Source organism: Musca autumnalis, unplaced genomic scaffold (assembly GCF_047663935.1).
Source record: "Musca autumnalis isolate F117 unplaced genomic scaffold, ASM4766393v1 scaffold_4, whole genome shotgun sequence".
Classification (NCBI taxonomy): domain Eukaryota; kingdom Metazoa; phylum Arthropoda; class Insecta; order Diptera; family Muscidae; genus Musca; species Musca autumnalis.
In genome coordinates, this window is record NW_027411977.1 from 132,595,011 (window position 1) to 133,712,774 (window position 1,117,764).

Here is a 1,117,764-nt window from a genome sequence, read left to right on the forward strand (position 1 = left end):
ATGAATAGACTACACTTCAGAGGATAGTAAATATCCTGTGAATTGTCCTTTAACTTAGTATAATATATAATTTGCATATATATTTTCTTTTACCTTTCTTTTAAAATAAATAATCATTTTAAAGAAATGTTCTTGTTCCAAATTTAAGGTTATATATCTATAACGTAGAAAAAAATTTTGCCCGGAGTCGGAGTCGAGTTATTTTTTTCGACTCAGACTCCGACTCCAGCAAAATTGCTTGACTCCGACCAGGGACGTAGCCAGGATTTCATTTCGGGGGGGGCCCACCTGACCAAAATTTTGAAAGTTCATGTTAGCAAAAAATTCTTATTTAGCAATGATATAAACCTTATTTTATACTTATATTACTGATGAAATAATTTTTAATTCCAATTTTTTATTAAAATGATGTAAGACTTCTTGGCCAATTTTCCCTTGTTTTCAGAACTTTTTGGACAACATATCAGAGTTAAGATATGTTCAAATAATAGATATATTAATAGTCGCATATACTTTCGGGTGTATCATTTATCAAATAACTCACAACTACAGTGAATGTTGTGTAATTCAGTGATATCTCTTCGGTAAGACCAAAAGAAAGAGTATACAATTGGAAAACCTTAGAAATATCTTAACCTTTCCTTTGTTTCCACTCCAATTTTATTGAGTAATTTATGGAAGGAAAATGGGATTAGTAGAGAATTGATTTATGCTGAGGGAACGTTCGGATATCATGGCGTTATCCACTAGTATTTTTTTAAATATTTGCAGGATAATTTAAGAGTTATATAAATAAAGGAAAAAATGCCGAGACACGTGTCTTCTTTTTTTGTCTTTTATCACGCTGCAATGTCAGAATATGGTCAGTTTTTTCAATTCCGGAAATTCAGGTGTCCAATCGTTGTTACTGTTACTGTCATTGAAGTTATTCCCTCAAAATATATTGGTGTCCAATCGTAGATCTAATCAAAAAGAATTTCTGAAGGCCGATAGTGGTTTTCTTGATAGAGAACTAATGCTGAGCAATAGTGAGTCATATTTATGATGAAATTCTAGCACCCAATCGTGGGTATGTAATGACAAATCCTGGTGCCCAATTGGGCATCCGTCAATTAACTATTTTGGCTTCAAATAGTCGGACTTCTCTTATAGAAATTCTTGTTTCCTATCCAGGATTTTCTCATAAATTGATCACGAACCAAGAAAACTCCTGTCTTATCAGTCCTGAATACCTTTAAAATGAAATTCTGGAGCCCAGAATTTTAGCAAAAATCCATGAACACAATTGCCAATTCCCAATCTACATTTTTTATACTCTCAGCCTTTAGTCAAAATGTGCCTCATCGAAATAATGGTTTTAGGGCCAAAGTGTGTTTGGAAGAAATCTGTTTCAGAAAATTTAGAGTCGACTTAGCTATGTTCGTCCGTCTGGTTGGCTGCCTGGAGAACACGATAATTCTCGAACGTATCAACCGATTCGATCCTCCTATCGATACCTTTCACATAGTATTTGAAAATTTTTCAGAGAAGTACAGTTTAAGACCTCTCTGGATAATTAGTAAATATACCTGTGTAAGCTTAAGACCTCAGTAGTCATGGCTTAACTTCCTTTATGCTAATAATTTAGTTATAAGTAAGAATATGAAATAAATTAATAACTAAAAAGACCTCTATGGAAACGGTTTGCTTTTTTGCAACAATTGTTCTCGGGGCCCCTATTACTACAATACAAGTTTTTTCATGCCCATACTTCCAGAGAAAATGGCCCGAAAGCTGTAAGGAACACCTACGGCCATCATGTGTAGTGGCTGGTGTGCATGACAATTTTCGAACCGGATACTGCGTTGGTCCAAACATTCTTTATAGCAATATTTGTGCGAGCCTTATATAAAGTTCGTAGATGGTGATTTTCGGTCTACTCCTTCTGGTATTTCCCCCTCAAAATTCAAGAATTTTAGCTACAGTGGTAAGTGCGACTTTTCTTGAACGGAGCAACAGATTTGTTCCAAACTTTGGTTTTAGTAATATTTTCTCCAAACTTAGTTTTAACTCGAAAATGGGTACATGCCAACAAACCTTCAAAATAGTTGTTTAATGCAGTTTAAGGACGGTATTCTTTATGTTTAGAGCGGTATTATGTTTTTCGTGGCAAGTCTATATTTTTTTCTTGAAAAAAAAAACTGAAAATTATACTGTGACGCACTGAAATGAATGACTCCCAAAATAAGATATACTTCCAAAATGAACTATGCCGGTCCGGTCCATTTCTTCAGTTACCTCCTCCGTAACATTTGTAATCAATGATAAAATCTATATTTTGTTGGTAAGTTCATACGTCCGAAAATTGCTACAAAATCTCCTAATACATAACTCTGGGTTAAAACATTTTGGTTGTGTAGCCGCTATTCGATCTATTCATAGATTAATGTTTCAGTTCGTACAGACTCAGGGTATATCCCTGTCCGCAAAGCAAACTGATACTTCTTGAGATTTTGACTAATCTGAATATGTTTCCGATCAGTTTTTTATTTCGTTTGTCGTTATAAATCCTTTGCCGAAGAAGAATAAAAAAATATTTCTAGAAATGTGCATCCATTGAAATTACTTCCCAAAATATAATTCAAAGAGTAATCGACAAAAAAATCTCTGAAGATAAAATTCAATGTAATTTCGAAATATTTGAAATAATATGCTTAATAAAATATAAACACTCACCTCAATATCAATAATCTTGATTTTATTAACATTCGAAAGATGATCCAAGACGAGTGCATTTTTTCCAAACTTTGGGTAGGGTATACCCATTGGAGTGATCCGATGTAGTACATATTCGGACCTAATACAAATCTGTAGGAAATATTTTTTTTCTTTATTAGTCTATGGATATTTTCCTTACAGACTATATAATTAGATATGTTGTACTTAATTTTCTGAATATATTACAATTTTACTTTTCATTTTCAAAGTTTGAGCTAAATTAATTTCTCTCTTAAAGGGTTATTTTACACATTAGCCAGTTTAGGTGGTGCCGGTAGGATTTTCTAGACCTTTTTGGGTCATTATCTCAGGAAGTATGGACTTTCCCACAAAAAAATTACAACGTCGTAACAGGGGCCGCAAGTGCAACCTGCTGCGTCACAAATTAATAAGATCAGAGAGGAGTTGGTAAACTATACTTTTTCCAAATTTTGTGTGGGAAGTACTCAAGTGAGTGGACCGATATAGTCCATATTAGAACTCGATCTATGCCTGAAAGTAATATTACCAATAGCAAAGTTTGGCTCAATTCGGTTATTCCCTCCTAGAGTTATCATGCCCACAATCTTGACGAAAATTTTTGAACCTTTGTGGAGGAGGTACCGGAAGGAGTGGACCGATATGGTCTATCTTCGAATTTAAACTAAGTTTGGACAAAGTATTGAAAGACCCAAAATTTTAACCAAATATGTTGATCCGTTCGTGCACTCCAACTACGACACATGGTATTATATGGGTTGTTTGCAGTTTTCGTGCTGATTTCTGAGGATATATGGATTTGCTCCTGAAAAAAATTATATCGTCGTAATGGGGGTAGTGAATACAAGTGGCTGCAACAAAAAGCAAAGCGATTCGAGAGCAGGCCTTAAACTGCACTTAAGCAAAATTTTGTGTGGGAGGTACCCGAAAGAGTGAACCAATGGGGTCCATATTAGAACCTCATCTATGTCTGGTAGAAATGTCACTATGTGCAAAGTATGGACTAATTCGGCTACTCCCTTCAAGAGTTATCGTGCGGAAAATTTTTCCGAACATTTTTGAACTTTTGTGGGGGAGGTACCTGAAGGAGTGGACCGATATGGCCCATCTTCGAACTTAAATCAAATCTGGACAAAATATTTCGATACCCAAAATTTGAACCGAATCGATTGATCCGTTCGAGAGTTATCGACAGACGGACGGACATTGCTAGATCGACTCAAAATTGTCTGAAACGGATATCGTACAAACATACTTGGGGTCTAAAACCATTACATCGATGAGGCACATTTTTGGCCGTATCAAAGTGTAAATACCCTCTTTAGCCTAAAGGCTGAGGGTATAAAAATGGTTGATATAGTTTTTTGTTGCAAATTTCAAACATAATAAAGAATTTGTAATTGTTATGATGTTCAAAATAGTTCATTACAAAAACGTGTTAGAGACTATATACTTATTGCTTTTATCAAAATTTGCAAAAACAGATGTTTCTAGATGTTGTTTATAAGCCAAAGTATTGGGCGTAATATACTACAAACGTCCAATAAATAAACAAAACGTCTTGTTCTGAACTCAGTACAAGACAGTCAGCCTAAAGTTACGATTAAACGCTTAAACAACACCTTAAAACTTAACAACAACTATGCAGAAAATTGCTCGAAAAGCCGAAAGTTTTTATTATTTTTACACTTTCCAATATGTTGGACAATAAGTATACCAATGTAGTTAAATAATTCTCTGTAATACTTCATCCAAATACTTTACATATTTCTTGAAAAATTTAAAACAGTTTAAAATTTTATTCAAAAATTAAAAAATGTGTAACATACGCTAATTTCTTATGGGAACAAAATCATTTCACCTGGCTACGTCGGTGACTCCGACTCGTAGACTCCGACTCCGACTCCGAAACCCTGCTTAGCACATATCGAAGTAGTAAAAAAACTCTATTTATTTGTTATATATAAAATTGTATGTAGCAAAAATTTATTTCAGCATTGTTAAATACAAAAAATATTTTAAAGTATTTATTTCATTATTGTAATGTATAATTCGTATAAAAAAAAAACTATTTACTCTAATAAAATAATTAACAATTACACACACTTTCTCTCTCTCTAATATGTTAAAACGTGATGGTGTTGTCGCTGTTGTCCATTGGATGTTGTTCTTGAAAATGAGTGCGGCTTTTTGATGTTCGGATCGTTTACATCAAATTGATTAAACAATTCATCAAAGTCATTGAATAGCTGAAATAAAAAAAATGATAAAGTAAAATTTATTATTTATTATTATTAAAATAAATCTTTAAAATGCATTTTATTTATTTATTTTAAATTGATCTATAGTGGAACCCGATAACCAAAGACTACACATATTATGCCTGTCCGTGTACTCGATAATTTGTAATAATTATTACAAATGTTTCTAAAACTGAGAGTTGTATAAAGAAAAAGTTGCTGAAGAATGTGTTTCAGCAACATTTACGAGGACAAAGCTATTATCTGGAAATATATGCTTTGTTCCAGAACCTACAAGAAGCTACTATTTTTTACTACGATAACATTTTTTCCTTTATGTTATCGGAAAAAATAGTAAAAATTAGTAGATTCTTGCAGTACTGGAACAGACCAACAATGTCAAACGTATTATTTTTTATGAGTTTTCGATTTTTTCTCAAAAAATATTTTAGGCTGAAGAGGGTATATGGTAAAAATAAAATTTCTTTTGCAATTCCATTTAAAACAAAAATAAAAAAAAAAATTGCGAGCCCACCTACGATTTTTGGTATAGAGGTCAAGAAAAAAATTTGGGTTTCAAATCCGTTCGCCTTCACAAAATTGGCCGATGCGCGCAAATTTTTTTTTTATCTTATATATAAAAGACAATGTGTGTATGTTTGTATGTTCCGTATAGACTCCAAAACGGCTGAACAGATTTTCGTGAAAATTTCAGAGAATGTATAGGTAACACCCGTGGTGAAAATAGGCTACATATTTTTTTGAATTTTGGTGGGGGCGGGGTTCCTCCCCCATGCCATACTTTTTTAAAAACCCTACTTTAGCAAGCCCACTTTTTAAATATGTTGTATATCCAAAATTACCAAACCGATTTTCCAGAAATTTTCAGAGAATGTACAGGGAGGATCCGTGGTGAAAACATATCTGTTGAATTTCGGAGGGGCGGGGTACGTCCGCCATGGCCTTTTTTTAAACACGAATCTTAGCAAAACTGAAACGAACGATTGTGTTAATTCTTCCGAACTTCCACCACCCAAACCGCTCTGCTCCGAAGTTCCACCCTCCTAACAACCCCGCTCCGAACTTCCACCCCTGATCCACCCCGCTCCGAACTTCAACATTCCGAACTACTCTGCTCCGAACTTCCACCCTACAAATTGATGTTACTCGATTTTACTCTTAGACTATACTCTATTTGAGAGTTTAATAAAATTACATCTTATATATAAAAGACAATGTGTGTATTAGGGATATAACTTTTTGCACTTTTTTGCAAATATCAAAAATACCACCACATAGCCGTGTAGAGCATGGAAAACTATTATGAAATATGGTGTAAATTTTTCTCTATCGCGAAAAAAGTTTCCGCACCAAATGCATTGAAGTTCAGTAATGCATTTTTTAATTTTATCTGTTATAACAACATATTTGCTTTTCATTAAAATTTTTATTTTTTTGTAATCTAATTTAAAATCATTATCAAACCGTTCTGGACCAATTTTTTCTCAAATCGCGCCATTTCGGAGCATATTAGGAACTTTTGACACTATTGCAATTATTGGTTTTTCTTTGTAAACTCGTGAATTTTATGTTTATATTTATTGTACCTATCGGACAAGAGAATATGGTGTCATTTGCAACAAAATCGCGAAAGTTACAGGCGGTTTTTACTGACTTTGCCTGTGAGAATTGAATTTATTTTCTATAATATTTATTCAAACAAAGCAAATTTATTCAAAGAAAGCAAATTTATTCAAACAAGCAAAATTTTAAGTAGAAAAAATATCAAAAGGGTTTTAGTAATCACAGTCGGTGTGGAAACATTTTTCACCGAATCGATCTTAGAAACGCGTTTTCATTATTAGGACAAAATTCCCCACATGGTACAGGTGTTGTCTTTTTGTAAAAAACGAATACGATTCTCACAGGCAAAGTCAAAAAAAGTCAAACAAAAACAACCCGTAACTTTCGCGAATTCCTTGCAAATGACCCCATATTCTCTTGTCCGATAGGTACAATAAATATAAACAAAAAATTCACAAGTTTATAAAGAAAAACCAAAAATTGCAATAGTGTCAAAAGTTCCTAATATGCTCCGAAATGGCGCGATTTGAGAACAAATTGGTCCAGAACGGTTTGATAATGATTTTAAATTAGATTACAAAAAAATAAAAATTTTAATGAAAAGCAAATATGTTGTTATAAGAGATAAAATTAAAAAATGCATTACTGAACTTCAATGCATTAGGTGCGGAAACTTTTTTCGCGATAGAGAAAAATTTACACCATATTTCATAATAGTTTTCCATGCTCTACACGGCTACGTGGTGGTATTTTTTTGGTTATAGCCCTAGTGTGTATGTTAGTATGTTTGTACCGATTTTCTTGAAATTTTCAGAAAATATACTGGGAACACCCGTGGTGAAAATAGGCTATATTTTTTTTTTTAATTTCGGAGGGGGCGGGGTATCTCCCCTTTGCCCTATTTTTTTAAAAACTATTTAAGCACGCCCACTTTTTAAGTTTATTTATCCAAAACTACTGAACCTATTTTCCTGAAAATTTCAGAGAATGTACAGAGAGACCCCGTGGTGAAAATATGTTATATATTTTGTTGAATTTCGGAGGGGGTGGGGTGCCTCCCCTATGCCCACTTATTTAAATACGTTATTTCTTCAAAAATACTGAATCAATTTGCCTGAAAATTGCATTGCATGAATTTCGGTAGGGCGGGGTACCTCCGCTATGCCCAATTTTTAAAAAAAGCTATTTTAGCAAAACTGATACGAACGATTGAATTAATTCATTCGAACTTTCACCATCCAAACCACCCCGCTCCGAACTCCCACCCTCCGATCTACCTCGCTCCGAACTTCCACCTTCCGAACCACACAGCTCCAAACTTCCACCCTCCGAAGCACCCTGCTCCGAACTTCTACCCTCCGAACCACTCTGCTCCGAACTTTCAGCCTCCGGACTTCCACCTTCCGAACCAACCTGCTTCGAACTTCCACCCTCCTAAACATTCTGCTCCGAACCACCCCATTTCGAAATTCCACTTTGCGAACCTCCCCCTCCGAACTTTCACCCTACAAATCGATGTTACTCGATTTTACTCTTAGACTATACTCTTGAGAGTTTAGTAAAATTACATCTTCTTATATATAAAAGACAATGTGTGTATGTTACTATGTTTGTTTGTTTGTATGTTCCGAATAGACTCAAAAAGGGCTGAACCGATTTTCTTGAAAATTTCAGATAATGTACAGGGAACACCGGTGGTGAAAATAGGCTATATATTTTTTGCATTTCGGAGGGGGCGGTGTTCCTCCCATATGCCCTATTTTTAAAAACGCTATTTTAGCAAAACTGACAAACCTATTGGAGAGAAAATTAATTTGCGAGACAATGGTTGTTGTGTCTCCGATCCTAGGTACTCATTTGGGGCCTAAAGACCCGACCACGCCCACTTTTTAAGTAGCTTATATATCAAAAACTGCTTAACCGATTTTTTTGAAAATGTCAGAGAATCTACTGGGAGGACCCGTGGTGAAAATAGGGTATATATTTTGTTAAATTTCGGAGGGGGTGGGGTACCTCCCCCATGCCCTATTTTTTTAAAGCGTTATTTTAACAAAATTGACGAACGTATCGGGGAGAAAATTAATTTGCGAGACAATGGTTGTTGTGTCTCCGACCCTAGGTACTGATTTGGGGCATAAAGACCCGACCACGCCCACTTTTTTAAATAGCTTATGTATCAAAACTGCTTATCCAATTTTCTTGAAAATTTCAGAGAATCCACTGGGAGGACCCGTGGTGAAAATAGTTTATATATTTTGTTGAATTTCGGAGGGAGATGGGAACCTCCCCCATGCCCTATTTTTTGAAAACGATATTTTAACAAAACTCAAGAACGTATCGGAGAGAAAAATAATTTGGGGACAATGGTGGTTGTGTCTCCGACCCTATGTACTCATTTGGAACCAGACCACGCCCACTTTCTAAATATCTTATATATCCAAAACTACGAAGCCGATTTTCTTGAAAATTTCAGAGAATGGATAGGGATGACCCTTGGTGAAAATAGGCTATATATTTTGTTGAATTTCTGAGGGGGCGGCGTACCTCCTCTTTGCAATATTTTATTAAAACTCTGTATTTGCAAAACTTACTAACGTATGGCTTAGAAAATAAATTTGCGAGACAACGGTGTTTTAATCTCCGACCCTAGGTACTTATTTAGGGCTTAAAGACCCGACCATGCCCACATTTTTAAATATATTATATCTATGAAACTACTGAGCCGATTTTCTTTAAAATTTCAGAGAATTTACAGCGATGGCCATCATGAACACACGTGGTGAAAATAGGCTATATATTTTTTTGAATTTTGGGGGGAACGGGGTACCTCCCCCATGCCCTCCTTATTTTAAAATCATTTTAGCACGCCCATTTTTTAAATACGTTATATCTCCAAAAATTCTGAACCGATAGCCTATTTTCACCATGTACAGGGATAATCCCTGGTGGAAATATGCTATATAAGCTTACGAACGTGTCCGTATCCCCAACCCTGGGTACATATTTTAGCCGTAAGACCCGAGCACTCCCGATTTCTGAAATATGTTACAAATCATTGGAAATAACAGATGTTATGCATAACGAAGCTTTGGTCTTATTAGAAAGCAAGTCTTTATATTAGAAGGCAACGTATCGATAGCTATAGCTTCATCAGTAGTGCGATTCTCTAACTCATTTGTTGAGTTACCGACAAATGTCGGTAAAATTACAATGCTTATAATTCCGGTAATTAACGATTTTTTTGGTAAGTTAGCGACGTATAAAAAGCAGTCGTAAAGTTCTACCGATAGCATGAGTATTGTCAAGTTTTCTATGAACTTTTAATTCATAATTTTGCGTTTAAATTGTACCGAATTTTGTCGGTAACTCAAAAAATGTCCCACTACAGGTATACATTAAAAGAAGGTGCAAGGACTGGACATTCTATTGATTGAATTGCACACATGCAATATTAAATGGAAATTGTCATCTGGAACGAATGTACGATGGCACATGAAAATTCCCAAGAAGCTTTAGAACGATTCTTGAAGGATTTAAGATCAATTCATGTTTAGATTTCGGACAAACACTACCAGTTATACTATTCCAGCAGATGAAATAAATGCATGCCTCAAGTCATAAGTTAACATGCCGCCAAATTTCATATAGACACCATCATTTCTGAAGATGTTTTATTTATAGTCACTTGCAGATCCCGACTAATTTGCGACGCAAGAAAAATATAATTTTCTTAAGAAAAGGTACCATAAAACTGTTTTAAGGGCCAGCAACGCGGACCGGGCCGGCTAGTTCTCATATAAAGAAAAATATTTAAAACTGCCTTACTTGTTTTTATGAGATAATTTATGCATAAATCGTTAACAGCATTCCATATCTATTCGATTATGTTAAAATATTTACTAAATTTATTTTTATTTTCGCGGAAAATCAACAAATAATAAAAAAAATTGAAGTAAATCCAAATTATACTGCCCCAGAGCCCGTACAAACCTCTAAAAAATAAATTAAAAATATCAACAGAATCTAGAAAATGCATAGAAAAATAGGAAACCAAATTTATAGCTATTGGGAGCATAAATTGCATATTATAGCAACAACAAAAGAGAAAAAAATGTTGATAAAAAAAATAGAAAAAATATTTGGATAACTCCAACTATTTCGCTAAAATTCCATACAATCTATACTTATTAATGAGTTGAATAATAATGACTCACTGACTGATTGATCATCAACGCCCAGGCTAAACGGCTTTAACTAGAATCATGACATTTTGGGTGAGCGTCACTCTTGGTCCGAAGGTGTCAGAAAAGGCTGGGTTTTGAAAATTCAAATTAGAACGGTACGAAAAGTACTAAAAGGTACTAATAATGGTACCATTCGTATTTGGCGAACCGGTCGAGCTAGAGTTCTGAAATTTGGAATGAGGATCACTGATGGAGTGTAGAAAAAAACCAAAGGGTTTTTGAATATTCGAAAAATAAGTGTACGAAAAGTACTAAAATGTGCTAAATTTGGTACCAATTCGTATGTTGTGAAAAGATAAAGCTTAAAGGTTGACATTTGGAGTGAGAATCAAAGTTAAAACGTACGACATTACAACATTTGGAACATAGAATTTGGGCGAACGGATAGAGCTACAATCCTCAATTTTTTAAATAAGGTAATTGTTGGAGTGGAAATTTGATGTAGTTTTGAAAATTCATACTTATGGGTACAAAAAGTATTAAATGGTACTAAATTTGGTTCAATTTGGATTTGGGTGAACGAATAGAGCTGGAATTCTGAATTTTGGAATAAAGGTTACTGTTGGAGTGTAGAGTGGAAGTAGTTTTGAAAATTAGTACTTATGGGTAAAAAAGTACTAAATGGTACTAAATTTGGTACAATTTGGATTTTGGCAGAACGGGTAAATCTAAAATCCTGAAATTTGGAATTAAGATTGTTGTTGGAGTATAGGATTAAGGTAGTTTTGGAAAAGTACTAAACTTGTTGGAGTGCAGGAAATTTGTACTTATTGGTACAAAATTTACTAAATTTGGTACAATTTGGATTGGTGAAAGGATAGAGCTGAAATCCTGAAATTAGGATTGCTGTTGGAGTATTGGATTGCGGAAGTTTTAGACATTCGTGCTAATGGGAACGAAAAGTACTAAATTTTGTATATTTTGGAGTTGGGCGAACGGATAGAGTTGGAATTCGTACTGCCTGCTCGATTGTGAATGCTATCCAAGCCTGCCTAATAGGCTCGTTGGTCCAGAGGTTAACTTTTGTACCTTTGGTCCAGAGGTTAACGCTTGTACCTTTGGACCTCTCTAGAACATGGAGATCTCTCCTGACGTGCTTTGGAGGGGAAGCATTTCACTACATCGTGACAGGGATGCTCACAGTACGATAACACCCAAGCAGGCACTGTATTGACCACATCCTCTTGTGCTGGTGCACCGGGAAACCCTTGATCTCCTTATGAATAGGGTTCACTGGTGTCATGAGGAGGTGCCCTTTTGCAGTCTTCAGGGCGGCATTGTGGCAGGTTTGAATATTCTTCCGCTGAATAGCGCTAAAATTTTCATACCGCCTACTTTGTCAGCTTTCTAAGTGCTGCCGGGCAGCGACTTGAGGGCCCTGTTTCTACTTCTAATTTTATTGCAGATAGCACGGACAACTTAAAGATGGTATAGAACTTTACACCCAATATTTTGGGCTAGTTTGTGTTAGGAATCAGGACACCATCGGCCAATATGTTCAGTGGGAGCCTCATGGCGATATCTGGCGAGCTGTGGCATTCTGCACTTATACTCGTATTCGCTGTACAAAAGATGGAGCTATCAATTTGCTCGACCAGCTAGGACGGAATGCCAAAGCTCATAATGGGTATTGAAGTCCTGAATCAAACTAATATCAGGCATATTACGCGAGGCTCAGCTTTTCATCAGCGGTATGTAAACAGAGCTACCTCCACCCCGAGATAGGCCTGTACTGGACAGACTGGTGTATTAGGAAGGCAAGTTTTCTTCTCGTATCAGACAAAGATAGTGTACTCAGGTTATGGAAAGAGCATGACGAAGATAACAAATGAATGGCACAATAAACACAAATAGCCACAAGGTATCTGCTAAAGTGGGGCTGGCAGTAAACGGCAATAATACCCAGCTAACATTTTTTTCCGAATTCTTTGCGAATTCGGTCAGAATCTCTGCACAAGTTGCCGATTCTGATGCCGAATTCGGTACAAATGTTGTATGGACGTGTCCACCGAAATCGGAAAGAATTTTCTAAGAAAATTCTAACAAAATAATAGAGTTTCGCAAAGAAATCCGGTCCGTATTCGGAAAAAAATCGGGAAAATTCTGTGGAAAATTCAGATTTTTTTTCAGAAAATCGGTCCGAATTTGGAAAGAAATTCTGGAAAAATTCGAAGAAAAGATTAGATTTTCTGGAAAAATCTGATGAAATTCTTGGCGGCTGACTGATATTGACACACAACACAGAACAAATCCCCAACTCAGAAACAATTCTCTTTTAATGCTTTATTTATGGATGATTCTATTTTCAAACGTCTTAATGATTTTCCCTGTTGTTATCATGTTGTGGTTAATAGTAGAAGAATGTACACGAGTATGTTAAAGCTATCAACACTAGCTTGAATTATTATATGTTGCATTTATATTAAAACAATTCAAAAACTGTATATGCGAATTTTATAAAAAATCACTTTGTTTTTCGACAACACTTACTTACTTACTTACTTACTTAGCTGGCCCATTACAGAACATTTGTTCTATAGGCCGAACTAAGTAAAGATCTCCAATTCTCTCTATTTGTTGCTTCGCTTTCTGGAATACCGCGCCTTTTCATCTCATCATCCACTTGTTTGCGCCATCTATTCCTTGGCCTGCCAATTCTGCGTGCACCGCCATGTGGCATGTATTCATACGCCTTTTTAGCGGGTTCATCATCGCTCATTCTTATGATATGGCCAAGCCAACGCAATCGCTGCATCTCGATTCGTTTAACAATATTGATGTCGTTGTATAGCAGATACAGCTCGTGGTTCATGCGACGTCGATATTCACCGTCAACGCCGATTGGTCCGTAGATCTTTCGAAGAATTTTTCTCTCAAACACACCAAGCACTGCCATGTCTGCTTGCGCAAGTACCCAGGCTTCGGAGCCATACATCAGCACGGGTAGTATCAGTGTTTTGTAGAGCGTTATTTTTGTTTGACGAGATGTGGCTTTGTTTTTAAACTGCTTACTTAAACCAAAGTAGCATCTGTTGGCCAATACAATTCTTCTTTTTATTTCACAACTGATGTCGTTTGTTGTGTTTACGGAGGTGCCGAGGTAGACGAAGTCTTTTACTACCTCAATATTATAGGAACCAACTTCCACAGTCGGTCCGAGCTCAATGGACGCATTGCGCGTCGACACCATCAACTTGGTCTTTTCACCGTTTACCGCCAGACCCACTTTAGCAGATTCTCCTTCGACCTTCATAAAGGTATCAGTTACTTCTTTTACTGATCGGCCTATGATGTCTATATCATCAGCATAAGCAAGTAACATGTGACTATTGGTGTAGATTGTGCCACTTCTTTTGACGTTTGCCTCTCGTATAACCTTTTCCAGCAGGATGTTAAAGAGATCACATGAAAGGCTGTCTCCTTGTCTGAAACCTCTTTTGGTACCAAACTCTTCGGAGAGGTTCTTTCCTATTTTAACTGAGGAGCTCGTGTCAGTTAAAGTCATTTTGCAAAGCCGAATGAGCTTTGCGGGGATACCAAATTCAGACATGGCTTGGAATACCTTTGAACGCAGCGGGCTGTCGAAGGCTGCTTTATAATCGACAAAAAGGTGGTAGGTGTCGATCTGCATCTCTTGGGTCTTCTCCAGGATTTGCCGCAGGGTAAATATCTGGTCAATGGTGGACTTGCCAGGTCTAAAGCCGCATTGGTATGGTCCAATTATTTCGTTGACCATTGGCTTTAGTCGTTCGCACAATATCCCTGACACGATCTTGTAGGCAATAGGGAGTAGACTTATGCCCCTATAGTTAGAGCATACAGTCTTATCTCCCTTCTTGTGGACGGGGCACAGGATACTCAGGTTCCAATCGTCGGGTACTCGTTCTTCCTGCCAGATGGTGCTAACTAGCTGATGAATACACCTTATCAGCGTGTCGCCTCCGGTTTTGAACAGCTCGGCTGGTAAGCCATCGGCTCCTGCTGCCTTATTATTCTTCAGCCGATTTATTGCTGTCTTTACCTCATCTTGGCTGGGCGGTATACATTCAATACCATCTTCTGGGATTGGGACTGTGGTATCTTCGTCGTCTTCGCTGCTATTGGATACCAACAGTTTTGAAAAATGTTCTTTCCATATCCTGAGTACACTATCTGTATCAGTTACCAAATTACCTTGCTGGTCTCTACAGGAGGATGTGCCTGTACCAAAGCCATCAGTTTGATGCTTGACTCTTTGGTAGAATTTTCGGACTTCATTCTGGCTCCTGTACATCTCGAGTTTTTCACACTCCCGCTTTTCCATCTCTCTCTTTTTCCTGCGGAAAAGACGTTTCTCCTCTCTCCTTTTCTCCCTGTATCTCTCTCGTGCGCTACGCGTTGCTACGGATTGTAAAGTAGCCCTATATGCCGCATTTTTCTCTTCGGTGGCAGCACGACACTCCTGATCATACCATGGATTCCTTGGTGGAGGCCTCTGGTATCCAAGTATGGATTTTGCGGCTGTTTGCATGGAGTGGGCAATGCTTTGCCATTGCGCTGATATGTTATCGGGATGAGGAGTGCTTTGATTAAGCAATTGGGCTAGTTGAGTGGAATATGCTGTGGCTATCTGTTGTGATTGCAGCTTACCGATGTCTAACTTTCGTGTTGTATCTGTTCGTACTTTGTTTGCTATGTTTAAGCGGGTGCGTACCTTTGCTGCAACAAGGTAGTGGTCCGAATCAATGTTTGCGCCTCGGAACGATCGTACATCCAACACGCTCGATGAATGTCTTCCATCTATCACAACATGATCAATTTGATTTCTTGTTTTCTGATCTGGAGACAGCCAGGTGCCCTTATGAATATCGAGATGATTAAATCTGGTACTGCTAACTACCATGTTTTTTGCAGCTGCAAAGTCTATCAGCCTCATACCATTGTCAGATGTTTCACTGTGGAGGCTGAATTTCCCGACTGCTGGGCCAAAGATATTCTCCTTTCCAATTTTGGCATTAAAATCGCCTAGAATGATTTTAATGTCATGGGCAGGGCAACGGTCATATGTTTCTTCTAAGCGCTCGTACAATATATCTTTGGTCTGTTCGTCCTTTTCTTCAGTGGGAGCATGAGCGCAAATAAAGCTGATGTTGAAGAATTTAGCTTTTATTCGAATTGCAGCAAGTCTTTCATTCACTGGAGTAAAGCTGGATACCAGATGTTTTAGTCTCCGACTAACTACAAATCCGCAACCAAACTCATGCTTTACGTCATGGCAGCTATAATACAGTGCGTCACCTTTAGGTGTTGTTGTGACGCCTTTCCCAATCCATCGTATTTCCTGTACGGCAGTAATATCGGCCTTGTACTTTTCAAGTACGTCTGCCAATACGAAGACTGCACCTTCTCTATAGAGAGTGCGAACATTCCAGGTGCAGATTCGCAGATCATGGTCCTTAAAACGTTTGCGGGGTTCGTCAACTTTAGAGGGGGTTGTTTTTCTTTTCTTTCGTTTTTTCATAGTATGCTGCTTTTTTCTAGGGGAGGGTTACTAGCCCGACAACAATCGAACAAAAAGATCCCTTAGAAAATCGATTAGAAATCGGAACGAATTCGGCACGAGACTCTTAAGGTTCTTCAGAAAATGTGCAGAGATTCTTAAAAAAAAGTTTTAGAAAATCGGTACAATTTCTAGAAAAATATTGGAGAAATCGACAAATATCTAAAAAATATTCAGAAAATTTCGGAAAAAATCGGAAGTCAGAGCCCTCGGAAAAAATTGTTAGCTGGGTGGTTACAAATTTTAAATATTCTGAAAGAGGTGTTGTGTAATTACTTATACAGTAGAAGTTCTTAACGTTCCAAAGGAAAAATATTTTCGTATGAATGTTATAAAAGTTTTAGCTTACATGACTTTGACTTGTCAAAGTGTAATCAGGTAGGTAATTTTTGGATCCACCGCCGCTAACACCATGTTGCACCAGCGTTCCAGCTTTTCCAGTCAATGGCGATAGTGGGGAATTTAAAATATTTACATTTTGATAAGATTTTGCCTTAGCCAAAGGTTTGTTGCCGCCGAGAGGGGAGACATTTTGAAATTGAGCTGTAAAGAAAGTAGGTTTTAATCAAAGAAAAAAAAAGAAAGAAAACAAGAAATACTTCTCTTCAAAACAACTTACATTTGTCTTTAGGTTGGAATTTAACTTGATTCAATAGGGGATTGTGTATGCGAAAAGGACTGTAGACCGGCAGTGTTACACCTTCGGGTGATAATGTGTTTCGTTGGCCATGTATTTGTGGATACAAATAGGTGGTATCAATCGATGGCAATTCCTGATATTGATAACGTCCTTCTTGTGGTATATAACGGCCATCGGAACTCAGGGCTATGCGGAATACCTTGCGTGACGGACGATTGAAGAATGGATAAACCTAAAAACATAAAATGGGTTATAAATGATTTTTAGCGCTAAGAAAATATTATGGATGATTTGATGTTGTTACCTGTGGATTTCGTTGCTCAGGCAATATGCCATCTGGTACAGCAATACCATCTTTTTGTAGCTGATTTAAAAATAGACGATCTGTCTCAAATGCTGTATCGGGTATTCTACCACCGGCATGTGGCAAAACCTGTTCACGATAAATTTGTCGTTTCTGGAAGAGGAGAATATTCTTGATCAATATAAAATTCTTACTTGGTATAACCATGTCCGTCGTTCCGTTTGTCTGTATTTGGTTACAAAACCTAACGATTTTGTAACGAAATAGCTAAAATTTGTAGTTAATTATTCTTTGGAGAGATGAAACATTCCCACAGAAAGTTGTCGCTAGAGGACCACGTTTTGTCCGGTATTTTGAAGCTTTTAGCCACGTTATACAACCGAAATACTTAAAATTTGATGATTCATCTTACTTAGGGGTCTAACGTATCCTGCTGAGAATTAACGATCCACGATATTATTATCGCCAGCATAAGTAAGTAAGATGTGGATATTTCTGTACATATGCTTATCCAGCAAGAAGTTTATTGCTGTCATTACCTTATCTGGACGGTGTACACTAGTATTGAGACATTTTTTGACTTTTTTATGCAAAAATTATTTCGTTAATTCCGTTCTACAAACTGCAAATTGAGAACAAAGGTCGCATTGGTTATTTCAGCGGTAAAAGTCCTGGCTATGGAAGCGACAGTGTCCATGCTTACCAGCTCTGCGATATCTAATTGTTTCGAGAGTAGCACTAACTCATACGACAGTAGTATAAATTCCACAAGGCTATCAACAACGAAGCTGCTCGGGTGAACGACTACTTGGTAAGCATGCTTTGTCTGATGTAGTGGAGTATGCAATTTGACTACAAAAATCTTGAGAATCTTGAATATCAGATCGTGGTCCTTAAGAATTTAACTATAGAAGTTATGTGGGGTGCGATCCAATTGGAAGATTGGAAAGCTCAAACAATCGCGGAATAACTCCAGAATTTTTTTAGATGTCTTCAATCTGTGGGGATCAATTATGTTGATTGTTGCCGATTGTTAAATGACCGGGTTTGTAGTTCGCAACAAATTTTTAAAGAAAAAGACACCCTATATAATCAGTTGGATCGCGTTCTTCTCTTCGGCATGAAAGATAAGCTCCATGGGCGACTAGATCACCAAACATCGAGTACTCCTTTGTGTAGGATTTTATGAGCAATTATGTTCAATTGAAAGCAACCTTTACCAATGGAAAAAATGAGTTTTAGGAAACACAAAGCGGCTGCAGAGACAACATGAAGTTACTCTTCCTTCACTTCACAGCGAGGAGGAGTGAGACCGCTTTCGTAATGTCTAAGCAGATCTCAAATTCTACAATATACACTGGAACTCTCGTGCCATTCTAGCTCCTCTTTATTCAGTGTGATATCTGTTCATTAATTTCTTACTCAAGGTCTGATAATTGTTTTTGTAGTCAATTGTTCCGCGCTGAAGTTTTTGAAGAACCATCTGTAGGGCTGAATGACTGACTAACCAAATGGTCTCAAATTTTTTAAGACCAACTGGAAAAAATATGAGTCTCTAATCAGCATTGCCCGAAGCAAATAGTGCTGTGAGCAAAGTATGCAAGATTTATACAACTCCTGCCGCAAGAAGGAAACACCGTTTGCTGAGATTCATACTCTTCAATGACAACGTAAATTTATTGTTGTGTGTTTGTTTCTTCAAAAATTATCTAGGGCCGCATACAAAACCTGTCGCCAAGATTTTAAACTGTCTGATGTAGCCGACATTCCGACATAATTCAAGGCTGTAGGAAATAATACGATGTACAACTTTGGACCAAATCGGTTTCTGCCTACGAGAGTTATCTTACGTACTACCCAATTTTGTTGGTACCGGCAGGTTTTTTTTGGAGATTTTGGGTCATTATCTGATGAAGTATGGACATGCCCTCGAAAAAATTGCGCCGTCGTAGGAAGTTAAGAAAAATTTTTCATAGCATAACCTAGATGGCGCTTGAATGGAATCTCCAATGATTACGAAATCGAGGTCGACCAAGAAATACCTGGCGACAAACAATAACCCAAGAACTATGATAAAACAACCTTACATAGGAGAAAGTAACGGTGTAAGATGGCGATGTTTTGTGGAAGCCCTATACTCCAAAAAAAAAGGTTTTTTAGGAAGAACTTTTTGAAAAAAAATTAAAACGATCCGAGATGAGCTGTTAAACTGCACTTTTCCCAAATCTTGTCCCGAAAAATACAGTCGCAAAGGGGGCTGCAAGGACAACCTGCTGAACAAATTTCAAAACGACCCGAGAGTAGCTTTTAAACTTCACTTATTTGCGAATTTTGTGTGGGAGGTACCCGAAGGAGTGGAACAATATAGTCCATATTCGAACCAGATCTATGCCTGAAATTAATATTACCATATGCAAATTTACGACCAATTCTGTTATTTCCTTCGACAGCTATCTCGTGCGCACCATTTTAACGAAAATGTTTGAACTTTTGTGGGGGAGATACGGGAAGGAGTGGACCGATATGTCCCATCTCCGAACTTAAACTATGTTTTGACAAAATATTACGAATGCCAAATTTGGATCAGCCAGCCAGCCAGATAAACAGAGAGACGGACGGATATTGCTCAATCGACTCCAAATTGTCTGTCGGGTCTAAATCCACCATGTCGAAGAGGCACATTTTTGGTCGCATCAAAGCAAAAGTATATATCCTCATTAGCCTAGGCTGTGGGTATAACAATTTAAAATTATTAGTTACCCGAGACTTTTTACTGAATCACCTTATATGTAAGATTTTGTCTAATCTTAAATAAATACACATACAAAGCCTTTTTAGATTAGCACATTATATGATTAATAAATAAATATTGACGTTTTAAAGCAAGTCTGGGCTATATCTCTGAAACCTATGCGAATCTTCATCTGACCTCTGAAGCAAATTTTTAGATAAGGGCAGGAATAACATATTTGTAGAAATAATAAAATCGAAAAACGACATTTCTTGCCTCAAATTTGATAAAATATCGAAAATTTCCATAATTTTTATACATTTCGCACCATATCTCCAAACCCGTTAATTTTTTTCATAAAGGTTTCTTTTGGAAAAATATTCGCTGGAATTTGAGGCCCCAGTTGCACGTGTTAACATATTCCGATTGTGCTCAAACTTTGGCAATCTTAAAATTTAACAAAACTAAACACTTTAGGGAGGTGTCGCCTAAAAAAATCCGGCATCGATTTTTTAAAACCACCCTAGTATAAACTCAATACCATCTTCTGGTATTGGATCTGTGGTATCTTTGTCGTCTTCGTTATTGTATACCAACAGTTTGGAAAATGTTATTTCCATAACCTGACACAGTGTGCTAACAGATTACCTCCTCGTCCCGACAGGAAGATGTCTCCGTACCAAAGGTATTAGTGGCATGTTTCACTTTTTTGGTATAATATTCAGATTTCATTCTGGCACCTGTATTTCAGCGATGCTCGCCCTCATACTTGAAAGTGTAAACAAACCACACGTATTCTCTCCTTATTTTTGATTTGCCATTGTTTAGCAATGGAAAGAATATCTTACCACTACTAATACACAACTTTTTCTGAGCATCAATGCTGTATATATCAAAATTTTCACACTCCCTCATTTTCTCTTTATCCTGCAAAAAAGTCGTTTCTCCTATATCACTAGAGAACGATGTAAATCTTTCTAGTGCCCTTCGCGTTGCTACTGATTGAAGAGTAGGCTTATTAGTTTGCATTCTTCACTTCGGTAACTGCACGACACCATCGTTGCTGCATTGTGGGGCGACAGTTTTTAATGACCGCTCATAAAGTCTTACCTAACAGGTGGCCAGTAAAAATTCACTTTCCTCCTCCCCCTTTCAAATTCAATGTAAACGGAATGGCTGTCACAAAAGTACCCGAAGAGCGTACCACAACAATAAAAAAATAAAATAAATATGTATCCTTGTGATTCTCACTAATATTCTTCAATTATGAGAATAATCAAAGATCGTCCACTTTTTTTAAAGAGATATATTCGATTCAAAATGAGATGAAAAACATGAAAAAAGTGCTATCACGGCGTGTTAGCGTTCAGAGCCAAACTCCTAACACCCGAAGGCTGCACTAAAAGCGTTTGTCGTGGAAGCCATACAGGTTGAATGAGAAAAAAGCTCATCACCGATATATCTGATGAGCTGCTACCAAAACAGGTCACATACACGCAGAGAAAAAAGAGCAAAATATGTATTGTAAAGGTATTGTTAGATTCCGTATGTAGTATTGTGACTCCAACAATCGTTTTTGTTAATCACAACAATTGTTTTTGTCATATCCAACAATAGTTTTTGTCTGCTGGACAATATTGTTACGAATGTAACTGATAGGTTTAAGTTAGTTTAGTTTAATTTCCGTTAATTTAAAAATTTGAATTGTAACGTAAAGTTTTTATTACGCAGTTACTTTATTTAAGCAACAACAACTACCATGTAGAACTCTCTTCATCATTCTAGTCGTTACATTACCTTTTGTTAATGTTCTTTTGTTTTGTTTTGCAACAATAATGTAATTATCGTTTAGTTCCTACTTCTTGTATTTCGTGTAGTTGTTTGTTGTTGTAGTTACGTCATTACTGTGCTTGTATGTATGTGAGTATGGATGTTCGCTTAGTGCGAATGTGAGTCTGTGTGTTCACTGCACAGATTCGAGTTGTTGCCATATTTCTAGATATTTCTAGACCAAGGAGATTTTGGGTATAAATAGAGTTACGAATGGCAACATTGAGTTGAGTTGTGTTTTAAGCGTTGAACTGAACAGATCGGTTAAATAAGAATTGCTGCGTGCTAACTAGAGACTTGCTGTGTGCTTAGTAATTAAAGTCGGTTCTGAATAAGTGTAATAAAGTAAATAAAGCATTGTAGAAACGTAATCTAAAACGAACCCTGTTTTATTTGGTACAAATCGTATCGGGGAATAAAACAACGTCTACACGGAGATTAGTTAAATCTAATTCCGTAACAATTGGTGTCAGCAGTGAGATTACGATCATCCTACAATGAAGTTTAAGGATCTACGAGTGGAAGACTTGAAGAAGGAGCTAAGTAAGTTGGAGTTGTGTTCTACTGGCAACAAGGCCGAACTACAAAAACGGTTGTTGGAAGAGTTCGAGCGCCGTGGAATGAACATCGATGAATATGAGTTCGACGGTAAGGAGGAAGTCGAGTTATCGGCAAAGGACGAATCCAGCGTTGAGGAAGTTTCGTCGGTAGCTGCCAGGGGAGACGATTTGAAATCAATGCTCGCTATGATGATGGTGGAAATTAGGAAAATAGAAGGAAGCTCCATGGAAATGAATAAGAAAAGCGAAGAAACTTCCAGACTTATGATGGAAATGAAGGCAGAAAATTGTAGAATGATGGAAGAAAATTCCAGAAAATTAGAGGAAAAATTAGAAGAGAACTCTAGAAAAATCTCTAAGGGCGTGGAAGAAAAACTAGAGGTAAATTCTAGAACAATTAACGAGAAACTCGAGAACATCACGATGGTGATTGAAAAGAGAGTAGAAAACGTGGAGGTACAAATTAAAGATTTGGATAAAAAGATTTTGTCTGTTGACGAGAAATTTCTGGCTCAAGATGAGAAGATTCTTGGCATAGAGAGGAAAATGTCGGAACTGGAAATCAAAGGTGGCCCAGTGAGAGCTATTCATAACACGATAAAAATCAAGCCTCCAGTGTTCGACGGCTCAACCTCTTTAAATGTGTTCAAATTACAGTTCGAGACATTGGCTGCTAGAGATTCTTGGAACGACAACGACAAGGCGGTATCACTCCTTATGGCATTGAAGGGTGATGCTGCTGACGTATTACAGAGTATTCCCGCCGCTTCTAGGAACAACTATGGAGATATAATGGCTGCTCTTGAACGTAAGTACGGTAGTGAACACAAGCAAGAGATCTACCGAATGGAACTGAGGGGAAGAGTCCAGAAGCCAAATGAGACCTTACAAGACTTTGCGGCTGATATAGAGCGGTTGGCGCAGTTGGCATATCCAGGAGAGACACATCCATTGGTGGACCGCATAAAGATTGAGACATTTGCAAGTGGTATTCGTGATCCAGAGATAAAATTTGCGACGTATGCGGCACCGATAGGAACATTTGCAGAAACCGTGTCATTTGCCCTGGCCCAAGAAACGGCGAGGATGCTGGTGAAACCTAAAGCCTACAACGTGAGGAGGCTGCAAGTTGAGGACAACAATTCCCAGACCGTTGTCGATCCGCTAAAGGATGCACTAATGCGTGTGAAACGAGGGGCTGGTAAAACGAGAAAGACTTGCTACAACTGTCGTAAAGCTGGACACATTGCACGAGAATGCATATTGCAACGACCAAGGCTCAGATCCACCTCACCGCCTTCAAAAAGCGACGACCAACAGGTGGCCAAGAATCTGGAAAGAGAGACATCAGGTGAATCAAATAAAATGAATTCCGTCGATCATGAGGCGCCGCTGGCAGAGGATGAAAACGATGGTCCCACAATTTCTATAGCCATAGTCCAGCAGAAGAATCACAACTTGACGGTTAAAGGCTTCGTCAATGGTGTATTGCGTACCTTGACATTGGACACCGGTGCAACAAAGTCCATTATTAGACCGGATTTGGTAAAAGGGAAGGTATTGCCGTTAAATGGAGTTAAATTGCGGACGGCCACAGGCGAGACTACAACGGTGCATGGAAAGGCCTACCAAAGGCTGAGCATGGGTAGAAAATCTGTAAATTTCGATTTTGTAGTGGCCGATATTATGGACGAAGTTATACTTGGTGTAGACTTCATGATTGCCTTCGATATAAACCTGGACATAAAGCACCGTGTGATGACTTGGTCCAATGTGGAAATACCGATAAGTGTGGGCTACAACGAGAAAAGCAAACATCGCCCAAAGGCAGAATCCGGCGAGATAGCTGTCGATGTCCGTACGCTGAAGGTGGAAGCCGCCGACAATTGGCCCGTAGGAAAGTGGAAAAATCTCGCGACGAGGAGGAAAAAGAGAAGATGTACGTCGAGGAAAGGTCTATCGAAAAGCGGCCGTACAGCAAGGAAGGGCAAGTCCGAGGAAGACCAGGTGGCACTTAGGAAGGTGACCACGAAGAAAGAAGGTATAGCATCGCGATTCCTGGAGAGAAAGCAACGTCGTCCAGAAGAGCAAGAGTCCAAAGCTGACGCAGTAGAGGGTACATCTAAATCAGTTGCCACCACTACAGAACGAGAACTGCATCTAGTCAAGAGGACCAGGCTTAAGCGGGAGGCAGTGTTACCAATGCCCATACCACCGAGAGGGAACTGTGCCTATTCGGACGAACAGGCTTAAGCGGGAGGCAATGTTACGAATGTAACTGATAGGTTTAAGTTAGTTTAGTTTAATTTCCGTTAATTTAAAAATTTGAATTGTAACGTAAAGTTTTTATTACGCAGTTACTTTATTTAAGCAACAACAACTACCATGTAGAACTCTCTTCATCATTCTAGTCGTTACATTACCTTTTGTTAATGTTCTTTTGTTTTGTTTTGCAACAATAATGTAATTATCGTTTAGTTCCTACTTCTTGTATTTCGTGTAGTTGTTTGTTGTTGTAGTTACGTCATTACTGTGCTTGTATGTATGTGAGTATGGATGTTCGCTTAGTGCGAATGTGAGTCTGTGTGTTCACTGCACAGATTCGAGTTGTTGCCATATTTCTAGATATTTCTAGACCAAGGAGATTTTGGGTATAAATAGAGTTACGAATGGCAACATTGAGTTGAGTTGTGTTTTAAGCGTTGAACTGAACAGATCGGTTAAATAAGAATTGCTGCGTGCTAACTAGAGACTTGCTGTGTGCTTAGTAATTAAAGTCGGTTCTGAATAAGTGTAATAAAGTAAATAAAGCATTGTAGAAACGTAATCTAAAACGAACCCTGTTTTATTTGGTACAAATCGTATCGGGGAATAAAACAACGTCTACACGGAGATTAGTTAAATCTAATTCCGTAACAATATTGTTCTCTTCTCTTTGACAATTTTATTCTCTTCTCTCGGTATTCGATGCCGCGATGAAAAAACAAATTTGGTGAGTTTTGTTTGTATGAGTTCTTCTTACCTTTGTTTTTTATTTTATCTTTGTTCTTTTTTTTCTTTCTTGTTTTTATTTGTTTCTTCTTTCTCGTTATTCTCTGTGTTTTGATAGTTGAGTTACACCGCAATCTGGGATGTGTTTTTGCTTGTAATTTGTGTTTTCTTTTCATATTTGTTATGATTTTATGGTATTCCTTATGTTGGGGTAGGTGCTTGGAGGATAAGAGCAATGGAGTAGTTGTTATGCTTCTTCATTCAATTTGTTGTCTATTTAGTTAAAACTGGCAAAACCTGTTGTGTTTGTCAATACTCATAATATTATACGTGACATTTATACCAAAGTTATGTGGAAAGGATATATGCGAATTATATACGATCAAATCAAGAATTTCAGTAGCAGATTTCTGGGCTGGCAATAGTTTTTGTAAAAATTCTATATTACTATATTTCCTACCATCGGTATTGTTAATGATTTGTACAATATTGAGGAATATCGCAAGTTGTTTTTGTTTTGTATGTTTGGCGCAAAATACGGTATTTTGGGATTTGCAATTGCAATACTCGAACAAAACAATTGAATTGTTGGAACAAAAATAGATATTGTTGTTCCAACAAAAGCGAAAAATATTTTTTCTCTGCGTGTAGTGGTGGTTGTGTGGGTTCGAATCTTCGGCGTGACATTTTTTTCAATATTTAAATGAAATAAACGTTTTTTAGTCATTAATAAGCAAAAATTCATTTGAAAAGTCATCAACCTAATATACAAATACGTAGTTAAGAACCAAATACCACAGATATTTAATGCAGCTAAAGATTTTCAACTTCCATTCTTTTAGAGACTGATGAAACTTATACTTCGCTTCATTTTTGTATTCTTTGTTATGCCAGAAATTTTATTGATGTGGTTGGTGTTAAGACCACAAATCTGTTGGCCTTAATAGGGGTAAACAAAACAAAAGGCTTGCATTAAATATTCGATGATATTGAATAGAAAACCACAATTGGTTTACTTGAAATCTGCAATAGTTACATATTTGATATTATGAGAACCATATTCCTAAGGAAAATGTTTTGTAATGCAAAATATTTATTAAAATATTTTTATATTCTTTTGGTTTTCAATTCGAAGAAAACAATCATGTTTGGGTTCATTCCGTTGTAGGATGTTTTATTTTGGAAGCTTAATTTTCGAATACTGGGCACATAATTTTTTCATTTAAATCACTTAGAATCATTTTAATGTAATGTCATCTACATTTGCTCTAAGGCGAGTAACTCGATCTACAAAATTTGACGATTTGTGAGAAAAGAATAAAATTTTTTACAAAAAACAGGGAGTTAGTATGTGATTTCTGGATATGTACATTAAAGAAGAAGAAAAGCCGTTATGTTCGGGCCTCCACCACATAAACCCTGTATATCCCCATTCGTTATATTTGCGAATGCAATCCCTGTATTCAAACGTGAATCTATGTTGAACACTTTCTGCAAGGAGGTTTCTGTAAAAGTATTTCCAAAATCCATATTACCGACGATATTTTTAAAAAGTAGGCTAATATAGCTTCGAAATACTGAATTTATATACTTTGTGTCAATATTGCATATAAAATCAACAAAAAACATTTTTAGAGCTTTTGGACCATTATATAAGGAAACATGGACTTGCTCCCAAAGAACATAATATCGCTGTAAACCAGGGTTTATGAGTTTATAAGTCGGAGTCGATTAATATTGCTGGACTCAGAGTCTGGGTCGAAAAAAAGTAGTTCGACTCCGTGCAATTTATTTTTCTCCAACTTTTTGGTTCAATACAAACTCTAAATTTCTGTAAGCAAATTTAAAATTCCATGACAATCGAATTAGAATCGAACGTTTTGCGAGAATTGTCAAGTTGGATCGATTTCTTAATATAAGAAAAGAACCCCACACGTTTAGCCATTCGAAAAGTACATTAAACAGTCCAGAAGATAATCTTCTCACGTTGTTCATATTTTAGAACGAAGCTTGTCCACCGCAGAAACTCTTACACAATGGTTCAAATATCGATGTAATCTAATTAACCTTATATGTTCTTTGTTTTTGATGTTTTCTTGATGGGCTTATTTGGTCAGATTGATGTTATGACAATAAAACCAAGTTTTATTTCATTTTTCGCTCAACATTTCGTTGGCTTTTTTTCAACTTTTTCAATAGCATTAATTAATTGTAAAAGTTTAAATATTTCCCATTTATATTTATTACTTATAAATATTAAAAAACTGGACACAACAACAATAATATAATAAATAATTAAAATAAAATAAATAATATCACAGTTAAAATTTAAAGCTAAAATCACAGAACCGTTTCTAAGTAATTGAAATTGAATACTCTTATATGTTCTTTTCTTGTACTTTTTATTATAATCGTAGATATTTTAAAGGAAGCAGTTTTGTAGTTGAGTATTATATTGATGAATTTCTTTTCACGGAACACCATGAGGAAAAAAGTCAACATAGGCATAGGAAATATTTAAAACTTGTAAATATTTTTTTATATTGAGTGGTATTGGAAATTTCCTTTTCGGTTGCTCCGTTTAATAGATATCGCGCGTACAATTTTAGCGAATACTATTGAACTTTAGTTGGGGAGGTACTGGAAAGAGTGGACCGATAAATACCATCTTTGAACATTATATAAGATTCGCAGAATGCGATATACAAAGTTTGGACCAACGCAATAGTCAGCCACTACACATATTGGTCGCACACTGGTCGAAATCACTGATCTAGCGGCGCGAAAGTAAAAAAATCAAACTATAAAATTGCTGCTGACTAAAGTTTTGTTTTTTACTTTGTTGTTGTTGTTGTAAATATTCTCTCAGCTATTCACTATTCAATGCAAGAAACTTTGCTGCATCAGATTTTTAGAAAATTTTTGCAAAATATCTAACTTCATATTTGTTTAATTTTTAAATAAATTCTTAATAAAACTAAACAATGTTTATTTTTAATTGACTGGGTAAAAATTCTATGAAAAAAAATTGTTCGGGGTCTGGAGGTACATAGTTATATAGTTCTCTAATGCCCAGTCCAATTCTTTTTTTGACAAAATAAATTGGGCTTCCTAGATTCCGAATAACCAACTTTTGGCTGCAACTAGCCGGAAATCTTGCAGATAAATGCATGTAAAATCCTGCTTAAATCCTCAAAATACCAAAAATCGGACCTATGTTCTTGGTGGAGAAGATGTATAACCAACGAGAACCTCCAATACCAAAATTCAGCTTATTTTGTCTGAAAATGTGGACAAAATCCTCAAAATACCAAATATTGGGAAGTACTGTTATATGGGGGCAATATCAAAACGTAGACCTACATATGCCCACAATTTTTGATGAAGAATGTTTCTGTCCACTTGGAACTCCAAATACCAAATTACACCTAATTTGGGCGGAAAATGTAGCTTAAAGCCCCCAAAATACTGAAAATCGGGAGATACCTAAAATTGGGTCTATACCCAAACGTGGTTTTTAGCGGAAAAGTTTAGTGACCACTCGAAATTCTAAGTACCAAATTGCAAGTAATTTGGAAGGAAATGATTGCATAAATCCTCAAAATACCGAATATCAGAAGGTTTCGTTATATTGGGGCTACACCAAAATATTAGCCGATGTTGTTCATATTTAGTCCATTATTACCCACGGACACATACTGAGTTTGTGTAAAATTTCAGAAATATATCTCAATTTGTGATCGGTGATTTCGACCACTGTGGGCCGTAGGGGTTTTTTACAACTTTCGTGCCGTTTTCTCAGGAAGTATGGACTTGCCCCGCAAACAATTTTAACGTCGTAATAGAGGCCCAATTCAATCTGTTGCAAAAAAATCAAAACGCTTATACTGCACTTTTCCGACATTTAGTGTGAAAGGTACTCGAAGAAGTTCGATTCGAACCTAATCTATATCTGACAGAAGTATTACAATGCATACATATGTTCTCATATCAATGAGTACACGCCGATTCATATTAGATACGAGACCTTCTTTCTATCGCCGAGCCCAAAGGGCGTGTCTTACGACACCACTTGTAGAGAAGCTTTTTATGCCTGGAATACTCAATAAATTTAAGCCAACATTAAGACATCACTGAGTGAAATTTTTAAGTCCTAGTATTTCTTCATTTCCGTTAAAAACGATGGAAGGTTTACTGGATATGGAAATTAGAACACAATTAAATCCCAAACAGATTACCAAATCATAGCATACCTATACCAAGAGCAAATCAATGGAGAACGACCTACATGAAGTGGTCGGGCAAAATATGGAAAACTTCGACTTCACCGGGGCGGCCTGTCTCGATATAGGGGGACCTTCAATAACGTAAAGCTTGAATCAATCCACACTGCCACACAGCAACAACGGAATTTCCTCTATCCTTGTGGAATGTAATGATGAGATGGTAAAAAGTAGAGTCATCAACTCTAAAACACAGTTGGTTTGTTCCAGTACTGCAAGAATCTACTAATTTTAACAATTTTTTCCGATAACATAAAGGAAAAAATGTTATCGTAGTAAAATTTAGTAGCTTCATGCACGTCGAAAGTCGAGAAAAATGATCGGACGAAAATGTTCAGAAGTAAATTCCATTTTTTTTTTTGCAAAGTGATATTTTCAAATCGCAGTAAACAACACAACACATGATTGTGTGTCCTGAGTACCTTTAACATAAAAACTATCAAACTTTCTTAAAAACAAGTAAGCAAAGGCTATAGTCGGACGGAGCCGACCATGTGATACCCTACACCACAACCTGTAGGAATTAGCTATGTGCAACCGCATTGCACGCTGAATGTCCGGGTATGATTCCCAGGCCTGGCCACATCAAATTTTCAACGGTGGCATAATACCCCTTTGTAATGCTGCCGATATTTCCTGATTATTTCAGCCATGAACAACTTCTCTACAAGTGGCAACTTGTACACGCCTTTCGGATTCGGCGATAATCTCTGGAGGTATGGACTTGCCTCTGCAATTGTACCATCGCAAAGGGGACCGCAAGGACAATCTGCTGAAGAAAATCAAAACGATTCGATAGGATTCTTAAATTTCACCTTTGCAAATTTTGTGTGGGAGATACTTGAAGTTGTGGAATGATATAGTCTTACCGGATCTATATCTGGAAAGAATACTAATATATGGAAAGTTTGTACCAAATCAATTTCGCACTTCGACAGTTATCGTTCACACAATTTTTCAGACAAATTTTGAACTTTTGTGGGGGAGGTGTTGAAGGAGTGAGCAGATGTGGCCCATATTCGAAATTAAACTAAGGGCCTGTTTATGTATGTCGATAAGAAAACGAATGCGGAAGAAAAACTACCAAATTTGAGTGTGTATTTCAAATTTGTTTTTTGTTTTAAAGCAAATGAAATAATATTTCAAAAACTAAAGTTTGGGTGTCTTTCATGCGCACACATTTTCGTTTCGAAATACATAAACTGGGGGTAAGTTTGGGCAAAAATTACGAAGTGCAAAATTTGGTTCCAATCGGTAGATCTGTTCGGGAGTTATCGTGCGCACCAGCCAGCTAGACAGTAAGAGAGACTGATGAACGGAACTGAAAATTTCTCTGTCATGATATAAGACAATTGGTAGCATGGGAGGAAATTATGGTTCTCTACAGAAACCCCATTACATATTAGGCAGTATTCCCGTTATCTGGCAGACACATTATTGCAATTTGCATCAGGGGAAAGGTCAGTAGTTATTATTCCATATGTAGGCTACTTTGCCGGTATATGCCTTCCAGAAATTAAAACATGGACCCAAAATAAAATCTGAATATTTTTCATACAAAATTAATGATCAATGCCACCCGCTAAATAATATCAGATCATCATTCAAAATTATAGGCATTTTCTTCTACCTAAACTCTTACCACGTGCAAAATTTCGTGACTATTGAACTATAATTGCGACCTCTAGCGGATTTATAATTATACTACAAACAAAAAACTGGATATATTAGGCTGTAACTCTGTTATCTGATCACGTACATTAACATAATTGACATCAATTGAAAGGTCAAGAGATCGTCTTCCAAATGTAACTCACGAGTGGGGAATGTGTATTTCAGGAATAAAGATATAAGCTGTTTAAAAAAAATTTCAAAATTTTCACACAAAAGTTGTGGTCCATTTAACCCTCTAAATATCATCTGATCGCCATCTCAAATCGCAAGCTTCTTCTTTGTCATATACTCTTATCTTATTTAAAATTTCGAGGCTATCGGACTATTATTGCGACCTACAGAGCAACTACAAAATCGGATAAAAAATATGTTTTTGGTCCATTTCACCCGCTAAATATTTCACGATCATCACCAATTAAAATAGCGATCTATTCTGATGTGAAACCGACCTCCATACCAAATTTCGTGACTATCGGTCCATAATTGCGGCCTGGAGTTTGATTACAATTTATAATGGACAGACGGACACACGGACGGACGGACGGACGGACACACATCTCAAAATCGCTTTATCTCGCCGAGATATGAAGATTGGTATACCACATTGGGGGTCTCCGACGAATATTTCGCGGTGTTACATGAATTTTTCCCAAAACAAACTTATAATACCCTTTCTACATAGTAGTGTAGGGTATAAATATCAAATGACATTTGGCAACACTATGTGTTGCCTAGGCCGCTAACTTTTCTAGTTCCCCTCGTATGAGATAGATACTCTGACTATCCTATCTAACTCTATCATTATCTTCACTTGACAGTCATCTTTACCTTATCGTCTTTACATACATCTTCATCTCTACTTCATCAACCTAATCATCATGTTACCACACCATCAATCCTACACCTTCACCTCATCTGCATCTGTACCACATCATCATCTTTATTCTGCCAAGGATAAACACAATGACCTAACCGTCTCCAAGTGAAGCAGTCACCTATATCCTTAAACCTAAGCTAAGCGGCTCTAAATATCATACATGTACATTAGAGCGACCAAACGTTTTGACCCAAAAACATTATATATCGTCACCATAAATGCCAAAAGTCGTAACTAACAAAATAATAATTTTACAGGAGAAGCAAGAAACGTTATAAAATGAAAAACTGTTTTATGGAATATTTATCTTATGACGGCGAGTATATGGGATATTATCAATCATATACGAATGGGAGTAAAGTAATAAAACCAAAACCGCGGAAACGCTTGGTTTTGGGATCCGTCATTACAACAAAATCTGAAAATTTAAGAAATGCCTTTTTTTGAATAGGATCGTTATTTTTTAACGTAGAAGCTTGAAATTGTACAAGAGCATGTATTTTAGTCGTATCTATTAGATTCGATCAAAAACCAATATTGACTTTTTTGGAGATACGACTTCGGGCATTTATGGTGACGATATGAAATATAATGACGATCGGTTAACGTTAACCCGTGCTACCAGATCTTTGTTTCCATAGTAATTTTTATAGAATTCCTTTTTAGTCACAACAGTGAACTGGTCAAGTTTTTTCATCGGTTGGAAAATAATTGTGGCCTGTAGGTTGATTTTCTATGGAAATAAAGATCGGTCAGGAGGCACGGGTTATCTTTGACCATAACAATAAACTGGTAAAGCTTCTTCATCGATTGGACCATAATTGCGGCCTTTAGAGAATTTTCGTTAAAATTCGCCTTTGCCCCATACAAATTACTATGTATCGCTCGGGTGCCACGGGTGAGCATTAACCGATCGCCATAAAATTTAAGATATAAGGTTTTTGGATAAAATGGAAAACATTAGAGGTTAGACTTTCAGATAATTTTTTTGGGTCGACCTAATTTACATAAGCGAAAGACTTAAGACACAAACATAGAACAATGTTTTTTATACCCTCTGCCATAATATGGAGGGTATAATTAAATTTGTCATTCCGTGTGTAACACATCGAAATATTCATCGGAGACCATATAAAGTATTTATATTCTTTTAGATTTGAGGTTCCGAGTGGTCACAAAACTGTTAATTTATCTCTAAATAGGCTACATAAATGACTTAAGCCATTATAAAAGCAAAAAATGGCGCAATTGTTCGGCTTATGAAACAAATGTTCTGTATAGGGCCAGCCAAGTTAAGTTAAGCACTGTAGAGAATTGACGTGCCCCACGGTTTTATTTTAGTCTAGTCTATGCATATGTTTATAATTCCCACGACTGTATCTATTTTATTATTTTTTGGTTTTTAGTACATTTATCTTAAACATTGCAATGTATGTTTAACATAAAACCGTTTAACTTAAAAAGTTTTTTACCTATTTTTATTTTCTAGTTTTTAGTTTTTATTTCGCATTCTGTTTAATTCATTTAGTGCTTCATTATTGCAAGGTTTCTTGCCCGTTAGTTTATTGCAGTCCAACTCCTCTATACGTAGTCCCTGCAAAGATCTTACTCTACTAAGAGCCACGTAGGCTTGACCTTCTTCAAACAGTTTCGCACCTAAGTATACGACTGCGTGATCCACAGCGCTGCCCTGCATTTTATGTATTGTAGAAGCCCATGATAGTATTAAAGGCAACACACATCTGTGTGTATCGCTCCCGTTGTTTTGTTAACCTGGCTTCATATTCTTCAGGCGTTTCTGATGCTATCATCTGTGTGTATGGCTCACGTTGCTTTGTTAACCTGGCTTCATATTCTTCAGGCGATTCTGACGCCGTCATTTGTGTATATCGCTGACGTTGCTTTTTTAACCTGGCCTCATATTGCTCAGGTGTTTTTGACGCTAATTGTTCCCGTCGTTTCTGTAATCGACTATTTCTATCACCTTCACTTTCTTTAGCTCGTTTTGCTTTATACTTTTCTTTCGCTTTTTGAAGCCTTCGTTTACGTTGTGTTGCAGTTTCTGTTTTATTTGTGTTTGTTTTTTTTATACTTTTTTTACCATTTTGTTCCCACGAGTAATGGACATTTAAACGGTCGACCCCCCAGAGGTCCAATAAAGGGGCAAGGCTATGTACAACAAGATGCGCCTGAGTCTTGAGGGGAAACGCTAACGACATATCAATTTTATCCACCCTAATGCCATACAGTTCTCGGCGCGTTTTAACCTTTCACCTTAACTTGGGTGGTGTACCGCTAACGACGTATCATTTTTAGCCACCCTAACGCCACACAGTCCTCAACACGATAAAAAATCTCGACTTGGGTGGTGGATTCAGGCTGGATTAATCAGATACCTAAATTACAGATTCAATTTCTAAATTTAAATGATAATGAATAATCATAATTGTATTGTCACCAAAATCCAAAGTGTATACAAAATTTCAGATTAATCGGTTGACAGGAAGAGGGTGAAATTTGAATTACTAAATTTGACCCAAGAATAAAACAAACGGGGTGAGCTAAATAAAACCATTTAAAAATAGTAATGTTGTAATAATAGGACTGGATCAGAAGGTGGACTATGCCGGTAATTGTTTGCAAGGAGGAAATGTTCTCACCTCGTGAAAACTGATTTTGTTTATATAAGTCTGATTAGCCCAGATTTATTGCTGTGGCGGGATATACGATCGGGAGAGTATCGATGGCATAACAATCTGCTATAAAGTTTATATTAAACGACCAACAATATCCGTTTAGAACACTTTGACGATTTTTGAAGATTTTTCAAATTTAATTGACAATTTGACAATTTTTTGACGATTTTCGACCAAAAACTGACGGCAACGCTGACCACGGCATATTCCACAAAATTTCATGAAAATTGGTTCGTTAGTTTTCGAGATATAACATAATTAAAAACTGTCCGTGGTCGTGACTTCGGCCACCAAAAAAGAACATTTGATCGGTGCGCCACCACCATTGTCTCGAAAATTAATTTGCAAGCCGATGTATTCATAATTTTAGCAAATAAAGCGATTATAAAACAATAGGCCCCCGAAATACATCAACAAATCTATAGCATTTTGGACCACGGGACACTCCTGAACTAGGGATACGCAAGTCGATTTTTGAGTAATCGATTCCTCGATTTTTTGATTTGAAGAATCTAAAAATCGAAGTCGACTTTTGACTTCATAGAAAATCAAAAGATCGATTTTCTATTATGATAGCTTGCAGTGGAAATCAAAATATCAATTCTGTTTTGACTTTTTGATGTACTACGAAAATGAAATATATAAATTACATTGGTGAGAGCAAGACAAAAATATTATGTACTGATGTAGTACTGATGAAAAAGTTAACCTAATGGTACACTAAAACGTTACACATTTTCAACGAAGAAGTCATCTCGATCGAACGATACTTTTATCCAAGTGAGTTCTAAGTAAGAATCAAAAGATCGATTTTTGAATTTTAAGTAAGAATCAAATTATCGAAAAGTCGACTTTTGCTTGGTAATATTTATCCCTATCCTGAACATTTTCGGAGAATTTCATGATTAGGTTCAGTAGTTTTGAAAAAAAAAATAATGTATTGAAAAGAGTAGTCGTGGTCATCAGTTTTCAAGATAAACACATTTAAATGTGTACCTAAGGTCAGGTCCACAACCCCATTGTCTCCCAAAATTAATGCTGAAACCGATATAATCATAAGTTTGGCAGTTACATATATATTTTAAAAGAAAGGCGTAGGAAAGTACCCCACCTCCTCGGACATTCATGGAGTATACATTGTCTCGGCAAACCTTGACCATTTGCTGCAAATTTTATGGAAATCGGTTCAGTAGTTTTGGAGATATAACATAAGCGTAAGCGTCAATAAAATTTGAAAAATCGTCAACATGTTTTAAAACTAAGTTTGGTTACAGTTTAATGGGATTTTTGCAGATAGTTATATCTTCCCAATTCGTACTTGAATACTACTACAAACACAAGTTTCACAGAGGGTTAGGGTTTTCTCCCGTGATTATCGAGTCAGTAATGCAGCAAGATAAAGCAGGGTGCACATTTCCAATTTCGTATGACAGCTTTGCTCAAATATCGCTTGCTTGACAGTGTGACCGTCTATGCTAACAGCTAACAGTTCTTTCTGACAGCTCTGATTTCCGATTATTTCTGATTATTTTTTAGAAATTTCCCGATTGCTCTAAATTCTTCCTAGAAATTAGACCGATTTTCTGAAAGCTTTTTTGGACATTTTCTAAAGAATCTTCGTTCCGATTTCTAATCTATTTTCTAAGGGATTTTGTTTTGTTGTTGTCGAAAACAAAGTGATTGGTTTAAAAAAATTCGCACATACAAATTTTAATTTTTTTAATATAAATGCAATATATAAGAATTCAAGCTAGTGTTGATAGCTTCAACATACTCGTGCATTGTTCAACTATTAATCACAAAATGATAACATCAGGGAAAATCATTAGAATGTTTGAAATTATAATCTTCTGTAAATAGCGCATAAAATTTGTTCTTTGAGTGGGGTTTGTTCGGAGTTGTGTCTATATGATCAAAGATGTGAGCAGAAAATCTCAACTTCACTTCGAATTTTACAGAATTTCTTCGTAATTCGGACCGATTTTCTTCAATCTAAATTCTAAATTTTTAAGAATTTTCTCCAGAATTCGGGCGGAATCGTAGCGAAATTTTAATATTTTTTAGAATTTCCTTAGAAAAACTTTTAGAATTCGGTGACCACCTCCATACAATCGGAAATTTGTTCAGAGTTTCTGACCGAATTCTGAAAAAAATTTAACTGAGGTTGTACAAAATACACACACACAAATCGAGACACTTTAATATAACTAAGCTGGCTGGAAATTGTTAGGAACATTAAAAAGCTCATAAAATCGAACATATAACGTTTTTTCCTTAAAGTCTTTCGAGAAAATATGATAAACATACAGTTATAATGCTTTATTTTATGTAATTTTCCTCTACGTGAAAATCGTTATTTCAGACCATAAAATCGTCATTTCCTAATTTTGGGCCAAAAAATCGTCAAAATGACGATAAATCGTCAAATTCGGCAACAGTGATGCTGTGGCTTCAATATTCCACCGAATGGCTGAAATTTGGTATTTAGTTTTCGTTGGTGGTGTAAAATTGTCCCCCGTATATGTGCATGCCTTCATGTAGCCCCCATAGAATGGTACCTCCTAGTTATCGGTAATTTGAAAGTTAGTCACATTGTTTTACGGAAATTGCAGGAATTATGTATTTAGAAAACTAATTGTTCAGTTTTACTTTAATACAACTCGTGGTGGAGGGTATAACAAGTTCGGCCGGTCAGAACATAACGCCATTCTTACTTGTTTTTTTTGTAATAAATGCTACCTCTACATCGCATCAAGTAATTAAACAGAATTTTTGTATATCTTGTCAGATGTGTTTAAAGAAACAAATACCAAAATTTGTAAAACAATTGTCAAATTAATTAAAAAAATCACTTACTTTGGGATTGTGTTCCAGTGCGGCGCCATTAGCTGACGTTGTAGCTGCCAACGAAGTGATCATCAAAAACAGTTTAAAAATAAAAGACAACATTTTTGAAGTAGTTTTCTGTTGATATAGCGGCGATATTTGATTAACGAATTTATGGTAAGAAATGCCAACAATTTATTTATTTTGTAGTGTTTTTTTTCAATTGCACTTTAATTTCGTGTACAATTCACACAAATGACAGTTGTTGAATATAATAGCGTTAAAAAATCACTAACTACCAATGGTAATAATTCCAATTCCAATAACAAGGTGCGAAGATGATACGCGTTGTGTTGCTGGAGGTAATCTTCTTAAAATTAATTGTAAATGTGATTTTGTTTTTCGATTGAATCATTCATTAATAGCTTAATGACGGCAGGTGAGATCCAGTGCCATTGCTGTTATAATTTCATTTATTGCAGATAATCCACTGTAGGTGATTGTGTGTGTTCGCTAATCACCAACAATTTGTGTATTTGGCAATAAACCGCTTAATTTGTTTATGTTTCAACGAATGTTTGAATGAAAAAAAACAACACGCTTGCAACAAATCTTCAATTATGTTTGTAATAAATCTTTTGTTTGGTTTTTAACGTTAATTTTGTTTTTTTTTCTTGGATTTTGAAGAGTTTTACAAACTCATGAAATATTTCGTTAGTCTTTGCCACAATGCACAAACAAACACACACTATTGTTTCACTCAGGTTCGAAGATGCATCAATAGATGACAAACAACGACGATTTGTTTTGTGTAGATGTTGTTGTTGTCATCAGAAGAACATAAATTGAAATCTGAATTTAAATTGCCAGTCGTTTAAAATGTAACCCCAGTGACAATGCTTTTGGTTCGAAGATTTGCAATATTCCATAGATTTATTTTTTTATTCACCAAACATTAGCTCTTGATGTTCGATGGCTTCTTCTACTTGTGGCGTCAGTGAAGTTTTATGGTTTAGATTTTTTGCCAATCGTTAGTTTTTTGTTTTTATCAAAGGAGACCACAATTAATATTGCCAAATATTCTAGCAAAACGGGGAAAAAGACTGTCACGTTTTTCCGTCAAAAATTATAGTGCCTTGTAACGGGGTTCTGGGGTACCGTGCAACAACACAATTTGTTTTTATGGATTTCCGTTTCTTTTTTTTGTTGGAATATCGTTTTTAAATATTTTGTGCTTAACTAAACTTTTAAAATCGGCTTAGCAATCTCGCGTTTAGTTTTGTCTGTTAGCTTGTGAATTATGCGCTATCAAGCAATGGACGATGTGATTCGTACGACAGAAGCGCGTTTAGTAAAACAATGCTGATGAGCTGTGGAGTCTTCGGTGTTCGGGTTTTGAGAGTTGTTGCTATTCTTCGTTGTCAGACAACAACCCCCAAAAAGCAGCAACGGCATTAATGACGCCAACGCCGTCAGCGTGGATGTTGTAGATGTTGATTATGTTAACGATAATAATGACGATAAAGTGTGGTGAGTATGCTCGGCTTATGACCATGGATCCAACGTTTACTTTTTCACACTGCTGTTGTATGTGGTTATTTTCATATTTGCTAAAATAGGAGGGTGGTATATTCAAGCGAAGGAAGTCGGGTTTTGGAGTCGAGAAATAAGTATTGGAGATCTACTTAAGGGACCTACTTAACATTACACAGTGGTACTTATGTTACGGTACCACCCTCATGCGAGTCACTAAAGGGGTCTTTTTGGTCCCTTCTCCTATAATATGTTATCGTATCAAAAATTTATGTACATTAACCGCCAGGAAGTGGGGGCCACCGTGGTGCAATGGTTAGCACGTCCGCCTTGCACTCAGAAGGTCTGCGGTTCGAATCCCAGGCCAAGCAACATCAAATTTACAACGGTGGCAATATTCCCCCTCAGTAATGCTGGCGACATTTCCTGAGTATTTCAGCCATGAAAAGCTTCTCTAAAAAGTGGTGTCGTAAGACACGCCGTTCGGACTCAGCTATAAAAAGTAGGTTCCATATCATTGAGCCAATATGAATTGGCGTGCACTCATTGATATGAGAGAAGTCTCCCTTGTCCCTTAGGGGATGTTGTGGGAACATATGTCTGTAACCGCCAGGAAGTGACCATAGCATATTCTGACATTCTGAATCAACAAAAATCTGAATACGAAATATCACATAAACACAAGACGTGCAAATTCGTGCAGGATGTTTCGATGGAAATTGGCAAAAAAAAAACTCTTCCTTTTTATACAAGTTAACACATAAACATAAAAAATACCAACTGAATTGAGTTAACACATAAACATACAAAGTACCAACTGAATTGCCAGACGCTGAGCTTGCAGTTTGCTGCGAGAAGTAAAATAAAATGAAAATGCTGATGTTGCAGTTTGGTGGGAAGAACATTTTCAAAACAAAGAGTAACACTTACTCTGCCGTCGCAAGTCAAGAACATAAGAGCCAGCAACGCTGCTCACCCAACATAATTAAAAATAAAACACACAACAATTTGTATTGATGTAACTTGCATATTGAAATAACGATTTTGTACAAATCAAAATCTGAAAATTATATTGATGTAACTTACTCTTCATCATAATATGGAGGGTATAATTAAATTTGTCATTCCGTTTGTAACATATCGAAATATTCATCGAAGGCCCTATAAAGTATGTATATAACCATGTCCGTCTGTTAAAATCAAGATACAGCTCGCAATTTCTAAGATAGAACTTTGTAATTTAGAATAGAAGTTTCTCTAACTCCTAGGATGTTTGGTATTGCAAATGGGCTATATCGGTCCACGTGTTGATATAGACCCCCATAGAACCGTACAACCCGATTTTCGGTATTTTGAAGGTTGTGGCCTCAATAATAATTGTTCCACAAACATCCCTGAAGGGACAAGGGAGTCTTCTCTCATATCAATGAGTGCACCCCGATTCATATTAGCTCAATGATATGGGACCTACTATTTATCGCCGAGTCCGAACGGCGTATCTTAAGACACCACATTGTAGAGAAGTTTTACATGTCTGAAATACTCAGGAAATGTCACCAACATTACTGAGGGGTATTTTGCCACCGCTGAAAAATGTTTGATGTTGCCTGGCGGGGGAATCGAGCCCACGACCTTCAGCGTGCAAGGCGGGCGTGCATACCATTGCACCACGGTGACACCCGTGCACCACGGTTGTGGCCTCAATATTTCACCGAAATTGTTGAAATTTGGTACGTAGTCTTTGTTGGAGGTGAAAAACTTTCCACCTATAATTTGCAGGTATAGGTCCACTCCTTCATATTGCCCAATAGAAGTATACCTCCCGATTTTCGGTATTTTGAAGGTTGTTTCTTCAATATTCCACCAAAATGGCTGAAATGTGGCATTTAGTCTTATTTGGGGGTATTCAACTTTCCCCTCTAAATATGTCGGTTAGTCCACGCCTTTATATAGCCCCCATAGAACGGTACATCCCAATTTTCGGTATTTTGAAGCTTGTGGCCTCAATATTCCAATGAAATGGCAGAAATACACGCCTTCATATTGCCTAATATAAGTGAACCTCCCGATTTTCGGTATTTTGAAGGTTGTTTCTTCAATATTCCACCAAATTGGCTGAAATGTGGCATTTAGTCTTACTTGGGGTTATTCAACTTTCCCCTCTAAATTTGTCGGTATAGTCCACGCCTTCATATAGCCTCCATAGAACGGTACATCCCAATTTTCGTTACTTTGAAGATTGTGGCCTCAATATTCCACAGAAATGGCTGAAATTTGGTATTTAGTCTTCGTTGCGGGTGCAGAACTGAAATTTGTAGGTATAGGTTTCCGCCTTTATATTGCCCCTAGAACTGTCCATAGAACTGTACCTCTCGATATTGGGTATTTTAAAGGTTTTTCTAATTGTTCAGTTTTACTTCAATACTTCAAGACATAGAATGATGTAATTTTTAATGGTGATTATTGAAATCGGATGGTGATTATTGAAATCTGCGCCCTAATATGTAGCTGGTGCTATATCGTGGTCGCTAAATAGTGCCCGAAGTCGTATCTTCAAAAAGTCAAAATTTGTTTTTTGATTGAATCTAATACAAAAGTTTAACATTTGTTTCTAAGTGCAGTTTAGTGTCTGTTCGAAGATCCTTTGGAAATATATACTGGTCCAAAAGGTATACGATGACCGACTGAAATGATTAATGGGTGCGATATCTATCGAAAAGATATGACTCCCAAAATAAGGTCCACTTCCATAATGGACTATGTCGGTCCATTCCTTCAAGTATTTCCTCCGCAACACTTTTGAACTCTAATCCTAATCCCCATTTTTGTCGGCAAGTTCAAATGTCGAAAAAGGACCACAAAATTCTGAAATATATTCGATCTGTCCGTAGATGAAAGTTTCAATTCACATGGGCTGAGGTTATATCTCTGTCTGCAAAGTCGACTGATACTTTTTTTTACTTGTTTTTTAATTTTTTTGAAATGGAAAAGATAATTTTAGAAATTTTTCGTGATATGGGAAAAATTCCATATCATTGACCTATGTCCACTAAGAACACTAAATAACAAATTGAAGGTAATTCGGACTGAAAATGTGGCTAAGAATGTCAAAATACTTAAAATCGATCGTTATCGTTATATGGGGTTTATTGCAAAACGTGAACCAATGTCCAGCATTTTTCCAAAAATTTCAGCGTACTGTCTGAATTTTTGTGGATGCTAGATGATTTGCCACAGATGGACGGACGGACATGGCAAGATTGACTCAGAATGATACCGCTATCAAGAATATACATATCACGAATATTGTCAATTATTTCATATTCCATTTCAGAAAAAAAGGATACATTTTTTTCGCGCTACATCAACGCTTTTTGATATGTAGGTTAAGAAAAAAATTCCCAGTACGAATCTGGTCGCGAGCTAATTTTTGGTTGTTGCGGACAAAAGTTATGGCGCTTTTATTTCGCTTTTTAAAAAAGAAAATATTATAAAAACGCTAATTATTTTAATGAGCACAATTGTTACAAAAAAGTTCTCTCGAAATGACTTAAGCGAGTAGATTGCATAATACCTGCAAAATGTTACACAGAATTCGCGGAATGTACATAAAGTTGATAAATTATTGAATATAAGTCAATTTTTTTCAAAATTAAGGCCCATTTAGTGGTCTTAAAATTACATAAATATTTGTTGTGGATCAAAACTTCACGGCGAATCAAATGAGACTACCATCATACAGATTGGTGTTATAGTTTCGATGTTACAGCCAAAATAAGCACATATTTTGGTCAAAAAAATAATTTTTTATTTGAAAAAATATTTTTTCACTTGCATTATGTAGTAGAAAATATTGTAAAAATATGTAGGAATACTTCCATCATTTTGCTTAAATCTCCCAATAAAATAGACGGATTTTGTGTTATTGACATTCATATTAAAGCTTTCCCATTAGGGAAGGTAATTAGGTTGATGAGGATATATCTCAAAGCTTCTGAAATGGAAATATAGGTCAAATAACCCATTATAATGTATATGCATTTTAAAATACGTGTAAATCGCGTAATTATCAAAATCATTTTGTCCGCATGTGATTTTCATGTACAGCAAGGTCATATCTATTAAGTTGTATATATTTTTCGAAATATAATTTAGACTCTAAGCTGTAGCATCGGCTGCATCTTAGCATTAAAAAACCTATAAAATATCACTAATTTGCACAAAGTGCATACAATTTTTGTCCGCATCCGATTTCAGTGTCCACCATGGAAATCTACATCGATATACATATATCTGGTTGAAGACGATCAATCAAGAACCGTGGATGTAGCATCACACACTATTTTTTGGGATAAAATGAATGTAGCTACCTTTTCAGTGACGTTTTCAAATCTTTGTTTCCGCTAAAACGAAGATGCTGCACTAGTTTTTTCTTTGCAGTGGAAACAATCCGCAGAAAACGCGATAAAATACGCGATATTTTCAAAAACAATTTTAGGTGATTTTTCTACTTTGGAATTTCTCGTAACTCGCGTTTTAGTAGATGGATTTTCACTAGGGATGATTTATTGGATCCGGAACGTAAAAAACTAAAATGTGCAATGGAGTACGAAGCATTCCAGAGACAATTGCATATATTAGACCCAAAAATATGATTTTTAGAAAAATGTTCGCACAAAATTTGCGCATTTGGATGCAGATTTCTATGAAGCTGTGCATACTACATTCACAATATACGTATCAAATAACTCAGAATCGCAAGTATTACAATCGTATATATAATTTTTTGAAAAACTTGTTTGCGGAATGAAATTAGAAGAAAATTTCAAAAAACACTGTAAATCTGGCTTCAAAATGTCAGCATCATTTAATGGTAGAAGCAGTTCAAATTTTGAAAAGTAATACATTAGTGAGATGATCCTTATTTAGTTTGCTTCAACTTTTACTTTGACAGGAAAATCGAGAGAAGTGTGGTTTACTCACAAATCGAGAGAAAACAAAAAAAGACATGGTGGCTTCAACCCATTTTTACCCATTTTTTAACATAAATATAGCCACAGCTTCCACGCAAATTATCTTTTAAGGCCAATATTTTTTGCCACTTCCAAAAACATTTCATTTTATCCAAAGATATTTAATTTGTATAATATACAATCACAAGTCGCGTGTTCTAAAAGGGTAAACCTTGGCTTCAGCTATGTTAAATTTTCAAAAATATTGGTGATATATACTTTATGGGGTCGCAAATGTTAATTTACATGTTAATCTGAAAAAAAGGACAAGAGACCTAGAATTGGGCACGAAAAGGAAACATCGTTGTAATCAGAATCCCATGATCTGGAAAATTGTGTTTTTCGATTTCATCTTCGAGTTGATGCGTCCCGTATTTATACGCCTTTTTAGCGGCTACATCTATGCTCATTCTTAAGGCATGACCTAGCCCACGCAATTGGGCTTAAATACCGCCATAAAAAAGCTTTCACCAGATGAGAGTTTCTCCTATGGTTATCGAGTTTGCAACAATGCAGATAGTTTTAAATGAGCTTTGCTCAAATATCGCCTGATTGATTAATTGACCGTCCATGTCTTTCGGTCATGACTGACTAACTGACCTCTGAAAGAGGAGCTTTCTGAACTCCTACACTTTTCACAATGAGATGGGCGACTTTCACCCATTTACAATCCTAAACGAAAATTTCCAACTGATACAATTCGAATGTGATGCAAAAAAGCTCAAACTACTTGTATTCCAGATATGTACGTAAATATAGCCCATCTGGCTGGAAATTGCTAAGAGCATTAAAATGCTCATAAAATCGAGTTTGCAACATTATTTTCTTTAAATTCTTTCATTAAATTTCAGTTATAGTATATAGTAAATATAGTTAGTAAATATAGTTATCCTGTTTTATTTCATGCCATTTTTGCTAACGCGAAAAATCGTCATTTCAGGGCATAAAATCGTCAAATCGTCATTTCCAATTTTAGGCCAAAAAATCGTCAAATTCTTCAACACTGCAAGGTAGACGAAGTCTTTAACAACCTAAAAATTATAGGTACCAACTTCCACAAATGGTTCGCACTCTGTGGATTCATTTTGCTTCGATATCATCGACTTTTTGGTCTTATCACCGTTTACTGTCAGACCCATTTTTAGCAGATTTAGACTGTTTTAAAGGTATCAGTTAATTTTTATACCGATCGGCCCATTATATCAGCATAAGCAAGTAACATGTGGCTATTTGTTAGAGCTGGCAAATTACCGATAGTCGCGCTATCCTAAAGCTTTGTATATATCGGACTCAAAATCATTTTTATTTGAAATCATTAGCGACAGATAACCCAAAAAACTTGTTTTGGTGGCCGACATAACCTTTGCTTTACGACAGCAATCAAAACGATAGTCGGACTATCGATAGTTTGCCAGCTCTACTATTGGTGTATATTATGTCATTTCTTTTAACATCTGCATCGCGTATAACTTTTTCTGGCAGAGCGTAGAACAGGTTGCTTGAAACCTCTTCTGGTAGTGAACTAACTGTTTCTGTAGATGTTCTTTCCTATTTTAACTGAGAACCGGGTATCAGTTAATGCCGAGCTTTGCGGGGGTACCAAATCCATACATGCCTTGGAATACCTTCAAGCGTATGGGGTTGTCGGACACTGCTTTTTCGATCTGCATCGCTTTTCCAGGATTTGCCGAAGGGCAAATATCTGGTCAATGGAGGATTTGCCAGGTATAAGGCCATATTGGTATGGCCCAATTATTTCGTTGACCATAGGCTTTAGCCATTCACGCAATATCCCTTAAACTATCTTACAAACAATAGGGAGCAGACTTACGCCCCTGTAGTTAGAGCACACACAGTTTATCTCCTTTCTTTTGGACGGAACACGGAATGCTCAGGTTCCAATACAACTCGGCTGATAAGCCATCGGTTTCTGCTGCCTTATTATTCTATAGCCATTTTATTGCTGTCTTAACCGCATCTTGGTCTTAATACCACCTTCTAAGATTGGTATCTTCGTCGTCTTCGCCAGTATTGATATCAACAGTTTGGAAAATGTTCTTTCCACATCCTGAGCACACTATCTATATAAACCAGATTGCAGTGCTCGTCTCTACCAAAGCTATAGCCATTAGTTTGATATTTCAATCTTTGGTAAATTTTCCGAATGTCGTTCTGGCTCCTGCACTTCTCGATTTTTTTACATTCCTGCTTTTTCTTTCATCTTTTTTCCTGCGGAAAATACATTTCTGCTCTCCCCTTTTCATCCGATACTTATCTCCTGCACTACGAGTTGTTTCTGATTGTTAGACAGCGGAGTTTTATGCAACCCCTATTTTTGGTCCGATTCATGTCAAATTTTGGGACTGAGCATATTTTTGACTTCAGATTACATTGCAATCGAAACATATGGCATATGCAAAATTATCCAAAATGCATAAATTTTCGCATATGCCAAATTTATGCATTTTACATATTTTTATGCAACAAACATTAAAAATGTTTGTGTGTACAATTTTCTGTTTAAAATTCTCTTCAGACAAGTCAATAAAATAGAGAAATGTATAACCACAGCCACAACCTTCAAAATACCGAAAATCGGGAGGTATCGTTCTATGGGGGCTATATGAAGGTCTGAACCTAAAACGACAAATTTGAGGTGGAAAGTTTTTTACCCCCATGAAAGACTTAGTACCAAATTTCAGCCATTTCGGAGGGATCTTGAGAGCAAAATCTTCAAAATACCAGAAATCCGGAGGTACCGTTCTATGGGTGCTATATGAAGACGTGGACCTATACCGACAAATTTCAGGTGAAAAGTTTTATACCCACAACGAAGACAAAATGCCAAATTTCAGTCATTTCGGTGGGATATTGAGGCTACAACTTTCAAAATACCGAATAACCAAATTTCAGGCATTTCGGTGGGATATTTAGCCCACAAATCCTTGAATATATTTTTGCATATGGTTTTGCATATGCTCATTTTATGCAGATATGTAAAAATATGTCAAAATATGTACGATATGCAAAATATGCAAACATTTCTGGGCCTAATCCGTTTTATTTTGTAATAAAACGAGTTTCTGTCTACTCAGATTTTATCTACGACCATCCTAACCGTATATGCATTTGCATAGGATTCCGCTGTATACTGTTTGTAGAGTAGGTCTATTGTGTGACCACAAGCCATGTGTCGTCGAGATCAAGTGATTGTGATCCGGCTGTTTTAGGTGTGGATGCCTTGGCACCTACAGCTGTACCTGCTACAAGTGCATCAGTTTCTAACCCCAAAGTTGACGACTCGGTTTTTCGTAAGGATCATGATTTGACCAGGGCTGGTGAAAGCCAGTCCAAGGCAGACAGGACTGCAAGTTTGGGCGGGGACGACCCTAGGACGAATCTCAAAAAAACTATCGACGACAGATTAGAGAGACAGAGTAGGGAACTCCTCGACCAGCTGGAAAGGCTTGTGCCGGAAGAAACCACTGAGGACATGCTCCCGGAGGAACTGCTGCACAATCTTACTCTGACTGACGATGAGCTGGACACCACGGTGATCCCGGCCAAGTCTACACGGGTAGATTGTTGCAGCCCTGACGAAGGGGGTATAAGCCTGGTGACTCAACCGGAGGCAAGTCGTATTCCGACTGGTCCTGTGTCGGCACATGCCGACAAAAAGCTTGAAAGGCAGGAGGCGACGGAAATGATGTCCGACGACGGGGAATCGGTAGATGACCCGAAAGCGGACAGCGGCTCAAAGTTTGCCTCGGCCCGCAAAGCATCGGATGCGAGACACTACAAGCGTGCCGTATCCTATCTCCGCAGGTTTGTAGGGAGAGATGCAAACTTGCATTCGGAGAGGGAGGTCCACCTCATCAAGGGCAAGTTGAAATTTATGAGGAAGTTCGAAAGAATGTACCCTCGTAAATTTCATCGCGAATTCCCGGTGGAGAGGATCTTCCTCCCGGAAGACGTAGTAGAGAAGGCAAAGCCTGCTACCTCCGGTAAATGTGCTGCGCCAAAATCTTCTTCTTCGAAGCCTAACCCGAACCGAGAGGTAAAGAAAAAGGCTATTGAGAGCACCCCTAAGCCAACAGTCAACCCTAGTGGTGATCGAGCGGTAAAGGACTCTGCCTCAAAGCCCGATTCTGCTCCAAAAGGCAAGGGTGACGCAATCGAAGATGCTGGTCTCAACAGGGAGAAGGTTGGACCAGCTAAGGAAATATCGTCTTCGGGTGGGGAGAACAGCGCCTCGCAGAGTAAATCTGTGAAGCGTGTGCGCTCCTCTGAGGGTCCGCAGCCTTCAGCCAAGAAGACGATGACTTCTCAGCTGATCGAACCATCAACCTCGTATGCAGCGGCCGCTGAGCGTGTGACCAAGGAGAAGCAACTGAGTACGGAGAAGGTTTCCGCCTCTTCTGGAAAAGTTAAATCCAAGGTACGCGGTCAAAGGCGCAATAAGCCATACGGTAGACCAACTGCTGTGACAGACGATGGCCTGCAAATAGCAATCATCGACAGAGCTGATCCAAATGGAAAAATCAGCGACAGTCACTGGTTGATATTTGAAACTGGTCTTCGGGCTGCGATAGTTTCTGGACCGGAAGATCCGGAAGACCGTCAGCTTGGCAGCGCCTTCTTGCGTAAGGGTGTCAAGGTCATCAACTGTATGAATGAAAGGTCGCGAGACTTTCTCGTTCAGACAGTGAGTGGTCTTGGTGCTCTGTGGGAAGGAGCTGATCTGGCGGCGGTCTCCCTATCGGACATCCCGTCCAGAAAGGTACTCTCAGCGTGGATTCCCCCACCTACGGTAAGCAAGGAAATCCTGCTGAGAATGCTGAGGTTGCAGAATCCCAATCTTGTTACAACAGGCTGGACTGTTATTAGTCTAGTCCCCTGTAGCGAGTTGGGTGGCTTAGTGGCCAGAGTGGCGGTCGACCCCCCTGGGGAGTTATACTTAAGAGAACGTGAGGGAAAGCTGAATTTCGGTTCAGGATGGGTTCGGTTTCGACTGAGTCCACCTCACGAAAAACAGTAAGGGTAGGGAAGCGGCAAAGGCTGCGCATACTGCAGATTAATCTGCACCATTGCAAGGCCGCTGCCGCTGAACTGCTCTTGTCCCTCACGAACTCTGAAGTAGACATTGTCTTAGTCCAGGAGCCTTATATCTATAAAAATAAGGTTTCTGGACTAAACAATGCCAACTTCGACGTCTTTGCCGCGTCCGAGGGGGACAAGGTAAGGACTTGTATAGTAGGTAAAAAGAGTTTAAATCTAATCTTTCTATCTAATTACAGTAACGGTGACATATGCACGGTCAGGATGGAGCATGGAGAAAGCAAGGCCACGCTGCTGTCATCGATATATATGCCTTTTGAGGCCCCAGACCCACCCAACCAGTGTGTCCGACGTCTGCTTGACGAGATGATGGGTACCTGTAACGTAATCCTGGGTTGCGACGCAAACGCTCACCATTTCCAGTGGGGCAGCAAGGACACCAACAAGAGGGGTGAGTCCATATTCGATTTTATTTTATCTTATAATTTACGGATATGTAATAGGGGTAGGAACAGGGAAGAGGTCATTGACCTAACCCTTTCTAATTTAGATGACTCTGTCCTGAGGAATTGGAGGGTATCTAAAGAATGTTCCTTTTCGGACCATATGCAGATATTCTTTGATGTCTCTCTGGACAGAGGTCGCCAAATTCCTTATAGGAACCCACGAAGGACAAACTGGGACAAATACACGGAACTAACGAACTCGCAACTAACTCCTAATATTAGTACGGAAACAGTTGATGACCTCAATGGAACCGTAAATAATCTCACTGATGTTCTTCTTCGTTGCCATAAGGAGTCCTGTCCACTAACATATCCTGGGAGGAAATCTCAACCGGTGTGGTGGAGCAAGGAGCTTGGCGAACTTAGGAAAAACACTAGACGACTGTATAACAGGGCGCATGAGACTAAACTCGATATTGATTGGGACTCCTATAAAGTGAGTTTCAATAAATATAAGAGTGAAATCAAGCGGGCAAAGAAAACATCTTGGGTTAACTTCTGTGAGTCGGTAGAAGGAGTTAACGACGCAGCTAGGTTTCGACGACTACTCTCCAAGGACCCCAAATCCATTGGAAGTATCAAGAAACAAGATGGTGCGTGGACAGACTCCGCTACTGTGACTCTTGATCTCCTTGCGGAGACCCACTTCCCAGGCTGCAAGGATGAGGATACTGTCAACCAGGGACGTACGCAGGGGGGGGGCACGGGGGGCCCGGGCCCCCCCCGAAATGGTTTGGTCAAACAAAATTTTTCAAGCTACTGTAACTGTTATTGTATTTTTTTCTCATAAAAATGTTTGTATATTTGAAGATTTCAAATTAAAACTTATATTTTCTTAAGTTTCTGAACAGAAAATGTACATCATTAACAAGTTTTGTAAGAAAATATTTAAAAAAAAATTTTCAATGTTGTAAATTTTCGCGAAAATGAAGAAAGAATTAAAAAATTTGGTAATTTGCTACTTGTTTTATAAAATTCATGTTGTTTATGCATCTTAAAAATATTTAAAGAATATGCACGTAATCTAAACATCGCGAAGCTTCAAGTGAAGCCAAAAGTATACAAATCTGTTTAGCGGTTTGTATATTATAGTAAAAACAAAAACATATATTGAGCAAATTTAGAAAATATGTAAGAACAAAAATATTTTTAAAATTTATTTTGTGAGTTTGTTGAAGATATTGTGGGAAAATAATTCGAAGTTATTCTTCTATTTTAGTTAATTTTCAAAAAAGAAACGCACATGTTATTGTAATCAATTCTCAGGATTTACTTTGACCGCTAAGATGCATCATCGTCTACAGTCTAGTGTGCAAAAAATTTGCACTATCAACCATGAAAAAATACATCGATCTAAACCTATTTCAATAAACTTCACCAAGAACCGTTTATGTACATTCATAATCAAATTTTGGTATAAATCGGATACAACTTCCATATAGCTAAACTTTTTAAACCTCTGTTTTCGCAAAAAAAACCATTAGATCCGCAATATTTTCGAAAACATTTTTCGCAAATTTGTCAATTTTTACAGTAGCCGTTTCCGCCGTTCTAGTGGATGGATTTTCACGATCTATATATGATTTTTTTTTTTTTAAATACCAGAATGCGCTTCGCAGACAGATTAAAAATACAAAAAAAAAAAAACATAAAATCCGGCTTCACAACGTTTGCGTCCAAAAATGGTGGATGCAGTGAAGATTATGAGGAGTGTTACATTAGAAGTGGAATCTTAATTTTGTATTCTACTTTGAATGGTACTTTTACTTTGAATGGTTTAACCAGCAATCGAATAACAACCTAATAAACCTCTTTAGCTTCAACGTGTTTTTACTTCCCCGCAACTTAACCTTTTAGCCAAATTTTTGAGCTTTGTTAAAAACACTTGATCCAGCAATAGTCATAGCTACATCTAAACTACAGTAGTTCGCGTATTTTAATAGTCCAAGCTTTGGCTTCAAGGAAACGATTCATTTTACTTTCAATCATATATTCGTTTCAGACAAGCTGGAATTACTTAGCACCGTCCGTCAGTACCACTGTTTGTTTGGCAAGTTGGAGCTCATGATGACTCTCGTCTCGATTAAGTCATATCGGCGACATAAAAGTTCAAAATTTTTCGCGTTCGATATCTCTCGGAGGGATTCGGTCTAAACTTTGCACATCGCAATTTTTCTTCCAGAAAAAGATCAAACCTAATATGGATTATATCAAATCCTTCAAATAACGTAATATTACTTGCAAAAGAACACCAAGGTAGCTCCCTCACACAAGTTTAACATAACCGCATTTTAAAGACTGTTCGGATCTTTTGGACATTTTGTAGTTTTGTTTACAGCGATATCCTATTTTTCGTGGACAAGTCCATACTTCCTGACAAAGCTTTAAATACTATGGTGACCAACTAAAATAGCTTATGCGCGATAACAATCGAAAGGAGTGACTCTTAAAATAAGATCCATTTCCCAAATGGATTATGTCGGAAAAAATATGTTGGTTGTGTAGCCGGTATTCGATCTGTTCATAGTACACGGTATGCCTTAACAAATTTAAATGGAAGGTGCTTATCAGTTTTTGCTGATTCTGAAACTACAATGCTCATAGATTAGAAATATCAAGAAACAAAAAAATCGCCGGAGGGATTTTAAAATAAATCCCGATTTAAGTTTACATTTTTAGGGGTTCTTTAGGTTTTCACGATTTAGCTTGGAAACCGCGAGCTCTATGTAAATGGGTCTAAAGAAAATGTTGTAGCAGAGAAAATTCTCCACAAGATTGGCCTTTATGATATTTTCGTAGGTTTTACCGTTTTTGAGATATGGAAGTTCAAATTGGGACAATGCACTGACTGTATCGACCCCTTACAAAACAATATTATACACAGTACCCCTTAACTAACTTTTAATGGAAACCGCTTACACATAGGATGTTTGTGCGGATTCTGAAACAGCAATGTTCATAGATAAGAAAAATAAAAAAATTGAAAAAATCGCCGGAGGGATTTTTAAATAAATCGCGATCAAAATTCACAATTTTAGGGATTTTTTAGGTTTTCACGATTTTGCTTGGAAACCGTAAGTTGTATCGAAATGAGTCTGAAGAAAATGTTGTAGCTGTGAAAATTCTCTATAAGACTAACCTTTAGGTTTTTTCGTAGATTTTACCATTTTTGAGATATAGAGGTTCAGTTCAAATTTTTAGGTTTTTATCTTAAGTCTTCAAGATTTTGCTTGGAAACCGCAAGTCATATCAAAATGGGACTAAAGAAAATAGTGAAGATTTGTGAAAATTCTCTACAAGATTGAATGATTTATTTTTTTCTTGGTTGTACCATTTTCAAGATATATAAGTTTAATTTGGGAAATTGCAGTAATGACATTGTTTTATAAGGAGGCGATACAGTCAGTGCATTGTCTCAATTTGAAATTCTATATCTCAAAAACGGTAAAACCTACGAAAATATCATAAAGGCCAATCTTGTGGAGAATTTTCTCTGCTACAACATTTTCTTTAGACCCATTCACATAGAACTCGCGGTTTCCAAGCTAAATCGTGAAAACCTAAAGAACCCCTAAAAATGTGAACTTAAATCGCGATTTATTTTAAAATCCCTCCGGCGATTTTTTTGGTTTCTTGATATTTCTCATCTATGAGCATTGTAGTTTCAGAATCAGCAAAAACTTCCGAGGTGTAAGCACCTTCCATTTAAATTTGTTAAGGCACACCGTGAGTAGCAAATTCATACAGGCTGAAGGCACATATCCGTCAGAAAAGGCGACTTATACTTCTTTACTTATTTTCCAGAAATTAAAATTCAAGATTTTTTTAGTTCGTTTCGAACCGTTTACAAGTTCACAAATGGTCAATCGGCAAGGGTGGATTTCTTGTTGATTCATTTGCTTATTATTAACGAATAATTATGGGGGGTTCAGTAAGGATCGATTGTTATTTGCCAAAACTACGTAGCATTTGAAGCAGTACATTTAACTTTGGAAACTTTTAAATTCAAGTTCCAATAAGTTGCAAGAACTGAGGTCAGCAAAGTGTGTAATGTCATCGAGTCCAAAAACTTCTAATCGTACAATTAAGAAAAAAATACATCGCTTCTCTTGTAACATAATATTAAAAGCAGAGAATACCGCCGGAACAACAATTATGGATTTTTTTTTCGATTTATAGAATTTTTCAGGATTTAGATAAGAGTTTGCAGATTGGTTTCTGATAAGAGTAAGCTGATCGGTTTATTCGTATTCGAACTACAGTGGGCACCGCAACTGCTTTAGTAAAACAGTGTTTTGTAGGCAAGCAAGATTTTTTCAACAGAAAAAAATCAGAATGTAGCTCAAGGTGTGGCCTTTCAGTTAAAAAGTTTGGTAGATTTCTTTTAAAAAATGCATGAAAAATGTCTTTTTTGATGCTTAATAAGTGGCCATAAACCCTTAAAATAACTTTACGTAACGATACACAACATTTTAATTTTTCATGGTTTTTGGTCAAGTTGGGCCCCCCCCGAAATGAAATCCTGCGTACGTCCCTGCTGTCAACAATGAGCGTGACGACTTCCGAGTTCAGGAGCCTTTGGATTTGGTACTCATTGACAGGGTGGTCAACAGAAGTAGAATTAAGTGGGCGGTCAGCACTTTTAAGCCTTACAAGTCTCCTGGGCCGGATGGCATAACGCCGGCGATGCTACAATTTGCATCACCGACCTTATACCAAATCCTGGAGGAGATTTTTAGGGCGTGCTTGACTTTCTCTTTTATACCGGGGCTGTGGAAGGAGGTAAAGGTAACTTACATTCCCAAAGCGGGAAAACCTAGTCACTCTGCACCTAAAGACTACAGACCCATAAGTTTATCATCCTTTCTCCTTAAGACACTCGAAAGACTGATCGACCTGGAGATAAGGAGTCAGGTAGACACCGTCTCTATAAGCAACTCACAGCACGCCTATGTTAAAGGTAAATCTGTTGAGTCTGCCTTGCATGAGGTGGTCGGCTTCATTGAGAAAAACATGGAAGACTCAAACTTTACCTTGGCTGCCTTTCTAGACATAGAAGGAGCTTTTAACAATGTAAAACTTGAGTCCATCAATCTCTCACTGAAGAAAGTTAATGCACCTGAACCCCTAACGTGCTGGATTAATAATATGCTTCAAAGCAGAATTATAAATTCTAGCATTGGGGAGGTAAAAATAAGGAAAACAGTGACTAGAGGCACCCCTCAAGGAGGTGTGCTCTCGCCATTACTGTGGCTCCTTGTTATAAACAATATTTTGATGGAGCTGGACAATCAAGGTATCAAAGTTGTTGCTTATGCTGATGACGTGGTACTGCTGATTTCCGGTAAATTTCCGTCAACCATTTCGGAGCTTATGCAAGGAGCACTATCGACTCTATCACGCTGGGCCAAGGCTAATGGTCTTGGGGTTAACCCAACGAAGACGGAACTGGTAATGTTCACAAGAAAGCGTAAGCTCGGCGCCTTTGTTCCACCAACACTGGATGGGGTGCAGCTCCAACTCTCCCCCGAAGCAAAGTACCTTGGCACAATCCTTGACTGTCAATTGCGATGGAATAGGAATGCTGAGGAGCGGGCGAAGAAGGGAATGATTGCACTTTATTCATGTAAGAATTCCATTGGGAAAAGCTGGGGACTAACTCCTTCGATTATACACTGGCTGTATAATACAGTGGTTAGACCCATCCTATCCTATGGTTCTCTCGTTTGGTGGCACTCATTGCGTCAAAAGTCAACATCCACTAAGCTCGATAAGGTACAAAGAGCCGCCGCAACTCTTATTACTGGAGCTACCAGGAGCACGCCACAGGCTGCACTGAACGCAATGCTGAACTTAAGACCACTGAGTATCAGCATTAAGTGTCAGGCAACCAGGAGTGCCCTGCGGCTTCATGAACAGGGTCTTTGGCGGAGTCTTTCCTATGGGCATGGGTGTATCCTGAATGAATCAGGTATTTTTGTGAACCATTGTGGCAAAATAAGTGACTATATATCACCAGTCTTGAGATTTGACGATATAGAAGTCATTATACCTAGTAGAGACGACTGGAACCGCAGTAACCCCCCTCTGGGCGGTCTGGCTATATATACAGACGGCTCCAAGATGGAGGAAGGTACCGGTGCCGGTGTCTACTGTGAAAGTCTATCACTTGAACGCACATACAGGCTAGACAGCAACTGTAGTGTGTTCCAGGCTGAAATCTTCGCGATTTGGAAGGCGGCGGAATTGATTAAAAATCTGGATGCAGAAATCTTTGAACCGGTGACTATCTATGTGGATAGTCAAGCGGCTCTTAAAGCCATCAAATCCTGCAACATCAAATCCGACGTCGTCCTCAAGTGTAGAGCAGCTCTGGATGCGCTAACTAACGGCTTTCGGCTATGTTGGGTACCTGGACATCGTGACTACCAGGGTAATGAAAAAGCAGATGAATTAGCTAGACGAGGATCACAGTCCGCTGATCTAGCTATCACTGACTCTATCAAACCACCCATCTGTCACTTTTTCCAAAAAGTCGAAGCGTTCTCTGACGAAAGAGCCAGTGAATTGTGGCACAATGAACCTAGGTGCATTGTGGCAAGATCCATATGGCCGTCTCTGTCAGCCAAAAGAACGAATTCGTTGTTGAACCTGAGCAAAGCGGAAGTGAAGGTAACGACGGGAGTCATCACTGGACACTGCTATGTCAGGGCCTTTACCATTAAATGGGATAGGGATGTTAATGACTACTGCAGACTCTGTGAGGATGAGGAGGAGTCGGAGTCGATCGAACACCTCCTGTGTCGTTGTCCAGCCCTGGCTCGTAGACGACACAGACTAGTGGGTGTTCGTTTTCCGCCGTCTCTAACCTTCTACTCAACTGTGGAACCTACTGTAATCTGCAACATCGTTAAAAATCTAAAGTGGCTGGGACAGCGCAACCTAAACGCGTAACGCTTTGTTTTTTCGATTATTCTGCCTACCTTGTTTTCTTATCTGTTTCTTAATTCTTTTAATTCTTTTTATTCCTATTTATCTATTTATTCTATTATTTCTATTCTATCTCTCTTATCTATTTTTATCTCTCTCCACTTTTCTAAAGGATGATCACAATGGACCGCAAGGTCTCCGAGTGGCGCAGTCACATTTAGTGGCTGCACATCCTCTAACCTAACCTAACCTAAGTGCCACTGGAGCCTTGAAGTTATGAAAATCTCGATTTTTGGCTATTTGACAACCCATATCTGTGGATTGGTCAGAGCTATTTGCCCGTATTATGCATTAAATTAAAGGCCATTCTGTTCTTAACAAGAAAATACATAAGTATTACTGAATTCGAGATACTAAAGCCAATGTCCCGAAAAACGCCTTAGGGAGCAGATGGAGTCTATTGTGTGAAAACCCCATTTTTCTTCCTATATTATAAATTTTTGGAATGAAAACAAATGTATTTTACATTTTCTTCTTATTTAAATTCATTCAAGGGACTGACATAATGTGGTTTTGGAGCCATCTGGGTACAGATGACTCCTTGAAGAACTCATTGTTTTATTTGCTCGTCCTTTGTTATTAATTGGTTGTAATCTGTGATGAACTCGACTCCTTGTTCTGCTATGTATATCGTTCACAACTTTCAAGTTGCTTAACATCCTTTGCCCCTCCTGGTACTCGATGTTCTGCTGATCCGATCCAAGTTGCAGGATCTTTTTCAAGAAATTCGGAGTTAATGTTTAATCACTTGAACAACAAGTAAGTCTCACTTGTAATTACGCCTGGTAGACCTTTTTCTAGGAATTCCGGCAATTGTTCTTTTGTTAGTTTGGTTTGAATATTTCTGGAATAATTTCAATCTTTTTCTACTTTCTTTGTTAAGATTTTTGTCGCATTTGGCTTTTTACGGTGGTTTGCACTATGAGATCAAACAATCGTTCGAGCCTGGTATAACGCCCCCAGAACGTTTATAGAGTGTTATGAGTGTTATAAATAAGAGTGTGGTTTATTGTTTTTTTTTTCAAAACGTATAATGAACAAGATAATGTTTATATAATTCATAGGTTGAAAAAGAATAGATACAATAGATTGAGTTTAATACAAAAAATAGTGAAAACGATATTCAGATATATTTTTTAGCTCCAAAACAAGACCTAGACTGCATTAAAAATTTTTGAAATACGGAAACATTGACAAACAAATATCTGAAAAAGAAATAACAAAATGAGAAATCATCTGTGGTATCTTAGTCCTGAACCTGTTGGCATGGCATTGTTTCATCCAAAAGTTCAAAGCACCGCACAGTGTATCCAAATTCAATATTTTGTGCCAAAAATGCAAAAAACAAATTGTCGAAAATTTCCAAAAATTGTATATGAAGAGACTAGCAAAGTGCCCGCTACTTCGTATGCGTTAAATATACAAAACAAATAAACAATATATAATATAGAATGGTGGAAACATTTTGTGTACAAATACGTACCACTTTAGTTCGATTTTCGTCACGCCTACATATCAAGAGCAATCCACATTTTTTGAGATATTTTAATTGAGGTTCTCAGCGCAAATACGGCCTAACCCAACAACCGCCATCCTCATTTTCAGCTCTATCTGTTCCCCCAAAACCAATTATAGAACTATTTTGTACTTTACATGTAAATACATAAATACGAACCTCTTCCTATTATTTCAAAATTCCCTTTACACAATCAAAAAAATGTACCAAATCCTGTGGCATTTGCAACTTTTCGTATATTTATGGCGCATATTTTTTAAATCGGACGTTATAAGCAAATGATAACAGTAATCTTAATTCCAAATCTCACGAATCCAGACCTATCCGTTCATCCAATACAAAATTGTACCACACATGGAACCATTTCGTACCCCTAAGTGTACCTAATTCCACATTTTAGGATTCGAGCGCTATAATTTCACCCAAATCCTAATTGTACAAAATGTAGTACTTTTTGTAAGCATAAGTACGAATTTCCAAATCTAAGTACGCATTTCCAAAACTAACCCCAACAGTAATATTAACTCCAAAATTCAAGATTCCAGCTCTAGCCGTTCGCTCAAATCCAAATTGAACCAAATGTAGTACTTTTCGTACTCATAAGTACGAATTTCCAAAACTACTTCCATATCTCAATCCTACACTCCAACAGTAATATTAATTCCAAATTTCTTGATTCCAGCTCTACCCGTTCGCTCAAATCCAAGTTGTACCAAATTTAGTACCGTTTAGTACTTTTCGTACATATACCAAATTGTACCAAATTTAGTACTTTTTGTACTCATAAGTACGAATTTCAAAAACTACTTCCATATCTCAATCCTACATTTCAACAGTAATCTTAATTCCAAATTTCTTGATTCCAACTCTATCCGTTCGCTCAAATCCAAATTGTACCAAATTTAGTACTATATAGCACTTTTCCTACCCATTACTAAAAATTTCCAAAATTTTATCAATCCTACAATTCAACAGGTATTTTAATTCCAAACTTGAGGATGGCAGCTACATCAGATCACCGAAATCCAAATTGTACCAAATTTTAGTACTATTTAGTACTTTTCGTACCCATAAGTAGAAATTTTCAAAACTACCTCAGTGCTATGTTTAAACAATAAGCTTAATTCCGAATTTCAGAATTCCATATATATCCGATAACTCAAATCCAAATTTGGTACCATTTAGTACTATTCGTATCCATAGTACGAATTTCTAAACCTACCTCTATCAACACTCCAACATCAATTTTAATTCCGAATTTGACGATTCCAAATGTATCCTATCACTGAAATACAAATTGTACCAAATTTAGTACTTTTCCTACCCATAAATAAAAATTTCCAAAACTTTATCAATCCTACACTCCAATAGTACTCCTTATTCCAAATCTCGGAATTTCAGCTATATCCGTTCACCCAAATACAAATTGTACCAAATTTGGTATCATTTAGTACTTTCGTACCCATGAGTACGAATTTCTACAACTACCTCAATCCTACACGCCAACAGTAATCTTAATTCTAAATTTCAGGATTACAGTTGCATCCGATCACCGTAATCCAAATTGTACCAAACTCGATACCATTTAATACCAATTGTATCCAAACCTTCCTCTTTCAACACTCCAACAGTAATCGTAATTCCGAATTTCAGGATTCCAAATGTATCTGATCACATAAATTAAAATTTGGTACCATTTAGTACTTATCGTACCCATAACTAAAAATTTCAAAAACTTCATCAATCCTACTTACCAACAGTAATCCTTATTCCGAATCTCGGGATTCCAGCTATTTAGTACTATTCGTATCCAAAGTACGAATTTCCAAACCTACCTCTATCAACACTCCAACAGCAATTTTAATTCCGAATTTCACGATTCCAAATGTATCCCATCATTGAAATCTAAATTGTATATATCAAAGTATCCCAATCCCACACTCCAATAGTAATCTTAATTCCAAATTTTACTATTCCAGCTCTATCCGATCACTTAAATTCATATTGTACCAAATTTGGTACCATTTAGTACTTTTCGTACCCAAAAGTACGAATTTCCAAAATACCTCTATCCTACACCCCGACTGTAATCCCAATTCTAAATTTCAGGATTCCAGCTCCATCCGTTCCCCCAAATCCAAATTGTACCTTATTTAGTACTATTTAGTACCTTTCGTACCCATATGTACGAATTTCGAAAACTACCTCCATATCTCAAACCTTCGCTCCAACAGTAATAGTAATTCCAAATTTCAGAATTCCAACTTTTTCGGTTCGCCCAAATTCAAATTGTACCAAATTTAGTACCATTTAGTACTATTCGTACACATGAGTACACATGTTCAAAACCACCTCCTTATATCAACTCATCTTCTAAACCTTGATTTTCATTCCAAATTTCAAGATTTTAGCTCTATCCGTTCAAGTAATACCAAATAGTACTAAATTTAGTAACTTTTAGTACTTTTCGTACACTTATAGTTCGAATTTCCAAAAACCATTTGGTACACCTTTCTAACTCTCCATCAGTGAACCTCATTCCAAATTTCAGAATTCTAGCTCTTCGCGTTTGCCTAAAACAAAGGGTACCATATTTAGTACCTTTTAGTACTTTTAGTACAGTTCTAGTTCGAATTTCCAAAAATCCAGCCTTATCTGACACCTTCGGACCAAGAGTGACCCTCACCCAAAATTTCAAGATTCTAGCTTTAGCCGTTTAGTCTGGGCGTTGATTATCAGTCAGTCAGTCAGTGAGTCAGTGAATCAGTGAGTCATCATTACTGAACTCTTTTATAAGTATAGATAGAAAACATGCTAGCTAAGAGAGAAAAACAAAAATTTCGTTGGTTGTACCGTTATAATTGAAGTAACGGTACCTATAACATAACCTTATTTTCGTTAAAACAAATACTAAAAATCGCAAGGAAATTCGTCGCTTTTGTGAGGACCATATTATCACGAGTTATTGGAATTTTTTAATGGTTATTTTTTCTATCCGATAATACGAAACCTGACGTATTAAATTGTGCTTAGAAGTAAATGTATTTGCGTTCCTATTCTGTATAATAACCTGATTTGTTTTTGAACATTTTTACGTGTATATTTTTAATAAGTTCTTTTTTAATAGGATATAACTAAAAAGTTCCACGGGGTTCCACTGTTGTAATGATACCCAAATATAGAGGAGCTCTCGAACTATCAATTTTTCAATAGAGAAATTGCGACCAAGTGCGACGCCGGAAAATAGGCCCTTTAAAACGTTACCACCCGATCTTACCTGTTTTGAGGACTTTACCTACATTAATAAACCGATCTAGCTAAAAATTTAAATATAGCGTTTTCTACGAGTAAACTATCTCCTTACTAAAAATTGTGTATATAGGTCCACGCTTTGATGTAGCCCCCATATAAGGGTACCGCCCGATTTCAGTATTTTCGTGTTTTTAAATACATTTTCCGAACGAAGTTGCTACAATTTTGCATTTAGGGTTCCTAGTGGTCAATAAACTTGCACACACAATATTGTGGGCATAGGTCCACTTTATGATAGAACTCTCATATAACGGTACCCCTGATTTTTGGTATTTTGGAGTTCAAAGATACATTTTCCGACCGAATTATATATTGTTTAATATTTGCAAATATAATTTACGAATATTTAACAGAATGAAATAACGAAAATAGTTTCACTGTTGACAGCCTGTCATTCTTTTATTTATGGGAACAATGACATTGCCATTCATTGATAATGACCCTTAGTTGGTGATACTGATCAGCTGCGGTATATGAATCAGTTGTCGTTAACATAGTCCCACGCTTTTGAGTAGCACACATAAACAAAAAAAAACATATTTTAAACACTGAAATATTACCATCTTTACGCTAAGTAAATATTCCTCCATGAACTTAATTAGTTAAATTGTTGTTATAGTATGCATATTAATTGAATTATTTTATGTTGTTAAAACACAAGTCTGTATTTGAGAATATAGCGTTTTATGTTTCTATAACTCCAACACGTGTTTTAAATAACTCTAAGAAATTATGAATTCTTATTTAAATGTATGTTTGTATTACACAAGCTTTAAAATTTCGAAAAACCTTTTTTTATTCATTAAAATTCTGTAGAAGACGTTGACCGAATGGGTCGTAACCACATGGTATAAAAGATTCTTGTCTGATAAACATCTACTCCAAATTTCATAGCTCTATCCTTATCCGTTTAGAAAATATAGATTTTTGACACAAAAAACCCATTTTGGACACACTGTGCACCGTAAAGAGCCAAAAGGCGACAAAAATCTTAACAAAGCAAAGATTGAAAATTCTCAAGAAATATTTATACCAAACTTACAAAAGAGCAACTGCCGAAATTCCTAGAAAAAGGTCTACTTGACGTAATTAAAAGTGAGACTTACTTGTTGTTCAAGGGATTCAAAAAATTCGGAGTTAATGTTTAACTCGGTACATTGACTTTATTATCTCGAATTCAGCAATACTTACGTATTTTGTTTTTGAACATAAAATGAACAGAATGGCCATTAATTTAATGCATAATACGAGCAAGTAACGTTCCACAGATATGGGTCGCCGAAGTCGCCAAATAGCCAAAAAATCGAGATTTTCATAACTGCGAGGCCCCAGTAGCACGTGTTAACATATTTCAGTTGGGCTCAAACCTTGGCAATCTTAGAATCTAACAAAATTAAACAGATTAGGCGGTACCCCCGCCCCGTACCTCCCACATATATTTTTCCCCTCTGAGTTAAAACCAGCCTAATGCTTCAAATTAAGACTAAAAAATATTGAATTTTACATAAGAGGTTTGATATTTTATCACATTTTATATTTTTGCATAGTTTAATAACAAACAAGTAAAGGCTATAGTCGGGACGGGGCTATGTGATACCCTACACCACTACCCCTGTGCATAAGATTTTCACTCGTAAACATATCATTAGCGCATTTTGCAATAACTCTGATATTTCACCATAAACGCCACATTTTGTTTTAATTTAAAGCCCAGATGGTTTAGTATCATCATCAAGTTCTATCCTTAGAATATGCCCAACAGAAGCAGAAATATCTGACATGGAAATAAAAATCCATAGACTAGAAATTGGGATATTCCAGCGTCATTTTCAACATCACAAGCTTTTCACCAATTTTGGTAACACAATTCATTTTAAAGCTCAAAATGTTTTCATTGCTGAAACGCATCCAACCAAAGCTGAGATACTTGCAGTATAATTCAAATAAAAAAATAGGAAAGTGGGATGTTCGCCCACCTATTATGCATCATAATAAAGGTGATATTTTCCTCATCCATTGGCGGACTTTTGAATACGCCTACTAGAAGCGGAGATATTCGCATATGAATAAAACTTTGAATGTTCTCCACATAAGTTTTTTGCCCATTCCAGCCCCTGAATATTACCTGACCATCACCAAAATCAATAGAATTCTTCCTCTATGGAACCCCCATTAACCCTCAAAATTTCGTAACAATCCAATTAAAATTGCGATCTGTAGCCTGATATAAAAAAATGAAAAAATGGGATGTATTAACGACTATTGCGATATCTCCGTTATCATTGTAAAGATGGAATTTTCTACTTTCATAGTCTGGTTTTAGTTTTTTGGAAGGCCCCTAACCAAAGTTGTGATATTCGTCATTATAACAAAAATTGCAAAAATGAAAATTTGGGGTTTTTTTGCGACTATTGTGATATCTTCATTGTTTCACCACCTACGACAGCCTACTTTATATCGTTAGAAAGGTGATATTTTCGACTTCCATTGTCAGGTTTTGCTTTTGCTATACCCCTAATAGAAGCTGCCCATACCGACCCTTAAATATTATCCGACCATCAACAAAATAGGCTTCTTCCCCAATCAACAGCCAAAATTTGGTTACGATCTGATAAAAATTGCGACCTGTAGCGTGATTACAAGGATTAGATGGACATACGGACGGACGGACAAACATAGCCAGATCGACTCAGCTCGTATATAAGTATCGGTCTGCGACCCAAAACCAACTTATAATTATTATTATACCCTACACCACAATGTGGAAAGGGTATTATAAGTTTGTTTTGGTAAAAATTCATGTAACACCGCGAAATATTCGTCGGAGACCCCCAATGTGGTATACCAATCTTCATATCTCGACGAGATAAAGCGATTTTGAGATGTGTGTCCGTCCGTCCATCCATCCGTCCGCCCGTCTGTCCATTATAAATTGTAAACACGCTCCAGGCCGCAATAATGGACCGATCGTCAAGAAATTTTGTATGGAGGTCGGGATCAGGCCAGAATAGATCCCTATTCTTATTGGTGATGATCCAGAAATATTTAGCGGGTGAACCAAAAACAAAATTTTTATCCGATTTTGTAGCGGCTCTGTATGTCGCAATTATAGTCCGATCGCCTCGAAATTTTAAATAATGTAAGATTATATGACAAAGAAGAAGCTTGCAATTTGAGATGGTGATCGGATAATGTTTAGAGGGTTAAATGGACCACAACTTTTGTGTGAAAATTGTGAAAATTTTTAATATACCGGAAATATCTTTATTCCTGGACCACACATTCCGCCCATATAAATAATATTTGGAAGGACAACTCTTGCCCTTTCAATTAATGCCAATTATGTTGATTTATGTGGTCAGATAACAGAGTTACAGCCTAATATATCCAATGTTTTGCTTGTAATGTAATCAAAAGCATACTAGAGGTCGCAATTATAGATCAATAGTCACGAAATTTTGGACGAGGTAGGGGTTTAGGTCGAAGAAGATGCCTACAATTTTTGATGATGATCTGATATTATTTAGCGGGTACAATGGACCATTACTTTTGTATGCCAAATAAAAATATTTTATTTTTGGTCCATATTTGAATCCCTGGAGGCCATATACCGGCAAAGTCGCCTATATATGAAAAATTAAATACCGATCTTTCCTCTGATGAAAATTGCAATAATATGTGTGCTTGGTAACGGACCTACTACCTAAAATATAATGAGTTCTGTGAAGAGAATCACATCTTCCTCCCATGCTACAAATTGTCTCTTTCACGACAGACAAATTCCCAGTTCTTACAAATTGCGTGGATCCCTATCATATTACCTGTCCAATTGTCCGAAATTTAAAGATGTAGCAGAAATTGCTAAATTTTTCAAATTTAAGAATATTTCTTAAAATGTACTGTATATAAGTGTTCCGCAAACATCCCAGTAGGGACAAGGGAGCCTTCTCTCATATCAATGAGAGCACCCCGATTAATATCAGATCAATGATATGTAGACAGCGGAATTTTATGCAACACCTATTTTTGTAAAATTTGCATATTTTTGGCTTCTAATTAAAAGTATGCGAAATGTTTAAATTATGCATATGCGAATATTATTTTTGCATATGTAAAATTTCTGTATTTCACATATTTTCTTATGCTACATACATATATTTCAATAATATCATCTAAAATGTTTATGTGTATTTTTCTGTTTGAAATTCACTTCAGACAAGTCAATAAAATAGAGAAATCTGTAACCAGAGCCACAATCTTCAAATGTTCGAAAATGGGGAGCTTTCGTTGTATGGGAGCTATATGAACGCCTAGACCTATACCAACAAATTTCAAATGGAAAGTTTAATACCCCCAATGAAGACTTAATACCAAATTTTAGCCAATTCGGAGGGATATTGAGACCATAACATTCAAAGTAATTAATGTGATAAGGTTGCAGACTCCAAAAATTTATTATTTACAATGAGCTTATTTGTCAAAAAGAAACTTTGATTTGCTGAAAGCTAACTCGCAGGGTAGTGGTGTAGGGTATCGTATGGTCGGCCCTGTCCGACTATAGCCTTTGCTTGCTTGTTGTATATAGTTTTGTTTATTAGTAATATGAAATAGAACTATGTACTTGGATTTTCATAAAAATCTTTCCTTTATCTTAAAACTCGATATTTACATATATGGTGTATATAGACTTTATTCTTTGACCGTACTTATATTTCCTAGAGTTGGGCAATCTAGTTCCCGGAGCGGATCGATCTTTCTAGTTCCTTTTCCCAAAAGGAACTAGTTCCTTAACATAGTTCCATAGTTCCAAATAGTTCCGAGACCGATATAGTTCAACGAATCTTTCTCTTTCGTCGTTCCTTTCATTCCAAATAGTTCCGAGACCGAAATGGTTCAACGAATTTTTTTCTTTCATCGTTCTTTTCGTTCCAAATAGTTCCGAGACCGAAATGGTTCAACGAATTTTTCTCTTTCATCGTTCTTTTCGTTCCAAATAGTTCCGAGATCGAAATAGTTCAACGAATCTTTCTCTTTCATCGCTCTTTTTGTTTCCTTCGTTCCAAACAGTTCCAAGACCGAAATGTTTTCATGGTTTGGTGGATGAATTGACATAAAAATAAATAAATTGCAGCGAACAAACAGCAACAATGTAAGATCCACGTACGCGTTAGCTTGAAGGAACCAGAAAAACGAAAGGAACTATATGAACTAAAGGAACTATATAAACGCATGAGCTGGATATAGTTCCAATAGTTCCTTGTCCGGAATAGTTCCTTGGAACTAGTTCGTTCCGGAACTACGCAACTCTAATATTTCCCGTACTTATCATACAACTTTCTTAATACCAAATGAACAGCAAAAAAATGCTAAGTTTACCCACTAACATAAAAATCTGTTAAAGCAGTTGTTGTCTGGTGTTATTAAAGTAGACATGTCTCATTCAAGTCACTCTTATTTTCATTTGGTTCGTTTTTTTGTGGTAAAGATGTCTACACTCACTCAGATTATATGGTTTAATGCATGTATGTACATACAAACATATGTACAATGTACCTTCATATACTTATATATACATACATATGTACATATGTATGTATGAATGGGATTACGGTGAATCTTTGTTTTTGTTATGCTTAACATAAGGCGGCAGAAGAAGATGCTCCAAAGACAGTGGGCTTTTGGATGCTTATGTCTATTCTTAATACGGCCACGCTATCTACTTTGCTCCATATTGCTCAAAACTACTTTCAATTTATAAAGCCCTCAAGGACGTTTTTTTTCATATGTAATTGTTTTTATGAATACTTTAATCAATCAGCTCCACAATATGAAAGACCTTGCATGGTTAATTCCGTATCAATTTTTGACGTGTGTAGTTAAAGTTTTTATTGGATAAATAATAATTAAACAAAGTGAGACTTCATAGATTTGAAACGATTAAAAACTAAATGGATTCATAAATGTTGATGCCACAGAAAAATAGTGTTTTTTTGCTTTTCATTGAAACATAAACTAATAATATCCATCTAAATTCTAGAAGGCTTATTTAATTATTATGAAAAACAAAATAATGAATGAAACTTGACCAAAAATCATGAAAATATAAAATGTTGTGTAGCGTTATTTAAAGCTACTTTAAGGTGTAGTTAATTGATTTTCTATGAATTATTGATGCAAAGTGTATAAATTCAATAGAGACAAAGTTTACAATATTTAAGATAAAATTTTGAAACTCCCCATACAAAAAGTTCCGCCCGGTTTTCGATATTTTGAAATATTTAACCATATATGTTCTCGCCTTGGTACATATGTACATACATTTTTTAACCGCATTCGCTCTTAATGGGCATTTTATGTTCTAATTCTCGCAGAGAATTGTCATTGTTTTCGCTATAGCAAGATTTTGAGAATTTCGAAGATCTTAAGGTTTTTTTTAAGAACATCGACTATAATATGGATTTTGGGATTCCTTTCGGTATGTAGAAACTCAATGCAATCCCGATATAATGAATATGTCGAATAGAGTTACAAAGGGGATTAGAGGTTATAAAAAGTTCGGGTTTTCTTCTTTAAGGTTAATTTCCAGTTATCACACTCAAAGTTCAGTCCCTTATTTCAAAAAATTTTTAATTGAACAAGTCTTCAACATTTCACCATTATTACCATATTATAAAATTTATATGGGGGCTATATCCAAACCTGGACCGATTTCAATATAATTTGGCACATTTATTTCTAGACCGAATCTAGTCACACTTCCCAAATTTGATCGAAATCGGACCTATATCGCGTGTTTGGTATAGCAAATACCTGAAATCTGATGAAAATATATATAAACTATATCCAAATCTGGATATTATTCAGCACAATTTTTTCTGGACTGAAGGTAGTTACACCAAAATTCATCGAAATCGGATATATATAGCGTGTTTGGTGCAGCAAATACGTGAAATCGGGCGAACATATGTATATATGGGAGCTATTTCCAAATCTAGTCCGATTTCGATAAAATTTGGCACGTTTATTTCCTGACTGAATTTAGTCACACTTTCCAAATTTCATCGAAATCGGACATATATAGCGTGTTAGGTGCAGCAAATACATGAAATCGGGCGAACATACGATTTCGATATAACTTGATCGAATTTAGTCACGTATTCCAAATTTCATCGAAATCATCCCCCGATTTCACGCATTTTCTGCACCAAACACGCTATATATGTGTTTGTTGCAGAAAATGCGTGAAATAGGGCGAAAATATATATGGGAGCAAAAAGAGTTTTTAAGGAAAATGCTCTTATTTCAAAACAAAGTTTTGATGTACTCAATAAGCCCACAAAAATATATGAAGACTAACACCAAAATTCAGTCATTTCGGGTGCATAATGTGACTAAAACTTTAATAATTCCGAAAATCGGGGGTACCGATCTATGGGGGCTATATCAAAACGTGAACCAATATCAACAATTAATTGTATGTGGGAATGTTTCATACCCCTGTTGAACACCAAATACTAAATGTTATTTGGAAGGATCGTTGGAATCGGACGAAAATGTAATTCAATGCCAAATGTAAGTCGTTTCGCTGAAAAAATATACCCCTTTCAAATACCGAAAATCAGGCGTTACCGTTCTATGGGGACTATATCAAAACGTGGTCCTATATCGACAATTGTCTGTAGGAATGTTTTATATCCCTATTGAAGACTAAACACCACGTTTCAGTCAAAACGTGGACCGTCCAACACAACAAGACAACAATAAGTACTTGTAACAAAATTGATGCACCTACGATAACTCCTTCTATGTTTGGCCACAGACAATATGAACTCGCGACATAGTGTGCTGCGCCCACACCGTATCGTATTTTGACCTAATTTTTTGGTTTCCTTAGTTTCAATATGTTTACTATCGAATGCCATATAGAAATTAAAAATCGATGACGACAAAAAATTGGCATCAATCCCACGGCAGCGGATTCTCTCGTACCGGATTGACCTGGAATCACACAACATCAATGTTTCGACCAGCGGCTGCCACCTCAGTGTACATGTGTTTGTATTTGTTTCGTTTTTCTGTGTTGGGAGCAGCATATCCCGGAATGCCTGCTCCGGATTCTCTTGGTCCGTGCCGGGACGAAGGAAAACCCAGGACCAATATATTTGTTCTGGGTTTGCAACATCCGCATCTTCACCATATCCAAACTTCGATGAGATGTCAGGAGTGGGTGCATCTAAGGGGTTGCTCTGGACTTGTCCACGCAAGGGACTACGACAGGGACTATGTTGCTGCATACTGCACGAACACAGCCCCAGTGGGTCGTCTTCAGATTACGAAACTCTACCGCAGTCCCCTCAACAGCAACCGCACGCACAGCATTTAACACCATCCGTTATTGTTCCAATTCCAGAAAATGCATCCTTTTTGCAATTTATTGTAATGGACTCCGAGGTAAGATCGAAGAAATAGTTGAATTTATGAATCGGAAGAAGACCAAGGTCGTGACGGTGCAGGAAACCCAGCTCAACAACAACTGCAGCTTACAGCGTTGTGATAGTTACAACGTATTAAGGAAGGATCGCACCAGAAGTTGAGTTGGGGGACTAGCTTTCCTTTTGCACCAGTCTGTTCATTATAGACCTATCTCGCTTGACTCTAATGACCCGTACATGGAATATTTGGGGGTAGTAGTCAGGTGTGGAACTGCCGAGATAGAGTTGCTGAACGTATACATTCCTCCTAGAAATAGCTGTATCTCAAGCCTAACATTACCAAGCTTTTGGAAGGTCATAATCTTCTGGTCTTGGGGGACTTTAATGTGCATCATGAGATGTGGCATTCGGTGAATGAGGACGCTCCTACCAGATTTAGAGGGGAGTGTCACAATTCGCCAGACATAACCATCGTGTCAGCGGGTCTGACAAATGACGTTACCTAAAAGCCCGTCATTTCTCTTGGATGAGACCATCTCCCCATAATTGTCTCCATAAGCAGACAACCCGACTTCATCACCTCCGAACGCCACACAATCATAAGAAAGCTAATTGGCCAGGTTTCAGAGAGTTCACCAATCAACGCTTCAGAGAACTGCACAATTCTTCTGATGTTCGGGTAGCGGAAAGGACGTTCCGAGACATCAACATTGCCGCAGCCGCTCGCCATATACCTGCAGGTCGAATACCCGAAGTATTACTAAACTTCCCAGGAGAGGCGACGGGATTAGCAAATGAGCGTGATGAGCTTTGTCGAGCCAACCCCAGTAACCCCAGAGTCAGGGAGCTGACACTGGAAGTTAACAGGCTGATCGGAGAGCGTAAGCGGAACAAGTTATTGTTGTTGCCAAGTCTGCAACGTTGGATAATTAATTATATGTGTGGACGCCAGTCGTACGTGGAATTCATGAACAAGAAGTCCAAACCCCGTAAAGTGAAACAGAGAGTTCCGCAAGGTGGGGTGATATCTCCGGAACTGTTTAACCTCTACTTTTTCCTGTATTCCGCCCCCTCCAGATGACATTGAGATCGTTACGTATGCGGATGATTGTACGATCAGGTACCTACTCTGATGACATCTGTAAGAAACTGAACTCCGATACGGTAAAATACTCTCGAATTCGTGAAAAAGGATGATAGCACGGCTGCAAATTTCAACGAAGAGACAATGACAGAACCGAAGAGGCGCCCGGGTTATTTTTTCAGGCAGGTAGGAGGTACCAGTGCAGTGTGCGATGAGCGATGTTACTGTTGTCATCCGGAACGCGAAATCATCCAAAGGGCTCACACGGAGTGTCAATGGTAATGCTTAAGCATCTGAATGAACCCGGAGTGGAATATTTGACAAGTGTCCTCAATCTATCGTTAGCCAGTGGCTTTATTGCACAAGTGGCCATATTGCGCAAGAAGCTTGGAAAGTTGACATGGTGGTTTCGCTACTGAAGCCACACAAGGATGTCAGCACAGATTAATCGTACATGCCGATCTCTCTCCTGACGCCAGTAGTAAAGATTCTAAAGGCACTATTCCTCCTCTATGATGGGAAGCAGTTTCGCAGCTGCCCAAAATCCACATTACACGCCACGTGCATCCATATCAGTCGAAGACTGAACCAGAACAGGCCGTGTGATCGAAAGGTCATGGTGGCTATTGACCTATAGATAAGGCCTTCGATACCGTCAACCAAACTAAGGTGATCGAGGAAAAAGAGAAGTCGTGTTTTAATCGATCGATGGACCAAGGCGGGGTCATATCTCTGGAACTGTTTAGCATGTACCTTTTTGAAATTCCACACCCTATAGACGACATAAAGATCGTAATGCGTACGGATGAATGTGCGATCTTGGCGTCGGGCCACATCCTCAATTACATAGCTGACTTAGTGCAGTTCTTCCACCTGATGAATATGAAAATATACGCCGTTACGTCCACTGCCACACTGTTCACCACCTAGACGTCTGAAATGAGGCTCTCCCTGAACATATTGGTGTCCTGATATCGACCACAAACTACTCCAAATTATTGGGTGTTTGATAGCATGTTTAAGTCGTCCGAGCAAGACACAGCCATTTGCGACAAGATCAATTAAAGAACAAGTGTCGCTGGCCGACACCCCTTGGGTTGCGGACAAAGAAAGGTTGTTGACCTCCTACAAAGCTACAGGCGCGTCTGTGGTAAGCTGTGCGGCCACACCCCGACAACTGCATACATCCACACGAATTGCAAAGAGTCGACCATATCAACCAATTACAGTCGAAATCGCTTATAACGTTGTCGTTTATAACGTCATATCGCTTATAACGACGAAGCCCTTTATATTCCACACAAATAAATATCGCTTATAGCGTCATCGCTTATAACGTCATACCGGTTGTAACGTCGGTTTTTTGAGAAATATTTGAATTTTTGCTATCGGTTATAACGTCGAACAATACAAAGAAATAAATTTTCTCTAAATATTTTGTTCTCTCACCTCTTTTATAAATATCGTTTAAAACGACTATCGCTTATAGCGTCCGATTTTGGTCAGTCCCTTGACGGACGTTATAAGCGATTTCGACTGTATATCATCCCGATCACCATTGAGCCAACAACAACAACCCGGCAACTATTTGTTAGATGCAGCGGAAATATCTGTCAAAAGTTTTGAAATTTTACCAACATACTGCAAACCCGACTTAAGCATTCTGTTAAATCTTTATTCTGATCCTAACTTAACCTAACGTCTTTGTGACTACTGTAGAAAAAATCGACTTAATTTCGTTGAATTTTTTTTTATGTAATTTCATTTAAATTGGGTGAACGTGGGTACACAATCTCCCAAAAAATAAACAGTCAGACGACAAAAAACAGAGTCGTTAAAAGCAAACAACAAACATTTATTCTATTCCAACCGAATACTATAATCATTGTAATGCGCCTCCAAATTGTAAAACAAACATTAAACTCTTCCATGCCAAAGAAAACCTGAACAAAATCACCACCACTTTTTATGACTATCCTCAACATCATCAGCATTATCCGGCGATGTTTGACTGTTACGATCGTTTAAGTCAAGTTTAGTTTGGCAAACAAATGCAGTACTGATGATGATGCTGTCTGTTGTTTGCCCTGCTTCTGCGAGCTTTGTTACGACAGTAAAATTTTTATTTCTTACATTGATTTGTTTTACGGCTGCCATAATTTTAGTCAATTTTAAGCTTAAGTAATGAAATGATTGGTAGTCGATCATTATATCACTTTCAAAAATGACAGACAATAATAAAATTAAAGAATACACAAACAAACAATTTCAATGTTATAAAGAGAGAGGCTGGCGAGGTTAGATAGTCAAATAAAAAAAAAAAATGGAAAATACAAATAAAGTTAATGTTATTATTGACTTCAAGGTAAGAAAGGAATATTTATTCTGTAAAAAAGTAAAGTGTATATAGCACCGAATGTCGTCTGATATGAATGCTTAGCGAACTCATACGACAGTAGCACAGATAGTCCTTGGAAGGATGACAATATGGCATCAACGAGCAAAAGTTAGCATAACCCAATAGGTATTGCAATGCGTTTTGTATAAGCTCAACACTGTTGTCCACAAAGCAGCAATATAGTCCGGTCAAAATAGACATTGAAATAGCAAAAATTCCCACAAAGCTGAATTTTGGTGGAGAGCTAGGGTTTGCCATTAGAAGCAACGTCCTAAAAGTCCCCATCGATCCCATGTGTGCAAAAAAAATTATTCGGGGTTCGTTACGCATGTTTGTTTTGACCGCACTAATAGTGTTTCACCAGGTTTCTCCTGAGGACATTGAATTTCCAACCCACTTTGACGACATGATCCTCAAGAATGTATCAATAGAAAATAAGATGTTGGAGCTCTAATTGAAAGCGCAGACAACTGCAGAAGGACTCCTGGATATGGATAGATAAGTCGACTTTCCGTTAATCGATTAAGCGACTTTTTGCACTAAAAAATCTAAAAATCCTCTTTCGAGTTGAGCTATAAATAGCTCAACTCGAAAGAGAATTAATTCAAATATCACTCTAAAAATGACCTTCGCCTTAATAAGGCAAAACACAAAAACAAAAAAAAAATCTAAAAATCGTTTTCGACTTTTGTCTGGACGGACAATCGCATAATCGATTATCTTGTGATCGATTTTCGAGTTTACCCATAGATTGTGGACTTGGCGGTTTTACACTTATGGCGGTTTTACAGTTTTAAAAGAAAACTGGAAAATCAACGAATATTCGATTATAATCGATTTTCTGCGGTTATGAAAAAAGTCGAAAGTCGAGTTTTAAGACAACTAAAATAATCGCAAGACCGAAAAATCGCATTTTTAATTTTAGACCAAAATCGAAAAGTCGAAAATCGATTATTGCCTATCCCTATTGATGTTGTTGTAACAGTATTTAATATGTTTGTATGTTCGGTTTTCTGCTTAACCTGGCTCTGGGTTTATCTCCTGTTCTAGGAATGTGGCCACTGGACTTAAGTTGCATTGTGTAGTGCGGGCCTGTGCGGCATGCTTGGCAGATGGTTTGTATGGTGTCATCGATCCTTGCCCTATGCGAATTCAGACGGCTGCACCACCCTGAGCGTAGTTGAGCCAAAAATATTCTGGTTTGGCGTGGCAGCCAACGCTCCTCAGCTGCGATAATTGGGGGATGTTCTCCGAGGACCGCATTCACACGATAGTTGTTTATGGCATCTGCGACTGTTTCCGTGTAAATACCATTTAAGCCTGCTTGATAACCTGTTGATCTAGGGGTTCTTTCTTGTAACGTTGGACCTATCTTCTTGATCATGAAGATCCGTACTGAAATGCCTGGGTGGGGGCTCTATCTACCATTTGGTGATTAGGATGGCTACCACGATAACATCCGAAACGAAAGCATGGCATTGTGTTGCTGTACCGGAAGAATCTTTGTCTCCTCATGAATCTTTGTCCACTGATGAAAAGATGTAGCTTTCAGGTCGGCGTTCTGACAAGTTTGCATATTTTTCCATCGTGTTGCACTTATATTCGCGGACCATACTGACGCCACATAGCTTATCACAGACCGACCTATCGCGTTATTAGTGGTAAACAAGGTGTCTTTTTCTGCTCCCCAAGGTTGTAAGATCAGTTAAATAGGAGTTCAACGTTTCACAAATGACATCAGGTAAGGTACCTCACGCCAAGATCGTACAATTATCCGCATATGTTACGATCTTAATGCCGTTCGGAGGGGCGGAATACAGGAGAGAATAGAGTTTAAACAGTTCCGGAGATATTACCCCACCTTGGGGAAATCCCTGTTTCACTCTACGGGGCTTGGACTTCTTATTCCTGAATTCCACGTACGACTGATTATCCAACGTTTCAAACTTGGCTGGGGGAGTGCCTGACAGTATCAAATGCCGCCATCACTGTTCTATCGAACTGTTTACTCTGATGTAGTCCTCGACGAATACTTGTTTATATGGCGTGCAGCGCTGTTGTCGTGCTGGGCTGCTTACGGAACCCATGCTGATGATCGGCTACTGGATAACTATTTCTGACGCTGGGGAGGACTAAAGGCTCTAGGGTCTTTGGTATGGGCGACAAAAGCGAAATCGGTCTGTACGATTCCCCTTTGCTGGCCTCCTTGCTTGGCTTTAGTAGCGGGACCACCCTGCCCATTTTTTAGACTTCGGGAATGGTGAGATGTGCATTTTAGTGAGATGTGCCGGGAGGCGAGTATCTCACTAAAGTCCAGCTGTTTCGGCATTACCATTGAGAGTCCATCAGGGCCCAAACGCTGTGGATGATTTAGTCTTCCCGATGACATTCACAAAATCATCCATTGTAAATTGTGGTGGTTCATCCTCCCTCGGCAGAAAGAGATCCAATGCGAAGTAGTACTTTTCTCTTCGTCCTGCCACTCCCTGGGTGCTCGACAAATTGTCGATTGAAATAACTAGCGCACCTCTTCGGATCAGTCAGTGAAACGTCGTCAGACGTGACTGCGGTCATATCTTCCTTCATTCCAGGGTTCGAGAGTGTCTTTACCGTTTCCCACAATTCACTTATTCTGGTTCAAGTGTTGAAACTCTTCAGATGATTTAACCACTTGTTTCGCTTATGTTCTCCGACAATTGCACCGTCCGACAATTTTCAAAAAATTGCGTTACACATGAACCGGACAATATACGTCTGAAACTATAGGAAAAATGGAGTAAAATGGCACGTAAGATTTTTCGTTTTCTCAACCTGTTGACCTTTTAAATTACATTCATAATTCAAAGGACAACATTAAAAATATATATATATTTTAAATACTTTACACATCGCACAACTGGTGTTGGTGTCATATTAAATGTTCATTTATTGCATTCAATGATAACAAGGACATCAAAAATGTCCTTGACAAATTAAATACTAAACATACCTGCATATAGTGAGCGGTTGCAGCAGTGATTCTGTCTCAGAACGTCCTTTCTGTTACCCAAAGATAAGAAGGGCTGGGCAGATCTCTGAAGCGGTGATTAGTGAACTGAAACTAGGCCATTTAGCTATCCCATGATTAATGAAAGTGTGGCGTTCAGAGGTGATGGAATCGGGTTCTGTTGATGGGACAATTATGTGGAGATGTTCTGTTGCATGAGAAACAACTGTGACGTCATGATATGGGACCTATTGTTTATCGCCGAGTCGGAACAGCGTGTCTTAAGACACGAAAGAAGATAAGTTTTACATGGCTGAAATACTCAGGAAATATCGCCAACATTACACTAAGAGTATTGCCACCGTTTATAATTTTTTATTGCCTGGCCTGGGGATCGAGCCATTGTGGGTCTTGTTGCTCTTCTATTTATCGAAAATATAAAGTCCTTTTCATCTATGCCTTTAAGACCTCCGAAGGTTTTCTATTTGTGGAAGACTTCGTAAATGTTTTATATTCATAGAATACCCATTAAGACCTTCTACTAAAAGAGCTATTAAGGTCTTATATTTCCTCCTATTTATAGAACACCCCACAAAGACTATAGATCCACTATTCTTTCTGCTTATAGAAAATCTCCTTTAGGACTTTTATCCATAAAATACCTCCTAAAAGTTTCCTATTCATGGAAGACCTCATATAGGTCTTCTATTGATAGAAGCCCTCCCAACCGTTTTATATTTATATATGCTCTCCCAGGATCTAAGACTCATACGAGTACACTATTTCGTCAGATTAGAGCTACATTTCAGGGGATTCTATTCTATAAAGATACGTGTTTGAGTAAGAGTGACACTAAGTTTGAATACTTTAACTATTGAATGTTCAAAAAGTGTGTGAAATTCTTTCATTTCTGGGGTTGCGGAATCCTTTATAAATCCCTGTTTGGTCATATGGGGTTACCTCTCCCCCATTGTTTACCGCCTTTTTAGATTTCTTTGAACCTTATTTCAAACAAGTTTAAAAGCTATAAAGCTATTAGTGATTCAAATAGACAACACAAGAGGAGAAATTATCCCCCTACCCCGCTTATTTTGTAAGAGATGACATGTACTTATTTCCCATTTATTTGAACAAAATTTCGAGACTGTATCCGTTATCGTTTTAAAAAAATCGCATAGCAAATTTTTTGGAGGCATCTCCCCTTCTAATGCTTCTGATTCTTAGGTAAAATGTATGAAATTTATGTTTTAATCTTAAATATCTATAAATTCAATGACAAAGCAAATTCTTTAAATCACGATTTAAATAGTTTCAATTTAATTTTTTTTGGCATTTCATTAATCTTTGATTTTTTCTTATGGCGGAAATAAACATTTGGCAATAAAAAATCACCTTGACATTTCTTGAACTTCAATTGACCAAAAAGTCGTGCAAAAAGTTTGTTGCACATTAATAACAACTACTTGTAGAAATTAAAAATAAGAAAATAAATAATAGTTTGAATTCGATATTTTTGCATTCTTGTTAAAAAATGATGGCTTTTTGTTATTATAATATTTTTTTTTTGTGATTCTTTCTTGTATTTTCTAACGTTGCAGAGTATTCCTCACCTGCGCCCGTATACGAAACATTTCTGCACCTTAATCTATGGGCGATGATTTTTGAGCTTGTTACCTATATACAGTGAGTGTCACAGAAAAAGATGTCATGTGAAAGATGTCAGTGGTTCAACCTCGTTTTTTTTCCTGGTCAAAACTCTGCAACTTTTGAACGGATTGGGATATTTTCATAGTCTTTCTTTTTCGACTAACTAAAAACGATCAATTTCGATCTAGAAGGTGCAGAGGAATTCAAGGTCAAAGTTAAAAATTTGAGTTTGTTCCAATCTAAAAAAAGTCAAACCCCAATGAATAACCTATAAAGTACAATTTTATAAATAATTTTTTTAAAAAATATAAAATTTTTTTAAAAATTAAAAAAAAACTACCGAACTTGTTATACCCTCCACCACGAGTTGTATTGAAGTAAAATGGAACAATTAGTTTCCTCTCCTAAATACCAAATTTCAGCAAGTTCGCTAAAACAATGTGGCTAAACTTCAAAATTCCGAAAATTCGGTCCATGGGGGCTATATCAAAACGTCAATCTATATCTACAAATTTCTGCCGGAAAGTTTTTAGACTCAAAAAAAGACTAAATACCAAATTTCCGATTATTCGGTGAAAACTTCAAAATACCGACAAAAAATGCGGACCTATACTGATAATTCTCTTCTGGAATATTTTATAATGCAGACAAATGTAAGATTAAATAACTAATTTCAGTTTTTCGGTGGGATATTCACGTCGCAACCTTTAGAATTACGAAAATCGAGAGGTACCGTTCCATGGGGGCTATATCGAAACGTGGACCTATACCGACGAATTTCAGTCAGAAAGGCTTTTACCTCCCATAAAGACTAAATACCAAATTTCAGCCATTTCAGTAGGTTGAAGTGGCCAATGGCGTAGCCAGGATCAAAATTGGGGGTGAGGGGGGGGGGGGGCAAACTTTTTTTCGTGATGTGTACAGTGTTTACATACAAAATTTTAAAACCTTTATTTAGGTTCTTACCTAACGAAAATAACAAAAACGTCCACCATGAAATATTCTGAACTAATACGGAATAATTAGTTTTCTTTTCGTTACGAAAGTACCATTGTCAACAGTTTTAGGTGAAATTTCTTGACCACTGCGTAAACCAGTTACGTAACCTAATTCGGTCAGCTAAAATTTTGTAGAAATTGGGCGACATCGTTGTTTAGGAGCTATACCAAAACGTGGAAATATGTCCATAACTACGAATGGAAATATGTCCATAACTACGAATTGCAGCCAATTTAGACATAAAATGTAAATCAAAAGTAAGTAAGTATAAATATCTACTCTACCCCTGAAAAAAGAAGCAAACCCAATAATTATGCCATATATAAAATATATCGATCAAAAGTTTGCTTCAAAATATGTGGAATCTGTAAGTAAGCAATAGTAAGCAATGTTCTGATTAACAAAGAATCCGACCTTTATAATAGCGACCGTGAAAACAACCATCTGACTAAATAAAATAGATCTAGACGAGTCCTCAAACTACACTTTTCCCAAATTTTGTGTGGGAGGTACCCGAAGGATGGTATTGATATACATATTCCATATTCCAACCTGATATATGAACTGGATGAAGTAGTACGATGGCTACACGAAAACTATTTGACCTACGTAGCACCACGTTGAAATTTGTTATGGAAGTTCGATAGTTTTTATCCTAGACGTACTCAGAACAGTTTGTCATACGACCATGTGTTGTGTTTTTACAGTGTTTTATTTAACTTGCTTTGCACAGTGGATGCCCAACGACAAAAATGAAAAAGTTAATGACATCGTTTTAAAAATTTAAAAATGCAAACCGCTTCAGAACATTCCAAATTTTTCTAAACACAACTTATTCCTCCCATTTTTCGCGGTTTTTAAGGAGAACAAGTAAAAAGTCGTTAAGTTCGGCCGGGCCGAACTTTTTATACCCCCCACCATAAAATAGTCTTAATTAAAATGGAATAATTAGGGTCCTTTTACAATTTTAGGTGGAACAACTTTTCGACAATGGATAGACTCCTACTGCCTCCCACTATTGCTTAAATTACACTGTGAACACAAATGTTGGAGCAGAGATAATTCCTTTTGGAGATGAAAGCCCTTGGTGTGTGTATATTAAAAACCACGAAGGACAGATGCGCCGTGATTCGAACTTCCGCGTTATGGCGTGATGAAATTTTTGCAAGAGACCCTGTAAGCCATCATGAATTAGCATTATATCTTTGTTTGTTGTTTTTGTTGAGCACTTAAGCAACAGTGAACAAAGATATAACGTCCTGATGGCCCACAGGGTCTCTTACAAAAATTTCATCACGCCATAACGCGGAAGTTCGACTCACGGCGGATCTGTTCTTCGGGGTTCATAATACACTCACCAAGGCCTTTCTTTCCCAAGAGGAATTTTCCGTGCCCCAGACTTTCACCTCCATTTTGTTGCTCAGTGTTATCTGATCTAATCTAAAAAAATGTGTTCAGCTAGGTGAAAGGTACCACCTACGGGGCTATATCAAAGAGTCAACCTATCTTTAAATTTTTGGCGGAAAAGTTTTATAGCTGCAGGGAACTTCAAGAGTCAAATTGAGGGTAGTTTCATCAAAACAATGTAGACCCTCAAAAATGCACCCATGTTGACGAATTTTAGTGAAGAAATTTCGTGATCACTGAAAATTCCCGAAAATCGGGAGGTACAGTTGTATGGGGGGATATACCAAAACATGAACCTATATTGACGATTATTTTTGAATAGACAAAATAGTAGCTAAAATTCTCAAAATACCGATCATTACAGCTAGTTCGGTTAAAAATTGCAGCTAAAATTCTCAAAATACCGAAAATCGGGAGATACCGATATGGGGGCTATACCAAAACATGGACCTATGTTGACGATGTTTCGTTGGAGATGTTTTATGACCACTGAGAACTTCAAATATCAAATTACAGCAATTCGGTTAAAAACTGTAGCTAAAATTCTCAAAATACCGAAAATTGGGAGGTACTGTTATATGGGGGCTATACCAAAACATGGACCTATGTTGACGATATTTCGTGGAGATGTTTCATGACCACTGAGAACCTCAAATGTCAAATTGCAGATATTTCGGTTACAAATTGTGGCTAAAATTCTAAAAATACCGAAAATCGGGAGGTACCCTTATATGGTGGCTATACCAAAACATGGACCTATGTTGACGATGCTTTGTGGAGATATTTCATGACCACTGAGAACCTCAAATGGCAAATTACAGCTAGTTCGGTTAAAAATTGTAGCTAAAATTCTCAAAATACCGAAAATCGGGAGGTACCGTTATATGGGGGCTGTACCAAAACATGGACCTATGTTGACGATGTTTCGTGGAGATGTTTCATGACCACTGAGAACCTCAAATGTCAAATTGCAGATAGTTGGGTTAAAAATTGTGGCTAAAATTACCAAAATACCGAAAATCGGGAGGTACCGTTATATGGGGACTATACCAAAACATGGACCTATGCCCATATCCTTTGGGATATAAGTTTGTTGATCACTAGGAACCCTAAGTGCCAAATTATAGCTAATTCGGTCTGCAAATGTGGCGAAGAACGTCAAAATACCTCAAATCCGGAGGTACCGTTATATGGGGGCTATACCAAAAAGTGGACCGATATAGCCCATCTTCGAACTTGACCTGCCTATGGAAAAAAGACCCTCGGGTGCAAAATTTCAGCACTCTATCTCAATTATTGCGGACGCTAGAGTGATTACAACAGACGGACAGACAGACGGACATGGCTAGATCGTCTTAGAATTTTATCCTGATCAAGAATATATATACTTTATAGGGTCGCATATGATTAGTTCGATGTGTTACAAACAGAATGACAAACTTAATATACCCTCCATACTATGGTGGAGGGTATAAAAAGCCTCCCAAACACGACCAATTTTGAAGAAAAATTTGTTTTTAAAAATGAGAAAAAATTGTTATATTCTAAGCGAATTTATGAAACAAAGGACTATTATTAACGTCTTAACTAAAGTTGAATCATTTGGTAAACTGTCTTAGCTTCATTTTTCTAGTTATGAAAATTCCTCTAAATTGCAAGGGTTGCCATATAATTTGGTCATAATATCGGTCAAAATGAAAATATTTAATATAGATGTATGGATTTCCTTAAAGTTTAAGTTACTTTCCAAAAATTCGCACAAATGGCCACTAGTACCAAATTGAAGCCTAGCGCCTGTAGATTTCAAAACTGTATAGACTTTTTGCGGAAATTTGCGGTTTTGGCAGTTATGAACAAAAGTTTAACACCCTTTTTATGTGCTGAATATATATTTTTTGAAATATTTTTAAGTAATTCTATTATCCTTTCTTAAATTTGGTCTTTTTTGTACTATTAGCGATTTCTATGGTCATGGTAACTTAGAGCTGTAATGAAAACTCGCGAAAAAAAAGTTTTGGGGATATTCACTTTAACAAATAACTTATTTTATGAAAACATCCAAATCCAAACATAATATGTTTGGGTCCAAACAAATATATGTTTGCAAAATTTTGTAACATATCTCAATTTGATATGTTTAGGTAAAACATATTTTTTATGTTAGAACATTTTTTTCATGGGTGGAGAGAGGATGTTTGTCAACGAGAGTAATAACAGTGCTCTCGCGGCTGTGGAATGCTGTTTTATAATGAAGAGTTGTGCGTATTGTATAATAGAAGACGTAGAAGACGTTGTTGTTAACCAACTTAGCAGACGAAGAAGAAAAGAAGAAATGATATGAATTATATTTTTTTCTTTCTTCAGTGTTTTAGTTGTCTTTGTAGAGTCAAGACGGTAAAGTGAGTGAATAAATCAGTGTTTTGTGTTTTCTTAAAGAAATTGTGCTTTTTAGTAAATTAAATGCCCAATACATTTTATAATTAAATCGGAAAGTTGAATGGAATTATTTTATTGGACAAGGAAAAAATCGCATTTAATATTGGTAATTACATACATACTTATGTATATTTGAAATATGGCATATCCATATTTATTTATTACATTACATAATCATTTGGTTCTAGATGCCGATTCCCCGCTGATGATTTCAACTATGAGGACAATTTGTTTTATTTCACAACTAAGGAGAAGCGTTCAACCACGTTTCTATATATTTTTCCTTTTTAAAAGTGTGACTATTTAAAAATTATTTCAATCAGTTTTTCTTTTATTAAAGAGTGTTATGTTTTTCTTTGGAATTTTGTATGTACCTATGTGTTTGTTGTTCTTTTGCCTTTCAATAAACAACCTCAACATTTGTGTGTATACTATAGAGATAGCCAGTGAGCAAGTGAGCACACATTTCAAAGTGTTTTACATTGAATTTTACGCTCCCTTGCTCTCAGTAAGCGCCCACTGGTGCATGTGTTTGTTTTTTTTTTGTGCCTTTTGGGTTTGTATTTTTTTGCACCCAAACATATAAAATGTTTGCACCCAAACATAAAATTGTTTCCACCCAAACATATCTTTGTTTCCACCCAAACATATCTTTGTTTGTACCCAAACATAAATATCTTTGCACCCAAACATATATATGTTTGCACCCAAACATATATTTGTTTGCAGACCCAAACATATATTATGTTTGGGACTGTTGCAAACATATATATGTTTGCTGCAAAATATGTTTGGGAAATATGTTAGAGAGGCCGTTTTTTTGCGTGTATATTATCAATTTTTGGGAATGAAAACGAATATATTTTACTTTATTTGAAAATGTTGCCTATTAATTTTAATTAATTTCTCGTTGGAGTCGAGCTTAATGACCGATGATTTTTGCAAGTGAAAAAGGAAAGCCGAAGATTCGAACCCACACAACTACCATTATGTGACATGTTTCGCCTTTTGTAGAGGCTCATCAGACATATCGGCCGTGGAATGGCTTCGCTACCATCAAACATTTTCTTTTTCAAATGAAATTTTGTTCTTACAAAGATGGACATTTATTTGTACATTCATTGTATGGCTTCAATGACAAACTCTTATATTTTGTTCATACATATTTAAATTTACTTAAGGGACTGACATAATGTGGTTTTGAAGCCATCTGGGTGCAGATGACAACTTGTTGATGATCTCCTTGATCCCCTCCTGGTAAGTGATGTTCTGTGGTCAAGTTGCAATTCGGAGTTACAATTTAATCTCTTGAACAAACTGGTAAACTTTTTTCTAGGAATTTCGGCAGTTGATTTTTGTAAGTTGTAAGTTTGTTATTTCTATATTTGCTTTGTTAAGGTCTTTTGGACCTTTACGGTGTTTTGCACTATCAGATCAAACAATGCCAGTACAATAAGTTCAGGACTTAAGTACCACATATATCATTTGTCTATTGTCTCTATTTCTTTTCAAAAAATCAATAACCTAAACGCTTACTTATAACACTCAGTTGTTGTCGTGTGGGATATCAAATAAATAAATAAATAAATAAATAAATAAATAAATAAATAAATAAATAAATAAATAAATAAATAAATAAATAAATAAATAAACAAATAAATAAATAAATAAATAAATAAATAAATAAATAAATAAATAAATAAATAAATAAATAAATAAATAAATAAATAAATAAATAAATAAATAAATAAATAAATAAATAAATAAATAAATAAATAAATAAATAAATAAATAAATAAATAAATAAATAAATAAATAAATAAATAAATAAATAAATAAATAAATAAATAAATAAATAAATAAATAAATAAATAAATAAATAAATAAATAAATAAATAAATAAATAAATAAATAAATAAATAAATAAATAAATAAATAAATAAATAAATAAATAAATAAATAAATAAATAAATAAATAAATAAATAAATAAATAAATAAATAAATAAATAAATAAATAAATAAATAAATAAATAAATAAATAAATAAATAAATAAATAAATAAATAAATAAATAAATAAATAAATAAATAAATAAATAAATAAATAAATAAATAAATAAATAAATAAATAAATAAATAAATAAATAAATAAATAAATAAATAAATAAATAAATAAATAAATAAATAAATAAATAAATAAATAAATAAATAAATAAATAAATAAATAAATAAATAAATAAATAAATAAATAAAATAGAGAAAAAACATTCTGGGGTCGTTAAACCAGTCTCGAACGATTTAAACGCATGGTGTTTCTACGCCCTCTTGTTCTTGGGAAGTGAGCTGGGCAGTAGTTTTAAAACATTCTCGCCTACTTCGAACTTGGATTTGTCAATCGCATACTATTCTTATAGAAATCGCTTGTTTGGTTGATGTCCGGATGTGCTTCCAAACTTACAGTCAAAAATCCCTCTCAACAATTTTTCTAATAACTCTTTACGGTGAAACAGAAGCTCTCAACCTAATATCTGCTCGAGCTGGTGAGACCCCATTATTCTAGACATTTGTACACTGCTAGGTCTTTTTCTCCCCTGAGGAACCTGTTCTTTCTGCTCTGTTTTGAGAATACCTGGTAATAGTTTTCAATGACAGTGCACGCAAATAGCCTCGTTCCTTGGAGTTGTTGCGTGTATTTTTCACGGTTTATTCTTCGATGTTCACGGATAAAGCTTATATTTGTAGGGATTCTCTCCGATAGCTTCTACTGTAGCCAACATGATACTAGTAACGTTTCTATAGAACACCTTACAGGGGTCCAGTACCAATGACAATTTCACACACATCTAACAAAGGATTTGTGTAAATTCTTAGGGTGGTTCTATCCTGGTGAACCATTAAAAAATGCTAATATTTTGACATTTTTTCATAAAGCGAGTAAAAAGTACCGTTATAACACATATGTGAAACATGTTAGGTATTGAAAATATCGGCTACTATATACTCTACATGTCCACAAAATTATAATTTACAATTCCTCTCCTTTCGTCCGATATAACGGTATTTGTAGGCAAATATTGGTTGGTTCTATTCAGATGAACCGGAGTGTACCAACATGATTAATAATCTGTGGTATTGTTTGATCCAACGGTGAAAAACACCGTAAAGAGCCAATAGGCGACAAAAATCTTAACAAAGCAAAGATGGAAATTTCTTCAGAAATATTCGATCCAAACTTCCAAAAGAGCCACTGCCAAAATTCCTAGAAAAAGGTCTGACATAATTAAATGTGGGACTTCTTGTTGTTCAAGAGATTAAACATTAACTCCGAATTTCCAGGAGGCGCAAAGGATGGTAAACAACTTGAAAGTTGCGAACTACATAGTAGAGTGTTGTTCAAGTAGTCAGCTGCACCCAGATAGCTCCAAAACCACATGATGTCTGACGCTTGAAAAAATCTAAATTAGAACAAAATTTAAAAGACATTTGTTTTCATTCCAAAAATTTATAAAAAGGAAGAAATTTTTTTAATAGACTTCATTTTCGCCCTATGGCGTACCTAGTCACGTTTTTCGGGACATTGGCTTTATTATCTCGAATTCAGTAATACTTAGGTATTTTGTTGTTCAGCAGGAAATGTTAAGAACAGAATGGCCTTTAATTTAATGCTTAATATGGACAAAAAGCTTTAACCATTCCAGAGAATGGGTCGCCGAAGTCGCTAAATAGCCAAAAAATCGAGATGTTCATAACTTCGAAGGCCCAATGGTACGTGTTAACATATTCCAATTGTGCTCAAACTTTGACAGTCTTAAAATCTGACCAAACTATACACTTTATCCGTTTACCGCCTAAAAAAATCCGACATCGATTTGTTCTGTCTGAACAATTATGACAAAGAAAATATTGAATTTTACATAGAACGTTTGATATTTTATCAAATTTTGTTTGCATATTTTGCATATTTTTTTCCATATTTTTGCATATTTTGTGGCATAATTTTGCATATTTTTTGCATATTTTTTACATGTTTTTGATATGACCCCAAATATCGAAAAATTGGCACTTAAAACGCCTAGATCCAAAATTTGAGTCCAATCGGAAAAGAAATAAAAAACATGCAAAAATCCGATGTCTAGTAATAATCTTGGTGTGACGAAAGGTGGTTTTGATTTTGATCTCTTTACCTAGACCAAAATAGGATCTATTGGCCAATATTATTCTTCTGTTGATTTCAAAACTGATATTGTTAGTTTTATTTATGGTGGTGCCGAGGTAAATAAACTCATTTACTTCCTCAAAATTGTAGTGCTGAACATCCACAGTAGGTCCGAGTCTACTGGACGTCTTGCTACTTGATACCATAAACTTCGTCTTACCGTCGTTGACTGCCATACCAACTTTAAAATATCAATTTTTAATTTTTCCCAAATGCGGCTGTTACGGCTTGCCCTGATCGACATATTATGCCAATATCGTCTGCGTAGGCCAGTAACATCATATATTTTTTGTGTATAGTGCTATTTTTATCTCGGGCCTTTTCCAGTAGAATGTTAAATAGGTTACATGATAGACTGTCAACTTGTCAGAAACCTCGTTTTGTGTTAAAAGACTGGGATAGGTTCCTTTCTATTTTAACTGCTAATCTTGTGCCAGCCAATCTTCTCCTGCATGATTGTATTAGTTTTGCAGTGGTACCAACCTCAGACATGGATGGCTTGGAACACATTTGATCTCATTGGGCTGTCGAAGGTGGGCTTATAGACGACGAGAGGTGGTATGTGTTGATCTGTCTTTCGTGTGTCTTCTCCAGTAATTGTATACAGAAAAAAATATTTCAAGAATTTTTACATATTTTCGTTGGTGATGTAGTTTTTTCATACTGTACCTCACAGGTACCTCACATAAGATACATGTGCAGTTTCTTATTTCCATCCGAAAGCCACTATTTTTTCAAAAATATGTAAGATTTTCATGAGATACAAAATCATTTTCCTACTTTTCCCTATATTTCACTATTTTCTCTCATATTTCCTCTCTTGGTTGGTAAATGCTCTCAACTTTGTTCTCGCTTCCTTTTGAATGGTCTCGTCGTCCCACCATCCCAGTGGGAAAATGTAATCGATGGGAATCGAACGGGTAATACAGAGCCACTATATTTTATTGATTACCGAATACATTATTCGTAACACGGTGCATGTCCTAGGAAAATAATATATTCCTTTATAGTATCCATAGAAAGCATCGTGTAATCAATGGGTATATTCTTTTATAGTTCTTTAGTAATATATAATGGAATTCATATACTGGAATGCATCGTATTATGTTTGTATTCTCTTTTTATAAATGATTTATTCCCCCGTATGTCAGTAATTTATTGCATTAAAATAGAAAACCATTAATTTTAAATCATTTTTTATTTATATTTAGAAATACAGTATAATCTCGATAATCCGGACACCACATGTTTTGGCGGTGTCCGGATTATCGAATTGTCCGGATTACCGAGTAGCTACGAAAAACACATATTTTGGTGTTTAAATGATAAATTAATTTAAAATTTATTCAATACAAACATTTTATTTAACATAAACGAGTTCTTACATAAATTAAATCCATAAATTATTAAAAAATAGAATTTGAAAATATGTACAGTATATTAAGATTTTGACTATTTAAAGTATGAGAACAATGACATCATCGGAATCATTTATTTCTATTGACAATAAGGTGTAAGAGCTCCTTTTTCTCGATAAGTGCGGCAGGAAAAATTTAACACCGTGGTACAATCAATGTAAAGAATCCTGCCTTGCACACTTTATACCCGGGTTTGATTTCCAGGTGAGGAAACATCACATTTTCAACGGTGGCACAAATACCTCTCAGCGTAATATTCGCGGCTTTTCACAAATAATTCAGAAACGTATCTACAAGTGGTGTCATAAGACTCGTTGTTAGGACTCTTCTGTATAAAGTATCTCATAACATTTAGGTAATATTATTGAAATGAGATAAGTAACACTTTTCCCTTCGGTGATGTTTTTGGGAAAATAAAATTTCGAATGAATTTAAATGAAAAGTTTTGTTAGCCAGAAATTGAATAGCATTATTGGAATAATTCTTATTTTCTATAATTTTTTAGAAAATCCTTGAATTACACTGTGACACAAAATGGAACTCAAAGTCTGGGGGGTGGAAAATTTCTTTATGGCGCGATCAAATTTCGCTTGTTTTTTGTCATGTAGGTATGTATAGTTTGTCAAGAAAGAATTCATTTCGCTATAACTCAGAAGTTTGACCTACGGCGTAACTGTCCTTCCGCGTTCATATTATTGTCTTCATCGACTTTCATCGCCAAAAAGAATTGTTCGCCCCCCAGCCTTTGATCTCCATATTTGCGCGTTTTGATATTTTTCCTTAAAAACGGTTTAAGAAATCGGTTTTTTTGTTCTAGAACTGCAACTAACAAAGTTTTCAGAAACGAATTAATTTAATTTGATTGACAACTCTATAAGCTTTTTAACGGTATACATATAAGTTTAATCGGTTACTTAAAACCGGTTCAAAAATCCGTTTTAATGTCTGAATATCCGGATCAAAAATTGAGATAACCGGATCTATCCTCCAAGAAAATTTGTTATTAACGTGTTCACCAATACAAGAGCTATTTGTGGTAAATATTTCAGAAGCACTCAGGTGTCTACATAAGCAATAACCAACTGTTATGTCTACATACCAATAAATAACCAATGCCGAATATACAGAAAAACAAAACATAGTTTATTTCTGAACCAAAACCGATTAAATGTCAAAAAGGACAATGAAAATGTGACAGAATCGATTAGCTGTCAAAGAGAACCGTAGCTAAAATCTTCTGATCAACATTTTTGTAGAATATTTGGATGCTGAAAAATCTCATCTTGTGGTACTTTCACTACGGTTCAAGAAATAAAGGACGAAAAGGACATGAAAGGCATTGAGTTAGAAAAATGAAATGTTCTACAAAAAGATTCGCCAATCGATTTCACTGAAGATATGTCACCTCAAAATGAAGCTACAATAACGCCAAATAGAGATATGGAGCTATTTTACGAAGTATTAAAGGGAAAAATTCAAAAACTTCATCGCGCGATATCTCAGAAACTTGACCTATGGCGAAAATTTCCTTTTGGGTTCTTAGTATACTCATCAAGTGCTTTCATATTCAAAAGAAATTTTCCACCCCCCAAAAATGCTGCTGCACAGTGTTATTTACCAAATAAAATTTAGAACCACTTTTCTGGGCTTAAGTCAACCATTTCGTCTGCTAGAATAGTAAATTGGTTAATGAATATTTTAAACGATTTTGGGCCTTTTGCCTTTCTTCTATTGGAGAGTTGTATGCTTAGATATTAACTCGTTCCTTAGCAAACTTATGACCTGATTCACAAACTTAGAATATGTTATTCTCATCTGTCACATTTTTTGACATTTTAGGATAAGCGGTTGGACAGAGAACCCTTCGAAAACTCCTAAGGAGTTTGTATTGAAATAGTGAACTCTACCGAAGTCCCACACACCCAACCAATATGCTACGATCGTTTCGCTGGTGGTTTTATTCAGCTTATCAGGCATATTGGATGCGAATGGCTGATAACGTATTTTGACGTATTTTTAAAGCCTTTTTCTTACCAAGTCAACCTAGTGTCTTGTCTAGATTCATTTCAATACCAACTCCTTAGGTCATGTTAGCTCGATTAAAATTCAATTAGTTGAAAACTTTCATAAATAATAACCTTCGTCCTAATAAGACAACAATAAATAAAAAATATTTTCATTTTGGCTTTTAAGCCAGTTATTTTACGTTTGCCAAAGCCACTCTTCGAGTACAGCTTCAAAAAATATGAATTATTTTTGCTTACAACGAATTAATTTTTCATATAATATGTATTTTATCAGTAGTAATTCTAAACAATAAAATAAGTAACACAATGTAGAAGAAAACGAATGAGTGTCCGGATTATCAAGGTAAAAAAATTGCCGTGAGTCCGGATTACTGAGTCTACAGTGTAAATATTTGCAGAATACAAAAAAAGAATATTCATTCATTAAAAACAGAAATTAAAACAGTTCATTAATTTTTTTTTACAAAATTACGTCTTTATTGTTACACGACACAAATAAAACTGGCAAATTTATGCTGCGATTTAAAGGCGTCGCACATTGGGACAAGATTCCAAAAAACGGAGATTAATTCAGAGAAGCATTTGAGTGATCTAATGTTAATATTTTTCGAATGTTTACACTTCAATCAATATAACGGAACACAGTTTTGGTGGAAATTGAGGGATTGGAGAGGTATTTTCGAAGCCCTCATAAATGGGTACCATAAAAACTATGAAGTGTTTTTACGGTTTCACCTACATTTCTTATTTGATGAATCTAAAATCTTCAAATATGATAAATTATTGGTTATGCTAATATTTGGTAAAAAATTATTAAGTTAGGTCCATATTTTAGTCTAGCTCCCATACAAGGGTATCTCCCGATTTTATGTATTTCGAGGGTCTTGACCACATTTTTTAGTACATTTATCTGTAAATTAGGATTTTTAGTTCTGAATGCCTAAGAATTCATAGTGTGAAAATTTGTCAATATAGGTCAATGTTTTGGTATAGGCCCCATATAGAGGTGCAGTCAAATTTGGGGGTTTTCGAATATTTTATGCATATATTGCAACTAAACTGGTTCAAATTGTGAATTGTGCATTTTGAAGGGATTGAAAATATTTCTACCAAACATCATCTCTTTATATTCTCGTTTTGGAATAACCTCCATATAAAATATTCAGCTACTTTTTTAACTCTAAATACTTTTCAAAAATAGGGAAAAATGGATACATTTTAAATTCATTTTTAATATGCTTCTAAACTTCTTTTGTCATAAATATATTTTTCTAAGACTCAGATTTCTAACTGAAGTTGACGATTCCATTCTAAAGGGGGCACTTTAGATGCGTAAAAAAATATTACTCTTTATACACCAAAATTTAATTTAATTTTTTATGGTGCTCTTTAAATTATTAAAAATTCTTTAGCTTTATCACAGTGTAACTGTAGAAGTAAACAATGTATGATCTTGACATTTTGGTTAAAGACTTAGAATTTCGTATCATATTACCATGTAACCACAGTTATACCAAAAACCGAATTTAATTTCTTTTAATTAATCTCCATTTTTTTTGCGATTTTACCCCTTGTGCATCGCCATAATTTCATATAAATCATTATATATAGTAACTATAACATAATGGTGGACCTGCACAAATTGTCTTATGTAGGGTGACCACAGACATTAAACCAAAACACGACATACTGTACAACAGTAACAGGGAAAATGAAGACAAAAACCCCAAAATACAAAAATTGGACCCACAGCTATTTCCACCATTTTTGACATAACTCAAAATGCGCAAGCAAGACGAAAGTTTTGTTTCCACAATATCAAAGGCAACAATCAAAAGAAAAATAAAAAAAAAAATTTCACGACCTTCTCGACACTCTTTTTTGTTATACTCCAATACATTTTAAAATTATGCAAAATCTGGATACATTTTGACGAATTTTTTAAAAGACTTTTTCAGTAAAATTTTTTCCAAAACAATAATAATAACCTCCGCTTGAAATATCCATTCCTAAAATGCCAAGTTTATGTAGCAAAAACTACGTTATGGCGATTTAGAAGCAGCAAAATTTAATACTTTTCACCTGTTTCTTAAATTTTAAAAATATGTTCAACTTTAACACTGTGCTACACGAAAAGTAAACAACATACGACTTTGCTATTTTGGCTAGTGAGGTAGAATTTTGTACTCATTAACCCTGTCAAGACAGATTATCAAAAATTTGTGTTTCAATTTTTCAATTAAGACCCGTTTTTTTCAATCTTGCTCCAACGTGCGTCGGCAATAACGGGATTACAAAAAAAAAAAAAAAATACAAAAAGAAACATTGCATTCCCTTGTCGTATCCAGTGGTAATGTAAGAGGTAATTAATATGAATTTTTTGTCAAGTGGAATTACTCGTTCGATTCGTAACGGTATATTATATAACGTATCTTCTATAATATATTTAATAATTTAACTTTTTGTCCAATTATATTCTTTTCTCGATTCTTACGGATACGTTTTGGAACGTATTGCTTATAATGCGTTAATAAATATATTTTCAATGTAATATTTTCTCAATTTTCCCACTGGGATCGTATTGACAATGTATCAACAAACCACAACACAACCCCCACCATCGTCTCACCATCACATTAAGACTGTATCAACAAACCACACGACACACATACTAGGGTTATGACTTTTTTACAACCTCATATCCCTGTATCATATTTTGATGAACTTTTGCCTAAGATTAGATAAAATCTTAGTTATAAGTTGATTCGATAAAAAAAGCTCACGCACAAAAAGCTTTCAAAGTTTTCATATGTGAGCTTTTTTGAAAAAATTTTGGAGTCACTTTAAGCACATATATGGCTCAAAAAAGCGTTAAAACGACACGACATAACCAAAATGACATAAGCTTTTGTTTCTCGCCAATTTTATCGCCATATCATAACATATATATCATTTTATATCATACATAACTTTATTCCATATATCATATAAATTGAAAGTGGTTTGTGCGTGACCTTTTTTAATATTTAAATGGAATAAAAGTTATTTTAGTTATTAATAGGTCAAAGGTCATTCATTCATGCAACAGGAAATATTTTTTTTGAGAAAAATTTTTTTTCATTTCATACGATTTTCCAAAAAATAATTTTTTTCAAAGTGGTTTGTGCGTGACGTTTTTTAATAAATAAATGGAATGAATGTTATTTTTGGCATTAATAGACAAAAGTTCATTCATTCTCGCTACAGGAAATCATTTTTGAGAAAAAAGGTCAAAAAGTCATAACCCTAACACATACACAACACAACAACCCAGCAAAAAAAGTCCTCCCAAAATCATGGGTTTTGTAAGGGATTTTTGACAGCCGTAACTACTCGCAAACCCCCTTTCTTCCCCATTATTTTTACAAGGGCATGTCGCACTCAGTTTGTAGTTATTTTATGACCACTAGAATAACTAGTTATTCTGTGGCAACTAAAAGTTGAAAAGTAAGTTTAAAAAAATTCTATTTGTATTTGCAGTTAATGTAGAGATTTTTTTTAATTTCATCACACTTCTTACTTTTATTTTACTTTATTTTGCTCGCTGTGCGAGTTGAACACACGAACCCTCTGCTTTCTAGCCAAAGACACTACATACTATGCCACGCACACGAACATTAAGGGTTGCTTAAGAACTTAAATGTGCAGTGCACATGTGCACCACGAACTGTTATTTTTTAATTAAAAAAACTCGCGTGCCGACAGTGAGCGTTGAACACACAACCCTAGGATTTATAGTCGGACACACACTCACTGTGCCACCGTCCTCATTACTTAGTGAGGAGCAAAGTAAGTAGGTTTGTCTTGTAATTTTTTAAGAAGTATCCTATTACTTTTCAGATTACTTGTAATGGGAAAAGAAGCTTGTTTACATTACATTGTAATGGGTTACGTAATGACTAATGGATCTGAATTTTTGCTGGGAACATACAACAACAATTTTGTTAGTTAACTGACAAACCAAACAACTACAGTGCGTTTGGTGTCGAAAAAAACAAAGTGTTTGGCTGTATAGTTCGCAACTACAAATTTTTAATTTCTTTAATATAAAGGCAACATTTAATATCTTTCACTCGAAAACATTTCTTTTAGGGCGATACGAAAGTTTTCACCGATCTGGATTTTATACCAAATGACTTAAGGCGAACTGAACCAAAATAATTAATATTTAATTTTATATTTGACTACTATCGACATCACCAACATCAATATGTTTCTATCTCTGTGAGAAAATTTCGTGATGATCCGATCAAAATTCCGACCTGTAGTGTGATTGCAGAAAAAGTGGAAAAAAGGATGTATTACCAACTATTGCGATTTGACCACCTACGCAAACCTACTTTGCATAATTTTAAAGATGGGATTTTCTACTTTATTAGTCAGGCTTTGCTTTTAGATGGTCCCCAACCAAAGGTGTGATATCCGTCATTATTATTAAAATAGCAAAAATTAAAACTTGTGTTTTATTTGCGACTATGTGATATCTTCGTTGTTTGATCACCTACGAGAACCTTCTTTACATCATTAGAAAGGTGATATTTTCTACTTTCATTGTCAGGTTTTGCTTTTGGTATACCCCATATAGAAGCTGAGATATTAGCTTTGGAAAAAACATTGTCTTTTTATCCAAATAAGTTTTTTGCCCATTACAACTCCTAAATATTATCCGACCATCACCAAAATCAACAAATAGGCTTCTTCATCTGCGAGACCCCAATTAAACCTCAAAATTTCGACGATCCGATCAAAATTGCAACCTGTAGCGTGATTTCCAAAAAAATGGATAAATGGGATGTATTACCGAGTATTGCGATATCTCCGTTATTTGGTCACCTACGCCGACCTAGTTTGCATCATTGTAAAGATGGAATCTTCTACTTTCACAGGTAGGCTTTGCTTTTGGAAAGTCCCCAACCAAAGCTGTGGTATTCGTCATTATAATTAAAATCGCAAAAATTAAAATTTGGGTTTTATTTGTGACTATTGTGATATCTTCGTTGTTTGATCACCTACGAGAGCCTACTTAACATCATTACTACTTACTTACTTACTTTACTTAGTTGGCCCATTACAGGACATTTGTTCCATAGACCGAATTAAGAAAAGATCTCCATTCCTCTCTGTTTTTAGCTTGACTTTTTGGAATACAACTGATGTTGTTTGTTGTGTTAATGGCAGTGCCGAGGTAGACGAAGTCTTTAACTACCTCAAAATTGTAAGTACCAACTACCACAGTTGGTTCGAGCTCTATGGACGCTTTGCGCGTCGACACCATCAATTTGGTATTTTCGCCGTTTACCGCCAGACCCGCTTTCGCAGATTCTGCTTCGACCTTCCTAAAGGTATCAGTTACTTCCTTTACTGATCGTCCCATGATGACATACATCAGCATAGGCAAGTAAAATGTGGCTATTGGTGTAAATTGTGCCAATTCTTTTGACATTTGCATCTCGTATTACCTTTTCCAGCAAAATGTTGAATAGGTCACACGAAAGGCTGTCTCCTTGTCTGAAACCTCTTTTGGTACAAAATTCTTCGGAGAGGTTCTTTCCAATTTTAACTGAGGACCTAGTATCAGTTAAAGTCATCTTACAAAGCCGGATGAGCTTTGCGGGGATACCAAATTCAGACATTGCATGGAATACCTTTGATCGGAGGGGACTGTCGAATGCTGCTTTATAATCGACAAAAAGGTGAAATGTGTCGATCTGCAGGGTAAATATCTGGTCAATGGTGGACTTACCAGGTCTAAAGCCACATTGGTATGGTCCAATTATTTCGTTGACCATTGGGTTTAGTCGTTCGCACAATATCCCTGACACTATCTTATAGGCAATAGGGAGAAGACTTATGCCCATATAGTTGGAGCATGCAGTCTATGCTCAGGTTCCAATCGTCGGGTACGCGTTCTTCCTGCCAGATTGTGCTAGCTAGCTGATGCATACACCTTATCAGCGCGTCGCCTCCGGTTTTAAACAGCTCGGCTAGTAAGCCATCGGCTCCTGCTGCTTTATTATTCTTCAGCCGGTTGATTGCTGTTTTTAACTCATCTTGGCCGGGCGGTATACATTCTTCTGGATTCTGGGATTGGATCTGTGGTATCATCGTCTTCGCTACTATTGGATACCAGCAGATTGGAGAAATGTTCCTTCCATATACTGAGCACGCTATCTGTATCTGTTACCAGATTACCTTGCTGGTCTCTACAGGAGGATGTGCCTGTACCAAAGCCATCTGTTTGAGGTTTCACTCTTTGGTAGAATTTTCGGACTTCATTCTGGCTCCTGTACATCTCGATTTTTTCACACTCCCGCTTTTCCCTTTCTCTCTTTTTCTAGCGGAAAAGACGTTTCTCTTCTCTCCTTTTCTCCCGATATCTCTCTCGTGCGCTACGCGTTGCTACTGATTGTAAAGTAGCTCTATATGCCGCATTTTTCTTTACATCATTGGAAAGGTGATACTTTCTACTTTCATTGTCAGGTTTTACTTTTGGTATACCCCATAAAGAAGCTGAGATATTTGCTTACAAAAAACGTTATATTTTTATCCACATACGTTTTTTACCCATTCCGACCCCTAAATATTATCCGACCATCACCAAAATCAATCAAATCAATTCTTCCCCTCCGGAACCCCCATCAACATCCAAAATTTCGTGACGATCCGATCGAAATTGCGACCTGTAGCGCGATTACACCAACATAGTGGTGTAGGGTATAAAGAATTAATAAAAGTAGCACAATTTGTCTCTGGTTTGGTTGGTGGTGTGTGGCGGTTGTTGGTCCAATAATAACAACAACAACAACTCGTCAACATTTTTTTTCAATCTCTCAGAAAAAACCAGTATTTTTATTAGCTTTAAGAAAGGCGTTCATGAAATACATAAATTTGAACCTTGGCAAGACTTTATAAACACTATTACTGAAATGCAGTAATTATTTTTTTCTGTGTAGTGTGAAGATTTGGTCAATTGTTGATTTACCCGATCAATAGACCATAGGTTTTAGGCGTTCTTTCTTTTTTACGTTAAAATACGCTTCTCCTCTCTCCTCTTCTGCCGATATTTTACTTTCGGGTCTCGTGTTGCTCCTGAATGCAGGGTTGTATGCCGCGTTTTTTTCTTCAGTAGCCTGAATATTGTTGTAGAAGGACTGCTATTAGCTACTTCTGTCCAAAATACAAGAATAAATTGCCATAGTTAATCGTATTTATCACATTTGTTTTCTTAAGTATATTGGATGTTCGTACGACTTTTTGTTCATGCAAACAAAAACTCCAAAAACTTAACATTCGTATGATTGATGTAAGTAACGGCAATGCCTTATTTTAAACGTTTCCCTCAATTATGGACTACACTCGTATAAAACTTTTGCTCGTCATTATTATTTTTTTTGCTCATTTGTTTGCTGTAAAATCACTTAAATCAAATTTTTTAATAAACTTAGGATGTAATCCACAAATAGATGTTGCTTTTTATTATAAGCGTAAAAAACGTGCGTATCTTTAATAAAGATATAAGTATATACATACATATGTACATACTTTGTATAATGTATAAAGAAATAAGCAACTCATCTAGTTTTTTAATTCGTGCTCTAGAAATATCGAAAAAATTAGGTCTAGGTTGTAAAAATGAGGAGCATTTTTTGTGTGCTTGCTGTGTACTATGATGATGCTTCAAATGCTGTATTTTTCAAAAATTGTGTGAGCGTTTGTGTTACCACCAAAATAAACCGCTAACAATTTAATGTCATTCAGAAGATGACAAGCGCAACGAGACATGCGTATTTCTGTTTAAATGTTCGTTAAACAACTACCAAAAATGTCGTTGACGTTGACAAGCTGTTCAATTGAATTTTGAATATTTGTTACAATTGGTTTGCTGTCCCCTCACCCTCAAAAATATGTCAGAGGTAAGGTGGTTGTATTAAACATCACAAAGAAGTTCAATGACTAGTTCCAATAATTCGCAACACACAATCGAGTAATGAAACGCAATGTCAGTGACATTGGCATCATCATTCATCGAAAATGATACAAAGTTACTTTTATACATTTACTACTATTAAAAGTAGTTATTACAAAAATGTTGTTTGTTATCGGTCAATGGCAATTCTTAAAGGTGTTATAGACATGAATGTATGTACATATATACATTAGGGTTATGACTTTTTTACAACCTCATATCCCTGTATCATATTTTGATGAACTTTTGCCTAAGATTAGATAAAATCTTAGTTATAAGTTGATTCGATAAAAAAAGCTCACGCACAAAAAGCTTTCAAAGTTTTCATATGTGAGCTTTTTTGAAAAAATTTTGGAGTCACTTTAAGCACATATATGGCTCAAAAAAGCGTTAAAACGACACGACATAACCAAAATGACATAAGCTTTTGTTTCTCGCCAATTTTATCGCCATATCATAACATATATATCATTTTATATCATACATAACTTTATTCCATATATCATATAAATTGAAAGTGGTTTGTGCGTGACCTTTTTTAATATTTAAATGGAATAAAAGTTATTTTAGTTATTAATAGGTCAAAGGTCATTCATTCATGCAACAGGAAATATTTTTTTTGAGAAAAATTTTTTTTCATTTCATACGATTTTCCAAAAAATAATTTTTTTCAAAGTGGTTTGTGCGTGACGTTTTTTAATAAATAAATGGAATGAATGTTATTTTTGGCATTAATAGACAAAAGTTCATTCATTCTCGCTACAGGAAATCATTTTTGAGAAAAAAGGTCAAAAAGTCATAACCCTAATATACATACATATGTTTTTAGTGAGATCACAAGCCGCTGCACTCACTTCAAGCTAAAATTCGACACCACTCCAAATAACATTATTTATCCAATCGTACGGCACACAGTGGCTCAGAAGCGGTTTTCCTTTTCGGACAGACATATTTTCAAAATTTTTGTTTCGACTGATAAGATCATCTTTCAGATGAACCAAAAACGAAACAAACTCGATCTAGTAGCTGCAGAGGCATTTAAGGTCAAATACCCAGTTGGGGAACTTACTCTTAAAGTTAGCAGACTAGTAGGCGAACATAAGCGAGAAAGGTGGTCTAGCCACCTGAAGCAATACAACAGTGGCACAAGATTAAGTAATAGTCCGGTCAAAATAGACATTGAAATAGCAAAAATTCCCACAGAGCTGAATTTTGGTGGACAGCTAGGGTTTGCCATTAGAAGCAATGTCCTAAAAGTCCTCATCGATCCCATGTGTGCAAAAAAAATTATTCGGGGTCAAAGGTCAAATTTTAAGGGTTTTTATGTTTTCGGATTTATTTTTTGAAAACGGTTGATCTAATCAAAAAGTGACTAAAGTAAATATTGTAGACAGAAAAATTATCTACAAGTTTGACCCTTATAATTTTTTCCTAGAAGGAAACATTCTTGAGATATAGCTGTTCTAAAAAACACATGATTTTTATGCACTTATAAGGGAAATATGAACATATTCAGAAGAACCAGCTAAAATAAGAGAAGTAATAGGGTCTGTCCCCCAAAAAATATATATTTTCTTGAAGAGCGAAATTATAGCTATATTCTAAAAAAAATCCAACAAAATCGGAGAGTGTTTAGTAGAGTTATTCAATGTTAGAGTCATTTTATGCAAAAATAGCCCATTTAACCCACATGTATAATCAAAAGCCCAACGGGAACGACCCCAACGAAAACTCTCCGATTTTTTTCAAGTTTTGTCCGAAGGGAGGGATTGTTGCGCTGATTACGGAAATGTATAATTTTCAACGGTTGCGGATCCGGTTCGCCGGTTATTCGACCAGAAAGGCCAAATTTAAAAACCGGGTTAGACCCGGTTCTACTGAACCGATTACTGCAAAGTGGATATCGTTTGAAAGCTTACGGAAGTATCTAACACATGGTGTCGTTACTTTAACCGGTTCGCCTCACAATGTACTTACGCGGCTAATTTTTTATTTGACCTTTAGATCGCGATATCTCGAAATGGTAAGTCTTTTTTAAGAATCATAAAGACCACTCTTGTAGACAATTATTGAATCTACAACTTTTACTTTAGCCGGCTTTTGCTAAATCTTACCGTTTTTGAGAAAAATTAAAAAAAACTGAATAATGCCTCCAAAAATGACCTTTGACCCCGAATAACTTGTTTTGCACACATGGGATCGATGGGGACTTTTAGGACGTTGCTTCTAATGGCCAACCCTAGCTCTCCACCAAAATTCAGCTTTGTGGGAATTTTTGCTATTTCCCCCTTATACGCATGTCTATTTTGACCGGACTATAAATCGTGAGCAACGGTTAAATCAATCTCGAATCCGAAAAGAAGGCTGTTACTTTCAAAGGCGTAACAGTTAATGATCCGAGGAGGTGTGCGTGTTATTTTAACCGGCAGTTTATAGAGCACCCCGATAAGAAGAGCCCTCGCAATGTTGCAGAACATAGGCAATGTTGCAGACGTCACACAGTGTTGCCGCTTCCTTGTAAACGTGGACAAAAATAGAAGGAGTTGACCTAGGTCGATGAATTTTTATACAAGTACTTATGCGGGCATAGGAATGAAAAATTCCCATTTTGGTCCATATCGGTTCAGATTTGGATATATCCCAAATATATATATTTCTTCGATTCTGCTATAACTCAGCCAATTTTAATTGAACCGCCTTCAAATTTAATATGCGATATTTGCTTGGGCCTCTGATCAGTTTTACCGAATTAGTTAAAAATCAGATCAGATTTCGATATAGCCCCCACATATATATATATTTCCCCGATTTTGCTATAACTCAGCCAATTTTAATTGAACCGCCTTCAAATTTAATATGGGATATTTGCTTGGGCTTCTGATCAGTTTTACCGATTTTGTTAAAAATCGGTTCATATTTGGATATATATAGAACGAAGTAGTCAAATAAAGTGAATTTATCCACTGAGGCAAAACAAGGATTCTTGCTCCTTTCGTACAAATTGTTTATGATGATATGGTTGTGGCTCCGAGAATCGGATTTTATAGAATGTAAACTTTGCATTTTTTAATTCGAAAAGGATGTCTGTTTCATGTACCAAATGGTCGAAACTGCAATTTGCTGCAATTTTTAGATACACCCCATGAAAGAAGCGAAATTCGTGAGTTTTGTATAACACATTACTGTTTCAATCAACATAACGGTACTTTATGTATACACAATATATGTAAACTTTTTTTTCATAAATTGCAAGACTATCGACCACTCTTTAATTCCCTATTCAAAAGTTGTGGAATATGTCAATAACTTCTTTAAAAAGATTCCATGAACATGGGATCCTTTTTTAAATATATTTTAGTAAATGTCACATACGAAAAATGTTCTATGTTTAACGAGCTATAACTTTATAGTAACACCAAATATCGACAACATCTTTGAGGTTTGTCCTATTTGAAGTGTTCTCAATAAAATAAAACCATAAAATTATAAAAAAGTCAAAAACACATTTTTCGATTTTTGTCCACTGAGGCAACACAGTGCGTCATCCGAAACGCGAAATCATCCAAAGCGTTGGACCCACACGGAATCTCAATGGATTAACCCGGAGTTGAGTATTTAAATAGTGTCCCAATCTATCGTTAGCCACCTATAGTGTACCAGAAGACTGGAAAGTTTGTACGGTGGTCACGCTACTGAAGCCATACAAGGATACCAGCAGAGTGAACAGTACAGGCCGATCTCCCTCTTGTCGTCAGTAGGAAAGATTCTAGAGGCACTACTTCTCCTCATGATGAATAACAGTTTGCCAGTTGCTCAAGATCAACACAGATTCCGGAAAATGCACAGCACCACAATAGCATTACACTTCATATTCACATATATAAGTCGAGGATTGAATCAGAGCAGGTCGTGCGACCGAACGGTTATGGTGGCTCGACCTATCGAAAGCTTTCAATACCGTCAACCATGACAAGCTGTTCGAGGACATGGAAAAGTCTTATTATACCCTCCACCATAGCATGAAGGGTATAATTATACCCTCAGCATTTATGCTAACGAGGGTATATCAGGAATATTGTCAATTATTTCATATTCCATTTCAGAAAAAAAGGATAAATTTTTTTCGCGCTACATCAACGATTTTTGATATGTAGGTTAAGAAAAAAATTCCCAGTACGAATCTGGTCGCGAGCCAATTTTTGGTTGTTGTGGACAAAAGATATGGCGAAAGAAAATATTATTATAAAAACGCTAGTTATTTTAATGAACACAATTGCTACAAAAAAGTTCTCACGAAGTGACTTCAGCAAGTAGATTGCATAATACCTGCAAAATGTTACACAGAATTCGCGGAATGTACATAAAATTGATAAATTATTGAATATAAGTCACTTTTTTCAAAATTAAGGCCCATTTAGTGGTCATAAAATTACATAAAAATTTGTTGTGGATCAAAACTTGACGGCGAATCAAATGAGACTACAATCGTACAGATTTGTGTTATAGTTTTGATGTTACAGCCAAAATAAGCACATATTTTGGTCAAAAAAAGAATTTTTTGTTTGAAATAAAAATAGGTAAAAAAACTTTTTAAGTTAAACGGTTTTATGTTAAAAATACATTGCAATGTTTAAGATAAATGTACTAAAAACCAAAAAATAATAAAATAGATACAGTCGTGGGAATTATAAACATATGCATAGACTAGACTAAAATAAACCCGTGGGGCACGTCAATTGTCTACAATCGTTGATTAAAATGTTTGTTTTGTAATGTTACACTATAATTAGGCAGTTGTTCAACCGACAACGATGGACGTGTGATAAGTAGGGCTAGAATGTGGAAACAAGCTAGCAAGCTCGATTATAAGCGAGTTTTAGGGTTTCATAGTGGTGAGCGAGTAGTACTTTGTCGATTAAAGACAAACTACGAGCAGTGAAAGGCTTCCTCGCCAGGCAGCAGTGTGAATGTCCAACGATAAACTAGTTGAAACATCTCTTTTATTTACATGGAGTGTATAACTATTGGAATTTCCATGAGCAAGAAATAGTAAGTAATTTCCTCACCGTCTGCGGGCCAACTGCCTAACGACAAATTAAACGATTCTTCTATCGCACATTAAGTCGATAATTTGTAGACAATTGACGTGCCCCACGGTTTTATTTTAGTCTAGTCTATGCATATGTTTATAATTCCCACGACTGTATCTATTTTATTATTTTTTGGTTTTTAGTACATTTATCTTAAACATTGCAATGTATGTTTAACATAAAACCGTTTAACTTAAAAAGTTTTTTTACCTATTTTTATTTTCTAGTTTTTAGTTTTTATTTCACATTCTGTTTAATTCGTTTAGTGCTTCATTATTGCAAGGTTTCTTGCCCGTTAGTTTATTGCAGTCCAACTCCTCTATACGTAGTCCCTGCAAAGAACTTACTCTACTAAGAGCCACGTAGGCTTGACCTTCTTCAAACAGTTTCGCACCTAAGTATACGACTGCGTGATCCACAGTGCTGGCCTGCATTTTATGTATAGTAGAAGCCCATGATAGTATTAAAGGCAACATTCTTCTTTCAGCCGTCCCGTAATTGTACTTAGCTGGAACTGTATAGTGCACTGTATTCTTTTTGTCAAGCCCTTTTATTTGATACCCATATTGGTGGGATTGATAAAAAATTGTTATCAGCCATTTGGTAGCGGCGGCCATCTTAGATTTCAATTTTGCATAGTAAATTGTATTCTACTTGTTGAGACCTTTCATTTGATACCCATTTTGAGGGGATTGATAAAACCTACGTTATCCGCCATTTTGTAGCGGCCGCCATCTTGGATTTAATTTTTTTATAGTATATTGTATTCTGCTTGTTGAGCCCTTTCATTTGATACCCATACTGATGGGATTGATAAAACCTACGTTATCCGCCATTTTGTAGCGGCCGCCATCTTGGATTTCAATTTTTTATAGTATATTGTTGTTGAGCTTGTTGAGCCCTTTCATTTGATACCCATATTGATGGGATTGATAAAAATTACGTTATCCGCCATTTTGTAGCGGCCGCCATCTTGAATTTATAATGATAATGAAGAAATATAATTGTATTGTCACCAAAATCCAAAGTGTATACAAAATTTCAAATTAATCGGTTGACAGGAAGAGGGTGAAATTTTAATTACTAAATTTGACCCAAGAATAAATAATAAAACAAACGGGGTGAGCTAAATAAAACCATTTAAAAAATATTTTTTCACATGCATTATGAAGTAGAAAATATTGAAAAATTCTATAGTAATACTTCCTTCATTTTGCTTAAATCTCCCAATAAAATAGACGGATTTTGCTTTATTGACATTCATATTAAAGCCTTCCCATTAGGGAAGGTAGTTATGTTGAAGAGGATATATCCCAAAGCTTCTGAAATGGAAACAGAGGTCAAATAACCCATTTTAATTTATATGCATTATAAAATACGTGTAAATCGCGTAATTATCAAAATCGTTTTGTTTGCATGTGATTTTCATGTACAGCAAGACTATATCTTTTAATTTATATATATTATTCGAAATTTAAATTGGAGGCTAAGATGTAGCATCGGCTGCATCCTAGCATTAAAAAACCTATAAAATATCGCTAATTCGCGTAAAGTGCATACAATTTTTGTCCGCACCCGATTTCAGTGTTTACCATGAAAATCTATATCGATATATATCTATTTCATGGCGATCAATCAAGAACCGTAGATGTAGCATCACACACTATTTTTTGGGATAAAATGAATGTAGCTCCCTTATAAGTGAAGTTTTCAAATCTCTGTTCCGCTAAAACGAAGATGCTGTACTAGTTGTTTCATTGCAGTGGAAACGAACCACAAAACAATTTTAGATGATTTTTCTACTTTGGAATTTCTTGTAACTCGCGTTTTAGAAGATGGATTTTCACGGGGAATGATTTATTGGATCAGGAACGTAAAAAACTAAAATTTGCAATCAAGTACGAAGAAATCGAATGACAATTGTTAAAATTAGGCCCGAAAAATATGATTTTTAGAAAAATGTTCGCACAAAATTTTCGCATTTGGATGCAGATTTCTATGAAGCTGTGCAGACTACATTCACAATATACGTATCAAATAACTCAGAATCGCAAGTACTACAATCCTATATATGGTTTTTATAAAAACCTGTTTGCGGAATGAAATTAGAAGAACATTTCAAAAAACACTGTAAATCTGTCTTCAAAATGTCAGCATAATTTAATGGTAGAAGCAGACGAAATTTTGAAAAGTAATACATTAGTGAGATGATCCTTATTTAGTTTGCTTCTGCTTTTACTTTGACAGGAAACTCGAGAAAAGTATGGTTTACTCACAAATAGAGAGATAACAAAAAAAGACATGGTGGCTTTAACCCATTTTCACCAATTTTTTAACATAAATATAGCCACAGCTTCCACGCAAACCATCTTTTAAGGCCAATATTTTTTGCCACGTCCAAAAACATTTCGTTTTATCCAAAAGTATTTAATTTGTATAATATACAATCACGAGTCGCGTGTTCTAAAAGGGCAAACCTTGGCTTCAGCTATGTTAAATTTTCAATAATATTGGTGATATATATACTTTGTAGGGTCTCCGATGAATATTTTGATGTGTTACAAACCGAATGCCAATTTATTTATACTCTCCATATTATGGTGGAGGGTATAAAAAGTGGTTTGTGTGGAACCTTTTCTTATGCCAAGTTTACACTAGCGCTCCAAAATCCACTGGATTTCACGAAATCCTGAAATACACCCCGGTGTTTACACTTATTTTTTGTTGATTTCAAACATATCAATATGATCAAGGTAGATGCATATGCGCAGCTGATCGAACATGAATTTTCACAAGTTGTTGTAAATTTAATTAATCATTAAAAATATAAAAATATAGAACTTTACAACTTTATTTGGAAAATCATCGTAAAATTATCTATATATTGTATTAATTGTGTATAGTACTAACAAATGAATGGCCTGTTCCCGTACTTTATAAAGTGGTAAAAGTCGTAAAAGTTGTAAAAGTCGTAAACGATTTTCATATAAATTTTTGTGTACGGGAACGTAAAATGTGTAAAAGTGGTAAAAATTGTAAAAACTTTTTAGTTCTGGAACAGAGCTGAAAAAATAAAAAAAAATGATTTCATCGTTGAGACATCAGAATAAAAAATTTTGATAAATAAAAGTTGTGCTCAGAACCTGCATAATATTAGTACTTGCAGTAGTTTTCCCGTTTAGTGCTAAAAATGCGTTCCCGTACTCCGAAATGTAGCAAGACTTGCACTTATCTTTAAACGAAAATAACGCCAAATAACACCTTCTCCTGTTTTCTGCCATACAATTTTGGTCTAGTAGAAACTAGCAGCAAGTATTTTCATTGGCATCTTATATGATAGCTGATACGTTGATTTTGACATTTATGCAATTTCCGTCATTTTTCCGTTCCCGTATTTTTTAAGAAATTTGTATAGGTAAGCAATTTTTGACTCTTCCCTCTTTCTTCTAACACTACCATTAAAAAAGTACGGGAACACAATGAAAAATAGCATTGTAACAAAGTAATTTAATATTTTTTCACATTGTTTACAAATTTTGATACTAAAATTTTTTGTTGCAGCAATTGACCATCTACCTTGTTTATTGTAATACGTGAAAAGTGTTGCAACTTTTGGTACTGTTTTAGGCAATAACAGGGTTGTAAATCATGTGTTCTGTGATTTCGATGTTGATTTCGCTGAAATCACGAAATGAGATGATTTCATTTTTGTATGCGAAATCATGATAAATTTAGCTTGATTCCGCGCGAAATCACGAAACGCCTTCGAAATCACGAAACGACGACAAATGTAAACTAAGCATTACCCTCAGCATTTATGGTAAGAGGTAATATACACTTCCATACGGGCAAAATATGCCTCCTCGAAATAATGGTTTTAGACCCCAAGTATGTTTAGACGAAATTCGTTTCAGATAATTTGGAGTTGATTTTGCCATGTCCGTCCGTCTGTCTGGCTGTAGCGCACGATAACTCTCGAACGGATTAACCGATTCGGTCCAAAATTTGGCTTTCGTAATGTTTTTGTCCAAATTTTGTTTAAGTTCGAAGATGGGTTATATCGGTCCACTCCTTCCGGTACCTCCCCCACAAAAGTTCAAAAATGTTCGGAAAATTTGTGCGCACGATAACTCTTGAAAGGAAAAACCGATTTGATCCATACTTTCCACATCGTGAAATTTCTACCAGTCTTAGATGAGGTTCCAATATGGACTCAATCGCTTCACTTCTTCGGGTATCTCCTACACAAAAGTTCGGAAAAGTTCAGCTTAGGACCTGCTCTCGAATCGCTTTGATTTTTGTTGTAACAGCTTGTATTCAGCGCCCCCCATACGACGGTACAAGTTTCATCTGTTTCCATACTTCCTGAGCAAATAGCTTGAAAGTGGTTGGAGATCAAGATAACTCTTGAACAAATCTGCCGATTCGGTAAAAATTTGGCCTTCGTAATATTTTGTCCAAACTTAGAATAAAATTTCGGATATGTTAACTTTAAGACCTGCTCTCGAATCACTTTGATTTCTGTTAAAGCAACTTGCATTCGCTGCATCAATTACGACGGCAAATGCTTTTTCAGGTGCAAACTTAGTTTCACTTCGAAGATTGGCAACAACTTCCCGTACTTCCCTCCCATATTTAAAAATGTCACTAAAATGGTATGAACGAAATCCCTTGAACGGGGCAACCAAATTGGTCCAAATGTTGGATCTACTAATTTTTTTTCCAAATTTTGTTTAACTTCTAAAATGGCCGATATCGATCTTCTCTCCCCCACAAAAGTTCAACAATTGTGTCGATCTGTCAGTAGAAGAAAGTTTCAACTCACATAGGCTTAGGGTATACCTCTGTCGGCATAGCCGACTGATACTCTTTTACTTGTTTAAAATTTAAATGGAATAAAAGTTATTTTAGTCATTAGTAGGCAAAGACCTTTCATTCGTGCAACAGGAAATAATTTTTTTGAGATTTTTTTTATTTCGTAGAATTTTTCAAAAAAAAAAAAAATGTTTTTTTCAAGTGTTTTGTGCATAACCTCTTTTTAAATAAAAAGAAATTAATGTTAATTTTTGCTTTAAATCATTTTTGAGAAAAAATTTCAAAACGTCATAACCCTAGTGTGCATACCATTGCACCACGGTGGCACCCGAATTCAAATGCACTCATCCCATTATGGGCGCCATATTATTTTGTTTCAAATTTATTGAAATTTCTATATAAGGACTCTACGTATTTTCCAAAATTGGGAACAAATTCCAATATTTCGACCATGGCACAATTACCCAGGTAGTGGCATCGTAAAATTTTGAATATGTTATGTCAAAACTTTCTTTATGTTGTTGGGGAAATTACAACAAAAATATTTTTTTTTATAAAGTGATTTGACTTTTCATATTCGATCAGCTGGTGTGATACCACTACCTGGTAGTTCTGATATGATTTCGACCTAATTATACCCTACACCACTATGTGGTAAGGGGTATTATGCGTTAGTGCATTTGTATGTAACATACAAAAGGAAGCGAGATAGACCAATACTTCCTTCTAGGGATATACATAGAATCACTTTCTGAGTCGATTTATGCATGTCCGTCCGTCCGTCCGTCCGTCCGTCCGTCCGTCCGTTCGCAACATACAGGTCGCATTTGTTGACCGATTTCGCTGAAAATTGGGGAATACCATTTTTTTAGCCGTCGGAAGATCAAGTTCGAAGATGGGCTATATCGGTTCAAGTTTTGGTATAGCCCCCATATAACGGTACCCCCCGATTTGCGGTATTTTGACGTTTTTAGCTACATTTTCACTTATATGACAAAACCTGTGGACATAGGTCCACGTTTTGGTATAGCCCCCATATAACGCTACCCCCCGATTTACGGTATTTTGAAGGTTTTAGCTACATTTTCAGACCGATTTAGCTATAATTTGACATTTAGGGTTCTTAAGTATCAATAAACTTATATAACAAAAGTTGTGGACATAGGTCCACGTTTTGGTATAGCCCCTATAAAACCCCCGATTTACCGTATTTGGACTTTTTTAGCTACATTTTCAGACCGATGTAGCTATAATTTGACATTTAAAGTTCTTAAATGTCAATAAACTTATATGACAAAACTTGTGGACATAGGTCCACGTTTTGGTATAGCCCCCATATAACGGTACCCCCCGATTTACGGTATTTTGACGTTTTTAGCTACATTTTCAGACCGATGTAGCTATAATTTGACATTTAAAGCTCTTAAATGTCAATAAACTTATATGACAAAACTTGTGGACATAGGTCCACGTTTTGGTATAGCCCCCATATAACGGTACCCCCCGATTTACGGTATTTTGACGTTTTTAGCTACATTTTCGGATCGATGTAGCTATAATTTGACATTTTGGGTTCTTAAGTATCAATAAACTTATATAACAAAAGTTGTGGAGATAGGTCCACGTTTTGGTATAGCCCCCATATAACGGTGCCCGCTGATTAATGGTATTTTGACGTTTTTAGTTACATTTTCAGACCGATTTAGCTATAATTTGACATTTTGGGTTCTTAAGTATCAATAAACTTATATAACAAAAGTTGTGGAGATAGGTCCACGTTTTGGTATAGCCCCCATAGAACGGTACCCCCCGATTTACGGCATTTCGACGTTTTTATCTACATTTTCAGACCGATTTAGCTATACATTGACATTTAGGGTTCTTAAGTGTCAATAAACTTATATAACTAGTGGACATAGGTCCATGTTTTGGAATAGCCCCCATATAACGTTACCGCCCGATTTCAGGTATTTTGACGTTTTAAGTCACATTTCTAGACCGAATTAGTTATAATATTACCGATTTTCGGTATTTTGAGGATTCTAGCTAAAATTTTTAACCGAATTAGGATTTTTTTGACATTAAAGGCTCCAAAACTGTCAACATAGGCCCATGTTTTATTGTAACACCTATATAACGGTACCTCCCAATTTCAAGCCCACCAAAAATTGTCAACATACATAGTTAGATATAGGCACCATAAAAAAGGGTCTCCCGAATGAAGCATTTTATGCACATTATCTGACATTTTAACGTACCCACTTAAAGTTGGGAACAGGAATGAAAACTAATTATTTCATTTTAGTTCAGAATATTTTATGGTGGAGGGTATGAAAAGTTCGGCACGGCCGAACTTAATGTTTTTTTACTTGTTTTTTGGTTTCCTTAGTTTCAATGAGGACAAAAAACTGAGGTTTTGGCCAGGTAATCGATTTCTGTACCATTGTGTGCGGTTCTTACTTGTTTATCAAATACCTTTGACCGATACCGATGTCATTGGGAGAAAGGCAATGTAGCATCAACGAGCAAATTGTTGCAGAGGGTATAATCATGGGCAAAAACTAGCGATTTAAAAAATACGCTCGCTCAGCTATCCATATTTCCAATTTTTGAAATTGTATTTCATTGCGACATCTCTGATTCCGATGGATGTATTCAAAGGGATAAACTCTCTCTAAATATAGAGAGAGGTGTTCAATTTTAGCTTGAAGAAAGTGTACATACGCTCTATGTCTACATATTCAACGAAATATCATTGTCACCAATGATATGACAATATACTTTTTTCTTTTAATCCAATATAAAGTTATAAAAGTCGTCATTTTTGAAAAACATCAAAGTGAGCGGCTACAATTCTTAACATCCAACGCGTACCCCAATAATAAATGAATTGTGTTTTGAGCACTCAAATACTTTCGCTTACTTTGATTTTGTATTCTACATTAAAAACTATACCACACGAAACGAACGCAGCACACAGCCGGGCTGTCTGTAGGTGTTGACCTATTGTATGATCATGTTTTTTTTTCAAAATCGAGAATCGCAAACTGTTGGTTGTATTGCTGATAGTGGTCAACGAGTTTGTTATTAATTTCATTTCAACATCGCAATACACGAGATAAATAAAGCTCACACCAATATTAACGATCAATAGAGTAATTACCTATTTGCAGCATTTGTATGTATATTACCATCTAATTAATCATTGTTGTCTGTAGATTATTTAATTTTCAAGTTCAATAATTCTCCACCTGATTAAAAAAGTTCATTTATGTTTATTATTATCTATTGAATGTTTTATTCGATTTCCGCAAGATTTCAAGGATACTGTGTTATTGACCAATTAGGTGGACTGTACCCCACAAAAATAGATAGAAAACGAAATTTGATAAGTTTGTGTTAAGGAGGCAAAAACCATCATAATACCAAAAATCGGAAGGGCTATATGAAGGCGTGGAACTATACCGACTAATTTCAGGTGAAAAGTTATATACCCTCAACGAAGACTTTATACAAAATTTTAGTAATTTCGGTGTGATAATGAGGCTAAAACCTCATTACCTACCGAAAATAGGTAGGTACCGTTCTAAGGGGTCGTATGAAGACATTGACCTATACCGACAAATTTCAGGTGGAATGTTTTGTACCCCCAACTAACACCAAATGCCAAATTTCAGCTATTTCGGTGTGCTAATGAGGCCACAAGCCTCAAATGGGACCTATATACAAATGTATATAGCCCATTTAAATACAAAACATCCAAGGATTAAAAGAAATTTCTACACCAAATTTCAAAGCTCTATCTTAAAAATTGCGAGCTGTATCTTGATTTCAACAGACGGACGGACAGACAGTCATGCTAATATCCACTTGGAATTTTGCTGATCAAGAATATATGTATATAATTTACAGGATCTCCGACGAATACTTTGGAGGGTATAAAAATTCAAGCCCATTGTGCAACATTTTTTTTCAAACAACAGAGATATCGCAATATGTAGTCGTTAATGCAGCCCATTTTCCAGGTCGCAATTTTGATCGGATCGTCACGAAATGTTGGTGGTTAATGGGGGTACCAGAGAAGAAGAAGCTTATTGAGTTTGGTGATGGTTGCATAATATTCAGGGGTCGGAATGGACAAAAAACTAATGTGGAGCAAAATTCAACGTTTTATACTTATGCGAATATATCCGCTGCTAGAAAATTAGTAGTAGTATTTCTAAAGGCAATCCTGTCAAGGGAAGAATATCACCTTTACAACAATGCAAGATAGGTTGGTGTACATAACACTTTTCCATTTTTATACCCTACACTACTATTTCAACGTTTTGTTCTATGCAAAAATCTCTGCTTCTAGTAGGGGTATTCCTGTCGATAGAATAAGAAACGTTCACCTTTACAGAGATGCAAAGTTTTTGTAGTCACGCTACAGGTCGACATTTTGATCGGATCGTCACGAAATTTTGAGGGCTGATGGGGGTCCCAGATAGGAAGAAGGCTATTGATTTTGGTCAGATAATATCCAGGCATTGGAATGTTCAAATATGAATATATCTCCGTTCTTCTAGTAGGGGTATTCCAAAAGCAAAGCCTGGAAGAGGAAAAGTTCACCTTTACAACGATTCAAAGTAGATTGGCATATCCTTTTTTACTTGAATATCCCAGCTTTGGTTAGGTGCATTGCAACAAAAGAAAATTCATTACATTCTGAGGTTTTTATTGATCCAAATGTTACCAAAGTGGTCAAATACTTGGGACGTTCATTTGTACCCAGCAAAAAGTCATTACCAAGTAAATGAAGCTAAAACAGCTGGATGACCCAGGAGTCGAGTATTTAAGTAAGGTCCTCAACTTATCGCTAGCCACCCTAATTGTTTCCGATGCCTGGAAGATGGGCAGGGTGGTCCCGCTGCTGAAACATGGCAAAGATGCCAGTAAAGGTGAGTCGTACAGGCCGATTTCGCTTCTATCACCATTAGCAAAGATACTCGAGGCATTACTCCTCCCCAGCATCAGAACGTGCTATCCAGTTGCAGATCATCAACACGGGTTCCGGAAGCAGCACAGTACCACAACAGCACCGCACGCCATTTCCACATATCGCACCTGTTCAACAAAAGGGAAGCAACTCAAAATGTCATACTTTTCAGTAGAGACAAAAACCTGTTCATACATTACTAGTAACTCTGAGGACACGAAGAGTTAAATAGCGGTATTTTTTGACGAAAGAGTAGACAAAACAATCTGAGATTTTTACAGTGGATTGAGTTGATAATTATCTATAGTTTTTCATTAAAAAGTTAAAATTTCGAAATTTTGATTTTTTTATTAATTTTCTCGTTTAGAGTTAAGCTTGATGATCGGAAATTATTTGCAAGTGAAAAAGGAAAGCCAAGGACTCGAACCCACATAGTCACCAAATTACGTTACCTGGTTTCATTGGTGGTAAAGCAAATCTTCGGACGTATCGACTATGTAATGGCTTCTCTGTCCTAGAACATATCGTTTTTCAAATGCAAATGTGTTTTGTACATTTACGCGGATACTTGGCCACAGAAATGTATTTTCTTCACGACAAGCGCTTTTTTGCGCTGCCTTTGAAGTTATGAGTTTTGGCTTTGAACGCTAACACGCCGTGACAACATTTTTGATATGTTTTCAAGGACGAGGGTTCAAATCCCAGCCGGGCTCAGCCTGTTTTTATTTTTATGAAATTTTGCCTGTAAGGGCGAAGATCATTTTTAATGATTTTTTATTAATTTTCTCGTTTAGAGTTAAGCTTGATGATCGGAAATTATTTGCAAGTGAAAAAGGAAAGCCAAGGACTCGAACCCACATAGTCACCAAATTACGTTAATTTTGTTGAACAGGTGCGATATATTGGACGGGGACTCAACCAGGACAAACCATGTCACAGAACAGTGATGGTAGCATTGGATCTGACCAAAGAATTTGATACGGTCAGCCATGCTAGGCTGTTCGAGGATATCGAGAATACTATCCTCCGGCCATGTCTGAAACGCTGGGTCATAAACTATTTGTGTGGTCGCCAGTCATACGTGGAATTCAGAGACAGGAAATCCAAACCCCGTAGAGTGAAGCAGGGAGTTCCCCAAGGAGGGGTGATATCTCCGGAACTGTTTAACCTCTACCTCTCTGCAATTCCACGCCCTCCCGACGTCATTGAGTTAATTACGTACGCGGATGATTGTACACTCATTGCGTCAGGTCCCAATATCGGTAACGTTTGTGACAGGCTAAATGCATATCTCATTGATCTTGTAGAGTTTTTCCACGCGACTAATATGAAAATATCCACCACTAAGTCAACAGCCACACTGTTCACCACATGGACGGCGCAAATGAAGCTCCCACTGAATGTGCAGGTCGACGGTGCAATTATTCCGACCACAAACTACCCCAAGGTCCTAGGGGTCACATTCGATAGCATGTATAAGTCGTCCCAGCATACTACAGTCCCTCAAGTCCCTAGCCGGCAGCACTTGGGATGCAGATAAAGAAATCTTGTTAACCACATACAACGCGATAGATCGGTATGTGGTAAGCTATGCGGCGCCAGCGTGGTTTACTAACGTAAGTGATACGCAATGGGATAAACTACAAATCTGTCAGAATGCTGCCCTGAGAACAGCTACAGGGTGTCACCTCATGTCTGCAGTGGACCATTTACATGAGGAGACAAAGATCCTTCCTGTGCGTCATCACAACAGGATGTTGACGATGCAGTACTTGCTTGGATGCTGTAGGCAAGACCACCATCTGGTGGATATGCCTGAATCCCCCAGGCGAGTTAGGGAGGATCATAGAGATCTAGAGAGAGAGGTCCAAAGATATAAAAGAGAACCTCTAGATCAACGTGCATACCAGGCAGGTTTAAGATACATTCATACTGATGCGGTTGCAGAGGCTCTGGCAGCCTACAGTGTCAATATCGTCCTCGAAGATCATCCACCACCCGTGGCAGCGGAAGAACAACAGCTGCCAAGACAAAAGAGAGTCGTGTTGGCACAACTTAGATCTGGTTGGTGCAGCCGCCTCAATTCTTACTGGGCCAGGATTGATGGCACGCGGAATATCTGCGCGGCATGTGGAACCGGTCCGCATACTACGCAGCACCTGTTTAACTGCCCAGCCAACCCGACTGACTTAACTTCCGACTGACTTTCAGCCGCTGGCCGAAACACTATGATTTCAGGTCAATCCGGTACGAAAGAACCCGCTGCAGTAGGATTGTTGCTCACTTGTTAAATTTAATGTCTTGTAGTACCGCAAATTGAGTTTGCCCTTACACAGAAAAAACAAAAGTATGAATTTTTTATACCCTCAGCATTTATGCTAACGAGGGTATATACACTTTCATACGGTGCATCATCGAAATAATGGTTTTAGACCCCAAAAATTTTTTTACGAAATGTGTTTCAGACAATTTGGAGTTGATTTAGCCATGTCCGTCCGTCTGTCTCTCTGGCTGGCTGGAGCGCATGATAACTCTCGAACGAAACAACCGATTCGGTACAAAATTTGGTTTCTTAATATTCTGTCCAAACTTAGTTTAAGTTCGAAGATGGGTAATATCGGTCCACTCCTTCCGGTACCTCCCCCACAAAAGTTCGGAAATGTTCGGAAAATTTGTGCGCACGATAACTCTTGAAGGAAGTAACCGATTTGGTCTTAGATGGGGTTTCAATATGGACTCAATCGGTCCACTCCTTCGGGTACCTCACACACAAATTTTCGGAAAAGTTCAGTTTAGGACCTGCTCTCGAATCGGTTTGATTTTTGCTGTAGCAATTTGTATTCACTGCCCCCCATACGACGGTATACGTTTCATCAGAGGCAAGTACAAACTTCCTGAGAAAATAGCCGGAAAGTTACAAAAAACCCCTATGACACCGGGTGTAGTGGTTGGAGCGGTTGGATCTGTCGATTCGGTCCAAAATGTTACCTTCGTAATATTATGTGCAAACTTAGTTTATGTTCGAAGATAAGCCATATCGGTCCACTCCTTCAGATACCTTCCCCACGATAACTCTTGATAGGAGTGACCGATTTGGTCCATACTTTACACATCCTAATATACATATCTACCAGACATAGATCAGATTTGAATATGGACTGTATTTGTCCACTCCTTCGGGTACCTCCCACATACAATTTTGGATAAATTCACTTTAAGACCTGCTCTCGAATCACTTTGATTTTTGTTGAAGCAACTTGCATTCGCTGCCTCAATTACGGCAGTAAAAGTTTTTCAGGGGCAAGTCCATACTTCTTGAGAATACAGCCCGAAAGTTGTAAAAAAATCCTATGGCTGGAGAGCTCGAACCGAATACTGTGTTCGTCCACACTTTGGATATTGTAATATTTCTTCGAATATTAGATGAAATTCGAAGGTGGTGCTTATAGGTCCACTCCTTCCTTTACTCGACGATTTACAGCTCATTTACTACGAGTTTCGCATAACTCAACACAACACACAAAAAGCACTAGAACACTTCAAATCATGCTTGATCCTGCACAGAAATTTAGCACTGGTATCTGGCTAGCTCTTTGCAAAATATGGTCCAAGTAGTTATTTTAGTTTTTGTGTAATAATCTTTTTAAGTGGAGAAACGCGTTTTTCTCGAAACTTGATTTTCCGAGATGTGTCACTCTTTGAGTAAATGAGCGATATGGTATACATTGTTCTGCTTTACAAGATACATAATTCATTAGGAAAAATCAATTAGAAGAAACGTATAAAGAACAATAATAACAAAATTAAATAAAAAACTAATTTCAAAATAAAATAAAAAACAAAATTTTTATAGAAAAAAGTAATTCTTCAATAGTTTGTTTGGCTCGAGGTCAGTAATAAAACAATGATAATTTTGCTTTATTATTTTATTTAACTTCCGATATTTCGATCGTCTTTGACGATCATCATCAGGGAATTATTTTATAACAACTTCACTTTCTTTCTATTGCACAGGCGATTTGCTACTGTAGCAAAATTTGGCATTTGGGGTCCCTTTTTCACCAAAAATTGTAAACATTGTACCACCCGATAGCCCACTAATTGAACACATTTTTTAGATTAGATAAGATACTTTAGGCATTTGGGACATCCGTGGTCGAAAAATGTATACACCTAATAATTATTCTATTTTAGTTATGAATATTTTCTGGTGAAGGTTATAAAAACTTCGGCCCGGCCATACTTTAAAATTTTTTACTTGTTGGTATTGAATATTGGTTATACCAATTCAGGTTATGATGCAGCCCACATAGAACGGTACCGTCCAAATTTCGATATTCTCAATGTTATAGGCGCATTTTCCCACCAATTTGGCTTAAATTTTTTGTATATATAGTTGCAAAGAAATGTAGGTATAGGACCACGTTTTCCTATAGCACCAATATAACGGTACCTGCCGATGTTCGGTATTTTGAAGCTTTTAACCACATTATTCAACCGAAATGGCTAAAATTTGGTATTATGTCTGCCTTGAGGATCTAAACTATTCCCGCAGAGAATGGCCGGTACGGCCCCAAAGTGCCTACCGCTTTTTGGTATTTTCAAGCTTTTTAGCACATTTTTCATCCGAAATGACTAAAATATGGTATTTGGCCTTCGTTGGTGTCGAAAAATTCCTGCAGAGAATTGTCGATATAGATTCACGTTTCGATATAGCTCCCATAGAACAGTATCTCCCGATTTTGGAAATATTGAAAACTGTATATTTACAGCCTGTTCATGTATTTCGACCGAAAGGTTTTCTGCGCTTCGGAAGTGGAAAAAATCATTTTCTGTTCATGTAAACGCCTTAGAAACGAAAATCAATGCGACCGACAAGTCATACGAAATAACACGTAAACGTACACTTTTCCATTAAATTTGGGTTTATGTATTTCGAAAGGACTATCTCTTATAGAAAGAGAATGTCAAAATCACTCACTTGCTTTGTAGCTGCCGAGTAGAACGTAAACTCGCGAATAACACCGAAAATCTTAAAACAAATTTATGCAACACATTCTTGAAACAAAATAAAAATTTTATAGACACGTTTTAATGGCGGTTTCATCCATTATTTTGAAGAAATAAATAAAATAAAATAATTCAAAATACCGACACATTTTATTTTTCAAACAAAATAGATCACACATATTCCAATGCTTGTATGCATATGTGAATTTTGTTTTCATTTCTCATTTGGCTCTCATTTATAAACATAGTTGTACAAATGTACATTCAAAGTAGTAGTATTTCGCATAGGATACGTAACGGCAGTCGCACGATAGTTTGCAAAATACATGAACGCATTTTTAGGCGGAAGGGAGTGACTGCTTTCCTTTCGCACAAGTTTCCGTGCGACATACATGAACAGGCGTCTAGTCTTCTTTGGGTTTTCTTTCCATTGAGAATCTGAAATACAAAGTAACACAAATTTTAAAATAACTCAAATTGGACGGTATTGTTACTCGATAGATGTGCTTACCAAATCATAGACCTATATTTAGAATTTGCCGAATATGACTTTTGTACCTGCTGATACTTTACTAAATCGTTATCCTTTACCAATACTTTGCTGTAGGAATATTTTATACACCTACCGAAGATTAAATACCACATATCAGCCATTTCTGTCTGATAATTTGGCTAAAATAATACCAAAATAGGCAAGTGTTACACCCATAGCGAAAACTACAAACTAAATTTCTGCCATTTCGGTTGGATAGTGTGGTTGGAACCTGAAAAATACTGGTACGGTAAACCATTTTCTATACCAAACATCCTAGGAGTAATATAAACTTTGTTTTATATCTATTTTTAAAATTGCGAGTCCTATCTTGATTTCATCTTACGATGACGCAACAAAATTAAAGAAGGAAATAAGAATTTTTTACATGATACTATACCGCAAAAAAATTCACGCGGTTTATTATATACAAACGTAAATAGATTTGTATTCATATTCTGTTAAATTTAACATCGCTTCAGAGTGTTTAATGTCAGTTGAATTTATTATTTAAGTCTAAATCATTTGCTTATTAACCTCCGCGGATTGGATTTTTCTATCATATTGAAAAGAAATACATTGCCAATAATGAAGACGTCAAAATATACCTTGCATCTGACATTGGTTGTGTTGGTGCTATTACTGCAGTATTTGAGTTATTTTGGAGGAATTGGTCGTTATATAGCACAAACTGGTGATAACTGTGGTGTTGTTAAATGCAATGTGAATATTTGGAACAAAAAAACTCGCTTTTTTCATGAAAAATTTTTAACGAACGAAAAATCTTTAACGAACAACTATGTTTTTTTTTCCTGAAAACGCGCATCCTGTGGTTTTTGGCCAATAACAGGAACCACAAGAAAACAATTATGTAAATTTTTTACTCACTTGGATTCGCACATTAAATATATGTAAATAAATAAAGTCTTCGTACAAATAATAAAAAAGGTAAAAGAACTTGAGAATAATATTATAAAAACAAGTAAGACCGGTAAATCGTCTAAAGGAGGAAAAAGGGACTGTTTTTTTAGGAGGAATATGCCGAAAATAAGTAGATGCAAGTACCCAAACAATGAGTAACACAAGGGTACTTTCAACTTCTAATGTATGTATGTATTTCTACGAAGTAAATGATCAACTCTTGTCATAGATTTTGGTGGTTTTATTCCAGGCTACGAATAAACATGTCATTAGCACCAACGAAATAGCTAGGCAAGGCAATATGCAGAATATGTCGAATTTATGAATTTGAAGTGGACAGGAACTTGTCTTTTAGGCCAGTAAATTTGCCTGCACTCTAAGGAAGAGTGCATCTATACATCTCTGTGGTGTAGCAACATAAGCTGAATTATTTATGTTTAATAGATGTATGTAATCAGACTATTTTTTTTTTTGGTTGTTAACTTAACAATATTTTTGGTAATTAACGACATAATTTACGGACAAAAATCGTTAAAAATGGTATACAGAAACGGAGAAATATATTAGTTTAGAAATATGTTTGGATCCAAACAAATATTTGTTTGGGACTGTCCAAACAAATATATGTTTGCAACATTTTGTAACATATCTCAATTTAATATGTTTGGGTACCAACGTATTTTTTATGTTAGAACATATTTTTTATGGGTGGAGAGGATTTTTGTCAAAGAGAGTAACAACAGGGCTCTCGCAACTGCGGAATGCTGGTTTATAATAAAGAGCTGTGTGCATGGTGTAATGCGTAAAACACGCGTGTTTCGTGCTTTGTTGTTGTTAACCAACGAAGCAAGCGAAAAGAAAAAAAAAAATGGTATTAATTATGTTGGTCTCATTTCTTCAGTGTTCTAGAGACAAACGCTGAGTAAAGACGGTAAAGTGAGTGAACAAATCAGTATTTGGTATTTTCTTTTTTCTTTTTAGTAAATTAAATGTCCAATACATTTTATAATTGAATCAAAAAGGTGAATGGAAATATTTTATTGGACAAGGAAGAAGTCGCATTCAATACTGGTAATTACAGTAAAATCTCGATAATCCGGACACCACATGTTTCGGCGGTGTCCGGATTATCGAATTGTCCGGATTACCGAGTAGTAATAAAAACATATAATTTTGAAAGTTTAAATTATTATTAAGGGACATTTACTAGATAATAACCTGGCCTCTAATGTAAACAAATTTATATTAAATCTTTTGGATGCATAATTACAAGAATGCAATACAACAATCCTTAGTCGTCGGTGATTTTGAATGACAAAGAAAGAAAATAATTTAATTTTGATTTTCAATATAGTCAGGCTTAATTCCATAGTGTGTTGCTTTAATACTCTATTAAAACAACTTTAATTTATTAGTGGAAAAAAATTGGCTATTTCTACCAAGGGTTATGGCAGGGAAAACTATAGTTTCGGATCTCGCCACAGATACTCATCAGTTCCCTTGTTTCTTGTTTTTCAACAAGAAACTTTTTATACCCAAGTGTCAATTGCTCGCTCAAATAGATACGTGTCCAAAGAAACACTCTGATCGAGGCACTACCTAAACTCGAGCAACTACACTTGCAAACAAAACCATAGCATTGGGATAGATTTTGTGAACAAGAAACATCGATCTTTCAGGGAACTAGGCTACCCAACATTAGGTTTTAAATACTGTTGCTTACCATAGCCAGCCATCAATGGCTGAACGATGGAAAAATCATTTGACAGATTCAGATAGTTAATACCATATTGACTATATAATTCGAAGAAATATGAGAATTTGTACCAGCTCAGTATTCGGTTCGAGAGTTGTCGTGCGCAACAGCCACTACACATGCTGGGGTTTTTAAAATTACATGTAATTTTCTCAAGAATTATGGGCTAATAGGGACTTTGAGTGCGACCTGTTGCAAGAAAAATCAAAACGATTCGAGAGGAAGTCCTAAACTTCGCTTTTCCGAAGGGGGGTTGACATATATAGTCCATATTCTAACCGGATCTATGTCTCGTAGAAATATCACGATGTGCAAAGTATGGACCAACTCGGTTACTGCCTTCGAGAGATATCGTGTGCACCATTTTAGCGAAAAGTTTTGAACTTTTGTGGATGAGGTAGCCAAAGGAGTGAACCCATATCGCCCATCTTAGGACATGATTTAAGTTTGGCAAACTATTACGACTGCCAAATTTTGGACCGAATCGGTTCAAGAGTTATCATGCGCTCTACACATGGTGCCATAACGGGGTTTTACAGCTTTCGGGCCATCTTGTACCGTCGTAACGCGGGCAGCGAATACAAGTTCTTACAACAAAAATCAAATCGATTCGAGAGGAGGTCTTAAACTACACTTTTCCGAAATTTGCGTGGAAGGTACCTGAAGGAGTGGCCTGATATAGTCCATATGCAAACTTGATATATGTATGTCTGGTAGGAATTTAACGATGTGCAAAGTATGGACCAAATCGGTTAGTGCCTTCGAGAGTTATCGAAAAAACTGAACTTTTGTGGGTGAGGTACCAGAGGGAGTGGACCGAACAAAATATTACGAAGCCAACTTTTGGACCAAATCGGTTAATCCGTTCGAGAGTTATCGTACGCTTCAGCCAGTCTGACAGACGGACGGACATTGCTAAATCGACTCAAAGTTGTCTGAAACGAAATTCGTCCAAACATACTTGGAGTTAGGGATACGCAAGTCAATTTTCGAGTAATCGATTCCTCGATTTTTTGATTTGAAGAATCTAAAAATCGAAGTCGACTTTTGTCTTCATAAAAAATCAAAAGATCGATTTGCTATTATAATTCTTAGATTCTTGCTGTGGAAATCAGAAGATCAATTCTGTTTTGACTTTTTGATGTACTACGAAAATGAAATATATAGATTACATTGGTGAGAGCAACAGGGGTGCCAAGTTGGTGGTTTTCCCGCTACTTCCCAGTGGGAAAATGTAATCGATGGGAATCGAACGGGTAATACAGAGCCACTATGTTTTATTGATTACCGAATACGAATAACACGGTGCATGTCCTAGGAAAATAATATATTCCTTTATAGTATCCATAGAAAGCATCGTGTAATCAATGGGTATATTCTTTTACAGTTCTTTAGTAATATATAATGGAATTCATATACTGGAATGCATCGTATTATGTATGTATTCTCTTTTTATAAGTAATTTATTCCCCCGTATGCCTTAAGTAATTTATTGGATTAAAATAGAAAACCATTAATTTTAATTAATTTTTTATTTATATTTAGAAATATAAGGATTTTATGTAGTTAAAAAATATTCATAGAATACAAAAAAAGAATATTCATTCATTAAAAACAGAAATTAAAATAGTTTAATACATTTTTTTACAAAATTACGTCCCCAGTGGGAAAATGTAATCGATGGGAATCGAACGGGTAATACAGAGCCACTATGTTTTATTGATTACCGAATACATTATTCGTAACACGGTGCATGTCCTAGGAAAATAATATATTCCTTTATAGTATCCATAGAAAGCATCGTGTAATCAATGGGTATATTCTTTTACAGTTCTTTAGTAATATATAATGGAATTCATATACTGGAATGCATCGTATTATGTATGTATTCTCTTTTTATAAGTAATTTATTCCCCCGTATGCCTTAAGTAATTTATTGGATTAAAATAGAAAACCATTAATTTTAATTAATTTTTTATTTATATTTAGAAATATAAGGATTTTATGTAGTTAAAAAATATTCATAGAATACAAAAAAAGAATATTCATTCATTAAAAACAGAAATTAAAATAGTTTAATACATTTTTTTACAAAATTACGTCCCCAGTGGGAAAATGTAATCGATGGGAATCGAACGGGTAATACAGAGCCACTATGTTTTATTGATTACCGAATACATTATTCGTAACACGGTGCATGTCCTAGGAAAATAATATATTCCTTTATAGTATCCATAGAAAGCATCGTGTAATCAATGGGTATATTCTTTTACAGTTCTTTAGTAATATATAATGGAATTCATATACTGGAATGCATCGTATTATGTATGTATTCTCTTTTTATAAGTAATTTATTCCCCCGTATGCCTTAAGTAATTTATTGGATTAAAATAGAAAACCATTAATTTTAATTAATTTTTTATTTATATTTAGAAATATAAGGATTTTATGTAGTTAAAAAATATTCATAGAATACAAAAAAAGAATATTCATTCATTAAAAACAGAAATTAAAATAGTTTAATACATTTTTTTACAAAATTACGTCTTTATTGTTACACGACACAAACAAAACTGGCAAATTTATGCTGCGACTTAAAGTCGTCGGCAGATAACGGGATTACAAAAAAAAAAAAAATACAAAAAAAAAACATTGCATTCCCTTGTCGTATCCAGTGGGAATGTAAGAGGTAATTAATATGATTTTTCTGTCAAGTGGAATTGCTCGTTCGATTCTTTACGGTATATTATATAACGTATCTTCTATAATATATTTAATAATTTAACTTTTTGTCCAATTATATTCTTTTCCCGATTCTTAGGGATACGTTTTGGAACGTATTGCTTATAATGCGTTAATAAATATATTTTCAATGTAATATGTTCCCAATTTTCCCACTGGGTTGTGTTGATTTTTGACGTACAAAAGCCACTGTTTAAGCAGTAATTTTTACCTAGGAACAGTTGACATCCCTGGAGAGCAAGACAACAATATTATATTATTTGTTGTTACTGATGAAAAAAGTTAACCTAACGCTACGGCAGTGTCATGTCACAATAATACAGGTACAGCTATGGTGGAATAATAAGGTGTAACGCCAAAAACAGCTGATCTTCATACCAGTTGTCAAAATGCGTTATTGTGAATAAAATCACATACAAAATGTAAACAAACAATTCACAGTAATGCATTATTGTGAGCAAATTTGACGTTTGACATGATTTGATGTAACACCTTCACGCAGAGAAAAAAATATGTTTGATCCAACAATATTCCAAGAGCAAAATATGTATTGTTAACATATTGTTGGATTCCTCATGTAGTATTGTAAATCCAAAAATAGTTTGTGTCAACTGAACAATATTTCTCTCTTTTCTTCGAAAATTTGTTTCTCTTCTCTCTGTATGTACTTGTGAGACTCTTGTTTTTATTTGTTTCTGTTTTGTTTCATTCTTCTTTCCTTTTCATGTTTGTTATGGTGTTTAATTATTCCTTATGTTGTGGTGGGTTCTTGTGGCTTTTTGTTTGTCTTTGTTGTCAGCCAATGCAGCAAACCATGTATTGTGTTCATCAATGATTGCAATAATATACGCGACATTTATATCCAAGTTATGCGAAAAGTGTATATGAGAAGTATATGCACTCAAATCAAAAATTTCTGGGCTGGTTTTCTGTATTGACAATACTTTTTGTAAACAAAATTAGATTATGATAGTTCCTACAAACTGTATTGTTAACGATTTTAACAATATTGCGGAAATTCGAAAGTTGTTTTTGTTTTCTATGTTTGGAACAAAAGATGGTATTTTTGGATTTAGATTACAATGTTTGAACAAAACAAATACATTTTTGGAACCAAAACATATATTTTTGTTCCAACAAAAGCGAAAAATATTTTTTCTCTGCGTGTTGTTATTCCACTATGGGTACAGCGGCAAAATCAGCTGGTTATCACCAGGGTTTAAAAACCAGCATCTAAAACCATTAGCATTAGCTGTACACTTCAACTGCTACACAATAGCTGTGTTCCTTTACTTACCTGAGGTTACAATTTTAACCATTTGTTACCATTTTTAACCTGCAATGCGTTCCTTAACCCCGAAAAGCGGCAAAACTGGAAGCAATTTTTAAGAGAGTGAGAGGGGAGAGAGAACGAAAATGGCTTTCTCTTCTACCACAGGCTACCAGCTAAATTTCTGCAGGTAGAAAATGGCAGAACTGATTTTTCGACTTTTGTTTGACGATTATATCACAAAATGGACGAAAAACCGAAGAAAAAGTCGAACACTGACAACACTAAATTAAAAACAGTGAAATAAAAGACGAAAATTGATTTTTTATGTTTTTTTCTGGCATTGCTGCCTGATCTACCATTTTTCTGTTCCTTTACTTTTCTGGTAAAAATGTTCATGAGAGAGCAATTTTGAACAAATTTGACACTTTTCTCTTTTACCACTCTTACCATTAAAAAAGTAAAGGAACAAAGCTAATATTGACACACACGGCTAAATAAGCAACCGAACGCATATTTATTTTTGTACATTTTTGCTTATTTCGTTTTTTACGTCTAATCTTTTTTTCGTTAGGCATAATCGACAACCACGCTACATATTTAGCAGTCGGCTGACCATTCATCGCAGCGAATTAGCCACCTAGGGTGGTTTTTCGATTAGAGTTGCCAACGCAGTAATAATAAAAGGTGTCATTTAATGTCAAAATGCCTCCATCATATTGTAGAACCTAAAGAATACTAATTATTATTGTTTAAAAATAAAAAATATATATATTTAACGGCTTCATCAAAAATTCACATGTCCTTTGAAGGAAAAAGTGGAATTAATTATGGCGTGATTTTTAATGCATTACACTGGTAACCCTTATCTCAATAACAATTGTTTGCTTAAAATCTGGCTAAGCCGTTGAAACTTTGTTGCTTATTCTCTTTTCTGATATGTGTTGATCATGTGTGCTGCAAAATATGAGTATGCGTGCCGGATGCTATTTTATTATAGCGACAATATCAAATAGCATCAGCATCGCTAGCAATATTTTTGTGAAATTTGTTGCTACATGTTGCCGTTGTTCATTGTTGCTAAAAATATTTCGAAGAAATTGTATCAGGCAAAGCTGCAAATATTCGGTGCTTTTGCTAATATGGCGTTAGCATTTTAAATCCTGGTTATCACACTAGTTGTCCAAATTCATTATTGTGAATAAAAACACATACAAAATGTAAACAAGCAATTCACAATAATACATTATTATGGCCAAAATTGACGTTTGGTATGATTTGATGTAACACCTTCTTATTCCACCATGGGCAGTGTTAAACGCGAAGCATTGTACACTAAAACGTTACACGTTACACACGAAGGAGTCATCTCGATCGAACGATTCTTTTATCCAAGTAAGAATCAAAAGATCGATTTTTGAGTTTTACGTAAGAATCAAAAGATCGAAAGATCGATTTTTGAGTTCTAAGTAAGAATCAAAGGATCGAAAGATCGATTTTTAAGTTTTAACAATAAATCAAAAGATCGAAAAGTGGATTTTTGCTTGGAAATACGTATCCCTACTTGGAGTCTTAAACCATTATTTCGATGAGGCACATTTTACCCGTATTAAAGTGTATATACCCTCGTTAGCATAAATGCTGAGGGTATAAAAATATTATTTTTTTTTAAATTATGATTCGTTGTTTCTTCTACGATGTTCCCAGTTTATATTTCTGATATGTGGTTAAATATTGGTTATTGGTGCAACTAAATTGGAAAAATAAGAATTCTTTTCGCATGACAATATACCGCTAGGAAATTCCACACGATTAATAATATACATTCAGTTAAATTTAACATCAGTTCAAAGTATTTAATGTAAGTTGGAATTATTATTTAAGACATCAGTTTCTATCAGACTGACCAAAGAAATACATTGGCAATAATGAAGACGTCAAAATATACATTGCATCTGACATTGGCTGTGCTGGTGATATTGCTGCAGTATTTGAGTTATTTTGGAGGGTGTGGTCACTATATACATTTTGGTGATAACTGTAATCATTCTCAATGTGGTGTGAATCAGAACAATAAAGTATCTTACGTTATTCATAATAATAATCCGAATAATTATAATAATAATATTATTAATATCAATAATAATAACAATAATAATATTAAAAATATTAATAATAATCAGAATAATAAATATAATAATAATCAAAATAATAATAATAATCAGAATAATAATAATAAACATAATAAAAATCAGAACTTTAACAATAACAAGCATAACAATAATCACAATAATAATAATAAACATTGAAATAATTTTTGGTTGGCTCCAAAACTCTTTAAAGATCTATGGTGTCTTTTTGTTAAAAATAAAAGTACACATTGCGTCATCTTTGTTTGGTCTGAAAATCTTAAAATAAATCTTATCTGTTATTGAGTCTGAAAAATTGAAGTTTGTTGTTGTTTCCGGGTTGGTTCTTAAAATCTTGAAAAATTGTTTTTACTGTTGCTTTGTTGGGTTAAAATGACCTTTAAAACATTCGCGTGTCACGATCGTGACACTAAAAACATAAACAGCTAAGCATTTTAGTGACGACAAAATACTGAAGACTTTAGTTGTTATTGTTTAGTGTTAGGATCGTTACACGCGCCCATCTCTATTGCCCAGCAAAAATACTCATTACAAAACTCCTTACTAACCCATTATTTTAATAACAAGGGCACTAAAATCAGTAGGTTAACTAGTCACGACTTTTAGCAACTACTTATTTAAGTGGCAAAAAAATTACCAAATATTTTGCGCTACATGTCCTTGTAAAACAAAGGCATTTTGTAATGAGTATTTTTGCTGGGGAGTGAGTATGACAAAAGCATTTTTAAAAGAAAACAAGTAAAAAAAGTATCAGTCGATTTTGTCGACTTGGCCCTTTTTGGAAGTATGAACTTGCCGACAAAAGAATATATTTGGTTTTAAGCTCAAAAGTTTTGCGGAGGATGTACTTGAAGAAATGGAACGACATTGTCCATTTTGGAAGTGGATCTTATTTTGGGAGTTAACATAGAGGTTTTGGACCACTATGTCAGGAAGCATGGACTTGGCCACGTAAAACATAATATCTCTTAAATAGGACCACAAGTAATAGCATCGGTATAATTTTCCAAAGGATCTTCGAAAAGATCCTATACTGCACTTAAACAAAGGCTTTGAATTTTTGTGGGGGAGGTACCGATATGGAGCATTTTTGAAATAAAAATACATTTGAACAAAATATTAGGATATTCAAAGTTTGGACGGTTGCTCCGTTTAACAGATATAGCGCGTACTATTTTAGTGAGATTTTTAAACTTTTGGAGAGAAGTCCCAGAAGGTGCGCCCATCTTCAAACTTAAACTAAGTTTGGACAAAATGTTGACCAATACGGTTACTCCCTTCAAGAGTTGTCGTGTGCAGAAAATTTCCGAATTTTTGCGGGGGTGGTACCTGAAGGAATGGACCGATAAGACTGAACTTCAAACTTAACTTAAGTTTGGACAAAATATATAATAATTGTTCCACAAATATCCCAGACGGGACAAGGGAGACTTCTCTCATATCAATGAGTGCACCCCGATTCATATTAGCTCAATGATATGGGACCTACTGTTTATCGCCGAGTCCGACACCACTTTATGAGAAGTTTTGTATGGCTGAAATACTCAGGAAATGCCGCCAACATTACTGAGGGCTATTTTGCCACCGTTGAAAATTTTGATGTTGCCTGGCCGGGGAATCGTACCCACGACTTTCTGCGTGCAAGGCGGGTGTGCATACCATTGCACTATGGTGGCACCCTTGAACAAAATATTACGAAGGCCAAATTTTGGACCGAAATACATATAGTGTTAAGTGTATAGAATAATAGAAGAATTCTATTGTAAAATAGCTGTTAAGATTTATTTTATGTCAGTAAAATAAGAATAGAATTTGAAACCAAGTGAATAGGTTGTGGTTTTATTCTCATTCATACATTATGGTCCTTCGATAAATTAGCACTAGCGACTACAAAGTAAAAAAATACAAAATTAAAACAAAATCAAAGTTCAAAATAACAAGTAAAAAAGTATCAGTCGGCTTTGCCGACAGAGATATACCCTCAGCCTGTGTATATTGAAACAATTTTTTTTTTTCCAAAAAACGCATGTATTTAGGGAGTTTTAAAAATTTTGTGCGTTTGAACTGACAAAAATGTTGATTAGGATTTAATATCGAAAGTTTTGCGGAGGAGATACTAAAAAGAATGGATCTCCATCCACTACATATGGTACCATAGGGGTTTTTTAGACCTTCAGGGATGTTTGCTCAAGAAGTATGAACTTGCCCCTGAAACAACTTTTACCATCGCAATTGAGGCAGCAATGCAAGTTGCTTCAACAAAAATCAAAGTGATTCGAAAGCAGGTCTTAAAGTGAACATGTATCCGAAATTTTGAGTGGGAGGTACCGGATGGAGTGGACAAATATAGTCCATATTTGAACCTGATCTATATCTGGTAGATATATTAGGATGTGTAAAGTATGGACCAATTCGGCCACTCTCTTCAAGGGTTATCGTACGCACAATTTTTCCGAACATTTTTGAACTTTTGTGGGGGAGGTACCTGAAGGAGTGGACCGATATGGCTTATCTTCGAACTTAAACTATGTTTGGACAAAATATTACTAAGGCCAAACTTTGGACCGAATCGGCAGACCTGTTCGAGAGTTATTTTGCCCTCCAACCTCCTCACACGGTGTCATAGGGGTTTTTTGCAACTTTCAGGCTATTTTCTCAGGAAGTATGGACTTGCCCCTGATGAAACTTATACCGTCGTATGGAGGGCAGTGAATACAAGTTGCTAAAGCAAAAATCAAAGCGATTCGAGAGATGTTCCTAAACTGAACTTTTCCAAAATTTTGTGTGGGAGGTACCCGACGGAGTGGACCGATTGAGTCCATATTAAAACCTGATCTAGGTCTGGTACACGCTCCACGATGGGCAAAGTATGGACCAAATCGGTTACACCCTTCAAGAGTTATCGTGCGTACAAATTTTCCGAACATTTTCGAACTTTTGTGGGGGAGGTACCGGAAGGAGTGGACCGATATAGCTCATCTTCGAACTTAAACTAAGTTTGGACAAAATATTACGAAAGCCAAAATTTGAACCGAATCGGTTCATCCCTTCGAGAGTTATCGTGCGCTCCAGCCAGCCAGACAGACAGACAGACGGACGGACATTGCTCAATCGACTCCAAATTGTCTGAAACACATTTCGTCCAAACATACTTGGGGTCTAAAACCATTATTTCGATGAGGCACATTTTGCCCGTATGAAAGTGTATATGGCGAAAAACAAAATTTTTTTACAATCGATGAATCCGAGTTTCACCCTTTCAGAATTCGCGAACTGTTAACATATTCTATATAGTATGATATACATTCTTTAAACTGAAGTGTTTTAGGAGGAATCCCATAAGGTCGACCATTAAAATTAATTTACGTGGAAGCTGTGTTGGCATCAATGAAGAAAAATAGGTAAAAATGGGTTGAAGCCAACAAGTTTTTTTATGCTCCCTTCCGATTTTAGGCTTAACCTTACATTTTATAGACATATGCCCAACGAAAGACTCAAAGAATACTTCATGGGCATATGATACTAGTATATCATTTTTCGATATATCCACTGCATCCACCTAAAATTGATGCTAACATTTTGAAGCCGGAATTTCGGGGTTTTTTGAATTGTTTTAATAATTCGGACGCGCAACAAGATAATATTCAAAACTCACATTAGGATTATAAAACTCTTGATTCTACGTCGTTTAATGCATATCTCATGAGTGTGCTCCTTACAGCACCCTAGTAATTGGAGTCTAAAGGCCAACATTTGATGTGTGATTTTTTTTTAAAAAACCTATTTTTTGCGTTTAAAATTTACAAGTGCCATTCAATTTCCTTTGTACCCCGCGTGAATTTAGTTTTTTTACGCGACGGATCTAATGAGACCTTCCGCGAGCGAATCCATCCACTAAAACCGCGGATATAGATACCCTGAAAATAGGAAAAGCAGCAAAGAATTATTTCGAAAAATCCGCGTACTAAACCGCGATTTTCTTGAAATTTTTTTACGTAAATGGAATCCTTTATACGCGATTATAATATTTGCGAAAACGCGTGTCATAAATTACTGAGATTCGCGTGTAATATGGGTTTATCACCAAAAATAGAATGTGGAGGCACATCCGCGGTTCTTGAAGAATCTAATTAAAATTGGTATATTTGGACGTATTTTTGATAGGCGCTGACGAAACCGGATGCGCATCAAAATCGTATGCACATTGCGCGACTTTCACCAACTTTAAGGTTTTTTGCAGTGTATGATGCAACTGGTGGCACACAATGGCCCCTAAGTGAAACATCGAAATATGCATAAATTTTGACAGAGATTGATTCGCTGTATCCAAAAACGGATGCGCATCAACCGACTTTAACTAATTCGCGAATAACAGGCTTTTTAATTATAATATTAATTGAATGATTGTAATTTCAATATTACTCTTAATTTCCTACCCTTATAAGTTATCACAGTAATCAGTTAAACTCTCGCGATGGTAAACCATATGTTTTGATGAAGTTTTAACTGTATACATTCATTATTCTATGGAATTTTAGCAAACTAGTTGGAGAACTCCCAAATATTTTTTTCTAATTTTTAGAATCAAACCAAAAAAATATTTGCAACAATATTTTCCAACAATAAGTTTTTCTCTTTTGTTGTTGCTATAATATGCAATTTATGTACCCAATCTCTATAAATTTGGTATCATATTTTTCTACGCATTGTCTAGATTCCGCATATATTCTTTAATTTATTTTTGAGGGTTTGTACGGATTCTGGGACAGGATAATTTGGATTTACTTCAAAATTTTTTTTATTATTTGTTGACTTTCCGCGAAAATAATAATAAATTTAATAACTATTTAAACATCTACGAATAGATATGGAATGCTGTTAACGATTTATGCATACATTTTCTCATAACAACAAAAAAGATATTTTTAAATATTTTTTCTTTATATGAGAATAAAAACCGCTATAACTTTTGCGCGCATTGGCCAATTTCGTGAACGCGAGCAGATTTGAAACGGGATTTTTTTCCTTTACCTCTGTACCAAAAATAGTAGATGTGCTCGTAAAAAAAATATTTAATTTTTTTCAAATGGAATTGTAAAGGAATTTTGTTATTCGCCATATACCCTTCATAGCCTAAAGGCTGAGGGTATAAAAACGATATAATTAAAGCACTTCTTTTCTAAAAAGGAAGAGATATACTGTGTAATTTTAACGGAAAAGGCAAAAATAACGAAAAAATACAACAAGTAAGAACGATGTTAAGTTTGGCCGGAATTGAAGTGAATAGGAACAATTAGTATCCTTTCGTTTATGAAAGTACTAAGCTCTTCCGATTATTCCTAGCAGGAGCAGAATATCTTAACTCCCTTAAAAGAGCTCATATTGTGCGTCGTCGTTGTTCCTCCCAAAACATGGACCAATATTTACAATTTTCTGAATGGATCTTTTGTATCCTCTGGTAACACACAGCATTTTATTATCACAGCAATCTCGGTTAGAAAATTTGACAAAAAAACCGTGGCAATACATAAAATTGGGAAATACCGACTAGACTAAAACACGAAGTAACTTTTCTATCTTCTGGGAACACAAAATTAACAATTAACAACCAATCCGGCAGTATGCGCTTACTAAGAACAAGTGAGCATAAATTTCAATGCATTATTTACACTCACTTGCTCTCAGTAAGCGAACACTGCCGGTCGCTGGAGAAAATATTTGCTAAAGTGATCTTACCTTAAGAACTTCAAATTTTAAATCGGGTGGAACGCTTATTTGAGGGCAATACATGGACTATACTGTCTGATTTTTTGCAAGTGATGTTTTGTACCTGTAAAAATGTGTTGTACCTTTAGCGAATATTAAATACCAAATTTCAGTTATTCCACTTGAATAATGTGAAAAACTTTTAAAATACCGAAAATCGGGGTGTACCATTCTATAGGGGCTATATGAAGATGTGGGCCTATACCGTCAAATTTCTGGTGGAAATTTTTATACAAAGACCTAGTACCAAATTTCAGCCCTTTAGGAGGGATATTGAAGGCACACCTTAAAAATACCGAAAATCGGGAGGTACGCTTCAATGGGGGCTCTATAAAAACGTGGCCCTACACCGATAAATTTCAGGTGCAAAGCACCAAATACCAAATTTTAACCCTCAACCTTCAAAATACCGAAAATTTCTATGGGAGCAATATTAAGACGTAGACCTATACCGACAAATTTCTGGCGGAAAATTGTATGCCTCCAACGAAAACTAAATACCAGTTTTCAGCGATTTCGGTGGGATATTGCCCCTATGGGGTAATACGAAGACGTGGACATAAACCGACTAATTTCAGGTGGAAAGTTTTATAACCCCAACGAAGACCAAATACCAAATTTCAGCAATTTTGGTGGGATATTGAGGCCACAACCTTCAAAATATGGAAAATCGGGAGGTGCCTTTCTATGCAATATAAAGTCATGGACTAGGCCGACAATTTCAAGATGAAAAATTTTATACCCACAACGAAGATAAAATACTAAATTTCAACCATTTCGGTTTGATATTGAGGCTACAACCTTTAAAATACCAAAAATCGGGAGGTATCGTTCAAAGAAGGCTATATCAAATAGTGGACCGATATACCCCATTTACTATACCAAACATATATGTAGGCTTGGTTACCTCTTTTGTTCCAATGAAAACACTTTGATTAATGTTTTGGTAACAAAGTTAATTTTATTAATATTAAAGGTGGGTTCATTAATTAAATAAAGTGTAAGATAAAATATTTACAGAGTTCAGAAACACAAATTAAACAGCAATTCACTTCAATAATAATAATTTACTTCTAGTCTCTCTTCTTCTAAAACTTCTATTAAACTTCAAATATCACTTCTTTTCTCAACGACTTCTACTCCGCGACTGTGTATGATCGTCTCGTGTACGTTGTTAAGTGTAAGGTCGCCAAATCAATGCTTTCGTCTAGTTTTTGTGTGTGTCGTCTTCGTCTATGCACGTCTTGTGTAATGCAACCGCACACACATAAGCGGCTGCGTAGCCCCGTTCCTACATTCGGCCATCCTGATTAACATTCGACCACGAATGTACCCTCCAAGGCTTCTTGTACTCACTTACTCCGGTACAACTTTTAGGAACTTTACATTTCCTATCGAAGACGCCTCTACATTGATTCGGTTTCTGTACGTCTTTATTCGGACTCAGAAACAACGGTCGTATTTTCACACCCGTACTGAACTGTGGTTGCTTAATGGCAATCGATTCGTTCGCATGGCATGACGCTTCTGGTCTTTTGTTCTCAATATTTTTAATCCCATCTCTTATGTAACCGCCCTCACTTCGGAATTCTGTTTTGAAATTTTCTTCCAGTCTTCCTCCTGCCTTTACCGACATATTACTTAAAGCAGAAATACAAGATTCTTTATTTGCTGTAATACCTCTAATTTCCTCTCTGTTATTATCGCCTACATTTCCACGATTAAAGTTGCTTACTCTCAACTTTTGAATTGTGGTCGCCTCTGAAACATTTGTGAACTCATTTCTTAATTCCGACATAGGATTAATGTCCCTCGGATAAGAAGCTTTATTCACATATGCCTTCTTTTCGTTATCTTGTGACGAAGGTAAACTATCTCTTCTAGTTACTCTTGTGCCCTTTGAATCAATAACGATATCAACTTCTTCCAGAATATCATTTCCAATTATCACTGGGTAAATGATATCAGCTTTCTCAATGACGTGGTATCTGATGTTGATTTTACAATCATCAACGCTTGTTTGCGTCAGAAAACTTCCTAGTGTAAAAATATGTGTCCCACCTAACCCTCTTAGACATTTAACTTCGTTATTGACATCTATATTCCCTAGAATGTCTAATATATCGCTTCGCAATAAACTCACATCACTACCTGTGTCTACTAGCGCTGTAAATGTATGCCCAAAAATTTTAATATTCTTCAATGTTCTTCCCGAAAGCTTTGAGAAACCTCCGAATACAGTATTGACATTATCTTTTTTATCGATACTCGACTTCTCCCACTTATTCCCGACATTTTCATCAACTTTACATTCAAATGATTTGTGCCCAAACCCTTGGCACTTGAAGCATTTGGTCTCGGATACCTTGCATTGGTTTGCAAGATGCCCTTTTTCCCCACATTTAAAACAAAGGACGAACGACTTATCACCATTTTTAATACTCTTGTTAGCTGATCTTGATGGATCTCCAGTGCCCAGCATTTTCTCATAAACCTTTAACTTGACCTTCAAATCTTCAATTGTCGTTGCCTGATACAAAACACTTTTATTAATAGGGGAATCGGGAATGCCTTCTACAAAGTAGGTTATTATACTCTCATCATCCATGTTTACCGGCTGACCTATCTCCATTAGACTGTATAAATATTCTCTTAGACTCTCATCGTGTCGTTTCTTACGGGTGGATAATTTTCGATGGACTTCAACTGAGGAAATTTTAGTACCAAATTCTTCTTTCAACGCTTGTTTCAGAGTTGGCCAATTTTTTATGTTAGGTTGGCTCCTAACGAATATCTTGGCTGCCCCAGTCAACAATTGTTTCCCGTAGACATATTTCCTCAAATTATCCCACCCTACAGTACACGCGCAATCTTCAAATTCCCTGAGCCATGTATTTACATTTGGCAATTGATCACCAGAGAAGCTGGAGACTGACTCTTGGATGTCTCTCAAAGTGAATAAAGTTCCCGATTGTCCAAACCCCGACGCTGCCTCCCCATAATCCGATCCCTCGTCTTCGGAGGAATGGCCAAAATGCTTAAGGAGACGGGACTGCAACTCGCTCTTGTTGCCGCTTCGTTCTAATTTCAGCTCACCCAATTTGTTTCTTAGACCGTCCACCGTAAGTTTTTGTATCTCGTCTTTGTCCATGTTGTATGTGGTTTTCAACTACAGCCGCTTTACAAACAAATGTATGTCTATGTAACAACTTTCAACTCAAAACATATAATCTTCTTACTACTAATTCAAATCAAAATAGCATTCAAAACATCTAATTATTTTCCAGTCTAGGGCAATTAAGAAACACAAAACTCGCATATCTTTATAATTACTTCTTGTGCATCAGCGCTATCCACTAGTTATCAACAATGTAAATAATCATTCCCCAATCACAAAAATTTTCGTTACATCAAATGTAATCAAATGTTTACTATTAAACAAAAATGCACATCATCGATCCCCTCTCAAAACAATACAATACTTAGCGTTACCTTTTAAAAGATGCTCGCAATCAGTAACCCTTCGAAACAGTCTTTAAACTATGCCGTTAATTTGCAACAATACTTCCAATAGTATATTCCCCTACCACAAAATTAATGCGTATTACATTCAATGCACAGGAACGTTCTCCCTCAAATTCTTACCCAAACTCAACTTTGCTTACAACAACAATGTACAACACCAATCTCCTCAACAAAACAAATAATATGTTCTAGTTTTGCTTCAATGTTATGCCGTTAGTTCACATCTAAAATTCAATCCTATTCTCCCCTCCAATAAGTGCATTCTAACAACTTTGCCGTTACTTTACAAAACCAATGCAAATAATGATCCCCCTTCCAAAAATTTAATGTGTACCTCAACTCTAAGAAATGAACTTACATCTAAGTTTACATACGAACTCGTAAACAAATTACTGTTATGTACACACAAATTTCGCTTTATCCAGCTACTTCTTAGACCATCTGCAATTGTCTTCTCAGCTTCTTATCGTCACCACGGCAATATTATGGGAATGAAAATTCAAATGCTGTTGTTGTTGCTAGCGCACACTCGATTTCACTGTAGTTGTTTTGCGCACACTCAGCATCTTTGGTATCTCGATGAACGGCACTCTTCTAAATTGCGGCGCACAAGCTGTTGTTGTTGTTTTATGATGTGTGTCAATCGTTCACAAAAGGCACCCTAGTTGTCAAACATGAACTTTTGTTGTTGTACACGCACTCAGGTCAGCACTCTCGTTGTTGCAATGTCCACGAACACTTAGTTTTGTTGTGTTACTATGGTTTGATGACCATTAAGCAAACTTCATTATCAACTTATTGTTCATAATTAAATTCAAAAAATTTCTAATGCACTCAGCCTCGTCACCTTGCTTCAAAATTTCTTTGTCATCAATATTGTTTGTTTACCCACTCTTCGACATTGTTAGTGTTTTTCAAATATGCGTTTATCCACTTTTTAATAACATCTCTTCGTTAATTAACAACTCTCAGATTTTAACTTCGATTGCAGTTTTTGCAAAATTACACTTCTATCTCTTAATGTTCTTAAACGTCGATATGAGTTGACATTTATTCGCATAATGTTCTTTTCACTTTATAGACAAACTTTTCTCCGTCAATGTCCTCAGTAGTTTCTTCCACAATATGTATGTTCACTTTATTTAATTGGAACCGGGCGAGCCCCCAAAATTGTAGGCTTGGTTACCTCTTTTGTTCCAATGAAAACACTTTGATTAATGTTTTGGTAACAAAGTTAATTTTATTAATATTAAAGGTGGGTTCATTAATTAAATAAAGTGTAAGATAAAATATTTACAGAGTTCAGAAACACAAATTAAACAGCAATTCACTTCAATAATAATAATTTACTTCTAGTCTCTCTTCTTCTAAAACTTCTATTAAACTTCAAATATCACTTCTTTTCTCAACGACTTCTACTCCGCGACTGTGTATGATCGTCTCGTGTACGTTGTTAAGTGTAAGGTCGCCAAATCAATGCTTTCGTCTAGTTTTTGTGTGTGTCGTCTTCGTCTATGCACGTCTTGTGTAATGCAACCGCACACACATAAGCGGCTGCGTAGCCCCGTTCCTACATATAGTAAATTATAAAGCTATATCTTGAAAATTGCGAGCTGTATCCTGATTTCAATAGACGGAGGGACCAACAGACGGACATGGTAATATTATGTCGTTTCTGATTTCCGCTATTTTTTGCTGTGTTGATGCTGCTCACCAGTCAAACATTCCACTATATTTTCAGGATTTTTTTGTTGACTAACGGTTTCAGAGATATCGCGCCTTGTAAAACCGAATTCAGTAAAAACTCATTTTTGTATTTTTTGTGTTTGTATCAGCTATCTAAAAAATAGAAAAAAATTGATGTGTTACAAACGGAATGACAAATTTAATTATACCCTCCATATTATGGTGAAGGGTATAAACATCAAATTAAAGGTTTTAAGACAAATTTCATTGATCTAATAAAAATTTCGTCGTGAAAAAAATATGTTCTTATGTTTATGATTGCTTAAAAAAATATTCTTTCGCACTTATATATGAAGCCGGACAAAATGTGCTATTAACAGCACAACAAATTGAAAAAAAAAACTGTTATTCAAAATTGACAATGCTTTTGTTCGAAGTTTTCTATTTATATATGTATTTTATATCAGTGATATGCATTTACACAAATTGCACTTCTTATTGGCACCACAAACGTAGAAAATAGAATTTATAAGAATTGTTTTCCTTGGCAATTATGAAGACATTGGCAATTATGAAGACGTCAAATGTAGTGTAAAAAATCTATGGAATAAAATAGCTCCGGTTTTTCATTATCATAATAATAATCATAATGTTTATGATAATAATTGATCTGTTCCAGTACTGCAAGAATCTACTATTTTTTACTATTATTTCCGATAACATAAAGGAAAAAATTTTATCGTAGTAAAAATAGTAGCTTCTTACAGGTTCTGGAACAGAGCAAATAATAATCATAAGTGTCAGAATAATAATAAATACTGAAATAATTTTTGGTTGAGTCTAACACTCTTAAAAGAACTACGTTGACTTTTTTCAAAAAATAAAAATGAATGTTCTTGTCGTCTTTGGTTGGTCCAAAAAAATCTTATAAACAAGTAAAAAGTATTAATCAGCTATGCCGACAAAGATTTACTAGCAGCCTGCGATTATACAAACCATAACAATTAGCGATGAACCACAATGTGCTAATGCCAAATTCTTAAAAAAGTTGAGAAAAAAAAATTAAGGCGTTTGTGGGGTAGGTACCGTAAACAACAAAAATGAAAAAAAAAAACAAGTAAAATGGCGCTACGTTCGAGCGGGCGTCGGAAGATAGCGTGAATACAACAGTCGGACGGAAATGGGTAAATCGACTAACATAATATACCCTCCATCTTATGGTGGAAGGTATAAATACACATAATTCTTGGGCGGGGTTTTTGAACTTTCGGACTATTATCGACATACGTGTCGAATATAGTTATAGCGTTGTAACCAGGGTTTCGGAGTCGGAGTCTAGCAAATTTTGCTGGAGACGGAGCCGGAATCGTGAAAAAAAGCTCGAGTCCGACTAACAATTTGTTCTACATTTATCAAAAATTTGTTAAATCAAAAATTCTTTAAATCAGTTTAAAGACCATAATTTAAATACAACCCTTTAAATCTCTATTGTGACTTGAAAACGCACATCAAAAACATTTTTGCGTCAATTGATTGCTTATATTTTTGAATAATGGCTTCATATCCCACATATTCTTGGGGTAGATCTTCTAGAAGATTTACTGGCCACCTCATAGAAGGCTCACTTGGGTTCTCCTCTTGTTTTCTATTAGAAGTCATTAAAGTCTGTGAAAGGACCTGTTGGACTTCTAAGAAAGATCTTGCGGTACTTTAAGAGAAATCGTACTGAAGACCAACTGGACTTTTATAGAAGTGATATTTATCCTACTATATTTCTTGCTGAATTTGTATGAGAAATGTTATTTTTAAAGATACCCCATTCGTATGCTATTAGGAAATTTTTGTTATTTTGAAAGGTTTTTGAAGAACCATGCGTCTTTTATGAGGAAGTCTGCTTTTTTATAACAGAAGATCATGTGGCCATCTATAAGAAAACCTACTGGACATTTTGTCTCTCGGTGAAAGGACCTACTCGTATGCTGTGAGAAATCCTGTTTTCTTCGATGAGAAGAGATCAAATAAATTTTCGATCTAGTTCACACATCAGGCGTGTGGCGTAAATTTGACAATATATTTATGATGAGGAAGACACAAATGTATGTTTTAAGAGTTTTAATTGAAATATCCGAAAGGAAAAATGGTTAACAAATCAACCGTAGATTATGGGCATTACCTCTATAGGATAGTGGATATATTAATTTCTATGTCTATTTAAACATTTTTATACCATCCACCAAGTATGGAGACAAAATTATCCCTTTTAACACGTTAGAATATGGTTAATTTTTATGACTCAAGAAATCACATACAGTGTTATCGGACTGCAATTACGGTTATTTGGCATTTCGGGTTTGATTGGGTACATAAGTCAAATTCGGAAAATTCGTCTTTGTTGTGGTAAAGAACCATATAACAATACCGTCCGATTTGAGTTATGTTGAATGGTTTTTCTACATGTTCATGTAAACCTCCAGATGTAACCTATCTTGAAGGTTTCACATGGAATGACTGAATTTGGATTTTGTTTTATAACTGGGTAGATAACAGCGAGGTAAACCAAACTGATTAATAAATATTTAATACATTTGAGTGGTGAAATTTATTTTCGGAGTCGACTCCGGAGTTGGAGTCAAAGTCGTGAAAAATATTGGACTGGAGTCGGAGTCTGACCAAAAATGGCTCGACTCCGAAGCTCTGGTTGTAACAAAGACTACAACGATTCCTACACTACCCTGCTGTACTTTTCTCAACCTGACAACTGACTATGTCTGCATTACTTTTCAACTAGTTATCAACCAGTTTCAAAATAGTCAGTTACAAAGCAATTATTCTACAACCAACTATAAATTAGTCGAAAAATCGTCAAGAGATCAACCAGTTGAAAAAGTTGAATGTTCAATAGTGTGTTGGCACAACAAGGAATCATACTGGAAACAACTAGTGTCAAAATAAAAAGTCAAATATAAAAGCAAAAGAGATAATTAAAATAAATCAAAAATAAAGTATAATAAATAAAAATATTTTTCACTCTCTTTAAGACAAAAACAACATTTTGAAACTGACTATAAAAAGTCAAAAAATAGTTAGATATAAATTAGTTGAAAATAGTTTGTTTATAACTAGTTAAAAGTAATGCAGAGATGGATAATTGTCCACTGCCTTGCTCATCCCCATGTTAAAATAGTTTGTTAGGCGTATTGGAAAATAATCTAAAAATAACCACAACTAGTTATAAACTACTTTTAAACTAATTTACATTACATTAGTACGAGAGGTGTATGAAGGAGTGTCCAAATAAATATTAAGACATTTCTGGCCTATACTTCATACGTTGCACAATTGGTGTGTTCACGTACGCAACAACTTATAACACTTTTCAAAATGATAAAGAAATAATCAGTAAAAAATCTAACATAGTAGATTTCGGAACGCACCAAAAGTCTAAAATCTATTGACCTTAAAGTTTATTAAAACACAAAAGTATTAATCATTTTGGGAGGATGTAACTGAAGAAAGATACCGCCATTGTCCATTGTCTCGCGATACTTTTGGTAGTAAATTCCTTTCGATAGTTACCCCCGAACTGTATTCGTAATAAATCAGGACCAAGGCAGGTCCTGAAACTGCACTTGTGCGAAAATTTTTAAATTACATTGGGAAGCTACGCGAAAGAGTGGATCAATATAGGCTATATTCAAACCTGATCTATGTCTGGAAGAAATATTACAAAGTCCAAGTTGTGAAATAAATCGTTTGATCGGTTCAAGACTTAACGTGTGCACAATTTTAGAGAAAAATTTTGAATTTTTGAGTGGGAAGTACCGGAACCCAAATGCCCAAAAAAATCAAACTGACTAGAAAGATTTAACCAGAACCTTTAGGTATAAATACTAAAAAACTCCGTATTGCATTATTTTAGCAGGAACTATAACCTAGTGTTATACAATGCAATATGGAGTATTTTGTGTAGTTATTTCAAAAGTTTCGGATAGATCTGCATAGTCAGTTTGATTTTTTTGGGCATGTGGATTAGGCCAAAGTTATCGTGCTTACCAGCTGCCAGATAGTCCTAAAGACAGACAGACAGACAGATGAACAAGGATAAATCGTCTCCAAATTGTCTAAAACATATTTGCCCCAAACATACATACTTTGAGGTCTAAACTCCTTATTTCCCTGAGGCACCATGATATGGAAAGCCACCGTGGTACAGGCACGCCTATATTTCACTCAGCCATGAAAACCTCCTCTACAAGTGGTGTCATAAGAGACGCCGTTCGGACTCGGCGATATGACTCGCTATGCACTAGGTTGGTTTTTAAACCAGTAAGGAAAGGATGATGGGGATGGGGCCCACTGTGGTGCAATGGTTAGCACGTCCGCCTTGCACTCAGAAGGTCTGCGGTTCGAATCCCAGGCCAAGCAACATCAAATTTTCAACGGTGGCAAAATTCCCCCTCAGTAATGCTGGCGACATTTCCTGAGTATTTAAGCAATGAAAAACTTCTCTACAAGTGGTGTCGTAAGACACGCCGTTCGGACTCGGCAATAAAAAGTAGGTCCCTTATCATTGAGCCAATATGAATCGGCGTGCACTCATTGATATGAGAGAAGTCTCCCTTGTCCCATCTGGGATGTTTGTGGAACAATTACACTGGTCAACAGGACTTTTGTTTCAACCGAAGTTGCAGTTGTTTCTAGATGAAATCGGCGAGTTATTTTCAAATCCGGTCCCGGTTTTTCTCCATCAGCTCTTGTTTTTGAGATATAGCTCAAAATTGGGTTTTACGTGTTTAACCCAGACTTTCGTTATTTTCGGATACAAACAAATATTTTGTTGTGGGGTTTTCGACATTAATATATTAAGGAGATGTTGTACGCTTGATACAAATCGTTTTTGAAATAGTTATGGTGAGTATATATCAAAAAATATAGAAAATATACGACGGACCTTGTAAAAATTGCATATTTTGAGTACTTTAAGCTGTAATTACGTCATCGGGGGAAGTCATAGGATCTTCATATGGTACTCCGGATATGCTTAGGGTGTCTACTATATAATCCAGTATTCAAATGTATAATATAAAGTTCATAGCCCCCTGATTCGGCCATAACCTAAAAATCGCCATGAAGACTGCTAAAGGGAAATAATTTACCAGTGATATCATTACCACATAAGCCATTTACTTTTCAATGGCAGTCTTCATGATGATTTTTAGGTTATGGCCGAATCATGGGTGCTATGAACTTTATATTATATATTTAAATACTGGACTATATAGTAGACACCCTAAGCATATCCGCATTGCCATATGAAGATCGTATGACTTCCCCCGATGACGTAATTACAGCTTAAATTACTCAAAATAAGCAATTTTTACAAGGTCCGTCGTATATATTCTATATTTTTTTGATATGTACTCACCATAACTATTTCAAAAACGATTTGTATCGAGCGTACAATATCTCCTTAATATATTAATGTTGAAAAACCCACAAAAAATATTTGTTTGAATCCGAAAATAACGAAAGTCTGGGTTAAACTCGTAAAAACCGATTTTGAGCTATATCTCAAAAACAAGAGCTGATGGAGAAAAACCGGGACCGGATTTGAAAATAACTCGCCGATTTCATCTAGAAACAACTACAACTTCGTCTGAAACATTCAACTTTTTCAATTTTGTTGAGCAGTGTTATTATTATTATTAAGGAAAGGATGAAAGTCGGGCGGGGCCGACTATATAATACCCTATGCCACTGGGAATATGTAAAATATATATGGGAGCTAAATCCAAATCAGAACAGATTTCGATATAATTTTTCAAATTTTTTTGTAGACCAATTTCCGTTAAATATTCCAAATTTCATCAAAATTGGACATATATTGCGTGTTTCGTGCATCAAATTCCTCAAATCGGTCGAAAATATATATGGGAGCTATATCCAAATATCAACCGATTTCGATATAATTTGGCACAGTCATTTCTAGACCACCACCCTCACACATTCCAAATTTCATTGAAATCGGACAAATATAGCGTGTTTCGTGCTTTAAATACCTCAAATCTGCCTAATATATATATGGGAGATATATATCCAAATCTGTACCGATTTCGATATAATTTGGCACATATAGAGTAAGTACCGTCGCACATTCCAAATTTCATTGAAATCGGACATATATAGCGTGTTTCGGGCGCCAAATGCCTTAAATCGGGTGAATATATATACATATATTGGGGCTATATCCAAATCTGAACCGATTTCGATATAATTTTGCACACTTACTTCTAGACTAAGTACCGTCGCACATTCCAAATTTCATTGAAATCGAACATATATAGCGTGTTTCGTGCGCCAAATGCCTTAAATCGGGCGAAAATATATATGGGGGCTATATCCAAATCTGAACCGATTTCTATATAAGTTGGCACACTTATTTCTAGACCGAATCCCGGCACACATTCCAAATTTTATTGAAATCACACATTTATAGCGCGTTTCGTGCATCAAATACCTAAAATCGGCTGAGTATATATATCAGGAAAAATGTCTAAAATTGTCTTTTCCATTTCAAAAAAATCAAAAAAAATTGTTGATACTACATCAATGATTTTTGGTACATAGATTAAGAAAAAAATCAGCATTCCAAATCTGTTTTCGTTACTAACTTTGATCGTTGCGCGCAAAAGATATGACCGTTTCAATTATGATAATAAGAAAAAAATCTAACAAAATCGCGGCTTAATATAATTAGCTGTTATATCCTATTATCGTTAACTGAATTCGTAACCTTTGCGATGATCCAAAAAAAAATCGCAAAGTCTCAATGGATTCGCGAAAAATCAAATTTGTTAAAAAATGTCATGTATTTACAAATATATTTTCGAAAAAATAGCGCTCATAGTTACGAAAAATATATAAAAACAAATTATAACAGCATCCAGACATTATGAGGAATAAAATGAAACCTATGTTGTGAAAGTTGGAGCTATAGTATTCATGTTATTTGCAAAAATACGAAGAAAATATTACGAAAAAATTAAAATCATATTATTCTAATTTTATTTTTTTATGTTTTTATAGGAAAAGTTGGAGAAAAAATGTTTGAGTTCTTCGGCATTTTCGTCAAAATTTCACGCAATAATGAGGATATTCCGTTGTAACAAAATTTTCGCTTATAGTTTTCCTATTGGATAATATTATTAGAACCTTATATTAAATCACAAGGAATTCCAATTGTGGCATAACGTTAAAATAATGTTATATTGAATATTACAACATTTGAGACGCATATAAACCGCGTAATTATGAAAATGACATGATGCGCATCCGATTTTCCAACACAGCGAATCAATCCCTTTTATTTGATGTACAGTTTGTCAAATTCTATTTGGCGGCCACGATGTAGCATCTGCTGCATTTAAGGGTGCAAAATACAGTAAAATGGTCATAATTTCCGCGAAGTTCATTTACATTTTATGCGCATCCGATTTCAATAATCACCATTAAAAAATACATCCTTCTATACCGTTTCAATGCGATCCATCAAGAACCGTGGATGTAGCATCGCACTTAATTTTTAGAAAAAATCTATTATATCTCTGGATTAGCGATAGTTTTGAAATATCTGTTTTCGCGCAGTTTAAACACGCGTATCGATCTATTTATTTAAGTAGAACTGACACATCCAAAACGCGTTTTAATATGCGATATTTTCAAAATAATTTTTTGCAAGTTTTCGAAATTTGAGGGGTATCATATCCGCCGATCTAGTGGGTGGATTTTTACGCGTCGTGGCTTGTTAGATTCAGAACGTAAAAAAACTAAATTTACGCGCGTTTCCACGGAAATCCAATGACGTTTGTAAATTTTAAACCAAAAAAATAGGTTTTTGTGAAAAATTTACGCACAAAAATTTCGTGTTTAGGCGCAGATTACTGTGATCCTGTGAGGGCTACACCCTCATGTTATACATTAAAAAATGCGAAATCGCGAGTACTACAATCCATAATAAGCTTTTAGGGAAATCCTGCTGCGCGTCCCGATTAGAGCAGAAATTCAAAAAACCCCATTTTTCAGGTTTCAAAATGTCAGCATCCGTTTGAGGTAGATACAGTGGATATATTAAAAAATCATACATTAGAAACTTCAACTCTGAAGTGTGCTCTTTAACTTTTCCTTTGAGCATTAAGCTCTACATTGTGTTGTAAAACCACTAATTGGAAAATAACATAATGAAACTCGTTTATTTCAACGATTTTTTCCGATTTTTTTACATTAGTACGACCACAGCTTCCGCTCAAATTATTATTTTAAGAAACCCCTCGGTGAATCGGGCTAAAACAGTTTATTTTGCCGTAATGCGGTCAAAAGTTATGGTATAGTAAAACTGATTGCGAGTTACAATACCCCATACCTCAGTTTCAACAAAAGTTAATTTTCTACAAAAAGCTTGATATGGGAGCTATATCCAAATATGCGACCGATTTCTATATAATTTGGCACACTTATTTCTAGACTAAATACCGTCACACAATCCAAATGTCATTGATATCGGACATATATAGCGTGTTTCGTGCACCAAATGCCTTAAATCAGGGGAAAATATATATGGGGGCTATATCCAAATCTGAACCGATTTTTACCAAAATAAATAGCGTTCGTCCTTTGGCCAAAAAAACTATCTTCCCCAGTTTTCATGCGAATCGGACAATAAATGCGACCTGGGGCCTAATTACGTGATTCGACATCGAGTTGTTTCGACCCGAGTACTCAAAGTTGGGATGACAACATTCGTTATCGAGTAAAATTATCGAGAAATTGAGCATAAATTTGCGAGTAATTTCTCGTAGCCAAATGGCCTATCGTAAACAAACAAAATGAAAGATTTCTTATTGTATTCGTGTTTAAAATGTAAAAAATTGTTGTTTATTGACGGTTTATAGAGGAAAAATGATATTAGTAAATAATTGTGAGCATTTTTTACACAAAATAAGAGAAATTGGGAAAAGTCCTTTTCAGTCGTTTTAAGAAATTGTGATAAAATTATAATTAAAATAAATACATATGCATGCTATCATTAACCAAAAATTAGTGTTTGCAGTCGTTAAAATATAAGTTGAAAAAAAACATTTCTGCAAAACAAAAAATTATTTAATATTAATAGGCTTTATTTTATAGGTGAACAACTTTTAATAAAGTGCATTTTAAATAGTTCATCCCCCGTTGTTTACCAAAGGAAATACTCTCTCAGAGAGGCTAACGCAAAACACCCACCAAATTCTCTCATTTATTTTAAGAGAGAATTATTAAGGTAGATGTATTAGCAATCTGTAACAAGAATGACAAAACAATTTTGCAAACATTAATAATTTTCATATTTTCTTAGCACTACTTCATTCCGAAATTATTATTCAATGTATTGTTCAAAAAATTCCACAAATATTTACATTTTTTCATTCATAATTTTGTTTTTTAGTTTTTGATTTGAAATAACACACATTTTTGACGTCTACCTTCATAACTTTCCCCAAAGAACACATAGTTCGATTACCGGTTACTCTCGAAACATTCGATCAGTGATTTCGATCGAGTCTTATCATGCCGTTTTTTTCTCGTGTCGAAAACTTATTCACGAGTAAATTCTCAATCGAATCGAATCACATAATTAGGCCCCTGTACTTTGTTTACAAAAATACATGGACAGACGGACATGCGTAAATCGACTCAGAAAGTGATTCTATGTACATATATCTCTAAAACAGTGTCGCCCAACAGAATACCATCAAACTGAAGCAAGTGTTTATGTATAGCTGAAAAAAACAACAACCACATGATATTTATTAGTCGTGTTTTGCTCACATACACTGCGAATGAGGGAGAATGACAAACGCAAAACAACTCAGTGGGCGCCCGCAGTATACAGATGGGCGACCCTGCTCTAAAAGGAACTATGAGTATATCTCGTTTCCTTTTGCATGTTACAAACTAATGCACAAAGACATAATACCCCTTACCACAAGTTGGTGTAGGGTATAAAAATCGATGTCGGATTTTTTTAAATTGTTTAGTTTTGTTAAATTTTTATATTGCAAAAGTTTTGTATGGGGCCAAAGGTGAAATGAAGGCAACATTTATAGTCTAATCGATGAGAATTTTTTACCAGTTCATTGCTGTGGCTAGAAAACTAATCCTACAAAAATTTATGAAAATCGGGTAAGATTTTGATATTGCTCCAATATTATATTTGGCCAATTGGGGCCCTATAATATAGCCTTATTTGAAAATCCCTTCGGTGATGTTGTGGAAACATATGGTAAATTTCAAATTTCCTTTACAATTACATAGAAAAAAAATTAAAAACTTTTTTGGCGAGCACATCCGCCATTTTTGGTACATGGGTTACGAAAAAAATCGTGGTTTCAAATCTGTTCGCGTTCACAAAATTGGATGCTGCACTCAAAAGTTATGGAGGGTTTTAATCTCTTATAAAGAAAAAATATTTGAAAATTCCTATTGTGTTGTAATAAGAACATGTATATATGAATCGTTAACAGCATTTGATATCTATCCGTAGATGCTAAAATAGTTGTTAAATTTATTTTTATTTTCGCGGAAAATCAAAAAATATTGAACAAATCATGGAGTAAATTTTATTTATTCTAACTCAGAGTCCATAAAATCTCTAAACAAATAATTTAAAAATACGTACATAATCTAGACAACGCGTAGAAAAATGTGAGAACAAAATTATAAAGATCGCGTTTATAACTTGCATATTACAGCAACAACAAAGAACGGAAACTTATTGTTGGAAATTATTTCAAAAATATATTTTTTAGGTAAATACGAAAAATTAAAAAAAAAATGTTGGGAGTTATTCTATTATTTCGCTAAATTTCCATACAAATCCTGAAGTATTTTGTTTAAACTTCTACAAGAAAAGTAATTAGTCAACGTGAAAGTATATTTTCTTTCTGTGATAAGCAATAGAAATAAGAAGTAGAGAGTAATATTGAAATTACAATCAAAGAAAAAACATAGAAGTTAAAAACCGAATAATTCGTGAATTGGTTGAAATCGGTTGATGTGCATGTGCTTTTCGGATACAGAGAGTCCCTGTCTATCAATATGCATGGATTTTCCCACGTTTCATTCAGCGGCCAAAGTGTGCCATCAGTTGCATCTTACTATTCAAAAAACCTTCAAGTGGGCAAAAATGACGCGATGTGCATATGATTATAAGGTGCATCCGATTTCAATGGCCGCCTATTAAAAATACGTCAATATAAATTATTTTAGACAGATTCGCCAAGAACTGCGGATGTGCCACCGCATTCTATTTTGGGATAAATAGGGATATTACTCCTGAATCTTTGTAATTTGTGACACACTTTTTGGCAAATATTATAATCGCGTATAACGGATTAAATTTATGCAAAAATAATCAAAGAAAATCGCGGTTTAATTCGCGGAATTGTCAAAATATATTTTTTGCAGATTTTCCTACTTTTAAGGTATCTATATCCGGCGTTTTAGTGGATGGATTCGAACGCGGAAGAGCTCATTAGATCCGGCACATAAAAAAAAACTAAAATCACGCGGGGTTCAGGGGTACCTGTACGACAGTTGTAAATTTTAAAGCCAAAAAATAGGTTTTTTTCAGAAAATTTACGCACCAAATTTTCGCCTTTGGACTCCTATTACTAGGAAGCTGTACGGAGCACACTCATGAGATATACATCGAACTACGTGGAATCGCGAGTTCTACAATACTATAAACTAGTTTGTATTATTATCTAGTTGCACCCTCTAATTATAAGAAAAATTCGAAAAACCCAGTTTTGAAAACTTCAAAATGTCAGCATCGATTTTAGAGGGATGCAGTGTATATATCGAAAAGTCATACATTAGAACCATGTTGCCCAAGGGGTATTCCTCAATTCTTTCTTTGAGGTTTTGTCTAAATTTTCTGTGGTTTGACCAGAAATCAAGAAAGAACACAAAAAAACTTGTAAACTTCAACACATTTTTACCCATTTTTTAATATTACCACCAACGCAGCTTCCACGAAAATTATTTGTTATGGTCCATATTATGAGATCGTGGCTAAAATACTTCAATTCATATAAATATATTTATATTTTATAAAATATATTAACAGTTCGCGACTTATTAAATGGTGAACCTCAACTTCAACGATTGAAAAACTTTTTTGAATATTACCATATGTATAATTAACTTTGTCATTCCGTTTGGAACACATCGAAATATTCGTGGGATTATTAAGATTATGAAATTCGGCGAGCGGTCTATAGTAATACTGACCTATTAAAAATTTTAAGATATATACATATTAAGATATAAATAAATTATTAAAATCCTGGTTTTAGCTTATTTTTCAACTTCTAGTTGCCAAAGGATAACTAGCTATTCTAGTGGTCATAGAATAACTAGTAATTCAGTGCGACATGTCCGTGTTAAAATAATGGGTTAATAGGGAGTTTTATAAGTAGTTACCACTTCCAAAAAGTACTGTAAAAACCCATCATTTAGTAAGGATTTTGTTTTGCTGGGCAAGTGCACAGACATAAAACCCCTTATCACAGTGTTGTGTAGGGTATAATAAACGAGATCAAAAAACACTTTTTGAAAAAGTGCCAGATTTCACTTAGAAATCCCCATACATATATAACAATTTTTTCACCCATCGCACAGAGGACGAAATCATTGATCTAGCGGCGCGAAAGTCAAAAAAATCAAAGTATAAAATTGCGAAATGTTTTTCATTATATCGATTACAGACACTCTGCTGACTAAGATTTTGTTTTTACTTTTTTGTTGTTGTAAATATTGACACAGTTATTCTGTGTCAAGTGCAAGAAATTTTGACGGATCAGATTTTAATAAAATTGTTGCTAAAAACCTGATCTCATATTTGTTTAATTGTTAAATAAATTCGTAATAAAACTAAACAAAGTTTATTTTTTATTGATAGGGGAGGGTTTAAGTTAAATTCAAATAAAATGTTTGGGGCCTGAAGTTAAATAGTTATAAAGCAATAAATTTTCAAAAATTATTTTTTTTAATGTTTTTAGTGCAATATACTTTTGTTGGATGGAGCGTAACTATAAAGGTCCACCGAGGTTCGGTCCAGTTATTTCTTTAATAATTAAATTGGACTCCCTGGATTCCGAATAACCAAAATTTAGCTGCAAATAGCTGCAAATCTTGCTGATAAATGGTCTTGAAAAATAGCTTAAATCCTCAAAATACCCAAAATCTGTCAGTAAGGTTATATGGGGGCTATATCAAAATGTAGACCTATGTTCGCAATTTTTGGTGGAGAATTTTTGTGTCCACTGGGAACCCCAAATACCAAATTACACCTAATTTGGTCGGAAAATGTAGCTTTAAATCCCCAAACTACTGAAAGTCGGGAGGTACCTTAAAAGGGGCCTATACCCAAACGTGGACCTATGTCCACAATTTTTGTTGGAAAGGTTTAGTGATCACTAGGAACCCTAAGTACCAAATTACAACTAATTTGGAAGGAAAAGGTGGCTTAAATCCTCAAAATATCGAATATCAGGAGGTATATGGGGGCTATACCAAAATATTTGCCTATGTTGTTCATATTTAGTCCATAATATCAGGAGGTATATGGGGGCTATACCAAAATATTTGCCTATGTTGTTCATATTTAGTCCATAATTACCCACAGACACAGATTGAGTTTGTGCAAAATTTCAGAAAGATATCTTCATTCGTTTCCATGTTATTAATTTCGCGCCGCTAGATCAGTGGTTTCGACCACTGTGCATCGTGGTGAAACTGGATACCAGATGTTGAACCTCCGACTAACTACAAATCGGCAATCAAATTCGTGCGTTATGCAGCTATAACACAAAGAAGCGCAAAAACAATTTTACTCTCCTGAAAATTTATAATTAATTTAATAAAATTAAATTTATGCGGTTTTCTGATGTTTCACAGATATCTATGTATATCCGATAATGATGTGTACATCGCATGAGTGGTTTAATGTGTCATGACTGTGATACATATTTTGTGTTGAAAATATTTTTTTATTTTTCAATTATGATTCGGGAACGTCGAACACCCCATTTAGGTATATGTTCGATACATCAATGAAACATATGTATGTATGTGTTTGAAAAGAGTTCCACTAAATTAGAAAACGTGCTTTTTATGAATTGTTTCCCATGATACTATGCCTCAAAGAAATTCCACACGGTTTATAACACTGTGCGACAAAAAAAAATACACGTAAAACTGAGTAGATTATGAAAGTAGAGCTAAAAATATGAGACACGTGTATCGGCGTTTTTAAAGTTTACATAGGAAAGTAACCAAAGTAGGCGGGGAGAGTTCCGCCCATTTCAAGTTTTTTCGAAATATTCGAGCTAAGATATCTTGGAATCCTTGCATTTTAGGTACATAGTGTCTTTGGCAACTTTACAGAGGAGGATGTGGGGAATATTTTTGTTACAAAATTTTAAGCCTCATGCGGTTCATCAAAGGGGTCTTTTTGGTCCTTTTTTCGAAAATATTTCAAAAACTCCTTTAAAATGTGATCATATCAAATCCAAATATTCTACGAATTATTCGGCATAAAATTTTACCATAGGTCTCAGAATACACCAAATCTGTAAATCTTATCATATTTTTAGCTTTACTTTCATAATCTAATAAGTTTTTCCCATCATTTTGAAACAAAATTGAATGTTGTTGCACAGTGTAATATATCTATCGCTCATTTACTCAAAGAGTGACACATTTCAAAAAATCTTGTTTCGAGAAAAACGCGTTTTAAGTTGGCGATTGAAATTTGACATTCCAACTTACAAAGGTTATTACACAAAAAATATAATAACTACTAGCCAGATATCAGTGCTAAATTTGTGTACAAGACCAAGCATGTGAAGTGTTTTGGTGCTTCAAAATTAAAAAAAAACTTTTTTGTTAAATTATGCCGAACCCGTAGTAAATGAGCTGTAACTCGATGAGTTTTAGATATAAAAAAAACATTGTTCCACAACATCCCATACGGGACAAGGGAGACTTCTCTCATATCAATGAGTGCATCCCGATTCATATTTAGCTCAATGATATGGGACCTACTGTTTATCGCCGAGTCCGAACGGCGTGTCCTAAGACACCACTTGTGGAGAAGTTTTTCAAGGCTGAAATACTCAGGAAATGTCGCCAACATTACTGAGGGGTATTTTGCCACCGTTGAAAAATGTTTGATGTTGCCTGGCCGGGGAATCGAACCCCCGACCTTCTGCGTGCAAGGCGGGTGTGCATACCATTGCACCACGGTGGCACCCGAGTTTTAGATATATCAGCATGAAAATTTAACACAAGATAAAGTAGAAGTCCCCGCTAAAAAGGTGTATAAACACGGACCGCTTGGCGGCGCACGCAGAACAAGTGGATGATGAGATGAAAAGGCGCGGTATTCCAGAAAGCGAAGCAACAAATAGAGAGAATTGGAGATCTTTTCTTAGTTCGGCCTATAGAACAAATGTTCTGTAATGGGCCAGCTAAGTAAGTAAGTAAAGTAGCCACTCTTTGAGTAAATGAGCGATATATACTTAGACACGTAAATAGATTTGTATTCATACTTTTTTAAATTTAACATCAGTTGAGAGTTAAATTTATTATTTAAGTCATTCGTTTAATAACCACCGATCGCATTTCTCTATAAAATTGAAAAGAAATACATTCACAATTACGAAAATGTCAAAATATACATTTCATCTGATTTTGGTTGTGTTGGTGCTTTTGCTGCAGTATTTGAGTTATTTTGGAGGAAGTGGTCACTTTTTACAATCTCGCGATAACTGTGGTCATTTGAAATGTGGTGTGAATCTGAAGAATAAACTATTTAATTTTATTTTTAATAATAATCATAATAGTCAGAATAATTATAATAATAATAATAATCATAATTATAATGACAATAATAAACATCGGAACCATTGAAACACGAAATCATTGTTTCCAAAATTGTTGGAGATTTACATTGTCTATTTCCTAAAAATAAATATACACATTCCTGTCGTCTTTGGTTGTTCCGAAAAAATCTTAAAATAAATCATGTCAATTATTGTGTCTGAAAAATTTAAGTTTTAAGTCGTTTGTGGTGGTGTGTTTTATTGATGTCTTCCAAACCATTTTTGAAATAATGCAAATATCTAAAAAGGAAAATACAATTGCAATGCTTAAAATGGATTTTGAAAGAAAAAGTAAAAATATTTTAAACTAGGGGACCCGGCGAACTTCGTCTTGAGACATGCATTGAATTTGAAGATTTCTTTTTAAATATATATTCTTTGAGATTGCTATCACATGAACATGGGAATTGATTTTTTGTTTTTAAATATTTAAGACGATGTAGAATGTACTGGACCCTAAGTAATCATAGCTATTATGAATAGCAATTATTTGATGAGGTACCCTTACGTTTACGTGAAATTATTAAAAAAACAAGTAAGAAAGTATCAGTCGGCTTTGCCGACAGAGATATACCCTCACAAAAAACCTATGTATTTAGGGGGTTTCAAAATTTTGGTCGTATGAACCGACAAAAATGTTGATTAGGATTAAAGTTCAAAAATGTTGCGGAAAAGGTACTTAAAGGAATGGACCGACATAGACCAATGGGGTGGGGCCATAGGGGGTTTTTACACCCTTCGGGCTGTTTTCTCAAGAAGTATGGACTTGCCCCTAAAACAACTTTTACCATCGTAATTGTAACCATCGCGAATGTAAGTTGCTTCAACAAAAATCAAAGTGATTCAATAGCAGGTCTTAAAGTGAACTTATCCAAAATTTTGTGTGGGAAGTACGGGATGGAGTGGACAAATATAGTCCATATTCGAACCTGATCTATGTCTGGTAGATATTATGAGAATGTGTAAAGTATGGACCAAATCGGTCACTCCCATCAAGAGTTATCGTGCGCACTAATTTTCTGAATATTTTTGAACATCTGTGGGGTAGGTACCTGAAGGAGTGTACCGATATTGCTTATCTACGAACTTAAACTAAGTTTGGAAACAATATTAGGAAGGCCAAATTTTGGCCGGAATCGGCATATCCGTTCGAGAATTATCATGCGCTTCCACCCATAAACATGGTGTCATAGGGTTTGTTTTTCAACTTTCAGGCTATTTTTTCAGGAGGTATGGACTTGCCCCTGAGGAAACTTGTACATTCTTATAGGGACAGTGAATACAAGATGTTACAACAAAAACCAAGGCGATTCGAGAGCAGGTCCTAAACTGAACTTTTCCCAAATTTTGTGTGGGAGGTACTCGAAGGAGTTTACCGATTGAGTCCATATTGGAACCTCATCTAAGTCTGGTAGAAATTTCATAATGTGCAAAGTATGGACCAAATCGGTTACTTCCTTCAAGAGTTATCGTACGCACAAATTTTCCGAACATTTTCGAACTTTTGTGGGGGAGGTACCGGAAGGAGTGGACCGATATAATCCATCTTTGAACTTGAACTTAGTTTGAATAAAATATTACGAAAGCCAAATTTTGGACCGAATCGGCAGATCCGTTCGAGGGTTATCTTGCGCTCCACGGTGTCATAGGGTTTTTTGTAACTTTCAGGCTATTTTCTCAGGAAGTATGGACTTGCCCCTAATGAAACTTACAGCGTCGTATAGAGGACAGCGAATACAACTTGCGTAAACAAAAATCAAAGCGATTCGAGGCCAGGTCCTAAACTGAATTTTTCCGAAATTTTGTGTGGGAGGTACCCAAAGGAGTGGACCGATTGAGTCCATATTGGAACCTCATCTAAGTTTGGTAGAAATTACACGATGTGCAAAGTATGGATCAAATCGGTTATTCCCTACAAGAGTTATCGTGCGCACAAGTTTTGCGACAATTTTTGAACATTTGTGGGGGAGGTACCTGAAGGAGTGGACCTATATGGCCCATCTTCGAACTTAAATCTAATCTGGGCAAAATATTTCGATACCCAAAATTTGAACCGAATCGATTGATCAGTTCGAGAGTTATCGCACCAGCCAGCCAGACCGACAGACAGACGGACGGACATTGCTAGATCTACTCAAAATTGTCTGAAACGGATATCGTACAAACATACTTGGGGTCTAAAACCATTACTTCGATGAGGCACATTTTTGGTCGTATCAAAGTGTAGAGGGTATTTACACTTTGATACGCCTAAAGGCTGAGGGTATAATTAGGAAGGCAATTTATACATTTGTTGTGTCAAAAGAAATGGGGTTTATTTAACACCCTCCGTCCGCCTTTTGAAATGAAAATAAAGCTCGCAACATTTAATATAGACCTCGTAAAGAACGCCTAGAATATTTGGAATTGAAGATCGATTATATCGGCCCACCTTTTAATATAGCCCCGATATAAAGATGTCTTCGAAATGACTAATTTCGTCGTTGCTATGGGTATAAAACATTGTTGCCAAAATTTTTCAGTATAGGTTAACATTTTATATACGTCCAAAAGAACGGTACGGTACCGTCATATTTTCGATATTTTTATGCCCTACACCTTACTTAACAATGTCAGTCTGTTAGTACACATCGAAATATTAGTCGTATACCATATGAAGTATATTTATTGTTGGAGAGAATTCCATAGATAAAGCTTTTTCGTTTCTATTACAGTATTGAAAACAACAACAGGGCGACGCCGACACCAAAGTCCAGCGTTGATCTGTTTGCCGGCATATATTTCAAATGAATTTGAATTTTTCGGCATCATGCCCAACAGTGTAAAAACGGCCAAAACGACACAAAACTTTACCCAAACGTTGGATATGTTTCAGCTTAATACTTCCGAGGGTTAAGAATCCAAATTTGATATGCATAAGAGCCGAATCGGTCCTAAAACTAGCGTGCAACTGGGCTAGACCAAGAGGTCTTAACGTAAACCCAGAAAAAAACGGAAATATGTTTTTTCACTAGGAAAACAAAACTGGGAGTAATCCTGGATAGGAAATGGAAAGACCATATTCAAGAGAGAGCTAACAAAGCTTATGGATGTTGGTCAACCTGTAGAAGGGCTATAGGCTCCAAAGATGACACACTGGCTTAACAAAAGCGTAATTAGACCTATTCTAACATACGCATACATACGATGACCTTTTTTAGGTGTAAAATTGCGATACACGTGTGAATTCTGTGAATATATACATATTTGCGAAATCTTTTGTATTTTTGATATACCGTACGGTAATTAAATAAATTAAATAGTTTTGTAACCCATAAATTATTTTAATTTAGATGTATCGGGGTAAATAAATGTAAGGCCCATTTTTTTCTAAATTCTTCAATTAAAATAGGGGTTTAGTATGGAAATTAGCCGTGTTTAGCTTTTATTTTTTTTAATTTTTTATGTATCTTGTCTAGAATAATGTCTTAATTTTTTACCTGGGACTTCCTGCGACTTCTAGTTTTATATATTTTTTTAGGAAATATGCCAATTCGAGAACTCGGTTTTTTTAAGTTTGGTTCAAATAAAACTTTGATTATGGGAAACATTTTGATAAATAAGATCAGATATCACTTGGAATTGATCACGGCATCGCAGATAAGAAATTACAAAATGAAAAAGTCCGTCCTACGGTTCCAACGATACGGGTGGAAGTAGGAAAATTAATGCCGTGATGCGTCTCCAAACAAACTGTTAAATACAAGTTTTTATTACCAAAAAGTGCAGAATGGGGTTATTTTGAACTCTTATACCACCATAAATTATGTAAATTCAAATCAGATTTCAGCCATTTCGGTTGGATGATGTGGGTGAAATTCTAAAAATACCAAAAATCGGGCGATACCTTTCTATGGGGGCTATATCAAAAAGTGGACCTGTACCGGCAATTCTCTATTGGAATTTTTTATACCCCCAACGAAGACTAAATGCCAAATTTAAGCCATTTCATTTGGATAACGCGGCTAAATTCTTCAAAATTACCAAAATCGGGCGGTAGCTTCCAATGGGGCCTATATCAAAAAGTGGACCTGTACCAACAAATCTCTGTCGGAATATTTTATATCCCCAACGAAGACTAAATGCCTAATTTTAGTCATTTCGGTTGGATAATGCGGCTAAAATCACCAAATTACATAAATCGGGCGGTACCTTCCAATGGGGCCTATATCAAAAAGTGGGCCTGTACCAACAATTCTCTGTCGGAATATTTTATACCCCCAACGAAGATCAAATGGCAATTTCAGTCATTTCGGTTGGATAATGCGGCTAAAATCATCAAAATTACATAAAACGGGAGGTACCGCCATATGGGACTTAGATCAAAAAATATATAAATAATACAAATAGGCCAATTATATCAATAAATCGATAAGAAAATTGTATTTATTTAAACAAAAGCCAACATATTTATAGCCAGAAATCACTATATTGTGTATGAATATCTTTTATAACCATTATCGCTTATAGAGTCCGAATTTCATCGGTCGCTTGACCGACGTTACACGTGATTTCGACTGTATTTTATTGCAACAATTTGTAATAACTTGTTAAAATCCTAATTCTCACTTATGTACATCAACCTAATAATCCAATAGTAATCATTAATTACACCATTTAGACAACAAAAAGTAGAGGTCAATGAAGTTACTTGAAGATACCATTAGACTGCCAACACAAATAGCAACAACTTCGTCAATGATTTTTTAAAGTAATTTATTACTTCATTTGTTGTATCTAACAAAACCGCCTACCGATGCCAAGTGGTAGCGTACTCACGCTTAAAATAATATTCGCAACTTCTCAAGTACCCCCCACAGTCATAAATACACACATTCATCCCATTCACCATACATTATGAACCATAATGACAACTGCTTCAAACCTCTTTATACGTTCAAAAATATGTATGGGTGTATGTTGTTATCTTTTCGGATCTTAAATGGCGTGGTAAAAATTTGGAGCAAAACGTGTCTTCCGCTGTATGCAAGAGGAAGCAGCCGCCCTTGATAATAATAATGGTAAGAATGTGAGTGGAGATGAATGTTTTGATTTTTATTTGATAAATAAATATTTCCATGTGGGCCGGGTGGAATTCAAAAAGTGTGCTGTTTATTTGAAATCAAAGTGTTGAGATACTGTTAATAGATTACAAATTTAGCAACAAAAAAGAAATAATTGTATCTGAGGAAATTACACTGCCTTGTCTTTTTATATCCTCCACCACCGTTTATAACACTTCGAAATATTCGTCGATATAACCATGTCCGCCCGTCTGTTGAATTCGCAACATTTAAGATAGTGCTATATAATTTGGCACAGAAGTTCATATTACTCTTAGGATGTTTGGCATTGAAAATGGACTGTCTGAAATTTGGTATTTAGTTTTCGTTAGGGGTATACAACTTTCCATCTGAAATTTACCGGTATGAGGGCTTCCTGGCCTAGGCAACACTGTGTGTTTCCAGCCGCCATTTGATTTTTTATGAAAGTTTGACAATTTTTAGCCTAAACGTACTAAGCATAGTTTGACATATGTCTATGTGTTATGTTGTTTACAATGACCTGGAAAAAATACTTTGCAAAAAATGGAATTTTCTTGCGAACATTTTCGTCTGATCATTTTTCACAACTTTCGACGTGGATAATCACGGCAAGAGTTCATCGATCAAATGGAATATCTGTATGTCGATAAAGGACCATCCTATAACAATATGAATAAGTAAGAACGGCGTAAGTTCGGTCAGGCCGAATTTGTTATATCCTCCACCACGAGTTGTATTGAAGTAAAATGGAGCAATTAGTTTCCTTTCCAAATACCAAAGACTACCGAAATCAAGAGGTACGCTTCTATAGGGGATATAGGAACCCATGGATCTATACTGATAATTCTCTTCTGGAATATTTTATAACTCCATGGAATACTAAATAACAAATTTCAGTTTATCGGGGGGATATTGACGACACAACCTTCAGAATAACTAAAATCGGGAGGTACCGTTCTATGGGGGCTATATCGAAACGTGGACCTATACTGACGAATTTCAGTCAGAAAGGCTTTTACCTCCAACAAAGACTAAATGCCAAATTTCAGCCATATCGGTGGGTTGCTGTGGTCACAAACTTCAAAATACCGAAAATCGGGAGGTACCGTTCTATGGGGGCTATATGAAGGCGTGGTCCTACGAGAAAGTTTTATACCCGCAACGAAGACTAAGTACCTAATTTCAGCAATTTCGGTAAAACAATTTGGCTAACCTTCAAAATACCGAAATTGGGGTGGTACCTTTCTACGGGGGCTATATAAAAACGTCGATCTATACCGACAAATTTCTGACGGAAAGTTTGTAGATTCGAAGAAGACTAAATACGAAATTTCCGATAATTCGGTAAGATAATGTGGCTAAAACCTTCAAAATACCGAAAATCAAGAGGTACGCTTCCATGGAGGCTATATGAAGACGTAGACCTATACTGATAATTCCCTTCTGGAATATTTTATAACCCCATGGAAGACTAAATAACAAATTTCAGTCATTTCACAACCTTCAGAATTACGAAAATCGTAGGGGTTATATGAAGGCGTGGGCCTGTACCGACAAATTGCTGGAGGAAAGTTTTACGGTACCCAGCAAAAATTCAAATCCGTTAGTCATTATGTAACACATTACAAAGTAATGTAAACAAAAATAACTACTTATATTACTCCTTACTAGGTTATGAGTACGGTGGCACAGAGCGTGTGCTTCCGACTACAAATCCTAGGGTGGTGTGTTCAACGCTCACCGTCGGCCGTGCATTTTTTGTAAAAAAAATAACAAAGGACAGTTGGTGGTGCACATTAAACAACCTTTAATGTTCCTACGCGTTGCATAGTGTATAGTGTGTGTGCCTACAGAGCAAAAGTTCGTGAGTTCAAATCCAGCAAAGAGCGAAATAAAAACAAGATGTGTGCTTGGAACTGAAAAGAAATTCCACCTCAACTGCTCTAAAAATAGGAAATATTTTTTTTAACTTATAGCTTATTTTTCAACATCCAGAGGTCATAGAATAACAAGTAATTCAGTGCGACACACAGTGGTTCCGCCCGTAGACAAAAATCGAAAAATTGATGTCGAAGAATTTTATAGGGATTGAAATAAATATTCTCTAAACATATCAAATTTTTAACATCCAGCCTTATTTTTGTAAATTTACAGCGGTTATACGCTAAATTAAGTAGAAGAAGATGTATGTGATTTGTATGTGAGGCCTTAAAAACGAACAATGCATCCGCAAAGCATTCGTAGGCTATGAGTAAAATTATAAAAAAAATGGAGAGGTAAATGTGCAATTTTCAAAATGAAACATATAGGTGATGGCATTGACAATGTTTTTACGAAAAAACAAATTCATAATTCGTTTTCTAATGAAGAAAATAAATTCTTTATAAATGACTTTTCTGCTATTTTTAATATAATTACAATTAATTTATGTTGAGTTTTACTTATATTGTGAGCATTTGTGAGTCTCGAAATTTTTTTTAGAATGCAGGGGAAAGTGTCTATTTTACGATTAAAGAAAGCCCAGCCGCCCCCATCTGCCACCCGCTATGTTATTCCTCTTATACCACGCTTGTAAAATCGTCAAAATTCCGAAAATCGGGAGGTTCGTTTATATGGGAGCTATACCTAAAATTGGACCTATACTGAACATTTTTTGCATGGAGGTATTTGGTTCACTCAGAACTCAAAATGCCAAATTACAGCCAAATCGGTTGGAAAATGTTGGTAAAATCGTCAACATTTCGAAAATCGGGATGTACGTTTATATGGGGTCTATACATAAACCTAGACCGAAATTGACCATTTTTTGCATGGAGGTATTTGGTTCACTCAGAACTCAAAATGCCAAATTACAGACAAATCAGTTAGAAAATTTCGCTAAAATTGTCAAAATACCGAAAATCTGTGGGTACATTTATATGGCGGCTATACCTAAACGTCGACCTATATTGAATATTTTTTGCAAGGAGGTAGTTTATTCACTCAGAACTCAAAATCCAAAATAACATCCAAATCGGTTGGTTAATTTGGGCAAAATCGTTTAAATATCACAAATCGGGCGGTACCTTTCTATGGGAGCTATAATCAAATATGGACCTACATACATCCATTAAAAATGGTTTTCTATCTTTTTGGCTTGTTATAAAACTACGTTTAAAATTTGGAGGCGGTAGCTCGATTAGAATTATTTTTGGCACTCTTTTCCATACAAGTGGGACCACTGTGCGACATGGCCTTGTTAAAATAATGGGTTAGTAGTAGTAAGTAGTTACGTCTTCGCTGGGTATAGACGCTATTTAACGATGCCTCCCAATTTTCGGTATTTTAAAGGTTATGGCCTCAATATCCAACCGAAATTAATGAAGCGTACCTCCCGATTTTTGGTATTTTGAAAGTTGTGGCCGCAATACCCCACCGGAACGGATGAAATCCTGTATTTGGTCTTCGTTGGGAGTATAAAACTTTTTAGCAGACATTTGTCCTGATTTTCGGTATTTTGAAGGTGGGGATGGATGAAATTTGGTATTTTGTCGTCGATGGGGAATAAAACATTCCAGAAGATAATTATGAGTATAGGTCCAAGTGTTTATATGTAGCCCCCATAGAATGGTACCTCCCGATTTTTGGTATTTTGAAGGTTGTACCACACCGAAACGGATGAAAGTTGGTATTAAGTCTTCGTTAGAGGTATGCATAAATACTTACTACTTTTCACCAGAAATTTGCCAGTGTAGCTCAACGTTTTATATATATAAAGGTACCACCTGACTGTTGAAAACATTTTTAGAATAGATTAGGGAATTTGGCATTTGGCAGGTTGTTAAAAAGTCATCACCCTAATCCCCATATTAAAGTTTACAATTGATTCCACGATGGAATGTTTTAAGTTTTGTTTGTATTTCAATGCACTCCTTTAAGGCTTCGTACTTTTTAAATAGATCCACTAGTGCGAAAACTGTACCTTCTATGTATGTAAAGATTCCGGACATTCCAGGTGCAGATTCATAGATCGTCGTCCACGTTAGGGGATTAGTTCCTCTAGATCCCGATTGTTCATCAGTTTATTTTCCGATTCCCGTCATCAATCAACACATTCGTTCTCGTTCATTCAATCAACTTATCACCGGTCTTGTAACAAACGTTTCCAAGCCTACAATCCTAACGTATTTCATTGAAATAGTTCCCTATCATCCATAGCGGCCAATCAACTTATCATCGGTCTACTAAGAAGCATTACCAAGCCTATAATACTATCGCATTTCACTGAAATATAACATATCAATATATAGATCCATCAACATCTGATTAAACCTCTAAAAGGGAGAAATCGATTATTTTAATTCGTAAAATTTAGTTGGTCTTTATGGAAACCCTGTTTGGATCCAAACAAATATTTGTTTGGCACTGATTGCAAACAAATATATGTTTAGATCCAAACATAATTTCTTTGTATCCAAACAAATATATGTTTGCAACATTTTGTAACATATCTCAATTTTATTTGTTTGGGTACCAACATATTTTTTATGTTAAAACATATCTTTTATGGGTGGAGAAAGGATTTTTGTCAGGGCTCTCGCATCTGCGGAATGGTGTTTTATAATAAAGAGCGGTAAAAAAGCGTGTGTTTCGTGCTTTGTTGTTGTTAACCAACGTAGCAAGCGAAGAGGAAAAGATTATGTTGTTCTTTGTTTAAAATCGTTGAGTAAAGACGGTAAAGTGAGTGAATAAATCAGTGTTTTGTATTTTCTTAAAGAAATGATGCTTTTTAGTAAATTAATTGCCCAATAAATTTTATAATTGAATCAAAAAGGTGAATGGATATATTTTATTGGACAAGGAAGAAATCGCATTTGATATTAGTAATTACATCAATATATTTTTCATATACATGCATACATACATACATATGTATATTTGAAAGATGTACCTATTTATTACATTATATAATCATTTGATTCCAGATGCCAATTTCCCGCTGATGATTTCAACTTTGAGGAAGCGTTCAACAATGTTTCTATTTATTTTGTCTTTGTAAAAGTGCGACTTTTTATAAATTATTTCATTTAGTTTTTCTTTTATTAAAGCCTGTTATGCATTTCTTTGGATTTTTTATGTACCTATGTGTCTGTTGTTGCTTTTGCTTTTTTCTATGCCTTTCAATAAACCACCACCATTTATAAATGTGTGTATATGTTTGAGATAGCCAGTGAGCGCTAGCTGAGAGCAAGTGAGCATACATTACAATGTGTTTCACATTGAAATTTACGCTCCCTTGCTCTCAGAAAGCACCAACTGGTGAATGTGTCTGTTATTTTTTTGTGGCTTTTGGGTTTGTATTTGTTTGCACCCAAAAAAATATTTGTTTGCATCCAAACATATAATTTGTTTGTAACCAAACATATATTTGTTTGCAGGACCCAAACATGTGTTATGTTGTGAAATGATTGCAAACAAATATATGTTTGCTGCAAAATATGTTTGGGACATACATATGCTAGAGAGGCGTTTTTTTCCTCCGTGCGCGACTGGACTCACCCAGCAGCCACTTGATATGAAATTCTTATATTACCCTAATAAATAATTAAATTCCACAAAATTTAACACAAATACAACACTATTTATTTAAGCAATACAATAAACATTCAACATAATTTTATTGTAAATCAAGAATAGTTTTACTTTCTTCCAAACTTTCCGATTATCACTTCGATCAGAAACACAAGCAAAGATATCAAGTGCATTGACATTAGACCAATAAAAATTAGACGTAACTTTCCCAATGACAAGGGTATAGGTTGGGTTTTCATCTTATCTCCTCTCTGCTGTGTATTGAATTCTTCCAAGGTGACTAAAACGTCCAAACAATCCATTAACCATTTCTTGAATATACCGGCGGAATTCAAATTATTCAATATTCGATTAAAAGGCTCGAGCAAAAACGATTGCGGTCGCACGTAGGCACAAATTTGATTTACCACAACGGTAGAAGGTAAAATTTCAAATTCATCATATAAACGTTGACTTTTAATGAAAGCCTGCAATGGCCAATAATTGGATATTATCGCCACAGGATAATTTAGACTCAGCATTTGTTCATAGCTCTCGAAATCGTTTGTATAGTTCAATTTATAAATTTGTGCTGCAGGAATTTGCAGGGCATGGAATATTTCGTTGGCGACAAATTTCTTCTTGAGAAAAGTATAATTTCGGGCAATTAACTCCGGCACCGATTTCGGGCCTGGATTGAATTTTATATGGAAAGCTGCATAAAGTTTGCCTTGATATGATCCGTTGATGATCATGAAACCACAAGTGCAAAGCATTACAAAATATCGGGTGGTTTGAAAGTTGTAACGGATATTTCTAGAGTTCGCCAACGCCAGCCCCAACATATCTAACCAATTTAATTTGAACATTTTGTTGGCGTAATGCAGAAACTGCACTATGGCTATTTTCAAGAGCAATACAAAAATATACAACAACCACACGCAATGGCTGAAGGGTGCAAATAACCATTCACCGTGCAACAAATTGATATGTTGATTTTTCGAAATAGCCACCACTGTGGGTGTTAAAAAATACGAGGCACTAGCACCAAAGTAACGAGTTCGAGTCATGTACTTATAATAGCCCATAAGAATATCGAAATTTTTATTTTTCAATCCAACAAATCCACCAGTCACTGTACCGTTTTCAAAAACTTCACTGACTAGGCTTTCGTTCATGGGACGAAGTATTAATTTGAAATTTAACTTATCGGCCATAAGACGTATCATATTACCCTTAACCCGCTGACTTTTTTCATACCTTTGTAGATTCGGTACAGCATTTCGAATTGCTATACGAACAGGGCATTGGTGAAAGTTATTCAATTTATTGGGAAAAATTTCATCGGATTGCATTTGACCCATGCGGAAAGTATTAAATCTGCGAGGTTTCACAACACGACATTGTCCTGGTCGAAATATATCGTAAGTATACCAATGAAATGTCAAATTTCCTGCATAAATTGCCACCACAATATCGACGATATTCCGTTGAAATGCCTTTTCAAAAATTTGTTGCATTTCTTTTTTCCAAACTAAATGTTTGTTTGTTTGCATGATAACCACAAATTTTCCCATTTTCTCCACGAAATTGCCAACAATTTTTGGCAAAAGAGAGCTGAAAATAAAAGAAAATTAAATTATTTATATTATTTTTAATATGTATCAGGTTTCAGCTTTCATCTATAATCGTGTATTTATTAGGGTGATGCGTTTTTCCACTTTTTCTCAAAAATTGTTTGCCGTTGAATGAATAAACCACTTTTGTTAAAGTAACATTTATTCCATTTAAATATTGAAATGTGAAAAAATTAAACTTTTTCTTCGTTTTTTTATTCCCCTATAAGATTTCTACCAAAAACACGAGAGTTCTTTTACGTCAAGATTAACCTAAAACGGAATAATCTAAATAAATGTGGGAGAGAATATAACAAAAACAATAGGAAAACAAGTTTGAACGCCTGGCCGAATTTTTTATACCCTCCACCACGAACTGCATTGAAGCAAATAGGAACAATTACCTTTTCTTCGTTTATGAAAGTAAGCTCTTCCTCCACGTTAAGATTTTCTATTCATACCGTTCTATGGGGGCTATATGAAGACGTAGACCTATACAGTGGATGCGCCCAACGACAAAAATCAAAAAAATCATGTCTCCATTTTAAGAATTTAAAGATGTCATTCGCTTCTATCCAAATTTTTCAAAACTCAACTTCATTTTTCCATTTTTCGCTATTCGTAAAAAGAAAAGGCCCTACAAACATGACCAATTTTGCACAAAAAGCTGTATTTTTAAAATCTATATATATAAAAATGGTGTAAAAAATGTATAGTAATTCATAAAATGAGAACGGCTAGGCCGATTTCTGTAAAATTTTTTGTCAGTTATTCGCATTTTCAAGGAGAAGGTCTTTACGGAAGAAAATTTTGGAAAATCCCTCTGGAAAAGTCGGAAAATTGGAAAAATCGAAAATTGAGTTTTTGTATGAAATTTTATTCCTTAATAGCGAGACGAAGTTCGCCGGGTCCGCTAGTTTTAAAAAAAATGTTATTTAAAAGCGAGTTTCTGAAACAAAGGACTTTTATTCACGCCTTAACTTAAATTGAATCTTTTAGTAGATTTCCTAAGCTTCGTTTTTTTGCTTACAACAATTCCTCTAAATGGTAAGGGTTGCCAAATATTTTGGTTATAATATTGGGCAAAATGGAAAAATGTAATATAGATGTATGTATTTCCTTAAAGTTTTAGATACTTTCCAAGCATATGCAATAATCTCCAATAATAATAATCTCCACTATAGCCCAGTCAAAAAAGACATTGAAATAGCAAAAATTCCCACAAAGCTGAATTTTGGTGGAGAGCTAGGGTTTGCCATTAGAAGCAACGTCCTAAAAGTCCCCATCGATGCAATGTGTCCAAAAAAATTTATTATTTATTATTTATTTTTTTTTAAGTTTTGTCCGAAGGTAGGGTTTGTTGCGCTGATTACGGAAAAATATAATTTTCATGGGCGGCAGATCCGGTTCGCCGGTTATTCGACCCGAAAGGTCAGATTTAAAAACCGGGTTAGATCCGGTTCTACTGAACTGATGACGGCAAAGTGGATATCGTTTGAAAGCTTATGGAAATACCTAAGACATAGTGTGGTCATTTTAACCGGTTCGCCTCATAATGTACTTACGCGGCTAATTTTTAATTTGACCTTTAGATCGCGATATCTCGAAAATGGTAAGTTTTTTTAAAAATCATAACGACCATTCTTGTAGACAATTCGTCGGTGTCATGCTTAGGTGTTCCATACGCCATTTGCCTGTTTTGAGATAATCGCATTTTAATGTTTTGTGTCACAACTGTGTCGAGCTGGCTAAAGCAAATATTTATATTTTTGACTTGAAATATTATTAATAGTGTATAGAACATATTTGCAAAAATTTAGAGGAATATGTATTGGAATACAAAAGTTATAGAGATTTTTTTAAAAAAAGAATTTTGTCGATTTGTTCCATATCCGCACTTATGACACAAATGTGAAATATTGTAAATCACATGGAACAAAGTGACAAAAATATTTTCCATCTTTGCCTCAATTAATTAAATACTTCTAAATCGAAAATTAAAATTCTGATTTTTGAAATGTGTTTTTAAACTTGTAAGTTTTTAAAATATTAATTTCATGACTGAAAAAAGTTTATGCTTTCCCATCGAGGCGTGGATATCTCGGAAACTAGAGCAGATAGGAGAAAGCCGACTAGAAATTCAGAAAGAGCATACCGGAAAACCCTAGAAACCACCTGTATCTCAAAAAGTCAAAAATGGCGTATGGAACACTTAAGCATGACACCGACGAATTGTTAGATCTACAACTTTTACTTTAGCTGGCTTTTGCTAAAAGAGAAAATGAAAACAAAAAACTGAATAATGCCTCCAGAAATTACCTTTGACCCCGAATAACTTTTTTGCACACATGGGATCGATGGGGACTTTTAGGACGTTGCTTCTAATGGTAAACCCTAGCTCTCCACCAAAATTCAGCCTTGTGGGCATTTTTGCTATTTCCCCCTGCGCATGTCTATTTTGACTGGGCTAACTAGTACCAAATTGAAGCTAAGGGTCTGTAGATTTCAAAACTGTTTATACTTTTTGCGGAATTTGCGGTTCTGACAGTTATGGCCAAAAGTTTACCTCGGTTTTTAGGTGCTGAATCTATATTTGTTGGAATATTTTAAAGTATTTATACCCTACACCACTATGTGGAAAGGATGTTATAAGTTTGTTTTGGTAAAAATTCATGTAACACCGCGAAATATTCGTCGGAGACCCCCAACGTGGTATACCAATCTTCATATCTCGACGAGATAAAGCGATTTTGAGATGTGTGTCCGTCCGTCTGTCCATTATAAATTGTAATCAAACTACAGGCCGCAATTATGGACCGATCGTCACGAAATTTTGTATAGAGGTGGGGTTCAGACCAGAATAGATCCCTATTTTTATTGCTGATGATTTATTTAGCGGGTGAAATGGACCAAAAACATAATATTTATCCAATTTTGTAGCGGCTCTGTAGGTCGCAATAATAGTCCGATCAACGCGAAATAAATAATAAATTTTAAATAAGGTAAGAGTATATGACAAAGAAGAAGCTTGCAATCTGAGATGGCGATCAGGTAATATTTAGAGGGTTAAATGGACCACAACTTTTGTGTGAAAATTGTTAATATACAGCTTATATCTTTATTCTTGGAAGACGTATTCCGAGTAAGTAAGCTATACTTTGAAAAGAAACTTTTGACCTTTCTATTGATGCCAATTGTGTTGGTGTACATGATCAGATAACAGAGTTTCAGCCTTATATATCCAACTATTTGTTTGTGGTGTAATAATAAACACGCTAGAGGTCGCGATTATAACTCAATTGTCACGAAATTTTGTACGAGGTAAGACTTTAGGTCGCAGAAGATGCCTACAATCTTGGTTGATGATCTGATATTATTTAGCGAGTGATATGGACAAGTAATAGTCGTATGAAAAATATAAACATTTTATATTTGCTCCATATTTTAATTCCTGGAGGGCATATACCGCCAAAGTAGCCTACATATGATCAAAGAACGACTGACCTTTCCCCTGATAAAAATTGCAATAATGAGTTTGGTAGATAAGGGGACTACTGCACAGTATAAAATGGGGTTTCTGTAGACAACCACATTTTCCACCCATGCTATAAATTATCTCTATCATGACAGAAAAATTCCCAGTTTGTGCATTATTCAAATTTACGTGGAGCTTAAGCGTATTAATTGTCCAATAGAATTTTTTTTATACATATCGCACCTGTACAACAAAAGGGTAGTAACTAAATATTTTAACTTTTTATTAAGAAAGTGATTAACCCTACCCACTGTAAAAATCTGGCATTCCCAGTTTGTGCATTATTGCAAATTACGTGGAGCACAAGCGTATTAATTGTCCAATTGGATTTTTTATACATATCGCACCTGTACAACAAAAGGGTAGTAACTAAAAATTTTAACTTTTTATTAAGGAAATGATTAACCCTACCCTGTGATAAGATAGCAGAATGCACAAAGTTATTTCTTACAATAAGTTTATTTGTTCCATAGAGGAATTTTGATTTGCTGAATGCTAATTCCCAGGAGTAGTGGTGTAGGGTATCACATGATCGGCTTACTTGTTATACCCTACACCACTATGTGGTAAGGGGTATTATGTGTTAGTGCATTTGTATGTAATATACAAAAGGAAGCGAGATAGACCCATAGTTCCTTCTAGGGATATACATAGAATCACTTTCTGAGTCGATTTATGCATGTCCGTCCGTCCGTCCGTCCGTTCGCAACATACAGGTCGCATTTGTTGACCGATTTCGCTGAAAATTGGGGAATACCATTTTTTTAGCCGTCGGAAGATCAAGTTCGAAGATGGGCTATATCGGTCCAAGTTTTGGTATAGCCCCCATATAACGGTACCTCCCGATTTAAGGTATTTTAAGGATCTTAGCCGCATTTGTTGCCCAAACCAGCTGAAATTTTATATTTGAGGTTCCCAATGGCCGCGAAATTGCTCCACTAAAAATTGTCAAGATAGGTCCACTGTTCGGTATAGTCCCCATATAACGATACCTCCCGATTTAAGGTATTTTATGGATCTTAGCCACATTTTTTGCCCAAACTAGCTGAAATTTTACATTTGAGGTTCTCAATGGCCGCGAAATTGCTCCACTAAAAATTGTCAAGATAGGTCCACGGTTCGGTATAGTCCCCATATAACGATACCTCCCGATTTAGGGTATTTTAGGGATCTTAGCCACATTTTTTGCTTGAACTAGCTGAAATTTTACATATGTGGTTCCCAGTGGCCACGAAATTTCGCCACTTAAATTGAGCCAAATTATATCGAAATCGGTTCAGATTTGGATATAGCTCCCATATATATGTTCGCCCGATTTCACGTATTTGCTGCAACAAACACGCTATATACGTCCGATTTTGATGAAATTTGGAATGTTTGACTGAATTCGGTCTAGAAATAAGTGTGCCAAATTATATCGAAATCGGTTCCGATTTGGATATAGCTCCCATATATATTTTCGGCCGATTTCACGTATTTTCTGTACCAAACACGCTATATATTTCCGATTTCGATGAAATTTGGAATGTGTGACCGAATTCAGTCTAGAAATAAATGTGCCAAATTATATCGAAATCGGTTCAGATTTGGATATAGCACCCATATATATTTTCGGCCGATTTCGTGTATTTTCAGCTCCAAACACGATATATAAGTCCGATTTCAATGATATTTGGAATGTGTGACTGAATTCGGTCTGGAAATAAATGTGCCAAATTATATCAAAATCGGTTAAGATCTGGATATAGCTCCGATTTATATTTTACATATTCACAGTGGTGTAGGGTATTATATAGTCGGCCCCGCCCGACTTTGATCCTTTCCTTACTGTTTTTTTTTTACTTTTTCTTATATGTATGTTGTTAGTGTTATATATTGCTTTATAAGACTATTATTGATGTAATTAGCGATTTCGTTTGTCATGGTAACTAGGCCAATCTGAAAATTATAAATATTCACTTTAATAAATAGTAGTTTTTATTTTTTATCCCTACCCTAATGTTAGATATCGTTGAAACGTGGATCTGTATTGAACAATTTAAGGTGGGATTTCCTACACTGAAAACCAACATTTTGATTAAAGTTGATTAAATCCTATAACCGTATATGGAGACTGTAGCAAAAGTGGACCGACATATCACATTTCTTTATAAGGTGATGTTTTAAACTCTGTGTTCACTATTAAAGACTACTCCGTTTGAAAATTTTGTTAATTTTGTTAATATCAAACTACATTAAATGGTGATAGAAATCATGTAGGGAGTATAGCAAATCATGGACCAATATTAACAATTTTTCGAGGGGAGGTTTACTATGCAATAAGAACTCCTAGTACCGGATTACAGCAAATTCGGTTGAGCAATATGTTCAGGATGATTCTTTATATGGGAAGTATTTTCAGGTCACTAGGTGTCATTAACAGAAATTTCAGTTCGATATGATACCTAGAAGTATTTTTTCATACCTTCCCTTGTAAGTGCCACCACTGCCAAATTTCAGCCATTTCGGTGGATATGTACCGTTCTGGCTTAATCTTCGTTACCCCCAACGAAAACTATATACCAAATTTCAGCCATTTCGGTACAATACTGAGCTCACAACCTTAAAAATACCGAAAATCGGGATGTACCGTTCTATGGGGGCTATACGAAGTTGTGAACCTATACCAGAAAATTTCAGAAGGAAAGTTTAATGCCATAAATGAAGACTAAATACCAACTTTCAGCCATTTCGGTGCGTTAGTGAGGTCACAGTAGGGTTATGACTTTTCGACAATTTTTCTCAAAAATTCTATGAAATGAAAAAAAGTTCTTCTCAAAAAATTATTTCCTGTTACACGAATGAAAGGCCTTTGCCTTTTAATGACTAAAATATTTTTTATTCCGTTTAAATTTTAAAAAATGTCCCGCACAAACCACTTTTAATTTTGATGATATATGAAATTATGTTATATAATGTTAAATGATATATATGTTATAAAACGATGATAAAGTGAAAAACAAACGGTTATGTAATTTTGGTTATGTCGTGTGCCACCATATATTGTTTTCAATGAAATATATTGACTTCAAATAATTTTCAAAAGTTCTGAAAAATAAAAATTTTAAAAGCTTTTTGTGCAGAATCTTTTTTTTCGAATCACTTTATAATTAAGATTTTATGCAATCTTTGGTAAAAACTCATTAAAATATCATACAGGGATACGAGGCTGTAAATAAAGTCATAACCCTACTGAAGACTTCGACCTACACCGACAAATTTGAGGTGAAAAGTTTTATGCCCCCAACGAAGACTAAATACGAAATTTCAGTCACAAACTTTAAAATACCGAAATTCGGAAAATAAGGAAATTCTATGGGGGCTATACTAAGACGTCGACTCATACCGACAAATGTTTGGTTGAATATTCCTAGCCGCCAACGAAGACTAAATACAAATTTCAGCTCTTTCAATGCGATAGTGAGGTCAGAACCTTTAAAACACAGAAAATAGACTATATGAAGACGCAGATTTATTCCAACAAATTCCTGGCTGAATGTTCCTTACCCCCAAAGAAGACCAAATACCAATTTTTTTGTGCGATAGCGAAAAAACGCATAACTAATTTGTTGGTATTGCATACTACAGCAATAGACAACATTTCGACGGTGCCCGGTCTCACAATTAGGAGGGTTGGCGTTTTTTATTTGGGATGACGACTTCTATTTTGTTTTTCAAAATAGTCAGGCTTAATCCCGTCGAAATGTTGTCTATTGCTGTAGTATGCAATACCAACCAATTAGTTATGTGTTTTTCGCTGAGAATCAACGAACGCATAGCAGTGGGAAAGATTTGGTTTTGTTTGCAAGTGAAGTTGCTCGAGTTTAGGTAGTGCCAAAGAAATTCTCGATTAGAGTGTTTGTTTGCAAACGTATCTATTTAAGCGGGCAATTGACACTTGGGTATAAAAAGTTTTTTGTTGAAAAACAAGAAACAGGGGAACTGATGAAGATCTGTGGCGAGATCTGAATCTATAGTCTTCCCTGCCTTACCCCTTGGTAAACATCGCCAATTTTTTCCCACTAATAAATTAAAGTTGTTTTAATAAAATATTAAAACAACGACTGTGGGGTTAAGCCTGACTATTTTGAAAAACAAAACAAATAGAAGTCGTCATCCCAACCAAGTGAGCCAAGGCTATAGTCGGGTCGGGCCGAATATGTGATACCCTACACCACTACCCCTGGTCATAAGCTTTTGACTAATAAAATTCAAAATATTAAAATTGGAATAGCTTAGCGCCTTTGCTCTGAATGTCTTCATTAACACAGGTCAATTTTTTTGAAACGCATTTAAGTGCATCGACAGTACAACCCAAATAAAAAACGGAAAAGTGGGATGTATGCCAACCATCAATAGGCTTCTTTCTCTGTTAGACCCCCATCAACCCCCAAAATTTCGTGAGGATCCGATCAAAATTTCGTAGTGTGATTGCACAAAATGGAAAAAGGGATGCATTACCGACTATTGCGATATCTCTGTTGTTTGACCACCTATGACAACCTACTTCACATCGTTGTAAAGGTGATATTTCCTTTCCTTGCCAGGTTTTGCTTTCGATATACCTCCTACAGAAGGGTGATATTAACATTGAAATAAAACGTTGGTCTTTTTTCCAAATATTTTTTTTGTCACATTCCGACCCCTGAATAATATCCGACCATTATCAAAAATCAAAAGATTTCTCCTCTGTGGGACCCCCAATAACACACAAAATTTCGCGACGATCCAATTAAAATTGCGACCTGTAGCGTGATTTCCAAAAAAGTGGAAAAATGGGATGTATTACCGACTATTGCGATATCTCAGTTATTTGGATACCTACGCCAACCTGCTTTACATCATTGGAATGGTGGGATTTTTTACTTTCATTGTCAGACTTCGCTTTTGGAAGGTCCCGAACCAAAGCTGTGATATTCGTCATTATTATTAAAATCGCAAAAATAAAAAGTTGGGTTCTATTAGCGGCTATTGCGATATATTCGTTGTTTGATCACCTACGAGAACCTACTTTACATCATTCAATCCCACGGCAGCGGGTTCTTACGTACCGGATTGACCCGAAACCAAAAGTGTTTCGGCCAGCGGCTGCCAACCCAGCATTATATGCTGCTACAACAACAACAACAACTTTACATCATTAGAAAGGCGATATTTTCTACTTTCATGGCCAGGTTCTGCTTTTGGTATACCCCATATTGAAGCTGAGATATTCGCTTAGGAAAAAAACGTTGTCTTTTTATCCAAATAAGTTTTTTGCCCATTACGACCCCTAAATATTATCCGACCATCACCAAAATCAATAGGCTTCTTCATCTGTGTGACCCCCATTAACCCTCAAAATTTCGTGACGATCCGATCAAAATTGAGACCTGTAGCGTGATTTCCAAAAAAGTGGAAAAATGGGATGTATTACCGACTATTGCTATATCTTCGTTATTTGGTCACCTACGCCGACCTAGTTTACATCATTGTAAAGATGGGATCTTCTACTTTCATAGCCAGGCTTTGCTTTTGGAAAGTCCCCAACCAAAGCTGTGATATTCGTCATTATAATTAAAATTGCAAAAATGAAAATTTGGGTTTTATTTGCGACTATTGTGACATCTTCGTTGTTTGATCACCTACGAGAACCTACTTTACATCATTAGAAAGGTGATATTTTCTACTTTTATTTTCATGTTTTGCTTTTGGTATACCCCGTATAGAAGCTGAGATATTCGCTTTGGAAAAAAACGTTGTCTTTTTATCCACATAAGTTTTTTGCCCATTCCGACCCCTAAATATTATCCGACCATCACCAAAATCAATAGGCTTCTTCCCCTCCGGGACCCCCATCAACATCCAAAATTTCGTGACGATCCGATCAAAATTGCGACCTGTAGCGTGATTACAAGGTTTAGATGGACAGACGGACGGACGGACTGACGGACGGACACACATAGCCAGATCGACTCAGCTCGTCGAGACATTCATTTTGGTATATATAAGTCTACTACCATTATTTCGATGCGTTACAAACTTTTTGGCCAAAACCAACTTATAATACCCTCCCCACATAGTGGTGTAGGGTATAATAAAAAACGCCAACCCTCCTTACAAAAAGGAAAGGATAAAAGTTGGGCGGGCCCGACTAAATGATTTCACCACGATTTCGATATATGTACATAATTTCATGTTTCATCAAAATGTCTGTCCAATTTTGTGTTTGGTATATCAAATAGATGTAACCGGGGAAAATATATATGGGAGCTTTGCCCAAATCTGAACAGTTTTTAAAACAAGTTGGCGAACTTATTTCTAATCCAAATTCCATCAAAATTGGCCAAAAATGGGGTGTTTAGTTCATCAATTAAAATAAATTGAATAAAAATACATATGGGAGCTACAAATATATACTGCTTGTAAAATAACTTGGCGAACTTATTTCTAGACATACATAGTGTGTTTGGTGCGTCAAATATCTCTAATCGGCCAAAATCTGGGCCGATTTAAATATAATTTGTCAAACATATTTCTATACCGAATCTATGGGAAATGTATATGGGAGCTATATCCAATCTGAATGGATTCTCACCAAAATAAATAGCGTTCGCCCCTTGGGCAAAAAAAAAAAATAATATTTCCCAATTTTAATGCGAATTTGACAACAAATGCGGGCAGTACTTTGATTACAAATATATATGAAGAGACTGTGGACTATATATTGTAGGTATATACCCCAAAAGTAGCATGTTTCATATAAATTCACAAATACGTAATATGTACCTACCACAGGGTGGTGTAGAATGTTAACATTTTAATTTAAAATTTTTAAAATTATTTTTACAGTTTATTTGAACATTTTGCCTATTAGGGCTTGAGTTTTTTATCTAATCACCTTATATGTAAGATTGTATCTAATCATACATAAAAACTTATCAAATATGAAGTTATAAAAAATGCATCACCCTTCACCCACCCACATGATTTGACTCACCTGAACGCATGATAAGAGTCCACATACCACAAATTATAACTGTACATGTAATCACTTCGATGATATGGTTTAGTGGAAATTTCATATTTCATCGATTCCCCATTTTTTATGTAATCCGATAGGTATTCATAAATGAACAATTCCCAATTAAGTGAATATTCCAAGTTCACAGCAACATTTAGCAACCGTGTTCTCTTCTCGAAATATGTCCTAATTGCATTCTCAATAGTTTTATTCGGTCTATAAATTGTTAATTTCCATGTTCGAAGTGATATATTGAATCCTGACAGCAGGACAAATTTGCCTAAGACCAATATAAGAGCAAATGGTAGTAGTTTCATGTTACGAGCTATGAGGCGACTAAAATGTTAAATTAGTTGAAGAAAATACCACAGTTTCTTGGAGAAGTTATAATGATGAACAAAAAAGGATACGTTAAGAAAATGCCAATGCAAATTGTTTTAAAATTTAGTTTGTTAATTAGAAATCATGACTTGTTTTATTCTGATTGGTAATTAAACGCTGGCATTTTAAGGGCCTTTTTCTAAGTACATTCATTTTATTTGTGGTGTCATTAGTAATATATGTATAAGAGTGTATTGACTATTTGCCTAATTAGGGTAATTTTTTGCAATTTTTGCAAATATCAAAAATATCACCGCACACTCGTGTAGGGCACCGGGACGTAACCGAAATATGACGCGACGCCATTTTGGGTTTGCTCAATAGGCAAAATTTGAACTTTTGAGAGTAAAATCTAGAAAAGATGTCTATAAAATGTAAATTTAAAAATTTTAATTTTTGGGAGTGGCTGATTCAGTAGAAACAAGTAAAAAAGTATCAGTCGGCTTTGCCGACAGAGATATACATTCAGCCTCTGGGAATTGGAACTTTCATCTACGGACAGATCGAATTATCGCGCCCACTTGTCATTTCAGTTTTTTGCACACTACGCTTCAGGCGATGCTACATCTTAGCGGCCAAAGTAAATCCCGGCAAATGTGTACAAATTAAAAGAGAAGAATTCGGTGTATTGGTAAACCACATGCGCATCAATCTATTTTAAGGATTTCGCGATTCACACGCATTTCAAAATGAACATTACCCGATAGAGTTTTATTTCAAGATTATACCCACCCAGAAAAAAACAAAAGTATGAATTTTTTTACTAATTCCGTTCATAATTTTTGTTGTCCATAATTTGAACGTACCTCTTTTAAAGTGAATGGACAAATTTTTTTACTCATGCACACAATACTATTTTTGCAAAAGTATGAATGCTTTTCTAAAATACAAAAACAAATTTTATAGTTTCTGCTACGTTAACCACTATTTTCTGGCAAAACCGGTTTTTGTGCTTTGCCCATGGTATAAGTAAAGAGGTAGATTTAAATGAAAAAAATCTATAGAACCCTTGTTTTTCCTGAATTCATAAAACTTCAAAATTAGTAAACAAAAAGGCAACAAGTGGGTTGTTTACAAAATTCCAATTTTGATCATTTTATAAAAAACGCGAAAAATGAATGAAGGGCCAAGGTTTCTCAACATAATCGAGTTGTGGATATGATAAAATGTTTGTTTCAATAATAAGCTGAAGGATTTTTTGCATACAAATGTTCTGAAAACAATTTTGAAAATCATTGAATTCGATTGTTTTTAAAATTGTTGGCATATTATTCAAACATCACACACACACACATACAAAGATTGTGTATATTGTTTTGACGTTTTAGGAACAGTCGAAAGAAAAAAATTTAAATTGACAGGAAGCTTTGGCTAACCTTTATTATTAAACCATGGCTTTGCCTACAAAGATGTGCTGGTTTTGCTTCTCTTGTTTTTGTCTTTCGTCCCCTCCATCGTATCTACACGCCAGGGATGGAAAATTCAGTACAATAGTACTTTTTTCGGCGTACAGAAATAAGGCCCCAGGAAATAACACCCCAAATTGAAAATGAAAATAGGCCCTAAACAGGTATATGAAAAACAACAACAAAACTTTTGGGGTCTAATTTCGTCTTTTTGGGACCTTTTGTTATTTAACTGTTGGGGCCAAATTGTCTTCAAAACAAGTAAATCGAAAATTTGAAAATCAAATTGGGGTCTAAATAATATTGGGGCCTATTTGAATTTTTCATTAGGGCCTTTTTGCACATGTTTGGGGCCTAAATATATTTTAGTGTTTAACAAAAACAAGAAATTGGGGTTCATTTTCTAAAGTTTTTATTAAGATATGATCAAAAAATGGGGTGCAATTTCGAAAACTTTATTAAGAAACAAGTAAAAAAGCATTAAGTTCGGCCGGGCCGAACTTTTCATACCCTCCACCATAAAATATTCATTCCTGTCCCCAACTTTAAGTGAGTACGTTAAAATGTCAGATAATGTACATAAAATGCTTCATTCGGGAGGTCCTTTTTTATGGTGCCTATATCTAACTGTTGACAATTTTTGGTGGGCTAGAAATTGGGAGGTACTGTTATATAGGGGTTATAATAAAACATGGGCCTATGTTGACAGTTTTTGATGGGAGCCTTTAATGTCAAATAGCTCCTAATTCGGTTAAAAAATTTAGCTAGAATCCTCAAAATATCGAAAATCGGTACATAACGTGGGAACTTCAAATGTCATTAACGGCTAGTTCGGAGGTATCTGGGCTATACGAAAATATGAACTTAAATGAACAAATTACAGAAAGTTCGTCCAAAATATAAAGCTAAGGTACGGAAAATCGGGAGGTTTGTTTTGGGGCTATACCAAAACATGGACCTACGTTCGGTTAAACATTTTAAGTAAAATCTTCAAAGTACGAAAATCGGGAAGTATCGTTATATTGGGGCTATGTTGAAAATTGTTGATGCAGATGTGTGGTGACCACTACAACCTTCAAATGTCAAATTACAGTTAGTTCTGTTAAAAATTGTAGCTAAAATTGCAAAATTACTGAAAATTGGGAGGTACCGTTACATGGGAGCTATATCCGAACATGGACCTATGTTGACAATTTTTGATGGAGAGGTGTTGTGACCACTAAGAACTTTAAATGTCAAATTACTGCTAGTTCGGTTTTATATTGTAGGTAAAATCATCAAATTACTGAAAATCGGAAGGTACCGTTATATGGGGGCTTTCTTGACAATTTTTGGTGGAGAGTTGTGGTGACCACTAAGAATTTCAAATTCAAATGTTCAAATTACAGATAATTCGGTTAAAACTTGTAGGTAAAATTCCCAAAATACCTGAAATCGGGCGGTAACGTTATATGGGGGCTATTTCAAAACATGGACCTATGTCCACTAGTTATAAATGTTTATTGACATTTAAGAACCCTAAATGTCAATTGATAGCTAAATCGGTCTGAAAATGTAGATAAAAACGTCAAAATGCCGTAAATCGGGCGTACCTTTATATGGGGCCTATACCAAAACGTGGACCTAGGTCCACAACTTTTGTTATATAAGTTTAGTTACACTTAAGAACCCTAAATGTCAAATTATAGCTATATCGGTCTGAAAATGTAGCTAAAAACGTCAAAATACCGTAAATCGGGGGGTACCGTTATATGGGGGCTATACCAAAACGTGGACCTATGTCCAAAAGTTTTGTCACAGAAGTTTATTGACATTTAAGAACTTCAAATGTCAAATTATAGCTATATCGGTCTGAAAATGTAGCTAAAAACGTCAAAATACCGTAAATCGGGGGGTACCGTTATATGGGGGCTATACCAAACCGTGGACCTATGTCCACAACTTTTGTTGTATAAGTTTATTGATACTTAAGAACCCTAAATGTCAAATTATAGCTAAATCGGTCTGAAAATGTAGCTAAAACCGTCAAAATACCGTAAATCGGGGGGTACCGTTATATGGGGGCTATACCAAAACGTGGACCTATGTCCACAACTTTTGTTATATAAGTTTATTGACATTTAAGAACCCTAAATGTCAAATTATAGCTACATCGGTCTGAAAATGCAGCTAAAAACGTCAAAATACCGTAAATCGGGGGCTACCGTTATATGGGGGCTATACCAAAACGTGGACCTATGTCCACAAATTTAGTTATATAAGTTTACTGACACTTAAGAACCCTAAATGTCAAATTATAGCTAAATCGGTCTGCAAATGTAGCTACAAACGTCAAAATACCGCAAATCGGGGGTACCGTTATATGGGGGCTATACCAAAACGTGAACCTATGTACACAAGTTTTGTTAAATAAGTTTAATGACACTTAAGAACCCCAAATGTCAAAATATATCTACATCGGCCTGATAATGTAGCTAAAAACGTCAAAATACCGTATATCGGGGGGTACCGTTATATGGGGGCTATACCAAAACGTGGACCTATGTCCACAACTTCTAATATATAAGTTAATTAACACTTAAGAATCATAAATGTCAAATTATAGCTACATCGGTCTGAAAATGCAGCTAAAAACGTCAAAATACCGTAAATCGGGGGCTACCGTTATATGGGGGCTATACCAAAACGTGGACCTATGTCCACAAATTTAGTTATATAAGTTTACTGACACTTAAGAACCCTAAATGTCAAATTATAGCTAAATCGGTCTGAAAATGTAGCTACAAACGTCAAAATACCGCAAATCGGGGGTACCGTTATATGGGGGCTATACCAAAACGTGGACCTATGTCCACAACTTTTGTGATATAAGTTTATTGATACTTAAGAACCCTAAATGTCAAATTATAGCTAAATCGGTTTAAAAATGTAGCTAAAAACGTCAAAATACCGCAAATCGGGTGGTACCGTTATATGGGGGCTATACCAAAACGTGGACCTATGTCCACAAGTTTTGTTATATATGTTTATTGACACTTAAGAACACTAAATGTCAAATTATAGCCAAATCGGTCTGAAAATGTAGCTAAAAACGTCAAAATACCGTAAATCGGGGGGTACCGTTATATGGGGGCTATACCAAAACGTGGACCGATATAGCCCATCATCGAACTTGACCTGCCTGCAAACAAAAGACGCATTTTCCCAAAATTTCAGCGTCCTGTCTCCATTTTTGTGGATGCTAGAGTGATTACCACAGACGGACGGACGGACGGACGTGCTCAGATCGACTTAGAATTTTACCCTGATCAAGAATATATATACTTTATAGGGTCGCAAATGAGTATTTCAATGCGTTACAAACGGAAAAACAAACTTAATATACCCTCCATACTATGGTGGAGGGTATAAAAATCGCGTGATTTTTTAGATATATTCTTTCTCTCCAAATCAAGTCAAAAAGAATTAGAAAGAAATGGAGAGTAGCCGAAGAAAAATATATTTAAAAAATCTGTTTGAACGGATTTGGAATAAAAAAATATATTTAAAAAATCGCGCGATTTTTTTTTAGTATATTTTTTCTCTCCAAATCAAGTCAAACAGAATTAGGAGAGTAGCTGAAGAAAAATATATTTAAAAAATCGCGCGATTTTTTTAAATATATTTTTTCTCTCCAAATCAATTAAAACAGAATTAAAAAAATGGAGAGTAGCTGAAGAAAAATATATTTAAAAAATCGCGCGATTTTTTTAAATATATTTTTCTTCAGCTACTCTCCACTTTTTCTAATTCTGTTTGATTTTTTTAATTATTTTTTTAAAATATTTTTCTTCAGCTACTTTCCATTTCTTTCTAATTCTGTTTGACTTGATTTGGAGATATGGAGTAGTTAAAGTCTGTCTCGGGTTTGCTTGGTTTTTGGTCAGACCGAAATTTGTCCACACCTTTTCGAGCATGAATTCTTCAACTATTTGATGGGGAGTTTTTAGAGCCGGCACAAATTTTTTGCTAACGATGTGATGCAAACTTCTTTGTATTTTATATATATAATATATACATACATATATGTATATAGAAATTGGTACATAAATACTCACTTATCACAATGTTTCTGAAAAACATTACGAACGGTACTTGATACCGACAATCCACTTCCCAAAGATTTTGCGATTCCTACGCAATCGTCTTCAATTTTATTTAAAATTTTAATTTTTATCACATTCATAGACGCCTGCTAGTACACTTGAAAATAAGAGCTTGTTTCTAGGTGGCTTTAACATGCTACTATCGTAAAAAAGTACAGTCATAATTAGTTACATATTACAAACTATTGAATGAATATCTTTAAAAATATCTTTTGAAATTACACCCCAAATTTAGGGCTTCATTTACACCCCAAATTAAGTGAATAAATATTTTGGGGCGTGAATGCATACTTTGGGGTCTAATTGCATTTTCGTTGTTTGGGGTGATAACGCATTTTGCAAATGCACCCCAATTTCAAAAATGCATTTTGGCCCCAATGAAATTTTGGGGCATAATTGCAATATTTTTTTGGGGCCAAATTTCCTAGTTTGGGGCCTTTTTGTATTGGGGCAATTTTTCAAATTGTAAAAACACCCCAAAAAATGGGGTCCATTTTCATTCCCGTTTGGGGCGTTATTTCTTGGGGCTTTCTTTCTGTACGCCCTTTTTTCAGTACCATTTCACTATAAAAAGTACCGAAGAACCCCCGCGGCCAATTCAGTACCATTTTCATACTCTAGTCTAGAAACATTTTATTCGGAACTAAAACTGCAATATTAAAGATTAAAATTACTAGAAATTTTATAAATCTGGATATATGGGAATATACCAAAATATGAACCCATGTTGATCATCTTCTTCGTGGAGCTCTTCCACCCTTTGAGAATCCGAAATATAAGGTTACAGTCACTACGGTAGACTAATCATTTAAAAGATTCACATCGAGCGGTATAGAAGTACATTCCAATACGAGAATCTGCAATACCTCTTTTATGGGGGCTATATTAGCGCTGAAAAACTATCGACAGTCTAACTATTGTTTTGATTACTGACGAAAAACAAAGTTTACATTGGCCACCAAAACATTTTTTTGGACTATCTGTCACGAATTATTTAAAAAGACAGTCGGACTATCGATAGTTTGCCAGCTACAAGCTATTTTAAACGAAAACAAAGTATCTAATTTCAGTAATTTCGATGGGATACTGAGGATAAATCTTTTAAAATACCGTTCTATTAGGGCAATATCAGAACGTTTACCCGCACTGACAAATTTCTGGGGGAGAGTTTAGTGGCCCCAACGTAGACTAAATACCAAATTTCAACAATTTTGGTATGATAATATGGCTCAAACCTTCAAAATACCGAAAATCGGGAGGTACCGTTGTATGGGAACCGATAGAGTCCATTTGCAATACCAAACTTCCTAGGAGAAATTAAAGCTTCTGTACCAAATAAAAAGCTCAATATTAAATATTGAGTGCTGTATATAGAATTCAACAGACGGACGGACCTGGTTATATACTTTATAGGGTCTCCCACCAATATTTCGATGTTTTACAAACAGAATGACAAAGTTAATTATAACCTCCAGCATGGTATAATAAATATACCATTTTGGAACATTCTTCAGATTTCATAGATTTAAGCCTTTGTTGTTGTTTTTTACTGAATAAAAAATGTTTATATTTTTTCCTTAAAAATAATAAAAAGTACCTTTTCATTGAAAAAAGTACCATTTTAGTACTTTTTGAAATTTTCATTTTTCCATCCCTGCTACACGCACATTGACTCCGTGTCAACAAAGCACAACAGCCTAAACAACCACCACTACCACACTAACTAACCGCCATAGATTTCGTTTGTTGTCGGAAGTCACTCACCATATCAATAGCATTAATTCGCAAATACAATTTTTGAATTACTTTAATATAAATGCAACATCTAAAAATTCAAGCTAGTGTTGATGGACTCAATATGTATGTACATATGGTTCACATTGTTCTGATTTACAAGATACATAATTAATTAGCAAAATCAATTAGAAGAGAACCCTTTAAAGAACAGGAATTACAAAACTAAATAAAAAACAACTAATTTGAAAATAAAATAAAAAAATAGTTTCAAAATAAAATAATAAAAAAAAACAAAAATTTGTATAGGAAAAAAATTTATGGAAAATATAAAAAGAGTTTTGGAATATAAGCAACTTTTTTTGCTTTAAAGAAGATTATTTTGAAATTAATGAATTTGTTCATATTTTGCAAAACAGAATACATATATTACTTGTTTATGATTCATTCAAAAAAGAAACCGGTATTTATTGTTTTATGAACTAGGTTCATAAAATACAAAAATCTGAACATTGGAAAATATTTTTGAACACTATTCATATATTGAATGATTTTTTTTCTGTGCAATTTAAAGGAACCCAAAATCTATTTGAACTTGATCTTCCGTTAGATGTTAGCGAATATTCGAGAAGTGAATATAATAAAAAATGTGATTTTTTGCGTGAAATTTTACTAAAATAGAAGAATAACTACGACCTGTTTTTACTACATTTCTTCAACTAACTCACAAAATAAATTTTAATAAATATTATCCCTTACAAAAATTTTATAAATTTCCTCAACATATTTTTTTGTTTTTGCTATAATATGCAAACCACTAAACAGATTTGTATAGGTTTCATTTGAATCTTCGCGATGTTTAGATTATGTACATATTTTTATATATTTTTCGGATGTTTGTTTTGTTTATTGTTGAAGTTCAATCTCATTTTTCGATTGTTTGAGTGGAGTATTCCCCCATTGGCTCAACTTCATTTATTACTCTCTATTACAGAGAGTAATGTTTTTCAAAACGAACTGACAGTGTTGCAAAATTTTACTGATCGCTACCAATATCATGATTTCATCCCGGCGAAGGGAATTATCAATTGGCTTCTCAGTTTTTGAAATTATGCCTTTTTAGCGAAAAACCGAACTCTTTAAGTGTCTAGTATTCTGATATGAATGAGAATCACACTCACTTTTCGGCTTTTCCAAAGAAACACCAAAATCAAAATATTTTGCAACATGTCAGCACGTATCAACTAAGAATTCTTCGAATTCTGTGAGTTGAAAAGAACACCAACACAGTTGCCTGTGAGGTTGTTTATTGGAATTTTGTTTTTTTTTTTTGTTTTTAACAAAGCTCCAATTCGCCCGTACCTCGGCTGTTTTTTGTTTGTTTTGTTTATTGTTGAAGTTCAATCTCATTTTTCGATTGTTTGAGTGGAGTATTCCCCCATTGGCTCAACTTCATTTATTACTCTCTATTACAGAGAGTAATGTTTTTTTCGGATGCATAAACAGCTTGAATTTTATTAAAACAAGTTGCAAACTACTAATTCTTTTGAATTATTTCGTAATTTCTGCGAAAATTTACAACTTTTTCACTAAAGTTATGGGGCCTCAGTAAACATATAGTATGTAGGAAACCATAAATTAACAATGTTTCTCGATATAATGAATAGCTTTTTATAAGTTTTTTTCTAATAATCAGAATTATAACCGCCATAACTTTTACGCGCAATATCCAAAATTAGTATCTCGAACAGATTTGAGAATGAACATTTTTCCTCAATCCATGTACCAAAAATCGTTCATTTTTTTTAATTTTTTTTTCAAATGGAATTTTAAAAAATTCTGACTTTTACTAATATGAACAAATTGTGACATTTTATGTTTTAGTTTTATCAATATTTGAAAGTTCTAAAATGTTTTATTTACGACCATGGTACAATAAAACTTGTACCATGTTTACGACAATCAATTTAATTTGCATTGAAAATATTAAAAGGAAATTAAAAAGATAAAATTTTTCAATGATTATTAGTGGTTTTGAGAGAGGCAATTATTATTATTATTATTGGTTTAATAAGAAAATACCTACATTTCGGAAAGTAAATACATATATTTCGGTGTTAATTTTGTGACCGTAAGTAACGACAAAAGCTTATTATGTGGTTGCTACATGTTCTATCATATTTCAATGCCGCGACTGCTATTATATAAAACTCAAATGTCGTTCGTACGTGGATCAAAAATTCGACCAATTTACAACTGTTTAGTTTCGCGATTGTCTTAAAATGTTTATATTCAAGTTAATTTTTGTTTGTTTCTTTTTATTACACTATGCAACACTGAAAATGCAAACAACTTCTAGTATGGATTTTTTGAAAGTACATATTTAGACTACAAAACCCCTAGTAGGGTTTTGTCCTGTCAGATCCAGTTCGGATTTTATGGCCTCATCTAAACCGGGCTAAATCTACACTTTTTGCATTTATCAGAAACGAATAGGAATTTGGCCTTACTGTCTTTAGCAATACTGTAGCCCTAAACTAGTAGAACTTATCTTTTGAAAAAACCACATCAAAATCTATAAAATATAGAAAATTTTACATAATTGCTGAAATTCTGGTCAGTATCGGCTAAACTATTGGGACTTGAACCAAGTAACCTTTTGAAAAAATCTTCCAAATAAAGTTCTCAACAATTCTTTAGAACATTTTGAAACTCTAAAGTGCTTACTTCATATTGTTTCAGCGGTATTTTGCAACAGTTTATTCTCGCATTTCGGATTTCACTACATTATTGACATTTTTATTAAATCGTCGTTGAAAAATGTACAGAAAACAACGGCATAGAGTCATTTTAGAACAATCACATGTTCTGAAGATTTGTGTATTACATGCCACGGAATATTTTTCCAAAGAAAATATTCAGAAAAAATTAACGGTTTTGGAGATACGGTGCGAAATGTATAAAAATTGTGGAATTTTTGCATATATTTTGAAATTTGAGGCAACAAATGTAGTTTTTCGAGTTCATTATTTCTTCAAATAGTTTATTCTTGCCCTTATCTACAAATTTGCTTCAGAGGTCAGAAGAATATTCGCATTGGTTTCAGAGATATAGCGCCGAATTTCTTTAAAAACTCAATATTTAACCATGTTTAGATGGGGCCATAAAATCCGAGCTGGATCTGACACAACAAAACCCAACTAGGATTTCTTGTCGTTTGGTTCTGTACTTTCAAAAAATCCTCAGTTCGAACTATTTGCACAAGGTCACCTTAAAAATGTTGCACAGTGTTATAGTATGCGTATACTTTTAATTGGAGAAAAACAAGGCTAAAATTATTAAATATCATATATCTGAGAGACTTCTTAGGTGGGTTGGGCGAAGGGGAAACAGTTACCTATATTTACTTAATACATGTCCTTGTCCTCATTATTATTATTATTGGATTTAAAATTGTCAATGCAAGTGGGAGTTACCCTAATAGTAATTTAAGGTGTCACAACAGCTTGATATATGCCCTTGGAAAAACGTTCTCAATCTTAACGTTATTCCTAATTTAATTCTCTTTTTTAAAGGTGACATTTATGGTGACGATATGACATTTGCAAATGTCACCCACTTAGGTGTAGTTATAGTAGGAAAGGATTTACTAGGCGTTTACACCAGACAGTTTGTCTTCAAATACAACTCTGATCTACTAACACATATATACATTTGTCGGCTGTCCTCCAGCTGTCCATCATTTTTTCAAAGACAGCCTGGTTAACAAATTTTTGAAATTTTTGTAAAAATGTGTGAGATAATAATTGAATTGTGTTGAAAACAAAAGGACATGAACAAAAACAAAATATGTGAACGGAAAACAAAATGAAATCGATGATTTTCATTCATAATTTTACAACTGTTTTTGCAGTTGTATGGACGCCTACGTCACACAGGCAAGTTTTGCCATTTGTAAACGCAGGGTTAGCAGGAGTCTTACTACCTATACCATACAAAAATACCATAACATAAGCTCCATACACGACACTGAATGTGTAGAGAAAGCCATCATATCTGCTATATTTATGCATTAAAGTATTTTAAAGAATAATTTCAATATAAGTATAGCATTCCATTATATTTTATCTTGGTCGGGGTAGCGAAGCGCACCGGGTTCAGCTAGTTTATTACAAATCAAAAATTGTATATCTGAATAAAAATGTATACAATTGTTTCAAAGCACACTTCTGATCATTATTCGGTTTGTTGCCAAGACACAATGCAAGACATGGTCATGCAAGTTGTCGTACATGACAATTTCGGAGCATTCGTCAACGAATCCTCGACGAAACTGTCATCGACGACTCGATTTTCTATTGGGTATTCAAAATATAGCATTTAAAAAATAGGGTATAGGGGAAGTACCCCGCCCCCTCCGAAATTCAACGAAATTTGAAGGCCATTTTGACCGGGGGCCATCCCTGTACATTGACAGAAAAATCGGTTTTTGTAGAAAACATAAAAATTTAAAATTGAAAAAAGTGGGCGTGGTCAAATTTTCCTTGCATAAAAACCTAAGTCGGGTTTTGGCGATCATTTCACAAAAAGAATTATCCAAATTGGTCCAGCCGTTCTCAACTGATGCCATTACCAACGAACGAAATTTGATTTTTATTTATAAAGATATGTAACGAGTATACACGTTAGGCGATTAGTTCTTCTGGATCCCGATTGTCCATCAGTTTCGTCGTTTCCGATTCTCGCCATCAATCAACACCGTCGTTCAAACACAAACGTTCCCAATCCTACAATACTATCCTATCGTATTTCATTGAAATAGTTTCCGATCATCCATAGCGGTCAATCAACTTATCACCGGTTTTGTAAGAAGCATTACCAAGCGTATAATACTATCGCATTTCATTGAAATAGAACTTATCAATACATAGATCCATCAATTATTTTAATTCGTAACATTTAGTTGGTCTTTATGGAAACCCTGTTTGGATCCAAACAAATATTTGTTTGGCACTGATTACAAACAAATATATGTTTAGATCCAAACATAATTTGTTTGTGTCCAAATAAATATATGTTTGCAACATTTTGTAACATATCTCAATTTTATTTGTTTGGATACCAACATATTTTTTATGTTAGAAAATATTTTTTATGGGTGGAGAGAGGATCTTTGTCAGGGGTCTCGAGTCTGCGGAATGCTGTTTTATAATTAAGAGCGGTAAAAACGCGTGTGTTTCGTGCTTTGTTGTTGTTAACCAACGTAGCAAGCGAAGAGGAAAAGAAAAAAATGGTATTAATTATGGTGTTCTTTGTTCTTCAGTTTTTTAAATAAAATCGTGAATAAATTAAATGCCTAATAAATTTTATAATTTAATCAAAAAGGTGAATGGATATATTTTATTGGACAAGAAAGAAATCGCATTTCATATTGATAATTACATCAATACATTTTTCATATACATACATACGTATGTATATTTGAAAGATGTATCTATTTATTACATTATATAATCATTTGATTCCAGATGCCTTTGAGGAATCGTTCAACGATGTTTCTATATATTTTGTCTTTTTAAAAGTGCGACTTTTTTAATTTTTTTCATTTAGTTTTTTTATTAAAGCCTGTTATGTATTTCTTTGGATTTTTTTATGTACCTATGTGTCTTTTGTTGCTTTTGTCCCAATTTACATTAGACGAGTTTACTTGCGGCAATTGTCAGTTTGTGGGTGAGAGAGGGTGTTGAGAGGCAAAGGGTTACCATATACCTCACCTCTCTCTCCATCAAACTGACAATTGCCGCAAGTAAACTCGCCCAATGTAAATTGGGACTTTGCTTTTTTTCTATGCCTTTCAATAAACCACCACCATTTATAAATGTGTGTATATGTTTGAGATAGCCAGTGAGCGCTTGCTGAGAGCAAGTGAGCATACATTATAATGTGTTTCACATTGAAATTTACGCTCCCTTGCTCTCAGAAAGAACCCACTGGCGCATGTGTCTGTTTTTTGTGGCTTTTGGGTTTGTATTTGTTGGCACCCAAACAAATATTTGTTTGCACCCAAACATATAATTTGTTTGTACCCAAACATATAATTTGTTTGTACCCAAACATATAATTTGTTTGTACCCAAACATGTGTTATATTGTGAACTGACTGCAAACAAATATATGTTTGCTGCAAAATATGTTTGGGACATACATATGCTAGAGAGGCGTTTTTTTACTCCGTGCGCGACTGAACTCACCCAGCCGCCACTTGATATGAAATTCTGATATAACCCTAATAAATAATTAAATTCCACAAAGTTCAACACAAATACAACACTTTTTATTAAAGCAATACAATAAAGATTTGACATAATTTTATTTTAAATTAAGAATAGTTTTATTTTCTTCCAAACTTTCCGATTATCACTTCGATCAGAAACACCACCAAAGATATCAAGTTCATTGCCATTAGACCAATAAAAATTAGACGTAACTTTCCCAATGACAAGGGTATAGGTTGGGTTTTCATCTTATCTCCTCTCTGCTGTGTATTGAATTGTTCCAAGGAGACTAAAACGTCCAAAAAATCCATTAACCATTTCTTGAATATACCGGCGGAATTCAAATTATTCAATATTCGATTAAAAGGCTCGAGCAAAAACGATTGCGGTCGCATATAGGCACAAATTTGATTTACCACAACGGTAGAAGGTAAAATTTCAAATTCATCATAAAGACGTTGACTTTTAATGAAAGCCTGCAATTGCCAATAATTGGATATTATGGCCACAGGATAATTTAGACTCAGCATTTGTTCATAGCTCTCGAAATCGTTTGTATAGTTCAATTTATAAATTTGTGCTGCAGGAATTTGCAGGGCCTGGAATATTTCGTTGGCAACAAATTTCTTTTTGAGAAACGTGTAATTTCGGGCAATTAACTCCGGCACCGATTTCGGACCTCGATTGAATTTTATATGGAAAGCTGCATAAAGTTTGCCTTGATATGATCCGTTGATGATCATGAAACCAAAAGTGCAAAGCATTACAAAATATCGGGTGGTTTGAAAGTTGTAACGGATATTTCTAGAGTTCGCCAACGCCAGCCCCAACATATCTAACCAAAATAACTTGAACATTTTGTTGGCGTAATGCAGAAACTGCACTATGGCTATTTTCAAGAGCAATACAAAAATATACAACAACCACACGCAATGGCTGAAGGGTGCAAATAACCATTCACCGTGCAACAAATTGATATGTTGATTTTTCGAAATAGCCACCACTGTGGGTGTTAAAAAATACGAGGCACTAGCACCAAAGTAACGAGTTCGAGTCATGTACTTATAATAGCCCATAAGAATGTCGAAATTTTTCTTTTTCAATCCAACAAATCCACCAGTCACTGTACCGTTTTCAAAAACTTCGCTGACTAGGCTTTCGTTCATGGGACGAAGTAATAATTTGAAATTTAATTTATCGGCCATGAGACGTATCATATTACCCTGCATGTCCCAGTATTCATTAATAAGTCCCCGCTGTCTTTTTTCATAACTTTGTAGATTCGGTACAGTACTTCGAATTGCTATACGAACAGGGCATTGGTGAAAGTTATTCAATTTATTGGGAAAAATTTCATCGGATTGCATTTGACCCATGCGGAAAGTATTAAATCTGCGAGGTTTCACAACACGACATTGTCCTGGTCGAAATATATCGTAAGTATACCAATGAAATGTCAAATTTCCTGCATAAATTGCCACAACAATATCGACGATATTCCGTTGAAATGCCTTTTCAAAAATTTGTTGCATTTCTTTTTTCCAAACTAAATGTTTGTTTGTTTGCATTATAACCACAAATTTTCCCATTTTCTCCAGGAAATTGTCAACAATTTTGGGCAAAAGAGAGCTGAAAATTAAAGAAAATTAAATGATTTATATTATTTTTAATATGTATCAGGTTTCAGCTTTCATCTATAATCGTGTATTTATTAGGGTGATACGTTTTTCCACTTTTTCTCAAACGTTGTTTGCCGTTGCATGAATAAACCAGTTTTGTTAAAGTAAAATTTATTCCATTTAAATATTGAAATGTGGAAAAATTAAACTTTTTCTTCATTGTTTTATTCCCCTATGTCCCAATTTACATTGGGCGAGTTTACTTGCGGCAATTGTCATTTTGTAGGAGAGAGAGGTGAGGCATATGGTAACCCTTTGCCTCTCAGCACCCTCTCTCACCAACAAACTGACAATTGCCGCAAGTAAACTCGCTTAATGTAAATTGGGACTATACGATTTCTACCAAAAACACGAGAGTTCTTTTACGTCAATATTAACCTAAAACGGAATAATCTAAATAAATGTGGGAGAGAATATAACAAAAACAATAGGAAAACAAGTTTGAACGCCTGGCCGAATTTTTTATACCCTCCACAACGAACCACGAATGTGGCTAAAATCTTAAAAAAAAAGTTAAATCAGATGGTACGCTTATATGGGGCATATACCAAAACATGGACCTATACTATCTGATTTTCTGCAAGGGATGTTTTATATCTATTCTAATTTTTGTTTCCCTAGCAAAGACTAAATGCCGAATTCCACTCATAGGGAGGTACCGTTCTATGGGGGCTATATGAAGACGTGGACCTATACCGACACATTTCTGGTTGAAAGTTGTTTACCATCCACTGAGACTAAATGGAAAATTTCAGTCATTTGGGTGGATATTGAGGCCACAACCTTCAAAATACGGAAAATCGGGAGGTACCCTTCTATGATAGCTATATGAAGACGTGGACCTATACCAACAAATTTCAGGTCGAAAGTTCTATACACTCAACGATAACTAAATACCAAATTTTAGCCATTTTGTTGGGATAATGAAGCTAAAACATCCAAAATACCGAATATCGGGAGGTACCGTTCTATGGAGACTATATTAAGGCGTGGACCTATACCAACAAATTTTAGGTGGAACGTTTAATATCCTCAACGAAGACTAATTACCAAATTTCAACCATTTTGATGGGATAATGGAGCTAAAACCTGCAAAATACCGAATATCGGGAGGTACCGTTCTATGGAGGCTATATGAAGGGTGAACCTATACCAACAAATTTCAGGTGGAAAGTTCTATACACCCAACGATAACTAAATACGAAATTTCAGCCATTTTGGTGGGATAATGAAGCTTAAATCTCCAAAATACCGAATATCGGGAGGTACCGTTCTATGGGGGCTATATGAATGCGTGGACTTATACCAACAAATTTCAGGTGGAAAGTTTTATACACCCAACGATAACTAAATACCAAATTCCAGCCATTTTGGTAGTATAATGAAGCTAAAACCTTAAAAATACCGAAAAATCGGGATGGACCGTTTTTTGGGGGCTATACGAAGGCGCGTACCTATAGCAACAAATTCCAGTTTGATAGTAAGGTCACAACCTATAAAATACCGAAAATCGAAAGGTACCGTTCTATGGCGGCTATATGAAGACGTCGACATACACCAACAAATTTTAGGTGGAAAGCTCCCCATTATCCCCATCGAAGGCTAAATACCAAATTTCAGCCATTTGGATTGGATATTGAGGCCACAACCTTCGAAATACAGAAAATCGGGAGGTACCGTTTTATGAGAGCTATATGAAGACGTGGACCTATACCAAGGCATTTTTGGGTAAAGAAGATTCAGACAAAAATTTCTAAGTACAGGTCCACGTCTTCATATAGCTCTCATAGAACGGTACCTCCCTATTTCCTGTATTTCAAAGGTTGTGGCCTCAATATCCGAAAGTGGAAGGTACTTATTCCTAAAAATTTCTAGGTGAATGTTACTTACCCGAACGAAAACCAAATACCAAATTCCAGCCATTTAAAAATACAAAAATTCGGTTGGGACCGTTTTATGGGCGGCTATATAAAAACGTGGACCGATATAGCCGATTTTGACTACCAAACATCCTCGGTGAAACTGAAATTTCTGCCTGTAAAATATCTTGGCGAGCTTATTTCTAGACATACATAGTGTGTTTGGTGCGTCAAATATCTCTAATCGGCCGAAATCTGGGCCGATTTGAATATAATTTGTCAAACCTATTTCTATACCGAATCTATGGGAAATGTATATGGGAGCTATATCCAATCTGAATGGCTTCTCACCAAAATAAATAGCGTTCGTCCCTTGGGCAAAAAAAAATAATATTTCCCAATTTTAATGCGAATTTGACAACAAATGCGGGAAGTACTTTGATTACAAATATATTATTATTATTATTTGCAAACTTTATTAATAATCAACAAGCCAATATAGGCCAAAAATGATTACAGAGTACCAATATAATATATATATAATATATATGGACAGACTGTGGACTATATATTGTAGGTATATACCCCAAAAGTAGCATGTTTCATATAAATTCACAAATACATAATACCTACCACAGAGTGGTGTAGAATGGTAACATTTTAAAATTATGTTTGCTTTTTATTTGAACATTTTGCCTATTAGGGCTTGAGTTTTTATCTAAACACCTTATATGTAAGATTTTATCTAATCATAAATAAAAACTTATCAAATATGAAGTTATAAAAAATGCATCACCCTTCACCCACCCACATGATTTGACTCACCTGAACGCATGATAAGAGTCCACATACCACAAATTATAACTGTACATGTAATCACTTCGATGATATGGTTTAGTGGAAATTTCATATTTCATCGATTCCCCATCTTTTATGTAATCCGATAGGTATTCATAAATGAACAATTCCCAATTAAGTGAATATTCCAAGTTCACAGCAACATTTAGCAACCGTGTTCTCTTCTCGAAATATGTTCTAATTGCATTCTCAATAGTTCTATTCGGTCTATAAATTGTTAATTTCCATGTTCGAAGTGATGTATTAAATCCTGACAGCAGGACAAATTTGCCAAAGACCAATATAAGAGCAAATGGTAGTAGTTTCATGTTACGGGCTATGAAGCGACTAAAATGTTAAATTAGTTGAAGACAATACCACAGTTTCTTGAAGAAGTTATAATGATGAACAAAAAGGGATACGTTAAGAAAATGCCAATGCAAATTGTTTTAAAATTTAGTTTGTTCATTAGAAATCATGACTTGTTTTATTCTGATTGGTAATTAAACGCTGGCATTTTAAGGTCCTTTTTCTAAGTATATTCATTTTGTTTGTGGTGTCATTAGTAATAAATAAGAGTGTATTGACTATTTACCTAATTAGGGTATTTTTTTGCAATTTTTGCAAATATCAAAAATACCACCGCTTACTCGTGTAGGGCACAGGGAAGTAACCACAAATACAGTGACACAGGAAAGTATACATACACCCTGCAAAAATGCAGTTTAGGCTAAATCGTTGGGTTTTTTACAGCAACAACTGCACTGTGTGGCTCCTTGGTGACAAAATAACCATAATTACACAAATTTATTTTAATCTAATACGTACATTTAATACAATTAAAGAAATTCAATTTTCACAACACAGAAAAGTATACATACACCCCAAGGAAATACGAGTATTATCGTAAAATTTATGGAATTAGTAGCAAAATTTATATATTTTTTAGTTTTGGCGAATGTCTCTGGGTGTGTGAGATATATTTTAGAGAAAAGACAATAATTTTTGGGGGTCAAATGCCGTTACTTAGGGTCAAATTTCATATATGCCTCGTTAAAGCTGACCCTTGCTTAATTTTTTGCGTTTTTAGGTATTGTACTTTATAAAAAGCACAAAATTCGTATCAGATGGCAAATCTTGAGACCCTAAAAGGCTTTGAAGTTGTTTTTGTGCATAATATACCTTCCTGAACGTCGATAAATGCAAGTTTTCCCTCAGATTTCTCAGGAAGTGAATAGATTCCGCGAAATTCTTGGTGCAAATTACATATAGATGGCCTTGAATTGCCTTGTAATATTGTCGGATACAATGCCTGGGCATTAATTGAATCAGAAATGTGACATATTTTGTTACAAACCTGTTCCCAAAGCTTCTAAAGCAACAAAATATAACCACTACCAAAAAACCATGAAATTTGTACTGTGAACAACGTCGTTTTCGTATTATGACCATTACCGTTACTATAGGCGCGAAACGTTTCGTATAATTGTACATTTCTGAGTCAATTGATGCTCAAGCATTGTATCCGACAATATTACAAGGCAATTCAAGGTCATCTATATGTAATTTGCACCAAGATTTCCGCGGAATCTATTCACTTCCTGAGAAATCTGAGGGAAAACGTGCATTTATCGACGTTCAGGAAGGTATATTATGCACAAAAACAACTTCAAAGCTTTCTAGGGTCTCAAGATTTGCCATCTCGTCGGTGTCATGCTTAAGTGTTCCATACGCCATTTTTGACTTTTTGAGATACGAGTGGTTTCTAGGGTTTTCCGGTATGCTCTTTCCGAATTTCTTGTCTGCTTTCTCCTATCTGCTCTAGTTTCCGAGATATCCGTGCATCGACGCAAAAGTTTAAACTTTTTTCAGTTATGAAATTAATATTTTAAAAACTGACTAGTTTAAAAACACATTTCAAAAATCAGAACATGAATATTTGCTTTAGAAGTATTTAAATTAATGAGGTAAAGATGGAAAAATTTTTTGTCACTTTGTTCCATGTGATTTACAATATTTCACATTTGTGTTATAAGTGTGGATATGGAACAAATCGACAAAAATTATTTTTTTAAAAAAATCTCTATAACTTTTATATTCCAATATATATTCCTCTATATGTTTGGAAATATGTTCTATATACTATTATTCATATTTTAAGAAAAAAATATAAATACTTTCTTTAGTCAGCTCCACGCAGTTGAGACGCAAAACATAAAAATGCGATTTTCTCAAAACGGGCAAATGGCGTATGGAACACTTAAGCATGACACCGACGATCTGATACGAATTTTATGCTTTTTATAAAGTACAATACCTAAAAACGCAAAAACATAAGCAAGGGTCAGCTTTAACGAGGCATATATGAAATTTGACCCTAAGTAACGGCATTTGACCCCCAAAAATTATTGTCTTTTCTCTAAAATATATCTCACACACCCAGAGACATTCGCCAAAACTAAAAAATGTATAAATTTTGCTACTAATTCCATAAATTTTACGATAATACTCATATTTCCTTGGGGTGTATGTATACTTTTCTGTGTTGTGAAAATTGAATTTCTTTAATTGTATTAAATGTACGTATTAGATTAAAATAAATTTGTGTAATTATGGTTATTTTGTCACCAAGGAGCCACACAGTGCAGTTGTTGCTGTAAAAAACCCAACGATTTAGCCTAAACTGCATTTTTGTAGGGTGTATGTATACTTTCCTGTGCCACTGTATGTCGCATCGCCATTTTGGATTGGCTCAATATGCAAAATTTCAACTGTTGAGATCAAAATCTAGAAAAGAAGAAATCTAAAAAATTTAAATTTAAAAATTTTAATTTCTGGGGGTGTGTTGATGTGAGCATTCAGCTGATTCGGTAGAAAAAAGAGTTTATTTTTATGTGGTTTTAATATTTTACAATCATAAAAAAGTACAGTCATCGCATCGAAATGGCTGAAATTTGGCATTTAGTATGCACGTCTTCACATGGACCACATAAAACGGTCCCTCCCGATTTTCGGTATTTCGAAGGTTTCAGTGTCATTGTCAAACCAAAATGGCTGAAATTTTGTATTAAGTCTTCGATGGTGGTATAAAAGAAGAGAATTGTTAGTATTGGTCCACATCTTAGAAGAGTACCTCCCGAATTTCGGTAATGTGAAGGTTGTGTGCTCAATATCGCACCGAAATGGCTGAAATTTGGTATTTTGTCTTCAGTGGTGGTATAAAAAAATTTCCGCCACAAGAAGAGAGAATTATTGGTATAGGATCACGTTTTTATATAGCCGCCATAGACGGGTACCTCCCGATTTTCGGTATTTGAAAGGTTGTGGCCTCAATATCGCACCGAATGGTTTCATTTAGTCTTTGTTGGGAATACACTATGCAACACTGAAAATGCAAACAACTTGTAGTATGCATTTTTTGAAAGTACATATGTAGACTATAGAAACCCTAGTAGGGTTTTGTCCTGTCAGATCCAGTTCGGATTTTATGACCTCATCTAAACCGGGCTAAATCTACACTTTTTTGCATTTATCAGGCCTTTATCTCAGAAACGAATAGGAATTTGGCCTTGCTGTGTTTAGCAATATTGTAGCCCTAAACAAGTAGAACTTATCCCAGCAAAATTTGACGGAAGGGGTTCTTTTCGATGACGTGATTTCATGTCATCTTTTGCATTGGTTCAAAGGAAGTCGTGAAAGATCCGATCTTTTCATTAGGATTTGAACCAATGCAAAGGAAGTCGTGAAAGATCCGATCTTTTCATCAGCATTTGTACCCATTCCATCGATCCAATAGAGATGATGTTTGTGTTTTTATTTACACACCTGTTTATTTTCATATTGGTATGTTCCAGTACTGCAAAAATCTACTAATTTTTACTATTTTTTCCGATAATATAAAGGAAAATTGTTATCGTAGTAAAAATAAGTAGATTCTTGCAGTTTCTGGAACAGACCAAAGTTGTTAGAACTGTCGTCGTGATGTTGTCTTACATTTCCTGCATATCAAACAACTAAAACTTCTAAACAATTGGTATTATATGAAGTCCCAACCATCGAGCTAAAAATAGAATCGGACTGCACACATTGCTATTTTAAAAGTTCCCTTGTCTGTTCTAAATCTGACATAGAATGAAATCAATCAAATCTCGCTTCTTGGAATTTGAAAAAAAGTCCGAAACGAAAAGGAACAAGAATCTGAAAATAAAGATGAAACTACTTTTGGAAAGAAACAATTAAAAATAAAATAATAAGGCATAAATGGTATTTTCCATAAAAAGGAAATATTAATAAAAAAAAAATAGTTATCCGACCAATGTCATAAATAATCTACTAAAAAAATCATTATACCCAAAAGGCGACAAAAATGATCAATCTGGCAACACCAAATACTATAGCTTACAATACATTCCGAGACTAACTGAAACAAAATTAATAAAACAAATTATGGACGAAGAAGGAATAAGCATAGCACACAAACCATACAAAACAATATCATCACTATACACAAAAACAAAAAGCAAAATAGAAAAATATGATCAAAGCAATGTAGTGTATGAAATACACTGTAAAGGCAATGAAGAAGACAAATGTGGCAAGGTATACATCGGTACAACAAAGAGGAGTTTAAGCACACGAATATCAGAACACAACAATGACATACAAAAAGGAAAACAAACGACCGCTTTATCACAACACTGTTTAGAATTTGGCCACTCAGCTGACTTTGGAAATGTCAACATACTTGACAAAGAGAGGATAGAAAATAAGATACACTCTCGAAAGCCTAAGAATACAACAGAAAATGGAAAGTGCAATCAACAGAAAAGAAGACAAAGACAACACCAACGCAATATATACATTAGCAATAATTTAGTCTTATTAAACAGTCTGTGATTTCTAGTGTTAAGGAGCTTTGTGATATTTATTTTTAATTTTTTATAATTATTTTTGCATTTATACACTTTTTTAATTGTTGTGTCGTTTTTTTAATACCATCAATTGACAATTTTTAAATGTGAAACTGACGAAAGATTATTTGTAAGTATACAATTCCTTAGTGCTAAGAGAAACAGAATGTAAATATGAAAAATAATTATTTTGATGTATTATTGTTGTCGTTACCAGATTGAATAAAACTTTATCCCTGAAGATGTTGGAAAATCCCAACGAAACGTCGGATGAAAAATGAAATAAATAGTCTTTATTTTCATTAATAACTCAAATGACCTTATAGCCCGATTAGACTAAGTCTAAATTTACACATGTCTCTCCACCCCGTTCGTTACATTTTGTTCTTAGAGATCCCTAAAGCAAGCCGGGTTGTAGATCCCTACATATTTCCGTCACTAAACAAAAGAGTATAAATTACCAAAATGTTGTTATAAAATAACAAAATTATAAAATAAAAGTAATTTACTAAAAAAAAAAATACTTAAAGGAGTGCATTTGGAGTCCATGTCGAAATCTGAACTGGTGATGGGAAGATAATTGAAAAAACCTTTTGTAAGATGAAAGAATATCAGTTGCGGAGAACGGAGGAAGTAATCTTTTGCGTTGCAGCGGTGGTGATTACATTGCAATTTTGGATGTAAACTTTCGAAAAACTAAACTGATAAATTAATTGTAGCTATTTCATGAATTCGTTTGAATTAATAAAGAGTTTTGTTTTTTCATGAAAACCATATTTCAATACAGCATTTCCATTTTCCAAACAAGACATGAAAATTTCATGCCAAGGGGTTGGTGAAAATGACATGCCAAAGCATTGGTTAAAATGACATGTCAAAGCATGGGTGAAAATGACGTGTCAAAGCATTGGTGAAAATGACATGTCAAATCATTGGTGGAAATGACATGCCAAAGCATTGGTGGAAATGACATGTCAACGCATTGGTTAAAATGACATGCTTAGGATCCAGAAAAGAACGTCATCTTTTGGGGTCCACGCTCATATAAAATTCATCGATGAAGATGCTAAAAAGATGACATGCTAGATCACTTGCACCCATGATTGAATGTCATCTTTGGCATCGAACATTTTGCTGGGATCTTTTGAAAAAACCACATAAGAAAAAATCCATCTAGGGCATCAAAATCTATAAAATATAGAAAATTGTACATAATTGCTGAAATTCTGGTCAGTATCGGCTAAACTATTGGGAGTTCAACCAAGTAACCTTTTGCAAAAATCTTCCAAATAAAGTTCTCAACAAATCTTTAGAACATTCTGAAACTCCAAAATGCTTACTTCATGTTGTTTCAGCGGTATTTTGCATCATATCTTTTACAACACGTATTTCAAACACAGTTCACACCAACAGTTTATTTTCGCATTTCGGATTTTACTACATTATTGACATTTTTATTAAATCGTCATTGAAAAATCTACTGAAAACAACGAGATAGAGGCATTTTACAACAATGATATGTTCTGAAGAGCTGTGTATTACATTCCAGGGAATATTTTTCCAAAAGAAAATATTCAGAAAAAATAAACGGTTTTTGGAGATACGGTGCGAAATGTATAAAAATTGTGGAATTTTTACATATATTTTGAAATTTGAGGCAATAAATATAGTTTTTCGAGTTCATTATTACTCCAACTATTTTATTCTTGCCCTTATCTACAAATTGGCTTCAGAGGTCAGATGAAGATTCACATAGGTTTCAGAGATATAGTCCAGAATTGCTTTAAAAAGCCAATATTTAACCATGTTTAGATGGGGCCATAAAATCCGAGCTGGATCTGATACAACAAAACCCAACTAGGGTTTCTTGTCGTTTGAGTCTGTACTTTCAAAAAATCCTCAGTTCGAATTGTTTGCACAAGATCACCATAAAAATGTTGCACAGTGATATTAAACTTTCCACCTGAAATCTATCGGTATAGTTCTACGTCATCATATAGCCTCCCCTAGAACGGCCTCTCCCGATTTTCGGTATTTTTAAGTATTTAGTGTCATTATCAAACCGAAATGGCTGAAATTTTGTGTTAAGTCTTTGATGGTGGTATAAAATATTCATGAAGAGAATTGCTGGTATTGGTCCACAATCTGATATAGCCGCCTTAGAAGGGTACATCGCGATTTGCAGTATTGTGACGGTTGCGGCCTCAATATCGCACCGATATGGCTTAAATTTGGCATTAAGTCTTCGTTGTGGTATAAAACTTTCCAATTGCAATTTGTCGGTATAGTTCTACGTCATCGTATAGCCCCCATAGGTCGGCCCCTCCGGATTTTCGGTATTTTGAAGGTTTCAGTGTCGTTATCAAACCGAAATGGCCGACATTTTGGATTAGGGCTACGTTTTCATAGTATTTGGAAGGTTGTGGCCTCAATATCGCAACGAAATGGATGAAATTTTGCATTTAGTCTTCGTTGGGGGTATAGTTCTACGTCCCACATTAAACGGTCTTTCCCGATTTTCGGTATTGCAAAGGTTTTAGTGTCATTATCAAACCGAAATGGCTAATATTTTGTATTAGGTCTTCGATGGCGATATAAAACATTCAAGAAGACAATTGTTGGTGTAGTTCCACGTTTTGATATAGCATCCATTGAACGGTACCTCCCGATTTTCGGTATTTTAAAGTTTGTGACCTTAATATTCTACTAAAGTGGCTGAAATTTGGTATATAGTCTTCATTGAAGATAAAACACAACTTGGGAACATAGGGCATTTACAAGAAAATTCCATTCTATTCTATTGTTACAAATACATTTAACTTCTTCCCACGACTTGTTCATTCTTTTTAACTGTTCTGCGCCAAGTGTTCTTCGGCCGACCTGGACGTCTACTGCCTTGGAGGTTCCAGTCTAAAGCAATTCTAGAAATGCTGTCGGGACTTTTTCGCAGGGTGTGGCCTATCCACTTCCACTTTCTTCTTGTGATCTGGCGTTTAATGGGTTCTTCATTAGTTTTATTCCATAGTTCTACATTGGAAGTTTTATTTCGCCAAAAGATGCCGCAAATTCTTCTCAAGCATTTGTTAATGAATGCTTGTAGTCTGTTGATAGTTGAATTTGAAATCAGCCAGGTTTCGCTCCCATATAACAAAATAGATTTTACGCACGCGTTAAATATGCGCAGTTTTGTTTGTAGGGAAAGATGTTGTGACCTCCATGTTTTGTTAAGACGATTAAACGCAGATCTAGCTTTATTTAGCCTACTGTTGACGTCTTCTTCTACTCCTCCGTCAATTTCCATGAAACATCCTAAGTAGCAGAATGATTTCACATATTGTAGTGGCTCGGTGTTTATTTTTATTTGGTTGTCCATTGAATAATTCAAGCGCATTGCATGCGTCTTTTTTGTGTTTATTTCGAGCCCAACCTCTTTTGCTCGAAGAACAAGTTCATTTACTTTCTCCTGCATATCGTTGAACTTATGCGACATGAGGCAAATATCGTCTGCAAAGTCCAGGTCCTCTAGATGACGATGAAGTGTCCAAACGATTCCTCTTTTCTTCGAAGAAATCTTCTCCATGATATCGTCGAGAACGACCGCAAAGAGTAGTGGGGATAAGGGACAACCTTGTTTCACCCCGGCGTTGGTTGTGAAAGGCTCGCTTATTGTGTTGCTGTGCTTGACTTGTAATGTTGCGTTGTTATACATTGCCTTTATGATGTTTATAATCTTCGTCGGCACCCGCTTTTTTTTTTTGCAAAGCGGACCAAATTGCACTTCGTTTAATAGAATCGAATGCTTTTCGAAAATCTATAAAAACGAGATAAAGTGGAGTTCGCCATTCTATAGACTGCTCTATTATTACACGCAGGGTGTTTGTCTGATCAACGCAGCTACGATGTGGGCGGAATCCGGCCTGTTTATCACGTAATGTTCCTTCAATAGGCTGCAATCTCTCGTTTATAATGATTGCAATTATTTTGCAAACAGTGTTAAGTAGGGTGATTCCCCGCCAGTTGTCACATTGTTTTAGGTCACCTTTCTTTGGCAGTTTAATTATAGTGCCTTTCGTCCATGCGCAAGGTAGCCTTTCATTGGACCATGCCTCGTTTATGTGGGTGTGTATAATTTTTGCCGATGTTGTAGGGTCCACTTGTAATAATTCGGGTGGTATGCCGTCTTCCCCTGGCGCCTTGTTCCTTTTCAATTTATTAATTGCTGTTTCAATTTCTGATATTGTGGGGGCATTTGTGATAATGGAATCGTCTGGCATTTGATTTCCATAGTTTTGCTGGTGGTTAGGCTCGCAGTCGTCACCGTCCATGTTGCTTATGTCTTCGAAGTGCTGCTTCCATCGTTTCGTTTGCTCTTCGACATTTGTTAGGAGCTTGCCGTTCGTGTCTCTTATTGCTTGTGTACGGGTTTGTAAGTTATTTGAAAGGCGCTTTATTATTTTGTGGAGTTCTCTCATATTGTTTGATCCTGCTGCTGCTTCCGCTTCTTTGGCCATTGCTTCTGCGAAATTCCTTTTGTCATTTCGCGCCGATCGTTTACCATTTTTGTAAACAGTGTTAAGTAGGGTGATTCCCCGCCAGTTGTCACATTGTTTTAGGTCACCTTTCTTTGGCAGTTTAATTATAGTGCCTTTCGTCCATGCGCAAGGTAGCCTTTCATTGGACCATGCCTCGTTTATGTGGGTGTGTATAATTTTTGCCGATGTTGTAGGGTCCACTTGTAATAATTCGGGTGGTATGCCGTCTTCCCCTGGCGCCTTGTTCCTTTTCAATTTATTAATTGCTGTTGCAATTTCTGATATTGTGGGGGCATTTGTGATAATGGAATCGTCTGGCATTTGATTTCCATAGTTTTGCTGGTGGTTAGGCTCGCAGTCGTCACCGTCCATGTTGCTTATGTCTTCGAAGTGCTGCTTCCATCGTTTCGTTTGCTCTTCGACATTTGTTAGGAGCTTGCCGTTCGTGTCTCTTATTGTTTGTGTACGGGTTTGTGAGTTATTTGAAAGGCGCTCTATTATTTTGTGGAGTTCTCTCATATTGTTTGATCCTGCTGCTGCTTCCGCTTCTTTGGCCATTGCTTCTGCGAAATTCCTTTTGTCATTTCGCGCCGATCGTTTTACCATTTTCGCGACGTCTTTATATGGTTCCTTGCTTTGTACATCTCCTAAAGCCTGTTGTTTTAGACATTTCCGTTCCTGGATTAGATTCCAGGTGTAGTCTGATATCCAATCCTTCCGTTCTGACTTCTTGGTGTATCCAACATGGGTTTTTGCTATACTTCTAAGCATGTTGCATGTATCTTCCCATGATGACACGTTGTTTGGGAGTATATGTGTACTTAGACTGTTTGCAACTTCTATGCGCTTATAGTCGGACACACACTCACTCTGCCACCGTCCTCATTACTTAGTGAGGAGCAAAGTAAGTAGGTTTGCCTTGTAATTTTTTTAAGAAGTATCCCATTACTTTTCAGATTACTTGTAATGGGAAAAGAAGCTTGTTTACATTACTTTGTAATCCCAGCAAAATGTTCGATGCCAAAGATGTCATTCAATCATGGGTGAAAGTGATCCGGCATGTCATCTTTTTAGCATCTTCATCGATGAATTTTATATGAGCGTGGATCCCAAAAGATGCTATTCATTTTTGGATCCAAAGCATGTCATTTACACTAATGCCTTGACATGTCATTTTCACCAATGATTTGGCATGTCATTTCCACCAATGCTTTGGCATGTCATTTTCACCAACTCTTTGCAATGACATTATCATTACGACGAGAGTTTTAAAAACGTTGTTTGTGATTTCGAGTCTCCGACAACATGAAGCCTATTGTAAATAATTAATCTTATATATTTAGAAAAATGTGTATAAATAAAAACACAATATTCATCTCTATTGGATCGATAGAATGGGTTCAAATGCTGGTGAAAAGATCGGATCTTTCACGACTTCCTTTGCATGGGTTCAAATGCTGAGGAAAAGATCGGATCTTTCACGACTTCCTTTGCATTTGTTCAAATGCTAATGAAAAGGTCGGATCTTTCATGACTTCATTTGAACCAATGCAAAAGATGCCATGAAATCACGTCATCGCATGGAACCCCTTCCCTCAAATTTTGCTGGGATGGGTTACGTAATGACTACCGGATCCAAATTTTTGCTGGGCTTTTAAGTTTGATTTTGAGCGTTGCCACTACGAGCTCGTGGTCGCTATCAATATCGGCACTAGGTTTGGTGCGCACATCTACGAGGGAACCTCTCCATTTTCTGCGGATGCATATATGGTCAATTTGATTTTGTGTATTGCCATCTGGAGATGTCCATGTGTATTTGTGTATCCGTTTATGTGGGAATATAGATCAACCTATTACCAGCTGCGCTGCCTGGCAGAGTTCCACAAACCGTTCGCCATTTTCATTCATAATACCATAATGCCATGTTTTCCCATGATGTGAGATAGTCCTTAGTTTTCACAACCGATTTTAACGTTGAAGTCGCCAAGTATGATCAGTATGTCTCTATTGGCAATTCCGTTAATGGTGGCGGTTAATTGTTCGTAGAAAGAGTCTTTCACTGCCTCCTCTGCTTCTTCGGTTGGTGCATAACATCCCAGCAAAAACTTTGCCTCCAAAGAGGCAGTTAAATGATATGTACAAGTGATCTGGAAGTGCATCAAATTATGCATTTTCACGCATGATTTTTACAAGAGCGTGACTACTGAAAGAGGCACTCCATTGCACTGCATTTTAACTGACCCTTTGGCACTGCATTTTAACTGACGCTCTGGCACTGCATTTTAACTGACCCTTTGGCATTGCATTTTAACTAACCCTTTGGGGTAGAATAGGAGGCAGTCCAAAGCACGTGTTTTGATACAGGCATTCTGCGGAAATTGTGCAAGTCATTACAAAATATGTCAGAACAAATAAAATTCATTATTTGTGTAAAACAAAAATATTAAGAACTTTATTACATTAACACAAATTATGAAAATTCTCCATTGAATTCAATCGCAAACATGCGTGTTTCCTCTTCTCTCCATTTAATCCAAGCTGAACTGTTTTTGCTTCATCTGCTCAATGGATTGTCTTCCCATCACCAGTTAAGATTTCGACATGTACTCCAACAGCACTCCATTCGGAAATTTTCTTCTCTTGAGTTACCGGAAAAATGTTCACAAATGAAATATTATTCAGTTTGTATTAACAAATGTTTGAAAATATTAACACGCTTATCTCTTATTGGAAAATGTATGTCGCTGCCTGTAGAGATGTACAAACTGATTTATGTACATGTAGGGATCTCTAACAACTGCTAATAATATGTAGCGAACGGAGTGCCTTTTTCACGACTCCGTTTGGACTGCATCCGGATGCTGTTAAATTGTGAGGAATTGGAGTGCCTTTTTCACGACTCCGCTGAACTGCATCCGGATGTTGTTAAAATGTGACAAGTGGATGTGATTCTTTGGATTGCATCCAAATGCAGTTAAAATGTGAGGACTGGAGTGCCTTTTTCACGACTCCGTTTGAACTGCATCAAAACATGCCGTGACAGAACTAGTCCACATTGCACTGCTTCCAATTTATTTTGCTGGGATTGTATGCAAAGGATACAAATCAGAAAATTTTACATATTGTTTTAGAAAGAACAGCAAGGACGCTCCATGTGAGCTCTTTTAAAGGGTTATCCAACATTTTCCTTCTGAAGTGGATTTGACTTGCTATTGAACTCTCAATGGATAGAAAGCCTTCACGCAGAAAATTATAAATATAAAGTGATTTTCATCTACTCCTCCTAAGAACAAGCGTTAACGCGGAGAAAGACCTAAGTACTTTCATAAATTAAAGAAAAATTATGGGTCTATTCCGTATCGCGACAAGTGTCGAGTCGCATTGCCATTTGCAATTTGTAAATTATGTATGGCAACAATCGCCTGACGACGTCAAATTCTGTTGCCATAACGTTCACTTTTGGGCGACAACAAATTAGCTGTCGCCGTGCATATTTACAATTGAATAAAAAACGAGAAAATGAAACGTATGTAAGTAAAATTTTCATTTATTTTAAGTTGCTTTGTTTAATATTGCATATTAGGGCTATAACCAAAAAAATACTACGCCAGTACCATGTGCGGAATATTGTCCTGATAACGAAAACGCGTGTTTTAGTTCGATTCGGTGAAAAAAGTTTCCGCACCGACTGTGATTACTAAAGCCCCTTTGATATTATTTCTATTTAAAAATTAAAATTTGCTTTGTTTGAATAAATATTCATAAAAAATAAATACGATTCTCACTGGCAATGTCATTAAATACAGTCCGTAACTTTCGCAAATTCGTTTCAAATTAAAAAATTCGCGAGTTTTTAAAGAAAACAAAAAATTGCAACATTGTCAAAGATGCATTAAATGCTCTGAAATATTGCGGAATGCCAGAATGGTTTGACATTGATTTTAAGTTAGATTAAATATATTTATTAGTTATTACGAAAAGCGCATATGTCATTATAACAAATAAAATTGAAGTATGCACTACTGAACTTCAATGCATTTGTTGCGGAAACTTTTTAACGATAGAGAAAAAATACGGTGTAGTTTTTCATGCTCTACACGGCTAGGTGGTGGTATTTTTGATATTTGCAAAAATTGCAAAAAAGTTATAACTCTATTGTATATGTTTTTCGGTGCTTCAGCACTTATAATCTTAAAAATAACTACAAAGCAGCAATTTGAAATGCTGGTTGAAAATATGGAAGCCCACCCAAACGTAACTCGTAGAGTCAAACTTTTTGGCGAAACTAAAGCCACTTTTGATGAGGTGTACACCAGATGAATTACATTTTCGTACGTCACACTATTACGATGTATATATGAATGACACAAATGAATATATTTCAGTCAAGATCCCAAAGGTATTCCATAGCTATTCGAGCAGGCGGTAGCAGACTTTGCAACTTCGTTTTTTGCTGGTTCGGAATATGTCATCTTGCACACTGTTGAATGGAGAACCGGAAACAATCTGACAAAGTCAATGACATGGGTAAGTCATGTCCATACTTGCGAATTTCACATTGTTCTATTACATTATCAATATTTCTCTTGATATTAAAAAAGAATTAATAGTTTTAACTTCTGAAATTATATTATTATATTATTTTTGTATTTGTTTTTCAGTCGTTTTATCGGTCCAACTAAAAAGAACGTTCCTCTCAATAACAATAACTCGTTATCGGCGATTATTGTCTATTTCTTTACGTAATTTTGTGGCGGAGACGACGAACAACGCGACTCGACGCTTGTCGCAATACAGAATGGACCCATTATTGTTCCTACCCAGCAAACACAATGTCGGACGTCCGACGCGTCTGCTCAAAGTCGGAAGTTTTTTCCGACGCGTCTGACCGACTTCGGTCCGAACTCTGTCCGACTAGTCTGACGAACTTTTTCCCGTCCTCTCTCTCCCTCTCTGAAGGGAATTTTTCTATTTTCCCTTGTGCTGCTTTGGCAAAGCTAAGTGTAAATAAGCAGAGAGAAAACAAAATTTACATGTTTCGCTCGCACATTGTAAATGTGTAATTGTTGATGTGCCGACGCATCAACGTCGAAAAATTGAGTGTTCGGGTTTTAATTTCTGTATCGGAGAACAAATTTGGTTTATTTTTGTTATGCGTGTTGATGCATGATAGTGTTTAAATGTTATTCATAGCGATCGGTTGCATACACTTTTCTTTATTTTAATGAAGTTAATGAAAGTAAAGATTTTCTTCGTCAAACTTCATCACTATTCCGTGGAAAGTCATATGTTTCATATTTGTATGTGGACAATGTTAAGTTTCTTAACACTTTTATGTGTATCAACATTTTTTGCATATGAATGAAGACATGTATTTTTTCTATATTAATAACAATTGTTACATATTTCACAGGTCGTGTTGACGACACAGTTTGTTTCTCCACCAAGTTCAGCATTTAACACAGCATAAGATGATATTAAAACCTTTAATATGTTTATAGTAGATAAACTTTTGTAGGATTTGGATATTTCATGAATTAACTGTGTATTTTCAACATCTTTTAATAATAACAACAAATTTTGGTCGAATGCTGGAAAATAAGTCAGAAGTTCATACGATAGTTCATCTGACTTCGGACCAAATTCGGTCCGAAAGTCGGCAAACACTTTCGAATTTCATAAGATTTTACTTCCGAATTCGGACCGATATCTGTCCGAAAGTCGGTAAATAAATCAGAAATTTATACGATAGTTCATCAGAGTTCGGACCGAATTCGGTCCGAAAGTCGGCTAAAACATCCGATTTTCATCCGAATTTCGGTCAGAGAACACGTCAACCACGCCATATGACTTTCGGTCAGAGTTCGGACAGAATTCGGATCCGAACTCGGACGTTTCTTCCGACTTTCGGACCGAATTCGGTCCGAACTCTGATGTTTCTTCCGATTTTGGTTTGCTGGGTATTTACTCCAATACAGTTCATGGTGGAGGGTTCTGACTTGTTGAATAACACTGTGCAACACAGGAAATGCAAACAACTTCTAATGGACATTTTCTGAAAGTACATATTGAGACTACAAAAACCTTAATTGGGTTTTGTGTTCTTAAATCGGGTTTAGACTTTATGGCCTCATCTAAACCGACCTAAAATGAGCCTATTTTCCAGTGATCGGACCTTTATCTCCGAAACTAATAAGAATTTTGCTTTGCAGTCTTCAGCAATATTGTAGCCCTAAAATAGTAGAATTTATGTGTCAAACAGACGAACTAGGAAAAACTGCATCTAGCTCATCAAACTCGTTAAAATATAGAAAAGTTTACATAATTTCCGAAATTCTGGTCAGTAACAACTAAACTGTTGGAAGTTGAAACAAGTAACCATTCTAAAAATTTTCCAAATAATGTGACCATCAATTCTTCAGAACATTCTGAAACTCTAAAGTTGTTATTTCACGTTGTTCAAGGGGTATTTCATGACATACCTTTTACAAAACTTATTTCAAACAATGTTCACACCGGCTGTTTATTCTCATGTTGGGGATTTCAATGAATTATTGAAATATTTACCAAATTGTTGTTGAAAAATTTGCTATAAACAAGGCGATAGAGGCATTTTACAACATTATAACGTTCTGAAGAGTTGTTTATTACATTCCAGAGAATATTTTCCCAAAAGGTAACATTAAGAAGAATTTAAGATTTTGGGAGGTAAGCTGCGAAATATACACAAATTATAGAATTTTTAGATATATTATACAATTTGAAGCAATAAATGCAGTTTTTTTTTCGAGTTCACTATTCCTCCAAATATTTTCTTCTTACTCTTATCTACAAGTTTGCTGCAGATCTCAAAACAAGATTCGTATTGGTTTCAGAGATACAGCCCCGATTTGTTTTAAAAATTCGATCTTTAACCATGTTTAGATGAGGCCATAAAAACCGAACCCGATCTAAGATAACAAAACCCAAATATGGTTTTTGCCTATTGGTCCTCTACTTTCATAAAATTCTGGACAGAAGTTGTTTGCACGCGATTTGCTCAAAAATGTTGCACAGTGTAATTATTTTGGGGCAAAAAAGCATAATTTGGCCTGATATTGTATTTTAAAAATTTACCCCAAATTCCAAAAATTTATTTGGAACCGAACATAATTTTGGGAATCAAAATTAAGAATAATTTTTGTGTACCCATTTTCTAATTTGTGGTGATTTTGCATAAGTGTCATTTTTCAAAATGAAAGAATATCGCAAATTTGGATGCCATTTTCTTTTTCGTTTGGGGAGTACCTTCCTGGGCTGTATTGTCTGAAAGCCTTATTAAATACCTAGTACTTTGGGGACACAAAAATTAAATAAGCGTATCGCTATATTAGTTAGATGTACTAACTCTCCAAATAAAAAAACTGCCTTTATTATTTGTATAACACATACACACATATTTTATTTATGCAGTACTTTATTTTTTATTTTCTGTAATATTCCTTCTCGTTTTGAAAAATTGTGCAATAACATTTCACCAAAAAATACCAACAACGATGTCAGATGCAAAATCAATAGGGCCTTAAATATACATCGCATGTTATCCATTGAAAGAGGAACGGGTATCATATTCGGAATCAATTCCTTTTTAAACAACACTTGATGATGACCAACAATATCCCTCAACCATTTTTGGATCAAGCCACTGTAATTAAGGGCATCCACCATTCTATTGAAAGGCTCTATGAATATTGACTGGGGTCTAAAGTAGGCACTCAATCGATTCAAGACCACAATGTTGGGAATTATATCGAATCTGTCATACAAACGGTGAACTCGTAGGAAATCTGCAAACACCCAATAGTCAGTCATAATGGCATGCGGATTTGGACTGTAGAGTAGGTCTAGGAAATCACCATGGGTTTCGACAACATCATTGTATACAATTTGAGTTGAGGGAATTTTCAAGGCTTTCATCAAATCCCCCTGAAAATATCGTCTAGTGAGAAATGTATAGTTGTCAGCTATTAACGTCTCCACAGAACGTGGTAGAGGTGTAAATTGCATGTGAAAAGCTGCATACAATTTACCCTGGAAAGCACCCCAAAAAACAAAAAAACCAAAAGCCCACAACATTGTAACGTATTTCGCAACAAATGTGAGATAGCGGATATTTCGAGAATTTCCCAATACCAGGCCGATTACATCCAGCCATGAATTATATCTAATTTTAACCTTTTGGAAAATATGGTGAAATAGAAAAAATGCCGTTAGTAAGAAGACCAATGAAAATAATAGAACCAACCACACTGTGCTTTGAAATGGTGCCAACAGCCAGCTACCCTCCTGCGATTTATCTGTTTTTACAATGATCATTACACATGGTGTTAACATATAGGGCATGCTTATAGGAAACCTTTTAGCTCGGGCCTTTGAATGATAATATCCTGCTAGTATATCAAATTTCCCCTCTGACATTGCTTGGAATGGACCCGTTGCAGTCCCGTTTTCATATACATTGCCAATATTCCATCCTTTCGTCTTTTGCAATTGTAATTTGAAGTTATGTTTTTCGGAGAAAACTCTAAAAAGCATGGCTTCCAGACCCCAGAAATTGTCGATTTCTATGTCAATTTCATTCAGCGAATAATTGAAATACGGTTCAGCTACACGCACAAAAACATCAATAGGACATTTATGAAAATTTTGTAATTTCCTTGGAAATAACTCCATCGCTGTTAAATGGCCTCTTTCAAATTTGCCGATTTCTTGTATTACTAACTGTCGGCATTTTTCGGGATGAAATATTCCATAAGTATATAAATTATATGTAAGCGTGTCAATGTACATAGCTACGGTAATATCGAAGATGTTGTTCTCATAAGTGTGTTCCAAGATTCTTTGTAATTCAATGTTACTGTTATAATTGCTGGCAGTTCTCAAAATCACCATATATTGACCCATTTTCTGGACATATTGTTTTTTCTCTATACGCGGCAAAAGAGTGCTGTAAAGAAAAAGAAAATTTGAGTTTAGATACATACATATGTATGTTGTTACTACGTTTTCAAAGTGATTTATGCCAGACTGTTTTTAGTACTTAAATAGAATAAACGTTATTTTATTCTTTAAAGGCAAAACATAAATTATTGCGAGTACCGTGCGCGGTATTTAAAAAAAAAAAAACAAGATACATGTATTCAAATTTCAAATAAATTGTTCGAAAAAATATTATCCGATCTTCACATGTTTTTGTGGGATTTTTATACACATAAAAAACCTTGTCCTTAAGCGAGAGACTCAAAAAAAAAATAATAATAATATTGGATTCATGGGGAAAAACTATCCATTTTTTTTAGTTAAAATCAAAATTTTGACTTTGACAGTTCACATTTTTTTAAGAATGCATATTTATTAATTCATTTTCGCTTAAGTACAAGATTATTAGGTTCTTAATGATTCCACAGCTACAGTGGGCACCGCAAACTGCTTTAGTAAAAACAGTGTATCGTAGGCGTCCATTTGTCAGAACATTGTGCAATATTTTTCAACAAAAAATTCCGAAAACAAAATCTTTCAAAAGGATTTGGTAGATTTCTTGTAAAAAATCATGAAAAATGTCATTTCCGTGCTCAATAAGTGGCCATAACCCTTTAAGGAAACAATTTTGGTTTCAAATCTGTTCCACATTAGATTGGTTGGTTTTAACTCAAAGGATTTTTTATGAGGCACCCTCCTAAAGTGTTTAGTTTTGTTAGATTTTAAGATTGTCAAACTTTCCATAGTAACTTGTATGGAGCCAAAGGCGAATTTTCACGAAATCGCTCCACAGACAACATTTATTGTCCAATCGATGAACAAATTTTACCATTTCATTTCATTCCTACAAAAATTTTTGATATCGGGTCAGATTTTAATATTAGCTATATATAGGGCCCATGGAAACCTTGATTGTACTCAAACTTTGGCAATCTTAAAATCTAACAAAAATAAAAACTTTAGGGGGGTGCCGCATAAAAAAAAAATCCTACATCGATTTGTTAAAACCACCCTAATGAACCTATGTATATTGATCATTTTCTTCGCGGAGTTTTTGTACCCTTTGGGAATCCGAAATAGGAAGTTAGATTCACTTCAGTAAACGTATCGACTATACATCTAGCGGAATCCGCAATACTTCGTCTAGGGGCATGCTTTATAAAACCTTCAAAATGCCGAAAATCGGGATGTTCCTATACTATACCGACAATTCTCTGCAAAGAGTCTGACTAAAACTTTGAAAATATCGAAAAACAGGAGGTGCCATTCTCTGGGGGCAATATCAAAACGTAGTCTTATACCGAAAATTCTTTGCATGAATGCTGTATATAGCCTAAGAAATGCTATATACCGAATTTTACATATTCCTGTATTTGCAGGAATGCTGTATATGCCCCAAGGAAGACTATATACCGAATTTTACATATTCCTGTAGGATAATGCGGCTAGAACCTTGAATATGCCGAAAAATCGGGAGGTACTGTTCTCTGGGGGCTATATCAAGGAGGAAAGTTTTGTAGCCCCAAGGGAGTAAAAAAATGACAAATTTCAGACAATTCGGTTGGATATTGTGGCCACAACCTTCAGAACACCTAAAATCTGGAGGTAACCTTCTATAGAGGCCATATGAAAATGTTGAAATCTACCGACAATTCTCTACAACGATGTCTATATCGACGCCTCCAAACAATAGTATGCTAAGTCGACTTAGCATGTTTTCAAGTTCTTTACATTTTTACATTTTACGTCCTTTAACTTAAATTCTGTCAAATTTTGGTAATGATCGGTCAATCCGAACAGAAGTTATAAACAAATGTTTACTTAGCATTGTAAAGGAGGTCAAAGAAAACTGTAAACTTTGAGAGCTTCTCCTGCAAAACTCACTTTTCAGACTTAGCATACTATTATTTGGAGGTGTCGATATGGTAAATTTCAAATTTCCTTTACAATTCCATCGAAAAAAAATCAAAAATTTTTTTTGCTAGCACATTCACGATTTTTGGTACATGGATTAAGAAAAAAATCGTGGTTTCAAATCTGTTCGCGTTCAAAAAATTGGATGCTGCGCCTAAAAGTTGTGGGGGGTTTTATTCCCTTATAAAGAACAAATATTTAAAAATTCCATTTTTGCTGTAATAAGAAAATGTATATATAAAGCGTTAACAGCATTTAATATCTATCCGTAGATGCCTAAATATTTACTAAATGTATTTCTATTTTAGCGGAAAATCAAGAAATGCTAAACAAATCTTAGAGTAAATTTAATTTATTCTAATTTAGAGGCCAAATAAAACTCGAAAAAACAAATTAAAAATACGTACAGATTGTAGACAACGCGTAGAAAATATGAGACCAAATTTTTAACGATAGGATTTATAACTACCATATTACAGCAACAACAAAGGACGAAAACTTATTGTTGGAATATTATTTCAAAAATATATTTTTTTGTTTAATACGAAAAATAGAAAAAAACTTTTTGGGAGTTATTCTACTATTTCGCTAAATGTCGATGCAAGGACTGACGGACTTCGCTGAAATTTCTTCAGGGAAAATACGATGACAAAACCGAAAGTGTATTTGCTTACATTGATAAACAATAGGATTATGAAATAGAAAGTAATATTGAAATTACAACCAAAGAAAAACCATAAAAGTTAAAAAACGTATAATTCGCGAATTCGTTAAAATCAGTTAAGGCGCATGCGCCTTTCAGATACAGCGAGTGCATCTCTATCAATATGTAGCGATTTTTCCACTTTTTATTCAGCGGCCAAAGTGTGCCGTCAGCTGCATCTTACTATTCAAAAAACCTTTATGTGGGTAAAAATTGCGCGATGTACATAAGATTATAAGGCGCATCCGATTTCAGTGACCGCCTATAAAAAATACGTCATTATAACAAATTTTAAACAAATTCGTCAAGAACCGCGGATGTGCTACCAAATTCTATTTTATATGAAATACGAATATTACTCCAGAATCTCGGTAAATTATGCCACACGGTTTTTGAAAATAATATCATCGCGTATAAAGGATTGTATTTATGTAAAAATAACCAAAGAAAATCGCGGTTCAATGCGCGGAATCATCAAAATATATTTTTGAAGATTTTCCTACTTTCAAGGTGTCTATATCCGCCGTTTTAGTGGATGGATTCGAACGCGGAAGGGCTTATTAGATCCGGCGCGTAAAAAAACTAAAATCACGCGGGGTTCAAGGGTACCTGAGTCACAGTTGTAATTTTTGAAGCCAAAAAATAGATTTTTAAAGAAAATTTACGCACCAAAATTTCGACTTTGGACTCCTATTACTAGGGAGCTGTATGAAGCACACTCATGAGATATACGTCAAACGATGTGGAATCACGAGTTCTACAATCCAATAAATAGATTGGATAATTATCTAGTTGCGCCCTCAAATTATAAGAAAAATTCAAAAAACCCAGATTTCAAAACTTCAAAATGTCAGCATCAATTTTAGGGGGATGCAGTGTATGTATCGAAAAGTCATACATTAGAACCATGTTGCCCAAGGGGTATTCTTCAATTCTTTCTTTGAGCTCAGGTCTGAATTTTCCGTGGTTTGACCAGAAATGAAGAAAGAACACAAAAAAACTTGAAAACTTCAACACATTTTTACCCATTTTTTAATATTACCACCAACGCAGCTTCCACATAAATTATTTGTTATGTTTCATTTTATGCGACTCCGGCAAAAACCCTTCAATTAATATAAATATATTCATATTGTATGAAATATATTGACAGTTCGCGACTTATTAAATGGTGAACCTCAACTTCAACGATTGTAAAACATTTTTGAATATTACCATATTCCAAAGTTTTAGCCACATTTGTACAGGATAACATGGATATAACTTTGAAAATGCCGAAAATCTGGAGGTACCGTTCTATGCGGCTATATCAAAACGTGGTCCTATACCGACCATTCTTTGCAGGAATGCTGTTTCTCCTCAACGAAGACTATACACCGAATTTTACATATTTCTGTAGGCTAACGTCTTGAAAATAACGAAAATCCCGCGGTACCGTTCTATGGGGGGCTATATCAACACGTGAACCAATACTGACAAATTTCCTCGGGATAGTTTTGTAGCCCCAAAGAAGAACAAACACGAAATTTCAGCCACTTCGGTAGGATAATGTGGCTGAAACCTTCAAAATACAGAAAATCAGGAAGGACCGTTCTATCGGGGCTATATGAAAACCTGAACCTATACAGATAATTCTTTTCTAGAATATGTTATACCCCCATCGAAGACTAAATAGCAAATTTCATCCATTTTGGTTTGATAATGACGCTGAAATCATTAAAATAAAATAGCTAATTTTTTTACCAAACTAGCTGTAATTTGACATTTAAGGTTTTCTCGACAAAAATCGTCAATGTATATAACGGTACGCCTGATTTCCGGAATTTTGAGGATTTTAGCTACAAAATTTGACGTCTAAGTTTCTCAGCTTTCTTCTTCAAACTTCATCATTAAAAATTGTCCAAATAGGTAGATTTTTTGGTATAGCCCCTATAGAACGGTATCTCACAATTTTCGATATTTTAAGGATTTTAGCTACAAATTTTAACCGAACTATTTGAAATTTGAAGTTCTCAAAGGTCCTTAAAACTTCTCCATCTTCCACATAGGTCAATGTTTTGGCATATTCCACATATAAAGGTACCAACAGATTGGAAAAAATTTAGATACATTTTTATACCCTCCACCATAAAATGGAGGGTATGATTAAATATGCCATTCCATTTGTAACACATCAAAATATTTGTCGGAGACCCTATAAAGTATATATATTCTTGATCAGAGTGAAATTCTAAGTCGATATAGCCATGTCCGTCCTTCCCTCTAATGAATTCAAAATACAACCCGCAATTTTTAAGATGGGGCTTTGTTTTGTTTTACTCCTACGATGTTTGGTATTGCAATTGGGCTATATCGGTCCACGTTTTGATATAGCCCTATAGAACCGTACCACCCGATTTTCGGTATTTTTAAGGTTTTAGCCTCATAATCTCACCGAAATGGCTGAAATTTGGTACTTAGACTTCATTGGGAGTATAAAATATTTCATATGAAATTTGTCAGTATAGGTCCACGCCTTTATATAGTCGCCATAAAACGGTACCTATCGAGTTTCGGTATTTTTAAGGTTGTGGCCACAATAACCCACCAAAATGGCTGAAATTGAATATTTAGTCTTCGTTGGGGGTATTCAACTTTCTCCCCTAACTTTTTTGGTATTGGTCCATGCCTTCATATAGCCCCCATAGAACGGTACCTGAAATTTGGTATTTAGACTTCGTTGAGGGTATAAAACTTTCCATCTGAAATTGGTTGGTATAAGTTCACGTTGTCATTTAACCCCATATAGAACGGCACGTCCCGAATTTCGGTATTTTGTAGGTTATGACCTCAATACTCCTCCGAAATAGCTGAAACTTGGTATTAAGTCTTCGTTGGGAATATACAACTTTCCCCCAGAAATTTGTCAGTATAAGTCCACGCCTTCATATAGCCACCACAGAACGGTACCTACCGATTTTCGGTATTTTGAAGGTTGTGGCAACAATAACCCACCGAAATGGCTGAAATTGGATATTTAGTCTTCGATGGGGGGTTTTTAACTTTCTCCCCTAAATTTGTTGGCATATATCCACGCCTTCATATAGCCCACAGAGAACGACACCTCCCGATTTTCGGTATTTTGAAGAAATGGCTGAAATTTGGTATTTAGTCTGCGTTGGTGGTATAAAACTTCCCCCCAGAAATTTGTCGGTACAGGTCCACGCCTTTCATATAGACCCCATAGAACCACTCCTCCTGATTTCGGTATTTTGAACAATCCAGCCCAACAACAACCCACCGAAATGGCAGAAATTTGATATTTAGTCTATGTTGGAGGTAAAAACCTTTACGGCTGAAATTCGTCGGTATAGGTCCACGTTTCGATGTAGCCCCCATAGAATGGTACCTCTCGATTTTCGTAATTCTGAAGGTTGTGACGTCAGTACCCCACTGAAGTGTCTGAAATTTGTTATTTTGTCTTCCATGGGGTAATAAAATCTTTCAGAAAAGAATCAGGAGTATAGGTCTACGTCACCCTATACCCCCCATAGATTTGATTGATTTTCGGTATTTTGAAGGTTATAGCACCATTATCTTACCGAAATATCGGAAATTTGGTATTTAGTCTATTTTGAGTCTAAAAACTTTCCATCAGAAATTTGTCGGTATAGAACGATGTTTTGATATAGCCTCCTCCCGAATTTCGGTATTTTGAAGGTTAGCCACATTGTGTTAAGGAAATTGCTGAAGTTTGTTATTTATTTAGAAAGAAAGGAATCTAGTTGTTACTTTTTAGATCAACACAGCTCATGGTGAAGAGTATAAAAAGTTCGGCCTGGTCATACTTAATGTTTATTTTTTTATTTATTTTTTTTTTTTTTTTTTGTTTTTTTTTTGTTAAAGTCGGCATTTATGATTCCCAGTGGTTAAAACTCAATCAAAAATACCATGTTGTGGTATTCCCACCATATAACGCTACCACCCGATTTCACGAATTTTTAAGTTTTAGCCGACAAAATATGGTATTTGGGGTTCCCAGTGGCCAAAAAACTCCTTCAACTTAATTTTTTAGCGGACCGAATCAGTAATTTCGCAAAAAACTCCTCCAACTGAAATTGTGGGCGTTGGTACTTTCGGAACAAAAAGAGAATTAATTATTCCATATAAGTTCAGAAAATTTCATGGTGGAGTTTATAAAATGTTCGGCCCGGTCGCACATACGCTTTTTTACTTGTTTAATACTTAAGTGGAACAAATTATTTTTGTAATTAATAGACCAAGTAGAAAAAAGGCAAACCATTATAGTGTACATATTTCAGCCATATTGACTTTTTTTGTCGTATTCCCACCAACTTACCAAAATGCATTATATGAATCCACATACCACAAATTATAGCCATACAACAAGCGTTGTTCTACTCCTTTGCTGGAAGTCTCAAAGGTCATTGAATCTTTACCAGCTACTACTGCTAATGTCATGTAATGCTCAATTTCATACATCCATTCATGGGTGTACTCCAAATTTACGGCCACACTAAGAACTGTTGTTTTATTTCGAAAATAATTGATTACAACATATTCGAAACTTTGATTCGCCATATCAAATGTTAAATTCCATTGTTGCAGAGAAATTTTCGAAGGTGCTACTGACCGAATAATTAAATTGAAATTCCAAAGGAAGGATATTGCGTATATTCGTAGATCCATGATTAACGAGTTACGGACGTAGTCTGCTGCTGAGTGTGACTGTGAGGAAATTGAATGTTCTTATTTTCGATGAAATTGCAAATCATTCTGTGAAATTGAGTGTTAACAATAAACGTTGTGGTAATTAGAAGTATACATACACACATCATACATACATACATATGTATGTAAGGTCTTTTGCAAAAATAAGTATGCACCGTTCATCCAAATTGTATTAACAATAAAAAAAAAAAAAAAAAACTATGACTTATTTAAGACAAAAAATGAATATTTTCATTTTTTGATAGTCACGAGGGAGACTTCCCAATGTGTTTAATATGTCCAGCGATAAATTTCGCAAAAGTGTGTATGCAATACAGAAAACTTGTGAAACTGTATTAAAATATCTTTACGGAATTACACTAAACTCCTGCGTTATAATAAAATCAACGTGAACACTGACCTCCCCGTGGTATCACCTGGGAAGGAGCTCTCTTGACGCCCGTTAAAGGTAGTGAGCTAACATGTGCCGCGCGTTCACCCATAAGACCGATAAAAACTTGTCTGCTATGGAAAACAAAGAAAAAGATGAACAAGTAAGAACGGCGTTAAGTTCGGCCAGGCCGAACTTGTTATACGCTCCACCACGACTTGTATTGAAGTAAAATGCAACAATTAATTTCCTTTCAAGCAAGTTTGGTAAAACAATGTGGCTAACCTTAAAAATACCGAAATTCGAGAGGCACCGTTCATTGGGGGCAATATTAAAATGTCGATCTATACCTGCACATTTCTGCCGGAAAGTTTTTAGAATCAAAGTTTAGTCTTCTTTGATTCTAAAAACTTTCCGCCACCAAATTTCCGATATTTCGGTAAAACCTTCAAAATACGGAAAATCAAGAGGTACGCTTCCATGGGGGATATAGGAACCCGCAGACCCATACTGATAATTCTCTTCTGGAATATTTTATAATCACATGGAAGACTAAATAACAAATTTCAGTCCTTCGCACACTGGTCGAAACCACTGATCTAGCGGCGCGAAAGTCAAAAAATCGAACTATAAAATTGCGAAATATTTTCCATTGTATCGATTACAGACACTTTGCAGACAAAGATTTTGTTTTTTTATTTTTGTTGTTGTAAATATTCACTCAGTTATTCACTATCAAATACAAGAGTTTTGCTGCATCAGATTTTAAAAAACTGTTGCAATAAAATTAACTTCATTTTTTGTTTGAATGTTATATAAATTCGTAATGAAACTTGACAAGATTTATTTTTTATTAATAGCATTAGGTCCTTAGTTATATAGCAATAAATTTTCAAAAAATTCAATTTTTTAGTGTTTTTATGGGTTGTACGCGCTTGTTCCATAGAGTGCATCTTGTAAACTTGGCCGAACTTAGGTTCGATTATCGTTTGGGGAATGAAATTGGACTCTCTGGATACGGAATAACCACATTAGGGCAGCAAATATTTGCAAATCTTTTGATGACTACACTTTTAAAATACGGGATTTTGCATGAAATTCATACAAATTTAGCTGTGCATTTGTATGGGACCTAAATCAAAATATGGACCTATCTTAAGAAATGTTTGCAGGGAGGAGTTCTACCCCCGGAGACACTATAATACCATATTATAGCTAAATATGTTATTAAATATGGGATAACAAGTAAAAATTCAACGAATCGGGGGTACCATAAAATAAGCTACATCGAAACATAAATCCGTGTTGAAAATGTTTTGTAAGAAGATTTTATATGCACTGAGAACAAGGAATGCAAAATTACAGCCAAGTTGGTTTAAAAATGTGATCACGATATTCAAAATTGAAACAGTTCTGCCTCTCAACTGGTACATTAAACGAAAACACCGAAGAGTTAAATTTCAAATGAACACTTTTATTATTACTCTGAGCAAACTTATCTGATAGTTACTATGTAACGCGTTAGAATGGAGTTTGCTGAATGAGCGAATTCTTTAAATTTTCGTCCGCTTAGCTGCTCGGTATGAGAAGCGCGAAAGTCGTCTAGACATAGTTGTATTTTATTAATTAAGTTGTAATCCAATTCAGGGTTGTATTTCCTTAAACTAGGTTTACATTAATGTTTAAATTACTATATACGTTTACATATTAATTCATGAGTTTTAACATACTAAATAAAATATTTACAAAATATACACAGTGGACCGTTTCAGTCTCCCCCTCGGATGCTGAAGACGTCCCGACGAAGCATCCGTAATAGACTGGACTATCTGTCAGGAGGGAACGGCTGCTTCGGTTGGATCTCTCCCTGGAGAAAAAGTGGATACTGTAATACAATCTGCTTATGTTGGTTCTCCCCCTGAAGTGAAGGTAGATAACTAACAGCAGTGTCACCTTTATGGGTAACTCCAATGATGTGCGGCGGCACCGACTTATTCTTACGTGCCTCCCTCTGGACTAAAGTTACCTTCGTTGCTTGAGGAATAGTTTTGATGGGTACTTCTGCTCTGACCTTCTTTTTCCAATTACCAGATCGGTATGAAGTGATTGTGTGGATACGAGAAACTTCCTTTGCGCGTTGTTCATTGGTTAAGGTTTCCTCCTTAAAACTTAGCAATTGTAGAGTGTACAGTGGAATCGAAGTAATATCGTGAAGAGATTTGGTAACTGATGCTGGATGCGGAATATATTCGATATCCTCCACGACCTTAACAAACTTCGATACATATTCAGTTTTTGTTGGCTCTTCCTGGATACGGTCATCATCAGAAACGATGGGATTGGTGAAGGGACGCATGACGCTGTGGTCTTCTTTAAATTCCATAGCAATGGTGTTGAAAGAAAGCGATTGGGGACTATTTTTAATACTCTTGCTGCATGTTGTGCAATTTGCTCTAAAAACCCCTGGCGCTCCACAACCATAGCAAGCAATAATGGGCTTTCTCTGTTGCTGCGTATTGCTCACATTTTGCGTTTGCTCTTGCTTCAGTTGAGTCTTCACATGTTCGTCTTGCTGCTGTTGTTGGCGTGCCCCTCGCTTTTCTATCTTCTTGCACACATCTTCGCTGTGATTAGTTTCGCGGCAGAAGCGACAGCGCACAAACTCTGTCGCACACTTTGGTTTTCCCTTGTTGTGTGTTTCGAGCAGCGTCAACTCAGCTTCTCTGCAGGTAGACAGCAAATCCTCAAATGTTTTCACATTTTCTCTACGCACACGCTCTCTAATGTTTGTATTGAGCAATCCAAAAACAATGTTGAGTTGAACCTCTTCAGACACAGGAACGGCCAGCTGTGCAAACATCAACCGTTGCTTACACACAAAATAGTCTGTGGGTTCGTTTTGTTGTTGCTTCGTCTCAACAATGCTTGCGAAAATGCGCCAATCAGGTAGCGGTGGTGCAAATGTTTTCTTGATTAGTTGTATTGCTGCATCAAATGTGGTGATTGTGTGTTTCACACCAATCCACCAGTTGGCAGCATAACCCTCAAATAAAAGTTGTAGCCCTTTGACAGCATCTGCATCTGTAATCGACTCAATTTCCTTGTACACACTTATCGCTGTCACAAATTCTTCAACAACGGCGGCGTCTCGCTCTCCCTTGAAGCGAGCAGTGCAATGCGCAAATGACCCAGCACGGCCAATTCTACGCATTGCCTGGATCAGTTGTTGGAATTGTGCATCGGTAAACTGCGCCATACTTTCGTCTCCAGACAGGTACTCGTCACTATCGGCTTTTTGTTCTTCCTCGGCTTTAATGTCGTTGTCCGTGGCCCCACGTTGGGCGCCAATGAAACAGTTCTGCCTCTCAACTGGTACATTAAACGAAAACACCGAAGAGTTAAATTTCAAATGAACACTTTTATTATTACTCTGAGCAAACTTATCTGATAGTTACTATGTAACGCGTTAGAATGGAGTTTGCTGAATGAGCGAATTCTTTAAATTTTCGTCCGCTTAGCTGCTCGGTATGAGAAGCGCGAAAGTCGTCTAGACATAGTTGTATTTTATTAATTAAGTTGTAATCCAATTCAGGGTTGTATTTCCTTAAACTAGGTTTACATTAATGTTTAAATTACTATATACGTTTACATATTAATTCATGAGTTTTAACATACTAAATAAAATATTTACAAAATATACACAGTGGACCGTTTCAAAATACCTTAAATTGGGAGGTACGGTTACATGGGGGCTATATCAAAACGTGCACCTATGTCCATAATTTTTGGTGAAAATATTTTGTGACCACTAGGAACCCTAAGTACCAAATTACAGTTAATTTGCTACGAAATTGTGGCTTCAATCCTCAAAATACCGAAAATCTTAAGGTACCGTTATATGGGGGCTATACTAAAACATCAGCCGATATTGTTCATATTTGGCCCATTATTACCCACAGGTACAAACTAAGTCTGTGCCAAATTTCAGTGACGTATCTCAATTCGTTTGCAAGTTATTAATTTCGCGCCGCTAGATCAGTGCTTTCGACCACCGTGCTTCGGTGTGATATTGACGTCACAACCTTCAGAATTACGAAAATCGGGAGTTACCGTTCTATGGGGACTATATCGAAACGTGGACCCATACCGACGAATTTCAGTCAGTAAGGTTTTTACTTCCAACAAATACCAAATACCAATTTCAGCCAATTCGGTGGGTTGCTGTGGCCACTACCGCTCTATGGGAGCTATATGAAGGTGTGGACCTATACCGACAATTTTCTGGGAGAAAGTTATATACCCCCAGCGAAGACTGAGGAATATTGAGGCCACAACCTTCAAAACACCGAAAATGGGGTGGTACCGTTCTATGGGGGTTATATGAAGGCGTGGACCTATACCGACAAATTCCATATGGAATATTTAATATCCCAAATAAATACCAAATGTCAGCCACTTCGGTGGAATACTGAGGCCACAACCTTCAAAATACCCGAAATAGGGAGGTACCGTTCTATGGGGGCTATACTAAGTGTGGACCTGTACCGACAAGTTTCTGGGGGAAAGTTTAATACCCCCAACGAAGACTAAATACCAAATTTCAGCCATTTCTGAGGAATATTGAGGCCACAACCTTTAACACGCCGAAAATCGGGAGGTACCTTCTATGAGAGCTATATGAAGGCTTGGACCTATACCGACAAATTTCGGGTGGAAAATTGTATACCCCCAACGAAGACGACTAAATACCAAATTCCAGCCATTTCGGTGTGATAATGAGACTAAACCCTACAAAAACCGAAAATCGGGAGGTACCGTTCTATGGGGGCTATATCAAAATGTGGACCTATATAGCCCATTTGCAATACCAAACATCCTAGGAGTAATAGAAACTTCTATACCAAATTACAAATCTCTATCTTAAAAATTGCGAGCTATATCTTGATTTCAACAGAAGGACGGGCGGACAGACGGACATGGTTATATCGACATAGAATTTTACCCTGATCAAGAATATATACCTGATCAAGAATATATATACCAAATTACAAATCTCTATCTTAAAAATTGCGAGCTATATCTTGATTTCAACAGAAGGACGGGCGGACAGACGGACATGGTTATATCGACATAGAATTTTACCCTGATCAAGAATATATATACTTTATAGGGTCTCCGATGAATATTTCGATGTATTACAAACTGAATGACAAATTTAATTATACCCTCCATAACTACAAAGCTGATATTAACGCCTTACAGGAAGTGCCATGGAATCGGACAAACTTAAAGATCGCAAACGATTACGCAATGTATTATAGCTGCCATGAAACGAAGCATGAGCTAGGTGTTGGATTTATGGCAAACCGGAGGCTTAAAAATCTCGTATCCAGTTTCACTTACTCTCATCTGCAACCATGTCCCGACCGAAGAGAAACACGAACAGACCAAGGATATATTCTACGAGCATATGACAACTACCCTGGCCATGACATTAAGATTGTTCTAGGAGATTTTAATGTTAAAATTGGAAGGGAAAATATCTTTGGTCCCACGGTCGGCAAGTTCAGCCTTCATGAGGTAACATCCAATAACGGAATGAGACTGATCGATTTTGCAGCGGCAAAGAACTGGTAGTGAGCAGCACCAGGTTCCAACAACTCGATATACACAAGGCTACGTGGATATTCCCAGATAGGAAAACAAGAAATCAGATTGATCATGTTGTGATAGACGGAAGGCACTCGTCCAGTGTGTTAGATGTCCGATCGATTAGAGGTGCCAACATCGATTCGGACCATTTCCATGTAGCAGCCATGGTACGTACTCGTGTGCACATGGCGGCATAAGTGCGATTTAACACAGGACGGAAGCTGGATGCCGAGAAGCTGCAAACACAAAAGATAGCACAAGCCTACTTCGCTCAACTGACCCGCCCGATGGAAGGCGGCACTCTTTGTCCCGATAATGTAGAAACGCAATGGCAAGGAATAGCTCACTCCCTTCGGACTGCCGCTAAATGTGTACTTGGATACCAAAAATCTCCACCTAAAAATTATGTTACGATCAGGAGTATCGTAAGGCTACTGAAGAGCAGAACGCGGCATACAGCAACACGAAGCGCGAAAGAAACTTATCGGCAGAAGAGGAGAGAGGAGAAGCGTATTTTCAGGAGGAAAAAGAAGGAGCAAGAAAAACGTGTGCGTGAAAAACTCCAGATGTTCAGGAGTCAGAATGAAGTCCGAAAATTTTACCAGAGTGTAAAACACCAGACTGAAGGGTATGGTGCAGGCACATTCTCCTGCACAGATAATGAATGGAATCTGGTAACTGATACCGATAGCGTACTTATGATTTGGAAGGAGCAGTTTATGAAGCTCTTGGTATCGAATATGGGTGATAAGGATATGCATAAGGAGTATGCATCAGTTAATTTGCGAAATTTTGGCAGGAAGAAAGCATACCCAACGACTGGAACCTTAGCCTATTACATATATCCCGTAACAATGCGGTTTTAGCCAGCTAAATCGACAATTAACCAAATCTTCATACTGCGCCAAATACTGTCGTCTATAAGGCCGCCTTCGACAGCCCAATTAGAGCAAAGGTGTTCCAAGCCATGTCTGAGTTTGGCATCCCTGCAAAACTAATTCGACTATGCACGATGACAACGTCTGACACAAGATCAGCAGTTAAAATAGAAAATAACCTCTTCGAACCTTTTAATACCAAACGAGGTTTCAGACAAGGTGACAATCTATCTTGTGACCTATTTAACATTCTACTGGAAAAGGTCATACGAGATGCGAATATATATACGCCCAGAGATATAGCGGTGTGCAAAGTTTGGACCAATCAGAAATTTTAGTTGGTGCCGTCAAGGTTTTTTGGAGCTTTTGGGCCATTTTCTTAGGAAATACTGACTTGCCGCGAAAAAAATTATACAGTGTTAGAGGGGACCACAAGGACAAAGTGTTGAAAAAATTTCAAAATTATCCGAGACGAGCTCTTAACTTCACATTTCCGAATTTGGGGAGAGAGGTACCCGAAGAAGTGAACCGATATAGTCCATATTCGAACTCTATGTCTGGTAAAAATATTACGATGTGCAAAGTATGGACTAAATCGGTTTGTCCCTTCAAGAATTATCGTGCGCATAATTTTTAGGAAAAAAATTTTAAATTTTGTTTGGGAGGTACCCTACAGAGATATACTTTCATCTAAGGACAGATCGAATGTATTTAGGGTCTTTTCAGAATTTTGTGGACCTTATTGGACATTTGAACTTGCCGACAAAAATATGGATTAGGATTAAAGTTCAAAAGTATTGCGGAGGAGGTATTTAAAGGAATGGACCGACTTGGTCCATTATGGAAGTGGATCTTATTTTAGGAGTCATATCTTTTCGATAGATATCGCGCCCACTAGTCATTTCAGTGGGTCATCGTATAACTTTTGGACCATTATGCGGGAAGCATGAAGTTATCCACGGATAACATTATATCACTGTAAACAGGACCACAATGAAAGCATCGGTATACATTTCTAAAGGATCTTCGAACAGACCCTAAACTGCACTGCGACACAAAGTTGAACTTTTGTGGGGGGAGGGGGGTTTCCCTAGGGAGAGGACCAATGTAGGCCATTTTAAAAGTTAATTTAAATTTGGACAAAATATTAGAATTCTAAAGTTTGGACCAAATTGGTTGTCCCGTTCAAGAGATATGGTGCATACCATTTTGTGAAATTTTTTAAATATTGGGGGGAGTACCGGAAATTGTGGACAGGTATTGCCCATCTTCGAACTGAAACTAAGTTTGGAAAAATATGACGAAGGGAAAATTTTGGACCAACTCAGTTGATCAGTTCAAGAGTTATCGTGCTCTCCAGCCATTACATTGGTGCCACAGGGTTTTTTACACCTTTCGGACTGTTTTCTTAAGACGTATGGATTTGCCCCTGAAAAAAACTTTTACCGTCGTAATTGAGGCAGCGAATGCAAGTTCCTTCAACTAAAATCAAAGTAATTAGAGAGCAGGTCTTAAAGTGAAGTCATCCGAAATTTTGTGTGGGAGGTACCCGAAGGAGGCAGATATATTAGGATGTATAAAGTATAAACCAAATTGGTCACTCCCATCAACAGTTATCGGGCGCACATTTTTTTGAACTTTTGTGGGGGACGTACCTGAAGGAGTAGACCAATATGGCTTATCTTCGAACTTAAAGTATGTTTGGACAAAATATTACGAAGGCAAAATTTTGGACCAAATCGGGATATCCCTTCGAGAGTTGGTTGGTGCACTACACGCGGTGTCATAGGATTTTTTCCACCTTTCAGACTATTTTCTCCGGAAGTATGGATTTGCCCCTGACGAAACTTGTACCCTCGCATAGGGGACAGTGAATACAAGTTGTTGCAACAAAAATCAAAGCGGTTGGTGAGCAGGTCCTAAACTGAACTTTTCCCAAATTTTGCGTGGGAGGTACCGGAAAGTGTGGACCTATTGAGTCCATATTGGAACCTCATCTAAGTCTGGTGGAAATTTCAGGATGTGCAAAGTATGGGCCAAATTGGTTACTCCCTCCAAGAGTTATCGTGAGCACAAATTTTCCGAACATTTTCCAACTTTTGTGGAGGAGGTACCGGAAGGAGTGGGCCGATATAACCCATCTTCAAACTTAAACTAAGTTTGGACATAATATTGCGAAAGCCCAATTTTGGACCGAATCGGTTGATCCGTTCGAGAGTTGTCGTGCGCTCCAGCCAGACAGACGGACATGGCTAAATCAGTTCCAAATTGTCTGAATCGGATACCGTCCAAACATACTTGGGGTCTAAAAGCATTATTTCGATGAGGCACATTTTGCCCGTGTGAAAGTGTATATACCCTAGTTAGCGTAAATGCTGAGGATATAAAAATTGTAGATATCGTCACCTGAAATTCCCAAAGACGTAACCCTCAACCTAATCCTTTGAGGGTTACGTCTTTGGGCATTTCAGGTGACGATATGTATATTTTTGGGTCGGTCTAATATATGCTCTCATTAGCCTAACGGTTGGGGGTATAAGAACAACAAACTCCTCTAAAGTTGACCACCCTCGTAAAGATTTTAAGGTCCATGATCTGCGAATCCGCACCTGGAATGTGCACACCCTTTATAGAGAAGGTGCAGTTTACGCATTGGCAGATTTGCTTGAAAATACAAGTCCAATATAGATGCCATACAGGAAATCCGATGGATTGGAAAAAGCTTCACAACAGCACATAAAGGTGACGCACTGTATTTTAGCTGCCATCACATATAGCATCAGTTTGAATCCGATGATTGCGGTTTTGTGGTTGGTCGGAGGTTAAAGCATCTTATCTCTAGCTTTACCCCAGTGAATGAAAGACTTGCTACAATACGAATAAAAACTGAATTTCTATAGATTCATTCTTAATCCCAGAAGATGTTATTGAATGTATAGCGACCAGCGATGATGAGATGAAGACAGCAATCAAGTAGCTGAAAAATAATAAGGCCGCAGGAGCCGATGATTTAGCAGCCGATCTGTTTAAAACCGGAGGCGACATAAGGTGTATGCATCACCTTCTTCCTGCCAGATTTAGCACCATCTGGCAGGAAGAAGGCGTACCCGACTATTGGAACCTGAGCATCCTGTGTCCCGTCCACAAGAAAGGAGATAAGAAGTAATTGATACCTCTAAGAAGATCGCTAAAGTGGGTATGGGAGTAAAGGCGACAAAACCAAGTTGATAGTATCGACGTGCAATGCATCCCTAGAACTCGGAACAAACGTTGTCTCCAACTATAGGGGCATAATTCTTCCTATTGTCTATAAAGTAGTGACAGCGATATTGTATGAACGACTAAAGCCTATGGTCAACGAAATAATTTAACCTTATCAACTCGTCTTTAGACGTGGCAAATCCACCATTGACCGGATATTAACACTGCGGAAAATCCCTCTTTTCTTCGATTATAGAACAGCTTTCGACAGCCGGCTTTATAAGATGACATTCGACCCATTAATGTTGTTTGAAGAACACATAGGTTTTCATAGTTCGATTTTTTCATTCACGAGCAAATACTCGAATGTCGTAATTAGGCCCCTAGATGGCCAAGGCTTCGATTGAGTAAAAGAGTGTAATATGATTATTTCATATGTAAATTAAGTTAATTAGTTAATTTTCCAAAGGAAATTTTAAATTACAACAAAGAATTGTGCTTACTTAAAAGACAAGATTAAGAAGAAGGCGGAAATGCAAAATTTTTTGACATTTATGCAATGTTCCAATTTTAAGTAGTAGGATATTTTACACTGTACTACAAAGTGGTAGCCGAGATCGAAAAACGCGGTATTCCAAATTGGAAAAATAAAGTAACAAATAGAGGGGAATGGAAATCTTTTTTTAGTTCGGCTTATAGGACAAATGTTCTATAGATGTATCTATCTCAGATGGATTTTAAATCCAGTTAGAAAAATTTGAAAAAAAAACTACACGTATTTGTTTTTGTAAAAAATAAAAAATAATATATTTCTTTCTTGTTTTAAAATTTTATGAGTACAATTTTTTAAAGATTTACAAACAATTACTATTTAACTAAATTGGGAGGTATTAAAATGAATAATTAAAAAAACAATTAAATGAAATCTAAAACCACAGTTTAAACGTGTTTAGAATATGCTGCGGCAGTATAGTTAAGAACATGAGATACAAAGGAAACATTCGTTGCAAACATTTGTTGTAATTTTGTTTAATGTTGAAATATTGAAAAATCAATATTTTCTTTATGCTCTTGTTTCACAAAATATATCTAAAAATAAATGCTACTTTCCATATTCCTTCAAATCTCCATCCTAACGCAGCCAACACTGTGTGGTATATGTATTTCAATTAATTTATTGAATTTGAATCTTTATATACTTTTGAGATTATTAAAAAATTAATAAATATAAATAAGAACATAAAAAAAGAAAAATATAAATTACATATAAAAAATATGAAAACAAAAGAAATCTGATGCAATCTATATTAAAAAAAAATAAACAAAATATTACAAAATACATACGCTTGGTTTATTAATTATCTAAACTAATGCTTAATAGAAAGAAGTGAGGCAGATGAAGAGCAAAACAAAACTCTTTTAAAAAAGTTGAAAATATATAGAAATAAACAAAAATTAAAAAATATATTTAATAAATATAATATTGTATTGTAGTTTCTAAATTTTTCTCTATTTTAGTTTTTGTTTTTCTGACAATATTTTTTTGTTGCTACAAAATAGCAGAAACAGAGTTTTATATAAAAATAAAGGCACTGTTTCGTTTTAAGAGAAAAATTTCTTCAAAAAAAGAATTTGGTTTTTCTTAATTTATATAGTTGCTGTTCTTACAAATTATCTTACAAAAAAAGCGTGCACAATATTATGTTGCATACATTTAACATTCTTCAAAAAAAAGAGATGTTACATTTTTTTGTTTAGACATTTTCTTGTATGCATTTACAGTATGTAATATAAGCTCCAGAGACATGTGTATCTCTAACAATAGTTAGAGAACAGTTATATAAATAAACACATTAAAAAGCATTTCGATGATAGGTGTCTTTTTGTTACATGTTCTTCTCCGTCTTTCCTTCCTTCCTTTAGCATCAAACATCTTAAATTGTATTTTGCACCAAATACTAGATTTCTTTTGTATATAACTTCTCTGCTTTACTCTGTATTCTAGCTACATAAGTAAGGGGGACGTAGGGGGGATTCTTTACGATATTCCGCCAGCAACTGGTGCCGCACTTGCATCAGATGTATATAATTTCATAATATCAGCAATGGCACTATTTGAACCGAATATTAAGGCAGCAATACCACACAAGAAGATGACAATATTTTTCCATACAATCCAGTTGTATGCACCGAATCCGGTATCCCAGTGGGTAACCATTTCAATGAAGACCTGGGGGAATGGAGGAATTGAGAAAGTAAGAAAAATTAATTTTTGTTTTCTTAAAAAATAAATTATTTTATTCCATTTACTTACAGGGAAGATCAAACCAAGAATGGAGAAACAGAAGGCACCAATAAGACCCATAAATGGAGCTATTGTAGGTACAGACACAGCCAAAACAACAGCAGCGGTTACCAAAACAGTTCTGAAACAAAAGAGTTTACAAATACTCGTATTACAAAACAAGTTAAAGGAAGTAAAAAAGTAGTAGCTGACAGCTAAATACCCTCAACCTATGACTAGAAAAAAGACATAAAGAGTCGTAGACCTCCTAAATGTACTATTAGCAGATCCCTAATTTTAGAAATAAAATTCGTAGGTGACAAAAGATCTCTTTTGGCCCGTGTCGGGATAGAGAAGAACCCTGGCCATGAATCTGTTACGTTTGCCAGATCCGCATCCACCATATGTCAACTTCAGTGAGATGTAATGGATGTAGAGAATGCTGCGCCAGAGCATCGCCCATCTGTCTCCCCAACAACAACTAACGCAGCATCTAACAAAGCACACCGTCACCTCGAACAAGAAGCGGAGGAGGAGGACTTGCTTCCTTATACACAGACCTATCTCGCTTGTGCTTGACTCTAGTGACCCATACATGGGATGAATGCAGTAAAGTGTGGTACAACCGAAGTAGAGTTGCTTAATGTGTACATAGTTCGGTAGTGGAGGGCAATAACCGTCTGGTGCTTCAATGTTCATCATGAGTTTTGGCATTCCGTCCTAGACAGTGACCAGAGGGCTAGCCGAGCCTTGGCTGAGATCATTTTCCGATCTTGGTCTCCTTAAACAGATCAATCAGAGATTGCAACAGCACGCCAGACATCACAATTGTGGCACCCTGTCAGATAAATTACGTGTCCTAGCAACGCTTTCTATCATCGTTGTCGTTAACAGACCACCCGATGCATAACCTCTGGTCGGTAAACTTTTCTGAACCATGGACTAGCTTGGCAAGGGTTCAGAGAATTTACCAATCTCCGTTTCAGACAGTTGTCCATTCCTTCAGATCCTCCGGTAGATGAGAGAACTTTCCGGGACATCATCGCTGCTGCAGCCGCTACCGAAATCAGACCAAGTTTCCCAGCGGAGGCAACTAGACTACGAAGCCTGTAGACCTATTGGGAAGTTATTCTTGAAGTCAACGGGCTACATTTGTACAACGGTTAAATCATTCTCCAATCAGGGAAAAAAGGATGTTACGGCGTGGCAGTAACAGATCCGAAGAGGTGCGCGTTTTATTTTAACCGGCAGTGTATAGAGCAACTCGAGAGTTATCGGGTGAAAAAGAGTGTGTTTAACCGTATAAGAAGAGACTTCCCAGCCGAGGAGGTAGCACAACAATTAACCATGGGCCACTCGGAATCTCAATGATAATGCTTAAGCAACGGGGTGGAGTATTTAACAAGTGGCCTCAATCTATCGTTATCCACTCATATAGTAACAGAAGACTAGAAAGTTGCCAGGGTGGTCCCGCTACTGAAGCGGTATGCCAGCAAAATTGAATATCGATATCCATCTTGTTGCCAGTAGCAAAGTTCTAGGGGCACTACTCCTCCCCATGATGAGAAACAGTTTCCCAGTTGCCCAAAATCAGCATGGATTCCGGAAAATGCACAGCACCACAATATGATACTTTATATGTCAAATTTATTTATATATAAGAAAACATACGCCAAAACCTCTCCCTTCGTATGCTTCGTTTCGGGAGTGTTTCAATATATGCTTTCGTTTCCATTTGAACTCACCTTATCACATAATTAACCAATGTAGGACGTTTGGTACACTTTTCCTTAATACTATCCCATACAATTTCCAAGCACACATAGAACTGCAGACCAAATGTACAGAATACAGCCAAAGCGATCAACACTTTAACAGCTTGAGCGGGCCTGAAAAATAATTACAACTTTAGCATCTTAATAACATATGTAAATTCTATATTCAACTTACCACTCATGTACGGGCAAATTCAAGGTAATACTTTCTTCGGTACCTTCACCATAACGCAAATAGCCCAAGAAACCCAAAAACATGTAGATCAATGTCACGCCAGACATACCCTGGCTGAGAACACCACAAATGCCCAAGAAATGACGTGGATTTTCCATATTATTCTCCAGTGGCATAACAACACCAATAGCTTCCATGGCGAAAATTGTAATGGAGAAGAATGCTGGCAGTGTTGACATTTGGAAATAGTTTCTTGTTTCAATTGAAGGCAAATCTTGTACCAAATAATAGAATGTAATGCCCAAACCCAAACCCATGAATACATTGGCAATCATGGATACTGGAGCTAAATATTTCAAATTTGGAATCCATGAGAGCAGGATCAAGGGTATGAGTAAACAAGAGATAAGCATGCGCAGGGAAACTTCAGTGCCGGTCCAGTGATTTAGAACCTGTCACAAAACAAAAACAAACGAAAATTAGATTTGAAAATCAATATGTTAGATTGTATAATTTACCTGTTCAAAATTCTTGGCCACAATTACAGTGTACACCGAACAGGTACCAAAGTAGGTTAGGAACAAACCAAACAAAATGGAAAATTTAGCCACCGGTGCAAAACCACGACACCATTTGGGACCATTTTGAAATGAAACTTCAGCAATTTCGGCAAAACTCATTTGTGAACGCCTTGTTTTGTAATACAATTTGTGACCACATTTCACCTGAGGGAAAAAGAAAGAAAAAAACAAGACACATTTTAATAAAAACATGAACAAATGAACATCAACAAATGCAATTTTGCAAAATCTTGCTAAGGTAGTGTGGTTCAATCCACCCCTTATCACCTTTCCATTATAAAAAATTCAACGAGTTTCATATAACCACTTGCCGATTCATCATTTTTTTCTTATTTAACATATTCTTGGTATGCGTGCAAAAATGCAGATTTTTCATATTTTGATATAAGATTAAAGTTTCAAGCAAAAACTTATTTATTGCGTATTTTATTTCGAAGTTGGGACTACGCATTTCGAAGACTTCCGCTTATAGAAAAAAATACAAATCTTTATAAATAAAAATAAAATTTTGTTCGTTGGTAATTGCATCAGTTGAGAATGGCTGAATCGATTTGGATAATTTTTTATTTAAATGTTCGTCACAGCCCAACTTAGGTTTTTATGGAAAGAAAAATTGACCACGCCCACTTTTTCAATTTCAATTTTTTTCTACAAAATCTACTGAACCGTAAAGAGATTTATATGAGAAGAAAAATTTACCACACCCACTTTTTAAATATGTTATATCAACCTACTGAGAAGATTTTCCTGAAATTTTCAGGGAATGTACAGGGATGACCCCCGGTGAAAATATGCTCCATATTTCGTTGAATTTTGGAAGGGGCGGGATATTCCCCTATACCTTCTCCTATACCCATATTTTTTTAAACGCTATATTTGCAAAAATTAAAAAAAGTAATTTGCAAGACAATGGTGGTTGTGTATTATTTGGGGCCCAAAGATCCGATCACGCCCAATTTTTAAATCTATATAAATAAAAATCAAATGTCGGTCAGTTGAGAACAGCTGGACCTATTTTGATATTTTTTTTAAAGTTGATCATAGTCCAACTTACGTTTTTACGAAAAGAAAAATTGGCCATGCCCACTTGTACGTCACATTTTTAAATATGGTATAACTACTAAACCGATTTGACTGAAGTTTTCAGAAAAGTTTTTCAGTATGAATGACCCTCGGTGAATATAGGTTACATATTTTGTTGAATTTCGGAGGGGAATACCCTAAACGGTGTTTTTTAAAAACTCTATAATTATAAAAATTACGAATGTATCGGTTTGAAAGATAATTTCGTGAGAATGGTGATTGTTTTTCCGACCTCAAGAACATAATTGGCGACTTAACCCAGCAAAAATTCGGATCCATTAGTCATTACGTAACCCATTACAAAGTAATGTAAACAAGCTTCTTTTCGCATTACAAGTAATCTGAAAAGTAATGGGATACTTCTTAAAAAAATTACTTACTTTGCTCCTCACTAAGTAATGAGGACGGTGGCACAGTGAGTGTGTGTCCGACTATAAATCCTAGGTTTGTGTGTTCAACGCTCACTGTCGGCACGCGAGTTTTTTTTTAATTAAAAAATAACAGTTCGTGGTGCACATGTGCACTGCACATTTAAATTCTTAAGCAACCCTTAATATTCGTGTGCGTGGCACAGTATGTAGTGTCTTTGGCTAGAAATCAGAGGGTTCGTGTACTCTCGCACAGAGAGCGAAATAAAATAAGAGTAAGAAGTGTGATGAAATTAAAAAGAAAATTCTCTTCATCATCTGTTCTAAAAATAGAATTTTTTTCAACTTACTTTTCAACTTCTAGTGGCCACAGAATAACTAGTTATTCTAGTGGTCATAAAATAACTACAAACTGAGTGCGACATGCCCTTGTAAAAATAATGGGGAAGAAAGGGGGTTTGCGAGTAGTTACGGCTGCCAAAAATCCCTTACAAAACCCATGATTTTGGGAGGACTTTTTTTGCTGAGAAGACTTGACCACAACCACTTTTTAAATATGTTATATCTACAAAACTTCTGAAGGGATTTTCATGAAATTTGCTAAAAAGGTTAAAAGTTGTGCCGTATCGGCTTGCAATCACAATTTCGTTTAACAGGCCACAATTACAATGGGCGACAACAAAACAATGACAATGAAAACTGAGTAGATTATGAAAGTAGAGCTAAAAATATGAGACTCGTGTATCGGCATTTTTAAAGTTTATATCGGAAAGTAACCAAAGTAGGAGGGGCGAGTTCCGCCCATTTCTATTTTTTTTTTTAATATTCGAGTTAAGATATCTTGGAATCCTTGCATTTTAGGTATATAGAGTCTTTGGCAACTTTATTGAAGAGGATGTGGGGAATATTTTTGCTATAAACTCTAACCCTCATGCGGTTCATCAAAGGGGTCTTTTTGGGCCTTTTTTAGAAAATCTTTCAAAAACTCCCCTTAAATCTAAATATTCTACAAAATTGTTCGTCATAAAATTTTACTATCGGTCTCAGAATACACCTAATCTGTAAATCTTATCTAATCGCCAGGAATCTTTAAAAATGAAAAATACGTTTTAGGGTTAAAGTCGGACTTCATCTGAGTTCATTCAAAACTGTCCCACAAAACATAATTTTAGAGAGATGACTTCAAAGACTAAAATATTCTTCGTCAACTATGGGTCCCCAAAGAAATAAAATTTCAATTAACATTATCTATATATATATATAAAAATGGTGTAAAAAATGTATAGTAATTCATAAAATGAGAACGGCTAGGCCGATTTCTGTAAAATTTTTTGTCAGTTATTCGTATTTTCGAGGAGAAGGTCTTTACGGAAGAAAATTTTGGAAAATCTCTCTGGAAAAGTCGGAAAATTGGAAAAACCGAAAATTTACCCCCAGTTTATGTATTTCGAAACGAAAATGTGTGCGCATGAAAGACACCCAAACTTTAGTTTTTGAAATATTATTTCATTTGCTTTAGCTTCAAAACAAAACACAAATTTGAAATACACACTCAAATTTGGTAGTTTTTCTTCCGCATTCGTTTTCTTATCGACATACATAAACAGGCCCTGAGTTTTTGTATGAAATTTTATTCCTTAATAGCGAGACGAAGTTCGCCGGGTCCGCTAGTATATCATGAAAATATCGATATTTTGCTGAAAAAATGTTTTCATGAAATGTTTTCCTTCTTTTTTCGAGTTGATAGATTAAAGTAATATGAAACATGGTTCTAGGTGAAAAGTATTAAAAGGAAAAAAAATCTACACAAAATGTCAGTATGAGTTTCAGAATAAACTATATAGTAGATATACTATTTTCTTAAGAAAATTAGATTACAAATTTATATATCTTAGGATGAAATTTTTTGTTCAAACTTTGGACTGAATACATACATGCAATGGTATGCACACCCGCCTTGCACGCTAAAGGTCGTGGGTTCGATTCCCCGGCCAGTCAACATTAAGCACTTTTCAACGGTGACAAAATACCCCTCAGTAATGTTGGCGACATTTTCTAAATATTTCAGCCTTGTACAACTTCTCTACAAGTGGTGTCTTTAGACACGCCGTTCGGACTCGGCGATAAACAGTAGGTCCCATATCATTGAGCTAATATGAATCGGGGAGCACTCATTGATATGAGAGAAGTCTCCCCTGTCCCGCCCGGGATGTTTGTGGAACAATTATTATTAATGGTGTTAAAGTAGGAAATTTACAAAATATCAAGAATCATATCATGGAAAGTATGTACTTCCCCCGAGAAAGTTATATACCATTGTGATAAGGGTCCTAAGATTTATCTATGGCAAAAATTTCAGCCCGATCCGAGAGGTGTCACTAAACGAGACTTAAGCCAAAATAATGTTGGTCCATGAAAAGTTCATGTACGTTGTGGTGTAGGGTTTCACATAATCGATTTCGACCTGACTATAGTCCTTCTTACTACTAGTTTGGTAATATGAATATAAGTTACAAAAAACATCTTGGCGTTTGTTATAATTATAATAGTCCCAATTTACATTAGGCGAGTTTACTTGCGGCAAGTCTCTGTTTGTAGGAGAGACACTTATGGGGAATGGAAATGGAAAAAATTGCTCGTACCGGCAATTTTCATGTAATTCCTTTTATATTTTTCTTCTTTGACATTATTTTCATTGTTTTGAAAACAAAACTTGTCGGAACAGAATTGCTTTGTATAAATGCAAGAGGCAAGTTTAAAAGGGAACGAGAAAAATTGCCGCAAGTGAACTCGCCCAATGTAAATTGGGACATACAAGGAGTTTCGGAATTTATGTAAGGGGATACACGGGACAAATGGACTTTTTGCTAATTTTTTTTAAGCTTTTCTTGTACAATTTATTGTTTTTTTTATTATTTTTCATTATATCACTTTCTTATATTTTCATCATTGTGACTAAAAAAAAGCATCTTCAAAGGTTCATAAAGAAATTAGCTTTTCATGCACTTATTCACAACATTTCAAAAATACTCGTTGAATCCACTTTGTTTCCTATTTATTTATTAATTTTTGTTTTGATTCTTCTTTTATTGTCAAAATTTGTTTTTTTTCGTATTTTTTCATTCACTAAAACAAAACTTACCAATATATAACTGCAGTGTGTACAGATAAAGGCGGTTATTATTGTAGCAAAAATACCCATTATAATACCAGAGTACATAAAAGCAATGGGCATGGATAGAATGCCAGTACCCAAGGAGGCTTTCAGCAAATGCGTTAAGGTTTCGCTGTCACTGTAAAGATGAAAAACAGCAACAACAAAACATGTGAGTCAAATGTTTAAAATTTAGAAAATTTCTATAACGGCCAAACTCAAGGTCTAGGACGACTTGGGTGAAAACCAATTAAAACAACAATAACAAATACGCCAACTTACGTTGTGGGATGTTCATTTCGTCTTTCAGCAAATGGATCATAATCTGTTTGATTTAAGGCAGCCTGTTCAGCATCTTTACGTGGTTGGATTTTGTATCTGTAAAAAAAGAAAAAAATTAGAATTATTATAACATTTCTTTATTTTTATTTATAAAATAAAACCAAAAAACCTGCCTTAATTCCATGGGCTCATTTAAAGAGTCATTCATTTTTGACATTTTTTAATGTGTTTTCCTCGTGTTCCGTCTCACGTTTTTCTTTCAATATTTTCTTTTGTAATTCTTTCTTCGTACAACCTATCTCTCGAAAAACCAAACAACAACTGATGCCTATCGCAGACCAGACAATTTCCTTTTAAGAGAATTCAAAGCTGCAGCTCAAAAATATGACCAACTATCTTCTCCAATGGCTAAATTTGTAGTGAAATTCTTTTGACAAGTCAACAACAAATAAGTAATGCGATCAACATCACTACCACACCAATGAACGAGCGAATGGACGAACAACATTCAATTGTTGTCACAAGTTGCGACAAAACATTGATGATCACATCCACCAGCAACAACATTAATTGGCCTGTTGTTGGTATGTGTGTACGTGTGGCGGTCGGCGGTTCTTCGCTGGGTTTTTGCAACATTAGCAGTTTCAATTTTTGGTGGCTTCAATTAAGTTACAAAGAAATAACAAAAAACGAACTATCCACCACAAAGCTATATTTGCGACATTTATTCAATCAATGGCGGCCCTCTGCCCCTTCCCTTAAAATACTGGTGAGACAAATATGTCCACAATTCGTTAAATGTTTTGTATTTTATATCTTACACTTTTTGTGGTCCCACAGCTCAAAATTCTTGTACAATTCTTAACAACTTCTAGGCACTGTAAACAAATGCCTACTCAGCATTTGTTGCATGTGACTACTACGAAGTAAATACAATACATTCATATGTACGTCTGGCCAACAATTTAAAATAGCAGCAAAATGATACTGTCCAAAATGGCAACAACAACAAAGCTCAATATAATATTCTCTACTTTCATTGGGGCAACAACTGACTGACTGCACCGAACATTTTTATTGCATCAGCTATCTGTTGCTGTTGCATTTTGTTGGAATCAATTATCTTTGAGGTTTTATGACCATTTGTAGAAGAATTTGGTTGTAACAATAGTAACGGTAATACGAAACAAGTCAATACACTTCGTAAATACTGCACGAATGATTCAATAACAATTTCACCGATAATGTTGAGACTTTTGATTTACTTCTTTTTTAAATCAAAGCATACTTTTAGGCGCGTAAATAAGAAAATTCATAGAGAAGTTGGCAACACATACGCCTACAGTACCTAAAAAGAAATCAATGCGAATGGACAACTGTCACAATCCTTGTGTTTTGAAACATGTTTTCTGTGTTGAAAACAAAAACGAATTAAATTATATTACTTATTATTAATTGGGGGCAAAATAAGTGACCCATATTTATACCCTTACAGCCTGTTTCTGTATGTCGAAAGAAGAATGTGTGCGAATGAAACACTACCAATCTTTAGTTTTCGAAATTATTTTACATTCGCTTTTGCTTCAAAACAAAAATCAAATTTAAAAGACACACAAGAGTTTGGGCGTGTTTCATTCGCAACACATTCTTCTTTCGACATACAGAAACAGGCTGTTAGTCTTTAGACTAAAGTGGGGTACACACGATCAGTTTTGACTGTCGATTTTTCGGAATTATCGATAATTGTCAAACAGTCCAGCAACCACAAAATATTTTGTGGTTGCCTGATGACTGACAAAAGTGAACTGCCACACTGGCAAACAACCGATTATTTGAGCAAAACTGGCAGTCAAAACAAGTCATCAGTTCCTTGGCGGTATGTTAAAATTGCATATCGACACCAACATTTCTGAAGATTTTTTACTACTAGTCACTTACAGATTCCGGCTAATTAACGATGTAAGAAAAATATAATTGACTTAAGAAAAGGTAACATAAAAATGTTTCAAGGGACAGCGACGCGGACCGGGCGGCTAGTATATAATATAATATAATATAATATAATATAATATAATATAATATAATATATAATTGTTCCACAAACATCCCCGAAGAGACGAGAGAGACTTCTTTCATATCAATGAGTGCACCCCGACTCAATGATATATCTTAAGACACCACTTCTAGAGAAGTTTTTCATGGTTCCAATACTCAGGAAATGTAATGCTGGCGACTGAGGGGTATTTTGCCACCGTTGAAAATGAGATGTCTGACCTAGAAATCGAACTCCGGACCTATACCGTGCATGGCGGGTGTGCATACCATTGCGCCACAGTGACACCCGTGGAAATATCGATAGTTTGCCAGCTCTATACACTTTCATACAGGCAAAATGTGTCTCATCGAAATAATGGTTTTAGACCTCAAGTATGTTTGGACGAAACCTGTTTCAGGAAATTGGGAGTCGATTTATCAATGTCAATCCGTCTGTTAGCCTGTTTGAAGGCTGGAGTGCACGATAACTCTTGAACAGATCAACCGATTGGGTCCAAAATTTGACCTTCGTAATATTTTGTCCAAACTTAGTTAAAGTTCGAAGATGCGTCATATCGATCTACTCTTTCGACTACCTCCCCCACGAAAATTCGAAACTTTTCGCAAATATGGTGCGCACAATAACTTTCGAAAGCAGTAACCGATTTGGTCCATACTTTGAATATCGTAATATTTCTACTAGATATATGTCAGGTTCGAATATGGACTATGTATATAGGTCTACTGCTTAGGGAAAGTTTCGGGAAAGTCCAGCTTACAACCTCCGCTCGAATCGTTTAGTTTTTGTACAATAAGTTGTACACCGGTACAACTTTACTAAAGTACAAATTCTTTCAGGGGCAAGTCCATACTCCCTAAGAAAATTGCCCACAATGTGTAGTGGCTGGAGCCGATTCGGTCCAAAATTTGGCCTTCGCAATACCCTGTTTCAATTTAGTTTAAGTTACATAGAAGATTATCTATAACGGTCCACTCCTTCAGCTACCTCCCCTCAAAAGTTCAAAACTGGTACGCACGATAACTCTCGAAGGGAGAAACCGATTTGGTACATACTTGGCACATCGTGATATTTTTACGAGAAGTACATCCGGTATTCCCGAGAAAAGAAAAAACCTAGGTAACATCCACACAAAACTTCGGAAAAGTGCAGTTTAAGAGCTGCTCTCGATTTCTTTGATTTATGTTTTAACAACTTGCTTTGCTGTCCCTATTTCGACGTTACAAGTTTTTTTTATGGCACTATGTGTAGTGGCTGGAGCGCACGACAACTCTCGAACGGATCGGCCGATTCGGTCCAAAATTTGGCATTCTAAAAGTTTTTCCAAACTTAGTTGAGTTCGAAGATGGACAATAGGGGTCCATACATTCCGGTACCTCACCCCAAAAGTTCAAAAAATTTCATTAAAATGGCAAGGACGCTAGATCTGTTGAACGGATTGATTGAATTTGGCCCGAACTTTGTTTCCTAATATTTTGTCAAAATGTAGTTTAACTTCGAAAATGGTCCATATCGGACTTCTCCTTAGGGTATCTCCCCCATAAAATTTCAACATTTATGCTTATGTGCAGTTTATGGTCCATATCAATCTTCTGCTTAGGGTACCTCCCCCACAAAAGTTCACAATTTATGTTTATCAACAGTTTAGGGTCTGTCACACATCCTTTGAAAATGTATACCGATTTTATGTCTTTCGTGGGCAAGTCCATGCTTTCTGGCATAGTGGTCCAAAACTTCAACATTTATGTTTATGTGCAGTTTATGGTCCATATCGATCTTCTGCTTAGGGTACCTCCCGCACAAAAGTTCAACATTTATGTTTATCTGCAGTTTAGGGTCTGTCACACATCCTTTGAAAATGGCATAGTGGTCGAAAACTTTAAAGTTATACGGTAACCAACTGAAATGACTGCAGGGCGCGCTATCTAACGAAGAGAAATTACTCCCAAAATAAGATCCACTTCCAAAATGGACTATGCCGATGCATTCCTTCAGGTACCTCATCCGCAACACTTTTAATCTTAATCCAAATATAATTTTGTCGATTAATGCAAAGAAATTTTGAAAAAATATGATCGCCGTTCTTTTAAGGACTTTTATAAGATAATCACAGGTGACGAATCATGGATCTATACGTATGAACCCGAAACAAAACAGCAATCGACCGTCTGAGTATTCGAAGACGAGCAAATCCATCAAATGTTGTTCATTGAAGAAGCAGTTCGAAGCAAATGGTCGCCTGTTTCTTCGGCAAAACTGGCCATGTGGCACTATTCCGCTTGAGCAACGTAGGAGGGCAATTCTGTGTGGTACACCACAATTTGTTTGCCTGAAGTCTTCATGGGAAATTCGAAAAACAAACAAAAGAAGAAGAATCACAACGCGCACCCTGCAATGCGAGTTATCAAATCAACGCCTTTTTGACCGGACAAAACGTAAACTTGATTGGACATCCGCCGTACTGCCCTGAGATGGAACCCAATGACTTCATTTGAATCTCGAACATCATGGAAAAAAGGCGTGGTCAAAGATTTTCTTTGCCAGAAGATGCTGATGAAGCGTTCAAAAACCATGTTTTGGAGGTGTCTCAATCGGAGTAGAAAAAGTGCCGCATGCTGGTGAATACTTTAAAAAAACAATAAAACTATTTTTAATGATAAATAATTGCTTTTTCATTATTAAGCGACAAAATTTTCTAGTAGACCTCGTACAAATAAAACCACAATTTTTCGTAAATATTAAGCTATTCATTCATCTACATTAAGTCTAATTCCATGGAGGAGAATAATATTTTAACTGATGATAATCACTTTATACTGACAATTATCTGTGTGGAGGTTTTCTACCCACCGTGAGGGCGGTTCTATGAGATCTATACCCATAAATTGGAAAATTGTAGACCACCAACGAAGACTAAATACAAAATTTCAGCTATTTCGGTGTTATAATGAGGCTAAAACCTTCAAAATGCCGAAAACCGTGAGGTACTGTTCTATAGAGGCTACGAGTACATCAAAATTTCGAACGATATAGCCGCCCATTTTCAATACCAAACATCTTAGGAGTAATGACAAATTTAATTATACACTTCGGAAAATGGCAATTTTAATGATACCCTCCATATTATTGTGGAGGGTATGAAAGGCACACAACTAAACCACAATCAAATTGATATTCGTGCGTATTCAAATGGACAAATACAAAAAAATTAATGGAAGAAATTTGCATATATATGTTTGAAATTCATTTTTATTGCTAGGCTAAACTGATGTGATACAAAACTATAAAGAAATTTAACTGACCTAAGGCAAGTCAGAATATATATAAAAAATTCAAAGTCGATATCATCAACAAACATTCACAGTTAGAAGTTGTTTTACGCAAATACTTGCTAGTAGGCGCGTTCACAAGGCTTATGACTTTTTGATCTTTTTCCCCAAAAATTATTTTCTGTAGCGGGAATGATTAAACTTTTGCTATTAATGACTAAAATAACGCCTATTCCATTTAAGTACTAAAAAATTAAATATTCAAAAAGGTCCCGGGCAAACCATTTTTAATTGATATGATATATGTAATAAAATTATATATGATATAAAATTATATGCATGTAATGATATTATGATAATTTTGATAAGAAACAAAAGATTATCCCATTTTGGTTATGTTGTGTGGCTCCAAAGCTTATTATACCCTACACCACTATGTGGGGAGGGTATTATAAGTTGGTTTTGGCCAAAAAGTTTGTAACGCATCGAAATAATGGTCGTAGACCCATACTTATATATACCAAAATGAATGTCTCGACGAGCTGAGTCGATCTGGCTATGTGTGTCCGTCCGTCAGTCCGTCCGTCCGTCCGTCTGTCCGTCTGTCCATCTAAACCTTGTAATCACGCTACAGGTCGCAATTTTGATCGGATCGTCACGAAATTTTGGATGTTGATGGGGGTCCCGGAGAGGAAGAAGCCTATTGATTTTGGTGATGGTCGGATAATATTTAGGGGTCGGAATGGGCAAAAAACTTAGGTGGATAAAAAGACAACGTTTTTTTCCAAAGCGAATATCTCAGCTTCTATACGGTGTATACCAAAAGCAGAACCTGGCCATGAAAGTAAAAAATATCGCCTTTCTAATGATGTAAAGTAGGTTCTCGTAGGTGATCAAACAACGAAGATATCACAATAGTCGCAAATAAAACCCAACTTTTCATTTTTGCGATTTTAATTATAATGACGATTATCACAGCTTTGGTTGGGGACTTTCCAAAAGTAAAGCCTGGCTATGAAAGTAGAAAATCCCATCTTTACAACGATGTAAACTAGGTCGGCGTAGGTGACCAAATAACGGAGATTTCGCAGTAGTCGGTAATACATCCCATTTTTCCACTTTTTTGGAAATCACGCTACAGGTCACAATTTTGATCGGATCGTCACGAAATTTTGAGGGTTAATGGGGGTCACACAGATGAAGAAGCCTATTGATTTTGGTGATGGTCGGATAATATTTAGGGGTCGGAATGGGCAAAAAACTTATTTGGAGAAAAAGACAACGTTTTTTTCCTAAGCGAATATCTCAGCTTCAATATGGGGTATACCAAAACCAGAACCTGGCCATGAAAGTAAAAAATATCGCCTTTCTAATGATGTAAAGTAGGTTCTCGTAGGTGATCAAACAACGAATATATCGCAATAGCCGTTAATAGAACCCAACTTTTTATTTTTGCGATTTTAATAATAATGACGAATATCACAGCTTCGGTTGGGGATCTTCCAAAAACAAAGTCCGACTATGAAAGTAGAAAATCCCATCTTTACAGTGATGCAAAGTAGGTTGGCGTAGGTGGCCACATAATGGAGATATCACAATAGTCGGCAATGCATCCCATTTTTTCATTTTTTTTTTTTTTTTTGTAATCACGCTACAGGTCGCAATTTTGATCGGATCGTCAAATTTTCAAATTTTGGGGGTTAATGGGGATCCGACAGAGAAAGAAGCCTACTGATTTTGGTGATGGTCGGATAATATTCAGGGGTCGGAATGGGAAAAAACTTATTTGGAGAAAAGGTCAACGTTTTATTTCAAAGCGAATATCTCCGCTTCTAAAAGGGGTATATCAAAAGCAAAACATGCTAATGAAAGTAGAAAATATCACCTTTGCAACGTAGGTTGTCGTATGTGGTCAAACAACGAAGATATCGCAATAGCCGCTAATAGAACACAACTTTTCATTTTTGCGATTTTAATAATAATGACGAATATCACAGCTTTGGTTCGGGACCTTCCAAAAGCAAAGTCTGACAATGAAAGTAAAAAATCCCATCATTACAATGATGTAAAGCAGGTTGGCGTAGGTATCCAAATAACGGAGATATCGCAATAGTCGGTAATACATCCTTTTGCCACTTTTTTGGAAATCGCGCTACAGGTCGCAATTTTAATTGGATCGTCACGAAATTTTGGGTGTTATTGGGGGTCCCACAGAGGAAAAAACCCTTTGATTTTTGATAATGGGCGGATATTATTCAGGGGTCGGCCAGGGGTCAGGTGGTCACACAAAAGAGATATCGCAATAGACGGTAATGCATCCCTTTTTTCATTTTTGTACAATCACACTACGAAATTTTGATCGGATCCTCACGAAATTTTGGGGGTTGATGGGGGTCTAACAGATAAAGAAGCCTATTGATGGTTGGCATACATCCCACTTTTCCATTTTTTATTTGGGTTGTACTGTCGATGCACTTAAATGCGTTTCAAAAAAATTGACCTGTGTTAATGAAGACATTCAGAGCAAAGGCGCTAAGCTACCCCAATTTTAATATTTTGAATTTTATTAGTCAAAAGCTTATGAACGGGGGTAGTGGTGTAGGGTATTACATAGTCGGCCCCGACCCGACTATAGCCTTGGCTCACTTGTTTTTAGTTAGATATCTGCTTATAGTGACTTCAAAAGTTTGTCAAAAAAGCTCACATAGAAACAATTTTTCAAATGACTTTCTATGTGAGCTTTTTATCGTATCACCTTGTAATTAAGATTTTCTCTGACTTTAGGTAAAAACTCATCGAAATATGATACAGAGATACGAAGTTGTAAAAAAGTCATAAACATGCATGTCACATAGTGGTGGGTGTGTGGGTTCGAATCGTCGTCGGCTTCCTTTTCCACTTGCATTATTCCTTGATCATCAAGCTCGATTCCAATGAGAAATTCATTAAAAATTAATACTAAAAAAATGATCTTCGCCTAAAAAAGGCAAAATTTTCAAATAAAAAATAAAATCAGCTGAGCCAGGCTGGGGTTTGAACACTATTGGGGTGCCAAAAATGTCCAATTATACATACATATGTATACACTGACACATATTTTTACTATTTGGTCTAATGGACTTGTTATTCTAATAATAAATAAATTCAATATAAAATTTTCAGATTATCTCTGAAGAAAATCTAAAGCACGTGCAAATAAAGAAAATAAAAAATGTATTGTTCATTTCTTTATAGAAAAAAAAAACTATATTTTAGTTCCGTAAATAGCATTAATTAATTAGTTTTTGATTATCTTCGCTAGAGTCAAGTTTATTGCCACTTTAGTGTCTGTTGCCACTTCAGTTATTTTTCAAATTGATAATTTACAGTACCTAATAATACCGACTATATCAAATCACAGCTACTTAAACAATAACAACAAAAAACAAATACAGATTTCAATTACTGATAATTAATATTTTACGTAGTTTTAGGTCTTGAAAAAGATTAGAGTTCAGAGAGGTAAAAACAATAATAATAAACAACTTTTCAAATATTTTTAAAAATCAGAATGCAATAGGAAATTTGTTTTTCTACAACAGCAGTAATTAAACAAGTAAGAACAGACTATAGTCGGACGGGGCCGACCATGTGATACCCTATACCACTATCCCTGTGCACTAGCTTTCCGGGCTAGCTGTTATAAGATGTGCATTAGAAATTTTACCAATTTTCACACAAAAGTTTTGATCAATTTAACCCGCTAAATATTATCCGATCATACCGTTGACTTGCACGCTACTTCTTCATCTCAAACCAAAACTACGTTTAAAATTTCGCGCCGATCGGACTATTATTGCGACCTACAGAGCGGCTACAAAATCGAGCAAAAATTTTGTTTTTGGTCCATTTCATCCCTTTAACATTTCACGATCATCGCCAAAAACTAATCAGTTCTATTCTGGTCCAAACCCGACCTCCATACTAAATTTCGTGACAATCGGTCCATAATTGCGGCCTCTAGCTTGATTACAATTTTTAATGGACGGACAGACGGACGGACGGACGGACGGACACACATCGCTAAATCGCTTTATCTCGTCGAGATATGAAGTTTGGTATACCACATGAGGGGTCTACGACGAATATTTCGCGGCGTTACATGAATTTTTGGGAAAACAAACTTATTATACCCTTTTCCACATTGTGGTATAGGGTATAAAAAATAAAAATAGATAAGGAAATTTGAAATGCAATGTAATAATAAATAATAATAATACATTTTATACCGGCAGACACACATATGTACATACTTGTATGTACATTAGGGTTATGACTTTTTTACAACCTTGTATCCCTGTATCATATCTTGATGAGTTTTTACCTAAGCATCTATGCATCTATTTATCTATTATTTTTATTTTCGCGAAAAATCAACAAATAATAAAAAATATCTTGAAGTAAATCTAAATTATTCATCCCCAGAGTCTGTACAAACCTCTAAAAAAATAAATTAAAAATACCTACAGATTCTAGACAATGCATAGAAAAATATGAAACCAAATTTATAGAGATTGGGTACATAAATTGCATATTATAGCAACACAAAAGAGAAAAAACATATTATTAAAATATTGTTCGAAATATATTTTTGGTTTCATTAGAAAAATTAAAACAAAGAAAATTGGGAGTTCTACAACAATTTTGCTAAAATCCTATACAATAATTAATGTGTACTGCTAAAACTTCATTAAGAAATTTGGTTCACAATCGCGAAAGTTATTTACTGTAATAACTTATAAGTATAGGAAAAGTAATATTAAAAGTACAATCATTCAAAAAAATGTGAAAATTAAAAAGCCTGTTATTCGCGAATTAGTTAAAATCAGTTGATGCGCATCCGATTTTGGATACAACGAATCAATCTCTTTCAATATCTATGCATATTTCGATATTTCACTCAGCGGTCAACGTGTGCCGTCAGTTGCATCACACAATGCAAAAACCCTTAAATATACACCTATTTCAAATAGATTCTTCAAGAACCGCAGATGTCCCTCCACATTCTATTTTGGGTAAAAGACCCATATTACTCGCATATCTATTAATATTATAATCACGCATATAGGATTCCATATATGTAAAAATTTTCACAAAAAATTGCGACTTAGTACGCAGTTTGTCAAAATATACTTTTGCTGATATTACTACTTTCAAGGTACCTGTATCCACGGGGTTTTAGATTTTGTGGCTCTATTTAGACGTTTGAAGGTATCTGTATCCAAGGTTTTTCGAACGCGGAAGGACTCATTATATCCGTCGCGTTAAAAAAAATAAATTTACGTGTGTTTCAAAGGAAAGTGTGTTGTAAATTTGGCATTCACGCATCAAATTTTGGCCTTTAGACTCCAATTAGGATGCACACTCATGAGATATAGATCGAACGACGTAAAATCACGAATTCTTTAATTCTATTATGAGTTTTGAATATCACCTTGTTGCGCGTCCGGTTTATTAAAAAAAAATCAAAAAACCCCAAAATTCTGGCTTCAAAATTTCAGCATAAATTTTTGGTGGATATATCCACTGTATATTGACAAATCATACACTATTATTTTGTTGCCTATGGCGTATTCTATAATTCTTTCTTTGGACATACATAGGTCTACAAATTTCAAGGTTAAGCCAGAAATCTGAAGGGAACATAAAAAACTTGTTGGCTTCAACCCATTTTACCCATTTTTCTACATTGATACCAACATGTGTTGCAACACAGCTTCCACGAAAATAATTTTATTGGTCGATATTATGGAATCCCTCCTAAAACACTTCATTTTAAAGAATTTCAGTCACACTATATAGAATATGTTAACAGTTCGCGAATTCTGAATGGGTGAATCTCGGATTCATCGATTGTAAAACATTTTTGGTTTTTACCATATGCAGCCAGCCCTAAGGTGGTTTTAACTCGATGTTGGGTTTTTAGGCGACACTTCCCTAATGTGTTTAGTTTTGTTACATTTTAAGATTGCCAACGTTTGAGCACAAAATTTTGAAAATCGGCTCGAATTTTAATATTAGCATTTTATAGGGCTCATGGAAGCTTTGAGGACCCAGTGGCACATATTAACATATTCCAATTGTGCTCAAACTTTAGCAAACTTAAAATCTAAAAGCTCTAAACACTATAAAAATCTGAAATCCAGTTTTTAAAACCACCATATAACGGTACCTTTCGACTTTCGGAATTTTGATGAAAATCGAAAATCGTCAACATAGTTCCATGTTTTGATATAGCCTCCGGTACCTTCCGATTTTCGGTATTATGAGGATTTTACCTACAATGTTTAACCCAAGTTGCTGTAATTTGAATTTTGAGGTAGGTCCTAAAATTGTTTATATAGGTCCATGTTTTTATATAGAATCCATATAATGGTACCTCCCGATTTTCGATATTTTTAGGATTTTAACTAACATTTTTAACCGAACTAGCTGTAATTTGGTCGTGATCACTGAAAACCTCAAATGTCAAATTATAGCTAGAATTTGACATTTGAGGTTCTCCGTGGTCGCGAAACTTTTTCACTAAAAATGGTCAACATTGGTCCATGTATTGGTATAGCCCCATATAACGATACCTCCCGATTTTCGATATTTTGATGGTTTTAGCTACAATTTTCAACCGAACTAGCTGTAATTTGGCATTTTAGGTTCTCTGTGGTCACGAAACTTCTCCAACAAAAATCGTCAGCACCGGTTCATGTTTTGTTATAGCCCTCATACAACTATAATAATCTGACATCGAGTTTTTAAAATCACCTTAAGATAGCCCTAATTGACGGAATTGCCCAACTCTATTATATACACCGACAATTAATTACTGGCTTTATTTCCAATTTAAATTTAAAAAAAGAACAAAATTGACACAATCAGACATTGAATGATCTAAAGAACAATTAAATAATTTAATAATACCGTTCATTTGTTGACTTATTATTGCGTGTTTATTGGTCTAATATCTACTGGCCCTCAACAATACACACAACCATCGTCCATCTAATAGTTTTAATAAATTATTTCCGCCAGAATAGCTAATTGTAAATAAAAAAAATTCGATATCATATGAGAAGTAACGGTAATGTCATGACAAAGAAATTATGTGACATTTGATGCGACACATTTTTGTCAGAGAATTCATCAATGGTGCACAGTGTTTGGGAAAATTTTGGCAGTTGTGGTCAATATAGAATGGCTGAATTAATTGCAATTTGGGACCTAGTATTACAAGTGTTTTCAATACATTTTATGATTTTTGTTTTTATACCCTACACAACACAGTGGTGCATTTGTATATAACATAGTTCTTTTTGGAATCACTTTCTGAGTCGATTGATGCCTGTCCGTCTGTCCATGTATTTTTGTAATTAAAGTACAGTTTGCATTTATTGTTTGATTCAAATTGGGAAAGATCATTATTTTGACCAAAGGACGAACGCTATTTATTTCAATAAAAATCGGTTCAGATTTGGATATAGCTCCCACATATATTTTCGCCCGATTTTATGTTTTTAGTGCACCAATCACGCAATTTGTAATGTTGACGAAATTTGAAATGTGTAACGGAATTTGGTCTAGAAATAAGTGTCCCGAATTATATTGAAATCGGTCGAGATTTGGATATAGCTCCCATATATATTTGACTTGTTCACAGTGGTGAAGGGTATCATATAGTCGGCCCCGCCCGACTTTGTTTCTTAGCTTTCTGGTTTCTATTTTAATGCATGAAAACCCGAAAAGAATTTCGGTAAAGTTGCATTAACAAATAGAAGAAAAAAGGGCTGAATTTTAAAGTCAATAAAACAAATAAGGATAAGCTTTGGATCTAGAGATCATAATAATCCAAAACTGTCTTTATATATATTATAAAATTTTGAACAAGTCGCTTGTGGGGCTATACAAAATGGATGTACAAACCTCATTTTTATACTCTCCACCAAAGTATGGAGGGTATAATAAATTTGATTTTTCGTATGCCTGATTTTCGGTATTTTGAGGATTTTACCTACAATTTTTAACCAAACTAGCTGTAATTTGACATTTAAGGTTTTTAGCGGTTCAACCAGTTCTCCACCAAAAATTGTCATGTTTCGGTAAATCCACCATAAAACGGTACCTCCCGGTTTTCGATATATTGAGGACTTTAGCTACAATTTTCAACCAAACTTGCTGTAATTTGACATTTGGGTTCCAAGTGGTCACAACACTTCTTGACAAAAATTGGCAATTTAGGACCATGTTTTGGTATAGCCCTTCCGATTTTCGGTATTTTGAGGATTTTACCTACAATGTTTAACCAAACTTGCTGTAATTCGACATTTGAAGTTCTTAGTGCTCACAAAACTTCTCCACCGAAAATCGTCAACATAGGTCCATGTTTTGATATAGCCCCCATATAATGGTACCTCCCGATTTTCGGTATTTTGAGGATTTTAGCTACAATGTTTAACTAAACTTGTTGTAATTTGAATTTTGAGGTTCTTAGTGCTCACAACACTTCTCCACCTAAAATTGTTTATATAGATCCATGTTTTGGTATAGGCTCCATATAATGGTACCTCCCGATTTTCGGTATTTTGAGGATTTTAGCTAAAATTTTTAACCGAACTAGCTGTAATTTGGCCATGACTAGAGATGGACAGTGGGTAAATACCCAATGGGTAAATACCCGGTAAATTGGGTAAATACCCATTTGTGGGTATTTATTTGGGTTTTTACTATATTGAATCGCCAATACGAAATCTTACACCCTATTTCTGGGTTTAGGTTATGAAATCGTTTCAAAATGGATAGTTTTATAATACTTTAAACAAGTGGATAAATACTTGGGTAAATACCCGAGTATTTACCCAAATGTTGGGTAAAAACTCTATAACTGCCGAACCACTAGACGTAGTCTAACAAAAATCTGCTCAAATCTTTCTTATATCAATAGTATTAAAGGTATTGAAAATGGAGTCCCTGGGTCCATATTTTGATATAGCCCCCATATAGCCGTACCTCCCGATTTAAGGTATTTTTCACCTATTAACCACATTATACAACCAAAATGCCTGTAATTTGGCACATTGAGTCCTCAATGAGTATAAAATATCCTTGCGAAGATTTGTCAACGTAGGTCCACGATTTCTTAAAGCCCCCATATAAGGGTACACCGATTTCTAGTATTTACCCAAATATAGGGTAAAAACTCTTTATCTGCCGAACCACTTGACGTAGGCTGACAAAATTTGGCTCAAATCTTTCTTATATCAATAGTATTAAAGGTATTGGAAATGGAGTCCCTGGGTCCATATTTTGATATAACCCCCATATAGCCGTACCTCCCGATTTAAGGTATTTTTACCTATTAGCCACATTATACAACCAAATTGGCTGTAATTTGGCACATTGAGTCCTCAATGAGTATAAAATATCCTTGCAAACATTTGTCAACGTAGGTCCACGATTTCTTGTAGCCCCCATATAAGGGTACCCCGATTTCTAGTATTTACCCAAAAGTGGGTAAGAACTCTTTAACTGTCGAACCAATTGACGTAGGCTTGCAAAGGATATATTATACTCATTGAGGACTCACTGCGCCGAATTACAGCCAATTTGGTTATAAAATGTGGCTAATAGATGAAAAATACCTTAAATCGGGAGGTACGGCTATATGGGGGCTATAACAAAACATGGACCCAGGGACTCTATTTTCAATACCTTTAATACTATTGATATAAGAAAAATTTGAGCCAAATTTCGTCAGTCTACGTCAAGTGGTTCCGCAGTTAAAGAGTTTTTACCCTATATTTGGGTAAATACTCGAAATCGGGGTACCCTTATATGGGGGCTATAAGAAATCGTGGACCTACGTTGACAAATGTTCGCAATGATATTTTATACTCATTGAGGACTCACTGTGCCAAATTACAGCCAATTTGGTTGTATAATGTGGCTAATAGGTGAAAAATACCTTCATTCGGGAAGTATGGCTATATGGGGGCTATATCAAAACATGGACCCAGGGACTCCATTTTCAATACATTTAATACTATTGATATAAGAAAATTTTGAGCCAAATTTCGACAGCCTACGTCAAGTGGCTCGGTAGATAAAGAGTTTTTACCCTATATTTGGGTAAATACTCGGGTATTTACCAAAGTATTTACCCACTTGTTTAAAGTATTGTTAAACTATCTATTTTGAAACCATTTCACAACCTAAACCCAGAAATAGGGTGTAAGATGTTGTATTGGCGATTCAATACAGTAAATACCCAAATAAATACCCACAAATGGGTATTTACCCACCGTGTGGGTATTTACCGGGTAAATACCCGGTAAATACCATCTCTAGCCGTGACCACTGAGAACCTCAAATGTCAAATAATAGCTCACGAAACTTTTTCACTAAAAATGGTCAATATAGGTCCATGTTTTGGTATAGCCCCCATACAACGATACCTCCGATTTTTGGTATTTTGAGGGTTTTAGCTACAATTTTCCACCGAACTAGCTGTAATTTGGCATTTGAGGTTCTCTGTTGCCACTTCTCCAACAAAAATAGTCAAAATAGGTCCATGTTTTGTTATAGCCCTCACGCAAAAATACACCCGATTTTCGGTATTTTGAGGATTTTAGCTAAAATTTTTAACCGAACTAGCTGTAATTTGACATTTGAGGTTCTCAGTGGTACCTCCCGATTTTCGGTATTTTGAGGGTCTAGCAACATTGTTTGACGGAACTACCCGTAATTTGACATTTTAGGTTCCTTGAAGCTACAACCTCTTCCAAAAAGTGTCAAGATAGATCCACGCTTTGATATATACCCGATATAAAGCTATCACCTGGTTGAATACATTTTTTAGATAAGATTAAATAATTTAGGCATTTGGGGTATCCGTGGCCGAATAAAATAAAAAAACACCATTTTGTTATAAAATAATTAAAAATAAAAACAGCTCATCTCGAAAGAGAATTGATAAAATAAAATCTCTATAAATGATCTGCCTTAATAAGGCAAAAATTGAAATTTAAAAACAAAGTTAAAACTTTAGCTAATATCACATAACTGCTACTATTTGATTGCAATGGCATAGTTGCCTATCCCTAATTTAATATTGCCCAATTATACATATCTGCCATTTTCTGGACCCCATTGTCTAATTAGCTTCTTAAAGTTTTTAAAAATGATCTTAAAAAATAAATCTTAAATTGATGCCGCAAATATGATATTTGTATCGAATAAATAAAAGAATCCCACACAATTGAATATGTGATGCTCATTCTCTTCTTTTTGTATTTCCAACAATGTACAGCGAAATTTCAACACGTGCTGAAAGCACAATGCTCCCATTGTCACTTAACAAAAACTTGTACTTGTATAAAAAACGAAACCAAAAAAATAAATAAATAAACGCACAGAAAATACTAATACTCACTTTGTATTTCCGGCCAAACCATCCCCGGGCAAAAATTGTTCCATTTCTTGGGGAGCATGTTTGCCACCGCTATCCTGTTTTGGGTGACAATTGAAAGAAAACAAAAATAAACAGAAAAAAGTAAGACGTTGTATAAATTAGTAAACAATAAGTTTTAATTTAATTTGTAAATGTTTAATAAAATTCTATAAAGAATTTCAACATAAAAGAAATAAAAATCAAAAATTGTTGTCATTGTACTTACAGTTATGTTCACCATTTTTGTTGTTGTTAGATTCTTTGGTTGGCTTTGAAACAAGAAATTTCCGGTTTTAATTAAAGAACGTCTTCTTACTTTTTATATTCTGCAACGCTCCTTTTGAAGATTGATTGGTGATTTAATTGATGGCGTTGTATATTCTTTAATTAGTTGGCCGGGTGTAAAACTTTTACTTTTCTATTTGAATTTTCAATGCGACTCAATGTGACGGATATGTTCTGCAATAAACAAAAAAAAAATAAAAACAAATGTTTATTAGACTTAATTAGAATATTTATGTGATTACTATTGTATACAAACGAAAGAAAAAAATTGGAATGTTTTAAAAAAAGCAATAATAAATTTACAAATTAATTCAGTCAATAGTTTAAGTATATAATGAACTTTTAAACTTGAGTTTTAGATTTCAACGATTGGGAATCAGAAAGTGTTTGATTTCTTTTAATAAGAATATGTATATAAACTACCTAAAACTACCCTATATTTAGTATAGTGTTCAGTACGGCAGCCACAAGAGCCGAATAACTCATTACTTTAAGAATTACCATTAATCATTTAAAAACTACAAAGCAAAAGAACTTATTCACCACAAAAGTTCTAAGAATTGACTAAATGTTATTGCAATTTATTTATCGACTTTCAAGCGGCAGTTTTATAATTACTTATTTCACCTATACCGACAAAGTTCGGGTGGAAAGTTTCATACCCCCAACGAAGACTAAATACCAAATTTAAGCTATTACGGTGGAATATTAAGGTTGAATCCATCAAAATATCGAAAATTGGGAGGTACAGTTCCATGGAGGCTATACCGACAAATTTCAGCCAGGAAGTTGCGAAGACTAAATACCAAATTTCATTGGTGTATTAAAGCCACAATCTTCAAAATACCGAAAATCTGGAAGTACTGTTGTTCTAGGGGCGCTATATGAAGGCGTCGACCTATACCGACAAATTTTTGGAGGAAAGTTTTATACCACCAACGAAGACTAAATACCAAATTTCAGCCATTTCGGTGAGACATCGATGTGATATTGAGGCCACAACCGCCAAAATACCGAAAATCGGGAGGTACCGTTCTATGGGGGCTATATGAAGGCGTGGACCTATACCGACAAATTTCATATGGAAAGTTTTATACCCCAAATGATGACTAAATGCCTTTTCGATGGAATATTGAGGCCACAACTTTCAAAACACCACAAATCGGGAGGTACTGTTCTATGGGGGGCTATATGAAGGCGTGGGCCTATACCGAAAAAATGCTGGGGAAAAGTTTTATACCCCCTAACGAAGACTAAAAACCAAATTTCAGTCATTTCGGTGTGAATGAAGCTAAAATAGCTCAAAATACCGAAAATAGGGAGGTACCGTTCTATGGAGCTATATCAAAACGTGGACCGATATAGCCCATTTGCAATACCAAACATCCTAGGAGTAATAGAAACTTCTATACCAAATTATAAAGCACTATCTTAAAAATTGCGAGCTGCAGATGGATTTCAACAGACGGACGAACATGACAGAGTACGCAGAGAAAAAAATATGATTGATCCAACAATATTCGATGAGCAAAATATGTATTGTAAAGATATTGTTAGATTCCGCATGTAGTATTGTGAGTCTAACAATCGTTTATGTCAATTACAAAAATTGTTTTTGTAATATCTAACAATAGTTGTTGTCATATCCAACAATAGTTTTTGTCTGGACAATATTATTCTCTTTTCTTCGACAATTTTATTCTCTACTCTCGGTATTCGATGCCGTGGTGAAAAAAAAAAAACATTTTAGTGAGTTTTGTTTGTATGAGTTCCTCTTATCTTTATTTATTTTTTTTTTTTTTTTCATTTTATCTTTGTCCCTTTTCGTGTATGTAAACCATGTTTTTATTCGTTTCTTTCTTTCTCATTCTTCATTGTGTTTTGATAGTTGAGTTACACAACAATCTGAGAATTGTTTTCGGTCGTGATTTGTGTTTTCTTTTCATATTTGTTGTGGTTTTATGGTATTCCTTATGTTGGGGTAGGTGCTTGGAGGATGAGCACAATGGAGTAGTTATTATGTTTCTTCATTCAATTTGTTGTCTTTTTAGTTAGACCTGGCAAAACCTGGCCATGTATAGTGTTTGTCAATGCTCATAATATAGTACGTGACATTTATACCAAATTTATATGGAAAGTGTATATGAGAATTATATACGATCAAATCAAAAATTTCAGTAACATGTTTTCGGGGCTGACAATAGTTTTTGTAGAAATTCTAGATTATGATAGTTTCTACCATCGGTATTGTTAACGATTTTTACAATATTGCGGAATTTCGCAAGTTGTTTTTGTTTTGCATGTTTGGACCAAACGATGGTATATTTGGATTTGCAATTGCAATACTTGAACAAAACAAATGAATTGTTGGAATAAAAATAGATATTGTTGTTCCAACAAAAGCGACAAATATTTTTCTCTGTGTGTATCTAATCTTAGGTAGGATCTCCAACGAATATTTACATGTGTTACAAACGGAATGACAAATTTAATTATACCCTCCATATTATGGTGGAGGCTATAAAAATTGGTACGGCATCTATGTATATTTTTGGATCTAGTTTTTTAGATTTCATAAATACATAAAATATATGAGAAAGCTGCTTAAAAATAGCTTACGGAGAAATCTTAGAAATTACCCATATCTCAAAATGATAAAACTACCGCATGTAACACCTAAGCATGACATTGACGGTATGTTAAGCTGTAATAATTTCATCATTGGCAATCATATCAATTATCAGTAATTCTTCCAATTAAGGGCTAAACTAATTATTTGTCAATTAGTTTGGAATTCACATTCAAATGGTGGAATTTGCAATTTGTGACATAATAAAACAAAATTATAGCAATCTGTATGTTATTACGTTCATATTTACATTAGGCAATTTTCCTTGCGGCAATTGTTAGTTTGTTGGTGAGAGAGGGTGTTGAGAGGCAAAGGGTTACCATATTCCTCACCTTATTCACCTTCAAACTGACAATTGCCGAATGTAAATATGGACTACTATTTATCGGAATTTTTAAAATTAGATAAAAATCTATTGTAAATATTGTTTAATCAATCAATTCCTATAGGAATTTCAACATTGTACAATTGTATTAGAATTATTTTCTAGATGTGATACCGTTATTCCCGGTGTTAAACCTAATTTTAAATAAATAATATAATAAAAATATTTAAAAATGAGCATTGGAATTATTTTACTGCGCAATAATATGAGTCTTTATTTAAGATTAGATAAAATCTTACATATACATAAGTTGAATCGATAGAAAACCTTCCGCAGAAACAATTTTGAAATGATATGTTTCACACATTTTGTTTGTCAGGTTTTTTATCCAATCACCTTAAAATTTTATTATCCAATCTTAAATAAAAATTCATTAAAATGTGAAACAGGAAAACGATTTTGTATAAAAAACATCCACACGCGTTTATCGTCATTGAAAAATATTAAAATTGTATTTCCATTGATTTCATTGATAAATTGTATTTAACCTCATATCCCTGTATCATATTTAGATGAATTTTTATTTAAGATAAGATAAATAATTCGTGTAAGATGATTCCGTAAAAACACATAGGCACAAAATAATAAAAAAAAATAAAAAAACAAGTTTCAAAGTCATAAAATTTATGTTCCAGAACCTCCAAGAATCTACTATTTTTGTCTGTTTTACGTCGATTCTCAGCGTTACAGTAACTAATTCCACTTCTGACCACTCACAGTGCAATCAACTGTAAACTTTAACATGGGGATGTCATAGGAGGTAACCAATTGACACTCTATGCATTACCTGTAGGTGGTATTGTACTAGTTCCAGGTTTACAGTCATATACCAGTTTATTTATAAAAAAAAGTGGTGGGAAATAGTCACAACTGACGCTTCGTCGTTTACTTGGGGATATATAGGTGTCATTTGGTTCCCTTCGCATTACTTATGGGTCAATTGTGAACTAGTACCACTTACCTCTAGTTTAGGACTATTTAAATTGCGACAATTGGAATTGCTAGCGGGTACAGAGAAGAAGAGGGCGATTTGCATATTTCCTTCGTATTCCCTTTTTATACCAGAACAATATGAATAATATGAACGAAGATATTCATTCCATCAACACTAGCTTCTGTTATTGGATGCTTCATTTATATTAAAGTTATGAAGAAAATGTAAATGTGAATTATTTATACAACTCGTCGTTTAAGTTAAGTTAATTAAGTCGGAACTGACGCCTCCTCGTTTACTTGGAGATAAAAAGGTGACAATTGGTTCCTTTCGCATTACTTAGGGGCCAATATTTGTACTAGTACTGATTAGAACTAGTTCTGGACTACTTAAATTGCGACAATTGGAATTTTCGTCGCAAGCGGGTATGTAAACTTGAAACGTTTTTATAGTTTTTGCGTACGGGAACACATCTATTATTTTTCCACATGATTTAGGTCAATCAAGTAATACTAATTTCTGCCAAAGTTTGAATAATTCTAAGGCGAAGATCTTAAGATTTTTGAGACTACCTATAATAATATTGGTCTGCTGCTTTAAAATGATAAAAAAAAACAAGATGACAAAAACCAAAATGAAAATATATTATATATCGTCTGCTCCGTCGGAAAAGGTCGTAAGTCCCTTTCAATAAATTTTTCAGGAGGAAGAAAAAACTTTCCAGCGCTTTCTGTATTAAAGATTTTACTATGGTGGTAAAGGCAGTATTTTTCGTTAATTTATTCCGCTTCAATACCTGTACTTTGTTTGGTAAAATTCCGTCGCGTTTGAGAGATAATTGGATGTCTTTGGACGTACGACCTTTTCCTTGTACAGTTTTGTATTTTTGTAGGGACTTACGACCTTTTCCTACAATTTACGGACGTTTTTAAAATAAAATATTTATACTTTACAAAACAATGTGGAAAGGGTAGTATAAGTTTGTTTTGCGCAATATTCGTGTAACATCGCGAAGTATTCGTCCTAGACCCCCTCCCCTTGCCATATTTTCATATCTTGACGAGATAAAGCGATCTAGCTATGTGTGTCCGTCCATCCATTAACAATTGTAATAAAACTACAAGCCTCAATTTTGGACCGATCGCCACGAAATTGTGGAGAGGTCGGGTTCCGACCTCTTGGTGTTGGTTATGATCGAAAGGTGTGAAATGGACCAAACCCACAATTTTTACCCGACTTTGTAGCTGTCCTGTAGATCGCAGTAATATTCCGATCGGAGCGAAATTTTAAGAATGATTTGAGTTTAAGACAAATTATTAGCGGGTTTAATGTACCCAAACTTTTGTGTGAAATTTTATATATAAAAGACAATGTGTGTATGTTTGTATGTTCCGCATAGACTCAAAAACGGCTGAACCAATTTTTTTTTGAAAATTTCAGAGAATATACAAGGAACAACCGAAGGAATTTCGAAGGGGGCGCAAACGCTTTTTTTGTAAAAGTTATGAAAGTATCGGTCAGAAAATTAATTTGCGAGGCAACGGTTGTTGAATCTCCAACCTTAAGTACTTATTCCATGTAATTTTCAGATTATGCACAGGGATGTCCCTTGGTTTAAGTAGGCTATATATGTATTTTGTTGAATTTCGGAGGAGCGGGTTAGACCTGTGCCCTATTTTTTAAATGCGCTATATATAAAACTTACGAACGATTCCGTTTCCCCAATCCTGGGTACATATTTAAGCAATAAGACCCGACCAGAGTAAAATTCCAAGTCGGTATAACCATGACCGTCTGTCCGTCTTTTGAAATTAAGATACAGCTCGCAATTTTTAAGATAGATCTTCGTGATCTATTACTATTACTTCTAGGATGTTTGGTATTGACGTCATCAGAGCTTTCAGAATCACCCTTAAAAGCTCTTTGTTAGCAAAAATCATGATGCCTTCTTAGTTTAATATCATTTCAATCAATTATTATTTTAGAATCATTTAATAATATAAACATTGCACTTACCCGTCCGTTAGAAGATATTACTTTATTGAATTCAGAATACAAAATAATCTCGTTATGTGAATAAATGTCCCTAGAGAAACCACAAATTACCATTTGATAAAGTTAAGTAAGATATACGGCAGTAAAAACAGTAAAAATTTTAATTTTTTTTTTAAATTTTTCAGTATATGAAGTATTTGAACACATACAGCATCCCAATTTGTATCAATGTAAAGGCCAGAAGTCCATCTTTCATAATCAGTTCACTTATAGGGGAAAATAGATTTCAAATGTAAATTTTCGTTGCAATATAAAAATTATCACATTTTTGTTCAAAAGTTTGGTCCACAGGCTCCGCCAAATATCATCCGATTATCATCCAAAGGTGTAGGCTAGTTCTTTACATTGTACCCCAACCATGGATGACGTTAATCATTATATCTGAACTACACTAGCTGTAGTATTCTTTTAAAGTATACATTTCCCTGTGGACTTACGACCTTTTCGTACTCAAATTTGTACGTTTTGTGGACTTACGACCTTTTTCCGACAAGGGCAAAACATATAGAAAAACGCGACATGCTACCATTTTCTTTGTATCATACGACGTGTTTTGACTTGTACTATCATCCTGTAACAAAAACGCGATTTCCAAAAAAAGTGGACTTACGACCTTTTCCGACGGAGAAGACGATATGTCTTGTGCCAGACTATGACAATTTTCATGAAAATGTTTTGTGGTTATGGGTAAGAAGGGAGAAAGGGGGCTCCTTCACCGCCGCTCTCTCCTAAAAGCTAAAATATTTTCATGTGTTGTTTTCAGTGTCTGGCACAAGAGTATAATATATTTTGTAAATGAAATTATAATGTGTAACAAAATCCTTACACTACCACATAAAAAATCCCCCAATCCATTAAAAACAATACTAAATTATTATAATTTATTTAGGTCTGGGTCAGACTATTTTTTAAATTAATTATATTCTCTATACTAAATGTATGTCTCATTATTAATTACAAAAATATGCTAAACACACATGCTATTATTAGTTTTTCTATGTCTTGTCATCAAAAAAAGTTCAATGAACTTTTTCAGTGAACGTCAGAATAAGAAAAAAATGGTGAAGTATAAGCGCAAATGGTAGTCACGTTTTTGTTGGCACGATTTAAGAAATAGTAAAAATATTAGGTGAATGTTACTGGTTCAGTTCTGTAAGGGAGAAATATATCATCTGTTTTCAATTTATAAAATAGTTTGAGAAAATTGTTTATATAGAAAGTAAGGACACCAGAAAATGTAAACATTTCCGGAACATTACAATTCTATCTGAATTACATATTAATTTTTTCGTGCAATTTTTTCCATTTTTCGCCTTGTGTTTGCATAAGAAAATTGCCACCTGTCACCAGGAATGACTATTTCATAATCCAAAAAAGAAAAAAATATTTTCTTGTTATTTATCACAAACCAAGGTAAAAACATGCAAGATACACCTGTATACATACTTCCGCGTTTTTTGTTGTACAACAATATAATATTGAATTTTTGGCAAGAATTTACATTTCTCCATTACATTTATCATAATACACATAAAAGTACATACTTAGCCCGTAGTTTAATATGCCAACTATATCACCCTCTACATTTTTACGCAAATAATAGGAATTTTCAAACGATCTACCACAAAATTTCCTATCGTATCTCAATGCAAAACTAAGAGAGAAGAAACATTTCTTACGCTACACTAATTGATTCTTTGAATACATATTTTAATTTCCATTCATTATCAAATTCAATACTAATTAAACCTCAAAGAACGTCACCGATTTTTATTGAATACGCAACCAGCGCAATACGACTTGTATATGTATGTATGTACAAAGTCCAAATTGATTGAATTTATTCAAACAAAAACAAAAAAAAAACATTCTATTAATCAAAATGATCGATACAATTCAATTAGTAAAATATTGTCAAAAAATATCAACAAATTATTTGTCGTTTCTGGTTTTCAATTGAAAACATCTTCAACACAACATGATGTCAATTGATTTGTTATGACCAGGGCTTCGGAGTCGGAGTCGGAGTCTGGAGTCGGAGTCTAGCAAATTTTGCTGGAGTCGGAGTCGGAGTCTGGAGTCGTGAAAAAAAGCTCGACTCCGACTCCGGGCAAAATGTTTTTTTTCTACATTTATCAAAAGAGTTTTTATTTTTTTATGATAGAGAGATTAACATTATTAAAATTTTGATAAATCGTTTATTCATTTTATAGGAAATCTATGAGTAAACTTGTAAGCAAAGGATTTATTATATTTAGTAATGTTCCATGACAATAGAATTATAATTGCATATTTCAATATGAATCGATTTCTTAATATACCATCACATTTATGACAAAACGTATATGAGGAAAAGTCAAAATTTTTTAGTTTCCATGAAGCCAAGGTTTGCACTATTATAATACGCGAACTATTGTAGTTTACCAGTAGCTATGACTTTTGCTGGATTAATTTAGATGTTTTTGTACAAAGCTCAAAAATTTAGCAAAACAATTTAATTTACGTGGAAGTTACGACCGCGTAAAGGAAAAACATAGGTAAAAACACGTTGAAGCTAAACAGGTTTTTTACATTGCTATTCGATTTCTGATTAAACCATTCAAATGACGGACATCTGTCCAAAGCAAAAGTAGGAGAATACAAAATGAAGATTACACTTCTAATGTATCACTTTCCAAAATTTCCACTGCATCCACCTTTTATGGATGCTGACATTTTGAAGCCGGATTTCAGGTGTTTTTTGTATTTTTTATTTCGCATAATCTGATATGTATATTGAGTATGTAGCCCACACAGCAGCAGAGTAATCTACTGCCAAAGGCCAAAATTTAGTGCGATATTTTTTCTAAAAAACCTATTTTTTGGGTACAGTATTTACAATATCGTTTTGAGTGTGCTGGTACCCCGCGATATTTTAGTTTTTCGACGATCCGGATCATATGAATCACAAATCGTAAAAATCCATCTTCTAGAACGGCGGAAATGGCTACTGCAAAAATTGAAAAATTTGCGAAAAATGTTTTTCAAAATATCGCTGACTAATTCGCGCTTTATGTGGATCGTTTCCATTTCAATCAAGAAAGTGAATCATCACTCGCGTTTGTGCGAAAACAGCGGTTTGAAAAATTTAGTGGCATGGGAGCTGTATCCGATTTATCCAAAAAATACTGTGTGATGCTACATCCACGGTTCTTGATGGATTTTATTGAAATATGTTTAGATCGATGTATTTTTTCGCGGTTGATAGTGAAATCGGATGCGCATAAAAAGTGTGTTTGTTGCACACTAAACTGCAGACGATGCTACATCTTAGCGGCCAAAGTAAATCCTGGCAAATGTGTACAAATTAAAAGAGAAGAATTCGCTGTATTGGTAAACCGCATGCGCATCATTTACACGCATTTCAAAATGAACATTACCCGATACAATTTTATTTCAAGATTATACCCCATTTAAAGGAACCCAACATTTATTTGAAAGATATCCATATCTTCTGCTAAATGTTAGCGTGTTTTCGAGAAGTGATTAGAATAAAAAATGTGATTTATTGCGTGAAATATAACTAAAATAGAAGAAAAACTCCGACCTATTTTTCTTACATTTTGTTCAACTAACTCACAAAATGAATTTTAATAAATATTTTCTCTTACAAAAATTTTATAAATTTCCTCAATATATTTTTTGTTTTTTGCTATAATATGCAAGCCGCTAAACGGATTTGTATAGTTTTGGTTTCATTTGAATCTTCGCGATGTTTAGATTACGTACATATTTTTTATATATTTTTCAGATGCATAGACAGCTTGAATTTTATTAGAACAAGTTGTAAACTACCAATTGTTTTGAATGCTTTCCTAATTTCCGCGAAAATTTACAACTTTTTCACTAAAGTTGTGGGACCTCAGTAAACATATAGTATGTAGGGAGCCCCTAATTAAGAGAGTTTCTCAATATAATGATTAGAGTCTTTTAAAGATTTTTTCTTTTTATCAGAATTGAAACCGCCATAACTTTTGCGCGCAACAACCAAAATTAGTATCTCGAACAGATTTAAGAATGGGATTTTTTTCCCAATCTATATACCAAAAATCTTTCATGTAGCTTAAAAAAAATTTTAATTTTTTTTTATGGAAAACTAAAAAAAATTGTCTTTTCTTCATATACACTCTGGAATACTAGTTTTAGATCTCACATATTTATACTTCACAATATAATGTGGAAAAAGTATTATGTATAAGTTTATTTTGTCCACAATTAAGGGGTTATGGTCACTTATTGTGCACGAAAAATGAAATTTTTCATGAATTTTTACAAGTAATCTACCAATTTTTTCCAAAAGATATTGTTTTCATCTGATTTATAATACCTTGAGCTACTTTCAGATTTTTTTTTTTGTTGAAAAATATTGCACCGTTTTCTGACAAATGGCCACCTACGAAACACTGTTTTTATACCCTCCACCATAGTATGGAGGGTATATTAAGTTTGTCATTCCGTTTGTAACACATCGAACTAATCATTTGCGACCCTATAAAGTATATATATTCTTGATCAGGATAAAATTCTAAGACGATCTGGCCATGTCCGTCTGTCCGTCTGTCTGTCCGTCTGTCCGTCTGTTGTAATCACTCTAGCGTCCGCAATAATTGAGATAGAGCGCTGAAATTTTGCACCCGAGGATCTTTTAACCATAGGCAGGTCAAGTTCGAAGATGGGCTATATCGGTCCACTCTTTGGTATAGCCCCCATATAACGGTACCTCCGGATTTGAGGTATTTTGAGAACTTTAGCTACAATTTTTAACTGAACTAGCTGTAATTTGCCATTTGAGGTTCTCAGTGGTCATGAAATATCTCCACCAAACATCGTCAACATAGGTCCATGTTTTGGAATAGCTCCCATATAACGGTACCTCCCGATTTTCGGTATTTTGAGAATTTTAGCCACAATTTGTAACCGAACTCTCTGCAATTTGACATTTGAGGTTCACAGTGGTCATGCAACATCTCCACGAAACATCGTCAACATAGGTCCTTGTTTTGGTATAGCCCCCATATATCGGTACCTCCCGATTTTCGGTATTTTGAGAATTTTAGCTACACTTTTTAACTGAACTAGCTGTAATTTGCAACTTGAGGTTCTCAAAGGTCATGAAACATCTCCACCAAACATCGTCAACATAGGTCCATGTTTTGGAATAGCCCCCATATAACGGTACCTCCCGATTTTCGGTATTTTGAAAATTTTAGCTACAGTTTTTAACCGAAATAGCTGTAATTTAACATTTGAAGTTCTCAGTGGTCATAGAACATCTCCACGAAACATCGTCAACATAGGTCCATGTTTTGGTATAGCCCCCATATATCGGTACCTCCCGATTTTAGGTGTTTTGAGAATTTTAGCTAAAATTTTTAACCGAACTAGCTGTAATTTGCAATTTGAGGTTCTCAGTGGTCATGAAACATCTCCACCAAATATCGTCAACATAGGTCCATGATTTGGTATAGCCCCCATATAACGGTATCTCCCGATTTTCGGTATTTTGAGAATTTTTGCTGCAATTTTTAACCGAACTAGATGTAATGATCGGTATTTTGAGAATTTTAGCTACAATTTTGTCTATTCAAAAATAATCGTCAATATACATATGTCCATGTTTTGGTATATCCACCCATATGACAGATCCGCCGTGAGTCGAACTTCCGCATTATGGCGTGATGAAATTTTTGTTAGAGACCCTGTGGGCCATCAGAATTAGCGTTATATCTTTGTTCACGGTTGCTTAAGTGATCTACAAAAACAACAAACAAAGATATAATGCTAATTCATGATGGCTTACAGGGTCTCTTGCAAAAACTTCATCACGCCATAACGCGGAAGTTCGACTCACGGCGCATCTGTCCTTCGGGGTTTTTATCTCTGCCCCAACATTTGTGTTCACAGTGTAATTTAAGCAATATTGGGAGGCAGTAGGAGTCTATCCATTGTCGAAAAGCTGTTTCACCTAAACTTGTGAAAGGACCCTAATTATTCCATTTGAATTAAGACTATTTTATGGTGGAGGGTATAAAAAGTTCGGCCCGGCCGAACTTAACGACTTTTTACTTGTTACTAAAGCAGTTTGCGGTGACCACTGTAGCTCGAAAACGAATAAACCGATCAGCATATGTTTTTGTGGGATCATTAAGAACATAATAATCGTGTACTTAAGCGAAACGAATTAAAAAATATGCATTTAAAAAAAATTTGAACTGTAGAAGTCAAAATTTCAATTTTACCTAAAAAAGTTGAGAGTTTTTTTTGCCATAAATCCGTCAACATTTTTTTTTAAAAGTCTCTTGCTTAAGTACAATCTTTTTATACGTATAATAATCCCAAAATGCTATTTTGAGAAAACCGTGTTTCAAACTTCGATGTTACATACAAATCACAATGAATTTTCTCTTTCTAACGCTCATATCTCAGCTAATTTTTATCCGTTCGACATATTCTATTCTACATGTACTTTAAAATGAGTCAGCAAAAAATTATCGCTTTCGTAAAATCTGTAAGTAACAAATTACTGTTGGCATACCCATCTTCATATTTCGACAAAATAAAACGAAAAAGATATGTGACCCGTCCGTACAAAAAAATTTTAATCAAACTCGTCCGTTCTGCTTGTTTTTGTTTTAAATTGATAATCTGAGAGTATACTCGCACATATATTTCGGCAAAATCTACTGAAACTTTCTAAATTCTTTCTGTTGTTTTTGTTCTTTTTGATATAAGATACAGCAGATTCAATACGGAACATCAATTTTACATCGCATTGCATTACAAATTGTCTTAGAGAAAAGAACAGATAAGCATATAGGGTCCTAGTATAGGAAAAGTTGAAAAATTTAGCAAATTTTTATTAATTTTTAGTGGTATAGGAAATTACCATCGGAGTCGACTCCGGAGTCGGAGTCGTGAAAAAAAACTGGCCTGGAGTCGGAGTCGGAGTCGAAGGAAAAATGGCTCGACTCCGAAACCCTGGTTATGACTTTAAAAAAAATTAGTAAAAATGTGCAAACATTTAAAAATGATGGATCACAAGGAGTACCTTCGGAAAGAGATTCCAAAGGGTCCTCGAGCAGACCTTAAACCGCACTTAAACGAAATTGAATAGAAATTGGAAAAGTTTAGTGACCACTAGAAAACCTAAATACCGTATTGCAACTAATTTGAGAGGGAAGGGTGGCTTAAATCCTCAAAATACCGAATGTCAGGAGGTACCGTTATATGAGGGCTTCATCAAACTATTAGCCGATGTTGTTCATATTTAGTCCATTATTACCCACGGGCACATACTGAGTATTGTGCAAAATTTCAGAAACATACCTCCATTCGTTTGTAAGTTATTAATTTCGACCACTGTGCGTCGGCCGGATACTTTTTGTTAAAAAAAAGTAAGAGTGGTGTAATGGTGCCGAACTTGTTATACCCTCCACCACGAGTTGTATTGAGGTAAAATTGAACAATTAATTTCCTTTCGTTTATGAAGAAGACTAAATACCAAATTTCAAAATAGCGAAATTCGGTATTTCGCTAAGATAATGTGGGTAAAACTTTCTTTGGGAATACAGAAAGACATGGACCTATACTCATAATTCTCTTCTGGAATATTTTATAACCCCATGAAAGACTAAATAACAAATTTCAGCCATTGCGATGGGATATTTACGTCACAACCCTCAGAATTACGAAAATCGGAAGGTACCGTTCTATGAGGGCAACATCGAAACGTGGGCATATACCGACGAATTTCCGTCGGAAAGGGTTTTACTTCCAATGTAGACTAAATACCAAATTTCAGCCATTTCGGTGGCTGATTTTCGGTCACAAACCTTGAAAATACGGAAAATCGGGATATACCGTTCTTTAAGGGCAATATGAGAGGGTGGACCTTTGCCTAAAAATTTCAGGTGGAAAGTTTTGTGCACCCAACGAAGACTAAATATCAAATTTCAGCCATTTTGTTGGAATATTGAGGCCACAACCTTCAAAATATCGAAAATTGGGACCTATATCAACAAATTTCATATAAATAAAATGTTATACCCTAAATGAAAGCCAAATACCAAATTTCGTTGGATTATTGTGGTCACAACCTTCAAAACACCGAAAATCGGGAGGTACCTTTCTATGGGGGCTATACTAAGGCGTGAACCTGTACCGAACAATTTCTGGGGGAGAGTTTTATACCCCCAACGAAGACTAAATTCCAAATTTCAGCCATTTCGGAGGAATATTAAGGCCACAATCTTCAAAATACCGAGAATCGGGAGGTATAGTTCTATGGGGCCTATATGAAGGCGTGGACCTATACCGACAAATCTCATAGGGAAAGTTATATACCCCAAATGAAGACTACTTATCAAATTTCAACAGTTTCAGTGGAATATTGATGCCACAAACTTCAAAATACCGGAAATCCGCAGGTGACGTTCTATGGGGGCTATATGAAAGCGTGGATCTATACCGACAAAATTTGGGGAGAAAGTTTAACACCCCCAACGAAGACTAAATACCAAATTTCAGCCATTTCGGATGATTATTGTGGCCACAAATACCGAAAATCGGGAGGTACCATTCTATGGGGGCTATATGAAGGCGTGTATCTATATCGACAAAATTTGGGGAAAAAGTTTTGCACCCCCCAACGAAGACTAAATACCAAATTTCAGTCATTTCGGAGGAATATTGAGGCCACAGCCTTCAAAATACCGAGAATCGGGAGGTATAGTTCTATGGGGGATATATGAAGGCGTGGACATGAACCGACAAAATTCTAGGGGAAAGTTTTATGCCCCCAACGAAGACTAAGTACCAAATTTCAGCCATTTCGGTGTGATAATCAACCTAAAACCTTCAAAATACCGAAAATCGGGTGGTACCGTTCTATGGCGGCTATATGAAAAACGGGGCCGATATAGCCCATTTGCAATACCAAACATCCTAGGAGAAATAGAAACTTCTATACCAAATTACAAAGCTCTATCTTAAAAACTGCGATCTGTATCTTTATTTCAACAGACGGATGGACGGACATTGTATATACAACTAGCGGACCCGGCGAACTTCGTCTCGCTATTAAGGAATAAAATTTCATACAAAAACTCAATTTTCCATTTTTCCAATTTTCCGACTTTTCCAGAGAGATTTTCCAAAATTTTCTTCCGTAAAGACCTTCTCCTTGAAAATACGAATAACTGACAAAAAATTTTACAGAAATCGGCCTAGACGTTCTCATTTTATGAATTACTATACATTTTTTACACCATTTTTATATATATAGATATACATACTTTATAGGGTCTCCGATTAATTTGTCGATGTGTTACAAACGGAATGACAAATTTAGTTATACCCTCCATATTATGGTGTAGGGTATAAAAACGTGGTCTAATGTGGTGTGTTCGACTACAAATCAGAAGTTCGCAAGATCAAATCCAGCAGACAGCGAAATAAAATAAAATAAAATAAAATAAAATAAAATAAAATAAAATAAAATAAAAATATGAAGTGTGTTGAAATTGAAAACAATTCACGGTGCTCTTGAAACAATTTTAAATGGAAGGTGCGTACACCTCGGAAATTTTTGCGGATTCTGAAACTACAATGTTTATAGATGAGAACAATCAAAAAACAAAAAAAATCGCCGGAGCGCTTTTTAAATAAATCGCGATTTAAGTTGACATTTTTAGGGGTTGTTTAGGTTTTCGCGATTTTGCTTAGAAACCACATTTCCTATCAAAATGGGACTAAAAAAATGTTGTAGATATGAAAATTCTCTACAAGATTGACCTTTATGATATTCTCGTCGGTTTTACCGTTTTTGAGATATAGAAGTTCAAATTGGGACAATTCAAATTCAATTCAATTCTGTATCGCCCCCTTATAAAACAATGTCATGACTGCAAATTCCCAACTTAAACTTATATATCTAAAAAAATTTTACAACTAAGGATAGGTCACTTAAGCCAGTCTTGTAGAGAATTTTCACAGCTTTAAGATTTTCTCAGGTCACATGTCGATACGACTTACCGTATTCAAGCAAATTCGCGAAACCCTAACAAAAAAAACTAAAAATGTAAACTGAGCTTCCTTATCTCAAAAATGGTACAAGCTGGGAACAAATGATAAACGCCAATCCTCTAGAGAATTTTGACAGCTACAACATTTTCTTTAGCTCCATTTCGATTGGACTTGCGATTTTCAAGCAAAATCGTAAAAACCTAAAAAACACCTAAAAATGTGAATTTTGACCGCGATTTATTTAAAATCCCTACAGCGATTTTTCTTGTTTTTGGATTTTTCTCATCTATGAACACTGCTGATTCAGAATTCACAAAAACTTTCCCTGTGTAAGCGGTTTTCATCAAAAGTTAGTTAAGGCGCACCCAACATGACATTGTTTTATAAGGGGGCGATACAGTCAGTGCATTGTCCTAAGTTGAACTTCTACATCTCAAAAATGGTAAAAACTACGAAAATACCATTAAGGTCGATCTTGTAGAGAATTTTCATAGCTACAATATTTGTTTTAGTCCCATTTTGAAAGGAAATGCGGTTTCTAAGCAAAATCGCGAAAACCTAAACAACCCCTAAAAATGTCAACTTAAATCGCGATTTATTTAAAAAGCGCTCCGGCGATTTTTTTTGTTTTTTGATTGTTCTCATCTATGAACTTTGTAGTTTCAGAATCCGCAAAAACTTCCGAGGTGTAAGCACCTTCCATTTAAAATTGTTTCAAGAGCACCGTGAATTTCCACCTTAGAACCAATTATTCTAATTAAATAAAACATTGTAAAAATAGATTTTTTTTAGCTCATTTGGCCACAGGATAACTAGTTATTATAAAAATAATGTAAGTAGTTACGACTACCAAAAGGTACTGTATATAAAACCCCATTATTTAGTAAGGATTTTTTTGCTGGGTATGTACATCTAACAAATCAAATCTTTCAACCATGAAATTGAGAGAAGCGCAAAAAGAATAAAAATTTGTGATGCAAATAGGTATTTTTTTGTTTCTTTGATAATGGCATTAATTCAAATATTTTTTGTGGGAACATATCAAACCAATTAGTCACCTATAAAAATATGTATAACGATGCTACAGTGTGGCACTATCGCATACATACATTTGTAGATATTATCATTGCCAGAATCACCAACAACTATTAATGGGCTAGCTGTGCTTTTGTTAAATGGGCCAAACTAAAATTAGATTAAAATTGTAGGAAGAGAATGGTCACAGCTCGCACATTGCCAATCATTGATAGCAGGCCAATCAAAGAAGAGGAAGAAAAAACGTGATCGTTGATTTTTTTCATTGAGTTGGTTGTGTCGTCATAAATGCAAAATAAAAAAAACTATTGGAGGAAAGAACAACATTTCATAGGTTGTAGCCTAATAAATAAATAAGGGTAGCGGGGGCCTTTCTTCTTTTTGGGGTATACTGCTGTATGAACTCTACTCTCGTTTTTGTTCATACATTTTTTATAGTAAGTTGGTAGCACGTGTTCCATGTAAAGCAAATGTCAATGTTTGTTTTTTCTCCCGCCCAGAAATAAAAAATCAAAGTCTAATTGACTATTCCGCATAAAATTCTATTGAATAAATTGAAAGCTAATAGTATTCATTCATGGGTTATTTAGAAAGTGAGAATAGCTGGCTACATAATATAGGGAGGGCATTTAGAGAATGTTAGGCATTCTATTTTTTGCCGCGCTTTTTATTGTTATTATTATTTTTTTCATTCTACAAATAATGTATTGAAGTTCAAGGAGGTTCAATTATTTTTTATTTGATTTATGGTGTTTATGAATAATATGAAGAGAATAAAAAATCTTCCAGTTCATACTTTCATGTAGGTGCGATTATTTTGGTGGATTTCCAAAAAAATAGCATTTTTTCAAAACATGCGGTCAAGGCTAAGTAGCCACAATTTTTTTAATGCGTTGCAATTTTTCAAAATAATTATCAAAAAGTCTGCCTAATATTTTGAAATCAACCATATATGTATAGATCTCCTAATATAACGAAAATATACTCTTGTTGTCATTACCGATTTAATGACCAGAAAACACGTGTCTGGAAGAGTGGGATGGAAGTGTGTTTCATCAGTAAAATATGTTTTATATTATGCAGAAGATGACATTTTCATTGATGTCTTGCCAAACATTAAAAACAAACAAAAATAAAATAAAATACAATGTCTAATATTCAAATACAATATGATATCGAAATACAACATTGTATCTATTGTTTATGAAATACGACTTTTTGTTATTTCCCGCCATCACAAATTAATTATTTTTAGTCTAAATATCATCACTTGACAACGTAGATTTCTTTTTTAAATCTTACTACTTGTTTTACGGTTCTTCTTCTTCCCCCCAGATACATTCACCAAATCGAAAAAAATACATATTCAAAAGAGGCAAGTCCATCAGCCATTTACTACACACAATCTTGTTTTCAATCATGCCACTTGGACATGGAACTAGCATTGGCCGAGAAAAGAAATCTGAGTGATTAGACCTCGGTAATCAATACCGTTCATTGAGCGAATCTATCTTTTTCATTCCGTTCACCAAAAGGATTCAGATCGTTCATTGGCTTATATTCGTTCAATACAAGGACAGCACGATAACATTCTGGCCTAGGCAACACTGTGTTCTGCAGGCGCCATTTGATGTTTCCAATGGACAGGACAGTTTGACTTAAAAAAATTACTTATCAAAAAAATGGAATTCACTTGGTAACATTTTCGTCCGATGATTTTTCATTTCGACGTGGATAATCACGACCATTGCAAGTACATCGATTAAATGAAATCTTTGTATGTCAATAAAGGACCATCCTATATAGCACTATGAAAATAAATTCACTAAAAAAAAAAAACAAAGGCCATCAGGGTCGTCCAAAAATGGCCGTTGTGCTAGAAACAAGTAAGAACAGCTTTAAGTTCGGCCAGGCGGAACTTGTTATAACCTACACCACGAGTTGTATTGAAGTAAAATGGTACAATTAGTTTCCTTTCGTTTATGAAGAAGACTAAATACCAAATTTCAGCAAGTTCGGTAAAACAAAGTGGCTAACATTCAAAATACCGAAATTCGGGAGGTACCGTTCCATGGGGCCTATATAAAAAAATCGATCTATATTTAAACATTTCTGGCGGAAAGTTTTTAGACTCAAAGAAGACTAAATACCAAATTTCCGATATTTCGGTAAAACCTTCAAAATACGGACCTATACTGATAATTCTCTTCTGGAATATTTTATAACCACATGGAAGAATAAATAACAAACTTCAGTCTTTCGTTGGGATATCGATGTCACAACCTACACAATTACGAAAATCGGGAGGTACCGAACTATGGGGGCTATATGGAAACGTGGACCTATACCGACGAATTTCAGTCAGAAAGGCTTTTACCTTCAACAAAGACTAAATACCAAATTTCAGCCATTTCGGTGGGTTGCTGTGGCCACAACCTTCAAAATACCGAAAATCGGGAGGTACCGTTCTATGTGGGCTATATAACATATGGAACGTTGACATATCATATGGAACGTTTAATACCATAAATAAAGACCAAATACCAAATTTCAGATATTTCGGTGGAATATTAAGGCCACAACTTTCAAAATAAGGGAAATAGAGAGGTACCGTTCTATGGGGGCTATACTAAGGAGTGGACCTATACCGACAAATTTCATATGGAACGTTTAGTACCCAAAATGAAGACGAAATACTAAAATCTCAGCCATTTCAGTGGATTATTTTGGCCACAGCCTTCAAAATACAGAAAATCGGGAGGTACCGATACACAGTGGTGGCACTTTCATGGGAAGGTGTGACAAAAATACTTATAAATAATATATCGAACTGAATTTATTGTCAATGGGTCATAGTGGCCTAAACACACTCTAAGTAAAATATTGGGGTCCTAGGTTCAAAATTTCGCGAGGTTGCCATGTAATGAATCCTTCTTAATTGAAGTATTTTACTGCTACCAACACATTTTTCAACCGAATTTACTGTAATCCGGTACAAAGAATTTTTAATGCATAGGAAATAATGTTATCAACGTTTTATAACATACATACATATCGTCACCATAAATGCCCGAAGACGTAACCCACAAAAACAAAACTTTACAGGAGAAGCAAAAAACGTAAAAATGAAAAACTGTTTTATAGAATATCAATGTTATGAGGGGGAGTTTTGGGATATTATCACTCAAGTACGAATGGAAGTAAATAATAAACGCAAAACCGCTAAAAACTTGGTTTTGGGATCCATCAAGATTCAAGATATATTTATTGAGACTTATATAATGTTTGAATAGTTACAATCAGCATGTGACAAGGAAAACTTAAAACTATTTTGTATTATTTTAATTAATGTGTAATGGCATGAGCTTCTTGCTTTTGTGATAAGTTATAACAATTATTGTGGTGTAAATTGAAATCCAATGTTTGCTCCCGACATTTTGGGATCCATCATTACAACAAAATCTGCAATGTTATTCCATTTTCCGAAATGCCATTTCTTGAATAGGATCGTTATTTTTGAACGTGGAAGCTTGAAATTTTGCCGGATCATGTATTTTAGCTTTATGTATCAAATTCCATCAAAAAACGAATTTCGATTTTCATGTAGGTTACGTCTTTGGGCATTTATGGTGACGATATATATATATTTTTATATATTATTAAATATAATTTTACTTCATATATAATAAAAATTAAAAGTGGTTTGTGCGGGACCTTTTTTATACCCTCCACCATAGGATGGGGGTATATTAAGTTTGTCACTACGTTTGTAACTACTCGAAATAATCATTGTAGACCCCACAAAGTATATATATTCTTGATCAGCGTGCAATTCTATATCGATATAGCCATGTCCGTCCGTCTGTCTGTCTGTCCGTATAATTTTACTTCATATATAATAAAAATTAAAAGTGGTTTGTGCGGGACCTTTTTATACCCTCCACCATATGATGGGGGTATATTAAGTTTGTCACTACGTTTGTAACTACTCGAAATAATCATTGTAGACCCCACAAAGTATATATATATTCTTGATCAGCGTGCAATTCTATATCGATATAGCCATGTCCGTCCGTCTGTCTGTCTGTCCGTCTGTCCGTCTGTGGAAATTACTCTAGCGTTCGAAGGGATTGACGTAGGTTGATGAAATTTTGGGAAAATATGTTATATTTACGTAGGACTTTTGGTACTGAAAGCGGGCTATGTAGGTCCACGCTTTCGTATAGCCCCCATACAAAATGACGCGTGACGCGTCGTCGTTTTAAGGAATTTTTAAGATATTTGGCCCATTTTACCACCGAATTGGTTGTAATTTGGTACTTTGTGTCTCCAGAGGCCAAAAAATATTCCTACCAAAGTTGGGTTATATAGGTCCACGTTTTGGTATAGCCCCCATATAAGGCCCCATATAAAGTACGCGTCATTTTAATATATTTTGAATGTATTAGACCCATTTGACCACAGAATTGGTTGTAATTTGGTATTTTGTGTCTTCAGAGGCCAGAAAACATTCCTACCAAAGTTGGGTTATATCAAGCTTTTTGTAGAAAATTAACTTATGTTGAAACTGAGGTATGGGGTATTGTAACTCGCGATCAGTTTTACTATACCATAACTTTTGACCGCATTTCGGCAAATTAAAATGTTTTAGCCCGATTCACCGAGGGGTTTCTTAAAATAATAATTTGAGCGGAAGCTGTGGTCGTACTAATGTAAAAAAATCGGAAAAAAATCGTTGAAATAAACGAGTTTCATTATGTTATTTTCCAATTAGTGGTTTTACAACACAATGTAGAGCTTAATGCTCAAAGGAAAAGTTAAAGAGCACACTTCAGAGTTGAAGTTTCTAATGTATGATTTTTTAATATATCCACTGTATCTATCTCAAACGGATGCTGACATTTTGAAACCTGAAAAATGGGGTTTTTTGAATTTTTGCTCTAATCGGGACGCGCAGCAGGATTTCCCTAAAAGCTTATTATTGGATTGTAGTACTCGCGATTTCGCATTTTTTAATGTATAACATGAGGGTGTAGCCCTCACAGGATCACAGTAATCTGCGCCTAAACACGAAATTTTTGTGCGTAAATTTTTCACAAAAACCTATTTTTTTGGTTTAAAATTTACAAACGTCATTGGATTTCCGTGGAAACCCGCGTAAATTTAGTTTTTTTACGTTCTGAATCTAACAAGCCACGACGCGTAAAAATCCAACCACTAGATCGGCGGATATGAAACCCCTCAAATTTCGAAAATTTGCAAAAAATTATTTTGAAAATATCGCATATTAAAACGAGTTTTGGATTTGTCAGTTCTACTTAAATAAATAGATCGATACGCGTGTTTAAACTGCGCGAAAACAGATATTTAAAAACTCTCGTAAATCCAGAGATATAATAGATTTTTTATAAAAATTGAGTGCGATGCTACATCCACTGTTCTTGATGGATCGCATTGAAACGGTATAGAAGGATGTATTTTTTAATGGTGATTATTGAAATCGGATGCGCATAAAATGTAAATGAACTTCGCGGAAATTATGACCATTTTACTGTATTTTGCACCCTTAAATGCAGCAGATGCTACATCGTGGCCGCCAAATAGAATTTGACAAACTGTACATCAAATAAAAGGGAGTGATTCGCTGTGTTGGAAAATCGGATGCGCATCATGTCATTTTCATAATTACGCGGTTTATATGCGTCTCAAATGTTGTAATATTCAATATAACATTATTTTAACGTTATGCCACAATTGGAATTCCTTGTGATTTAATATAAGGTTCTAATAATATTATCCAATAGGAAAACTATAAGCGAAAAATTTGTTACAACGGAATATCATCATTATTGCGTGAAATTTTGACGAAAATGCCGAAGAACTTAAACATTTTTTCTCCAACTTTTCCTATAAAACCATAAAAAAATAAAATTAGAATAATATGATTTTAATTTTTTTCGTAATATTTTCTTCGTAATATGTTTGTAAATACATGAAATTTTTTAACAAATTTGATTTTTCGCGAATCCATTGAGACTTTGCGATTATTTTTTGCATCATCGCAAAGGGTACGAATTCAGTTAACGATAATAGGATATAACAGCTAATAATATTAAGCCGCGATTTTTTTAGAATTTTTTCTTATTATCATAATTAAAACGGTCATATCTTTAGCGCGCAACGATCAAAGTTAGTAACGAAAACAGATTTGGAATGCTGATTTTTTTCTTAATCTATGTACCAAAAATCATTGATGTAGTATCAAAAAATATTTTTGATTTTTTTGAAATGGAAAAGACAATTTTAGACATTTTTCCTGATATAGGTCTACGTTTTGGTATAGTCCCACATAAGACCCCTTATAAAGTACGCGTCATTTTAATATATTTTGAATGTATTAGACCCATTTGACCACAGAATTGGTTGTAATTTGGTATTTTGTGTCTTCAGAGGCCAGAAAACATTCCTACCAAAGTTGGGTTATATAGATCCACGTTTTGGTATAGTCCCCACATAAGACCCCTTATAAAGTACGCGTCATTTTAATATATTTTGAATGTATTAGACCCATTTGACCAAAGAATCGGTTGTAACGTAGTATTTTGTGTTTCCAGAGGCTGAGAAACATTTCTACCATAAAATGTTTATATAGGTCCACGTGTTGATATAGCCCCCATAATACAATATCTCCCGATTTTCGATATTTTGAACGTTTTAGCCTCATTATCACACCGATATGGCTGAAATTTGGTATTTAGTCTTCTTTAGGCGTATAAAACTTTCCCCCAGAAATTTGTAGGTATAGGTCCACGCCATCATATAGCCCCCATAGAACGGTACCTTCCGAATTTCGGTATTTTGAAGGTTGTGGCCACATAAATCCACTGAAATGGCTGAAATTTGTGGTGGAGGGTATAAAAAGTTCGGCCCGACCGAACTTAACGCTTTTCTTACTTGTTAAAATTTTAATGGAATAAAACTTATTATCGTCATTAATAGGCAAGAAAAAGGTAATTCATTTATGCAACAGGAAATAATTTTTTGAGAAAATTTTCAAAGTGGTTTGTGTGGAACCTTTTCTTATAATAAAATGGCATGAATGTTATTTTAGGCAATAACCCTCCCATTCTCACTACAGGAAATCATTTTTGTGAAAAACTTCAAAAAATTAGCAAAAATATACATAAAAAATGTTAAGAGTGAGGTTTTAATCACCTTTTATTTAAGGATTTGTCTAATCCTAAATAAAATACTTCTCGAAATATGATACAGGGTTATTCACAATACCAAAGGAAATTATAAAAAAGACAAAATTTTGCAGTATTTGTCTACAATTTCGACGTTAATAGGCTGTAATTTGGTAATTATGGTTCCCAGTGATTATAATAACTTCGCCTCCAAAAATTGTGGTCACAGGCCCACGGTTAGGTATAGTTAAAATTTGGCCCTTGGGGTTGCCAGAGGTTTAAAATTTTCTCCATCAAAAATTGTGGACAGGGAAGAAAGCCATGGTACAATCGTTACAAGGTAGGCCACAGAAAAGAAAGGGTGCCAATTTATTCTTTCAAAACGCGTATACACAATTTCTATATGTGTGTGTATTGTTTTGAAAAATATGTTAAAATATTTTAAAAATATTAAAATTCCGTTAGAATGAAAATTGTTATTAAAACATTTATGGAATTAAAATCAATCAACATTGTGATGAAACAAACTTTTGAACATATACAGAAGCTGACTCTTTAAACAAAACGTGTCCTTCCACTCATTTTTCGCGATTTTAGTTAACGACCCAAAAACACAAACAGTACAACAGTACAAGATTATTGAACTATGGAAGAAAGCTAATTACACTGTGCAACCTCTTAAAATAAAGGACGAAGGGACATTGAAGGAAGCGAGTTGGAAGGTCGAAGTGTTCTACGAAAATAATCCTCATTCGATTTGACTGAAGACATGTCATCTCAAAAATAAGCTAAAGCAACAGTGAACAAAGATATAGCGCTAATTCCTGATGGCTTACAGGGTCTCTAGCAAAAACTTCATCACGCCATAACGCGGAAGTTCGACTCACGGCGGATCTGTCCTTCGGGGTTCTTAATATACTCACCAAGGGCTTTCATCTCCAAAGGGAATTATCTCTGCCCCAAAATTTGTGTTCACAGTGTTATTCAAATGTAGTTCAGAATATTTCCTAATATAAAATACACACAGTGTGGCCTGTCCGAATTGAATGCTTTTTACATGTTTTAGTTCAGATGTTCAATCGTTCGTTCATCGCTTTTGGTGATCGTTCATTCAAGTGAACAAGTACCGAACATAATGAATCGTCCAATTGAACTTGTTCGTTCGTGAACTAAACAAGTCTATGTGGCGTCCAAAAATCATTATTTCAATTAGGCACGGCACATTTTTGATCATATCAAAGTGTTTCATAGCAGCCACAAAGCCCCATTTTAGGCGTTCCCGATAAAACCCCCTATTAAATATCGTTTTTTCGACAAACATTAACTTGTTTATAGATTCAAACAAAAATGGAATGAATTGCATACCTTCGTATTACCTATTTAGGTAGTAGCGAAATTCCAATTGTCACTTACTACCGCACAATAAACTACTAAATGCTGATGCAATAAGTTTTGATGATTTCTTAAAGAAATAAAAAACCACAATCTAAAGATGCTAGGTAGGCAAGCAATCAGACAGGGAGGCGCAACTAGGTGTATACGAACAAAAAAAATCAACAACAACCATAATGAGAATGAAAAAATTCGAGGTTACCGAAAAAAAAATGAACAGAACAGAACACACGTTGAACATGCTAAGCACACCGCAGTTTTATTTTATCAAAGCGATAACCCAATTTTGAACAAATGTTGAATGAATGAATAGAAATTATATTCCAAACAAACCAGAAACGTGAATAATGTTAGACGAAGTAGAAATGAATTTCCCGCCGAAAAAAACATCAATATAATACACTTACTAAAATATTTTCTTACATGGGCCTATTACACAGTTCTATTCATTTTAAAACATTTTTGAATCTCGTTTTCAAGCGTTTTATTTATTAATTTTTTTTTTTGGTTTTTTTGTTTTGAAACCTGAAAGACTTTGTCCATATTTACATTACGCAATATTCTTTGTGGCAATTATCCGTTTGTCGAAGAGAGAGGGTGTTGAGAGGCAAAGGACTTTGATTATAATTAAAATGGAAATTGTAAATAAAAACTGTATATCTTTATAATTTCTTTTTTGTTTATTTTTTATATATTGTAATACGAATTGGCACGCTTTGTAGCCCAAGTGTCACCACCGCCAGCTATTGGATTATTAATTCGTATAAAGGGTGTTCAATTTATACAATGACCATAGTCAAGGTGAAAACTAATACACAAGCTACTGTTGCGTTATAATACCAATGAAAGTGTCATAACGTATCGGCCACCGTCCACCACCTAAGCGGGTTCATTCAATTGATCATTGATCGATTAAGCGTACTGTGGCAAAGCCAAAGAGGTTACCTTCATGAATGTCAAACTGCCAAATTTCTTGATGGCAGGCAGGCACCATGATAAGATGGTGGTCTACACGTGACATTCAAATCAATAAATAGACGCATAGATGTACTTTAGCACCACACTTTGATGGGGAATGTAATTAAAATTAGCAGACGCCAAGCTGATTTGTCTTTTTTTCTTTTGCAGACGTCGTCTAATTTCAGGTTACATGGGAAGGAATTTCTTGGCGCGTTACGTTATTCTTTAATAGAAATCTAATTAAAGCTATGACACTATAACATCATCGTTTTGCATCTTCTTCGACATTCTTTTTGTACACATTTTCACAAGAATGTTGGCAAACATTTTGCTCCACTGTGCCATTTAATTGTAAGTGATGACAGACACACTTACAAAAATAAGAAATTATATTACACCAATTAGTTGAGACAATTTATCATTGGGGGTTAAATTCTTTGTCAGACCCTTTTTGACAATTTCTCATAAGAGGATGGACATTTTTTTTCTAAAATGACAAAAAAGAAGGCTTCAGGAGTACACCGCAACCACAGCCACAAATATTTTGATCTGGGTTCTTGCACACACATAAGGAATATTGTTGAAGTTAGCCTATTCCGACAGCAAAATAGGGTATTGCAAATATATGCAAATATATATTGTTGGACCAATCATATATTTTGTGTCGTTATTGTGTTTGACAAAGATATACATAAGATTACCACAAGAAAAAATATTTTTCCATTTTTACAATGTTGCCTTATTTAGCTTTTAGAATATATAAGACAACAGAATATATAAGATGCTTCCCACCGACATAGTCAGTGGGCTGGCTGCGGACCAATTTCTCAGCCGGGTTTGTGAAAATAAGAAACGGCTGCTGTAGACGAGAAGAGAGAAGAAACACTTACAATATATGTAGCTCGACTACCCCAAACTAAAATCGTACAAAAAAACATCATCACTGCTAGGGCCGCTCGCTACATACCTGCTGCCGAAACTACCCGAAATTACACAAAATTTCCCAGCGAAAGGGACGAGACTAACACTTTGTCGTACGTACCCTAAAGACCCAAGAGTTAGGGAACTTACTCTTCACGTCAAGAGGCTAGTAGACGAGCATAAGCGGAAAAAAGTGGCTAGTCCACCTGCAGCAATATTAGTACAGTATTTGGTAAATTGTACGCAACGGTAAAGAAGAATGATAGAACGGCTGTTACTTCAACGGCGTTACAGTGACAGAAGCGAAGTGATAGAGCGACGAGGAGCGTTCTATGCCGAATAAGAGTCCTCTCAACCGTGGAGGTACCACAACAATTTACGATGAGCTATATTCCGGATGTCATATGAACCGCAAACTCCTCCAAAGCGTTGGGCCCATACGAAATTTCAATTGTAATGCTTAAGCAACTGTATGAACCTGGAGTTGAGTGTTTCATAAGTGTCCTCCCTCCTATCACCATTAGAGGCAGTACCACTCGCCAGTTTCCCAGTGCCCCAATATCCGCATTAAACGCCATATCCACACATATCAGTCTATGACTGAATCAGACAGGCCGTGTGACCTAACAACCGTGATAGCTCTTGAGCTATCTAACATTCGATACCATCAACCATGCTAAACAGTTAGAGGATATACAGTAGACTTCCCTCCAGTCATGTTTAAAACGATGGATGGACTATACGTGGAATTCTGTGATAAGAAGTGTAAGGCAACTATAGTGAAAAAGGGAGCTCCTCAAGGCGGGATGATATCTTCAGAACTGTTTAACCTCTACCTTTCTGAAATTCCTCATCCTCCAGATCGTAAAGTATGCGGATGATTGTACGATCTTGGTGTCAGATCTTATCTACATAGCTGACTTAGTGCGGTTTTTTCATCTCAGAAATGTGAAAATATCCGCCGCTTAATCCACTGCTACACTTTTCACCACCTGTGCGGTTGAAAGCAGGCTCCCCCTGAACATATTGGTCGATGGTGTCCTGATTCCGACCATAAACTATCCCACAAACTGCTCAAGTCACAGTTATTTGCGACAAGATTAGTTGTAAGACCAATGTCTTCAAGTCACTGACCACCAGTATTTGGGGAGCAACTATCCCACAATCTGCTCAAGTCACAGCTATTTGCGACAAGATTAGTTGTAGGACCAATGTCTTCAAGTCACTGGCCAGCAGTATTTGGGGAGCAGATAAAGAACTCTTATAAAGCAAAAGGCCGCTCTGTGGTAAGCGATGCGACGCCAGTGTGGTAAGCTACACAGTAGAGGAATATTCCCAGAATTCCGCCCTAAGGATTGCAAAAGGCATCAGTGGACCATCTTCATTAAGAGACGAAGATTTTACCGATACATCAGCACAACAATATGTTGTCGATACAGTACCTGTTTGGGTGTTACCACCGTGAGCATCCCTGCCACGATCTAGTGGCTAATCTTCCCCCTCAACCCAGGCATATCAGGAGAAATGTTCATGATCTGGATAGATAGAGAGGTCCAAAGGTACAAGCGAGAACCTCTAGAACAAGGAGCAGCCTATCACGCAGGCTTGAATAGTATTCACACTGATACATTTGCACATGCCGTATTGGAGACCACCCTCAGCCATCACAGCTAAAGAACGCGAGCTGCAAAAGCAAACACAAGGGTTTTTAGCCCAGTTAAGAACCAGAAGATGCAGCTATCTCATTTCGTATTGGGCCCGAATTGAAGGCACCATATCAAAATTATGCCCTGCAGGAGGGCTGGGACCGCACGACACTCTCAATTTTTTTATTTGCCTAGCTAAACCCTCTCTCCTGCCTCCTGACTCTTGTGAACACAGATAGTCTAGGTTGCAGAATTTTTGTATTTGGACACAGGGTGTAAGCCCAAAAATGTCGATAAAAACTTTCAAATACAAGGAATCAGGCAGTACCGTTATAGGGGGCATTCCAAAACCTGGACCTATATACACACTTTTTGGTGGAGAAGTTTTTCGACCACTTTGAACCCTAAATGCCAAATTATAAATAATTCAGTCAGTCAATGTCTAATGACATCTAATATTTGGGTCGAAAATGTCGATCAAAACTTTAAATACCTGAAATAGGTCTGTATCGTTGGACGTGGGCCCTTGTCCACAATACTAAGTGGGGATGTTTTATCAGCAGCTTGGGCACTAAGCGCCAAATAACATCCAATTGGGGCCAAAAAAATACTACAAAGTACCCGAAAACGGTCAGTGCCGTTATATGGGCTTACCAAAACGTGGGCATATGTCCATAATTTTTTGTTGAAATAGTTTTTTGACCACTACCAAACTACACAAATAAGTGAAATCGGGCGGTTATATGGGGGTTACTCCAAGACTCCCTGATCAAGAATATGTATATATATTTTATAGGATCGCAAATTATTATTTCAATGTGTTATAAACGGAAAAACAAACTTAATTTATCATATCCGTGTCCACACTAAGGTGAAGGAAAACAAGTAAAAAGTCGATAGGTTCGGCCGGGCCGAACTTTTTATACCCTCCACCATAAAATAGTCTTAATTAAAATGGAATAAGTAGGGCCCTTTCACAATTTTAAGTGGAACAACTTTTCGACAATGGATAGACTCCTACTGCCTCCCACTATTGCTTAAATTACACTGTGAACACAAATGTTGGGGCAGAGATAATTCCTTTTGGAGATGAAAGCCCTTGGCGTGTGTATATTAAAAACCCCGAAGGACAGATGCGCCGTGAGTCGAACTTCCGCGTTATGACGTGATGAAGTTTTTGCAAGAGACCCTGTAAGCCATCATGAATTAGCATTATATCTTTGTTTGTTGTTTTTGTAGAGCACTTAAGCAACAGTGAACAAAGATATAACGCTAATTGCTGATGGCCCGCAGGGTCTCTAACAAAAATTTCATCACGCCATAACGCGGAAGTACGACTCACGGCGGATCTGTCCTTCGGGGTTCATAATATACTCACCAGACCCCAGACTTTCACCTCCATTTTGTTGCACAGTGTTATCTAATCTAATCTTAAAAAATTTGTTCAGCTAGGTGAAAGGTACCACCTACGGGGCTATATCAAAGAGTCAACCTATCTTTAAATGTTTTTGGCGGAAAAGTTTTATAGCTGCAGGGAACTTCAAGAGTCAAATTGAGGGTAGTTTCATCAAAACAATTTAGACCCATGTTGACAAATTTTAGTGAAGAAATTTCGTGACCACTGAAAATTCCCCAAAATCGGGAGGTACAGTTATATGGGGGGATATACCAAAACATGGACCTATATTGACGATTATTTTTGAACAGACAAAATTGTAGCTGAAATTCTCAAAATACCGATCATTACAGCTAGTTCGGTTAAAAATTGCAGCTAAAATGCTCAAAATACCGAAAATCGGGAGATATCGTTATATGGGGGCTATACCAAAACATGGACCTATGTTGACGATGTTTCGTTGGAGATGTTTTATGACCACTGAGAACTTTAAATGTCAAATGACAGCTATTTCGGTTAAAACTGTAGCTAAAATGCCGAAAATCGGGAGGTACGGTTCTAAGGGGGCCATACCAAAACATGGACCTATGTTGACGATGTTTGGTGGAGATGTTTCATGACCACTGAGAACCTAAAATGTCAAATTGCAGATAGTTTGGTTACAAATTGTGGCTTAAATTCTCAAAATACCGAAAATCGGGAGGTACCGATATATGGGGAGGTACCGTTATATTGGGGCTATAGCAAAACATGGACCTATGTTGACGATGTTTGGTGGAGATGTTTCATGATCACTGAGAACCTCAAATTGTAAACTACAGCTAGTTCGGTTAAAAATTGTAGCTAAAATTCTCAAAATACCGAAAATCGGGAGGTACCGATATATGGGGGCTATACCAAAACATGGACCTATGTTGACGATGTTTCGTGAAGATATTTCATGACCACTGAGAACCTCAAATGTCAAATTGCAGATAGTTCGGTTAAAAATTGTGGCTAAAATTCTCAAAATACCGAAAATCGGGAGGTACCGTTATATGGGGACTATACCAAAACATGGACCTATGTTGACGATGTTTGGTGGAGATGTTTCATGACCACTGAGAACCTAAAATGTCAAATTGCAGATAGTTTGGTTACAAATTGTGGCTTAAATTCTCAAAATACCGAAAATCGGGAGGTACCGATATATGGGGAGGTACCGTTATATTGGGGCTATAGCAAAACATGGACCTATGTTGACGATGTTTGGTGGAGATGTTTCATGATCACTGAGAACCTCAAATTGTAAACTACAGCTAGTTCGGTTAAAAATTGTAGCTAAAATTCTCAAAATACCGAAAATCGGGAGGTACCGATATATGGGGGCTATACCAAAACATGGACCTATGTTGACGATGTTTCGTGAAGATATTTCATGACCACTGAGAACCTCAAATGTCAAATTGCAGATAGTTCGGTTAAAAATTGTGGCTAAAATTCTCAAAATACCGAAAATCGGGAGGTACCGTTATATGGGGACTATACCAAAACATGGACCTATGTTGACGATGTTTGGTGGAGATGTTTCATGACCACTGAGAACCTAAAATTGTAAACTACAGCTAGTTCGGTTAAAAACTGTAGCTAAAATTCTCAAAATACCGAAAATCGGGAGGTACCGATATATGGGGGCTATACCAAAACATGGACCTATGTTGACGATGTTTCGTGGAGATATTTCATGACCACTGAGAACCTCAAATGGCAAATTACAGCTAGTTCGGTTAAAAATTGTGGCTAAAATTCTCAAAATACCGGGCTATACCAAAGAGTGGACCGATATAGCCCATCTTCGAACTTGACCTGCCTATGGAAAAAAGACGCTCGGGTGCAAAATTTCAGCACTCTATCTCAATTATTGCGGACGCTAGAGTGATTACAACAGACGGACAGACGGACGGACAGACGGACATGGCTAGATCGTCTTAGAATTTTATCCAGATCAAGAATATATATACTTTATAGGGTCGCAAATGATTAGTTCGATGTGTTACAAACGGAATGACAAACTTAAAATACCCTCCATACTATGGTGTAGGGTATAAAAAAGGGAAAATGCATTTTTATTGGGCACTATGAAAAACATTTCACAATTGTTGTAGATTTTTTTTACTTTTGAGCCGCTAGATCTGTGATTTCGACCATTGTGCCATGGGTCAAAGATGGAGGAGCGAACGGGAGCTGTTGTAACTAAGAAAAACTGGGCATTATATGTTTATGCAAACTTAGCGATAAATGTAGTGTTGTTTAAGACAGATGTTTTTGCAGTTTTTTAATGGCTTTGAGCTGTTTTTGGGAATGGTGATGTTTGTAAGAAGAGTGGTTACGGTATATGTAGCTTGCTAGACTGTTCTACTGGCGCTAAGGTTATTTGCCAAAAATCTGATATTGTTCAAAATTGAAGATCTGCCTTAAAAATTTGATGAACTACCAAGACGGGTCGCATTTCTTCTAACCTATAACATGAGGACTGTGTAAAGCCGCCTTTTTTGCCTTTCCCTCGACAAAATCTACTTTCTACTTTGAGAAAGTCGTTAGATCTGGCATAACGGACCTGGATGCAAGGTATCGAAGTCCATCTGGCCGGTACATAGAAAAGCGTGTCTACTCTCACTTAGCAATCTCTTTTATAGAAGTTTTTGATGGGCTTAGTTAGTCAGATTATTGTTATGGCAATAAAAACAAGTTTTATTTAATTTGTCGCTCAACGTTTCGTTGTTTTTTTTTTAATTTTCAAGAGCATTTCTTTCTTGGAAAAGTTTAAGTATTTTCCATCAATATTTATTGCTAAATATATTTTAACAAACTGGACATAACAACATTAATATAATAAATAATGAAAATTTAATAAAGCTAAATCACAGAGCCGTTTCTATGTAATTGCAATGGATTATTTTTCATACTTTTCAACTATACAACCTGCGGTCCTTTTCAAATACTGCAATGTGTTTAGAAATTTTGAGGTAAATAAGACATCGCTTACCTGAAAAGAAAGAAAATAGGGTTGAATTAAAAATTGGTATATATAAAATAGTATATGTAAGTATACAATAAAACTATATAAATATGTTTATAGGAAAATATTTCTTCTTATTTCTTATTTATTTTTCATATTTTTCATATTCTAAAGAACTCCATCTTAATTTAGTAAGCTTGTTCTTATTATTTTTTTCGCCTAATTACCTATTCCCATATGAATGAGAAATAATATGCGACACTTTGTCAAAATGTCAAATGATGATTATTTTTGTCATAAACATTATATCGCTTTTGTTTTCGAAAATAAATACATCTTTTGTTTTTGGTTTAAAACGTAAAAAAATTATAATATTCAGCAAAATATGAATTGTAAATTTTCCTCTTCAAAAAAAAAAAAAAAAAAAAAAAAAAACAGAAAAATAATTATGAAATTTCCTTTCATGTTTGTTTGTCTACACATTCATGTACATATAGCAATCTAACAATTTCACTGAAAAACATTTCAATAGATAATGGGACGTCATTCAAATTCAACCAACCATTGACACCTAAAATGTATTATTGTAAGTAAACACAGAAGCAAATATAAATATATAGCTACACAATCAAACGACCTGATGCCTAACATCATTCTACCCAAGGTACAAATATAAAAATTTTAGCAAATTGCGTAGTTCTAATATGAAATTGAACAAAATATTACCACAACCGAGATTGACTTGCATATATTGTATTTTTCCTAACAATAGAAGAAATTTTAATAAAATTGTTCTGATGCGACAATTTTGTTAGCAATTATACTCGTACATTAATAACCGACAAATAATAATCATGATGATGATGTTTAGTGTTTTAAAATCACGTGGCCATTTCCTAAAAGATATAAGCAATTATCATTGCCAGTGTTAACACTTACATTAAAGTAATTAAATTGTTTATTTCATTCTCATCGCCCTAAAATGAAAAATTTTTGGAGAATATTAAACTCTTCTTATGTATAAGTAATAACATCCAAAAATATCCTAATATGGTGTGTTTGTCATATCAGCTGTTCATTGAATTTTTGTTTAGGGTGCGCCTAAAAATACGCACCACACGCTTAAAGGGGTTGTGTTTGTCATATCAGCTGTTTATTGAATTTTAATAGGTTGTTGCCCCAGTCGTGCAACCACAAAACGGAATTTCACATGAACTTTTTAGTACATCTTTTTTCATCTGAATTATTTTTTTACCCTCAGCCTTTAGGTTAGGTTTGATACGACCATAAATGTGCCTTATCGAAATAATGGTTTTAGACCCCAAGTATGTTTGGACGAAATCCGTTTCAGACAATTTAGAGTTGATGTCCGACTGTCTGTCTGTCCAGACGGATTTGGTTCAACTTCGGGTATCGTAATATTTTGCCAAAACTTAGTTTAAGTTCGAAGATGGAACATATCGGTCAACTCCATCGGGTACCTCTCCCACAAAAGTTCAATATTTTTCTGTAAAATGGTGTGAACGATAAATATCGAAGGGAGCAATCGATTTGGATTTTGCAAGTCGTATTATTTCTTCCTGATATATATTGGGTTCGAATATGGACTATAATGTATATTGATCCACTCCTTGAGGTACCTCCCGAACAAAATTCGAAAAATGCGAAGTTTAAGAGCTCCTCTCGGATCGTTTTGAATTTTTTAGCAGGTTGTCCTTGCGGCCCGATTTACGAGGGTGCATTTTTTACAGGGGCAAGTCCATACTTAATGAGATAATGGCCTAAAAGTTCCAAGAAACCTTGACGGCACCCACATTTTGCAAAACTTTCGCAGAGATTTTCTGATTGGTTCAAACTTTTCACATCGTATTATTTCATCCAGTCATGTATCAGGTTGGAATATGGACTACATCGGTCCCGTCCTTCGGATACCTCCCACACAAATATTTGGGAAAAGTGCAAGTTTGAGGGCTAGTCTCGGATCTGTTTTAATTTTTTGTAGAAAGTTGCCCTCACGGTCCCTATTACAACGGTACAATTTTATCCGCAGTAAGTCCATACATCCTGAGATGTTGGTCCAAAAGCTAAAAAACCTGCCGACACATACTAAATTTGTTGTATACCTCTGTCAGCGTAGCTGATAATTTCTTACTTGTTGTTTCCTGTTACACACACAGAGACTTCGGTTTTCTATCCCAAGCATAGTCTTCGACATTCTGTCCACACGGAAGCTTCGGCTTTCCGTCCCTCAGAGATACTTCGGTAGTTTCTCCCTCACAGAAACGTTGGTTCCCAGTTTAAAGAGATACATAGTAATCCCATGTTAGTCTGAAATCCATAAGGCTATCTACAAGTAAGATGCCCGGGTGAAGGAGTACCTGTTAGAACGCTTCATCTGGAGAAGTGGAGCATTTGAATATAAGACCGCGGTCCTCAAGAATGAATATATGTATAGAAAATAAGTTGTCTGCGGTCAAATTGAAAGATGGGAAAGTTCAACAATCGCAGACTGAGTGATATCCCTTTTGTAATGTTTATACAGACCCTAAACATGTTCAGTGCACGCTGGAACTCTCGTAACATCCTACCTCTTCTTACGTTTATTCTGATGCCTAAAATCCGGAACATTGGAACTCCTTCCCCTGATTTTTTTCCATTTGATCCAAAAACCTAATATATGAAATTTTATGGCGATCTGTTAACGTTAACCCGTGCAACCCAAGCGATTTTTAGGATTGAATGGCTTTTTTAGTGCAACGCTGCCAGATTCTCCTAATAGTTTCTGGGTTATGCTTTTTGTTAATATATTTCTCCACGATCTCAGCAAGTTTAGGTGCACCAAGCTTCAGGTTATCGGCCACCTATCGAAGCAACCACTTTTGGTCTCTTTCAGTTAAAATTATTTTCTCGCTGTTTTTCGACTTGTTGCAGATCCTATTCACGGTTTTATGCCTTAATGTGATTTTTGAATAGCAGATCGGGTAATATTGAGTATTGCTTCTATTTTCCGTTGAAATTTTCCCATTTCAGCATGATGAATAACTAATTTTCTTTCGGCAATCGTTATATGGCGTCGAATGGTTTTAATCTAACAAAAAATAACCTCTCAACTGGCTCAACTTATGCGGAATGTGTAAAAAACAACTGTTGCAATATTTAATTAATTAATTATAAAATCGTAAGTACATATTACCACGTGGATACTTTTCACTGTGAGATAAAAATTTGTGTTTTTTAACAATTATTATTTATTTGTATTTACCAGAATATTGCTAATTTTATTTTATTAATTTTAAGACACTAGTCTAAAAATATAAAAAAAATAAATTCATTTTTATTAATTTACTCTTAGCAATCGCAGTTTTATTGAAAGACCGTGAAGTTGATAATTTTGACTGTAACTCACTCAACCACAAGCCAACTTGTAAAACATTATATTTAAAATTTAAATGTGTATGGGCAACAACAACTAATATTATTAATATTACCGCAAGTGTAGCGTTAGACTTTTGGATTGGGGAAATCCACACTGTAACATTAGCTAGAAAACTGTACCCGTATCACATAAGACCACAAGCAATATGTGAAGTAAACATAAACACCATGCAGGTTTTGTTAAAAGTTCTAAATGTAAACGATTACGTTATTTCACGGCTATCGGTGTTTATTTTTATTTATTTATTTTTTTTTTTTTTGCGGTAACTGATAACGTGGATTTTTCAATTGCATTAAAATGTACTCTTTTTTTCTATTTACGGATCTGGAAAATTGTTATGATTTACACCACAATGAGGCAAGTTGGGGTTTCATCAATTTTTACCAATTGTGAATGGTAAATAAATAAAAGTACATTAAGTTAACGAAAAAATAATTAGTATTTAGTTCTTAACAGCTGAGATGTCAGCTGTGTGTGCCTAAAAGTATGCACCACACATTTAGCATTTATTGTATACTTTTTTCGAACTTAGAAATTGTAGAAATTCTTTGTTTTGTAATTTTATTGCAAAATGCTGCTGCAATTTTTTACTTTTTTCCGTTTGTCTTTCGATGATGCGGTAACGGTATTAGCCTACAAAAAAATTAAAATTATCCACGTTTCCCTTTGGCAAAATAAGTGCCAGTTTTGTAACCAAGCGATTTACCTTAATTAGGTGCAATAAATTTCAACTCACGTTTCTTTAACGATATAGAGATAAGCCTAAAAACAAAACACAAAAAAATTATTGTTTTCTCCTCCAATTGAACTTGGTTTCCAAGTTTAAAAGAAAAACGAAAATACAAAAGCTTACATAAATAAGAAAACACATCAACTGTACTTTCTAATTGTGGGGGAGGCGGTGGTATTGATTTTAGTAAATATTTGTTTATTTCCTTCGTTTGCAAAGAAAAGGAAATACAGGAACGGAAAATAGACAAATAAAAAATAAAAGAAAGAACAAATAGCGCTAATGACCCTGAAGATGACAGTTTGCTGCTTCCAAATGTAGGGGTGCCGGTATATGGTTCGATATAGCAAGTATGTATATTGATAATTTTATATATGGATATTTCTGAGTGAAATCGGACACTTTTCCAAAAAGTGATTTTTGATTTCTCTTATTTTTTGCTGTACACCTTATTCACATGTAATTCGAAACATTCCAGTTGTAATTCGTAACATTTCATTTGTAATTCGATTATTCTATTTGTAATTCGTAACATTTTATTTGTAATTCGAGAATTCCATTTGTAATTCGAATTATTCCATTTGTAATTCGAATTATTCCATTTGAAATTCGAATTATTCTATTTGTAATTCGAATTATTCTATTTGTAATTTGAATTATTTTATTTGTAATTCGAATTGTTTTATTTGTAATTCGAATTATTCCATTTGTAATTCGAATTATTCCAATTGAAATTACAAACAGAATAATTCGAATTACAAATGGAATAATTCGAATTTCAAATGGAATAATTCGAATTTCAAATAAAATAATTCGAATTACAAATTGAATAATTCGAATTACAAATTGAATAATTCGAATTACAAATGGAATAATTCGAATTACAAATTGAATAATTCAAATTTCAAATGGAATAATTCGAATTGCAAATGGAATGATTCGAATTTCAAATAGAATAATTCGAATTACAAATAGAATAATTCGAATTAAAAATAGAATAATTCGAATTACAAATAGAATAATTCGAATTACAAATGGAATGTTACGAATTACAAATAGAATTCTCGAATTACAAATGAAATGTTACGAATTACAACTAAAATGTTTCGAATTACATCGGTGTAGACCGAATTCAGTCACACATTCCAAATTTCATCAAAATCAGGCGTATATAGCGCGTTTGGTGTAGCAAATACGTGAAATTGGCCGAAAATATGTATATATGGGAGCTATATCCAAATCTGAACCGATTTAGATAAAATTAGGCACATTTATGTCTACACCGAATTCAGTCCCACATTCCAAATTTCACAGAAATCAGACATATGTTGCGTGTTTGGTGCAGCAAATACGTGAAATCGGCCGAAAATATATATATGGGAGCTATATCCAAGTCTGAACCGTTTTCGATATAACTTAGCACTTTTACTTTAAGGCCTAATTCAGTCACACATTCCAAATTTCATCAAAATCTGACGTATATAGCAAGTTTAGTGCAGCAAATACGTTAAATCGGCTGAAAATATATAAGTGAAATATATCCAAATCTGAACCGATTTTCACCAAAAGCAATAGCGTTCTTCCTATGGTTAAAAAAATTATATTTCCCAATTTTCTGCCGAATCGGATAATAAATGCGACCTGTACATTGCGAACGGACGGACGGACATGCATAAATCGGCTCAGAAAGTGATTCTATGCATATGCCTAGAAGGAACTATGGGTCTATCTCGTTTCATATTGTATGTTACATACAAATGCACAAAGACATAATACCCCTTACCACAGTGTGGTGTAGGGCATAAAAACGGCAAAGCACAGTTGATGATGATGATAATCAGCAGTGGAAGCCTGACAATCATATCGTTCTGCTACAATTTGACGTAATGATTATTTTGCACATGCTTTGCATGTTCTTATCATATCCATCGTTTACTAATACTTATGAACTATTCCATGCCAAAAGTCTTGGCGTAACAGAGAATGTAATTCAAAAATTCTCTTTTTTTTAACATTCATTCTATGTTCATATTACTGGCAATCCACAGTGCAATTAAAAGGGGATATGCACTACCATGCATGCATATCAAGCCAACCAGGCCAACCTACTCCCAACAATGTGAATAAATCTATCTACTATCTCCATTGTTAGTGGCGGCTTTATGTTTTGACGTCACTTTTCTGGCACATTAGCATATAGGCGACAAAGCGACTGACATTACTGTGTGAATGAATTCGGCTTCTTTGTGTGTTTGTGAACCCTTGCATTTTGACTTTTACTCGGAATATTTGCCATACATTTAGCAAACATGCGCAAGCAAAACTTATCTAACAACATTCACACCAACAACAAGAATAACAACTAATAAACACAAAGCCCACCAGAGGAAGTGGGAACTTTATCATTGACTGTTTGGTCATAGTAGGGAATGGGGTTCCGTTTTGTGTTTGCGTTTCGTTTTTTTTTTTTGTTAACCTCCAAGTTGACTCACTCACTGAGAACATTGAAGGTACAACTACCAAACACACAGGGTCTAGTTTAAGAAACCACGTTTGTACATACATACCTCCGCAGTGCTTTGACACTATCTAAACAAAAATTTGTATATGTTCACATGTTTGTGTTCTTAGTAGTTATGTCAAATGATAAGAGTATTTGTTTAGATTGGCAAATGATTCTTTTCATAGAAATTGGAATTACATAAATATTTGAAATGTTCGATAAAATTTGAAAATTACTTTTCTTTGGAATTATGATGAACATCTATCTATATTTGTGTACCAGGAAGTACGTGTGTGGATCTTAGAAAATAGATAAGGAAACCTTAAAATGTATTACAAGCAAGTTTTGCTTTCGTAACAAGCATATTTTTACGTACAGACATATGTATATACATCTACAAAAGTGTTTAAAAAATGTTTATCCAATTGATGTCCAATTGGGGCACTAGAAATATTTAAATAACAAATAAGAAAGTACCAGTCAGCTTTGCTGATGGAGATATACCCTCAGCCACTGCCAAAAAACAACAACAAAACCAAACACAATAATTATGCCGTATAGGGTAAGTGTACCAATAGTCGCCACTTTGAGGTTTTTCCCAACTAACTTCAATCCTTCGCCATTCCCAGTAAATTTTACCATGCCTAAAATCACTTAAAACTAATTATTTTATTCGAGCTATTTTTATTAATTAGACTTTAAAGTATTTATTTGAGTCTAAAACCCTTTCTAGCCTAAAGGCTGAGGGTATAAAAAACAAGTAAGAAATTATCAGTTAGCTGTGAGTTTTTGAGTTGTTGGGCCAATTTCTCTGTAAAGGTGATGATAAAACGATTTTCAAAACAATCCGAGAGGAGCTCTTAAACTTCACCTTTTTTTATACCGTTGTATTGGGTGCTAGATCAAAACGCAAAAAATTTCTGGAGGAAACGTTAATGTTCCCTTCTTCTTCTTTATTTGCCAACCCGTATTCGGGTGTTAGCGATCATACAATTATGTTTTACATTGTAAACAATTTAATTATATTTTTTATTCTATTATAGATAGGTTTCGATTCTAGGCAGCATTCAGGAGGTTTCTTTCGTCTTGCAGTCCCGTCCATTCTTGAATATTTCTTATCCATGATGATTCTTTTCTGCCTCTTGGTCTTCTTCCATCTATTGTGGTTTGGATAATGGCTTGGGGGAGCTTATATTTTTCATTGCGCATTATATGACCCAGATAAGATGTTTTTCGGCTTTTTACATCGCGTGTTATTTGTCGTTCCACATTCATCCGTCGTAGTACTTCTTCATTTGAAACGTGGTCAGTCCAGCGAATTTTTAGAATACGACGATAAATCCACATTTCAAAAGAATTTAGTCGTTTTTCGTCGGCTAATTTTATCGTCCAAGTTTCTGCAGAGTATAATAATACTGACCATATGTAGCATCTGACAAAACGTATTTTCGTTGAAAGGCTTATGTCATGGCTGCATAGCGTTTTCTTATATTTGGAAAATGAATTTCTTGCCATTTCGATTCGGCACTTAATTTCACTTGACATATCCCAACGGTCATTTATCTGGAATCCTAGATATTTATATGTTCTTACACGTTCTATTTCTATGTTATTAATTATCATAGGTAATGCTCCCAGCGAACACTAAATAAAAAATTTAGGCCATTTCGGTGTGATAATTAGGCTAAAACTTTGAAAACAGATTTCTGCTCCCAACGAAGAACAAAACAGCAATCGACCATGAGTATCTTCGTAGACAAATCAAATCGAAGCAAATGATCGCCTGTTTCTGTGGCAAAACTGGCCATGTGGCGACTATTCCGCTTGAGCAATGTAGGGCTGTCAATTCTGAGAGGTACATCACAATGGATTTGCCTGAATCTTCGAAGAAATTCTAGAAACGAACAAGACGAATCGTTGTGCACCATGAGAATGTGAGCTCTCACAAATCGGCCCAAACCAGCGTCTTTTTCACAAGGCAAAATGTGGAATTGATGTTTCATTCGCCGTACAGCAACGACTTGGCACCTAATCACTTCACATCAATAAAAAAGGTGTGGTCAACTTCGACATTTTCGATCCTGTTCAGAAACAAAGTTTTGGAGGTGTCTCAGTCGGAGTGGAAAAAGTGCTTCGTGCTCAAACCTATTGAGCGAGAACACTCTAGAAAACCAAATATTTTTGATGAAAAAATATGAAATATTCGCTTTTTTATTAAGTCAGAATCTTTTCTAGTAGACCTCGTAGCCACTTATTGTCAATAAGTTAATTCGGACTTTTTTTTAATATTACATATGGTCTGTTCCAGAACTGCAAGAATCTACAAATTTCTACTATTTGTTCCGATAACATAAAGGAAAAAATTTTATCGTAGTAAAAAATAGTAGCTTCTTGCAGGTTCAGGAACAGTGCAATAGTGTTCTGGCAAACGTAATTAAAAATATCCATTAAAAAAACAATTGTGAACTGTCAAAAAAATACTTCGATTTTAAAGAAAAAATTAAACGTTTTTTTGGCCATAAATCCGACAAAATTTTGTTGAAGTCTCTCGCTTAAGAACAAGCTTTTTATTTGTCAAAGTCATTTCGAGAAACCTGATATTACATACAAATCACAATGAATTTTTCCTTTCTAACGCTATATCTCAGCTAATGTCCGAAGGGAAAATCATTAGAACGTTTGATATTAGAACGTTTGATAATATGAGTGGAGTTTGTTCTGTGTTGTGTCAGCGCCCATGATTTTTTTTCCAATTTTTTCTGAAAATTTAAACTTTTCGAATTTTTCCAGAATTTCTTTCAGAATTCGGATCGATTTTCTTCACAAAATCTAAATTTCCCACCGAATTTTCTAGAATTTGTTTCCGAATTCGGACCCACGGCTCCCACGATATGGGTGGAAGAAGGAAAAAACAAAATTTCAGCCCTTTCGGGGGGATATTGAAGCCACACTCTTAAAAATAACGAAAATCGGGCGGTGCTGCCCTATGGGGCTATATTAAAAAGTGGACCTTTACCGACCATTCTCTGTCGGAATATTTAATATCCCCTCCAAAGAGTAAATGTGCCGAGTTGCAGCCATTTCAGTCGGGCAATTCGGCTAAAACCTTCAAAATTACTAAAATGGGGTGGTACCGTCCTTTGGGAGCTATATCAAAATGTGGACCTGTATCGTAAATTTTCAGTCAGAATATTTTATACCACCAACGAAGACTAAATGCCAAACTTCAGCCATTTGAGTTGGATAATGCGGCTAAAATCATAAAAATGACAAAAATTGGGAGGTACAGTTCTATGTGAGTTGCACCAAAACATATATATATATATATATATATATATATATATATATATAAAATACAAATTGACCAACTATATCAATAAATATAGTAAAATTGACAATCTAAAGCTATACTTATTATAATTATGGATAAACATACAATAACGTACATCGACTTTTATTTTCTGCACGCAAGATCTGCATTTTTCACCCCTGTGCCACGCCCATACAACTTTCGTACCAAATTTAATATAAGTTCGACATCATAATCAGAATTTTTTCTGAGATTCTGTCCGAATTCGGAAAAAAATTTTAGCTTGGAATGTACATCAGATAAGTTGTACGATAAATCTGAGTAAGTAAGTTTAACGACAAAATAAGTGATACAAAATAAAAAGTACTATAAAAACCCCTTATTATTATTATTTTATTTTTTGCTGGGGTCCTCATATAGATAGGATGAATACCATAGTTTTTTACCTCCAAAAATGCCGCAACATTTTGAAAATCGCTTAACAAAGCATAATTTTTGAGGATCTGTCCACAGATCAAGATTACAATTCACATAGGCTGAGGGCATACATTTGTCGGCAAAGTGTATTGAAAGTCTTTTTCTACTTGTCTTTTTATAGCATCCACCATAGGATGGGGGTATATTAAGTTTGTCATTCCGTTTGTAGACCCCACAAACTATATATATTCTTGATCAGCGTGCAATTCTACATCGATATAGCCATGCCCGTCCGGCTGTGGAAATCACTCTATCGTCCGAACGGATTAACGTAGGTGGATGAAATTTTGGGAAAATCTATTATATATACGTAGGACATTCGGTATTGAAAGGTCCACGCTTTCTTATAGCCCCCATACAAAATGACGCGTGACGAGTCGTCGTTTTAAGAATTTTTTAGGATATTTGTCCCATCTTACCACCGAATTGGTTGTAATTTGGTATTTTGTGTCTCCAGAGGCCAAAAAATATTCCTACCAAAGTTGGGTTATATAGGTTCACGTTTTGGTATAGCCCCCATATAACGCCCCATATAAAGTACGCGTCATTTTAATATATTTTGAATGTATAACTAGGCGTTTACACACAGACAGTATTGGCAAGACAAATACATTCATACTTTTCTCTATACATATTTAAAAATTTGTAAATGTATTTGTGAAAAAGTTTTGCATTTTTGCTATTGTCTTGCCAATACTGGCATTTGTAAACGCCGGATTAGTTCCACTTGACCACAGAATCTATTGTAACTTTGTTTTTTGTGTTTCCAGAGGCTAAGAAACATTTCTACCATAAAATGTTTATATAGGTCCACGTTTTGATATAGCCCCCATAGGACGATATCTCCCGATTTTCGGTATTTTGAAGGTTTTGACCTCATTATCACACCGAGTTGGCTGAAATTTGGTATTTAGTCTTCGTTTGGGGTATAAAACTTTCCCCCAGAAATCCCCCAGCAGGTATAGGTCCACGCCATCATATAGTCCCCATAGAACGGTACCTTCCGATTTTCGGTGTTTTGAAGGTTGTGGCCACATTAATCCACCGAAATGGCTGAAATTTGTGGTGGAGGGTAAAAAAAGTTTGACCCGACCGAACTTAACGTTTTTCCTACTTGTTTTACTTGTTAATTTTAAAACATTCATTCATTCGTGGTAATAATTTTTGTGCAAAAACGTCGAGAAGTCTTCGCCTTAAGGGGTTATGGCTCATTTCAAAGTACAAGTACAATAGAATATGTTGCAAAAATTTCGAGTCGATCGGACAAAAATAGCTGAGATATGAGCGTTAGAAAGAGATATGATTTGTATGTAACATCAAAGCTTGAAACGCTGTTTTCTCAAAATTGCATTTTGGAATGCGGTGCCCGCTGTAGCTCGAAAACGGATGATCCGATCTTCATGTTTTTGTGGGATTATTATACATAAAGGCTTGAAACTAGGAGAGAGACTTTTATAAAAAAAAAAATTGACTATAAATTTTTAGCTAAAATCGAAATTTTGATTTTGACAGTTCACAATTCATTCTTTAAATGGATATTTTTTAATTTCATTTCACTCATGGTTTAATAAGAAAGGTTAGCCAAAGCTTTATGTCAATTTAAATTTTTTCATTCGAGTATTCCTAAAACTTCAAAACAATATACACAAACTGTGTATGTGTGTGTGGTGTTTGAATAATATGTCAAACAATTTTAAAAACAATCGAATTCAATGATTTTTCAAATTATTTTTGGAACATTTGTATGGAAATAATTCGGCAGGTTATCATTGAAACAAACATTTTACCATATCCACAACTTGATTATGCGGAGAAACATTGGTCCTTCATTCATTTTTCGCGATTTTTATAAAATGCTCAAAATTGGTGTTGTAAACAAACCCACCTGTTGCTTTATTTTGAAGTTTTAGGAATTCAGGAAAAACAAGGGTTCTATAGATTTTTTTCATTTAAATCTACCTCTTTACTTATACCATGATTTCACTTAAGTTCAAGATTGTTGATCCCATGGTTTAATAAGAAAGGTTAGCCAAAGCTTTATGTCAATTTAAATTTTTTCATTCGAGTATTCCTAAAACTTCAAAACAATATACACAAACTGTGTATGTGTGTGTGTGGTGTTTGAATAATATGTCAAACAATTTTAAAAACAATCGAATTCAAAGATTTTTCAGATTATTTTTGGAACATTTGTATGGAAATAATTCGGCAGGTTATCATTGAAACAAACATTTTACCATATCCACAACTTGATTATGCGGAGAAACATTGGTCCTTCATTCATTTTTCGCGATTTTTATAAAATGCTCAAAATTGGTGTTGTAAACAAACCCACCTGTTGCTTTATTTTGAAGTTTTAGGAATTCAGGAAAAACAAGGGTTCTATAGATTTTTTTTTCATTTAAATCTACCTCTTTACTTATACCATGGTTGATCCCACAAAAACATTTGCTGATCGGTTTATTCGTTTTCGAGCTACAGCAAACTGCTTTAGTAAAACAGTATTTCGTGGGCGGCCATTTGTCAGAAAAAGTGCAATATTTTTCAACAAAAAAACTAAAAACCGAAACTAGCTCAGGGTGTGGCCTAACAGATGAAAACAAAATCTTCTAAATAAAATTTGGTAGATTTCTTGTAAAAATTCATGAAAGTTGTCATTTTTGGTGCTCAATAGGTGGCCATAACCTTAATATGTAATCTCGTAAGCCTTAAGGCTAAGGGTAAACAAAAAAACATTTTAACCATGAGTTCCACTTTACACGAGTCCCTAATGCTCATGAACCTTGGGACCAATGCAATAATGTTATACAATAAATAATCTGAAGCATGAAGAGAAAAACTTGTCAATTTCGATTTGTATCGAGGCCATATTACTGAGAATGTAATAACAATAACAACCACTGCATCGTACATGCATTTATGCAATACAATCAAATTCAACAATATAATGTATATTTACTAAATTTATAAGCGTTTTTCCCTTTCAAATAAAAGATTCTATTGTCATTTAATATAGAAAATAATCCTCTTTATTTTTTACCAAGGTTTCAACAAAGTGCAATAATTTTTTTATATTCAGGAATTCATAAGAGTCATCTCCCTCAATGGCTTTGCCTACAATTTTTGATATTTTGTTTATGAATTTGCAATAAACACTTCAGTCGGTGTGTGTGTGAGGTGATAATAAAGTTCTAAGTGCTGTTGCAGCTGGCCTTTGATATTTATTACCTTATATAAAAATTTCAAATAAAAACATTTAGGCATGATGTTATATTCTGTTAATAATACCATTAAAATTAACTTTTGAACAATTGACATGCAGTTTTATTTTTGTATTATTGTTATGATTTTGCAAAGTTCCTGAAGAAATTATTAGGTTGTTTTAAAGTAAATTATTTGTACCTAAGTCCCTATAAATATCTATAAGCATTTGTAAATGAATAACATTTGCTCACCAAAAATAATACATTGCCATCCATCATATCGAATCCCCTTATGAGATGTTTCTTTATTCAATTATCTATAGCCCATAGACAATGTTCAATGCTGGTACTAGGGGGACAAAACACCACACTTAGTCGAAGACCACACACTCAAAGCAATCTAGTCAAAGTGCAAAATCGCCTTACTATTGCGTCAACCTATTTCAACAAAGTGCGACTGAACTCTATTTGCAAAAAGACTACAAAAGGTGTCGACCAAAATTACTTTGAGACGACAAACCACCACCAACCATGACTATGTAGTTAGGCATCATGCCAACCAAATACACATGTCTGTCTCGTCCGTCAGATAAGATACTAACTTTTAGACCTAAAAAAAACCAAAATTTAATTTTACCGCACTTTTGAGAAAATGTTAATGTAATTGAATTGTTATCGAAAAACTACACAAACAAAACAAACAAAAATATCAGCGTCACCGTGACTTTGTTAGACAACAAGTATTTTGTGGCAAAACATACAATTTTAATTGAAAAATAGAAAAGGATGTACATATGTATCTCTTAAAGTGAAATGTGATACAAGTTTTCCAAGCAGTTGACAATTTTTGTTTATTTTTGCGTCTAAAAATAATAGAAATGTTAATTTCACAATGACGTAAAACGTGGTTTAACAATTTGGCAGTTGAACCCATATATATTTTTGTGTAACGTAGTTGTTATTCAGGAATAAGCTTGGGTTAGGTTATGATTCAGGAACAAACGATTAATTATAGCCTACCTATCGACATCTAAGCTCTTCATTTCTTCTTCTTTATTTGCCTATTCGTTCTACGAATTTTTAACGAACGATGCAATTACATGAAATATATTACGCGGGGAACTAGAAAAGTTTCTGGCCTTACAATGAAAACGCAAATATTTACCATCAAAAATAGTTTTATTATTTTCTAAAATATTCTCTTCTACACTTTTGCATACGCTCAAACTAATTGTTGAAGCACTTTTTCCACTTCTAATGAGACATTTCAAAAACAAGTAAAAAAGTGTCAGCCAATCTGAAGTGAAACTTTCACATTCGGACAGATCGAATGTAATTAAGGTCTCTTCAGAATTTTGTGGCCCTTTTTGGACATTTGAACTTGCCGACAAAAATGTGGATTAGGAATTAACTGCACTAAAACACAAATGTTGAACTTTTGTGGGGGAGGTATCATTAGGAGGACCGATATGGGCCATTTTAGAATTTAAACTAAATTTTGACAAAATATTAAGAGATCCAAAGTTTGCACCAAATTGGTTGCCCCATTCAAGTGATATCGTCCTAGCATTTTAGTGACATTTTTAAATATTGGGGAGCAGTACAGGAAGTTGTGGACCGGTATTGCCCCATTAAACTAAGTTTGGATATAATATGACGAAGACCAAATCGATTGAACAGTTCGAGAGTTATCGTGCTCTCCGACTGCCACATATGGTGACATAGGGGTTTTTACACATTTCGGGCTGTTTTCCCAAGAAAAATCAAAGTGATTCGAGAGGAGGTCTTAAAAAGAACTTAATTGAAATTTTGTGTGGGAGGTACCCGAAGGAGTGGACAAATATAGTCCATATTCGAACCTGATCTATATCTGGTAGATATATTAGGATGTGCAAAGTATGGATTACATCGGTCACTCCCTTCAAGAGTTATCGTGCGCACAATTTTTCCGAACATTTTTGAACTTTTGTGGGGGAGGTACCTGAAGGTGTGGACCGATATTGCATATCTTCGAACTTAAACTATGTTTAGACAAAATATTACGAAGGCCAAATTTTGGACCGAATCGGCAGATCCGTTCGAGAGTTATCTTGCGCTCCAACCACTACACACGATGTCATAGTGGCTTTTTGCATCTTTCAGATTATTTTCTCAGGAAGTATGGACTTGCCCCTGATAAAACTTGTACCGTAGTATGGGGGGAGTGGATACAAGTTGCTGCAACAAAGATCAAAGCGATTCGAGAGGAGGTCATAATCTGAACTTATCCGAAATTTTGTGTGGGAGGTACCCGAAGGAGTGGACCGATTGAGTCCATATTGGACCCTCATCTAAGTCTGATAGAAATTTCACGATGTTCAAAGTATGGATCAAATCAGTTACTTCCTTCAAAAGTTATCGTGCGCACACATTTTCCGAACTTTTGTGGGGGAGGTACCGGAAGGAGTGGACCGATACAGCCCATCTTCGAACTTAAACAAAGTTTGGGCAAAATATTACGAAAGCCAAATTTTGGACCTATTCGGTTGATCTATTCGAGAGTTATCGTGCGCACCAGCCAGCCAGACAGACAGACGGACGGACATTGCTCAATCGACTCCAAATTGTCTAAAACACATTTCGTCCAAACATACTTGGGGTCTAAAACCATTATTTCGATGAGGCACGTTTTGCCCGTATGAAAGTGTATATACTAAGGTTATGACTTTTTTACATCTTCATATCCCTGTATCATAGCGTGATGAGTTTTGCCATAAGATTACATAAAATCATAATTATAAGGTGATTCGGTGAAAAAACCTCACGCACAAAATGATTTTAAAATTTGAATTTATCAAAATTATGGACAATTTTTTGAAGTCACTGTAAGCAGATATACAATTGAAAATAAACTTTAGAGTCACTTGAGATAATTAAACTGACATAACATTTATTTCTCACTAATTTTCTTCAATTCTGAGAATCGTAAAAATGTCGTAAACACTTTTATTTAAAGATATAATTTTTTAACAAAAAACAAAAAATTTAAAATTTTTTCAAAGTGGTTTGTGCATGACCTTTTTCAATATTTGAATGAAATAAACGTTATTATAGTTATTAGTAGGCTTATATTTATTCATTCGTGCAACAAAAAATAATTTTTGAAAAAAAAAAATTTTTTCATCTCATACATTTTTTTCAAATAATTATATTTTAAAAATCGATTTGTGCGTGAACTTTTTTTATATTTCAATGGAATAAACGATAGTGTAGTGATTATTAGGCAAAAGTTCATTCATCCCTGCTACAGGAAATCATTTTTGAGAAAAAAATGTCGAAAAGTCATAACCCTAGTATATACCCTCGTTAGCATAAATGCTGAGGGTATAACAAGGGTTTTGAACGCTAGAAAGCATTTTCTGCCGACGAAAATCGTTGACCACGCTTTTTTTCTTGATGTGGAAAAATAAAATGAAGTCATTGGGTTCCAAGTTAGGGCTATACGGCGGATGACCCATTAATTCAAGGTTTTGTCCGGTCAAAAATACGCTGTCATGGTGCGCAATGATTAGTCTTCTCATGTTATATAAACGTGCTATTAGGCCATGTTTATATTATAGCCTTTTGCGGGGTTAACCTTCTTTATGAGGATTTAATGGAATTGACATTTGAAACTCAGTGGGTTTGTTAAATCTGGTTATATATAAACGTACTATTAGTCTAAAAACTGTGAAACTTTCCAAACAAAAATGTCAAATGATGTCTGGCGACACTACCTACGTATTACCTAAGCCAGAAACTTTTCTAGTTCCTTATGTATGCCAGTAGTTGTTCATTTATTATTGTTATCCAAAATTACATTTCACTAAATCTGATCATCGCTCAAACTCTAAATATCTAAAACACACGAAACAAATGATGACCTGGAATGACAAGAATATGACGCAAATTTCTTCAAATGCGAAATGAAGGTGTTAATTGTCATTGGCACTAATTCATCCCAGCAAAAGTGTCATTATCGTTTGTTTGACAAATATTTTGTGTCATGTGTGTTTTCCATGAAAATAAAATAATGAAAAAGATGATGATTTTGTCGTTTTGTGAAAATTAAAATGATTCTCATATTTGACAAAAGAAAATAATAAGCGAAATTGGTGAGAGAAGAGATTACGTGTATTATTAAAATACACAATATTGTTTTCGCTTTTTTGTTGTTTTGTATTGAGAACAGGTGTGTTTCATACCACGAAACATGTGTTGAAAAATATCAATATTTGAGAAGACTATCAAAAGCAATTCAAAACTATTTTTAAACAAATGAAAAAAAACAATTTAAATTAACATTTTTCGTTTAAAATTCTAAACGGCCTGTTGCCTGCATTGGAAATTATACAGTAAAAGCTGGGAATTGTTTATTTATTCTAGTCATGTTTAAATTGCAAATGTTTTAAATTAAATTATACAACAATAAATACGACGATTTCATTAAATCATAATGTTTATTATTATGGTGATATATTTATTGTAAAATCTTATAAGGAATTGACTATGAATATTTTTACAAACCATGTAGTTATTTATAATTACATATCCCTGTATCATATTTCGATGTATTTTATTTTTTAAAGTCACTGTAAGCAAATGTATGTATGTTGACGATTTTTTGTGGAGGAATATCGTGACCACTGAAAACCTCAAGTGTCAAATTACAGCTAGTTCGGTTAAAAATTGTAGCTAAAATCCTCAAAATACCGGTACCGGCTATTCCAAAACATGGAACTAGTTCGGTTAAAAATTGTAGCTAAAATCCTCAAAATACCGGTACCGGCTAATTCCAAAACATGGAACTAAATTGACGATTTTTGCTGGAGAAGTTTCGGGCCCACTGAGAACCTCAAATGTCGAATTACAGTTAGTTCGGTCAAAAATTAGCTGAAATCCCCAAAAAAGCTTAAATCGGGAGGTACCGTTATATGGGGGCTATACCCAAGCGTGGACCTATCTTGGAAATTTGTAGTGGAGAAGTTTTTTGGTTATTGAGAACCCCAAATTTCCCAAATTCCCAATTTCAGTTAAATCGGTAAAAGAAAATATGGGGCCTATACCAAAACGTGGACCTACCACCATTTTTGGTGCAGAAGTTTTTTGACCTCTCGAAACTACAAGTGCCAAATTGGAGCCAATTTGGGCGAAAATGTAGCTAAAATCCCCCAAATACCTTGACTTGGGAGGTACCTGAAATCGGAAAATATCTTGACAATTTTAGTGGAGTAATTTCTTGGCCATTGGGAACCTCAAATGTCAAATTTCAGCTAGTTCGCTCAAAAAATGTAGCTAGTATTCTCAAAATACCTTAAATTGTGTGCCTATGGAAAAATACACTCGGATGCGAATTTTTAGCGTTCTATCTCAATTATTACGGACGCTAGAGTCATCACAACAGACGGACAAACGGACATAGCTAGATCGTCATAGAATTTTATCCTGATCGAGAATATATATACTTTATATGATTAGTTCGATGTTTTACATTTTTTTGCTGGGTTAACCAACTTCATGAGGATTTATTTGAAGTTTGCGGTATAGAATTGACATTTGAAACCCAAACCCACTGGGCTAATGCGGTTAAATGTAACCGGGGTATTAAATAAATAGCGATTCAAGTTGTGCGTGTCCTATCGAAATGAGTCTTAAGAAAATTTCGTAACAGTAAAAATTTTCTACAAGATTGACCTTTATTATATTTTCGTAGATGTTACCATTTTTGAGATATAGAACAACGTCATGTACGGTGCGCCTTACCTAACTTTAAACGATTCTAAAACAGCAATGTTCATATATGAAAAAATCCAAAAACAAGAAAAAATCGTTGGAGGGAGTTTTAAAAAAATCGCGTCAAAGTTCACATTTTTTAGGTTTTTTAGGTTTTCAAGATTTTGCTATCGTCCAATAAAATCCACTGGATATATGACGAGGACTTATTTGACGTATAAGTAATGGAATTGACATTTGAAATCCATGAACATTTCAAAAGATTGTTGACAACATTTCAAAAGATTGTTGGATCTCCGCCAGGGGTGCTCAGAATAGTTGGTGTATTTTAGTAGTGGTTAGACACTCTCCCAATTGCTAAGCAATAGCAAATCAGAAATAAGGAGAGAATACGTGTGGTTTGTTTTTACGCTACCGTAAGGAAGCGAGCACCCATGATCTACACAGCCTACTCTTCCAATTTGTTGATAAGTTTGCAAGAACATTTATGATGTGCAAAGATTGGACCAATTTCAGGACTCCATTTAACAGCCATTTTAGTTGATAGTCATAGGGTCTTTAGGGTAATTATCTGTATTGACTCATATCCGATAAAAATTATACTGTCGTATTATGAGCCGGGAGAACATGCTGTGAAACTGCGCATTTGCGAAAAATGTTAAAATATTGTGTGGGATATTCCCAAAGGACTGCACCATTATAGTCCATATTTGAACATGATTTAAGTGTGAAAGAAATATTATGATACGCAAAGGTTGTCAATCTATTTTTCACCGAGGATTTTTTAAGAGCTTTTGGACTATTATGTCAGGAATCATGAAACCATATGAAAAGGGCCACAAAAAGTATTTTAGGCAGCCCTTAAAAAAACAAAAATGGTGAACTTTTCTAAGGGAGGTTCCCTAAATGTTTTCCAATACTAATAGACCTTCTTGGAACTTGGATGTACGTTTTGAAGAACTTTTACAATATTCAAATTTTCGGACAATTCGGATACTCAATAAATAACAAATTTCAGTCATTTCGGTGGGATATTAACGTCACATCCTTCACAATTATGAAAATCGAGAGGTACCGTTCAATGGGGGCTATATCGAAAAGTGGACTGATGTAGCCCATTTGCAATACCAAACATCCTAGGAGTAATAGAAACTTCTTACCAAATTTCAAAGCTGTATCTTAAAAATTGCGAGTTGTATCTTGATTTCAACAGACGGACGGACATGGATGTATCGACTTAGAATTTTACCCTGATAAAGAATATATCTATGTATATACTTTATTGGGTCTCTCCGGTGAATATTTCGATGTGTTACAAACGAAATGACAAATTTAATTATACCCTCCATTTTATGGTGGAGGGCATAAAAATTAGTAGATTCTTGCAGTTCTGGAACAGACCAATAATTTACTTTCAAAAAAAAAACTATTTTTACAAAAAATAAAAAACAATGCAGAAAATTACTTTAAAATCCTCTATAAAAAAAAGTTTTATGAATTTCTTCTTTTACTTTTACTTTGCTAAAAGAAGACAATAGCTGTGTTCCAGAACTAAAAAGTTTTTACAATTTTTACGACTTTTACACATTTTACTCGAAAAAGCGTTCCCGTACACAAAAAAGTTGTAAAATGTTCAATTCTCTTTAAACAAAAATGGCGCTGAATGACGCTCTCTTTAAAAACTTTTTACACGACAAATTTGGGCGAGTAAAAAAAATAGTAACATGGTTGCCGGCGTCTGATTGGCTGATATGCCGCCTTTGACATTTGTTCCAGTTATTTTGACGTATTTTCCATTTTTCCGTTCCCGAACTATTTCAAAAAAAAATTGTGTGTGAAAACAAATTTTTTGCAGTTCTCTCTTTTACGAGTTTTACCATTAAAAAGTACGGGAACGAAGCTAATATAAATTTTCAATAGAAAGTATTTAATTAATTTTCCCGCCTTTTACTGAGTATCAACCTCGTATTGCCAAAGATGGCAATGTTTGTCTTCGTTATAGAGAACAACATAAAATCTTTTCTGACATTGTCTATCGTTTGATACCTATATGGCTATAAATACCTATTAAGATACAAGAAACATCCATGTATGTGTAGGTGTGTGGATGTGACCTATTTGCTGATAGCCATATTGATGAGAAAATGACAACTGTTTTCTTGATTGTTTATTATTTTTTTTCTCAACTTAGTATTTAGCCAAGAGACAACAGCCGTCGAATGAATTATCTAAATCCATCACCCACTGTTTTTAAATTTGTGTGGTTATGTTACCTGTTAAAGTGCATTTTACCGTGCTGGCGATTTGTTGTCTTAGATGAATGGTGTTTTTAAAATTGTCCAGTTACGAGGGTTAGAAAGTCGAACCCAAAGTATACCAAGTTTAATTACATTTGTTAGAAAACAAACGAGGTAATGATGGGTAACGAAGGTAAGGTGAGAGAGAAAAAAAAACTAACAAAAACGTGTATCAATGACATTTCCATGCCTTCGTTTACATTTAGAACTGTCACAGGCGGCACATATTTGGAACATTTATAGTACAGTTTCATGAATACATTTGCATTGTAATTTACGTCAGCTTCAGCACTGTTGTTATTATTCCATTCTACAATATTAAAATTACTTTTTAATTATTTTTTGGGGAGAGTCATTTACTATTCATGACATGCAATTGCCAGTGTTAAATTTCCAAAAAAAAGTATTCAAACCGAGTCAGCTGTTTGGCATCAGTTTTATCTTTCATTGTGACATTTGCCTGGTGATACCGGTGTTTGAAGAGGGTAATTTTTTTTAAGAGAACCACAATGTAATAAATTTTGAAGTTTAGAAGAGAATTGTTTAAAATTTATCTACTCTCAAAGAGAGAAGAATTGAGGTCCTACATTAAATCAAACAATTGCATTGCATCATAACTTTTATTCATTGCTATATTTTAGAACAGAGTGAGGCAGAGAACATTTTTGGGTCTCTCTTGTGCTCTCAATGAGCGTAAATTTGTTGTTGTTCACAACGTGTTAGCATCTACACAGGCTGTGAGCGATAACAAATTTACGCTCACTTAGAGCAAATGGGCTCTCTTGTGAGTCACAATGCCTCCTCCTGTTTTAGAACATGAAAATAGTGGTTTCGAGGTTAAAGAAGACAGGATTTATTTCTAATTTATGTAATTTTAATTTGTTTAAAAATTACTATTGGTTTTTTCAAATTTAGAATTTAGAACTTAAGGCCTGCGTACATAAGCTGCTTTGCCTGATTGCCTTGCTTTGCTGCTTCAATAAAAAATAAAAGAACAAAGAAGGCCGACCCAATTTCCAACTGATGGCAACCCAGTTCGAAATTTCGTCTTTATTCTATTATTTTTATTACGTCAGAAATGAAGCAGGTAAGCAAGGCAATCAGGCAAAGCAGCTTATGTACGCAGGCCTTTAGACTACAATTTTTTTAGCCAAAGGAAGAACGCTATTGCTTTTTGTGAAAATCGGTTCAGATTTGGATATAGCACCCATATATACATATTTTCGGCCGATTTTGCGTATTTGCTGCTCCAAACACGCTATATAAGTCCGATTTCAATGATATTTGGAATGTGTGACTGAATTTGGTCTAAAAATAAATGTGCCAAATTATATCGAAATCGGTTCAGATTTGGATATAGCTCCCATAAATATGTTCGCCCGATTTCACGTATGTGCTGCACCAATCACGCTATATACGTCCGATTTTAATGAAATTTGGAATGTTTGACTGAATTTGGTCTAGAAATAAGTGTGCCAAATTATATAGAAATCGGTTCGGATTTGGATATAGCTCCCATATATATTTTCGGCCGATTTCACGTATTTTCTGTACCAAACACGCTATATATTTCCGATTTCGATGAAATTTGGAATGTGTGACTGAATTCAGTCTAGAAATAAATGTGCCAAATTATATCGAAATCGGTTCAGATTTGGATATAGCATCCATATATACATATTTTCGGCCGATTTTGAGTATTTGCTGCTCCAAACACGCCATATAAGTCCGATTTCAATGATATTTGGAATGTGTGACTGAATTCGGTCTGGAAATAAATGTGCCAAATTATATCAAAATCGGTTTAGATCTGGATATAGCTCCGGCTATAGGTCCGGCCGAACTAAACACACTTTTACTTGTTTTAATATGATATGAATTTCATAAATAACCAAGGAGTATTTTTTATCTTAATTAAAACAATACTTTTTTGACAGAAAATTATTTAAATTTTTTTATTTTATTTATTTATTTATTTTTTTTGTTTTTTAACTTTCTTTGTTGTCAATTTAGGTCTAATCTAGCAACTAATTTTTAACACAGTTGCAGTTGACCAATCGAACTAAAATTTTGCACACTTTTCAAATTTGGATGACAACACATGAATATGAAACCAAAACCAATATGGATACATGTTTTCATATAACCTTGCAATTGGAGTTGCAAATACAGAAACTTAAACTTCCCCAGCAAAAATGTGGACATGGGTTCAGGTTTTGGTATAGCCCCCATATGACGATACCACCCGATTTCAGGAATTTTAAAGTTTTTATGGTTATTATGGGGTCAAAATTTGCTTATAGCGTTTTATTTATAAATGCGCTAAAAACTAGAAAATAATTTTTTGCTTAGCCTCAATAAGTACAGTGACTGTCACTGAAAATGATGCAACATGAAATAAAAAATGTAATCTTGGATAACATCGAAACGAGTTGAGATAAAAAAATTGAAAATATAATTTTGTAAGCTGAAACGATGTCTTTAAGATGGCACAGAAAAATATTTCATTTACAGTACTGTTACACTAAAATTTTACCGGAAAACAAAAAATGGGCATTTTTAATTTGAGCATTGAAAAATTATGCCCCCCAATAATGGATTAATAATTTCCAAATTGTTGGTTTTTTATACCATTTTAGTTATCATTTTAGTTATTGGTTGCCTATCGTTTTCAGTAGTTTTGTCATAGATTCCACAGAAAAATTATGTTCCTGACGTAATTTTGGCATGATCGTAATTAGTGTCCCTTTGTAGGCAATTTGGCTAGAATTTTCTAGTTTTTTAATACATTTCCCAACAAATGACTATGAAAAATCATTAACGGTAGTAGTAACTTCCTATGGTTATTTCACATTATTTTGACTACACAGGCATAAGTAATCAAAAAATAAAATTTAAGCTAATTTCACAGAACTGGTACTATCTGATGTTTTGTGTTATATTTGTCTTCTTTTGTATTTACTGATCTGTCAATTCATTGTTGTATCCTTAAGTTTTCTGGTGTGTACCTTTTAGTACGGTTACATTAGTTTTTTTCCGGGTTAACCCACTTCATGAGGATTTCTTTGACGTTTGCGCTATGGAATTGGCATTGGCCCAAACCCACTGGTTTAATCCGGTATATTTTTTACAAAATGTTTACATGTTATTTGTATGGATATTTTTCTGCTCACGATCATGTTCCATATGTAAATCGTAATGGTATATCACATTTACTTAATTTGTAGCCACATTTTCATTCTTTCATCCCAATGTGCACAAGTCGATTTGAAAGAGACGCACCTTCATCAAGGGTTTGCCACGCACACATACTTTGTATGTATGTATGTGCATATGTCTAACAAACATCATTTGTCTGAAACAAAGCTATGAACTTGACCACATTTTGCTTTTATTTTTTTATTTATTTTTTATATAAATAAAACTTACTTTGCTTTTTTCATCAACAATTAACTTATTTATGCAATAACAATTTTGCACGTTGCCAACGTATTACGTCCAAAGGAAAATGTCTCTTCTTTTCACCAGAAATAATGGCTGTTATTTTTAGGAGCACCAAATTTTAGTTGAACGCGTATTTTTCCTTAATTTTGTTCTGTTCTTACGACACTCGTTTTTTTTTTTACACAACAAGAATACAACATACGAATAGAAACTCTTGCGTTGACTATTTATAATTATTTTCAATACAAAACTACTAAAACAATTTCAGTAATGTTGACTGACGGTTTCTTTTCTTTTTTCGTTGATAGGCGAAATTTTTAATTTCCGACCAAATGAAATGATTGCAAATTTATTTCGATTTGTTTCAGAGGAAAATAAGCGAAAGAGGTTGGTTGGATTTTTTAGATCAGAAGAAACACATGTCCAAAATGAAACCGAAAAAAATTAACTCAATATTCCGAAAACCGTGTCGTATAGCGCACGAAGGAGCTACGCGTTACAGAAACCGTCATAAACTGTGAAGAAAATGCTGCGTTACGAGTGTTAATATAACATTGCCCGTCGCATGGCAATGATTCGATGAAAAAGAGAGGAAGAGCAAAAAAAGAGAAACGAAACATACCACAATCGAACAGATGCGCAAAGAGATTAATATCACAAGGAGTACTCTCTTTGGTAAGGTGTTGTCAATTTAGCGTTTATTTTAGCTTCGTTCCCGTACTTTTTAATAGTAAAACTCGTAAAATAGAGAACTGGAAAAAATTGTTCTCTCACAAAAGTTTTTTGTGTACGGGAACGCTTTTTCGGGTAAAATGTGTAAAAGTGGTAAAAATTGTAAAAACTTTTTCGTTCTGGAACAAAGCTTTTATTGTCTGCAGGGAAAAGAAACATGAATTGAATTACAGCCAGGTTTTGTAAAAAAATATTTTTCAAACGTATCGTTCGTACTTAAACGAATCCGTTTAAAATTTGGTTTTTATAACTGCTAAACCTAAATAACGACTGGACGTACACAAATATTTTACCAACCTACCAAAACAACGCTCTCTGAGCGTCCGTATTACCCAAATACGTTGAGTCCCAAATCACATTTAAAACACAAAATCCGCGACCGAAACTTACTTAAATGTTTCATTCGTAAAACAAATAATTTTCCTTTGCAATGAATTGTATTTCATGCTTTGTTGGGCTTTTGTTTTTAAAATACAAAACACACACACATACAGACAGTAACGTTCTATCAAAGTTAAACTTTTTCAACTTACAAAAAGTATACGCTCGACGTATTTCGGTAGTTCTCATAAGAATACATGTATTCTACTTTTTTCACCACACACGCCCTGGGTATACGTTCGTATATAGGTATGGGCCTAAGGGAACACAACGTACATTTATGATGTCCAACCAGTATGTAAGTTGGATCCGTAAAATTACAATATACATTTTGTCAAATAAATCTTTGTGTAGGAAACCTTATATAGATAAAAATCCTCCTAGAAAATAACTGGTGAGCAAAATAGGACAGAGAAAATTTAAGAGAGAATTAATATTTAATTTTTCTTGTTGTTTCATTACATATTTAGAATTTTTTAAGCACTAATGTTACCTAAAATCGTGCTACAAATGAATTATTACAAACGCCCAAGTGTTGTTGAATTAATTAAATTAAGAGTATTTTACAGAAACCACCAGTGGATGGCCGTGCACACGGCTGGCAAAGACACAAAAATATATATGAGCATCGGTTCATTCATGGTTGTTAGATATGACGATTTCCCGTCAAACGTGGCGAATTTTCAATGCGTTTGGCTATTTAATTTTCACTTGCGACATGGCGATTTTTTGTCGGTCTCAGGTTTTAATTTTTTAGATATGTACATTTGGCGTTTGGGATCCCCAGTGGTGAAATGCAAAATTGTAGCTAATTCGGTCAAAATATGTAGCTAAAAAAACTTCAAACTTTCTTGATCACTAGGATCCCTAAATGCTAAATTATGGCTAAACGGTCAGAAAATGTGAAAAAACTTCAATACTTATACCCACAGCCTTTTGCTACATGCATTATGTATTGTCTTTATAGTTTCATAGTAATTTCCATAAATTGTTTCATATTTGCATAAAAAATATGGAATAAATAAAGATTTTATTCATTTTTGAGGGGTGTACGAATATGAACTGTGCATATTGTATGTGTAATAAATTCATATTTTGGCTTATTTTTGTTTTATTTTTATCTAGGACAGGTACCTTTACTGCAGCAGCTTGTACACTGTTGTCATCACTGGATTCTTGAATGTTACACAGTTATTCAAAACCTCGATAGTTAATTGGAGAATATCTTCTTCTGGATTATCTAGGCCAGGCGTATGGGGTTGTAGCTGCACCCCTTCCACTGAAGATTTCATTGCGATTATCTTGTATATCTTCTTCTATGGGGGATAATATCTGTTCTTTATTGGAACCACCACCCGTTCTTTTCTTGTGTTTTAAATTCTGTGCAGCCTCTTCTCTTACATACTTTGTTTGGTCAGCCCAAATCTAAAATTAAAAAGTAACATAAGTTAATGTCTAAAGAACACCAATAGGTTCGTTTTAACTTCTTCCATTCTACAATGTTCTTGATTGGTAGTCTCATGGAGTTTAGCTCATTTTCATCTTTGGTGCAAAAGCGTGAAACTGTCTCCTTATTGCTTTTGAAAATCCCCAAGCGTTGTCTGGATTTGATTCCATCAGGAAGACCAGACGCTGCATTTGCGTCTTTTTTGTAGTTTTAGACCTACATATGAAACGGGAATGTAATGTTTATTAGCTGTTTTAAGTATAAAGTCTTACATTATCTGGAAAACTCCCTACAGTTTCAAAAGTGAATCTTTATGGAGGTGAATACAAATCCAAGTATTTGTGATATATACTTTTTCACTTTTCTGTTTTGTTCGTCTTTTACACGGCAGTTAAAAAAGTTACAAAGTTGTAATTTTAGTAGGAAAAGAAAATGGGAAAAAATTTTCAAGGAATTGTTATTTGTGATTGGACTGACTAATTTCATATACAAATATCAGATAATCGATGGAAATTTAAATTCTGTCCATCATTTATCCAGCGTTTATTTTCCCGCGTACTGCGTAACACTGTTTGCAGTGGTATTTTACATTTCGAGAGCATAAAAGAGAATGCACTCTGCTAAAAATAAAGGGAAGTATATTATTTTTTTAAAGAGCTGTTATGATGCTCTCTTGCTGCAAGAACAAAAAAGAGGGGTGTTTGGTGACGTTATTAGTTTGCTTGCCTACCAAACAACAAAAACAAATGTTCATGATGATGTTGTTTATGGATTTTTGTTTGTCGTTTTTGCATTTGTATTAAGCCGGTGGTTTTTTTAGTAGGTATTTTTTTCTCTGACACTGTCCCAAAAACCAATAGGAATATTTATAACCCTGTAGGAAAAATAAAATACAATGGGCGGCTAAAGAATCGTTTTGGCGCCATTTAATTAAAAGTTGAGGTGTTGTTCATTGATGGGAAATTTAGTGACTTATTAATTTTCCATAAAACACGTGCTTTTTACATTACCTCTGGTTTCTCTTTTTGCATCTGAGAGTCCAGTCCTTTTTAAGGGTATTTCTGGCCATGTCTGGTATTCTCGTGTCTTTTTGAAGTATTTCCACCACCAAACTATTCTGTTCTAAGACGGTTTCGTTTATTTTTTCTCCCCTTCCGTTTTGAAGACACACCACAGGCAGCTATAGCTGATGCAAGTTTTATAACAGAATGTCATCATCAATTTCTTAACAGAAACTCTTTTTGTTTCTTTGCTTTTTTCTTGTTGTCTCACATGCGTTTTGTTTAAAACGTTTGTGAGAAATGTTTGTGCACAGTGTTTGCTTCTTCTTAGCAGTATACTATTTCTATTTCAGATTGGTGGCCGCTTTATAGTTGTCGGTATTTTTTGTTTCAAATCTAAACTTTATGGAAAGGAAAAGCACATGTCTCGTTGTTGATGAGAAGATGATTCTATTAACTTAAATTTGTCTAGACGGCGCAATCAATACCCTACGAAAGGTATTCAAGGTTAATAAGAATCTTAACACTGTGGCTATAAGTATACTACCTACTATAACAAAATAGGAAAAAAACTAAAATAAGTTTAAGAATTTTGTCAGCTATGTTAATGAACATAAATTTTAATTAAGGCATAATAATTTGTTATGCCAGAAAGTAAAAGCAAGTTTCTTAGGATTTGCCTTCGCTGTTATAACCCACATAGAACCGAGAATTTTTATGTGAAAGTAGGTACAGTCAAACAAAAAAATCTACATACACCCTATAAATCTCGAGTTTTAAGGATAATGAAACATTTTTATGAAAATCCAAGTACATAGTTTTATTTCATATCCGTAATGAACAAAATAAAATATAACAAAAATATATTCCATAATACGAATAACGGTAAATTCTATAAAAATTAAAAAATTAATAGGGAAAAAGTGTACATACACCCCAATGAAATATAAAGATTACCGTAAAATTTAATGAAAAAGCAATACCAATTTTATATTTTATTGCTTTATCGAACGTTTTTGGTTGTCCATGACATCTTTTTGACAAAATAGAAACATATTTGTGGATTAATTGCCTTTATTTAAGGCCAGACTTCGCGTATACCTCGTTAAAGCGGACCCTTGCAGATTTCTTTGAGTTTGTTACTTTATAAAATCCCAGAAAATACAGTGGGGCCAATAATTTTGAGATCCTAGAGCGCTTTGAAGTTGTTCTTGTGGATAATATATGCTCCTGAGCTTCGCTAAATATACAAATTCCTGAGTTTTCTCATAAAGTTGTACTGACAAATATGAACGGTCACACTATCAAGCAAGCGATATTTGAGCAAAGCTGTCATTCAAAACTGGCAATGTGTACCCAGCTTTACCTTGCTGTATTATTGCAAACTCGATAACCATAGGGAAAACTATTATCTTGTGAAAGCTGTTTTTATAGCGGTATTTAAGTAAGATTGGGTTAGATTAATTGCTGTGGGTTGTATATCTTATGTTGTCAGACCCTCTGACAAAACTATCAGTGAAAATTAAATTAATATAAAATAATAATAAAAATGGAAACCAAACCTAGTTTTGGACCATGTTGACGATTTTCCAAATTTTGTTGACGATTTGACTATTTTTTCCACGATTTCTGATCAAAAACTGTCGGCAACGCTGATTATGATCGTTAGGGTCACTTAAAGCGCTATAAATGTCGGATAATTTTACATTGCTGATTCAAAGGATGCTCGAGGATTGTACCAGACCTTATTACAAGGTAATTCCAGGCTTCTGCATGTAATTTGCCCCTTGGAATGCTGTGAAACCTATAAACTTTTTGAGAAAAGTCAGGAATTCGTACATTTTGCGAAGTTCAGGAGCATATAATAATTACAAGGACAACTTCAAAGCGCTCTTGGATCTCAAAATTATCAGTCCCACTATATTTTCTGGGGTTTTATAAAGTAACAAACTCAAAAACTCAAAGAAATCTGCAAGGGTCCACCTTAACAAGTTATACGCGAAGTCTGACCTTAAATAACGGCAATTAATCCACAAGTATGTCCATATTTTATCTAAAAGGTATCATGGACAACCAAAGACATTCGATAAAGCAATAAAATGTAAAATTTGTATTGCATATTCCAAAAATTTTATGGTAATATCTATGTATATTTCATTGGGCTGTATGTACACTTATTATACCCTCCACCATATGGAGGGTATAATTAAATTTGTCATTCCGTTTGTAACACATCGAAATATTCGTCGGAGACCCTATAAAGTATATATATTATTGATCAGCATAAAATTCTATGTCGATTTGACCATGTCCGTCCGCCTGTCTGTCTGTTGAAATCAAGATACAGCTCGCAATTTTAAAGATAGAGAGTCAAAATTTGCTATAGAAGTTGTTATTACTTGCAGGATGGTTGGTATTGAAAATGGGATATATCGGTCCACGTTTTGATATAGCCCCCATAGAACGGTACCTCCCGATTTTCGGTATTTTTAAGGTTTTAGCTTCATTATCCTACCAAAATGGCTGAAATTTGGTACGTAGTCTTCTTTAGGGGTATAAAACTTTCCCTCAGAATTTTGTCGGTATCGGTCCACACCTTCATATAGCCCCATAGAACGGTACCTCCCGATTTTCGGTATTTTTAAGGTTTTAGCTTCATTATCCTACCAAAATGGCTGAAATTTGGCACGTAGTCTTCTTTAGGGGTATACAACTTTCCCCCAGAATTTTGTCGGTATCGGTCCACACCTTCATATAGCCCCCATAGAACGGTACCTCCCGATTTTCGGTATTTTGAAGGTTTTAGCTTCATTATCACACCGAAATGGCTGAAATTTGGTACTTAGTCTACGGTGGTGGTATAAAACTTTCCCCCAGAACTTTGTCGGTATCGGTCCACACCTTCATATAGCCCCCATAGAACGATACCTCCCGATTTTCGGTATTTTGAACGTTGTGGCCTCAATATTCCACCGAAATGGCTGACATTTGGTATTTAGACTTCGTTGGGGGTACACAAACTTTCCCTTTAAATTTGTCGGTATTGATCCACGCCTTCATATAGCCCCCATGGAAAGGTACCTCCCGATTTTTCGTATTTTGAAGGTTTTGTTTCAATATTCCACCAAAATGGCTGAAATTTGGTATTTAGTCTTCAATGTGATATAAAACTGTTCGTCAGAAATATGTCTGTACAGGTCCACGCTTTCATATTGCCCCATTTCTGACTAAAATTCCTCGGTACAGGTCCACGTTTCGATATAGCCCCCATAGAACGGATTTTCGTAATACTGAAGATTGTAACGTCAATATCCAACCGAAATGGCTGAAATTCGTTATTTCGTCTTCCAAGAGTTATAAAATATTCCACGTCTTCCTATATCCCCATAGAAGCTTACTTCTTGATTTTCGGTATTTTTAGTTTTAGCCACATTCTCTTACCGAAATACAGGAAATTTGGTATTTAGTCTTCTTTGAGCCTAAAAACTTTCCGTCAGAAATTTGTCGGTATAGATCGACGTTTTGAAATAGCCCCCATAGAATGGTGACTCACATTGTTTTACCGAAATTGCTGAAATTTAGTATTAAGTCTTCTTCATACACGAAAGGAAACTAATTATTCCATTTTACTTCAATACAAGTTGTGGTGGAGGGTATAACAAGTTCGGCCCGAATAAACGTTTAACTCAGGGCTGAGCATGCCTGTGTGCTAGCACATAAGCAAGTTGTAGGGATTTTCTCTTTGTTTATTGAAACCTTCAAAAATATCAATGTTTATGTTTTTTATATATTTTTTATAATTTGTTTCATGGATTATTTTAGACAAGATGTATGTTACAAATAAATTAAAAAAGGAATAGAACATCAAGAAAAATTAATACTAATTCTCCCTTAAATACTATCTTTCATTATTTTGCTCAGCATTGGTTTAATTGTTTATGGTTCGCAAAAGCTAAGAGTACGTTTTCACAATTAGCCTGTGTGCTAGCCAACGAGATCAGCTATGATCCAATGCAAGAAACTTTACTGCATCAGATTTTAAGAAAATTGTTTCGAAATATCTAATTTCATATTTTTGTTAAATAAATTCTTAATCAAAGTCCATATCTACATTAGGCAATTTTCCTTGCGGCAATTGCTAGTTTGTAGGAAAGAGAGCTGAGGCATATGGTAAACTAACCCTTTGCCTCTGAACACTCTCTTGTATGAACACCCCTAATGTAGATATGGACAAACCAAACAAAGTTTATTTTTAATTAATATGGGAGGGTGTAAATTAAATGAAAAAAATGTTTGCCGCAACTCTTGCAGATAAATGGTCTTAAAATATAGCTTAAATCCTCAAAATACCCAAAATGGAGTTATATGGGGCCTATATCAAAACCTAGACCTACGTTCACAATTTTTGGTGTAGAAGATGTATAACCACCGAGAACTTCCAGTGTAAAAACTCAGCTTATTTGGTATGAAAATGTGGCCAAAATCCTCAAAATACCGAATATTGCGAGGTACCGTTATATGGGGACAATATCAAAACGTAGAACAAGACCACAATTTTTGGTGGAGAATGTTTGTGTCCACTAGGAACCCCAAATACCAAATTACCCCTAATTTGGTCGGAAAATGTGACTTAAATCCCACAATATACTGAAGGGGCCAATACCCAAACGTTTACCTATGCCCACCTGACCAAAATTTTGAATGTTCATGTTAGCGAAAATGTCTTATTTAGCAATGATTTAAACCTTATTTCAGATTTATATTACTGATAAAATAATTTTCATTACTTTTTTTTAATTAAAATATATATCTCTTGTTTTTAGAATCTTTTTGACAATATATCAGAGTTAATATATGTGCAAAACAATGAATATATTAATAATCGCACATATTTTTGGTGTATCATTTATAAAATAACTCACCCCCAGTTTATGTATTTCGAAACGAAAATGTGTGCGCATGAAAGACACCCAAACTTTAGTTTTTGAAATATTATTTCATTTGCTTTTGCTTCAAAACAAAAATCAAATTTGAAAAGCACACTCAAATTTGGTAGTTTTTCTTGCGTATTCGTTTTCTTATCGACATACATAAACAGGCCCTCAGTGAATGTTATGTAATTCAGTGATATCACTTTGGTAAGACCAAAAGAAAGACACTACAATCGGAAAACCTTAGAAATATCTTAACATTTAATTTTTTACATGGAATGTTCAGATCCTTTCCTTTGTTTCCTACTTCACAAAATTTTAAAATCACGGATTCAATTTTCCACTCCGATTTTATTGAGTAATTTATGGAAAGAGTTTAGTAGAGAATTTTACGCAGAGTGAACGTTTGTATATCATGGCGTTATCCACTAGTATTTTTTAAATAAAAAAACGCCGAGATACGTGAAACCAATTGTAGTTATTTCCCTGAATATATTTTGGTGCCCAATCTTGATAGAGAACTAATGCTGAGCAATAGTGCCTCTATCCATGATGAAATTCTAGCACCCAATGGCGGGTATGTAAATGACAAATTCTGTCGCCCAATCGTCCATCTGTCAATAGACTAATTTTGGCTTCAAATCGTCGGACTTCTCTTAAAGAAAATCTGGTTTCCTATCGTGCATCTTCTCATAAATTGATCAGGAACAAGGAAAACTCTGACAACCCGTATTGAATTCTTTTAAAACGAAAGTCTGGCGCCCCATCCAAGGTATATACATGTATGCATTCTTTTATAAAAATCCATAAACACAATTTCTCCCAATCTACATTTTGTATACTCTCAGCCTTTAGCCAAAATGTGCCTCATCGAAATAATGGTTTAAGGACCAAAGTGTGTTTGGATTAAATCTCTTTCAGAAAACTTGGAGTCGACTAAGCTATGTCCGTTCGTTTGGGTGGCTGCCTGGAGAGCACGGCAGCTCTCGAACAGATCAACCGATTCGGTCCAAAATTTTTCCTTCGTGATAATAATTGTTCCACAAACATCCCTGACGGAACAGGGGAGACTTCTATCATATCAATGAGTGCACCCCGATTCATATTAGCTCAATGATATGGGACCTACTGTTTATCGCCGAGTCCGAACAGCGTGTCTTACGACACCACTTTATAGAGAAGTTTTATATGGCTGAAATACTCAGGAAATGTCGTCAACATCACTGAGGGGTATTTTGCCACCGTTGAAAATTTTGATGTTGCCTGGCCGGGGAATCGAACCCACGATCTTCTGCGTGCAAGGCGGGTGTGCATACCATTGCACCACGGTGGCCTTCGTGATATCTTGTAAAATTTTGGGCCATTTCGATCCACACTATCGGTAACCTTCCACAGAGTATTTCAAAAATTTTTGGAGATGTGCAGTTTAATTAGTAATTATACCAGTATAAGCCTATGACCTCAGTAGTCATGGCTTCCCTTCCTTTATGCTAATGATTTAGTTATAAGTAAAAAATATGAAATAAATAAATTAATAAATAAAAATAGATCTCTGGAAACACTTTGCTTTTTTGCAACAAGTGTTCTCGGGATCCCTATTACTACAGTTCAAGTTTTTACAGAGGCAAGTACACACTTCCAGAGAAAATGGCCCGAAAGTTGTAAAGAACACCTAAGGCAATCATGTGTAGTGGCTGATGCGCACGACAACTTTAGAAACGAATACTGCATTGGTCCAAACTTTGTATATCGCAATATTTCTGAGAGCCTTATATAAAGTTCGAAGATGGTGCTTTTCGGTCTACCCCTTCTGGTATTTCCCCCATAATTTCAAGAATTTTATCTAAAGTGGTATGGTCTATTTTACTTGAACGGAGCAGCAGATTTGGCCAAAACTTTGTAAGTCCATATTTCCTGACATAATGATCCAAAATCTGAGAATTATACTGTGACGAACTAAAATATCTTTTAAAAGGAATGACTCCCAAAATAAGATCTACTTCCAAAATGAACCATGTCGGTCCGGTCCATTTCTTCAGGTACCTCCTCCGCAACAATTGTGATCAATGATACAAATCCATATTTGGTTGGCAAGTTCATATGTCATATGGCTACACTAATGGGAGTTGAACCAAGTAACCTTTTGTAAAAATCTTCCAAATAAAGTTCTCAACAATTCTTTAGAACATTCTGAAACTCTAAAATGCTTACTTCGTGTTGTTTCAGCGGTATTTTGCATCATATCTTTTACAACACGTATTTCAAATACAGTTCACACCAACAGTTTATTCTCGCATTTCGGATTTCACTACATTATTGACTTTTTTGTTAAATCGTCTTTAAAAAGTGTAGTGAAAACAATGGGATAGAGGCATTCTACCACAATGACATTTTCTGAAGAGTTGTGTATTACATTCCAGGGAATATTTATCCAAACGAAAATATTCAGAAACAAGTAAGAACGGCGTTAAGTTCGGCCGGGCCGAACTTGTTATACCCTCCACCACAAGTTGAATTGAAGTAAAATGGAATAATTAGTTTCCTTTCGTGTATGAAGAAGACTTAATACTAAATTTCAGCAATTTCGATAAAACACCATTCTATGGGGGCTATTTCCAAACGTCGATCTATACCGACAAATTTCTGACGGAAATTTTTTAGGCTCAAAGAAGACTAAATACCAAATTTCCTATATTTCGGTAAGAGAATGTGGCTATTCTGGGGGAAAGTTTTATACCATCAACGTAGACTAAGTACCAAATTTCAGCTACTTTGGTAGGATAATGAAGCTAAAACCTTAAAAATACCGAAAATCAGGAGGTACCGTTCTATGGGGGCTATATGAAGGTGTAGACCGATACCGACAAATATCTGGGGGAAAGTTTTATACCCCTAAAGAAGACTACGTACCAAATTTCAGCCATTTTGGTAGGATAATGAAGCTAAAAACTTAAAAATTCCGAAAATCGGGAGGTACCGTTCTATGGGGGCTATATCAAAACGTGGACCGATATATTCCATTTTCAATACCAACCATCCTGCAAGTAATAAAAACTTCTGTACCAAATTTTGACTCTGTATCTTTAAAATTGCGAGCTGTATCTTGATTTCAACAGACAGACGGACGGACTGACGGACGGACGGACAGACGGACATGGTCAAATCGACATAGAATTTTATGCTGATCAATAATATATATACTTTATAGGGTCTCCGACGAATATTTCGATGTGTTACAAACGGAATGACAAATTTAATTATACCCTCTATATGGTGGAGGGTATAAAAATTAACGGTTTTAGAGATACGGAATGTATAAAAATTGTGGCATTTTTGCATATATTTTTAAATTTGAGGCAATAAATGTAGTTTTTCGAGTTCATTATTTCTCCAAATATTTTGTTCTTGTCCTTATCTACAAATTTGCTTCAGAGGTCAGAAGAAGATTCGCATTGGTTTCAGAGATATAGCCCCGAATTTCCTTGAAAATTCAATATTTAACCATGTTTAAATGGGGCTACAAAATCCGAGCTGGATCTGACACAACAAAACCCAACTAGGGTTTCTTGTCGTTTGGGTCTGTACTTTCAAAAAATCCTCAGTTCGAATTGTTTGCACAAGATTACCTTAAAAATGTTGCACGGTGTAATCTCAACGGACGACACTGCGTTTGATACAGTTGACATAGTAGGTTGATATAGTTTTTTTTTATTGTTGTTGCAAATTTCAAGCATAATAAAGAATTTGTAGTTGTTATGATGTTCAAAATAGTTCATTACAAAAACGTGTTATAGAAAATATACAAAAAATTAAAACCACAAAGATTAAGCAACGATTTTATCTTTTATTGTTGAATAGCTCTTATAAAAAATTTCAAAAACAAAAGATCGCAAGTATTTTTTTCTGGAAGTCGTTTACAAGCCAAAGTATTGGACGTAATATGCAAAAGCGGTCAACAAATACAAATAAACGTATTATTCCGATGTCAGTAACACTTAGAGTCAGCCTAAAATTACGATTGAACGCTTAAAAACGCATTAAATCTTAACACCAAATATGCTCAAAAAGTCTAACTTGTTAATTATTTTTATATTTTCAAATATGTTGGACAATACGTATGTATACCAATGTAGTAAAATAATTCTCTGTAATACTTCCTCCAAATACTTTACATATTTCTTGAACAATTTAAAACAGTTTAAAATTTTACTCAAAAATTAAAAAAATGTGTAACATAAGCTAATATCCTATGAGAACGAAAAAAATTTCGGGGGGGGGGGCTGGGGGGCCCTGGCTACGTCGGTGGTTCGACGTTAACGTTTTTAGCCACATTTTCAGACCACATTGGCTCTAATTTGGCAATTAGGGTTCCTAGATATCAAACAAGTTATCCACCAAAAATTAGGAACATATTTTCGTGTTTTGGTATAGTTCCACATAACCACCCGATTTGAGGTATTTGCACTTTGTAGTCACATTTTCGAACCGCATTGGCTACAATTTGGCATTTAGGGTTCCTAGAGGTCCAAAAACTTATCTACCTAAACTTATGAACATTTTTGGTGTAGCCCCATATAACGATACCGCCCGATTTGAGGTATTGGGCGATTTAAGGTATTTTGACGTTTTTCCCACATTTCAGACCGAATTAGATATAATTTGGCATTTGAGGTTCTTAGATGTCAGAAAACTTATCTACAAAAAAGTTATGAACGGAGTCCATGTTTTGTTATAGCCCCCATATAACGGTAACGTCCGATTTGAGGTATTTTTACCACCATTTTAACACCATTTGAGACCGAATTAGCTATAATTTGTAATGTATGGTTCCTAGTGGTCACAAAACGTAGCACCAAAAATTGTGAACATATGTCAATATTTAGGTGTAGGCCCCCATATAACGATACCGCCCGATTTGAGTTATTTTGGCGGATTAGCTATAATAGCGGAACTTCAGATTGAGAAAAAGGCGAAAAAGTCAAAACCATAGTGTATGTACCCAGCAAACCAATCGTACCGACATCTTTACGAAATCGTAACGATATCTTAACAAAAGTTGTATGAAGTGGTTGACATAATTTCGGAACTAAATGTCGGTGCGACATCATATCGATTTCGTAACGAAATCTAAAGAAAATCCTTGCGAAATTCGGAAAGGAAATTTCTTTCCGACATTCGTTCCGAAATCGGTACAAAATCTGAACTATTTCCGCTCCGAAAAATCGTTTAGAAATCGGAACTAAATCTGAACGACGTTGCTTCCGAAATTTTTCAGACGTGTCGGACATCCGACATTTGGTTTGCTGGGTATGTACATTAGGGCGGACCAAAAAAAGACAGAACTTTTTTTTTTTTTTTTTTTGAAATACCCACCCCTTAATTTTTTCCATTTGATCCAGTTAACCGAAATCATTTTTTAGCCACAAGAGTGAACTGGAAAAGTTTTTTCATCGATTGGACCATAAACCTTTAGTCCCATACAAATTACTATGGAAAAAAAGATCCTTCTGGTGGCACGGGTTAACGTTAACCGATCGCCACAAAATTTCATATACATATATGGTTTTTGGATCAAACGGAAAAAATTAGGGGGTAGGCGTTTCAAAAAACAATGTTGTCATTTTTTGGCCCGCCCTAATGTACATACAATAGACAACAATTGTATAAAAATTGTTGAGAATTTTTGAAATACCCACGGATTGTGGAAATTGTTGTTATTACAGAGAATTTTAATTGTATTGATCGAACCTACAGTTTCACTGGTAAACGATATAAGTAGATGGCTATGTAAAATTACATTTAATTATAGCTCCTATTCTGCAAGTCATGAACTTTTGTTGTTATTCTTATTTACAAACAAAATGATTCATTCGACTTTCATGCACAATGCATTTAATTTATTTTTAGATAACAAATCAGATTCCCAAAAATGTTGTACGAGTGATGACGTCAACATTAGATAGGCAATTACTTGTAGAAATGTGTCATGAAAAGGGAACAAACAATGTTTGTAAACTTTATTGTTTCCACGCTGTGCAATTGACAACATGTTGATGTACAAATGTTCCGCAACACATTCGGTTCGAATCGTAGATAGCTGTGTCGTCTGTTCGTTTTTCGAAGGGATATTTATTTAATTTATTAATTCGAATTTAAAGTTCAAAGCAAAATACTGGGATTTTAAGTAATATTCCAAAACAATTCTCGAGGGAAATTTATTAAAAAATAAATATTTATTTTATAAATAAATAGTATAAATAATAAATTAATACGTATTTTCAATATTATAGGCTTTTGCATATGACCGAATTTAATAAACCCACTGGGTTTTAAATGTCAATTCCGTAGCGTATATGTCAAACAAATCATCATAAAGAAGGTTAACCTGGCAAAAAGCTCTAATACAAACGACGATTTAAATCGTATTTCCAATGGTAATTTTCAAAGTCCAAGCATATTTTAATCCACTTTTGTCAATATGATGTTTTGGGGGAAATTGTATACTAATAGCGGCGCCATTTAACTGCCACTGTAAAAATATGGAAAAAATGAATTATTATTATTATGGAAAAAATGAATAAATAATATTTCAGATAAAAGTACACAATTCTCCTTTACCTCAATATCGGCGTCTTCCATACCCAATATAACAATTGATTTTATACTTGTATCCATTCGTTCTAGACCAACCAATGTTACAACCGCATCATTTTCATATTTTTTCCCCCATGGATGAATATCCAAACCATTATTTTCGTAAGGATATTCCAGGACCATGGCATAAAAAACAACTTCTCCATCTTGCTCAATTCCCTTAGTATACCAAACGCCCGGTGTTATTGTATCATTTTGTTGAACCCAAGGTTTGGTGCCATAAATAGCTTCGCCATTTATTTTCAGCCATTGACCCAGTTCTCTTAAACGTTCTTCGAAAATCGGTAAGATTGTACCATATTTTGTGGGGCCCACATTTATCAGTACATTACCATTACAACTGACTGTGGTAATGACTTCGTGTATAACTTCTTCACATGTCATAAAATCGTTTAGCGTCAAATCGTAACGTTGTCCCCAGCTATTCTTGTCCAGTGTAAATGCATTTTCCCATTTATGTTTTTGCAGCACACCAGGATTATAACGATCCTTACAATTATAGAAATCACCATGCAGACAAGCTGTACCGATACCCCAGCGATCATTTGTTACGACTGTGTCACGTACAGGACTGTCGTTATAAAGCCTGGCGGATAAAAAGAATATTCATTTATTTTTTGGAGAAAAATTCTATAGACCTAGTAAAAAAATTAAACCTAGAAAATCATTAAGTAAAGGCATCGACACATAAGAAACATGGCATTCTTGCTGAAGTCATATCTGATAAAAGACTAAAGACCAAGTTCGACCTATGCCATGCTTCTTATGTGTCGAGGCCTTTACGTTAAGGCCGGGCCGAACTTTTTTACCCTCCACCATAAAATATTCTGAACTAAGATAAAATATTTTCCTTTCCTGTACTCAATTCTAGGAGGAGAAGTTTTGCGACCACTGATGCCCCAAATACCTAAATTAAAATAAAAATATCTTGAATCGGTCGCTACCTTCATATGGGGGCTATATCAAAGTGTGGACCTATGTTGACAATGCAACTAAAATTCTCTAAATACCTAAAATCGAGAGGTATCGTTATACCAAAATAGGACCATGTTTTGGTATATATACTGACATTTTTTAGTGGATAGGTTTTGTGACCACTACGGACCTCAAATGTCAAATTACAGCTATCTCGGTTAAAATTGTAGTTAAAACCCTCATAAGACCGAAAATCGGGATAAACCGTAATATGGGACTATACCAACATATGGACCTATGTTGACAATTTTTGATGGAGAAATTTTGTGACCACTAGGAACCTCAAAATATAAAAAATCGGGATGTGGGGGCTATTCCAAAAAACGGACCTATACTTTGATGAAGGAGCTTCGTTACTACAGGGAACCTCAAGTGTGGAATTACAAGTACTTCAGTCAAAAAATATAGCTAAAATCTCCAAAATACCTTAAATCGAGCGGTACCGTTAATGGGGGCTATACCAAAACGTGGAACTATCTTGCCAATTTTTTGTGGAGAAGTTTTTTGGTCATTGAGAACCTCAAATGTAAAGTTTCAGCTGATTCGGTCAAAAATGTAGCTAAAATCCACAAAATACCGAAAATCGGGGGTACCGTTATATGGGGGCTATACAAAAATATGGACCTATATTGAAATTTTTTTGTGAAGAAGGTTTATGACCACTGTAAATCCCAAATATAAAATTACAGGCAGTTCGGCCAAAAAATGTAGCTAAAATACTCAAAATACCGAAAATCTGGGGGCTATACCAAAACATGGATTTATACTGAGAATTGTTAGTGGATAAGTGTTGCGACCAAATTACAGCTATTTCGGTTAAAAATTGTAGCCAAAACACTTAACATACCGAAAATCGAGAGGTATTGTTACATGGGGGCTATAACCAAACGTGCACCTTTACCAAAAATGTGCTGTATGAAAAGTTTGCCTCCCTAGGGACAAACTAAGTGCAAACTTTCAGCCATTTCGGTTTGATAATCTGGCTAGAAATTTAAAAATACCTAAAATCGGGAGGTACAGTTATAAATCTCCCATATAACCCATACAATACTAAGCATCATAACAGTAAAATAAACTTCTATATCAAATAAATATTGGGAGCTCTGCCTTGGTTTCAACAGGTGAACGTACAGACGTCATAATATCCACTTAAAATTTTATGCTGATCACGAAAATATTTACTTTATCGGGTTTCCAGCTTATGATGGAGTATATAAAAAAACGAAAAAACTCACCAAGCAATAAATTCTTCAGATTTCCAATATTTAGCTGGTGCTTCCCAATCACCATCAGACCAAATTATTTCTGGTAAATATTCCTGTACCAAAAACATTTGTTCCGGGCGAGCTTTTTGGTTTACATAGTCTTGTGTTAGGAATATGTGCAGCTTATCGTTGACATATAGACGATTGAACCATTCGAACAGGGAATAATAGAGGCCAAATTTGAGCTTTGTATGTTGGCGTATAGCTGTGGATAACTCTCCTGTGAGGTGTATAAAATATGAGTATTACCTAATTTCAATTGAAAACATTCATTACACATTACTTATTATATCTCTTTTAGGCCCAACATCCATAGAATTCCAACCGAATGATTGGGCAGAGGGCCACAGACAATAACCGTCATGATGTTTGCTGGTCAATACCACATATCTAAAAGAAATCATAGAAATATAGAGACTTAAATTTACTTAATATTAACTTAGCTAAACACTCACTTTGCACCACTGTCTTTGAACAAGAGAGCCCATTGAGTGGCATTGAAAAGCTCAGCATTGAAGTCACTGGCAAATTCTTGATAAGAAAAGCCGGGTTTATAATTTTTCTCCATAAACTCAATATAGTTTTTATATTTTAAATCTGCACAAAAGATAATTTAAAGAAACTGATGTATACACATACACATTCTTACTCACTTTTCCAATCTGTCCAAAACCATTCGGAACCCATACTTGGTACAGAATACACACCCCAATGTATAAAGATACCAACTTTGGCTTCATCATACCAGTCGGGTAAGGGTCTTTTATCTAAACTGGCCCAATTAGGTTCATATTTGGTGGGGTATTCGCTAGCATCTTTGTAATCAACTGCCAAAATTGCAGTTATTATTGTAAAACAAATATTAAGATAACTTATTTTCTTCATTGATGCTCGGACCTGTTTACTTTCCGGCGTTTGTCTCTATACTATTTGTTCGTTTTATCAATTGTTTTGCTTTGAGCTCTACTCTCAATTCCAGCTTTGTGTGTTTGTTTTGCTTGATTGTTAATTGATATGGCACAGTGTTTTCCAAGTCGAATGTAGTGTGAAATATTTATTTCAATAATCAGATGTTTTTATATTAAAATTATTCTAAAAATTATCCAAAACTGAATGGAAGGATATCATTGTGTCAACCGTTTGAAAATTGATCGTCACCATCGGATTAATTCAAAAGAAACCAAAACAATCATGTTCAGATATGATATGGTATTCGTTTAGTGTATTACACCTCGATTGAAGGTGTAAACCTTGAAGTTTCGCTGTCGATTGAACGCCGCCGCTGGACATCGGTAAAATCCTTACTTGGGTACCAGTGCCCTTCACAAGGAACAGTCATTTCATTTGAATGATGTGAGTAAAATCTTAAATCTATCAAAAATCGGGAGATACCGTGATTTAGTGCATACATACACCAAAGTATGGGAACTCTACCGAAATGGGACTAAAGAAAATGTTTGCAGCAGTGAAAATTCTCTACAACATTTTCTTTGGTCCCATTTCGGTAAGGTTGGCAGTTTCCAAGCAAAATCGTGAAAACGTAAATATGTGTAGTTTGACCACGTTTTATTTAAAAATTATTCCGACGTTTTTTGTTTTTTTTTTTACTTTTCTTAACATTGAAGTTTCAGAATCCGCAAAAACTAAGCACTTTTCATTTAAATTTGGTTTAGGCGCACCGTTTATATTTACAGTATTCCGAACTGAGTTTTTGTACCATCAGAAAAGACGCAATACCAAATTACAGAAATTTCCGTCCGAAATAAATAATATCGGACGATGCCGATATACGGGGTCGATCTGGCTATGTTTGTCCGTCCATCCGTCTGTCCATCTAAACCTTGTAATCACGCTACAGGTCGCAATTTTGATCGGATCGTCACGAAATTTTGAGGGTTAATGGGGGTCTCACAGAGGAAGAAGCCTATTGATTTTGGTGATGGTCGGATAATAGTTAGGGGTCGGAATGGGCAAAAAACTTATTTGGATAAAAATACCACGTTTTTTTTTTTCAAAGCAAAGCAAAACCTGACATTGAAAGTAGAAAATATCACCTTTCTAATGATGTAAAGTAGGTTCTCGTGGGTGACCAAACAACGAAGATATCACAATAGTCGCAAATAAAACCCAACTTTTAATTTTTGGGATTTAAATAATAATGACGGATATCACACCTTTGGTTGGGGACCATCTGAAAGCAAAGCCTGACTAAGAAAGTAGAAAATCCCATCTTTAAAATTATGCAAAGTAGGTTGGCGTAGGTGGTTGGAAGAACCCAGAGCCTTGGATCTGTTGCCAATGCTAGATCCGCATCCATAGGAGTTATGTTACTGTTTGCTGCGCCAGAATATCTTACAGCGTGCCTTTAACTTCGTCGTCGGAATAGGAAACTCTCCCTCAGTCTCCCGATAACAAACGCAGCATTTAACATCAGATATTGTTGTTTAGCGCAACCTCCTGGGCGAATACACGAAATTAGACTACATTTCTTAACAGAAGCGGAAATAGTGGCTAGACGAACTGAACGAAACAAATACAAACACATGTACATTTGAGGTGGCAGCCGCTGGCCGGAACGTTGATGTTGTGTAGTTCCCAGTCAATCCGGTACGAAAGAACCCTCTGCCGTGATGTGGCTAAACAAGTAATCCTACAAAAAAATTGTGAAAATCGGGTAAGATTTTGATATTGCTCTAATATTATACTTGGCCAATTGGGGCTCTTGAATATAGCCTTAAACTAAAATCTAGCCGATTTTCACAATTTTTTGTAGGATTTCTTGTTTAGCCGCAAAAATGAACTGGTAAAATTTTCATTCGTTTGGACAATAAATGTTGCCTTTAGAGAAATTTCGTGAAAATTCACCTTTGGCCCCATCCCCAGTGGCACGTGTTAACATATTCGGATTGTGCTCAAACTTTGGCAATCCTAGAATCTAACAAAACTAAACTCTTTAGGGGGGTGCCGCATAAACAATTCCGACGTCGATTTTTAAAAACCACCCTAGTGCTACACCCTATCCGAGCCCTTTCAGCCGTGAAGGTACCACCAAAATTTCAGATGAGCGATGTTGCAGAATCGCGAAATCGTCCAAAGCCCACACGGAAGCTCAATGGTAATGTTTAAGCATCTGGATGAACCCGGAGTCGAATATTTGACAAGTTTCCTCAATCTATTGTTAGCTACCCATACTGTACCAGAAGCCTGGAAGTTGGCAGAGTGGTCTCTCTACTGAAGCTAAAGAAAGAATACAGAAGATGGAAATCGTACAGGTCGATTACTCCTCCACATGATGAGAACCAGTTTCCCAACATCAGAATGGATTTCGGAAAATGCACATTACCACAGCATTACACGCCATATCCATACATATCAGTCGGGAACTGAACCTGAACAGGCCGAGCGAGCGAACAGTTATGGTGCCTCTTGACCTATCGCTACCCAACGCATGTGGATTGGGACCGAACGATACGCTGTACATTTGTTCACCTACCCAGCTAGGTCCACTCTCTTATTCTTTATAGACGCGGCCTGTCCAGGTTGCAGAAATTTTGAATCTTCTACTACAACAAAAATCCATAAAAAATTCATAATCAGTAAAATAGATTTTTCAAAATATATTTTTTATTAAATATTTAAATAAATAAACATAAATAAGGTGGGTAGAATAAGAGATTCTTTTCTCAATTCTTTCAAATATACATATTTCAATTTTCAGATATACATGTTGCAATTTTTCTTGAAAAATTTTTCCCTCATGGCAATCGTCTATATATTCTACCCTTTACAAAAGTATTAAAATTATTTTAATAAATATTTATGAAAAAGTAGATTTTAATTAAGTAAAAATACATTTATTTTTATATCGATATAGAAAAACGGTCGGTCGGTGATTGTGTTACTTATAAGGTATCTAATGTATAATTTTGTTTTGTTTTCGTTTTTGTATAATAAAAATTAGTATTAGAAGAATTTTTTAATAGAGATACAAAACTGGTTAATATATTTTTTGTTTATACTATTATTTCAACAAAAGTAACAAAATAAATGTGTTCAACATAATTGAAAGAAGAAGTCTTCATTAGATAAATTCAAAATACTGTTTAAGAGTATGGAAAACAACTGAAAACAAACAAAATATTTGTTGGATTACAAACAACGTAAAAGAAATAATGTTTATTTTTTATTGTATTTTTTTTTTTTGTGTTGTATATATCGTTTATAAACTATTGCTGTTGAGTTAGCTTCAAAAAAGATGCAGTAGTGTTTTTTATTTTGAGTTTTGACAATCGACAGAGCTGAAAAGTGTTTTTACTTAGAGTATAACTAGCTTCCGCCCTCGAATTGCCTATGTAATTTATATATGAGATATTTTTAAGCGGTTTTAAAACATTTATAAAAAATGGTGGTTTTTGTGATTGATTACTATTTTCAGTAGTGATGGTGTATGGAACTATTGTTATTGCTTGTTGTGGTACTTTATGAAACATTTATAAATATTAAAGATGTGTTTATATGTATATAGGAAAAATATTTGATAACACTGATTTGAAATAAATTTAAAAGTATCTATAGAAGATGCTTATAACAAAATCTATAGTAAGAACAACCAAAAACTAAACCCTAAGAAAAAAGAAAAATTCATTTTTTAACAGTTCTGCTGGCATTGTAAGATATTTCCACAAAAATATTGGAAAAAGGAAATGAATAAAGAATTATACAGTGACAGTGAGTCTTTAAATTACAAGATATTCGCCTTAAAATACATTCTCCATAAAAAACCCTCAAATTTTTCTTTTGCAAATAGATGGTTTTAAGCGAGTATATTGTAAATTGTTTTTATTTTAATTGACACACCGTATATAGGTATTTAAATTAAATGTTGGTTTTAATGACAAATCAATAGGTTTCAGATTCGTGAGTGCGGACGGGCAGGTAAATAGATGCTGGGTATCGCGATGGCTTGGATGGTAAAAAGAACTTAAGTATGGCGATATTAATAATGTTTGCAATACCTCGAAATATGCATCTGAAACCTTATAAAGTTTATATTACTTATAAGAAACAATCCGGTCATTCGCCTCTTCACTTTTGACTCCCAAATATTTGTGTTAGAGATATAAAATTTGGTGATCTAAGTTTTCGTTTAAATTTTAAAAGTACACGCCTTTTGGGATCTGGGGAAAAAATGCGGCACTGCGGTCGGTTTTTTTTTTTTGGTCAAAAATTCTGTAACTTTTGAACGGATAAAAATTATTTCATTATTTTCAGTGAATAAAAAATCATCAAATTCGTTTCAATTCCATTTTGAAAGAGAATCTTATTTTTGGAGTAATTTCTTTTCGATAGATAGAGCCCTCCAGTCATTTCAGTTATTCATCGCATAACTTGGAGGTTTCGGACCACTATGTCAGGAAGGATGGACTTGCACACGAAAAATATACAGGGGTGTGATGGAAAACGATTCGACTCGTTTTGCCATAAATCGAAATCGTATATCTCTAATTTTATTGACTATTTTAATGAAATTGAAAATGGATTTTAAAAATATTATTCAAATAAGGGGCTTTTGCGAAGCAAAACTATGTATATTATCAACGGCACTCCGATTATATACCATTTCGATTCTGCAAATCGAGTCGATTCGGTTTTCATCACATTCCCGATAATATCGCTGTAAACAGGGGTAGCATCGTTATAAATTTCGAAAAGATCTTCCAACAGACCCTAAACTGCACTTAAATAAAAATGTTGAACTTTCGTGGGAAATTACCCTAAGGAGAAGACCGATATGGACCATTTTCGAAGTTAAACTAAATTTGGACAATATATTAGGAGATCCAAAGTTAACACCAAATTGGTTGCTCGGTTCAAGATATTCGTAAGCAACATTTTAGCGAAAAGTTTTGAACTTTTGTGGGGGAGAGACCGGGAGGAGTGGACCGATAGGCCCATCATCGAACTTAAACTAAGTTTATGAATGTCAACTTTTGGACCGAATCGGTTGGCCGTATGTATGCATATATCATCTGCAGCATGTAGAAACATATAAAAATATACAACTGAGCTTTTCTTAGATACAGTGTCGGTCACCGAATTGGCACACTCCTCTGAGGGAGCAGGATCCCCGACCGCAAGGTTTGAGCTCTCCAAAGCACATGAGAGAACTTTTTTGGACGATTGATTGAATTGGAATTGGGGGGTTTAGAGTTTTCAAAATTTTTATCCATAAGAAAAGGAGTTTATGGGGGAGATGGGGACAATCATGGCATAGCCCTCCACTACCATGACTAGGGCTGAAATACTCGCTGAGGTGTCCAGGTATCAAGCGAGGCTCCGTTCTAATACAGTTGGTACCCTAACTGCAAACCTTGGAACACCGATATGCACGAGGTCGCTTAACACCCCGGTGTTAGGGGATCTTCCTTGAGGTGGAAGATCAGTGACCTGAAATAACCTTTGGTCGTGCACAGCTTTCTATTATTTAGGACAACGTACTTGAAAGCAGAATGTGCATTAGAAGTACGTTGCCTATACAAAAAGAGAAAAAGCGCACTTAAGCCCCCACATCGCTTCAAGATTGTTATCCCCTTTTCTATAATGTACTTAACAGAATAGTATTAACAGCGGCTTTTTTTTTTTTTTTTTTTTGAAAATAAAATTTTTGTGAAGACACAAATTATCAAGCGGACACTTAATTAGCACACCCTAAGATTTTTTTAATTTAATTCAATTAATATACAAAAATTAACTTATATTGAAGTTAATTCTTATTCAAAACGTATTGAACAAATAATGTTTTGAAAGAAAAAATAGATTATCACCCCGGAATCTCAAAATATATCCTAATAGTGGACAATATTTCGTAATGTACACTTAAACTTCAGAATGTCGCCAACACTTTTAAAACAAATGTACAATTGGATCTGAAATAATTGGAATCGTTAACCGATTACTAAAATTAAAATATAAAGTGCAAAAACTGTTCAAAAAGTTTTTAAGGTTGATAATTCATTCAAGAAAATTATCGATTTGGAAAGGTTTTATAGAAATAAGATAACTAAATTGCATCCATATGTGAAGGATCAACTTATCCATTTGTAATTCAAAATTACACGTCTGAATAACACCAAGGACCTATCATTACAAAACTGCCAAATAACAACTAGATGAACACGTAACACATGGGTATGTTTAAAGGTATAACCCCTTTCTGACCATAAAGGATTTTGAGGTTTGCTGAAATTGGTTAAAATCCCTGAAAGTAGGCATATACTATTCAAGATAAATGTTTCCTCGATTATTGATTTTAAATTAAATCGTTTTGAGCTCCGGGTAAAATATTATATTGCTGTCTCTATTGAAATGGGCATAGGTCACATAAAGAAGAACACAGATTTTTCGTGATATTCAGCATGACGTACCATTAACATTAAGTCAAGACGGATCAGAATTTACAAAATCAATAGTTTAAAAAATCATTTTACAGTTTTTCTAATGACAAATTATGTGTTAAACGGAATTTACGGATCCATACTGTTGGTGGATACACCTCACTATTCGTAGAACTACTGAGTTGAAGAAGATTATGATGATTTAGATAGATCACTATGAACTGCATATCTCAATAAATTTGTGTACATCTGCAAAGTTTGTTAAAAACAATAAAAATTTTAAATTTTTATCACTCCTTGGGATCAGTCCTTGTTCCTCATATAATTCTCTTCTGTCACTGAAATTTCGGTGACTGGTGGAGAACAAAGCCATCAGATTGGAACTTATTCCCAAACGAAAGGGATTTAAAACTGAATATGGATAAAAATATTAAAAATGATCGCAAATTAGTGATTTATTTGAAGGTATGCTAATTATGTGTCCAGTAAATCTGGGGCATTGTTCACATTTTTTGGTTTTTTTTTTCGTTTCAATAGGTTTACTATGAAATACCTAAATAAATTAAGAATCTTTGAACACAAAAATTTGGGGTTTTGCCTGGAAAATCGATTTCTGAACCATTGTGTGCCGTAGAGTCAATGTCCGATTCCCGAGGCGTGTCTTTAAGGCCCTTAACATTTGATATTTACCCATGAGAACGACAAAAACTTTGGTTGGGGCAGAAAAAAACTAAAGAGAATAAAGAAAACAAATGCAAAAAGTTAGTGTTATCAAAATATAATGCTTGGCTGACATTTAATGTAAGCGGAAAAATCAATAGAAATGTTAGTTAATATCTTCGGTCTTTTCTCTTGTTACGTTCACTTAAGGTAGTCGTCAAATAACTTCATTGTTAACTTTTGTTGATAATTCTTAATATTAGTTTAGCATTTAGAAAAAAATCTTTAAATTATAAACGTTAAACAAACAATTAAAAATATCAAGTTGAAAAGACAAATTAAAAAAACATACTATAATTATAATTAATGGCAGTTGTCTTTCCTCTCTCTCTCTTGCATTCGTTTAGATAAAATATAAATTTCCAAATCTTTTTGTTTTTGCTTGTGAAACTTTACAAAAAATGTTTTCTTTGGTTAAATACAATATGTTGTTATGTAGAAAAAAGTGTGTTTTGCGTTTAGTTTAAGTTCAAAATATCAATGCCAAAAATATTGTATTCTATTTGAAGCCATCTCTTATCGTTAAGTTTATCTCAGAGATAAACTGCGACATCTTAAAATTTACTAGAAATTTGTGTAACGAATATAACTTGTTCATTAAACAAATCTCTTATGGCTTCAAATAGATGAACCGTCAGTGTTCTTCAGGTGGTGTACGAAACTGAGTAATCCAATCGGTTACACGTAGACGGAATATTTCCGTTTTAGTTAATATCCAATCACGATATTGATGTGGTATTGATTCAACTATTTTTTCAGCAATTTCCGGATTTTTAAACATAATCATATAGATGAGAACAACATTGAATGCCACCATTAATAGGAAAATCATTAGAGATGTTAAAGCGGTGCTGGGAGGGGAGTTTGAAGAGCTGTTGATTGATCCATTGGTCGACTTTTTTGATTTTGTTGCCTTGGCAATTGTTATATTGTCATTTGCTCCAAGTATAGAAGATGCTGTGGTCGCATTATTCTTATTAGAACCATCTAAAGAATTATTAGACTTCTTTTTCGATTTTGATTTTTTGTTCTTTTTTGATTTTGATTGTTCGCCATTGTTCGAAGCTGTAGCAGGTTCATCGTCGATGTCAAGACCATTTGCCATTTGTTTTTGTAGAATTTCTTGACGATATTGTTCTTTGGCTTTGATAGCTTCAATTTGCATATCGGACATAAACTTTACCTGCAAATGTAAAAAACAAAACACTATATATGGAATGTCATTTCGAATATTTTTTGGTAATAAATTTTACCGTTCTCTTTGCACAATCCTGACAATCCTTCATGGTCATATTTATGCCAACAATTTTAGCCAAAGCCGGTGTCAATGGGTTTCCCTTCAAATCTAAATAACGTAAATTAGTCAGATCCCCAAAACTCAGTGGCAAATGTTCCAATTGATTGTCATATAAATCCAAATGGCGTAAATTTCGCAATAGTCCAAAATCATCAGGTAAGAATTTTATTTGATTTTTACTCAAATCCAACTTAACCAATCGTGTTAATGTGGTGAAATTTTTCTGAAATTAGATAATGATCTGAGGAATTAGTGTTTCAAAAAAAAAAAAAAATAATAATTTTTTTAATTAAAGCTTCTAACATATTAACATGACATACATATTAGATGAATGCTATCATTAATTCTCATACAATGATCATAATTCTTCTACGTTTAAATATGTCAATGTATAATTGGTACAATTATGCTTCGGATTAATCAGTATCTTATATTTATTGTGATTATGTAGAGGTTAAACAGTTTCGGAGTTATCACCCGCCTTGGAGAATTCCCTGTTTCACTCTGAAGGTCTTAGACTTCTTATTGACTGACGTTCCAAACACGGCTGCATGGAAGTCTTTTCCATGTGCTCTAACAGTGGTGTTTACACTATCCATCAATGTGAACAAAGACAATGTGGACGCTGGTGGTGGCGTGGACGCAAAAAGTAAATGGCGTAAGGAAAATCCCCAATGTTGCACATATTACCGTGACTGTTCGGTTGGGCAGAATGTTCTGGTTCAGTCATCGACTGATATGTTTTAATATGTTGTTATGGTATGGTGAATATTATGGAATCTATGTTAATGTTGGGCAACTGGGAAGGAATACTGCCTCTACGATCATTGCTAATGGCGACAGGAGGGAAATCGTCATGTAAGATCCGCCTTCACTGGCTTCAGTGCCGAGACTTTCCTTTACAGGCTTCTTTTGTTGTTGTAGCAGCGCATATATGTTCGTTCATGTATTATTTCAGTTATCAGGTTCTGGTTCCTCTGTATCAAGACTCAAGAATTCTGCAAACTGGAAAGGTTGCGACCATAAAGAAACAGGAGACCGGGGTGGGGTAACTGGACAGCTAAACAAATGCAGTGTGTCGTGAGGTCCCAATCCACATGCCGGGCATTTGTTGGGTATCGTGGCATCAATCCGGGCCCAATACGAATTGAGGCGGCTGCATCATACGGATCTTAACTGGGCTAAAACCACACGTGTTTGCCTTGGCAGCTGGCGTTCTTCTGATGCGATGGATAGAGGTCTCCAAGTACGGCATTCATTCTGTATCTCTGCATTGCCTGCGCTACTATGTCTGTGTGAATGCTATACAAGCCTGCCTGATAGGCTAGTTGATCTAAAGGTTCTCTTTTATACCTTTGGACCTCTCTCTCTCTAGATCATGAAGATCTCTTCTGACGTGCCTGGGTGGGGGAAGCTTGTCCATTAAATCATTTCATTTCATTTATTTCATACATAGTAATGCATAAGCTAAACATAGCCAACATAATTTACATTACAATATACTTAACCATTTAAATAGCAACTACTATAACAATATTAAATTCGTAAAACAAAATTAATTATAAACCTAAAAACAATGCAAAAGGCATAAATAGTGGTTCCCCAAATGCATAAGTAATATCAGAATGATTATTACAACGTAATAAAAAATTCAATGAATTTTATCGTATATTATAAGAACTACTCTGGTAACACTGTTAATCAAACAGCAAATTAAATTCGATTAAGGGCAAATTCAGCATATTTTCTTGCAAATATATGGACAGGAATTGCGAAAGTACGTAATAGCACGGGAAGTTGGTTCCATATCCGTGCTACCCTTACAATGAACGACCGCTCGAAAATCATGGAAGAAAAGTGAGGAAATATAAGTTGTGTTTGGCGATTTGAACGCGAAAAAATGAACTTGATGCGCAACAACTCAGGGCAATTAGTGCGGACTATAGAATAAAACATTTTCAATAAACGTTGTTCAACATATATGCTAAAGGGAACTCCCAAAAAATGCAGTGAGTAGCTGGAGACATGATCATAACGCTTTAACTTAAAAACAAAACGCAAAATCATGTTATACAACCTCTAAATCTTTCTTAAATTGTCCTGGCAAGTGCCAGAAACTATCTCAATACAATATGACACACGAGACATAAGCAAAGCAAATGCAAGACGTTTCCGAATAAATTGCGGCAAATACAAATTGCTACAGTACAACTTGCGCAAGGTGGATACTACACCAGAATAAAGAAATTGAATATGGTTGGAAAAGTTAAGTCTATCGTCAAGAATACAGCCTAAACACTTCATTTCATCCACAAGTTCCAAATTAGATCCGTTCATGCATACGTAAATATCTGGAGATGCACTTCTCATAGGCTTAAATAGCATAGACTTCGATTTTCCTACATTAACTGTGAAATGATTCGAGGCCAGCCAACGGCTTATAGACTCTAATGTGTAATTAATATCAGATTCTAAGTCAGTAATAACGTTGTTTCTAAAAAACAATTGCATGTCATCCGCATAAAAAAAGGGAAAACAGTTATCAGTAGTTATACAATTAGGTATATCATTAATATACATTATAAAAAGAAGTGGTCCCAAGACAGATCCTTGGGGAACACCACTGCTAATCAGCCTCTCACTGGAATAAACACCATTATAGTGAACAAACTGCGAACGTTCGGAAATATAGCAGTAAATTAATTTACACGCAGAACTACTAAAATGAAAATTATCTTTCAATTTCTTAATCAAAAGTTGGTAATCTACCCTATCGAAAGCTTTCGATAGATCAAGAGCTACCAAAACACCAAAACTACCAGCATCAACAGCCTCCCTAATTGTGTCAGTAAGATGAAGTAAATGGGCATTGGTACTATGTCCACGCCTGAAGCCAAACTGAAAATTATTTAAAATCTTGTTTCCTTCAATGTAGTCCGAAATTTGGTACTTCATTAAGTGCTCTGCCACCTTAGAAAGTGCTGGTAGTATGCTGATTGGACGCAAATTGTCCATAGCGAAAGGTCCCTTATTTTTGGGAATGGGAACAACCCTGGCGCTTTTCCAACAAGAAGGATATGTTGACGTCGTGAAAATCGTATTAAAAAAATTCAGAAAGTAAGCAGACAAATAAGGGAAAATAAGCTTCAAACATTTGACAGGGATACCGTCCGAACCCACCGCATTAGACTTGACGGCACCCAAAGCACGAATAACGTCCTCCTCAAACACACAACTGAATGAAAAAGAATAACCTTGAGCATTATACCCAGTAAGATCCAAAGGACCCGAATCCACTGTAGAAGATGGTTGTATGAAGAAATCATTTAGATCTTCAACGTTGACCGGAGACTCCTCCGAGTCAGAGTCATCGTCCAAACAACCACTACTCCGCAACTTTTTCCATATTTGAGAGCAATCTAAACCGTTAAACATACTAGTATAGAATTTCCGCCTTTCCTTCCTTAATACAGACTTTGCCCTATTCCTATAGGTACAAAAAACTTTCCAATTGTCTCTAGTTGGATGTTTCAGATATTCACCATACGCAAAGTCGCGCAAATAGCGTGAAAATACAATTTCCCTGGATTTTAACCAAGAGTCTAAACGACAATTGATACGACGACAAACCGTGGGAACAAATGAATATAAATCGTTTATGACACTATTTAGCGCATGTATTTGAGAATTAACATCAGCCGACAAAAAAGCATTATCAAATTGAGACGCTGGATAAATACCGGAATAAGCTGTACCAATCTATTTGGTTAAAATCGCGATATTCAAAGTGTTGCTCTTGAGGAAAAACAAAAAAATCCATCGATGCAAAAATAAGGGCATGATGTGAAATGGAAGGGCATTGTAGCTGAGAGTAATGCTTCAACAACGTGGGGCGACTAAAAAGCATAAAGTCAATTAAAGAAGTCGATGTGTGAGATATATCGAAATGGGTAGGAAGAGAATTATGAGATATGGTAAGTCCTAATCTCAATGATATTTCCCTCATTCTCCTTGATTTTGTAGAATCAAATAAATTATAGTTGAAATCACCTACAACTATAATATTAGAATACCTTGCAAAAAGGTCGCAATGAGATTCCTCAAAAACATCAACGTTGCCATGCGGCAAATAAACAACGCCAAAAAGAGTTTTAACAAATCCATTATCTACTTCAATAAACAGAGACTCGCTTACACCATAGTTTGGTGATCGATAAACAACTTTAAATTTTGGACGCTTTAAAACGTAAATTCCTACCCCACCTCCTCTAGAATTCGGTCGATCATTTCGTATAAGGGTGTACGCAGGTATGGAAATTGTCTTGGAGGAGACACAACTCTTCAACCAAGACTCTGAGACAGCAAATAAATAAAGACCACTCTCACCAATTAGGCTACACAAGTCATTGATCTTTAAGTTATTAGCTGAAGGTCGGATACTTTGACAATTTAAATGTCCAAATGACAACTGATTTTCATAAGGCCGAAGAACATTTCTAAAAAAAGATGAACTACTTATAATTGGACCAATATTAGCATCCATGATAACAAAAATAGAAAAATATAAATTAAATTGGGGAACCAAAAATACGCAAAACAATATTGAATGCTTAAAAAAAGTGTTAAAATATTGATTCTTAACGCAATACAAAGGGGATCCCCAGCAAAATCAATTAAAACGGAATTGCAAAACATCTTCATAAATAAATATTTTGAGAGCCACTACTCCATAAACGGGCACCTTGATTACGCAGCAGCTGATTTCATAACATTTAAATCGTGAAAGGGATGCTCACGGCGATAACACCCAAGCAGGTATTACATCGACACCAACTTGATGTGCTGACGCCCGGGTAAAACCTTCGCCTCCTCATGAAGATGGCCCACTGGTGTCATGAGGATGAATCCTGTTGGGCCCCTCAGGACGGCATTCTTGCTGCTTTAAATCATAGCGCTAACATTTGCATTTGCATAGCTTACCACAGACCGGCCTATTACAACAACAAAATCAACAAAGTTTCTTCGTCAGCACCACAAGTACTGCCGCCACTTAGCTCATCGTAAATTGTGGTGGTACCTCCTGGACTCAGAGGACTCTTATACGACATAGCACACTCCTCTTCGTCCTATCACTATGTGGGTGCTCTATAAATTCACGTCTCTGGTGGGAAACTTGCTCTAATTTCGCATATGCTAGAGCAGCAAACAACAACATAACTCCTATCGTAGTAGCCTTGGAGGCGGCTGAGGGAGAGCAGCCGCAGAAATACACCAATTCCCAACAACCATAACAGCCCACCGATGTTGAAATGTGTGGATGCGGATCTGGAAAACGCAACAGATCCATATTATTGTTAACAAGCACATTATTGTTGAGGTTACGGCTCCTGGTCGAAAATTCCACCGAGTCAATTCATTGCATAGAATCGACCGCCGTAGGATTGCCTACTATTCTGTTGGTACGGTTGGTTTTTTTCTGTCAATTTTGGTGAATGATGGCGGATACTTTTCAGTTATTAAGTCAGTTTTCAGTTCAGGGACCGATTCTGAAAATCCCGTAATTTCATTTAAAAATCCACAAACATTGCATGCGATTCGCAGAATTCTTTTCTTGCTGTCTGATGTAATGGGTACTTTACACGATATGTATTTTGCATATGAGTTGTCACTTCTCCCATACAAAATGTATATGCAAAGTGACAACTCATATGTAAAAAACATATCGTGTAAAGTACCCATTAGATGGGGCTACTTTACAGTCACCTTCCTATTCTGTTGGTCACGTAATTTCTTTTAAAAATCTCCAAACTCTGAAGGAGATTCATGAACTTCATTTATTGCTATCTCACAAAGGACACAAAGGATTATTAGGATAATCTACTTTGCAAAGTACATGGCCAAAGCATTAATGAGCGGGAGTTTCCATTTTTTAGTGGTCATATAGGCTTGCTGTTGCATTGTCATGTAGGCTTGCTGTTTTTCCGGATCAGCTTTCGCTGTTGTGTTTATTACATTGTTGTTGTGAATGGCAATATTTTTGGTTTAATGAGACAGTTATGAATTCATTTTATGTTCCGGCAGTGAATAAAAGTTGCATGGCGTTCTCTTTTTCCACCGATTTCCAGTTTATTGGTTAGGTGCCGGATGACTTTTTTTTCTTATAAACTAAATAAAAGTATTTACAAAAAACAAGGCATTAGGTTTGTATTTTAATAATAGATACTCACGCCCAATGACATCAAAAGATTACTGGACAAATCCAAAGCATTTACACGTTTAAACGATGCCTAAAATATAAAGGAAACTTGTCATTAATAATAATCACAATTATTTTCTTTTACGCAAAATATATAAATCAATGTATGTATATAAGAACAAATAACTCCCTATTTGTTAAAAATAGTCCGCCGATGACGTGCAATAATTTAAAATATTTTCCCAAAATTCGGACAGAAGTCTTAAGGAACTTTGTTCGACTAGTTCAAATATTCTTTTGAACTTTTAATGTTATGTTCTCTGCATGATTTTAGTTGTTGCAGTACAGAATGATGATTTTTTTGCAACTGAGGTCCCTTTCGGTTTCGAAATCCTTGTAGTTATTACTTGTAAAGTCGTTGTCAATGATAATCAAGTAACAGGAATTTGCAATACGAACGAGTTTGGCTCGTTCTGATTGCAACGAGAAACAGACCATTTGCCTCTAAATTATCACGCTACCCTCGACTTTGGCTGATATAAAAATTGCAACTCTGCCGTAGAAAAAATGTAAACAAACCACAAAGTAAACTCTCACTCTCTTTTCGTTTAACAAAACGAAGCCATCGAACCTTTTGTGAAAGGAACGAAAGGGAAAAAAAAGTCAACAATAACAGAGAGAAAGTGCATTTTTTGCAAGAGTTTATTGAGGGCAAATTGTATCCCCATACCCTGGTATTTATTTTTGTATGCACTGATGTTCGACGAAGACGGCAATGATGACCCACAGCTGGCAACGACAAACAACCACAAGGAGACAGCGAGCGAAAGTGTTAGAAAAGTGGTTGCAAAATAAGTTGGGATAATGGATACACAAGAAAAAGGCTGTAATCCGTTCTTCAAAGTATGGTAATTGCATTTTGCACTTGCCAGCAGAAAAGAGGGTGTTTTCTTTTTCCAACAAGACACAATAATAAATCGGCAGGAGGATATTTTTTACTTGGACTCCATACTTTCTATTTGCCGGTTATTATGTATTTTCACCTTGCCATGGAAAAACTTTCACTTTCGTCTGGCATTTTATGTCCTTCACTCCAATAAATGGAAACTTTTCTTTTCACTTACAATTTCTTTTACCGGCACATCTTTCAGTTCGCACAAACTCAAATCGCAAACATTATCTTCCACTTTTTCCTTAACATTGACTTTTGGTCCTTTTGGCATTTTTAATAAAGACTAATTTTAATAATTTTGTCAAAGATAAACCAAATTTATGTCGTTTTTAAGCCGAAAATGAAATGCAGCCCAAACACCGAACGAAACACAAAACCAAAGAGAATGCAACTGAGAAGTTCAAGGTTTTATTTAGGGTTGCCATGTTGAAAATGTATTCTTGTATTGAGGAGTTGGAATAAAGTGGAATGAAATATGTGGGGTAAATAAACAGGTCGCACGCATGGCCCAATTATATTCCTCAGATGATTTCGATTTGAGCTGTCAAAATTCATATTTGTCATTTGAATTCGCTGTGAGGTATTGAAAAAAACTTGTTTTGGCAGCTAAGTCAAAACTACTGTACAGACTTTCAGTGCCGAAAAATTAAAATTTATTTGAAATATATGCCGGCAAACATACTCTAAAGCCACACGCTGAAACTTTCATACGAAACTTTCCCATTATTTTGGCGTTCTTAGGTCGAGTTTCCCAATACAGTAATTTCATAAAATCACTTTAGTATGGAACTCGGTCTATAAACGCCAATATAATGGGAAAAGTTTCATATGAAAGTTTCAGAGTGTAGCTTTAGAGATATCAACGCTGGACTTTGGTGTCGGCGTCGCCCTGTTGTTGTTGTTTTTTTCTCAATGCCCAACACAAAACTTTACTCAAACGTTGGATGTGTTTTCAGCTTAAGGAATAAAGTGTGCATTACCAGTAGTGGAACTCTGTAACCCATTTCTTGAGCTGACAGAATTTTGTAAGGGGAAATAAGTAACTTCTTCGTAGGTAGGGGCGAACAACGAAAGGAGAACGAACGATGTACCGTGAAAACGCCACATTAACCCTCCGTTTTACACCAGGCCAGTCCAACGGATTGGATGCCAGCGGAGGGTTAAATAGAAATTAATGATTTTGATAACTCAAACAAATGGCAACTTTGCATTCAGTTGTCAAAACATTTGTTTCGGTTTCTGACAATTGAGGAACAATATGAATTGAAACTAAAGGTTGCCAATGTGTTCTTAGTTCCTTCTTATTTAAAAAATAGATTAATGAAATAAAAACAAAATGCAGTTCGTCTTCGGACGGGCTCACCGTGAAGACATATGGTCTGTTCCTTTACTTTTGAAAATGGTAAAACCGGCAAAAGTAGCAAAAGTTGTGAACTGCTCTCATATGTGGTCTGTTCCTTTACTTTTGGAAATGGTAAAACCGGCAAAAGTGGTAAAAGTTGTAAACTGCTCCCATATGAATTGTATGGTGTCTGAAGTAAAGGAACGCTTTTCAAGTAAAAAGTGGTAAAACTTGAAGATTCTTGCACGTAAAGGAACGGAGCTATGAATTGTATGGTGTCAGAAGTAAAGGAACGCTTTTCGAGTAAAAAGTGGTAAAACTTGAAGATTGCACGTAAAGGAACAGAGTTATAAAATTACATGTAACTTAATTTAATTTTGTTTTTTTTTTTTTCAAAATAGTCTGGCTTAATCCCATTGTTGTTGTTTTAATATTTTAAAACAACTATTTTATTAGTGGAAAAGATTTGGCATTGTTCGCCAAGGGGTAAGGCAGGGAATACTATAGTTTCGATCCACGCCACTGGATCTCATCAGTTCCCTTGTTTCTTGTTTGTGGATATTCTCCACCGAAGTTATTTTTCAATAACTTCTTCAACAAGAAACTTTTTATACCCAAACATCAATCGTCAGCTCGAAGTATAAAGGTAAGCAAAGAAAAAAGTTCAATGAGAAGTTTTTCCTTGGCAACCTCATACAACTCCGACCAAATTTTTGGTGTGTGCATTCGTTGAAATTCGACGACACATACTAGTGGAAAAGGTTTGAATCGTTTTCGCAGACACTTTCGTCGGAGTTGTATGAGGCTATATCAAAACGTGGACCTATATAAACATTTTATCGTAGAAATGTTTCTTAGCCTCTGGAAACACAAAATACAAGGTTGCAACCGATTCTGTTGTCAAATGGTACTAATCCATTCAAAATATATTAAAATGACGCGTACTTTATATGGGGCGTTATATGGGGGCTATACCAAAACGTGGACCTATATAAACCAACTTTGTTAGGAATATTTTTTGGTCTCTGGAGACACAAAATACCAAATTACAACCAATTCGGTGGTAAAATGGGACAAATATCTTAAAAATTCCTTAAAACGACGACGCGTCACGCGTCATTTTGTATGGGGGCTATACGAAAGCGTGGACCTACATAGCCCACTTTCAATACCGAAAGTCCTACGTACAAATAATAGATTTTCCCAAAATTTCATCCACCTACGTCAATCCGTTCGGACGCTAGAGTGATTTCCACAGACGGACGGACATGGCTATATCGATGTAGAATTGCGCGCTGATCAAGAATATATATAGTTTTTGGGGTCTACAATTATTATTTCGAGTAGTTACAAACGTAGTGACAAACTTAATATACCCCCATCCTATGGTGGAGGGTATAAAAACAAAATTGCAAACGCTATCCCAATAAAAAAACGCCACAATGCTTCTAACTTAATTTAATTTTAATTTATGTAAAATGTTTTAGCCCGAGTGGTCAGGTACCTTATAAGCATTCGCCTGATGGAGAAAATTGAATTGCTTTAAGGATTTATATATTAATTGAAAAATATATATTAATTGAATTGCTTTAAGGATTTATAGCAGCATTTTCGTACATAGCAATTTCACACTGCTATTATTTTGCACGGTACTGTATAGTAAAAATATACTTTTTTCTCTAACTCCCAAACCGGGTTTAGCATCTCAACAGAAAATAAATCATTAAAAGGGTGTTATTTTAAGCTTTCATTTGATACCCATATCGGTTCAGAAAATCCGGTTATATATCCGGTAAAATTTTAGATTTTCGTAATCAGGGCATCTAGATCTATCTATGGTAAAAATTTCAGATTTATCCGACAGTTATAGCTAAACTAGGAATAAGCCATTTTTTTCTGGCCTATGTGCTTCCAACACGACATATTGGGGTTTAAAGTTCGCTTCTGAAGGCGATCCTTTAATAAGAATTTGATTATTGTGGATGACCGACCAGCGACCTGAAATTTAAGAATGCCATCAATGGAGAGGGTCACACTGCCCCCCCTTAAATCTATAAGGCCATGTATATTATTACAGCCTTTTGCAGGGTTAACCTTCTTTATGCCACCATGGTGCAATGGTATGCACACCCGTCTTGCACGCAGAAGGTCGTGGGTTCTATTCCCCGGCCAGGCAACATCAAATTTTCAACGGTGGCAAAATACCCCTCAGTAATGTTGGCGACCTTTCCTGAGTATTTCAGCCATGTAAAACTTCTCTACAAGTGGTGACTTAGGATACACCGTTCGGACTCGGCGATAAACTGTTGGTCCCATATCATTGCGCTTACTATGAATCGGGGTGCACTCATTGATATGAGAGAAGTCCGCCTGGGATGTTTGTGGAACAATTATTATTAACCTTCTTTATGAGGATTTGTTTAAAATATAAGCAATGGAATTGACATTTGAAACACAGTGAGTTTGTTAATAAATCCGGCTATATATAAACGCACTTTAAGTTTTTGTAATCTTCCACAGGAAAATATATCGTTGTAATCAGGATAAGGGCTTTATAATGGTCAGATTTCAGAAAAAGATATGTATTTAATAAGGGGTCGATTATGGATAGCAACCCAACTCCAGTTGCGTTACCCACAGCAAATTTAGTAATAGAATTTTCTATTTCCGCAATAAAATTTATACTTTTCTATAATTAAATTAATAGCTAAAGGTTCAGAACGCTGATATTGATTTAATTTGACAAAAATATCCGCCTTTTTACACATTTTAGCTACATGCTTTGCTCTTCTGGCAACGGAACTACAGTTGAGTTGCTATCCATAATCTACCCCTAAATCAAGGCTGTTTACGGAACTGTGAAGGCCCACATCTCGGAAAATGTCTACTTCAGCATCTATACCTCTCCGCGTGGGATCTTTTACCGGTCTTACGCCCAACTCATTGTACTTACGTATGTTCTGAAACTTTTGTAGTACATATCTGTCTGTATCTAGCGTGCAACTACCAAGGTTGAATTCTTCGATGTGTACATCGCTGTACACCAGGATATGGCCTAACTGAACCAAGGGAACTTCAGTGCACGCACATCTTGAATTGTGACGTTTTGTCCTAGTGCTGACAGAGCTCCGCAGCTTCATGATTTGAATATAGGTACATATGTATTTAGTAGAGAATATCACTGTTCGCCAGACATAATCATCGTGGTACGTGGCATGACAACGAAGTTTCCAGCGAACCAAAATAAAAAACTATTTCCCCGCAGACCTTCCTTTTCAATGAGTGCAGCCCGATTCTATATTTAGCTGAATAGTCGATATCTTTATGTTGCCGAAATTTTTAACAAAATCATCTTGTGGGTCTAAGGGTCCGATTATGGATAGCAACTCAACTGTAGTTTCGTTGCCAGAAGAGAAAAACATGCAATTAAAATGAGTAAAAAGACGGAAATTTTTGTCAAATTCAATCAATATCAGTGTTTTGAACCTTCAGCTATTAATTTAATTGTAAGAAAGTATAGATTTTAAAGCGGAAATAGAAAACTCTATTACTAATGGGTCTATCTTGTATTGCCACTAAACTTGAGTTGCGTTGTCAGTTGTCTGCGCGACTGAGACGAAATGTTGTACCATTAATGTCCTCTATTCGCCAAAAAAAAAGAAACATTTTAAAAATAATTGCGCTTTGGATAACTCTTTTGTGTATTCTGGACAATATTTTAATATTTTGGCTGAGTTTTCGAGCAAATTTGGAAAACAACCCAAGATTGGAATATAACCTGCCCATTGAATCTTCGGATCGTCAAGTTTTATTTGCTGTCCAAAAAAATGATAAGTTCGGTGGAATTATTTTTTGATGATGAAGAAAATGTAAAGGACATTGCATCAATTAGAAGAAATTTGAGGGAAAAGTCGAATCCATTGGAATTGCCATCTGCACTGTAAGCTGATGATCATGTGGAAAGATCTGTATAATCATTTCAGATTTAAGGCGTATTTTGGATTGCCAAAGGATGCCGTAGTTTACGTTGTGGAAACGTTAAAGGATGACTTCAAAGAAAGTTACAGATCAACAGGAATACCCCCACTTTTAAAAGTGTGCGCAGCGTTGAGATTCTTGGAGGACGGAAGTTTCCAAAAGTCCCATGGCAATGATTTCAACAATTGCATGGCTCAATCTACATTGTCGAGAGTATTGAAGGAAGTTGTCCACTTGATAGAGGACAAATTGTGCCAAAATTGGGATCGTTTCGAAGTTGACAGAGGAGGAAAAAAGGCAAAATAAAAACCATTTTTTTCAAAACGAAATGCCCTGGTGTAGTTGGCTATATAGATGGAGGATGTTCGTCATTTGTACTTAAACTGAACCTACTGTATTTGTCACCAAATTCATTTGCAAAAGATTTGCTGCTGTCCGCTCCAAATGCGATAAATTCACTTATTGTGATGGACCACCACCAGTGTCGTTGAAGTTTATTTTGAGGCATTTTCTTTTTCAACTTTGCTTTAAAGTGAATCCAGACTCTGCCACTCTTCAGGTGTTCGTGTTGGAGGTTCATGGCTGTTTAAACTGTCCGAAATGGACCTCCACGCTTCATCCGCTGTGGCTTTGGTTTCACCAAAACTCGCGAACTCCTCAGGCTAAGTTTGGATTTTCACTCAGTTTATCAATTAATATTTCGAACTGCTGCTTTGTCGTTATTTTCACCATATTGATACACAAAATTAATTAATGATGCAAAGAATCAATAATTGTTAACAAAATGTTTATTTTTCCTTCTATTTTACTTTTTGTTTCTTCGAAAATGTTCACTGCAACTGAAAATTGGTGGTTGCTGAAAAACAGCCGCTTCGTCAACTGAGATTCGCAACTTCAGTTGAGAGTTGCCATACGTGGATGAATTTTGACAACTGGCAACGCCACTCAACGATAATTGTTATCGATGATCGACCCCTAAATTTGCTGTGGACAATTCAACCGGAGTTGGGTTGCTATCCATAATCGACCCCTAAAATATTAGTGTCATCGTGGAACTTTAAGGCTTTGCAACTAATGGAAAATGTGCAGACCAATTTCAACTATCATCTTCCCAATGTAAATACATAAAAACAATGATAGCATTTCAATAAAACACCAACAAAATAATTTACAAATTAAAAAAGGCTCTTTATTTGCTTATATAATATCCATGTATAAAACCACAAGCAAACAAATGAACTTTGTTTAGGTCCTTAAGCAAAAAGAAGAGGAGCATACAGTTTAATCTTCTTCTTCTTCGGCACCACCAGAACCACCTTGGTTCTTCTTCATGTTCTTCCTCTTTACGCGACCAGGGCGGCCGCCACCGAAGGGTGACTTCAAGGAGAAGTCAATGTGTTTTTGGGAATCCAAACGGACCACAAATGAGGGAATGTTGACCACCTGTTTGCGGACGCTGTAATTGTTAAAAAAAAAGAAACAAGAAAAATATATTAATTTTTATCTAATGCTACATTGGGAAAAGGAGGTTCTTTAAGAGCTTCTTTTCTAAGGTTCAGTTTGTTGCAGAGTTCATTTGAGTTATGTTTTCCAACTTACTCGGTTGAGTGTCTAGGCTGGACCTAAACTCAATTGGTTTCTATACCCACCAGAACATAATGCGCATATGGGGGCAGAGGGAAACCAATACCAAAAGACGTTGAGAGTCGGTACAATATACCCCATACCTCCTTCTACAACTCAGGGTAAATTGTTCGACTCCCAAGTGGTCTTACTGAACAATTTGAGCGTAATAAATTATCACACAAAGATCAATCAAAAGTATTAGCTGTCCATTTAACAAAGCTGCAAACACTTTCTTTGTCCATCATATATCAGAAAGGAGAATATTTACCGAATGTGACGTTGACGAATCAAGACACGGGCGTGATGAATGGATTTGGCCAATCCCAATTTGAAAACTTGGGTTTGGAGACGACGTTCCAAGAAATCTTCAATTTTCAAGCCCAAAACGTAATCGAGCTTCATGCGGGATTCATCCAACACACCAATACGAACCAAACGACGCAACAAAGCGTTACCTGAAAAAGAAAAACACACTCGTTAGTTAACTATCTCCAAAAGAAACACATCACTGGATTGCAATACATGCTTCAGCGTGTTAATATCGTCAATGGTTTTGATTTCAGACAAGAAGTGTCAGAATTATTATAAAATACTAAATCATCATTGTCAACAAGTTACTGGAAGGACTTGTGATTTTTTTTGTTTTTTGCTTACCTTGGAACAATCTCTTTTCGTCTTTCTCTTCCAAAGTCAACAATTCACGGGCGGCTTTACGGATTTTAGCCAAAGCGTACTTGACACGCCAGACCTCACGCTTGTTGCGGAGACCATATTCACCAATGATCTTCAATTCTTGGTCCAAGCGGGCCTTTTCATAAGGACGGCGAGGAGTGACATAGGTCTTCGAGAAGACCGAAGGTATACGTCCGTTCACCATGCTGTTACCAACTCAAGCCGAATACTGTAAATAGGAAAAATAGAATTGAGGTTAACTTTTAAATCCACAAATATCTCAAGCATCACGAAGTATATTCCTATTATTTTTATACGTATCACAATTCCAATGAATTCTATTCATTATTTAGTTGTATTATTTGTAGATTTTATTTTATGTAAGTTGTTTTTTTTTTTTTTTTAATTTTATTGAGGCACACAATTTTTACGTACATTCGGTTTGACGATTCAACAAAGAAAGAAAGAAAATGGCAAAACGTCAATTGACATTTTTGTAAAATGTCAAAGTTTTGTGTTGCCATATTGTTTTATGTTCGCCCATGTTTTGAAGTGAGTGGCATTCTTCTTCTTCTTTTGAACTACTGAACTAATTGAAATATTCACATAAAGCAATATGTTGTAAAACAGAAATAATAATTCAAGTGGAAAATTTCAGTTTCTATAGGTGTGTACGATAACCCATTAGCTCTGTTCCTTTACGTGCAAGAATCTTCAAGTTTTACCACTTTTTACTCGAAAAGCGTTCCTTTACTTCAGACACCATACAATTCATATGGTAGCAGTTTACAACTTTTGCTACTTTTGCCGGTTTTACCGCTTTCAAAAGTCCGTGTTTAGACACGCAAATTTCTCGGGAAAGTAAATTCAGTTTTTAGGCAATAGGGGGTAGGAAAGAGTATTGAGGAGCTTTTTCCTCTCCGCTCTCTCCCAAAAAACTCAATTTACTTTCCCGAGAAATTTGTGTGTCTAAACACAGACAAAGTAAAGGAACAGACCAAATAATTTGTACAAATTCGTACAAATTTTTACTGAATGCTGTTCGATAACAAAATTATCCAGCAAAAGAGAGCGAGTTTGGAGAGATTTTTGGAGAGTTTTGTGACTGAGAACTTGCAAATTTTTGCTGGGAAAATTTGTCCCACAAAAATTTGCAAGTCTGATCAGCTGACTTTTAATCACCTGTTCAATGTAAACAAATCGAAATGTTAACATTTTTGACCAAGAAAATTTAACAATAGTACATTTTTTTAGATTCTAAAGCGTTGTGGATAGTATTAAAGCATTAAATAAGTAAAGTGCAATTATAAAATTTATGTTTTTGTTCCGTTTGGTTTAAAATATCAAAAGAAACAAAAACAAATTTCATACATTTTCGGAAGCAGCTGACTTTCCTGCAAGTTTTTGGAAAATGCTGTTCGATAACTTTCTGCAATTTTTCTTGCTTGAGAGAGTAAAATTCACTGAGAGAGGTTGCTGGAACTGACTGAATAATTATTGCTGGGAAAGTTATCGTACACACCTTATATCAGTCTTCTCAAGGCGGTCCACTCGATTTCAACTGTCAATACAAATGAAAACTCATCCGAAATCCATTGGATTTCATTTGACGTTTAAGCAATGGAATTGACAGTTGAAATCGAGAGGATTTCGTGGATTTCTGGTTGCATCATTTTCAGTGACAGTCACTGTACATACAGTTTGACAACAAATGTATTGAAAAGGCCAAAATTGTAAAAATGTCATATTAATTGTTCGTTTATGGCAACAAATTATTTAAAAACTATACGGTTTTTTGTGCAAATATCTTACTATTCGTCCCTAAAGCAATATTCAGTTAAAATATGCAAAGTTTATTTGCGATTTATAAAAATAGGTAAAAAATAAGAATTAACAGCTGTATTCCTTTACTTACCCTGCGTTTACAAATGACAGGACAGTTGACTTCATGTATTGATTGTCAAAATCCCACAATCCCCGATTTCTTTTTCTTTTCCGTTTACATATTTTGTTTTGTACATATTCTTTTGTTTTCAGCACATTTGAATTATCATCTCATTTCTTTTTCACAAAAATGTCAAAAATTTGTCAACCCGGCTGTCTGTGAAAAACTGATGGACAGCTGAGAGACAAACGACAAATCGACGCCTCCAAACAATAGTGTGCTAAGTCGACTTAGCATGTTTTCAAGTTCTTTACATTTTTATATTTAACGTCCTTTAACTTAAATTCTGTCAAATCTTGGTAATGATCGGACAATCCGAACAGAAGTTATAAACAAATATTTACTTAGCATAGTACTGAAGGTCAAAGAAATTTCCAAACTTTTAGAGCTTGTCCTGCAAAACTCGCTTTTCAGAATTAGCAAACTATTATTTGGAGTTGTCGAACGTCCTTTAACTTAAATTCTATCTAATTTTGGTAATGATCGGTCAATCCGAACAGAAGTTATAAACAAATATTGACTTAGCATAGTACTGAAGTTCAAAAAAATTTCCAAACTTTGAGAGCTTCTCCTGCAAAACTCACTTTTTAGACTTAGCATACTATTATTTGGAGGTGTCGAAATGTATGCATGTGTTAGTAAATCAGAGTTGTATTTGAAGACAAACTGTCTAGTGTAAACGCCTAGTTACCTGAGGTTACCATTTGTTACCATTTTTAACCTGCAAAGCGTTCCCTAACCCCGAAAAGTGGCAAAACTGCAAGCAATTTTTAAGAGAGTGAGAGTGGAGAGAGAGCGAAAACGGCTTTCTCTTCTACCACAGGCTACCATCAAAATTTCTGCAGGTAAAAAATGGCAGAACTGATATTTCGACTTTTGTTTGACGATTATTTCACAATGAAAAAGAAAATGGACGAAAAATAGAAGAAAAAGTCCAACGCTGACAAAACTAAATTAAAAACTGTAAAAGAAAAGACGAACATTGATTTTTTATGTTTCTTTTTGACATTGCTGCCAGATCTACCATATTTCCGTTCCTTTACTTTTCTGGAAAAAATGTTCATGAGAGAGCAATTTTGACACTTTTCTCTTTTACCACCCTTACCATTAAAAAAGTAAAGGAACAAAGCTAACAACTATTTGGGGGTGACAATAAATGTATTGCAAAGGGAAAATCAGTACTATAAAACTAATCAATTAAATAAAAATAAGTAATTAATAACGGACTAAAGCTGAAAACAGATACAACGTTTGATTAAAGTTTTGCGTTGGGCGTCGAGAAAAAAACAACAACAACAGGGCGACGACGATACCAAAGTCCAGCGTTTATCTGTTTGTCGGCATATATTTAAAGCTGAAAACACATCCAACGTTTGGGTAAAGTTTTGTGTCGTTTTGGCCGTTTTTACACTGTTGGGCAGGATGCCGAAAAATTCAAATTCATTTGAAATATATGTATGCTGTCAAACAGATCAACGCTGGACTTTGGTGTCGGCGTCGCTCTGTTGTTGTTGTTTTTTCTCAACGCCCAACACAAAACTTTAGTCAAACATTGGATGTGTTTTCAGCTTTACTGTGCGAAATGATCAATAGGTCTATACGATAACCCAAAAGTTTGTACAAATTTTCACAAACTTTTACAAAATGCTGTTCGATAACAAACTTGTAAAGTAAAAGAGAAGAATTTGGAGACAATAGTGAGAGAATTTTGGAGAGCTTTGGCGAGTTTTGTTTACAAGTTTGTGCAAGGAAAATTTTTCTTGTAAGAACTTGCAAGTTTGATCAGCTGAAGAAGAAGTTCGCCACAAAACATTCGAACTTAGTTTTGTGGCGAACTTCTTGGCAAAACATAAACAAACGTTTGGTTATTAAAATAAATAGAAATAAGAAAGGGAAAAAATATTAAATAAATTTTGGAAAACGATAATGTAAATAAAATAACTTATTTTGTAGTTTGTGGTGACTACTTTTTTATTTATTTATTTAATCTTTTCCGCCAACTTCTTCTTCAAATCACCTGACTTCTTGCAAGTTTTTGCAAATTGCTGTTCGATAACAATCTGCAAATTTTTAGCTTCGAGAGAGTAAAATTGGTAGAGAGGCATTACTGAGAACTTGCTGAGTACTTGCAAGAACTTTTCACTTGCGAAGTTATCGTACAGACCTAATGACACACTCAGACACACACACATTTGATTGCTTAAGGGGTTATGGTCACTTATTGAGCAAGAAAAATTTCATTTTTCATGAATTTTTTACAAGAAATCTGCCAATTTTTTTGAATATTTTGTTTTCATCTGATAGATCACTCCTAGAGCTACATTCGGAAATTTGTTTTGTTGAAAAATATTGCACAGTGTTCTGACAAATCCAACTACGAAACACTGTTTTTACTAAAGCAGTTTGCGGTGCCCACTGTAGCTCGAAAACGAATAAACCGATCAGCATATGCTTTTGTGGGATCATTAAGAACCTAATGCTTGGTTTACATTTACGAAATCCACTCGATTTCAACTGTCAAATCCATAGGTTAAACGTCAAATGAAATCCAGATGAGATTTCATTTGACGTTTGAGCTATGGAATTGACGGTTGAAATCGAGTGGATTTCGTAAATGTAAACTTAGCATAATAGTCTCGTACTTAAGCGAAACGGAATTAAAAAATATCAATTAAAAAAAATGTGGACTGTCAAAATTTCGATTTTAACTAAAACAAGTAAGAAAAGTGTTAAGTTCTGCCAGGCCGAACTTTTTATACCCTCCACCACGAACTGTATTGAAGTGAATAGGAACAATTACTTTTATTTCGTTTATGAAAGTACTGAACTCTTCCTTTTATTGCAGGAGTAGGATATACATTAGGGTTATGACTTTTTTACAACCTCATATCCCTGTATCATAGCGTGATGAGTTTTGCCACAAGATTACATAAAATCTTAATTACAAGGTGATTCGGTGAAAAAACCTCACGCACAAAATGATTTTAAAATTTGAATTTATCAAAATAATGGTCAATTTTTTGAAGTCACTGAAAACAGATATATAATTGAAAATAAACTTTAGAGCCACATGAGATAATTAAAATTACATAAAATTTATTCCTCACTATTTTTCTTTAATTCTGAGAATCGTAAAAATGTCGTAAACGCTTTTATTCAAAAATAAAATTTTTTAACAAAAAACAAAAAATTTTAAATTTTTTCAAAGTGACTTTTTTCGCGACTTTTTTAAACTTTGAATGAAATAAACGTTATTATAGTTATTAGTAGGCTTATATTTATTCATACGTGCAACAAAAAATATTTTTAAAAAAAAAAAAAATTTCATTTCATATATTTTTTCAAAAAATTATTTTTTTAAAATCGATTTGTGCGTGAACTTTTTTTATATTTCAATGGAATAAACGATAGCATAGTGATTAATAGGCAAAAGTTCATTCATCCCTGCTACAGGAAATCATTTTTGAGGAAAAATGTCAAAACCGGCTAGACCTAAACCTGGATATTCTGGATTTGGATAGTTAACAACATCGTGGGCACCGTTCTATGGAGGCTGTATAAAACGTTAACCTGTACCGATAAATTTCTGGAGGAAAGTTTCGTAACTCCAGCGAAGACTTAATACCAAATTTCAGTTATTCCCATTGAATATTGTGGCTAAAACTTTCAAAAAACCGAAAATAGGGAGGGATCATTCTAAGGGGGGTATATAAAAACATGGAACAATACCGGAAATTTTCAGGTGGGAAGTTTTATACCACCATCGGAGATTTAATATTAAATTTCATCCGTTTCGATGGGATATTGATGACACAACCTTAAAATCCCGAAAATCGAGAAGTACGCTTCTATGGGGTTATTTGAAGAAAAGGGCTTATTCTGATAATTCTCTTCTGCAATATTTTATACACCCATGGCAATTGAAATACTAAATTTCAGTCATATCGGTGGTATATTGAGGCCACAACTTTCAAAGTACCGTAAATAGGAAGGTACGGTCCTATGGGGGTATTTGGGGACGTCGACCTATACCGGCACATTTCGGCCGGAACGTTTCATACCTCTATCAAAAACTAAATACCAAATATCAGCTATTTTGGTGGAGAACAAGCTATATGTAGGAAATCGGGAGGTACAGTTCTATTGGGGCTATGTGAAGACATGGACCTAAACCGACAAATTTTAGGTGGGAATTTTTATACCCTCAACGAAGACTAAGTACCATCTTCCAGACATTTCCGTGTTACAATGAGGCTAAAACCCGAATACCGACAAATTTCTGAGGAAAATATTTGTAGCCCAGAAAAAGACTAAATACCAAATTACAGCTACTTCGGTGAAATAATGAGGCTAAAACCTTCAAAGTACCGATAATCGGGCGGTGCTGTTCTATAGGAGCTATATGAAGACGTTGACCTATACCTACTAATTTCAGGTGGAAAGTTTTATACCCACAACGAAGACTATGTACCAAATTTTAGCCATTTCTGTGTTATAATGAGGCTAAACCCTTCAAAACACCGAAAATTGGGATGTACCGTTCCATGGGGTGTACATTACAGCGTGGACCGATACAGATAAATTTCTGGGAGAAAGTTTTGCATCCCAAAAGAGGACGAAATATCAAATTTCAGGCATTATGGTAGTATAGTATAGCTAAAACTTTCAAAAATACCGAAAATTGGGAGATATCGTCCTATGGGGACTATATGAGTGCGTGTGACCTATACCGACACATTTCATATGGAATGTTTTATACCTCAAATGAAGACTAACCACTAAATTTCAGCCATTTCAGTGGAATATTGAGGCCACAGCCTTCAAAATACCGAAAATCGGGAGGCACCGTCCTATGAGGGCTATATGAAGGCGTGGACCTATACCTACAAATTTCCGGGGGAAAGTTTTATACCCCTAACGAAGACCAAATACCAAATTTCAGTCACTTCGCTGCGATAATGAGGCTAAAACCTTCCAAATACAGAAAATCGGGAGAAATCCTGTGTGGTCTATATCAAAACCTGGACCTATATAAACATTTGATGGTAGAAATATTTCTTTTGGAAACACAAAATACAAACTTACAACCGATTCTGTGGTCAAATGGGACTAATACATTCAAAATATCTTAAATTGACGCGTACTATATATGGGGTGTTATATGGGGGCTATACCTGGAGACACAAAATACCAAATTACAATTAATTCGGTGCTCAAATGGGACTAATATATTCAAAATATCTTAAAATTACGCGTACTATATATGGGGCGTTATATTGGGGCTATACCAAAACGTGGACCTATGTAAACATGTTATGGTAGATATGTTTCTTAGCCTCTTGAAACGCAAAATGCAAAGTTACAACCGATTCTGTGGTCAAATGAGACTATTACATTCAAAATATCTTAAAATGACGCGTATTATATATGGGGCCTTATATGGGGGCTATACCAAAACGTGGACCTATATAAACAAAATTTAGTAGACATGATTTTTAGCCTCTGGAAACACAAAATACCAAATTACAACCAATTCGGTGGTCAAATGGGACAAATATCTTAAAATTTCCTTAGAACGACGAAGCGTCACGCGTCACTTTGTATGGGGGCTAGACGAAAACGTGGACCTACATAGCCCGCTTTCAATACCAAAAGTCCTACATACATATAATAGATTTTACCAAAATTTCATCCACCTACTTCAATCCGTTCGGACGCTAGAGTGATTGCCACAGACGGACAGACGGACGGACATGGCTATATCGATGTAGAATTGGTGGAGGGTATAAAAATGGGCAGTTTCATCGCCATAAATCCGTCAAAAAAATTAATAAAGTCTCTCGCTTAAGTACAAGCTATTTATACTCGTACAGTGAGCGTCAAAATAAGCTTTACACCTCTCAACATTTTTTTGATTGCATTATTACACCGACATAGATATATTATACGTGTAACTTATAAATGTTACTTTTTAAGTCTTTGTGTTTATTTCAGCTTTAGTCCACATTTTGTTGTATTCAAGTATTTGAATAACAACAAAATGTTTTACAGTGGATATGAAATTGATTAGTTGCGGGCGGAGGGTAGGGAATACTATAGTTTCAGTTGTCACCAAACAACTTCATCAGTTCCCTTTTCCGCCGACTCTGTATCGATAAACAGGTCAATAAGCCCATCCAGCTAATTAAACAAAATGAGAAATTTGCTATATGGCCCTAAAACTGATTACCCTACAACTTGAGTCGAACCAAAGAATTTCATATCCACCACTGTTTTTTATGTAGTCTTTGCTTTGCAAAGAATACGAACATAGAAATGTTGCTTCAATAAGCGGGGGTAAAACAACGAGAAAGTTGTTGTTTTTGCATTACGCATTGATCAACAAGGCCGTGCTGATGCCTATTATTGTTGTTGGTGTTTTTTTTTTATTGTTGGACTGCAGAATTTTACATCTTTGTGTTTATTTCAGCTTGAGTCCATATTTTGTTGTATTCAAGTATTTGAATAACAACAAAATGTTTTACAGTGGATATGAAATTGATTAGTTGCGGGCGGAGGGTAGGGAATACTATAGTTTCAGTTGTCACCAAACATCTTCATCAGTTCCCTTTTCCGCCTACTCTGTATCGATAAACAGGTCAATAAGCCCATCCAGCAAATTAAACAAAATGAGAAATTTGCTATATGGCCCTAAAACTGATTACTTTTTAAGTATTTAGTGGTGAATTAAAATCCAGAAAATATTAGGCCCTAGCGAGTGTTTTGGTGTAATCTGGTGATATTTCCCCCCATTGGACCCGTGGTACCACTTTCGCGTAATATTGGCATAAAATAGGCTTCTATTAAGGTTTTGTCGAATTTTTTCGTCAAGTACTCAATGGATTTCGTAGTCTAGAGACTTCAGTGGGTGATCCGATGTACATAGGAGTTAAATATAGCAACTTGTTATTCATAAATATGGGCAGATCCCTGCCCATATGTTACGTATACCTTTGGTGTTAACCCCATTCCTCATCGTGTCAATAAAGGTGGAAGATATTGTTCTCATATCCCGGAACCTATAAAAGACATTTATTCGCACTCCGTCCCTGTCATGGACCCCCTGAGGATACAGCAGACTCCACAATATTTGATTGTGTAAACAAGAATTTCACCGTTAAAATATTTGTTCATATATTGTGTACAGTTTTGCCATTTTTTGTAAACCCATCTATGAAAATGGTCGGAATTATTGAAAAACATCGTTTCCTATACAAATTTTGCTATAAAATCTGAAAACATGTCGAGAAATGCATACGAAGCTTTCAATGATGGCTATGTGGTAAATATACTTAAATAGGGGGAAATATCACCCAAATACACCAAAACGCTCGTTAATTTATTATTTGGAGGATTGAAAGTGACGAAAATAAGTTTAAAAGCAAAAATATCCCTTCATTTTGTTAAAGAAATAAGAAAATTCTTGCGTTTGGCAAAAGTGTAAACTTTATTTTGACGCGTCAAATTTTAGGTTATTTTGGTATCTTCATTTATTCCCTAATGAAACGTTGGAAGGGCCTAATATTTTCTGGATTTTAATTCACCACTAAATACTTAAAAAGTTACATTTATATGTTACACGTATAATATCTCTGTGTCGGTGTAATAATTTTTTTTTATTTATTCTTTTTATTTGCAATCTATTTACAAGAAACATTCAGCAAATTTAATAATTACAACAATATAACAGAATTGTTAAACCCCAGTGGATTTAACAATAAATACATATTACAATTTTAATTTCAGATTACATATTTTATGAAACTCATTAAATAAATGGGAGGTCTAAAACATGTCTTCGTTTTAGTCTTCTAATTTCATCTGTGTCATCTAATAGATTAATTGCTAACACATTCGAATGGTTACTTAATCTGTTAAGATACGTAGTACTAATTTTTTTAATTTCATCTGTAATTTTATTTATGTTTAAATCTCTATGAATCGCGTTATTATTAAGAAACCAAGGAGCACCCGTAATCAATCTAAGCGTCTTTGATTGATATCGTTGAAGTATCTCAATATTAGAATTGCTGGCTGTTCCCCATAGTTGTACTCCATATGTCCAAATAGGCTTTAGAATGGTCTTATACAGTAGTAATTTGTTATTCAGGCTCAGTTTTGATTTTGGACCAAGAAGCCAGAACATTCTTTTAGTCTTCAGATCTAGTTGCTGTCTCTTATATGTTATATGATTTTTCCAGTTAAGTTTTCTATCAAGGTGCAGACCGAGATATTTAACACAATCCGCAGAAGGAATTGTAAGTCCATTCAATTTTGGAGAAGGACAGTTTCCTTTCCTTAAGGAAAATGTAACATGCACAGATTTTTCAGTATTGACTCCAATATTCCAGTTATTAAACCATTTCTCGATATCATTCAGATGTGTTTGGAGTAAGTCAGTAGCTGAAGAAGGATCATCTTTAATAGCAAGAACGGCAGTATCATCTGCATAAGTAGCAATCATAGTCTCATTTCTTACGGGCATATCTGCTGTATAAAGCGTATATAAAACAGGACCTAAAACACTACCTTGTGGTACACCAGCTTTAATGACGCCAAAATTAGATTCTTTATCATTGATGTGTACATAAAATGTTCTTCCATTCAGATATGAATTTAAAAATAAATAAAAAGGAGCAGGTAATAACATTTTTAGTTTATATAACAAGCCTTGATGCCAAACCCAGAAAGGCTGCAGAACAGAACTGCTTACATTCCAAACAATCTCTTATAACCTTCACCAGTCTATGACACTGCTCAGGTGTTCCGTGATTTTCTCTGAATCCAAACTGATGATCTGGCATAATATTTATATTATTTAAAATCGGAAAAAGTCGCTTTCGAAACAATTTTTCGAACAGTTTAGAAAATATGGACAATAAACTTATAGGCCTATACGATGATAACAGGTTTTCAGGTTTGCCAGGTTTTGGTATCATAATTATTTTAGCACATTTCCATTGCACTGGAAAATGGGACAGCCTCATAATAGAATTATAAATTGTCGTTAGGAACACCAAACCCTTCTTTGGAAGCAATCTTATGACTTTGTGATCAACTAAGTCTGACCCTGGTGTTTTTTTCTTTAGATTTTTAATTTCCTTACAAACTTCACTAAACGTAAAATGTTTAATAGGGCGACTCATTTGGCATGGAACATCCAAAAAATCTGAAATTAATTTATTTTGTTGGGGACTACATAAATCAAAAGGTGTAAAGGAATTCTCCAAGTGGTCTTTAAACGCCTCAGCTTTGTCCTTGTTTGATCTACACCAATTTCCATTTGAATGTTTTATATGCACATTTCTCTTTTGAGGTCTCTTAAGATATTTTGTTGCTCTCCATAAACTGTGCTCGTTACTTTCATCTGGGCTTAAATTACTTAAGAAGCTTCCAATTGATTGGTTTTTGTAGTCACTTAGAAGGGTTTTAAGCCGATTTGAAGCTCTGTTTAAATTTGTTTTGTCCATTGGGTGTCTCGAATTTTGCCAAATTCTGCGCAATCGTCTCTTTTCTCTTATCATTGATCGTATTTCAGCCGTAACATAAAAGTTTGTGGAATTTAGATCAATTTTATCGGGAGTGTATAGATTTGTAGCATTGTGTATGACTTGTGTTAAATGTTCTATAGCATTTTCCAATTCCTTTCCGGATTTAATCGGGATATTTAAATTTAGGTGTTGTTCAATGTGATGTTGTACCATAGGTATGTTGGTTTTTGATGTAATTAATGTTTTATGTTTATGTTTATGAACATTTCTTGTACTAAAGTTAAGAATAATTGGACTGTGATCTGAGTCTAAGTCATAACATGCGTTTATACTTAGCATTGACTGGCATATTCCTGAGTAGATGAAAAAATCTATTAGATCGGGAATTTTATTTGGGTCTGCAGGCCAATATGTAGGACTACCAGTTGACAAAACTTCGTAATGGTTTAAAGCGATGCATTTATACAGTTCTCTTCCTTTGGGGTTTGATAGCCGAGATCCCCACCAAGTATGTTTGGCATTGAAATCGCCACCGACGATGAATTTGTTTCCAAGATTTTTGAAGAAATTTTCATATTGTATACATTTTAAATTAAATCGAGGAGGAAGATAAACGGAGTAAATAGATACTTTTGAATTTTCGCATATTATATTAACACCAGCTGCCTGCATAAAAGATTCTAAGATTGGCTCCGCTTCTTCGTATATAATTTTAGATTTAATAATTATAGCTGCACCTCCATGGGCTCGGTTATCTGGATGATTCGCTGTTATAATGTCATAATCTTTAATTCTGAAGTATGATTTGCTTGTAAAATGAGTTTCAGAAATAAGTAGAATATCTATAAAATTTTTATGAAGAAATAATTCTATTTCATTTCTATGATTTGAAATGCCATTGGCATTCCACTCAGCAATGATCAAATCTACTTGCATAATTTTGACATTAGCAATGTCATCATATTCATTAAAGAATTTGTCATTTCTATTTGTTTCGTTAGCAAAGATTCTATCTTGTTTAACAAATTTATTTCTCCCGTGCTTTGACCTTTTACGGCTTGGGCATATGACACAAAGTTATCTGAAGTCTGGTTGGGCATGGTGTTATCTTCATAAGCAGTTTCGTTACGTTTAGAATACACGAGAGCAGACTTCTTTTGAACCAGTTTTTGGTAAATCGGGCATCCTTTGTAACTAGCTGTATGGGTGTTCAAGCAGTGCAAACATTTAGGTGCGGTATTTTCTGGTTTATTACATTCTAATGTGGGATGACCTAAACCACATTTAACGCACCTAAAAGGTTTACGGCAGTATGATTTTGTGTGTCCAAATTCTTGACATCTAAAGCATTGCACTAAGTCGTCAAATTTTCTTGGGGGTTCAATAGTAACAATGTTATTGAATATGCCAGTAATATTATAAATCTCTTTATTGTTACTTTTGGGGTCCAAATCAACGAAGAACATGGGTAAAGGCTCCTTGGTTTTTCTGCTAATTATGTTACGTACGCTCCTTACATCGTGACCTTTACTCATTAAAAAGGCTTTTATATCCGATACATCGGTGGTGTAATGTAAATTTTTAATTACTACCCTGTAAGCTCTTTCCGTTTTCAGTTGATAAGTATGATAGCATATATTGTTACTATCAAAGTGCTTAATTACTTTTCGGTACGAATCGACGTTTTTTATCATTAGACGAACTTCACCTTTTAGAAGAGATTTAAAATTAAAATCTTCAACTGGAATAATTTTATTTATGCTATCCAAAATTTTAGTAACATTCTTGACGTCCGGAATAAAAATTGGTGGCGGTTTTGGTACAGCTTGATTTGGTTCTGGTTGATTCGGTTCAGCTTGATCTGCTTCATCGATGTTGTTTTCATTTTCTATAGTTGATAATACGCTAAATCTGTTGGATGTGGACGGCTGGTTGTCATCAACCACTTGCTTCCTTTTAGGCGAATTACCTAAAGGTGGGGACACAGGTATTTTTCTTTTAGTTGACACTTCCTGCCACTTTTCTTCTTGATCATCAATGCAATCAGTTGCATTACTTTTTGTTGTGACACTCATTGCGGCTATTTTTTTAATTATTGTTATCTTTTGTGTTGTGGGTGTAATAATGCAATCAAAAAAAAAAAAAAAATGTTGAGAGGTGTAAAGTTTATTTTGACGCTCTCTGTATGTATAATAAATAAAAGCAACCAGAAAGTAACCAGACAGACTTATACGAAGATAGGATCATCCATTTTTGAGCTAAAGTGGGCACCGCCTTTGTATCCATATTTTCAACCCAACTTATGCTTTACATTTACGAAATCTACTCGATTTCGACTGTCAATTCCTTTGCGTATACGTCAAATGAAAACTCATCTGAAATCCATTGGATTTAATTTGAAGTTTAATACCCCAGTGGGTTTGGATTTCAAATGTCAATTCCATGTCGTAAACGTCAAATAAATCCTCTCGAAGTGGGTTAACCCGGCAAAAAACTCTAGTGTAACCGCACTATAAGCAATGGAATTGACAGTTGAAATCGAGTGGATTTCGTAAATGTAAACATAGTATTAGCTGCAATTTGCTAATTAGGGTTCCCAAAAACTTCTCCACCAAGATTGTGGGCCTCTTGATTTTAGGTAATTTTAAGTCCATGTTTTGGCATATCCTCATTTGACTGTCCCAAAACAGCAACATCTATTGTTTAATACAGGGTTTAGAAGCCAGAAGTTAAAAACATTAGCTGTACACATAAACTGCTACACAATAGGTGTGTTCGTTTACTCAACAATTTGTACAAGTCCAGTAACTTCTTGTAAACGACTAACCCCCTGTTTTTATACCCTCCACCATATGGAGGGTATAATTAAATTTGTCATTCCGTTTGTAACACATCGAAATATTCGTCGGAGACCCTATAAAGTATTTATATTATTGATCAGCATAAAATTCTATGTCGATTTAACCATGTCCGTCTGTCCGTCCGTCCGTCTGTCTGTTGAAATCAAGATACAGCTCGAAATTTTAAAGATATAGAGTCAATATTTGGTACAGAAGTTTTTATTACATGCAGGATGGTTGGTATTGAAAATGGGATATATCGGTCCACGTTTTGATATAGCTCCCATAGAACGGTACCTCCCGATTTTCGGTATTTTTAAGGTTTTAGCTTCATTATCCTACCAAAATGGCTGAAATTTGGTACGTAGCCTTCTTTAAGGGTATACAAATTTCCCTTAAAGAAAAAATTGAGAAAACGCTTATAATTTCGTTAATTACCGATGTTTTTCGGTAAGTTAGCGACGAATAAAAAGCAGTCGTAAAATTCTACCGACAGCAAGAGTGTTGTCAACTTTTATTCGAACTTTTCATTCATAATTTTGCGTTTTAATTTTACCGATTTTTGTCGGTAACTCAAAAAATGTCTTAGAGAATCGCACTACTGGCCTCAATATTCCACCGAAATGGAAGAAATTTGGTATTTGGACTTCGTTGGGGGTACTCCCACTTCCCCTTTAAATTTGTCGGTATAGGTGCAAGCCTTCATATAGCCCCCTTAGAACGGTACCTCCCGATTTTCGTAATAATGAAGATTGTGACGTCAATATCCCACCGAAATGGCTGAAATTCGTTATTTAGTCTTCCAAGAGTTATAAAATATTCCAGAAGAGTATTATCAGCATACGTCTTCCTATATCCCCATAGAAGATTACTTCTTGATTTACGGTATTTTTTAAGTTTTAGCCACATTCTTTTACCGAAATATAGGAAATTTGGTATTTAGTCTTCTTTGAGTCTAAATACTTTCCGTCAGAAATTTGTCGGTATAGATCGATGTTTTGAAATAGCCCCCATAGAACGGTGCCTCACATTGTTTTACCGAAATTGCTGAAATTTAGTATTAAGTCTTCTTCATACACGAAAGGAAACTAATTATTCCATTTTACTTCAATACAGCTTGTGGTGGAGGGTATAACAAGTTCGGCCCGACCGAACTTAACGCCCTTCTTACTTGTTGTAACTATTTTTTGTTCGTTCGTCTATATTCGTAAAAATTTAGGCATCCATAGTTCAGCTCCTAGATGACATACGGACCTAATTTTTCGTATACGCGTTCCATATATAGTTAAGAATTGCTCTTTTAAAAATCTGATCTCTACATTTGCCCTGACGCGAGTAAATCGATCGATCAGGGGGTAAGGTCTTTAGCATTGTACTGTAAAGCATGGTACAATAATACAGGTAGCATTATCAAGCCAGCTGATGGTAACATAATGTGTCAATTGCATTGAATTGATGTCAAATTTTGACATCTTATGCTACCAACAATTGCCGATGCGGGTACCTGTGTATTTGTACCCTGCTGTAAAGTAAACGAACGCACATAATAGGTCTGTACGATAACTCAAAAGTTTGTACAAATTTGTACAAACTTTTATAAACTGCTGTTCGATAACAAACTTGTTCAGTAAAAGAGAAATGAGAAGTAATTGCAAGTTACTGGACTTGTACAAATTTGTACAAATTGTTGAGTAAACGAACATACCTATTGTGTAGCAGTTGATGTGTAAAGCTAATGTTTTTAACTTCTGGCTTTTAAACCCTGTTTTAAATAATAAATGTTGCTGTTTTGGGACAGTCAAATGAGGATATGCCAAAACATGGACTTAAAATTGCCTAATATCAAGAGGCCCACAATCTTGGTGGAGAAGTTTTTGGACCACTGGGAACCCTAATTAGCAAATTGCAGCTAATAGTAAGTTTACATTTACGAAATCCACTCGATTTCAACTGTCAATTCCACTGCTTAAACTTCAACTGAAATCCAGTGGATTTCAGATGAGTTTTCATTTCACGTATACGCAAAGGAATTGACAATCGACATCGAGTAGATTTTGTAAATGTAAACCAAACATATGTTGGGTTGAAAATTTAGATACAAACGTTCAAAATACCTGAATGGGAGCTACACCAAAACGTGGACATATGTATGTCCACAAATTTTGGTAAAGATGTTTCTTGACCACTAGGTACCCTTACTGACAATTTACAGATAATTAAAACTTCAAAATACCTGAAATCGAGTGCCTATTTTATTTATTTTATATCGCATAACAAAAAGAATACAAACACAAGTGTATTAATTAGCAAATTATTTTTGGTGATAAGAATTAATGGCCTGTTTCTCTATGACGATTCGAATTCAAATTCGTTCGAAGTACTACCAAACTCTCTGGGTTGTGGTTGATTGATACTAAAAATAATTCAAATATTTTTCAAAAACCAGAAGTTTGGTAGTACATATTTCGAACGAATTTGGTATTCGATTCGTGTTAGTGAAACAGGCCATAAGAATTTAACAGCCAGTTTCTGTATGTCGAAAGAAGAATGTGTGCGAATGAAACACGCCCGAACTTTAGTTTTCGAAATAGTTTTACCTTTGCTTTTGCTTCAAAACAAACAAAAAAAAAAAAAAAAAAAACAAATTTGAAAAACACAAGAGTTTGGACGTGTTTCTTTCGCACACATTCTTCTTTCGACATACAGAAACAGGCTGTAAATTTTTTTCAATATTTTGACAGGAACCAATGTGGACGACCTTCTGTTTGGCTGCCTTATGGATGCCAACATTTCACTTGTAAATACTGAAATAAAAGTTAATTTCAGCTTTCCAATTATTGTAGGCCGCCACCATTAATCGAAACATATAATCTCCGACATCCAACATAATCAGTTTTACCATATTTGTGTCCAAAACCACATTTTCGGCAATAATGTCGTGCTGAAACATATATTAGAACATACAAATTAAATAAAAGATATGTTTAATTAAAGTATTATTTCAGTAGTGCGATTCTCTAATTCATTTTTTGAGTTCCCCACAAATGTCGGTAAAATTAAATTGCTTATAATTTCGGTACTTAAAGAAATTTTTCGGTATGTTAACAACCAAAATAAAGTTGTTAATTCCTTACGATAGCAACAGTGTGTCAAATTTATTGATACTTTTTATTCATAACTAGCAGACCTCGGTCCGCGTTACTGGCCTGAGTTTTAATGACAATTTTTTACGCACTTTATGCTACAAAATCAAATATAGCGTTTTTAAAAATATTGTATCCCATCCCTGTACATTCCATGACAATTTCAGAAAAATCGGTTCAGCAGTTTTTGTAGAAAACATAAAAATTGAAAATTGAAAAAAGTGGGCGTGGTCAAATTTTCTTTGTATAAAAACCTAAGTCGGCTTATGGCGAACATTTCACAAAAAGAATTATCCAAATCGGTCGGTCCAGCCAATCTCAACTGATGCCATTACCAACGAACGACATTTGATTTTTATCTATAAAGATTTTGCGTTTTAATTTTTCCGATTTTTATCGGTAACTCAAAAAATGAGTTACAGTTACAATCAACTTCTATCATTGCTCTACTCTATAAAATAATTTCTTTAGAAGAACTTTTCGCAAAAGTAACGAACTTTTGAAGACTTCTTAAAAACAGTTTCATTAGAAAACAAGTAAGAACGGCGTTAAGTTCGGCCGGGCCGAACTTGTTATACCCTCCACCACAAGTTGTATTGAAGTTAAATGGAATAATTAGTTTCCTTTCGTGTATGAAGAAGACTTAATACTAAATTTCAGCAATTTCGGGAAAACAATGTGAGGCACCATTCTATGGGGGCTATTTCAAAACGTCGATCTATATCGACAATTTTCTGACGGAAAGTTTTTAGGCTCAAAGAAGACTAAATACCAAATTTCCTATATTTCGGTAAGAGAATGTGGCTAAAACTTAAAAAAATACCGAAAATCAAGAAGTACGCTTCTATGGGGATATAGGAAGACGTGGACCTATACTGATAATACTATTCTGGAATATTTTATAACTCTTGGAAGACGAAATAACGAATTTCAGCCATTTCGGTTGGATATTGACGTCACAATCTTCAGTATTACGAAAATCGGAAGGTACCGTTCTATGGGGGCTATATCGAAACGTGGACCTATACCGACGAATTTTAGTCAGAAATGGGGCAATATGAAAGCGTGGACCTGTACAGACAAATTTCTGGCGAACAGTTTTATATCACATTGAAGACTAAATACCAAATTTCAGCCATTTTTAGTGGAATATTGAAGACGCAAAAGGTACGGGAGGTACCTTTCCATGGGGGCTATATGAAGGCGTGGACATATACCGGCAAATTTAAAGGGGAAGTTTGAGTACCCCCAACGAAGTCTAACTACCAAATTTCAGCCATTTCGGTGGAATATTGAGGCCACAACGATCAAAATACCGAAAATCGGGAGGTACCGTTCTATGGGGGCTATATGAAGGCATAGACCGATACCGACAAAGTTCTGGGGGAAAGTTTTATACCACCAACGTAGACTAAGTACCAAATTTAAGCCATTTCGGTGTGATAATGAAGCTAAAACCTTCAAAATACCGACAATTGGGAGGTACCGTTCAATGGGGGCTGTATGAAGGTGTGGACCGATACCGACAAAATTCTGGGGGAAAGTTTTATACCCCTAAAGAAGACTACGTACCAATTTTCAGCTATTTTGGTAGGATAATGAAGCTAAAACCTTCAAAATACCGAAAATCGGGAGGTACCGTTCTATGGGGGCTATATGAAGGCGTGGACTGATACCGACAAAATTCTCGGGGAAAGTTTTATACCCCCAAAGAGGACTACGTACCAAGTTTCAGCCATTTTGGTAGGATAATGAAGCTAAAACATTAAAAATACCGAAAATCGGGAGGTACCTTTCTATGGGGGCTATATCAAAACGTGGACCGATATATCCCATTTTCAATACCAACCATCCTGCAAGTAATAAAAACTTCTGTACCAAATTTTGACTCTCTATCTTTAAAATTGCGAGCTGTATCTTGATTTCAACAGACAGACGGACGGACTGACGGACGGACAGACGTACATGGTCAAATCGACATAGAATTTTATGCTGATCAATAATATATATACTTTACAGGGTCTCCGACGAATATTTCGATGTGTTACAAACGGAATGACAAATTTTATTATACCCTCCATATGGTGGAGGGTATAAAAATACTTACATCAAATGGGCACGTATGATTAATGTTAGTATTGTGCAGCAGATTATTGGCCAACAATTTTAAGAAGGGATATTTTTCTCGATTTTTTAAGAATCTACAAAAATCAGCTGATCTATTGTAAATATAAGGTTGAAAGCCGTTCGATTTTTTAAAAAAGGCTACATTTACCTAAAAGATTACAAAATGTCAAATTTATATAAACAATATGAAAACGTTCCAAATTGTACTTGCCGAAACATTCGTAACAGGTATCTGGAGTAGTTTTACAGTGACATTTAGACCAACCACTCCACGACGTATTAGTTTCAAATTACATTTTTCCATTGTAGAAAACGATGTGTCGAGAGAGGTACACTTTAGATTTGTAAATCGAACATTTCCAACAACAATAGCTAGAAGTGTGAACATCAAAAGCAGGAGGATATAAAGTCGTTGCATATTTGCAAAGAAAAGAGGAGGCGAATGTTTCACCGAAAGCGACAATATATGAATTGTCATTTTCCATCTTCTATTTTTTGTATAAATTTCAATTTTGTTATTTGTTAGGCTTGGATGACAGGGTCTAACTATTAAAAAGTCATTTGCTAATTTATTTTTTGTTGTATTAATTTTCAGTAAAATGAAGAGAAAAAGCCGTACATACATATGTATGTAATTATTATTAGTTATTAAAAAGCCATTTGCATTTATAAAATTTAAAATTGTTCTTGTTTTATTGAAAATGCAGTAAACAGATGATAAAAAGATATACAGTGAGTCAAAGCCAAAAGTATCCACTTCTTTTTTCTTTTACTGTTATTATTGTTATTTTCGGTGCACGAAATATGATTTTCCCCATTCTTCTTGCAAGGCCTTGCACTTAAAAGGTCGTGGGTTCGATTCCCCGGCCAGGCAACATCAAATTTTCAACGGTTGAAAAATACCCCTCAGTGATGCTGCCGACATTTCCTGAGTATTTCAGCCATGTAAAACTTCACTAAAAGTGGTGTCTTAACGCCTTTCGGACTCGGCAATAAACAGAAGGTCCCATATCATTGAGCTAATATGAATCGGGGTGCACTCATTGATATAAGGAAGTCTCCCTTGTCTCGTATTTGATGTTCGTGGAACAATTATTAATTATTATTTATTAGGACGAAGGTCATTGTTTATGAACGTTTTTTAATTAATTGAATTTTTAATGAGCTAACATTACCTAAGGAGTTTTTGTATTGAAAAAGTGAATTCTAGCGAAGTCTCACACACTCATCCAATATATGGATTCAATAAGGAATTTTTTCGCCAAAACTATTTTTATGAAGTTTATGAAGTAAGTTGGCGCAGTGCCAAAGTTGCAACTCTTTTGTATAAAATATATCCTTGTTGTTGTGTCGGTTGCATAAATATACCGAAGTGAGACAAAATTTATTATGAATTGGGAAGCTGATAATGGGTACTTTTATAATATATCTTTTATAATATAACAGAACCCTTCCGATTTTAGATATTTTGGGGATTTTAGCGACACTTCTTGATCGATTCCGCTGAAATTTGGTATTTCGACCTCTTGGAAAGTATGGGACCTTCGTACCAAAAATGACTAACATAGGCGCGGACATAACTCCGACGGACATAACTCTCAAAAATCGTTGGTAGTTATGTCCGTGAAGCAAAGCGGACTTAGCACACAAAAATCGCGGACATAACTCCCAACGACTTTTTTTTCTTAATATATAAATTATTTCTTTGCTTAATTTTGAAGTTTATAGTTATACTTATTTTTTTAAATTTTAGAGTAGAAGTTAGAATGTAAGCGGACTTATACATTTGAGAAGGTCTAGGTGCCAACCAATGCCGAAGTATCCACAAAATCCACCTGATTTCAAAAAATTATTAAAAAAATTTGTTTTTTTCAAAACAGCACTGTGCAACATTTTTAGGGTGATCTTGTGCAAACAATTCGAACTGAGGATTTTTTGAAAGTACAGACCCAAACGACAAGAAACCCTAGTTTGGTTTAGTTGTGTCAGATCCAGCTCGGATTTTATGGCCTCATCTAAACATGGTTAAATATTGAGTTTTTAAAGATATTCGTGGCTATATCTCTGAAACCAATGCGAATCTTCTTCTGACCTCTGAAGCAAATTTGTAGATAAGGACAAGAATAAAATATTTGGAGAAATAATGAACTCGAAAAACTACATTTATTGCCTCAAATTTCAAAATATATGCAAAAATGCCACAATTTTTATACATTTCGCACCGTATCTCCAAAACCGTTAATTTTTTCTGAATATTATCTTTTGGAAAAATATTCCCTGGAATGTAATACACAACTCTTCAGAACATGTCATTGTTGTAAAATGCCTCAATGCCGTTGTTTTCAGTACATTTTTCAACGACGGTTTAATAAAATAATGTTGTGAAATCCGAAATGCAAGAATAAACTGTTGGTGTGAACTGTGTTTGAAATACGTGTTGTAAAAGATATGATGCAAAATACCGCTGAAACAACATGAAGTAAGCATTTTAGAGTTTCAGAATGTTCTAAAGAATTGTTGAGAACTTTATTTGGAAGATTTTTGCAAAAGGTTACTTGGTTCAACTCCCAATAGTTTAACCGATACTGACCAGAATTTCAGGAATTATGTAAAATTTTCTATATTTTATAGATTTTGATGCCCTAGATGGAGTTTTTCTTTTGTGGTATTTTCAAAGATAAGTTCTACTAGTTTAGGGCTACAATATTGCTAGAGGCAGCAAGGCCAAATTCCTATTCTTTTCTGAGATAAAGGCCTGATAAATGCAAAAAATTGTAGATTTAGCTCGGTTTAGATGAGGCCATAAAATCTGAAATGGATCTGACAGGACAAAACCCTACTAGGGTTTTTGTAGTCTAAATATGTACTTTCAAAAAATGCATACTAGAAGTTGTTTGCATTTTCAGTGTCGCATAGTGTAGTCTGGTTTAATACCATTGTTGTTGTTTTATTATTTTAAAACAACTAATTTATTAGTGGAAAAAGGTTGGCATTGTTCGCCAAGGGGTACGGCAGGGAAGACTAGTTTCGATCCACGCCACTGGATCTCATTAGTTTCCTTGGTTCTTGTTTGTAGATATTCTCCACCGAAGTTATTTTTCAATAACTTCTTCAACAAGAAACTTTTTATACCCAAACATCAATCGTCAGCTCGAAGTATAAAGGTGAACAAAGAAAAACTTCAATGAGAAGTTTTTCTTTGGCAACCTAACACAACTTTGCGAAACAAACCAAACCTTTTCCCACTGCTATGTGTCGTCGAATTTCGACGAATGCACATAGCAAAATGTAGTTGGTAGCTTGTCGCAGCCAACCATACAAACGGTGCCAGTGTTTCTCAAATCGAACATTGGTGGCGTCGTTTTTTATTGGGATAGCTAATACAATGTAGAGGGATTTGTTTTTCTTTTCTTTTTTCATAGTAGGCTGCTTTTTCTAGGGGAGGGTTACTAACCCGGCGCCCAAACCCAAGTTTTTAACGTTCTTATGGGTGAACGCGCGGCACATGTTAGCTCACTACCTTTAACGGGTGTTAAAGGCAGCTCCCCAGGTGACACCACGGGTAGGTCCGTGTCCACTTGAGATGAGAGAGGGACCAAGATAAATCCTGGACTTTGCCATGTTAAAGCCGGTCAGGACCGTTCCTTGGTATCTCTCATCCCCTACGTCACCCAAGTCCTGGAGAAGACGCAAGAGATGCAGATCGACACCTACCACATTTTTGTCGATTATAAAGCAGCCTTCGACAGCCCACTACGTTCAAATGTATTTCAGGCCATGTCTGAATTTGGTATCCCCACAAAGTTCATTCGGCTTTGTAAAATGACTTTAACTGACGCGAGATCCTCAGTTAAAATAGGAAATAACCTCTCCGAAGAATTTTGTCCCAAATAGGTTTCAGGCAAGGAGACAGCCTCTCGTGTGATCTCTTCAACGTCCTGCGTCAAAAGAAGTGGCACAATCTACACCAATAGTCACATGTTACTTGCTTATGCTGATGATATAGACATCATGGGACGATCAGTAAAATAAGTAACAGATACCATTATGAAGGTCGAAGGTCGAGAATCTGCTAAAGTGGGACTGGCGCATGGTACAATAATACAGGTAAAAGCAAGTCCCAGCTGATTAGATTCACCCGTAATACTAGTGTCAAAATGTATATGACGTTTTGTCATTGTGTATACTTTTTGTCAACCGTTGTTTTCAAAATAAAAAAACATAAATCGTTCACATACAAACAAATGGAAATTAAAAATATAAAAAACAAGTAAAAAAGTAACAGTCGGCTTTGCCGACAAAGATATACCCTCAGACTGTGTATATTGAAACTATTTTTTTCCAAAATACGTATGTATTTAGGGCGTTTTAAAAATTTTGGACGTTTGAACCGACAAAAATGTTGATTAGGATTAAAGATCAAAAGTTTTGCAGAGGAGATACTAAAAGGAATGGATCGACATTGGCCGTTATGGAAGTGGATCTCCAGCCAAAACATATGGTGCCATAGGGGGTTTTTACACTCTTCGGGCTGTTTGCTCAAGAAGTATGGACTTGCCCCTAAAAAAACTTTTACAATCGTAATTGAGGCAGCGAATGGAAGCTGCTTCAACAAACATCAAAGTGATTCGATAGCAGGTCTTAAAGTGAACTTATCCGAAATTTTGCGCGGGAGGTACCGGATGGAGTGGACAAATATAGTCCATATTTGAACCTGATCTATATCTGGTAGATATATTAGGATGTGTAAAATATATACCAATTCGGCCACTCCCTTCAAGAGTTACCCTACGAACAATTTTTCCGAACATTTTTGAACTTTTGTGGGGGAGGTATCTGAAGGAGTGAACCGATATGGCTTATCTTCAAACTTAAACTATGTTTGGACAAAATATTACTGAGGCCAAATTTTGGACCGAATCGGCAGATCCGTTCGATAGTTATCTTGCGCTCCAACCACCTCACACGGTGTCATAGGGGTTTTTTTGCAACTTTCAGGCTATTTTCTCAGGAAGTATGGACTTGCCCCTGATGAAACTTGTACCGTCGTATGGAGGGCGGTGAATACAATTTGCTAAAACAAAAATCAAAGCGATTCGAGAGATGGCCCTAAACTGAACTTTTCCAAAATTTTGTGTGGGTGGTACCCGAAAGAGTGGACCGATTGAGTCCATATTGAAACCTTATTTAAGTCTGGTACACGTTTCATGATTGGTAAAGTATCGACCAAATCGGTTACTTCCTTCAAGAGTTATCGTGCGCACAAATTTTCCGAAAATTTTCGAACTTTTGTGGGGGAGGAACCGGAAGTAGTGGACCGATAAAGCCCATCTTCGAACTTAAACTAAGTTTGGGAAAATATTAAGAAAGCCAAAATTTGAACTGAATTGGTTCATCCGTTCCAGAGTTATCGTGCGCTCCAGCCAGCCAGACAGACAGACGGGCGGACATTGCTCAATCGACTCCAAATTGTCTGAAACACATTTCGTCCAAACATACTTGGGGTCTAAAACCATTATTTCGATGAGGCACATTTTGCCCGTATGAAAGTGTATATGAGGAAAAGTCAAAATTTTTTAGTTTCCATGAAGCCAAGGTTTGCACTATTATAATACGCGAACTATTGTAGTTTACCAGTAACTATGACTATAGCTGGATTAATTTAGATGTTTTTGTACAAAGCTCAAAAATTTAGCAAAAAAATTTAATTTACGTGGTAGTTACGACCGCGTAAAGGAAAAACCATAGGTAAAAACACGTTGAATCTAAACAGGTTTTTTACATTGCTATTCGATTTCTGATTAAACCATTCAAATGACGGACATCTGTCCAAAGTAAAAGTTGGAGAATACAAAATGAAGATTACACTTCTAATGTATCACTTTCCAAAATTTCCACTGCATCCACCTTTTATGGATGCTGACATTTTGAAGCCGGATTTCAGGTGTTTTTTGTATTTTTTATGTAACTGGGACGCGCATTCGGATATTTCGAAAAACCAATTATAGGACTAAAGAACTCGCGATTTCGCATAATCTGATATGTATATTAAGTATGTAGCCCACACAGCAGCAGAGTAATCTACTGCCAAAGGCCAAAGTTTAGTGCGATATTTTTTCTAAAAAAAACCTATTTTTTGGGTACAGTATTTACAATATCGTTTTGAGTGTGCTGGTACCCCGCGATATTTTAGTTTTTCGACGATCCGGATCATATGAATCACAGATCGTAAAAATCCATCTACTAGAACGGCGGAAATGGCTACTGCAAAAATTGAAAAATTTGCGAAAAATGTTTTTCAAAATATCGCTGACTAATTCGCGTTTAATGTGGATCGTTTCCATTTCAATGAAGAAAGTGAATCATCACTCGCGTTTGTGTGAAAACAGCGGCTTGAAAAATTTAGTGGCATGGGAGCTGTATCCGATTTATCCAAAAAATACAGTGTGATGCTACATCCATGGTTCTTGATGGATTTTATTGAAATATGTTTAGATCGATGTATTTTTTCACGGTTGATAGTGAAATCGGATGCGCATAAAAAGTGTATGCACTTTGTGCAAAACATAAGCGTAATACAGTTTGTTGCACACTAAACTGCAGACGATGCTACATCTTAGCGGCCAAAGTAAATCCTGGCAAATGTGTACAAATTAAAAGAGAAGAATTCCCTGTATTGGTAAACCGCATGCGCATCAAGTGATTTTGGGGATTTCGCGATTTACACGCATTTCAAAATGAACATTACCCGATACAATTTTATTTCAAGATTATACCCCATTTAAAGGAACCCAACATTTATTTGAAAGATGTCCATATCTTCTGCTAGATGTTAGCGTGTTTTAGAGAAGTGATTAGAATAAAAAATGTGATTTATTGCGTGGAATTTAACTAAAATAGAAGAAAAACTCCGACCTATTTTTCTTACATTTTATTCAACTAACTCACAAAATAAATTTTAATAAATATTTTCTCTTAAAAAAAATTTTATAAATTTCCTCAATATATTTTTTATTTTTTGCTATAATATGCAAACCGCTAAACGGATTTGTATAGTTTTGGTTTCATTTGAATCTTCGCGATGTTTAGATTACGTACATATTTTTTATATATTTTTCAGATGCATAAACAGCTTGAATTTTATTAGAACAAGTTGTAAACTACCAATTGTTTTGATTGCTTTCCTAATTTCCGCGAAAATTTACAACTTTTTCACTAAAGTTATGGGACCTCAGTAACCATATAGTATGTAGGGAGCCCCTAATTAAGAGAGTTTCTCAATATAATGATTAGAGTCTTTTAAAGATTTTTTTCTTTTTATCAGAATTGAAACCGCCATTACTTTTGCGCGCAACAACCAAAATTAGTATCTTGAACAGATTTAAGAATGGGATTTTTTTCCCAATCTATGTACCAAAAATCATTCATGTAGCTTAAAAAAAAATTTTAATTTTTTTTTTATGGAAAACTAAAAAATTTTGTCTTTTCTTCATATACCCTCGTTAGCATAAATGCTGAGGGTATAATGAATAGATACGATGGATAAATGTGCTTATTTCAACTTTCCATTAGATCCACATCGCAGTCACGCCTTTCAAGAAGAATGCCTGTACATGTTGGGATCACTGGAAGAGTAGGAAAAAATGGAAGCTCGTGTCACATGCAGAACGATTTGTGGTGCATTCGCCGAACGTGACTATGGAATGGTAATTAAGTACATGTATTTAAGAATTGAAAATTTATGTAATATGTATTTTGTTCAGTTCCACAGATGTAAATATTACATTCCATTCCACATCCGTTCAAGAACTTTGTGAGGAAAAGGAACTAGATATACACCAGGATAAAACGTCAGTGTTACACATAAACTCCATATTATGTATTTACCTCAGCCCTGAATTAACAAATAAAAAAATTATTTATAATGAAATGTTATATTAAGAAATGATTTTCATGGGACTCCCGTGTCCAACATATCCATATGTGTTCTCCGAACATTCCCAAAAGGACAAGGGATACTTTTCTCATATCACTGAATGCAAGCCGATTCATATTAGCTCAATGATATGGAAACTATTTTCTATCGCCGCTCTTGTATAGAAGTTTTTCATGGCTGAAATACTCTGCAAATGAAAGCTGCCAAAACGGCAGATGTATGAAAATCTGGTTAGGAATTGAGCCGAAGGCCTCCTGAGTGCAAGGCGGGAGTGCTTACAACTGCACCACGGTGGCTCCCATGGCTAGTATACGTAAACGAACACACCCGAACAACGAACCTACCCTTCAACCGTGTTTGAAATGTTGAATAATTAACTATATGCGTGGACGACAGAAGTTTGCAGAACACAGAAACAAGAAGTCGGAGACCTGTTGAGTGGAACAGGGACTTTGACGAAAACTTCTACAAAACAGTTTAAAGTACACCTTCTTGATATTTCACAACCTCCATATAGATCCTAATATGTGCATATTATTGTACAACCATGGCGTGGAGAGATAGGTTAAACGTCTACATAGCTGAATTAGTGTAGTTCTTCCTCTGAGGAATATGAAATCATCCACCGCAAAATGTACAGACATAATAGCCACATGGACAGCTAAAATAAAGCTCACTCTGAATGTATTGGTCGATGAAGCCCTGGATCTCATTACCAACTACCGCCGTCCTCTTTCAAAGCAATAGGTTTTGATGACCTCATTCTAATATGCGGCGCGGCGCACTTTATTTCTTTTTAATACAAGTTTGCATGTAGTATTTAGCATATAAAGAATTCATTAAACAAAATTCAAGCACAAACAATCTTGGCCGTTGCGATATATAACCCCTTTGTTTTGTCATCCTTCGTCGCTCTTTCTTCATAATTATTGATTCCATCTGAAAAAGAATCAATTATTAGTGATTGTAAATATTATATTAAGAGAAATACATACCTATTATGCTTGTCTTCTTTGCGATGCAAAGACAGCATTAAAAAACAGTAGTGGGTATATGATTTTGATTATTCTGACTCAATTGTGCGGTCAACAGATTTAGGAGGATACAGAAAATTTCTCGTTCTGTTTAATTTTCTGGTCACTCTTATTGACCTGTTTATCGATACAGAGTCAGCGGTTAAGAGAACTGATGAGGAAGTTTGGTTGCTTCCGAAACTATAGTATTCTCTGCCTCCGCTCGTAGTAATCAATTTCATTACCCACTGTAAAACATTTTGTTTCTTCAAATTTTGAAGGAACAAAAAAATGGACTTTAGCTGAAATAAATACACAACAAGTATTATTTTGCAGTCCAACAATACAAAGCCAACAACAATAACAGGCAATCAGCACGGCCTTACTTGTTGACTACGCATAAAGCAAAAACAACATTTTGTTGTGATCTCTGCTTACTGCAAACAACACTACTTATGCTTGTCTTCTTTGCGATGCAAAGACAGCATTAAAAAACAGTAGTGGGTATATGATTTTGATTATTCTGACTCAATTGTGCGGTCAACAGATTTAGGAGGATACAGAAAATTTCTCGTTCTGTTTAATTTTCTGGTCACTCTTATTGACCTGTTTATCGATACAGAGTCAGCGGTTAAGAGAACTGATGAGGAAGTTTGGCTGCTTCCGAAACTATAGTATTCTCTGCCTCCGCTCGTAGTAATCAATTTCATTACCCACTGTAAAACATTTTGTTTCTTCAAAATTTAAAATTTAATAATCTAACGTTTTTCCATTCAACTCTTTTTAATTAAAAAGCCTTGACATTTTTCAAGGCAATATTTATGAACCTTCAAAATGTGTTTATATTTTTATACCCTCCACCATAGTATGGAGGGTATATTAAGTTTGTCATTCCGTTTGTAACACATCGAACTAATCATTTGCGACCCTATAAAGTATATATATTCTTGATCAGGATAAAATTCTAAGACGATCTAGCCATGTCCGTCTGTCCGTCTGTCCGTCTGTTGTAATCACTCTAGCGTCCGCAATAATTGAGATAGAGTGCTGAAATTTTGCACCCGAGGGTCTTTTTTCCATAGGCAGGTCAAGTTCGAAGATGGGCTATATCGGTCCACTCATTGGTATAGCCCCCATATAACGGTACCTCCGGATTTGAGGTATTTTGACGTTCTTCGCCACATTTGCAGACCGAATTAGCTATAATTTGGCACTTAGGGCTCCTAGTGATCAACAAACTTATATCCCAAAGGATATGGGCATAGGTCCATGTTTTGGTATAGTCCCCATATAACGGTACCTCCCGTTTTTCGGTATTTTGAGAATTTTAGCCACAATTTTTAAGCGAACTAGCTGTAATTTGCCATTTGAGGTTCTCAGTGGTCATGAAATATCTCCACCAAGCATCGTCAGCATAGGTCCATGTTTTGGTATAGCCCCCATATAACGGTACCTCCCGATTTTCGGTATTTTGAGAATTTTAGCTACAATTTTTAACTGAACTAGCTGTAATTTGCCATTTGAGGTTCTCAGTGGTCATGAAATATCTCCACCAAGCATCGTCAACATAGGTCCATGTTTTGGTATAGCCCCCATATAACGGTACCTCCCGATTTTCGGTATTTTGAGAATTTTAGCCACAATTTGTAACCGAAATATCTGCAATTTGACATTTGAGGTTCTCAGTGGTCATGAAACATCTCCACCAAACATCGTCAACATAGGTCCATGTTTTGGTATAACCCCCATATAACAGTACCTCCCAATTTTCGGTATTTTGAGAATTTTAGCTACAGTTTTTAACCGAAATAGCTGTAATTTGACATTTGAAGTTCTCAGTGGTCATAAAACATCTCCAACTAAACATCGTCAACATAGGTCCATGTTTTGGTATAGCCCCCATATAACGGTATCTCCCGATTTTCGGTATTTTGAGAATTTTAGCTACAATTTTTAACCGAACTAGCTGTAATGATCGGTATTTTGAGAATTTTATCTAGAATTTTGTCTATTCAAAAGTAATCGTCAATATAGGTCCATGTTTTGATATATCCCCCCCATATAACTGTACCTCCCGATTTTCGGGAATTTTCAGTGGTCACGAAATTTCAACATGGGTCCATTTTTGAGGGTCTACATTGTTTTGATGAAACTACCCTCAATTTGGCTTTTGAAGTTCCCTGCAGCTATAAAACTTTTCCGCCAAAAAATTTAAAGATAGGTTGACTCTTTGATATAGCCCCGTAGGTGGTACCTTTCATTCTTTTAGATTAGATCAGATAACACTGTGCAACAAAATGGAGGTGAAAGTCTGGGGCACGGAAAATTCCTCTTGAGGATGAAAGGCCTTGGTAAGTATATTATGAACCCCGAAGGACAGATCCGCCGTGAGTCGAACTTCCGCGTTATGGCGTGATGAAATTTTTGTTAGAGACCCTGTGGGCCATCAAGAATTAGCGTTATATCTTTGTTCACTTGCTTAAGTGCTCTACAAAAACAACAAACAAAGATATAATGCTAATTCATGATGGCTTACAGGGTCTCTTGCAAAAACTTCATCACGCCATAACGCGGAAGTTCGAATCACGGCGCATCTGTCCTTCGGGGTTTTTAATATACACACACCAAGGGCTTTCATCTCCAAAAGGAATTATCTCTTTCCCAACATTTGTGTTCACAGTGTAATTTAAGCAATAGTGGGAGGCAGTAGGAGTCTAACCATTGTCGAAAAGTTGCTCCACCTAAAATTGTAAAAGGACCCTAATTATTCCATTTTAATTAAGACTATTTTATGGTGGAGGGTATAAAAAGTTCGGCCAGGCCGAACTTAACGACTTTTTACTTGTTATAATATATATTTTTAAAATCAGAAGTAAAATCGCCACAACTTTTGTGCCCAACAAACAAAAATTTACTCGCGAGTGGATTTGTACTGGGGAATTTTTTTCTTAACCAATATATCACAAATCGTTTATGTAGCGCGAAAAGAAAAGTTTTAATTTTTTTGCAATTTTTTTTGGAAACGAATCCCGGGATTCGGAATTTCGACATTTCTTAGCCCAGGTTTTCGGGATTTTTTGAGGAAATTTTGGGACTGCGGGATTTATCTGGGTTTGCCGTAATAGAAGTATTTTGTAAAGTAAAAAAATAAATGTTCATCGAAAAATGAGATAAATTGATAAAAATATAAGTAATAATATGAAAAATAAAGGTATATCCAACAAAAAATGAGAACTTACTTCCTCAAAAAAAAAAAAATAAAAAAAAAAAGCTAATTTGTAAGATGTCTATTTAAGTATCAATTATAGTGAAAATTGATCGTCGTTAGATTTCCGGTTTTCATTGGGGACACTTTGCATCGTTACACTTCGAGTCGCAGCTCGGATAGCTTCTGTATGGTATTTCCAAAGACCTGTATTAGTGGATGCCTTAGATGCAGCTTACTTTGAAGTATTTATTACAGTAGCGTTTTCTTTTTCTTTCTTCACAAAAATACAATTTTCATCCAAACTTAAACAATTTTTTTTAAAAACTCTTTTTTTTACGTATTCATTTACGGAACATCCTCTAAATGTATTTAAAATTATACTCTTCGTGACGTAATTCATCAATTATATTTCTAACAACTAATTTTAAATATGATTATATTTCCATATGTGAATAAAACCCCATAAATAAGTAATTTCGAAAATCCCGGGACCTGCTAAATCCCGAAAAATCCGGATTTTCGGGATTTCGGGTTGTATTCAAATATTTTTGTCGAGCCTTCCAATACAAGTTAAACCACTGTGCACTGTTGGCCAACATAGGTCTAAGGTAGAACCATAACAGCATTTTAGAGTAAGTTTGTGAAGAAGGATTTCAGGAGGTTCGCCGGAGTTTTCCGACCAGCTGGCATTATTTCTCTTTATATACAGTATCGGCCAAAACTAAAGCACCTCCTCAGTACATTTTTTAAATGATATTTTTTAAGAAAACGAAGTAATAAATTAATTTGTTATATTTCTTTTTATTTGCATTTTTAATATTAAAAAACAGAAACCTTCCTTATGATTTTATTCAAAAAGTTTCAATTCAAAACCAGTAAGGAAAGGATCATAGTCGGGCAGGGCCGACTATATGATACCCTACACCACTGTGAATATGTAAAATATAGGAGATATTTATCAATTTGAACTGATTTCTATATCATATGTTACACTTATTACTAGACAAAATTCCGTCACACATTCCAAATTTCATCAAAATCGGACTTATATAGCGTGTTTGGTGCAGCAAATAAGCCAAATCGGACGAAAATATATATGGGAGCTATATCCAAATCTGAACCGATTTCCATGTAGTTTGGCACATTTATTTCTAGACTGAATTCAGTCACACATTCCAAACTTCATAAAAATCGGGCGTATATAGCGTGTTTGGTGCAGCAAATACGTCAAATCGGCCGAAAATATATATGTGAGCTATATCCAAATCTGAACCGATTTTCACCAAAAGCATATCGTTCTTCTTATGGCTAAAAAATTATATTTCCCAATTTTTAGCTAAATCGGACAAAAAATGCGACCTGTACGTTGCAAACAAAAATACATGGACAGACGGACGGATATGCATAAATCGACTCAGAAAGTGATAATATGTATAGCCACAATAATTGAGCTAGATCCCATGTTTTAATATAGTAACTCCCGATTTTCGGTATTTTGATGATCTTAGCTGTAATTTGACATTTACTGTTGTTAGTGCTCACAACACTTCTCCACCAATAGTCGTCAACAACGGTTCATGCTTTGACATAGTCCCCATATAACGGTACCTCCCGATTTGCGGTATTTTGATGATTTTAACTACAATTTTTAACCAAACTGTAGTTTGACATTTGCGGTTCTTAGTGGCCACAACACTTCTCCAACAAAAATCGTCAACATAGGTTCATGTTTTGACATTTCCCCCATATAACGGTACCTCCCGATTTTCGGCATTTTGAGGACTTTAGCTAAAATTTCGTCAACATCATCAACATAGATACATGTTGTGGTTTAGACCCCATTAACGGTACTTCCCGATTTTTGAGGGTCTTAGCTACATTGTTTAACAAAAATTTCCGTTGGTTTACATTTGAGGTTCTCTGAAGTTGCAAATTTTTCCACCAAAAGTTTTCAAGATAGGTCCAAACTTTGATATAGCCTCTATACAACAGTACCACCCGTTTTTCGGTCTTTTGAGGGTTTAAGCTACAATTTTTAACAGAACTATTTGTAATTTGAAATACATATGAGTTTCTCTGTGCTTACGAAACCACACACAACAAATCATCAACATATTTCCATGCCTTGATATAGCCCCATATAACGGTACCTCCAGAGTTTCCATGTTTCCAGGATTTTAGCTACAATTTTTAACCGAACTAGCTGTAATTTGACATTTGAGGTTGTCCGTGTTGACGAAACTGTTTCACTAAAAATCTTCAACATAGGTCCATACTTTGATATAGCACCCATATAACGGTACATCCCGATTTTCGGTATTTTGAGGGTCTTAGCTACATTGTTTGACAGAACTAGCCCTAATTTGACTTTTGAGGTTCCCAGAAATTATCAAATTTTTCCACCAAAAAGTGTCAAGATAGGTCCATACTTTGATATAGCCCCATATAAAGGTGTCGCCGGATTGAAGAAAATTTTAGACCTTATTGTGGACAAGAAAGAAAATAATTACTCAATTTTGGTTCAGAATATTTTATGGTGTAGAGTATAAAATGTTCGGCGCGGCCGAATTTAACGTTTTTTACTTGTTTGTACTCCGTCAGGTTATGCCAGGATCCGCTTTGGTAGCTAATGTTAAAATCTTTTCTGTAATGTTTCCGTAGTTTTAAGAGCACGGAAGTCCATTTCGCTAGAATGAATACAGTGTTTTTCTATATCTGTCGTAGTATCGTCGTTGTTGGAATGTTTGAAACTATCCAATTGTGCTCTCAGAAAAACTTCTTATCGGATACTGTCTAATTTCCATTTGTCGTCTATCGGATACTAGAGTGAGATCAATGACCTACTGCCACGTACTACAGTTATCCAAGCTTGGAAATAAAAAAGTCTGTCGTCAGTTTCAGTGCTGACCCACAAGGTATGTATAGCGTTTATGGAGTTTTTGAGAATAATACCCCGGTTACACTATTGAAGGTTAACCCACTGGGTTTAATAGATCCAGTGGGTTAATCTTTGCTGGTTACACTTAGCTTTTCGAGGATATAAACTGTCAGCTGATGTTTGTTTACGTATACATACAAAATAACTAATAAAGTCGTGTTTAACACTTTTACAATTTCTCGCATGAGATATCGTCCCCTCTTTGCTCATATTGGTATATTTTACACACAGGGATACATTTTTGTATCAAGGTATCAAGCGTACTTTTTGTTAAAAAAGTGTCTAATGTAAAAAAATAAATAATTTTATGATTTTCAAATAACTTTAGATTTGTTAACTCCATAAAATCTCATGCGACCAATCGTAAACGTGTAAAACACGACAAACTTTGTTGCAAAAACAGTTGCAACTTTTGGTACTTTTTGAGTAGAGTTGGATTTTTTTGCACAAATACCGAATACAACACTGTATTTTTGGTGGATTTGTGCCGGATTTAAAATAAACCCAGTCGTGAGAGGATTTAATTTTTGTATGGCAAATCTGGTGAGATTTGACCAGATTAAGCAATAAATCCTCATAAAGTGGGTTAACTCGGCAAAAAACTGTAGTGTAACCGCACTATAAGACTCGATCTATTCTTTATCCTTCAGATATATGGTTTTGTAGCCTCTGTTATTCAGACCATTTTTTCGTAAGCGTAGGGTTCCTGTATGATGCCTATGTCTGGAACCTCCTCAACCAGAAGGATCCGCAGGTTACCTGAAGCGACTTTTGAGTACTTTATACTGATCTGCACGATCTTAAGCATAATTTCTGTGGGGCGATGATGTCGATGCCCCCTCTAGCTGCATAATGTTCACCAGCTTTTCGGCATCGCACACTGGTCGAAACCACTGATCTAGCGGCGCGAAAGTCAAAAAATCTAAGTATAAAATTGCGAAATGTTTTCCATTGTATCGATTACAGACACTCTGCTGACTAAAATTTTGTTTTCACTTTTTGTTGTTGTAAATATTCACTCAGTTATTAACTGTCAAGTGCAAGAAATTTTGATGCATCAGATTTTAACAAAATTGTTGCTAAAAACCTGATTTAATATTTGTTTAATAAATTCGTAATAAAACTAAACAAAGTTTATTTTTTATTGATAGGGGAGGGTGTAAGTTAAATTTAAAAAAAAATGTTTGGGGCCTGTATAGGAATTCTGTAACTTTTATCGATTCAAAAGCTGTTAAAATTTCTTTTGTTTTTGTAACAACTACAAAACAAACAAATGAAATTGTTGTAAAATAAACAATGAGTAAAGTTGTTAAAAAGTTACAGAATAGGGCTACTGAAGTTACATAGTTACGTAGCAATAAATTTTCAAAAATTATTTTTTTTATGTTTTTAGTGCAATATACTTTTGTTGAATGGAGCGTAACTACCAAGGTCCACTGAGGTTCAGTCCAATTTTTTTTACTAATTAATTTGGACTTCCTAGATTCCGAATAACCACAATTTAGCTGCAAATCTTGCTGATAAATGGTCTTGAAAAATAGCTTAAATCCTCAGAATACCCAAAACCTGTCGGTTCAGTTATATGAAGGCTATATCAAAATGTAGACAATTTTTGGTGGATAAGATGTATAACCAACGAAAACCTACTATGCCAAAATTCAGCTTATTTGGTCTGAAAATTTAGATAAAATCCTAACAATACCGAATATTGGGAGGTACAGTTATATTGGGACAATATCAAAAAGTAGACCTATGTCCACAATTTTTAGTGGAGAATGCTTGTGTTCACTGGGAACCCCAAATACCAAATTACACCTAATTTGGCCGGAAAATGTAGCTTTAAACACCCAAAATACTGAAAATCGGGAGGTACCTTAAAAGGGGCCTATATCCAAAGGCGGACCTATGTCCACAATTTTTGGTGGGAAGGTTTAGTGATCACTAGAAACCCTAATTACCAAATTACAAGTAATTTGGAAGGAAAGGGTGGCTTAAATCCTCAAAATACCGAATATCAGGAGGTACCGTTATATGGGGGCTATACCAAAATAATAGCTGATGTTGTTCATATTTGTTCCATTATTACCCACGGACACAGACTGAGTTTGTGCAAAATTTCAGAAAGATATCTCCATTCGTTTCCAAGTTATAAATTTCGAGCCGCTAGATCAGTAATTTCGTCCACTGTGCATCGTCGACGTCATCTACGTCGTCTTCTCCATTCGAGCCATGCGGGTGTAGGATTTGAAGTCTGGCCTCCGTTATGCCAAAGAACAGTTTGATTCCCAATCTCTCCTGTAGCCCTATTCTGTAACTTTTTAACAACTTTACTCATTGTCATTTGTCATTTGTTTGTTTTGTAGTTGTTACAAAAACAAAAGAAATTTTAACAGATTTTGAATCGATAAAAGCTACAGAATTCCTATACTGCAACCGAGGGGTTTTGTTTTAGAGTTTGATTGTCTTTTAGAACGCCGACGTAACCAAGGGTGCGGACTCTCTCCGAAATTTTAATTTTTTAGTACAAATTTGGTCCCTGTCGGGTATACATTTTAATAAAAACAAGTAAGAACTACTTTAAGTTCGGCCGGGCCGAAATTTTAATACCTTTCACCATAAAATATTCTTAACTAAAATGGAATAATGATTTTCTTTCCCTGTCCACAATTTTAGGTTCAAATATTTTTTGACCACGGATGCCTAAATTATCTAACCTAAAAAATGTATTCAATCACAGGGTATCTTAATATGGGGCTATATCAATGTGTGGACCTGACAATTTTTGGAGGAAAAGTTTTATAACTGCAGGGAATCTCAAATGTCAAATTACGGCTAGTTCTATCTATGTAGAGTTTGGGATCGGGAATTCTCGAAATTGTCTGGACGGGATTTCCCAGATTTTTTTTTAATTTTCGGGAATACGGGTATTGGTATTTTCATGTGTAAGTCATATATTATTTGCCTTATAGTTAAGCTGCGGGTAGAGATAATTCGAATAAAATATATAGTGTTAGTGTTTTTTCTGAAATTTTTAAGTCTGTATAACCTCAGACAATACTATATTTTTAGTTGACCACGTCAAATAATTAAATTTTGAAGGCATTTCCTTGTTGTTCTAGTCTAAATTTTTATTAATGGCAAACTTGAAGGATATTGATTTGCTAAGATATAAAAGCTGTGATCGATTCGAATTGTTGTTTTATTGATTGTATGCAACATTAAAAAATGTGTACATAAATGGCAAGTGGAGTATATTAGGATTGGATGTCAGTAATAACTATTCAAAGTTCATATAAGCACGTCTCTAAATCCATGATGTCACCGTGTTGCAACTGTGAAGCCTTGCACACAAAAGCTCAGCCGTGTAAAAATTCCTTATAAACGGATTTGTTCTATGATCGACACGCCCTTCGAACCATAAGAAGAACGTCTAATACCGTTGCCTTTAAAAATATATTCGGATAGAACTCTTTGACATGAAGAAAGCTTTTCCTATGATAGTCGTGGGAAACAAATATTTTAAATATCCTCCGCAAATTAGTCAGGAAGAATTGGATTTTGACCGCATAGATATAGATATTCTTGAACAGCTGCCACATATGATTTATTGGTACATTCAAGATTTTGGCGCAAAATCGTTTAAGATGGTTGCTATAGCTATTTTATCCTATTGCTATTTTACCCTTAATATTGTTCCAAATTGATAACTAATGACATAACTATACATAAAATAAGTAAGTATTTCCTTTTTATTTGCTCTCCGTCGCGAATTCGATTTCCCCATAGTCCCGGGAATTCCCGGGTCTATGGGAATGAGAAATGTGCATTCCCAATTTACCGGGAATGAAAAAAGTCGGGAATTCCCAAACTCTATTTCTATCGAAAAAATACCCTCAAAATACCGAAAATCAACATTTACCGTTATATGGGGCTATACCAAACTAGCGATCTATGTTGCCAATATTTTGTGGAGAAGTGTTCTGACCACTAAGAATGTCAAATTACAACTTACTGATTTCAATGCAAAAAACAAACTATGGGGTTCAAGAATAACAAACCCAAAGGGCTATGAGCTATATAAATCCATAAAAAATAATGCATGCCTAGTATTATCAGGAAACGAGCCCACTTACTGGCCTTCAAACCCGAATCTAGTACCAGATTTAATTGATTTCTTTATTGTAAAAAATATTTCAATCAGGCATACAAATATTCAAAACTACGTGGGTTTGTCTTCAGACCATTCTCCCGTCATACTTACTGTTGGTGACAAGATTCTCGAGAAACCTTTGCCACCAAGATTGTCAACAAATAAAACTAAATGGGATTTATTCAGATTCCTGCTCGACCAAAAAATCAACCTAGACTTTTCCATGAAAACACAGGAAGATATAGATAATGAGGTAGACAAACTAATCCTAGCAATTCAAGAGTCTTGTTGGGAAAGCACGCCAGTAAGCAATTACAGAAATTACGGAGGCAAAAATTATCCAAAAGCAGTACGAGATCTAATATCAAAAAAGCACAAAGCAAGAAAAACCTGGCAGAAAAACAGAACACCTGAAAATAAGAGAATTTTTAATCAATTGACCTCACAATTAAAGTACGTAATGAAAGAAACAGAAAACTGTCAAATGACTGATTACCTTAGCAAGTTAACAGCTACTAAAGAAAGTAATTACAGTCTTTGGAAAGCCACAAAGCATTTAAACCACATTAAGTCTAAGATACCGCCAAAAAAAAAAAAAACAGTAGTGGAATTTGGATCAAAACTGATCAAGAAAAAGCAGAGCTTTTTGCTACACACTTTGAAGATATATTCAGCCCACCGCCTAGGCAATCGATTCATGAAATACAAGGAATTTCTCCGAAAATTGACTATGAGACAATCGAAAAAGTAACACTTGGGGAACTGAAAATGGTTATATATAAAGATATATCAAATAAGAAATCTCCTGGATATGACTTAATAACAGCAAAAATTTTAAAGAAGCTCACAGAAAAGGCTATTCGAAAACTCATGTATATTATAAATGCTTGTTTTAGGCTCAAGTATGTACCATTACAATGGAAAGTAGCTGAGATAATTGTTGTTAAAAAACCGGGTAAACCACCAAATGAGTTGAAATCCTACCGACCGATATCGCTGCTCCCAATATTATCAAAAATATTTGAAAAGCTTCTTGTCAAAAGGTTAAAGAACATATGCTTTAGAAGAAATCTAATCCCATCGCACCAATTCGGATTCAGAGAGGAACATACCACAATACAGCAAGTTCATAGAATCGTTAACATAGCTGAAACTGCAATCGACAAAAAAGAAATCTGCTCCGCAGTATTTTTGGACGTGAGCCAAGCTTTCGATAAGGTATGTCACAAAGGCCTTCTATTCAAATTATATAAATACTTACCCCTACAATTTTATGAAATACTAAAATCTTATTTAAATGATCGCTACTTCCGTGTTAAAATTGAAACTGAGTACTCATTACTCAAACCAATAAAAGCTGGTGTGCCCCAAGGAAGTGTCCCTGGCCCACTTCTTTATCTCATATATACTCGGGATATGCCCATAACGCCGGACTCCTATATGGCGACATTTGCAGATGATACTGCAATATTATCATGCGGCAAAACTGAAGAAGTTGCAACTAATAAACTTAAAATTGCGCTATCGAATGTTGTAAATTGGACTAAAAAATGGAGAATTCAATTAAATGAAAGCAAGTCCATCCATATGCTCTTCACAACCAAAAACAACATACAACCATTACCGTTGTTCGTAAATGGCATTAAGATCCCATATGCTAATACAGCAAAGTATCTAGGGATGACGTTAGATGCGAAAATCAAGTGGAAAGAACACATCAAGAAAAAAGTTCAGGAAATAAAATTGAAATTAAACCAGCTAAAATGGATTTCACAACAAAATCCAATGTATCTATTACAAATAAAATTCTCGTGCATAATCAAATAATAAAACCCATATGGTCATATGGTATTCAACTTTGGGGCTGTGCAAAAGAACACGACATCCAAAAGTTCCAAAAATTACAAAATCAAATATTGCGATCTATTGTAAAAGCTCCTTGGTATATACGCAATAGTGATCTCCACAGAGATCTTGGTGTAAAGTTGGTCACAGAGGAAATAAGTAAGCAAGCTCAAACATATGCCACAAAAATTCGCTATCATAAAAATAATGATATGAGGAATATCTATAATGAACACGTGGAAGGAAATATCAGAAGATTAAGAAGAACGGCCAATGGATTTAGCCTAGATATACCGCTTATTCATTAGAGTATAATTATTGAATTATTTACTCACCACAAATGTCAACATATGCTAAATATTCATGTAAATATAGTAATATTACTTGATGAGTCTTGAACTCAGTTGTAATAAAGGAAAAAAAAATTACAACTAGTTAGGTTAAAACTTTTAGCTAAAATCCTCAAAATACCGAACATCGGGAGGTACCGTTATATGGGGGCTATATCAAGAGATGGACCTATGTTGACGATTTTTGCTGGAGGAGTTTCGTGACCACAAAGAAACTCATATATTAAATTACAGGTAGTTCTGTTAAAAATTGTAGATAAAACCCTCAAAAGACCGAACATCGGGGGTGCCGTTGTATGGAGGCTATATCAAAGTGTGGACCTATCTTGACAATTTTTGGTGGAAAAGTTGTGTAACTACAGGGAACTTCAATATCAACGTATGTGTATGTGTAGTTCTGTTAAACAATGTAGCTAAGACCCTCAAAAATCGGCAGGTACCGTTATATGGGGACTATATCAAGGCCTGGCCCTATGTTGACGATTTTTACTGAAGAAGTTTCGTCACCACCGAGAACCTAAAATGTCAAATTACAGCTAGCCCGGTTAAACATTTTAGCTAAAATCCTCAATATACCGAAAATCGGGAGGTACCGTTATATAGGGGCTATATCAACGCATGGAAATATGTTAACAATTTTTGGTGGAGAAGTTTCGTGACCATAGATAACCTCAAATGTCAAATTACAGCTAGTTCAGTTAACAACTGTAGCTAAAATCCTCAAAATACCGAAAATCGGGAGGTACCGTCAGAACATGGATCTATGTTGAAAATTGTTAGTGGAGAAATTTCGTGACCACAGAGAACCTTAAATGTCAAATTGCAGCTAGTTTGTTTAAAAAGCGTAGCTAAAATACTCAAAATACCGAAAATCCGGAGGTAACGTTATTTGGAGGCCATACCAAAACGTGGGCCGATATAGCCCATTTTCGAACTTGACCTGCCTATGGCAAAAATACACTCTGGTGCAAAAATATAGCGATGCAGCTCAATTATTGTGAGCGCTAGAGTGATTACAACAGACGGACATGGCTATATCGATTTAGAATTTTATCCTGACTTCAGACTTAATTAGACAGAATTAGCGTATAACTATCACAAATTCACTGTATCAAGTTTATGCAACAGAAAAAAAACGCTGAATTAGCAACACATGTTCGTTTCGAACAAAAATAAAGCCGAATCGAATAATACCAACGAATTTGGAAGAGCACGTTATTTTATTGAATTTGATTGGTCGTTACTTTCAAACTTACCGCTAAAACTCTGTATGTGTGTGCCGACTGAGAATGTAAACAAAACCTAATGTTGTGGTACTGTTATTGTCGTCATGCCAACCGACCGACTGTGTTGTGGATTGGTGAGGGGGTGGAAAATATTGGCTCTGTTGTATTCAACGACATCTATTTACATAAATCGCATCGTGTCTGAACGATGACGAAAGTGGATGAAGATGAAACCATAAAACCGGTTTGGCAGACAGGATACGTAGATAGAGATAGGCACAAGTTAATAAAGAACCATATTTTTGTTTGTGTAAAATGTGCTTGCCCCTCAAGTTCTTATGAGATTTTTTTTTTCGTTTCGAAGAACATGTTTGAACCACTGCAATAACCTGGCTGACTACATACACACACTTGTGATTTCTTGTGAAGGAATGTGTGCAGTTTGTTTTGTTTTCAATGGCTAAGAATAGAGTTGCCATGTTGTGAGCAACTGAAATTTCCATTTACAAATAATATACATTTTATATTCTGTATTTACCGAACTATAATAAAAATGTCGAACAAATTCAATTAATTTTATTTATACAATTTTAACTTACTATTTAATCTAAAAATGGTAGTTCAACTATTAATTTGCAACATAAATTACAACAAAAAACAAAACATTCGCCCAAAATAGCACAGCGAGTGACAGCTTACAACAGTGATCACGGCAGCGGGTTCTTACGTACCGGATTGACCCGAAACCAAAAGTGTTTCGGCCAGCGGCTGCCAACCCAGCATTATATCCTGCTACAACAACAAGAAAGTTAAATAATATTCACCTTGTCATTGAAAAGGATGAATCTCATTGGCAGGGGTTGTATAACTTTGATCGCAAGTTCACAGCACTGTTTGCTTTGGGCAATTCTGATTGGAGATTCATATTTTTCCAGGGGGTTTTCAAGCAATGAACTGCTGTTGGCTAGTCATTCAGAGCTACAGATAGTTCTCGAAAATCTGCAGCGCAGAACAATTGACTACTGAAGGAAAGAATGAACATATTTTGAGCAACCTTTACCGGGTTTTAGGCATCAGAATAAATACAGGAAGAGTTGTGGTTGCACGAGAGTTCCTTCCTTGACGTCTCTGCAGCCGCTTGCTTTGGTAGACCCCCATCTTCAGGTAGTGTGACGAATATGGCATACTTTTCCGACGTATAATACATTCGTCGAAAACAACGTAAACTTATCCAAAATCAATAGGTTTGTGACAAAAGTAAAATGGTAGAAGATTTTGCGGTTTCAGATGAAGCGAGGATATTTAAACAATGGTATAGTATAAATTAGGAATTTATTCATTAGTCTGACGGTCTCCAAGAAAATGTTCTTTTGGATTCGGTAAGGACCCGTCGTGAATAACAAAGAAGGAAATTCTGCTAAAGCTCTTCCATTCAGGAAATGTATATTTCAAGGGTGTCAATTTTATCGAACGATTCTTCCCACCGAATCGGTGGTAGAAAAATAGGAGAATGATATTGCAAGCAAGCAAACTGAAGAAAAACACATCAACCAAGTGTGTTTGTACTAAAGCTTGCGGCCCCGAAAAACTCAAACTATACACAACAAACCTGTTGGTGGCATTCTTTGACCTAATATGCCCATAGTTTCGAGGATGTCATCACCAGGGCAGTCAACTAAATGGGAAAAATTGTTGGTACCCCAGAACCCTACATTCCTAGGGAATATGTTAGTACAGTAACAGATAGTACCAACAGCAAAAATTATAGTTTACCTTTTTCGTATGTGCAAGCACCTTCCAGCGAGTCGACTCTATTACTAGACTTCCTGCTCTGTGCGTCGAGTCATTTGTTTAATGTTTATCAAGGAGCAATTTCAAAGTGACCATCAACCCAAAATGGTTAGCTAGAATTTAACTATCCTATTTCTGCCAACATGAGAACATTTGTATTGATTACCAATTTTTTTAAAGTTAACGACTTGTACTACATTTTTATATAGGTACTAGCAAAGTACCCGCTACTTCGTATGCGGAAAGGACATAAAAACAAATAAACAATATGTAAGGAAATGGTAAGCACTGAAAATGTTGTACTAATACCAATTTTAATCAATATTTAATTTTATTTAACTACTGTTCGTACAGCTTAAGTTGGATTTTCAAAAAAAGAACAGCCGTATCCTACCCTTACACATCAACAGCGAGCCACATTTTTGAGGCATTTTTATTAAATGCTTTCTGTCCTCAGAAGGTAAAACATTATTGTTAACAAATAAACCCAAGACCAATTATAGTATTATAGTACTTTTTCGTAGCCCTATAGTAGGTATTTCCAATCAGCCATCAGCGACCCTCATACCAAATTTCAAAATTTGTACGCATTTAAAAAAAAAACTCCTAATATTATGGTTCATACAATAACAAAATTGTACCAATTGTATAACCTTAAAAAATTAGCTTCTTATATCAACGATATATCCCATTTCCAGCTGTATCAGTTCTTCCAACCCCAATAATAGTAATTTACATATAAATATATAAGCATAATTTCCAAAACCTCCTCCTAAAATTCCATAGTATGTATTTCCAAAACCATCTCCATATCTTAACCCCACATACCAACATTGACACCAAGGGCCTGTTTATGTATGTCGATAAGAAAATGAAGGCGCAGGAAAAACTACCAAATTTGAGTGTGTTTTTCAAATTTGTTTTTTGTTTTGAAGCAAAAGCAAAGGAAATAATATTTCCAAAACTAAAGTTTGGGTGTGTTTCATGCGCACACATTTTCGTTTCGAAATACATAAACAGGGGGTAAAACAGCATTCGGCACACAACAACAACAATTTGAGCAAATACTGTTGTCAGTGCATGGTTTTTCAATTAGTGAGTGGAGAGAGAAGCTCTCTTTGCTTGCTCGCGAGTAAAGAGGTGCCGCATTCTGCACTAAAAACTAATTTTAGAATTCCACCTCTGTTCTTACACCCGATACAACATTTAGACCGCTTAGATACTTTTCGTCAATTAATGGTACGTATTTCTTAAAACACGTCCATATACCAACGCTACACACTAATACTCATTGATTACCATTTAGTACCATTTAGTAATTTTTGTATACACCAGTATAAGGCAATGTGAGTTTCGTGAGTGTAAATTTACTCTCGCTCACCACCAGTTGGAGTCTACACAAATTTTGAGCGAGAGTAAATTTACGCTCACGAAACTCAGTGCTGTTTTACATTTAAGCGACTTGTCTTACGATTTTTTGTCTCCTCTTTGTGGTGGTTATTCTTGTTAGGCAGAGTTGCAAAACATAGTAAGAGAAATTGAAACAAAATTTAGTTTTGCAATGAATTTTGTGCATAAAAAATCATTTAAAGCATAAAATGATTATTTGTTATAAGCATTTTAAAATTTGTATAACATATTTTTATAAAATACCTTCTTTTTACATTAAGTATTTTTAACAAAATGTACACTTGGTACCATGTTACAAAAAAATGCAACCCTGTGTGTGAAATTTACGAAGATGAGCAAAGAGGAGACAAAAAATCGTAAGACAAGTCGCTTAAATGTAAAACAGCACTCACATTGCCTTACTCTGGTATACACTGACATTAATACAAACTAATAACAGTAATCATAATTGCAAATCTCAGGATTTAAGCTATATCCGTTCATGCAATACCAAATTGTACCGAACTTAGTACCATTTAATACTCATCTTACCCATAAGTACGATTTTCCAAAATCCTTCACTATAACAGTAATCTTAATTCCAAAGTCATTCATCCGCACCCAAATTGTACCAAATTTAGTACCATATGGTACTTTTCGTACCCATTAGTACGAATTACCAAAACTACCTCAATCCTACAATCCAACAGTAATCGAAATTCCAAATTTTAGGTTTCGAGCTCTATCCGTTCACCCAAATCGAAATTTTACTAAATTTAGTACTATTTATTACTTTTGGTACCGATTAGTACGAATTTCGTTTTCGACGTTTACAACTTTATGGCGGTTAAAAACCTAAAAAAATTTCATACAGACCATCCTTGCCCATCTTTCATAACAACGTGAAGGGCGCCATCCACCACATGATGCTGAGCTTGGGTGGGGTGACCTTCCATTTGGAACATTTGCTGCACTCTGTTATTTAGCTGGTTTTCACGCGGATACACGACAGCGGATACTTTTGTACCTGATTGACCCGAAAACAAAAGTGCTTCGGCCAGCGGCTGTCAGCCCAGCATCATATTGATCCCTACAGGTTGAACACATCTAACACATTCTGGAGACATTCTGCAATTGTCTGATATTTAGATTCTCCAGATAAAGCGTGCGTGTTTCCAAGTACTCCTTCACACGAGAAGCTTCCTTCCTTCATTTGTTCCTTGACCAAATACTGTCTTAAATTAAAAATTTCATCGAAATTGGACATATATAGCGTTTTTGTTCCATTAAACACGTAAACTCGGCCGAAATATATATGGGAGCTATATCCAAATCTAAACCGAATCTTGTTTGAAAAAAAAAACGTTAAGTTCGACCGTGCCGAAATTGCTACACTATACAACAACGTGGGCCAATGTCCGCAATTTTTGATGGACACGTTTTTAACTATAGATGCCAAATGATATCCCATCTTGTCCGAAAATGTATATAAAACATAAAAATCCGGCGATATCGTTATGTGGGGCTATACCAAAACGTGAACCTATGTACATATGTCCACAATATGTGGTAGATAAGTTTTCTGATCACTATTAACTTTAAATGTCAAATTATAGCTTATTCCGTCTGTAGCTAAGTGTCAAAATAGCCGAAATCGGGTTGTACCCTTATATGAGGGCTATTCCAAAACGTGGCACAATGGTTCAGGAATCGATTTTCCTGGCCAAAAATCAAAATTTTGTTTTGTCAAAGATATTTATTTTCTATACGGGATTCGATAGTAAACATATTGAAACTAAGGAAACCAAAAAATTAGGTCAAAATATTGCAAGGTGTGGGCGTGGTGTGCCCCTAAAGACGAACATTTTCTCCATTTTTGGGAAATAATTTGCAAATTTCTGGAGAAAGGCGTAGCTATTAACTATAACATATGTTGTGTTCATTGTTTTTTTGTAAAGTAGGCAGGATTGTGGCCTTTAAAAACCGTTTTAGTAAATAACCGTGGCTGATCTACATGATCTATTTTATTTTTCCTCCGGTACTAAATTTTATGATATTCCAAATTTAGTGGACTAGAACTTTTGTGGAACAACATGGAACAAAGTTCTGTTTTCACAGAAAGGTGCCCGAGAGTCTCCTCTTTTAGCCCATATATACTTTTGTACCCGTCCCGTTCCTTCCGTTTAACACTTTTTTCAATTTATTGAAATTACATGGTTAAATTTGTGTGTTTTTCTATACTTTTTCCATATGAATTACAGCTTTATGATACAAATTAATTTTTTTTGAGTGTATGAGTTTTTATACAAGTTATATAAGTTTTATAAAACCCCAAGTAGTATTTTTGTAATTTTTGAAAAAATTCAAATTTTTTTGTATTTTTTTTTTGAAATTTTTTTGAAATTTTTTTTTTCGAAATTTTTTTTATTTTTTTAGTTTTTTGGTAATTTTATTGTTTATTTGTTGGTGTTTGACCATCATTAATACATAGGAAGATATAAAAACCACAAAAACACGCATATTTTGATGAAAAACAGTTTAAAATACTCAAAAGTTTAACTTTGAATTTCTCTGCAACTGCCAGAACGAATTTGACCGACTATGATTCTGATTATGTTATCTGTCTAACAAAAAAAAGAATTATGAAAATATCTCTATCCGTTCAAAAGTTACAGAATTTTGACCAGGTAAAACTACAGAAACTAAAATCTTCCAATTAGATAAGAAAACGCAGTATTTTAGCACATTTTTTGGATACGGTGCAAGTTAAAATATGACCAATTTTGGTTAATATATTGGTAAATATCTCATATATTGTGACAGAAGCATAAATGCTGGATCGAGATACAAACTTTATCATATAGCAGATGGATTAACCCACGATTTCAGTGAATAATCTTGAAATTTAAGTCCTCCTCGACAAAGCTATAATTTTTGCATTCTTCGTCAACTTTTTCGCACAAGCAACTCCAACGACATATAAAAAGTGTAGTCCGCGTGGTAAAACCGCTTTTCTGGTATTCTTTTTTAATTTTCTCTCTGACAGAAAAACAAAACTTTGATTGCAAAATAAAGTTTTATTTAACCAAATAAACACCCAAAAAAAAATCTATCGGATATTTACCTGGTATTTACCCATGTTTTTGGTAAATAGCGAGTAGAATCCCATCTATAACCATTAGGAACCTTAAATGCCAAATTATAGCTATTTCGGTCTGAAAATGTAGCTAAAAACGTCAAAATCGCCTGAAATCGGGTGTTACCGTTCTATGGGGGCTACGTCAAAACAGGGACCCATGTATACAGTTTTTAGTAGATAAGTTTTTTGATCTATTCTGTCTGAAAAGGTAAACACAAACATCAAAATACCTGAAATCGAGTGGTACCGTTATATGAGGGCTATTCCAAAACGTGGGCCAGTATCCCAAAATGTGTGGTCAGAAAATGTAGCGTGAAAATACCTGAAATCGGCGATACCAATATATGGGGGCTATGCCAAAACGTGGACCGATATAGTCCATCTTTGAACTTGACCTGCCTGCAAGCAAAAGACACATCTTTGCAAAATTTCAGCATCCCATCTCAATTTTTGTGGATGCTAAGGTGATTAGCACATACTGACGAACATGTATAGGTCGACACAGAATTTTACTCTGATCAAGAATATATGGGGTTTTCTGAGTGAAATCGGACGCTTTTGCAAAAATTGGTTTTTGATTTCCTATATATTTTGCTGTGTTGAAGCTGCTCATCAGCAAAACATTTCAGTATATTTTCAGATTTTTTGACTTACTGTTCCAGTGATACCACGCATTGAACAATTCAAATTCAGTAAAAGCTATATGCAAAGAAATATTCATAACTTCCTTAATATTGGTCCAAATAGAAAAATTTGTTGTTGTATTTTTTGTGCTTTTATCACCTATCTAATAAACAATAGAAAATAAATGCACTGTGGGCTTGGGTGCAATTTTCGCGGTTTAATATTTTAAATCAATTATTATCAATGATTGACTCTTCGATTTTCTTGAAATTGCTTTATATTAAACTTCGATTAGTTGCAAAAATTTAAAGCCTTATTCTGAATTTCTCATTTTTTCCGAATTTTTTTCAGTTTGTCAATACAATTTTTACATTTATACTAGTGTGAAACATTTGCTATTCTACAATAAAAAATAATAATGAATTTTTTTTAACATTTGTTTTGTTGTTTTACTTAGGAGTGTATCTTAAACATCTTAAAGGCAGCGTTATTTTTCGATTTTGAAAATGAATTAGCAATTATTTATTGTATTTATCGAGAGCACATAAAAAACTTCATTCAGTAATACCCACAAATGCTGGTACAATAAACCATTACCCAAATCAAAAAATGACCCAGTTTTAAATTGTTTACGATAAATTCCTAAATAAAGCAACCAAACAAATGTTAAAAAATTTATTTTTTTATTTTTTGGTAAAATAACAAATGTTTCACATATGAGAAATTCTAAAAAAATCAGAAAAAATTTTAATTATTCGAATCCCACTACCAGATAGTAGTTTAATACAAAAAAAGAACTCGAAGAGTTAAATAATTGATAAAAATGATTTTAAAATAATATCACGGAAATTGCACCCAAAGCCCACTGTAAATTTTTTCTATGTTTTATTAAATAGCTGATAAAAACACAAAAAGAAAATATTTTTTCTATTATGATCAATACTAAAGAAGTTATGAGTATGTAATTCACGCTGTGCCCGAACTAACTTTAACTAACTATTTTTAAATGAAAACCGCTTACACTTGGGAGGTTTTTGCGGATTCTGAAACAACCCTAAACATGTGAACTTTGACCGCGATTTAATTAAAAAACCCACCGGCGTTTTTTTTTGTTTTTTGATGTTTCTCATATATGAACATTGTAGTTTCAGAATCTGCAAAAGATTCCCAGGTGTAAGCACCTTTCATTTAAAGTTAATTCAGGCGCACCGTGAATTTCCCATATACTATATTTCAAAGCGTTACAAACGGAAGAACAAACTTAATATAGGTACCCTCCATGTTAAGGTATAACAAGTAAAAAAAGAGTTAAGTTCGGCCGGGCCGAACTTTTCATACCCTCCACCATAAAATATTCTGAACTAAAATGGAATAATTAGTTTTCATTCCTGTCCCCAACTTTAAGTGGGTACGTTAAAATGTCAGATGATGTACATAAAATGTTTCATTCGGTAGGCCCTTTTTTTGGTGCTTACATCTATGAGTAACTGTGTATGTCGACAATTTTTGGTGGGCTAGAAATTGGGAGGTACCGTTATATAGGGGTTATAATAAAACATGGACCTATGTTGACAGTTTTTGGGAGCCTTTAATGTCAAATAACTCCTAATTCGGTTAAAAATTGTAGCTAGAATCCTCAAAATACCGAAATTCGGTACATAACGTGGGAACTTCAAATGTCATTAACAGCTAGTTCGGAGGTATGTGTGCTATACGAAAATATGAACTTAAATGAAAAATTTTCGTTGGCTTTTAAATTTCAAATTACAGAAAGTTCGTCCAAAAAATAAAGCTACGTTCGGTTAAACATTTTAAGTAAAATCCTCAAAGTACCGAAAATCGGGAAGTATCGTTATATTGGGGCTATGTTGAAAATTGTTGATGTGTGGTGACCACTACAACCTTCAAATGTCAAATTACCGTTAGTTCGGTTAACAATTTTAGCTAAAATTTCCAATTACTGAAAATTGGGAGGTACCGTTATATGGGAGCTATATCCGAACATGGACCTATGTTGACAACTTTTTATGGAGAGGTGTTGTGACCACTAAGAACTTCAAATGTCAAATTACTGCTAGTTCGGTTTCATATTGTAGTTAAAATCATCAAATTACTGAAAATCGGGAAGTACTTTTATATGGGAGCTTTATCAATACATCGACCTTTCTTGACAATGTTTGGTGGAGAGGTGTGGTGACCACTAAGAATTTCAAATGCCAAATGTTCAAATTACAGATAATTCGGTTAAAACTTGTAGGTAAAATTCTCAAAATACCGAAAATCCGTTATATGGGGATACCGAAATCCGTTATACCGAGGTACCGTTATATGGGGCTATACCAAAACATGGACCTACGTTCATAATTATTTCGAATATAAGTTTTTTGGTCACTAAGAACCCTAAATATCAAATTATAGCTAATTCGGTCTAGAAATGTGAATTTAAACGTCAAAATACCTGAAATCGGGCGGTAACGTTATATGGGGGCTATTCCAAAACATGGACCTATCTCCACTAGTTATATAAGTTTATTGACATTTAAGAACCCTAAATGTCAATTTATAGCTAAATCGGTCTGTAAATGTAACTAAAAACGTCAAAATGCCATAAATCGGGGGTACCGTTATATGCGGGCTATCCCAAAACGTGGACCTATGTCCACAACTTTTGTTATACAAGTTTAGTGACGCTTAAGAGCCCTAAATGTCAAATTAGAGCTAAATGTCAAATGTAGCTAAAAGCGTCAAAATACCGTAAATCGGGGGGTACCGTTATATGGGGGCTATACCAAAACGTGGACCTATGTCCACAACTTTTGTTATATAAGTTTATTGACACTTAAGAACCCTAAATGTCAAATTATAGCTACATCGGTCTGAAAATGTAGCTAAAAGCGTCAAAATACCGTAAATCGGGGGTACCGTTATATGGGGGCTATACAAAAACGTAGACCTATGTCCACAAGTTTTGTTATATAAGTTTATTGACACTTAAGAACCCTAAATGTCAAATTATAGCTAAATCGGTCTGAAAATGTAGCTAAAAACGTCAAAATACCGTAAATCGGGGGGAACCGTTATATGGGGGTTATACCAAAACGTGGACCGATATAGCCCATCATCGAACTTGACCTGCCTGCAAACAAAAGACGCATTTTCCCAAAATTTCAGCGTCCTATCTCCATTTTTGTGGATGCTAGAGTGATTACCACAGACGGACGGACGGACGTGCACAGATCGACTCAGAATTTTACCCTGATCAAGAATATATATACTTTATAGGGTCGCAAACGGAAAAACAAACTTAATATACCCTCCATACTATGGTGGAGGGTATAAAAATGTGAATGCTGTATTTTCACTTAGGTAGGATACATTGACAGAGGGGCGGACCTTCTATGATTCTCCTGTAATCCCGGTATCAATGACGGCTATAGAAACTATAAAGGAATCATCAAATATTCTTATTCGATTCACATGTCACATGGCAACTCTAATATTTCTTCTTTTCCGTTTCCCCCCACCCCCAACAAAAACACAAAATGTTGTCTGAGTTGGTGTCTGTGTGTGTGTTGTGTGTGCATGTTTTGTTGTCGTACTGTTGCTGTTGTGGTTGCGTCTCTAGCGAGAACCAGCATTGTTTGGGTTGTTAGCCAGTTTGTAGTGTGCCCAACGAACAGTTGTATTCGTCTACGTCGGTTTGTCGGACATCGAAAGAACGAACGCATGTCGTATTTTCATGTGCTTCCGTCCGTTTTAAACTTAACGTTATTTTAAGTGTGTTTGGTGGCATTGTTAACAATACAAAGTGTAGTGTTTTTTACAACATCATTAAACGAATTCAAAAGCGAAATGCAATGTTGAATGTCTCCACTTGTTATTATTATTGTTAATATCCTAAGTGTGTAGAGTGAGTGCAACATTACTCAAGTATTGTAAAATTATACAACAAAAAATACATATCTTCTTGTAATTTATACATATGCCTCCATTTAACCAAGAAGAAGTAGAATACGCATACAATCATATCTATTACCTCCCATGTTCATAAGAAAATGTGTAAAAAATAATAAATATCAAAAAGAAGCAAAGAGAATTATTCAAAGTGTGGTTGGTGGTACGCCTGTGAGAAAGAGTGCGAGTGTTTGGTGGATATCCCAGAAAAAAGCCAGAAGAAACGAAAAATGATTTTGGATCTTGGTTCGTTTGTGTCTCTTCCTTTTTTATAGACGTGAGAAATCCCACAGGGAAGAGAAAGAATGCCTGGCTGCCACTCAGTGTGAGCAAATGATCACTTGGTGTTTTCTTCAGTTAAAACAAAATACACCAGCTAATCGAACAACAACTAAGCCAACTCGATTGTTTGTTGTTTAAAATATTATTGGTGGCCATTCTTTTTGTTGGATGTTCTTGATCTGTACGTAAAACTGTTCTTTTGGGGTGAGAGCGTAATACAACTCTATGACATATTGAGCAGCCAGTATTCGTTTTCATTTGAATAAAAATAACAACGAGAGAGAAAGAAAAAAAACAAGTTTTTTTGTTTGGAGTTTTAATGTGATTCAATCGCACAGCACAAGTTATTCTTATTCCCAATCTTATAAGAAAAAATATTTATTTACAACAAAATTTGTGTGTTTCTTATAGAAATTACATAATTACACAGTTTATGTTTGTGTGTGCGCGTCCGTGTGTAATCCTTTGTCATTTCGTCGTGTCACTCCTTGAAACCGGAATTCTTTGTTCTCTGAAAGTGCGTGCTAGCTGTTATTCTTGTTGTTCTGTATGGCGCTTCATATGACATGCAACTCATATTTAATTCTCAGAATTTTTGATGTCAAAACACAAAACCAATAACGTTCGACAACTAAAACAAAACAACAACAGAAACCCGTCAACACAAAAAAGTTGCATTTCATGACCGGCTGGCTGGCAACAAGTTGTTTCTTGTTGTCCGCTTCTTTTAGTGAAATTAAAAAAAAGGCGGGCGCGAGTTACTTCATACATAGCTTATATTTTGCCCGTGGCGAGCTATTTGTATCTCCTCATAAACCAAACTAATGTTTATATTGCCATAACAATAACAGCAACAACACCAACAACTAAAAATAAAAATAATTATCATTTAAAAGGAACGAGCCCAAGATTTTTTTCTGTAAACAAAACCAAAAGTACCCAAAAATATTTCATAACCTTTTAAATGGTACTGTGGTGGAATTTAAATCGTTCAAATCGTAAAATCATCAGTATCTAAACAACTGAAATTAGCAGCGTACCTCAGTTTAGTTTAAAGGTGAGTACATTTTAATTGATATCTAATAGATATGTATTTAGATAAGTGTTGAAGAATTTCGCTAAAAATGTGTGTTTAAAAACAATTCGTAAGCGAAAAAATTAAATCTTGTGGTTAACAGGTCAAGTAAGAAATTAGGGGCACTTCTCGGATCCGGCTGAATTTTTTATACCCAGCAAAAAAAGTCCTCCCAAAATCATGGGTTTTGTAAGGGATTTTTGGCAGCCGTAACTACTCACAAACCCCCTTTCTTCCCCATTATTTTTACAAGGGCACGTCGCACTCAGTTTCTAGTTATTTTATGACCACTAGAATAACTAGTTATTCTGTGTCCACTAGAAATTGAGAAGTAATGTGAAAAAATTATAATTTTAGAACAGTTATTGTAGAGAATTTGTTTTTAATTTCATCACACTTCTTACTTTTATTTTATTTCGCTGTCTGCCCGAATTGAACCTACGAACCCTCTGAGTTCTAGCCAAAGACACTACACACTGTGACACGCACACGAATTATAAAGGTTGCTTAAGAACTTAAATGTGCAGTGCACATGTGCACCACCCCAGCAAAAAAGGTCCTACCAAAATCATGGGTTTCGTAAGGGATTTTTGGCAGCCGTAACTACTCTCAAACCCCCTTTCTTCTCCATTATTTTTACAAGGGCATGTCGAACTCAGTTTGTAGTTATTTTATGACCACTAGAATAACTAGTTATTCTGTGGCCACTAGAAGTTGAAAAGTAAGGTGAAAAAATTCTATTTTTAGAACAGTTGATGTAGAGAATTTGTTTTTAATTTTATCACACTTCTTACTTTTATTTTACTTTATATTATTTCGCTGTCTGCCCGAATTGAACCCACGAACCCTGTGATTTCAAGCCAAGACACTACACACTATGCCACGCACACGAATATTAAGGGTTGCTTAAGAACTTAAATGTGCAGTACACATGTGCACCACGAACTGTTATTTTTTAATTAAAAAAACTCGCGTGCCGACGGTGAGCGTTGAACACACAACCCTAGGATTTATAGTCGGACACACACTCACTGTGCCACGGTCGTCATTACTTAGTGAGGAGTAAAGTAAGTAGGTTTACCTTGTAAATTTTTTAAGAAGTAACCCATTACTTTTCAGATTACTTGTAATGGGAAAAGAAGCTTGTTTACATTACTTTGTAGTGGGTTACGTAATGACTAATGGATCCAAATTTTTGCTGGGACGAACTGTTATTTTTTAATTACGACGGTGAGCGTTGAACACACAACCCTAGGATTTATAGTCGGACACACACACACTGTACCACCGTCCTCATTACTTACTGAGGAGAAAAGTAAGTAGGTTTGCCTCGTAAATTTTTTAAGAAGTAACCCATTACTTTTCAGATTACTTGTAATGCAAAAAGAAGCTTGTTTACATTACTTTGTAATGGGTTACGTAGTGACTAACGGATCCGAATTTTTGCTGGGTACCCTCAGCATTTATGCTAACGAGGGTATGTACACTTTCATACGGGCAAAATGTGCCTCATCGAAATAATTGTTTTAAACCCCAAGTATGTTTGGCGAAATCCGTTTCAGACAATTTGGAGTTGATTTAGCCATGTCCGCACGTCTGTCTGCCTGTCTGGCTGGAGTGCACGAAGATGGAAAAATTTGTTCACACGATTTGGTCCACACTTTGCACATCGTGAATTTTCTGCCAGACTTGGACGAGGTTCCAATTGATTCAATCGGTCCACTCCTTCAGGTACCTCACACACAAAATTTCGGATAAGTTCAGGTTAGGGCCTGCTCTGGAATCGCTTTGATTTTTGTTGTAACAACTTGTATTCACTGTAGTTTAAGTTCGAAGATAAGCAATGTCGGTCCACTCCTCCAAGTACCTCCCCCACAAAAGTTCAAAAATGTTCGAAAAAATTGTGCGCACGATAACTCTTGAAGGGAGTGACCAATTGGTTCATATTTTACACATCGTAATATATCAACCTAATATAGATCACGTTCGAATATGGAGTATATTTGTCTCCTCCTTCTGGTACCTCTCATACAAAATTTCGGATAATTTCACTTTAAGACCTGCTCTCGAATCACTTTGATTTGCATTCGCTGCCTCCATTGGACGGTAAACTTTTTTCACGGGCGAGTCCAGATTTCTTGGGAAAACAGCCCGAAATGTGTAAAAACCCCCTATGACACCATATGTAGTGACTGTATAGCACGGTAACTCTCGAACTGATCAACCGATTTGGTCCAAAATTTGGAATTTGTCATATTTAGCCCAAACTAAGTTTCAGTTCGAAGATGGGCAATACCGGACCACTACATCCGTTACTTCCCCCTCCCCCCAATATTTAAAAAGTTTACTACAATGTTATGCACGATATCTCTCGAATAGCGCTACCAATTAGGTCTAAATTTGGATCACTTAATATTTTGTTCAAATTTTGTTTAACTTCTGAAATGGCCAATATCCGACCACTGCTTAGGGAACCTCCCCCACAAAAGTTCAACGTTTGTGTCTAAGTACAGTTTAGGGTCTGTTCGAAGATCCTTTGGAAATGTATACCGATGTTGTTCGTTGTTGTCCTGTTTGTAGTCATATTCTGTGCTCCGAAGTATACTGGCCCAAAAGTTATAAGATGACTATGGACTATGTCGGTTTGTTCCTTTAAATAACTCTTCCGCAACACTTTTCAACGTTAATCCTAATCCACAGTTTTGTCGGCAAGTCCAAACGTCCAAAAAAGGATCACAAAATTCTGAGAAGACCCTAAATACATTCGATCTGTCGTTAGATGAAATTTCAATTAACATAGGCTGAGGGTATATCTCTGTAGGCAAACCGACTGATACGTTTTTACTTGTTACCATAGGCATTCATTGGGACCCTGATCCCAACGATGTATAGCTTTCCCGGAGGAAGTCCATACCTCCCGATATATGGATCTTGACATTTCGGAAATGGGTACATCTCGCATCGGGCACCTTTTCGGACCGGGTCATCCCTTGAAGAGATGATAACAATTGGCCACCGACCGTCGATTCGAACTTCGTGAGGCTATCGAGGACATAGGGCAGCCACTTTGCGATTTGGTTACGCAATATTTCATGTAAAGGATATGATATTTTTATACCCTCCACCATTATATGGAGGGTATAATTAAATTTGTCTTTCCGTTTCATAAGGGTAAAACTCTATATAACCGTGTCCGTCCGTTAGTCTGTTAAAATCAAAATACAATTCCCAATTTTTAAAATAGTGCTTTGTTATTTGGTATAGGAGTTTCTATTACTCCTAGGATGTTTGGTACTGCAAGTGGGCTATATCGGTCCACGTTTTGATATAGTCTCCATAGAGCGTTTCAACCCGATTTCGAAATTTGGTACTTAGTATTCCTTCGGGGTATACAACTTTCCACCAGAAATTTGTCGGTATAGGCCCATGCCTTCATATAGCCCCCATAGAACGGCACCTCCCGATTTTCAGTATTTTGAATGTTTTGGCCTCAATATTCCTCCGAAATGGCTTAAATTTTTTATTTAGACTTCGTTGGTGGTATACGACTTTCCCCCAGAAATGTAAAGGTCAAACTTTCTAAAAAATGTCAAAAGGAGGTACTGTTCTATGGGGGCCATATGAAAACGTGGTGCTATACAAAATATAGTTCTTTGCAGGAGTGCTGTATATCCCCAATGAAGACTAATGTGGCTAAAACGTTCAAAATACCGGAAATCGGGAGGTACTGTTCTATGGGGGCTATATCAATTTTGGGGGACAAAGTTTGCTAGCCCCAGTGAAGGTTAAATACCAAATTTCGACTATTTCAGTGAGATAAACCCTTAAACCTAAAATGCCGACAATCGGGAGGTTCCCTTCTATGGAACTATATCAAAACGTGGACCTCTAGCATGAAATTCCTTGATAATAAAGAATTTAAAATAATTCGATGTGATAATGAGGCTTAAACGTTGAAAATCTAACGGTACAGTTGTATGGGGCTGTATCAAAACATGGACCGATGTAGCCCATTTTCAATACCAACCATCGTAGAAGTGATAGAAACTTCTTTACCAAATTATAAAGCTCTGTCTTAATATTGCGAACTGTGTTTTGATTTCAGCAGACAAACGGACTGTGTAAAAAAATATTTCGATTTGTTACACACAGAAAAATAAATGCAGCAAAAAATAATATATTTGGGTGCAAACAAATAATATGTTTGCATTGAAACATATTATTTGTTTGCAACACTTTCTAAAATAATATATGTTTGGATCTAAACATACATATGTTAGCAACTGTTGCAAACAAATTATCTGTTTATTGCATTTTTTCTCCGTGTAGAAACGGAATAACAAATAAATTTATCCCACCAACAAATATTTTTGAAAACCCAAGCTGTAAATACCTATGTGTATGACAACAATCGAGCTTTCTATCATACGCCCAAAAGTTTAAACAATGGATTCATTGCTATTTCGTAAAAGTGCTTTTCGTGCAATTATTTCTTTAGTAAAGAGCAATATATTTTGATATGCGTAAGAGAAAGAGTGGGTGAGAAAAGAGGTGTCGAAACTAACCATGAACTAATTTTTTGTGATATTGTGAAGTTAACAGTGCAATAGTTAGAGGGCTAACATTTGATGCTCAGGGTAATAAACAGTTAAAAATATTGCAAGAAATAATAATAATTGCAATATCAAACAATTAGCAAGTTCGGGATGGCAGTCTACCCCTGTGTATAAACTTTTCACGGATCAATACCTCCCCTTATGTTTGCTTACACCAAACCTGTTTGCCGTCGGTAAGTCTTGAACACACAACTCTCGGTTTTGTAGTCGGACACACACACTTCTTGTCTGGCGTTGCTCATTACTTAGTAATGAGTCAGATAAGAAGCATTTTTTGCATATCGATTATCAATTTAAATATAGGGCTTCGTTCCATGGACAGTGGCTTGTTGTCAAAAGTTCAGCTAGCATAAACAAACCGTTGACAGTTTTATCCAAATCTGAACCAATTTCAATAAAATTTGGCAAACTTTTTCGAGAGCCAATTCCGTCAAATATTTCAAATTTCTTCAAAATTGCACACCAAAGAACTAGAAGATTTAGAACATTTTCGTTAAAATTCACTTTTGGTCCCATACAAATTTCTATGGAAACAAAGAACGCTCAGTAGGCACGGGTTAACGTTAACCGATTGCCATAAAATTTCATATATAAGGTTTTTGGATCAAATGAAAAAAAATATATATACTGGGTGTATATGGACGGCGTGTCCTAAGACACCACTTGTAGAGAAGTTTTAAATGGAAATGGAAAGGAAAATGTCGCCAACATCACTGAGGGGTAATTTGCCACCGTTGAAAATTGTTTGATGTTGCCTGGCCTGGGAATCGCACCCCCGACCTTTAGCGTGCAAGGCCGGTGTGCATACCATTGCTCCACGGTGGCACGGTATTAAAGTAGTATAATGTAATTTGAGTGTACACCATATTGATATCTTAAAAATACTCTTAAATTTTTAGATAAGATTCATCTTAAACATTTGATCTTCTTCTTTATTTGCCAAATCGGTTTTCGAATTATAGGCGACCAAAACAATATTACAAAAAATCATTATTTGCTTAGGATATTATAATTTCACATATGTATTTTCAGGATCTCTGCAAAGGCATCTCTGTCTCTAGCATCACTTAAAAGTCTTCCAGAATCCCGAATTCCCGTCCATACTTGGATATTGTCTAGCCATATAGTTTCTTTTCTGCCTCTTTCAGCTCTGCCAGCAATAGTTGTCTGTAGTATATTTTGTAGCAATTTGTATTTGGGGTTTCTCATAATGTGTCCTAGGTATGCTGTCTTTCGTCTCTTTATCAAATCGATCAACTCCCTCTCGCAGTGCATTTTTCTCAGGATTTCGGCATTAGGTATGAAATCAGTCCATGATATTTTCAGTACGCGCCTATATATCCAGATTTCGAATGCCTCCAATCTTTTTGGGCTGCTGATTTTAAAGTCCATGTTTCTACAGCATATAGCAAAACTGACTGAACATATGTTTTTATAAATCGTCGCTTTGTTGTAAGATTAATATCATGACTTGACAAAATTTTTGTGGATTTATAAAATGCATCTCTTGCCATTTCTATGCGGCTTCTAATTTCTCTTGAGCAATCCCATTTCTCGTTTATATTGAATCCAAGATATTTAAAGCTCTTTACTCTTTCGATAAATGTGTCCTGTACTTGCAGCGTGATGTTGTTGTAATTATTGTTCTTGCTGATAATCATGTATTTAGTTTTTTGCATATTAATTTTTAGTCCGTAATATTGACTGTATGTGGATAGTTCATGCATTAAAAATTGCAGTCCAAGCATACTATCAGACAGTATTGTTGTGTCATCCGCATATCTTATATTATTAAGGAATATTCCGTTTAAATATATACCTTTTTGAACGTTGTTATAAGCCTCTTGAAATATTTTTTCAGAGTAGATGTTAAAGAGTAATGGAGAAAGAATACAACCTTGCCTGACACCTTTAGATATTATGATGCTTTCCGTCATTTCTCCGCTTATTTCTATTTGTGCTGATTGGTGCCAGTATAAGCTCTTTATTCATTGGATCTCTTTTTGGTCTATATCAATGGATGTAAGAATTTCTATCAGTTTATCATGCTTCACTGTATCAAAGGCTTTCTCGTAATCAACAAAGCATAAGAAAACATCCTTTTTTGCGTTGCGGCATTTTTGAACCAGTGTCTGTATAGAGAAAAGTGCTTCCCGTGTTCCCATACATTGTTTGAAGCCAAATTGGGTTATACCCATGGTGATTTCGCTTTTCTTATAAATTCGGGAATGAATTATTCTGAGAAATATTTTTAACGCGTGACTCATTAGACTTATAAGTCTGTAATCATTATTATATTTTGGATGACTTTTCTTGGGGATAGTTATGAATGTTGATTTCAGCCAGTCTTGAGGAAATTGGCCCGTATCGTAAATTTTGTTGAACAGTACTGTTAAAATGTCCATGTTGTTGTCGTCTATCAACTTCAGAATTTCCGAAGGAATTTCGTCTGGACCGCAAGCTTTCCTGTCTTTTAAAGACGTTATTGCAGACTCTACCTCTTGCTTGGTAATTGAGGTTCCAGTGAGTGGTGGGGAAATAGATTCGTAAGTGGATCGGCTGTCGTCTGTGAATAACTGTTTTATGTATTTAATTTATATTAGCTTATTCTCTTCAGTACTAAACACAACTTCATTATTGCTGTTATATAAGATTTTGGAATTTGTTTTCCGGTATACTCCCGATACTTCTTTTAGTTTTTTATGGAGATTGAAGTCGTCATTCAGATTTTGTAGTCTTTCTGTCTCCCTGCATTGGCTTATAAGATTATTGTTTTTTGCTGCACGTACTGCTATTCGTATTTCTTTGTTCAATCCCAATACCTTTCATAATTTTTGTTTTTATATTTATTTATATATCATTTGATCAATTGTAGAAATTATCATTACCACTAGGAATCGCCATACTTTGGGGGCGTACATAGACGGCACACTTTCATTTCGCATAACACAGTTTCAATAAAAATAGAAAATTAGTTTGTTTTCAATTTTAATGTGTTTTGTTTCAAAATTTTCCATTTTTCTAGGTGATCTTGTTTTTCAAATTATTTTTAATGTTTGCATTCACACATTCGTACATTCATTAATGAAAATAATTTTTCACCAGCAAAAGAGAAAAAAGTGAGTAGTGCAAATAAAAAATTTAAGAAAAAAAAATACGAAAAACAAGAAGTTTTGTTCGACCGCAACGAATTTTGAGATGAGGGAAACCAAAATCTTTCGTTACACATCGGATAGGATGGTACCATTGCAAACCTAAGATGATAATTTGTGATAGAATCCACATTTTTTTGAGAATCCAAAAAATTAAAACACTTTAAGCTTTTAGGTCAATGAAAAGATCAATGTCAGAGAAATTGTCACACTAAACACTGCACTTCCGGTCCATTATAAGTGGATACAGTCTGACTATGCGTCTTTCCTAACTTTACTTTGTATTTATTTATATCGAAGTTATTACTGAATTTCGGATACTTTATCCCTTTTTATTGTATTAGTCTCGGGAGCAAGGACGTATGTAACTTCAAATTGTGTATATCCACCCACATTTAATTTCACTTTTTATGTAAAAGCTAGGTGCTGAAATTTCTGTCATGTCATTACGATAATAAATTATAGTCATAAGTTTTTCATACTATGTATGTATCTAATTCATTTATGTTCATTGTCATAAAAAAGACTCAATAAATATAAACTTAAACTTATTACTGAATTTCAATTGTAAGATAGATACAATGAATATCAGTCTTATACCTATGCAATTTTATTGTTGTTTTTTAATTTCAGATTTATGAACGTTGGCCGATATGATCAACGTCATCTCAAATATAAAATTAAATTAAAGATATTAATTGTAGATTGTTAGACAGCGAAATTTTATCCAACCCCTATTTTTGATCCGATTCATGTCCATATTTTTGGCTTTTTCTTAAAGTGCAATCGAAACATATGACATATGTAAAATTATGCAAAATGCATAAATTTTGCATATGCAAGAAATATGTGCATATTTATGCATTTTTTTTTTAACAACTAAAATCAATGGTCACCTTGTGTTGAGTCCCAGGTCATTGCAACATCGAAGGAAACGAGGCAGCTGTGGATCGGAGTCACAAACCATTGAAATCGACTACTCCATCAAGCCACCACTGTGCCACTTCAGGAAAACAATAGAGCAAAAATGTCGGGAGAAATTCTCCCAACAATGGCAAAACACGCCAAACTGCAGCATATCAAGGGCAATCTGGCCAATCCCGTCCAAGTCAAGAACCGCCTCAATGAGGAAATCAGACCTTAAACTAGCAGTGGGGATCATCACGGGTCACTGCATAATAGGATCCATGATGAGCAAATGGGAAGAAGACTAATGCAGGCTGTACAAGGATGAGGAAGAAATAGAAACGATCGAGCACCTATTATGTCGTTGTCCTATGCTCCTTTCTAGAAGACAATGCACCATGGGTGTGTACACCATCCAATCTCTTACAGCATTCTGCCAAGCAGAGCCGTCGGATCTATGGCAAAAGGCCTAAAATGGCTCCAACGTGCTGAGAACAGGACAAGCACCATCTATACACAGTAGCATTGTCAACCACGTCCGAGCTACAACTAACCTCTATTTTTCACTACTTCTATATCTAACTACCACATCTACACTCTCATCTACAACCTCTTTCTACTCCTACTGTTGCATCCGAAAATTACACCCAATCTGCAAATATCGCCTATACATCACTACATCTCACCCGTCATCAGCTTCAATATCACCACCACACCTGAACTATTGTATTCTACGCATCTAAAACCACATCACTCACAAGCTTCATCTACCCACAACTACTATCACACATCTACATCTCCTTTCTATCACAACCACAACTATAATCCGTTTCAACATTCAGGATGATCACAATGGACCCCAAGGTCTCCGAGTGGAGTGGCTGCCATCATAGCAGCTACGCATCATAAAACCTAACCTAACCTATGCATTTTACATATTTTCTTATGCAACAAATATTTCAATAATAGGTACAAAAATGTGTGTAAAATTTTTCTGTTTAAAATTCTCTTCAGACAAATCAATAAAATAGAAAAATGTATAACCACAGACATAACCTTCAAAATGCCGAAAATTGGGAGGCACCGTTCTATGGGAGCTATATGAAGAAGTGGACCTATACCGACAAATTTCAGGTGGAAACTTTTATATCCCCAAGGAAGACTTAATACAAAATTTCAGCCATTTCGGAGGGATATTGAGGCCACAAAATACCAGAAATCCGGAGGTACAGTTCTATGGGGGCTATACGAAGACGTGGACCTATGCCGAGAAATTTCAGGTGGAAAGTTTTAAATCACCAACAAAGACTAAATACCAAATTTCAGCCATTTCGGTGGAATCTTGAAGCCACAACCTTCACAACACAGAAAATCGGGAGGTACCGTTCTATGGGGCTATATGAAGGCGTGAACCTATGCGGACAAATTTTCAGGTGGAAAGTTTTATACCCCCAACGAAGACATAATACCAAATTTCAGCCATTTCGGAGGAATATTGAGGCCACAACTTTCAAAATATCGAAAATCGGGAAGTACCGTTCTATGGGGCTATATGAAGGCGTGGTCCTATGCGGACAAATTTCAGGTGTAAAGTTTCATACCACCATCGAAAAAACAAATCCTTGAATATGGTTTTGCATATTCTCGTTTTATGCAAATATGTAAAAATATGTCATAATATGCACGATATGCAAAGTATGCAAACATTTCTGGGCCAAATTCGTTTTATTTTGTGATGAAACTACTTTCTGTCGAATCAGATTTTCTCTACGACCATCCTAAACATAGATTTTATAGAGGCTTTGGGGGTACTCAATTCTATTCATCAATTCAGAATGCATGTTACTTTACGGATAAAATGTTAATATTTTGTATATTTAATATGAACTCCAAGAGTATATATATTCTCTACTTTTTGGAAATATTATCTACGAATTAAAGTTGGAGATACTTCACTCCAAAACATTTCTAGTATGTAATTGAAATATTCACAAGTGAACCAATATACTTTTGAATATTTCCATTACGGCCTTGATTAAAGTCCTAATGGAATTATAATTTCATCTCAAAACATTGTTGTTTATTTCAAAATGAATCCTTCTCTAGAGCCTTTGAGATGATTACTTTTCATATTCTCTAAGGCTCTAATACCAACCACACTCGACCACATAATCCCCAAATATGATATCTTGGAATTTCACACACACACACTCACATATATTCCCAAAATTGTGGCTTATTTAACTTAAATGGTCCATTCCATCACTACTCTGGGGATGGAACTTTTTTTTTAAATTCCAAGATTTTCTTTGTTAAGTTGTTTTTTCGGCCTTACTCTTTCTGTCTCGTTCTCTTCCTGAATTTGGACATTTTAATGCCGGACAAAGAAACACATGTTTCGTCCACAATAATATTGGGTCACAATCATGACAGAAAAACAACAACAACTACTACTATTTTTATAATAAAACCAAAATGGAAAAAATGCTATAACCAAAAAATGAAGATTAATCGTTTTGAGGGAAGTTGCTGTTGTTGTTTTTTGTGTAAGTTTTGCTTTCAAACAACAACAACAACGACGGGGATTTTTAAAAGGTATTTCTTGTTTAAACGGATTATTTAACATACGGTCAATATGGAAAACCAACAACTTCGTAAATTCGAATGGATTTTGGGGAATTTTGTTACGTTTAATTTTGTTGTTTTATTAATGATTGAGGTTGAGTTCTGTAATTTAAAGCTTTTTTTGAACATTTCTTAAAGGTTCTTTTGAACTAAAATTTTAGATGTGTGGACGTTATCAGCAATGTAATCAAATCAATCAATTTTGGAATGAAAGACCGACTAATTTTAAGTCTATCATCTACATAATGAAATACGATTTTACAACACAGCATGGAGAATAGGTAGAGTTGGTTTTTTTTTGAAAACTTGAATAAAAACTTTAATGTACATATCTACCTGTGTCTACACGATCAGTCGTTGTCTATCTTTTGGGAAAAGAGAATTCAACATTCAGTATGAAAATATTGTTAAAGAATTAGATTTAGTTTAACCCCGTCTAGAGGTTGTTTTATTCCCCGATAATAGTTGTGTCAAAGAAAACGTCGCCGACTTTACTAAGCACATACCCTGACAGCACTAAGCACAAACCTTTATTTTACTTAGGTTACTTTACAGACGTTTTAGTTCACGTTATGATTCGCAACATACTCAACCACCTGCTATTCTCCCGTATTTATACTCGCTCACTGAAGCATCAACTGTTCTTGAATCCTTAATCTAAGATGTTCTACAATGTAACGTGCTTTATTTTCACCACTTGCAATTTCATAATAGTGGATATTTTAAAAATATTTCTTCAATAATCGTGGACTTTTTAAAAAAATCCTTTTTCAATAATCGTGAATTAAAAAAAAATTTTTTTAAATAACACTGGTCAACAGGACTTTTGTTTCAACCGAAGTTGCAGTTGTTTCTAGATGAAATCGGCGAGTTATTTTCAAATCCGGTCCCGGTTTTTCTCCGTCAGCTCTTGTTTTTGAGATATAGCTCAAAATCGGTTTTTACGAGTTTAACCCAGACTTTCGTTATTTTCGGATACAAACAAATATTTTTTGTGGGTTTTTCGACATTAATATATTAAGGAGATGTTGTACGCTCGATACAAATCGTTTTTGAAATAGTTATGGTGAGTATATATCAAAAAATATAGAAAATATACGACGGACCTTTTAAAAATTGCATATTTTGAGTACTTTAAGCTGTAATTACGTCATCTGGAGAAGTCATAGGATCTTCATATAGTACTCCGGATATGTTTAGGGTGTCTACTATACAATCCAGTATTCAAATGTATAATATAAAGTTCATAGCCCCCATGATTCGGCCATAACCTAAAAATCGCAATGAAGACTGCTAAAGGGAAATAATTTACCAGTGATATCATTACCACATAAGCCATTTTCTTTTCTATGGCAGTCTTCATGATGATTTTTAGGTTATGGTCGAATCATGGGCGCTATGAACTTTATATTATATATTTGAATACTGGACTATATAGTAGACACCCTAAGCATATCCGCATTGCCATATGAAGATGCTATGACTTCCCCCGATTACGTAATTACAGCTTAAAGTACTCAAAATAAGCAATTTTTACAAAGTCCGTCGTATATTTTCTATATGTTTTTGATATATACTCACCATAACTATTTCAAAAACGATTTGTATCGAGCGTACAACATCTCCTTAATATATTAATTTCGAAAAACCCACAAAAAAATATTTGTTTGTATCCGAAAATAACGAAAGTCTGGGTTAAACTCTTAAAAACCGATTTTGAGCTATATCTCAAAAACAAGAGCTGATGGAGAAAAACCGGCACCGGATTTGAAAATAACTCGCCGATTTCATCTAGAAACAACTGCAACTTCGTCTGAAACATTCAACTTTTTCAATTTTGTTGAGCAGTGTAATCAATGATTTTTCAAAAGTATTTTTTAATCGTGGATTTCTTAATGCATATTTTTTCAATAATCCTGGATTTTTAATAAAATATTGTTTCAATAATCGTAAATTTTTGAATAATATTTTTTCAATAATCGTGGATTTAAAAATTATTTTTCAATAATCGTGAGTTTCTAAATTTTTTCAATAATCGTGGATTTTTAAAAAAATATATTTTCAATAATCGTTCATTTTTAAAAAAAATATTTTTTTAATAATCGTTAATTTAAAACAAAAAAAAAAAATATTTTTTTAATAATCGTTAATTTAAAACAAAAAAAAAAAAAATATTTTTTTAGTCCTGGATTTCTTAAAACGTTTTTTTTTCAATAATCGTGTATTTAAAAAAAATGTTTTTTTTCAATAATCGTAAATTTTTAAAAACTATTTTCTTCAATAATCGTTTGTTTCTAAAATAATTTTCTTTCAATAGTCGTGGATTTTTTAAAAAAAATATTTTTTCAATATTCTTTAATTTTTAAAAAAATATTTTTTTAATCGTGGATTTCTTAATATATGTTTTTTCAATAATCTTGAATTTTTTTAAAAAAATATAATCGTAAATTTTCGAGAAATATTTTTCCAGTAATCGTGGATAATTTTTAATTTTTTAATAGTCGTGGATTTTTTAAAATATGTTTTTTCAATAATGGTGGTTTTTTTAAACAATATTTTTTCAATAATCATGGACTTTTCAAAATATATTTTTTAAAAATATGGATTTTTAAAACAAAATTTTTTCAACAATCGTGGTTTTTTTAAAACAATAATTTTTTAATAATCGTTGATTTTTTAAAACAATATTTTTTTCCAATAATCGTGGATTTTTAAAAACAATATTTTTTTCAATAATCGTGGATTTTTTAAAACAATTTTTTCAATAATCGTGGATTTTTTAAACTAATTTTTCAATAATCCTGAATTTTGTCAAAAACTAATTTTTCAATAATACTGAATTTTGTCAAAAACTAATTTTTCAATAAACCTGAATTTTGTCAAAAACTTATTTTTCGATAATCCTGCATTTTGTCAACTAATTTTTCAGTCATCGTGGGTTTTTTTTTAAATAATCGTGGATTTTCAAAAAATTATTTTTTCAATAATCATTGATTAAAAAAAAAATATTTTTTCAATAATCGTGGTTTAACGAAAATTTTTTTTTCAATAATCGTTGATTAAAAAATATTTTTTCAATAATCGTTGATTAAAAAAAAAATATTTTTCAATAATCGTGGTTTAACAAAATTTTTTTTTCAGTAATCGTTGATTAAAAAAAATATTTTTTCAATAATCGTTGATTAAAAAAAAATATTTTTCCAATAATCGTGGTTTAAAAAAATAGTTTTTTTCAATAATCGTGTTTTTAAAAAAAAAATATTTTTTAAATAATAGTTGATATTTTAAAATTTTTTTTTTGTAATAATCGTGGATTTTTTAAAAAAAATATTTTTTAATAAATATTTTTTAAAACATTTTTCAACGGTCGTGGGTTTTTTAAATACATTTTCAACAATAGTGCGTTTTTTAATAAATATTTTTTAAGACATTTTTTCAACGGTCGTGGGTTTTTTAAATACATTTTCAACAATCGTGCTTTTTTTAATATTTTTTCAATAGTCGTTGATTTTTTAAAAAATATTTTTTTAGTAATCGTTGATTTTTTTAAAAAAATATTTTTTTCAACAACCGTGGATTTATTGAAAAATATTTTTTCAATAATCTTGGTTTCTTAAAATATATGTTTTCGAAAATCATGTTTTTTTAAACATTATTTTTTCAATAATCGTGTATTAAAAAATATATATTTTTCAATTATCGTAGATTTTATAAAAAAAATATTTTTTTAATAATCGTGGATTTTATAAAAATATTTTTTAATAATCGTGGATTTTTCTAAATTCTTGGATTTTTTTAAATATTTATTTAAATAGTGGATTTTTTTAAATTCTTGGATTTTTTTAAATATTTATTTAAATAGTGTATTTTTTAAAAAAATATATATTTTAAAAATCGTGTATTTTTTAAAAAATTTGATTTATTAAATTTTGCAAATGAAAGTTCGAAACAAAAATCACTAATAACTCAAAACTAAGTGGACTTATACCACTCTTTCAGATTACCACAGTTTATCTTCTTAAACCAACGCATTTACGTGGAATCCATTAGTTGATGTTCGGTAACTCTCTGACCATCATCAGATTGTTCATCAGTGGAATCCTAGAAATATTTGACATTAAATATATACAGTCTGTCGCAAAAATTAGTATACACCGTTGAAACCAAAATGTATTAGCGATAAATATCACTATAACTTATTGAAAACAACAAACAATTAGTTTTATTCGATAGACAAGAAGGTTGTCTTCCGTAATAACAATTAAAAGTGCGCAATATTTGTATACATTAGCAAATGTATGATTCGAATCCCAAAAAGACCAAAATTTATGTCGCAAAAGTTAGTATACAACGGAGAATCCTCGTGAAACTGTGTAAAAAATTCTCGATATTTTTTAACAAAATGAAACTAAATCTGTACTTAAGATCATAAGGAGTATATTAATTGGCTTTAATGGCAGTTATAGTACTTATAGTGACAAGTCCAACGTACACTGGATCGTAAAATCCACAAAAATTGGTCATCTACAAATACAACAACTGTAGCGACAAAATTCCGGGTGTTATGTCCTGTTTATGAATTCTAAAGCAATGAAATGCTCAGAAAAGCTCTAAAGTTTCAATATGGGGTGATTTTGATCGAGTTTCGACTCGTCTTGTTTGAAAACAACGGGAATTTCTTGAAGGAAACTCATACTTTTGAGGCCATTGTCCTTCTAAAACATGTGATAATCCTTAATCCTTACACATAAGGAATTTCCTTTTGAGTTAATTTTCTCACAAATGTTCCCCCTTTTCGTATTCCCACCAAAGTAAATAGTAGGAGAACCTCAAGTTCTGGTGTAAGCCCTACAGTGATACTTCACCACCAGAGAAGGATATGATAGCTAATTTAAAATTTTAATGCACAGTTTTCTCTGGTGTTATAACGCATGGATTGTGCAAAAACGTTGTGAAAAACTGTGTTCGCTTCACTTAGGACCAAAATACAACTAAATGGATCAGTTAGAAGTAGTTCATTAGACATGGACACTATGGACAGGAGAAGCATGTCCGATACTGCTAAAAGACCGGTAGGACAGTATAACTGTAGGGCTACAACGGATCTTGAGGTTCTCCTACTATTTACTTTTGGTGGGAATACGAAAAGGGGCAACATTTGTGAGAAAATTAACTCAAAAGGAAAGTCCTTATGTGTAAGGATTAAGGATTATCACATGTTTTAGAAGGACAATGGCCTCAAAAGTATGGGTTTCCTTCAAGAAATTCCCGTTTTTTTCAAACAAGACGAGTCGAAACTCGATCAAAATCACCCCATATTAAAACTTTAGAGCTTTTCTGAGCATTTCATTGCTTTAGAATTCATAAACAGGACATAACACCCGGAATTTTGTCGCTACAGTTGTTGTATTTGTAGATGACCAATTTTTGTGGATTTTACGATCCAGTGTACGTTGGACTTGTCACTATAAGTACTATAACTGCCATTAAAACCAATTAATATACTCTTTATGAGCTTAAGTACAGATTTAGTTTCATTTTGTTCAAAAATATCAAGAATTTTTTACACAGTTCCACGAGGATTCTCCGTTGTATACTAAATTTTGCGACATAAATTTTGGTCTTTTTTGGATTCGAACCGTACATTTGCTAATGTATGCAAATATTGCGCACTTTTAATTGTTATTACGGAAGACAACCTTCTTGTCTATCAAATAAAACTAATTGTTCGTTGATTTCAATAAGTTATAGTGATATTTATCGCTAATACATTTTGGTCTCAACGGTGTATACTAATTTTTGCGACAGACTGTATATTACTTACTTACTTAGCTGGCCTTTTACAGAACATTTGTTCCATAAGCCGAACTAAGAAAAAATCTCCAATCCTCTCTGTTTGCTGCTGTATTTTCCCAATCTGGGATATGTAGCTTTGTGATATCTCGTTTCACTTGTTCGCTCCAACGAAGCTTTGGCCTTCCAGATCTGCGAGAACCTCCATGCGGCCCGTATTTATACGCCTTTTTAGCGGGTTCATCATCACTCATTCTTATAACATGGCCTAGCCATCGCAATCGTTGTATCTCGATTCGTTCAACTATATTGATGTCATTGTATAGTTGATACAGCTCGATGTTCATACGACGCCGATATTCGCCGTCAACACAGATTGGCCCGTAGATCTTTCGAAGAATTTTTCTCTCAAACACACAAAGCACTGCCTTATCTGCTTGAGCAAGTACCCATGCTTCGGAACCATACATTAGCACGGGTAGTATCAGTGTTTTGTACAGTGTTATTTTTGTTTGACGAGAGGTGGCTTTATTCCTAAACTGCTTACTCAGCCCAAAGTAGCATCTGTTAGCCAACACTATTCTTCTTCGTATTTCACAACTGATGTTATTTGTTGTGTTTATGGCGGTGCCGAGGTAGACGAAGTCCTTTACTACCTCAAAACTATAGGTACCAACATTCACAGATGGTGCTGTGTTTATGGACATATTTCGCGTCGATACCATCAACTTGGTTTTTACGCCGTTTACTGCCAGACCAACTTTAGCAGATTCTCTTTCGACTTTTGCAAAGGTGTCAGTTACTTCCTTTACCGATCGACCCATGATGTCAATGTCGTCGGCATAAGCCAGTAACATGTGGCTGTTCGTGTATATCGTTCCATTTCTTTTGACCTTCGCGTCCCGTATGACCTTTTCCAGCAGGATGTTGAATAGATCACACGACAGGCCGTCTCCTTGTCTGAAACCTCTTTTGGTAGTAAACTCTTCGGAGAGGTTCTTTCCAATTTTAACTGAGGATCTCGTCTCAGTTAATGTCATTCTACAAAGTCGAATGAGCTTTGCAGGAATACCAAAATCAGACATGGCTTGGAACACCTTTGAACGTATAGGGCTGTCGAATGCTGCTTTATAATCGACGAAAAGATGGAAGGTGTCGATCTGCATTTCTTGGGTCTTTTCCAAGATTTGTCTCAAGGTAAATATCTGGTCAATGGTGGATTTGCCAGGTCTAAAGCCGCACTGATAGGGTCCAATAATTTCATTGACCATAGGCTTTAGTCTCTCACACAATATGCCAGATACTATCTTATATGCAATAGGTAGCAGACTTATGCCCCTATAATTGGAGCACACAGTCTTATCACCCTTCTTGTGGACTGGACATAGGATGCTCACGTTCCAATCGTCGGGTACGCGTTCTTCCTGCCAGATGGTGCTAACTAGCTGATGCATACACCTTATCAGCGTGTCGCCTCCGGTTTTGAACAGCTCGGCTGGTAGGCCATCTGCTCCTGCCGCCTTATTATCCTTCAGTCGGTTTATTGCTGTCCTTACCTCATCTTGGCTGGGCGGTATACATTCAATACCATCATCTGGGATTGGATCTGTGGTATCTTCGCCATCTTCACTGCTATCGGATACCAACAGTTTGGAAAAATGTTCTTTCCATATCCTGAGCACACTATCTGTATCAGTTACCAAATTACCTTGTTGATCTCTCCAGGAGGATATTCCTGTACCAAAGCCATCAGTTTGATGCTTCACTCTTTGGTAGAATTTTCGGACTTCGTTCTGTCTCCTGTACATCTCCATTTGTTCACACTCCCTCTTTTCCATTTCTCTCTTTTTCCTGCGGAAAAGACGTTTCTCCTCTCTCCTTTTCTCCCGATACCTCTCTCGTGCGCTACGCGTTGCTACTGATTGTAAAGTAGCCCTATATGCCGCATTTTTTTCTTCGGTAGCAGCACGGCACTCCTGGTCATACCATGGATTCTTTGGTGGAGGTCTCTGGTATCCAAGTACTGATTTTGCGGCTGTTTGCATGGAGTTGGCAATATTTTGCCATAGTGCTGATATGTTATCGGGACGAGAAGCGCTATCATTAAGCAATTGGGTCAGTTGAGTGGAATATGCTGTGGCTATCTGTTGTGTTTGCAGCTTGGCGATGTCCAACTTTCGTGTTGTGTCTGTCCGTGCTTTATTTGCAACGTTTAGACGGGTACGTACCTTTGCTGCAACGAGGTAATGGTCCGAATCTATGTTTGCTCCTCGGAACGATCGTACATCCAACACGCTCGATGAGTGTCTTCCATCTATCACAACGTGATCAATTTGATTTATTGTTCTTTGGTCTGGAGACAGCCAAGTGCCCTTATGAATATCGAGATGCTTAAATCTGGTACTGCTAACTACCATGTTTTTTGCCGCTGCGAAGTCTATCAGCCTCATTCCATTGTCTGATGTTTCACTATGTAGACTGAATTTCTCAACTGTTTGTCCAAAGATATTCTCCTTTCCAATTTTGGCATTAAAATCGCCTAGAACAATTTTAATGTCATGGGCAGGACAACGGTCATATGTTTCTTCTAAGCTCTCGTAGAATATATCTTTGGTCTGTTCGTCCTTGTCTTCGGTTGGGGCATGAGCGCAGATAAAGCTGATGTTGAAGAATTTTGCTTTAAATCGAATTGTAGCAAGTCTTTCATTCACTGGGGTGAAGCTGGAGACCAGATGTTTTAACCTCCGACCAACTACAAAACCGCAACCAAACTCATGCTTTGTGTCATGGCAGCTATAATACAGTGCGTCACCTTTAGGTGTTGTTGTGACATCTTTCCCAGTCCATCGTATTTCCTGTATGGCAGTAATGTCGGCTTTGTACTTTCCAAGTACGTCTGCCAATGCGAAGACTGCACCTTCTCTATAAAGTGCGAACATTCCAGGTGCAGATTCGCAGATCATGGTCCTTAAAACGTTTGCGGGGTTCGTCAACTTTAGAGGGGTTTGTTTTTCTTTTCTTTCGTTTTTTCATAGTAGGCTGTTTTTTTTAGGGGAGGGTTACTAACCCGACGCCCAAACCCAAGTTTTTAACGTTCTTATGGGTGAACGCGCGGCACATGTTAGCTCACTACCTTTAACGGGTGTTAAAGGCAGTTCCCCAGGTGACACCACGGGGAGGTCAGTGTCCACATGAGATGAAAGAGGGACCAAGATAAATCCTGGGCTTTGCCATGTTAAAACCGGTCAGGACCGTTCCTTGGTATCTTCCATCCCCTACGTCACCCTTAAATATATATATATATGAAATATTAAATATGTAATAAATATTTAACAACATTATTTAAATTATGTATTTTTTTTAAATGTTCCAAGGTCTCCGGCATTTGTTCTGTTTAGCAGATGAAACTGCCTAATGGCTAAAAATAACTCATACACAAGCATAAAATAATTATAGTTAGAATATAATCCAAAAGTTGCCCCAAAGCAATGTAATAATGAACAGGTTAAAGCAAAACCGTGGCCAAATATCTTCCATTTGTAGTCAAACGATTTATTTAATTTTTCTGTTTTTGGAATCCGAAATATTTTTCTTTAGAGGAATATTGTGGTTTTTTGCTATGTATTTTCTTTTCATATTCAAAACAAGTTGGTTGCTGTTTTGCATTGCTGTTTTTGTTGCTGATCGGTCGGTCACATTTAAGAGTAAAGAAATGCGTCCAAAAATTATTGTCCATATTATTTTCTTGCTGTGCTTTTTTCTTGTGTGTACCATGTGTCTGTTTCATATGTATATTCTGTTTTTGTTTTTCAAGTTTTTTGGTCTGTTTTCGTCTTTTCGTCAAAATTCTCCCGACATTTTACTGCTCCCATGTATGCGTCTCCACCCATTTGTGTGCTGTTTTTGTTCTCCTGTGTCGGCGGCGGCGGCAAGCATCTCCTATCTAAAAATAGTTCACGTAAACGTCGTGTGTCTACATACTTGACTGCATACACGTATAGCCTCCGAACAAGCCAGACAACCGACCGACCGGCCTGTATACACTAGCTGTCCAAATCAACCAGCCAACCATTCTACGTACACACATTTGTAGAGGCAGAATGAATACTACTAGCCCCACATCAAAATTGTACCACCCTTTTGCCGGCTGACTTTCCCATTCTGCCTAAAGTAATTTGTTTAGAGAATGAAACAAAAAGAAGAAATATGATTTTTGTATTCACAATCAGCCAGTGAGAAAAACACTTTAGATGACTATGGTGGGTACGTTTATGTTTTGTTCTTCGGAATAATATAGGTATTCCCGCAATCCAGAATTTGAAAACAAAAGCGTCGCATTGCAATGATATCTAATGTTTTGTTTTTGTAATCCATGCCACCGGAATGTTATTTGGATTATTTTATTTTCAATTCAATTCAATTTTATTATTTTATTTATTTTCAATCAAAAAGGTTGCAAAGCCTAGCGAAAATTCATTTCCAATCAATTGGTTTAGATAGCATTATTTGAACTAGGCGATGGCGCACGATATAAGTGCTCAATACAATCCCGCGGCAGCCGGTTCTATGTGCCTAAGTGTCCCCAGGGACCGTCACTTCAGAAACTACATTACCATATTCGTCATTGTTTTTATTTTATGTATCGAAAAGCCTGTTCTAGATTCATGTGGTTCATATCGGGATAAAGTGCCACCGTGGTGCAATGGTATGAACACCCGCCTAGCACGCTAAATGTCGTGGGTTCGATTCCCCGGCCAGGCAACAGTAAATTTTGAACGGTGGCAAAATACCCCTCAGTAATGTAGGCGACATATCCTGAGTATTTCAGCCATGAAAACTTCTCTACGAGTGGTGTCTTAAGACACGCCGTTCGGATTCGGCGATAAACAGAAAGAGATAATATTAATCAGGTTGCACTCTTTGATATGAGAGAAGTCTCGCTTGTCCCGTCTGGGATGTTTGTGGAACAATTATTATTATGTCGGGATAGAGAGTTTCCCCGGACCATAGTTTTGTTCTGTTTGTCTCCGTCTCATCCACCATAGATGTCGTTGAGATGCAACGGATGCCGTGAATTGATACATTTGGGGAATTGTTCAGACTTGACCATTCTGAAGTAGGATCGCGATGGGGATTATGATGCTTCGTGATGCCCCAACTTGATCCCCATGAGTCATTGTCGTCCACATTGGATTAATAAACACGCCCGCAATCTCCCCAACAGCAGTACCAAGATTAATAAGATCGTGAATGTGGTGAGTCCAAAAATTATATGGTCACGGCGATTCAGGAAACGATTGGACTTCCTATCCTGTTGCACCAGTATAGAGCTATCTCAGGTGAGCTCGACTTTAGCGACCCATGCTTGGAGTAAAGTGTGGAACCGCCGATATAGAACTGCTAAATGTGTATGCCGATTAATAACTGTATCCCGCGCTATTCGCCTGAGCTATGACATTCAACCCGAGAAAATGGCCAGAGAGGCAAGGCCTGACTGAGCAAATATATAGCTACACATTCCCACCAGGATCAGAGGAGACTGTCATAGTTCGCCTGACATATCTATCGTGTCGCCTGGCCTGCGAATGACGTGACTAGGTAAACCGACATTTCTCTTAGGTCGTACCGTCTCCCTATCCTCATCTTCATCAATGGACCATTCGAATTCATAACCTCTGAACACCGTACATTCCTAAACCATGGGAAAGCCAATTGACAAAAATTTTGAGAACTCACCAATCAAGGCTTTAAAGAGCTGCCCAATCCCTCTGATGTTCGGCATACTCCTGCAGTGTGGTTTGCTAACGTAAATGATACGCAGTGGAAGAACAAACTTGCCAGAATGCAGACCTGACTTTGGAAAAAGCATCTAGAGCATCTGGAATGCTGCAACATTGTAGTACTAAATTGTGGACAATAGTTACGGCCCAGTAGTGACTGGGAGCAGAAAAATGCTTTACGCAGTTTGCGATCTCATTCAGCCGAGGAGCAACCACCAAAAATTGCGATGGGCTATGTTGCAAATGTTATTCGAGGTGCAAAATCATCCATAGCGTTTGGACCCGATGGTATTTCCATAGTGATGCTAAATCAGTTGGATGAACCAGGAGTCGAATATTTGAGCGAAGTTCTTAACTTATTGTTGGCCAACCTTATAGTTCCGGAAGCCTTGAAAATGGGACCACTCCACAGTGGTTCCAACTTGTATGGGAAGGTGCGACAAAAATATTTATAATCGTCGGATCAATCTGATTTTTTCAGTATATCCTAAAAATAAGACAAAAATACTTTAGCCAAAAAATCATCAATATGGGTCTAGTTTTTGCTATAGCCCCCATGTAGCGGTACCACCCGATTTTAGGTATTTTGAAGCTTTTAACTACATTTTCGGCCCTTATTGGCTGTACTTTGGTATTTGGGGTTCCCAATGGTCTGCGCCAAAAATTGTGGTCTTAGGTCCAAATTTCGGTATAGCTCTCATATTACGACACCTCCCAATTTCAGGTATTTTGAAGATTTTATCAAAATTTTCGGCCCGAATTGGTTGTAATTTGCCATTCGGAGTTCTCAATGATTAAAAACCTTCTGTGTGGTCTTAGGTCCAGGTTTCGGTATAGCCCTCATATTACGGTACCTCCCTATTTCAGTTATTTTGAGGTTTTTATCTACATTTTCGGTTCGAATTGGTTGTAATTTGTAATTTGGAGTTCTTACTGGTCAAAAAAGTCTCCGACTGGTATCGTGGACAGGAAAGGAAACAAATTATTCCATTTGAGGTCAGAATATTTCATGGTAGGGGATATATTAAAGTTCGGTGCGACCGAACTTTACATTTTTACTTGTTTTTCATATTATATGTAGGATCATACATATATCAAAAATATACAAATGTAAAAAAATACACTCATAAGTAGATCCCAAAAAAATGTCTACATCTTAAAAAAAAAAACAGTTAAAACACAAAACAAAGAAGAAACTGAGAATACAGTAATACGGCATATTCACTGAACCGATCAGAGGCATCGTCAGTATTTTTAATGTCACATACGGAAATGCAAATATATGCAGCTGGAACCAACTTTTTTGTAAACTTGACACTATTTCAAACATTCTTCAAAAATTTGGAGAGTGGCGAAGTTAGTAAAACTCTACTTCAATTTTTAGGACTTGGAAAAAAATCCATAAAAAAGTATTTTATGCGAATAATGTGCACACATTTTTATGTAAAAGTAATTAGGAACCCTTGCACTAAAACTTCCATTTCGAAAAAAATAATTTTATCCTTTCAATTTTGAGTTACTTGCCTTGTAAGAAGTCAAAACTTTACTGATGTTTTTAAAGTTTTTAAGAGATCATACGTAAATGTCAATTTCCTCCTTTTTTGTTTTGTTAAATACGGTTATAAATTACAAAAACAGTGCTGGAATATTAAAATATAATGTGTTTAGAGAAAATTTGCTGAATTGTCGCAGAGATTTGCTGATATCGATTTTTCGATTTTTGTCGCAGATTGAGACCAGTGTGCACTCTGCCCTTTTTCAAGGCTTCCGGAACTATAAGTTACTGAAGCCTGGCAATTTTGCCGCCAGTAGCAAATATGCTTGAGGCGTTACTACTCCCCAGCATCAGCTCGTGCTATCCCTTTGCGGATCATCAACACGGGTTCCTAAAGCAGCGTAGTACCACAGCACAGTGATCCCACTCGTATGGAAAGGAGTGCCAAAAATAGTTCTAATCGAGCTACCGCCTGGGAATTTTAAACATATGTCCTGTTCCAGAACCTGCAAGAAGCTACTATTTTCTACTACGATAACATTTTTTCCTTTATGTTATCGAAAAAATAGTAAAAATTAGTAGATTCTTGCAGTTCTGGAACAGACCAATAGTTTTAAAACGAGCCCAAAAGAGAGAAAATAAATTTTAATGGGTGTAGGTCCACATTTGGGTATATCCCCCATATAAAGGTACCACCGTTTTTATATTTTGACGATTTTAGCCAAATTTTCCAACCGATTTTGCATTTTGAGGGGACAACATACCTCCTTACAAAAAATGTTCAATATAGGTCCACATTTAGCTATAGTTCCCATATAAACGTACCTCCCGATATTCGGTATTTTGACCATTTTAGCCAAATTTTCCAACCGATTTGGCTGAAATACCTCCTTGCAAAAAATGCTCAATATAGGTCCACGTTTATGTATAGCTCCCATATAAACGTACCTCCCGATTTTCGGAATTTTGGCGATTTTACAGGCGTGGTATAAGGGGAATAACTTAACTTTTAAAGCACCACATACAAATCTCAACTTCTTCGACTTAACTTGACTTATTACCGCTGTAAATTGGCAAAAATAATACTGGATAAAAAAATTTAATGGTTTAGAGAATATTTATTTCAATCGCAAACAAATTTGTCGCTATAAAATTTTCGATTTTTGTCCACGGGCGGAACCACAGTGCACAGGGGCACTGCACGCCATTTTCACAAATATTAGCCGACGTTTTAACCAGAACAGGAGGTGCTACAGTTATTTCGGGAATTCTACCCTCCGGCCTTGTTTGAAACTTTGGGACACTAGTCAGAAGCAAGAAGTCCAAAACCTGTAGAATGAAACAGGGAGTGATATCTTCGGAACTGTTTAACATCTATCTTTCTGCAATCCCATTCGATATTCGATCATCCGTCAAAAATGATGAAAAATGCACTATGGACTTTGGGCATAACTAAAATGTCATGTTTTGTCATTTACAAGTGCCTAACATACAGATAAAAGCCAATTTTGATCAATTCATTGAACACTGGAATGTATCGACACATATCTATGTATGGGTGTGATTTTGTTTTTCTGTTTAGCACATACATAAATATATATTGAAGTCAAATCATGATTCATCTAACATGGTTTAATAATCCCTTGGGATTTCAACAACCATGAACTATGTTAGGACATAAACAAAATCAAAGGCACGTACACGCACGAACACTCAAGAAAAAAACTGCAATGAGAAACGAAAGAATAGAAAAAGTCAAACTCGAAGAAGAAAGAAAAGAAATTGTGCCTCACACATGAAGCAGAACAATGAATGCCCTTTTAGAGGAATTTTTATGGGTCACAACAAAAATGTGGCAATGAAATACATCCACAGATATGTACATGCTATGCTGCATATATGCGTACGTGTGTGCAATATAATGTTGGCAGACAGACATATGCACTATGAACCTCCTCCGCTCTTTAGATAGCTGTTGTTATTGGCCTAAAAAGCTTATTTGTGCCCATAATAGGCAAGTGCCTTGCAGTGTAGAAGCTACGGACATATTTTCATGATATTGGCACGTAACAGCCTATAATATTCCGGCTTTATGCTTCTCAGTCAGTACTTAGACTATAAGAAAGAATTTTATTTATTTCGTCGTTCATACTATAACTATGCAGAATAAACAGACATGCATACATATGCTAGGAGTTGTGTATGTTATGCGATTTGATATATAAATTGAAGTAAAATGGAACAATTAGTTTCCTTTCATTTATGAAAGTACTAAGCTCTTCCACCACGCTAACTGAAGAATAACGCTTTCTTTTAAACAAGGTCTAATACCGATGAGATATCGATGTACAACCCTCAAAATGCGTAAAATCTGGGGGTATCCTCATATTGGGAATATACCAAAATATGAACCTATATTGATCAGTTGCTTCGTGGAGTTTTCTACTCATTAATAATCTGAAATACATACCAAGTTATAGGCACAAGAGTAAACTAATTGACGTCACATCGAGCGATAGCATAGTACCATCCAATCTGAGAACCCGCAATACTTCGTCTATGGGGGCTATATAAAGAAGGTGCATCGAATATCGAATATCGAATACTAAATACCGAACCACTAAATACCTTAAAAATACCGAAAATCGGGAGTTACCTATACTATACCGACAAGATTCTGCAGGAATGCTGTATAACCCCAATGAAGACTATATACCGAATTTTACCTGTTCCCGTAGGATAAGGTTCTAGCCACACCTTTAAAATACCGAAAATCGTGAGTTACTGGTCTATATATGAAATCGTGGACCTTGTACCGACACATTTCTGGGAGAAAATTTTATAGCCTCAAAGAAGACTAAATACGAAAATTTGAGACATTTCGGTAAGCTAATGAGGCAAAACCCTTAAAATACCGAAAATCGGTAGAAACAGTTCTCTTGGGGCTATATCAACACGTGGACCTATACTGACAAATTTCTGGGGGAAATTTTGTAAGCCCCATAGAAGACTAAATGAAAAATGTCAGCCATTTCCGTTGGATATAGAGGTCACAAGCTTCATAATACCGAAAATCGGGAGGTGCCCTTCTAAAGGGGCCATATGAAAATGAGGATCTATACTGACAAATTTCTGGGTAAAAGGCTAAATGATTTCAGCCAGTTCGGTAAGATAATGTGGCTAAAACTTTCAAAATACCAAAAATCGGGAGGTATCTTCTATAGGGCTATATCAACACGTGAACCTATACTGACAAATTTCGGGGAGATAGCCCCAAAGAAGACTAAATACCAAATTTCAGCCATTTTGATAAGATAATGTGGCTAAAGCCTTAAAATACCGAAACTCGGGAGGTACCGTTCTATAGGAACCACATCAAAATGTGGACCTATATTGATAATTTTCTGGTGGAAAGTTTTATACCCCCACCGAAAGCTGTATACCAAATTTCATCCATTTTGGTTTGATAATGACCCTGAAATCTTTAAAATACCGAAAATCGGGAGGTAGGCTTCTATGGGGGCTATATGAAAACGTGGACCTTTACTGATATTTCTCTTCTGGGATATTTTATACTCCCATCGAAGACTAAATACCAAATGTCAACCATTTCGGGTTGATCATGATGATGAAACTCGGAAGGGAGCGTTCTCTGGGGGCTATATCAACTGTGGACCTATACTGAAAAATTTCGGGTAAATAGTTTTGTAGCCCCATTGAATGCTAAGTACCCAATTTCTGCTACTTCGGTAAGATAATGTGTCTAAAACATTCAAAATATCGAATATCGGGAGGTACCGTTCTATGGTGGCTATATGAAAACGTGGACCTATACAAATAATTCTTTTCTAAAATATTTTATACCCCCATCGACGACTAAACACCAAATTTCATACATTTTGGTTTGATAATGACGCTGAAATCTTTAAAATACCGAAAATCGGAAGGTAGGCTTCTATGGGGGCTATATGAAAACGTGGACCTTTACTGATAATTCTCTTCTGGGATATTTTATACTCCCATCTAAGACTATATATCAAATGTCATCCATTTCAAGTTGATTATGATTCTAAAACCTTCAAAATACCGAAAATCGGGAGATATAGTTCAAAACGTGGACCTAAACTGGCAAAATTCTGGAAGATAGTTTTGTAGCCCCATTTTTTTACTTCTCGATTCGATTGTATTCGATTTAGATTAAGATGGATGTGATTCTTATATTAAAAACCTGAACTGTAACTTATAAGACCTTGTCTTGTTGTTCCGGTAAAAATAAATAAAAAAAGAAGACTAAATACCAAATTTCAGCCACTTCAGTAAGATATGTGGCTATGGGAGCTATATGAAAACTTGGACCTATACAAATAATTTTTTTTTAGAATATTTTATACCCCCATCAAAGACTAAATCCCAAAGTTCAACCATTTTGGTTTGATAATGACGCTGAAATCGTTAAAATACCGAAAATCGGGAGGTAGGCTCCTATGGGCGCTATATGAAGACGTGGAGCTATACTGTTAATTCTCTTCTGGGATATTTTATACTCCAATCGAAGACTAAATACCAAATGTCATCCATATCGGGTTGACAATGATGCTGAAATCTTCAAAGTACCGAAAATCGCAAGGGACTGTTCCCTGGGGCTATATCAACATGAGGATTTACACAATTTGAGTTTTGTAGCCTCAAAGAAGACTAATTACCAAATTTCAGCCTCTTTGGTAAGATAATGTGGCTGAAACTTTCAAAATACCGAAAATCGGGAGGGACCGTTCTATGGGTGCTATCTGAAGACGTGGACCTATACTGCCAAAATTCTGGGGGAAAGTTTGGAAGCCCCAATGATACTAATTGCAAAATTTCAGCCACTTCGGTAAGATAATAAGACTAAAACCTTCAGATACCGAAAATTGGGAGATACTGTTCTATGGGGGATATATCAAAACATGGACCTATACAGATAATGTCTTGGGGAATGTTTTGTAGCCCCAAGGAGGAAAGCTTCACAATACCGAAAATCGGGAGGGGGCTATATGAACACTAACAAATTTCGTGGATATAGTTTTGTAGCATCAAAGAGGACTAAGTAAAAAATTTTAGCCATTTTGGTAAGAAAATATGGCGAAAACCTTCAAAATACCTAAAATAAGAGGTACCGTTTTATGGGGACTGTATGAAAACGTGGAAATTTTCCACCTTTCTGGAGAAAGTTTGTAAGCCTCATATAAAACTAAATAAAAAATTGCAGTAAAATCCTTCCTATACTGATAATTCTCTTCTGGCGAATATTTCATTGTGTTACAAACGGAATATAATGAAGCGTATTAAAAACAAAGAGAACACCCTTTCGCCGAAAAAAGGCCCTCGCTTTAATTTTATCACAGCCTTAGACTCTTTTAATGTCTTCTCTGTACTCAAGTCCATCAAGCAAAGTCCAGCAAGAAAAAATCGATCCCATCGATTTCGATCTTCTCGTTTAGGAATTTCCATTCAATTAATTAATTATTAGCTATAACAATTTAATTAAATTTCAATTTCGATTTCAAAATATTTCTCCTCGAAAAATATGCTGCTTACCATGCGCCCGCCCTAATGGATACATTAAACAAGAGTTCTTATTGCCATATGGTAATGTTTAGTATTGGATGTTTTTTATGGAATTGTTTTTGTTAAGAGCTCACTTAAGACCACATATATTTATACAAAATATTCAATGCTATGTATAATATGAGTGTATTTACCGTACATACATACATATGTGTATGCAGAGTTATACTATGTGAAGAAATTTGTAGCGTAAATTGAAATATTTTATGGCTATATTATGGTATGGTCATAAAGCAGACGCTAGAGAGGTATGCCAGGAGAATCAAAAAGAACACAAAACAAAAACACGTAAAAAAGTACAATGTCTAGAAATACATATATTCTTAGAACAAGAAGAAGAACACAAAATTAATAAACAGTCTTTTTTTTGTAAACAAAAAGGAAAACAAATCATGAAGCTAGTAAACCATGCGGTAAAACAAAGGCGGGTGGCATAAAGAATTTATTACGCCTAAACAAAATATAAAAACTAAATAGTTTTGCTACAATGCCACTAACCGTGGAACAAACTAAAGCATTCTGAAAGGGATTAAGAAAGAAGTCTTAAACAATCGAACTCCAATAAATAATGCATAAATTTAGTGGAATTGGGGATTCCATTTTTTGCTTTTTTTAAGGAATTCCAAGAAGGCTTTTTGCTTGTTTTTAGGAAGAAATGGCAATACGTACGTATTACCTTCTGTTTGCAGTTTTTGTGGTTATTTTTCTCCGTTTAACATTGTTGGCATTTATCTTCGCGTAATGCTTACCACAGACATTGAAAGTCCAGCGAGAACTATCATCGTCATTGATTTGTGGTTATGTCATGCTTTGCTTAGCAAACAGTATTGCATCCATTTATCCAAGCCAACACAAGAAGGCGAAAAAGAAACAAAAAGTAGGCAGAAGCCAAGCCAAGCGGTAGACGCGGTTAACATAACATTGTGATGCAAAGAGTATAGCCGCCAAAAGTTTCGATTTCATTTGTAACCAGATTTTTGTTGTTTTGGCAGTTTGTTGTTCTTTCTTTACGATTTGAAATGTATTTAAGAAGATGAAAAAAATTGTTAAAATTTTGCAGAGGTGTATTAAACAAAAATTAAAAAAAAATCTTTATACTTACTGCAAATATTTGAAATATTTTGTAATTACCAAAACATGATTGTGGAAACAATAATATATTTCTGGTAAAAATCATTATACAAATTTCTTCAGAATTTTCTGGTTTAGGGATTCGCAAGTCAACTTCCGAATAATCGACTTTTTGGTTTGAAAAGTCTAAAAATCGAAGTCCACTTTTGGTTATAGAGATTTATCCACGATTTTTTATATTACAAGTTTTGATGTGAAACCCTCTGTTGACAACAATTGCTTTGTTCCAGAATTTGCAATAATCTATTATTTTTTACTACGATAACAATTTTTTTCTTTATGATATCAAAAACAAACAAAAAAATAATAAAAATTAGTAGATTCTTGCATTTCTGGAGCAGACAATATAATATAATTGTATATATAATAATAATTGCTCCACAAACATCCCAGAAGGGACAAGGGAGACTTCTCTCATACCAATGAGTACACCCCGATTCATATTAGCTCAATGATATGGGACCTATAGCTTATCGCCGAATCCGAACGGCGTGTCCTAAAACACTTCTTGTAGTGAAGTTTTACATGGCTGAACTACTCGGAAAGTGTCGCCAACATTACTGAGGGGTATTTTGCCACGGTTGTGCATACCATTGCACCACGGTGGGACCCCTGTCAGGTTTGTTGACAACAGGAAGTATTAACAAGTACGAACGGCGTTATGTTCGGTCGGGCCGAACTTTTTATACCCTCCGCCATAAAATAGTCTTAATTAAAATGGAATAATTTGTTTCCTTTCACAATTTTAGGTCGAAACATTTTTCGACCATAGATACCCTCATAGCCTAAATTATCTAATCTAATCTAAAAAAAATTGTTCAGCCAGGTGAAAGGTACCACCTACGGGGCTATATCAAAGTGTCTACCTATCTTTAAAATTTTTGGTGGAAAAATTTTATAACTGCAGAGTTCCTCAAAAGTCAAATTACGGGTAGTTTCGTCAAACAATGTAGATAAGATCCTCAAAATATCGAAAATCGGGAGGTACCGTTATATGGGAGCTATACCAAACCATGGACCTATGTTGACGATTTTTAGTGAAGAAGTCTTGTGACCACTAAGAACCTCAAATGTCAGATTACAGCTAGTTCGTTTAACAATTATAGCTAAAATTCCCAAAATACCGAAAATCGGGAGGTACCGTTATATGAGGCCTATACCAAACCATGGACCAATGTTGACGATTTTAGTGAAGAAGTCTTGTGACCACTAAGAACCTCAAATGTCAGATTACAGCTAGTTCGTTTAACAATTATAGCTAAAATTCCCAAAATACCGAAACTCGGGAGGTACCGTTATATGGGGGCTATACCAAAACGTGAACCTATGTTGACAATTTTTAGAGGATATGTTTTGTTACCACTGGGAAACTCAACTGTCAAATTACAGGTAGTTTGGTCAAAAAATGTAGCTAAAATCCTTAAAATACCGAAAATCGGGAGGTACCGTTATATGGGGGCTATACCAAACCATGTACCTATTTTGACGATGGTTGGTGGAGAAGTTTCGTGGCCACCGAGAATCTTAAATTTCAGTTTGCAGATAGTTGGTTAAAAATTGTAGCTAAAGTCCTCAAAATACCGACAATCGGGAGGTACCGTTATATGAGGGATATAATAAAACATGGACCTATGTTGATAATTCTTGGAAGAGATGTTTTGTGACCACTGGGGACCTCAACTGTCAAATTTCAGGTAGTTCGGTTAAAAATTGTAGCTAAAATCCTCAAAATACCGAAAATCCGGCGGTACCGTTGTATGGGGGCTATATCAACACCTGAGCCTTTACTGACAAATTTCTGGGAGATATTTTTGTACCCCCAAAGAAGACTAAATACCAAATTTCAGCCATTTCGTTAAGATATTGAGGCCACAACCTCAAAATACCCAAAAAGAAAGTACCGTTCTATGGGGTCTATATCTACGCGTGGACCTATGCTGACAAATTTCTGGGTGAAAATTTTGTAGCCCCAAAGAAGAATAAATATTAAATTTCAGACATTTTGGTAAGATAATGTGGCTAAGACTTTCAAAATACGGAAAATCGGGCGGTACCGTTCTATGGGGGCTATATGAAAACGAGGCCCTTATACCGATAAATTTCGGGAAAAAAAGTTTTGTAGGCTCAAAGAAGACCAAATACCCAATTTCGACCAAATACCCAAGAAGACCAAATACCCAAACCTTCAAACTACCGAAAATCGAAAGGTACCGATCTATGGTGGCTATATCACACGTGGACCTAAACAGACAAATTTAAAATGTGTGGGCTACACAGAAGACTAAATACCAAAATTTCAGCCATTTTGGTAAAATAATGTGGCTAAAACCTCCAAAATATCGAAACTCGGAAGGTACCGTTGTATGGGGGGACTATATAAAAACGTAGACCTATACTGCCGAATTTCGGGGGGAAAGTTTTAAAGCCCCAAAAGAGACTAAATACTATATTTCAGCCATTTGGGTAAGATAAGGTGGCAAAAAACTTTACAATATCGAAAATCGGTAGTTACTGTTCTATGGAAGCTATATCAACCCGTGGACCTGGCCTGACAAATTTTCGGGAAGAAAGTTTTGTAGGCCCACTGAAGATTAAAACGAAATTTCGGTAAAATAATGTGTCTAAAAACTAAAAAATACCGAAAATCTATGTGGACCTTATACCGTCGAATTTCCGGGAGAAAATTTTGTGGCCAAAAAATAGAAAAAAACAACAGATACCAATTTTCAGACATTTCGGTAAAATAATACCGAAAATCGGGAGTTAATATTCTATGAGGGATATATCAAAACATAAACCTTTTTCAATACCAAACATACCAGGAACCCGAAAAACCAGAATACAGCTTATTTGGTTGAAAAATGTGGAGAATACCTTCAAAATACCTTAAATCTTGGGGCTAGGCCGCATGTTTAGAAAGGACCCTAAATACCAAATTACAGCAAAATTTACAGCGAAATGTGTTACTCGGTCAGTATAATAATATGTACAATAGAGTGGTTTTAAAAAATCGATGTCGGATTTTTTTATGCGGCACCCTCCTAAAATGTTTAGTTTTGTTAAAAATTAAGATTGCCAAAGTTTGAGCACAATCGGAATATGTTAACACGTGCCACTGGGCCTCGAAGTTTCCAATAGTAATTTGTATGGGGCCAAAGGCGAATTTTCAAGAAATGGCTCTACAGACCAGATTTATTGTTCAATCGATGAAAACAGTTTACCAGTTCTTTGTAGTGGCTAAAAAACGTGAAAATCGGCTCGGATTTTAATGTTAGCTATATATAGGGCCAATGGAAACTTTGAGGCCCCCGTAGCACGTGTTAAAATATTCCGATTGTGCTCAAACTTTGGCTATATTAATTTTTAACAAAACTAAACATTTTACGAGGTTGCCGCATAAAAAATAGACATAGATTTTTTCCTTTGATTTAAAACCAGTCCAATGCACCTATACATAGAAGTAACATCGGTACAAATTTATAGTCACTTGCCTTAATTAGTTTGGGAGTTTTTAATTTTTCACTGCTAGATTGGGATTTCGCCTACAGTGCAACTTTTAAAAAGTAAAATTTTCCATTTCCACTATCCCTATATTTACAGCTAGTATATATGTATGTATTTGCATTTTTCTTACTAAGTTGTTATAACAATCTCAAAATTCTTTCCCTAACCAAATTTCCTGTACACATTTTCAACTAATTTCTGGCATGTTTGGCTTATAAAAAAGTCTTTTTCAAATCTCCCTCAGTTTTTGGTTATACTTTTCCCTTCATTTTGATGGACAACAGTAAACCAGTTTCTTTCCAGCTGGTCATTGTCCCTTCTGCCATCACCTGCTTTTCCTTTCATATCATTCTTTAGGTTTCTTTTATTGCCTACGTTCGTTCTTCTACCATTTTATCAGACATGTTTAACCTTAAGTTTTTTTTGAATATATATTTCTTTTAAGCTGTAGTTCTTGAAATTAAATCCCTCTTCCCTGCCACGGAGAGCCGCGTGGTTTGGTTGTGTATAGACCAAAACTAAACTAAAATGTTTGGTTTTTTTGTTCATGCTTGATAATATTATGCAGTCTTACCAGTTTTTTTGTGCTGCCTTTTGCTTTGTTATGCGACGATCTACAAGCCATGCAACTGGCGGCGTTGTAGCCTGTAAAATACCCAAGAAGACCAAGAAAACACAAAATAAGCGAATGCAGAAAAAAATTATAAAAATCACTTGCGGCTTCAATAATGTTGAAACTGAAATTACTCTCATTGGCCACGATCGGCAGATTGTCAGACAACAAGTTAAGTGTTGCTGTTGTTTGGTTTCGCTTAAAATCTTGTTGGCTGGTGGTGGTGGCATGGCGGCGGGTAAATTTAAGTAACAATTCCTTTAGAGCCAACATGTTGTGAACCTCTTCAGACTTTGTTTCAGACATGAATAACCAACCGAATGATAAAACATTTTGGGAAATGTTTGATGCCGAGAATTTGTCCTAAGGTTTGAAAATAATAGCTGTGTTTTTCAACAATGTGATAACGTGCCAGCTAGGGAATGAATTATAATTCTATTCGATTGTAGCGACAACTAGGGTACAAAATTGCTCATAATTAATAAATATTTGATTAAAAAGTGCGGAAAGGGGTAAATTAAGTATAACGACTTCGTTAGTATATCGCTTATTTACTCAAAGAGTGGCATAGCTAAAAAAGGAGTTTTTGAGTTAGCAATTTCTATTTTTTCTACGACTTCCACTTTATTTTGTGTCAAATTTTCAAGTTGATATCTCTAAAACTCAACGAGTTACAGATTATTTTCTAGGAGTTCGGCATAAATCATCGAAAAGTTGTTTTGAGTTTATAAAGCATTAAAACACTTAAAATCATGCTTGATCTTGCACAGAAATTTAGCACTGATATCTGTCTAGCTCTTTACAAAAGATGGTCCGAGTAATTTTTTTATATTTTGTGTAAAAAACTTTTTAAGTTGGGAAGTCAAATTTCAATCGCCAACTAAAAACGCGTTTTTTCTCGAAACTTGAAACTTCACTCTCTGAGTAAATGAGTTGGGCAATCTCGTTCAATTGAATGATCGGGATCACTATCTCGTTCGGCAACTTCTTTGACAAAACTGCGTATACTTAATTTCACACGTTGATTTTTATGATGTTACTCATTCGTCTTTGAACGAGGAGAGTTATCCGGATCGTTCAATTGAACGAGATGGCCCAACTCTAAATTATACATTTTACACAAAATATTTTTCAAATTTAAAGGTATCTGACATTTACAACTTGGTCCGTACCTTGTGTTAGTTAAATGTAGTTTACTTTCAAGAATACAATTTTAATTTAATATTAACAAGTAAAAAAGCGTTAAGTTCGGCCGGGCCGAACTTTTCATACCCTCCACCATAAAATATTCTGAACTAAAATGGAATAATTAGTTTTCATTCCTGTCCCCAACTTTAAGTGGGTACGTTAAAATGTCAGATAATGTACATAAAATGCTTCATTCGGGAGGCCCCGAATCTAACTATGTATATATCTAACTATGTATGTTGAGAATTTTTGGTGGGCGAGAAATTGGGAGGTACCGTTATATAGGGGTTATAATAAAACATGGACCTATGTTGACAGTTTTTGATGGGAGCCTTTAATGTCAAATAACTCCTAATTCGGTTAAAAATTGTAGCTAGAATCCTCAAAATACCGAAATTCGGTACATAACGTGGGAACTTCAAATGTCATTAACAGCTAGTTCGGAGGTATGTGTGCTATACGAAAATATGAACTTAAATGAAAAATTTTCGTTGGCTTTTAAATTTCAAATTACAGAAAGTTCGTCCAAAAAATAAAGCTACGTTCGGTTAAACATTTTAAGTAAAATCCTCAAAGTACCGAAAATCGGGAAGTATCGTTATATTGGGGCTATGTTGAAAATTGTTGATGTGTGGTGACCACTACAACCTTCAAATGTCAAATTACAGTTAGTTCGGTTAACAATTTTAGCTAAAATTGCCAATTACTGAAAATTGGGAGGTACCGTTATATGGGAGCTATATCCGAACATGGACCTATGTTGACAACTTTTTATGGAGAGGTGTTGTGACCACTAAGAACTTCAAATGTCAAATTACTGCTAGTTCGGTTTCATATTGTAGTTAAAATCATCAAATTACTGAAAATCGGGAAGTACTTTTATATGGGAGCTTTATCAATACATCGACCTTTCTTGACAATTTTTGGTGGAGAGGTGTGGCGACCACTAAGAATTTCAAATGCCAAATGTTCAAATTACAGATAATTCGGTTAAAACTTGTAGGTAAAATTCTCAAAATACCGAAAATCCGTTATATGGGGATACCGAAATCCGTTATACCGAGGTACCGTTATATGGGGCTATACCAAAAGATGGACCTACGTTCATAATTATTTCGAATATAAGTTTTTTGGTCACTAAGAACCCTAAATATCAAATTATAGCTAATTCGGTCTAGAAATGTGAATTTAAACGTCAAAATACCTGAAATCGGGCGGTAACGTTATATGGGGGCTATTCCAAAACATGGACCTATCTCCACTAGTTATATAAGTTTATTGACATTTAAGAACCCTAAATGTCAATTTATAGCTAAATCGGTCTGTAAATGTAACTAAAAACGTCAAAATGCCATAAATCGGGGGTACCGTTATATGGGGCTATCCCAAAACGTGGACCTATGTCCACAACTTTTGTTATATAAGTTTAGTGACGCTTAAGAGTCCTAAATGTCAAATTAGAGCTAAATGTCAAATGTAGCTAAAAACGTCAAAATACCGTAAATCGGGGGGTACCGTTATATGGGGGCTATACCAAAACGTGGACATATGTCCACAACTTTTGTTATATAAGTTTATTGACACTTAAGAACCCTAAATGTCAAATTATAGCTACATCGGTCTGAAAATGTAGCTAAAAGCGTCAAAATAGCTATACCAAAACGTGGACCTATGTCCACAAGTTTTCTTATATAAGATTATTGGCACTTAAGAACCCTAAATGTCAAATTATAGCTAAATCGGCCTGAAAATGTAGCTAAAAACGTCAAAATACCGTAAATCGGGGGTACCGTTATATGGGGGCTATACAAAAACGTAGACCTATGTCCACAAGTTTTGTTATATAAGTTTATTGACACTTAAGAACCCTAAATGTCAAATTATAGCTAAATCGGTCTGAAAATGTAGCTAAAAACGGCAAAATACCGAAAATCGGGGGGTACCGTTATATGGGGGCTATACCAAAACGTGGACCGATATAGCCCATCATCGAACTTGACCTGCCTGCAAACAAAAGACGCATTTTCCCAAAATTTCAGCGTCCTATCTCCATTTTTGTGGATGCTAGAGTGATTACCACAGACGGACGGACGGACGGACGGATGTGCACAGATCGACTCAGAATTTTACCCTGATCAAGAATATATATACTTTATAGGGTCGCAAATGAGTATTTCAATGCGTTACAAACAGAAAAACAAACATAATATACCCTCCATACTATGGTGGAGGGTATAAAAATATAACTATTTTTTAAACCGGTTAATCGCCACAAATAACCGGTTTTTTCGGTTAACCGAATATGACGGTTTTGGCGAAACTCGATTTCGGTTTTGTAACACAAAACCGGTTCACCGGTTTCGGTTTTGGACACCCTAGCGACGATTTTTGAAAGTTTTTTTTCGAAGTTTTATCCATTTTTGCGCGAACTTACTTACATAGCTGGTCAATTACAGAACATTTGTTCCATAAGGCGAACTAAGAGAAGATCTCTAGTTCCCTCTGTTTGTTGCTTTATTTTCCCAATCTGGGATATGGAGGTTTGTGATGTCGTGTTTCACTTGTTCGCTCCATTGAAGCCTTGGCCTTCCAGTTCTGCGTGTGCCAGCAAGTGGCCCGAATTTATACGCCTTTTTAGCGGGTCGCTAATTCTTATTGCCAATGTAATCGTTGTATCTCGATACGTTTAAGCAGACACAGCACGTTATTCACACGACGTCGGTATCTTTCGAAGAATATTTCTCTCAAGCACACCTTATCTGCTTGTGCAAGTATCTACGCTTCCACGGGTAGTGTCAGTGATTTGTAATGCGTTAGTTTTGTTTGACGAGATGTGGCTTAGTTCTTAAACTGCTTACTTACTTAATACAATTGTTCTTCTTATCACAAGTGATGTAGTTTGTTGTCTTTATGGCGGCGCCGATATAGACGAAGACTTCAACTACCTCAAAATTATAGGAGCCAACTTCCACAGACCGAGTCCGAGTTCTATGGACGCATTGCGATACCATCAACTATGTCTTTTCACCGTTTACTGCCAGACCCATTTTAACAGATTATCCTTCAACCTTCTTAAATATCGTCAGCGTAAGCAACGGTTGGTGTAAATTGTCCCATTTCTTTTAACATCTGCATATCGTATACCATTTCCAGCAGAATGTTGAATAGGTCGCACGAAAGGCTGCCTCCTTGTCTAAAATCTCTTTTGGTATTAAACTCTTCGGAGAGGTACTTTCCTATTTGAACTGAGGATCACTTAATGACATCTTACAAAGCCGAGTGAGCCGAATGGATGCGGGGATACCAAAATTCAGACATGGCTTGGACTGCTTTATAATTGACAAAAAGATTATAGGTGTCGATCTGTATCTCTTGGGTATTCTCCAGGATTTGTCGCAAGCTAAATATCTGGTCAATGCTGGATTTGCCAGGACTATATCCACATTGGTATGACCCAATTATTTCGTTGACCATAGGCTTTAATCGTTCGCATAATATCGTTGACGCTATCTTGTAGGCAAAAGGGAGAAGACCTGTGCTCCTATAGCCCTGATGGCCAAGACACTGTTGAGTACGCAATTAGCAGCAGCACACACAACCCCCACCATTAGTTTTACAAACAAAATATATCCACACAAGTTGCGTAAGCGCAAGTAACACAAATACCTATCCACTCATGCATAGGATTTAATATCGCTTTTTCTCTGTTAGCCATTAATGCCCTGTTTGTACATACACCTTATCAGCGTGTCGCCTCCGGTTTTGAACAGCTCGGCGGGTAAGCCATCGGTTCCTACTACCTTATTATTCTTCAGCCGGTTTATTGCTGTCTTTATCTCATCCTGGCTGGGCGGTATACATTTAATACCATCTTCGGGGATTTGATCTGTGGTATCGTGGTCGTCTTCACTAGTATTTGTTATTAAATTACCAAATTACCTTACTCGTCTCTACAGGAGGATGTGCCTGTTCCAAAGCCACCAGTTTCATGTTTCACTTTTTGGTAGAATTTTTGGACTTCATTCTGGCTCCGGTACTTCTCGATTTTTTCACAATCCCGCTTTACCATTTCTCTATTTTTCCTGCGGAAATATATCATACGCGCTCGTTAAATGTCTTTCATATATCACAACGTGATCAATTTGATTTCTTGTTTTATGGTCTGGATACATGAATATCGAGGTGCTTAAATCTGGTACTGCTAACTACCATGTTTTTGTTTGTCGCTACGAAGTCTAGCAGCCTCGTTGTCAGCTGTTTCACTCCTCCCCAAGTTTGACATTAAAATCGCCAAGAACAGTTTTATTGTCATGGGCAAGACAACGGTCATATGTTTCTTCTAAGCGCTCGTAAAATTTATCTTCGGTCTGATGTTGATGTTTTAACCTCCGACCAACTATAAATCCGCACCAAACTCATGCTTTATGTCATGACAGCTATAATACAGTTCGTCGCTTTTAGGTGCTGTTGTGACGCCTTTCCCAATCCATCGTATTTCCTGTATGGCAGTAATATTGGCCTTATATTTTCCAAATACATCTGCCAGTGTGTAAACTGCACCTTCCCTATAAAGAATGCGAACATTCCAGGTTTAGATTCGCAGATCATGGTCCTTAATACATTTGTGGGGGTCGTCAACTTTAAAGAGTTTAATACTTTCATAAAGGAAAGGAAACTAATTATTCGACTTGGCTAAACTTAATACCTTTCTTATTGTTTACATTTAGAAACTATTAGTAATCCAAATTTGCGGAAAAAGCAATGGTGTACGAAATCTCTACCACATTGTTTTGGATGACTACAACAATGATCTACATAGGTCATTCTAATTAAGTGAAAAAGTTCACGCGCTCTAAACTTACGAAGTTAATGGTTAATATTTGTCATCACGAGCTTACAAAGTAGGCCGGGTGAGGTGGTAGTAAATAATTTAAGTTTCGCCTAAATCATTTTAAAGCTTTATAAAAATTTTTCTTCTTTTACTTTTCTTTGCAGGTAAGAACGCTACTGAATATAACGTGATATATTTTTCCGTATTGGAGTGCTCTTAGCATGAGTCTAAGGTAGGAATAAAGCAATTATTAAACTAACTAAAACTAGTAAGGAAAGGATCAAAGCCGGCAGGGCCGAGACTGTATGATACTTTCCACCACCACGATTTCAATATAATTTGGCGACTTTTTTTCTAGACCAAATTGCGCCGCATTTTCCAAATTTTTACCAAAATGTCTTTCCAATATATATGTGGCTCCCACATAAGTCATATGTCCACGTTTTGTTCTAGAAACGTTAAAACACCTGAAATGATTGCTATAACAAAACGTGGACCCATGTCGATAATTTTTGGTGGAGATGTTTCTTGATCACTGGGAACTCTAAATGTCAAATTATAGCTCATTTATCAGAAAAAAATGTAGCAAAAAAGTCAAAATATCTCAAATTGGGCGGTACCGTTATATGGAGGCTATGCGAAAACATGGACCTATGTCCACAATTTTTGGTGGAGAAGTTTATTGGCCTCTAGGAACCCTAAATGTCAAATTATACCTCATTCCCCCAAAAATTGTAGCTAAAAACGTCAAAAAAATCTCAAATCGGGCGGTACCGTTATATGGGGCTATACCAAAACGTGGACTGATATAGTCCATTTTCGAACTTGACATTCCCCCACGCAACAAAAAACTATATTTCTAAAGTTTCAGCGTCCTATCTCAATTTTTTTTATGCTATAGTGATTACCGAAGACGGACGGTGAGGCGGACTTGCATAAAAAACCAAAAAGTTAAAACACAAAAAATTCCATAGCTCCTCTTTTTTTCAGCCGATTTCATTAGTTTTTTCCCGTTTTCGGAAGCTACTTTAATTTCCTTTTTTGTGAAAATAAATAATTATACTGTGTGGTATCTTCTAAGTAGCCTAGCGCACGAGGAAAATTATTTTCCCGTATTTTTCGTCCGGTTTTTATACCCTCAGCATTTATGCTAACGAGGGTATATACACTTTCATACGGGCAAAATGTGCCTCATCGAAATAATTGTTTTAGACCCCAAGTATGTTTGGACGAAATGTGTTTCAGACAATTTAAAGTCGAGTGAGCAATGTCCGTCCGTCTGTCTGTCTGCCTGGCTGGAGCGCACGATAACTCTCGAACGGATGAACCGATTCGGTTCAAATTTTGGCCTTCGTAATATTTTGTCCAAACTTAGTTTAAGTTCGAAGATGGGTTATGTCGATCCACTCCTTCCAGTACCTCCCCCACAAAAGTTCGAAAATAACTCTTGAAGGGAGTAACCGATTTGGTCCATACTTTGGTTCCAATATGGACTCAATCGGTCGACTACTTCGGGTACATCCCACACAAAATTTCGGATAAGTTCAGTTTAGGTCCTGCTCTCGAATCACTTTGATTTTTGTTGTAACAACTTGTATTCACTGCCCCCCATACTACGGTACAAATTTCATCAGGGGCAAGTCCATACTTCCTGAAAAAATAACCTGAAAGTTGCAAAAATCCCTTTGACACCGTGTGTCGCGGGTGGAGCGCAAGATAACTCTCGAACGGATCTGTCGATTCGGTCTAAAATTTGGCCTTCGTAATACTTTGTTCAGACTTAGTTCAGGTTCGAAAATAAGCCATATTGGTCCACTCCTTCAGGTACCTTCCCCACAAAAGTTCAAAAATGTTGGGGAAAATGGTGCGCACGATAACTCTGGAGGAGAGTATCCGGTTTGGTCCGTACTTTGAACATCGTAATATTTATACAAGACATAGATCAGGTTCGAATATGGACTACTTATGTCAACTCCTTCGGGTACCTCCCACACAAAATTTCGAAAAAATGCAGTTTACGGCCTTCTCTCGAATCACTTTGATCTTTGTTGTAATAACATGCATTCGCCGCCGCCATTGCGACGGTACAAGTTTTTTAGGGCGCAAATCCATTCTTCCTGAGAAAATGGCCCCAAAGCTATAAAAAACCCCAAAAATGGCTGAATGAAGCGCACGATAACTCTTGATCGGATCAGCCGATTCGGTCCAAAATTTGGCTTCCGTAATATTTTTCCAAACTTTGTTTAATTTCGAAGATGAGCACTATCGGTGCGCAACTTCCGGTACCTAAAAATGACACTGAAAAGCTACGCGCTAGTTCTGTTAAACGGAGCAACCGTCCAAACTTTGGATCTCCTAACATTTTGTCCAAAGGTAATTTTACTTCAGAAATGGTCCATATCGGTCTTAATCCTTAGAAATTCGACATTTTTGTTTAAGGACAGTTTAGGATCTATTCGAAGATCCTTTGGAAATGTACATCCGGTATAACATTTGATATTGTCAATAGATGAAAGTTTTAATTCACACAGCCTGTGGGTATAACTCTGTCGGCAAAGCCGACTGATACTTTTTTACTTGTTTACACTTCAACCACTATAACATAGTCATTTAACCAATTTAAATATATTATAGCTTATTCGAAAGATATTATTTACCCCTTTAAAAGGAACAAAAGAAGATATGCCCGTTTAAATTCGAGAATGTAAGAAATCCAGATTTTCACTACATTTACCGTTATAAAACAATAAAACGAAGTGGCACAAACGAACCAAAGCTACTTTCGTTATCCATGGACCCAAACACGATAGAATTTTGTAACAGATGGCTTGAATATTTTTCTGTTTAACTTTTGTTGCACAGTGCCATTTATCAATATTTGCCTAAAAACTTGCGCAGTCTCAAGGCCAAAACTGGCTGAAGGAATATTCCAATACTTTTGCTATGTACTAGAGAGTTCTTAATTATTGTGTTGGCTACATTTTTGGTATTTGCATTGGATCGCAAATCTTAATGGTTTGGCTGTTATATGCCAAAATATCCAAAAAACGTCAATTAAAAAAACTTCAAGTCAAAATCGGGAGGCTCGATTTTCACCATAGACATATGGTCCTAGTGGACTTTTTTGCTCAGTTCAATCCCAGGAATCAGAAAAGCGAAGGGCCCATTAAGGTATTTTTCCTTTCACACAAATCGCCCGCCTAATGTGGGAGCTATATTCAAATCTGAACGGATTTCAATATAATTCGATAAATTTATTTCTAATCCAAATTTGGTGACGTTTTGTTTATATGTCAAATAAACCCTCATAAAGAGGGTTAACCCGACCAAAAGCTCTAATGTAAAAATGGCGTAATAAGCTAAACAAAAAAAAAACATAAAAGAAATAACCTATTATTTTTCAGCCCACTGGTAAAGCAGAAGATAACTTGCTTACATTACTATGTAATAGGTTATTTGGCTTACATGGTCCCTATTTTAATTTATTTATCAAACCCTAATCCCATTGAATACAGCCGAATTTTGTTCGATTGAGGAGAAAATTGTCTATGCCACAAGTTGGAATCATTTGTACATTCTTCCACAACTGTTTGCTAAGCAACCAGCCAACCAACCAAGCAACGATCTAACATGTAGCAAGCCAACCAACCTTCTCTTTGATATGATCATTCATTTATTATGCAAGATTTATTCCACTCCCTTCCGGTAAACTTCCCTCTTCATGACTAACTCGACGTAATTACAAGAAAAAAAGATACGATTTGTATCTCTTTGAAGTGCATATGCAATGCATTTATATGTTTTATACACACATACATACATATATACAAATGTATTAAAAAATTTAAAAATGCATTGCTTACGTTTTGTTTGCTGAATTGCAGTATGACGTTGTTGCCGCCGTCACTTGTGTTGGTATTCAAGCAACAATAACAGCATTTGCAGCGAGAATTGTTTATCGAATTGCAGCTGCAAATAGATTTTTTGTTTTATTTCTTTTTTCATTTTCTGTTTGCAATGCATATTTATTGTTGTCATCTATTTTTATATAATCATTAATTAGCTGTGATGTTTGATTTTACGAAGATGTTAGATAAGGCGGGGGTCGGGGATTATATGTAGTTTACATTAAGCGTTGAGTTGTTATGAATCTACTATCATCGTGAAGAGGTCAACCCTTTTTAGTGAGGAATGTTTATAATTCTTTTGGGTGCTTCTTTAGTCCCGTTCTGAATGAAAGGGTGCTTCTGTAGTTCCTTACTGAAAGAAATGGTGCTCCTGTAGTCCCGTTCCGAAAACAATGTTGCTTCTATAGTCCCGTTCTGAAAGAAAGGTGCTACTAAAGTTCCGTTCTGAAATAAAGGGTCCTTCTGTAGTCCCGTTCTGAAAGAAAGGTGCTTCTATAGTCCCGTTCTGAAAGAAAGGTTGCTTCTATATTCCCGTTCCGAAAGAAAGGGTGCTTCTGTAGTCACGTTCTGAAAGAAAGGATGCTTCTGTAGTCCCGCTCTGAAAGAAAGTTTCTTCTGTAGTTTTGAAAGAAAGGGTGCTTCTGTAGTCCCGTTCTGAATGAAAGGGTGCTTCTGTAGTCCCGTTCTGAATGAAAGGGTGCAAATGTAGTCCCGTTCTGAATGAGAGGGTGGTTCTGTAGTCCCGTTCTGAATGAAAGGATGATTCTTTAGTCCCGTTCTGAAAGAAAGTCCGTTTCTATAGTCCCGTTCAGAAAGAAAGGGTACTTCTATAGTCCCGTTCTGAAAGAAAGGGTGTTTCTATAGTCCCGTTCTGAAAGAAAGGGTGCTTCTATAGCCCCTTTCTAAAAAAGGGCGCTTCTGTAGTTCCGTTCTGAAATAAATGGTTCTTTGGTAGTCTCGTTCTGGAAGAAAGGGTGGTTCTGTACTCCCGTTCTGAAAGAAAGTCCGTTTCTATAGTCCCGTTCTGAAAGAAAGGTTGTTTCTATAGTCCCGTTCTGAAAGAAAGGGTGCTTCTATAAACCAATTCTGAAAAAAATGGTTCTTCTACAGTCCCGCTCTGAAAGAAAGGGTGCTTCTACAGTCCCGCTCTGAAAGAAAGGGTGCTTCTATAGCCCCTTTCTAAAAAAGGGTGCTTCTGTAGTTCCGTTCTGAAATAAATGGTTCTTCTGTAGTCCCGTTCTGAAAGAAAGGGTGGTTCTATAGACCCATTCTGAAGGAAATGGTGTTTCTATAGTCCAGTTCTGAAATAAAGGGTGCTTCTGTAGTCCCGTTCTGAATGAAAGGGTTCTTCTGTACTCCCGTTCTGAAAGAAAGGGTGTTTCTATAGTCCCGTTCAGAAAGAAAGGGTGCTTCTATAGTCCCGTTCTGAAATAAAGGGTGCTTCTATAGTCCCGTTCCGAAAGAAAGGATGGTTCTATAGTCCCGTTCTGAAAGAAACGTGCTTCTATAGTCCCGATCTGAAAGAAAGGGTTCTTCTATAGTCCCGTTCTGAAAGAAAGGGTGTTTTTATAGTCCCGTTCTGAAAGAAAGGGTGCATTTATAGTCCCGTTCTGAAAGAAAGGGTGCCTATATAAACACTTTCTGAAGGAAAGGGTGCCTATATAAACCCTTTCTGAAGGAAAGGGTGTTTCTGTACTCCCGTTCTGAAAGAAAGGGTGCCTATATAAACCCTTTCTGAAGCAAAGGGTGTTTCTGTACTCCCGTTCTGAAAGAAAGGGTGTTTCTATAGTCCCGTTCTGAAAAAAAAGGGTGCCTATATAAACCCTTTCTGAAAGAAAGGGTGTTTCTTTAGTCCCGTTCTTAAAGAAAGGGTGTTTCGTTTTTCAAAATAGTCAGGCTTAATCCCATAGTCGTTGTTTTAATATTTTATTAAAACAACTTTAATTTATTAGTGGGAAAAAATTGGCGGTGTTTACCAAGGGGTAAGGCAGGGAATACTATAGTTTCAGATCTCGCCACAGATCTTCATCAGTTCCCTTATTTCTTGTTTTTCAACAAGAAACTTTTTATACCCAAGTGTCAATTGCTAGCTCAAATAGATACGTGCGCAAAGAAACACTCTGATCGAGAATTTCTTTGGCACTACCTAAACTCTAGCAATTTCACTTGCAAACAAAACCAAATTTCTCCCACTGCTATGCGTTCGTCGATTCTCGACGAAAAAACACATAACTAATTTGTTGGTATTGCATACTACAGCAATAAACAACATTTTGACGGTGCCCGGTCTCACAATTAGGAGGGTTGGCGTTTTTTGTTTGGGATGACGACTTCTATTTTGTTTTTCAAAATAGTCAGGCTTAATCCCATAGTCGTTGTTTTAATATTTTATTAAAACAACTTTAATTTATTAGTGGGAAAAAAATTTTTCCAATTTTTTCCCACTAATAAATTAAAGTTGTTTTAATAAAATATTAAAAATTTTTCCAATTTTTTCCCACTAATAAATTAAAGTTGTTTTAATAAAATATTAAAACAACGACTATGGGATTAAGCCTGACTATTTTGAAAAACAAAATAGAAGTCGTCATCCCAAACAAAAAACGCCAACCCTCCTAATTGTGAGACCGGGCACCGTCAAAATGTTGTTTATTGCTGTAGTATGCAATACCAACAAATTAGTTATGTGTTTTTTCGTCGAGAATCGACGAACGCATAGCAGTGGGAGAAATTTGGTTTTGTTTGCAAGTGAAGTTGCTAGAGTTTAGGTAGTGCCAAAGAAATTCTCGATCAGAGTGTTTCTTTGCGCACGTATCTATTTGAGCTAGCAATTGACACTTGGGTATAAAAAGTTTCTTGTTGAAAAACAAGAAATAAGGGAACTGATGAAGATCTGTGGCGAGATCTGAAACTATAGTATTCCCTGCCTTACCCCTTGGTAAACACCGCCAATTTTTTCCCACTAATAAATTAAAGTTGTTTTAATAAAATATTAAAACAACGACTATGGGATTAAGCCTGACTATTTTGAAAAACAAAATAGAAGTCGTCATCCCAAACAAAAAACGCCAACCCTCCTAATTGTGAGACCGGGCACCGTCAAAATGTTGTTTATTGCTGTAGTATGCAATACCAACAAATTAGTTATGTGTTTTTTCGTCGAGAATCGACGAACGCATAGCAGTGGGAGAAATTTGGTTTTGTTTGCAAGTGAAGTTGCTAGAGTTTAGGTAGTGCCAAAGAAATTCTCGATCAGAGTGTTTCTTTGCGCACGTATCTATTTGAGCTAGCAATTGACACTTGGGTATAAAAAGTTTCTTGTTGAAAAACAAGAAATAAGGGAACTGATGAAGATCTGTGGCGAGATCTGAAACTATAGTATTCCCTACCTTACCCCTTGGTAAACACCGCCAATTTTTTCCCACTAATAAATTAAAGTTGTTTTAATAAAATATTAAAACAACGACTATGGGATTAAGCCTGACTATTTTGAAAAACAAAATAGAAGTCGTCATCCCAAACAAAAAACGCCAACCCTCCTGAAAGGGTGTTTCTATAGTCCCGTTGTGAAAGAAAAAGGCGCTTATATAAACCTTTTCTGAAGGAAAGGGTGCTTCTATAGACCCTTTCTGAAAGAAAGCTTGCTTCTATATTACCTTTCTGTAAGGAATCATGCTTCTATAGACCCTTTCTGAAGGAAAGGGTGCTTCTATAGACCCTTTCTGAAAGAAAGCTTGCTTCTATATTACCTTTCTGTAAGGAAGCGTGCTTCTATAGACCCTTTCTGAAAGACAGTGTGCTTCTATAGACCCTTTTTGGAAGAAAGTTAGCCCATAAAATTTATTAAATTCAAATGTCTATCCCTTCCTGGTTACTGTGTTACTCTATATTCTTACTTTATACTTTTGTAAACTGAGTTTCAAAGTACTATTCTTTCATCGATTGTATATGGTGGTCGTCACACATGCGCAGATTGCAGTTGTTTTCTTTCAAACAAAAGAACCAACCTTTGAATTCTTAGAAATATGTATATATGTACGTATTCGTATATATGTACGGCTGTAAGCTTAGGTTTGGCAAGCTCCTCAGTTCTGACTCTCTTTACCCTTTTCATACCATATTTATTTTGCTTCGTTACTTCTCTTTATCGTTATGTGTGTGTGTGTTTTTGACTGCATCTCCTTCGGACAAAGTGCGGTTGAAGGTTAAGGACCCTTTGACAAGAACAACAACAAAGCATTGAATTGGCTCATGTAATACCTAGAAAAAAATTGCAAAATCTTGACTATATACTGTTCTTTGTGGTGTGGTATGTAACATTATATGTATGTGCACGTGCACAGAGCACGATTCAAAACGTAATACGAATCGTGGAAGTCTTTAGAGCGCAAAAGGGCCCTTTTATCAGACTTTTTTTATGTATCACAAACAAAGGCCCCCAAACGCCCCTTTCACCAACACTGTTAAATTTTATATCCACAGTGGTTGCAATTTTATTCTTACAAGATCGTAGCTCCTGTGGTTCATTGGTTTGGTCGACGATTTCATTGTGGGCACTTAACAAGTTTGTGTGTTTTCTTGTTCTTTTTGTGCCATTATTACAAGCCAACAACAACAATGCCAATAACACCAAGAATAAATTCAACAATATTTACCTTTTGTTGTGGTTCCACAACGATGAAGAAGTAAGCCTTCTTTTTATGTGCGGATTACTTTAAAGATGAAGGTGGATAAATCCATAAATTGTTGTGGTAGGTCGGTCGGTTGGAGCAACAGACACAGAAATAAAAACAATTTGTCGAAAGGGGGTATTGGGATTTAGAAAATAACCATGAAGCTTGTGATGATTATGAGAAACTATTTTTAAAGTCAAATTTTAAATTCTAGGTTCCAACACATGAATTACTTATTACGATTGACTAAAGGTTTAATGTTTTATACATGAAACTAATTATTACTGAGGGTGCCACCGTAGGGCAATGGTATGTACACCCGCCTTACACGCAGAAGATCGTGGATTCGATCCGGTCAGGCAACATCAACAATTTCAATGGTGGCAAAATACCCCTCAGTAATGTTGGCTACATTTCCTGAGTATTTCAGCCATGTAAAACTTCTTTACAAGTGTTGTCTTAGGACACGCAGCTCAGAATCGGCGATAAACTGTAGGTCCCATATCATTGAGCTAATATGAATCGGGGTGCACTCATTGATATGAGAGAAGTCTCCCTTGTCCGTTCCGGGATGTTTGTAGAACAATTATTATAATTATTACTGAATGCATTCATTCCATAAATACACATGCCAACATTTTAAGTCCTTTTATTTTATTACAACTTCTATTAAGTGTTTTGAAATTGAACAATTATTTTTCCCCTATAAACCAATCAATGACAATTTCTCTACCGTCTCTCACTTCCTTTGAAATCAACCAACTTTGAAAGCATCCCCATGGGGAGCTGCAAAAAGACAAAAGCAATTATTTCTAAGAATAAATAACAGCAACACACACTTGCAATAGTCTCTTGTCCATTTCATTCTCCAGTGACCATCATCGTCATCATCATTATCTAGAAAGGGCCAATAAGTTCATATCAATTAAGTTAAGGCAATTAAGATCTGCCCCTCGTACCCCTCCACCATTATTGCCTGCTGTTTTGTGTGTCCACACATCAATGTGTGATGTTGCAAACCAATGAAATGAATTTTTGTCGGTAAGTCAAAGGGTTTCTTCGGGTAATTGAAGAAGAGATGAAAAAAAAGTAGAAAGAAAAACCTGTCATAAACACTAAAGCAAAACGGTAAAAAGAAAAAGTAATTTCAATTAAATTGCAACAAGGATGACAATGAGGAAGACAACAACAAGTATACACTGTTGATGGCGAAGACCAGACACATGTTGAATTGAGTTCTTGGAAGTGCACAATGGGATATAATGCTCAACTTTGTAGTCGACAAGAACATAACGCAAGGTAAATAATTGTTATTAGTGAATTTTCCAGGTCTAATGCTGCACTAAACACTGGCTCAAAGAAAGCGTGCTTCTATAGACCCTTTGCTCAAAGAAAGGGTGCTTTTATAGACCCTTTCTCAAAGAAAGGGTGCTTCTATAGACCCTCTCTCAAAGAAAGGGTGCTTCTATAGACCCTTTCTCAAAGAAAGGGTGCTTCTATAGACCCTTTCTCAAAGAAAGGGTGCTTCTATAGACCCTTTCTCAAAGAAAGGGTGCTTCTATAGACCCTTTCTCAAAGAAAGGGTGCTTCTATAGACCCTTTCTAAAAGAAAGGGTGCTTCTATAGACCCTTTCTCAAAGAAAGGGTGCTTCTATAGACCCTTTCTCAAAGAAAGGGTGCTTCTATAGACCCTTGCTCAAAGAAAGGGTGCTTCTATAGACCCTTTCTCAAAGAAAGGGTGCTTCTATAGACCCTTTCTCAAAGAAAGGGTGCTTCTATAGACCCTTTCTCAAAGAAAGGGTGCTTCTATAGACCCTTTCTCAAAGAAAGGGTGCTTCTATAGACCCTTTCTCAAAGAAAGGGTGCTTCTATAGACCCTTTCTCAAAGAAAGGGTGCTTCTATAGACCCTTTCTCAAAGAAAGGGTGCTTCTATAGACCCTTTCTCAAAGAAAGGGTGCTTCTATAGACCCTTGCTCAAAGAAAGGGTGCTTCTATAGACCCTTTCTCAAAGAAAGGGTGCTTCTATAGACCCTTGCTCAAAGAAAGGGTGCTTCTATAGACCCTTTCTCAAAGAAAGGGTGCTTCTATAGACCCTTGCTCAAAGAAAGGGTGCTTCTATAGACCCTTTCTCAAAGAAAGGGTGCTTCTATAGACCCTTTCTCAAAGAAAGGGTGCTTCTATAGACCCTTTCTCAAAGAAAGGGTGCTTCTATAGACCCTTTCTCAAAGAAAGGGTGCTTCTATAGACCCTTTCTCAAAGAAAGGGTGCTTCTATAGACCCTTTCTCAAAGAAAGGGTGCTTCTATAGACCCTTTCTCAAAGAAAGGGTGCTTCTATAGACCCTTTCTCAAAGAAAGGGTGCTTCTATAGACCCTTTCTCAAAGAAAGGGTGCTTCTATAGACCCTTTCTCAAAGAAAGGGTGCTTCTATAGACCCTTTCTCAAAGAAAGGGTGCTTCTATAGACCCTTTCTCAAAGAAAGGGTGCTTCTATAGACCCTTTCTCAAAGAAAGGGTGCTTCTATAGACCCTTTCTCAAAGAAAGGGTGCTTCTATAGACCCTTTCTCAAAGAAAGGGTGCTTCTATAGACCCTTTCTCAAAGAAAGGGTGCTTCTATAGACCCTTGCTCAAAGAAAGGGTGCTTCTATAGACCCTTTCTCAAAGAAAGGGTGCTTCTATAGACCCTTTCTCAAAGAAAGGGTGCTTCTTTAGACCCTTTCTCAAAGAAAGGGTGCTTCTATAGACCCTTTCTCAAAGAAAGGGTGCTTCTATAGACCCTTTCTCAAAGAAAGGGTGCTTCTATAGACCCTTGCTCAAAGAAAGGGTGCTTCTATAGACCCTTTCTCAAAGAAAGGGTGCTTTTATAGACCCTTTCTCAAAGAAAGGGTGCTTTTATAGACCCTTTCTCAAAGAAAGGGTGCTTCTATAAACCCTTTCTCAAAGAAAGGGTGCTTCTATAGACCCTTTCTCAAAGAAAGGGTGGTTCTATAGACCCTTTCTCAAAGAAAGGCTGCTTCTATAGACCCTTTCTCAAAGAAAGGCTGCTTCTATAGACCCTTTCTCAAAGAAAGGGTGCTTCTATAGACCCTTTCTCAAAGAAAGGGTGCTTCTATAGACCCTTTCTCAAAGAAAGGGTGCTTCTATAGACCCTTTCTCAAAGAAAGGGTGCTTCTATAGACCCTTTCTCAAAGAAAGGGTGCTTCTATAGACCCTTTCTCAAAGAAAGGGTGCTTCTATAGACCCTTTCTCAAAGAAAGGGTGCTTCTATAGACCCTTTCTCAAAGAAAGGGTGCTTCTATAGACCCTTTCTCAAAGAAAGGGTGCTTCTATAGACCCTTTCTCAAAGAAAGGGTGCTTCTATAGACCCTTTCTCAAAGAAAGGGTGCTTCTATAGACCCTTTCTCAAAGAAAGGGTGCTTCTATAGACCCTTTCTCAAAGAAAGGGTGCTTCTATAGACCCTTTCTCAAAGAAAGGGTGCTTCTATAGACCCTTTCTCAAAGAAAGGGTGCTTCTATAGACCCTTTCTCAAAGAAAGGGTGCTTCTATAGACCCTTTCTCAAAGAAAGGGTGCTTCTATAGACCCTTTCTCAAAGAAAGGGTGCTTCTATAGACCCTTTCTCAAAGAAAGGGTGCTTCTATAGACCCTTTCTCAAAGAAAGGGTGCTTCTATAGACCCTTTCTCAAAGAAAGGGTGCTTCTATAGACCCTTTCTCAAAGAAAGGGTGCTTCTATAGACCCTTTCTCAAAGAAAGGGTGCTTCTATAGACCCTTTCTCAAAGAAAGGGTGCTTCTATAGACCCTTTCTCAAAGAAAGGGTGCTTCTATAGACCCTTTCTCAAAGAAAGGGTGCTTCTATAGACCCTTTCTCAAAGAAAGGGTGCTTCTATAGACCCTTTCTCAAAGAAAGGGTGCTTCTATAGACCCTTTCTCAAAGAAAGGGTGCTTCTATAGACCCTTTCTCAAAGAAAGGGTGCTTCTATAGACCCTTTCTCAAAGAAAGGGTGCTTCTATAGACCCTTTCTCAAAGAAAGGGTGCTTCTATAGACCCTTTCTCAAAGAAAGGGTGCTTCTATAGACCCTTTCTCAAAGAAAGGGTGCTTCTATAGACCCTTTCTCAAAGAAAGGGTGCTTCTATAGACCCTTTCTCAAAGAAAGGGTGCTTCTATAGACCCTTTCTCAAAGAAAGGGTGCTTCTATAGACCCTTTCTCAAAGAAAGGGTGCTTCTATAGACCCTTTCTCAAAGAAAGGGTGCTTCTATAGACCCTTTCTCAAAGAAAGGGTGCTTCTATAGACCCTTTCTCAAAGAAAGGGTGCTTCTATAGACCCTTTCTCAAAGAAAGGGTGCTTCTATAGACCCTTTCTCAAAGAAAGGGTGCTTCTATAGACCCTTTCTCAAAGAAAGGGTGCTTCTATAGACCCTTTCTCAAAGAAAGGGTGCTTCTATAGACCCTTTCTCAAAGAAAGGGTGCTTCTATAGACCCTTTCTCAAAGAAAGGGTGCTTCTATAGACCCTTTCTCAAAGAAAGGGTGCTTCTATAGACCCTTTCTCAAAGAAAGGGTGCTTCTATAGACCCTTTCTCAAAGAAAGGGTGCTTCTATAGACCCTTTCTCAAAGAAAGGGTGCTTCTATAGACCCTTTCTCAAAGAAAGGGTGCTTCTATAGACCCTTTCTCAAAGAAAGGGTGCTTCTATAGACCCTTTCTCAAAGAAAGGGTGCTTCTATAGACCCTTTCTCAAAGAAAGGGTGCTTCTATAGACCCTTTCTCAAAGAAAGGGTGCTTCTATAGACCCTTTCTCAAAGAAAGGGTGCTTCTATAGACCCTTTCTCAAAGAAAGGGTGCTTCTATAGACCCTTTCTCAAAGAAAGGGTGCTTCTATAGACCCTTTCTCAAAGAAAGGGTGCTTCTATAGACCCTTTCTCAAAGAAAGGGTGCTTCTATAGACCCTTTCTCAAAGAAAGGGTGCTTCTATAGACCCTTTCTCAAAGAAAGGGTGCTTCTATAGACCCTTTCTCAAAGAAAGGGTGCTTCTATAGACCCTTTCTCAAAGAAAGGGTGCTTCTATAGACCCTTTCTCAAAGAAAGGGTGCTTCTATAGACCCTTTCTCAAAGAAAGGGCACTTCTATAGACCCTCAAAGAAGAGTTGATCCCTTCCTGCAGGAATGGGTGCTTCTATAGTCCCTTTCTGTAAGATAGGGTGCTTCTATAGACCCTTTCTAAGAGAAAGAGCGCATCTATAGATGTTTCTGCGAGAAAGGGTACAGCTGTATACCCCTTTTCAAAGAAAGGGTGCGTCTATAGACCCTTTCTGAAATAAAGGGTGCCTCTATAGACCCTTTCTCAAAGAAAGGGTGCTTCTGTATACCCCTTCTCAAAGAAACGGTGCGTCTATAGACCCTTGCTCAAAGCAATGGTGCTTCTATAGACCCTTGCTCAAAGAAAGGGCACTTCTATAGACCCTTGCTCAAAGAAAGTGTACTTCTATAGACCCTTGCTCAAAGAAAGGGTACTTCTATAGACCTTTTCGGGTTGAAAGAGTGTTTCTATAGACCATTTCAGATAGAAAGGATGCTTCTATTGGCCCTTTCAGTTAGAAAGGATGTTTCTATCAACCCGCTCATGTAGAAAGGGTTCTTCTATAGACCCTTTTAGGTAGAAAGGGTGTTTCTATAGACCCTTTCAGGTAGAAAAAGTGCTTCTATAGACCATTTCATACCCTTGCAGATACAAATGATGCTTACATAGGCCCTTCCAGGTAGAAAGGGTGTTTCTATAGACCCTTACAGGTAGAAAAAGTGCTTCTAGAGAGTGATTCTGATTCTGATTGTAGAGTGATTCTGAAGACCCTGATAGAAAGGAAACTTCTATAGACATTTACTAAAATAAATGGTCCTTCCATTGACCCTTTCTGAAAGAAAGAGAGCTGCTATAGATTCTTTCTGCAAGAAAGGGTGCTTCCATAGACCCTTTCTGCAAGAAAGGATTCTCCTATAAATCCTTTCTGCAAGAAAGTGTGCTTCTATAGACCCTTTCTACAAGAAGGGTGCTTCTATCGACTATGTCTGAAGGAAGGGTTTTATTCTATACCCACTTTTCAATTGAAACTCCCCATAGTGCAAAGTAATTTTTGCTCTGACATAAAATGAAGTTTATTTTATCAGCATAATGCGGCCTATATATTTACGGCCAATATTCACACATACTTTGACAAATGCTTCAAAATTTACTAATGCTATTACAAATGCTGTCCTGCATGCCCACAGTGTGTGGGCCGCATAAAAATTCAATATTGACAATTCATATTGAAAATATTTAGCTTTACAAGAAATTTAAATTTTCTTTGCATTAAACAAAACTTATTGCAATTATTGTGACAATTTGGAGCTAAATATCCCACATTGTAGAGAAAAAAGGTAATTTTAAAATTTCGCGTTGTTGGCATTTCTTTGGTAAACGAAAGCAACTGTGAAAACCCTAATTGAGGTACAAATTCCCATCATCAATGTCAAAATGTTGTGTTTTTGCTGTTTGAAAATGTTCGTTTGCTGTTCCTGGAGAACACAATGTAAAATCGACTGCTGGTTGTTAGTAGTTGTTTTTCTTTTCTCGGTCGTAACTACCTGCCTTTCTCGTATGATTAACTAACGACCACATCTGAGTCAGTTTTGTAGCAAAAAGCACTCTTTGCTGTTGAAAGTAAGCACTCATTGAAAGTAATTGCATCAAAAGTAACTGCCAACAATTATGTTCAACACTGACAGCCATGATACAAATAGGTGACGGGGGAGGAGGAGATGCAGCCACCGTCATTCAGCCATCATCAACGGCATCAAAACATCTGCAACTCGGCACAAGCATTGCTAATACATCATTCATGCCACAACATGAAGAACATTTTTCTGCTGCAGCAGACATTGCATGAAATGAAAAAAAAGTAAGAAGCATGTTGGTGGAACGAAGAAGGATAGTCGTCGTATGGCTGAATCGCCACTTGGCATAATACGGACGTTCGGAATTGTTATGATGCAATATTAATGCCTCAACATTTTTACATTTATCATGCTGGTATATTTGTCTTACACTTTCTGAGGGACTTGTATTCAATCTCGGTTCAGTTTTTCTCTTGGCATCTCTCCGCTACTCAGAGGTGTGTGTTTTCAGTTTTGCAAAATCTGTTACAAAATTTCACTGATGCATAATTCCTCCTTATACCCAATGTGTTGCAAAAGAAAGAAAAAAATGTCTGACTCTTAACAGATCTGTGGCAAATAACTAGCATGTTATTCTGCATTCTCCGCTTTATGGAACCTCCATTGTTTTATGATTCATTTTACAAAACAGAAGAAGAGGAGTGTTAAGTTTCTATGTGATACTCAAGAAATGAGAAAAATAAAAAACACTCACATAGAACGGGAACAAAATCGTAAACAAATTTTATGTTTATAGTTTTGTGAATTTAGTCATCAACGGATGAATGTGTTGTGGAGAAAGAAGTGTTTTTTGGGTTATTAACCTGGCCAACTATGAAATTGTTAACTGCAAGTCAGCATTAGGTTTTGTACTTGAATTTGTCTTCTCTAGACTCTTGAGGTATACTTCATGTTTAACTAACTGTAGGAACATCTGTGGAAAGGTACTTGAGGGCGATTCTAAGCAGAAGATATTAAGAAAGTAAAATAATTTTCTAGGAGAGCTAAATTAATGAAAAGTTTTGAGATCCAAAAAAGTTTGCTACATAACTTACATATACCTTCCAGACAATCGTTCAACAGAAAGCAAAAATATCTACATATGTATAATATTTTATTTTTTATGTATAATTTTTCATATTCATACCTTTGCTTAGAGTACCAAAAATAAGAACAAATCCATAATTTGTTGACAAAATAAGTTTAGGAATTTCATTTTTTCTACAGATTCATTTTTAAGGACCACGGATATTGAAATGTCTGAAAATGTTTGTCGTCAAAGCGCGTGTTCCACTTGTCCAGATAAAGCGTGCTTACCAAGTACTCCTTTACACGAGCACATTCATTGTTTTAAGCCTTGTGGATTCCTGACTGACATGGGGTTGGGATCTCAATGCCCTCAGCGGAAATCTGGGCCACACCGACGCTACTTTGTGGAACCACAGATTTGAGCTGGTAACAAAGCGTCTTGTAATGGCTGTTGGGGTATGCTTTCTTGTACTCGTTGATGATGAATGCATTGTCGTCCTCCCAAAGACTGTACTGCTGTAGAGTGAAAGGATGGTATTGACACTAACAGGCTTGCCGCTGGAGTATTTTATGCACTTTTTGTTCTTAATTTGCTGTTTTAAGAGGTTCTTTTTATCTTTGCTCACATATTCACTTTTACCATAAGGTAATATTTTGATGAAAATGTTAGTCAAAATAACCACAAGTTTATCAAAAACATTTATTAAACACCTACAATTTTTTGTCAATATGTGGGCGAAACCTTTAGCTCTGCGTGTGCGTTCAAAAATACAAAAACAAAATACATGTATTTGTTGTTGTTTTCAATTTGAAATACATGTATTTTGTTTTTGTATTTTTGAACGCACACGCAGAACTATAGGTTTCGCCCTGTGAAATATTTTATCAGTTCAAAATAAAATAATTCGATAAATATTTTAGAGAATATGACTTATTATCAATTTGTTTTTACTTTGTGATCAAATAATTTTATCGAATTTTTTCAATATGACAATTTTTTTATCGCCGGAAATTTGATAAATGTTTTGATTGAATCTTTCAATTTTTTTATCAAATGGCTAATTTTTTTTCCTGTATCGGAGAGAATATTTTTTCTTGTTATACCCTACATTACACTGTGGTAAGGGGTTTTATGTCTTTGTAATACGGCGTTTATATTATAGTTTTTTGCAGGGTTAACCTTCTTTATGAGGATTTGTTTGAAGTATATACAATGGAAATGACATTTGAAACCCAGACCCACTGGGTTAACCTTGTTATATATAAACGGCCTATAACATTCAAAAAGAAACGAAATATACCCATAGTTCCTTCTGATTATCTGCATAGATTCACTTTCTGAGTCGATTTAAGCATGTCAGTCTGTCTGTCCTTGTACTTTTGTAAACAAAGTACAGATCGCATTTATTCTCCGATTCGCATAAAAATTGTGGAAGTTACCTTTTTCCCAAAAGGACGAACCCTGTTTATTTTGGTAAGAATCGATTCAGATATATTTTCGGCGTATTTTAGGTATTTTATGCACCAAACACTCTGTATTTGTTCTAGAAATAAATCTGCTGAATTATATTGAAATTGGTAAATATAGTCCCCATATATATTTTACATATTCACAGTGGTGTAGGGTATCATATAGTCAGCTCCTCCCGACTTTAATCCTTTCCTTACTGATTTTTAAGGACGGTGATTTTTTTAAGGACGTGGATTTATAAAGACGTTTTAAGGCATAATTTTTAAAGGAAGTGGATTATTTTAATTACATTGTTTTCAAGGACGTGGACGTTTTACTAAATATTTTTTCAAGGACCTGTAGTTTTTAAATAATTTTGTTTTCAAGGACGTCGATTTTTTATAGGACCTGAATTTCTAATTTTTTTTTTAATGATGCAGATTTTTGATTGAGTTTTTTCAAGAACGCAGATTTTTTAAATAACCTTTTCATGGACGTGAATTTTTAAAGAATTTTTTCAGGGACGTGGACTTTTGAAGTATAATTTAGGACTTTTGTAATATTTATTTTAATAAAAATGTATTTGGTAAAGAATATTCTTACAAGGACGTAAATTTTTTAATGAATACTTTTTAAAGGACGTGAATTTTTTAAAGAATATTTTTTCAAAGACGTGGATTTAAAAGAAGTAAGAAAGTATCAGTCAGCTATGCTGACGGAGATATACCCTCAGCCACTGACAAAAAAAAAAAAAATCACAATAATCACGAAATCTTTAAAATCTGTAGGTATCGTAATTTGGGTCAATACCAAGTCATCGACGTATACAAACAATTTTTAGTCGCAAACTTCTGATTCATAGAGAACTCGAAGTAAATATTAAATTACGTCAAACTAAGTTTGAAAAAGTGTTAGAGTTATCTTGCACCATAACCATTTTGGTATGTGCTGGCAGGGTTTTTGGAGCTTGTTTGAAGTATGGACTTACTCCGGAAAATATTGTACTGTTGTACATGGGATCAATATGACAACCTACTGAAAGAAGAATCAAAACGATCCAAGAGGAGCTTCAACTTCGCTTCGCGCAAGGTACCCGAAGGAGTGGACCGATATAGTAAATATTCCAACCTGATACATGACTGGATGAAGCAATACGATGTGGAAAGTCTGCACCAATCAGAAACTCTCTGCGAGAATTATCTTGCGGATTTGCCATTTTGGTTCGTTCCGCCAGGGTTTCTTGGAGCTTTTAGGCCATTATCTCAGGAATACGCAAGGACAACCTGCTGAAAAAATGTCAAAACAATCCGCGAGGTGCTCTTGAACTTCACTCTTTCCGAGTATTGTGTGGGCGGTACTCGAAGGAGTGGACCGATATAGTTCATATTCTAACCTGGTACATGACTGGATGAAATAATACGTTGTGCAAAGTCTGTACTAATCAGAAGCTCCATGCGAGAATTATCTTGCGGATTTGCCATTTTGGTTGGTGCCGTCGGCGTTTAGTCGAGCTTTTAGGCTAATATATCAGGAAGTATGGACTTGCGCAAGAAAAAAATTGTACCATCGTAAAGAGAGTCGCAAGGACAACCTACTTAAAAAAATCAAAACGATCCGAGAGGAGCTCTTAAAAGTAGACCGATGACATCCATATTCGAGCCCGATATATATCAGGAAGGAATAATAGGATGTGCAAAGTGTGGATCAAATCAATTTCTCCCTTCAAGAGTTATCGTTCACACTATTTTACAGAAAAAATTTGAACTTTTGTGTGGGAGGTACCCGAAGGAGTGGACCGATATGGCCCATCTTCGAACTTAAACTAAGTTTGGACAAAATATTACGATACCCCAAATTTGGTTCGAATTGGTTGATTCATTCGAGAGTTATCGTGCGTGGTTTTTTAAAGAATTTTTTAAGGACGTGGATTTTTTAAAGAATTTTTTAAGGATCTGGATTTTTTAAAGAATTTTTTAAGGACCTGAATTTTGTAAAGATTTTTTAAAGGACGTGTTTTTTTTTAAAGAATTTTTTAATGATCTGGATCTTTTTAAAGAATTTTTAAGGAGTTGGATTTTCTTAAGATTTTTTAAAGGACGTGTATTTATTAAAGAATTTTTTAATTTTTTTAAACTGTTTTTTTAGAAAAGTTGCTAAAGGCTATTTTTATTTTAGCTTTTTATTCATCAAATACGTGCATTTCTAAATAATTTCTAAAAGAAACGTACTTTTTTGCAAAGACCTGCATTTTTTAAGGAATTTTATTTTAAGAAAATTTATTGAAAGCGTGTATTTTTTAAGAAAATTTATTTAAAGAATCATTTGTTTAAAAGTTTGAGCCGAGATCACACTACCTGAAAATGTTGAATCTGGATGCTGCAGGAATTATAATGGCAAGAAATAAATAAATGAATGAATAAAAACAAAAAATAAATTGAAATGTTTTCTGTCCAATAAAATTCCAAGTCCTTTCGAAATAAAAATTGTCCTGCTGTGAAAAGCAAAGGAAAATCTAATTGTAAAGTACTTGTGGTGCCTGAAGTCTACTCAGGAGATGTTGAAAAAATTGATGTTATCCTGCTTGGAACTGGAGCTCATACATTATGTGTACAAGGCGGGTGTACCGAACATTGGACCCACATATTTATATACTCGTATTTCCATATTTTCTCTTTACTGACATAGTCACTGTCCTATATATTTATTACAGTGTAAGAAGCAAACTGATCACGTCGTCATATTTTATTGAATAAAAATTACATAAATTTTTTGTATAAATACCTGCATCAGACAAAAAAATACGTGGCCCGAAAATGTATATTATAAAACAATTACCGGAAATCAATCAGAATTGTTTTTCAACACGGTCTACACACCCACCTACCTAACCATTGAAGAGTCAACAAAAAACTTGTTAACACTTTGTAGAGTGTGTTACGAGCACAGTAACCATCATGGCTCATCATTATCGTCATCGTTAGCAGCAAAAACACCGGCAATCAGCATTCTCCTCAGTATCGTCCGTCACTCGTAGTTACTTTTTTTCCCAGACACTTAGAAATGTTACGGTGTTAGTGACCTTTTTGGGGCTGAACACGTTTTTAGTTTGGTCACTGTTGCTGTTGTTGTGACTAATTAGCATAATTTTTTATGTATGTATGTATGTACTGTCTTCCAAATTGAAATTGTTTATTTACATTTCGGGCCAACAAAGTACCATAGTTAAGTCATACCAAAAAACTAAAAACACAAAACAAACTAACAATCAAACAGACCAACAAAACTGAACTTGTGTTTGGGGTATTTACTAGCAACTCCTTCATTCCATATGGTGGGTTATTCATGTTAAACAAGTAACAATGAAAACAAACAATTATAATACCAAACACGTTAAAACACCGGCTTTAAATGGCAGGGAGTTTGTTAGGCTTGTTTTTTTGGTGTTTAAACTATATTTTGTTAAACAGGTTTTTGCGTGTTGGTGTCAAAATTTTATTGGAACACCGCTGCGGAAATGTGGAGAAAGCAAAAAATAAAACTTTTTAATTCACCTACTGACCGTTTAATAAAATATATCGCTTACATTATATTTCAGCTTCAGTCGTTTGTTTTTCTTTTTTTGCTTATGTCATTGGAAATTGGTTTTGAGTTGAATCAAAAATGTTTGATTGTATTTTTCAATTGGCACTCTTACTTTGCAAAAAATCTAGTTAAACTCTTATTGTGGACTTACTTACTTAGTTGAAAAGATTTCCATTCTTCTAAATTTGTTGCTTTACTTTTTCAATTTAGAATATTGTCTTTCTTGTTGACTCCCTCGAAGCCTTGCCTGTTCAGTTCTGCATGTGCCGCCAGGCCGCCGTAATTATGCGTCTTTTCAATGGGTTCATCATAGCTCATTCGTATGACGATATGATTAACTATACTGATGTCGTTGTATGGCCGATACAGCTCGTGCTTCATACGACGTCGACAATTACCGTTAAAGCATATTAATATAAATAAACCGGTGCGAGGATCACACAAAAACCTTCTGGCCTAGGCAACTCGCAGGTGTCATTTGACATTTTTTTGGAAAGTTTGACAGTTTTTAGCCTAAGCGTACTCAGGTTGTTTACAGTGACTCGCAAAAAATGGAATTTACTTGTGAACATTTTCGTTCGATAATTTTTCATAACTTTCGACGTGGATAATCACGGCAAGAGTGCATGGATCAAACTAAATCTTTGTATGTGCCCGTTGTGCCAGAAAAAAATTAAGCCGTGCGTGAACGGTTAATGCAAGATCGCCATGTTATGTACCGTGAGATAGAGGCATCCAAGGGCATTTCTTTCCCCGACTAAGGTTTGATATTGCATGAACGCCTGACCGCAAAAATGAATTTTTCTTGCGCTCAAAAAAGCTCTTGCGGATTAGTGCAAAGAAATTCTGAATCAAAACAGTCGCGGTGCTTCAAACGGCATTTATAAGATCGTCACAGATGACGAATCTTGGATCTATACTTAGAAGCCCGAAACAAAACAGGAATCGACTGTTTGGGTCTTCGAAAGCGAGCCAAATCCAACGAAAGATGTTCATGGAAGAAGACCTTCGACAAAACTGACCGTGTGGCGACTATACGGACTACGGACGGTTAATGCTGAATGTTACACTACAATTTTTTTGACTGAAGTCTCCTGAGAAATTCGAAAAACAAATAAGAGAAGACGAATCGTTCTGCATCATGACAATGCGAGCTCTCAAACATCGATTCAAACCACCGCCTGTTTGACCGGACAAAACGTGGAATTGATGAGTCATAAGCCGTACAGCCCTGACTGGAGATCCAATGACTTCACTTTTTTCCAGCACATCAAGAAAAAAATTCGTGGTCAACGATTTTTGTCGCCAGAAGATGCAGTAAAAGCGTTCAAAAACCATGTTTAGGAGGTGTCTCAATCGAGCAGCTGAAAAAAACCCAACACATGGTCGTATGTTAAACTGTCCTGAATATGCTTGGGCTAAAAACTGTCAAACTTTCCAAAAATGTCAACTGACACCTGGCGATACTGCGTGTTGCCTAGGCCAGAAGGTTTTGAGTGACCCTCGTAATTCTTTTATAATAAAAATTTTGCGGTCTCGTATTTTATTTAAAAAATAAATTTATGTCATTTTAAGGCCACGTTTATATTATAGCCTTTTGCAGGGTTAACCTTCTTTATGAGGATTTATTTGAAATATAAGCAATGTAATTGACATTTGAAAACCAGTGGGTTTGTTAAATCCGGTTATATATAAACGTACTATAATTTAACAAAATATGACAAACATATTGATTAGTGACTAGGTCAGCAAAGGGAATATAGAAATACATAAATATGTGGGCGGAATGTTTAGCATACCCGCCTTGTACACATAATGTCTGAGCTCCAGTTCCAAGCGGGATAGCATCAAATTTTTAAACATCTCCTGTGTAGACTTCATCAACCACAAGAATTAGATTTTGATTTGCTTTCTCAGTAGGATATTTTGAATTTCGAAAGAATTGGAATTTGATTGGGAAGAAAACCTTTTAATTTTTTGTTGTTATTCATTCATTTTTTAAGAAGTCAAAAATTTTCGGGTAAATGACAAGTTACAAGTTGGTAGGATGATTTGGAGTTTTTTTTTTCAAAAATATTTTCCTGTAGCAGGAATGAATGAACTTTTGCTAATTAATTGCTAAAATAACGTTTATTCCATATAAATAGTAAAACTTCAAAATTACAAATTACACAACACACTTCAAAACTACAGTGTGGTGGTAATATACGCACTTAAAAAATATATAAAAATTCAATATCTTATGAAAAACAATCTATCAAAAAACAATTATTTTTTTGTTTTGTTTATTGTGGAAGATTTAATCTCATTTGATTGCTTAAGCTGGAGTATTCCCTCATGGCTTAACTTCATTTATTACCCCCTATTACAGAGAATAATGTTTTTCAAAACGAACTGACAGTGTTGCAAAATTTTACTGATCACTACCAATATCATGATTTCATCCCGGCGAAGAAATTATCAATTGGCTTTTTTCAGCTTTTTTAGTGAGAAACCGAACTCTTTAAGTGTCTAGTATTCTCAAATAAATGACAATCACACTCACTTTTCGGCTTTTCTAATCAGTAAAATTTTTCAACACTGTCAGTTCGTTTTGAAAAACATTACTCTCGGTAATAAAGGGTAATAAATGAAGCTAAGTCATTAGGGGAATACTCCAGCTTAAGCAGTCTAATGAGATTGAATCTTCAACAATAAACAAAACAAACAGCGAATGGCACGCGCAAGTGAGTTTGTAATAAATTTCAACAACAATCACTCACAGGCAACTGTGATGATGTTTTTCAACTTACAGAACTCGATGAGTTCTTAGATGAACGTGCTGATAGTTGTTTGCAAATATTTTTGTTCTGACGTTTTTGGAAAAGCCGAAATGTGAGAAAAGCCGAAAAGTGAATCGAGGTCCATAAAAATTCTTTGAAAAATCCAGGTCTCTTAACCATTCTTTAAAAATCCAGTTGCTTAAAAATTCCTTTAAAATCCATGTCATTTAAAATTCTTTCAAAAAATTATGTCCCGAAAAAGGCCTTTGGAAATAATACTCTTTCAAAAAACCTTCTATTTGGAAAATTTTTTTAAAAGGACCACTTCCTTGAAAATATTCTTTAAAATCCTTCTCTTTGGAAAATTTTCTTTAAAAATGCCACATCCTCCAAAATGTTTTCTCTCTCTCACTCTCTCTGCAAAATTTTCTTTAAAAATACTACGTCCTTGAACAACTATTCTTTTCAAAATCCACGTCTTTGGAAAACTATTCTTTAAAAAACCCTTTCGTTGCAAAAAACATTCTTTTAAGAACCCTTTCTATGGCAAGTTTTCTTTCAAAATACCACTTCCTTGTAAAAATATTCTTTAAAAAATCCTTATTTTTGGAAAAATATGTTTTAAAATCCATTTCTTTGGAAAAAAAATATTCTTTAAACAAGTGAGAAAAGCCTATAGTCGGTACGGGGCCGACTATGTGATACCCTACACCACTACCTCTGTGCATTATATTTTCACTCGAAAACATTTCTGTTAGGGAGATACGAAAGTTTTCACCTATCTGGCTTTTATACCAAATGACTTAATACGAAATGAACCAAAATAATTAATATTTAATTTTATATTTGACTACTATCGACATCACCAACATCAATAGGCTTCTATCTCTGTGAGAAAATTTCGTGATGATCCTATCAAAGTTCCGACCTGTAGTGTGATTGCAGAAAAAGTGGGAAAAAGGGATGTATTACCGACTATTGCGATGTCTCTATTATTTGACCACCTACGCCAGCCTACTTTGCATAATTTTAAAGATGGGATTTTCTACTTTCTTAGTCGGGCTTTGCTTTTAGATGGTCTCCAACCAAAGGTGTGATATGCGTCATTATAACTAAAATCGCAAAAATGAAAAGTTGGGTTCTATTAGCAACTATTGCGATATCTTCGTTGTGTGACCGCCTACGACAACCTACGTTACATCGTTTCAAAGGCGATATTTTCTACTTTCATTGCCTAGTTTTGCTTTTTATATACCCCTTATAGAAAATTTCGTGACGAAATTTCGTGACGATCCGATCAAAATTGCGACCTGTAGCGTGATTTCCAAAAAAATTAAAAAAAGGGGATGTATTACCGACTATTGCGATATCTCAGTTAGTAGGTCCCCTACGCCGACCTAGTTTGCATCATTGTAAAGATGGGATCTTCTACTTGCATAGTCAGGCTTTGCTTTTGGAAAGTCCCCAACCAAACCTGTGATCTTCGTCATTATAATTGAAATCGCAAAAATTAAAATTTGGGTTTTATTTGCTACTATTGTGATATCTTCGTTGTTTGATCACCTACGATAACCTACTTTACATCATTAGAAAGGTGATATCTTCTACTTTCATTGTCAGGATTTGCTTTTGGTATACCCCATATAGAAGCTGAGACATTCGCTTGGGGAAAAAACGTTGTCTTTTTATGCAAATAAGTTTTTTTGCCCATTACGACCCCTAAATATTATCCGACCATCACCAAAATCAATAGGCTTCTTCATCTGTGAAACCCCCATTCGTGACGATCCGATCAAAATTGCGACCTGTAGCATGATTTCCAAAAAAATAGAAAAATTGGATGTATTACCGACTATTGCGATATCTCCTTTATTTGGTTACCTACGCCGACCTAGTTTGCATCATTGAAAAGATGGGATTTTCTACTTTCATAGTCAGACTTTGCTTTTGAAAAGTTTCCAACTAAAGCTGTGATATTCGTCATTATAATTAAAATCGCAAAAATGAAAATTTGGGTTTTATTTGCTACTATTGTGATATCATTAGAAAGGTGATATTTTCTGCTTTCATTGTCAGGTTTTGCTTTTGGTATACCTCATATAGAAGCTGAGATATTCGCTTTTGAAAAAAAAGTTGTCTTTTTACCCACATACGTTTTTTGCCCATTCCGACCACTAAATATTATCCGACCATCACCAAACGACGATCCGATCAAAATTGCGACCTGCAGCGTGATTACAAGGTTTAGATGGACAGACGGACGGACGGACACACATAGCCAGATCGACTCAGCTCGTCGAGACATTCATTTTGGTATATATATGTATGGGTCTACGATCGATGCGTTACAAACTTTTTGGCCAAAACCAACTTATAATACCCTCCCCACATAGTGGTGTAGGGTATAAAAATCCACGTCTTTGATAAAATATTCTTTAAAAAATCCACGTCTTTGGTAAAATATTCTTTAAAAAATCCACGTCTTTGGTAAAATATTCTTTAAAAAATCCACGTCTTTGGTAAAATATTCTTTAAAAAATCCACGTCTTTGGTAAAATATTCTTTAAAAAATCCACGTCTTTGGTAAAATATTCTTTAAAAAATACACGTCTTTGGTAAAATATTCTTTGGTAAAATATTCTTTAAAAAATCCACGTCTTTGGTAAAATATTCTTTAAAAAATCCACGTCTTTGGTAAAATATTCTTTAAAAAATACACGTCTTTGGTAAAATATTCTTTGGTAAAATATTCTTTAAAAAATCCACGTCTTTGGTAAAATATTCTTTAAAAAATCCACGTCTTTGGTAAAATATTCTTTAAAAAATACACGTCTTTGGTAAAATATTCTTTGGTAAAATATTTTTTAAAAAATCCACGTCTTTGGTAAAATATTCTTTGGTAAAATATTCTTTAAAAAATCCACGTCTTTGGTAAAATATTTTTTAAAAAATCCACGTCATTGGTAAAATATTCTTTAAAAAATCCACGTCTTTGGTAAAATATTTTTTAAAAAATCCACGTCATTGGTAAAGTATTCTTTAAAAAATCCACGTCTTTGGTAAAATATTTTTTAAAAAATCCACGTCTTTGGTAAAATATTCTTTAAAAAATCCAAGTCTTTGGTAAATATTTTTTAAAAAATCCACGTCTTTGGTAAAATATTTTTTAAAAAATCCACGTCTTTGGTAAAATATTCATTAAAAAATCCAAGTCTTTGGTAAAATATTTTTTAAAAAATCCACGTCTTTGGTAAAATATTTATTTAAAAAATCCACGTCATTGGTTAAATATTCTTTAAAAAATCCAAGTCTTTGGTAAAATATTTTTTAAAAAATCCACGTCTTTGGTAAAATATTTTTTAAAAAATCCACGTCTTTGGTAAAATATTCATTAAAAAATCCAAGTCTTTGGTAAAATATTTTTTAAAAAATCCACGTCTTTGGTAAAATATTCATTAAAAAATCCAAGTCTTTGGTAAAATATTTTTTAAAAAATCCACGTCATTGGTAAAATATTCTTTGGTAAAATATTTTTTAAAAAATCCACGTTTTGGTAAAATAATCTTTAAAAAAATCCACGCCTTTGGTAAAATAATCTTTAAAAAAATCCACGCCTTTGGTAAAATATTTTTTAAAAAATCCACGTCTTTGGTAAAATATTCTTTAAAAAATCCAAGTCTTTGGTAAAATATTCTTTAAAAAATCCACGTCTTTGGTAAAACATTTTTTAAAAAATCCACGTCTTTGGTAAAATATTCTTTAAAAAATCCAAGTCTTTGGTAAAATATTTTTTAAAAAATCCACGTCTTTGGTAAAATATTCTTTAAAAAATCCACGTCTTTGGTAAAATATTCTTTAAAAAATCCACGTCTTTGGTAAAATATTCTTTAAAAAATTCACGTCTTTTGTAAAATATTCGTTAAAAAATCCACGTCTTTTAAAATATAGATAGGTTGGTCTGTGCTAAGCTAAGCGGTACCAGTGTGGTACACTAACCTAAGGAAGCATAGATCTTGATCGTGCGTCACCACAACAACATTTTATCGATGCAGTATCATAAAATCATCAAAAGCAACCCCCAGGGCATGCCAGGTAAGATCTTCATTATCTATAGAACGATCCAAAGATGTGAAAGATAACCTCTAGATCAATATAAATTTCAAACAGGTTTTACTAGTATTCATACTGATAAAGTCGCGAACGAATGAACAATAGATGTCTCAACAAACGAAAGTTGTTTCGCCGCAATTAAAATCCGATTGGTGCAGCTGCTTAAATTCCAATCTGCATAGCATGCAATAACGGTCCGCTGCGCACCACACGTTCAATTGCCTAGCCAAACCGACTTCCGAAAAATTCTAAGTGGCGTCCTGTTTAATAGAATTTTGATTGAAGGAAAGCTCAAGAAGTTCAACAGGTAGCGAAAAAATATTAAAACATATGTCGTGATAAAGCATCGGTTTCGCTGGCTTACTGCAGCATTGACCTCATTCAATACCATCCTTCAGGATTGGTTCTGTGGCATTATTGACATCGCTGCTACTAGCATCGTCATCTTATTGTTCCCTTTGAAGCATCTATACTGATGGTGGTATCATGAGATTTTTGGTGTAGGCCCCAGGTACCCAATTAAGGATTTTGCAGAAGTTTGCATTAAGTGGGCGCGGTGTTTAAATTTCGTGCTGCTAAATATTTTTTGTGGTCAAGTAGTGTAGCATACTATTTTCGTTGTTGCATATTTTATTGTGGAGCTTAAAGTTTCCGACAATTGCGACTCGCATGTACCAGGGTAGCATTGCTAAATGTTGCACTGCGGTGGCGGCCACGCCGTGGTTGATTGACCATATCATGTGTACAGAAGACTTCTGGTCTCACTCAAATGTGCATAGAATATCGCTTTAGACGGTCCTTTGAAGAAATCTTCTATGGATACCATTTCAGATAACCTGACATTCACAGTAGAATTCTTCGTTTTTGCAGAAAAGGTAAAAACTGTTGGGACCTTATTTTTTTATTTGTTGGACACGCTGTGTCTCGAATACACACAATCCGAAGCCCAAACTCTTTCCAACCGTTTTTCCTTACTTTGTAATGAGTAAAATAAGTTCTTTTGGCTGGCAATCAAAACAACAATTCATTATTTTACAACTGCTAGTAATATCAAAGATATGGGTATTGTAATGGGTTATTCATCCCGTGTGGCTGTCATAGTTTTGCTAACGCTATTCCATGAGTTGCTACGTGTATCACATCTCATTTGAATTCCAACCAAGCGTTGCAGACTCTTTAAAAATTCTGTTTAGCTGGAATGCATACTAATTTTTTTAAATGTACCAAAATGTCAATATTAACCTTGAGCTAATGATATACTACATGACACATCCTCTATTTTTTCATTTTTTGCTTTTCACAACTTCCATTTGCATTCGTTTTCCTTTGCTGTAATTGCTGCAAGCTTAGTGACTATTGTGAACATCATCGACTTATTGTGACCCTGACCGTGTGTGACCTTAGAGCTCCATTGCTCTTTTGCAACAATTGTAACTAACCACCACTCAAAGAAGATATGAAAAAAAATATATAAAAACACTTGTCATTTACGTTAGTGACTTTTGGTTGGTCGAATAAAAACAAAAAAAAAAAAGAAAATTATATTTTCTCCATGAACTTTCTTCTTTGGCTCACCACGTATCTGAATCATAAATACTTAGAAGAAATGTAACATTTCGCAATAACAGACTTGGGTAGATTGAGGTAATTTGATTCGGTCGGTTCGGAAATTTAATTTGTGTCATTTTCAAAAATGCCTTATTCAATAAAGTTGTCAATTAGGTCTGTTGTGTGTTGTACAGTTAGTGTCAAAATAAATGTCACACTTAAAATTAATTTTCAAATTGCTTTTTTACACTGGTATAAGAATATGATCAGCTTAAATATAAATTAAAATTGTTAAAGTATTTGCCAGTAAATCAAAATCCAGATTAGAATGCTTTTCAAAACCTTTATTATAGAAAAATTTTAAAATAGATCTAACAATTGACGCTTTCGTGTATTGCTCGCACAATGCTTCCGACATCGGTTTTCCTGGGCAAATTTTTGACGTCATCGATTTTTAATTTCTATATGAGATAGGTAGGAAACATTAAAATAACAGAAACAAAAAAATTAGGTCAAATTATGGGAAGGCATGGGCAAGTTATGTCCCTATAGACGACTATTTTGCTTTATTGAGAAATACGTAGTTTTGACAAATTTCTGAAGAACGAAATATCTTTTTGTCATTTTAGCGGTTTTTAAAGAGGAAAATGCTTACAACTATGAATGATTTAGTAAATTACCTAAGCTTTGTTTTCCTACTTATAAATCCTCTAATTTGCAATGCTTAACAAATATTTTAGTTATAAAATTGGTAAAAATTAAAATATTTAGTTTAGCTTTAGTTACTTTCAATCACCACTAGTACCGAATTATAGCCAAGGGTCTGTAGATTTCGAAACACTATAGACTTTTGGTGGACATCTGCGGCTTGGTCAGCTTTGATCAAAATATTAACTCAGTTTTTAGGTACTGAATTTATTTTTTTGAAATTTTTATAAGAATTGTATTTCTTCTTCTAATATGCGTGTTCACTAAAACATTTGTTTCTGGTTGTTATTATTTTTGCATATAATTTTTGCGAAATTAATGGTAAAGCTATATGGAGGCTGCGGCTTTTGCAACATTTTCGTGAAAAGCCACCTTTGGTCCCATACAAATTACTGTGGAAACAAAGATCATTCAGGTGGCACGTATTAACATATATAATTGGCAAAAATGCCTATTGGAGCAATATCAAATTCTGGCCCTATTTTCATAATGTTTTGTAATATTCGTTTTTTTTAGCCACAACAATGAACTGGTAAAGTTTTTTCATCGCTTGGATCATAAATACGACCTTTTGCAACATTTTCGTAAAAAGCCACCTTTGGTCCCATACAAATTACTGTGGAAACAAAGATCATTCAGGTGGCACGTATTAACGCTAACCGATAGCCATAAAATGTTATATATAAGGTTTTTGGATCAAATGGAAAATATTAGGGGATTAGCTTTCAATTTTTGTTTTGGTTTTTTGGGACGCCCTAATATACATAGAATCACTTTCGGAGTCGATTTATGAATGTCCGTCCGTCTGTCCGTGTATGTTTGTAATCAAACACAGGTCGCATTAGGGAAGATAGTTTCTTTGTCCAATTTCAGGAAAGGTCTATAAAATCGCACTTTTTTCTGGAAGGGGCGGTAAGAAGCACTCTTTCTTTTAAAAAGGGTCTATAGAAAGCACCCGTACTTTTAGAAAGGGTCTAAAGAGGCACAGTCTCTTTCAGAATAGGGCCTGTAGAAGCACGCTTTCCTCTTTAGAAAGGGTCTGTAGAAGCATCGTTTCTTTCAGAAAGGGTCTATAGGCCAACCCTTTCTTTAGAAGCACCTTTTCATTCAGAAAGTTTCTATAGAATCACCTTTTCATTCAGAAAGGTTCTACTGAGGCACCCTTTTATCACAAAGGGTCTAAATAAGCGCCCTTTCTATACCAAAGGATCTAAATAAGCGCCCTTCCTCTTAAAAAGGGTCTATAGAAGCACACTTCCATTCAGAAAGTATTTTTAGAAAGGGTCTATAGAACCACTATTTCTTTTAGAAGAAGAACCATTTCTTTCAGGGTATATAGAGGCAGCCTTTCTTTCAGAAAGGGTATATAGAAGCATCCTACCTTTCAGAAAGTGTCTACAGAGAGAGCCTTTTTCCGAAAGGGTCTATAGAGGAAGCCTTTCCTTCAAAAAGGGTCGGTAGAAGCACCCTTTCGTTCAGAAATGTCTATAGAAGCAGCAAAGGGTTTATAGAACCACCCTTTCTTTCAGAACAGGTCTATAGAAACACCATTTCTTTTAGAAAAGATGTATAGAAGCACCTTTTCCTTCAGAAAGCGTCTGCAGAAGCAGCCTTCCTTTCCGAAAGGGTCAATACAGGCAGCCTTTTTTCAGAAAGGGTATATAGAAACATCCTACCTTTCAGAAAGGGTATATTGAAGCATCCTACCTTTTAGAAAGGGTTTACAGAGGCCGCCTACTGTTTATCGCCGAGTCCGAACGGCGTGTCTAAGACACCACTTGTAGAGAAGTTTTACAAGGCTGAAATACTCAGGAAATGTCGCCAACATTACTGAGGAGTATTTTGCCACCGTAGAAAAGTGTTTTGATGTTGACTGGCCGGTGAATCGAACCCACAACCTTCAGCGTGCAAGGCGGGTGTGCATACTATTGCACCACGGTGGCACCCAAAACAGTAGGTGTGCATACTATTGCACCACGGTGGCACCCAAAACAGTAGGTCCCATATCATTGAGCTAATATGAATCGGGGTGCACTCATTGATATGAGAGAAGTCTCCTTGTCCCTTCTGGGATGTTTGTGGAATTCTCCGAAATTGTTTATAGAGGCAGCCTTTCCTTCAGAAAGGGTCTTTAGAAGCAGCCTTTCGTTCAGGAAGGGTCTATAGAAGAAGCAAAGGGTTTATAGAACCACCAGGTCTATAGAAGCACCCTTCCATTCAGAAAAGCTCTATATAAGCAGCCTTTCCTTCAGAAAGGGTATATAGCCTTTCGTTCAGAAAGGGTCTATAGAGGCAGCAAAGAGTTTATAGAACCACATTTTCTTTCAGAGCAGGTCTATAGAATCTCCTTTTCATTCAGAATGTTTATATAGAATTGCTTGTTCATTCAGAAAGGGTCTTTAGGGGCAGCCTTCCTTTCTGAAAGTTTCTGGGAAGTTATTACGGATTCTGAAACTATAATGTTTATAGATGAGAACAATCAAAAAAAAAAAAAAAAAAAAACAAAAAAACCCCGAAGGGCTTTTAAAAAATAAATCGCGGTCAAGTTCACATTTTTAGATTTTTTTTGGTTTTCACGATTTTAAAGTTGGGAAATGCTGTCATTACTTTGTTCATAAAGAGCCGATACAGTCAGTGCATTGTGTGATTTTGAACTTCCATAACTCAAAAACGGTAAAACCTACGAAGATATCACAAAGGCCAATCTGATAGAGAATTTTCACTGCTACAACATTTTTTCTAATCCCATTTCTATAGGAATTGCGGTTTCCGAGCAAAATCGTGAAAACCTAAAAAACGTGAACTTTGACCTCGATTTATTTAAAAGTCCCTTCGGCGACTTTTTTGTTTTTTCTCATCTATGCATGTAAGGACCTTTCATTTAAAGTTAGTTACGACGCACCGTGTTATAGAAGGTAGAAGTGGCAATAAGCTGTATTTTTACATTTTCTTTGTAAATATAAAAATGTTGTTTTTGTAAATTTGTTAGTTGTTGCAATTCATGCATCTACCTTTAAATATGCCTTGCATAACCCATATTTACATTAGGCAATTTTTCCTGTGGCAATGTCAAACTGTCAATTGCCGCAAGGAAAATTGCCTAATGTCAATATGGACATACGAGTATATTCATACTTTTATATTTCCAAATACAAATTTCATTGTAAATGCAAAATTCCAATAATCAGAATTCATGAGTCACATCTTCAATTTACAATATTAACATATTTCATTGGAAATTGACATTTGTCGGTTTTTATCGGCATATCGGCTATTTGTTGTTGCCTTTGTGTTTTGAATTTTCTAGTGGACTTGTCTATTGTTTTTTGTTTTATTTAAAATGTTGGTTGATACTTTAGTGTGCTCTTAACTGGCTTTTTGATCTTGGACATGTGTTTGTGTGAGTTTTTTTTATTGGTGACTCGTTAGAATACATTTGTTTGTCGATGAATCACTGCAAGCATTTGAATAGAGTAGCTTAAAGTGTCAATTTAATGCAATTGCATTTTTTATACCCTCAGCCTTTAGGCTATGAAGGGTATATACACTTTCATACGGGCAAAATGTGCCTCATCGAAATAATGGTTTTAGACCCCAAGTATGTTTGGACGAAATGTGTTTCAGACAATTTGGAGTCGATTGAGCAATGTCCGTCCGTCTGTCTGTCTGTCTGTCTGGCTGGCTGGAGCGCTCGATAACTCTCGAAGGGATGAACCGATTCGGTTCAAATTTTGGCTTTCGTAGTATTTTGTCCAAACTTAGTTTAAGTTCGAAGATGAGCTATATCGGTCCACTCCTTCCGGTACCTCCCCCACAAAAGTTCGAAAATGTTCGGAAAATTTGTACGCACGATAACTCTTGAAGGGTGTAACCGATTTGGTCCATACTTTGCCCATCGTGGAGCGTGTACCAGACTTAGATCAGGTTTTAATATGGACTCAATCGGTCCACTCCGTCGGGTACCTCCCACACAAAATTTTGGAAAAGTTCAGTTTAGGAACATCTCTCGAATCGCTTTGATTTTTGCTTTAGCAACTTGTATTCACTGCCCTCCATACGACGGTATAAGTTTCATCAGGGGCAAGTCCATACTTCCTGAGAAAATAGCCTGAAAGTTGCAAAAAACCCCTATGACACCGTGTGAGGAGGTTGGAGGGCAAAATAACTCTCGAACAGGTCTGCCGATTCGGTCCAAAGTTTGGCCTTAGTAATATTTTGTCCAAACATAGTTTAAGTTCGAAGATAAGCCATATCGGTCCACTCCTTCAGGTACCTCCCCCACCAAAGTTCAAAAATGTTCGGAAAAATTGTGCGTACGATAACTCTTGAAGTGAGTGGCCGAATTGGTCCATACTTTACACATCCTAATATATCTACCAGATATAGATCAGGTTCAAATATGGACTGTATTTGTCCACTCCATCCGGTACCTCCCACTCAAAATTTCGGATACATGTTCACTTTAAGACCTGCTTTCGAATCACTTTGATTTTTGTTGAAGCAACTTGCATTGCTGCCTCAAATGCGATGGTAAAAGTTGTTTCAGGGGCAAGTTCATACTTCTTGAGCAAACATCCCTGAAGTTCTAAAAAACCCCTATGGTACCATATGTAGTGGCTGGAGATCCATTCTTTTTAGTATCTCCTCCGCAAAACTTTTGATATTAAATCCTAATCAACATTTTTGTCAGTTCAAACGCCCAAAATTTTTAAAACTCCCTAAATACATGCGTTTTTTGGAAACAAATTGTTTCAATATACACAGGCTGAGGGTATATCTCTGTCGGCAAAGCCGACAGATACTTTTTTACTTGTTACATTTTGTGTTGTCTCATAACTACCAACAGTTACAAATTGATGACAATTTATAAATTTTTTATTTCCGGTTATTTGAGATGAAAATTATTTTGTTATGTGATTTATGTGTATAAATTGTTGTTGCCATAAACTATGAACTTTATTCGTAATGGATTTATTGAGATTTAATTAGTTTAATAAGTTAATATTAAAAAATGTGTGTTTGTGCTGTATGGAGGGGTTAAGATTGAAAATTATAGGAAAATTTTAAGAGGATTGATGTTTTGTTGTTATGTATCTTTTTTTTTGTAATTAAATATCACGGCCGAATAAGATTTTTTTCATCATTATATGTATAATTATACCATTTAAAATTATTATAAATTTAATAATAAAAATATATTTTATTCTCATTTCTTTTCAGAGAAAACCTTTAACGTCTACCATTACATATCTTCCTTCGAGAGTCAATATCAGCACCAAACAAAAAATAAATAATTAAAAAATCTATGAAAAATTTCATAATATTGGAATACAATTATTTATTAAAAAAGAAAAAATTAGCAGCAACGAAGTGCCATCTGTTACCAGAAATTCATTAGTAGCCCAAAAGAGCCAATAATATAAAAAATCCATAAATTATCCACAAAAAAAGTATCACTGAAATTTTGTTTCTCCGTAACAACACAAAATTTATTTAATATCAAGAAGAAAAAAATCAATTTTGTTATCAATAAGAAGCTGAATAAGAAATATTAAAACATATCCCCCCTCCAGAAATTCGTATCTCCTGTGCTCCTGTGAGTGTATGTGTGCGTGCGTGTTTTAAGTGTATTAAACTGCTATAGAGTTTTGTGTTGTTCGTTTTTTGGTAATCGTCCATTTGTGTCGTCAAATTTTGTGTTAACATCTGTGCCGTTTTTTTTTTGTTTTTCATCACCAACAACTACTACCACTCTAACGCATTGTATATGAGCTCTCGTCGCAATTCTACCAGTCTCATATGGCATCTGAGAAAATCTCTTTATACGCGTAGTACGAAAAAAATGAAAACAATTTCATGATACTATAAGTGGTCGGAATCAGTGATATTAAATTATTTAAAAATGCCTTCAACACCGTACGATTTGGTGCAGGACGATCAGGATTTAAGGGTGCCGTTGCATGCTGAGCAGGCCTTTTTCAATGGTATTACATTTCAAGCTAAGGTAAGATGAAATTGAGTTTTTTTATTTTTTTTGTTTTAAATTATATAATAGACTAGATAAGTTCGAAGAAATATAAATGACGATCTGATAAACTAAAGTCCCGATATTCTTTGTCGATTGGTTCTATAAAAATCGTACACTCTTTTCCAGAATAATATAATTTATGGAAAATTATTTCAGAAAGTGTCTTCAGATGCATGCTATCTTTCAGGAAAGTTCGGTAGAAGTATCATTTCTTTCAGAATATGTCTAAAGAACCACACTGTCTTCAAGAAAGGGTCTATGGAAGCGTGATTTTATCCTTTCTTTCAGAATAGGTCTGAAAAAGCAAACTTTCTTTCAGAAAGGGTCCATCGTCACGTTTTTTTCTTACAGAAAGGGTCAATACAAGCTCGCTTTTTTCAGAAAGGGTAAATAGAAGAACCCTCTCTTTCAAATAGGGTTCATAGAAGCACGCTTTCTTTCAGAAAGTTTCAATAGAAGAACCCTCTCTTTCAGAAAGGGTCCATAGAAGGACGCTTTCTTTCAGAAAGGGTCAATAAAAGGACCCCTCTCTTTCAGAAAGGGTCCATCGAAGCACGCTTTCTTTCAGAAAGGGTCCATAGAAGCACGCTTTCTTTCAGAAAGGGTCCATAGAAGCACGATTTCTTTCAGAAAGGGTCAATATAAGCACCCTTAATTTCAGAAAGGGTCTATAGAAACACCCTTTCTTTGTGAAAAGGTCTATAGAAGCACCCTTTTTGTGAAAAGGTCTATAGAAGCACCTTTTCTTTGTGAAAAGGTCTATAGAAGCAACCTTTCTTTGTGAAAAGGTCTATAGAAGCACCCTTTCTTTGTGAAAAGGTCTATAGAAGCACCCTTTCTTTGTGAAAAGGTCTATAGAAGCATCCTTTCTTTGTGAAAAGGTCTATAGAAGCACCATTTCTTTGTGAAAAGTTCTATAGAAGCACCCTTTTTTCGGGAAGGGTCTACAGGAGCACCCTTTTTTCGGGAAGGGTCTACAGGAGCACCCTTTCTTTCGGAAAGGGTCTACAGGAGCACCCTTTCTTTGTGAAAAGGTCTATAGAAGCACCCTTTCTTTTAGAAAGGGTCTACAGGAGCACCCTTTCTTTCGGAAAGGGTCTACAGGAGCACCCTTTCTTTGTGAAAAGGTCTATAGAAGCACCCTTTCTTTTAGAAAGGGTCTACAGGAGCACCCTTTCTTTGTGAAAAGATCTATAGAAGCACCCTTTCTTTGTGAAAAGATCTATAGAAGCACCCTTTCTTTTAGAAAGGGTCTATAGAAGCACCCTTTCTTTAAAAAAATGTCTATAGAAGCACCCCTTCCTTAAGAGAGAGTATATAGAAGCACCCCTTCCTTAAGAGAGAGTATATAGAAGCACCTCTTCCTTAAGAGAGGGTATATAGAAGCACCCCTTCCTTAAGAAAGGGTATATAGAAGCACCCTTTCTTTCGGAAAGTGTTTATAGAAGAACCCTTTCTTTCGGAAAGTGTTTATAGAAGCACACTTTCTTTCGGAAAGTGTTTATAAAAGCACCCTTCCTTTTGCAAAGTGTTTATAGAAGCACCCTTTCTTTGAGAAAGGTCTATAGAAGCAGCCTTTCTTTCAGAACGGTGTATAGAAGCAGCCTTTTTTTCAGAAAGGGTCTATAGGAGCACCCTTTTTCAGAAAGGTCTATAGAAGCACTCTTCCTTTCTGAAAGGGTCTCTAGAGCACCCTTTCTTTCACAAAGGGTCTATAGAAGCACCCTCTCTTTCAGAAAGGGTCTATAGATGCACCCTCTCTTTCAGAAAGGGTCTATAGAAGTCGCCTTAGTTTCAGAAAGGTTCTGTAAAGGCAACCTTTCTTTAAAAGCACCCTTTCTTTCACAAAGGGTCTATAAAAGCAACCTTTTAGAAGGACAAGGGTCTATAGAAGGACCATATATTTCAGAAAGGATCTATAGAAGCACCCTTTCTTTCAGAAAGGATCTATAGAAGAACCCTTTCTTTCAGAAAGGGTCTATATAAGCACCCTTTCTTTCAGAAGGGGTCTATAGAAGCAGCCTTTCTTTCAGAAGAGGTCTATAGAAGCAGCCTTTCTTTCAGAAAGGTCTATATAAGCTCCCTTTCTTTCAGAAAATGTCTATAGAAGTACCCTTTCTTTCAGAAGGGGTCTATAGAAGCAGCCTTTCTTTCAGAAAGGGTCTATAGAAGCACCCTATATAAGCACCCTTTCTTTCAGAAGGGGTCTATAGAAGCAGCCTTTCTTTCAGAAGAGGCTATAGAAGCAGCCTTTCTTTCAGAAAGGTCTATATAAGCTCCCTTTCTTTCAGAAAATGTCTATAGAAGTACCCTTTCTTTCAGAAGGGGTCTATAGAAGCAGCCTTTCTTTCAGAAAGGGTCTATAGAAGCACCCTTTCTTTGTCAAAAGGTCTATAGAAGTACCCTTTCTTTGTGAAAAGGTCTATAGAAGTACCCTTTCTTTGTGAAAAGGTCTATAGAAGCATCCTTTCTTTCAGAAAAGGTCTGTAGAAGCATCCATTCTTTCAGAAAGAGTCAATAGAAGCACGCTTTCTTTCAAAAAGGGTATACAGAAGCACCTTTTCTTTCAAGAAGGGTATATATAAGCACCCTTTCTTTAAGAAAGTGTCTATAGAAGCAATCTTCCTTTCCGAAAGGGTCTATAGAAACAATCTTCCTTTCCGCAAGGGTCTATACAAGCACCGTTTCTTTTACAAAGGGTCTGTAAAAGCACCCTTTCCGAAGGATAAGGGTCTATAGAAGGACCATTTCTTTCAGAAAAGGTCAACAGAAGGACAAAGGTCTATAGTAGCTGCCTTTCTTTCTGAAAGGGTATGTAGAATCATTGATAAACCCACACATTCTTTCAGAAAGTGGCTATAAAAACACCCTTTCTTTCAGAAAGTGGCTATAAAAGCACCCTTTCTTTCAGAAAGTGGCTACAAAAGCACCCTTTCTTTCAGAAAGTGGCTATAAAAGCACCCTTTCTTCCAGAAAGTGGCTATAAAAGCATCCTTTCTTTCAGAAAGTGGCTATAAAAGCACCCTTTCTTTCAGAAAGTGCCTACAAAAGCACCTTTTCTTCCAGAAAGTGGCTATAAGGGCATCCTTTCTTTCAGAAAGTGGCTATAAAAGCACCCTTTCTTTCACCCTACAAAAGCACACTTTCTTTCAGAAAGTGGCTATAAAAGCACACTTTCTTCCAGAAAGTTTCTATAAAAGCAACCTTTCTTTCAGAAAGTGGCTATAAAAGCACCCTTTCTTTCAGAAAGTGCCTACAAAAGCACCCTTTCTTTCAGAAAGTGGCTATAAAAGCATCCTTTCTTTCAGAAAGTGGCTATAAAAGCACCCTTTCTTTCAGAAAGTGCCTACAAAAGCACACATACTTTCAGAAAGTGGCTATAAAAACACCCTTTCTTTCAGAAAGCGGCTATAAAAGCACCCTTTCTTTCAGAAAGTGGCTACAAAAGCATCCTTTCTTTCAGAAAGTGGCTATAAAAGCACCCTTTCTTTCAGAAAGTGCCTACAAAAGCACACATTCTTTCAGAAAGTGGCTATAAAAGCACCCTTTCTTTCAGAAAGTGGCTATAAAAACACCCTTTCTTTCAGAAAGTGGCTATAAAAGCACCCTTTTTTCCAGAAAGTGGCTATAAAAGCATCCTTTCTTTCAGAAAGTGGCTATAAAAGCACCCTTTCTTTCAGAAAGTGGCTACAAAGGCACCCTTTCTTCCAGAAAGTGGCTATAAAAGCACACTTTCTTCCACAAAGTGGCTACAAAAGCATCCTTTCTTTCAGAAAGTGTCTACAAAAGCATTCTTTCTTTCAGAAAGTGTCTACAAAAGCACCCATTCTTTCGGAAAGTGGCTATAAAAGCACCCTTTCTTTCAGAAAGTGGCTATAAAATCAGCCCTTCTTTCAGAAAGTGGCTATAAAAGCACCCTTTCTTTCTTTCACAAAGGGTCTGTAAAAGCACCATTCTTTCAGAGAGGGTATATAGAAGCACAATTTCTTTTAGAAAGGGTCTATAGAAGCTGCCTTTTTTCAGAGAGGGTATATAAAAGCACGTTTTATTCCATTTCCTTTTTCTTTTTTCTAATATATCTTCCAGGCATATATCCGGTTTGTATATGGATTATTTCGGTTCACTCCGTCCATCCATTCGAAAAAGTGCAGCTTAAGCACATATCTCCTTTGATCGTCTTGGAATTTTTTGCAGCATATTGTCAGGCTGTCCTCTTAATTTCTATCAGGGCGTTCGTAGAATATATCTTGCGCCTGTACATTTTTCCCTTTGGCCCGGACTTGGGCGCAGTGGAAACTGTTGTTAACAAAGCATGCTTTTACATGGATTATAGCAATCTTGTCATTCACCAAGCTGAAGCTGTTTCGCAAATATCACTCCTGTTATCTTCCATAGTGCACCGCCACAAACTCTAAGGCCTCTTAGAGACCAGTGTCGTTTACATGAAATTCAAAGAAGAATATTTAAAGTTCAAACATATTTGTTTCTTTAGAAAACATTGGCCTTTTTTCATCTTCGGGGAAAATTGTTTTTGTTTTCAAAACTTTGCTATTGACATTTTTTGCAAGTTTATTATATAGTCGCTTTGTTTGTGTTTTTGTTTTTCTCTTTAGTTGTTAATGCTGTTGTTTATGTTGAATGTTCGATGTCGCCAACATACGAAAGCCATTTGCTGGTTGCCGGTTATATATATGGCCAAGTTCATGGTTTATATTTGCATGTGATTTTGGCTGTGACCTGTAAACTTGTTGACTTGTTTTGTTTTTTTAAGAGCCATAAATTAATACAAATACGTCGGAGTGCTTTCTGGGGATGTCGTCATTTGATACATGAACACAAATCGATTAAAATGAGAAGGAAAAAACTTGGGCACTGTGGTTTAAATAGCTTTATAAGGGGTGTTCTAAAATGATATTTGGTTTTTAAATGGAACTTCGTTTTCAAAACAGTTCACTGATATGTATACCGTGTTGTAAATTGAAGTTTCTTATTTTAGAATTTTACCCAATTTTCCAAAATTGTTTTGAAGCTCATTGATCCGCATTCATGTTACTGCACCCGTTTCCTCAATCACACCCCCATTGCATTTAACTTCAACCACCTCTTATTGGTGGTATGTGTTCCAGCCATGACTATCTTCTCGATGTACAACATGCTAATTTGAACAATCGAGCTCCTCATATAAGAACTCCAAAAGGAATTGTGGCCGTGGCTTCCATTGTTCTGCGAGACAATTTCACACAAACAATAACAACAGCAAAATAATGCTGAAACAAAAACAAAAAGGTAGGAAAAACTTTTCTTTAAAAAACACTTTGGTTGTGGTTGGCATTGTATTATTTATGTTGTCTCCCTTTCCACCTTTCCCTTCTTTTGTTGCCTTTTGTACATTTGCATGCATGAATATTCTCGTTGAGTTTGTCCGGAAAACAAACTCACACAAAAGCGCGGGTAATTGTTAAGCTTAGTTAGCGGTAAACTTTTTAATAGAATAGTTTTGTTTTTGTCACCATTGTAGTCACAGCAACGGTCACACACACAGGGAAGACATACACATTCAACCAAAACATTACCATGTAGTTTTTGTTCCCTTCCTTTACATGGCGGTTTTTTGTGTGTGCTTGCCAAGTTGTGTTTTTTTTTTGTAAGTTTTGCTAACTATTTATAAAAAGGCCACAAGAACGCACTTGACCTAGGTAATGGTTTTGTTGTCAAATTTAACTATAATCTTAGAAACTTTTTGAAGGTTAAGTATGCTCCAGATGTTAAGTACGATTATTAGAAATAATAATTTATCGGTAATTTTTAATAAATTATATAATTAAACAAGTAAGAATGGCGCTAAGATCGGCCGGCCGAACTTGTCATACCCTCCACCACGAGTTTTATAGTTTGCTTTCGTTTATGAAGAAGACTAGATACCAAATTTCAGCAATTTCGGTAAAAAAAACGTGGCTAACTTTCAAAATTCGGGGGGAAGTTTTATACGACCAACGAAGATTAAATAGCAAATTTCAGGCATTTCAGTGAATATTGAAGCCACAACCTTGAAAATACCGAAAATCGGGATGTGCCGATCTATGGGGGCAATATGAAGGCGTGGACCTATACCGACATATTTAGAGGGGAAAGTTGAATACCCCCAACGAAGACTCAATACCAAATTTCAACCATTTCGATGGATTATTGTGGCCATAACCTTGAAAATACCGAAAATCAGGAGGTACCGTTCGATGGGGGCAATATTAAGGCGTGGACCTATAACTACAAATTTCAGTTAGAAAGTTTTGCACCCCTGACGAAGACTAAATACCAAATTTCAGCCATTTCGGTGGGATATTGAGGTTACAACCTTCAAAATACCAAAAACTGGCATGTGCCGTTCTATGGGGCTATATGAAGGCGTGGACCTATACCGTCATATTTAGGGAAACGAAGACTAAATAGAAAATTTTAGCCATTGAGCCCACAACCTTCAAAGTATCGAACATCGGGAGATACCGTTCTATGGGGGCTATATGAAGTTTTATACCCCAAATGAGGACTAAATACTAAATTTCAGCCATTTCGGAGGAATACTAAGGCAACAACCTTCAAAATACCGCAAATATGCATTATGCATTATCGGTGTGATAATGAAGCTAAAACCTTCAAAATACAGATAATCGGGTTGTACCGTTCTATGGGAGCTATATCAAAACGTGGACCGATATAGCCCATTTGCAATACCAAACATCGTATACCAAGTAACAAAGCTCTGTCTTGAAAATTTCAACAGACGGACGGACAGTCAGACGGACATGGTTATATCGACTTAGAATTTTACTCTGATCAAGAAAATACATACTTTATAGGGTCTCCGATGAATATTTCGATGTGTTACAAACGGAATGACAAATTTAATTTTATCCTCCATATAATGGTGGAGGGTATAAAAAGAAAGCAATCTGTAATTTTGTTAGAGCTATCTATGAAAAAATTAGACAAACGTGTTATAATGCGTATACTTATTGTCACAACTTATACGCCCGTGTGGATATCTTATAATTCTATTTAAGCAAGCCAAATATTTTGAATTGCAAGCTAAAATATTAAGATGTATGAATGGAATAATAACCGATAAAATTGTTAATATAAAAAATTCTTTGATAGAAAAGGAAGTCCGCTCGATGTACCACATAACTCATAGCACCAGATATAACTGAAATAAATATGATTTTCTGTAGTGGAATTCTGTAACTCATTTTTTGAGTTACCGACAAAAATCGGTAAAATAAAAACGCAAAAAAGCAAAATTATTAATGAAAAGTGTCAATAAAAGTTGACAACACTGTTGCTATCGGTACGACTTAGCGACAGCTTAATTTTCGTTGTTAACTTACCGAAAAAATAAGTTAGTTACCGAAATTATAAGCTTTTTTATGTTACCGGTTTAAGTGTTTCATATGCCATTTTTGACTTTATGAGGTGGTTTCTAGAGTTTTCTGGTAGGCTCTTCCCGAATTTCTACTATCTGCTCTAGTTTCCGAGATATTCACGTGTCGACGCGAAAGCTTTAACCTTTGTCAGTTATGAAATTAATCTTTTAAAAACACATTTCCAAAATCAGAACATTAATTTTCGATTTAGAAGTTTTTAATTTATTCAGGCAAAGATGGAAAAACGGTTTTGTCTCTTTGTTCTATATGGTGTACAATATTTCACATTTGTGTCATAAGTTCGGATATAGAACAAATCGACAAAAATTCTTTTTTTTAAAAATTTTCTATAACTTTTATGTTCCAATACATATTACACTATATTTTCTCAAATATGTTTTATATACTATTATTAATAATTCGAGTCAATAATATAATTATTTTCTTTAGCAAACTCCATGCAGTTGTGACGCAAAAAATTAAAATGCGATTATCTCGAAACGAGCAAATGGCGTATGGAACACTTACGCATGATACCGACGATATATATGTAGGTATCACGCTACGTATACATAGTATCATTACTTATACGCTCTGATTGTTATTAATCGAAAGCAAGTTAAAAGATATCACTAGGTTTATGTATTGAAAACAAGTTAGAAAATATCAGTCAGCTTTCTCGGAAGAAATATACATTAGGCTTATGACAGTAGAAGACGTCGACCTGCTTGCAGATGCAACTTTGGTTCTGCGATTAAAATTCCTCTTCTCCTAAAACTTGTTTAGTGAAATGAAAGGTTTAGGCTGTGCCAGTAGCGATTCTTGGAACTTTCAGCATACTTATCTTGGGCGGTTTGATATGTCATTGTAATTGGTGTCTCAATGACCATATTGTATATGTGTATAATACCTAAACGAATCGAATCGTATTCTCAAATTTCTCGAGAAGGGTGGGCTTCCAGAATACTAAATAAATTCTGGATAGTCCTTCGCCTACAGTATATTTAAACAAGTAAGAAAGGCGTTAAGTTCGGCCGGTCCGAATTTATACCCTCCACCAAGGGTTGTAATGAAGTAAAATTGAACAATTAGTTTCCTTTCTTTTATGAAAGTACTAAGCTCTTCGTCCACGCTAAATGAAGGATGTCACTTTCTTTTAACCATGGTTTATTAACAATAAGATGTCAATATTTTCTACCCCTGCAGAATCCGAAATATCATGTTACAGTCATTCCGTTTGGACGATGCCTGTACAACCTTTACCTTCATATTGGCAATATACCTAAATATGAGCTTTTATTGTTCAATTTTTGCGTGGAGGTTTTCTACCATTGAGGATCCGAAATATTAAGTTAAAGTCTCTAAAGTACACTAATGCTCTGTTGAATCTGCAAGAAGCTACTATTTTTTACTATGATAACATTTTTTCCTTGATGTTATCGAAAAAAATAGTAAAAATTAGTAGATTCTTGCAGTACTGGAACAGACCATAATCCTTTAAAATACTTCGCAGTCTCTAAAGTACTTCGCAGCGAGCGGTGCCCTCCAATTTAAGATCCCGCTATACTTCTTCTTTTGCGGCTATATTTAAACGCGCGTCTATACCACTGTAGCCACGTTTAATAAGAATAAATACCAAATTTCAACCATTTCGGAAAAACAATGTGGCTACAACCTTTAAAATACCGAACATCCGGTGGTTCCGTCCTATCAAAACGTGGACCGATACCGACAAATTACTAGGGGAAAATCCTGTTGTTGCAAAGAAGACTAAATACCAAATTTCAGCAATTTCGGTGAGATGATGAGGCTAAAACCTTCAAAATACAGAAAATTGGGAGGCACAGTTCTATGGGGGCTAACAAAAATATGGACCTGTACTGAAAGCATTCTGAGGAAAAGTTTTGTAGTCCCAAAACAGACTAAATACCGAATTTAAGCAATTGGGCCTATACTGAAAAATTTCCGAGGGAACGATTTGTTGACTAAGAAGACTAAATACCAAGTTTCAGTTATTTCGGTAGGATAATATAGCTAAAACGTTTAAAATACCGAACATCTGGAGGTACCGTCCTATGTATGGGGCTATATCCAAACATTTACCTATACTGACAAATTTCCGGTGGAACGATTTGTTTCTCCTAAGAAGACTAAATACAAATTTCAGTTATTTTGGTAGGGTAATATAGCTGAAACCTTCAAAATACCGAAATTTGGGAGGTACCGTCCTTCAAAATACCGAAAATCGGCGCCGTCCTATGTTTGGTAGAAATGTTTTTAGCCTCTGGAACACACAATATACTAAATTACAACCCATTTGGTGATCAAATGGCCAATGGTTATCGCGGCCTAAGTAAACTGTAAAGATGGACATCAACCAAATTTATTTTAATATATTTGCATTTTTTACAAATTAAAAGTTTTCTTCAATTTTACCTTTCCGCTTTATCAGAGTATCCATGTATTCAATATTATTTGTTTGTATATAATTCCACTTATACTTTTGTTAAACGATTTTCCACCTCTATCTAACCTCAACTAGAAAACGAGTCTCGTCTGTCTAATAGGTATAACAACTATTTCATTATTTTTGCTAAACCCTAAAGAGAAAGAAAACAAAAATACAACAACATGAAAAACTTTGAGTGAAAACTTTGAATTGCAATGCAATTGAAATCAAATGATATGAAATTTCCATTTACATATTCTTTCAATGTTTCAACGAGAACGAGTTGCGACTGTGAAAGAACAGTTTGTTGGAGATGCTGTTGACTTAAATGAATGGTAATATATTTCACTTGATATGTCGAGGGAGGGGTGGAAGAAGAAATTCAATTTTGTTGTGTGTCTCACACTATAACCTTTCACATCCTTCAAAATGCTTCAACGACAAATTGAATACTCTGTGATATAAAGAAAATCGCATTCGTATAAAACTGTCTTACAAAATTTCTAATTTGTTTACGTGCGTGCAATGGTGTTTGGTTATACGAGAATCTTGCATGACTTAAAGTGCAACGATTTTGTATGTATACATATGTATCTAAATGTGTGTGTATGAGTGAGTGCGAGCTTTTGTATAAATTGTGTTACATAGATCTCAACATTTGAATAAATTTCAAATTCTTAAGAAAACTTGAGTGAATATAAAAACGGAAGATAAAGTTGAAAAGAAAAAAAACATAGGGGATATAAGAGTGTGGATTCAACAATTCAATGTGCTAAAGCACTTCAGTTTAAAAATCAGGAAAAGTAATTTAACGAAATAGGTGGTTATATTTATGTTAAGTACATCTTTCACACCAAGGACATGTGTCTGGCAACTTTTCTAACGAAAATGACATAATTTGTTCCATAGATTATTTAGCTTTCATAGAATATTCCTCAAAAATCATAGTTTTTAGCGGTATCCCAACTTTGCTCGTTTTTTTCCTTTTCTCATGACTTTTCCATCAAAGTTTGGTCCTTCCTGCTTTGGTGGCGCCATCATTGGCTTCATATTCATACAGCTTTCTAGCTATTGTGTGAATTTATTTGTTGATGTATCTTTGATCATCCTTTGTGTGTGGTGAGGACTTCCATCATATTTGCATCAGCAGTTTGTGAGATGTATTTCTCTTTGCTTGGCAAGTTGGTCCAAGAGACTTTGTTTGGAGTTCTTGATTTTTGCCAGATTTCCTTTTCGATCTTAGCGGGATTCATCTTATCCAATAGACGGCAACTTGATCTTCAATGTACGTGGGGACGTATTCGCATTGTTTCAACAATTCAGTGAAACGAACATAACGGTTCGTAGTATTGGGACGAATTCAATTTCATGGAATTTTTGCGGCCTCAACGACTGCCATGAACGACGGGTTTACCAAATGAGCGTGATGAGCTTTGTCGTACCAACCCCAGTGACCCCAGAGTCAGGGAGCTGACACTGTAAGTTAACAGGATGGTCGGTGAACATAAGCGAAACAAGTGACTAAATCATCTGAAGAGTTGCATCATTGGAGACTGGATAAGTGAATTGTGGGCAACAGTTAAGTCACTTTCGAACTCTGGAAACATGGAAGATAGGACCTTAGTGGCGATTGGTGATGTTACGCTGACTGATCGACAGGTTGCCGAGCACACCAAGCACGACAGGGCGAAGATAAGAATACTGTGTCGCACTAGATCCCGCCAAAGTCAACGGTCACTCTGGACTGAGAGGACCTTAGTGACGATTGGTGATGTTACGCTGACAAATCCAAAAAGATGTGCATGTTATTTCAATGGAAAATTTTTCGAGCACCACGGAAGTGACAGGATGAAGAGCAAAGAACTACGTCGCATTAGATCTCTTCCTGTCGAGCATGAACCACCACAATTTACAATGGATTATATTGCGAATGTCATCAGGAACGCTAAATCATCCAAAACGTTGGAAACTGATGGAATCTTCATAGTAATGCCGAAACAGCTGGATGTACCAGGAGTTGAGTATCTCAATAACATTCTCAACCCCTAGCTAGCTACCCACATCGTGCCCGGAGTCTGGAAAATGGACAGGGTGGTCCCGCTACTGAAGCCAAACAAGGATGCAAGCAAAGTTGAATCGTACATACTGATTTCGCTTCTGTCGCCGATAGCGAAGACTCTTGTCAAAAAGTGCTGTCCAGCAGCACAGTCCGACAACAGCGCAGCACGCCATCTCCTCTCCACACATATTAGTCGAGGACTCAACCAGAACAAGCTGTGCGAGAGGACAATGTTGTTGGCGCTCGACTTATCAAAATATATTAATACTGTCAAGCATTCCACGCTGTTTGAAGATATTGACAGACTGCCCTCCGGCCAAGTTTGAAATGTTGGATAAGCAATTATATGTGTGGACGTCAGGCGTACGTGGAATTCAAGAACAAAAATCCAAGCCAGTAGAGTGAAACAGGGAGTTCCACAAAGTGGGGTGATTTCTCCAGAACTGTTTAACCTCTACCTGTCCTGTATTCCGCCCCTCCAAACGGCACAGAGATCGTAACTTCGTTTTTGAAATGCAGAACTATTTTTTCCAAGCGAGGAATATGCAAATATCCGCCACTAAATCTCCATATAGACGTCAGAGATGAAAATAGAGTTGAATGTCATGGTCGATAGCAGCAGAATCCCGACCACAAACTACCCCCAAATTCTAGGTATCTGCGACAAGCTTAGATGTAGGAACAAGGTCCTCAAGTCCCGGCAGCACTTGGGGTGCAGATAGTGAAACCTTGTTGACCACATATAACGCTATAGATCAGTCAAGCAGGTTTAAAGAGCATTCACGCGGATGCAGTCGCAGATGCTATAAACAACTGTCGTGTGAATGTGGTCCTCGGATAACATCCCCATTTATCGCAGGTGAAGAGCGTCAGCTGCCACAAGAGACCAGAGTAGTTTTGGCTCAACTTCGCTCGGGATAGTGCAGCCGTCTGAATTCCTATAGGGCAAAGATCGATGACACCGTGCTAAACATCTGCCCAGCATGTGGCACAGGTCTGCATGAGTGCTGCCCTGCCAAACCTACTCAATTAACTCCAATAGATTTGTGGTTACATGCCATCGAAACAGCCACATTCCTAGAACTGGAGATTGTCCCAGAGCCAGATTAAACAGCAAAAGAACATACAAACGTATAAAAGACAACAAGACACGACATAGAGAAAAATCACCATTTATGGACGGATGCCCTTTCTAATTATTTAATTTCCAAGAAGATTTGACGGTCAGTGATGAGAATTTAGAGGATATTATGCACAGGGAGCTTAGAGGGTGCGAAACGCAGTCAGCTTACTATCCAAGACATAGCTAACGAGTACTAGTTACTGAGACTGCGGACGAGCCACACGACAATTTCACTATAAAGCACTTTGCCGACGAAGGTATCCGAGAACTTGGTTGAGGAGTACTAAAATATATATTTGTGCCGTATCACAAAGGGAATGAGAATTATCTTCTTTTTTCATGTTAATTACAAGTACCCATTGTTAGTGAGACTTTGCTGATAGATGTATATTTGTTGTGTTGCCAGATTAATAAAAAATAAGTAAGAATGGCGCTAAGTTCGGCCGGGCCGAACTTGTTATATCCTCCACCACGAGTTGTATTGAAAAAATGGACCAATTAGTTTACTTTTGTTTATGAAAAAGACTAAATACCAAATTTCAGCAATTTCGGTAAAACAATGTGGCTAACCTTCAAAATCACGAAATTCGGGAGGTAACGTTCTATGGGGGATATATCAAAACGTCGGTCTATACCGACAAATTTCTTACGGAAAGTTTTTAGACTCGAAGAAGACTAAATACAAAATTTCCAATAATTCGGTAAGATAAAGTGGATAAAACCGGATATTGGAAGACGTAGACCTATATTGATAATTCACTTCTGCAATATTTTAGAATCCCCTGGAAGACTGAATAACATATAACATTAAACGACAAATGTAAGGGGGAAAGTTGAATACCCCTAACGAAGACGAAATAACAGATTTAGGCCATTTCGTTGGGTTATTGTGGCCGCAACCTTCAAAATACCGAAAATCGGGATTATTGTGGCCACGCATTCAAAATGCCGAAAATCGGGAGGTACCGTTCTATGGGGGCTATATTAAGGGGTAGACCTGTACCAACAAATTTCTGGGGGAGAGATTTATACTCCTAACGAAGACTAAGTTGCAAATTTCAGCCATTTAAATGGATTATTGTCGCCACAATCATCAAAATACCGAAAATCGGAATGAACCGTTCTATAAGGCTATATGAAGGCGTGGACCTACTAAGTACCAAATTGCAACCACTTCGGTAGTGGTAATGAGACTAAAACCTTCAAAATACTGGAAATCGGGCGGTACCGTTGTATGGGGGCTATACCAAAACATGGACCAATATATCCCACTTGCAATGCCAAACATCCTAAGAGTAATCGAGCTGTATCTTGATTTCAATATACGGACAAACGAACATGGTTATATCGACTTATAATTTTACTCTGATCAAAAATATATATACTTTACAGGGTCTCCGATGAATATTTCCATGTGTTACAAACGGAATGAAAAAACTTAATTATACCCTCCATAATATGGGGGAGGGTATAACACGAGTAGAGGGTGAAACTCGTTTAAATTTCGGAGTTCTGCTCATGCATCATTTGGTGTAAGGTGAAGAATCTTGTCAACGGATTTAATTGATTTATAGTTGTATCGATATGGCCTCACTATGTATTTTTTTTCATTTTCCCAAACTTATCGCACCTAATCCTTGAAGTAACATGAAAACGTGTATACAAACATGCAAATTAACGCTGCAGCAGATAACTTAGAAAAACATATCTTAATATGCACACCCTCTCTAACGAAAGAAATTGATTTTATATGCAACTATTGTTTAAATTAACTAAAAATGCAAATGCAAATAATCAATACAGGATTTGAATATAATCAAGTACGCCAACCACAAAGATGCAAATTTTTAAGTGAATAATCTTGCGACAATGATATTCAAAATTTAAATCACAATCAAAAATGAACAATGGATTTCATTACTTCACCTGCAGTTTGTTATCTCTTTCTTTTGAAACATTTACGCCTGAGTGATTTCTTTTAAGAAAACTACACAAATAAAACATTGAGTTGTACATATAAGCTGGGATAAGCTTAGCAACAATATGTGAGTGCACTGGCATAAGAAAGAGGAAACGCGGAAAACTTTACTTGTTTTACAACCTAACAACGAAAAGTCTGCGGGAAATGTGAGTATACAAAATACATGCTTTACAATCGCTAACTACTGTTCTTTTTTTAAAAGAACAAAACAACAGAAAATAAATCCCATAAAAATTCAAAAAAAAAAAAAAAAAAACATATCCAAGATTTATGGAAAACGACCAACATTTTTGCTTCTGTACACACAACAACGCTACATACATATTTGTTCCATATGACTTGCAAAATAAAAAAAGTAATGATGATGCTTTCTTTCACAATATGAAAAATCTTCTGAAATCTGCATATCATTCAATGGCACTCCTTTAGCTACTAGAAATTCATGATCATTGCCATTGTTGTCATCACAGCATTTGTTGGTAAGCATTTTAAATTTCCATTTGCTAATGTGGCAAAATAACGTGAGCCATTTAAATGTGACGACAGACAAGGAGGAAGAGAAGAAAACTTTAATTGTTTTTAAATAGTCATCACGTTTTTTCCACTAATGCCCATGGATTTGTGTGCCAACAAAGCACAGAACTGCTTTAAAAAAATAACAAATCCTATTTAGGTATTTTTCTTTGCCTGGTAGAGGAACTCCTTATTAGGGCTCTAGCAATGGCACTGCTTCACGACTTTGGAAAATAGTCTTTGTGGATGACTTTAAATAATATTGCAATGATGGTTTTTTAGTAGCAATCTTTGCATAACAAGTTAGAAAAGGAGTCAAAATACAAATAATGATGAGATGTTGTGGGTTAGAATCAAAGTCAGGTTGTAATATATCGATTTAATGAAGCCTTAATTTTTAATACGTTGCATTGAAATTTAATAATTTATGTATCGAAAATGGAACTGAATTAAATTGCTTAAATTTGTATGCAGTTCTAATAGGCGTACACCTCACGACGTTAGTCATACGCAACATGGATTCATGTGATTTAGTCTGTTGTTTTTTTTATTGTTACGGAATTAGTAATCTTTAAAAATCCACATTTGGTGGTCGGTAGATCTATGAAAAAATATTCTTTAAAAATCCACGTTTGGTGGTCGGTAGATCTATGAAAAAATATTTTTTAAAAATCCACGTTTGGTGGTCGGTAGATCTATGAAAAAATATTCTTTAAAAATCCACGTTTGGTGGTCGGTAGATCTATGAAAAAATATTCTTTTAAAAATCCACGTTTGGTGGTCTTTAGGTATACGAATAAATATTCTTTTAAAAATCCACGTTTGGTGGTCTTTAGGTATACGAATAAATATTCTTTTAAAAATCCACGTTTGGTGGTCTTTAGGTATACGAATAAATATTCTTTTAAAAATCCACGTTTGGTGGTCTGTAGGTCTATGAAAAAAGTAATCTTTAAAAATCCACGTTTGGTGGTCTGTAAAAATATACTTTTAAAAATCCACGTTTGGTGGTCTGTAGGTCTATAAAAGAAGTAATCTTTAAAAATCCACGTTTGGTGGTCTGTAGGTCTATAAAAGAAGTAATCTTTAAAAATCCACGTTTGGTGGTCTGTAGGTCTATGAAAAAAGTAATCTTTAAAAATCAACGTTTGGTGGTCTGTAGGTCTATGAAAAAAGTAATCTTTAAAAATCCACGTTTGGTGGTCTGTAGGTCTATAAAAAAGTAATCTTCAAAAATCCACGTTTAGTGGTCTGTAGGTCTACGAAAAAAGTAGTCTTTAAAAATCCACGTTTGGTGGTCTGTAGGTCTATGAAAAAAGTAATCTTTAAAAATCCACGTTTGGTGGTCTGTAGGTCTATAAAAAAGTAATCTTCAAAAATCCACGTTTAGTGGTCTGTAGGTCTACGAAAAAAGTAATCTTTAAAAATCCACGTTTGGTGGTCTGTAGGTCTATAAAAAAGTAATCTTCAAAAATCCACGTTTAGTGGTCTGTAGGTCTACGAAAAAAGTAATCTTTAAAAATCCACGTTTGGTGGTCTGTAGGTCAATGAAAAAAGTAATCTTTAAAAATCCACGTTTGGTGGTCTGTAGGTATAGAAAAAATATTTTTTTAAAAATCGGGATTTGGTGGTCTGTATAAAATATTATTCTAAAAATCCACGTTTGGTGGCCTGTAGGTCTATGAAAAAAGTAATCTTTAAAAATCCACGTTTGGTGGTCTGTAGGTCTATGAAAAAAGTAATCTTTAAAAATCCACGTTTGGTGGTCTGTAGGTCTATGAAAAAAGTAATCTTTAAAAATCCACGTTTGGTGGTCTGTAGGTCTATGAAAAAAGTAATCTTTAAAAATCCACGTTTGGTGGTCTGTAGGTCTATGAAAAAAGTAATCTTTAAAAATCCACGTTTGGTGGTCTGTAGGTCTATGAAAAAAGTAATCTTTAAAAATCCACGTTTGGTGGTCTGTAGGTCTATGAAAAAAAGTAATCTTTAAAAATCCACGTTTGGTGGTCTGTAGGTCTATGAAAAAAGTAATCTTTAAAAATCCACGTTTGGTGGTCTGTAGGTCTATGAAAAAAGTAATCTTTAAAAATCCACGTTTGGTGGTCTGTAGGTCTATGAAAAAAGTAATCTTTAAAAATCCACGTTTGGTGGTCTGTAGGTCTATGAAAAAAGTAATCTTTAAAAATCCACGTTTGGTGGTCTGTAGGTCTATGAAAAAAGTAATCTTTAAAAATCCACGTTTGGTGGTCTGTAGGTCTATGAAAAAAGTAATCTTTAAAAATCCACGTTTGGTGGTCTGTAGGTCTATGAAAAAAGTAATCTTTAAAAATCCACGTTTGGTGGTCTGTAGGTCTATGAAAAAAGTAATCTTTAAAAATCCACGTTTGGTGGTCTGTAGGTCTATGAAAAAAGTAATCTTAAAAAATCCACGTTTGGTGGTCTGTAGGTCTATGAAAAAAGTAATCTTTAAAAATCCACGTTTGGTGGTCTGTAGGTCTATGAAAAAAGTAATCTTTAAAAATCCACGTTTGGTGGTCTGTAGGTCTATGAAAAAAGTAATCTTTAAAAATCCACGTTTGGTGGTCTGTAAAAATATACTTTTAAAAATCCACGTTTGGTGGTCTGTAGGTCTATAAAAGAAGTAATCTTTAAAAATCCACGTTTGGTGGTCTGTAGGTCTATGAAAAAAGTAATCTTTAAAAATCAACGTTTGGTGGTCTGTAGGTCTATGAAAAAAGTAATCTTTAAAAATCCACGTTTGGTGGTCTGTAGGTCTATAAAAAAGTAATCTTCAAAAATCCACGTTTAGTGGTCTGTAGGTCTACGAAAAAAGTAGTCTTTAAAAATCCACGTTTGGTGGTCTGTAGGTCTATGAAAAAAGTAATCTTTAAAAATCCACGTTTGGTGGTCTGTAGGTCTATAAAAAAGTAATCTTCAAAAATCCACGTTTAGTGGTCTGTAGGTCTACGAAAAAAGTAATCTTTAAAAATCCACGTTTGGTGGTCTGTAGGTCTATAAAAAAGTAATCTTCAAAAATCCACGTTTAGTGGTCTGTAGGTCTACGAAAAAAGTAATCTTTAAAAATCCACGTTTGGTGGTCTGTAGGTCAATGAAAAAAGTAATCTTTAAAAATCCACGTTTGGTGGTCTGTAGGTATAGAAAAAATATTTTTTTAAAAATCGGGATTTGGTGGTCTGTATAAAATATTATTCTAAAAATCCACGTTTGGTGGCCTGTAGGTCTATGAAAAAAGTAATCTTTAAAAATCCACGTTTGGTGGTCTGTAGGTCTATGAAAAAAGTAATCTTTAAAAATCCACGTTTGGTGGTCTGTAGGTCTATGAAAAAAGTAATCTTTAAAAATCCACGTTTGGTGGTCTGTAGGTCTATGAAAAAAGTAATCTTTAAAAATCCACGTTTGGTGGTCTGTAGGTCTATGAAAAAAGTAATCTTTAAAAATCCACGTTTGGTGGTCTGTAGGTCTATGAAAAAAGTAATCTTTAAAAATCCACGTTTGGTGGTCTGTAGGTCTATGAAAAAAGTAATCTTTAAAAATCCACGTTTGGTGGTCTGTAGGTCTATGAAAAAAAGTAATCTTTAAAAATCCACGTTTGGTGGTCTGTAGGTCTATGAAAAAAGTAATCTTTAAAAATCCACGTTTGGTGGTCTGTAGGTCTATGAAAAAAGTAATCTTTAAAAATCCACGTTTGGTGGTCTGTAGGTCTATGAAAAAAGTAATCTTTAAAAATCCACGTTTGGTGGTCTGTAGGTCTATGAAAAAAGTAATCTTTAAAAATCCACGTTTGGTGGTCTGTAGGTCTATGAAAAAAGTAATCTTTAAAAATCCACGTTTGGTGGTCTGTAGGTCTATGAAAAAAGTAATCTTTAAAAATCCACGTTTGGTGGTCTGTAGGTCTATGAAAAAAGTAATCTTTAAAAATCCACGTTTGGTGGTCTGTAGGTCTATGAAAAAAGTAATCTTTAAAAATCCACGTTTGGTGGTCTGTAGGTCTATGAAAAAAGTAATCTTTAAAAATCCACGTTTGGTGGTCTGTAGGTCTATGAAAAAAGTAATCTTTAAAAATCCACGTTTGGTGGTCTGTAGGTCTATGAAAAAAGTAATCTTTAAAAATCCACGTTTGGTGGTCTGTAGGTCTATGAAAAAAGTAATCTTTAAAAATCCACGTTTGGTGGTCTGTAGGTCTATGAAAAAAGTAATCTTTAAAAATCCACGTTTGGTGGTCTGTAGGTCTATGAAAAAAGTAATCTTTAAAAATCCACGTTTGGTGGTCTGTAGGTCTATGAAAAAAGTAATCTTTAAAAATCCACGTTTGGTGGTCTGTAGGTCTATGAAAAAAGTAATCTTTAAAAATCCACGTTTGGTGGTCTGTAGGTCTATGAAAAAAGTAATCTTTAAAAATCCACGTTTGGTGGTCTGTAGGTCTATGAAAAAAGTAATCTTTAAAAATCCACGTTTGGTGGTCTGTAGGTCTATGAAAAAAGTAATCTTTAAAAATCCACGTTTGGTGGTCTGTAGGTCTATGAAAAAAGTAATCTTTAAAAATCCACGTTTGGTGGTCTGTAGGTCTATGAAAAAAGTAATCTTTAAAAATCCACGTTTGGTGGTCTGTAGGTCTATGAAAAAAGTAATCTTTAAAAATCCACGTTTGGTGGTCTGTAGGTCTATGAAAAAAGTAATCTTTAAAAATCCACGTTTGGTGGTCTGTAGGTCTATGAAAAAAGTAATCTTTAAAAATCCACGTTTGGTGGTCTGTAGGTCTATGAAAAAAAGTAATCTTTAAAAATCCACGTTTGGTGGTCTGTAGGTCTATGAAAAAAGTAATCTTTAAAAATCCACGTTTGGTGGTCTGTAGGTCTATGAAAAAAGTAATCTTTAAAAATCCACGTTTGGTGGTCTGTAGGTCTATGAAAAAAGTAATCTTTAAAAATCCACGTTTGGTGGTCTGTAGGTCTATGAAAAAAGTAATCTTTAAAAATCCACGTTTGGTGGTCTGTAGGTCTATGAAAAAAGTAATCTTTAAAAATCCACGTTTGGTGGTCTGTAGGTCTATGAAAAAAGTAATCTTTAAAAATCCACGTTTGGTGGTCTGTAGGTCTATGAAAAAAGTAATCTTTAAAAATCCACGTTTGGTGGTCTGTAGGTCTATGAAAAAAGTAATCTTTAAAAATCCACGTTTGGTGGTCTGTAGGTCTATGAAAAAAGTAATCTTTAAAAATCCACGTTTGGTGGTCTGTAGGTCTATGAAAAAAGTAATCTTTAAAAATCCACGTTTGGTGGTCTGTAGGTCTATGAAAAAAGTAGTCTTTAAAAATCCACGTTTGGTGGTCTGTAGGTCTATGAAAAAAGAAATCTTTAAAAATCTTTAAAAATCCACGTTTGGTGGTCTGTAGGTCTATGAAAAAAGAAATCTTTAAAAATCTTTAAAAATCCACGTTTGGTGGTCTGTAGGTCTATGAAAAAAGTAATCTTTAAAAATCCACGTTTGGTGGTCTGTAGGTCTATGAAAAAAGTAATCTTTAAAAATCCACGTTTGGTGGTCTGTAGGTCTATGAAAAAAGTAATCTTTAAAAATCCACGTTTGGTGGTCTGTAGGTCTATGAAAAAAGTAATCTTTAAAAATCCACGTTTGGTGGTCTGTAGGTCTATGAAAAAAGTAATCTTTAAAAATCCACGTTTGGTGGTCTGTAGGTCTATGAAAAAAGTAATCTTTAAAAATCCACGTTTGGTGGTCTGTAGGTCTATGAAAAAAGTAATCTTTAAAAATCCACGTTTGGTGGTCTGTAGGTCTATGAAAAAAGTAATCTTTAAAAATCCACGTTTGGTGGTCTGTAGGTCTATGAAAAAAGTAGTCTTTAAAAATCCACGTTTTGTGGTCTGTAGGTCTATGAAAAAAGAAATCTTTAAAAATCTTTAAAAATCCACGTTTGGTGGTCTGTAGGTCTATGAAAAAAGTAATCTTTAAAAATCCACGTTTGGTGGTCTGTAGGTCTATGAAAAAAGTAATCTTTAAAAATCCACGTTTGGTGGTCTGTAGGTCTATGAAAAAAGTAATCTTTAAAAATCCACGTTTGGTGGTCTGTAGGTCTATGAAAAAAGTAATCTTTAAAAATCCACGTTTGGTGGTCTGTAGGTCTATGAAAAAAGTAATCTTTAAAAATCCACGTTTGGTGGTCTGTAGGTCTATGAAAAAAGTAATCTTTAAAAATCCACGTTTGGTGGTCTGTAGGTCTATGAAAAAAGTAATCTTTAAAAATCCACGTTTGGTGGTCTGTAGGTCTATGAAAAAAGTAATCTTTAAAAATCCACGTTTGGTGGTCTGTAGGTCTATGAAAAAAGTAATCTTTAAAAATCCACGTTTGGTGGTCTGTAGGTCTATGAAAAAAGTAATCTTTAAAAATCCACGTTTGGTGGTCTGTAGGTCTATGAAAAAAGTAATCTTTAAAAATCCACGTTTGGTGGTCTGTAGGTCTATGAAAAAAGTAATCTTTAAAAATCCACGTTTGGTGGTCTGTAGGTCTATGAAAAAAGTAATCTTTAAAAATCCACGTTTGGTGGTCTGTAGGTCTATGAAAAAAGTAATCTTTAAAAATCCACGTTTGGTGGTCTGTAGGTCTATGAAAAAAGTAATCTTTAAAAATCCACGTTTGGTGGTCTGTAGGTCTATGAAAAAAGTAATCTTTAAAAATCCACGTTTGGTGGTCTGTAGGTCTATGAAAAAAGTAATCTTTAAAAATCCACGTTTGGTGGTCTGTAGGTCTATGAAAAAAGTAATCTTTAAAAATCCACGTTTGGTGGTCTGTGGGTCTATGAAAAAAAGTAATCTTTAAAAATCCACGTTTGGTGGTCTGTAGGTCTATGAAAAAAGTAATCTTTAAAAATCCACGTTTGGTGGTCTGTAGGTCTATGAAAAAAGTAATCTTTAAAAATCCACGTTTGGTGGTCTGTAGGTCTATGAAAAAAGTAATCTTTAAAAATCCACGTTTGGTGGTCTGTAGGTCTATGAAAAAAGTAATCTTTAAAAATCCACGTTTGGTGGTCTGTAGGTCTATGAAAAAAGTAATCTTTAAAAATCCACGTTTGGTGGTCTGTAGGTCTATGAAAAAAGTAATCTTTAAAAATCCACGTTTGGTGGTCTGTAGGTCTATGAAAAAAGTAATCTTTAAAAATCCACGTTTGGTGGTCTGTAGGTCTATGAAAAAAGTAATCTTTAAAAATCCACGTTTGGTGGTCTGTAGGTCTATGAAAAAAGTAATCTTTAAAAATCCACGTTTGGTGGTCTGTAGGTCTATGAAAAAAGTAATCTTTAAAAATCCACGTTTGGTGGTCTGTAGGTCTATGAAAAAAGTAATCTTTAAAAATCCACGTTTGGTGGTCTGTAGGTCTATGAAAAAAGTAATCTTTAAAAATCCACGTTTGGTGGTCGGTAGGCCTACGAATAAATATTCGTTAAAAAATCCACGTTTGGTGGTCGGTAGGCCTACGAATAAATATTCGTTAAAAAATCCACGTTTGGTGTTCTGAAGTTATAGAAAAATATTTTTTGTAAAAATCGGGGTTTGGAGGTCTAAGAAAAAATATTCGTTAAATAATCCACGTTTGGTGGTCTGAAGGTATAGAAAAAAAATATTTTTTTTTTAAATCGGGGTTTGGTGGTCTATGAAAAAAAAAATCGTTAAAAATCCACGTTTGGTTGTCTGAAGGTATAGAAAAAAATATTTTTTTTTTTTTAAATCGGTGTTTGGTGGTCTATGAAAAAAATATTCTTTTAAAAATCCACGTTTGGTGGTCTGTAGGTGTATGAAAAATAATCTCAAAAATCCACGTTTTGTGGTCTGTATGTCTATGAAATATATTCTTTAAAAAAACACGTTTTGTGGTCTGTAGGTCTATAAACAAAATTTTATTTAAAAATTCACGCTTTGTGGTCTGTAGGTCTATGAAAAATATTCTCAAAAATCCACGTTTTGTGGTCTGTATGTCTATGAAATATATTCTTTAAAAAACACGTTTTGTTTTCTGTAGGTCTATAAACAAAATTTTCTTTAAAAATCCATGCTTTGTGGTCTGTAGGTCTATGAAATATATTCTTTAAAAAAACATGTTTTGTGGTGTGTAGGTCTATGAAATATATTCTTTAACAAACCACGTTTTCTGATCTGGAGGTGTATGAAATATATTCTTTAAAAAACCACGTTTTTTGGTCTGTAGGTCTATGAAAAAAGTAATCTTTAAAAATCCACGTTTGGTGGTCTGTAGGTCTATGAAAAAAGTAATCTTTAAAAATCCACGTTTTGTGGTATGTAGGTCAATGAAATATATTCTTTAAAAAACCACGTTTTGTGGTGCGTAGGTCTATAAACCAATTTTTTTTTTTAAATCCACGTTTTGTGGTCTGTAGGTCTATGAAAAAAATCGTTAATAATCCACGTTTGGTGGTCTGTAGGTCTATGAAAAAATATTCTTTTAAAAATCCTCGTTTGGTGGTCTGCAGGTCTATGAAAAATATTCTTTAAAAAGCCACGTTTCATGGTCTGTAAGTCCATGAAAAAAATAATCTTTAAAAATCCACGTTTGTAGGTCTACGAATAAACATTCTTTAAAAAATCTACGTTTGGTGGTCGGTAGGTCTATGGAAAAAGTGCTGTGGGTTAAAATCGAAGTCAGGTTGTCAGTCGATTTAGTGAAGCCCTAATTTTTAATACTTTGCAATGAAATTTATTAATTCACGTATCGAAAATTAAGCTGAATTAAATTGCTTAAATTTGTATGCAGTTCTTACACACGGATACTACATGACTTCAGTCATACGCACTGTGGTACCATGTGATTTAGTCTGTTGTAACAGTGTTTATTGTTGGGTGTTTGCGTGTTCGTTCTTCTGCTGTGGCTGCTTCGATGGGAAGGTTTGGCTGGGCAGTTGAAAATGTGGCCATGCCGCATACTGGACAGGTGTTTTGCACGGCGCTACTAATATCCGACCAATAAGATTTTAAGTGACTGAAATATCCTGAGCGTAGTTGAGCCTAAACTAGTCTCGTTTGTTGTGGCAGCTGACGCTCCTCAGCTTCGATAGATGGGGGACGTACTCGATGACGCAAACTGTATTTGCCTACAACCAACTGTATTTGCCTACAAGCAACTGCGTCCGTGTGAATGCTATTCAGATCTGCCTGATACGCCTGTTGATCTAGTGGTTCTCTCCTATATTGTTGGACCTCCCTCTCTAGAGCATGAATATCCTTCCTGATATGCCTGGGTGTGTCGGGCCTAGTCAGCAGATGGTGATTGGGATGGCTCTCAACGTACTGCAACGAAAGCGTGCCATTGTGTTGCTGTACTAGAAGAATATTTCCCTCCTCATGTAGATGGTCGACTGAAGACTTGAGGAGACACCCTGTTGCTGCTCTCAGAGCGGCATTCTGACAAGTTTGAATTTCTTTGTAATGCGTATCAACTAAATTCGTGTTTTTGTACATTTAGTCTGTTGTTATTTATTGTTACGGAATTAGGCTTATCTTAACTCTGCGAAGACGTTGTTTTATTCCCTGATACGATTCGTACCAAATAAAAAAAAAAACGTACCCGACAATGCTTTATCGCCTTAAACTCTCTAATTTGTACACGACTTCACATTACTAAGTTAACAGTTTACTTACTTCTGTACTAACTGACGGTTTTAGTTCGCGGTCTGGTTTACAGCTCACTCACCCAGCTGCTACTCTTCCGTATTTATACTCGACTGTTCTAGCATTCTCAATCTAGGATATTCTACAGTGGTGAAGCCTAGTGACAATCGATTCGCAAATACAATATAACAACATAAAACAGAAACAGACGGATGAAGTAAACGACAAATGGTCATCGAAATTAAATTCACCAGTTACATTGCTTAAGGCCGCTCATCCCGAATAGGCACCGTTCCCTTTCCCAATCGCCAAACCGATCTAGGTGTACTACTTTCATCTTTGACCTGTAGTGCGATTCTATAACTCATTTTTTGAATTACCGACAAAAATCGGTAAAAATAAAGTGCTTATAATATTGGTAATTAATTAACGACCTGTAATTTGACACTTGAGGTGTTCAGCTGTCACGAAACTTCACTAACAATCGTCCATATAGATTCATTTTTGGTATATCCCCCACATAAAGATTTCAATGGATTAAAGAAATTTTTAGATAATTTTTTGACCAAATGTAGATATTTGTGTTATCCGTGGTCGAACAATTTCTGCACCTAACATGAAACTAATTGTTCTATTTTAGTTCAGAATGTTTTATGGTTCGGCCCGGCTGAAATTAATGAGTGTTACTTGTTTTATGTTTCTTAATACGCGAATATGTTCTATGTAACTTTCAGTATCGATGAGTTTAATCGACTATGGGCCAGGACTAGTTACATATTTGTTTGTGAAAACATGGTTATAATGTTTTAAGTGTTGAGCATCTTTTACTCTACATTTTTCCGATGTGCATCTGTTTCAAGGTAGAAAAATATTACTAAAGACTCCAAGATTTATTCCCCAATTTTGTATTCATCGAAAATACACCAACGTTTAGGTAATATTAAACCTTTTTTGTCTTTTTACCACAATGCATGTACTTATTAGGCCTTTCCATCTCTACTCAAGTGATAACATCTCTACCTATATAAATTTAAAATAGAATTTATTTGTGATGTTTTTTTCATCTCTATTTTTCTTTTGTTTAGAAAAAGCTTTCCTATTGATAAACTTTGTATTTGATTTCTGCTCTTTAATATTGTTTAATAGTAAACAATTTACAAATATATGTACCTTCTTTCAAATGTTATGTTTTTTATTGCATAGATGTGGCGTTTGTTTATTATTGTTGCTTTTTCATGCCCACTGTGACAGCAACAACATAGCCACCACAAGCATAAGTTCTGCCTTAACCAACATTTTACGCACTTTAGGCCGGCCGTGTGATAGCATCACGTAATACATGTTTGGATTTACGCACGAAATTATTTGTGGATAGATTTATGGTAGGCAACAGTGCGATGGTGGCAAAACGAGGAAAACCTCCCAAATAGAGAGCAAACAAAATTGAAATCAATGGCAACCAAAAATCTATACGTTTAAATGATATTTCTTCGAATTTGGGTAATTGTGAAAATGAAAGTGAAAACAAGTAACATAAATTTGAGCAACATATGGAAAATATACATTTTACTTTTTTTGACATTTTCGACAAGATTTATTTTGTGTAGCAAACATGTATTTGATGTTTGTTTTCAACAACAACAAAAACGGGTTTAACGATTATTGAATTTATACCACCAAAGTGTGCCAGACTTCGTTTAACTTTTATGGGATTCTTGAAAAAGGGTTTATTCATGACTTTGCCATTGACATAGCTACAGTCAAATAGCAATTTTGGATTTTTTTTATCCTCCATCTTCGGGGCTCTAGCCTAGCTACGTCATTGTTGTTTTTTCTTCAAGCCTCATCAATTTCCATTAAACATTTCACACACTTTCATGTATTGTGTACTTGTGTTTCTTTGTTTGGCATTATTTACTCTTTAACCCTTTGCCTTGCCTCTAGAAAAATTCTTCTTGAAAAAGAGCTGTAACTAAAGAAGTAAAGAATAAAAAAAAAACAACCCTTGAAAAGCGGTCTTGTAAAATAAAACACGCATTATTTTGTCTCCGGAAAAAGGATATTTTCAATTGGTAATGCTTCTGCCATTGTTGTTGTTCAAGGGTTTGAAAATAAAATTTACATAAATAGTTTATGCCACCTTGAACTTGGCTGCAGAACGTGTATGCCGCCAACAGAAACAAAGGAAAAAGTGCCAATTTCTTAAAGCAACAATCTGACCTTTTGGCAAACGGCCAACTGGCTCGTTTTAGCTTTGCTGGGAGCGTTTTTAACCAATGCATGCACTTAATTTTGATAATTGTTTGACACTCCAAACAAAAGCTTTAAAGAATTAATTATAAACCAACAAAAAAAACTTTTTTAATGGAAACAATTCTTGGAGAAATTTGTTAAAATTGTGCGATCTGAAACAGGTAGGTTGTGTTACGTACGCTATGTTGAAGTATAAGATATTGCCTGACTTAAACACTTCATAAAATGAAGGGTGTAATAGTTGTAGTTGTCCTTAGAGCATAAACAATAGACCTTAGTCGCCTTTATGGATACAGAAGACACATTGAACAACGGTAGCACTTCAGTGATAGAACATATTCTACGTATCTCCTGCGTGGAACCATTCATCAGATGGGTAAGATGGATAACCGCCATGTTGCAGATTAGAGTCATAAATGCCCCACAGGGAAATAGCTACAGGGCGGTGTGAGGTCACTGCATATTCTTGATCAGGATAAAATCATTGGTCTCGTTTATATTGGGATAGCTGTTGCATTTTTTTTTTTCAAAATAGTCTGGCTTAATCCCATTGTTATTGTTTTAATATTTAAAAACAACCAATTTACTTTTGGAGAAAAGTTGGCATTGTTCGCCAAATTGAAACATAAGTAACACAAGGTACGGGCAAAGTTGCAAATGTCAGATTCCTTTAAATTTGAAAAAAATATTTTGTGTAAAATATATAGTTGTGCCAATCTAGTTCAATTGAACGATACATGAAAAACTGCGTATACGTAATATCACAAGGTTGTTTGAATGACTTTACTCGTACGTTTTTGAATTAATACACTAAACTAAGAACTTGTCGAATTTAAGGTTGTAAAAGCTAACGATAACAAAACGCATGATTTATTCCTGCACAATAATTTGAGGTTCTCAACGCATGAGGGAGAATACAGACTTAATAAAATGTAAAGTTAATTCTTTTGGTACACAATCTTTTATGTGTAAGGGTTTTTACTTTTCATAGAGCACAAATTCAGTCTTAATTTTCCTCTCCCCACTTCGTGTTTGAATGTCAAATAGCAGGGATATTATGAGATAATTATATAATAACGAAGTCGTTAATCTTAATTTACCCCTTTCCGCACATTTTTAATCAAATATTTATGGACTATGAGCTATTTTGCACCTATTTCACAAAACCGGTTTAAACCGATTAACCGGTTTTCAAAATTTTTGAAACTCGAAAAAGGGTTTTTGAAAAAATTGAAAATTTAGATTAACCGAAAACAGTTTTTTATTAATTTCCTCGTTTAGAGTTAAGCTTGATGATCGAATTTTTTAGGAGGGTTGGCGTTTTTTCTTTGGGATCAAAATAGTAAGGCTTAATCCCATAGTCGTTGTTTTAATATTTTATTAAAACAACTTTAATTTATTAGTGGGAAAAAATTGGTGATGTTTACCAAGGGGTAAGGCAGGGAATACTATAGTTTCAGATCTCGCCACAGATCTTCATCAGTTCTCTAGGGAAGTTAGTTATGTGTTTTTTCGTCGAGAATCGACGAACGCATAGCAGTGAGAAAGATTTGGTTTTGTTTGCAAGTGAAGTTGCTAGAGTTTAGGTAGTGCCAAAGAAATTCTCGATCAGAGTGTTTCTTTGCGCACGTATCTATTTGAGCTAGCAATTGACACTTGGGTATAAAAAGTTTCTTGTTAGAAAACAAGAAATAAGGGAACTGATTAAGATCTGTGGCGAGATCTGAAACTATAGTATTCCCTGCCTTACCCCTTGGTAAACATCGCCAATTTTTTCCCACTAATAAATTAAAGTTGTTTTAATATTTTATTAAAACGACTATGGGATTAAGCCTTACTATTTTGAAAAACAAGATCGAATTTTTTTCACACATTTGTTTGGAAAAACTGGTTTTTTGGACACCTTAATACATACATGGGTCTATGTTCTGGTATAGTGTGTCGACGACTTTAACTATATTTTTGACAGAACTACCTGTTATTTGACATTTGAGATTCCCAGTGATCAAAACAACTTCTACACCAAAATTGTCAACATAGGTCCACACTTGGATATAGGCCCCATATAAAGGTGCCACACAGTGGTTCAGAATCGTTTTATCCTGGTCAAAACTCTGAAACTTTTGAACGGATAGAGATATTCTCATAATTTGACAGATAACACTTTCAGCTTTCCGACTCATTAAAAGGCACAGAATTCGGACTAGCAGTTGCAGAGGAATTCAAGGCCAAAGTTACAAATTTGAGTCTTTTTTATATTTTGCATCAAAATATGAATGTTTTTGAGTTTTTCATATGTTCTAATTATTAAAAAAAAGCTCAAACCCCAATAAATAAACCATAAAAATACAAAAAATTAAAAAAATTTTTTTGGCTTTTTTTTCTAAATTTGTTACATTTTTTTTTCAAAAAATTTAATTTTGTTTCCAAATTTGAAAAAAATACTCTTTGGGTTTTCATAAAACTCTTCTAACCTTTTTAAAGACTCATGTATTGAAAAAAATGTACATTTGTGTGAAAAAGCTGTAATTTATATGGGAAACGTTATGGAAAAACACACATTTTTACCCATGTAATTTCAAAAAATTTAACAAAGTTTTAAAAGAGCGGAACGGGATGGGTACACAAGTATATATGGGCTGAAAGAGGACACTCTCGGGCATTAATCTCTGAAAACGGAACTTTGTTCCAAGCTGTTCTCTAAAAGTTCTAGTCCACTAAACTTGGAATTTTACTAGAATTTAGTACCTGAGGAAAAATAAAATAGTTCACTTCGTGTAAACGCTACGATAATTTGTTAAAACGACTCTTAAAGGCAACAATCCTACCTACATAACAAAAAAGCAATGAATACGATATCTGTTATAGTTTCTAAGAAATAGCTGTTTCTTTCTCCAGAAATTTGCAAAAATTACGTATTTTCCAAAATTGGGAAACATTATTCATCTTTAGGAGCACGACACGCGCACACCTTCCAATATTTTGATCTAATTTGTTGCATTCCTTTGTTTCAATATGCTTACTATCGAATCCCATATAGAAATTAACAATCGGTGACAAAAAATGGGGGTTTTGGCCACGAAAATCGATTTCTGAACCACTGTGTGCCGCCCGATTGAATGCATTTTTAGGTACATTTTCTGACCTATTTAGGCAATATGAACATGTAAGTTTAGAGCAGTCTTGCACTACACAGCGCTTAAATTTGCATACCACACTGCGCCGCATAGCTTACTACAGACCGCCCTATTGTTTTATAAGAGGTCAATACGGTTTCGTTGTCAGCACTCCAAATGCTGCCGAACAGCGACTTGCGAAACTTGTTCCTACTTCCGATCTTGTCGCAAATAGCTGTGGCTTGCGTCGACCATTAGAACGTTACCACCAATATCATTGGTTCATAAGTAGTCGGAATCAGGACACCATCTAACAATATGTTGCGGGGCAGCCTTATTTCAGCCTTATTAAAATAACACGCGTACTTCTTCGCATCTGTCACTGTCAAGCTGTTGAATTAACCAGCCGTTCTATGATTCTTCTTTCCCGGATTCGTGAGTGATTTAACCGTTGTCCACAATTTACTTAATCATACATCAATGTTGCAATGCTTCAGGTGGTCTAGCCACTTTTACCGCTTATGTTCGTCTACTAGCCTGTTGACTTCGGGAATGTAATCCCTAATTCTTGGGTCTTCAGGGTTCGAACGACGGAAATCATCACGCTCATTTGCTAGTTCCGTTGCCTCAGATGGGAAATTTAGCCTGATTTGGGATATTCGACCAGCAGGTATATAGCGAGCGACTGCAGCTGTGATGATGTCGCAGAAAATTTGCTCAGTTACCCAAGGATCTGAGGAAATGGACGGCCCTCTGAAGCCTCTCCTTGATTCAAAAACGTACGGCGGTCAGAGGTTGTAAATTCGGGTGGTCTGTTAACGGATACGCAGGTAGGAAGGTGCTCCAAGCCAAAGGAAATGACGTGGTGCCCGGACACGTTGTTATAACACCGCGTGTCACAATGGTGATGTCTGGTGAGCTGTGGTAATCTTCTTTATTCTCGTCTTCACTCTTCGTGAAAAATTTGGAGCTTTCATTGCCTAGGTCAGAATGCCAACGCTCATGATGATCATTGAAGTCCTCTAGCACCATGAGGCTATTGCCCTCCAAATGCGTACTAACGCCTAGACACAACACATAATTGTTGAGGTGACGGCCCCTGATCAAAGATTCCGCCATGTCAATCCGGTGCATATAACCGGTTGCCGTGGGATTTTATGGACCTGTTCCCTTTCCTAAGTTGCCCTTATCTATTCCACTCGCTTAACCTGCAACAGAATAATATAAAATATATACTTTTTAATTTAATACTTTATCATACAAATCTGGTAATATTTCGAAACATAAAAATAACGAAGAAACTACTCAAAAACGCATAAAAAATAACTATTCTAAAATATCCGATTTCCAACATGCAACCAGTAAAAATATCATAAAGTTTTTGTTGCTTTCGCACTCACTTTTAAAGCGATAAAAACAAATGCACGTCCTTACACACACAAATAATTCTCATTTACTTTGTTGAAATCTACATCTCAATACCTTTTCCTACTGTTCAGGAAAGGTAACATTCATGCCGATGATGATGATGATGTTCAAATGATATGATGAACATCATTATTGTTTTATGACCTGCTCACACAAAATACATTTGCATACAACAAAGTACATAATATTCTATGGATGAAATAAACGGATCAACATAAAAAAATGAAATGTTTATAAAGTTTCTTTCTTTTATTTGAAAATTTGAATGTAGAATTGACAGAGTGAATGAATGGGGCGTGAATAAAGGGGTGTACTCTTTGGGTATCAGGATTTGTGAACTTGGTTTGAACAAAAAAGCAGAAAAAAACATTTCTCCCATAAAAATGTAAATTCATAGAACATAAAAATGCGCAGTAGATGAAACCACAGCCACACAAATAAGACGCACACAAACATATATAATAGCATTTATTCACACGTTTGAATAAATAAGGTTACATGGTCGCATATACAAATATATTTTTCTGTTTAAAAGAGTTGGAGATTTCTTTCCTTTTTTGCTTTCGACACATATCGACATATCAAAAATGTTGAGTATAGAATTTTTTCAATGAGGCTTTATCTTTTTTAGAAGGTTTTAGGCATATGGAACGGTAGAATATTCACAAAATTCACACTTTTCCAATAAAAAACAAAAAACCTTCCCTAAAGTAAATCAATTTTAACTACAACCACTTTAGAAACTTATTTTTAAAATTTGAAAACAACAAATCTGTGATTAAGCTTAAGCTTACTTTAAAATAATGAAACAAAAAACCACTAAGCCCAGGTTATAGCTAAATTTGCTGCAGTCAATCTACAACGTCTGTCATTTAGCTGATATTCTATTTGGGTGATCATGCACTCATATGGGAATGGTGCGTTACAATGCAATTTGATTAATCTCCTGGATAAAAAGTGCGTAGTAGTTCTCAATCACTTTGTACGACTGTACACTGAAGTACTTCAGTTTGTTGTGAGAATGTCAGGTCTACTATTACAGGGAGCTAGTCACAGGGGCTTTGAGCAGGGCTGTCAGATATGGCGATTTTTCAATACGTTTGGAGACTTTATTTTTGACTTGGAGATATGGCGGTTTTCAGCATAGTTGGCGATTTTGTTGGCCAATTGTGGAAATTCTCTCTTCCTTCCCTTCATTTTTTAAAACCCTCCAGCATACTATGTAATTCCGTTTGTAACTACTCGAAATAATAATTTTAGACCCTAAAAACTATATATGTATGTTCTTGATCAGCGTGCAATTCTACATCGATATAGCCATGCCCGTCCGTCTGTCCCTAAGTGGAAATCACTCTAGCGTCCGAACGGATTGAAGTAGGTTGATGAAATTTTTGTAAAATATGTTGTATGTACGTAGGACTTATGGTATTGAAAACGGGCTTTGTAGGCGGTTTTCAGCATAGTTGGCGATTTTGTTGGCCAATTGTGGAAATTCTCTCTTCCTTCCCTTCATTTTTTAAAACCCTCCAGCATACTATGTAATTCCGTTTGTAACTACTCGAAATAATAATTTTAGACCCTAAAAACTATATATGTATGTTCTTGATCAGCGTGCAATTCTACATCGATATAGCCATGCCCGTCCGTCTGTCCCTAAGTGGAAATCACTCTAGCGTCCGAACGGATTGAAGTAGGTTGATGAAATTTTTGTAAAATATGTTGTATGTACGTAGGACTTATGGTATTGAAAACGGGCTTTGTAGGCCCACGTTTTGGTATAGCCCCCATACAAAGTGACACGTGACGCGTCGACGTTTTAAGATATTTTTAAGATATTTGTCCCATTTGACAACCGAATTGGTTGTAATTTGGTATTTTTGGTCTACAGAGGCTAAAAAATATTTTTAAGAAAAATTGTTTATATAGGTCCACGTTTTGGTATAGCCCCCATATAATGCCCCGCATACTTACGGATATTTGGAATGTTTTAGTCCCTTTTGATCTCCGAATCGGTTGTAATTTGGTATTTTGGTTTTCGCGAAGCTAAGAAATATTTCTACCAAAAAATGTTTATATAGGTCCACGTTTTGATATTTCCCCCATAGGACGGTATCTTCCGATTTTCGGTATCTTGAAGATTTAAGCTATATTATCCTACCAAAATGGCTGATATTTGGTATTTAGTCCTCCTTTGGGCTACAAAATTTTCCCACAGAAATTTTTCGGTAGAGGTTCACGTTTTGATATATCCTCCACAGAACGGTACATCCCGATTTTCGATATTTTGAAGGTTTTAGCCTCATTATTACCCCGAAATGGCTAAAATTTGGTATTTAGTCTTTTATGGGTCTATAAAAATTTCCCCCCGAAATTTGTCGGTATCGGTTTACGTTTTGATGTACCCACCACTGAACGGTGCCTCCCAATTTTTGTATTTTGAAGGTTTTAGCCTCATTATCACACCGAAGTGGCTGAAATTTGGTATTTTATCTTGTGCGGGTCTACAAAACGTTCTCCCAGAAATTTTTCGGTATCGGTCCACGTTTCAATATACCCCCATCGAACGGTACATCCCGATTTTCGGTATTTTTAAGGTTGTGACGTAAATATCCCTCCGAAAGGGCTGAAATTTGGTATTAAGTCTTCGTTGGGGTTATAATACTTTTGACCTGAAAATTTTCGGTATCGGTCCACGTTTTGATGTACCTCCCACAGAACACTACTTTATATTTTCGGTATTTTCAAGGTTTTAACCTCAATATACCAATAAAATGACTGGCATTTGGTATTTAGTCTTCGTTTGAGGTATTAAACGTTCTGTATGAAATTTGTCGGTATAGGTCCATGCCTTCATATAGCCCCCAGAGAACATACCTCCCGTTTTTCAGTGTTTGAAGGTTGTGGTCTCAATATTCATCAGAATTTGCTGAAATTTGGTATTTAGTCTTCGCTGGGGGTATAAAACTTTTCCCCCAGAAACTTGTCGGTACAGGTCCACGCCCCTGTATATCCCCCATAGAACGTTACCTCCCTATTTCCGGTATTTTGAAGGTTGTCGTCTCAATATTCCTCAGAAATGGCTGAAATTTGGTACGTAGTCTTCGTTGGGGATATAAAACTTTCCTCCATAAACTTGTGGGTACAGGTCAACGCCTTAGTATAGCCCCCATAGAACGGTACCTCCCTATTTCCGGTGTTTTGAAGGTTGTGGCCTCAATATTTCAACTAAATGGCTGAAATTTGGTATTTGCTCTTCATTTGGGGTATTAAACGTTCCATATGAAATTTGTCGGTATAGGTCTACATCTTCATATTGCCCCCATTGAACAATACCTCCCGATTTTCGGTATCTTGAAGGTTTTAGCCTCATTATCACATCGAAATGGCTGAAATTTTGGTATTCATTTGGGGTATTAAACGTTCCGTATGGAATTTGTCGGTATAGGTAAACGCCTTCATATAGGCCCTATAGGACGGTACCTGCAGATTTTCGGTATTGTGAAGGATGTGGCCACAGCGACCCACCGAAATGGCTGAACTGAAATTTGGTATTTAGTCTTTGTTGGAGGTAAAAGCCTTTCTGATTGAAATTCATAGAACGGTAGCTCCCTATTTCCGGTATTTTGAAGGTTGTGATCTAAATATTCCACGGAAACGGCTGAAATTTGGTATGTTGTCTTCGTTGGGGATATTAAACTTTCCCCCAGAAACTGGTCGGTACTGGCCTTCGTATAGCTCCCATAGAATGGGACCTCCCTTTTTCCGGTATTTTGAAGGTTGTGGCCTCAATATTCCATCGAAATGGGTGAAAATTGGTATTTGGTCTCCATTTGGGGTACTAAACATTCCAAATGAAATTTGTCAGTATAGGTGCACGCCTTCATATAGCCCCCATAGAATGATACCTTCCAATTTCCGGTATTTTGAAGGTTGTGGCTTCAATATTCCACCGAAATGGCTGAAATTTGATCTTCATTTGGGGTATTAAACGCTCCATATGGAATTTGTCGGTATAGGTCAACGCCTTCATATATCTCTCCCATAGAACGGTACCTCCCGATTTTCGGTATTATGAAGGATGTGGCTGAAATTTGGTATTTAGTCTTTGTTGGAGGTAAAAGCCTTTCTGACTGAAATTCGTCGGTATAGGTCCACGTTTCGATATAGCACCCATAGAACGGTACCTACCGATTTTCGAAATTCTGAAGGTTGTGACGTCAATATCCCACCGAAAGACTGAAATTTGTTAGTCGATCTTCCATGTGGTTATAAATATACAGGTCCGCGAGTTCCTACATATATCCCCCACAGAAGCGTACCTCTTGATTTTCGGTATTTTGAAGGTTTTACCGAAATATCGGAAATTTGGTGTTTAGTCTTCTTTGAGTCTACAAACTTTCCGCCAGAAATTTGTAGGTATAGATCGACGTTTTGACATAGCCCCCGTGGAACGGTACCTCCTGAATTTCGGTACTTTGAAGGTTAGTCACATTGTTTTACCGACTTTGCTGAAATTTGGTATTTAGTCTTCTTCATAAACGAAAGGAAACTTATTGTTCCATTTTACTACAATAAAATCGTGGTGGAGGGTGTAAAAAGTTCGGCCTGGCCGAACTTAACGCCTTTGTTAAGCTGAAAACACATCCAACGTTTGGGTAAAGTTTTGTGTCGTTTTGACCGTTTTTACACTGTTCGGCATGATGCTGACAAATTCAAATTCATTTGAAATATATGCCGGCAAACATATCAACGCTGGACTTTGGTGTCTGCCTCGCCCTGTTGTTGTTGTTGTTTTTCTCAACGCCCAACACAAAACTTTACCCAAACGTGGGATGTGTTTTCAGCTTTACTTGTTTTCGAGCTATCGTTGGCATCGCAAAACGCTTTTACAAAAAAAAAGGGTTTCGCAGGTAGCCATTTACCACGAAACTATGCAATATAGTCAGGCTTAATCCCATAGTCGTTGTTTTAATTTGGGTTTGTTTACAAGTGCGGTTGGTCGAGTTTAGGTCGTGCCAATGAAATTCTCGATCAGAGTGTTTCTTTAGATACGTATCTATTTGAACGAGTAATTGACACTTGGGTATAAAAAGTTTCTTGTAGAAAAACAATCAACAAGGAAACTGATAACTTCCAAGATCTGTGTCGAGATCTGAAACTATAGTCTTCCCTGCCTTACCCCTTGGTAAACATCGCCAATTTTTCCCACTAATAAATTAAAGTTGTTTTAATAAAATATTATAAAAACGACTATGGGATTAAGCCTGATTATTTTGAAAAACAAAATAGAGGTCATCATCCTAAATAAAAAACGCCAACCCTCCTAAAGTATATAATTAAAAATAATGGGAGTCTCCTTAAAAAACGCGAAAATGAGTTTTTTTTGCCGGCACAATCTATTTTTGAAAATTTAGAAACCCTATTTTTGATTTTTTTTGGTTTTTTTGTTCCACCATTGCAAATATATAAGGTAATGGTATCAAACAAGCTGGTTGACAGTGTCTGAATCTGGGGTATTTTCCAAATGCTTGGAAAAAGGCTATGGTAGTACCCATCCTCAAAAGTGTCTCTCGGCCCGATAAGTGTGGATGTAATCGGTCGATATCGATGCTTTCTGCCTTTGGCAAACTATATGAGTCCTTCATTTTGAAATATCTGGGGCTATTGTCGAAGACAAGAGAATCCTCAAAGACTGTCAATTTGGGTTCGGGAATGGCCACTCAAGATTTCATGCCCTTTCAGTCTGCTTATCCTACGTTGTGAGTGGATTTAATAGGATGCGTGGAACAATCGCAGTGGCATATTAGATATTGTTGTCGCTAGACAATTTTCGTTATTTGGATACCATATTTATACGTACAATATGGCAAATTTGCATTTGTAAATTTTATTTTTTGAAGATTTTTATTTCAAGAGACGAGTCAGTTGTCACCCTTCCTTTCTAGAAGTCAATTCTTCAATATTACATCATATTACCACCGATAGTTTTTTTCCATCGTAGATTGTAGTATATCTTTCATATCGAAAGTTTTTATTTTAAGTGAATTGTGATTCAGAACTTTAGGACGTCAGCAACATTTTCTGTTGGTTGGCTATGACCCAGGTTCAAATCCCAGCCGGGATCAGCTGAATTTTTATTTTCAAGTTTTTGCCTTTTTAGGGGCGATGTTTTGGTTTTGACGCTTAAATATGCATGTTGGTAGCAAGCTTTCTCAGCGGAATGAGCTTTAAGTTCAAAGTTGGATATTCGCTTTAAAATTAACGACCAGTTAAAGTAGGGGTACCCCAGGGATCTCTCCTGGGTCCCATGCTCTATAATATCTTCGTTAGCGACTGATGGAGGCTTGCAGCTACTGTATGCGACTGACATCATCCTGGCCTTGTCTGCAGGGAGGCCAACAGCATAAAGAAACTTTATTCAATTCCTTGTTTCCGACTTTGAATATCAAATTCACAGCCGTCGGGTTTGTTATCTCTGTGCCTCGTTACGTTGTAACGAGTAAAATAAGTTATGTTGCTTTGTAGATTTGTAAACCCACTACTTATTATTTTATCTGCTGGTAATGTAGACGGGTTGGTTATTCGGCTTTTGTGGTGGCTACCAATTTTTTGCTTGGAAATCCTTTTTTACCCTCCACTATAGTATTAAGGGTATATTAAGATTGTTTTTCCATTTGTAACGCATTGAAATAATCATTTGCGACCCTATAAAGTATATATATTCTTGATTAGGGTAAAATTCTGAGATCTATGCATATAGGTCAAAAAATTATAAACATTGGTGCATGTTTTGGTATGGTCCCCATACAACGGAACCTCCCGATTTTCGGTATTTTGAGAATTTTAGCTACACTTTTTAACCGAAGTAGCTGTAATTTGCCATTTGAGGTTATCAGTGGTTACGAAACTTCTCCACCAAAAATCGTCAATATAGGACCATGTTTTGGTATAGCTCTCATATAACGGTACCTCCCGATTGTCGGTATTTTGAGGGTTTTAGCTAAAATTTTTAACCGAACTAGCTGTAGTTTGACATTTGAGCTCCTCAGTGGCCACAAAACTGCTCCACCAAAAATCGTCAACATAGGTCCATGTTATGGTATAGCCCCCATATCACGGTACCTCCCGATTTTCGGTATTTTGAGGATTCTAGCTACAATTTTTAACCGAACTAGCTGTTATTTAACATTTGAGGGTCTCAGTGGCAACGAAACTTCTCTACCAAAAATCGACAATATGCGTCCTTGTTTTGATATAGACCCCATATAACGGTACCTCCCGATTTTCGTCATTTTGAGGATTTTAGCTAAAATTATTGACCGAAGTGTTTGCAATTCGACATTTGAGGTTCCCAGTGGTCACAAAACTGCTCCACCACACTTTGATTTATCCCCATATAAGGTTGCCAACCGATTAAAGACATGTCTATATGCATTTTTTGCCTTATTTAGGTATCAAGTTGTGGACAGGATAGAAAATTATTATTCCGTTTTAGTTCAGAATATTTTATGGTGTAGGGTATAAGAATTTCGGCCTGGCCGAACTTAATAGCACCGTTACACTAGAGCTGTTTGCCGGGTTAACCCACTTTATGAGGATTTATTTGACATTTGCGCTATGGAATTGACATTTTAGTTAAGTGTAACCGGGGTATTACGCTTTTTTACTTGTTTAAATTAGATTAGATAATTTAGTCATTTGGCGTATCCGTGATCGAAAAATTGTAAAAAGAAACTAATTATTTTATTTTAGTTAAGACCATGTTATTGTGGAGGGTATAAAAAGTTCGAACTTAACGACTTTTTACTTGTTTTACTTAAAACATTTATCAAAATTTAAAGCTTTTTAAAAACAAAGTAAATTTATCATCATTTATCTTGCCATTGACTTCAAACGTCCTCCCATACCGTTGGGCTATGCATCAAAACCTTTTAGAATATAAGCAATTTGGGTCATACAATATTTTCTGCTTTGTCTGGCATTGCAGACACAAATAATCATCAGCAATATTTCCTTTTTCTTCTACCTTTAGACTGCCACAACGAACTTCATTGAAAGAAAGCCACAATCATAGATTAGGATTTTGTTTTGGCATCATCGAAACCGTGTGAACCAAACCAAAAAGATATTTCTTTGGCAAATATGAGGATTTGAAAATTTAACACCTTTTCTGTTGGGGGCTTGGGCCGCAATCCTCTGTGTGACTGAGTGGTATGCAAATGATGAGTCATTGATTACCGCCAAGCAACAATCAGCCACACAAAAGAAAATTATCTATCCAGGTGTGCCATGAACAACAATGGTAAGGGAACAATGAAAAATTCTATAATTTAGTGAAACTTATAGGGAAAATAATTTTCAAAAGTGACTCACCCACAACGTGTAAGACCAGAGGTCCAATTATCTACAGCGAGTGGTGGCGAACCAATTGATTGGTAGCTTTAACAAAAAGAATAGCGGTTGGTGAAATTGGTTTCATTTTGTGCAGGGAAATTTCAAGTTCTGTCAGCAATGAATTTCTCGCTCTGTGGCAAATTGCTGAAACGTGCGTGCGTGTCTGCCACAACCAGTCAGCTGGAGTGCCTGCCTGGTTTGCCACACCAAAACAAAGTTAGATATGCGCGCACGCCCGTTCGCCATTCTATCAGCGGCAGCTGCCACATTTTTCTGCTGGCCACAGTGGCACAAGCAGCAGTTGCCATTATATGGATAGAGATGATGATGATGTCGTTTGGTTATGCTTGGCCACATTCTGTTTGTTTCCAATTGCTCAGCTTAGAGTAATAAATATCCCAAACATGGCATTGTGGCTCAGCTCTGCCCATTCATTCGTCCATGGTGTTATTCCGAGTTTTTTCTTCTGTTTGGTTTATATTTCAAGTTAAAGTGTAGCTCGGAGTAGTGCGAATTTCTATGGGGTTCTATTGTTGTTGTAAAACATTTCCTGTTATTAATAGGGTTCGCTTGTGGTGTTTTTTTTCGCTTGGTTTATTGGCAAACGTTTCGAGTTCTTTTTTTCTCTGGGTTTGGTATGTAGGGTTCGTCATAACTTTTGCGACACATAAGTAAAATAGGTTTCTACAAAAAACGAGTCATTATTAAAGGTTTAGGAGATTTTTAGGAGAAAGAAAGAAGGCGAGCGACCGTTTCCAAAAATAGGGGGTTCCTGTCCACCATATGATGATTAGGATGGCTCTCATAACACCCGAGCAAGTTCTGTAACGAGAGCATGTCATTGTGTTGCTGTACTGGAAGGATCTTTGCCTGTTCATGTAGATGGCCCAATGATGACATGAGGAGTCACCCTGTTGCAGTTCTCAGGACAGCGTTTTGACAGATTTTAGTAGTATTCCATCTCGTTGAACTTATCTTCCCGAACCACATTGGAACTGCATAGTTTACCACAGACCGACATATTGCGGTATATGTTTTCAACAAGGTTACTTTCTCTGTACGCCAAGTTCTTCCGTTCCTACACCTTATCTTCTCGAACGACGATAGTTAGGATAGTTAGTGCTTGGAATTTTGTTGCCATCGACCCGAACATTCGACATTGTGCTCATCTTCACAGTCCATGTGATGAACAGAGTGGCCATAGATAAAGTGGCGAATACATTCTTCATATTCCTTGTGTGGAAAAAGGTGGTGAGATCAATCAAATCGGAGTTCAGCCTTTCACAAATTACGTTAGGGAAGATACCTGATGCCAAAATCGTGCAATCATCTGCATATGTGACGATCCCAGTGCCTACCGGAGGTAGATGATATCACTACACCCTTAGGAACTCCCCATTTTAATTAACGGAGCTTGGGCTTCTTGTTCCTGAATTCCAAATACGACTGGCGTCTAACTTTTCAAACTTGGCCGGAGGGTTGGCTGCTCGATGTCCTCAAACAGCGGGGAGTGCTTGCCAGTATCAAAGGCATTTTGGTAAGTCGATCGCCACCAACACTGTCGTATTTTACTACTTGCTCTGGTTAATACTAAAGGTGTGGAGCTGACGGCAATGTGCTGCTTACGGAGTCCATGCTGATGATCGGTAACTGGATAGTTATTTCTGACGCTGGGGAGAAGAAAAGCTTCAAGAGTCTATGCTACGGGCGACAAAAGCGAAATCCTTGCGTGCGCATTTTCCAGACTTCGGGCACAATGTGGGCGGCTACCGACAGGTTAAGAACTGTATCTCACCGAAGTCTAAATTCAACTTCCGGCTCATCCAGCAGATATAAAGGAAATCCCGAGCGACAAAAGCGAAATGGGTCTTGCCTGGCTTCAGAAGCGGGACCACTTTGTACACAATGTGTGCGACAGTTTGAGAATTTTGATGAGATTCTCAACTCCCGTCTCATCCATCTTTTTCAGCATTACCATTGAGATACTTTGGATGATTTAACGTTCCTAACCGCATTTGCAACATCATCCGTTGTAAATTGTGGAGGTTTTTCTTCGGCAGGAAGAAATATAACACGAATATAGTAGATAGATAGCAAGATACTCCCCTTCGCACTGCCACTCCCGGTTTGCTCGAAAATTTTTAAATTAAAATAACTTGCACAGCTCTTCGGATCAGTCAGCGTTACGTCGACTAAGATCCTATCTACTTTCTTCGGGAGTGACATAACCGTTGCTCACAATTCATTAATTACGGATTCAATGTAGAAATTCTTTAAATGATTTAACCATTTGCTCCGCTTATGCTCACCGACAAACCTATTAAGTTCCAGTTAGTGAAGTCTCTGGAACTCCGAAAATTAATATTCCCATGATTGATGAAAGTGCGGCGTTCATAGGTGATGAAATCGGGCTGTATGCTGATGGAGATAATTATGCGGAGATGATCTGATCCAAGAGAAATGACGGGTTGTTAGGTGAAGTCATTTGTGGGCCAAGTGATTTGGTGGTTATGTCTTGCGGACTATGGCACTCTCCGCTAATTCTGGCAAGGTCGTGCTCAATGACCGACCAAACCTTGAGCTATCAATATGCTCATCCAACACTAACCCCTCTGGTCGTTTCCGTGGACCGAATGCCCCTACTCATAATAAACATTAAAGTCCTCTAAGACCAATAGCTTATGGCTTTCCAAAATCGGACTAGTGTGGAACAGATAGCCTGGAGTACAGCTATAAGCGTCTCTACTTCTGCAGTTCGACACCTGTCTGCTCCGCCCATACATTCCATGTACGGGTCATTCGAGCTAGCTCAAGCCAGTTAGGTCTGTGTTGAACAGACTTAAGGAAAGCTAATCCCCACCTCCACTTCTGGTGCGATCCTTCCTGCACCGCCCCGACCATAATATTCTTCCGACTCATAAAATCCACTATTTTCTCGATCTTACCTCGGAACCCATTCCAATTACATTGCAGAAGTTATGCATCCACGTCCTGGTACGGATCAAAAGAATCCGCAGCAGGAATTCCGGGATATACTGTTGCCAACACTACCGTCGGCCGGTGTGGTTTCGGGTCAATTCGGTGTCGAAGAATCCGTCACTGAAGTATCATGTAGACGGTTCGCGTTCGTCATTTTGACAAATCCTTTCCATTGTGTGTCGCTTGCAAATTATGTTAGAACGGGTGCGGCGGAATTGAGGTATAGATTGGGATAGAAACATACAGGACAATAAAGTGTATACCTTATATAGATTTCAGCTCCTAATTTCATTTTTGGACTCTTGATTTCTAAGGGGCGACATGTGCTTTCGGGACCAAGTGCTTTCGATGGTTTTGCTTAGTAATTTCCTCTACAATTTTCACCGTGACCATCGTGATGCCGTCTGCAACTTGGATGGGAGATGATTGCATCGGTGCCCGTTCATCTCTCAGTTTTTAGGTTCTCATAAGCATGACTCTCTTGGTCACATTCTGCCTAGTTGCTCTATAAACTTATGACAGTTTAGTAACACTACCGGGATATCTGTGTCCAACCGATATGGTAGTGGGTCCAACGTGAGTTCAATACGTTGTCATGTTAAAGCCAATCACGACCTTTGCTTTGTAGCTGCATTAAAACTATGAATATGATTTTTTAACGTATAGAAGCAATGAAGATTATAAAGGTATTCTGGAGCGACTATAGTTATCTGAGGCTATGCATTATCCGACTTGACTTGCTATAAAGTATAATTTTTATATTTTTTCTCTATCTAATGAAATGGAAATGCACAATGAGTCTGTTAACATTGGAATACGTACATACGTATGTATGTATGTATGTCTGCGTATCTTTCGTTATGCTTTATGCTGGCAGCACGACTATACACATGTACAGAGCAAATTAATTCTCTTTACGTAGCATGAATGTGGCCGACGATGTTTGTGTGCCGTATAAGGTATGGTGAGGGTGGGGTCATTCTGTATCATGATTAAGTTTTAGGGCAACTACAAACTTGGCAAAATAAAATATAAATGGGAATAAATATGAAGCAATGAAGCACTAAAAGGAAATTGTTTAATGTTTCCATGGTAGCAGCAGAATCGAATGCTTTGCAAAATGACCCGTAAAAAATGACCCCTTTCTAGTGGCATATTGAAAAAAAAAAAAAAAACGTAACGAGGGTATACAAACACGTGTGCAATGTTGTACTGCATTCTATGCTCTTACATTTCCTCTGCAGGGTTAAGGCATAACACAGGAGATTGCAATGAAGATATAAATTATGATTAAACGGGAAACAAAACTACTTTGTTGGAAATTGCTTTTCATTGCAAACTTAATGGAGAAAAAAAAACAACAACCATTAAAAGCATAAAATGAAATAGGGGACTTAAGTGGTTGCTGCTTTCTTGGTCCATGAGTCCTTTATACAAAATTTTAAAAATAAATTGCTATTGCATTAAACGTTTTACTTAAATATTAAATGATCCTAATGGGAATGGATAGGATTAATTAGGTAGGTGTGTGAACTAAATAAAGAGTTCGATTTGTTGATGCAGTTCGAAGGGTATGCCGTCTTCTCCTGGTAATTATTGCGCTTTGGCAGAAGAAAAGATTACCGATTATTTACATAATACACTTATTCCCGGTTTTATTGAATTTTAAAGACCTCATGTCCCGATTATAGGCTTTTTCGCAGTATTGCAATCAATTAGTTACAAAGCTCGTATTTCATTGAAGTCTCAGCATCTTCCTCTCAGAGTGTAGCATTGTATAATGGAGACACATACGTTGCTGTTAAATCTTACATATGGCCTATTGTAGCATGCCATGGGGCCAAAACGGCCTAACACACGTGTTCAAAAAAATCAAACTGACTATAAAAATCTATCCGGAACCTTTTAAAATAAATACAAAAAAAAACTACAAATTTCATTGTCTTAGCAGGTAGTGTAACCTAGTGTTATACAATGCAATATGAAGTTTTTAAGTTTTTATTTCAAAAGGTTCCGGTTAGAAGTTTATAGTCAGTTTGATTTGTGGGTTAGGCCGTTTTGGCGCTGATCGCTGATCGCTGATCAAGTGGTCTTCTGTACCTAGAAGACCCTTTCAAGTGGTTTTCTATACCTGAAATGCTTCTATAAAGATAATACCCACTCGGATAATACAGATAATACCCACTCAACTACCTTTCTATACGTAGAAGATCTCTTCAAGTGGTCTTCTATACCAAGGCGACCCCTTCAATAGGTTTTCTATAGATGAATCCTTCTATACCCAGAAGACGTTTTCAAATGGTAATAAATACCTAGAATACCCCTTCAAGTGGCCTTATATCTCCAAAGGATTACTACAGAGCGCTTTCTATACATAGAAGACCTATTCAAGTGGTCTACTACACTCAAAAAACACCTTCAATTGATATTTTATGCCTAGAAGACCCCCTTAAGCGGTCTTCTATACCATTTAAGGTGATATTCTTTACCTAGGAGTGGTCTTCTATACCTAGAACACCCAGCCAAGGTGTCTTCTATACCTAGAAGGCACTTCAAGTGATATTCTATACTAGAAAACCCCTTCAAGTGATTTTCTATGCTAGAAGACCCCTTTAAGTGGGTTTCCATACATGGAAGACGCCTTCAAGTGGGGTTTAGAAGACCTCTTCAAGTGGTCTTCTATACCTAGAATATCCTGTCAAGTGGTAATCCATTTCTAGAGGACCCTTCAAAGTGGTCTTCTAGAGCTGGAAGACCCTTTTAAGTGGTCTTCTATAGCTATAAGGGCCTTTCAAGTGGTCTTCTGTACCTATAACACCCTTTCAAGTGATCTTCTATGCTAGAAGACCCCTTTAAGTGGTTTTTATATCTAGGAGACCCCTTCAAGTGGTCTTTTATACGTAGAAGACCCCTTCAAGTGGTCTTTTATACCTAGGAGACCCCTTTACGTGGCCTTCTAATCCTAGAAGACCCCTTCACGTGGTCTTCTATTCTTAGAAGACCCATTCAAGTGATCTTCTGTACCTAGAACCTAAAAGATATTTTTAATTGATCTTCAGGGATCTTCTAGGCCCTTCAAGTGGTGTTTTATACCTAGAGGACCCCTTCACGTGGTCTTCTATACCTAGAAGCCCCTTTGAGATGATCTTCTGTACCTATAAGACCCTTTTAAGTGGCCTTATGTACCTAGACCCTTCAGGTGGTCATCTGTACCTAGAAGACCCTTTCAAGTGGTCTTCTGTACCTAGAAGCCCCTTTCTAGTGGTCTTCTATACCAGTAAGACCCTTCACGTGATTTTCCTTTCCTAGAAGTCCCTTTCAGGTAGTCTTCTGTATCTAGAAGATCTTTTCACGTGGTCTTATATACCTAGAAGTCCCCTTCACGTGGTCTTCTATACCTAGAAGACCCCTTCATGTGGTCTTCTGTACCTTGGAGATCCCTTCAAGTGGTATTCTATACCTGTAAGACCCCTTCACGTGGTCTTCTATATACCTAGAAGACAATTCATGTGATCTTCTATACCTAGAGTACCCTTTTAACTGGTATTCTGTACCCATAATACCCCTTCAAGTGACCTTTTATATCTAGAAGATCCCTTTAAGTGATCTTGCATGCCTAGAAGACCCATTCAAGTGGTCTTCTATACCTAGAAGATCGGTTTAAGTGATCTTCTATACAAGAAGAACGCTTCAAGTGATCTTGTATGCCTAGAAGACCCCTTCAATTTGTCTTTTATAGGTGGAAGACGCCTTCAAGTGGTTTTTATATCTAGAAGGCCCCTTGAAGTTGTATTCTATACTTGGAAAGCCCCTTCAAGTGGCCTTCTATACCTAGAAGGCCCCATCGAATGGTATTTTATACCTTGAAGATCCCTTCAATTGGTCTGCTATACCTAGAAGACCCCTTCAAGTGATCTTCTATACCTTGAAGGCCCCTTCATGTTGTCTTCTGTACCTAGAAGACTTCTTCAAGTGGTTTTCTATACTTGGAGTACCTAGGAGACCCCTTCAAGTGGTATTCTATACCTGTAAGACCCATTCACGTGGTCTTCTATACCCCTTCACGCGGTCTTCTATACCTAGAAGACCTTTTTACGTGGTCATCTATACCTAGAAGTCCCTTTCAGGTGGTCTCCTGTACCTGGAAGCCCCTTTCTGTACCTGGAAGCCCCTTTCAAATGGTCTTCTGTACCTAGGAGACCCCTTCAAGTGGTATTCTATACCTAGAAGACCCCTTCACGTGGTCTTCTATATATAGAAGTCCCTTTCAGGTGGTATTCTATACCTAAAAGACCCCTTCAAGTGGCTTACAGGGTCTCTAGCAAAAACTTCATCACGCCATAACACGGAAGTTCGACTCACGGCGGGCGGATCTGTCCTTCGGGGTTCTTAATATACTCACCAAGGCCTTTCTTCCCCAAGAGGAATTTTCCATGCCCCAGACTTTCACCTCCATTTTGTTGCACAGTGTTGTTAATTTATAATATAACTGTCTAATTTATTCAATTGGTTAATTTATACAAAACAATTTGAATTATGCCCAGTGGAAAGAATTTACTATTGCATCATTTAAGTGAATTTAAAAGTTTCCACTTTGTGTTGCCTGTATTTATTTAATTGCATTTTCTGTTCGTGGTGGAACGACGATGAGCAGCAGGATGAAAGGAGAGGATGATTCTTAGCAAGTCGGTTAGCATTAGTTTGCATAGCAACTCAATACTATTGTAGTTTTCTCTAGTATTTATTTGTTTAATGAGCAAATATTCTTTACTTCAATGGAAACTAAATATAAAAGTATGTTATTTGTATCCTTTCTATATCCGTAAATAATTGAAATTATGTTGTATTTATGTTTAAATATATATTTTAATTCTGTAAATAACAATGACATGAATAAAGGTCTAGTTTTCTATGAATATAACAGAAGGAAAAGGAACGAATGTTTTATAATTTTTCTGGGTCACGCCGAACAATAAATCAGTATTTGATTTTACTGCCGAAGACTCCATGTTAAGTTTCCCTTCTCTCAAAATCATAAAGACCAAATTACATTGAAGTTTGTTTCACGCTCGTCGAGATGTCCACCACTGAAAGTTAGCAACTAGCTATTTAATACTTCTTTGTAATTCAAATATTTACTACCATAGAACTTTTAAAAATAAATTCTTCTCTCTATCTTCGCTTTTATTATAGTTTTTATCCATGCCATGCGAATCTTAAAATTGTAACACAAAAAAATTAAAAGCCATAAAAATCCAGTTGATATTTAATTGCCGGAGCGTGATTACACCACTTAAGGAATATATATATATATTTCACCATAAATCTATGCTGCAAGGTCATAAGGGCCTAAACATGTTCGCCGGAAAAAGGGCAATAAATTAACCATTAGGTTGTTAGGTAAGCAACGTTTTGGAGGTTTACGAGGGAGGAACAGAAATTGTAACCTCTTTGCTATCAAATATACTTTCCCAAAATCATTATCCTCACATTATTATTCCCAAGGTTTGCGCCAATCATCATACATGCCTCTTTTTCAAAATAAATCCGGTACATTGTCTAAGGAAAATCTTAGCTAATCCCAAGAATACCACACAGACATGCTCCGAAAGTGGTACACTGTACAAATTTGTACAAGAAATGTGAAAAGTCGAAGCAGCAAAAAAAAAAAACTAAATTTTTAAAGGAAAAGTTTCCAAACAAGAGCGTCGCACGACATTTTATATGGAATCTCTTTAAGATGTTGTGACAGCTACCATGGTTTTGAGTGTGTGGCTTCATCTAAGTGGCAACTGCAGAAATGCAAGCAATTAATATGACGAACATAGAAGTGCGACACAACGTGTGGAGGGGAATTTTTTCCCCGGCACAAAATTCAATTAAAAGGCAATTCCACGTTGCCACAAAATAGAGACGTGCTATTTGTTCATAAAAATCAATACCGATTACTATGGATGTGATAAGAGAAAAAACGGATGTTAGCAGAAAATTACAAATTGTCAGCACTTAACGACAACGAACGAACGGTGCAATAAAAAGTTCAAAGTGCAGACAAATCACCAAAATCCAATACAAAAGTTTTAATAGAGTTTTACGGAATCTTAGTCGGAGAGGAATAAAAACACACACCACACACAAATCAATTGATGGCGATAAAGATAATTTAATGAAAGTGATTGAAACAATCGAATGGAAATAAATTTTGAAAACTTATTAGGGAATAGGAGCACAAAGAAATGGAAAAATCAATGAAGCAATTCATTGACAAATGCGAAACTGAGGAGATGCATAGTAAAACCAAGAGAATAATATTGGGCACTCTTTGTAGTTCAGTATTATCCCGGCGACATTGACTTCATGGTTCGGGCAATGAGTTCATCCATAGAAAACCTCCTTTTCTCTAAACAGAACGTTTTGTTCCATAAGCCGAACTAACCGAACTTCTACATTAGGAAGTCCGACTTGAAATGAGCGGTAGGCATAATAACTAGAGTTGGGTAATCTAGTTCCTTGTACTAGTTCCAAAACATATGAGTAACGTGTGATATTAAGTATACGCAGTTTGTTCAAAGAAAAAATGTGGGCCATTGGAACTGCGAAGTGAACTAGATAGTTCCATATAGTTCCTTTGGCACAACTCTATTAATAACGGGCCACTGCAATATCAGTTATATGTCTGGCAAATGGTTGTAGGTTGTGCGAGAATGAGGAGGAAACAGAGATAATTAAGAATCTGCTGTGTCGCTGCCCAATGCTAATGCAAAAACGACTTCGTGATATGACTGAACGCACGATCCAATCTTTCACGGCCTTCTGCGAAACCGAACCGAGTGGCCTACTTCTTTTTGTCAAGGTCCTGAAATGGCTCAGAAGAGAGGAAGCTGCCCCAGCACGTGGTATAACCAATGCCTCCTTTAATAACTTAAATTCTTTTCTAATCTTGATTTTTTCTCTCCTTCAACCCGTCGTTTCTCTTTGATCAGACCATCTCTCCATAATTGTCTCCATCACCAGACCGCCCGATTTCATAACATCTGAACGCCGCACTTTCATCAATCAAGGGAAAGCTTATTTTCTGAGTTTCAGAGTGTTCACAAATCACCACATTAGAGAACTGCCCAAGCCTTCTGATGTTCGGGTAGCAGAAATGACGCTCGGAGAAATCATCACTGCTGCAGCCGCTCTCCATATAACTGTTGGTCGAATACCCGAAGTCAGACCAAACTTCCTGGCAGAGGCGACGGGTTTAGCAAATGAGCGTGATAAGCTTCATCGTGCCAAACCCAGTAACCCCAGAGTCAGGGAGCTGACATTGGAAGTTAACATGTTGGTCAGTGAACATAAGCATGGTTAATCATCTGAAGAGTTGCAACATTGGAGCCGGAATAAGTGAATTGTGGGCAATGGTAAAGTCACTCTCGAACCCTAGAAAAAAGGAAGACATGACCTCAGTCACGCTTGGCGACGTTACGCTTAGTGATCTGAAGAGGTGCGCAAGTTATTTCAGTCGACAGTTTGTGGAGCATCCCAGGAGTGAGATGCCGAAGAGAAGAGTACTATGTCGCATTATATCTCTTCCTGCCGAGGATGAACCACCACAATTTGTAATGGAAGATATTGCGATGTCATCAAGAACGCTAAGTCATCCAAAGCGTTGGGGCGTGATGGAATCTCCATGGTAATACTGAAACAGCTGGATGTGCCGGGAGTCGAGTATCTCACTAAAGTTCTCAACATCACTAAAGTTCACCAACATCATTTCCTGGAAGTCTGGAAAATGTGCAGGGTAGTTCCGCTACTCCAGACGACATTGAGATCATAACGTATGCGGATGATTGTGCGACCTGTGCGTCAGGTACCTTCTCAGACGTCATTTGTGGAAGGCTGTATTCCTATTTGTCTGATCTTACCAGTTTTTCCACGCGAGGAATATGCAAATATCCGGTTCTGTTCACCAAATGGACGTAACAGGGGAGAACAGAGTTGAATGTCATGGTCGATGGTAGCAGAATTCCGACCGCAAACTACCCCAAAATTATAGGGGTCACATTCACATCTATCTGCGAGAAGTTGAAATGCAGGAACAAAGTCCTCATGTTCCTAGTTTGGTCCGCGAATGTAAGTTCAACGCGATGGCAAGATATTCAAACTTGTTAGAATGGCGTCCTGAGAACAGCAAAAGATTGGCTCCTCATGCCTCCAGTGGACCATATACATCAGGAGGCACGCTTTCGTTGCAGTACTTCCTCGGGTTGTTACCGTGAGAGCCATCCTAATCAACGTATGGTGAATAGGACAAACACCAATCGATTTCTTTTTTTTTTTTTTTTGGAACATGTTGTCCTCGCGGACACTATTACGACGGTACAAGCTTTTCAGGGGCAAGTCTATAATTCCTAAGAAACTGGCCCGAAAGTTGTAAAAACCCCATACACGACGATTTTCCAACCGGGCACTCCGTTTGTCTAAACTTTTCGCATCGTAATATGTACTAGATCAAGTTCGAGGAAGGCCATCGGTCCACTTTTTTGGGTGCCTCTCCCTCAAAATTTGGAGCTATTTCTCTGCAATTCACTTTAATAACTTTTTTGTGGCTCGTTCTGAAAAATTTGCAGTAAAAAGACCTTGTGGATCTAATTGAAACAGTATAATTGTTTTCTTTGGGAATCTCATATTTTCTGAAATATTGGTTCCAAAGATCAAAAATAATATTGCCAGCAACTAAAATGCTTCTGGTATCTCCCAAAAAATGTGTAAAATTGTCAACGTTAGTGTTAGTGTGACCTTTTCAGATCCTTGCTTGTCGATGGTTTGACCAACTAATGGTGTAGTTAATTTAATATAAACGTTGCTTCTTATCAGACGTCTCTGAAAAACTGTCTAAATATGAAGTGCTTTCTCCCGAACACGTAGAGCTTTCCGCAGTTGCGGTAGGATTCGTCATGTGGCTGTGACCTCCTAGGAGATTAAAATTTATAGCGATTCTTTTTTCATGTTTTGGTGAAAAAATTTGTCAGAATTTCTTCTTTGCTGGTGAGCACAAAGAAGGGATGAGAGAGCCTGGCACTTAGCAAAGTCTAAGCACGAGCATAAACTTCTTGAAGCCTGTGGGCGCAAAAGTTGACCTATATGGTCTCATCCGCTGTCATCTCTACTGGCTTGTCCGTCATAACAAAGCACTTCGTTGAGTTTTTTATATATATTTTTATGTATGGGAACATATCTATGTATGTATAGGACAAGCTTGAAGATTAACTATATCGACTCACGCCTTCGGGTAACTGGTAAGATTTTCTTTAGAATTTTTAGGCCTTTAGAGCAATTACGTGAATATTGGGCTTTGGCCTCATACAAATTACTATGGAAACTTTGGGGCACGTCACGGTGCTCTTGAACCAACTTTAAATGGATGGTGCTTACACATGGGAAGTTTTTGCGGATTCTGAAATTACAATGCTCATAGATGAGAAAATCAAAACACCAAAAACGCCGGAGCGCTTTTTAAATAAATCGCGATTCAAGTTGACATTTTTAGCGATTCAAGTTGACACTTTTCACGATTTTCCTATCGGAATAAGACTAAAGAAAATATTACAGCAGTGACAATTCTCTACAAGATTGGCCTTTATGATATTTTCGTAGGTTCTATCATTTTTGAGATATAGAAGTTCAAATTGGGATAATGCACAGACTATGTTGCCTCCTTATAAAACAATGTCATGTACGGTGCACCTTAAATGACTTTAAATGAAAATGTCTTATACCAGGGAAGTTTTTGTAGATTTTGAAAGAGCAATAGATGAAAAAAATCCAAAAACAAGAAAAAATGACCGAAGGGATTTTTAAATAAATCGCGGTCAAAGTTCACATTTTTATACCCTCAGCATTTATGCTAACGAGGGTAAATGGTAAAAACAAAAATTCCTTTGCAATTCCATTAAAAAAAATTAAAACAAAAAAAAAAAAAACATTTTGTGAGCATATCTACGATTTTGGGTATAGAGGTTAGGGAAAAAATTCTAGTTTCAAATCTGTTCGCGTTCACAAATGATATAGCGGTTTTAATACTCAAAAAAGAAAAAATATTTAAAAATGTCTTATTTGTTGTTATGAGAAAATTTATGCATAAATTGTTAACAGTATTCCTTATCTATTCGTAGAATGTTTTACTATGTACTCAATTAATTTTTATTTTCGTGAAAAATCAACAAATAATAAAAAAAACCTTGAATCAAATCCGAATTATCCTGTCCCAGAGTCCGTACAAACCTCTAAAAAATAAATTAAAAATATATACAGAATCTTTACAATGCGTAGAATAATATGAAACCATATTTTTAGAGTTGGGTACCTAAATTGCATATTATAGCAAAAACAAACAAGAAAAACCTATTTTTGGAAAATATTGTTGCAAATATATTTTTTGGTTTGATTCGAAAAACTTAAAAGAATATTTGGGAGTTTTCCAACTATTTCGCTAACATCCCATACAATAATTAATTTGAACTGCTAAAACCCAACCCATTTTGACCCAACCCAACCTATTTTGACCCATTTTTCTACATTGATGCCAACACAGATTCCACGAAAATTAATTTTAATGGTCGACATTATGGGATCACTCCTTAAACACTTTATTTTAAAAAATTTCAGTCATACTATATAGAATATGTTAACAGTTCTCGAATTGTGAGAGGGTGAAACTCGGATTCATCGATTGTAAAACATTTTTTCATACGGGCAAAATGTGCCTCATCGAAACAATGGTTTTAGTCCCCAAGTATGTTTGGACGAAATCCGTTTCAGACAATTTTGAGTTGATTTAGCCATGTCCGTCTTGCTGGGGCGCACGATAACACTCGAACGGATCGACCGTTTCGGTCCAATATTTGGGTTTCGTAATATTTTGTCCAAACTTAATTTAAGTTCGAAGATGGGTTATATCAGTCCACTCCTTCCGCTACCTCCCCCACAAAAGTTCGAAAATGTTCGGAAAATTTGTGCGCACGATAACTCTTGAAGAAAGTAACCGATTTGATACATACTTTGCACATCTTGAAACTTCTACCAGACTTAGATGAGGTTCAAATATGAACTCAATCGGTCCACTCCTTCGGGTACCTCCCACACAAAATTTCGGATAAGTTCAGATTAGGACCTGAACTCTATTCGCTTTGATTTTTGTTAAATAACTTGTATTCACTGCCCCCATACGACGGTATAAGTTTCATCAGGGGCAAGTCTATACTTCCTGAGAAAATAACCTGAAAGGTGCAAACAACCCCTATGACACCGTGTGTAGTGGTTGGAGCGCAAGATAAATCTCGAACGGATCTGCCGATTCTGTACAAAATGTGGCCTTCGTAATATTTTGTCCAAACATAGTTTAAATTCGAAGATAAACCATATCGGTCCACCCCTCAGGTACCTCCCCCAAAAAAGTTCCAAAATGTTCGGAAAAATTGTGCGCACGATAACTCTTGAAGGGAGTGACCGATGTAATCCACACTTTGCACATCTTAATATATCTACCAGATATAGATCAGGTTCGAATATGGACTATATTTGTCCACTCCTTCTGGTATCTCTCACACAAAATTTTGGATAAGTTCACTTTAAGACCTGCTTTCGAATCACTTTGATTTTTGTTGAAGCGATTTGCATACGACGGTAAAAGTTTTTTCAGGGGCCGAAAGGTGTAAAAAACCCCTATGTCACCATATGTGGCGGTCGAAGAGCACGATAACTCTCGAACTGTTCAACCGATTTGGTCAAACTTCTAAAATGGCCCATATCGGTCCTCCCTAAGGGTACCTCCCCGACAAAAGTTCATCGTTTGTGTCTTAGTGCAAGTAATTCCTAATCCACATTTTTGTCGGCAAGTTCAAATGTTCAAAAAGTTCCACAGAATTCTGAAGAGACCTTAAATACATTCGATCTTTCCGTAGCACAGTGGTCGAAATCACTGATCTAGCGGCGCGAAATTAATAACTTGCAAACGAATAGAGATATGTTTTTGAAATTTTGCACAAACGTAGTATGTGTCCGTGGGTAATAGTGGACTAAATATGAACAACATCGGCTAATATTTTGGTATAGCCCCCATATAACGGTACCTCCTGATATTCGGTATTTTGAAGATTTAAGCCACCCTTTCCTTCCAAATTAGTTGTAATTTGGTACTTAGGGTTTCTAGTGATCACTAAAGCTTTCCACCAAAAATTGTGGACATTGGTCCACGTTTGGGTATAGGCCGCTTTTAAGGTACCTCCCGATTTACAGTATTTTGGGGGTTTAAAGCTACATTTTCCGGCCAAATTAGGTGTAATTTGGTATTTGGGGTTCCCAGTGGACACAAAAATGCTCCACCAAAAAATGTGGACATAGGTCTGAGTTTTGATATTGTCCCCATATAACGGTTCCTCCCAATATTCAGTATTGTTAGGATTTTCTCTACATTTTCAGACCAAATAAACTGAATTTTTACATAAGAGGTTCTCGTTCGTTATACATCTTTTACACCAAAAATTTTGAACATAGGTCTACATTTTGATATAGCCCCCATATAACAGTACCGACAGATTTTGGGTATTTTGAGGATTTAAATCATTTTTCAAGACCATTTATTAGCAAGATTTGCAGCTATTTGCAGCTAAATTGTGGTTATTCGGAATCTAGGAAGTCCAATTTAATTAGTAAAAAAATTGGACTGAACCTCAGTGGACCTTGGTAGTTACGCTCCATTCAACAAAAGTATATTGCACTAAAAACATAATTTTTTAAAATTTATTGCTACATAACTATGTAACTTCAGGCCCAAACATTTTTATTTAAATTTAACTTACACCCTCCCCTATCAATAAAAAATTAACTTTTTTAGTTTTATTACGAATTTATTAAACAATTAAACAAATATGAATCTAGGATTTTAGCAACAATTTTGTTAAAATCTGATGCATCAACATTTCTTGCACTTGACAGTTAATAACTGAGTGAATATTTACAACAACAAAAAAGTGAAAACAAAATTTTAGTCAACACAGTGTCTGTAATCTATACAATCGAAAACATTTTGCAATTTTATACTTTGATTTTTTGATTTTCGCGCCGCTAGATCAACGGTTTCGACCAGTGTGCGTAGGTGAAAGTTTCACTCCACATTGGCTAAGGGTATATATCTGTAATGACACTTTTTTAATTGTTATTTCCTTCTTCAAATTTTGTCACTTGTCCTGGAAAGTGTTAAATGTTTAAAAAATATGAACAAATCAATGTGTTTTTTTGATTAATTTCTCGTTGGATTCGAGCTTAATGACCGATGATTTTTGCAAGTGAAAAAGAAAAGCCGAATGTTCGAACCAACACTATGTGACATGTTTCGCCTTTGGAAGAGACTCATCAGATATATCGCTTTTTCGAACTTTTTCTTTTTTAATTGATTTTTTTTACAAGCGTAGCCTTTGGAAGTTGTTTTTAGAAAGGCGTATCCATTAGGCTTAGGCGGCACCTAAATAAATCTATTAGCAACTCTCCTTTTTTAAAGAAAACATAATAAATGTTAAAACAAAAATGTTAACATATTCTTAATTCATTCATTTATTTTTTTTTTCTAGGTGAGTCTATGAATGATAAATACGTTTGGATATTGGTTTATATGGTAAGTCCTTCCTGCAAATAAAATTAATTAAATTTTTAGCAAAATCTAACAGTAAAAATCAACGTTGTCTTTGAAGAAGAATTATGATATCATTTGTCTTTATTTTTATGGCGAAAGGTGTTTTTTTTTGCAAATCCCACAAACAAATTTCTCACGCATGTCACATGGCGTACAGTTACATCATAAACCTAATTTTAATTTACAGTTTTTTCCTTATGAAAAAAGTTTCGCATTAATTATTTTCTTGTCGTGTTACTAAACTCATTCATGACAATCTTGTCTTTGCTGTTGGGTGAGCGCTAGAAATTGGCAATGACATGATACAATTATTCATCAACATACAAACATACTCGTGTTTTAGCAGACTTTCTGGCATTTGACTTTAAGTTGTAAAAAATGTTTAAAAAAACAAGTAAAATTAAATTTCTACACAAGTTTCTTTTTGTAAACAAGCACAATGAACGTATGGTCTGCGAGAGAAGCGCCACCTCCTCAAGCATAAATTTGATTTGTTTAGACCATTATTAATTATTTCACTTAACAATGTTCGTTTGAGTGCATTTTGAAACTACTTCTATGTACATTGCATTTGTTTGAGTAGTTTATATAACAACTCTAATGTGTTATTTGTTTCAACATTTGTTCAGTTGTAACCACATTCCTAAAATCGGAATAATTCTGCTATTTGTATTTGCTAATGCATTTCATTTGATAGTTATGTAAAGAATGCGGTTTAATTAGGGTAAATATTGAAATATCGAACACAGATTGAAACCAAATTTTAAATAGAATATATGTAATTAAGCTTTGTGTGTGTAAACCATTTAACCAGGTGATACAAGCCAACAAGATGGCTTAAAATGACCACGTGTGACAAACATACAGTGACTCCCAGAGAAAATTACATAGGTTTATTTGCAAAAAAATACAAACAAACAAAAAATTGTCTTCATAATGGGTAATGTATGTATTTTAAAATATAGTTTTTAGTTGTTACAACCACATGATAAATATGTATTTTTATACACTCCACCATACTATCGAGGGTATAATTAAAATTGTCATTCCGTTTGTAACACATCGGAGACCCTATAAAGATATGGTAATATTCAAAAAAGTTTTACAATCGTTGAAGTTGAGGTTCACCATTTAATAAGTCGCGAACTGTTAATATATTTTATAAAATATGAATATATTTATTTTAATTGAAGTGTTTTAGTCACGATCTCATAATATGGACCATAACAATTAATTTTCGTGGAAGCTGCGTTGGTGGTAATATAAAAAAATGGGAAAAATGTGTTGAAGTAAACAAGTTTTTTTGTGTTCTTTCTTGATTTGTGGCCAAACCACGCAAAATTCAAACCTGTGCTCAAAAAAAGGACTAAAGAGTACTCCTTGGGCAATATGGTTCTAGTGTATGACTTTTCGATATATACACTGCATCCCCCTAAAATCGATGCTGACATTTTGAAGTTTTGATTTCAGTGCTTTTCGAATTTTTCTTATAATTAGAGGGTGCAACTAGATAATAATCCAAACTAGTTTATAGGATTGTAGAACTCGCGATTACACGTCGTTCGATGTATATCTCATGAGTGTGCTCCGTGCAGCTTCCTAGTAATAGGAGTCCAAAGGCGAAAATTTGGTGCGTAAATTTTCTGAAAAAACCTATTTTTTGGCTTTAAAATTTACAACTGTCGTACAGGTACCCCTGAACCCCGCGTGATTTTAGTTTTTTTACGTGCCGGATCTAATAAGCTCTTCCGCGTTCGAATCCGTCCACTAAAACGCCAGATATCGATACCTTGAAAGTAGGAAAATCTGCAAAAATATATTTTGACAATTCCGCGAATTGAACCGCGATTTTGTTTTTGATTATTTTTACATAAATGTAATCCTTTATACGCGATTATAATATTTGCCAAAAAGGTGTGTCACAAATTACAAAGATTCGGCAGTAATATCCCTATTTATCCCAAAATATAATGTGGTGGCAAATCCGCAGTTCTTGACGAATCTGTCTAAAATAATTTAGATTGACGTATTTTTAATAGGCGGCCATGGAAATCGGATGCACCTTATAATCATATGCACATCGCGTAATTTTTGCCCACTTGAAGGTTTTTTGAATAGTAAGATGCAACTGATGGAACACTTTGGCCGCTGAATGAAACATGGGAAAATCCATGCATATTGATAGACTGGACTCCCTGTATCCGAAAAGCACATGCACCTCAACCGATTTAAACTAATTCGCGAATTATACGGTTTTTAATTTCTATGTTTTTTCTTTGATTGTAATTTGAATATTACTCTCTACTTCTTATTTCTATTGCTTATTACAGAAAGCAAATATACTTTCACGATGACTAATTACTTTTCTTGTAGAAGTTTAGGCAAATTACTTCAGGATTTGTATGGAAATTTAGCGAAATAATAGAATAACTCCCAACATTTTTTTTTTAAATATTTCGTATTTAACCAAAAAATATATTAAAACCCTTTAGGCTAAAGAGGGTATTTACACTTTGATACGACCAAAAATGTGCCTCATCGAAATAATGGCTTTAGACCCCAAGTATGTTTGTACGATATCCGTTTCAGACAATTTTGAGTAGATCTAGCAATGTCCGTCCGTCTGTCTGTCTGGCTGGCTGGTGCGCACGATAACTCTCGAACGGATCAATCGATTCGGTTCAAATTTTTGGTATCGAAATATTTTGTCCAGATTTGATTTAAGTTCGAAGATGGGCCATATAGGTCCACTCCTTCAGGTACCTCCCCCACAAATGTTCAAAAATTGTCGGAAAATTTGTGCGCACGATAACTCTCGATGGGAGTAACCGACATGGTCCATACTATGCACATAGTGAAATTGCTACTTAGATGAGGTTCCAATATGGACTCAATCGACCAACTCCTTCGGGTCCCTCCCACACAAAATTTCGGATAAGTTCAGTTTAGGACCTGCTCTCGAATCGCTTTGATTTTTGTTGCAACGACTTGCGTTCACTTCCCCCCATACGACGGTACAAGTTTCATCAGGGGCAAGTCCATACTTCCTGAGAAAATGGCAGGAAAGATGCAAAAAGCCCTTATGACACGTTGTGTAGTGGTTGGAGCGCAAGATAACTCTCGAACGGATCTGTCGATTATGTTCAAATATTGGCCTTCGTAATATTTTATCAAAACATAGTTTTAATTCGAAGATGGGCTATATCGGTCCACTCCCTCAGGTACCTCCCCCACAAAAGTTCAAAAATGTTCGGAAAAATTTTGCTCACGATAACTCTTGAAGGGAGTGACCGATGTAATCCATACTTTGCACATCCTAATTTATCTACTAGATATTGATCAGGTTCGAATATGGACTATATTTGTCTACTCCTTCTGGTACCTCTCACACAAAATTTCGGATAAGTTCACTTTAAGACCTGCTCTCGAATCACTTTGATTTTTTTGAAGCGATTTGCATTCGCTACCTCCATTACGACGCTAAAAGTTTTTTCAGGGGCAAGTCAACCCCTATATCACTATATGTGGCGGTCGGAGAGCACGATAACTCTCGAACTGTTCAATTGATTTGGTCCAACATTTGGTCTTGGTCATATTATATCCAAACTTAGTTTCATGGGCAATACCGGTCCGCAATTTTCGGTACTTCTCCCCAATATTTAAAAAATGTCACTAAAATGCTAGGACGATATCACTTGAATGGGGCAACCAATTTGGTCCAAACTTTAGATCTCCTAATATTTTTTCAAAATTTAGTTTAACTTCTAAAATGTCCCATATCGGTCCTCCCTAAGGGTACCTGCCCTACAAAAGTTCAACATTTGTGTCTTAGTGCAGTTAATTTCTAATTCACATTGTTGTCGGCAAGTTCAAATGTCCATAAAGGGCCACAAAATTCGGAAGAGACCTTAAATACATTCGATCTGTCCGGAGGTGAAAGTCTCGCTTCACATTGGCTGAGGGTATATATCTGTCGGCAAAGCCGACTGACACTTTTTTACTTGTTTTGAAATAACTTCCAACAACAAGTTTCCGTTCTTTGTTGTTGCTGTAATATGCAAGTTATAAACGCGATCTTTATAATTTTGATCTCACATTTTTCTACGCCTTGTCTAGATTCTGTACGTATTTTTAAATTATTTTTTTAGAGATTTTTATGGACTCTGAGTTAGAATAAATAAAATTTACTCCAAGATTTCTTCAATATTTTTTGATTTTCCGCGAAAATAAAAATAAATTTAGCAACTATTTTAGCATCTACGGATAGATATCAAATGCTGTTAACGATTCATATATACATGTTCTTATTACAACACAATAGGAATTTGTAAATATTTTTTCTTTATAAGAGAGTAAAACCCCCCATAACTTTTGGGTGCAGCATCCAATTTTGTGAACGCGAACAGATTTAAAACCACGATTGTTTTCGTAACCCATGTATCAAAAAGGTGTAAGCAACAAATAGAGAGGAATGGAGATCTCTTCTTAGTTCGGCCTATAGAACAAATGTTCTGTAATGGGCCAGCTAAGTAAGTAAGTAATGTATCAAAAATGGCGGATGTGCTTGCCAAAAAAATTTGTAATTTTTTTTCTATGGAATTGTAAAGGAAATTTGAAATTTACCATATATATTCTTGATCTAAAGATATTAAAGATATTAAAATGTCGGCCTGTCCATCTGTCTGTTGAAATCAAGATACGGCTCGCAATTTTTAAGATAGAGCTTTGTAATTTGATATAGAAAATGAGCTATATAGGTCCACGTTGAGATATAGGTTTTCGGTATTTTAAAGGTTTTAAGTCACTATCACAACGAAATGGCGTAGGGGGTATACAACTTTCCACTTCAAATGGTTTAGGTCCACGTCTTCATATAGCCCCCATAGAACGACACCTCCCGATTTTCGGTATTTTAAAGCTAGTGGCCTGTAGATTCCACCGAAATGTCTGAAATACGGTTTTTTGTATTCGTTATGCTGGTATTGGTCTATGACTGCATACAGCCCCCACGCGGTGCACATTAACTAACTTTAAATGAAAGGTGCCTACGCCTGGGAGTTTCTACCTATTCTGAAACTACAATGTTCATGGATAAGAAAAAATTAAAAACAAGAAAAAATCGAAGGAGGGATTTTTTAATAAATCGCTGTCAAAGCTCACATTTTTAGGGTTGCTTTAGGTTTTCACGATTTTGCCTTGGAAACGGCAAGTCCAATCGAAAACATTGTAGAGAATTTTCACTGCTACAACAATTTAAAAATCCCACCAGCGAATGTGTTTTGTTTTTGGATTTTTCTCAAATATGAACATTGCTGTTTCAGAGACCGCAAAAACTTCTCAGGTGTAAGCGGTTTTCATTTAAAGTTAGTTAAGGCGCACCGTACATGACGATACAGTCAGTGCATTGCCCTAATTTGAACTTCTATATCTCAAAAATGATAAGAGCTACGAAAATATCATAAAGTTCAATCTTGTAGAGAATTTTCCCTGCTATATTAAGCCCCATTTTGATAGGACTTGCGGTATCTAAGCAAAATCGTAAAAACTTAAAAAAATCTAAAAATGTGAAATTTGACCGCGATTTATTTAAAAGTCCCTCCGTCGACATTTTTTTCATCTATGAACATTGTTGTTTCCGAATTCGCAAAAACTTGCCAGATGCAAGTACCTTTCAGTTAAAGTTAGTAAACGCGCACCGTGCCCATAGAACGGTACTTTCCGACTTTCGGTATGTTGAAGGAAGTAACCACATTTTCTCACCGAAGTGGATGAATTTTGGTATTTAGTCTTCTTCGACCGGAGATTTGTCGATATAGGTCCACGTTTTGATGTTGCCGCCACAGAACGGTAACTGCCGATTTTCGGTAGTCACATTATTTTACCGAAATGGCTGATTTGGTATTTAGTCTTCGTTGGGAATAAAAAATTTTCCGGCAGAGAATAGTCGGCCGATCGTGATTGGGTATAAAACATCTACACCTCATTGGTATTAAACCTTGTTTAAAAGAAAGTGATATACTCAATACAACTCATGGTGGAGGGTATACAAAGTTCAACCCGTTTGAAATTCGAACTTAACGGAATTCTTACTTGTTTTCTTTTTCTCTTCGCTTACTATGTTGGTTACCTGTGAGTTACAGAAAACAATGCCTGCTTGTGGAAGAATAAATCGCAACAACAACAATAAAGAACGAAACACATGCGTTTGGACGCTTACCGCATACAAAACACCAAAGCAAAAACAACGGTACTACCCGTAGAACGGTACCACCCGATTTTCCGAATTTTAAAGGTTTTAGCCTCATAATCACACCGAAATGGCTGAAATTTCGTACTTTCCACCACCATAAATTTGTCGGTATGGGTCAACGCCTTCATATAGCCCCCATAGAACGGTACCACCCGATTTTCGGTAATTTGAAGCTGGTAGCCACAATAATCCACCGAAATGGCTGAAATTTTATATTTAGTCTTCATTTGGGGTATTAAACGTTCCATATGAATTTTGTCGTTATAAGTACACGCCTTCATATAAAAACCCGATATTTGGTTCCGCGTTTTTATACCCTCAGCCTTTAGGCTAGAAAAGGTATATATTCTTTGATGGGTCCACGCCTTCATATAGCCCCCATAGAACGGTACCACCCGATTTTCGGTATTTTGAAGCTGGTGGCCACAATAATCCACCGAAATGGCTGAAATTTTATATTTAGTCTTCATTTGGGGTATTAAACGTTCCATATGAATATTGTCTTTATAAGTACACGCCTTCATATAAAAACACGATATTTGGTTCTGCGTTTTTATACCCTTTAGAAAAGGTATATTCTCTTTGAAACGACCAAAAATGTGCTTCATCGAAATAACGGTTTTAGACCCAAAGTATGTTTGGACGAAATTAGTTTCAGACAACTTGGAGTCGATTTAGCCATGTCTGTCCGTCTGTCTGGCTGGTGCGCACGATAACTCTCAAACGGATCAACCGATTCGAACCACATTTTGGGTATCGTAATATTTTGTCCAAACTTAGTTTAAGTTCGAAGATGGACCATATCGGTCCACTCCTTCCGGTACCTCCCCAACAAAAGTTCAATTCTTTTCTGTAAAATGGTGTTAACGATAACTCTTGAAGGGAACCTCCCACACAAAATTCGGATGAAGTGAATTTTAAGAGCACATCTCGGTTCGTGTTGAAATTTTTTTCAGTAGATTGTCCGGGTACCTCCCACACAAAATTCGGAAAAGCGAAGTTTAAGTGCTCCTCTCGCATCGTTTTGATTCTATTTTAAGCAGGTTGTTCTAGCGGCCTCATTTTCAATGGTAAATTTTTTTCCGGAGTAAGTCATTACTTCCTGAGATAATGGCCCAAAAGTTCCAAAACCCTGAAAGCACATACTAAAATGGCTATTGTGCAAGATAACTGTAAAACTTTTTCAAAAATGTCTTCCAAACTTAGTTTAACGTAGTTTAGTATTTCGAGTCTTTTATGAAGAAGCTTGGTTACTAAAAATTTTTGGTATATATCAATGATATGGTATAGCCACACGTTATGATACCTTGAGATTTCAAAGCCAACTCATGAAACAAAATCAGCATATTTTATATTTATAATTATATTGTGTTTGGTTTGGATTTTTTCTGTCAGTGACGGAGGGTATATCTCCGTCAGCACAGCTGACTGATACTTTCTTACTTGTTTTTGCTGAGGAGGAACATTTTTTGAAAAATGTTATTCTTAAAAGGTTTTCATGAATAATTTTTTTAAACAATTTTGATTTATTCTAATGTCTTCTGTTTTCATCTTTCCTTATAAGGGTGTTGAAAAAATGTGTCCAGACGAGCTTGGTAGGGTCTAATCAAGGTATAGGAATACAAAACTTCATATTCTCAGTTGGAAATGATTTCAGATTATGTCTAAGGTAGGGTGTCTAAAAAGTGTGGAAATATCCTAGTAAAAACCCTTCTTTCTTCGGTAATAAAATTTTTGTTCGTGAAACCTCTACTTTAAAAATTGACAAGTTTTATTCTAAAATAACATATTGTAACATTCGATATTAAGCCCGAAAGCAGTAATAATGGTAATCATCAACAAGCTCTTCAACACTAGGGTTTCAATGATCATTTGCTAGTGTGAAGTTTTATTTGAATGCCATTAAATTTATATCTCAGTATTGGTTTTATTTCCAACCATTCGAGTGGTACAAATGCCATTGGTAAAGAGTTGTAATCAATTGTTAAGGTTGAATAGGAAACAGCATGAATTACATTTACAATCCTCCAATGGGGAGGTAATCGTGTTGCTGGTTTTTGCTTCAGTTTTAGTAGTAGTTGTAGTTGTAGCTCAGCAAAATTTTTACTGAGCGTTTTTAATGATTTTGTTCAACCATTCACATTTCCACTCTCTTCATTCAATCATATTCATCATTCATTCTGCCATACAATGAATGAATCATTTTATCACGTTGCCCTCAATATTGCAGTATAATGGAAATACACTCATACACATGTATGAATGTGTGCATGTTTCTTCCGTATGCATTCCACTCATGCTGGTTTTCGGTTCTATTTGATGACGAGTTGCAGCTTTATATGCGTCGTCATGGTCTACAAACAATTTTTTCAATAGATTTGTTTGGTTTTGTTTGTGCGACATACTTTTTAACAATAGTGTCAGACAGTGATCGCAATTTAGAATAAAACCAATAGATAGTTGCGTTGAATGAATGACAAAGTTATTTGACATAACCCTGAGTTACAATAGTCGGAAGTTAAAAGCTCTAAATGTACTTTTCTGACATGGGCGTCTCGACCATAAGTAAAATGGCTATTAGATACTGAATGGTTTTTTTAGATTTCTTTGGGTTTATTGGAGAACACAGAAGTCGGGAGTTCCGGCTTCAGATCAGATAACGTTACTCTTTCAACGTTGACTAAATAACTCAACAATATGATTTCCACATTTTCGGTCATGAAAAACTTCTCTGTGCGTTTTTTTTTATTTTTCGTTATTTACTTGTTTTCGTTTTCAATGGCTGTTAAATTTATTCATTTCAATCAAATGAAATGCCACTCAATAAATATTTTTTTGCTGTCACATGATGACCATTTGTATTTTCATTTCATTGTCATATTGGAAATTAGTCAGCCTTATTCGCCATCAAATGTAAACAAAATGTTTCGAATTTTCATTCGATGGTTACTTCCACACATTTCCGACTGCAGTTACCAACAAACGACAAATGAGAATATTTATTTTGTTAGTTATTGTTGCTGCTCTTTTCGACATTCAACCGCAGCTGCATCTAGTAGCTAGAATTGTCGTTTCTAGTTATGACCTTTCAACTTCAAAAACCGTCAATTGCCTGATGACGAACGATTCATTGCAAATACATTTGCAGCTGCTTTGTTTGTTCACAGCAGCCACATCCCCACATCGACTGCAATAAATATTTGCAATTTTTAAATTGGGAATATAGAATTTTGTTGATTTATATTCACATACATATCTCAATTGGTCATTGTTTCGGAGGGCTGGTTGTTGTCCGGAACAAATAAGTAATGGGGTTTGAAGTTTTTTTTTTACTTTGTTTGACTATTTGTTTTCTAGAAAAAGTCAATGAAATATTTGAATAGATATTGTAATATTAGATTGGTGGAGTTCATTGTTTTGTGTAAAAAACGAATCCTATAAATTTTTTTTAAAATCGGATCGGATTTTGATCAGCTTAATATGCATATTGAAGTTATATTAAAATAGATCCGAATTTCGCAATTTTTTGTTTTGGGTAAAAAACGAATCCTACAAAATTTTTTTTAAAATCGGATCAAAAAAGCTCAAAAAAGCTAAAATCAGTTAGAAGTTATATTAAAATAGATCCAAATTTCGCAATTTCTTGTACGATTCGCTTTTAAGCCACAAAAATACTTACTTACTTAGCTGGCCCATTACAGAACATTTGTTCTATAGGCCGAACTAAGAAGAGATCTCCATTCCTCTCTATTTGTTGCTTTGCACTCTGGAATACCGCGCCTTTTCATCTCATCATCCACTTGTTTGCGCCATCTATTCCTTGGCCTGCCAATTCTGCGTGCACCGCCATGTGGCATGTATTCATACGCCTTTTTAGCGGGTTCATCATCGCTCATTCTTGTGATATGGCCTAGCCAACGCAATCGCTGCATCTCGATACGTTTAACTATATTGATGTCGTTGTATAGCAGATACAGCTCGTGGTTCATGCGACGTCGATATTCACCGTCAACGCAGATTGGTCCGTAGATCTTTCGAAGAATTTTTCTCTCAAACACACCAAGCACTGCCATGTCTGCTTGCGCAAGTACCCAGGCTTCGGAGCCATACATCAGCACGGGTAGTATCAGTGTTTTGTAGAGCGTTATTTTTGTTTGACGAGATGTGGCTTTGTTTTTAAACTGCTTACTTAAACCAAAGTAGCATCTGTTGGCCAATACAATTTTTCTTTTTATTTCACAACTGATGTCGTTTCTTGTGTTTACGGAGGTGCCGAGGTAGACGAAGTCTTTTACTACCTCAATATTATAGGAACCAACTTCCACAGTCGGTCCGAGCTCAATGGACGCATTGCGCGTCGACACCATCAACTTGGTCTTCTCACCGTTTACCGCCAGACCCACTTTAGCAGATTCTCCTTCGACCTTTATAAAGGTATCAGTTACTTCTTTTACTGATCGGCCCATGATGTCTATATCATCAGCATAAGCAAGTAACATGTGACTATTGGTGTAGATTGTGCCACTTCTTTTGACGTTTGCCTCTCGTATAACCTTTTCTGGCAGGATGTTAAAGAGGTCACACGAAAGGCTGTCTCCTTGTCTGAAACCTCTTTTGGTACCAAACTCTTCGGAAAGGTTCTTTCCTATTTTAACTGAGGACCTCGTGTCAGTTAAAGTCATTTTACAAAGCCGGATGAGCTTTGCGGGAATACCAAATTCAGACATGGCTTGGAATACCTTTGAACGCAGCGGGCTGTCGAAGGCTGCTTTATAATCGACAAAAAGGTGGTAGGTGTCGATCTGCATCTCTTGGGTCTTCTCCAGGATTTGCCGCAGGGTAAATATCTGGTCAATGGTGGACTTGCCAGGTCTAAAGCCGCATTGGTATTGTCCAATTATCTCGTTGACCATAGGCTTTAGTCGTTCGCACAATATCCCTGACACGATCTTGTAGGCAATAGGGAGTAGACATATGCCCCTATAGTTAGAGCATACAGTCTTATCTCCCTTCTTGTGGACGGGGCACAGGATACTCAGGTTCCAATCGTCGGGTACTCGTTCTTTCTGCCAGATGGTGCTAACTAGCTGATGAATACACCTTATCAGCGTGTCGCCTCCGGTTTTGAACAGCTCGGCTGGTAAGCCATCGGCCCCTGCTGCCTTATTATTCTTCAGCCGATTTATTGCTGTCTTTACCTCATCTTGGCTGGGCGGTATACATTCAATACCATCTTCTGGGATTGGGACTGTGGTATCTTCGTCGTCTTCGCTGCTATTGGATACAAACAGATTTGAAAAATGTTCTTTCCATATCCTGAGTACACTATCTGTATCAGTTACCAAATTACCTTGCTGGTCTCTACAGGAGGATGTGCCTGTACCAAAGCCATCAGTTTGATGCTTGACTCTTTGGTAGAATTTTCGGACTTCATTCTGGCTCCTGTACATCTCGATTTTTTCACACTCCCGCTTTTCATCTCTCTCTTTTTCCTGCGGAAAAGACGTTTCTCCTTTTCTCCCTGTATCTCTCTCGTGCGCTACGCGTTGCTACGGATTGTAAAGTAGCCTTATATGCCGCATTTTTCTCTTCGGTGGCAGCACGACACTCCTCATCATACCATGGATTCCTTGGTGGAGGTCTCTGGTATCCAAGTATGGATTTTGCGGCTGTTTGCATAGAGTGGGCAATGCTTTGCCATTGCGCTGATATGTTATCGGGATGAGGAGTGCTTTGATTAAGCAATTGGGCTAGTTGAGTGGAATATGCTGTGGCTATCTGTTGTGATTGCAGCTTACCGATGTCTAACTTTCGTGTTGTGTCTGTTCGTACTTTGTTTGCTACGTTTAAGCGGGTGCGTACCTTTGCTGCAACAAGGTAGTGGTCAGAATCAATGTTTGCGCCTCGCAACAATCGTACATCCAACACGCTCGATGAATGTCTTCCATCTATCACAACATGATCAATTTGATTTCTTGTTTTCTGATCTGGCGACAGCCAGGTGCCCTTATGAATATCGAGATGATTAAATCTGGTACTGCTAACTACCATGTTTTTTGCAGCTGCAAAGTCTATCAGCCTCATACCATTGTCAGATGTTTCACTGTGGAGACTGAATTTCCCGACTGTTGGGCCAAAGATATTCTCCTTTCCAATTTTGGCATTAAAATCGCCTAGAATGATTTTAATGTCATGGGCAGGGCAACGGTCATATGTTTCTTCTAAGCGCTCGTAAAATATATCTTTGGTCTGTTTGCCCTTGTCTTCAGTGGGAGCATGAGCGCAAATAAAGCTGATGTTGAACAAGTTAGCTTTTATTCCAATTGCAGCAAGTCTTTCATTCACTGGGGTGAAGCTGGATACCAGATGTTTTAGTCTCCGACTAACTACGAATCCACAACCAAACTCATGCTTTACGTCATGGCAGCTATAATACAGTGCGTCACCTTTAGGTGTTGTTGTGACGCCTTTCCCAATCCATCGTATTTCCTGTATGGCAGTAATATCGGTCTTGTACTTTTCAAGTACGTCTGTCAATGCGAAGACTGCACCTTCTCTATAAAGAGTGCGAACATTCCAGGTGCAGATTCGCAGATCATGGTCCTTAAAACGTTTGCGGGGTTCGTCAACTTTAGAGGGGTTTGTTTTTCTTTTCTTTCGTTTTTTCATAGTAGGCTGTTTTTTCTAGGGGAGGGTTACTAACCCGACGCCCAAACCCAAGTTTTTAACTTTCTTATGGGTGAACGCGCGGCACATGTTAGCTCACTACCTTTAACGGGTGTTAAAGGCAGTTCCCCAGGTGACACCACGGGGAGGTCAGTGTCCACTTGAGATGAAAGAGGGGCCAAGATAAATCCTGGGCTTTGCCATGTTAAAACCGGTCAGGACCGTTGCTTGGTATCTTCCATCCCCTACGTCACCATCCCCTACGCCACAAAAATAGACTGGTAAAATTTGTTCATCGATTGGACCAAAAATGCGGACTTAGAGAATTTTCATGAAAATTCACCTTAGCAAAGATCGCTCAAAATCGTCATAAAATTTCATTACTTAATAATGAGTATAATAAATAAATCTCCCATTTCTGTTTTGTTGTTGTTTTTTGTTTTGTTTTCTGTTGTTCTTGTAGCAGCATGAAACCTACGTAGAAACTTAGTTTTGATGTCACCGTAGTTCAGCGTCGCCCAAGAATTTCCATCAATGCTTTGGTATGTGTGTGTATGAGTGAAGGAAACAACAACCACATGATGTTTATTGTTTGATTTCATTCACTTACACTTTAAGTGAGAGAGAGAGAAGCAAATGCAAAAACAACTCATTGGGCGCCCTCACTATACTGTCTTTGCAAAGAAACGCGTCCCTGCCGTAGTTTCAGGTCAATCCAGTACGAAGTAAACCGCTGCTCTGTGGTTCCGCTTGTGGACAAAAATCGAAGAATTTGTGGCAACAGATTTGATTGCAACTGAAATAACTATTATCTAAACACATCAAATTGTTAACATCCAGTACAATTTTTGTCAATTTAAAACGGTAATATATCAAGTTATGTCGAAAAAGTTGAAATTTGTATGTGATGCCTTAAAATCGTAAAATACATCCGCAAAACATTCACAGTTTATGAGTGAAATTATAAGGAATAAAGGAAATTTCCAGAATGAAACTTATAGTTGATGGCATTGACAATGTTTTCAAATATTTTTCTAATTTCGTTAAAATAAATTCTGTTTAAATGACATTTTCTTGTATTTTTGATATCAGTATTATAAATTTATGTTGAGTTTTACTATAGTTGGGAGTAATTGGGTGTCTCCATAGTTTACGGTAAACAAAAATCCAGCTGCCCCCATCTGCCACCCGGTAAGTTATTCCCCACGCTTGTTAAATCTTCAATATTTCAAAAATCGGGAGGTACGTTTATGTGGGAGCTATACCTAAACTTGGACCTATGTAGTATATTCAACACTTTTTACAAGGAGGTATTTTAGGTATTGAGAACTCAAATCCATAATTACAGCTAAATCGATTGGAAAATTTAACAAAAATAGTTCAAAATTCCTAAAATCGGCAGATTCGTTTAGTTGGGGGCTATACCTAAACGTAGACCTATATTGAACATTTTTTGCAAGCAGTTATTTTGTTCACTAAGAACTCAAAATGCAAAGTTACAACTAAATCGGTTGGAAAATTTGGCTAAAATCGTCAAAATGCCGAAAATCGGCTGGTACCTTTATATGGGGGCTATACCTAAACTTGGACCTATCTTGAACATATTTTGCGAGGATGTGTTTTGGTCACTCAGAACTCAAAATGCAAAATTTCAACCAAATCGGTTGGAAAATACATATGTCTAAACCGGGCGGTACCTTTATATGGGGGCTATACGTAAATGTGGAACTACAACCACTGATCTAGCGGCGCGAAATTAATAACTTGCAAACGAATTGAGACACGTCACTGAAATTTTGCACAAACTCAGCTTGTACCTGTGGGTAATAATGGGCCAAATATCGGCTAATGTTTTGGTATAGCCCCCATATAACGGTACCTTCTGATTTTCGGTATTAAGCCACAATTTCGTAGCTTATTAGCTGTAATTTGGTACTTAGAGTTCCTAGTGGTCCACCAAAAACTATGGTCATAGGTGCACGTTTTGATATAGCCCCTATGTAACCGTACCTCCCAATTTAAGGTATTTTGAATATCATGACTGCATTTTTAAAGCAACTTGGCTGTAATTTTGCATTCCGTGTTCTCACTGCTTATAAAATCTTCTTACAAAACATTTTTAATAGGGATTTATGTTTCGATGTAGCCCCTTTTATGGTACCCCCGATTCGTTGAATTTTTACTTGTTATCTCATATTAAATAACATATTTAGCTATAATATGGTATTATAGTGTCTCCGGGGGTAGAACTCCCCCTTGCAAACATTTTTCAAGATATGTCCATATTTTGATTTAGCTCTCATACAAAATCTCATGCAAAATCCCTTATTTTAACAGTGCAGTCATCAAAAGACTTGCAAATATTTGCAGCCCTAATGTGGTTATTCCGTATCCAGAGAGTTCAATTTCATTCCCCAAAAAATAATCGAACCCAAGTTCGGCCAAGGTTACAAGATGCACTCTATGGAACATGCGCGTACAACCCATAAAAACACTAAAAAAATTAATTTTTTGAATATTCATTGCTATATAATTAAGTACCTCCAGACCCCAAACTAATTTTTATAATTTAAATCATACCCTCTGCTATTAATTAAAAATAAATCTTGTCCAGTTTCATTACGAATTTATTTAAAATTTAAACAAATATGAAGTTAATTTTTTGCTACAATTTTTTTAAAATCTTATGCAACAAAACCCTTGTATTTCATAGTGAATAACAGAGTGAATATTTACAACAACAAAATCTTTGCCTGCAAAGTGTCTGTAATCGATACAAGGGAAAATATTTCGCAATTTTATAGTTCGATTTTTTGACTTTCGCGCCGCTAGATCAGTGGTTTGGACCAGTGTGCGGTGGCTCGTTTAGAACTATTTTTGGGACTCCTTTTCATACAAGCGGAACCACTTTGCGCTGCCATGGGATTGTGGAACATTGGTTGCGTTTTTTATTGGGGCAGATGTAAATTTTTTGTTTTCAAAATAGTCTAGATTAATCCCATTGTTCTTACAGGTTCTCTTAAGTGTCCCAGTTTTTTTGTTTGCCGATATGCCCGGCCGAAGTTATTTTTCAATAACATCTTTAGCATCAAATGTTTTTACACCCAAAATTATCGCGAAATCGGTTGGAAAATTTGGCAAAAAGTTCAAAATTCCGATAATCGGGAGGTTCGTTTATTTGTCGTCGAAGAGACATTCTTCCAGACCAATTTTCGAATATTTATGATACATGTGGTCAACTGTGGTGGAGTTCTGAGCATTATAATACTCAAATTTATTCTGCCAGGATAGTTAAATAAAGAAACTTGAGCAAAAACACAAAAAAAATTGAATAACCTTTGTAGTTTATCGATTTTAATATTATGGCTAACGCTTGGTATTAGCTCTCAAACAATTTTCGAAGCTTAGAAGGGGGTCTTACGAAATCAAAAAGTCATTTACAGCTGGGTTATAAAATGTTTTTTTAATATTTCTTGATTTTATATGCAAGTTCCGGTAAGTTTTCCAGGTTGATATTTGAACCCAGAATGTTCCATTTTACTAAATCAAAGCAAAAAACTGGGCACAATTTGCATAGGTAGTACCTTTATCAATTTTATTTGATTCAAACCTATTCAGATGAGCCAACAAATTTAGCACTTTCTTGGTACATTTTTATTATAACAGGGATATTTTCCGAAAATATGGCAACATCGGTGCGATTTTTCTTGAGAATGTTGGCATAATATAGGACTGTCAAAAACTATATAGCATGGATCTGTATTTCTAACACAGCCGAAGAGGCCTTAACATATAAAAAGAAAAATGTTCAAACCTATTCAGATGTATGTGGGATATATCCTGTGTCCATAATTTTAGGAGGTTAAGTATTTTGACAACTGGAAACCAAGTAATATCTAATATCTAAATGTACCTAAAACTCTCAAAATACCGAAAATAAGGAAGTACTGTTATATGGAGGCTATTCGAAAACATGGACCTACGTTGACAATTTTTGGTAGATATGTATGTGTTGGGACCACTATACGCCTCAAATGCCAAATTGCAAAAAGTCGAAAGTCGAAAGATACCGCTGTATGAGGTATATACCAAAACGTGGGCCGATATAGTCCATTTTCAAACTTGACCAGCCTATGGAATCTCACTGAGGTGTTGCCCTTGCGACTGGAGTTGTATTAGTGTTCGCACGATCACAGTACTGGTTGATTCGGGCAAAGCTGATTGAAGATTCATATTAGAAAGCTTTTGAGTTGTCACTCAGAGCTACAGATTGTTCTTCAAAATCTTCAGCGTCAAACAATTGACTAAGTGACCAATGATCAGTCCATGAGTAAGAAATGAATGAACAGATTTTACGTCACCTTTTCCGGGTTTCAGGTATCAGAGTAAATGCAATAAGAGCTAGAATAGTTCCATTGCATTGGTGCATTGCAGATGTTTGGGATCTGCCAAAACTTAAGTAACACCTCTCAGTGATATGACGGAAGAGAAACTTCATGTCGTCTTTATAATAATTGATTATCAAATCCTGCACAAAGATGTACTCGATGTTTAATGATTTAGACGACCCGAAGAGCAGCTCATCTTCCATGACAACGTGAAGACCGCGATCCAGAACATGCTGCTGAACTTGGGTGTGGGTTGACCTTTCTCTTAGAACAAACTAAAACTCCTGTCATTTAGTTAGTATTCACGCTTGGTGTATCGGTAAGAATCGCACTATTGATCCCCACATGTTAAACTCTTCTAACACGTTCTTTGGGCCTATTCTGTAAATTTTAACAACTATCCACATTGTTAAAAATTTCTTTTGTTTTTGTAACAACAATAAAACAAACAAATAAAATTTTTGTAAAATAAACAATGAGTAAAGTTGTTAAAGAGTTACTGAATAGGAGGGCTGAAGTCATGCTGCCATTATTTGAGCTTTACCATCTTTGAATTTGAGCGCCTATTAAAATGCTGGTGGCACACCGTTACAGCTATGTGCGACGACAACTTCGGGTTTATAACAAAGCGTCTTGCAATGTTTTTAGTTTATCCATCCTTTACATCGTTGATGCTGAATTGTCATCCTTCCGAGGACATGTCGTACCTTCTAGAAAACATTTTTTTTGAGTCAAGTAAACCCGTAAAAAGTTTATGGGGTGCTTACTCGTGCCTTTCTCTAACATTGAGAGACGCATGAAACATGCGTATCACGATCTTTACTAAAGTACGATCAGTAATGGAAGTCGTTAACTCTTTTTTTGTCTTACCGAAAAAAATCGGTAAAATGAAATCGCAAAAATATGAATGAAAATTTAACGACTACTTTATTATAACCTACACCACACATTGCACAGTGGTGGCACTTACATGGAAAGGTGTGACAAAAATACTTCCAAATAATATATCGAACTGAAATTGTTATCAATGGGTCATAGTGGCCTAAAAACACTCTAAGTAAAATATTGGGGTCCTAGGTCCAAAATTTCGCGTGGTTGCCATGTAATGAATTATTCTGAATTCAAATATTTTACTGTTACCAACACATTTTTAACAGAATTTGCTGTTATCCGGTACCAAGAGTTTTTAATGCATAGTAAACATCCCTGCAAAAAATTGCCAGTATTGATCCATTATTTGGTATACTCTCTATATGATTTTTATATCGATTTATTTAGGCAGATGTCAACCAAATATTCTAAGCGAATATGTTCTTATAATGAACTCAGACTTCAGAACACCATCTTATAAGAAATGCCATATCGGTCCACTTTTGACCACAGCCTCCATATAGGTTTACCATCCTTTTCTTGGTACTTTATAAGATTTAACCACATTTGTCTGTAGAATTACTTGTAATATTGTATTTCTGGTTCTCAGTGCGGGGAAAATCTCCACTTTTTAGCGTGATCCAACACTAGGGTGTCCCAAAAATAAAAATAAGTTATTTGTTAAAGTGAATACCCCCAAATCTTTTTTTCTTTCGCGAGTTTTCATTACAGCTCTAAGTTACCATGACCATAGAAATCGCTAATAGTACAATAAACATTATATTGAAACTAAATGTAAGAAAAGATAATAAAATTACTTAAAAATATTCCAAAAAGTATAAATTCACAATTTTTGGAAAGTTACTTCAACTTTATGGAAATCCATACATGTATATTAAATGTTTTCATTTTGACCGATATTTTAACCAAAATATATGGCAACCCTTGCAATTTAGAGGAATTTTCATAACTAGAAAAACGAAGCTAAGGCAATTTACTAAATGATTCAACTTAAGTTAAGGCGTTAATAATAGTCCTTTGTTTCATAAATTCCCTTGGAAAACAACCGTTTTTTCTCACTTTTAAATACAATTTTTTCTTCAAAATTAGTCATGTTTGTGAGGCTTTTTCTCCTTAAGAACCGCGAAAAATGGAAAAAATAAGTTGAGTTTCGAAAAATTTGGAATGGTTTGAAGCGATTTGCATTTTTAATTTTTTAAAACGATGTCATGAATTTTTTGATTTTTGTTGTTGGGCGCATCCACCGTGCACTGTGGTAAGGGGTATTATGTCCTTGTGCATTTGTATGTAACATACAAAAGGAAACGTTATAGAGCCATTGTTCCTTCTAGGCATATACATACATAGAATCACTTTCTGAGTCGATTTATGAATGTCTGTCCGTCTGTCCGTTCGCAACGTAAAGGTCGCATTTATTGTCCGATTCCAAAGGAAGAACGCTTTTGCCTTTGGTGAAAATAGGTTCAGATTTGGAAATAGCTCCCATAAATATTTTCGGCCGATTTCACGTATCTCCTGCACCAAACGCGCAATATACATACGTCCGATTTTGATGAAATTTGGAAAATGTGACTGAATTCGGTCCAGAAATATATGTGCCGAATTATATCGAAATCGATTCAAATTTGGATATAGCTCCCATATATAATTTCACACGACTTCACGTATTTGCTGCACCGAACACGCTATATCTGTCTAATTTTGATGGAATTTGGTCTAGAATTAAGTGTACCATATTAGATCGAAATCAGTTCAGATTTATATTCAAATATTTCCCATACATATATTTCACATTCACAATGGTGTAGGGTATCATATAGTCGGCTCCGCCCGACTGTGATCCTTTCCTTACTGTTTTTGGTTGTTAACATGCCAACAACTTTCTTTTATTACCGAATAATTTCAAACGATGGGTTCACAGGGGTGCGGTGGAACCCATTCTTACTGTACGCCTTTACTGGGCACCTGCTTTATAGGCACAAGCAAGGCCAGCAAGTTTTGCCAACAATTCATGGGGCTATATGTTCTCACCGTGGTGCAATGGTATGCACGCCCGCCTTGTACGCTGAAGGTCGTGGGTTCGATTCCCCGGCCAGGCAACATCAAACATTTTTCAGCGGTGGCAAAATACCCCTCAGTAATGTTGGCGACATTTCCTGAGTATTTCAGCCATGTAAAACTTCTCTACAAAGTGGTGTCTTAAGACACGCCGTTCGTACTCGGCGATAAACAGTAGGTCCCATATCATTGAGCTAATATAAATCGGGGTGCACTCATTGATATGAGAGAAGTCTCCCTTGTCCCTTCAGGGATGTTTGTGGAACAATTATATATATATGTTCTCACAGCATCTGTTCTTGACTCTCTTGATTGCATTTCCCCCTCATTATTAGTCGGCACCATTGACCGTGCGAAGTCCTGATTTGTGACTATACTGGAATTGTAATGAGGCCTTGAAGTTACTTTGTGACAGTGCTATCCTTTATAGTCTTAATCATTTGGTAGCTGGTGTTTTGAATCAGTATGTGTTTAATTGCTTGGGATGTTTCCTAAGGTACACCCTCCGATCTTTAGCCAACCGGAATAACGATTCGATTGGTGGTTAGGGAAGCTATTTCAATTAACATAATCGCCCAAGTTTCTTTCTTAATTGCACCCAGCTTTGATCAAAAAATCTAAAGTTAAACTTTGACCTTAAATCCCAAAGCAACAACTAGACGAAAGTCAGAAACTTTTGACCAGCGAAAACAATTCTAATTCTGTGTGTCATGTACTGGTAATAAAATTTGCCTAATGGACCATTTGAACAAAGACGAAACGAATCGCATGTGTGGTAATTTCACTGGCACTGTACATTCCCAATGTAAAAATCATGGATGATGGAGCTCAAATCAAACGAGGAACAAACCGACATTCCATAAACAAAAATAAAAATAAATAAATATTGAAATAATTCTCGTTCTTGATCTTAATAAAGACAAACAAATTCAATTTGGCAAACAAAATCTGTATATTCTTGGTTACCATTTGAGATTTTCAAACAACTCGGCATTCATATTAGTCTTTATTTTTAATATTTTTCTGTTGCCGTTGACTTTGTTTAATGCTTGAAAAAATATGACCATAATTTTTCCTCCTCCTTCTCCCAAAAAAATTACAAGAAAAAATAAATTCTTCTTATGAATGAATCGCATAGACAAAGGTATTGTGCGTATAGCTTTTTTCATATTCCATTTACCTGCCTTTATGGACCATAACAAAAATAGCAGGAGACAAGACTTTATTACCTTGCTGTCAAGACAACCTGTAGCTACAGCAGGAGGTCTCAACATTAAATTTACTTTCTTCATTCTTGATTTCAAACTAATATTTAAATGAAACTCCATCTCCACCGTTATCTTTCTCTCCACCTTAGAGGATGAATGAAAAACATTGTGTTTTTACGAAAAAGTTATTGTGCAACCCAAACATGTGTACATATCCTTGTAACGGAAGGTGGGTTGGAGGGATGCCAATTTTATGAGCTTCAAAGTAAAATAAGTACATATTTTATATTGCGTACATTTTTTAAATAAACTCTTATTACGATAAATCATGCTCCAGGCTATAAGCCAAGAGTAATTACATTCTTGGCATTAATAAATTCAAAATAATGGAAGTTATTTTATATAGCAATAGGCCGTATTTTTCATATCTATCTTAGCTTTGAATAGATGGCGAAAAGAAGTAATTACACGTAGCAGCAGAAGAGTGAGTCATTGAGATTAATTTAAAATATAAAAAAGAAAAATAAACATAAAGTATACGCAAACATAGGATAAGATAGGTAATTTAATAAAATTACAGATTGTTATTAGAAAATACGTAAAGTTATTTTAGAATATTTTTTATCGTGTTTAATTATTTTTGCTGGTACACCCACACCTAAATAAGACCCAGGGTATCTACTTTCTCTAAAGGCTTTTAGCATCTGTTCACTGGTATTTTTGTGTTATGGAAAAGCGTACTGTACTAAAGCACATGTCATAATGCGTTCATTTTGATATAGTCCCCACAGAACGGCACTTCCCTCTTTACGGTATTTTCAAGGTTGTGGCCTCAATGTCGCATCGAAATGGTTGACATTTGGTTTTTAGTCTTTGTTTGGTGTATAAAACTTTTCACCAGAAATTTGTCGGTGTAGGTCCATATAGGTGATATAGGCCCCATAGACCGGTTCCTCCCAATTTTCGGTATTTTGAAGGTTTCAGCATCATTATCAAACCGAAATGGATGAGATTAGGTATGCAGTCTTCGACGGGGGTATAAAACATTACAGAGGACGATTATCAATATATGTAGGTCCACATTTTCATATGGCCCCCATATAAGGGTACCTACCGATTTTCGGTATTTTGAAGGTTGTGACCTCAATATCCAACCGAAATGGCGGACATTTTTATTAAGTCTTCCATGGTGCTTAAAAATGTTCCCCCACAAATTTGTCGGTTTATGTCCACGCCTTCATATATCCATAGAACGGTTTCCCGAGTTTCGGTATTTTGAAGGATTCGGAGTCAATATCAATTTGAACAAGTAAAAAAGCGTTAAGTTCGGCCGGCCCGAAATTTTCATACCCTCCACCATAAAATATTCTGAAATGGAATAATAAGTTTTCATTCCTGTCCCCAACTTTAAGTGGGTACGTTAAAATGTCAGATAATGTACATAAAATGTTTCATTCGGTAGGCCCTTTTTTATGGTGCCAATATCTAACTATGTATGTTGACTAATTTTGGTGGGCTAGAAATTGGGAGGTACCGATATATAGGGGTTATAATAAAACATGGACCTATGTTGACAGTTTTTGATGGGAGCCTTTAATGTCAAATAACTCCTAATTCGTTTAAAAATTGTAGCTAGAAACCTCAGAATACCGAAAATCGGTACCTAACGTGGGAACTTCAAATGTCATTAACAGCTAATTCGGAGGTATGTGGGCTATTCGAAAATATGAACTTAAATGAACAATTTTTGTTGGCTTTTAAATTTCAAGTTACAGAAAGTTCGTCCAAAAAATAAAGCTAAGGTACAGAAAATCGGGAGGTTTGTTTTGGGGCTATACCAAAACATGGACCTACGTTTGGTTAAACATTTTAAGTAAAATCCTCAAAGTACCGAAAATCGGGAAGTATCGTTAAATTGAAAATTGTTGATGCAGATGTGTGGTGACAACTACAACCTTCAAATGTCAAAGTACAGTTAGTTTGGTTAAAAATTTTAGCTAAAATTGCCAATTACTTAAAATTGGGAGGCACCGTTATATGGGAGCTATATCCGAACATGGACCTATGTTGACAATTTTTTATGGAGAGGTGTTGTGACCACTAAGAACTTCAAATGTCAAATGTTCAAATTACAGCTAATTCGGTTAAAACTTGTAGGTAAAAATCTCAAAATACCGAAAATCAGGAGGTACCGTTATATGGGGCTATACCACAACATGTACCTATGTTCATAATTTGTTCGAATATAAGTTTTTTGGTCACTAAGAACCCTAAATATCAAATTTTAGCTAATTCGGTCTAGAAATGCGACTTAAATCGTCAAAATACCTGAAATCGCGCGGTAACGTTATATAGGGGCTATTCCAAAACATTGATCTATGTCCACTAGTTTTGTCATATAAGTTTATTGACACTTAAGAACCCTAAATGTCAAATTATAGCTAAATCGGTCTGAAAATGTAGCTAAAAACGTCAAAATACCGTAAATCGGGGTGTACCGTTATATGGGGGCTATACCAAAACGTGGACCTATGACCACAAATTTTGTTATAAACGTTTATTGACACTTAAGAACCCTAAATGTCAAATTATAGCTAAATCGGTCTGAAAATGTAGCTAAAAACGGCAAAATACCGTAAATCGGGGGGTACCGTTAAATGGGGCTATACCAAAACGTGGACCTATGTCCACAACTTTTGTTATATAAGTTTATTGACACTTAAGAACCCTAAATGTCAAATTATAGGTACATCGGTCTGAAAATGTAGCTAAAAGCGTCAAAATACCGTAAATCGGGGTGTACCGTTATATGGGGGCTATACCAAAACGTGGACCTATGTCCACAACTTTTGTTATATAAGTTTATTGACAATTAAGAACCCTAAATGTCAAATTATAGCTACATCGGTCTGAAAATGTAACTAAAAACGTCAAAATACCGTAAATCGGGGGTGCCGTTATATGGGGGCTATACCAAAACGTGGACCTATGTCCACAACTTTTGTTATATAAGTTTATTGACACTTAATAACCCTAAATGCCACATTATAGATAAATCGGTCTGAAAATGTAGCTAAAGACGTCAAAATACCGTAAATCGGGGGGTACCGTTATATGGGGGCTATACCAAAACGTGGACCTATGTCCACAACTTTTGTTATATAAATTTATTGACACTTAAGAACCCTAAATGTCAAATTATAGCTAAATCGGTCTGAAAATGTAGCTAAAAACGGCAAAATACCGTAAATCGGGGGTACCGTTATGTGGGGGCTATACCAAAACGTGGACCTATGTCCACAATATTTTTTATATAAGTTTATTGACACTTAAGAACCCTAAATGTCAAATTATAGCTAAATCGGTCTGAAAATGTAGCTAAAAACGTCAAAATACCGTAAATCGGGAGGTACCGTTATATGGGGGCTATACCAAAACGTGGACCGATATAGCCCATCATCGAACTTGACCTGCCTGCAAACAAAAGACGCATTTTCCCAAAATTTCAGCGTCCTATCTCCATTTTTGTGGATGCTAGAGTGATTACCACAGACGGACGGACGGACGGACGTGCACAGATCGATTCAGAATTTTACCCTGATCAAGAATATATATACTTTATAGGGTCGGAAATGAGTATTTTAATGCGTTACAAACGGAAAAACAAACTTAATATACCCTCAATACTATGGTGGAGGGTATAAAAAGATTTTGTATTTGGAATTCGTTGGGGGTATACGATTTTCCAAAAGAATTTTGTTCGTCGGTCCACGTCTGTATACAGTCCCATAGAACGGTCCCTCCTGATTTTTGGAATTTTGAAGGTTTCAGTGTCATTATCAAACACGGTGCGCCTTAACTAAATTTAAATGTAAGGTGCCTACATCTGGGAAATTTTTGCGGTTTCTGAAAATACAATGTTCATAGATGAAAAAAAAAAAACAAAAAAATCGCCGGAGGGATTTTCAAATAAATCGCGGTCAACGTTCACATTTTTAGGTGTAAGCGGTTTTCATTCAAAGTTAGTTAAGGTACACCCTGCATGACATTGTTTTATAGGGTGCCATACAGTCGGTACATTGTCCCAATTTGAACTTCTATATCTCAAAAATGGCAATACCTAGGAACAAATCATAACGGCGAATCCTCTGGGGAATTTTCGCTGCTACAACATTTTCTCTAATCCCATTTCGAAAGGGCTTGCGGTTTCCAAGCAAAATCGTGAACACACCCTAAAACTGTGAACATTGACACCGATTTATTTGAAACCCCCTCCGGCGATTTATTTGTTTTTTGATTTTTCTCATCTATGAACATGGTAGTTTCTGAAACCGCAAAAACATCCTAGGTGTAAGCACCTTTCATTAAAATTTAGTTAAGGCGCACCGTGCAAATCGAAATTCATGAAATTTAGTGTTTGGTCTTCGGTGGTGGTATAAAAGATTTCAGAATAGAATTATCAGTATATGTCCACATCATTATATAGCCCCCCCACAGAACGGTACCTCCCGATTTTAGGTATTGTGAAGGTTGCGGCCTCAAAATCCCACGGAAACCAGACATTTTTCGCTACAGGCCTCGTCTTTAGCGTAATGGATGAAATGTGGTATTTAGTCTTCAATAGGGGTATAAAATATTCCAGTAGAGAATTATTAGTATATGTCCGAGTCTTAATTTGGTATTTTGGTATTTTGGTATTTTGTAGGTTATGGCCTTAATATCCCATGGAAATGGCTTAGATTTAGTATTTAGTCTTTGTTGGAGGTACAAGACTTTGCACCAGAAACTTTTCGGTATAGGTCCATGTCTTCGTATAGCGTCCATAGAACGGTCCCTTCCAATTTTCGGTAGTTTGATGGCTTCAGCATCATTAAAAAGTCATCCGTGGTATATAAAACATTCCAAAAGAGAATTTTGGTATGGGTCAACCTTATCATACAGTCCCCAAAGAACGGTATCTTTCGATTTTCGGTATTTTGAAGGTTATGGCCTATATATCCGACGGAAAATTTTGTATTTAATCTTCTTTGGAGGTATAAGTCTTTCCACCCGAAATTTTTCGGTATAGATCCACGTCTTCATATACCCTTTATAAAAGGTCCCTTCCGATTTTCGTTTTTTAAAGGTTTTAGCATCATTTTCAAACCGAAATTTGTCGGTATAGGTCCACGCCTACATATAGCCCTCATAGAACTTATCTCCCGATTTTCGGTGTTTTGAAGGTTGTGGCCCCAATATTCCTCAGAAATGGCCGAAATTATGTATTTAGTCTTCCATGTTAATATTTAACATTCTGGAACAGAATTGTTGGTATAGGTTTACGTTTTAGTATAACCCCACATAACGGTACCTCCCTATTTCCTGTATTTAGAAGGTTGTGGTCTCAATATTCCAACGAAATGGCAGAAATTTGGTATTTGGGCCTCATTTGGGGTATTAAAAGTTCCGTATGAAATTTGACGATATAGGCCCACGCCTTCGTATAGCCCCTACAGAACGGTACCTCCCGATTTTCGGTATTTTCAAGGTTTTAGCCGCATTATTCTATTGAAATGGCTGGCATTTAGTGTTCATTCTTCTTTGAGGCTACAAAACGTTTCCCCGGAAATTTGTCAGTACAGCTAGGTTCACGGTTCGATAAAGCCTCCCATATAACGGTACCCCCGATTTTCGTTATTTTTAAGGTTTTAGCTTAATTTTCACACCGAAATGGCCAAAATTTAGTATTTAGCCTTCGATATGGGAATACAACATTCAACATTGAATTCAACATTCAACATTGAATTCAACATTCAACATTGAATTCAACATTCAACATTGAATTCAACATTCAACATTGAATGTTGTATTCCCATATCGAAGGCTAGATACTAAATTTTAGCCATTTCGGTGTGAAAATTAAGCTAAAACCTTAAAAATAACGAAAATCGGGGGTACCGTTATATGGGAGGCTTTATCAAACCGTGAACAATTTGGAGTCGAGTTAGCAATGACCGTTCGTCTGTCTGCCTTTCTGGCTGGCGGGAGAGTTTCGTAATATTATGTCCAAACTTAAATTAAAATCGAAGATGGGCAATACCGGTCCACTTCTTTGTGTACATCCCCCACAAAAGTTCAAAATTGTTCGTAAAAATTAAGCGCACGATAACTTTCGAAGGGGGCTAACCAATTTGGTCCATAGTTTGCATGTCGTAATATTTCTACCAGACATAGATTAAGTTCGAATATGGACTATATCGGTAAAATCTTTAGGAAGCTCACAAACAAAATTTATCGAATTCTTTTGTTGTTTGTTGTAACAACTTGTATTCGCTGCCCCCATTACGACGGTACAACTTTTTTCAGGGGCAAGTCCCGAAAGCTGCAAAAACCCGTTATGGCACCAAGTGTTGTAGATGGAGTGTGCGGTAACTCTCAACGGATAAATCGATTTGGTCCACAATTTGGCTTTGGTAATATTTTCCAAACTTAAATTAAGATCGAAAATGGGTAATATAGGTCCACTTCTTTAGGTACCTTCCCGCAAAAAGACGTTCAAAACTGTTTGCTAAATGGTGCGCACGATAAATGTCGGTGGCAGTAACCGATTTGTTCTATACTTTGCAAATCTGGATATATCTACGGGACATGGATCAGGTTAAAATATAAACTATAAATGTCAACTCCTTCGGGTATCCCCACACAAAATTTCGGAAAAGTGCAGTGGACATGCATAAATCGACTCAGAACGTGATTATATGTATATCCCCAAAAGGAACCATGGGTCTATTTCGTTTCCTTTTGTATGTTACATACAAATGCACAAAGACATAATACCCTATACCACAGTGTGGTGTAGGGTTTAAAAAATTTGTGAACATAGGATCAGATTTTGAAATACGTTTCTCCAATATGCATTTTTGGCCGAGTTTGGGTAGAAAACTTCGATGTCTCATTCAAAACCTTGTTTATAAAAAAGTGATATTCTTTAGTTTGCATATTCCACTTCTACTCGAAATACGCCGAAAGAGCTCAGTACTTTCCATTACTTCAACACAATTTATGGTGGATGGTATAAAAAGGTCGGTCCGTGCGAACTTATCGCGCTCTTATTTGTTTTAAATTATTTTCATTTTGATGTACCCCATTATTCTACTGCGCCTTATGGTTTCCCATCCACCAACCAAAAAGAAAATGCTTCATTTCACAATTTTGCGGTAGCAATAATTTCACCCAAGAAATTACCCGAGACACAAATGACATCGCTTTAATCGTTTTCACAGTGAAAAGTGTCACTTCTAATGAAGTTACATTCTGGAATCAGACATTTCAACACTTTCTTATGGCCATAGACATCTTGTTTTTATCTCATACCGTTATATACATTTCTACGAAATCGACTACAGGACAATAGTATAGCATAGTATTGGGAAGTCACAAACATTTCATGAAATATCAAATTGATGCCGATGGCGTGGCTAAATTCTTGCGAAACAGTCAAATGTCACTTCTCTGTTATTGACTCTTCTGGATTATAGGCATGGAATTCTGGAAATTGTTTGTGATGTTGCCACTCACGGCCACCATCATAATAACTACGAAGACCATTACAATGGCAACAGTCGTTTCAATTGTCGCTCAAAATGAAATTGTTTTTCATTGTTATCATGACAATACTCGTTGGATGGAGGGTGGGTGGGACATAGTTGTGTTTCATCGGTGGCAGGCTAGGAGTTGATGATGTTTTGCAACATCATTTTTATGAAGTTTCTTTATTTTATTCACATCACAATGTTCATTGTGGTGGTTTCTGTCTCTTTTTTTTCATTTCATCCTAGTGAAATTGTTGCTTTCTTTCCATGGTGTTGATAAAGAAAGCCTTTGTTCTACTTGCCCTGATGTTTGCTATTGTCCTTGTAAAGCAGTTTCATTTTTGGTTTCCTTCTCACACCTATCGAGAAACTCATTACATTCACAAACCATTACCATTGTGGCATATGCCCGCTTTATTTTATGGCCCTGTCCATTTCAATTCTCCTTACTGGCGATGGTATGTTCTATCAAACAAATTCTATCCATTAACAAATAATGATGACAACTTCCCATGCTGGCCTTTATCTCGGTAAATATCCTTTCTGGTTTCCTTCACATTTTATCTGACGCTCTAACAGCTGTAGCTGCTCAACGCCAAACTTTATGATTTCTTTCTGTCACAATTTATGACGACATACAGCCTACATTCCCTAGCCAATTTAAGGAACTTTGTAACTTTAACATCTCAGGCAAATTAGTTTTGTGACATTTGTTACTGGGGAAGAAAACTTTCTAACGCAAATTCAAAATTGTAACAGAATGTCAGTGACAAATCAGAACTGGTTTTTATTTGTTGAGAAGAAAAAGTTTTGTAGTAATATTTATGTTTTTCATAATTCTTTTGTTTTCTTCCCCAGCTACCCCAGAGATTTTGTTCAGACAACTTAGAACATGGTAGAAGATGGGTAGTTGTAGTCTTTAATTATATGCTTTACACAAAACGTATGGTTATGATCCCGGGCCGAAGGGAAACAGCATGTGTTCTTGGTAATTAGTAAAATATAAGAAGGAAAACGCATAGCGTTATGGATTTCCTTTTCCATTTGAAGGCAGAAAACGATTTACACATGTAAAGTGAATATAAGCTCATTAGGTTTGTGATCAAGGGGAGAGGATTTCGTTTTAGATATGCTTTGATGTTATAAACGATTTGTTTGTACGCACGGCTTTAAAAGGAATCATCATGCACATTTCCAAGAAACATAGATAGTTCTTAAATGAAGCTTAATCGGCCCAGTGGACAGTGTTTCCGTCCTAGGAACAAAAATCGAAACAATTCTAATGAAGATAAGTAGAAAAGTATCAGTCGGCTTTGCCGACAGAGTTATAGCCTCAGTCTGTGTAAATTGAAACACCTTTCACCCAAAAAAGTATTTAGGGGTTCTTCACAATTTTGGGCGCATGTGTTTTGGAAGTCATTTCTCTCTATTGGACTATTATATCAGGAAACATGGACTTGCCCACGAAAAATATCATATCGCAGTAAACAGGGCTACTAGGTTGCTAATCATTTGTGTGGGTGGTCCCTAAGGAATGGACTGATAGGGCCCACTTTTTAACATAAACTAAGTTTGGACAAAATATTTCGAGATCCAAAGTTTGGACCAAATCGGCTGCTCCGTTTATGAGATATTGCGCTTACCATTTCAGCGAATAATTTCTAACTTTTGTTGGGGAGGTACCGAAAGGATTGGATCTATAAGTACCATATTCGAATTTCATCTAATATTCGAAGAAATATTACGTTATGCAAAGTGTGGACCAAGGCAGTATTCAATTCGGGAGTTGTCGTGCGTGCCAGCCACGTAGTTTTTTTTCCCAATAAGTATGGACTTGCCACTGAAAAACAAACGTGTACCATCGTAATAGGGGCCTTGAGTGCAACATGTTGCAAGAAAAATCAAAACGATTCGAGAGGAGGTCTTAAAGTAAACATATCCGAAATTTTGCGTGGGAGGTACCCAAAGGAGTGAACACATATACTCAATGTTTGAACTTTATCTATGTCTGGTAGAAATATTACGATGTGCAAAGTATAGACCAAATCGGTTAGTCGAGAGGTCTCGTGTGCATAATTTTTGCGAAAAAATTTGAACTTTTATGGGGGAGGTACCCGAGGGAATGGGTCGATATGGTCCATCTTCGAACTTGGACAAAATATTACGAAGACCAACCAAGTCGGTTAATCCGTTCGAAAGTTATCGTGCGCTCCAGCCAGCCAGTCATCCAGACGGAAACATACTTGGGGTCTAAAACCATTATTTCGATGAGACACATTTTGCCTGTATGAAATTGTTATACTAGGGTTATGACTTTTTTACAACCTCATATCCATCTATTATAGCGTGATGAGTTTCTACATAAGATTACATAAAATCTTAAATATAAGATAAGTATATATCCTTGTTACATAAATAATGAGGGTATAATGATTCAATGGAGGAACTGTATGACATGACCAAGGTAGAAGGCGAATGGATGTGCAAAGAGGGTGAGAAACTCTACAAACTGCAAATTGAGAGCAAAGGTCGCGTGGGTTATCCAGCGGAAAAGCTGTTGTTGCCAATACCTACAAAGCGAAGGATGGTAATAGAAGCGACTGTGTTCACACTTACCACCTCAGCGATACCTGATTGTTCCGCAAATAGCACGGACTCATCCGACAGCTTTACTGATAGACCTTAGGAGAATGACAATAAAGCATCAAAGAGGAAACGAAACGGAAGCATAACCCAACAGCCATTGGAAGGCGCTTTATGGAGAGCCAGAACTCTTCAAAGCAGCAGCGATGTACCACAATATTTCCGATGGGGGCATCGAAATCCCAACCCTCTGTCAGTCAGGTATCCCCAAGGAAGCTGCTCGGTTGAAGTAGTAATTTTTAAAGCACACTTTAACTTGTGGAGCATGCACCGTGGTCCTCAAGATTAAATCTAAAGGACTTAAGTTGGCTCCTATCAAGTTGAAAGATGAAATAGCTCATACAATCGCAGAAGGACGAGGTTTTTTGAACGCTTTTACAGCATGTTCTGGTGAAGAAAATCGTTAACCACGCATTTTTCTTGATATACTGGAATCAAATAAAGTCATTAGATTGGTCAGGGCTGTACGGCGGATGACCCATCAATTCCATGTTTTGTCCGGTTCGAATCGGTCCGATTCGAATTAATGTGTGAGAGCTGGCATTGTCATGGTGCACAATGATTCGTGTTCTCTTGTTCGTTTTTCGAATTTCTTAGTAGACTTCAGGCAAACAGATTGTAGTGTACCACTCAGAAATAACCGTCCTACGTTCCTCATGCCGTATATTAGAAACATGGTCAACCACAGATATACTGGAGTTGGGTGAGAAATTTTGGTAGGACAGTTGAAAAGGTGCAGTGTGTCGTGCGGGCCTGTGCCGCATGCTGGGCATCGATCATTGCCCTATAGGAATTCAATTCGATGTGATACAAACGGAATGGCAATTTTAATAAAAAAGGCTAGGAAAATTGCAATTCTGAGTGGTACAACACAATTTGGAAAATCGAAATTGGAAAAACGAACAAGACGAATCTTGGCGCACCATGATAATTCGAGCTTTAACGCATGGGCTCAAACCAAAACCGTTTTGACCGGCCAAAACGTGGAATTGATGATTTATCCGCCGTACAATGTTGGCTTGGGACCCAATAACTTACTTTTACTTTGAGTGAAAAGAGAAGGCTTTAGCCACATTTTAAAGCCGATTCTACTGAAATTTTTTATTTTGACATCTCAGGTGGTTGAAGGCCTTCGTACCTTTGTACCAAATATTATCAACATAGCTTAAAGTCTTAGTTTAGACCACATACAATGGGATCGATCGACCTATTCAATGTATTTTTATGGTTTTTGGAAATATTGGCTGAAAACAAATGTGAATCAATACTTTGTGATAGTTATTATGAATAATAATAAATATCAATAGAACAAGTAAGAAAGTATCAGTGAACTGTGCTGTTGGAGAAATGCCCTCAGCCGCTGACAAAAAAAAACCTAACCAAACCTAAGCAAACACAGTAATTATGCCGTATATAAAATAAATGGATTTTGAATAAAGAGTTTGCTTTAAAATCTTTAGGTACCGTAATGTGGGGCTATACCAAATCACTGAAATATACCAAACATTTTTAGTAACCAAACTTCTTCATAAAGGACCGCAATTTTTTTACAATGGAAAAATTAGAAATGCGTGCTGTCATTAAATATTGACATAAAAAAGGTTTATCGGGACAAGAAATTCATAATGATATGGTGAATGTGTTAGGTGAAAGTGCTCCTTCATGCGCAACAGTAAAAAATTGGGTTGCTGAATTTAAACGTGGTCGTACAAGCATTGAAGATGAACCACGTAGTAGATTTCCAAAAACAGCAACAACAACAGAAATTGTAGCCACAGTGCATGATATGGTATTAAATGATCGCCGAATAAAAGTGCGTGAAATTGCTAATATCATGGGCATCTCAAATGATCGAGTCCATTTAATTTTGCATGAAGAACTACAGATGAAAATGCTTTCTGCAAGATGGGTGCCGCATTTGTTAACAGTCGATCAAAAACGCATAAGAATTAACATTTCTCAAGCTTGTTTGGATCGTTTTAAGCGAAACAAAATGGATTTTAAGCGTCGTTTCATAACTGTTGATGAGACATGGATCCACCACTATACTCCAGAGACAAAAGAACAATCCAAAAAATGGACTGAAGCTGGAGGAAATGCCCCAAAGAAGGCAAAAACAATTCAATCGGCTGGTAAGGTTATGGCAACGGTTTTTGGGACTTCAAAGGTATTTTATTGATTGACTATCTGCAAAAGGGTAAAACAATAAATTCAGAGTACTATTGCAACCTTTTGGATCAATTAAATGTACAAATTCGAGAAAAACGTCCTGGCTTACAACACAAAAAATAATTTTTCATCAAGACAACGCACCAGCGCATAAGAGTGTTTTAACAATGGCTATTGTGCGGTCAACAGATTTAGGAGGATACTGAAAATTTCTCGTTCTGTTTAATTTTCTGGTCACTCTTATTGACCTGTTTATTGATACAGAGTCAGCGGTTAAGAGAACTGATGAGGAAGTTTGGCTGCTTCCGAAACTATAGTCTTCTCTGCCTCCGCTCGTAGTAATCAATTTCAATACCCACTGTTAAACATTTTGTTTCTTCAAATTTTGAAGCAACAAAATATGGACTTTAGCTGAAATAAATGCACAACAATGGCTAAAATCAACGAATTAAAGTACGAGTTGCTTTCATTGATAGGCTAAGAAGTTTCCGAACCGCCCTCGTAAGAGTCAACATATTGACTCGTTTTTTATTTAAAACTATCATAAATTCTTACATATATTACGCTGCGTATCAATATTTGTGGTGTCCTCAAAAATATACCATAAAATTTATATACAGTCGAAGTTCTGTATAAAATTTTTTTTCTATAAGGTAATAAATAATTTGTCCCCAACTGTTTCGTTATGGAGAAAGTCTTCTACACAAATTACTTTTTTCAATTTAATACAAATTCCATTAGAGATTTGCTTCTATTGAATTTTTATTTATTTTACAAATGTTTTTGAAAAAAAATAAGTAAATGTTGTTACAATTTGTAACAACCCTCAGCAGTTCGAGCTATATTCAGATAATCGTTATATTAAACAATTAACAGTTTAATAAAAAAAATATTTAATTAATGTTTAACATGAGGTTTTCATTTAATCATTTTATAACAAATGCCGCCAAACATATGACAGTGTATGATTAATCTTAATCCTTAGACTAACACTAACATAATGTGACATATTAGCCTAACAACATTAGAATGACATATGTTTCAAATTTATTATGAATTTGTGTGAGTAGAGATGACAGCTTAGATAACATTCGTATAAAATAAAGAACGAGCGAATAAAAAATAGAACGAAAAAGCATAATGTGTTTAGTAAATGCCCAACTAGCGCACAGTGGTAGAATATAACTGATTACAACCTCATATCCCTGTATCATATTTTGATGAGTATTTATTTAAGATTATATGAAATTGTACATATCGACACCTCCAAATAATAGTATGCTAAGCTAAAAAGTGAGTTTTGCAGAAGAAGCTCTCAAAGTGTGGACATTTTTTTGAACTTCACTACTATGCTAAGTCAATATTTGTTTATAAATTCTGTTCGGATTGACCGATCATTACCAAAATTTGACAGAATTTAAGTTAAAGTACGTTCGACACCTCTAAATAATAGTTTGCTAATTCTGAACAGTGAGTTTTTCAGGACAAGCTCTAAAATTTTGGAAATTTCTTTGACCTTCAGTACTATGCTAAGTAAATATTTGTTGATAACTTCTGTTCGGATTGTCCGATTATTACCCAAATTTGACAGAATTTAAGTTAAAGGACGTTTAATATAAAAATGTAAAGAACTTGAAAACATGCTAAGTCGACTGAGCATACTATTGTTTGGAGGCGTCGATATGAGGTGATGCGATAAAAAATCGCCTCACAAAATTATTTTAAAATTTGTATGCCCTCCACCATAATATGGAGAGTATAAATAAATTTCACATTCCGTTTATAACTCATTGAAATATTAATCAGAGATCCCGTAAACTATATATATTTTTGATCAACACAAAATGATTGCTTAAGTCTGTAATGTTTACTAAATACACTGACAGCCTGCAAAGTTTTTACTGATCGCTACCAATATCATGATTTCATCCCGGCGTAGAGAATTATTAACTGGCTTTTCAGTTTTTGTAATGATGATTTTTCTAGTGAAAACCTGAACTCTTTAAGCATCGAGTATTCTCATGTTAATGAGAATGATGTTCACTTTTCGGCTTTCCAGTAATTACTAATACTAAGGAACGATATAGGGCCACTATTCCCATGTGACGCAAACTTTTGCACCGAAATTAACTTATAATACCCTCCTGACATACTCGTAGTGGGATGGAGGTTTAATACGCCGTTGGTGCAAATTGCTACGAAGCTGGTCAGAACATTTAGGTTTTTTTATATTTTGTTTAAAACAAGTTGGATTCAAAACATATTGTGAAATAAATAACACGCCAAATAAACAAACTACATGTATAACTGTTTTATTTGATGTTTTGAAAATATTTTAAACTAATTGCAACTTTATTTGCAAGCTGCTGAGCAATTTCGTAATAAAAAATTGATTACATACAAATGTAGTTTTTTTATAAACCACATTCATTTGTATGTATTTGTGTGGCATAGCCATACATATAAAATGCAAAGGACTCAAAAGTTTGTAAATTCATACTTCAATGATTTTTCATTCTAAAATTGGACATTTGGTGAAATTCCCGAATTGAGTAAATTTAATAAACTTCTGTGGATTTTGTACATCCACATAAAATGTGGGTGTTTGTGTGTGTGTGCTTGTTATTTAGTCTTAGTTAGCCTAATGAATCTCGGCTATGGTAAAACAAAATGATTACAAATTTTATTTGAATAATTTATATCGTCCCCGACCTCAAAGAGAATAAAAAACACACATCACACACACACAATCGGTAAACATCAAAAGTTCGTCGGGATATTGGAATATATTTGAACTATATTTTTGTTTTCTATTTTGTGCGATGTGTGGGTGTTGGTGCTCGTGCTTGTTATGAATTATGTTTGAATGTTTTTTTCTTGTTTTCAATTCTGTTCTTATTTTTCTTTTTCAAATATTTGCGTTAATACAATTTATTATGCTATTTTATATTTTTCTTTAATATTTCTAACATTTAAAAATAAATAAAAATTCTGCTGCATTTTTTTATTTCGGTGGTGTTCTAATAAATGTTATTTTGTTTTTGTTTTTTATTTGATTGTTTTCCTTTCTTGCAAAACCATTCATATTTCATTTTCTATGTTTTTTCTCATCGTTGAAAGGAACGTTTTTTGGTTTGCCAATTGTTTTCCTATGATAATAAAGAAAAACAGAAAAAACAAACAACTATGTACTTTACCACCAGTCACATTCGCAGTAGCATGACAAAAACAAAGAAAAACATGATTTGTTTTCCTACTAGATACTGGGTTGCTTGCTGCTCAATCCTAACCAAGAGTACTGACTGGGGTCACGGTAATGTCAAACATGTGCTACTGCTCCAGCCTTAACATTGTTATTTGTCTTTCAGTTCTGTGGGTTTTTTCCCATTTAGCATAGAAATGGAAAAGTGACAGTGGGATATACAATGAACATTTAACGAGTATCAAAGTATCAGTCAGCTTTTCCGACAAAGATATACCCTCAACCTATGTCTGTTCACAAAAATAGTAACAGGAGCTGTGAACCCGAATGCACGCAGAGAAAAAATATTTTTCGCTTTTGTTGGAACAAAAATATCTGTTTTGGTTCCAAAAATGTATTTGTTTTGTTCAGACATTGTAATCCAAATCCAAAAATACCATCTTTTGTTCCAAACATAGAAAACAAAAACAACTTTCGAATTTCCGCAATATTGTTAAAATCGTTAACAATACCGATTGTAGGAACTATCATAATCTAATTTTGTTTACAAAAAGTATTGTCAATACAGAAAACCAGCCCAGAAATTTTTGATTTGAGTGCATATACTTCTCATATACACTTTTCGCATAACTTGGATATAAATGTCGCGTATAATATTGCAATCATTGATGAACACAATACATGGCTTGCTGCATTGGCTGACAACAAAGACAAACAAAAAGCCACAAGAACCCACCACAACATAAGAAATAATTAAACACCATAACAAACATGAAAAGGAAAGAAGAATGAAACAAAACAGAAACAAATAAAAACAAGAGTCTCACAAGTACATACACACAAAAACAAAGGTAAAGGCAGCATGTCATACAAACACACCACAACTCACCAAAATTGTTTTTTTCAACACGGCATCGAATAGCGAGAGAAGAGAAACAAATTTTCGAAGAAAAGAGAGAAATATTGTTCCGTTGACACAAACTATTTTTGGATTTACAATACTACATGAGGAATCCAACAATATGTTAACAATACATATTTTGCTCTTGGAATATTGTTGGATCAAACATATTTTTTTCTCTGCGTGTGTGCTAGGAATATAATTCGATTTTTAAAATGGAAATTTTCAGCGTAAATGTTTATGCGTTTGTGGAGTAGGTTTTATAAAGTTTTCCACTGATGCATCAAATCCACGCAGTTGGCACAGTATAAAATTAAAACCCTACTAAAACTTTAGGGTGAGATGTATAAAGGAGTAGCCCTAAATATCTCAAAAGGTGTTGTCTTCTTCTAGAAAAAATATGATGTTCTATACGCAGAGAAGAGATACTGTAGGAGCAATCATATTTTAAGAATAAAATAGGGTAATGTAAAAATATATATTGTTTGTGCAACAACATATTTTGAAACATTACGGTGCCCAACACAAAATATATGGTTAAAACAGCAAGATATTTAAAATACACTATTCTGTTTTTAGAATATGATTGCTCCTACACTGTTATTGTTGTAACATTATTTATATTGTTGTACGTTCGTTTTTATACCCTACTCCATAGTATGGAGGGTGTATTAAGTTTTTATACCCTACACCACTATGTGAGGAGGGTATTATAAGTTGGTTTTGGCCAAATAGTTTGTAACGCATCAAAATAATGGTCGTAGACCCATACATATATATACCACAATGAATGTCTCGACGAGCTGAGTCGATCTGGCCATGTGCGTCCGTCTGTCTGTCCATCTAAACCTTGTAATCACGCTACAGGTCGCAATTTTAATCCGATCGTCACCAAATTTTGGGTGTTGATGAAATTCCCGGAGGGGAAGAAGCCTATTTTGGTTATGGTCGGATAATATTCAGAGGTCGGAATGGGCAACAAAATTATTTGGAGAAAAAGTCAACATTTTATTTCAAAGCGAATATCTCCGCTTCTATATGTGGTATATCAAAAAAAAAAAAAAAAAAAAAAAAAAAAAAACTGCTAATGAAAGTAGAAAATATCAACTTTGCAACGATGTAACGTTGGTTGTCGTAGGTGGTCAAACAACGAAGATGTCGCAATAGCCGCTAATAGAAACCAACTTTTCATTTTTGCGATTTTAATAATAATGACGAATAGCACAGCTTTTGTTGGGGACCTTCCAAAAGCAAATTCTAGCTATGAAAGTAGAAAATCCCATCTTTACAATTATGTAAAGCAGGTTGGCGTAGGTGGCCAAATAACGGAGATATCGCAATAGTCGGTGATGCATCCCATTTTTCCATTTTTTTGCAATCACGCTACACGTCGCAATTTTGTTGGATCGTCACGAAATTTTGGGTGTTAATGGGGGTCCGACAGAGGAAAAAACCTATTGATTTTTTTAATGGTCGGATATTATTCAGGGGTCGGAATGTGAAAAAAACTTATTTGGAGAAAAGGCCAACGTTTTATTTCAAAGCGGATATATCCGCTTCTATAAGGGGTACATCAAAAGCAAAACCTGTAAAGGAAAGTAGAAAATATCACCTTTATAACCATGTGAAGTAGGTTGTCATAGCTGGTCAAACAACAGAGATATCGCAATAGTCGGTAATGCATCCCTTTTCCATTTTTTGTGCAATCACAATATAGGTCGGAATTTTGATCGGATCCTCACAAAATGTTGGGGGTTGATGGGGGTCTCACAGAGAAAGAAGCCTATTGATGGTTGGCGTACATCCCAATTTTCTATTTTTTTTATTTGAGTTGTGCTGACGATGCACTTAATTGCGATTCAACAAAATTGACCTGTATTAATGTAGATTAATAAAGACATTCAGACCAAAGGCGCTAAGCTATCCCAATTTTAATATTTTGAATTTTACAAGTCAAAAGCTTATTCACAGGGGTAGTGGTGTAGGTTATCACATAGTCCCCGACCGGACTATAGCCTTGACTCACTTGTTTTCTCTTTGTAACAAATCGAACTAATCATTTGCGACCCAATAAAGTATATATATTCTTGGTCAGGATAAAATTCTAAGACGATCTAGCCATGTATATTGGGGAATTTAGCTAACTTTTTTGACCGAACTAGCTGTAATTTGACATTTGCGGTTCTCAGCTTCTCCCGAAATGTCTCTCCCAAAAACTGTCAATATAGGTCCATGTTTGGCAATAGCATCGATGTAACGGTACCCTCCGATTTTCGATATTTTGAGGATTTTAGCTACAATTTTTGACCGAATTAGGTAAAATTTGACATTTGAGGTTCTCAGTGGTCCCGAAATTTCTCTACCAAAAATCGTCCTCATACGTTCATTTCTTGGTATAGCCCTTATAGAATAGTACCCCGCAATTTTCGGTATTTTGAGTATTTAAGCTACTATTTTTAACCGAACTAGCTGTAATTTCTCCTCCACCAAAAATCGTTCACATATTTGCATGTTTTGTTATATCCCCCATATAAAGAAAGACATTTTTAGATAAATTTTTTGACCTAATTTAGGCAATTGGGGTATGTAGTCGAACCACTTGTGTACCTAGCAGGAAACTAATTTTTCGGTTTTCGTTCAGAATATTTTATGGTGGAGGGTATAAAAGTTTGGCCGGGTCGAACTTAATGTTTTTTACTTGTTCACCTTAAGGTGGATCTGGGCCCTTCTCCAGTTCTAGGAATGTGGCTTTTTCGATGGGATGTAAGCACAGATCTACTGGAGTTAATTGAGTGGGTTTGGCGGGGCAGTATAAAAAGTGCTGTGTATTGTGCGGGCCTGTGACGCATGCTTGGTAGATATGTTGCACAGTGACATCGATCCTTGACGACGGTTGCATTTTCTTTAGCATAGTTGAGCCAAAACTACTCTAGTTTGTCGTGGCTGCGGACGGTGCTCAGCTGCGATAGATGGGAAATGTGCTCCGAGGACCGCATTCAAACTATTGCTGCTTACGGCACCTGCAACTGCGTTTGTATGAATGCTATTCAAACTCACTTGATATGCTTGTTGATCTAGAGGTTATATCTAGTAACGCTGGACTTCTTCTTCTAGATCACGGTAACACCCGAGCAGATACTCAAACGAAAGCGTGTGATTGTGCCGCTGTACTGGAAGAATCTTTGCCTCCTCATGTAGATAGTCCACTGGTGTCATGAGGAGGCACCCTGTTGCTGTTTTCAGGGCGGCATTCTGACAAGTTTGAATATGTTTCCATCGTGTGTTAGGTAGATTCACAGACCGACCTACCGCGTTATATGTGGCCAACAAGGTTTCTTTATCTGCACCGCAAATGATGCCGGCTTGAAATTTGAGGTCCGTGTTCCTGCATTTCAGCTTGTCGCAGATAGCTGCGGTATGCGTGGACGTCGAGAACGTGCTGTCGAATGTTACCCCTAGAATTTTGGGATAGTTTGTGGTGGGAATTTTGCTAACATCGGCCACGACATTCAACTCTGTTCTCACCTCTGCCGTCCATGTGGTGAACAGAGTGGACGTAGATTTAGTTGCGGATATTTGCATATTCCTCACATGGAAAATGTCGGTAAGATCAGCCAAATAGGAGTTCACCTCCCATAAATGATATACTGGAAGGTACCTGAGGCCAAGACCTTATACTCATGCGCATACGTTACCATCTCAATGTTGTCTGGAGGTTGAACAGTCCGGAGACACCACCCCACCTAGGGGAACTCCCGGTTTTTGATATGTCAAGCGCCACCATCACTGTTCTATCACACATCTTCCTCTGGTTGTGTCCTCGACTAATATGTGTGGAGATGGCGTGCAGCGCCATAGTCGTGCTGTGCTGCTTACGGACCCATGCTTATGATCCGACGCTAGAGATGACTAAAGCCTCAAGGGTCTTTGTTATGGGCGACAAAAGCAAAATCGGTCTGTACGCCTCACCTTTGCTGGCATCCTTTCCAGGCTTCAGTAGCTGGACCATCTTGACCATTTTCCAGACTTCGGGAACGATGTGGTTGGCAAGTGGCACGTTAAGAACTTTAGCGAAATGTTTCAGCATTACCATAGAGATTCCATCAGGGCCCAACGCTTTGGTTCCTGATGACATTCGCAACATCATCCATTGCAAGTCGTGATTGTTCATCGTCGGTAGGAAAAGATCTAATGGTCCGGGGTGCTCGACAAAATTTCGATTGAAGTAACTTGGGTTAGTCAGCGTAACGTCGCCAAAATTGAATGAGGTCCTATCTTTCTTCTTTCCAGGGTGCGAGAGTGACTTAACCGTTGTCCATAATTCACTTATACTGGCTCCGATATTGCAACTCTTCCGCGTATGCTCACCGACTAACCTGTTAACTTCCAGCGTCAGCTCCCTGACTCTGGGGTCACTGGGGTTGGGCCGACGAAGTTCATCACACTAATTTGCTCACGCTCGTAGCAATCTCACGGCAGCTGGTGCTTTCGTACAGGTTTGAACCGAGAGTATAGTGTTTCTGCTTATGCTTCTACATAGCCTATAAGTTTCGTGCTGCTACAAAGACAACGCTCATTTGCTAATCCCGTCGCTTCTCCTGGGACGTTTGGTCTCACTTCGGGTATTCTACCAGCATTTATATGACAAGCGGCTGTAGCCGGAACGTCCTTTCACCTATGCAAACATCAGAAGGGTTGGGCATATCTCTGAAGTGGTGATTGGTGAACTCTCTGAAACTCTTCCAATTAGCTTTCCCATGATTAATGAAATGCGGCGTTCAGAGATGATGAAATCAGAGATGATGCAGACAATTCTCGATAGATGATGTTCTGATTAAAGAGAAATTACGGGTTGCCATGTGACGTCATTTGTCAGACCAGGTGACACGATTCTTATGGCTGACACTCTCCGCTACTTCTGATAGGGGCGTCCTCATTGATCGTGCAAAACGTAGAGTATCTATCTGCTCATCCCTTCTGGTTGTTTCCGAGGACCGAATGCCATAACTCATGATGAATCTTAAAGTTTCCCAAGACCACACGGTTATGACATTCCAAAAGCGACCTAATGTTGGGTCTATAACCTGGATGTATACGTTTAGCAATTTTTTCCTCGGCAGTTTCACACCTTACAATAATTGATGATGGCCATTAAAGTCCCCCAAGACCAGACGGGTATGACCTTCCAATATAATGTTGGCCATATAATCTATAATAGCTATTTATCGGTGGAATGTATACGTTCAGCACCTCTACCTCGGCAATTCCACACCTGACTGCTACCCCCTATACAATCATTGGGCGAGTCATTAAAAACAGGCTCAAGCCAGATACGTCTGCATTTAACAGAATTATGCAATAGGAAAGGTATTCCCTCACCTCCACTTCTGGTGCGATTCTTCCTGAGTAAGTTTTAACTATCTTAACGCTGCTGTTGTTGTTGAGCTTGGTTTCCCGCATTTGCGCGATTCGACTCATGAAATTCATTATTTCCTCGATCTTACCTTGGAGTCCGATGCAATTCAATTGCAAACAGGATGCATTTTCAGGGACTGGAACAACAACGGCTGGTATTAAGAGTTGCTGTTGAGGGACTGTGGGGGAATCGCGTAATCTGACAACGACTCACTGGGGGCTGTGTTCACGCAGCATGTAGCAACATGGTCCCTTCGAAGCACCGACGTAGCCAGGAGGGTGGCCCTGGGTTTTCCTCCGTCCCTGCACGTACCAAAATAATCCGGATCAGACATTCCGGGATATGCATATCTTATTATACAACCATTTTATTAGATCATCGTAGAATTTTTCCATACGATTTTTTTTTGTAAAAACAATAAAAACAGATTTTCTTTCCCTCCGTACCACAGTATTCCTTGATGTTATTGTTGCTTTTTCCTTCGTGTTAACAAAGTCATTGTCATGTTTTACGTTACTTCGTTGCTTTGAAAACAAATGCGCTTTCAAGTCAAAGATGAACTCATCCCAGTTGGCAGAATATCAGATATTGTTTTGTTCCCGCTACCATTGAACACGATTGCTTTCAGATGCTGCTGGTGGCTCCTGCTACCATGGTGCACGCACACACAAAGTAAATTCAGAGACTTAATCCTCATCAGCGGCATTATTGCTATCAGTTGTAATGCTTAGCACAATTGGCATGTTTTGTTATTCTCGGCGGGAATGGTAGCTATGTACCATGCCGCCGCTGCTGTTGGATGTGGTGCACAGAACGTGTTTAGCATTAGCTAGGCTTTTTATGATGAACTATCATCTGTGGTGGCTGTTGCAGTTTATCTGCACTCGGTTTTGTGTAAGTGCACAGCAAGTTGTTTGAAATATTTTTTCTTAGCTTTTTTGTTTTTGCTACCATAGATCATCATTGTAATCATTATCTTCATCAGAAGTTTTCTTTTTTTCCTTCTTGGTTATCTCGTTATGTGTGAAGATGCTGTGTTTTAGTTCCACAGATTTTCATTGTTGGATTATTGTATTGTGATGGGATTTTTCTAGTTTTTGTGTCGTTAGGAGGTCGTCATAGTGTCATTCGACACATGCGAAATGGTGTGCACTTGCATTGTCTGACTATCCAATTGTTGAAATTTCTTTGGACTTTTTGTTTTGGCATTTCATCGTTGCTTCGTTGTGACCTCGTTATGGTGAGATGGCATGCCATTGCAATAACAATTTTCGTCATCATCAAATGTGTTTTATTCGAATTGTTTACAATTTTGTATTTTTTTTTTGCATTCTGGGTGGCAAAGCATTTTTTGTTATTCTTGAAAAGAAATATAAATATTCCAAAATGATAAAAACATGTAATCATAGGCCCTGCAACGGCAGCCCCACTGGTAGCCGGATGAAAAATGTAGGCTCTATATCCCATTTATTCTAAAAGAAACATAATTATGTGGCTGTGGCATTTTTTGGAACATTCCGGTCATTGTTTTGGAAAGTATAAATTACCCTAAAAAAGTTATTCTGTTGTAATTAGAACCGCAAGAAATATGCAAAACAAAGTTAAAGATTTATCCCCGAACAACCCTCAACCTGTACCTAAGTCAAATTGTTTGAGTTTTTGTGGGGGAGGCCACGAAAAAAGTGGACTGATACCCGAGCTACCATTATGCCTCCATAATAGAAGAATCTCCGACTCCTCATGCAAATGGTGCATTGATGGCATGAGGGAGCACCCTATTGCAGTTCTCAGGACGGCATTTGAATACAGTTCCATCACTTTGCACTTATATTCGCGGACCACACTAGCGCCGCATAGCTTACCACAGACTGACTTATCGCGTTATATGTGGTCAACAATGTTTCTTTCTCTGTGCCCCAGGGACTGCCGGCTAGGGACTTGAGGACCCTGTCCGTGGCAGCTCAGTTTGTCGCTGTGGAGTGCGCGGGCCACTTAAACATACTATCAAATGTTACCCCTCGAATCTTGAGGTAATTAGTGCTCTGTCAAGTAAGAAGGGAATGTACCTTGTGCCAAATTCGTATAATCATCGGCATACGTAAAGATCTCAATGCTGTCTGGAGAGGGAGGACTACAGAAACGGCAGGGGATAAACAGTTTCGGAGATATCATCCCACCAGTAGGCCTATTCTGAAACTTTTATCGATTGAAAAGTTGTTAAAATTTCTTTTGTTTTTGTAACAACTACAAATAAATTGACAATGAGTAAAGTTGTTAAAAAGTTACAAAATATGCCCCCTGGGGAAACTACGTGGCTTCGATTTCTTATTGCTGAATTCTCTGTACGACAGGCGTTCACACATTTAATTGATTATCCAACGTTTCAAACTTGACCGGAGGTAGTCTGCTCGATGACCTTAAACAGCGTGTACAACAAGCGTTCACACATTTAATTGATTACACACTGAAAGAAAAAGCTACGTAATATAAATGAAATCCTACGTTGTATCAATGAAATTTGTCACTGAATTTGAGCCAACGTAGAGCTTCGTTGAATAAATGAAAAAAGTTTCATTGAAGTAAAATTAACGAAATTGTTCATTAATGCAATGAAACTCCTTCATTTATGCACTTTTTCGTTAATGCAATGAAACTTTTTCATTAATGCAATGAAACTCCTTCATTGATGCAATGAAACTTCTTCATTGATGCAATGAAAATTTTCCGTTAATGCAATGAAACTTTTTCATTAATGCAATAAAACTCCTTCATTGATGCAATGAAACTTTTTCATTAATACAATGAAATACAACATCAGTTGTGAAATAAGAAGAAGAATTGTATTGGCCAACAGATGCTACTATGGTCTAAGTAAGCAATTTAAAAACAAAGCCACATCTCGTCAAACAAAAATAACACTATACAAAACGCTGATACTACCCATGCTAATGTATGGCTACGAAGCATGGGTACTTGCGCAAGCAGATAAGGCAGTGCTTGGTGTGTTCGAGATAAAAATTCTGCGAAAGATCTACGGACCAATCTGCGTTGACGGTGAATATTGACGTCGCATTAACCACGAGCTGTATCTGCTATACAACGACATCAATATTGTTAAACGTATCGAGATGCAACGATTGCGTTGGCTAGGCCTTATCATGAGAATGAGCGATGATGAACCCGCTAAAAAGGCGTATGAATACATGCCACATGGCGGTGCACGCAGAATCGGCAGGCCTAAGCTTCGATGGAGCATACAAGTGGTATTCCAAAAAGTCAAGCGAAAAACAGAGAGGAATGGAGATCTTTTCTTAGTTCGGTCTATGGAACAAATGTTCTGTAATGGGCCAACTAAGTAAAGTAAGTAAGTACTTTCATTGTTGTAATGGAACTTCTTCATTTATGCAATAAAGCCTTACGTTGGTTCAAAATCAATAACAAATTTCATTGATACAACGTAGGATTTCATTCATGTTATGAAGTCATTTCATACTCACGTAATGAACAAAAATGAAGTCAATGCTAAATATGTTTATTTCGTTTTATTGCAATTAGTGTTGACCATGAATACAACAAGTTATTTTTAGTTTCTCAGGTATTAACCACATTAATGATAGTATTGGGCGATGTCGTCTGTAAGTGAAATTGAAATAACAAATTAACTGGTTTTCTAAAGAATAACTTACCTCACCCCTTTGTCGCTGTGTCATCCCCTGTGTACGTCAATGATGTTAGGATACAGCATTTGGTTTCTTAAGGGAGTAGTGCTTCATTGACCACAAAAAGTCTCCGTAATTCCACTGATCATTAGATTTTCTATTTTTTATCGCCATTGCAAATATAAATGAAAATTAACAAAAAAAAAAAACGAAGACGTAAAAACTATAAGAAATAGTTTAACCAATATTTGAATTTTCATTTCACATTAAACACTTCATACTTACTTTCAGCGAAGTTAATTATCCTTTTGAGCGTTGTCATCTGTAAGCAAAATTGAAAACCATAAAAAAATTTTTAGTAATTTATCTGGTTTTCTTTCTAAACATTAACTTACCTTTAACTTTCGCAGTTGGACAGAAAACTATACAACTATACAACAATACAACATTTTCTTTTTCTAAGTGAGAGATGCTTCGTTGGCCAATGGTAACAGTTTCTCCGCCATTCCACTCATCTTTAGATTTTCTATTGAATGCTTCCATTACAAGAAAAATATAAATGAAAATTCACTTAAAAGAACAACTGAACACCTAAAAAATAATATTTACATTTTCTTTTCATGTTAAACACATCACAGTTTTTAAAATTTAAAACACCAGACGTAAAATAACTTCTTTTTCATCCACACATAACTGTGGTTTAGCGCAAACTAAAACAATGTTCTTCAACATCGCTTGATGTAGCTAAGAAAGCGGTGGTTGTTTTGCCAACACGTGTTGTTTCTCCTTGTCAAATACTCACACACAACCACAAATTGAATTCAATGAACGACAATACAAACAATAACAAAGAACTGAGAAGAGCATTATTTTTAATGTGGATGAATATTTATGTATACCAACGCCAATCGGCGACAGTAGCGAAGTTTTTTTTGTACAGTTGACGTTTCTGCTAGTTTTGGCAAATACTTAGGCATACATATTTATGTATGGTATTCTATACATATGTATGTAGCCAATATATAAATGTGTTCTTTTTATGATTGTCAAAAATTTAATTTGTTTAATAAAGACAAAATAATTAGAAGACAAATTTTATAACTTAACAGATTTACAAAGAATACAAAACGCAAAAAGGAATTTCAAAAATGTTTCATTTATTTAATGAAACTCTTTCATTTATCTAATGAAACTCTTTCATTTATTTAATGAAACTGTTTCATTCATTTTAAAAGCAAACCAAACACATCGAATATATAAATTTTTCGCCATTTTTTTAAAAAGATGTTTGCATACTAGTGTTTTTAGCCCATTCTATTTAGTTTGAATTCAAAACATACATATTTTTCATAAATTTATAGAAATTAAAAGTTTCATTGCATCAATGAAATCAGTTTCGTTTATACAATGAAACCAAAAATGATTGAATTTTAAATAACGTAAAGTTTCATTGCATGAATGAAACATTTTATTATATTAATGGAACGTTTCATAGCATCAATGAAAAATAATCAATGAAACCTTTATAAATTAATTATAAATTATTGTATTCAAGGATAACAAGGACATCAAAAATGTCCTTGAACAATTAAATATTAAAAAATCCTTTGGAAACATCCTGAAATTTTTTTCAAAAAAATATATGTATGTTGTGCAACACTTTCCGAAATTTCAGTATCCTAGCTTTGTAAGTTATTATACCCTCCACCATAATATGGAGGGTATAATTAAAATTTTCATTCCGTTTATAACACATCGAAATATTCGTCAGAGACCCTATAAAGTATATATATTCTTGATCCGAGTAAAATTCTAAGTCGATATAACCATGTCCGTCTGTCCGTCCGTCTGTTGAAGATATTTTTTAATAAATATTTACATGCAATTCCTTAAAGAAAACAAAGCATTTTATTCCATATAACTGCGACACGAAAAATATTAAGTATATTCTGACACTACACGCAAAAAAAAAAAATATGTTTGATCCAACAATATTGTTAACATATTGTTGGATTCCTTATGTGGTATTGTGAATCCAACAATCGTTTTTGTTAAATCCAAAAATGGTTTGGTGAGTTGTGGTGTTTGTATGACATGCTGCTTTTATCTTTGTTTTTGTGTGTATGTATACCAACAATGAGACTCTTGTTTTTATTTGTTTCTGTTCTGTTTCATTCTTCTTCTTTATTTCATTCTTCTTTCCTTTTCATGTTTGTTATGGTGTTTAATTATTCCTCATGTTGTGGTGGCTGCTTGTGGCTTTTTGTTTGTATTTGTTGTCAGCTAAAGTAGCAAACCATGTATTGCGTTCATCAATGCTCGTAATATTATACGCGATATTTATATCAAAGTTGTGTGGAAAGTGTAAATGAGAAGTATATACACTCAAATCAAAAAATTTAGTATCTGGTTTTCAGGGCTGACAATATGTTTTGTAAAAAATTTAGATTATGATTGTTCCTACAATCGGTATTGTTAACGATTTTTACAATATTGCGGAAATTCGAAAGTTGTTTTTGTTTTCTATGTTCGGAACAAAAGATGGTATTTTTGGATTTGGATTACAATGTTTGTACAAAACAAACACATTTTTGGTACCAAAACAGATATTTTTGTTCCAACAAAACCGAAAAATATTTTTTCTCTGCGTGTACAGCATGACAAAAGACCAAAAAAGAAGTCATCACTTCCACTTTCGCGTTTATGGTCCCCAAAGTTTTGAGGCCTTGTTGTCAAAAGGGACCATTATGTCAGGCTCATATCTTCTAAATTGCCCTCGGAGACAAAGTTGTAGCTATTGTCTTAAAGAACAAATTCTGAACACATAAAATCCACCAAACCTCATCTTCAGGTCAAAATCGTCAGGGTCAAATTTCCTTTACAATTTTTTCTAGTGATTTTTTCTTGAATAAATTTGTTTTTCTTTACGGAATTTCATGTAAATATTTATTAAAAAATACCTTAAGCTGAAAACACATCGAATGTTTGGGAAAAGTTTTGTGTCATTTCTGGTAGAAGAATAAAGAAAATTGGAAACTTGGCAGCACTTTGTCCTTTATTTGTCTACCAGAAATGACACAAAACTTTATTCCGACCTTGGATGTGTTTAGGTCTGTACAAAACTAGGATATTGAAATTTCGGGAAGTGTTGCACAACATAAAGGATATTAACATATATTTTTTGGAACAAATTTGCAGGATGTTTCTGAAGGATTTTTTTTAGTATTTAATTTTTCAAGGACATTTTTGATGTAATTTTTATACTTGAATGCAATAAATTATAATTATTATATAAAGCCAACAATCTCCTCTTTAATATGACACCAACACCAGCATAATGCGATGAGTACTAGTATTTAAAATATTTTTTTTTTGAAAAATGTTGTGCTTTGAAATTTAAATGTCCTTTAAAAGGTCAACAGGATGAGAAAACGAAAACTCTGAAATGCAGTTTTACTCAATTTTGCCTATAGTTTCAGACGTATTTGATGCGGTTCATGTATAAAGAATTTTTTTGAAAATTGTCGGACGGTGTTATCCAGCGTTTTAAACTTGGCCGGAGATAGTCTGCTCGATGTCTTCAAACAGCGTGGAGTGTTTAGCAGTATCAGAGGATTTTTATATCTTAAGCGCACCCAAAACTGTTCTATGACATGGTTTGCTGTTGTCGTCCTGTGCTGCTTACTAAACTCATGCTGAAGATGGGCAACTGGATAGTTATTGCTGACGCTGGGGAGGAATAAAGCGACAAAAGCGAAATCGTTCTGTTTGATTCAACTTTGCCTAGCACTCATACCTGGCATCAATAGCGGGGCCACCCTGCCCATTTCCAGATTTTTAGCTTAATGTGGGTGGCGACAGATTGAGAACATAAGTAAGGTATTTAACTCCCGGCTCATATATTTCTTTTAGCATTACCATGGAGATTTCATCAGGGCCCAACGCTTTGGATGACTTAGGGTCCCTGATGGCATTCGCAGCATCATCGGCAGGTGAGACGTAGTACTCTTATCTCCCCCCTTTACTCCTGGGGTGCTCGACAAACCGTCCACTAAAATAACTTGCGCATCTCTTCAGATCAGTCAGCTAACTTCGCCAAACGTGACTTAGGTCCTATTTTTCTTCGTTCCAGGGTTCGAGAGTGATTTGACCGTTGCCCGCAATTCACTAATTCCGGCTGCAAAGTTGAAATTCTTTAGATGATGTAGTCACTTGTTGCGCTTGTGTTCACCGATCAACGTATTAACGTCAAGTGTCAGCTCTCTAACACTAGTGTCACTAGGGTTGTCTCGACGAAGCTTACCACGCTCCAGAGCAGTACTTGAAGATATTCCTCTTAAACTACCCCCATTGGTGTCTCCTCTGACGCCTTTGCTAGTCTGTTACAGAAGGATTCGCTCCGGCTAGTTCGTCCGCATTTTCATACCTACAAGTACCTTATGACCTCTATACATATAAAAAGTACTTTAGTCAGACGCCCTAACACAGCAAGTTCTTTTTTACGTAATTTCACGAGGTTTAATGTGACAGGCTCGCTTGTTAACGAACCTATTTTCCAGTTCAAAGTGTATGTGTGTTTGGGTCAAGGAAGCGTGCAGTTGACCATTACATAATATACCCACGCATATACATACATGTGTAAAGGTGAGAATTAATTTTTTTTTTCAATTAACGTATTTCGAGTGGTTCTTTGGTTTCCATTTTCCAGCAGTAATATCCATTTGTACAATAAACATTCTTTGACCCTTTCTCCCGTATAACAATTATACAAATGTCAGAGATATTTTGCGGTTCATGCTGGACAATAGAGTGTAAATGTTACAATCGGTGTTTTGTTTTAATACAATACAAATGATGTGTTTCAGACAGAAATTCCTATTGAGTTTGATGTGTGGTCCTGTATAGAATACAAGAGTATACACTAGGGCGGCCCAAATAACGACAAATTTGTTTTTTGAAACGTCTACTCCCTATTTTTTTCAATTTGATCCAAAAACCTTATATATGAAATTTTGTGGCAATCAATTAACATTAACCCAAGAGGGCTCTTTGTTTTCACAGTAATTTTTATGGGGCCAAAGGTGCATATTCACGAAAATTCTCTAAATGTCGCATTTATTTTCCAATCGGTGCAGATTTTTTATCAGTTCATTGTTGTGCCTAAAAAACGAATCCTACAAAAATTGTGAAAACGGATCTTATAATTTATTGCCTGTCCTTTCTTGCATGCTTTTTTAATAAATTAAAAAAAAAATTACCAACCTTCGTCTTCCTTCTTCATTTCTACGAACAAATTACCTTATTTAATTTATTGAATTTTACTTTTCCTGCCGATATCCGATATGAAATTAAGATTAATTATGTCATCAACAGTCACCGTTAAATGACATTAACATTTTTCTATAAATGAATGGCTTAAAGGAATTAATTACATTAACACACTTCATTCGAAAGAACGCAGAAGAGATATCATGAGAGCTGCAACGAAGGTAATGAAAAGAATTTTGTTAACGAACTTATTTTCCTTTTGAAAGTGTATGTGTGTTTGCGTCAAGGAGGCATGCAGTTGACCAATACACAATATACCCACACATATACATGTTCAAAGGTGAAATTTAATTATTTTTTTTCAATTAACGTATTTCGAGTGGTTCTTTGGTTTCCATTTTCCAGCAGTAATATACATTTGTACAATAAACATACTTTGACCCTTTCTCCCATGTAACAATGAAACAAATTTCAGGGATATTTTGCGGTTGATGCTGGACAATAGAGTGTAAATGTTACAATCGTTGTTTTGTTTTGATACAATACAAATGATGTGTTTCATTTCCTTTCCTTCTGCATGGTTATTGGTTATTTCATGAGTGGCACTCAATGAAGGCATGAACGTGGCAAAAATACCTGTGGTTTTAATGGGGTCGGTCCACACACATGAATGAGAGCTTTGTTACGCTTAAGGATTATTTTGTTCATATCGGATAATTTTTTCTGCATACCACAATTCTTTACTATATTTTTGTATGTTGTTTAATTTTGTTTTTTTTTGAAAATGTTTTTGTACCCATAAAAAAGCTCTGTAGGATTGAATTTTCGATATCATTATCAGACAATGTAACCCTCGTCATAGTGATGAAGGTTAAATCAGAGTTAAGAATTATGTTGTAAATTGTTAAAAGCGGTCCTCAAAATATGTGTGTATTCGTTCAACGTCTAGCGAAAAATATTTATACGAAATGGGGGAGATTTTTCCAATGTTTGCTACAATTTTTTAATTTAATTTAAAACAAGAATACTTAATTATATCATCTATTATAATTATATTAGAGGAATAATTAAATTTCGCCCACAATAAATGCGAATGAATTTTCGCGCGTACACATAGTGAACAGCAAATATCTTGGTACAAGTTTCATTTAGATTTCTTCTAAATTAACATGCCACAAAAATGAAGTCTTTTGAAAACAAATTTTGGTTACAATGTGTTAACAACATTCACTAATTGTCTTTGAAGTAGAGATGGGCGCGTGCCTAAAAAATTAGGCACGAACATGCACATTCACGCACGAACACGGCGTTCTTCAAGAAGGCACGAACACGCACACTCACGCGCGAAATTACAAAAAAAAGAGATATTCATATACAAACAAGTGAGCATAGGCTATAGTCGGGACGGGGCCGACCATGTGATACCCTACACCACTACCCCTGTGCATAAGCTTTTCACTGGTAAACATTTCTTTTAGGGAATATAAACCGACTAACACCAAAAATAATATGCCTCTTTGTCTCTGGGACCCCCATAAGCAACCAAAATTTCGTGACAATCCGATCAAAATTAAGACCTGTAGCTTGATTGCAAAAAATGGAAGAATTGGATGCATTACCGACTATTGTGGTATCTCCCTTGTTTGACCACATTCGCCAACCTGCTTTACACCAATGTAAAGGTAATATTTTCTTCTTCCATTGACAGACTTTGCCGTTGGAATACCCCTGCTAGAAGCCGATATATTCACAAAGAATAAAACTTTGAATTTGTCTCCAAATGAGTTTTTCCCCATTTCCGACCCCTAAATATTATCCGACTATCACCAAAATCAATAGGCTTCTTCCTCTGTGGGGCCCGCATCTACCCCCAAAATTTCGTCACTATCCGGTCAAAATTCCAACTTGTAGCGTGATTACAAAAAATGGAAAAATTGGGTATATTACTGAATTTTGCAATATCTCGGTTTGCTCACTTACGCCAACTTACATTGCGTCAATATCAACGAGATCTTTTCTTCTTCCATTGACGGGTATTCCTTTTGGAATACTCCAACCAGAAGCGGAGATATTCGCATAAGCAAAAAAACGTTGACTTTTCTTCACATAAGCTTTTCGCTTATTCGGACTCCTGAATATTATCCGACCATCACCAAACTAAATAGGCTTCTTCCTATGTGGGACCCGCATTAACTCCCAAAAAATTCGTGACGATCCGATTAAAATTGCGACCTGTAGCGTGATTACAAACAAATCGGAAAATGGGATGCATTACCGACTATTGCGATATCTCTGTTGTTTGAGCAGCTACGACAACCTACTTTACATCGTTGTAAAGATGATATTTTCTACTTTCCTTGCCAGGTTTTGCTTTTGATATACCTCTTAAAGAAACAGAGATATTGGCTTTGAAATAAAACGTATACCTTTTCTCCAAATAAGTTTTTGCCCATTCCGACCCTTGAATATTATCCGACCATCATTAAAATCAGTAGGCTTCTTCCTCTGTGGGACTCCCATTAACCCCTAAACTTTCGTGACGATCCGATCAAAATTGCGACCTGTGGCGTGATTACAAAAAAATCGGAAATGGGATGCATTATCGACTATTGCCATATCTCTGCTATTTGACCACCTATGACAACCTAATTTACACCGTTGTAAAGGTATTATTTTCTACTTTCCTTTTCAGGTTTTGCTTTTGATATACCTCTTAAAGAAACAGAGATATTGGCTTTGAAATAAAATGTTGACTTTTCTCCAAATAAGTGTTTGCCCATTCCGACCCCTAAATATTATCCGACCATCACCAAAATCAATATGCTTTTTCATCTGTGAGACCCCCATTAACCCTGAAATTTACGTGACGATCCGATCAATATTGCGACCTGTAGCGTGATTTGCAAAAAAATAGAAAAATGGGATGTATTACCGACCATTGCGATATCTCCGTTGTTTGGTTACCTACGCCGACCTAGTTTGCATCATTGTAAAGACGGGATCTTCTACTTTCATAGTCAGGCTTTGCTTTTGGCAAATTTTCAACCAAAGCTGTGATATTTGTCAATATAATTAAAATCGCAAAAATTAAAATTGGGGTTTTATTTGCTACTATTGCGATATCTTCGTTGTTTGATCACCTACGAGCACCTACTTTACATCATTAGAAAGGTGATATTTTCTGCTTTCATTGTCAGGTCTTGCTTTTGGTATACCCCATATAGAAGCTGAGATATTGGCTTTGGAAAAAACGTTGACTTTTTATCCACCTAAGTTGTTTGCCCTTTCCGACCCCTAAATATTATCCGACCATCACCAAAATCAATAGGCTTCTTCCCCTCCGGGACCCCCATCAACATCCAAAATTTCGTGACGATCCGATCAAAATTGCGGCCTGTAGCGTGATTACAAGGTTTAGATGGACAGACGGACAGACGGACGGACTGACGGACGGACACACATAGCCAGATCGACTCAGCTCGTCGAGACATTCATTTTGATATATATAAGTATGGGTCTACGACCATTATTTCGATGCGTTACAAACTTTTTGGCCAAAACCAACTTATAATACCCTCCCCACATAGTGGTGTAGGGTATAAAAAGATTATTTTTTAAAGAAAGACAAATATCGGGAGGGGCCGACCACCATTTTGTCGAAATATTTTCTAGGCCGAATTGCATCAAATTTCCTAAATGTTGTTCAATTACCGAAAAAAGGCTTTTGGGTTTAAAGTCTTTAGCATTTTAAGACTACGTTTCCTTGCTTTGGGCATGAAGACAACCTTTAACTGTCTTCAATTCATAGCCACGTGGTAAAGTGATAGACTTTTACTATAGATATGCACTAGTAAAAGATTAATTATGCTCTCCGCACATTTCAGCATTTTCGGTGAGGCCCGGAGGCCATATCGGTACACTCCTTCAGGTACCTCCACCAAAAGTTCAAAGATGTCCGGAAAAATGGTGTGCACAATAACTCTTGGAGGGAGTGACCGATTTAGTCCATACTGTACACATCCTAATATATCTACTAGATATGGACTATATTTTTCCACTCCTTCGGGTAGCTCCCACACAAAATTTCGGATAAATTATGTTTAAGACCTGCTCTCGAGTCACTTTGATTTTTGTTTAGGGGCAAGTAAATACTTTCTGAGAGCGGCTGGAGCGCACTATAACACTCGAACTGGTCAACGGATTTGGTTCGAAATTTGGCCTTCGTCATACTTTGTCCAAACTTAGTTTCATCATTTTTGTTTAAGTGCAGTTTAGGGTCTGTTCAAAGATCCTTTGGAAATATGTACCGATGCTATTGGTTGTGGTCCTCTTTACAGTGATATTATGTTTTTCGAGGACAAGTTCATGCTTCCTGGAATACTGGTCCAAAAGTTATACAATGACCCACTGAAATGACTAGTGGGCGCCATATCTATCGAAAAGATATTACTCCCAAAATAAGATCCACTTTCATAATGGACTATGTCGGTCCATTCCTTCAAGTACAACTTTAATCCTAATCCACATTTTTGTCTGTAAGTTCAAATGTTCAAAAAGGGCCACAACATGCTGAAAAGACCCTCAATACATTCGATCTGTCCGTAGATGAAAGTTTTAATTCACTTAGGCTGAGGTTATATCTCTGTCGGCAAAGCCGACTGATGCTTTTTTACTTGTTTAGTGGCAAGTTAGTGAAATGTTTACCGAATTTAAATCGGTTGGGAGTTAAATATAGTGTGGGTGGGATACCCCAGGGATTCGTTCTTGGGCCACTGCTTTTTACGATGTTTATCAACGATATTACTTCAAGCATAGGTAACTTTTGTTCAGCTTACCCTTTTGCTGATGACGTTCAACTATTGTTCGCTGGAGATTTTGCAAATATGGATCTATTGCAGTCTAAAGTTGATTATACGCTTGAGCTAGTACGTAGTTAGATGAATATTAATATGTTGAGTGTAAATCCATCCAAAACTATAGCATTATTATTTTCTTCTCACCCTAACGTTCTAGATCTTAGATACGATGGAGTTTCAATAGAATTTGTTAGTGTTTTAGAGATCCTAGGTGTCCTTGTTGATGATAAATTGACATTTTCTTCGCACATCGATCGAGTGGTTTCACGCACGAATATTGCGTTGCGAAGGCTCTACAACTGCGATCTTACTCTTCCGAAGCATGTGAAAAAAATGGTTCATGCACTTGTTCTACCAAATATTATCTATTGTCTGGAAGCGTATTCTGCGGCTGACATGCAGGATATAAGGAGAGTTCAGACGGTATTCAACAGCGCCGTTAGATACGTGTATTCAGCTGGTTTTTTTCACATTTCTCCCTTCGTTGAGCGTATCTTTGCTGCTCCTATCATAAGTTCATAGATCTTAGATGTTTATTAATGATTTATAAAGTCTGCAAGTCTCAATGCGCTTTGTTCTTGGCATGCACTTTTAAATTTTCTCGCTCTTCTAGAAATACAAATTTGTATATACCTCGTTTGGTCCTGGATATGGACAGATCATTCCTAGTTAGAGTTTGTCGTTCATTTAACGTTCAACTAACATTTGCATGTAACGCCTTTCGCGTTTCGCTATAAGCTACTTTCCGAATTTGGTAATTAAAAGCTAATATATTTCTAATATTATCCAATGTAATCTGTGAGAGCATAGCTCGGTAGATGAAATAAATAAATAAGGGCCAGATAATTTCTCTTTTAAAAAATATATATTTCTAGGAGTAGTGGCTATAAAAATGTTTTTTATTGAATCCTACTTATGTCCTAATAAATATTTAATAAATTTTTTACAACCTCTTATATGAGGTATTTTTGGAGTAGTTACTTTTTAAAAGAGATATTTCTAAGTGTAATGGCTATTGAAATATTTTTTTATTTAATCCTACTTATGTCCCAATAAATGTTTAATCAATTTTTTACAGCCTCTTATATGAGATATTTTTGGAGTAGTTCTCTTCTAAGAAGTAATATGAAATGTACGTAGTGATTTATATTTGCTTAAATTTATTTTATAAGCTTAATGTTTTAATATATTTTATAATCGAAGCATAGTGCACTAGACTTTTTGGCCACAAGGCTTTTTTAATACAAAATAAATCGCAAATTAAATTAAACTAAAAAGCGCCATTTCTTTAAGAAAACACAAACACTGATTTATTCACTCACTTTACCGTCTTTACTCAACGATGGTAATTAAAAAACTGAAGAAAAAAGAACAAGATAATTCATACAATTTTTTCTTTTCCTCTTCGCTTGTTACGTTGGTTAAACACAATAAAACAAGAAACACACGTGTTTGACGCATACATGCCACCAAAGCCCCCTTCTTCGCTTCTACGGCCTCCTTATTATAAAACAGCATATATTTTTCTGCGTGTATGTCTGTTTGTATGTGCGAATGTGTATATGCGAGTCGGATGAAGGATGCTCTAGAACAGTTTATGCAGCAGCAAGTTGAGTTGAAATTCAGACCGCGAAGTTGAAATTTACCGCCAGTAATGTAAAGATTAACTGAATAAAGTGAAGCTGTGTGCTTAGTAGAGTTAAGCTATGTGCTTAGTAAAGAAGTAAAGTCTTGCGTGAATATGTAAGTGAATTATATCAATGAAGCACTGTCGAATCGTTATCCAAACGAACCCTAGTTTTATTTGGTACGAAACGTATAGGGGAATACAACAATGTCTACACGGAGTTAAATTAAAACTAATTCCGCTACTATATAATAGACTTATCGATTAGCTTTCTTCTATTGTACAAAGCTACCTTTTGCATTCTTCTTTATTACCGCCAACTAAATTATAACTCTTCTCTTTCTTTTTAGGTAATTTAAATACTCACGTGCATATTATCTTTATGTGGATTATGTTTTATTGGTAAGTTATGGCTAACCATTAAGTGTCCAATTAAAATAATTCTGTTAACAACCACACCTCAGCATGTGGACGATCACATTTTCAATTTCGATGAAAAAATAAAATATCTAATCTCTTTTGCTTGTTGATACAACAACCAACTAACCAAATTGAGTTGTTTGAGTTTGATAAACAAACAACAACTTTCTTAACACAATTGCCAGTTTCAGTTACAAAATATTCATTAAATCCTGAAATCAAGTTCAATATCAAGCTACAACGACAACAACTAGGCTAACAATGTTGATGTGTCTCTAACAATGACATTTAACATACTTCAAGCAGTTACAATGCAATTGTGAGTAAATAGCAACGGATGATGATGATGCTGATGATTTGGTTGTTGGTATTGCAATTGAATTTGAAATAAATGCAGCTGGCAGAGCAAACATTATTGTCATTATCATCGACATCATCATAACATAGCACATGCCTTTCATAGAAACAAGAAACTTGTCTTGGCCAAATTCAACTGGTACATAGATCAAATTGGCACTATGGATATGGATGGACCAATCCCCGTTTCTGTCTCCCTCTCCGCTGTTCGCTTTCTCAACACAAAAATTTGTTCATGAATGAAGCCAATAACTGCCATTAACCAGTGGGGTTGGCAATAACGCACAATTTAACAACAGAGTCAATTGTATAGCAGCCATGTTGGCTGGCATGCATAACCACAATTTTAGTGAAGCACTCTCGGTTCACCTTATTAAGTTATAATGAGTACGAAATATACGGAAAACTTGTCGTCCAACCACCAAACAACCGATCACCCGATATGTGTTACCGTACATAGAAATATGTTAGATTGGCCTAGACGCACACACAATGTGCGCACATGTGCCTGTGAAAAAGCTTTTTTGCCACACAATGAATAATTTTCAAACCTGGAAATAATGTCTTTTTTTTGGTACAAAAAATTTCTACGAATTTAGCTGTGAAAATTTCGCCTAAGCCTAACTGGAGTTAAATGTGATTATCTTAATTTATGTTTAATGTCATTCAAATTCATGTCATATATGCAGAGCCGAGCAGACATGCCTGGGGTAGTTAGTCAGTCAGTCGGTATGCCTGTGGTTTATGAATGATGTTCCATCACTTTATGGTCATAACCAAATGAGAGGATATACACTTAAACGGCAATTTTGTGGAAAGTTAAAATACTCATCAATTTAAATTTTTGGTATTTTGCAAAAAATTAGATTTTGTTTTTAAGTGCTTCTCAAAATGCTTTAAATGTTTACAATATGTTTTTGTTTGTTATAAAATGTTGAGGACAAGGATTAGATACTTGAAAAATATATATTTGGTCAAACCCACTGTCGAAATCATGTCCAACTTTTTGGCAGCTAATAATACTGTGTGACATTAAGGTGTTGATATGATGTCCTAACCTTTTCTGTGGGACAGTAATGCTGGAATGTAAGAATATTTATCCAAGTGAATAGTTGTATTTACTTTTATATTTAGGGCTGGGGTAATATATGACGATATGGAAGATACCAAGGGACGGTCTTGATCGGTTTTTGAAATGTCTAAGTCTTATATGCAAGGGTAGGGTAGTAATTAAAATACTTAGCTCCAACGCGCCGTCAAGGCATATTCGTTGGAAGAGTAAAGCTGTGGATGGGTATAATTCTACTAAAGAAAGAAAGGGTTTTTATAGACCCTTTACGAAAGAAACTGTGTTTTTAGACCCTTCCTATATATCCTAATTATACCCTCCACCATAATACTATGTAGGGTATAATTAAATTTGTCATTTCGTTTGTAACAGATCAAATAATCATCGGAGGCCCTATAAAGTATATGTATTCTTGATCAGCGTAATATTCTAAGTCGATATAACCGTTTCCGCTTGTCCGTCTATTGAAATCAAGATACAGTACGCAATTTTTAAGATAGAGCTTTGTAATTTGGTATAGATGTTTCTATTACTCCTATGATGTTTGGTATTGCAAATGGGCTATATCGGTCCACGTTTTGATATAGCCCCCATAGAACGGTACCAGGTTTTAGCCTCTTTATCTAACCGAAATGGCTGAAATGTTGTACTTAGTCTTCGTGGGGGGTATACAACTTTCCCCCAGAAATTTGTCTTTATTTGGGGTATTAAACGTTCCATATGACATTTGTCGGTATAGGTCTATGTTTTCGTATGGCCTCCATAGAACGGTACCTCCTGATTTTCGGTATTTTGAAGGTGGTGGCCTCAATATTCCTCAGAAATTGCTGAAATTCTGTATTTAGTCTTCGTTGGAGGTATTAAACTTTCCCCCAGAAACTTGTTGGTACATGTCCACGCCTTAGTATAGCCCCCATAGAACGGTACCACCCGATTTTCGGTATTTTAGCACCCATTATCACACAGAAATGGCTGAAATTTGGTACTTAGCCTTAATTGGGGGTATAAAACTTTCTCCCAATTTGTCGGTATAGGTCCACGTCATATAGCCCCGATAAAACGGTACCTCCCGATTTTCGGTATTTCGAAGGTTGTGACCACAGCAATCCGCCGAAATTTGGTATTTAGTCTTTGTTGGATGTAAAAACCTTTCTGTCAGAAATTCCTCGATATAGGTCCATGTTTCGATATAGTCCCTATAGAACGGTACCTCCCGATTTTCGTAATTCTGAAGGTTGTGACCGAAAGACTGAAATTTGTTATTTAGCCTTCCATGGGTTTATAAAATATTCCAGAAGAGAATTATCACTATTAGTTCGCGGGTTCCTGTATCGGTTTTATCAAAATATTAGAAATTTTTAATATTTCGTCATCTTGGGATCTAAAAACTTTCCGCCACAAATTTGTAGATATTGATCGACGTTTTGATATAGCCCTCATGGAACGGTGCCCCCCCGAATTTCGGTATTTTGAATATTAGCCACATTGTTTTACCGAACTTGCTGAAATTTGGTATTTAGTCTTCTTCATAAACGAAAGGAACATAAGTTTTTATTTTACTTCAATACAACTCGTGGTGGAGGGTATAACAAGTTCAGCCTAGACGAAATTAACTCGGTTCTTACTTGTGTTTTTATTCCTTCAACAGCAATGGGGCTAAGGGCGCTAACAATCTACAGAAGCGTTCGTTCGTTCTTTCTTTCTTTCTTTCTTTCTTTCTTTCTTTCTTTCTTTCAGAAAGTGTCTATAGGAAGGGTCTAAAAAATACACTTTCTTTCGGAAAGGGCCTATCTTTCAGTTTAGTAGCATTATACCCTTCCACAGGTTTACTCTTCCAACGAATATGCCTTGACGGCGCGTTGGAGCTAAGTAATTTAATTACTACCCTACCCTTGCATATAAGACTTAGACATTTCAAAAACCGACCGTCCCTTGGTATCTTCTATATCGTCGTATGTTACCCCAGCCCTAAATCTAAAAGTAAATACAACTATTCACGTGGATAAATATTCTTACTTTCATATATTTAACACTGTCGCACACCCTCTCTTTACGACACCCTGTGTCAACGTTTTTCTTGGTTCAATAAATCAATAAAAATTGTTTGTTCATGCATTTCGCGCTATCCGTTTATACACGCTGAATCGAGTACGAGTCCTTATATGTCATGGCAAATGGCAATACTCAGAAGACACTCTTTCGACGTTGCTTCGTATCGTTCCTTTTATAACGTTTTGCATATTTTCCTTTATTGCGAATTTACCCTTAACAGTCATGAAGGACCCTTGAAATGAAGTGATTCTGAGAAGAGAAAAGAAATGAAATGGAAAACAAGTTAAAAGTAAACAGAATCGTAACTATTTATTGTTGGCTGGTACAGTTCAAGTGTGAGAATTTGTCAGAAGCAGAAAACGAGTAAAATAAAAGACATTCAGATCGGTGTTAAAATCGCATATTTAAATAATAAAATCTTGAATTTGTAAGTTTATTTTTAACGCATATGTTATGCTTATTCAGTTTATAAATTACATCCGTTATCTATCAGTTGGTCCTATTTTAAATGCCACTGATTACATTTAAATTGGTACATTTCCTACATACACACGAGTATTTATGTTTGTATTGTGTGTGTGTTCGATGAAACTGAGTTTCTCTTCACATGCCAAAGGCAAAACTTCTGCAAAATATTTATTTTACATCATAAATTATGGTCATAAATATCAGTCACCATTGAAATATATATCTATTATGCTGAAGGAATGTAAACGCCAGAGATCTGAAAAGGCTAAGAGAACATGAAGATGAAAAAAAAACGATGTAAAGTGTAATTTTCACATGAAAAATGCATTTTAAACACGCAGTTTCAAGGCATGCGGACACAGATACACACACTCACATGTTGGTTGACACTTATGTACGTATTTTAGCAAGCTGTCATTCAACCAACATACTCTGCCTGTGAATTTCATTCCAATTGAGATAACACACGGAAGATTGATGAGAAGTCCAGCAGCTGAAGCATCATATGGTAAGAGACAAAAGAACCATCTCATCCAGGCAAACCAAATAACCGACCAACCAACCAACCCATTCTTTTAAGCAAAATGAAAGCTACATTATTTTTTCATATTTCTTAAAATTGGGAGGTAAAAAAGATACCCTCTTATACACAACGTATCACAGAACCACGGACACTGCACAAGAATTTGGTGGCTTTAAAAAACTGTCAGCGACAATGTCACTGTGGATGGTTGGATGAGTAAGCGCAGGCCAATGTCAGAAGTTCCGTGATGTGTTTTGCCAATTGCGATAAAATGCGTAATGGAAAATTTAATAAATCGGTAGAAATGGACTAAATTTCGGCTGGCTTTATAGATTCTTCAACAAAATCAGTATTTTTTACCAATTGCAATAGCATCGCAATGGCTAAAACGAATTATAATAATGCCGCTATTTTAAGGAAATTTTGGATAAGGAAACTAATCAATAGATTAGAAGTATGTCTAAAACCTTCAAAGTACCTCAGACAATATATGCAACTACAAAAATGGAGTATGAATTCTGGGGGTTTTCGACACTCGCAATAAGATTTATTTAAAATACAAGACCGATATTTCATTTAAATGATGTGTACTGTAACTGGTTATCTAGTATATTGTATATTCCCAACGAAGACTATATACGAATTTTACCCATTTCTGTTGGATAGCTCGGCTAAAACTTTGAAAATAACGAAAATCGTGAGGTACATCCTATGGGAGCTACCACAGGTTGACATAAATTTAAGGGCCACAATGTAGCCCTATACGGTGCTCTTGAACCAAATTTAAATGGCAGGTGTTTACAATTGGGAAGTTTTTGCGGATTGTGAAACAACAATATTCATAGATAAGAAAAATTAAAATAAAAATCGCTGCAGCGCTTTTTAAGTAAATCGCGATTCAAGTTGGCGTTTTTAGGTTTTCACGATTCTGCTTCGAAACCGCAAGTCTTACCGATGTTGTGGATATGAAAATTCTCTACTTTTTGACTTTTATGATATCTTCGTAGTTTTACCGTTATTGAGACATAGAAGTTCAAATTAGGACAAGATATCATAAAAGACAGTCTTGTAGAGAATGTTCATATCTACAACATTATCTTTAGTCACATAGGACATGCGGTCTCCAAGCAAAATCGTGAAAACCTAAAAAAAACCCTTAAAAAGTGCTCTGGCAATTTTTTTTTTTCATCTATGAACATTGTAGTTCCTGAATCCGCAAAATCACCTACCATTTAAATTTGGTTCAAGAGTACCGTGCCTAAAGATACCCAAATTTCAGTTATTTCGGTAAGATAATGTGGCTAAAACCATAAAAATGCTATAATGTGGGAGGGCTACATCAAAACCTGGACTTACACGGTCAAATTTCTGGGAGAAAAAATTGTAGCCTCAAAAGTAAGGTTATGTGGTTAAATCAAAATACCGAAAAACAAAAAACGCGGACCTGTACTGATAATTCTCTATTATAACGTCTGTATCATAACGTAAATCTATTCTGAAAAATTTCTGAGGGAAAGTTTTGTTGCCCCCAAAGAAGACAAAACACCAAATTTCAGCCATTTCTGTAAGTTAATGTGGCTAAAGCTTCGAAATGCCGAAATCTGGAAGTTCCGTTCTATGGGGGCTATATCAAAACGCGGAACTGTACTGACAAACTTCTGGGGAAAAGTTCTATCATCAAAGAAGACTTAATACCAAATTTCATCCATATAATAAATAATTGTTCCGCAAACATCCCAGACGGGACAGGTGAGACTTCTCTCATATCAATGAGTGCACCCCGATTCATATTAGCTCAATAATATGGGACCTACTGTTTATCGCCGAGTCCGAACGGCGTGTCTTACGACACCACTTTATAGAGAAGTTTTACATGGCTGAAATACTCAGGAAATGTCGCCAACATTACTGAGGGGTATTTTGCCACCGTTGAAAATTATGATGTTGCTTGGTCGGGGAATCGAACACACGACCTTCTGCGTGCAAGGCGGGTGTGCATACCATTGCACCACGGTGGCACCCAAATTTCATCCATGTAGGTAAGATAAAGTTGCTAAAACCTTCAAAATGCCGAAATTCGGAAGGTATTGTCCTATAGGGGCTATATAAAAATGTGGACCTATTCTAACCAGTTTCTGGGGGTAAATTTTTGTAGCACCCAAAGAAGGCCAAATACCAAATTGCAGTAATTTTGGTGGGGTAATGAATCTAAAACCTTCAAAATGCCAAAAATAGGGAGGTACCGCTCTATGGGGACTATATCAAAACGTGAAGCTATACTAAAAATTTTGTAGCACCCAAAGAAGGCCAAATTCCAAATTTCAGTCATTTTGATGTGATAATATCGAAAATCTGAAGGTTCTGTTCTATGGGGGCTATATCCTCACAGAAGACTAAATACCAAATTTTATCCATGGTTAGGTTAGATAATGTTGCTTAAACCTTCAAAGTGCCGAAATTCTAAAGGTACAAAATTATAAAGCTCTATCTTATGCGTGCTGTATCATGATTTCAACAGACGGACGGAGGGGCAGAATGACGGATATGGTTATATCGACTAAGAACTTTATGCTGATCAAGAATATATTCGTTATAGGGTGTCTAACGAATATTTCGTTACAAACGGAATATTTCATATTTGTAAGGGGGATCTACCAGAAGGAATGGACACGGCAGAGTCCAATTTGGAACTAGATTTAAATGAAGGTGTCACATAATTCGGTAGTTATCGTGCCCGCAACAAATATCGTTGTAATCAGAAACGGAAAAATTTTCGAAACGGTCCTCAAACAGCCCTTAAACTGCACTTAAGCGATGTTGACCTTTTGGGAGGGAGGTGCCAGAAGTAGTTGTTCGATATAGTCCAACTTTGAACCTTCGAACCAATGTAAGTCTTTTCAATAGTTATAGTACCCACCAGCGATTTTAGTTGATAACCGTGGAATTTGTTAGAGCTTGCGGGCAATTATATCTGGCAATCGAACTACAACGCTTGTCATTTAGCTGGTTATTGCTGTAGCAATGCAAGTATGTTCGTCGTATATGTTTTTCAGTTATCTGGTTCTGGTACATCTGCGTACATAAAAAAATCAGATGAGAGGGATTAGCTGGGCATTTAAACCAATGCAGCGTGACCTGTGGTTCCAATCCACTTGCAGGGCATGGGTACCGTGCCATCGATTCGGCGAGTTAGCGTTTGCCTTGGCCGCTGATGTTCTTCTGCAGACCTGGATGGGTCTTCGGCATTCATACTGTACCTATGTACTGCCTGCGCAACTGTATCAGTTTGAATGCTATTGATGGCTACCTGATCTAGATGTTCTCGCGTTTGCCTTTGGACTTCTCCCTTAAGATCATGAAGATCTTTTACTGACGTGCCAGGGGAAGTCTGTCAACTAAATTGTGGCAGGGATGCTTACGGCGGTATCATCCAAATAGGTAGTGCATCGACAACATCTTGTTGTGCTGATGCATCGGTAAAATCTTCGTCTCCTGGTGAATATGGTCCACTGGTGTCATGAGGGGACACCCTTTTGCAGTCTTCAGGGTGGCATTCCGGCAGCTTTAAATATTCTTCCATTGGATATAAATATTCTTCCATTGCATAACATTTGCATACCACACGGGCACCGTATGACTTACTACAGACTGGCTTATTGCATTGTAAAACGTTAACAAGGTTTCTTTGACAGCATACATGTGATCCTGTAGCAAATAGATGTGGCTTTTGCGGACGACTTTATGTTACAGCCAATATGTTTTGGTGTAACATAAATATGTTCAGGGGGTGGGGGCCTTATTTCCGCCGTTCATATTGTGAACAGTGTGGCTGTGGATTGAGCGGGGGGATATTTTAATATTTGTCAGATGAAAAAACTACACTAAGTCACCTATATAGACATTTAACCTATCACATATTATACGACCGAGAGGGTGTAGGATTTTAGAAAGGTAGAGGTTAAACAGTTCCCGAGATAAAACACCACCACGTGAAACATGTAGTTCACCCAACGGGTCTCAGATTTTTATTTCTGATTTTCACAAACGATTGGGATCCATAAATATAGTTCATTATCCAACGTTGCAACCATGACTGGAGGAAGTCATCTATATGTGCTCGAACAGCTTGGCATCGAAAGTCTGTAGTAGCGGGACAACCCTGTAAATTTTCCAGTCTTCTGGTAAAGTATGTTGAAAGTAACAGCATTTCCATCATCCGTCTTTCCCGTTCCTCACAATTTACTTAATCCTGTACTGTCACTTTTTGTGCTTTTAGTCGCCTAATAGACTGTTAACTTGCTCTTGGATCTGCCGGTATGCCGAAGCTCATCACGCTTATTTGCTAGTCCCGCCGCCTCTGCTGGTAAATTTGGTCAAATTTCGGGTATTCGTCCAGCAGATGTGTTGCGAGCGGCTGCAGCTGTGATTATGTTCCGGAGAACTCTCAGAGCTAACCGAGGATCTGAGAGAATGGACAGCACTTTGCAGCGGAACATTTGCCATCAGAAAAATACGGCGGTTAGAGGTTATGAAGGTGGGTGGTCTATTAACGGAGACTATGATATGAAAGTGGTCTGAGGCAAGTAAAATGACGGTTTGCCAGGACACATCGCAATGGTGATGTCTGGGGAGCTGTTGCAATCACCTCTTATCCTTGTGGGAGCACCCTCGTTCACTGTGGAAAATGCGGAGTTATTAATTTTTGCTCGCCCAGCGCGGTACCCTTCTGGCCATTGCCTAGGATGGAATGACAGGGCTGATGATGAACATTGAAGTTCCCTAGCACTAGATGGTTATTGCTTTCCAATAGCGAACTAACATTGGGCATATCTCTACCTCGACAGCTACACGTTTTACTGTCATAAATCCTATTCGGCAAGCTTCAAAACGTGATCAATGTGCAAATCATAAAAAACCAAGTAACAAATGTCAGTCAGCTGTGGCGATAGAGATATACCCTCAGTCTCGAACCTAAAGAAAAGAAGCAAATACAAGACTTCTGACGCCTATAGATATACCCTCAGCCTTTTGAAGTCTAAAGCTTTTTTTAGTTTTTGGGTCATTATCTCAGGAAGTATGGATTTGCCCGCATTGGGGTGCATACAAAACATGACAACGATCACAGAGGAGTCCTTAAACTGCAAACTTGTATGGGAGGTACCCGAAAGAGTGGTTTGATGTAGACAATATTCGAAAATAACAGGCTGTAAGAAATAATACGATGTACAACATTTGGACCAAATTAATTTCTTCCTTCGAGGTTATCTTACGTACTACCCAATTTAGTTGGTACTAGCAGGCTTTTTTGGAGATTTTGGGTCATTATCTCAAGAAGTTTGACATTTGCACCAAAAAAAAAAAAAAATTGCGCCGGCAAGAAAAACTTTTTGGAAAAAAATTAAAAATATCCCTGCACTTTTCCCAAAATTTGTGTGAGAGGTACCCGAAGGACGGGACCGATATAGTCCATATTCCAACCTGATGACTAGATGAAATAATACAATGTGCAAAGTTTTGACCAATCAGCAACTTCCACCTGGAGTTATCGTGCGGATTTGCCTTGTAGCTGTTAGGGTTTCTTGGAGTTTTTAGGACATTATCTCAGGAAGTATGTTCTTGCCCCCGAGGAAATTGTACCGTCGTAAAGTGTGGTGCAAAAAAATCAAAACGATCTAAGATCTCTTCTCTTAAATTGTATTTTTTCCCGAATTTTGCATAGTTATGGTCAATTCGGTTACTCCCTTCCCAATTTAATAGTAAAAATTTTTAACTTCTGATGGGGATGTTCTGGAAAGAGTGCACCGATATGGTCCTTCTTCGAACTAAAACTAAGTTTTGATAAAATATTACGAATGTCATAATTTAGACCCGATCGGTTGCTTCGTTTGAGAGTTATTGTGTGCACCAGCCAGACAGACGGACATTGCTCAATCGACTCCAATATCTATAAAAAAGATTTCGCCCAAACATACTTGGGGTTTAAACCCATTACATAGTTCGATGAGGCACATATTTGGTCGTATCAAAGTGTATATACCATCTTTAGCCTAAAGGCTGAGGGTATAAACATATCGCTCATTTACTCAAAGAGCGACATAACTCAAAAAACGCATTATCTGAGTTAGCAATTTCTATTGTTTCTACGACTTCTATTTTATCTTGTGTCAAATTTTTATATTGATATCTCTAAAACTCACCGAGTAACAGATCAATTACTACGTGTTTGGCGTAATTCAACAAAATAGTTTTTTGGTCATATGAAGCACTAAAACTCTTCAAATCATACTCGATATTGCACAGAAATTTAGCACTGATATTTGGCTAGCTGTTTGCAAAATATGGTCCAAGTAGTTATTTTATTTATTGTGTTATAATATGTTTAAATTGTGAAGTCAAATTTCAATCACCAACTTAAAACGTGTTTTGCTCGAAACTGTATTTTTTGACATGTGTCACCTTTTGAGTAAATGAGCGATATGTACTTTTCTTACCAATTGTCTGGCTAGGTTATAGCAGCATAAGTGTCAATGTGCTACACAAAAGTCATCAATCATTTCGTTGTCCATCACCTGAGGAAAGAAGTAAGTATACAAAAATATTGCCATAATAGAGAAAAAAGAAATTTTTATATAAAATATGTTTACAGACATACAGACATACGCAATTAATGGAATTGCAAAGTGAAAACTCATGTTAATCTAAGAAAAGAAGACGACGAAAAAGCCATTGTAAAATTTATTTTTATTGTCAGGTTTGAAATCAGCATTCTCTGAATTTTCTTTTATTTTTTTTTTGCTGCCACCATAAATGGTAACTAATGTTGATCATCTCTTCGGAAATCATTAAAAACACATTTGATTTGTTGAAATATTTGCAAAATGCAGTTTGTCGCAGAAATGAAGGTTGGAAGAAAAATCAGCAGAGGAAAAAGTGATAGCTTTGAAAGAGTGGTTTTAATTTGTTTTTCCAAATTGCAACGTTATAGTAAAAACCTTCACAAACTTGATCAATTTGATGTGATTAATTTTATTTTAAGGTAAAGGATTATTTTTAAGATTAGGTATATTAATATATCTATATCTACCTACATACATATGTTTACAAGTGATCTCACAAACATTCCCGTGTTTGATTTTCGGTTGATAATTATTTCCTTAGACCATAAAGTTATAGACATTTGTTAGAAATTAACATAATTTGTTTTTTTGTTTCTTGTGAAGTACAATACAATGTAATACACAATTACATCTTTGATTGAGTGGCTGCATAAATAATTAACTGAACACTTTGTGAATTTTGCAAAATAATTTAACAATTTTTTCACAAAAATTCCTTTGAAATAACTCCGCTTCATTAGTTGTTGGCGGTGGTATAAGCCTCCCTATATTATTGTTGTTGTTGTGCAAACACAATTGGAAAAGTCGCTGTCTGTTGCAATGGAACCAACCAATGATGTGAACCCCCCAACTACATATTTTCAAAGGTACGCATGCATATCTGTGTAATTGACACAGAAAATTTATTCCGTACTTCATGTCGGCCGGGTTGTCTGTTGTCTATCCATTGGTCTTGTTATCGATCCATTGTTTCGTTGTATTTGCTTTCAATTGGATTGGAGGTTGCATTAGCAACGTTCGTCGTTCGTTACCTTCGTTATTTACAACAGTGTGATGGCAAAGTTATGTCAGTGTATTGTGTGATGCAATATAATCGTTGGCAAATTTGTGTTTAATTGAGCGCAAATAAGTCTGCGCCATCATCACATGGAGTGCTGAAGTTCTAGCCAGTTCAACAATTACAGCATCACTCCCGCAGCTATTTCACATCATTATTCCAATTTGAAGAATTCGCAGGGTTTGGCATTTGATGGCTACCATCAAAATTTATTGCCAATTTTGAAAAATGCAACTGGCTGTAAACCATTTGAAAATTGTTTAACTTTAATTTTGAATTTATGGTGGCATTTTGGGAAATGAAAATGCTCAGGAAGTTAGTGCAGAACATTAAATTTGAAAAAGGAGATAAGGTGAAATATTGAAATGAAACCAAATCATGGCAACAGATAATTGAAAAAAAGTTAATTGCCAGTTCATTGTTGTGGCTAAAAACTATTTCCAAAAAATTGTGAAAATTGGATTGGATTGGGAGCCTCATTTCACACTGCCAGTGGATATATCGGGGGAATATTTTCATACTCCTCAGATGGAAGAACTGTACAAAGTCAGCTGTGTAAACATTTAGCCTGTCACATATGTTATCGATAGACAGCGGAATTTTATGCAACCCCTATTTTTGGTCCGATTTATGTCAAATTTTGGGACTGGGCATATTTTTGGCAACATATGCAACAAATATTTCAATAATAGGTACAAAAATGTTTGTTTGTACAATTTTTCTGTTTAAAATTCTCTTTAGACAAATCAATAAAATAGAGAAATGTATAACCATAGCCACAACCTTCAAAATACCGAAAATCGGGAGGTATCGTTCTATGGGGGCTATATGAAGGCCTGAACCTAAAGCGAGATATTTTAGGTGGAAAGTTTTTTGCTCCCAAGGAAGACTTAATACCAAATTTCAGCCATTTCGGATGAATATTGTGGGCACAACCTTCAAAATACCGATCGGGAGGTTTCGTTCTATGGGGGCTATATTATGGCCTGATCCTAAACCGACATATTTTAGGTGGAAAGTTTTTTGCTCCCAAGGAAGACTTTATACCAAATTTCAGCCATTTCGGATGAATATTGAGGGCACAACCTTCAAAATACCGAAAATCGGGAGGTACCATTCTATGGGGGCTATATGAAGACGTGGACCTGTGCCGACAAATTTCAGGTGGAATGTTTTATACCCCCAACGAAGACTAAATACCAATTTTCAGTCATTTCGGTGGGATTTTGAGGCTACTAACGAAGACCTATTTCCAAATTCCAGTCATTTCGGTGGGATATTTAGACCTTGAATATATTTTTGCATTTGCTCATTTTATGCATATATCTAAAAATATGTCAAAATAGGCACGATATGCAAAATATGCAAAAATTTCTGATTAATTATTTTGTAATAAAACGTGTATTGTCTAATCAGATTTTCTCTACGACCATCCTAACCATATATGCATTTGCATACGATTTCGCTGTCTAGTTATCGAGGATCATATCCGACGCCAAGATCGTAAAATCATTCACATACATTACGATCTATATGCCGTATGGAGGTTCTAGGTTAAACCTTCTTATATATAAATTTTACAAACGAGCACACACAGTTGTTTATCCGACGTTGCAAACTCGGCTGGAGGGAAGTTGTCTCTTTATTCTCCAACATCTTAGTATGGTTGCCTCTAGAATACTTGCTACTGTGCGACATGTGGGGGATCGGTCTTTACGATTTGCTAGCATTCTTCAGTAGCGCTACTAACCTGCCAATTTTCAAGGCTTCTGGTGCAATATGTGTGGCTTAAGATAAATTAAGGACACTTGTTAAATACTCTTTCAATGTCACGCCCTTGAAAGGAACAGCTGTTCTATCATACTTCTTTATCGTATTCGAGATATATTTAACAGTTGCCTAAATTTTTTAATCTTGTTCCTGTTTGTGTTTTATCTTATCACGGATCTGCGGGAATGGACAGCTCTCTGAAGCGGTTATTGGTAAAAACTCTGAACCCTTCCAAATCAACTTTCCCATGGTTCAGATAAGTACGGCGTTCAGAGATTATGAAATCACACTCAGAAGCTAGTCCCGTCACCTCTGCTTGGAAATTTGTTCTGATTTCGAGTATTTACCTGCCGGTCAATTGCGATCGGCTGCAGATTTGATAATATCCCGGGAAATTCTCTGAGATACTTGGGGATTTGAGAAGCGGTAGGGGGTGGTCTCCGATTACGGAATTCACACTGTACCTTTGTACTGTCTTCGCAGCTGCATCAGTGTTTGATAGGCTCATTGACCATGTAGATGTTCTCGCTTATACCTTTCTCTCTTTCTTCGTAATATTGGCGACATTTTTCAGCTATATAAAACTTTTCTACAAGTGGTGTCGTAAAGCACGCCGCACAGTGGTTCAGAAATCGAATTTACTGGCCAAACCCCCAATTTATTGTCAGAAGCGGTAGTACGGAGTTCACATTTTATCTTTGTACTGCCTTCGAAACTACATCAGCGTCTGATTGGCTCCTTGATCTAGATGTTCTCGCTTATACCTTTGGACTCCTCTCTCACCAGATCATGAAGATCTCTCCTATAGTAATCACATTGAGCCAAGGAAACAAAAAAAAAAAAATAGTTCAGAATATAGAAAGGTGTGGGCGTGGCTCCCAAAGACAAATATGTTTCCAAATTTTGGAAAAAACGAAATTTTGCAAATTTCTGGAGAATCTATATCCGTTAAAAAGTTACATACTTTTGATCAAGAAAAAACGATTCTGAAACACTGTGCGCCGTTCGGACTCGGCTATAAAGAGTAGCTTCCATATCATTAAGCTAATCTGAATCGGGGTGCTGCACCCATTGATATGAAAGGAATCTCCCTTGTCACTTCGGGGATGTTTGTGGGAACATATGTATGTATAACGCACCTCATAGCCAGTTTCATGACAGAGGTGTTTTTGTGACGCTTATTTAGTTCCACTGTACTTTTCCAAAGTGGATAATAAAGGTCTTATATTTTCCGTGTAATTCTAGCAAATGAATCCAAATGCTTATTTTCTTACTTTTATTTTGAATGCCTATTAAGCATGTTCTCAGCCACGTACTTGACGATATTCAATTGTAATGTTCACACATCTACACATAATAACACTTAAATCATGTATTAAGAAAATTTCATAGAGAATCATTAATATTTCCCCCCATCATGGAAAATTCGTTACATTGCTTCCTTTAAATACTGTGAAGCAGCAGCACACATTGAGGTTCGTTTGATGTAAAGGCATTTAGATTGAATTGTAGCACGTGTCTCTCATACAAATGAAATTACCAGCAGCAGCAGCTTTGTGTGATTCGTGGCAAAACTTTTTGATTCGATTCACATGTTGGTCACAGTCACAGTATATCCTATACTGGGCAGAGATTATTTTTGGTACATCAGGACAAGGCTATTTAAAAACAATAGGGAGGTGGGTGGTGGTGGCTTGTGGTTAATTATCTCCTATATTTATGTAAATATTTACCAAATGTAATAAGTTTTTTTTTTTTTTGGAAAAAATGCTGAGTTTAAAGAAAGCTAATATTAATAACAAAATTTTGATACCTTGGATAAAAAATTAAACTAATTATTACGTTTTTTCTATAACATAATAATTCCTTAGCTCAATTTTTTACTCGTTATAAAGATATAATTACTTGTGGGAATAGGCATTTATGTTTTATACGTAGGTTCTTAATAGAGAATTATTCGATATAGAGACGTTCCGTATAGAAAAGTTTTACCTTTATGTTCCTCTCTAATAAAAAATTTGCCCACAATGTTGCATAAGCGAACTTATTTTGGAGGAGTACGTGTTTGATGTTTTCTTTTCTATTTAATGTCATTCCTCATATCTAATTTGCCATTCAAACAATTTGCCACAGTGAAATTCCGATTTGTTCATATTTTTTTTTCACTTTTCTCTAACGATTTTTTTTTTTCGGTATACATGGTTAAGCTTCATGTTTTGGTAAATGCTTATGAATGCTGAAGAGTGTGGAATGTAAACATTTACTTGGAAATTCCATTCAAAAACCGACATTCACCAAAATGTCTATATCATGGGTTATTTAATTCAATATTAGAAAACTAGTCTTAAACAAGTAAGAAGGTCAGCCGGGCCGAATTTGTTACACCCTCCACCGCGATCTGTATTCAAGTAAATGGAAACAATTAGTTTCATTTCGTTTATGCAAGTACTAAGCTCTTTCTCCACTTTAAGGTTTATTCCTTGGAGAAAAAAATATTTTAACTGATGAAAAGCACTTTATCTTGGTATTTTGCTGCATGGAGGTTTCTATCCATTGAGACTTTTAAACTTGAAGCTACATCAGCTTCAGAAAAAAATGTTCTTTCCAAAACATGGACCAAATCGCGTGGTATATGAAGGCTATACCAACACGTGGACGTATACTGTGTAATTTTTGGCAATGGATGAACTTTCCCCTAGCAAAGACTAGAATATTAAAAGGTCGACCTGTGCCAAGAAATTTCTGGAGGAAACGAAGACTAAATATTAAATTTCATCCATTTCGATCTAATCTTAAGGCATTTGATGGTTGAAATACAGAAAATCGGTAGGTACCGTTCTATGGGGTTTATACCTACAAATTTCAGGTAAACAGTTGTCTACCTCCAACGACGACTAAATACCAAATTTCAGCCATTTCGGTTTGATATTGAAGTTAAAATCTTCAAAATTCAGAAAATCGAGAGGTACCGTTCTAAGGGGGATATATAAAGTCGGGGACCTATACCAACACACTTCATGTGAATTGTTTTATACTCCAAACGAAGACAAATGCTGAATCTCCGCTATTTCGGTGTGATAATGATGCTAAAACCTTCAAAATACCGAAAATCGGGTGATACCATTCTATGGGGGCTATATGAAGGCGTGGACTTATACCTACAAATTTCATATGGAACGCTTAATACCCCAAATGAAGACCAAATACCAAATTTCAGCCATTTTGGTGGAATATTGAGACCACAACCTTCAAAATACCGTAAATCGGGCGATACCCGTCAATGGGGGCTATATGAAGACATTGACCTATACCCACAAATTTCCGGTGAAAAGTTGTATCTCAAATGAAGACTTAATACCACATTTCAGCCAATTCAGGTGATAATGAGGCTAAAATCTTAATCTCAACAACGTGAACCAATACTGTCGAGTTTCTGAGGGAAAGTTTTGTAGCCCAACAAAGAAGACCAAATACAAAATATCAGCCATTCTGTTAAAATAATGTCGCTAAAATCTTTAAAATACGGAAAATCGGGAGGTTCCGTCCTATGTCAAAACGTGGACCATTACTGACAAATTTCTGTGATAAATTTTTGTAGCCCAAGAGAAGACTTAATAAAAAATGTCATCCTTTGCTGTTTGATATTGAGGCCGCAACCTTCAAAATACCGAAAATCGGAAGGTACAGTTCTGTGAGGGCTATATCAAAACGTGGACCGTTATAGCCCATTTTCAATACCAAACATCCGAGGAGTAAAAGAAGCTTCTATACCAAATTACAATGTTCTAGCTTCAATATTGCGAGCTGTATCTTCATTTCAACAGACAGGCGGATGGAGGGGCGTGCATGGTTACGTCGACTCAGAATCAAGAATATATACATATACTTTTTATAACTGCTGGCCGCGATTATGAACTATGTTGGGCCACTCCTTTGGGCACCTCCCGAATAGAATTTCATAATATTTAGTACAAGTGAAGTTTAGGAACACTCTCTGATCGTCGTGAATTTTTTGCTGAATTTCTTTCGGTGGCAAGTGCATACTTCCTGACATAAACGTCCCAAAAGCTCTAAATAATCCTGCCGGCACTAACTCTAACTAAATGACGAGCACGAAAACTTAGAAATTGAGTATCTGATCTGGCCGAAACTTTGAACATGGTAAAATTTCTTCCAAACGTGCATAAGTTCCAAAAACGTATTTATTGCAAAACATATTCGGATACCTTCCTCACAAAAGTTCAAAACGTTGCTTAAGTTCTTAATTTTGGCTAACTGCGGTTCGAGGATCGTCTCCGAATTTGCCTTTTCCTTTCACCCGTCTATATGTCTGGCTGGTACGCACGATAACTCTCGAACAGATCAACCGATTCCCACCAAATTTTGCACTTCGTAATATTGTGCCCAAATTCAAAGATGGGTAAAATCAGTCCACTCCTGGGGGTGCCTCCCACTCAAAAGCTCAAAAATTTTCTGTAGAATTGTGTGAACGATAATTCTCGAAGGAAGCAATAGAATTGTTCCAAAGTATGCACATCGTATTATTTCTTCCAGATATAGATCGGGGCAAATATGGACTATATCGGTCAACTCGTTCCACAAAATCCGCAATAAAAGTGACCTTTAAGAGCTCCTCTTGGATCGTTTTGAAATTTTTTCAGATGGTTGTCGTTGCTGCTCACTTTTCGACGGTACATTTTTTTCCTGAGACAAGACCATACTTCGTGAAATGATGGAGTAAAAACTCTATGAAACCCTGACGGCACCAACTAAAATGGCTAGTGTTCAGATAACTCTCAAACTTTTTCAAAAATTGCTTCCAGTCTTAGTTTCACGTAATAAAATATTTCGAGTTCTCTATGAATCAGGATTTTGCCTACTAAAAATGTTTGTTAGATGTCAATGATTTGGTTTAGCCCAATATTACAGTACCTACCACATATTTTGCAACAAACTTGTGATACAAAATTAATATTTATTTAATTGGTGTCTTATTAAGACGAAGGTCTTTTATTTGTGAGAGTTTTATTTAATTGAATTAATTGAGCTATCATGACCTAAGGAGTTTGCATTGAAAAACTGATATCTAGTGAAGTCCACACACATCCAACGAATATGCTACGATCGCTTCGCTGGTGGTTTAATTCAGCTCATCAGACATATTAGATGTGGTGCTAGACAAAGGCTGTGTTTGAAAACTTGTATATATGTTTAACTAATTGCAAATTTGCAGTTGTGGAGTATTTTTTAAGCCTTTACTATCAAGTCATCCTAGTGTCTCTGGTCTTCCTAGAATCCTTCTTCAATACACACACATATACAAATCGAAGAGGGTTTTTCTTCATGAATTGTAATGCCTTCCTTAGGTCATCATGATACCTTAATTAATTCAATTGAATAAAACTATCACAAAATTAATATATTTTATATGCGGTCATAGGTTGAGGGTATATCTCTGTTCGTTACCAATGTTCCAATAAGTCCTATATAGGTCCACGCTCTAAACATTGTATGATCATACTGACTGAGATAATTACCCTAGAGCAGAAACTCCCAATCTTTGCAAATAGTAGTCTTTCTTCTTAACATATTTCAAATTCGAAGATGGACTATATCGGGCCACTTACAAAAGGTCAAGCATTCAGGGTTAGGAACAGGTCAAAACCTGTTCGCGGATAAATTGTATACTTTATTTCGGATAGTTCTGTTGTAATGAGTACTGACAAAATAAAATATTTCGACTTGCTACGAGGGTCAATAGAAAACTATCTGGCCTAGGCAACACGCAGTGTCGGCAGACGTCGCTTGACATTTTTTGTTGGTAAGTATGACAGTTTTTAGCCTAAGCATACTCAGGACACTTTGACATACCACCATGTGTTGGGTTGTTTACAGTTGCTTGATTGAGACACCTCCAAAACATGGTTTATTGACGCTTTTATAGCATCTTCAGGCGGTTGTTGCTATTTTTCGGTTTCATACGCATAGTTCCATGATTCGTCACCTGGATCCATCTTATAAATGTCTTTCGAAGCACCGCGATCGAATTTTTCGAAATTTCTTGCACCGAGTGTTCATGCAAGACCAAATGTTAGTTAGTGGAATAAATGTCCAAGGATGCCTCTATCTTACGGTATATAACATGGCGATCTTGTATTATCCGTTCACACACGGCTTATTTTTTTTTTTTTTTGGCAAAATGGCCGTTTTTGAACCACCTTCACGAACTTCGTTTTTGGCGAGTGTCGGCCAATATTGAATTCATTAAACCTGTTTTTTATAGTGCTATAGGATTTCCCTTTATCGACATACAAAGATTTCCTTTGATCGATGCACACTTCTCGTGATTATCCACGTCGAAAGTTGAAAAAATTATCGGACGAAAATGTTCACAAGTAAATTCCATTTTTTTGCGAAGTGATTTTTTCAAGTCACTGTAAACAACCCAACACATGGTCGTATGTCAAACTGTCCTGAGTACGCTAAGGCTAAAAACTGTCAAAGTTTCCAAAAAATGGCAAAATGACGCCTGGCGACACTGCGTGTTGCCTAGGCCAGATAGTTTTCTAGTGACCCTCGTACGTGTGGACTGTATAACTTTACTCCCTTTGGAGAGTTGTTGTACTTACCAGCCATTACAGTTGTTGGCCGTAGCGGTTCGTACCGCTCTCTGGCCATTACATCAGTAAGTATGGACCGCGAAAAAATATATCGCTGCGATCAGAACCACGATGATTAAAAATTACATTTTTGTGGGGAACGTACTAGAGGTGTTAAAGGACATAGTATACCTTCAAATTGGAAATGAGTTTGAAAAAATGTTACGCTCAAGAGTTAAAATTTCAACGATTTAGAAATCATTATTTTTGAGAAAATGATTATTGTTTTTTTTTTTTTTTTTACAAAAAATTACACCCAGTCCCAAATATTGCGGCACTCTAAAAAAAGTGAATAACCATTGGAAAATTTGAGATCCACTTTCTTTGCTCTTATATCACGTAGTGTTGTCCTTATATAATTAATATGATATATTTTGACGTTGTTCGGTGTAATTATACACGCTAAATTAACACAATATTTCGCTTCATCTTTTGGTGTTCTAATACAAACGCATAATATGTATGTATGTATATACTATCCCGCTTAGCCTTGATAATAATAATAATAAATATTTCTAACTTGACAAATACGAGCGAATAAATAATAACAATAATAATGTTTTCTGGTAAAATATGACAGCACAAATTTGATGACTATAATAAAAGTCACAAATTGATTTCATTAATCATATTTAATAGCAGCAACAGAATGAGGCGTTACCGAATGGATAGTTATTCTTTGTTATCTAATAAAGCCTAATTCTTTATAATGATGATGAGTAAAATATTTTGTTATAATCACATATCAAATTTGAGTAGATAATGAAAAATATGAAAAGCTTGTCAGAATAGAATTTTTTTGGAACAGAATTTAATAATTCTGTATTGACTATTGCAAACGTCTGTAATTCCCTTTATGAAATAACTTAAATACGGTATACATTACAACAAATATGTAAATTGATATATGGTAACATGGGGCGCCTTCGCCACGTTTTTGTTCAAAATGTTCTCATTTCGACAACATTAAAGTTTTTCCAAATATTATTTTTGGTAAAAATATTAGCATTTCTTGGCTATATGTTTTGATATTTAAATGATTGTAATTTTGTTTTTAAATTATTATTTTTGAGAATTTAAAAAATGTCTAAAAAGTGGCGAAGCCTCCCCACCCTTGGGGTAGCTTCGCCATCGACATAGCACATACATCAACGGACTCTAAAACTAGCACTTACCATACTTCCTCCTCAAATATCAACATTATGCATAAAAGGAACATCTTTTCTATTTAATAATCAAAACTGATTCTAAAATTTCCAAAGGAAACATATTCTAGCCGTTAATTGAACTAGGTACCTTGAATTTAGGCATAAACATGAAAATATTGCCAAATTAGATAGGTTTAGCAAAATGTTCGATTTCAACTTCACATAGTTCATAATATGAATATATTGACATTTATAATTACTTTTTATTAATTTTCTCGTTTAGAGTTAAGCTTAATGATCTGAAATTATTTGCAAGTGAAAAAGGAAAGCCATGGACTCGAACCCACATAGTCACCAAATTACGTTACCTGGTTTCATTGGTGGTAAAGCAAATCTTCGGACGTATCGACTATGTAATGGCTTCTCTGTCCTAGAACTTATCGTTTTTCAAATGCAAATGTGTTTTTATACATTAACGGATATTTGGCCGTTGAAATGTATTTTCTTCACGACAACCGCTTTTTGCAATGCCTTTGAAGTTATGAGTTTTGGCTTTGAACGCTAACACGCCGTGACAACATTTTTTGATATGTTTTCATGGACGTGGGTTCAAATCCCAGCCGGGCTCAGCCTATTTTTTATTTTTTGAAATTTTGCCTGTTAGGGCGAAGATCATTTTTTTAATGATTTTATTAATTTTCTCGTTTAGAGTTAAGCTTAATGATCTAAAATTATTTGCAAGTGAAAAAGGAAAGCCATGGACTCGAACCCACATAGTCACCAAATTACGTTACCTGGTTTCATTGGTGGTAAAGCAAATAATTACTTTTATCATGCAAATTATTTGGATTTTTATTCTTCAGTAGTTGTCTATTAACGGTATAAAATATAATTTTGATATTACAAAAGGTATACAAGATATCACAAAATATATCTACCATAAATATTTTTCACAATACCCCAAAAACATGAAACCGCGTGCACCAGCAATCATATATTTGATAGATATGCCAACTTTTGGGAGTTGAAAGATCTTCTTAAAACTCACAATTTTTCCTTTAACGGCATTTCTCTAGCAGTTACAGTTTTCAAGAAAATCGGAGCTGGCGAAGGCGCCCCAGTGGCGAAGCCCCCCAATGTTACCATAATCATCAGCGTCTAAGTACCGACAATAAGTATACGCGATGCCATATCAAATTTCATAACAAATGGGGCCAGTACATGGAGCGGAATTCAAGGTTATACGAGAGCTGCACGAAAACTATATGGCCTGGTTTAATGAAATCAATCATGACCGGCACTCGCCAAAAAACGAAGTTCGTGAGAGTCGTCCAAAAACGACCGTTGTGCCAGAAAAAAATTAAGCCGTGTGTGAACGGATAATGCAAGATCGCCATGTTATATACCGTGAGATAGAGGCATCCTTTGACATTTATTCCATCAACTAACATTTAATATTGAAATAACACGTGGCCGCAAAAATGGATTTTTCTCATTAGATCCAGAAAAATTGGACAATCGCTCAAAAAGAGGCTCTTGTGGATTGTTGCAAAGAAATAGTGAATAAAAACGATCGCGGTGCTTCAAACGACGTCAATAAGATCGTCAGACGACTAATCTTGGATCTATGCTTAAGAGCCAGAAAACAAAACAGGAATCGACCGCTTAGTTCTTCGAAAGCGAGCTAACTGATCGTGTGGCGACTATACGGCTTCAGAAATGTAGAATTGATGGGTCAACCGCCGTACAGCCCTGACAGAGGATTCAATGGCTTTATTTGATTCCAGCATATCAAGAAAAAAAGGCGTGGTCAACGATTACCGTAGCCAGAAGATGCTGTAAATGCGTTCAAAAACCATACTTTGGAGGCGTCTAAATCGGAGTGGGAAAAGGGATTCAATAGTTGGTTTGAACGTATAAATCATGCTGGAGACTATTTAAGAAAACAATAAAACTATTTTTGATGGTAAATATTAGCGTTTTCATTGTAAGGCCAGATATTTATCGTTCATCCCTCGTATTAGGATGAATGTCATTATTTATGAAAGTTTTTAATTAATTGAATTAACATTTTTGGAGAAAATCCGCATGAAATTTATGTACTCAATATTATTGTTCATATTGTAAATCGGTGGGTGAAAAATGTCCCGAACATGAATTTTTGTATAGATTTTTATTTCTTTTTATGTAACATTTTTCAAAAAGATCTGGGTGTGTATTTTTTCTTCGTCTTACACTCGTACATACATAGTTGCAGTAAGGCTTTCAGCGAGTGTCACGAATCTTTCATCTTTACAACAAAATCCTTTTCCCGAAGTACCAACAAACGAGACAGTAGCTACATATTCAAGTTATTTACTCTTAAAAGGGCTGCCACTTGTGGCGGTTGTACTTTTGATTGCCGCTTCTGTTTGTATTGCTACGTTTGTTTTTGCTTTCGTTTAACGGGCGTGTTGCCGTTTAAATATTTTATGATAACATTTTATGTTCCTTTTTTTGGTAGTCAACAGCTCACTTTTTTATTGCCTAGCAGATGAATACTTTTGTAACGCAATCTCTTTCGCATACATCGTTGCTTTTACACTTTCACTCAGTATAACATATTATTTACGCGATGTGTGGTTAAAGGGAATTTTAGAAGTAAATGTGCTGCATCATAATGTTCATATTATTTTATGACTGGAAATTATATTTATCCTGTTTTCCTTTTTTGTGGGTGTGTATTAGTTCCAGGAATTGTTGAAATTTTTAATGACTATATGAAACATTGTTTATTTTTATGACACTTTAATTGATGTAGTTTAGTTAAAAAATTAATTAAATAAGTACTTACTGGGAATAATTTGTTTTTGGTTGTGTTGTGTCTGAGAAATTAATAGAAAAGTTAAGTGAACTTAATATTCTATCATTATTTCTGGAGAAATAACATTGTTTTATGTTAGTCGTAAGTAAGTTAAATTGTTGACAAACGCTTCAAAATATTTTATATTCCTTTTTCGATTACAAAGGTAATACGTTACCATTTCCCACTGGGACGGTATAATACATGTGTATACATTACGACATAACTTATACGTACATCTACCCATACAATCTTGTAAATCTTACACATCTAACATCTTATAACTTGTCAAGCACTAACGCAGAGTCCTTTCAGAATATCGGAGAAGAAAAGTGAATCCGTGAACGAGGAATTTAAAGGCATGATACAAATTCTGATAACTCTGTGTTCTGATAAAGTCTTTTGTATTAAGTAATGTTCAAACTAGCGCAAGAGATCAATTGCCATGAATGTTGTAGAGCTGGCAAACTATCGATATCGGCACCATTCGATTTTTTCGATATTTCCGTTTCAAAATATCGATAAAATCGATACTATCGTGGACTTGCCACCCCTATTTATTTAGAATCCAAAATGGTCGACAAACGTGTTTTGTGTTATTTACATTTCGTATGTTCTTAATATCGTTGTTAAACGGTGTGCATTGGAGCTTTTTGCCGGGTTATGAGGATTTATTTGACGTTTCCGCTATGGTATTGACATTTGAAACCAAGTGAGTTTATGAACTCTGGCTAAGTGCAAACAGGGTATAACATTCAATTTTTAAACCTCGGTTCCAGCCCAATTTGACGATGTCAAATCCCTCCGTTCGGTATCTTGAATTTCGACTCAGCTGAACCTTTCTACTGGATTTGTGCGATTTTGAGCTCACATCGTGATATCCTTCTGGAGTTGGGTATCTCTCCCATTGTTTGGCTTGATTATGCAATTGTCTGTATGTGCCAAAATCATAGAAGCTATTTCATCAAATTGTTCTGCACCTCAAACATTCCCATCATCTTGCACTAATGTTGGCCGTTAAATTCCAAGGTAACTTCTTCATCAACCTCCTCGTTGTTTTGGATAATGTTGGTGGTGGCGGCCCAGCTCGCTCCTATCCCACCCTAAGCCATATAGCCTCCTGAAAGTGTTGGCCACACCTTAACTGATTCCATCCCCGCAATTTTTATTCGTTTACGCGTCTTTTAACAATTTGCTATAAAACATTTCTGGTTATTACTTCTACGGCTGTTGTTTAGTAATTTCAAAATTGTCGATAATATCGATATAAAAAACTATCTATAATATCGATATTTCCATCGATGGTTTGCCAGCTCTAGAATGTTGTCGATACAGCAAGTGTGAATTCCAACTAAATGACACGCGTTGAAGATCGACGGCAGCAAATGTTCGGAGAGAAATTTTACCCTACACCCATGTTCATTATCAATGGTTGCATATAGTTCTTCGAGTGTGTTGGATGGAGAGCTCCATGGGTCAATTGATGGATCCCTTGCTCATGGAAAATGAGATCTATGGGTTGACAAAGTCACCAAAAATCGAGTACTACCTTCTTGCAGAATTTGATGAACAATTATGCTCAAATGAAATCAGACTTCAGCAATGGTTGAAATTATAGGAGTCAGATCCCTTTTGTAGAGTTTAAGATGAGACATATGCAATGCACGCTACCGAAACAGGTAGCGTAAAATCTGTTCATTAATTTCTTAATCATGGGATGATCATTTGCTCAGTAGTCAATTGTTCCACGCAGAAGATTATGAAGAACTATCTGAGTGGCAATCGAAAAGCTCTAAAATTTTAGAAGACCAAGTGTTGTGAGCTTTCGATTAACGTTATGTAGGCCGAACTAAGAAAAGATCTCCATTCCCCTCACTATACCCTACACCACACTGTGGTATGGGGTATTATGTCTTTGTACATTTGTATATAACATGCATAAGGAAACGAGATAGATCCATAGTTCCTTTTGGGGATAAACATTAGAGCGGCCAAAAAAATGGAAAAATATTTTTTTTTAAACGTCTCACAGAGGGGAAACATAGGCCTAAAGTTGCTCAAAACTCAAAATATGAAAATCGTTTTTTTATGAAAAAAAAATGTTGATAAACGGCAACCAGACTCTTTTCTACATTTGGTATAACCGTCCTCGACTTTGTAAGATTAACCAATCTAATGCAGCAGTCGATTGAACTCAGCCATACTGAAAACAAAAAGTAAATTTTCGAAAACTAAGAAATTAGGTGAACACTAAAATGACATTATTTTCGCGAAAATTTATATTTTTCAAGATTTATTGGTTTTGTTCAGTCTCCGAACAAGATTAGCATTTAAAATTTTCATATTGATTTTACATCTTTGCTCTTTAATAATGATGATACATATCCTCTTTATGAAAATTTTTTATGATAATTTTTAAGATTACTACAATTTCAATAGAGAAAAAGTCTATTTCCCCGTCGTTTCCCGACCATAGTTTCTTCTAATGTTTTATGCGCTTGAGTCTCAAATATCAGATTCAATCATAAAAAATTGCGCATATTTGCGCCATTCCGAAAAAATCTAATTTTTCTCAACTAAAATATGAAATATATTTATATGGAATTGCAAGGTTTACCCACACTAAATTTTGTACCACCTTATAACCGGGACTCCTATTTATCAGACTAAACCAACACCTATCAAATATGTTTGCATTATTCAGAAACATTCACGGCTTTTCTCATGTGAATTGAGAAAAAAATAATTTAAGTAAGTTTCAAAAAATAAAATTTGGAATGAAATATATGTGTATATGGGACTATATATACATCTGTACCGATTTGTTTGAAAATTGGCTCAATTAGGCTAGTTGAGGTTGCATGTGTCAAATTTCAGTGATTTTGGTGCATTTTTATCTCATATCAGATGCGAATATGTATGGAAGCTGCATCCAAATCTGGACAGATTTTCATTATTTTCTATAGGATTAATCCTTGTACAGAAGATATGCTTTGTGCAAAATTTTATATCAATCCGACTATAAATGAGCTTTCTAGGGCTTTTGATCAACTTTTAACACAAATTTCCCCTCTGTGCGCCTACCCCCTACTTTTTTTCATTTGATCCAAAAACCTTATACATATATGAAATTTATGGCGATCAGTTAACGTTAACCCGTGCCACCTGAGGAATCTTTGTATCCATGGTAATTTGTGTGGGGCCAAGGTTATTTTTCACGAAAATGCTCTAAGGGTCGCATTTATGGTCCAATCGACGAAAAACTTTACCAGTTCATTATTGTGACTAAAAAACGATGTCTACCAAAATTGATGATGATTAGATAACGATAACCCACGCCTCTGAACGATATTTATTTCCATAATACCTAGTATAGGGGCAAAGGCGAATTTTCAGGAAATCTCTCTACAGGCCACAATTATTTTTGGATCAAATGAAAAAAATTAGGGGTCGTTTTCTTGGGTCGCCCTAATATACATACATAGAATCACTTTCTGAGTCGAATTATGCATGTCCGTCCATCCGTTCGCAACGTACAGGTCGCATTTCTTGTCCGATTAAGCTGAAAATTGGGGAATATCATTTTTAGCCATAGGAAGAACGCTATTGTTTTTGGTGAAAATCGGTTCAGTTTTGGATATAGCTCCCATATACATATATTTCGGCCAATTTGCTGCAACAAACACGCTATATATGTATTTGCTGATTATATCGATATCGGTTCAGATTTGGATATAGCTCTCATATTTGTATATTCGCAGTGGTGTAGGGTATCATATTATATAGTCGACATCGCCCGACTTTGATTACGCCCGACTTGTTGATTCCATCTAAGCCTTGGCCTTTCAGTTCTGCGTGTTTCGCCATGGGGACCTATTTATACGAATTTTTATTGGGGTCATCATCACTCATTCTCAAGATATGGCATATCCGACGCAATGGTTATAACTCGATACGTTTAACTATACTAAAGTCATTATATAGGCGATAAGAATTCGATATTCACGGTTTACGTATATTGATCCATAGATCTTTCGAAGAATTTTCCTCTGGAGCATACCAAACACTGCCTTATCTGCTTGCGCCCAGCGTAAATATCTGGTCAATTGTGGATTTGCCAGGTCCGAAGCCGCATTAGTATGGTCCAATTATGTCATTGATCAAAGGCTTTAGTTATTCACACAATATCAAGTTCCAATCGTCGATTACACTTTCTTCCTGCCAGATAGCGCTAACTAGCTGTTGCAGCGTGTCGCCTCTAGTCTTAAACAGTTCGGCTGGCAAACCATCGGCTTCTGCTGCCTTATTATTCTTCAACCTGTTTACAGCTATATGTACCTCATCTTGACTGGGAGATATACACTCAATGCCATCTTCATGGATTGGATTAGTGGTATCTTCGTCGTCTTCGCTAGTACTTGATACCAACAGCTTACCATATCCTGAGTACACTATCGGTATTTTTTACCAGGACGATATGCCTGTACCAAAGTCATTAGTTTGATCGAATTTTCACGTTTTGGTCGAATTTTCGTACTTCATTCTGGCTCGTATACATCTCGATTTTTTAACAATCCCACTTTTCTATTTCTCTCTATTTCCTGTGGAAACGACGCTTCTCCTCACTCCTTTTCCTTTTGTCGAGACGAGGGGAGCTTTCATTAACCAATTGGGATAGATTAGTGAAATGCGATAGCGATCTGTTGTGTTTGTCGTTTACCGATATCCAATTTCCGTGTGTCTGTTCGTATTATATTTGCTTCGTTTAATCGGGTACATACCCTTACTGCAACAAGGTGGTGATCCGAGTTTATGTTTTCTACTCGGATCGATTGTACATCCAACACACTCGATGAACGTAATCAATTTTTTTTTTGTTTTTCATTTCTTATTAATGTTGGGATGCTTAAATTTGGTACTGCTATATATCATGTTTTTGCCGCTGCGAATTTTATCAGGCTCGTTCCATTATCAGGTGTTTCATTAAATTTCCCGATATTCTCCTGTCCAGTTTTGCCATTAAAATCGCCTAGAATAATTTTAATGTCATGGTCAGAATAACGGTGACTAACGGTTATATGTTTCTTCTAAGCACTCGTAGAATATATCTTTGGTGGGTTCGTCCTTGTCTTCGGTTGGAGCATGAGCGCAAATGAAGCTAATTTTGAAAAATTTTGCTTTTATCCACATTGTAGCAAGTAGAGTTGTGCCAAAGGAACTACATGGAACTATCTAGTTCACTTCGCAGTTCCAATGGCCCACATTTTTTTAACAAACTATGTATACTTGACATAACACCTTATATTTCATGAATTACTCATACATATGAAGTAGATTACCCAACTCTAGTAGCAAGTCTTTCATTCACTACGGTGAAGCTGAAGACCAGACGTTTTATCCTCCGACCAACTACACATCCGCAACCAAACTCATATTTGATGTCATGTCAGCTATAATACAGTGCGCCACCTTTGGGTGTTGTTGCGATGTCTTTCCCAATCCTTCGTATTTCCTGTATGACAGTAATATCTTAAATATGGGTCTTAAATAGTACAGTAGTTTTGATTTTGCTGCCAATCGTTTTAGTGCGAATTTGATTTCCCTGCCAAAAAACTAAAATATTTGCATTTTGTCAAATTTTCAATGCAAATTACACTTTTAACTACTACTCATCTAAGTGCGAATTTTATTTAACTACCAATAATATTTGGAAAAAAATAACGTATTTTCACAGGGAAATTTTATTTACCAGCCAAAACTAATATCAAGTCATGCGACGGTTGCTAACTCATGCACAGGGTCTTTTGTACAGAAGAAAACTGTTTTATTTTGATCATTTGTAGACAACCTATGATATTATGGAAAAAATAGTTAGGCTTTTTTGGTCGTGGGAACTCTTTCTACGAACTTATATTAACTAATAATACTTATTAATTATTCCACAAACATCCCAGAAGGGACAAGGGAGACTTCTCTCATATCACATCTGCAGGTTCAAGGCATATTTATTGTGTCACCTGCAGGTTGTTGCAAAAGACATCATCACAACAGTTTCTTTGAAACAGAAATTGAATGACATATGTGGAAGCAAATATTACGATAATAATTGATATTTAATTCCATTTTGTTTCTTTCAGCTGATGCAAAATAAGCTTGTTGATTATATGTTTTTATTATTTCACTATTCCTCTCCAAATAGTTTTCGGATATCAAGAATTCTGAAGCTGAGTATTACATAAAGAGCCAATTCTTTGGCAGGTGAGCGAATCGGAGAACTGCCACTTTTTGGCAGCTAAAAATATTAAAGATAAGTGCGAAATTCGCTTTGCTGCCACAAAATGCGTGCAAAACTTCTTTTGGCAGCTAAGTCAAAACTACTGTATTTTAAATCAGAGTAATTTTTTGGCAGTATACGTTACGACATGTATCATACGCACCCCAATACTTGCATAGTTTTTATCAATATCCACATTTTGATTTACCTCTATTTTAACAAAGAAGACCGGAGTAAAATAACTACATTGCCTGTCCATCTCTCGTCCGAATTTGGAATTAAGCAGTAATTAAGCACTATTCCATTAACTGAATTTTCAAACATCCATGAAACTGTGACACAATTAGGCATGTGATGGAAACAATTTTGAGTCGATTTGAAATACATCGAACTCATATATTCCAATCATATGGCTTGTTGTTTCATTACAGATAAATTAAAAATATAGTGTAAAGAAGTAATTTTGCAAAAAAAAAAAAAAAATAAATTTATCGTCAAATGTAATTACAATATACACAATTTCGATTCGACAAATCGACTATAATCGGTGACACCTTCTGGTATTAAAAAACGTATATCTTAAAACAAAGAATTATTTTCTTATCCCCTGTTTGTCAAATTTTGTATATCGATATACTCGCTTTAGCGCAAGTGAAGATCGCTGATTTTTAAACAAGGAATTTATAACGCTATATATAACAGGTAAACGAAAAATTAGATATGTATGTCTTCTAGGGGCTATGGATGCCTAAATTATGAGGAATATAGACGAACGAACAAAAAGTAATTACAACAAGTAAGTTCGGCCAGCCCAAACTTGTTATACCCTCCACCACGACTTGTATTGAATTACAATAGAACAATTAGTTTACTTTCGTTTATGAAGAATACGTGGCTTACCTTCAAAATACCGAAATTCGGTAGGAACCGTGGGGCTATATCAAAACATCGATATACCTACAAATTTCTGGCGGAAAGATTGTAGGCTCAAAGAAGACTACATACCAAATTTCCGATATTTCGCTAAAACCTTCAAAATACCTAAAATCAAGAGGTACGCTTCAATGGGGGATATAGGAACCCGCAGACCTATACTGACAATTCTCTTCTGGAATATTTGATAATCCCATGGAAGACTAAATAACAAATTTCAGTTTTTCGGTGGGATATTGACGCACAACCTTCAGAATTACGAAAGCAGGGGGCTATACGTTCTATGGCGGCTATATCGAAACGTGGACCTATACCGACGAATTTCAGTCAAAAAGGCTAAAAACTAAATTTCAGCCATTTCGGAAATTGGGTGGTTCCGTTCTATGGAGGCTATATGAAGGCGTGGACATATACCTACAGATTTCACATGGAACGTTTAATTCTCCAAATGAAGACCAAATACCAAATTTCAGTCATTTCGGTGGATTATTGTGGCCACAACCTTCAAAATACCGAAAATCGGAAGGTAATGTTCTATGGGGGCTATATGAAGGCGTGGACCTATACCGACAAATTTCTGGGGGAAAGTTTTATACCGCCGACGAAGACAAAGCACCAAATTTCAGCCATTTCGGTGTGATAATGAGGCTAAAACCTTCAAAATACCGAAAATCGGGTCGTACCGTTCTATGGGGCTACGTCAAAACGTTGACCGATATATCCCATTTGCAATACCAAACATCGTAGGAGTAATATAAACTTCTATACCAAATTACAAAGCTCTATTTTAAAAATTGCGAGTTGTATCTTGATTTCAACAGACGGACGGGTCCTCCGATGAATATTTCGATGTGTTACAACCGGAATGACAAATTTAATTATATCCTCCATATTATGGTGGAGGGTATAAAAACAGGGTTTTGTGACAAGTTCTTCATGACAGTTTAGTTTCGAAAAAACTAAAGCGCTTTATCTTACCAAAAAAGAACAACAACAAAAAAGGTAGAAGAAAGACATTTGTTGAAGGTGAAAATCCAATAACATGGCCAAAAAGGATATTGATGTTTGCCCCTTTTGTCTGTCGTTAGACACAAAATAAAACAGCATGTTATCCAATATAGAAGAAAATTCCTTCATTGTTATTTTTATTATTTCCTTTGCAACTGCCGTTCGAATGTACCTTTGTTTAAGAGTGTCCTTTTTTCTTGGGAGAAGGCAAACAATTGTTGCTATTATTACGAACCGAAAAGGTTGAACGATTATTGCCTCAGATATTTCTGTCAATTGCATGCGTCGGTATTTTCACTTTATCGATGATGTCAATGTACACCTTTTTTATTAGGATAGAAAATATGTTTTGGGGATTATTGTCAATCATTGATGAAGATGCGAGTAAATTGAAATTGTTAGTTATTGATAAAAATTGGCAGGCAATTGAAAAATAAAAACAACTTATAGTTAAAATATATATAATTATATAATAGTATATAATATAGTATATCTAATCTAAATATAATATAAAAATATAGTTAAAAACTCTTAGGAATTAGTAAAATGTTTGGTAGATTATTTTAAACTTATTTGTATATGTATTTTTAGTGGGCAAATTATAACGCCTCTTCAAAAAAGCAGTCTTTTAAATAAACTTTTTTTATTTTTTTTCAGGTACGTTTTTAAATAAATAATAAATAAAAATCAGTATAACGGGAGTAAGTATTTTAAACAAATATTAAAATCAATTAAATTTCAAAAAAATATATGTATAATAAAACAGATTAGTTTTATTACACAAATTTGGGGGAAATTTGTATTTAAATTGTTTTTTTTTATCAATTAATGGTAATTTCCGTTTTCTATCTGAAATAAATATAATAAAGGTTTATGTTCCAAATATTAAATTTTAGCAAAAACACACAATGAATTTTATTGTACCAACACAATCAAATAAAATGTATGAGTGTTTATATATTCAGCTGTGTGTCTGTCTGATGAATGTGTCTCACCAAGCCATCGACCTTTCTGTGGAAACAAATTTGTTATGCTTCGGTTTGTTAGCCAAGTTCCATGCCTAGCCATACATAGACGTCATTTGCTGAAAGTGATTGAATGCGTATTTGTTTTTGTTTGGAGGTCTATGTCATGTCGACATTGTCAATGCTATGTAGAAAGATTGCGTGATTGATGTTATTATTTTTGAGAAAAAATATAATAATTAGAAATGTTGTGACATGACACATCGTCGGTGTCATGCTTAAGTGTTCCATACGCCATTTTTGACTTTTTGAGATACAGGTAGTTTCCAGGGTTTTCCTTTATGCTCTCTCTAGTTTTTTTCCTTTTCTGCTTTTTCCTATCTGCTCTAGTTTTCGAGATATCCACGCCTCGACGCGAAATCTTAAATTTTTGTCAGTTATGAAATTAATATTTTAATAAAAACTTAAACGTTTAAAAAAAAAAACACATTTCAAAAATCAGAATTTTAGTTTCCGATTTAGCAGATTTTAATTTATTGAGGTACAAGATATTTTGTTTCATATGTTGTACAATATTTGACATTTGTGTCATAAGTGTAATAAATCAACAAATATTCTATTTTTAAAAAATCTCAATAACTTTTACTTTCCAATGTATATTCCTCTATATTTTTGCAAAATGTTCTATATGCTATTATTACTAATTCAAGTCATAAATATTAATATTTTAATATTCTCTTAAGTCACCTTCAAGCAGTTGTGACGCAAAACATTAAAATGCAATTATCTCAAAACGCGCAAATGGCGTATGGAACACTTAAGCATGATACCGACGACATGATATTGGTAAAAAGTTCTTTGTTATGAAAAAAATATAAACGGGACACACAAAACACATTACAGATATCAGTCTATGGCACGCCAAAGGATTTCGTGTTCTCGGGGTAAGTATACCTTTATACATAGCCCGATTTTAGATAATTTTTAATTTTAAATTTATTTATTATTACTTATTTATTTATTTATTTATTCATTTACAGAATTTATCTTGTATTTAATATAAGATAAATTGGGAGAATAGCATTAGCAGCATAGGCCATCAGCTAAATTTTAAATTTCTTATACAAAAATGTTGAATTAAGACATTTTGCTTGAAATTAGTGGGACCCCTCTAATTTTAAATATTTTTCAGATGTTCGCTACGTTTGCCATTATTGCTTCTCCGTTGCAGATTTCAACTAATTTTTCCACCAAATTGGAAGTTAGCTTAAATTTTGGTTCTTCAAAGTGTTCAAATTGTCAAAAATAGAGATCCTGAAATACCAACTAACACCCACCACGGTGTGCCTTAACCAAATTAAAATGGAAGGTGCTTACACCTGAGAAGATTTTGCAGATTCTGAAACTACAATGCTCATAGATGAGAAATATCAAGAAACAAAAAAAAAAACGCCGGAGGGATTTTCAAATCAATCGCGATTTAAATTCACATTTTTAGGGTTCTTTAGGTTTTCACGATTTTGCTTGGAAACCGCAAACCCTATGTAAATGATCCTAAGGAAAATGTTGTAGCTGTTAAAATTCTCCACAAGACTGTTTTTTATGATATTTTCGTAGGTTTTACCGTTTTTGAGATATAGAAGTTCAAATTGAGACAATGCACTGTCTGTATCGCCTCCTTATAAAACAACATCATGTTCAGTGCGCCTTAACTAGCTTTTGATGAACACCGCTTACACATGGGAAGATTTCGCGGATTCTGAAACAGCAATGTTCATAGATAAGAAAACAAATCCTGAAAACCTAAAGAACCCCTAAAAATGTGAACTTAAATCGCGATTTTTTCCAGATGTAAGCACCTTCCATTTAAAATTAGTTAAGGCGCACCGTGCGGAAGGAAGCCTTTAAAATAAAGGTGTCCCTATTAAAATATATAAGTCTACGATTTTCCGATTTTCAATTTTGTCAAATTTCAGTCCAGAAACGTTGCAAAAAAAGCCCTCAAAATACATAACTCGGGCGATACCGTCAGTTAAGGTCTATATTAGATTGAGGACCAAATCCGAAAATTTTCTGTGGGAATGTTTCGCACCCCTAGCGAAGGCTATATAGAGGGTCACTAAAAACCTTCTGGCCTAGGCAACACGCAGTGTTGCCAGGCGTCATTTGACATTTTTTGGAAAGTTTGACAGTTTTTACCCTGAGAGTATTCAGGACTGTTTGACATACGGTCATGTGTTGGGTTGTTTACAGTGGATTGATTGAGATACCTCCAAAACATGGTGTTTGAACGTTTTTACAGCATCTTCTGGCGATTCAACTGGATCCATCTTATAAACTTCATTTGAAGCGCCACGATTGCATTTTTTTTTTTTCAAAATTTCATGCACCGATCGACAGGGAATCCAACGAGAAAAACCCCATTTTTGCCGCCAAGTGTTCATGCAATATCAAATGTTAGTTGGTGGAATAAATGCCTAAGGTTGCCTCTATCTCACGGTATATAGCACTGCGTTCTTGCATTATCCGTTCACACACGGCGTAATTTTTTTCTGGCACAACGGCCTTTTTTGTACGACCCTAACGAACTTCGTTTTTTTGGCGAGTGTCGGCCACGATTGAATTCATTAAACCAGTTGTCGATAGTGTTATAGGATGGTCCTTTATCAAGATTTAATTTGATCGATGCACCCTTGCCGTAATTATTCACGTCGAAAGTTGTGAAAAATTATCGGACGAAAATGATCCCAAGTAAATTCAATTTTTTTGCAAAGTGAGTTTTTCAAGTCACTGTAAACAAGTCAACACATGTTCGTATGAAAAACAGTCCTGAGTACGCTTAGGCTAAAAACTGTCAAACTTTCCAAAAAAAAAAAACAATGTCAAATGACCCCTGGCGACACTAAGTGTTGCCTAGGCCAGAAGGTTTTAATAGTGACCCTCGTAATATAAACTGCCGTCTAGAGCTATACCTTAAATTATGGGTCGCAGACTAAAGCTGCCTTAGATCATCGTTTCTATGGATTTATTAGGGTATAACTCTGTTATCTGACCATGTACATTAACATAATTGACATCAATGGAAAGGTCAAAAATTCTTCTTCCAAATATGACTTATGTGGTATGAGTCTTCCAGGAATAACGCTATAAGATCTATATAAAAATTTACCACTTTTCAGACAAAAATGTTGGTCTATTTTTTTCGCTAAATTGATTGGTTTTTATGTTGTTTTTGAGATTGAGAGTTTTGTTTCCCCATGCCTATTTTTGCATCATAAAATAGTCGGTAATTTTGTTTATGACATTTAGGCAGATATTCTTCACACTGTACATTTGTACTGTCTGCGCAATTGCATCACTATGATTGCTATTCATGCTGCTTTATAGGTTCGTTAGTGGTTCTCATTTATACTTTTGAACCTCTCTCCCCAGATGCTAACGTGTCTGGGTGGGGGAGGCCTGTTTACAAGGTCGGAGTAGAGATGCACACGGCAGTACTGAATCGACAACATCTTGTTGAGGTGATTTACCGGTAAAATCTTCGTCTCCTTGTGCAGGTGGTCCACTGGTGTCATGAAGAGTCGCCTTGTCGCAGTTCTCAGGGCGGCAGTCCGGCAGGTTAGAATTCCACTGCGTGGCGCTAAAATTTTCATACCACACTGGTGCCGCATAGATAACCACTGACCGGCCTATTGCATGATATGAGTTCAAGGTTTCTTTGTCAGCTCTCCCATGTTCTGCCGGCCAGCATCTTGAGAAGCATGTTTCTACTTCTGACCCAGTCGCAAACTTTACACCCAATATTTTGGACATTAAAAATTTTTCTGCTGTTGAACAGCTTACCCAATTCAAAATTGCATCTTTTGGCCAGCATTATTCGGTGTCTAATCTTACAACGGATGTTGTTTTTTTTCTGGCGGTTACAAGGTGGATACAATCCCTAACTATTCCAAAGTATCCAAGTCTATTGGATTTTGTGTTTTAATTTTCCCACGTGGCGTTCCTCCCATGATGTCAATACAAATACTCACACTTTATCCACATTTTAATGCTGTCAAAGTTTTGTTTGTTTAACAATGCTTTTATCTCTGACATTTGATTCGGCCTTTTTATGCCGCATTAGCCAAGGATTATCATTAATTTCGTTTCCTTGTTTGTTCGCTCCATAAGTATAACTGGCATTTTCCTTTTGTCATTAGCCACTCGCTTATCATCCATCTTAAAAAATTCACTTCAACTTGTACTTATTTTGTTTTATGATTATTTACACACTTCATTGTTGGACATTAGGCTTGTCGACATGATTCTGGCGCTTTAATGCTCAGCCTTCTTACGGCCAAGACGTATTGTTGTTTATTATAGGCCAAGCTACTTAAGTTTTTTTTGTTTTGTTTTGGTTGGCGTATTTTATGAGACCTTAAAGAAAACAAATTGTTTTCCTTTTGTGGTGACCTTAACTTTAGGTCAATAAAAAGAAATTGTCCTTTGGGCTAATAAAGGCGCGAAAGTAACCACAATTTTGTTGGCAGTAGGTTCAACCTTGAGAACATAAACATTATTTGTAAATATTGTGTTGCCGTGAAATTATGAAGTGAATGAAGGTGGGGTGGGGTAGAGGTACATATATATCATTTAGTGCTAGCATTACGGCATCATCATGATGTTGAATATTTCCTTTACACTTGGTTCCATGGCGTAAGATTGTATGAAAATTTTCACTTTTCTATTTCATTTTTTCTTTTATTTTCTTTTTTTCTGTTGAACTTTTAAATAAATTGCCCTCATCACTGGTTTGTAAGTATGTTTCTTTGTTTTCCTGCAATTCATGTTGTCCTTTTGTCCATTTATTTTTATTTTGTTTAGCCAACTGTTCATTCCTTTATTGTTCCCTCCGTTTACAGTAAATTGTTATGTTCTGGCATTTTTTTTTTCACGGAAAAACTTTTCTCCCTCTCCCCCAAGGGGTTTCTTTTACGAGTTTAAAGAATATTGAATCAATACTGGCAGCATCACCCGGACCCTTAAATGAAACAACAAATGAAAAGTCATTGCTATTTGGCTTTTCTATTTTTTTATTGTATTTTAATGTTGACCATCCTGTACAACTTGGAAGGAAAACGGAAATGAGCTGTGACTGTTGTGTTTATCTTAACGTGGAAAAAAGTTTCAAAACAATGTCTGTACATCGTCCATGACAAAGGAATTGATAAAGTATCAAGGTTTTGATTGAAACATTTTTATTTCATGAACATATTTTTTTTAATGTCGCAAAATATGGAATTCTTACCGAACAATACAAATGCGTCGGGTACAAATACTCTCGGCGAACGTAAAATTATGAGAACTTTTATTATTACCGTAGAACCCAGCGAGAACAAAAGGAATATTTTGTAATATGGCATAGTGCATTCTGATTCTAATTTTAGCTCAATAATTATTTTTAAATAACCCTTCTGAAAGAAAGAAACCGTTTCTGAAAGTAATTGCTCTTCTATAGACCCTTTCTGAAAGAATTTGTGCTTCTATAGACCCTTTCTTTCCTTAGATCCTTTCAGAAAGAAAGGGTTCTTCTATAGATCCGTTCTGAAAGAATTTGTGCTTCTATAGATATTTTGAAAGAAAGGGTGCTACAAAAGCACGAAAGAAAGGGTTCTTAGATCCTTTCCGAGGGAAAGGGTGCTTCTATAGATCCTTTTTGATAGAAAGGGTGCATATTTGCATATCGTGCATATTTTGACATATTTTTACATATTTTCATAAAATAAGCATATCCAAACCATATGCAAAAATATATACAAGGATTTATGGTCTAAAAATCCCACCAAAATGGCTGAAATGTGGTATTAAGTCTTCGTTAGGGGTATGAAACTTTACACCTGAAATTTTTTTTTTTCCGCATGGGTCCACCTCTTCATATAGCCCCATAGAACGGTACCTCCCGATCTCCGATATCTTGAAGGTTGTGGCCTCAATATCCTTCCGAAATGGGTGAAATTTGGTATTAAGTCTTCCTTGGGGGTATACAACTTTCCACCTGAAATTTCTCGGTATAGGTTCACGTCTTCATATAGCCCCCATAGAACGGTACCTCCGGATTTCTGGTATTTAGAAGGTTGTGGCCTCAATATCCTTTCGAAATGGGTGAAATTTGGTATTAAGTCTTCCTTGGGGGTATAAAACTTTCACCACAAATTTTTCGGTATAGGTTGACGTCTTCATATAGCCCCCATAGAACGGTACCTCCGGATTTGTGGTATTTTGAAGGTTGTGGCCTCAATATCCCTCCGAAATGGCTGAAATTTGGTATTAAGTCTTCCTTGGGGGTATAAAACTTTTCACCTGAAATTTGTCGGTATAGGTTCACGTCTGCATTGCTCCAAACTTTGTATATCGCAATATTTCTGCGAGCCTTATATAAAGTTCGAAGATGGTGCTTTTCGGTCTACTTCTTCTCAAATTTCGAGAATTTTGTCTAAAGTGGTATGTTCGATTTTTCATGAACGCAGCAACAGATTTGGCCTAAACTTTGCAAGTCCATATTTTCTGACATAATGATCCAAAATCTGAAAATTACACTGCGATGAACTGAAATTTCTTTTAAAAGGAATGACTCCCAAAATAAGATATACTTCCAAAATGAACCATGTCGGTCCGGTCCATTTCTTCAGGTACTTCCTCCGCAACACTTGTGATTAATGATACAAATCCATATGTGGTTGGCAAGTTCATATGTCCGAATATATCTATAAAATTCTGAAAAACTCATAGTACATAGTTTTTGGGTTACTTGCTTACTTACTTAGCTGGCCCATTACAGAACATTTGTTCCATAGGCTGAACTAAGAAAATATCTCCATTCCTCTATTTGTTGCTTCGCACTCTGGAATACCGCGCCTTTTCATCTCATCATCCACTTGTTTGCGCCATCTATTCCTTGGCCTGCCAATTCTGCGTGCACCGCCAAGCGGTCCGTATTTATACGCCTTTTTAGCGAGTTCGTCATCGCTCATTCTTTAGCGGGTTCGTCATCGCTCATCATATGGCCTAGCCAACGCAATCGCTGCATATTGATGTCGTTGTATAGCAGATACAGCTCGTGGTTCATGCGACGTCGGTATTCACCGTCAACGCAGATTGGTCCGTAGATCTTTCGAAGAATTTTTCTCTCAAACACACCAAGCACTGCCACGTCTGCTTGCGCAAGTACCCAGGCTTCGGAGCCATACATCAGCACGGATAGTATCAGTGTTTTGTAGAGCGTTATTTTTGTTTGACGAGATGTGACTTTGTTTTTAAACTGCTTACTTAAACCAATGTAGCATCTGTTGGCCAATACAATTGTTCTTTTTATTTCACAACTGATGTCGTTTGTTGTGTTTACGGAGGTGCCGAGGTAGACGAAGTCTTTTACTACCTCAAAATTATAGGAACCAACTTCCACAGTCGGTCCGAGCTCAATGGACGCATTGCGCGTCGACACCATCAACTTGGTCTTCAGACCCACTTTAGCAGATTCTCCTTCGACCTTTATAAAGGTATCAGTTACTTCTTTTACTGATCGGCCCATGATGTCTATATCATCAGCATAAGCAAGTAACATGTGACTATTGGTGTAGATTGTGCCACTTCTTTTGACGTTGTCCTCTCGTATAACCTTTTCCAGCAGAATGTTGAAGAGATCACACGAAAGGCTGTCTCCTTGTCTGAAACCTCTTTTGGTACCAAACTCTTCGGAGCAGGGCTTCGAAGTCGAGCCATTTTTGGTCAGACTCCGACTCCGACTCCAGTCCAATTTTTTTCTCGACTCCGACTCCAACTCCGGAGTCGACTCCGAAAATAGATAAACTAAAATTCACAACTTAAATTGCAGTCATCTCAGTTTGAACTTTCAAGATACATTACATTGGGAGGATACCAATATGACAATATGGAATACAAAGTAACAAGCACTTCAGCATACTTCACACTTCAGAACATGTAGCAAAACCCTTCAAAGCAACTGCAATCGGACGGTATCGTTACAAGGTTTCTCTACCTAAATACCGACATACGAGTATATTTACAAATTTCCGAATTTATTATTAATTTTCCGAATTATGTACCCAGTGAGACTCGAAATACCAAATTACCATAATTACTGACCGGTAACACTCTTTGTAATTTTTTGAGTTATGGAAAATTAACATACACTTTCGTGGTTAAGGTTACTTGAAGCCTTTATGTCAAAAGGGATCATTTTCTTCAAGCCGTTAAGAATTTTTATTTACACTTGTAGGCCTTTGCCTACATAACTCTTCATCTTCAAGGACAATATCTCGGATTCTTGTCCATCCTCAGCATAAATATATTGACAAATTTATCCCAGATGCATGACTTAATCGTAAAATCATTGGATCTCTCGAAGAACAACAGGATAGCATAGGAATATCCCCTTAAATAGAGAGAGAGAAATGGTTAAGTTGGTTTACTTATAGATAACCAAACACTGTTCTATTATAAAAAAGCAGACTTCTTTATAAAATACGCATAGTTCTTCAAAAGACCGAATATGTCGTCTAAAAAATAGCAGGAACATCGTCTTTAAGAAGATTCTAACTTTTCTCATACAAATTCAGCAAGAAATCTAGTAGGTCTTTCGTATGATTTCCCTTAAAGTACTACAAGGTCTTTCATAGAAGTCCAACAGGTTCTTAAATAGCAGACATAAATGACTTACAAAAAACAACAAGAGAAGACCAGTGAGTCTTCTATAAAATGGCCTGTAAATCTTCTAAAAGATCTTCCCTAAGTATATTTGGAACATGCAAACATTATTCAAATCAATTGACCCAAAAATGTTTCCGATATGCATTTTGTAGTCAAAATAGAGATTAACAGTTTTTTTTTTAATTATGATCATTTAAATAATTTAAATTGATTTGACAAATTTTGATAAATGTAGAACAGATTGTTGCCCGGAGTCGGAGTCGAGCTTTTTTTCACGACTCCGGCTGCGACTCCGACTCTAGCAAAATTTGCTAGACTCCGACTCCAACTCCGACTCCGAAGCCCTGCTTCGGAGAGGTTCTTTCCTATTTTAACTGAGGACCTCGTGTCAATTAAAGTCATTTTACAAAGCCGGATGAGCTTTGCGGGGATACCAAATTCAGACATGGCTTGGAATACCTTTGAACGCAGCGGGCTGTCGAAGGCTGCTTTATAATCGACAAAAAGGTGGTAGGTGTCGATCTGCATCTCTTGGGTCTTCTCCAGGATTTGCCGCAGGGTAAATATCTGGTCAATGGTGGACTTGCTAGGTCTAAAGCCGCATTGGTATGGTCCAATTATCTCGTTGACCATAGGCTTTAGTTGTTCGCATAATATCCCTGACACCATCTTGTAGGCAATAGGGAGTAGGCTTATGCCCCTATAGTCTTATCTCCCTTCTTGTGGACGGGGTACAGGATACCCAGGTTCCAATCGTCGGGTACTCGTTCTTCCTGCCAGATGGTGCTAACTAGCTGATGAATACACCTTATCAGCGTGTCGCCTCGGCTGGTAAGCCATCGGCCCCTGCTGCCTTATTATTCTTCAGCCGATTTATTGCTGTCTTTACCTCATCTTGGCTGGGCGGTATACATTCAATACCATCTTCTGGGATTGGGACTGTGGTATCTTCGTCGTCTTCGCTGCTATTGGATACCAACAGATTTGAAAAATGTTCTTTCCATATCCTGAGTACACTATCTGTACCAGTTACCAAATTACCTTGCTGGTCTCTACAGGAGGATGTGCCTGTACCAAAGCCATCAGTTTGATGCTTGACTCTTTGGTAGAATTTTCGGACTTCATTCTGGCTCCTGTACATCTCGATTTTTTCACACTCCCGCTTTTCCATCTCTCTCTTTTTCCTGCGGAAAAGACGTTTCTCCTCTCTCCTTTTCTCCCTGTATCTCTCTCATGCGCTACGCGTTGCTACGGATTGTAAAGTAGCCCTATATGCCGCATTTTTCTCTGCGGTAGCAGCACGACACTCCTGATCATACCATGGATTCCTTGGTGGAGGTCTCTGGTATCCAAGTATGGATTTTGCGGCTGTTTTCATGGAGTGGGCAATGCTTTGCCATTGCGTTGATATGTTATCGGGATGAGGAGTGCTTTGATTAAGCAATTGGGCTAGTTGAGTGGAATACGTTGTGGCTATCTGTTGTGATTGCAGCTTACCGATGTCTAACTTTCGTTTTGTGTCTGTTCGTACTTTGTTTGCTACGTTTAACCGAGTGCGTACCTTCACGCAGAGAAAAAAATATGTTTGATCCAACAATATTCCAAGAGCAAAATATGTATTGTTAACATATTGTTGGATTCCTTATGTGGTATTGTGAATCCAACAATCGTTTTTGTTAAATCCAAAAATAGTTTGTGTCAACTGAACAATATTTCTCTCTTTTCTTTGAAAAATTTTTTCTCTTCTCTCGCTATTCGATGCCGTGTTGAAAAAACAATTTTGGTGAGTTGTGGTGTTTTTATGACATGCTGCCTTTATCTTTGTTTTTGTGTGTATGTATACCAACAATGAGACTCTTGTTTTTATTTGTTTCTTTTTTGTTTCATTCTTTTTCTTTATTTCATTCTCCTTTCCTTTTCATGTTTGTTATGGTGTTTAATTATTCCTTATGTTGTGGTGGCTGCTTGTGGCTTTTTGTTTGTCTTTGTTGTCAGCTAAAGTAGCAAACCATGTATTGCGTTCATCAATGCTCGTAATATTATACGCGATATTTATATCAAAGTTGTGCGGAAAGTGTATATGAGAAGTATATACACTCAAATCAAAAAATTTAGTATCTGGTTTTCAGGGCTGACAATATGTTTTGTAAAAAATGTAGATTATTATTGTTCCTACAATCGGTATTATTAACGATTTTTACAATATTGCGGAAATTCGAAAGTTATTTTTGTTTTCTATGTTCGGAACAAAAGATGGTATTTTTGGATTTGGATTACAATGTTTGCACAAAACAAACACATTTTTGGAACCAAAATAGATATTTTTGTTCCAACAAAACCGAAAAATATTTTTTCTCTGCGTGTTTGCTGCAACAAGGTAGTGGTCCGAATCAATGTTTGCGCCTCGGAACGATCGTACATCCAACACGCTCGATGAATGTCTTCCATCTATCACAACATGATCAATTTGGTTTCTTGTTTTCTGATCTGGAGACAGCCAGGTGCCCTTATGAATATCGAGATGATTAAATCTGGTACTGCTAACTACCATGTTTTTTGCAGCTGCAAAGTCTATCAGCCTCATACCATTGTCTGATGTTTCACTATGTAGACTGAATTTCCCAACTGTTTGTCCAAAGATATTCTCCTTTCCAATTTTGGCATTAAAATCGCCTAGAATGATTTTAATGTCATGGGCAGGGCAACGGTCATATGTTTCTTCTAAGCGCTCGTAAAATATATCTTTGGTCTGTTCGTCCTTTTCTTCAGTGGGAGCATGAGCCCAAATAAAGCTGATGTTGAACAATTTAGCTTTTATTCGAATTGCAGCAAGTCTTTCATTCACTGGGGTGAAGCTTGATACCAGATGTTTTAGTCTCCGACTAACTATGAATCCGCAACCAAACTCATGCTTTAGGTCATGGCAGCTATAATACAGTGCGTCACCTTTAGGTGTTGTTGTGACGCCTTTCCTAATCCATCGTATTTCCTGTATGGCAGTAATATCGGCCTTGTACTTTTCAAGTACGTCTGCCAATGCGAATACTGCACCTTCTCTATAAAGAGTGTGAACATTCCAGGTGCAGATTCGCGGATCATGGTCCTTAAAACGTTTACGGTGTTCGTCAACTTTAGAGGGGTTCGTTTTTCTTTTCTTTCGTTTTTTCATAGTAGGCTGTTTTTTCTAGGGGAGGGTTACTAACCCGATGCCCAAACCCAAATTTTTAACGTTCTTATGGGTGAACGCGCGGCACATGTTAGCTCACTACCTTTAACGGGTGTTAAAGGCAATTCCCCAGGTGACACCACGGGGAGGTCAGTGTTCACTTGAGATGAAAGAGGGATCAAGATAAATCCTGGGCTTTGCCCAGGAAATAATATGCAATAAATAAAATTTAAACAGTGACCTCAAGCTCAATGATCTTGGTTTTATTAACATTCGAAAGGTCGAAAAAAATAAATATACGACAGAAAAATAGTTTGTCCCATAGATATTTACTAATTTGTAGCAAGAGATCAGTTTCAAATAATCTCAACGGACGACACTGCTGGAACAGAAATTCTATTATAAAAATGGTTGATATAGTTTTTGTGTTTTGCAAATGTCAAGCATAATAAAGAATTTGTAATTGTTATAAGATTAAGCAACGATTTTATCTTTTATTATTGAATAGCTCTTATAATAAATTTCAAAAACAAAAGATCGCAAGAATGTTTTTCTAGATGTCGTTTATAAGCAAAAGTATTGGACGTAATATGCTACAAACGTAACTCAGTAACACTTACAATCAGCCAAAAATTACGATTAAACGCTTAAAAACACCTTAAATCCTAACAACAACTATGCAGAAAATTGCTCAAAAAGTCTATTTTGTTCATTATTTTTATATTTTCAAATATGTTGGACAATAAGTATACCAATGTAGTAAAATAATTCTCTGTAATACTTCCTACAAATACTTTGCATATTTCTTGAAAAATTTAAAACAGTTTAAAATTTTACTCAAAAATTAAAAAAAATGTGTAACATTAACTAATATCCTATGAGAACGTAAATCATTCATGGCTACGTCGGTGCCTGACGGCACCAACTAAAATGGCAAATCCGAAAGATAACTCTCACAGGCAGTTTCTGATTGGTGCAAACTTTGCACACCTTATTACTTCATCCAGTCATTTATTAGAATAGGGACTATATCAGTTTCATCCTCCCCCACAAAATTTGGGAAAATGTAGTTTGAGGACTCATCTCGGATCTACTTAAAATTTTTTGCATAAGGTTGTTTCCACGGTCCCTATTACAACGGTACAATTTTCTTTCAGAGTAAGTCCATACTTCCTCAGATACTGACCAAAAACTCCAAAACTTCCGGCAGGCACATACTAAAATGCCTAGTGTGCAAGATAATTCTCCAACTTTTTCAAAGATTTCTTCCAAATTTATATTATTATATATTTTATATATTTTATGTATAGTTTTTGGTCAGAGGCTGAGTGTATATCTCCGTCAGCACAGCTGACTGATACTTTCTTACTTGTTTTGCCAATATTTTAGCTTGAACTAATCACAGATAATATTTAAAGTTATGAAATATCTTATCTTCCTATATTTGTGTAGAATATCTGGCAAATGTGTTGAAATTTATTTTTTCATTAAACAAAATTTAACAAAACAGATGTGTCTCCCTAAAGAAACATCAACACAAATGAAAATAATAATATATAATTATATATAGCTCTAATGGACTATTTGTTGGCTTAGAACTTTTCTGGATTTTATTTATCTTGTCTGAGAAAATATTTACGTTTATAAAAACAAAAGTTTTATCTATTAAGGAAAAAAGAAGGCCAGGAATATAATTACGGTGTTGACTTTTCATGGTGGGGCGATGTGTAATCCTGAAAAATGTGTACTTCCGCTTATGTGTTTGTGAGTTTTTAATTTGAATTTATGAAAAAAAGTTTTTTAATTTTATTTAATGGATACAAAGATAAATGAAAGGTGGTACATAACGCCACTCGATCTAATAGTGATTACTTCAAGTGTATGCCAAGAAAACACCAGCAAGACAACGATGAAAGCTAACAAGGAATTGTAAGGTTGTAAACAACTGTGTGGAAGCGGCTGGGTTGTTGGTTTTAAGGGTGTGTGGCGGTCATTAACAGCCATGGGAAATGAGCTCACAAAAAATAACAGTGAAGTTTTATTATAAATTTGCAGGGAGAAAGTCCTCCAGGCCTATTTATGGAAAAGTTAAACTTGAAGTAGGCATAATTCTTCTGTCTATCACACACAAAATTGTTAAAAATTGGGAAATATCCATCAGGCTAAAGATCTGGGAAATTTGCTACCATTTTATGTGGAATCATTGAAAAGACCCTCTACACTTTGCATTGAAGTAAAAGGGAACAAGTAAAAAAGTATCAGTCGGCTTTTCCGACAGAGATATACCCTCAGCCTGTGTGGATTGAAATAATTTTTCCAAAAAAAAAGAAAACTTATGTAACTTAAAACTTATGAACCGACAAAAGTATGGATAGGATTAAATCTCGAAAATTTGCGGGGATAACGATAGATAGGGTTTTTTTTTATCTCACTAGCCTACGAAAAACATAATATCGCTGTAAACAGGGCCACTAGGAAAACCTTCGGTAAATGTCCAAAGGATCCTCGAACAGATCCACACAAAAATTTTGAACATTTGTGGCCAAAATTTGAACATAAACTAAGTTTCGACAATATTTAGAGATCCAAAGTTTGGACCAAATCGGTTGCCTCTGAAAAAAACTTTTACTGTTGTAATTGAGGCAGCAAATGCAAGTTGCTTCAACAAAAATCAAAGTGATTCGAGAGCAGGTCTTAAAGTGAATTTATCCAAAATGTTGTGTGGGAGGTTCCCGAAGGAGTGGACAAATATAGTCCATATTCGAACCTGATCCGTTCGAGAGTTATCGTGCGCTCCTGCCAGCCAGACAGACAGTACGGACATGGCTAAATCAACTCCAAATTGTCTGAAATGAGTCCAAACATACTTGGGGTCTAAAACGATTATTTCGATGAGGCACATTTTGCCCATATGAAAGTGTATATCACCAATATTTTTGAAAATTTAACATAGCTGAAGCAAAGGTTTATCCTTTTAAAACACGCGACTCGTGATTGTATATTATACAAATTAAATACTTTTGGATAAAATTAAATGTTTTTGGACGTGGCAAAAAATATTGGCCTTAAAAGATAATTTGCGAGGAAGCTATTCCACAACAAATTTTTATGTAATTTTATGACCACTAAATTGGCCTTAATTTTGAAAAAAGTTGACTTATATGCAATAATTTATCAATTTTATGTACATTCCGCGAATTCTGTGTAACATTTTGCAGGTATTATGCAGTCTACTCGCTGAAGTCACTTCGAGAGAACTTCTTTGTAACAATGGTGCTCATTAAAATAATTAGCGTTTTTATAATATTTTCTTTCTTAAAAAGCGAAATAAAAGCGCCATAACTTTTGTCCGCAACAACCAAAAATTGGCTCGCGACCAGATTCGTACTGGCAATTTTTTTCTTAACCTACATATAAAAATCGTTGATGTAGCGCGAAAAAAAATTATCCTTTTTTTCTGAAATGGAATATGAAATAATTGACAATATTCCTGATATACCCTCGTTAGCATAAATGCTGAGCGTATAACAATAAGTTTCCTTTCGTTGAAGAATGTACTAAGCTATTCCGCCACGCAAGGTTTATTCTTATTCTTAAAAATCCAAGTTTGATTGGTCTGATGTTGCCTTAAAAATATTCTTAAAAATCCAGGATTGGTTAGTCCGATGTTGTCTCAAAAAATATTCTTAAAACTTCACGATTGGTTTGTCTGATGTTGCCTTCTAAAATGTGAGGTTGCCTCAAAAAATATTCTTAAAAATCTACGTTAAATTGGTCTCAAGTTGCCTTCAAAAACATTCTTGAAAATCCAAGTTTGGTTGGTCTGATGTTGGCTTCAAAAATATTATAAAAAATCCATTTCTGGTTGGTCTGAGGTTGGCTTCAAAAATATTCTTAAAAATCCACGTTTGGTTGGTCTGATGTTGGTTGTTGTGATGTTGCCTTAAAAAATATTCTTAAAAATCCGCATTTTGTTGTTGTGATGTTGCTTTAAAAATGTCCTTTAAAATCTACGATTGTTTTTTCTGATGTTGACTTCAAAAATATTCTTAAAATTCCACGTAGGATTGGTCTGATGTTGCCTTCAAAAATATTCTTAAAAATTCACCTTCAGTTGGTCCGATGTTGCGTTAGAAAATATTCTTAAAAATCCACATTTGGTTGTTGTGATGTTGCCTTCGAAAATATACTTAAAAATTCACGTTTGGTTTTTGTGATGTTGCCTTCAAAAATATTCTTAAAAATCCACCTAGGATAGGTCTGAGGTTGCCTTAAAAATATTCTTAAAAATCCACGTAGGATTGGTTTGATGTTGTCTCAAAAATATTAAAACAATCAGTTTTATTTTGTTTAAGAAAGTACTAAGTTCTTCCGCCACGCAAGGCTTATTCCTATTCTTAAAAATCCACGTTTGGTTGGTCTGATGTTGCCTTAAAAAATATTCTTAAAGGTTGGTCTGATGTTGTTTCCAAAAATATTCTTAGAACTCCTCGATTGGATTCAAATATATTCTTAAAAATCCTCAAGAAATATTACTAAAAATCCACGTTTGCTTGGTCTGATGTTGCCTTCAAAAATATTAGTAAAAACTGGTCTGCCGATTTTGCCTTCGAAAGTATTCTTAAAAATCCACCTTTTGATTGCCATCAAAATTATTCTCAAAAATATTCAAAGAATTCGACGCCTAATTGGTCTAATAGCGCCTCAAAAGTATTCAATCACGCCTAAAAAGATTTCACATCGGACGGTATCGTTTACCATCCAATCTGAGAACTCGCTTCAAAAACTTAACACAAAATTTTAGCCATTTCGATTGAAAAATGTGGCTGAAAGTCCATATTTACATTAGGCAATTTTCCTTGCGGCAATTCTCAGTTTGTAGGTGAGGGAGGGTGTTGGGAGTCAAAGGGTTACCATATGCCTCACCTCTCTCTCCAGCAAACTAACAGTTGTCGCAAGGTAAATTGCCTAATATGGACAAACATTCAAAATGCCGAAAATCGTGAGACAGTTTCTGTGGGAGCTATATCAAACGCTATATCCCAAGGAAGATTTTATCCGGAATTTTACCAATTTCTTTATGATAACGCGGCTAAACCCCCGAAAATCAGGCGGTACCGTTCTATGGGGTCTGTATCAAAACGTGGATCTATTCTGACAAATTTCTGGGAATAAGCTGTGTATCAACAAGAAAATGAGGCTAAAACCTTTAAAATACCGAAAACCAAATTTCAGAAATTTTGTTGAAATCATTATATCAACAGACGGACATGGTCATATCAACTTAGAATTTTATGCTGATCAAGAATATGTAGTTTATAGGGTCTCCGACGAATATTTCAAAGCGTTACAAACGGAAAAACAAACTTAATATACCCTCCATACTATGGCGGAGGGTATAACAATTATTTGTTTAAGAACATTGATGAGGTTCATTTTATATAATTTCACCCCACTACTCCACTGTTAGGAACATTAAGGGTTCTTTGAAGACATCTACATCAACAGTCCATCGTATTTGTGGTATTTGTCTTGTTTGTTGGTCTACGCTGAGTCTCGAACTTTTTGAAAATGCCGAAAATAATATGTTGAAGTAGGTCTGCTGGTAAAAGACAAAGGGCCTTTTATTAAGCTTGAAATGTGAGTTACCGTCCCACTCATTCGGTCCAGTCACCAGTTCTTCATATTTAAATATTTAATAATGTTATTTTCTCGAAAATGTTGCGACTTTGCCAATAACCACATTGCCAAAACTTTTAACCAAGGCCAATTTCGGTATAAAGTTTTTCTAATAAGCGAATTACATGGCTATTCAGTGACGCATGGTATCCTTCTTTGCAGCAGTTATGTATATTGGTCCAATACGATATCACAAAGGGTATTATAAATATAAACACACATACAATGCCCGGCATAATTATTTTGACAACATCTACATTTGCCTTAAAAGGCGTGTAAGTATTGTCAGAATTCATAATACGGGATATTTACAGCTTAGGGTTTTTCTTTGACATCTCAGCTAAATAAAAATTAATGGATCTAAGAAATTCCAGCTTAATTTCAGCTTAGGTAGGCGAATGTTTAAATAGGGAGGCAAAAGCAAAACGGCATAAGTATTTTGACACGTCATAATTATGTTACTTTTGGTAATTAATCGTACCTTTTGGTACCAAAATTAATTGCTTAAGCTAAATTATTAAGTAAAAATGTACTTGACAGTACTAGATTTAAAATTAAAATAGGGAATGTTGTTGTCAAAAGTTGTAACGAAATTTAAAATTGCAATTTCGGTGATAAGTTCAGCTAATGATTAGATATTGCTATTTATTTTGTAACGAATAAATATCAAAATACTGGAAACTCTGTAAATATGCACGATCTAGGCAGAAATTTGATATTACAGACGTTGCTCTCCGCTAAGTAGAGCAGAATTACAAATCTAATCTTATTTATGCACACAAATCCTCATCTTCTGAGCAATTTAGATGTCAAAACAAGTTCTCTATTAAGCCTAGAACCCCTAGACATTAGAAAAAAATTAATTTTAAGTCATATTTTGCTATTCTAGTCGGTTTATAAGGCATACCTACAAAAATTGTCAATTAGATCTCAACAAAAATCATCCCCCCCCCCACAATCATTGCCGCGAAGCATATCGTGGACTGATAAAAATATATTTGAACATAATTCATCTTAAAATACAGTTTTTGGTAATTTTGAGTCAAAAAACCACCAAAAAGTTGGGTATCTTTGTGAAATAAATGTCCTTGTGATGCTATTTTCGTGCCCAAATGCTGCCAGTTTGAATAGAATAGTTTGATCCACCGTTTAAAGTACTGCGATATTTAATTTATATCGTTAATGCTGTGGACTATAATGAATATTCTTGCACTTCGAACGATCCTTTATAACAACATGGCAGTAAACTGATCGAAGTGTTATGTATTAATTTGCAGAACACTGCTGCTATGGTAAGGCAGGATTTTGTGGAGCACGTTTGAAGCGTATTTCGGGTTCAAACTTAAAGATATTTCCTTCAAATATCACATTTTTAAGAAAAAAATGTTCTTACTCTCATAAAAAGTCGAAATCCGCAAAATAGTCCGAGATAATGGGAGGAAATCATCGAAAATGTTGTTTAATGATAAATCTGTTGAATATCCCTATATCCTTGAAATATAGATCCGTAAATTGGTCCATAATGGTACAGGAGTGTGTGAAATATATTATTTTTACCGTAACTAATAATAATCAAAAAAAATTAGACATTGTTAATTGTTGAGGTCTAAAAATCAATAGATCAATTTTGTCAAAATACTTTTGCCACGCAGTGAAATTTTATTTCCATTACAAAAGTGCAAGCGTATATTTGAATTGATAACATTTATTACTAATTATAAGTACTAATTATAAGATTAGCCAGAATATTTTTTCATATTTTTGTAGAAGAATAATACGGTAAAAAACCAAACACACCATTTTTTTAAACATATCAAAATAATTATGCCAGGCACTGTACTTGCTCACAAAATGTCGCAATGCTGCAAGCCATTTCGATGGAACAACTACGTTTCGTTCGTTCTCTAAATTATGAAAAATTATACAATGAAAATAAAGTTGCCTTTCATAAAATATAACACATCCGTACGGATGCGTTACCAAAAACATCTGCAGAAGCAATTCACTGTGACAACCCATTACAATGTGACAGTACATTGGAAATTTCATGAACTGCTCCAGAACAACTAGAATAAGAAGAAGAAAAGTACAATTTTGCTTGAATCCTACTTATATCCTTCTCAGGCAGCTCTGCCTTCCAACCAACCAACCATGTAGCCAGTAAGTTATTCATTCAAGCAATGCCCTGGGAAACAGTTTATTTCCGTAGGGATTATGAATGATTTAGTTGAAAATATTGTTACATGCTTATGATTTCAAATGATTTTGTTGTAATGTATGTAAATATTATTATTGGTGTCCTTTTTGAAGAGGAAGTAAGTAGAAGAAGCGAAAAAACGGATTTCCATAAATTTGAGGTTATTTCTCGTATGTATCTTCTTTTCGGTATTTGACTGGAGGGAGATATGTATTGTGATTTCTGGGGGCAAAATCAAATGTGTAAGGGAAATTGAGCTTGGAATTTACAAAGATAAGCACGTTAAATTTATAGAATTTATTTTAACCCACAATTTTTTCAAATTCCTCAACTAAAATAGGGGTTTAGTATGGAAATTAGTTGAGTTTCGCTTTAATTTTTTTTTTAAATTTTTACCTGCTACTTTTGGTTTTATAGCAATTTTTAGGAAATATGCCAATTCGGGAATGAAGCTTTTTTAAAGTTGGTTAGAATTAAACTACCTAATATTATCTGAGCGACATTTTTGCAGAACATTTCGAACCTGAAAAACGTCATCTTGTGGTAGTTTTATAGCGGCTCATAAAATAAAGGACGAAAAGGATATTGAAATAAGCGAGTTAGAAGGTCGAAGTGCTCTACGAAAATAATCCTCATTCGATTTGACTGCAGACATGTCATCTCAAAAACAAATAAAAAAGTCTCAGTCTTCAGTGGGTTATCGCACACCTGTTAGGCCAGTATGCAAGAAAGCAGACCCTAACAGACCCTAAACTGCCCTTGGACACTAATGTTGAACTTTTGTGGGGGAGGTATCCAAAGGAGAGGACCGATATGGGCCATTTTAGAAGTTATACTAAGTTTGGACAGTCGGACAGTGGAGTCGGTTTATCAGTTTAAGAGTTATTGTGCTCTCCAGCTACTACATATGGTGCCTTAGGGTTTTTTTTACATCTTTCGGGCTGTTTTCCGAAGAAGTGTGGACCTACCACTGAAAAAACTTTTACCGTTGTAATTGAGAAAGCGATTGCAAGTTGCTTCAACAGAAATCAAAGTTAGTCAAGAGCAGGTCTTAAAGTGAACTTAACCGAAATTTTGTGTTGGAGGTACCCGAAGGAATGGGCAAATATAGTCCATATTCAAATCTGAGCTATATCTGGTAGATACATAAGGATGCGTAAAGTATGGACCAAATCAGTCCTTCCCATCAAGAGTTATCGTGCGCAAAATTTTTCCGAACATTTCTGAACTTTTGTAGTGGAGGTACCTGAAGGAGTGAACCGATATGGCTTATCTTCGAACATAAACTAAGTTTGAACAAAATAATGTGAAGTCAAAATTTTGGATCGAATCGGCAGATCCGTTCGAGAGTTATCTTGCGCTCCAACCACTACACACTGTGTCATAGGGGTTTTTTTGAACCTTTCAGGCTATATTCTCAGGAAGTATGGTTTTGCCCCTGAGGAAACTTGTACCGCCGTACTGGCGGCCGTGAATACAAGTTGTTACAACAAAAATTAAAACGATTAGAGAGCAGGTCCTATACTGAACTTTTCCGAAATTTTGTGTGGGAGGTACGCGAAGGCGTGGACCGATTGAGTCCATATTGGAACCTCATCTAAGTTTGGTAGAAATTTCACGATGTGCAAAGTACGCGCGCACAAATTTTCCGAACATTTTCGAACTTTTGTGGGGGAGGTACCGGAAGGAGTGGACCGATATAACCCATCTTCGAACTTAAACTAAGTTTGGACAAAATATTGCGAAAGCCAAATTTTGGACTAAACCGGTTTATCCGTTCGAGAGTTATCGTGCGCACTAGCCAGCCAGACAGGCAGACGGACGGACGGGCATTGCTAAATCGACTCCAAATTGTCTGAAACACATTTCGTCCAAACATACTTGGGGTCTAAAACCATTATTTCGATGAGGCACATTTTGCCCGTATGAAATTCTTGTTTCTGAATTCCACAAACGACTGTCGTCCGCACATATTATTAATTACCCAAAGTTTTAAACACGGCTGGAGAATGGTCATCTCTATGTCCTTGAACCGTTTGACATGGTTGACGGTATCGAAGGCTTTCGATAGGTCAAGTACCACCATAACCGTTCGGTCGCACTGTCTGTTCTGGCTCAGTCCTCTATTGATATGTGTGGTTATGGCGCATTATGCTGTTGTAGTACTGTGCATTTTCAGGAATCCATGTACAATTCACCTCTGCTGACATCCTTGCCAGGTTTTAGTAGCGGGACCACCCTGCCAACTTTCCCGGCTTCTGGTACAGTATGCGTGGCTAACGATAGTTTGGAGACACTTGTTATATATTCAACTAGGTTCATACAGTTGCTTAAGCATTACCATTAATATTCCGTGTGGGCCCAACGCTTTGAATGATTTCGCGTTTCGGATGGCATCTGCAACATCGCTCATCGTAAATTGTGATAGTGCCTCCTCGGCTGGGAAGGCTCTTCTTATACGGCGTAGCATATAAACTGCCGGTTATATAACACGCGCAGTTACTGTCACGCCGTTGAAAGTAACAGTCGATCTATCATCCTTCTTTCCTGTATTCGAAAGTGATTTAACCGTTGCCACAATTTATTTAATCATTTACCAGTGTGGCATTGCTTTAGGTGGTCTAGCAATTTTTCCACCTTTACGATGAAGCTCATCACGCTCATTTGCAAGTCTCGCCCCGTCTCCTGGTAAATTTGGTCTGATATCGGGTATTCGACCAGCAGGTATGTGGCGGCGGCTGCTGCTGTTATGATGTCACGGAAAGTTCTTTCAGCTACCCGAGGATCTGAAGGAATGGACAGCTCTCTGAAAACTCTGAACCCTTACCAATCAACTTTCCCATGGTTCATGAAATCAAGTGGTATATTTAAGGAGACGATGACCACCTTCCTGGTCTGAGCCAAGTGAAATGACGGGTGGCCAGGATACGTCATTTATCAGATCTGGTGATCTGGCGAGCTGTGGCAATTTCCTCAAATCTTCGTAGGAGCGTCTTCATTCACCGTGCAAAACGTGCAGCTATCGATTTGCTCGATCCTCTGGACATTACCTAGGACGGAATGCCAAAAGCTCATGATCAGCTTTGAAATCCCCTAGCACCAGACGGTAATTGCCTCTATTGGGTCTTTTCTTCGTGTTACCAAGATAAGCCTTGAGATTTGACATTTTAAAGTCAATTAGAACCGTTCGTTGCTATAATTTATCCCGTAGTCCTGCTTAATTAATTTATATAATTACCGAAAATGTCGAGAAAATCTTTAAAATACCTCAAATCGGTCGATACCATTGTATGGGGGATATTCCAAAACCACAGTTTTAGGTATAGAAGTGTTTTGGCACTAGGAACTGTAAATAAAGGACGCATTTGTGCAAATTTTTGGGTGCTACCTCAGTTTGTCTGGATGCTAGAGTGATTTTAAAATATAAAACGACAAGACGGGTTAAGCTGAATTATGTAAAAATAATAAGTTTTTTTCATATTGTCTGATTAATTCACTCTTTGAAATGAAAGATATCTCCTCGCTCTTTTCTGGTATGTTCGTAGGAAATTCATTTTGATTTAATTATAATTTATATGTGTATGTATGGCAAAGCCCAGGATTTATCTTGGTCCCTCTTTCATCTCAAGTGGACACTGACCTCCCCGTGGTGTCACCTGGGGAACTGCCTTTAACACCCGTTAAAGGTAGTGAGCTAACATGTGCCGCGCGTTCACCCATAAGAACGTTAAAAACTTGGGTTTGGGCGTCGGGTTAGTAACCCTCCCTAGAAAAAACAGCCTGCTATGAAAAAACGAAAGAAAAGAAAAACAAACCCCTCTAAAGTTGACCGCAAACGTTTTAAGGACCATGATCTGCGAATCTGCACCTGGAATGTTCGCACTCTTTATAGAATATCGGCTTTGTACTTGGAAAGTACAAAGCCGATATTACTGCCATACAGGAAATACGATGGACTGGGAAAGATGTCACAACAACACCTAAAGGTGACGCACTGTATTATAGCTGCCATGACACAAAGCATGAGTTTGGTTGCGGTTTTGTAGTTGGTCGGAGGTTAAAACATCTGGTCTCCAGCTTCACCCCAGTGAATGAAAGACTTGCTACAATTCGATTTAAAGCAAAATTCTTCAACATCAGCTTTATCTGCGCTCATGCCCCAACCGAAGACAAGGACGAACAGACCAAAGATATACTCTACGAGAGCTTAGAAGAAACATATGACCGTTGTCCTGCCCATGACATTAAAATCATTCTAGGCGATTTTAATGCCAAAATTGGAAAGGAGAATATCTTTGGACAAACAGTTGGGAAATTCAGTCTACATAGTGAAACATCAGACAATGGAATGAGGTAGAGCTGGCAAACTATCGATATCGGCCCCATTCGATTTTTTCGATATTTCAGTTTCAAAACATCGATAAAATCGATACTATCGTACATTTCCTACTGCTATTTATTTAGAATCTAAAATTGCCGACAAATGAGTTTTGTTTACATTCCGCATGTCAGTGAAATACGAGGCGAATTAGAAAAGTTTGCGGCCTAAAGCGTTCGGCACATACGGCGCGTTGAGCGTTGCGTTACAACAACCACATGAAAAAAGTGTAAGTGATGCCAAGTTTTTTGAAAAACAACAATGTGGCTGACGCATTAAAGTTAAACATAATTTAACTTTTTTGGGACAACGCGTGTCCCAACGTGTCACTAAACGGACCATATGTGCCGAGGGCTTAAGCAACACGCAGTGTCGCCAGTCGTCATTTGACAATTCTTTGGAAAGTTTGACAATTTTTAGTCTGAGCCATCGTACAATAAGAAAGGTAGATGCATCGGCGAATTGCTACAACAAAGCAACTTTTTTGTAATGTAAACTGTCAAAATTTTTGCCAAATGGTCTCTTGTTGTCTCTTTTTATCGCTTGTGTTTGTCTATAAAGTGTAGACATGCTATCTCTTACTTACCGAATCATATGGTTTTTTGTTTTGATTTCTCATGGCGAATTCATAATTTTTTGACGTTTTAGATTCGATCAGCTGGGCTGAGGTATCTACCTTTCTAATTGTACCATGGTATGAGCGTACTCAGTAGTGGGATTCTGTAACACAGTTTTGTTGTTATCGATAATTGTCGGTAAAATTAAAATGCTTATAATTTTGATAATTAACGAATTTTTTCGGTAAGTTACAGATGAATAAAAAGTAGTCGCTAGCCTCTACCAACACAAACAGTGAACCAAACTTTTCTTTATGTTTTTGGTCAATATTTTGCGATTAAAATTTACCGATTTTTGTCGGTAACAGCAAAAATGAGTCACAGAATCCCACTACAGGACAGTTTGACATACGACCATGTGTTGTGTTGTTTACAGTGAATTGAAAAACTCACTTTGCAAAGAAATGAAATTTACTTGTGAACATTTTCGTCCGATAATTTTTCACAACTTTAGACGCGGATCCCGCGTTGATCGGTGCAAGAAATTTCGAAAAACTACGATCGCGGACGTTTATAAGAAAATGCAGAATATAATTTCGACACGATCCGAGAGGAGCTCTTAAACTTCACATGTTCCGAACTTTCTGTGGGAGCTACCCGAAGGAGTAAGCCGTGATACTCCATATTCGAAGTTGATGTATATCTGGAAGGAATAATACGATGTGCAAAGTTTGAAACAAATCGATTGATCTCTTCGATAGTTACCGTTCACACCATTTTACTCGAAGAATTGGACAGGTCGTGGCTCATATTCGAACTTAAACTAAGTTTGGGCAAAATATTACGAAATGCAAAATTTGGTTCGAATCGCTCGATCCATTCGAGAGTTATCGTGATCACCAGACAGTCTGACAGACAGACGGACGGACGTCGCCTCGTCAGCCTAAAGGCTGAGGGTGTAAAAACTTCTGGCTGTTGCTTCTATGGCTTTTCTTTAGTGATGTCAAAATGGCCGATAGTATCGATATAAAAAACTATTCGTCGATATTGGCGTAAAAAATTAAGTATCGATAATATCGATATTTCCATCGATGGTTTGCCAGCTCTAGAATGAGGCTGATAGACTTCGCAGCGGCAAAAAACATGGTAGTTAGCAGTACCAGATTTAAGCATCTCGATATTTAAAGGGCACTTGGCTGTCACCAGACCAAAGAACAATAAATCAAATTGATCACGTTGTGATAGATGGAAGACATTCATCGAGCGTGTTGGATGTACGATCGTTCCGAGGAGCAAACATGGATTCGGACCATTACCTCGTTGCAGCAAAGGTACGTACCCGTCTAAACGTTGCAAATAAAGCACGGACAGACACAACACGAAAGTTGGACATCGCCAAGCTGCAAACACAACAGATAGCCACAGCATATTCCACTCAACTCACCCAATTGCTTAATAATAGCACTTCTCGCCCGATAACATATCAGCACAATGGCAAAATATTGCCCACTCCATGCAAACAGCCGCAAAATCAGTACTTGGATACCAGAGACCTCCACCAAAGAATCCGTGGTATGACCAGGAGTGCCGTGCTGCTACCGAAGAAAAAAATGCGGCATATAGGGCTACTCTACAATCAGTAGCAACGCGTAGCGCACGAGAGAGGTATCGGGAGAAAAGGAGAGAGGAGAAACGTCTTTTCCGCAGGAAAAAGAGAGAAATGGAAAAGAGGGAGTGTGAACAAATGGAGATGTACAGGAGACAGTACGAAGTCCGAAAATTCTACCAAAGAGTGAAGCATCAAACTGATGGCTTTGGTACAGGAATATCCTCCTGTAGAGATCAACAAGGTAATTTGGTAACTGATACAGATAGTGTGCTCAGGATATGGAAAGAACATTTTTCCAAACTGTTGGTATCCGATAGCAGTGAAGACGGCGAAGATACCACAGATCCAATCCCAGATGATGGTATTGAATGTATACCGCCCAGCCAAGATGAGGTAAGGACAGCAATAAACCGGCTGAAGAATAATAAGGCGGCAGGAGCAGATGGCCTATCAGCCGAGCTGTTCAAAACCGGAGGCGACACGCTGATAAGGTGTATGCATCAGCTAGTTAGCACCATCTGGCAGGAAGAACGCGTACCCGACGATTGGAACGTGAGCATCCTATGTCCAGTCCACAAGAAGGGTGATAAGACTGTGTGCTCCAATTATAGGGGCATAAGTCTGCTCCCTATTGCATATAAGATAGTATCTGGCATATTGTGTGAGAGACTAAAGCCTATGGTCAATGAAATTATTGGACCCTATCAGTGCGGCTTTAGACCTGGCAAATCCACCATTGACCAGATATTTACCTTGAGACAAATCCTGGAAAAGACCCAAGAAATGCAGATCGACACCTTCCATCTTTTCGTCGATTATAAAGCAGCATTCGACAGCCCTATACGTTCAAAGGTGTTCCAAGCCATGTCCGATTTTGATATTCCTGCAAAGCTCATTCGACTTTGTAGAATGACATTAACTGAGACGAGATCCTCAGTTAAAATTGGAAAGAACCTCTCCGAAGAGTTTACTACCAAAAGAGGTTTCAGACAAGGAGACGGCCTGTCGTGTGATCTATTCAACATCCTGCTGGAAAAGGTCATACGAGACGCGAAGGTCAAAAGAAATGGAACGATATACACGAACAGCCATATGTTACTGGCTTATGCCGACGACATTGACATCATGGGTCGATCGGTAAAGGAAGTAACTGACACCTTTGCAAAAGTCGAAAGAGAATCTGCTAAAGTTGGTCTGGCAGTAAACGGCGTAAAAACCAAGTTGATGGTATCGACGCGTAATATGTCCATAAACACCGCACCATCTGTGAATGTTGGTACCTATAATTTTGAGGTAGTAAAGGACTTCGTCTACCTCGGCACCGCCATAAACACAACAAATAACATCAGTTGTGAAATACGAAGAAAAATAGTGTTGGCTAACAGATGCTACTTTGGGCTGAGTAAGCAGTTTAGGAATAAAGCCACCTCTCGTCAAACAAAAATAACACTGTACAAAACACTGATACTACCCGTGCTAATGTATGGTTCCGAAGCATGGGTACTTGCTCAAGCAGATAAGGCAGTGCTTTGTGTGTTTGAGAGAAAAATTCTTCGAAAGATCTACGGGCCAATCTGTGTTGACGGCGAATATCGGCGTCGTATGAACATCGAACTGTATCAACTATACAATGACATCAATATAGTTGAACGAATCGAGATACAACGATTGCGATGGCTAGGCCATTTTATAAGAATGAGTGATGATGAACCCGCTAAAAAGGCGTATAAATACGGGCCGCATGGAGGTTCTCGCAGATCTGGAAGGCCAAAGCTTCGTTGGAGCGAACAAGTGAAACGAGATATCACAAAGCTACATATCCCAGATTGGGAAAATACAGCAGCAAACAGAGAGGATTGGAGATTTTTTCTTAGTTCGGCTTATGGAACAAATGTTCTGTAAAAGGCCAGCTAAGTAAGTAAGTAAGTATGTGTATGTATGAAGGTTTAGCAATAACTTCTATATTTCCAAATAAATGACCACAGAACAGTAAATCGTTTAGGTGACAATTCATTATATAAATAAAATACAATGTTTTGTATATAAACATATACATATATGTAAAAGCATATGTGTGAATGTACAATTTGCCACACAGCTATTTAATTTAATACCCACGAAAGCTAATAATACTCAAATCTAATTGCTGAAATTGGTTAAATTAATTATAGAAATTTGGAGAAACAATTTAATTAAGAAATTTTAAATTTAACTAAAATTAGACACAATTAACAATTATGCACTTTATATGAGTTAATGGAATAAATGTATGTATATATTATATTAACAATGTATACAATGTTTATTGTAGATATAAACAAAATAATACCACATCAATACCTCGTACTAAATATTGTCTTGATACAAAATAAAAAAAAATTTTGAGGTCGATTCGTAAAAAAAAAAAATTCTCGCGCCGAAAACGAATTCTAAACTGCTAAGTACCTATTTTTGCTTTATACGTTTTTTTGACCACTAGGAGCCCAAATGCTAGCGAGTTCGGTTTGAAAATACAGCGTCAAAATACCTGGCACCGTTATGTCCACAACTTTGTGTAGACGGGTTTTGACCAAATCGAACCATTGGTTCCAGCCATAGGCCAAAAAAATTAATGTCTAATATTTTTTGTAGTGAGTACAATGTGCAATTTACGTGCAAGTAAATATATTGAAAATCTCACGAAACTAGGAGAAGGTAATAGCTTATTTTTTTAATAGTGTTTTAACCTGTTTAGGAATTCCAATTCGATCATATACTTACATTTTACCTAAAGTTTTAGTCATGATGCCTAAGAGTGCCCATCTCCGGAATAATTTTCCAATGTGTTTAAAACTATTCAGTATTAACAGCATGAAGCAATTCATACCGTATACCCCTCCAGAGGGAAAGACGGGAGAATCTTACGCTCATGGTTTATCAAAACAATCCTCGCCTCAGCACAAACCTGTAACCAGCGTAATAGTTTTATATTTACACTGGTAATAGTTTTGGCCACTTTCTCCATAAAAGTGGATCCACTGTGCATTGATGCCAAAATATAGCTAATTCGATCTGCAAGTGTAGCTGTAAACGTCAAAATACCGAAAATCAGACAGTACCGTTATATGGGGGCTATCCCAATTTTTAGAATATACATAAATTTTTTGACCGATTCGAACCTTCGATGTCAAATTATAGCTAATTCGGTCTGAAAACGTCAAAATATATGAAAGCTATACCGAAACTTGGACCAAAATTTTTGGTAGAACACGGTCAGAAAATTTAGGTACAAACGCCCAAATATTTGAAGTCGGGCGGTAACGTTATTTCAGTTGTTCGCCGTAGGATTTTTAGAGCTTTTGGACTATTATGTCTAGATCCACTAACAGCCTTTCTTAGAACTTGAAGTTTGAACTCTAAGTCTACCAGAGATATCCGTTTGAGTCTTATCGAGAGCACCATTTTAGGAAAAATACTAAAGTTATGTTGGGGATATACCGGAATGGGTGGACCGATATGACCCATCTTCGAACTTGATATAAGAGTGTCAAAATCTTTAACCTATTTCATAATGTAAATAATTTCGGCTTTTTTAATTATTTTTTTTTTCAGACAAATTATTATAATTAAACAAAATATACCTGCAATACCAAAACACGAAACCGTCTGTACCAAGAATCATATCGCTCATTTACTCAAAGAGTAACACCTCTCAAAAAATCCAGTTGCAAGAAAATGCGTTTTAAGTTGGCGATTGAAATGTGACTTCCCAACTTAAAAAGTTTATTACACAAAAAATGTACTTGGACCACATTTTGCAAACAGATAGCTAGATATCAGTACTACATTTCTGTGAGTTATGCCCCTCTTTGAGTAAATGAGCCATATGTAGTTTTCATATGGAGAAACAAGTAAGAAATTATCAGTCAGCTGTGCTGACGTAGATATATCCTAAGCCTCGGGTAGCGTGTTTATCTCTTCTGGCGTCTATATGTGTTTTTTGAGTTTCAAATGAAGTATGGACTAGCCCGCATACAAAATATTTTGGCGAAAGTTTAAAAACGATCCCAGACGAGTCCTTAAACTGCACTCTTTCCAAACTTTGTGTGAGAGGAAAGACGGGACCGATATAGTCCATATTCCAACCTGTTACATGACTACTTACGAAATAAAAAAAACGAAATCATATAATGTGCTAATCTAAAAAGGCTTTTATCTTTGTATGTGTATGTATATAAGATTAGACAAAATCTTACATATAAAAGTCTCAGGCGACTTACTTAGCTGGCCCATTACAGAACATAAGCCGAACTAAGAAAAGATCTCCATTTCTCTCCGTTCGTTGCTTCGCTTTTTGGAATAACGCCTTTTTCGATCTCCGTTTCCTCTTGTTGGTTCTGTCGAAGACTTGGCCTGCCAGTTCTGCGTGCACTGCCTTGTGCTTAGTATTAATACGCCTTTTTAGCGGGTTCCGTATGGCTCATTCTTATGATATGGCCTAGAAAACGCAATCTTTTCATCTCGATACGTTTATCTATAGTGGTGTCGTTGTATAGCAGACATAGCTCGTGGTTCATACGACGTCGATATTCACCGTCAACTCAGTTTGGAAGATAATTTTTCTCTCAAACACACCAAGCACTGCCTTGTCTAATTGCTAATGTATGGTTTCGAAGCCTGGGATCCATACATTAGCGCGGGTAGTATCAGTTGTTTGCAAAGAGCTGTTTTTGTTTGCCGAGATGTGTTTTTGTTTTTAAACTGATTACATAAATAAGCCAAAGTAGCATCTGTTGACCAAAACAATTCTTCTTCTTATTTCACAACTGATGTTGTTTGTTGTGTTTATGGCGGTGTCGAGTTAGTCGAAGTTTTTTACTACCTCAAAATTATTGGAACCAACTTCAGGGTATATTTCCGTCAACACAGCTGACTGATACTTTCTTACTTGTTAAACTAACTTTAAATTGGTTTGTGCTTGTCGAAAAAATAAAGCAACAATGTATAAATAATTCACATTTGCATTTTCTAAATTACTTTCGAATAAATGCTACATCCAATAATGAAAGCTAGTGTTGATGGACTGAACATATAGGTACACATTATTTACATTGTTCTGGTAAAGGAACACGAAGCAAATTTACAAATTAACCCTCTCTCCTTTAACAAAAAATACATAGATAATCAATATGAAAAGTCAAAGACATAAAAACAAACAAAAAGTGTTCTTTTTTCACATTATCTTTTAAACTGACTATAAATAGACTTACAAAAGTTAGTTTATAATCAGTTGGAAAGTAATCCAGCGATGGACAATAATAATAATATAAGCGCTCTTAGCCTTGTAAAAATAGTGAGTTGGCAGAAGGGAAAATAGGCGATAAAAATTCAGTTGTGTTTATAAACTAGCTAGTTTTAAATTAGCTTTAAACCGGTTTCAGTACATCTCTACTATCAATATTTACATACACATGTAAATATGTTTGTTATGCAATATGTACATATATACGAGTATAAATGGTATACAATAAACTAATAATAATTTCAAATGTTCTTCTCATTTCAGGTAATATATTAAGGGAGTTTTACAAAGACGTCCTCGGTGGTAATTATCATCAACATTTTATGGAGTAAAAATATTTTCATTTAACAATAAAAAAATCTACTAGATAAATACTTAAAGAACGTACGAATATTTTATTATTTATACTTTAAATGCACTATTATAAAATCTAAGACCGCAATATTTGAACTAAAATTTCTGATACTAAAGCATTTGTTATAATTAGACATCGGATTTTGCATATTTGCATATTTTTTAATATTAAAGATACGAAGATTCTGATTGGACCAAAATTCGTTTCAAAGAAAACTAAATTCAATGGCAGGGTCATATCTCGTATTTATTTTGCATATTTGCATATTTTGCATATGCACAAAATATGCAAAAAATATGCAAAATATGCAAAATATATGCAAAATATGCAAAAAATATGCAAAATATGCAAAAAATATGCAAAATATGCAAAAAATATGCAGAATATGCAAAAAATATGCAAAATATGCAAACAGATTTTGGGCGAAAATTGTCATAAAAGTCGTAAAATTGTCATTTAAAGTTGGAAAAACCATCAAAAAATACATAACAGTGTTCTAAACTTAGACTGTTGACAGTATAACATCGCTTTTTTTCAGCAGATTATTATGTTATTGAGACCATTTACGACAGTGTGGTATAGGGTATAAAAATATGGTATCGTAATACCATTTTTTTATTATAAAACTATGTAAAAATATAAAATTTGATAAAATATCAAACGTGTTATGTAAAATTCAATATTTTCTTTTTTGTAGCATCTTAATTTAATTTGTAGCATTGGGCTGGTTTTAACTCAATGGACCAAATCGATCTCGGATTTTTTAGCCGGGGAGCCGCCTAAACCTTTCAGTATTATTAGATTTTAAGATTGCCAAAGTTTGAGCACAATATGTTAACACGTGGTACTGGGGTCTCGAAGTTATGAAAATCTATTTCTTTTCCTATTTGGCGATTTCGACGGCCTATATATTTGGAACGGTTAAAGCTACTTGCCCGTATTACGCAATTAAAAGCTATTCTGTTCTTAACATTTCTTGCTGAACAACAATGTACATAAGTGTTACTGAATTCGAATTAATAAACCCAATGTCCCGAAAAAGGACTTAGGGCAATAATTTAAATAACATTTAAAAAAAAAACAACTTTTTTCTTCCTATATTATCAAATTTTAGCGAATGAAAACGAATATATTTTACTTTATTTGAAAATGTTGCTTATTAGGGCGAAGATCTATTTTAATATTAATTTTAATTCATTTCTCGTTGGATTCAATCTTAATGACCGATGATGTTTGCAAGTGAAAAAGGAAAGCCGAAGATTCGAACCCTCACAACCACCATTATGTGACATGGTTCGCCTTTTGTAGAGACTCATCAGACATATCGGCCGTGGAATGGCATCGCTATCCATCAAACATTTCCTTTTTCAAATGCAATTTTGTGTTATATCTGTGAACTCATAGATAACTACGCGTTGAAATTACGGGCATTAAGGGACTGACATAATGTGGTTTTGGAGCCATCTGGGTACAGATGACAACTTGGTGATGAACTCGACTCCTTGCTATGTCGCTCACAATTTTCAAGTTATTTACCATCCTTTACCCCTCCTGGTAATTGATGTTCTGTGGTCAAGTTGCAGAATCTTTTTCAAGAAATTCGGAGTTAAAATTTAATCTCTTGAACAACAATTAAGTCTCACTTGTAATTATGCCTGTAAAACCTTTTTCTAGGAATTTCGGCAGTTGATTTTTGTAAGTTTGGATCGATTATTTCTGGAGAAATGTCTATCTTTGCTTTGTTAAGATTTTTGTCGTCTTTTGGATCTTTACGATGTTTTGCACTATCAGATCAAACAATGCCAGACCAATAAGTTCAGGACTAAGGTACCACATATGATTTATCATTTTGCTATTTCCTTTATCTGATATTTGTTTGTGAATGCCTTTCGTATTAAGTAAATCTCCAATGCGGTTTAGGTCTTGTTTTGGACCTAAAAATATTTCTGAATATTGTTTTCACTATTTTTTGTATTAAACTCAATCTATTGTCTCTATTTCTTTTTAACCTAATGAAAATGTTTACCCAATATATCCTATTATCTTGTTCATTATACGTTTTGTAAAATCAATAACCCAAACTCTCACTTATAACACTCAGTTGTTGTCGTGTGGGATACCAAATAAATAAATAAAATAGAAAAAACATTCTGGGGGCGTCCAGTCTCGAACGATTTAAACGCAAGGTGCTTCTACGGCCTCTTGTTCTTGGGAAGTGGGCTGGGCAGTAGTTTTAAAACACTCTCGACTACTTCGAACTTGGATTTGTCAATCGCAGACTATTCTTATAGAAATCGCTTGAATATGTTTGATTGATGCCCGGATGTGCTTCCAAACTTGCAGTCAAAAATCCCTCTCAACAATTTTCTAACAAGTTTGTACGGTGGTACAGAAGCTCTCTAATATCTGCTCGAGCTCGTGGACCCCATTTTTCTAGGCATTTGTACACTGCTAGTTCTTGTTTCTCCCATGAGCTACTGTCAGTTTCAGGAACGCATAGGAGTTGTGATACCAGAACAGCAACCCGTTTTTTCTTCTCTGTTTTGAGAATATCTGGTAATAGTTTTCCATGCCAGTGCACACAAATAGCCTCGTTCCTTGAAGCTGTTGCGTTTATTTTTCACGGTTTATTCTCCGCTGTTCACGGATAAAGCTTCTAGAGAGCTTATATATTAGTAGGGATAATCTCCGATAGCTTCTATTGTAGCTATAATGATACTAGTAACGTTCCTATACACCTTACAGGGGTCCAGCACCAATGACAATTGCATAGTTACGATTTTCTTGAAGCCACGCTTGATTGTTTTCGCGACAGATGGTTCTTCAGATTCTACGATACGTTTAGCATAAAAACAAGAGTTAGACCTCATTGAAAATCTATTGAAAACAAGTATCAGAAAAAGGAAATAACAAAATAATAAATCACCTGTGGATCTTAGTCCTGAACTTGTTGGCTTGGCATTGTTTGATCCAACGGCGCAAAACACCGTAAAGAGCCAAAAGGCAACAAAAATCTTAACAAAGCAAAGATTAAAATTTCTTCAGAAATATTCGATCCAAACTTCCAAAAGAGCAACTGCCGAAAATCCTAGAAAAAGATCTGGCATAATTCTTGTTGTTCAAGAGATTAAACATCAACACCGCATTTCCAGGAGACGCTAAGTATGGTAAACAACTTAAAAGTTGCGCACTACATAGCAGAGCGTTCTTCAAGTAGTCAGCTGTACCCAGATAGCTCCAAAACCACATGATGTCTGACTCTCGAATAAATTTAATTTAGAACAAAATGTCAAAGACATTTGTTTTCATTCCAAAAATTGATAAAAATGAAGAAAATGTTTTTTAATAGTCTCCATTTTCGCACAAAGGCGTACCTAGTCACGTTTTTTGGGACACTGGCTTTATTATCTCGAATTCTGTAATACTTACGTAGTTTGTTGTTCAGCAAGAAAAGTTAAGAACAGACTGGCCTTTAATTTAATGCTTAATATGGACAAAAAGCTTTAACCATTCCAGAGAAATGGGTCGCCGAAATCGCTAAATAGCCAAAAAAATCGAGATTTTCATAACGTCAGGGCCCCAGTGGCACATGTTAACATATTCCAATTGTGCTCAGACTTTGACAGTCTTAAAATCTGACCCAACTAAAAACTTTATGCGGTTGCCGCCTTAAAAAATCCGACATCGATTTGTTCCCTTTGAACAATAACCAGCCCAACGCTACAAATTATTACAAAGAAAGTATTGAATTTTACATAGAGCGTTTGATATTCTATCAAATTTTATATTTTTGCATAGTTTAATAATAAAAAAATTGTATTACAATACCATATTTTTATACCCTACACCACACTGTGGTAAATGGTCTCAATAACATAATAATCTGCTGAAAAAACGATGCTATACGGTCAACAGTCTTAGTTTAGAGCACTGTTATGTATTTTTTGATGGTTTTTCCATCTTTAATTGACAATTTTACGACTTTTATGACGATTTTCGGCCAAAAACTGTTTGCATATTTTGCATATTTTTTGCATATTCTGCATATTTTTTGCATATTTTGCATATTTTTTGCATATTTTGCATATTTTTTGCATATTTTGCATATTTTTTGCATATTTTGCATATTTTTTGCATATTTTGCATATTTTTTGGCATATTTTTTGCATATTTTTTGCATATATTTTGCATATTTTTTGCATATTTTTTGCATGTTTTTGATATGACCCCAAATATTGAAAAATTGACCCTTAAAACGCCTAGATCCAAAATTTGAGTCCAATCGGATGAGAAATAAAAAACATGCAAAAATCCGATGTCTAGTTATAATTTTTGTGCTTCATATTGAATTTTCATACATTTTGTTTTTGTTTTGTAAAATATGTATACTGTTGACAAATTATCCGATAACTTATTTATCCACTGTTAATTGTACATATTTTTCTTTCACTTCTCTTTCATTAGATTTATTTTCATTAAATTAAGTTCTTTAATAAATGTACTGAAATTAAGGATGTATTTTCAACCGACATGTATTTTTATACACAACTAAGTAATCCCAATGTATGAACTATGTGAAAGTAAATAAATATAAATATATACAATGTACCAATGTAAATAACTACATATGTATGTATTATACATTTGTATGTCTAAATGGTTACGGTTATATTTACACAGTCTGTTTATGTGCGTGCGCGCCCCTATAGAGTGTAAACATAATACAAGTTAATGAATTAGTTTGAATAAGTGGTAACATTATTGGCGTCAGTTATGGTTAAGGCTGTGGATAAATGTGGTTAGAAAACCACAGGACCCACAGTTGTGCTGCCGTTGGCTTTTAGTCTGCAAAACTTGTGAAGAAATTTTACTTCGCAACTTATTCAAGTAGCAACAACAACAGCCTCTGGTATTTTTCCAATTAGTCAAGTGTTTACTCTAATCAATGATTCCGCCCTCCTTCTTCTTGCCCATTTTGGTGAGCAGGTTAATTGTACCAGTTAATAAGCATTTACGTTATTTTGTTTGTATGTGAAGAAGAATAAGGATTTACATTATGGATGCTTAGCTCAAGTATTGTGCTAAAGGATAAACACCTGGGCTTTCATAGGTCTCATAAGTAGTTAAACACCTTCGTTTATCTGCAGTTAGGTATTAATTTCTTACCACCCCACCCCCAGCCTCATTTATTCAATCCGTTTTGTAAAATAAAGGTTATATTTGTAAGCAATTGTAATCAGTGTAAATGTGTTAAGAACTGCACCAATACAGACTTCAGCTCTTCATTGGAATTTTATAGAGCGTAAACCAGCTTTATATAATTAGCTTAATTAACAGCTATAAGATACATACATAATTATGTAGGAAAATAATACATTTCCAATTTTTATGTTACTCAAGTAGTTGGTGTAGTAATTTGAATAGAAAATAATTATCAATGATTTTTATTGAAGTTATCGTCCACATAATATGTACAAACTACTGGATTAAAGTATAAGAAGAATTAAAAATTAGGAACATGATTTTTACAATGAATATTATGTTTACAAAATATAATAAGTAGGGTGTGATGTTTGATTTTTTTAGTCATAAAATTGGTGAAGTATGTAACACCACTATAAATTTTCAGGGTATAAATATCCAAAATTCCATTTGTGCGACTTCTCAGCAAGTAGCTAATGGAATCAAAACCCAGGTTAGAAAGTTAAATATCCATAATAAATACTGGAAGATGGCAATCCCAAGTCAATGCCTTTGGAAGATTTTGCAAAATATAGGTCGGTTTTGACTCAAGGCGTTTGAAACACACAAATATTGGTCGTAGATCCGCCTTTATGTATACCTTAATGAATGTCTCGACGTAGTGTTTGTATCTGGATATGTGTGTCCTCCCGTTCTTGCTTCTGTCTATCTTAACCTTGGAATCACAATTTTCATCATACCGATGAAGCATGGAGGAGGCCGTGGGGCTGTTGTACACGGTAGTTATTCGGGGATTAAAAAATATAGTCTCCAGTTTTACCCCTGTGGATGAAAGTCTTGTTAAAATTCGGAAATTCTTCAACAACAGTTTTATTTGCGCCCATGCATTTGTCAAATAGCCACCACGGAACCCATGGTATAACCAGGAGTGCCGTACCTCTACCGACGAGAAGAATGCGGCATTTGGGGATAATCTATAGTCAGTAGCAACGCGTATGGCATGAGAGAGCTGTCGGGAGAAAAGGAGAGAAGAGAAGCGTCTTTTATGTAAAAAAGGAAAAGCGAAAGGAGCTAGAATTATGATGAATTATGATGAAAAATGATGGCTTTGGTACATGCATATCCTCCTTTAATTTGGTAACTGATAGAGATAGTGCGCTTAAGATATGGAAAGAGCCTTTTTCCAAACTGTTGCTATCCAATACTAAAGAAGACGACGAAGATACCGCAGATTCAATTCCAGAAGATGTTATTGAATGTGTACCTCCCGGCCAAGATTAGGTAAAAACAGCAATAAACCGCAGAAGCCCATGGCTTACCAGCCGATTTTTTTTTAAACCGGATGCGACACGCTGACATATTTTGCATATTGCATATTTTGCATATCGTGCATATTTTGACATATTTCTACATATTTGCATAAAATGAGCATATGCAAAAATATATACAAGGATTTGTGGTCTAAAAATCCCACCGAAATGGCTGAAATTTGGTATTAAGTCTTCGTTAATGGTATGAAACTTTACACCTGAAATTTGTCCGCATGGGTCCACGTCTTCATATAGCCCCCATAGAACGGTCCTCCCGATTTCCGATATTTTGAAGGTTGTAACATCAACATAACACTTAAATGGCTGACATTTTGTATAAAGTTTTCGTTAGGAGTATAAAACTTTTCACCTGAAATTTGAACGCATGGGTCTTCATATAGCCCCCATATAACGGTACCTCCCGATTTTCGGTTTTTTGAAAGTTGTAGCTTCAATATCGCACCGAAATTGTTGAATTTTGGTATTTAGTCTTCGCTGTGTGTACAACTTTCCACCTGAAATTTCTCGGAAGCCTCCATAGAACGGTACCTACGGATTTCTGGTATTTTGAAGGTTGTGGCCTCTATAACCCTCTTTAATGGCTGAAATTTGGTATTAAGTATTCCTTGGGAGTACAAAACTTTCCACCTGAATTTTTTCCACGTCCACATATAGCCCCCATAGTACGGTACCTCCCGATTTCCGGTATTTTGAAGGTTGTGGCCTCAATATCCCGCCAAAATGGCTGAAATTTGGTATTAAGTCTTCCTTGGTGGTAAGCAACTTTCCACCTAAAATTTGTCGGTTTAGGTTCAGGCCTTTAAATAGCCCCCATAGAACGATACCTCCCGATTTTCGGTATTTTGAGGGTTGAGGCTGTGGTTATACATTTCTCTATTTTATTGACTTGTCTGAAAATAATTTTAAACAGAAAAATTGTACATACAAACATTTTTCTACTTTTTATTGAAATATTTGTGGATGTAAAATTCATAAATTTTGCATATGCAAAAATTTATGCATTTTGCATATGTCATATGTTTCTATTGCAACTTAATCGGAAGCCAAAAATATGCCTAGTACCAAAATTTGACATGAATCGGACCAAAAATAGGGGTTGTATAAAATTCCGCTGTCTACTTATAAGATAGTGTCAGGGATATTGTGCGCACGACAAAAGCCTATGGTAAGCGAAATAACAGATGCTACTTTGACCTAAGTAAACAGTTTACCAACAATGCCATATCACGTCAAACAAAAAAAACATTTTAAATTAAATAAAACACTGTAAAAATACAGATCCTGTCGGTACTAATGTATATTTCCGAAGACTGGTTACTTGCGCAAGCAGAAAAGACAGTGCTTCGTGTGTTTGAAAGAAGAATTGTTCGAAAAATCTACGGGTCAATATACGCTGAAGGTGAATATCGACCAACCCAGGCAACGTCAACATTTTAAACGGTGGAAAAATACCCCTCAGCAATGTTGGCGACATTTCCTTAGTATTTCAGCCACGTAAAACTCTTCAAGTAGTGTCGTAAGACACGCCGTTTGGTCTCGGCGATAAACAGTAGGTCTCATATCATTGAACTAATATGAATCGGGGTGTACTCGTTGATATGAGAGAAGTCTCCCTTGTCCTTTCTGGGATGTTTATAGAACAATTATATATAAAATTATATATGAACCACGAGTTGTAACGTCTTCTGCAATGACATCAGTATCGATATACTCGATTGCGTTGGCTTGGTCATGTCATAAGAATGAGCCATGATGAACCCACTAAAAAGCCGTGAAAATACGCCCGCATTGCGGTAAAAGCAAACAAGTGGAAGACGAAATCAAAAAACACGATATTCCAAATTGGGAGCAAAAATCAACAAATAGAGAGGAGTTGTGTAAATGTTTTTTTTTTTTAGTTCGGCTTATAGGATAAATGTTCTTTAGCGAGCCTCCTAAGTAAGTAAAAAATTTAAGCACTGTTCTAGGAAGTTACTGCATTAGGGGGATGACTTGTTTATAACCTCGAACTACAGTCTGTCGCAAAAGTTAGTACACACCGTTGAAACCAAAATATAGTAGGGAGAAAAATCACAATAACTTATTGAAAACAACAAACAATTAGTTTTATTTGAGAGACACGAAGGTCGTCTTCGGTAATAACCATTAAAAGTGCGCAATATTTGCATACATTAGCAAATGTACGGTTCGAATCCAAAAAGACCAAAATTTATATCGCAAAAGTTAGTATACAACGGAGAATCCTCGTGGAACTGTTTAAAAAATTCTTGATATTTTTGAACAAAATGAAACTAAATCTGTACTTACTATCATAAAGAGTATATATCAAATTTTTGGAGAGTTTGTGTTTTCTGCCCTCCGCCATAATATGGCGTTTATTGGCTACATTAGTCCACGTGTTCATATAGCCCCCATGGAACGGTACCTCCTGACTTCCAGTATTTAGGTTTTATATACATTATTTAAACGAATTGAATGCAATTTAGTAGTTAGTCTTCGATATGGGAATACAACACTCTTACAGATAATTGTGGCTATAGATCCAAGTTTTAATACCGCCCCCGTATAAGAGGAACATACGATTTTCGGCATAGTTTTTAGGAATACTGTTATTTTGGGAATTTAAGCTTTTTTCGCCATCTAAGGTTCGAAGGAGTCGGAAAATTTATCTACGAAAAATTGGCGTTATATGTCCATATTTTTGTATTAGCCCCAGATGACGGCACCACGATCTAGCTACATTAAGTACTTTAGCTACACTTCCGACCAAAAAAATCTCTAATTTGACATTTAAGGTTTCAAAGCCAATATTCTTCTCTTTAATACGACAACAACACCAGCATCGTGCTATGAGTACAAGTAATTTAAATATTTTTTTGAAAAATGTTGGCATTGGAAATTTGAATGTCCTTTAAAAGGTCAACAGGATGAGAAAACGAAAACTCTTAAATGCCATTTTACTCCATTTTCCTATAGTATCAGACGTATGTATATAGTCCGGTTCATGTGTAATTTTGACTGTCGGACGATGTAATGGTTCCTTCAAACCAATAGCGCTTTTAAAGGTTTTTTTTTCTACTGAAGTAACTGTAACTTGGTATTTCGGATTCTAAATGGGTAGAAAACGTCCACGTATTAATATATGTTCATATTTTGGTATATACACCATATGAAGGTACCTCCCGATTTTATGTATTTTATGGAAAGACTGTAACGTGGTATTACGGATTTTGAATGCGTAAAAAACTTCGGTGTCTCATTCGAATTAAACCTTGTTTAAAAGAAAGTGATATTCTTCAGTTAGCCATCAACAATAGTTTTATTGTTTTCTCACGTAGTCTTCAGCATTATTTAGAAGCACAATTCTAGAAGCACTTTTTCGACTCCGATTGAAATACCTCCAAAACATGGGGTTTGAACGCTTCAGCAGCATCTTCTGGCGATGAAAATCATTAACCACACCTCTTTTTCTTGATGTACAGGAATCAAAGGAACTCATTGGGTGCCAAGTCAGGTCCGTACGGCGGATGACCGGTCAAAAAAGCGCTGATTTGAATCAATGTGTGAGAGCTTGCATTGTCATGGTACACAATGATTCGTCTTCTCTTGTTTATATTTCGAATTCCTCAGGACACTTCAGGCATTGTAGTGAACCAAAAAATGTAGTGTACCATGTTCAGTTTTGCTGAAGAAACAGGCGACCATTTTCTTCGAAGTGATTATTCCATGAACAACTTTAGTTGGACTTGGCTAGCCTTCAAAGACCACCCACAGTCCATTGTTGTTTTATTACGGGCTCATACGCACAAATGCAAGATTCGTCGTCTGTGACGGTCTTGTTAACGTCATTTGAAGTACCGCGATCGTATTTATTCACAATTTCTTTAAACCAACGGACAACGCCCTTTCTTGAGCGATGTCAAACGAGAAAAAAAAACATTTTTGCATGCATCTTTCTCATGGTATATAACATACCGATCTTGCATTATCCGCTTAGGCACGGCATCAATGTATTATGGCACAATGACCGTTTTTTGACGTCCTTCACGAGCTTCGTTTTCTAAACCAGTTTGCTTTGGTTCTTTATCGGCATGCAATGTTTAGTTTGATCGATGAACTCTTGCCGTGATTATCCACGCCGAAAATTGTTAAAAATTATCGGACGAAAATGTTCATAAGTAAATTCCATTTTTTGCAAAGCGATTTTGTCAAGTCACTGTAAACAACGCAGCACATGGTCGTATGTCAAACTGTCCTGAGTACGCTAGGCTAAAAACTGTCAAAGTTTCCACCAAAAAATTAAAATGGCGCCTGGCAATACGCAGCCAGAAAGTTATCGTGCAGCCCTCGTAAAAAGGCAACAGAAACCGATGGGTGGGCAAATTGTTTCGAACCATTGACAATGGGCTTATTAATAGATTATAAAAAAATACTGGGGGAAATCACCCGAATGATTGGGACCTCAGTCTTAGTTTCTCGCATACCGAAGTAAGAATAAATTTCCAACCTTCCTAGCCATTACCGTGGTCTTTCCAGTTTTTAATTCCCTGCTATGAGGTCTCCTCGTTAATGTTATCTGGTGCTGCTTGTTCGAATTCGTTTTACTACATTAAATACTCGTGCCATGGAAATACCCTTAAAAATGAAAACAAACACAAAACTACTGAACCCCGTTATGTTTTTAAATTTTTTTTTTATTTGAAGCAAACACAAAAGAAACGATTTTGCGAAAACTTAAGCTTGGACAGAAGATAATCGTTTCTCATTTCAGAGGGAAGCAAACATACTTCAAATTACAGCTGAAACAAACAATTCTTGGCATTCCACAAAAGTGTAAAAACTCTCGAATCTAAAGTGAAAATATTTTTTCATTTTCCTTCATGTCACACATAATGGAATTGTAAGCATTTCCGGTTTATTAGATTTCCTATCAATACAATTTACAATTCGACACCCCAATATATGATAGACGAAAAGATTTTCTCAACATCTGTATCAAATAAAATGACCAATACCTTTTTGTGCACACTAAAAGATAAAGAAATCAAAATCAAATAACACGCACAATAAAATAAAGAAGGTAAATAAAAGAAACGAAAGAATAGAGCAAGAAATATACAGACAATGGAAAACATTGTGAATGTAGAAGCAATACATAACCTTTACATCTGTATAACCCTTTCATACCCTTTTAAGTGTCATGGCATATGGGGGAGTGTGTGTGTGTTCCAGTATTTATTTAAGTGTACGTTTCCTTTTCCAAGGATATTTTATTTCCCTTTTTGTTTACCTTCAAGTAATGGAATAAAGTGATTGTGTATTTTCAACAGCTTTTTCTTATGACTTTATTAGACCTTTTTTCCTCTTCGTCTTTATGTTCCATACTCCACAGGCTGTCATAAATTGCTGTCCGGTATCCTTTAAATGTCTGTCCATTTGTTTCCTGTTATTGTGGCCCCCCTTGAAATTAGTTTTATTTGTTTTCACATTTAAGTGTTGCCCTGAGAGTGCCAACATAATGAGGTGAGAGAGAGGTTGGCAAAGAATACTGCAGCTTTTATAGGAAGGTTTACATATAACACTTGTATGTGAAAGTGTGTATATTTTTTTTGTGTACATATAGCTGAATTATTGGTAGAAACTAAATTTGTGTTTATCCTTTTGTCCCGCTTTGAAGAGAGTAAATAAAACATATTTCCGCTTCCTCCACTTTCATCTGTAGGAGGACAATCATTTCTATTTCAATTTTCTTTCTGTTGCAGCATAGAAAAGAAGCACTTAAGGAATTTAGTGAACGAAACGGTATTTGCTTTTCTGATAGTTTCTTTTGTTTTCTTGTTTTTACTTTCTTCGCCGTTAAATGTGATTGGTTTATTTAATGTGCACAAATATATGATGTGCTAAATGTTCATTTATATTGTTCACACATTATCAAAATATAATAATAGTTTTTGTTTCTATTTGCTGATGTTTTTTCTTCTTCTTTAATTCTTTTCTGTCCGCATGAATTAAGAACTAATGCGCTTGGGGATAACTAATTAATTATGAAAATGCACAATGGTCTGGGGAATGTAGGGAATGTGTTTGGTGGTCCTTGTATCAGCGGTACAATATTATAACATACCAGCAACGAAGGGAACACAGTCGTTATATCTTACTTAGTTGAGTGGATACGGAACTTTTGTTCCATAAGCCAAACTAGGTGTAGACTTCCGACTACATCCACTATTTACTTTGTCTCCCCAATCTATGCTTTAAGATGTAATATTCAACTCGATATTTCAATATAAATCTCGCCTGTATAAGTATTGTAGGATTCCGGAAATACTCAGTATAATAAGAACCCAAAAGCGATCGACGTTTTCAAGAAAATTTAATTTATAGTGTCAAAGATGTACGAATTATCGGAATTCTTCTTTAATATCTCCTTGCGACACCAAGTCTGCTTTAATCACCACTTTTATATTTAGCGCTTCAAAACAAAAAAAAAAAAAAAACACATGAGAAAAACAAAAGCAAAAAACTACATTGCATTTTAATATATACATACAAAAAACCGACAGTTTTATAATAATAAATAATTCAATAGATTTACTAATGCATGACACTTTTATTATTAAATTTTTTGCAGTTTTGTCGTGGAATGTTGTTTTTATAAGTTTATATTCACTCATATTTTACTTTTTTTGATCCACCTTCTTTGATTGTCAAACAAAAACTAATTATGGACAAAGAATGCACAAACACAAATAACTTTACCGGCTGCCATACATAAACTAATGAGAGCAAAACAAGAATGGAGCTACTAGAATCCAGAGCAAATACTCAACAAGTTAAGGGGAGAGAGTATAGTCAAAAATATGTATTTTTGAACTAATAATATAAATTTTCAATCCAAAATTGTGTATCTACTGAAAAAAAAAATAACAATACATATTTAAAACTACAACAAAAGCTTACTTTTTAAATGACAATATTTTTTGTAAAAATTCTAGATTATGATAGTTCCTACCATAGGTATGTTAATGATTTTTACAATATTGCGGAATTTCGAAAGTTGTTTCTGTTTTTTATGTTTGGAGCAAAAGATGGTATTTTTGGATTTGCAATTACATGCTTGAACAAAACAAATAAAAATATCAATTTTTGTTCCAACAAAAGCGAAAAATATTTTTTCTCTGCGTGTAGCTGGCAATTTTTATATTTGGAGGATTTTTGCTATATTTTTTGACCGAACTACCTGTACTTTGACATTTTAGGTTCAAAATGGACACAAAACTTCTCCACCAATATTTGCCAACAGAGCTCTATGTTTTGGTATATCTGCTCTATAACAATACCTCCCGATTTTACATGTTTTGAGGATTTTTGCCAATTTTTTTTGACCGAACTACTTAGAATTTGACATTTGATGTTGAGGCCCCAGTGGCACGTGTTACTATATTCCGATTGTGCCCAAACTTTGGCAATCTTAAAATCTAACAAAACTAAACACTTTTTTGTGGGGGTGCCGCATAAAAAAATCCGACATCGATTTTGCCCTTTGAGTTGATACCATCTAGCGGGACACATTAGTATAAGGCTATAATCATGAGCATGCATTCTTCCAGCCCATTTTTAAAGTCAGCATTTTGTCATTCGAGCTGGAATAATTGCTGTTCTGATCTCCCTCGGCCTAGGAGGTATTTTTTTATTTTAGGTTATTTGCTTACATACTCGTAAAATTCATTTATGAGAAATGAAATTAAAATTAATCTCTGTCTGATTTGGGTATTATACTAAGTCAGTTTACTTTCACTATATATTGTTCAAACGTTTTCCTAAACAGTTTTTTCAATAAAATTTCTGTGTAGCAAATGGTTTTGGCCTGGGATACATTTAAAACACTTTCTCAGTCAGGATAGTTTTGTTGTAATTAACTGCAAGCTTCATGAATAGAAGACATCGCTTTGGAAATAAGCTTTAAAGTTGAATTTTGTTAGAAATCGGCCCTGAGTGAAAGACGAAAACCATCTACTGTATGTACATCTTGTATTGATTACCTCACATTTTTATCGTTCTGACGAATTTCATTTTGCGGATTGGATTGCGTTGAATAGCACTTTCTTCTCTTTATTACCACGGATTTTCAGGTTGATAAGTGATGGTTTTTGGTACTCAGGTAATAATATCAGTTTTTATGGAACGGGCTATTGTTTTTTAATGGAGGGAATAGAGGGTCTTCGTTGGGTTTCTACGCCCAGTAGGGCGATTCTGTAACTTTTTAACAACTTTACTCATTGTTTATTTTACAACAATTTCATTTGTTTGTTTTGTAGTTGTTACAAAAACAAAAGAAATTTTAACAACTTTTCAATCGATAAAAGTTACAGAATAGGCCTACAGTTTCCGATTTGTGCCAGATTTTGATGTTTGTTTCGATATTATGACGACTGGTCATCTACATGGAAATGATGCGAATCAATATCCGTCTCTCGAATTGATCGTACGTCTAACACTTTGCAATAATACTTCCGTCTATTACAACATAAACAAGTAAGAACGGCGTTAAGTTCGGCCGGACCGAACTTGTTATACCCTCCACCCCGAAGTAAAATGGAACAATTTCTCTTCGTGTATGAAGAAGACAAAATTCCAAATTTCAGCAATTTCGGTACAAAATGTGGCTAATTTTCACAATAACCACATTCGGGAGGTACCGCTCTATGGAGGTTATATTAAGACATGGACCTGTACCGACAATTTTTTTGGGGGAAAGTTGTATACCCCCAACGAAGACTAAGTACCAAATTTCAGCCATTTCTGTGGATTATTGTGGCCACAACCTTTAAAATACCGAAAATCGGGAGGTACCGTTCTATGGGGGCTATATGAAGGCGTGGACTTATACCGACAAATTCCTGGGGGAAGTTCTATACCCCCAACGAAGACTAAGTACATAATTTCAGTCATTTTAGTGGATTATTGTTGCCACAACCTTCAAAATACTGAAAGTAGGGAGGTACCGTTCTATGAGGGCTATATGAAGGCAAAGTTTTATACCACCAATGAAGACTAAGTACTAAATATCAGCCATTTTGGTGGATTATTTTGGCCACAACCTTCAAAATACCGAAAATCGGGAGGTACCGTTCTATGGGAGCTATATGAAGGCGTCGACCTATACCGACAAATTTCTGAGGGAAAGTTTTATACCACCAACGACGTCTAAGCACTAAATTTTAGCCATTTTGGTGGATTATTGTGGCCACAACCTTCAAAATACCGAAAATCGGGAGGTACCTTTCTATGGGGGCTATATGAAGGCGTGGACCTATACCGGGGGGGAAAGTTCTATACCCCCAACCAAGACTATGTACCAAATTTCAGTCATTTCGGAGGATTATGGTGGCCACAACCTTCAAAATACCGAAAATCGGGAGGTACCATTCTATGGGGGCTGTGTGAGGTCGTGGACCTATACCAACAAATTTCAGGAGGAAAGTTTTATTTTTCAATACAATAATTTTCAATACCAACCATCCTGGAAGCAATAAAAACTTCTGTACCAAATTTTGACGCTCTATCTTAAAAATTGCGAGCTGTATCTTGATTTCAACAGACTGACGGACGGACGGAAGGACGGACATGGTTAGATCGACTTAGAATTTTATGCTGATCAATAATATATATACTTTATAGGGTCTCCGACGAATGTTTCGGTGTGTTACAAACGGAATGACAAATTTAATTATACCCTCCATATGGTGGAGCATTTACTTGTGTTCCTATGTATCTGCTCTATTTATTTGTTTTCCCACCAGCAGTTATTACTGAAGTTAAACTCTTCGTTCCATATGAACGAGTTTTATTTTGAATACTAAATTTTATGATTGTGTAAAGGCGTATGCCAATAGGCATGTTCCTATTGGCAAGCTATGAATAAAATATTAAAATGGAATTAAATCTAATTAAGAAAAAGTGTTAATAGCAAAAATGATTTTGCGGAAGACGCAATTACAACTGAGTTTATGAAAGAAGAAGAAAATTATAGTCCGTAGCAGAGAAGAGCGCAAGTAGCTGATTTTGACACTCATAAGCCACATGCTGAAAAACAAGCGTATGTGCGGCTTGCTACTCTAAAAAATAAATGCAAGTGTTGCTTGCCATTCTCAAAATATGTACGAGTGTGGCTAGCCACTCAAAAAATAAGTTGTTTAAAAATGGATATTTTTTGACACTTGCGTATGCTTTGCCAAGTAGTTTTAAATACGCAATAACAATTTCTGTCTTACTTTTTTGCTCATTGCACATCAAGTATTGTTTTCAACCCTTGTAATTCAACCGATTGTCTCGTGCTCTCCGAGAGAATGAGAGCTAAGATCACTGATTTTCAAACGGTAAAAGAACATGCAAAAACACACATAACATTCCAAGCAAATAAAGAAAAGCATACACAAACGAAACAACAACAAATAAAATTACAATTGTTTATTTTTTGTAGTGTTGTGTGTGTGCTTCCACTTGATAAGTCACTTGGCAAACTATCTACGATTGGGAGTTTTGTAACAGTGCAAAATATGATGAATACTTGTTTTACTTATTACGCACAAGCAACGGTCTTGATGCGTCGCAAGTATTTTTGGTGGTGGTGGAAAAAATACCGAGTGCGAGAAAACACATGCGTTAAAATAGCAAAAGGCCCAAAAAACTTGTGCGTGCTCAATTGGCTTACGGGGGCAAGTAACTTATTGATGATCTCTGGTCCGTAGGACGTAAAATATTCACAAACATTCCCTCATCTGTTACATAAAATTTTGACATAAATATCTTTATATACATATGTCCTTGTTCTTATCGAATTTTGTTTAGCTACTTTGGTTAACTGATATTTGATAAAAAAAAAGTTGTTTCTTATTATAAAAGTTTTCGCAGATAGCTATCGATTCTTTCAACCAAATCTGACAAATAAACTGACTCATCTGTATTTTGCATTAACTAATTGTTTTCTTTTTTTTTTTTCTTCTCACCAAAACTTAAAGAAATCTGCAATTCATTATTTCTCCAAATTTATTTAAGAAATGTACTTCTGTTGACATTGCCCACAATTCTTTGTCATTCATAGTTTTATTTAACAGTGTTCACAAACTTTGAATATTTATCAGGTTGATTAAGACCATGATGAATACTCAGTCATCATCAGCAACACTACCGGAAAGGGGAGACCAGTTTTTGTTTTTGTTTTCATTTTCGTTAGGTTTTTAACAAAAAATCTAATTGTGCTTAACACGAATTTGCATAAAATTTGGAGAAGGATATATGTATATATTATTGCGAGTAAAGCATAAAGTAAATGTAGAATGGAAGTAAAATTCAATGGAAAAATGAACCACAATTAGAATGGTGTGAACATGTTCATGTTAATGCGATAAAGGATGTTAGCTTGTAGAAAAATAAAACTTTTTAGAGAATTGCCATAAGGTTTATGATTACTTTAAAATATTTTTTTGGTGGGGATGACTATTTTTTATTTCATTTTTTAATATTTTATTGAAACAACTATTCTGGGTAGGTAGGGTTTACCTAGGGATATGACAAGGAAGGCTGTTTCGGACCTCAGATCATCATCGGTTTCCTTGCTTGCTGAGCTCCGTCGAAGTAATTAAAAAGGCAGCGTATTCATAATATTTACAAAAGTTCACACAAAGTAAATAAACCGCAACTAGGTTTGGATCAACGGAAATACAATTCATTATATGAAGGGCTACCTGTTAAAATACAGTTAAGCGGTTGAAAATGGAATTGGATGGTTTCATTATGTGTGAGCTAAGCCAGTCAAAGGGAAATGGTATAAAGTATATAATTTCTTCTCATCCTCACCGACCTCTATTTTGATAAAGAGTTTTGTTTTTCAAAATAATTTTATATTTTGTTATCGAACTAATTGTATTGCCACTTGCAATTACTGCCATAGTTATTGATAGGTTTTTATTTAATGGAAAAAAAACTTTCATATTCATTCGTTCATACATTCGTATGTACATAAATATATTTACTGTCATTTCCCACTCATAATATGTAGTAAAACTTATGTATTTCAAGCAATGTGTTGGACTTTTAATTAGTGTTCCTCCATTATGATAATGCTATGACCCGAATAGTTAATTAGAAATATCACTAACACGACAAATAAAATTGATACAGGCTATAAATTATAATTGTAAATTGCAGTTGAGGTTGAATTAGTTTATTTTTCGATACCAGCTATTCCCTAAAGGCAATTTCTCATGTGAATATAAAACAAGGATGCCAGTTTGAATTTAAACATTGGGAATATGAAATTATTTTAATCAGAAAGTTATTTGCAAAAATATAAAACTACTTAAAGTGGTGAATTTAGTAAAACAAGTCTCATATTTTCGGAGTATTATTAACTTCGTTGAATGTTTTACCATAATGTGACATTTTTTCTTTGAAAGCAATCACTTAAAATTCTAAGAAAAATCTACGTTTTGTATATTTTGGAATAACCTGTGGGTTAAGAGTATAACCATTGGAAAATATGTTCTTATACATTGGTCTATTGCTAGTCAGAACATAGGACTTCTTCAATGTTATTTAAATTGTATCTATTATAAAATAAGTAATTTCTCAGGAACATCCTAGACAAGTATTTTCATCATCAAAATTGTATGTACCAATATCCTCATAGTCTTATCTCCTTTCTTGTTGACGGGACACATAATACTCAGTCAGGTATGCGCTCTTCCTGCCAGCTGGCGCTAACTAGCTGATGCATATACCTTATCAGAGTGTCGTCTCCGGTTTTGAATGGCTCGGTTGGTTAGCCATCGGCTCCTGCTGCCTTATTATTCTTCAGACTTTTTATTGCAGTCTATAACTCAACTTTGCTGGGCGGCATACATTCAATACCATCTTCTGGGATTGGATCTGTTCAATCTTCGTCGTCTCGCTTGTATTGGATACCAACAGTTTCCATGTCCTGAGCACATTATTTGTGTCTGTTACAGATTTCCGTGCTCGGTAGAATTTTTGGACTTCATTTTGGCTCCTGTACATCTCGATATTTTCACACTCCCGATTTTCCATTACACTCTTTTTCCTGCGGAAAAGACGTTTTTTCTCTCCCGATTTTCCATTACTCTCTTTTTCCTGCGGAAAATACGTTTTTTCTCTCCTTTTCTCCCGAAACCTCTTTCGTGAGCTACGAGTTTCCACTGATTGTAGATTGCTATATTCGGCGGCAGCACGGCACTCCTGGTCATTTTGTCCAAACTTAGTTTAAGTTCGAAGATGGGACATATCGGTCCACTCCTTCGGGTACCTCCCCCACAAAAGTTCAACATTTTTCTGTTAAATGGCGTGAACGATAACTCTCGAAGGGAGCAATCGATTTGGTCCAAACTTTACACAACGAATTATTCCTTCCAGATATAGATCCGAACCCGATCTTCGGGTACATACCGCATTCTTTCGGGTACCTACGGCACAAAATTCGGATAAAGTGAATTTTAAGGGCTCTTCTCGGATCGTTTTAAAACTTTTGTCAGTAGGTTGTCCTTGCGGCTTCCTTTACGACGGTACAATATTTTCCAGAGTGAGTCAATACTTCCAGAGATAATGACCCAAAAAGCTCCACGGGGAGGTCAGTGTCCACTTGAGATAAGAGAGGGAGCAAGATAGGTCCAGGGTTTTGCCACGTTATAGCCGGTCAAGACCGTTGCTTGGTACTTTTCATCCCCTACGCCACCCGTTTAACTATCACAGGGTTAATATAAGGTTAATTCCGTGGAATTAACGAACAGTGGCATATCCATTTTATTCATTTATACCATTCCATAGTGTCCGATTATCCAAAAAACCTGGCCAAAAATCGAAAAAATGTTTATCAATTTACACTAAAAAGGGTCAGATATTGTTTATAGGATCCCAGTGCGTGTAGTTATGAAAAAATATTCTTTCTTGTTTAATAAGTGGGTATAAATGCAGGTCGAAGTGACCCTATTTGGAATTTGATTTTTTTTTTTTTCAATATTTAAGTTGTTTATAAATCTATGATAATATGCAAAATAAACAACGGTTATTAAATATTTTCTTTTTGTAATTGTACTGAAAGGTATGTGAAACGTATTTAAGATGTTCAGTGTCGCCAATGAATTGTGCGTTCTTTAATAATTGATGTCCGTACTTGTTAATTTTTTCAAGATCGATTTTCACAATAAATTATGAAAATAGTTGTGAGTAAGATCGAGTTGGGCCGTGTAATTTATTATTTCATAAAAAAGGAAGGGGTTTTAACCAATTTCCATCGAAACATCCTGCACATATTTGCACTTTTTGTTTTTATGTGATATTTTGTCTTGCAGGTATGTACAGACTTTCTTTTATTCAGAATGCCAGAATATGGTAAAGGGTCACTTTCTGGCGTTTGGATATAATTTGGGGTTTTGGTATATTCTAAATTTTATGGCGAACAAATTTCTAGAATATTTTGGTCTTATCCGATCACATTTTATAGGAGACTAGCAAATGCCCGCTACTTCGTATGCGGAAAGGAAACGAAATATATATAAACAATATTTAATACCGGAATGGTGAATACTGCAGATTCTGTTGTACTGTTGTTTTTCGAATGTAGTCAGAACTTACAAAAAAAAAAAAAAATCTGCCGTATCGCATCCCTACACAACTACCATATTTTTTATTTCGAATTTCCAAAACTACGTATCATATTGCAAATTTCAGATTTGACTCCTGGTTTTAACCCTTCACTAACACAGCATTCCCTTCCAGTACGAATTTCCAAACACTAAACTTTGTCTCACCCTTCGCCCAGAACCCGAATAGGTCCGTTAAATTTTCGGCATTCAAAATGGTCATAAAAATCCACGTTTTCGTATATCCCCGTATAACGGTACCTCTCGACTTAGTGTATTTTAAAAGAAGAACAAATCTATATTGTCCAATTTTCTTTAAATTTGGACCTTGAATACTCAGAGGATATAAAAGTTTAATTTAAAAAATCTCCACTTCAATCCACGTTTATTAGAAGAGATATTTTGAGGATTTAGAGTATTTTGAAGATCTTCTGCACATTTTCCAACCGAAATTCGGAATTTGTGGCATGAAAGTTTAGTTTAGTTTCTTTACAAAAAATTGTAGTTAACGTGCACGGGTAAGTCAACCGTATATAACGGAAATTTTTTTGGAGGCATTTCAAATTAGGATTTTTTAATATCAGGGGGGGATAAATACCTTCTAGTTAACAAAATTGTCGCATTGGACCACGTTTTCAAATTTACATACCAAAGCGGTCAGAACAAAAAACATTTTTTGAAAAGATACTTCACGTTTGACTACTTAATCTCAGTACATTATTTAGAATCTCCTTGGCGTTAACATCAAATCAATGGAACAATATTCAGTACAATTTTTCAAACTCAGAACTTTGTCTCAAATTTTAGAGTGACCTTCATAACAAATATTTTTCATTTCGTATTTTTTGTACAAATAGCGTATTTCCAAATTTAGTACCTTAACTATTTAAAATGGTTTTGGTACCAACATGTTACCCAACTTTTCGTACACATAGGTAAACGTTTCAAAAATTACTTCCTTATATTCAACATATATCCTAACCCTAATTCACTTTTCCAGTCTTACCAGTTACCCTGAAACCCATTTGAGGACTATTTAGTAGTTTTTGTATAAATAAGTACGAATTTTCAAAACGTCCTTCCTACCTCTACTCTAAACACCAATTGCTACCCTAATACCGAATTTCAAAATTCCAGTTCTACCCTTTACAAAATCACAAATTGTACAAAATTCTATACCATATAGCAAATACCAAAAGGTACCAAATGTTGTACCATTTAGCACTTTTCGTACACGATTTTCGAAAATGTACTTTCATATCTCAGCTCTATCCGTTCACCTAAACCCAAATTATAGCCAATGTAGTTCCATTTAGCACTTTTCCATAAGTACGAATTTCTAAAAATACGTCAATCCTACACTCCAACAATAATCTGTTCACGCAAATACAAATTATAGCGAGTTTCGTACCATTTAGTACTACTTCGTGCACATTAGTACGATTTTCCAAAGCTACCTCTATATCTCAATTCTATATTCCAACAGTAATCTTAATTCCAAATTTCAGGATTGCAGCTCTTTAAATCCAAATCATACTAAACTCACTACCATTTACGACTTTTCGACCTTTGGCACATCTTTCTTCCTCTTCATCAGTGACCCCCATTCCAAATTTCAGGATTCAGGCCCTATTCGTTAACCCATATCCAAATTGTACTATATTTAGTACCATTTAGTATTTTTCGTATACTTTTAATTCGAATTTCCAAAAAACCTTTCTTTTTTACTTTCCATCAGTGACCTTCATTCCAAAGGTGATTTCAGGATTCCAGCTCTTTTCGTTCACCCAAACCCAAATTGTACTAAATTTAGTACCATTTAGTACTTTTCGTGTTCAAATAGTTCAAATTTCTAAAAACCTTTCTTTGTTAATCTCCATCAGTGACCCTCATTACAAATTTCAGGATTCCAGCTCAATCTGTTCACCCAAATCCAAATTGTACTAAATTTAGTACCATTTAGAACTTTTCGTGCACTTATAGTTCGAATTTCCAAAAACCTTTCTTTGTTACTCTCCACCAGTGACCCTAATTTCAAATTTCAGGATTCTAGCTCCATCCGTTCACCCAAATCAAAATTGTACTAAATTTAGTACCATTTAGTACTTTTTGTACCCTTATAATTCGAATTTCCTAAAACCTTTCTTTTTTACTCTCCATCAGTGACCTTCATTCCAAATTTCAGGATTCCAGCTCTGTTCGTTCACCCAAACCCAAATTGTACTAAATTTAGTACCATTTATTACTTTTCGTAACTTATAGTTCGAATTCCAAAAACCTTTCATTTTTACTCTTCATCAGTGATCCTCATTCCAAGTTTCAGGATTCCAGCTCTATCCGTTCACCCAAATCCAAATTGTACTAAATTCAGTACCATTTAGTACTTTTCGTGCACTTATAGCTCGAATTTCTAAAAACCTTTCTTTGTTATTCTCCATCTGTGACCCTCATTACAAATTTCAGGATTCAAGCTCAATCCGTTCACCCAAATCAAAATTGTACTAAATTTAGTACCATTTAGAACCTTTCGTGCAGTTTTAGTTCGAAATTCCAAAAACCTTTCTTTGTTACTCTTCATCAGTGACCCTAATTTCAAATTTCAAGATTCCAGCTCTATCCGTTCACCCAAATCCAAATTGTACTAAATTTAGTACCATTTAGTACTGTTCGTACCCTTATAGTTCGAATTTCCAAAAACCTTTCATTGTTACTCTTCATCAGTGACCCTAATTCCAAATGTTTGTATTCCAGCTCTATCCGTTCATCCAAATCCAAATTGTACTGTATTTAGTACCATTTAGTACTTTCGTATACTTTTAATTCGAATTTCCAAAAACCTTCCTTTTTTACTCTCCATCAGTGACCTAAATTCCAAATTTCAGGATTCCAGCTCTATTCGTTCACCCAAATTGTACTAAATTTAGTACCATATAATACTTTTCGTACACTTGTAGTTCGAATTCCAAAAACCTTTCATTTTTACTCTTCATCAGTGATCCGCATTCCAAATTTCAGGATTCCAGCCCTATCCGTTCACCCAAATCCAAATTGTACTAAATTTAGTACCATTTAGTACTTTTCGTTCACTTATAGTTCGAATTTCTTAAAATCTTTCTTTATTACTCTCCATCAGTGACCCTCATTCCAAATTTCAGGATTCCAGCCATATCCGTTCACCCAAATCAAAATTGTACTAAATTTAGTACCATTTAGTACTATTCGTGCACTTATAGTTCGAACTTCCAAAAACCTTTTTTGTTACTCTTCATCAGTGAACCTAATTTCAAATTTCAGGATTCCAGCTCTATCCGTTCACACAAATCCAAATTGTACTAAAATTAGTACCATTTAGTACTTTTCGTACCCTTGTAGTTCGAATTTACAAAAACCCGTTGGTACATCTTTCTAGCTCTCCATCAGTGACCCTCATTCCAAATTTCAGAATTCTAGCTCTTACCGTTTGCCTAATACAAAGGGTACCATATTTAGTACCTTTTAGTACTTTTCGTACACTTCTAGGTCGAATTTCCAAAAACCCAGCCTTATCTCACCCCTACACACCAACAGCAACCTACACCCAATATTTCAACTTTCTAGCTTCAGCGGTTTCGTCTGGGCGTTGATGAATCAGTCAGTCAGTCAGTCACTCACCTCACTACTCTTTTATATATATAGATTTTAAAGATTTGTGGAAAAAGGGACCAAAAGGACCCCTTTTATGACTCGCACGAGGGTTAATTTTTTTAAGAAAAATATTCCTCGCATTCTTGTCAGTATAGTTACCAAACACATTATACACCTAAAGTGCAAGGATTCCAAGTGACCTTAACTCAAATATTTCCAAAACTGTAGAAATGGTGGAAGCTTGCAACCCTATTTTAGTTTCTTGGTTTTTTGGCCAAATTGATACCGATATTTTCTTAGTATGTAATACAAATAGAGATTCCTTTTCTTTGGTAAATTATAGTGAAATTTAGCAGAGAACATTTTTGTCTTTGACGGCATTCTTCTAAAATGATGCTTTGTATGACAATTTTGCCAAAACTCACATGAAGTACGCCCTTAACCCTAAAATGTGTTTATAATTTTGCATATTTCTGGGGTTCAGGTAAGGTATAGAGTTTTGGTGTATTCTAGGACCCATAAAAAAAACTTATGGCGAACAAATTTGTAGAATATTTTGATCCGATAAGATCACATTTTATAGGAGGAGGGACCAAAAAGATCCCTTAAATGACCGCCTAAGTGTTAAGTAATATCAAAAATGTAATCAGCGGCCCGAAAAACATAAGAACCAAAGGTTACGTCAAAATCCATTCATTTTTAGAGTTTTGGCCAGGTTTTTCGGAAAATCGGACACTGTGCATTCATTTAAATAATCGCGTTCAGTTAGCACTTTTCGTTCATATAGCTCTTCTAGTTTATTAGGTTGAACCAGTGAATATAGATCTTCCAGGACATGTTACTCTAGTTTCCGTTCTATCTGCCTCTTATATTACAAAAACGAGAGATGCCATAGTGTATAAAAAAGAACGTTCATTTCGCTTTTTTTTGTTCAACATATCCCTGTAATGTCATCAATGGAGCACCTTAGGCATCACGTTGTGATGGAATATCCACCATTTTGACGCATCCGTAAGGACTTCAGGTGCTATCGTAAGGACATTCCTTTGGACGTCAACCGATAAACATCATTTCGGATGGTAAGCGGCGTGTTCCACTGTAAAGTTGTTCCATGCTGGCGCACCTAACGCCGAATAAGCTATAATTTGGCATTTAGAGATCTTAGAGGCCAAAAAACTTATACCGAAAACTGTATAAGTTGTATATAGTCCCCATATAACAACTGTACAGCTCCATCTGACGTATTTAGAAGTTTTAGCTGTAATTTGGGTTCTTAATGGTCAGATAACTTCTCCACCCTAGACCCTATAACGGTAGCGCCCTCTTAAAGCATTTTGAAGTTATTATCTACATTTTTGACCTAAATTGGTTCTGATTTGGCATTTAGAGTTTCTAGTGGTCGACAAATTTCTCCATTAAAATTGAGGACATAGGTCTACGTGTTGGTTAGTACCCATCGCATATAGATAGTGGTCTAACATTAAGGTATAGCCTCCAACTTAAACAGTCAATTATTGAATTTCTAAAAAATAAAAACCGTAAAGTAAGGATTAAAGTCGGGCGGGGCCGAATATATGATATCCTATATAAATAATCATGATTTTAATATAATTTTGCGAAATTTATTCTAGACCAAATTCGGTCACATTTTCGAAGCTTTTCAAAAAATATGTCCAATTTTGTGTTTGGTGTATCCGATACATAAAAAAGTACGAGAATATATGTATATGGAGCTGTACCCACATCTGAACTGATTTCGATATAATTTTGCAAATTTAGTTCTAGATCAAAGTCTCCCTTGTCCCTTATGGGATGTTTGTGGAACAATTATTATAGTTCTAGATCAAATACCATCACACATTCCAAATTGTATTAAAATTGGACACAAATAGCCTGATTGGGGTACCAAATACCTAAATTCGAGCAACAATATATATGGGAGCTATATCCATATCTGAACAGATCTCAATATAATTTGAAAAACTTTCCGAGACCCAATTCCGTTACACATTTCAAATTTCATCAACATTGGACACAAATGGCGTGATTGGGGCACCAAATACCTAAAACCGGGCGAAAAACTGTATGGAACCTATATCCAAATGTCATCAATATTGGACATACATAGCGAGGTTGGGGCACCAAATACCTAAAATGGGGCGAAAATATATATGGTAGCTATATGCAAATATGCACCAATTCTTACCAAAATAAATAGCGTTCGTCCTTTGGCTGGAAAAATTATCTTCCCTAATTTTAATTAATTTAGAATGTGATGCTATATAGATAATCAAATGTAACCATGGGTCTATCTTGTTTCCATATGCATGTTCCACAGAAATGCACAAAGACATAATACCCCTTACCACAGTGTGGTGTAGGGTATAATAAACCAAGATATGTTCATTATGTAGCGAACAACCAGATGTTTGCTTGTAATTTCCCACTCCTTAAAACGAAGGTATTAAAAGAATGCAGTGCTAGCTAGTATAGTTCCCAATACCACACAAACCAGAGATGCCGCCAATGTTTGCTGTTAAAATAACACCATAATTCATGCCAAAAGTTGACATTAATTCTGCATCAATATTTGCTCTTTCATTTGAAATGTTTTCAACGACATAAGTTTTAAGAATTTAAACAAAATATATAAAATACAGTAGAGTCCTTATATTTCGTACCACAAAAAAAAAAAACTTGCGATAATAAATGACAAGCTGGCCTCCATTACACTGCATTTATAGTTTTAATTAGTTTTTTTTTTGAAGTAGGCGACCCGTGACACTATCAGGTATTGAGATTCCACTTTACCGTATATAAAAAGTGCTCCATTATGGTAGCAGTTTTCTCAACCTGACTGGTAATTTTCTCACATTGATGCTTCAACATCATGGCGAGATATGTATGTGAAATGAAAAAAACAAACAACAGAAAAACTGTATGTCAATTGAGGTAGTGCTTTAAGTGGCCAATATGCCAATATTGGCATCCTTGTTATTTCTTTTTCTCTTTTTTTTGTTTACACTTTTCTGCTAGCCACTCCATCGCCAATAATATTGCCATTACAATTCACTGTTCACTCTCTATACCCTGCTGGACATTTATGTATTTTATGTCCATGCTGTTTACCCACATTGTCCGTCCACGATTTATTGGCAGACATGAGTGAAGTTTACAATAAACATGAACATTTCCACCACTGGAGGGGGATAAAGTTGTACCATGTTTGTGTTGTTTTTTTAAAATATCACTGCGTTTGAAGAACTGTAAAACAGCATGGAAAAATGAGTGAAGAAGTATAATTAGATAGAGTCATGTGTATGGGTGTTAAAAATTTATTACCTTGACTTTGAATTTAGGACACCAATGACGAAAACGGTTGGGAACTTGGACTGGACTTGAGAAGGTCGTTAAATGAAGGCTATATCAAAATATATACCTATTGTATTAACAGTCGAAATCGCTTGTAACATCGTCGTTAATAACGTCATATCAGTTATAACGACGACATCCAAAAGTTCCAAATCTCTGGGACCATTTATAGCCCACGTAAAAAAAATATCGCTTATAACGACATATCGACCAATTCCTTCTGTCCGTTGACCGACGTTATAAGCGATTTCGACTGAATTCCGCCCGGCTAAGATAACGTTAGGACAGCAATAAAACTGCTAACGAATAATAAGACAACTGGAGCCGATGTCTTACCAGCCGAGCTGTTCAAACCCGAAAACACTAACCCGTCGATTGCAACCTTAGCATCCTGCGCCCCACCCACAAGAAGGAAGATAAGACTGTGTGCTATAACTATAGGGGCTCACAATTGATTATAACATAGTGGCAGGAATATTGTGTGAACGACTAAAGCCTATAGTCGACGAAATAATTGGGCCATACCAAGATGGACCTGGCAAATTAACCATTTACCCTACGACAATTTCTGGAGAAATCCAATAGATGCAGATCGACACCTACCACCTTTATGTCGATTATAAAGCATCTTTCGAAGGTCCACTACACATGGTGCTCTTGAACCAACTATAAGTGGATGTGCTTGCACTTGGAAAGTGTTTGTGGATTCTGATGTTCATAGATGAAAAAAGTCGATAAACAAAAAATCGCCGGAGCGCTTTTTACGTAAATCGTGTTGAAAGTTCACAAGCAAAATCGCGAAAACCTAAAATAAACCTAAAAATGTGAACTTTGACCGCGATTTATTTAAAAATCTCTCCAGTGATTTTGTCTTGTTTTTAGATTTTTCTCATCTATTTAAATTGCTGTTTTAGAATCCGGAAGAAACTTCCCAGATGTATGTGGTTTTCATATAAACTTAGTTAAGGCGCATCGTACATGACATTGTTTTATAAGGAGGCGATACAGTCAGTGCATTGTCCTGATTTCAACATATATATCTCAAAAATGGTAAAACATAGAAAAGAGACAATCTTATAGAGAATTTTCACAGCTACAATATTTTCTTAAATCCCGTTTCGATAGGACTTGCGGTTTCCAAGCAAAATCGTGAAAACCTAAAAAAAACTCTAAAAATGTGATCTTTGATCGAGATCTTTTGTATTCCCGCAAAGTTTATTCGGCTTTGTAAGATGACAATAATTGTTCAAAGACTTTCTTCGAACAGTTTAGTAGCAAAAGAGGTTTCACAATATGCACCAAAAGAAGACCGGTAAAAAAGGCGCTTGTTTGAATCGATGTGTGAGAGCTCGCATTGTTATGGTGCGCAATGATTGGTCTTCTCTTGTTGCAATCAAATTGTAATGCACCACTCAGAATTGACAGTCCTACTTTGGTCAAGCGGAATAATTGCCACATGGCCAGTTATGCCGAAGAAACAGGCTACAATTTTCTTCAAAGTGCTTCTTTCATGAACAACTTTCGTTGGATTTGGTTGGGTGGAAGACCCACACGGTCAATTTGCTGTTTTGTTTCGGGCTCATACGCATAGATCCAAGATTCGTAGTCTCTGACGATCTTATAAACGTCGCGTAAAGCACCGCGATCGTACTTATTCACAATTTCTTTGTACCAATCGACAAGAACGTGTTTTGGGCGATTGTGAAATTGTACTGGATCTAACGAGAAACAAACCCTTTTGCGGCCATGTGTTCATGCAATATCAAATGTTAGTTGGTGGAAGAAATGCTCAAGGATGCCTCTATCTCACGGTATATAATATGGCGATCTTACATTATCCTTTCACACACAGTTTAATTTTTAGCAATGTCGGCCACGATTGAATTCATAGTGCTATAGGAGGGTCCTTTATCGACATACAAAGATTTAATTTGATCGATGACTCTTGCCGTGATTATCCACGTCGAAAATTGTGAAAAATGATTGGACGCAAATGTTCACAAGTAAATTCCATTCTTTCCCAAAGTGATATTTTCAAGTCACTGTAAACAATACAACACATGGTCCTATGTCAAACTGTCCTGAGTACGTTTAAGCTAAAAACTGTAGGGAAAAACAGCAATAAATCTTTGTGTTTTATTCGCTGAAAATTCAGAGGCCTTAAAGCAAAAAATACACCACAACAAAATTAACAGATTTTGGCCAAAACATAAAAACTATAAAACTTTCAAAAAATATCAAATAGCGTTTGGCAACACATAGTGTTGCCATGGCCAGAAAGTTATCGTGCAGCCCTCGTACTAGTAGTACTAATGTGTGGTTCTAAGCCCTGGTACTTGCACAAGCAGATAAGGCAGTGTTTGGTGTTTTTAAGAGAAAACTTCTTCGAACGATCCGCGGGACAATCTACAGAGGCCCCGCTTGTATGGGAAGGTGCGACAAAAATATTTATAATCGTCGGATAGATCAGATTTTTTCAGTAAATGCTTAAAATTAGTAAAAATACTTTAGCCAAAAAATCATCAATACGGGCGCAGTTTTTACTATAGCCACCATATAAGGATACAACCCGATTACATCTATTTTGAAGTCAAGTCACAACCTTACTAACGTTTTTAAAGTCTTAAAGATATCAAATGTCAACTTCATCTGTTTTGCTTACTTAAGTGCCATTAGAAATTACAAGAACATTGTTGGAATATTAAAATATGAAATGTTTAGAGATAATTTGCTGAATTATCATTGAAATTTGTTGATATCGATTTTTTTTCGCAGGTTGGGACCACAGTGCAATCTGCGTTGACGGTGAATATCGACGTCGTATGGACCACGAGCTGTATCTGCTAAACAACGACATCAGTATAGTTAAACGTGTCGTGATGCAAGACTGCGTTAGTTAGGTCTTGTCATAAAAATTACATGTGTCCCAAAAAGATTTGATTTGATTTAGGGATCTTGATTTGATTTTTCGAACAGATTGGTTATCTTAATTTTAAAATTGACACTCAAATTTATAGCTGGTCTTTATTTTAAGATGGATTTTGTACTTTTTAAGCTTCGAAATTTAAACGTCTGGCATTTTAAAATGCAGAAAATAGTAGAAGGAAGCATTTAATATTGACCCTAAAATCCGAACGTAGGTTCATTTGTCTGCATTCATATTTCATATTTAAGCAAAAAGTGTACAAAATGTCTTTAATAACCTGCATATACTCCTAGCTACACTTATGTATGTTTCTGAAAAATGTTCAATCTCTAAACCTTGTTTGAATTCTTACATGAGTTCACTCAAACACATGCCGTAATAACACACACACATACGAATTCTCTTGGAAATGCGTTGAAAATTGTCATCTTTTATTGTGTCTTAAGAACATTGAATGCTGTCAATTTCATCACCATTTCCACTTCAGTTTCTTCTTTATACTTCTAACGTTCAAACAACAACAACAGTAACTACAATAGAGTACTTGACAGCAAATAAATATTTAGAGTTTTATTTCATTCTTTCGTATGTATTCTTCTATGCTTTCTTTAACATTGTTGTACAGTAGAATATCGATAATACGTAACATGATACGAAAATTTAAAAAAATTGTAGCGAAATTGATATTATGTGAATGCTATCTTTTAAATTCAATGGATGTTATCGAGTTTAATAGGAAACCTTGGCTTATTATTACAAATTATTTGGGTTTTACTGTTTATGCATTCATTGCCATGCATACACATGTCAGTCAATATGTTTGTCTGTCATTTTAGATGATTGCAATCTTCTCCAGAGTATCACATGAAAGGACATATACAAAGCAATGCATTGTATTTCATATAGATACATTAGGGCGATTCAAAAAATTGTTATTTGGAACTCCTATCCCCTAAATTTGATTCAAAATCTTTAAATATGAAATTTTATGGCGATCAGTTAACGTTAACCCGTTCCAAACTAGCGATCTTTGTTTCCATAGTAATTTATATGGGGTCAAAGTTGCACTTTCACGAAAATTGATGGAAAAACTTTACCATTGCATTGCTGAGGTTAAAAAACGAATCATACAAAAATTCATGAAAATCGGATGGTATTTTGATATAGCTGTATAGGGCACCGGGGAAGGTACCCATAGAGATTTATCAGCATGGATTATTTAGAGTTCCTGATGTCATTCGCAACATCATCCATTGTATATTGTGGTGATTTGTCCTTGGCAGAATGAGATTTTATGCGACATACTACTAGTACGAGTACCTCTTACGCTCACCGACCATTCTGTTTATTTTTAGTGTCAGCTCTGTGTTCACTGAGGTTGGCTTGACGAAGCTCGCGTATCGATCATGTGTAAATCGTCGCCTCCGATGGGAAATTTGGTCTCACTTCTTATATTCAGCCAGCTGGGATATGATGTTGTTTCGGTACGTCCTTTCTGTTACCCGAAAATCACAACTGTTTGGCAAATCTCTGTAGGGGTGATGTGTGACCGCTCTGAAATTAGGCCAAATACCTTTCCCATGATTGATGGGAGAGCGGCGTTCAGAGGTGATGAAATCAGACGGTCTGCTGATGGAGGCACTTATGGGGAGATGGTCTAATCCAAAAGAAATGACGGGTTGCCAGGCGAACCGTGACACTTTTCGCTAATTCTGGTAGGAGCGTCCTCATTGGCCGAACAAAACGTAGAGCTATCAATCTGCTCCGCCAGCACTATACACCTCTTGTCATCGCCGAGGACTGAATGCCACAACTCCTGATAAAGTATTAAAGTCCCCCAAGACTGGAGAGTTATGGCCTTCTTTTTTTCTTTTCCGCTTAACTCCTTGAGGACCATAGATCGGCTCTATCCATATTAGGGCCTCTAGAGGTTTCTGAAACAATGTCTGAACATGAAGTGCTCCCTCCAAGTCACGTGGAGCTTGTGCAGTTGTGGGAGTATTTGGCATATGCCTGTGGCCACCTGGGAGAATTGAATTTCTTTCGGTTCTTTCCTTCATGTTTTTGGTGAGAAAATTCGTCAGGATTTCTTCTTTGCTTGTGAGCACAAGGAAGAGCTTAGAGCGCCACCGTTGACTTGAGCCCATATCCGCTTCTATCCCTACTGGCTTGTCCGCCATAAACATGCAGATATCTGCAGACCCCATTCCTCAAGTACTTCGAGTTGACTCTTACTAGAGATGGTATTTACCGGGTATTTACCCGGTGAATACCCACACGGTGGGTAAATACCCATTTGTGGGTATTTATTTGGGTATTTACTATATTGAATCGCCAATACAACATCTTAGACCCTATTTCTGGATTTAGGTTATGAAATCGTTTCAAAATGGATAGTTTTACAATACTTTAAACCAGTGGGTAAATACTTGGGTAAATACCCGAGTATTTACCCAAGTGTTGGGTAAAAACTCTTTAACTGTCAAACCACTTAACGTAGGTTGACGAAATTTGGCTCAAAACTTTCTTATATCAATAGTATTACCGGTATTAAAAATGGAGTTCCTGGGTCCATGTTTTGATATAGCCCCCATATAGTCGTACCTCCCGATTTGATGTATTTTTCACCTATTAGCCACATTTTACAACTAAATTGGCTATAATTTGGCAGAATGAGTCCTCAATGAGTATAAAACATCTTCGCAAACATTTTTCAACGTAGGTCCACGTTTTCTTATTGCCCCCATATAAGGGTACCCCGATTTCGGGTATTTACCCAAATATTGGGTAAAAACTCTTTATCTGCCGAACCACTTGACGTATGCTGACAAAATTTGGCTCAAAACTTTTTTATATCAATAGTATTAAAGGTATTGAAAATGGAGTCCCTGGGTCCATGTTTTGATATAGCCCCCATATAGTCGTACCTCCCGATTTGAGGTATTTATCACCTATTAGCCACATTTTACAACAAAATTGGCTGTAATTTGGCACAGTGAGTCCTCAATGAGTATAAAATATCTTTGCAAAATTTTGTCAACGTAGGTCCACGATTTCTTATAGCCCCCATATAAGGGTACCCCGATTTCGAGTATTTACCCAAATATTGGGTAAAAACTCTTTAAAATGGGGTCTCTGGATCCATGTTTTAATATAGCCCCCATATATCCGTACCTTCCGATTTAAGGTACTTTTAACTGTTAGCCTCAATGTACAATCATATTGGTTGAAATTTGGCACAGTCAGTTCTCAATTTGTAGAAAATATCCTTACAAAAATTTGTCAACATAGGTCGACGTTTTCTAATAGCCCCCATATAGGGGTACCCCCATTTCGAGTATTTACCCAAAAGTTGGGTAAAAACTCTTTAACTGTCGAAGCACTTGACGTAGGCTGACGAAATTTGGCTGAAATCTTACTTATATCAAGAGGACATCTTGTATTGAAAATGGGTTCTCTCGTTTTGATATAGCCCCCATATAGCCGTAACTCCCGATTTCAGAAATCCATATTCGGGTTACAAGAAAACGTAGTCCTACGTTGACTATTTTTTGCAAGGATATTTTATACATAAGGGGAACTCACTGTACCAAATTACAGTCAGTATGATTGTAAAATGTGGCTAATAGGTGAAAAATACCTCAAATCGGGAGGTACGACTATATGGGGGCTATATCAAAACAAGGACTCAGGAACTCCATTGTCAATACCTTTAATACTATTGATATAAAAAAGTTTTGAGCCAAATATTGTCAGCATACGTCAAGTTGTTCGGCAGATAAAGAGTTTTTACCCAATATTTGGGTAAATACTCGAAATCGGGGTACCCTTATATGGGGGCTATAAGAAATCGTGGACCTACGTTGACAAAATGTTGCAAAGATATTTTATACTCATTGAGGACTCACTGTGCCAAATTACAGCCAATTTAGTTGTAAATTGTGGCTAATAGGTGAAAAATACCTCAAATCGGGAGGTACGACTATATGGGGCTATATCAAAACATGGACCCATGGACTCCATTTTCAATACCTTTAATACTAATGATATAAAAAAGTTTTGAGCCAAATTTCGACAGCCTAGGTCAAGTGGTTCGGCAGATAAAGAGTTTTTACCCAATATTTGGGTAAATACTCGAAATCGGGGTACCCTTATATTGGGGCTATAACAAATCGTGGACCTACGTTGACAAAATTTTGCAAAGATATTTTATACTCATTGAGGACTCACTGTTCCAAATTACAGCCAATTTAGTTGTAAAATGTGGCTAATAGGTAAAAAATACCTCAAATCGGGGGGTACAACTATATGGGGGCTATATCAAAACATGGACCCAGGGACTCCATTTTCAATACCTTTAATACTATAGATATAAGAAAGTTTTAAGCCAAATTTTGTCAGCATACGTCAAGTGGTTCGGCAAATAAAGAGTTTTTACCCAATATTTGGGTAAATACTCGAAATCGGGGTACCCTTATATGGGGGCTATAAGAAAACGTGGACCTACGTTGAGAAATGTTTGCGAGGATATTTTATACTCGTTGAGGACTCATTCTGCCAAATTACAGCCAATTTAGTTGTAAAATGTGGCTAATAGGTGAAAAATATCTCAAATCGGGAGGTACGACTATATGGGGGCTATATTAAAACATGGACCCAGGGACTCCATTTTCAATACCTGTAATACTATTGATATAAGAAAGTTTTGAGCCAAATTTCATCAACCTACGTCAAGTGGTTCGACAGTTAAAGAGTATTTACCCAACACTTGGGTAAATACTCGGGTATTTACCCAAGTATTTACCCACTGGTTTAAAGTATTGTAAAACTATCCATTTTGAAAAGATTTCATAACCTAAACCCAGAAATAGGGTCTAAGATTTTGTATTGGCGATTCAATATAGTAAATACCCAAATAAATACCCACAAATGGGTATTTACCCGGTATTTACCCAATTTACCGGGTATTTACCCATTGGGTATTTACCCACTGTCCATCTCTAACTCTTACAGATATTTTGGTAGTGCTGTAGGTATTTCCTCAGTGAGTAAGGGTTCTACCACCCATAATCGGTTACCAGAGCCTCGTTTGCGCGAACAGAAGACATCAAGTTACAAGTAGACAGTGGGTGAGTTGTCATTTGAAGAGGATTGGCTATGTGAACAAATATATTATTCTAATAAAAGCGGGATAATGTTATACTCATCACGTGGAGTACATCTATTTATCGGCGGTATCTATACGTTAAGTAATTCTACCTCTGCAGTTTCACACCTGACTACTACTACCATATATTCCATGTAGAGGTCATTAGAGCCAGATTCAAGCGAAATAGGTCTGTATTGAACAGACTGGTCCAAAAGAAAAGCTAATCTTCCACCTCTACTTCTGGTGCGATGCTTCCTCGGTGGCTATCCCAATGCTGCAATTGCAAAAAGATGAATTTTCAGGGATTGGAACAGCAACGGTTTGTGTCAAGCACTACGGGTGCTGTTGGCGGTACTGCGGGGCTATGTTTATGCAGCATGAAGCAACAAAGTCCCTGTCGTAGCTCCCAAAATTTCAGCGTCGTATCTCAATTTTTGTGGATGCTAGAGCGATAACAACAGACGGACGGTCGGACGGGCCGACATGCATTGAATGACCTGATCAAGAGTATTGATTATGATTATTTTAATCCGTTAAAACGGAAAAACAAACTTATTATACCCTTCATACTATGGTGGAGGGTATACACATGTTGAAATCTTTCTGTGCATGATTTTTTTTGATATTGAATCACCGTATATATAAAATTTTATTTAATCTTAAAGAGAAACTCATCAACATATGATACAGGAATATGAGTTTGTAAAACAGTCATAACCCTAATGCATGTACGAAATGTACATAGCAATAATGACCTAACTCACAATTCTTACAAAATGAGCAACTTATGTGAATCTTGGGACTAGGTCATTCATTTTCTGGTGAACCAAAATCTAAACACCAAAATCATATGGAACCTTTACAAGTCATACTCAATGGATTGTAACGTATTAATATAATTCGCCAGAATGCCGTTTTCACCTATTTATCTCTATTAAAAATAGTCTACTACTGATCTCAGCGTACGGTTTGGTATGGGATGGTTAAGGAGTGCGAAAATGTTTTTCGTAATGGAATTCTTATTTAACTCTTGCTTCTTCTATAGGTAGATACATGCATGTTTGCAAAAGTTCGTCTGTATGTCCATCTTCCTTTAGTTGATTGTCAATACTTATCTATCAAATGTCTATCGTTTTAATGTTTTAGTTGTTGGAATTTTATGTCAATATTTGCTCTTGCGTTTCTTTAAAATTCTATAGACTTTATTAAAGACAATGTAGTGTAATTTTAAAGTATTAAAGTGTTGAAAAGTACGAAAGCTCATTTATATAAGAAAACAAATATGAATTTTCTATCTCTCTCAGGTGTCGATGTGAATAATAACATTTATAGAAAAAAAGAAAAAACGTAAAAACGTAAAAAGCAAAGTAATAAATATTAGCCTTTTGTCTTAGGCACAAAACCCTTCAATGAATTATTCCAACACAACATTTTGTTTCAAATATTTATCGCTGTTGACTGTAACATTGAATCCTTGTGGTTTGTTTGCGGTTTTGTTATCTAAATGTCAACATAGCATTGATTTTGAAAATTTGTTTTAGTTGTTGCTGCCTGCCATTGGCTTCTTTGTCAGCATCAATCGTTTGTAACTCTTCAAACCATAGACCTTTGCTGTTGCATGCGATTTTATGTCGTGGTCGATCGATATGTATCTTGTTGTTGGCAATTTTCTTGTCAATGTTGAATTGAATGAATTTTGTTTTTTGTGCTTTTGGCAAAATGCACAATGATAAATATCTAATGGTTGGTTACGGCTAGACATTTGACATTGCGACCAGTTAAGTAGATGTGTCGGGCTACAGTTGGAAAAAAAAATCTTAACTGGAATTGAATTTTCTATGAAATTTCTTTCGTATATTATTTGAAAAAAAAAAAAAAAATGTTTAAAATTAAAATTTTAATTACTTATAACCATGGTGCAGAAAGAAGGCGATACAATAATGTCTTCATTTGTTTTAAAAAAATATTTTTTAATCAAAAATAAATAAAAAATATTTCGCTTCTATCAAGAATATATGTGTACAACATCTTTATTTGAGTTTCGCGAAGAATATTTTATCATGTTCCTCTATCTTTTGCGGGTTCTTCGTGTAAAAACTTTTGACAGCATATGAAGACTACGGCCTGAATCACCTTCCTAAATTCCCTAATTTAAGAATAGGTATTTTGTACCTCACTTCTTCGGTCCACTGTCAAACCGAGGAGAATTTTAAATTTATCAAGAGATTTTTTCTGCAACCTTTCTTTTCTCTTACGACTTTGTCGGATTTTTTCGCCCATTGGTGCTGTTTAGTATTTATTATCGTCTTTATCCTAAAGATCTAATTACAAAAGTTAAAAAAATGGTTAAGTCGAATTCTCCAGGTTATTGAGACTTAGATGTTTTAGTTTTTCATGATTGATGGACCGTTGAACCTCACCATTTAAGGAAATATATCTTTTTTCATGATCGAGGCGCAACCACTGTTGTCTCGAAAATTAATTTGCAAGACGATGCACTCATAAGTTTATAGCGATTATAAAACAATAGGCCCCGAAATTAGTCTACAAATATATAGCATTTTGGACCACGGAACATTCCTCAACATTTTCTGAAAATTGCATGACATTAGGTTCAGTAGTTTTGGAAAAATAATGTTTTGAAAAGAGTAGGATGGAATTTGGTTCAGTAGTATTGGAGATATAACATATTTAACAAAAACAGGCGTGGTCGGTTCTTTAGGCCCAAAGAAGTACCTAGTTTTTAGCTTAATCCATACATTTTTAAACCGATACATGCGTAATTTTTGCAAATATGACTTTTTTAAAATTATCGCATAGGGGATGTACCCCGCCACATCTGGAATTCAATGAAATATATAGTCTGTTTTCGGGATCCATACCAGTACAATTCCTGTCAATTTCAGGAAAATCGGCTCAGTAGATAAGAAGATATGCATCTTAATTTCACCGGGAGCCATCCATATGCATTCCCTGAAAATTTCAGGTAGATCGGTTCAGCAGTTTTGTACATTTGAAAAAAATTATTATCCAAATTGGTCCAGCCGTTCTCAACTGATGCAATTACCAACGAACGGCACTTGCTTTTATTTATAAAGATATAGCATTTTAAAGAAATAGGGTAAAGGGAAAGTACCCCGCCCCTTCCGAAATTCAATAAAATATGTAGACTATTTTCACCGGGGGCCATCCGTGTGCATTCCCTGACAATTTCAAGAAAATCAGTTCAGTAGTCTTTGTAGAAAATATTAAAATTGAAAAAAGTGGGCGTGGTCAAATTTTATATTTTCCGTATATTTTCAGATTTTAGAGATATCGCGCCTTGAAAAAGTCGAATTCTTTAAAAACTATGTGCACAGAAATACTCATAACTTCTTTAATATTGGTCCAAATAGAAAAAAATCTGTTTTTGTGTTTTTTTATTTTTTTATCAGCTATCTAATAAAAATAGAACAAATTGTTACACAGTGGGCTTGGATGCAATTTTCGCGATTTAATATTTAAAATCAATTGTCATCAATGATTGTACTATTCGATTTGCTTGAAAGTTTTGTTGTATTAAACTACGATTAATTAAAAAAGTTTTAAGTCCAATTTGGTAGTGGGATTTGGATAATTACTGTGCTTTTTCTTAATTTTTGGAGTCACTTTAAGCACATATATATCTCAAAACAAGCTTTAAAGTCACAAGACATAACCAAACTGGCATAAGCTTATGTTTCTCACCAATTTTATGCCATATCATTTTATATCATATATAACTTTATTCTATATATTACATCCTTTGAAAGTGGTTTGTGCGGTACGTTTTTCAATATTGAAATGGAATAAAAGTTATTATAGTCAATAATAGGCAAAAGGTTAATTCATTCGTTCAACACGAAATGATTTCCTGAGATTTTTTTTCATTTCATAGGATTTTTCCATTTTTTTATAGTGGTTTTTGTGTTCTTTTTTAGTAATTACATGGAATGGTCGTTATTTTTGACATTAATATTCAAAAGTTCATTCATTGTCGCCACAGGAAATCGTTTTTGAGAAAAAGGTCAAAAAGTCATAACCCTAAGGTCCATGTTTATTTATAGCACTCATATAATGGAACGTCCCGATTATCGGTATTTTGAGATTTTTACCTATATATTTTGACAGAAATACCCGTAATTTTACATTTGAGGTTACTTGCCGTAACGAAACTTCTTCAACAAAAATTGTCAACATAGGTCAACGTTTTGGTATGGCCCCATGAAACGGTAGCACCGATTTCTTTTTTTTTTTTAATTTTTATATATATTTACGGGCATGATTGGTGGTTAAAAACAACTCTATAACAAATTGTACACCCTTCTTAGCTGACCGAATTAAGTAAAATTGGGTATTTGGGGTTCCGTGTCCTCAAAAAATCTTCATACAAAATTGTGAAAATTAATTTATCCCTATAAGTTCGGAATATTTCATGGTGTGGGGTGTAAAAATTTCGGCCCGCCCGAACTTAATGCCTTTTTGTATTTTATTTCTTTTGTTCGAGGAAAATAAATTACATGTTGCAACTATATCATACTTTTGGAGCTAAAAAGATATCAATTTCTTTTTATAATATTAATTTTTGTTTTTTATGTTGTTTGCTAAAAATCCACTTCAAAGTAAAAGGTATTTCACGAATTTCCTATTTATTTTGCCTCTGGTATTTGTACTTTGGGCCTTCTAATCTGCAAACATTTCATTTTCTATTCAATTGTACACGTTTTTGTTTGCAGCGGCTTTGAAGTTTCTTTAATATTATTGAAGAAAATGTTTATTAAATGTTAAACATTCATTCTCCATCCCTATAGCATTACCATCGAATAAAATGTATTCTGAAGACAGTCTAAGTAACTATGGTTTTCTTACATACATGTCTGCTCTTTAACAAGATTGATTCGAAATGAACTGAATTTTCATTTGTCGTTTACTTTAGTAGAAACTTTCCTTTAGGAAATGTGTTGAATTATCTGCACAAATGATGAGTAGCATAACAATTAATATCAACAAAAGAGACTTCCATTTTCATTTAACACTTCAGCAGTTATGAATACTTTTAATTTCATTAATTACAATATCACCAAAGGACAAAGCAACGGTGATTATCGTTTATAATACGAAAAGAGCTTTTTGGTAACATAGTGTTTATTTAATTACATTTTACTGCTTTGTTGATAAATTCTATGATACTTTTGTGGCAATAGATTAACATTTTTCTCTGTTTTCATTATTTCTTTCAGGTAATTCACTAAAACTTGAAAGGATACAAAATAATTTTTAATAAATAATGAAAGGTGAGTTAAATAAGGAATTGTGCCTCGTCTTCTACGCTCCCTCAATGATTTTATCCTAGTGGTATAATAGTTCATATTGAGAAAAAAAAAAAAAACAAAATAAGTTAAATATATTGACAATAACTGTAAAGTTGTCGAAAAGAGAGGCTTACGCGAATTGAATAATGTATGGTGCACTGCTCAAGAACAGTTTATAAGGTGCTTACTTTCGATTTGCTTGTCATTGTCCTTATCCCTAATTTGACGTAAGTCCTAATTATTTCGTTCGCACATTACGTGAACATTACTTAATTAATTAAGATATGTTTTTATGTTTAGTACATTTGTTAAACATTACTTTCACTTAAAGAAAATCATCAACAACATAACATATATATGTTTCTCATACATATATTACAAACATAAATATATATGTATGTATGTGCCGGATATCTAATATATACACTGTATATTATACAGCATTTTCAAATGTAGAAGCAATGTTTTCCGGACATAAATGACCACCTGCAGCTGACATTAATGTCTTATCCCCAAATAAGCATGTTTTACGCATGTACTCTTACATACATACGAAATAAAGTTATATACATACATAAAAGTTAGTAGTAGTGTTAGATTATAGGTAACACGACAGACTAAGAGTAGAATTGTCGAAGACTTCATCATTCTATTTAGGTACGTTTTTCTTTGTTGTCGTTGTTTGGCATTTCTAATTGGAGTTCAACATTCTTAATTTGCACAGTGATATAAGTAAAACAAAAACAATTAAAAAGCGTTAAATTTGACCAAAATTTTAGATGGAGAAGTTGTTTGTCCACTGGGAACCTAAAATACCTAATTTTAGCTAATTCGGTCAGCTAAAAACTTGAAAATCTCTGTTACCGTTGTATGGGGGCTAATGCCAAACGACAAATCGTTGGTGTCATGCTTTAGTGTTCCATACGCCATTTGCCTGTTTTTAGATAATCGCATTTTAATGTTTTGCGTCACAACTGTGTGGAGCTGGCTAAAGCAAATATTTATATTTTTGACTTGAAATATTAATAATAGTGTATAGAACATATTTGCAAAAATTTAGAGGAATATGTATTGGAATATAAAAGTTATAGAGATTTTTTTAAAAAAAGAATTTTTGTCGATTTGTTCCATATCCGCACTTATGACACAAATGTGAAATATTGTAAATCACATGGAACAAAGTGAAAAAAAATTTCCATCTTTGCCTCAATAAATTAAATACTTCTAAATCGAAAATTGATACTCTGATTTTTGAAATGTCTTGTAAGTTTTTAAAATATTAATTTCATAACTGAAAAAAGTTTATGCTTTCCCGTCGAGGCGTGGATATCTCGGAAACTAGAGCAGATAGGAGAAGGCCGACTAGAAATTCAGAAAGAGCATACCGGAAAACCCTAGAAACCACCTGTATCTCAAAAAGTCAAAAATGGCGTAGAAAATATTTGGGGGATAAGTTTTGCGACCACTGGATACTTCAATTGTTATATTATAGGCATTTCGGTTAAACAATTTAGCGGCGAGATAAAGCGATTTTGAGATGTGTGTCCGTCCGTGTGTCCGTCTGCCCATTATAAATTGTAATCAAACTCCAGGCCGCAATTAAGGACCGATCTTCACGAAATTTGGTATGGAGGTCGGTTTCACATCAGAATAGATCGCCATTTTAATTGGTGATGTTCGTAAAATTTTAAATGGAAATGGAAATGAAATGGACCAAAAACACAATTTTTATCAGATTTTGTAGCTGCTCTGAAGGTCGCAATAATAGTCCGATCGCCTCGAAATTTTAAATAGGGTAAGAGTATATGACAAAGAAGAAGCTTGCAATTTGAGGTCGCGATCAGATAATATTTAGTTGGTTAAATGGACCACAACTTTTGTCCGGGCAAGTAAGCTTTACTTGGAAGAGGAACGTTTGACCTTTCTATTGATTTCAATTGTGTTGGTGTACATGATAAGATAACAGAGTTACAGCCTAATATACCCAGTTATTTGTTTGTAGTGTTATCATGATCACGCTAGAGTTTGCAATTATAGCTCAATAATCACGAAATTTTGCACGAGGTAAAAGTTTAGGTAGAAGAAGATGCTTACAATTTTGGAATATGATCTGATATTATTTAGCGGGGGAAATGAGCCATTACTTTTGTATAAAAAATACAAACAAAATATATTTTTGGTCTATATTTTATTTCCTGGAGGCCATATGCCCTCTGATGCAAATTGCAAACACGTGTCTGCTAGATAACGGGACTACTGCTATTCCACTATTTCCTATTCCAAGTTTTTGCATTATTGTATATTACATGGTGCCCTAACGATTTAATTGTCCAATTGGATTTTTATACATACATTGCAGCATGGGTCGCTCTGCCGCCTTTTTGCAAAACGATTCCCCAGCCAAATTTTCAACGGTGGCAAAATATCCTTCAGTAAGGTTTGCGACATTTTCTGAGTATTTCAGCCATATAAAACTTCTCTACAAGTGGTGTCTTAGGTCACGCCGTTCGGACTCGGAGATAAGCTGTGGGTCCCATCATTGAGCGAATATGAATCGGGGTACACTCACTCATTGATATGAGACAGGTCTCCCTTGTCCCTTCTGAGATGTTTGTGAAACAATTATTATGTCATTATTTAAGCTTGGTGTGATATGGTTCCAGAATCCACAAAGTTATTTCTTACAATAAGTTTATTTGTTCCATAAAGAAATTTTGATTTGTGAAAAGCTAATTCCCAGTGGTAAAGGTGTAGGGTATCACATGGTCGGCCCCGTCTGACTATAGCCTTGGCTTACTTGTTATACCCTACACCACTATGTGGGGAGGGTATTATAAGTTGGTTTTGGCCAAAAAGTTTGTAACGCATCGAAATAATGGTCGTAGACCCATACATATATATATCAAAATGAATGTCTCGACGAGCTGAGTCGATCTGGCTATGTGTGTCCGTCCGTCCGTCCGTCCGTCCGTCTGTCCGTCTGTCCATCTAAATCTTGTAATCACGCTACAGGTCGCAATTTTGATCGGATTGTCACGAAATTTTGCATGTTGATAGGGGTCCCGGAGGGGAAGAAGCCTATTGATTTTGGTGATGGTCGGATAATATTTAGGGGTCGGAAAGGGCAAAAAACTTAGGTGGATAAAATGACAACGTTTTTTTCCAAAGCGAATATCTCAGCTTCTATACGGGGTATACCAAAAGCAAAACCTGACAATGAAAGAAGAAAATATCACCTTTATAATGATGTAAAGCAGGTGCTCGTAGGTAATCAAACAACGAAGATATAACAATAGTAGCAAATAAAACCCCAATTTTCATTTTTGCGATTTTAACTATATTGACGAATATCACAGCTTTGGTTGAAAACTTTCCAAAAGCAAAGTCTGACTATGAAAGTAAAAGATCCCGTCTTTACAATGGTGCAAACTAGGTCGGCGTAGGTAACCAAATAACGGAGATATCGCAATAGTCGGTAATACATCCCATTTTTCTATTTTTTTGGAAATCACGCTACAGGTCGCAATTTTAATCGGATCGTCACGAAAACTTGAGGGTTAATGGGGGTCTCACAGATGAAGAAGCCTATTGATTTTGGTGTTGGTCGGATAATAATTAGGGGTCGGAATGGGCAAACACTTATTTGGAGAAAAGTCAACATTTTATTTTAAAACCAATATCTCTGTTTCTTTAAGAGGTATATCAAAATCAAAACCTGGCAAGGAAAGTAGAAAATATCACCTTTTCAACGATGTAAAATAGGTTGTCGTAGGTGGTCAAATAGCAGAGATATGGCAATAGTCGATAATGCATCCCATTTTCCGATTTTCTTGTAATCACGCTACAGGTCGCAATTTTGATCGGATCGTCACGAAATTTTGGGGGTTAATGGGGGTCCCAAAGAGAAAGAAGCCTATTGATTTTGATGATGGTCGGATAATATTCAGTGGTCGGAATGGGCAAACACTTATTTGGAGAAAGGTCAACGTTTTATTTCAAAGCCAATATCTCTGTTTATTTAAGAGGTACATCTAAAGCAAAACCTGGCAAGGAAAGTAGAAAATATCACCTTTACAAGGATGTAAAGCAGGTTGTCGTAGGTGGTCAAATAGCAGAGATATGGCAATAGTAGATAATGCGTCCTATTTTCCAATTTTTTTGTAATCACGGTTTTTTTGTAATCGGTCGCAATTTTCATCGGATCGTCACGCATTTTTTGGGAGTTGATGCGGGTCCCACAGAGGAAGAAGCCTATTTAGTTTGGTGGTGGTCGGATAATATTCAGGAGTCGGAATAAGCGAAAAGCTTATGTGGAGGAATGTCAACGTTTTTTATGCGAATATCTCCGCTTTTGGTTCGAGTATTCCAAAAGGAATACCCCTCAATGGCAGAAGAAAAGATCTCGTTTATATTGATGCAAAGTATGTTGGCGTAAGTGAGCAAACCGAGATATTGCAAAATTCAGTAATATACCCAATATTTCCATTTTTTGTAATCACGCTACAAGTTGGAATTTTGATCGGATAGTGACAAAATTTTTGGGGGTAGATGGGGGCCCCACAGAGGAAGAAGCCTATTGATTTTGGTGATAGTCGGACAATATTTAGGGGTCGGAATGGGGAAAAACTCGTTTGGAGACAAATTCAAAGTTTTTTTCTTTGTGAATATATCGGCTTCTAGTAGGGGTATACCAACGGCAAAGCCTGTCTATGGAAGAAGAAAATATTACCTTTACATTGGTGTAAAGCAGGTTGGCGATGGTGGTCAAACAAGGGAGATACCACAATAGTCGGTAATGCATCCAATTCTTCCATTTTTTGCAATCAAGCTACAGGTCGTAATTTTGATCGGATGGTCACGTAATTTTGGTTGCTTATGGGGGTCCCAGAGAGAAAGAGGCATATTATTTTTGGTGGTAGTCGGATTATATTCCCTAAAAGAAATGTTTACCAGTTAAAAGCTTATGCGCAGGGGTAGTGGTGTAGGGTATCACATGGTCGGCTCCGTCCCGACTATAGCCTTTGCTCACTTGTTTTTATTATATGTTTGTATATTCGTTCTTCTGTTTAATCTCGCTCTGGGTCAATCTCCAGTTCCAGGAATGTGGCTGCTTCGGGTGGGTTGTAACCACAGATCCACTGGAGTAAGTTGAGTGGGTTTGACGGGGCAGTTGAAAAGGTGCCGTGTGTTGTGCGAGTTTGTGCCGCATGCTGGAAAGATGTTTTGCACAGTGTCTTGGACCCTTCCCCTATAGGAGTTTAGACGGTGGCACCGAGCCTAGTTGAGCCAACACTGTTCTGTTTTTTCTTGGCCGCTGACGCTCCTGAGCTGTGATAGATAAGAAATGTACTCCGAATAACACGATAATTGTTTATGGCGTCGACGACTGCATCTGTGTAAATGCTATTCTAAACTGTTTGACAGGCTTGCTAAACTAGGGGTTCTCTCTTGTAAAGTTGGAGCTTTCTTTCTAGACAATGAAGATCCCTCCTGAAATAAATGGTTGGGGGTTCTTATACGGTAACACCCGAACAAGTATTGCAACGAAAGTATATGATTGTGTTGCTGTACTGGAAGAATCTTTGCCTCCTCATGAAGATGGTCCACTGGAGTCATGAGGCACCCTGTTGCAACAGGGGGCAAGCTGTACTCTTCTCAAGGCGGCATTCTGACAAGTTTAAATATTTTTTCATCGCGTTGCTCTTAGATTCACAAACCAAGCAGTCGCCGCATATCTTACCACAGACCGACCTATCGCGTTATATGTGGTCAACAAGCTTTCTTTATCTGCACCCCCAGGTGCTACCGTCTAGGGACTTGAGAACCTTGATCCTACATTTCAGCTTGTCGCAAATAGCTGCGCCATGCGCAAACGATGAGAACATGCTGTCGAATATGACACCTGGAATTTTGGGATAGTTTGTGGTCGGTATTCTGCTATCATCGACCATGACATTCAACTCTCTTCTCACCTGCAAGGTCCATGTGGCGGATATTTCCATATTCTTCGCGTGGAAAAAGGTGTTAAGATCGGTCTAGGAGTTCAGCCTTTCACAAATGCCATCAGGGAAGGTACCTGACGCCAAGATCGTACAATCGTCCGCATACGTTACGATATCAATGCCGTCTATAGGGGCGGAATACAGGAGAGGTAGAGGTTAAACATATTCAGAGATATCACCACACATTGGGGAAATTGCTGTTTCAATCTACGGGGTTTGGACTTCTTGTTCGTTAATTTCAAGTGCGATTGGCGTCCATACATATACCTGATTATCCGTTGAGTCCTCGACTAATATGTGTGCAGCGCTGTTGGCGTGCAGTGCTGCTTATGGAACCTATGCTGATAATCGGCAACTGTATAGCTATATCTGACGCTGAGAGTACTAAAGCCACAAGGGTCTTTGCTACGGGCAACAAAAGCGATATCGGCCTATATGATTCACCCTTGGTGGCATCCTTGCCTGGCTTCAGTAGCTTGGCTACCCTGTCCATTTTCCTGACTTCGGGACAGATGTGGCTGGCTAGCGACAGGTTGTGAACTTTAGTGAAATACTCAACTCCCGGCACCTCCAGTTGTTTCAGCCACTGCTTTGGATGGCTTAGCGTTCCTGATGATATTCGCCACATCATCCATTGTAGTAATCGTTGCCCACAATTCACTTATTCTGGCTCCAATGTTGCAAATCTCCACATGATTTAACCACTTGTTCCGCTTATGCTCACCGACCAATCTGTTAACTTCCAGTGTCAGCTCATTGAATCTGGGGTCACTGGGGTTGGCACGACGCAGCTCATTTGGTATTATTTGGCTATCACATCGGGTATTCGACCAGCAGGTATATGGCGAGCGGATGTGGTAGTGATGATGTCTCTGAACTTTCTTTCCGCTACCCGAACATCAGAACATTAGGTGATAAATATCAGAACATTAGGGAGACGGTCTGATTCAAAAGAAATGAAGGGTTGTGACGTCATTTGTCAGGCCAGGTGACACGTTAGTCCGAAGCTAATTCTGGTAGGGGCGTCCTCATTGACCGTGCAAAACGTAGAGATATCAATTTGCTCAGGCAGCACTACACCCCTCTGGTCGGATCCGACTACCGAATGTCACAACTCATGAAGATCATAAAAGTCCCTTTTCCAAAGCAGAATAATGCTAGGCCTATAATCTGGAGTACAGCTATTTATCAACTATTTATCTTCATATAAATCGTTCTGGAGACCATCTGCGATTGTTTAAGCTTTAGATTCAAAATAAAATATCTTCGCTTAATTGGAAATAAAAGATTTCTATAACAACTTATTTCTGGCGACATGCCCTTATTAAAATGATGGGTTAGTAAGGAGATTTGTAGTGAATTTTTTGCCGGGTAGAAGCTTTAATATCAAATGTAGTTTTACTAATTATTCTGAATTTCATTATTCTTTGTGAATTTCATTCAGCCATCCACGGTGGCTGTTGTTGTTAGCCTCTCACACTAAACTAGTTCAATTTACTTCTCTCCCTCTCGTCCATTTCACTTTTTCTACAATTTGAGTTACGTTTTCTCAAATTACATTTAATTTCTTGTTGTTGCCTATGTATTTTTCAAGCGTGTAATTGAATCTTGTTTTTTTCATATCGAAATGATGAGGATTGCTGGCCAATGCCTGTTCGTTTCGGACTACCATGACAACCCATTCAGTGTGATGGTGATGATGATGACTGTAGTTTTTAGTTGATAAGGCAGAGATTTATTTGACTTTAAATCATGTTTTTCTTATGGACAATTTTGATATGCTGTTGTTACATTGGTGGCTTTATTAGACTTATTTTATTTATACTGAATTTCCTCATTCTCCTCCCGATAAACAACATTTCCATTTAAGTCTGTCTTTAATTTTTGATAAGACAAAATGAACACATTACCACAACACAAGCTAAACCTTAAAAGCTCCCAAATGGTGTTGAGAGTTTTTGTATAACTGAAACTATAAATCACCTAGCGCCACTTAATGCTCTTAAATGTTGGCGTTTTTTATTTAAGTAATCAAAATCTATGATCTCAAAAGTGGTAGCATCACCATGGACAAGAAAAGCCTAAGCCATGAAATATTAAGACAGACGACCACAAGAATTATGACAGACAACGGCTTTAGGTGTCGACAGTAATGGAAGAGATAAAACTAGATAATTACTTTTCGGAAACTGACAGCACTTAGGTAAACATGATTAAGCATGAAGAGAGCAGAATTTGCTTTCGTGACTCTTGTAACGATACCACAACACTAATGGTGGTAATTAACAAAGAATCATTACATTTGATTGAAATACATCAAAATGTTTATTAAATTGAATTGTTCAGAATGAATACAACGTAATTCTCTATAATGCAGATATCGGGGACGAAAAGCTAATATGTTTTAAAGAAATTAAGTTACACAGAGAAAATTTGCCTTGCTTATGAAAACGGTTTTTGGAGTTATGTTATGAAATTGTTTCTCTGGTCATACTTGTACTCATATCGGGCCGATAATTGGTTTTAAGTACTTAACGTTTTTTTTTTTTGAAGAAGACATCCAATGTCATTGTTGTAAGACTAACAAATCTCGTATTACTACTGATTTCAGAGTATTTTTATATACCGTTTTTTTATTTTTCGGGATCAGAACGACTCAACCTGGTCGTACCTGAGTTCCTTTTGGTACCGGAATGGATTTTGCGGCTGTTTGTATGGCTTTTATTCTAAACAGACCTTTTTGTTCCATAAGCCGAACTAAGAAAGGCCCCGATCTTCTATTTTACTTCTTTAATTTCAGGTAAAATAACAAATGTTGTACATGGGTATAAAGAAAATTTATACTCGTATTTAGGGCATTGAGATCGTAACATATGAGGATGATTGTCTGATATTGGCGTCAGATACCTTCCCTGATGTCATTTGTGGAAGTCTGAACACCTATTTTACTGATCTTATCACCTTTTTTCCACACAAGGAATATGCAAACATCCGCCGAAAACAACCCCAAAATTCTTGGGGTCACATTCGACAGCATGTTCATGTAGTCCTCAAGTCCCTAGCCGGCAGCAGACCGATAGGTCGGTCTGCGGTAAGCTATGCGGCGACAGTCTGGTCGGTAATATAAGTGCAACGCGAAGACAAATATTCAAACCTGTCACAACCATACACTGAGAACTGCAACAAGGTGCCTCCTCTTATCTTCAGTGGACCATCTACATGAGGAGACAAATATTCTTCCAGTACATAAACACAGTGGCATGCTTTCGTTGCAGTACTTGTCTGGGTGTTACCGTGAGAGTCATCCTAATCACCATATGGCGGATAGCACCCCCACCCAGGCATGTCAGGAGTGATCTTCATGATCTAGAAAGAGAGGTCCAACGTTAAAAGAGAGAACTCCTAGGTCCACAATCCATTAGCATTCATTCGGGTGCAGTCCCAGATGAAGAAAATTCCCCATCCAGAGTAGTTTTGGATCATTAAGCTCGGGATGTTGAAGCCGTCTTAATTTAACCGCCCTGCCAAACCTAATCAACTAACTCCAGTAGATCTGCGGTTACATTCCATCGAAGCAGCCACATTACTTGAACTAGAGATAGATTAAGCAGAAAATGAACTTACATATATAAGTAAGTTAATTTTTCTGCTTAATCTGGCTCTAGTTCTATAATAAACACAGTGTTACAACAACAAAAACTGCATCCCAGTTCTCAGGGCGATATTTTGACAAGTTAGTTCCCCAACTCTTACGTCTTCAAAGCTCGTACGACGAAGCGCATCACGTTCATTTACTAGTCCCGTCGCCTCTGTTGCAAAATTTTATCTAATTTCTGGTATTCGACCAACAGGTACATATGTAGTGAGCGGCTTTAGTAGTGATTATGTCCCGGAAAATCCTCTAAGCTTCCCGAGGATCTCTCACAAGCGTTGATTGGTAAATACTCTGGATCCTTTTCAATCAGTTTTTCGGTCAGAGGTTATGAAGTTGGGTGTTTTTTTAACGGTGACGATTATTGGAAATAGGTCTGAGCCAAGGGAAATGACGTGTCTCATTTATCAAACTGGCTGCCGCAATGGCGATGTCTGGTAAGATATGACAATCGTCTCTTATCCTCGTTCAGTTTGTTCGGCCAGCATTGTAGACCACTAGCCATTGCCTAGGATGGATTGCCAATGTTCACGATGAGCATTGAATTTCCATAGCAGACGGTTATTGCGATTGGTTACTAAGTCAAAGCATATGATCTTGAAAGTTCGCATAGGTAAACGTGGTATTGAATGTTTAAGGAGCGTCAAATGCTCGCAACGTCACTGACAATTACTGCAGGGCTTTTAACACAGATCCACAGAATTGTATGCAGTCTCAAGCTCGCTACCCTCGGTTTTGTATTTGCACTCGGACACCTTGTGCCACTGGTGAACATTACTTTGTAGTGAGTAAAATAAGATAATTTCTTCCGAAACAGTGCAGGCTACCTTAGTTACATATATGTATGTATTTTTTTCGTACCTTCCTACAAATCTATGTATGAAAGCATTATATATGGAAATCTTATAAGTGGCTTACCTCTATTTTGTACTTTATTTTTCATTGACCTTTGCATAAATACAATGCGTAATTAATTTAAAATTTTATGCCATTTATTTCATTCTAAACAAGGTGTGTTTTGTTGCTACTGATTTACACGTGACATTCCATTCTGCATTTTATAGTCATTTACAACAATCATCATCACACGGAGATTGACAATGACAGCTTTGTATGGAAAATGTGTTTGTTGTTGTTATTTCATTTTTCATTCTGGGTAGAGCCTACGAAATTAAGCGTTAAATTCCTTTCGGATGACTAATTACTATGAAATTTAGTTTTCCGGAGCGGATTTGTGAAATGCCTGGTGGCTGAATGTGTCATCTTAACATTTGCTGGCTGGCGGCACACCCTAATTCAATTACTTAAATTTAATGGTGACAATAATTTAATAATGGGATTAAGTTTGATGTAGTTTTAATATTAAAAAGAACTTAATGCTTCAACTGACTAGAGGCTCAGCTGTGTTGAAATTTTGCTAATGAATCTTTAATTTCAATTTGAATTATTGAATTATTTATTTTCAATTTAAAGTCTCTAGGGGTGGTAGGTATTTTTAAAATCTAGTGGTAGTAGGTATTTTATTCAAATTCTCCGTTATCACAATTTTGTGGACTTTACGATCACCACCAATGGAATATTGCAAAGTCTCCAAAATGGCGATTATCTTAACGCAGAATTTGAATAACCCGCCTACTACCACTAGATTTTAAAAACACCTTATACCCCATCCTTTCTTAACAAAACCACAACAAATTAATTTCCCTAAATAACTTTTCACTTTTGTGCATCACCATCAGCTTTTCATTGTATTCATGGCGCAATAATTATACATTCATGGCGGCAAGCCAGAAAAGAAACCAAAAAAAGAAAATTATGCAGACAAACAAAACCGTTTCTCCGTCACTAATGAAACAAATGGAAGAGTTTTGACCGCACGAAAAATGGAATAAATTGAAAAGAATTGAATTTCAACTCAACTCTTTTTTGCACCAGCCAGCAACTACCACAAAACTCATAAAAAAGTATTTGCTGCTGTTGTTAAGCATCGTCACTAGAGCTATTATCCTTTGAGAAATTATTCATTCAGTTTTGTAAAATAAGAAGTGAGATGCGAAATGAAAAAAATAATTGTAGAAAATGGAATTGCATCCACGAGGGAGAGACATTTGTGGGCAAGTGAAAATCCTTTGTGGATGGTTTCCACTGCTATAAATTTCAGTTTACATAAAACGTTCACAACTAATAAGACTAATTTAGGCAACTGGACTCTTGGGAAGAATATCACGTCTTATTTATATGCTAAGAAAAGTGACAGTTTCTTTATGACTGATTTTTTTTGTAGGGAGAATGAGCATTATAGAATGTATGAGGCAGTTGTTTTAAAAGGATAATTTATTTTCTTTTTTTGCACAGTGTTTTGAGAATGTAAATGATCTTCATCCAAGAGTAAGACTGGAAGACTATTGACTCGGATATCGCCACAGATGGGTCTCGTAATATTTTCTCAAAAATTAGTTACAGCCGAAGATGGACCATATCGGCCAATGCTACCTAGTACCTCCACCACACCAGTTACAATTTTCATTAAAATGTTGTGTTAGTTCATACTTCTTGAGATAATGGCCCAAAAGCTCTAAGAATCCCTGCCGACAGCAACTAAAATTACAGATGAGCACAATTACTTTGGAATTACGTATAGGATTCGGTCGAAACTTTGCACATCTATAACGTGACAAAATGTTCAAGTACATAATACAACAACTACTACCCTTACCATACGGAATAAGCCATCCAATAAGCAGCATACACTACACCATTACTACCCACCCACTGTGTGATAATATGTAATGCAAGGGAGAATTGCATTCTAGTGTAACTTTACAACAATAGTTGTAAACGCTTACGAGTAATAATGCTCATTTACTTCATACTCCAGGTTAGTGAAGTATTTCAAAATGATTGCGAATGGTGAGCTTACTACTGCAGGGAGTTAGCTACACGGGTTGGAACAAAGGACTGTTGTAAATCCGCCAACTTACATTTCGCTGCTAAAGCGTTGGGAATAATTTTTGAGGGCTACCCATTAAGTTGTGGTGGCTAATACATACACAGGTCTTTCGGGTCAGCTGTACCACAGGGCCTTCGGGTTAGCAGTTCTACTGGGTCTTCCGGTCATCAGTTCCACTGGGCTTCCGGTCATCAGTTCCACTGGGCTTTCGGGTCAACTGTTCCGTAGTAAGAAAGCCTAACTAGACTAATACTCGAACCCATCTTGTCCCCGAGCATCAACAGCCGAACGCCGAACCCATCGTACCCCAGAGCATCAACAGCCGAACCCGATCTTCTACGGCCGAACACCGAATACATCGTTTTCCCGAGCATCAATAGCCGAACGCGGAACTCTTCGTATTCCCGAACATCAACAACCGAATCCATCGTGATCCCGAGTATCAATAGCCGAATGCCGAAATCATCGTGTCCCCGAATATTAACAGTCGAATCCACAGTGATCCCGTCCATCAATAACCGAACGCCGAACTCTTCGTGTTCCCGAACATCAACAGCCGATCCCGAAACATCTTGTAAAAAAAGCCTTAAGGCCGATAAGTTTTATAATATGCAGAAGAAGAGTTGCTACTCCAATAAATTTATCGATGATATTGGGAATGACACCAGGAACGCTAAAGCATCCAAAGCGTTGGGCTCTGATGGAATCTCCATAGTAATGCTGAAACAGTTGGATGTGTCGAGATAAAAGTATCTCTGTTGTCGATAGCCACCCACATCGTTCCCGAAGTCTGTAAAATGGGAAGGATGGCCCCGCTCCTGAGGCTGGGCAAGGATGCCAGCAAAGGTGAATCGTACAGACCGATTTCGCTTTTTTCGCCTGTAAGAAAGACTCTTAAGGTTTTACTCCTCTCCAGAAACTTAAATAGATTTCCTGTTGCCGATCATCAGCATGGGTTCCGTAAGTAGCACAACATCGCTGCACGTCATATCCACACATCATCATCAACCAGAATCACACAACTTGATGGGTCGGTCCACGTGGAAGTCAGTAACAAGAAGTCTAAACCCCGTAGAGTGAAACACAGAATACCCCAAGATGGGGTGATATCTCCTGTATTCCACCCCTTCCAGACGGCATTGAGATCCTAACGTATACGAATCTTTGTACGACCTTGACGTTTTGTACCCTCCCTGATGTCATTTGTAAGAGCCTGAACTCCTTTTTAATAGATCTTACCACCTTTTCCACGCGAGGAATACGCAAATATTCGCCACTAAATTCATGGCCACTCTGTCTACCACATATGCTGCGGAGGTCAGCAATGAACTGAATGTCATGGCCGATGGAAACAGAATTCCGAACATTTACTACCCACAAATTCTAGGCTAACATACGACAGCAGCTATCTGTGACAGACTGAGATGTAGTCCGTAGTCGGCAGCACTTGTGGTGCAGACAAATAAACCTTGTTGACCCCGCGATAGGTCGGTCGGGAATATAAGTGCAACGCGATGATTAAATATTCAAACCTGTCAGAATGCCGCCCTGAGAACTGCAACATGGTACTTCTTCATGACTTCAGTGGATCATCTACATGAGGAAACAAAGATTCTTCTAATACAGCAACACAATGACATGATCTCGTTGCAGGGATTGCTGGGATGTTACCGTGAGAGCCATTCTTATCACCATATGGTGGATAGGACCCCCCATGATAGTGATCTTCATGATCTAAAAAAGAGGTTAAACGTTATTAGAAAGAACCCCTAGATCTGCAAGCCTACTACTACTTATTTTAGTGGCCAAAAATAACAACTTATTACTCGCGATATGCCATTAAAATAATGGGTTAGTAAACGGTTTTGTAAGCTGATGAGCGTCAGCTGCCACAACAATCCAGAATAGTAGTGGATCAAAAACGCTCGGGATGGTGCAGCCCTGTAAATTCCTATACGACAAGAATTAGTGACACCATACAAAACATCTGCCCAACATGTGGCTCAGGCCTCACGAGACACTGCTCATTTTCAAATACCCTGCCAAATCTACTCAACCTTCTCCAGTAGCCCACATTCCTACAACTGAAGATAGATGCAGAGCCAGAATAAACTGAAAAACGAACTTACAAACATATCATATACTGTTTCAACAACAACAATTTGGACGGAATTTTGACTGTGTGACGGTATTTCGTCTATTATATAGGAGTTGATTCAGATGGAGATATTTGACGGGTATTTGATGGACCGAACACATCATACTTGTAAAGTTTTGGCGATATTTAACAAAAAATTACCGAATTTGGTCTAGAAATAAGTTCACCAAAGTATTTGAAAACGATTGGGATTTATTTGACGCACCAAACACAAAGTTGGAATTTGGAAAATGTTAGAGGATATGGTCTAGAAAAAATTTCGCAAAATTATATTGAAATCGTGTTGGTATAGGGTATCATAGAGTCGGCCCGACCGAACTGGATCTTTTCATTGCTGGTTTTTAATTATTAAATTGAAAATAAATACATGTGGATATATGCGCATACACTGTACCTACTTATTTGCCTCATTATGTATATTCCTAAAATTCTCCAAGGCACCTTTATTTTTTTATTAAGTAAAATAATATTTAAATCACGTCCAAAATGTCAAATGTATGTTAGTGGGTGTAAAAACGGCATTAGTAGATGTGGTAAAAACTGTGACTTTAAATGGGGGGAAGGCATTGTGACTCACAAGAGAGCCTATGTGCTCTAAGTGAGCGTAAATTTGTTATCGCTCACAGCCTGTGTAGATGCTAACACGTTGTGAACAACAACAAATTTACGCTCATTGAGAGCACAAGAGAGACCCAAAAATTTTCTCTGCCTCACTCTGCTTTAAATTATGTTCTTAACACCTACAACCATATTCCATAATGACATTGAAACCAAAAAGCATTTTCTTTTAGTTATATCCTTCCTTACCATTATGAATGTCATCAACCCATTTTGAATGTTATTAATAAGTATAACTAGAAAATTATCTACGAAGAATAACTTTTCCAAACCCAGAAGAGGAATACCGCCAAAGTTCCGTAAAATGTTTAAGATTTTTTTGTTATTACCATTTCTCTTTCACTTTAGAACTTTGCCAGTTTTAATTTTCTTACAAAAAGTCAAACAACACTCCTTTTTCCTTTTTGTTTTCTTGATTTCGTGTTACCAGCATATCCGACAATGTCCATAATTTAAAATTTCCTTAAAGTTTTTTTTTTTTCTTTTCATTCTTGGTCATGGCCATGGGCATATTTGCTGTTATTTTCGCATTTGTTTTCTTTGTTTCATTTGGTTACCTCGTTATAGAAATGTATTCTTTTGTCATATACTTCTTGTGTCTTTGTGTTCTGTGAAGTAATTAAGTCGGCAGGAACAAAAGACAAAAGGAAACAATATTTAATGAGTTTGAATAGGCACAAATGGAAATGAATACAAAATGAAAGTGTAAAACTTTGTGTAAATAACGTAATAGAAAATAAAGAAAGGCAGTTGATTTTTTGGAGCAATTTTCTTAATGGATAAGCGAGTTAGAAGAGTGTAAAGGAATGGTGGTGAAATCTCTTAGAATCACTATAAAAGTTTTGCCTTTTTCCCAAATCTTTTACTTACATTTTGTATAGGCAGTACAAAATTTGTTTATCAAATGGAAAAAATGGACTACCAAGAATCATATCAAAACTCCCATTAACAGAATTTTAATTGTCCTATAAGGTTGATTGTTGGGTGCCACGGTGGTGCAATGGTATACACACCCGCCTTGCACGGTGAAGGTCGTGGGTTCGATTCCCCGGCCAGGCAACATCAACATTTTCAACGGTGGCAAAATACCCCTCAGTAATGTTGGCGAAATTTTCTGAGTATTTCAGCCTTGTACAACTTCTCTACAAGTGGTGTCTTAGACACGCCGTTCGGACTCGGCGATAAACAGTAGGTCCCATATCATTGAGCTAATATGAATCGGGGTGCACTCATTGATATGAGAGAAGTCTCCCCTGTCCCGCCTGGGATGTTTGTGGAACAATTATATATTATAAGGTTGGTTGTTGATTTCCTACATTTTGTTGTTTGTTTTTATACCCTCCACCATAATATGGAGGGTATAATAAAATTTGTCATTCCGTTTGTAACACATCGAAATATTTATCGGAGACCCTGTAAAGTATGTATATTCTTGTCTAAATCGATATAACCATGTCCGTCGGTCCGTCTGTTGAAATCAAGATACAGCTCGCAATTTTTAAGATAGAAGTTTCTATTACTCCTAGGATGTTTGGTATTGCAAATGGGCTATAACGGTACCACCCGATTTTCAGTATTTTAAAGGTTTTGGCTTCAATATCACACCGAAATTTCGTACTTAGTCTTCGTTGGGGGTAACAACTTTCCCCTTAGATTTTTTTCAGTATAGGTCCACGCCTTCATGTTGCCCCCATAGAACGGTAACTCCTGATTTTCAGTATTTTGCAGGTTCTGGCCTCAATATTCCTCCGAAATGGCTAAAATTTGGTATTAAGTCTTCGATGGGGGTATACAACTTTACCCCGGAGTTTTGTCGGTATAGGTCCACGACTTTATATATCCCATATTGAACGGTACCTCCCTATTTTCGGTATTTTGAAAGTTGTGGCCTAAATATTCCTCCGAAATGTCTAAAATTTGGTATTAAGTCTTCGCTGGGGGTAACAACTTTCCCCTTAGATTTTTTTCAGTATAGGTCCACGCCTTCATGTTGCCCCCATAGAACGGTAACTCCTGATTTTCAGTATTTTGCAGGTTCTGGCCTCAATATTCCTCCGAATTGGCTGAAATTTGGTGTTTAGTCTTCATTTGGGGTATACAACTTTCCATATGAAATGTGTCGGTATAAGTTCAGCCCTTTATATAGCCCCCATAGAAGTGTACCTCCTGATTTTCGTAATTCTAGAGATTGTTACGTCAATATCCCACCGAAATGACTGAATTTTTTTATATAGTTTTCCAGGGGGTTAAAAGTATTCCTGAAAAGAATTATTGGCGTAAAAGTAAAAGTAGAAGCAAACTAAATAGGGATCAACTCACTTTTCAAAACTTACTTTTCAAAATTTCATCTGCTTCTACCATTAAATAATGTTTACATTTTGAAGCCAGATTTACAGTGTTTTTTGAAATTTTCTTCTAATTTCATTCCACAAACAGGTTTTTCAAAAAATCATATATAGGATTATAGTACTTGCCATTCAGAGTTATTTGATATGTATATTGTAAATGTAGCCTGCACAGCTTCATAGAAATCTGCTCTGCTGCCTCGTACTCCATTGCACATTGAAGTTTTTTACGTTCCGGATCCAACAAATCATTCCCCTTGAAAATCCATCTACTAAAACGCGAGTTACGAACAATTCCAAAGTAGAAAAACCACCTAAAACTGTTTTTGAAAATATCGCATATTTTATCGCGTTTTCTGCGGTTCGTTTCCACTGCAATGAAACAACTACTACAGCATATTCGTTTTAGAAGAAACGGAGATTTGAAAACTTCACTGATCGCCTTGAAGTAGATAAATATCGATGTAGATTTTCATGGTGGACATCGTAATCGGATGCGGACAAAAATTGTATGCACTTTGCACAAATTAGTGATATTTTATAGGTTTTTTAATGCTAAGATGCAGCCGATGCTACATCTTAGCCTCCAAATTTCTTTTCGAAAAATTATACAAATTAAAAGATATGGTCTTGCTGTACATGAAAATCACATGATAATTACGCGTTTTAAACGTATTTTAAAATGCATATAAATTATAATGTGTTATTTGACTTCTATTTCCATTTCAGAAGCCTTAAGATATATCCTCAGCAACTGAATAATCTTCCTCAATGGGAAAGCTTTAATATGAATGTCTATAAAGCAAAATCCGTCTATTTTATTTGGAGATTTAAGCAAAATGAAGGAAGTATTCCTACAGATTATTCGAATATTTTCTACTACATAATGTGTATGAAAGAATATTTTTTCAAACAAAACATTAATTTTTTTTTACCAAAATATGTGCTTATTTTGGCTGTAACATCCAAACTATAATACCAGTCTGTATGATTTTGGTCTCATTTGATTAGCCATGAAGTTCTGATCCATCACAAATTTCTATGTAATTTTACGACCTGTAAATGGACCTTTATTTTGAAAAAAGTTGACTTATATTATATTTTATCAATTTTATGTACATTCCGCGAATTCTGAGTAAAATTTTACATGTATTATGCAATCTACTCGCTGAAGTCACTCCGAGAGAACTTTTTAATAACAATTGTGCTCATTAAAATAATTAGTGTTTTAGAATATTTTCTTTATTAAAAGCCGAAATAAAACCGCCATAACTTTTGTCCGCAACAACCAAAAATTGGCTCGCGACCTGATTAACTTATATTCCAAAAATCTTTTATGTTGCGCAAAAAAATGTATCCTTTTTTTTAAAATGGAATATGAAATAATTGACAATATTCGTGATATACCCTCGTTAGCATAAATGCTGAGGGTATAAAAACCTATAATTTAATATCACAGATTTATTTTTTCTTTGGAATAAATCAAAAGGTGTTTTATGTAATTATTATTTAGGGTTTCTGTATTTGTCATAACTTTCGCTAAAAGCCACATCATCTATGAACATCATCTTTTAGGGTAGCTATTCCGTTTACATTCCACTCGAGGGGGGAAGGAAAGTCAACTTTAGTTTTTCAGATTCAGTGGCCAGACTTGGATTGAAGCTCAAAAGTGTTGCGGAGGAGGTACCTGAAGGTGGATCTGATTTGGGAGTCATTTCTTTTCGATAGAAAGATATCACGTCCTTCAGTCATTTCAGTTTCATCGTATAACTTAGAGATTTTGGACAAATACGTCAGGAAGCACGAAACCCATAATATCGGTGTAAACAGGACCATAACAGACCGTAAACTGCACTTAAACATAACAGCTCTTAGGTCATAACAGCTCAACTCGATAGAAAAGTAATTCAAATATCACTCTAAACATGACCTTCGCCTTAATAAATGCAAAACAAAAAATGACTTTAGCATGAGCCAGGCTGGAATTCGAACCTGGGACTCCGACAACCAAGTGACACGGTTGCCGGCGTCTTAGCGTTCTAAGCCACCATCAACTTGTCAAAGATTCCGATGACAAATATTGATGATCAAAATCTTCCGATACAGAAGGACAAATATAAATAGAGATGGAAAAAAGCTGCCCTGGGTTTTTGTAATGAAGCATTGAAAAATATGGTTACCAGCCAAGTCGGACTATAGGAAAGGTTTGGAATTAAGATAACTAACATTAAAATAAATAAATAATTCGAATATACAATTTTCGAATGATTTGTGGTATAAATGCTAGTTTCCAAGCTAAACCTTCGTCCACCCACTAAAATAACATTCTAATATGTCTGATGATCGGTCTAACCACCCGTGAAACGTAGCATAATGGTTGATTCCTAATTTTTCAATGTACCTCTTAGGTCATAACAGCTCAACTCGAAAGAGAAGTAAATAAATGTTGAACTTTTGTCGTGGAGGAGGAGAAGACCGATATGGACCATATTCGAAGTTAAACATTTGGACATTAGGAGATCCAAAGTTTGGACCAAACCGGTTGGTCCGTTTAACAGATATAGCGTGTATAATTTTACCGAAAAGTTTGGAATTTTTGTGGGCGAATTACCCGAAGTAGTGGACCGATATGGCTCATCTTAGAACTTCTACTAGATTTGGTCAAAATATTACGAAGGCCAAATTTTTGACCGAATCGGCTGATCCGTTCGAGAGTCATCGTGCATTTCAGCGCTACACACGGTACCATAAGGGTTGTGTGCCCCTGAAAGAACATGTATCGGCGTAATGAGGGCAGCGAATAGAAGTTGCTGCAACAAAAATCCAAGCGATTCGAGAGCAGGTCCTAAACTGAACTTCTCCGAAATTTCGTTTGGGTGGTACCCGAAGGAGTGGACCGATGGAGTCCATATTAGAACCTCATCTATGTCTGGTAGAAATTTCACGATGTGCAAAATATGGGCCAATTCGGCTACTCCTTTCCAGAGTTATCGTGAGCACAAATTTTCCGAACATATGGTTCATCTTCGAACTTAAACTAAGTTTGGACAAAATATATCGAAGGCCAAAGTTTGAGCAAATTAGTTAATCTATTCGAAAGTTATGATGCGCTGCAGACCTACAGACAGACAGACGGACGGACATTGCTATATCGACTCCAAATGGTCTGAAATGGATTTCGTCCAAACATACTTGGGTATAAAACCATTATTTCGATGAGGCACATTCTGCCTGTATGAAAGTGTATATACCCTCGTTAGCATAAATGCTGAGGGTATAAAAATGTGAATCATCGAAATAATGGTTTTACAACCCACGAAATTCGTTCGGTTCTCCTAATAGCTTGTCCAAATATAGTTCTTCTTCAGAAATGGTCCATATCGGTCATCTCCTTAAGGTATCTTCTCCACAAAAGATCAACATTTTTTAAATGCAGTTTAGGATCTGTTCGAAGATCCTTTGGAATATTGTACCCATGCTACTCTTTATGGTCCTGTTTAAGCGGTATTATACTTTTCGAGAGCAAGTCCATGCTTCCTGACATAGTGGTCCAAAAGCTCTATATTATACGGCGACCAATTCGAAGATGGGCCAAAAATTTCCGTAGTCGGTATTAAATTCGACATTGTCAATAGACGAAAGCTTCAATGCACACAGGCTGAGGGCATATTTCTGTTGGTAAAGCCGACTGCCACTTTTTTACTTGGTACCCATGTAATTTTAATAGAATTAAATAGTGTTTACGTTGGTTAAAAGGGGCAATATTCTGCGAAAATGAAAGTTTATTCCATGCTGTTCCCAAAAAGTTCTAGTCCACTAAATAAAAAATAAAATAGCTCACTTCGTGTAAACTCTGTGGCTATTTATTAAACATTTTATTCGATTTAATATGTTAACGTAGACAATTTTTGCTACCTCGGGGTTACTATGTCATCAGAAAATGGTGTAGAAGAGGATGTTGACAATAGACTTAAGAAAGCTAGATCCGCATTCGGAAGTCTCAGCAAAACTTGGCGATCAAACCAAATATCGTATAATACAAAACTGCGTTTGTTTAATGCATGTGTAAAATCCACATTGCTTTACGGAAGCGAAACTTGGCCCGTAACAAACGCCATAACACAAAAACTCCAGGTATTCGTCAACAAATGCCTCCGGATAATAAGCAAAATATTTTGGCCCAACAAAATCTCAAACCCTGCACTATACCAGATGGCAAATGCAGAACCAATCGCCCGGCAGATTGCAAGGAGAAAATGGAAATGGATAGGGCATACGTTGCAAAAACCACACAATAGCATTTCCAGGATGGCTTTGGAATAGAACCCACAAGGAAGCAGACGCCCTGGCCGTCCAAAAATTACATGGCGCAGAACCATACTCAATGAGCTGAAGAAAGCAAACAGAACTTTAGATGATATCAAAATATTTTGTAACGATAGAATAAGTTGGAACAATCTTGTAGAAGCCCTATGTTCCCAAGTGGAATAATAAAGGAAAAAAATATGTTAACGTAGTTTTTTGGTTTCCTTAGTATCAATATGTTTACTATCGAATCCCATGTAGTAGAAATTATCAATCGGTGACGACAAGAAATTGGGGTTTTGGCCAGAAAAATCAATTTTTGAACCTATGTGCGCCGGTATACACCAACAGTGAAATTATTACCTGTTTCTCCTGCAGATTCGAATTCAAAGCCCTTCAAATTACCACCGAACTCCTGTTTGTTTGATTGAAAGCCAAAATGAATCTAATATTTTTCAAAAAAAGGCTGAAGTTTGATAGCGGTTCGAACGAATTTGTATTCGAATCGTCATAGTGATACAGATAATTAATGAAACAAACACCCGCCTACTAAATTTCATTCAAAATAGTTCAAGTGGGGCTTGCTCCCATATACATTTTTCTATAAATTGGATATTCATGCTACTCCCAATATAGACTATTCATTAGCATTTTCTAAAATTCCTTCTGCCTCAATAACTTTTATCATAATCGTCATGCCAAAATGCATTTTGTTTGAAAAGTCGAATAAAACGCCATCTTCATTTATCCCATAAATTCCATTGTTAATGCCAAACATTATTGGCATTGTAAGGCTAAAATTCTTAACAACTTTTTTCTGTACTAATAATTTTTTTATTATGCATTGCATGGCATAATTTGGTATTTTATAGCGTTTGCAGCAACAACTTTTTTACGGAATTTCTTGAGTAAATTCCCGAAAAAGAACATAGACGCAATATTCTTTTCGTTATCTTTGCCTTGGTCTATGTCTCTGTCAGTGAATAATATGGTTTTATTAAAAACTTTAGTTTCTGCTCCAGACAGTGAGAAGGCATTTCTTCAAAAAAAAAAAAAAAAAAAAATGCTAAAACCACCGAACAAACCAAAAAGTTCTGCATTCCTACCAAATGAAAATATGTTTTGAAAACATTTGGAGTGTGAATCGTTAAAAGTCAAAAATTCATTTGGAAGCGTTAACGAAATTTCAAATCGTAATGCAAAAAACACCTCTGTTATCTATCGTATTCTTGGTTGTTTTTGTGCGTTTAAGAGCAGCAGCAGCAGATACTTATGACGGAGTTCTATACTAAAACCAGAAGAATATGCTATAAGAAATCATAAAAGAAACTTTTAAAACTTTAACTCTTAAATCGTGCCAAGTACTTTTCTTTCAACTTTTATGTGTTAACAAAAAACAAACATTGTTGCATTGGAAAGAAAGTATCATCTGCATTTGGCACATAAAATCCTTTGTCCAAGGATATTGCTTTTTTTTGAGAGAATATAAAAGAAGAAAAAGTTGTTGTGTTTTCAATGGTCGACAGCTATTATATATATGAAGTTTCATAAACTTTGGGAAATGGTACAAAACTTTTTTAAAATCACTAGTAGAACAACCACGTGTTGTGGGATTATTGATGTTGCAGCATTTGACTAAATGGACATTTCGTTGATTTTTGTCAACATTTTACCCTTTTTAAAAGTGTTAAATTGCATACATAGGGGATTTTCGTATAACCATTCAGGTTGAGGATTCAACGCTATTGACACATCCGATTAATACTTTTTTTCTCATCTAGGAACTTTGTAGTTTCAGAATCCGCAAAAACTTCCCAGGTGTAAGCTCCTTTCATTTAAAATTGGTTCAAGAGCACCATGTATGTGTATTTAGGGTGAAAGATACCAAGCAACAGCCCTGACCGGCTTTAATATGGCAAACCCCAGGACTTTTCTTGGTCAATCTTTAATCCCACGTTGACACATACCTCGCCGTGGTGTCAACTGGTGAGCTGCTTTTAACACCCGTTAAATGTAGTAAGCTAACATGCTACGCGTTAAAAACTTGAATCGGGCGTTGGGCTAGTAACCCCCCTAACCCAACATAATATTAAAAAACAAAGAAAATGAAAAACAAACCCACTCTAAAGTACTCCAATATCAAAGACCTCCACTAAGGAACACATGGTATGACCAGGAGTGTCGTGCTGCTAACGAAGGGAAAAATGAGGCATATAGGGCTACTCTACAATCAGTAGCAACTCGTAGCGCAGGATAAAAGTAGAGAAGAGAAGCGTTTTTTCCGCAGAGAAAGCGAGAGTATGTCCGAAAATTCTACCAAAGAGACGAGCAAGGCCATCTGGTAACAAATACAGATATTGTGCTCATGATATGGAAAGAGTATTTTCCCAAACTGTTGGTATCAATACTAGCGACGACGACGAAGATACCACAGATCCAATCCCAGAAGATGGCACTAAATGACCAAGATGATGTAAAGATAGCAATAAACCGGCCGAAGAATAATAAGGCAGCAGGAGCAGACGGCTTACCAGCCGATCAGTTAAAAACCGGAAGCGACACGCTGATGAGATGCATCAGCTAGTTTGCATTATCTGGCAAGAAAAACGCGTACCCGATGATTAGAACCAAAGCATCCTGTGCCCCGTCCACAAGAAACGATGTAAGGCCGTGTGTTCTAACTATAGGGGCATACGTATGTTTCCTATTGCTTAAAGATAGTGTGCAAACGACTAAAGGCTAAATAATTGAGCCATAAAAATGCGGCATTAGACCTGGCAAATCTATCATTGACCAGATATTTACCCTGTGGCAGATCCTGGAAGAGACCCGAAAGATACAGGTCAACACTTACCATCATTTTGTCGATTATAGTGTAGCCTTCGACAGTCCTTTACGTTCAAAGGTATTCTAAGCCATGTCTGAACTTGGTATCCCCGCAAAGCTCATTCGGCGTTGTAAAATTACTTTAACTGACTCTCGATCGTCAGTTAAAATAGTAGAGAACCTCTCCGAACAGTTTTGTACCAAAAGCGGTTTCAGACAAGGAGACAGCCATTCGTTTGATCTCTTCAACATCCTTCTGGAAAATGGTTATACTTGAGGCAAACGTTAAAAGAAATGGCACAATGTACACCAATGGCTGATGTTACTTGCTTATGCTGATGATATAGACATCAGGAGGCAATCAGTAAAAGAAGTAACTGATACCTTTATGAAGGTCGAAGGAGAATCTGCTAAAGTGGATCTGGCGGTAAACGACGACAAGACCAATTGGATGTTATCGACACGCAATGTGTCCATAGAGCTCGGACCAGCTGTTGAAGTTGGTTCCTATAATTTTGAGGTAGTTGAAGGTTTCTTCTATTTATTTTATTATTTATTTTTAAATTTAATTTAAAAAAAAATCAATTTTTGTAATGTTTTTATGGATTGAACGCTTGTTCCGTAGAGTCCATTTTGTAATCTTGACCGAACTTGGGTTCGATTATTTTTTGGGAATTAAATTAGACTCTCGGTAGGCCTATTCTTTAACTTTTTAACAATCCGAAATCGATAACGTTGTCCACACTAAAAATTGTTTGCAGTAACGATTGTGCTATTCTTTAAAAATGTTGACAATTTGACGATAAACTTTCAAAAGCTTTCAATTTTGAATGCATCCCAAACCAAAACATACACACAAACCAAATGCAAATCCAATATTGAACATTTTTGTCGATTTTTAAACTGCTTCTATAACGACATTTTTAACAAAAGTTGTTAAAATTTGCTTACAGAATATCCAGGTTGTTAATTATGTTGTTAAAATGAGTTCCTCGAAAAAATAACAATATCGACTGTCGTTAAAAAGTTACAGAATATGTAGGCCTACAGGATACGGAATAACCACATTAGGACTGCACATATGCGCAAATCTTCTGATAACTGCACTTTTAACATATGGGATTTTGCTTGAAATTAATACAAATTTAGCTGTGCATTTGTAAGGGAGCCACATGAAAATATGAACCTATCTTGAGAATTTTTTGCAAGGAGGAGTTCTACCCCCGGATACACTACAATACCATATTATAGCTAAATCTGTAAATATATATGGGATAGATAGCAAGTAAAAATTCAACAAATCGGTAGGGTACCAAAAAAAGGGGCTACATCGAAACATAAATACGTATTGAAAATGTTTTGTAAGAAGATTTAACACTCAGTGAGAACACGGAATGCAAAATTACAAACAAATCGGTTGAAAAATGTGGCCATGATATTCAAAAGACCTTAAATCGGGAGGTACGGTTACATGGGGACTACATCACTGATACTACCCTTGCTAATGTATGGTTCGGAAGCATGAGTACTTGAGCAAGTTAGATAAGGCCACTGCCTTGAGAGAAAAAAATTCGTCGAATGGGTCAATACGCGTTGCCGGTGAATATCGACGTTGCACATTAGTTTAGAATAATTTTCATATTCTCATAACTTTCTTAAATTCGACAGATAACAAAGCGAGCTTTTCGATACTTAAAAAGGGATGAAATTTGGTATAGCAAATTCAGGGTCACATTTAAAATGTTGAGTTTTTTCATATTTTGCGTCAAAATATGAGTGTTCTTCAGTTTTTCATATGTACAAGGGAGACTTCTCTCATATCAATGAGTGCACCCCGATTCATATTAGCTCAATGATATGGGACCTACAGTTTATCGCCGAGTCCGAACGGCGTGTCTTAAGACACCACTTGCAGAGAGGTTTTAAATGGCTGAAATACTCAGGAAATGTCGTCAACATTACTGAGGGGTATTTTGCCACCGTTGAAAAATGTTTGATGTTGCTTGGCCGGGGAATCGAATCCACAACCTTTAGCGTGCAAGGCGGGTGTGCATACCATTGCACCACGGTGGTACCCAATAAAAAAAGATCAAACACCAACAGTAAATTTCAATATATATGTAAAAAAGCGTTAAACGGGCGGGTACAGAAGTATATATGGGTTGAAAAAGGACACTCTCAGCCATCATTCATTCTCAGCCATAGTCCACCATATTTGGAATTTCATTAAAATTTAGTTGCCGAGGAAGAACGACACAGCTTACTTCGTGTAAACGCTACGGTAGTTTATTATTCCAAATTGGTGAAATAAAGCAAGGCTGCTCAAAGGGCGCCCTTCTGCTGTCGGTGTGTGTCAATTTGCTCACTTACACAATTAAAAAAGAGAGCTTTTGTTTTTGAAATGAAATTTTTCAATACATAATTTTTTTATACCCTCAGCCTTTAGGCTAAAGAGGGTATTTACACTTTGATACGACCAAAAATGTGCCTCATCGAAATAATGGTTTTAGACCCCAAGTATGTTTGTACGATATCCGTTTCAGACAATTTTGAGTAGATCTAGCAATGTCCGTCCGTCTGTCTGTCTGTCTGTCTGGCTGGCTGGTGCGCACGATAACTCTCGAACGGATCAATCGATTCGGTTCAAATTTTGGCTATCGAAATATTTTGTCCAGATTCGATTTAAGTTCGAAGATGGGCCATATAGGTCCACTCCTTCAGGTACCTCCCCCACAAATTTTCAAAAATTATGGCAAAACTTGTGCGCATGATAACTCTTGTAGGGAATAACCGATTTGGTCCATACTTTGCACATCGTGTAATTTCTACCAAACATAGATGAGGTTCCAATATGGACTCAATCGGTCCACTCCTTCGGGTACCTCCCACACAAAATTTCGGAAAAGTTCAGTTTAGGACCTGGTCTCGAATCGCTTTGATTTTTGTCTACGCAAGTTGTATTCGGTGTCCTCTATACGACGCTGTAAGTTTCATTAGGGGCAAGTCCATACTTCCCGAGAAAATAGCCTGAAAGTTACAAAAACCCTATGACACCGTGTGTAGTGGTTGGAGCGCAAGATAACTCTCGAACGGATCGCCCGATTCGGTCCAAAATTTGGCTTTCGTAATATTTTGTCCAAACTTAGTTCAAGTTCAAAGACGGATTTTATCGGTCCACTCCTTCCGGTACCTCCCGCACAAAAGTTCGAAAATTTTCGGAAAATTTGTGCGTACGATAACTCTTGAAGGGAGTAACCGATTTGGTTCATACTTTGCACATTATAAAATTTCAACCAGATGAGCTTCCAATATGGACTCAATAGGTAAACTCCTTCGAGTACCTCCCACACAAAATTTCGGAAGAGTTCAGTTTAGGACCTGCTCTCGAATCGCCTTGGTTTTTGTTGTAACGTCTTGTATTCACTGTCCCTTATACGAAGGTACAAGTTTCCTCAGGGGCAAGTCCATACTTATGTTTATGGGTGGAAGCGCAAGATAATTCTCGAACGGACATGCCGATTCCGGCCAAAATATAGATATAGATCAGGTTCGAATATGGACTATATTTGTCCACTCCATCCCGTACCTCCCACACAAAATTTTGGATAAGTTCACTTTAAGACCTGCCATTGAATCACTTTGCTTTTTGTTGAAGCAACTTACATTCGCTGCCTCAATCACGATGGTAAAAGTTGTTTCAGGGGCAAGTCCATACTTCTTGAGAAAACAGCCCGAAGGGTGTAAAAACTATGGCAACCCCATGGTCTATGTCGGTCCATTCCTTTAAGTACCTTTTCCGCAAAATGTTTGAACTTTAATCCTAATCAATATTTTTGTCGGTTCATACGGTGAAAAAAGTGTTTCAATTTGCACAAGCTGAGGGTATATCTCTGTCGGCAAAGCCGACTGATACTTTTTTACTTGTTTCATTACACAAGACAACCCAACAAACCAACTAACTCGAAGATAAAATATAATTTAAAAAAATTAAGTTTCAGTGTTTTATTTAGAAATGCACTTAAAACCAGGAAATAATTTGTCGCTTAGTCTCAATAAATATATTCTTTCTCATGATGGAATCTCTCAAATAAAACTAAACTCCAAATGCCAAGTTACAGCCAATTCTACCTCAAAATGAAGATGAAATCCTCATAATACTTGAAATCGGGTGGTACCGCTATAAGGGGGCTATACCAAAACCTGGACCTATGTTCACAATTTTTGGTGGGGAAATGTCTGTATCATTGGAAATCTCAAATGCCAAATGACAGCTAATTCGGGCAAAAATGAAGATAAAATCCTCAAAATACCTGAGATCGGGTGGTACCGCCATATGGGCGCTCTTGAAAATAATGAATGTTTATGCTAATTATTAGCTTATCCGTGTAATTGAAGAATGTATTTATACGAATTATTTTTCGTTAATTTTATAAAATCAGACTGAACGGTATGTTGGGAAACTATCAAAATGTTTGTGTTTCAAAACCAACACAATAACAAAATATGTTTGTAGTTGTATGAGCAGCCCTAAAATAAAGCAACAACAAGTAAGAAAGTATCAGTCAGCTGAGCCGACAGAGATATACCCTCAGCCACGTACCCGAAGAAAAAAGTTAACACAATACTTCTGTATGTTTTTTAGCTGTTGGGAAAATTTTCCAGAATGGAAAGGGCCGCAAAAAACTACATGTTGCAACCAAATTCAGAATGATCCAAGACGAGTGCATTTTTTCCAAATTTTGGGTAGTGGTATAGGAGTGATCCGATGTAGTACATATTCGGACCTAATACAAATCTGTAGGAAATATTTTGTTTCTTTATTAGTCTATGGATATTTTCCTTACAGACTATATAATTAAATATGTTGTACTTAATTTTCTGAATTTAAATATTACAATTTTACTTTTCAATTTACAAAGTTTGAGCTAAATCGAGTTCTCTCTTAAAGGGTTATTTTACACATTAGCCAGTTTAGGTGGTGCCGGTAGAATTTTTTTTTGGACCTTTTTGGGTCATTATCTCAGGAAGTATGGACTTTCCCACGAAAAAAAAAAAATTACACCGTCGTAACAGGGGCCGCAAGTGCAACCTGCTGCTGCAAATTAATAAGATCAGAGAGGAGTTGTTAAACTATACTTTTTCCAAATTTTGTGTGGGAGGTACCCAAATGAGTGGACCGCTATAGTCCATATTAGAACTCGATCTATGCCTGAAAGTAATATTACCAATAGCAAAGTTTGGCTTAATTCGGTTATTCCCTCTTAGAGTTATCATGCCCACAATCTTGGCGAAATATTTTGAACCTTTATGAGGGAGGTACCGGAAGGAGTGGTCTATATGGTCGATATGGTCTATCTTCTAATTTAAACTAAGTTTGAACAAAATATTGAAAGACCCAAAATTTTAACCAAATATGTTGATCCGTTCGAGAGTTATCGTGCACTCCAACTACGACTCATGGTATTATATGGGTTGTTTGCAGTTTTCGTGCTGATATCCGAGGATATATGGACTTGCTCCTGAAAAAAATAATATCGTCGTAATGGGGGTAGTGAATACAAGTGGCTGCAACAAAAATCAAAGCGATTCGAGAGCAGGCCTTAAACTGCACTTAAGCAAAATTTTGTGTGGGAGGTACCCGAAAGAGTGAACCAATAGGGTCCATATTGGAACCTCATCTATGTCTGGTAGAAATGTCACGATGTGCAAAGTATGGACTAATTCGGTTACTCCCTTCAAGAGTTATCGTGCGGACAATTTTTCCGAACATTTTTGAACTTTTGTGGGGGAGGTACCTGAAGGAGTGGACCGATATGGCCCATCTTCGAACTTAAATCAAATCTGGACAAAATATTTCGATACCCAAAATTTGAACCGAATCGATTGATCCGTTCGAGAGTTATCGTGCGCACCAGCCAGACAGACAGACGGACAGACAGACAGACAGACAGACGGACGGACATTGCTAGATCTACTCAAAATTGTCTGAAACGGATATCGTACAAACATACTTGGGGTCTAAAACCATTATTTCGATGAGGCACATTTTTGGCCGTATCAAAGTGTAAATACCCTCTTTAGCCTAAAGGCTGAGGGTATAAAAAGAGAGAAATGGACAACTTTTCTTAGTTTTAAGCAGGGTTTCGGAGTCGGAGTCTACGAGTCGGAGTCGAGCAATTTTGCTGGAGTCGGAGTCGAAAAAAATAACTCGACTCCGACTCCGGGCGAAATTTTTTCCACGTTATAGAAATAAAATATTAAATTTGGAACAAGAACATTTTTTTAAAAATCATTATTTATTTTGAAAGAAAAGTATAAAAAAACATATATGCAAACAGTATATTATACTAAGTTAAAGGACAATTAACAGGATATTTACTATCCTCTGAAGTGTAGTCTATTCATCATTATTATACCCTCAGCCTTTAGGCTAAAGAGGGATACGACCAAAAATGTGCCTCATCGAAATAATGGTTTTAGACCCCAAGTATGTTTGTACGATATCCGTTTCAGACAATTTTGAGTAGATCTAGCAATGTCCGTCCGTCTGTCTGTCTGTCTGGCAGGCTGGTGCGCACGATAACTCTCGAACGGATCAATCGGTTCGGTTCAAGTTTTGGGTATCGAAATATTTTGTCCAGATTCGATTTAAGTTCGAAGATGGGTCATACCGGTCCAGTCCTTCAGGTACGTCCCCCACAAATGATAAAAAATTGTTGGAAAACTTGTGGGCACGATAACTCTTGTAGGGAATAACCGATTTAGTCCATACTTTGCACATCGTGTAATTTCTACCAAACTTAGATGAGGTTCCAATATGGACCCAATCGGTCCACTCCTTCGGGTAGCTCCCACACAAAATTTCGGAAAAATTCAGTTTAGGACCTGGTCTCGAATCGCTTTGATTTTTGTTCACGCAAGTTGTATTCGCTGTCCTCTATACGACGCTGTAAGTTTCATTAGGGTCAAGTCCAGGGACGTACGCAGGATTTCATTTCGGGGGGGCCCAACTATACCAAAAATCATGAAATTTTGAAATGTTGTGTAGCGTTACGTAAAGCTATTTTAAAGGGTTTGTTCGTTGATTCTATATGAAATATTGACACAGAGTATATAAATTTAATAGTATTTAGGGTACAAATATATTTACATATTTTAATGTATTTTCCTTTCTTCGACTTGGCCAGAAAGCTATATCAAAACTTCCGGATTTAATGTATATTTTTCCAAAATGTACAGGATTGTAGCGGGGCGTAAACTGCAACCAATGCTCGTACAATTATAATTTTTTAAAGAGTATAAAATATAAGTCCTCGTATATTTAGAATTGAAAATAAATCATGTAGGTCCACGGAATGTTATAACCCAGAATTTTACAACCGCAGAGAATTGCAATTGTTTTTGCTATCACAAGATTCTCAGTATTTCGAAGATCTTAGATTACATTTTGGGATTTCTCATAATCCAATCCCAATATAATTCTATTCGCGAGTAGGACGAATTAAGTTATATACGGGTTAAATGTGTTGGAGGATATACCCGATCATAACCCCTTTTTCGACTTCTATGAATTAAATACCTCGAAAAAGAAGAATAACTCGAATCCGCTAGTGCAGCTTGGACTTCTATATATCTAGATATTGTGTCGATAGCCTAAGAATAAGAATTATAATCTTCAGAAATTTAAAATCGTACGATACAGAACACGACTCATATACTCCGAATCCTTCTCGCAGTACTGTATGAGGCTACAAAACCCATGTTTGGGCTATGCCAAAGCATGGTCGAACAAATATCTCAGAAACCAATATCAGAAATCAATCGGAAAACTCTTAGCTAAATCGTGACAAAACACTTTAAGTCGAAAAAATTACTTGATTGTTGTTTCGGCTGTATTCTCTACTTTCGGTATAATGTTACTCGTACAGAAGAAGCATTCATTTTTTAATTGTACGAGTGGGCGTTTTTGGACTCGATGATATTAAACACTTTGCTGGACTCAGTTCTTGCAACTTATTGAAACTAGAATTTAAAAATTTCTTAAATTAAATGTATTGCTTCAAATGTTACATAGTTTTGGGAAATAACAATCGATCTTTTAAGAATCTCACATAATTATTCGCTAATAATAAGCAAATTAATCAAGAAGGACCACTTGTGTCCAAAAGAGTTTTATATTTGTCATAACTTGAAATCAGTTGGTAACGAATTAAAAAAAATCGTATTTTGAGCTTTGTCAGGAAGCGTGGACTTGCGCACGACAAATAGGATATCGCAGTAAACAAGACTACAATTGTCAACAAAAAGAAATGTCCAAAGGATCCTCCAACAGTATTGAAACTGCGCTTATGTTGAACTTTTATGAGGGATATAACTGAAGATGTTGTCCAAACATATTCTCTTGGAACTTGATGTACATTTGGAAGCAATTTTACGATATTTGAAGGAGTGGACCTATATAACCCATATTAGGCTCGATCTATGTCAAAGAAGAAATATTGCGATGTGCAAAGTTTAGATAGAATCGATTACTCTCTTCGAGACATATAGTATGCACCTTGACTAAATTATTAATTTTGAATGCACCATTTTAGCGAACATTTTTTAACTTTTATGGCGGTGGTACCGATTTGAATTAAACTTAACATATTACGTAATCAAAAACTTTGACCAAATCAGTTGATCCGGTCGACAGTTACCATGCGCTCCATCCTGCTAGACAAACAGAGATACAGACAGACGTATTGACCTAGAGGCCCTAAGGGCTGAGGGTACAATTGTGCAACACTAAAAATGCAAACAACTTCTAATAGATATTTTTCGTTTCGACTATTCATATCCGGTTCGAATTTTATGGCTTTATCTAAACCAGTCTAAAATGAGTTTTTTCGCATTATTTGTTTTCCAGTATTTACCGACCTCAGGCAGCAGAACTTATATGTCATACAAAAAATCGATTAAATATAGAAAATTTGACATTATTTCTGAAATTCTAGTCAATAGCTGCTAAACCATTGGGAGCTGGACCATGTTACCTTTACAGAAAATTTTCCAAAAAGAGCGCATAACAATTCCTTGGAACATTGTGAAGATGTAAAATGCTTCCTTCACGTTGTTTTTACATCATGTATATCAAACACTGCTGACACGAACATGTTATTCTCATATTTGGAAATTCGTTGTGACTTATTGATATATTTATTAAATGATCGTTGGAAAATATTCTAGGTACACCGTGATAGAGACATTAGACAACAAAGGCATGTTAAAATGAATTGTGTATCACATTCAGCGAATATTTTTTTCAAAGATATCATTACGACAAATTTGAAAGCTTGGAAGATATGGTGCAAACTATATCAAAACTGTGGTATTTTCAGATATTGCATACATTTTATAGCGCTTATGCAGTTTTTCGAGTCGATTTTTTGTAAAAATATTTTAATTGTTTTCTTATCTTTATGTTTCCTGAAACCGTCAAAGCAAAATTCGAATTGGTTTCTGAGATACAGCCCCAATTTGTTCGAAAAATTCAATATTTAGCAATTTTTAGATGGGGACATAAAATCTTAGCTGGATCTGAAAAAACAATACCCAAGTAAAAAATAAAATTCTCGATAGAAGTTGTTTACACACGACTACTTTAAAAATGTTGGACGGTGTTGAAAAATTCAAGTGGATTTGCCAAATATATCAGATTTTAGCAGTTTTTGACACAAACAAATTCATTTTACGTAATTACTTTCTCCTACTGTTTAGCAACCAATTTGCCTAAAATAGAATAACAAAATTTTGATGAAGCCAGTGAGAAAAATTTCTAACTGGCTTTAAGATATAGTCCACGCAAAACCCTTCATACATTTTATCCAATAGAAAATTTTTCATGCACGTCCATTGAGTGTAATGCCTCGAGACCTCTATATACCTCGAATATAATATAACAAACATGTAGTATATTCATTACGGAATTCGTATTTAATAGTGGAATGATATGACCTGAAGAAGTAATTCAGATTTCATTAGAGTATAGGCCCAAACAAAAAAATTTGAAAACATTTCTTAAAAAACTTATTAATGATGCATATTTTCAGAACAGAAAAAGATAAGTTTTCATTTCATTTGAAATCTCCAATAATAAAAAAATGTTAATGAGAAAGAAAATATGTAATAATTTGTTACTGTAGCTTGCCAAATTTTGTTCGACCAATCCATTTCGGGGGGGGGGGGGGGGCCCCGGGCCCCCAGTGCCCCCCCCTGCGTACGTCCCTGGTCAAGTCCATACTTCCTGAGAAAATAGCCTGAAAGTTACAAAAAACCCTATGACACCGTGTGTAGTGGTTGGAGCGCAAGATAACTCTCGAACGGATCTAGCGATTCGGTCCAAAATTTGGCTTTCGTAATATTTTGTGCAAACTTAGTTCAAGTTCAAAGATGATTATATCGGTCCACTCCTTCCGGTACCTCCCCCACAAAAGTTCGAAAATGTTCGGGAAATTTGTGCGTACGATAACTCTTGAAGGGAGTAACCGATTTGGTCCATACTTTGCACATTATGAAATTTCTACCAGACTTCGATGAGGTTCCAATATGGACTCAATCGGTAAACTCCTTCGAGTACCTCCCACACAAACTTTCGGAAAAGTTCAGTTTAGGACCTGCTCTCGAATCGCCTTGGATTTTGTTGTAACATCTTGAATTCACTGTCACCTATACGAAGGTACAAGTTTCCTCAGGGGCAAGTCCATACTTCCTGAAAAAATAGCCTGAAAGTTGAAAAACAAACCCTATCACACCATGTTTATGGGTGGAAGAGCAAGATAATTCTCGAATGGAAATGCCGATTCCGGCCAAAATTTGGCCTTTGTAATATTGTTTCCAAACTTACTTTAAGTTCGTAGATAAGCCATATCGGTCCACTCCTTCAGGTACCAACCCCACAAAAGTTCAAAAATGTTCGGAAAAATTGTTCGTACGGTAACTCTTGAAGGGAGTGGCCGAATTGGTCCATACTTTACACATTTTCATAATATCTACCAGATATAGATCAGGTTCGAATATCGACTATATTTGTCCACTCCATCCCGTACCTCCCACACAAAATTTTGGGTAAGTTCACTTTAAGACCTGCTATTGAATCACTTTGATTTTTGCTGAAGCAACTTACATTCGCTGCCTCAATTACGATGGTAAAAGTTGTTTCAGGGGCAAGTCCATACTTCTTGAGAAAACAGCCCGAAGGGTGTAAAAACCCCCTATGGCACCCCCATGGTCTATGTCGGTCCATTCCTTTAAGTACCTTTTCCGCAAAATGTTAGAACTTTAATCCTAATCAACATTTTTGTTGGTTCATACGACCAAAATTTACAAAATACATAAGTTTTTTGTGAAAAAAGTGTTTTAATTTGCACAGGCTGAGGGTATATCGGGTATATCTCTGTCGGCAAAGCCGACTGATACTTTTTTATTTGTTTTGTTGATCCAATTGATTCTTTACATTTTTGCAAACAAAAGTAAAGTTATATGACAATCGAATTAAGTTTGGACCTTTTACCTCTTTCGTCAGAAGTCTTACTGGTCTTATCACAAAGGTATATTCGTATTCTTATCTTGTTTTTATGAGAAGTCAGTCTTGTTTTCTATTAAAGACATTGTGGTCTCTATGGAAAATCTTATCTGGGGGAGGAAAAATTCCTTTTCGGAATGAAAGCCCCAATTGATCCCATAGCTGAAATTTCTGAGTTATGACATAATGATTTTTTTGATTGACCCAAATCCCTCACTGAGAAAATAGCTTTATATCTCCGTTTGGAGATATTGTTTCATCCATCATCCATCTGTCTACGTACTGAGTGGTGTACACAATATATCTCAAATATTTCACAAAAATTATCCACTCCACACCAAAGTTCAAAATGTGAGCGCTGAATTTTAGTTTAAGGGGTGATTCCTACTTATAAATTTCAGAAAAAAGTAGAAAGTATAAAAAGCATAGAATATGTGGTAAATTTTTTAAGTCGATCGGAACAATATTGCCTTAGTATGAGCGTTGGATGGGAAAAATAAATTTTATTTTGTATGCAACATGTAAACTGTGTTTTTCTCGAAATCGGCCACAAAAATATATGACAATTGGTTTATTGGTATTCGAGCTAGAGTTGGCAACGCAAAATGCTTTAATAAAACAGGGTTTCGTAGACGGCCTCAAATCTTCGTAACATCTTTCTCTTTCAGATGAAGAAAAAAATCTGCGAAAAAATTGAGTAACAATTAAGTACAAATTAAGGCTAAGCACACTAAAATGTTGGCTAAGATCCAGTTTGAAACTTGGTCATGAATTGCTTATAATTTTTATTGCATGTAGTTCTTATGATTTGTATTGCCCCTTTATTTTCACATATTTTGAAAGCTTAAAGATTTTCTCACGCGGAAGTATTCCGTCCAGAATATACTCGTGCAAAAAGGAAAACTTTCTAACTTTGCTATTTTTCAATGTAAGATTCGGCAGAAACAATATTGATATGTTCGAATGTATTTGAACGAATGCCCTTTCTAATGAATATGTAAGGAAAAACTAACACATTACCCTATATATGCCAAAATATAGGAAAAAGTTAAAAAATGTTGCATATTTTATTCATTTTTAGTTGTATAGGAATTCACTCTCGGAGTCGACCCGGAGTCGGAGTCGGAGCCGGAGTCGTGAAAAAAACTCGCCTGGAGTCGGAGTCGAGCCAAAAACACCTCGACTCCGAAACCCTGGTCACAAACTAAAACTTTGATTTTAATTAAAACAATTTATATAGTATTGGATCAAAAATTTTTTACTATTAGAGAGTAATGGAATATTTATGTCGGCAAAAAACTGATTTGTAACTTGCTTAAATGGTAAGACGATATTCTTCATATCCTAAACATTGCTATTTTCCAATATCCACTCAACTCAAGATTTCCTATCCATTTATTTGTAAATTCAAACTTTAAAACAAACAAATTTAATTTGAAATGGCTTAAACTACCACTTTAAAACTGCAGAATAAAAAATAAACCACATTACTTTTTAAAACATTTTTCAATTTGCAATTCATTTGGGAGGGATAATTTAGCAATGACTTACGGAAATAGTTCATGTGAAACAGAGTGGCAAACGAAAAAGAAAAAAACAAAAACAGCAAAATAAATTGGCAAAATTGTAGCAAAATTAATTGAAAAATATTTCAACGTAGATGAATGAAACATAAAGGCAATGCTTTACAAAAAGGAATATACATATAAACTGAAACCTTAGCTGAAATAAATGATGCTTTTATTAAATGACGCTTTAAATTGATGAACTTCTGGCTGCCAACTTTTAAATATTAAATTGGGTATTGTTAGAGGGTATGCTTCTTATAAGAATACAATTCTGCACGACATTGAAAATGAAAAGTCAAGAATAATGATATTCAAATGTCCCAGCAAAAGTCATTAATATTCGTTCATAAACACCTCTATCTACTCTAATTGGTTGCAAACATCTCCATTGCTATCTCTGTTTGACCATTTCTTCTGACTGTCTTCTCTATCGGCAAACGTTTATCTACTTTTTTACTGTCAATTGAATATTTTGAATCGCTATGTTGACTGTCTTTGTGCCTGTCTGTCTGTCCTTTTCATAATTTGCATAATTATTCGTTGTTTTCATTGACAAGTCAACAGGCAATCGCCTACCCTGTGTTTCAACACTAAGGAGTGTCTTTGGGTTGTACAGTGAATACGTAATACAAAAAATAGAAAAAAATAAATAAATTCGTAAGTAAAAGTTTTCCTTCCATTCGACAGTGGGTAAAAAAGGTTGAAATTCTTTAACAACTGTTAACATTCAAGTATAGCACTCAAATAACACATTTGTACAACTATTACACTGGTCAACAGGACTTTTGTTTCAAACGAAGTTGCAGTTGTTTCTAGATGAAATCGGCGAGTTATTTTCAAATCCGGTCCCGGTTTTTCTCCATCAGCTCTTGTTTTTGAGATATAGCTCAAAATCGGTTTTTACGAGTTTAACCCAGACTTTCGTTATTTTCGGATACAAGCAAATATTTTTTGTGGGTTTTTCGACATTAATATATTAAGGAGATGTTGTACGCTCGATACAAATCGTTTTTGAAATAGTTATGGTGAGTATATATCAAAAAATATAGAAAATATACGACGGACCTTGTCAAAATTGCATATTTTGAGTACTTTAAGCTGTAATTACGTCATTGGGGGAAGTCATAGGATCTTCATATGGTACTCCGGATATGCTTAGGGTGTCTACTATATAATCCAGTATTCAAATGTACAGTATAAAGTTCATAGCCCCCATGATTCGCCCATAACCTAAAAATCGCCATGAAGACTGCTAAAGGGAAATAATTTACCGGTGATATCATTACCACATAAGCCATATACTTTTCAATGGCAGTCTTCATGATGATTTTTAGGTTATGGCCGAATCATGGGCGCTATGAACTTTATATTGTATATTTGAATACTGGACTATATAGTAGACACCCTAAGCATATCCACATTGCCATATGAAGATCCTATGACTTCCCCCAATGACGTAATTACAGCTTAAAGTACTCAAAATAAGCAATTTTTACAAGGTCCGTCGTATATTTTCCATATTTTTTTGATATATACTCAACATAAATATTTCAAAACCGATTTGTATTGAGCGTACAACATCTCCTTAATACATTAATGTCGAAAAACCCACAAAAAATATTTGTTTGTATCCGAAAATAACGAAAGTCTGGGTTAAACTCGTAAAAACCGATTTTGAGCTATATCTCAAAAACAAGAGCTGATGGAGAAAAACCGGGACCGGATTTGAAAATAACTCGCCGATTTCATCTAGAAACAACTGCAACTTCGTCTGAAACATTCAACTTTTTCAATTTTGTTGAGCAGTGTTATTGTCTTCTATAATGTCCCACTGTACAAACAATTGTCATTGCCTAACATATTCAAAGTTGGTGTGATTATCGTCGCATTTCGCCTTCACTAATAAATGATCATCTCCATTGGCTGGTGTGTTAGGATGGGTTGACGGCTTCGTTGACAGGTTTATGGAAATGACTAGAAAACTACAAAAAACAAAAATACCAAATTATGAAAGAGGCCATTATAGGCCGACATTCATTATTTTATATTCGAAACATGTTCATCAGGCTCTGCCTGCCATTCAATTCTAGCAGGAAATGTTTGTTGCTAGCTATGCACCAATGTTGTAATATTTCTAGATGTTTGTGCAAATGTTCTCCTTCATTAACGTTTATGATTACTTTGCTGAGTACAAGACAATAAACTATAAATGGCTATGTCGATGGTTGTCCGAAAAAAAAGTATTTCATTTGCATTTTTGTTACATATGAGGAAATAGTTTTTACAACATGTCAATAACATTTCTTTTTTACAGGAAAAAAGGTAACATAATGAGTATATTATTTTCCGCGAGCATGGATAATAGAAAACATCTTTCGAATACAGTATATTTTTATTCCTTCCACCATAGTATGGAGGGTATAATTGCACTGTGCAACACTGAAAATGCAAACAACTTCTAGCATGCATTTTTTGAAAGCACATATTGAGACTACAAAAAACCCTAGTAGGGTTTTGTCCTGTCTGATCCAGTTCGGATTTTATGGTCTCATCTATACTGGGCTAAAACTCATTTTTTTTTTTGCATTTATCAGGCCTTTATCTCAGAAACGATTAGGAATTTGGCCTCGCTGTCTTTGGCAATATTGTAGCTCTAGTAGAGCTTATCTTTTGAACAGACCACAAAAGAAAAGCTCCATCCAAATAACCTCAAAATCAACTCCTCAGCAATTCTTCAGAACATTCTGAAACTCTAAAATGCTTCATTCATTCTCACTACAGGAAATCATTTTTGAGAAAAATTTCAAAAATTCATAACCCTTGTATACAAATTATTGAAATTTTCGATATTTTATAAAGTTTGAGGCAATAGATATAGTTTTTCGAGATCGTTATTTCTCCAAATATTTATCTACAAACTTGCTTCAGAGGTCAGATGAAGATTCACATTGATTTCAGAGATATAGCCCAGATGGGGCCTTAAAATTCAAGCTGGATGTGACACAACAAAACCCAACTACGCAATATGGTACTCCCTATAAAGTATATGTATTCTTGATCAGCATAAAATTCTACGTAGATATAACCATGTCCCTCTGCCTGTTTGTTGAACTCGCAATATTTAAGATAGAGCTTTATAATTTGGTATAGAAGTTTCCTAGTAATAATAGGATTTTTGGTATTGCAAATGGGCTTTATCGGTCCACGTTTTGATTGTTTTAATATAGCTCCCACAGCAAGGTACCTTCCGATTTTCGTTATTTTGACTCAATATTCCACCGAAAAGTCTGAGATTTTTTATTTAGTCTTCGTTGAGGGAATAAAACTTTCCAGTTGATATTTGTCGGGAGGAACGACACCTATCGATTTTCGGTATTTTGAAGGTTCTGGCCTCAATATCCCACTGAAAATGCTGAAATTTGGAATTTAGTATTCGTTTAACAATTCATGTCCACAGGATGCTTGAAAAAACCATAACTTAATATAAGCGTTATCCGGATCATAAATATTACATGCGGTAAAAATTCAATGAAACAAGTAAAAAAAGTATCAGTCGGTTTTGCCGACAGAGGTATACCCTCAGCCTGTGTGATAAATTGAAACACTTTTGTATGTATATAGGGGTTTTCAGAATTTTGGGAGTATGAATTTGCCGACAAAATAATGGATTTAGATTGAGGTCCTGTTTCACTATGTCGAAAGAAAATTATTACGAACGAAAAACACCTAGACTTTGGTTTTCCAGACATACACGCGTTTAGTTGTTTTTCGTTCGTTTTCATTTTCTTTCGACATAGTGAAACAGGCTGTTAAACTCAAAAGTTCTTAGTCTTTTTTGGATATTGCGCCCACTAGTCATTTCAGTGGGCCACCATACACTTAAGAGCTTTTAGACCAATATATCAAGAAATATGCACTTGCCCACTAAAAACATAATGTAAACAGGGCTACTTGAAGTACCTTCGGTAAAAATCTCCAAATGATCGCCGAACAGAACATTAACTGTACTTGAATCAAAATGTTGAACCCTAAAAAGTGGACCGACCACTTTTGAACATAAACTAAGTTTAGGCAAAATATTTCATCTAATATTCAAAGAAATATTTCGATATGCAAAGTGTAGACCAAAGAAGTATTCAGTTCGAGAGTTGTCGTGCGCACCAGCTTTACAGCTTTCGGGTCATTTTCTCGTAATAGGGGCCTTGAGGGCAACCTGTTGCAAGAAAAATCAAAACGATGCGAGAAGATGTCCTAAACATCTCGGCTGGTAAGCCATCAGTTCCTGCTGCCTTATTATTCTTCAGCCGGTTTATTGCTGTCATTACCTCATCTTGGCCGGGTGGTATACATTCAATACCATCTTCTGCGATTGAATCTGTGGTATCTTCGCCGTCTTCACCACTATCGGATACCAACAGTTTGGAAAAATATTCTTTCCATATCCTGAGCACACTATCTGTATCAGTTACCAAATTACCTTGCTTATCTCTATGGGAGGATGTGCCTGTACCAAAGCCATCAGTTTGATGTTTCACTTTTTAGTAGAACTTTCGGACTTCATTCTGGCTCCTGTACATCTTGATTTTTTCACACTCCCGTCTTTCCATTTTTTTTCTTTTTCCTGTGGAAGAGACGTTTCTCTTCACTCCTTTTCTTCCGATTTCTCTCACGTGCGCTACACATTGCTACTGATTGTAGAGTAGCTTTATATGCCGCATTTTCTCTTCGGTAGCAGCACGACACTCCTGGTCATAACATGGATTCCTTGGTGGAGGTCTCTGGTATCCAAGTATGGATTTTGCGGCTGTTTGCATGGAATGAATGCAAATAAAGCTGATGTTGAAGAATTTTGCTCTTAATCGAATTGTAGCGAGTCTTTAATTTACTGGGGTGAAGCTGGAGACCAGGTGTTTTATCCTCCGAACAACTAAAAAATCCTGAACCAAACTCATGCTTTGTGTCATGGTAGCTATAAACAGTGCGTCGCCATTAGGTGTTGTTTTGACGCCTTTCCCAATCCATCGTATATTCTGTATGGCAGTATTGTGGGCCTTGTACTTTTCAACTATATCTGCCAATACGTTGTTGTTGTGATTGTTGTTGTAGCAGCCTACGTAGAAGCATAGGTTTGATGCCAATGCGTAGACTACACCTTCTCTATACAGAGTGCGAACATTCCAGGTGCAGATTCGCAGATCATGGCCCTTAAAACGTTTACGGGGTTCGTCATCTTTCATAGTTACTAACCTGACGCCCAAACCCAAGTTTTACGACACATGTTAGTTAGCCGGCCAATTGTGGAAACAGGTTCCTATACTTTTCAGGTAGTTAAAGGCTTCGTCTACCTTGGCACCGCAAAAAACACAATAAAGAACATCAGTTGAGAAATAAGAAGAAGAATAGCATAGGTCAACAGATGCTACTTTGGATTAAGTAAGCAGTCTAAAATAGAAATCAAGCCAAATCTCGTCAAACAAAACATAACACTTTATAAAACGCTGATACTTGTGCAAATAGATAAGGCAGTGCTTGGTGTGTTTGAGAGAAAAATTCTTCTAATGATGTACGGGCCAATATGCCTTAACGGTGAATATCGACGTCGTATGAATCACGACATCAGTATAGTTAAACGTATCGAGATATACTGATTGCGTTGGCTAGGTCATGACATGCCATAAGAATGAGCTATGATGATCCCACTAAAAAGACGTATAAATACGGGCCGCATGGCGGACCATGCAGAACTGAAAGCCCAAGGCTTCGATGGAGAAAACAAGTGGAAAACGAGATCGAAAAACGCGCTATTTAAAATTGGAGAAATAAAGCAACAAATAGAGAACAATCGTAATCAGTTAATAGGACCATGTTCTCCTGAGGGCCAACTAAATACAAAAAAAAATAAATAAATAATAATAAAATAAAAACAATGAAATTCTATACCAGGTCTAACGTTATATTTTTGGGTTTTTTATCGTGCACCCATCCATCATTCTATTCAGAAAGATGTATAAGATCAGTAGTTCTTTTTATAGAATTTCAGCTGGTCTCTTTATTGAAGTATAAGGTCAGTAGTTCTCTTTATAGAATTTCAGCTGGTATCTTTATTGAAGTCCCGTGGGATCCATGTGGGTCTTCTTATTAACGATCATGAGTATTCAAATTAAGTTATTGACTGAGCACATCGGTGGCTTGTATATGCAACTTTTCTGGATATAATATTACAATACACTTCTTATGTCATTATAGCTGGAAAAAAGAAAAATAATCAAAAGGTATAAAATCATCTTATACATTATTGGTTCTTCTTAAACTTTTTACAAAGTCTGCAATATCGTCAATTAAAACTTGAGTAATAAATCACTAATTATGACTTGATTTGTATTCCTCTTTTTATTCTCTCGTACACAACTGCATCATTAACATCAACTAAATGCAACATTTCATGACGCTTCAAGTATTAAAGGTTATACCATATCTCCGTACATTTAGTACCTTTCAAGCCTTAGCGCAATTTACCTTGTTGATGAGTTTTCCAGATGACGATGGTAAAGGAACATAACAACTTTTTTTTGCAAACTCATTAACGCTTGTTACCAATTTGTGTTGTGAATTTTTAACATTCACTGACTTTCTTAATTGCTGCCATTTTTACGATTTTCTTGACACTTTCTGGTGCTGTTCATGTTGCTGGGTCTAGAACGTTTATACATCGTTTTTTAGAGGAGAGACCATTTTGTGGGGTAATGGTATTTGGCATGTTAAAAATAGTTTCATGTTATTTAAGGCGGTTGTGAAATAGTTGGGTTGTAAAACTATTTAGTGCCAAATTTAAGTTTCGTTTGACTCTAAGGGAACTGTTGCACTCACTATTGTACATATTTACTTAGTTTATGTTACTTTACAGATGACATCTTAATTAAGCTCCCGTTCCCTAGCAACGAGTAAACTGTCGCGGCAATTAACTGAAAATATTAATAAGTAAGTAAATAGTTCTGCTAAGTAGTGCATAAATGTATGCTGCAGAAGGATACTGAAGATGTTTTACTTTTAATTAGTAAGTGTTGGAAAGTGTTGAAGTGAAACTACGGATATGTGTTTTATTACAAGGTGTTGTTGTACCTAGAACACTTTTATTGTGAACTTATTTAAGGAACCTCCCTTTATTTCCAGACCCTTCATATGTTCCGTTTCAGACAATTTTGAGAAGATAAAGCTATGTATTTTCGACTATACAAACAGTAAGGCCGGCAAATACACAATATAATTATGGAAGAATGTAACCAATTGATCCAATTTTTACGCATCGTAACATTTTCTCCACACGTTGGTCATGACCGGGAAACTCCCCCACAAACATTAAAAAAAATTTTGACCAGGAGCAATTTAAGAGGATTGAAGTTAATCCTTGTGATCCTGATGACAACGAATAGTTTTATGCTGGGGAAGAGCAGTCTGCCCATAAACATACAAATTAAAGAAATTGATCCTTGCTTGGATATGTATGTATGTCAGTAATCCATTTATTCACTTGTTTAATTAGCAATAAAATTTTATTTTCTTCCTCATGATATACAGCGCAAATGGTTTGGACACTTTTAGAAAAAGTGGTTTTTGATTTCCATTATATTTTTTATATTTTCAAACCCACGACAGCGGGTTCTCTCGTACCGGATTGACTCGGAACCACACAACATCCTTGTTCTGGCCAGCGGCTGCCACCTCAGTGTAAATATTTTGTATCTGTATTTTTTTCTGAATTCGTGCTCTGGGTTCTTTTGGTCCGTGCCGGGACGGAGGAAAACCTAGGACCAATATATTTGTGCTTGGTTTGTCACATCCGCAGCTTCACCCATAGCTTTCCTATAGCACCAGTCTGTTCAGTAGAGACTTATCCCGCTTGAGCATGTCCCTAATGACCCGTACATGGAATGTATGAAGGTAGCAGTTAGGTGTAGAACTGCCGACATAGAGTTGCTGAGCGTATACATCCCTCCAGTAAATAACTGTATTTCAGGTTACAAGCCTAGCATTAGACCGCTTTTGGTAGGTCATAACAGTCTGGTCTTGGGCGACTTTGATGCACATCATGAGTTGTAGCATTCCGTCCTCTGAAACGACCAGAGGGGTACAGCGTTGGCTGAGAAGAAGTGAGGCCAAACTTCCCAGCAAAAGCGACGGGATTGACAAATGAGCGTGATGAGCTTCGTAGAGCCAAACCCAGTGACCCCAGAGTCAAGGAGTTGACGCTGGAGGTTAACAAGTTGGTCGGCGAGCATAATAGGAACAAGTGGTTAAATCATGTGAAGATTTGCAACATTGCAGCCGGTATAAGTGAATTATGGGCAACGGTTAAGTCACTCTCGAACCCTGGAAGGCGGGAAAATAGGACCTCAGTCACGTTTGGCGGCGTTACGTTGACTGACCCGAAGAGGTGCGCAAGTTATTTCAATCGACAGTTGATCGGGCCCACCGGGATTGACGGGCGAAGAGAAGAGTACTTCGTCGCATAAGATCTCTTCCTGCCGAGGATAAACCACCACAGTTTACAATGAGAATGCCATCAGACGGCATCCAGGTATGCGGATGATTGCACGATCCCGACGTAAGGTACCTTCCCTGATGACATTTGTAAAAGACTGCACTCCTATTTGGCCGATCGTACCACATTTTTCCACTCGAGGAATATGCAGATATCCGCCACTAAATCTACGGGAACTCTGTTCCCCACACGGACGGCGTAGACGAAAAGAAAGTTGAATGTCGTGGTCGATGGTAGCAGAATTCCGACCACAAACTACCTTAAAATTCTAGGGGTCACATTCGGCAGCACGTTCTCGTTTTCGTTTCTCGTTCTCTCGACAAACTTAACAGTAGTAACGAAGTCCTCAAGTCCCTAGCAGGCAGGACTTGCGGTGCAGATAAAGAAACCTTGTTGACCACATATTCAGTCTGTGGTAAGCTATGAGGCGCCACTTTGGTACCCGAGTTTATGTGATACGCAATGGAATAAGATTCAAACTTGTCAGAATGCCGCCCTTAGAACAACAACAGGGCGCCTCCTCATGTCTTCAGTGCACCATCTACATGAGTAGGCAAAGATTCTTCCAGTACAGCAACACAATGATATGCTTTCGTTGCAGTTCTTGCTCGGGTGTTACCGTGGGAGTCATCCCAATCACCATCTGGTGGGAAGGCCCAACACACTCAGGCACATCAAGAATGATATTCACGTTGTAGAGGAAGAGGTCCGACGATACAGGAGAAAACCCCTAGATCAACAAGCATATCAAGCAGGTTTATATAGCATTCACACGGGCGCAGTTGCTAAGGCCATGAGCAAATCTAGTGTGAATAGAGTCCTCGCAGTATATCCCCCTTCTATTGCAGCTGAGGAGCGTCAGCTGCCACGACAAACCAGAGTAGTTTTTGTTCAATTACTCTAGGGATATTGCAGTCGCCTAAATTCTTATAGGACAAAGATCGATCGCACCCTGCAAAACATATGCCCATCATGCGGCATGGGACCGCACAACACACTGCACCTTTTCAACTGCCCTGCCAAACCTACTCATCTACCTCCAGTGGATCTGTTAGATCGAACAGCCACTTTCATGGAACTGGATATAGGCCCAGAGCCAGAATGAGCAGAAGAACGAACACACATACCTAAAACAAAAATACTGATGCAGCAACAACAGTATATTTTCAGATTTTTTTCACTAACGGTTCCAGAGATTTCACGCCCTGAGAAAATCGAATACTGTAAAAACTATATCAAAGAAATACTAATAACTTCTTTAATGTTGGTCCAAATAGAAAAAAAGTAATTATTCGAATCCCACTACCAAATAGGACTTAAAAATTTTGTAATTAATAGTAGCTTAATACAAAAAACAAAACAAAAATTCAAGAAAATCGAAGAGTACAATCATTGATAAAAATTGATTTTAAATATTAAATCGCGCACTGTGCATTTTTTTCTATTTTTTAGATAACTAGATATTTGGACCAATATTAAAGAAATTATGAGTATTTCTTTACATATAGTTTTTACAGAGTTCAACTTTCTGAAGGCGCTTATCTCTGGAACCGTTAGTGACAAAAATCTGAAATTATACTGAAATGTTTTGCTGAGGAACAGCATCACAAATAACAAAATGCAAAAGTGTCCGATTTCATTCAGAATTCTCCAAATACTTATTAAATCATTTTATTCGAAAGAGACAATGTTTCTTTCCTTTCATAGCAACATTCAATCCCACACACATTTTGTTCTACCCCATAAATATTACTCCAGCCACAAGGATTCATCGTGACAAGGCAAATTGGACGTAAAACCATGGTATATGCTAAATAGTTGCAGCATTACCAAGAATAACAGCTAAAAAGCCAAATACTTAAATTTTAAATTTATGCTCCTGATGTTAAACAAACACATTCAAGCCTTTTCTAGTGTTAATTTAGTTGCACATTTTGCACCTTCTTTGTTTTGGAGTTTGTTTTTTTTCTGCAAAGGCGTTGGTTCGTTCGTTCATTTGGCTGAGTGGGTTAGGAAAGAAAGAAGAACAACACTTGACTTGCCACAGAACCATAAAGACGTGGACTGAAAATAAGAAAGAAGGAAAAAAGTGCAAACTGCACAAATTATTCCTGGCAAAGGATGTTGCCCAAAGGTAGGGAAAAAGGCTGACTGCCATCAACAAACATTGTTAAGAGCGAGCAACAACTCACTCAGTACTGACTTCACAAGACACATCCGTTTCCGTTTTGTGTCAAAAATGTTGTGGCGTTGCATAGCACTTAATGTCGGTTTTCTGGTGCATTAGGAAGAGAATGCTTAAAAAAATAAACAAGATGTTCAGTGCCACATTTCTACTTCTTTTTGGTTTCTTCATTTACCAACAGAGTTCTAAATTATGTTAGTATTGCTGGTGTTGTAAAGAGTCAAAGGATCTTTTTTTTTTAAATTTTTCGACTTTTGCTTGACATATTTTATTTGGCATATATTGGTATTTCAGGTCAATCGTTTTGTTATTTATTTTAATTTTTGAACTATTTATTCTATATGTGTAGATTAGGGTGTCCAAAAGACCGGTTTTTCAAACAAAACGGTTTTCGGTTAACCGAAGTTTTCATTCTTTTCTAAAACCGTTTTCTGTTTTCAACAATATTCAAAACCGGTTTACCGGTTTAAACCGGGTTTTTAAAATAGGTACAAAATTGCACATAATACCCCTGTTATTTGACATTCAAGCTCGAAGTGGGGACAGTAAAATTAAGACTGAAATTGTGCTCTAAAAATTGTAAAAACCCTTACATTAGACTGGTTTTAACTCAAAGGGAAAAATAGATGTCGGACATTGATTTTTTAAAACCACTCTACCCTTACATACATATATAAATTGTGTACCAAAAGAATTAAGTTTGCATTTTATTAAATCTGGATTCTCCTTCATGTGTTGAGAACCTAAAATTATCGTGCCGGAATCAAACATGTATTTCGTTATCGTTACCCTCTACAACCTTAAATTCGACAAGTTCTTAGTTTACTGTACTAATTTAAAAACGTATGAGTAACGTCATTCAAACTACATTGTAATATTAAGTATACACAGTTTTTTTTTTTCAACAAAACCGACTAGACCTAAACGTGGATATTCTAGATTTGGATAGTTAACAACATCGGGAGCGCCGTTCTATGGAGGCTGTATAAAACGTTAACCTTTACTGATAAATTTCTGAAGGAAAGTTTCGTAACTCCAGCGAAGACTAAATACCAAATTTCAGTTATTCCCATGGAATATTGTGGCTAAAACTTTCAAAATACCGAAAATTGGGAGGAATCTTTCTATGGGGGGTATATAAAAACATGGAACAATACCGAAAATTTTCGGGTGGGAAGTTTTATACCACCAACGGAGATTAAATATTAAATTTCACCGGTTTCGATGGGTTATTGATGACACAACCTTAAAATACCGAAAATCGGAAAGTACATTTCTATGGGGTTTTTAGAAGAAAAGGGCTTATATTGATAATTCTCTTCTGCAATATTTTATACACCCATGGCAATTGAAATACTAAATTTCAGTTACCGTAATTCGGAAGGTACGGTCCTATGGGGGTATTTGAGGACGTCGACCTATACCGGCACATTTCGGCTGGAATGTTTCATACCTCTATCAAAACCTTAATACCAAATATCAGGTATTTTGGTGCAGAACGAGCTATATGTAGGAAATCGGGAGGTACCGTTCTATGGGAGCTATATGAAGACATGGACCTATACCGACAAACTTCAGGTGGAAAGTTTTATACCCTCAACGAAGACTAAGTGCCATCGTGCAGCCATTTCCGTGTTATAATGACGCTAAAATCTTCAATATACCGAAAATTGGAATATACCGTTCTATTGGGGTACCCCCAAAACGTGCACGTATACCGACAAATTTCTGAGGGAAATTTTTGTAGCCCGGAAAAAGACTAAATACCAAATTTCAGCCACTTCGGTGGAATAATGAGGCTAAAACCTTCAAAATACCGAAAATCGGGCGATGTCTTTCTATGGGAGCTATATGAAGACGTTGACCTATACCGACTAATTTCAGGTGGAAAGTTTTATACCCACAACGAAGACTATGTACCAAATTTTAGCCATTTCGGTGTTATAATGAGGCTAAACCCTTCAAAACTGGTAGTATAGTATAGCTAAAACCTTCAAAAATATCGAAAATTGGGAGATATCGTCCTATGGGGACTATATGAGGGCGTGTGACCTATACCGACAAATTTCATATGGAATGTTTTATACCCCAAGTGAAGACTAACCACCAAATTTCAGCCATTTCGGTGGAATATTAAAACCACAACCTTCAAAATACCGAAAATCGGGAGGTACCGTTCTATGGGGGCTATATGAAGGCGTAGACCTATACAGACAAATTTCATATGGAATGTTTTCAGCCATTTCGGTGGAATATTGAGGCCAAAGACTTCAAAATACCGAAAATCGGGAGGTACCGTCCTGTGGGGGCTATATGAAGGCGCTGGTCAAATGGGACTAATACATGCAAAATATCTTAAAATGACGAGTATTATATATGGGGCGTTATATGGGGCTATACCAAAACGTGGACCTATGTAAACATTTTATGGTAGATATGTTTCTTAGCCTCTTGAAACGCAAAATACAAAGTTACAACCGACTCTGTGGCCAAATGGGACTAATACAATAAAAATATCTTAAAATGACGCGTACTATATATGGGGCCTTATATGGGGGATATACGAAAACGTAGACCTATTTAAACAAAATTTGGTAGAAATATTTGTTAGCCTCTGGAGACACAAAATACCAAATTACAACCAATTCGGTGGTCAAATGGGACAAATATCCTAAAATTTCCTTAAACTAAGACGCGTCACGCGTCACTTTGTATGGGGGCTATACGAAAACGTGGACCTACATAGCCCGCTTTCAACACCAAAAGTCCTACATACATATGTATAATAGACTTTACTAAAATTCCATCCACCTACTTCAATCCGTTCGGAAGCTAGAGTGATTTCCTGATCAAGAATATATATAGTCTGTGGGGTCTACAATGATTATTTCGAGTAGTTACAAACGGAATGATAAACTTAATATACCCCCATCCTATGATGAAGGGTATAAAGTTATTACTATTTTTTTAAAACCGGTTAACCGACACAACTAACCGGTTTTTTTTATCTATATGGGGATTTTCAACCCTATAGAAATTCCGCAGGTCAAATTACAGCCACTACCGATAATTGGGTAATATATTTATAAGGGGCTACATCTAAGTCGATGACTTACATATGTTGCCGCCAATTGACTTTTCGAAAGATGGTATAATTTTTCAAATCCTGTTCTAATGGTCTTTGCATTCAAGTAATTTTGTTAAGAATAACGCGGGTTTCGCCATTTCCAACCTGAAATGGGTCTTAATGCCATTAAATTGGTGACGAGGGATTATTTCACGCTCCAAGAGGACAATAGTCACAAAACAAATGGATTTAATTTTTTTCATTTCATTCCAGTGTTATAACGGAAAACAACAAGTCTCCAGGTAAAGAAACAAAATTAATCTTTAGAATCCGTTAATGTACTATCCAGTATATGGCAAATTCATCACAAAAGATACCTAAAGAACCTCATTTAAGCGTACCAATATCCTTCTGTGGTTCCTAGTTTTATTAAATTTTAGTTCAAAACAAGTAAAAAGGTATCACTAAACTTTGTTGATATGCCCTCAGACTGTGTGAATTTTGAGAATTTCGTCTATGGATAGATCAAATATCGGCTAAATAATACTATGCAACACTGAAAATGCAAACAACTTCTAGTATGCATTTTTTGAAAGTACATATTTAGACTACAAAAACCCTAGTAGGGTTTTGTCCTGTCAGATCCAGTTCGGATTTTATGCCCTCATCTAAACCTGGCTAAATCTACACTTTTTTTGCATTTATCAGGCCTTTATCTCAGAAACGAATAGGAATTTGGCCTTGCTGTCTTTATCAACATTGTTGCCCTAAGCTAGTAGAACTTATCTTTTGAAAAACCCACATAAGAAAAACTCCATCTAGGGCATCAAAATCTATAAAATATATAAAATTTGACATAATGCTGAAATTCTGGTCAGTATCGGCTAAACTATTGGGAGTTGAACCAAGTAAACTTTTGCAAAAATCTTCCAAATAAAGTTCTCAACAATTCTTTAGAACATTCTGAAACTCTAAAATGCTTACTTCATGTTGTTTCAGTGGCATTTTGCATCATATCTTTTACAACTCGTATTTCAAACACAGTTCACACCAACAGTTTATTCTCGCATTTCGGATTTCACTACATTATTGACATTTTTTATACCCTCAGCATTTATGCTAACGAGGGTATATACACTTTCATACGGGCAAAATGTGCCTCATCGAAATAATGGTTTTAGACCCCAAGTATGTTTGGACGAAATGTGTTTCAGACAATTTGGAGTCGATTGAGCAATGTCCGTCCGTCTGTCTGTCTGTCCGTCTGTCTGGCTGGCTGGAGCGCACGATAACTCTCAAACGGATCAATCGATTCGATCCAAAATTTGGCTTTCGTAATATTTTGTCAAAACTTAGTTTAAGTTCGAAGATGGGTTATATCGGTCCACTCCTTCCGGTACCTCCCCCACAAAAGTTCGGAAAATTTTTACGTACGTTAACTCTTGAAGGGAGTAACCGATTTGGTGCATACTTTGCAAATCGTGAAATGTCTACCGGACTTAGATGAATTTCCAATATGGACTCAATCGGTCCACTCCTTCGGGTACCTCCCACACAAAATTTGGGATAAGTTCAGTTTAGGACCTGCTCTCGAATCGCTTTGATTTTTGTTTCAGAAACTTGTATTCACTACCCTCCATACGACGGTACAGGTTTCATTATGGGCAAGTCCACACTTTCTGAGAAAATAGCCCCAAAGTTGCAAAAAACCCCTGTGACACCGTGTGAGGTGGTTGGAGCGGAAGATAACTCTTGAACGGATCTGCCGATTCGGTCCAAAATTTGGCCTTAGTAATATTTTGTCCAAACATAATTTAAGTTCGAAGATAAGCTATATCGGTCCACTCCTTCAGGTACCTCCTCCACAAAAGTTCAAAAATGTTCGGAAAAATTGTTCGTACGGTAACTCTTGAAAGGAGTGGCCGAATTGTTCCATACTTTACACATCCTAATATATCTACCAGATATAGATCAGGTTCAAATATGGACTATCCATCTGGTACCTCCAACACAAAATTTCGGATAAGTTCACTTTAAGACCTCCAAAATTTGGTAAAATTTTTTTCAGGGGCAAATCCATACTTCTTGAGCAAACAGCCCGAAGGGTGTAAAAACCCCCTATGGCACCATATGTAGTGGCTAGAGATCCTCTTCCATAATGGTCAATGTCGATCCATTCCTTTAAGTATCTCCTCCGCAAAACTTTTTATCTTTCTTTCTAATCAACATTTTTGTCTGTTCATACATCCAAAATTTTTAAAACCCCCTGAACACATACGTTTTTTGGGAAACAATTTTCTCAATATACACAGGCTGAGGGTATATCTCTGTCAGCAAAGCTGACTGATACTTTTTTTACTTGTTTTTTATTTATTTATTCTCATGCATGACATGTTCTGAAGAGTTGTGTATTACATTCCAGGGAATATTTGTCCAAACGAAAATATTCAGAAAAAATTAACGGTTTTTGAGATACAATGCAAAATGTATAAAAATTTTGGAATTTTTGCATATATTTTGAAATTTGAGGCAATAGTAGCTTTTCGAGTTCATTATTTCTCCAAATATTTTATTCTTGTCCTTATCTACAAATTTGCTTCATAGGTCAGAAGAAGATTCGCATTGGTTTAAGAGATATGGCCCCGAATTTCTTTAAAAACTCGATATTTAACCATGTTTAGATGGGGCCATAAAATCCGAGCTGGATCTGACACAACAAAACCCACCTAGGGTTTCTTGTCGTTTGGGTCTGTATTTTCAAAAAATCCTCAGTTCGAATTGTTTGCACAAGATCACCTTAAAAATGATGCACGGTGTAACCGTTGGTGGCAGGCCGAGCTCTAGCTAGTTCGTATGCCTTTACGCCACTAAGTTCTTCATCACAAGTTCTTCTTTACATTCTTTCATTAGCTTTGATGTGACAGTGTCTGATTTTAAAGCTAGAAGCGCCGCTTGACTGTCGGCAAAATTCTTATTGTGTTTGATGCCTTTATGACCAGTAACTTCGCCTGAAAAATACTGCAGTCCTCAAGTTGCATTGTGGATGTAGCTACGTTTGCTTTTTCCGAAAAGATACCCGAGCCGACTGCACATATATTAGCGTTTCTTTAATTCGAACGCGCTCTTCTTAAAAATAGAAATGTGTTTGGGTAATAACCTATTTGATTCTCCAGCATAAGATGTGGGGTAAATATATTTTGATTTTGCATTATCATGGTGGATGATATAAGAAGTTCAACCAAGTCGAATTTAAAACTTTTTTACTTTTTTGATCTCGACCAAGTCGAATTTAAAACTTTTTTTACTTTTTTGATCTCAATCGATTTATAATAAAAAGATCATGACTTCTATCACGTAAAAATATGTACTCCGAAATCACTTGCATTCATAATTCAACTACACCCAGAGAAGAGATATTGTTGGAACAATCATATTCTAAGAGCAAAATAGTGTATTTTAAAAATCTGAAAATATATATTGTTGTTTTAATCATATATTTTTTATTAGAAAACATGATCACACAAAATATATTGTTGCGCCAACAACACATATTTTAAGAATTTTAAAATACACTATTTTGCTCTTAGAATATGATTGTTCCAACAATATTTTTTCTCTGCGTGTACTTCTTTGGCTACAAACATTTTAGTGGGTGTTACTTTTTTCTCCCATCTAATGAAACTTTTTATGTTATCTAAACAATGCGTATCACTCCATAAAATATGAACAAAATTTAATGATAAATATGTTCTCCTTTTAAAACTTCACTAATATTTTATATTTTACTTTCTTTACAGGTAAGAATACGGGTTTGAAAAGCGCAGGTTATTCTATCGAGTTGGTGTGCAGAAAACTAAGAATAAACCATTACTTAAGTACGAGGGCTGCTTGAAAAGTTTCTGGCCTAGGCAACACTACTTGTTGCCGGGTGCCATTTGACATTTTTAAAAGTTGGATAGTTTTTAACCTAAACGTACGCAGTACGGTTTGACGTATGACAATGTGTTGGGTTGTTTACAGTGACTTGGAAAATCTATTTGAAAAAGATCGGTAAGGAAGGATCAAAGTAACCACGATTTCAATATAATTTGGCGAAATTTTTAATACTCTCAGCATTTATGCTAACGAGGGTATGTACACTTTCATACGGGCAAAATGTCCTCATCGAAATAATGGTTTTAGACCCCATGTATGTTTGGACGAAATCCGTATCAGACAATTTGGAGTTGATTTAGCCATGCTCTCGAATCACTTTGATTTTTAATTAATTTCTCGTAGGAAATCGAGCTTTATGATTTTTATTTATTAAAGCCACACGCATTTGCTGCCTCAATTACGACGGTAACAGCTTTTTCATGGGGCAAGTCCCTACTTCTTGAGAAAGCAGCCCGAAAGGTTAAAAACCCCCATGGCACCATATGTAGTAGGTGGAGAGCAAGATAACTTTTGAACGGGGCAACCAATTTGGTCCAAACTTTGGATTTCCTACTATTTTGTCCAGTTTAACTTCTAAAATGGTTCATATCGGTCCTCTCCTTACAGTGCCTCCCCCGCAAAAGTTCAACATTTGTATCTAAGTGCAGTTTAGGGTCTGTTCGAAGATTCTTTGGAAATGTATACCGATGCTGTTCGTTGTGGTCCTGTTTACAGCGAAATTATGTTTTCCGTGGACAAGTCCGTGCTTCTTAGCATGGCTGAAATGGATAATGAGCGCGATATCTATCTAAAAGATATGACTCCCAAAATAAGATCCATTTTCATAATGGACTATGTCGGTTTATTCTTTCAAGTACCTCCTTCGCAACACTTTTGAGCTTCAATCAACATTTTTTCGGTAAGTTCAAATGTCTAAAAAAGAACACAAAATTCTGAAAATACCTTAAATGTATTCGATCTGTCCGTAGGCTGAGGGTATATCTGTATCGGCAAAGCCGACTGATACTTTTTTACTTGTTCTAGACCATATTTCCACCATTGATAAAAATTTCCGTCCAATTTTGTGTTTGGTGCGTCAAATACATGAAATCGGGCGAAAATATATATGGGAGCTATATCCAAATCAGAACCGATTTGTAAATAATTTGGTAATTTTTTTCTAGAGCAAATTCCGTTACACTTTTCAAATTTCATCAAAATTGGACATACATAGCAATGTTGGTGCTCCAAATAGCTCAAATCGAAATGATAAATTATCTTCCCCAATTTTAAGCTAACTCGGATAATAAATGCGACCTGCACATTGCGAACAAAAATACATGAACAGACGGACGGACATGCATAAATCGACTCAAAAAGTGATTCTATGTGTATCCCCAAAAAAAACTATGGGTCTATCTCAGTTCCTCTTGCATGTTACATACAAATACACAAATACATAATATCTCTTACCACAATGTGGTGTCGGGTATAAAAATGTCTGAAATTTGGTATTAAGTCTTCGTTGGGGGTATACAAACTTCCACCTTTAATTTGTGGGTACAGGTCCAGGTCTTCATATAACCCTCATATTACGGTACCTCCCCATTTTCGGTATTTTGAAGGTTGTGGCCTTAATATCCCACCGAAATGAACGAAATTTAGTATTTAGTCTTCCTTCATATAGTCCCAGACGACGGTACCTCCCGATTTCCGGTATTTTGATGGTTGTGGCCTCACTATCCCTCCGAAATGGCTGAAATTTGGTATTAAGTCTTCCTTGAGGGTATAAAACAATCCATCTGAAATTTGTCGGTATAGGTCCATGTCTTCATATAGCCCCCATACAAAGGCACCTCCCGAATTCCGGTATTTTTATGGTTGTGGGCTCAATATCCCTCCGAAATGGCTGAAATTTGGTACTAAGTCTTCCTTGAGGGTATAAAACAATCCATCTGAAATTTGTCGGTATAGGTCTACGTCTTCTTATAGCACACAAACATTTTTGTACCTATTATTGAAATATTTGATGCATAAAAAAATTGTATAAATTTCATATGTTTCGATTGCAATTTAATCAGAAGCCAAAAATTTGCCCAGTCCCAAAATTTGACATGAATCGGACCAAAAATAGGGGTTGCATAAAATTCCGCCGTCTAACAATCGCTAAAAAAGTATCTTTGCCTCAAAGAAACGTTGAAAAAAATAGAATTGTGGTGCTTTAAAAGACAATTATAAGATCTCACAGGTGACGAAGTATGGATCTATACGTATGAGCAAACAGCTATCGACCGTGGTGGGTCTTCGAAGATTAGCCAAGTCCAACGAACGTTGTTCATGAAAGCATCACTTCAAAGCAAATGGTCGCCTGTTTCTTCGTCATAACTGGTCATGATGCGACTATTCTGATTGAGATACGTAGGACGGCCAATTCTTAGTGGTACACCACAATTTGTTTTCCTGAACTCTTCAGAGGAATTCGAAAAACGAACAGGAGAAGATGAATCAATGTGCACAATTTCAGTGAGAGCTCTCACACATCGCTTCAGACCATTGTTTTTTGACCTGACAAATCGTGGAATAGATGGGTCATCCGCCGTACACCCCTGACTGGGGACCCCTTGACTTATTTTTATTTCCGAACATCAAGCAAAAAGGTCATGGTCAACGATTTTCGTCGCTAGAAGATGCTGTTGAAGCGTTCAAAACCCGTGTTTTGGAGGTGTCTTATTCGGAGTGGAAAAAGTGTTTCTACAAGTGTTTAAGTCATTTTGGAGAATACTTTAGAAAACAATATGACTATTTTTCATGGTAAATATTCGCGTTTTCGTTATTAGGCCAGAAAGTTTTAGAGCAGCCCTCGTAATTTACAGATATATCCAAATTTGCAAACTACTTTCCAAAAGGTATGTCTTTTGCAGCGAACTATTTTAAATTCGCTCATACGTTTATTAATTCGTTTTTTTATTGTATTTATTCTATTTTACTAAATAGTGTATCCTATTATGACGTTGATATACTTTACAGTCATTGTTGACAAAAATCTTTAGTTCGTAGACTTTATTCTTTGCATACCAACCTATTACCCTTTTTTCTCTGAATCAAATAGCCCTAAGATGGTATATGATAATATTAAATTTTACTTTCCTTATTGTGACAGAAGTTATTTTTCTTAACAAGCTTTTCATTATTTCAAAGAAATTATAAGCATTTGTTATTTTCTCCTTGTAAATTTGAACAAGTACTAAAAAAACTTGAAATGAAATTTGTATTTGCTTTAGCTAAACTACAATTTCCCTTTGCACTATGGAATTAAGTTTAAATCCTATTTGTACAACATTCATTATTATTTTTTTCATAGCCTGAAGAAATAACTTGAACCCTTGTTATTTGCCAATAATTGGCTGGAAAGGAAAAACATGTACAAATAATTTGCTTTAGGACAGGTATTGACCTACACCATGTTGCCATACAAATTACAATTCTTGTTAGTATTTATGTTTGTAGTTCGAAGTAGCATAGATTATTTGTATGGTTAGACCAAAGTAAGAGAGATAGAGAGAGCAAGGAAAAAAACTAAAACTATTTTGATTTTAAAAGAAGTTTAATCCATACCATTCCTTTAAACTAATCTTTAAAAAATTTGCAAGTGCTGGAAAATTATAAATAACATTGAATTTGGAAGTATAGCAATGCAGAGAGATAACAACAATGTTTGCATAAAGATGCGAGAGGTATTTCTTATTTACGAAATTCCCAACATTTATGTTTTTGCAGTAGATACTGGAACTTTAGTTGTTGGTTAAAAGTCCTCCGTTTTTTTAACCATCCCTTGTGGCAAATAACCATAAAATAAATTTTAAAAATTGTTCTTCTACCACGACTTCTTCTTCTTCTAGCCACATTTTAGTTAATGCTACATCTTGTGGATATGAACATAAAGTCAGTGGAGAAAAAAAGATGTTGTTGCTGCAGTACAACATAGCTTTGAAACTATTTATTATTATTATGTTTATTATATGTTTGCTCAGGGAGCAAATGCACACCAACGCAGAGATTTGTTTTGGGAAATAGTTGCAAACAAGCCAAGGCAGAAAAGGCACAATTTATTTTCACAATTATGGTCAGAGAATAATAATAGTGTTTGTCATTTCCTACGTAATATTAAGTATGATATTTAAAATTTTCATTAATTTTGCAGCACATATTAATAAAAAAATTACACCATTACACACCGTTTGCCCCATGAACCGAATATAATTGTTCCACAAACATCCTAGGCGGAACAAGGGGGACTTCTCTCATATCAATGAGTGCACGCCGATTCATATTAGCTCAATGATATGGGAGCTACTGTTTATCGCCGCGTCCGAACGGCGTGTCCTACGACACCACTTGTAGAGAAGTTTTACATGGCTGAAGTACTCAGGAAATGTCGCCAACATTACGGAGGGGTATTTTGCCACCGTTGAAAATTTGATGTTGACTGGTCGGGGAATCGAGCCCACGACCTTCTGCGTGCAAGGTGGGTGTGCATACCATTGCACCACGGTGGCATCCTTCCTATACTATACTTCCCGAAATAATGTCCCAATTGCTCGAAAAAACATGCCGGACCAAAAGAAGGCTAATGCACTCGATACCTTGTGAATTGAATGTCCGATTCGACGGAAACTGTGCACATCATAAAATTTTTTCCATACTTTTATCAAAATCCAAGAAAGTATTTTTTGGAAACATCCTTCCGGAGGTAGCACAAAAATTCAAAATTTTCACTTAAGTACAATTTGAGGACCTTTCTAGGATAGTTTTAAGCTAAGTTTAAAGTAGGTACTCCTTTTTACAGCGATAGAAGGTTTTTACTTACTAGCAGCATTATAAAAATTTTTTTATACCCTCCACCATAGTATGGAGGGTATATTATTTTTTTTGTTTGTGGCCCTATGAAGTATATACTTTCTTGATCAGGATATAATTCTGAGTCGATCTAGCCATGTCTGTCTGTCCGTCTCTTGAAATCACTTTTGCGTTCAAATTAATTGAACTATATTTTTGCCCTCGAGTGTTTATTTCTCTAGAGGCAGTTAAAATTTGAAGATAGGCTTTATTAGCTCACCTTTTGGTATAGCTCCTATATACTCGTACCAGTACCTTCCAAATTTGCCATAATTTTGAGCCGAACTAGCTGTAATTTGACATGTGAGGTTCATTGAAATAAATAGAAATTTCGTGGCTTTTTGGTTTTGTGGACGTGAGAAAATAAGTCCGTATTCACACTTACAAATCTTCCGGCAAAGTAAATTGCATTTTTTGTGTATTTTTATTATATTTCTGTGAACTACTTGTGCAGGTTAGGTTAGATTAGGTTAGGTTGAAATGAGGGGCGAATATAAGAATCGCCACATGCCCGTAATTGCTGCTTTACTGTCCGTTAGGATGTTTACAGTGATTGGCCTTGTGTTAGCTTTAAACCAGTTCAGACACTCTGTGATCGCTCGGATTTCGGCCTGTAGGATCGTATTATGATCCGGCAGTCGAAGGGAGATTCTAGTTTCCTGGTCTTCGATATATAGACCCAGACCCGTTCTCCCCCCTAGAACGGCCCCATCTGCGAAACCACAGCTTCCACTTGGCATTCGTTCCAGGGTTCCATCGATCCACGTGTCCCTGTCTTCACACAAGGCGGATTCAATTATTTCAGGTATACGGTCTGATACAATATGATCTATTGACTCACCCGTTGTAACCTGTAATATGCTTTGGTGGTATGTTTGGTGGTCTCTTACGATCCACTCGCTCATCGACTTAAGTCTTATAGCTGCGATGGCTGCCTCATACCTTACCTGAATTTCTATTAGGTGGACAAATAGTTGGTGTAGTCCTCATTGCCCCGCTGATACTTAAGCAGCACGTTCTTTGGACTTTTTGCAGAACTTTTACGTTGCATTTCTTATCCGTAGCTGTCCACCATACCACAGAAGCGTAAGTTAGAATCGGTCTAATTACGCTTCTGTATAACCAGTGTGTCATCCTAGGATTGAAACCCCATTTTGAGCCTATAGCTCTTCTGCAGGTTGACCAACATCTGTAGGCTTTATTAGCCCTTTCCTGAATATGGTCTCTCCATTTAAGTTTCCTGTCTAGAATTACTCCCAAGTACTTAATTGTTGGAGAAATGTTTATCATCTTATCTAGGAAAACGGGTTCTTCGTAAGCTCCTATTTTCGTTTTCTTAGTGAATAGACATAATTCTGTTTTTTTCGGGTTGACATTTAGACCTCTCGGTCTAGCCCAGTTGTATGCTATTTTTAGAGCCGTTTCGGCCCTTCTACAGTGTATATTTGGATTCTTTCCCCTAAGAAGTATTATAACGTCGTCTGCATAGCAGATGGGTTCAAATCCTTCATCGGTTAAGATCCTTAGTAGGCTATTTATGGTGGTAACCCATAGGAGAGGTTATAGTATTCCTCCCTGTGGCGTCCCCTGACCAACTTTGTCTCTTTTTGTTGCGTCTTGTAGCGCGCAGCTTATCCATCTATTCCTTAGCATGTGGTCTATCCAGTGCCTCAAGGCCCGGTTTACCTGAAACTCATCTAAGGAGTGGATTAGCGTTTTCGGTATACAACTTCATCTCGAAGGTTCTCTCTATGTGGTGTACTACCTCATGTAATGCGGTTTCCACTGATCTACCTTTTACGTATGCATGTTGTTTGTACTTGAGCATATCGTTCGAGATGTTACTCTTTATCATGGTGTCGACCGTCCGTTCCATTGTTTTGAGTAAGAATGAAGTTAAACTTATCGGACGATAAGATTTTGGTATTGCATAACTTGACTTGCCGGGCTTGGGAATGAATACTACCCTTGCCTCTTGCCAGGCCAATGGAGTATACCCAAAGTTTAAGCAAGCATTGAAAATCTCGACCAGATTGGATGAAATATAGTCCACTTCCCTTTGAAGTAAGGCTGGGAAAATCTGGTCTGGTCCCGCTGCTTTGTATGGTGAGTCCCGCTGCTTTGTATGGTGAGAAGCTCATTATTGCTTCTTTAATCATCAAGTTGTTGATTTTTGGTGCTTCTTCTGATGCATAAGCTATCTCCATCGGTGACACTGTGTGTGCCGTAGTACTCGACGGGAAGTGCGTTCTCATCAGAAGGCTAAGAGTTTCCTCGGTTGTTTCCATCTTTTTACCCGTCTCATCAACCATAAGCTCGGGTTGTGAGTGAGTTTTAGATAGAAACTTTTTAATTTTAGAGACGTCATTCAGGCTATCTACCTGTTCACAAAAAAGCTTCCAGGAGTTCCGCTTGGCGTTTCTTGTCATTTTGTTGTATTCTTTTAGTTTTGTAGTTGTCCCAGAATACAGCTGCTTTTTTTACGTTTTGCCCTATTGTAAATTCTTCGGACCTCTTTGCCTTTGTTACGAATTTCCCCTGTCATCCATGGTTTTTCGTAGGCAGATTTCCTCTCTCGAAGTGGACAACTTTCTTCGAAAGACCTTACTAGAGCCTCAGTTATTTTATTGACATTTCTATCTATATCTTCTTTGCGTAGGCAAACCTCAACTTCTTGCCCTAGTATATCTTTAACTTGTTTTCTGAATTTAGCCCAATTAGTTTTGGATTTATTTCGGAAAGTTATCGGATTCGGCGTTGGCCTTGATATTTTAAACCTAGTATACCTATGGTCAGAGAAGGAGTGTTCCTTTGAAACCCTCCACTCATGTACCTCGTTTATTAGATTTTCTGAACATATTGTTACATCTAATACTTCCTCCCTAACTCTGTTAACAAAGGTTGGTACATTTCCTATGTTAAGGGTTATCAGGTCGTTAGTATTCAAAAATTCTAGAAGGGCTTGACCCCTCTTGTTAGTATTAGTACTACCCCACGAAATGTGGTGAGAGTTAGCATCGCTACCTACTAGTACTTCGTTACCTGTTTGCTTGATTTTCCTCACCAGTTGCTGTAGCTCCGACGAAGGTGGTAATGTCGTCGAGTCGAACGGCAGGTAAATTGATGCTAGGTATATATTACCATTCCCTTGCTTCAACACTGTGGCGTCCGAGGTTGACAACTCTGGGGAGAAAAGTAAGCATAAGTTTTTATGGCATATAATACAGGTCCTCGGTCGGTTTCCTGTATTAGCGAAAAAGAGTTGGTAATTAATGTGGTTTAGTCCGGAAACCTTGTTCTTTACGGTCCAAGGTTCCTGGATTAAACCGATGTGTATATTACCTTTGTTTATTTTATCCCGTCAGAGTTGTCGTTTCGCTGCGATGGAGGTTTATCTGGATGACCTCAATCATGAGTCATCCAGTAAGCGTGCTTCTTGGGAGTCGCTGATGGCTTCGACCCCCTATTCGGTATTGCTCGGTGGTTTGTCCTCCTTGCTGGTTTGGTGGGCATCCTCTTCTTCTTCCCCGACTCGTGCCCTTCCAACTTTAAAGGTGACTGCATTACAGATGTAGTACGCCTTGCCCTTTGTCTTTGTAAGACTGGATAGTGAGAGGTCGTCAATTCCAACCACAAGGAGAGTGCCATCCTCTTTCTCCTCCCTGTGGAAGACTTCCCACCTCTTCACTTCCAAGGTCTCATTTTGCTTGCCAAAGACCTCGAGCATGCGTTCTGTCTCGAACTTGCAGCCACACCCTTTGACGTAAACCGTCGCTTTAGTCAGATGAGGTATCTCGTCCTTCCTCACCAGCTTCAATTTGCCGCCTTCCCAAGGAGTTGTCACACTATTGATGACTTCCTCGAGAGCGGCCGGGTTCGCGTGCGGTCCCAAGTGGTATACTAGGAGGTCCCCTTTGAGCTCGCTGCTGACTATTTTTATTGGCCCACTCTTTAGAATGTGTTCCAGTATTTTATCGCTGACCATATTTTCGATGGCCTGCTGATGTTCTTTAGGTAATCTGCCGGACCCTCTACTGGTATCGATCACTGCATAGCACCTCTCGTCCCTGTAGTTCTTCCTGGCCACCTTGTGCAAAATATCAATAAAAGCATATACATTTCTGCTACAGTCGAAATCGCTTATAACGTGGGTCAAGGGACCAACGGAATTTGTCGCTATAACCGATATGTCGTTATAAGCGATAGGGCTATAAAGGGCCCCAGAGATTTGGGACTTTTGGATACCGTCTTTATAACCGATATGACGTTATAAGCGATTTCGACTGTATTTTCATGTCCAAATTAATGGTGCTGATAAATTAACGATAATATCGATATCAATCGATTTTTTGAAATGAAATATCAAAAATATCTAATGTTGGGAATATGTATCTATAGTTTGCCAGCTCCAGTTTGTGAATTACACTACCATACGTATAAGTAACAGACATATCTAATTAATATTAAGTATACGATTCCATGACTGCAATTAGAAATTACCACCAAGCTGCAATTTGTCTATAATCTAAATAAATAACAACAACTAATATTTCCTTTTATAAATAATATTTTTTGCATCACCATATCTAATATAGACATAAATACTTAATAGCCAAATACGAAATCAATAGCCAATGATAATTGACTCAGAAATGGCCTACACATTTTCTTAATTAATGTTTCTTATTCACAAATGTATACATTTTCGCCATTGCAAAACGATCCATTTGTAAATGAAACCATTACACCGTGATATGCCTACATCTTTGAATAAACGCCACTATTCCAAAAAAAAAATATTCCAAAAATAAATACTTGCCGATTCGCATTGCGGCAATTTAAATGAAAAATAATTACGAGCACATTAAATGAAAATCAACTCACACACAAAAATTCATATGAAAATAGCAATGTTTGTTGAAAAAAAAAAACTTCATCAAAAAGATCAACAAAAACATTCAATAGAATAGCAATCATTAAATGTAAACCGAAATCTAGAGTAAACACACTCAATAAAATAATAAGAAAACAACAACAACAAAAGAATTGAATTGGTTGCGATCGACATTTAAATTTACGACTGGCTTGACGACTTGGTATGCTGCCGACATCCTTAAAGCTAATGACTGGCTGATGTTTGATAATAATTAATCATTGTATTCAGAAGTTTAGTAAAACAAACATCTTCCTTGCCTGTGTCGTAACTTTCATCTCCGACTTGAGCTCCTATTTTATGGGGAAATACCAACACATTGGAATGTTTTCCAATTGTAAAATATTTGTTACTATCAACCACACACGTATATTAGATTTTTATTTGATCACGGATATGATACACTAAACTGTTTTCGAAATATGTGAAAGTATAAAATATGCATTATTTTTAGAAACAAGTAAAAAAGTATAAGTCGGCTTTGCCGGCAGAGATATACCTTCAGCCTATGTGAATTGAAACTTTCATCTACGGATAGATCGAATGTTTTTAGTGTCTTTTCAGAATTTTTTGGCCCTTTTTGGACACTTGAACTTGGCGACAAAAAGTGTTGCGAAGGAAGTACTTGAAGGAATGAACCGACATAGTCCATTACGGAAGTGGTTCATACTTTGAGAGTCATATCTTTTCGATAGATATCGGGCCCACTTGTCATTTCAGTAGGTATGCCAGGAAGCATGGACTTGTCCATGGAAAACATAATATCGCTGTAAACAGGACCACAACGAACAGCATCGTTATACATTTCCAAAGGAATGTTCAATTTTTGTGGGGGTGGTACACGTAGGAGAAGACCCATATGGGCCATTTTAAAAGTTATACTAAATTTGAACAAAATATTCGGAGATCCACAGTTTAGACCAAATTGGTTGCCCCGTTCAAAAGATATCGTGCATACCATTTTAGTGACATTTTTTAAATATTGGGGAAGGTACCGTAAGTTGCGGACCCGTATTGCCCATCTTCGAACTAAAACAAAGTTTGGACAAAATATCGAAACCTCCAAATAATAGTAAGCTAAGTCTAAAAAGTGAGTTTTGCAGGAGAAGCTCTCAAAGTGTGGACATTTTTTTGAACTTCAGTACTATGCTAAGTCAATATTTGTTTATAACTTCTGTTCGGATTGACCGATCATTACCAAAATTTGACAGAATTTAAGTTAAAGGACGTTCGACACCTCCAAACAATAGTTTTCTAATTCTGAACAGTGAGTTTTGCAGGACAAGCTCTAAAAGTTTGGAAATTTCTTTGACCTTCAGTACTATGCTAAGTAATTATTTGTTTATAACTTCTGTTCGGATTGTCCGATTATTACCAAAATTTGACAGAATTTAAGTTAAAGGACGCTAAATATAAAAATGTAAAGAACTTGAAAACATGCTAAGTCGACTTAGCATACTATTGTTTGGAGGCGTCGATATGATGAAGGCCAAATTTTGGACAAAAAAAAAAAAAAAGAAATTGGTTGATCAGTTCGAGAGTTATAGTGCTCTCCATCCACTACATATGGTGCCATAGGGGTGTTTTTACACCTTTCGGACTGTTTTTTTTCAGGAAGTAAGGACTTGCCCTTGAAAATACTTTTACCGTCGTAATGGAGGCAGCGAATGCAAGTCGCTTCATTAAAAATCAAAGTGATTCCGTAGAAAGTCTTAAAGTGAACTAATTCGAAATTTGTGTGCGAAAGAGTTGAGAAATATAGTCCACATCGAACCTGATCTATATTAGGATGTGTAAAGTATGGACCGAATGCGCACAAATTTGCCGAACATTTCCGAACTTTTGTAGGGGATGTACTGGAAGGAGTGGACCGATATAACCCATCTTCGAAATTAAACTAAGTTTGGGTTAAATATTACGAAGGGCAAATTTTAGACCGAATCGGCAGATCCCTTCGAGAGTTATCGCGCTCTCCAGCCACTACATATGGTGTCATAGGGGTTTTTGCACCATTCAGCATATCTTCTTAGGAAGTATGGACTTGCCCCTGATGAAACTTGTGCCCTCGTATACGGGGCAGTGAATACAAGTTGCAGGTCTTAAACTGAACTTTTTTTTCGGTTACTCCGTTCAAGACTTATCATGGACACAAATTTGCCAAATATTTCCGAACTTTTGTAGGGGAGGTACCGGAAGGAGTGGAACGATATAAACCATCTTCAAATAAGTATTTGGAACAGGTCCCGAACTTTATAAATAAATAAGAGACAAGTAAAAAAGTTATGTTCGGCTGGGCCGAATTTTTTATATTTTCCACCATGAAAAATTCTAAACTAATATGACATAATTCGTTTTCTTTCTGTTACAAAAGTACCAGTGTCCACAATTTTAGTTGCATTTTTTGATCCCTGGGAACCAAAAACTTAAAAAGCCCTGACATCGGGCGGTACCGCTATATGGGAATATATCACCACAATGTAGGTCTATGGGCCTGTTTATGTATGTCGATGAGAAAAGGAATGATTAAGAAACTGGGAACCCTAAATGCCACTGGGAACCCTAAATGCCAAATTATCGCTAATTCGGTAAGGTAATATAACCAAAAACCGACAACATACCCCAAATCAGGTGGTACCGTTATATGGGGGTGATAACAGAAGGTGGTCATATTTCTATAATTCTTGGTGGAGAAGTTTGTTGATCACTGGTAACCCTACATGCCAAAAATTCGGCCAGAAAATTAAGTTAAAAACGTCAAAATGCAAAGACGCATTTTTCCAAAATTTCAGCATCCTCTCTCCATTTTTGTGAATGCTAGAGTAATTACCACAGACGAACGGATACGCATAGATCGACTTAGAATTTTTTCCAACAGAAATATACCCTCCATAATAGCAAACACATTGCGAAAATATAGTGAACTTCTGAGGGAAGTACACGAAGAAGTCGACCAGTATCGCCCACTTCGGACATGAATTGAGTTTGGACAAACTATTATCCGATGCAAAGTATAAACCAGATCGGCTGATCCGTTCGAAAGTTATCGTGGGCATCCAAATGGACATAGTCAATCTTTGAACCGGTTCATTTTTTAACTCATTTCGTTCGATATGTGTCTGTCATTTTAAATGTTCACCGTAGTGTTTGTTATAGCTTTTGGATCATTATGACATGAAGCATGGACTTGGACAAGAATAAAATAATATCTTGGTAGTTAGAACCATAAGTACTGCCATCGATGAAAATTTCAAAAAAAAAAAAAATCATAGATGACCCTTGACGTTTGGTGATTTAGTCGACCAATAGAGCACTTTCCATGGCAACACGAAGAATCCAACGCAGCCTGAAAGGTGGAATTTGGAGGTGGGGTTGTATTTCTTTTCGAACATTTACTGCAGTCGAACTACTACACCTGTCATTTAGCTTGTATTCACGCTTGTTATACTGGCAACAATCATCACAATTGATCGATTCTCCTAAGGATTTTCAATACTTATGTCGGATAAGTCCGTGCTATTTTCGCAACAATTAGGTATGGATGAGGTATCGGCACCAAATTTTCACTAATATATAATTTCAGAGTTGTTTGTATGTGACCTATTCTAACATCTTAATGGAATAAATGTTGTTGTAGTCACCATTAAGTTAAAATTCAATAATTCCTGACAAAGTGATGAATTTTGAGAAAGAAAGTCGAAAATCATATCCCTAGCATACCTTTTCGGTTAGCCTAAATAGTGAGCCTATAAAAATGTGAAGACATCTGTATATTAAAAATGTTATAGACATATAAGAATAAAACGTCGTTACATTTCAAATTGCGTATTATTTTCTCTTGCAAACATTTGTTTTGCACACTGTCCATTTGATAGTACATACCATACATATATTTTTATGAAAAGCATTAATGATAATTAATGAAATTGGTTGTAGTATTGGCTAACACAATTCAGCAGACTACACTAAAACTACCAAACATTCATTCAAAAAAACCTTATGCCTAGAAGTATGTTATGAAAAAGTATGTTTTCTTTCTACTTTGAACGAAGATAAACGTATAACTATTTGTTTATCATACAAAACAGAGATGGGAATTTGGTTGTGTTGTATATCTTTAACCGAACGCAATGGATAACAGTAAAATATCACATATTACATATTTTATAAAGTGATTATTCAAAGCTAAATGAAAAGCTTACACATAAATTAAAGAAAGGAAACAGAAAGAAGTAAATTATAAATGTTATAGTGTTTGAGCATAACTTTAATTTATATATGTACATATGTATGAAATTTGTTAAGGCATTTGTTAAGGCCACCGAGGGCCTTTTTCCATAAAACCCTGGCCAAGAATAGAAAAAACAAGTAAGAAAAGCATTAAGTTCGGTCGGGCCGAACTTGTTATACCCTCCACCACAAATTTCAGCCATTTCGGTGGATTAATGTGGCCACAACCTTCAAAATACCGAAAATCAGGAGATCTCGTCCTACGGGGGCTATATCAAAACGTAGACCTATATAAAAATTTTATGGTAGAAATGTTTCTTAGCCTCTGAAAACACAAAATACAAAGTTACAACCGATTCTGTTGTCAAATGGGACTAATACATTCAAAATATATTTAAATGACGCGTACTTTATATGGGGCGTTATATGGGGGCTATACCTATATAAACCAACTTTGGTATGAATGTTTTTTGGCCTATGGAGACACAAAATACCAAATTACAACCAATTCGGTGGTGAAATGGGACAAATATCTTAAAAATTCTATAAAACGACGACTTGTCACGCGTCATTTTGTATGTGGGCTATACGAAAGCGTGGACCTACATAGCACGCTTTCAATACCAAAAGTCCTACGTACAAATAATAGATTTTCCCAAAATTTCATCCACCTACGTCAATCCGTTCGGACGCTAGAGTGATTTCCACAGACGGACAGACAGACGGACGGACATGGCTATATCGATGTAGAATTGCACGCTGATCAAGAATATATATAGTTTGTGGGGTCCACAATGATTATTTCGAGTAGTTACAAACGTAGTGACAAACTTAATATACCCCCATCCTATGGTGGAGGGTGTAAAAATTATACACAAGGCACACAGGTTAAATCTACAAGGCACGACGCTTTATTTTACTTAACTTATTTCATTTATTTTACTGAATTCACGTTTTACTTCTTTACTGCTGATGGTTTTAATTCGCGGTATGGTTTACAACTCAATCGCCCAACTGCTACTCTCCCGTATTTGTACTGTCTGGCAGATGCATAGACATTCTATTCTATTTATTTTTTTATTTCGTTTTAATTTTTTTCTACTTTTTTCATTTTTTATACCCTCAGCATTTATGCTAATACACTTTCATACGGGCAAAATGTGCCTCATTGAAATAATGGTTTTAGACCCCAGGTATCTTTGGACGAAATGCTTTTCAGGCAATTTGGAGTTGATTTAGCCATGTTCGTCCGTCTTTCTGTCTGTCTGGCTGGATGGAGCGCACGAAAACTCTTGAACGGATCTACCGATTCGGTAAAAAATTTGGCTTTCGTAATATTTTGTCCACACTTATTTTGTCCCCCACAAAAGTTCGAAAATGTTCGGAAAAGTTGTGCGCACTATAACTATTAAAGGAAGTAACCGACTTGGTCCATACTTTGCACATCGTGAAATTTATACCAGACATAGATGAGGTTCCAATATGGCCTCAATCGGTCCACTCCTTCGGGTACCCCCCACACAATTTCGGCAAAGTTCAGTTTAGGGCCTGCTCTCAAATCGCTTTGATTTTGTGTAGCAACTTGTATTCATTGCCCCCCATACGACGCAATAAGTTTATTCAGGGGCTAGTCCATACTTCCTGAGAAAATAGCCTGAAAGGTACAACAAAACCCTATGACACCGTGTGTAGTAGTTGGAGCGCAAGATAACTCTCGAACGGATCTGCCGATTCGGTCCAAAATGTGGCCTTCGTAATATTTTGTGCAAACTTAGTTTAAGTTCGAAGATAAGCCATATCGGTCCACTCCTTCAGGTACCTCCCCCACAAAAGCTCAAAAATATTGATGGGAGTGACCGATTTGGTCCATGCTTTACACATCCTATATCTGATCAGGTTCGAATATGGACTATATTTGTCCACAACTTGCATTCCCTGCCTCAATTACGAAAGTAAAAGTTTTTTCCGGGGCAAGTCCATACTTCTTGAGAAAAAAGCCCGAAAGTTGTTGTTGTGTTGGCACCATATGTAGTGGCTGGAGAGCTCGAACAGAATACTGCGTTCGTCCACACTTTGGATATTATAATATTTCTTTGAATATTGGATGAAATTCAAAGGCGGTGCTTATAGGTCCACTCCTTCCGGTAGCTCCCCCTAAAAGCTCGAAAATATTCGCTAAAATGGTACGCGCGATTTCTCAAAGACGTAGCAACCAGTTTGGTCCAAACTTTGGATCTCTAAATATTGTCGAAACTTAGTTTATGTTCAAATTTGGGCCCTGCCTGTCCAATCCTTGTGGTACCACCCAAATGTTGAACATTTTTGTGTGGTTAAGGGTCTGTTCGAGGATTCTTTGGTCATTTTACCGAAGGTTTCCCTAGTGGCCCTGGTCACAGCCATATTATGTTTTTCGTAGGCTAGTGTGATAAAAAGCCCTATCTATCGTTGTCCCCGCAAATTTTTGAGCTTTAATCCTATCCATACATTTGTAGCTTCATACATCCAAAATTTTGAAAACCTCCCTAAATACATAAGTTTTTTTTTGGGAAAAAAGTATTTCAATCCACACAGGCTGAGGGTATATCTCTGTCGTCAAACCGACTTATACTTTTTTACTTTTTTACTTGTTTTAGTTTGTTTTTTCAAAGTACGCATTTAGAGAATTAGAAATAAATGGTATATTAATTTTTTCATTCTAAAAATGTGATTTTGTTTCGTTGTCTGGCTTGGGAATCGAACCCGGACCTTCAGAGTGCAAAGCGAGCATGCTTACCACTGCCCCACCCAGTCATATAATCATCATACGTCCCATAATTGTTCAAATGTGTTGAATTCTTAAAAAATTTAAGCAACCGCCTTGTAAGTGACTCAGGCGTCACTTAGAAGTATCTGCTCACGCGATTAAAGATAATCATAATAAGGCTATAGGCATTATTTGTGTGATTCACCAACGATCCTCTTTTATCTTCCTCGGCGTGTCTCCGGAGTGACGTCTTAGGCGAGGGAGTGAGAAACTCACTTCCAAATGCTGGCAGGGTGTAAACAGCAATGAGAGATTATAAAGGGTAACAATGTATAACGTCACAAATATTAGGTGTGTCTTTTTACGTGATAATTTGTAATAATTATTACGAAATGTTACTAAATGCTGTCTTTTTACACAAAAGTTCAGTAAAAGAGAGCGAAGTGAGAGAACAAGTTTGACAGTTGTTTGCTGAGAAATTTCTAAAAGTTGCTGAAAGAATTTTTCCCAGCAAACTTTAGCAAGTTCGATCAGCTGTTTTTTAATCACCTGGAAATGGTCAGCTGCTCAATGTTTATCTTATTTTTTTTGTGGAAAAATACTATAAATATTACGACTCAGGTTTATTTATTGATTATTTAATTAATATACTGATTAATTTTTTATTTATTTTGCTTAAAATTGAAGAACTTTTTCATTGCTTTGGAGTTATTTTTTCTTTCATGCCAATGCATGTTTTATGGTTATCAAATGTTATCTTGCTAAAGTTTACTAAATTCTGTCTTTTTACTTTTTTCTCTATTTTCGTATCAAAGAGTAAAATCTCTCTTACTCTCTGAAAAGAAGTTGCTGAATAATTATTACGGAAAAAGTAAAAAGACACAACTATTATTAGATTAAAACTAACTGATGAAACTGACAACAAAAACAATTACAAAATAGTAAGTGAAAGAGAACATTTCATGATGGTAGTAAATTCTATACAGTAGTTGTTGTTGTATTACTGACTCGAAGAAAGTAAATCCTTAATAACAATATTTACGTTACAATTCAATTTTTAAATTAACGAAACTTAATTTAAATTAAATCTACTTGTCATATTCGTAACAATATGTTACAGTCTACGAATTAAGCTCTTGCGTAAGATTATAAAAATTTCCATTTACGTTATCGTTTCATTGAAAAAATACAGACTCGTTTGGTAATTCAGTTTTACCAAACGAGTCTGTATTTAATCAATAATCAATTTATTTACGATAAATTCTTAAGATATCAACATAAAAGTTTTACACTATATTTAGTAAAATATGCAGAAAAATAGAAATTATTGGCCCAAAATTATCGATTTTTGAGTTAGGACAGTGTTCACCTTTTTCGAAACTTTGACAATAGTTCGAAAAAAAAACTTTTTCAATAAAACAATGGGAACAATATAAAATAATAGCTTTTCTGGTTTTTCTTTCTGGTTTTCAATTTCATTGAGTTCAATTCACAATACACAACCTAGTTGAGAACAACAGGGAGACATTGAGGTGTATAAAGTGATTGAAAAAAAAGAAAACTGCAACAAGACATACATAGAATTGTTTAAATAGTTGATGTTAAATTAAATGCCTCTCTGTGTGTTTCTTTGTTTTGTTTTTTGATGTCGTTACTGCTACTACGACTGCTGCTAGTGATCATTAGCTTACGTTGTTGTTTTCACGTAAAAATACTCATTCAAGGATAATAATTGCGTAGATATGGACCTACATTTAAAATTTATTATACAAGACAAGATGCAATAGCGACAACGGCGGCATCGTCGTCGATACTTAACGTTTGGGTTGATTATTACTCGTACGTATGTTTGTGTGTACTTACATCGCCACCTTGTGGCATCGCCATCAACCGAAAACAGGAACGAAAAAAAGACATAAAAGTGTCACCAACACTTTACGTTGGCGTTAAAGCACTATACAGACGATCCGGCATGATTTTTGGCAACAACAATAGCAAGAACATAAAGTGCAGGCTGTTTTTATTACATTTAAATGCCATACAGCATTTACACATCATTGCGAAGCAGACCCAATGACCAAGCAATTATTGTTTATTACATGAGGATGTCATCGAATGAGACAAACCAGAACAATAGCCACTTCTGAGAGTTTTTGGTTAATTTTATATGAATGTAAATGCGATGAAGAACATAAGCCTATGGTATGACGTCAAATGTGCACAGATTTATTACAATAGGAGAAAATATACTTATTTATTTATGTATTTTCCAATATAGAACATAAGATTATTCCTCTATGTGATTCCAGTAAATATTTGGACCCATATTAACTAGGAGCATTTTCTCATGAAAAGTTCTATAAACAAACTTCTACAATGTCAGCATCTTAAACAAGTAAACAGTATTAGTCGGCTTTGCGTACAGACGTATAATCTTAGCCTGTGTGAAAGGATACATTCGTCTATAGGCAGATCGAATACCAGCTACAAAACCGAAATAGTTTTTCAAAAAAAAAAAAAAACAAATGATTTATACAGTTTTTAGAATTTAAAGGCCTTTTTCAAGAAGTATGACCTTGACGACAAAACAAGTAAAAAATCATCGGTCTGCTTTGCCGACAGAGTTATACCCTCAGCTTGTGTGAATTGAAATCTTCATCTAAGGGCAAATCCAATACCGACAACTAAACCAAAATCCTTTTCCCCAAAAATTATGGAAGTTTTCAGAATTTTAGATATATGAACTTGGCGACATATATATGAATTTGGATTAAAGCTCAAAAGTATTGCGGTGGAGGCACATTAAGGAGTGGACCACACTGTCAATTTTGGAAGTATATCTTATTTTGGGAGTCATTCCTTTCGGTAGATATTGTGCCCGGTACTTCAGTCGGTTAATGTATTGAATTCATGGAATTGTCCATGAACAAAATAATATCTCTTTAAACAGGATTACAAGGAGTACCTTCTATAAAAAAAAGTTCCAGAGAAACCTCGAAAAGACATTAAACTGCACTTTAACAAACATGAAATTAAACCAAGTTTACAAAAAATATTACGAGATCCGATGTTTGGACCTAATCCAAAATTTCTTAACGGATTTCTAAATCATTTACTGGAGGAGGCACCTACTGCAGTTCTGAGGTCGGATGCCTTTAAAATCTAGCTGAAGTGAGTATTTCAGAGGCGATCTGAACAGAATCTTTCATACAAGAGCAGCCTTTCATAGTCTAACTGAAGGACGGTTTAATATACAGTTTGAAGGGAGTCTTGCACAAAAGAGATGTAGTTAATGTTAATAGACGTGCTAAACGGTAAAATTACTGACAAGCTGCCCGTCGTCTTTATAGACAACTTGAGTGGAGTTTTCATAGAAGAGCTAAAGGGCGTCTTTGATAGCGCACTTGAAGGGAGTCAGTCAGAGGCGATCTGAAGCGATTTCTTTCAAAGAAGAGCAGTCTTTCATGGACAAGCTGAAGGGAGTCTTTCATAAACGAGGTTAATGGTGTCTTTTACAGATGAATGGAATCATTAAAAGACGAGATAAAGGGAATCTTTCATAGTCGAGCTAAAGGGAGTCTTTCAGGGACGAGTTGAAGAGAATGTTCGTCAGACACCCTATTGAAGTGAGTATTGAATCGACTCAATACTCTAGTCTTTCATAAACAAACGTAATATGAAGTGAGTCATTGATATTCCGAACTATAAGGAGACTTTGAACAGAGTTTTAATAGACGAATAGATCATAGATCAGAGATGATCAGATGGAAGTCTTTCTAGGACAACACTGAAGTACGGTATTATCTGCCTGCGCAAGTACCCTTGTCACTGATCCATTAGCACGAGTAGTTTCAGTGTCTTGCAATTACACAGACATTCTTATCGTTAGTATTGCGGACGGAGCATGCGGTTCTCCAGTTGCTATCGTCGGGTATGCGACCTATCGATTTTCAGTATTATAAGAATTTTAGCTCCATTTTTTTATCGAAATACCCGTAATTTGACTCTTGAAGTTTCCAGTATCGCGCATTTTTATACCCTCCACCATATGGAGGGTATAATTAAATTTGTCATTCCATTTGTAACACATCGAAATATTCGTCGGAGACCCTATAAAGTATATATATTATTGATCAGCATAAAATTCTATGTCGATTTGACCATGTCCGTCCGTCCGTCTGTCTGTTGAAATCAAGATACAGCTCGCAATTTTAAAGATAGAGAGTCAAAATTTGGTACAGAAGTTTTTATTACATGCAGGATGGTTGGTATTGAAAATGGGATATATCGCTCCACGTTTTGATATAGCCCCCATAGAATGGTACCTCCCGATTTTCGGTATTTCCCCCCGGAATTTTGTCGGTATCGGAAAATGGGATATATCGCTCCACGTTTTGATATAGCCCCCATAGAATGGTACCTCCCGATTTTCGGTAGTTTCCCCCCGGAATTTTGTCGGTATCGGAAAATGGGATATATCGCTCCACGTTTTGATATAGCCCCCATAGAACGGTACCTCCCGATTTTCGGTATTTTTAAGGTTTTAGCTTCATTACCCTACCAAAATGGCTGAAATTTGGTACGTAGTCTTCTTTAGGGGTACAAAACTTTCCCCCAGAATTTTGTCGGTATCGGTCCACACCTTTATATAGCCTCCAGAGAACGGTACCTCCCGATTTTCGGTATTTTGAAGGTTTTAGCTTCATTATCACACCGAAATGGCTGAAATTTGGTACTTAGTCTACGGTGGTGGTATAAAATTTTCCCCCAGAACTTTGTCGGTATCGGTCCATGCCTTCATATAGCCCCCATAGAACGGTACCTCCCGATTTTCGGTATTTTGAACGTTGTGGCCTCAATATTCCACCGAAATGGCTGAAACTTGGTATTTAGACTCCTTTGGGGGTACTCAAACTTCCCCTTTAAATTTGTCGGTATAGGTCCACGACTTTATATAGCCCCCATGGAAAAGTACCTCCCGATGTTTCGTATTTTGAAGGTTGTGTCTTCAATATTCCACCAAAATGGCTGAAATTTGGTATTTAGTCTTCAATGTGATATAAAACTGTTCACCAGAAATATGTCTGTACAGGTCCACGCTTTCATATTGCCGCATTTCTGACTAAAATTCGTCGGTATAGGTCCACGTTTCGATATAGCCCCCATAGAACGGTTCCTCCGGATTTTCGTAATACTGAAGATTGTGACGTCAATATCCAACCGAAATGACTGAAATTCGTTATTTCGTCTTTCAAGAGTTATAAAATATTCCAGAAGAGTATTATCAGTATAGGTCCACGTCTTCCTATATCCCCATAGAAGCTTACTTCTTGATTTTCGGTATTTTTTAGTTTTAGCCACATTCTCTTACCGAAATATAGGAAATTTGGTATTTAGTCTTCTTTGAGCCTAAAAACTTTCCGTCTGAAATTTGTCGGTAAAGATCGACGTTTTGAAGTAGCCCCTATAGAATGGTGCCTCACATTATTTTACCGAAATTGCTGAAATTTAGTATTAAGTCTTCTTCATACACGAAAGGAAACTAATTATTCCATTTTACTTCAATACAACTTGTGGTGGAGGGTATAACAAGTTCGGCCCGGCCGAACTTAAGGTCGTTCTTACTTGTTTAGATTTATTTTAGGTCTTCAGGATTTTGCTTGAAAACGACAAGTCCTGTCGAAATGCGACTTAAGAAAATGCTGTGACAGTGAAAATTCTCTACATTTAGTCCCATTTTGATAGGACATGAAATTAACCTAAACCTAAAATTAACCTAAAATGTGAACTTTGACCGCGATTTATTTAAAAATCCGTCCTGCGATTTTTTTATACCCTTCACCATAATATGGAGGGTATATTAAGTTTGTCATTCCGTTTGTAACTCATCGAAATAATCATTTGCGAAACTATAAAGTATATATATTCTTGATCAGCGTAAAATTCTAAGTTGATTTAGCCATGTCTGTCCGTTTGTCCGTCTGTTGTCTTCCGAATGAGTCGAGCTACATGTGCGTGAAGATAAAATCGATTTTGACTAGCGGAGACAAAAACCACATTGGTGGTGGTATAACAGTATAACAGTTGTATAGCAGATTCGTACGAAGGTAAAAACGATTTTGAAAAACGATTTTCAAGAATATATGTATGTTTTAGAATATTGCTCGGTATATAAAAAAAGATGAATGCATGCATAGCACTAAGTATTTCATTGTGGAAATTTTGAGAAAATCGGAAATTTTTGAAAAAAAAATATTATTACACAAGAAAGTTAAACAAATCGACCGATGATGAAAAGCCTCCATATATGGGATGGACCTATTGAGGGGCCTCCTAGGCGAAATCTGTGGGGGGTAGAACATTTTGGCGTGTGCAGCTAACTAGAGCATTGGCTTGGCTATCAGAATATGCTGATATCCAATGGATTCATTGTAGAAAGTTAAACAAAATCGACCGATTATGAAAGTCCTTCATATATGGGATGGACCCATTGAGGGGCCTCCTAGGCGAAATCTGTCGGGGGTAGGAATATTTGGCGTATGCAGCTATTTAGAGCATTAGGTTGGCTACCAGAAAGTGCTGATAACTAATCATTTGATTGTAGAAAGTTAAACAAAATCGACCGATTACGAAATGCCTTCATATATGGGATGGACCCATTGAGGGGCCTCCTAGGCGAAATCTGTGGGGGGTAGGAATATTTGGCCTATGCAGCTATTTAGAGGATTGGGTCGGCTACTAGAAAGTGCTGATAGCTAATCATTTGATTGTAGAAAGTTAAACAAAATCGACCGATTATGAAATGCCTTCATATATGGGATGGACCCATTGAGGGGCCTCCTAGGCGAAATCTGTGGGGGGTAGGAATATTTGGCGTATGCAGCTATTTAGAGGATTGGGTCGGCTACTAGAAAGTGCTGATAGCTAATCATTTGATTGTAGAAACTTAAACAAAATCGACCGATTACGAAATGCCTTCATATATGGGATGGACCCATTGAGGGGCGTCCTAAGCGAAATCTGTGGGGGGTAGGAATATTTGGCGTATGCAGCTATTTAGAGGATTGGGTCGGCTACTAGAAAGTGCTGATAGCTAATCATTTGATTGTAGAAAGATAAAAAAATCGACCGATTATGAAAGTCCTTCATATATGGGATGGACCCATTGAGGGGCCTCCTAGGCGAAATCTGTGGGGGGTAGGAATATTTGGCGTATGCAGCTATTTAGAGCATTAGGTTGGCTACCAGAAAGTGCTGATAACTAATCATTTGATTGTAGAAAGTTAAACAAAATCGACCGATAACGAAATGCCTTCATATATGGGATGGACCCATTGAGGGGCCTCCTAGGCGAAATCTGTGGGGGGTAGGAATATTTGGCGTATGCAGCTATTTAGAGGATTGGGTCGGCTACTAGAAAGTGCTGATAGCTAATCATTTGATTGTAGAAAGTTAAACAAAATCGACCGATTATGAAAGTCCTTCATATATGGGATGGACCCATTGAGGGGCCTCCTAGGCGAAATCTGTGGGGGGTAGGAATATTTGGCGTATGCAGCTATTTAGAGGATTGGGTCGGCTACTAGAAAGTGCTGATAGCTAATCATTTGATTGTAGAAAGTTAAACAAAATCGACCGATTACGAAATGCCTTCATATATGAGATGGACCTATAAAGGGCCCCCCTAGGCGAAATTTATGCCGCGTACCAACAAGTGGCGAGTACAGCTAATTAGGCCATTGGGTCGACTATAAGAAAATAATATTTTGATTACAGGTTGATTGTATAAATTTTGAAATATCGACATTTTATGAAAAACCTTCATGCATGTGGGTGGACCTATAAAGGGCCCCCCTAGGCGAAATTTATGCCGCGTACCTACAGATTGCGAGTACAGCTAATAAGGCCATTGGGTCGACTATAAGAAAATAATAATTTGATTACAGGTTGATTGTATAAATTTTGAAATATCGACATTTTATGAAAAACCTTCATATATGTGGGTGGATCTATTGAGGGCCCCCCTAGGCGAAATTTATGCCGCGTACCTACAGATTGCGAGTACAGCTAATTAGGCCATTGGGTCGACTATAAGAAAATAATAATTTGATTACAGGTTGATTGTATAAATTTTGAAATATCGACATTTTATGAAAAACCTTCATATATGTGGGTGGACCTATTGAGGGCCCCCCTAGGCGAAATTTATGCCGCGTACCTACAGATTGCGAGTACAGCTAATTAGGCCATTGGGTCGACTATAAGAAAATAATAATTTGATTACAGGTTGATTGTATAAATTTTGAAATATCGACATTTTATGAAAAACCTTCATATATGTGGGTGGACCTATTGAGGGCCCCCCTAGGCGAAATTTATGCCGCGTACCTACAGATTGCGAGTACAGCTAATTAGGCCATTGGGTCGACTATAAGAAAATAATAATTTGATTACAGGTTGATTGTATAAATTTTGAAATATCGACATTTTATGAAAAACCTTCATATATGTGGGTGGACCTATAAAGGGCCACCCTAGGCGAAATTTAAGCCGCGTACCTACAGATTGCGAGTACAGCTAATTAGGCCATTGTGTCGACTATAAGAAAATACAAATTTGATTACAGGTTGATTGTATAAATTTTGAAATATCGACATTTTATGAAAAACCTTCATATATGTGGGTGGACCTATAAAGGGCCCCCCTAGGCGAAATTTATGCCGCGTACCAACAAGTGGCGAGTACAGCTAATTAGGCCAGGTTTTTCATAAAATGTCGATATTTCAAAATTTATACAATCAACCTGTAATCAAATTTGTATTTTCTTATAGTCGACCCAATGGCCTAATTAGCTGCACTCGCAGTCTGTAGGTACGCGGCATAAATTTCGCCTAGGGTGGCCCTTTATAGGTCCACCCACATATATGAAGGTTTTTCATAAAATGTCGATATTTCAAAATTTATACAATCAACCTGTAATCAAATTTGTATTTTCTTATAGTCGACCCAATGGCCTAATTAGCTGCACTCGCAGTCTGTAGGTACGCGGCATAAATTTCGCCTAGGGGGGCCCTTTATAGGTCCACCCACATATATGAAGGTTTTTCATAAAATGTCGATATTTCAAAATTTATACAATCAACCTGTAATCAAATTTGTATTTTCTTATAGTCGACCCAATGGCCTAATTAGCTGCACTCGCCATCTGTAGGTACGCGGCATAAATTTCGCCTAGGGGGGCCCTTTAAAGGTCCACCCAAATATATGAAGGTTTTTCATAAAATGTCGATATTTCAAAATTTATACAATCAACCTGTAATCAAATTTGTATTTTCTTATAGTCGACCCAATGGCCTAATTAGCTGCACTCGCAGTCTGTAGGTACGCGGCATAAATTTCGCCTAGGGGGGCCCTTTATAGGTCCACCCACATATATGAAGGTTTTTCATAAAATGTCGATATTTCAAAATTTATACAATCAACCTGTAATCAAATTTGTATTTTCTTATAGTCGACCCAATGGCCTAATTAGCTGCACTCGCCATCTGTAGGTACGCGGCATAAATTTCGCCTAGGGGGGCCCTTTAAAGGTCCACCCACATATATGAAGGTTTTTCATAAAATGTCGATATTTCAAAATTTATACAATCAACCTGTAATCAAATTTGTATTTTCTTATAGTCGACCCAATGGCCTAATTAGCTGCACTCGCCATCTTTAGGTACGCGGCATAAATTTCGCCTAGGGGGGCCCTTTATAGGACCACCCAAATATATGAAGGTTTTTCATAAAATGTCGATATTTCAAAATTTATACAATCAACCTGTTAACAAATTTGTATTTTCTTATAGTCGACCCAATGGCCTAATTAGCTGCACTCGCCATCTGTAGGTACGCGGCATAAATTTCGCCTAGGGTGGCCCTTTATAGGTCCACCCACATATATGAAGGTTTTTCATAAAATGTCGATATTTCAAAATTTATACAATCAACCTGTAATCAAATTTGTATTTTCTTATAGTCGACCCAATGGCCTAATTAGCTGCACTCGCAGTCTGTAGGTACGCGGCATAAATTTCGCCTAGGGGGGCCCTTTATAGGTCCACCCACATATATGAAGGTTTTTCATAAAATGTCGATATTTCAAAATTTATACAATCAACCTGTAATCAAATTTGTATTTTCTTATAGTCGACCCAATGGCCTAATTAGCTGCACTCGCCATCTGTAGGTACGCGGCATAAATTTCGCCTAGGGGGGCCCTTTAAAGGTCCACCCAAATATATGAAGGTTTTTCATAAAATATCGATATTTCAAAATTTATACAATCAACCTGTAATCAAATTTGTATTTTCTGATAGTCGACCCAATGGCCTAATTAGCTGTACTCGCCATCTGTAGGTACGCGGCATAAATTTCGCCTAGGAGGGCCCTCAATAGGGCCACCCACATGTATGAAGGTTTTCAATAAAAAGTCCTACAGAATCTTTTTTTTTTAACTTTCCGTTTTTTTTTTTTCAATTTTGTCAATTTTCCGTGAGCTCATATCTTTTTAGATCCTGAAAAAGGTCTAAAACACATATTCTTCAAAAACGATTTTGTCAAAATCGATTTTATATTTTGTCAAAATCGTTTTTAGAACTGTTATAAAACTGTTCTAAATCTGTTATACGTAAAAGAATGTGTCTTGGCTAAATATGGTGGTGGTAGTTATGGTTTTTGTCTCCGCTAGTTAAAATCGATTTTATCTTCACGCACATTCGAGCTACACAGCTGAAATTCTGTACTCATGTGTTTTTGGTCTGAACTTAGATCAAGTTCGAAGATGTGCTATATCGGTCCACATTTTGGTATAGCCCCCATATAACGGTACCGCCCGATTTCAGATATTTTGACGTTTTTAGCCATATTTTCAGACCGAATTAGCTATAATTTGACATTTAGTGTTCCCAGTGGTCAAGTAACTTCTCCACCTAAAATTGTGGAATTGGTACTTTCGCAACAAGAAGAAAATTAATAATTTCATATTAGCTCAGAGTATTTAATGGTGGAGGGTATAAAAAGCGCGGCCCGGCCGAACTTAACGCTATTTAACTTGTCGATTTCTTGTTTTTGGATTTTTCTCATCTATGAACATTACCGTTTCAGAATCCCAGGTGTTAGCAGTATTCATTAAAAGTTAGTTAAGGCGCACAGTACATGACATTGGTTTATAAGGAGGCAATACAGTCAGTGCATTGTCCCAATTTGAACTTCTATATCTCAAAAACGGTAAAACCTACGAAAATATCATAAAAGTCAATCTTGTGGAGAATTTTCACTGCTACAACATTTTCTCTAATCCAATTTCGATACGACTTGCGGCTTCCTAACAAAATTGTGAAAACCTAAAAATCGTGATTTGTTTAAAAACCCTCCGCCGATTTTTTTGATTTTTCTCAACTATGAACATTGTAGTTTCAGAATCCAGGTGTAAGCACCTTTCATTTAAAGTTAGTTCAGGTGCACCGTGGTGGGTGTAATCTCTTCTTTTGATAAATGTAAAATTGCTTACAGTCGGATTCGAGATATTTTTTCAACTCCTACACTTATTCCCAAAGCCTATTTCAAAGAGCACTACGTCACATTTTAGCCCATTTAAAAGTATATTTTTACGTTCACAACACAAAATGTTTTCAGTTTCACGATTTAAGATTTTGTTTTTTTCCTCTCTGACACGCTGGCATTGCTCAACAAATTCATTGAATCATGATTTTTTAAAATGTATATGTTCTCCTTTATTGTTTGATATGTGTCCTTAATTGTTTAAGTGCCATTGGTGGTAGACCTATTAGTTATAACCACCCACATATCTATGTATGAGTGTACGACGCACTTTCCGTATTGTTCTGTACATCAAGAATATCAACATTTGACAACCACAGGTTTGACGTATAATAGGTTTGACATTGTACTCCAACTTCAAATTTTCTATGGTTTTTACAATGTTGTTTAAACTTTAAGGAAACCAATTTGAACTACGAAAGTTAACGAACAATTGCATTGTGCCTGCAAAGCGGCAATCGTTTGGCAGATGTATGTACATGATATGTTGGTGTCATGCTTAAGTGTTCCATACGCCATTTTTGACATTTTGAGATAAAGGTACCTTACAAGGATTTGAACCATTCTCTTTCAGATTTTTTTGTCGGGTTTTCTCTATCTCTTATAGTTTCTGAGATATTCAGACGCCAATATGTTCCATATAAATCTTGTCGTTTTGTTCCATATCCATAAAGTCTGGCGTATGGAACAAAACAACTGTGAACTTTTTAGTTCCATATCCATGTCGTTTGGCGTATGGAACAAAAAGAGACAAAAACCAATTGTTCCGCACCAAAAATGATGGCGTTTGGATCAAAAAATGTCCCATTTTGCCAAGTTACGAATAATTTGGCGTATGGAACAAATTGTTTTAAAGGACTATTTTTGAATATTGTATTGTTATATGAAAACGAAAATTTATCAACCGTTTAAACAAAAAATGCCTAGTTTAAAAACAAAATTTTGATGGAAGTCCACAAAAATATACGCAAAAACGTTCCTTCGATTTGAAACTAGTGTGGGCGCCGACTACAAAAATGGTATTATAAGAAAAACGCTTTTAAATGTTTTATGGTACCTTAGAAATGCAAAAAATCAATCCATTTTGTCCGATCGAAATTTTTACCACAAAAAAAAAATAGTGATAAGTGGAGGCAATCCCTTAAATAAATGTTAAGGAAACCTACAATAATGTTCCTTATTATATTTATATGAGAAAAATAAATTTTTAATTTAAAGTCCTGATTTTTCAACTTCACAGTAGCACTTCATATAAGGGAGGTGGAACACGATTGATAAAAAGTGTTTTGGCTGAAATGTGACAAATCTTATTCCATGTGACACAAACTGAAAAAACACGAAAAAAAGATTTCATGGAACAATTCAGCAACTTTTTGCAATTATAAAAAGTGGCCATAACTTCTAGACTATCACAGATATCTGACTAAAATAAACTACTGATACATTCTATGAGTTTAGTTAAGTAGAACTGAGCTCTTAAAGTATTGGATTATTGCACCATTTTTATCCTGTATGGCCTTAATCATTAACTTGAGTTTTTCTCGAATCAGGCAAATGGCGTATGGAACACTTAAGCATGACACCGACGATATGTCTGTGTGTATAAGCCAAGCACTTATTGAAGTGTCAACCGTTTTTCCTATTTTTGTAGTTTTATTTTGCATGCATGTTGCGGTGCTGTCATTTTTCGATCTAGTTGTTATTGTTGTGTGTGTTTCATACACTTTGTTCGGGCAAAGTGCAACTGTAAACGTTTTATAATTGATGTGGCGCAATTGTGTCAACTGAGTGTCGATATGCGACACATTGCGTGGCAAATAAGTCGAAACGATAAAAGTCCTCATGGACAGAAATTGTAGAAATGAGGTTATTGTTTAAAGAGGATCAAAACGAGCAGTAACTGCGGGGCAAAGCAAGTGTGTGGTGTTGAGTATTTAGTCAGCTTAATTTTTTTATTGCTATACATTGTAATTTTATTACAATTTAAGTTGTAAAATAATAAAATGAAAAGACAACTGTGTCTCTAATGAAATTATGTTATTGCATATTGCGTTAGTGGCATGGGTATTTGCGTTGTATTTTATTAATTTGAAATTTATAAGCATTAGGAGTGGCTGTAGGAGCGTATGATTATTGCTATTGTATTATAGACATCCCGAGCGTATGAGTAATACAAAGATTATTCGATGCAACCCTGCAAACATGTTCTATCGCCTGCTTGACGGAAAGGTCACTTAAAAGCGATTGTGGTGTCTGCTGCGACAGTCGCATTTTTATCCAAAAAGATAAAAATGACTAAAAAACTGTCCCAGTTTTGCGGCCATAACTGGCTTGTCGCTTCCGTCACTACTGGAAGTTATAAAAGCGATAAAATTGGCAGTGACGAAAAAAAGAAATTGTATTATTTTTTAATATTTTATGGTTTTATTATTATTATTATTATTATTATTATTATTATTATTATTATTATTATTATTATTATTATTATTGTTATTTTAATGTTTAATATTATTACTGAATTATTCAGGAATTGTTAATTTTTAATTAATTAATTTTTAAAATCTGATATCGCCTGAAACGGGACTAGTACCCCGGTATGCAGAATACCACATTTCCATATAATTCTCAGATAGACGACTAATGGCCTTTATATGTTCAACGTTGTACAAAATAAATAAATAAAAATCGCATTTTTGATCTAAAGTAAGGCGCGCAAGGGATTCTGCACAAGGATTAAAATAAGTTAGAATGAGACAATGAGCATGGTCCAATGAAATTGTTTTTGTTAAATTACAACAGTAGCTTTTTAAGGCACTTTGAAGAGCATTTGATGAGGGAAGATATGTATATTTAACTGCCAAAAGTTTGGAGGGAAGTAGTTTCAACACAAAAACAGAAGACTGTAAATTTATTTGATTTTCTCTGTCCACAATGATATAAGAGTTTCAACTTAGCTTCAAGTAAAATTTGTTATTAGTGACTGTCTTAGCGGCTTGGGTATTGCGTTATAATTAATTAAAATGAAATGAAATGACTACTGGAGCGTTTGGTAAATAATTTTCAAAATGTTTGCAGGATATGAGACCGAAAAACTGATTATTGTTTCTTTTTCTGTAAAAAAGACACAAAGGCCCCAATTCTTTGAGGGCCCATAAACAAAGTGCTTAACTTTGGGCAAAGTTGGTCTTCTTTCATTATCAGATTCTTTTCTTGTCCAACAGACCCGGAGATATCCGTCTTGGAAATAAAATTCCACAAATTGAGAATTTGACAACTTTTGTTAACACAATTTTTCCACTGACAGACTTAATCAACACAGAATAAAATTACAGACTTACGAGGGCTACCGTATAAGTTTCTGGCCTTATAATGAAAACGCGAATATTTATCACCAAAAATGGGTTTTATTATTTTCCAAGGTATTTTCCAGGTTGGTTTATACATTTTGCATGCGTTCGATCCAATTGTCGAAGCATTCTGATTGAGACACCACCAAAACATGGACTTTCAACGAAAACTGTTGACCTCGATTTTTTTTCTTCATGTGCTGGAATAACAAGAAGTCACTGGGGGCCTTTTAGGACTGTTAGGCGGATCACCCATCACTTCCATAGTCCAACCTGGAACTAAATCATGTTTTGGAAGTCATTCCTTTTACGCCAAATATCCATTTTAGTTGGTCACTGTACGATTTTTTGAGCTTTCAGGTCATTATGTCTCGAAGCGTGGACTAATTATATCGTTGTAATCAGAATCACATGGCCTAACTTCGATGAAATATCAAAACAATCCTTACACCGCACTTAAGGGGTTGCCCACAGTCGTGCAGCCCAAAAATACCAATTTTTACGATTTTTTTCAAGAACAGGGAAAAAAGCAAAAAAAAATCTTCTTCAATGCCGACAGACACATGCCCTCAGTCTTTGTGAATTCAAACCGGCTATACAACCAAAGTTCTTTTCCCCAAAAATGATGTATTTCGGGGGTTTCAGAACCTTCTCACCCTGTTTTGATGTATGAACTTGCCGACAAAAATATGAATTTTGATTAAAGCTCAATGGTATTGCGGAGGAGGTACCTGCAGAAATTACACAGTTGATCACCGTGTAATTTAGAGCTCTTGGACTATTATATCAGTAGGCATACAGTACATTTTGAGGTACCCTAAAGTGTGGAACGATATGGCCCATTTTCCAAAGTTGGAATCAAATCGATTGTACCACAGTAATAGGGGCCCAGAGTGTTGCAAAAAACAATCACTAACATCATCACTAACATTAAATGAATGTTTCTTACACCTGGGAAGTTTTAGCGGATTCTGAAATTACAATGCTCGTTTTTTAAATAAATCGCGGTCAACGTTTAGGTTTTTTGTTTGAAAACGGCAAGTTTTATCGAAATGAGACTAATGAACTAAACCGCGATTTATTAAAAAATCCCTCCAGCGATTTTTTCTTGTTTATAGATTTTTCCCATCTATGAACATTGCTGTTTCAGAATCCGCAAAAGCTTCCCAGGTGTAAGCGGTTTTCATTTAAAGTTAGTTACGGCTCCCCGTGCATGACATATTTTTATAAGGAGTCGGTGCCTACAAAGTTCTCCATAAAAGATTGTGATCAATGGTATATATTTTGGCATAATCCCCATATACCGATACCGCCCAATTTCGGGTATTTGGAAGTTGTTATCTAAATGTTCGACCTAAATTGACTGTAATTTGGCTAGTTGTCGAAAAACGTCTCTGCTAAAAGTTGTGGACATAGGTCCACCTATTGGAATAGGCCGCTTAAAACGGTACCGCCTCATGTAATGTATTTGGACGCCATTTGGCATTTAGTGTTCAATGCGGTTAAAAACCCAAAAATTGCATACAAATAAAGAATTTTCGAGAAAATGGTATGGCCTTCATATAACGGTACCGCCGATTTCATGTATTTAGCTGACGAATTAGCTTAAATTAGATATTTGGGGTTCCCAGTGCTAAACAAACTTATCCAACTAAAATTGTGGGCATTTCTACTTTCGTAACAGAAAGACAAGTATAAAAGTATCAGTCTGCTTTTCTGACAGAGATATACGCTCATCCTATGTGAATTTCCTCTTTCATCTACGGAACTATCGAATGCCCTTTTTGGGCATTTGAACCTGCTGACAAAAATATGGATTTTCGAACAGACCCTGGACTGCACTTAAACACAAATGTTGAACTTTTATGGGGGAGGAAAACATATTAGGAGATCCAAAGTGTGGGCCAAATTGGTTGCCCCGTTCAAGAGATATCGTGCATAACATTCTAATCACTTTTTTTTAAATATTGGTGGGCCTATACCGGAAGTTGTGGACCAATAGGACATATGGTGTCATAGGCGTTTTTACACATTTCGGGCTGTTTTCTCGAGAAGTATGGACTTTCCCATGAAAAAACTTTTACTGTCATAATTGAGGCAGCGAATGCAAATTCAAAGTGAGTCCAAAGCAGGTCTTAAAGTGAACTTAACCGAAATTGGTTGTGGGATGGACTCGAAAAAGTGGACAAATATAGTCCATATTCGAACCTGATCTATATCTGGTAGATATATTAGGATGTGTAAGGTATGGACCAAATCGGTCACTCCCAAGAGTTATCCTGTGCAAAATTTTTCCGAAAATTGTTGAACTTTTGTGGGGAGGTACCTGAAGGATTGGACCGATATGGGTTATCTCTTCGAGAGTTATCGTACGCACCAGCCAGGCAGACGGATAGACAGACAGGCGGGCGGACATGGCTAAATCGACTCCAAATTGGCTGAAACGAATTTCGTTCACACATACTTGGGGTCCAAAACCATTTTTTCGAAGATGCACATTTTTGGTCGTATCAAGGTGTATATACCCTCGTTAGCCTAAATGCTGAGGGATTAAAACTAATTTTTCCATATAATATTTAATTTTTGGGGGTATAAAAAGTTCGGCCGGCCGAACTATAGCCTTGTTTACTTGTTGCTGTGGATTTAAATTGTATTTGTTATTGCAAAAGGCGCCGTTTTCATCCGGTCACCTGAACAAAACATTCGGAGTGCATAGTTTTTGTTCAGCGTTTTCATTGCATAGCCTGCAAATACTAACAACATCCTAAACTTGTCGCTATTTATTAAATCACCTCAATTAACTATTTTTTCATGTTATTTTTAATGTTATAGGAAAAAAATTATCGTATTGTAAAAAACATACAGAAGTTATTTCTATAAAAAACACATTTTTTATAACAAACGAGTGTGCAAAAACTACATTTTGGATTATAGCCAAGCTTTGTTGTGGCTTTTTGCTCAGTTTGTAAACAAAATATTTACTTTATGCATTTTCATGGAAGAATTTGTTTTATGCCTCTTTTGTACTTTTTTGTACTGTACTTATTTGCAATGCGAATAAAAAACGTAATGAAATTTTTTGCAAATATTGTATTTAATTAAATTGCATATTTCTGTATCCCCAGGAATTTATTCTTTAGTAATTGCTAACATCAAATGGAATAATTTGTTTTATAAATGCACATAAAAAAACCCTGTTGATATTATTGTAAAGTTTTACATATAAATTGATAAGAACTGTGGCAATTTATTGTTGCTTCAAATGGGAAATTTTATGTGTTTAAATTATAGTACGTTTATATATAAGGGGATTAAAAACCCACTGGGTTTCAAATGTCAATTCCTTTACGTATAGGTCAAGTAAATCCTAATTAAGAAGGTTAACCCTGCAAAAGGCTGTAATATAAACATGACCTTAACCATTTAAAAAGTTTTCTTCAATCTAATACAAATTAGAGTTGAAGACAGCACTTAGTAGCAAACATACCAAAACTTTATTTTAATTTCCTTATTTCGAGCATCAAATTCAAAACATCAGATTTTTTTTTTATTTTAAAAATACCTGTAGTCAAACAATCCTTTAAACAAAAAAGTAGCTATAATAGAAATCTAGAACAATCTTTCCAGCAATATTCCCAAATAGGGCACAGGAAGAATTCATACATAAATATGTTCCCACAAACATGCATGAAAGGGCAAGGGAGTCTTCACTCATATCAATGAGTGCACACCGATTCATATGGCCGAGTCCGAACGGCTTGTCTTAAGAAGTTTAACATCGCTGAAATACTCAATAAATGTCGCCAACATTACGCTGAGGTGTATTTCATATCAAATACTGCAGATCAATGGTCGAGTTTAAAGGGCTTATCGAAGTTAGCAGTACACTGCTTATAGCGAAGCACGGTGCGCCTTAATTAACTTTAAATGAAAGGTGCTTACACCTGAGAAGTTTTTGCGGATTTTGAAACTACAATGTTTATGACTTTTTCGTAGGTTTTACCATTTTTGAGATATAGAAGCTCAAATTGGGACAATGCACTGACTGTATCGCCTCCTTATAAAACAATGAAACTAACTTTAAATGAAAACCGCTTACACCTGGGAAGCTGTTGTGGATTCTGAAACAGAAATGTTTATAGAAGAGAAAAATCCAAACACAAAAAAAAATCGATGGATGGATTAATTTTTAAATAAATAGCGGTCAAAGTTCACATTTTTAGCTTTTTTCGGATTTCGTGATTTAGCTTGGAAACTGCAAGTCCTATCGCAATGGGGCAAACAAAAATGTTGTAGATAATTTCCCCTTCTACAACATTCTTTTAGCCATATTTCGATAGGACCACTGCAAAAAATCCTCCCAAAATAATGGGTTTTGCAAGGGATTTTTGCCAGCCGTAACTACTTACAAATCCCCCTACTAACCCATTATTTTAACAAGGGCATGTCGCACTGAATTACTAGTTATCCTATGACCACTAGAATAACTAGTTATTCTACGGCCACTAGAAGTTGAAAAATATGCGATATGTTAAACAAGTTAAAAAACTTTATGTTCGGCCGGGCCGAACTTTTTATACCCTCCACCACAAAATATTATGAGCTAATGTGGAATTATTAGTTTTCTTTCTGTTGCGAAAGTAGCTATGCACACAATTTTATTTGGAGAAGTCACTTGACCACTAGAAACCCTAAGTGCCAAATTATAGCCAATTCGGCCTAAACATGTAGCTAAAAACTTCAAAATACCGGAAAACGGACGGTACCGCTATATGGGGCTAGAAGAAAACGTGGACTTATGCCCATAATTTATGGTGGTGAAGTTTCTTGGTCATTGGAAACCCTAAATGTCAAATTATAGCTAATTCGGTCTGAAAATGTAGCTAAAAGCATCAAAATAGGTGAAATCGGCCGGTACAGCTATATGGGGGCTGTACCAAACCGTGGATCTATGACCATAACATATGGTAGATAAAGTTCTTGATGACTAAAAACCCTAAATGCCAAAGTATAGCTAATTCGACCAGATCATTTACCTAAAAACGTCAAAATACCGGAAATCGTGCGGTACCGCTATATGGGGGGCTATAAGAAAACGTGGACCTATGTCCATAATTTTTGGTGGAGAAGTTTCTTGCTCACTGGGAACCTTAAATTTCTAATTATAGCTAATTCACTCTGGAAATGTGGCTAAAAACGTTAAAATATCTGAAATCGGGCGGTACCGTTATACGGACCGATATAGCCCAAACCGTGGACCGATATAGCCCACCTTCGAACTTGATCTAAGTACAGACTAAAACCACATGTTTACGAAATTTCAGCCCTGTAGCTCAACTCATTCGGAAGATAGCGGGATTACAACAGACGGACAGACGGAGCTAAATCGGCATAGAATTTTACGCTTATCAAGAATATGTATACTTTATAGGGTCGCAAATGATTATTTCGATGAGTTACAAACGGAATGACAAACTTAATATACCCTCCATATTATGGTGAAGGGTATAAAAAAATATTTTTTTATTTTAGAACAGTATAGGTGGAATTTGTTTTCAATTTCAACACACTTCATATTTATACCCTACACTATTATGTGGAAATGGTATTATAAGTTTGTTTTGGTAAAAATTCATGTAACACCGCGAAATATTCGTCGGAGACCCCCAAAGCGATTTTGAGATGTGTGTCCGTCCGCCCGTGTGCCCGTCTGTCCATTATAAATTATAATCAAACTCCAGCCCGCAATTATGGATCAGATAATATTAAGAGAGTTAAATGGACCAAAACTTTTGTGTGAAAATTGTGAAAATTTTTAATATACGGCTTATATCTTTATTCCTGGAAGAGACATTCCGGGCAAGTAAGCTATACTTGGAGAGGAACGCTTGTCCTTTCTATTGATGTCAATTGTGTGGGTGTATATGATAAGATAACAGAGTTACAGTCTAATATACCCTGTTATTTGTCTGTAGTGTAATCATAAATACGCTAGAGGTCGCAATTATAGCTCAATAATCACGAAATTTTGCACGAGGTAAGAGTTTAAGTAGAGGAAGATGCTTACAATTTTGGATGATGATCTGATATTATTTAGCGGGTGAAATGGACCATTACTTTTGTATGAAAAATACAAAAAACATATTTTTGGTCTATATTTAATTTCCTGGAGGGCATATACCAAAGTAGACTACATATGAAAATATAACTTTTGATCTCCCCCTGATGAAAATTGCAATAAAGTATCTGCTAGATAACGGGCCTACTGCTTAATATATAATGGGTTTTGTGTAGAGAACCACATTTTCCCATTCCCAGTTGTTGCATTATTGCAAATTACATGGTGCCCTAACGTTTTAATTGTCCAATTGGATTTTTATAAATACATTGCAGCATGGGTCGCTTTGCCACCTTTTGTCAAAACGATTCCCCAGCCAGACAAAATCAAATTTTCAATGGTTGCAAAATATCCTTCAGTAAGGTTTGCGACATTTTCTGAGTATTTCAGTCATGTAAAACTACTCTACAAGTGGTGTCTTAGGACACGCCGTTCGGACTCGAAGATAAGCTGTGCGTTCCATATCATTGAGCGTTGTCCCTTTTGGGATGTTTGTGAAACAATTATTCTGTTATTATTTAAGCTTGGTGTGATACTGTGCCAGAATCCACAAATTTACATCTTACAATAAGTTTATTTGTTCCATAAAGAAATTTTGATATGTGGAAAGCTAATTCCCAGGGGTAAAGGTGTAGGGTATTACATGGTCGGCTCCGTCCGACTATAGCCTTGACTTACTTGTTTTATTTTATTCCTCCCCTTACCGGAGTTGAACACACGAACTTCTGCTTTGTAGCCGAACACACTACATACTAGGCCACGCACACAAACATTAAGGGTTCCCTGTAGGGACTGTGGCCGATTTAAAACTCACATAAAGCTAGCTTTTTTTAAACATAAGTGGCATTTTATCGATCATTTTGCCTTATGCCAACTGACTAATTTTACAAGGCGATGAGTGCCTGAGTAGTCAGTATTGTCCAACGCCAGATAACTTTTCGACTGATAATAAACTAACTTTTTTTTGTCTATTTTTAGTCAGTTTAAAACATAATGTGAAAAAAACAATTTTTGTTTCTGTGTGTTTTTTACTTTTGACTTTTCATATTCTCTCTCTCCCTCTCTTTGTCTCTCTCTCTTTTTTGTTAGAGAGAAGAAGGGGCAAATTTGTATATTTCCTTTGTGTTCCTTTTTAATTCCAGAATAATATGAGTAATATGTACGAATATGTTCAGTCCATCAACACTGTATTCTATAACTGGATGCTGCATTTATACGAAGAATAAGGCATTTGTGCCTTATTTCTTCGACAAACACAAATACTTTGCAGACGGTACATGTTTCTGTTTTCAGAGTGGTTAATCTCTAGATAACTTTTCGACTAACTTTATATTGGTCGAAAAGTTATTTAAACATGGACAATTGCCGAAATTTTTTTCTGTTCAAAGTGTTCATCTCTATATAACTTTTCAGCCAGTTTTTAGTCAGTTTAAAAATTATCGATCTATTATCAATCATTTTATGAACTGGTTAATAAAAGTCCGACAGGGTTGTTTCAATGTTTACATGTGCACCACCATTGGTTTTGTTAACAAAAAGTACCCGGCCGGCGGTGAGCGTTGAACACACAACACTCTGATTTGTAGTCGGACACACTAGCTCTGTGCCACCGTACTCATAACTTAATAAGGAGTAATTTAAGTAGTTATTTTGGTTTACATTACTTTGGAATGGGTTACGAAATGACTAACGGATCCGAATTTTTGCTGGGGACTTGCCGCTTCCAAGCAAAATCCTGAAAATCTAAAATAAAGCTAAAAGTGTGAACTTTGACCGCGATTTATTTAAAAATCCTTCCAGTGATTTTTTCTTGTTTTTGGATTTTTCTAATCTATGAATATTGCTGTTTCAGAATCCGCAAAAACTTTCCAGATGTAAGCGGTTTTCATTTAAAGTTAGTTACGGCTCACCGTGCATGACGTTGTTATATAAGGAGGTGATACAGTCAGTGTGTTGACCCAATTTTAACTTCTATATCTCAAAAATGGTAAAACCTAGGAAAGAGTCATAAAGGTCCATCTTGTACAGAATTTTCACTGCTACAACATTTTCTTTAGTCCCATTACGACAGGACCAGCTGTTTCCAAACAGAACTGTGAAAACCTAAAAAGACCCTAAAAATGTGAACTTTGACCGTGATTTATTTAAAAATCTCTCTGGCGATTTTTTTGGTTTTCTATTTTTCTCATCTATGAACTACAATGTTCATAATCCGCAAAAACTTCCCACGTGTAAGCACCTATTATTTAAAGTTAGTTAAGGCGCACCGTGGAAGTTTAACAAGCCTGAATTTCTCCGGAAATGTAGCCAATATTGCGCTGAAGGTTTAGCCATAATTGGCCGGGACTCACGATCTTTTGTGCGTAAGGCGGTGGCACAAAATTCGGATTTGGACATTGCCGGATTTAACCTACCCAATTTTTAAGATTACAAGTTTTCAAAACAAAAAAAAAATGTCGACAAGTCTAATGGCACCACCAAGCAAATAAAAATTGAAAGCCAAAAGAAATATTAAAGAAAAATTTATATTTAGAACCATTTTCCAAAAAAATCGCCAGTTGCACTTAATGTCACACATCATAGACACATGAAGACGACCAGAACTGCACACCAAGCAAATCTTTACGAGATGAATGAACTCTCCAATGGGAGTATGTCCCGACGCAAACCCATACCCTCTACACAATGTTGTTCACAGGCGAACTAAAAATCTAAAAAAAAACTTTAAAACACTTCAAATGTAATTGAAAATATTCTCTTTTTGAACTTTAAATAAACATAAAGTGGCAATAAAAAGTATTTTCAAAGTGTTCAGCACAAAGCAACAACCAGACTTGTGGCTAACGTGGTGATTGTGGCCTGACTTGACTCGTAAATGTTTAAATGGTACACGTCCATTGGCAAAAGTTTATATAGTTGATTTTTTTCATCCCTTTACCTTGTTCATCGTGGTCCACTCGTATTGACTCTTTGGGGTTGGTCGTGTGTTCGCCAAAATGCCACAATATGTTGTGCCTGCCGCACAATGCGTATGCAATTCATATGAACATTTTACATTTGTTTTTTTTTCTTGTTAGAGATTTTTCTATTCTTTAAATTTAAAAATAAATTCTATTGACGTCATTCGACCAACGACGAACAGGCGATAGACGGACGGACACCTCAGCACATTTGGTGTAACAAAAATGTGCATCTCGTGTAAAGATGCAAATGATTTGCTTTATAGTTTCTTTGTCGAGGTAATTGGGTTTGTTAGTGTTAGACAAGAGAGGGTGCTGAACTCCTAAACAAGGGCCTTAAGGATAACATTTATGTAAAGGAGACTATATTTTTTTAGTTGCAAATCACACTTGGGTATACAAGATTTTTGTTAAGAGACAAAAAAATGAAATGTTGTGGCGGGATTAAAAACTATAGTCGTGTCTGCCTTACCAATTGGTGAGCAATATTAGAAATACATCTGGACACCATATCAAGAGTGGTTCTAGTGGATACAATTCGAACTTTTGCGTGTTATGTTGAAAATGTACCAAATAGGGCAAATGTGACCTTCAAAGAAATTACGAATTAATTGCTAGGTGATCTAAGCGGAGATATCCAGAATAAAATCATTTGTTTTAGATTTATGTTAGGAGTTGATATCCTCCAAATTTCCTCTATATACATATTTCTGCTTAAAACCATTTTGTTTTTTTCCTATTTTCGAAAAAGGCCACCATTATTTGCGGCCTAAACTTTTGTACAAAACGATTTCTAACGAAAAATAAATAGCTTGCAGCATCAACTATTTCTTGGCTGGCTGCCGTGTTCGCTAAACGTAATGCAAAAAAAACTGAAGTATTTTTAACAGAAGAGCGAGAATAAACATAGAAAAAGATCAAATATAATTTTAATTTCATTTGAAATGTTGCACACATTTTCACTTTCACTACTTGGGTGTACTTGTTTCTTGTGTGCGTAGTTCAGCATTTAGGTATGAAATTGTAGCAAAAATCATTTTTTAACAATGTTACATGTCTTCAAAGATTACGATTTTTAATTTAATATCTTTAAAGAGCCACTACTATTTGGACTCTTTGGTGGTTCCCAAAAATTTTTTAAATTCCACTTGGATTTGACCTCTTTGGTGGTTCCCAAAATTTTTAAAAATCCAATTCAATTTGGCGTCTTTAGTGGTTCCCAAAAATCTTTAAAAATTCACATTTAGTTGGCCGCTTTAGTGGTTCCCAAATATCTTAATAATTCACGTCTATTTGGCCTCTTTGGTGGTTCTCAAAAATCTTAAAAACCACACGTCTATTTGGTCTCTTTGGTGGTTTCTTAAGTCTTTAGAAGTCCACGCCTATTTGATCTCTTTAGTGCTTCTTAAAGATCTTTAAAAATCAACGTCTTAAAATTCACCTCAAGTTGACCTCTTTGGTAGCTATTTTGTGGTTCCTAAAAATAAACACAAAGATGTTCCTAAAAATCTTTAACAATTCACTTCTATTTGTCCTTTTTGGTGGTTCCTGAAAATTTTTAAAAATGTCTCATTGGTGGATTCCAACAATCTTTAAAAAACACGTATATTTGGCCTATTCGGTTGTTCCTAAAAACGTTAAAAATTCACGTCTATTTAACCTCTTCGGTGGTTTTCAAAAATCTTAAAAATCCAAGTCTTTTTGGGCTCTTTTGTAGTTCCCAAAAATCTTTAAAAATCCACGTCTATTTGCTCTCTTTGGTGGTTCCCAGAAATCTTTAAAATCCATGTCTACTTGGTCTCGTTTACCCAGGCCGAACTTTTTATACCCTCCACCACGAGTTGTATTGAAGTAAAATGGAACAATTAGTTTCCTTTCTTTTATGAAGAAGACAAAACACCAAATTTGAGCAATTTCGGTAAATTAATGTGGCTAAAGTTCAAAATACCGAAATTGGAAAGGTACCGTTCCATGGGGGCTATATCAAAACGTCGATCTATACGTACAAACTTCTGGCGGAACTTTTTTAGATTCAAAGAAGACTAAATACCAAATTAAGATATTTCGGTAAAACCTTCAAACTACCGAAAATCAAGAGGTACGCTTCTAAGGGGTATATAGGGACCCGCGGATCTATACTGATAATTCTCTTCTGGAATATAGCCCATGGAAGACTAAATAACACATTTTGGTATTTCGATTGGATATTGACTTTCTATGGGGGCTATGGAAACGTGGACCTATACCGACGAATTTCATTGAGAAAGGCTTTTATCTCCAACAAAGACTAAATACCAAATTTCAGCCATTTCAGTGGGTTGTTGTGGCCACAACCATAAAAATACCGAAAATCGGGGTGTACCATTCTATGGGGGCTATATGAAGGCGTGGAAATATACCGACAAATTTCATATGGCACGTTTAACATCCCAAATGAATACCAAGTACCACATTTCAGCCATTTCGGTGGATTATTGTGGTCACAACCTCCATTATACCGAAAATCGGGAGGTACCGTTCTATGGGGGCTTTATGAAGACGTGTACCTATACCAGCAAATTTCTGGGGGAAAGCTTAACACCCCCAACGAAGACTAAGTACCAAATTTCAGCCATTTCGGTGTGATAATGAGGATAAAACCTTCAAAATGCCGAAAATAGGGAGGTACCGTTCTATGGGGGCTATACTAAGGCGTGGACCTATACCGACAAATTTCATATGGAACGTTTAACATCCCAAATGAATACCAAGTACCACATTTCAGCCATTTCGGTGGATTATTGTGGTCACAACCTCCATTATACCGAAAATCGGGAGGTACCGTTCTATGGGGGCTTTATGAAGACGTGTACCTATACCAGCAAATTTCTGGGGGAAAGCTTAACACCCCCAACGAAGACTAAGTACCAAATTTCAGCCATTTCGGTGTGATAATGAGGCTAAAACCTTCAGAGTACCGAAAATCGGTTGGTACCGTTCTATGACGGCTATACTAAGGCGTGGACCTATACCGACAAATTTCTGAAAGAAAGTTTAATACTCCCAACGAAGACTAAGTGCCAAATTTTAGCTATTTCGGTGGATTATTGTGGTCACAACCTTCAAAATACCATAAATCGGGAGGTACCGCTCTATGGGGGCTATATGAAGGCGTGGACCTATACCGACAAATTTCTGAAAGAAAGTTTAATACTCCCAACGAAGACTAAGTGCCAAATTTTAGCTATTTCGGTGTGATAATGAGGCTAAAAACTTCAGAGTACTGAAAATCGGTTGGTACCGTTCTATGGGGGCTATATCTAAACGTGGGCCGATATAGCCCAAACATCCTAAGAGTAATAGAAGCTTCTGTACCAAATTATAAAGCTCTATCTTAAAAATGTCCAGTTTATCAGATTTTCAGTTTGTTTCTAAAAAGAAACAAACAGGGCGACTATAACGATCCCTTCAACAGCCCCATATCTTCAAATGTATTTCAAGCCATATGAAAGAAGTGTTGTCACGGCGTGTTGGCGTTCTGAGCCAAACCCTTAGCTACCGAAGGCTAAGCTAAAAATGCATTTATCGTGGAAAGTCATACAGGTTGAATGAGAATAAAGCTCATCACTGTAAAAAACAACTTGCATTTAAGAAATGAAAAGTTCGATGACAGAGAAGCCACTCCACAGGCGATATGTCCGATGAGCTGCTGCCAACAGCGAAACATGTCACACAATAGTCGTTGTGTGGGTTCGAATCTTCGGCTTTCCTTTTTCACTTGCAAAAAAATCATTGGGCAATAAACTCGACTCTAACGATAAATTAATTTCAAAAGTAACCTCTTTCAAGAGTTTAGTATGAATGAATTTTCAAACAGCATGCTAGACCACTTATTTGTCTTCTCTTTACTAATCTGGGATGTTTGGACGAGATTGAATAACTTTTTATAACAGTTTCTCTAATTTTCTCGTCAAAATGATCCACCATATCTAAGGCAATATTCAGAAAAAAAAAATACAACTAATGTTCGTAATATTAAAACTAAATTGTTCATAATATTTAAATAGACATCTAAAAATTTATTAACATTTTAAAAATAATTTGATTGCTTTTCTACCAATAAATCATATTCCGTGATATGTATGTACCTATAATGTGTGTTTAAAATAAAACCCGCAAAACATATACACTAACAACAAAACAATCCATAAATTAAAATTGTGTCATCTAAATAGCGGCGGTAAATGTGCCAACGATATACCACTAAGTATTAATGGGTCCATTTTTGATTATTATTCGAAAAAAATAATTTATTTATATTCAGTACGTGATGAAATTAGAATAAACGACAGGACGTAATTATCCATAGGCCATATAATTTACGAAGTACACGTGGCAATCATCTCTCTCAATACATGTCCACTTTTCTGTATAGCAAAACGTGCGGTATTAGCAAATAGGTTATTTTGGCTGGAAATATTGAAGAATAAAATATTTGTTAGAAAAGCTTTACAAATAACACAGATTGTGAAAAAAGCAGTCCATTGTGTGAATAATTATTACTAGGAATTGAAGTAAAATTTGCATTGCAACTACGCCCCATTGTAACTAAGATTTAACATCTATGGTTACAGATAAAAAATTAAAAATTCCCTGTTAGTTGTATTTTATCGATACTCAAACATTTTCTGAAAATTTGCTCAAAGTTGGATAAGTTAAAAGTGTACGTATCAACATTTTTAAGCAGTTATTAAACCAAATCCTATTATGTGTTTAATGTAGATGATACTGCTTCAAATTAATTGTCAGTGAAGTATGTTCTCGATACCAAAAGTACATTATTAATATTTTAAGGCTAACATTAATTTCTTCATGTACGAAAGTATCTTCATCAAACAATTCATTTGAAAACTGAAAACGATTTAAACAATTTCCGTTTTAAATAATTAATCAAAGTGGCATTGTAAACGTAAAACAAATTGGATACAATCGAATGAGAGAATTTACGTATATTTCCAATTCATCACCATCTATTAACGGTTTATTTCAATCAATGTCAAGATGCCAAAGAAAACATAAACCATGATAGAAGACATTGCAAAAACGTAACACTGAACAGTACCGCAATGAGAAATACATATTTGTCTGTGTTGTTAATTGAATAAAAAAGGTAACAAGAGAAGTAGTAATAGTATTGTGGTTGTACGAATCTTAAAAAAAGATATTTTTCGTATTACTTTCAAATACTTAAAGATTAAACCATCTCTAAACGTTCTAAAACAGATCTCTTGTTCTAGAAATATATAGCATTTTCGTAGATGAAAAAATAAGTTTTGGAAGTTTTCAGCGTAATTTTGTTGGCGTTGAAGGGTAGGTATCATAAATAGTGGACCTAATTTTACCACTGACAGACTTATTGAACACAGTCTACGCAGAATAAAATTATAGCATTGAAATAAGAATTAACTTTGAAGGAGCGGCCCTAAATATTGGGTCATATCGTGGTCATTTTATATATAATGTTGTTGTCCATAGCCCATCTTGAATGTGGATCCAATTTTTGGAGTCATCCCTTTCTATAGTAATAGTGCCAAACAGCCACAGTAGTTAGTCACCGTAGGATTTTGTGAGCTTTTGGGTTATAATGTTAGAAAAGATGAAAACAAAAATTATATCGTTGTAAACAGAAACACAAGGACTGCCCTTGATGAAAACTTCAAAGCAAATTCTCAAACTGCAGTTAGGCATAGTTTCGAAAATTTCCTCGTAGGTCCATGAAGGTCTTGTCCAAAATATATAGACCTTCTATGAACTTGATGTATATTTGAGAGATGTATAACGATGTGCAAGGGTTAGATTAATCAATGTCAGTCACTCCTTTCGATTATCGGGATCAGCAGCTATTTATGTTGGTGATCGTAGGATTTTTAGAGCTTTTTATAAGGGGTGTTTTTTTAAGCTAAATAGAACTTTAAATTGTAAAATGTAACACAAAAAATTAAATTTTGATGACATTTTTTTATTTGTTTCAGTATACTCTGACAAATCATCATGAATAGACTCACGCTTGAACAACGCTACGAAATTATCCAAATTTACTTTGAAAATCAGTCGTCGATTCGCGCAACTTATAGACGACTTCGTCATTTGTTTTATCGCAAAATTGTGTTCAGCGATGAGGCGCATTTTTGGCTTAACGGGTTTGTTAATAAGCAAAATTGCCGCATATGGAGTGAGACCAATCCACAAGAGACCCTACAGACTCCATTACATCCAGAAAAATGCACCGTATGGTGCGGTTTTCACGCTGGTGGCATCATCGGACCTTATTTCTTCAAAAATGAGGCCGGAGCTCGCGTTACGGTCAATGGAGATCGTTACCGCACCATGATCAATGATTTTTTGTTTGAAAATATGGATGACATTGATCCGGAGGAGATGTGGTTTCAACAGGATGGCGCTACGTGCCATACGGCGAACGCAACCATCGACTTATTGAAATCAAAATTTTGCGATAAGTTGATTTCGAGAAGTGGACCTGTCAATTGGCCTCCAAGGTCGTGCGATTTGACACCTCTCGATTATTTCCTGTGGGGCTACGTGAAGTCACTGGTTTATGCTGATAAACCATCAACAATTGATGCCTTGGAGGCCAGCATTGTTCGTGTTATTCGTGACATACGGCCAGCAGTGTTCGAAAAAGTGGCCAAAAATTGGACGTCCAGAATGCACTTCGTCAAGAACAGCCGCGGTGCCCATATGCCCGAAATCATTTTCAAATGTTAATGTCACGTATTGATCTTTCGAATAAAAAAATTTTTTGATTACAATTTAATTTTTTGTGTTATTTTTTACAATTTCAAGTTCTATCGGGCTTAAAAAAACACCCTTTACGATTACGTTTGAAAGCTAACAAAAATCAACCAATCCCGAACAGCCCTAAACTGTTATTAAGCGAACATTTATAACTTTTGTGAGGGAGTCACCCGAAAGTGTTGGCCGATATAGACCTTCTTGGAACACTCTCCGTTCGTTTGGAATAAATTTTATGATGCGTTAATTATTGCCAAAAAAGTATTCGTGCCCATAAGTCATTTTAGTTTGTCTCGGCAAGGTTTTCTAAGCTTTTGAGCCATTATTCGAATTATTCGAACCAATTCGAAACTATAGGAGACATGACCTTAATCTGCACTTCTGCAAGAATTTTTGAAATTTTATGTGAAAGGTATCCCAAGGAGTGAACCGATATAGTCTTACAAGATAAAGCTACTTACTTTACTCATTACTCAGTAATTAGTACGTTGACACAGAGAGTCATGTGTTCAATGCTCACCGTCGGCAACAATTTTATTGTTAGCAAACTGACCAAAAATTGGTGGTCCCATGTAAGTGTAGTGTGTTTGGGTAACAATCAGAAGTTCGCATGTTCAAGTCCAGCAGGGAGCCAAGTAGCCGAAATGAAATTTTGAAAACTTAACATGGTTGAAGTCAAGGTTTACCCTTTTATAACACTGTGCAAAACGAAAATTATTAACCATATTCTGACACAGAAGCGTGATAGAAGACCAAAAAATAAAAGACACGTGTCTCGCCGGTTTTCCCTATCTCATCAACTTTCGCGGTTGTTGGCCTCCGTTTGAGGTTTTAATGTAAAATAATCCATCAAACTTCATCTGCAAGGTCAAAATCGCCAAGGTCAAATTTATTTTAAAAATTTTTCTCGGGTTTTGGTCTGCAGCTATCAAACCGATCAAATTTGAAGCAAACAACCAACTTCAGAAACGTACCTCAGATCCCAATAAACATCTTTCTAGAACATATGAACTCTGTATAGACGGTTCTTAAAGGTCAAAATAACAAAGCAACTGGGACCTTTATCCTATTTTCTCTGTTTCTGGTCCACAGATACTAAACCGTTGGCTACGTATTTTGACTTTTGAGGTTGCCTGAAGTTATGAAACTTCTCCGCCAAAAATTTTCAACATAGGTCCATGTTTTGTTATAGCCCCTATATAAAGGTGCATTTCGAGTTTAGATATTTTGAGTTTACACAAATTTTTTAACCGAACTTCCTGTAATTTTGCATTTGAGATTCCTAGTGACCACAAAACTTTTTCACTAAAAATTTTCAATATATGCTTATGTTTTGACATATGACCCATATAACGGCATCCGATTTTCGGCATTTTGCGGATGTTAGCTACAATTTTTAACAGAACTAGCTTTAATTTGACATTTGATTAATTTCACAAAAAAATATCAGTATAGGTATACCCGATCTTCGTCACTTTGAAAATTTACATTCATTGACCGAACTACCTCTAATTTGACATTTGAGGTTCCCAGTGGTCAAAAAACTTGTTTACTACATATTGACAACATAGGTCCATGTTTTTGTATAGAACCTATATAACAGTACCTCCCGATTTTCGATATTTTGAGGGTTTTCACTTCATTTTTTATTTGAACTATGTTGACATTTGAGACTCCCTGCAGTCACAAAAATTCTCTATTAAAAATTGTCAACATAGGTCCATGCTTTGGCCTTACTCCATATAACTGTATCTACCGATTTTGGATATTTTGGGGGTTTTAGCTAAATTTGCAGACCTGATTATCTGTAATTTGGCATTTAGGATTCATAGTGGTCAAAAAACACCTCCACATTTTGAAATGGCCACATATAAAAGTTTCGGCCGACATTAGGCATTTTGAAGTCACTATTATCTAATAATTGTTTTGTACCAATATTTTTGGTCCAAATCGATTTCAAGTATTGTGAAGTTTTCCGACTGAATTAGATTTTTCTTGATATTTGAGGATTCGGGCGGTCACAAAACCAACTAAAATTGTTGACATGGACCACCCGATTTCATGTATTTTGAACTTCCAATTTATTTTATTTTGTTAATTTGCATAATACTTAATGGTGTATAAAAAGTTCGGCCCTGTCGAACTAAACACTTTTACTTGTTTTTTATTACAAAGGCATCTTACCGTAAACGCTTCATAATCTAATTGTAACGAGTAATGTAAAGTTCTAAACATTTGCTAGATTATTTTTGGAATTTTAAAAAGGTATTTAGTGTGAGACTTTAGTTTTCACAAAGAACAAACTCCACAATGTTGACAATGACATGTCATTGTAGCATAAAATGAGAACTTGTATACAGTAGAATCTCGTATAAGTCCTATACAATATAATAATAATTTGTAACCCTCTTGTTTAAAGAGCAAATGGAAATTTATTCCATGATATTGCTTTTAAATAAGATATCAAACTCTTAGTTGCTTTCATTGCCACAAATCCTAAATGTCACACAAAAATATTCCATTGATAGATGTTCTAAATTTCTAACATTTGAAATGTAATCCCAAATTCCATAACAACATGATGTAGTCATTCGTTTAATAGAGAAAGTGTGAATGCCCTCTTGCTTAGTCCTCCCCCTTTTTTCTTGACAATGAACGGCAGCAGTAAATCATCGCCAAGGATTCACTGCCTGTGACTTGAACACTTGAGCCTTTTTGTTCAACATTTGAAATGCCAATTTTTTTTGTTTGCCAAAAGAAAGAATTCTCAAATCCTTCACAGTGAATGAATTCATTGAATGAATGAACGAATCATTCGAATTGAAACGCGCCATTGTTGTACCACTTAACGCCTCTGTGTTTCCCGACACTCTTGGTGAAAGGATTTTTGATGAAACCCATGAAGGAAACAAAGAAGATGAAAAAAACACAATTGATTACCTTGGTTGATGTTCAGTTGTCTTAATCCCAAGATTTGTTCATTGTTTCAGTAGGAAAATACAAAAGAATAGGCCAGGTCTGCACAAAAAGGAAAGCATATTTGATTGATTTTTTCATTTTCTTTTCCCGCCTATTGTTTTACTTTTGATTGGTTTGGTGTTGTTGTTGTTAAAGTGAAACCTTTTGTTCTGAAGCCATTTTTTTCATTTTTGCTAAAGATTGATGGTAGATGTTGTTTTCCTTCGAATGAGTTGTAGACGTTGTTTTTTTTCTTTTATCGTTTCTTAATCATTTCTATATCCTTCGTGCATCACACAATCTTTTGGAGTTTTTTTTTTTTTCAAAAGCTTAATAAAGTAAACCGCATTTTATCGTAAGGAATGAATTTAATGTTTTTCTAGTTAGTTATGTATTGGCAAAATTTTGAGGGATGTTTGAGAATTTTTGTCACAAATCGCTTAATATTGTGATTGATGAGGAGAGGAAATGATAGATTTTCCTACGCCTCCCTTGTAGCGAATACTCAAATGGCTATCATATTAACAGGATCAACCCAACGTAAGCATATTTTCTTTACATGCAGATCAAGTTCGAAAATGGGCTATATCGGTCCACGTTCTGGAAAAGCCACAATTTAACGATACAACCCGGTTTCAAATAATTTAGAGTTTTTAGCTACATTTTCAGATCGAATTAGCTATAACTTGGCATTTTGAGTTCCTGCTGGTCACATAACTTCCCCAACAAAAATTATGGACATAGGTCCAAGTTTTTCAATAATAGCCTTCGTCTAATGGTAACGCCCGGTTTCATGTATTTTTTGCTCCTAATGGCCACAAAACTTCTCGAACTAAATTGTGGACATATGTTCACGTTTTGGAAAAGCCCCCATATAACGGTACCAAAATTTTCAGACCGTATTTAGCTACAATTTGGAATTTAGTGTTCTTAGTAGTCACATAACTTCTCCAACAAGGATTGTCGACATAGATGCACGTTTGCCAACGTGGGTCTATGTTTTGGTATAGTCCCTTTATAACAGTACCCCCGATTTGTTTGTTTTTTTTTGAGAATTTTGAGATATTTATACCCTCAGCATTTATGCTAACGAGGGAATATAGAATTTTTCTCTGTCTGGCTGGTACGCACGTTAACTTTTGAACGGATGCGCCTATTTGATCCAAAATTTGGCTTTCGTAATATTTTGTCCAAACTTAGTTTAAGTTCGAAAATGGGCCATATCGGTCCACTCCTTTAGGTACCTCCCCCACAAAAGTTGGAAAATGTTCAGAAAATTTGATTTGAGACTTGTATTACGAAGGTACAAATTTTATAAGGGCATGTCCATACTTACTGAGAAAGTAACCAGAAAGTTGTAAAAGTCCCCTATGGTCCTATGGTTGGAGCGCACGATAACTCTCGAACGGATCAGACGATTCGGTGCAAAATTTGGCCTTCGTAATATTTAATCCAAACTAAGTTTAAGTTTGAAGATTGGCATTATCGGTGCGCACCTTCTGGTACATCCCCCACCCCCAAAAGTTAAAAAACGTCAACACAATAGTACGCGCTATATCCGCTGAACGAAGCAACCGTCCAAACGTTGGATCTTCTAATATTTTGTCTAAATGTAGTTTTACTTCAGAAATCGGTCTTCTCCTTAGGGTACCTCCTCCACAAAACTTCAAAATTTTTGTTTAAGCGCAGTTTGTTCGAAGAACCTTTGGACAATTATACCGATGTTATTCTTTGTGGTCCTGTTTAAGAGGCTTTATGTTTTTCGTGGGCAAGCCCATGCTTCCTGGCGTCGTTGCCCGAAACCTCATAGTAATACGGTCCTGTTAAGGCGACCTCGAAGTTATACGGTGACCAACTGAAATGAGTGGTGGGCACAAAATCCATAAAATGGAATGAATCCCAAAATAAGATGCACTTTCAAAATGGACTCTGTCGGTTCATGCCTTCAAGTCCACCCTTCGAAACACTTTTGAACTTCAAACCAAATATATATTTTGTCGGCAAAATTCAAAAAGGGCTACAAAATCCGTAATCCGTAGATTCGATATTGTTAATAGATGGACGTTTCATTTCACACAGGCTGAGGGTATATCTCTGTCGGCAAAGCCGACGGATACATTTTTACTTGTTTTTTGTGTTTACCGAACTACTTGGAATTCGACTTTTAAGGCTTCAAGTGGTCACAAAACTTCTCTCCTAAAAATGTTCAACGTGTGTCCATTTTTTGGTATAGTCCTTATATAACTGTACCTCCCGATTTTAGGTATTTTGAGGGATTTTGCTAGATTATTTACGGAACTGGCTGTAATGTAACATTTGCAGTATCTAGTGGTTCACATAACCGCTACATATTTGACTGAACTACCCGTTGTTTGAATTTTGAGGTTCCCATTGGTCAAAAAACTTCTCCACCAAAAATTGTGAACATTGGTCCATGGCATGTTATAGCCCCCATAAAACGGTACCTTCCGATTTTAGGTATTTTGAAGATTTTAGATACATTTTTTGGCTGTTCCAGCAAGATTACAAGATAGACTGCCACCTTGTCTGAAACCTCGTTTGATAGTAAAAAGCTTTGAGAGGTTCTTTCCAGGAACGCCAAACTCAAATGCGACAACTTTGACCTTACTGAGCTATCGAAGAAAGCCTTATAGTCAAGAAACAAGTGGTAAGTTTCGAACTGTTTATCAAGGAGTCTACCTGGGATTTCTCGTAGAGTACAGATTTGATCTATAGTAGATATGCCAGGTCTTAGGACGCACTGGTATGTCCGAATTATTCCATTGGCCATAACACACACTTTATGTGCAATATGTAGGAGACGAATGGCTCTGTAGTTGACACAAATCGTCGTGTCACCTTTCTTGTGGACAGGACATAGCAGACTGAGGTTCCAATTGTTGAGCATGCATTCCTTCTTATCAGTATGGCACCACCGGCCTTTAACAGTTCGCCAGGCTGCCCATCAGCTCCTCCTAGCTTGTTGTTCTTCAGCCGATTTATTGCTGCACGACCTAACTATGGCTAGGTGGTAAACATTCAGTGCCATCGTTTTGGATTGGTTTTTGGGTATCTTAATCGCCGGCAATATTTGATGCTAATGATAATTGTTCCACAAATATCCCAGACGGGACAAGGTAGACTTCTCTCATATCAATGAGTACACCCCGATTCATATTAGCTCAATGACATGGGAGTTCGTGTCTTAAGACACAACTTGTAGAGAAGTTTTACCTGACTGAAAGTACTCAATCGAACCCACGACCTTCAGCGTGCAAGGTGGGTGTGCATACCATTGCACCACTGTGTTCAGTTTTAGTTTTAGCATCGATACAGGGACTTGATGGTATTCATTGTAATTGGGTCCAAACTTGAAGCCTTTATTTCAGTACAAACCGATGTGCAGTTACATTTTACGGTCCCATGGTTGTCTATGCAAGAAGGAAGGCCATGCGAGGGTTGACGCAGAATCCTTATGACAAACTTCGTTCAGAGGCAGTCCCCTATTATCCAGGCAAGCCGGGTCATTCACATCCACCTTTTAGGCGATAGAACTGAGAGCTTTCTCGAGACTTCTTGGGTTTTAATAGGACGGAGGCAGGTGCAGTATTAGCCTAGAAGCAATTTCAATAAGATTTCACTCCACTTAAACAAGTTGCAAAATACTACAACTATCAGATTAGGGGATCAATAGATATTAAGTGATGTGCTTTAATGCCCATAAGGGCAAAAGTGTGTATAACGGCCGCCCCTCCTGGAGTCAGACCAGCAAGCCGCCCACTGTGGGTCAGACGCGGCTGATTTGGTTTTTTTTGTAGGTCACACTTTCGAAAAATGCGATTTTAACAATGGCATGGGTATTTGCCAAGAAGTTTTACATGTAGGACGCCTTCACGGCTAAAGCATGGTGCATGCGTCGGCGAGTGCGCCTTTCCTAGATAGTTCTTAGAGAGTAGTTGCACTCCACAGAGCTTTCAGCTTCTATCTCGTAGGCACCAATTAGAAAATCCACTGTATTGATTTCACTTCCCTCTTGTTAGGGGGATGAGTTGTATCTTTCACCAGAAAAAAGCCGCCTGTCCGGCTTCGTAGTTGACTCTAATACCAGTTTTAATTCCATACAAATCGGGACGGGTCGCCCAGTGCGCGATAAGTTGGGCACAATCAGTGAATAGGGAGAATGTTACAGAAGTGTTACAATGATGGAGCAGTTTAATCATTACAATTACATGGTAGTACCTTTCTCACTGCTGGGAGCGGGCCCTATCAACTTCCTCCGCTTTGCAGCTGGCGAACGGCAACGTATTTTTGCGTGAAAATGCCCCCTACAAGATCGTAAAAGGTCTGTGATGGTGTGGAGAGATGGGTACTCAATTCTCTACTCCACCTAGGATATCAGAAAAGAGACATCTGGTTGGATCTTGTAACCGAGTTACTTCCAGTTTCGGTCCCATGTGACCGAGGTGCTGGTAACAACCTGTTAGGCTGGGTCATTAAACCCGTTACGCCCTTTTAGTGAATACCACTGTAGTATGTTGAACGGAAAAGGCATGTGCCATCTGTTGTTTTTGCAGCTTCATGACATCCTTCATGACTTTACCTGCTACAAGAAAATGGTCCGAATCAATGTTAGAATCGCTCGGACGTTAGATTGATGAATGTCTATCAGAACATGATCAATCTGGTTTTTGGTTCTTCCATCTTGTGACATCCACGTTGCCTTGTGTATTTCGAGGGTTTGCAACCTGGTGCTGCTCACTACCTGTTTTTTGCAGCAGCAATATCGAACTTATTCCGATGTTACCTCATGAAAGCTGAAATTGCTGACCGTGAGACCATCTATAACATTAAAATCTCCTTGAACAATCTTAATGTCATGGCATGGACAGCGGTCATACCCTCTTTCTCTAGACGCTCGTAGAATACATATATCCTTGGTCTGTTCATATTTTTTTTCGGTCGGGGCGCGGCCGTATATGAATGATCCTGATGTTAAAGAACTTTGCTTTTATATCGACTGTGGCCATTTTTCTCACCCACCGGAGTGAATCGAATCGGTATTCAACGATTCGCCCTAAATTCAATACCTAGCTCATATTTCGTTTAATGGCAGCTATAATAGCATAATAATTACAAGTACATCCGCCAGCTACCAAAATGCATCTACACATTAAAGAGGTCTAACATTTCATGGGTTCCACCATGGTGCAATGGTATGCACACCCGCCTTGCACGCTGAAGGTTGTGGGTTCGATTCCCCGGCCAAGCAACATCAAATTTTCAACGGTGGCAAAATATCCCTCAGTAATCCCGACATTTCCTGAGTTTTTCAGCCATGTAAAACTTCTCTATAAGTGGACACGCCGATCAGACTCGGCGATAAACTGTAGGTCCCATATCATTGAGCTTAATATGAATAGGGGTGCATTCATTGATATGAGAGAAGTCTCCCTTGTCCCATTTGGGATGTTTGCGGAAAAATTATATTGATAACATTCCAGATACAGATTATGGCCCAGCTTTATAGGGTTTTTTTTTGTTTTTATTTGTTTTTTCTATTAGGATGTTTGTTTATAGGAGTGGGTTCTAGGCCTACACAAGGTCGCCCAAGAAGGCCACCTGATTATTATGTTTGATGTAATATTATTGTGATTTAAAAAAACGAAGAAATTCAAATCACAATATATTTCGTGTGTTGCCAAAAGGAGTCTAAGTGGTCGACCTTGTGTAGACCTTGGATGGGTTATACAATCTTATTAAAAAGGAACTCTGCAGTTCTTTCGTCGTAGGTGTTCTTCTATAATTGTGAAATTCGTCAAGTTACACGCACTTACTCTCTCTTTACTTTCACATCTTTGCTGATTACTTTATAACTTTGCTATTTGTAAGCAAACACTAACTTTTACTTCTACCTACGTTAAGTGTCAACACTCGTGTGATAACCAACCCCGTTTAACATTTTAATTAACTTTTATATGGGAATTATAAATAACTTTGGCTAAATCCATCATAAAGGAAATTTCATAACTATACCCTTATTTTGTTTGTTTTTAATTTTTGGAAATCCATTTCCCTTGCAAAATTCTTTGTTAAACATAACCACACATATATACATTTTCAGCTATCTCACAATGCATAACAAACTACATACATACATTTATGTTAATGTCCCTTTCCGCTTTTTAATTCTTTTACAGTTTGTTGGCTGGGAGGAGGTACCCCGACCAAACACCCGTGCTGAGATTGTCCAGGCCATGCGAAGAATTCGGGTAAGTTTATTTGTAAATTTCATTGTATATAAAATATTACCTTAAGGCCATAATATACAAATACCCTAAAAAGGATCCCAATGTTGTTGTTTGAAACCTTACCTAGTGGGACCATGCATAGTCAACAACCACCAATAAACTCAATGAATGAATTTAATTTTATTCAGTTCCTTCTCTCAGTTGAACCTTTTTAACAGCATTCACTTAATTCGATTCATGGATTTGTTTTCAACAAAATTATGCAGGACCTTTGTGTCCTGTTTAAATATCAAAGTTATTGGCTAAAACCTTTGGTAAATATACTCGTATATAAATAAATGGAAAACGTATGTACGCTTGTGTGTGTGTGCGTGTGTGTGTAAGGAACATACACAGAACCTGTTTAGATGAGATTACATACCTTGATTTATAACCTTATCCTGCTGAATAGCTTCAATTTAAGGGAAAAATATTTTCCTTGTGTATTATCTATGTTTGGTTTTCTTTTGTTTTGGCATACTTTTACAGAGAATAGAATATCAGCCTTTGGGACTTTTGTTCTTTCGATCCTTTTTCCAGATTGTTGAATGACAATAGCACTTTCATTGAGGTTGCTGTTATCACTTGACAACAAGTTATATTAATACCACATCGGATAGTAACGCAGACATTTAATATGTAAAATGTAATCTTGTAATGGGAAAATTGTGATAAACTTAAACTAAACATATCTTCGTTAGTGAAAATCTTATTTTATTGAGTTTAAGCCTACGAAACCATTTTTGAGTTTAACATACTTTTACAGAGAATAGAATATCAGCCTTTGGGACTTTTGTTCTTTCGATCCTTTTTCCAGATTGTTGAATGACAATAGCACTTTCATTGAGGTTGCTGTTATCACTTGACAACAAGTTATATTAATACCACATCGGATAGTAACGCAGACATTTAATATGTAAAATGTAATCTTGTAATGGGAAAATTGTGATAAACTTAAACTAAACATATCTTCGTTAGTGAAAATCTTATTTTATTGAGTTTAAGCCTACGAAACCATTTTTGAGTTTAACATTTTGTTTCGAGGTCCTAAATATTGGCTTAAAGTTAGTAAAGAAAGTTTCAACGAAATGCAACTGCATGACGATTGACTATAACGAACGATTGACGATAACCATTGTCATTTGTCAAGGTAATAATTATTGTGTGCCATGATGCAATTGTTACAGTGAGCTTTTAGGTCTGAAAGTGAACCAGCTTTACTGAATATTAGTAAAAAGTAAGCAAAGGCTACAGCCGGACCAGGCCGACTATGTGATTGACTTTTTCCCCCAGAGACATTATTTGTCCATTCTGACCTCAAAAATTTCGTGACGACACAACCAAAATTTGCAACCTGTTGCATGATTACAAGGTTCGACGTACAAAGAAATATAGTCAGATCGACTCTGCTCGTCGATTATACTGTCAGTCTTGCAGCTAACGAGAGTAGCAACACTTTGATATGATATAAATGTGTTTCATATATTTGGTCGAAATTCGTTTCAGAAAATTTAGAGTCGGTTTAGTCCTTTTCGCCTGTTTGGCTGCAGAGATTTGGTCCAAGATTTGCTTCTCGAAATATTTCATCCAGATATAGATCATGTTCGAATATGGTACACTCTTTCATTAACCTCGCACACAAAATTTCAAAAATGTTAGAAAATTTTTGCATCACATTGTTCTCATGGTTCCTAGTGCAACAAAAGTCCATATTTCCTAAGGTAATGTATCAAAAGCTTTAAAACACCACAGGCACCAATTCAAATGACAGATGAGCACGATTACTTACTTAAAATTTCGCTCGGCCGACCATAACAATTTTAATTTTTATTTTTTTTGTACAGCCAATGACTGAAGTTGTATCTACGTCGGCAAAGCTCACTGATACCTTTTTACTTACAACCATTATTTTTACGTGTTACAAACTTTTGAACCAAAACCCTCCACACATAGTGGTGAAGTGTATAAAAAGGGCGTTGGACCATAGCACAGTAGATGCTTTTATAGTGGAAGTGTGAATTTCTGGGGTTGGTTCTGATGTGTAAAAACCATTAAAACCGTGTAAAAACATGTATACCCTCAACCATAAAATATTCTCAACAAATATGGAATAATTGGTTTCCTTTCCTGTTCACAGCTTTAGGTGCAAAACATTTTCGACCACGGATACCCCAAATGCCTAAATTATCTAATCTAATCGAAAAAATGTGTTTAACCAGGTGATACTTTTATATCGGGTCTATATCGAAGGTAGACCTATCTTGACAATTTTTGGTGGAAAAGTTTTGTAATTGTAAGGAATTTCAAATGTCTAATTATGGGTAGATCTGTCAAACAATGTTGCTAAGACCCTCAAAATACCGAAAATCGGGAGGTACCACTGAGAACTTCAAATGTCAAATTATAGCTAAAATAAAATTTTTACTAAAATCCACAAAATAGGAAAAATCGGGAGGTACCGTTATATGGATTCTATAAAAACATATGGGCCCATGTTAACGATTTTTGTTGGAAAAGTTTCGTGAAGACAGAGAACTTCAAATGCCAAATTTCAGCTAGTTGGGATGAAAATTCTAGCTAAAACTCTTAAAATTAAAAAATCGGAAGGTATGGTTATATGGGGCCTATACCAAAACATGATCCTATATAAACAATTTTTTTGTGGAGAAGTGCTGTGGCCACTAAGAACCTCTAATTCCAAATTACAGCAAGTATAATTAAAAATTTTATCTAAAATCCTAAAAAACGTAAATTTGGAAGGGACCATTATATGGGGGCTATATTAAAACATGGAATTATGTTGACAATTTTTAATAGAAAAGTGCTGTGAACTCTTAGAACCTCAAATGTCAAATTACGGCAAGTTTGGTTAAACATTGTAGCTAAAACACTCAAAATACCGAAAGTCGGGAGGTACCGTTATATGGGGGCTATACCAAAAGATGGACCTATGTTGATTTTAAGTGAAGAAGATTCGTGCCCACTGAGAACCTCAAATGTCAAATTACAGCTACCTACTTCGGCTAAAAATTTTAGCTAAAATCCTCAAAATACTGAAAATAGGGAGGTATCGTTATATGGGGCCTTTACCAAAACATATATAAAGTTTTGGTGGAGAAGTGCTGTGATCACTAAGAACCTCAAATGTCAAATTACAGTAAGTTTGGTTAAAAATTGTAGATAAAAATCTCAAAATACAGAAAATCGGGAGGTATCGTTATATGTGGGCTAAGTTCCATTATTAAGACATTCTAGCTCAATTATTGCGGACGCTAGAGTGATTACAACTGACGAACATGACTATTTCGACTCAGAATTTTATCCTGATCAATAATATATAAGGTGATTTCTGAGTGAAATCAGACGTTTTTTCAAAAAGTAATCAAACAAGTTTTTGATTTCCTTTATTTTTTGCCGTGGTGACGGTTCCAGAGAAATCGCTCCTTGAAAAAGTCGAATTCTGTAAAAACGATATACAAAGATACGAAGATTCTGATTGGACCAACATTCGTTTCAAAGAAAGCTGAATTCAATAACAGGGTCATATTTTGTATTTATTTTGCATATTTGCATATTTTGCATATGCATAGGCCAATAAGTTCAGGACAAAGGTAGCACATATGATTTATCATTTTGTTATTTCCTTTATCTCATATTTGTTTGTGAATGCCTTTCGTATTTGTCAATCGCATACTATTCTTATAGAAATCGCTGGAATATGTTTGGTTGATGTCCGGATGTGCTTCCAAACTTGCAGTCAAAAATATCTCTCTCAACAATTTTTCTAATAAGTCTGTACGGTGGTACAGAAGCTCTCGACCTAATATCTGCTCGAGCTGGTGAGACGCCGTTATTCTAGGCATTTGTACACTGCTAGGTCTTGCTTCTCCCCTGAGTTACTGTCAGTTTCAGGAACGCCTAGGAGTTGTTCTTTACCCCCATACCAGATGATATCAGAACAGCAAACCGTTCTTTCTGCTCTGTTTTGAGAATACCTGGTAATAGTTTTCTATGCCAATGCACGCAAAAAACCGCGTTCACGCTGTTCAGAGATAAAGCTTCTAGAGATCTTATATATGTAGGGATCCTCTCCGATAGTTTCTACAGTAGCCAAAATGATAATAGTGACATTCCTATAGGACACCTTACAGCGGTCCAGCACCAATGGCAATTTCATAGTTACGATTTTCTTGAAGCCACGCTTAATTCTTTTCAGGTCAGATGATTCTTCAGATTCTTCGATACGTTTAGCATCAAAACAAGACGTAGACCTCATTGAAAATCTATTGAAATATGAAAACATTGACACACAAATATCAGAGAAGGAAATAAAAACATGATTAATCTTAGTCCTGAACTTGTTGACCTGGCATTGTTTGATCCAACAATGCAAAATGCCGCAAATTTCTTCAGAAATATTCGATTCAAACTTACAAAAAATCAACTGCCAACACTCCTAGAAAAAGGTTTACCAGGCATAATTACAAGTGAGACTTAATTGTTCCAAACTTCAAATTCCTAGGAAAATGTCTGGCATAATTAAATGTGGGACTTCTTGTTGTTCAAGAGATTAAACATTAACTCCGAATTTCCAGAAGGAGCAAAGGATCCCAGCAAAATGTTCGATGCCAAAGATGACATTCAATCATGGGTGCAAGTGATCTAGCATGTCATCTTTTTAGCATCTTCATCGATGAATTTTATATGAGCGTGGACCCCAAAAGATGACGTTCTTTTCAGGATCCTAAGCATGTCATTTTAACCAATGCGTTGACATGTCATTTCCACCAATGCTTTGACATGTCATTTCCACCAATGATTTGACATGTCATTTTCACCAATGGACACGTCATTTTCACCCATGCTTTGACATGTCATTTTAACCAATGCTTTGGCATGTCATTTTCACCAACCCCTTGGCATGAAATTTTCATATTGTTTGGAAAATGGAAATGCTGTATTGAAATATGGTTTTCATGAAAAACAAAACTCTTTATTAATTCAAACGAATTCATGAAATAACTACAATTAATTTATCAGTTTAGTTTTTCAAAAGTTTACATCCAAAATTGCAATGTAATCACCACCGCTGCAACGCAAAAGATTAGTTCCTCCGTTCTCCGCAACTGATATTCTTTCATCTTATAAAAGGTTTTTTCAATTATCTTCCCATCACCAGTTCAGATTTCGACATGGACTCCAAATGCACTCCTTTAAGTATTTTTATTTCGTAAATTACTTTCATTTTATAATTTTGTTATTTTATAACAACATTTTGGTAATTTATACTCTTTTGTTTAGTGACGGAAATATGTAGGGATCTACAACCCGGCTTGCTTTAGGGATCTCTAAGAACAAAATGTAACGAACGGGGAGGAGAGACTTTTTATGGAAAATACCATTTATGCTTAATTAATTTATTTTTAATTGTTTCTTTCCAAAAGTAGTTTCTTCTTTATTTTCAGATTCTTGTTCCTTTTCGTTTCGGACTTTTTTTTTCAAATTCCAAGAAGCGAGATTTGATTGATTTCATTCTATGTCAGATTTAGAACAGACAAGGGAACTTTTAGAATAGCAATGTGTGCAGTCCGATTCTATTTTTAGCTCGATGGTTGGACTTCATATAATACCAATTGTTTAGAAGTTTTAGTGGTTTGATATGCAGGAAATGTAAGACAACATCACGACGACAGTTCTAACAACTTTGGTCTGTTCCAGAAACTGCAAGAATCTACTTATTTTTACTACGATAAAAATTTTTCCTTTATGTTATCGGAATAAATAGTAAAAATTAGTAGATTTTTGCAGTACTGGAACATACCAAAATGAAAATAAACAGGTGTGTAAATAAAAACACAAACATCATCTCTATTGGATCGATGGAATGGTTACAAATGCTGATGAAAAGATCGGATCTTTCACGACTTCCTTTGCATTGGTTCAAATCCTAATGAAAAGATCGGATCTTCCACGACTTCCTTTGAACCAATGCAAAAGATGACATGAAATCACGTCATCGCAAAGAACCCCTTCCGTCAAATTTTGCTGGGATGTTAAACAACTTAAAAGTTGCGAACTACATAGCAGAGCGTTCTTCAAGTAGTCAGCTGTACCCAGCTCCAAAACCACATAATGTCTGACGCTTGAATAAATTTAAATTAGAACAAAATTAATGTTTTCATTCCAAAAATTTATAAAAAGGAAGAAAATGATTTTTTAATAGACTCCATTTTTGCCCTAAGGCGTACCTAGTCACATTGGACATTGGCTTTATTACCTCGAATTCTGTAATACTTACGTAGTTTGTTGTTCAGCAAGAAATGTTAAGAGCAGAATGGCCTTTAATTTAATGCTTAATATGGACAAAAAGCTTTAACCATTCCAGAGAAATGGGTCGCCGAAATCGCTAAATAGCCAAAAAGTCGAGATTTTCATAACGTCGAGGCCCCAGTGGCACATGTTAACATATTCCAATTGTGCTCAAACTTTGACAGTCTTAATATCTGACCAAACTTAAAAATTTATGCGGGTGCCGCCTTAAAAAAATTCGACATCGATTTGTTCCCTTTGAACAAAAACCAGCCCACTGTTACAAATTATGACAATGAAAATATTGAATTTTACATGGAACGTTTGATATTTTATCAAATTTTATATTTTTGCATAGTAAAATAAATAATAAATAACTTTTATACCCTACACCACACTGTCGTAAGAGGTCTCGATAACACAATAATCTGCTATAAAAAATCGTCGTTAAACTGCCAACTATCTTAATGTATAACACTTGGAAGATTTTTGATGATCTTTTCAACATTAATTGACAATTTTACGAGTTTTATGACGATTTTCAGCCAAAAACTGTTTGCATATTTGTTCAATACATCATGCATTTTTTTGCATAGTTTTTGCATGTTTTTGATATGACCCCAAATATCGAAAAATTGACACTTAAAACGCCTAGATCCACAAAAACATGCAAAAATCCAATGTCTACTCATAACTTCTTTAATATTGGTCTAATTTGAAAAAAAAAAATATTTTTTGAAGTTTTTATTGTTTTATCAGCTAATGAATACAAAATAGGAAAAAATTGCACTGTGGGCTTGGATGTGGCTTTAATTTCGTGGTTTAATATTTAAAAACTATTTTGAAAAAAGATTGTACTCTTCAATTTACTTGGAATTTCTTGTATTCAGCTACGATCAAATATAAAAATTTTAAGTCCTATTGGTATTCGAATGATTACTATTTTTTAATATTTTAAGATTTGTCAATTTAATTTGTCCTTTATACCAGTGTGAAACATTTAGTATTTTACCAAAAAATAAAAATATACATTTATTAACATTTGTTTTTTTTTTGGGTTTTATCTTTTTATTGAAGGTTATTATCAGTTTTCCTTCTCGAAATATCTATCTGTAAAAATAAAAAATATATTATACTGGCATGTACTTATAGATGTAAGATTGTTTTTCACCATCTCCTTAAGGATTAGGTTTCTAAGTAAACTATGCAAATGCTTTCGAACAAATAACAAATAAATAATAAATAAATAAAAAATTACTACGACATAAGAATTTATCTTAAGCATCTTAAAAACTGCTTCATTTTTCGATTTTAAATTGGTTTATTAATTCTTGTAACAGCGTTAGTGTATATTACGGAATGAGGTTTTTGTGTACCCGTGATAGGTTCAGCCATTTCGTATTTTAACTTTAAGTCCTCTTTCGTATTTAAATAATTATCTCTTGGAGAAAACATCACTTTAATATTTGGTAGATTATTAGGCTCGGATGTCCATTCATATAATTCCCGAGTTGTAGTTATTTGATCATCAATTTAGATAGTTTATTGGCTGATACAATAATTGCTAAAAAATTTCTTAATTTTTCTATTTTGAAAAGGGTCCAGCAATTATTGTACCACTTTTTGAAAAAGTCTCCGATTTCACCGTATACTTTATAGGGTCGCAAATTATTACTTCAATGCGTTACAAATGGGACAACAAACTTAATATACCCCCATACTATGGTGAAAGGTATAAAAAATTAGGTTTGTGTGTCCATTTTGTACGAGTATAGTTATGAATTTTCATTGGTGTTTTATTGTTTCTCAATACCGCCCAAATAAATAAAAATTGTCAAATGCTTTTTTCGCTGTTGAGAACCTGTTTAAAAGTATTGACTATAGCAGCCACGACTGCAAACTTCTGCAACCATAACCAGTAAGGAAAGAATCATATCGGGCGGGCCGACTATATGATACCCTACACCACTGTGAATATGTAAAATATATATATAGGAGATATATATCAATTTCAACTGATTTCTATATGTGTAATGTGGTACACAAAATTCCGTCACACATTCCAAATTTCATCAAAATTGGACAGATATTGGGTGTTTCGTGCAGAAATACGTGAAATCGGGCGAAAACATATATGGGAGCTATATTCAAATCTGAACCGATTTCGATATAATTTGGCACACTTATTTCTAGATCGAGTTCAGCCACACAATTCAAATTTTATCAAAATCGGACGTATATAACGTGTTTGGTGCAGCAATTACGTCAAATCGGCCGAAATAAGATGTAAGTTGGCACATTTATTTTTAGTCCGAATTCAGTCACACATTCCATATTTCATATAAATCAAACATATATAGCGTGTTTGGTGCAGCAAATACCTGGAATCGGGCGTAAATATATATGGGAGCTATACCCAAATCTGAATCGATTTCGATATAATTTGGCATACTAATTTTTCGCACATACCAAATTTCATCAAAATCGGACCTATATAGCGTGTTTGGTGCAGCAAATACGTCAAATCGGCCGAAAATATATATGGAAGCTATATCCAAATCTGAAACGATTTTCACCAAAAGCAATAGCGTTCTTCCTATGGATAAAATAATTATATTTCCCAATTTTCAGCTGAATCGGAGAAAAAATGCGACCTGTACGTTGCGAACAAAAATACATGGACAGACGGACAGACGGACGGACATGCATAAATCGACTCAGAAAGTGATTCTATGTATATCCCCAAAAGGAACTATGGGTCTATTTCGTTTCCTTTTGTGTGTTACATACAAATGCACAAAGACATAATACCCCTTACCACAGTGTGGTGTAGGGTATAAAAATTGGTATACACATCCAAAGCTTTCTTAAGATGTCTCGTCCCAATCATGATTTTTTACGTTATTATATCTATGTACCATTCAAAGAAAAATTGATAAATTGATTTCCAAATGTATCTAACTTTGTCAACGTTGACACTTTTGAATAGCAATTTGTTGTATGGTATTTAACGGTGATTAACTTACAATGGGAGGAGATTTACACAAAAAGCCCCAAAATGCTGTGATAGCAAATATTACTGACTGTAAACGTCCATGGATATCGGAAAACAATTTGCTTACAATGATATTTCTATTCATGCTATGTCATGCTACCAATATCCATAACATTGTTAATACGTAGCTATTGTTGTTGTTCATTGTGCATATTTGCCACTCAATGAAAATTCTCTCATACGTAGTAGGGTATTTAGGATGGATTATAAACGTTTTTACATAATAAAACTCACAAAGCCATTTAATATTGTATTTTGAATGGATCACTGTAACTAACTAGTAAGCTCTGAATGCTTGTGCGAAATGAATATCTATCTCTTTAGCAGTACGTCAGATTTTATTGCATTATATTGAAATTTGAAGATTGTAATTCGTATATTCAATCAAAGTCAAACTGAGCATATACTGTCAAATAAATCAAAATAAAATTGAGAGCAAATTCAATTTGTACAGACATTTCTTTAATCATTACCGAATAATGGCATTTTTTTGAATGGAAGATGAAGTATCATTACTTATTAATGATAATATTTACTTATTAATGGTTTACACTTTCGAAATTAAAAAAATACTGTATTGTAAAAAAAAATAAAAATTAAATCAATGAAACTGTACCCATAGTCTTAAATATTATACCTTTTTGATTAAATCATTCTTCTTAGAATAAAGTTGGAAATTAAAAAAAAATTACATACATATGTAGACATGCATAATAGTTTTGTACATATCTGAATATTTGCTTTCAACATTCACTTCACACATCCCATGGTATTTTGTGGAATTAAAATTGCATACATACATACATTCTTCCCATGCCTGTTGTGCCTAGGCATCAAAGAGATTAGACTTTAAATTTCCATTTGGCTAGTTTAGAATTTTCTACTTCAGTGGATTTTTGTTTTTTTTTTTTACCATTGTTAAGTTTCTGTTGTTGTTTGGTTTTCTGCTCTAAGCCATAAATCTTAGAATCACAGCATCATTCAAATATGAAGTGTTGTAATCACGAAAGCCTGGACAGTTTAGATTGCAAGGCTTAAATGGAATTTTCTTTGTGGTTGCCTATTTGTTCTAAACAAATAGAAAAGTATGAATGTATAAACCGAAATATGTACTCGTATTTCTTCTGCATCATAATGACATGGTAGTGGTAAATCTTGTTTGGTATATGTTTGAAATAATCTGTCTGTTTACTTAATCTTATATTTGTCATACGAGAAAATGGTATTATTTATTATGAGAGGGTATTATTAAAAAATCATTACAATTTTATTTACTAACCTATTATTGTGACAAGAGCATGTCACCAGAAATCAGTAGTTTCTTTGGCCATTAAAAGTGACAAAGTTATAGCGGCTTAAGTGTAAAAAACGCATTAAAACATTTTTGCTCTAAGCTGCTTAGAAGGTACCGAACCACATTAGCATTTTGTACTACAGAAAAGTAAATGAAAATGGAAAAACATCTGTAAGGAAAAGATCAAAGTTAGGCTCGCTATCTGTCGAGTTTCATAATAAAAAACAAGTAGGAAAAGCGTTAAGTTCGGTCGGGCCGAACTTTTTATACCCTTCACCACAAATTTCAGTCATTTCGGTGGATTAATGTGGCCACAACCTTCAATATACCGAAAATCGGAAGGTACTGTTCTATGGGGGCTATATGATTGCGTGGACCTATATCTACGAATTTCTGGGGGAAAGTTTAATACCCCAAACGAAGACTAAATACCAAATTTCAGCCATCTTGGTGTGATATTGAGGCCAAAACCTTCAATATACCGAAAATCGGCAGATATCGTCCTATGGGGGCTATATCAAAACGTGGACCTATATAAACATTTTATGGTAGAAATGTTTCTTAGCTTCTGGAATGCAAAATACAAAGTTACAACCGATTCTGGTGTCAAATGGGACTAATACATTCAAAATATATTAAAATGGCGCGTACTTTATATGGGGCGTTATATGGGCGCTATACCAAAACGTGGATCTATATAAACCAACTTTGGTAGGAATGTTTTTTGGCCTCTGGAGACACAAAATACCAAATTACAACCAATTCGGTGGTAAAATTGGACAAATATCTTAAAAATTCCTTACAACGACGACGCGTCACGCGTAATTTTGTATGAGGGCTATACGAAAGCGTGGACCTACATAGCCCGCTTTCAATACCAAAAGTCCTACGTACATATAATAGATTTTCCCAAAATTGCATCCACCTACGTCAATCCGTTCGGACGCTAGAGTGATTTCCACAGACGGACAGACGGACGGACATGGCCATATCGATGTAGAATTGAACGGTGATCAAGAATATATAGAATATATATAGTTTGTGGGTTTTACAATGATTATTTCGAGTAGTTACAAACGTAGTGACAAACTTAATATACCCCCATCCTATGGTGGAGGGTATAATAAATGGGAGCTATTTTTAACTCCGGATCGATACCTACATTATGTTGCGATCGGTGCATCAAATATATTAAATCGGGCGAAAATATATGGTAGCTATATCCGATTTCAATATAACTTGGCAAACTTATTTCAAGACCAAATTCCTTCACACGTTTCAAATTTCATCAAAATAGGACAGAATTTGCGCGTTTCGTGCACCAAATACCTTAAATCGGGCGATAATATATAAGTATAAAATCTATAGCCAAATTTGAGCCGACCTTTCCAAAATAAATAGCGTTCGTCCTTTGGTCAAAAAATGATCTTCAGCAATAAATGCGACTTGTACGCTGATTACAAAAATACATGGACAGACGGACAGACATGCATAAGTCGACTCAAAAAGTGATTCTATGTATATGACTAAAAGGAACTATGGGTCTATCTCACTTCCTTTTGCATGTTACCACAGTGTGGTGTTGGGTATAAACAATTAAATTGGTACAAAATTGATATGTTATGTAATTTTGTGTTATTCTTTTTTTTAACTCTTTGGTTTTTGTAACATTTCTTAACGTTGGTACCTTGGTGCGTATGTTTGTTATAAGGTAGAAAATTACAATTACAATCATACACACCAAAGCACCAATCTTAAGCCAATAATATAGCCGCTAAAGAAATATTACTTGTTTAAAAGAAAACATTCGATACTTCTTTAGAAAAAAGTTGAAAATGTAAGAAACTGGGTTTTTTATCTACATAAAATTAGGAACTAAAGTGGAATAATCAGTTTTCTTTCCTGTCCATATCCATTTAAATTATCCATGGAGATATTTTATGCCCACAGATACCCCAAATGCCATTTTAGCATGTGCCGGTAGGGTTTTTGGAGCCTTTGGCCATTATCTCAGGAAGTATGGAATTACTCTGCAATAAAATTTTATCGTTGTAATTGTGAATGGGAGGTAACAGAAGGACAGGACCGATATACTCTATATTACAAGCTAATACACGACTGGATGAAATAATACGATGTGGAAAGTTTGGACCAATGAGAAACTCCCTGTCAGAGTTATCTTGCGGATTTGCATTTTAGTTTTCGCCGTCAGTGTTTCATGGAGCTTTTAGGCCATAATGTTTCATGGAGCTTTTAGGCCATAATCTCAGGAAGTATGGACTTAACCCCGACAAAAAATTGTACCGTCGTATAGTGGACCACAAAGACAGTCTGCTGAAAAACATTCAAAACGATCCAGGAGGAGTTCTAAAACTTCTCCTTTACCGAATTTTATGTGGGAGGTACCCGAAGAGGTGGACCGACACAATAACTTCTTTCTATTCCCACACATCAAGAACAAAAGGCGTGGTCTACGATTTTCTTCGCCAGAAGATGTTGTTGAAACATTCAAAAACCATATTTTAGTGGTACATATTTCATTCGGAGTTGAAAAAGTGTTTCAACAATTGGTTTAAGCGCATGCAGAAATATTTAAATCATGCTGGAAGATACTTTACAAAACAATTAAACTATTTTTGATAATAATAATTCGTGTTTTCATTATTAGGCGAGAAATTTTTCTAGTAGCCCTCGTTTAGGGCTTTATTAAAACATGGACCTATATGGAAAATCTTTGGTTGAGAAGTGTTGTGGCCACTAGGAACCTCAAATGTTAAAGTACAGCTAGTTCGGTAAGAAAATATAGCTAAAATTTGACCGGTTTAAGGAAAGCCGAGAAGATGTCAATCACGATGCTCGTCCTGGTTGCCCGATGAAAAAATTGCTGATAAAATTGACATATCGTTAGGCATGAAACTTGTGGCAGCGAAGATTGTTCCACAATTGCTACATTTTGAGCAAATACAACGTCGAGTGGACATTGCTCAGGAGCTGTTGAACATCGTCAACGACGATCCAGATTATCTTAAAAAAGTCATAACTCATCTCATCTCATCTGGAAACGTCCAGAAGAGCCAAGACCAAAAAAGCAAGTCGGTCAAATGTGAAGGTTTTGCTCACTGTTTTCTTCGATAGCAATAGTGTGGTGCACCATGAATTCTTGCCACAAGGTCATACGGTCAATAAGGGATACTACTTTGAAGTTATGCGCGGTTTGCGCGTAGCAATTCGTCTGAAACGCACAGAATTGTGAAAGAACCACTCATGAGTTCCAAAACTGAAAAAGCCGATGAAAGGAAAGTGATTTGCTATGATTGAGAAGACAAACGAAAATTCGAAAGAGGAGCTGTGGTTATACTAACAAGCGCGTTTCATAAGGGTTTCGAGAATTGAAAAAAGCTCTGGCATAAGTGTAAGTGTAAGGTGATTACTTTGAAGGTGAGAAGATAGTTATTGATTAATAAATAAATACTTTTTGAAACAAATTTAAAATTACCGTTTTTTTTTTTTGATCAGGCCACAGCACGCAAATGATTATTTCAATGTGTTACAAACGGAAAATCAGATTAAATATAAAAGAGATGATACAAATGTAATGAAGGTATAAAAACCCTAGCCTTTCTTCTAGACGTGGACCAGTATAGGAAGTCCGTAACTTTTATCGATTGAAAAGTTGTTAAAATTTCTTTTGTTTTTTGCAACAACTACAAAACAAACAAATGCATTTGTTAAACAATGAGTAAAGTTGTTAAATACTTACTGAATAGGGGGCAGGATGAAATATGGACTATATCGTTCTACTCTTTTAGGTACATTCCACACACCATTTGTTGAAAAAGTGCCGTTTATGGAGATGTCTCGGATACTTTTGACAGTTTTCACAGTATATTGTCCCCGCAGCTTCTATTACGATGGTACAGTTTGATTCGTAGGCAATTCCATATTTCCTGAACCAAAAACTTTAAAAACTCCGTCGGCACTAACTAAAATGACTGAGTATCCAACTGGAGCGAAATTTTGCGCATCGTAAAATTTCTTCCAAACGTACATCAATTTTCAAGACGGTCTATATTGGACAACATCTTAGGGAACCTCCCTCATAAAAGATTCATCTGTTCGCTTAAGTGCAGATTAATGCCTTTTCTTTGGATTTTTGTTAGCGAAGGTACTCCTTATAGTTCTTTTTACTGCGATAACGTTATAAAAACTAAACATCCTACGGTCATAAACTGAAATGCCATGGTCACGAAAGGGCTGTCAACATTAGATCATTTCCAAAATTTACTATTTCGGTCCATTCCTTCAGGAACCTCCTTGGCAACACTATCGCACTTTAATTCAAATCAAATTTGTTAGGAAAACTTAAGCATTTATACGGAGCGTACACAATTGTTAAGATATACATATACCCGAAAATTTTGTGTAAGTTGATACGACCAAAAAGGGCTACAAAATTCTGAAACCCCCTATCTACATATTGACATTTGTTGTGATGTGTAATTTGTATCTGTAAGTGTGACGACACAACATACAAAACATATGAAGTATGTCTGCATGTTTTTGTAGTCTCGCAGTTTGATTTTTTTCCTATTTTAATCATGATATTTATTACCAAGGATGTGCAGTTGTATTACTCATCCCGAATTTATATTTCACAGCAGGTTTCTTTACATATACTAAAATGTACCAAAAAAAAAAAAAAATTATGGAACTTGACGTGTGTATACATGTCACATTCGGCTATTCATTGCACCGAATATGGCAGTCACATCAAAGAAATCATAACATTTTTTATTCAACACAAAATTTTTTATTTGAAGTAGGTTTTTGCACAAATTTCTGTTACGTATCTGGTCCCTTCACTACTAAGGTTTTTTTGGGGGGAGGGGTTGGTTAATGTCACATGTCGTTTCGAGACATATTCAAATTAAAATATGTCAAATGGATATGAAATGATATACATTCTGTTTTAGAAATTCTATACAAAGATGTGTAAAAAGGAAGCCTGCTAATAGCTTGGATGTGACAGATAAATGCTTTCAATGGCATATTTCGTTTGTGCAATGTCCTGAAAGTAGCTTTTTTAATCTGGCAAAAGACAGTAGAAAAGACAATTTTGAGCAGACAATAGCAAAGGTACAAACCACTTTTTATCAATACGTTTAAAAATTTGCCAAGTATAAATTAAATTAAAAATAAAATTTAAAAAAAAAAAAATTATCATTAAAATGGTCTTCGCCATAAAAGCAAAATTCCGGCTGGGATGTTGTCACGATTTGTTAGCGTTCTAACCCAAACTCATAACTTCCAAAGGCTGTGCTAAAAAGCGTTTGTCATGGAAGAAATACAGATTGAACGTACAAATATTCGTCGCTGTAAAAATACATTACATTTGAGAAATCAAAGATCAATGACAGGGTAGCCACTCCCACAGCCGATGTGTCTGATGAGCTGCAAAAACCAATAGCGAAACCCAATTTGGTGGTTGTGTGGTTTCGAATCTTCGGCTTTCCCTTTTCATTTGCAAAAAACCTTCGATCATTATGCTCAACGAGAAAATTAATACAAATTGATATTAAAAAATTATCTTCACCCTAACAGGCAAAATTTCAAATGAAAATGAATTCAATGATTACAATTTCAACTGAAATAGATTAGAAATTGATTAGTAGAAACAGTTGTGCCGACAGAGATATACCCTGATAAGATTCAGACGTCTATATGGGTTTCTAAGTTTTTGGGTCAATTTCTCAGGAACTATTAACAAGCGCTGCATACAAAAGATGTTGTCAAATTTTTAAGTTTTGGGCCAATTTCTTAGGAAGTATGGATTCGCACCGAAAAAATGGTACCGTTATTGCAGCGCTATTAGCATACAAAACATGTTGCCAAAAATTTAAAAACAATCCCAATCGAGTCCTTAAACTGCACTCTTTCTAAACTTTGTGTGGGAGGTAGCCGAAAGAGTGGTCTAATGTATGAGATAATTCGAGGTTGTAATGAATAAATTGAAGTAGAACGTGTGGACCAAATCGGTTCCGCCTTTCGAGGATTACCTAACGTAGTACCAAATTTTGTTGGCGCCGGCAGCTTTTTTGGAGCTTTTGGGCCATTGGTATGAACTTGCCCCCGAAAAAAAACCACCACCGTAACAAGCAAGCTTTTTGAAAAAATCAAAACGATCCTGGATGAGCTGTTAAAAAGCACTTTTCCCAAATTATGTGTAGGGGTTTCCGAAGGATGGGCCCGATATAGTCCATATTCCAACCTAATACATGACTAGACGAAATAAAACGATCTACAAAGTTTGAAGCAATCAGAAACTTCCTGCGAGTGTTATCTTGATGATTTGCCATTTTACTTGGTTCCGTCAAGGTTTTTTGGAGCTTTTAGGCCATTATCTCAGGAAGAATGAACTTACCCGCGAAAAAAATTTACCATCGTAAAGGGGGCGCAAGGAAAATATGCTGGAAAAAATGTCAAAACGATCCGAAAGGAGATCTTAAACTTCACTTTTTTCGTATTTTGTGTGGGAGGTACCCGAAGGAGTGGACCGATATACGAACCCGTACTATGCCTGAAAGTAATGTAACCATTGCAAAGTTATGACCAATTCAGTTACTTCCTTCAAGACCTATCGTGCGCACCATTTTAGCGGAAAATTTTTGAACTTTTGTACGGGAAGGAGTGAACTAATATGGACCATCTTCGAAATTAAACTAAGTTTGGACAAAATATTAAGAATTTTGGACCCGATCGGTTGCTTTGTTCGAGAGTTATCGTGTGCACCAGCCTGCCAGAAAGGTAGACGGACGGACATTGCTTTATCGACTCTTAAATGTCTGAAACAGATTTCGTCCAAACATACTTGGGTCTAAAGCCATTATTTCGATGAGGAAAATTTTGGTCGTATCTTTAGCCTAAAGGCTGAGGGTATAAACAATGTCGACCAACATTTTAAAATTAACCTTTTCATTCGCCTATGACACAACAGCACGTTTCTTACACATCACGGTGCGCCTAAACCAACTTTCAATGGAAGGTGCTTACACCTGGGAATTTTTGCGGATTTTAAAACTACAAGGTTCATAGATGAGAAAAATTAAAAAAACAAAAAAAAAATTAAAATTTTAAACAAATCGCGCTCAAAGTTCATATTTTTAGGGGTTTCTTAGGTATTCACAATTTTAATTGAAAACTGCTTGTCCTATCGAAATGGGATTAGAGAAAATATTATAGCTGTAAAAATTCTCTACAAGATTGACCTTTATGATATTTTTGTAGGTTCTACCGTTTTTGAGATATAGGAGTTCAAATTGGGACAATGCAATAACAGTACCGCCTCCTTATAAAACAATGTCATGTACGGTGCGCCTGAACTGACTTTAAATGAAAACCGCTTACACTTGGGAAGTTTTGGCGGATTCTGAAACATCAATGTTCATTAGGTTTATAACTTTTTTGCATTTTTTGCAAGAATCAAAAATACCACCACATAGCCGTAAAGAGCATGGAAAAATGTTAAGAAATGCGTTATCACTTTTCCCCTACCGCTATAAAAGCTTGTATACAAGTTTTTCATTGCAGATTTTTCTTATATGTTTTCCATTATAATAGCATATCCTTATTAAATAAGGTATTTATTATTATCTTCAATATGGGAAAATTCTACAAATCGCTCAAGCTCAAAAAACTAGAATCAACAATTTTCTTAATAGAAATGTTCAAAATGCATTTAGAAATCTTAGTCGGTGCGGAAACTTTTTTCATCGAATTGAACTAAAACACGCGTTTAGTTATCAGGACAATATTCCGTACATGGTACTGGCGTGGTATTTTTTGGTTATAGCCCTAATGTTCCTTGATGAAACAAATTTAAGAAAGAAAAAAATCGCTGGAGGGATTTTTAAATAAATTGCGGCCAAAGTTCACATTTTCAGGTTTATTTTAGGTTTTCACGGCTTTGCTAGGAAACCGCAAGTCCTATCCTATCCTATTTTGTTGGGTTCTCAGGATTTTGCTTGAAAACGGCAAGAATATGGGATATATGGATATGGGACTATAATATAAGCTGTGAAAATTCTACATAAAATTGGATTTTGTAATTTTTTCCTAGTTGTGCCATTTTTGAGATATATAAGTTTAAGTTGGGAAATTGCAGTCATGACTTTGTTTTATAAGGAAGCGACACAGTCAGTGGATTGTCTCAATTTGAACGTCTATATTTCAAAAATGGTAGAACCTATGAAAATATTTTTAAGGACAATCTTGTAGACAATTTTTACTGCTACAACATTTTTTAGTTTCATTTTTATAGGGCTTGCGGTTTCGCAGCGAAATCGTGAAACCTAAAAACCCTAAAAATGTGAACTTTGACCGCGATTTATTTAAAAAGCGCTCTGGCGACTTTTTTGATTTTACTCATCAATGAACATTGTAGTTTCAAAATCCGCAAAACTTCCCGTAAAAATATCAAATCCCACACGTAGAGAAAAAATGTGATTGATCCAACAATATTCGAAGAGCAAATATGTATTGTAAAGATATTGTTAGATTCCGTATGTAGTATTGTGACTCCAACAATCGTTTTTGTCAATTACAACAATTGTTTTTGTCATATCCAACAATAGTTTTTGTCAACTGGAAAATATTATTCTCTTTTCTTCGAAAATGTTATTCTACTTTCTCGATATTATATGCCGTGGTGGAAAAACAATTTTGATGAGTTCTGTTTATCTCTGTTTTTATACCCTACACCTCTATGTGTGGAGGGTATTATAAGTTGGTTTTGGTCAAAAAGTTTGTAACGCATCGAAATATTGGTCGTAGACCCATACTTATATATACCAAAATGAATGTCTCGACGAGCTGAGTCGATCTGGCTATGTGTGTCCGTCCGTCAGTCCGTCCGTCTGTCCATCTAAACCTTGTAATCACGCTACAGGTCGCAATTTTGATCGGATCGTCACGAAATTTTGCATGTTGATGGGGGTCCCGGAGGGGAAGAAGCCTATTGATTTTGGTGATGGTCGGATAATATTTAGGGGTCGGAATGGGCAAAAAACTTAGGTGGATAAAAAGACAACGTTTTTCCCAAAGCGAATATCTCAGCTTCTACATGGGGTATACCAAAAGCAAAACCTGACAATGAAAGTAAAAAATATCACCTTTCTACTGATGTAAAGTAGGTGCTCGTAGGTGATCAAACAACGAAGATATCACAATAGTAGCAAATAAAACCCCAATTTTCATTTTTGCGATTTTAATTATATTGACGAATATCACAGCTTTGGTTGGAAACTTTCCAAAAGCAACGCCTGACTATGAAAGTAGAAGATCCCGTCTTTACAATGACGTAAACTAGGTCGGCATAGGTAACCAAATAACGGAGATATCGCAATAGTCGGTAATACATCCCATTTATCCATTTTTTGGAAATCACGCTACAAGTCCCAATTTTGATCGAATCGTCACGAAATTTTGAGGGTTAATGGGGGTCTCACAGAGGAAGAGGCCTATTGATTTTGGCGATGGTCGGATAATATTTAGAGGTCGGAATGGGCAAAAAACTTATTTGGAGAAAAGTCAACATTTTATTTCAAAGCCAATATCTCTGTTTCTTTAAGAGGTATATCAAAAGCAAAACCTGGCAAGGAAAGTAGAACATATCACCCTTACAACGATGTAAAGTAGGTTGTCGTAAGTGGTAAAATAGCAGAGATATGGCAATAGCCGATAATGCATCCCATTTTCCGATTTTTTTGTAATCACGCCACAGGTCGCAATTTTGATCGGATCGTCACGAAGTTTTGGGGGTTAATGGGGGTCCCACAGAGGAAGAAGCCTACTGATTTTAATGATGGTCGGACAATATTAAGGGGTCGGAATGGGCAAAAACTTATTTGGAGAATGGTCAACGTTTTATTTCAAAGCCAATATCTCTGTTTATTTATGAGGTGTATCAAAAGCAAAACCTGGCAAGGAAAGTAGAAAATATCAACTTTACAATGATGTAAAGTAGGTTGCCGTAGCTGCTCAAACAACAGAGATATCGCAATAGTCGTTAATGCATCCCATTTTCCGATTTTTTGTAACCACGCTACAGGTCGCAATTTTGATCGGATCGTCACGAAGTTTTTGGAATTTTATGCGGGTCCCACAGAGGAAGAAGCCTATTTATTTTGGTGATGGTGGGATAATATTCAGGAGTCGGAATAAGCGAAAAGCTTATGTGGAGAAAAGTCAACGTTTTTTTTTCTTATGAGAATATTTCCGCTTCTAGTAGGAGTATTCCACAAGGAAAGCCCGCCAATGGAAGAAGAAAATATGTCCTTTACATTGACGCAAAGTATGTTGGAGTAAGTGGGCAAACAACCGAGATATCGCAAAATATATTATAAAATATAATATATCCCATTTTTCCATTTTTTGTAATCACGCTACAGTTTGGAATTTTGATTGGAGAGTCACGAATTTTTGGGGGTTGATGGGGGCCCCACAGAGGAAGATGCCTATTGATTTTGGAGATAGTCGGATAATATTTAAGGATCGGAATGGGGAAAAACTCATGTGGAGACAAATTCAAAATTGTATTTTTTGTGAATATATCAATTTCTAGTAGGGTTATTTCAACGGCAAAGCCTGTCAAAGGAAGAAGAAGATATTACCTGTACATTGGTGTAAAGTAGGTTGGCGAAGGTGGTGGGATATACCACAATAGTCGGTAATGCATCCAATTCTTCCATTCTACAAGTCGAAATTTTGATCGGATTGTCACAAAATTTTGGTTGCTTATGTGGGTCCCAGAGAGAAAGACGCATATTTTTTGATTAAAAACCAAAATATGTTTGGTGGTAGTCGGATTATGTTCCCTAAAATAAATGTTTACCAGTGAAAAGCTTATGCACAGGGGTAGTGGTGTAGGGTATCACATGGTCGGCCCCGTCCCGACTATAGCCTTTGCTCACTTGTTTTGCATCTTTCTTTTTCTTTCTTCTTTGGATTTGGTGGTTGAGTTAAGCTGAAAACACATCCAACGTTCGAGTAAAGTTTTGTGTTGGCCGTTGAGAAAAAAAAAAAAACAACAACAGGGCGACGCCGACACCAAAGTTCAGCGTTTATCTGTTTGCCGGCATATATTTCAAAAGAATTTGAAATTTTCGGCATCATGCCCAACAGTGTAAAAACGGCCAAAACGACACAAAACTTTACCCAAACGTTGGATGTGTTTTCAGCTTTATACCGACACAATTTGAGAAGTGTTTTTGGGAGGAAACCGGGGTTGTCGTAATTTGTGTTTTCATTCCGTATTTGTTATGTTTTTTTTATTCCTTATGTTGGGGTTGGTGCTTGGATGAGCGCAATGAAGTACGTAGTTATGTTTCTTCATTCACTTTGTTGTCTTTTTAGTTAAACCTTGCAAAACCTGGCCATGTGTTATGAAAAAATTAAACAAAACAAATAAATTGTTGGAACAAAAATAGATATTGTTGTTCTAACAAAAGCGAAGCATATTTTTTCTCTGCGTGCATCTTCACCGTTCCTTGTTATCTATCAATACTGTAATACATTATTAAAAGTATAAACTTAGTTTCATTTGTTCACGACAACGTATTAAACATTGTTATTTTTATTGTATTGTGCTAAAATACAAATGTATTACTCTTATCTGTTTTCAGCAATTCAAACTAATTTTTCTTTAACTTCATGGCAAATTTATGTAAATTCAACAAATATCTTCATGACATTTTAAACGAAATGGGCAACAGATGTCATTGACTTTATGCTCCTTAAGATAGACCATAAATGTTTAAAACATTTAATCTTACCATTAAAAGATTCAGATATCAGATTACAACAAAGAAGAATATGCTTTGAAAGCTACATTGTTGAAATCTTGAGCTCGCATAATAATACCAAAGAGAATTGTAATCAAATGTGTCACAAAAGTCAGCATTTACATTCACTGATTATTGTAGTCATGGGCCAGGCAAACGCACACTCTCTCCCACACAGAGAGCGAGAGGTATGTGATTGGAGGCGTTTGCTAAATGGCTATATAAAATCTCCATGAAAAGCGAATGATATAATAAAAAGCCTGGTGGATAAAAAAGAACTGCTGATGCTGCGAAAAAAGCAATAACGAAATCGGTTTAAAGCTTAAGTAGCAAATGTCAATGTTTACACAATTGAATGGTGGAACTTGTGGCTCTTCTTATTCCTTCTTTGTTGCGTACATACACATGTGTATGTATTAATGTACATACTTTCCTGTTATCATGAGTGTGGGTATGGGTAACATAATGTCGGCAATCAAGACTTAATCTTTGGCATATCTTAAATGAAATTATACTCAGCCTTTAATGCAAAACCTCTTACCAAAGTGAGCACACCCACAGTCAAGCTTATGCCAACATATGTATGTACTTTGTTAAGGATATAAACGTGTGCATGATGTGTGTTTGTTTATGCTTAACATTAATTGTTTGCATGTATGCGTAGACATATTTTTAATCAGTTCTAACAAGTATTCGTACAAAATTTTCGGGTAAAGTGGCAAACTTTTTAATTGCTCTCACTCACATCGAAAAGTTTAAGGCATTCTTATACGTATGTTCTTTCCTCCCACAAGAAAAATTAAAATAAAAATTCTTGCTATACGAGTATTCATAATTTGGGGTTGGTGTGTTGTGTAAAAGCTCATCTCATAAATAACATTGTAATAAACCAAAGTAAAAATGGAGTTCGAATCTGCTATACCCTTCACAATGTGAGTAAAGCAACAATATTTTATACTCTTAAAAGATATGGGTACATATAACACTGTGCAACATTTTTAAGGTGATATTGTGCAAACAATTCGAACTGAGGATTTTTTCAAAGTACAGACCAAACGACAAGAAACCGTAGTTGGGTTTTGTTGTGTCAGATCCAGCTCGGATTTTATGGCCCCATCTAAACATGGTTAAATATTCAGTTTTTAAAGAAATTCGGGGCTATATCTCTGAAACCAATGTGAATCTTCTTCTGACCTCTGAAGCAAATTTGTAGATAAGTACAAGAATAAAATATGTGGAGAAATAATTAACTCGAAAAACAACATTTATTACCTCAAATTTCAAAATATATGCAAAAATTCCACAATTTTTATACATTTCGCACCGTATCTCCAAAACCGTTAATTTTTTCTAAATATTATCTATTGGAAAAATATTCCTTGAAATGTAGTACACAACTCTTCAGAACATGTCATTGTTGTTTTTTTTTCAACGACGATTTAATAAAAATGTCAATAATGTAGTGAAATCCGAAATGCGAGAATAAGCTGTTGGTGTGAACTGTGTTTGATACGTGTTGTAAATGATATGATGCAAAACACCGCTGAAACAAAATGAAGTAAGCATTTTAGAGTTTCAGAATGTTCTAAAGAATTGCTGAGAACTTTATTTGGAAGATTTTTGCAAAAGGTTACTTGGTTCAACTCCCAATAGTTTAGCCGATACTGACAAGAATTTCAGCAATTATGTAAAATTTTCTATACTTTATAGATTTTGATGCTCTAGATGGAGATTTTCTTATATGATTTTTTCAAAAGATAAGTTCTACTAGTTTAGGGCTACAATATTGCTAAAGACAGCAAGTTCAAATTTCTATTCGTTTCTGAGATTAAGGCCTGATAAATGCAAAAAAGTGTAGATTTAGCACGGTTTAGATGAGACCATAAAATCCGAACTAGATCTGACACGACAAAACCCTACTAGGGTTTTTGTAGTCTAAATGTGTACTTAAAAAAAATGCATACTAGAAGTTGTTTGCAGTGTTGCATAGTGTAATAGTAATTAAAGTAACCGAATTATAACATCGAACAAACACATATTAGTATTGGAAAATTCACCATGGGGATGGCAGCAGTACTAGAACCCAAAATCTCATTTGCATGTAATTTTTAAGGTTCAAGTAACAAAAAATTCCTGATTCGAACTTTAATTTTAACAAGTAAGAAAATATCAGTCATCTGGGCCGACATACATATACCCTTAGCCTCGGATCTAAAGAAAAGAAGCAACACAATCTATCTGACATCTATAGGAGTTTTTTGAGGTTTTGGGATAATTTTTCAGGAGGTATGAACTTCCCCCCGTTAAATTGAGCCGTCGTAACTAGGGCCGCATACACAACATGTTACCAAAAAAAAAAAGATTCCAAATGAGTCCTTAAACTGCACTCTTTTCACACTTTGTGTGGGAGGTACCCAAAAGAGTGCACTATGGTCTCAAAATCAAATTTTCTGGCCAAAATAATTTTAACGTCCACTTTGTATTGAAAATGGTTATTATTTATAATAAATCTCTAAAAACAGTCATTCTTAAGTTTTCACCCAAAATTGCCAAAAATGTTCGAAATTCGTTGAACAGAGTAGTTCCGATATGTGGGGTCTAAACCAATACATTGACATAATTTAATAATTTTTGGTACGAAGGATTCTCCCTCCCAGTAAGTCGAAATACAAAATTGCAGCCGAATCGGTTATAAAATGTAGCTAAAATCCCCAAAGTATCTAAAATCGGGCGGTACTGTCATATGGGGGCTAGGACTAAAGATGGACTTATTTTCGATAAATTGATACAGACTTGTTTTCTACACTCTCAAACCAAATTGGTTGATAAATGTGGGAATTACCGTTATATTTTAATTGTATAATACAAACGGTCGTCACACGCATTTTCGCAAAATTGAAATCTTCTTAAAATAGAAAAATATATATTTTTTTGGGACTGCAAGTTTCCGCAAGATGTTACTGCAGAATATATTAGTGCAACCCCCAGCTATCTTCCAAAATCGATTTGGAGACGGACTTATTTGGACATTTTTTCTAAAGTTTAAATAGATTTAGCAAATATTAGATTTTAGATTAGATTTAACTATCGAAATTTTACAAATTTATTCGTTCTTTTTTTAAATATTATGAAAGTACTCAATATCAGCTTCCCGGCTCATAAAAACTTTTGTCTCACTTCTGTATATAGACACAATTACACAGTACAACAAAATTATATCTTTTACAGCACAAAATCTAATTTATTTTTATACAAAAAAGTGTCAACTTGGGCACTGTACGGCAACTAAAGGTATTTGCAAAAACTGAAGTGTTTTTTATTATTATGTGAAAAAAAATAAAATTTTAAAACCTAAAAAAATAATTTTGGTCAAAAATTTCTACATTGGGACCATCGCACCGTGGTCAAAAATGGTAAAAACTAAATACTTCGTTGAACAAATTTAGTGATGGGGAGTGATAGAAAACATATTAATTAAGAAGAATCTGAATTTTGGTACTGATACGTGAAGTAGTTTTTGCTCTATGAGGATTTAAATCCGACAATTTTAGTTAATACGTATTTTTGTGTTTTTTTTCTAAAATTAATAAATTATATTATGCGTTAATATTTAAAATTTAAAAGTAACGGTCGCAGCAGAAATAGTTCCTAAGTTCTCTTGGGATGTAATAAACTTGGCTACACTTTTGTTTACATGTAAATATTAATCATATGGTGTTCACATTTACCCAAACATGTATTACTAAGTTTATTAATTTTCTGAAGCAAATTTTAAATTGAGTGGAGTGGAAAAAAATGGTATAAAAGTGTATATCGATATTTTTTACTGTATGAGTAAAAAGTGAGTACTTCAAATATATAAAACTCCCACCTGCAGAGGTTTGCAGACGAATGTGTCATTTCTCTTTTTCAGCGACCCCCTCACTGAGAGGATACCCCCTTTTTTAACAAATCGTTTTGCGGTGTTGGCTATAGCGCGAAAACGAATGAACCAATCATCATATATTTTTGTGGGCTTATTAAGTACCTAATAATCTTGCTTTATAAAGAGAGTATTTTAAAAATATCAATTTTTAAAAAAATTGTGAACAGCGAAAATCAAAATTCGATTTTTTACCAAAAATTGGCCGTTTTTTGACCACTAATCGGTCACAAAAATTTTTAAAGGAAATGTCTCATATATAAAGACAAGAATTTGATATATTCAATATGCTCACAAACAATATGAAGACTAAACACCAAATTTCAGTCATATCCGGTGGATATTGAGGCCACAACACTCAAAATACCGAAAATGAGGAGGCACGGTTAGGAAGACGAGGACCTATACCGACATATTTCTGGTGGAAGGTTATAAGTCCCCCAACGGGGACTTAATACCAATTTTCAGCCATTTCGGTGTGATAATCAGGCTAAAACCTCCAAAATACCGAAAATCGGGAGGTACCGTCCTATGGGGGCTATATGAAGTCGTGGACCTATGTAGACAAATTTCAAGGTGAAGGTATAATGACCCCTACGAAGACTAAATACCAAATTTCAGCAATTTCGGTGTAATAATGAGGCTAAAATCTTCAAAATACCGATAATCGGGAGGTACCGTTGTATGGGGGCTATATCAAAACGTGGACCTAAGCCCACAATTCTCTGTTGGAATGTTTGATACCTCTGCCGACGATTAACCACAAAATTTGAATACATTCGGTTGGTCATTGTGTTTAAAACATTCAACATACCGAAAATCGGGAGGTACGGTTCTATGGGGCCTATATCAAAACGTGGACCGACCAACCCAATTTTTTGTCCTGAAGATTGTAAGTCAATAATAGGTACGTATACCAAAATTTATGCACCTACGACAACTCCTTCTATTTTTGGCCACAGTTAATATGAACTCGCGACATTGTGCATCGTGGATTGGTCCGATGTATTCAATATGCGGATATAATACAAGTCTGTAAGAATTAATACAATATATAACTTTTGAATCAAATCGGTTTCTACTTTCGAGGATTATCTTAGATACTATCCAGTCATGTTGTTGTCGGAAAGCTTTTTTGGAGCTATTGGGCCATTATCTCAGGAAGTATGGAAGAACTTGTTGCAAAAGAATTCAAAATGATTCGAGACGAGTAGTTAATCCAAGTTTTCTGTGGGAGGTACCCGAAGGAGTATACCGATTTAGTCCATATTCTAACCTGATTTATGCTTGGAAGTAATATTATGCAAAATTATTACCCCCTGCGTACTCCAAATGGTCTGAAAGGCAGATTTTCATCGTATCAAAGTATGTAAGAGGGTATAAGCGCTAAGTAAACAATCATAGTCGGCGGATCCGACTATATAACACCGTACACCACATCGATTTCTATATAAAAATTCGGACACATTTTCTAAATTTCATCAAAATCAGCCCTATGGAGCAAAACATTGATTTTCCCACATATATCCATCTGTTCGTGTAATTTGTGCAAAATTAATAAAACTTGTGGACAAGTATGAGAGGTACAAAAAAAAAATAAATAAATAAAACGTTGATTAACTGTAGGAATTGTTTTACATCGCCTAGGTAAAAGACGAATTATTGTAGAAAGAGGATAATAACCTCTACAAACGGCAAACCTGCTGGTACCAAGTATGAGAGGTACAAAAAAAAAAATAAATAAATAAAACGTTGATTAACTGAAGGAATTGTTTTACATCGCCTAGGTAAAAGACGAATTATTGTACAAAGAGGATAATAACCTCTACAAACGGCAAACCTGCTGGTACCAAAACATGCACCTATCCAAGCTAAAGAGCACATTGGAAGCACAGCCGCTTCCACACTAACCAGCTCAACGTTAACTGAATATAGGATCAACGAGGAAACGCCTACAAACACAACAGACATTGGAAGACGTTTTGTTATACGTTCAAATCTGTCGTCCCATAAAACAGCAACGGTGTGCCACCATCTTTCCGATGAGGGCATTGACATCCCAACCCCATACCAGTCAGGAATTCACAAGTCTATTTTCAAGTAATTCGCTCAGGTAAACACACTTTATCTGGATAAGTGGATCATGCACTTTGACGAAAAATATACAATAAATATAGAAATTAAGTTGACTCGGCTCAAAATGAAAGTTAGGAAAACTTAGACAAACGCAGAAGGGCTACAGAATGTTTTAGGGGCATCAAACTTATCAATTGTGGTAATTATGACCGATACAACAAACGTGAATACCGGCAAAAAGACAGCCATTGTAGATCGACTCTAGCACGTGTTCGAAGAGAAGGGTCACCCAACACCCACCCATGTTCAGCATTATGTAATGGATCGGGTTGTTCACATTGTCATGGAAGCTCCATGGACCCACTTTATCACTAAAGATCGAGTATTTCATTATACAGGATTTGATTTCAATTTAAAGCAACCTTCTCCATTGGTAAAATGGAGATTAAATGATCTTTCTCTACAGGCACTTCACTAAAATTCATTCTAGTAACGTTTAAGCAGATCCCAAACATGTGCAATGCATGCTGAAACCCCCTTACAATTCTATATTTTCTTGCATTTATTCTCATGCCTGTTCATTCATTTCTTACTTATGGGATGATCATTAGTTTTTGAAGAACTATCTGTAAGTCTGAGTGACTACTCAAAAGCTCTCATATGCTTGATGAACAACTGGAAACAAGTAATCCCCATAATTCCTATGATAGAGAAACAAAAGCTTGAAAAACTCCGGTCGGCACCAATTAAAATGATATATGACCATAAATTATCCCATATCTGGGAAATGCTGACTGATACTCGTTCATAATCCCAGTTCTCAAAACATGTACACATTGTTCGAAGTTTTAGTATTTTTTAAATGGACACACTAAAAGTTGAAATAAAAGCGACACATTCGGAATTTTGTAGCAAACGAATCTTAAAGTTTAATATCCCTCAGTATCATACAAGTAGAATGTTAAAATTAATATAACTTTGTTCTCAGGTGGAGGGTATGAAAATATATAGCACATATGTTTGTTGAATACATAATTCTTTTCGCTGAGCTGTGTCATGGCGTGTGTTTTCACATTCTTCTCCGCAATTTAAAACCATAATTCCTCCATTTTGGCCAGATGAAAAAAGAAGAAAGTTTCATTTTCAACACTTTATCATATTCATGCGTTTATCATAAAGTTACAAGCTGCTAACGAACAACAAGACCAAACTTTTCCCCCCTGTGGCATTTACTGACATCTGAGCCCACATCCTTTATTGTCGTCTATTACATAGCATCACCTTTGCCATAAAGTTGAATATTTTAAACAAAGTTATGTGCCAAGGATGCAGTGACATTTGAGACTTTAGTGAAAATTTTCTGTTGACGCCTCTTTTATTTTGGTTAGCTTTCTCTAGGAATTAAAAAAAAGTTTAAAAATTCAAAGATTGAGGGACATGAGGCATCAGAAAATATGAATAAACATCTTTAGAACACGTGAAAAGTAGTATTTGTGTGCCTTCAATTCATTTCAAATTAAAAATATCAACTAACAACTTTTACCGAAATTCTCACATATTAACTTATTTCTCTAATCAGAATCAGAACAAGAATTATAATAAATGTTGATACTTTAATGTAGAGGAAACTTATTTTACCAACCTAATTAGTTTCCACAAAATTTATTGTTGGATACTAAGAATATATTCTATATACATATGTCATTATTTTTCCCCGCAAACATTTTCTGACATATAAAAATTATTCAAACTTTACTTTCATTTTAATAACTTTGTAACATATGCGAGCTGTATCTTGTTTTGGCAATGAAATATTAATTTCAAAGATATTTCATTTCACATAACAATTTAATTATTTCTCATGAACATAATTGGCCTAACTAATAAAGATAATAAAATTACGGTTTTGTAACATCTGTTGGCCGGGTACCATTTGCTCAAATAAGTATTGGCCTTTTCTTCTTTCTTTGTTTCTTTGTGGTAATAACACTTAAGTAACTAAACACAAAAGCATAATTACATGTTATTTAACTTCTTTAATGACCGACAAACAAAATTCATATGAGTTGCTATTTCTATTAAATGTATCTGTCTGTCGGTTTGTCACACAGAGTCCTTTACGTAGACAACAAGAACAGCAGCAACAATATTGAATAATATCATAACCAAATAATTACATTGTGTGTTGAAATGATTTCAGGATCCTCAGAAAATAAAAGTTAATTTTAGTAGCCAAACCAAATGTAGAAGTTTTCTTAACATGGTAATAATCATAGTTCTTGATATTACTACAGTCATAGAGGAGTTTAGTTTTGTTTTAGTTTCAATTTATTTCAGTTTAATTAGCAATGAGATGTCATTTTGATAATTTGAGTCCTTGCAAATTCATATTTGTATCTCGGACATGCAGACATGTAATAATAAATAAATACTTTAGTGGAAATACATATGTAAAGAAGAATAGAACAACTAAGTGGATTTTTAAAAGAATTTTTGAAAGATTTTAAACCCAAAAAGATTTTTTAAAGAAATTTCGAAAGTTTTTAGAACCAACTCAGACATTTTTGAAAACCATTAGAACCAAGTTGGGGTTTTAAAAGAATTTTTGAAAATCTCTAAAACCAACGAAGATTTTTAAAAGCTTTTAGACCATCATGAATTTTTAAAAGAATTTTTGGCGTACAGATATAAGGCCCCATGAAATAACACCCCAAATTGAAAATAGACCCCAAACTGTAGTGGAATTCTGTAACTCATTTTTTGAGTTACCGACAAAAATCGGTAACATTAAAACGCAAAATTATGAATGAAAGGTATTAGTAAAATTTGACAACACTGTTGCTATCGGTAGGATTTATCAACAGTTTTAGTTTGGTTGTTAACTTACCGAAAATTTTCGTTAATTACCGAAATTATAAGCATTTTAATTTTACCGACATTTGTCGGTAACTCGTAAAATGAGTTACAGAATTCCACTACTGATATCTGGAAACAACAACAAAACTTTTGGGACCTATTTTCATCTTTTTGGGACCTTTTTTTCATTCAGCTATTGGGGCCAATTTGTCTTCACAACATGTAAATCGAAAATTTTAAAATCAAATTGTGGTCTAATTGCATTTTTCATAAAGGCATTTTTGCAATGCAGGTTTTAACAGAAAAAACAAATTGTTCATAGAAATATGAACATAATTATATGTTACTATAATCTTTGCCTTTTCATTTAGGATAGACTGGACACTCATGTTTTATTATCAATATGTATGTTTTATGATAAGTGGCTAAGTGTAATTTACGATAAATTTATTTTAAATTTAGAAGATTCCCAGCAGTCATAAAAATAATAGCTTCGTTCCCATACTTTTTAATGGTAAAACTCGTAAAAGAGAGAACTGCAATAAATTTGTTCTCACACACAAGTTGTTTGAAATAGTTCGGGAACGGAAAAATGGAAAATACGTCAAAAAAACTGGAACAAATGTCAAAGTCGGCGTATCAGCCAATCAGACGCCGGCAACCATGTTACTATTTTTTTACTCGCCCAAATTTGTCGTGTAAAAAATTTTTAAAGAGAGCGTCATTCAGCGCCATTTTTGTTTAAAGAGAAATGAACATTTTACAACTTTCTTGTGTACGGGAACGAGTCGTAAAAATAGTAAAAACTTTTTAGTTCTGGAACACAGCTAATGTGCACGATACTCTCTGTAGGCGACATGCTAGTTTTAATGCAGATACAGAACAACCCTCAATGTGTACTGTTAGCATTGATTGATAAGAAGCGTTGTATGTCTGCGTGTGGGTAAGATAGATTAGTTTAAGTAGTTCTTAAGGGAAATATTTTTAAATAAAATTAGAAGTGAATATTCAACCAAAGACAGCGGTTGTGTATTTGCTTCTCAACATTTTGGTCGTTCGAGCCGGAATAAAAATAAAATATATACACAAATTCGGGACAATTTTCGAAAGTTATAATGAAGAAAACGAACAAAACAAAAATTAGGGTGTAATTTCATAAATTTAAAAAAAAGTGCCCGGACATAACTCCCAAAATTCGTTGGGAGTTATGTCTTTGAAGCAAAGCGGACATAAATATAAAAAAACCGGACTCTCAACGATTTTTTCTTAATTTCAAAGTTTTTTTTTTTTTTTTGCTTTTCGAAATATTCCGTTATTTTCTATTGATCGAAGAACTGTTATGAATTTTAGAGAAGAGTTTGTGAAGGATTAAGTGCCAAACGATACCGAAAATTTTCCAAATTTCATAAAATTATTTAAAAATGAAATTATATCTGAATTTGTCAGTAGCAGTTCGGAGAAATTTTTTCAGACTACCGTATTCGACGAAGACATTTCGTATATACGAGTATACTAATTATTTAAATTAAAATGAAATTAAATCGAAATTTTTGTATGTGTTTGCATTTTTTACAAAAACTCTGTATTTTCTTAAATAATAAAAAATATGTTTGTAAAAAAAAGAAAAACTTTATATTAAGTAAAACTGTGATTTTTTCAAAAATATTTTCGACTGTGGCGCTTTTCGGGTTTAAAAAATATTTGCATATTTTTAAAAACGTTGTACTTTCTTAATTTTTTAATATATATTTTTTTTTGCTACTCTCCAAATTAATTCTAACATAATTAAAAAAATGGAGAGTAGAAGTGGTTTCAATATGTTAAAATTATAAAAATGTATAGCCATCAATTAGTTACTTATTACAAACTATTGTATGAATGTCTTTAAAAATTCTTTTTGCAAATACACCCCAATTTTATTGATTCATTTACACCCCAAATTTAAGTGAATAAATATCTTGGTGTGTAAATTTATAGTTTGGGATCTAATTGTATTTTCGGTGTTTGGTGTTTGCATTTGCCAAATGCACCCAATTTCAAAAATGCATTTTGGCCCCAATAAATGTTGGGGCATAAATGTAATATTTTTTTGGGGCCAAATTTCCTAGTGTGGGGTCTTTTTGTATTGAGAATATTTTCCAAATTGTCCATTTTCATTTCCGTTTGGAGTGTTATAGCATGGGGCCTTATTTCCGTACGCCGAATTTTTGAAAGTCTTTAAAGCCAACGTGGATTTTTAAAAGCCTATAGAACCAATGTGGATTTTTTTGTTAAAAAATTTTTGAATCCTTTAGAACCAAGTTAGATTTTGTAAAGGAACTTTTGAAAGCTTTTACAAATAACGTGGATTTTTTAAAGCAATTTTGAAAGCCTTTAGAACCAAGCTGTATTTTATAAAAGAACTTTTGAAAGCTTCTTCAACTAACGTGGATTTTAAACTGAATTTTTGAATTTTTGATGATTTTGAAAATAAATTTTAAAGCCTCTAGAACCAATGTGTATTTTTTAAAGATTTTTTAAAGAACTAACGTGATATTTTAAAGAATTTTGAAAGTCTCTAAAAGTAACGACAATTTTTAAAACAATTTTTGAAAATCTCTAGAGCCAATGTATATTTTTAAAGTAATTTTTGAATGTCTTTAAACCCAACGTAGGTTTTCAAGACAATTTTTGAAAGCATCTAGAACTAGCATAGATTATCTGAACATTTTTTAAGCATCTAAAACCGACGTGGATGTTCAAAACAATTCTAGAAAGCCTCTAGAAACGTACTGGATTTTTAAAATAATTTTTTAAAATCCCTAAGATTTTTAAAAGCCTCTAGAATCAACGCGGATTTTTAATTTTGAAAGCTTATACAACACCTTTTTTACTTATGTGGCCATTAAACAACAGCCATTCTTGAAACCAAACGTAGAATACACTCCCAAAGATCTCGTTTTTCAGTTGTCTTACTTATTTTTGTTCCACAGTGTTATCGATATTCTTCTAAGACCTAAAGCCATAAAATTATTATGTAATAAATTAGCAAAAGCGTATGCCAATAAAATTACAATTTGTCAAAACTGATATCATTTCAGCTACAGCTTTCTTAGAATTGGTTTTCAATGACAATATAAAGCGTTCAATTCTTTCATTTCCAACACCCACCCACCCTCTCTTCTAGACATATTATCATAAATTTCCATAGTCATTTTTAAACAATTTACAATATTATTTATTTCTTTTTGTTGCCATCATAAGCATGAAAAGTAGTCCCAAAAAGCCAGTATATTTTATCCCAGTACTTACATTATAATAAGCATAAATTCTATAAGGACTTGTTAGCATTGTTGTTGTTTTTTTTTTGTTTTCTTTGTAATAATGCTTTTGCTGCCATAACCACTCATTCCTCCTTTCTAGAATTTTAAATTGTGGTTATGATGTTGGCACATTTATCATGAATTTATTAACGATGGCAGTTAAATGGTGTTGATGGAGTCTTTTTTAGGTTCCGAAAAAGGATGTGATAATCGTTGTGGTTTCTTGTGTTTTATCCAGGGTTTCGGAGTCGAGCCATTTTTCCTTCGACTCCGACTCCGACTCCAGGCCATTTTTTTTTCACGACTCCGACTCCGGAGTCGACTCCGAGGGTAATTTCCTATACCACTAAAAATTAATAAAATTTGCTAAATTTTTCAACTTTTCCTATACTAGGACCCTATATGCTTATCTGTTCTTTTCTCGAAGGCAATTTGTAATGCAATGCGATGTAAAATTGATGTTCCGTATTGAATCTGCTGTATCTTATATCAAAAAGAACAACAACAACAGAAAGAATTTAGAAAGTTTCAGTAGATTTTGCCGAAATATATGTACGAGTATATCCTCCGATTATCAATTTAAAGCAAAAACAAGTAGAACTGACGAGTTTGATTAAATTTTTTTTGTACGGACGCACAGAGGGGAAACATAGGCATAAAGTTGCTCAAAACTCAAAATATGAAAATCGTTTTTTTTATGAAAAAAATGTTGATAAACGGCAACCAGACTCTTTCTACATTTGCTATAACCATCCTCGACTTTGTAAGATTAACCAATCCAATGCAGCAGTCGATTGAACTTAGCCTTACTGAAAACAAAAAGTAAATTTTCGAAAACTAACTAAAAACACATTAACATTAAAATGACATTATTTTCGCGAAAACTAATATTTTTCAAGATTTATTGTTTTTGTACAGTCTCCGAACAAGATTAGCATTTAAAATTTTCAGATTGATTTTACATCTTTGCTCTTTAATAATGGTAATACATATCCTCTTTATGAAAATTGTTTATGATCATTTTTAAGATTACTACAATTTCAATAGTGAAAAAGTCTATTTCACCGTCGTTTCCCGACCATAGTTTCTTCTAATGTTTTATGCGATTGAGCCTCAAATATCAGATTCAATCATAAAAAATTGCGCATATTTGCGCCATTCCGAAAAAATCTAATTTTTCTCAACTAAAATATGAAATAATTTTATATGGAATTGAAAGGTTTACTCACACTAAATTTTGCTCCGCGTTATAACCGGGGCTCTAATTTATCAAACTAAACCAACACCTATCAAATATGTTTGCATTATTCAGAAACATTCACGGCTTTTCTCATGTGAATTGAGAAAAATTAAATTTAAGTAAATTTCAGAAAATAAAATTTGGAATGAAATATATGTATATGGGACTATATATACATCTGTACTGATTTGTTTGAAAATTGGCTCAATGTTTTTTAAGGCTAGTTCAGGTTGCATGTGTCAAATTTCAGTGATTTTTGTGCATTTTTATCTCATATCAGATGCGAATATATATGGAAGCTGCATCCAAATCTGGACCGATTTTCATTATTTTCTATAGGATTAATCCTTGTGCAGAAGATATGCTTTGTGCCAAATATTATATCAATCGAAGTATAAATGAGCTTTCTAGGACTTTTGATCAACTTTTAAAACAAATTTCCCCTCTGTGGGACGGGTCACATATCTTTTTCGTTTTATTTTGTCGAAATATGAAGATGGGTATGCCAACAGTAATTTGTTACTTACAGATTTTACGAAAGCGAAATTTTGACTTCTACAGTTCCCTTTTTTTAAATGCATATTTTTTAATTCGTTTCGCTTAAATACACGATTATTATGTTCTTAATGATTCCACAAAAACATATGCTGATCGGTTTATTCGTTTTCGAGCTTCAGTGGTCACCGCAAACTGCTTTAGTAAAAACAGTGTTTCGTAGGTGGCCATTTGTCAGAAAACTGTGCAATATTTTTCAACAAAAAAAAAAAATCTGAAAGTAGCTCAAGGTATTATAAATCAGATGAAAACAATATCTTTTGGAAAAAATTGGTAGATTACGTGTAAAAATTCATGAAAAATTTCATTTTTCGTGCACAATAAGTGACCATAACCCCTTAATTGTGGACAAAATAAAGTTATAATACTTTTTCCACATTATGTTGTGAAGTATAAATATGTGAGATCTAAAACTAGTATTCCAGAGTGTATATAAGTTTTGTCATAAATGTGATGGTATATTAAGAAATCGATTCATATTGAAAGATGCAATTATAATTCTTTTGTCATGGAACATTACTAAATATAATAAATCCTTTGCTTACAAGTTTACTCATAGATTTCCTATAAAATGAATAAACGATTTATCAAAATGTTAATAAAGTTAATCTCTCTATCATAAAAAAATAAAAACTCTTTTGATAAATGTAGAAAAAAACATTTTGCCCGGAGTCGGAGTCGAGCTTTCTTTCACGACTCCAGACTCCGACTCCGACTCCAGCAAAATTTGCTAGACTCCGACTCCAGACTCCGACTCCGACTCCGACTCCGCAGCCCTGGTTTTATCACAACTTTTCTTTAGTCGTTATGTTTCTTAAAAAAAAATAATTGGTAGTGGCAAATGTTTAAAATTGTATTTTAATATATCCTAAACGAATCTTATAAAGAAATTTGGAATATGAATATTTAAATATTTTAAACGGAATGAATATCAATTGAAAAGCAATTTCCAGTGAAATTTATAGCATACTTTAAACTTAAGACAAATTCGAAATCCTTTAATTCGTCTTAGTTCAAGAGTTGTGTGTCCTTTAGCTAAAGAAAGGAATGAACATGAACACCAGCCCCCCAGACCTCGAGCTCCATTTTGTTGCACAGTGTAATAAGTCAGACACCAAACACTGTGCTCAGGTATAGAGGAATGTCATTGAAAAGCACAAGAAAATTTAGTTGAAAAATTCTTGTCAACAAATGAGGATGTTATAAGCTGTGGAAGTAACAAAACCAAGTAATTATTATTGCAACTTTTGTTTTATAATTTTGTAAAAATATGTAATTGTTTTTTAAAGCAATAATTCCCTGATGATGACTATCGATGATAGTCGAAATATCGGAAAAATAAATCAACATTAAAAAAACAAACATTGTCTGTTTTTTATTTATTCTGACCTCAAGCCAAACGAATAGAAACAGGAAACGTAGAATTCGCGAATTTATAAAGAAAAACAGAAACTTTCAATATAGTCAAAGGTGTATTAATTGCTCTGAAATATCGCGATTTGATAATAAATTCTTCCAAAATGATTTTATATTGATTTTAAATTAGATTAAAACTATTTGTAAGTTATTACGAAAAGCGTATGTGACGTTATAACAAATAAAAGTAAATAATGCATTACTGAACTTCAACGCATTTGGTGCTGAAACTTTTTCGCGATTGAGAAAAAATGACACCGTATTTTATTTGGTGCCCCATGGTGAAATGGTATGCACATCAGACAACATCAAACATTTTTCAACGGTGGCAAAATACCCCTCAGTAATGTTAGCGATATTTCCTGAGTATTTCAGCAATGTAAAACTTCTCTACAAGTGATGTTTTAGACATGCCGTTCGAACTTGGCGGTAAACAGTAGGTCCCATTTCACTTAGCTAACATGAATCGGGGTACAGTCATTGATATGAGAGACGTCTCCCTTGTCCCGTCTGGGATGTTTGTGGAACAATAACTATATTTGTTATTTCATAGTAGTTCATCATGCTCACACGGCTATGCGGTGGTATTTTTGATATTTGCAAAAAAGTTATAACCCTAATGAACACATTGTCCATGTTTGCTGTAGAGGCTTAAAAAAATATTTTAAAAATCTATGTTTTCTGTAACGGCTTTAAAATTTTTTTTAAAAATCCATGTTTTCTGTAGAGGGTTTAAAAAACACTATTAAAAATCCCCGTTTCCTGTAGAGGCTTTAAAAATTGTTTTGAAAATCCACGTTTGCTGTAGAGGCTTTAAAAATTGTTTAAAAATCCACGTTTGCTGTAGAGGCTTTAAAAATTGTTTAAAAATCCACGTTTGCTGTAGAGGCTTTAAAAATTCTTTTAAAAATCCACGTTTGCTGTAGAGGCTCTAAACATTCTTTTAAAAATACACGTTTGCTGTAGAGGCTTTAAAAAATTCTTTTAAAAATCCACGTTTTCTGTAGAGGCTTTAAAAATTCTTTTAAAAATCCATGTTTGCTATAGAGGCTTTAAAAATTGTTTAAAAATCCACGTTTGCTATAGAGGCTTTAAAAAATTCTTTTAAAAATCCACGTTTGCTGCAGAGGCTTTAAAAATTGTTTAAAATCCACGTTTGCTGTAGAGGCTTTAAAAATTCTTTTAAAAATCCACGTTTTCTGTAGAGGCTTTAACAAATTCTTCTAAAAGTCCACGGTTCCTATAGTGCTTTTATAACTTATTTTAAAAATTCTCGTTTGCTGTAGAGTATTTCAAAAGTCTTTTAAAAATCCACGTATGCTCTAGGGACTTTATTTTTTTTAAATCCACGTTTACTGCAGAGACTTTAAAAATTCTTTTAAAAATGTAACAAATTCTTTTAAATACCAACGTTTGCTTTAGATGTTTTAAAAATTTCTTTTAAAAATACCCATTTGCTGTAGAGGCTTTAAATAATTTTTTTAAAAATCCACGTTTGCTATAGAGGCTTTAACAAATTCTTTTAAAAATCCACGTTTGGTGTAGAGGCTTAAAAATGTATTTTAGAAATCCACGTTTGCTGTGGTGGCTTTAAAAAATTATTTTAGAAATCCACGTTTGCTGTAGAGTTTTTGAAAAATTATTTTAGAAACCCACGTTTTCTATAGAGGCTTTAAAATATTTTTCTAAAATCCACGTTTGCTGCAGAGGCTACAAAAAATCTTTGGAAAACCCACGTTTGCTGTAGAGGATTTAAAAAAAATTATTTTAAAAATCTACGTTTGCTAAAGATGTTTGAACAATTTCTTTAAAAAAAATCATTTAAAAATCCACGTCCGCTATAAAGGTTTTAAAAGATTTATTTTAAAAATCCACGTCTGCTGTAGAGGCTTTAAACAATTATTTTAAGTTTTCTGTAGAAGCTTTAAAAAAATCGTTTAAAAATCCACGTCGCTGTAGAGGCTTTAATAATTAGTTTAAAAAATTGACGTTTGCCGTAGAGCTTTAACAGTTTTTTAATGCACGTTGGTTGTAGAGGCTATCAAAAACTATTAAAAACCAAACGTAACCACATAAATATTAGAGGCTTTAAAAAATACACGTTGGTTGGAGAAGACTTCAAACAATCGTTTGAAAATTTGTAAAAAATTGTAAATTGTACGTTTGCTATGGAGGATTTCAGATATTGTTTTAAAAGTCCACTTTGTTTCTGGAGGTCACTTTCGTTCTAGGGCTTTTAAAAAGTATTTTAAAGCTCCACGTTGCTTACTAATTCTGATATTTTGTCCTTATTTGATAAATTTTTTTTGGTAACAATATATTTACCCAAAAGTAGAATCCATGAAATTTGATATGAAAAAATTGTCTATTGTCAAAACTAAGGATATTTTGCAACCAATCTTAAAAGTACATACAATAAAGTACACGAGCATAAAACCGCTAAACAGCAACATCTAAACACACAACAACATTGCAACATCTAACTAAAATGGTTAGTTTGCATAACTGCTTACAAAACCAAAAAAAATAAAAACGAAAACCAAAAACTGTAGTTTTTCAGAACTAATGACTATCATAAATAATAATGCTCCCTTCTTTTTGTCTTCTTCATCTCTTTTTTCATTGCAGTACGAATGCAAAGTGCAAAATCTGAAAAAGCGTAAAGTTACCATTCACATTTCTGTTAATGGTGTTCGCGTTGTCCTGAAAAAGCGAAGGAGAAAAGTAAGTTAAATTTGTGGAAAATTACAACAATTGCATTTGAAATCCTTTTCTCATTCATTTCTGTTTTTCTCTTCAATTTGTTTTCTAGAAAAAGAATTGGACCAATGATTGCGAGGAAATTGAATTATTAAATCATCCCATTTATCGAATATTTTATGTGTCTCATGACAGCAGTGATCTCAAAATATTTAGTTATATTGCTCGAGATGCCAGTACGGACACATTCAAATGTTCGGTTTTTAAAAGTCATAAAAAGGTAAGTGAACACTTTTCTTCATGTCTGGTTGGTTTTTATATTTTTTTCCGCTGCTGGTTCTTCCTCGTTTTTGTGAAAACAAGAAGAAAAAAAATAAATGTATATTTTTGTACACAAGAAAAATCTCGTATAAATGAGATTTTGATTTTTGCAAAATTTCATGTGATTTTTCCTGTGTTGTTATTTTTTTATTTTGCTGGTAGACGGCAAGTAAATGGATTTGCTTGAAACAAGTAATGTTCAGTCTCATTGTATTCGTTCTTCGTTAATTATATTGGCAATGTTCCAGTGGTCCGTTGTCGCTGTCATACTAGTCGTCCACAAGATGTCGACTTGGACTTTTCTGTTTTTTTTTTCCTTTTCATTGCAATCAACAACTTAAAAGTTTAGTGTAGACAGAATTTATTTTGTTTTATTTTTTTTAATAGCAAAGTTTAATAATGGCGGTTAATGTCAGGTGAAAATTGTATTAAAAATTAATAAATTTGTCTATATGCGTCTTGTTGTAACTAATATGTATTGAAACATTCCAAAAGGGTATAAAAAGCGAAAATATTCAGAAATGCTAGCCAACATTTTGTTAGGAATGAAACCACAATTCCATGTCAGTTAGGAATCCACGAGGCTACCTAAAAGCAAGCTGCTCGTGTGAAGTAAGCACACACCGTGAGAGCTTTGCGTTTCAATTCAACATTGGAAAAGCTAAAACACACCGTGAGAGCTTTGCGTTTCAATTCAACATTGGAAAAGCTAAAACAATCCCAGAATAACTCCAAAAAGTGTTAGATGTGTTCAAGCTATGGGAATCAATTGTGGTGATTGTTGCTCGAGTTGTTCTTTGGGCACGAATTAATAAGCAATTATGCCCAATTGAAAGCAGCCTTCATCGATGATAAAAATGAGATTTAGAAAACCGGTGGTTGCAGAGGTAACATGAAGTTTCTCTTCAGTCACTTCACTAAGAGTAGTGAGATCGCTTTGGTAATATTTAAACAGATCCCAAACGTCTGCAATACACGCTGGAATTCTCCTACCATTCCCGCTCGTTTATTCTGATGCCTGAAACCCGGAAAAGGTTGCGTAATGTCTGTTCTTTAATTTCAATCGTCAATTGATCTGAGCTGAAAATTTTCAAGAACTATCTGTAGCTCTAAATGCAAAAAAAGATTAACTCCGATCAGCATTGCCCGAAGCAAAAAGTGCTGTTAAGGCCAGAAAAAAAATCAATCGTCGCTTGCTTTGCTTGCTTCCCAAATATCAAATTATAAAGGAATGCCAGAGCCTCCTAAAGGGGAATGCAGGCGGATTTGCAAAGAGGCTCTGGCATTTCTTTAAAATTTGACATTTGGGGAAGCAAAGCAAGCGACGATTTATTCTGTTCTGGCCTTTAGCGTACGTTCGAAGTTATGTAAGACTTGAATAATTAATCCTCTTAAACGACGTGTATATTTAACAATCTTGTGTGGTTGATGATCCTATGCAAGATAACATTCATATATGTACCGTTAGGGCGTATATGAGGGCTATACCAAAACAAGGACCTCTTGTCGGTAATTTTTGGTGAAGAAGTTTCGTTACTGCAGGGAACCTCAACTGTCAAATGAATGCTAAAATTCTGAAATCACCGAAAATCGGGTGGTACCATATAATGGTCTATAACAAAACATGGACTTAAAATGACAATTTTTACTGGAGAAGTGTTGTGGCACTAAGATTTCCAAATGTCAAAATACAGCTAGTTTTTTTTTAATTTTAGCAAAAATCCTTAAATTACCGAAAAGTTCGAGGTATAGTTATGTGGGGGCCATACCAAAACGTTGACGTATATTGGAAATTTTTGGTGGAGAAGTGTTGTGACCACTAAGAACCTCAAATGTCAAATTTAGGTTAAATAAAAGGCGTTATAAGGGGGCTATGTCAACCCACATTTTTGGGGAAGATGTTTTGCTACCACTGGGAACTTCAAATTTTAAATTACATGTTGTTAGGCCAAAAAAATGTAGCCAAAATTCTCAAAATACATACTTAAAACCCGGAGGTGCCGTTATACGGGAGCTATACAAACCCACCTTGAAAATTTTGGTGGGGAAGTTTTACGACCACTGGGAACTTCTAATGTTAAATTACAGCTAGGTTGGAGGTACATTATATGGTTATATACCACAATATGGACTTAGCCAAAATTCTAAACATACCTAAAATCGAGAGGCATTGTTATAAGGAGGACATACCGAAACATGGACCTATGTTGACAATTTTTGGTGGAGAAGTTTTGTGACTACACACCGTGCTCTTGAAACAAATGTAAATGGAAGGTGCTTACACCTTGGAAGTTTTTGCGGATTCTGAAACTACAATGTTCATAAATGAGAAAAATCAAAAAACAAAAAAATCGCCCGAGCGCTTTTTAAATACATCGCGATTTAAGTTGACATTTTAAGGGGTTGTTTAGGTTTTCACGATTTTACTTAGAAACCGCAAGTCCTATCAAACCGAAGAAAATGTTGTAGCTATGAAAATTCTCTACAAGATGACCTTTACGGTATTTTCGTAGGTTTTACCATTTTTGAGATAAAGAAGTTCAAATCCGGACAATGCACTGACTGTGCAGTCTCTACAATACTGGCTTAAGTAACTTATCCTAAGTTGTAAAAAGTTTTTAAATATATAAGTTTAAGTTGGGAATTTTCAGTCATGACATTGTTTTATAAGGGGGCGATACAGAATTGTATTGAATTTGAATTGTTCCAATTTGAACTTCTATATATCAAAAATGGTAAAATCGACGAGAATACCATACAGGTCAATCTTGTAGAGAATTTTCATAGCTAGAACGTTTTCTTTAGTCCCACTTTGATAGGACTTGCGGTTTCTAAGCAAAATCGTGAAAACCTAAACAACCCCTAAAAATGTCAACTTAAATCGCGATTTATTTAAAAAGCGCTCCGGCGATTTTTTTTTTGTTTGTTTTTTTTTTTTTGATTTTTCTCATCTATAAACATTGTAGTTTCAGAAGCCGCAAAAATTTCTGAGGTGTAAGCACCTTCCATTTAAAATTGTTTCAAGAGCACCGTGTACAGGGAAACTCACATGTCAAAATACATCTAGTTCTGACAAAAACTGCAGACAAAATCTTTAAAATACCTAAAATCGGAGTTAACGTTATATGGGGGCTACAACAAAATGTGGATCGCTACAGCCCATAATCGAATTTAACATATCGCTCATTTACTCAAAGAGTGACACATCTCGAAAAATCAAGTTTCGAGAAAAACGCGGTTTAAGTTGGAGATTGAAATTTGACTTCCCAATCCGAAAAGGTTATTACACTAAAACTAAAAAAACTACTTGGACCATATTTTGCAATCAGATAGCCAGATATCAGTGCTAAATTTCTGTGCATGATCAAGTATGATTTGAAGTGTTTTAGTGCTTCATAAACTCAAAATACTTTTGTGTTGAATTATGCGAAACTCGTAGTAAATGAGCTGTAACTCGTCGAGTTTTTGAGATAGCAACATGAAAATTTGACACAAGATAAAGTAGAAGTAGTAGAAAAAATAGAAATTGCTAACTCAGAAAACGCTTTTTTTGAGTTATGTCACTCTTTGAGTAAATGAGCGATATGTATATATGGAAGAAATCTTCTCGGGTGCATAAACAAAGCGTTCTACCTCAATGATTGTGGACGCTAGAGTGATTACAACAGACCGATAGGCACAAGTATGACATGGTCAACTCAAAATGTTACCCTGATCAAGAATATACATATCGCTCATTTACTAAAAGAGTGACACATATAAAAAAAATCCTGTTTCAAGAAAAACGTGTTTAAAGTTTGCGATTGAAATTTGACTTCTCAGCCTAAAAAGATTTTTACACTAAAACTAAAATAACTACTTGGACCATATTTTGTAAAAAGTAAATTTCTGTGCAAGATCAAGCATGATTTGAAGAGTTTAGTGTAACTCGTCGAGTTTTTGAGATATCAACATGAAAATTTGACACAAGATAATATAGAAGTCATAGAAAAAATAGAAATTGCTAGCTCAGAGAACGCATTTTTTGAGTTATGCCACCCTTTGAGTAAATGAGCGATATGTCGATGTCTTACATACAGAAAAACAAACTTAAAACTTGTTGTCAATTTTGACATATGAGCAGCGTTACCGATAGTTTTTGATCGGAAATCGTCAAAAAATTATTAAATCGTCAATAAATCGTCTATAAAATTTGGAAAATCGTCAGCACGTCTAATGCGATTTTTTCGCGTATAGTTATGGCTTTGAGACTGACTACATAAGATACAACCACAACACATAAATTAATCTACCCCAATCCAACTTAAATACCGCTATAAAGACCTGCTTTCACAAGATGAGAGTTTTCCCTATGGTTATCGAGTTTGTAGTAATGCTGCAAGGTAAAGCTGGGTACATATTTTGCCAGTTTTGAATGACCGCTTGGCTCAAATATCGATTGCTTGACAGTGTGACCGTCCATGTTTGTTGGTCATCCTCGTACATTTTCGTTGTTGGATAGTCGGAAATCGATGAAAACTGTCATTCAAAACTGACTGACTGACCACTTAAAGAGAACATTAGTAGAATGTTAATAATGCTGGGCTCATACATTTTTTACTACCATTCTCATTTTTCCTCGAAGTATTTTCGAGAAAGATTTTTATCTATTTATAATCCTAAACGAATTTTTTCAGCTGATATAATTAAAAGGTGCGGTAAATACCATCAAACCATCACCTGTATTCGTATTGTAGATATTAACCTAAGTGTAGTCAATCAGCTTGGAAATTGATGAGAACATTAAAAAAGCTCATAAAATCGAGATTGCCGCATGTTCCCTTAAAGTATTTTGTGAAATTTTGGTCGAAATATAATTATCATGTCCTATTTCATGCAATTTTGACGTACGTGAAAAATCGTTATTTTAGACTATAAAATCGTCAATTTTGAATTTTCGGACAAAAAATGGTCAAAATGACGATAAATCGTCAACTTCGGCAACACTGCCCATCAGTCCAGAATGACTGTTATTTATTATACCCCAGTAAAATAAATTGGAAGTAGTGCAATGTGGACTAGTTCTTTCACGGCGTGTTTTGATGAGTTTAAACGGTGTGTGAAAAAGGCACTCCATTACTCACATTTTAACTGCATTTGGATGCAATCCAAAGAATCACATCCACTTGTCACATTTTAACAACATCCGGATCAGTTCAACGGAGTCGTGAAGAAGGCACTCCAATTCCTCATAATTTAATTTATATATTCTTTATCTGGATAAAATTCCGAGTCGATTTACACATGTCCGTCTGTTATAATCACTCTGTGTCCGCAAAAATTAAGCTAGAGTGCTGGACTTTTGCACCCGAGTATCTTTTTTCATAGGCAGGCCAAGTTTGAAGTTGGGCTATATCGGTGATGTTTAGGTATAGCCCCAATACAACTGTACTCCCCGATTTTCGGTATTTTTAGGATTTTAGGTACAATTCTTACCCGAACAAGCTGTAATTTGACATTTAAGGTTCTTAGGTGCCACAATACTACACCACCAAAAACTGTCAACATAGGGTCCGGCTTAGGTATAGCCCACATATAACGGTATCTCCCGATTTTCGGTATTTACAGTGTTTTATTTGAGGGTTTTAGCTACAATTTTTAATTGAAAAAGTTGTAATTTGACTTTTATTGTTCTTAGGTGTCACTCCATGATTAGTTATAGCCTCCATATAACGGTGCCTTCCGATTTCGGCATTTTGATTGTTTTGGCTACAATTTTTAACCGAACTAGCTGTAATTTGACCTTTAAGGTTCTTAAAAGTCACAACACTACTCAACAAAAAACTGTCAAAATAGGTCCATGTTTAGGTATAGGCCCCATATAACGGTACTGCCCGATTTTCGGTATTTTGAAGGTTTTAGCTAAAATTTTTAACAGAACTATTTGTAATTTGACATTTAACCATTTCTAGCTGTAATTTGACATTTAACGGTAACCCCGATTTTCGGTATTTTGAGGGTTTTAGCTATAATTTTTAACCGAACTAGCTGTAATTTTGTATTTGAGGTTCTTAGACACGTCTTCGCCAACAATTTTCAACATAGGTCCTTATTTACGTGTAGCCACCATACAACGGTACCCCCGATTTTCGCTATGTTGAAGATTTTAGCTAAAATTTGTAACCGAACTTACTACAATTTAACACTTGAGGTTCTTAGGGGTCATAAAACATCTTTACCTAAAAATTGTCAACATTGGCCCATATTAAGGTGTAGCCCATATAACGGTAACTCCGGTTTTTCCGAATTTTTGAGGGTTCCAGCTACATTTCCTCACTGAATTTAACATTTGAGTTTCCCTGAGATTCACAAAACAGGTTCCTACTTCAAAATAGCCCTCATATAAAGGGACCACCGGACTGAACACATTTTTTTGATTAGATTAGATAATTTAGGCATTTGGCTCATCCGTTCGAAAATTGTTTGCTCCTAAAATTTGGAGAGGAAAGGAAACTATATATTCCATTGTAAAGAGTATTTTAATGGTGGAGGGTATTTAAAGTTCGGCCCGGCCAAACTTAACGACTTTTTACTTGTTTTTAACTTCAATTTCCATACCACACCCCTACAACGTCCACTTGATTTAATTTCCAAATTTCGTTTACATTTTTTGCAAAATATTTTTGGGCTATCATTTGTTTATGCATGTGTGGAGATTCTCATGGATGATGGTCTGCACTAATCGGAGAGACAATTTGGCATATTTATAAAATTAAAAAAATATATATTCTCTTTGAAATTCACCCTCGCTCTCTCACATGTGCCGCCTTACTTAGAAACACATTAAGAACTAAAGAACAAAACAAAACATTTCCGTATTCATTTTTATGAAATTGTTTTGGTATTTAGAAAATAAAAACAATCCATGAGAATAGTAGTCGCTGAATAGTAAATCTTTCAAGCAGTTCAAATATAAATCAGCTGCAAATTATGGCTGTAGTTTTATTGGTTGTTGCAGTTATAGTAGTATAGTTATAGTAGTATGTGGCTTATCCGTTCTACGTTATATATACATATGTACGAGTATCTATCTCTAAAATGTCATAGAGCAACATGGGATTATGGCTAAATCAAAACGAACCAGCCAGACCACAACGTTGTTCAACAATGAATGGATAATTGCGGTATATGTGTAAGTGTGCTTTTTGTTGCTGATGCTCTTGGCTGCTGCCACAGATGTGATTTGTGTCTTTTTTACTGCAGTCATATTTTATTGCCATTGCCTGAGTAAAGTTTGCTCTAATCTATGGCATCCTAGTATAGAGGCTAGTGTGGATACTTAGGGACATGATGATAACCTTATGTAATGCCACTAGTATCTAAATAGATTTTTTATTGGTATCTTTTCTGCAATAAAACAACGAAACAACATTTTACGCATGTGTTTACCATATAGTATAAAGTTTTGACAAATGTTAGTTCATCTCAATTTTTTCGGCTGGATTCTGCATAAAACAGTTCAAAGAATTTTATAATCAATATTTGATACGATTGTATTATTGACATATATTTCTTGGAAAACGTATATCTATATTGAATATTTTTTCTGCCCGTATCCATCATTATTATTATGTAGACATTTTGTCTCGCACATGAGTGACTAAACTTGTCGTACAAGAAAGCAGAAACATTTTGTTAAATTGAAATTCTGAGAAGACAACCTATAAACATATAAATTTATTATTATTAAAAACAAAAAAATTATCAGTCTGCTTTGCCGACAGAGTTATACCCTAAAAATTATGTATATAGGAGAATTGCCCTTTTCATAAGTCCATGCACTTCCCGAGAAACAAATGGATTTCAATTAAAGCTGAAAAGTGTTGCGGAGGAGGTAACCGAAGAACTGGACCGCAAAGTCCATTTTCAAAGTGGATTTTTTTGGAGTCTTTCCTTTTCATACCCAGTAAAACAAATCATTACTAAATAATGGGTTTTATTAGTACACTTTGGTAGTAATAGCTACTTACAAAACCTCCTACTAACCCATTATTTTAACAAGGGCATGCCACACTGCATAACCTGCTGAATTTGATTATGTCATTTTCTCAGAAAGTATGAACATGCCCCTAAACAAATTTGTACCTCGTAATATAGACCTCGAGCACAATCTCAAACCAAATACAATAATTATGCTTTAACTGTAGGTACCGTAATGTAGGGGGTATAACAAATCATTGATATATACCAAACATTTTTAGTAACAAATTTCTTAATAAAGGGCTCGAAATATTAAATCACGTTAAAATAAGTTTGGAAGAAATTTTTGAAAAAGTTTTAGAGTTATCATGCACAACAGCCATTAGTATGGGCCGGCAGGGTTTTGACCTTTTGGGTTATTATCTCAGGCGGAAAAAATTGTACCGTTGTAAACAGGGTTTCGGAGTCGAGGTATTTTTGGCTCGACTCCGACTCCAGTCGAATTTTTTTCACGACTCCGGCTCCGACTCCGACTCCGGGTCGACTCCGAGAGTGAATTCCTATACCACTAAAAATGAATAAAATGTGCAAATTTTTTTAACTTTTTCCTATATTTTGGCCTACATAGGCTAATGTGTTAGTTTTTCATAACATATTCATTAGAAAGGACATTCGTTCGAATACATTCGATCATATCAATATCGTTTCGGCCGAATCTTACGAAAGTTTCTGTCGGTTTTCCTTTTTTTGGACGAGTATATTCTGGACGGAATTCTTCCGCGTGAGAAAATCTTAAAGCTTTCAAAATATGTGAAAATGAAGTGGCAATACAAATCATAAGGCCTGTGTACATGCAACAAAAATCATAAGCAATTTATGACCAAGTTTCAAACTGGATGTAAACCAACATTTTAATGTGCTTAGTCTTAAAAGAAGAACCCCAGTTGTAAAGCTCAATAAAAGCAATTTTTTTATTATTTTTTTCGAGAACACTACGTAACTTTTTGGCAGATTTTTTTCTCCATCTGAAAGAGAACAAGTAAGAAAAGCGTTAAGTTCGATCAGGCCGAACTTTTTATACCCTCCACCACAAATTTCAACCATTTCGGTGGATTAATGTGGCCACAACCTTCAAAATACCGAAATTCTGAGGGTACCGTTCTATGGGGGCTATATGATGGCGTGGGCCTATACCTAAAACTTTCTGGGGGAAAGTTTTATACGCCTAAAGAAGACTAAATACCAAATTTCAGCCATCTCGGTGTGATAATGAGATTAAAACGTTAAAAATATCGAAAATCGGGAGATATTGTATTATGGGGGCTATATCAACACGTGGACCTATATAAACATTTTATGGTAGAAATGTTACTTAGCCTCTGGAAACACAAAATACCAAATTACAACCAATTCTGTGGTCAAATGGGTCTAATACATTCAAAATATATTAAAATGACGCGTACTTTATATGGGGCCTTATATGGGGGCTATACCAAAACGTGGACCTATATAACCCAACTTTGGTAGGAATATTTTTTGGTCTCTGGAGACACAAAGTACCAAATTACAACCAATTCGGTGGTAAATTGGGCCAAATATCTTAAAAATTCCTTAAAACGACGGCGCGTCACGCGTCATTTTGTATGGGGGCTATACGAAAGCGTGGACCTATATAGCCCGCTTTCAATACCAAAAGTCCTACGTAAATATAACTTATTTTCCCAAAATTTCATCAACCTACGTCAATCCGTTCGGACGCTAGAGTGATTTCCACAGACGGACAGACGGACAGACGGACAGACGGACGGACATGGCTATATCGATGTAGAATTGCACGCTGATCAAGAATATATATACTTTGTGGGGTCTACAATGATTATTTCGAGTAGTTACAAACGTAGTGACAAACTTAATATACCCCCATCCTATGGTGGAGGGTATAAAAATATTACGAAGTTTTGAGGCAGTCTACGAAACCCAGCTTTTATTAAAGCATTTTGCGGTGCCAACTTTAGCTCGAAAACTAATAAACCAATTGTCATATATTTTTGTGGCCGATTTCGAGAAAAACACAGTTTATATGCTGCATACAAAAAAAAAATAAATAAATTGTTCCCATCCAACGCTCATACTGTGGCAATATTGTTCCGATCGGCTTAAAAATTTGACCACATATTCTATGCTATTTATACTTTCTACTTTTTTCTGAAATTTATAAGTAGGGATCACCCCTTAAACTAAAGTTCAGCGCTCACATTTTGAACTTTGGTGTGGAGTGGATAATTTTATTGAAATATTTGAGATATATTGTGGACACCACCCAGCACGTATGCAGATGGATGTCTCCTGGAACTGAAAAATTAGCACACTGAGATTTCGTGCATGAAAATATTCTACAAAAATGTTGCTAGGAAAATTTTATGTATGGTCGGTCCACTAGGACAAGTAATCGATATTGTCATATTTTCATTGTCCTTTATCACTTTTACCCGATCCTTTTTTCATGAAAAACTATATGATTATGTATTTTATTAATTTTGGTATAAGCTATTGATTGTGTAGAAACCTCGGATACACATGACTATATCTGTTCCTGGCGGACGGATCCGGTTATTTGAATGTCTACATCTAAAGCCCTCATTGAGTATATAATGAATCCTAGAAGAAAGATTCGCCGTTTGTCAGACATCTGAGTTATGGTGGGATGAATCTATCGTTGACCAACAACGAATTTATGATGCCCTGATTCAGAAGCGTAATAGATTATGCGTTAATAGATTAGTCGTTAATAGATTATGCGAACTTTACCGAAATACATAAACATACGATTTTTTTGAGAAAGTAATGGGTAAAACTTATAAAGGACAATGAAAACGTGACAATATGGATTTCTTGGATATGGGAAACCTACATATAATTTTCGATGGAACATTTTTGTCAAAAAATTTCATTTTGTTTTACTTTTTGAGTTCAAGAACATGAAGGACATCGAAGGAACTGAGGTAGAAGGACAGCATATTCGACAGAAAGGTTCCTCATTCTATTTAACTGAAAACATGACATCTAACAATGTTGAAACAATATCTCGAAACAGAGATAAAAATCTATTTTCTCTATGATTGATGGGGGTCAATCAAAAAATTCATTATGTCATAACTCAGAAATATAAGATATGGGATCCATTGGGGTTTTCATCCCGAAAAGGAATTTTTCCGCCCCCAGATCTTGACTTCCATTTTGTGTTCAGTAAGATTTCCCATAGAGACCACAATGTCTTTAATAGAAGACAAGGATAACTTCTCATAAAAACAAGATGAGAATACCAATAGAACTTTGTGAGAATACCAGTAAGACTTCTGACGAAAAATTTTAAAGGTCCAATCTTAATTCGATTGTCATAGAACTTTACTTTTGTTTGCAAAAATGTAAAAAATCAATTGGATCAACAAAATAGGGATGAATTTTGCTTTAACTTAGTATAATATACCGTTTGCATATACTATGTCTTCTTATACCTTCCTTTTAAAAAAATAATAATTTAAAAAAAATGTTCTTGTTCCACATTTAATGTTATATTTCTATAACGTGGAAAAAATTTTGCCCGGAGTCGGAGTCGAGTTATTTTTTTCGACTCAGACTCCGACTCCGACTCCAGCAAAATTGCTCGACTCCGACTCGTAGACTCCGACTCCGACTCCGAAACCCTGGTTGTAAATGAGGCCGCTAGAACAACCTACTGAAAAAAAGAATCAAAACTATGCGAGAGGAGCTTTTAAACTTCACTTTTTCCAAGTTTTGTGTGGGAGGTACTAGAAGGAGTGGACCGACATATTCCATATTCTAAGCTGATACATGACTGGATGGAATAATACGATATGCAAAGTCTGTACTAATCAGAAACTCCCTGCGAGAATTATCTTGCTCCCTTCGAGAGTTATCAATCACACAATTTAGCCCATCTTCGAACCTAAGCTAAGATTGGAAAAATATTGCGATACGCAAAATTTGGTTCGAATCAGTTGATCCGTTCGAGAGTTATCGTGCCCACCAGCTAGACAGACAGACGGATGGGCAAGGCTAAATCGACTCCAAATTGTCTGAAACGAATTTGGTCGAAACATAATTGGGGTCTAAATCCGTTATTTCGATGAGGCACATTTTTGGTCGTATCAAAGTGTATATGAGGAAAAGTCAGAATTTTTTAATTTCCATTTGAAAAAAATTAAAATTTGTTTTGACGCTACATGAACGATTTTTGGTACATGCATTTAGAAAAAATTCCCATTCTCAAATCTGTTCGAGATTCTAATTTTGGATATTGCGCGCAAATGTTATGGCGGTTTCAATTCTGATTATTATAAAAACGCTATTCATTATATCGAGAAACATTGTTAATGTATGGCTTCCTACATACTATATGTTTACTGAGGTCCCAAAACTTTAGTGAAAAAGTTATAAATTTTCGCGGAAATTAGGAAAACTTTCAAAACAATTGGTAGTTTGCAACTTGTTTTAATAAAATTCAAGCTGTTTATGCATCTGAAAAATATATAAAAAATATGTACGTAATCTAAACATCGCGAAGATTCAAATGAAACAAAAGCTATAAAAATCCGTTTAGCGGTTTGCATATTATAGCAAAAAACAAAAAAATATATTGAGGAAATTTATAAAATTTTTGTAAGAGAAAATATTTATTAAAATTTATTTTGTGAGTTAGTTGAAGAATGTGTAAGAAAAATAGATCGGAGTTATTCTTTTATTTTAGTTAAATTTCACGCAAAAAATCACATTTTTTATTCTAATCACTTCTCGAATACACGCTAACATCTTGCAGTTGCTGTTTTCGCCGTTCTAGTGGATGGATTTTCACGATCTATGATTTATATGATCCGGGCCGTCAAAAAACTAAAATATCTTGGGGTCCCAGCACAATCAAAAGGATATTGTAAATACTGTACCCAAACAAGTGAGAACGGCGTTAAGTTCGGCCGGGCCGAACTTGTTATACCCTCCACCACAAGTTGTATTGAAGTAAAATGGAATAATTAGTTTCCTTTCGTGTATGAAGAAGACTTAATACAAAATTTCGGTAAAACAATGTGAGGCACCATTCTATGGGGGGCTATTTCAAAACGTCGATCTATACCGACAAATTTCTGACGGAAAGTTTTTAGGCTAAAGAAGACTAAATACCAAATTTCCTATATTTCGGTAAGAGAATGTGGCTAAAACTAAAAAAATACCGAAAATCAAGAAGTAAGCTTCTATGGGGATATAGGAAGACGTGGACCTATACTGATGATACTCTTCGGGAATATTTTATAACTCTTGGAAGACGAAATAACGAATTTCAGCCATTTCGGTTGGTTATTGACGTCACAATCTTCAGTATTACGAAAATCCGGAGGTATGGGGGCTATATCGAAACGTGGACCTATACCGACGAATTTTAGTCAAAAATGGGGCAATATGAAAGCGTGGACCTGTACAGACATATTTCTGGCGAACAGTTTTATATCACATTAAAGACTAAATACCAAATTTCAGCCATTTTGGTGGAATATTGAAGACACAACCTTCAAAATACGAAAAATCGGGAGGTACTGTTCCATGGGGGCTATATGAAGGCGTGAACCTATACCGACAAATTTAAAGGGGAAGTTTGAGTACCCCCAACGAAGTCTAAATACCAAATTTTAGCAATTTCGGTGGAATATTGAGGCCACAACGTTCAAAATTCCGAAAGTCAGGAGGTACTGTTCTATGGGGCTATATGAAGGCATGGACAGATACCGACAAAGTTCTGGGGGAAGTTTTATACCACCAACGTAGTCTAAGTACCAAATTTCAGCCATTTCGGTGTGATAATGAAGCTAAAACCTTAAAAATACCGAAAATCGGGAGGTACCGTTCTATGGGGGCTATATGAAGGTGTGGGCCGATACCGACAAAATTCTGGGGGAAAGTTTTGTACCCCTAAACAAGACTACGTACCAAATTTCAGCCATTTTGGTAGGATAATGAAGCTAAAACCTTAAAAATACCGAAAATCGGGAAGTACCGTTCTATGGGGGCTATATGAAGGTGTGGACCGATACCGACAAAATTCTGGGGGAAGTTTTATACCACTAAAGAAGACTACGTACCAAATTTCAGTCACTTTGGTAGGATAATGAAGCTAAAACCTTAAAAATACCGAAAATCGGGAGGTACCGTTCTATGGGGGCTATATCAAAACGTGGACCCATCCCATTTTCAATACCAACCTGCAAGTAATAAAAACTTCTGTACCAAATTTTGACTCTCTATCTTTAAAATTGCGAGCTGTATCTTGATTTCAACAGACAGACAGACAGACGGACGGGCGGACATGGTCATATCGACATAGAATTTTATGCTGATCAATAATATATATACTTTATAGTATATAGTATAGACGAATATTTCGATGTGTTACAAACGGAATGACAAATTTAATTATACCCTCCATATGCCTTTGGCAGTGGATTACTGTGATGCTGTTTGAGCTACATAGACAATATACATATCAAATTATGCGTAATCGCGAGTACTTTGATTCTATTATATGTTTTCTGAAATAACCGAATGCGCGTCGCAGTTAGATCAAAAATGCAAAAAACACCTAACATTTGTCTTCAAAATGTCAGCGTCAATAAAAGGTGGATGTAGTGGAGATTTTGAAATGTGATACATTAGAAGTGTAATCTTCATTTTGTATTCTTCTACTTTTACTTTGGACAGATATCCGTAATTTAATTGGTTTAACCGCCAATCGAATAACAACGTAAAAAACTCGTTTGCTTCAACGTGTTTTTACCTATTTTTATTCATTTACGCCGTCATAGCTTCCGCGCAAATAAACTTTTTAGCCATATTTTTGAGCTTTGATTAAAAACACTTACTTTGATCCAACTATGATCAAACTTCGTGGTACACTGCAATATTTCGCGAATTATAACAGTGCAAACCTTGGATTCATCTATGTTAAATTTTGTCGACTTTTCGTCATATACCCTTTCTAGCCTAAAGGCTGAGGGTATAAAAGAAATCAAAACGAATCGAGAGGAGGTCTTAATCTTCACTCAACTGAAAGTTGGTATGGGAAGCATCCTAAACAGAGGGGTACAATAGTGCGCACGATAATTATCGAGGGGAGTATCCAATGTGGTCCATACTTTGCACATCGTAATACTTCTACCAGGCATAAATCAGATCGGTTATACCCTTCGGAAGTTAGAGTCCGTACTATATTACCCACAAATCTTGAACCTTCGTGGGGTAGGTACACGAAGCAGGGGAGCAATATGGCCCATCTTCGAGCTTAAACATACGTTGGACAAAATATTACGAATGCAAAATTTTGGACCCAATCGGTTGATGCGTTCGAGAGTTAAAATGCGCTCCGTGCAGCAAACAGACCGACAGAGAAACGGACATGGCTATTCCACATTCCATGGTGATTCCAAATTGTCTGAAACGGACTTTGTCCAATCATGCCTCGGATCTAAAACTATTATTTCTATTTTTAGTCATGACTTTTTGACCTCTTCTCTCAAAAATGATTCCCAGTAGCGGGAATGAATGAACTTTTGCCTGTTAATAACTAAAATAACATTTATTCTTTTAAAGCATTAAGAAAAGTCACGCATAAACTAATTTGATTTTTTTGCTTTTTTATACCCTCCACCATAGGATGGGGGTATATTAAGTTTGTCACTACGTTTGTAACTACTCGAAATAATCATTGTAGACCCCACAAAGTATATATATTCTTGATCAGCGTGCAATTCTACATCGATATAGCCATGTCCGTCCGTCTGTCCGTCTGTGGAAATCACTCTAGCGTCCGAACGGATTGACGTAGGTTGATGAAATTTTGGGAAAATATGTTATATTTACGTAGGACTTTTGGTATTGAAAGCGGGCTATGTAGGTCCACGCTTTCGTATAGCCCCCATACAAAATGACGCGTGACGCGTCGTCGTTTTAAGGAATTTTTAAGATATTTGGCCCATTTTACCACCGAATTGGTTGTAATTTGGTACTTTGTGTCTCCAGAGGCCAACAAATATTCCTACCAAAGTTGGGTTATATAGGTCCACGTTTTGGTATAGCCCCCATATAAGGCCCCATATAAAGTACGCGTCATTTTAATATATTTTGAATGTATTAGACCCATTTGACCACAGAATTGGTTGTAATTTGGTATTTTGTGTCTTCAGAGGCCAGAAAACATTCCTACCAAAGTTGGGTTATATAGGTCCACGTTTTGGTATAGCCCCCCCATAAGGCCCCTTATAAAGTACACGTCATTTTAATATATTTTGAATGTATTAGACCCATTTGAATAAAGAATCGGTTGTAACTTTGTATTTTGTGTTTCCAGAGGCTAAAAACATTTCTACCATAAAATGTTTATATAGGTCCACGTGTTGATATAGGCCCCATAATACAATATCTCCCGATTTTCGATATTTTGAACGTTTTAGCCTCATTATCACACCGATATGGCTGAAATTTGGTATTTAGTCTTCTTTAGGCGTATAAAACTTTCCCACAGCAATTTGTAGGTATAGGTTCACGCCATCATATAGCCCCCATAGAACGGTACCTTCCGAATTTCGGTATTTTGAAGGTTGTGGCCACATTAATCCACCCAAATGGCGGAAATTTGTGGTGGAGGGTATAAAAAGTTCGGCCCGACCGAACTTAACGCTTTTCTTACTTGTTTTAATTCTATGAAATAAAAAAAAAATTAATAAATATTTCCTGTTTTTGACTGACTGTAATAGCCTTTATTTTATTTAAATATTGAAAAAGGTCACGCACAACCCACTTGATATGATATATGAAATAAAATTATATATGATATAAAATGATATATAGGTAATGATATGATGATATATTTAGTGAGAAACAAAAGGTTTTGCTATTTTGGTTATGTCGTGTGGCTCCAAGGATTATTTTCAGTTATATATCTGACTATAGTAGCTTCAAAAATTTATCAATTATCAAATTAAGATTTTATCTAATCTTAGGTAAAAACTCATTAAAATATGATACAGGGATACGAGGTTGAAAAAAGTCATAACCCTACTGTATACACCCTCCCTCTATAGCCTAAAGGCTGAGGAATTAAATTTTATTTGTATACAAAATTTAGAGTTTGTTTTCTTATTAAGAACTCATTTTTTCTTATTTGGTTTATCGAATTTCAAACATCTTTCGATTTTTATGCACTTTTGAATAATTGGCTTGCCACGAGCGGAACAAAAAGTCTAGTATAAATGCATGTCAATCTACAAATATACTCATCTCATAATGACTGAAATATATGTACATATGTATGTATTTTCTCCTTTTAAAATGTTTTAGTCCATTCAAATCCTTGTAAATACCACCTAATGGATGTTGTGCTCATAGGTCAAATACTGACAAGCAAAGCAAATCCTCCATAAAGGCGTTATCAGTAGGCGTATCATCATAAAATGATTACTGTTGACTTAGTTTAACATATTGTGTACACACTTTGTGCGACTACAGATACATTGTGTGTGTGTGTTTTTTAGGATTCCTCCCTGCTTGTGCACCAAAACGTAAAAAAGAAAAATTAGACAGACAATATACTGAAATAATGATTAATTAGTTTCGGTCTATAAGTATATTTGGAGAGCGTTAAACAAAAAGAAAGTATATACATACGAATGTATGTATGTGTATATACTTTCGAATATAATGAACAACATAGACTTTTACGTACACGTTTTCTAATGAGGAGATTTTTGCAAAAGCACAATTTTTTTCTTATATATATTTTTATAATATTATGCATAATGACGCCATGAATTATTGACAATATGATGGAATTTACAAAAACAAACAACAAAAAACATTAAATGTCAGTGGTCATTGAATGACTGAGATATAAAGATTCAATGATCCTATTGCAAGACCTTGCACTCAAACTTCTTACTTACTTACTTAGCTGGCTCATTACAGAACATTTGTTCCAAAGACCGAACTTAGAAACCATCTCCAAATCTCTCTGTTTAGTGCTTCGCTTTTTGGAATACCTCGCCTTGTCATCTCTCATCATCGCTAATTCTTATTATATGGCCTAGCCAACGCAATCGCTGCATCTCGATACGTTTAACTATATTGATGTCGTTGTATAGCAGATACAGCTCGATATTCACCGTCAACGCAGATCGGTCCGTAGATCTTTCGAAGAATTTTTCTCTCAAACACGCCAAGCACTGCCTTATCTGCTGGCGCAAGTACCCAGGCTTCGGAACCATACATCAGCACGGGTAGTATCAGTGTTTTGTAAAGCGTTATTTTTGTTTGACCAGTTGTGCTTTGTTTTTAAAGTGCTTTCTTAAGCCAAAGTAGCATCTGTTGGCCAATACAATTCTTCTTTTTATTTCACAACTGATGTCGTTTGTTGTGTTTACGGCTGTGCCGAGGTATACGAAGTCGTTTACTACCTCAAAATTATAGGAACCAACTTCAACAGTTGGTCCGATCTTAATGGACGCATTGCGCGTCGACATCATCAGCTTGGTTTTCTCGCCGTTTACCGCCGGACCCACTTTAGCAGATTTTCCTTCCACCTTCATAAAGGTATTGGTTACTTCTTTTACTGATCGTTCCATGAGATCTAGATCATCAGCATAAGCAAGTAACATGTGGCTGTTGGTGTACATTGTGCCACTTCTTTTGACGTTTGCCTCTCGTATAACTTTTTCTAGCAGGATGTTGAAAATATCACACGAGAGGCTGTCTCCTTGCCTGAAACCTCTTTTGGTACAAAACTCTTCGGAGAGGTTCTTTCCTATTTTAAATGAAGATCTTGTGTCAGTTATGTAGTAGAATTCTTTGAGTGACATCGAAAAGAGTACATCGTTTAAGCGGGCGCGTACCTTTGCTGCAACAAGGTAGTGGTCCGAATCAATGTTTGCGCCTCGGAACGATCGTACATCCAACACGCTGGATGAATGTCTTCCATCTATCACAACATGATCAATTTGATTTCTTGTTTTCTGATCTGGAGACAGCCAGGTGCCCTTATGAATATCGAGATAATTATATCTGGTACTGCTAACTACCATGTTTTTTGCAGCTGCAAAGTCTATCAGCCTCATACCTTTGTCAGGTGTTTCACTGTGGAGACTGTTGGGCCAAAGATATTTTCCTTTCCAATTTTGGCATTAAAATCGCCTAGAATGATTTTAATGTCATGGGCAGGGCAACGGTCATATGTTTCTTTTAAGCGCTCGTAAAATATATCTTTGGTCTGTTCGTCCTTTTCTTCAGTGGGAGCATGAGCGCAAATAAAGCTGATGTTGAAGAATATAGTTTTTATTCGGATTGGAGCAAGTCTTTAATTCACTGGAGTGAAGCTGGATACCAGATGTTTTAGTCTCCGACTAACTACGAATCCCCAACCAAACTCATGCTTTACGTCATGGCAGCTATAATACAGCGTGACCTTTAGGTGTTGTTGTGACGCCTTTCCCGTTCCGTCGTATTTCCTGTATGGCAGTAATGTCGGCCTTGTACATTTCAAGTACATCTGCCAATGCGTAAACCACACCTTCTCTATAAAGAGTGCGAACATTCCAGGTGCATATTCGCAGATCATAGAGGGATTTGTTTTTCTTTTCATTCGTTTTTTCATAGTAGGCTGTTTTTTCTAGGGGAGGGTTACTAACCCGACGCCCAAACCCAAGTTTTTAACGTTCCCATGGGTGAACGCGCGTCACATGTTAGCTCACTACCTTTAACGGGTGTTAAGGCAGTTCCCCAGGTGACACCACGGGGAGGTCAGTGTCCACTTGAGATGAAAGGGGGACCAAGATAACTCCTGGGCATTGCCATGTTAAAGCCGGTCAGGACCGTTACTTGGTATCTTCCATCCCCTACGTCTATCGAACTTCCCTGAATAGAAATTGTGAATACAACTTTTTCATTCATTTTCACATATTTTAACCTCTCCATAACTAGCTTCCCTTGTACCGTTTTATGTTAGGGCCATACCGAAACGTGGACCTAAGTTGACAATTTTTGTTGTGGAAGTTTTGTGACCATTTCAAATAACACAAAATTTAGCAAAAATCCTCAAAATACAAACAAAATAAAATAAAAATAATTTGACAAGTAGAAGTTTTGTAACATGGATGACAATACGTTTGGTAGCAACTGTTGGTTATGTTTCCAAATTCCCCTTTGAACTACCTTCGTTACGTCCCTGTTATGTAGAATTATTACTTCCGTAAAACATGGAACAGATATACTTCCATTAAGTCTTACTTTGTTAATTTTATATTTTCTGAGAATACTTCTCTGGACGAGATGAATAAAAATCGCCATACAACCACTTATTCCATATTACAGAAATTTATATTATCTAGTATCTCTATGAGATGTATAGTAGCTGCGTGTGTACGATTATTATTACTTCCGTAAAGCATGGAACAGACACGCTACCATCGAATCCTACTTTGTTGAACATACAAATTATTATTGTTTTGTATTGTATATTCTTTCGTTCTTCTTTGCAAATTTAACTAATTATTGGATTTAAAACATTTTTTGCGTTTTCCAATTTATATATACATGTGTATGTGTGCATGTTTTGTGTTTAATTTGTATTTTCTTTATCGAAAATAACGTCAGTGTGACGTCACATGGATCCTCCTATTGTCATTCTGCAATAAGAACATCTTTAAAGCAATAAACAATAAAAAGAAATTGATACAATACAGTATGCATCACATTATTCTGGATTATTTGTAAAATATATCACCACACGAGTAATTGGAACATCGATATTGGGTTAAGTGCAGCTGGACGCTCATTTATCGTAGACCTAAATATGAATCGCACTGCATTTATTATATATCAGAGAAGTTTCTTCTTGTCCCTTTGTGATTGTTTTCGTAAGCAATCGATACCTAAAATTAAATCTCACTGCACTCACTGAAATCAGTGATGTCTCGTCTTGTCACTTCAGAATTGTTTTTGTCTGTCTGTCTGGCTGGCTGGTGCGCACGATAACTCTCGAACAGATGAGCCAATTTGGTCCAAATTTTGGCTTTCGTAATATTTTGTCCAAACTTAGTTTATGTTCGAAGATGGGCCATATCAGTCCACTTCTGAGGTACCTCCACCACAAAATTTCGGAAAAATGTAGTTTAAGGCCTGTTTTCGAATCGCTTTGATCCTTGCTGTAACAACTTGTATTCACTGCCGCCATGACGACGCACACTGGTCGAAACCACTGATCTAGCGGCGCGAAAGTCCAAAAATCAAACTATAAAACGCCAAATATTTTCCATTGTATCGATTACAGACACTTTGCTGACAAAAATGTTGTTTTTTTTTATTTTTGTTGTTGTATTCACTATCAAATAAATAAATTTTTCTGTATCAGATTTTAAAAAATTTGTCGCTAAAAAGTTGTCTTCATATTTGTTTAACTGTTACATAAATTCGTAATAAAGCTGAACATAATTTATTTTTAATTGATAGCGGAGGGTGTGACTTAAATTATAAAAAATAGTTGTGTGTCAGGAGTTACATAGTTATATAGCAATAAATTTCCAAAAAATTAAATTTTTATAGGGTTTTTATTGGTTATACGCGTTTTTTTCCATAGAGTGCATCTTGTAAACTTGGCCGAACTTGGGTTTGATTATTTTTTGATGAATTAAATTGGACTCTTTGGATACGGCATAACCACATTAGGGCTTCAAATGTTTGCAAATCTTCTGATAACTGCACTTTTAAAATATGGGATTTTGCTTGAAATTAATACTAATTTATCTGGGCATTTGTATGTGAGCTATATCAAAATATGGACCTATCATGAAAAATGTTTGCAAGAAGGAGTTCTACCCCCGGAGACCCTAAAATACCACATTGTAGCTAAATCCGGTAATAAATACGGGATAACAAATAAAAATTAAGTGAATCGGGAGGTACCATAAAAGGGGTCTTCATCGAAACATAAATCCACATTTGAAAATGTATTGTACGGAATGCAAAATAACAGCCAATTCGGTTGAAAAATGTGGTCATGATATTCAAAATACCTTAAATCGGGAGGTACGGTTACATGGGGACTATATCAAAACGTGCACGGTGCACCTATGTGCATAATTTTTGGTGGGAATGTTTTGTAACCACTAGGAACCCTAAGTACAAAATTACAAGTAATTTGCAACGAAAATGTGACTTAAATCCTCCAAATACGGAAAATCGTTATATGGCGGCTACACCAAAACATTAGCCGATATTGTTCATATTTGGCACATTATTACCCACACAGGCTAGGTTTGTGCAAAATTTCAGGAACATGTCTCAATTCGTTTTCAAGTTATTAATTTCGCGCCGCTATATCAGTGGTTTTTTTCAGGGGCAAATCCATACTTCCTGAGAAAATAGCCCGAAAGCTGTAAAAATTCCTCTGGCACTATGCGTATGATAACTCTCGCACGGATCAGACGATTCCGTCCAAAATTTGGGCTTCGTAATATTTAGTCCAAACTAAGTTTGAAGATTGGCACATTCCCGTACCTCCCCCTCCCCAAAAGTAAACAAATCTCACTAAAATAGTACGTAGATTCGATATTGTCAATAAATGGACGTTTCAATTCACACAGGCTGAGGGTATACCTCTGTCGGCAAAGCCGATTGATACTTTTTTACCTGTTCGATTAACTTTTTCTGATGAATCCGACTATCGTTTTGTTCGCTGTCGTAAAGCTTTCGCCACAGATAATGCAAAAAACATGTTTTGGTGGGCAAAGTATTTTTTATCTTAAAACTATAATCAAAACGATAGGGACTATCGATTGTTTGCCAGCTCTACCAGAAGGTAGGGAACGCAAGTATAACCTAAGATAACTTAAAAAAAAACCTAAATGTTGGACAATTCGGTTGATCATTTTGAAAGTTACCGGGAGTTCTAGCTAGCAAGACGGACAGATGGGAGTCTAGCGAGGATACAAATGGAATTTGTTAGTTCTTAGCAATGTTACCGACAACCCGTCATTTTGTTATACCTCGAATACTCAAATACTTTGCCTTTAAATTAAGAGATTTGTATGGCGTCTAAAGAGAATTCCAAAAAATGCCAAAAAGCTTTTAGGCAAACTAAAAGCTTTCCAAGTAAATACACACACGCACCAAGTGAGCAAGCTACGGAGAGTAAACACCGCATGCCAAGGAAGATCAAGCCAGCTATCAAAAAATACAAAGACCATTCGCACTGGCGATCAGTATACCAAGTGCTATACGGCGTAAATGTTGCAAAACAAAAATTGCCAAACGCGGTTGTTTGAAAAAAGAAATCAGAAAAAAAGAAAATAAATTAAAACAAACACAACAACAAAAAGAAAATTATCTATATACATAAATGTGATATTGTTGCTACCATACATAGATATATTTGGATATACATACATATCAAACAAGAAAAAAAGGCTGATCATTTGTGTTAACAATTGAAAAGTGTAAATACACAAAGAGAAATGGAAATATATTAAAAAAAAACAAAAAAGTGAAAAAAATATTATACTATAATGTTTAATTTATACTACAAAAAAATATAACCAAAAGCAAAAGTAAAAAATATACAAAAATAATGAAACAACAATATTAATTAATTTTAAACACAGAAGAAAAGTGTATACATTATAGCTCTGTGAGATAAAACAAACAAAATAACCAAAATTAAACAATAACAAAAGATTCAAAACCTTAATTTCTAACAAAAATTAAATAAGAAAAGAAATTTCGCTGTTTACTGTAATTGTTATTTCCAAAAAAATTCAAAATGTATAGCAATAAAACCAGATAGAAACAACAAAATACACATTGTGCGGTTTCCAAAAGTATGTTGGTGTTTTAAAATTGAAAATTCTTCTATATACCTTCTTTCAATTGCCTATTCTAAAACAAACATTTGTTTATTAAAGTGCATATAAAATGATATTTAAAATATGTTATTTCAAAAAAGTGTTATAGAAATTATTATCGTCTTGTATGATTTTTATGTTTGCTGTATAACAATTCGAAACAATATAAATATGTACATATATTGTCAATTTATCATACAATTTTGACATGTGGTATTTCTTGTTTTCCAATGAACCGCATTTCTACAACGAAATTGATTTTTGTTTTGAAAACAAAACAATATGAAATAAGATATATTTTCATATTGTTTTGTATGAGGTGGCAATGGGACATTTTGAATAATTAAGAAAAACATTTAACTATTCATGTTGTATGTATTTATATCGAACCTTTGAACATAATACATGGATATGCAATATGTGGATACCAAATAAAATATATATGTAAAATTACCGCCCGGAGCAAAGTGAATGTAATAAAGGGCGTCAAAAATTAATATATTAATTGTAATATTATTTTCTGCTAAAATGAAAAATAAATATATTTTGTATTGTGATGAAAATAATATTATCTCCAACTGGGCAGGCACCCAAATATCCACAGAATTCTTGAAAACACGTTGTTGGTATCTTGTGAACTGTTATAAACGTATCGTTCTATGCTTCCGAGTTCAAAAACTCCAACAAAAACTAGTCTAAATGCGTCAAACCGCCTTTCTCTCTCATGGGAACAATTGTATTTAATTAACCCATTTAGATCCAGAAATGTTTTTCTTGTAAATTTTTTTAGATTCACTTTGGCAGTTTTGTTGAGGTGTGTGTTTTACTTACTATTTGTATGTAAATTTTTTATTGAATTCAGTTTTATTTACATTTTTAAGAATTAAAAAAAGATAAAATTAGAACTAAAAAAATCTCTTTTCAAGTAGAATTATATTTGCTAACAAACCGTTGAAGGAAACTTCGAATGTCAAATTCCACTTTATGAATGGGAAAAGACAGAAATAACAGTAAACTACCATAAGGAAACAACGAAAAACCCGCCATAAAACACGTTTTTAATGGGTTTACCTGAATTTTTGTACCAATTTGTATACCCTCAACATTTATGCTATCTTTCATACGGCCAAAATGTGCTTCATCGAAATAATGGTTTTAGACAGTATGTTTGGACGAACTCTGTATCAGATAATTTGGAGTTGATATAGCAGTGTCCGTTCGTCTGTCTGTCTGGCTGACTGGAGCGCACGATAACTCTCGAATGAATGAACCGATTTGGCCCAAAATTTTGGCGTTATTAATATTTTGTTCCAAACATAGGTTAAGTTCGAAAGTGAGCCGTATCAGTCTACTCCTTCAGGTACCTCCCCCACAAAAGTTCGGAAATGCTCCGAAAAATTGTGCGCACGATAACTCTTGAAGGGAGTAACCGATTTGGTTCATACCTTGCACATCATGAAGTTCCTACCAACCATAGATGAGGTTCCAATATGGTCCACTCCTTCGGGTACTTCCCACATAAAATTTCGAAAAATTTTAGTTTAGGACCTGTTCTCGAATCGGCTTGATTCTTGCAGTAACAACTAGTATTCGCTGTCCCCATTACGACGGGAGAAATTTTTCAAGGGCAAGTCCATACTTTCTGAGAAAATAATCCGAAAGGTTTTAAAAACGCCTATGGCACCATGTGTAGTGGTTGCAGCGCATGATAACTCTCGAACGGATCAGCCTATTCGGTTCGAAATATTCAAAAATTGTCGCTAAAATAGTGCGCACGATACTCTTAAAGGTCCATACTTTACATATTGTAATACCTCTTCGGGACATAGATCAGGTTCGAATATGGACTATATAGGTCCACTCCTTCGAGTACCTCCCACACAAAATTTGGGAAAAGTTTAAGGCCTGCTCTCAAATCGCTTTGATTTATGTTGCAATAACTTGTATTCACAGCTTCCATTACGACAGTACACGTTTTTTGTTTGGTATTGAATGTGGGTTATAACAGTCCACATTTTGATTTTGAACCATTTAGCCACCTCCTGATTTCTGGTGGTTTGAAGATTTTAGCCTCCACCACCGAAATGGTTGACATTGGTATTTTTGCAAATTAAGCAATGAGTCAAGCTTTTAAACAGTTAATTATCTTTAAACAAATACAAATATTTCCCATGGACGTTTTTCAAGGAACAATGACAACTTATCTTATATCAGGAAGTTCACCCCGATTTATATTTGCTCAGTGATATGAGACCACATTTTTATCGTCGAGTCCGAAAGGATTATCTTAGGACACCATATGTAGAGAACTTTTACATGCCTGAAATACTCAAGAAATGTCACCTTCATTACGCTGAGCAGTTTTTTTGACACCGCTCAAAAATGTGAAGTCCGCAGTGCAACGACATTATCTTTATTAAAAAAAAAACCATTACCAAATTATATTACTTACAAAACAACCTGATAACAAATTAATTTAAGAGAGGAATGTCCTTTATAAAACAGTTTTCTCTTTTTAGAACATTTTAGGTAAATTTGTACGCACACTCCATACTGTTATTTTGTCCATTGGTGAGACTGAACATGTTACAAGGGGCACTAGAAAACCTTCTCGCCGAGGCAACACGCAGTGTCGCCAGGCGTCATTTGACATTTATTTGGAGAGTTTGACAGTTTTTAGCCTAAGCGTACTCAGGATAGTTTGACATACCACCATTTGTTGCGTTGTTTACAGTGGTTTGATTGAGACTCCTCCAAAACATGGGTTTCGAACATTTTTACAGTATTTTCTTGAGACGAAAATATTTTTAAATGTCGTTTAAAACAACGCTATTGTCTTTGTTCACAATTTCTATGCACCAATCCACAAGGGCCTCTTTTTAAGCGATTGACCAATTTTCCTGGATTTAGCGAGAAAAATCCGTATTTCAGCCAAATTTCAAATCTTAGTTGGTAAAAGAAATGCCCCAGGATGCCTCTATCTCACGGTATATAACATGGCGGTCTTGCATTGTCCTTTCACGCACGGCTTAATTTTTTCTGGCAAAACGACCAATTGTGGACGACTCTCACGATCTTCGTTTTTTGGCGAGTGTCGACCACGAATGAATTCATTAAAACAGTTTTTCAAAGAGCTATAAGATGGTCCTTTATCGACCTACAAAGATTTAATTTGATCGATGCACTCTTGCTGTGATTATCCACGTCAAAAGTGGTGAAAAATTACACTGCTCAACAAAATTGAAAAAGTTGAATGTTTCAACCGAAGTTGTTGTTGTTTCTAACTGAAATCGGCGAGCTATTTTCAAATCTGGTCACGGTTTTTCTCCATCAGCTATTGTTCTTGAGATATAGCTCAAAATCGGTTTTTACGAGTTTTACCCAGAATTTGGTTATTTTCGGATACAAACAAATATTTTTTTCGGGTTTTTCGACGCTAATATATTAAGAAGATGTTGTACGCTCGATACAAAACGTTTTTTGAAATAATTATGGCGAGTATTTATCAAAAAAGATTTGAAAATAGCTCGCCGATTTCATTTAGAAACAATAACAACTTCGGTTGAAACAAAAGTCGTGTTGACCAGTGTTATCAGACGAAAATTTTCACAACAATCCAACACATGGTCGGTCGTATGTCAAAATGTCATGAGTAAGCTTAAACTAAAAACTGTCAAACTTTCCAAAAAAAAAAAAAATGTCAAATGACGCCTGGCGAGACTACGTGTTGCCTAGGCCAGAAGGTTTTTTAGTGCCCCTTGTACCCTCTAATTAGTAGTTAAAATTTCTCTACGCAGTGGCACGAATAATAACATTGAGACTTACGATCACGTTAGCGACCAAACTTTTCGGTACCTTGAAGGTTGTGGCCTCATCATCCCATCGAAATGGCTGAAATTTGGCATTTGGTCTTAGTTGGGGGTATAAAACTAACTGGGAGTATAAAACTAAGGTTATGGCATTAATATCTAACGGAAATGGGGTACACAACTTTTTTTCTTTATACATACCCCATAGAACGGTACCTCCGGTATTTTAAATGTTGTGGCTTCAATATCCAACCGAAGTGTTTGAAATTTTTATTTAGTCACAATTTGTATTTAGTACACAAATTTGCACCAGACATATATTAGTATTAGTATAGGACCATCTATTCATATACATAGCCCTCATAGAACGGTACGCCCGATTTTCGGTAATTTTTAAAAGGTTTTATTTAGCTCACCCCGTTTGTTTTATTATTTATTCTTGGGTCAAATTTAGTAATTCAAATTTCACCCTCTTCCTGTCAACCGATTAATCTGAAATTTTGTATACACTTTGGATTTTGGTGACAATACAATTATGTTTATTCATTATCATTATAAATTCAAGATGGCGGCCGCTACAAAATGGCGGATAACGTAGGTTTTATCAATCCCATCAATATGGGTATCAAATGAAAGGGCTCAACAAGCAGAATACAATATACTATAAAAAATTGAAATCCAAGATGGCGGCCGCTAAAAAATTTGCGGATAACGTAGGTTTTATCAATCCCATCAATATGGGTATCAAATGAAAGGGCTCAACAAGCAGAATACAATATACTATAAGAAATTGAAATCCAAGATGGCGGCCGCTACAAAATGGCGGATAACGTAGGTTTTATCAATCCCATCAATATGGGTATCAAATGAAAGGGCTCAACAAGCAGAATACAAAATACTATAAAAAATTGAAATCCAAGATGGCGGCCGCTACAAAATGGCGGATAACGTAGGTTTTATCAATCCCATCAATATGGGTATCAAATGAAAGTGCTCAACCAGTAGAATACAATGTACTATATAAAATTAAAATCCAAGATGGCGGCCTCTACAAAATGGCGGATAACGTAGGTTGTATCAATCCCATCAATATGGGTATCAAATGAAAGGGCTCAACAAGCAGAATACAATATACTATAAAAAATTGAAATCCAAGATGGCGGCCGCTACAAAATGGCGGATAACGTAGGTTTTATCAATCCCATCAATATGGGTATCAAATGAAAGGGCTCAACAAGCAGAATACAATATACTATAAAAAATTGAAATCCAAGATGGCGGCCGCTACAAAATGGCGGATAACGTAGGTTTTATCAATCCCATCAATATGGGTATCAAATGAAAGTGCTCAACCAGTAGAATACAATGTACTATATAAAATTAAAATCCAAGATGGCGGCCTCTACAAAATGGCGGATAACTTAGGTTTTATCAATCCCATCAACATGGGTATCAAATGAAAGGTCTCAACAAGTAGAATACAATTTACTATGCAAAATTGAAATCTAAGATGGCCGCCGCTACCAAATGGCTGATAACAATTTTTTATCAATCCCACCAATATGGGTATCAAATAAAAGGGCTTGACAAGAAGAATACAGTGCACTATACAGTACATCTTATACACCCGAAAACCATACAGTTTCTAGCAAAGTACAATTACGGGACGGCTGAAAGAAGAATGTTGCCTTTAATACTATCATGGGCTTCTACAATACATAAAATGCAGGGCAGCACTGTGGATCACGCAGTCGTATACTTAGGTGCGAAACTGTTTGAAGAAGGTCAAGCCTACGTGGCTCTTAGTAGAGTAAGATCTTTGCAGGGACTACGTATAGAGGAGTTGGACTGCAATAAACTAACGGCAAGAAACCTTGCAATAATGAAGCACTAAATGAATTAAACAGAATGCGAAATAAAAACTAGAAAATAAAAATAGGTAAAAAAACTTTTTAAGTTAAACGGTTTTATGTTAAACATACATTGCAATGTTTAAGATAAATGTACTAAAAACCAAAAAATAATAAAATAGATAGAGTCGTGGGAATTATAAACATATGCATAGACTAGACTAAAATAAAACCGTGGGGCACGTCAATTGTCTACAAATTATCGACTTAATGTGCGATAGAAGAATCGTTTAATTCGTCGTTAGGCAGTTGGCCCGCAGACGCTGAGGAAATTACTTACTATTTTCTTGCACATGGAAATTCCAATAGTTATACACTCCATGTAAATAAAAGAGATGTTTCAACTAGTTTATCGTTGGACATTCACACTGCTGCCTGGCGAGGAAGCGTTTCAGTGCTCGTAGTTTGTCTTTAATCCACAAAGTACTTCTCGCTCACCACTATGAAACCTTAAACCCGCTTATAATCGAGCTTGCTAGCTTGTTTCCACATTCTAGCCCTACTTATCACACGTCCATCGTTGTCGGTTGAACAACTGCCTAATTATAGTGTAACATTACAAAACAAACATTTTAATCAACGATTGTAGACAATTGACGTGTCCCACGGTTTTATTTTAGTCTAGTCTATGCATATGTTTATAATTCCCACGACTGTATCTATTTTATTATTTTTTGGTTTTTAGTACATTTATCTCAAACATTGCAATGTATGTTTAACATAAAACCGTTTAACTTAAAAAGTTTTTTTACCTATTTTTATTTAGTTTTAAGCACATTATTTAAACGAAATAACTGACATTTGGTATTTATATTTAGTCTTCGTTGGAGGTACAAAACTTTTTAGTTACATTTTTCTACCAGAATGGTTGTTAATTGGAATTTTATGTTCCCAGTTTAGCCATCAAGAACCGGTTTTGGCCTATTTTATGTATTTTGAGCCTTTTTTGGTTAAATTTTCGAACCGTGATTGCTGTAATTTGGTATTGTGTGTTGTCAGTGGAGACAAAAACTCAATTCGGAAAATTGAAAATATTGGACCATACTTTAGAAGGAAACCCGATGACGCCTCATGTAAGCTCTTTTAAAGGGTTTGGCTAAATGTTCCTTCTGAAGTGGATGTAACTTTGTATCTTGGGATCTCAGTGGGTAGAAAACCTCAATGCAGAAATATATCAATATAAATGATTTTCATCTGTTAAGATATTCTGCTTCTTCATAAAGCGTTACAATGGTAATATATGTTACCATAGGTTCTAGGCACGTGTAGATGTAAATTACCCTTAGCATTAACGACACTATTGCATTATCGATAACTTAACTTAATAATTGGAAGTAATCAACGCGGCTTTAAACTAGAAAAAAGTTTTGTAGATGAAAAATTCTCTTCGCCCCAAATCTTCAAAATTATCAAATGTTGTGTCTACAATCGATTGTACATGTGTATATATTGAGAAATAATTCTAGACAAGACACTAGGCGGACTTGATGGACATGTTAGCTCGATTAATTAAATTAATATTAAATTATTCAAATATTAGTTATAGTTATTTCCTTTATTAATTTATTGTTATGTGTGTATGTATGTCTTTATGATTTGAATTGTTGCAGTGATACCAGACTCAGACATAGCCTCAAAAACTTTCAATCACGACAACCTGCCAAAATGGAGCTTTGTATACAAAAAATATTATAAAACGCTTCAATCTGCCTTTTGGTCTTATTTAAGATTTCACACTTTTCATGTTTTTACGTTGGTTTGAAATTATTTTGGCATACCCACCGAAAATTTAAATTTTTTGTTTGCTTTCGACAATATGTCACATAGCGTCTGATTAGTGTCATACGCATTGAAACAAATTTTAAATTTAAAATAAAAATATCCAAAAATTCATATTATTTGTTTCTATATCCCAATATATACTTACTTGTTTTGCTTTATTCCAAGCGCTCAACATATGTCTTTGGTTAAGCAATCTACCAAAATTTATTGTCATCTAATAAATTAGCACAAAATAGTGAAATTAAACTAATGTGCTACGATTATCGTGATGATGATGACGAACAAAAAAAAATATACAAATTTAATTTGAATCATATGGAAAAAATTATGTGATGTGATTCTTTTTTGAGGTGTGATAAATAAGCATGATTTTTTGTTGTTTTGGACTTTGCTCGGTATATACAATTAAACAAATTATTGTATTAAAAATAAATATTAAATTTGCAATAATAATAACAGAAAAATATCAATTGTTGCTTTTATTTCATCGAAGATAAATTTGATAATGTTTGTTTAATTGTATTGTACATATGAATGAACATACGTCATTAATGAAATACTGAAAATATTGAATTTATCTCTATGATGTTTGAGAGCATATTTCATCACTTTGTGTTTGTGTGAATTTAAAATTATACTAAATCCAAATGCAAATATAATAATAGTTTTAAAAAATTATTTTATAACAGTGATTTTCTAGAATATTGTTGTTAATGGTTTTAAGCGAAAATTTTGACCCTATGTGAGGAAGGTGCAAAAAAATATTTTTGAAAAGTGTGAACGTTTGGAAGAAATTTTGCGATCTGCAAAGCCGAACTTTTGAGCCATTATCTCAGAAAGTATGGACTTGTCTTCGAAAGAACTTACACTGTTCACGGTGCTCTTGAAACAATGTTAAATGGAAGGTGCTTACACCTCGGAAGTTTTTGCGGATTCTTAAACTACAATGTTTATAGATGAGAAAAATCAAAAAACAAAAAAAAAAATCACCGGAGCACTTTTTAAATAAATCGCGATTTAAGTTAAAATTTAAGAGGTTGTTTAGGTTTTCACGATTTTGCTTAGAACCCGCAAGTCCTATCAAAATGGGACTAAAGAAAATGTTGTAGCTATGAAAATTCTCTACAAGATCGACTTTATGGATTTTCGTAGTTTTTATAATTTTTGAGATATAGAAGTTCAAATTGGGACAATGCACTGACTGTATCGCCCCCTTATAAAACAATGTCATGAAGGGTGCGCCTTAACTAACTTTTGATGAAAACCGCTTTCACAGGGGAAGTTTTTGTGAATTCTGAAACAGCAATGTTCATAGATGAGAAAAATCTAAAAACAAGAAAAAATCGCTGTAGGGATTTTTTTAGTTGTTTTTTTAGGTTTTCACGATTTTGCTTGGAAACCGCAAGTCCAATCGAAATGAAGCTAAAGAAAATGTTGTAGCTGTGAAAATTCTCTAGAGGATTGGCGTTTATCATTTGTCCCCAGAGATAAAGAAGCTCAGTTTACATTTTTAGGTTTTTCTGTTAGGGTTTCGCGACTTTGCTTGAATACGGTAAGTCTTATCGATATGAGACCTGAGAAAATCTTAAAGCTGTGAGAATTATCTACAAGACTGGCTTAAGTAACTTATCCTAAGTTGTACCATTTTTTAGATATATAAGTTTAAGTTGGGAATTTGCAGTCATGACATTGTTTTATAAGGGGGCGATACAGAATTGAATTGAATTTGAATTGTCCCAATTTGAACTTCTATATCTCAAAAACGGTAAAACCAGCGAGAATGCCATAAAGACTATTCTTGTGGAGAATTTTCGTAGCTACAATATTTTCTTTAGTCTCATTTTGATAGGACTTGCGGTTTCTACGCAAAATCGTGAAAACCTAAACAACCCCTAAAAATGTCAACATAAATCGCGATTTATTTAAAAAGCGCTCCCGCGATTTTTTTTTGTTTTTTGATTTTTCTCATCTATGAACATTGTAGTTTCAGAATCCGCAAAAACTTCCAAGGTGTAAGCACCTTCCATTTAAAATTGTTTCAAGAGCACCGTGTGTTGTAATAAAGGTCGAAAAGACAATTTTATTGAAACAAATTCAAAACGATCGGAGACATGTCCTTAGACTGCACTTCAGCGAAATTTGTAAAATTTTGTGTGGGAGGTACCCAAAGGAGTGGCTAGATATAGTCCATATTCGAACCAGATCTATTTCTGAACTATGTTTGGACCAAACCAGGTGATTCGTTCGATACTGAAAGGGCATCTTTATCTCCGCTCTTTCCCAAAAGCTGCGAAAGTTTCGTATGAGTGTTTCAATATGTGGTTTAGGGATAGTTAGCGTGCGCACCATTTTATAAAACACTTTGTGGGGGAGGTACTGGAAGAAGTGGACCAATAGGGTCCATTATCTAACTTGATCATGATTGGACAAAATACTCGAGAGTTATCATTAGGTTCAGCCAGACAGGCGGACAGGGCTAAAACCACTTCAGATTGCCTGTAACGGATTTCGTTCAAACTTACTTTGGGTCTACACCATGGACGTCAATACGGTCTGTATTGGTTATCAGTGTTTTCTCTTGGAGTACGTCCAACCGAAGCGGAAATATTTGCCAATAATGAAATTAGAATAGCTGAACGTCTTTTTGTTTATATCTTTTGGTAATGCAAATGACACCGATTTAAAACAGAAAGTCTTCTTTAAAATTGGTCACTGGAAACCTAAGATATTCGTTGTTGAAATTAATATGTAAACAAAAAAATACTACGACATCTCCGTTATTTGACCAACTACGACAACATACTTTGGATTATTGTGAAGGTGAAATTTTCTACTTCCATTGTTAAGGTTTTTTCGCATAAGACTAAGAAGTTAACTAATTCCCTAAGGAAGTTTTTGGCTCTTCCGACACCCCAAAAATTATTTGACCATCACCAATCATATGACGATCCGATCAGAATTGCGTCTATAGCGTGGTTATAACCCAGCCAAAATACTCATTATATAACCACTTATCAACCCATTATAATTCATTTTTTACTTTTTTTGACAGATTTATTGCCAAGAACGGCCCATTTTTTTATTAAAATGGAAATTTTGACTTTGGCAGAGTTTACCATTTAAAAAGATAGATATTTTTTATTCTCTCGTTTTAAGACAAGATTATTAGGCAACTAATTAGGCGCACTATTCTTACAGAACCGCTGACTATATATGTCCATAGTCAAGCTAGCCTCAAGGCTCTCAAATACCAGATCCAAAGCCTCGAGTCATCCTTGATTCCAGAAATCTCTCCACTTTGTTGGTTTCCGGCTCATAGTAATATAATGGGAAGCGAATTAGAAGGAACTAGCTCGAGGTGACTCTAAGTTTTTCGACTTGATGAAATTGTCTGGCCACCTAAGCGCTACTATATCGGCAAGCTTCGTGACATCGACATCGAGAAAGCACATCAAATATGGATTTTGGAATTTGGATGCATCGCAACCTAAGCAATCTGGACTGTTGTCTCTGGTCGTAGAACGATCTCCCTCTTATCACAAGTTAGGGATGAAAATAACTGCGGGACTTATAACGGGTCACAGCAGAGTGAGATCTCTATCATGAAAATGGGATAACAGTGGCATTGACTATTGTATGCTATGTGAATATGCAGAAGAGATAGAGACTCTGGAACATCTACTTTGTAGGTGCCCCTTTTTGCAAACAAGAGTGGACTGAATACTACACCATTTTCGAATGTAATTTGAAGAATTTCAGTTATAATTCGAAACATTTCATTTGTAATTTGAGAATTCCAATTGAAATTCGTATTATTTCATTTGTAATTTGAGAATTCCAATTGAAATTTGTATTACTTCATTTATAATTTGATTTTTTTATTTGTAATTTGAACTATTTTATTTGTAATTCGAATATTTCAAAATTTCATGTGGAATGGTTATACCCCAAACGAAGACTAAATACCCAATTTCAGCTATATCGGTGGAATATTCAGGCTAAAACCTTTAAAATACCGAAAATCGGGAGGTACCATTCTATGGGGGCTATATTAAGATGTGGACCTATACCGACAAATTTCAGGTGGAATGTTTTATACCTCCAACGAAGACAAAATTCTCAATTTCAGCCATTTTGAAGGCATATGTGGTATATGGAGACCACATCCTTCAAAGTACCGAAAATCGGGACGTGCCGTTCTATTTGGTCTATATGAAGGACCTACACCGAAAATTTTCAGGTGGAAAGTTTTATACCCCCAACGAAGATTAAATACCAAATTTTTTTAAAAATTGCGACGCGGATCTTAATTTCAACAGACGGACATGGCTACTTCGACTTTAAATTTTGTGCTGATCAAGAATATATACATATATGGTTTATAGGGTCTCCAACGAATAGTTAGTTCGATGTATTAGAAACGGAATGACAAAATTAATAATATGGAGGATTTAAAAAGTGGGTAACCCCTTAAAGAGATGATTAATGAAAGGATTAATAACTGGTAGGTAAGCAAACATCAGCATTGTCAGCTACGTTGGATAACTGACATTTTTCAACCCAAACAAATATAAATTTCAACTCTAACAAATATTAATATGCCTGAGGAGGTTAGCCTAACCAGCTAACGAAACGATCGTCGCATAGCAGTTGATGTGTGTAGGACTTCACTAGATATAAATTTTTCAATGTAATCTCCTTAGGCCATAAAGCTCGATTAATTAAATTAAATATAAATTAGGACGCAACTTTTTGAAGCCTGTTAGGAGCTATATCCAAATCTGAACCGATTTCAATATAATTTGGCAAACTTTTTTTATAGAACAAATTTCGTCACTCATTTCATAATTCTCTTAAATTATACATACAAGCGACGTTGGTGCACCAAATGCCTCAAATCGGGCGAAAATATATATGGGTGCTACTTCCAAATCAGAACCGATTTCCACCAAAAGGAATAGCGTTCGTATTTTTGCCAATCGGAGAATAAATGCTATCTGTACTTTGTTTACAAAAATACATGGACAAACAGACGGACGAAATGACAAACGGACATGCGTAAATCGACTCAGAAAGTGATTCTATCTACATACGAGATGCATATCCCTAAAATGAACTATGGGTCTATCCCATTTTCTTACCACCGTGTGGTGTGATGGATAATCACTCTTAGAACGACCATTACTTTAAATATTAAAATATTGGAGCATACTTAAAGTTATTAATTTTAGGAAATTAAGGAGAAAAATACACATTGGCAACAATTATCGGATTCGAATCCTCATAAAGACAAAACTACTTGACGTATCAATACAATACATAATATCAATTCCCATCAATAAATTTGTATTCCGAAGTATTTGGTTTTGACCAATTTTTGCCACGATCGTGACACTGGCTGTCGTTGGTCTCTAAGTGTATGCTTTTAAAGCCTATTTCAAAATTTGTGTTGAAATACACATGACACTGGACACTCATTATCTAAAATAACACGTTTCTAAATCAATTATCATCACATAACCCAGTTTCCTTAGTTCAAAATTAAGAAAAAGTGGCATCAAGCTGACAAACCAAAACATATTTCATGTTAGGAAAATATGTGTCAATGAGACAAACGTTAATGCAATAAGACTACCTATCTCAATTGAAAATTACACCCAAGGGCATAATCGGAAATAAATATCAAAAATACACACACATTTCGCATTCACATGTCTTGTGATAATTGTTTTAGTGGGAAAGAAATTCTTTTAACATAATTCATGAAAGACAAAAATTGTTTAAAATTTCATTATTGGTTTAACAATAATTTCTAATGACAATGAATGTCAAGAAATTCTCATATATTTCTCAATTGATGCCTTAAGACTTTGTGAAATATAAAAATAAATAAAAAAATGCAAAGGAATCATAGGCAAAACCTTGTCCATATACACACATTTGTATGTGTGTGACGGCCAATATGTAAATGTGGTGTTTGTGGTAAATTTGTTTTTTTTTTCAAAATAGTCTGGCTTGTGGTAATATATTTCGACCACCATTACAAATATGACATAGTTTGAAAATAACAAAATTTTGTGATGGAAATTGTCTAGCCTCTTCCGATTATTATAATGCGATTTCAAGGTATTTCATAGGACCCCTAATGAATGCTGTTGTGTGGAATGAAAAATCGATGATTGTCAAGAAATTGAGGGCAAATTAGAAGAGGAAATAAACCACAAAATGTGGTCGTGGTCGTAGTCTGTTTATAATTTATTACAATGAGTATTGTTTACACACAAATATGTATATATGTATATGATGGAGGCGACCATATGTCTAAGTGATTGAAAATCCACTTAACACAAAAATAAAATCACATCACATGCAGAGAGACGGAGATCATTGATTGTTAATAGTTGCTGGGGTGGTGGTGGTTTAACATATGTTCATACATGGATATATTCTTAAACTAAATTTAAAATGTATTTTTAACGTAAAACATTTTTAGATATATCCCCTACGGCAATTTGCTTGCTTGGTGTTTGCACTTGCCACTTAGAAACAATTATTGCATCATGTTTATTTTTTTCGAATTAAATTCCACTTGAATATTTTAATTTATAACAATGGAAAAAGATTTTCCATGTCATTTGCAATATGTTCTTTTGTGCAACATCACATAAATTATTTTCTCCAAAGGGTTATGAAAATGTTAACATACATAAAAGACGCCGATCATGTGATATCCTACAACACTTCATTGTGTTTTATGAAATAAAAAATAGATTTAACGACACAGAAATATCTTTAAGCGGCATAACACATACATATTTTATAAGAACTAATAAAAATGAAACAAATAATAGATCTCCAACACTGTCGAACTTTAAACGTAGAGAACTTTTCTTCTCAATTGGACATTACATCAGTGTCCTGACCTGTCCACATTGCATATAGCGGCAAGAAGTTCGATTTCAAATGCCTTTTTATTAGGTGCAAGTGTCGCCAGATGACAGACTTATGTACCGAGTTGGGTTAAAATCGGCATCAAAACAAATGTAGGACTTTCCCACATTAAAACCGAAAAATCACCATTTTCATGTCTATCAATTCCTACCCACAAATTGTCTTGCAATATTGAACAAAAATTTTAACACAAATAAACTTTTATTTCCATTCTACGTAGCGGTGGTAGTAGAGACCATAACAAGTGAAAACATTTGCTTTATTTTTCTTGTCTTCAAAATGCATGATTAATATTTATATCATTGTTTTTGGATTTATTATTACTATTTCAAAATCTTCGTCTCGACTGTTGCAGTTGTTGACAAGACGTAATAAAATTATTTTTTTGGTATTTCAATTTACTTGTCTGAGAATTCTTTAATTTATTTTATTATTACACATAGACAATATAGATGTTTCCATGTGACGGCTAAGGCGCAATAAATATGTTTGTTAAAGAAATAGTTTTGAAAGAATGGAGCTCCAGTGATTGAGAATATTTCACATTTTTAATAATTAAAAATTTTACAATCTTGTGCGAAAATATTTAAAATTTTTAAATATTCTAACGTTTAAGATCTATTCTTTCATACACACGTATAGATCTTAGAGGGTTTCTCTCATTTATTTCCTAGATTTTCAAAATAAATAAATTTCAACAAAATTTCGGTTGTGCAACAATTCCACAACTTGCAATTCTAAGCAGACTGTAACATGTGATGTGATGACTAATATCTGTCGGTATGATGATTGATCTTTTCTATAAAATAATAATTCGTCAATGATTATATGTCATAAGCGATTTTATGACTAATATGTATATGTATATGTACATGAAGCAAAACAATTGTGAAAAATAATTTTCGGGAAAAATAGTATAAAAAATAATGTAAAATGAACATTTGGGTCGTTGTTAGAGCTATGAATTTCTTAATTATTTTAGTAATTTAAAACATTCCCAAAAGTTAAGTCGTACTAGGGCTATAAAAGTCTGATTTCGGTTAATCGAGATAGAACAAGTCTGTTCGGCCGGGACGAACTTTTTATACCCTCCACCACGAACTGTATTGAAGTGAATAAGAACAATTAGTTTCCTTTCATTTGTGAATGTACTAAGGTCTTCCTCTTATTGCAAGAGATCATATGGGGCGTCAAGATATTTCCTTCCAGGACATGAATACATTTGAACACCTTACACAATATTAAATTACAGCAATCTCTCTCTGATTTTTTGCATGGGATGTTTTGTATCTGTATAAATGTCTTGTACCTTTAGCGAAGACTAAATACCAATTTTCAGTTATTCCATTTGAATAATGTGGTTAAAACTTTCTAAACACCGAAAATCGGAGGTTACCGCTCTACGGGGGCTATATGGAGACGTAGGCCTATACCGACAAATGAAAAGTTTTATACTCCAAACGAAGACTAAATACCACTTTTCAGACATTTCGGTGGGATATTCAGGCCACAACCTTCAAAATATCGAAGGTATCGTTCTATGGGGTCTATAAAAAGGCGTAGGGACCTATACCGACAAATTTCAGGTGGAAACTTTTGTAGCCAACACGAAGACTAAATAAATACCAAGTTTCAGGCATTTGTGTGGGATATTGGGGCCACAACATTCAAAATACCGGAAATCAGGAGGTACCGTTCTATGGGGGCTATATGAAGACGTGGACCTATACCGACAAATTTCAGGGGATAGTTTTGTACCCCCAAAGAATTCTTAATACCTAATTTCGGCCATTTCGGTGTTATAACGAGGCCAAAACCTTCAAAATATTGAAAATCCGGAGGTACCGTTCTATGGGGGCTATATAAAAACATGGACCGATATAGCCCATTTTCAATACCAAACATCCTAGGAGTAATAGAAACCAATAAAACAAATTACAAAGCTCTTCCTTAAAAATTGCGAGCTGTATCTTGATTTCAACAGACTGACAAAAGGACATTGATATAGGGTCTCCGACTAATGTTTCGATGTGTTACAAACGGAATGACAAATTTAATTACACACCCCATATTATGGTAGATGCTATAAAAATGGTTATGAAGAAAAAGAAAACAATCGACTTTTCTCGGTTGATCTGTTACAAATGATTTTTCATAGGGCACATTTTGGGATAACACCCTCTATTGACAGCAATATTAATTGAATAAGTCGGCTATGCCGACACCGATATAACTTCAGCTTTTGTGAATTGTGACGTTCATCTATGGATACGGACACAAATTACAAAACCGAAATCCTTTTCCCAAAAAGCTTATGCATTTATGGGGTCTTTTTTGAATGTATGACATTGCCGACTAAAGTATTGAAACTTTTAGGGTATTCATTTTAATGTTCCGAAGAAATGCTTTGACGTGGATTAAAAAATGCATCGACATAGTGGATTTTATCTTGGGAGCCATTCCTTTGCGCCTTCGCGTCATTTTAGGCGAACACCTTAGAATTTAGAGCTTTTGAAACAACTTGTGAAACCCCATGAAACAATGTGAAGTTTTAAGGAACTTTTAAATACCTGTAGAACCAGCGTGGATTTTTAAAAGATTTTTTTAAGCCTCTAGAAAAACCGTGCATTTTTAAAAGAATTTCTAAAAGTTAGTGCCCTTCAGTCATTTTTTGTTGGTGCTCTTCAGTCATTTTGGTTGGTTTTGGTTCACTATCTCAGGATGCTCCCGAAAAAAATTGTATCTCCGTAGTTGGGACCTCGAGGAGAAAGCTAAATTTTTCATATATTTGTTTTTCAATTGTTTTTATTGCTTATTAAAACCAATATTTCTTAAGTCAATAGCATTTCGAAGTTTTTCACATTTAATATAATGCTGAAAAATAATTCAATAAAAAACATAAAATTTTATTAAATTTTGTTTTTTCTTTCCATTGAAAATCCGTGCATTTCTTCTTTTCTTATTTCAAATTCAGATTGGTTTGCAATAAAAATTAATGAATACAATATTAATAAATTACAAGATACAATTTAACTTATCTTCCTTTCAAGAAATTTGGAATTTTTCCATAATTGCTTACCATTTGCAACAATAAATTCTATAAAAATTTTCAAATAAATTTTTGGAGCCATATTTTTCATTCCTCATTTTTAAGTTGAAATGAATTATCGAAATTTTCCGTTGCTATCGAGACGTAACTCGGTACTTTTGAACCAACTTTAAATGAAAGAAGCTTACACCTGGGAAGTTTTTGCGGATTCTGAAACTACTAAATAAAAAAATCGGCGGATCGCTTTTTGAATAAATCGCGGTCAAAGTTGACATTTTTACGCTTTTTAGGTTTCCGCGATTTTGCTTGGAAATCGCAAGTCCTATCGAGTCAGGATTAAAGAAAATATTGTAGCTGTAAAAATTCTCTACAGGATTGACCTTTATGATGTTTTCGTAGGTTTTACCATTTTTTAGATATAGAAGTTCAAATTTGGGCAATGCATTGACTGTATCGTCTCTTTATAAAAAATGTCATGTACGGTGCGCATTAACTAACTTTAAATAAAAACCGCTTACACCTAGGAACTTGTTGCGGATTCTGAAACAGCAATGTTCATAAATGAGAAAAAAACAAAAAACAGGAAAAATTGCTAAAGGGATTTTTAAAAAAACCGCGTTCAAAACTCACATTTTTAGGTTTATTTTTGGTTTTCGCGATTCTGCTTGGAAACCGCAAGTCCTATCGTAGTAGCTATAGCTATAAAAGTTCTGGTCACATTTTTAGCGGTTTTTGGTTAGAATTTCAAGATTTGCTTGAAAACGTCCTATCGAAATGGGACTAAAGAAAATCTTATAGCTGTGAAAATTCTCTGCAAGATTTTTAAGATATATAAGTTGGGAAATTGCAGTCATCACATTGTTTTATAAGGCGAGTTGTCCCAATTTGAACTTCTATATCTCAAAAATAGTAAACCCCTCGAAAATATTGTGATGGACAATCTTGTAGAGAATTTTAACTGCTACAACATTTTCTTTAGCTCTATTTTGATAGTGCTAGCGGTTTCCAAGCAAAATTGTGAAAACCTAAAAGACCCTAAAAATCTGAACATTGACCGTGATTTATTGAAAAAGCACTCCGGAGATTTTTTTCGTTTTTTTAATCCGCAAAAACTTCCAAGGTGTAATCATATTCAATTTAAATTTGGTTCAAGAGCGTCGTGGTAAATCATCAAACCGATAAATGATAATTTAGGGGTTGAAATTTAACAGATTTCCAGTGCTATGTGCCACTGTTAAGAATATTTATGGTTGGTATAAAGATTTTGATTTTTTATACCCTCCACCATAATAAGGAGGGTATAATAAGTTTGTAATTCATCGAAATAATCAGTTGCTACCCTATAAAGTTTATATATTCTTGATCAGCGTAAAATTCTAAGTCGATTTAGCCAGGGCCGTCCGTCCGTCTATTGTAATCACCCTATCTTCCGAATGGGTCAAGCTACACGGCTGAAATTGTGAACACATGTGTTTTTGGTCTGAACTTAGATCAAGGTCGAAGATGGGCTATATGGGTCCACGTTCTGGTATAGCACCCCTATAACGGTACCGCCCGATTTCAGATAGTTTTACGTTTTTAACTACATTTTCAGACAGAATTAGCTATAATTTGGAATTTAGGGTTTCTAGTGGTCAAGTAACTTTCCCACCTAAAATTGTGGCATAGGTGCTTTCGCAACAGAATGAACACTAATAATTCCATATTTGCTCAGAGTATTTCATGGTGGAGGCAGGGTTTAAAATGCTAACGCCATATTAGCAAAAGCACATAATATTTGCAGCTTTGCCTGCTAAAATTTCTCCTAAATATGTTTAGCAACAATGAACAACGGCAACACGTAGCAACAAATTTCACAAAAATATTGCTAGCGATGCTGATGCTATTTGATATTGTTGCTATAATAAAAAAGCATCGCACACGCATATTCATATTTTGCAGCACACATAATCAACACATAGCAGAAAAGAGAATAAGTAACAAAGTTTCAACGGCTTAGCCATGTTTTCAGCAAGCAATTGTTTTTGAGATCAGGGTTACCAGTGTAATGCATTAAAAATCACGACATAATTAATTCCACTTTTTCGTTCAAAGGACATGTGAATTTTTGGTGAAGCTGTTCAAAATATATTTTGTTATTTTTAAACAATAATAATTAGTATTCTTTGGGTTCTACCATATGATGGGGGCATTTTGACATTAAATGACACCTTTTTTATTACTGCGTTGGCAACCTTAATCACTAAAAACACCATATGTGGCTGATTCGCTGCGACGAATGGTCAGCCGACTGCTAAATATGTAGCGTACTTGTCGATTATGCCTAACGAAAAAACGATTAGGCGTAAAAAATGAAATAAGCAAAAATGTACAAAAATAAATATGCATTCGGTTGCTTATTTAGCCGTGTGTGTGAATTAGGGTTATGACTTTTTGATATTTTTCCTCAAAAATGATTTCCTGTAGCAGGGATGAATGAACTTTTGCCTATTAATCACTATGCTATCGTTTATTTCATTGAGATATAAAAAAAGTTCACGCACAAATCGATTTTAAAAAAATAATTTTTTGAAAAAATATATGAAATGAAAAAAATTTTTTTTTCAAAAAATTATTTCTTGTTGCACGAATGAATAAATATAAGCCTACTAATAACTATAATAACGTTTATTTCATTCAAATATTAAAAAAGTCGCGAAAAGAGTCACTTTGAAAAAATTTTAAATTTTAAATTTTTTGTTAAAAAATAATATTTTTGAATAAACATTTTTACGATCCTCAGAATTAAAGAAAAATAGTGAGAAATAAATTTTATATCATTTTAATTATCTCATGTGGCTCTAAAACTTATTTTCAATTATATATCTGTTTTCAGTGACTTCAAAAAACTGTCCATAATTTTGATAAATTCAAATTTTAAAATCATTTTGTGCGTGAGGTTTTTTCACCGAATCACCTTATAATTAAGATTTTATGTAATCTTATGGCAAAACTCATCACGCTATGATACAGGGATATGAGGTTGTAAAAAAGTCATAACACTAGTGTGAATATTGTGTAACAGTTGAAGTGAACAGCTAATGCTAATGTTTTTAGATGCTGGCTTTTAAACCCTGGGTGGAGGGTATAAAAAATTTGGCCCGACCGAACTTAAAGCACCTTACCCATTATTTTGCCTTGTGAAGTTTTTAAAAATTCGTTGTTTATTACTTTTCAACGTCAGGTAATGGAAAAAAGTTTCTTGATTACATTACTAAGCAATGGATTATTCGCCGAATGTGGCTCTGAAATGTTTGCTAGGTATATGTGTATCCCTTAATAAAATATGTTTAATCTAGCAAAATACGCCACAAAAATTATTGTGGAAATAGTTCCATTTGTAGGAGGCCACCGTGGTGCAATGGTAAGCACTCCCGCCTTGCACGCAGAAGGTCGGTGGTTCGATTCCCCGGCCAGGTAACACCAAACATTTTTCAACGGTGGCAAAATACCCCTCAGTAATGTTGGCGACATTTCCTGAGTATTTCAGCCTTGAAAAACTTCTCTACAAGTGGTGTCTTAGGACACGCCGTTCGGACTCGGCGATAAACAGTAGGTTCCATATCATTGAGCTAAATATGAATCGGGGTGCACTCATTGATATGAGAGAAGTCTCCCTTGTCCTGTATGGGATGTTGTGGAACAATTTTTTTAGTTCCATTTATTATAGCTTACAAACTAAGTCCCCCATTAGTCTTCTCAACAGGAAGAAAATAAATGTGAGAACATTTTTAAAATTCTTTTGGAACACACTTTCTACAGAAGTTTATTTCTGTCACATGATTTGTCTGTCTAATTTACGTCCCCTTCGAATATAAAATTAATAATATAAAATAAAATATGTATATTATCTATAAAATGGTCTAAAGAATTCAACTCACATTGCATAGAATCAGGCGCTAAAAGCAATGGCATGTCATACATTCTTTGTAGACAAAGGTAAAAATAATAAAACAAAAACTTATATTTTCAAAATTTCTCATCCAAGCGTAAGGAACATATGGAAAATGTGAAGAAACAAGAAATAACAGATATATTCATGCGTATACAAAATAAGTCATTAGTCGAAAATAATAAAGATTTCCAACACAAAATATGCTAATTCGACGTCATTACAGTAACGTTTGCAAAATGTCTGGGGTCTGTTCTATATTATATACGTACACAAGTGTTTAGATATACATACATATGTGATGCTTAGTCAAATTAATTTTGTTTTTTTTTTTTTTTTTTTTTTTTTTGCCACAGCAAATCAGTCCAAATAAAGATTTATGGTTATTTCAAGTAGCTCATCGACATTATTGATGGTAATTTTCAAATAATAATGATTTGCTGGCCATTATATTTTATGGTTTCTAAATCCCATCTTAAGAAGAAATGCTTTTTAAAAAATTTAACCATTTTGGAATAATGCTAACCAAACAATATTTTTTGTTGCAAAACTTTCAAATTTATTTGTTTATTTTTTATTGGTATTGAGCGTTGTTGCTTTCAAAGATTCTGTTTTGAAAAGAATTTTCATTTTAGTGTTAATTTGGTATTTTTAAATTTGAAATAAACAAATACACGTTTCTGAGAAAAAACTCATGTGTATTTTTTACTATTAGCTGCAAATGGATTTTCTTTTATAGGTACATATGTATATTTTAGGAGGTTTTAATGTCAATGCGGAAAATGTGTTTTTATTAATTTGGCATAAATGACAAAACGGATACAAGGACGAAAATGTCATAATATTAAAAATGTACATATCAAAATCCCTATTTTATGAGACAAAAACTTTATATTTTTTTTTATTTTTTAAGCATTGTTGTTCTCAATGACATATCATTTGTTAGGAAGCACTTTTCCAGACATGACACCCATTATCTTTATAGGTTTTTTTGCCATCAAAGTAAAATTTTGCGAGGGCTAAACGCCATGATATTATGAACTTCTGTTGCTGCATTTTGTTTTCTTTATTTAAATTAAAAAAAATGAAATGAACAATTCGTATGTTGTTTCCTTAAGAAATTTAAAAAAATACCCTTATACAAAACATTTTTAAACATAAAACATCAAAATCTTATAATTAATAAAATGAACTTGAATTATCTCAAGATACATGCGAATTGAATAAGTTCGATAAATAAGTAATTGCCATTAATTGGTATATTCTTTTTTTTACCTTTCCTTTTCATGCATTTCACATAAACATAAATACAAAAATATGAATAATTGTTTTTCTTCTTTGATGTGTCTATTTTCAAATTGTTGTCTTCTTCACTTATGAGGAGAAGATAAAAAAAAACCAACACGGACAAAATGAAAAACAAAAATTGAAGAAAAGGAATTCATTTCATTATTTGCGATGAAAATAACATTTCAAAAAGATTTTCTGTTCATTTACGTTTTTAAATCTCTTTGGGAGAATACTTAAAGAACCATATTGGGATTGAAGTATAAGTGTTTGTTGTTGTGGTTAACTCATTAAGCCAAGTGGACTTTATTTGTTTTCAAGAGGTGTTTTTAGTAACTCAAGTGATTTTTCATACATTAATCACTGTGCTCTTGAACCAACTTTAAATGAAAGGTGCTTACACCAGGGAAATTTTTACGGATTCTGAAACTCAATGTTCATAGATGAGAAAAATAAAAAAACTAAAAAAATCGCGGTCAAAGTTTACATTTTTAGGGTTTTTTTAGGTTTTCACGATTTTGCTTGGAAATCCGCATGCCCTATCAAAATGGAAAATGAAGAAAATGTTGTAGCTGTGAAAATTCTCTACAATGCACAGTGGATCCACTTGTATGGAGAAAGTGGCCAAAAATATTTCCCGTGTAAATATCAAGCGAATGCGCTGGTTATAGCTTTGTGCTGCTGCGAAGAGTGTTTTAAGAAACCACGAGCGTAACATTCTCCCCCCTTTCCCCTCTGGAGGGGGTATACGGTAAGAATTGTTTTATGCTGTTAATACAAAATGACATGAACAGAGGTCGCGATTATCTTATGAAGCAAAAAAATAGGCTTGGGGAAACAAAACAGTCTCCAAAACAACATAAAATCCAACCAATTTAGCGGATTAAAAAATAAACATTTTTGTCTAAAAATTGGTAAAATTTTTAATATAGATCTTATAGCGTTCTTCCTGGAAGGCACTTACCGCCAACGTAAGACAAATTTGGAAGAAGATTTCTTCATCTTGCCACTGATACCAATTATGTTAATGTACGTGGTCAGATAACAGAGTTGTACGCTAATATATCCATAGAAACCCTATTCTAGGCCATCTTTTGTCAGCGGCCCACCATTTATAGTCTGGCACTAGATGGCAGCTGATTTTAGAACTGAATAATCTTATAACCATGAGCTACTTTGGACAATTATTCCCGAGGTGGGCACTGGTGGGCATCATGACTAAAACCTTATGTCAAATTTAAGTATATGATAGAATTGCCATTACAAAATACACTAAGAAAATATACAGCTAACTAGAATTCCACAACCCTCTTAAACACTATTTTTTAATGAAAATGAAGCTATTACCTCCTCCTTCAATATCCACTATAATATTTTCCTATACGTATTAGTTTCGCGATATTTTGAATATATTTACTTGCACTTAAAATATAGGTTGTACTCACAATAAAAAATATTAGTCAAATGTTCCGACTTTTGAAGCTATTCTTAAGAAGATCGCGTTCGAATGAAACAAAAATTAATATATTTTTAAAAAGGTCCATGTCGTAAGTTTCAGAGTTGCCAGATGTTGTACCAAAATTTTGACATTCATTTTTTTATTTTTGGCCAATGGGTGGATCCACTGTGCAATGTTGGCTTTTATGATATTTTTGTAGGTTTTACCATTTTTGAGATATAGAAATTCAAATTGGGACAATTCACTGACTGCATCGTCACCTTATAAAACAATGTCATGACTGCAATTGCAGCCATAAATTGAAAATCTTTTTTCCCTAAATAATTATGCATTAAGTGCGTTTTCTTTCGACGTATGAATCTGCCTTCAAAAATATGGATTTGAATTTAAGTACAAAAGTGTTGCGAAGGAGGTATCAGAAGGAACAGACTGACGCAGTCCATTTTGGAAGTGGGTCTTATTTTGGTAGTCATTCCTCTCGATAAATATCGCACCCACCTGTCATTTCAGTTGGTCACCATATAATTTAGAGCTTTTGGACCATTATATCAGGAGACATATACTTGCCTACGAAAAACATAATTTCGCTGCAAAAAGGGCCACTAGGAGTAAACATTTCCAAAGTATCCTCGAACAGACCCTTAACCGCACAAAAATTTAAAACATTCGTGTAGGTGGTAACCCAAGGAGTGGACAACATATTTCGAGATCCAAAGTTTGGACCAAATCGCTTGATCCGTTTATAAGATATCGCGTGTACCATTTTAGCGAATATTTTCGAATTTTTGTGGTGGAGTTATCGGAAGGAAGAATTTCATCTAACATTCGAAGAAACATTACAATATCCAAAGTGTGGACCAAGACAGTATTTGGTTCGAGAGTTGTCGTGCGGACCAGCCACTAACGAAGTTTTATAACTACAGTCGAAGTTATATTATTTAAATAGAATTAAACAACTTATTATTAGAGCTAAAGTATTACCTCCCTTCGTTCAGATGTCAATCACATTGTTAAAAGAAGACAAACGTTGTTATGACATTCGTACCATACGAATGTTAACACAATAATGAAATTCATATGATTTTTTGCTAGTGAATGTTTGTTAGTCCCTAACATAAAGAAATGCCTACCATTATCCTCGTATACATTGTTAAATGAATATTTTTCTGTTCATATTTACATTCGAGAGATATTTACCAACATTTTAATATACACATTGTTTTGTTTGTTTTCTTGTTAACATGGATTTGAATTCATTTGTTATGATATTCATAATTTTCAATTATGTATGTATGGATATCTATTGGGGAACAAAGTACGTAGATACATATGAGACACTCTTGGGATGAATATACACAAGTATATCTACCCTGTATGTTTGCATAACTATGTTAAAAGGAAAAAGTTCCAAAATATCCTCTTATTATTATTCAAACATTCAGGTGAAGATGCCTCTTCAATTAGACATGTACGCACATATGTATGCATGTACTACAAATGTACACATATGTCACAAACATTGACACATGTTTATGAGATCTGATACTGATACCGACAAAATAATAATATTTATATCTATTCTTGTAATCCTTATGGAAGTACAGAAGAAAATGATAAATTTACTAAAATTAATAGAAATGCTAAAAAAATATGGCTTTATAAGATAAATATTATTAAATATTACAATAAAATATTGATGAATATAATCTATCTTAGGCAAAAATGTTAAAAATTTAAATCAAGGAAAATATTTACAATTATATATGTATGTGTATCAAAAAAGTAAAATAATACTTAAAACTTAAAAATATATTGACAAAATCTTCAAAAAAAACTAACAATCACAATTAGCTGGCTTCTATTTCAGCTGTATTTCGTATTTTTTCTCTTCTTGGTAGAACAGGGCTTCTACAAAACACCGCAATCGTAAAGGATTAGTTGTTTTTGCATATTCCCATGTACGATGGTCACTAGAAAACTAACTGGCTTAGGCAACAAACAGTGTCGCCAGGCGTCATTTGACTTTTTTTTGGAAAGTTTGACAGTTTTTAGCCTAAGCGTTCTCAGGACAGCTTGACATACGACCATGTGTTGACATACGACCATGTGTTGGTTTTTTTTTTTCTTAGTTCTTGTATGTCACAAGGTGCTTCTTGATTGACCTCGATTTCATGGTCTTTTGGGATGCCACTCAAGGGCCTCTGTTTGTGTTATGAATATTTTTCCACTTCGTTATGTTCCATAGTTCTATGTTACTTATGGTGTTGGGCCAAAAAGTTCCTGCATATAATCCTGAGGCATTTTTTTAGGATTTTCGCATTTTTTTTCTGTTTGTAAAGTAACCCCCCTCAGATATAATACAATTATGCCAGAGTTTTTCCCAAGCCTCGAAACTCCTTCTGAAACGCGCTCTTTGGTATAGCCAATATATAGCTCCTGTGTGAAGCGTTCAGCGGTCATGTAGGTATGTATAGTTTGTCAAGAAAGAATTAATTTCGCCATAACTCAGAAGTTTGACCTACGGCAGAACTGTCCTTACGGGTTCATGACATTATCTTCATCGACATTCATCGCCAAACGAATTTTTCACTCTCCATATTTGCGCGTACTGATATTTTTCCTTAAAAACGGTTTAAGAAAATGTTTTTTTTTTTTTTGTTCTGGAACTGCAACTAACAAAGTTTTCATAAGCGAATTAATTTAATTTGATTGACAACGCTATAAGCTTTGTAATGGTATTCATATAAGTTTAATCGGTTACTTAAAACCGGTTCAAAATTCGATTTTAATGTCGGAATATCCGATTCAAAAATTGAGATAACCGGATCTATCCTCCAAGAAAATTTGTTATTAACGTGTTCGTCATTACAAGAGCTATTTATTCGTAAATGTTTCAGAAGCACCCGAGATGTCTACATAAGCAATAACCAATTGTTATGTCTACTCGTATATACCTATACATAACAAATAACGAATATACAGAAAAACAAAACATAGTTTAATTCTGAACCAAGTCCGAATAAATGTCAAAAATGACTATGAAAACGGGACAAAATCGATTAGTTGTCAAAGAGAACCGTACCTAAAATCTTCTGAGCAAAATTTTTGTAGAATATTTGGATGCTAAAAATCTCATCTTGTGGTACTTTCACTGCGGTTCAAGAAATAAAGGACAAAACGGACATGAAAGGCATTGAGTTAGAAGAATGAAATGTTCTACAAAAAGATTCGCCAATCGATTTCACTGAAGACATGTCACCTCAAAACGAAGCTACAATAACGCCAAACAGAGATATGAAGCTATTTTCCCAAGTATTATATGGAAAAAAATCAAAAACTTCATCGCGCGATATCTCAGTTACTTGACATATGGCGAAAATTTCCTTTTAGGTTCTTAGTACACTCATCAAGGGCTTTCATCTCCAAAAGAAATTTTCCACACCCCAAAAATGCTGCTGCACAGTGTTATAAGTAGTTTTTATTCCCTCGGCATTTAGGCTAACGGTTGTATATACACTTTCATACGGACAAAATGTGCCTCATCGAAATAATGGTTTTAGACCCCAAATATGTTTTGGACGAAATCCGTTTCATAAAATTCAGAGTCGATTTGGCAATGTCCGTTCGTCTGTCTGGCTGGATGGTTGGAGTGCACTATAACTCTCGAAAGGTTTAACCGATTTGGTCCAAAATTTGGCTTTCTTAATATTTTGCCCAAACAAGTTCGAAGATGGGTCATATTGGTCCACTAACTCTGGTACCACCCCCACAAAAGTTCAAATTTGTTCACAAAAATTATGCGCACGATAACTCTCAAAGGGAGTAACCGACTTGGTCCATACTTTCGTAATGTTTCTAACAGGCATAGACAAAATAGAATATGGACTATATCGGTCCACTCCTTCGGGTACCTCCCACCCAAAATTTCGAAAAAGTGCAGTTTAAGATCCTCTCAAATCGTTTTGATTTTTGTTGTAACAACTTACATATATTCGCTGTCCCCATTACGACCGTACAAGGTTATTTCAGGGACAAGTCCATACTTCCTGAGAAATCCAACATTTGGCAGTAGATATATTTTCAGTTCTATGATGGGCCATATCGGCCCACTCCATGGGTACTTCTCCCACACCTGTTCAAAACTTTTCGCTAAAATTGCTCGCTTGGTAACTCTCGAAGGTAGTAAGCGATTTGGTCCACAGTGTGGACATCGTGATATTTTTACGAGACATAGATCATGTTGAACTATCGTAATATGGGCATTCAGTGCAACCTGTTGCAAGAAAAATCAAAACGATTCGAGAGAAGGTCCTAAAGTGCAACAGGTTGCACTGAATGCCCATATTACGATAGTTCAAGTTTTTTGAGTGGCAAGACCATACTTCTTGAGAAAATGACCCGAAAGCTGTGAAAAAACCCCTACAGCCAGCACGTTTAGTGGTTGGTGAGCACGACAACTCTAGAACCAAGTACTTCGTTAGTCCACAGTTTGCATATCGTAATATTTCTTCAAATATTAGATAAAATTTTGTTTAAGAGCGGTTAAGTGTCTGTTCGAGGATCCTTTGGAATTTTTTACCAAGTGGACAGGTCCATGTTTCCTAGTATAATGGTCCAAAGGTATAAATTATATGGTGACCAACTGAAATAAGTGGTGGGCGCGATATCTATCGAGGGGACTCACAAAATAAGACCCACTTGCATAATGGACTATGTAGGTTCATTTCTTTAGGTACCTCCCCCGCAAAACTTTTGAGCTTTAATCCAAATCCATATTTTTAAAATCCCCCTAAACACATTAGTATTTTGGGAAAGAAGTGTTTCAATTCACACATGCTGAGGGTAAATCTCTGTCTCAGAAAGCCGACTGATACTTTTGAACTTATTTTCTGAAAGTTTATCCCATCTGGCAAAAGATTTGTGTAGATTCTTAGGGTGGTTCTATCCTGATGAACCATTAAAATATGCTAATATTTCGATAATTTTTCATAAAGCGAGTAAAATGTACTGTTATAATGCATATGTGAACCATGTTAGTTATTGAAAATATCTACTACTGTATACTCTACATTCCACCAGGGATGTAAAAATCAGTACAATAGTACTTTTTACCCGCGGCCAATTCAGTACTATTTCACACACTCTAGTCTAGAAAAAATTTACTTGTGTGGAACTTAAATGCAAAATTCAAAATTAAAATTGCTAGAAATTTAAAAATTCTGGATGTATGTAGCTTCATGTTGGGAATATATCAAAATATGAACAGATATTGATATCTTCCAACCTTTGAGAATCCGAAATATCAAGTTACAGTCACTACGGTGGACTAATTATTTAAAAGACTTCACATCGAGCGGTATGGAAGTACATTCCAATATGAGAACCTGCAATACCTCTTTTATGGGGGCTATATTAGTGTTGGAAAACTGTAGATAGTCTGACCATTGTTTTGATTACTGGCGAAAAACAAAGTTTACATCGGCCACCAAAACATTTTTGGACTATCTGTCACGAATTATTTAAAAAATAGTTTGTTCAGAGTTCAATATAAACAAGGCTTTACGACAGCGATCAAAACGATAGTCGGAATATCGATAGTTTGTCAGTTCTATGCTATTTAAAACGTGCATTTATACCCACATTCTCCATAGGAATGTTTTATACCCATATCGAATACAAATCATCTAATTTCAGTAATTTCGATGGGATAATGAGGCTAAAACTTTTAAAATACCGTTCTATGGGGGGGCTAGGTCGGAACATGGACCCGCACTGACAAATTTCTGGGGGAGATGTGTTACAAAGTTATTTATACCCTACAGTATGGTATAAAAATATAGACCATTTTGCAAAATTCTTCAGATTTCAAAGATATAAGCTTTTGTTGTAGTTTTATTACTGAATAAACATTTTTATTTTTTCCTTAACAAAATTATAAAAAGTACCTTTTCAATGAAAAAAGTCCCATTTTAGTACTTTTTGAGATTTTTAATTTTCCATCCCTGCATTCCACAAAAATATAATTTACAATTCCTCTCCTATCTTTAGATATAACGGTATTTATATAGAAAATTGGTTGGTTCTATTCAGATGGACCGGAGTGTATGTCAGTCCGTCTATCAGTGGTAATCACTCTAGCAGGCAGATTTGAAATCAAGTTCGAAGATGGACTATATCGGCTCACGTAATGGAATAGGCCCCAAGTGTTTAGCTTAATTTTATAACCAATTAGCTATGGTTTGGCATTTAGGGTACAAAGCGGTCAAGAACTTCTACACATAGGTCCACATTTTGGATTTCAGATATTTTGCAATTTTTACCTACATTTTCTGACCGAATCAGCAATATTTTGCCATTATTTTTTGCCATATCACCATAAAAATTGTAAACACAGGTTCACGATTTGGAATGCCCCCATATGAAGTTACCGCCAGTTTTGAAGTATTTAGAAGTTTTGATTGACATTTTCTGCACAAATTGGGTATTATTTGGCATTTAGGGTTCAACGTGGTCAAAAAAAATATCCATCAAAAATTTTGGACATCGGTTCACATTTTCGAGTAGCCAACATATAATGGTAGCGCCTCATTTTGGGGGATATTGAAGTTTTTCTCGAGATTTTCGTCCCAAGTTTGATGTAATTTAGATTCAAAAACTTCTACTCAAAAATTATAGACATATCTCCATGTCCCCATATAGCAGTACCGCCTGACTTTAGGTATTTCGAAGTTTCATTCTCTCTGATTCCTTACTTATCTTATAAAAATTAAATCATTCTAGTTTCTTTCTCTCTCGCATTACATGATGCTACTGATTGGTAGCGTTGCTAGCCCTCCTGATTGTATCATGGAATGTTGGGAAGAGACCTGGATCTGAGTAAGCAATATTTTGCAAATGCAAGTCTTTTGCGTTTGGTGCATTTGGATGTACAAAAAAAAGTCTATGGTCATAAGGACGAAGCAATTTTTTTGTTTTGTTTTTTTTTTTTTTTTTGTTGAATTTTTGGATTCGTCTTTTAGCCTCAACATTGAATTGGTAGAGTTTTTTTTAACGATTGGACCATAATTGCGGTCTTTACAAAATTTTCGTGAAAATGCTCCTTGGGCCCCATACAATTTACCATGGAAACAAAGATCGCTCGGATGGCACGGGTTAACGTTAGCCGATCACCATAACATTTATTTTATAAGGTTTTTGCATCAAATGGAAAAAAATTTAGGAGGTAATAGTTCCAAAAACAAAATTTTTTTGGTAGCCCTAATGGTTATATGTTACTTTGGTTTCTATATTTACTTTTGTCTCTTTTTTTATTGTTTTCCAAATTGTTTGAATATTACATTATGACTAATGGCTTGACCCGAAAATAAACAAATTAAATAATTTTTCACAAATGCCTCCCGCGGCGATGTGTCCTAGAAATGTTACTTTTTAAAAATGTCTATTTTGTCTGTAAATATGTTATCAGGTCACAATTTATTGTGGACCAAACAACGAACATGTGGTGAATAAATAAATGTTCCCTTGAAAGGCAATTGAAAGAAATGGAAGAAGAATAAGTACACCATCATCATCATATAACACACAAAATAATATTCAATTTATTTTTAAACTATTATTTTTTAGAAGAAAAATACATTTGAAAAAAATAAACAAAAAATAAACAAAACCCAAAAAGACATTCAGTGTGCCAAAACACAGTGAGAAAAACAATAACAACCAAAGAAACTAAAAACCCAACATATGTAGCTGTCGCATTTTTTCGTTGCGTATAAAAATGATTTTTTCCAACAACATTTGCCAGCTAAATCGCATGGATGGACCCACAGTTGGTGTTCACGTAAGGCGGGTGTGAACAATTGCGCTGAAAATTTATTTTTCAATTTGCAAATATTGACTCATATTGTCAAAATGAAAGAAACCTCTACGACGGTGTGAATAACCCGAGACAAGGATGTAAGAAATACAAACAAACAAAAGATATTAATAAATTCCCAAAACAATTATCGAATATTTAAAATCAAATTTATCTTCTATCAATTCAATAAGTAGCCACTAAAACTAAACACACATTCGCTTCAGAATGACCTTGTTTGAAGTTCAATAGAACAAATCACAGGTGGCCAGAATTCATTGATCCCTGCTAATCTCTGTAGGCGTGCCAAAGTGTGTGGTGGTATAAGCCGAAAAGCAACAATTGACAAATGACTCTGGAGGGAATTGATTGTTGATTGAAAATTGACCTTAAACTTCAGTTGAACTCATTGTTGGATTTGCAAAAGTTCAACGAATTTTCCAGCAACCAATAACGACCAATACTCTACGGGAAGCCAAGGAAGACCAAGCATTTTGTCATGATGAAGCATGATGTGATGGTGAAACCCCTACCCGTTAGCGTTAGCAAGGATATTCCGAAAAAGAGCCTTTGGAAGTCTCGCTCTTCTTCTGAGACTGCTACCCCCAAAAGCCCCATGACGAAGGCATTTGATTTCTTGCCTTGGTCACGCAGCAAAAAATCCAGTGAGAAATCAAACAAATCCACGGAGAGTAAAACTAAAAATGATCTCTCACCCACAAGTGGTGTTAATCCCATATTAAATGCGGTTTCAGAGGATAACAAGGAGACGATAAATTTCCAGCGTAATGTGTTGCGCAATGGAGGTGGGTTCATCAAAGATATTTTAGCAGAGAAACTGAATAAAGATGAAAGACCTCTTAAGAAATCATCGTTGCGTAGAGCTCGCCAAGTTACCTCACGGAATAAGAGTTTGGATATTCACGAACTCATAAATTGTGTGGAAAAAGAACTCAACAATGGTTCGGGAAATCAGGTGGATGGTGATAAACATCGTTTTCTAGATGATACTTTTATAGAAAACATAATGAGGGCCAAAGAGGCCTATCAAAGAAATCTTCTCGAAGAAGAGCTACAAGAACAAGAGAGAGAAACGCGAAGGAGAGAGCAACAAATAAATCGCTGCCACAGTTCTCGACATCCAGACGATTTGAATGACACTGAAGATGAATATTTTTATCAGCAGCAACAAGAACTGGCCCATCTATACCCCAATGGAGGTGGTGCTGATGGTCGCAAATGTCCCAACAATTCGGCCACTGGAAATTCCTCACCCAAACACATTTTGTTCAATGATGAAAATACCGTCTATCTCATAAAGAAAGGACAACCGGTTAATAAATCTCTTAAAAACTGTGATAAAGAACGTAAATCTCATATGGAGAATATACTTAAGGCTCGTCTTAAATTCAAGAAAATATCTCCCTCCGATAGTAATGCTAACAATACTACACCACATGCGGATTACAAATCCACTGTAGTTTTAAATAATAATCGTGTGATAGCCCAAGAAAAGATGGTCCCTACTCGTAGAAGTATACTGCAGAGGCAAATTACCAATCCCGAAGATTACAGTGGCTATAAGCCTTGTACGAGTCCCATTCAATTGCGTAAAAGATCTCCATCGGCTGGTCGTTATCAGCAGCCGCATAGAAGTCATGGTGGTGTTTACTCATCGCCGCCTGTTAATCGTCGCAAATCATTGACTGAGGGTCTGATATATGATTTACCCAATACAGGCACTTTGTTGCATGATAGTTGTGGCGCCGGCAATTCCAGTACCAGCAGCATGGGCAGTGGTGTCAGTGCCGGAGGTGGCAGTGGTGGGATATTAAATGATCGTCCCAAAACCGATAAACCACGCAAAAAATTATCATTTCGTGAACCTGTAGTTGCGGAAAAACGTCGTCCACGTCGTCAAAGTGCCGAAGTTGTCTCGGTTACAACGAACGGTGTAAATGTACAACCCGCCACCGCCGTCATCAATGCTAAGACCAATAGTAATAATTCAAATTCAAACTGTGATAATTTAGTTAATAATAGTAGTAGACGTTCAACGCCAACGTCCAATGATGTGACCACGCCAACAGAAGAGGATTTAATGCAGGTAAGGATTTTGATGGAATTAATTAGGAAACTCATTATTGAAATGTGTATTTTATATTTTTGATTGTAACGGATATGAATTTAAAAATTTTGAAATACGAACATTTAAGATAAATTAGGAAGCATAATTTTTGGAAGTTCCTTTTGACTTTTTATATATTTTTGCACTTAAATGTCCTCACGAACGAAAAGAAAAAACTACAAAAATATTCAGTTATTTTTATTTCAACGGAAACCGAAAGAGAATTGAGGGTGAACCATTTCATGAGCACGTCTGCTTAAGAGCAATGTTGAGCAAAATATTGTAAGAGAGTATTTAAGGGAGAATTACATTTACATTTTTCTTGATATTTATTACTTCTTTAAATTTTTTTAAACATCAATGTTGTCCGAAATCGTTCTAAATAAAAATATGAATAAATAAATGCATAAATGTTCATTGTTCCAATAAACAAAGACAAAATCCATTCAGCTTACTTGTGTGCTAGCACGAAAGAAATGACGAGCAAAGTAGCACAAAAGAATTGACGAGCAAAGCTGCGCAAAATAATAAAAGAGAGAATTTAAGGGATATTTTATATAACATATTTCTTGATGTTCTATTATTTAATTCAATCTTAAACATGATCAAATCTAGCAGAGAGCAAAATAAAAATAAAACAATATTGTAGTATTTTGAAATTAAATATGAATTCACCTCTTTTGTTCAAAAAATAAGACATGCGTTTTTTAGCTAATTTTGTAAATTTTAGTGACCATAGAATAACACGCTAATCAGTGCGACATGCCACTTTTTGTTAAAATAATGGGTCAGTAAGTTGATTTGGAAGTAGTTACGACTACCAAAAATTAATATATTATCCGTTATTTGGTTGCATTCGTAGTGTTTTTTGTTTTATGACAATTTCTTGGGAACTAAAACCCACATTATTTTTTTCTTACGACTGGTCACAATATAATACAATACATACCTGTGATGGTTCTTCTGTTCCATCGCAAGAGTGCCCGGACATACCTCCTAGAATGATTTTGGGACAAATGTCCACTAATAAACTCGGACATATCTCTTAAAATTTATTGCGGAAATAACACCCAAAACACGATAAAAACAAGTAAGAAGTAGCAGTCAGCTGTGCCGAAAAAGATACACCCTCAGCCTCGGACCTAAAGAAAAGAAGTAAAACTTCTGTCTCGGGAAGTATAGACCTGCCCTCGGAAACAATTTGTAGCGTCGCACACAATACAATACTTCTGACGTCTACAGGGTTTTTGTGTTTTTGGGCCAATTACTCGGGAAGTATAGACTTGCCCTCGGAAACAATTTGTACCGTCGCACACAACACAATACTTCTGACGTCTATAAGGGTTTTTTGTGTTTTGGGCCAATTTCTCGAGAAGTATAGACTTGCTCTCGGAAACAATTTGTACCGTCGCACAATGGTTCAGAAATCGATGTTCCTGACCAAATCCCCAATCTTTTGTCGTCAACGATTGTTAATTTCTATATGGGATTCGATAATACATATATTGAAATTAAGGGAACCAAAACATTAGGTCAAAATATTAGAATATGTGGGCGTGGCATGCTCTTAAAGACGACAATTTTTTCCCAATTTTGGAAAATTCGTATTTTTTGCAAATTTCTGGAGAAAGATATAGCACTATAACAGATATTCTGTTCATTGTTCTTTTGTCAGGTTTGTGGGATTGTTGCCTTTAAAAATTGCTTTAATAAATTATCGTAGGGTTTACAGGAAGTGAGCTATTTTATTTTGCCTCACAAATTTTAGTTTCGCACAATGATGCCTGAAAGTGTCCTCTTGTAGTCCATATATATATATTTTACCCGTCCCGTTCTGTCTGCAACTGCAAGACCGATTTTAATTGTTTTGATCCATCTTTCCGATGATTGTGTTAACTGTAGAACAACAAAAATATGAAAGTATGAAGTATCTCTCCGTTCAATAGGTTCAGAGTTTTGAGTCGTAACGAGGGACGCATACACAACATGTTAACAAAAATGTAAAAAAAAACAATCCCGGAGTAATCCTTTAACTGCACTCTTTCTAAACTTTATGTTGCAGGTAGCCGAAAGAGTCGGACCACTCTGTGGTCAATATTAGGACATAATCCGAGTCTGTAAGATAATACGATGTACAACATATCGACCAAATCGGTTTCTCCCTTCGGGGGTTATCTTACGTACTAGTTGGTGCCGGCAGGCTTTTCTGGAGCTTTTGGGCCATTATCTCAGGATGTATGAACTGCCCCCGCTACAAAATTTGTACTGTCGTAACAGAGTCCACAAAAATATTGTTTTTTCAAAATAGTCTGGCTTAATCCCATTGTTGTTGTTTTAATATTTTAAAACAACTATTTTATTAGTGGAAAAGATTTGGCATTGTTCGCCAAGGGGTAAGGCAGGGAATACTATAGTTTCGATCCACGCCACTGGATCTCATCAGTTCCCTTGTTTCTTGTTTGTGGATATTCTCCACCGAAGTTATTTTTTTTTTTATTATGATAATAGATGATAAATTTTAGATTACATATTACTTGTTTAAAATAGATAGATGGATATGTTAACATTGTAATTTACATCTATAATTTGGAATAGCGATATTGCTGTTAGCCACTTGATATAAAATCTATTTATATATGTACATATATAATTCAATAATAGTATAGTTTTATACATAGTATTCATTTACAATAAGGTTTCTGTATTTAAGACTTGCATTAAGATATTTAGATAAAGATATACAATTCGTGCCATTTAATACATCAATGACTTCATAATCTTCAAGAATATTTTTACCAAGAAATCTATTTCTAAAATGATTGTAAATTGGACATCGTCCAATAAAATGGTATGTGTTTTCTGGCTCATTTTTATTACAAATTGAACAAATAGGACTTATATTATTGTTTCCAGCGAAGTTTCTGGCGTTTAAGTTGAGTAGACCGCCCCTTGCTTTGATAATCAATCCCGTCGCATATGTAGACAGATGTTTTGTTTGATTTGATATTTGATTGTATTGCAAAGAACTATATAGATCATGAAATACTGAATTCATTGCTTTATTACACATCTCGTTACGTTCACAATTATTTAGAGCATCAATAATATCCTTCCAATAATTACATAGTGGAGCCTTGTTATTGGCAGGAGAATATTGGACTTTTTCACGAATTTTACACCACTCATTTGCCCAAAAAATATTTTGATCGATAACTTTTTCCGCAAGGATGCGTGGGAGTCTCTGAGGGTGTAATCGAAGTACTCTGTTTATATAACAAAAATGTAATTTTAAAGTTGAAGAATAAAGAGTGGGAAAACCAGTTTCTAAGTGAAGCATGTAATTGGGTGTGTTGTTTGGTAAATATAGCATTTTTTTAATGAAAAAACGTAATAATTTTTCTACACAATCATATTTTTGAAACCCCCAGATCTGGGCTGCATAGAACATAATGGATCTTGAACATGCTGTGAAAATTTTATATTTATTCGTTTTTGATACTTTGGGATGTGATATATATTTTGACCATGTGGAATTTATAGCCATTTTAGATGAATTGAGTTTGTTTTGTAGATGATAGTTAAAAGATAGGTTGTAAGTTAATAAAACACCAAGGTAGGTGTATCTGTTAACAATTTCAATTTCCTGACTTTCATAATACCAGTTCAAATTCGATGCTATTCTACTACCTTTGCGAAAAACAACTATTTTTGACTTCGACAGATTAACTTTCAGACACCACTTAATACAATATTGATGTAATGCATCTATCATCTTTTGTAAAGCAGAGGGTGAGTCTGAAAGAATGACTATATCGTCAGCATATAGTAAGATTTTAATATTTAAGTCTCCGACATTAACTCCACCGGGTAGTGAGTCTGGTAGATCATTAAGGTAAAGAGAGAAAAGAGTCGGACTGAGAATACAACCTTGTTTTACACCAGAATTAACTTTAAATGATTTAGAGAAGCTGTTACCATCCCATACTTTTGTGGATAGACCCATAGAAGACAGTTTGTAAAAGAGACTGTTTCTTGGTATCAAATCGAACGCTGTTGAAAAATCTACAAAAAAGGCGTATGTTGGTTTATTTAAGTTTCTGTTAAGGTATATCACATTTACGAGATTAAAAACATTGTCCACAGTTGAATAATCCTTCCTGAATCCGGCTTGGAACTCATTTAAAACTTGATCTCTTACCAACCAACTTGTTATACGATTTAAGACAATAGAGTTGAAATTTTTTGAGATTGTATCCATTAATGATAATCCTCTGTAATTTGCCGAAATATTTGGATCACCTTTCTTGAAAAGAGGTATTAATATGGACTGTGTAAACGCAACAGGAATATTTTCTAGTAAGAAGATCTTATTAAAGACCAAAAGCAATTCTTGTAGAAAATTATGAGGTGCATGTTGATAAAATTCATATGGTATGCCATCTTGTCCCGGTGACTTGTTCTTCTTTAACTTTTTTATAACATTAAGAAGCTCAATAAATTCAATCGGGGAATCCATGAAAGGATCTACGAAATATGGCTGACACCAGTTAATGGCTTGATCGTCATCTTTGGTTTGCAGAATTTGTTGGAAATGACATCTGAATTGTTCTGCATTTCCAATCAAACCATTTTTGCTTTGGAACAAAAACAGTTTTATTTGCTTTATAGACGTTTGATTGTTTAATTTTAGATATAATGTTGGCGACCATATCATCTGCAGAGAAATTTTCAGTATTGTAAGAAATATTTGATAGTGCTGATAAGTTTTGCTTGTATTGAGTCTTATATTTTTCTATCCAGTGTATTTTATAAATAGATAACTGCTGATTTTGGTTTAAATGATTGTTTTTCGCAACTTCGATAGCTAGATGTAAAGGCATGTGATCAGAAAAAAATTGTAAATCCACTTTTAAATTGGCTACGAACTTCAAAAAGTTTAACGAACATATATAATAATCTATCACAGAGCTTCCCATTACACCGCAAAAAGTAAAGTTTCCGTCAGTGTCACCTGAGGTTCTACCATTCAAAACAACACCTCCAATGTCTTGAACAATTTGTAACAATTTCCTACCGTTCGTATTGACAGTATTGTCTTTTGAACGACGACAGCCATTCACGGTAGATACAAAGTCTTCAATAAGATTGTCTTCAAGAAACTGTTCTTCCCCAATTCTTGCATTTAGGTCACCACCGAAGTTATTTTTCAATAACTTCTTCAACAAGAAACTTTTTATACCCAAACATCAATCGTCAGCTCGAAGTATAAAGGTAAGCAAAGAAAAAAGTTCAATGAGAAGTTTTTCCTTTGCAACCTCATACAACTCCGACGAAAGTGTCTGCGAAAACAATTCAAACCTCTTCCACTTGTATGTGTCGTCGAATTTCGACAAATGCACACACCAACATTTTGGTTGGTCTGCTTTACTGCAAAAACAACACACGTCGTGCCAGTGTCTTCAACACAAAAATAACTAAACAATTTCGAAACGATCTGAGACGAGCTGTGAAACTGTACTTTTTCCAAATTTTGTGTGGGAGGTAAACGATCGGTAATATCAATCTTGATATATGTCTGGAAGTAATATTACTATGCAAAGTTGTGTACAATTCTGTTACTGCCTTCGAGAGTTGCCGTACGCACCATTTTAGAGAACATTTGAGGATGTACGGGATGAAGTGGACGATATGACCTAATTTCGATCTTAAACTTAGTTTGGATCTAATATTACGATGTCCCAAATTGTCTGAAACTGATTACGTCCAAACATATTTGGGGTCTAAAGTCATTATTTCGATGAGGCACAATTTTCGTAACTACTTACAAAACCCCCTACTAACCCACTATTTTTACAAGGGCATGTCGCACTGAATAACTAGTTGTTCTATGGTCGCTAGAAGTTGAAAAATAAGCTAAAAAAATATGTTATATTACTAAAACAGTTGAGGTGGAATTTGTTCTCAATTTCTACACACTGCATATTTTTTATTTTATTTTGCTCCCTGCTGGATTTGATCGTGCGAACTTCTGATTTGTAGCGGAACACACTACACAATGTGCTACGCGTACGAACATTAAGGGGATAACACTTAACTTCACATTTACGAAAAAAAAAAATAATTTTGTGTGGAAATTACCCTCAGGATTGTACTGATATAGTGCATATTGGAACATGATTTTTAAGTTTAAAAGTAATATAGTTTATGCGCAAACTTGGACCACTGTGAATCACTCCTTTCTATAGTTGGCATGTCAATCCGGCACTTAAGTCGTCACCGTGGTTTTTGGTTGAGGTTTGGGCCATTATATCAGGAAGCATGGACTTGCCAACTTTATATAAACGGGACAACAAGAAGAACTTTCGTTACAACATTGCAAACGATGTTTGAACAGCCATTAAACTGGACTTAAGCAGCGGTCAAATCTGATACTCAATTCGTAAGTTTTTTTTCGACACGAGACCCGAGAAGTGTTCCTGCCATTTTTGCCAAAAATTATGAAATTTTGTGTGGAAGGTACCTGAAGGAGTAGACCGATATAGTCCACATTCGGAGCTGATATACATATGTGTGAAAGGTATATTACGTTGTGCAATGTTTGGACCAAATCCACAGTGAAAGCTATGGCGCAAAAATATTTGAAAAAAATATAACTTTTGTAGAGATGGTAACCGAAAGAGTTGACCGATGTGGCCCATCTTCGAATTTGATCGAAGCAACATAGTACGACAACCAAATTGTTGATCAAATCGGTTGATCCATTCAAGAGTTATCGTGAACTCCATCCAGCGAGACAGACGGATAGTCATGGCTAAATTGACCCCAAATTGTCTAAAACGGAGTTCGTCCCAACATACTTGGTATCTAAAACAACTATTTCGATACGGCACAATTCCATCGTATAATGCGCTGCCCAAAAAAACGTAAAAACTATCTTTTGAAAAACCTACTCTCTAACATTATCCCGTGCCACCTGAGCTATCTTTTGTTCAAAAGTAATTTGTATGGAACTAAAACTGAATCTCCACGAAAATGGTCTAAAGGCCGCATTTATGATGAAAAAACATTACCAGTTCATTGTTGTGTACAAAAAATCGATTTTCATAAACATTTCTGATTATCGGATCTTTGTACGGGGCAGTTATGTTCCAATCGATTAAAAAATTTACAAGTTCATTGTTGTGGCTAAAAAACGATTCCTACAAACATTTGTGAGAAAGAGAAAGTGAAAGGGACAGTGAAAAGAGGATAATATCGATTTCCTTCCTTTGAAGATCCCACCAAAAACCTGCTGAACAACATATTTCTAGAATATTTGGATGTCAAAAACTCTAGTATTGATATAATTTTTAAGGTTCAAAAAATGTACGAAAAGGACATTGAAGGAAAACTGTTAGAAAGACGAAATGTTCTACAAAAAAACTCCTCATTCATAAGAATCATCACGGCATAACTCAGATACTTTACATATGGCGATTTCTTGATTCGCCAAGGGCTTTCACCCCCACGGAATTTTCCATCCGCCCAGACCTTGACCTCATTTTTTCTGTCACAGTGTAATTCATCACTGCATCATATTGACTGTGAATGACTGTATACGAACGTATATTTATTTATTGCTCTTACAAAAGAATTATTTTAGGATTTTCCCTTGATGGCATTTTAGATATTACTGTCTCTCACACTTATGTATGTACAAATATATATCTTAAGGTAAACATTTTTATATTCACACTTTATGACAACAAAATAACATCTAAATGTCCGCCTTTTTGATATCTTTTGTGGTTGACTTACAAATGTTACAACACAAATAAATGTACATTTGTCACATATGTATGTATGTATGCACATACATATATAAGAGGGTATTTTTAAGAGGCTTATATAAAAAACTTAATAGCATGTAAACTAAATAATGACACACATTAATGTGTATGTATCATTTTATTATAACGTCTTTGCATCAAATGAATGTTGAAAGGAAAAAAAAGAGTTCCAAATTGGATATAAGTTTTTTTTTGTTTTCATACATACGGATGTTAGGGTGGTTAGTTACAAAAGTAAAAAATCCCATTTAAAAATATTGTCCTTTATTTTGTTTATTTTTGTAAGGAATTGCTGGCAAGGGAATTTTAAACCACCACTCAAATAATTGTGTATGTCTAAACAAATTTTTAGTTACATATTTTAATCTATATATTTTAATGTATATCCCTATGGCATATTCGCGTTAAATAGTTTATTATGTTTGTTTAAATACATTTTCACTCCCATTTTACTATGAACAAAATTCTTCATTTGTTTCTTGTTCTTCTCTTTTCAGTCTCAGGCCATGCGTATTGTACGCACCGTTGGACAGGCTTTTGAAGTATGTCACAAATTTAATATTCACAAAAATTCCCTGGATCATACCGAAGAACGTTCCGATATCTCATCATCTGAGCTATTGGATGTTGAGACACGTTCCGAACAGCATGCAAGCGATGAAGATATTCATAACAAAAAAGGTAAGTCAATTTCATTCAATGTACTAACAAATTGTCAGTTATGTAAACAAATGATGCACGCTTTTAACAAACATTGTTTATTGGGTCAAAATCCCAAAAAATACTTTTAAAGGGTAATGCCACTACTTACAATATCTGCCTGTAATCCGTATAAAATACAAGAAATAAGCTAATATCTGATGAATAATTATGAAAAATGCGTTTTACATTTCCCCATCTGTTTTTGTAAATTTTTTGAAATACAAAGAAAATAAATTGCCTTTATTATTACAATTTTTTCCATTGCGATTAACATTAATTACGTTTTTCGTATGTAGACAGGAAATATGTAAATTTTTCTTTGTGTAAAGCGTGTGTTTTCCTAAATGCATGTTTTTGGTACTTTAACATTAAAATTTTAAAAATTGCAAAGATTCTGATGGCACTACACCCAAAATATCTTCTTATCTATAATAGTAAATGTGATTTATGTAAATGTAGGTAGATAACCTGATTTTGATGGACTCATGTTTGACTTATAATTTAAGCACACACACACACACACACTTTTTACTAATGATGTCCTTAGGCATGTCATTGAAATGCGTAATATTAGAAACCCATACATATGTGGGCGCTGACCAAAGATTAACACAGTGGAAGATATGCTGTTTAGGCAATACTGACAAATTTTTCATATGCAGGACTATTGAAAAAAATAAAAAAATATATATTAGTCAGGTTTAACCGGCCGCTTTATACCCTAACATATATTTATAATCCTCAAATTATTAAATTAAGAAAAGAGGAATTTTCGTACGCAGGATGTTTAAACATGTTAAAAAAGTAAAAGAGTATCAGTCGGCTTTGCCGACAGAGATATACCCTCAAACTTCCATCTACGGACTGATCGAATGTAGTTAGGGTATTTTCAGAATTTTGTGGCCCTTTGTGGACATTTGAACTTGCCGACAAAAATGTGGATTAGGATTGAAGTTTAAAAGTGTTGCGGATGAGGTACTTGAAGGAATAGACGGACATAGTCAATTATGGAAGTGAATCTTACTTTTTGGAGTCATATCTTTTCGATATATATCGCGCCCACCAGTCATTTTAGTGTCATCGTATAACTTTTGGAACAGTATGCCAGGAAGCATGGACTTGTCCACCGAAATCATAATATCGCTGTAAACAGGACCACAATGAACAGCATTGGTATCCATTTCCAAAGGTTCTTCGAACAGACCCTAAACTTTGTTTAGACACAAATGTTGAACTTTTGTGAGGGAGGTACCCTAAGGAGAGAACTAATATGGGTCATTTTAGAAGTTAAACTAAATTTGGACAAAATATTAGGAGATCCAAAGTTTGGATCAAACTGATTGCCCCGTTCAAGAGATACCGTACCATTTAAATATCATACCATTTAAATTTAATTTTGTAAATATTGGTGGGAATTGCCGAAAGTTGTGGACCCGCTTGCCCATCTTCGAACTGAAACTAAGTTTGGACAAAATATGACGAAGGTCAAATTTTTGAGTTATCGTGTTCTCTATACATACATATGGTGCCAACTTTCGGGCTGTTTTATTAAGAAGTATGGGCTTGCCCCTGAAGACACGTTTACCGTCGTAATGGAGACAGGGAATGCAAGTTGTTTAAACAAAAATCAAAGCGATTCGAGATCAGGTCTTAAAGTGAACTTATCTCAAATTTAGTGTGGGAGATACACGAAAGAGTGGAAAAATATAGTCCATATTCGAACCTGATCTATATCTGGTAGATATATTAGGATGTTTAAAGTACTGACCAAATCGGTCATCCTCTTCAAGAGTTATCGTGCGCACAATTTTTTCCGAACATTTTCGAACATTTTTGGGGGAGGTATCTGAAGGAGTGGATCGATATAGCTTATCTATCTTTAAGTGGGGTACACACGATCAGTTTTGACTGTCAGTTTTGCTCGAATAATCGGTTGCTTGTCAGTATGGCCGTTCACTTTTGTCAGTCATCAGGCAACCACAAAATATTTTGTGGTTGCTGGACGGTTGAACAGTTATCGATAATTCCGAAGAAACGACAGTCAAAACTGATCGTGTGTACCCCACTTTAAGCGTCAACTAAGTTTGGACAAAATATTACGAAGGTAAATATTTGACCGAATCGGTAGACCCTTTCGAGAGTTATCTTGCGCTCCAAACACTACACACTGTGTCATAGGGGTTTTTTAACCTTTCAGGCTATTTTCTAAGGAAGTATGGACTTGCCACTGATGAAGCTTGCACCGTCGTATGGGATACCGTGAATACGAGATGTTACAATAAAAACCAAGGCCATTCGAATTTTGAATTTTGTTATTTCACAGAGCATGGGCTTCTCGTAAAATCAAGTTAATTTTAAAGCAATCCGTGAACCATAAAACATAAACCGGTCTTAAGCGAAAAATTTTGAACTTTTGTGGGAGAGGAAGGAGTAGATCGATAATTGTATATTAGAGCGACACAAAAAACGACAAAGTTTTTTTTGTGAAACGCCTGCCCTCTAATTTTTTCCATTTGATCCTTATATATGATTTTTTCCCATAGTAATTTGTTGGGGCCAAAGGTGCAGTTTCACGAAAATTCTCTAAAATTCGCATTTCTGGTTTAATCAATGAAAATTGTTTACCAGTTCATTGTTGTGGCCAAAAACGAATCCTACAAAAAAAATGTGAAATTCGGATCGCATTTTGGTATAGCTCCGATAGGCCGATTTTAGGTATTTTGGGTCGTATATAACTATACTAAAATCTGATCCGATTTACCGAACAAGGATATCTGAGATGTAAAGCGAATATAGCATAACCACACTCAGAAAAGATATATTGTAGGAGCAATCATATTCTAAAAGCAAAATAGTGCATTTTAAAAATTTGAAAATATATATTGTTGTTTCAACCATATATTTTATGTCAGAAAACATCAACCGTTCAAAGTTCAAGAAAACAATCAACCACCATTTTGTAGCAAAGAAATAAGTAAACAACTTTCTGGAACTCCCATTGAATAGTTCCTAAAGGTGAAAATAGCAGAAACATTTTAAAATATTCGATTAGTATACTTTTTTCTCCGACTCTATTCCACAGATACCGAACTGCCCAAAAAGTATTCTCCAGCATGATTTATACACTTTTGCATGCTCTCAAACAAATTATTGTAGCACTTTTGCACTCCGAATGAGACACCTCCAAAACATAGTTTTTGAACGCTCAACACCATTTTCTGACGAAGAATATCGTTGACCACCCCTTTTTGCTTGAGGTTTGGGCATAAAAAAGTCATTGAGTGCCAAGTCAGGCCTGTACATCGGATGATACATAAAGTCGAGTTTTGTCCGGTCAAAACGTCGCTGGTTTGAATCGATGATTGAATGATTCGATTTCTCTTATTCGTTTTTCAAATTTCTCCGAAGACTTCAGGCCAATAAAATGTGGTGTACCCTACGTTCCTCAAGTCGTATAGTCACCACATGGTCAGTTTAGCTGAAGAAACGCGCGACCATTTTCTTCGAAGTACTTCTTCCATGAGCAACATCGTAGGATTTGGCTCCTTTTCGAAATCGCACATGGTCGATTACTGTTTTTTTTTTCGACATCATATGCATAGATCCATGATTCGTCTCCTAGTCTCGTCTTATAAATTTTATAAATTTTTTTGAAGCACCACAATCATGTTTTTTTTTCAAAATTTCTTTGCACCAGTCGACATTAGCCTTCATTTGAGCGATTGTCCACTTGGATTTTGAGCGATTGAATCTAACGAGAAGAAACATTTTTAACGGACAGGTGTGCATGCGATAGCGAATTTTATGGTAGTGGAAGAAATAACCAAGGATGTCTCTATCTCAAGATATGTCACATGACGATCTTGCGTTATTAGTTGACGCACGGCATCAATGTTTTCTGGCGCAACGGTCATTTTTTGGACGACCATTATTTTCGAGCGAACGTCGGCCATGATTAAATTCATTAAACCAATTTTTCACACTGCTATGGGATGGTGTTTCATCGCCATACAAAGATTTAATTTCATAGAAGCACTCTTGTCGTGATAATCTACGTCGAAAGTTGTGAAAAATGATCGGACGAAAAAGTTCACTGGTAAATTGCAAATTTTTGGATAATTGATTTTTTCAAGTCACTGTAAACAACGAAACACATGGTAGCACGTCAAACCGTACTGAGTACGATAATGTCAAACTTTCCAATGGAAATGTTAAAGGGCTGTTGCCTAGGCCAGGCACTTCTTTTGTTGCCTTCGTATGGAGGTTATACCAAAACATGGACCAATAAAAACAGTTTTTGTGAAAATGTTTTCTAACACCTGAAAGCACTAAATCCCAAATTACAACTAATTCGGTGGGACTAACACCTTCGAAATTCCTAAGCGCAACACGTTGCGGTGCTATCCCATTATAGACGAAACGTTTTCTAACATGTGGAAACACAAGTTTCCAAATTACGACCAATACGGCGGGTAAATGCGATGAAGACCTTCAAAATACTTTAAATCGATGCGTTGCGCTATGTGGGGGCTACTCCATAACACCGACATATGTAGCATATTTTAAATACCTAAGGTTGCATGGACCTACAATACATATGACCAAAATCTTATCCACCTGCTACAATTCGTTCGGGCGCTAGATTGATTTCTACAGACGGACGGTCATGGATACCTCGCAGTAGAATTTCAAGCTGATCAAAGAGATATACATACTTTGTGGGATTTAAAATGATTATTTCCTGGCGAAACAAACGGAATGGCAAAAATAATATACTCTCCATTGCTTGGTGGGAGTATATATACTATGGATGGGTTTAAAACGGCCATGCCAGAAGTAGTCAACATAGTGGAATAAAGTCCTTATTTGTTAAATATTACTTCATACTAAGTTTGGACCAAATCGGTTACCCCGTTCGAGAGTTTTCGTGCACACCAGCCAATCAGTCCGACCGAATCTTGCTTCAATTGCTTTACAATTTTATGTTTCCTTTCTAATGACTATAGAAAGTTCAAAATGCTTCCATTGTATTATCTTTGATAATTATGCTTGTATGCTGGTAGGTGTAGTTAAATGTCAAGATATCGACAGCCTATTGGAAATCCGACTTTAATATCTACATACACAACAGATGTCAGACAATGGGTAGACAATTATTATCCTAATTATGAGTAATTATTAATCACATAATCATGTTCATAAATGGCTTAAAACTCTAATATTCCCTACTATGTACTATTCAACCAATTAACTTTAGTGATTTCCTTGAATTCTACGTTAAGAGTGGCATTTAAAATGTTTGAAAATTGTACGCCATAAAAGAGATGTGGTATTTTTAAAAAAAATAATTTTGTAATTATGCTTTGCAAATATGTATGCGCGTTTTTTATTTAATTGCAATTAACTAAATTTTCTTTACTAGCACTTGTTGGCAAATTATGACCACCCACCCATTAAGAAAATTCATGTTCCGTTAAATCCAATTTTTATATATTTTGTTAAACAAGGATGTTTTGAAATTTTTCACTTTTTACTGTTGACATTTATAAAGAGTACGTGAAGGAAAAAAGTCATTTACGTCACATTAACTTGCAACACCAGCTTATCCATGTCTACGCCATGTCTGTTTTTTTAACAGTAGAAACATATCCATACTTTTCTGCATCTGCCATCATCATCATCATGAACAGTGTCATAGGAATGCTTTTAGCCAAACATTCAACCACCCACCACTATTGGATATAACAAGGATTACTTTTTTTGTTCATTTTTTCGCCCGTTTGTGTCTTTATACTATTCTTATATATACCAGACATTTTCGTTTTAATGGCTTTTACGCCTTAGACCAGCCATAAAAAATCGCCTTATTTGTCCTTTTATGACAATATTTGGTGTCAGCAGTAATTTGTAGTAGCATGCCATGACGACGCTTTGAAAAGGTGGCACTCTTCACCGAGTCGAAATCAATTTTCTTCACATATGCAGCCATCATTTTAACACAATTTCCAGTTTATGGGTTTTTAAAAACCTGATCATAAAATCGACAATTTCCATAAACTGCTGTCGAGCGAAAGAGATTTTGTTTAATTTCATTCAACGTGAGGTAAACGAATTACGCTGCACGAGAGGGAAATAAATTGAAGCTATTTTTCGGTTGCATTTTTAAGCGGTTTTCCTATAAAATGATGATTATATGTATGTGTGTATTAAAGTAAATAATTGTTTACCATCACATACATATATAAAAAAAACTATTACACTTGTACTTCAATTGGAGCTGCTTCAATTTGCGTCGCACAGTGGTTCAGAAATCGATTTTACCGGTCCAACCCCCAAGGAAACCAACAAAAAAGGTAGTTCAAAATATTACAAGATACGGGCGCAGAGTGCTCCTAAAGATGACCATGTTCCCCCCATTTTGGAAGATATGCAATTTCTAGAAATTTCTGGAGAAAGAAAGAGATATATCTCGGAAACTATTACAGAAATAGTGTACATTATTTTTTGTTATGGAGGTAGGATTCTTGTATTTAAGAAACGTTTCAGTAAATTACCGTACCACTTGTACAAAGAGAGCTATTCATTTTCCCTAAATTTTAGTGAAAATCTAACTTTAGTACACTAGAACTTTTAGGGAACACCACGGAACAACGTTTCGTTTTCGCAAAAAATACCTGAGTGTATCCTCTTTCAGGCCATATATATTTTTGTATCCGTCCCATCCCGTCCGTTAATTACTACAATTTCTACAAAATGTTATGAACATCGGGCTAAAATTTGTTATTAGCTATATTATAGGGCTCAAATTACCTATAATTGACCAAATATATGTACATATCGAAGCAAAATCAAATCTGGCCCGATTTTCATAAATTTTTGTAGAATTCTTTTTTTTTTTGGCACAACAATTAACTGAGAAAATTCATCGATTGGAAAATAATTTTGGCCTGCAGATCGATTTCCATAATACTTTTCCTCCCGTAAAAAGTACTATGAAAATACAGATCGGTCAGGTTTTTTTTCGTTTTTAGCCACAACAATGAACTGGAAAAGTTTTGTCCATCGATTGGACCATAATTGCGACCTTTAGAGAATTTTCGTGAAAATGCACCTACAAATTACTATGGAAACAAAGATCACTCGGGTGGCACGAGTTGACGTTATCTGATCGCTATAAAATTCCATATATAAAGTTTTGGATCAAATGGAAAAAAATATGGGGTAGGAGTTCGAAAAAACTCTTCGTAATTTTGCTAAAAAAATTGTTTGCCGACGGTGGGCTTTGAACACACAATTATCGGTTTTATAGTTGGACACACATGCTCTGTACCACCGTAATCATTACTTTGCATGGAACAAAGTAAGTAATTTTGCCTTGTAATTTTTTTCAGAAGTCACATTATATTTCAACTTACTGGTATTGCAAAAGTAGCTTCTTTACATAACCTTTTAATAGGTTATTCGGGATATTTGACTCCCAAATTTTTATTGGGAGTCCAATCTCTGTACAAGTAGACTGTGGGAGAGATTGACATTTAAAGACGATTGGCTATGAGAACAAATGGGCCTCGATCTGATATTCATAGCTCTCAAGGCGTTTGTCGTCAAAATGTATGATCCACTTCTCCAAAATATAATATTATGGAGAAGAAATAATTCAAATCATTCATGCAGAATTATTGAATTATTTCTACTCAGGAGCATTACAACGTCATCAAATCAACATCTACCGGAGACTATTTAAATAGTAACACATATCCTGGGTGACATTATCACTTGGTCTTAATTGTGGTGTCGAAATTACGCTCCATGGTTTTTGAGTAGAATAAGCACGTTACTTGCCTTACCAGGCTTGGACGACCTCTTGTCTCCTTACAGGAGGAAGTTAAGCAAGCATGGAAAATTTCGTCCAGCTTAGTAGAAATGAATTCACCCTTGGAGATGGTGTCCCTAACCTTCGAGTCTGTTAAGGTTTGTTATGTCATTGATATTAAGTAGTCTATGAAGGCCTGGCCCCTTTGTAAGAATTGGTACTTTCCCATTTAATGTGGTGTGAGGTACCATCACTAGCTATTAGTACATCGTTACCTGTTTGTTTAGGTCTCCTTACCGGTCTCTGCAATTGTCGTAGTGCGAACTACAAAAGTGAATAAAAATGACACAATATACAAACGGAAAAACAAACTTAATTTACCCTTCATACTATTATAGAGGGAATAAATATCGATTAATCCAAATATAGTAAACATTTTGTGTATTTGCCAACTGGCCTTACCATTCACATCTTTAATACTACCCATAAGGTTATCCACATTATCCTTGATTTAATTATTCATTGTAAAAATATTGGGTTATTTTTTTATTTAACCATAATTTTTGCACAATTTCCTATTTCGATTACACCTTAAATACACCTGTTACATTTCATAGAGTATTTTCATATGAAAAATAATTGTATGTTTTAAAAGTTGCTGTTTCATACTTGCCAATTCGAAAGAGAGAAAAAGAAAAGATCAACAACAAAATATCAAAAGCATACTTTGGCACATTTGAAATCGATTTTTGTTCTTAGTATTTGTTTATGTTTATGTTTTGCTCGGATCGTATTTGGATTGTATTGAAATTTCGTTACGTCTATTTGTTGTATACTATTCTCGCATGTTCGGATTTGTGTTTTTAATCAATTAAAGAGTATTTATTTTAAGCCTTGACACAGGCGATAAATATTGATTCCATTCGATTCGATTGAATTTCATTCAATTAAAATAAAAATTGTTCGTTATTAAAATTCTACTCTTGCATGGCTTACTTAAAAAACAATTTGACCATTAAGTTCATTGACGTCAGTTGTTTTTACGAGATTTTTGGTATTATTGGGAACACACCATGTGTGTGTGTGAGAGAGTTACTTGTTCAAGGGAAGGTTATGACCTTAATCTCATTGTTTGCACAATGAAGTAAGTATTGTAAAAATATATGCAAATGTTTGAAGAAGTTTGACGAAGTAGTTTCAGTCATGGATATAGTAGTATTTCGGAGATAACTGTGCAAGGGTGCATCTGATCAAATATACGATATTTAGTACTTTTGACTATGAAAAGAACATCGATAGTAATACACGTGTTGATAACTACATATACAAAAATAAGAAGAACAATATTGGCCAACAGATGGCCCATTTAATCTAAATAAGAATCGATAAAAATTTTAAACGATGCTAATACTAAATGTGCGTTTATTCGAATTCGAGTCATGTGCACTTGCGTAATATAAAGTGGAAGTACTTGGGACAAATTATTAAAAAAAATATATCTTATAGACCAATCTACGGTGGAGGACAAATATTTCAGCTATTAGCCCAAAATAGACATGTGTATACGGGGGAAATAGCAACAATTCCCACAAAGCTAAATTTTGGTGTAGAGCTAGGGTTTACCATTAGAAGCAATATTCTCAAAGTTCCCATCGATCCCATGTGTGCAAAAAAAGTTATTCGGGGCCAAAGGCAATTTTTGGAGGCATTATTCAGTTTTTTTTATTTTTCTCAAAAAACAGTAGGACTTAGTAAAAACCGTCTAGAGTAAAAGTTGAAGATTTAGCAATTGTCTGCAAGAGTGGTGTTTATTATTTTTAAAAAAAGACTTACCATTTTCGAGAGTCTCAAATTAAAAATTAGCTGCGTAAATACATACATTATGAGGTGAACCGGTTAAAATATTTACACGATGTGTTAGGTATTTCCATGAGCTTTTAAAAGATACATACTTTGTAGTAATCGGTTCAGTAGAACCGGGCCTAACGCAGTTCTTTAATCTGGTCTTTCGGGTCAAATAACCGCCCCCTTGAAAATTATACATATCCGTAATCAGCGCAGTAAATCCTACCTATGGACAAAAATTTAAAAAAAATCGGAGAGTTTTCGTTTGAGTCGTTCCCGTTGGGCTTACGTTTATGCACGTGGCTTAAATGACGAAATTTGGCATAAAATTACTCTTCCATGGAATAACTACACACATTCCCTGATTATCCACTCTCCAATTTGCGTAAAATAATTTTAAATGGTAGGTATGATTGCCCTCTTTACGGGGACTCATTTTGTTTAGCCAGTTCACCTGAATATGTGCATTAGGGTTAGTCATTTTTTTTAGATTCAAAATCTGTGGAAATAGCATATAGGGCAGGCAAAAACAAGCAGAATTGCGTTTTTACTTTTTCGAAATTGTGAAAAAATGTTCCGCACAAAATGCAATTACTTTGGCTCAAAACCAACATTTTTATTTGAATTTTTTTGTGATTTTTAAAATTTGATAATATATTTTTTTAAAAAAAATTTCAGTTATTAACTTAAGCACCTTGCCTCCAACGTTCTTTAATTCCATCGCTTTTTGATTTAGCTTAATCCATAACTTATTTAATTCTTCAGATATAATTAGAATTTTTTTTAGATTTCTCAAGCACTAATCCTCTATATCTTTCAATTATATTGATTTCTTTCGGAAATTCGTATAAATGGTATAGCGGCAAAACACCATTTTTTATTTCATTCGGTCTTTTTGCTTTAAAATTTTTGACCCAGTTATCACTGTTTTTTTTTGGAAATTTTTGCAACTTTTTTTTTAACTCGTTTAAAATTTTTAAAACTGGGAAATGAAACCGATTTGCAAATTTTAAAATCGATGTAGCTTAAAAACTAAATGACAGATTTTTGATCAAATTGCATATTTGAAATCGATGCACTAAAACCAACTTAAAAAAATTATTTCCAAGAACAACTATTGCAGAAAAAAATTTCTCAAATTTAAAAATTAAAAAAAAAGTAAACTAAAAAAGTTTGTTTTTAGCTAAAGTAATTGCATTTTGTGCGGAAGGTTTTTTTACAATTTCGAAAAAGTAAAAACGCAATTCTTATTATTTTTGCCTGCCCTACATGCCATTTCCACAGATTTTTGATATTCGAAAAAAAATTAAAAAATGACTAACCCTAATGTGCATACTCCCCCTATATGTGAATATAAATGATGTATCTTTTAGAACAGCTATATCTCAAAAATGGTTAGTTCTAGAAAAAATTCATGAAGACCAAACTTGTAGCGAATTTTTCCCTCTACCACAGTTACTCGAATCACTTTTTGATTAGACTCACCGTTTTGAGAAAAACTCCGAAAACCCAAAAGACACTTAAAATTTGACCTTTAATCTCGAATAACTTTTTTTCACACTTGGGATCGATGGGGACTTTTAGGACATTGCTTCTAATGCCAATTCCTAGCTCTCCACCAAAATTTAGATTTGTGGGAAATTTTCTATTCCAATTTCTATTTTGACTGGACTAAAAATTCTCTACATGTAGTGAGTGTAGGTCCCATAACATTGAACTAACATGAATCACGGTGAACTCCTAATACGAGAGAATTCTTCCTTGTATCTTCGGGGATGCTTGTGGGAACATATAAAACATAGTGCTTTTCATTTTGTCTTCCACTTATTTACTTCACCGATGCCTTGACCGTCAGTTCTGCGTATACCGCCAAGCGGCCCTTATTTATACGCCTTATTAGCGAAAAGGATTTTTCTCTTAAACACACCATGCACTTACGCAAGTACAGAGGCTTCCGTAGCATGCATTAACATATAATTTGTAGATAGCAGCAACTTTGTCTTATAGCCGTTTACTGCCAGAGTTACTTTAGTAGGAAAGAGTGCATCGATCAAATTAAATCTTTGTATTTCGATAAAGGGCCATTATATAGCACTATGAAAACCTGGTTTGATGAATTCAATCGTGGCCCACACTCGCCAAAAAACGAAGGTCGTGAGGGTCGCCTAAAATCGGTCGTTGTGCCAGAAAAAAATTAAGCCTTGCTTGAACGGATAATGCAAGACCGCCATGTTATATACCGTGAAATAGAACTATGCGTGGTCATTTCTTTCACCAACTAACATTTCGTCGGTGTCATGCTTAAGTGTTCCATACGCCATTTTTGACATTTTGAGATAAAGGTACCTTGCAAGGTTTTCAACCATACTCTTTCAGATTTTTTGGTCGGTTTTTCTCTATCTCTTATAGTTTCTGAGATATTCAGATGCCAGTATGTTCCATATCCGCTTTGTGACCCAAAAAATCTTGTCGTTTTGTTCCATATCCATAAAGCCTGGCGCATGGAACAAAACAACTTTGAACTTTTTAGTTCCATATCCATGTCGTTTGGCGTATGGAACAAAAAGAGACAAAAACGAATTGTTCCGCACCAAAAAGGATGGCGTTTGGAACAAAAAATTGCCCATTTTTGCCAAGTTACGGAAAAGTGTGGCGTATGGAACAAATTGTTTTAAAGGATTTGGTTTAAAAACTGAAGAATAATAGTTTCTAAATCCAAATATTTTTGAATATTGTATTGTTATATGAAAACGAACATTTATTAATCGTTTAAACAAAAAATCCCTAGTTTAAAGACAAAACTTTGATGTAAATCCACAAAAATATACGCAAAAACGTCCATTCGGCTTGAAGCTAACCGACTACAAAAATGGTATTATAAGAAAATCGCGTTTAAATGTTTTATGTTACCTTAGAAATGCAAAATATCAATCCGTTTTGTCCGATCGAAATTTTTACCACAAAAATTTTTACCACCTGTATGGCCTCAAACATTAACTTGAGTTTTTCTCGAACACTTAAGCACGGCACTGACGATTTGATATTGCATGAACGCATGGCCGCAAAAATGGATTTTTTTCAAAAAAGGTGCAAAGATATTGTGAAATAAGTGTTTCAAACGACGTATATACGATCGTCACAGACGAATCTTGGATCTTTGCTTAGGAGCTCGAAAAAAGAACAGGAATCGACCGTTTAGGCCTTCGAAAGCGAGCCAAATCCAACGAAAGTTGTTCATGTAAGAAGCACTTCGAAGCAAATGTTCGTCTGTCTCTTCGGCAATACTGGCCGTTTGGCGACTATACGGCTTGAGAAATGTAGGACGGTTAATTCTGAGTGGTACACTGCAATTTGTGTGCCTGAAGTCTCCTGAGAAATTCGAAAAACGAACAAGAGAAGACGAATTGTTCTGATCATGACAATGCGAGCTCTCACACATCGATTCAAACCGGCGCCTATTTGACCGGACAAATTGTAGAATTGATAGGTCATCCGTACAGCAAAAACAATCATCCTGGAGACTACTTAAGAAAACAATAAATTATTTTTGATGGTAAATATTCGCGTTTTTATTGTTAGACCTGATAGTTATCGTACAGCCCTCGTATAACCTTTTCCAGCAGAATGTTGAATAGGTCACATGAAAGGCTGTGTCCTAGTCTGAAACTTCTACTACTCTGTTCGGAGAGGTTTTTTGCTATTTTAACTGAGGATCGAGTATCAGATAATGTTGTCTTACAAAACCGAATGAGCTTTGCTGGAATACCAAATTATGACATGGCTAGGAATACCTTTGAACCTATAGATCTGTCGAAGGTTGCTTTATAATCGCAAAAAAAAGGTAAGTGCCAATCGGCATGCATTTTAAATATCTGCCGTATTCACTTGGACAAATTATTTCACTGACCAGGCTTTATGGCCTCGGAACATACGGTCCGTTGTGCGACGCGTCACGCGTTAAGTACAACAACCATATGAAAAAAGTGTAAGTGATGCCAAGTTTGTTCTGGAAGTTTTCATGTGGTTGTTGTAACGCGACGCTGAACGGACCGTATGTGCCGGGGCCTTTAGTCTTCACACAATACCCCACACAATCTTATTATAGTTTGAGCAGACATTCTTATCTTTCTTGTGGACGGGACATAGGATGCTCACGTTCCAATCATCTGGTGCTCGATCCTTCTGCCAGATGGTGTTAACTAGCTGACGCATACACCCTTTCGTCTGGTAAGCCATCGGCTCCTGCTATATTATTATTCTTCAGCCGGTTTATGGCTGCCTTTGCCTCATCTTGACCGGGCGATATAAACTCAATACCATATTCTGGGATTGGATATGTGATATCTTCGTCGTATTCGCTAGTATTGGATATCAACAGTTCTTGCTCATTTCATATATTGAACACACTACTTGTATCTGTTACCAGATTAGCTTGCTCGTCTCTACAGGAGGATCTTCCTGTATCAAAGCCATCGGTTTGATGTTTCACTCTTTGGTGGTGGTGGTGTTTATCTCGATTTTTGTACAGTCCCGTTGATGAAGGTATTCCATCTATCACAATTTGATCAATTTGATTCCTTGTTTTTTGACTCTCACCCGGTGCTCTTCGGTGTCCAATTGGAGTTTGCCATGCTAAAACCGTTGCTTAGTATTTTTCATTCCCTACGTCACCCTTCCGAGGACTGAAGTTTGGTATTTCTTCTTCGTTGGGGCTACAAAACTTTCCCAAATAGATTTGTTGGTACAAGTCCACGTTTTGATATAGTCCCATAGGACACTTTCGCCCGTTTTTCGGTACTTTTAAGTTTCAAATCATCTAAGCTATAACTTAATTATAACTTAACGCCGTTTTTACTTGTTAGGATACACTTGCTTAGCTTTAAATATTTTTTTCTACAAAAATATACTGTATGTATTTAAATGATCCAAAGTGTGCGCGCTGCCTTCTTTAATATATTATTTTTATTACCGAAATGTGTTTGTTGTTTTATAAATATAATTTTTTGACAAATGTTTGTGGTCCAAATATATGTACACATGTATGTCCGACTAACATGTGAGCTTCATCAAATGTATTGTTGTTGATGCTCTTTATGTTTGTTGTAACAATGACGTTGATGATGTCTTTGATTGAAAAGTGTTTAAGGCTTTTCGTCTCTTATTTGTGGGGTGTGGGAATTTCTTAGTAAAATGTTCATATAAGTTTTTTTGGTATAGTGAAACCGTTTTTTTTTCTTTCATTTTTAATGTAACTTTGAAATACGGCCCATTGACCACACACACAACAATCGAAACATCGGGCCAAATGACGTCAACAACCACCTTGTACTCGTAAAAGAAATCGAAAGATATATCACATTTGTCGACCGACCGACTTGGGTTCTTTAGAACTTTGTTATTGTTTTTCGGTTTCTTTTTTGTAAGAAAATAAAAATACATTACAAAAATAAGTCACCAAGAATGAAAATGTTTATTGCTTAATCGCATCCATTATGAAGTGAGTTTCTGTACGTATGTATGTATGTAGATTCTGAGTGAATTCGTAGCTGTTGATCATCATTGTTATAAATGAATATACTAGTCAAGGGAGAGAATATCAAGGAAATAAACAATGACAACATATGACAGCAGTTGTGTATGAAGGGCTTATTGGCATTACAATAACAATAAAAAATAATTTATTAAAAGCAATGCCAACGATTTAAATATATAAAAAAGAACATCTGGTGGTATCGAACTGCATAGAAGTCAGCATCATTAGTCTAAGGAAGAATATATTTTAGAATATTTTAGTTTGAATTTGTAGATGGTAAATTTGTGGGAAATGTGTGATGTTTGAAGAAATTATGTATCCAGAGGTGTGTATGTATGTAATATAGGTTTAGGTTTAAGTCTTCATATAAAGAAAAATAACATCTTTAAGAATGATAACTAATATATATTTATATATTATATGTACATTTGTACATTACATGTATAATTTTCCAAAAAGATCGGCAGGCCGGCTTTTAGTGACCGATAGCTTATACGAATTATCGCGATTTTCGCTTTATCGAGGTATGAATTATCGCGATTCTACTGTATTCCTATTCTAACAAAAATCCATATATATCAAATGTAAAATATGTACATATCTCGAAATTAACCAAATTCCTTTATATAATTCACTTCAAAGTTATTTATTTCACATTACATTGGCCATGACATTTTACATGACTCGAACGAACGACATTTGCAAAATTTAAATGATACGATTAATGACAAGAAGAAGAAGATTTTGTCTATGTTATAATTTTGTTTACTTGTTTGTATGTATATCGTCACCATAAATGCCGGAAGACGTAACCGACATGGAAATCGAAATTCGTTTTTTGATGGAATCTGATATATCAAGCTAAAATACATGCTCTGGCAAAATTTCAAGCTTCTACGTTTAAAAATAACGATCCTATTCAAGAAATGCCAATAGACGTAACAGCATACAGTAATTTTCATAGAACACAAAAGGCGTAACCCACATTATTTCAAAACTAAACAGCAGTACAAACAATGTATTCTTTGATTTTTGCAGCAATTATAATGCCAGAGGGAGTGCTTATTGAGTTGATGTATAATTTCCACGGGTCGGTTAACCGGTTATTTGACCCTAAAGTCCAGGTTCAAAACCGGGTTAGACCCGGTTCTACTGAACCGATTACTACAAAATGGGTAACGTATGAAAGCTTATAGAAATACCTATCACATGGCGTAGTTACTTTAACAGTTTTGTCTCTTACTCGGCTTATTTATCCATATGTGTAATTTGACTCTTAGGTGACGATATCTCAAGAATGGTAGCTTTTTTTCAAAAATCACAAATACCATTCTTTTAGTTAATTTTTAAAGCAATAACTTTGACTTTAGGCGGTTTTTACTGGTCTTACAGAAAAAATCCATAATTGAAATAATTGAAGATGATGACAGAAGACCTATGCCCGGATTTAAATAAACGTCTAAAACGCACATATGGAAAACAATATGTTAACCGGACAAAGAGAAGTGGTTATTCGGAAGACAATGCTTGTCTCGATATTGTTCATTTTTCCAAGAGAAACAACGAACGGAAATATTCAAAATTTGAGGCGTTGATACGAAAACGTGTATATGCTCAAAAGATGGTCTTGTCAACCAGCCCATGGTTTAATAGAGATCAACTGATTGTAGTAATCAATAGGTCCAGAGAAAAACGCAAATTTTCTGTATTGGTTTACTTTTACAAAAAGACAGGAGATCATACAGTCAATGCGATCATTGGCTTTTGATCCTAGCAGTATAATCTTTATTAAAACTGATATCAAAGACGACAACCAGATTCTACCATAGAGAAGTTCCGGAAATTTTGGCAGTGGATCCTCCCTAAAAGTTTCAAAAAATAAATTTCAACATCTGCAAGACTTAAAACGCTTAATTCCAAGTGATTGTCATTACTTTTATGACAACATTCTTTATGACAATTAAAAGTTACATTTAAACTGTTACAGATCACTTAATTTATATGAACTATATTTTGTCCATAAATTGACTTAAATACAACAATAAATATAATATTCCAGATTTAATATCGTCTAATACAATTGAAATTATAAGTAATTATAGTGATGGTTGGAATAGACAGTTCACCTAATAGTGGTCCATTGAAATATCGACGTCAAGAATGGGAATTGAACCCGCGTAGGCCAATAAACAAGTTCTAATTTGTTTATAATTTTTCATTTATACTAGTTTCTTCAAATGTATACTCAATAAATTGTGGGTTACGTCTTTTAGCATTTCAGAAAAGTACAATACCAAAAGACGTAACCCACACAGCTTCTAGGATTCTGGAAAAAAATTTAATTTTTTTCCAAAAATTTATTTCTTCTCTGTCTTAAAACACGATACTAAAATTTTTCGATATTTTATAACACCGATTTCATTTTATAACGTTTTTTGCTTCTCCTGTAAAGTTTTATTTTTGTGGGTTACGTCTTCCGGCATTTATGGTGACGATATACTCAGGCAATTAACCCTGAACTGATTTCGTGAAAATAAAATCAAAAAACTATTAAATGTGTTCTCACACAGTGCAGTATACAATTGCCATTGCTAAGGTTAACTATCTCATTAAGTCTGTTTAGTTTTGTAATCAGCACAAATCGCAGACACTAAAGATGAGAAAGCCTAAAAACACAAAGTTTCCACGAACATCTCTTGTGAGGCAAGGGGAGACTTTTTTCATATCCAGACCATTTATATTTTCCCCGATTTATCTAGTACGAACGGCGTGATGAACATTGTATGATATTACTTATATAGAAGGCAAACAATCAGCACTTTTCTAAGGGGTTTTGACAACCTGAGAAAAGTGTGAAGTACCTTCGTTGATTATAAAATCATGCTATCAGGCTTTGACTAACGAGGCTATATGCACTTTGATGCGTTCAGATATGTTTGCACGAAATTACTTTAAACAACTAAGAAAGTACCAGTCGGCTTTGTGAACAGAGATATAACCTCACTCTGAGACGTAATAAAAGAGTAAACCCGCGATCAGGTCCTGCTAATCCTAAATGCTTGAATTTTTGTAGGAGAGGAAGAAGTGGGCCGATACATACCACCTTCGAATTTGATATAAGTTTGAAAGAACGATAACGAATGCAAAGATTGTACCACAAACATTCCAGATGGGACAAGGGAGACTTCTCTCTTATCAATGAGTGCACCCCTTTTCATATTAGCTCAATTATATGGGACCTTCTGTTTATCGCCGAGTCCGAACGGAGTATGAACTTACCCCCGATAAAATGAGACTCTCGTAATATGAATTGAGAGGACTACCTTCTGTATAAATGTCCCTAAATGCACATTTGCGTAAAAATTGTTGTGGAAGGTACAAGAAGGAGTGGACCGATTCAGTCCATATTCGAACATGGTATAAGTGTGAAATAAATATTACGATGCGCAAAGGTTGGACCAATATCAATATTATCCTCTCTATAATTAAAGCGCCCATCAGGCATTTTAGTTCATCACGCTGATTTTCTAGAGAATGGACATTATACCTCTGTAACGGGACCACAAGAAATATTTTTGTCAAAAATTTGCAAGCGACCCTCGAAAAGCCTTCAAAATTCGCTTAAGCAACAATATTTAACTTTTGTGGGAACTTGATGTATGTTTGAAAAAAATTACGATGTGAAAAGTTTCGGCCAAATCGGATACTCAATTCATAAATTTCAGTGTTCATCAGCCATTTCAGCTGTCGTGAAAGGGACCGCGAACACAATCTGATGCAGAAAATGTCATGCGATCTGACAAGAGACCCTAAACTGCACTTTGCAAAAAATTAGTCCAGAATCTTATGAGAACCAAATCAGTTGATCCCTACGAGAGTTATACTGTCTCCAGCTGGACCATAATTTCAATGTATATAGCCTCTCCAGCCTAAAGGCAAAAGGTACCACAAACTAGAGTCGATCTGGCCCAGTCCGTCGGTCTGTCTGGCTGAGTGGAGCGCACCATAACGAATCGGTTGATCATGAAAATGAATCGGTTGATCATTTTGACAGACAGGCCCAAAATGTTGACCTAGTAATATTTTATACAAACGTATTCGCTGTTGTCTTTTGTACAATCACAGGCATTGATGGCTGATACTTTTAGTAGATTTAGTTTAGTAGATTTGGATGATCAGTTGAAAACATGCAGTGTGTCATGGAGACATGCACCGCACTTTCGGTAGTTATGTCTAGTTTTACGAAAAACCTGGCTAAAACTCTAAAAATGAATGACTTAAACCTAACCTTTTAACCCTCAGACGATCATTAAAGGGGCTTTGTGGACTCTCCTCCTACAAAATATGATCGTATCAGATCAAAATATTCTGCATACTTGTTCTTAATCAATTTTTACTATAGGTCTTAGAATACACCAAAACTCTATATCTTATAAAACTCCAGAAATATGCAAAATTAAAAACAAATTTTAGGGCTAAAGTCGTACTTCATGTGAGTTTTGGAAAAGTTGTCATGCAAAACGTCATTTTAAAAGAATGGCGTCAAAGACAAAAATGTTCTCCGTAAATTTTACTATAATTCGCCAAAGAAATGAAGTCTTTTTTTGCATTGCATACCAAGAAAGTGTCGGTATTAATTTTGCCAAAAAGGCTAGAAACTAAAATAGGGTTGCAAGCTTCTGCCATTTCTACAGTTCTAGAAATATTTAAGTTAAGATTACTTGGAATCCTTGCGCTTTAGGTATATAGTGTATTTGGCAACTTTATGGACAGAATGCGAGGAATATTTTTCTTAAAAAATTAACGCTCGTGTGAGTCATAAAAGGGGTCTTTTTGGTCCCTTATTCCACAAGTCATTAAAATCTCCTATAAAATGTGATCGTATCAGATCAAAATATTCCAGATTTTGTTCGCCATAAAATTTTACTATATGTCCTAGAATACATCAAAACTCTAAATTTTACGAAAAGCCAGGAAGTTTCCCTGACATTCTGAATTAACGAAAATGTGTATACATCTGCATGACAAAATATCACATAAAAAGGAAAAGTGCAAATATGTGCAGGATGTTCCGATGGAAATTGAAAAAAAAAGCCTTCCCTTTTTATGAAATAATAAAGTACACAGTCCAACTCGATCTTACTCCCAACTATTTTCACCATTTATTGTGAATATTTACCCTTAAAAAATCAACAAATACGGACATCAATTATTACAAAACGCGACTTCGTTGGCGACACTGAACATTTTAAATTCCTTTCACATACGTTTCATTACAATTACAAAACAACAATATTTAAAACCCGTTATTTATTTTGAATATTATAATATTTAAAAAGCAACTTAAATTATGAGAAAATTTTTTCCTAAATAGGGGTAACTTTGACCTGCTATTATGCTCACTTGCTAAACAAAAAGCGTATATATTTTTTCATAACTACACCCAGTGGGATCCTGTAAACAATACTTGACACTATTTAGTGTCAATTGATATAATTGATTTTTCCATTTTTGGCCAGGTTTTTCGGAAATTTGGCCACTGTGAGTCGGTGTGTGTTTTGTTGATGGAGCTGACGTTCCTTAGCAGTGATAGATTGTTTATGTCCGCATAGCTTACCCAAACAGACCTATCGCCTTGTAAGAAATGAATCTCGTTCCCATTTCTGGAAGACCTCCTAATGGACTTGAGGGCCTCGTTCCTACTGCTAACCCCTACTTCAAACTTCTAAGATGGCAGATATATAACAGCATAGTTCAGGCATCCTTTAAGCACCCACATTTCTAACGATCTCTAGTCATCTAAAGGGAGTCGAATACTGGATAGGTAGATATTAAGCAGTTCCCCTCCTTGGAGAAATCCTTGTAGAATTCCACGAACTACTGCCTAAAATTTAAGCAGATGATCGTTTGCTAAATTGGTGTTCGAATAATGGAGGAGGTGTAAAGCCATGTGGTCTTCCCTACAGGCAACAGTGAAGGTGAAGTTGGTCTATATTTCACCTTTGGTGGCAACCTTTTGGATATTTACATTTACGTCATCATCATGGACAATGCTACCACCTCAGCCCGATTATCAGTTTAAGTATCTAGATTCTTCCCAGTTTTCTCTCACATTCAGCGACAAACCTGTTGACTTCCTATGTCAGTTCTATTAAGGGTTGGGATATTTGACCGGAGGGCAACTACCGAGTGGTGATGATCATACTGCCTTACTCTAGGGTTATTAAGGGTTTTTCGGTTTCACTTGGGGTATTGGACCGGAGGGCAACCTGCGAGTGGTAATGATGTTCCAGAAAATATGAATAATGAGATCCATATGAAAAATCATCGTATTGCATTGTCTTCAGGCAAATAGGTACATCCATATTTCAAATATACATATGTATGTATGTATATGAAAAATGTATTGATGTAATTCACGGTGCTCTTGAATCAAATTTAAATGGAAGGTGCTTACACCTGGTAAGTTTTTGCGGATTCTGAAACTACAATGTTCATAGATGAGAAATATCAAACAACTAAAAAAATCGCCGGAGCGCTTTTTAAATAAATCGCGATTCAAGTTGACATTTTTAGGGGTTGTTTAGGTTTTTGCAATTTTGCTTGGAAACCGCAAGTCCTGTCAAAATGGTAATAAAGAAAATGTTGTAGCTATCAAAATTCTCTTCAAGATTAACCTTAATGATATTTTCGTAGGTTTTACAACTTTTGAGATATAGAAGTTGAAATTGGGACAATTCAAATTCAATTCAATTCTGTATCGTCTACTTATAAAACAATGTCATGACTGCAATTTCCCAACTTAAACTTATATATCTAAAAAAATGGTAAAATCTAGGAAAACTTGCATAAGCCAGTCTTGTAGAGAATTTTCACAGCTATAAGATTTTCTCAGGTCCCATGCCGATAAGACTTGCCATATTCAAGAAAAATCGCGAAACCCCAACAAAAAAACCTAAAAATGTAAACTGAGCTTCTTTATCTCAAAAATGGTACAGCCTGAGAACAAATCATAAACGTCAATCCTGTAGAGAATTATTACAGCTACAACATTTTCTTTACCTCCATTTTGATTGGACTTGCGGTTTCCAAGCAAAATCGTTAAAACCCAAAAAACACCTAAAAATCACAATTTTGACCGCGATTTATTCAAAAATCCCTACAGCGATTTTTTCTTATTTTTGGATTTTTTTCATCTATGAACATTGCTGTTTCAGAATTCACAAAAACTTCCCCTGTGTAAGCTGTTTTCATTAAAAGTTAGTTAAGGCGCACCCTTCATGACATTGTTTTATAAGGGGGCGATACAGTCAGTGCATTGTCCCAATTTTGAACTTCAAAATCTTAAAAATGGTAAAACCTGCAAAAATACCGTAAAGGTCAATCTTGTAGAGATTTTTCATAGCTACAACATTTTCTCATTTTGATTGGACTTGCGGTTTCTAAGTAAAATCGTGATTACCTAAACAACCCCTAAAAATGTCAACTTGAATCGCGATTTATTTAAAAAGCGCTCCGGCGATTTTTTTAGTTTTTTTATTTTTCTCATCTATGAACATTGTAGTTTCAGAATCCGCAAAAACTTCACAGGTGTAAGCACCTTCCATTTAAATTTGACTCAAGAGCACCGTGAATTACCAATATTAAATGGAATTTCTTCCTTGTCCAATAAAATATTTCCATTCGCCAATTTGATTCAATTATAAAATTTCCAATTATAAAATGTGTTGGGCATTAAATTTACTAAAAATCACCATTTCTTAAGGAAAACACAAAACACTGATTTACTTACTCACTTTACCGTCTTTACTCAACGATTGTATTTAGAAAACTGAAGAAAGAAGAACAACATTTTTTTCTTTTCCCCTTCGTTTGCTACTTTGGTTAACAACAACAGAGCACGAAACACAGGTGTTTGGCCGCATACACACCACCATTTATTATAAAACAGCACTCCGCAGCCGCGAGAGCCCTGCTGTTACTCTCTTTGACAAAAATCCTCTCTCCACCTATAAAAAATATGTTTGTACCCAAACAAATAAAATTGAGATATGTTACAAAATGTTGCAAACATGTAATTGTTTGGACACAAAGAAATTATGTTTGGATCCAAACATATATTTGTTTGCAACCAGTCCCAAACAAATATTTGTTTGGATCCAAACATATTTCTAACATATATTTTTCTGCGTGTGAGTGTATATGTCGTGGTAGTTCATATCAATAGATCTATTCTACTTTCTTTCATACGTAGCATAATATAATCAGGTTCAAATAATTGTGTATGCCGCTTTCTTCTCTTTGTTAGCATAGTGCGGCCTTCGGTTGTGGACCTTGGTTTCGGTATATAGACTTCTTTCCATCAGATAATGCAGCAAATTTCTTCTAAATAAAGTAAACTCTATAATGTTATTTAAACATGTGCGAGATTGAACAGAATTTAAATGCATTCAAATATCGCTGATTTTTATAAAACTATTGGGATTTAATGAATATTAATGGGATTTTAGTTACAAGATGTGGAATGACAATAATTTATAAGCTTAATATATTTAATAGTTATTCATGGTTCATGTAAAAAACATATTTTTATAAAGACTCATTCGAAAATAATATTACATTTCAACATCCTATTATGTAGTAGTAGCTTGTGCAAACATACACATACTTATATACCAACATACCTTTATCCTACAATCAAATTGCTAACCAAATGTCTCCCTCTCTCTATCTTCTTTTTGTCGGTTAAATCAACATGGCCTGCAGCTGTAACACCGGACTTAAATGTACCCCAAAGGCCCAATCATTTGGAATTGATACCGCAAACGAATCTCAGTAAATCTGGAAGTTTAGTGGTAAGTACCAGACACAAAAGCATACACATGTGCATTAGGGTTATGATTTTTTGTTTTATTTTTCTCAAAAACAATTTCCAGTAGAGGGAATGAATTAACTTTTACCTACTAATGACTAAAATAACGTTTATTCAATTTAAGTATTAAGAAAGGTCGCGCACAAACCATTTTGGTATTATCGGGTATGTTCTGAGACACACTTCACCTCTCACTTCACGTCTCAAGCATTTTGTTTACCCCATTTACGCTTTTTCGAGTATTTTATGGACGGACTAGGTAGTACTCTTCTTTTTAAATATCCTAATGAATATTAACCCCAAGAAATTCGCAAAAAATAGGGGTAAATGGGTTGAACAAAATGCTTGAGAGGTGAAGTGACAGGTGAAGTGTGTCCCAGAACATACCCCGTATATTTCTGTAAAAAAAAACTAAATGAGAAAAAAAATGCTCAAATCTTTTGCCTATTAATGGCTAACATAACTTTTATTGTATTTATATTAAATAAGGTCACGAACAAACCACTTTTAATTGATGCGATGTATGAAATAAAATTATTTGTGATATAAACTGATATATGTATATCATAACTTACTTACTTACTTAGCTGGCCCATTACAGAACATTTGTTCCAAAGACCGAACTAAGAAAAGATCTCCAATTCTCTCTATTTGTTGCTTCGCACTCTGGAATACCGCGCCTTTTCATCTCATCATCCACTTGTTTGCGCCATCTATTCCTTGGCCTGCCAATCCTGCGTGCACCGGCAAGCGGTCCGTATTTATACGCCTTTTTAGCGGGTTCATCATCGCTCATTCTTATGATATGGCCTAGCCAACGCAATCGCTGCATCTCGATACGTTTAACAATATTGATGTCGTTGTATAGCAGATACAGCTCGTGGTTCATCGATATTCACCGTCAACGCAGATTGATCCGTAGATCTTTCGAAGAATTTTTCTCTCAAACACACCAAGCACTGTCATGACTGCTTGCGCAAGTACCCAGGCTTCGGAGCCATACATCAGCACGGGTAGTATCAGTGTTTTGTAGAGCGTTAATTTTGTTTGACGAGATGTGGCTTTGTTTTTAAACTGCTTACTTAAACCAAAGTAGCATACATATGTATGTTGGCCAATACAATTCTTTTTATTTCACAACTGATGTCGTTTGTTGTGTTTACGGGGGTGCCGAGGTAGACGACCTACCTCAATATTATAGGAACCAACTTGCACAGTCGGTCCGAGCTCAATGTACGCATTGCGCGTCGACACCATCGACTTGGTCTTCTCACCGATTACCGCAAGACCCACTTTAGCAGATTCTCCTTCGACCTTCATAAAGGTATCAGTTACTTCTTTTACTGATCGGCCCATGATGTCTATATCATCAGCATAAGCAAGTAACATGTGACTATTGGTGTAGATTGTGCCACTTCTTTTGACGTTTGCCTCTCGTATAACCTTTTCCAGCAAGATGTTGAAGAGATCACACGAAAGGCTGTCTCCTTGTCTGAAACCTCTTTTGGTACCAAACTCTTCGGAGAGGTTCTTTCCTTTTTTAACTGAGGACCTCGTGTCAGTTAAAGTCATTTACAAAGCCGGATGAGCTTTGCGGGGATACCAAATTCAGACATGGCTGGGAATACCTTTGAACGCAGCGGGCTGTCGAAGGCTGCTTTATAATCGAGAAAAGGGTGGTAGGTGTCGATCTGCATCTCTTGGGTCTTCTCCAGGATTTGCCGCAGGGTAAATATCTGGTCAATGGTGGACTTGACAGGTCTAAAGCTGCATTGGTATGGTCCAATTATCTCGTTGACCATAGGCTTTAGTCGTTCGCACAATATCCCTGACACGATCTTGTAGGCAATAGGGAGCAGACTTATGCCCCTATAGTTAGAGCATACAGTCTCATCTCCCTTCTTGTGGACGGGACACATGATACTCAGGTTCCAATCGGCGGGTACTCGTTCTTCCTGCCAGATGGTGCTAACTAGCTGATGAATACACCTTATCAGGGTGTCGCCTCCGGTTTTGAACAGCTCGGCTGGTAAGCCATCGGCTCCTGCTGTCTTATTATTCTTCAGCCGATTTATTGCTGTCTTTACCTCATCTTGGCTGGGCGGTATACATTCAATACCATCTTCTGGGATTGGGACTGTGGTATCTTCGTCGTCTTCGCTGCTATTGGATACCAACAGTTTTGAAAAATGTTCTTTCCATATACTGAGTACACTATCAGTATCAGTTACCAAATTACCTTACTGGTCTCTACAGGAGGATGTGCCTGTACCAAAGCCATCAGTTTGATGCTTGAGTCAAACAGCTTGACTCTTTGGTAGAATTTTCGGACTTCATTCTGGCTCCTGTACATCTCGATTTTTTCACACTCCCGCTTTTCCATCTCTCTCTTTTTCCTGTGGAAAAGACGTTTCTTCTCTCTCCTTTTCTCCCTATATCTCCCTCGTGCGCTACGCGTTGCTACGGATTGTAAAGTAGACCTATATGCCGCATGCCATTGTCAGATGTTTCACTGTGGAGACTGAATTTCCCGACTGTTGGGCCAAAGATATTCTCCTTTCCAATTTTGGCATTAAAATCGCCTAGAATGATTTGAATGTCATGGACAGGGCAACGGTCATATGTTTCTTCTAAGCGCTCGTAAAATATATCTTTGGTCTGTTCGTCCTTTTCTTCAGGGGAAGCATGAGCGCAAATAAATCTGATGTTGAAGAATTTAGCTTTTATTCGAATTGCAGCAAGTTTTTTATTCACTGGGGTGAAGCTGGATACCAGATGTTTTAGTCTCCGACTAACTACGAATCCGCAACCAAACTCATGCTTTACGTCATGACAGCTATAATACAGTGCGTCACCTTTAGGTGTTGTTGTGACGCCTTTCCCAATCCATCGTATTTCCTGTATGGCAGTCATATCGGCGATGTACTTTTCAAGTACGTCTGCCAATGCGAAGACTGCACCTTCTCTATAAAGAGTGTGAACATTCCAGGTGCAGATTCGCAGATCATGGTCCTTAAAACGTTTGCGGGGTTCGTCAACTTTAGAGGGGTTTGTTTTTCTTTTCTTTCGTTTTTTCATAGTAGGCTGTTTTTTCTAGCGGAGGGTTATTAACCCGACGCCCAAACCCAAGTTTTTAACGTTCTTATGGATGAACGTGCGGCACATGTTAGCTCACTACCTTTAAAGGGGTGTTAAAGGCTTTTTCCCCAGGTGACACCACGGGGAGGTCAGTGTCCACTTGAGATGAAAGAGGGACCAAGATAAATCCTGGGCTTTGCCATGTTAAAACCGGTCAGGACTTCCATCCCCTACGTCAATGTATATCATAACATTGATAATAAAATTAGTGATAAGGAAAAGGTTTTTTTTGGTTATGTCGTGTGGCTCTAAAGCTTGTCTGCACTTAAATATCTGCTACTGCGACTTCAAAAATTGTCCAAAGTGCTGATAAATAAAAGTTTTAAAATCATTTTGTGCGGAAGATTTTTTTCTTCGGATCACTTTGTAATTGGGATTTTATCTAATCTTAGGTAGGGATATAAAATTGTAAAAAAGTCATAATCCTAATGTACATACATATACATAAGCACATCGTTTATGCGAACAAAATTTACATGATTCCATGGACAATGGGAGTTAGAAGCACATCACTTGTATGGTATCTGTAGTGACCACATCGCTGTCGAAAGCCCTTAAGTGGTGTAAAGTTCAGCATCATCCGTATTTAGAGCAATGAGGTGCCATAACATGCTTGACAATCACTCGGGCATGTTGTATTTTAATGACATATACATGAATTCCAATGTATGTATGTTAACAATGTATGTGCAAACTCAAAAAAATATTCAAATTAAAGAAATGCAAATATTTAGGTGATAGGATAAATACTTTAAAAGTGTTTCTGTTATTCATTCATTCATTCATTTTAGGAGCCTAATTATTCACGGATGCTTTTTCAGTGGTTCGAAGCCAAGTCCGACCGACTCTAAATCTGTCCCATATTTCTAAAGAAAAATCCAATGATTTCCCATTTCAATTTAATTTTTTATTTTGAATTTTAAAAGTTCATTTACCGAATTTCAAGTTATTTTTATATTCTACATGAAACAACAATTACAAAAAAATTTCTTCAAAGTGCCATTAGTATAAACTATCATTATAATTGTAGAGAAGAATATACATACATACATGTGTATGTACATGGGTACATGTAAAAATATTTCATAAATTTTATGATAAACTATAATCCAAACAAATCGCCAGCCCAATCATAGTAAAATGTAAAAGAAAAAAATCTAATTACAAATGTTTTGTATCGTATTGATCAAATACTGGAAATTTAAAGAAACAAATTCCGTATCATTTGATTGAAATTGTAGATAAACAATTTCAAACTTTGCCATACTTTGAAGTTTAAACGCCAACAAATGTGAATTCCATTTGCTTAAATGTAAACAAATTATTTGCTAAATATGGATGTGTGGGTATATTTCTATTCTAAAAAGAAATTTTGAATACAAATCACGCAAAGTAATTGAAAATAATCTTGCCATTGGAAAACAAATTCTATTCATAGTATGTGTGTATGTGCACCTGAGTGAACGAAAAGCGTCAGTTATTTGATAATTAAAAATATAAAATAATCACAGACATGGGTGCAGGTGATTAAATGTAAAAATTTAATATGCAAGCTAATTTATATTTTGGAATGTATGCCAACAACAATAAGGTGCTCTGTATTTCGATCAGACAAAAACTTTTACGCAAAAACATAAAAATTTATATCAAAATATTATATTATATGGACAGTAATAGAGTGAGTACAAGAAATGTTAATCCACTGCACAGTGCATCAAAATGCAATATTTTGTGGAAAAACAATATTTTGTCCAATTTTTTTACATGATGTTACAGGAAACAAGTTAGCTCAGAAAGAAACATGTTAATGATTGTATATATTTATAAGAAGTAGCAGGACAATTAACACTCGTTGTATACTAGGTTTATGACTTTTTGGTTTTTTTCTGAAAAATGATGTCCTGTAGTGAGAATGAATGAACTTTTGCCTATTAATGCAAAAAATAAAATTCATTCCAATTTATTAAAAAAAAAAAACGTTCCGCACAAACAACTTTGAAAAAAAAATTGAAAAAGTTCTATGAAATGAAACATTTCGTTCTCAAAAAATTATTTCGTGTTGCACGAATAAATGTCCTTTTGCCTATTAATGACTAAAATAAATTTATTGCATTTAATTTTAAAAAAGGTCTCGAACAAATCACTTTTAATTTTTATGATATATGATATAATATATAAAATGATATATGTGATATAATACAATGGTAAAATTAGTGAGAAACAAATGGTTATGTCATTTTGGTAATATCGTGTGCCCCTATATCTTGTTTTCAGTTAAATGTCTTTCATTGTACATTGACTTCAAAATTTTGTTCCAAAAGTTCTGAAAAATAAAAACTTTAAAAGCTTTTTGTGCGGATGCTTATTTTATCGAATTACTTTATAATTAAGATTTTATGCAATCTTAGGTAAAACCTCATCAAAATATCATATAGGGATACGAGGTTGTAAAAAAGTCATAACCCTAATATATACACTTTCATACGACCAAAATGTGCCTCATCGAAATAATGGTTTTAGACCACATTTACGTTTGGACTAAATCCGTTTTAGACAATTTGGAGTCGATCTAGCTCTGTCCGTTCCTCTGCCTGGCTGGCTGTCCGTCTTAAGTGTCCAAAATTTAGCAATCTGGGCTTGTAGTAATCAAAAAACGTCTCCGCCAAAAGTTGTGTACATAGGTCCACGTTTGGGAGTAGCCTCGGTACCGAACGATTTTGGGTATTTTGATGACATTTGGCATTTAGAGTTCAAAGTAGCCAAAAAAACGTATCCACCTAAATTTGGTGGCATTGGTATGACTTTAGAATAGTTCACGTGAGGGATATAAAAAGTTTGGCCCGGCAGGACTTAACGCTTTTTAATATACCCCACCATAACATGGAGGTATAATTAAATTTGTCATTCCGTTTGTAACACATCAAATTATTCCTCAAAGTCCCATGTCCGTCTTTACATCCGTCCGTCTGCCTGTTGAAATCAAGATACAGCTCGCAATATTTAAGATAGAGGTTTATTATTTGCTACAGAAGTTTCTATTAATCCTTGGATGTTTGGCATTGAAAATGGGCTATATCGGTCCACGTTTTAATATAGCCACCATAGAACGGTACATCTCGATTTTCGGTATTGAGGCTGTGGCCTCAATGTGGTTTCAATTTCCAAATAAAATGGCTGAAATTTGGGGCTCTTTTTTCCGATTTTCGGTATTTTGAATTAGGGATTTTGTGTTCGATGGGGATATTCAACATTCCAGAAGAGAATTATCACTATAGGTCCACATTTTCATATAGCCCCAATAGAAGAGTACATCCCGATTTTCTGTATTTTGAAGGTTGTGGCTTCAATATCCGATATGGTTTAAATTTGGTATTTAGTCTTTGTTCGGGGTATAAAACTTTCCACTTGAAATTTGTCGGTATAGCCTTACATCCTCACATAGCCCCCATAGAACGGTCCCTCTCGATTTTCGTTATTTTGAATTTGGTATTTTGTCTTCGGTATAAAACATTCCAGAAGAGAATTATCAGTATAGGTCCACGTTTTCATATAACCCCCATAAAAGGGGGGTTGCAGCCGAAAATGCTGAAATTTGGTATTTAGCATTCGTTGGGTGTAAAAAACTTTCCACTAAAAATCTGTCGGTATATGTCCACGTTTTCATATAGCGCCCATAGAAAAATACCTCCCGATTTTCTGTATTTTGAAAATTGTGAATTCAAAATCCAAATGAAATGGCTGAAATTTGTCATTTAGTCTTCTTGGGGGTGTACAGCTTTTCACCTGAAATTTGTCGGTATAGGTCCTCGTCTTCATATAGCCTCCATAGAGTGATCCTTCCCGATTTTCGGTATTTTGTAAGTTATTGCCTCAATATCCCACCGAAACAGCTGAAATTTTCTACATAGCCTTCGTTGGGGGTATAAAACTTTCCGGCACAGGTCGAGATAGGTCAACGTCTCCATTTAGCCCCCTAGATTTTCGGTATTTTAAAAGTTATGGTCACATGATTATGCCGAAATGTCTGAAATTCGGTGTTCAGCCTTCCTTGGAGTTACTTTCTTTTAGGAGTTTCTTGGTACAGATCGATGTTTTGATTTCCTCGCCTACATAGTGGTTATCATCAGTTACGATTTTCTGATCCTCCAAGGAATAAACCCTTACGTAGAGGAAGGCCTTAATACTCTCCTAAATGAAAGGAAGTTTCCTTCTTTGTATTTACATCAATATAGTTCGTGGTGAAGGGTATAAAAAGATAGGGCCGGCTACTTTTTAGAATTTTACTAGCAGATCCCGACCCGCATTGCTGGCCCGTCGTAATGAGTTTTAATGACAATTTTTTATGGACTTTATGCTTGAGAATTAAAAAATAGGCATTTTCTACCTCACTTCTTCGGTCCTTTGTCAAACCGAGGAGGATTTTAAATTTACCAACAGATTTCGTCTGTATCCATTCTTTTCTCTTACAGACTTTGTCGGATTTTTTCGCCCATTGATACTGTTTAGGATTTATTAGCGTCCATCTAATTATAAAAGTTAAAAAAATGGTTAAGTCGAATTCTCCCGCTTATTGAGACTTATGTATTTGTTTCAGTTTTTCATGACTGATGAACGCCGTTGAACGCCACCATTTAAGGACATTTTTAAATATATCGTTTTTCTTGATCGGGGGCGCAACCAACGTTGTTTCGAAAATGAATTTGCAATCCGATGCACTCATAAGTTTAGCAAATATAGCGATTATAAAACACCACGGGACATTCCTGAACATTTTTTGAAAATTGCATGAAATTATGTTCAGTAGTTTTGGAAAAATAATGTATTGAAAAAAGTCCGGCGTGGTCCGGTTTTTTGGCTTCCAAAATTTATGCTGAAAGGCGTGGGGAAGGTACCTCATCTTCTCCAAAATTCATAAAATATACATAACAACGGCAAACATTGAGCTTTCGCTGCAAATTTGAAGGAAATCGGTTCGGTGGTCGGGTCTTTAGGCCCCAAAAAGTACCTAAATTGTAGATTATTTTATAAATATTTAAACTGATTTATGCGCAATTTTTGCAAATATAGTTTTTTAAAATATCTCATAGGGGAGGTACACCGCCACCTCTGGAATTCAATTAAATATGTAGCATGTTTTCGGGGGCCATCCCTGTACATTCCCTGACAATTTCAGGAAAATCGGTTCAGTAGTTTTTGCGGAAAAATTTAAATTGAAAATTGAAAAATGTGGGCGCGGTAAAAATTTCTTTCCATAAAAAACTAAGTTGGATTACGACGGCATTTGATTTGCATTCATAAAGATATGGCGTTTTTAAAATATAGCACAGGGAATTACCCAGCCCCCTTCTAAATTCAAGAAAATATGCACCCTACTTCACAGGGGGCCATCCCTGTACATTCACAGAAAATTTCTGGAAAATCGGTTCAGTAGTTTTGTAGATTTAACATATTTTAAAAAGTGGGCGTGGTCAAGTCTTTGGTGCTTAAAAATTGGTAAGGTCGGAGATACAACCACAATTGTCTCGCAAATTAATTTCAAAACCGATACATTTGCAGTTATTGTAAGTATAGCATTTTTAAAGAAATAGGGTACAGGGGAAGTACCCCGCCCCCTCTCTGACAGTTTCAGAAAATAGGTTCAGTAGTTTTTGTAGAAAAGTTAAAAATTTAAAATTGAAAAAGTGGGCTTAAAAGTGGGCTTAAAAGTGGGCATGATCTTTGCATAAAAACCTAAGTCGGGTTATGGCTAACATTTCGCAAAAAGAATTATCCCAGCCGTTCTCAACTGATGCCATTACCAACGAACGACATTTAATTTTTATTTATAAAGATTTATTTTATTCCATGATCTTCCACTGGAGCATATAACTATAACTCAAAAGTATAACTCAGTCTCCACCCTATTTGGATTCCTTATCCTTATCGTTCCCTCAATTTACAAAATTTCTACAAACATCCTAATATACTCCAAAGCACACACATGGACAGAGTTTTCCACATGTGTTGTTATTTATTTATAATGAATGGCGTTGATTAAAGCCAAAACACAAAATGGAAAACCGACCCACAAAAAAAAAATAATGATAAAAATAAAAACAAAAACAAGAGAGAGTAGCTGATGGATGGACAGACATGGCTATAAATGTTAATTGAATTGGTAATTTTCACACGAACGAAAAAAGTAACCCCCTCTCATTATTTTGAACAAATAGTCCATAAAATAAATGTACAAAATAATCTTCGGCAAATTGGGGGTTATCAACGTGATTTTGGGAATCAAAGTTCAATTATGCTCTGTTCCTTTACGTGCCTGAGGTTACCATTTCTTACCATTTTTAACCTGTAAAGTGTTCCCTTACTTTTAATAGCATACAATTCATATGATAGCAGTTTAACACTTTTACCATCTTCTGCCACTGTTACCATTTTTAAAAGTAAAGGAACAGACCATTACTTACACAAAAACGTTAACATGCTTTATGACATACGCCCAAGATGGTTTCCCTCGATACCCATTTAAAACCGATAAAAATGTGTTTTATTATGTGACTGTAATAAGATCATAATGGAATGAGAAAATATACACATTCATACCATGCAGTTAAATTTTGTTGAATCTTTGGCGATATTTTTGACTTTTTGTTTACTTTCTTATTTATTTGGCATATAGTGCCTAGATTTTGTTTTTGTTTTCATAATCAATTGATTTGTGCCCCTAATTAATGGCGCTGTTCTATAAACATTTTGGCTGGTGTTGGTGGCACATTTGTGGGTGTGATTGTGTTTTTCATCAACCAAACAATTATCAAATATTATTTATTATGTGGCAGTTAATAAGCGTGGCACTACGCTGTACAATTTGTTAAAAGAATCATAGAAATATATTTCAACAAAATACCTAAACAGAAATGGGTGGTCCGTTCATATTTCTTTGGACATGTGATATTTCCAAATCCTCCATTGAAAAAAGTTTAATACTGAGTCGCAAAATTAATCTTTAAAAGGGACTTCTTTTCGTACAATAGTTATATGAGTTACATCATCACTCCTTGTGACATATCTCCTAAAACTGTCTTTCTCACATTACAATTTCTCTCCAAATTACAGCCCGATGAAGATAAATCACCAACATCACCATCTTCACCCAGTCGTGAAATTAATAAACTGAAAGATCAATTGGAACAGCAGGCAATGCAAACACGTCATGCCCTAACGCAACTAATGATGGTGAGAGAACAATTAATATCGGAAACTAATGCTCGTATTGAGGCCCAGGTAAATACCAAATTAATTTATTTATAGCCATATGAAATATTTTTAATTAACATTTTATATATTAAATATACGTATAGGCTCGTACACAACAACTGTTACAGCAAAATCGTGAACTACTGGAACATTTGGCCTCACTGGGTGCATACAATGAACAACAGGCGCCTGGTCTAACCACAGCCAATATAGGAATGGCACCACAGGTGAGTTTGGCATATATTGTTTTCGTTGTTGTTGTTGTTGTTTTATTTTTGCATGATTTTTGTTCAACAATTGTTATTTTGCCAATTTTATTGCAATTTTTTGTAAATCATTTCAATTTTCCAATTTTATTCATAATATGATATTGTTATAATGAAAATTTTGTGGCGCATGTTGCATTTATTGTTATTTTGTTTTCAAAATATATTGGAAATTTGCTATTACTGGAATTTGCCGAATAATATAGAAAGGTTATCAATCTGTTGGTTTTTGAAAAGAAAAATGAAACCGGTAAGCAAATGATCGAAGTCGGATGGAACCGTCTATATGCTAAACTACCGACTGAATTTTACAACCCCAACCCCAACCGAGGTCTTCTATTCTATAGAAGACCCCACCGAGTTCTTCTATAGAAGACCCCTACCGAGATCTTCTATTCTATAGAAGACCCCTACCGAGATCTTCTATTCTATAGAAGACCCCTACCGAGGTCTTCTATTCTATAGAAGACCCCACCGAGGTCTTCTATTCTATAGAAGACCCCTACCGAGGTCTTCTATTCTATAGAAGACCCCCACCGAGGTCTTCTATTCTATAGAAGACCCCTACCGAGGTCTTCTATTCTATAGAAGACCCCTACCGAGGTTTTCTATTCTATAGAAGACCCCTACCGCGGTCTTCTATTCTATAGAAGACCTCACCGAGGTCCCCTACCGCGGTCTTCTATTCTATAGAAGACCTCACCGAGGTCTCCTATTCTATGAAGACCCCTACCGAGGTCTTCTATTCTATAGAAGATACCTACCGAGGTCTTCTATTCTATAGAAGATCCCTACCGAGGTCTTCTATTCTGTAGCAGATCCCTACCGAGGTCTTCTATTCTATAGAAGACCCCTACCGAGGTCTTCTATTCTATAGAAGACCCCTACCGAGGTCTTATATTCTATAGAAGACCCCTACCGAGGTCTTCTATTCTATAGAAGACCCCTACCGAGGTCTTCTATTCTATAGAAGACCCCTACCGAGGTCTTCTATTCTATAGAAGACCCCTACCGAGGTCTTCTATTCTATAGAAGACCCCTACCGAGGTCTTCTATTCTATAGAAGACCCCTACCGAGGTCTTCTATTCTATAGAAGACCCCTACCGAGGTCTTCTATTCTATAGAAGACCCCTACCGAGGTCTTCTATTCTATAGAAGACCCCTACCGAGGTCTTCTATTCTATAGAAGACCCCTACCGAGGTCTTCTATTCTATAGAAGACCCCTACCGAGGTCTTCTATTCTATAGAAGACCCCTACCGAGGTCTTCTATTCTATAGAAGACCCCTACCGAGGTCTTCTATTCTATAGAAGACCCCTACCGAGGTCTTCTATTCTATAGAAGACCCCTACCGAGGTCTTCTATTCTATAGAAGACCCCTACCGAGGTCTTCTATTCTATAGAAGACCCCTACCGAGGTCTTCTATTCTATAGAAGACCCCTACCGAGGTCTTCTATTCTATAGAAGACCCCTACCGAGGTCTTCTATTCTATAGAAGACCCCTACCGAGGTCTTCTATTCTATAGAAGACCCCTACCGAGGTCTTCTATTCTATAGAAGACCCCTACCGAAGTCTTCTATTCTATAGAAGACCCCTACCGAGATCCCCTACCGAGGATTCTGTTTTATAGAAGACCCCTACGAAAGTCTTCTATTCTGTAAAAGTCCTCCATGGAGGTTTTCGATACCATAGAAGACCCGTACAAAGGACTTCTATTCTATAGAATACCCCTACCGAGATCTTCCATTCTATAGAAGACCACTACCGAGGTCTTTCATTCTATAGAATACCCCTACCGAGATCTTCCATTCTATAGAAGACCCCTACCGAGGTCTTACATTCCATAGAAGACCCCTACCAAGTTCTTCTTTTCTATAGAAGAGCGCAACCGAGGTCTTCTCTTCTATAGAAACCCCCTACCATTGTCTTATATTCTATAAAAGACCCTACAGAAGTCTTTTAATCTATAGAAGACACGTACGGAGGTCTTCTATTCTATAGAAGACCCCTACCAAGTTCTTCTATTTTATAGAAGACCCCTAGCAAGGTCTTCTATTTTATAGAAGACCTCTACCAAGGTCTTCCATTCTATAGAAGACCCCTACCGAGGTCTTCCATTCTATAGAAGACCCCTACCGAGGTCTTCTACTATAAATAAAACCTATCGAGGTATTCTTTTCTATAGAAAACCCATACCGCGGTATTCTATTGTATAGAAGAACCCTACCAAATTCTTCTTTTCTATTGAAGAGCCCAACCGAGGTCTTTTATTCTATAGAAAACCCCTACCATTGTCTTATATTCTATAAAAGACCTACAGAAGTCTTTTAATCTATAGAAGATACGTACGGAGGTCTTCTATTCTATAGAAGACCCCTACCAAGGTCTTCTATTTTATAGAAGACCCCTTCCAACGTCTTGTAATCTGTAGAAAACCCCTACCGAGGTCTTCTATTCTATAGAAGACTCCTACAGAAGTCTTCTATTCTATAGAAAACCTCTACCTAGGTCTTCTATTCTATAGAAGAACTCTACCAAAGTCTTCTATTCTATAGAAGAGCCCCACCGAGGTCTTCTATTCTATAGTAGACTCATACCATGCTCTTATATTCTATACAAGACCCCTACCGAAGTCTTCTAATATATAGAAGACCCCTACCAAGGCCTTATATTCTATAGAAGACCCCTACCAAGGTCTTATATTATATAGAAAACCGCTACCAAGGTCTAATATTCTATAGAAGACCACTACAGAGGTCTTCTTTTCTATAGATGATCCCTACTGAGGTCTTCTGTTCTAGAGAAAATTCTTCTTCGACCTTCTTTAAGCTTTACTTTTTTTAATGAGCGTCTCACGATGTTGGTCTCTTCAGCATGGGAAAATAACTGGTGAGAGGTTATTTTCTATTTTAACTGAGGACCGGGTATGAGTTAAATACATCTTCGAAAGCCCAATGAGCTTTACCCGGATACCAAAAGGGCTGTGGAAGGCTGACTTTTAATCGAAAAAAGTATGTATGTGTCGATCTGCATTCCTTGGATCTTTTCCAGGATTTGCCGCAGTGTAAGTATTTGGTCAGCGGTGGATTTGCCAGGTCTAAAGTCACATTGGACCATACCAATGTGACCATAGGTGCAGACATATGCCCCTATGGTTAGTGCACACATTCTTATTATCTCCTTTCTTATAGACGGAATACAGGGTTCTCAGGATCCAATTGTTATGTACGCCGTCTTCTTTGCACATGGCGCGAACCAGCTGATATATACAAGTTATCAGTCTGTCGATTACGGTTTTCAACAGTTCGGCTGATAAGCCAACGGCTCTTGCCGCCTTATTATACCTCATCTTGGATTGGATCTGTGGTATTTTTCGCGTTCTCGCTAGTATTGAAAACCAACTATTCATATTAGCTCAAACACATGGGACCAACTTTTTAAAACTTAACCCAAATGGCGAGGCTGAGATAATGAGGAAATGTCGCTAAGAGAGTATTTTTGACGCCGTTGAAATGGGTCCAGAATTCAGGCGGATGAAAATACCCTCTCTCCCACTTTAACATTATGTAAGTGAGAGAGACAATCTTTTGGATTAACTTAAGCAGAATTTCACCACTAGATAAGTTTTGTTCTATCTGCCAGTGGATTTGCTTTCCAGAGAGTACAACTTAAAGAAAAGCTTTATCAATTGCTTGCTCTAATTCGATTTTTCTTTCAGTTAAAAAAAAATAAAAACTTTAATATTTTCTTTTAAAAGAGCGTTTTTGTTGTGCGTTTGTGTTGTCCTTTTTAACGCTTTTTTCTCAATGTGCTTATTTTGTTGTTATAAATTTTAAGCATGGCTGTTCCTGTTGCTGTTTGTGTAAGAAATTGAATAATAATGAAAAAACTTATACTCAATCAACACCAACATTTTTTTCTTCCACTGTCTGTTTCTTTTCCATAATCGACGCCACGCTCCATCTCTACTCTATAGAATCATCTACAAATGTTACTGCAAGCCACAGCTGGTAATGCCAATAATAATTTGGCCACCATCAATCAACAAATTAATAATTTGGGTACAATTAATCAGCAACTAACATCGCTCAGTCATCAGCTAAGCGGTCTTAATCAACAGACGCAAAATCTACAAAATTTTCAACAACAGCAGCAGCAACAAACACCCACATCGGCATCACCACTGGGTCAACAACAACAAACAAACACTTTGCAAACACCAACCTCGTCATTCAGTCAATCCCAGTTGCATCTAAATGTTTCCGGAGCAAATGCTGGAAATCTTACCACAAAACACATTATCATCTAGTCCCTTCCCCTCCATGAATCAATTACAAAACATTACAACACAACTGCAGCAGCTAAGCGCATCGCCAAATGTCCAGCAACAACAGGAGGCCCTCTCCAAAGATCTATTTCAGGTCAATCAAGAGCTATTAAATCGCCTGCAAGCATTAAATTTGGGTGCTAGTGGAGCGCCGTCTGGTGCCCTCGGCTTACCCAATGGTGGAGCCACAACCCCATCGTCCTTCTTCTATGTAAATCCCATGTCATGCAGTCCATCAAATAATAACAACAATGCCAGTAGTAATTATAATTTCTTAAGCACTCCCACACCCAGTTCTATGGGCAATTTAACGCCCTCACCCATGGGCACCCTAAATCGCAACTCTTATTCCAATTCACCGCTAACGCTCAATGATGAAATACAATTGAGTTTGGATAAAAACCTGAATAGCCTCGATGAACATCTAATGAAACCCTTCAATCATAACCTTACACAATCGGTGTCGAATGGAAATATTGCAGGGTCTGGTGGTGGATCCCGGGAAAATAGTCGGTCATCGTCCACAGTCGATTCGCCACTGTCACAAATGGTGCGAAGCACTTCAAATCTGAACAATAACAACATGGATATGAGTCCCTCATCGTCGAATGCGGCTCGTTTCAATACGGTCACACTGAAGGTAACCGACGAAGCCGGCAATGTGACAAATCAGCGTAAACTTTCGGCCACACCCAGTTTTATACAGCGCAGTACCAGCGAAAAAGTACCAAATCGCAGTCAAATTATGAGTCAAGTACAGAGAACTGCATGGGCCAGACACACAACTAAATAACAATGGGAGATATTTGAGTAAGGGGGGGAGAGGTGGTTAAGTATTTCCAAGTGCAAAACAAAAGTTGATAAAATTTGGTACGAGATAAAAGAGAGTGAGAGAAAAAAGAGGGAAAGTATTGTAATTTTTATTAAATTTTAATAAATATTATTACTGAGTTGCGATAATAAATTGCCAGGATTAAGAAGCAAAGGATTAGAGAAGAGGTATGTTGACTTTGCCAAAATGCTATTTCCCGTGAGCAAACACATGTGAATTTTGTTTTGTTGTTACTTATTGCACTATAGACCAGGGGTGCTCACATTGAAGATGTGTTTCTCCGTTGCAGGCCAAAACAACGACTGATGCTTGCTCTCAATTTACGCTACCGTGAAGAAATGAGCAGCCCTTCTATATACAGTGTTTTCGCAAAGTCTTGTGATAAATTAAATTACTCTGCCTACAGAAAACCAAGCTAAAAACAGTTTCTCAACGGCCTTGAGGAAAGAGTAGAAGTGTTCTTCAGTGATTGTTGATTGACATGATTTCAGAATCAAATCGATTTCGTTCCGAATTCATATGGAAATCTGAAGAAAAAAATTGAGATATTCAAAGGGAAATATATTTCCGACATCTCGCATCGAATTTGGAACTAAATCTGAACGGAATGGGTAAACAAATCGCTTTCGAAATTTGAATAGAAATTAGAAGGAAGTCGGAATGATTTTTTTTTCGGAAGTTACTTCCGAATTTTTTCAGACATATCACACATTCTAAATTTTGTAAGATAGTAGTATATATAGTATCAATAAAGGTTCCCGTTCTGGTATTGCCCTCGTATAATGGTTCCTCCCGATTTTCGGTATTTTGTTTACCAAACTACCTGTAATTTATTTGACATTTGAGACTCCCAGAGGTCACGAAACTTCTTCACTAAAAATTGTAAGGTTTTAATATAGCCCCTATATGTCGAGAGCTTTAGGTACAATTTTTAACCGACCCAGTTAAAACCCATTGGTCACAAAACTTCTCCAACAATTATTAACATCGGTCCATCATTCGGTATATACCCCGTATAACGGCACCTCTCGTCTCTACAAAGTTTGATGATTTCAGCTATATTTCTGTTACCAAACTACCTTTAATTTGACATTAGAGGTTCCCAAAAATATTAAACATATGTAGGTCAATATTTTGGTATAGCTTCCATATAACGGTATCTCCGGATTTTCCGTATTTTGAAAGTTTCAACTACAAGTTTTAACCGGGTGCCGCCGTGGTGCAATGGTATGCACGCCCGCCTTGCACACATAAGGTCGTGGGTTCGATTCCCGGCCAGGCAACATCAAAACACTTTTCTACGGTGGTAAAATACCCCTCAGTAATGTTGGCGACATTTCCTGAGTATTTCAGCCATGTAAAACTTCTCTACAAAAATGGTGTCTTAGACACGCCGTTCGGACTCGGCGATAAACTGTAGGTCCCATATCATTGAGCTAATATGAATCGGTGTGCACTCATTGATATGAGAGAAGTCTCCCTTGTCCCTTATGGGATGTTTGTGGAACAATTATTATATTATAGCTGTAATGTGCTGCTCCACCAAAGAAACCAAATGTCGCCGAGATTACGAGCTTCAATTTCAGACATCAAATAGTCGGTTATCACGGGGCAATAACGATCGCCATTGACGATGAAGCCCGACGATTCCACCGACCCTCAAACCGGGTTTTTCTGGATGAAGTGGCAGCTCTTCAATCTCTTTAAGTTGTTCTTCTGCCCAAATGTGGCAATTTTGCTTCTTTACATACCTATAAAGCCAGAAATGTGCCTCATCACTATACAGCGGAATTTTATGCAACCCCTATTTTTGGTCCGATTCATGTCAAATTTTGGGACTGGGCATATTTTTGGCTTCTGATTACATTGCAATCGAAACATATGATATATGCAAAATTATGCACAATGCATAAATTTTTGCATATGCAAAATTTATGCATTTTGCATATTTTCTTATGCAACAAATATTTCAATAATAGGTACAAAAATATTTGTGTGTACAATTTTTCTGTTTAAAATTCCCTTCAGACAAGTCAATAAAATAGAGAAATTTATAACCACAACCTTCAAAATTTCGAAAATCGGGAGGTATCGTTCTATGGGGGTTATATGAAGACGTGGACCAAACCCGACAAATTTTAGGTGAAAAGTTGTTTACCCCCAAGGAAGACTTAATACCAAATTTCAGCCATTTCGGAGGGATATTGCGGCCACAACCTTCAAAATACCAGAAATCCGGAGGTACCTTTCTATGGGGGCTATATGAAGGTGGAAAGTTTTATACCCACAACGAAGACAAAATGCCAAATTTCAGTCATTTCGGTGGGATATTGAGACCACAACCTTCAAAATACCGAAAATCGGGAGGTACATAGCATTCTATGGGGGCTATATAAAGACGTGGACCTATACCGATAAATTCCTGGTGGAAAGTTTTATACCACCAACGAAGACTTAATACCAAATTTCAGCCATTTCAGAGGGATATTGAGGGCACAACCTTCAAAGTACCAAATTCCCTTCAGACAAGTCAATAAAATAGAGAAATGTATAACCACAGTCACAACCTTCAAAATACCGAAAATCGGGAGGTACATACCATTCTATGGGGGCTATATAAAGAAGTGGACCTATACCGACAAATTTCAGGTGGAAAATTTTTACCCCCAACGAAGACTTAATACCAAATTTCAGCCATTTCGGAGGGATATTGAGGGCACAACCTTTAAAGTACCAGAAATCCGGAGGTATATGAAGACGTTGGGGGCTATATGAAGACGTGGACCTATGCCGGCAAATTTCAGGTGGAATGTTTTATACCCCCAACAAAGACTAAATACCAATTTTCAGTCAATTCGGTGGGATATTGAGGCTACAACTTTCAAAATACCGAATATCGGTAGGTACTGTAATATGGGGTCTATATGAAGACGTGGACCTATGCGGACAGATTTCAGTTGTAAAATTGCATACCCCTAAGGAAGACTTAATACCAAATTTCAGCCATTTCGGTGGGATATTAAGACCACAAATCCTTGAATATATTTTTGCATATGGGTTAGCATACGCTCATTTTATGCAGATATAAAAAAATATGTCAAAATATACACGATATGCAAAATAATCAAAAATTTCTGGGCCGTATTCGTTTTATTTTGTAATAAAACCAGTTTCTGTCTAATCAGATTTTCACTACGACCATCCTAACCATATATGCATTTGCATAGGATTCCGCTGTCTACTCATCACTGAACAAAATTAGGACCGAAATATACACCCCACATAACGCGAATTTTCGTAATCATGTTGAACGATTTGTAAATGTTGTAGAGGCGTATGCCTTTCCATGATAAAATGTCAAGCAGTACTAAACAAAAATAACATGAACACGTGACACGACTTACGTGTGATCAGTAAAAAAGGCTGTTGAAAAAAGTACTTCTTGTTGGAGAACCCGTTACTTATTCTAGTGGTTATAGAATAACTAGTTATTCAATGCGACATGTCCTTGTTAGAATAATGGGTTAGTAGGGGGTAAATAGTTACGACTACGAAAAAGTACTGTAAAAACTAATTATTTGGTAACGAATTTTTTGCTGAGAATATACATGGACTTCGCTGGTTTTAAGATAATCTTTTAGTATAAATTATCTCTCCAACAAATAAGAACTAAGCCAATATCATTTCATGGTGCCAGTATTATTTGGCTTAGAGGACATTCAAAACTTTCTTACCGAAATACTAATTCCCCATTATTTAAAAAAAGTGAAAATCCAACTCATTTGAATTAATATTTATTTAATATTCTTAATCCTCTCCTGTTTTATCAGAACAAATGATTCTCAAATATTGCTCTCAAATTTTATCAACTTGCCCTCTCCTGCAATATTAAATATCAAATATTATTATAAAACAATTATCACAAAACAAATCTCTAGTATTTAAAAATAATTAATTAATTTTAGTTAAATTTAATTTTACAATAATAAGTGAAAAATAATTATAAAAACAAATATCATATGTGAATGGAGTATTAAATATTCCATTCATTATTTATTAATTTACTAAGTTAAAGTATTATATTAAAAACAAACAAAAAAATAATTAAATTCTTATATTAAATTATAGTTATCACTCTGTTCGTTTATTTGTTTGTTTGTTTAAATGCCTACAATTAATTTTACGTACCACCTACCTAGAGGTTGTTTATTTTTTAGTAATTAATTTACATAATTATAATTGCTGTTATTACATGATTTTTATGATTATAGGATTAATGTATGTATGTACATTTGATTGATTGGCGTGTCTGTGTAAAGATTTATAAACAAACATATAAAATAATATACATATATATATTTTAACTCAGTTGGAAATTTTTATTTTTTTTTTTCACTTGTTAGGTCAGAAATGTACTCATAATATTGTGTATACATATTTGTGTACATACATATGGATTACATGTAAAATTCAGTTTACAGCATGGCAGAACTACCAGGTAGTGGTATCACACCAGCTGATCGAATATGAAAAGTCAAATCCCTTTATAAAAAAATTATTTTTGTTGTAATTTCCCCAACAACATAAAGAAAGTTTTGACATAACATATTCAAAATTTTACGATGCCACTACCTGGGTAATTGTGCCATGGTTTACAGTATTAATTCCAAAAACAAAAATTACACAAACAGAAATTATTGAATTTTAATTCACATATCGATTTTTATGTACATATGTATGAGTTTAAAAGTGAAGGTAATTTGGTTTCATTAAATACACACATTTTCTACATCAAAATGGACAAGTGAACAGAAACAATACACAATTTTCTGAAAGTTCCACAAAGATATAACAGTGGATTTCATAGGACACCAACATTTGTCGAAAATTACACGCTTGAAGGGGTAACCCTAGTTGTGCAGACCAAAAAACTCATTTTCATGAATATTTTTCAAAGAAACTACCATTTTTGTTTAAGTTGTTTCATCTGAAAGAACACATGATATATTAATTTTGGAATTTTTGCAGTTGAGAAATATTGCATAGTCTTGTGGTAAATTGCTATCTGCGAAATCTTTTTTGTAAAAGCATTTTGCGGTGCCAACCATAGCTCGAAAACGGATGGGCGGATCATCGTATATTTTTGTCAGCGTTTTAAGAACACAATAATCTTTTCTTTAAGCGAAACAGAATTTAAAAAATCTATTTTTTAAAAAAATGTAAACTTTCAAAGTCAACATTTCGATTTTAACGAAAAAATTTAATGGTTTTTGCATGGCACAATTACCCAGGTAGTGGCATCGTAAAATTTTGAATATGTTATGTCAACATTTTGTTTATGTTGTTGGGGAAATTACTACAAAAATAATTTTTTTTTTATAAAGGATTTGACTTTTCATATTCGAACAGCTGGTGTGATACCACTACCTTGGTAATTGTGTCATCGTTTTTATTTTTTCAAAAAATCGGGCAAAATTGTTTTTAAAAGAATCTGTAGTCTTTTTCGAGTCTTTTTTGAGTCATGTTTATAATCGTTTGTGAGTCTTTCTATCAGACGAAAAAAATTAAAGGAATTTTCTTTTTTATTCTTCTTTGTTTTTTGTTTCATTCCTTTGTTTCGTTTTTTCTGTTTTTTTATGACTTTTAATTATCCCTTTAGGATACTGTTTCTTCATTCACTTTCTTCATTTTAGTTGGCAAAACCTGGACATGTGTTGTCTTTGTCAATATTTATAATATTATACGTGATATTTATATCAAAGTTTTGTAGAAAGTGTGTATAAGAATCATATACAATCAAACCGTTATATTAAAAAAAAAAAACAATCAATGTTTAATCACCTAGCTGTTCAAAATATGATCAGAAGATACATTATTCTAATCACTTTTTAAACACCTGCATGACCTTTTTTGAATAAGCATTTTTCAATCTTCATATGATCAAAAAGTGACAATAAATAACAAAAAAATGGTCACATTTTAAACGCCTCAATGATTTATTTGTGATTGCTACACATTTGTTGTTGTATTTTAAATTGAACTCTTTTCAATCATTACAGCGTGTCAGTTTCGAGTCCCTTTCTGATCATACAAACGCTTAATCAATTTTTGATCACCAAAAAGACTCTAAAAAGATTCCGTAATGTGATTTTGAAAAAAAAAACAATCTTCCAAATGCTAGCTGGGACAAGCCAATATTTTTTTCGATTTTTTAAAAAGTGACATGTAGGGGGGTGCCCCCAAGGCTAATAAAAATATATTTTGTGATTTGTTTGTAAAATCTGTACACCCTCTATAATTGAGGCTTCTTAAATATAAACTGCAGAATATGTTATATTTTAAAATGAGGTCCTAACTATTTTCAATTAAGGAAATCTTTGACCACTAGCAATGCAACGTCAAGAAGGCTAGACCACTACATGATAAAAGACAACATAAAAATACCCGTGTCTCCCAGTTTTGCCCAAATTTGTGCACTTTTCTATAGTCCCTACCAGGATTTGCAAGATAGTGATATGTTCGGACCCATACCTAGCAAAACATTTTGATTTTATTTAACTTTAATATTAATAAAATTTACAGCCTAAAAATATACTACATTTTTATAAATGTATGTATGTAAAAATTTAAATTGGTGACATACAAGAAAATACGAGATACGACACACGAAAAAATAGGGATACGATACCTTATTAATTGTGCTGAGGTCAGCGTTGCCGACAGTTTTTGGTCGGAAATCGTCAAATCGTCAACAAAATTTGGAAAATCGTCAAAAAATCGTCATCATGATCCAAACCTAGGTTTGGTTACCGTTTAATGCGATTTTTTAGCCGATAGGTTTATCAATGAGACTGACAACATAAAATGTACAACCCACAGTAATAAATATAACCCAGTCTCACTTAAATGGTTGGCCCTAGTTGGGCAGACCAAAAAAAAAAATCATTTTCTTGAATTGTTTTCAAAGAAACTACCAAATTTTGTTTAAAAAGTTCTTTAATCAAGAAAGAAAGAGCACACCTTATACTACTTTTGGTGTTTTTGTTGTTGAAAAATATTGCAAAGTCTTGTGGTAAATGGCTATCTGCGAAACCCTTTTTTGTAAAAGCGTTTTGCGATGCCAACGATGACTCGAAAAGGGATGGGTCGATTATCGTACATGTTTGTAAGCATTTTAAGAACCTTTTAATCTTGTCTTAAGGCGAAAAAGAATTTTAAACAAACTTTTTAAAAAAGTAAATGTCAAAGTCAAAATTTCGATTTTAACGAAAAAGTTGACGGTTTTTTTTTTTTTTTTTTTTTGTAAAAAACATCGGGCAAAACTGTCTTTAAAAAACTGTCTCGCTTAAGGGCAAACCTTTTATTTATTTAATAAGCTCACCAAACCATGTGGAGATCGGTCGATTCGGTTTCGAACTATCGTTGGCATCGACTTCAAAAATGCCATTTCGAGAAAAACGCATTTAAAGTATCTATGCTACATACAAATCTCAAGAAATTGTTCCCTTCTTGAATTTTTTGAATGTGACAAGTAGAGGTAACCCCTTAGGTACCGCTATAAAACAGCTTTCAGAAGATGATAGTTTTCCCGTGGTTTTCTAGTTTGCAGTAATGTAACAAGGTAAAGCTGGGTACACATTGCCAATTTTGAATGACAGATTAGCTCAAACATCGCTTGCTTGACAGTGTGAACGTCCATGTTTGTCGGTACACGTACATTTGGTTGATGGGCAGTCGAAAATCGACAAAACTCTCATTAAAGAGGACATGGGTAGGAAGTATTATATCTCGAAAATTTTTAAATGAAGATTTTCATTCATTAACAATCCTACATGAAAATTTTCAGCTGATGTAAATCAAAGATGAGGCAAAAACTATGAAAATACCTCTATTCCAGATATGTGCCTAAATAAAGCCAATCCGTCTCGAAATTGTTTAAAAACATTAAAATAGCTCATGAAACCGAGTTTGGAACATTGCTTTCCTTAAAGACTTTCGTGAAATTCTTGTTAAAATATAGTTATCGTGTTTTATTTCATGCAATTCGGGATTACGTGAAAAATCGTCATTTTGGACCATAAAATCGTCAAATAGTCATTTTTCAATTTTAGGCCAAAAAATCGTCAAAATGACGATAAATCGTCAAATTCGGCAACACTGGCTGAGGTTCAAGTTCAATTGTTTTGAAAAGATGTTCATTGAGATCATAGTAAAGTTTTGTATTTGATTGTCTCCTTCAACTTTTGAACGCTTCGATATTTATCGAAGATTTTAAAGCTTTGTTGAATTCGTTAAAAACAAATTCCATAGTGATCTTCATTCAGAACTTATTCTGAAGAATACCATTGGCAACCCATCTGAAAAATCGGATCAATAGAAATAATTATGACATATTCTTAAGCAAAAACTTCACGTTGGCTAATGGCAACTTATACAGTCTGTCCTTCCTGGTTTTTGATATTTTAATAATTGCAACCATATTTTCCACCAAAAAAAAGGAAAAAGCCATTAGGTAAATACACTTTGATACGATGAAAATGTGAAAATGCATGTTTGAACGAACTCCGTTTCAGACAATTTGGTTTATTTCGCCATGTTGGTCCGGCTGGCTGGAGCGCACGATAACACTCGAACGACTCAACCGACTTGGCTTCAAAATTTGGTACTCATTATATTTTACTCATTATATTTTATCCAAACATAGATCACGTTCGGGTATGGACAATATTGGTCCATTCCTTCACGTACCTTCCCCACAAAAGTTCAATTTTTTTTTACAAAAATGGTGGTCACGGTAACTTTCGAAGGCAGTAACCCATTAGATCCAAACTTTGCACCTCGTAATATTTTCGTGTACCTCCGACACAAATGTTTAAAAATGTTGGACAAGTTCAGATTAGTTGCTATCGACGGATCGGCGTGAACCAGCAGCAGCCTTTGCTCGCGCTACCTTTCTGGAAGGTGTAATTTTTTTTCGTGGGCAAGTGCATACTTCCTGAGATAATGTCCCAAAAGCTCTGTCGACACCACCCACCACGCTCACTGAGATCAAGTGAGAGTTAATTTCAATATAAAATGCTTTGAAATTTACGCTCAATTGCTCTCAGTAAGCGCACATTGTTCATCGATGGACTAGAGTATCCCAGAAAAAAGTCATTACGAATTAACGGGTTTTATACATAGTACTTTTTGGTAGTCGTAACTACTTACAAAACCCCATACTAACCCATTATTTTAACAGGGGCATGTCGCATTGAGTTACTAGTTATTCCATAACCACTAGAATAACTAGTTATTCTAAGGCCATTGGAAGTTTAACAATAAGCTATAAGCTAAAACAATATTTTGTTTATTTTTAGAACAGTTGAGGTGGTATTTGTTCTCAATTTCAACACACTTCATATTTCCATATTATTTTGCTCGCTGCTGGATTTGATCTTGCGAACTTCTGATATGTAGCCGAACATACTACACACTGTGCTATGTGTACGAACATTAAAGGTTGTTTATACACTTAAATGTGAACCACCAACCGTTTTTTATACCCTAAACCACCTTGTGGTAAGGGTATTATGTGTTAGTGCATTTGTATGTAACATGCCTAAGGAGAAAAGATAGACCCAAAGTTCCTTCTAGGGATATGCATAGAATCACTTTCTGAGTCGATTTATGCATGTCCGTCCGTCCTTTCCCAACGTACAGGTCGCATTTATTGTTCGATTTGGCTTAAAATTGGGGATGATCATTTTTTTAGCCTAATGAAGAACGCTGTTGCTTTTGGCGGAAATCGGTTCAGATTTGGATATAGCTCCCATATATATTTTCGGCCGATTTGAGGTATTTGATGCACCCAACACGCTGTATCTGCCCAATTTTGATGAAATTTGGAATGTTTGATCGAATTAGGTCTATAGGTAAATGCACCAAATTATATCGAAATCGGTTCAGATTTGGATATAGCTCCCATATATATTTTCCCCCGATTTTAAGTATTTGATGCACCTAACACGCTGTATCAGTCCAATTTTGATGAAATTTGGAATTTTTGTTCACATTTGGATTTAGTTCCCATACATATTTTACCTATTCACAGTGGTGTAGGGGTATCATATAGTCGGCCCCGCCCGACTTTGATCCTTTCCTTACTGGTTTTATTTTGTTGAAGACACAACCCTAGGATTAGTAGTCGGACTCACACGCTCTCTGTCACCGTACTTATTACTTAATAAGTAGTGAAGTAAGTAGTTTTATTTTTGTTACATTACTTTGTAATGGGTTACATAATGAATAACGGATCCGAATTTTTGCTGGGATGTTCTTCAATGCAATATTTTAGGGCCGGAATTAAGAAACTACTATAATAGGGCGAAGATTTTTTCAATATTAATTTCTCTTTGTTTTTGCAAATCAAAACGGGAAGCCGTAGAGATTCCCATACAACCACCAAATTATGGGCAGGTTTCGCTGTTTATTACGCAATTATTCAGGCTTATCGGGTGTGGAAATGGCTACTCTGACAATGAATGCTTCGAATGGTATACTTATACCAATGTTATTGTAATCTTGTAGCTGTGGAACTTTGAAATTAAAATACCAAGCTTACCATCGAGTTTTGATGTGTCAAATGCAAGTGTTTTCGCAGCGACGATGGAAGAACTGCAGTATGTCAGCTATGTAGAGGTTAAACAGTTCCAGATACATATATCATCCCACCCGCCTTGGGGAACTCACTGTTCGGCTCTTTCACTTCACGAAAAAAAGAAAACATAAATATATCAAAAGGTTTACCTTTTACTGCAGATATTTCGTACAACGCTATATTTTGTCGGAAGAAAAGAGATGTAAGGGAACCGATAGTATGGAAAAACATTTTAAAGTTTGATTTTATATAAAGAATATATTGGGAATGATCATTTTATTCGTGTAGCCAGTCTTAACTCTGTTTTTAGTTCGGAGTCAAAAATTTGCGACAGATTGATGGCCACCTATGCACTGTGGTCCCAACCTGCGACAAAAATCGAAATCATTAAATGACAATGACAACTCAAAAAATTGTCTCTAAACATATCATATTTTAATATTCCAGCAATGTTTTTGTAATTTATAACGGTACTTAAGAAAGCAAAACAGAAGATGTTGACATTTAGTACGTATGATCTCTTAAAGACATTAAAAACGTCAGTAAGGTTGTGACTTCTTATAAGGCAAATAACTAAAAATTTAAAAGATAAAATTATTTTTTTGCAATGAACATTTCAGCTAAAGGTATTTTAATTACTATTAAATAAAAATCTGTACAAACTATTCCCATGAAATGTGCGGGAAATTATATTTTTTAAATACTGTTTTTGTTCGAAATTGTGTCAAGTTTACAAAAAATGTGGTTCCAGCTGCATATATTTGCATTTCCGTGTATGACATCAAAAATACTTACGATGCGGGCCGAAAATGTAGATAAAAGCTTCAAACTACCTGAAATCGGGAGGTATTGTTATATGGGGGCTATACCAAAACCTGGATCTATGTCCATACTTTTTCGTGCAGAATGTTTCTGACTACGAGCCGAACATGTAGATAAAATCTTCAAAATACCTGAAATCGGCCGCTGTATGTGGTCTATGGGAAAAACTAGACCCATATTGATAATTTTTTGGCTAAAGTATTTTTACTTATTTTAGGCACGATTTATAAATATTTCTGTTGCATACAAATAGGACCACTGTGCAATGCAATCTGTGAGCCATTTATAAAGCGAATTAAATATAAGTTAGTCTTGTATCAAAGGGATCGTGTACAAACGGCACACAAGCAACCACTATGTTTTGTTGGTACAACGGTATGGCGAAAATTAAAAGAGTACTCCGCTAAAGTAGAATCCGCTCGATTTCGAGCTTATTTTACTCCCGATCGAAAACGACCATGCACATGCGTTATTATTCGAGTGGCATAGAAAACCAGTATATACTGCGCAGCTCTGTTAAGAATCGATGAATTATGTACAATTTATACTTCTATTCTATTCTTAAAATCATTCTCTAAAACAAAGTTCTTGAAGTAGTAAATGTGGTTTCTTGAAATAAGTGTGTCTGTAATTCTATAAATTAATAATTCTAAAACTCGAACCTAGAAAACATTAATATAAAATGAAACCAAATTACTTTAAATGAAGACAACATTCAAGAAAAAATAAGATAAAATTTCATTAAGGAAAAACGAAACATATTCAAATATTTATCAACATTATCAGTCAAATTATAGACAAAAAATATATAAAAACAATATTAAAATAAATAGAGAAATTATTTTGAAAACTAAACAGAAATAGTTAAACAATTGGCAATTATACGAGTATTTAAACCGTTTTCTACCTCTATTCAATTGCACTAACTCTAGCAACTGTTGTGGAAAATGGCTTAATGCTCCAACTAATGTAAATAAAATATTAGTATTCACTTAAGAACATTTCTGTATAGAAATTACTATCATAGACTTAAATCCCTTCCTTCCATAAGGATAGATAATAATAATTCATCTGTAGTATATACCAAAGATAAATTAAAATAATTTTTAATTTCAATTTCATCAACATATAAATATTTATATAATAAATTAAGGCTAGTTGTTTGCTCAATATTGTATGAAATAATTTTTATGCATAATCATAAAAAAACAACACCAATACAAATAAACAATAGCATTAGTAATAAATATTTAATTTAATATTGTGGTTTTTCATAATAAACAACAACAACACCCAATACGACATTGAAAAATGTGAAAATCATCAACACTACCAGCATCGTTATCATTATGATAGTCATCGTCATCAACACTATATTTTTCATTAGCGTAGGCAACGATAAGAGCATTAGTTAAGTAAATTGTTTTATTTTTTAATTAGCTATATTAAATAATAAATCAGTAACAACAATACATAGTAATAATAATAAGTTTGACGAAGAAAGAACAACAAATATATATTGGAAATAAATAAAATGAAAATTCTATTGAAAAGAAAAAAATTAAAAGCCCAGAGAGTTATTAATATCAGATTTAATTGAGTTTTCATTGGTCTTGTTTACGTAGGAGATGCTACCAAGAGTTACACAGTGTCATGGGAAAAAAGTATTTTGTTATAAAGACACCAATTTATACTTTGCACCACCACTGTTTAAGAACATTGGCCGTGGACTAACCGATATAATAGTAGAACTTACATATATAATTCACTCAACAGTAATGTCCTAATTGTGATCGTATTATCACTATTTAGCGGCAGAAAAGGACCATAACTTTAGAGTAAAAATTTTTCAAATGTTTACTTTAAGGTACTTTTTCAAAACGCGATCTATGGAACCATTAGTCAAAAAAAATCTGAAAATATACTAAAATGTTTTGTGGGTGACCAGCATCAACATAGCAAAAAAATAAAGGCTATCAAAAGGCACTTTTTGCAAATGTTTCCGATTTCACTAAGAATTCCCCATACACATATACCTATCTATATTATACTAATACACATACATATGTATGTGTGTACATGTCCTTTCAAAATACTGTGAAACGTATAATTCCTTGCTAACAAATATCAGCATCAACATCTTCTTTCCAAGTTGGCTACATATTAAATTATTTAATGTCACCAACACACAAGCATCACATCACACATCCACCAACCGTTAGATGTCAATTTAGGATTCGCCACTTAGTGTTTCACGTTGTTGCCACGAAGAAGGCGTTGTCACATGAGACCGCTATTTACATTTAATTCATAATGACGTGTGCGTTAGAGGTCTTTGGCAGAGCGCCTCACCTCAACAGTTTAAAGGTAGAATTTTATAACGTCTAATTAATTTTGTGTAAATTGACGTTTAATGAGTTTTACGTGACACACAACGAACCTCTGTGTATCCTGTTCACTCACACTACGTCTTTACTTTTAATAAGCGCCTGGAATTAGGTTTTGTGTGAATGATATTAATTGTTGGAAGCTGATACGAAAGCGCCTTATCTGCTTACAACGGTTGCTATAGATATATGTAAGTGTTACAGTAATAATTTAAAATGTACTTTTTATAAAAAAATTGCAGAAGATTAATATGAGTTAAATGAAATGAGAGTTAATAGAAATGAACGTTTAAATATTAAAGGAATGTTGATTTAAAGGCATTAGGCCTAGAGCCGAAAGTATCAGGCGATCCATTATTACATGTGGTGAATTGATGCCGCTGCCATTTTTTCGGGTATTAATTGTGCCAAAACCTCTCCCTAGGTCATGATTTTTTTTTTTTTGACTTGACGGGATGAAGTATTCCTTGTGGATGGCTTTCTCGGTAACACCAACAATCAGATATAGCTCCGACATCATTTTGTTATGTTGGAGCACTCCTTATATTAGGGTTCACCACCACCACCATCGCGCAATACGCTATATCCATCATAGATGTTGTTCAGATTAGTTTCCTCAATCATTTATTCAGCTTACGAAATGCACAATCTCATCTCAAGGTTCAAGAATGTTGCATTTTTGGGATTTTGTACAGCAATGGTTGAGTGAGATTGATTGGTTGGTAATGCGGTAGAGGATATTGCACGGAGTTTTATACTTAGAAGTTGAGTGGTAATGCTGTAGAGGCGATTGCACGGGAGTTTTATACTCAGACGATGAGTGTAAAAACTCACTGGGCGATCGATCATCAATGATATATTTCTCAATGAAGGTATCAGATTTTGACTTTTGGTGGATGAGACGTTGACAAACTACGCTCCATTCAATGTCAACACGGAGCAAAAGAATTCACGTCAGGTAATCCGAGTCATTGCGATTACACGGTATAAAAAGCAGACGAACACAAATATTTACTTCCTGGTTCGGTAGACCTTCGAGTCAATCTGGTACATAAAACTGGCCTCTGCAAAATTGTTAATATTAAGTTGTTTCACGATTTTATTTGACAAACATAGTATAAGGTATTGGAGGTGTTTGTTTTTCTTGTCTTCAGTTTTTTATGGTGGTGTTTATTGACTAGGTGAAAATTAATTATTTTCATGTGATGAGAAAACAGAGGCTGCTCCCGAGACGGACGCTTTTGGGATTCACATGAGGTCCGCGGGGTCGTTAAGCCCGGCGTCTCCTTTTAAGGAATGTCCATGTATTATAGTTGACACGAAATGAGAATTGAAATGAAGGATCTTGTCTCCAGATTCATCGACTGGAGTGATGACAGAATCCGCATAAAAGCAAACCAATGAAATATTCTACCATTGATATATCATACGCTTAGGGAGGACATATAAGCGCTATCCTGGCCACGAAATTAAGTTCGTCGAAAAAGTTTTTAATGCTAACATTAGGGGGAAACATCTTTTTGGACCCACGGTCGGCAAGTTCATATACACAACGTCGAATCCGCAGCGACAAAAACATGAACTAAATAGGGCGCATACGATTATGGAGGATAGTCTAAAACGTGGACCCGATGACAACAGTTTTGATCACTCGGAACTATAAGTACCAAATTACATCCATATTGGGCCGAAAACGTCGTTAAAAACTTCAAAATAACAGAAGTCGGGCAGTACCGCATATACAAACAATTAAAAACAAATTTTACAAGCTCATCCACGATTTTTGGTATATAGGTCGGGGCCGACTATGTGATACCCTACACCACTACCCCTGTTCATAAGCTTTTGACTAATAAAATTCAAAATATTAAAATTGGGATAGCTTAACGCCTTTGCAGGTCAATTTTTTTTTGAAACGCATTTAAGTGCATCGACAGTACATCCCAAATAAAAAATGGAAAAGTGGGATGTATGCCAACCATCAATAGGCTTCTTTCTCTGTTAGACCCCCATCAACCCCCAAAAATTTCGTGAGGATCCGATCAAAATTTCGTAGCGTGATTGCACAAAATTGAAAAAGGGATGCATTACCGACTATTGCGATATCTCTGTTGTTTGACCACCTATGACAACCTACTTCACATCGTTGTAAAGGTGATATTTTCTACTTTCCTTGCCAGGTTTTGCTTTCGATATACCTCCTACAAAAGGGATATATTAACTTTAAAATAAAACGTTGGTCTTTTTTCCAAATATTTTTTTTGTCACATTCCGACCCCTGAATAATATCCGACCATTCCAAAAAAATGAAAAAATGGGATGTATTGCCGACTATTGTGATATCTCCGTTATGTGGCCACCTACACCAACCTACTTTGCATCACTGTAAAGATGGGATTTTTTACTTTCATTGTCAGACTTTGCTTTTGGAAGGTCCCGAACCAAAGCTGTGATATTCGTCATTATTATTAAAATCGCAAAAATGAAAAGTTGTGTTCTATTAGCGGCTTTTGCGATATCTTCGTTGTTTGACCACCTACGACAACCTACGTAACATCGTTGCAAAGGTGATATTTTCTACTTTCATTACAGGTTTTGCTTTTGATATACCTCTTTTAGAAGCGGAGATATTCGCTTTGAAATAAAACGTTGACTTTTTCTCCAAATAAGTTTTTTGCCCATTCCGACCCCTGAATATTATCCGACCATCACCAAAATCAATAGGCTTCTTCCGGGACTCCCATCAACATCCAAAATTTCGTGACGATCCGATCAAAATTGCGACCTGTAGCGTGATTACAAGGTTTAGATGGACAGACGGACGGACAGACGGACACACATAGCCAGGTCGACTCAGCTCGTCGAGACATTCATTTTGGTATATATAAGTATGGGTCTACGACCATTATTTCGATGCGTTACAAACTTTTTGGCCAAAACCAACTTATAATACCCTCCCCACATAGTGGTGTAGGGTATAAAAATGTGGTTTCAAAATATAAATATAATATATAATATATAATATAAAATATAAATATAAAAAATTATAATTAAAAATGTCTTATTTTTTGTAGAAAATTTAGACATAAATCGTTAACAGCATTCCATATCTATTCGCAAATGTTAAAATATTCAATAAATTTATTTTATTTTCGTGGAAAATCTACAAATAAAAAATTCTTGAAGTAAATCCAAATTATCCTGTTCCAGAATCATCCGTACAAATCTTGAAAAATATCCACAGAATCTAGACAATGCATAGAAAAATATGAAACCGAATTTATAAATATTGTGTATATAAATTGCATATTATAGCTAAAACAAAAGATAAAAACTAAGTTTTGAAATATTATTTCAAACCATGGTACAATCATTACAAGGTAGGCGATAGCAAACAGCTGATTACAATTTTTTCTATTGGTTTGCTTATTCTTTCAACCCATCTAGCATTTGGAAGATTGTTTTTTCAAAACTCACATTGCGGAGTCTTTTTAGAGTCCTTTTGGTGATCAAAAATTGATTAAGTCCCTTGTATGATCAGAAAGGGACTCGAAAGTGACTCCCTTTAATGATTAAAAAGAGTTCAATTTAAAATACAACAACAAATGTGTAGCAATCACAAATAAATCATTGAGGCGTTTAAAATTTGACTATTTGTTCGTTATTTATTGTCACATTTTGATCTTCATGAAGATTGAAATATGCTTAATCAAAAAAGGGTTATGCAGGTGTTTGAAAAGTGATTGTTTTGTTTTATTTTTGTTTTGTTGTAAATAATTCTCATATACACTTTCTATAAAACTTTGATATAAATGTAACTTATAATATTAAGTGTATAGACAAACACAACACATGTTCAGGTTTTGCCAAGTGAAATGAAGAAGCAGTATACTAACCACGGCGCAACATAAAGGATAATTAAAAGACATAAGAAAGCAGAAAAGACAATAAAACAAAGGAAAGAAACAAAAAAGAATAAAAAGAAAATTCTTTTAATTTATTTCGTTTAATAAAATGACTCATAAATGACTCCATAAAGACTCATAAATGATTATAAACATGACTCTAAAAAGACTCGAAAAAGGTTCCAAATTAATCAACAAAGAACCAATAAATGATTGAAATACGACTCGAAAAGGACTTTATATACCATCAGAAAATGGGCAAAAATGACTCGAAACTAATGCAGAGGAAGACTCATTTGTGATTTGTTTAGAAGAGTCGCCTGAGGTTACGTTTTCCTCCCGACAAAGGAGTCATTTATGATCAGAAAATGAGCTCATATTCCAGCTTTTTAATCGTGCAGTCGGATCAAAAAAGACTCGAATTTGATTAAAAATTTCAAAAATTGCTGGCTGGGTATACACATTTTGTATATGTATGGGTATTGTTTTGAAAAATATGACAAAATATTTTAAACATACATATTAAAATTCAGTCGGAATGAACATTTTTATTACAACATTTATTGAAATAAATTCATCAACATTATGATGAAACAAACTTTTGAACATATACAAAAGCTGACTCTGTAAAGAAAACTTGGCCTCCCATTCATTTTTCGCGTTTTTAGTTAATGATCTAACAAATCAAATAAATAGTACAACTTGTTCCATATTCATTTATAGTAGTTCTGACCATGACACAATTACCCAGGTAGTGGTATCACTGATCGAATGAGAAAATTCAAAGCCCTTTATAGAAAAGTTATTTTTGTTGTAATTTCCCCAACAACATAAAGAAAGTTTTGACATAACATATTCAAAATTTTAGGATGCCACTACCTGGGTAGTTGTGCCATGGTTCTGCCAGAATAAGCAAATACACCCAGGCCTTGTTTTTCACAATTTTTTGAGCCGGACCTACATTCTAGATTATTATACCATGGCTTTGACCAACATTTTATCCACCTACCGAATTCGTTAGAGTGATTTGCACAGACGGACAAACGGACGGATGTAGTATTGGACGCTGAAATCGGACACTCTTTCGAAAAGTGGTTTTTGATTTCCTTTATTGCTGTAGTGATGCTTCTCATCAGCAAAACTTTTTAGTATATTTTAACAGCCTGTTTATGTATGTCGATAAAAAAATTAATACGTAATAAACACTACCAAACTTGGGTGTGTTTTTCAAATTTGTTTTTTTTTTTTTTTTGTTTTGGAGCAAACACAAAGGAAATAATATTTCCAACAAAAGTTTGGGTGCGTTTCATGCACACACAGTTTCGTTCCAAAATACATAAACAGGCTGTAAGATTTTTTTTTTTGCTAACGGTTCCAGAGATATCGTGGTTTTAATATTGGTTCAAATATAAAAAACTTTTTTGTACTTTTTGTTGTTTTATCAGCTATCTAATAAAATGCAAAAAACCATTTTGCATACTGGGTTTGTATGCAATTTTCGCGATTTAATATTTAAAATTAATTTTATCAATAATTGTATCCTTCGATTTTGTTGAAATTTTTTTGTATTTTTGTATTTGGTAGTGGGATTCAAAAAATTACTATTTTTACAGTGTTTTATTTAACTTGCTTTGGTTCGTTTAGTTCAAATCTGTTAACTCATTTTTAACACAGTTGCAGTTGACCAATCGAACTGAAACTATGCACACTTTTCAGATTTATATGACAATACATGAATATGGAATCAAAACCAATATAGGTCCATTTTTATAGTGTTTTAACGGTGTTTTATTTAAATTGCATTTCAAATCTGGTAACTGATTTTTAACACAGTTGCAGTTGACCAATCGAACTGAAACTTTGCACACTTTTCAGATTTATATGACAATACATGAATATGGAACCAAAACCAATATTGGTCCATTTTATAGTTTTTTAACGGTGTTTTATTTAAATGGCATTTCAAATCTGGTAACTCAATTTTGACACAGTTGCAGTTGACCACTCGGACTAAAATTTTGCACACTTTTCAGATTTGGATGACAAAACATGAATATGAAATTAAAACAAAGATTGGTCCATTTCACAGTGTTTTAACGAGCTTTATTTAAATTGCATTTCAAATCTGGTAACTCAATTTTGACACAGTTGCAGTTGACCAATCGGACTAAAACTTTGCACACTTTTCAGATTTGGATGACAATACATGAATATGGAATCAAAACCAATATTGGTCCATTTTATAGTTTTTTAACGGTGTTTTATTTAAATGGCATTTCAAATCTGGTAACTCAATTTTGACACAGTTGCAGTTGACCATTCGGACTAAAATTTTGCACACTTTTCAGATTTGGATGACAATCCATGAATATGAAATAAGAACAAAGATTGGTCCATTTACAGTGCTTTAACGGTGTTTTATTTAACTTGAATTTCAACTCTGGTAACTCATTGACCAATCGAACTGAAACTTTGCACACTTTTCAGATTTGGATGACAATACATGAATATGGGCCCAATTTTTCCTACAGCCCCATATAGCGGTACCACCCGATTTCAGGTAGTTTGAAGATGTTATCTTCATTTTTGCCCGAATTAGCTGTATTTTGGCCTTTGGGATTTCCAATTATAGAGACATTTCCCCACCAAAAATTGTGAACATAGGTCCAGGTTTTGGTATAGCCCCCTTATAGCGGTACTTTCAAGTGTGTTAAGGATTTTATCTCCATTTTTATCCAGGATTGGCTGTAACTTGGCATTTAGAGTCCCCAATGGTACAGAAACTTCCCCACAAAAAATATGGACATAAGTCCAGGTTTTGGTATAGCCTTTATATAACGGTACTACACTATTAAAGGCACTTTAAAGTTTTTATCTAAATATTCGGCCTAAATTGGCTATAATTTTGTTCTCAGTGGTCAAAAAAAATGTATTTACTAAAAAGTTAAAAATAAAATATAATTTAAAAACCAGTAAGGAAAGGATCAACGTCGGGCGGGACCGACTATATAATACCCTACACCACTGTGAATATGTAAAATATATATGGGAGCTAAATCCAAATCAGAACAGATTTTGATATAATTTTTCACATTTATTTCTTTACCAAATTCCGTTATATAGTCAAAATTTCATCAAAATTGGACATATATAGCGTGTTTCGTGCATCAAATACCTCAAATCGGTCGAAAATATATATGGGAGCTATATCCAAATCTGAACCGATTTCGATATGATTTGCCACAGTTATTTCTAGACAAACCACCGTCACACATTCCAAATTCAATGAAATCGGACAAATATAGCGTGTTTCGTGCATCAAATCGGAACCGATTTCGATATAATTTGGCACACTTATTTCTAGGCCAAATCCCGGCAAACATTCCAAATTTTAGTGAAATCGTACATATATAGCTCGTTACGTGCAGCAAATACCTAAAATCGGCCGAGAATATATATAGGAGCTATAGCCAAATTTGAACCGATTTCTATATAATTTGGCACACTTATTTCTAGCCTTAATACCCTCGCACATTACAAATTTAATTGAAATCGGACATATATAGCGTGTTTCGTGCACCAAATTCCTTAAATCGGGCTAAAAAATATATGGGGGCTATATCCAAATCTGAACCGATTTCTACAATTTGACACACTTATTTATAAACTAAATTCCGTCGCACATTCCAAATTTCATTGAAGTCGGACATACATAGCGGGTTTCGTGCACCAAATGCCTTAAATCGGGCGAAGATATATATGGGGGCTATATCCAAATCTGAACCGAGTTTTACCAAAATTGGCAAAAAAAACTATCTTCCCCAATTTTCATGCGAATTGGACAATAAATGCGACCTGTACTTTGTTTACAAAAATACATGGACAGACGGTCAGACGGACAGACGGACATGCGTAAATCGACTCAGAAAGTGATTCTATGTATATCCCTAAAAGGAACTATGGGTCTATCTCGTTTCCTTTTGCATGTTACAAACTAATGCACAAAGACTTAATACCCCTTACCACAGGGTGGTGTAGGGTATAAAAGTTAACTTTCAGTGTTTTATTTAGAAATGCACTTAAAATTAGGAAATAATTTGTCGCTTAGCCTCAATAAATATATTCTTTCTCATGATGGAATCTCTCAATTAAAACGCTTGCATTTAAATTAAATTAAAATTATAAATGGTGGCAAAATTAAACGGAGAGATTCCATCATGAGAAAGAATATATTTATTGAGGCTAAGCGACAAATTATTTCCTAATTTTAAGTGCATTTCTAAATAAAACACTGAAACTTAATGTTTTAAATTATATTTTATTTAATTTTTTAAAACTTTTCAAGAATTTGTTTCCTATATACCACCGTAAAATTTTTTGACACCCAAAAAGAAATAAAAAGTTGTGTTTATTAACATTTGTTTTGTTGTTTTATTTAGGAATTCATTTTAAACATCTTAAAACCTGCTTCATTTTTCGATTTTGAAAATTGTTTAGCAATTATTGTACTAACTAATAAAACTTTTATTCCATTTAAATATTGAAAATGGTCACTCACAAACCACTTTTACTTGATATGATATATGGAATAAAGTTATATCTGATATAAAATGGTATATGCATTACATATATCATTTTATATCAGATAAAACTATGACGATAAAATTGGTGAGAAACAAAACTTTGAAAACTTTTTTGTGTGTGAGCTTTTTTCAGAGAAGCACCTTATAATTAAGATTTTATCTGATCATAGGTAAAAGCTCTAGGTTGTAAAAAAGGCATAACCCTAATGAATATATCCTCCAAACTATGGTGGAGGCTAAAACGTGGGCCTGATAAACTCGAGATGTACAGGAACGAAAATAAATCAGAAAATTTACTAAAGAGTAAAACACTAGACTGTTGGACAAGATGTACGCATTTTCTCCTCCAAATACATATAATGAGGAGAATACTGATTCCAAACGTCGATTCAATACCGACCACCTAGCCAAGATAAAATCAGGACAGCAATAAATCAGCTGAAGAAAAACAAGGCATCAGGATACAGAATAGGCATCAACTAGTAAGGTAAATTCGCGACTGGAACCAAGTCCTGCGTAAAAGAAAGGAGACAAAACGGCTTATTCCTATAATTTGATCATACCAATGCCTGGAAAATTCACTATAGACCTAATCACCACCTTAGGCCACATATTAGAGATGACCCAAGAAAAAATAGAAACATTTCATCAATTTGTCGACTATAACGGCATTTGACAGGCCTGTAAGATCAAAGGTGTACCAAATCATGTCTGAGTTTAGCATTCTGTAAAATTGGTACGACTGTGCAGGTCACAAAGAAAATTGTGTACATTGAGGATGCACAGATCGTAGTTATGGCGTAGACATCGTAAACTATAACGATTGTTTCCTTATGAAGTAGTTTCGCTCAGCTGCATTTTGGCTTTACCTTTCCAATTTCTGCATAAGCCAATATGTACAGAAATTTTTGATTTTTTTAATTACATTACATTCAAGCGAACAGTTAACGATTGCTGCAAAATCACAACCGAATGCTACATGATTGACTCATAGCGAATCTAACTTTTTAATATTCTTTTACAGGATTTTTAGTTAAACAAACTCTATTTTTTAGAGCAAATAATGTGTAATACATATTTTTATTTAATGAGTCTAAATTAATACAATTTATTTTCCCTTCCTTACAGCTTTCTTCAACTGCCAAAGTAGCCCGTTGGTTTCAACAACTCCCCTGGAATAATGCAACATCCTTGTCACGACCCGAAAGTGGCTTCGTTTCCGGTGATTCACGTTCTGAAAAATTTCCCGATGATCAACAGTATTTTAGTGAAGATTTATGTGATGAATTTCTGCTAGTAGAGGGAAGCAGTACCATATGGACCAAGTTAAGTGCTAAGAAACGACGTAAACTGCTCGGAATGCGTTTGGGCAAAGTGACAACATTTTAGGTTAAAATGAAACGAATGAAAAGAAAAACCAAAATGTACTCACAACAATTTTATACGTTTTAAGTTAATTGCTTTACAGCATTTTACTTTAAATTGTCGTTTAACAAAAATTTTAAATTTAAACAAATGAGATTAAGTTGACACCACAAATGGCCATGATTAAATTATTTAAGTTATTTTTCCAAATTTTATTTAGTACATTTTTAAGTCATTTATTTTCGCAAATATTTGCTTTCAATTTTTATTCTTTTTGTTTTTTCTCTTTTGCTGCAAAAGTCTTTAGTACCAAAAAATGCAGATAAACGAACAAAATAGTTCGTAACATTTTTCAGTTTAAGATGCTACATATACGAACACGGCAAAAGTGGAAAAAAGCAAAAACTAAAAAAAAAAACAGTTACTTAAAAAGTAAAAATAAACTTAACTACTTTTCGTAACATTTACAAATGGAAAAGTTTTTCTAAGAATATTTAATACAATAGGATTGTGTTCCAAGCGTTAGGTGGTTCAGAGATGACTTGTTTACATATGTATGTACATACTCGTATGTATATGTACTTTTTCTTATTTTTGGCTTATAGTGTTGAACCTTTTTATGCGCCCTGTCCCTTCTAAAGTGTACTGGAAAAACTTATGTAGACAAATTAGACAATAAACAAAACCTGGTCAACGTATGTGTTCCATTTCAATTTAGTTGTTGTTTCCCCTGTCTACAAATTCTGAAAATATAAAAAAGTGCACGCTTTATTTAAGTTAATTTTCATACCTACAAGCTTGAGCGCTATGAATGGTATTGCTGTAAGGAAAAACAGATGTATTTGTTGTTGAGCTTTAGGCCATATTGTGTCTTTAATTTATTTTCCAATATTTTCAATTTCTTATTATTCCAAAATATTTGCAATTTTTAAAACACATCATCCTTGAACCACTTCTCTTAGGAATTACTTTTGTAATAGAAATTTTGCTGTTTATCACATAATGCTTTTAAAAAATTCTTTTAGTTTCATTTTACTCACATATAATATTGAACAGTCATACTTTTACGAACATTTATTAGCTATATTTTATGTTAAGTCTTAAAAAGAATAGACATTCCTGTAAGAAGGTCTATTCTCTGTTAGCTAAAATTGTATTTGTTGAGACTGAAATCACACATCACTCATTCAAGAAAATTAAAATAATAATACTAAATAAATTAAATTTTAGCTCATAAAAACAACAACATTTATTTGAAAAGTCACAAATAAAAATTGCTTGAAGTTTTCAAATTCATTTGCAACAACTATTTAACATATATCACAAATATTTATAAAACATTATCATTGATTATTATCAACATTCCTAAGTTAAGCACTCAATTCCATTTATAAAAAATAAATATTTTAAATTAATTTATTAAGATATACATATAAGAATTTATGTATTAGTTTTTTATATATTTTACTAATAACACATGCGAAACTAACGCTCAAACTTTTATAATTTTAAATAGACAAACATAAGAAACTGAATTTAATATTTTATAAAAAAAAATAAAAATATTACAAAAATTTTTCACTTTTTTTGTTAAGAAATTAATATCAAAGGTAAGTAAAAATTAGTCTTAATATTACGGACCATTAGATGCAATGTCGAGAATTTTTGGTGGAGAATCAGTAAACCTCAAATGTCAAATTGCAGAGAGTTCATTAGAAAATGTAATTACTTACATAGCTGGCCCATTACAGAACATTTGTTCCATAGACCGAAAGGATCTCCAATTCTCTCTGTTTCTTGCTTCGCTTTCTGGAATACCGCACATTTTCATCTCTTGATCCACTTGTTTGTGCCATCTATTCCTTGGCCTGTCAATTCTGCGTGCACCGCCAAGGGGCTCGTATTTATACAGTCTGTCGCAAAAGTTAGTATACACCGTTGAAACCAAAATGTATTAGAGATAAATATCACTATAAGTTATTGAAAACAACAAACAATTAGTTTTATTTGATAGACAAGAAGGTTGTCTTCCGTAATAACAATTAAAAGTGCGCAATATTTGCATACATTAGGAAATGTACGGTTCGAATCCCAAAAAGACCAAAATTTATGTCGCAAAAGTTAGTATACAACGGAGAATCCTCGTGGAACTGTGTAAAAAATTCTTGATATTTTTGAACAAAATGAAGCTAAATCAGTACTTAAGATCATAAAGAGTATATTAATTGGTTTTAATGGCAGTTATAGTACTTATAGTGACAAGTCCAACGTACACTGTATCGTAAAATCCACAAAATTGCGAGTGTTATGTCCTGTTTATGAATTCTAAAGCCATGAAATGCTCAAAAAAGCTCTAAAGTTTCAATTTGGGGTGATCTTGATCGAGTTTCGACTTGCCCTGTTTGAAAAAACGGAAATTTCTTGAAGGAAATTCATACCTTTGAGGCCATTGTCCTTTTGAAACATGTAATAATCCTTAATCCTTACACATAAGGACTTTCCTTTTGAGTCAATTTTCTCACAAACGTTGCCCCTTTTCATATTCCCACCAAAAGTAAATAGTAGGAGAACCTCAAGGTCCGATGTAAGCTCTACAGTGATACTCCACTACCACGGAAGGATATGATAGCTAATTTAAAATTTTAATACAGAGCTTTCTCTGCTGTTATAACGCATGGATTGTGCAAAAACGTTCTGAAAAGCTGTGTTCGCTTCACTTAGGACCAAAATACAACTAAATGGATCAGTTAGAAGTTGTTCATTAGACATTAGTAGTAAATTATACATTAGGGATACGAGAAGCATGTCCGATACTGCTGAAAGGCCGGTAGGACAGTATAACTGTAGGGCTTACATCGGACCTTGAGGTTCTCCTACTATTTACTTTTGGTGGGAATATGAAAAGGGGCAACATTTGTGAGAAAATTGACTCAAAAGGAAAGTCCTTATGTGTAAGGATTAAGGATTATTACATGTTTCAAAAGGACAATGGCCTCAAAGGTATGAATTTCCTTCAAGAAATTTCCGTTTTTTCAAACAGGGCAAGTCGAAACTCGATCAAGATCACCCCAAATTGAAACTTTAGAGCTTTTTTGAGCATTTCATGGCTTTAGAATTCATAAACAGGACATAACACTCGCAATTTTGCCGCTACAGTTGTTGTATTTGTAGATGACCAATTTTTGTGGATTTTACGATCCAGTGTACGTTGGACTTGTCACTATAAGTACTATAACTGCCATTAAAACCAATTAATATAGTCTTTATGATCATAAGTACTGATTTAGCTTCATTTTGTTCAAAAATATGTATCAAGAATTTTTCACACAGTTCCACGAGGATTCTCCGTTGTATACTAACTTTTGCGACATAAATTTTGGTCTTTTTGGGATTCGAACCGTACATTTCCTAATGTATGCAAATATTGCGCACTTTTAATTGTTATTACGGAAGACAACCTTCTTGTCTATCAAATAAAATTAATTGTTTGTTGTTTTCAATAAGTTATAGTGATATTTATCTCTAATACATTTTGGTTTCAACGGTGTATACTAATTTTTGCGACAGACTGTACGCCTTTTAGCGAGTTCATCGTCGCTCATTCTTATGATATGGCCTAGCCAAGGCAATCGTTGCATCTCGATACGTTTAACTATATTGATGTCGTTGTATGGCAGCTCGTGGTTCATGCGACGTCGATATTCACCGTCAACGCAGATTGGTCAGTAGATCTTTCGAAGAATTTTTCTCTCAAACACACCAAGCACTGCCATGTCTGCTTGCGCAAGTACCCAGGCTTCGAAACCATACATCAGCAGGGGAAGTATCAGTGTTTTGTAAAACGTTATTTTTGTTTGACGAGATGTGGCTTTGTTTTTAAACTGCTTACTTAAGCCAAAGTAGCATCTTTTGACCATTACAATTATTCTTTTTATTTCCAACTGATGTCGTTTGTTGTGTTTAGCGCGGTGCACAGTGTCCGATTTTCCAAAAAACCTGGCCAAAAATCGAAAAAAAAAAATTTATGAATTTACACTAAAAAGGGTCAGATATTGTTTATAGGATCCCAGTGCGTGTAGTTATGAAAATATATATACATTTCTTGTTTAATAAGTGGGTATAAATGCAGGTCGAAGTGACCCTATTTGGAATTTTTTTTTTCAATATTTAAGTTGTTTATAAATCTATGATAATATGCAAAATAAACAACGGTTATTAAATATTTTCTTTTTGTAATTGCAATGAAAGATATGTGAAACGTATTTAAGATGTTCAGTGTCGCCAATGAATTGTGCGTTCTTTAATAGGTATGTACAGTAGGGATATAACTTTTTGCACTTTTTTGCAGATATCGAAAATACCACCTCATAGCCGTGTAGAGCATGAAAAACTATTATGAAATAAGGTGAAATTTTTTCTCTATCGCGAAAAAAGTTTCCGCACCAAATGCATTGAAGTTCAGTAATGCATTTTTTAATTCTATCTGTTATAACAACATGTTTGCTTTTCATTAAAATTTTTATTTTTTTGTAATCTAATTTAAACTCATTATCAAAGCTTTCTGGACCAATTTGTTCTCAAATCGCGCCATTTCGGAGCATATTAGGAACTTTTGACACTATTGCAATTTTTGTTTTTTCTTTATAAACTCGTGAATTTTATGTTTATTATTTTTGTACCTATCGGACAAGAGAATATGGTGTCATTTGCAACAAATTCGCGAAAGTTACAGACTGTTTTTAATGACTTTGCCTGTGAGAAATGTATTTTTGTCCATAAATATTTATTCAAACAAAGCAAATTTAAAATTATAAGTAGAAAAAATACCAAAAGGGTTTTAGTAATTGCGGTCGGTGCTGAAACTTTTTTCATCGAATCGATCTTAGAAACGCGTTTTCATTATTAGGACAAAATTCCCCACATGGTACTGGTGTTGTATTTTTGTAGAAAACAAATACAATTCTCACAGGCAAGGTCAACAAAAACAGCCTGTAACTTTCGCGAATTCGTTGCAAATGACCCCAAATTCTCTTGTCCGATAGGTACAAAAAATATAAACATTAAATTCACGAGTTTATAAAGAAAAACCAAAAATTGCAATAGTGTCAAAATTTCCTAATATGCTCCGAAATGGCGCGATTTGAGAACAAATTGGTCCAGAACGCTTTGATAATGATTTTAAATTAGATTACAAAAAAATAAAAATTTTAATGAAAAGCAAATATGTTGTTATAACAGATAAAATTAAAAAATGCATTTCTGAACTTCCATGCATTTGGTGCGGAAACTTTTTTCGCGATAGAGAAAAATTGACACCGTATTTCATAATAGTTTTCCATGCTCTACACGGCTATGTGGTGGTATTTTTTTTGGTTATAGCCCTAATGTACAGATTTTCTTTCATTCAGAATGTCAGAATATAGTATAGGGTCATTTTCTGGCGTTTGGGTATAATTTGGAGTTTTGGTATATTCTAAGACCTATAGTAAAATTTTATGGCGAACAAATTTCTAGAATATTTTGGTCTAATCCGATCACATTTTATAGAAGATTTTAAAGATTTGTGGAAAAAGGGACCAAAAGGACCCCTTTTATGACTCGCACGAGAGTTAATTTTTTTAAGAAAAATATTATTCGCATTCTTGTCAGTATAGTTACCAAAGACATTATACACTTAATGTACAAGGATTCCAAGTGATCTTAACTCAAATATTTCCAAAACTGTAGAAATGGTGGAAGCTTGCAACCCTATTTTAGTTTCTTGGGTTTTTGGCAAAATTGATACCGATATTTTCTTGATATGTAATGCAAATAGAGATTTCTTTTCTTTGGTAACTTATAGTGAAATTCAGCAGAGAACATTTTTGCTTTTACGGCATTCTTCTAAAATGATGCTTTGTATGACAATTTTGCCAAAACTCACATAAAGTACGCCCTTAACCCTAAAATGTGTTTATAATTTTGCATATATCTGGAGTTTAGGTAAGGTATAGAGTTTTGGTGTATTCTAGGACCCATAGTAAAAATTGATGGCGAACAAATTTGTAGAATATTTTGATCCGATAAGATCACATTTTATAGGAGGAGGGACCAAAAAGACCCCTTAAATGACCGCCTAAGGATTAAATAATATCAAAAATGTAATCAGCGGCCCGAAAAACATAAGAACCAAAGGTTAGGTCAAAATCCATTCATTTTTAGAGTTTTGGCCAGTTTTTCGGAAAATCGGACACTGTGCGGTGCCGAGGTAGACGAAGTCTTTTACTACCTCAAAATTATGGGAACCGACTTCAACAGCTGGCCCCCGAGCTCAATGGACGCATTGCGCGTCGACGCCGTCAACTTGGGGGTCAATTATGGATAGCAACCCAACTCCAGTTGCGTTGTCCACAGCAAATTTAGTAATATAATTTTCTATTTCCGCTTTAAAATTTCTACTTTTTTACAATTAAATTAATAGCTGAAGGTTCAAAACACTGATATTAATTGAATTTGACAAAAATGTTCGTCTTTTTGCTCATTTTAATGACATGATTTTCTCTTCTGGCAACGCAACTACACTTGAGTTGCTATCTATAATCGACCCCTTGGTCTTCCAGCCGTTTACCGCCAGACCCACTTTAGCAGATTCTCCTTCGACCTTCATAAAAGTATCAGTTACTTCTTTTACTGATCGTCCCAAAATACCGAAAATCGGAAGGTACTGTTCTATGGGGGCTATTTGATGGCGTGGACCTATACCTACGAATTTCTGGGGGAAAGTTTTATACCCGAAACGAAGACTACATACCAAATTTCAGCCATCTCGGTGTGATTTTTTTCCTTTATTATTCCACTTGGGAACATAGGGCTTCTACAAGATTGTCCCAACTTATTCTATCGTTACATAATATTTGATATCATCTAAAGTTGTGTTTGCTTTCTTCAGCTCATTGAGTATGGTTCTGCGCCATGTAATTTTTGGGCGGCCAGGGCGTCTGCTTCCTTGTGGGTTCCATTCCAAAGCCATCCTGGAAATGATATTGTGTGGTTTTCGCAACGTATGCCCTATCCATTTCCATTTTCTCCTTGCAATCTGCCGGGCGATTGGTTCTTCATTTGCCATCTGGTATAGTGCAGGGTTTGAGATTTTGTTGCGCCAAAATATTTTGCTTATTATTCGGAGGCATTTGTTGACGAATACCTGGAGTTTTTGTGTTATGGCGTTTGTTACGGGCCACGTTTCGCTTCCGTAAAGCAATGTGGATTTCACACATGCATTAAACAAACGCAGTTTTGTTTTATACGATATTTGGTTTGATCGCCAAGTTTTGCTAAGTCTTCCGAATGCGGATCTAGCTTTCTTAAGTCTATTGTCAACATCCTCTTCTACACCATTTTCTGATGACATAGTAACCCCGAGGTAGCAAACATTGTCTACATATTTTAAGGTTTTGTTTTTGATATTAAATGCGTTGTCGCTGGTGGTGTTTATTCGCATTGCCTCTGTTTTATCAATGTTTATTTCCAGTCCAGCTTTGTTTGCAAGCACAGTCAGGTCGTCCAGTTTACTTTGCATATCGCATATCGTCCGCGAAGTCCAGGTCTTCAAGGCGATTGTTGAAACCCCATACAATGCCAAGTTTCTTTTTCGCATATTTTAATCATAATTTCATCGAGAACTACTGCAAATAAGAGAGGTGAGAGAGGGCATCCTTGTTTAACCCCTGCATTGGTATAAAAGGATTCCCTTTTTCTGCCTCTGTGTAGAACGCAAGTTTCTGCATTATTGTATAGGCCTTGGATTATTTTAATTAATTTCATAGGCACGCCTTTCGCTTTTAGTGCGTTCCATATTGCAGACCTTCTTATCGAGTCAAAGGCTTTTTTGAAGTCTACGAAAGCTAAATAAAGAGGTGTTCTCCATTCTAGCGTCTGTTCAATAATTATTCGTAGAGTGTTTGTTTGGTCCAGGCAGCTTCTATGGGGGCGAAATCCGGCTTGTTCGTCTCTGAGCGTTTTTTCGATGGCTTGCAGTCTATCGTTTAATATGATTGCCATTATTTTGTAGATGGTGTTGAGTAGTGTGATACCTCTCCAGTTGTAACATTCAGATAGTTCATTTTTCTTGGGCAGTTTAATTATTAGGCCTTTGTTCCACGAGTTGGATAGTTGCTCGTTTATCCATGCGTTTCGAATATGGGGATATAACATCTCTGCTGAAGTTGCTGGATTAGCTTGTAGGAGTTCTGGTGGGATTCCATCTTCACCTGGTGCCTTGTTTCTTTTCAGTCTTAAAATGGCTTGTTTTATTTCGTTCGGATTTGGTGTTTCTGTAGATATTGAATAGTTTATGTGGTGCTCCATTAACGGTTCTGGGTTCGATAGATTATCTTCGTTTACGTTGCTTATAAACTCAAAGTGTTGTTTCCATCGGTGCGTTTGTTTCCTCAACTTGGGTAATGGGTTGGCCGTTTTTATCTTTCACTATGTGATCACAATTTATATTTTGATTACTTAGTCGCCCGATAAGTTTATGCAATTCCCTCATGTTGTTTGCTCCTGCAGCAGCTTCTGCATCATTGGCTATATTTTTAAAATAATTTCTTTTATCTTTTCTGGCAGATTTTTTTCACAAATTTGGCTACAGTTTTGTATCTTTGTAACGCTTCATCACTGTCAAGTTTGCGCTTTTTCCATTAATTTCTTTCCTGTATAAGTGTCCACGTATCTTCTGATATCCATGCTTTTCGATTTTCCTTTTGTTTGTAACCGATTATGTCTCTTCCGATATCCTGTAGTGTTTTGCATGTGTCTTCCCATGATGTTCTTTCTACGCTTGATTGCGAATATTCTAAGATCTTTTGATCAACTAATCTTCTCTTTGTTTCATCTCTGAGTGATTGGAGATCCAGGCGCCTGATGCCTTCTGTTGAGCCAGCTTGGTGTATTTTCTTTAATTTGATCCTTATTGTTGCTACTAATAGCTCGTGATCGCTGTCCATATCGGCACCTCTTTTGGTGCGCACGTCTTCCAAGCTTCCTCTCCATTTTCGTCGAATACACATATGCTCTATTTGGTTATGCGTATTCCCGTTAGGTGATGTCCAGGTATATTTGTGGATTGTCTTATGTGGAAATATTGATCCACCAATGACTAAATCAAAAGTCTGACACGTTTCAATGAAACGATCTCCATTGCTATTTTTTGAACCCATTCCATATTTACCCATTATGTGTGAAAGGTTGTGGTTATCAGTGCCAATTTTTGCGTTGAAGTCCCCTGTTAGCATCATTATGTCGCGGTTTGGTGTTTTGCGTAAGGTTGTATATAGTTGCTCATAGAACTCATCTTTTTCTATATCCTCTGTGTCCTCTGTGGGGCATAACATTGTATGATAGTTAGATATTTTTTGATACTGGTATAGAACCGCGCTGTTATGATTCTGTCCGATACAGGATTCCATTCAGCAAGTGTCTTCCGTAGGTGTTTTGAAATTATGAATCCCACTCCGCTTTCCGCTCTTTTGTCTTTTCCACTATACAGCACAATATTTCCATTTCCTGATATGAGGTCACTTTTTCCACACCATCTCATTTCGCTTATACCCAGAATGTCGATGTTAAATTTTTTGATTTGGGCCTCTAGCTGAGCGAGCCTGAGGTTTCTCGTAGCGTCCTGACGTTCCATTGTCCTATTCGTAGCCGTGTTCGTATTCCAATATTCGTCATCAGGTTGGGATTATCATTTTCTCTTGTAGTTGTTTCGTTAATCGTTGAGTTTCAGATAAGTGGGTGATCGGCCCTCTGTATCCTATGATGGTGTTGGGGCTGCCAACTAAAGACGCCATTCCGCCTTTAAGGTAAAAACATTTGTATATCGAATCGCTTGATCCAAAACAGACATCCGCTTTTCGCTGTACAATCGCCGCTAATTAATTTTCTGTGCGCCGATTGTTCCTCGATGATTGCCGTACCGGTTGACTCAACCTCCGCCATCCAAAGATATTAAGGAGCCAGCTGCCACTCCTTAAGCTAGATTTTGGTCGCCCCCAGGTTTTTTATTTCCCTGGTACTCCACCTTACGGCCAGAGCGTTCCCAATTCGCCAATGGGAGGGTCCCGATGGAGGATCTAGCTAACCCCACATGGGATCTCGGTGTGATAATGAAGCCAAAAGCTTCAAAATACCGAACATCGGGAGATATCGTCCTATGAGGGCTATATCAAAACGTGGACCTATATAAACATTTTATGGTAGAAATGTTTCTTAGCCTCTGGAAATGCAAAATACAAAGTTACAACCGATTATGTTGTCAAATGGGACTAATACATTCAAAATATATTAAAATGACGCGTACTTTATATGGGGCGTTATATGGGGGTAATACCAATACGTGGACCTATATAAACCAACTTTGGTAGGAATATTTTTTGGCCTCTGGAGACACAAAATACCAAATTGCAACCAATTCGGTGGTTAAATGGGACAAATATCTTAAAAATTCCTTAAAACGACAACGCCTCACAATTTACTTTGTATGGGGGCTATACGAAAGCCTGGACCTACATAGCCCGCTTTCAATACCAAAAGTCCTACGTACATATAATAGATTTTCTCAAAATTTCATCCACCAACGTCAATCCGTTCGGATGCTAGAGTGATTTCCACAGACGGACAGACGGACGGACATGGCTATATCGATGTAGAATTGCACGCTGATCAAGAATATATATAGTTTGTGGGGTCTACAATGACTATTTCGAGTAGTTACAAACGTAGTGACAAACTTAATATACCCCCATCCTATGGTGGAGGGTATAAAAAGGTGGTAGGTGTCGATCTGCATCTCTTGGGTCTTCTCCAGGATTTGCCGCAGGGTAAATATCTGGTCAATGGTGGACTTGCCAGGTCTAAAACAGCATTGGTATGTCCAATTATCTCTTTGACCATAGGCCTTAGTCGTTCGCACAATATCCCTGACACGATATTGTAGGCAATCGGGAGTAGACTTGTGTCCCATAGTTAGAGAATACAGTCTTATCTCCTTTCTTGTGGACGGGCACTCGTCCTTTATGCCAGATGCTGCTAACTAGCTGATGAATACACCTTATCAACGTGTCGCTTCCGGTTTGGAACAGCTCTGCTGGTAACCCTCAAAATACCGCAAATCGGGAGGTGCCGTTATATTGCGGTTATACATAAACATGGGCCTATGTTGACAATTTTTGGTAAAAGGTGTTGTGATCCCTTCAAATGTCATCTTACAGCTAGTTCCATAAAAATTATAACTAAAATTCTCAAAATACCGAAAGTCGGGAGATACCGTTATATGGAGGCTATACCAAAACATGGACCTATGTTGAGAATTTTTGGTGGAGAAGTTTGGTAACTGCAGGGAACCTCAAGTGTCAAATTGCCTATGTTAAGAATTTTTGTGATCCCTAAGAACCTCAAATGTCAACTTACAGCTAGTTCCAGGTAAAAATCATAAAATAACGAAAGTCGGGAGGTACTGTTATATGGAGGATATTCCAAAACATGGACATACATATGTTGTTGACAATTTTTGGTGGAGAAGTCTTGGGACCACTGACATTAAATGTCAAATTACGGGTAGTTCAGTCAAAACCGGTAAGGAAAGGATGATACCCTACACCATGGTGAATCTGTATAATATATATAGGAGCATCAAATACCTGAAATCGGCCGAAAATATATATGGGAGCTATATCCAAATCAGAACCGATTTCAATATAATTTGGTACACTTATTTCTAGGCCAACCACCGTCACACATTCCAAATTTAATTGAAATCGGACAGCGTGTTTCGTGCATCAAATACCTAACCATATAATTTTCTAGGACAAATCCTGCCACACATTCCAATTTTCCTTGAGATAGGACATATATAGCGTGTTTCATGCTCCAAGTACCTAAAATCTGAAAATATAATGGGAGCTATATCCAAATATGAACCGATTTCGATATAATTTGGCACACTTATTTCTAGGCCAAATCCCGTCACACATTCCAAACTTCATTGAAATCGGACATATATAGCGTGTTTCAAATACCTAAAATCGGCCTAAAATATATATGAGAGCTATATCCAAATCTGAACCGATTTTCTTCCGATGGCTAAAAAAATGATATTCCCCAATTTTTAGCTGAATCGGACATTAAATGCGACCTGTACGTTGCGAACGGATAGACGGACATGCATAAATCGACTCAGAAAGTGATTCTATGTATTTCTTTAGAAGGAACTATGGGTTTATATCGTTTTCTTTTGTATGTTACATACTAATGCACAAAGATATAATACCCCTTACCATAAGGAGGTATAAAAAGTAGATAAAACGCTCAAACTACTGTCAATCGGAACCCACATAGCTCATATTCCTACTTGACTTGCCTATGGAAGAATACAATTGGGTGCAAAAAATAGTTCTAGATCAATTATAGCGGACGCTAGGGTGATTACAACAGACTAACAGGCGAACATCACTGGATCGACTCGACTTTTATCCTGATCAAGAATATATATCGTCCGCTACGCACGAAAAGGTCGTAGGTCCATTTTTAGAAATTTTTCAGGAGGAAGAAAAAGCATTCTACCGCTTTCTGTATTAAAGATTTTATTATGGTAGTAAAATCAGTATTCTTCGTTAATATTTCCGCTTCAGTACCTGTATTTTGTTTGATCAAATTCCATCGATTTTCGGAGATAATTGGATATTTTTGACTTACAACTTTTCCTCTTATAGTTTTTTTTTTTTTATTATTTTAAATAAAATATTTATACATTACTCAACAAAGTGGAAAAGGGTATTGTAAGTTCTTTGCACAATATTCATGTAACATCGCGAAATATTCGTCGCAGACCGACTTGCCATTTTTCACATCTCGACGAGATAAAGCGAACTAACTATGTATGTCCGTCTGTCCATTAAAAATTTTAATAAATACTGCAGACCACAATTATGGACCGAACGTCACGAAATTTGATGGGGAGGTGAAGTTCCGACCAGAATATGCCCTATTATTTGTTGGTGATGATCGTAAAATGTAAGATGGGCCAAAAATAAATTTATATCTTATTTTGCAGAGATTGTGGAGGTCACAATGATGGTTTGATCGGCGCGAAATTTTAAGTAAGGTTTGTGTTTACGACAAGCAAGAAGCTTGCGATTTCACATGATGATCAGATAATAATAATCGGGTTAAATGGACCGAAACCTTTGTGTAAAAATTGGTAAAATTTATAGTACTGTTATTCCTGGAAGATATGTTCCAACCACATAAGTTATATTTAGAAGAGGAACTTTTGACCTTTCCACTGATGTCAAATATGTTGATATACATGGTCAAATATCAGAGTTTCAGCAAATTATATATCGCGATCCGCAATTTTAAATGTTTGTAGTGTAACCATAATCACGCTAGAGGATGCCTTTATAGTTCAATATCGACAACATTTTCCACGAAGGAAGATGCTAATAATTGTGGAAGATTATCAGATAGTACTTGGCTGGTGAAAATAACCACATGGTCTTAAAAATAGCCATGTTTAGTTTTTGGTGTATATTTTAATTTATGCACGACATATTTCGGTAAAGTTGCTTAAAAAATATATGGAAAAGAACTTTTGAACTTTCCGTTGACGCAAATTAAAGTATCGATTAAATAACGGTATTGCCAAATATATATGTGAGTTAGGACTGCAATGCAGTTATTCCATTATTAATTTTTTGAGGTAAATCTTCCACTGATCCGAAAAGTCCAGTTGTTCAAACCATTGATCTCAATTTGACATGTAATTAAGATCCGTCACTTTTGCATCCTCGACCAGATCGAATATATTTAAAGAATACATACAACTACGGGTCGGGATTATGACGGACTGTTTCGCAAATGCCTATATAATCAGCGGAAACATCAACATTTTTATTTTGCAAAACACAAAGCACGTATTACATGTACGCATCATATAATTTTAGATATGACGTGGACTTACGACCTTTTCGTGCGTAGCAGACGATATATTCTTCATTGGGTTGCACATAAAAATAAATACAAATGCGTTACAAACGAAAACATACACTTAAGACTTAAGCTTTCATACTACGGTAGAGGGTATAAAAACGCCGATATAACTCCCAAAATTTTTTTGCCTAATTTAATTTTTTTGTAATTTCTAAATTTAACAATTATTTGTTATTAATCTAGGAAAGATCCGTAATAAATAAAGATAAATTTGAAATTGAAGCTGGATTGTACACTTGAGAAGACTTTAGCGAAGTAATGTCAATGTCTCCACAAAATCCTCATGGTTTCATAAAATTATTAGAATTTGTTAGTGGCATTTGGGAGAAGTTTAACCAGACTACGGAATTCGGAAAAAGCATTTCGTATACATATTAATTATGTACATTTATATATATATATATATATATATATATATATATATATATATATATATATATGGTAATATTCAAAAAAGTTTTTCAATCGTTGAAGTTGAGGTTCACCATTTAATAAATCGCGAACTGTTAATATATTTTATAAAATATGAATATATTTATATTAATTGAAGTGTTTTAGCCACCATCTCATAATATGGACCATAACAAATAATTTTCGTGGAAACTGCGTTGGTGGTGATATTAAAAAATGGGTAAAAATGTGTTGAAGTTTACAAGTTTTTTTGTGTTCTTTCTTGATTTCTGGTAAAACGACGGAAAATTCAGACATAAGATCAAAGAAAGAATTGAAGAATACCCCTTGGGCAACATGGTTCTAATGTATGACTTTTCGATATATACACTGCATCCCCCTAAAATCGATGCTGACATTTTGAAGTTTTGAAAACTGGGTTTTTCGAATTTTTCTTATAAATAGTGGGTGCAACTAGATAATAATCCAAACTAGTTTATAGGATTGTAGAACTCGCGATTCCACGTCGTTCGATGTATATCTCATGAGTGTGCTCCGTACAGCTTCCTAGTAATAGGAGTCCAAAGGCGAAAATTTGGTGCGTAAATTTTCTGAAAAAACCTATTTTTTGGCTTTAAAATTTACAACTGTCGTACAGGTACCCCTGAACCCCGCGTGATTTTAGTTTTTTTACGTGCCGGATCTAATGAGCTCTTCCGAGGTCGAATCCATCCACTAAAACGCCGGATATAGATACCCTGAAAGTAGGAAAATCTGCAAAAATATATTTTGACAATTCGCGAAGTGAACCGCGATTTTCTTTGATTATTTTTGCATAAATGTAATCCTTTATACGCGATTATAATATTTGCCAAAAAGGTGTGTCACAAATTACAAAGATTCAGGAGTAATAACCCTATTTATCCCAAAATCGAATGCGGTGGCACATCCGCAGTTCTTGACGAATCTGTCTAAAATAATTTATATTGACGTATTTTTAATAGGGGGCCATTGAAATCGGATGCACCTTATCATCATATGCATATCGCGTAATTTTTGCCCACTTGAAGGTTTTTTGAATAGTAAGATGCAACTGATGGCACACTTTGGCCGCTGAATGAAACATGGGAAAATCCATGCATATTGATAGACATGGACTCCCTGTATCCGAAAAGCACATGCACCTCAACCGATTTAAACCAATTCGCGAATTATTCGGTTTTTAACTTCTATGTTTTTTCTTTGATTGTAATTTCAATATTACTCTCTACTTCTTATTTCTATTGCTTATCACAGAAAGCAAATATACTTTCACGATGACTAATTACTTTTCTCGTAGAAGTTTAAGCAAAATACTTCAGGATTTGGATCGAAATTTAGCGAAATAATAGAACAACTCCCAACATTTATTTTTCAAAGTTTTCGCATTTAACCAAAAATATATTTTTGAAATAATTTCCAACAATAAGTTTCCGTTCTTTGTTGTTGCTGTAATATGCAAGTTATAAACGCGATCTTTATAATTTTGGTCTCACATTTTTCTACGCGTTGTCTAGATTCTGTACGTATTTTTAAATTATTTTTTTAGAGATTTTTTGGACTCTGATTTAGATTAAATAAAATTTATTCCAAGATTTCTTCAATATTTTTTGATTTTCGCGAAAATAAAAATAAATTTAGCAACTATTTTAGCATCTACGGATAGATATCAAATGCTGCTAACGATTCATATATACATGTTCTTATTACAATGCAATAGGAATTTTTAAATATTTTTTCTTTACAAGAGAGTAAAACCGCATATAACTTTTGAGTGCAGCATCCAATTTTGTGAACGCAAACAGATTTGAAACCATGATTTTTTTCGTAACCCATCTACCAAAAATGGCGGATGTGCTCGCCAAAAAAGTTTTAATTTTTTTTTCTATGTAATTGTAAAGGAAATTTGAAATTTACCATATATATGAAGAAAAGACAAAATTTTTTAGTTTTCCATAAAAAAAATTAAAAAAAAATTTTTTAAGCTACATGAAAGATTTTTTGTACATAGATTGGGAAAAAAATCCCATTCTTAAATCTGTTCGAGATACTTATTTTGGTTGTTGCGCGCAAAAGTTATGGCGGTTTCAATTCTGATAAAAAGAAAAAAATCTTTAAAAGACTCTAATCATTATCTTGAGAAACTCTCTTAATTACGGGCTCCCTACATACTATATGTTTACTGAGGTCCCATAACTTTAGTGAAAAAGTTGTAAATTTTCGAGGAAATTAGGAAAGCATTCAAAACAATTGGTAGTTTACAACTTGTTCTAATAAAATTCAAGCTGTTTATGCATCTGAAAAATATATAAAAAATATGTACGTAAATAGAACATTGGTGGCGTTTATTTAATTGGGATAGCTGTTACAATTTTGATTTTTCAAAATAGTCTGGCTTAATCCCTTTTGTTGTTTTAATTTTAAAACAACAAGTTTATTAGTGGAGAAGGTTTGGCATTGTTCGCCAAGGGGTAAGGCAAGGAAGACTAGTTTCGATCCACGCCACTGGATCTCATCAGTTCCCTTTGTTTCTTGTTTGTGGATATTCTCCACCGAAGTTATTTTTCAATAACTTCTTCAACAAGGAACTTTTTATACCCAAACATCAATCGTCAGCTCGAAGTATAAACGTAAACAAAGAAAACCCTTCAATGAGAAGTTTTTCTTTGGTAACCTAACACAACTCTGACGAAAGTGTTTACGAAACAAAGCAAACCTTCTTCCACTCGTATGTGTCGTTGATTTTTCAACAAATGCACATACCCAAATGCTGTTTGGTAGCTTATATACCAACAACACACAAAACCGTGCCAGTGTTTCTCAAATAGTCTTCCTTGTCTTCCTTGCCTTACCCCTTGGCGAACAATGCCAAACCTTCTCCACTAATAAACTTGTTGTTTTAAAATTAAAACAACAAAAGGGATTAAGCCAGACTATTTTGAAAAATCAATATGTACGTAATCTAAACATCGCGAAGATTCAAATGAAACCAAAACTATACAAATCCGTTTAACGGTTTGCATATTATAGCAAAAAACAAAAAATATATTGAGGAAATTTATAAAATTTTTGTAAAAGAAAATATTTATTAAAATTTGTTTTGTGAGTTAGTTGAACAAAATGTAAGAAAAATAGGTCGGAGTTTTTCTTCTATTTCAGTTAAATTTCACGCAATAAATCACATTTTTTATTCTAATCAGTTCTCGAAAACACGCTAACATCTAGCAGAAGATATGGATATCTTTCAAATAAATGTTGGGTTCCTTTAAATGGGGTATAATCTTGAAATAAAATTGTATCGGGTAATGTTCATTTTGAAATGCGTATAAATTGCGAAATCCTCAAAATCACTTGATGCGCATGCGGTTTACCAATACTGCGAATTCTTCTCTTTTAATTTATACACATTTGCCAGGATTTACTGATGTAGCATCTTATACAGTTTAGTGTGCAAAAAACTGTATAATGTTTATAATTTGCACAAAGTGCATACACTTTTTATGCGCATCCGATTTCACTATCAACCGTGAAAAAATACATCGATCTAAACATATTTCAATAAAATCCATCAAGAACCGTTGTTTTCGCACAAACGCGAGTGATGATTCACTTTCTTCATTGAAATGGAAACGATCCACATAAAAAGCGAATTAGTCAGCGATATTTTGAAAAGAAATTTTTGCAAATTTTTCAATTTTTGCAGTAGCCATTTCCGCCGTTCTAGTAGATGGATTTTTACGATCTGTGATTCATATGATCCGGATCGTCGAAAAACTAAAATATCGCGGGGTACCAGCACACTCAAAACGATATTGTAAATACTGTACCCAAAAAATAGGTTTTTTAGAAAAAATATCGCACTAAATTTTGGCCTTTGGCAGTAGATTACTCTGCTGCTGTGTGGGCTACATACTCAATATACATATCAGATTATGCGAAATCGCGAGTTCTTTAATCCTATAATTGGTTTTTCGAAATATCCGAATGCGCGTCCCAGTTACATAAAAAATACAAAAATCACCTGAAATCCGGCTTCAAAATGTCAGCATCCATAAAAGGTGGATGCAGTGGAAATTTTGGAAAGTGATACATTAGAAGTGTAATCTTCATTTTGTATTCTCCTACTTTTACTTTGGACAGATGTCCGTCATTTGAATGGTTTATTAGAAATCGAATAGCAATGTAAAAAACCTGTTTAGCTTCAACGTGTTTTTACCTATGTTTTTTCCTTTACGCGGTCGTAACTACCACGTAAATTAAATTCTTTTGCTAAATTTTTGAGCTTTGTACAAAAACATATAAATTAATCCAGCAATAGTCATAGTTACTGGTAAACTACAATAGTTCGCGTATTATAATAGTGCAAACCTTGGCTTCATGGAAACTAAAAAATTTTGACTTTTCCTCATATATATATCAGCAAAAATTTCTAAAATCGTCTTTTCCATTTCAAAAAAATCAAAAAAAAATTTTGATACTACATCTATGATTTTTGGTACATAGATTCCAACTTTGATCGTTGCGCGCAAAAGATATGACCGTTTTAATTATGCTAATTAGAAAAAATTCTAAAAAAATTACGGCTTAATATAGTAAGCCGTTATATCCTGTTACCGTTAACTGAATTCGCACCCTTTGCGATTATGCAAAAAAATTCGAAAAGTTTCAATGGATTCGCGAAAAATTAAATTTGTAAAATAATTTCACGTATTTACAAACATATTTTTGAAACAATAGCGCTTATACTTACAAAAAAATATATAAAAAATTATAGCAGCATCCAGACATTGCACGATGGGGCCAATAGCAGGTTTCGAGGCAAAAAGTCAATTTTTGAAGTGAACAATTTGAAAAAAATAATAACGGATTTCGATTGCCAACACTCTGAATCACTAAAAATAAAAAAATATATCAATCTGGTAACATCACATAGCGACATACTGATCTGGCAATGGTGACATATTTTCTTATGCAATATTTTCCGACATTCATTATAAATAAGTAGTGAAAGCATTTTAGGCGCCAAAAAGAACATTTCAACATTTTTATATTTTTTAAACATGGAAAGCTCTTCAATGGGTATTTAAAATAAGATAGTGTTAACAAATAATAAAAATGTTATGTGTGGTAAATGTATTTTTTATTTAAGATGTTATGTCTTTTTTGGAGTATTTTGCTTTGTTATCCATGTGTTCTCTGGAGTTTAACTTTTGAGATCTAGGTAGATCTAGGATATTATATATATGTGGTGAAAGGTATTAATGTGTACTATCATTTTGTGAAAAAATTAGCTGCGCCTATCTGCGCCTTTTCATAAAAATCTGATTTCAGATGTGTAATACTTAAAAATATCGACATTTTTATGTTTTGGTTGGCGAATAATCGGAAACCCATTAATGTTACCAATTGGATTTCGGAAAAATTTAATAGACGTATAGAATAATAATAATATATAATTTCAAAGATATCGCAAACTGTGGCTTTTGTGGCGGAATCTTAGCCGATTTTTACTTTTTTTTATTAACTTATAACAAACCACAGACAAAACCATGAAATTTGAACATATGTATATAGGGGAGCTATTTCTATATCTGAACCGTTTTCAATATAACTTGACAAACTTATTTGTAGTCCGAATTCCGTAACATTTTCAAAATTGTATTGTAATTTGATGGAATTTGGATGCTTGGTCAATCATTTTCCTGAAATCGGGCGAACATATATATGGGAGCTATATCCAATTCTGAACCGATTTCAATATGATTTGCCAAAAATGTTTCTAGACCAAAATCCGTCACACATTTCAAATTTCATCAAGATTGGACATACATAGCGGGATTGGTGCACCAAATACCTAAAATCGGGCGAAAATATATATGGTAGCAATATCAAAATCTGAACCGATTTCAATATAACTTGGCAAACTTATTTGTAGTCCTAATTCCGTGGTATTTTCCAAATCGCATAAAAATTGGGCAGAATTTGCGTGTTTGGTCCATCAATTGCTTGAAATCGGGCGAACATATATATATGAACCGATATGAACCAAATTTGGCATATTAGTTTCTAAGCCCATTATAAACATCTGTACAAAATTTGGAAGTTCTAGCTTGCCCCAGTGATTTGTTGCCCCGAAAACCTGTCATTGGCCCCATCGTGCATTGTGAGGAATAAAATGAAACCTATGTCGTGAAGTTTGAAGCTATAGTATTCACGTTATTTGCAAAAATACAAAGAAAATATGACGAAAAAAATAAAAATCATGTTATTCTAATATTATTTTTTATAGTTTTATAGAAAAGGTTGAAGAAAAAATGTTTGAGTTCTTCGTCATTTTCGTCCAAATTTCACGCAATAATGAAGATATTCCGTTACAACAAATTTTTCGCTTATAGTTTTCCTATTGACGAATATTTTTAGAACATTATATTAAATCACAAGGAATTCCAATTGTGGCATAACATTAAAATAATGTTATATTGAAAATACAACATTTGAAACGCATATAAACCGCGTAATAGTGAAAATGACATGATGCGCATCCGATTTTCCAACACATCGAATCAATCCCTTTTATTTCATGTACAGTTTGTGAAATTCTATTTGGCGACCACGATGTAGCATCTGTTGCATATTAGGGCACAAAATACAGTAAAATGGTCATAATTTCCACAAAGTTCATTTACATTTTATGCGCATCCTTGTATCTCCGGATTAGCGATAGTTTTAAAATTATGTTTTCGCACATTTTAAACAGGCATATAGCTCTATTTATTTCAGTAAAAATTACACTTCCAAAACGCGTTTCAGTGCGCGCAATTTTCAAAAACATTTTTTGCATATTTTCGAAATTTGATCATATCCGCCGATCTAGTGGACGGATTTGGACGCATCGTGACTTATTCGATTCAGAACGTAAAAAAACTAAGTTCACGCGGGTTTCACCGACAATTTAATGGCAGTTGCAAATTTTGAATCAAAAAAACAGGTTTTTTATAAAAATTTACGCACAAAATTTTCGACTTTAAGCTGAGATTGTTGTGAACGTTTGAAGGCTACACGCCCGAATTATACATAAAAAATGCGTAATCGCGAGTGCTACAATCTCATAATCAGTTTTTAAATGAGTACAGTTGCGCGTCCCGATTATAGCAAAAATTCAAAAAACTCAATTTTTCAGTCTTCAAAATGTCAGCATCCGTTTGATATTGATGCAGTGGTTATATATATATATATATATATATATATATATATATATATATATATATATATATATGAGGAAATATCAAAATTTTTTAGCTTTCCATAAAAAAAATTGAACAAATTTTTAAGCTACATGAAAGATTTTTGGTACATAGATTGGTTGTTGCGCGCAAAAGTTATGGCAGTTTTAATTCTGATAATAAGAAATAAATCTTAAAAAAAAAAAATCTTAAAACAACGCTACTCATTATATTGCGAAACATTGTTAATTAAGAGGTTCCATAACATTAGTGACAATGTTGTAAATTTTAGCGGAAATTAAGAAAGAATTAAAAAAATTGCTTGCTTGCAACTTGTTTTATTAAAATTTAAGCTGTTTATGCATCGGAAAAATATTTTACAAATATGTACGTAATCTAAACATCGCACGATGGGGCCAATAGCAGGTTTTCGAGGCAAAAAGTCAATTTTTGAAGTGAACAATTTGAAAAAAATAATAACGGATTTCGATTGCCAACACTCTGAATCACTAAAAATAAAAAAATAAATCAATCTGGTAACATCACATAGCGACATACTGATCTGGCAATGGTGACATATTTTCTTATGCATCATTTTCCGACATTCATTATAAATAAGTAGTGAAAGCATTTTAGGCGCCAAAAAGAACATTTCAACATTTTTATATTTTTTAAACATGGAAAGCTCTTCAATGGGTATTTAAAATAAGATAGTGTTAACAAATAATAAAAATGTTATGTGTGGTAAATGTATTTTTTATTTAAGATGTTATGTCTTTTTTGGAGTATTTTGCTTTGTTATCCATGTGTTCTCTGGAGTTTAACTTTTGAGATCTAGGTAGATCTAGGATATTATATATATGTGGTGAAAGGTATTAATGTGTACTATCATTTTGTGAAAAAATTAGCTGCGCCTATCTGCGCCTTTTCATAAAAATCTGATTTCAGATGTGTAATACTTAAAAATATCGACATTTTTATGTTTTGGTTGGCGAATAATCGGAAACCCATTAATGTTACCAATTGGATTTCGGAAAAATTTAATAGACGTATAGAATAATAATAATATATAATTTCAAAGATATCGCAAACTGTGGCTTTTGTGGCGGAATCTTAGCCGATTTTTACTTTTTTTTATTAACTTATAACAAACCACAGACAAAACCATGAAATTTGAACATATGTATATAGGGGAGCTATTTCTATATCTGAACCGTTTTCAATATAACTTGACAAACTTATTTGTAGTCCGAATTCCGTAACATTTTCAAAATTGTATTGTAATTTGATGGAATTTGGATGCTTGGTCAATCATTTTCCTGAAATCGGGCGAACATATATATGGGAGCTATATCCAATTCTGAACCGATTTCAATATGATTTGCCAAAAATGTTTCTAGACCAAAATCCGTCACACATTTCAAATTTCATCAAGATTGGACATACATAGCGGGATTGGTGCACCAAATACCTAAAATCGGGCGAAAATATATATGGTAGCAATATCAAAATCTGAACCGATTTCAATATAACTTGGCAAACTTATTTGTAGTCCTAATTCCGTGGTATTTTCCAAATCGCATAAAAATTGGGCAGAATTTGCGTGTTTGGTCCATCAATTGCTTGAAATCGGGCGAACATATATATATGAACCGATATGAACCAAATTTGGCATATTAGTTTCTAAGCCCATTATAAACATCTGTACAAAATTTGGAAGTTCTAGCTTGCCCCAGTGATTTGTTGCCCCGAAAACCTGTCATTGGCCCCATCGTGCATTGTGAGGAATAAAATGAAACCTATGTCGTGAAGTTTGAAGCTATAGTATTCACGTTATTTGCAAAAATACAAAGAAAATATGACGAAAAAAATAAAAATCATGTTATTCTAATATTATTTTTTTATAGTTTTATAGAAAAGGTTGAAGAAAAAATGTTTGAGTTCTTCGTCATTTTCGTCCAAATTTCACGCAATAATGAAGATATTCCGTTACAACAAATTTTTCGCTTATAGTTTTCCTATTGACGAATATTTTTAGAACATTATATTAAATCACAAGGAATTCCAATTGTGGCATAACATTAAAATAATGTTATATTGAAAATACAACATTTGAAACGCATATAAACCGCGTAATAGTGAAAATGACATGATGCGCATCCGATTTTCCAACACATCGAATCAATCCCTTTTATTTCATGTACAGTTTGTGAAATTCTATTTGGCGACCACGATGTAGCATCTGTTGCATATTAGGGCACAAAATACAGTAAAATGGTCATAATTTCCACAAAGTTCATTTACATTTTATGCGCATCCTTGTATCTCCGGATTAGCGATAGTTTTAAAATTATGTTTTCGCACATTTTAAACAGGCATATAGCTCTATTTATTTCAGTAAAAATTACACTTCCAAAACGCGTTTCAGTGCGCGCAATTTTCAAAAACATTTTTTGCATATTTTCGAAATTTGATCATATCCGCCGATCTAGTGGACGGATTTGGACGCATCGTGACTTATTCGATTCAGAACGTAAAAAAACTAAGTTCACGCGGGTTTCACCGACAATTTAATGGCAGTTGCAAATTTTGAATCAAAAAAACAGGTTTTTTATAAAAATTTACGCACAAAATTTTCGACTTTAAGCTGAGATTGTTGTGAACGTTTGAAGGCTACACGCCCGAATTATACATAAAAAATGCGTAATCGCGAGTGCTACAATCTCATAATCAGTTTTTAAATGAGTACAGTTGCGCGTCCCGATTATAGCAAAAATTCAAAAAACTCAATTTTTCAGTCTTCAAAATGTCAGCATCCGTTTGATATTGATGCAGTGGTTATATATATATATATATATATATATATATATATATATATATATATATATGAGGAAATATCAAAATTTTTTAGCTTTCCATAAAAAAAAATTGAACAAATTTTTAAGCTACATGAAAGATTTTTGGTACATAGATTGGTTGTTGCGCGCAAAAGTTATGGCAGTTTTAATTCTGATAATAAGAAATAAATCTTAAAAAAAAAAAATCTTAAAACAACGCTACTCATTATATTGCGAAACATTGTTAATTAAGAGGTTCCATAACATTAGTGACAATGTTGTAAATTTTAGCGGAAATTAAGAAAGAATTAAAAAAATTGCTTGCTTGCAACTTGTTTTATTAAAATTTAAGCTGTTTATGCATCGGAAAAATATTTTACAAATATGTACGTAATCTAAACATCGCACGATGGGGCCAATAGCAGGTTTTCGAGGCAAAAAGTCAATTTTTGAAGTGAACAATTTGAAAAAAATAATAACGGATTTCGATTGCCAACACTCTGAATCACTAAAAATAAAAAAATAAATCAATCTGGTAACATCACATAGCGACATACTGATCTGGCAATGGTGACATATTTTCTTATGCATCATTTTCCGACATTCATTATAAATAAGTAGTGAAAGCATTTTAGGCGCCAAAAAGAACATTTCAACATTTTTATATTTTTTAAACATGGAAAGCTCTTCAATGGGTATGTAAAATAAGATAATGTTAACAAATAATAAAAATGTTATGTGTGGTAAATGTATTTTTGAGTTAAGATGTTATGTCTTTTTTGGAGTATTTTGCTTTGTTATCCATGTGTTCTCTGGAGTATAACTTTTGAGATCTAGGTAGATCTAGGATATTATATATATGTGGTGAAAGGTATTAATGTGTACTATCATTTTGTGAAAAAATTAGCTGCGCCTATCTGCGCCTTTTCATAAAAATCTGATTTCATATGTCGTAATACTTAAAAATATGGACATTTTTATGTTTTGGTTGGCGAATAATCGGAAACCCATTAATGTTACCAATTGGATTTCGGAAAAATTTAATAGACGTATATAATAATAATAATATATAATTTCAAAGATATCGCAAACTTTGGCTTTTGTGGCGGAATCTTAGCCGATTTTTACTAAATTTGGAACCTTTTTTTATTAACTTATAACAAACCACAGACAAAACCATGAAATTTGAACATATGTATATAGGGGAGCTATTTCTATATCTGACCCGATTTCAATATAACTTGACAAACTTATTTGTAGTCCGAATTCCGTAACATTTTCCAAATTTTATTGTAATTTGATGGAATTTGCATGCTTGGTCAATCATTTTCCTGAAATCGGGCGAACATATATATGGGAGCTATATCCAATTCTGAACCGATTTCAATATGATTTGCCAAAAATGTTTCTAGTCCAAAATCCGTCACACATTTCAAATTTCATCAAGATTGGGCATACATAGCGGGATTGGTGCACCAAATACCTAAAATCGGGCGAAAATATATATGGGAGCAATATCAAAATCTGAACCGATTTCAATATAACTTGGCAAACTTATTTGTAGTCCTAATTCCGTGGTATTTTCCAAATCGCATAAAAATTGGGCAGAATTTGCGTGTTTGGTCCATCAATTGCTTGAAATCGGGCGAACATATATACGGCAGCTATATGTATATATGAACCGATATGAACCAAATTTGGCATATTAGTTTCTAAGCCCATTATAAACATCTGTACAAAATTTGGAAGGTCTAGCGTGCCCCAGTGATTTGTTGCCTCGAAAACCTGTCATTGGCCCCATCGTGCATCGCAACGATTCAAATGGAACCAAAAATATAGAAATCTGTTTAGCGGTTTGCACATTTTAGCAAAAACAAAAAAAAAATATATTGAGGGAAGTTATAAATTTTTGTAAGAGAAAATATTTTTCAAATTTTTTGTGAGTTAGTTGAAGAAAATATGTTTAAACTTCGTTTAACCAATTTATAATGTTCTAAAATGTATCTTATATTTATTTATATTATCGCTTCAATGTAAACCTGACATAGTTATTTCTGTTGAATTCCTCGAAACCGAATTGTACTAATTTCCATCTCCTTTTGTGCTTTCGTCAACTCTCTCTTGACCGAAAGTAACAATATCTATGCTTAACCAGTACTCGTCATAATAATAATAAATCACTTCTCTTGCACTAACCGACTGGTAAGCATCTCTTCTCGTCTCTGAATTTTTACATTAATAAATAAATTGAATTACGCTTTATAACGTTTATTGAAAAAACTAATTCTTGTGTTTTATTTCTCTTCTCATCTCACCGCTGATTATTCCTCATTGGCTATGAGGAATAATTCATAAAAAAATACAGTCCACTCCGCTTTCTAGGTTGTCTGTTGGAACAAAGCATTTGGCTCCTCTTTGTACATACATATTTCCAGCAGAAGCAAATAACCAGACATCAACTTTATTCAAAATATAAGAAAATTAAATCGGACCTATTCTTCTATTTCAGTTAAATTTCACGCAAAAAAATCACGATTTTTATTCTAATCACTTCTCGAGTACACGCTAACATCTAGCGGAAGATATGGGTAACGTTCAAATAAATGTTGGGTTCCTTTGAATGCGGTATAATCTTCAAATAAAACTGTATCATTTGAAATGCGTGTAAATCGCGAAATCCTCAAAATCGCTTGATGCGCATGCGGTTTATCAATACGACGAATTCTTCTCTTGTAATTTCTACACATTGGCCAGGATTTACTTTGGCCGCTAAGATGTAGCGTCGTCTGCAGTTTAGTGTGCAACAATCTGTATAACGCTTATAATTTGCACAAAGTGCATACACTTTTTAAATCGATCTAATCCTATTTCGATCAAATCCATCAAGAACCGTGTATGTGGCATCACACACTATTTTTGGGATAAATCGGATACAGTCCCATGCCACTAAATTTTTTAAACCGTTTGTTTTCGCAAAACCGCTTTTGATGTGTCAGTTTTTTCATTGACAAGATCCACAGAAAATGCGACTAAATCCGCGATATTTTCAACCACATCTTTCGCACATTTTTCGGTTTTTGCAGTTGCTGTTTTCGCCGTTCTAGGGCATGGATTTTCACGATCTATGATTTATATGATCCGGACCGCCGAAAAAACTAAAATATCGCGGGGTACCAGCACACTCAAAAGGATATTGTAAATACTGTACCCAAAAATAAGTTTTTTAGAAAAAATATAGCACTAAATTTTGGCCTTTGGCAGTAGATTACTCTGCTGCTGTGTGGGCTACATAGCCAATAACATATCAAATTATGCCGTAATTGCGAGTATTTTAATGTAATTAATTGTTTTTTTGAAAATACTCGAATGCGCGTTCCAGTTAAATTAAAAATACGAAAACACCTAAAATCCGGCTTCAAATGTCAGCATCCATAAAATGTTGGAAGCAGTGAAAATTTCGAAAAGTCATACATTAGAAGTGTAATTCTTCATTTTGTATTCTTCTACTTTGACTTTGGACATATGTCCGTCATATGAACGGTTTAATCAGCAATCAAATAGTAACGTAAAAAACCTCTTTAGCTTCAACGTTTTTACAGTGTTTTATTTAACTTGCTTTGGTTCGTTTAGTTCAAATCTGGTAACTCATTTTTAACACGGTTGCAGTTGACCAATCGAACTAAAACTTGCACACTTTTCAGATTTGGATGACAATACACGAATATGAAGTCAAAACCAATATTGGTCCATTTTTAAACTGTTTTACAGTGTTTTATCTAATTTGCTTTTCAAATCTGGTAAATAATTTTTCACACAGTTGCAGTTGACCAAATCGAACTTAAAATTTGCACACATTTCAGATTTGAATGACAATACATGAATATGAAATCAAAACAATGTTGGTCCATTCTTACAGTGTTTTTAACGGTGTCTAACTTAACCCCTTTTCAAATCTGGTAACTGATTTTAAAACGGTTGCAGTTGACCAATGGAAGTAAAACTTTGCACACTTTTCAGATTTAGATGACAATACGTGAATATGAAACCAAAATCAATATGGGTCCATTTGTTCCATAGCCCCCATATAACGGTACAACCCGATTTCCGGTATTTTGCTTTTCAAATCTAGTAACTCATTTTTCACACAGTTGCAGTTGACCAATCGAACGAAAACTTTGCAAACTTTTCAGATTTGGGTGACAATACATGAATATGAAATCAAAACAATATTGGTCCATTTTACAGTGTTGTACAGTGTTCAATTTTACATGCTTTTCACATCTGGTAACTCATTTTTAACACAGTTGTAATTTACCAAGCGAACTAAAACTTTGCACACTTTTCAGATGTGGATGGCAATACATGAATATGAAATCAAAACCAATATTGGTCCATTTTTACACTATTTTACAGTTTTTATCTAATTTGCTTTTCAAATCTGGTAACTCATTTTTCACACAGTTGTAGTTGACCAATCGAACTAAAACTTTGTACACTTTTCAGATTTGGATGACAGTACATGAATATGAAACCAAAACCAATATGGGTCCATTTTTTCCTGTAGCTCCCATCTAGCGGTACCACTCGATTTTAAGGCATTTTATGGTAATTTTAAGTCCGTATTAGCTGTTTTTGACAACTAGGGTTTCCAATGGTACAGAAACGTACCCATTAAAAATTATGGACATAGGTCCAGGTTTTGGTATAGCCCCCATATAGCGGTACCGCCCGATTTCAAGTGTTTTAACGATTTATCTTCATTTTTATACCGAATTGCGTGTAACTTGGCATTTGGAGATCCCAGTGGTACAGAAATTTCTACACCAAAAATTGTGACATAGGTACAGGTGTTGGTATAGCCCCTATATTACGGCTCCACCCGATTTCAAGTGTTTCTTTTTCTTAATTTTTGATTTCGAGTTCCCAACTTCTCCACCAAAAATTGTGGACATAGGTCCAGGTTGTGATACAGCCCCTATAAATGGTACTACCCAATTTCAGGCATTTGAAGTTTGTATCCACATTTTCGGCCTAAGGAGGTTGTTCGGCGGTGGTTTTTCGGAAGTTCGGTGAAGTTGTTCGGAGTTAAAGTGAATGTTGTTAGGAAGTTCCGAGGAGTTTGTTTGAAAGTTCGGATGAGGTTGTCCGGAGAAGATTTTTCGGAAATTTGGATGAGGTTGTTCGGAAGATCGGTGGAGGTTGTTCGAAGGGATGGTGTTATGAAGGTGAATGTTAGGAACTTCCACCCCCCTCCGAACTTCCAAACAACCTTCTCCGAACTTCCCCTTCTCAACTTGCCTTTTCCACATTCAGTCTAGCCTATTCACTACTACACACATCCACACACACAAGCACACAAACGGTCAAATATAAATACTTTTTTGAAAATCTGACCCATGTACACAATTTTGTTGGGGAAGTTTCTGTACAACTGGGAACTCGAAATGCCAAGTTACTGCCAATTCGGTCTAAAAATGAAGACAAAATCCTCAAAACAACTTAAATCGGGTGGTACCGCCATATGGGCACCATCATTAAATATCATTTATAATCTCAAGTATATACAAATAAAATTGAAAATCTTAAAATTTTATTTACCAAAAAATTTAAAATAATTATAAAATTAATAAGTTTCAGTGTTCTATTTTTAAATGAACTAAAAACTAGAAAATAAGTATATAATTAAGAAATTAAAGTAACAGCGTTTTATTTATAAATGCGACTTAAAATTAGATAATAATTTTTGATGATGGAATCTCTCAAATAAAACGCTTGCCGTTCAATATTGTCACAATTTTTAATTCAAATGCAAACGTTTTATTTGAGAGATTCCATCATGAAAAATTGTTTTCTAATTTTAAGTGCATTTATAAATAAAACACTGTTACTTAATTTTTTTAAATTATATACTTATTTATAAATAAAGATACGAAAATTCTGATTGGACCAATATTTGTTTCGAAGAAAATTGAATGCAATGACAGGCGCATATTTTTTTTTTATTTTTTAGCATATATGCATATTTTGCATATCCAAAAATATGCAACACATTAAGGCAAAGAAAATTTTGTTTCAAACTTCAAAGAAACAAAATTTTCTTTGTCTTAATGTGTTGCATATGTTTCATATTTTTTGCATATTTTGTGGATATGCAAAATATGCAGATATGCGGTGGCAATCCCACGGCAGCGGGTTCTTACGTACCGGATTGACCCGAAACCAAAAGTGTTTCGGCCAGCGGCTGCCAAACCAGCATTATATGCTGGTACAACAAAGAAAATTTTGAATTTTACATAAAATATTATATTTCTTATTAAATTGTATATTGCATAGTTTAATAACCATATTTTAATACCCCACATATAACTTACGCCCAATAGTGGCGTAGGGTATAAAATTAAAATTTGTATTTCAAAAAATACCAAAGATATTTGGAAGTAACATTCGGTGATATCTACAACCTCATATCCCTGTATCCAAATGTGATGAGTTTCTAAATAAAAACTTGTTGTTTTTGCAAATACTTTCGGCGGGGTTGTGTGAGGTTGCCAAAGCAAAACTTCTCATTGAAGTTTTTTCTTTGTTCACCTTTATAATTCGAGCTGACGATTGATGTTTGGGTATAAAAAGTTTTTTGCTGAAGAAGTTTTTGAAAAATAACTTCGGTGGAGAATATCCACAAACAAGAAACATGATAACTGATGTGATCCTGTGGCGAGGATCAAAACTAGTCTTCCCTGCTTTACCCCTTGGCGAACAATGCCAAATCTTTTCCACTAATAAAATAGTTGTTTTAAAATATTAAAACAACAACAATAGGATTAAGCTAGACTATTTTGAAAAACAAATTGTAACAGCTATCCCAATAAAAAAGCCACCAATGTTCTATATAAAATCATAATTATAAGGAGATTCGGTGAAGAAACCTCGCGCACAAAATGATTTTAAAATTTGAATTCATCAGAATTATAGGAAATTTTTTGAAGTCACTGTAAGCAGATATACATATAATTGAACATAAACGTTAGAGCCACCTGAGATAACCAAACTGACATAACATTTGTTTCTCATTAACTTTCTTTAATTATGATGATCACAAAAATATCGTAAGCGTTTTTTTTTCAAAAATATAATTTTTTAACAAAAAATTAAAAATTGTTTCTAAATGGTTTCTGCATGACCTTTTTCAATATTTGAATAGAATAAACGTTATTTTAGTTATTAGTAGGCTAAAGTTTATTCATTTGTGCAACAGGAAATCATTTTTAAGAATCTTTTTTTCATTTCATACATTTTTTCAAAAATTTATTTTTAAAATCGATTTGTGCCTGAACTTTCTTATATTTCATTGGAATAAACGTTATTTTAGTGAGTGAAAAAAATCGAAAAATCATAACCCCCTACTTTTTATCGTCGAGTCCGAACCACATGTCTTACGATAGGATTAGTAAAGTAGTTTTTCTTGACGAAAATTTCAAATTTCGTTTTCGTAATTTGTTGGAATATGCCCCCAGAATTTAAAATTCTACCAATAGTTAACTTATTTCCTCCCCAAACCAGTTTTTTATTTAAAAAAAATAGTCTTTTAGGATAATTTAAACCCAATAATGTCAAAAATCTACTCAAAAAATTGTGTTCGAAATTTCGAACACTGGCGCTTATCTTATTATTATTATTTTGATTTATTTGCTGTTTTATTGATTTATTAATCATTTTTGAATGAAAAAATTGTTGATGATTGGTATTGAGACCTCTTTGGGCCTACAATACTTTTCTCCGGAAATGTGTCAGTACTGATCCACGTTTTGGATCATATATCAGGAAAAATGTTTAAAATTGTCTTTTCCATTTCAAAAAAATCAAAAAAAAATTTTGATACTACATCAATGATTTTTGGTACATAGATTAAGAAAAAAATCTGCATTCCAAATCTGTTTTCGTTACTTACTTTGATCGTTGCGCGCAAAAGATATGACCGTTTTAATTATGATAATTAGAAAAAATTCTAAAAAATCGCGGCTTAATATAGTTAGATGTTATATCCTATTATCATTAACTGAATTCGCAACCTTTGCGATGATGCAAAAAATAATCGCAGTCTCAATGGATTTGCGAAAAATCAAATTTGTTAAAAAATTTCACGTATTTACAAACATATTTTTGAAACAATAGCGCTCATACTTACGAAAAATATATAAAAAAATTATAACAGCATCCAGACATTTTGACGAATAAAATGAAACCTAAGTTGTGAAGGTTGGAGCTATAGTATTCATGTTATTTGCAAAAATACGAAGAAAATATTAGGAAAAAATTAAAATCATATTATTCTAATTTTATTTTTTTATGGTTTTATAGGAAAAGTTGGAGAAAAAATGTTTGAGTTCTTCGACATTTTCGTGAAAATTTCACGCAATAATGATGATATTCCGTTGTAACAAACTTTTTGCTTATAGTTTTCCTATTGTATAATATTATTAGAACCTTATATTAAATCACAAGGAATTCCAGTTGTGGCATAACGTTAAAATAATGTTATTTTGAATATTACAACATTTGAGACGCATATAAACCGCGTAATTATTAAAATGACATGATGCGCATCCGATTTTCCAACACAGCGAACCAATCCATCTTATTTGATGTACAGTTTGTCAAATTCTATTTGGCGGCCACGATGTAGCATCTGCTGCATATTAGGGTGCAAAATACTGTAAAATGGTCATAATTTCCGCGCAGTTCATTTACATTTTATGCGCATCCGATTTCAATAATCACCATTAAAAAATACATCATTCTATGCAGTTTCAATGCGATCCATCAAGAACCGTGGATGTAGCATCGCACTCAACTTTTAGAAAAAATCTATTATATCTCTGGATTTACGAGAGTTTTTAAATATCTGTTTTCGCACAGTTTAAACACGCGTATCGATCTATTTATTTAAGAAGAACTGACACATCCAAAACGCGCTTTAATATGCGATATTTTCAAAATAATTTTTTGCAAATTTTCGAAATTTGAGGGGTATCATATCCGCCGATCTAGTGGGTGGATTTTTACGCGTCGTGGCTTGTTACATTGAGAACGTAAAAAAACTAAATTTACGCGGGTTTCCACGGAAATCGAATGACGTTTGTAAATTTTAAACCAAAAAAATAGGTTTTTGAGAAAAATTAACGCACAAAAATTTCGTGTTGGGGCGCAGACTACTGTGATCCTGTTAGAGCCACATCCTCATCTTATACATTAAGAAATCGCGAGTACTACAATCAAATAATAAGCTTTTAGTGAAATCCAGCTGCGCGACCAGATTAGAGCAAAAATTCAAAAAATCCCATTTTTCAGGTTTCAAAATGTCAGCATCCGTTTGAGGTAGATACAGTGGATATATTAAAAAATCATACATTAGAAACTTCAACTCTGAAGTGTGCTCTTTAACTTCTCCTTTGAGAGTTAAGCTCTACATTGTGTTGTAAAACCACTAATTGGAAAATGACATAATGAAACTAGTTTAATTCAACGATTTTTTCCGATTTTTTTACATTACCACAGCTTCCGCTCAAATTATTATTTTAAGAAACCCCTCGGTGAATCGGGCTAAAACAGTTTATTTTACCGAAATGCGGTCAAAAGTTATGGTATAGTAAAACTGATCGCGAGTTACAATACCCCATACCTCAGTTTCAACATAAGTTAATTTTCTACAAAAAGCTTGATATATGCAAAATCTGTGGTGATTTAGGTTGTGAGGCAATTAAACGGGAAAGGCAGTTAAGAAGTGAGGTAGATAACCTGGGTGCAGTGTATTTAGTCTTCTTTGGGGCTTCTAAACTTTCCTCCAGAAATTTCTAAGTACAGGTCCACGTTTTATATAGCCTCTGTAGAACGTCGAACGGTACCTCCCGATTTTAGGTTATCTTTCAGGGTTTTAGCCGCACTATCCTACAGAAATGGCTGAAATTTATTATTTAGCCTTCAAGCGGGCTACAATAACTTTTCCCCACAATTTGTCAGTACACATCCACGTTTTGATATAGCCACCGACATATAGGATAAGCACCAGTGTTCGAAATTTCGAACCTTCAATTTTGCACATATGTAGAGTTGCGCTTGCACATATAAATCATGTTCTTTATATTTTGTGAAACGGTTAAATATATTGGCAATAATTCCCGATGATTACTTTTTTAATTTAATTTTTTGTATATTTTATTAAATTAATTTAAAATGTACCATCGTCTTTAAGGGAAGATTTTTTTATTTGCTGACAGATGAGACTTAATATATGTATATACTAAAACTTGTTTAAAATTTTACCTTTTTATACCCTCCACCATATGGAGGGTAAAATTAAATTTGTCATTCCGTTTGTAACACATCGAAATATTCGTCGGAGACCCTATAAAGTATATCGACCTTTTTGTAGAAAATTAACTTATGTTGAAACTGAGGTATGGGGTACTGTAACTCGCGAACAGTTCTACTATACCATAACTTTTGAACGCATTTCGGTAAAATAAACTGCTTTAGCCCGATTCACCGATGGGTTTCTTAAAATAATAATTTGAGCGGAAGCTGTGGTCGTTTTAATGTAAAAAATAGGAAAAAATCGTTGAAGGAAACGAGTTTTTTTAAGTCAATTTTCAACTAGCGGCTTTACAATACAATGTAGAGTATAATGTTCAAAGAAGAAGTTAAAGAATACACTTTAGAGATGAAGTTTCTAATGTATGATTTTTTAATATAACCAATGCATCAATCTCAAACGGATGCTGACATTTTGAAGACTGAAAAATTGGGTTTTGTGAATTTTTGCTCTAATCGGGACGCGCAACTGTACTCGTTTAAAAACTGATTATGAGATTGTAGTACTCGCGATTACGCATTTTTTGATGTATAACTCGGACGTGTAGCCTTGAAAGGTTTACAACAATCTCAGCCTAAAGTCGAAATTTTTGTGCGTAAATTTTTCTAAAAAACCAGTTTTTTGGATTCAAAATTTACAAATGCCATTCGATTTCAGTGGAAACCCGCGTGAATTTAGTTTTTTTACGTTCTGAATCTAACAAGCTTTTGCGCGTCTAAATCCATCCACTAGATCGGCGGATATGATACCCCTCAAATTTCGAAAATCTGCAAAAAATGTTTTTGAAAATATCGCGTATTTTGACGCGTTTTAGATGTGTTATTCCTACTTAGATAAATAGAGCGAAACGCATATTTAAAATGTGCGAAAACAGATATTGAAAAAGTTCGCGAATCCGGAGATATAATAGATTTTTTCTAAAAACTGAGTGCGATGCTACAACCACGGTTCTTGATGGATCGCATTGAAACGGCATAGAATGATGTATGGTGATTATTGAAATCGGATGCACATAAAATGTAAATGAACTTCGCGTAAATTATGACCATTTTACTGTATTTTGCACCCTAATATGCAGCAGATGCTACATCGTGGCCGCCAAATAGAATTTGACAAACTGTACATCAAATAAAAGGTATTGATTCGCTGTGTTGGAAAATCGGATGCGCACCATATCATTTTCATAATTACGCGGTTTATATCCGTCTCAAATGTTGTAACATGCAATGTAACATTATTTTAACGTTATGCCAAAATTGGAATTCCTTGTGATTTAATATAAGGTTCTAATAATATTATCCAATAGGAAAACTATAAGCGAACAATTTTTTACAACGGAATATCATCATTATTGCGTAAAATTTTTACGAAAATGCCGAAGAACTCAAACATTTTTTCTGCAACTTTTCCTATAAAACCATAAAAAAAAATAAAATTAGAATAATATGATTTTAATTTTTTCGTAATATTTTCTTCGTATTTTTGCAAATAACATGAATACTACAGCTCCAACCTTCACAACTTAGGTTTCATTTTATTCGTCAAAATGTCTGGATGCTGTTATAATTTTTTTATATATTTTTCGTAAGTATGAGCGCTATTGTTTCAAAAATATGTTTGTAAATACGTGAAATTTTTTAACAAATTTGATTTTTCGCGAATCTATTGAGACGTTGCGATTATTTTTTGCATCATCGCAAAGGTTACCAATTCAGTTAACGATAATAGGATATAACAGCTAACTATATTAAGCCGCGATTTTTTAGAATTTTTTCTAATTATCATAATTAAAACGGTCATATCTTTTGCGCGCAACTATCAAACTTGGTAACGAAGACAGATTTGGAGTGCTGATTTTTTTCTTAATCTTTGTACCAAAAATCATTGATGTAGTATCAATTTTTTATTTTTTTGATTTTTTTGAAATGGAAAAGACAATTTTAGACATTTTTGCTGATATACATATATTATTGATCAGCATAAAATTCTATGTCGATTTAACCATGCCCGTCTGTCCGTCCGTCCGTCTGTCTGTTGAAATCAAGATACAGCTCGCAATTCTAAAGATAGAGAGTCAGTGGTATTTAAAATGGGATATATCGGTCCACGTTTAGATATAGCCCCCGTAGAACGGCACCTCCCGATTTTCTGTATTTTTAAGGTTTTAGCTTCATTAGCTTACCAAAATGGCTGAAATTTGGTATTTAGTTATCGTTGGGTGTATAAAACTTTCCACCTGGTATTTGTTGGTATAAGTCCACGCATTCATATAGCCCCCATAGAACGGTACCTCCCGATATTCGGTATTTTGGAGGTTTTAGCTTCATTATCCCACCAAAATGGCTGAAATTTGGTATTTAGTTATCTTTCCACCTGAAATTTGTTGGTATAGGTTCATGCCTTCATATAGCCCCCATAGAACGGTACCTCCCGATATTCGGTATTTTGAAGGTTTTAGTTTCTGTATCCCACCAAAATGTCTGAAATTTGGTATTTAGTTATCGTTGGGTGTATAGAACTTTACACCTGAAATTTGTTGGTATAGTTTTACGCCCCATAGAACGGTACCTCCCGATATTCGGTATTTTGAAGGTTTTAGCTTCTGTATCCCACCAAAATGGTTAAAATTTGTTAATTCGTCTTCGTTGAGGATATGAAAAATCATTCCACCTGAAATTTGTTGGTATATGTCCACGCCTTCATATAGCCCCCATAGAACGGTACTTCCACATTTTCGGTATTTTTAAGGTTTTGGCCCCAATATGAACCCAAAATGGCTGAAATTTGGCATTTTGTCTTTGTTTCAGTTAACAAATTCTACTCCTCCCAGCGGCGGAGCTAAGTACTTTCGTAGATGAAAGGAAACTAATTATTCCATTCCTTTTCAATTTAATTTTGGTATAGGGTATAAAAAGTTCAGTCCGGCCGAACTTAACGTTTTTTTACTCGTTCATCTATAAAATTTTTTTTGAAAAAAAATGATTTTACTGTTCGAAAAATCGAACACCAAGTACGAAATGGGTTAAATTTGGATATAGTTCCAACAAAAATTACCTATTTAATTTTATTGGCATTATCCTTTACCAAAACTCTTACTTCGTGTAAAAACTTTTCGGTATTGAACTATAACTGCGACCTCTATCTTGATTATGGTTACCTTACTCGCAATTAAATGTGTCGGAGCCCTGTACATATTAGGCTGTAACTCTGTTATCTGACCACCTACATCAACATAGTTTAAGAGTTCCTCTTCTAAATATAACTTGCGTTGGTGAGCATACCTTCCAGGAATAAAGATATAGTCGTTATACTAAAATGTTTACCAATTTTCACACAAAAGTTTAAGTTCATTTAACCAGCTAAATATTATCTGATCGACCTACAGAGCCGCTACAAAATCGGGCACAAATATTTTGTTTCGTTTTTGGTCCATTCCACCCCCTATATATTTAACATCGTCACCAAAAACTAATCGTTTCTATTCTGGTCCATAATTGCTGCCTGGAATTTGAATAAAATTTTTATCGCTTTATCTCGTCGAGATATGAATTTTGGTATACCATTTGGAGGGTCCACTACGAATATTTCGCGGTGTTACATGAATTTTTCAAAAAACAAACGTATAATACCCTTTCCACATTGTTGTGTAGGGTATAAATAGGGGCAGTTGTGAAATTTCATCTTCTTGGAAATTAAGATTCCTACGTATACTTTAGTACATTTTCCCATTTTGTGCTAAAAACGTACCCTTATTTTAAAAACTAGGAAAAATTTCATATTTTTGCATGTTTTTGAAATGACCCCAAATATCGAAAAATTTACCCTCAATATGTCTAGATCTAAAGTTTGAGTCCAGTCGGATAGGAAATAAAAACCAGTAAAAAAGTATCAGTCGGCTTGGCCGACAGAGATATACCCTCAGCCTGTGTATATTGAAACAATTTTTTCCCAAAAAAAAAAAACGTATGTATTTAGAGGGTTTTAAAAATGTTGGGCGTATGAACCGACAAAAATGTTGATTAGGATTAAAGAGCAAAAGTTTTGCGGAGGAGATACTAAGAGGAATGGATCGACATTGACCGTTATGGAAGTGGATCTCCAGCCACAACATATGGTGCCATAGGGGGTTTTTACACTCTTCGGGCTGTTTGCTCAAGAAGTATAGACTTGCCCCTAAAAAAAACTTTTACCATCGTAATTGAGGTAGAGAATGTAAGTTGCTTCAAAATCAAAGTGATTCGATATCAGGTCTTAAAGTGAACTTATCCGAAATTTTGTGTGGGAGTTACCGGATGGAGTGGACAAATATAGTCCATATTTGAACCTGATCTATATCTGGTAGATATATTAGGATGTGTAAAGTATAGACCAATTCGGGCACTCCCTTCAAGAGTTACCGTACGAAAAAAAATTTCCGAACATTTTTGAACTTTCGTGGGGGAGGTACCTGAAGGAGTGGACCGATATGGCTTATCTACAAACTTAAACTATGTTTGGACAAAAGTTTAAATTTGGACCGAATCGGCAGATCCTTTCGAGAGTTATCATGCGCTCCAACCACCTCACTCGGTGTCATAGGGGTTTTTTGCATCTTTCAGGCTATTTTCTCAGGAAGTATGGACTTTCCCCTGATGAAGCTTGTACCGTCGTATGGTGAATACAAGTTGCTAAAACAAAAATCAAAGCGATTCGAGAGATGGCCCTAAACTAAACTTCTCCGAAATTTTGTGTGAGAGGTACCCGAAGGAGTGGACCGATTGAGTCCATATATAAACTTTATCTAATTCTGGAACACATTTTTCACGATGGGCAAAGTATGGACCAAATCGGTTACTCCCTTCAAGAGTTATCGTGCGCACAAATTTTCCGAACATTTTCGAACTTTTGTGGGGGAGGTACCGGAAGGAGTGGACCGATATAGCCCATCTTCGAACTTAAACTAAGTTTGGACAAAATATTACGAAAGCCAAAGTTTGGATCGAATCGGTTGATCCGTTCGAGAGTTATCGTGCGCACCAGCCAGCCAGACAGACAGACAGACGGACGGACATTGCTCAATCGACTCCAAATTGTCTGAAACACATTTCGTCCAAACATACTTGGGGTCTTAAACCGTTATTTCGATGAGGCACATTTTGCCCGTATGAAAGTGTATATACCCTCGTTAGCATAAATGCTGAGGGTATAAACATGATAAAATCTGATGTCTACTAATAACAATGCCCTGACACCGCTACTAGTACAAATAATTGTAACACAAATATTTTTAAAATATTTAACCAAAAATTCCACAATTATACGCCCAGCTTAAACAAACGAACAAACACAAAAAAAAAACAAACAAACAAAATTTCATTTTGCATAGCGCGACACAAACCCCCATTTCCTGAATAAGTATATACACCTAAGCGAGTGTATACTTTAGTGGAAATGGAAGCAAAATTGTCCACGTTCCGGTTGATGAATGTAGGTTTTCAATTCACTTGTGTTCGTGTTAGAACAAAGCATACAAACGGATGTGAGTACATTAACAGGAAACGGAAGTTAACTTAATATACCAAAAGAGCAAAGGTTATGTAGATGTTTTTCGTTGCTGTGGCATGACTTCACAGAATATGCTTTGACTGCATGGCAAGGCAAATTATATTTTTTATATCATATTTTTTTTTTAATTTAAGCTTGTGCAAACTTTTACTTTCGCTGAAAGTATTTATTGTTTTATTCCTGACATGTGTCATTAGGTAAGTTTCACTACCATTTGTGGTTTGGGTATGTTAGACGTTTTAGCATAGCATAGGTCAAAATATTTACATGAATTAAATAATGGGAGACAGTGGTTCGTTTGGTAATTTATGGTTTGAGTAAACAGTTGACAACATCTTGGATATAGCAGAGCTTACGGACATTATAAGGACAGGAAAAATTCCTTAAGTTAGAAATAATACTTCAGCGTAATATGCTTTTCTCATCTCTTGCAGCATTTAGATATCCAATTTCGTTTTAGGATATAAAACGTATCTGATACAAGGAAAGGGTCTAACGATCGAACGTTTATCTACTAGAAGTATCAAGTTTATCCGCCACAACTTGATGAAGTGCGAAATAATGGGTTTTATGCCCACACAACATATAAATAAGTGCTCAAATTATAGGGGCATAAGTCTGCTTGCTTTTGCCTATAAGATGGTGTCTTGTGAACGATTAAAATCTGAGGTCAAAGAAATAATTGGGCTATATCAAAGGCACAAAGAGATAGCTTTTTCGTGTGACTTTACAACATCCTGTCGAAAAGATTATACGAGATGGACAAATTTGAAAGAATTTACACAATATACTCAAATAGCAGCCAATTAGAAAAAGAAGAACAGTCGAACTTCTCAAGCATGTCATAAACTACAGAGATACGCGAGTAATATGGGTCTTTACCCAAAAATAGAATGTGGAGGCACATCCGCGGTTCTTGAAAAATCTATTTGACTTTTCCATTATGTGATGCAACTGACGGCACACTTTGGCCGCTGAGTGAAACATCGAAATATGCATAAATACTGAAAGAGATTGATTCGCTCTATCCAAAAGGGAATGCGCATCAACTAATTTTAACTGATTCGCGAATAACAGGCTTTTTAATTTTTATATTTTTTGAATGATTGTAAGTTGAATATTATTCTTAATTTCCTATCCTTATAAGTTATCACAGCAAGCATTAAAGCTTTCGCGATGGTAAACCATATTTCTTGATTAAGTTTTAGCAATATACATTAATTATTGTATGGGATTTTAGCGAAATAGTTGGAGAACTTAAAAATTTTTTTCTAGTATTTCCAATCGAAACAAAAAAATCGTTCGTATTCATACCCTTCTATGCAATGTCAAAATCAATCAATGTCAATGTAGATATTTTTATACCCTCCACCATAGTATGGAGGGTATATTAAGTTTGTTTTTCCGTTTGTAACGCATTGAAATACTCATTTGCGACCCTATAAAGTATATATATTCTTGATCAGGGTAAAATTCTAAGTCGATCTGAGCACGTCCGTCCGTCCGTCCGTCTGTGGTAATCACTCTAGCATCCACAAAAATAGAGATAGGACGCTGAAATTTTGGGAAAATGCGTATTTTGTTTGCAGGCAGATCAAGTTCGATGATAGGCTATATCGGTCCACGTTTTGGTATAGCCCCCATATAACGGTACCCCCGATTTACGGTATTTTGACGTTTTTAGCTACATTTTCAGACCGATTTGGCTATAATTTGACATTTAGGGTTCTTAAGTGTCAATAAACTTATGTGACAAAACTTGTGGACATAGGTCCACGTTTTGGTATAGCCCCCATATAACGGTACCCCCGATTTACGGTATTTTGACGTTTTTAGCTACATTTTCAGACCGATATAGCTATAATTTGACATTTAGGGTTCTTAAGTGTAACTGAACTTATATAACAAAAGTTGTGGACCTAGGTCCAAGTGTTGGTATAGCCCCCATATAACGGTACCCCCGATTTACGGTATTTTGACGTTTTTATCTACATTTTCAGACCGATTTAGCTATAATTAGACATTTGAAGTTCTTAAATGTCAATAAACTTATGTGACAAAACTTGTGGACATAGGTCCACGTTTTGGTATAGCCCCCATATAACGGTACCCCCGATTTACGGTATTTTGACGTTTTTAGCTACATTTTCAGACCGATATAGCTATAATTTGACATTTAGGGTTCTTAAGTGTAACTGAACTTATATAACAAAACTTGTGGACATAGGTCAACGTTTTGGTATAGCCCCCATATAACGGTACCCCCCGATTTACGGTATTTTGACGGGTTTAGCTACATTTTCAGACCGATTTAGCTATAATTAGACATTTGAAGTTCTTAAATGTCAATAAACTTATGTGACAAAACTTGTGGACATAGGTCCACGTTTTGGTATAGCCCCCATATAACGGTACCCCCGATTTACGGTATTTTGACGTTTTTAGCTACATTTTCAGACCGATATAGCTATAATTTGACATTTAGGGTTCTTAAGTGTAACTGAACTTATATAACAAAAGTTGTGGACCTAGGTCCAAGTGTTGGTATAGCCCCCATATAACGGTACCCCCGATTTACGGTATTTTGACGTTTTTATCTACATTTTCAGACCGATTTAGCTATCAATTGACATTTAGGGTTCTTAAATGTCAATAAACTTATATAACTAGTGGACATAGGTCCATGTTTTGGAATCGTCCCCATATAACGTTACCGCCCGATTTCAGGTATTTTGAGAATTTTACCAACAAGTTTTAACCGAATTATCTTTAATTTGAACATTTGACATTTGAAATTCTTAGTGGTCACCACACCCTCCACCAAAAATTGTCAAGAAAGCCCCCATATAACGGTACCTCTCGATTTTCAGTAATTTGATGATTTTAGCTACAATATTAAACCGAACAAGCAGTAATTTGACATTTGAAGTTCTTAGTGGTCACAACACCTCTCCATCAAAAATTGTCAACATAGGTCCATGTTCGGATATAGCTCCCATGTAACGGTACCTCCCAATTTTCAGTAATTTGGCAATTTTAGCTACAATTTTTAACAGAACTAACTGTAATTTGACATTTGAAGGTTGTAGTGGTCACCACACCTCTGCATCAACAATTTTCAACATACGATACTTCCCTATTTTCGGTACTTTGAGGATTTTACTTAAAATGTTTAACCGAACGTAGGTCCATGTTTTTGTATAGCCCCAAAATAAACCTCCCGATTTTCCGTACCTTAGCTTTATTTTTTGGACGAACTTTCTGTAATTTTAAATTTAAAAGTCAACAAAAATTCTGCAACAAAAATTGTTCATTTAAGTTCATATTTTCGTATAGCCCAGATACCTCCGAACTAGCTATTAATGACATTTGAAGTTCCCACGTTATGTACCGATTTTCGATATTTTGAGGATTCTAGCTAAATTTTTTAACCGAATTAGGAGTTATTTGACATTAAAGGCTCCCATCGAAAACTGTCAACATAGGCCCATGTTTTATTATAACCCCTATATAACAGTACCTCCCAATTTCTAGTCCACCAAAAATTGTCAACAGTTAGATATAGGCACCATAAAAAAGGGCCTCCCGAATGAAGCATTTTATGTACATTATATGACATTTTAACGTACTCACTTAAAGTTGGGGACAGGAATGAATATTTTATGGTGGAGGGTATGAAAAGTTCGGCCCGGCCGAACTTAATGCTTTTTTACTTGTTTAATTTATTTTTAGAGGTTTGTACAGACTCTGGGCAGGATAATTTAGATTTATTTCAAGATTTTTTATTATTTTCGCTAAAATAAAAATAAATTTAATACATTTTTGAAGTAAGCCCAGCTTAATCACAGATTTATTGTTTTCAAATTTTAAAAACAACAAGTTTTTAAAGTGGGTGTAGCTAAAATTGATTTACTTTAGGAAAGGGCAGAGAATACTAGTTTCGTCCAACGCCACTTGGACTCGTCAGTTCTCTTAGTTCTTTGCATTGAAAAAAAGAACTCTTCCCCAATTTTATGACGACTCGAGCTCAAGAATAAATGTGACCGACGAATTCGTTTAAATGCGAATTCAACCGAATTCAAATTAGCTACTCCCACAGTTATGCGTTTCCACAATGCAGAGAATCATCGTAACTATGTTGGTAGTTTGTCAAAAATAACAACAAACAAATCGTCCACCGTGCTGTGTGTCTATTTTAGATTCATTTTGGCAGTTTTGTTGTGATGTGTGTTTACTTTTAATTTTTAAAGTGAGCCCTAGAAAATTATCAGCTTAATGTGATTATCATCAGATAAGATATTATTCTCCTCCAATGAATTTTATACTTAACGTAGGGAAAGAGCTCAGTAGTTACCAATTGTTAATATTTACTTCAATGCATGGGTGCTCGCAGCCCTTTTTACGACGGTATCATTTTTGCAGGGGCAAGTCCGTACTTCCTGAGATAATGGACCAAATTGAGTATAGGACAACATCTTCGGGTATATCCAACCTTTACCTTCCACTTTTACACTTAAGTAAGGCTGTTTGAGGATCCTTGGAAATGTATTCCGAAGGTACTCCTTGTGGTCCTGCTAAGAGCTATATAATGTATTTCGTGGAAAGAACATGCTTCCTAACATAATTGTCGAAAAGCTTTACTTCCTACGAGGACCAACTAAAATGGCTGGTGGGCGCAATAGCTATCGAAAGGAATGATTCCCAAAATAAAGTCCAGTTCCAAAATGGACCATGTCTCTGCATTCCTTCTGGTGCATACTCCAAATCAGTTTATTTGCAAAAAGTAAGCATATATTCGGAATGTCAATTCACACAAAAAAATATCTCTGTCGGCAAAGCTGACTGATGCTTTTTTATACCCTCCACGATAGTATGGAGGGTACATTAAGTTTATTTTTCTGTTTGTAAACATCGAACTAATCATTTGCGACCATATAAAGTATATCACGGTGCTCTTGAAGCAAATTTAAATGGAAGGTGCTTATACCTGGGAAGTTTTTGCAGATTTTGAAACTACAATGTTCATAGATGAGAAAAATCAAAAAACAAAAAAAATCGCCGGAGCGCTTTTTAAATAAATCGCGATTCAAGTTGACATTTTTAGGGGTTGTTTAGGTTTTTGCGATGTTGCTTGGAAACCGCAAGTCCTATAAAAATGGGACTAAAGAAAATGTTGTAGCTATCAAAATTCTCTACAAGATTGACCAGTATGGTATTCTCATCGGTTTTACTGTTTTTGAGATATAGAAGTTCTAATTGGGACAATTAAAATTCAATTCAATTCTGTATCGCCCCCTTATAAAACAATGTCACGACTGCAAATTCCCAACTTAAACTTATATATTTAAAAAATGGTACAACCTAGGGTAAGTTACTTAAGCCAGTCTTGTAGAGAATTTTCACAGCTTTAAGATTTGCTCAGGTCCCATATCGATAAGACTTGCCGTAGTCAAGCAAAATCAGGAAAACCCTAACAAAAAAACCTAAAAATGTAAACTAAGCTTCTTTATCTCGAAAATGGTACAGCCTGGGAACAAATCATAAACGTCAATCCTCTAGAGAATTTTCACAGTTACAACATTTTCTTTAGTTCCATTTCGATTGGACTTGCGGTTTCCAAGCAAAATCGTGAAAACCTAAAAAACACCTAAAAATGTGAATTTTGACCGCGATTTATTTCAAAATCCTTACAGCGATTTTTTTCTCGTTTTTGGATTTCTCTCATCTATGAACATTGCTGTTTCAGAATTCAGAAAAACGTCCCCTGTGTAAGCGTTTTTCATTAAAAGTTAGTTAAGGCGCACCCTTCATGACATTGTTTTATAAGGGGGCGATACAGAATTGAATTGAATTTTAATTGTCCCAATTTGAACTTCTATATCTCAAAAACGGTAAAACCGATGAGAATACCATACAGGTCAATCTTGTAGAGAATTTTGATAGCTACAACATTTTCTTTAGTCCCATTTTTATAGGACTTGCGGTTTCCAAACAACATCGCAAAAACCTAAACAACCCCTAAAAATGTCAACTTGAATCGCGATTTATTTAAAAAGCGCTCCGGCGATTTTTTTCGTTTTTTGATTGTTCTCATCTATGAACATTGTAGTTTCAAAATCTGCAAAAACTTCCCAGGTGTAAGCACCTTCCATTTAAATTTGCTTCAAGAGCACCGTGATATGTATATATTCTTGATCTGTATAAAATCCTAAGACGATCTAGCTATGTATGTCCGCCTGTACGTCTATTGTTATCACTCTAGCGTCCGCAATAATTAAGATAGAACGCTAAAATTTTGCACCCGACTGTCTTTTTTCCATAGGCAGTTGGAGTTAGAAGATGGGCTATATAGGTCCACCTTTTGGTATTATCCCCATATAACGGTAGCACCCCATTTAAGGTATTTTAAGGAGTTTATATACATTTCTTGACCAAACTAGCTGAAATATGACATATGAGGTTCATAATGGACTAGACTTCTCCACTAAAAATTTTCAAGATAGGTCCACGTTTTGATATAGCCCTAATATAACGGTACCTCCCGATTTAAGGTATTTTGAGGATTTTAGCTAAATTTCCCTCCCAAATTGGCTCCAATATGGCACTTAGAGTTACAAGAGAATAAAAAAACTTCTACACCAAAAACGGTGAATATAGGTCCACGTTTTGGTTTAGGTCCCATATAACGGTACTTCCCGATTTAAGGTATTTTGATGCTTTTAGCTACATTTCTGACCGAATTAGCTGACATTTGACATTTAAGGTTTCCAGTGATCAAGAAACTTCTCCAACAAAATTATGGACATAGGTCCACGTTCTTTTGTAGCCCCATATAACGGTACCGACCGACCGATCAGAGTATTTCATGGTAGAAGGTATAAAAAGTTAGGCTCGGCCGAACTTACCGCGTTTTTACTTGTTTGTTTTTAATTTAAGTACCGCCTGTAAATACGACATTTATAATCATTAGTTTAATGCTTCGCGGCTAGCTGTGGTTGGGTTGATGCGGCTCGGCTTGTTGATGATACTCGGTCTAGTGTAGTCCGGTTGAAGCGGCTCAACTTGTTGTAGGGATTGGTGATAGTCCGCTTGGTGTAATCGTGTTGATGACTCTTGGTCTGGTGTAGGGTTAATGATACTCGGCTAGGTATCGTCGGCTTGGCATAATCAGGTTGATTATACACGGCTAGGTGTCGTCAGCATTGGGTAATCGTTTTGACGACTATCGGCTCTGTGTAGTCGTAGCAGCAGTGTAGCCGTTCCAGCAGTCGCCTCGTTGGAACTGGAAGGAGTAACGATGATCGTGTTAAGCATTATGCGAACGAATCGCAGAAACAATTGAACTCGGCCATAAAATATGGCTCAAATACTCGGGAAATGTCGTTTATATTACGCCGAGGGCATTTCTTAACCGTTAAAAATGTAATATTGTCAGGTCTGGGAAGCGAATTCAGACATTCACCTTATATAATTAAACCACTAATATTCCGTTCCACTAAATTTCCGTTCCACATAAAATCCTGCAAAACCAATGTGGCTGTTATTTTGTCAACGCCTATTTAAGGCCGCAAATATGACGCTATTATTAAAAAAGGTAAGTATACCAACATGCATGCATGTTCTGGACATTCTCACAGGCTTTATCCGCGAATTGATGTGACAGCTAATTCCAGAAAAAAAAGAAACAACAACAAGCTGTTGCTCGTATTGTTATTTTCATAACTGACATGACAGTGAGGAAGTCGATAGACATCAGCAAAGGCAATGGTGGCAATGGAAGCGTTAAAAAGCAACATGTTAATGTCAGCCAGGATAAAGGCGGCAACCAAATACACTCACGCACAAGCCCACATACACAAAAAACACAGGTTAGCAGCAACAAAAAACGTAAACTTTTAAATTAAAAAAGTGCGTCTGATAAGAAGAACGATAGAACACGACAAAAGTTGCGACACAAAGACGCAACGGAGGACAAGAAATAGGACATATTATAAAGTACCTTAGGATAGTACAAAAAAATGATAATAATCATATAAAATTGTGTGGCCGTGAAGTGTATGTATGCATGAGTATGCACACACAAACACACATACACATTCACTAAACAGTGTAATTGTTTGTGAGAGTGTCAGTGTGTCTGTCTCTTAACTTTTATGAGAAGATAGTAAATTCTACTAAATGCCAGTGTGTGTTGTTCTTGCTTTTAATAGCCACAATTTCTCTGACGTCCACTTGATGAGCCAACAATTGTTGTAGTTTTTAATGAATTCAGGTTATAGTCTTGCCTAGAATACGGCGCTAAACGGACGTCTACGCGTTTTAGCCATAAACTTTCTAACGAAACAAAAACAATTTAGACAAAAAAGAAATCATAAATAAACATTTCATTAAGTGCTTCGCCATTTTGAAAAATGGAAAAATGCATTTCATTTTCTCCTTCAAGCGCAATTTAAACACTAAAGTGTGAAATAAAATTGAACGTTACCACTGAAAGCAAACGATATGAAAAAGAAAAACTTTTTTGAGGATCCCAAAGGTATATTGGAGGAAATCAAGCGACAACCACGCTTGTTGCAGCAACAACAACAATACCAGCAGCAACAGGACGATCAGGAGCAGGACATGGAGCAACAGCAGGTACCACCTCCACAAATGCTGCCACAACAAAGGCGCCGTTTATCCACCTTTACAGCTTCTTCTATGGTTCAGCCATTATCTTCCACATCATTGGCAACCGCAACACCATCTCCCTTGGCTTATCCTTCCACAAGTTCGTTAGGATCCAGTGAACCTACCATACAACAACCCATTATGACTGCAATGAATCGTCGTCCCAAGCCTGGTATCCTTAGACTAGACATGAGTAAACCCAGACGTTCATCAGGTGGTTCTGTAGAGTTTCGCATGCATCCTCATATGTTTGGAACGGTAAGTTACTATTGTGGCTTTTATCACTATGTTATGGTTGTGTGTTTTGTGCAGACAAAATCGTTTAGTCTAACCTTTGGGGATTTTACAATAATGGTATTAATGTTAAACTTCCCTCCTGTGTACACTTAAAGATATTTTTTGATAATTTCCACCAACTTGGAAATGTTTGGCATGGGTGTTTTTATTGTGATTGTGGTTGTAAAATTAAAAAAAGAAACTTATTATAACACTGTACAACACTGAAAATGCAAACAACTTCTTATATTTGAAATTTCATTGTATTGTTGATCAATTTATCAAATTGTCGTTGAAAAATATGCTAGAAACAACGCGATAGAGGAATTTCTCTACAATGGTATGTTCTGAAGAGTTGTGTATTACATTCCAGCGGATATTTTTCCCAAGGATAACACTATGAAAAATCTGACGGTTTTGGAGATACGCTGCGAAATATATACAAATCAAGGAAATTTTAGATATATTATAAAATTTGAGGCAATAAATGAGGTTATTCATGTTCATTATGTTTCCAAATACATTCTTCTTGTTCTTATCTACAAGTTTTCTGCGGATGTCATGGAAAGCTTCGTATTGGATTCAAAGATATAGCCCCGATTTTCTTTAAAAAGTCAATATTTAGCCATGTTTAGATAGGGCCAAATATCCGAACCCGATCTAACAAAACAAAACCCAAAGAGGGTTTTTGTCTATTGCGTCTGTACTTTCATAAAAACCGCATTTGAAACTGTTTGCACAAAATTACCTTGAAAATGTTGCACATTGTAATTTGGAGCTAGGTAAAAGGTTAATTTCTGCTAATTTTTCAACTCAAGCTAAATGAAAAATTCATAATGAAATTGAACAGGCCGTTGCTGAATCACCATAATCCATTTTACATCGCAACTGAAAAATTCCAATAATATTCGAATAAATATATGGAAGTTACCAAACTCCATCTTTGCCCAGCCACATCTGGTATGCCTATTATTTTCTAGTTTTTAGCTTCATTATCACACCGAAAAGGCTATTTTAGCCTTATTATCGTACAGAAAAGGCTGCAATTTTGTATGCTGTCTTCCGTGCGTCTAGAAAACTTTTCCCCAGAAATTTGTTAGTACATATCCACGTTTTGATATAGCCCCCATAGAAGGGTACCGCCCGATTTTCGGTATTTTCAGGGTTTTAGCCTAGCCTTCGTTGGGAATATAAAACATTCCTTCAAAGAATTGTTGGTATTGGTCCACGCTCATAAAGCCACATTATCTAAATGAATTTACAAACATTTTAAATTTATGCTCTGTTCCAGAACCTACTACTTTTTACTACGATGCTACTTTTTACCACGATAAAATTTTTCCCTTTAAGTTATCGGAAAAAATAGTAAAAATTAGTAGATTCTTGCAGTTCTGGAACAGACCATTAGTCTTCGATATGGGAATAAAACATTCCAACAGAATTTTTTGTATCGATACAGGTTTTAATATAGCCCCCAAATAAGTGGTTTTCGGCATTTTTGATACTTGGAGGATTTTAGCTTATTATACCCTCAGCATTTATGCTAACGAGGGTATATCACGAATATTGTCAATTATTTCATATTCCGTTTCAAAAAAAAAGTTAAATTTTTTTCACGCTACATCAAAGATTTTTGGTACATAGGTTAAGGAAAAATTCCCCAGTACGAATCTGCTGCCTGTCTGGCTGGAGCTCTCGAACCGATTCTGCCCAAAATTTAGATTACTCAACATTTTGTACAAACTTAGTTTAAGTTCAAAAATTGGTCATATCGGTCCACCCCTTCCGGAACCCACCCCCCCCCCCCATACTTTGCACATCGAGAAATTTCTATCAGACTTGGGAGAGGTTCCAATATGGACTCAATTGGTCCACATCTTCGGATACCTCCCACACAAAATTTCGTATTGACAGTGAATAGTCCTCATTCGACGGTACAAGTTTCCTCAGGGGGAAGATAACTCTCGAACTGATCAACCGATTTGGCCTTCGTCATATTTTGTCCAAACATACTTTCAGTTCGAAGATGGGTAGTACCGGTCCACAACTTCCGGTATTACCCCCTCAATATTTAAAAAATGTCACTAAAATGGTATGCACGATATCTCTTGAACGGGGCAACCAATGGTCTAAACTTAAGATCTCCTAATATTTTGTCCAAATTTAGTTTAACTTCTAAAATGGCCCATATCGGTACTCCCCTTAGGGTACCTCCCCCACAAAAATTCAACATTTGTGCCTAAGTGCAGCTTAGGGTCTGTTCGAAGATCCTTTGGAAATGTATACCGATGTTGTTCGTTGTGATCCTGTTTACAGCCATATTATGTTTTCCGTGGACAAGTCCATGCTTCCTGGCATATTGCTCCAAAATGTATACGATGACCAACTGAAATGACTAGTGGGCGATAGCGCCCAGCAAAAATTCGGATCGGTTAGTCATTACGTAACCCATTACAAAGTAATGTAAACAAGCTTCTTTTCGCATTACAAGTAATCTGAAAAGCAATGGGTTCTTAAAAAATTTACAAGGCAAACCTACTTACTTTACTCCTCACTAAGTAATGAGGAGGGTGGTACACTGTGTGTGTGCCCGACTATAAATCCTAGGGTTGTGTGTTCAACGCTCACCGTCGGCACGCGAGTTTTTGTTAATTAAAAAATAACAGTTCGTGGTGCACATGTGCACTGCACATTTAAGTTCTTAAGCAACCCTTAATATTCGTGTGCGTGGCACAGTGTGTAGTGTCTTTGGCTAGAAATCAGAGGGTTCGTGGGTTCAATTCGGGCAGACAGCGAAATAAAATAAAAGTAAGAAGTGTGATGAAATTAAAAACAAATTCTCTACATCAACTGTTCTAAAAATATAATTTTTTTCACCTTACTTTTCAAGTTCTAGTGGCCACAGAATTATTAGTTATTCTAGTGGTCATAAAATAAATAGAAACTGAGTGCGACATGCCCTTGTAAAAATAATGGGGAAGAAAGGGGGTTTGTGAGTAGTTACGGCTGCCAAAAATCCCTTACAAAACCCATGGTTTTGGGAGGACTTTTTTGCTGGGCGATATCTATCGGAAAGATATGATTCTCAAAATAAGATCTGCTTCCAAAATGGACTATGTCGGTCCATTTCTTTAAGTACCTTCTGCGCAGCACTTTTGAACTTTAATCCTAATCCCCATTTTTTCGGCAGGTTCAAATGTCCGAAAAGAGCCACAATATTTTGAGAAGGCCCTAAATACATTCGATCTGTCCGTAGATGAAAGTTTCAATTCACAAAGGCTGAGGATATATATCTGTCTTACTTGTTTTTCATACAAAAATAGCAATAATTCGTCATTTGAGGTTTCAAGAGGCCAAAACATATATCTACGAACAATTGGCACCATATTTACATACGAGGGTCACTAAAAACCTTCTGGCCTAGGCAACACGCACAGTCGTCAGGCGTATTTTGACATTTTTTGGAAAGTTTAACAGTTTTTAGTGTACGCAGGACAGTTTGACATATGACCATGTGTTGGGTTGTTTACAGTGGCTTGATTGAGAGTATCTCCAAAACATGGATTTTGAACGCTTTTACAGCATCTACTGACGATTGCTGCATCTACTGCCGATTGCTGCGTTTTTGGAGGACCCTCACGAACTTCATTTTTTTGGCGAGTGTCGGCCACGATTGAATTCATTAAACCAGTTTTTCTAGTGCTATAGGATGGTCCTTTATCGACATACAAAGATTTAATTTTATCAATCCGTGTCGAAAGATGAGAAAAATTATCGGACGAAACTGTTCACCAGTAAATACACTTTTTTATGCAAAGTGATTTTTTCAAGTCACTGTAAACAACGCATATTTTTCTTTTTGGACATTATTTATGAAAATTTAACATAGCTGAAGCAATGGTTTACCCTATTATAGCCCGAATTGTGATTGTATATTATACAAATTCAATGCTTCTTGATAAAATGAAATATTTTTGCACGTGGCAAAAAATATTGGCGTTAAAAGTTTATTTGCGTGAAATATGTGGCTATATTTATGTTAAAAAATGGGTAAAATGGGTTGAAATCAACGTGTCTTCTTAATTTCTCTCGATTTGTGAGTAAACCACACTTTTCATGATTTTATTTACTGTTTTATTTGATATGTATATCGTGAATGTAGTCTTCACAGTTTCGCAGAAATCTGCATCTAAAGGCAGAAATGTTGTGCGAACATTTTTCTAAAAATCGTATTTTTCCTCGAACTCCATTTTAGTTGTTTTATCTTCCGGATCTAATGAATTGTTCCCTGGGGAAATCCTTTAATAAAATGCGAGATATTCCAAAATAGGAAAATCACCTAAAATTGTTTTTGAAAATATATGTAGGTCATTATCACGGCAAACATAAAATTGGTACTGCACTTTCGAAAACAGTTAAATAAGCTCCACCATAAAGTTTTCTGAAGTAAATACCATAATATAAAAAATGTTTAGTACAAATGCTTTTTTTCCTTCTAGAAACACTTCTGCCACCTTCAATATTCCTAAAAACGATGCGTGGCGATATATGGTTGCTATACCAAAACGTGGACTTATATAGCCAAATTTCAATAAAAAAAATTATAAGGGCCTACAATACATCTGACCAACGTTTTATCCACCATTTCAATCCGTTCGGACACTAGAGTTATCTCTACAGACAGACGAACAGACATGTATATACGTTTAACTAAAACCAGTAATGAAAGGATCAAAGTCGGGCGGGGCCGACTATATGATACCCTACACCACTGTGAATATGTAAAATATAAATCGGAGCTATATCCAGATCTTAACCGATTTTGATATAATTTGGCACATTTATTTCCAGACCGAATTCAGTCACACATTCCAAATATCATTGAAATCGGACTTATATAGCGTGTTTGGAGCAGCAAATACGCGAAATCGGCCGAAAATATATATGGGTGCTATATCCAAATCTGAACCGATTTCGATATAATTTGGCACATTTATTTCTAGACAGAATTCAGTCACACATTCCAAATATCATTGAAATCGGAAATATATAGCGTGTTTGGCACAGAAAATACGTAAAATCGGCCAAAAATATATGTGGGAGCTATATCCAAATCTGAACTGATTTCTATATAATTTGGCACACTTATTTCTAGACCGAATTCAGTCAAACATTCCAAATTTCATCAAAATCGGACGTATATAGCGTGTTTGGTGCAGCAAATTCATGAAATCGGGCGAACATATATATGGGAGCTATATCCAAATCTGAACCGATTTCGATATAATTTGGCACATTTATTTCTAGACCGAATTCACACATTCCTAATTTCATTAAAATTGGACATATATAGCGTGTGTGGTACAGAAAATACGTGAGATCGGCCGAAAATATATATATGAGCTATATCCAAATCCGAACCGATTTCGATATAATTTGGCACACTTATTTGTAGACCGAATTCATTCACACATTCAAAATTTCGGCCGAAAATATATATGGGAGCTATATCCAAATCTGAACCGATTTTCACCAAAAGCAATAGCGTTCTTCCTACGGCTAAAAAAGTTGTAGTCCCCAATTTTCAGCTGAATCGGACAAAAAATGAAACCTGTACGTTGCGAAAAAAAAATACATGGACAGATGGACAGACGGACAGACAGACGGACGGACATGCATAAATCGACTCAGAAAGTGATAATATGTATATCCCCAAAAGGAACTATGGGTCTATTTCGCTTCCTTTTGTATGTTACATACAAATGCACAAAGACATAATACCCCTTACCACTGTGTGGTGTAGGGTATAATGATTATTTCATGTGGGTATGGTTAATAGATATACACACTAATACACGTACACAAATGTCGTAGCTGTCTGGTCAAGTATTCAAGTTTACGGTAAAATAAATATGAGGTTAATTTTATATCGCAACTTTTGATGGACGAGTTAGTGATTTTTTAGAATTAAGTAATTGAAATAAATGCTCATATAATGGACATAGGGTAATAAAAAGTTCTTCTTTATTAAGATTAATTCTTGTGGCTAACAGTGAACGTTGGAACATCTCAAACAATCTCTAATAGATAAGTTTTCGCAAAAAAGATTTATATCCTGCATTTGGTATTAAGATTAAGTAGCATAACTCACTATAAAAAACACAATTCTATGAAACAAAAGTTTCCAAAGCTGAGGTTAATTAATTAATTAGATGTAATATGGTTATTCACGAAAACTTTGACAGATAGTCAAGACAATGCCTGTAATTTATATTTGTATAATTATGGCAAACGGATTCACTTCAAAGAGTTTATTCAACTGCTAATGAAGAATTTGTATTTCATATTATTACAAAGAAGAAGCAAAGAAGTTGAGGCTGTAATGAATAAAAATCCCACAGATAAATTTATAAAATGGTCTAATAAGGAAGCTAACCATGTATGGTTACATATAATATTTCTCCTGGGCTTTAAGGATCCATTTCCAGTTAATTATAGAAATTCAACATAGTATGGAGAGTATATCAAATTTGGTTTCATATCTTTCACCACATTGTGGTAAGGAGTATTATGTCCTGGTACATTTGCATGTAACATGCAAAATGAAACGAGATAGACCCATAGTTCCTTCTAGGCATATATACAGAATCACTTTCTAAGTCGATTTATGCATGTCCGTCCGTTCGCACCTTACAGGTTATTATTTATTGTCCGATTCAGCTGAAAAGCGCTAATGTGCCCTTTCACGGAATTCTGTAAAGGCCGCAATTATGGTTCAATCGATGAAAAATCTTTATCAGTTCATTGTTGTAGCTGAAAAACGAATTCTACAAAAATGTACGAAAATCGGTTTCCATTTGGATATAGTTCCCATATATATTTTCGGCCGATTTCATGCATTTGTTTCACCAAACACGCTATGACGGGATTTTGTCTATAAATAAATTTGCCAAATTATATTGAAATCGGTTGAAATTGGATATAGTTCCCATATATATTTTCGGCCGATTTCATGCATTTGATTCACCAAACACGCTATGACGGGATTTTGTCTATAAATAAATTTGCCAAATTATATTGAAATCGGTTCAGATTTTTAAATAGCTCCCATATATATTTTCGCCCGATTTGAGCCAATTGGTGAAAACATACAAATGCTGTCCAATTATGATAAAATTTGAAAAATGTAACCGAATTCGGACTCAAAATCATTTGGTCAAATTATATTGAAATCGGTACCAATTTTAGGTAGTCGGTGCACCATCCTCGGGATGTATGTACATTAGGGTGAACCAAAAAAAAAAAAAAATAGAAGTCTACCCCCTTATTTTTTCCATTTGGTCCAAAAAGCTTAAATATGAAATTTTATGGCGATCGGTTAACGTTGACCAGTGCCACCCGATTGAAAGTGGTTTCCATTGTAATTTATATGAGGCCAGAGGTGCGTTCACGAAAATTCTCTAAACACCGCAATTATGGTTCCATTGATGAAAAAACTTTACCAGTTCATTGTTGTGGCCAAAAAAAGACTGCTACAAAAATTTGCGAAATTTGGATTGGGCCCAAAATCAACCGAGAGATCTTTGTATTTTGTATCCATAGTAATTTTTATGGGGGCAAATGCAACCTTTCACCGAAATTCTCCAAAGGCCGCAATTATGGTTCAATCGATGAAAAAAAATTTACAGTTCCTTGTTGTGGCTAAAAACGAATCCTACACAAATTTGCGAAAATCGAATCGGAATTTGATATAAGTCCAACATGCATGTTGCACGGGTAACGTTGAACGATTGTAACAAAATTTCATAGAAAATGTTTTCGGATCAATTAGAAAAAATAAAAAAAAAAATATAATTTAAAAAAATTAGTTTCAGTGTTTTATTTAGAAATGCACGTAAAACTAGGAAATAATTTGTCGCTTAGCTTCAATAAATATATTGTTTCTCATGATGGAATCTGGAATTGCCGTGTAATTTTGCCACCATTTATAATTTAAATGCAAGCGTTTTATTTGAGAGATTCCATCATAAGAAAGAATATATTTATTGAGGCTAAGCGACAAATTATTTCCTAACTTTAAGTGCATTTCTAAATAAAACACTGAAACTTTATTTTTTTTAATTATATTTTATTTTAATCTTTTTAGTAAATAAATTTTTTGACCACTGAGAACAAAGTTATAGTCAATTTAGGCCGAAAATTTAGATAAAAACTTTAAAATGCCTGAAATCGTGTAGTACCGTTATATTAAGTCTATACCAAAACCTGGATTTATGTCCATAATTTTTGGTGGGGAAGTTTCTGTACCATTGTGGACTCCAAATGCCAAGTTACAGCCAATCCTGGCTAAAAATGGAGATAAAATATGTACCACTATATGGGGGCTATATCAAAACCTGGACCTATGTCAACAATTTTTGGTGGAGAAGTTTCTGTACCATTGGGGACTCCAAACGCCAAGTTACACCCAATTCGGCCTTAAAATGAAGATAAAATACTCATAATACTTGAAATCGGGTGGTACCGCTATAAGCCCCCATTGACCTATGTTCACAATTTTTGGTGGGAAAATGTCTGTATCATTGGAAATACCGAATGACAGCTAATTCGGGCAAAAATGAAGATAAAATCCTCAAAATACCTGAAATCGGGTGTTACCGCTATATGGGGCTGTAGGAAAAATTGGGCCCATATTCATGTATTCTCATCCTAATCTGAAAAGTGTGCAAAGTTTCAGTTCGATTGGTCAACTGCAACTGTGTGGAAAATGAGTTACCAGAGTTGAAATGCAAGTTAAATAAAACACCGTTAAAGCACTGCAAAATGGACCAATCTTTGTTTTAATTTCATATTCATGTATTGTCATCCATATCTGAATAGTGCGCAAAATTTTAGTCCGATTAGGCTACTGCAAGTGTGTCAAAATTGATTTACCAGATTTGAAATGCAATTTAAATAAAACACCGTTAAACACTGTAAAATGTCATCCAAATCTGAAAAGTGCGCTAAGTTTTAGTCCGATTAGTCAGCTGCAAGTGTGTCAAAATTGAGTTACCAGATTTGAAATGCAATTTAAATAAAACGCTGTAAAACACTGTAAAAAAGAACCAATATTGGTTTTGGTTTCATATTTATGTATTGTCATCCAAATCTGAAAAGTGTGCAAAGTTTTAGTCCGGTTGGTCAACTGCAAATTTGTCAAAATTAAGTTACCAGATTTGAAATGCAATTTAAATAAAACAGAGTAAAAACACAGTAAAAATGGACCTATATTGGTTTTGATTTTATATTCATGTATTGTCATCCAAATTGAAAAGTGTGCGAAGTATTAGTTCGCTTGATCAACTGCAACTGTGTAAAAATGAGTTAAAACACTGTAAAATGGACCAATCTTTATTTTAATTTCATATTCATATATTGTCATCTAAATCTGAAATCTGAACTGCAACTGTGTCAAAATTGATGTTCAAGATTTGAAATGCAAATTAAATAAAACACCGTAAAAAACTGTAAAAATGGACCAATGTTGGTTTTGATTCCATATTCATGTATTGTCATCTAAATCTGAAAAGTGTGGAAAGTTTCAGTTCAATTGGTCAGCTGCAACTGTGTTAAAAATTAGTTACCAGATTTGAACTAAACGGACCAAAGCAAAGTTAATAAGACACTCTAACAAAGCAAATTTAAACTTTTAAATAGAAAAAATATGAAAGGGGTTTTAGTAATCACAGTCGGTGCGGAAACTCTTTTCACCGAATCGAACGAAAACACGCGTTTTCGTTATCAATACAATATTCCGCACATGATACTGGGGTGGTATTTTTTGGTTATAGCCCTAATGTACACCTTGAGATTCTTGTGTTTATTTGTTTCTTCTTTCTCATTCTTTTTGATGGTTGAGTTATACCGACAGAATCTAAGAAGTGTTTTTGGGAGGAAACTGATTTGAATTTTTCCTTTTTGTTATGGTTTTTATACCCTACACCACCCTGTGGCAAGGGTATTATGTGTTAGTGAATTTTTATGTAACATGCCTAAGGAAAAGAGATAGACCCATAGTTCCTTCTAAGGATATGCAAAGAATCACTTTCTGAGTCGATTTGTGCACGTCCGTCCATTCGCAACGTACAGGTCGCATTTATAGTACGATTTGGCTGAAAATTGGGGAAGATCATTTTTTAGCCTAATGAAGAATGCTATTGCTTTTGATGAAAATCGGTTCAGATTTACGATGTTGTAGTTCTGTTTGTCATTGTTGTCAGTAAAAGCAGCAAAACTTGACCATGTGGTTTGTGCTCATCTGTACTCGTACGTGACATTTAAACCAAATTTATGTGTTCTAATAAAAAATGCAAAAGTTTATTCATTCTTTTAACAGCAAATTATTTTTGAGATAAAGTACAAAAGGCATAACCCTTTTGAACATCTAACGCAATCTAGGGTCCTTCTGCGATTGTTTGAGCTCTCCCATCTTTCTATTTTGAGCGCAGCCAATTTTAATATCTTTAAATTCGTTGCCAATAAAGTGTATGCTCCACTTCTTCAGATAAAGCTTTCCAACTCGAGCAGCTTACTTGTAGATTCCTGATTGACGAGGGGTTGGGATTCCAATGCAATCAGCGGAAAAGCTCTGCTGCTCTGTTGGAATATAGTATTGTGCTTATAATAAAGTGTTTTGCAGTGCATATTGGGTTATGCTTCCTTTTGTTCGGTGATGCTGTTTCGTCATCCTTCCAAGGTCTATCTGTGGTGTTGTCGTATGAGGCCGCGTTACTTTCGGAAAAATTTCTGAGCTGAGCTGCCCTCCTTCGCTGCATTTGATCTCAATTTGCATTTTGTAGAGCTTCTTATCCTCTTTGCGCAACCATACGCCTTTTACCTTGGTGATGTCAACATCGAGAGTTCTTTAAATGAATCCACGTCTTGTTTTTTCCTCAACGCTCGTAATCTTACAGAAATTTTGCACAAATGGCTTGATCAGATATATGCGGGAAGATGAATGTTTTGTTCATAAGCTCTATAGTAATTAGAAAGATCCTCTTCCTCTGTCCTTAGAAATGGACAACGCTACCGCACCATTCTAAATGATTATTTTTGGCCTTAATTGGCCTGTGGTTTCAACAGGACAGTGCCACAAGCCACACCGAAGATGAGTAAGTTTGATGAGTGTGGTATCGCAAGAAAAAGCCCGGTCTATTTGACGCCTCTATACTATTTCCTTCGCGGCTACGTCAAGTCATTAGTCTGTGCCAACAAGCTGTCGGAATAGCTGGATGAGCTCAGAACCAACTTAATGACAGATGCAAACATGTCGGCCGTGGCCATATGGACGAAGTCGAGTTACATTCTTAAACGTTTTGATTGTATTTCGAGCCGATAATAAAGTTACTGAGCGGATCGGATATACAGTATCGGCCAAAACTAAAGCACCCCCTCAGTAAATTTTTTTGAAATGATAATTTTTTTATGAAAACTAAATTATAAATTTATTTTTTATTTTTCTTTTTATTTTTTATATCTTTATAATTGAAAAATACAAAAATAAGGAGATCAGAATTTAATAAACAAAAGTTAAAATTCAAAAAACATTTTAGGTCGCAAATATAAGCGGACAAAACTAAAGCACCCCCCCCCTTTGAGGTACAGCAAACACTATTGAAATCAATATTTCGTTGCTTATCCTCTATTCTGGATGACACAATCACATCTTTTAGGCATAAAGGATACTAAATTATTAATTATTGCAGGCGAAATAATCGATTTTCGGAAAATTTAGCTTTAATCCTCAAAATACTGAAAATCGGAAGGTACCGTTATATGGAGGCTATACCCAAACGTGGACCCAGGTCCACGATTTTTGGTGAATATGTTTTGTGACCACTAAGATCCCTAAGTACCTAATTACAGCTAGTTTAGTAGGAAAATGTGGCTTAAATATCCGAAATACCGAAGATCGGAAGGTACCGCTATAAGGGGGCTATACCAAAACATTAGCCGATATTATTCATATTCATCCAAAAATGATGCTACAGCATCCACTAGTCAAATACAATACGCTAACGTTTAAAAATTAGCAAAAGAACGAATTGCAGAAGAACGATAGACGCCGGCTTATTCAGTCGACGACCAGCAAAAAAAAACCTTTCATATCGACTAAAAAGGAAGGAGCCAGACTGGCATTCGCCAAGACCCATTTGAACTGTTTTCCGATGAATCTATGTTTAATTTAAAGTATTCAGATGGTAAAAGACTTGGACCAAATGGGCAACCGTTAAATCCTAAATATTGCAAAGACGCTGTAAAACATGGAGGCGGAAGGTTTTTTGCTGGTCGTCGACTGAATAAGCCGGCGTCTACCGTTCTTTTACAATTCGTTCTTTTGCTAATTTTTAAACCTAAGGGATTTAGTATTTGACCAGAGAATGCTGTAGCATCATTTTTGGATGAATATGAACAATATCGGCTAATGTTTCGGTATAGCCCCCTCATAGCGGTACATTCCGATCTTCGGTATTTCGGATATTTAAGCCACATTTTCCTATTAAATTAGCTGTAATTAGGTACTTAGGGTTCTTAGTGGTCACAAAACATATCCATCAAAAATCGTGGACCTGGGTCCACGTTTGGGTATAGTCTCCATATAACGGTACCTTCCGATTTTCAGTATTTTGAGGATTTAAGCTAAATTTTCCGAAAATCAATTATTTCGCCTGCAGTAATTAATAATTTAGTATCCTTTATGCCTAAAAGATGTGATTGTGTCATCCAGAATAGAGGATAAGCAACGAAATATTGATTTCAATAGTTTTTGCTGTACCCCAAATGGGGGGTGCTTTAGTTTTGTCTGCTTATATTTGCGACCTAAAATGTTTTTTGAATTTTAACTTTTGTTTATTAAATTCTGATCTCCTTATTTTTGTATTTTTCAATTATAAAGATATTAATAAATAAAAAAAATAAAAAATAAATTTATAATTTAGTTTTCATAAAAAAATTATCATTTCAAAAAAATTTACTGAGGGGGTGCTTTAGTTTTGGCCGATACTGTATATCAAAGTGTGTGTGAAATCCCCATAAATACTTTATAGGGTCGCAAGTTATTACTTCAATGCATTACAAATGGTGGAGGGTATAAAAATAAACTTTCCAAAAAAGAACGCGATGAATAATTCAGCATAAATTTGTATTCATGTATAGAGATCTGATTACTTTTGATAATCTATGTTGCATCACATTCTGTCCGTTCGTCAGTCCGTCTGTCCTTATACATATTTTCGAATTTAGTAACCTATCCTGCTAAAAACTGAGGATGTTCATTCAATGTTCAATGGACGAACGTTATTGTTTTTTATTTTGCCTTATTAAGACCTTATTATTTGCCTTATTACTGTTTTTGGTTTGAATCGGTTCAGAATTGGATATAGTGTCCATATACATATATTCTTGCTCGATTTCATGTTATCTGGAAATCTGGAAATTTCTCTAACATGATTTAAAACATATAACGGCAACGTCTAATATCTCAGGCTAGATAGACTCAACACATATGTACACTAGTGTTATGACTTTTTACGACATCGTATCCTTGTATCATATTTTAATGAGTTTTTACCTATGATTAGAAAAAATCTTAATTATAAGGTGATTCGATTAAAAAACTCGGGCACAAAGTCATTTGAAAGCAAAGTGGTTTGTTTGTGCGTGACCTTTTTAATACTTAAATATAATAAACGTAAATTACCATCACACAAAATAAAAGCATTATAAAAAGCTGCAAAAATTGTCTCTAGTTTGTGCTTGGTTAGTCAATAAAAACAAGAAAAAAGAAAAAACAACTCGCCAAATCTCTCTCAGAAGAAACTAGTATTTTTCGAATTATGAACATAATTCATAATATGGAGTATTTTGAACCTTGGCAAGACTTTGTAAACACTATTCCTAAAATTCTGCATTTTTTCTGTGTACAAAATTAGACTTAAAATTTTTGTAATTAATTAATTATTAAATCGCGAAAATTTCACCCAAGCCAACTGTGCAATTTTTTTTCTATTGCTAATAGAAAAAAGTACAAAAAAAGGTTGTTTTCTACTTAGACCAATGTTTAAGAAGCAAAGACATATAACAACTAAGACGAGACATAATGCATGCAACAAAAAAATGTTTAAGGAACAATGTATAGAAACATTACCCTTAATAGAAACAACGCAGGAAAATTTCAATGAGGAAAATTTCATTTAATGGTTTCAGAAACGAAATTTATGAATTCAAGGATCTATTCCAGAAGAATTTTATGTCAATTAGATCGTTAAATTCGGTTAAATATGTACGTACAAAAAGTATAAAAGAAAATAATGTTTTTGGTGTAATTATAGTTGACCTTTGGACTTGTTATCTTTTTTCGGTTTTGTTTGGCTTTAAGGTCAGAAATTGAAAAACAAACGATTTTTTGTTTTTAATTTTTATTTATTTTTCCAATATTTCGATCATCGTCGATGATCATCATCAGGGATTTCTTTAATTTCAAATGAAAAACAAGTAACATTTAGTTATAAAAATGTATAAACAAAAATATGTTAGAAATAATTACATTTTGTATTTCTCTGGTTTTACTAATTGCCACTAGACATTCTCACTTGATCACAACTGATTTTCGACTAACCAAAGTTCTTATGTTTCTCAATAATGTTTCGATATATTTGAGCACAGTGCTCTGTGTCTAACTTGTAGTTCATTCGGTTTTGCACAGGTACATTTATTATGTGGAGCATTTCCAACATGTATCTTCGTCTGCCATTCGTTTCTTGGGTTAGAATATCAACATTCTTGAAGTTTGGTGTGTGCCCAGTTTGTGCACAATGTACTGCAAGGGCCGTCTTCTGTTCCAACGGCTTATTTTTGGATTTTTGATCTGATTTGTGACCACTTAATCTTGTTTTTAGCTTATTTTTCGTTGTGCCAACGTACACTTTTTGGCACGTACTTGACGAGTCACCATTGCACTTTATTTTGTAGACAACATGGGATTTATCTTCAACAGGTGTTTTTGATTTTGTTCGACTAAATTATTAGTATTGCTACTCCTTAGCGCCAGTTGGTATCGGTCTTTGTCGTAGAGATTTGAGTGCGAAAATCTTTCGGGAAAACCCGGGTATATATGTAAGACTCTTAAAAATCTTCTCCTATTTCTGTTCGTTGTTGATAGCGATGGTGGATGTTACGTGTTTAATCAGTTCGTTGATAGTTTTGTTGGGGAAATCATTTTTCCTGAGGATTTGTTTTATCTTGGTTTTGTTTTTTGAATGGAAGACTTGGTCACTGATGCTTAAGACCCTACGTATGAAGTTTGACGCTGTGTTTATTTTGATTCTCCTAGGATGCTTTGAATGGTAATTGATTAATCTGCCTGATGAAGTTGGTTTTTGGTACCAATCTAGTAACAGTCGTTTATCTTTTCTATGTATGAGAGAATCTAGGTATGGTAGTTGATTATCGGATTCACACTCCATTGTGAACCGTAACTGTTTGTTGTATGAGTTTAACGCTTATATAGTGTTGTCAACCTGATCCTTCTTCACTATACAAAATATGTCATCAACATATTTTGTTAATAACCTTGGTTTGAAAGGCAATTTCTCCATCGTTACATCAAGAAGTGTTTCCATGACAATGTCCGCAATGATTGGGGAAATCGGCGATCCCATTGGCATACCCTTTAATTGTTCGAAAAACTGTCGCAATGTCAAAAACGGACTATGAAAATAAAATGCAACAAATTCTTATGGACATATGTACATATAAACGTTTAAGAAAAGATCCTACCACCTGACTGTTACTAGATTGGTACCAAAAACCAACTTCATCAGGCAGATTAATCAATTACCATTCAAAGCATCCTAGGAGAATCAAAATAAACACAGCGTCAAACTTCATACGTAGGGTCTTAAGCATCAGTGACCAAGTCTTCCATTCAAAAAACAAAACCAAGATAAAACAAATCCTCAGGAAAAATGATTTCCCCAACAAAACTATCAACGAACTGATTAAACACGTAACACCCACCATCGCTATCAACAACGAACAGAAAGAGGAGAAGATTTTTAAGAGTCTTACATATATACACGGGTTTTCCGAAAGATTTTCGCACTCAAATCTCTAAGACAAGGACCGATACCAACTGGCGCTAAGGAGTAGCAATACTAATAATTTAGTCGAACAAAATCAAAAACACCTGTTGAAGATAAATCCCATGTTGTCTACAAAATAAAGTGCAATGGTGACTCGTCAAGCACGTGCCAAAAAGTGTACGTTGGCACAACGAAAAATACGCTAAAAACAAGATTAAGTGGTCACAAATCAGATCAAAAATCCAAAAATAAGCCGTTGGAACAGAAGACGGCCCTTGCAGTACATTGTGCACAAACTGGGCACACCAAACTTCAAGAATGTTGATATTCTAACCCAAGAAACGAATGGCAGACGAAGATACATGTTGGAAATGTTCCACATAATAAATGTACCTGTGCAAAACCGAATGAACTACAAGATAGACACAGAGCACTGTGCTTAAATATATCGAAACATTATTGAGAAACATAAGAACTTTGGTTAGTCGAAAATCAGTTGTGATCAAGTGAGAATGTCTAGTGGCAATTAGTAAAACCAGAGAAATACAAAATGTAATTATTTCTAACATATTTTTGTTTATACATTTTTATAACTAAATGTTACTTGTTTTTCATTTGAAATTAAAGAAATCCCTGATGATGATCATCGACGATGATCGAAATATTGGAAAAAAAAAATAAAAATTAAAAACAAAAAATCGTTTGTTTTTCAATTTCTGACCTGAAAGCCAAACAAAACAGCAAAAAGATAAAGAAAATAATGTTATTTAACCATATCTCAAAATTAAGTTATGTTAAATTCAAAAGCAATTCACTGATGAATAATAACAATGATATGTCCTATCTTGTTATATTTATGTCTTTGTAAGAAGTTATGAGTATTTCTATGCCTATAGTTTTTAAAGAATTCGACGCGATATCTCTGGAAACCTTTGTCAAAAAATCTGAAAATCTATTGAAATGCTATGCTAGTAAGCTGCATTGACACAGCAAAAAAATAAAGGAAATCAAAAACCACTTTTTGAAAAAATGTCCGATTTCAATCAGAAATCCATACGTATTACATATGCACAGTGGTGTAGGGTATTATATAGTCGGCCTCGCCAGACCTTATTTCTCTCCTTACTGGTTTTTGTCTCAAAAATGGCTCCTAACTGATCCTTAATACCTAATATGCAATACTTATTGGTATTTTGGGTATACTACGAGTATGGACAATAAATCCCCTAATAGGACCAGTTTTATATTCTACACCACAATGTATTAAGTCTGTCAGATTACAAGTTTGTAACACATCGAAAAGTGATCGCAGGCCCACTCTTTATATACGAGGGCTGAACGATAACTATATGACGTAACAATGAAAACGCAAATATTTACCATAAAAAATAGTTTCATTGTTTTCTTCAGTAGCCACCAGCATGATTTATACTCTTTTTCATGAGCTCAAACCAATTGTTGAATCCCTTTTTATACCCTCCACCGTAACATGGGGGGTATAATTAAAATTGTCATTCCGTTTGTAACACATCGAAATATTCATCGGAGACCCTAGCTATATACAGTGACTGTCACCGAAAATGATGCAACCTGAAATCAAAAAATGTAAACGTTGATAACTTTTTTAACAATTCAAAAAACAAATTTGTAGACTGAAAAGTTGTCTTTAAGATGGCATACGAGTACAAAAATTTTCCGTTTACAGTTTCGTTATACAAAAATTTTAGCGGAAATCAAAAAAGGGCATTTTTAAATTGAGCATTAAAAATCGATTAATAATATCCAAAATGTTCGCTTTTTATGCCATTTTGGTAATCAGAATGGTGGAATAATTGGTTCCCTATCGTTTTCAGTAGTTTTGCCACTGATTCCGATAGAAAGTATGATGTTCCTGACGTAATTTTGTCATGATCGTAATTAGTGCCCCTGTGTATGCAATTTGGCTAGAATTTTCTAATTGTCTACAAATTTGTTTTTTGAATTGTTAAAAAATCTCAACTCGTTTCCAAGTTATCAACGTTTACATTTATTATTTCAGGTTGCATCATTTTCAGTGACATTCAATGTATATAAAGAGCTTAGTGATAAGTAGACATCGGATTTTAGCATGTTTTTTATATCTTATCCGATTGGACTCAAATTTTGGATCTAGGCGTTTTGAGAGTCAATTTTTCGATATTTGGGGTCATATCAAAAATATGCAAAATATATGCAAAAAATATGCAAAATATATCCAAAAAATATGCAAAATATATCCAAAAAATATGCAAAATATGCAAAAAATATGCTAAATATGCAAGTGTTTTTTTGACTAAAATCGTCAATTAAATTTAGAAAATCATCAATAAAGCATTCTAAATTAAGTTTTTTGCCGTTTAACATAGTTTTTTTTTGCAGATTATTATGTTATTGAGACTCTCCAGATATTCCGCCACAGCAATAAATCTAGACTAACAAGACATAAATCAGTTTTCACAAGGTGAGAAAATGTCATATAACCCAGCATTCCTATTACAACATAATTTGCTTCCTATATGTAGATAGATAATGGAAAAATTTCAAAAACTCAATTAGAAATGTCAAAATCAACGTGTCCAAATATGGTGATAGTTTCTAATCGGTCAAAATTGTCTAGCAGAAAAACAAAGGAGCTAGAGTTAGTCATCGCTATTTTTGTTTAGATAAAAGCGCAATTTTTTCTAGCTTTTGGAAAAAGGGTTCGTTTTTAGCGCAAAATGGGAAAAAGTACTAAAGTACCATTTACGATTCCAGGTTCTGGAACAGGGCTTCGGAGTCGGAGTTGGAGTCGGAGTCTGGAGTCGGAGTCTAGCAAATTTTGCTGGAGTAGGATTCGGAGCCGGAGTCTTGAAAAAAAGCTCGACTCCGACTCCGGGCAACAATCTGTTCTACATTTATCAAAATTTGTCAAATCAATATAAATTATTTAAATGATCATAATTTAAAAAAAACTCTTAATCTCTATTTTGACTACAAAATCCATATCGGAAACATTTTTGGGTCAATTGATTGGAATAATGTTTCCATGTTCCAAATGTACTCAGGGTAGATCTTTAGAAGATTTACAGGCCATTTTATAGAAGACTCACATTTATGTATGCTGTGAAAGAACCTGTTGGACTTCTATGAAAGACCTTGTAGTACTTTAAGGGAAATCATACGAAAGACCTACTAGACTTCTTGCTGAATTTGTATGAGAAAAGTTAGAATCTTCTTAAAGACGATGTTCCTGCTATTTTTTAAACGACATAATCGGTCTTTTGAAGGGTTTTGCTACATGTTCTGAAGTATGCTGAAATGCTTGTTACCTTGTATTCCTATTGCCAACGAGAAAAAATTGGTATCCTCCCAATGTAATGTATCTTGAAAGTTCAAAGTGAGATGACTGTAATTTAAGTTGTGAATTCTATTTTATCTATTTTCGGAGTCGACTCCGGGGTCAGAGTCGGAGTCGAGAAAAAAATGGACTGGAGTCGGAGTCTGACATACATGAAGTACATACATATTAGTACATACATACATGAAGTATGCTGAAGTGCTTGTTACCTTGTATTCCTATTGACAACGAGAAAAAATTGGTATCCTCCCAATGTAATGTATCTTGAAAGTTCAAAGTGAGATGACTGTAATTTAAGTTGTGAATTCTATTTTATCTACTTTCGGAGTCGACTCCGGGGTCAGAGTCGGAGTCGAAAAAAAATGGACTGGAGTCGGAGTCTGACCAAAAATGGCTCGACTCCGAAGCCCTGTTCTGGAATATAACTATAATTAGAAGTATACGTTTTGAATATCCACATATTAGATTTGAATATATTTTATAGTGTTTAGTCCTTTATTTAGTACATACAGACATAAATTGGCAATTTTTGTTCTTTGTGGTCAAAAAGCTTCTTTGGAAAAATGCTCTAACGAAAAGTCATAACCCTTTTGTATACACAATTGTTTAATTTATACCTGCAAAGACATAAATACATAAATATTTATGTCTTTGATACCTGTCCGTGTACTCGATAATTTGGCCCAGGCCGCGACAAAAATACCAAAATCGATGTCTACAAATTATGATTGTAACTATTCAAATCTATCGTATACACATCCAATTTTAGTATTCTGGCTTTCTTTTCACAACTTCTAACGGTACTTGCTATAGCAGAGCCGATGAAGTGAGCATTTCCATTTGAAGAAATTGAGACATTGAAATTTCCATTAACGTTGTCACAAGTTAAAAGTGATATCACAAAAAAGTAATGTGTAAAATTACTATAGTAAGAAATGGAAGTTAAAGTTAATGGTATTGTTATTGTTTTTAATTGAAACATCATAAAGTTGTATCTTTATTTTGTAGTAAAATTGATCTCTTTTGAAATGTATTTTTGTGAGTGTTTCTTATTTAATATTGTGAAAAGAAATAGACTTTTAGTACCTTGGATCCTCGCGGATCCTCACGTTATTTTCATTTAAATGTTCGTAAAAGTGTCCAGAATTAGAAAAAAATTATCTCGTCTGCCGAAAGTTGCCGAGCGGTATTCAGTTTTCATTATACTAAGTATACTGGAAGTTTTTTGAATGGGTTTCTGGGTGTTTTCAAGCAATCTGTGTTGTTGTTTTGCATTTTTTTCGATCTTATTTTATAAAAAATGATGTTTTTAGGATTACAGTATGAATGTGTGTTTTCAAATTTGTATGCTTTTGAAATATGGCGTTCAAAAAACTTTGTCAATGCCAGCATGATCTTCAGGTGGATGTTGCGGGATATGATTTCATTTTATACACGAGATGACAAAAAAATTATAAACATAGGGAAATTGGCTTGCTATAAAAGACACCATTATTTTTGAAGCAAGAATTATCTGCCGTTGAAAGTAAAAACGCGGCCTGCCGTAGATTTAAGCTCCACACGGAAATGGTTATATTGACATGCAGGACCACCTGTATGGTCTTGTTTACTGTTTATATGCTCTGGTACATTTTTAGTCGATCTGGGAACTCTCCTAATCCAGAAATCCTGTAGCTAGTATTTATTTTAATAGATGCCAACCCATCCTCGCGAACTAAACATCTCATAAAACATCTTAGTTTCCAGACATTCCCGGTTTGAGAACTATAGGACATTGTTTACATCTAATATAATCTGGTACGCCCTTGGTCCATGTGTTAGTAGGTAGTAAGAATATTCTATGCCTTATATTGTTGATACTTGTTACCAGTTAATCCTTGTCAAGAATAAAATTCATAAAATATCATGATTTTTACAAACGTATATGTAAAAAATTTAGACCAAATACTTAATATGCCAAATATCTGGAGTTAACATGATATAGGACTATACCCAAATGTGGACATATATTGATGAATTTTTGCAAGAATATTTGATACAGATTATAAACTCGAAATGTCAGATTGCAGCAAATTCAGTTGGAAAATATGGTCAAAATCTTGAAATTATTAAAAAACAGGAGGTACGTCTATATGGAGAATATACCAAAGCATGGACCTCTATTGACCATGGACCTATGCAAGATGTTTTATACCACCAAAGAACACAAATTGTCAAATTACAGCGAATTCACTTTGAAAATATAGACATAATCTTGAAATTAATAAAAAACTGGAGGTACCGTTATGGGGGGTCTACACCTAAAAGTGGACCAATCCTGACGATATTTGGGGAAAATTATCTTCTAGTCACTACTAGTTTACGGTAAAATTTTCAGATCGATATCTTGATTATAAATATTTTTGTCGCTCTCTCCCATACAAGCTAAACCACAGTGCAATGCCTCGAATTTTGACAGTTGTTTAATGGAGAAGTTGGTGAAAAAATTGTTTCAGCAACATTTCATGACACATTAGTCTTGTTAAATAGGATATAAATAAATATATTAAGAAAAATATTCGCCGCAATATTGTCATTAAAGTTGCCAAATGCACCATACACCTAAAAGTCAAAGATTTCAAGGAATATTAATTAACAAAACGATGAAATTCCACATCTGTCTCTAGGTTTGCTTACATCCTGATGTAAACTTTAAAAACGCCATATTTCTAGCACTACTTTCACAATCTTAAAAGAATTTCACTATTTAAAATTTTTTTCCGTGTGGAAACTTCAGAGGGAAATATTCATGATGGCACCGTATATATTTTTTATGTATATGTTTTTAATAAAATATGGAAGATTTTATGTAATACTCAATATTTTCTTAGTCTTTATTTCTAGCTCATTTGTTATTCTGTCAGACAATTTTAACCGAGCAGAAACTATCAACATATTTGGATACGTACATTTTGACATTTCTGATTGAGTTTTTTAACAAATTTGTATTAGAAAGCAACCATGGTACAATAATACAGGTAGCATTATCATGCCAGCTGATGGTAACATAATGTGTCAACTGCATTGAATTGATGTCAAATTTTGACATCTTATGTTGCCAACAATTGCCGATGCGGCTACCTGTGTATTTGTACCATGAAAGCAACTTATGTTGTAATAAGAAGTCTGGGTTATAGGAAATTTTCCAAGTCTTTTAGTCCAGATTTATTGCTGTGGCGGAATAATAATTAGTAACATGATAATCTGCTAAGAAATCGACGTTTAACGGCAATTAACTTAATTTAGAACACTTTTTGATGACTTTCCAAATTTAATTTGATGATTTTTGTCAAAGAAATTACTTGCATATTTTGCATATTTTTTGCACATTTTGTGCATATGCAAAATATGCAAATATGCAAAAAAATAAAAAATATGAGCCTGTCATTGCATTCAGTTTTCTTCAAAACGAATTTTGGTCCAATCAGAAGTTTCGTATCTTTATTAATAAAAAATATGCAAATATGTATGCAAAATCCGATGTCTAGTGATAAGTTAGTAAGTGAGTGAGTGAGTGACATGTGTATCATCGCCCAGACGAAAGCGCTGAAGCTAGAAAGCTGAAATTTTGACTGTGGGTTGCTGTCGGTGTGTAGGGGTGAGATATGGCTGGGTTTTTGGAAATTCGTCCTAGAAGGGTACGAAAAGTACTAAAAGGTACTAAATATGGGACCCTTTGTATTATGCAAACGGGAAGAGCTAGAATTCTTAAATTTGGAATGAGGGTAACTGATGGAGACTTTGAAACATGTACCAAAGCGTTTTTGGAAGTTCGACCTCTAAATTTAGTACCAATTGTATATTTTCAACGGATTTACAGCCAGTTTCTGTATGTCGAAAGTAGAAAGTGTGCGAATGAAACACGCCCGAACTTTAGTTTTCGAAATAATTTTACCTTTGCGTTTCCTTCAAAACAAAAAAAAAATTTGAAAAACACACACGAGTTTGGACGTGTTTCTTTCGCACAAATTCTTCGTTCGACATACAGAAACAGGCTGTTAGCTAGAAACTTAGAATTTAGTATGGAAATGAAGGTTGTTGTTGTAACAGTGTTTTTTATTATGTTTATATGTTCGTTCCTCTGTTCAATCTGGCTCTGGGTCTATCTCCAGTTCAAGAAAAATGGCTGATTCGATGGGACGTAGCCACAGATCCACTGGAGTTAGATGGGTAGGTTTGGCGGGGCAGTTAAAAAGGTGTTGTGGATCGTGCGGGCCCATGCCGCATACTGAGCATATGTCTTGCACGGCGCGATCGATTTCCGCCCAATACGAATTTAGGCGACTGCAATATCCCGAGCGTAGTTGAGCCAAAACTACTCTGGTTTGTTGTGGCAGCTGACGCTCCTCAGCTGCGATAGATGGAGGATGTACTCCGAGTACTTTATTCACACTATAATTGCTTAAAGCCTTGGCAACTGCGTCCGTGTGAATGCTATTCAATCCTGTTTGATATGCTTGTTGATCTAGGGGTTCTCTCCTGTATCGTTGGACCTCTCCCTCTAGAGCATGGATATCCTTCCTGATCTCCCTGAATGGGCCGGGCCTACCCACAAGATGGTGATTGGGATGGCTCACACGATAACATCCCAGCAGGTACTGCAACGAAAGCATCTCATTGTGTTGCTTTGCAGGAAGAATTTTTGCCTCCTCATGTAGATTGTCCACTGAAGATTTGAGGAGGCACCCTGTCGCTGTTCTCAGGGCGGCATTCTGGCAAGTTTGAATCTTTTTCCAGTTCGTATCACACAATCTCGGGGACCAGACTGGAGCCGCATAGCTTACCACAGACCGACCTATCGCGTTATACGTGGCCAACAAGATTTCTTTATCTGCACCCCAAGTGCTGCCTGCAAGGGACTTGAGGACCTTGTTCCTACTTTTCAACTTGTCGCAGATAGCTGTGGCGTGTGCGCACGACGTGAATGTAGTGTCGAATGTGACCCCTAAAATTTTAGGGCAGTTTGTGATCGGAGTTCTGCTACCGTCGAAATGAAGGTTGGGAAGTGGTGTTTATAAAAGGAAATGGTTTATGAAGTTCGAACTCATGTGTACGAAAAATACTAAATGGTACAAAATTTAGTACAATTTGGATTTAGGTGAAGAGATAGAGCTAGAAACCTGAAATTTGGAAATAAGATTACTGACGGAGTATAGGATTGCGATATGGGGGTAGTTTTCGAAATTCGTACTTATGGGTACGAAAAGTACTAAATGGTACTAAATTTGGTACAATTTGGATTTGGGTGAAGGGATAGATCTGGAATCCTGAAATCTGGAATTAAGATTGCTGTTGGAGTGTAGGATTGATGTAGTTTTGGATGTTCGTAATTTTGGGTACGAAAAGTACTAAGTGGTACTAAATTTGGTACATAAAATATAAAATATCTATATGTATAAAAGAGCTTCGTGAGTTAGTGAGTGAGTGACTGACATATCATCGCCCAGACGAAACGGCTGAAGCTAGAATCTTGGAATTTTGGGTGTGGGTGGTTGTTGGAGTGTAGGGGTGAGATAAGCCTGGGTTTTTTTGAAATTCGACCTAGAAGGGTACGAAAAGTACTAAAAGGTACGAAATATGGTACACATTGTATTACGCCAACGGGAAGAGCTAGAATTCTGAAATTTGGGATGAAGGTCACTCTTAGAGGATTAGATAGATGTACTAAAGGGTTTTTGAAAATTCGACCTATAAGTGTACGAAAAGTACTAAATGATACTAAATTTGGTACAATTTGGATTTGGATAGACCTGTAGCCCTATTCTGTAACTTTTGTCGATTGAAAAGTTATTAAAATTTCTTTTGTTTTTGTTACAACTGCAAAACAAACAAATGAAATTGTTGTAAGATAAACAATGAGTAAAGTTGTTAAAAAGTTACTGAATAGGGGGGCTGAGGCCTATTAAAGAAAAGAAATGTTAACAACTTTTCAATCGAAAAAAGTTACAGAATAGGTCTACTGGAAACCTAAATTTGGTATTAAGATTACTGATGAAGTGAAGGATTGAGGAAGTTTTGGAAATACGTACTTATGGGTACGAAAAATACTAAACGGTACTAAATTTGGTACAAATTGTATTTGGGTGAACGGATAGCGCTGGAATCCTGATATTTGAAATTAAGATTTCTGTTGGAGTGTAGGTTTGAAGTCGTTTTGGAAATTCGTACTTATGAGAATGAAAAGTACTAAATATGGTTCAATTTGGATTTGAGTGAACGGATAGAGCTGGAATCCTGATATTTGAAATTAAGATTACTGTTGGAGTGTAGGTTTGAGGTGGTTTTGGAAATTCGTACCTATGTGTGCGAAAAGTACTAAATGGTACTAAATATGGTATATTGTCGATTTGGGTGAACGGAGAGAGCTGGAATCCTGAAATTTGGAATTTAAATTACTGTTGGAGTGTAGGTGAACAGATAGAGGTGGAATTCTGAAACTCGGAACTACTGTTGGAGATAGTTATTGAAATTCGTACTTTCATACGAAAAGTATTATTGGTATTTTGAAGGTTTGAGCCTCATTATCACACCGAAATGGCTGAAATTTGGTACTTTCGTCCCCATATAACGGTACCTCCCGATTATCGGTATTCTGGAGGTTGTGGCCCTAATATTCCTCAGAAATGGTATTTGTGCACATTTTATTCATAAGATAAATTTGGTATTTAGCGTTCTTTAGCGTTCTTTAGGGGTATAAAACTTGCCACCAGAAGCTTGTCGGTACAGGTTCAAGCCTTAGTAATGCCCCCATAGAACGGTACCTCCCGATTTTCGGTATTTTGGAGGTTGTGCCCTCAATATTCCTCCGATAAGGCTGAAATTTGGTATTTATAGTTCATTGAGGGTATAAAGCGTGCTACCAGAAACTTGTCGGTACAGGTTCAAACCTTAGTATAGCCCCCATACAACGGTACCTCCATATTTCCGGTATTTTGAAGGTTGTGGCATCAATATTCCACCGAAATGGCTAAAATTTTACGTGTGGCCTTCATTTGGGGTATTAAACGTTCCATATAAAATTTGTCGGTATAGGTCGACGCCTTCATATGGCCCCATAGAACGGTACCTCCCGATTTCGGTATTTTGAAGGTTGTGGCCACAGCAATCCACCGAGATGGCTAAAATTTGATATTTAGTCTTTGTTTTAGGTAAAAGCCTTTCTGATTGAAATTCGTCGGTATAGGTCCACGTTGCGATATAGCCCCCATAAAACGGTACCTCCCGATTTTCGTAATTCTGAAGGTTGTAACGTCAATGGGGTTACAAAATATTCCAGAAGAGAATTATCAGTATAGGGCCGCGAGTTCCTATATCCCCCAAGAAGCGTACCTCTTGATTTTCGGTATTTTGAAGGTTTTACCGAAATATCGGCAATTTGGTATTTAGTTTTCTTTGAGTATAAAAACTTTCCGCCAGAAATATAAATCGACGTTTTGATACAGCCCCCATGAAACGGTGCCTCCTGAATTTCGGTATTTTGAAGTTTACCCACAATGTTTCGCCGAACTTGCTGAAAAGTGGTAAAGTGGTATTTAGTCTTCTTCATAAACGACAGGAAACTCATTGTCCCATTTTACTTCAATACAACTCGTGGTGGAGGGTATAACAAGTTCGGCCTGGCCGAACTTAGCGCCGTTCTTACTTGTTCCACTTAGATTTTGACACCTCCAAAACATAGGTTTTGAACGCTTTTATAGCATCTTCTGGCTACGAAAATCGTTGACCACGCCCTTTTTCTTGAATTACTGGAATCAAATAAAGTCATTGGATCCCCAGTCAGGTCTGAACGGCGGATGACCCATCAATTCCACGTTTTATCCTATCAAACAAGCGCTAGTTTGAATTGATGTGTGAGAGATCGTTTTCTCTTGTTGGTTTTTCGAATTTCTCAGAAGACTTCAGGCAAACAAATTGTAGTGTACCACTCAGAATTAACAGTCCAACATTTCTGAAGACGTATAGTCGCCGAAGAAACAGGCGACCATTTGCTTCGAAGTGCTTCTTACCTGAACAACTTTCGTTGGATTTGGCTCGCTTTCGAATAGCTAAACGGTCGATTCCTGTTTTGTTTCGGGCACCTAAGCATAAATCCAAGATTCGACGCCTGTGACGATCTTATAAACGTCGTTTGAAGCACAACGATCGTTTTTATTCACGATTTCTTTGCACCAATCCACAAGGGCCTCTTTTTGAGCGATTGTTCAATTTTGCTGGATCTAACGAGAAAAATCCATTTTTGTGGTTAAGTGTTCATGCAATATCAAATGTTTATGCAATATCACTGTAAACAAAACAACACAAGGTCGTATAACACACTGTGCTGAGTACGTATAGGCAAAAACAGTCAAACTGTCTAAAAAATCTAATGGCGCAAAACGAGGTGTTGCTTAGGCCAGATAGTTTTCGTGCAGCCTTCGTATATTAAAATCGTTGCTAAGAGTGGCTGAATAAGTGTGGATTTTTTTGCCCGTTCATTCATTCTTATGTCCATCAAAACCTACAGTCAGTCGTAATTAAAACAAGTAAAAAAGCGTTAAGTTTGGCCGGGCCGAACTTTTCATACCCTCCTCCACCATAAAATATTCTGAACTAAAATGGAATAATTAGTTTTCATTCCTGTCCCTAACTTTAAGTGGGTACATTAACTGTCAGATAATGTACATAAAATGATTCATTCGGGAGGCCCTTTTTTATGGTGCCTATATCTAACTATGTATGTTGACAATTTTTAGTGGGCTAGAAATTGGGAGGTACCGTTATATGGGGCTATACCAAAACATGGACCTATGTTCATAATTTTTTCGAATATACGTTTTTTTGGTCACAAGAACCCTAAATACCAAATTATAGCTAATTCGGTCTAGAAATGTGACTTAAAACGTCAAAATACCTGAAATCGGGTGGTACCGTTATATGGGGGCTATAAAAAAACGTGTACCTCTGTCCAACAGTTTTGTTATATAAGTTTATTGACACTTAAGAAGCCTAAATTTCAAATAATAGCTAAATCGGTCTGAAAATGTAGCTAAAAACGTCGGGGGGGTACCGTTATCTGGGGGCTATACCAAAATGTGGACCTATGGCCACAAGTTTTGTTATATAAGTTTATTGACATTTAAGGGCCCTAAATGTCAAATTTAGCTAAATCGGTCTGCAAATGTGGCGAAGAGCGTCAAAATACCGTAAATCGGGGGGTTACCCTTATATGAGGGCTATATCAAAACTTGGACCTATATACATAACTTTTTGTAGATATGTTTCTAGGCCTCCAGGAATCCTAAGTGCCAAATTAAAGCTAATTCGGTCAGCAAATGTGGCGAAGAGCGTCAAAATACCTCAAATCCGGAGGTACCGTTATATGGGGGCTATACCAAAGAGTTGACCGATATAGCCCATCTTCGAACTTGACCTGCCTATGGAAAAAAGACCCTCGGGTGCAAAATGTCAGCACTCTATCTCAATTATTGCGGACGCTAGAGTGATTACAACAGACGGACATGGCTAGATCGTCTTAGAATTTTATCCTGATCAAGAATATATGTATATACTTTATAGGGTCGCAAATGATTAGTTCGATGTGTTACAAACGGAATGACAAACTTGATATACCCTCCATACTATGGTGGAGGTTATAAAAAAACTTATGATGGGTGAATTAAATGTCTCCAAATGTTTATATTCGGAGTATTCGAAGACAAAAGCCTGGAAGTTGATATCCTAGTATTTGCCTTTTTTTGGGATTTTTAATTGCTATGACGAATATTCCAGCTTTGGTTGTGGACATTTCTTAAACGACCAGAATTAAAGAAGACCGTGTGAGTTTTTAATTTCTACCAACTATTCTATTGAAAGTGGTCAAATACAAAAAAGAGGCTTAGTTTTCCTAATTAGTGTAGTTTTCCCATTAGTAGAACTTTAACGGCGGATATATCTTATTCTATTGGAGGCATTCCAAGAAACAACCCTAATAGTTCCATCTAAAAAAGAATTTTGATCCTGGGGCTGGATTCTTGTTCAATGAAAACTTTAAATGGGAAATATTTTATTTATAATTTTTTTAATTTGAGATATTTTTCCTTTATAAATGTTTTCATTTCACATTTTCATAGTAGTGGTGAAAGCTATCACATATTAAATATTTCTTTATTAAATTTTGTTATTAAGTTTTTTTTTCCATTATTCATGCATTTTACTTAATTTGCCACAAGAGTTTATCGATATAAAAAGGAGGAAAATAAAATATTTGTGGCTAAGAAAAATGCATATCCAAGGGATTACTGATATTCATATCATTTATTCTCTGCGGTTCTTTAGGATATTTTCTTTTCAAGTACAATTACACACCCACAAAAACACAAACAAACTATTCTGTTATAGCTAAATTATTTCTTAGACACATGAGTAAATATTGCACAGTATATAAAATTGTAATAGATATTAGGGTGATTCGAAATGAAATTTTGTAAAATAAATTAAGAAGTAAAATTGATAAATATGTGTTTAAAATATTCCTTTTTTTATTAAAAAATCTACTTCTCAATGAAAAACTACTAGGGACATGCTTGTTAATGGGTACAATCCAATTAAACCTAATTTACAATGATAACTTAAACAAATGTTTCGGCCAATTACGTCATTTATTGCACAGACTTTATTACAGGATGTATGATGAAAATGCGGTTTTATAGTTTTTAAATATGTCCCCTAATATACATACATTCTGAACACCATACAAACCACATCTCTTATAATCAAGTTTTGGCGCTTCGTTGGTTTTATAAGAATTCAATAATTGAATACACTCACATTCATAGCATTTCATATACATACGCATATATATAAATATTCCACCAATACATTTCAGACACATATGCATATGGTGTTAATGGATTTAGTTTGTACTCTTCTTAGAAAAAATTATAGCACACATTGAATATTTACAAGAAAACTAACAGGTATTTTTAGTAGATCTTTTTTATCGGAAAGCGCAGATCTTGAGCTACGCTCGGTTCTAATATTTGCTTATTACACTGTGCGGCACAAAAAAATTAAATATATATTGAGACACATAACTAAACGCAGAGAAATATATGTTAGAAATATGTTTGGATCTAAACAAATTTTTGTTTGGGACTGGTTGCAAACATATATATGTTTGGATCCTAACAAATAAATGTTTGCAATATTTTGTAACATATATCAGTTTTATTTGTTTGGGTAAAAACATATTTTTTTATGTTAGAACATTTTTTATAGATGGAGAGAGGATTTTTTCAAAGAGCGTAACAGCAGGGTTCTCGCATATTTTATAATAAAGAGTTGTATGTATGGTACAATAGAAGACGCAGAAGCGACGACGGGAGGGTAAAATAGTTTGTTCTTGCTTTGGTGGTTTGTATATGGCCTTTGTTGTTGTTGCGACCAACGTTGCAAGCGAAGAGGAAAAGAATGGTATGAACTATTTGGTTTTCTTTTTGCAACAAAGTTGTCAGAGAGCAGTTTTTCTTCAGTTTCCTAAAGGCAATCGTTAAGTAAAGTAGGTAAAGTGAGTGAATAAAGCAGTCTTTGTGTTTTCTTAAAGAAATGGTGCTTCTTAGTAAAGTAAATGCCCAATACATTTTATAATTGAATCAAAAAGATGAATGGAAATATTTTATTGGACAAGGAAGAAATCGCATTTAATATTGGTAATAACATAAATATATTTTTCATATACATGCATATATGTCAAATATGGATGTACCTATTTATTATATAATCATTTGATTTCAGATGCCGATTTCCCGTTGATGATTTCAATTTTGAGGAGAACATGTTTTATTTTAGAACTAACGAGAAGTGTTCAACGATGTTTTCTGTTTTTTTTTTTATATTTAAGGGTTTTTATTTGTTTTTATACCCTCCACCATAGGATGGGGGTATATGATCACTATCACTACATTTGTAACTACTCGAAATAATCATTGTAGACCCCACAGACTATATATATTCTTGATCAGCGTGCAATTCTACATCGATATAGCCATGTCCGTCCGTCTGTGGAAATCTCTCTAGCGTCCGAACGGATTGACGTAGGTGGATGAAATTTTGGGAAAATCTATTATTTGTATGTAGGACTTTTGGTGTTGAAAGCGGGCTATGTAGGTCCACGCTTTAGTATAGCCCCCTACAAAATGACGCGTGACGCGTCGTCGTTTTAAGGAATTTTTAAGATATTTGTCCCATTTTACCACCGAATTGGTTGTTACTTTGTATTTTGTGTCTCCAGAGGCCAAAAAACATTCCTACCAAAGTTGGTTTATATAGGTCCACGTTTTGGTATAGCCCCCATATAAAGTACGCGTCATTTTAATATTTTTGAATGTATAAGACCCATTTGACCACAGAATTGGTTGTAATTTGGTATTTTGTGTCTTCAGAGGCCAGAAAACATTCCTACGAAAGTTGGGTTATATGGTTCACGTTTTGGTATAGCCCCCACATAAGGCCCCTTATAAAGTACGCGTCATTTTAATATATTTTGAATGTATTAGACCCATTTGACCAAAGAATTGGTTGTAACATTGTATATTGTGTTTCCAGAGGCTAAGAAACTTCATCGTTACCTATGAGAGTAATGTTTACAAAACCCAATGACAGCTTTCAAAATTTCTCTTTTTCATAGAAAACAACATAAGTATAAATGTGTCGTTTTATGCAAGAAATAATTTAGTCTCGCTCACAACCTGTGTGGACTCTAACTAGTGGTGACCGAGAGTAAATTTATGCTCACGGGAGACCCATTGCCTTACTCCGACATAAACACATTTATAAATGGTGGTGGTTTTTCTGTTATTGAAATGTATACAAATTCCAAACACAAAAGCAACTACAGACGCATAGATACATACAAAATTCGAAATAAAAGAAATAGTGTCAAACTTTTAGAAAAAAAAAAACAAATAAAAACTTCTCTTTATTTGTAAAATAAAACACATTCTCCTCAAAATTAAAATCAACGGGAAATCTGCATCTGAAGTTAAGTGATTATATAATGTAATAAATAGGTACATCCATATTTGAAATACATATATGCATGTATATGAAAAATGTATTAATATTATTACCAATATTAAATGCGATTTCTTCCTTGTCCAATAAATTTTATTTATTTATTTATTTATTTATTTATTTATTTATTTATTTATTTATTTATTTATTTATTTATTTATTTATTTATTTATTTATTTATTTATTTATTTATTTATTTATTTATTTATTTATTTATTTATTTATTTATTTATTTATTTATTTATTTATTTATTTATTTATTTATTTATTTATTTATTTATTTATTTATTTATTTATTTATTTATTTATTTATTTATTTATTTATTTATTTATTTATTTATTTATTTATTTATTTATTTATTTATTTATTTATTTATTTATTTATTTATTTATTTATTTATTTATTTATTTATTTATTTATTTATTTATTTATTTATTTATTTATTTATTTATTTATTTATTTATTTATTTATTTATTTATTTATTTATTTATTTATTTATTTATTTATTTATTTATTTATTTATTTATTTATTTATTTATTTATTTATTTATTTATTTATTTATTTATTTATTTATTTATTTATTGTCTATTCCTGCACAACAAGATTAGTATCTTATAAATCGCAGTGAAGGAATTATGATTTATAAAAATTACACTGTACAACGCAAAAAATAATTACAGATAAAATCGGGCATATTATGAAAAAGGACCGAAAAATAGAAGACATGTGTAACGACGTTTTGAAAGTGTACGTCGGGAAGTACCCCAAATGCGCCGGGAAGTTCCGCCTATTTGTACATTTTTGGAAATATTCGAGTTAGGATTCTTTGGAATCCTTGCGTTTAAGGCATATAGTGAATTTGGCAATATTACTGCCAACAATGCTAGGAGTCTTCTAGTTACAAAATTTAATCCTCAAGCGAGTGATTAAAGGGGTCTTTTTGGTCCCTTTTTCCAAAGCTGTTTTAAATCCCCTTTAAAATGAGATCGGATCGGTTCCGAATATTCTACAAACATTTTCGCAATAAATTTTCACTATAGGCTCTGGAATACACCGGAAATCTAAGTCTTACCTGAACTCCCAGAATCTGTAAAAATCAAAAACACGTTTTAGGGTTAAAGTTTTACTTTAACTATGTTTATACCATGTTGCCCCACAAAACATCATTCTAGATGGATGACGTCAAAGACAAAAATATTCTAAGTTAAATTTTGCTACAACTCACCGAAGAAATAAACTACAGTCGAAATCGCGAATAAAGTCGTCGTTTATAACGTCATATCGCTTACAGCGACGAAATCCAAAAGTCCCGAATTTCTGACCTTTATATACCACACAAATAAATATCGCTTATAACGTCATCGGTTGTAACGTCATATCGGCTGTAATGTCGGTTTTTTGCAAAATATTTGAATTTTGCTATCGGTTATAACGTCGAATCAATCATATGAAGAAGGAAATTTTCTCTCAATAATGTGTTGTATGTATATTTTTTTAAGTCAAACAACAACAAAATACCAAACTTATCCACAACATGTTCGAAGATGGCGGTCTCAAGTCAATTATGCTTGCATTTTTGCCACCCAATATCAGATCTGTTTTACAACGTCTTCTGACATTGGTAATGTTTTCATCATGCGGGATTATTAATGGTCCTTTGAACGATTCTGAAGACATTTATCTTCATTCTAATTTCTCCCAACACGTAGAAGATATTGATTAATTAGTTGCCATCGATGACAAAGTTTTCACATAGCCATATATAATGACGACGACACAATGTTGGAAGTTTAAGATGGAGGCAATTCCAACGAAGAAAGAGACAAAATTTCAAATGCCGTCAGAGGCGTGTCTAGATGTATAAACTCATCAAAAATGTATTTACTCAGAAGATGTTACAAACAAAAATGTGGAAACCCTTTCAAAATCTGAATTAAATGTAAAACTTAAGTCGGAATTCAAAAGCACAAACTATAATAAAATAGAACCATATCATATTTTAAGGTGATATATCTCCTGAAGAATGAATTTAATATCGTTATCTTTTTTATTATTTTGTTTTTAGTCATTTATACTTATGTATGTAGAATGAAAAAAATAAAAAAAATAATTGATTTTATTTATTTACTTAATAAAACAACGTATTTATACCCAAAAGTCACTATACATAATAAATAAATATCGTTTATAACGACTATCGCTTATAGCGTCCGATATGGGCCGGTCCCTTGACCGACGTTATAAGCGATTTCGACTGTATTTATTTTTATACCCTCAGCATTTATGCTAACTTTCATACGGGCAAAATGTGCCTCATCGAAATAATGGTTTTAGACCCCAAGTATGTTTGGGCGAAATGTGTTCCAGACAATTTGGAGTTGATTTAGCCATGTCCGTCGTCTGTCTGTCTGGCTGGAGCGCACGATAACTCTCGAACGGATCAACCGATTTGGTCCAAAATTTGGCTTTCGTAATATTTTGTCCAAACTTAGTTTAAGTTCGAAGATGGGTTATATCGGTCCACTCCTTCCGGTACCTCCCCCACAAAAGTTCGGAAAAGTTGTGCGCACGATAACTCTTGAAGGAAGGAACCGATTTCGGAAAAGTTCTGTCTAGGACCTGCTCTCGAATCGCTTTGATTTTTGTCGTAGCAACTTGTATTGACTGCCCTTCATACGACGGTGCCAACTTCATCAGGGGCAATTCCATACTTCTAGAGAAAATAGCCTGAAAGGTGCAAAAAAACCCTATGACACCGTGTGTAGTGGTTGGAGCGCAAGATAACTCTCGAACGGATCTGTCGATTCAGTCCAAAATGTAGCCTTAGTAATATTTTGTGCAAACTTAGTTTATGTTGGAAGATAAGCCACATCTGTCCACTCCTACAGGTACCTCCCCCACAAAAGTTCAAAAATGTTCGGAGAAATTTTGCGCACTATAACTCTTGATGGAAGCAACCGATTTGGTCCATACTTTATACATCCTAATATATCTACCAGATATAGATCAGGTTCGAATATGGACTATATTTGTTCACTCCTTCGGGTACCTCCTACACAAAATTTTGGATAAATTCACTTTAAGATCCGCTCTCGAATCACTTTGATTTTTGTTAAAGCAACTTGCGTTCGCTGCCTCAATTACGACAGTAAAAGTTTTTTCAGGGGCAAATCCATACATCTTGAGGAAACAGCCCGAAAGTTGTAAAAAACCCCTATGGCACCATATGTAGTGGCTGGAGAGCTCTAACCGAATATTTCGTTCGTCCACACTTTGGATATCGTAATATTTCTTCGAATATTATATGAAATACGAATGTGGTGCTTATAGGTCAAACGTTCGAAAATATTCGCTAAAATGGTACGATATCCCATAGACCTAGAACCGATTTGTTCCAAACTTTGGATCTCTAAATATTGTCGAAACTTAGTTCATGTTAAAATTTGGTCCCTATCTGTCCAATCATTGGGGTACCACCCACACAAATGTTCAACATTTTTGTTTGGTTAACGGTCTGTTCGAGGATCCTTTGGACATTTTTGCCGAAGGTTTTCCTAGTTTCGTGGATAGTATGGTATAAAGCCCTATCTATCGATATCTCCGCAAATTTTTGAGCTTTAATCTTATCCATATTTTTGTCGGTTCATACGCCCAAAATTTTGAAAACCTTAATACATAAGTTTTTTTGATGGGAAAAAAGTGTTTCAATCCACACAGGCTGAGGGTATATCTCTGTCGGCAAAGCCGACTGATACTTTTTACTTGTTATTATATAACAATGAAAAATCTATATCAATTTTTGTCAACAAAATACAAAAATATTTTTGTTTTGTGAAATTTATTTTGTGCAATTTTGAGTTGATGAATGAAAGTAACTTGAAACTTAGTTTTAGACAAATAGTACCAAAAGAAAAAAATTCTACATAAAATTTTATTACAAGTCTCAGTATACATAACTTATCTAGATATAATACTTTTTATGAAAATAACACTAGAAATTTATATATTTGTTTCCAGTTTTTAATGTTTCCATACGGAGCTAAAATCTCCCTAAATACTTCACTTATAGGAGATAGTGTCAAAAGAATAAATGTTCCAAATCAAATTTCATTACGAGTCTCTGAACAAAAGCAATCTGTAACCATAACATATAATATCTTAAGCACCCCTTGCTTTTGTTATATAGTTTAAGGTCTGGACTTTTGTCCAGATTTCAATTATCTTTGGACATTAGAAATATTTTATTTATGGTTTTTCGTTATGAATTCGGCCAGAAGATGGTGTGCACCCGATTTAAACAGATTTTGCTATATTTGTGGTTAATATATACATATTTGAAAAACATTGAAAACTTGAATCTGACTTTGTAAAATTACGTACTGTAAATTAAATAAGCTATGGGTTCTTGATATTGCATGTTAAAATGCGGGGGAGGTCTACGGTTGAATTGTTGGCAGTAATATTGCCAAAGACACTATATGCCTAAAACGCACGGATTCCAAGGAATCCTAACTTGAATGTTTCCAAAAATGTACAAATAGGGGGAACTTCCCCTACGCATTTTGGGGCACTTCTCGACGTAAACATTCAAAACGCCGATACACGCGTTTCCTTTTTTTCTGCCTTCTTTCATATTCTGTGCAGCGATTCTTGTAATTAAAAAAAAGGTTAAATTTTGTTGTACAGTTTAAAATATATTAGTAACGAAGTGATTTTGAAAGCTCTCAAAAAGTGCTACAACGTGGTATTAATAACTCAATATTTACATATGTACGTCGAAGTATGTCGTTTTGATTGAAAACCACAGATATATTCTTGATCACGATAAAATTCTGAGTCGATATAGCTATGTCCTTCTGTTGTAACCACTCTAGTGTCCACAATAATTGAGCCATAACGCCATATTTTTGCATCAGAGTGTTTTTTGCAATGCTTCGGTATAGCCCCGATATAACAGTACCTCCCGATTTTCGGTATTTTGAAGGTTTTACCTACCATTTTTAACCAAACCAGATGTAATTTGACATTTGGGGTTCTCTGTGGTCACGAAGTAACGAAACATTTGTTTTCAAAAACGGAGAATTGATTTTGAAAGCTCTCAAAAAGTGCTACAACGTGGTATTAATAACTCAAAATTTACATATGTACGTCGAACTATGTCGTTTTGATTGAAAACCACAGATATATTCTTGATCACGATAAAATTCTGAGTCGATATAGCTATGTATGTCCTTCTGTTGTAACCACTCTAGTGTCCACAATAATTGAGCCATAACGCCATATTTTTGCATCAGAGTGTTTTTTGCAATGTTTCGGTATAGCCCCGACATAACAGTACCTCCCGATTTTCGGTATTTTGAAGGTTTTACCTACCAGTTTTAACCGAACTAGATGTAATTTGACATTTGGGGTCTTCTGTGGTCACGAAACTTCTCCATGTTTTGATATAGCCCCACGTAACGTACAACTTTCTGATTTTCGGTATTTTGAGGATTTTAGCTAAAATGTTTAACGGAACTAGATGTATTTTGACATTTAAGGTTCTCTGTGGGCGCAAAACTTCTCAACTAAAAATCGTCATTTTGAGAATTTTACATAAAATGTTTAACATTTTAAATTAGCTGTAATTTGATATTTGAGGTTCTCAGTGGTGACGAAACTTCTTCACTAAAAATCGTCAACAGAGGTTTACGTTTACCTCCTGATTTTCGGTATTTTGAGGGTAATATAAAATTTGGGGTTCTTAGGTGTGGGTCTTAGTACCGTAGTTTTAAGGAAGTACCCGTAATTTAACATTTGAGGTTCCTTGCAGATACAAAACGTTTTCTCCAAAAATTAAGATAGGTCAACACTTTCATATAGACCCGATATAAAGGTACCGTCTGGTTGAACACATTTTTTAGATTAAATAATTTGGGCATTTAGGGTACACGTCGAAAAATTCTTCACCTAAAATTGTGAACAGGAAAGGAAACTAATTATTTCATTTTTCTTCATTATAATAATATCGGTCCGGCCGAACTTAACGACTTTTTACTTGTGCTCTTTAATTCTGTATAGCTATAAAGTACTGCAAGGATTATACCAACATTCATAATCATTACAAAGTCTCACACAAACAAAATTTATTTTATTTCTAATCTATATACAAGACCGAATGTAACTCTTTCACATATCTTCAAATGTATAATGGTGTGGTGCATAATGCACAAAACCAACCAATGTGTGTAAAGTACATACATACAAATGTACATATGTATTTTAGCCAGTGCGTATATATGTGCATGATTGAATAGGTGATGATTCCCTTTTTTGTTTTGTTAGCAGAGCATAGATCCTTTGGCTAGACGAGCCATTGAATCGAATCGTAACGACTGCTGCATGTGAAATGCTGTTTCTTGTGGCGTTGAAATGAAATTAATTAAGAATTTCTATTCGAACTGAAAAGTTGTAGGGTAGTACTTCGCATCATTTCATTTGGTAACGTTTCGTTTAATTGAAAACAGCTTTACACCATTCGGGTCCGCTAGCAACTAATGTGAAATCGAAATCAATTTGAATCATTGCAATGCGATGACTTCTCAAGTGGAATTTTTAATTAAGCACAGGAAAAAAGTTTCTCCTAAAACTATGAAATGTGAAATGTAATGCGATATTTAAAAAATTGCAATGAATATAAAAATAAAAACAGAATTTATTACATGAATAATTTTGAATAGAGACTGAAACTCTTAAAAATTGTGCAATTTATGTAATATTTCATTAAGCAATGGCAAATGTAAATAAATATCTCACACTTTGGCTTGAATCAACGAACAATATGGTGAGTAACTAAAATTAACATATATTTGTATAAATGCAAGATTCATTGAAGGCTTTTAAATTAAAATATCTCAAATGAGCGGTTCTAACGATCTATACTGCTTGCACAAAAAAAAGACAATAAAAAATAAAAAATGGATGGTGTCGAAACTCAATTCATAGAAATAATGTTATTTCGAATTGGTTTCCAAATAAAATTCTATTACCAACTAACGGGTTTTTATAGAAATGTTGTCATATTTGTAATCAGAATAACACGATTGGTTGGGCCAATTTTTGTTAGCAACTATCATGATTGCCCATTAAAAATATTCGGTACAAGTTGAACTTACCCATTAAAAATATTCGGTACAAATTTGATCTGCCAAGCGAACATTTTTGTAAGAGAAGTAATTATAGATGTTGTCCGATATAAACCTTCTTGGCATCTGTAGTGGAGTTCTGTGACTAATTTTTTGCTTCCCATCACCAAATAAGGGGCTTTTGTAGTAAGTTGTGGTAGTTGCCGACAGAGATATACCCTCAGCCTGTGTGAATTGAAACTTATGTACATCAATAGGCAAATCAACTACCGGTTACACTATAAAAATCATTAAAGTACCTGCAGGAATGCATCGGTAAGGTCCATTTTGAAAGTGGATCTTATCTTGAGAGTCATTTTTTCAGTCATTTCAGCTGGTCACCGTGTAACTTAGAAGTTTTGGACCACTACTGGAAGCATCGACTTGCCCATGAAAAACATGATATCGCTGTAAACAGGATCACAAAGGGAAGCATCGGAATCGATTGCCAAAGGATATTCGAACAGACCTTAAATTGCACTTAAACATAAATGTTGAAGTTGTGTGCGGGTGGTACCCTAATAAGTTGACCGATATGGACCATTTTCGAATTTAAACTACGTTAGGAGAAACTATTAGGAGATTCGAATATGGACTAAATCGGTTGCTCCATTCAACAGATACAGCGCGTACCAATTCAGCGAAAAGTGGAGAACTTTGGTGGGGGGATACCCAAAAGCGTGGACCGATATGACTCATCTTCGAAATCCGTTCAAGACTTATAAGTTCCCAGCAAAATGTTTGCCTCCAAAGATGCAGTTAAATGATATGTACCAGTGATCTGGATGTGCATCAAATTATGCATTTTCACTGATGATTTTTACAAGAGCGTGACTACTGAAAGATGCACTCCAAAGCACTGCATTTTAACTAACCCTTTGGCACTGCATTTTAACTGACCCTTTGGCATTGCATTTTAACTAACCCTTTTGCACTGCATTTTAACTGACCCTCTGGCACTGAATTTTAACTGACCCTTTGGCATTGCATTTTAACTAACCCTTTGGGGTAGAATAGGAGGCAGTCCAAAGCACGTGTTTGGTACAGGCATTCTGCGGAAATTGTGCAAGCCATTACAAAATATGCCAGAACAAATAAAATGCATTTATTATTTGAGCAAAACAAAAATATTAACAACTTTATTACATTAACACAAATTATGAAAATTCTCCATTGAATTCAATCGCAAACATGCGTGTTTCCTCCGCTTGCATTTGTTCCAAGCTGAACTGTTTTTGCTTCATTTGCTAAATGGGTTGTCTTCCCATCACCAGTTAAGTTTTCGACACGTACTCCAACAGCACTCCATTCGGACATTTTCTTCTGGTGAGTTGCCGGAAAAATGTTCACAAATTAAATATTATTTAAATATTAATTATTATTTAGTTTGTATTAACAAATGTTTGGACATGTTAACACGCTTATCTCTTTTTGGAAAATGAAAGCCGCTGCCTGTAGAGATGTACAATCTGATTTATGTACATATAGGGATCTCTAACAACTGCTAATAAAATGTAGCGAACGGAGTGCCTTTTTCACGACTCCGTTTGGACTGCATCCGGATGCTGTTAAATTGTGAGGAATTGGAGTGCCTTTTTCACGACTCCGTTGAACTGCATCCGGATGTTGTTAAAATGTGACAAGTGGATGTGATTCTTTGGATTGCATCCAAATGCGGTTAAAATGTGAGGATTGGAGTGCCTTTTTCACGACTCCGTTTGAACGGCATCAAAACATGCCGTGATAGAAGCAGTCTACATTGCACTACTTCCAATTTATTTTGCTGGGTTAAAACGAGTAAAATAAGTTAAAACGAGTAAAAATCGTTAAGTTCGACCGGGCCGAACATAAAATAAAATATTCTGAACTAAAATATATTGATTAATAAGCTTCGACAACGCATACAACAAATGTCTAATATAGGTCAGATATTGTATCTAAAAATATCTTCAATCGGACGGTACCTTTATATGGGAGCTATATTAAGTGTGAACCTACATTGACAACTTTTAGTGGGGAAGTTTGGTGACCACTGAGAACCACAAGTGCCAAATTACAGATTGTTCGTTCAACAAATGTTACTAAATTGCACAAAACTCCTTAACTCTTGAGGCATTGTTATATGCAGTCTATACCAAAACATTGACCTAACTGACAATTTATCGTGGATAAGTTTTGTGACCATTTCCGTTATATTCCAGAACATGGGCCTATGATGGCAATTATTTATGCAGATATTTTGTGCTGAAATCCTCAAAATACCAAATTTCAGAAAGCAGAGAAGTTTCGTGACTGCAAGGAACCTTAGGAATTTACAGTTTCAATCAGTATTTATCTATATATATAAAAAAGGATGATGTTAGTTACTACGCTTATAACTCAAGAGCGGCTGAACAGATTTTGGCAATTCGCACCAATTCAGAATGGTCTCATAACAGAAAAGGATAAAACCTAAAAAAATCGCGAAAATTTGCGAAAAATTTGCAAAAATATTTTTTCAAGAATGTCAATTTTTCCACAAATTGCTATCGAGCTTCGCGTTTGGAGTATACCTTGACACTTATTTGGACAGTTTTTGGCGAAAATGTTTTGTCAATTTTTGAAAGTTGTATAGAATTTTTTATTCACAATCAACTCGATTTTCATTTATTTTCAAGTGTCTTTTTAGGAAATTAACAGCGACAAAATTGGTTAAGAGGATAGGGCTTAGTTTAGAGTTTGTAAAGATTAGTGGTGGTTTCGGTCAGATTCCGACTGAAAAGATGAAGATGATAACGCGGAAAGAGGTTTCCACAGTTATGAGGAAAAAGGTACAAATCCACAAACATGGTTGTGGCATGTATACTTTTAAACTGTAAGTAAAAACATCTCCGAAAGATCAACTTCCGATTTATGCGGTATAAAATTTAAGCTGTACCAGATATATAATGATGTCCCCACTGAAAAGGAGTATGAATTCAATCAGTTTAGTTCCCGCAGAGCTGGAAGGCCATTACAAATGGTCAAATACATATGTACACTGGTACTGTTGGTACACTGTATGTATGTACATGGAAAAAGGATGATATTCAAAATTGGAAAGAAAAAACATGAAATCGGAGGTACTGGAGACTTTTTGGTCGAATTATCTGACAAATATTCTTTATCGGGCGACATAAGTAGGTAAATACTTATTCAACGTTATTTAGTTTGTGATATTAATTTGACTATGTTATTTACGTCGAAATTAAATATAGGTTGACCAAGTAATCGACAACAGTCACGTGTTAGTGTGACAAGACTTCAAGCATCCGAAACATACAAAGAACGGCAACTAACAGAATAGCTCTGCTAACAAGAATCAATGTACCAAGTACTGGATTGTGCAGTATTAGTCAAAATTCAATTACCGCATTTGTCCGTGTTACCAGAGCCATTGCATCTAATTCCGAACTTGCAATGTAAGTAGAATTCGGGAGATCAGGTTAAACAGAGAAGTCAGAAAAAAACAGACGAAGGTGGTTACCTGATAACGATCGGATCCCTCTGCTCAAAATAGGTTAATTGATTAAAACGCAAATTTAAATAAACACTATATTCAGCATTAAATTCAAATTCTTACGATCGCATTCCTTCCTTCGTATTCAATTGCTTGAGTGAAATGTCGTGTTCATTGATGAAAACAAGAATTGCAGAAAACCATCGATTATGAAACGAATAGGGGCGATATGATATTATTTTGCTTCAACTGTGCTACCAAAAATTTTTATTTACATCGCAAAACGTGTTATTTGTTTAAAAAAATATATTTTAAATAAAACACTGTAAAAATATATCACTTTGCCTCACAGTACCTTCTCTCTTCGCCAAACTGACAAAGAAATATTTGCCATTGAACAAGGTGATAGCAATAATAGTATTATAGGTTTGAACCACAGCCATCAAGTTCTGTACCTAACAAACTGCGAGACGAAGTTCGCCGGGTCCCCTAGTAAATTTATAAAAAAAAAATACATTGGGCTTGTGAAAATGTTGTATTTATATTATTATTTGAATGTTGGAATTGAATTAACAGGATATTCACACATTTTTTGGTACAATATACACTCTGTTTCATGTCAATAGCACATTTCAAATTGCTTTTTGTTACTTCAGTTTAGTCGATATCCGTGGAATATCCTCGGGAAAGTTTATATATCTTGGTTTGTAATTTTATGAAGAATCTTTCAACAGAAAGTTTGGCTTCCATAACGTATCGTTATAATTTTTTTAATTTTCTTTCAAAAATCCCAAAAGTTGTACGGTTTAAATTGTTTCATCGGAATATCACATTTTTTAATAACTTGAGTAAAAATGAAAATTTTGAATGCTACTGTTACGATTCTTAAAAATTGGAATAAATGAAAGCTATTTCAAGTTTAAAACGCTAAAATTGGTCGAACTATGACTTTAATACCGGGGAAATAAGACCTGATGAAAGCTGTGGACTTTAATTGTCTATAATTCGTTAACAATTTGGCATAAATTGACAGTTTCTTCTTAGTTTTATAAAAACCTAAAGAAAAACGAAGGAATGAAGAGAGATGGTGCAAAATAAACTTGAAATTCTACTGAAAATTGGGTAATTTTGATCGAGAAACTTCAAATTCCTACGACTTCTATTCCATAATACGGGTCAATGATGGCATTAAGATAAGTTAATCATTAAAATATCAAGTGATTGTTATTGCTCTGAGTCTGAGCCAACATACTATCAAGAAAAAACGTTTTTGCAATACATAGACAAATTTCTGATTCCTTCGAAGTCGTACTCTGATCATATGCCTCTATGTCTAGAAATCAAAACGCCAAAGAATCAAAATGAGAGCAATAGAAAAGCAATCAATAGATTATACTGGAAAAAATCATATAAAGCACAATATGTCCAAAATATTAATACGCTACTAGTAGAAGATAATATCACCAATAATTTGTCCGTTGACGATATGGTCCAAAGTATATCAAATACCATCAAACAAGCTCAAATCCAAAGAAATAATAAGAAACGTTTTATACCCAGACAAAAGTGGTTTGACTGGGCTTGTTATCGCTTAAGGTCGGCCATGTATAGAAACTTAAAACATTACAGGAAACAGAATACACAACGTAACAGAACCCTATACTACTCTTCTAAACATAGCTTCCAAAAAATGTGCGAAAAAAAGAAATTACTTTTCTATAACAAAAACCTAAAAAGACTAGACACTGTAAAATCTAGCAAAGAATGGTGGTCGTTGTCTAATACATTGAAACATCGTCCTAATATAGTAAATGGAAACCTTAGCTCTGATGATTTTAAGGCACATTTTAGTTCCCTTTTACTAAACCGAGGAGATACTGTTGACATAAGCTGGTGTTTGCCGTATTTGTGGATCCACTATTAGATTCCCCTTTCGAGTATTGTGAACTATATAACGTCGTTAAAAAATTAAAAGCCGATAAAGCCCCTGGTCAAGACGGCATTCCTTATGAGTTCTATAAATATGCACCTCCGATTTTGCTTCGAAATCTACTACACGTTTTCAACTACATATTTCTCAAAGAACAAGTGCCTTCATCTTTTAAGGAATCGATACTTATACCCCTTTATAAGAAAGGTGATGCAAATGACCCTGGAAACTACAGAGGACTATCGCTTATAGATTCAGTGTGCAAGATCTTCAATTCTATTCTACTAAACAGGTTAACATTTTGGTTGGAAACGCATAATATTCTAAATGAGTTTCAGGCGGGTTTTAGGAAGGAATACTCGACAATTGATAACATATTTAACCTAGTGAATATCGTCAATATAAACCAAATAACAAATAAGCATACATATGCATTCTTTGTTGACTTTTCTTCGGCGTTTGACCTTATTCCAAGAAACAGCTTATTCTACAAACTCTCTTCTATAGGCATTTCAAGAAAAATTATCTCAATAATAGAGATATTATATAAGAATACTAGAAGCAAGGTTTGGGACGGAAATTACTATTCCGAGTACTTCAATGTAGAGACGGGAGTTAAACAGGGTTGTATACTTAGCCCTGTTCTATTTTCCCTATATCTCAACGACCTGCCAAATATACTACCTGGGGGAGTTAATGTCGCAAATACCAATGTCAAAATCCTGCTATATGCCGATGACATTGTTCTGTTGTCAGATTCTTCTTCAGGTTTACAGCATATGATTGATGTCCTACAGGTTTACTGCTTGAAATGGAGCCTGAGAGTGAATTTGTCCAAGTCTAAAATAATGGTTTTTAGAACTGGTACCAGAATACCGTCAAGTCTAAAGTTTTATTATAATAACCAGGATATTGAAATTGTTAATACCTACCGTTACCTTGGTGTTGATATTACTTATAATTTATCTTTTAAAACGCATTTAATGAATAAACTATCAGCATCCAAAATTGCTATAAATTCTACGTGGTCAAAGTACATTAAAAACCAGAAAATTTCCAAAGCCAATAAGCTAAAAATTTTTGATTCATGTTCAAAATCAATAATGTGTTACGCAGCTCAGGTATGGGGTTATCAGAGGTATGAAGATGTAGAAAAGTTGTTTCGATTTTTTATTAAGAAAATGCTTTACCTGCCAAATAACACTCCGAACTACATATTGCATCTTGAAACCGGGCTAAATTCCTTATTCTCTTCCACACTCAAAACACATTTTTGTTACATTAAAAAAGTATTACAGTTACAGTCAAATCGACTTCCACGTATATTAGCTGAAAACATTTTAGAACTGAAAATTTCATGGGCTAATGAATGGACAGTTTTATGTCATGATTTGAGATATTTGCATTCCACCAATAGATTGCCATTATGCTTCTATTGGAAAGATGTAATTAGATATTTAAACTCAAAAGAAAAAATTGATTTTGAAATGACAGCAAGAAATTCTCAGTTCCATGATTTGTACTCTCAGCTAGATTATAATAGGATCCCTAATCTTACTGCAGATTTTTCAGCACATGTAACCAGTCTTATCATTAAAGCTAGAGGTGGTCTACTTGACTTAAATTCAAAGGCCTTTAAAAATAATACAGATGGAATCTGTACTATCTGTAATACAAATGAACCAGAAAATACTTTACATTTTATTGGATTTTGTCCCGTTTTTAAGGTATATAGAAAGAAATATTTTAATAATATTATACTGAATGAAAACGAAGTTATAAGTATATTAAATGGCACGAACTTATCATCTCTAATATCATATTTAGAAAACTGTATTAAGTACAGAAAATTATTAATCAATGAATTTAATATATAATGAATTAAAAGTACATACTTATAAGTATATTGGCACACAGCATTCTTGCTTCGCCACATATAGATTGAGTTTTAATATATATTTTTACACATGCATACAAATTGTATTATATGAAATTGTAAACTTCCAATCTATTAATAAATAATAATAATAAATAATAAGAAAAAACGAGATCCTTCCTATACACAGAAAGAAAATAGTTTAGATTTCTGACACAGACATAAACTGGAGATAACCCTAAATTTTGTACCGCAATATTTTGTACTTTCTGATTTCACGAGGTGGCCACCTCGGCAATGCAGATTGTCTGTTATGTTCTTCTCTTCCAGGAGATAAAAGAAGTGAAAGTTTCTGCCATTGAGAACCTGCAAATAATGATTATTTTGCCTCGGGAAATGTCTACTGGTTTTTCCTTATAATATTCATTATACCTGTCACAGAAATTCCGCCTAGTTTCTTTCTGTTTATAGGAAGGACCTCGTTTTTCTTGATAGTATGTTGGCTCAGACCCAGAGCAACAACAATCACCTGATATTTTAATGATTAACTTATCTTAATGCCATCATTGACCCGTATTATGGAATAGAAGTCGTAGGAATTTGAAGTTTCTCGATCAAAATTACGCAATTTTCAGTAGAATTTCAAGTTTATTTTGCACCATCTCTCTTCATTCCTTCGTTTTTCTTTAGGTTTTTATAAAACTAAGAAGAAACTGTCAATTTATGCCAAATTGTTAACGAATTATAGACAATTAAAGTCCACAGCTTTCATCAGGTCTTATTTCCCCGTTATTAAAGTCATAGTTCGACCAATTTTAGCGTTTTAAACTTGAAATAGCTTTTATTTCCAATTTTAAAGAATCGTACCAGTAGCATTCAAAATTTACATTTTTACTCAAGTTTTTAAAAAATGTGCTATTCCGATGAAACAATTTAAACCGTACAACTTTTGGGATTTTTGAAAGAAAATTAAAAAAAAATATAACGGTACGTTAACGAAGCCAAACTTTCTGTTGAAAGATACTTCATAAAATTACAAACCAAGATATATAAACTTCCCCAAGGTTATTCCACGGATATCGAATAAAATGAAGTAACAAAAAGCAATTTGAAATGTGCTATTGACATGAAACAGAGTGTACATATTACATATTAGGGATTTGCAAGATATCAAGCTGATATCTGTACAAATACCTATGAAGATAATGTCAAGTATTGGACGAACGGCAATATTATCAGGTGTAGGGTCTGCATACAAAATAAAAAATATTTTTCAAACGCTTCTACTCTAAAAACGTCAATATAAACATTCCAAATTTTATAGAATACCACCCTATACGTCAAAAATTGCTAATCTGTGAGCTATATATGATAATATAGACCAATTTTCCATTCCATTTCCATCAATTTTCTTAGAATTGAACAAACTCATCAGTTTATACTTTTCCACATCATGAATGATAATACAAAGACCACGATGGCCCAATGTTGACAACAGGCAACATCTGGTAACTCCCAGATAGGCTTTTTTTGAGACTACTAATCATGGTGCAAGAAAGAAAGTGATACAATAATACCAACTGATGTCTTCATTTGCTGTCAAAACATATTTTAAATCAAAAATAAATACCAAATATTTCGCTTCTATAAAAAATATCTGTGTACAACATCTTTGTTTAACCTTCGCGAATAATATTTTAACGTTTTCTTCTAAATTTTGTAGATATTTGGCGCAAAAAAATTGACAGCAAATGAACACTACAACCTAACGTCAACTATTGGATCACCTTGTTAAATTCGCCTTGCTACTAATCATAATAAATATGAGAAATATTTTTTTGTCTACGGAAGTTATTTTTCAATAACTTCTTCAACAAGAAACTGTTTATACCCAAACATCAATCGTCAGCTCGAAGTATAAAGGTAAGCAAAGAAAAAAGTTCAATGACGATTGATGTTTGGGTATACACAGTTTCTTGTTGAAGAAGTTATTGAAAAATAACTTCGGTGGAGAATATTCACAAACAAGAAACAAGGGAACTGATTAGATCCAGTGGCGTGGATCGAAACTATAGTATTCCCTGCCTTACCCCTTGGCGAACAATGCCAAATCTTTTCCACTAATAAACTAGTTGCTTTAAAATATTAAAACAACAACAATGGGATTAAGCCAGACTATTTTGAAAAAACAAGATTTAATTTTTCCTTTGTTTTTTGTTGTAGTGATGCTGTTCACCAGCAAAAAATTTATGTATATTTTCAGATTTTTGTTGGCTAATGGTTCCAGAGTTATCGCGCCTTGAAAAAGTCGAATTCGGTAAAAACCAGGGACGTACGCAGGGGGAAATGGTTTGGTCGACTACAATTTTTTGTTATTACGTTTTTTTCTCTAAAATAATTTTTATTTTTGCAATTTTCAAATGAAAACAAAGATTGTTCTGAAGATTATGTACTAAAAATTTACTTTATAAACAAGTTGTCTAAGAAATATTTAAATTTTCTTGTTTAAATACTCTGTTTGAGAAAAACTTCCAGTAGAATCAGTAAAATCTGAATTACTTCTTTATCTCATGTAATTTCATTACCAAATAATAAAGGATCGAGGAATTCTGGAATGGATATAAGAGTTTTGAGGCTTTAAACTCATTTTGTATTCAAAAAATTACGAGTTTAGTATTGTGCGGATTGGAAGTGCATGAAATGACGTGTTTACTGGACAAACTGTACGATATATCAATTGTTTTCCGTGGAGTATATCTCTTAAACCAATTAGAAAATTGCTTTAATTTGCCTTAATTTTTTATTATTTATTTAATGGAGAAACATTTATTGTTGTGCGTCATAAAGTGCTAATATCTGGTATAAGTAGCATACCCGGAAATTTCAATATCCGATTTCACCGAAACTCAAGTACGAAGAGGGTCTATATGGAACAACATCTTCGGATACACCCTTCACAAAATTTCAACATAAGGAAATATAAGGGCTTTTCGAATGACGGCTTGACACGATAACTATCGAAAAAATGACTTCCAAAATTAGGTCCACTTCTAAAATGGATCATTCGTTCAGGTATTTTCTCCACAAAAGTGCAAACTTTTGCGCTCTTATCGAAGTCAAATTTATGAGCACAACATAAGCATTTATTTGCAACGGCCACAATCGTGGAATTTTATACCCAAATGTATCGATATTTTTGTCGGAAAATGTATACGTCCAAAAAGGCCACGAAATTCTGAAACTCCCTGACTACACAATTTTTAGGACATAGATTTTGTTTATGAAGCCCGTATTCAATCTTTCTATAGATAAAAGTCTCAACTCACACAGGCAGAGGGTATATCTATGTCGGCAAACCCGACTGATACTTTTTTACTTGTTTTCGAGAAAATAAATGTTATGAATTGTCATAAGTTTGCCTCCGCTGTGCCGACAGAAGTGCTTAATCTTTGGTCACAGTCCCTGGAAAGTTTTAAATGTCATCGAGTTCATAATCGCACAATTAAGATAGAAATTAGGCGGAACAGCAACCATTGGGATATAAGTTGGAGTTTTTTCGACGCAACCTATTTTGTCAGGACTTAGCTAAAATTTTGCCGAGCCCGAATGTGGGTTTCAAACAGTACTGCGAGTAGAATTCGGAGTTTATGAGTCGTAGTTGGTATCGGCCGACTCCAGATATAAATGTTTTGTGTTTTTCTAAATGCTTGTTGCAAAACCTGCAATAATATACAGCTTTTTTCTACTAAAAATGAGTCGATTCTTGCAGTACTGGAACAGACCATAAATGCAATTTTCTGAATTTTTTAGTTGGATTGCATAGGCTGTATTAAATACTAAAGTTTTTTTTGTTTTTATGGCATGTTAGATTAGAAATGTTCGTTACAAGTTTTATCTGCACTCGCGGATTCGAGTTATTCTTTTTTTGGAGTTATTTATTTCAATTAATTAACGGTATACAAATAACATTAGTAGGATTTTAGATATATCTTCTAATCAGAATCACTCCTCGCGGTAAAATTGTGTTCAATGATAACTTAATAACGCAAAAAAAACACAAAACTTTTTTAATGGGACTGAAGTTAATGTGTGATATATGGATATGTAGTTTAAAGAGGAAGAAATACTGAAAATCTTAGAAAAAGAATTGAAAATGTCAAATAAGAGCTACCGGTTAAAAATTCTGGGATACACCAAAACGTAAACCTACATGGGTAATATTCATTTGAAAGACTTTTTAGTTATTGCGTCAATTCTGTTGGAGAATTATCTAAAATATTATATCTAAATATTATAAACTTATATCTAAAATATTATAAACTCTTTCTATTGAAATTATATACTTTGTATCAATATTTCATATAAAATCAACTAAAAACCCTTTAAAATAGCTTTATGTAACGCTACACAACATTTTTTAATCCATGATTTTTGGTCAACGTGGGCCCCCCCCCAAATGAAATCCTGCGTACGTCCCTGGTAAAAACTACATGCAAAGAAATACTTATAACTTCTTTAATAATGATCCAATTTAAAAAATCTTTCTTTTTTATTCTTTGTTGTTTTATCAGCTTTTTAATAATAGAAAAAATATGCACAGTGGGCTTGGAAACAATTTTCGCGATTTAATATTTAAAATCAATTTTTAACAATGGTTATACTCTTCGATTTTCTTGAAATTTTTTGTATTAAACTACGATCAATTACAAAAAATTTAAGTCTTATCTTGTGGTACTTTTATAGCGGTTCTTAAAATAAAGGACGAAAAGGTCATTGAAGTGAGCGAGTTAGAAAGTCGAAATGCTCTACGAAAATAATCCTCATTCGATTTGACTGAAGTCATGTCATCTCATAAATAAGCTAAAACAACAGCTAACAAAGATATAACGCTAATTTCAGATGTCTTACAGGGCATGGCAACTTCCACCAGTTCTTTGTCATGATATTTTGCACCAATGCATTGGATCTGGATTTCCAACAATAAGAAATAAAATTTGCGAACCAATTATGAAATTTGTTGAATACAATACACAGAAGATTTCTATCACCAGATGTCATTTTTCTTTATTTTTATGTAATTTTCAAGATTAAGATAATAATCTGTGTGTTTTTATACCCTACACCACTATGTGGGGAGGGTATTATAAGTTGGTTTTGGCCAAAAAGTTTGTCACGCATCGAAATAATGGTCGTAGACCCATACCAAAATGAATGTCTCGACGAGCTGAGTCGATCTGGCTATGTGTGTCCGTCCGTCTGTCCATCTAAACATAGAACCCAACTTTTCATTTTTGCGATTTTAAATATAATGACGAATATCACAGCTTTGGTTGGGGACTATCCAAAAACAAAGCCTGATTATAAAAGTAGAAAAGTAGTCTTTACAATGATGCAAAATGGGTTGGCGTGGGTGGTCAAATAACGGAGATATCGCAATAGTCGGTAATGAATCCAATTTTTTATTTTTTTCCAAATCGCGCTACAGGTCGCAATTTTGATCAGATCGTCACGAAATTTTTGGGGTTAATGGGGGTCCCACCGAGGAAAAAACTTATTGATTTTGGTAATGGTCGGATATTAAGGGGTCGGAATGTGAAAAAAAACTTATTTGGAGAAAAGGCCAACGTTTTGTTTCAAAGCGAATATTTCTTCTGTAAAAGTATATCGAAAGCAAAACATGGCAAGGAAAGTAAAAAATATCACCTTTACAACGATGTGAAGTAGGGTGTCATAGGTGGTCAAACAACAGGGATATCGCAACAGTCGGTAATGCATGCCTTTTTTTAATTTTTTATGCAATCACACTACAGGTCGGAATTTTGATGGACTGACGATGCACTTAAATGCGTTTCAACAAAATTGACCTGTATTAATGAACACATTCAGAGCAAAGGCGCTAACCTATCCCAATTTTAATATTTTGAATTTTACCAGTCAAAAGCTTATGCATAGGGGTAGTGGTGTAGGGTATCACATAGTCGGCCTCGACCCGACTATAGCCTTGGCACACTCGTTGTTATTTGGTATGTTGGGATACTAGTACAAATGTTGACATCAAAATTTGATAGTATGGCCCCTTATCTCCGAAACTAATAAGAATTTTGCTTTGCAGTCTTCTGCAATATTGTGGCCCTAAAGTAGTGTGTAGTAGTGTGTCAAACAGATGAACTAGGAAAAGCTGCATCTAGCGCATCAAACTCGTTAAAATATAGAAAAGTTTACATAATTTCTGAAATTCTGGTCAGTAACAACTAAACTGTTTAGAGTTGAAACAAGTAACCATTCTAAAAATTTTCCAAATAATGTGACCATCAATTCTTCAGAACATTCTGAAAATCTAAAATTGTTATTTCACATTGTTTAAGGGGTATTTCATAACATACCTTTACAAAACTTATTTCAAACAATGTTCACATAGGCTGTTTGTTCTCATGTTGGGAATTTCAATGAATCATTGAAATATTTACCAAATTGTTGTTAAAAAATTTGCTATAAACTAGGCGATAGAGGCATTTTACAACAATATAATGTTCTGAAGAGTTGCCTATTACATTCCAGAGAATATTTTCCCAAAAGATAACATTAAGAAGAAATTAACATTTTGGGAGATACGCAGCGAAATATACACAAATTATAGCATTTTTCGATATATTATAAAATTTGAGCCAATAAATGCAGTTTTTCGAGTTCACTATTCCTCCAAATACTTTCTTCTTGCTCTTATCTACAAATTTGCTGCAGATGTCAAAACAATATTCGTATTAGTTTCAGAGATACAGCCCGATTTATTTTAAAAATTCGATCTTTAACTATGTTTAGATGAGGCCATAAAAACCGAACCCGATCTAAGAAAACAAAACCCAAATATGGTTTTGGCCTATTGGTCCTCCACTTTCATAATATTCTGGACAGAAGTTGTTTGCACGCGATTGGCTCAAAAATGTTGCACAGTGTAATTCAAAACTTTTTTTAATGGGACTGAATTTAGTGTGTGATATTTGGATATGTACTTTAAAGAAGAAGAAAAGGCGTTATGTTCGGACCGAACATAACACATTAAAACACTGTATATCTCTATTCGAGAATGTAGCCCTGTATTCAAACGTGGATCCATTTGGACCACTTTCTGCATGGAGGTTCTCCAACCCAAAGTATTTCCAAAATTCATATTACAGACGATATTTTTAAAAATTAGGATAATAGCTTGAAATACTGAAAATCTTTCGATAGCGAAAACGTGGACCTATATTAACAATTCTCTGCGGGAATTAGAATTTAAAATGCCAAATAAGAGCTAATGTGGTTGGAAATTATTATTGCAAATTTGCAGATATGAAGTATATTTGAAGCCTGTTTTTATCAAGTCAACCTAGTGTCCCTGTCTAGAATCATTTCTCAATACATACACATGTACAAATCGAAGGGGATTATCCTATATGAGTTGTAATGCCTTCCATTTCGGAAGTTTGATACGATAGATCGGCAGTGGCTTAGAACGCTAAGACCTCTGTATTAATTTTTATTTATTGTTGTCTTATTAGGATGAAGGTCATTATTCATGGAAGTTTTTAATTAATTGCATTAATCGAGCATGACCTCAGGAGTTTTGTATTAAAAAAGAGAATTGTTTGCCGACTTTGCAATTTGTAATTTTCATGATATATTAATAAAAAATCAAATAAAAACTGTATAAATCACAAAAAAATAATCTTACACAGCCTTTATGACAAAAAGATTCATAAACTATTTTAATGTCTTCATCATTTTGGCTAACAAATGTATGTTTGTAACACAACATTAGTTATAGACCACTTAGAGGCAAACTGTTCTTCAACACGTATCCTTTAGACTAAATTGCACTTTGTGTTGTGGAAAATGCTATTAACCCAATTCTAATTGAATAAAAGAAGACCACGCAAAATACAAAATTTGCAGTTGGATAAAACTTTTGAAAGAGCAAACAAATCTAAATTTTGTATAAACCATTTTATGGTTAGGTTTGGTCATGTGTTAGTTTTTTTATTCCCCTTTAACAATGTAGGTCAATTTGATGTGGCCGCCATCTATCCATTTATCTTTTCTGTTGTTTTTGTTTTCACGCACATTTGACATGTGCTAAGGTGTCCTTCCTTCTTAGAATTAACAAAAAAAGCAAACACCATTAAAAGAAGACACGCACATGTGACATGCTCACCACACTTGAGCTGAAAAGTTCTAGACCTAGAAAGAAAATCGTAGGAAGGACATTGACATTAGAAAAGCTGAAAACTGCCACATTATGTCAAATCTAGCCATCTCCTTTTCATGTGGACAAAGAAAGGTGGGGACTACAAATATAATTTGCAGACGGTTCTTCAGTGTCTTTGTGAGGTTCAAATCTGTTGAGGTGTACAGACCCTATATACAGCTCGGATATTTTTAAGGTTTAAGACATTTCTAAGCCATTTTTCAAAAATTAGTGTTTTAAAGAGGTTATCCCTAGTTGTGCACCGACTTTAAAAATGCCATTTCGAGAAACACGCGTTTAATGTTTCCATGCTACATACAAATCACAATAAATAGTTCCCTTTGAATGCTCTTATCTCAGGCAATTTTGCTCCGATCGAGTTGAATTTGCGGCATAGTCTATACTACCTGTACTTCAAAATAAGCCAATAACATTTTTTTTTCGTTTTTTTGAAAGTGACAAGTGGAGGTAACCCCTTAAGTTATCATTAGTCATATCTTGATATCATAACCACCACAATAAGATGAAGGGTATTGGCCCAGCAAAAATTCGGATTCGTTAGTCATTATGTAAGCCATTATAAAGTAATGCATCAAGTTAAAACCACTTACTTCATTACTTACTTAGTAATGAGTAGTGTTCTGTGTTCAAAGCTCACATTCGGCATGGGAGTTTTTGTTAAGAAAATTACGAAGAAATATTGATTGTACCTGCATGTGTTTAAACAACCCTAACTGATCGTACGAGTTGCATAGTGTGTAGAGTTTTTGTCTACAAATCAGAAGTTCGTATGTTCAAAATCAACAGAAAGTAAAATAAAATAATGAAAAAGAGGAAAAAAACCTCACCTCAATTGTTCTAAAAATAGAACGTATATTTTTTAGCTTTTTCTTAATATGTACTTAAAAACATATTTAAGGAAGTACTTCTTTCTTATGACATCCCTATGTAAAAATAATGACTTTTACGGCCAATTTGTAAGTTGTTACTACTGCCAAAATCTACTGAATAAAATCATTACATGGTAATGACTTTTTTGCTGGGTACCGTTACATCTAACGATATGACAGGAATTGTTTGTCATATTTTTGTGGACATGTAAAATATATACACCGAGAAAAAAGGGCTCTCTAACATATGTCCCAAACATATTTTGCAGCAAACATATATTTGTTTGCAATCAGTCCCAAATATAACTTATGTTTGGGTCCTGCAAATAAATTATATTTTTGGGTGCAAACAAATTATATGTTTGGGTGCAAACAGATATTTGTTTGGATGCAAACAAATACAAACCCAAAAGCCACAAAAAAAACACATGCACCAGTGTGCTCTTACTGAGAGCAAGGGAGCGTAAAATTCAATGTAAAACACTTGAAATGTATGCTCACTTGCTCTCAGTAAGCGCCCACTGGCTATCTCTATCATATATCAGGAAAAATGTCTAAAATTGTCTTTTCCATTTCAAAAAAATCAAAAAAAATTGTTGATACTACATCAATGATTTTTGGTACATAGATTAAGAAAAAAATCTGCATTCGAAATCTGTTTTCGTTACTAACTTTGATCGTTGCGCGCAAAAGATATGACCGTTTTAATTATGATAATTAGAAAAAATTCTAAAAAAATCGCGGCTTAATATAGTTAGCTGTTATATCCTATTATCGTTAACTGAATTCGTAAGCTTTGCGATGATGCAAAATATAATCGCAAAGTCTCGATGGATTCGCGAAAAATCAAATTTGTTAAATAATTTCACGTATTTACAAACATATTTTTGAAACAATAGCGCTCATACTTACGAAAAATATATAAAAAAAATTATAACAGCATCCAGACATTTTGAGGAATAAAATGAAACCTAAGTTGTGAAGGTTGGAGCCATAGTATTCATGTTATTTGCAAAAATACGAAGAAAATATTAGGAAAAAATTAATATCATATTATTCTAATTTTATTTTTTTATGGTTTTATAGGAAAAGTTGGAGAAAAAATGTTTGAGTTCTTCGGCATTTTCGTGAAAATTTCACGCAATAATGATGATATTCCGTTGTAACAAATTTTTCGCTTATACTTTTCCTATTGGATAATATTATTAAAACCTTATATTAAATCACAAGGAATTCCAATTGTGGCATAACGTTTAAATAATGTTATATTGAATATTACAACATTTGAGACGCATATAAACCGCGTAATTATGAAAATGACATGATGCGCATCCGATTTTCCAACACAGCGAATCAATCCCTCTTATTTGATGTACAGTTTGTCAAATTCTATTTGGCGGCCACGATGTAGCATCTGCTGCATATTAGGGTGCAAAATACTGTAAAATGCTCATAATTTCCGCGAAGTTCATTTACATTTTATGCGCATCCGATTTCAATAATCACCATTAAAAAATACATCATTCTGTGCCGTTTCAATGCGATCCATCAAGAACCGTGGATGTAGCATCGCACTCAATTTTTAGAAAAAATCTATTATATCTGTGGATTTACGAGAGTTTTTAAATATCTGTTTTCGCACAGTTTAAACACGCGTATCGATCTATTTATTTAAGTAGAACTGACGCATCCAAAACGCGTTTTAATATGCGATATTTTCAAAATAATTCTTTGCAAATTTTCGAAATTTGAGGAGTATCATATCCGCCGATCTAGTGGGTGGATTTTTACGCGTCGTGGCTTGTTAGATTCAGAACGTAAAAAAACTAAATTTACGCGGGTTTCCACGGAAATCGAATGACGTTTGTAAATTTTAAACCAAAAAAATAGGGTTTTGAGAAAAATTTACGCACAAAAATTTCGTGTTTGGGCGCAGATTACTGTGATCCTGTGAGGACTACACCCCCATGTTATACATTAAAAAATGCGAAATCGCGAGTACTACAATCAAATAATAAGCTTTTAGGGAAATCCAGCTGCGCGTCCCAATTAGAGCAAAAATTCAAAAAACCCCATTTTTCAGGTTTCAAAATGTCAGCATCCGTTTGAGGTAGATACAGTGGATATATTAAAAAATCATACATGAGAAACTTCAACTCTGAAGTGTACTCTTTAACTTCTCCTTTGAGCATTAAGCTCTACATTGTGTTGTAAAACCACTAATTGGAAAATAACATAATGAAACTCGTTTAATTCAACGATTTTTTCCGATTTTTTTACATTAGTACGACCACAGCTTCCGCTCAAATTATTATTTTAAGAAACCCCTCGGTGAATCGGGCTAAAACAGTTTATTTTACCGAAATGCGGTTAAAAGTTATGGTATAGTAAAACTGATCGCGAGTTACAATACCCCATACCTCAGTTTCAACATAAGTTAATTTTCTACAAAAAGCTTGATATACACATTTATAAATGGTGGTGGTTTATTGAAAGGCATATAAATACCAAACAGAAAAGCAACAACAGGCACATAGGTACATAAAAAATTCCATAGAAATACGTAACAGACTTTAATAAAAGAAAAACTGAATGAAATCTATATAAATGAGAATAAATAAATAAAGTAAAATGCACATCAACTAAAGACCTCAAGCTCGAAAAAACTTTTTCATTTAATTAAAAATCAAAAGGTCGAGGAAAACAACAATAACAATTTGAAATCTATATATGTATACATATAAAAGAGTAATGAGGTGAGTGACTGACTGACTGATTGATTGATTCATCAGCGCCCAGACGAAACCGCTGAAGCTAGAACGTTGAAATTTTGGGTGTAGGTTGCTGTTGGTGTGTAGGGGTGAGATAAGGCTGGGTTTTTGGAAATTCGACCTAGAAGTGTACGAAAAGTACTAAAAGGTACTAAAGATGGTACCCTTTGTATTAGGCAGACGGTAAGAGCTAGAATTCTAAAATTTGGAATGAGGGTAACTGATGGAGAGCTAGAAAGATGTACCAAAGGGTTTTTGGAAATTCAAGCTACAAGGGTAGGAAAAGTACTAAATGGTACTAAATTTAGTACAATTTGGATTTGTGTGAACGGATAGAGCTGGAATCTTGAAATTAGGGTAACTTGTGGAGAGTAACAAAGAAAGGTTTTTGGAAATTCGAACTATAAGTGCACGAATAGTACTAAATGGTACTAAATTTAGTACAATTTGGATTTGGGTGAACGGATAGAGCTGGAATACAGGCATTTGGAATGCGGGTCACTGATGAAGAGTAACAATGAAAGGTTTTTGGAAATTCTAACTGTAAGGGTACGAAAAGTACTAAATGGTACTTAATTTAGTACAATTTGGATTTGGGTGAACGGATGAAGCTAGAATCCTGAAATTTGAAATTAGGGTCACTGATGAAGAGTAACAATGAAAGGTTTTTGTAAATTCGAACTATAAAGGTACGAAAAGTACTAAATGGTACTTAATTTAGTACAATTTGGATTTGGGTGAACGGATGGAGCTAGAATCCTGAAATTTGAAATTATGGTCACTGGTGGAGAGTAACTAAGAAAGGTTTTTGGAAATTCGAACTGTAAGTGCACGAAAAGTTCTAAATGGTACTAAATTTAGTACAATTTGGATTTGGGTGATCGAATTGAGCTGGAATCCTGAAATTTGTAATGAGGTTCACTGATGTAGCGTAGCAAAGAAAGGTTTTTAGAAATTCGAACCATAAGTGCACGAAAAGTACTAAATGGTACGAAATTTAGTAAAATTTGGATTTGGGTGAACGGATAGAGCTGGAATCCTGAAATTTGAAATGAGGATCACTGATGAAGAGTAAAAATGAAAGGTTTTTAGAATTCGAACTATAAGTATACGAAAATTAATAAATGGTACTAAATTTAGTACAATTTGGGTTTGGGTGAACGAATAGAGCTGGAATCCTGAAATTTGGAATGAGGGTCACTGATGGAGAGTAAAAAAGAAAGGTTTTTGGAAATTCGAATAAAAGTATAAGAAAAATACTAAATGGTACTAAATATAGTACAATTTGGACATGGGTTAACGAATAGGACCGGAATCCTGAAATTTGGAATGGGTGTCACTGATGAAGAGTAAGAAAGATGTATCAAAGGTCGAAAAGTCCTAAATGGTAGTGAGTTTAGAATGATTTGGATTTGAAGAGCTGGAATCCTGAAATTTGGAATTAAGATTACTGTTGGACTACAGAATTGAGATATGGAAATTCGTACTTATGGAAAAGTGCTAAATGGAACTACATTGGCTATAATTTGGGTTTAGGTGAACGGATAGAGCTGAGATATGAAAGTACATTTTGGAAAATCGTGTACGAAAAGTGCTAAATAGTACAAAATTTGGTACCTTTTGGTATTTGCTATATGGTATAGAATTTTGTACAATTTGTGATTTTGTAAAGGGTAGAACTGGAATTTTGAAATTCGGTATTAGATTAGCAATTAGTGTTTAGAGTGGAGGTAGGGAGGAGGTTTTGAAAATTCGTACTTATTTATACAAAATGGGTTTCAGGGGAACTGGTAAAACTGGAAAACTGAATTGGGGTTAGGATATATGTTGAATATAAGGAAGTAATTTTGGAACGTTCACCTATGTGTACGAAAAGTTGGGTTGTTGGTACCAAAACCATTTTAAATAGTTGAGGTACTAAATTTGGTGTTGGGTGTAGGAACAAAACTGGTACTATATAATTTGGAAATACGCTATTTGTACAAAAAATACGAAATGGAAAAATATTTGTTATGAAGATCGCTCTAAAATTTGAGACAAAGTTCTGAGTTTGAAAAATTGTACTGAATATTGTTCCATTGATTTGATGTTAACGCCAAGGAGTTTCTAAATAATGTACTGAAATTAAGTAGTCAAACGTGAAGTATCTTTTCAAAAAATGTTTTTTGTTCTGACCGCTTTGGTATGTAAATTTGAAAACGTGGTCCAATGCGAAAATTTTGTTAACTAGAAGGTATTTACCCCTGATATTAAAAAATCCTAAATTGAAACGCCTTCAAAAAAATTTCCGTTATATACGGTTGACATACCCGTGCACATTAACTACACTTTTTTGTAAAGAAGTTTTCTAACCTTTCATGCCACAAATTCCGAATTTTGGTTGGAAAATGTGCAGAAGATCTTCAAAATACCCTAAATCTTCAAAATATCTCTTCTAATAAACGTGGATTGAAGTGGAGATTTTTTAAATTAAACTTTTATATCCTCTGAGTATTCAAGGCCCAAATTTAAAGAAAATTGGACAATATACATTTGTTCTTCTTTTAAAATACACTAAGTCGAGATGTATCGTTATATGGGGACATACAAAAACGTGGATTTTTATGGCCATTTTGAATGCCGAAAATTTAACGGACCTATTCGGGTTCTGGGCGAAACCGCTAAAGCTAGAACCTTGAATTGTGAATGTGCGTGATTGTTGTTGTGAAGGGGTGAGATAAAGTTTAGTGTTTGGAAATTCGTACTGGAAGGGAATACTGTGTTAGTGAAGGGGTAAAACCAGGAGTCAAATTTAAATTTTCAATATGATACGTAGTTTTGGAAATTCGAAATAAAAAACATGGTAGCTGTGTAGGGATGCGATACGGCAGATTTTTTTTTGTAAATTCTGACTACAATCGAAAAAATATTGGTAATAAAAATAGGTCTTAGTACAACAGAATCTCCAGTATTCACTATTCCCGTATTAAATATTGTTTATATATATTTCGTTTCCTTTCCGCATACGAAGTAGCGGGCATTTGCTAGTAATTTATAAAAAGTCACACTTTTAAAAAGAAAAAAATTATATAGAAACATCGTTGAACGCTTCTCTTTAGTTGTGAAATAAAACACATTTTCCTCAAAGTTGAAATCATCAGCGGGAAATCGGCATCTTGAATCAAATGATTATATAATGTAATAAATAAATACGGATTCAAATATAAATATGTATGTATATGAAAAATGCATTGACCGGTGAGTGTTTACAACTAAGGGGCTGTGTATTAAATAAGGGAGAGGAGAAGGGGTAACAATGCAGAAGCATAATCGAATGGTCAAAGTAAATAGAAAGAGTAAAACGACAATAGCTAAGTAAACAGTGTAAATTAGGACTAAGCGATAATTTCATAATTGCAGTAATATTTGTTGTTGCAGAAATAAATAAAAGAGAGAGAACTGAGAGAACTAACAAGATCAAAGCAACAAAGAAAAGTAGTAATTGGAATTCTTATAGAGTAATTGTTGTTGTAAATTTGATTCAAATTCATAAATTAATAGAAATTCGTCTAAATTAACTTAAATCTATCAGTTACTTTCGTAAGAATATTTCCAATCACCTTTTTGATTCAATTATATGTATAATGTATTGGGCATTTAATTTACTTAAAAGCACCATTTCTTTAAGAAAACACAAAACACTGACTTATTCACTCACTTTACCGTCTTTACTCAACGATTTTATTTAGAAAACTGAAGAAAAAAGAACAACATAATTAATACCATTTTTTATTTCCCTCTTCGCTTGCTACGTTGGTAGCAACAACAAAGCACGAATCACGCGTGTTTGGCCAAAGATTCTGCGTCTCCTATTACACCATACACACAGGTCTTTATTATAAAACAACATTCCGCAGCCGGGAGCCTTATTGTTACTCACTTTGACAAAAATCCTCTCTCCACCCATAAAAAATATGTTCTAACTTGTTTTTCAAAATAGTCAGGCTTAATCCCATAGTCGTTGTTTTAATATTTTATTAAAACAACTTTAATTTATTAGTGGGAAAAAATTGGCGATGTTTACCAAGGGGTAAGGCAGGGAATACTATAGTTTCAGATCTCGCCACAGATCTTCATCAGTTCCCTTATTTCTTGTTTTTCAACAAGAAACTTTTTATACCCAAGTGTCAATTGCTAGCTCAAATAGATACGTGCGCAAAGAAACACTCTGATCGAGAATTTCTTTGGCACTACCTAAACTCTAGCAACTTCACTTGCAAACAAATCCAAATTTTTCCCACTGCTATGCGTTCGTCGATTCTCGACGAAAAAGCACATAACTATTTTGTTGGTATTGCTTACTACAGCAATAAACAACATTTTGACGGTGCCCGGTCTCACAATTAGGAGGGTTGGCGTTTTTTGTTTGGGATGACGTCTCTATAAAGTGGTGTCGTAAGGCACGCCGTTCGGACTCGGCCATAAACAGTAGGTCCCATATCATTGAGCTAATATGAATCGGGGTGCACTCATTGATATGAGAGAAGTCTCCCCTGTCCCGTCTGGGATGTTTGTGGAACAATTATTTTATATTATGACGACTTCTATCTACCCCTTGGTAAACATCGCCAATTTTTTCCCACTAATAAATTAAAGTTGTTTTAATAAAATATTAAAACAACGACTATGGGATTAAGCCTGACTATTTTGAAAAACAAAATAGAAGTCGTCATCACAAACAAAAAAACGCCAACCCTCCTAATATGTTCTAACATAAAAAAATATGTTGGTACCCAAAAAACTAAAATTGAGATATGTTACGAAATGTTGCTAACATATATTTTTTTGGACAGAAACAAATTATATTTGGATCCAAACATATATTTGTTTGCAACCAGTCCCAAATAAATATTTGTTTGGATCCAAACATATTTCCAGAATATAACCATGCTAAAAATTTACGTAAATCGATGGTTGTTCGCGGTAAACTTTTATAAAAAACCAAATATAATTGAAAACAAGTGAGCAAAGGCTATAGTCGGGACGGGGCCGACCATGTGATACCCTACACCACTACCCCTGTGCATAAGCTTTTCACTGGTAAACATTTCTTTTAGGGAATATAATCCGACTACCACCAAAAATAATATGCCTCTTTCTCTCTGGGACCCCCCATAAGCAACCAAAATTTCGTGACCATCCGGTCAAAATTACGACCTGTAGCTTGATTGCAAACAATGGAAGAATTGGATGCATTACCGACTATTGTGATATTTCCCTTGATTGACCACCTTCGCCAGCCTGCTTTACACCAATGTAAAGATAATATTTTCTTCTTCCATTGACAGGCTTTGCCGTTGGAATACCCTTACTAGAAGCCGATATATTCACAAAGAATAAAACTTTGAATTTGTCTCCAAATGAGTTTTTCCCCGTTCCGACCACTAAATATTATCCGACTATCACCAAACTCAATAGGCTTCCTCCTCTGTGGGCCCCCATCTACCCTCAAAAATTTCGTCACTGTCCGATCAAAATTCCAACTTGTAGCGTGATGACAAAAAATGGAAAAATTGGGTATATTACTGAATTTTGCAAAATCTCGGTTTGCTCACTTACGCCAACATATATTGCATCAATATAAACGAGATCTTTTCTTCTTCCATTGACGGGTATTCCTTTTGGAATACTCCAACCAGAAGCGGAGATATTCGCATAAGAAAAGAACGTTGACTTTTCTCCACATAAGCTTTTCGCTTATTCCGACTCCTGAATATTATCCGACCATCACCAAACTAAATAGGCTTCTTCCTCTGTGGGACCCGCATCAACTCGTGACGATCCGATCAAAATAGCTACCTGTAGCGTGATTACAAACAAATCGGAAAATGGGATGCATTACCGACTATTGCGATATCTCTGTTGTTTGAGCAGCTACGACAACCTACTTGACATCGTTGTAAAGGTGATATTTTCTACTTTCCTTGCCAGGTTTTGCTTTTGATATACCTATTAAAGATACAGAGATATTGTAAAACGTAGACCTTTTCTCCAAATAAGTTTTTGCCCATTCCGACCCCTGAATATTATCCGACCATCATTAAAATCAGTAGGCTTCTTCCTCTGTGGGACCCCCTTTAACCCTCAAAATTTCGTGACGATCCGATCAAAATTGCGACCTGTAGCGTGATTACAAGAAAATCGGAAAATGGGATGCATTATCGACTATTGCCATATCTCTGCTATTTGACCACCTACGACAACCTATTTTGCATCGTTGTAAAGGTGATATTTTCTATTTTCCTTGCCAGGTTTTGCTTTTGATATACCTTTTAAATGAAACAGAGATATTGGTTTTAAAATAAAATGTTGACTTTTCTCCAAATAAGTGTTTGCCCATTCCGACCCCTAATTATTATCCGACCAAAACCAAAATCAATAGGCTTCTTCATCTGTGAGACCCCCATTAACCCTCAAGTTTTCGTGACGATCCGATTAAAATTGCGACCTGTAGCGTGATTTACAAAAAATAGAAAAATGGGATGTATTACCGGCTATTGCGATATCTCCGTTATTTGGTTACCTACGCCGACCTAGTTTGCATCATTGTAAAGACGGGATCTTCTACGTTCATAGTCACACTTTGCTTTTGGAAAGTTTTCAACCAAAGCTGTGATATTCGTCAATATAGTTAAAATCGCAAAAATGAAAATTGGGGTTTTATTTGCTACTATTGTTATATCTTCGTTGTTTGATTACCTACGAGCACCTGCTTTACATCATTTGAAATGTGATATTTTCTTCTTTCATTGTCAGGTTTTGCTTTTGGTATACCCCGTATAGAAGCTGAGATATTCGCTTTGGAAAAAAACGTTGTCATTTTATCCACCTAAGTTTTTTGCCCTTTCCGACCCCTAAATATTATCCGACCATCACCAAAATCAATAGGCTTCTTCCCCTCCGGGACCCCTATCAACATGCAAAATTTCGTGACGATCCGATCAAAATTGCGACCTGTAGCGTGATTACAAGGTTTAGATGGACAGACGGACAGACGGACAGACGGACGGACGGACGGACGGACACACATAGCCAGATCGACTCAGCTCGTCGAGACATTCATTTTGATATATATGTATGGGTCTACGACCATTATTTCGATGCGTTACAAACTTTTTGGCCAAAACCAACTTATAATACCCTCCCCACATAGTGGTGTAGGGTATAATAAAGGCCGAGAGTGTCCATTGTCAACAAATATTGGGCTGAAAAAAATTTTAGGGTCTTGTAAGATGATGAAAATCGATGTTTAATGAATATTCTTGTGGAGAAATCGGTAGAAACAATTAATAAAGTCAACATTTTATACTGAATTGTGTTCAAAATTTTCAAAACCACAACGCTTCATATTAACATCAAAATTCTATGGAGGCTATATCAAAATGAGGACATGTACTAATAAATTAGCCGAGGAAAAGTTTTGTAGCTCCAATGAAGACTAAGTACCAAATTTCAGAAATTGCGATGGGTAATGAGATTAAAACCTAAAAAAGGGAAATCCGGAGGTATTTTCTATGGGGACTATATCAAAACGTGGATATAATCTGACAAATTTCTAGGTGGACATTTTTGATGCCACAAAAAATACTAAAACCAAATTTCAGCCATAATATGGCTAAGCCAAATCATCTCTGAAGTTGGTATCCCCGGAAAGCTCATTCATCTCTGTAAGATCACTTGTTACTTGTTTGTGCTGAGGATATTGACATCATGGGTCGAATGAAATTCGTCCACACAACTCGGACCAACTGTGAAAGTTGGTACTTATAATTTTGATGTAGTTAAAGACTTCGTCTACCTCGGCATCGCCATAGATATAACAAACATCAGTTGTGAAAACAAGAAAACAACACACTACACGAAACGCTGATACTACCCGAGCTATTGTATAGCCCCAATACTTGGTACTTGCGTAAGCAGTTAAAGCAGAGCTTGGTGTGTATTATAAAAATGTTCGATAGATCTACGGGCCAGTATGCTTTCACGGAAATGTCGACGTCATATGAACCCCGAGCTTTATCTGAATGAGCGATGATGAACCCGCTAAAAAGGTGAACAAATAAGGACCGCACGGAGAACTGTAAGACCACGTCTTCGATGGAGTAATCAAGTCAATACGAGATGGAAAAACGCGGTATTACAAATTAGAAAAGTAAAGCAACAAATAGAGAAGAATGAAAGTCTTTCGTAGTTCTGCTTATAGGACAAATGTTGTGTACAGGATGTGCTTAATGTGCTTAAATTTGTCATTTCGTTCGTAACATATCGAAGTATTCGTCAGTGACCCAACAAAGTATTCATATTTTTGATCAGCATAAAATTCCACGGGTGCCTCCGTGGTGCAATGGTATGCACACCCGCCTTGCACGCTAAAGGTCGTGGGTTCGATTCCCAGAGACAACATCGAAAATTTTCAACGGTGGCCAAATACCCCTCAGGTATGTTGGCGACATTTCCTGAGTATTTCAGCCATGTAAAACTTCTCTACAAGTGGAGTCTTAGGACACGCCGTTCGGACTCGGCAATAAACAGTAGGTCCCATATCATTGAGCTAATATGAATCGGGGTGCACTCATTGATATGAGAGAAGTCACCCTTGTCCCATCTGGGATGTTTGTGGAACAATTATTATAAAATTCTAAGACTATATAACCATGTCCGTCTGTTGAAATCAAGATATAGGATATAGGCCGCACATTTTAAGATAGAGCTTTATAATTTGGTATAGATGTTCCTATTTCTCCTATGATGTTTGGTAATAAGAATGGGCTATATCTGTCCACGTTTTGATATAGCCTCCATAGAACGATACCTCCTGATTTTCGTTACTTTAGAGGTTTTAGCCACATTATCACACCGAACTATGTAAAGCTTGGTATTTAGTCTTCGTTGGGGTATAAAACTTTCCAAGTGAAATTTATCGATATAGCTTCATTTACCCCCCTAGAACGGTCCAATTTTTAGTATTTTGAAGGTTGTAGCCTCAATATCCCACCGGAATGTCTGAAATGTGGTATTTCATTTTCCATGTAGTATAAAACATTCCAGAAGGTCCACGTCTTCATATAGTCCCCATAAAAGTGTACCTCCCGATTTTCGGTAGTTTGAAGGTTGTGCCCTCGATATTCCGCCGCAACAGTATAAGAGTTCACCTGAAATTTGTGGGTATTGCAAAATGTCTTAATATAGCCCCCACAGAACGGTTTTATGCAATTTTCGACATTTTGAAAGTTTTGGCTCCATTAACACACCTAAGTGGCTGAAATTTCTCCCAGAAATGTTTCAGGATAGGTCCACGATATAGCCCCCCATAGAACGTTACCTCCCCATAGGAAGGTTTTAGCCCAATTTTCTCACCGAAATGGGTGAAATTTGGTATTTAGTCTTCTTTGGGGCCCCGGAAGTTTATCAGTATAGGACCACGTTTCGATAAAGCCCCCACAGAACACTAGGTCCCAATTTTCGGAATATGTAAAATTCGGTATGTTGTGTTCGTTAGGGATATCCGGCATTCCTGCAAAAACTTATCGGTAAAGGACCACGTTTTAATATAGCCCTTATAAAAGGTACCTCCCGATTTGCGGTACTTTTTAGGTTTTATCAGCAATGGTATGCACACCCGCCTTGCACGCTGAATGTCGTGGCTTCGATTCCCCGGCCAGGTAACATCAAACATTTTTCAACGGTGGCAAATATAGTAATGTTGGTGACTTTTCCTGAGTACTTCAGCCATGTAAAATTTCTCTGCAAGTGGTGTCTTAGGATGTCTTAGGACTCGGTGATGAACTGTAGGTCCCATATCAGTGAGCTAATATGAATCTGTGTGCACTTATTGATGTGAGAGAAGTCTTCCTTGTCCCTTCCGGAACAATTGTGGAATAATTATTATTATCATCATCATAATATAGTCTTCGTTGGGGATATACAACATTCCTGTCATGAATTGTCGTTATAGGTCTACGTTATGATGTAACCCCATAGACATACATGCTTTAGTTTGCGTTGAGCATCCTCAGTGTTTCCAGCCTGAATTACTGCGGCTATGTCGTCAGCATAACCTTCTAAAAACGTGTTATCAGGCATATCTATTTTCAGAATATCATCATAGTTTATATTCCAAAGGTCAGGACCTAGTAAAGAGCCCTGTGCGGCACCTGACGTAATCTGTTTTTCCTTTTACCCTCACTTGTGTTATATGTAAGTACCCTTTCACTCAGGTAACTTTTGATTATCTTCAGAAGGTATGCAGGGACTTCAAATTTTGTCTCCATGGCATTGATCACGTCTATCTATCTTAGGCTATTACAAGCGTTTTGTACGTCTAGGGTGGCAAGTAGTACTATCGGTCTGCTATAATTATTTCTTTGTTGCGCTGCATTAAATACATCGACCACTTCCTGTATAGCTCCAATTGTGGATTTCCCAGGTCTGAACCCGTGTTGTCTCTCTGATAAGCCACCTTTCAGTCGTATAGCTTCCTCTATTCTTTGTTTGAGCAGTCTCTCATAAAGTTTACCAGCATTGTTGAACATACACAGCGGTCTGTATGATGAGGGGGCTTTTGGATCTTCTTTTCCTTTACTAATAAGTACGAGTTGTTGCTCTTTCCACGGAATTGGGAAGATTCCATTTAACAAGCATTGGTTGTACATGTTTAATAATATATTTGGTCTTGCTTCAGCTATTTCCTTAAGTACTTCTGAAGGAACTCCGTCAGGCCCAGGGGCCTTGTTGTTTTTCAATTTTGTAGCTGCCAGTTTTAGCTCTTCTATCGTAAACATTGTTGGGGTTACGTGTACGTTGGTAGTGGTTTCCACTCTTGTTTCGTATGTGGGAAATAATGTGTTTACGATATTTTCCATTGTTTCTACGTCCATAACATTCGTTGGTGTTTGGGCACCTAATTTTTTCATGACCACTTTATAACCAAGTCCAAATGGATCTCTGTTTATATCCTGTCTCATTTCTTTCCACTTACGTTGTTTTCTTTCTT

At 35.4% G+C, this 1,117,764-nt stretch overlaps 11 protein-coding genes and 1 long non-coding RNA gene across 13 annotated transcripts in view; 3 read left to right on the forward strand and 9 right to left on the reverse strand.

The window, feature by feature from the left end:
* Nucleotides 1-4,710: 4,710 nt before the first annotated feature.
* On the reverse strand, nucleotides 4,711-39,099 carry LOC141402812 (uncharacterized). The gene is made up of 5 exons (XM_073984795.1): nucleotides 37,786-39,099; nucleotides 17,288-17,440; nucleotides 16,963-17,215; nucleotides 16,693-16,886; nucleotides 4,711-4,985 (listed from the first exon to the last, which is right to left on the reverse strand). Exons 1-5 carry the CDS (start codon nucleotides 37,876-37,878, stop codon nucleotides 4,854-4,856), a joined length of 825 nt encoding a protein of 274 aa, XP_073840896.1. The 5' UTR covers nucleotides 37,879-39,099; the 3' UTR covers nucleotides 4,711-4,853.
* Nucleotides 39,100-165,725: 126,626 nt separating this feature from the next.
* LOC141403071 (uncharacterized) lies at nucleotides 165,726-166,826 on the reverse strand. Its single transcript, XM_073985237.1, has one exon. It carries the CDS (start codon nucleotides 166,824-166,826, stop codon nucleotides 165,726-165,728), a length of 1,101 nt encoding a protein of 366 aa, XP_073841338.1.
* A 25,020-nt stretch (nucleotides 166,827-191,846) lies between these two features.
* LOC141403072 (uncharacterized) lies at nucleotides 191,847-192,959 on the reverse strand. Its single transcript, XM_073985238.1, has one exon. The coding sequence runs from the start codon at nucleotides 192,957-192,959 to the stop codon at nucleotides 191,847-191,849; it is 1,113 nt and encodes a 370-aa protein (XP_073841339.1).
* Nucleotides 192,960-201,161: 8,202 nt separating this feature from the next.
* Nucleotides 201,162-206,318, reverse strand: LOC141403074 (uncharacterized). The gene is made up of 2 exons (XM_073985239.1): nucleotides 204,882-206,318; nucleotides 201,162-201,167 (listed from the first exon to the last, which is right to left on the reverse strand). The coding sequence occupies exons 1-2, from the start codon at nucleotides 206,316-206,318 to the stop codon at nucleotides 201,162-201,164; spliced, it is 1,443 nt and encodes a 480-aa protein (XP_073841340.1).
* A 26,474-nt stretch (nucleotides 206,319-232,792) lies between these two features.
* Nucleotides 232,793-318,090, reverse strand: path (solute carrier family 36 member pathetic). Its single transcript, XM_073983992.1, has 10 exons — nucleotides 317,536-318,090; nucleotides 258,741-258,973; nucleotides 258,497-258,570; nucleotides 241,717-241,812; nucleotides 241,423-241,573; nucleotides 236,767-236,973; nucleotides 236,249-236,700; nucleotides 236,044-236,187; nucleotides 234,329-234,440; nucleotides 232,793-234,244 (listed from the first exon to the last, which is right to left on the reverse strand). The coding sequence occupies exons 2-10, from the start codon at nucleotides 258,753-258,755 to the stop codon at nucleotides 234,053-234,055; spliced, it is 1,443 nt and encodes a 480-aa protein (XP_073840093.1). The 5' UTR covers nucleotides 258,756-258,973; nucleotides 317,536-318,090; the 3' UTR covers nucleotides 232,793-234,052.
* Nucleotides 318,091-332,256: 14,166 nt separating this feature from the next.
* On the reverse strand, nucleotides 332,257-335,873 carry Fuca (alpha-L-fucosidase). The gene is made up of 6 exons (XM_073983991.1): nucleotides 335,590-335,873; nucleotides 335,392-335,533; nucleotides 335,220-335,326; nucleotides 334,907-335,156; nucleotides 332,661-333,282; nucleotides 332,257-332,571 (listed from the first exon to the last, which is right to left on the reverse strand). Exons 1-6 carry the CDS (start codon nucleotides 335,819-335,821, stop codon nucleotides 332,458-332,460), a joined length of 1,467 nt encoding a protein of 488 aa, XP_073840092.1. The 5' UTR covers nucleotides 335,822-335,873; the 3' UTR covers nucleotides 332,257-332,457.
* A 2,660-nt stretch (nucleotides 335,874-338,533) lies between these two features.
* Nucleotides 338,534-351,897, reverse strand: LOC141402513 (uncharacterized). Its single transcript, XM_073983993.1, has 4 exons — nucleotides 351,668-351,897; nucleotides 350,575-350,634; nucleotides 344,304-344,570; nucleotides 338,534-344,233 (listed from the first exon to the last, which is right to left on the reverse strand). Exons 1-4 carry the CDS (start codon nucleotides 351,764-351,766, stop codon nucleotides 343,685-343,687), a joined length of 975 nt encoding a protein of 324 aa, XP_073840094.1. The 5' UTR covers nucleotides 351,767-351,897; the 3' UTR covers nucleotides 338,534-343,684.
* Nucleotides 351,898-357,979: 6,082 nt separating this feature from the next.
* On the reverse strand, nucleotides 357,980-359,621 carry RpS9 (ribosomal protein S9). The gene is made up of 4 exons (XM_073983994.1): nucleotides 359,549-359,621; nucleotides 359,096-359,342; nucleotides 358,710-358,896; nucleotides 357,980-358,271 (listed from the first exon to the last, which is right to left on the reverse strand). The coding sequence occupies exons 2-4, from the start codon at nucleotides 359,316-359,318 to the stop codon at nucleotides 358,097-358,099; spliced, it is 585 nt and encodes a 194-aa protein (XP_073840095.1). The 5' UTR covers nucleotides 359,319-359,342; nucleotides 359,549-359,621; the 3' UTR covers nucleotides 357,980-358,096.
* A 16,533-nt stretch (nucleotides 359,622-376,154) lies between these two features.
* LOC141402520 (uncharacterized) lies at nucleotides 376,155-448,935 on the reverse strand. Of its 2 annotated transcripts, XM_073983999.1 has the most exons (3): nucleotides 378,910-379,136; nucleotides 378,679-378,846; nucleotides 376,155-376,369 (listed from the first exon to the last, which is right to left on the reverse strand). In XM_073983999.1, exons 1-3 carry the CDS (start codon nucleotides 379,114-379,116, stop codon nucleotides 376,220-376,222), a joined length of 525 nt encoding a protein of 174 aa, XP_073840100.1. In that variant the 5' UTR covers nucleotides 379,117-379,136; the 3' UTR covers nucleotides 376,155-376,219. The 2 variants fall into 2 exon arrangements, with proteins under 2 accessions (XP_073840100.1, XP_073840101.1); XM_073984000.1 differs by lacking the exons at nucleotides 378,679-378,846; nucleotides 378,910-379,136 and adding an exon at nucleotides 448,802-448,935.
* LOC141402516 (capon-like protein) lies at nucleotides 411,956-974,800 on the forward strand. The gene is given in 11 exon segments (XM_073983996.1): nucleotides 411,956-413,600; nucleotides 490,540-491,323; nucleotides 827,305-827,376; nucleotides 867,885-867,980; nucleotides 868,069-868,236; nucleotides 934,668-934,851; nucleotides 958,830-958,918; nucleotides 969,181-969,348; nucleotides 969,426-969,548; nucleotides 973,567-973,877; nucleotides 973,879-974,800. Coding segments are annotated over 10 exon segments (2,145 nt in total). The 5' UTR covers nucleotides 411,956-413,600; nucleotides 490,540-491,221; the 3' UTR covers nucleotides 974,711-974,800.
* Nucleotides 611,346-673,318, forward strand: LOC141402521 (uncharacterized). The gene is made up of 3 exons (XR_012412646.1): nucleotides 611,346-611,480; nucleotides 641,010-641,053; nucleotides 673,155-673,318. It is a non-coding gene; the product is annotated as an uncharacterized lncRNA (long non-coding RNA).
* A 72,379-nt stretch (nucleotides 974,801-1,047,179) lies between the features above and the next one.
* Nucleotides 1,047,180-1,117,764, forward strand: part of LOC141402519 (uncharacterized) — a 177,546-nt gene continuing 106,961 nt past the window's right edge. Inside the window, exon 1 of the mRNA XM_073983998.1 lies at nucleotides 1,047,180-1,047,808. Within this exon, the coding sequence (XP_073840099.1) occupies nucleotides 1,047,383-1,047,808 (426 nt within the window). The 5' untranslated portion in view covers nucleotides 1,047,180-1,047,382. The remainder of the gene's footprint in view (nucleotides 1,047,809-1,117,764) is intronic.

Coding starts and splice junctions, on each gene's coding strand:
- path (XM_073983992.1), bottom strand. Junction 236,701..236,766: donor TGGCCAAGAATTTTGAACAG/GTAAATTATACA, acceptor GTTTTGTGACAG/GTTCTAAATCACTGGACCGG. Junction 236,188..236,248: donor AATTTGCCCGTACATGAGTG/GTAAGTTGAATA, acceptor ATTATTTTTCAG/GCCCGCTCAAGCTGTTAAAG.
- LOC141403072 (XM_073985238.1), bottom strand. CDS start 192,959: ATGCAGGGTAATATGATACGTCTCATGGCCGATAAATTAAATTTCAAA.
- LOC141403074 (XM_073985239.1), bottom strand. CDS start 206,318: ATGCTTAGAAGTATAGCAAAAACCCATGTTGGATACACCAAGAAGTCA.
- RpS9 (XM_073983994.1), bottom strand. CDS start 359,318: ATGGTGAACGGACGTATACCTTCGGTCTTCTCGAAGACCTATGTCACT. Junction 358,897..359,095: donor CGAAAAGAGATTGTTCCAAG/GTAAGCAAAAAA, acceptor TTTCTTTTTCAG/GTAACGCTTTGTTGCGTCGT. Junction 358,272..358,709: donor ATTCGTCAACGTCACATTCG/GTAAATATTCTC, acceptor TAACAATTACAG/CGTCCGCAAACAGGTGGTCA.
- LOC141402812 (XM_073984795.1), bottom strand. CDS start 37,878: ATGTTGTCTTTTATTTTTAAACTGTTTTTGATGATCACTTCGTTGGCA. Junction 17,441..37,785: donor CACTGGAACACAATCCCAAA/GTAAGTGATTTT, acceptor CTCCTCTTCCAG/AAACGACAAATTTATCGTGA. Junction 4,986..16,692: donor CTTTGACAAGTCAAAGTCAT/GTAAGCTAAAAC, acceptor TTTTTATTTCAG/CTATTCAATGACTTTGATGA.
- LOC141402520 (XM_073983999.1), bottom strand. CDS start 379,116: ATGCAACGACTTTATATCCTCCTGCTTTTGATGTTCACACTTCTAGCT. Junction 378,847..378,909: donor TACCTGTTACGAATGTTTCG/GCAAGTACAATT, acceptor GTAATCTTTTAG/GTAAATGTAGCCTTTTTTAA. Junction 376,370..378,678: donor ATCATACGTGCCCATTTGAT/GTAAGTATTTTT, acceptor TATATGTTTCAG/CACGACATTATTGCCGAAAA.
- LOC141403071 (XM_073985237.1), bottom strand. CDS start 166,826: ATGATACGTCTTATGGCCGATAAGTTAAATTTCAAATTAATACTTCGT.
- Fuca (XM_073983991.1), bottom strand. CDS start 335,821: ATGAAGAAAATAAGTTATCTTAATATTTGTTTTACAATAATAACTGCA. Junction 335,327..335,391: donor TTCAAAGACAGTGGTGCAAA/GTGAGTGTTTAG, acceptor GATTTCTTTTAG/ATATGTGGTATTGACCAGCA. Junction 332,572..332,660: donor TGGAAGACGCCGATATTGAG/GTAAAGGAGAAT, acceptor ATATTTTTACAG/TGGCAGTTAAATGGCGCCGC.
- LOC141402513 (XM_073983993.1), bottom strand. CDS start 351,766: ATGCCAAAAGGACCAAAAGTCAATGTTAAGGAAAAAGTGGAAGATAAT. Junction 350,635..351,667: donor ATGTGCCGGTAAAAGAAATT/GTAAGTGAAAAG, acceptor TTTATATTTTAG/GCATCGTTTAAACGTGTAAA. Junction 344,234..344,303: donor AGGATTGTGCAAAGAGAACG/GTAAAATTTATT, acceptor TTACATTTGCAG/GTAAAGTTTATGTCCGATAT.